Below are 1,153,433 nucleotides of genomic sequence, written 5' to 3'. Positions count from 1 at the left end.
TTACTGGATTTGGTTTGCTAGTATATTCTTGTGGATATTTGCATCTATAGTCATAAGGGATATTGGTCTGTAGCTTTCCTTTCTTGTGATATTATTGCCTGGTTTTGGTACCAGCATAATACTGGTCTCATAGAATGTGTGTTAACTGAATGATAAACAGTTACTATTTTTTTTTCTCTCTCTCTCTCTCTCAAGTCACTGCCAAGTATTTTCACTTTCTTGAAAAGTGTGTGTACCTATAGGTATTCTGATTTTTTTTTTTTTTTTTTGCGGTATGCGGGCCTCTTACTGCCACGGCCCCTTCCAGCGCGGAGCACAGGCCATGCATGCGCAGGCTCAGCAGCCACGGCTCACGGGCCCAGCCGCTCCGTAGCATGTGGGATTCTCCCGGACCGGGGCACGAACACGTGTCCCCTGCATCGGCAGGCGGACTCTCAACCACTGCGCCACCAGGGAAGCCCAGGTATTCTGATTTTGGTCAACAATTGATTGAATATTCATCCACTTAATATTTACACTGAAATAACTTTTAGGCATTTTTTTGTCAACGCATTCTGGTTTCAGTCCCAAATAGTCACGTTTTCATTTTATTTGGCTTTCCTAGTAACCCCAGTCACTGTGTAGGAACTGGGGAGGCTACTATGAGTGAGATAACCACTACGACAGTCCTTGAGGATTTTCCAGTCTACTGGGGGAACCAGACAAGTAAAGTGGCCTTTGTAATGCAGTGTGCTGAGAGCCATGATAGGGGAAGAACAGTGTTAAGAGAGTACATCAGAGAAGTGCCCATGTCAGACTTGGAGAGAAGAGATCAGAAAATGATCGCCAGAAATGTCTGATCTGAGACAGGAGAACATGTGGGAATTAGTTAGTTAGGTGAAGAGGACGAAAGTTCTTAGAGAAGAAAGATTGTTCTAGGCATCAGGAAGAGAAAATAAAAATGCCAAGAGGAAGGAGAGAACAAGGCTGTGTGTAGGGCTGAGCAGCTCTGTATGGACCCAGCTGGAGCGGTGCAAGTAGGATCCATTGGGACAAAACCTTGCAACCATATGAAAAGTTGTTACAACAAAAAAGTAAAATATCTCCACTAGAACCACGGACAGAGCTGGAAGTATCATTGGAAACAACTCTGTTCAAACTCTCCCTCATTTCACGGATCTCTCTGTGACATACTGATTAAGGATCCTATAGCTGCTGCCTAAACCATCAAGGAAGGAGCAGGCAACAAGCTCTAGTGGTTAGAAAGTTCTTTCAAAGTTTGAGTTATTAAAAAAATTTTCTATAACTTTATTTCCTAGTAAAGTTCTTCCATCTGGGGCAATAAAGAATGCCTCACCCTCTTTTACAGAAAACCATCTCAGATATTTGAAGACAACTTTGATATTTCTGTTTAGTCCTATTGTCACCAACCAGTGCTTTCCAAAAGACCTTCTGTTATGACGAAAATGTTCTATAATCTACTCTGTCAAGTGTGTCAGTAGCTACATGTAGCCAGTCACTCCCATACTCGATAGAGCTGCTCTAGACTAGGTCTCTACATTCACTTACACTATTTTTGTGTCATTATTGCTAGGCCTTAAGCCATTCCTAGTTACTGTTTTGAATCAAAATGCACCACAATCAACATGATATGCTTTTCCGTGTGCAGCCAACCAAGCAGTCAAATAAGATGATTGATTACCTTCTCTGCAGTTTGGGCTTGCCAATAATTCAGTTTAAGATTGTCTTAACATTGGGGTAAGTTAGTGCCTGTAGTCTACTAAAATTCTTAAGTTTTTTGGATATGTGTTGCTATTAATCCAAGTCTGTAACTCTCAACCTCCATTTGAACAGCTGATCCTTAAATGAAGGCAAAAATTTATTGGTTCTTGACTCTGTCATGTAGGACAGAGCGTTAGCTTTCTGTTTTTCCTTTGCCTTGATCATAAATTTGATAAGCTCACCTTCAATGGCATTATGCAAGGAAGATACATGTGTTTAACAGGACAAGGCCACAGCAAAGTCCCCTGTCACGATACTAGAAACTCTCATTAATCAAGATAATTTGTATTCAGTTGTTCAACCAGGTAAGAATATTATAACTATATTATATTATATAATATTATAACTATAACTATATTCCTGGTCAAAAGTGATCAAGGAGGTAGTCAAGTTCTTGATCTGGATAGTGACTCATGGATGTGATCATTCATCAAGCTGTGGGCTTTTGTTTGTATGATGTACTTCAATTAAAACTTTCTAACAGAGTATTGAAAAATACTGACATCCAGCATTGCAATCTCTATTCAGAACTCTGTTCACAAAGGCTTTAGGTCACAGGCCTCTTCCCCAGCTCTGCATGGCCACCCCTCCTAGGGAGCAGGTTTATTCTCTGGAGAAGTTGAATAGAAATTGAACAAGAGAGGCTCAGGACTCTCTAGATACTGGGGAGGCCTCGTGTGAGGTGGGCATGAGGCTGAGAACAGAAGGATTTTGTGAAAGGGCACCTGCTGAACTTGGGGACCTAGGTCCCCTTTCCATACCTGATCCCCAGAATGATGGCATCTGGGCATATTCTTCCCCAGACAAATTAGGAAATTCTTCTCTGGAGAAACTGAAACCAACCTACAGAAAAACACAAAGTCTGAAAAGATGGAGTGCTGCCTGATCGTCTAAAATGGTTTCAGAATCACATTTCAAATCCTTTCCCTCCTCAGAAATGTAACTCATTTGAAGCTGGAAACTTCAAAGTTAATTTAAATCTATTAGGTGCTTGATGAAATATCTCCTCCGCTATATTGGGATTCAGTTCCCTCTCAACAGGGCTATTTTGCTTCCTTTTCCACCTTGAACATGGCTTTCGCTTGATAAAGGAGTGCATGAATTGAGTTGTTCTGAAGCCCCCTAGCATGTTAATGGTGTGCCACCTACCCCTGAGGAGTGGCCCCTGCTTTATTCTCACGGCTTCGTTTTTACCTTCTTCTAGCAGATGAATTATTTTCTAGCAAAAGAAATCTCAGAGACTTTTTTTTTTTTAATTTATTTTTGACTGCGTTGGGTCTTTGTTGCTGCATGCGGGCTTTTTCTAGTTGCAGTGAGTGGGGGCTACTCTTTGTTGCGGTGCTCGGGCTTCTCATTGCAGGCTTCTCTTGTTGCAGAGCACGGGGTCTAGGTGTGCAGGCTCAGTAGTTGTGGCTCGCGGGCTCTAGAGCGCAGGCTCAGTAGTTGTGGTGCACGGGCTTAGTTGCTCCGTGGCATGCGGGATCTTCCCGGACCAGGGATCGAACCCGTGTCGCCTGCATTGGCAGGCGGATTCTTAACCACTGTGCCACAAGGGAAGCCCTCAGAGACTCTTCATGGAATACAAGAAGTCTGGCTCAAATCTTCCAAAAGACTAAACAAAGTTTTACATTTTCCTTATCAGGTAGATACAGTCTTTGTTCAAGTTAAATACACACACGCCCTCTAACCTGTAATTTGTTCCCTAAAAGAACACATCAAGCTGCACATCCCATGAGAATCTGCACTTATTAAGTCAAACCTTAGGATCCCGCGGTATCAGCATGCAATCAGACTTCAACTGGCCCCGGCAGCCCCACATCTGGCTCTGGCTTTGGAGTGCACATCAAACACCCCTCTCTCTCTCTTCTGGCACCCCCACTATATGCTGTTATTATTTAAAACTTTCTGAATTGATTGTTTAAATGGCAATGTAATTGCCAAATCCTACATTAAGTTGCTGTTACAATATTCTCCCCTTTTAAAAATCAGTAAGGGGCTTCCCTGGTGGCGCAGTGGTTGAGAGTCCACCTGCTGATGCAGGGGACACGGGTTCGTGCCCCGGTCCGGGAGGATCCCACATGCCGCGGAGCGGCTGGGCCCGTGAGCCATGGCCGCTGGGCCTGCGCGTCCAGAGCCTGTGCTCCGCAACGGGAGGGGCCACAACAGTGAGAGGCCCGCGTACCGCAAAAAAAAAAAAAAAATCAGTAAGACATTTCTTGAACTCCTACCATGTACAAGGCATCGCGCCAGGTGAACAGAGGATACGGAAGGAAAGATGGAGAATAGCAAAGTCCCAGCTCTGCAGTCAGTGCAGCCACTCATGACCTGCATGACTTTGACCTTATTAATAACCCTCACTGAGCCTGTTTTGGGCTAAGAGATTAGCATGAGCAAAGGTACAGGAGAATGAAATTACATAGTGCAAAATAGAAATCTTTGGATTAAAAGAGGTAGCAATACAAGGCAGCACGTGCTGAGGTGTGATAGAGGTGAGTGATGCAGAACGAGGAGTGAGGGAGAGTGGCGAGAGGTTGCTGTCACCTGAAGCAGGGATAGGACCTCGGTAAGGAAGGTGGGGCTGGGGTGGGGAGGCTGGAGCTGGTTCATTAGAGAAGGGGAGGGAATTTATAACACGATAGCTAACGTTTATTGTGCACAGCAACACATACTTCACATGGAGCGTCTTACTAATCCTCACAAACTCCCTATGAAATGTTATCATCCTCATTTCACGGATGAGGAAATCAATGTAGAGTAGCAGGAGGGGGAAGGGCTTTCTAGGAAGTGGACCAGTTCCCTGGAGCCAAGGGGCAAGGCCTGCTGTCCCAGCAGCTGCATCTCAGTTCCCTGTCCTGCCTGGTGATGGGTTCAGTCTCCTGTGAGCAGGTCTCCTGGGAAGGTACCTTGGGCTCCGAGCCCCCGAGTATGCAGTGAGCCTCCACCCATCCTGACTTTTGCTTATTTTCTCAATAGTTTGAAGGTAGTATTTCATAAAGTGGGTTCTACCCTCTCACATCCTTCCTTTCAATGTTCGAAACACAACAGTACTCCTAAGTGTGTCGTAAAGACATTTTACCATGGTCCTCTGGTGATTTTATGGAAGAATGTCAACATTTGACAGCCACCATTTGATGAAGGGCATGTCACTCTTCTGAACATTAGCTGAAAGATTCTGATCTTTTCGAAGAATGGATTAGAAGCTAAATCCTCAGAGACAAACATACAGCCCTCTGTGCACTCATGCATGAAGATCTTGAACAGCGTCTTTCTCCAGCTAGGGGAATTTAATAGCCCTAGGCTTTATGCGAGAGTTTATGAATTGGAAGTTGGGATGAGAATTTAAGTATTGCAGACCCAAGCTTTTCCAAAGGTCTACATGTCTTTAGCTAGATTATATAGAAAAAAATGAAATTCTAGTTAATTATGACTTTGTAGATGCTAGCTCTAAGCATATCCTACCCATTTTAATTACAATATTAACTTTAAGCTTTCAAATTACATTAGCAAAATCCAAAATAGATAATCCAAGAAACAAAGAATCTCGTTTTCTAGAATAGACTCAGATTTATGTATTGTTTTTGTACTCTAGTCTTCGTATTTATTTCTGTCTCACCGTCAAGTGCTAAAACACAGAACGCTTAATTCAGGTAACTTTAAGTCTGGCCAGTGAATCATATCAAAATCCATTTGTACTAAAGTGCTTGTGAATGAGTCTTACTACTTTCTGGATGGCTACTGGCTTAGAACTTTCTTTCTTTTCAACTGTCTTCTTAAAGACTGTGCATAAGAATGAGGGGGTATTTGGGAAGTATCCCCTGAGATTTTCGCAGATGCAAGTCTGCAGTGCATGAATGGTCAATGTAATGGCCACAACCATGGCTTCTGAAGTCAAGTCTGGCCCCATGGGTCTGAGGTAACTTCACCTCTCAGACAATTCCCAAAAATATAAATGGAAAAAAATGGCATCTACGTCAGAGCGATAAGTGAGACCATGCACAATTCAGGGTGTACTGTCAGTGCTCAGTAAAACGTAACTAAGTATGAAAGAAAATTAGAATGTACCAAGTTGTTTAAAAATGTTTAGCACCATTTTCAACAGTAGGTGTCGCTCTCTCCCTAAGTGCTGGAAGGAGTTGCCTTCTGTTAGTTCAGACACCTGTGTGTTCCAGGAGTATTAGGGAATGAAAGCAGATGATAAAAGAATTCCCTTATATACCTTACAACTAAACAGCACAGTTTTAGGTACAGCCCCCAACTTGCTGTTTGAGATTTAAGAGATTGATTAAATAGACACACACACACACACACACACACAGCAGTAAGGGTTGGAAAGGGAGAATGAAAAAGGCCATAGAACCAGGTACTAGTTAGAAAACACGGTCTAGCAAGAGTCTCAGCTGTAACTTTCTCAACTGTTATTTGAACCTCTTTACTGTATAAGTGTTAAAAAAAAAAGAAAAAAGAAACTTACCAGAAGATGGCTCCATGTTTTTTAAAAATTACAATTTGGTACTACCGTATACAAAGTTAGAATTATCACCTCTTGCCTTAAATTAGACTCTAGATACTTGAAATTAAACCAGCCCTAAAAAGTTTAGCTCCATTCTTCTTTACATTTTCTAAGTGGAGAAAAGAGCTGCTTCGATATCCTCCATTTTATTAGGTCAATAGAATTTCCCACAATAGGTAGCCTGATAAATACATGTTGAGACTGCCAAAAGTTTAGCAAATGAAGCACTTAAAAAGATAAAAACTATTCCTTTTATGACAAAATTTAATAATTTAGTGATTTCTGTACTTTTCCTGAAAAGAATAAAAGGTGACAAATGATGCTCAAAATTGGAAACCAAATAATGAAACAAAATCACATTTATTTCAATAGCTCCAAGTGCAAATACAGCAAATCAGTACACAAAGTTTCAAGATACAGCTTTAAGTATAATGAAAACTTGATATACAAAAAAGAAAGGGTAAATAGCAGAAATAAAGCTCAATGTTTAAAAAATTCAAGTAACCTGAAAACCTTTCGACTAAAATAGTCTTTCATCAATTCAGAAATGCCTTAATTTATAGATAAGTAGTACATTACAGTCAAAAAGGACTTCTCAGAAAGAGAATCACCCCAAACTGGTCAGCTCCAGATAAGAGCAGAAATTCCTGGTGCTGGCTATTTCAGAGTTAGCACTCACACTATACAGATTGGTGTGGTTCAACCCATGGCATCTGATCTTTAAGCAAATTCCAAAATAGTGTTTAAAGTTCAGTACTACTAAGAGTTCTTGAAATGGCCACTACATATTTAAAAGGTTTGAAGACCAATTTCAGCTTCAGGCCTATGGTACAACTTGGGAAAAAGACATACATTAATATTCCTTCCATTACTTAAATCCTTTTTGTAAAGTTAGCAACATGGCCTTTAAAGCTTCCTCAGGGAAACTGTACTTAAACATATAAAAGTTCCCACTAGGAAGATAATTAGAAGTTGTTAATGTTCTTTTTATCACTTAGCAACCAAGACACATGTTTATTTCCACTCCCCAGAAGCAATGTTAGCTACTAGCTTCAATTCAGGAAATGTGTATCTGCAGGAAGGTTTATGTGAGATGCTTATTCAGTCTTTTTCTCAACCTTCTTCATTTTCTCAATGTAGGCAGTAAATTGAGAGTCTGTTCCAAAAAGTCTATCCCACCATGTAAATGTCGAAGCATAGTTTCCAATGAAGTTCATGTGGTGGAAATCGTGATGCCGAGAACCAGCATAGAAAGGAATGAGATTTAAAGGGTTGAGAGGAATGTCATAACCACTGAAATAAAAATGATAAAGAGTATTAAGAAAGTAAATACACCTTAATCGACATTTTCATTGATAGTAATATGCTTGTTAACCATTCAAATAACATTCCACTTTACCTAAGTCACTTATTTCTGACATGTTTACAAAAGACAAAAACTCACAGCAAATGGTGCATATTCTAGAAACCACTTTAAGAAATAAAAAAAAAACTTCAACAATTAATAGACATTAATAATACACATCAGGGGATGAAAGAGGGGTTATAGTAATGAATCTTTAGACACAGATTTTCATGACTTTTTTTTTTTTTCTGTTTTAGAAGACTTTCTCTCCATAGTTTGTAACACCCATACTACTACATATTTTTTAGTTAAGGTTATATGAAATTAGTACCAAGCATTACAAAGGTTAAACCTGAGGATTACTGTTTTGCAACTTCTTTTAGAGTACCCGCCTTTATTTCTAACTACAAGTCTAAAATCTGATATCTACAATTATACCAGTCTGAATCACCCCAATCCTTCCTGCCCTTAAGGAGTATGAAGGGGGAAGGAAGGAGAAAAGAGCAATGGAAGGAAAGATTGAAGGAAACACCATCTACCACTTTTCTGCCTAAGACTAGAAGAATTAATTTTGCTAATTTAGTGACTCAGAAACAATTCCTAGAATTTCATATTCTGCTTTCACAGATGAAAATTCCCAAATAAAAATGCAATAAATATATAATCATTTTTAAATGATGAAAAATTAGGATATTAGGAATTTGAAAAGGCATTTAATAGAAATAATTTACCAAAACATGCCTTCCAATCAACAGAAAGGAAGCATGTGAAATATGAACACATCACAAGCAGTTTTCATCAGTGCTGGGCAGTGGAGTACACAAATGTTTTATTCAGTGAATCCATTCGGTGGATGTTTCAATATTTTTTTCAAGTAAGAGTTAGGTTTAGGTTCATTACAGAAGGATAAAGTAATTGCTGCTCCTGAATTACAGTATTTAACCAAATTTTTAAGAAAACAACAAGAATATTTTCATTTGAACAATGTTTCAGGAAGACTCTGCAAGGCATGAAATCCAAAACGCAAGAGGGAAGAGATATGGGAACATACGTATATGTATAACTGATTCACTTTGTTATAAAGCAGAAACTAACACACCATTGTAAAGCAATTATACCCCAATAAAGATGTTAAAAAAAAAAACTGACAGATTTTACTACATAAAAATTTAAAACTTCACAACTGCAAAAGAACCATCAAGAGTTAAAATTCAAATGACAGATGGAGAGAAAATATTTACAACATAGGTAACAAACAAAGCTTACACATGAACCAATAGGTTATAAAACGTATAGCCTTAACAGAAAAACTGGCAAATGATATAAAATGGTAATTCAAAGAAAAAATTACTGTTGGTCAACAAGCACAAAGACAGGTTGAGCAGAAGGACGTGCTCTCACTCCCTCTTGTGAGAGCACTGGAATCACAACTAACTGCTGAACAATCATCGACAGGAAGACACTGGAACTCACCAAACAAGATACCCCACATCCAAAGACAAAGAAGCCGTAATGAGACGGTAGGAGGGGCACAATCACAATAAAATCAAAACCCATAACCGCTGGGTGGGTGACTCACAAACCAGAGAACACTTATACCATAGAAGTACACCCACTGGAGTGAAGGTTCTGAGCCCCACATCAGGCTTCCCAACCTGGGGGTCCAGCAATGGGAGGAGGAAGTCCCAGATTCAGACTTTGAAGGCTAGCAAGATTTGACTGTGGGACTCTGACTGGACTGTGGGAAACAGAGACTCGACTTGTGGAAGACACACACAAAGTAGTGTGTGCATCAGACCCAGGGGAAGGAGCACTGACCCCATAGGAGACTGAACTAGATGTACCTGCTAGTGTTAGAGGGTCTCCTGCAGAGGCGGAGGGTGGCTGTGGCTCACTGTGGGGACAAGGACATTGGCAGCAGAAGTTCTGGGAAGCACTCCTTGGTGTGAGCCCTCCCAGAGTCTGCCATTAGCCCCACCAAAGAGCCTCTAGGCTCCAGTGCTGCCTCAGGCCAAACAACCAACAGGCAGGGAACTCGGCCCCACCCTTCAACAGACAAATGGATTAAAGTTTTAGTGAGCTCTGCCCACAGAGCAACACCCACCTCTACCCACCACCAGTCCCTCCCATCAGGGAGCTTGCACAAGCCTCTTAGAAAGCCTCATCCACCAGAGGGCAGACAGCAGAAGCAAGAAGAACTATAATCCTGCAGCCTGTGGGATGAAAACCACATTCACAGAAAGACGGACAAAATGAAAAGGCAGAGGACTATGTACCAGATGAAGGGAACAAGATAAAACCCCAGAAAAACAACTAAATGAAGTGGAGATAGGCAACCTTCCAGAAAAAGAATTAAGAATAATGATAGTGAAGATGATCCAGGACCTCGGAAAAAGAATGGAGGCAAAGATCAAGAAGAGACAAGAAATGTTTAACAAAGACCTAGAAGAATAAAAGAACAAACAAACAGAGATGAATAATACAATAACTGAAATGAAAAATACACTAGAAGGAATAAACAGCAGAATAACTGAGGCAGAAGAATGGATAAGTGATCTGGAAGGTAGAATGGTGGAATTCACTGCCACGAAACAGAATAAAGACAAAAAGAAATGAAGATCGCCTAAGAGACCTCTGGGACAACCTTAAATGCACCAACATTTGAATTATAGAGGTCCCAGAAGGAGAAGAGAGAAAGGACCCAAGAAGATATCTGAAGAGATTACAGTCGAAAACTTCCCTAACATGGGAAAGGAAAGAGCCACCCAAGTCCAGGAAGTGCAGAGAGCCACAGGCAGGATAAACCCAGGGACAAACATGCCAAGACACATAGTAATCAAATTGACAAAAATTAAAGACAAAGAAAAATTATTAAAAGCAACAAGGGGGCTTCCCTGGTGGCACAGTGGTTGAGAGTCCGCCTGCCGATGCAGGGGACATGGTTCGTGACCCGGTCCGGGAAGATCCCACATGCCGCGGAGCGGCTGGGCCCGTAAGCCATGGCCGCTGAGCCTGCGCGTCCGGAGCCTGTGCTCCACAACAGGAGAGGCCACAGCAGTGAGAGGCCCGTGTACCGGAAAAAAAAAAAAAAAAAAGCAACAAGGAAGGGCTTCCCTGGTGGCGCAGTGGTTGAGAATCTGCCTGATAATGCAGGGGACACGGGTTCGAGCCCTGGTCTGGGAAGATCCCACATGCCGCGGAGCAACTAGGCCCATGAGCCACAATTACTGAGCCTGCGCGTCTGGAGCCTGTGCTCCACAACAAGAGAGGCCACGACAGTGAGAGGCCCGTGCACCGCGATGAAGAGTGGCCCCCGCTTGCCATAACTAGAGAAAGCCCTCGTACCGAAACGTAGACCCAACACAGCCAAAAATAAAAATAAATAAATTAAAAGAAGACTCAACATTAAAAAAAAAAAAAAAAAAAAAACAACAAGGGAAAAACGACAAATAACATACAAGGTCACCCCATAAGGTTAACAGCTGATCTTTCTGCAGAAATTCTACAAGCCAGAAGGGAGTGGCATGATATAGTTAAAATGATGAAGGGGAAGAACCTACATCCAAGGTTACTCTACCTGGCAAGGATCTCGTTCAGATTCAACAGAGAAATCAAAAGCTTTACAGATAAGCAAAAGCTAAGAGAATTCAGCACCACCAAACCAGCTCTACAGCAAACGCTAAAGGAACTTCTCTAAGTGGGAAACACAAGAGAAGAAAAGGACCTACAAAAACAATGCCCAAACAATTAAGAAAATGGTAATAGGAACATAAATATCTAGAATTACCTTAAATGTGAATGGATTAAATGATCCAACCAAAAGACACAGGCTCCCTGAATGGATACAAAAACAAAACCCGTATATATGCTGTCTACAAGACATCCACTTCAGACCTAGGGACACATACAGACTGAAAGTGAGGGGATGGAAAAAGATATTCCATGCAAATGGAAATCATAAGAAAGCTGGAGTAGCAATACTCATCAGATAAAGTAGACTTTAAAATAAAGAATGTTATGAGAGACAAGGAAGGACACTACACAATATCAAGGGATCAATCCAAGAAGAAGATATAACAATTATAAATATATAAGCATCCCACATAGGAGCACCTCAATACATAAGGCAAATACTAACAGCTATAAAAGAGGAAATTGACAGTAACGCAATAATGATGGGGGACTTTAACACCTCACTTACACCAATGGACAGATCATTCAGACAGAAAATTAATAAGGAAACAGAAGCTTTAAATGACACAATAGACCAGATAGATTTAATTGATATTTATAGGACACTCCACCTGAAAAGAGCAGATTATACTTTCTTCAAGGGCACATGGAACATTCTCCAGGATAGATCACATCTTGGATCACAAATCAAGCCTCAGTAAATTTAAGAAAACCAAAATCATATCAAGCATGTTTTCTGACAACAACGCTATGAGATTAGATATCAATTAAAAGGGAAAAAAAATGTAAAAAACACAAACACATGGAGGCTAAACAATACGTTACTAAATAACCAAGAGATCACTGAGGAAATCAAAGAGAAAATCAAAAATACCTAGAAACAAATGACAATAAAAACACGACGGCCCAAAACCTATGGGATGCAGCAAAAGCTGTTCTAAGAGGGAAGTTTATAGCTATACAATCCTACCTCAAGAAACAAGAAAAATCCCAAATAAACAATCTAACCTTACACCTAAAGGAACTAGAGAAAGAAGAACCAACAAAACCCAAAGTTAGTAGACGGAAAGAAATCATAAAGATCAGAGCAGAAATAAATGTAATAGAAACAAAGAAAACAATAGCAAAGATCAATAAAACTAAAAGCTGGTCCTTTGAGAACATAAACAAAATTGATAAACCTTTAGCCAGACTCATCAAGAAAAAGAGGGAGAGGACTCAAATCAAAATTACAAATGAAAAAGGAGAAGTTACAACAGACACTGCAGAAGTACAAAGCATCATATGAGACTACTACAAGCAAATCTCTGCCAATAAAATGGACAACCTGCCAGAAATGGACAAATTCTTAGAAAGGTAAAACCTTCCAAGAATGAACCAGGAAGAAATAGAAAATATGAACAAGCCAGTCACAAGTAATGAAATTGAAACTGTGATTAAAAACTTTCCAACAAACTAAAGTCCAGGACCAGACGGCTTCACAGGTAAATTCTATCAAACATTTAGAGAAGAGCTAACACCCATCCTTCTCAAACTCTTCCAAAACACTGCAGAGGAAGGAACACTCCCAAACTCATGCTATAAGGCCACCATCACTGTGATACCAACACCAGACAAAGATGCTACAAAAAAAGAAAATTACAGAGCAATATCACTGATTGTAATATAGATGCAAAAATCCTCAACAAATTACTAGCAAACAGAATCCAACAACACAGTAAAAGGATCATACATAAGCCAAATGTTAACAGCTATAAAAGAGGAAATTGACAGTAACGCAATAATAGTGGGGGACTTTAACACCTCATTTACACCAATGGACAGATCAAAGGATAAAATCCTTTTATCCTGGGCTAAAAGGATTTAGCCCAGGGATGCAAGGATTCTTCAATATACACAAATCAATCAATGTGATACACCATATTAACAAATTGAAGAATACCATATGATCAGCTCAAGAGATGCAGAAAAAGCTTTTGACAAAATTCAACACCCATTTATGATAAAAACTCTCAAGAAAGTGGGCACAGAGGGAACCTACCTCAACATAATAAAGGCCATATATGACAAACCCACAGCAAACACCATTCTCAATGGTGAAAAACTGAAAGCATTTCCTCTAAGATCAGGAACAATACAAGGATGTCCACTCTCACCACTATTATTCAACATAGCTTTGGAAGTCCTAGCTATGGCAATCCGAGAAGAAAAAGAAATAAAAGGAATACAAATTGCAAAACAGAAGTAAAACTGTCACTGTTTGCAGATGACATGATACTATACACAGATAATCCTAAAGATGCTACCAGAAAACTACTAGAGCTAACCAATGAATTTGGCAAAGTCCCAGGATACAAAATTAATGCACAGAAATCTCTTACATTCCTATACACTAACAATGAAAGATCAGAAAGAGAAATTAAGGAAACAATCTCCCATTCACCATTGCACCAAAAAGAATAAAATACCTAGGAATAAACCTACCTAAGGAGGTAAAAGACCTGTACTCAGACAACTATAAGACACTGATGAAAGAAATCAATGATGACACAAACAGATGGAGAGATATACCATGTTCTTGGATGGGAAGAATCAATATTGAGAAAATGACTATACTACCCAAAGCAATCTACAGATTCAATGAAATCCTTATCAAATTACCAATGGCATTTTTTATAGAACCAGAAAAAAAAATCTTACAATTTGTATGGAGACACAAAAGACCCCGAATTGCCAAAGCATCCTGAAGGGAGAGAACAGAGCTGGGGGAATCAGACTCCCTGACTTCAGTCCATACTACAAAGCTACAGTAGTCAAGAAAATATGGTACTGGCACAAAAACAGAGATATAGATCAATGGAACAGGATAGAAAGCCCAGAGATAAACCCACGCACCTATGGTCAACTAATCTATGACAAAGGAGGCAAGGATATACAATGGAGAAAAGACAGTCTCTTCAATAAGTGGTGCTGGGAAAACTGGACAGCTACATGTAAAAGAATGAAATTAGAACACTCCCCAACAACAATACACAAAAATAAACTCAATATGGATTAAAGACCTAATGTTAAGACAGGACACTATAAAACTTAGAGGAAAACATAGGAAGAACACTCTTTGACATAAATCACAGCACGATCTTCTTTGATCCACCTCCTAGAGTAATGGAAATTTTAAAAAAATAAACAAATGGGGCCTAATGAAACTTAAAAGCTTTTGCACAGCAAAGGAAACTATAAACAAGACGAAAAGACAACCCTCAGAATGGGAGAAAATATTTGCAAACAAATCAACAGACAAAGGATTAATCTCCAAAATATATAAACAGCTCATGCAACTCAATATTAAAAAAAACAAACAACCCAATCCAAAAATGGGCAGAAGACCTAAATAGACATTTCTCCAAAGAAGACATACAGATGGCCAAGAAGCACATGAAAAGCTGCTCAACATCATTAATTATTAGAGAAATGCAAATCAAAACTACAATGAGGTATCACCTCACACCAGTTAGAATGGGCATCATCGGAAAATCTACAAACAACAAATGCTGGAGAGGGTGTGGAAAAAAGGGAACCCTCTTGTACTGTTGGTGTGAATGTAAACTGATATAGCCACTAAGGAGAACAGTATGGAGGTTCCTTAAGAAACTAAAAATAGAATTACCATATGACCCAGCAATCCCACTACTGGGCATATACCCAGAGAAAACCATAATCCATAAAGAGCCATACACCCCAATGTTCAGTGCAGGCACTATTTACAATAGCCAGGTCATGGAAACAACCTAAATGTCCATCGACAGAGGAATGGATAAAGAAGATGTGGTACATATATACAATGAAATATTACTCAGCCATAAGAAGGAATGAAATTGGGTCCTTTGCAGATACGTGGATGGACTTAAAGACTGTCATACAGAGTGAAGTAAGTCAGAAAGAGAAAAACAAACATCGTATATTAACGCATGTATGTGGAATCTAGAAAAATGGTACAGATGAACCAGGTTTGCAAGGCAGAAATAGAGACACAGTTGTAGAGAACAAACGTAGACACCAAGCGGGCGGGGTGGGGTGGTGGTGGTGGGATGAATCGGGAGACTGCGAAAAAAAAAGAAAAAACCCAGCACAAAGACAGCCATGCAGCCTCACCATCCCCTGGGGAATGCAGTGCATAACCCTGAAGGCTCTCTGCCCTCCTAATGACCAAGATTAACAAGACTGTAATGTTCAGTTTGCAAAGGGTGTTGGGTGCAGGGAAAGCATTCTTACAGGTTCCTGCTGGGCGTGTAGAGAGGGGCCCTTTTGGAGGGCAGTTCTGCAGCACTTATCAGAATTTTATTTCGTTTTCTCAAATGATACATGAATATACTCTCACCATAAAAATGACAGCCATAGATAGGAATGTAAAAAAACCCAAAAATTATTATTTGAACTTTTATCCAATGATTATGTTCTCCTGTTTATTAAAAATGGTAACATTAACAAGGTTAACTTCTCCTATTACTCTACTTAGGAAAAAAGATAACCTATGACAATGATTACGGTGCATGAAATGGGTGAAGGTGGTCAAAAGGTATGAACTTCCAGTTGTAAGATGAATAAGTCTTGGACATGTAATGTACAGCATGGAGGCTGAAATCAACAATCCTGTGAATCTGAAAGTTGCTAAGAGAGTAGATCTTAAGAGTTCTCGAATTTGTAACTCTGTGTAGAGATGAACAGTGTGGTGAGCATCTTGCAATATATACATATATCAAACCATTATGTTGCACACCTAAAACACAATGTTACATGTCAGTTACATTTCAATTAAAAAAAAAAAACAGAAATAAAGATAATCTATGACCATGAAAAAAGGATATTTTATGATACTTTTACCTGAATAGAAACCATAGCTTACCTATGGACATCAATAGTTTCTATCAAACGAATGGTTACCCAGGCCCAAAGAAGAATAACATGATCACATAAAAGCATGATTCCAATGAAAAATCCAGTTCCAAGAATTAAGGTTTCCAGAGGATGTGCATATTCAGCTTCCATTCCAAATGGAGCCTAAAATAAGTAAGAATTGCTTAATATATTGTGATGGTTAATTTTATGTGTCAACTTATCTAGGCCATGGTGCCCAGCTGCTTGGTCAAACACCAGTCTAGAGGCTGGTGTGAAGGTCTTTTTTAGATGTGATTAACAGTTAAGTCAGTAGACCATGAGTAAAGAAGAGGACCCTCCATAACCCAGGTGAGCTTCATCCAATCAGATGAAGGCCTTAAAAGCAAAGACTGACGCTTCCCAAGAAAGATGGAATTCTCAAGACTACAATACAGAAACCCTGCCTGGTTTCCAGCCTGCTGCCCTAAGGAATTGAGATCCAGGCCTGCAACATCAACTCTCACCTGCGTTTCCAACCTGTGAGCTGCCCTACAGATTTGATTCACCAGCCCCCACAAGTGCATGAACCAGTTCCTTAAAATAAATCTGTGTGTGTGTGTGTGTGTCTCCTATTGATTTTGTTTCTTTGGAGAACCCTAATATATATATTCTAATTTATTTATGTATATCGTTTTATAAAATTATATCTCTTCTATATGTTATGATAGTACAGTCATCCCTAGGTATCCCAGGGGGATTGGTTCCAGGACCCCCATGGATACCAAACTCCAAGGATGCTCAAGTCCCTTATATAAAATGGAGCAGTATTTGCATATAACCTATGCACATCCTCCGATATACTTTAAATCATCTATAGATTATTTATAATATCTAATACAATGTAAATGCTGTGTAATTGTTGTAAATACAATTTAAACGTTATGTAAATAGTTGTCCACTCGAGGCAAATTCAAGTTTTGCCTTTCGGAACTTTCTGGAATTTTTTTCCCAAATATTTTCAATCCTCAGTTGGTTGAATTCATGAATTCAGAACCCATGGATACTGAGGATCAACTATATATCTAGCCATACATATATAAACATTAACAGTAATTCTCAATAAAAATGTTTTTTTGTTCTTACCAAACATTAAAAGGTCTAGGGATGTCCTTAAAACAATCTATTTTAATAGCTGTCTTTGATGGTTTGAGATAAAGGCATTAAACAGTTGACTTGAATTCTAATTTTGGTTTATGCACCTGAATTTGTTCTGCCAAGAAAGGGATGTTTGGTTTATCATATCATGTAATTAGGATCAATGCAGAACATACCAAAATAACAAATTTGACAAAGCTAACATCAAAGCAGTTCTGATAAAAATCACTGTTTTGTGGGAAGCAGTTAGCAATGATGTGGAAATGTGTTAAAATTAACTTGGAAATTGTTTTAGGAATTTAACGATTCAAGGTTTGTTGTTTTGGGTTCCCACTTAAATGACCTTAACAGCACTAGAGGCCTCTATCAAACTGCCAGGGACCCAACTGTGTGAGGATAGTGCTCTGGACCCAAAGACAAAAATGAACGATTTCACGTAACATTTTTCTTTCAGGTCTCAATTTACCATGAAATTAAGATATTAAAGTAAATCTGTAGAACTCCCTTTGTGTTTAGGTGTGTGTGTATTATATTCTTAACAATCATGCCAAAGGAAAAAGAAATAAAAACATCACTGACAGTTTTTTTTAAAGTCCAGGAGATTTTTTTTTTAAATGACATTTTTGCCTCTAATATAAAAAAATGGATTAAATGTCGTTCTAACATACCTGAAACTCATGATGAATTTTATGAATATGCTTATATATTCTTTTGTGGTGTAAGAGCCTATGCAGGAAATAGTGCCAGGTATCCTCAATCACTGCACAGCCAAAGCATCTTGCCAAAAGCATGTACCTTTAAGATGAAAATACTGTAATGAGGATTAAATAACTTTTACTTAAACAATCTAGACTTTTACCTGGGATCACTGCTGGAGACACTGCATAAAAGCAAATACCAGCTTAACCTAACTGGTTTTATTGATCAACAAATTCTCAAAACAATACATATAGATGCAAGCTAGCTATATGATACCACCTGAAGAAGGGTTAAAGAAGCTGACCACCATACCAATTCTAATTCGCTTAAAAAAAAGTCACAGGTATAAAGTCAGAGTTAAGAAACAAAACTCAAAACTTCTAGGAAAAGAGTAACATTGATAAAGGACTTGAATTAAGATTAATAAGAGTAAAATCATCGTTTTTTTCCTGACAAAGAGAAGCATATAAGTGCAATGGGCAAAATATATTTTATATACATATGAACACATACACAGAAATTCTTTTATATGTTGAATATATAGTAATAGGAAAAGCACATATCTATATACTGTACATCTGTATTCAGGTTAAGTCAGAACAGAGAGTTGAATACAAATAGTATTTGAACACAAATATTTATGCTCAGATAATATATATTTCTGTCTGTATGGACATAATTTTTATAAACTTCACAAACTATTCTCTCATTTTTTCTTTCATTTTAGACTTAAAATGCAATATATTTTTTCTTGGCATAAGCATGTGTATCTGTATACAATCATATAATGGATGCTATGGAAACTTCTGATGCAAGAAACTCACCTTCCAATAAAAATATTACACTAAAATATAGAAACATATAAAAATGGGGACATTTTAAGTTTCTGTTACGGTTTACTTTTCTACGTTTTATTTATTTCCAAAGTTTAGAAGAAACAAACAATGACCAAATGAAGAAAGAAAATAACATTAAGGATATTTTAATTGAATGATAAACCATGACTGAGTATAAAAAGCAAATCTTCATCTACATACCATCTTGGCATTGTTTCCCAATCATAAGGAATATTAAAATACTCTGTAAAATAATAGGTTCCACAAATCAAAGGAAGCTGGATACAAAAGTGATTAAAGAGAAGTACTTTAAAACATTTCCATTGATTTTCCCACGTTTCTGGTTTATCCTATGGAGAAAAAAAATCAAAATATTTAGTATTAGCCTCTGCTATCAGGAGTTTCACCTGAAAACTAGAAGTAAATTCCTAGCTTTTTCTCTAACGTTTATATGGGGACTTAAGTTTATATTATTTAATTAATCCATGTTATGTGAATTCTATATTATAATTGCTGTGTTACAGTAACTAAGGTCCAGGAACCACAACACACACACACACACACACACTTCTAAAACCTTGACAACTATCGATATTATCACTACTTTAAATAGGTGAAGAAATTGTCAATAGACAAACCCAGGCATAATGGTCCCGATGATCTCTACAAACCAAAGGAGCACTACAGAACGAATAACTCTTGTGTTTGCTGCCCACAGATCATTTACTTCTTTTATCAGGAATGCCAGAGAGGAAGAAATGTGTTACGCTAAGACCACGGTTGGGTTCTCCCAATTGCTGAGGCAGCTGCACACATAGCATTGGAAGCCTTATTACACAGGTAAATCAACACTGCCAGCCATTCAGCGGTTTTCATTCCCAGAAATAAGTGCATTTTTGTTCTTATACATTGACAGAATTAGAAACTCTCTGAGCTGGAAGAACTTAGAAAACAAATGTGTCCAGTGGTTCCCAAAGAACGGAGAGCTACTGCCCACAGATGAAGTTCACAGATTAAAGTCAAAATGAGGAAGTGAGATTACTGTAGTGAAACGTTCACAAAACCTCATCAGGATTATCGACTTGCTTAACAAGCCATATATAAAAGTCTAAAATTTATTCAATTTAAAGGGGTGCAATTAGTTAAAAAGTGCTTTTGGTTTTACAAAAAGATGGTGATAATAGTTATTGCTTTGTTTTAAATGTCCTTACCTAAAAATTCAGAAACTTACCAATGCAAGTGTTTTAACTGAACCATAATATCCCAAGGATGAAACCACTGACCTCAGCAGAGGCCCAGAGGTCAAGCTCCCTGCCCAGGATCACACAGGCAGTTATTAGCGGAACTTGGACTAACTAAAGTCTAGGGTTCCAGTGTTGTTCTTGAAATTCTTTGGGAGAGTTACCTTCCCTGACAAAAAAGAAACAGCATTCAACTGGTAATCAGTCTGGAGAGCTGGCTCTAACCTCTGGGGCTCTGTGAAGCTCACATCTCAGTCTGCTCAACAATAAAATGAGGAAATTAGGCGAGATAATTTATAATTGTCTATTTCTACTCTGAGCATGATCTGACCCTGCTCCTCCAAACTTCCAGTCTGTGACTGGGGACAAAATAAATGGAAGATTCTGGCTTGGGCCAGCAAAGGCACTCTTTTTCCCATAGAACTATGTTTAAATGACTTGTGATATCCTGGCTAGACTCTAATACTGATGTAGCTGCAGAAATTAACACAAAAATGAATCAACTGTAACTAAAAAATCACATGTTTTACTGTTTACCAGGCCCACAGACTTCAGACAGAATGTTTTTAGTGTATAAATCCTTGAGGAAAATCCCTAGAGAATTATCAAGACGTAAGACTTTAAAAAATCCTGCAAGGTCTACTTCATTACTCTCTCATTCCTGTGAATATTCTCCCCAGTAGCAAGCATGTGCATTAGCTGTCTATTCTGTTTCAAAGCAGAGTTTTCAGTGTTAGCTCCACCAGCAACTTTTTCCTGTACCCTCACTGTTTCAGGGTATCTGCCTTTAAAATGTGTAAACCTGTGTACACTGATTTTTTGGCTTGTTTTTAAACCCCCTTATATTGTGAAAACTTGTACTGATTATCTTCACAACTAATTTTAGTATCAAAAAATCTCAAAGCAGGGACCTTAATGGTTGTGAAAGTCAAGGAAAGACATGCTAAGTACAGACTTGAAGGCTTTCGATCTCTGTTTATCAGTAACTAGTTGTAAACTAGATTACTTCTTGTCCTTTCTTTTGCCACATTTTATTCTAAAGTCTTCATAAAACCTTGAATGAAACAGGCCTTTCTCTCTCTGAAAAAGTTACCACCTCTGACCAGTGAGTCAACTGTAGAGGGCAGAAGACAGACAGGGATACTTTGGCCTGGACAGCCATACAACAAATCAGCCCCATAAATAAACCAATGGGTGACCCGTGGCAGCCAGAATTCCAAACATGCACAAGAACTTAGACATCCAAACTCAATTCTGCCTTTCAAAGTAGGCCTTTTTATAAGAAGTATTCCGGAAATGTTGTGCCCTTTATTTACGGTAACAGGATACTCTCCTTTAGGCCACAGCCCTTTTAATTCCTTCTCCCTTTACCCTTTGTTCTTCCCTCCTTTGGCTTGGAGTCCACAGGCAGCTGACCCTCTGCACTATCCCCAGAGAGAATCAATGTTAGTACTTGCTTAAAGTGAGACTCACTGGGAGAGGCTACAAAGAGAAGAGACTGGTCGGAGAGGATGTGTGCACTGACTGCCACCCGCCATGGACTCAATGAGTACAAACCAGTCTCCTTAGGTGAACACTCCCAAGATGCCTGCTTTCCACCAAGACTGTGTGCCCTTGAGTTTGAGTTTGGCATGACTTGTTGAAAAAAGTTAACAGTAAGCATTAGAAACTATCGTGGGTTTACCAAGTGTCAACAAATCATTTCTTTTTCTAACAAGCTGGTGCAGATTCCTTCCTGGGAACTGTGTCAAACTCATTAGTCTACACATTACTAGAGTTCACTATTTTCCCTATGTTTAAAACTGAGAAGAGGCACTGCGTATATCTCAACACTTTGCCATGCATAGCAAGCTCTCAAGAAACATTTAGTACACTGAAGTGAATACCTAGAAGCTAGGAACATCATCATTTTGGGGGGGATGACATGAATGCTGCAGAATTACCATGATATATTTAGGGTAAAAACAAAACCTTAACAGTCTTGATCAAAGTCTCAGCATATTAACATACATTTAAGAGTTGAGACATCAAGGGCTGGAGTGAACTGCAAAATAATACTCATGAATCCCCATAACCTTCCCTTCCAGCTAATTTTAAAATTAAAATTTATGTATGATAAAACCTCTCCATAAAGTGGGTACAGAAGGAACATATCTCAACATAATACAGGCCACAGATGATAAGCCCACAGCTAACAACATACTCAATGGTGAAAAGCTGAAAACATTTCCTCTAAGATAGGAACAAGACAAGGATGACCACTTTTGCCACTTTATTCAACATAGTATTGGAAGTCCTAGCCACAGCAATCAGACAAGAAAAAGAAATAAAAGGAATCCAAATTGGAAAGGAAGAAGTAAAACTGCTACTGTTTGCAGATGACATGATACTACACTATACATAGAAAATCCTAAAGATGCCACCAGAAAACTACTGGAGCTCATCAATGAATTTGGTAAAGTTGCTGGATACAAAATTAACACACAGAACAGAAAACTGTGAGACACGGATCAAAGACACTGAAAACGACACAAATAGATGTAAAGATATACTGTGTTCACAGACTGGAAGAATCAATATTGTTAAAATGACCACACTACCCAAGGCAATCTACAGATTCAATGCAATCCCTATCAAAACACCAGTGGCATTTTTCACAGAACTAGGACAAATAATTTTAAAATTTGTATGTAACCACCATAAACCTCCTAGAAGAAAACATAGGCAGAATACTCTGACATAAATCGTAACAATATTTTGTTGGATCTGCCTCCTAAAGCAAAGGAAACAAAAGCAAAAATAAACAAATGGGACCTCATTAAACTTAAAAGCTTTTCTAGACAGCAAAGGAAACCTTTGACAAAACAGACAATCTGCTGAATGGGAGAAAATATTTGCACATGATATAACTGATTAGGGGTTAATATCCGAAATATACAAACAGCTCATACAATTCAACATCAAAAAAAAAAACTGATTAAAAAATGGGCATAAGACCTGAACAGACATTTTTCCAAAGAAGACATACAGATGGCCAAAAGGCACATGAAAAGATGCTCAACACCACTAATCATCAAGGAAATGTAAATCAAAACCACAATGAGGGCTTCCCTGGTAGCGCAGTGGTTGAGAGTCCGCCTGCTGATGCAGGGGACACGGGTTCGTGCCCCAGTCCGGGAAGATCCCACATGCCGCGAAGCGGCTGGGCCCGTGAGCCATGGCCGCTGAGCCTGCGTGTCCGGAGCCTGTGCTCCACAACGGGAGAGGCCACAACAGTGAGAGGTCTGCGTACCGCAAGAAAACAAAACAAACAAACAAAAAAAACCACAATGAGATTTCACTTCACACCTGTCAGAATGGCTATAATCAAAAAGACTACAAATAACAAATGTTGGCGAGGTTGTGAAGAAAAGGGAACCTTAGTACACAGTTGGTGAAATCTAAATTGGTACAGCCACTGTGGAAAACAGTATGGAGGTTCCTCAAAAAACTAAAAATAGAACTACCATATGATCCAGCAATTCCACTCCTGGGTATATATCTGAAAAAAATAAAAACACTAATCTGAAAACACCCACAACGTTCATAGCACCATTCTTTACAATGGCCAAGATATGGAAGCAACCTAAGTGTCCATTAACAGATGAATGGATGAAGAAGATGTGGCATATATACACAATGGAATACTACTCGGCCATAAAAAAGAATGAAATTTTGCCATATGCAACAACATGGATGGACCTGGAAGGTATTATGCAAAGTGAAATAAGTCAGAGGAAGACAAATATGTATGTTATCACTTACATGTGGGAAAAAACCCCCAAAATAAATGAACAAATATAACAAAACAGACTCACAGATATAGAGAACAAATTAGTGGTTACCAGCAGGGAGAGGAAAGGGGGAAGGAGTGAGAGGTAGGGGATTAAGAAGTACAAGCTACTATGTATACAATAGATAAGTAACAAGGATATATTGTATAGCATAGGGAATATAGTCAATATTTTATAATAACTTTAAATGGAGCATAATGTATAAAAATTTTGAATCACAATGTTGTACATCTGAAACTAATGTACTGTATATCAACTATATCTCAGTAAAAAAATTTTTTTAAATTAAAACTTATAAACCCAAATTAGATAAACATCACATCTACTTAAGGCACAATTTAACAAATTATTCTTGAAACCTTAACAATAAATGCTCTAGGGTTGTGGTGTCCAATATGGTAGCAACTAGAAATGTGGCTATTGAACATTTGAAATACAGCTAGTCTTTACTGAAATGGGCTGAAATTAGTGTAAAATATACACTGGATTTCAAAGACTTATTATAAGAATAAGAACATAACATATCCCATTAAAACTTTTAAATTTTGATTACTTACTGAAATGCAACAGTTGAGATTTATTGGATTAAATAAAATATATTGCTAACATTATTTTCCCTATTTCTTTTTACTTTTTAATGTATTCTACTAGAAAATTATACACGTGGCTTCACTGTATGTCTATTGGACAGCACTGATCTAGTCTATTTTGAGTTATAAAGTTATATTTACCTTAAAAATATTCAACAAGACTAATGACAATACTCCATTGCAAGTCCATCATACTCACCTTTTGAATTTTGTACTTTTTCATGTAAGGTATAAATTGAAACAAGAATCCAGGTAAACAGAACAAGAAATAAAGGACCTCATGAACTATGAGTGATCCCCATGTTGCAATCTGGAACTTTGTATAATTATTCAACATATAGTTCCAAGCATTTTTAAATGGTTCCTGCAGAGGATTCTCAGGTAAAAGTGAATCTACATATTCCACAGCCAAGGATGGTGAACTAAAGATGCTGATACTTTCATTTGTTGCCATTTTTCAAATCTCTGCAGACGGCCTTATAATTCTGCAAAAATAAGTAAATATATAAATAAGCAAGCTAAACAATGAAATTCTAAGAAAACAGTTTTTAAAATGCTTCTGATTAATTTTAAAATTACTATAGGAGTGCCAATCGCTCAGGTCCTAAACATGATTAAAAACCCCAGTCTACAGGATGTCATCATCACCTCCATTTATGGTGTATGATTTAAAAGTCACCTGTTAACTTTCAAGAGCAGGATCTAAAGAACAATAGTGGATAAGAAATTTCAAGCCATCTTTAGAGACTTTTCAGTGTGGTCTCCAGGAAAAACTTGTAATTTCAATGAGCAATAGTTGGGTCACTTAAAACTAAAAGAATCTATAAAGAAAAAGTCTGCCAAACATGACTTCATAAAAATTAAATACTTATAATGGTGAATAAAAAGACAATCATAAATAAAGTCAAAGATCAAATGACAAACTGGGAAAAATATTTCCAAAAATTATGACAAAGGGCTACAATGAGTGCTTTAGAAAAAGCCTAAAAACCCAACAGAAAAATGACAAAGACCATTCACGGAAGGTTCACAGAAAACTAAATACAAATGCTTACTAAGCAAATAAGCAGTTCAATTTGACTCAAATAGGAAATGCATCCTAAAACAAAATCTTTAAGTTTCATAATGCCCAGTACCCAGTAACAATTTGGGGAAACAGGCACCATTGTACATTGTTAATGGGAGGATTAGTCTATAAAATTCACAGTATTTATTACAGCTCAAAATGAATACACCTTTTGACCCAGCAATTTTCTCACTCAAGTGTACCAAGATGAGCACACTAAGACTGAAAGAAGCATTGCTCATAATAGCAAAAAGAAAGAGAAAAAAGTAAAACAAAATGTTAAGTCCATCAACAAGAAATGAATTAAATAAATTCTATCAGGTCCTTCCAAAGACACACAGCCACATAAAAGGAGGAAGATCTACATGTTCTACATAGAAAGATGTCTAAGATACAGTGTTGTGAAACAGCAAGTTGCAGAATGTATAGCAAGAACCCCACTTATATTTTTGTGAAAAGGTTATATACTTTATGCAGTTTTGTGCATATGTACATATGACAGACACACACACAAACATAGAAAATATACCGAAAATGCATATGTATACACGGTTGGGGGGATTATGAAGAGGAGAAAGATTTTACTTTCCATTTTATACCTTCTTACAATTTTAATTTTTTTCATGAGCATGTTTTACTTATTTAATAAATAAGCTTAATAGGTCACCAAATCAAAAACAGAAAAACTTATAAAGAATGTCACTTTCCTAAAAATGTTTACTGATGTCCCTAATTTATGAATTATGATGGGCCACTCTAAAAACAAATATATTAAGCCTCGGAAACTCTTAATAGTATTTAATGCCCCCTTCCCCCATAGACCTCTTATCATAGAGGATCCCGGGAAGCTTAGCCAGCTTCCTCAGGACTCTGAATTCACTTTGCATCCCTATTCCTCTGTCCTACTCATTCTCAAGTGACTTACAGCATGGGGACTATTGTGCCACAGCCTCTGCTCACTCACCCTCTCCTCTAAGACTGTCTGGTCTTGTGTTCTTATCCTACCTCATCAAGAACTTGTCCATCACTTACTCTTTCTCATCTTTCCCTCTTCACTGAGTTCATCCCATCAAGTTTAAAAACATACTCAAGGGCTTCCCTGGTGGCGCAGTGGTTGAGAGTCCGCCTGCCGATGCAGGGGACACGGGTTCGCGCCCTGGTCCGGGAGGATCCCACATGCTGCAGAGCGGCTGGGCCCATGAGCCACGGCCGCTGAGCCTGCGCGTCCGGAGCCTGTGCTCCGCAACGGGAGAGGCCACAACAGTGAGAGGCCCGCGTACCACAAAAAAAACCCCAAAATACCCAACATACTCAAGTCCTCCCTTCTCGGGAAAAGTTTTCCTAACCTCCATCACCTCTCCCCCAAGCCACTGTTCCCTTTCTCTTTTTCTTTGGACCAACCAACTTCTGTCTCAAGGGAGAGATCAACATACAGCCTCTGACTGGTTAATTCTCACACACAGAACTCACTCAACTACAGCTGACCCTTCAATAACACAGGTTTGAACTGTGCAGGTCCCCTTAGACTCAGATTTTTTAAAATAAATATATTGGAAAAATTTGGGGAGATTTGCACCAATTTGAAAAAATTCACAGATAAACCACATAGCCTAGAAATATCAAAAAAAATTAAGAAAAAGTTAGGTATGTCATGAATGCATAAAATATATGTAAATACTATTCTTACGCAGGCATAAAGTGAGTGATATTTAATATAAAATTAATGTGTTACTGCAAACCAGCCTATTATCAGTGAAGTGTTTTTTTAAAAAAGTAACAATGTTTCCAATACTGTATTATGGATATGACTAATACTATGCTATAAAACTTTATAATGATTCATTTATTAGTGTATAGGCTGAGCTACTGTAAAGCAATAGTATCGACTACACGAGGTGACCACAAAGCAATCATATTGCTGCTTCTTCATTATCAATGCATGAATCCTTATACATGTAAATAAATATGAATTTCTTTTTCACATTATCTTTTCATTTTTGATGTCTGGTGTTAGTAATATTCATAACATCCACAGTGTTTTGTATCATATAAGACAATGTTGATGTAGGTACTGACAGACCATTCATCTTGTAAAAAGACATAAACTTACGGTATCAATAAATACAGCACAGTACTGTAAATGTATTTTCTCTTCCTAATTTTTTAACGTTTTCTTTTCTCAGCTGTTTATGTTATTGGTAAGGCTTCGGTCAACAGTAGGCTATCAGTAGTTCAGTTCTGGAGGAGCCAAAAGTTATGTGTGGATTTTTAACAGCCCAGGGGTTTGGCATCCCAATCCCCGAGTTGTTCAAGGGCCCACTGTGCTTGCAGTCTAGGTCCCCATCCACACCAAAATGTCTTCAATATTCTAAATTACAAAATAAAAGTTGTTCCAATCCTCATTTTTCATGAGGTCGTTACCAAATCCAATGATGCTAAACCAACACCAGTTACTAGCTGTGTGACCTTGAGCAAGTTAAGTCATTTCTCTAAGCCTCAGTTTTATTATCTGCAGAATGTAAAGAATAACAATAGTAACTAGATGATGGAAATCTTTTCATGATACACATGTATATCAAATCACCACAACATACACTTGAAATATTTTACAGTTTTGTCAACTGTACCTCAAAAAAGCTGAAAAAATAGGGAATAACGATATAGTTCTTCTCATGAGTCCAAGAAATAATGCACGTGAAGTACTTAACATAGGACCTGACACATGGTAGCTACAAGAAGCTAACAATTATTAAGGACTTTCTATAGGCCACTAACTTCTAAGAGTGTTACATGCTTTCTCTATATTAAAGACTTTAATCCTTACCACACCTTCAAGGTAGGCACTTTTATTATCTCCATTTTACAAATGAAAAACTGAGGTTTAGAAAGATTAAGTAACTTTCCCAAATTACAAGAAAGCTACGTGGGGGAGCCTGTGCTCACATTCATTATGCTATACTGTGATCCGAAATAATAAAGCACATAAATATTATAGTAAGAGAGGAATAATTCCCACAGTTTACCCAAGCCCCTTGAAAGAGTATTCCATATAGGCTGCCTTCATTTTCACATTTCCCATCCATTCTCCAGCAATTACAATCTGTTTCCTATTCTAATCAATGCACTGAATTTACTCTTACTAAGTAAAATCACTAAGTCTCCTAGCTTCCAGATCCAACAAACATTTTTTTAAGTTTATTTTATCTGGCCAGTCTGGAAGATTAGATCTTCTCACTTTGAAATGCCCGCCTTTCTTGGTTCTTGGGATTCATATGTATTCACTCTGATTTAATGTGTGGTACTATGTGCAGCCACTGTGCTCCCTGCTGCCCTCACCCCTGACTTCAAAACATAAAACCTAGTGAGGAATACAAAGAAGTAACCAAATTGTCACAAAATCTGAGACAAGAACAATAAAGGGTTGGAAATATAGAACAGAGAGGCCCAGGGAAAGAGGCATCCTAGAGAAAGAGGCATCTAAACTCAAGCCTGGAGCATGGAGGGGAGGTGACTAGATTAAAAGAGAGTAAAGTCGGGTGCGATGGGGTTGGGGGGGGATAGTTTTGAAGAGAGGAAACATCAGTTCCAAAGACTCAACCAGGAGATGAGAAAGGATACAGCACTTTCTGATTTAGTTAAGTCTGTGGTACAGCTTTTGAGAAAGGAAGGCTCAAGAATTGAGGCTGAAGAGTTTCCCAGAGATGCTTTCTTTACTCCTTCCAACTATTCTAGATTACCTGGAGTGAGCTAATCTGCTCCTGTTGCGAGAATATGCTGATATCCACAATCTCTCTCTCTCTCTCTAGGCCTCTCTCCTAAACCCCAGGTTCTGATTATCCAAAAATCTACTGGTCATCTCCAATTCAGACAGTTCAGAGGTATGTCACAGTCAACATGTCCAACGTGTTCCGCCACTGCCTCTTGCAACCCTACCCACACACTCCCTACCTCCTGTACCACGCAGTGAACTGGTGCCACCACCTACTTAGCCATCTGGGACAGAATGTTCCAGACCTCTATCTCTGCTGCCCGGGCTAAGTCTTCACACACTTACCCTATTTAGAGATAACTGCTTTAATTAACATTCAGGAGTTTACTCTCCAGGCTCAAGGGAGGGAAATGGACACACTGTTGACAACTGAAGCAAAAAATAGGAATTAAAGAGGAAAGGGGAAGGGAAATAAAGAGTGGATTTTCTTTTCCTTTTTTCACCCTTGCACAACTGGATTGACCGGAGGCCTACTACAGGCTCAGACAAAAGAAATGTAGTCGTTTGTGGATTCCCTTAGTAACCTTCAAGTATAGCTGTCGGGGTGCTGTCAGCAGTGCCTGCCCTTCGCCGTGCCCGGATCGCGCCTCCAAGCGTGCCTTTCTAAAACCCTCCCTCCAGAACACGATGCCAGCATCCATCTAAACAGCAGACAGGCTTCACCACCCCTTCTCCAGACCCTTAGAGTTCCACCGAGCGCCTCCCCACTGATAAAGACATAGGCCTCTGCTCTCCTCCTCTCTCACCTTCTCGCCCCCACCCTCGGTATTCCTACAAGAAGGCCTCTGACCGTCTTCCGCTTGGGCCTCTCTGCCCACGAAACAGCGTCCCTTGCCGGTACGTCCTCTGCCCAACTCCCATTCATCCTTCAGTACCCTCCTCGGACGCTCTTCCCAACCGCACGGCCCGCTGCACACACAAACTGATCTTGCCCCCTTCCTTTTGCACAACTCTGGTCACACTGGCACACTGGGCTGTGACCACTGTCCCGGACGGCTGAGGGCCGTGCCCCGTTCCGTTCCGACACTGACTGAGGGATTTCACCCTTTTCCACCCGTACCCGCCGCCTCGCCCTCCATCCCGGCCTCCATCCGCGGCCAGCGGCCGTATCCTCTTCCACCCCAGCCCCTCACCTGCGCACCGCTGTACCTGCTGCCGTCTCCTCCCGAGCTTCGCTAGGCTCAGCCGCTCGGGCGGTTCCTCCCGCCGTTATTGGCTTGCGAGGGCCCCCGCCCCGCCTTCCAGGCGCTGTGATTGGTCTGCGCAGCTGCCGGCATCGTGTGACTCGTGCGAATGGAGCACTGGTGCCGCGGCCATTGGCTGAGCGGATGGAGTGAGGATCGTGAGAGCTGGGCGTCAGACCAGTAGCGGCGCCGCGGAGCCTGGGGGCGGGAGCGCACAGCCAGGTAGGTGGGGCGGAGGTGAGACAGTGAGGGGTCGCGTATCAACCTCGGACCCGCTCCCAGGCGCCTGAGCGGTCGGGGGGTACAGCGATTCTGCGGGCTGTGAAGTGTTTTCGCCGCGCTGGGTTCACAGGTCGCAGCTTTCGCTGGTGCACCCCGAGTTTAGACCATCTCTTTCTCTTCCCCAGCGCCCCTTGATAACTCCCACGTTTACGTTTACGTTTACGTTTACGTGGGAGATGGGGAACTTCAAATGCAGCGCCATTCCTGTTTGCGGACGGGAAGCCGAGGGTCCGGGAGGTTTAGGAGAGACTGGACGCGGCAGCTGGCCCTGCCCGCGGGGAGACCGCCGCCGCGGACCCGCACGGGGCTCACACTTGCAGCCAGGCTTGACCGCCTTCCGCCCCTGCAGGGGTGCAGGAGTGTGCACGGATGGGGGTCATCCACGAATTTAAGCTTTCGCTTAAGAGAGCCTTTTAAAACTTGCACAAGGGCAACACGCGGTCTAGTTGAAGGCACTTTCTATGCAGGACTTTGTACAAACGGGATAATGTCGCTTCTCATGGCTGTGATCGGACTGGCTCTCCTGCCTGAAATAAGGGGTCAGGTACCATCTGCTTTAGGAAGCCCCTTCTTGAGGGATGTGTCTCTTGTTAGGTCCAGTGACCTCTACCCATTCATCTAACTGTCCCATGTGTTTGACACCCACGTTCTTTGTAAAGTATCATGACATAAAAATCACATCAAATGAAAAGAAACGGGATCTGTCCCTTGAGTGTTCAGAGCCCTGTCTTTAGGAGGTCTATGGTGTCCTGGGGTGGATGCTGTGCTGCACCATCTAGGTGCCCCCTTCAGGACTAAAGCAGGTCTTCAGCTACTGAATGTTGGCAAAAAGAGCCACTTTCCCATGGCACAAGTCCCTTTCCAGGGGGCAGCCTGAGTCCAGTGACTGGTTGATGCATCCCAGCCCCTCACCCCAATTTAGGATTCCTTTGATTGGCCGGCCTAGCTCTAGGCGCCCCCCTAGAGGTTGTGGGTGTGACTGCACCGCAGCCCAAGTTTCCCTTTGCCCAAACGTGCCGCCTTCTGTCAAGGAGTGTTAAGAGCATGCGCTATGGGGTCAGACCTACCAGGTTGTCACTCATTAGCAGTGTGCTCTTAGATAACTTATTTCTCAAAATTTTATCTAGTACTTCTGTAAAATGGGTATTATAATAATGTTTGTTATGACAATAAATGTGATTATGTATGCAAAGCCCTTTGCACAGTATCTGAAATACAGGAAATGCTCAGTAATACTATGTTGGTTATTATCTGACTTAAAATCCTACCACAGTAGCGATATATATCTTTTATATTGGAGCAGATGTAGGTATGTGAAGGGGTCAAATTATTATTTTAAATCTTGGAGATTCAGAGCTGAAAGGAAATACAGAGATGGCTCCAAATTACAGAAATAAGCTCAACTCACTTATTTCCTTACAATGAAGAAATGGGAGGTTCAGAGAACTGCAACAGTAGTGATAATTTATTGAGGGTCTTCTGTATGTCAAACCCACTAATATACACCATTTCTTTCAAACTCCGCAATAACCTTGTAAGTGACATAGACACTGCTGTTGCCATTTTAGAGAAGACAAAATGTCAGAGGTTAAGAAATGTGTTTAAAGTGGTGACAGCTAGCAACTGACAGAGGGGGATGCAAACTGAGAGCCGTCTGATTCCTATGCCCATGGGCTCTGCAATACATCACACACTGCTTTTTTCCTTAGAGTCGTGAAGCCAGGGTTAAAATGCCAGAAACTTAATTCAAAGTGTGATTCAACTTTCCCATGTAGCCTCCTCTCCAAAATGAGACACGGCGGCCGTAAAAGCCAGTAGGACACAATTTGCTCAAGACCAAACTGAAACAAGAGGCAGGCTAATCCAGGGGTCCCCAACCCCCGGGCCAGTACTGGTCCGTGGCCTGTTAGGAACCGGGCTGCACAGCAGGAGGTGAGCAGCCCGCCAGCAGCCAGCGTACAAATCTTCATCTGTATTTACAGCCACTCCCCATCGCTCACATTACCTCCTGAGCTCCTCCTCCTGTCAGATCAGCATCGGCATCAGATTGTCATAGAAGCGCGAACCCTACTGTGAACTGTGCATGCAAGGGATCTAGGTTGTGTGCTCCCTACGAGAATCCAATGCCTGATGATCTGAGGTGGAGCTGAGGCAGTGATGCCAGCACTGGGGAGCAGCTGCAAATACAGATTATCATTAGCAGAGAGGTTTGACTGCACAGAGACCATAATAAATCAATTGCTTGCAGACTCATATCAAAATCTTATCAGTGAGTGGCAAGTGAAAACAAGCTCAGGGCTCCCACTGATTCTGAATTATTTTAAGTTGTATAATTATTTCATTATATATTTACAATGTAATAATAATAGAAATAAAGTGCACAATAAATGTAATGAGCTTCAATCATCCTGAAACCATCCCCCTACCCCCACCACCATTCTGTGGAAAAATTTTCTTCCACGAAACCGGTCCCTGGTGCCAAAAAGGTTGGGGACCGCTGGGCTAACCCATTACATCACTATGTAATATTATGCTACCCTGTCTCATAACTCATCAACAGCTGACATTATAAATACATGGGTCCTCATGCTGTCTATAAGGGATGATAATAAAAACCAGGAATCATATGCCAGAGTCCATAAGGGATGGGAGGGGAACTGAAAGTATACACACCATTCACCTCAACCCCAGTCATCACTGCTTTCAGTCAACAAGGTGTAGAGCCAAGCAAAGCAAGCAGCAGTTGCTTTACAATGCATTTTCATGGATATAACCTTGAACTCTGCTCACACCTGGTGGTTCCCTTGGCAGGATTTCTAAGACTTCTGACCTCTCTTTTTTGTACAATAATCTGAACAAGCCAGGAACATTTTTATAAGCCTAAACAAAACAAAACAAGATGTTTCAAATTGGAGAGACAAAGGCTGGTGGGGGTGTGGGGGGAGTACATTCAAATTCTCTGAATCATGGAGTTATGAATCTAGCTACTGACAAACCTTGGCAAACAGTTTTATGGTATAGCTATTAAAGCTTCAAAGAAAGAAAAGACAAAGACGTATCTGACATGCTAAGTTTTTTAAGACTGTCACCCTAATAGATTATATTTTAAGAAAAGCTTTAAAGATTTTTAGATAAATCTTTAATTGACAGATTCATGGAGCGTTTCATGGAAAATTAGTGTTTGGAAGTGATCAGGAAACGTAATGACACACTTTTCTTGGTGCCACTGTCAGAAGCAGCTAGCATTGCTCCAAGTTCATTAGATCCTCAACATGTTTGTTGACAATGGATGTGCTTGGAGCCACACTAATGCAGAAATTCATGTTTTCATAAGGTGAACACAGGCTTTTTCTTTTTCTGATTAAAGTCTTCATATTTCCACTTACAACGGAAAATTCAACTAAGTTGGTAATAAATGTGGTTCTATGTTTAAATGTGAACACTCTATATTAACTAAACAAATTTTATCACAGGTATAATTCTTTCCTCTTGATTATTGACTGTTCTGGCAAGAGCTCATGCCTACCTTTTAAATTTCTGAGAAACAGCCACTATACCCCATCGCCCCCTTCCATCTCCTCCTCCTCCTGTCCCAGCACCTCAGCTGTCCACCCCACTCCCCCATGCCCATTTCCTCAATTCCTTTTATTTGGTATCAAAACCACAATTTATTTCTCAGTTGTTTTAAAGTAGGCATTTTTTCTTTGACTTTCTTTTTGGTCCAGTGCTATCTGTTTTATCTTTATCTTGTGCCCTGCCCATATTAGGGACAGAAGAGTATAAAACTTTAAATTTCACCAATCCTTGTGAGACTTTTTCCTTGATTATTAAGGTAGCTTTTTCTTGGAGAACAGTTTTCCATGACTTCAGTTGTTGAACTTAACAGACTTGCCTTGTAGGTTTCTTTGGCAACAAATTTTAAATATTGATTTATGAAGTTAGAAAATGCAAATTTTATAAAAGAATACAAAAAGTGAACAGGCAACTTTCTTAGTAGCAAACTAAATAGATAAAAATCAAGGACAATGTGAATCAAATAATATACAAACTTTTATTCAAAGTTAATTCAAGAAAGACATATTTTGGTCATTTTTAAAGTAAGATTAATTGAAGATCTCAGAAAAATTCTATCTGATCAACACAGATGGCTACTCACAGAAAGCTGTCTTTTCTGTTAATAGCAGCTAAATTTATACGCACAGAAAAAATTCTTAAGACCATGCAAATTCAGTTGAATTCCATACATTCATTATATTCATCAAAAACCTGCAGTAATGTTCATGCCAAACTGTTAAGAAAAAAATTTGAAATATACACCAAAACATGACCAAGATTAAACCAAAGAAAATAATAAATAAGCATAATTTATATTTTATTTTAAAAAGTTTGGCATCACACATGTATTCAAGTGTGTTACACCAGTTCATTCCTCAGAAGTGGCATTTTAAAGTGTTAAGCATTGTTAAATATCAAAAAATACAACTCTGTTTTACAATGTAGTACTGGCATAATTCAAAGTACTGTGCCAATTATAAATAGTATAATCAAGTTTCAAACATCTTTTCAAACATATTTAAAGGAAAGCAAATAGACACACATTATATGCACACAATTTATTATACTCATGTAATCAAACATATTTTATAAAAGCAAACAGTTTTATCCCTCAACTAGTTTGTATACTTACACAGAGTTTAATACCTGTTCAAAGATTTTCAGTTCCTGTGTATACAGATTTTCAGGAGAAGGAATAAAGATGAAACTTAATTTTACAAGAACACATATTTATCCCCCTTCACAAAATAATCCAGTCATTCAAGATTGGTAACTAGTCTTTGTGAAAGCAACTATTGTCCAAAGACTACAGAATAATACTGCAGTCCAAGTTTCTTATTAAAATTCAGTCAGCTGCTGCTCACTGCAGAAAAGCTTACACGGTGCATCTACCAAAAATAATCTTCAATATCTGAGGCCTATAAAGGCAGATGATCTTATCTTCTGCGGAGACTTAAAGTGCAGCTACAAGTGGAGAAGTGCTAGACTCTCAGTCACTTCAGAAGTACTTGTTGAAGTCTGCTTCTTCTCATGTGTAAATGTGCTGAAAATGTCCTTCAGGCTCATAACGGTTTATCAATAACTGTGACCCCTGAACAAAGAAACGAAGAAATAAAACAGAAGTCACAGGAAGCATTCTGTATCTCTGAGAAAATACTGAAGTTTTTATATTATTACTTAAGAGGGACTGAACAGATCATGATGTTTCAAAATCTCTTTCTTAGAAACTTTAGTATTACTATCATTTTAATCTAAATGACAATGAAATCTTTGTTTAAAAATTAGGGACCAAAACTACCTAAGACTATTTAATCCAGAGCTCGTCTTTTGCTCTTCACAGTTACAATTAAGGGAAAATAATTTTACTCAAGAAATACTAAGATCCACTTAATACTCAAAGGGGCACAAACAGACTTTTAAGAGTGATGAATATTTTCATTACCTTGATTGTGGTGGTTTTGTGGTTATATACATATGTCAAAACTAATAAAACTGTACACTTTAAATATATGCTATTTATTCTATGTCAGATATATCTCAATAAAGCCATTTTAAAAAATTTCACGTAATTTTGAGGAATGCTATCCTGGGATCCTACTCTATATATCAATAGTTCTATTAGGTGTTGTTTTAGATGACAAGTAACAGTGATGGTTAATTAGTATAAATTTCTTTTTTCCCCACTGTTAAATCTATATTAGAATGTTACTGAAACATTCTAATATTTAAAGCAATATAAATATCATCAGAATAAACTACATGCAACATATACTTTTAAAGACTCATCATTATATTTATTAAAGAGTATTACCATTTCTCTTACGAAGAGAATGGACCAAACTGATATTTTATAATTCAATCAGTGCTGTGCTTAAGTAAGAAAATTACTCTGTAGCCTCACTGTAATAGTATCACATGGAGCCCTGCCAGGGGAGATGTTATAGGGCTCATATCTTTTGGATATTTGAGTAATTAAAGCCTTGCTACATTGTGAATTCCATGACACTGCATACAGATGTAGCCATATTAAATTTTATGATGCCACACTGGAAAGATTTGTAATTTTGAATACAAGTGACTACAGAATGACAAAAGGATACTAGTGCTTTATTTCAGAATATACATATCTGATATTAATTATTTTGAGAATAAGAAATAAGATATACTTTGAGAAAAGACTTCCTTCTTATATAGGAGGAAAACATTTTTTTTTTTGCGGTACGCGGGCCTCTCACTGTTGTGGCCTCTCCCGTTACGGAGCACAGGCTCCGGACGCGCAGGCTCAGCGGCCATGGCTCACGGGCCCAGCCGCTCCGCGGCATGTGGGATCTTCCCAGACCGGGGCACAAACCTGTGTCCCCTGCATCGGCAGGCGGACTCTCAACCACTGTGCCACCAGGGAAGCCCCGAGAAAAACATTCTTAGTGTAAAAATCATAATGATGTAATCCTTTCGTATTATAATAGAAGACTATAAGAAAACTGAACAATTATTACCTGCGTAACTTCTCCCTGTGCTCATACAAGATGACACAACTGTCCATTTATCAGTTGTTGGGTTATAATATTCTACTGATGCCAAGTTACAGGAACCATCATCCCCTCCAACTACATATAACAGACCGTTAACTGCACAAACTCCTTTAAAAAAAGTACACAGAGAGAAAACAATTATTTTAAAAATTTGGATGAATATAAGTATCCCTGAACGTGTCTGGTGAGGTGATCCAGAGACACGTACTTCCTGGAAAGAGGCAAGGAGAGAAGATGGGGGAACCCGAAAAGAATTCCTTTATATCTGAGAATCTAATACTAACTGTAAGCTCCTACTCATGTTACTTATGCAGTAGATGCTTTATATATGCATTATTTCATTTAACCTTCACAATAACCTTACTTTACAGGTTAGAAGCTATTTTAATTCCCATTTTGTTAAAAACAATAGAAAATTAAAGGTCAAAGAACTCTCCCAAAGTCAGCTTCTAAGGAAATCCTAAGGAAAAAGGAAAAATAAATATATATATTAGTAGAAAGTAAAAATGATTCTGAATTTTAATTATTATACTGACTGGTCAACTATTTTATCTCCTTTAAAAGGGAAAACAGTATTATTTATTTAATTATTATGAGAATAAAATATTTTTTGGATTTTTGCAAAATTCAAAACATCTAGAAAAGTATAAAGAAAAAAAGTCCACCACTAATCCTATACCGCTTAGAATCCTGATCATCGAAATTCTGGCTCTTTTCTACATGTATATACTCAGACACTCCTTTTTTTAACCCCAAAGTAGCTCATACTACACATGCTACTTTTTACTCACTCCCACCAAACAATATATACCTTGGACATTTCCCCAAGTTAATAAATACAGATCTACATAATTTTTAATGGCTGCATAGTATTCCATGTATGATAATACCATAATTTGTCTTTTACTGATGGATTTTAAGTTATTTTCAGCTTTTTTGCTCTTATCAATAATGTTACAATGAACAAGGATCTCTTGCACATTTTGCATACTTGTGCAATAATTTTCTTAATATAAATGTTTACAAAGAAAACTGCTGAGTGAAAAGATAAACACATTTTAAAAGCTCTTTATTTCAATTTATTTTTTAAAAGCATATTTAATAATTTTAAACACGATTCAGAGCTTTTATGAACTGGTACTACAGGGCATCAAAACATCCAGAAGGGTGCTGCCCGCACACTGGTCTCTTTACAGACAGTTTTGCTAACACAATTAATAGGTGCTTGTAGATTTTTAACGTAACAAAATAATGAGCCCAAATCTCTACACAGCATTTAAAAGCAATAGTATCTTCTGTGCAAATGGAGTGGATCCCCTTTACTCAAACTCTGTTGTGCTACTATGATAGTCTCTCGACAGGAAGCAAACTCATATCATTTTAAAGTAGTTCAAATACCTGAAAAGCAAGAGCAGGATGACAATAGCTCTACATACACAAAGTATCTCCTTATTCTTCTGGCTAGAAGAAATGAGCTAATTTTGATTTGAAAACAATAAAACAAGGGTAGAGAAAAAATAAGATTAGAATAATCTTTAGGAAAATAATAACAAAAGTTCAAATTGCAAATGAATTTCCTAATCCAGGAAGCACATGCACGTATGCTTTTCTAACTTCATATGTGCTGGGCCCCAGATTTGTGGGTCTTACTATTAATAGTTCTGGACTATCCATAGCTGAGAGAGTTTTAGTACTTCACCAAGTACCAGTTGTACCAGTTGGATGCGGTAAAAGGTCAAGTAAATTAATTTTATATTTTGCTCTGTTGAGCAAGTTCTTGCAGTCCCATATACTTATCTCCCTTAGTGATCACATTTAAATTAAAGAGAAATTAAGAAGAACATTTCTGGGGGGATGGAGGGTACATCTTGCAACATCATCCAGTGGTATACAGTGAGTTTGAGAATCATCAGGAACTTATTTTGGATTATGGGAACTGGCATGAAGACAATGGCATTTTTAAAAAAATGAGAATTTCCCAAAAAGACTACCCAGGTACCCTGAATCTATTTTCCATTTCTATTTCCCTTCTACAGATCTTCTTTTTAAGTAGGTAGTTCTGTACCTACTTAAAGAGATCTTGAAGACCTCAGCTTTCTTAAAATTATTGTTGTTGTTATTTTAGCTTTTCCATTTTCTAGAAACCCTGAACTGTATTAAATTGAGGTTGCTTCTTCAGGCTTCCCCTCCAGATTCAGATAAACAACTAGCTTTTTTATCTGGTATAAATATTTACTCAACTAGACTAAATTCCCTGAGAACTGGGCTCCAGAATGTGATACAGGTAGACACTCAAAAATGTCTGTGGTAAGAATGAATGAATTCAAGTATCAAATAAAGAGGGTTCTTCCTCTAATTAAGTCTCTACATTCATCACCAAAAAGTAAACTTTGACAGATATTATAAGTTAACAGAAGGATCACATCAACCTGTTATGTCCAGACACTATACTAGGCATTCACTATATAGGATTATTACAAAAGTTTCTGCCTTTAAAGAGCAAGTCTATTAGGGAACTCAGATCAGTAAAAGAACAATGGAAATACACAGTGATACTCTGAATACAATTCAGTATAAATTTTGTAATCATAAACTAGATAGATACCTGCATTTCTTCTACACATGTTCATATCTGCAACCTGTCTCCATGTGTTGGTGGCGGGATCATACACTTCAACACTTTTTCGTACTAAAGGGCCATCATGACCCCCGACAGCATACAATAAGTTGTTTAGCACACCAACACCTGTAAAACACAAAGAACCAAACAATAGTAGAGTAAAAGGGACAAGAAATTTATAATATACTAGGGTTTCTTCAAATGACTTGTAAATAAAACTTCTGAAATGATTATTCATATTAAAAGTCAATATTAAAGCATACGGCCTAAGAAGTAGAAACAAATAGAATTACAAATGAGAATCTCAGAACTATTGTTCTAAAAAAGCATGTCAAATACAATAAAAATAATACGCAGGTGAAACACAGAGAGGGAAGTCCTTTACACGAATCTTTTGAAAACAACTTTCGTGATAAAAGCAAACCAATATTAGAGCATAAAATCTGTAAGCAATGGATATGGAGTTGATTATTAAGCAAGTTCTCCAATAAGCACTAAAAACAAAAACCTAAAAGTAATGCCAAACAATATAAATAATTAAACAAAACAGAAGCCTTTAATATAACACTTTAGAAATTTTACAAAGTGAAATTTAAGTGCAGCTACCTACCAACTCTACCTGCATAATGCAAAAGACATTTTAAGTGTCACTAGAATCAGCATATATTTTCTGATAATATAAAGAGATGCCATCATTTCACTTGTTTAATTCTTTTCCATCATTTCCATGCTTCAATTACTAAATGAGGTTCCTATTCACCTGCTCCACTCCGTCTGGTACTCATTTCTGCTATATAGGTCCACTCATTTGCTGTGGCACTGTAGCATTCTACTGTGCTGAGACACTGACGTGAAGCTCCATCATAACCCCCGACAGCATAAAGCAGACCTAAACATGGAATCACAGAGAAAGCCAAATTCATAAAGAGCTATTTTTTCAAGTCAGGAAATAATATATTTTCCTCCTTGGTAGCAGAGTTTACCTTTAAAGTATTAGGAACTATTTAAAATCTTGCCTAATGGTGATAGGTGGACTTACCAAATCATATTATTAAGATCTGCAGAATATATATGATATTAATTTAACACTTTCATCAATAATCTGACTGATAGAACAAGAAAGTACACTCAGTATACCTTTGGATAAACACTATTTGGTAAGTGAACATCCTGGAAAACCAAATTAAATATCAAAGTTATCTTAGTAAATTGAAAAAAAAGTTGAATCAAGAGTCAGTACCAGTATACAATGGAATATTATTTGGCAATAAAAAGAAATGAAGTACTGGTAAAATGCTACAGCATGAACAAACCTTGAACATTATGCCAAGTCAAAGAAGCCAGTCACAAAGGACCACATACTGCAATGTATGATTTCATTAATATGAAATGTCTGTAAGTGGAAAATCTATAGAGAGACAGAAAAGTAGATAGTGTTTGCTGAGGGCTGGGAGGATGGGGATGATAGCCAAGGAGAGTAGGACTGCTTTGGGGGGTAATAAAAATGTTCTAAAATGAATTGTTATGACAGATGCACATTGGATTGTATACTTTAAATGCATGAATTGTATGGTATGTGAATTCTATCTCAGTAAAGCTGGTAAAAGAAAAGTTGGTGCAGAGGATTATACCCACCATGGGGAGGGGGTGGGAACCCACAAATTCGCCCAACCAAGTAAAAAAAAAAATCATACTAATTAAACTCTTTTGGGGGACAAAGTAGGATATAAATAAATAACTGTGGCAACCCATCCCTTAAATGTTAAACAGCCCTTCTCCAGATGTAAAATTTCATACCATGCCATCTGGTTTGTTCCCCAGATGACTGTATTAAAGTCAGTTAGTAATATTACACAGGTGACACAGAGAGAGGGAGAAGGAGGGGGACAGAGAGAGAGGGAGGGGGACCAGAGGGCGGGCGTGCCTTATTTTAAAAAGGGATAACTAGCGTTTTCCAATAGCCACTATTTCCCTTTTAAATGGCCCTTTGGTTGCCCATTTAGAAAACCAGAGTCCGGGTTACAGGAAGAACCACTCACAACCACCGGGAAGCCGACCCACCTCCAACTACGGCAACACCCACGCTGCTCCTCCTCGTGTTCATGGGGGCCACGTGGAACCACTCGTTAGACTTGATGTTGTAAGCCTCCACCGAGGACAGCCCTGTAATAAAGCACAACGCACTGCACCTCAGGTTCCTTATATGTATTAGTAGGGGAAATACTTCAGCTGCATTAAAGTGGGCCAAAATCCAATTATGTGTCAAAGAGGAAGAGCGAGCTCCTACACAAGCTACTGACATTTACTGGCTTTTTAAACTTGGGAAGATGACTGACACTGAAGCATGAGAAAGAAAATTTACATACTGAGCACTCTTAACATCATTTAAAGGAATTCTGGATGGAAATTTTAAACTTATCTTCACAATACCTGTTAAAACATTCAAATGCCTCCTAATTTTGCTAGGCCTTGTTCCATAAATGTGATCGCTATGTTAATTCTAACAGCAATGAAGGAAAGATAAAAGAAAATTGCCTGTACTCCCGTCAAAGCCTCCTACGGCATATAACAGTCCGTTCAACACAGCAGCCCCCAGGGTGCTTCTCCGGTCTCGCATGTTAGCAACACTGGTCCACTGATCTTTCACGGGGTCATAGGAATCCACAGTGCGGACCCTTAAGGAGCCATTAAAGCCACCGACAGCAAAAACGAGTCCAGCCATGTAGACCATCCCTGAAAAAGAAATACAGCAGTTAATGATGCATGTGCAACCCAACTGCTATCAACATCTAAAGACTGCATTCCAAACAGTCTACAGCTGTTGTCAGAACAGAAGTCCCCCTCAGGAGAAGCCTGGCTGAATAGGTCCTAAGAAACGCTATTCATTAGCGAGAATATAGAATGAATAGACTGTGCTCCTTACTACTACTGAAAAATGCAATGGCATGGGCTGAGGTACTATTTTGACTCTTGGCTTCTTCAAAGACTTACTTACAGACGTAAACAATGAGCCAATATTTTCCAACTACTTGAACCTGTATACATCTCCCATGGCTTTCAATTTTGGACCTTCTACTCAAAAATACCAGACCAAGTGCTCTTCAAAAGAATCAAGGGCATGAAAGATAAGGAAAGACTACGGAACTGTCACAGATCAGAAGAGACTAAGAAAACATGACAACTAAATGCAATATAACAAGGGAGGATCAAGATGGCAGAGTAGGAGGACATGGAGCTCACCTCACCCACAAACGCATCAAACATACATCTACATATGGAACAATTCTCACAGAAAACCAACTGGAAACTGGCAGAAGATCTCTTTTACAACCAAAGCTGCAAGAAAGATCTCCACGTAACCCAGCAGGATTGGGGGAAAAAGGCATTCAGAACAGGACTGGCACCCCTGGGAGGGATCTGTGAAGGAGGGAAGGTCCACACAGGCAGGACCTCGCCCTGGGGAGCCCCTCTGCCTGCTACGAAGTCTGCCAGGACAGATAGAGGGACTGGAGGTGTTACAGACCTTGGTTCTTGGACTCTTTAAGCAACAGAAATTGATAAGAGGCCAGATGAGGAATTCAGGCAAGGCTTTATTGGGACTTGTGCTTAGCATGAGGGAGCAAAAACAAGTAACAGGCTCCCTTTCTTGCTCCCTGAGGAGAGGGGAGCTGTTTCCTTAAATGGGGTGAGAGTGGGGGCACATAGGTGGCTTGGGCTGGAGGCGTGGCTTAAGTGGTCTGCCCACCCCTTGGTGGTGGTGGGTGCAGGGATCATGCCCAGTGCCCTGCTTTTGCTCCTAGCACTTCAGAAGTGGCAGCTGGGTTTTGGCCTTATTATTCATAATTACCCTGACTACACATGTGCACAGTTATTTTTAGTCCCTTAGAGTTCCTTTGTATTCTGTTGCTCAAGGAGATGTTTGTCCAGGTGCAAGCTCTGCAGTAAAGGGTCCCAAGTCCCAGGTCCCAGCCTGTCTCAGAGGGGCCTGGTCTCTGCTCTCAAGGAGTGTGTGGGTGCTGGTTTACTAGCAATCAGAGCAGAGCTGATAGCTGTAACCTCACCACGCTTCCCAGTCTGAAATGCATGATGGGCAGGGATGCTAGTATGCACAGCGGCTAGATGCTGAGTCTTGGGCAGACGGGCCCAGGAAGAGGACTCTGTCTACCTGCATGGAGACAGCTTGGAGGGCCTGGGGTATGGCCTTATCAAACCTCAGAGCCCACTGTCAGCATTCACACCATGGGGGAGGGTCCAGATCCAGTGGACATTGTTGGTGCACACACCACAGAAATGCGTGTTTTGGGTGGGAAGCCCCTTGGGAGGAGTATACAGGGGTTCCTTTTCTGTCTGGAGCACTCTAGTTCTGCCCAGCCCACACTGAAGCTTGGAGCCAGATCTAGTGCAGATAGGTCCTGGGAGAGGCCTGCCACAGAGGCAGCCCAGGTCCCAGGTGGCAGCACAACCGCCTTGACTCCTGCAGCCACAGCACCCCAGCCCCCAGCACCAGCCCACTCCACACCACACACCATAGCCTAGCACTAGATCTGGGACAAACACAGTGGAGAAAGGGACACGACCTTGGGCTGCTTCTGGGCAGAACTGCAGATGACTGCAGAGGCGGTGCATAGGTTCACTGTGACCACATGGGCCTCACTTGCTTCACTTCACCTCCTTTGCAACAGAGGCCTCACTTCACCTCCTTTGCAACAGAGCAAGGGCAATGGAGCCATATCAAATCTGAGACTCAGGGTTTCTACTCAAACAAATGAGGAGCAGACCTTGCCCCTGACAAGGCTGTGACATCCACAGAGAAAAGAGGAGGCTGTGCCCAATATTCAGGGCAGGCTCTAGACACCACAACTCCAATCACGCCCCCTTATCAAGGGGATAATGGCCAGCACACTCTGAGGAAAGATATGGTTGGCACACAGCCCTTGCACCAAAAAATACTGGACTTACACAGTCTATACAGGGATGCTCCCATATAAAAACAGCCCTTTCAGACCACAATAGACAACTGTTTCTCCTAAATTCATAGAGACAGACAAAGTCAAGTAAAATAAGAAAGCAGGGGAACTACTCCCAATTAAAAGAACAAGAGAAATCCCCTGAAAGAACAAATAATGAAACAGACCTCTCCTATCTACCAGACTTCTAGTTCAAAAAGGAGGTAATAAAGATGCTGAAGGGATTAAAGATTACTGATAGAAATGCAGATCACTATAACAAGGAACTAGAAACTATAAAATGAACCAGTCAAAACTAGACAACTCAATTGCAGAGATAAAAACAAATCCAGAGGCAATGAATTGTAGACTAAATAATGCAGAAGAATGAATAAGTGATCTGGAAGATAGAATGATGGAAATCATCCAATCAGAGCAGCAGACAGAAAGACAAATGAAAAAAACAAACAAACAAAAAAACCCCAAAGTAACATACAAGATCTATGGGATAATATAAAGCATACCTATGCAAAATAGGGGGGTTGCAGAAAGAGAAAAAGGGCTCAAAAATGTATTTGAAGAAATTATGGCTGAAAACCTCCCAAACTTAAGAAGGAAACAGATATCCAGGTAGAGGAAGCACAGAGGGTCCCAAACAAGATGAACCCAATCACACCCACACCAACACATTTCATAATTAAAATGGCAAAAGAGATACTAGGTCAAAAAACAAGCCTCAACAAATTTAAGAGGATAGAAATTATTTCAAGCATTTTTCCTTCCACAACAGTATAAAACTAGAAATCAACCACAAAAAGAAAAATGGGAAAAAACTGAACACATGGAGACTAAACAACATGCTACTAAAAAAACAATGGTCACTGATGCAATCAAATAAGAAATCAGAAAATGCTTTGAGACAAATGACAATGAAAAACACAACCTTACAAAAACTACGGGATGCAGCAAAAGCAGTTCTAAGAGAGAAGGTCATAGCCACACAGGCCTTCCTCAAGAAAAAAACTCAAATAAACAACCTAACCTACCACCTAAAAGAATCAGAACAAGAACAAACAAAACCAAGGTCAGCAGAAGGAAAAATAATAAGGATAAAAGAGGAAATAAAGAAAATGAAGATCAAAAAAACAACAGGAAAGATCAATAAAACCAAGAGCTGGTTTTTAGAAAAGATAAACAAAATTGACAAACCTCTAGCTAGGCTCACCAAGAAGAAAAGAGAGCAGATCCAAATAAACAAAATAAGAAATGAAAGAGGAGAAATAACAACCACAGAAATACAAAAAATCAGAAGAGAATACTGTGAACAGTTATATAATGACAAATTGGACCTCCTAGAAGAAATGGAAAAGTTTCAAGAAACATATAACTGGCCAAAACTGAGTCAAGAAGGAACAGATAATTTGAACAGACTGATTATTAGAAGTGAAATATAATCTGTAATGAAAACAACTCCCTGCAAACAAAAGACCAGGACCATACAGCTTACCTATCCTTCTCAAACCATTCCAAAAAATTACAGAGTAAGGAACACTTCTAAAATCATCGTATGAGGGCACCATCATCCTGATACCAAAACCAAACAAAGACACTACAGAAAAAGAAAATTACAGGCCAATATCTCTGAAGAATATACATGTAAAATTCCTCAACAAAATATTAGCAAACCAAATCCAACAATACAGAGAAAGGATCATATCTCATGATCAAGCTGGATTCATTCCAGGGTAAAAAGGGTGGTTCAACATACGCAAATCAATCACTATAATACACCACCTTAACAAAAGAAAAGAAAAAAACCACATGATCATATCAATAGATACAGAATAAGCATTTGATAAAATTCAACATCCACTCATGACGAAAACTCTCACCAAAGTGGGTATAAAGGGAACATATCTCAACATAATAAAAGCCATTTATGACAAAGCCACAGCCAACATAATACTCAACGGCGAAAAGCTGAAAAACTTCCCGCTAAATTCCGGAACAGGACAAGGATGTCCACTATTACCACTTCTATTCAATATTGTATTGGAAGTCCTAGCCACAGAAATCAGACAAGAAAGAGAAATAAAATGTATCCAAATGGAAGTGAAGAGGTAAAACTGTCACTATTTGCAGATGACGTGACACACTATATAGAGAACCCTAAAGACTCCACACGAAAAGTATTAGAACTAATAAATTCAGCATGGTGGCAGGATACAAGATTAATATACAGAAATCTGTTGCATTCCTTTACACAACAACAAAATATCAGAAAGTAAAAAAAAAAAAAAATCCCATTTAAAATCCCAACAACCTAAGAATAAACTTAACCAAGGAGATGAAAGACCTATACACTGAAAACTATAAAACAATGATAAAGGAAGCTGAAGATAATTCAAAGAACTGGAAAGAAATCTCATGCTCTTGGAAAAATTAATGTTAAAATGACCATACAATTTACAGATTAAATGCAATCCTTATCAGAATATCCATGATATTTTTCAAAGAACTAGAACAAATAATACTAAAATATAATACTAAAAAATAATACTAAAACTTATATGGAACCACAAAAGACCCAGAAATGCCAAAGAAATCCTGAGGAAAAAGAACAAAGCTGGAGGCATAACTCTTCCAGACTTAGACACTACTACAAAGCTACAGTAATCAAAGCAGCATGGTATTGGCACAAAAACAGACATATAGATAAATGGAAGTGAACAGAGAGCCCAGAAATAAACCCACACACCTATGGTCAATTAATCCACGACAAAGGAGACAAAACTATATAATGGAGAAAAGACAGTCTCTTCAACAAATAGTGTTGGGAAAGCTGGACAGCTGCATGTAAATCAATGAAATTAGAACACTCCCTCACACCATACATAAAAGTAAACATAAAATGGTTTAAAGACTTAAATGTAAGACATGATACCATAAAACTCCTAGGAGAGAACATAGGTGAAACATTCTTGGAAATAAATCATAGCATTATTTTCTTAGAGAAGTTTCCCAAGGCAAAAGAAATAAAGGCAAAAATAAACAATAGGACCTAATCAAACTTAAAAGCTTTTGCACAGCAAAGAAAACCATCAACAAAATAAAAGAGAACCTACGGAATGGAGAAAATATTTGCAAACGATGTGACTGACAAGGGGTTAATAACCCAGATATACAAATAGCTCATACTATTCAAAAAAGAACCCCAAACAACCCAATCAGGAAATAGGCAAAAACCTAAATAGACATTTCTCCAAAGAAGATATGTAGATGGCCAACAGGCACATGAAAAAGATGCTCAACATCTCTGTTAGAGAAATGCAAATCAAAACCACAATGAGGTCTCACCTCACAGTGGTCAGAATGGCTATCATCAAAAAGTCTACAAATAATAAATGGTGGAGAGGATGTGAAGAAAAGGGAACCCTGCTGTTGGTGGGAATGTAAATTGGTGCAGCCAGTATGGAAAATGGTATGGAGTTTCCTTAAAAAAAACTGAAAATATAACTATGATATGATCCAGCAATCCCACTCCTGGGCATATATCTGGAAAGGATGAAAACTATAATTTGAAAAGATACATGCACCTCAGTGTTCAGAGTAGCACTATTTATTGGGTTGGCCAAAAAGTTCATTTGGGTTTTTCTGTAACCTTATGGAAAAACCTGTACGAACTTTTTGGCCAGCCCAATACAATAGCAAAGACATGGAAACAACCCAACTGCCCGTCAACAGATGATTGGTTTAAGAAGATGTGTTATATATACAATGGAATATTACTCAGCCATAACAAAGAATGAAATACTGCCATTTGCAGCAACATGGGTGGACCCAGAGAATATCATACTAAGTAATAGTAATATGCCAATGCTAATTTCTTAGTTTTGATAACTGCATCACAGTTTTTTAAGATATTAATATTAGGGAATTACACACACACAAATAATTTGTGAGTAACACTTTTCTACACAAGAAACAAATCTTTAAGTCCAAGGACAAAATTCTGATGTACAGGAATTCATAAAAAGTAACATTGTTAAATGGCCAAAATAACACAAAAATAATGCAAGTAAAGTCAGAAGATAAAAGATTAATACAAATAAACATTCACACCACAAATGACAAAAAGGCTACTTCCCTTAATGTATTAAATCAATAAAATAGTATAATAAAAAAATGGCAAGAATCATGAACTGACTATTCAGAAAGATGTTTAACTTTCCTCATAATAAAAGTGCAAAGTAGATAATGAGATAGCATTTTTCACCTACCAGATTGCAAAACTCAATTTAATTATAAGGTGTTATAGGGTATGTAGGGAAATTTGTACCTTCATACTTTACTGTTAGTGGAAGTAATAATTGGTATATCTTCCTTGCATACTCTTTGAATCATTAATTCTAGAGTTTTATCCCACTAAAATATATTAGCATACATACATAATAATATATGTATAAGGAATTCATTGCAGTACTATTTATAACATAAGATTAAAAACAATTTTAATGTTCAATTAAAAACTAGTAAAAATTATACTACATCCAGATCCCTGTCCAACATACTAGACAGCTTGAAAGGAATGGGTTAACTTTATGCTGTTATGTAACAATTTCTAGGATATACTGTTAAAGGACTACCATGGTAGAAATGTTCTGTTACACTTAGAACTCATTTGCTATGGGAGCTATGATTTATGGATCCAGGTTTGAGTCACAGGAAGAATCCTTAGAATTTGCAACTGCCTCTTCTGATTACAGTTTTGGATAAATAAAGTCTATTTCAACAAATGTTTGTAAAATGAATGCTTGGAAGAAGGAAACTGTGGCTTATTAGCTAAGTCAGGAATCTCTTAGAACCAAGGGTCCCAACCTAAAGAATTCTCAACACTTCAGCAAAGGTAAGTAGGAAAATATCCAGCAAATTGCTAGCTACTCCACTTTATACTAGAGAATCTAGTATAAAGAATATGTAAATTGAAGACAGAGCAGCTATCCCCATCGATGTCTTATGAGTTGCACGGGGCTCCTCAATCACTCTGTAATCACATGGTTATTTTAATCAAAGCTTTTCCAATAAAGATTCTTCTAGCTAATAAAATAAGACCTGAGAGAGAAGCTCCCAATGACCCAGCAATAGGGAAATGACCGCAATGCATGATGCTTACCTGCCCTACATCTCCTGGAAGGCAATTCTGCTACTTGGTGCCATCGTTCTTCTTTGAAGTCATAGCATTCCACACTGCGGATAGCCTTTGGTGCTTGGCCCCCAACTACCACCATTAACTGCAAGGGCAGAAGTAGAGGCACTTGAACCAACAACTACTGCATGTTCAGGGATTTAAAATGTCTTACAAAGACAATGACATGGAGAATATTAGGATGAAGATGGTAGGGGGAGCTGGGGGAAAACAACCACCTCATCAACATTTAATAAACATCAACAAAGGGGACACATGTATGTTAGAACTACAATTCTATTTTCTAGCACATTTAGTCAAAAATAAGGATATCAGAAACTAAGTTTCTGATCCTTCAAGCAAAAGCAGTATTTAAGCCAAAAACAGCAGGCAGTCAGCACTGGCAAGGCTGCAGTGTCATAGGGCTTGCTATAAACTAGATCCCAGCTTTGTAATGACCAGGGATTAGATCTCCACAATCTAGGAAAGCAGACAGAAGTGAAATTTATGTTAGTGGGTAGGTGAGATGAAAAGGACAATAAGGTATTAAAGAAAGATGGAAGAAGGAAAAAAAAAACCTATTGAAAAAGGAGGACTAATTGAATTGGAGTTCACAAGAGAGCACAGATTCCCAGATGTCAAGTAAAGAGACCTCCCTGGATGCCCCACAAATAAAACAACCAAGAGGACAGATAATGGAGATACTAGAAATCATAACGAATGAATGAAGAACAGTCCAGCGCTGAGAATAAGTGAGGTCCATAAACTTCTTCAATTCAATTCAATCGAACAACTATTTATTAAGTGCCTATCTTCCATATTTGATCAGAACTGTGCTAAGATGTTCTACATAAGAAATGTAAGACAGGGTCTCTACCCCCAAGAGCTATTAGATATCACTAAGGAGACAAGACTCTAAAGTACTTCAAGAACTATATACAATTATATGTGACCAGAAAGCTATGATTAGTTATAGACATTAATTGCTATTCCTGATCAGAAAATGAAACATAGTCATAATTTAGTGAAAGCTTCCTGGAGGGAGTAGAACCTTGAGAGATAGATGGGATTTAGCAATCAATGTATTTGTCTTTTAATGAGTATAAGTGGGCACACCGGGCACTCTTTGGAAACACTGAAAACACAGCTGTCAATTCAGAAGAACGTATAAGTTAATGATGTCACGTGTGTAACACTGTAAAGAATGGCAAGGACCTGTCAAGGGAAAAGTGAGATGACAGGAAAAATGGATGTTCAAAAGAAACAAAAAATCAAAACAAACAGAAGATGGAATGACTCATGCATACAAAAAGGGAAGGTTTGCAACCTTGACTGAGCAACGACCTACCTGTACTTGGAACTACAGAAAGATGGGTACACAGAAATCAGAATAAATCTTGTTTCCTAAAAGAAGCCTATTTTAGTAATTTATTTACTGGAAAATATAAAGAATTTTAAAGGTTTTAAAAAGAAGACTGAATGTAGCACAGTTATATAATTTCTTTTCTGACCTGCCATTCCTCTAGTGTTGAATACAAATAAATAAAAGAATTAACAAAGAAAATCTGCAATACCCTTCCCTCCTAATCCCAAAGGGAAAAAAGGGAGGGGCAAGGTTATGAAATCACAGAGGTGAAACAGACAGTAAGATCAATCCTGTATCTAGAGGTCTATAGAAGACCTACCTGTGCTTAACTTTTAAACTCTGCCCGGCAGTTAGACAACAGTTCAAAGAGGTTTGGTTAACATCTCTGATAAAGATCAGTTTAAAAAATCTCTAAAGGGAATACTTTTCAAATAATCCTTGAGAAACAATACGGTTTATTAGATTTCATGATTCTCAACTATGAATCTTGTGATTTCCACACAATAGTTCACTTCTTGTAGATCAAAATGAGGATGGAAGGGAATATGTGCTACCGAATATAGAGACACGTAGTAATATCTGTTCTTTACTCACCCAAGAGAAGTAAAATGGGGTGAGGACTTGGAACTCCAGGAATCAGAGATAGTGGGGAAAGGAAGAATGTATCATGGGAAGACAAGAGCAGGAGAGCAGGGATATTTGTATGAGATCAAGAGACGGTGATAAAAACCACTGTGCTACTAGCATCAAAAGAGGTGTCATGACTCTGACACCCCAATTATTTGTGACGCCTGATCTGAGAGACATCATACTAGTTTATGCTAATGCAAAGGAATAGAAAACTGGGAAGACATTTGTATGGAAAAGTTAAATGTGACATATTTAAGGAAGGCAAGGGGTCGGGAGTTACACAAATTCAAGTGACCATCCTGAAATGTAGATCAATTAAACTTTGTTCTTTCATTTTCTTCACCTATTAAATATTAGTTTTGCCTCCTGAAATACCAAGTTTCATAATTTTCCAACTGGAAATCTTAATAGATATCCTGGGTAAAAAAAAGAAAAATAAATATATAGAAATAATAAGATTGCATTTGTAAAAATACAGATTCCAAAGATAAAAAGAAGCTAACAACAAAGCACAGCAGCAAAACATATACAGTTTTTCATTATACTGTCCAAATCCAAGAGTGCCTTACACAATCCCAAGACGGTTTACTGACGATACAAAATATCGTCATATAAATAATATCTGAGATATAAAATAATATCTGAGATATAAAAAGATCTTTGATGCAAATTAGTATGCGTCCACAGAATCAGAGCCTAATTAGTCACTGTCATGGTAGAAACATTATCTATTATTCCAGCATTGCTACCACATTTTGTCTCGTAGGTCTTGCCATGATTATGATATGTCAGCAAAAGAAATTAATCTTTGCCTCATTCTTACCTACCTATTTAGAATTAATCATGAGTACAACCACTCTAAAATGACAAACAGTGCTACTGAAAAACGTGTCCAACACAAGCAATTTTGCAAAAACATGGGCAGATAAATAAACTTTGAGGAGAGACTATGCAAATGCAAAATCAGGAGCTGAGTAGCTCCCTGCTACCTGGGTCTGCAACCCTCCTCCCCAGCCACCCTGAGAGAACAGAAGAGAACCTTCATGGATCAGCATACCCACCACAAAATCAGAGCTAAAGAACTGAGAAACCGAAAGTTTAATACAGTTAGGAGGGTCACTCCAAAGCCACAACCAGAGAAGCCCAGAGAGTGTCAACTGAACAGATAGATGATCACAACTCTACATAAGAGAAAATACTTGATAGGATTTTACCAAAGACTCTTTAGAATGTTTTCAAAAGCGACATGCTTATTACAGAAATTAGAAGAGAATTAGTTTTCTCTCTAAAGGTTAAGGCATAGCTAAAGATAGCAAAGCTAAAGATGCCAGCAGAGGGAATATGCAAGTTAAGAAGAGATCTTTTATAAATATGAAATGTTTAAAAAGTATTAAAGATAAAACAAGCTATTTAGAAGGAAGTTAAAGAGACCAGCATAAAAGAAATAATAATTCGAATGGGCTAAGCCTATGAACAACTTTTATAAATCTATTTTTTTTGTAAGAACAAAAACTGACACCAAATAATATGGACAAATATGAAGTAATGAAGACTTATAGAGACGGCTACTTATAAAAGGAGGTAAAAGGGTATTTGGAAAATGTGAACACTTATAAAATCAGCAGACCCAGATGGCATGCATACTAAGGTGTTAAGGGAACTAGCTAATGTACTTACTGAGCCACTTACAATTATTTTTGAAAAATCTTGGAGAACTGAGGAGAGATCAGAAAATTTAAAAACGGCAAATACCAATTTTCAAAATAGGGTAGGAAGTGAGTGCCTTGTAAATACTTTTTAAGTGATAATAATTCTCAGTAAAAATTTAGAATATTTTGAGAAAAGCATTTGAACTTCCAGGAGCCTATGAAACGATGAGTAACACGCAGAGGGATGTTAAAAAAAAAAGCATGCCAAATTTGAATCTATATGATCCTGAATCTCAATAGATGTTATGTGCCAAATTATTTACTTTTTGGCTTAGATAATAAACATAATCATATAGACTGAAACTTCCTACAAACGGACTATGTTGGTAAGTGGGTATTTCTAATGAGGTATCACCAGGGAGAGTACTGAAGTCCATTTTAAATTAAAATATTTACTAATGATCTAGAAAAAAGGAGGGAGTAGCACACTGGCAAAATACAGTTGGTTCTAAATTGAGAACTCTTGTTAACACTGGGCAAAACAGAAAAACACTACTAATATGGATTTGAAGCAATTAAAATGTAGACTCCAAAAAAATAAAATAAAATTGAAAAAACACTAAATAAAAGCATTAAAGTGAAAGAATTTAAAAGATTTAATTTAATGAAAAGGTAAAGTAATAACTAAAGGTGATATAAGAAAACAGTGGATAACAGATTAATTCTTATTTCTTAATTCATCATTGCCCCAAACACACATGAGAGCTAAAAATCAATACATAAATAAAAGCATTATATTATGGGTCATTCTGATTAGACCATACACAAAATGGTGCTTAAAGTGCTGGTCTCCTAGTACTGTAAAGATGCAAACAGAGCAGAAGGAATTGCAAACAGAGAGACAGAAATGAGGGGTTATTCGTAAGGAAAATTAAATCAGTAAGACATGAATGGCTTCAACTAAAAAGGTAAAGGTAGAATATGAACTTTCACAGAGGAATTACATGAACACTGGAGATCTGGGAAAACATATGGAAAAATCTACACTGAAATGACTATGTATGATGGGTGAGTGAACCATCAAATAGTACACAACAGACAATAGGAAGGAACAAAAGGAACAAGCTAGCATCCTAAGTTCTTAGCAATTCTGTGAAACTAGTCGGTTTTCAGTTACTATCCAAACATGTAGCTTACAAAGAAACCTTTGTAAAGAACTAAAAAAAACTCAGAAGGGACAAATACCAGTTGCCTCTGTTCCAGAAGAGTGACATCATGTAGTTTATAAAGATTAAGTGAGTCAAACAATCCCAACCCTCCACAGACAAAATCAATAGAGAAGTTGAATTATATACACTTCAATGAATTCCTGGGCACATGGAAAATCAGATGAGTAAAATATTAACAGCCTCACTATGGGCCTTTCAGATGAGGTAGTAACAAGTATGAACAGCAGATCCTACTTTGGGAAGGTTCATGGGTGTCCTCAGTCGGGTCCGGACACTCTTCATTAATATACGCTGCTCTGTTGGTAGCAGATGATACTTCATAGCTTCAATGAGGTAATCTTTGCAAGCACTGCTGTTCTTCACCAGTGCTTCTTCCTCAACCCTCTGGAAGAAGAAATCAGACCCACCCCATGAGGGGATAGCTACTTCATGATAAGACTGACAAAGAAACAAAGTAGAGGAAAAAAGCAATAACTATCCTCCCTGGTTCAGTCTAAAAGTTACAGAGGAAAGTTTATAAATATCACTAAAAGAAAAGTAAATGATGCCCCCAAATGCTCAAGTATCTGGTCTGCAGAGCAAAATATTTATAAGTAATAAAGAAGAATTGCAATGAAAATTATATACTTCAATGTCAGCTACAAAATAATCTTTGGATAATATTATGTTCACCTATTTGTTATCTTTAAACATTAAGCCAAATAGTAAGAAAAATAAGAAAATTTAGATAATGAGTCCTTCGGGTGGGGGAGGAAATATTTATAAATTAAAGATGTCTTTTTAAAGCACAAACTAAATACCTGGAAAAGGAATTCAAAATACTTTATAACAATGTGCCTACACCACAAATAAAACTTGTCCTTGCTATCCCTGACATCAAGTGCAAGACAGATTTTTTCTGTTCATTTTCTTAAAGGCAGAGTACCAATGATTATACAAATTACAACAAATAATGAGGCTTCAAGAAATTCTAAAATGATCAGATCTAATCTCCTAATAAAGAAATGTTTCATTACATGGTTTCAATTATAAATTAAAATGTTGAAATGTTCCTAGTAGAATATTAATAAAACAATAAATTTAAAATTGTTCAGAGACTACTAAAGATCCATTTATTGCTATTTATTTCAAATAACCTGGTTTTCCTCAGTTTAGAAGTAAAGACAGAAACCAAATGCAAGCCACTGAAACTGTGAAGGAAAATTAAAAAGTATTTGAGTTGAACATCAAAATTCCATTTCTACAGAGCAGTCAGAGCAGGCTATCAAAAGGAAAGCAAAGGAGATGCAGAGCAGTGACACAGAGCCACAAATGCATTTATTTACATGTACTTAAGTCACCACAAATACTGCCTCCATAAGCTCTAGTACTTGCTTACTCAAATCAGAAATAGGGAAGAAGCAAACCTGTAAGACTGCCCCAAGAGTTAGCAGCTGCCAAGGACAGCAGGTGCGTTTACTGCCCTCTGCCTAGTTACCACTGTGTAACAGGAATCTACATGCTGTCAGCCCAGTGACATGGAGTAGGTGTACTCATGTGTTTTGCAAATGCTTTTACCTGAACTAAATATTCCCGAGGAAGTAAAGGTAACCGTACATGTTCCATCAGCCGAGCCATAAATTCTTGCCTTACATCCTTGTCATGGTTCACCCAAGCTATTACTGCTTCAAATACCTTGCCGAAAATATGGGGGAAAGAAAAATAAGTAATGAGTTATGTACCAAGGCATCTGAATAAAATACAATATTACATTTTGTATACAAGTCTTGCTAAGACATCCAAGTTTAATCCATGGCTCAAGTTTTTCAAATCCTGACTTATGATGCACTTGAAAAGTACATCCACTCCATTTCTTTCTTTGCTTTTTATTTTCTTCATTTGGTACTTAGTATGTACTTAATTTAAGAGGTACTCTCAGGAACTTTTAGATAATACAGTATTGTTAGTCACATTAGGTCTCTAGAACTTTTTCATCTTATAACTAGAAGTTTGTACCCTTTGACCAACATCTCCCAGATTCCCCTACTCCCAGCCCCTGGTAACCACCACTCAACTCTCTATGGGTTTGACTTTTGAGTCTGCATATAAGTGAGATGATACAGTATTTGTCTTTCTCTGACTTATTTCACTTAGCATAATGCCCTCAAGGTCCATCCATGTTATCACAAAAGGCAGCATTTCCTTCTTTTTATGGCTGAGTAATAATCCATTGTGTGTATATAGCACCTCTCTATCCATTCATTCAGGTTGTTTCCACATCTTGGTTATTGTGAAAAATGCTGCAGCCAACACAGCAATACAGATATCTCTTCAAGATTCTGTTTTTATTTCCTTTGGATACATACTCAGAAGTGGGACTGCTGGATCATATGGTAGATCTACTTTTAATTTACTAGATACTTTAATAAGTACTTGAGTACTTTTATGTATTTAGTGAGTACTTTTTGCTGGGTATTTACTACATATTTCATCAAGTACATTATCTAATCTTCTTGAACTTGAGTGGCAGCGGTGATAATTTGATGATATATGATCTAATTCATTGTTGACAACCTCTCCAAATTGAATTTGGTTCTACTTACTTAGATTTAAATCTAAAGTCCCTTTTGAATAAAGCACCCAAAATAATAAAGCAAAGTGATATCTGGAATGAAAATCATGTACTCTTAGCAACAACTCATTTTTTGGCTTTTTCTTTGGGTTTACAAACAAATGCTGGACCATATACTTCTAAATCAAGGATCTGCAGAATAGATTAACTCTCTTTTGTCACAACAGTAGAATGTATTAAAATATAATATTTTATATTAAAAATAATCAAAATAATAAGGGCATTACAACATATATGTATAAGAAAGCTAATAAGCTATTATGAAGACAGTATTTGACTACATAATTTCCTTCCAGACTGATGAATATACAACCCAGTAATCTTTAACGGGTTGTAGAAAATGTTTGATGATATGTAAATGAATAACTAGGAAGCAAAAAATAGGTTATTTTGATGCAGGTATAGAGCAAGAAGCTAAAAATAATCTACATTATAATTAATGAGCCTCTTTAATTCATTCAGTCACCAAGTACCTCTATGTGCCAGATGCTAGAAGATAAACAGGGTCCTGTCAATTTCTCAGCTCTGTCTTCTCTTCTCCACCCCTCTTTCTACCACCCTATGTCAGATCCTATTGCTCACTGGTAACTTCAACATCCTTCTATATGACCCTCACCCCACTTTTGGTCCATTCTGCACACCACCACTTTGGAGCTAGTCTCCAAAAATGGTCCCTAATAAACCACTTCTCTGGTATCCACACCTTATGTAGTAACCTCCCACAGGAATCTAAGCTGGCCCTGTGTAACCAACAGAAGGTTGTGGAGGCAGTGCTGTGGGGCTTCTGAAGCTGGGTCATAAGATGCCTCTGGTCTCTTGAAATGCTCATTTGGGGGAAGCCAGGTGTCATGTAAAAAGTCTGATTACTGGAGATGAGATGCTATGAGACCCAAGCCAGTCATAGAGAGGAAGGGAGGTGGGGAGGGTGAGCTACCAACCAATACCTGGCCCAGGAGCCAGACAAGCGAGTGAAGGAACCATCCTGGGTGTTCCAGAAACATAAGATGCCATGTGCAGAGGGACTGAAGCCTTGGGTATGTGGCTCCAGTAGAATAATGCCACCCATCAAGCCAACCCAGCTGAAGCCCCAGGCACTGCAGAGCAGAGACAAGCTGTCCCTATGTGCCCTGCATGAATTCTGCCCACAGACTGTGAGCATAACGACATGGTTGTTTTATGTCACTGCATTTTGGGGTGGTTGTTATGCAGCAGTAGAAAACCAGAACAGCCTCCGTGACATTTCTACAGTGAAGGCATTATCATAGCACTCTTCTACTGATTAGAACCCTTCAGAGGCTCTTCATCACCAGGATAAAGTCAATTTTTTTTCAAAAAATTTTATTTATTTTTGGCTGTGTTGGGCCCTTGTTGCTGTGCGCAGGCTTTCTCTAGCTGTGGTGAGTGGGGGCTTAGGCTTCATTGCAGTGCATAGGCTTCTTGTTGTGGCTTCTCTTGTTGTGGAGCATGGGCTCTAGGTGCGCGGGCTTCAGTAGTTGCGGCACACGGGCTCAGTAGTTGTGTCATGCGGGGTCTAGAAAGCAGGCTTAGTAGTCGTGGTGCACGGGCTTAGCTGCTCTGCTGCATGTGGGATCTTCCCGAACTAGGGCTTGAATCAGTGTCCCCTGCATTGGCAGGCAGATTCCTATTCACTGTGCCACCAGGGAAGTCCAAGTCAATTTTCTTTAACATGGCTGAGATGGTATTTTATGTCATCTTCCCACCTTATCTCCTACCACTGTGCCAAATATACTGTAAATTCTAATTGTACTGAACTAAAAGAATGCGATCATTCTTTCACACCTCTTTACACTTACATATTCTGTTCCCTCTACCTGGACTGCCCTTCTCCTTCCCACCCATCCCTGTTTCCCTGGCAAACTCATATGCACTTTTAAAAATTTGATTCATACATCTGAGCCACACTTAACTCCAATCTGTATCCAAGGAATGATTAAAGGCTCCTTCTGGACCCTCTACAGCATTCTGTGATCATTTATTACCCCACTGATTGTCCCTCTAGTCATGAGTAAAGGATTTTATTTTGCAGTCTTCTTGTATGCAGGACTCCATGGCAGTGTCTGGTACACAGTACGCACTCAACACACATCTATTAAACATGAATAGTAGTGTCTTCCTCTCCTCTATATTTCTGGCGTGTTAAGATTATACATTTCACAACCACTTTCACATATTTTTTTATTTGGTAAATATTATAAGAAATGTGTCTTTTTGCCCCAAGCAGTATGAATATCCTTGAGGAAAAGAACAACAAAGTTTATACAACAAATCACACAAAGGAAAAACTCAAGTTTCACTTCCTCCAAACACTGCAGGTTCATAAGCTTTTGCCCCCTGATTCCCACAAGCTACAAAACCTACCCAAAGAATAAAACCCACTGAGAAGCTTCTCCCTCCACCGATACAAAAGGTGCAGGTGTCTGAAAAAGGCAACCCCAACTTCGGAGAGACAGGCTACAACCAGACAAAGCAGCTGCACAGGGCTCTGGAAAGGGGGAAGGACACATGGAGAGGGTGGGGTGTAAGCTGCAGGGGCCAGTCTGAAGGAAGAGGTCAGTCTGGAACTAGCTAAACTTTGCCACCTGGGTGACTTCGTCCAACTCACATGATGGTGAAATTACTTTGGTTTGTGAATATTATGTTTATTTATTTATTTATTTTTGAAGTGGCTTCTTTTTATTAATTAATTAATTAATTTATTTTTGGCTGCATTGGGTCTTCGTTGTTGCATGCGGCCTTTCTCTAGTTGTGTTGAGCGTGAGCGGGGGCTACTCTTTGTTGCTGTGCGCAGGCTTCTCATTGCGGTGGCTTTTCTTGTTGAGGAGCACGGGCTCTAGGCATGCAGGCTTCAGTAGTTGTGGCACACAAGCTCAGTAGTTTTGGCTCATAGGCTCTTGAGCACAGGCTCAGTAGTTGTGGCGCACGGGCTAGTTGCTCCACGACATGTGGGATCTTCCCGGACCAGGGCTTGAACCCATGTCCCCTGCATTGGCAGGTGGATTCTTAACCACTGCGCCACCAGGGAGGTCTGAGAATATTATGTTTAGATCACAATTTTCCCTGGTATCTAGCTGTGAGAAGAAACCCAGTTCCCCAAAGGCCCTTTGTTTCAGATAGTTCAATGTATGCAAGCTCTTGCTGTGGGGTCAAGCACAAAACTCTGGTGTCTAACCATTTAGGGAAGCTCCTAAGGGGTGAGAACACAGTTATTTACACAACCAACAAGTCAACTAGCGGAGTTTCTCAACTTCCAGATCAAAGATCACTGGCTGTCACTACACATACAGGATCACAAAGTTACAAAACAAAGTGAAAGAAAGGAAAACTACTATATCACTGTACACTGGGAAAAGAAAAATACACTTACTTTCTCTTCTGAAGAAATGGTAAGTTTGTCACTCGAGATTAAGCTGCACACTTGTTCAATGCCGAGGTTGAGAAATTCTTCACTAAGTACGACATCTGCAAAATGTTGCTCTGTTTGGAGGTTACAAAGAAAACCCATTAACGCCACATTCTATTACCATAGTTTCAAACTGCTTAAAAAAGAAGAGGGTTTTTCCTAATCTAACCTATGAAGGAGAAAACCAAGTGTACTTCCTTAAGGCAAGAACTAACAAGACAAACCCAAACAAACTCTCCTGGGGAAGTGGTCTGTACTTGAGTGACAAAGTGGAAGCACAGGCAGTAAGGTAGCCTTACTGTACACTCGGCTGAATCACTTCTGTTTTTATAAGGGGGTGTTTTAGAGTTAAACATCTATATATTCCTTATCTGGTAATAAGACTATCAGTGTTGAAATTTGTAAAACCTTTTGATTACATAAATCAGATAAAGTACATGGTGTTATTATTCACACACTTAAATGTATTATGTAAAACATTAGAGGGCTTTAGGACATAATGGGGTAAGGAGGGGAAGCTGCTTTAATTGAAAACTAAAGACTAAACAAGGAAATCTTAAATGCTGGTCAGTCTGAATAGATAACTCTGAATTCTATGTAAGCAATTTACTTGCGGATCAAGTTACACTATTTTATACCCTCAATTCCTTTCCAGAAACCAGTGAAATTAGTAATTCTTAAAACTGAAAAAGAAACCCTTTCTTTGATTTCACAAATATACCCACTCCTCCAAAGGGGGGGAGGGGGTACTATTAGTATAATCAATGACTTAAAAACTTAAAAAAAAAAAAGAAAACTAATCATTTACAAAGTATCCTTTCCTCCAAATCTAGCTCTCATTTTAAAGCGTGAGCTCACAAGGAAATATGGTGGTCAAATCCCAGCTCTGCCACGTGCTAGTTTGTAAAACCTTGGGAAAGTTTTGTAATTTCTCTAACCCTTGGCTTCCTCATCTATAAAATGGGGATAATAAAAATACCTTACATAACAAGATTGCTGTGAGGATTAAATAAATTAATGGCTTGTAAGCATCTAGAACTGTGTGTGGTAAAGGGTAAAGACTCAATAATTTAGCTCTTATTGTATTGTGATCCCTATATTCTAAAGTAAAAATCTGCTAGGAATTCTAGGTATTTTCTAGGTCTTTACAATTAACTATATTCTAATAGTAATTTTTTTCAAAGCCTTTTTTTTCTAAGGTGAAATAAAAGATTCATTTCAAATGTATGTTTCAACATACCATAAAAAGGGTTAGTTGGCTTCCCTTGCAGAGAACACAGAGCAAAGCAATGCCCCCAGGATTGGAGAGATCAACAGGAGAACACAGGAAGCTGCAGCTGATTGAAAGAGACTCACAAGTGGAAACCGCATGTGAATCAGTGCGAGGGTAGGAAAATCTCAGCGTGGACAACTCTGAGAGTTAAAAACTCCAGGGGGACCCAGTCATAGGGGGATCCCCTCAATATTGTGAGATTTCCTCCAGGAGCTCAACCAGGTTTCCACAGTAAATATGAGAGAAGAATCCCCTCTGGCTTCTGGTAGGGGGAGGAGAAATGAATTTCAACAATTTGAAATACCCAAAGCAGTCTGTTCTTAATAAGGCCTGCCCTCAGGAGAAACTAGTTAACCAGAGCCTAACTGACCCAAGGAAGGGAAACACCCAACTCCAGCCCACTCCGGCCATCCTGTCCCACCTAGGGAGGGAGAAAGAAACCTGAGAAACATTTGTCAAGTTCACAGTCCAGAGCCATAGGCTCACTAACAAACTGAGACCTAATCATAGGAATACAGAAGGCTTCCCTCCCCACATCTCACTGCCACATCTCTAAAGGCCTGTTTACAGCAGTTCCTTTCACTGGGTACATCATGTCTGGCTACCAAGAAAAAAATTACAAGGCATTCTAAAAGGCAAAAAACACAACTTGAAGAGACAGAGCAAGCATCCAAACCAGACATGGCAGGCATGCTGGATTTATCAAACTGGGAATTTAAAACAACTATGATAAATATGCTCAGAGCTCTAACAGATAAAGCAGACAGCATGCAGGAACAGATGGGCAATGTAAACAGAGATGGAAAATTCTAAGAAAAAAGTAAAAAGAAATGCTAGAGATCAAAAACACGATAAGAAAAATGAAGAATGTCTTTGATGGGCTGATTAGTAGACTGGACATGGCTGAGGAAGCAACCTCTGAGTTTGAGGAAAATGGTGGATACATGTCATTATACATTGTCAAAACCCACAGAATATACAACACAAGCAGTGAACCATATATACTATGGTCTTCAGTTAATAATAATGTATCAATATTGGCTCATAATCTGTAACAAATGTACCACACTAAAGCAATATGTTAATAATAGCAGAAACTGTAGGAAGAACTCTCTGCACCGCCCACTCAATTTGTCTATAAAACTACAACTGCTCTAACAAATATTACTAGTTAAAAAAGAATGCACTGATAAAGAACAACATAAATGATTAATTTGTAACTGAATAATAGTTCCTGACCTTACAAGAAGTTTACACAAAAAAATCATTTCAGAAGTTTTTATACATAAATATTTTCACTTCCAAACACAGGCCTGTAATGATTTTGCACCAAGCTTCTTTTACAGTTTTAAAATCTGAATCAAAGAAAGAGATTACTGGCCTCCCTATACTTTTCATGGGGGAAAAAAATCTCTAGTGGTAACAAACACAACAGAGAGAAAGTAACTTTTCTATATCATGACTGTGTAAGTTACCCTAGACTCTTGCCTCATTAATCAGAAAAATGGACTTACTAAAAAACCTGGTAACATTTTAAAAATAATCAATTACTTAAATTTATAAGTAAGGGCATTAGTAAACTTTATCCAAAGTCAAGTTTGGGCTCTAAATTCATTGTGTACTCTTTACTAGTGATCAAAGGAGGTTAAGAGGGCAGGAAAAGTAGTCAACTACTACAACTGTACTGTCGACCTTCCCATATCCAGGGCTGTGAAACTCAACTGTATTCATCCTACATCATTTTATACAGGGGACCTGAGTATAGACAGATGTTGGTATCGGCGGGTCTCCTGGAACCAGTCCCCCAAGGATACACAGGGATGATGGCATTGCGAAAACCATAACATAGCTGTTATTCAAACAAATGAACCTGAGGACCCTCACCAATTACAAAAAAACTAGTCTAAATGAAAAGTGGAGAAAGATGAAATGTTCAAGGGAACTTTCATTGTAGAAAGTCATATACATATTTTTAAATAGTTCCAGCCCTCACATATGTTCTACTTTCTACCTGAACAACCTCTCCTCCTCAGTAAAATCTTTCGGTATTGGTATCTAATGCTTACCCCTTCACATTAAGCTTTCTTGGAAAGGTTTTGGCAATTATGTAGAGCATCACTAAATATGGAGGGCAGTATCTGGCAACATCAGGAGTAAATTAGTTTACTGTAAGGCCTGCCTTTTCTCTATTTATATGAACAATATGAATCTTCAAATGTTCTGCTGTATTAACTGACAGGCAATTTGGCAGGACTCTTGCTGGTTAATACACCCCAGGCACCCAGACACTCCAGATGACTGGCTCAGTCACTGTAAGGCACTCTGGGGCACGAGTGATATTTTAAATGTCTTTGGTTACACAGGTTTGTCCTGTGAATAATATTCTTAATTTAATGTCACCTAACTTGAGCATTTACTGATCCTTCCCACTAAACTTGAAGATTCCACCTACCTACCTACCTACAACAATTCACATAATTTATATGGCCTGACTTCAACCCACACACCAGCAGAACTCACGGTTATCCTAGGGCCACTATCCCTGGCCCAACCCTCTCTGTTTCCAGAACAGCTTACGCTTGACACTGCCAATTGTCTGTTATTTTATATGTTCTGAAGCCTTGGTCTCCAGATCCTACTGTTTCTTACCAGTCCATGCTTGCTCTGCATGACCCTACCAACCTTAAAACTTTAACCAATTCACTCAGTATCAAACTAAAAACATTAAAAGTAGCATCCATTCTTTTTGATGTGATGGTAAATAGGATTATTTCCTTAATCTCTATTTCTGATACGTTGTTAGTGTACAGAAATGCAACAGATTTCTGTATATTAATTTTGTATCCTGATACTTTACCAAATTCATTACTGAGCTCTAATAGTTCTCCGGTAGCCTTTAGGACTTTCTATGTACAGTATCATGTCATCTGCAGACAGTGACAGTTTTGGGACTTCCCTGGTGGCGCAGTGGTTAAGAATCTGCCTGCCAATGCAGGGGACACGGGTTCGATCCCTGCTCTGAGAAGATCCCACATGCCATGGAGCAACTAATCCTGTGCACCACAACTACTGAGCCTGTGCTCTAGAACCTGCGAGTCACAACTACTGAGCCCATGTGCCACAACTACTGAAGCCCATGTGCCTAGAGCCCATGCTCTGCAACAAGAGAAGCCACCGCAATGAGACGCCCATGCACTGCAACCAAGAGTAGCCCCCACTTGGCTATAACTAGAGAAAGCCTTAGCGCAGCAACGAAGACCCAACGCCACCAAAAAACACCCCACAAACAAACAGTGACAGTTTTACTTCCAGTTTGGATTCCTTTTATTTCTTTTTCTTCTCTGAATGCTGTGGCTAAGACTTCCAAAACTATGTTGAATAAAAGTGGTGAGAAGGACATCCTTGTCTTGTTCCTGATCTCAGAGGGAATGCTTTCAGCTTTTCACCATTGAGTATGATGTTAGCTGTGGGTTTGTCATACTTGGCCTTTATTATGTTGAGGTATGTTCGTTCACTCTATGTCCACTTTCTGGAGAGTTTTTACCATAAATGGATACTGAATTTTATCAAAATCGGTTTTGGCATCTACTGAGATGATCATATGGTTTTTATTCTTCAATTTGTTAATGTGGTGTATCACACTGACTGATTTGTGGATACTGAAAAATCCTTGCATCCCTGAGACAAATCCCTTTTGATCATGGTGTATGATCCTTTAGTGTACTGTTGGATTCGACTGGCTAGTATTTTGTTGAGGATTTTTGTACCTGTGTTCATCAGTGATATTGGTCTGTAATTTTCTTTTTTTGTGATATCTTTGTCTGATTTTGGTTTCAGGGTGACGGTGCCCTCACAGGACAACTTTGGAAGTGTTCTTTCCTCCGCAATTTTTGGAATAGTTTGAGAAGGATAGGTATTAACTCTTCTCTAAATGTTTCATAGAATTCACCTGTAAAGCCATCTGATTCTGGACTTCTGTTTTCTGGGAGTTTTTAAATTACTTATTCAATTTCATTACTTGGTCTGTTCATATCTTCTATTTCTTCCTGGTTCAGTCTTGGGAGCTTCTCTCCATTTCTCATTGAATTTTAACTTTTCCACCTTTGCAAGTAACAGGAAGGGACAATAGGTTTGGCTACTGTGCTGGTCCAGATTGCCAGCAGCAATACCATCTAGCAAATGCTTCCCCTTCAGCCCACTCCCATTTACATAGGGTATCATTCCATAGGTATAGAACTAGTGGTCTATCTCAACCACTAGGTAATACAGCTGTATTCACTGTCAAACCCAAGTTTGCCAGATGGGGTGAACGCACAGTCTATCACATTAGGCCTTTAGGAATCCTGACGTAAAAGTTTAGCAGTACAGTTAAGGTTTCTTGCTTAGGAATCACCCCTGCTTCTGGCCCCTGCAACTGCAGCCCTGGTCCTGGAACCACTGAATCAGGTAGGAATAAAAGGAAGTTGAGGTGTTGTGGGGTAAACTGTATAGTCATACCAGCATCTTCTCCCACCTCCTCTTCCCCAGATTCTTCTGAAAAGTGAAGGAATCTATCTGTTGAAGACCCTCCCTTGGTCACACCCACATGGGTATCCTTACCCCATGTTGAGTGTGAGCACACGCTTGTGAAGACGTGTAAGCCAGCCCTTCATGCCTTTACCTCCCCCAGTTTTAGACAACAAAAGTTTCAGTTGCCTGTTCTAAGTCTCTATCAAAGTACTACTCCTAGGATATCTCTCCTAGGATACCTCTTTGCTCATTGCTGGACATTATGGATTACTACTGTGGACTGAATTGTGTTCCCCCAAAATTTACATTTTGAAGACAACCGTTAATGTGGTTGTATTTGGAGACAGATCCTTCAAGGAGGTAATTAAATTTAAATGAGGTCATAAGAGAGCCCTAATCCAATAGGACTGGTGTCCTTATAAAAAAACACCAGTGGTGTGCATGCACAGAGAAAAGGCCATGTGCGGACACAGTGAGAAGGTGGTCATCTATAAGCTGGGAAGAGAGGTCTCACCAGAAACCAACCTTACTGGCAGCTTGATCTTGGACTCCCAGTCTCCAGAACTATGAGGAGGTAAATTTCTGTTGTTTAAGTCACCCAGTCTGTGGTATTTTGTTACGGCAGAAAAACTTTTGGAAATTGCAAAGCACTACAGAATGCAAAGAATCTTTCATTCAATTAAAAAAAATGTTTTTAATATCTACAAAAAAAAGTAGCATCCAAACCTATTACATTATTTTCAAAAGCATATAACATTTCTCTTTTCTTCTTTGTAACCCTTGTGCTATAAGAAAAAAAAATATTTTAGTGAAAAACACTTTGGTGATTTAAGCTTCTGGCAAGTACTACTGGAAACTGAGAATAGAGGAGGAATTATTACTCAGTTAATGAGATAGTTTTAATGAATGGCCAAGAGAACACATATAGCACATCTAAATAATATACTAATAAACTCTTCTCTAAGTGACATTAGAGTGTAGTTTAATCTGCTACCTTCACAATGGTCATTCTCAAACCTTATGCTGAAGATGACAGTTCCACTGTTGCCATCAAACCATCCTGCTTTTTGATTGTGGGCTAGAAATGGAACAACTGTGAGAAATACAGAGTAGTATTACCACATGGACAGGATCCACTATCAAGAGGAACCACTGCACATCTGTGCAGGTGAAAAGACATGTGCATACTGAAATGGGTCTGTTAGCTACCACCTCCATTCAGTTTTATGCCTCAGAATGCTTTGGGGTAAGGAGAATGGGAAGTGGTTTGTTTTACAGTACCTATAACCAATTCTCTTGAACTAAAATAAAGCAAGTCTTGTCATTTGAATGGGAAAAAGTATAATTCTGTATCTGTTGGAGGAAAAAAACCCTGTTGTCAAAACTGTAAGGGCAAAAGGAGCTTTACAAAGTTGTTATGGGAACATATAAAATTCAAACCACATTTATAAAGGGAATCGCTAGGCCATCTCAGAAGGAAGAGCTTTGGGTGTGATGAGATCACAAATTTTAGTCAACTAATGCAAGACACTTACAATACGGCAAGGCATTTCTCCAATACATATTTTAAAAAAAAGCATGGACTCCTAACAATACCTTTAATGAATTGGTAAAATCTTGCATGTGTTTCTAAAACATTAAAATAACATGAACCTGTAATGACTGACAGTGGCAGTTCTCAATTTTACGATTCCTATATGTATATTCAAATTTCTAGGCACCAAAAGCAACTGAAAACATGTTTAGATAGAAATTTGTTCACAGGAACTCTGTAGGAAGAAAGGCAAGAAGGTTAGTGCTACCTGTCATTTTATGTGTTCTTTATACAAATCATTATTTGCCTCTCTGCTGTTTAGTTCCTGTTGTTAAATGCTCTAATATTACCACTACTGCTAATAAAAATGATATATGAACATTTCTTCCCTGGCCTCAAGCTACAAAACCATGAAGATCAAAATTAAAAACAAACAAAAAACCCCAAAACATATCCCTACTATGAAACTGTGTACTATTTCATACTGCCGGTAGGAGTATAAATTAGTACAAGCTCTATAGACATCAATATTGAAATCTCATCCTACAAATACACTTGACCAGTTATGAAATAACACGTTCCAAGTTATTCACTGTGGCATTGTTTTTAATAACTGCAAAAGAGTTAATTGGTTGGCATTGATTAAAAATGGTACAATTACACAATATTCTGCATCTATAAAAAAGAATAAGAAAGTTCATGCTATGAAGAGAGTTTCAGGAAATGTTGCCAGTTTGAGGGGAGAAAAGGTACTACTGAAGGAGTACACAGAATATTAGCTACCTTTTGTGTAAAGAAAGGGGAAGGATAACACTATAGATTCATGTACACTGGAAAAGTATAAAAGGAACTAATAAAAACACTTCCCTACAGAGGAGGGCATACCTAAGGAGGAGAGAAGTAGGACAGATGTGGAAAAAATGTTTTCAGTGGATAGCTTGGTACATATTATTGTTATATGAACCATGTGAATAGATCACCTAGCCTCCCTCACCCCCACAAAACAAAAAAAACCCCAAAACTAATACTAGTAACTACATTTGTCGGGAGACGGGGGGTAAGGGGGAATGACGGACAAGGGTGAAAGGGAGACTTCTTCAATATACACCTTTCAACACCCTTGTGTATACAGTCAAATGATCTTTGATAAGGATGCCAAGACCACTGAAAGAGGAAAGAACAGTCTCTTCAAAAAACAGGGTTGGGGGCTTCCCTGGTGGCGCAGTGGTTAAGAGTCCGCCTGCCAATGCAGGGGACACGGGTTCATGCCACGGTCCGAGAAGATCCCACGTGCCGCGGAGCGTCTGCGCCCGTGAGCCATGGCCGCTGAGCCTGCGCGTCTGGAGCCTGTGCTCCGCAATGGGAGAGGCCACAGCAGTGAGAGGCCCGCGTGCCGCCAAAAAAAAAAACAACAGGGTTGGTAAAACTGGATACCCACCTGCAAAAGAATGAGGGTGGGCTCTGGTCTTATACCATACACAAAAATTAATTCAAAACGGACTAAAGACCTAAACCTAAAATCCCAAACTATAAAACTCTAAAAGAAAACACAGGGGAAAAACTTCATGATGTTTGATTTGGCAATTTTTTCTTAGATATGACACCAAAAGCACAGGCAACCAAAACAAAAATAGATAAATGGGACTACATCAAACTTAAAAACTTTGTGCATCAAAGGACACAATCAACAGAGTGCAAAAGCAACTTATGGGAACTGGAGAAAAATATTTACAGATCATATATCTAATTAGGTGTAACTATCAAGAATATAAAAATAACTCCTACACCTAATAAATAGCAAGAAAACAAACAATCTGATTAACAAATGGGCAGAGAATCTGCATAGACATTTTTCCAAAGACATACAAATGGCAAAAAAAGCATATGAAAAGATGCTCTGTAACATCACTTATCATCAGAAAATGCAAATCAAAACCACAATGAGACATCACCTGACAACTATTAGAATGGCTCATCAAAAAGACAAGAGACAAGTATTGGTGAGGATGTGGAGAAAGGGAACCCTCCTGCACTGTTGGTGGAAATATAAACTGGTGCAGCCACTATAGAAAACAGTATGCAGGTTCCTCAAAAAAACTAAAAATAAAACTACTGTATGATCCAGAAATCCCACTGCTGATATATATTTGAAGGAAATGAAATCACTATCTTGAAGAGATATCTGTATTATCATGTTCACTGCAGCATTATTCATAATAGCCAACATATGGAAACAACCTAAGTGTCCATTAACAAATGAATGAAAAATGATACACACACACACACACACACACACACACACACACTCAATAGAAAAAGAAGAAAATTGGGCCATTTGTAACAACATGGATGGACCTTGAGGGCCTTATGCTAAGTGAAGTAAGTCAGATAAAGACAAATATTATATGATATCACTTATATGTGAAATCTAAAACAGCCAAAGTCATAGAAACAGAGTAGACTGTGGCAGTTACCAAGGCTTGGCGGGGTTAGGTCAAAGGGGATAATCTGCCAGTAACAAGATGAATAAGTTCTGGGGATCTAACATACAGCATGGTGACTACCATCAACAGTAATGCATTACACAGTTGAAAGTTTCTAGGAGAGTAAATCTGAAATGTTCTCACCACAAAAAAGTAATAGTAATTATGTTTTGTTATTCAATTGTGTGAGTTCATTATATATTTTAGATATCAATCCCTTATCAGATATATGATTTGCAAATATTTTCTCCCACTTTGTAGGCTGCTTTTTCACTTTATTTATTGTTTCTTTTGCTGTGCAGAAGCTTTTTCTTAGCTTGATGAAGTCCTACTTATTAACTTTTGCTTTTGTTGCTTGTGCTTTTGGTATCATATCTGAAAAATCATTACCAATGTCAAGGAGCTGTTTTCATCTAGGAGTTTTATGGTTTCCGGTCTTACGTTTAAGTCTTTAATCTATTTGAGTTAATTTTAGTTAAGTGCTGTAAGATAGGGGTCCAATTTCATTCTTCTGTATGTGGTTATCCAGTTTTCCCAACACCACTTACTGAAGAGATTGTACTCCCCCCACTGAATATTCTCGACTTCCTTGCCAAATACTAGTTGGTTGTCCACAAGGGGGTTCTTACCAGGCTCCCAATTCTGTTCCATTGGTCTATGTGTCTGTTTTAATGCCAGTACCCATCCTGTTTTGATTATTGTACCTTTGTAATATAGTTTTAAATCAGGAAGTGTGATGCCTTTAGCTTTGTTCTTCTCTCTCAGGACTGCTTTGGCTATTTGGGTTCTTTTGTGGTTCCACTAAAATTTCAGGATCTTTTTTCTATTTCTGTGAAAAATACCACTGAAATTTTGATAGGGACTGCATTGGATCCATAGATGGCTTTGGGTAATATGGACATTTTAACAATATTAATTCTTCCAATCCATCAATGCAGGATATCTTTCTATTTATTTGCATCTTTTTCAATTTCTTTCATCTAAGTCTTGTAGTTTTCAATGTACAGATCTTTCTCCTCCTTGGTTAAATTTACTCCTAAGTATTTTATTGTTTTTGGTGCTATTGTGTATGGGGCTGTTTTATTTCTTTTTCATATATTTCATTGTTACTATATATAAATTCAACTGATTTATGTGCTGATTTTGCATCATGCAACTTTAATAAATTTGTTGATTAGTTTCAACAGGTTCTTTTTTTTTGGTGGAGATCATATCATATAAGATCCTATCTGCAAACAAACAATTTTACTCCTTCCTTTCTGACTGGGTACCTTTTCTTTCTCTTGCCTGACTGCTCTGGCTAGGACTTCCACTACTATGTTGAATAGGAGTGGTAATGGTGGGCACCCCTGTCTAATATCTGATCTTAAAGGAAAAGCTTTCAACATTTTGCTTTTTGAGTATGACATTAGCTGTGGGCTTGCCATATATGGCCTTTATTATGTTACGGTATGTTCCTTCTATACGCAATTTGCTGAGAGTTTTTCTCAGGAAAGGATGCTATACTTTGTCAAATGGTTTTTCTGCATCTACTAAGATGATTGTATGATTTTTATCTTTCATTCTATTAAGTGGTGTACCTTACTAACTGATTTGCATATGTTGAATCCTATGCATAAACTCCACTTGATCATGGTGTATGACCCATTTAATGTGCTGTTAATGTCAGTTTGCTAATATTTGGTTGAAAATCTTTGCATCTGTATTCATCAAGGATACTGGCCTATTATCTTTTCTTGTAATGTCTTTATCTAGCTTTGGTATCAGGGTAATGCTGGCCTTGTAAAATGAATTTGAGAGTTTTGCTCCTCTTTGACGTTTTGTAAGAGTTTGAGAAGGATTAGTGTTAATTCTTCTTTAAATGTTTGATGTAATTCACCAGTGAAGCCAACTTGGTCCTCGACTTCGCTTTGCTGAGAAGTTTTTGATTTCTGATTCAATCTCCTTATTTGTTATTGGTCTGTTCAGATTTTCTGTTTCATGAATCAGTCTTCATAGATTGTATGTTTCTAGGAATTTATCCATTTCTTCGAGGTTATATTGGCATATAAACATCCATCATAGTCTCTTACAATCCTTTGCATTTCTGTGGTATAAGGTGTAATGTCTCCGCTTTCATTATTAATTTTAATTCACTTTAACCTTCTTTTTTCCCTAGTCTAACTAAAGGTTTGTCCATTTGGTTTATCTTTTCAAAAAACCAGGCCTTAATTTCACTTACCTTTTTCTATTGTTTTTCTGGTCTCTATTTCATTTATTTCTACTCTGATCTTTGTTGTTTCCTTCCTTCTGCTATCGTTGGGCTTAGTTTGTTCTTCTTTTTCTAGTTCCCTGAGATACAAAATTAGGTTGTTTGAGGTCTTTTTTCTTAATATAGGCATTTATCACTGTTAACTTCCCTCTTAGAACTGGTTTTGCAGCATCTCGTAGATTTTGGTATGGTGTGTTTTCATTTTTGTTTGTTTCAAGATATTTTTAAATTTCCTTTTTGATTTCTTTTCAGTTGTTTTCTTTTCTTTTTTTTTAATTTCTTTTTTTGACCCATTGGTTCTTCAGGACTGTGTTGTTTAATTTCCACACATTTGTGAATTTTTGAATTTCCTCCTGTTACTGATTTATAGTGTTATACCACTGTGGTCAAAAAATATACTTGGTATGATTTTAATTTTCTTAAATTTGTTAAGACTTGTTGTGTGACCTACCATATGGTCTATCCTGGAGAAGTTCTGTGTGTGCTTGAGAATAATGTGTATTCTGCTATTTTCGGATAGAATGTTCTGAATATGTTAGGTCCACTGGGTCTAAAGTATGGCTCAAGTCCAATGTTTTCTTGTTGATATTCTGTCCGGATGATTATCCATTGTTGATTAAAGGTGGGGTATTGATGTTCCTGAAGATTATTTTATTATTGTCTATTTCTCCTTCCAGATCTTTTAGTATTTCTTAATACATTTAGGTGCTCCAATGTTGCGTGCATATATATCTATGATTGTTATATCTTCTTGATGAATTGAACCATTTATCATTATATAATGACCTTCTCTGTCTCTAGTTACCATTTTTGGCTTAACATTTTTGACATCAGTATAGGTACCCCTGTACTCTTTTGGTTTCCACTTGCATGGAATATCTTTTCCATCTCTTCACTTTGAGCCCATGTGTGACCTCAAAACTGAAGTGAGACACTGGTAGGCACCATATATTATTTTTTTGTTTTTTTAAATCCATCCAACCAACCTATGCCTTTTGATTCTCCAATCAAATCCATTTACATTTAGCGTGATTATTGATAGGTAAGATATTACTAATTCCATCTTACAGTTTTCTGGCTATTTTTGCAGTTCCCTTGTTCTCTTCCTCTCTCACTGTCTTCCTTAGTAAACATGATTTTCTATAGTGGTGTGCTTTGAGTCCCTTCTTTTACCTTTTGTGTATCTACTTTAGGTTTTTGCTTTGTGGTTACCATGAGGCTTACATAAAATATCTTATAGATATAACAATGTATTTTATGCTGATAACAACTTAACTTTAATCATATATAAAAACTCTACCCTTTTGCTCCCCCCACCTTTTATGGGTTTTGATGTATAATGTACCTCTTTTTACATTGTAAATTCGTGAACAAATTATTGTAGCTATAGTTTTTTTTAATACTCTTATCCTTCAACCTTATACCACTATTTTAGAGTATTAGAGTATTCTTAATTTGATTATACGCTTACCTTTACCAGTGTGTTGTATATTTTCATACATTTTCATGTTATTAATAGCTGCCCTTTTATTTCAGCTTGAAGAACTCCTTTCAGCATTTCTTTTATGGCAAAACTAGTGGTGATGAACTCCCTCAGCCTTTGCGTCTGGGAAAGGCTTTATCTCTCCTTCATTTCTGAATCACAGACTAAGAAAGGGCACTCCTGGCACTAAGCTGTGTTGCCATGTGGGAGGGGTGACACAGGTGAGGTCAAACTGCTCCTCTCACCCTCTCCAGCGTGTCCAAACTTGTGCTGGTATTGTTGTTTTTGCTCCAATGTAATGCTGTATCATCTCCTCTGGAAACCTGGACTTCCAAGAAGGCTCTCTCATCTGTGGGGGACAGTCTGGCTCAGTGTTCTCCAGGGGCTCCCAGACTGCAGTCAAGAGGGACTGGAACCAGTTCACAGATCACTTCAGGATCTACAGCCAGTACCAAGGTCTGCCTGCCTATTGCCTAATGTACAGTGGGCAAGGCTCCTTCTGGGTCCTTTAGGGTATGATGCTGGATCCCACAGCTCCCACAAAGGTACCTTCATTTGTGGATGGATACAGGATATTTGTTGTGCAGGGAGGGAAGGCGAGAATGAGGGATGTCTTATACCCATGACCAGAAAACGTTTATAACCATGTGAAAACATCAGTGATTGAAATTTTAAAAACACAAACAGTAACAAAATATCCCCAAACTAAGCCTAACTAGTTTTTGTCCCCAGTGAGAAAGAAAAGTGTTACTATAAACAGTCAATGCATTTTATTGTCTTGACTTCTGGGAACAATCATCTGCTATCCTCTCCTACTTGGGCCACTGCTCTACCTTGCTGGCCTTTACTTGCTGGCCTCTAAAGTTCTTTAGAGCAGACCTTAATACTGAAGCCTCTACGTACTGATGCACACACATCTTTATCTGTTGAAACACAGGCTCTGGCTCACTTTCCCCTCAAATTGTTCTTTGGAAGTTCTTTTCTTAAGATTAGTATTTCTTAACCCCTGTGCAGTGTTTCACCCTAAGAACACTCTCTCCTAGCTTGGATTCTGTAACACTTTTTTCTACCTTTCTAACTACTCAGTGTGTCTCTATCAGCTCCCTAAAGCTAGGTATTGCCTACAGTCCTGCCTGCCCCAAGTCCCCTTTTCATTTTCTGCTTGTTCTCCTTTAACCATTTCATCCACATCTGTGTGTCCCTAGTTACTGTCAACAGTTGACAATTCCAGAGTCAACCTCTTTCCCAAACCCCAATAACTGAATTTCCAGCTATCTGTTAGTCTCCATATGCTCTAACCGTCATAGCTATTTTAAACAAATAGATCCACCCCAACACCATTCACCTGCAACACATACAAGCAGTCCTCTAAAACTCACATTATTCATTGCCATAGGTCACTTACTTTGGCTTCTTTTGCGCTCTGCGGTCTGACTTTTTAATCATCATACATCTTTCCATTGATGGCTTTGCTTCACTTCTTGGCTTGATGCTCAGCAAAGATTCTCTGACTGAGTGTGCTGATCATCTCCTCAAAACAAATTAATGTCTTCTGCTGGCCAAGCTGTCTTTGGCTACTGCTAATAATACTGCTGAGTCTGAGAACCTCTAAAGTGATACTGCACTTCACTGCTGGTTGTCCCTTGAGCAATCAAGACTAAGACCTACCTACACCTTCCTCCAGACACCTGCCTCCTGACCTCCCATGTTTCTTTTGGGTATTAATGGCTCTGTTATCCACACTGACTCCAAGGCTAAATAAAGTCTCAGTCACAATTGATTCCCCACTCCCTCTATCTCTTTTTACTGTGGTAAAGACATAAGGTAATTTACCACCTTAACCATTTTTAAGTATACATATAGTTCAGTAGTGTTAAATATGCTCACATTGGAAAATCTAAAACTCTATACCTGTTAAACAACTCTCCTCTTCCTCCTCCTCTATCCCTTCCTCTCTATAAACCCTAAAATAAATTGTTTCACAAATCCTGGGAACCTTTCTCTATAGTGCCACAAGAAATCATAAGATCTAGTGGTATAAGGGATCTGAAAGGTCACCTGACCACAACTTTCGTATGTAAGAGGAACCTCTATAATGTTTACATTCAATGGATATCTAGCTACAGTTTGCACACATCAGCAGAGAGCAAAGCAGTCACCCTTGAGCATTTACTATAAGCTTCTTTTTCTCCTTATTTTGTAACATTGATACTACTTATGCCCACCACAGAACAAGATTAAGTTCTTTCTCTCATGAAATTCCTTCAAACTTTTACAGAGAGCATTATATTCTCCTGAATTTTCCTTCTATGGTTTATAAATTCCTAAGTCTTTTGACAACTACTTCTACAACATGGTTTGGGGTCTTCATCATCATCCTGGCTGTGAATTCAGTACTTCAGTTCATCAGTCTCTCTGAAAACAATAACTGAAAATGAATTCGGGACTTCCCTGGTGGTCCAGTGGTTAAGAATACGCCTTCCAATGCAGGGGATGCGGGTTCAATCCCTGGTCGGGGAACCAAGATCCCACATGCCGTGGGGCAACTAAGCCCATGCGCTGGAACTACTGAGTCAGTGGGCTCTAGAGCCCACGAGCCACAACTAGAGAGAAGGCCGCGTGCCACAACAAAGAACTAATGCAGCCAAATAAATAAATAAATAATTTTAAAAAAGAAATTAAATGAACTCAACTCCATAGATATGGTCTGACCTAGGCAGAACAGAATGAGATAATCACCTTACACCTTTCTAGACACAATTACATTACTGATTGCTATTGAATCCACTATCAACAAAAACCCTAGCAACTTTGGATTGGTTTGGCCAATACAAGCCTAATACTTGTCACAAAGCTGAGATAAGAAATTCTTCCTTTTTGCTAAATGAATTCTTATTCAGATTACTGTGTCTCAGTAAGGTACAGTAAAAATTAGCAGCTACTGCACATTGGCAATAGATATACACACTCTGAAATGTACCTACAAAGCATTACCTAAAATGTAATGCTACAGGACAGAACATCTCAGAGTCTAGTCTGTTTCCTGTACTCTTATTCAGGGTTAGTTCCCAGATTCACAACCTCCTCTCTATCTTCACTACCCTAGTTCTCACTGTTACCAACCTCAACTACTCTTTCCAGTCCTCTCACCCACATGTTGACAGATTATTCTGTTTATAGCACACAGCTTGCATTGTGGTATTAGTGATTTGCCTCTACTAGTTTACTCTGGCACTGAGTAAAGCCAACCAGTAATTATACTGGCATTTGATAATCAGTTCCTTCTCTCTCAGCAAACCCCATAACTGCAACAGAGCATGATTCCCAGTCGTATGGACTATGCCGTGGATATGCAACATACGTTGAACACATATTTGTACGTATATAATGTACATAGGCATTCTTCCTTATATATAAGGAATCTCTTCACTCTGTAGAGCAGTTTAACTTTGCTGTTTGCTTCCCTCCTACAAATAAAATAAGCGTATCAAGAAATGAGAGATACTCTCTAAGATCTGTCACACCAGGTCTAAAGGGCTTAGGTCCCTCATCCCAAATGAAGTGAACAATACAAATCCAAAGTTCTGCGTGTTCTGTTTTGTACCCTGTGATAAGGTACAAAGTAGTCTTTATATTTGATTTCTACACAACAAGCACCTTTTTGATCAAAATTAAATGCTGCAAGGGGCCCCTATAATTCCTCTATACTCCATCCAGTGCAGAATCTATCTGAGAAGTGAGGTTAAGTGCATGGATACAACAACAGTATTTTAGACCCACAAACAGCTTACCCCTGAGAGACAAAGTGTTTGGGGGAAAATAAAGATATCTCTAGTCTTCATTTTCTTAATTAATAAAATGACAGTGTTAGACTAGATAACTGCTAAGGTTCCCAACTAGTGCTAATACTCCATGAGTCTTTCGTTCTGAATACTATTAGTCTCTAAGGGAAAAAAAAATCATATATATATCTCCAGCAGTTCCATTAACACAGACAGTTTGGTGAAACCTGAAAAGAGCTAACTCACCTCAGCTAGAAAAACTGTCAACAAAGCAGAACAGAGAAACTGCATGTAGTTTGTTAGGACATAAATGAAGACCATAATAAGTTTAAGAATATAAAAATGATTAATTCTTTTAAGAAGTGTCATTTAAGTCAGCTTAAATTCAATCAAGAAGTGGTGTACATCAAATGCTTTCACAGTTCTGCAAAGGAAGAAATCTTCTGTATCAGTAAATTAACATTGAGACAGACCCTCGAATAAGCGGCATCTATTCTTTAGTATGCATATCACAAAGTCAAGGCTGGTAATACCATTATTAGAACCACTCTTTCAAGTTTCCTTCAAGAGGGCAGATTTCAAAATCATGAGCTTATTTTGACAGATGTTTACCCCAAGCAGTGATTCCTAGCCTAAATTACAGAAGGGTGGGCAAATGATTGAAGTAAACTGACTGCAGAAGAAAATGTTATGGGACCAGCTCTCAGAGAGGATAAGGCATAATCTAGATATACCAAATTTGGGTGTGACTTGACTACTACTGGCCTATAAACTCCTCTGAAGCAGGGGTTAAATCGTATTGAGTCTGTCATCACCCACAGCAGTTTGGCACATAAAGAGTGTAGCTCTGAAAGGACTGACCACTGGGTCTAAGCTGAGCAGCCAAGAGATGACTGGGAGAACTGGAACCAGAGAACACATATTTATGAAGAAATACAAGAGCACGAGAAGGCAGGAATATTGTCAGCACAAAGGTTGAAACCTTGGGAGTTCCAAATACCAACAAGGTTCAACATGCCCTAGAGTTGTGCTCTAAGGTGGCAAATGGGTTTATGGAAGGAAGACAGTAGTCTCAAGGAGGTAGGAAGAGGGAGGCTCAAGGGAGACAACAGTATAGATTTTGAAGTTGCTGATGACAAGAGAAACAAAGTACAGAGGGAAAAGACAATACAGGTGTCAGACTTAGTATGACTGGAGGCCTGGAGTCCTAGAGAGCGTACTGCAGACTGACAGTCAGAAAGTGCAGAACCGAGGACAGTGACAGAACAACAGTCTGGAAGTCTACCCTCCTACCCACCTGATGAGTCGGAGGGGAGTGCCCCTTAAAGAAGTTTGCCCCCAACATGCAGGTATGGGACAAAGCAAAGTTTCATTTAAGACAAAGGGAGAGGGTACACACAAGAAAACAGCTGGGCATATAAAAATGTTTGATCAGTGTCCAAGCATGGTGGGAAGGCTAAAGTAGGGCATTATGGGGTGCCTGGACAGGCCTAGGATATATAAACAGATAATAGGGTTAAGAGCAAGAAGAGAACAGGAAATACACTGAAAGCATGTCAGTGACCTGAGGACTTCTTCACAGGTAGCCCTGTTACTGAGGAATGTCAGGTCCCTCAGAGTTTCAGCTAGAGCACTGGTTTGAATATGATACTAAAAATTTCCCCAAAGGTCAGTTAGAACCAATATTAAGCAGCTTCTCAAATTTTTAATGCGGGGAGTGGTGAGATGTAGGAATGACTAAGAATCGGGAACTTACTCTTTCCCTTAAATTTGTTAGAAATTCTCACAATTCAACCACTGGTAACTTTTGTTTATCAACAAGGAATGTTGAATAAAATTCTTATTTCGAGTTAAAATCTAACTTCGAAAAGAATATTTTGCTGGGACTATAAAAATGCACCTGAAGTCATAAGTTCAGTTTTTATCTCCTCTATATTTTTAGTTCAGCAAAAATGCTCAAAACAAAGGTCTTAATGATTTGGGAAATGAGTAAAATATGAACACCAATCAAAACACAAGTCCATAAACCAGCATTCTCCAAACAAGTCCATACTCTTGGCATAGGTGTGAAATTTTGCGTTTTTAGGTATAGAGCAAAAATAATTTCACACAGCTTTTCTGCTAAGAAAACAATTACTCAAGAGCATAAGAAAGGCTGATTACAGTCCAGAACACCAGGTCTCAACATGCAGGTCATTTTGCCTGACTGGTCTGGTGGCCCTCGGTGGTCCATGGTCTGAGGCTGCTACGACCCTGGAAAAGCAGAGTGGGCCAGGGGGGAAGGGCTGTGACTGAAGCAATGGGAGGGGGTCACCAGGATGGGCAGTGCAGACGCTCCCCCAGTGCTGAGACCTCCGACCTTCCCCACTAGGTTTCCCATATTTTTACTTTTTCTAAAGATGCTGATATATGAAAAATGAACACGAGTTCATAGAAGAGATTCCCATGGACCATTTTAATTCTTTCATTACACCTGTACAATTTAATTCAATTATAATGAATAAGACACAGCTCATTTCCAATCTGCAAGAGAAAGGAATGAAGCAGATCTTCTGCCCAGAAGCTCTGTTGAGTTTTCAGAGGATAAGGAGTGCTCCAGTCTCTTAAGCGCAGTCACACTTAGGATCAGGATGTACCCTGAGGTTATGCAACTTTCTTCCCTTTCCCCTCTCTCTCCCTCAGCCCCTCTTTCTCCTCCCTGCTTCTTTCCATGTACGTATGTACTTATGTATTTAATAACTCTTCTATTGCTCCTTATTTCTTCCTTTCCTTCTTTCTTGCCTGTATGTCACACAGCCCACTTATAAGCCCACTGCCTAGGATGGGGGAAAAAAGTTAAGATATTAACTTCTTCTATTGTCACTGTTCTGGGAATACCTTCAGTCTCCTAGATTTATTTATATGCTCAAATTTGAACTTGAAAGTAATTTAGGAGTTTGGGTAGGCCTTCTGGACACAAAAAATGTTTGAATTGTAAAAATAAAGGAGGGAGGGACTGAAAAACAATGATTTATTATGGCATAAAAAGAGAACTCTAAGTATATTCCTGTGTTGACTCCCTACCTCCCCATCTCCTGTTTGCTTAAGATATAAACAACATCATATATTTTCACTATGAAGAACAACAATTTTACTTTAGTATTATACTGGATTATTTATTTTAGAAAGTTTGTTGCAACTAGTTAACAATACCCCAAAGTTAGGGAAATAGCTTGATTATACGAAGTTGGTCACTGTAATTTTATTTCTTTAAAATTATAAGGATGAAATATGTATATGAAATAATATTACTGAATTGCTTTAAAATAATATTGGAGAGGGCGCTTTCAAGATGGCAGAGGAGTAAGACGTGGATATCACCTTGCTCCCCACAAGTACAACAAAACTACATCTACATGTGGAACAACTCCTACAGAACATGTACTGAATGCTGGCAGAAGCCCTCAGACTTGCCAAAAGGGTCTTGGTACTGTGGCCCGGTGTCAGGCCTGAGCCTGTGAGGTGGGAGAGTCGAGTTCAGGACATTGGTACGCCAGAGACTCCCCGGCCCCACATAATATCAAATGACAAGAGCTCTCCCAGAGATCTCCATCTCAATGCTAAGACCCAGCTCCACTTAATGACCACCAAGTTACAGTGCTGGACTCCCTATGCCAAACAACTAGCAAGACAGGAACACAAGCACACCCATTAGCACAGAGGCTGCCTAAAATCATAATAAGGTCACAAACACCCCAAAACACACCACCGGACATGGTCCTGCCCACCAGAAAGACAAGATCCACCAGAACACAGGCACCAGGCCCCTGCACCAGGAAGCCTACCCAACCCACTGAAACAAACTTACCCACTGTACGCAGATAACAAAAACGACAGGAACTATGACCCTGCAGCCAGCAAAAAGGAGAGCCCAAACACAGTAAGTTAAGCAAAATGAGAAGACAGAGAAACACACAACAGATGAAGGAGCAAGGTAAAAACCCACCAGACCAAACAATGAAGAGGAAGTATGCAGTCTACCTGAAAAACAATTCAAAGTAATGATAGTAAACATGATCCAAAATCTTGGAAATAGAATGGAGAAAATACAAGAAATGTTTAATAAGGACCAAGAAGAACTAAAGCGCAAACAAACAATGATGAACAACACAATAAATGAAATTAAAAATCCTCTAGAAGGAATCAATAGCAGAATAACTGAGGCAGAGGACGGGATAAGTGACCTGGAAGATAAAATAGTGAAAATAACTACTGCAGAACAGAATAAAGAAAAAAGAATGAAAAGAATTAAGGACAATCTCAGAGACCTCTGGGACAACATTAAACGCACAAACATTAGAATTACAGGGGTCCCAGAAGAAGAAGAGAAAAAAAAAAAGGAACTGAGAAAATATTTGAAGAGATTATACTTGAAAACTTCCCTAATACGGGAAAGGAAATAGTCAATCAAGTCCAGGAAACACAGAGAGTCCCATACAGGATAAATCCAAGGAGAAACACGCCAAGACACATATTAATCAAACTGTCAAATATTAAATGCAAAGAAAAAATATTAAAAGCAGCAAGGGAGAAGCAACAATTAACATACAAGGGAATCCGCATAAGGATTCCCATAAGGTTAACAGCTAATCTTTCAGCAGAAACTCTGCAAACCAGAAGGGAGTCACAGGACATATTTAAAGTGATGACAGGGAAAAACGTACAACCAACATTACTCTACCCAGCAAGGATCTCATTCAGATTCGATGGAGAAATTAAAACCTTTACAGATAAGCAAAAGTTAAGAGAATTCAGCACCACCAAACCAGCTCTACAACAAATGCTAAAGGAACTTCTCTAGGCAGGAAACATAAGAGAAGGAAAAGACCTACAATAACAAATCCAAAACAATAAAGAAAATGGTAAAAGGAAAATACATATTGATGACTACCTTAAATGTAAATGGATTAAATGCTCCCACCAAAAGACACATATTGGCTGAATGGATACAAAAACAAGACCCATATATATGCTGTCTACAAGAGACCCACTTCAGACCTAGGGACACATACAGACTGAAAGTGAGGGGATGGAAAAAGATATTCCATGCAAATGGAAATCAAAAGAAAGTTGGAGTAGCAATTCTCATATTAGATAAAATAGACTTTAAAATAGAGAATGTTACAAGAGACAAGGAAGGACACTACATAATAATCAAGGGATCAATCCAAGAAGATATAACAATTATATATATATTATATAACCCAATATAGGAGCACCTCAATACATAAGGCAACTGCTAACAGCTACAAAAGAGGAAATCGACAGTAACAGAATAATAGTGGGGGACTTTAACACCTCACTTACACCAATGGACAGATCATCCAAACAGAAAATTAATAAGGAAACAGAAGATTTAAACGACACAATAGACCAGATAGATTTAATTGATATTTATAGGACATTCCATCCAAAAACAGCAGATTACACTTTCTTCTCAAGTGCACATGGAACATCCTCCAGGATAGATCACATCTTGGGTCACAAATCAAGCCTCAGTAAATTTAAGAAAATTGAAGAAAATTGAAATCATATCAAGCATCTTTTCTGACCACAACGCTATGAGATTAGAAATGAATTACAGAGGAAAAAACGTAAAAAACACAAACACATGGAGGCTAAACAGTACGTTACTAACTAACCAAGAGATCACTGAAGAAATCAAAGAGGAAATCAAAATATACCTAAGGACAAATGACAATGAAAACACGACGATCCAAAACCTATGGGATCCAGCAAAAGCAGTTCAAAGAGGGAAGTTTATAGCTATACAAGCCTACCTCAAGAAACAAGAAAAATCTCAAACAAACAATCTAACCTTACACCTAAAGGAACTAGAGAAAGAACAACAAACAAAACCCAAAGTTAGCAGAAGGAAAGAAATCATAAATTTAAGAGCACAAATAAATGAAATAGAAACAAAGAAAACAATAGCAAAGATCAATAAAACTAAAAGCTGATCCTTTGAGAACATAAACAAAATTGATAAACCATTAGCCAGACTCATCAAGAAAAAAAGGGAGGGCTTCCCTGGTGGCACAGTGGTTGAGAGTCCACCTGCCGATGCAGGGGACACGGGTTCGTGCCCTGGTCCAGGAAGATCCCACATGCCACAGAGTGGCTGGGTCCGTGAGCCTTGGCCGCTAAGCCTGCGTGTCTGGAGCCTATGCTCCACAACACGAGAGGCCACAACAGTGAGAGGCCCGTGTACCGCCAAAAAAAAAAAAGCAAAAAAGGGAGAAGACTCAAATCAATAGAATTAGAATTGAAAAAGGAGAAGTAACAACTGACACTACAGAAATCCAAAGGATCATGAGAGATTACTACAAGCAACTATATGCCAATAAAATGGACAACCTGGAAGAAATGGACACATTCTTAAAAAGCACAACCTTCTGAGACTGAACTAGGAAGAAATAGAAAATATAACCAGACCAATCACAAGCACTGAAATTGAAACTGTCATTAAAAATCTTCCAACAAACAAAAGCCCAGGACCAGACGGCCTCACAGGCGAATTCTATCAAACATTTACAGAAGAACTAACACCCATCCTTCTCAAACTCTTCCAAAATATAGCAGCAGGAAGAACACTCCCAAACTCATTCTAGGGGCCACCATCACCCTGATACAAAAACCAGAGAAAGATGCCACAAAGAAAGAAAACTACAGGCCAATATCACTGATGAACATAGATGTAAAAATCCTCAACAAAATACTAGCAAGCAGAATCCAACAGCACATTAAAAGGATCATACACCATCATGAAGTGGGGTTTATCCCAGGAACGCAAGGTTTCTTCAATATACACAAATCAATCAATGGGATACACCATATTAACAAACTGAAGGAGAAAAACCATATGATCATGTCAAAAGATGCAGAAAAAGCTTTCGACAAATTTCAACACCCATTTATGATAAAAACCCTCTGGAAAGTAGGCATAGAGGGAACTTACCTCAACATAATAAAGGCCATATATGACAAACCCACAGCCAACATTGTTCTCAATGTTGAAAAATTGAAACCATTTCCACTAAGATCAGGAACAAGACAAGGTTGCCCATTCTCACCACTATTATTCAACATAGTTTTGGAAGTTTCACCCACAGCAATCAGAGAAGAAAAATAAATAAAAGGAATCCAAATTGGAAAAGAAGAAGTAAAACTGTCACTGTTTGCAGATGATATGATACTATACATAGAGAATCCTAAAGAAGCTGCCAGAAAACTGCTAGAGCTAAACAATGAATTTGGTAGAGTAGCCAGATATAAAATTAATGCACAGAAATACCTTGCATTCCTATATACTAATGATGAAAAATTAAAAGAGAAATTAAGGAAACACTCCCATTTACCATTGGAACAAAAAGAATAAAATACCTAGGAATAAACCTACCTAAGGAGACAAAAGACCTGTATGCAGAAAACTGTAAGACACTGATGAAAGAAATTAAAGATGATATAAACAGATGGAGAGATACACCATGTTCTTGGATTGGAAGAATCAACATTGTGGAATTGACTATACTATCCAAAGCAATCTACAGATTCAATGCAATCCCTATCGAACTACCAAAGACATTTTTCACAGAACTAGAATAAAAAATTTTACAAATTGCATGGAAACACAAAAGACCCTGAATAGCCCAAGCCATCTTGAGAAAGAAAAACAGAGCTGGAGGAATCAGGCTCCCGGACTTCAGACTATACTACAAAGCTACAGTAATCAAGACAATATGGTACTGGCACAAAAACAGAAATATATATCAATGGAACAGGACAGAAAGCCCAGAGATAAACCGATGCACATATGGTCACCTTATCTTTGATAAAGGATAAAGGAGGCAAGAATATACAATGGAGAAAAGACAGTCTCTTCAGTAAGTGGTGCTGGGAAAACTGGAGAGCTACATGTAAAAGAATAAAATCAGAACACTCCCTAACACCATACACAAAAATAAATTCAAAATGGATTAAAGACCTAAATATAAGGCCAGACATTACAAAACTCTTAGAGGAAAACACAGGCAGAACACTCCATGACATATATCACAGCAAGGTCCTTTTTGACCCACCTCCTAGGGAAATGGAAATAAATACAAAAATAAACAAATGGGACCTAATGAAATTTAAAAGCTTTTGAACAGCAAAGGAAACCATAAACAAGACGAAAAGAGAACCCTCAGAATGGGAGGAAATATTTTCAAACGAAGCAACTGACAAAGGATTAATCTCCAAAATATACAAGCAGCTCACGAAGCTCAATATCAAAACAACAAACAACCCAATCAAAAAATGGGCAGAAGGGCTTCCCTGGTGGCGCAGTGGTTGAGAGTCTGCCTGCCGATGCAGGGGACACGGGTTTGTGTCCCGGTCTGGGAAGATCCCACATGCTGCGGAGCAGCTAGGCCCATGGGCCATGGCCGCTGAACCTTCACGTCCGGAGCCCGCGCTCTGCAACGGGAGAGGCCACAACAGTGAGAGGCCCATGTACCGCAAAAAAAAAAAAAAAAGGGCAGAAGACCTAAATAGACATTTCCTCAAAGAAGATATACATATTGCCAACAAACACATGAAAGGATGCTCAACATCACTAATCATTAGAGAAATGCAAATCAAAACTACAATGAGGTAGTACTTCACACCGGTCAGAATGGCCATCATCAAAAAACCTACAAACAATAAATGCTGGAGAGGGTGTGGAGAAAAGGGAACCCTCTTGCCCTGTTGGTGGGAATGTAAGTTGATACAGCCACTATGGAGAACGGTATGGAGGTTCCTCAAAAAAATAAAAACAGAACTACCATATGACCCAGCAATCCCACTACTGGGCATATACCCTGAGAAAACCATAATTCAAAAAGAGGCATGTACCATGATGTTCATTGCAGCTCAATTTACAACAGCCAGGACATGGAAACAACCTAAGTATCCATCAACAGATGAATGGATAAAGAAGATGTGGCACATATATACAATGGAATATTACTCAGCTATAAAAAGAAATGAAATTGAGTTATTTGTAGTGAGGTGGATGGACCTAGAGACTGTCATATGGAGGAAGTAAGTCAAAGAGAAAAACAAATACCACATGCTAACCCATATATATGGAATCTAAAGAAAAAAAAAAAGGTTCTGAAGAACCTAGGGGCAGGACAGGAATAAAGACGCAGACATAGAGAATGGACTTGAGGACACAGGAATGGGGAAGGGTAAGCAGGGACGAAGTGAGAGAGTGGCATGGACATATATACACTACCAAATGTAAAACAGATAGCTAGTGGGAAGCAGCCCCCTAGCACAGGGAGATCAGCTCGGTGCTTTGTGTCCACCTAGAGGGGCAGGATAGGGAAGGTGTGAGGGAGATACAAGAGGGAGATGATATGGGGATTTATGTATATGTATAGCTGATTCACTTTGTTATAAGGCAGAAACTAACACACCATTGGAAAGCAATTATACTCCAATAAAGATGTTTAAAAAAATAATAATATTGCACAAGAGGATACAAAAATTCATGAAGCTGTAGATGTATGATTTGCATACTTTTTTATATGTCCATTAGACTTTATTAAAAAGTTTACATATAAAAAATAATAACAGAGGAGGAGAAGTTAAGAAGGGTGTAGTTAAAACAAGATTATCCATGAACTGACAACTCATGGTGAGGTGGGTGGTGAGTACTACTCTATTTTTGTATGTGTTGCAACTTTTCATAATATAAGGTGCTATAAAATGTTACTTTAGAAACTTGAGCAACTGTAAGATTCAGATGCATGGTATAAAAGCAGTATATCTTTTAAATAAGACTTTGATTTAAGGTTTAGTGCATTAAAAATGAAAAATCAAATTTTCTTTGCAATTTTGTTGAAACTGACAATTTTTCCACAAAAAATTCTTGTCATAATTATGAAGGAAGACTCTATAAACTACGATGTATAGGTGTAGTAATTCTTGTGGAAAATTGTTCACATTCTGTCGTATACTACAATAAATTTATGATTGTAAATAAGAGAAAGAAATAATAAAATCTGTCTCCTAAAGACACAGTCAATAAGTTGGTTCTGATATGAGTGAAACTAATAGTTCTAGTATATCATAACTATGTATGGACATGTTTTGCATAAATCTATTTTATTCATTCCCTCTCTATCTCTTAAGATTCAGTAATATTTATCAAGTACCGTGAGATAACCAGCAGCCCTAGAGAGATATATTAAATGCAAATTACATATTATATGCATTCCCCAACTTACAGAAGGGTTATGTTCTAAAAGTTTATCTGTAAATAAGCATTTTGGGACTCATATCACATTTTTCCACTGAAACAATTTTATAAAAGGTAGTTAGGTCAATCAGGCCACCCCACAGAAATCTATAAAGTTAAACTTACTGGACCTATTACATTTTACTGCAGCACTGTGGGCTTTTTTTTTCCCAACTAACCACCTTGTACGACTATTTCTTTGATAAATGCAATAGGGATTCTAGGAATACTTCTCTTGTCAGAGGCTCTGTGTACACATACACACACACCCCTTACCTGGGTCTATGTGCCAAAATGTCCCTTAGTTATCAGAGTATGCAGAGTGGAGCAGAGTTTAGATGAGGGGCTCTTGCATTTGAAGGCTGCAGGAAGTTGGGGTTCTAGAGCTTACTAAGGGGCAGTAGTCTTGGGAGGTTCTATGGTAACTGTTCCTACTGGGTGTCACAGATATAGGGCAGAGATGGGGGATTATAACTTTCACCAGGTTTATCTTCTAGAAAATCATTTTTTAAAAAATTAGACACTTCCTAATAATCACTTTTAATATGAATTTTTAAATGTTTATAAGCTCAGAGCAAAATAAATTATAGGTTACGTTTATGTACTTTAGCTGCATCCTAAGCTATAACAATAATCTCTTCTCCCCGACTGGACAGACACAGGCCTCCCTCCACCCACCACAGGGAGAGGATGCCAGCAGGAGGTCCTGGAAATGAGTGTTTAATCTAAGGAGAGGGATGCCTCTATTTGGGATCAACTTTTCTGCCCCACTCCAAGGCAACTAGGTTTCTTTGCTTTGAATATTTTTATGCCACAGAATGTTTTCTTGGATACAAGAAAAAGGTATAAAAAGCCACAGAGATAAAATGACTTAATTTCATATGTAAACACTTTCTTATATGCCTATTAATTTGATAATTTGAAAGAAAAATACATAGAGATTCAATATTTACATAAAACTACTAGGCCTAATACCACATACAGTTTCTTCTTTTTTCTTTTAAATTCAGAACTCCATGAACATGCTTCAATTATGCAGTGCTACCATACCATTATAAGATTGTAAATGTATTTTTATAAAGTCCAGGTCCATAAATATGACACAACTTTCCAGATTCACTATAGAATCATATCAGAAATCAAGAGTTGCAGATTCTTCCCTGTCTCAAACTCAGCCGACGTTTATTCCACTTGCCTGCATAGGTGTTGGCCTTGTTCAGGAGGTCTGTGCATGCGTGCATATCAGCGAAAGCCCGGATTCCTAAGCAGTTGACAGGGTGAAGCTGAGATTCCAAAAATTCACAGCAAGTCTTCTTCACATCCTGTAACTGTAACAGACCAGCTGCTGGGAGAAGTACCTATAACACACAAGTAAGCGTGGTTAGGCAACTGGCTAGAAAAAGTTTCACTGTTCACTGTGTCTATAGAGGGCTTAGGGGTCCAGCCACAGCTCAAGGTCTGCATCCAGACCCCAGCATCCCATAGAAGAGTAATGTAACAATTATTTGCAAAAAGGGTGATGCCTCCTTCCATTCCCCATAATTTCTATGGAATCTTTCAAAGATCTCTTCTTGGTCACAAGAATATAAGAGATATCAGATCATATTAGATTAATGATTCTTTTCATAAGCAGAAACAAAATGTTCCTTTGAATTTTAAAAACATAAATTATTAGGCTGTTAGGGGGTGCTATGGTTCAGTGAAAATGGTTTTCTTCCCTTAGTTCAAGCAGTCATGAGCTTCAGTGAATTTGTGGGGAAGGGGTGAGCACAGAGTAATATATGCCACAACAAAGCCTCATTCTGTTTTTCCACTGTCTCTGAGTAACACCACAAACTGCTTTCTTTAGGGGGATAGAACAATTTAAAACTCCACAGTCTAACTACAATCAAACAGTTTCTCTGAAATGTAATATATGTGCTAAAAAAACCCATAAAGAGTAATTGCCTAATAATAACTTTTTAATTTGTATTTTTATTTCAATAACTCCAAGAGATTTTGTATTAATTAGGTTATTCTTTGGGATTTAACCAGTATCTTTACTAAAAATACTACATCCAACACTACAACTGCTTTTCAAATAGGTCAATGATGGAAAAATTCTTCCTTGTAAGTGAATTAGTATGATGCTATGTAAAGGACCATATTTGAAAATCAAATTGGAAAACTTCTTAAAAAAAACTTCATAAAAAAGAAGTTTGCAAGTCCTTCTATAAAAGCCAAAGGGAAAAAAAAAACTATCAGAATAGTCAATTTAAGAAAAGGTCACATTGGCATATTAGCATAAAAAATAAATAAGATCTAAGTTCCTTCCAGAACTGACTTCCATATATGCCAAGCTGCAGCCCAAAGAGAAAAAGAGAAAAGAGATAGTAGTTTTGAATATCCTTTACAATTTCCCTAAATGTATGTAGTAAGTCCTAAATGTGGAAGAGAAAGAGTGCATTCGTATCTTTCTGTAACACAAACTACTCTATTTTCTTAAAGGAACCACAGCAGCTTTAACTCTCAGATCTAAAGGCTGTGGGCCCGCATGTACACAATCAAATGGTTATGAAGCAAGGACTAAGAGGACAACTCTTTGTGTTTTAGTCCAACTCCAACAACTAATACTAGTTTTCTCTGAAAACAAGGAAACAGTACCTGGTGATAATGTCTTTTCCTTCTAAATTTAACAAAAATAAAGTGTAAATAATTCTGTTTATAGCCGAATCTTTTGTATAATATATATAGTGTGTTTCATTATGTTATGGGAATGAATCTCCATGGAAGGCTTTAGTTGCTGACAATTTGCAAGTTGGAGTTTTTCTACACTGGTATAATTGTGCTCTGAAGTAACAGAGTACATTCCAAGATGCTTAACTGTGCAGCCATTTAATTCAGCAAACACATACAGTTAAGTGGTCTTCAGCATAAGATTCAATCTCTGTGAAATTTGCACAAATATCAGTAGTAATGATCACCCACCTAATCAGCATCTTCCCACAGACAACAAAGTATAATACAGTAGTACTCAAATTGCTTCGTAATACAGAAAGATAGGGATCCTTGAGGGGGAAAGCAGCCAAGCAGAAGCAGGTTCACTCACGCATTGTTGGTGAGTGTGTACACTGGTTCAACCTCCATGAAGAGCAATTTGTCTACTTAATCAAAATTACAAATGCACATATCCTCCAACCCAGAAATTTAACCTACAGATACACTAACATATGCACAAAAGCTCACACACACAAGACATTCATTAGAGCATTATTGTGGGTAATAGCAGAAGTTAGAAAAAAGCCTAAATGTCCACCGTAAGGAGACTGGTTAAAGACTGGTGATCATCCATTCGATGGAACACTGCAACCATTCAAAAGAATGAGGAAACTATATGAATGGGAAAATTTCTAAGATATATTCTTAAGGGAAAAAAATCAGCAATTGGTTCATACTATGCTGACATACACATACACACCCATATTTATATACATATCCATCTAAAAAAGCAGCTATATCAGACTTTTAAAAATTTATTTTGCTTCCTTGACTTCAATTTCATCACTACCAAGTCTAGACCTACCTTATCAGGAGACTGAAATTCATAAAACTGTAGAATCCCAGATCTGGAAAGGATATGGCAAGTCATGTAGGCCAGAGATATAAAAGTTATTTTAATTGTAGGCCACATGGCTAGAGATTCACATATAATTTTTTATTGATGGCAATGATGGGTCAAGTGGTTCCATGCCTGGCAAACATATATTAAGTACACCTTAAATGTTAGTAACATGTGTAAAATGAATTTATTTATATTTTCCTTTTATCAGTAAATCCTTCAAAAATGCCTCAGCTTTATGATGTAATTTTACTAGGATTAAACTTCAATAGCTCGTAATTATTAAATAATTATATATGCTTCAAAAACAATTAATAACTGGCCCAGGCTTACTAACATGATGAAAACAGGAAAGCAGCTGGGACCACACCAAATGCCCATATTACTCTATGTATCAGACAACCAGCTAAAAAACCAAACAAACAAAACATGCTCAAATTACAGATGAACCACATCCCACAATCAGAATCAAACAGCTGGCAGTCTATGAGCTAGATGCCTTGGGATCAAGTCAAATCAAACCTCCTGATTTGTCTGATGAAGAAACCAAATCCTAGAGAGGCCAAAAGATCTAAACAAGTTGCACAGAGATAGTGATATAAAATTCACCAACTCTTTGGTCTATTACTCTTTCCACTACCTTGAGCCCCACCTGTAGATGCAGAATGGAAGTGCTTGTCTAATTTCTAAATCTGCAATGTTGCTCTTTTCAGAAGAGTAATAAAGACGAAAATCACTTCAACCAAATTCATGCAGTTTGCTTCCGTTTACTGACTAATTACTGTGTCGGGCACTGTCTTAAGCACTTGACAGGCAACAACACCTCATTACCCCCATTAGACACAATGAATACAGAGGCTGGGAGAAGCAAGTAAGTTGCCCTGGATGGGATAGCTTGAATCTGCTAGGAGAGAGGTATTAACCAAAGTGGGTATAATGCTTTTAGATGGCACAGACGAACATTCTCATGTTAATAGTTGGGAATACATCTTTAAAGTTACTGTCTATTTATTTCAATAAAATAAACTCTTAAGGAACTTTAAGCAAAAACTGAGTCATGAAGATAAAAACATTACGTATTTAATAGTATGAGCACTATAGAATATAGCAAATCATGAAGGTGGCACACAAATTACTGATTTGGGAGATCAGATTTAGTATCCTAATCTTTCAATATCGGATATCATTCTGGCTTCTGTGGTTTTTACATATCGCTGAAAAGGAAGATGTGCTTTTTAATCTGGGGGGATCATAATCCCATGGTTTATTTTCTACAAAGTGGATTAACTGTACAGTTAGTAACAAATGTGGGAAACACCTATATTGTGAAGAGGTGGTTTCTTAATGTGCTATTCAGGTCACAAAAATATCTTGGGCATTATAATTAAGAGATCTGAAGAATAAACTTATGTCTCTAAAACTAATTTTCCTGAGCTCTCTAAAGAAGTAATTGAATAGTGCTGCTTCATATATGAAATGGAAGTATATATATATATATATATATATATATATATTTTTTTTTTTTTAAAGAATAGCTTTATTACTTTGCCAGGCAAAGGGGGACACAGCAGCCTCCTGCCTCAAAAACCTATGTGTTCCAACCCAGGAGGATTTGATAAGGCGTTTTATAACAGTACTTCCCAAGGGATGGGTTGCTGACAAGATTACGGTGTGTGCAGGGTCTCAGGTCCTTGGTCTCCTAATCTTTTTTTTTTAATTTTTAAATTTAATTTATTTTTTTATACAGCAGGTTCTTCTTAGTCATCAATTTTATTCACATCAGTGTATACATGTCAATCCCAATCACCCAATTCATGACACCACCACTGACACCCCACTGCGGCTTTCCCCACTTGGTGTCCATATGTTTGTTCTCTACATCTGTGTCTCAATTTCTGCCCTGCAAACTGGTTCATCTATACCATTTTTCTAGGTTCCACATATATGTGTTAATATACGATATTTGTTTTTCCCTTTTTGACTTACTGCACTCTGTATGACAGTCTCCAGATCCATCCACGTCTCAACAAATGACCCAATTTCGTTCCGTTTTACGGCTGAGTAATATTCCGTTGTATATATGTACCACATCTTCTTTAACCATTATCAGTCGATGGGCATTTAGGTTGCTTCCATAACCTGGCTATTGTAAACAGTGCTGCAATGAACATTGGGCTGCATGTGCCTTTTTGAATTATGGTTTTCTCTGGGTATATGCCCAGTAGTGGGATTGCTGGGTCATATGGTAATTCTATTTTTAGTTTTTTGAGGAACCTGCATACTGTTCTCCATAGTGGCTGTATCAATTTACATTCCCACCAACAGTGCAACACGGTTCCCTTTTCTCCACACCTTCTCCAGCATTTGTTGTTTGTACATTTTCTGATGATGCCCATTCTAACTGGTCTGAGGTAATACCTCATTGTAGTTTTGATTTGCATTTCTCTAATAATTAGTGATGTTGAGCAGCTTTTCATGTGCTTCTTGGCCATCTGTATGTCTTCATTGGAGAAATGTCTATTTAGGTCTTCTGCCCATTTTTGGATTGGATTGTTGGTTTTTTTAATATTGAGCTACATGAGCTGTTTATACATTTTGGAGATTAATACTTTGCCCGTTGATTCATTTGAAAATATTTTCTCCCATTCTGAGGGTTATCCTTTTTTCTAGTTTATGGTTTCCTTTACTGTGCAAATGCTCTGAAGTTACATTAGGTCCCATTTGTTTATTTTTGGGTTTTTTTCCATTACTGTAGGAGGTGGATCAAAAAAGATCTTGCTGTGATTTATCTCAAAGAGTGTTCTTCCTATGTTTGCCTCTAAGAGTTTTATACTGTCTGGTCTTACATTTAGATCTCTAATCCATTTTGACTTTATTTTTGTGTATGGTGTTGGGGAGTGCTCTAATTTCATTCTTTTACATGTAGCTCTCCAGTTTTCCCAGCACCACTTATTGAAGAGACTGTCTTTTCTCCATTGTATATCCTTGCCTCCTTTGTCATAGATTAGTTGAACATAGGTGTGTGGGTTTATCTCTGGGCTTTCTATCCTGTTCCATTAACCTATATCTCTGTTTTTGTGCCAGTACCATATTGTCTTGATTACTGTAGCTTTGTAGTATAGTCTGAAGTCAGGGAGTCTGATTCCTCCAGCTCCGTTTATTTCCCTCAAGACTGCTTTGGCTATTCGGGGTCTTTTGTGCCTCCATACAAATTTTAAGATTTTTTGTTCTACTTCCTTAAAAAATGCCATTGGTAATTTGATAGGGATTGCTTTGAATCTGTAGATTGCTTTGAGTAGTATAGTCATTTTAACAATATTGATTCTTCCAATCCAAGAACATGGTATATCTCTCCATCTGTTAGTATCATCTTTAATTTCTTTCATCAGTGTCTTACAGTTTTCTGCATACAGGTCTTTTGTCCCCCTAGGTAGCTTTATTCCTAGGTATTTTATTCTTTTTGTTGCAGTGGTAAATGGGAGTGTTTCCTTAATTTCTCTTTCAGATTTTTCATCATTAGTGTGTAGGAATGCAAGAGATTTCCAGGCATTAATTGTGTATCCTGCTACTTCACCAAATTCATTGATTAGCTCTAGCAGTTTTCTGGTGGCATCTTTAGGATTCTCCATGTATAGTATTATGCTGTCTGCAAACAGTGACAGTTTCACTTATTCTTTTCCATTTTATATTCCTTTTATTTCTTTTCCTTCTCTGACTGCTGTGGCTAGGACTTCCAAAACTATGTTGAATAATAATGGTGAGAGTGGACATCCTTGTCTTGTTCATGATCTTAGAGGAAACTCTTTCAGTTTTTCACCATTGAGAATGATGTTTGCTGTGGGCCTGTCATATATGACCTTTATTATGTTGAGGTAGGTTCCCTCTATGCCCACTTTCTGGAGAGTTTTTATCATAAATGGGTGTTGAATTTTGTCAAAAGCTTTTACTGCATCTATTGAGATGATCATATGGTTTTTATTCTTCAGTTTCTTAATATGGTGTACCACATTGATTGATTTGCATATACTGAAGAATCCTTGCATCCCTGGGATAAATCCCACTTGATCATGGTGTATGATCCTTTAATGCGTTGTTGGATTCTGTTTGCTAGCATTTTGTTGAGGATTTTTGCATCTATATTCATCAGTGATATTGGTCCATAATTTTATTTTCTTCTAGTATCTTTGCCTGGTTTTGGTATCAGTGTGATGGTGGCCTCACAGAATGAGTTTGGGAGTGTTCCTTCCTCCGCAATTTTCTGGAAGAGTTTGAGAAGGATGGGTGTTAGCACTTCTCTAAATGTTTGATAGAATTCACCTGTGAAGCAATCTGGTCCTGGACTTTTGTTTGTTGGAAGATTTTTAATCACAGTTTCAATTTCATTACTTGCGATTGGTCTGTTTATATTTTCTATTTCTTCCTGGTTCAGTCTTGGAAGGTTATACCTTTCTAAGAATTTGTCCATTTCTTCCAGGTTGTCCATTTTATTGGCAGAGATTTGCTTGTAGTAGTCTCTTAGGATGCTTTGTGTTTCTGTGGTGTCTATTGTAACTCTTCCTTTTTAATTTCTAATTTTATTGATTTGAGTCCTCTCCATCTTTTTCTTGATGAGTCTGGCTAATGGTTTATCAATTTTGTTTATCTTCTCAAAGAACAAGCTTTTAGTTTTATTGATCTTTGCTATTGTTTCCTTTGTTTCTATTACATTTATTTCTGCTCTGATCTTTATGATTTCTTTCCCTCTGCTAACTTTGGGTTTTGTTTGTTCTTCTTTCTCTAGTTCCTTTAGGTGTAAGGTTAGATTGTTTGTTTCAGATTTTTCTTGTTTCTTGAGGTAGGCTTGTATAGCTATAAACTTCCCTCTTTGAACTGCTTTACCTGCATCCCATAGGTTTTGGATTGTCATGTTTTCATTGTCATTTGTCCCTAGGTATATTTTGATTTCCTCTTTGATTTCTTCAGTGATCTCTTGGTTATTTAGTAATGTACTGTTTAGCCTCCATGTGTTTGTGTTGTTTACGTTTTTTCCCCTGTAATTCATTTCTAATCTCAGAGCATTGTAGTCAGAAAAGATGCTTGATATGATTTCAATTTTCTTAAATTTACTGAGGCTTGATTTGTGACCCAAGATGTGATCTATCCTGGAGGATGTTCCATGTGCACTTGAGAAGAAAGTGTAATCTGCTGTTTTTGGATGGAATGTCCTATAAATATCAATTAAATCCTGGTCTATTGTGTCATTTTTCTGTTTCCTTATTAATTTTCTGTTTGGATGATCTGTCCATTGGTGTAAGTGAGGTGTTAAAGTCCCCCACTATTATTCTGTTACTGTCGATTTCCTCTTTTATAGCTGTTAGCAGTTGCCTTATGTATTGAGGTGCTCCTATGTTGGGTGCATATATCTTTTTTTTTTTTTTTCAGTATGCGGGCCTCTCACTGTTGTGGCCTCTCCCGTCATGGAGCACATGCTCCAGACGCACAGGCTCAGAGGCCATGGCTCACGGGCCCAGCCACTCTGCGGCATGTGGGACCTTCCCGGACCGGGGCGCGAACCCGTGTCCCCTGCATCGCCAGGCGGACTCTCAACCACTGCGCCACCAGGGAAGCCCTGCATATATCTTTATAATTGTTATATCTTCTTCTTGGATTGAGCCCTTGATCATTATGTAGTGTCCTTCCTTGTCTCTTGTAACATTCTTTATTTTAAAGTCTATTTTATCTGATATGATTATTGCTACTTTTGATTTCCATATGCATGGAATATCTTTTTCCACCCCCTCACTTTCAGTCTGTCTGTGTCCCTAGGTCTGAAGTGGGTCTCTTGTAGACAGCATATATATGGGTCTTGTTTTTGTATCCATTCAGCAAGCCTATGTCTTTTGGTTGGAGCATTTAATCCATTCACGTTTAAGGTAATTTTTGATATGTATGTTCCTATGACTACTTTCTTATTTGTTTTGTGTTTGTAGGTCCTTTTCTTCTCCTGTGTTTCCCACTTAGAGAAGTTCCTTTAGCATCTGTTATAGAGCTGGTTTGGTGGTGCTGAATTCTCTTAGGTTTTGCTTGTCTGTAAAGCTTTTGATTTCTCCATCGAATCTGAATGAGATCCTTGCCGGGTAGAGTAATCTTGGTTGTAGGTTCTTCCCTTTCATCACTTTAAGTATATCTTGCCACTCCCTTATGGCTTGTAGAGTTTCTGCTGAGAAATCAGCTGTTAACCTTATGGGAATTCCTTTGTATGTTACTTGTTGATTTTCCCTTGTTGCTTTCAATAATTTTTCTTTGTCTTTAATTTTTGCTAATTTGATTACTCTGTGTCTCAGCGTGTTTCTCCTTGGGTTTATCCTGTATGGGACTCACTGCGCTTCCTGGACTTAGGTGGCTATTTCCTTTCCCATGTTTGGGAAGTTTTCGACTATAATCTCTTCAAATACTTTCTCAGGTCCTTTCTCTCTCTCTTCTCCTTCTGGGACCCCTATAATGCGAATGTTGGTTCGTTTAATGTTGTCCAAGAGGCCTTTTAGGCTGTCTTCATTTCTTTTCATTCTTTTTTCTTTATTCTGTTCTGCAGCAGTGAATTCCACCATTCTGTTTTCCAGGTCACTTATCCGTTCTTCTGCCTCAGTTATTCTGCTATTGATTCCTTCTAGTGTAGTTTTCATTTCAGTTATTGTATTGTTCATCTCTGTTTGTTTGTTCTTTAATTCTTCTAGGTCTTTGTTAAACATTTCTTGCACCTTCTCGATCTTTGTCTCCATTCTTTTTCTGAGGTCCTGGATCCCCTTCACTATCATTATTCTTAATTCTTTTTCTGGAAGGTTGCCTATCTCCACTTCATTTAGTTGTTATTCTGGGGTTTTATCTTGTTCCTTCATCTGGTATATAGCCCTCTGCCTTTTCATCTTGTCTTTCTGTGAATGTGGTTTTTGTTCCACAGGCTGCAGGATTGTAGTTCTTCTTGCTTCTGCCCTCTGCCCTGTGGTGGATGAGGCTATCTAAGGGGCTTGTGCAAGTTTCCTGATGAGATGGACTGGTGGTGGGTAGAGCTGACTGCTGCTCTGGCGGGCAGAGCTCAACTTTAATCCACTTGACTGCTGATGGGTGCGGCTGGGTTCCCTCCCTGTTGGTTGTTTGGCCTGAGGCAACCCAGCACTGGAGCCTACCTGGGCTCTTTGTTGGGGCTAATGGCAGACTCTGGGAGGGCTCACACCAAGGAGTACTTCCCAGAATTTCTGCTGACAGTGTCGTTGTCCCCACAGTGAGCCACAGTCAACCCCCACCTCTGCAGGAGAGCCTCCAACACTAGCAGTTAGGTCTGGTTCAGTCTCCCCTGGGTTCACTGCTCCTTTCCCTGGGTCCCAATGCGCACACTACTTTGTGTGTGCCCTCCAAGAGTGGAGTCTCTGTTTCCCCCAGTCCTGTTGAAGTCCTGCAATCAAATCCCACTAGGCTTCAAAGTCTGTTTCTCTAGGAATTCCTCCTCCCATTGCCAGACCCCCAGTTTGGGAAGCCTGACGTGGGGCTCAGAACCTTCACTCCAGTGGGTGTACTTCTGTGGTATATGATTTTTCCAGTCTGTGTGTCACCCACCCAACAGTTATGGGATTTGATTTTACTGTGATTGTGCCACTCCTACCATCTTATTGTCGCTTCTCCTTTGTCTTTGGATGTGGGGTATCTTTTTTGGTGAGTTCCAGTGTCTTCCTGTCGATGATTGTCCAGCAGGTAGTTGTGATTCTGGTGTTCTCACCAGAGGGAGTGAGAGCACGTCCTTCTACTCCATCATCTTGATTCAGGTCGAAATGGAAGTATATTGATACAATAAACCTCTATAGCCACAAAGCACTATGATCTAATGGAAAATTTTCATTTGTTTCCTTTTCAATATGCTTCACTAGTATTAACTCTGAGATTGATTTTTAAAATCCTAAGGCACTCTAAGATCCTGAAGTGTATTACAAAATGTCAAAGAAAAAGCAATTATATTGTTAATATAGTCTGAATATTAATGATATATTCTAAGAATCTAAAAGTGATTAATTCCCATTTAGTGTATATATTGAGAGAGGACCACATTCCAAAAGCTAAAACATCTCTCTTGAGTATGCCAAGCCCTACGAAAAAATGTAAAGTAGGCAGTTTGTCTTGGGGCTGGCCCTCACCACTCCTTCCTACAGACTCCTCCTACGTTTCCCCCTTAGTTCTATTCCATCAACTCTGATGCTCTCCACTCAGACCCTGGTGCTCTCACCAGGGTCTCAGCTCCTACAGGTCACTACTACCAGCATCGCTCCATTTCATTTGCTTTGTAAAACTCAGCACTGTCAGAATCAATCTTTACGTATCTGTTCCCACATTGACTCTCTCTATCCCTGCAAAAGAACATATACTCTGAGACAGTAGTCACATCTGTTCTACCCTCTATTGTATCCTCAGGTAGCAGGACAATATATAGGTGCTTAATAAATCAACCTGAAAGTAAATTAATTTGTTACTCTGGTGGGTATTTGTATTTTAAGAGATACAATTTTGGATGTCTTTTGACCCAGAAATACTATTCTAAAATGTATATGGGACACTTGTGTCCTACTGCAAATCCTCTCAGTCCCACCTCTTGTTCAAGCTACCACTGCAACAACCAAGTGCAAGTAGGACTTGATCACCTTTGTGAAGATGTAACTTACCAGTGCCTCACCCCAGCCCCTACCATACCTGTCTGCGGCTGCCTACTGGGGGTGCACTTAGGGACCCACACCTGCACAACCTGGAAGCACAGGGGAAACAATGCTTGTGGGACCACCCTGGACCAGTGGAGAATGGTTCAAAGGAAGATGACAGATAAATGCTTCCCCATTTTCTTCCCTAAGCAGATAGCTCTGAGACACATTTCATAAGGCTCCTGAAAAGGTCCTGGTGAAAATAAACATGCCACATTTATATCTATACCACATTTTGAAATGGTTTTCCCTCCTTTTCAATTCAAATCCCCCATATACTCACTGTCACTCTCTTGGATCACTTTCTAACTAAACTAACTGCCCAAGAGCTTTGCTTTCGGGGGAACCCCAGTCTATTATACTACACATGGAACAAACTGTGGATGTGGATATATTTAGTTATAATATTAATTACAGTGCTGTTTACAATATCGAATATTGAAAAGAACTTACATGTCCAATAACAATGCGTAGATTATGCAAATTCTATATTATCAATAAAATTGAATACTTTGTAAGCAAAGATGTCCCTCGGTTTCCACTGGGGACTGGTTTCAGGATCCTCCAAGGATACCAAAATCCACAGATGCTCAAGTCCCTTACATAAAATGGTGTAGTATTTGCGTATAACCTACACATATCCTCCCATATACTTCAAATCATCTATAGATTAAGTATAATACCTAATAAAATGTAAATGTTATGTAAATAGTTGTAAATACAGTTTAAATGCTATGTGAATAGTTATCAGCACACAGCTTTTTGGAACTTCCTGGAATTTTTTTAAAAAATATTTTTAACCTCTGGTTTGTTGAATTCGCACATGTGGAACCTGAAGATATGGCGGGCCCACTGAATTAAAAGAGATATAGTAGATAAATAGTTAATGACTAGGAAGAATGTTCCTAATATATTTAGTATAAAAAGCTAATTTCTAAACAGTCCCCTTTTTTGTAAGTACGCATACACATAAACACAGAGACAGTACTAGAGGAATATTCCACAATTGTTAATGGGGATGTTATCTCTGGTTAACAGTAGTATGGAGGCTTTCTATTTTCTTCTTTTTATTTGTATTTTCTAAATTTTCAATCATGAATATGCACCATTTAAATGGTCACATATTATTCTAAAGAAAGTCAGGGAGAAGCAAGTAAAGAAATGCCTTTCTGGACCTCTAGAATTCTAGCCAATACAGCCGTGGTAAGTGAGCTGTTTATTTAGTGACTATCACCCACCACTCACCATAAACTGCCTCAGTTTGGCCTGTCCTCTGAGTACCATGAAGCTGAAAGGCCTTTAGTCATAAAGCTAGTGTTGTGTAGAACAGTAAGATGTTCTACACATTCCTCTTCTTGTTCATGTGAATAGCAATCTCTTTAAGTGCTCGGAGAAACATGAAGTAAAAGAACATGCCAGCTGATTAAATAAACTTAACTCCATATGCTATCATTTTGTTAAACAGAAAAAAAAATTCCCATCTAGATATGTTGATTTCCAATATATGGAGACACATAAAGCCTAAACATTTTATACTGTGGAGATGTTTTCTGCAATAAACAAAGAAGTGGGGGGAAAGCTACCGCTGACTCCTGAAGACAAGTAGAACACTTGGCACGGAAGACACCCGGGCCAAACAATGAGCACCCATATGACACTCTTACACCAGCTGCACATTTTAAAGTAAGAAGCTTTCATCCTACTTCACATTGTCTGACAAGCCAAATTACATATAAGATGTTTCACTTAGACAAGTACACTCCTTCTGCTTGGCTATTAGGATCTGTAGTTTATTTTCAGCTTGGGTACTTATTCCATAGGGGGAAATAATTTATGTAGTAAATCTTTTAAATCCTGAGCCATTAGCAGGGTGTTTATTAGAAGATACTACCATGGGGTCTGATTATTCCATAGATGTAAGATTTCCAGATGTCTAGGAAAACATGCAAACACGATGCTCACAGCTCAGTCCCTATTAACGTTACAGTCAGTGTACTGCTAAAAAGCAAATTTTTATTAATTTCCCAGCCATCTTATAGTCATAACAGAAGCACCTGTTTATTTAAAGTGCCAGGGCCTTGTGTGCCAGGAATGACGTGAAAACATGTAAACAGCTGTCCGACAGGCAAGAGCAGAGGGTAGAAATTATCCCCAAAGTTAAAGAAGCTATATGTTGTTAGACTAAAAAAGCCTCATTATGAAATATAACCTATAACTTTCATTAGCATATGTCTTCTAAAATCTGCATTTAGTCCCCAATTTATAAATAAGTCATGTTCCACAAGTTTATTTTTTCAACTGGCTACATGAAACTCATTGCACATTTACCCATAGAAACAGTATTAAAAATAGTTATAAACCACAATAGCAATGAACATAATATTACTACTTGACTGCTATGACCTCAGGGGGCAGTGGGTACAGAGAAGGAAGAAGAAAGTTTCCTTCCTCTTTCTGGGATGTAGGCCTGGCCAGGGACAGAGTTTTGAAATAGGAAGTGTTTGTCGTTGGCATCCTGCCACCTCATTCGCACTTCTACATCTCAAAGCTCTAAAGCTGGGCCACAGGCAGCCAGTTCTCTGTGCTGTGTAACCAGCTATGATTCTCCACCCAGATCTGCCTTTCCTGCTAAGTGTTTCATCCTCTAAATACACCTACCTCACCTCCCCCTCCGAACACCCTCCCCCCCAACCCAAGCTCCATTCCTTGGGATAGCTACTGCCAGCAGGGTCAAAAGGAAAGCCATCGTATTATTAATTCATATTAAGAGTTAATAACACATCACCTTCCAGGACAAATTCCTTCCAGAGGTATTTAAAGTTTTAAAAGAGGCTGACTCTTAAGCAGAACACATCTGTAATTGACGTGATTTCCAATGATATAATAAATGAAGGAGAAAGGCAAAGGTAGCACTGAAAGAAGAAATATGGGGGCAATATGGTTTTCAGGCAGGATGAAAGCCCCCTGTCCTATACTACCCTTTTTACAGCTGTTTCTTCCATTATTTTTAACCCAAGTTTTCTCTAAAGTCTCCAACTTAGTCAACAGTGACTCAAATGTACAATGAAGACAGCACCTACCTTGCAGAGTTGTTGAAAAAATTTAAAAAGTTGGTCAACCATTCAACACAGTGCCTGGCACATGACCAGAGTAGCACATTAGCGCTAATTCAAGGCTTTTGTTCTTAGTTTGAACATTCAATCCCATTACAATGAAATGCCACGATTTCCTTTCTCCCTCACAAGATGACGTTCTATGCCAGATCATTCACAATAAGCATAAGGTTGCTTTCTTTTTGCATCAAATATTCTAAAAGTAAAAGATATAATCAGGGACAATTTGGAAAAGAACAAACACAACATACAAAAATAGAAAATATATTTGATACCTCACTAATTATCAAATAAATATAAATTAAAATAAGAGCATTTTATGACTACTGATTAAAAAAATTAACATCAAACATTCAGGTCAAGGTATAGTAGACCTTGGCCCCTAGCACATTTTTGCTGTCGCTATAAACTAGTCAGCTCTCTTAGAAAGGAAACAGGCAACATTCATAAAGAGCTACCAAAAAATATAAAAGTTTAAAGCCTTTGACCCTGAAAGTATGTTCTGGGAATGTACCTTGAGAAAATAGTTCAAAAAATGAAACAGGCTACATCCATGAATTCTACTTTAGCATTACTTATAAGAGTAGGGAAAAAAACAGAAACAACTAAAGATTGAACAGTATGACAATTAACTAAATTATGTTACACTCACATAATGAAATATTATAATGAATGACAATGAAAACTAATAATGGTTGAAAAACTAATATTTCTTAAATATTTGCAATAAGATACAATCATATTATAAAATTAAGTGAATACACAGCTTTAACCTATAATCATACTAGAAAAAGTTTAATGGACATCAATCACGTTCCTTTGATCTCAAGGAACTTGATTAGTAAGACAATGTTGAACAAACAAAACACCTGAACATTCCCACAGGATTCATTTTTCCTAACACATTGTGGACATAAGTAAAGAAAGTGGTCCATGGGTCCTTCAATGACAGCTCACCTCCCTGCCCTTGCATCCATCAGTTCCATAGCTGGAAGCTTTAGATCTGAATCTAATCTTATCTCTAAGCAGAGAGAACGTTGGGGCTCTAATTAAGCAGCTCAACCCAGTGGGCACTAATTTATCCCCACACTGATGTGGCCCTGGGCACTGTGATGCTCTGCCCCCCAGACCCAGTTCCAGCCCACATGCTCCCCTAACTAGGTCCCTTCTCCCAGTGGACCCTACTGTACTGTGTACTGACCACTTCTCTGAGAAACCAAAATCATGACCCTGAGTCCCTGCCCAGAAAGTACAAATGTCTGTTCCCAGGTCCCCTTCCTCCTGTCCTGCCAGGACCTCTTGCCTGGCTCAGCCTCGATTCATCAAACAGGGCCAACCTATCCTATGGGCATTCCCTCATTATTCATTTGAAAAACGTTTATTGAGCTTCTAATTAATACCAACCACTAGTCTAGGTTCTGGGGATTTGGGAGTGAACAAAATGAACAAATATACCAGTCATCCTAGAGCCTGGATTCTAAAAGGCAGTGCTTACATTTGGTAGGGGCATGTGGAGTTTCCATCATCCGAGTGCTCCTGCCCTTCACAGTGGTCTCTGGATCACAAAGTCTAAAGTTCACAGGCATGAGAGTCAGGAGCTGTTGATATTAATCCCCAATCTGTCACTGAGTTCCTGTAAAGCCTCACGGGCAGAATGGAGTTAGTGTGTAAAGAATGGAGAATGGAAACTCTACCACAAGCTCTAGAGTTAGAGAGCTCTGGCCTTGAAGGCTGGATAAGCTCCATACTCACTGTATCACCATAGTCACTTAGCCCCTCAGAGCTGGAATTCTCTGATTTGTAAAAAAAAATAAACATCCTCTGTCCAGGATGTTACAAAGACTAAGTGAGGTCAGCATTTAGCAAAGTAACTGAAACACAGAAGGCAGGTAGTCCCTTCTTCCAAGAAGAATATTTTATTCTATTTCTCCTATCATTAATCAGAATTAATCCATTTTAATCTCCTCTCCTTTAGTCTCTCCTCTCTATAATCACTACAAATCAAAAAACATGACTGCTGGTCTCTCGACAAACTGAACATACATTTTACTTCTATAGGTCAAAATTCTCTTCTGTATCTCCATCAGATCCTCTAAGATTCTTCCTTTTCACAACCTCAGAATTTCACAAACAACTACCTTCATAACCAGAATTTAAGCCGGTTAGATCAGGGTTGTGAGGTTAAGGCATCGACTTACTGTCTAAAGAAGAAAATAGACACTGACAAGTGCCATCAGTGGGCCTCAAAAATATATTTTTTTTTAATTAAAATAAAAACAGGCAAGTTTAAAGGGCCAAGATTATCAGTTAACTCAAAGAACAGAAGTAAGATATACATCTCTTAATACAGGGGACTAAGGACACCTCTGACTTTTCAAAGGTGTTGCATGGATATATTTACAACTATGGATGATAATCACCAAATTAACTGCCAAATATAATTGTCAAAGTATTCATTATCTCCCTTTTGTGTCAGTCATCTGGTCTAAGCACAAATAGGATTGGATTCAACTTTCATTCAAACATGTCTGAAAACCAGAAATTTTTTAAATGAAGGAAAAAAGAAAATTCCTAATATGATCAATTTAAGAGATCCTTTACCAAGGGTTCATTATTCTTCCATCAACAAATATTTCTTCCTTGTTCCAAAATCTGTAATGTTGATAAAAATGGGAGAGTCTTTATCTAACCATCAGTGTTCAGTAGGTATCATAGAATAGTTAATGGGGAACAACTTTACATGTGTAATAAAATGAGTAAGGCCTTAAGCAAGATCTCTATTTTAAAGAAAAAAATTGGGTCATGTGAGGGCAGAGTATGACTCAGTTACATCCTACATCCTCCTCTTCCTCTCTTTCTTGTTCTGTCCTCTCCTTCCTCTCGCCCTTTTTGTCCATGCCTATGCCTTTTCCAACTTCTTTCTAAGTTGCTTTATATTATTCAGAAGACCCCATAGATTACCAAATTTACTTCAATGGGATTTTTTCAAGGCTGAAGAGACTGCTAATAATTTTTGAAGATTTCTTTTGTTTTTTTGTAAATATAATGCTAAATCAAAACAGACATATATGCATGTGCATATGTGCACACACATTCTCTCTCTCTCTCTCATACATACAAACACACACACACGTCATACACGCTTACTCCTTAGACAAATAGCTCTTTTCAGGTACATGTTATTTTTCATCAGAAATTATTCTGTGTTCTCTCCTCTCAACCTTGTCTGCAATCAATATTCATACATCATCTCTCAACTTTGTTTCTCAAAGCCTAGACTTAACATAAAAAAGAGACTGTAAGATAAAATCAAATTATTTCTGGAGAATGAAAAGTGAGAAAATACATGATAAGAAAACACATGTTAAGCAAAACAAAGAAAAAGAAAAAACTAAAATCATATATAATAGGCAATTAAATAAGTTCATCCATCTTAATAACAGCCTCTACCTGACCCCAACTAGAGCTTAATTATAGTGTGTTATTGTTAATGTCCCTTATCAAAGTGCTTTAAGTTTTCTTCATAACAGCCAAAAACTTTAAACACATGTTCCTCAACATGGTAAATTGCAGTAAATCCACACAAAGGAGTACTCAGCATATTTATAAGGGAGAACAAACTACTGGAACATGTGGTAACATACGTGAATCTCACAAATGTTACGTTGTGCCAAAAAAGTCAGCCTCAGAAGAATACATTCTATGTGGTTCTATTTATATGAAGTTCAAGAGGCAAAATTAATATATTATAATAGAGATCATATCACCCTCGAGTTAGGGTGAGGGATTTACAGGGAAGGGGCCTGAAGTTATAAATGTTCAATATCTTGATTTGGGTGGGGTTAACAGGTGTATGCATTTGTTAACACTTAGCAAATTGAACAGCAAATTGAACAGTTAAAATCTATGGAATGTAATCTACAGCCCACCAGGTGGGGGGAAACGATTGCTTTAAGCCACCAGTGAGATTAACCAGAGGTCAGTGGAAGGACTTAATAAATTATGAAACAAAATTTTTAATGGAAAATAATAATCCTATCTGATAGAATCCTAAATAAGAAACTAACCCCCCCAAAAAAATCAAATGTACTTACATGACCAAATTTCTACACTAGTCATCATAAAGCTTCTGAATACATGTTAGTGGTACAGCTATACTTTCACAAAGTAAAGTTATCATAAATTATATGTCCTCAGGAAAGGCACAAGTACACTTAAACCAGATGATCAGGGCTTCCCTGGTGGCGCAGAGGTTAAGAACCCGCCTGCATTGGCAGGGGAAACGGGTTTGATCCCTGGTCCAGGAAGATCCCACATGCCGTGGAGCAACTAAGCCCGTGCGCCACAACTACTGAGCCTGCGCTCTACAGCCCGCAAGCCACAACTACTGAGCCCGCGCGCCTAGAGCCCATGCTCCGCAACAAGAGAAGCCACTGCAATGAGAAGCCTGCTCACTGCAAGGAAGAGTAGCCCCCGTTTGCTGCAACTAGAGAAAGCCCTCGTGCAGCAACAAAGACCCAACGCAGCCAAAAATAAATAAATAAATATTAAAAAAAAAAAAAACAGATGATCAGAAGTGCATTAATTTTACTAACCTGACAATGGGATTAATACATCAAGGTTCAAAAGGTAGTAATTTTTAAAAATTGTATGTCAATAATGCTAGGGCTTATAAAACCTTTGGCTTATCTCAAACCACATATGCCAGCATCACAGATAAATTAACAGCTCTAGACTCTAACCACCTAAACTGGTTTGGACAGACAGACCCTTAACACTGGCCACATGCCAGATGCAAACGTCCTATCTCCCACACAGGCTCCATACCTAAACATGAGGCAAAGATCAAAGATCAAGAAAAAATAATCCACCTGATAAGGATTTATTTCTAATTTTTCTCATCCTTGCACAAATTATTCAATGTTGCTTATAAGATGCTAAGTCATAATCAGGATAGAGTCATCTTTTGTTCATCAAGATAAATACCTTTTATATACCACATGCAGTGCCTTAAAACATGAACTCCAAAATGACTCAACCATCTGGACATCTTCAAAGATTATGTATTTTAATGATATGAAGTTACAGCAAATAACATAATTACTAATGCTTCTGGAGTAACTAGCTTTTCTCCAAACAAGAACTTAAAAAACCACTTCAAGTGTGATGCCCATCTAGTTCTATAGGATATTCTTATAATAAAGCTACTAGATTATCTCAAACTAGCTGACCTCAATGGCTTCTTCCATATTAAATTTTAAATAAGTTCTTCATCTGTTCTATACTCTTAACTTATATAGAGTAAAACATAATTTAACTGGCATGATTAAAAATGGATGTTCTCATTGGTCAAATATTTTGGCTAAAATTATGAGGCTTACAGAGTTCTAACTTAAAACATGATAAAATACAGTTAAGATCAAAACTCAATTGTAAATAATTTAAAATTTTACAGTAATTATTAATGTAAAAGAAAGTCATCATTTTTGCCTCTGGATAATAACAATAAACTAAAATTATCACTATTCTGGTAAAGTGATAAAATACTAAGTTAACAGATCTCTAGGTATTAGAATGTCAGATAAATTCACTCCCATGATAGGATTTTCATTGCTATACCATAAACAACCACTAATCCTAAAGGTTTGAGTCAAGGCATTTTTTTTTTTAAGTTTTAACAAGTGTTTTCCAAGCACATCCTCTGCCAAAACCCTTTTAGACACAAAGGACTTAATGCTCTACCTCATAAGAGAAACAGAACTCAAGTGGAAAAACAGTAAGCTTTCTGTAGACTCTGCTATGAGAAATATCTGCAGCCACCACAGTCAAACCAATGGAAAAGGCTGTTATAAATCGAAGATACGAAACAGTACTGCCATCACTCCAGAGTGCTGTCTCCGCACTAATCCAAATACACAAGACTTGTTGGGTGGAGAGAAATCAATAGCAAATTAAGAATCTTTTTTTTTTTGGTCACAAATAATACATCCTGGTTATAAAGACTGAGAATATAGAGTAAGGGAAAGATTACATGAGCACTTTTTAGCCAGCGATCCCAAACAACCTCAAATGAGTTCTTCTTCCTCACAGCCTCAAGTCTTTTTATTGCTGTTCCATTTTCTGGCTAACGTTCATAAAGCACTTTAATATTTTTAGAAGCTTTAACTAGTATATTTTACAACATTTCTACGAGGTGTCAAAGCATCATTAGCCTCATTTAATAGCTGTAAAGCAGACAGAAAGGTTAATGTCTTACTCAAGGCCATTAGTGAAGTCAATAGTAAGTTCAAGATTTGAGCTTTGAATTCTAATAGGACAACTAGCCAGAGTCCACCGGCCCATGAAGTTTCTAGCAGACAGCCAATCTAAGGGCTCCTTATTATGTTGAGTTGTTCAACAATAATTTAAATATACAGTATTATATACTCACTTAAATAATTTTATGCTAAGATGCCACTGTAAAAATTTGTAAAACTGTTCAGTAGATGTTTTGTTCACCTTGAAGATGAGCCTTCCTTCTACTGAACTCCTTTGGTACTTGGGCAACTTCTAAGTGCGTGGCTGAGAATGGAGAATGGTCATTCAATCAGGATAACCAAAGGGCAGATCTAGAACATGACTGTAACCAAGCTTAAACCATAATCAAGTGTACAGTTATAGTCTGTGTCATAAAAAATTATTTTTAACATATGGTGCAAAATGGTCCATGTTATTCAATTTCCATATGGAGACAGATGGATAGTTCAAAAATACTACAGCCCTCTACCCTCTGGTTGGAATTCTGGCCTCAACAAGCACTGTGGCTGGTACAGTTTGTCACATGCTCAAGTGACTGAGGGTAGAAAAGACAACTACTGAATATCAAATGTTCAGAAATGGGTTATCTGAAGAGCAGTTATTTGTCAGAGTTTTTCTGGATACCACACAGTGTGGAGAGACACTGGATTTGATGGCACTCAATCAATATTCTAGTCACTAGAAATGTGTGTTTGATAGTCCATTAGAGCCCTCTCTTATCCATTTGAAGCAAACCCCCTTCTCTGTGACTCCACACTAACCACACAATCCTCTGATTACTAATTATATCACTTAGATACCTAGATCCTAAGAATGATGCACACTGGCTAATGTACACATATATACAGTCACTAGAAACACCCAATTACATGTAAAGTAAGAGGCTTTACATTTCTCAGGACAGAAGCCTTGCCTGTCTTGTTTGATATTGCATCACCAACAGCTGGAACATTGTCTGGCACAAAATGGATGCTCCATAAGTTTTTAATGAACTATTATTGAAAATTGGAATTTATCAGGACCAATACTGGCAGTGGAAAAACAGGCAAGCTCAATAGCTTAGAAGTATGAAAGGGAAAGAGCAAGCCATGTATAAAAAGCAGTAAAATCGTTATTAATTTTTATGTGAACTAGCCTGGTCTAGCTGCAGACCTTAAAAGCCTTAAATCTTCAAGTTCAGTCCAATTCAGTCCTAAACTGATCCTGACCAAGACTGCAAAGTTTATTAGGAGCCTACTCAATGATTATGGTCCGTTATTAATCCTGCTGCGCTAAATGTGGTGTGCTCCCCCAAAGCACCCCCATGCTTACCAAGCCACAATGTGAACCCTAAAGCCCCACAGAACTGAGCATGACCCCAGATTCTGGGTTTGCTGTCCGTTTCCTAACAGACACCACAATCCCAAACTTACTTAGCTCTGGTCATTACAACTGCCTAGCCCTTACCAAGTCTCTTTCCAGACAAGCCAGAACACAGGAGCTGTACGTTCGGATCACTGTTCACTCAGGGGAGCTCTTCCTGAATCAAAGACATTGTCATCAGCCTAACAGTAGGCACCACCACAAGACCCTGCTGCCATGCATCCTAAAGCACCTCATTCATACCTGAATTTGTCACTCATCCTTGAACATTTTAATTTGGAATGCATGCCACCCTCAATTTAAAAAATATTTATTGAGTGCTTGCCACCCGCCCTGCCCCAAATTACGCCATTATTCCTAGCCCCATTTATTTCTGGCTCAAGCCTCATTCCCAACCGGGCTCTTAATGAAGTCCCAGCATGTCTCACCTCTATATAAACCAGTTATCTAATCACAGTGTTCCACAAGGTCTTATATAAGAAAGAACAGAATCATCCCCCTTTTTCAGACAAGAAAATCAGGCTCAGAGAGGTTAAGGAATATGGACAAGGTCACATAGCATTTAAATAGCAAAGCCAAGATTCAAATTCAGTTTAAGTCTATACTCTATCCATTACGTTTTGTTCCTTGTTCATTTTTTGTAGCATCAGGACAATCATCAGCATAGGCCTGACTACGGAGCAAATATTCCGTCAATGTCTGTTAACTCATAGGGTGTCTTCAATGTCCATTTTTAAAATAAATATCCATCAACAGGAATCTCATTTCAATGTTTATTTGCACAATGCAGAAATACAGCAAAAGCACCCTTTACCAACCTTCCCGTTTATTAATCTACTGGCCTGGCTAACCAACTCTCCCACGCCCTCTGTACACTCTAACAGGCTTGCACACTTCTACTGCTCCTCTCCACCTGAGATGCAACTTACCAACTCATGCATGTTAGGTTTGCTCCCAATTTGTTTGGAACACTTGCACTTGTTACTGAAATTATATAACTTGAATAAGTATATGTAATCCAATGACATGTGCATGTAAAAAGAGAGCTTTTCTAAGAATGATTTGATCAATGTGTTACCACAAAAAAATTTCTCAATCAAATTAGACGTGTGAGAAATGTCAGAGAAAGTGTATAGTCTGAAGATGACTTTGCACTGAGATTTCTTTTCAAGTGTCTGAGCTCTCGCTGCACTTTAAAAGCGCTGGGTAGTTAGAGCTGATGTATCAGTGTGGTGTGGTATGTGCAAGAACAAGCGTGTGGCTCTCCAAGCAGCGGGCCATACTTAGTTTTACAACGAAAGACTAGCATTTACATTTACAACGAAAGACCATACAGTTACATGTTTGGGGTTAAAATAAAATATTTAGGGTATACAAGTACTCTTTTTTAACCGTTTCTCCCCTTCAGCCTTTTTTTGATTAAGTGGTCAACCATATCAACAGGACTCCTATCATGGAAGCCCCTCCTACGATGCCCTCCTTTCAGGAGCCCTCAGGGGTAGAAGGCTCCACAATGACACACTGCTGTCACTTCTGGTCCCATCTCAAACAACAAACACCCTGCCCTACACCACCAAGGAAATGGACACACGACCTCCGATTTTCTACTGTACTGAGGTTGTGTTAAACACTCTAGTGTGTTTATTACCAATAATTAATTTTAATTATCTCTTGAAAAACTCTTGTTTAAATTCTGTTCCTTTTTCAAACGGAAGTGAGTTATCTGTAATGAGGTGGATGGAGCCAGAATCTGTCATACAGAGTGAAGTAAGTCAGAAAGAGAAAAACAAATGCCATATGCTAATGCACATATATGGAATCTAAAAGACGGTACTGATGAACCTAGTGGCAGGGTAGGAATAAAGAGGCAGACGTAGAGAATGGACTTGAGGACACAGGGCAGGTAGGGGAAGCTGGGATGAAGTGAGAGAGTAGCACTGACATATATACACTACCAAATGTAAAACAGATAGCTAGTGGGAAGCTGCTGCATGGCACAGGGAGATCAGCTCAATGCTTTGTGACCACCTAGAGGGGTGGGACAGAAAAGATAGGAGGGAGGCTCAAGAGGGAGGGGATATGGGGATATATGTATATGTATAGCTGATTCACTTTGTTGTACAGCAGAAACTAACTCTACATTGTAAAGCAATTATACTCCAACAAAGATATTAAAAAATAAATAAATTCTGCTCTTATTTTAAAGAGATGAGACTTTCTATCTCAAATAATTCCAGTTTATGCAACATAAAAGTGTAAACAGTTCATGAACTGTTTAAAACACATCCATTCAAAATTATCAGATGCTTCTTCAATTCTGAGATGATAAAAGTTCTAATGTAGACAGAACCTATAGATGAACACTTATAATATTAATTTGGGAATAAGACCATTTACTTACATTGGTACTATTAATAGCCTTACCTTAGTTTTTCACACTTACATCAGGTGAAAAACTCTTATCTACTTTTAGCAAGCCAAAACAAATGCCCAAAAGCTGAGAAGTAAAAACATATGTAACAAAACCACAAATTTAGCAATAAAGTAAATGTTTTAAAAAACTCAAGATCCTTTAGGATTCTCCAAAATGTTCATCAACACATCAAATGAAGAATAATAAACCTTCAATAATTTTGGTGATACTGAAAAAATGTTTTTCAGTTATAAATGTACTTCTATTTTTGAATATACAAACTCTCTTTTTCAATAACACTAGTAGTTAATGACAACTTAATAGCTGCTGTGTGATGCTGAACTAATTACTTAACCTTTCTGAGCTTCCTCATTTGCAAAATAGAGTAATACGTATCTAATATGCTGGTGAATATCAACTAAGACATATGTAAAATGCCTAGCACACAGCTGAAGATAAACCCATGTGAAAACCCTTCAAATACACACACACACAAACATACACAAAAAGTCAAGTATTCTTAATGGGGAAGGTGGGAGGAGACAAAGTACATGCATTCTCTGAACATGTATGTGAAACTTCATGCATATATACTTTAGTGCCCTTTACTTGGGAAAGAGTTCAGTTTTTCATTAGCTTCTCAAAGGAGTCCATGACCCCAAAAAAGTTTACCTCCTTTTATAGTAGGCTTTGGCTTTATTTTCTCTGGTCCCATATATATAAAGTTTATAAAATTTGATTGGATACTTTAAACACAAGTAATTTAAATTATTCAACAGCAACAACAGCAAAAAAATTCAATTAAAAGTGTGGTCATGGTAAAATATGTATTCTCCTTTTATTTCTCTTTAAAAAAAAGAAACAAATTCATTTGGCTCAAATTATTCCCCAACGTTACCATAATTAAAAGCAACCATCCAAACTCAAAATCAAAGTTTGAAAACCAAAACAAAAAAACAACAGCAATAACAAAAGAAAAAATAATCAGGAAACCCTAAACAGCCAGAATTAAAACCCTATTACTTATATAATAAAATGACAATTGTCCCTTCTTTAGAGTTAATCTTTCAAACTACTTCATTCCTTCATTTTGACTCAAAGTTAACAACATTCACTTCAAACAGTTATTATATATATTTTAAATCTGTGTAATAAGGAGACTGCATAGTATCGCAGAAGGGACCCTTAATTAGGAATCAGGGAAACCAGGGTTATGGTCCTGTTCTGTCACCAACTGACTCTAAGACAGCTGGACCTCAGCATTCTATGGCACTATGCTTCTACATAAAAACATGCAGTCCCAAAGTAGAAGACTAAGATACCTGCTATCCTAAGACTACTTTATTACTAACAGAATAAAGAAAACAGAAAACAGAAATGTACAAAAGGGAGGTTACCTGACAAGAGATTTGATTCTAGGTCTAATGAGAAAATATACCGACAACAATAAACCTTTGAATTACAGAAAGTTCTGTCCCCACTGTCAACACTCTCAGAGCAGATATACTCAGAGCAGAGCTTCTAGTTGGGGCCATTTAAAACTTTAGCTTCACATTAATAACAGATACCTCCCCAGAACTGCTCCTTTCCTTAAGGTGAACAGCACTTAGAAGAAAGATTTAACAAAGTACAGACAGACAAAAATATACAAAATAGAGGAAAGAGCAGTTTAGTGTGTCTTGATAGGTAAGCCCTTACTCTGTATTCCAATAAAAAATACTTGTTATGGGGCTTCCCTGGTTGCACAGTGGTTAAGAATCCACCTACCAATGCAGAGGACACAGGTTCAAGCTCTGGTCTGGGAAGATCCCCCATGCCGCAAAGCAACTAAGCCCATGCGTCACAACTACTGAGCCTGCGCTCTAGAACCCACTGGCCACAACTACTGAGCCCATGTGCCACAACTACTGAAGCTCGTGTGCCTAAAAGCCCATGCTCCACAACAAGACAAGCCACTGCAATGAGAAGCCCGCACACCACAACGAAGAGTAGCCCCGCTTTCCGCAACTAGAGAAAGCCCACGTGCAGCAATGAAGACCCAATGCAGCCAAAAATAAATTAATAAAATAAATTTTAAAAATAATAATAATAGAAAGAATTTTTTAAAATACTTGTTATGGAAAAGGTAGCTTATTTTAATCAATTTTATTTCCAAACTGACTTTTGCAAAACAAGTATTTTTCAATGGAGTATAAAATAAGGCTTTATATACCAAGATACCCCTACAGTGAAGAAACATCCCTCTTCCAAAAAAAACCAAAAACAATGTGAATGTTAAGCATTTAATGAGTCTGCCAAGTAACACTCTTTCAATGTATTCCTGTAAGAGCTAGCAATATACACAAAGGCAAATTGGCAGGGCAAGAGGTTTTCTGAGAGGTGTGATGACTAACACTTCAGGACTGGAATATGACAGTTATTAAAAGAAACATGAGAAGCGTTCTCCCAGTTCCTCACAGGCCAATGTCTCTACCACAAGAGCTACTACAAACAGCATTCAGAGCTGAATTCACACACTCCAGTCTTGTAGGCCTAAACCACCTTTTGCAATTTTCCCCCATGTGACACATTATGTGAATCAAAGAAACCAATCAGTAATTCATTTACTGAAGGTCAGATATAGGGTACAGTGAGACTCAGGCACTCAAATGAATAAAAACAAGGAGCAAACGAAACCCAAGATAAGGGTCTTGTTGAAACCAATGCCCCAGAATCCAGCAAATAGCACACCTGTACAGAAAAGACCAGAATGAGATTACACGTACCAAACATTTTCCTCCATGTTAAAAAAAGGTTCATGTAGCATCTGATTCACACCTTTGTACATGACTTCAGGATCAACCAAGGCTTTTCAAATGCTTTACCTCATGAATGGGACTTCCAAGCAGAGGTTAACTGAGGCCATCTAAGGATCACCAGGAGGCCTTACCACTGCCAGTATTTAAGATTTAATAACAGCATGCTCTAACAAGTTAAAGTGAAAAGATTTCAGTCTCCAAATTCAAATATTTTGCAGTATATTTCAACTAGTTACAAGGGACAAAAGATTTCCTATTTGTACAAGTAGAATTCAGAGATTATTTCTTAAGAAGTTAGTCCTAGTTCTTTTTGCTGTCCTCAAAATACAGTCTACCTATTGGAAGGAGTATAAATAAATACAAACTTTTAGATGGCAATTTGGCATACCTATCAGAAATTAAAACATGAATGTACCTTTTGATCCAGCTATTACATGTTGAGGAATCTATCCCATGAAATTTTTGGATGCAAATATAAAAATGTTCATTCACTGCAACATTTTTGTAAAGGTGAAAAATCATATATGCTGATTAACATACAGGACACCACACAAAAGAATGAGCTGGACTCATATGTATTGACATGTAAAGAACTCCAAGACACTTTGTTCAGTGAAAAAAGCAAAGTTACAGAACAACAGGTATAGTAAAAGTATACTTATATCAAGAAAATTGTGTGTGTGTGTCTGTGTGTGTGTGTGTGTCTGTAACTGCATAGAAAATGTTCTTAAAGATTAACACCAAACAGATAACAGAGGCTACCCTATGGGGAAAGAGAGTAAATCACAGAGTGTGGGATTGGTGAGTGCGAAGAGAAGTACAGTTTTAAAGAGGGACTTTCACTTTCTACTCCACATCTACCTCTATTAGTTAAACATTTACATCATATATATAAAACATTTGTTCTTTATAGAAAGTAAGAGAGGTGCGATGCCAAATTTTAGCTAAAATCTAGAATCACTAATAGAGGATGCTGAAATAGTCAAAGAAGTAAAGGCTGTTGGCCGCCAAAAACACCCTTTACAGACTTAACCTTCTAGGGAATAAAGGAAAATATGGGTAGCACTGTAGTTATAAATGAACATGACCGTGTCTTCATAAAACAACAAGCATCATTCAGAGAACTAAAGGATTTGTATCTTAGAACTTTGAGAATATAAAAGATACTGAAATCAGGAACATTATTAAAAAGCTATAATCATTATAATGTCTCTTAGAAATAGAGTTTTAACAACAAATCCTATTACTTTGGTACAAAGTGTCTATGTATAGGTATGCCCTGTTGCATTAGAACACTGACGTGTGTAAAGGACCAAGTGATATGAGGCATCCCCCTTACCTGTACATTCTCTTCTGTCACCTGAATCTCCGCCGTATAAACATAGTCAATCAGCATCCTCAGGGTCCAGCCGTCCACCTCCTTGATTCGAACTCTCTTTGCTCGGCTCTCACTCATCTCACCTGAAACACAAGAAGCAAGGCTGACGCTGCAGCAGACACCCAGCAGGAAGACCAAAACCCAGTCAGACGGGCACTCACTGTATTCAGGAGGCAACATGGTCAGCCACTTCAGCAGGCCTACAACATTCCCCTACCTCCCCTAAAAGCTTACCTGAGGAAACCATACAAGGTACTTCTGTTACCCACTTGTACCTGGAAATCACATCATGGCAATGAATATGCCACGTGTCCAACTGCATGAACTCTTAATACCTGTAGAATTATAGGTTCAGGACCCACTGCGGTCCATGCCTTTTTTTGGTCCAATGTGTGGACAAAGAATGTCACCTGCCATAGCAGTAAACAAAGGATGTTGCAGCCATCAGCCATTGCAGGCCACACCAGACTGTGCATATGAGGGGATTCAGAATGGGAAAAAAAAATAGGATACTGGCCCTAGCTAGTTAAGGTGTGTATCAAAGGAATGATTTCAATGAGCCTAGAAGCTTGTTATCTTCCCATATGTAGAAAAGTGCTAAATTTATTAACTTGTCTGGTTTTCTTTAATTGACAATAATCTTTTGATGTTCCGACTACCTGGTTCTTTTGCAAAAACTCCTACATATTCTGGCTCCTCCCTGACCTCTTTGGAGCAGTCCCTCAGAGAGATCTGAGAGGCTGCCTCCTGGGGTGAAGTCCTCCGAAAGTCCACTGAATAAAACATAATTCGCAGCTTCTAGGTTGTGCATTTTTTTAGTTGACAATGCTTTAGAGCAGCTTCTTTTCCTTTTGAATTTCTATTCAAGACTAGAACACAGCGTTACCCCGTGAGGCTAACTTCCAAGTTCCCGGTACTCACTCACAAGCACGCCAGTGCCTGCCCCTGCCCTCTGGGAAGTCATACCTCTCAGATAGGAAACAATCAGAACACAAATTACAGAAGATGCCCAGGAAATGAAAGACAAAAGAGGGGTGTTAAAGAGGTGAGTCAATGGCCAAGGCAGATGGCAATGGGCCTTCTAGCCCAAGTTCCGTTCCTATTTTTCACCTGCAGCAACTTCATCTTGAAGTCATTTCCATACCAGTATTTATTACTAAAGCCAGATGCCCTTCTACATCACTGCCTGCTAAATAAGTGGTACAAGACCTCCCTCTTACTATCCACTGAACTAGTTAAGCATTCAGGGATCATAAATAAGATCCTCTCTTGTATAAAGAAACGGGGAAGAAGAAAAGAGAAGGGATGGCCCCTAAACCCAGGGGACTCATGGAGAGTTAGAAGCAGGTTTGGGCACATATGTGCGCACATAAAATGGCCCAAGAATAGGGAAACATAAGCAATTGAATGGGGAAATAAAACTCAATTAAAAACAAGACAGTCTAAAAATAATGTTGAGTGTTAGGGGACACCTTAGCAAAAAGGTTTAGTTCTACATTCATCAGGTTTCAAAGATAAAGGAAGTATGAAAAACAATGCCACCATCCCTCACCTGTTAGAAAAACAGCACAATGGCCTCAAGATTTCTTGAAAGTTCATTTCTTTTTCAGGTACAGTATACTGTCAGTGACCACAAATTATCAGAAAAGGCTATAGGAATCCATAATTACACAAAATTCCTTTGCAAACATAAACACTGGGAAGAGAGAAATAATAATAGTGAAGTATTAGTAACTACCTGCTTCCCTGGAGACTGTCTCTGACAAAAGCTCAAAAAAAGCTGTTCTCCTAAAAGCTAAAATATCTGAAAAACTATTATGCTACTTCCCAGGGGGGAAAACATCCACTGGTATTACAAGGGAAGAGAGAAAATTGATGATATGCTCCTGTTATATGTCTATATAGCAGGAAGACAAGGGATTGGGCTATGTATCTGCTGCCTCAGCACGTTTTGGGGTTCTTTTTTTTTTTTTTTTTTTCCTTTCATGAAAAAGGGGAAAGCATGTTTTTTTCCCCCTTAAAGAAAAGGGTAAAAAGAGCAAGGTCGAGGAATATGGAAACATAATTCTTCATGTACATATAAGGCACCTTCCTCTGTCCTAGTCTCTCTGGATCTTGTAGCTAGATGGGATTTGTGTCATCTGAAAGCTCTTTTGTGGTAAAGTGAGGACACTTTGGTAATTCCCACTTGAACTTTAGCGAGAGGCCACTCTAATTCATCTCTAGGGCCCCGGCGATGTGCAAAGTCCCACAGGGCCCGGGGCCACACAAGCATAAAGCCATGTACTTAGTTCTCAAGGAATTCACTCCTCAGGACTTAGGCATGATTTAGACAAAAACAAGTTTGACTTTAATTTACATGTATGACTGAAAAATTATCAGTTCTCTGCCAAGGAGTTTTTAATATTATAGTTTTTAATGTATTGCTATAAGATGCACTGTGCTGATTCACATTCCTTAAATGTCATTTTTAATATTAATTCTTTCTCTCCCAAGAAAACTGTATCTACTTCCAACAAATTCTATCTCTATCACATACTACCTTAGAAATGCTTTAATCTTGGGGCTTCCCTGGTGGTGCAGTGGTTGAGAGTCCGCCTGCCGATGCAGGGGACACGGGTTCGTGCCCCGGTCCAGGAAGATCCCACATGCTGCGGAAAGGCTGGGCCTGTGAGCCGTGGCCGCTGGGCCTGTGCTCCGCAACGGGAGAGGCCACAACAGTGAGAGGCCCGCGTACCGCAAAAAAAAAAAAAAAAAAAAAAGGAAATGCTTTAATCTTTATTTTTCATATTAATTTACAAAAATAAATAGCTTGCCACAGACTGTGTTAATAGTTTAAAAATTCCAATAACTATGAAAAACCAAAACACGTACCAAAGAGAGCTGTAAAAGCTACTTAGAGCTAATTCTAGTTGTTAAATATTATCTTACTTCTGTCCTTTGCTGTGTTTATAGAGATTTATTTTTGATAATGAGTTTTGTTTTTCTTTCTTTCTTTTTTTGGCCGTGCCATGTGGCTTGTGGGATCTTGGTTCTCCTACTAGGGACTGAACCCAGGCCCACAGCAGTGAAAACGCCAAGTCATAACCACTGGACCGCCAAGGAATTCCTGATAATGAATTTTAAAAAGATACCCAGTGATACTGTAAAGAGTTTAATCTCATAACATTTTTTTAACTTCCTGTCTTAGTGTTCTTCTCCTGTGTTTGATCATGTATTATAGAACTGAAGCTATACTATGATATCCACACAGATATCACCACCCTCACCTCCTCTCCATCCCTACTGCCGCTGTGCCACCTCTTCCTTCCTCACCTCCAGGATGGACTCCACACATCTGACCATGGCACTCAAAAGCCTTCAGCTACTCCCAGTCCAGGCATGCAGGCCTGTCCATGTCCCACCCCTGCCTCACTATCCAGCCTCCACTCTCTCTCTCCTACTTCTAGTCTTATTTATATAAGAAAGGAACTTTGTGTAGTTTCCCATACACACCCAGCAATTTCCTACCTCGATGCCTCTGTCGAGCTTCCTCATCTCTGTCTCCTCATGCCCTCATTCCCCAGGCTAACCCCCACATATTCTTCGAGATTCAGCTGGAACCTCTCCAAGCAGCCTTGCCTGCTGATGACCCAAGGCTGGGTTAGGTTCTCACCCTAGGTTACCTCCTGCAAATCCACTCTGTCATAATAATATCTGGTTCTCCCCACCTGGATTCTTGAGCTTCCTGAGAGCAGGGATGACGTCTTTCTTACCTCTGTATCCCACAGTGCCTGACATATGGTAGATACCCAATAAATAATGGCTGTTTGAATGAATGACTAGAAAAGCGAAAAGTAAAACAAGTGCCAATTTTAAATGTAGCACCTTTACTTAACACAATTACTAACACTTAAGTTAGTCTTGAATATGGGTATTCTAGCTCTGAAGGATTTCAGTCAACAAACATTTATTGAACATCCACTATACAGGCCGAGCTAAGCACTTTCACTAATGAACACTGCACCATCTCTACTGTTTTTGAGAAAAGAAATGAAGTCCTCCAAATCGTAAAAGCTTACGGACACATGTATGGATAGAAACAACTCCATCACAAGGAACTTAATCAGGACTCCTGAAGCCCAGAACAAACTGGTGACTGTATTTACCCATTCTGAAGTTCTAAAAAGTGAATAGGTTTAAGAGGGCAAACCCTAGGATCAATTAAAAACTCATGTGGCTCTAATTTCAGTTATTGCTCAGCACATAAATTGAAAAAATAATAAAAATATAATACAGTACACTTTATACTATGTTGAAACCCTAAGAATTGAATGACAAGTTTACAGCCACATTTAATAAATAAATTTTATTCCATTACTCTTCAAGTTATACTTGTCACCTACTCCAATCATTGTTGCCCTTTTGCTCATTATTAGTCTCAGGTTACAAAGAAGCTACTGACATAATGGTATCTTCATTCTGGCAAGATGAGCCGAATGCCCCTGCCAGGCACTGGCTATGGTGGCATGGTACATAATTCGCCAATTCTACAACTAATCTAAGGCAAACATGGTAACTACATTACCCCGCCAGTTTGGCTCTAGTTTGAGTAACTTCTGGAACAGGTCTCCCAGTTCCTAAAAGAAAAATAGGAATGAGACAACCCCTCTCCTTCCTCGAGATGTTGGGTCCACTCTCGTAGGCATCTTGCATTCATGGGGGAAGCAGCCATAGGATAAAATTTTTAGTGAGGACAGCCGGGTGGCGAGACAGAAGGAAGAGGATCCCTGATGATCCGATCATACCTGGTGCCCAGCCTATTTTCCAGTTATGAGAGAATATATTTCCTTGCTACTTAAACCAGCTTAAGGGGAGTTTTCTGTTATATGCAGACTAAAGTTATATGCACTTTATGTGCAATGCCCTATTTAATGTTCTTCACAGCAGTCAGCGATATAAGAAATTACCTTTTCTTTATGTTTCCTCTCTAACCATTCCTCCTCTCCCCAAAGCCTAGGATAACACCTAGCACACAGAAGATGCTCAATGAGTACTCCTTCATGAAGGAAAGCACAAATCTTAGACAAATACAACATGCACACAACTTTTAAAATATCTCACATCTTAATCATTCAAATGATAATCTATCTTTTCCTATTCTAATTTACCTTACTAAATCATGTTCAATGTGACAAAAGAAATGATCAAAAAGCACCCCCAAAAAAGAAGAGTGAAAATAAAAATACAGTATTTCTCACTAGATTTCAGATATTTTATAGCCTGTGGCACCACAGAAGTCTCAAATATATTTGTTAAGAAAAATGGCATTTTAAATGCCACATTTGTACACAAACAAGTAATTTAAAAACACAAGAACTCAGGACTTCCCGGGAGGTCCATGGTTAAGGGACCATGCTTCCTTCGCAGGGGGCATGGGTTCAATCCCTGGTAGGGTAACTAAGATCCTGCATGCTGTGTGGCATGGCCAAAAAAAACCAAAACAAACCAAACCAAACAAGGATGATAAAATAAATAAATAAAAACACAAGAATGCAATTTGATTTATTCTTTCTCAAGTAACAGTTAAACAACCTGGCCTTGATCTAAATTGGCCTGTATTTCACAAAAGAAAAACCTGTGACTACATCACAGAATTACTTTTCACCTCCCTTCTTCTACCCAAATACTTGGAACTACAATGAGTAACAGAATTCTTTTTTAGGTGATATAATTTGAATGAAAAATTCACCTACAGTTTAGGGGAGATGAAAAACAAGGGCCAAAAAGAATACCTGTAGAGTCCCCATTTCCTAATAGGCGAGTCACAGGGAATAACAGGAGTACAAGGCAGCCCTGTGCCACTGCAGACACTTCTGCTTACTGCTGATCATTGAGCCAAAGTACACAAACATCACGGTGTGTGATGGGGTGGAAGCATGCCAAAGTCTACTTGTGGGCCTCGCCATATTTTTTATGACAGATAATATACACATAATAGGACTTCAGACCAGGAAAACAGATAAACAATGGGCTCACAGTCTAGCAAATCTTAAATGAATATATGTACACTAAACCACCTAGACCAGATTTTCATGTCTTCTTTAGGTAAAAAATCTAATCTAATCTCTGCCAAACTGCTGACTATTCAGTGGATTCAAAAGAAGAAAATGAACAAAGATTGCCAGAAAGGTAAATAGCATCCATTGCTGAAGAATCATAAAAGTCTAGCTTACTAATAAGCAAATGAAAAGATGCTCAACATCATTAGTCATTAGGGAAGTGCAAATTAAAACTATAAGAGATGCCATTTCACACCCATTAGAATGACCACAATTGAAAAAAAAAAGATAGCAGCAAGTGTTGGCAAGGATGTAGAGAAAGGGCAACAGTCATACATAACATAGGAATATAAAATGATGCAGCCAATTGGGGAAATAGCATAGCAATTTTTTAAAAGTTAAATATAAATTTACCATATGACCCAGGAATTCCACACATAGGTATCTACCACCATGAGACATCTGTCCACACAAAGAACTGCACATGAATTCATAGCAGCATTGTTCTTTATTTTAATTTTTATTTCATTTTTGGCTGCATTGGGTCTTCATTGCTGCACGTGAGCTTTCTCTAGTTGTGGCAAGCAGGGGCTACTCTTCGTTGCAGTGCGCGGGCTTCTCACTACAGTGGCTTCTCTTGTAGCGGAGCACGGGCTCCAGGCACGCAGGCTTCAGTAGCTGTGGTGCGCAGGCTCAGTAGTTGTGGCTTGCAGGCACTAGAGCACAGGCTCAGTAGTTGTGGCTCACAGGCCTAGCTGCTCCGCGGCATGTGGGGTCTTCCCGGACCAGGGATCAAACACATGTCCCTTCATTGGCAGGTGGATTCTTAACCACTGCACCACCAAGGAAGTCCCCAGCATTATTCTTAATAGCCAAAAATTGGAAACAACATAAATGTCCATCAGCTGGTAAATGAATAGTCAAAATGTGCCATTTTCATACAATGGAATCTACTTAGCAATAAAAAGGAACAGACTGATGATACATACTATGACATGGATGAACCTCAAAATTATTATGTGGGAACAAAAATGTTCTAAAGCTGATTTATGGTGATGGAAGTACTACTCAGTAAATTTACTAAAACTCACTGAACACTAGAATATAAAATATGCCTCAATAAAGTTGTAAAAAAAAATCACAATTGAGGTACTCAATTCACATTTTATATGTGTCAGAAATTAACACAGAATCCCTATTTTGTATCTACTTTAGCACCTAGCAATCTAAGATTTGACCAAGTATTCTCAGGCAGAAACAGGCTAAACTGCAAGGACCCACCCACCAGTTAACTGAGATACATACTTAGGAATACTTATAGAGTCAAGACATCTTCAGGGCCTCATTCCCATCATTAAGCAAAACTCACTTATTCAGAAATTGCATGTTAGCTGAAACATGAAGAGGTGAGAACCATTAGGCAAAAGAAAAAGAAAAAGGAAAGAAAAGAGGGAAGCTGAAATATAGTTCAGATTCTTAAGTAAACAGAGAAGAAAAATAGAGACATAATGAGATCTCCCATCTCCAGCGTCTCTGGATGTTGAAGGCTCAGGGAGTCTGCAGACTCTAAGTATCATCTTTTGAAGGGAAAGGAAACTAACCCTGATCTTGTAATTTTAAGTTAATCACTACATTTTGTAACTGGAAAATAAAACATTTATCAAAAAAAGTCTGTGTGTAAGACACTTTCAATCTTATATTCTTACAATATAAAGACATTTAGGAATTGAGGGTAAAAAATAATAATGATAATCATGATAATTACTGCCAACATTAATTGAACATTTCCTATGTGCCAAATAAAGGGCTAACATATATGATCTCACTTAATCTTTATAAGAATCCTAGGAAGTAAATATTATCATCCCCATTTTCCAGAAGAGTAAACTGAAGCCCAGATTGATGAAGTGATTAATGATCCCAAAGATCCAGTAACTCTGACAAGGAAGTGGCAGTAACAGTGTCACCTGAAGGAAGGTCACTTACAGGGGCAGCACTTTACTAGTGAATTCCTAAATTAGGCCAATGCAGATCAAATACTCCTTTTGCAAACTAGAGATTCTGTTTAGAAAAGACTCCAGGAGTAATAAATAAGATGTAAACCAAAAGACTGAAGTGAATCCACGACATAAAAATTTGACTAATCCCATTTCAACTTTTCGAATCAGCCTCAGCTGAAGGCACCCTCCCCAAATCACTTGCCCAACTTGGCTCATGGCCCCTCTACTATCTTTCCTAAATCCTTGATTATTTAATTCAGTTCAGAACAGCCAGAATGTAATAGGCTGAAGAGTGAGGTGCCTCCAGACTGCTCTCTACTCCCAAACACTAAGCCCATTCTCTCCACATTGCTTTTTGCACTTTTCTTCATCTGTGTAAACCTTTACATTTATTATGTTTCAAGAAATGTCAGATCTCCTTCTCTCAATGCTGCCCATCACAGTCCTCACCATCTGTATTTACTCCTTTGCACACACAGATCTTCCATAAACTATTATGTATTTAAAGTGTACACATCTCATTTCCCCAGTGATATAATAAACTACTGGGGCAGGAAGTATGCTAATTTTTTTTTTTTTTTTTTTTTTGGCGGTACACGGGCCTCTCACTGCTGTGGCCTCTCCCGCTGCGGAGCACAGGCTCCGGAGGCGCAGGCCCAGCGGCCATGGCCCACAGGCCCAGCTGCTCCATGGCACATGGGACCCTCCCGGACTGGGGCACGCTAATATTGTTTTGTATTCCTTGAAGTATCTAGCAAAATGTTAGGCCCAGGATATATTTAAGTTTCTAAAGTATGAATAGATTTGTATTTGTGCTTTTTTTTCTATAACTGTATATGTATTTACAAGTATTTATTTGTCCTACCAATAATCTAAGATTATAAGCTCATTGTTGGAACAGATAATAACTTCATATCCTTGTACAGTACTGTATGCTTAAATTTTGTTTTTTTAAGAATGAGGTTAAGGGAGGGTGTGGCCAGGTGGCAGAGTAGGAAGACCTGGAGCTCACCAGCTCCTACAGGCACACCAAATTACAACAACTCACAGAGCAACTATAAATGAGAATGACCTGAAGACTAGCCGAGATTTCCCACAACTAAAGACATAGAAAAGGAACCACAATGAGAAGGACAGAAGGGGCAATGACATGACCTAGTCAAGACCCACTCACCCAGGTCAGCAACCCACAAACAAGATGATAATCACAATTACAGAGATTCTCCCCAAAGAGCAAGGGTTCTGAGCCCCACATTGGGCTCCCCAGTCCAGGAATCCTACACCGAGAAGACAAGCTCCCAGAACATCCGGCTTTGAAGGCCAGAAGGGCTTGGCTACATGAGAGCAAGAGGGCTGTAGGAAACAGAGACTCATCTGTTAAGGGTGTGTGCAAAACCTCATATACTCTGAGACCCAGAACAGAGGCAGTAGTTTGAAAGGAGCCTGGGTCAGACCTATCTTCTGATCTCAGAGAGCCCCCCAGAGAGGCAAGAGCTCACCCTGGGGTCACTGATGCTGGTGGCAGCCACTGTGGGGAGCTTGTTCTACCACAAGGACACTGGTGCTAGCAAGTGCCATTTTGGGGTCCACCCTATAGACTATCAGTGCCAGGGGCTTACCTGCCCACCAGTGGGCTGGCAGCAGCTGTGTGCCCCAACCAGACCATGCAGACAGCCACATGGGAAGCCTACCCCACCCTGCCTGACCACAGCCACTGTGCAAGGCACAGCCTGGCAGCCAACCAGGCCAGGGGCCAGCCCTGCCTACCAGACCGCCCACAGTACTCTTCCCACCACAACAGAAGGGGTCACACAGCCCACACAGGGGGTACCCCTAGAGCATACAGCTCTGAACAGGAGGGGAGTGAGCTGCTGGGCCCCACAGGATGTCAACTGCATAAGGCCACCTCTCCAAGATCCAGAAACTTAACCAACCTACCTGATACATAGAAATAAATACAGAAAATTGGGCAAAATGATGAGAGAGCAAAATACGTTCTAAACAAAGGAACAAGAGAAAGCCTCAGAAAAAGAAATAAATGAAATGGAGAAAAGCAATCTACTTGATAAAGAGTTCTAGGTAATGATCATTAAGATGCTCCACAAACTTGGCAGAAGAATTGGATGAACACAGTGAGAATTTTAACTGATAAGTAGTTAGAAAATACAAAGACACCCCAAACAGACCCGAAGATAAAATAACCAGGAAAAAAAAAAAAAAAAAACCCTAGAAGTAATGAACAGTATATTAGATGATACAGAGAAGTGGAATAGCAATCTGGAAGACAGACTAGTGGAAATCACCCAAGATGAACAGAAAAAAAAAGAATTTGAAAAAATGAGGGTAGTTTATAAGAGACCTCTGGGACAACATCAAGCGTACTAACATTCATATTATAGGGGTACCAGAAGAAGAGAGAAAAGGGCAGAGAACTTAACTTGAAGAAATAGCAGGTGAAAACTTCCTTAACCTAGGGAAGGAAACAGACATCCAGGTAGAGGAAGTACAGAGTCCCAAACAAGAAGAATTTAAAGAGGTCCACAACACAACACATTATAATTAAAATGGCAAAAATTAAGGATAAAGAGAAAATCTTAAAAGCAGCAAGAGAATGCCCACAGACTGTCAACTGACTTTTCAGCAGAAACTTAACAGGCCAGGAGGACGGCCATGATATATTTCAAGTGATGAAAGGATAAAATGTACACCACAAATGCTCTATCTGCAAGACTCTCATTCAGATTTGAAGGACAGAGAAAGAGCTTTGCAGACGAGCAAAAGCTTAAAAAGTTCAGCACCACTAAACCAGCTTTACAAGTAACGTTCAAGGAATCTCTCTAAGTGAAAAAGAAAAGACCACAACTAGAAACATGAAAATTAGGAAAGGAAAATTCTCACTGGTAAAGGCAAACATATAGTAAAAGTCGTAGATCAACAACTTATAAAGATAGAAGGAAGGTTAAAAGTCAAAAGTAGTAAAATCATCTATATCCACAATAAATAATTAAGGAATACACAAAACGAAAAGATGTAAAATATGACATCAAAAACATTAAATATGGGGAGGTGGAAGTAAAAATACAGGGTTGTTACAATGCATTAGAACTGAAGAGATCATCAACTTAAAGTAATCACGTATATAGATACACATAGTTGTTATATATGAACCTTATGGTAATAAACCAAAAACCTTTAATAGATGTATACACACACAAAAAAAAAAAAGGAGAAAAAGAAAGGAGTCCAAACATAACACTAAAGAGAGTTATCAAGTCACAAGAGAGTAGAGCAAAAGAAAAAAATGAACAAAAGAGAACCAAAAAAATGACCAGAAAACAATTAACAAAATGGCAATAAGTACATACTTGTCAATAATTACTTTAAATGTAAATGAACAAACTGCTCTGATCAAAAGACAGAGTGGCTGAATGGATTAAAAAACAAGACCCATCTATATGCTACCTATAGGAGACTCACTTCCGATCTAAAGACACACACAGACTAAAAATGAAGGGATGGAAAAAATATTCCACATAAATGCAAATGAAAAGAAAGCTGGGGTAGCAAATGTACATCAGACAAGACAGACTTTATTTTTTTTAAATTTTATTTCAGTTTACTTTTTTATATAGCTGGTTCTTATTAGTTATCTATTTTATACATATTAGTGTATATATGTCAATCCCAATCTCCCAATTCATCCCACCACCACCCCCCCCACCCCTGCTTTCCCCCCTTGGTGTCCATATGTTGTTCTCTACATCTGTGTCTCTATAGACAAGACAGACTTTAAAACAAAGATGTTATTGAGAGACAAAGAAGGACATTACCATTTAATGATCAAGGAATCAATCCAAGAAGCAGATACAACAACTGTAAATGTATATGTACCCAACATAGGAGCACCTAAATACATTAAGCAAATATAGGTAAACATAAAGGGAGAAACTGACAGTAACACAATAATAGTAGGGGACTTTAACACCCCATTTACATCTATGGACAAATCATCCAGAAAAAAAAATCAATATGGAAACATGGCATTAAATGACACATTAGACTAGACAGATTTCATAAATATTGATATATATAAAACATTTCAACCTAAAGCAGCAGAATACACATACTTTTCAAGTGCACATGGAACATTCTTCAGGACAGATCACATGCCACAAACTAAATCTGAATAAATTTAAGATAACGGAAATCATATCAATGGTATGAGCAGAGAAATCAACTACAAGAAAAAAAATGAAAAAACACAAACACATGAAGTCTAAACAATATGCTACTGAACAACCAATGGGTCACTGAAGAAATTAAAAGGAAATAAAAAAAAAATCTGGAGACAAATGAAAAAGAAACACAATCCAAACACAACACAACAATCCAAAATCTATGGAACACAGCAAAAGCTGTTCTAAGAGGAAAGTTTACAGCCATACAAGCATACCTCAGGAAACAAGAAAAATCTCAAAACAATCTAAACTTATACCTGAAGGAACCAGAAAAAGAAGAATAAACAAAACCTAAAGTTAGTAGAAGGAAAGAAATAATAAATATCAGTGCAGAAATAAATGAAATAAAGACTAAAAAAACAGAAAAGATTGATGAAAGAGCTGGTTCTTTGAAAAGGTACACAAAATTAATAAACCTTTAGCCAGACTCATAAGAAAAAGAGAAGGCCCAATAAATAATCCAGAAATGAAAGAGAAATTACAAATTAAGCCACAGAAATACACAGGATCATTAGAGATTACTTCGAACAATTATACGTCAACAAAATGAACAATTTACAATAGATACATTCCTAGGAACATACGATCTCCCAAGGCTGAATCAGGAAGAAACAGAAAATATGAACAGACCGGTTACCAGTAATGAAATTGAATCAGTAATTTAGAAAACTACCAACAAACAAAAGTCCAGGACCAGTAGGTGAATTCTACCAAACATTTAAAGAGTTAACACCTATTCTTCTCAAACTATTCCAAAAAATTGAAGATGAAGGAACACTCTGGAACACATTCTATAAGGCCAGCATCACCCTAACAAAAAACAGGCAAAAACACCACAAAAAAGTAGAATTACAGGCCAATATCATTGATGAGCACAGATGCAAACATTCTCAAAATATTAGCAAACTGAATTCAACAATACATCAAAAGAATCATATACCACATCAAGTGGAATTTATCCTAGGGATGCAAGGATGGTTCAATATCCACAAATCAATAAATGCGATACACCACATTAACAAACTGAAGAATAAAAATGATATGATCATATCAGTAGATGCAGAAAAAGCCATTGATAAAATTCAACATCCATTTATAATAAAAACTCTCTAGAAAGCAGGCATAGAGGGGACCTACCTCAATATAATAAAGGCCATATATGACAAGCCCACAGTTAACATCATATTCAATGATGAAAAGCTGAGAGCATTTCCTCTAAGATCAGGAACAAAACAAGGATGTCCACTCTCACCACTTTTATTCAACATAGTTTTGGAAGTCCTGGCCACAGCAAACAGAGAAGAAACATAAATAAAAGGAATCCAAATTGGAAAGGAAGAAGTAAAACTGTCACTGTCTACAGAGGACGTGATACCATATATAGAAAATCCTAATGACGCTACCAAAAAAATCAGAATTAATGAATGAATTCAGTAAAGATCCAGGATAAAAATGTAATACAGAAATCTGTTGTGTTTCTGTACACTAATAACAAACTATCAGAAAGAGAAATTAAACAATCTCATTAACAATTTCATGAAAGAGAATAAAATACCTAGGAATAAATATAACCAAAGAGGCAAAAAACTTGTACTTTGAAAGCTATAAGACACTGATGAAAGAAATTGAAGACGACACAAACAAATGGAAAGATATACTGTGCTCATGGGTTGGAAGAATTAATATTGTTAAAATGACCATAAACCCTAAGGTAATCTACAGATTCAGTGCAATCCCTATCAAAATACCCATGACATTTTTCACAGAACTAGAACAAATAATTCTAAAATTTGTATGGAAACACAAAAGACCCCAAATAGCCAAAGCAATCTTGGGATAGGAGAACAAAGCTAGAGGTATCATGCTCCCTGATTTCAAATTATACTACAAAGCTACAGTAATCAAAACAGTCTGGTACTGGCACACACAAAAAAGATACATAGATCAATGTAACAGAATAGAGAGTAGAGAAATAAATCCAAACTTATATGGTCAATTAATCTCCAACAAAGGAGGCAATGGGGAACAGATAGTCTCTTAAATAAACAATGCTGGGAAAAGTGGACAGCTACATGCAAAAGAATCAAACTGGACTACTTTCTAGCACCATGCACAAAAATAAACTCTAAATGGATTAAAAACTTAAATGTAAGACCTGAAACCATAAAAGTCCTAGAAGAAAACATAGGCAGCATGGTCTTAGCAATATTTTTTGGATCTTTCTCCTCAGGCAAGGGCAAAAAAGCAAAAATGAACAAATGGTACTACGTGAAACTAAAAAGGTTTGGGGGCTTCCCTGGTAGTGCAGCGGTTGAGAGTCCGCCTGCCGATGCAGGGGACACGGGTTCGTGCCCCGGTCCTGGAAGATCCCACATGCCGCGGAGCAGCTGGGCCCGTGAGCCATGGTCGCTGTGCCTGTGCCTCCGGAGCCTGTGCTCCGCAACGGGAGAGGCCACAACAGTGAGAGGCCCGCGTACCACAAAAAAAAAAAAAAAAAAAAGTTTTTGCACAGCAAAGGAAACTATCAACAAAGGCAGCCTACCAAATGGAAGGAGGTATTTGCAAATGAACTACCCAATAAGGAGTTTCTATCCAAAATATACAAAGAACTCATACAACTCAACAACAAAAAAATTGAAAAATGGGAGGAGTACTTGTATACACATTTTTCCAAAGAAGACATACAGATGGCCAACAGACATGTGAAAAGATAGTCAGCATCACTAATCACCAGGGAAATGCAAATCAAAACCAGAATGAGATACTACCTCATACCTGTCAGAATGGCTATTTTCAAGAAGATAATAAATAACAAACATTGGTGAGGATGTAAAGAAAAGGAAGCCCTTGTGTACTGTTTGTGGGATTTTAAACTGGTACAACCACTATGGAAAACAGTATGGAGGTTCCTGAAAAAATTAAAAATAGAACTACCATATGATCCAGAAATTCCACTTCTGAAGAAAACAAAAACAGTAATTGGAAAGATATGTGCACCCCTATGTTCACCACAGCATTATTTACAATAGCCAACAAATGCAAGCAACCTGTGTCCATTGATAGATAAATGGATAAAGAAGATGTGGTATATATATATATACAATGGAATATTAATAGGCTTAAAAAAGAATGAAATCTTGCCATTTGCAACAACATGGATGGACCTAGAGGGTATCATGCTAAGTGAAATAAGTGAGACAGAGAATACAAATATCAAATGATTTCATATGTGAAATAAAAAAATAAATAAAATGAAAACAGACTCAACAGATACAGAGAACAAACAGTTCACAGAGGGGAGTATGGTGGGGGTGGGGTCGGGTGGGAGAATTAGCTGAATAGTTAAGTGATACAAACCTCCAGTTATAACGTAAATAAGCCATGGGGATGTAATATACAACAGCATAAGGACAATAATATTATAGTAACTTTGTATGTTGACAGATGGTTAAAGGACTTATCGTGGCGATCATTTCATAAAGCACGCAAATGTCAAACCATTATATAGTGCTCCTGAAACATAATATTGTACATCAACTATATTTTTAAAGGCTTCCAGTGTGGCAGGCACAAATTGCTTTTTTGCCAGAAATATTAAAATCATTTTATGTATTTTTACAGTTGCCTAAGTATCCACTCTATTTTCTTATATTTCTGAATCAAAAGGCATTAAATAAACATCTCTTTGTTCACTATAAACACTGGATGAGGCAAATGTGAAAATCATTTGAAGAAATGTGAAACAGTAAAAGCAATTTACTTTTGTCAAAATAAGAAAGTGCCAAAGGCTGTTATAAATGGCAAGAAGGCAAACTTAGCCAATATATGCAAATATAAATGTAAAGGGGGGAAACTGAGCATAAAATTGTATTTGTATGTAACATATACATGTATGTAATGGACACATGTATGTACACAACACCATTACAAGAATGAAAAACAAAGATGAGGAGTAATTTAAAACAAAGCAAGAGCATTTTCTTCTATTACAATGCTTAACTTCATAACAATAAAATGTTAATAAGGAAAGAAAATATGGAAAGAAAAGCCCAGATCTATATACATTTTATAAACATCCATAACTAAAACATTTCATACCTGTAAACATGGCGTGAAAGTAAGGACTACAGGCGGCCAGCACCACTCTGTGAGCAGAGATTTCCATGTCTTCAGCCACAATCGTGACATCACACAGCAAATTCTGACTGTTAACAAAACAGGGAGAGAATAATTTTAATAACAAGAGTAAGTGTATTGAACACCCTATGCAAAAATTTTATAGTAAAAGCCCAATTTTCTGAAGTTAAAACTAACTAAAAATTTCCATCCTTAAAAACAGGATACCCAAACATGAAGAACACAGAAAACAGTCATGACATAGGCCAACATGCCTTGGCCCTCACTCAGAATCTTGCCTTTGTTTAATAGAGAAATCTTTCCAAACTTGATTACTGATTTCTCAACCTAATATAAATTACTGGCAGCAAACCATTAATGGGGTGTAAAAGGGGAGGCTGTTTGCATTAAGAACTGCATCAGCAGAAGTGGCAGATGGTGGTATGACACAAAGATAAAGACAAAATAAAACACATGGAGAAAACTAAATTGGGTCAAAGTATCAAAACTATACAGACACAGAAAATGCCCTGGGTCATCAAGCAAAGGTAAAATTACATTCAACTACACCTGCTGCTTGAAAGGCGTTTGAGCATTTGAAGTCTAACTTAATCAGAACATTTTCCCAATGCAAAATATCTCATTCTTCAAGGTCAGAAAATACTATCACACATAAAATTAAATGTAATTTTAATGCTGTGCCCTGTAAGTTGAAGCACAGGTCACAATGTCATATGTGACATCAGGCAGGTCACGTGTTAGACTCAAGAGGTGGCCATCACTCAGCTGTAGTTCCTCCAGATCAGTGTGGAAAACTGACAAAGTCTACAGTCTGCTCTGCGCAGATAAAATCATTCTGCAATTCTATGAATTCCATGGGTTCACAAGTTAAGCAGGGGGAAGTCAGTGGTGTTTTCAGGAAGGTGTTATACAGGAGCTCCACCCGCATGTATTATTTCACTTAGACCCTACCAAAACCTTATGGGATCCATGTTATTGTGATTTTTACCCTTAAAATGTATAGCTGGGGAAACCAAGGAAAAGATGAATAAGAAGCCTGAAGTCACCACTAGTGGCAATGCCCGGATTCAAATCTATGGAGTCTGGCTCACAAAACCATCTAAAGCTATGTGGTTTTAACACTTGTTAAAGCTTGAATAAAACAGGGAATATAAAGAAAGAAACAACACCCAATTATTATTTGACATACTGTATACTAGAAGCTATTTTTTAAAGTTCTATATATAGTTTATAAAAGAGCCGGTTTTAGTGGGGTTTTAGCACTACCACTACAAGAATAGTTAGAAAAAATCAAATTCAACAAAGTCCTGCAAGATTATCTCTGCCATTAAGGAGACTAGCAGAAAGGACTGACAATGCAAAGATTACAGGACAAAGTGGAAAGCGCCAGAGTGAAGATGCTAGGGGAACAGGGGAGCATCTAAATCAGACTAGGGGTCAGAAAAGGTGTCCTGCAGCTACTGCCCTTAGCCGAGTTCTAAACACAAGTAAGTGTTAGCTGGATGGAGAAGGACAAGAGAACCCCACACAGAGAGAACAGCAGATGCTGCTGGACAGAGACATGAAGCAGCAAAGCACAAACGGGGTGTGTGGCACAAGAAGCATGGGCGAGAAGGAGAAGAGGGATGCTGGGGTCAGCAGGGCCATCCAGGTTTCCTACGGTGACCAGGTCATCTGGACACAGCTCAAACGTGAGTCAAGTGCATCTTTATGTCTATTTTCCTTTTGTCAATAATCCTTCCTAGTGCTCTGGTTTCAAGATGGAACATAAGTGGAATTACACTTGAATGCCTCCAAATCACATAATTGATTACATTCAACTTCAATTATAATTACTCATTGATCCAAACCTTCTAGCATAACGCCCGCTGGCTATCACATAATTATCTTGGCCTTCCCGGCTTATTAGCTGATGTTAGTTAACTAATAGAGTAAAAACACTGCCAAACCAGTATGCAGCCACACCCTGGGTTAGGTCACGTGGAGTCTAATGCCACATTATAGATCAAGGACATGCTTAGTTTTAGTGTTCAATTTTTTATCTTTCTGTCTCTAGCAATAACATGTTTTTAAAACAGCACTCACAGACTAGAGAGATTTGACCAACCTTCTTATCATTCAGCCAGTGTGTGTGTCTGTTGACTCTGGCCCTTACCTCTTCATTCCAAGTGTGCATGCTCACAAGAAGCTGAATGACTTTAGGTGAGGAGGGCTACAAATAAAATCCGGCAATAAAAATAACAGAAACTTGTTTTAGCAGCCCATACCCAAAGTCTACATGGTGAGTTTATATTCCTATTATGTGAAATCTAATGAGGGAATGGACTATAGAAGAAAAAGTCTTTCAGAATAATGGTATAAATAAAGTTGCTACTTAGCAAAATCTGAATTTATTCACTCATTCGTCAAATATCTAAAGTGCGTACTGGGCACCAAGGACTATGTCAGTTTACCACAGTAAACAAGACAATGTCCGTGATAGCAAGGAGTTTACAGTGGAGCTGGGGAAAGAGACAAGGTGACAGGTACTTACAAAATGAATTGATAGCTATTAGGGCAAGTGTGGGGTGTTTGAGTACACAGGAGACAGGTCAAGCCCAAACATACAGGAAAGCTTTGGAAAGAAAACTGCTTCTAAGCTCAAGTCTGGAGAATAACAGGAGTTACACAGGCCTTATGTAAAACTCAAATGACACAGAAAAAAAGATAGGCACTCATCTCCCAAGTGAAACATCATGAAAATCGGTCCTTCTCAAGAAAAAAATTGCTTTGAAAATGAATCATACCCAAATATATCTAGACACCCTTTGGTTTTCTGATATCAAACGAATGAATTCCTAAGACTAGAAAACCCTATCACTGCTGTATATACAGAAGCCTCCCTTAATCATGGTGGATACATTCCAAGACCTCCAGTGGATCCCTAAAACCACAGATAGTACCGAAACCTATATGTACCATGTTATTTCCTACACATACATACCCATGATAAAGTTCAATTTATAAATTAGGCACAGTAAGAGATTAACAGTAACTAGTAATAAAATATAACAATGATAACTATACTGTAATAAAAGTTATGTGAATGTAACCTCTCTCTCGAAATATCTTACTAAACAAATTTAATGCCTTCTCTATCTCAACTAAGCAATTATCATGCCCTGTGGCTGTAACTTTCATAGTTTGAGGTGCAAAAGCAAAACTAGCATAAATTTCTTTTTCCTTTTTCACTATTTCACAGATAGAAGATTCCTTCTTACCATAGATCTTTAGCAGCCTCAGCATATGATTTTTTTTCTTTTCTTACTAAGTCAAGAACATTCACCCCTTTCACTTAAAGGAAGTACTTTACAGCATATCTTTGGCACATCTGAATTGCCAGCATCACTTCTCCTGTGCTTTGGGGCCATTATGAGTTAAAATAATGGTCACTTGAACACAAGCACTGTGATACTGGAACAGTCAACCTGATAACCAAGAGGGCTAACGGCCGGGACACACTGGACAGAGGGATGATTCATGTCCCAAGCAGAATGGAGCAGGACAGTGAGATTTCATCACACTACTCAGAACAGTACTCAATTTAAAGCTTATGAATTGTTTATTTCTGGAATTTTCCATTTAATATTTTCAGAGTGTGGTTGACTACAGTAACTAAAACCTTGGATAGGGGGGACTAATGTGTATCTTCTTAAAGTAAAATGTGCCATTAGGCTCTGAGATATCTAAAATAATTGGTAGTTTCACGAAACAAGAATTTACTTTCTACTGGAAGTGGGGGTGGTGGAGAGATTATATCGATAGCATCTGTCCACCTTTCTTCCTCAGGTGCCAGGCTGTGTGAGATCTGGAGGCACCTCCTGCCACATGGAGCAGAATCAGAATAACCGCCGAGGTGCTAGGCTGCTGAGATGAGCTTTAGCCAGACTCCACAGAGCAAACACAAGCCACAGCCTCGGAATGTGCCCAAAGGCATCTTTGGAGCAGCATCAGTGTTAGGATAAAGAAACAAGAGCAAGACAGAAAAAGAAGTTAGGCAAGAGGTCAGAAGCCAAGAAAGTTAAAAGCTAGTGAGGAAGCACAGGATGAGCCAGATGCGGAGCTGCTGATCAGCTACTTCATCAGGTTCTGGCTGCTCAGAAAGTAGGGAGGTGGGGAATGAAAACAAGCTGTTTTAAAGGTGAAAGGCTTCCTGATCACTGACTTAAATCAGTTATATTTAACCAAACCTCCAAAAACTGATAGTGTCATTTACAGGCAAGGGAGACGCAACCTAGCTAAAATGTCAATAATCTTGAAGAGCAACACAACTCCATAACAAGTGTCACCACCATCACCTTCTTCATCTTAAAACAATGATGGTTTGAATTTGAATTTCTGTGGCAGTGAAGCACAGGGAAAACCTAGCTGTTGGGCTTACTAAGGTTCACCACCACAATTAGAGCCCTGAAAAACAGCACAGCCCCTTCAACAGATTTGCACCTGCTGAGATTTTCTAACAGGAAGCAGGAAAGGATGACAGTCAACTTGGAAACTCGTATGAAAACCTACTACAGTCAGTGATTTAGAAACTGCCTTAAACTAGAAAAGGATCCCAGAATAGAGAATCTCACATAGAATCAAGAGAACAGAATGACAGGGAAAAGTGACAAAACCAAGCCACAGGAAGATGTGGGGGGGAAGCACATTACTGAGTATTTGTCAAGAAGGGAAGGTAACAACTCCAGATTTGAGGACTTTTAAGAATACTTGGTCACAGTTGAGAGGAGGTGAAAAGAATAATTAGAAATAAAGTGAAAGAAGATATGAGTGACAGGGAAAAGATGATGGGGAGGAGGCAAAATGGAGAGATGAGGATTTCAGAGAGGGGAAACAGAAATGGCAGGAGTGAGTTTCTGAACATGTGTGATAAAAGCTCGACTACATGTAGAAAATGGAGAATATGTACAAAGAAAACTTCCTTATTAAAAGTTACCTTTTAAAAAAACTTGGTGAAACAAAACATGAGCTAGATACTCTTAGCTATAATAATTTAAAAGAAAAACAGCCAAGGTAGCATCTTCCGATTTTCTGACTTAGGAGGGGATGCTGAAGGCAAACCCTGAGGCAGCACAGCACCCCACACCAGGAAAGAGAAGACAAAACAGAAGCAAATTCATTCACTACCATCCATTCTTCACATCTTTGAAATGTTTAATGGTTTTATCCATGCTCAACAAACACCACCTAATAAGAAATCTATCACAAGTACTTAAGATACACTGTAGAAGATTACCAGTTAAATTGAGACCATTAGCTTCAAAATGTCTCTTAAACTTTCTTAAATAAACAAGTTTGCTTGATTTAGGGACCCTTCCCAACTGCTCTGTCCTTCAAGGAATGTTTTATATTCTACTTTAGTACAATATAAAAACAAAAGAAACTGACAACGTTTTACTACAGAAATACATATACATAGTGATAAAAAAAAAAAATTCACACCCTGTGTAATTTCCTAAATCTCTTTCAAAAACAGTAATATAAAGCTATGAAAATGTAGTCTCACTTCAGTTTGTTGTTTAATTCACTTGCTACCTAAGCAACAAAGTACAAACAACCAAAGAAGAGCCACAAAGTTTTCATAGATGCACAACAGATATAATCCTAGTAATGATCTGGGTCCACAATGGCTAAAAGTCCTGGGGGAAAAATACAATAAGCATTCCCTTAAGAGAGGGATCCAGGATCTTCTGTTTAAATTATCTTCTGGAATGTAAGAAATGCTATTGTAACTGAACAACTAAATGTTTATGGCTTCTGTGTGATATATAGGCAAACATTCAAACTGCTTCATAAGACTTATCCTTGCTAAAAAGTTTCAACTCCTAAATGCAACTTAAGGATCAATATTAGCTTTCTTCTAAACAAATAATAGGTTGGCCCCCCCAGTAATGCTCATTGGAACTTTTAAAACTCAAGTCCAGTCTTATCCCATATCCTAGAAAACAGACTTTTTTTTTTTAATTTATTTTAAACACAAAACATTAAATCTGACAGCTCCTTTTTGGGTCATCTCAAAAAGCTCACGGTGTAATGTCCTCAAGCAAATGTGTGTCCGGGGTACAGCCAGCTTCTCTGTCTGCTCCACAGGCCCAATACAGTGTGTTGCATAGAGTAAGCACTCTGTAAAGGTCTATTACTTTGATTTTGAAAATGTCAGTGTGTTAGTGCTTTGAAAAACTCCTCCTCCTGCCAAGCCATACCTAGGAAATGTACAGAGCTGAATTCCCCACCAGAGATGTGTTGCTGTACAAGACTCGCCTTTCACTATGCTGCCAGGCTGTTTCTCAACATCATTAGTCTTATGATGCTACACCCTTTCTCAAAAACCTTCACTGATTCCCACTGTCCTTGGAATTAAATTCCAATGAATCACACTGTTTAAGCCTGCCATAATTCTGACCTTTTCCACAGACTCCCCAGCATGAACTCTTCTTGATTCACTTTACCAAACAGGTTACATTTAGCCCATCCCTAACTTGTACAATTATCCAGATCAGGAACTGCCTTTCCTCTCCAGTCCTTTTTATGAATCCTACTGCATCCCTATCAGCCCCAACCAAAACCACCTCTGTGACTTTCTCTTGTGAGAATCCTTTTCAGGACCCACATTTTGCACACGATATTTCACCACCTCATCCTCTTCTCTACATCTCCTGCACAATCAGGTCACTCGAAAGGCAGGGGCCACGTCAGACACTGGCTCTGGCTCCCACACAGCCTCTGGGCATGCTAGCTGACTTCAAAGGAGAACCAGGTACTTAAAATACTTGCTGACTACACTGTTTAGAAGTGACCACAGGGTTTTTAAAACCAATAATTGCAAGTTATTCAAACTCGTATTGCACTGGGTCATAGAGCTATATCTGGGCCTCCTGTCTAAAAGAAATGAAAAACTAGTTTAAAGAAAATGTAACATTCCATTTTTATAAATTTAAATTATAATTCTTAAGTTAAACTTAAGTTATAATTCTATAACTTGGGGCTTCCCTGGCAGCACAGTGGTTAAGAATCTGCCTGCCAATGCAGGGGAAATGGGTTTGAGCCCTGGTCTGGGAAGATCCCACATGCTGAGGAACAACTAAGCCCGTGCGCCACAACTACTGAGCCTGCACTCTAAAGCCCGCAAGCCACAACTACTGAAGCCCACGGGCCACAACATTGAAGCCTGCACGCCTAGAGCCCGTGCTCTGTAACAAGAGAAGCCACTGCAATGAGAAGCCCGCTCACTGCAACGAAGAGTAGCCCCCACTTGCCACAACTAGAGAAAGCCCGTGGGCAGCAATGAAGACCCAACGCAGCCAAAAATAAATAAATAAAATTTATATATAAAAAAATTCTATAACTTAAACTTTACAAAACTCCTGCCCTCCTATTCCCATAACCATACCTTACACCAAGTATAATTGAAAGAAAAGTGACTTTTACTTCTAAAATTTCTCTTTCATTAGCCAAAGGTTAATAACAACACTCTCTAGCGTACAGCTGATATTCTACCTATTAGAGGTGACAGCCCAAGAGCAGAATGGAGAGAACAAGGAAGTTCTCCCTTCCCAGAAGTCAGGAAGCCACTCTCAGCTACCTATTTCTGACAATTGGAAGCTGACACAAGGACAGGAAATAACAAAAGATTTTCAGCTGTACAAGGAGTAGGTTTCTTCAGAGATTTTGTTTGTTTGTTTGTTTTAAGAATTACTGGGACTTGTCTGGTGGTGCAGTGGTTAGGAATCTGCCTGCCAATGCAGGAGACATGGGTTCAATCCCTGGTCCGGGAAGATCCACATGCCACGGAGCAACTGAGCCCATGTGCCAAAACTACCAAGCTTGCGCTCTAGAACCCGCAAGCCACAACTACGGAGCCCACACTCCTAGAGCCCGTGCTCCGCAACAAGAGAAGCCACTGCAATGAGAAGCCCACGCACTGCAACAAAGAGTAGCCCCCACTAACCGCAATGAGAGAAAAGCCTGCGCACAACAACGAAGACCCAACACAGCCAAAAATAAATAAATAAATTTATTTTTTAAAAAAACAGAATTGCAGGGCTTCCCTGGTGGCGCAGTGGTTGAGAGTCCGCCTGCCGATGCAGGGGACATGGGTTCGTGCCCCGGTCCAGGAAGATCCCACATGCCGCAGAGCGGCTGGGCCCGTGAGCCATGGCCGCTGAGCCTGCGCGTCCGGAGCCTGTGCTCCGCAACAGGAGAGGCCACAACAGTGAGAGGCCCACGTACCGCAAAAAAAAAAAAAAAAACAGAATTACATAAAATTGGCAATAAGGGGTAAGAGAAAAGGGAGTGACATTAAAAAAAAAAAAAGTGCTGATGAGCCTCAAAGAGAGTTCATTTTTTAAAACACTAGCAGTCGTTGACTTCATTAAAACAATCCTTGTTGTGGATGTGGCACCCAAGACTCAGCTATTCAAAGGTCATTCTTCATTCTGAAAATCAACATCAACTATTAGCCTGGTTACATGCTAGCTACTGAAATGGTGCAACACAAAGATCAAAAACATATGTTCCACAGCCATACAGTTCACCCCCAAAATGGTACAAACAGCTGAATGACGGCTACAGCTAAGTAATCCCAGGATGAGACAAGGTGCACCACATGCAGGGAAGCAGGAAAAAACCTCACAGGCCAAAAGAACGTCAGAGCAGCAATGAACCTTAGACTGCATTCCATCCACTCCCCTCATTTTATAGTTAAGGCTCAAAAAAGTAAAACAACTGGCCCAAGGCCAAAGAGTTTGTCCAAAAACTAGGGTCATTCACCTCAGGAAGGAGAGCTAGGTGTGGCCCTCCCTGTAGTTTACTGACTGAGACCTTCATCAACAGGGGCCCACTCACACATCAGTGGAAGGTCTGGCTACCAGCCCCATGGGAGTGGGGGGAAAAGTAACATGAATAGACCTATTAAAAGTCAGTCTTTCTAGATTTTTCAAAGAAAAAGAAAATGTCTCAAAATAACCAGACTATTTTTCTTACTTTTCCTTCAGTATCACTTAATAATGACTGCATTTTACATTCTAATAACTACTTTTGCAACGAGATTAACTGAAACAGCATGGGCAGACCTGCTGGATTATCCCAGCTATATTTTCTCCCCAAAACTAAATGAAAACCTACTTACTGAAACTGATGTCAGAGCAGCACTAGGAAACAAATCTAATATCCATTATTTAGTTTAATTTTCTCTTATCTCTCTCTCTCCAATCCACTCTCCACCCAGCAGCCAGTGTGTTCTTTTCAAAATACAAATCTGATCTGATCATGTCACATGCCTGCTTAAAACTCTCCAATGGCTTCTCCCACGGCAACTCCTGATAAAGACCAAAATGCAGAAGGCTCTAAGAATGCTGGCCCTCACCTACTCACTCAGCCTCCTCTCTTGCCATGACTCCCCAGCCATCTGCACTCCAGCTACCCCTCGGCTCCTCCAGGAGGCTAGCTCACTCCCACCACAAGACTTGGACACTGCCATTCCCTATGCCTGACTTCATTTCCTTACTTCTCTTTTCCTTTCGATCTCAGCACAATTATTCTTATCTTCTCAGGGAAGCTTTCCCTGACCACTGTTATCTAACTTCATAGCCCTCCCTGTAGCAGTTACTGCCATTAAAATTTACAGTAAATTATTTGTGTGATTCTTTGATTAATGCCTGCTTCCTGCAGTCAATCATAAGCCCCATGAGGGTAGCAGCCATGTCTGTTTTGCTTACCATTGTATCTCCAGCACCCAGCAGATGAATATTTACTGAATCTTTAATTAAAGAAGAAACAAACAAATGATGGAACAAAAAAAAAGGATGAGCTTTCAGGAAGATATAGCATAGAGAGATTAAAGGAAAGTTTAAGTCACTCCCTTCTTAGCCCAAGCTTTTAAATATATGTACTTTCACAAAGGGAATGATGGGAAAATATATGTCTTTCACAAAATGCTAAGAGAATAAAACCAAGCCTGTTAATACATACATTAGTTTTAATTAAAAAAAAGCTACTCATTTTTTAATCAACTTTTAAAGTCACTCTTTCACTGCGGTGACTCTTAACATATTTGAGAATTACTTAGCAATGGGCAGGTCACTACTCCCCCAAATTACTAACACTAACACCACCACCACCAAAGAGAGATTTACATTTTTCTCTGTCTAAAAGTTTTCTTATATTTCATGCAAATGGAAATGAAAAGAAAGCAGGAGTAGAAATACTCATATCAGACAAAGCAGACTTTAAAACAAAGTCTATAACAAAAGACAAAGAAGGACATTATAAATAAAGAGATCAATACAAGAAGAGGATGTAACACTCATTAACATATATGCACCTAATACAGGAGCACCTAAATATATAAAACAAATATTAACAGACATAAAGGGAGATGTTGACAATAATACAATAATAGGAGGGGACATTAACACCCCACTGACATCAATGGACAGATCATCCAGACAACAATCAATAAGGAAACAGTGTCTTAAATACCACATTGGACCAGTTGGACTTAAAAGATATCTACAAGACAAGACATTCCATCCAAAACAGCAGAATGTACTTTCTTTTCAAGTACACATGGAATGTTCTCCAGGATAGATCACATGCTAAGCCACAGACAAGTCTCAACAAATTTGAGAGGACACAAATTATATCAAGCATTTTTTCCAACCACAACAGTGTGAAACAAGAAATCAAATACAAAAAGAAGAATGCGAAAAGCACAAACACATGGAGACTAAACATGCTACTAAAAAAACCAATGGGTCAATAAAGAAATCAAAGAGAAAATCAGAAAATACCTCAAGACAAATGAAAATGAAAACACAACTTTCCAAAATCTATGGAATGTAGCAAAAGCAGTTTTAAGAGGGAAGTTTATAGTGATACAGGCCTTCCTCAAGAAAAAAGAAAAATCTCAAACAACCTAATCTACATCTAAAGGAATTAAAAAAAAAGAACTAACAAAGCCCGAAGTCATCAGAAGGGAGGACATAATAAAGATCAAAGGGAAAATAAGTAAAACAGAGACTAAACAAACCAAAACAAAAGCAAACAAAAAACAATGAAACCAAGAGCTTTTTTAAAAGATAAACAAAATTGATAAAACTTTCAGCCAGGCTCACCAGCAAGAAGAGAGGACTCAAATAAAATAAAAACTGAAAGAGGAGAAATAACAACCTATACCTCAGAGATACAAAAAAATCCTAAGAGAATACTACGAACAGTTATATGCTAACAAATTAGACAACCTAGTAGAAACGGACAAATTTCCAGAAACATACAAACTGTCAAGACTGAATCAAGAAAAATCAGACAATTTGAACAGACCAATCACTAGTAATGAAATTAAATCTGTAATAAAAAAAACCTCTCAGCAAACAAAAGTCCAGGACAGGATGGCTTCACAGGGTAGTTCTACCAAACATATAAAGAAGAGCTAATACCTATCTTTCTCAAACTATTCCAAAAAATTAAAGAGGATTGAACACTCCCAAATTCATTCTACAAGGCCACCATTAATTACCCTGATACCAAAATCAGAAAAAGATATTACAAAAAAAGAAAATTACAGGCCAATATATCTGATGAATACAGATGCAAAAATCCTCAACAAAATATTACCAAGCCGAATTCAACAATATATAAATAGGATCACATACCACGATCAAGTGCAATTTATTTCAGGGATGCAAGGATGGTCCAACATCCATAAATCAATGTGATATACCACATTAACAAAAGGAAGGATAAAAATCACATTATCACCTCAATAGATGCAAAAAAAGTATTCAACAAAATTCAACATCCATGCATGATAAAAACTCTCACCAAAGCGGGTACAGAGGAAACATATCTCAACATAATTAAGGCCATTTATGATAAACCGTTAGCCAACATAATACTCAACGATTAAAGCTGAAAGCTTTTCTTCTAAAATCAGGAACAAGACAAGGATGCTCACTCTCGCCACTTCTATTTAACATAGTATTGGAAGTCCTAGCCACAGCAATCAGAAAAGAAAGAGAAATAAAAGGAATCTAAATTGGAAGGGAAGAAGTAAAACTGTTACTACTTGCAGATGACATGATACTATATATAGAAAACCCTAACAGTCTCCACCAATAAAATATTAAACTAACAAATGAATTTAGTAAATTTGCAGGAGACAAAATTAATATATGGAAGTCTGTTGCTTTTTTATATACTAATAATGAACTATCAGAGAAAGTAAGAAAACAATCCCATTCAAAATCCACCAAAAAAAATAAAATACCTAAGAATAAACTTAACCAAGGAGGTGAAAGACCTACACTCTGAAAATATAAAATATTGATGAAGGAAAAGAAGATGATACAAAGAAATGAAAAGATAGCCCATGTACATAGATTAGAAGAATTAATATTGTTAAAATGTCCACACTACCCAAAGCAATCTATAAATTTAATGCAATCCCTATCAAAATACTCATGACATTTTTCACAGAACTAGAACAAATAATCCAAAATTTATATGGAACCACAAAAGACCCTGCACAGCCAAAGCAGTCTTGAGAAAAAAAGAACAAAGCTGGAGGTATCACACTCCCTGACTAAAAAGTACCATAATCAAGGCAGCATGGTATTGGCACAAAAACAGAAACATAGATCAGTGGAACAGAATAAAGAATTGCCCATCTATGGTCAATTAATGTACAACAAAGGAGGCAGGAATATACAATGGAGAAAAGACAGTCTCTTCAACAAGTGGTGCTGGGAAAACTGAACAGCTACATGTTAAGAATGAAAGTAGAACATTTTCTCAAACCATATACAACAATAAACTCAAAATGGATTAAAGACCTAAATAGAGACCTGAAACCATAAAGCACCTAGATAAAAAACATAGGCAGAACACTCTTTGACACAAATCATAGCAATATTTTTTTTGTCTGTCTCCTAAGGCAAAACAAACAAAAGCAAAAATAAACAAATGGGATCTAATTATACTTAAAAGCTTTTGCACAGCAAAGGAAATCATTGACAAAATGATAAGACAACCTACTAAATGGGAGAAAATATTTGCAAATGATACGCCTGATAAGCTGTTAATATCCAAAATACACAAACAGTTCATACAATTCAATATCAAAAACATAATCTGATTAAAAAATGGGCAGAAGACCTGAATAGACATTTTCCAAAGAAGACATACAAATGGCCAGACACATGAAAAGATGCTCAACATCTGTAATTTTCATAGAAAAGCAAATCAAAACCACAATAAGATATCACCTCACACCTGTCAGAATGGCTATCATCAAAAAATCTACAAATAACAAATGTTGACAAAGACGTGGAGAAAAGGAAACACTCTTACACTGTTGGTGGGAATATAACTTGGTACAGCCACTACAGAAAACATTATGGAGGTTTCTCAAAAAACTGAAAATAGAACTACCAGCAATTCTAATCCTGGGTATACATCTGAAGAAAATGAAAACACTAATTCGAAAAGATACACGCATCTGAATGTACAGAGCAGCATTATTTACAATAGCCAAGATGTAGAAGCAACCTAAGTGTCCATCAACAGTTGAATGAATAAAGAAGATGTGGTATATACACACAATGGAATACTACTCAGCCATAAAAAAGAATGAGATTCTGCCATTGGCAACAACATGGATGGGTCTAGAGGGTATTATGCTAAATGAAATAAGTCAGAGAAAGAAAAATATTCTATGTTATAACTCATATGTGGAATCTAAAAAAGAAAACAAACTAGTGAATATAGCAAAACAGAAACAGACTCACAGGCGGTTACCAGTGGGGAGAAGAATGGGAGAGGCAGGATGGGGGTAGTGGATTTGACTGAGAGGTACAAACTACCATGTATAAAATGGATAGGCCACAAGGATATATACACATTATTTTGTGGTGACTTTAAGTGGAGTATAATCTATAAAAATGTTGAGTCTCTATGTTGTACACCTGGAACTAATATGATGTTATAAATTAACTATTCAATAAAAAAAATTTTAATAAAAGTTTTCATATGCTTTGCAATGATAAGTTAGAAACCCTAGACCAGCCAGTCCAATAGAAATATAATGTAAGTCAGAATTCTCTAGTAATCCCATTTAAAAATAAAAACAAGTGAAATTAATTTAATAGAATTAAGTAAAATTCTATTTAACCCAAAATATCCAATATTAGAATTGATATCATTTCAAAATGTATTATTTTTAAAACTTATTAATAAATATTTTACTTTTTTTTTGGTAGTTAGTCTTGAAAATCCATTATGTATTTTCCACTTACAGAGCACCTCAATTCAGACTAGCCACATGTGGCTAGTGGCTACCATATTGGACAGTGCAGCCTTATACCATTCACGCTTTTGATAAATTTTTTGCTTTCTTCCTTCCTTTAAAAAACTTGCAGAAAAAGCTTTAAATGTTCTCTGTATCAAACAAAGCAAAAATGAGGGGTGGGGAATATATTCACTTTATAGTGAAAAATAAAGGTATGTTAATGTAATAATACCTTCTTAATTCATTCATGACTTTAAAAGCTTTCTTCATATGCCAAGGATTCACTGTCACCGGGCAGTGTTTTTCGGTATTATCATCTTTTGAATCGAGAGGCTTCTGATGACCCTGCTTTGTGCATCTGTACATAAAAGAAAATAACAAAACACAGAAAAAGATCTTATTAAAGATAGCTTAGTTCAGACTTATCAGGCTACAAGAGATACAATGAATGCCCTTCTCCCCCACTCATTTAGAGGAAGTCTCACAGCATTTTTCAACCCAAGACTAAAACACGATTCAGAACACTTTTTGATGGTCACTGTGGTTTTAACAAAAAAGTAGATAATTACCTCCCTGGTTTCAAAGCTCTCTCAAAGGTGGGCACAGAAAATTCAGTAACCATGGTTCAGCAGATACCTTCAGAAGAAATGCTGAGAAATGATTTTCTCTGTTGGAAATTAACCTGCTTTTACATTCTGCAGTGGGCCTATTTACAAACCAAGACAGGAACTGGGTCGTATTTTACACACACTTCAGAAGCTTAGAATCTGATTTGAATTTTGTTTTCTACCTGCAAGGTTATTCACCCCATATACTTTGGACCTACTTTAACGGTTTACTGAGTATTAACTTTAAGGCAGACACTGTACTAAATTTTCTTTCATTGTTTGTTTAATCCTCACAACAACTCTGTGAGCTAATTACTATTATTATCCCCATATAAAGATAAAGAGATTGAGGCAGAAAACAATCTGGGTAAATGGTAGAGCTGATAAGAGTGCAGCTAGTCTGACCCTCAAGGCCATTCTTTTCACTAATGTTCAATACCATTTCCTACATTAAGCAATGGATAGTTAATATCATATTTAAATGTGTAATTTTTAAGAGTACAAAGCTATGTTAGTATTGCTGTATAAATTATTCTTTCGAAATCTGGGAGCGAAAAAATTAACAAATGAAATCAGGGTGCCATTGTGGGGAGGGTTAACTGCATATGGACAGACAAAAGGAACTTTTTGAGGAGATGGTTGCACAACTCTAGAAATTTACTACGATCACAATTATAATGGGTGAATTTTATGGTATGTAAATTATACCTTAATAAAGCTATTAAAGTTTAATAAATTAGGATACCAAATAAAGCCTAAAAAAATCATACTTGTATATACATCACACAAAGAACAAAAGGCAAACATCATTATTTATTGCACCATTTCTTTTCACACCTCTTCCTTTCCTGACCCATTTCTGAAAGAATAATTCATTCTTTAAATATTATTAATTCAGCAAATAATTTTTGAGTGCCAACTATGTACCAAGCACTATTCTAGGCACAAGGAGTATATCAATAAAAATAAAAATCCCTGTCCTCAGGGAGCTTGGAGTTGGGGGGTGGGCGGGGGTGGGGGGCATCGACAAAACACACAACAGACCAGTAGAGTAAGTGGCACGTTAGAAGTTAAGAACTACGGAACGAAGAAAGAGGGCCGGGTAAAGAGAGTGAGGAGTATGGGGGTGATGGTGATGGACTGATGGAACTTGCAGTATTAAACAGGGTGATCAGGGCAGGCCAAATTGAGAACTGAGATTAGAATGAGGACCAGGAGGGGGAGAAGGCCCAGACAGAAGGAATAACTAGAGCAAAGGCCAGTATGCACCTCGTGTGTTCCAGGACATGAGAGCAGGGCCGGAGGGGGGAGTACAGATCATGTAGGACACTAGCTTTTACCCTGAGTGAGCTAATTACTATTATCCTCATATAACAGATAAAGAGATTGAGGCAGAAAACAATTTGGGTACACTAGCTTTTACCCTGAGTGAAATGGCAAGGTACTGCAGAACAGTGACACAACCCAACTTATGTTTTCAAAGGATCATTTTGGCTGCTGGTTGAGAATAGTCTCTATGGGTCAAAGATGAAAAGAGGGAAGCTACTGAGAAGGGTAATGCAGGAGGAGATGACAGTGGCTCAGAACAGCGTAGCAGCAGTGGAGGCAGGAGCAGTGATGAGAAGTGTCTGAGTTCTGGATATATTTTAAAGGAGTGCTAATAAGATCTGTTGACAGAAGGCACGTGCCATGTCAGTGAAGTCTGAATAACTCCAAGTTTTTTAGCCTGAGTAGCTAGAAGCATTGACTTGCCATTAACTGAATGGAGGAGGCTGCAGATAGAACCAGTCTGGAAGTTGGAAGATCAAGGGCTCAGTTTTTACACGTGTTGGTTTTAAGATATCAGGCTTCCAAGTGAAGATGTTCTCAAATTGGCAGATGATTACAGGAGTCTAGAATTTGAGAGAAAAAAATCTAGCTGGAGACAGAAATGTAGTACATGAAGCCATGAAACTCGGGTACTTGAACATTAAGATAAGCCAGCATTAACCACAGAAGTTATCCTTGCTCGTTCCCCCTCCCCCAGAATCAACACTTATTGAGGGATACCTGATCCTTTGAGGGCTCACCCACTAGAAGCGGACATCAGAGCTGCTACCCCACCAACTGAGTTTCTAAAGGGACCTTACAAACGAATTAGTGCCATTGCTGCCTCCAGTGGGTGAGTCCACGGCTGCAGTGGGAGAATGGGACAGTGCACTCTACTCCTTGTGGCCGCGTGCACACGTGCACATGCATAGAGGGATGTTACACCCAGCCTTAGAAAAAGAGCTAGAAGCCAAGAAAGAAAGAACATCCAGATCTGGCAGAGGGAAGTGTGGACACACTTTTTAGTATAAGACATATTCTCATAATGCCATTTCCACCACCTTTTCATTAAGAAAACAGTAGGAAAAGGGGAAATTATGTAGATATATGCAACCTACACAAACTTTCTCACCACGTAACACCGAATATCCACATATGTAGCAAGTTAATGATATTTATATCTGCTTCAAATTTAATTACTTAAGTTTATAACAGAGGGAAAATATAGTATCGAGGACTGGCAAAACTATCATAGAAGGCCTTTCAATGCTCAGAATGGAAACGAAAGCAACTCTGCCCTACAAAGAATATCATTAAGAGTCAAGAGTGTTCGTATTTGCTTAAGAAATTGGGAATTAAAACTTCCTGCATTAAAGAATTAACTTTAAGACAGATACCATACAACAACCAATGTTTATATTGCTGCTTTCTTTCTTAAAGCTAAATATTTTCAGCTCCCACTTCTCTAATACTCCAGAAACTCTGCAAAGAAAAGATTCCATTCGAAGGCTTAAAGAAATAAATAAGAAATAACACCGCATTCTTTTAAGTGTTCTCTGTACTGAGAGCCCCTTACAAATGCAGCACCCTGCCACAGACTTCATTTTCAACACTGAAGTCCTTTCCACAATTTTCTAATTCCTATATGGTTTTGTGTCAGATGGTCTCTCCTTCAGAAGCAGAACTAAGTAACAGAAAATGATACATCATGTCCAAAATTACAGATGTGGAAGATGAACATCCACTAGAAAGCAACCAAGTGGGAGGGAAAGGTTTACCTTTTAAGTTACACCATAAGTACAGTTACCCCTCCCTGCTTCCCTTGTGAAGCGAAGGGCTAGCCTTTTCCAGAAAAGCTCCTATGAGAACCGTCTTCTTTAAACTATCTGGAGGAGATACTTTTTCAAGGTTCTTTCACTTTTAAGTCTTTCCCCCAACTTACATCCCATAACCAGTGTTAAAACTACCCAACAGCCTGTTGTTACAACACATATTCTACAATAATTGAGGGTTCAAGGGTTTGGATCCCAGAACACTGCTAACAGATAATCCAAAAGCCTTCCTTCCACGACTGACTCTTCTACAAATTCCCAGCTGTAGGTAAGGTTGGCTTCTCAGACCGGGTAACTTTCTAACTCTGCCTAAGAACACACTACTGCCAATAACTGAATTCTCAAGAGAGAAGGCAAAGACTCTAATAAGGGCTGTCTCCTTCCAACAGTCAAGATTCCATAACCAACCAAAGGTTTAAACCTCCTGCAAAAATTTTGGGAACATCTTAGAAATAACATACAGTTTCTTTAGATGCATATTATTTGCTCTGGAATAGTGATTTCCAATGGAGGGGACAGAAGGACCACATGACCCAAGCAATTTTTCTAAACTACCCATAACCATCCCTCTTCATGTGAAGATTCAGGCAAGCCCTTTTTACAGGTCTAGGCATACCAGAATGACAGCATCTCGAGGAGTAGGGGGAAAAGACAGCTATGTATGATTTTTTAAAAAAGAAGGTGATGTAATATGCCCCACCACCCACTTACCTCCCACCACAGGACAATCATCTCAGATAGAGAACGAACACTTTAGGAAATAGAGGTTGTTTATGTTTTCAAGGTTTTCTGGTGGAAATAATGCTGTAAGTCATGTGAATGATGCAGCTGAAAAATTTAACAGGGGACCAGACATTTTCACACTCAGGACAAATACTCAGCCTCTGGGTGGCCAGCATCTCTACTCTCCCCTTTGCCTGTACACCTCAAAAGCTGCAAGACTCCCCTGCTTGCAATGAGTCACCCACCATTACTTATAAATTTCTGCCAAGTTCACGTCAGCAGCTGATGTTTTCAAAGTCACCATCCATGTTATACTGCTATGAAGTTCTCCATTACTTTATATCTCTTCTATTTTCTCTGCTGTCTTCCGAGCTAAACTTGCATTTGGAAGCTGATTATCATAAGAACATTGCTCCCATAACAAGTCCAGGATATAAGAAGTAGAGATTCAACCATAACTCATACTTTAATACTTGTTGTGCCACTCTACAGTTTCCTAACAAAATACACTCACATCCTTCACCTCACCCAAATAACCACCTTATTACTTAGAGGTTGTAAAAGTGGGAGGCTTTCTCCACTGGAAACATTTTGGTTTGTGGTAGAATTGTGCTTTCAGTCTTTGCAATTAGCTACATGCAAAAAGACCTGCTCTGCAAATTTTTTTCAACTGCTTGGAATTTACACTTTTATCAGGTACAGACCCAGCAGACTAACTGTAATCAATGAACATATGGTCATATTACCAAATAATGTTAATGTCTGCCCTACAGACATGTAAGAACTTGAATTAGACCTTCAGTACACAGACCTTTAGAACTGAGTATGAAGCATCTTGTGAGATAAAAAAACTCCTATCCAGTCACAGAACACCATACAGACAACATCATAACAATGCCACTGAATACATTAGTATAGTACATGTATTGCTAAAAGTTATGTTTCCAATTTCCCAGAGCTGGAAAGGAAAAGTCTAGAAAAGCTGGCCATGCTCAATTTTACTAAAACAGCTTAGCACTTAAAGCGGAGTGCTGAACCTTCCGGAGGATGGAGGGGGGCCTTCGCCCTGTCCTCCCCCAGGACCAGGATGTGGCCTTCGAGAGAAACACCGGCAGGAGGAGGTAGCTGGGACTCTGAAGTGCAGAGGTGACGAAGCTCTCTGATGCTAGAACAACAGAGCTGTAAAATGCTCTGCTTCAGTTCAACCCCGCTCCCTCTAACCTACGTGACAAACAGAGGACAACCTGGCACTTTTTGTCCCTGATAGTGATTACTACCAGGAAAGCGACCAGGGTAAAAGCATGTCTTATGCAAGATCAGTCTTATTTTAAAGCATATGTTATAAACAATTAACACAGCATTGTCAGAGTGGGATATCTGTGAGGTGCTAAAATAGGGAGGAGAAGGTTGATGATCCATTTCAAACATTTCCATGTCTTTTATCACTCTCATTTCTGAACTTTCTTTTGTCACTTTTCCTATTACCATCACTTGGCTGGTAAGGGGGCAGCACTATGACTTGGCATATTCAGTTGACTGGGCTACATTTCCCAGCATTTAATGAAAAGGCACTGGAAGAGGAGCAAAATCAGCTGGAAGAAATGAACTGCAGTCCTAGCCTGCAGATACTAACCAAGTGACCTTGGATTAGTCCCTTAGCCTCTCTGGGCTTCAGACTGTGTACGTATAAAATAAGGTTTTTGTTATTCCACAGATCTGTCTAATAGGAAATGTAATATGAAAGTCAAAGATAGTGACACCTCACCTACTTGCCTCAGGAGCTGTATAAGCACTAAATACTATGTGAATGTAAACACAGTTAAGAAGAAAAATGTTGGAGTTAGGAGCTAAACTGAACATGGAGATACATTTTTATGGATTTTCTTGGCCTTCTTCATTTTTAATTGCAACACTAAATTAAAAGTTATTGGCAATACTCCAGACCACCACCACTGTTAATAAATCAAGTAGGTAAGCACTGCCTAGCCCATTGCTGCCCTATACTAAGCAGGGTGAGGGATTAGGATGCTGAACACAGAAACCTTCTCCAGTTACCAGCCAACTGAGGAGGCACTTCAGGAACCACCAGGGAATGGCACGAAGTCCGTACACAAGTGCAAGATTATGTGCTACCAATTATAAATAGTATAGGAATTGCAAAGAGGAGCTAGAATGAGTTGATGTATACAAGGAAGACTTTGTGAAGGGGATGGGGCTCCAACTGGGCCTTGGAGGAATTCTAAGTTGTTTTAGCTGAGGACAGGACAGGAAAAGGCTGGAGACTCCTGGCTTGTGATAAGGTATAGTTTACCTTGGGAGGTTAAGGCACATAATGATTTTGAACATATAAGATAAGGCCAAAATGATGGAGGGCTGAGACTTCCTGGCTGAGATATATGGTTTTGTTAAGTGTTTGACTTGATTCGATGTTGCAGGGGTGAGGGGTGGGGGGTAAAAACAATAGGTGGACTGAAAGGTGATGAGAGAACACCTAAGAGTTCAACAGGAGAAATAATCCAGGTATCAAGGGATGAAACCTTGAGTATCATCAGAGTATCAGCAATCAGAATGGACACTTGAAACCAACACTGTACAGTTCCTGGGAGCTGATAAAATGTGGAGGATGACGAAAGAAAGAGAAATCAAAGAACATTACAAGGCTTTGTATATCCAGGACCAGAAGAATGATTATTCCACTAAGTGGAGATGTTATAAAGGGAAGTCAGTTTGAGAACAAAGATTATGAAAACTCAGTTTTAGACATGTTGAATCTGATGTATGAGCTAAGGGTAGATGTTCCGTAAGAAGCTCAAAATTCAAAACTGAGGCACAGATCTAGAGCCCAGGCTTAAGATACAGATGAAGCCACAACTTAGTGATTAATAGCCGACTGAAAAGAAGAATTGGCCAAGGCCTGCAGCTGGGAGAAACAGCTACTGCCAACGAACAGAAGCCATGTAAGCCAAAAAAGCAATCAACAGAGAGAGATTAGAGTCCCAGTTTCTCCTCTACTTGATAAGCTTGGGAATGTAACTTAACCTCTGAAAGCTAATAATAATAAGAGACCTACACTTCATAAGGTAGGTTGTTGACAAGATTAAATGAGATAAAGTAATCAAATAAATAAAGTAAATCACCTTTAACAACCTAAAAACTAGAGCAGGAAACCAAGAAAAAGTAGTGTCATGGCAAGCAAGGGCCTGTTTTTCAAGGCAGGATCAGTGAAAAGAACTAGTCGAAAAATACTTTAGCAAATGCCCATAGCCTGAAATTCGAGACAGAAAAGTACACAACACAAAGTACACAGACACACCCACTACAGTAACTGTATCATGTATTTGTTTACTGTCAGTTTCAACCATGAGGAAAAGGGACTTCGTTTTGTTTTCTGAGATATTCCCAAAGCCTGGTCACCAAAGGCACCCAATAAATATGAATAAAAAACCTGAACTCTCTCATTGTAAACAGTAAATACATCTGGAATTTGGTAGAATTCTATAGAAAAGCATCTGAAAGGCAATTTCCATTCTCTGTATCACCTTGAAAGAACTTTCCGCCTGATCTTAAGAAAGAATTTCACTTGCTTTCATAAACACTCTTTGTGCAGTTCCGTAACAACCACAGCTGAGTAGATGTACAATCACCTTCACAAAAGCACACTTACTAATATTTACTGATGCCTACTATGTGCATAAGAAAATGTAAATTAGAAACAAGAGGTTTAGGACTATTTGGTGGGAGGGGGAGGAGTGATTTCCCAGAATCAGAGACTACTACATAAATGCTACCTATTTTCAGAATCCACTTCTCAAGTTCCCAAATGCACCTCAAAATTTTCCTTATATATGACACTTCAACACATGTTGATGCACACGTCTTCTTTCAACATCACCATGTGGGCCATTATCGTTCCTGAATATTTTAAACGTCTTTGTCTATCATTAAGGAGATTCACCTATGATCAGAGAGGTGCCCAATTTATACTTAGGACTAGTTAAACAAAAACAAGAATACATTCCAAAGGGTTATAAAAGGCAAACAAATGAATACTGGGGTAACCCATGCCAAGGTTCCAAATTCATAGTAATTAAATCTTAGAATTAGAATGAACATTAAAGGTCATCTGGTCCAGTGGATCGCAAACATCAGGTTTCAATGAACTTTTTATTGATCTGTGACAAAATGGGGACAATGTGTACGTTTTCATAAAACTAAAAGTACTCAATTTAAGAACTATCCTTTGGCCTGAGATTATGTACTTCCCTGTATTGGGGGAGGGGCACTAAAATGTCCTTTCTTTTACAAAAAGATGATGATAGTTGATAATTTTATCTTTTTTTTTTTAACTTGGCTAAACAAAAAACTTAGCAATTCTATGTTGGACTTCAGTTTTTTTTTAATTTTACAGTCAGTGAAATCCAAAAATATGAGAATCTGTGCTCTAATCCAACTAATTTTCTGCTGCCTAAATCCCTCAGAATACAGTCAACAAGATGTTTGTCTGCCTATGCTGAACATCTCTAACGCTCAAGAGCTTCCAGTGATGTGGAATGCACTGAAAAAAGACATGGCTGTATACCTGAGGCATGTTTGGAAAAGCAAGAAAGCAAGGCCTACAGGGAGAAAGCCAACTTGTGAAAGAGGGCCAGTAGGAAAATGAAGGCCAAGAAAACTTTTCAGTGAGGTCAAAGGGATGCACTCTGTCCTATACTCACAGTCTTCCTTCAACTTAGTAATTATGAAAATCCTTTACAAAAATAACTATAAAAGCTAGAATGTATAAAACATTCCTGAGGTCAGGGCTGATCAGTTTACAATTCCTTTCACACATCTCAGTTTATTGTCTGAGACAACTCCTTTGCTAACCTACATATAATTTTAGTTGAACACTTTTCAGGTTCAGTCAGGCAAATGTCCCATGGTCTTAATATCACCCAGATCCAAAAATGCAGGAGAATCTAAAAGCCACATACACTCAAGGATGCAAAAAATAAGAGAGATATAAAGCCCATGACAATCAACATGAGAATCAAAAAGGATGAGAAGAACGTGAAGGCAAGAAGTAGAAAGAGCAGAAGAAATTTTAAAAACCTAATCTCAACAAGCCCATCTGAAGGAACTAGGGAGCCTGGACTAATAGTCACCTGCATCCCTCCAAGACAATGTCTAACAGGCTGAAAGGGAGCAAGGTGGGATTTGAAAAGGATGCAAAACTGCCTGTTAAAAGAGAAGGGCAAGCAAAAGTATCACACTCAGTGCCAGGGAGAAACTAGCATGCAAACATTTGCAGAAGAAATGAATTAATAAACAGACATTTATGCAAAGAGGATCTGAGTCCCTGCTTCCACCACATCATCCAAGGCACTTTAAGCCCACCTCAAACAACTTTCTTTGCCTTTAAGCTCAAGCTAAAAATCTAACCTTATGAAAAGCTGAGCCCGCCCAATAACTTGCACTGGCCTCTGACCTAGCTAAGCTTTAGCACAGCGAGGCCTGACAAAGCTCCTTCCCCAAGAACTGCCATTTCTCAAATCCAGCACCCATGATTCAGTGTGGAAGGAAAAAAAATTATTGGGAGTAGAGGCAAATAGGTCAAGGGGTGGGAAGAAAAACTATTCTGATGCACAGAAAGGTAAAAAAACACTATAGTTCTGGAATTGGGGCTACTCCTAGATAGACCAAATGAAAACAAAACCTATTTGTATTTACCATTAAATGAACAGAAACAAAAGTCTCACCAAGTTCAGCCACCCATGGCTGAACAGAGTTTTTTGGGTTTTGGTTTTAACTATTCTTTCATCCCTGTTGGCATTCAGGCTTTCCATTACATCTCAGCCTCTCATTGTTCCAGCACTACTGATGAAGTCTCAATAGCAAAGAACTGTGCTGAACACCAAAATTCTGATTAGTTGATGTCTTAGATTCAGTTTATCAATATTTGCATGCACACATTTATTTCATTTTAATTATCTCTATTTAAATGATTTTTAATATCTCTCCTCCCTCCCTCCAGAGCCTGCTTTTCCACACCCTTTTCTCACCTGCATTCTAAGGTCCCCCTTTTCTTTCCTTTAGTTCCCTCTGCTCCAGAAGCAAAACAGGGACTGCAGCGAACTGATATAAAGGGGGCAGGTTTACGACAAATATCATCCTATGTGGGATACCCTCTATACTATGTGTTGTCTATAGACAAGTAGCATTTCCTGCCTTGCGTGCCTCTGAGCCTGGGCAGAACTCGTGTGCTGATGCTGTGCTCACACATGATGCTAACAATCCACCATCACGTTTCCTAGAGGTTCAGGAGCCTTCCCGAACCTGCTGAAGAACATGACCAGATGACAAAGTCTTCAAAGCGACAGCCATCACCAAGCAACTGAGCTCTTATTCCTACCAGCCCAGGAGGGTCAATTCAACAGTCGTAGGTACTCCTTAAATTTCCATGACCTGTTCCACTCAAGCTAAAATTTCTGTAAGGCACTTTTTAAAAGTGCCAGAATCCTATGAGCACTCCTAAAAAGACTCAACATCAAAAAAATTTTCAGCCCAAGCCAAATATTTATATTTTGGCTGGTATTCTGCCAAATAGCCACAAGAGGCTGGTGTGATACAACTGCCCTGGAGTGAAGCTGGCCAAATCTAAGTGAAAAACAATAAAGCTCCAAGAATGAGCTGTCATGAAAAGGTACACGGTTCTTAGAATGAGATTTTTTGGCGGTTTGAAAAGTCAGATTCAAAGGGCTCTTGTTACTTCATAAAGGTTAAACTAAAGAAAGCAAATCAAAATTGAAATGTTGAAAATTCCTGGGGATTTATAGTCCACTTTTAACAAAATGCTAAAAAAAAAAAATCTTGTATTGAATAATGCAATATCTTCAATGTCTCCCACATAATTGTTCAGCTTATTTCTGGAAACAATTTTGTCGCAGGTGGTCTTGACTGTACTTGGGTACTAAGGAAAAAGACACCTGTGCCTGATAGGTCGTACACTAACTAATTCGCCCAGGGTGCCAAAGAAACAGAAGATGCTGTGATTTCTGGATATGATTTTCTGCAGTGCCAGGTAAAAGAGGTCACATGCCCTGTTCAGCCGCGGCTCGGCTCGTTCCGAGTGATGTGCAAGCTCCTCGGACAGAATTTTGCTAAGAATTCGGAGAAGCAGGCAAGCTGAGTGGAATTCCTCTCGGCACCGGCGTCTGTACTTTGCAGCTTCCTTTTCCGACGGCCTCGCGCGCATCCTGTGTCTCCATCCCGCGGATGCTCGGCCCTCCCGAGACTCCCGCTCACCGGCGGAGGACCCTCCCCGCACACCGCGCGGTGACGCCCCGCCCGCCAGCCAGGCTGGGTTCCGCCCGCCGCCCGGCCCGCCGCCGGCCCTGCCCGGCCGCAGCGGCCCCGCCCGCCGCCCGTCAGCTCACTCACGCGGGAGGCCGCGGCGGCATCTCCATGGCGGCTCCTCTCAGGCTTCAGCTCGCGGGCACCCGCCGCCGCCAGCACCATTCCAGCTGCGGACGCCTGCCCAGCCCGCCCGCCGCGCCGCGTCCCATCCGCCCGGGCGCCCGCCCGCCGCCCGCACCCGCGCTACACCCGCGCCGCACCCGCACCCAACCCCGAGGTAGCCCAGCTCCGCCAGCCCCGCTCGGCTGGCTCGCTCAGCCTGCCGGCGCTGCTGGGGGCGGGGCTGCAGGCGGGCACTTCCGGGTGTGACGGGCCCTCGAGACCCCGCCCCGCACCGCCCCTTCCTGCAACCGCGAAGTACGGGGTGGGTCCGCCGGCCCAGACGCTGGAGCTGGAGACGTAAGGGTGCGGTCTCGCCGGAAAGCACGGCGTCCCTCAGCTCCGCGTTCCCTGACTGTCCCGCTCCACAGGCGCGCTCGCTCTGTCCTTTCCCAGCCTGCGGCCACGGAGGCGGGAGCGGTGGGCGTAGCCGATCCTTCCTCTACGGATGGTGAAACTGAGGCAAGAAGGAATGACTCGCCTGTCCAGGGTCCCAAGCAGGAACTGGAGCCTCCCCGCTCAGGCTGTGATCCGCTCGTTGCACCTGCTGGGCGAGGTCTCGGCGCTGGGATGGAATGCAGAGCAAAACCAGGTCTCCGTGCCCGCGCACCTGTCCATCAGGACGTGACAAGGGAAACAGAAAAACGACGATGCCTGCCTGCCGTGAAAATACCAAATAATCAAGGCGAGGAGACAGGATGCTAAATGGTAGTCAAGGAAGGCCTCTCAAAACATGTCATTTAAAAGAGATGGAAGAAAGCGAATCTTGAGTAAATCAGAGTTCTCAGGGCAGAGGGAAGAGCAGTGCAGAGACTCCTGGCCATCGAAGAGCGGGAAGAGTACAGTGTGGCTGATGGTTCCCCAAGTATGCCGCTGGGCTGCGGTAGCATCTGGGAACTTGTTAGAAATGCAAATTCTCGAGGCCCACTTCAGATCTCAATCAGAAGTTCTGGGGGTGAGGCCCAGCAGCCTGTGCTGTGACAAGACGTCCAGAGGATGCTGGTGCGCTCTAAGGGTTAAGAACCTCTGCGGTAACTGAAGCAGAGTCAGGACAGGGGACAGTTGGAGGAGTTGGTGTCGGGGAATAGTAACAGATCACACAGGTGTGGTAGGCCATCAAAAAGGTTTTGGCTTTTACTGAGAAGAGGAACAATGAAAAGTTGTGAGCAACGTGATCTGATCATTAAAAGGATGACTTTGCTGGGATTTGTTTTAAAATCCTCCTCAAAAAAAGGGAGGGTAGGGAACAGAAGAAAGAAGATGGGCAAAATGTTAATTTTTGATGCTGAGTGATGAGTGCATGGGGGTAGTCATTTATGTATATTTATGTGTATGTTTTAAAAGGTTCATAATAAAAACTGATTTTTATGTTGCTATATGAGCCATAGATGTAGGGAAGCAAGAAAGCAAACAAGGAGTTACCTGGCTGGGATGATCAGAGTGATGGAGAGAAGATATAGCAGACGAGAGTTGCTGATAGATTAGATATAAGAGAAAGACTAGAGTGAAAGATGATCCCAAGGGTTTTGGTCTGTGCTCTTGGGAGAGTGGAGTTGACATTTACTGAGATTGAGGAAATAGAGAAGAAACAGATTTGGTGGGGCAAGAAGCATATTTGCCAGCTCTGATTTAGACGTGGTTACGTCTGAGGTGTCTGTTAAACATCCATGTGAAGATAGGTGTAGACAATTAGGTATCTGGGGTGGACATAAATGTGTGGGTTGGCAGCATACAGGTGGTATTTAAGGACTGGTTGAGATCAACTAGATAATGTAACTAGAGTAAAGAAGAGACCAAGAAGTGAGCCCTGGGGCACTCCAACACTAAAACAGTAAGATAAGGAGGATTCAGCAAAGGAGACAGAAAAGGGAGCAGTAGTGAAGTAGGAGAAATGTCTTGGTAGCCTACTGACGTGTTCCAGGAAAGGGCTGTATCTAGTAAGGCTTAGCATGAACTCACCCTTCCATAACCTCCTGGCATTATTGACCCACCATGAGGAGGGCATACATGATTGAGTTATTTCTCAAATGTTAGTGGTGATTTTGTTCAGATCCATAATAAAACTTCTTACTTTATAAGGTCATTGTAAGAATTAAATAAAATAATCTATTTAAAACATAGCGGACTTCCCTGGTGATACAGTGGTTAAGAATCTGCCTGCCGATGCAGGGGACATGGGTTCGATCCCTAGGAAGATCCCACATGCCACGGAGCAGCTAAACCCGTGCGCCACAACTACTGAGCCTGCACTCCAGAGCCTGTGAGCCACAACTACTGAGTCCACACGCCACAACTACTGAAGCCCTAGCGCCCTAGAGCTCGTGCTGCACAACAAGAGAAGCCACCACTATGAGAAGCCCGTGTACCACAACGAAGAGTAGTCCCCCCCACCCCTCGCTCGCCTCAACTAGAAAAAGCTCACAGGCAGCAACAAAGACCCAATGCAGCCAAAAATAAATAAAATTTAAAAATTAAAAATTAGGGCTTCCCTGGTGGCGCAGTGGTTGAGGGTCCGCCTGCCGATGTAGGGGTTGCGGGTTCGTGCGCCGGTCCGGGAGGATCCCACATGCCGCGGAGCGGCTGGGCCTGTGAGCCATGGCCGCTGGGGCTGCGCATCTGGAGCCTGTGCTCCGCGGCGGGGAAGGCCACGACAGTGAGAGGCCCGCATACCGCAAAAAAAAAAATTTAAATTAAAAGTTAAAAAAAGTAAAGCATATAGCACTAAGTGTATAAGGGAAACAGTAAATGTTCATTGCTTTCGTTATTTCTGCATATTTCCATGACCATCAGTTATACTTGACTCAGCTAGGAATTGAGGTTAAGTACTAAACCCAAGAGATACACACTAACTTAAGTTTGATCAATCCTTTGGCCTGACCTCCTTCTGCATGCAAGCAGAGTGAGCAGGACTGTTCGATCAGCCATTTCAGGAGATCTTTCAGGACAAAACAAAACAAAAACATAAAATTCTTCTAATGCTTTTGTGTCTTCCCACCCCAAATAGTGTTATAGGTGCAAGTGAATACTGAAAAGTGAGGCTATGTCAATCTGACCAATAGGCACACAACTCCAAACCATAGCCCCTTTCACATCCTCCCCTGGATTAGTTTTGTCTGGTACAATTCTCTGCTTCTTAAGGAATCCAGTTCAGCTAGCATGCTAAATGTCTACTCAAACTTTTTCTTTTTCACACACATCCCTAAATTTGTAGGTCTGGGAAAGGGTACTTTTTTACCCTCAACCTTGCTAGGAGTTAAATATCAGCCCCTAGTGTGGTGGCCACCAGGTAGATTTGAAGACGTTCGTGTTCCTAATTCAATTATCTGCCCTGACCCCACTCCATGCAGAGAAGTGGAAGAACTAGGTCCACAGCTCAACATCTCATCTGTGAATCTTGAAGCAATTTGAAAATGTTAATTTACACTGAACCTTTGTTGTTTTCTGAAAAGACGGTGATGGGACCTTTAGCTTTCAGACATAGGCAGACCTGCTTAAGAGCGGTAGCAATTTATGAGGCGAGACTTTCTATTTTCATCTTTGTGTGGGCCAAGTAACTTCACAAAACTGGTCCTGGGCCAGATATAGCCTCAACAGTTAACCCTGTCTCATCAAACACAAGAAAAATAAACAAAAAACCTTGATAGGATGAACACAAATCCATCTGTGGGGAAAAAACTTTTAATATGCCTTCCTTTGTATGTCAGTTTCACCATATTCTGAAGTAAAAGATTAGGAGTAGCTACCCAAGGCCACCAAGGACTTCCTGTCTCCATTCCCATTGGCCTAAGAACTAACTAGCCATGCTGAGGTGTTTGACCACTCCCTGTTCAGGTTACTAGCTCCGACCACCTACCAATTCTTCTTTAGATGAGCTCTTCACTCCCCCAAAGAGGGATGAGATATTACAGAAGTCCATTCATTTGTTATACTGTTGAAATAGAACAATTCCTTGGCTGTATTAGTAACCATAACCTAAAGCTAAGGTAAGTAGCTAGAATACATCACTGGTAAAGAAGATGCAACCATGCAGAGGAACAAGTCTGTGACAGTAGCTGGTAGAAAAAATTACTTAGATTGAGTCAAAATCAGATGGTGCAGTAGAACTAATGACATGACATGGCAAGCACAAACATATCACATGGCAAGAATCTGGGAACTGAGAATTGCTCCTGTAAAGAAAAGACAATTTCACCAAAGAATATAATTTCACCAAATATAATTCAAATATAATTTCACCAAAGAGTCTGTTTTGTGATTCCATCCAGTGTAAAGGTAGCAAGGATGAAAAGCATCACTCATTCAAAAATGGGATATTAGGGAATTCCCTGGGTGTCCAGTGATTAGTACCGGCTTCAATCCCTGGTCAGGGAACTAAGATCCCTCAAGCTGCGTGGCAAAAAAGAAAAAAACAAAATCATATTAAAGAAGGTGGAGACCTTCTAAAAAGCCTTAGTTTCTATCCTAAAGAGTTAGTCTAAAATGCATTACTTGAGTTGCTTTTCTAACTTTAAATCAGGGTTTTTGCTTTTATTCTTTTGATTTGGAAGCAGCTTAGTGTATGTAATATATTATGAAGCATTTCAGATTATTCTTGTGAGACTGCTATTTAGCAAAAGGACTTGTCAATACACAAAGGTATTTATTACAGGCTTTGTGGTGTTAAATGCGGTGATGTGAGTCTTCTGCTTCAGACCAGTAGAAAATCTTTAATTGAAGGAATCCTTCATTTCTATGAGTCCAGTTTACTCTACAAAAGTTGCTTCCTTGTTTCTGTAAACTTTAAGATACAAACCTTACATCCAGCACAACACATCTGCCCATTATCCTGTATCGGAGGTTCCTGGAAAGATGAAAGCAAATTGTTTAGTGCAAATTTCAATTGGAAATCTGTTGGAAGTATCCCCAAATAGACTTCAGTATATCAGGTAAGCAATTTCTCTGTGCTTTTTTAACAAAAGGAAATTTACTTAATCTATTTTTACTTGTATATAGTTATATGGTATCTATTTATGTAGTCTGGTGATGTAATACCTCATTATAGAATTACCTAGGACTAAACATCTATCTACACAGTCAGCAATGCCAGGAGAAGAAAAAGCAAGTAACAGTTCTTGATAAATTGTGCAAAGCATTATGAGCTTGGTGTCATTCATCCCAGGTTACGCGCACACACACACACACACACACACACACACACACTTCTACCCACAGTTTCTGTTTGTTCATCACTGATGACTGTTAGTAGCGTGGACCCTAAGCTAAATTGTGAAATAAGGGGTTTTTTGCCATTCTCCTTTCCCCCAGTGTTCACTTTTTTCCTTATGGTGTTGATATATCTATCACCTCTGACCCTCACCATCCGCAGGACTCCACTGTCCTCTCTTCATCCCTAATCAAACTTAGAAATTATCTAATATCAGTTAGAATGATTAGCGGATTACACTATAATACAATGGGCAATACTGGTATTATTTCATGCTATTATTTTAGCCAAATAATACCTTCATACCCTATCCCCTATTCTCCTTCCTCCTAAAGTGCATTCCAATGCCTTCTATATTATTTCAATCACAACATTTTTGACAACTAAGTGTGATGTTGAAATGTGTCTTTTTCATTAATAGAGGTATTTCTGTATAACACTGTCAAAGGAATGCTTTAATAAAGGACCAGTCTGAGAAAGATGAAAAATATTCTTCTTAAAGTCTAGACCTTTTGAGACCAAACCTCTAGGAGTTTGTATTATTTGTTCAAATTGATCACATGCTAATGTGAAAAGATAAGTCTTGAGTTTCCACATAAATCCTAAAATTTGAGCTCAGCCCAAGTCTTGGAATTATTTTTGCAAGTAAAGATACTTTGCCAAGAAATCCTTTCTCATTCCTAATCTGGTACTAAAAATCAGCTTCTGGATGCACAGGAGCACGTTTAATGCAGAATATAAGTGGTTAGTCAATTCTTGAGGCATCCATATTTCTTCATTTTTCTTGTTAAGATCTTGGTAATAATCCAATCCAAGAAAAGGATTGAATCTAGGCTGCATATGTATGAGAACTATTCTTCATTGAACTAAAAATGAACCTAAGCTGCCATTTTGAAGTCCTTGTTAAAAGCCAACTAAAAGTAAATCATGAGAAAAATATTCCTAGTCATATTTTCTGAGGCAAACTGATTCAAGCCAATCTTAATTGTACTGTATTATACTTAGGTATTATATCAACCTTTTTCTATGCCAGATAGGGGAAATACTGGCAGCCCTATTTCAAGTTGCAGCTACCTCTGCACCCCCAGCACTCCCTAAACTCCTTTCCTGATTTATGCTTCCCCAAAGCTCTTATCACAACTTGACAAACTATGTGTTCTACTTATTTTTTCATTTATTGTCTGTCTTCTCCCTTGGAATGTAAACTCTATGAAAGCATGGATTTTGTCTGATTAGTTACTGCCATACCCTCAGAGCCTAGAAAGTACTGCAAATAGTATGCCCACAGCAATACTGTTGGATGAACAAACTGGCATGATTTATTGTGTACACCAACCAAAAAGTTAACCTCCAGAAACATACGTTTTAACTCAAGTTCATGCAATGTGCATTTTAACAGATATAAACTACATCTATATGTTAGTTTTCATTTCTTTTTACTTTTGGAAACATAAAATCAATGCTCCCCGGAAATAAGGAAGACACAGAGAAACTTTCTTTGATTTCAGTCAGTCAATTGGCCAACATTTGCTGAATGATTTCTTTGATGAATACACTGTGATAGGTGGGTAGTAGGGGGTGATATAAATAAGAAGAAGCTTAAGGCAAGGATTCTACCTTTAAGAAATTTGTAACTAACTTGAGATACAAGAAGTAAGTTCAATGTTTAAGCCAAATTAATTAAACAAAAATACCAGACAAGAACGTCTTCACAAATAAGATGAATGCTGACTTAAGCACGTAAGAAAGAGAAAGGCACATAGTAGGAAAAGAGAGCATGTTCAGTGGACAGTAAAGGAGATTTTAGGCAAACGATTCCAAGGGTGGGGTATTAAGAAAAAGCCAAGATGTTAATGTTAATGTCAGATCCTGGGGATCCTTGAATGGATGTTAGGCTTTATGTGGAGTAATAGTCAAGTACTGGAGGAGTATGTCTGTGTGTGTGTGTGTGTGTGTGTGTGTGTGTGTGCACGCAGAATAAACAAACTCTACTGTTAAGACTTTTAATCTGGCATGGGTGTGCAAAATTAATGACAGGTAGGAGAGATTAGTTGGGAAACTACTGCAAGATTTCATGCACGAGAAGATAAAACTTGAAGTAGAATAGCGTGCTATAAATGAAAAAGAATGGCCAAGGGCTTCCCTGGTGGCACAGTGGTTGGGAGTCCGCCTGCCGATGCAGGGGACATGGGTTCGTGCCCCGGTCTGGGAAGATCCCGCATGCCACGGAGCGGCTGGGCCTGTGAGCCATGGCCGCTGAGCCTGCGTGTCTGGAGCCTGTGCTCCACAACGGGGGAGGCCACAGCAGTGGGAGGCCCACGTACCGAAAAAAAAAAAAAAAGAATGGCCAAATGGCAAAGACGGAATAAGAATGATAACTAATTTGAAATGGGGGCAAAGAAGGTAAGGTAGTCAAATATCCTAAGGTTTTCAACCTGAGACTATGGAGACAGAATTGATAAAAAGAAGAAAGTCACATGAGGTACATGAGGATGTGTGTGGTTTTAGACCTGCCAAGTTGTCAGTAATGGCAAGATATCCAAGCAGAATGTCCAGCAAGAAATAGTAGATAAACCAGGACAAGTATACTTGGTACAAAGATAGAATCACTCATAAAATGATTGACCCTTAAAGAAACTGATAGGGCAACTTTCTGTGGGGAGCTTCTTTGTTACAAGATGTAACCTCAAAATAAAAAGATGTAAACTCTCCTGTATGGGGACTTCCCTGGTGGCACAGTGGTTAGGAATCCACCTGCCAAGGCAGGGGACACGGGTTCGAGCCCTGGTCCAGGAAGATCCCATGTGCCGTGGAGCAACTAAGCCTGTGCACCACAACTACTGAGCCTGCGCTCTAGAGCCCAAGAGCCACAACTACTGAGCCTGCGTGCCACAACTACTGAAGCCCGCGCACCTAGAGCCCATGCTCCACAACAAGAGAAGCCACCACAATGAGAAGCCTGCACACAGCACGGAAGAGTGGCCCCTGCTCACTGCAACTAGAGGAAGCCCATGGGCAGCAATGCAGACCCAACGCAGCCAAATAAATTAATTAATTTAAAAAAAACCTCTCCTGTACGTTCTTCACATTTCTCTCTATGTAGGTTGGCATGCCAGTGTTGCTTTCTTAATTTTAAGTTCTAAAGTTGTGCAAAAATACATGCTTACTTTCTTATAGTAAAAATTCAAACCATAGAATGAAAGTATCCATCAGCCTCTCCTCCAATCCCCTCTGTGTAAACAGAGATTACACATGTTAATGGTTTTATGTGTGTCTTTCAAATATTGTTCTACAGAATTACAAACATGTGAGGTACATATATAAATACAAGGGTTTGTATTTGTTTGCTTTACCTAAGAGGAATCATGCTGTGTGGTACCGTTAGCCTGTTAGTAACAGCTAAGGAAGCCTTACTGCCAATTTGCTGTAGCTGCGGGACCCAGGCAGGGGGAGCTGAGCTGCCAGCTGCCAATGCATCCAGGATTTTAACTGATGCTAATTTCAGGGAAGATTCTGAACATCAGAAGTTTGGCTGATGCATTACATTAAACAGTACCCTGCCAAATAGATACTCCATCGCATCTTAGTACCACAGACAATTTTTCCCTCTCCTCTCACCAAAACAGACATACTCTTTTGTAAATCTTATTTTTACTCTAATCCTGAGGGAGCAAGATTCAAAGTCACTGCTTCCCCAGTATAAATTAGTTTTTTAAAATTGAACTTACATTTCCAGAAATCCTTAGTATTTCTAGATTCTCTATTTCTGTTTTTTTCATATCTTTTGTTTCAATCTGTACTTTTTCTCTCCATAATTTTTTATTCCAATTACCTCATCTAAGAAGAAGGCTTTCTCTTTGAAACTCAGGGTATGAGGAAGGTCTTGAAGAATATCTGTGCATTTTATGTTGGTCAAAAGCTGCTGAAATTTTATTCTTTAATGTTTTAGTTCCTGATTAAACCTTCCTAAAACTGTAGTAATTACATGCCTATTTATAATGATTTACTTTAAAGCATGTATAAATATTTCAGTAACATGCATTTTATTTAGCACAATCCACTTTTAAAGTTCTAACTGTGAGAAGCTATATATGTTCATAATTACAGTTTATTTGAATGTGTAGTATTTTTGGAACAGTGAAGTACCATACTTTTGGAGGAGTGGAATGAAAATAATTTACGTATTTTTAAATGAACTAAAGTTTTTTTAATGTTCAGTGTCTAGGGTAATTTTAAAATTAATTGTTTCTATTTTATATTATAATCTGTGAATAAAAAGATCTTTACACAATGGAATCACACTAATGTTGTTTTCAAAATCTGTGTCATATGACCACCACTAACTACTTTGTAATTGTGGTGATTAAATCATTTTTGAGAGATTTTTTTTCTCATATACTGAATTTCATGCCAAATAATTTTTGCAAGTAAGCAAAAGTGTCTTTCAGATGACTAGCTAAAAATTATTTATATTGCATCAAAAACTTTTATAGTCATGTTATTAGAAAAGGATGGCTGAAGCCACTCTGAAAACTCATCCAGTTTATTCACCCAATTTCATATGGAGTACGACCAATTCTAAAGGCATTTGGGGAAGATTTCAGAACTTTCTCCAGCAACTCAATCCACACTTTTACAGTCCTTTTTAAGATTCAGCACCTAGCTCTGTGTTTACTTTGGAGACAGATTCAAAAATTAACCTGCCTGGGAAGAGCTTGCCCACCCTGAGGAAATGAGATATACATACCTAAAATTATAGGGGAATAAGATTCATGAGTAAAAAGATAATTTTGGGGTGGGATTATCCCAGAAACCCTTTCTGGAAGAGGTATAATTTGATCTGGGCTTTGGGAGACTTATAGGATCTACATTAGTGGAGAAGAAAGGGAGCAGTTTCCTCATACAGGGAAGGAAAAAACAAATAGTTCACCTGAGAGAAATTATAGATCTGCCTTAACTGGAGTTGAAAAGTAATAAGTGAGGTTGGACAGGTAGGCAAGGTGTTTTGCCAGGAGAACCCCAAAGCCTGAGTGAGTGGTGGTTTGAAACTGATCTAAAAAGCTAGAAGACACTGAGGCTCTTTAACAAGGGAGTAAAATATGCAAGTGTGACTTTGGTGAGATTTATCTGGCTGAAGTGGACAGGCTTGTTGGGAGATTTTAGAAGGAGGGGCATTGATAGAGGAGACATTACATATGCATCAAAAATTTTAAAAGCTAGATGTGTCCTGTGACAGGACACATCTTCTAGGAATTCCATTTCTAGGAATTTATCCTAAAGAAGTAATCATAGATGCATATAATAAGTCAGCTGCCAGAATATTAAATCAGTATATTCATACAATAATAAATTGGAAATTTAAATTGACCAAAAGGCAACTGGAGAAATGTTATTATAATACCACCATATTATATTAAAATTGTTACATGATAAGACTACTTAACGTCACAAAAAGATGATACCGTTGGAAGGAAAAAGGGAGTAACAAAATATTCTGTATGGTATGATCTAGTCATGTACAAGGAGAAAAGTGTGTGTGTGTGTGTGTGTGTGTGTGTGTGTGCGTGCATCTCTGTGTATAACGGTAAGTTAAACAAATATGACACAATTTAAATGTATAGAAAATGCAATTTTTGTCCTTTTAAATATGTATTCATTGGTGTTACCTTTTCCTGCCCTAAGGTTAAGTGTCAGGCCCATAACTCTTAGATAATAAAAAGTCCTTCAGCCAATTATAGTCCTAACAAGCCACAACTCAGTCTTAAGTTAATAGTCAAAATTCCAAACTTAACTTTGCGTTAATTTTTCTTTCCTTCCCCAATCTTTGACTACTTCAGTCTGAAGTCTTGTAGGGAAGAAAGTTGAGGAAGGGGTGAGATCCCTTTTCAATACCCCTCAGACTTAGGATGACTCACCAGGAAATTTGATTTCTAGAATCACCTCTACAATAGAGACTAGTAAATTAACCTCTCCAAAGTTTCATTACCTCTTGTGAAAAATGGAACTAATACTTGGCCTAAGTCTGGCATTTACTATGAATATCAAATTATATCATAGAAGCAGAATTATTTTGCAGAGTTAAATAGTGTTTTAGTAGTGTATTATCAAATGCAACTCACTAGTCTAGAGATCTAAAATAACCCAGATGCCCACAGGCAGCCAGGAAGGTAACCTAAATGACCAGATCAGGCCAGGTGTAGGATGACAGACAGCAACTGGCATCTGCTCATGATGTTGAGAAAGCACTGGTAGGGAAGATGGGGAACTAGAGATGGAGCAGTCGTGCTCCATGAGCAGCTCCTCCTTGGATCTGAGCAGCTAGCACCAATGATGCTAGATCCTCTCATATTTCAAGGGAAGCCCGAAAGTCTGATTTTTATGTGAAATCTTCTAATTTTCCAATGTTAATAACTAATTAAAATATCAAATACCACATAGACCAACAATGTGTGAGTTGAACTGTTGATAATAATGAATAAGGGCTAGATTCAATCCCCAGGACATCACTTCATCATTCTGCACTAGACTATAAACAACTTGAAGGCAGAGACCTTGACTTTTCTCTCTGTGGTCTCAATGTTTTATACAATGTCTGACATATTTGGTGCTTAGGAAATGCTGGTAAAACTATGGATGCATGCTGCTAAATTGAAAGACTATTTCTGCAGGTGAAGATGTCTAACAACTTGCCACTGCCTTTGGCCTTGTGCTTAAGGGTTCTTTATATATGTATATTTAACTGTAACAATCCTTCCTTGTATTTGTCCCAACCCGTCAAAGTAGAGTAGGAGAAGGAATCAGAAGAAAGCTAAAGGAATAGATGCAAAATAAGAGACTAATGTGAGCAAAAAGAAAAGTTAAACAAATAAAATATAAGATATTTAGTTATTTCTGGTGCTCTATCCTGTAAGGTTAAATTGGACTGATTGAAGTGGGTGGATTTAACTAACTTTAGGTAAATGAGAAGAAGAGCAACACCTAATTTAGCAGATGTGGGTGTCTCTTGGGGGAACAGCGGGTAGTCAGAGAAGACTTCTTGAGGGTGTGATGTTATTTCGTCCAATGAGTACCTGTTGAATGTTTACTGTGGAATACGTCGGCAAGCAAAACAAAGGCCTCCAACCTTCATGGGACTTATTTTTAGTAGAGGAGACAGACAATTGATGTAAAAATTAGAAAATTATACAGGATGTTAGAAGGTATGATGGTCAATTTTATGTGCCTATTGGCTAGGGTATAGTCCTTAGTTATCCAATCAAACACTAATTAAAGTGTTCTTGTGAAGGTTATCCTAGATAATCTGGGAAGACCTGATTCAATCAGCTGAAAGACCTGAAGAGTAGAACTAAGGCTTTCCTAAGAACAAGAAATTCCCCCTGTGGATTGCAGCTTTGGCTCTTGTGGACAAGTGCTAGCCTGCCCCTTCCTGACAGCCTGCCCTGTGGGTTTTGGACTTGCCTAGCCAGACCCCACAGCTGCAGAAGCCAGCTTCTTAGATATAGATCTCCTTCTAGTTCTGTTTCTCTAGTGGATCCCTGACTGATACAAAAGATGATAGGGCACAGGGGTGAGTGGGAGTGTAACGTGGCAGGAGAGAGCAGGTTGCAGTATTAAATAAGAGAGTCAGCTTAGGCTTCATTGAGAAAGTGAGATCTGAGCAGACTTGGCAGAGGTGAGGCAGGGACGCAAGTCTTCCTTTGGGACAGTCTTTCCAGGCAGAGAGAACTGCTAGAAAAATGTCCCTAAGGTAGGAAGCTTTGAAGAAGGGGGCCAACGTGGCTGTTGCAGAGTGTAAGCGGGGCGAGCAGATGAGAGGAGGTGGGAGAGGTAAGGGGCAGGAACAGAGGGCTCAGACCATTTTAAGGACCTTAGATTTTACTTGGAGTGAACCCGAGAACCACTGCACAGTTTTGAGAGAGGGTGCATAATCTGACTTATGTTTTTAACTGATCATTTACATTTTAAAAGCTAACTATGGGATGGGGAATGTGAGAGCAGAAGCAAGGAAATCATATGAGGTGCTCTAATAATCCAGGCAGCAGGATGCTTGAACTGAGACTCAAAGACAGACTTGACATTCAGGTTGTTCACATTTGATTGCTTGCTGCCCATGCCATCCCAGTTCTTAAATATTTTTAATAACCCCCTGCTCAAGGGACAAGGAGGAGGTAGGCAGTCAATGAATGCAGACATGAAAGTTTTAGTCATGTGCAAAGGTACAGGAATATAAGAAGGCTTAGCGTATTCACAAGTCTCCAAGATCACCATTATGGCTGGAACCACTGATAAAGAATAATAAACAACTACCGACACAAGCACATACCTTGTGCCAGATACTTTTCTAAATACCTTTCATGTACCATAGAAAAACTCATTTGTCTTGTATCAGCTATCTATTGCCACATAACAAACCACTCCAAAAATTAATGACTCAGTCACCACTTAATTGCTGAAGATTCTGTGGGTTGGCAATTTGGATTTAGTTGGTAAAATTCATCTCTGCTCCATTTAGTGTCAGCTGGAATCATTCATGTTTTTGCAATCACTTGGCAAGTTAGCCAGGCTGATTAGTCCCAAGTGGCCTCATTCACATGTCCAGTAGTTGACCAAGGGGAGGTGGGGTAGGGTGGGGTCAGCTGAACAGGTGTCTCTCATCATCCAGGAGGTCTACCCAGGCTTCTTTGGGTGGTGGCTGGGTTCAAAACAGCAGCAAGCCAGAGAGTGTAAAAACTCAATTGGCAGGCACTGATCAAGCCTCTGCTTCTGCCACTGGCCAAAGAGACCACATGGTCAAACAAAAAAATCAATGTGGGAGGGGATCGCCCAAGGGCATGTGTTCAGGTAGGCATGACTCACTGGGTTTGCCAGTATTTCAGCAATCTACCACAGTCTTCATAAAAACCCCGAGAGGTAGGCCCTATAAATATCCCCAATTTTCAGATGAGGAAACTGAAGCCAACATGTGTTGAGTAGCCCATACCCAGCAGGAGGCAAAGCCAAGGTCTGGACCCAGTCCCTCTCCACAGACTGAGGAGGAACCAGGCAGCGAGTCCAGAGGGTGAGAAGGGACAGAGGGTGACAGGCCCGGAACGCTATGCAGGTCAGTGTAGACTGTGACAGCAGGTCTGGGCAGCAGCAGGTAGAGGACTTGTTGGGTGGGATTCCTGGGAAAAGGAGAAAATAAAGCTTTAGCCAAGAGATGGAGTCAGAGCTACAGGCTGGGAGAAAAATAAACCCTGAACTAAACTGTAGAGGCAGGTGGAGGCATAAATGGAAGCCGGCACTGAGAGAGGTGGAGGCAACAGAGTGAGAGCAGAGTGTGCTCTATGTGGCTGCAGACAAATGAGGTACACTTAAAAGCGATATCTGGTTTCGTAGCAATTTATCTGGAGCCATGGTCATCATAGCAGAAATAAAGTTCTGCTTTTCTCCTTTTTGTGAGGGTGCGGATGTATGTAAAAACCGGGAAGAGTGAATGTGCTGAAATACCAGTGAGAGGCTCTGAGCAGCTCTGAGTGTATTTATAGATGTCAAGCACACGAAGCACGCCCACACCACACACCCGCTCCCAGGGATCCAGGAGTGGGGAGAGGAGTACAAGGTGTACATGGGTGAGATGTACCCCACACGGGCGTGCCGGGCATCATCAGTTAAAGATCCTCTAGAGTACCTGATCAGGGTTTAACAGAGCTGTAACATGAATGATTGGAAGCCTTGTAGACAGAATGATTTTGTTTTTTGTTTTTTGTTTTGCGGTACGCGGGCCTCTCAGTGCTGTGGCCTCTCCCGCTGCGGAGCACAGGCTCCGGACACGCAGGCTCAGCAGCCATGGCTCACGGGCCCAGCCGCTCCGCGGCACGTGGGATCTTCCCGGACCGGGGCACGAACCCGTGTCCCTTGCATCGACAGGCAGACTCTCAACCACTGCACCACCAGGGAAGCCCGACAGAATGATTTTGAATGCAAGGTTTTTCTTCCTTCAAACACGGGCCCTGACATAATCTGTCTGAATCTTTCAAGACATTTCTGTTGTGACCTCAGGTGAATGGATTGATGACAGAATGGCAAAGGGTTGGAACTCTTCCTTTTTACTCCATACGGTTCTCTACCATCACTTTTAACAGTAAAATATATTGATTTTCTGAACATGAATATTTTATTTTTTAAAAAGTAATAGGCTCTCTAGACAGAGCTGTCTGGCTCTGCTGGTGTGAAAGGCAGAGAAGTCCACAGCAGCAACAGGAGGGATGAGTACTTAGTTCAGGGGGTGCTCCCCTGACACCCGGTGCCCCAGGGTTTGGGAATGAAACCCTTAAACTCAAGGACCACATTCCAACCAATAATAGTGTCTAGGCATGAAAAATAGGGGCCCTGCTGGCCTTTTGATTTGTCATTTTTAGTGGCAATGGAGACATACATCGTTTACTAGAAAAGTCATCAATTTTCACTCAGTAGAAAGAAAGGGAAATAAATTACTGTGAGACCCAGGCTTGGAACAGATAGTACAAAAGATGGAGGGCATCTGCTTTCCTGTTACCAATTTAGTGAAGTGCACAGAACAGAAAAGATTGGCTCGCTCCTGGAGAGAACACAGGCATGTGCTGACCTTTCCTAGACCAAGTGTGCCTAAAAGTTTTTAATGCACCAGACATCTACTGAGCTCCTCCTCTGTGCTGCTGAGTGAACAGGGAATTCACCGGTGAACAAAACACGGCTTCTTCCCCAAGGAGGTGACGATTTGACTATCTGCTTTGCTTTCCAGGACTTTGCAGCAACTAAAGTACACTGTCCCTATTTCTTGGAATTGGATCTGCTTATTTGTTTTATTTTGTTTTGGTCTATCACTGTTCTGCCACTAGTTTCTTCAGATATGTGATGGGTGGTGGACTTTAGTTTTTATTTCAAGTCTCTTGTATCTGATTTCTCTGGAGAAGAAGAGACAGATTAACAATGTTACCCATTGGGACTTTTGAGTGACTCACTCATCAGGATTTCTAAATTCACAAAAGCTCACTGACAAGAGATGACATCTCTTTTTTTCGAGCTGTTAATTCCTCCTTTAGGTATAAACCGTCTTCCCTTCAAACATGATACATAATGAGCTCTCTTTTAGCATAATAATAATAGCAAAAGTTATAGATGCTTCTTTCTTACTTTTAAATTCCCTGTCAGTCACTACACATGACCACTGTGGCCCTGTGACCCCAGCAATGTCATGCCATGTCTGTTACTACCTGTCATGCAAAGTGGAAACAGAGAAAAGCTGAAGTCATCTGGCTTCTGGTCTCCCACAGGTGTTGGGATTTCTGTTTTTTTTTTTTTTTTTTGGATCATAGCATAGAGCTAATAGAATGCTCTGAGGGGAAACCTTAAATAAGCTAGCGCCTGGGTTCATAGGAATAGGAAGACATAAAACAGAATTTATGAAGGTCATTTACTGAAAAGAAGGGATGACGGGATGGGGCCAGGCACATTTCCTTATTTTTCTTTTTTTCCCTCCAGCAAGACAACCCTCTATGTAAAACAGCCTTCCCGCCTGCACACAGATGAGTAGTGTCCTGAAGTAGATGTAAGCCTCTCTCCTCCAGCACCAGCAGGCCTCAGCTGAGAAGCAGCCCAGGACAAGAAAAGAAAGGACAGCACACCAGGACAAGCAACACAGAGCAACACAAAACTGTTGCTCTTTTAAATCAGAGAATTCAGGAATCTGTAGAAATTCAGAGGCGAAAGAGACAATTTTAGTTAAGAGAAACGAGGAAGGGGTGGCTTTTGAATTGAGCCTTGAAGGATGGGTAGGGTTTCCACCCAGCAATAATGGATGGGGAAAGATAAAAGACCTGCTTCTGTCATGGTGTGAGCTTGTGACTCCGTTTCCCCGAGATCCAGTATCTTCCTTTCTAAAAGCAAGGATTGGAGGCTGTAGAAGTTTTCCCCCAGCTCAGCTCTTGTTCCCGTGTGTTGTTCAGATTCCAGCTGAACTCTGGATCTTGACCAAGATTTTTCCCACTTGCCTTCCCTTTTATGCCACTTTTTGTCTTCCTCCATTTGCTCCCACTTATCCTCTTTAAGTTAATAATGAAATGATCACAGCTTATGTAAGTGTATTTTTCAACACTGCTGTGAGGATGCTGCATAGAAACTAGCCACAGTTCAGTGCCCCACGACATTAATTCTCAACTCCACAAGTTTCTGGGGGAGCTGCTCCAGCCTGGCTTTGCTGGGTGGTTCTGCTTCCCCCTCCAACGTTACAAGGTTCTACTTTGTTCTCATTATCACTTTCAAAGAATGTTTTGGATGTTTACCTTTGTCTACACCATCTCCCAACACATTGCTCATGTGGAAAAAGATTCAGATAAATATATATTAGCTAAATAAACCCACAGAATTTTCCCAAATCTTGTTTAATGTTGAAATGAATATTCTAGAAATAGCTAATCAAACCATAGGGAACGGCCATCTGGACTGTTTTCCACAAGTTGATACACATGACACAATTACCATTCTTGTGTGATAAAGGTAATAAGGAGGATACCAGAAATTTCTCATTAAAGAAACTTAGTGTTTAAGAAGATGGGATAGTTCTACAATGGTAAGATCACCACCTTTGTATTTTTTCGGAAGAAAGTGTTTGTTAAGTAAATTATTAATAAAAGAAAATCCAGAGGGGACTATTAGCCTTCCTCAAGAAGAACATTCCAGCACCCTTGAAATTCTGTGGCAGCATTTATTTGCATGTAAATGAAAACAAATTAAAAACGATTTTTATCTGTCTATTATAAAGGTCCCAAAGACACTCTCCTTGGAAGTTTTGTGGGAATTAGCCCATATTCCAGGGGACCTTTAAAACACAAACTTGTAGATCTCAAAAAGAACTTTATAAATCAGACTTTGATTCACTTGAATCTTCCAGACAATAATTCTGAATAATTGTGGTAAGCAACTTTACCCACCTACGGATGACTTTTAACGGACCATATTTTAACCCAGATAAGTCAACCCTGACAGGCATCACTGCACAGTGACCCAGTTGTACCACATGGCCTGCAAAGAAAGGTCATGAGAAACCCCAAAGATACAAGCATTGTCCTTCCAGAAGTGACTCTTAAAATGTCTTCTTCCATGGGATATAGGTGGAGTGTCCCTATTTGTTCTCCAGGGACACTCTGTATTTCTCTAGCAGTTTAGAGTAATTACTGTGCAGCAAATGGTTAGAGTATGAAAATGTGTGAGTGCCTGCTACGCTACTTACTTGCCTCCAAATAATACATGCTTTTGAACACTACTTGTAATTCTAGCTTTTGGCAGCAGTAGACTTGTTACCTTAAAAGGCTAAATCCCTGTGCATTGTAGTGAACAGCATTTTTTATTGATTACTATACACTTAATTGTATATGACCTATCGTTAGAGATTCTGTGTTTCTTCATAAACTTAAAATTCAAGAAAACATTTTCTTAGTTTTCTCTCTCCCTCTCTTCTAGAGCTTGCTTGGGCTCTCTCCCACAGGGTTCTCCCCACCCCCACCCAGTCTCTTTCTGATTCTCTTTGTCTCTCTCTCTGTCTCTCTGTCCCCCTCCCTCCCTCTCCTTACTTTGTTATCTTTACTTTCCCAGTCACCTTTAGGCCCAATCAAAACCCTTAACCTTTTGTAATTGCCACTTGGCAAGGGTTATGTTTCTCTGTTTCAGTTCTGAAATGCAGTGCCCATGATTTCAACCGAACTTGGCCTTTAATGAAGCTAATCAAGTTGCAGCTCTGTCTTCCAAATTCACAGCTTGCTGTGAGCAGACAGGCGTGGGAAGGGAGGAAATTGGAACACTGGGTGCTGGAGATCTCCCCGTCCCTCTGTCACCCCTTTTACTAAGAAAATTTTCTTCAGATCCCAACTAAATGACCAGCTCTTTTTAACCCTCTTTCTTTTACAATAATGTTCAGTATTTATTAATGCTTCTCAAGCTTTTTAACCTGTACACCTATTTTTTCCCAGAGTTTTACCCTCTGTCGTCATTACAAAAGTAAGAGTATTTCCCCCAAAATGTAAACTTATAATTGAATTTTTTTTCTCACTTACATACACCTAGAGATTCTCAGCCAGCCCTGAGTGAGGAAGGTGGGGATTGACTGTCTGTCTACCCTCCCACATGGCCTCCCTTGAGAATCACTGGTGCAGCTGTACTGCTCCCTGGAGCTTGGTTAGTAAATCTGCCAAAATTGAAAAAGAAATTCTAAAGGGAAAGTTGTTGTAGGTATCCGAAACCGCATTAAACTGAGAGCTTTGCTTATAAAATAGGAACTTAATTGGTCCCTGGGGAAAATGTTCAGATTTCTTAGAGGTTCCACAGCTGCTTCTAGAACCCTGCAGTAATGACTTTCAATTTTCTAACTAATAAAAACTAGCAGCCCAGGATAATCCTTGTGTTTCCCATCGTGCAAAACAGAATTTAAAGAACTTTTTGATTAGTCTAAACGAGTTTTCTATATTCAATCCCATTTTCCAAAATATGTTGTTCTGCATTTCAGTTTTTATACCAAACTGGATTATGCACATTCCTGAAACAATGAGAGCCAGAAGTCAGTGACTAAGGGATAAGCCTGAGCAACAGTGGAACAATGTGGAAAGTTTGCCTTCTTAGCATTTATATGACCTTGGGAACTTTGGTGTTTCTAAAGCTGAGGGTTTTTTGTTTTTTGTTTTTTAACCTTCTCGGCAAAGCATAGAGACTGAATTTATCTATGAATTTGAAACATTGAGGGTATTAAAGTTTACACATGCTTTTTATTTGTGGGACTATATTTTTCCTTTTAGTTATCAATATGCAATAAACACATGCATAGCATTTTCTCCCTTTTTCTTAAAAATGGTTATCAATAGTATTTCATTAACCTTTACTGACCCCCTGTGAAATAAGGAGATGCTCTTGCTCTCTTTTTTTTCAAATTGTGCTGACCAAATCTTAGCAATAAAAGAGTTTGTCCAAACGCAACAGCAAAATAGTGCTGCAACTGGAAATAGAATTCAAGACAGCAGAACCTAGAACTTCTCAAGGTTGTAGTAGAATATGAAATTTGACTCAATCTACAGTGTCAAGGAAGTTTATTAAAGATTGCATTTTCTTTAGAGGTTGCCTGTTGGCATAATTACATGAAAAAAATAAATCCTAAATAAATATTTGTGAAACATAAAACACACGTTTATTGATTCCAATAGTATGGAGATCTTGCCTAATAGTTGCTGGTGCTCAGAAATGCTTCAGGTCAGGGAAGGGAAGACCAAATCTACTTCTAAATCTATTTCATTTCCCCTGGAACATAATATCCTCTGGAAATATATTTGATAGTTCCATTACCAACCCTTGTTTCTGGCAATGATGTGCTATGTATTTGGCCTTGCCCAATACTATTGCCTGATACTATTTTTTTGTCCTTTGATACGTTTGTCCTCTGACTGCAAATGTAAGCTTCCTTCATGAGAGTCAGTGATGGTTCTGACTGCAAATGTAAGCTTCCTTCGTGAGAGTCAGTGATGGTTTCCCTGACCTTGTTTTCAGATATTTCACCACAGGAATATGTACCAATTCAAGAGATTTAATTTGAACAGTGAATGTCACTTTTGAGTATAAATGTGGTATATCTGAGTATAAATTTTGCTGACAGACTGTTTTAATGGGATACACAGATGCTAGGTGAACTCTTTGAGGCAAAACTGTTGGGTACAGAGTTATCTGACTCCGTACAAATCACCCTGTATTAAATCCTTCCCAATATCTCTTCTACACTCTGAGCTTTTTTATACTTTTCTTTAGACTGAGGGTGTTTTAAAGGAGAAATGACCTTGACATGATCACTGCTCCCATATCTGTGCCACATTGCTAACACATGCATTGCCACGCTGAAAGGAGCTGCCTTTACGGTCAATATATGAAAACTAGCTTATTGTTTTTAAAATATGATACATGCTCATTATGAACAAAATTCTAACATGACAGAAAGGTACAAAGAAGAAAATTAAAATATACCAAAATTCCCAGAGGAAGCATCTGACAGTATGGTGACACCCTCCAATGTTTCTCTATGCATATCTACACATTTGCAGACAAATACTATCTTACCTAAAGGAAATCACACTGTACTGGCTATTCTGAAACACACTTCTTTTCAGTCAGCCATTTGTCCCAGACATTCTTCCATACCCAACAATACAGAGCTACTTTCTCGTCTGACAGGCTGCAGTATATTCCTTTGAATCCATGTACCATAATTTACTTAATTATCTAGGCTGTTTCTGAATTTCTACTACTATAAACAAAGCCACAATGAGTATCCTTTGGTGACACCTGTTCTCACTTATTCATTTATTTCTTTTGAATAGATTCCTATATGCGAGGGGTCTTGGTCATTTTTATGCATATTGACAAACTATCCTCTAGCAACATTGTATCAGCTTACATTCCCACCAATAGGACATAAAAGTATCCATTTCCTGAAACCATCTCCAACTCTGAATATCATTAACCTTTTAATATTTGTCAATTGGGCCAAAAAGTTATATTTCATTGATATTTTATTGGCTAGTTTTGATCCTACCTAGTAAGGTTAAACATCTCATATGCTTTATTGGTCATTTGGATCTCTTCTTTTTGTAAATTTCCTGTTCTTTTCTCATCTTTCTTTTGTCTTTTTTCCTCCTACATATGTGTAATTTATATATTTTTATTTTTAGCCCTCTGTTTTGCATCATGTTGCAAAACATTTTCCCAATTTGTCATCTATCTTTCTCCCTTCTCTATAGCATAAGTAGTGAGTTCGTTTTTTGTTTGGTTGTTTGCAACACAACTTTAAAAAGTCAAAGTTATCAATTTTAGCCTTTTTTTGGTTCCTGATTTTTCAGGACATAGTTTTGCCATATTCCAAAGGGGGAAATAGTTATTCATGTTTTCTTCTAGTGCTTCCGACATTCCATCTGTCACACTTACATCTGTGATCCATCTGGAAGGTATTAGCATGTGAGGAGTTGAAATCTTGGTCTGTTTTGTTTTTTTCCAGAAGATTGACCTGCTGTCCCAACCCTTACTGAATGGTCTACTTATTTGAAATGCTAACTTTATCATGTAAGTTAATATGTATGGGGACTTCCCTGTGTGGTCCAGTGGTTGGGACTCCATGATCCCAATGCAGGGGGCCTGGGTTCCATCCCTGGTCAGGGAACTAGATCCCACCTGTCACAACTAAAGATCCCGCATGCCGCAACGAAGATTCCACATGAGGCAATGAAGATCCCGTGCGCCGCATCTTAGCCCCTGTGCAGCCAAAGAAAAAAAGAAATGTATGAATATATCTAGAATAGTGATTAAAGCATTGTATTTGGAGTCAAACATACCTCAATAAAGTCTGATCATTTTCTTCATATAGCACTTCTTGTTAAAGTTTTTTTTAATGTATTTTACATTCTTGTTGCTATCGAAATTGGTGTTGTCTGTCAATATATTTTCTGACTAGATATTTTTAAAATATAAGCCAACTACTAATTTTATATATATAATTTTAAATCACCTACAATAATGATAGCTTTGCTGCTTCCATTCCAGCTCTTATTTGATTCCTTGATATATAAACAGCACCTCTATTTTATTCCTGATTTTAATGAGTTAAGAAAATATTCATCTAATTCTACTTACTAAGTATTTTCATTGGAAATGGATGTTTATTTCCATAAATCCTTTGATTTATTAATATACATATGGTGAATTATATTAATAGTTTTATAAAAAGCTATAAGCCACATTTGCATTTCTGGAATATATCCCACTTCGTCATGAAGTATCAGTCTTTTAATATATTTTCTGGATTCTGTTCAAGATATGCAAGATTATCTTTGCATTTACAATTTGATTGTAAGCAATGTATCTTAACAGTCCCATCATTTTTTTTTTTTTTGGTCCTACTCTAAGCAGTAAATTCAAAGTCAATTCATTTAAAGTAATGTATGTGTTATAAAATGGAACTACTCTCACATGTGAATTCAGTCCTAGAGAGTGAAACTGTCTATATGAATTTGCTTAAACAACATTTTAATTACATTAAAATTTTGAAGTCACAGGTACATACCCAAGAGAATGTAAGCATATGGCCACACAAAAACATGTACACAAATGTTCATAGCATTATTCATAACAGCCCCAAACAAGAAACAACCCAAGTGTCTACCAGTTGATGACTGGATAAACAAAATGTGGTATATTCATACAATGGAATATTATTCAGCAAGAAAAAGGAATAAAGTACTGATACATGCTACAACATGGATGAAAATCAAAAAATATTATGATAAGTGAAAGAAGCCAGTCACAAAAGGCCACATATTGTATGATTCCATTCATAGGAAATTCCAGAATTGGCAAATCCTTAGAGACAGAAGGTAGATTAGTGGTTGACAGGGACTGGTGGGAATGGGGAATGGGGGGTGACTACTAATGGGTACAAGGTTTCTTTTTAGGGTGATGAAAATGTTCTGACATTAAATAGTGGTGATGGTTGCACAACTCTGAATATACTAAATATCACTGATTGTACACTTTAAAAGACTGAATTTCATTATATGTGAATTCCATCTCAATAAAGTTGTTATTTAAGAAAAGAATTATATGACTGAAAGGTATTGAAGTGAAACCACAGATAGGAAGCAATTATTTTCTCCATTTTTCCACTCTTTCCAAAGGCTAGCCTAGGAATTTTGAAGACCCCTGTTAAAAACTGAAGCTCTGGGGCAAGAGGAACAAAGAACACTCTAAAAGTCTTGATTAACTCAAACTGAGACATGTATGAGCTTCCCAGCTCCCAACCATAGATCTGCACTACTGAACAATAGTTTAATTTTCCTGATCTATGAAATTTTGATAACAAAGGGCTTTATATTTTAGAAGATATAAACTTAAAACACATTTGCACAAATCCAGCTGATCTTCTGTGTCTTACTGCTATTATGACAAAGGTAAGGACAAATCTGTTGGGAGTGGGGTGGCAGGTGGAGGTGTGGGAAGGATCTGCAGCGGGTAAAAGGAAGAGGAGAGGTGGGAGAACCAGATATGTTCGTCAGAGAATGGTGCTCTAATCCATGAACATTTTCTCCAGGCTGTGTCCCTTCTTGGGAAGGCTAAGTTCCCTGTCGTCAGACCTCGGAACCGTTCTGAGGCACCTGGTCCTCCCCACCATCCCTGGAAGATCACATCAACTCATGAGAGTCACCAGTCAAGACCCAAGTTATCCTTCCGCTGTTGTTGTCTAATGGGTCCTGTTGTTTTACATATGCAGTCAGAGTCTGGTCTAGGGAACTTGTGGGTAAATGTATTCAAGTCTGTGTTTAATACTTAACTCTGAATTTAGGAGGGTATGTTAATGAACACTGACTAATTTAGAAATTATAGTTCTATAGGGTGCAGTTGCACTGATTTCAATTCTCACACAGGAAAAATTATACCTCTGTGTTTGCCCTCACCTGCAATCAATGTAGATTCAGCTACATTGCCTTCGAGAAACTTGGATTTAGTTTTTGAAATACCATTTTAAAGGGTTATATTACCTAATAGTTGTTAGGGCGGGGTACCTGCCTTACAGATTTGTTTGGAGAAACAAAAAACACATGGAAAGTGCTTGTTTTTTATAAATAGTAAGTACTATACTACTAACACTTCTACCACTACTAGTAATAGTGGTTTAATAATAATTATGTAGGGCTCGAGATGTCCTAGTCCAATATACCTGGAATCTATTATTTATTTAAACAAAAAAGAGAGATGGAGTTCCTGGTAATCAATCTAATAAGGGGTAGCTGGAACATTTATTATGATAACAAGCCTCCCAGAGGGGAAAATTGTTATAAAATATGTCTTCAAGGATGCAGATGTCTGTACTGACCTATTACCACTTTCTTGCCAAGATTTTCTCATAAAAGCAATATTTGTGTGACAGATGTGACAGCCAAAATATCATTTCTCATTAGGCAGAAGTGGGTCCCATGGACAACCTACCTGGAGGAGGCTGGCTGGGAAGATCAGGGCTGTAGTTCAGGTTGGGTCAGCCAAACAGCGCCAGCTCCATCATCCCTCTCCTCACTCCTTCCTAACCCCACTCAGTGAACTCAGTGAAGCTCAGTGATGGGGAGAAGCACAGAGATGTTTGGAGGCTCATAGAAAGGGAAGAGTGCCTGTTTCACAAATTACCTAATAATCAGTTTTTACTCATGAAAGCTTAAGGGTTTGAAGAACAAAGTTAAGTATTTGCACTAAGTGATTTTAAGACTCATTATAATGCTATAGTAATCAAGAGAATACGGTATTGAAATAAGGTGAGACATAGATATAGATTAGTGGAACAGAATAGAAACTCTAGAAGTCTAGAAATAGACCCACACAAATATGATCAAGTGATTGTCAATAAAGATGTCGAGGCCAATTAATTAAGAAAGAACTGTCTTTTCAACAAACATTACTGGAACAATTGGACTTCCGTATGGCAAAAAAATGAACTTTATACACATAAACAAATATTAACTTGAATTAATGTAAAAGCTAAAACTTCTGGAAGAAAGCAGGAGAGAATCTTTGTGATCTTGAGTTAGGCAAGGTCAAAGCACAAACCATAAAAGAAGAAATTGATAAACTGGACTTCATCATAATTTTTTTTATTTTTTTATTTTTTAATAAATAGGTTTTTTCTATTTTTTTATACAGCAGGTTCTTATTAGTCATCAGTTTTATACACATCAGTGTATACATGTCAATCCCTATCACCCAATTCATCACACCACCATCCCCACTCCCCTGTGGCTTTCCCCCCTTGGTGTCCATACGTTTGTTCTCTACATCCGTGTCTCAATTTCTGCCCTGAAAACCGCTTCACCTGTACCACTTTTCTAGGTTCCACATATATGCGTTAATATACGATATTTGTTTTTCTCTTTCTGACTTACTTCACTCTGTTTGACAGTCTCTAGATCCATCCATGTCTCAACAAATGACTCAATTTCGTTCCTTTTTATGGCTGAGTAATATTCCATTGTATATATGTGCCATATCTTCTTTATCCATTCATCTGTCAATGGGCATTTAGGTTGCTTCCGTGACCTGGCTATTGTAAATAGTGCTGCAATGAACATTGGGGTGCATGTGTATTTTTGAATTGTGGTTTTCTCTGGGTATATGCCCAGTAGTGGGATGGCTGGATCATATGGTAATTCTATTTTTAGTTTTTTGAGGAACCCGCATACTGCTCTCCATAGTGGCTTTATCAGTTTACATTCCCACTAACAGTGCAACAGGGTTCCCTTTTCTCTGCACCCTCTCCAGCATTTGTTGTTTGTAGATTTTCTGATGAAGCCCATTCTAACTGGTGTGAGGTGATACCTCATTGTAGTTTTGATTTGCATTTCTCTAATGATTAGTGATGTTGAGCAGCTTTTCATGTGCTTCTTGGCCATCTGTATGTCTTCTTTGGAGAAATGTCTATTTAGGTCTTCTGCCCGTTTTTGGATTGGGTTGTTTGTTCTTTTAATATTGAGCTGCTTGAGCTGTTTATATATTTTGGAGATTAAACCTTTGTCCATTGACTCGTTTGCAAATATTTTCTCCCATTCTGAGGGTTGTCTTTTCGTCTTGTTTATGGTTTCCTTTGCTGTGCAAAAGCTTTTAAATTTCATTAGGTCCCATTTTTTTTTAATTTCCATTACTCTAGGAGGGGGATCAAAAGAGATCTTGCTGTAATTTATGTCAAAGTGTGTTCTTCCTAAGTTTTCCTCGAAGAGTTTTATAGTGTCCGGTCTTACATTTAGGTCTCTAATCCATTTTAAGTTTATTTTTGTGTATGGTGTAGGGAGTGTTCTAATTTCATTCTTTTACATATAGCTGTCCAGTTTTCCCAGCACCACTTATTGAAGAGACTGTCTTTTCTCCATTGTATATCCTTACCTCCTTTGACATAGATTAGTTGACCATAGCTGCGTGGGTTTAACTCTGGGCTTTCTATCTTGTTCCATTGACCTATGTTTCTGTTTTTGTGCCAGTACCATATTGTCTTGATTACTTAGCTTTGTAGTATAGTCAGAAGTCAGGGAGTCTGATCCCTCCAGCTCCGTTTTTTTCCCTCAAGACTGCTTTGGCTATTCGGGGTCTTTTGTGTCTCCATACAAATTTTAAGATTTTTTGTTCTACTTCCTTAAAAAATGCCATTGGTAATTTTATAGGGATTGCATTGAATCTGTAGATTGCTTTGGGTAGTATAGTCATTTTCACAATATTGATTCTTCCAATCCAAGAACATGGTATATCTCTCCATCTGTTGGTATCATCTTTAACTTCTTTCATCAGTGTCTTATAGTTTTCTGCATACAACTCTTTTGTCTCCCTAGGTAGGTTTATTCCTAGGTGTTTTATTCTTTTCGTTGCAATGGTAAATGGGAGTGTTTCCTTAATTTCTCTTTCAGATTTTTCATCATTAGTGTATGGGAATGCAAGAAATTTCTCTGCATTAATTTTGTATCCTGAAACTTTACCAAATTCATTGATTAGCTTTAGTAATTTTCTGGTGGTCTTTAGGATTCTCTATGTATAGTATCGTGTCATCTGCAAACAGTGACAGTTTTACTTCTTCTTTCGAAATTTGTATTCCTTTTATTTCTTTTCCTTCTCTGATTGCTGAGGCTAGGACTTGCAAAACTATGTCGAGTAATAGTGGTGAGAGTTAACATCCTTGTCTCATTCTTGATCTTAGAGGAAATGCTTTCAGTTTTTCACCATTGAGAATGATGTTTGCTGTGGGTTTGTCATATGTGACATTTACTATGTTGAGGTAGGTTCGCTCTATGCCCAATTTCTGGAGAGTTTTTATCATAAATGGGCGTTGAATTTTGTCAAAAGCTTTTTCTGCATCTCTTGGGATGATCATATGGTATTTATTCTTCAATTTGTTAATATGATGTATCACATTCATTTATTTGCATATATTGAAGAATCCTTGCATTCCTGAGATAAACCCCACTGGATCATGGTGTATGATCCCTTTAAAATGTTGTTGGATTCTGTTTGCTAGTATTTTGTTGAGGATTTTTGCACCTATATTCATCAGTGATATTGGTCTATAATTTTCTTTTTCTGTAGTATCTTTGTCTGATTTTGGTATCAGGGTGATTGTGGCCTCATAAAATGAGTTTGGGAGTGTTCCTTCCAATGCAATTTTTTGGAAGAGTTTGAGAAGGATGGGTGTTAGCTCTTCTCTAAATGTTTGATAGAATTCACCTGTGAAGCCATCTGGTCCTGGACTCTTTTTTGTTGGAAGATTTTTAATCACAGTTTCAATTTCATTAGTTGCGATTGGTCTGTTCATATTTTCTATTTCTTCCTGGTTCAGTGTTGGAAGGTTATACCTTTCTAAGAATTTGTCCATTTCTTCCAGGCTGTCCATTTTATTGGCACAGAGTTGCTTGTAGTAGTCTCTTAGGATGTTTTGTATTTCTGTGTTGTCTGTTCTTACTTCTCCTTTTTCATTTCTAATTTTATTGATTTGAGTCCTCTCCCTCTTTTTCTTGATGAGTCTGGCTAATGGTTTATCAATTTTGTTTATCTTCTCAAAGAACAAGCTTTTAGTTTTATTGATCTTCGCTATTGTTTCCTTTATTTCTATTTCATTTATTTCTGTTCTGATCTTTGTGATTTCTTTCCTTCTGCTAACTTTGGGTTTTGTTTGTTCTTCCTCTAGTTCCTTTAGGTGTAAGGTTAGATTACTTATTTGAGATTTTTCCTGTTTCTTGAGGTAGGTTTCTATAGCTATAAACTTCCTCTTTAGAACTGCTTTTACTGCATCCCATAGGTTTTGGATTGTCGTGTTTTCATTGTCATTTGTCTCTAGGTAGTTTTTGATTTCCTCTTTGATTTCTTCAATGATCTCTTGGTTATTTAGTAATGTAGTGTTTAGCCTCCACATGTTTGTGTTTTTTGTATTTTTTCCCCTGTAATTCATTTCTAATCTCATAGCGTTGTGGTCAGAAAAGATGCTTGATATGATTTCAATTTTCTTCAATTTTCTTAAATTTACTGAGGCTTGATTTGTGACCCAAGATCTGATATATCCTGGAGAATGTTCCATGCACACTTGAGAAGAAAGTGTAATCTGCTGGTTTTGGATGGAATGTCCTATAAATATCAATTAAATCTATCTGGTCTGTTGTGTCATTTAAAGCTTCTGTTTCCTTATTAATTTTCTGTTTGGATGATCTGTCCATTGGTGTAAGTGAGGTGTTAAAGTCCCCCACTATTATTGTGTTACTGTCAATTTCCTCTTTTATAGCTGATAGCAGTTGCCTTATGTATTGAGGTGTTCCTATATTGGATGTATATATATTTATAATTGTTATATCTTCTCCTTGGATTGATCCCTTGATCATTATGTAGTGTCCTTCCTTGCCTCTTGTAACATTCTTTATTTTAAAGTCTATTTTATCTGATATGATTATTGCTACTCCAGCTTTCTTTTGATTTCCATTTGCATGGAATATCTTTTTCCATCCCCTCACTTTCACTCTGTATGTGTCCCTAGGTCTGAAGTGGGTCTCCTGTAGACAGCATATATATGGTCTTGTTTTTGTATCCATTCAGCAAGCCTGTGTCTTTTGGTTGGAGCATTTAATCCATTCACGTTTAAGGTAATTATCAATATATATGTTCCTATGACCACTTTCTGAATCGTTTTGGGTTTGTTTTTGTAGGTCCTTTTCTTCTCTTGTGTTTCCCACTTAGAGAAGTTCCTTTAGCATCTGTTGTAGAGCTGGTTTGGTGGTGCTGAATCCTCCTAGCTTTTGCTTATCTGTAAAGCTTTTGATTTCTCCATCAAATCTGAATGAGATCTTTGCCAGGTAGAGTAATCTTGGTTGTAGGTTCTTCCCTTTCATCACTTTAAGTATGTCATGCCACTCCCTTCTGGCTTGTAGAGTTTCTGCTGAGAAATCAGCTGTTAACCTTATGGGAGTCCCCTTTTATGTTATTTGTCATTTTTCCCTTCCTGCTTTCAATAATTTTTGCTTGTCTTTAATTTTTGCCAATTTGATTACTATGTGTCTCAGCATGTTTCTCCTTGGATTTATCCTATATGGGACTCTCTGCATTTCCTGGACTTGGGTGGCTTTTTCCTTTCCCATGTTAGGGAAGTTTTCGACTATAATCTCTTCAAATATTTTCTTGGGTCCTTTCTCTCTCTCTTCTCCTTCTAGGACCCCTGTAATGCAAATGTTGTTGTATTTAATGTTTTCCCAGAGGTCTCTTAAGCTGTCTTCATTTCTTTTCATTCTTTTTTCTTTATTCTGTTCTGCAACAGTGAATTCCACCATTCTGTCTTCCAGGTCACTTATCCGTTCTTCCGCCTCAGTTATTCTGCTATTGATTCCTTCTAGTGTAGTTTTCATTTCATTTATTGTATTGTTCATCTCTATTTTTTTGTTCTTTAATTCTTCTAGGTCTTTGTTAAACATTTCTTGCATCCTCTGATTATTTGCCTCCATTCTTTATCTGAGGTCCTGGATCATCTTCACAATCATTATTCTTAATTCTTTTTCTGGAAGGTTGCCTATCTCCACTTCAGTTAGTTTTTTTTCTGGGGTTTTATCTTGTTCCTTCATCTGGTACATAGCCCTCTGCCTTTTCATCTTGTCTATCTTTCGGTGAATGTGGTTTTTGTTCCATAGGCTGCAGGATTGTAGTTCTTCTTGCTTCTGCTCTTCATCATTACTTAAAACTTTTGATCATTAAAAAACATGGTTAAGAAAATTTAAAAAGCAAGGCACAGAAATTCTGAGTTTCCTTTCTTCCTAGTGATCTGGGAATGGTGATCTGAAGAAGTTGTAGGATAAAAAAGCACTCACACGTGCACTGTGGATGGGATGTAAATCAATCTTCAGAATTGTGCCTGGGGTACTTAGTTAACTTAAGTACACTAATAATCGGTGACCCAACGGTCTCCCTCCTGGATATATACCCCCCCACAGACATTCTCACACATTCTCTGAGGGGGCGTGTATAACTGTTCTCATTGCAGTAGCGATGGTGGCGGAGGTGGTTGGAAGCCATCTGAGTATCTGTCACTGGAGGAAGAGATCAGCAAACTAAGGTGGATACATAGCTTGAAGTATAACATTTAGAAGGAAAGGACCAGAGAACAAGTAGCAGTGGGGATTATCCCAACAACCAGTGCTGACTACAAACAGCAGGAAACAGAATGAGATATATCACACTTACTATTATGTGAATAAAAAAATACATACATGAAAAACACATAATCTCATACAAATAGAAGGATATACCTTAAACACAGTAGAAAAGTTGCAGGGATATGGGAGGAGGGTAGAGAATAGGTGTAGAAAATGATAAAGGGGAATAAACAGAACAAGGAAGGGTCAAATGAAATGAAATAGCACATATAAAAACAGACAGTGAATACTGTAGGGGAGGAAAAATAACTTTCCCTCTACCCTTCTAGACCCCTCTGTAGTAAAAAGGCAGATTAACAGAAAAAAAAGCAAATTTAATTTCATGTGTATTTACAGGGGACCCACAAAGATATGAGACTCAAAGAAGTGACCAAAGCAGGAAGCTTTTATACCATTTAGACAAAGAAACAATAAATTTGTGAAGAATTGACAAGAAAAAGGGGTTTGGCCTAGGAGCAGCATAATGGTGAAGAAGTAACAGGTTTGTTTACACAGACTTCTTGGCCCTAAATTCCCTCTCTGGTGATAAGGATGCCTTCCACCTTCCTGGTACAGGGAGGGTACATTTCACAGGGGTGATTTATCTTCTGCTTTCAGGACAGAAGGTGAGGGGTGGTTCAGAGTGACCTTCCTGCTCCTACCATTTTCTCAAGCTCCTTGAGCTTAAGATATTTAATATACCAAAGTGCCATATTTTGGGGTAGTGTGTCCTGAACCCCAATAACACTTACTTAGCACACAGAGTAGGCAACTCAATAAATGTTAGTTTTCCTTCTTTCCTACATCCTTTTGTATACACTGAGGCACAAAAGAAGGAATTGGGGATGGGAGAAAATCCCAAACATTGGTATGGGTGCAAATAAGTACAACCAGCACATTGGAGAGTAATTTGCCAAATTCTTAGTAAAGTTGAAAATGTGCATAATCTGGATGACCCTTCAGTTTCATCTCTAGAATGTCCTAAAGAAATTCTTGCACACATACATCAGAAGATGTGTTCAAGGATATTTATTACAACGTTGCTTGTAATGGTAAAAAACTGGAAATCTCCCAAATGTTCACTAGCACTAAATGGATCAGTTTTGAGGTTGTGGTATAAGAAATATTAGGTCTTTTGTCCCTGATTCCTGGCACAGAGCCCCTAAAACCCTTGGGATTTCCTGAGTGATGGGAGTGTCTTTAGGTATTCACGAGGAGTCCTTTCAGAGCACGCATGAGTTCATGTTAATGAAGTGACTTAGAATGGGGATCCTAGGTAGCCTTAAGATGAGGCTGGTCACCAGAAGGACCAAGTGATTATAGGGTTGGAGCTCTTGGGCCCACCCACAGACCTAGGGGAGGGAAGGAGGAGGCATTCGAGATTGAGCTCTACAAAAATTATTGAACAAGGAGTTCAGAGAGCTTCTGGGTTGGTGGTTATATCACAGGGCTAAAAGGGTAATATGCTTTGAGAGGGTATGGAAGCAAATTATTTATATATATATAATTATATACATATCACCAATTACAATCTTCAAATCTTAAGACAACTCACCCTAGTAGATCCTATCTTCTTTATTTTACAAAAAAGAAAACTACTTTGCACCCATTAGGATGGCGATAATTTTTTTAAAAAGGGGAGGGGGGAAATAAGTGTTGGTGAGGATGTGGAGAAAATGGAAACCTTGCACACTGCTGGTGAGATTGTAAAATGTTGCAGCTGCTGTGGCAAACAGTTTGGCAGTTCCTCAAGAAGTTAAACATAGAAGTATGGTATGACCCAGTAATTCCACTCCTAGGTGTGTAGGAAAACAGGTACTCAAACATATATTTGTATGTGAGTGTTCATGGTAGTGTTATTCACAATACACAAAAGGTGGAAACAGCTCAAATGTCCATGTGAATGGGTAAACAAAATGTGGTACATATGTACAATGAAATATTATTTGTCTGTAAGGAAGAATGAGATTCTGATACATACATACATATGTATTCTCATACATACAATGTGGATGAAATCTGAAAATATTATGCTAAGAGAAATAAACCAGACACAAAAGGACAACTGTTTTTATAATTTTACTTGTATAAATTTGCTAGAATAGGCAAATTTATAGAGACAGAAAGTAGAATAGAAGTTACCAGGGGCTGGAGGCAGAAGGAGATGGATGTTATTATTTAATGGATACAGAGCTTCTGTTTAGGGTGTTGAAAGAGGTCTGGAAATGGATGGCAATCATGATCGTAGAACACTGTGAATGTACTTAATACCAGAGAATTGTATGCTTTAAAATGGTTAAAATGTGTTATATCTATTTCATCACAATAAAAAAAATAAATTGAGAGACACACACACGAACACAGAGAGACAGAAACAGAGAGAGAGAACCAAAGGTTCAGACGCCTTAGGTGACTTGCCCAAGGCTGCGTCACTAACAGATGCCAGAGTACGGATCCAAGCCCCCTCCAGCTGGCCCCAGCACGGCAGCCTTGTGCGCAACCCTGCCCTACTGCCTGCACCCTGTGGTCCTCTCACCATAGGAGCTGGAACAAGACGGGGAGCACCTGCTTCCACCTCGGCTGGGAATGTGTGCCATTCAGATTTTTCAAGGTTCTGCACAAGTCTGTAAATGACCTCAAAGGGCCACAAGTATGGATTTGGGAGTTACAAATGAATTTTAGCAAGTAGGGGAATTCATGGATGTGGAATCTGCAAATAATGAGGATCAACTATATTTACAAAATTATATTTTTAAGCTTGCGAGGCTTTGGAAGTGACCTCCCGAGGAGAGGTACCCGTATGGGTGAGGTGCACAGTCCCCTGCTGGCTTTACTTGGATGGACTCTTCTTCAACACGCGTGAAAATAGGTGGAGTTGTTCACACTCTTTCATGCACATAAGAATCACCTGGGGAGCTTGTGAAATGCAGATCCTGGGCTTCAGCTGAGGCTCAGGTGATGTAGGATTGAGCCCAGGAATCTTCATTTTTAAGAAACAGGCTCAAGTGATTCTGACACATTTTGAAAATGAAATATTTAGAAATTTAAAATCTGAGCCTGCTTCTTGTTCATGCACTGCCGCCAAAAACCACCAGTAATACACCTGCAGTCAAACGAATTGGGGTTTATTGGCTGGGCTCATTGCAACCATGGAGACTGCAGGGAACTATGGGGTCTCTCATCAAGAAAGAGTTAGAAGGGATTTTTATGGGAATTTGGCTTCTGTGACAATTTTGGGGGAAGGCTTAAAAAGCAGGCATTTGCCACGGATTGGGTGTTGTCTGGAAGTAAGAGCAATTCTATGATGGGGTATCATAATCATTTTTGTCTAGGAGGCAGGAGAAAGGAGGAGGGGCTTAAGTTGCAACTGGTAAAGAACCAGTAATTAACTCTGCTGGGACAGAGGGCATTTGACCAGTTTTATGATTGCACAGTGACCTTGTTTGTTGTTGAGCTCAGAAGCGATTACTGAGTGGTCCTGCGCCTTTTTCCCTGCATCACGGACGCCGATCCACCTCACCCAGTGTTGGTGCTCCGGCAGCCTGCATGGGCTCAACAGAGCAGCAGGAACAGCGGCGAGCGCTGTCAACCCCAAGGCCAACTGGTAGGATCAGGCCCGCTGTCAGCTGTGAAGGGTCGCTTTTTCCTTTCTCACTCGTGGACGTCAGTTTTTTGCCCTTTTCCGTCCTCTTTCCATGGCCCTTTCACCTTCCCGTTGTCTCGTTTCTGCCAGTGTCTTACCAGAGTCAAGTCCAGCACTGCAGACTGGGAGCAACAGCCCCTGCTCACCAGCGCTTTCACAATTAGCTTGTCGAGTATACTCATAAAATTTTCCATGCTCGAACAGATACCATAATACATAAATCCTTGTTAGAGAAAAATGCTCCCCAAACACCCACAGTAAGATGAAAGTAATGTGGTTCTTTAAGTTGCTATCCCAAGGGAAGATATTTTGTCTTTTATATAGCTCTTGGCATATCATAAATATTAAGCGAGTCCGAAAGGCGGTGTGGTGGTGATCTTGGGCTGAAAAAAGGTGGAAGAAGCAGCGTTAAATGGAGTCAGAGGTGTTTAATCTTATTTTAAACCCTTAGAAAAACTATAACCACCTCTAACAAACAGCTCTAAATGTGTTGCAGTAAAAAGATGTGGACGGAGTGATCATAAGGGCATTAAGAAAACCAAAACATGTAGTTCAGATTTTTTAGAAATACAGAACCCACTACTTTTTAAGAAACTTGGAATGGTCAAATTTGATTTTCCATTGGTTCTGGGTCTGCCTTGGATAGGAGGGCTAGAGCTGATGGGTGTGCAGGGTGATGCAAATGGTTGGTAAAACCTAGATCTTTGTAAGTGGAGTGACAGTTACTATAAATATGCTAATTATCACTAACTATAAATGCTTAAATTCACGCATTCTCAATATGCTTTTACTTGCTCAGAGTCTGGGGAGTAGAAATGTCAAGTTAAATGTTTGCATCATAAAAATATGTGTAATTTGTTCAATGAAAATATTTGCCTTTATCACATATTTGGGCAACATTCCCCACACCCCAACAAAAAATCTTAATGAAAACTTTCGCATTATTATTCCTATAAACCAAGTCTCTGATAGTTCAAAATAACAAAATGAGTGTTCTATGCCTGAAGAAGAAAACCTACTTTTACCAAAAAGAAAAAGTAAAGAATTGGGATGAAAATGGCCCAGGGGAAAAAGAGAAATCGCATCAGCTTGGCAAATATAATAGTTCTGGATAATCTATTCATAGCAGCTCTTCAGATTCCAGGTGATCTTAGTTCTTCCCTGAAACAATACACTGTTTCAAAACTCTACCTTAAAAGAAAAAAGTCATTTTTCCAAATATAGAATACCTCATTATCCCCTTACTATCCTTACTTCTTAATTTCTCTATATGTTGTCTCCAGACAACATCTACTTCCAAACAGAAAATATCTGGAAAGAGAAATATAAACATACAGAGAATCCTCTATTTTTTTTTTTGAGGCTAGATTTATTCCAACCTTGATAATCAATTAAAGCACATAGTTACCCTACGAAGGATTAAAGTAAAATATGTGCTTTAAGATCTTTGCTGATGTGTTGACAAAATATACCAGTTCAGTAAAACAGTTGTATAAACGGAAATCCATATGAAGTAGACCAGTAGTGGGCAGAGGTAAGCCTATTTTGGTTTGTTTGAAAAACTAAAATCTTGGTTGGATAAGAAAAAACAACAACAACTAAAATTATAGACTTACTTGTCTACAACATTTAAAAGTGAAGTGTACGCCATATAATATTTTTGCCAGTCTTCTGCATAAGAGGTGGGAGAGGGGACATATATTCCTTTAGTCCATTTTATTTCTGAAAAATAAATTTCAGAATCTAGATGGATGTAAAGCACTGAGGCTGGGCATGTTGGGAAACTCAGTCCTGTCTAGGCTCTGCCCAGGCTTCCAACTGTACTTGCACTGGATCTCTGTCCTTCTGAGCCTTCAAGGTCCCAAGCCTCTTAACTTTCATACAACTTAGTTGTTAAAATATACATGATCATATGACTGGTCTACAACCCTGATTTTCCTGGCTTTTAAAGCTAGGTAAATTGTTTATGTAATAATTAAAAATGGTAAAATCTTGATAAAGAAGATGTGGTATATATATACAATAGGATATTACTTAGTCATAAAAAGATGAAATCCTTCCATTTGTGACAACATGTATGGACCTTGAGGATATATGCAAAATGAAATAAGTCAGAGAAAGACCAATACTGTATGATCTCACTTATATGTGGAATCTAAAAAGCTAATAAACAAACAAAAACAAAATAACTGAACAAATCAAACAAAACAAAAATAAACATGTAGATACAGAGAACAGAGCAGTAATTACCAGAGGGAAAGGTGTTGGCAGGAGGGCGAAATGGGTGAAGGGGATTAACTGTATAGTGATGCATGGAAACTAAATTTCTGGTGTGAGCATGCTGTAGGGTATACAGAAGTAGATATATAATGTTGTACATGTGACACTCACATAATGTTATAAATCAATGTTATCTCAGTTAAACAAATAGCAAAATCTCTGTTGAGTTTACTCAGTAATCATCAACCAAGAATAAGACAAAAGGAAAAAGTACCCTAATTAGAAGGAGAAGAATGAAAAGATGCCTCAATTTTGTGACTGTATTCTTGAAATTTCTATATACATAGATAGCTTATGTATGTTTATGAAATTAAACCAGTTTTTCTGCAAGACACATATCTGCAATACCTTTTGAGAGCAGACGTGTTATGAAATAGCACAATCATGAGAATGGCATTTAGGTGTATTCTCTTTCAGGGTTAACACACTACAATTTTACTCAGTCTGTTCATGTGTTTAATTGCCTTCTGTTATTATTTTTTATGCAAGAAATCCAGCCAGAGATCAGTGAATTGGAGCAGTGATATTTGGTTTGTACTCGTTCAAATGAGGACAGGGCGTACTAATTGCTATGAAGTTTACCTTCACCTGTGCTTTCAGTAGTCTGCCTCAGACCACCTACACAGGCAGAGTGGAGGCTTAGAGCATTGTTCAGGTAAGCCAAACCCTCCAAAATAACTCGGAGAAAAAAGTACTTTCTAAAATATAATATGGTGACTAATTTACACAAATTTATTTTATTTTATTTATTTTTTTATGTTAAGGCAGATTTTATTCAGTACCATTGTGATAGGAATGAGTACCACTACAATGGGATTTTACAGTGGGGGAGAGAGGTTGAACTCAACTCCAAATACAGCATGGACAAGTGGGACTTTGTTGTCAAGGAGGAGGGTGGGAGTCATACACAGATTGATTTTAAATATGCATTTTATCAACCAATTGTTTATAAAAATTACTTCTCTTAGGTATTTAATATTCATGTGATAATATGTGTGTTATACTAGTTATAAAAATGAAAAGAATGGTTAGAATTACATGGAAAAGACAGAATTAAATTGAACTGAGTCTTAACATTTGGAGAATCATTGTAACGGACCACTGCCTCGGTGTGACGCTAAATGGAGTGGCGGTGTTGACGCTCTGCAGCCAGACTTCAGAACAAACATTTTTATGTTTCTGATTTTTATCACGTTCACATGTTCAAGACTAGATTTTCTCTTTTCTTTCTTTCTTCGGCTTTTAGCTCCAGCAGTTATGAAGAACTGCTGGCTTCCCTCCCGCCTCTCCATACCAGGTCCCCTGTGGTTGGCCCACAGGGCTGCGGGGACCAGCTCACAGAGGCTCCAGGAATGTGGTTCTAGGCAGGCTTAGGAAGCTCACAGTGCCTTCTCTGCAGTAAGCCTTGTATTTCTCTTTTCTCACTGTTTTTCCTCAGTAGTTAAATACACTTATTTCTAAAATACTATATTTGTACTCAAATGTTTTATTTGAGTTTTACAGTTTTTACAGTACAGTTTTATTCCTATCACTTAGCTTGTTCTACCACTAATTCCTAAATTTATTCATTTGACATAATTATTAAATTTTCTCTCTTTGTGCAAAAGGATCTCTTTTGGATTTACATTATATTAAACTTTTTCTCCTTATCTTTTATTTAGATTTACTTTTCCATTCTCTAACATATTTTTCTCAGTTTAATGGTGTCTTAGTTTTCTGATCAAGAGCTACCTTGAGTTTGGTTTTACCAGAGTTAGAGTCAATCTTTGGCTTATCGATAAATATACATAGTGTCTTAGCTAGTTTTCTGTTCAGTTCCATACATTTAGCATTGTCCCACTTTCTATAGTATATTCTCTCTTTTTACACTTATCTTTACACATTTTTATCCCGTTAAGAAAAGAAGCTCACATTTGTAGGTTTAACCTGGAGGTTAAAAAAAATCACATAATTTGGATTGTTCAGTCCTCAGTCTTTTTTGTAGACGATATTGGAAATATGACTACATTGCAATGATCTTGTAGCATTCTGTGTGTTACCTTGGTCTTTTTGACTATCAACAGAGTCAAGGTTCTTCTACTAAACTTAGCTTATGGAATTGGAACTCAGCCCTAAAACTGCCTTAAAATAGATGAATAAACAAAGAGTAGCATGTATATAAAGAAAAATCAGTTCAAAAGCAGAAGGTTACAGAAGGGTTGTTTAAGAGAAATAACTTAGGGAACCAATAATTTGCTTATCTGATGCTATTATCTTTAATTACATGTCTATTGATTCCACTCATCATACTGTCTGCCTATGTTAGATTTGTGGGTTTTTTCCTGAGGAAGGCTCTTCTGGACCTGCATATGTTGGAAGCAATTCCAGAATGCCTGGGCTGAAGATCAAAAAATTAAATAATTGTAAGAATTCAAAATCTTGGGGAACAGCAAGGTAATTAGGATGCATGATAACTGATGGTGCTTGTTGCTTCCCTCTCTTCCAGCTGGCCCCCTTACCCAATGAACTGCAGGTGCCTCTGAAAGTGTCTTTGCTTTCTGGAAAAAGAAATTTGCAGGCTCAACTTGGCTTTTCCTGCTGCAAGACACAGGATCAGATATTTTGAAAACTCATGGTTCATTTTAAAAGAGAACGATAGCAGGAACCGGGGGGAAGATGGCGGAAGAGTAAGACGCGGAGATCACCTTCCTCCCCACAGATACATCGGAAATACATCTACACGTGGAACAGCTCCTACAGAACACCTACTGAATGCTGGCAGAAGACCTCAGACCTCCCAAAAGGCAAGGAACTCCCCACGTACCTGGGTAGGGAAAAAGAAAAAAGAATAAACAGAGACAAAAGAATATGGACGGCACCTGCACCAGTGGGAGGGAGCTGTGAAGGAGGAAAGGTTTCCACACACTAGGAAGCCCCTTCGCAGGCGGAGACTACGGGTGGTGGAGGGGGAAAGCTTCAGAGCCGCAGAGGAGAGCACAGCAACAGGGGTGTGGAGGGCAAAGCGGAGAGATTCCCGCCCAGAGGATCGGTGCCGACCGGCACTCACCAGCCCGACAGGCTTCTCTGCTCACCCGCCGGGGTGGACGGGGCTGGGAGCTGAGGCTCAGGCTTCGGTCGGAGCGCAGGGAGAGGATTGGGGTTGGTGGCGTGAACACAGCCTGAAGGGGGTTAGTGCACCATGGCTAACCGGGAGGGAGTCCAGGGAAAAGTCTGGACTTGCCAAAGAGGCAAGAGAGTTTTTCTTCCCTCTTTGTTTCCTGGTGCATGAGGGAAGGGGATTAAGAGAGCTGCTTAAAGGAGCTCCAGAGATGGGCATGAGCCGCGGCTAACAGTGCGGACCACAGAGACGGGCATGAGATGGTAAGGCTGCTGCTGCCGTCACCAAGAAGCCTGTGTGCGAGCACAGGTCACTGTCTGCACCTCCCTTCCGGGGAGCCTGTGCAGCCTGCCACTGCCAGGGTCCCGGGATCCAGGGACAACTTCCCCGGGAGAATGCACGGCGCGCCTCAGGCTCGTGCAACGTCATGCCAGCCTATGCTGTCGCAGGCTCGCCCCGCACTCCATGCTCCTCCCTCGCCGTGGCCTGAGTGAGCCAGAGCCCCCGAATCAGCGGCTCCTTTAACCCCGTCCTGTCTGAGCGAAAAACAGACGCCCTCCGGCAACGTACATGCAGAGGCAGGGCCAAATCCAAAGCTGAACCCTGGGAGCTGTGCGAACAAAGAAGGGAAAGGAAAATCTCTCCCGGCAGCCACAGGAGCAGCGGATTAAAGCTCCACAATCAAGTTGATGTACCCTGCATCTGTGGAATAACTGAAGAGACAACGAATCATCCCAAATTGAGGAGGTGGACTTTGAGAGCAAGATTTATTATTTTTTCCCCTTTTCCTCTTTTGGCGAGTGTATATGTTTATGCTTCTGTGTGAGATTTTGTCTGTATAGCTTTGCTTTCACCATTTGTCCTAGGGTTCTATCTGTGTTTTTTTTTTTTTCACTTAAAAAAATTGTTTTTTCATATTAATTATTTTTTTACTTTAATTATTTTATTTTACCTTTATTTTATTTTATCCTCTATCTTTCTTTCCTTCTTTCTACTGTTTCTCCCTTTTATTCTGAGCCGTGTGAATAAAAGGCTCTTGGTGCTGCATCCAGCAGTCAGTGCTGTGCCTCTGAGGTGGGAGAGCCAACTTCAGGACACTGGTCCACAAGAGACCTCCCAGCTCCACATAATATCAAATGGCGAAAATCTCCCAGAGATCGCCATCTCAACACCAGCACCCAGCTTCACTCAACGACCAGCAAACTACAGTGCTGGACACCCTATGCCAAACAACTAGCAAGACAGGAAAACAACCCCACCCATTAGCAGACAGGCTGCCTAAAATCATAGTAAGTCCACAGACACCCCAAAACACACCACCAGACGTGGACCTGCCCACCAGAAAGACAAGATCCAGCCTCATCCACCAGAACACAGGTACTAGTCCCCTCCACCAGGAAGCCTACACAACCCACTGAACCAACCTTAGCCACTGGAGACAGACATCAAAAACAACGGGAACTATGAACCTGCAGCCTGCAAAAAGGAGACCCCAAACACAGTAAGATAAGCAAAATGAGAAGACAGAAAAACACACAGCAGATGAAGGAGTGAGATAAAAACCCACCAGACCTAACAAATGAAGAAGGAATAGGCAGCCTACCTGAAAAAGAATTCAGAATAATGAGATTAAAGATGATCCAAAATCTTGGAAATAGAATAGACAAAATGCAAGAACATTTAACAAGGACCTACAAGAGCTAAAGATGAAACAAGCAACGATGAACAACACAATAAATGAAATTAAAAATACTCTAGAAGGGATCAATAGCAGAATAACTGAGGCAGAAGAACGGAGAGGTGACCTGGAAGATAAAATAGTGGAAATAACTACTGCAGAGCAGAATAAAGAAAAAAGAATGAAAAGAACTGAGGACAGTCTCAGAGACCTCTGGGACAACATTAAACGCACCAACATTCGAATTATAGGGGTTCCAGAAGAAGTGAAAAAGAAAGGGACAGAGAAAATATTTGAAGAGATTATAGTTGAAAACTTCCCCAGTATGGGAAAGGAAATAGTTAATCAACTTCAGGAAGCACAGAGAGTCCCATACAGGATAAATCCAAGGAGAAACACCCCAAGACACATATTAATCAAACTTTCAAAAATTAAATATAAAGAAAAGCAGCAAGGAGAAAACAACAAATAACACACAAGGGAATCCCTATATGGTTAACAGCTGATCTTTCGGCAGAAACTCTGCAAGCCAGAAGGGAGTGGCAGGACATATTTAAAGTGATGAAAGGGAAAAACCTACAACCAAGATTGCTCTACCCAGCAAGGATATCATTCAGATTCGACAGGGAAATGAAAACCTTTACAGACAAGCAAAAGCTGAGAGAGTTCAGCACCACCAAACCAGCTTTACAACAAATGCTAAAGGATCTTCTCTATGCAAGAAACACAAGAGAAGGAAAAGACCTATAATAACAAACCCAAAACAATTAAGAAAATGGGAATAGGAACATACATATCGATAATTACCTTAAATGTAAATGGACTAAATGCTCCCACCAAAAGACACAGATTGGCTGAATGGATACAAAAACAAGTCCCATATATATGCTGTCTACAAGAGACCCACTTCAGACCTAGAGACACATACAGACTGAAAGTGAGGGGATGGAAAAAGATATTCCATGCAAATGGAAACCAAAAGAAAGCTGGAGTAGCAATTCTCATATCAGACAAAATAGACTTTAAAATAAAGACTATTAGAAGAGACAAAGAAGGACACTACATAATGATCAAGGGATCGATCCAAGAAGAAGATATAACAATTGTAAATATTTATGTACCCAACATAGGAGCACCTCAATACATAAGGCAAATACTAACAGTCATAAAAGGGGAAATCGACAGTAACACATTCATAGTAGGGGACTTTAACACCCCACTTTCACCCATGGACAGATCATGCAAAATGAAAATAAATAAGGAAACACAAGCTTTATATGATACATTAAACAAGATGGACTTAATTGATATTTATAGGACATTCCATCCAAAACTAACGGAATACACATTTTTCTAAAGTGTTCATGGAACATTCTCCAGGATTGATCATATCTTGGGTCAAAAATCAAGCCTTGGCAAATTTAAGAAAATTGAAATTGTATCAAGTATCTTTTCCGACCACAACGCTATGAGACTAGATATCAATTACAGGAAAAGATCTGTAAAAAATACAAACGCATGGAGTCTAAACAATACACTACTTAATAACGAAGTGATCACTGAAGAAATCAAAGAGGAAATCAAAAAATACCTAGAAACAAATGACAATGGAGACACGACGACCCAAAACCTATGGAATGCAGCAAAAGCAGTTGTAAGAGGGAAGATTATAGCAATACAATCCTACCTTAAGAAACAGGAAACATCTCGAATAAACACTCTAACCTTGCACCTAAAGCAATTAGAGAAAGAAAAACAAAAAAACCCCAATGTTAGCAGAAGGAAAGAAATCATAAAGATCAGATCAGAAATAAATGAAAAAGAAATGAAGGAAACGATAGCAAAGATCAATAAAACTAAAAGCTGGTTCTTTGAGAAGATAAACAAAATAGATAAACCATTAGCCAGACTCATCAAGAAAAAAAGGTGGAAGACTCAAATCAAAATAATCATAAATGGAAAAGAAGTAACAACTGACACTTCAGAAATACAGAAGATCACGAGAGATTACTACAAGCAACTCTATGCCAATAAAATTGACAACCTGGAAGAAATGGACAAATTCTTAGAAATGCACAACCTGCCAAGACTGAATCAGGAAGAAATAGAAAATATGAACAGACCAATCACAAGCACTGAAATTGAAACTGTGATTAAAAATCTTCCAACAAACAAAAGCCCAGGACCAGATGGCCTCACAGGCGAATTCTGTCAAACATTTAGAGAAGAGCTAACACCTATCCGTCTCAACCTCTTCCAAAATATAGAAGAGGGAGGAACACTCCCAGACTCTTTCTATGAAGCCACCATCACCCTGATACCAAAACCAGACAAGGATGTAACAAAGAAAGAAAACAACAGGCCAATATCACTGATGAAAATAGATGCAAAAATCCTCAACAAAATACTAGCAAACGGAATCCAACAGCACATTAAAAGGATCATACACCATGATCAAGTGGGATTTATTCCAGGAATGCAAGGATTCTTCAATATATGCAAATCAATCAGTGTGATACACCATATTAACAAATTGAAGGAGAAAAACCGTATGGTCATCTCAATAGATGCAGAGAAAGCTTTTGACAAAATTCAACACCCATTTATGATAAAAACCCTGCAGAAAGTAGGCATAGAGGGAACTTTCCTCAACATAATAAAGGCCATATATGACAAATCCACAGTCAACATCGCCCTCAGTGGTGAAAAACTGAAAACATTTCCACTAAGATCAGGAACAAGACCAGGTTGCCCACTCCCACCACTCTTATTCAACACAGTTTTGGAAGTTTTAGCCACAGCAATCAGAGAAGAAAAGGAAATAAAAGGAATCCAAATTGGAAAAGAAGAAGTAAAGCTGTCGCTGTTTGCAGATGACATGATAGTATACATAGAGAATCCTAAAGATGCTACCAGAAAACTACTAGAGCTAATCAATGAATTTGGTAAAGTAGCAGGATACAAAATTAATGCACAGAAATGTCTGGCATTCCTATATACTAATGATGAAAAATCTGAAAGTGAAATCAAGAAAATACTCCCGTTTACCATTGCAACAAAAAGAACAAAATATCTAGGAATTAACCTACCTAAGGAGACAAAAGACCTGTATGCAGAAAAGTATAAGACACTGATGAAAGAAAATAAAGATGATACAAATAGATGGAGAGATATATCATGTTCTTGGATTGGAAGAATCAACATTGTGAAAATGACTCTACCGCTCAAAGCAATCTACAGGTTCAATGCAATCCCTATGAAACTACCACTGGCATTTTTCACAGAGCTAGAACAAAAAATTTCACAATTTGTATGGAAACACAAAAGACTCCGAATAGCCAAAGCAATCTTGAGAATGAAAAACGGAGGTGGAGGAATCAGGCTCCCTGACTTCAGACTATACTACGAAGCTACAGTAATCAAGACAGTATGGTACTGGCACAAAAACAAAAATATAGACCAATGGAATAGGATAGAAAGCCCAGAGATAAACCCACACATATATGGTCACCTTATCTTTGATAAAGGAGGCAGGAATGTACAGTGGAGAAAGGACAGCCTCTTCAATAAGTGGTGCTGGGAAAACTGAACAGGTACATGTAAAAGTATGAGATTAGATCACTCCCTAACACCATACACAAAATTAAGCTCAAAATGGATTAAAGGCCTAAATGTAAGGCCAGAAACTATCAAACTCTTAGAGGAAAACATAGGCAGAACACTCTATGACATAAATCACAGCAAGATACTTTTTGATCCACCTCCTAGAGAAACGGAAATAAAAACAAAAATAAACAAATGGGACCTAATGAAACTTTAAAGCTTTTGCACAGCAAAGGAAACCATAAACAAGACCAAAAGACAACCCTCAGAATGGGAGAAAATATTTGCAAACGAAGCAACTGACAAAGGATTAATCTCCATAATTTACAAGCAGCTCATGCAGCTCAATAACAAAAAAACAAACAACTCAATCCAAAAATGGGCAGAAGACCTAAATAAACATTTCTCCAAAGAAGATATACAGACTGCCAACAAACACATGAAAGAATGCTCAACATCATTAATCATTAGAGAATTGCAAATCAAAACTACAATGAGATATCATCTCACACCAGTCAGTATGGCCATCATCAAAAAATCTAGAAACAATAAATGCTGGAGAGGGTGTGGAGAAAAGGGAACACTCTTGCACTGCTGGTGGGAATGTGAATTGGTACAACCACTATGGAGAACAGTATGGAGGTTCCTTAAAAAACTACAAATAGAACTACCATATGACCCAGCAATCCCTCTACTGGGCATATACCCTGAGAAAACCATAATTCAAAAAGAGTCATGTACCAAAATGTTCCTTGCAGCTCTATTTACAATAGCCAGGAGATGGAAACAACCTAAATGTCCATCATCAGATGAATGGATAAAGAAGATGTGGCATATATATACAATGGAATATTACTCAGCCATAAAAAGAAATGAAATTGAGGTATTCGTAATGAGGTGGATGGACCTAGAGCCTGTCATACAGAGTGAAGTAAGTCAGAAAGAGAAAGACAAATACCGTATGCTAATACATATATATGGAATTTAAGAAAAAAAATGTCATGAAGAACCTAGGGGTAAGACAGGAATAAAGACACAGACCTACTAGAGAATGGACTTGAGGATATGGGGAAGGGGAATGGGAAGCTGTGACAAATTGAGATAGTGGCATGGACATATATACACTAGCAAACGTAAAATAGATAGCTAGTGGGAAGCAGCCGCATAGCACAGGGAGATCAGCCCGGTGCTTTGTGACCACCTAGAGGGGTGGGATAGGGAGGGTGGGAGATAGGGAGCAGCAAGAGGGAAGAGATATGGGAACATATGTATATGTATAACTGATTTATTTTGTTATACAGCAGAAACTAACACACCATTGTAATGCAATTGTACTCCAATAAAGATGTAAAAAAAAGTATTCATGGAAGAAAAATAGAATGATAGTGGAGAAGAAAGAAGAAACAAATTAGGGCACTGGAACGTATTTTACATACTGTTTACATGACTGCTGGAAGGAGGTTGAATGACATCAGGGAACACACTTCTCTAATTACTGTGCTAACAGCAATAATCTGCTAAGGAGAACAGATGATGAGTTCATGTTAATGGTTTTAATTTATCTCTGCTTAAATTAAGTCCCTTTTGTCTTGTTCTGTTAAGGGATCTTATTTTTCTACTTTAGATAATAGAGTTCTTCTATTTTATGTTAACTTTAACATGCCATTCTATATACTTGCATATGAAACCATGTGTCTTAATTATTGTGTTGTCCCCTAAAATGTCAAACTCTTAGAATTCTTCTAATTTTGGGAGGGGGAAATCATCCACCCAGGTATACTGGAATTGGCTCCAACGTATGCAAGTTCAGAGAGTTTTCTCTACCATCAGCAGCAGGATCAGAACTCTATGTTAAAGTGAAGAACCGCCCCCCAACCTCAGGAACACGACCACAAATCCAACCCAGCCTGATGAGTAGAATGGACACTTAATTGAAGGTAACAATACCTGATGGGCAAATCATTGGTTCTCTAAGTTTGTTTATTAGCAATGCATCTCTAGCCTTCTCCTTTTGAGCTGATTTTTCCTTTACTTTTTTCCTCATGATTGTGCCATTGTTCATTTGTTTGTATATTTATTTTAAGGCTGTCTTAGGGCTGAGCTCCAGTTTTAGAAGTCCTTGGATACTATTATCTCAGTGTTGCACAACTCCCATGATCAAAACAAGGCAAAAAAAATCTGATAACCTGAAAATAAAACAAAATTATAGCTAGAATCATTGGAAACCCATATTAAATGGAATAGTTAAGAGAAGTGTCTTCTTAGGAAGCTTATTTTGAACAACTTCTGCTGACTCTGCTACATTCCACAAGAACCTTTTCTTAAAAGACAAAAGCTCAACTGAATTATATTGTTTCCATATTTAAAGAACTTCTAGATATTCCCCTAATAACATTGCATGTAATACCCAGACACCTTGGCTCTTCTGCAGAAACTTTCAGTCCAAGAATTTTTTAACTCAGCATATTATAGCTACAGAAAGTTTTAGTGCAAATAATCCAGATTCTTGATGGATTAGAATATTCCATGCCTGTACCCCAATACTGCAGTCTATGATAATTACCCAGCCACCACAGAAATAAATAACCCAAATAATCCAATTCTACTAAAAATTTATTTAAATAGAAAGAAAGAAAAGAAAAAAAAGATGGTTTCCTTTTTCAGAAACATATATAGAGAAATCTCATACAACTAAGAAATATTAACTTCTTCAGTTTTATTGTACCATACATGTCAATCCTTTTTTTTTTTAAATGACATGAGGAGAGAGGTTTACCCTGTTGTAACCAGATGGAAGAAAGAAGAAATTGAGAGTCCAAATAGCCAGATTTGTGGTTTTGGTGTCAGGAGGATGAGGAAGTTGAAGTCTGATGGTTTCTGTCTTCTCAGGCAAAGTATTTTCACAATGAAGTATGAAGTGAGTGCATCACCTTGAGAGTGGGTGTGCAGGAGTGGGTGCAAAAGTTTGAGGAGAGAGTACGAGATAGAAAATAATCATCTCAAGGAGTGGGAAAACCGGTCAGTAGGAAACAGTGGGATTCCAAAACCAAAGATCTATGTGAAGTCTATCACCATGAATTTAAAGTGAAGGTATTGAGCTGGGTTGTGTGGTCCCCAAATGTCCAACTGCTTAGGTGGCAAAAGAAAGCTTTCAACCAGAGTGGTTCCCTGGTTGTGCCTTGCCTCAACCCAGGTGAATACCAAGTGTGGGGAAGGGGGAAAGGAGGTAAGACCATGGAATACAGACCAGCAAGGAGGGAGGTAAGATGAGAGGAACCTGAAATTATGGTATAGTCCAGGAACTGGATAGCTCCATGATGTGGAAGAGGGGGGCTTACTCCGGCAACTGAGCTCAAAGGAAGGAAGTGGTGAAGTGAGTATTTGAAAACAAAATTTCAGAAGTGGAGACATTTTTTGAGATTGGTATCTTGATTGTGACCATGGGAAGTGGTGCCAAGGATCAAGTAGAAGAAAAAGTCATTAGAGATGTCTTGTATCCTTTTCAGCCTTACATTTTTAGTTGCTTATCACTGGTGTATAGAACAATGTTGATTTTTGTATTTGTTCTTGTATCTGATGTCCTTACTAAACAATCTAATTAGTTCTGATTATTTTAAAGTTGATTCTCTTGCATTGTCTAGGGAGGTAATTATATTACTGGCCAATAGTGACAAATTCCCAATAATCTTACTTACCTCATTTTTCCTGTCTTATTGAATTTGCTAGAATATCCAGTAAAATGTTGAATAGTACTAGTGATTATCAGAGTCCACTTTGGTTCCTAACTTTAACACGAATACTTCTACTATTTCATCACTAAATGTGGTGTTGGCTATGACTTTCTTATATATGCTCTTTATCAAACTAAGAAGTTACCTTTTATTCCCAGTGTTTAAGGTTTTTGTTTTACTTCTTGCTATGAAATTGGGAGTGTGCATTACATTTTATCAAATGTTTTTTTCATCATTTATGATGTTAAACATGTTTTTCTCCCTTAATTTCTTATTATAATGGGTCTTATTATATTAAAATGCAGATACTATTTCAATTCAATTTAATAAATATTTTTGAGTTGTTGCTATATTCCACATCCCATATATTTAAATCTCTGCCCTCACCAAGTGTATATTCTAATGGATCCATATAACTTAGTACTCCTTCATCTAGGGATTTATTCTACAGATATATACTTAAATGTACGTAGGTTCAAGAGTATTTTACTGGAACTATTTTCTATGTTGAAAAATATTCAACAACAGGTGAGTGATAAAGGAATTATGTCATATTCATGAATGAACACTGTGCAACTATTAAAAGAATGAGGTAGACACATGTGTACTGACATGAAATCTTCTTTAAGATTATTAAATTTAAAAAGAAGTGCATCATCAAAAAACAGACATCAATGGAACAGGATAGAGAGCCCAGAAATAAATCCACATACTTATGGTCAATTAATCTATGACAAAGGAAGCAAGAATATACAATGGAGAAAAGACGATCTCTTCAATAAGTGGTGCTGGGAAAACTGGACAGCTATATGTAGAACAGTGAATTTAGAACATTTTCCCACACTATATACAAAAATATATACAAAAAAACCCTCAAAATGGATTAAAGACCTAAACATAAAACATGACACCATAAAACTCCTAGGAAAGTACATAGGCAGAACACTCTTTGACATAAATCACAGCAATATTTTTTGGATCTGTCTCCTAAAGCAAAGAAAACAAAAGCAAAAATAAACAAATGGGACCTGATTAAACCTAGAAGCTTTAGCACAACAAAGGAAACCATCGACAAAACAAAACGACAACCTACTGAATGGGAGAAAACATTTGCAAATGATATGACTGATAAGTGGTTAATATACAAAACATATAAAGAGCTCATACAACTCAATATTCAAAAAACAAACGACCCAATTAAAAAATAGGCAAAAGACCTGAATAGACATTTTTCCAAAGAAGACATACAGATGGCCAACGGGAACATGAAAAGATGCTCAACATAATTAATCATCAGAGAAATGCAAATTACAACCACTGTGATATATCACCTCACACCTGTCAGAATGGCTATCATCAAAAAGTCAACAAATAATAAATGCTGGTGAGGATGTGGAGAAAAGGGAACCCTTGTACACTGTTGGTGGGAATGTAAATTGGTGAAACCAATGTGGAAAACAGTATGGAAGTTTCTCAAAAAAACTGAAAATAGAACTGCTGTATGATTCAGCAATTCCACTCCTGGGTATATATCTGAATAAACAAAAACACTAATTTGAAAAGATACATGTACCCCAATGTTCATAAGAACATTATTTACAATTGCCAAGATATGGAAGCAACCTAAGTGTCCATCAACAGATTAAGGGTTAAAGAAGATATGATATGGATATACAATGGAATACTACTTAGCCATAAAAAAGAATGAAATTTTGCCATTTGCAGCAACATGGATGGACTTGGAGAGCATTATGCTAAGTGAAATAAGTCAGACAGAGAAAGAAAAATACTGTATGATATCACTTATATGTTGAATCTAAAAAATACAACAAACTAGTGAATATAACAAAAAAGAAACAGACTCACAAATATAGAGAACAAACCAGGGGTTACCAGTGGGGAGAGAGAAGGAAGGAAGGGCAAGATAGGGGTAGGGGATTAAGAAGTGCAAACTACTATCTATAAAATAAGCTACAAGGATATATTGTACAATACAGGGAATATAGACAATATTTTATAGTAATTATAAAGGGAGTATAACCTTTTAAATTGTGAATCACTATGTTGTATACCTGAAGCTTATATAATATTGTACGTTATCTATACCTCAATTTTTTAAAAAAATTTAAAAAAGAAGTGCATCATAGATCCATTGTGTAAAAGATGTGTATGTCCATGATATACATGTATAGAAAGAGAAGTGAAGGAAATTGTGATGGTTAATTTTATGTGTCAGCTTGACTGGGCTAAGGGATGACCAGATGTCTGGTAAAACATTAACGCCAGGTGTGTCTGTGAGGGTGTCTCTGGAAGAGATTAACATTTGAATCAGTAGACAGAGTAAAGAAGATGCAAGTGGACATCATCCAACTCATTGAGGGTCTGAATAGAACAAAAAGTTGGAGGAAGGGTGAATTCAGTACCTCTCTTTGAGCTGAAACATCCATCTTCTCCTGTCCTCACACATCAGTGCTCCCTGTTCTTGGGCTGTTGGACTCAGACTGGGACTTACACCATCATCCCCTGATCCCCCGTTCTCAGGCCTTCAGACTTGGACCTAATGACACCACCAGCTTCCCTGGTTCTCCAGATTGCAGATGGCAGATTGTGGGACATCTTGGCCTCCGTAACCATGTGAGCCAATTCCTATAATAAATCTCTTCTATGTGTATCTATAGCTATAGCTATAGCAATAGCCATATATATATATCCTAGTGGTTCTGTGGTTCTGTTTCTCTGGAGACCCCTGACTAATAGAGATACCCATCAAAATGTAACAGTGGTGGTTACCTCTATGGAGGGAATTAGAAATGAGAGTAGGGTGAATAGGAAACCAAAATGTTACTCCACAAACTTCTGTATTGTTTGAACCATTTACAATAAGAATTTATTTGTGTATTATTTGCGCACTTTTATAAAGAGAGAGAGGGAAAAAATCGAAAGCATGCAACTGCTGTGAAACTAGCAAAATTTTGACAGATGGTCTGTCAGAACTGCTAGGAAAAAAATGCAAGCACTGGGGAAATAACAGAGAAAAAATATCAGGGAAATATCCTCGGTTAATTAACACTAAGAAAGAAAAGGAAGAGAGATAGAAAAATAATCTAAATAATTGGAATCTAAAACCAAAGCAGGAGATCTGAGAGATCTTGAATAGCTGTTAACTTGACCACAGCCCATTACATCTGTGATTTATGAAGATCATTTTGTCAAAATGAGAGCGTCACGAGTCTTTCTTACAGCTCTATTTCAGAAAGGCTGGGAAGCATCATTTCATTTTAACACCCAAGAGGAAACGATCATGAGCCAAGAAAGATTTAAATATCCTCAGAAACAAGACTTTTGCTTGCCAACTTTTAAGGAGCGAAGATTTACTTGTCATGATGAACCAAGATACTGAGCAGAAAACAGATTCTCAAGTAAAAGGCAGGGACCAAGCAGAGTGACATATGCAAGTCAGACGTTTTTATTAAGGAGTTTGGTTTTTTTTTTAATTTTTAAGACTTTTAAATTTAAAAATTATTTAATACATGCTTCTCCAGTCAAAATCAAATCATATCAAAGGAGAGATAGCAGCAGCTTCCTGGAAATTTAGCTGTCCACATCATTGGGCCCCTTGTTCTTGCACATTGTCTGGTGGTTTATAAAACACTTTCTCATGCATTCTCTCAGGGAGTTCTCACAAGTGTAGGGCTGGTCCTTTTGATCTTATAAGTGGGAAACAGCTCAAGGGAGTTTCTTCAGCAAGGTCACATGAGTGAATAGCATAGCTGGGGGCAAGTCTATGACTGATGACTGCAGTGTTCCCCACAATGATCTCTCAGGCAGAGATAATTAATGTAGTTGACCTTTGCCTGAACAATATTTGTGTATTAGTACAAAAGAAAGAAAGCAGATAGTTCTGGATGGAGCAGAAGAATTGGGACAAAAAATAATAGAAAATAAGCTTGGGGGAGCATGTAAGGATGAGTGACTGAGCAGTGTTGATTTTGCTGGAGCGTTTTTATATGTTATGATTAGGCATTCCAAATGCCACTACATAACTTTGAAAAGGGAAACACCATGATGAAAACTGTGTTTAAGTGAAATTATCTGAAGAATTCAGCTTAAGAGAAAATGGAAAAATGGTGTATTCGAATAAAGGAGAGTGGGGCAATACAGTAAAAAATGATGAGAATCAGAAATATCAAGCACAGGAAGTTTCTCAAGACCCTGGAAAGAAGAGCCATTGAGATCGTGAATGAAAAGTGAAGAATGAGTCAAAACATATAGCCCAAGGTTTGATACTAAGTATGCCAGACTGGTAGTGTTGCTAGGAACCAGTGGGAACGTTGACAAGGTGGGTAAAGATGATCCAGCCAATTACAGGTACGTGAAGTTTCAGGTCTCAACAATCAAGTGAAATGCTCTTATGTAAAGTTGGTAGTGGGACTTCCCTGGTGGCACAGCGGTTAAGAATCTGCCTGCCAATGTAAGGGACACGGGTTCGATCCCTTATCCAGGAAGATCCCACATGCCGCGGAGCAACTAAGCCCGTGCGCCACAAATACTGAGCCTGCCCTCCAGAGCCCGTGTGCCACAGCTACCGAAGCCCATGCGCCTAGAGCCCGTGCTCCGCAACAGGAAACCACCGCAAAGATACGCCCGTGCACCACAACGAAGAGTAGTCCCCGCTCGCCATAACTAGAGAAAGCCCATCTGCAGCAACGAAGACCCAACGCAGCCAAAAAATAAAAATTAAAAAATTAAAAAAAATAAAAGAAGTTGGTAGCATAAATCTGGAGAAAAGTGAGAAATGAGTGCTAGTCCTTTATATCTGAAAGCTGTTTATTTAGTTAGGTGATTGTAACAACTAGGAGAATAGAGAATTGCGCAGGCATAAGAAACACTGGAGAGGTCCACCCAGTAGTAGCCAGAGAGGGAACTCCAGCCAGGCAGAAGGGATGGAGCAGATAGTGAAGGTTTCAGCAAGCAGAGCATTAGCCAAAGTAGAATGAAGTAATAGGAGTCACTTATCTACCCAACAAGATCTGCAAGTCTGTGAATACAGCCTCATGGAACATGCCTGGTAAACTCTGGATTCGTAGTAGACCTCCTTCTTGCCTTTGCTAACTTCTTATTGAATGGAAGCAAATCCTAGGCTTAAAAGCACTCATTATGGCCATGAAGAGGCTACTGAAGGAAGGGCAGGTTGTTGGAATTACTTCATTCTAAAGGTGACTACTGTATAAAAGGGAGAAAAGCCAAAGCCAAAGATCAAGTTTAAGAGATAGCCCACAATTAAAGAACAGGAGGAAGGTTAGTGAAGGAGAGAGAGATGGGGAGAGAACAGGAGAAGGAAAGAAGAGAACAACAGTAGCCCATATCTCAGGCTAAGGTAAAGCAGAGATAGTGCCGTTAATCTAATTTGAAAAGATATGCACCCCAATGTTCATTGCAGCACTTTTTACAATAGCCAAGGCATGGAAGCAACCTAAATGTCCATTGACAGATGAAAGAATAAAGAAGATGTGGTATATATACACAATGGAATATTACTCAACCATAAAAAAGAATGAAATAATGCCATTTGCAGCAACATGGATGGACCTAGAGATTATCATACTAAGTGAAGTAAGCCACAGAAAGACAAACATTATATGATATCACTTATATGTGGAATCTAAAAAAGAAATACAAATTTACAAAACAGAAGTAGACCCACAGACATAGAAAAAAAACTTATGTTTACTGAAGGGGAAAGGGAGTGGGGGAGGGATAAATTAGGAATTTGGGATTAACATATACACACTACTACATATAAAATAAACAATAAGTACCTACTGTATAGCACAGGGAACTATATTCAATATCTTGTAATAACCTATAATGGAAAAGAACCTGAAAAATAATACATATATATGTATAACTTAATCACTTTTCTGTATGCCTGAAACATTGTAAATCAACTGTACTTCAATAAAAAAATTTTTAATGCAAAAAAATGCTGTTAAATGAACTAGAAGATCAAAAAGGATGAGAACACGCCAAAAAAGATTTCAATTATTTTATAATCAGGAAATCACCAGTGATGAGAGAGGGTAATTTTAGTGAGGATGAATGCCAAATTGCTAGGAAGAAAGATGGTTAGAAAAGCCATAGGAAAGGAATAACCTTGCAAGACAGTAAAATAATGTAATGATAGTTGTTAGAAAAGGAAGATTGAATTTAACTGAAGAAACATTTAAGGAACGTTTATTAAATGCATAGCATCATGTTATGTGCAAAAAAATGTTTTAAAAAGAAACAGACAAAGGAAAGTAAGGGAGGGGTAGTAAACATGGCACGAGCAAGGTGGTCCCCAAAAGGCTGACAGGAAGAAAGCAGAAGGAGTGACAATCTGTCAGCTAGCTGCTCAGATACAGAGGCCACATGGAGGGCAGCTGGGGGAGAGAAAAACTCAGGGCAGAAGTATGGTTTTAAAGAGGGGTTGGTCATTACTTATCATCTACAAGATTGGCAACTCCAGTCAAATTGCAGTACAGGTAAATGTAAGGCTGCTGTTGAGGGCAGCAAGGTGAGGGAGAAGGGGTCTTATGAGAGGTCTGCGTAATGAAAGTGAAGAATGTTTGGGGCAGACCAGGTCATTTCCAGTGGCACGTTGCCTTTGTAGTCAAAACAGACCTGGTTTTGAAGGCCGGTCATGTCACCCTCTAGCTGTGTGACCTTAGGGAAATTCCTTAGCTTTCTGGAGCTCTAATTCCCCCCTATAGTAGCTATCTCATAGTGTTATTGTAAGTATTATATGAGATAATGCCTGTAAAAGCAAGTGCCTGACATTTGGTAGCTACTTAAGAAATAGCCACTATTATTAATATGAAGTTCATGGGGACAGAAGCATGAGGGTGGGGGTACGGGGCTGGATTGCATCTGAGCCACTAAGGCGCCATGGTTCTGAGGGAATGGGGTAAGGAAAGCAGGAATGAACTCAACAGTCAGGCAGAGAGGGCTGGGAAGATAGACAGCCTTTGATACTTTCTAGAAGGTACCATCGATAGTGCTATCAGAGAGGACCTCTAGAGAGCAGCTGACTAGCATTTCAATTTTAATATATTTATTACAAAACTAATACATATGATCTATAAAAAAACTAGAAAATCCAGAAAATATGAACTCTAAAAACATTATGTAATTCTGTATGTGGGAGATAGTCACTATTAAAACTGTAATTCCTTAGTTTTGTTTTCTATATTCATGTGCGTATGGGGGTAACAAATTGAATCCTACTTTTTTTGCTTAACATTTATATCATAGCTTTTGTCCAGACTCTAAGTTATGGACATACTGTACTTCATTTATCAAATAGCTACTTTTATCAAAGAGTGATATTAGTACCTGTGCATCATTTAAAGCACTTGCATAGTGTTCTATTGTCTTGCTAAACCTTAATTTACTTAGCCATTTAATCCTCTCATACTAGATATTTTAATTTTTTCTTTCTCTTTGATCTTTGTTATTGAAACAATGCCATAATGAACATACGTGTGTGTGTTGGGGATAAATTCCTTTTTTAAAAAATCTTTAAAAACTCACTTGATACAGACAGCCAAATTTACCTCTAGAAAGTTTGTGCCAATTTTCACCCCATCATCAGAGCCTGATAGTGTCTATTTTAACACATCCCTAATAATAGTGAACAATGATCATTTTCTTAAATTCATTGCCAAATTGCTGACCAAACCAATGGTTTTTGCTTTATTTTTTATTTATTTTATTATTAGTGAGGTTGCACACATAAATTTTTTATTGGCCATTTGTTTTTAATATAATGCTTTTTGAACCCTCTTTAAGGCAAAACATTTGACAGCGATGGAAGCCTCCTTTCAAGTATTATTACCAGAATCCCAGAAATAATGCTTTCTGCAATACCTTAAGAGAACTTTGTTTCCTTTCAAGCTATAGCTGGGTAACAGAAACATTTGGCTTCAACTCCCAACAGCTCTTCATTATTTATATGCTGGAATGGAAAACTCTAGTGGATATCTGAGAGTATGTCAGTAACAGAGTCTTTCTTATCTTCTGAATGCTATTTTCTAGTCAGTCTTCACTGGAGTTCACTGAAAGGTTAGGTTGAATAGACTCTACACTTTTCTACCATGTATGATTAAGTGCCTCTCCTTTTTCAAGTTGGAAAATAGACATTGGATATTGGAAGTGTTGACTGTAATTAATTTGTTTAATATAAATTTATTTTTGGCTGCGTTGGGTCTTTGTTGCTGCGCACGGGCTTTCTCTAGTTGTGGAGAGCAGGGGCTACTCTTCCTTGCGGTGCGCCGGCTTCTTATTGCAGTGACTTCTCTTGTTGAGGAGCACGGGCTCTAGCCCTGTGAGCTTCAGTAGTTGTGGCTCGCAGGCTCACTAGTTGTTTGTGGCTTGCGGGCTCTAGAGCGGAGGCTCAGTAGTTGTGGCACACAGGCTTAGTTGCTCCATGGCATATGGGATCTTCCAGGACCAGTGATGGAACCTGTGTCCCCTGCATTGACAGGTGGATTCTTAACCACTGTGCCACCAGGGAAATCCCTGTAATTAATTTTCAAACAAGGCAGTGGGTATATTTCTTTTCTTGTGGCTAGTGGCAGTAAGGGTAGGGAACTGTAGAAATTTCAAACAGAAACAATCTTATTTAGATGGATGAGACCACAAAGATCACTATAGTGAAAACCTATTTGATTGCCCAAATTTCTCTTCTTTTGTGACCTCTTTCCTGCTCTTCTTACCCCTGAAGTCTATATAAATTATCACTGACAGATTGGTTTTACTGTGGACAACTGTCCAAAACTGGGCCAATCCTAATCTTCGGGAATCAGAAAATTCTTTCACCAGGTGGCTGGACCTGTAGGCTAATAAAAATTGGGGATGTTTTGGCAGCCAGGTTTTCTGCCATGTGGCTTGGGAAACAGAGAAAGTTGGTCAGCGAGTAGAGAAAAATGGGGCAAGTATTTCCTTGGATCATTAGGATGCTGTAGGCATCCTACTTCCAGTCTACAGCCATGGGTCTCTGCCTCTTTATAATAAATTCTCTCAAGTTTTCCCTCTCTCACCCCACAACTCTCTCCCTCTCTCTTTCTCTCTCTCACTCTCCCCATCTCCATCTCCATCTCCATCTCTTCTTAGTGCTGGCTAGGGTTGGTTTCTCCTATTTGCAGGCAAGACAATTCTAAAGGATACAACCACCCACCTCCCTTTTTTGTTTTTTTACCACCCTACCTGAGAATAAAGAGCATGCTAATTACTTTTAACTGGTGAGGAAAGGATATATTTTCTCCTATACTGCCCTTATTCCATCTGCTCTCTCTTTTTTTAGCAAAACAATTGCAAACCATTTATTATCACAGTGTTCTTGTAAATGTAATCAATTTAACTGTGATCAATTCAATTAGCAAATGTAATCAATTTAATTGTAGGGAGATGTTATTGTATGATTGCCTTGGATATTCCTCTTACTCAAAAGAATTCTAAATCTTCTAAAGGGCATTCCAATTAATTATTTTTCTAGGCACAATCTTGTAAAGTAGGCATGTTTTGAGACATACTGTTGAAAGATTTTCTTGTTCAAAAATATTTCCCCATTTGGGGTGATGAAAACATTTTGGAATTAGATAGCAGTACATATATTTTTAAAAATCATTGAATTATCCACTTTAAATGGCAATTTTATGATATGTGAGTTAAATATCAATAAAAATTAATAAAAACAACAACAAACTTAGCCACAGTGGGTAATACATGTTTAAATTAGAACGTGATATAATAAAATTAAATTTGTTGATGATATAATTCAGAAAAAAAATCCCTCCCCAACTACCATGCCAAGATGCCTCTAATTCTATTAGTGGAGAAATTGGTTCTTTAGTTAAGGCATTGCCACTTCTGGAAACCCCTATTTATAAGCAATATATTTTGCAGAGTTACATTTAAAAAAACCAGTATCGGCTGTTCACTCCTTTAGTTAACCTCTCAGGTAAGCAGCTATCGTTTATTGGGACCTTGAGGAGAGAAAATATGATGGAAAAGTGTAAGTTCTTTTCAATGTGGACAGTTGATAGGGGAAGGCATAGTGGTGAGAAGGTGGGCAATGGTCAAAGAACGAACTATGTCCTGCTAGGTCCTGAGCACCAGAAGGTAGCACTAATGTTTGGGGCCTATGAGAGGGGTAGTGGGGGATCAGGTTGTGAAGTAGAGAGAAGAAAGAGGAAAGAGGAGTGTAAAAAAGGGCAGAAGTTGTTGGTGGGTAGGAAAGTACTTAAGCTACACTTTACCCCTCCTATAAGTACCCCAGAGTGGATCCAGCCTGTTATCCTTCCTAGAATCCTGGCTTTCCATGGAACTTGATGTCAAAGACAAATCTTAGAACAAAACTAAATTATTAAGGGTCCCTGAAACAAAATGGACTTTTTATCTCTCTGACCAGATGCTTGTTCTCCTTTGCTTGTTAACTGCTGATCACACAGCTTACATTTCCCTTTGTTCTCCGAGAGGCACGAACACTTTTTGAATTCTTGCCATGTGACAGAATGACAGGATGGGGTTTCTATATGAGTTATGATGGTAAGTCAGTTACACAGGCAGCCATGCACTAAACTTTTCACTAAGTCAGACCCCATTCCAAAGAAAGACTCTTAAGAAAAAAATAAAAAATAAATTCTTTAGAAATAGTATTTACTGGGACTTCCCTGGTGGCGCAGTGGCTAAGAATCTGCCTGCCAATGCAGGGGACACGGGTTCGAGCCCTGGTCTGGGAAGATCCCACATGCCACAGAGCAACTAAGCCCGTGCGCCACAACTACTGAGGCTGCGCTCTAGAGCCTGTGAGCCACAACTACTGAAGCCCGCACAACAAGAGAAGCCACCGCAATGAGAAGCCCGTGCACCGCAGCAAAGAGTAGCCCCCGCTCGCTGCAACTAGAGGAAGCCCACGTGCAGCAACAAAGACCCAATGCAGCCAAAAGTATATAAATAAATAAATAAATTTATTTTTTTAAAGAAATAGTATTTACTAACCTTTAAAAAAAATAATTAAAATGGTACCAATATTCCCATCCAAAATTAAAGTGAATTTACAGGAAGAGGATTAAGTGATGTCTTTGTAATTCAGTATGTGCGTAGAGAGTTTAGATTACATGTTACTTTCTCATCAAAATGTTTTGGGAGAAATTTGCCCTGAACATTGTCTTTACCCATGTGAATAACTGCCTATGAGCCATGATACGTAAGGGAGTTAGCTACTACTCAAGAGAGACCAATTACGTTACATGAATACAACGGTTATGGTTAGGTACTAAGATAGAATTGTTCTAATAATAAGAGCTAAACTTTACTAAGGACTTACTGTGTACCAGGGTTTGTTCTAAGCATTTTACCCATGTAACTCAAAGTTTTACCACAATCCTATGAGATAGGTACTGTTAGTAACTCCACTTACAAAATGAGGAAACTAAGGTACCAGCCTGGTAGTGGCAGCATAAAATCATGAATTACAGAAAGATCCCAAATTTAATGTAAAACTCAAGAAGGCAGGTGGGTTTGGTTAGTTACTCCCCTCTCTCTGGAAATTCTCCTTCCAATGTTAAAACCTGGAGGTTCTGGGTTTTGTCTCATTATGTCAGTTCTGAAGCATGGTACCCTGAATGCCTTGTCCAAATCCCCTGGGACCTTCATGATTCTGTATGAATTCTGTGTGTATAGATCTAGAATCTCCCAGACTAAAATAAAGTGAGTTTTGATGCTTTGCTCTCCTTACCTAAAAGCCATGGTAAGGACTTCTGACTTTATTCAGGGTGAGATGGCAAGCCATCTGAGCACTTTGAGCAGAGAACTGTCATGATTTAATTTTTGCTTTTCATAGATTACTCTGGCTGATATGTAGAAAATAAATTGGGATGAGGGTAAGGATTGAAACAGAAACTATTTGAAAGCCAGTGAAATAGTCCAAGTGAGAAGTAATAATGATGGTTAGATTATAAGGTGGTATAGGAGGTAACAGGAGATAGATTTTTAAAATATATTCTACAACTAAAGCAAATAGGATTTGTTGATGGCTTGATTGTGGGCTATCTCTAAGTTTCTTGGCATTAGAAGCTGGTTGAATGGTAGTATTTCTATTCAATAATATGGAGAAGTTCATGAAGGAGAAGGGAAGAAAATCAAGAGGTTTTTTTGTTGTTGGGGGGAGATATTTCAAGTTTGAGATGCTCTTTAGACATTCAAGTGGCAATATGAAGTTGGCATTTAATATACGAGACTGTAACTTAGAGGATCGGTACCTTCATATTTTCCCTCCTTCCCCTGTGTTCTCAGGCAAAGACTTAATTCATATCAAACTACAAACTTTGATGGAAATTTTACACATTCTCCTTTTAGAGATAGTTTAATTTCAATAAGGGACAAAGCATTATGCCATTTTCTGGTGGCAAAATTTCAGACATTCATATTGCTCCAATTTGGGGTGAATAAAAAGGCACCTAAGTGCTACTTGAGCTGTACCCCATAAGTAGGTATTTACAATACTTTTTAGTCAGTCCTCATGATAATCTCAATGATCAAGAAGCAGTCATCCTTTTAGAAATGTCAATGAGTATCGTGACATTTCACCACTTTGCAAAGGAAATTTCTTGGAGTAAATATGTTCTTAGATTAAACAGATAGCTGGTAAAACTGTGCTTAAAATAAACTATTTTGCTCAATAAATGACACTGGTTTTTTAAAATGTCCTAAGAGAGAGAGACAGAGAGACAGAGAGAGACAGACAGACAGAGAGAGAGAGACAGAGAGGTAAATATCTTTCCAGGCTGAAACTTTATCAGGAAACAGAGACACAAAAATCACAGCACCATATCAGAATGTGTAAGAAAAATACAACATATTAAAAATGTTTTAAAGTCAGTCTTCTTTAGATGCAAAGAAGCACAAGTTTTCTTTGTGAAGTACACTTAAACTTACCTGTATTTCTCAGTAGCTAAATTAAATTTCTCTGTTTGGATTTATAGCTGGAAAAAAGGGAACTTTCCCCAAAATGGTTCAACAGAAAACAATGCCAAAACCACTATTTTATTTTTATGTTATTGTTTCTTATTCCCAAGTGTTCTTCAAAATAAAAACCTTTATCTTATTATGTCTTGCATTAAGAGTGTTGTGTTTAACATGTCTAAGTTATAGTACTTTACAAAATATACTTACACATGTGTTATATTTATCTAGCTGATCTCTACAACAACCATTTGGAGCAAGTGTTATTAATATCCCCATTTTGCAAGTGAGGAAATTTGAGGCTCAAAAGGGTTAAATGATATGCCTAAGATAATATAAATTGATGGCTATCGTCTAGTTCTTCAGATTCCATATTGTGCTACTTCTTTGCAATCCTCCTTCCCACCCACAATACTGACTCAACTTTGACTCATATTTCTGTACCTTGAAACAGTAACTTTTCTATCAATAGAGGCTTTTTCAAGAAAATACACACCGCCTTGCCAAGATACTTACCCTTGCCAAGGGTGAAAGGACAATCAAATGCCTTCTATGAGCCTGACAGAGAAAGGGGAAGAACTTGTCTGTATATGTCATTTGTCCCTCTTTCTCCCCAATTTCCCTCTTCCATCTACAAATTCTATTCCAGATCTCTATTCTGAGCATATTTCCATTTATCTGATTGAACATAATAACAGCTGCTTTAAAGTCCTTTAAATTCTACCATCTGGGTCATCTCATAGTTGACCTCTGTTGATTTTCTTTCCCTTGAGAATATCTCAGATTTTCCTAGTTCTTTTTAAGTCAAGTAATTTTGGATTATATCCTAGACATTGTGGATGTTATGTTGTAGAGACTCTGGATTCTATCTCTCTGAAGAATGTTGACAGTTTTGTTTTAGCACATAGTCAATTTGGTTAGACTCAATGGAAACCTTATCCCACCTGTGGTGAGTGGCAACTCAAATCTCAGTTCTGTTCTTTTACCTTTAGCTTCACTGCTTGCAGTCTGACACCATGAATAATTCAGGAGTCAGCCAGCATTTGGCACAAAGTTTACACACAAAATTTTTGGCTCCCTTCTCTAGCTCTTTCCTTTCTGGGATTCCTCTCTCATGTTCTGGCTACCCTTATTTGCCCCAAACTTATTGTTCAAATCAGAAAGATAGCTAACTTTCCATTGGAGTTTTTGTTGCTCTGTGCCCTCCTCTGACTTTAGTCTGCACTCAGGAAAAAGCTGCAAATAAACGGGAAACTCACCCTGTAATAGTCTCTTCTTCCAAGATTCAACTCTTCTCCAAAACTTACTGCTTTGACCAGACTTCATAGCCCTTGAGTAGTTTCTTCTTATATTTTTTCCAGAGTTTATAATTGTTATCTGCAGGCAGTTTGAGCTGATAGCTTCTCCTACGGTACCAGAAGCATAACTCTCCATATAGACCTCTATTTCAATTATCTGTTGCTATTATAAATAAACACCCCAATCCTGGTGGATTAAAATAACAACTATTTATTTGCTTACAATTCTGCAATTTGGGCTGGACTTAACTGGGTGGTTCTTCCCCATGTAGTGTTGGATGCAGCCATCTGGAAGCTTGAAGGGGGCTGAAAATCTAGAATAGAGTCACTGGTAAGCCTGACACCATTCCTCTCATTGCTCCTCCTGCTTCCTACACCTCTCCTTCTAACCCATCCTTCTTGATCATATTTAACCCACTCCCCACCTTCCACTAGTACCTTATTTTTATACCTTTCCCTTTTTTTCTCTTTGGGTTCAATTCAACTACCATTTGTTGCATGCTCAGTTATGGGCTGTCTGAAGTTGAGCTGAGTGGGTTAGGGCATAACCATGAAGCTCCTGAAACAAAAGAGAACATTTACAATACCTATATTCCAGTCAACTTTGCTTCTGATTGATTTAATCACCGTTATTTAGTTCATGGGAGTACGTACTTGATATAGTCACCAAAATTGCTAAGGATGTCTGTAACAGGCTTCAGATAGACACAACTCCTTCAGGTGCCCAGATGTAGCATGAAAATTGTGAGGGAGAAAAAATATTCTATAATCAGTCACATTCTCTTGCTAGGAAACAACTTTCATTCCCTCCTTAACCTTCTTTTAAAAGGCTGAAGACAACCTGAAATGGAGAACCAAATGTATCTTTATTATGCTGCTATGTTAGCACGTAAAAGTCATGTAATCTCTGCCTAGAGCAAAAAAGGAACCTCCCTAATACACACAGGGTTCATTTGAATATAATACCTGCTGAAGAGTATGCAATGAAATGGTTTTATGTTGCTTTGCATTTAGTTTAAAATCATCAGTCATCTAAGATTTCTATAAAGTCAATCAATATTGAAGAAAATGTCTTAAAAAGAGAATGAATGCTCAACACTGATTTCTAGAAAACACAGCAACCTTATTCAAGTTTCCTAATCTTGAAATTTTAAAATAATTTCAGAAACCTAAAAATACTCTCTCCCATCAAAGACATCTGCCTTGGGACTTCCCTGCTGGCGCAGGGGTTAAAAATCCTCCTGCCAATGCAGGGGACACAGGTTCGAGCCCTGGTCCGGGAAGATCCCCCATGCCGCAGAGCAACCAAGCCCGGGTGCCACAACTACTGAGCCCGTGTGCCACAATTACTGAAGCCCACGTGCCAAGAGCCCAAACTCTGAAACAAGAGAAGCCACTGCAATGAAAAGCCTGTGCACCACAATATAGAGTAGCCCCTGCTCGCCGCAACTAGAGTAGGCCTGCATGCAGCAACAAAGACCCGACAAAGAAAGAAACATCTGCCTTCCATTTGTTGTTGTAGTGTGTATGTTTAGGGTGAAAAACCATCACTTTGCTGTCACATATATTTGAGTTTACACATTGGTGTAACTGTGTGACTTTGGCCAAATCATCTGGCTTACCGAGCTTTGGTTTTCTTTTCTTTAAATTGAGCATACTATCACTTACCTCATAAGGTTATGAAGTTTAATGAGGTAATTTTATAAAATAAGCACATAATACCTACTGTATGGTGGTCATTTAATAAATATTAATCTCCTTTCCCTGCTCTCCTTCTCGAGAAAAAAAATAAAGACACCCAGAATGCCTCTTCCCAAACTCACAGGTAAAGAATTTTGGTTCTGTTATCTGGCTTCATGTTCCTGCCACCTGCACAAAGACAAGAGTATCCAGGTACATGGCAACAGCTTAATACAGAACTAAAGACTCCGGCCTTGGTGATGATGAAAATGATGATGATTCTTATCAGAGTTGAGGCACATTATTAAGGTCTCACGTTTTAAGACTCTTAGATATTCTGGTATGTCAACCTCTTAGCACAATGCCTGATGCACACTAAGTGCTATACAGATAACAGCTCGCTTTAATTATTTAGTGTCCACTAAAAAGCCTCTTCATACACATCATGAAAAGGAAACAAATATCTATCTTTAAACACTTAGCCAGAAATACTATTTATCCATTTGGTGAGAAAGATTACACTTCTAAGGGTCCACTGTCCATTTACTAGTGGAGGAGCAGCACCGCTCAGCGGGCTGGATGAGAACGGCGTCTTTAAGTGCAGGGGTGGGCAGGGAACTTACAACGAAATTGCTCAGCTTTTGCAAAGCAAGTCAGTTCAGAAAAGCTGCCGGATAGCTTGCAGTCCTTAAGGCAGTGAGATGAGTGTGTTCCATTCTGCCCAAACTTCATTGCTTGCTCCTAGGGGGCAGCCACCAGAGCAGTGTAGGGGAGGGGTGGGAGTTAAAGAGTAGGAGGAGGGGCGATGAGGTAGAGAAGACTCCACACCACAGAATTTCTCCTAGGGAGAGCCCTGAAGCTCTGTTTGGAAGCTGCTAGTGGGGGAGGGCAGGGCATCAAGAGCCTGATGGGACAACAAAAGATGTAAGCAACAATATGCAAGGAGGGCTTCCCTGGTGGCGCAGTGGTTGAGAGATCACCTGCTGATGCAGGGGACACAGGTTCATGCCCCGGTCCGGGAAGATCCCACATGCCGCGGAGCGGCTATGCCCGTGAGCCATGGCCACTGAGCCTGCGCATCCGGAGCCTGTGCTCCGCAACGGGAGAGGCCACAACAGTGAGAGGCCCGCGTACCGGGGAAAAAAAAAAAAAAAAAAAGAATATGCACGGAGCAAACAGCGGGGAAAGGGGCTGAGCCAGTAGGATGGCAGAAAGCCCCACGCTTCCTCAAATCCTAATCCTCAGAAAATTCTACAATTCACAAACACCTGGTGTAAATTGGTTTCTTGCAGAAATCAGTGAAGGGAGAAGGGCCAGGAGACCCCAGCTAACATCTGGGTTCCTACTGAAAGCCTTATCGCACCCTCTCTTCCTGACCTTTGAAGGGGTGATGACCATGAACAAGCGACAAAGCACTTCATCAGTCTCTCTGACCAGCCTCCAGCTTAACCTCTTTGCTTCCATCTTAGATAACTATGTGATCTAAGGGCAGGACACTCAAATTCTAGATGCCTGACTGCCCAGTGCCATAGAGGCAAAGCTGTGAGACAGGTGTGAGAAGTATCATTTCATCTTGGGGAGAAATGAATTGAAGTACATTATGTGATTTGCCAAAACAACACTCTGAATTTAGCATTGGTGCCATCTGAAATTCTGCCAAGGAAAAACATCTAATCAGGGTGATTGAGCAAAGTGCTTTTCGCCTGCTATGATGCTGCTGAGCTTAATCAAAAAGCATTTGTGAAGTACTTAATTACGGGTGTTGCTGTGCTGGATACCCACAGAGAGAACTAGGTGCCCCAGGCCCCCCTCCTGCAGTTTACAGTATAGAGAAGAGGAGGGGGGAGGGAGGGCAGAGGGAGAGACAGGAAGGAAGCTAACACATCATGAGTTCCTCATTTGTGCCCAGTCCCATCAACATGTGAGTTAATCCTTATGGAACCTTATAAGGCAAGTATCATTTTGTCCATTTTATATATGAGGAAAGGGAGGCTCAGAGGGGAAATTGTAGAGCTGGAATTTTCTAAGTGCCAGGCTCTCTCCTGGACACCACAGTGCCTCTGACAGGACAGGCTGACGTGGAAAGTGTGCTCAGAGCAAAATGGCCCCTTAAAACAATAAGACAGCTTCCCAGCATTTGTGGATGGAAGGCAGAGATGATGAATGAAATGTAATTTGGGATCAAAGAAAGTATGTCTTGTAGACATCCTGAAAGAGACTTCTTTATTCAGTCCTGAAAGCTTGAGGCAAAAACACTTTGCTTATTCTCTCAGGCTTGGGGTGCTGCAGAGTGCAGGGGACTGAGAAGCGGCTGCCCCTCCCACGCCCCTCCAGGCTGTTATGAGATCCCGAGCTCGCCCTTCGTATTTAACGCCTCTGGACAGTGAATCTGCCGCAGATGCAGGACCATTTGGAGAGTAAGGCTGCAAGGCTATGGCGGGGTCCACAGAAACGCCCAAGCGCAGAGCCCGCTGCTGCTGGTGGCCGGGCCGGGACCCTGTCACCACGCAGACGTTTGCTCACTGCCTGGCATCCATCTGCCACTCACTGTCAGCACGGAGTGTCTGTGTGTTTGGTGCCTCTGCTGCCCTACGCCAGGCACCTACACGATTTATCTCCCTGTGCCCCTACCAGCCCTTGGTGTTTCACGTAGATCTTGTTCTCCAGGTCTTGAACTAATTGAGGAGGGGCGCGGTGAGTCCCCAGGTCAGTGCCCCTCAGGCCTCGCCCCACTGCTTTTCTGTACGTCTGCTCAACTGCCGCAAGCGTTCTTATCTGTTCCTCCACCATCCCTCTCTCTCCTCCTCCTTCCCACATCTCTCCTAACCCATCCTTCTTGATCGTATTTATCCCACTTCCCACCTTCCAGTAGCATCTTATTTTTATCCCTTTTCCCTCATTTCTCTTTGAGTTCAATTCAACCTCCATTTGTTGCTTGTTCAGTTCTGGGTTGTGTGTGTGGATCACACTTTAAAGTGTCTGATTTTGGGGGGGTGGGGGGCATAACCATGAAACTTGGCGATTACAGGAAATCATTATTGGAAGTCAGACAGAAACACGGTGTGGACTGGGATCTAAAGAGACGAGAGGGCTTCCCTGGTAACGCAGTGGTTGAGAGTCTGCCTGCTGATGCAGGGGACATGGGTTCGTGCCCCGGTCCGGGAAGATCCCACATGCCGCGGAGCGGCTGGGCCCGTGAGCCATGGCCGCTGAGCCTGCGCGTCCGGAGCCTGTGCTCCGCGGCGGGAGAGGGCTTTGGTCTTTTTTTAACCTTCTAAACTCTAAATATCTGGTTTAAACTTTGCTAATTTCTCAGTCACTAAAGGATGAAAGTCAACTTAAAATGTATGTTAAAAGGTATGAGAAAAGGATACCTTGAAAGAAAGAAATTCAGTTTTGTTACTTTTAAGCGGCTGGAGAAAATCTGCTGTTAGGGTAGGAAGAGGAGCCACCGGTCCAGACAGGAGCGTCAAGGAGCCAAGGGCATCAGTGCATCTTTCTCTCGAGTCCGGCCTGATCCTGGCTGAGGAAACCTTTACTCTCTGACTCCCCTTGTCCAGGACTCCTCCTCACATTCCTGTTGATGTTTGTTTTCCTTATAGTATTTTTCTTAATTTCTTCGGTTATAGTTTCCCATCTTTGATTCAAACCATGTTTTAGGCATGTTGACTATGAGGTAGGTTTTTAAGTCATTTTCCCCCCATTTTATTTCTCTTGGCTGCTTTCCAATGACACATAGAGAGACACCTTCAGCCTTTAAATATATATTCTATTTATATGGTTGGATACTTATGTCTGAACTTTCCAAATTTATGTCTAGTAGCCTTCCAAAGCATGATTCTTTGTCAAACTTTTTTTTTTTTAATGAAAGCTTCTTTATTTATTTATTTAATTTTTGGCTGTGTTGGGTCTTCATTTCTGTGCAAGGGCTTTCTCTAGTTGCAGCGAGCGGGGGCCACTCTTCATCACGGTGCGCGGGCCTCTCACTGTCGTGGCCTCTCTTGTTGCGGAGCACAAGCTCCAGACGCGCAGGCTCAGTAGTTGTGGCTCACGGGCCTAGTTGCTCCGAGGTATGTGGGATCCTCCCAGACCAGGGCTCAAACCCATGTCCCCTGAATTGGCAGGCAGATTCTCAACCACTGCACCACCAAGGAAGCCCTGTCAAACTATTTTTAATTTTAAAAATAACATACCTGTTCCAGAAAATGCATCAAGAAGCACAAGTGTACTTAAAGAAGGAAGTAGGAAAATGTTCATTTATTGCATTATTTGAAATATCAAATAAAACAAGCTAAATATCCATTATTTGATGATATTATTTGAGAATATATATTATTTGAGTTTATATAATATGTGAGGATATATATTGAGGTTAAATAAACTATGATATTCATAATTAGAATACTATTCAGCAATTTTTAAAAAATGAAGTGGATCTATATACATTATCCAAAAACACTCGGTTCTACAGTGTAGAAAAAAATAGTTATGATATCATTTTATTCATTAAAAAATGTATACATAATAGAAAAACCAAATGCAAATGTATGCTATATAAGTATACAGAAAATATGCAAGAAAACACATGCCAAACTGCTCATGGTGTAGTCATGAATTACCTGTTTAATGAAACATTTAAAAGTTAAGTGTTAAAAGTTACATATAGTAAACACTTTAAAGTGTGGAAAATTTTAACCTGGAAAGAAAGCATTCTTCAATACCCTTAACTCCTACTCAGTAGAGGTAACCACAATGGAAACATATATAATATACATATAATTGCAAATTGGAAATTTTTTACTTGCTATGGCATTGAGATCTACCCCTATGCTTTTTAATGGTAAGTTTCTTTGGTGCAATATTTTATTTAACTAGTCCCCTACTGATGGATATTCAGATTATTACTGTTTTTAATAAAGAAGAGAGTTTAGAAACAATATTCCAACAAATGTCCACAAACAAATATCTTTCTTATCTTTTCTAGTATAACATCAGGAAAAACTCCTAGAGTCAAAGGATAAATATTTAAAACTTGGATTTGATTTGATGGGTTAGACAGATTTGGCCAAATTTTTCTCAGAATGGTGTGGGAATGTTTCCCACACTGTCACCCAGACTTTCCACCTTTGTCAATCTGATAAGTAAAATAGCATCTTCTGTTGTTTTAATTTGCCTTTAAAAAAATTATGGGTGAAATTGAACATACTTTTCGTATACTACTTGTATTTCTGTTTCTGTGAACCACTTATTATCATTTGCCCCCTCCCCTTTTTTTACATTTTTGTTTAACAGTGATTTGAAGCACTCTTTGTATAATAAGGAAATTAGCTCTTTATCATGTGAGTTAAAGTTAGAATCATGCAATGATTCATAATTACACAGTAAGTAGTTTTGTGTGTGTATTCCTATTCCAGACTTTTTATTAACTATATTTTTATTGTGGTAAAATATTTATAACATATCATTTGCCATGTTCCCGATTTTTAAGTTTACAATTCAGTGGTATTAATTACATTCACAATATTATGCAACCATCACCACTATTTATTTCCAAAATTTTTCATTTCCCCAAACAGAAATCTTTACCCATTAAACAATAATTCCCTACTTCCTCCTTTCTCCAGACCCCTGGTAACTTCTGATCTAGTTTCTGTCTCTATGAACTTGTCTATTCTACATATTTTATATAAGTGGAAACATATAGTACTTGTCTTTTGTATCTGGCTTATTTCACTTAGCATAATATTTTCAAGGTTCATCCATATTGTATCATGTATCGAACTTCATTCCTTTCGATGGCTGGATAATATTCCATTGCATGTATAGACCGAACTTATTTATCCAGTCATCTGTTGATGGCTGCTTGAGCTGTGAGTGAGGGGAGGTGCTGGAAGGGAGAGGCCTGGTCTCCACACCCTAACCCCTGCAGAGAGAGGCTCATGTCCCCAAGATGCCCAAAGAGTTCAGGCCAGGTGCTGGGGCCTGACTGGCACAGGAATTGCTAAAAAAGAGTTGTAAACAGAGGACTTGGTGGGTGATTATGTGCACGGTGTGACTGCCTTGTGTGTCTCGCCATGCACCTGTGAGGAACAGCTCAGCTCTGAAGCTCTTCATTCCATCTGTTTACATTTGTGATGTTTCCAGAGCCTCATCTGTCAATCTTCTTAATTTCAGTGGCAGGAAATCATAACTCTAGCTGAAAATTACAGGGATTTAAGTCCCCTGACTCCTTTCATATGTAAATATGTAAAATCTATCCTATGTGTACATATACAGTATATATATATATATATATATATATTCACACACACATTACCATTATTGCCTTTAACAAGACTGCTTTTATTTCTACTCATACTATTTAATGATGTTTATATTTCCTATCTGTAATTCTAAAATAAACATGGAGAACCGCAAAACAACAACAAAACAGAAAGAAAAGAAAAAGGAGTGTTCCACCTTTCGACTATTGTTAATAACGCTGCAGTGGACACTGTCAGACAAGTACCTGTCTGAGTGCCTGCTTTCAATCCTCTTGGGTATACACCTAGGAGTGGAATTGCTGGGTCTTATGGTAATTCTGTTTAGCTTTTTTGAGGAACTGTCAAACTGTTTTCAGCTACATCATTTTACATTACTACCAGCAATGTTTGGGGATTTCAGTTTCCCCACATTGTTGCCAACATTTGCTGTTTTCCATTTTTCTGAGTATAGTAGGTATGATGTGCTATTTCATTGGGGTTTTGATTTGCATTTCTCTGATGACTAATGATGTTGAATACTTTTTCATGTGCCTATTGGTTATTTGTATGTCTTCTCTGGAGAAGTGTCTGTTGAAGTCCTTTGCCCAATTTTTAATTGGGATGTTGTTGAGTTATAGGAGTTCTTTATATATTTTGGATATTAAACCTGTATCAGATATATGAGTGTCAAATATTTCTCATTCTGTGGGTTGTTTTCTCACTTTCTTGATAGCATCTTTGGATGCACAAAAGTTTTTCATTTTAATGAAGTCCAATTTATCTTTTTATTCTTTTATTGCCTGTGATTTTCAGATCATATTTTTTAAAAATTGCCAAATTCAAGGTCATGCAGATTTGACTCTATATTTTCTTCTAATAGTTTTACAGTTTTAGCTCTTAAATTTAGTTTTTAATCCATTTTGAGTAGTTTTTGAATACGGTGTGGATATCCAGTTTTCCCAGCACAACATGTTGAAGAGATCATTCTTTCTTTCATTGAATGATCTTGGAACCTTTGTTGAAAATCAATTGATTATAGATGTGTGGGTTTATTTCTGGGGTATCAGTTCTATTCTACTTGTGTAAATGTCTAACCTTATATTAGTATCACACTGTTTTGATTACTACAGATTTGTAACAAGTTTTGAAATCAGGAAAAGGATGAGTCTTCCAAATTTGTTCTTCCTTTTCAAGATTATTTTGGCTATTCTGGGTCACCTGAAATTCTGTATGATTTTTAGCATAAGTCTTTCCATTTCTGAAAAAATACTGTTAGGATTTTCCCAGTGATTTCATTGAAACTGTTTATCACTTTGGATAGTATTGTCATCTTAACAATGTTAAGTCTTGCAATCAATGAATGTGGATGTCTTTCCATTTATTTAGGTCTTTAATTTTTTTCAGCAATGTTCTTCAGTTTTCAGTGTACAAATCTTGCACCTCCTTGTTTAAATTTATTCCTAAGTATTTTATTCTTTTTGATGCTATTTTAAGTGGAGTTCTTTTATTCTGGAATGTTTGCTGCTAATGTTTAGAAATGCAAATCATTTCATGAGTTGATTGTGCATCCTGAAACTTTGCTGAATTTGCTTCTTAGCTCTAATGGTGTTTTTGCGGATTCCCTAAGGTTTTCCAGATGTAATATCATGTCTTCTGTGAATAGAGATAGTTTTACTTCTTTCTTTTTTATTTGAATGCTTTTTATTTTCTTTCTCTTGCCTAATTTCTTTAGCTCTCTATGCTTTTATAGCATATATTTGAATATCAAAATATTTGAGTTTTGCATTATGCGTGTACTCTCTTTTTCATGAAAAAATTTTGCAACCTGCTTTTATGACACATGAAATTATACAGCTGCTTTTTCTTTGGCAACATATATAGATCTATCTCATTTAAAAAATTGTTGGATAGTATTCTAATTATACCATACCACAGTTTATTTAACCATTCCACAAATAATGGATATTTAGGTTATTTTCAATTATTTGGAATTTCTATTTTAACTTTATGCTGTCTTTTTTTCTTATGCAAAAGTTTCAAATCTTTTACATAGTCAAATCCATTACACTTTTTTCCTTTGGTGCCTCTGGGTTTGGGGTTATGCATGGAAAGTCTTTCTTTACTATAAGACTATGTTAAAAATGTTCTTTTTTCTAGCACACTTGTTGATTTATCTTTTATGTTTAAATCTTTATACTTTTAGGAACTTATTTTGGCTTAAGGAATGTGGGAGAGATCCAGTTTCATTTTCTTCTAAATGGCTGTCTGGTTTTCCCAACATCATTCATCAAATAATCCATCAACTACGAGGTACTTATAAAAGAAATATAAAGTTCACGTTGAAAAAGGACTAGGACATTTTTATTCCTAGGAGGGTTATGCAGACAAAGACTCATGCTCTGGAGCATGAGTCTCCTGAAAGAAGACCTACTTATCATTCAGAACTGAATTGGAGCCAGATTAAGAACAATTGCTCAGCCCAGTGTGTGAGACTATGACTTCTAATTTGGGTTCTTTGCTCATTCCCTTTAATCCAAATATCCCTACCTTTCTACTTTTCTCTGTGAAATCCAACTCAGTTACAACCTCAACCACAATGAAATATTTATTTGCTCTCCAAAAGTTTCTGGTTTTTCTCCTGCTTTACTTCAAACACACATATCAGGACATCCAGGAATCCTTTTTAACTGTCAGCTGAGAATAGAAACCTGAAAATGGGAAAGGTTGACAGGAGATACCAGAGAATTGGGCTAATGCTGGAGACCAGAACATCGTATGGTATGAGGGTATAATTGGGAGAATTACGGGCATTTGTGAGTATAGGGTACTCAGTCCATGTAGAAATTAAGCCTAAAGACAAGAGTCTAAGGGCAAATCTGAGAGCAGCATTTACAAAGACTAGCCAGGAGGCAAAGAATAAAAACAAGGAAACATAGGACTTACTAATTTTTTTAGTTTCCCACAGTGCCTATCAGTTTCCCATGTTGGAGGACTTTAGCAAATATTTATTAATGAATGAATAAATGAATGAGTGAGGCAGTGCTGAACATAAAGTCAAACTCCAGTGTCCCTGTGATTAACAGATGATCTTGGGAAAGTCATTTAAACACTCTTACCAATTTTCTGAACTATAAGATGAAAGTAATAATATTGTGCAACCCCACCTCTGAGGATTGTCATCAGGACCAAAATAGAAATGTTGTTTAAAAATGTGTAAAGGCTTTGTCAATTGTCATTCCTCCATAAATGCTGTACCTAGGATCCTTCTTAGAGAGAGGCAGGATATACACATGTCCGTGTACAAATTTACATATTATTTCTTTTTGTTTTCTGTTTTTTCTCCTTTTAACACTCTAGTAACTTAATTTTCACTTATTTTAAAGAACAAATTCATCGCTAGCTTATATTAACAAAGATGCTGTAAACAGCAAATCATCACACATCCTGCTTTATGTCACCTCTGCCCACACAACTTCAGAGACTGAAGCTACAAGTGTTTCTAAATACTGGAAAATCAAAATAATTGCTTTATAAGTTATTGGAGGACATTTCAAATGTCACAATTCAGCACACAGAATTGTGAATTGTATTTTAAAAGAAAAATTTTTCTTCTTAATCTTACTTGATTAAATGAGACATCACTGCAGAAAGCTGAAAGCCTCATCTTCTGGTTCTTTCTGGTATAAGGAAATCCTCCATGAAAATGTTAAGAACTAACCTGGCTGGATTGCAGAGCCTGGGACTTAGCATTAGAGTAGAATAAGGCAAGAGCAGAGATCAGATGAGACCCGCTCTAGAAGTACTAAGTAGTAGCCTTGATTTCCATGAAAGTTACAAAATTCATTTCTTCCTGAGTTATGATAAAAGTTTTTTTCTAAACTTTCAGGGAAATTTTGGTTCTGGTCTAAAACTTCACATATTTGGTGTCTATCCAAGGACAAATTATTTTTGGAAGTTTTAGCAAATTTGTTCTCCCACTCCCGAATTAGTCAGTGAAACCAAAATAAAATTTTTCTGCCTTCAAAAACAAGTGTGTTTTTAAAAGTCAGGCACAAGAACTCCTGGAGAACATAAACCAATAACGTGGGAGGAAGTACTGGATAATGTCTGAAATTTCATTGGTTCTGAGGACCTCTATTAGGCCATTTTCACCCAAATTTGAAATGTGTGGTTGCAGTTTGTTTCTATTTGTGGTACACAGTGCTCTGAAAGACGCAAACACTTATGGAACAAATAAATGGAAACTGTGGAATATTTCCAATTACTCACAATATCCTTACATTTCTTTCGGTAAAATGTTTTCTAGAAAAAGTACATAAGCCAAAAATAATTTGACACACTAAAATAACTGTTGACTTACTTCTTCTGACTGCTTATTGAAAGGGAAAATTTCAGTGACACATCTCTGGGGAGCTAAGAGAAACTTAACTACAAAGCATTATCCAAAGTCAGAATTTAGAATATGTGCATTCGTGAAGTACAGGGAAACTTAAGAGAATTGTGAAAATGTCACAATTGTGAAAGAGAGTAAAGAGATCTCACTTTAAAATCAATGATAAATATTAATTAGGTACCTATCGTTTGCATAATACATGATACTAGATATATTAAGCTGAAAAATGTGTGAAATAAAATTTGTATTTTATGGCAAGACAAGAAAAATTTAAGCATAAAAAATTTTCTCTGCCTTTTGGCCTCCTATCTCCCCTCACTGTGCATTGTGTGTCTGCATTGTTCATCAAACAAACCTCTCCATTGGCAGAAATATCTGCTCAACCATAAAGAGCAACATTCTCCTAGCACCAACAAGACAACTCCTTAAAAGATAACGTTCCTTCTTAATGTTGTAAGGGGCCACAGTGACCCATGACCCACTACTCGCTTTGTATGTATACACCTGGATTGTGTAAACTGTCGGTAATATGTATGTCATTTGATGGACAACTCTCTGTCTCAAAACATTATGTAACTATGCTTTGACTTTTAATGGGTAGAATAGTTTTTGGAGCTTTCTGAGAGGCTGTTCCTGGCTTATAATCCTCACTTTGTTTCGAGTAAAATCTTCCATTTCTTTGTTAGATCAACATTAATTTTTCGTTGACAAATGGAAGTTACAGTGAATTAAGGACACATTGTGTTTTGACATTGGAAAAAATGAGATATTATTAACACTGTAGTATCTGTGATAGGGGCTAAGCACTGTGCTTGGAACTGTATAAATGGTGACAACACTCATAGGAAAGATGGCACTTCAGACCTGAATCTTTACCAGGTGAACTGTTTAGCCGAAAGACAGGTTCTCTGCTCTCCTCTTACTCCTCATAGGTAAACAAGTACAAGAATCTTCACCAAAAATATTTTAATCATGCAAATACGAAGTGTCAGACACTTTTATAAATATAATTTCTTCATAGGGCTATGTTTATTTAACTTGTTTTGTCTACCACTAGAGCATTATGTAGACATAAGATTTTAATCATCTTTCCTGATGATGACTAAGTTTTAATTCCCCATACCTATCATATATGCGTTTGGTTCTATAAAAACACAATTTGGAGGCTGCCTTTCGGACAGAATTCCACAGAACCATATTCCTGTACCTAACCCATTGTTTCTGCTTATATTCCCTTAGTATGGGTATTGATGACTTTTAGCGGCAATTATATATTTCTCTTTATTTCTAACTTCTGACCCAGACACAGTAACGTGACATAGCACCTACTCCTGCATGTCTAGGCCTACACAAATTGGTGAGGCAAAGATAAGCTTGTTCTACTTCTTCCTTCTAAATATTCACTCTTACCTTTCCATAGAGCACCCTTTTCCCCCACTCACTGTTATTCCTGGAAGTCGAGGTCTCCTACGGAAGCACACCTCTTAACCTGACAACCTCACTCCCCACCAACCCACTCCAATAAAACCTCATGAAGTTCAGAATTCTATTTCTTAAGACCGTTGCTCCCCCTGGTTTATACTGGGTAATCATAGATTATTTCTACCCTAAAGTGTAAGCAAGTCCTTTAACCTATCAAGTACACCATCATCTTTGTCCCCTTGTAATAGGCAAGAACCTTTGTATTCTAAGTTAATCACTAAAGGGATGTTGCCTATAAGCTTAAATTATACATAATGGCCCATCTCTGGGAACCCTGCCTCTCAGGTAATGAGCATTAAGCTAAAATACCTTTGTTTAGCTCACAGGAAACATCCTGACCAGGCCCACCTGTGAATGACTGCAGGGAGGAAGAAATTAACACATTCCCCTCCAGAGGCTGATGGGAACCAGGAAGTGTTTGATTTTCCTCCCTCCTCTTTTAATATAAAATAAGCCTGAATTCTAACTCAGGCAAGATGGTTCTTTGGGACACTAGTCCACCATCTTCCTGTTTGGCTGGCTTTCCGAATAAAGTTGGTGTTCCTTGCCCCAACAACTCGTCTCTCGATTTATTGGCCTGCTGTGCAGCAAGCAGTACAATCTTGGACTTGGTAACACCTCCAACTTTTTTTATTTTGAAAAATGTTGACCTTTGGAAAAAAGACTTGCTGAACGATTTGAATAACAGTATTTTAATGTGTTATTAAAACAGTGACTATGTATGTTAATAATACTTCAAAAACTTGAATTAGACAAAAATGTGACTAATATTTGCTGAGTGCTTTGTAGAGACCACACTGTACAAGAGCATTACATGCATATTTCATTTAGTCAAATAGCTCTCTGAAATTAGAAATAGTAACAGTTCCATTTTTACAAATGAGGAAACTGAGCCCTAGAGAACTTAAAGATCACTCCCTTAGTAAGATGCAGAATTCAAACCTCCATGACTAATTCCAGAACCCTGGCTTACAGTTTACTATACCTGTTAAAATACATGTCAACATAATAACTAAATGTAGTGTGTGAACCTTGATTGGATCCTAGATGATGGAAATAAAAGCAGCAAAAAAGACATTTGGGGGACAATTTGGAAATTTTTTGCAAATATGGAATTACTATTAGTTTTCTTAAGTGTAATAATATAATTGTAGTTAGGTAGGAAAATGTCCTTATTTTTAGCAATGAAGTATTTAGGAATGAAGTTTCATTATGTCCTCAACCTACTTTCAAATGCTTCAGTTAAAAAATGTGTGACACACACACAAGCATGCACCCTCACACAAAGCAACTAACTGTTGGCATAATGTTAACCACTGTTGAATCAATGTGAAGGGTACCTGGATGTTCACTGTACTAGTCTTTCAACATTTCCCTAGGTTTGAAATTTTTTTAAATAAAATGTTGGGGGAAATGCACATTTAGACAAGCCTCTTAAGAAATAATTCATAGAATCTCAGGAAATTTTAAAGATTTAAAATTTTCATGAGATTTTAAAGATCAAGTGGAGTCTTACACCATCTTTTTCTTTGCTGCTACTTAAATGATTTTATTTCACCAACGGTATAAACAAGATTACACCATACACAATGTACAAATAAGCATTAAAAACTATGAAAGTGTATGTATTGTAGTATCAGCATAGGGACTGGTATTAACAGAAAATTTTACTTTCCTTACAGTTTTACAACGATCGTGTATTTTCAGAAAAAATGTCATAAAATTTTCTTTTTCAATTCCACTTAAAAAAAAGAAAGAGAGAGAGAGAAAGCCCTAAAAATTCCTTATTGCCTCCTGTCCCTCTGGTGAAAACTGTATGTCCTGGAAATCAGTCTTTATTCTGTTCGTGTCCCTCTGCAGGTGGAATTTTGAGCTATAAATAGGAACCTGGGATTCCACCGCTGGTTCTGTGCACGGAGCTGTGCTGCAAACAATAATTAAGCACGACGGAGAAAAGTTAATGTTTTACAAAGAAGCAAGTGGCGGCCGAAAACAGTTCGATTCTTGGATTTGGAATGCATCCTTTGGTGCCCAAATCTCCGGCCAACCTAGAACGCGAACGCAAGTTACGGGATCCCCAGGCACAGCAGCGTTCCCAGAGGCAGCGGCGGCCGGAGGCTGGCCTTCAGGGAGTATAACGTCCCCCTCCTCCTCGGCCATTCCGGATCTAGGTGTCGGGGCATCTGCCAATAGTAAGCGAGAGGCGAGGCCAGTCCATCCTGCCATCCTGCCCCCTCTGCCAATCGGGAGCGAGGGGGCGGGTCCGGGAAGGCCGTTGGCCGTGGAGCCCTGGAGCGAGGAAGAGGGGTCCGCCCTCTGCGCCTCGGCTAATTGAAAGCGAGGGGCGGGTCCCGGGGCGGGTCCCGGAAGGCGGTGCCAGGCGCAGGTGCGAAGGCTGGGCGGTAGGGCTGCGGCCTCCGCCGGCGGGCAGTATGGAGGATGTGAGTTCGCGGATGCTGGTGGCGAGCGACAGGCCCGGAGCCCACTCTTCCGGTGCTGGGCGCGCTGGGCGGAGACGGGGGTGGGGGCAGCCCTGGTCGGAGGGGCGCCTCCTGCGCGGGGCTGCCCGGGCGCGGGGTTGTGGGAGGAGGCACCGGGGCGGCGTCGGGGTCCGGGGCGGCGTCGGGGTCCACGCCGGCCCCGGGTTTATTTTCCTGGGGGAAGGCCGGGCGGGCGCCAGCCCCGTGCGGGCGCGTGTCGAGTCCCGGAACTGGGGCGGCCCGAGGTGCGCGCGGGGCCCAGGGCGCGGGGTCGCTCGGACGCCCTGGCGTAGGGGCGAGTCCCCGGCCTCTTGGGTCCCGGCCTTGGCCCTGAGGGCTGTGACTTGGAGCGGCTGCGGCAGACCTGTCGTTATCATCACCCGAAAACCCACATTGGAGAAAAAGAATGTCGTGATGTTTTGAATCGAGGCATGGTAGGAGTGAAGGGATTTTTAAATCTCTTTACTTAGATGGATCCAAACCAGATTATTAAAAAACCAGTGCACTAGTTACAGTGTATATAGTGTACAGAGTGAAGACTAATTGCAAAAATCTTTGCTTAAATGTATTAAAACATTTTTAGGAAAAGCATGTATTTGTGCCCAAAATTAACTGGGTTACCCATTGGCACAAAATTCTTGCTCTTGAAAAATGCAAAGTTGATAGTTATATTAAAGCACTGATTTGAGTTAATAGATTAACAGGAATATTACTGTGATCCTACCACTGAATGAGGTGCATCAGGCAAGACACATGAAACACAGTTCCAGCCCTACACAAGACCTTAGATTCTTGTGCAAATAGTGACTATAGTTCAATTATCTTGACTAAATAAAGACCGAACAATTTCTAATGATAAGACTAAAAAATTCTATTTTTTTTTCAGTTGAGAACATGGAAAGCTAACTGTAACACCTGGAAGTAGATTTGAGACTCATTTATATTTAAAGAAAAACTGATTGTTTCTAAATCTTTTAAGAGTGAGATTCATGAACTGACAATGTATGGAGAAAATGAGTAAGAGGAAAATTAGAGACTCATTAAAATGTGTGCAGTAAATGCTTCTTGGTTGGTGCTAAGCTGCCCCAGGGTTCTTGGGTCTGTAGCTTTTAGCGTTAGGATTAGTACAACCCTAGAAATTTGTTTCACCAAACAGTTGGAGAGTAATGTTTCACCAATAGCTACATAGCTTTAGATCGGAGCAAGTCGCCTGCTTTTGGTATTTTGTGGGTATGGTTTCTACCACTCAGTAGTAAGCTAAAAACTGTGTGCCATGTCTTAGGCCCAGACACCTAAATGAGTTAAAAGAGGCAAAGGCTTTTTAGTTAACGATTCTTTGTTTGCAAGTGGGTGAACCAATTGTGGCTACTTTAAGGAAGAAAGGGATTTATTTGAAAGGATATAGGGTAGATGAACACCTAGGCCTCTGAAAGGATCCAAACAAGGGCAGCTCAAAGGATCCAGAGACAGGGGTCCTTTCAGAATCTGTCCTGGGATGGATCGCCTCAACCATGGACTCCGTTTGCTTTGCTGCTCTGAGAGAGAGTTGGATTGGCCCAGCCCTTTTTGGTTCCATGACCACCCCAGGACAGAGGAGGGTGAAGAGCATCAAAGGATGTTCCCCTTGAGACTTAATGCAGAGGTAGACATTGGGTCCCCAAAGGAAGTAGCTATTGTCACAAAAGAAGAGGGAGGAGATGGTGTGGAAAAAACAACAGCTATCTTCACTTGCAGATGGTGAGTTCCAGAGGGTGCTGTTTGTATGGTTTTCCCACATTTCCTATAGGCTCCAAAGGGCAGTGTATTTGATGTAGTCACCAAATACATTGTATTTCATGAACATTGAATAAGTGACATAGAAACCATATTGTCCCCAGCCCCTTCAGGATAGTCAGGGAAAACAAAAGGCATACACATGAAACAATACAAGGCAGCATAAAAAATATTCCAAATTAATATTATGGGCAGTAATTTTTTAGGAGTTTTAAACTAGGAAGAAAACACTTGGCAGGACAAGTTTTATAGAGAATGTAAGTTTTGGTTGGACTTCGAAAGATGAGTTGGATTCTGAAAAAGATAAGAAAGGGTATTTGTGGGGCATTCCAGAAAGCTCATGCAGGCTAGAGGAGAAGGTGCATGAAAGGGAACGAGTGGGAGATAAAGTAGACTATTGTCTTACAGTCAGGGTTTCAATGCTACCTTTTAAAAAGTTCCCAGATCCCAACTGTTCAAGAAGTTGGGCCGTCTTTCATTCACTCAACACACATATTGAGTACCTGCTGTGTATCAGGTACTAAAGGTACAAAGAACATAGTATAATGTAGAGTCCTGCCCTTGTGAAGCACACCTTATTCGAACCACTTTGATACCTTGTCCTTCCTTCTGCCTGAAATAACCAAAAACCTGTATATAATATATGAAAAAACAGGCACAGCCGCCACTGGAAGTGGACTTCGCCTGCCAAGATCAGTCTCACGGGGAAGGTTATCAGGAAGGCTATGAAGAAGGAAGTAGTTTGGGTATGATTGAAGGAAGACAGTATGGCACGTTGCATGGAGCTAGAATCGGATCTGAGATCGGGTGCTACCAGGGTTTTGCTTTTGCTTGGAGATGTCTCCTGCACGGCTACGCCACTGAGAAAGACAGCAAAAAGATGAAGGTCTTAGAATCGTTGATTGGAATGATTCAGAAATTGTCTTATGATGACCCTACTTATGATAAACTTCATGAAGACTTAGAATTAGAGGGAAATTTAAGCAGCTTTGTTCATGACTAAACGTCCAGCCTGACTTTAAAACTAGTGCAGAAGGTTCCGGACTTTCATTTTGAGGATGACAGACGCACAAAGACCTAACATCAGGGAACAGATGTTCGCTTGTCAAGTGTTTAAAAATGTGATTAAAGGCAAAACAATGATGGGGGATTCATTGTTTTGCAGGGAGGGTTCCAGCTTGGCCGGTGAAAGGGCTTCCTTCCCCCGAGATCTGCCGGGTAGCCTCGGTGCCCCCCACGGGGCCCCTCCACACAGGCCCGCCCTTTGTTGGGCCCTGTCTGCTCTGCAGCGTGAACGCGGCCGTGGCAGAGCCCTCACCAGTCTGCTTTTCTCTGGTCCAGGGTCCAGGCCCCTGGCTCATGGGTTCTTGTCACCTGGCAGGCCTGGCTGGATCTAGACTCAGGTTGGCCCTGGATAGGATAAACCTCCCCTTTACCCCCCGGGCTTTGGTCAGCTCTCAGAGGGACAGTTTTTTTTTAAATGAGAGCCACAGGGTTGACACGAAGCAGGTTAATGGGAAGGAGTGATGCGTACTGTGACATTTATTGACCCTTGAGATGTGCCAGTGCTGTGACCTGCTTCTCATGTTTTATTTAGTCCCTTCAAGAGCCCATGAGGTAGGCGTTATTCCCATTTTATAGACAAGGAAACTGAGACCAGCCCAAGAGACTGCCTGGTCCAAGGGCAGTGGGCGGCAGAGCTGGGACTCCAGCCCTGTCTCCTGCTGCCTGCTCTGGAATGCGTAGTCGCACCCACAGTCTCGGGGTCCCTGCTTGCAAGTCCCCGCTATGCCCCGTGGAGCCCTGGGGCATCTCATGTGGCCATGGACGTGGGCGTCTGGCTGAGAGGAGGAGAGGCCAGCCCTGTCCCCAGGGAGCCGGGACTTGCTCTTCCTCTGTCCCCCGTTGGGTGGGGCTCTGCAGCATCAAAAATGGTCAAGGGGAGGAGTCTTTAAGGTCACTGTTCTATGTGCAGAAACTTTGGAGCCTTACTGCAGCCTTCCTTCTAGTGTGAGTTGTTCTGTCTTCTGCCCGGACTTAAAAGGCATCATCTGTACGTGGTGCGTGGCCTCAGGTGCACCTTTGTCACAGACACCAGCAGTCTCTGGCTGGTGGGATGGAGGGGCTTTTGTTGTCGTTTTCCTGGGTGATTTTTTGTGCTTCCTAAGCTATCTGTTTGGATGATGTATTATTTTTATAATTGGAGAAATAAAGAGTATATTTTAAAGCAAAAAAAAAAAACAAAAATTGAAACAAAACAAAAAATATATATGAAAAAATACTTGTTGAGATCATAGGCATCAGGCGATGAAGGACAGTGATCTTGGAGAGATGGGAAGCAAATGACATGAGCCATATGATTGCCCCAGCTCACTGCCTTGAGAGAGTTTTCGGGGTGGGCAGAGGAAGGGGGACCAAGTGGGGCTTCAGTAGACCCCGAGTTGAGGAGATGGAGCTGAATCTGGGGATACCGAAGCAGCTGGAGTTCACAAGACAGAAAACCCAGAAAGGAGAGCGCTGCGCAGAGGGAGAGCTCGGAAGAGGTGCAGAGTCCCCTCAGGTATTCAGCTGAGTCCTGTTCTTCCTGCCTCTAAGGAAACTCCCTGAGGACTGGGATAAAAAACACTCAGAAAGACCGGAGGGAGCAGTACTGTCATGCAGGGCCAGGAGTAGTGCCTGTTCTTCCAGCCAGAGTGGAAACCTCATAATCACAGGGTATTAGGTTTTCAGAAAGGTCTTGCATCGCTTGTGGGGAATAATTAGCACTAGACCAAACATGGTATGGTCCCACCTAAGAAAGCACCTTAAAAGAAAGACCAAAAAGATCAAACTGTTTCAAGTGACTTAACTGAATCCCAGAACAAAGCTCAGTAATATAGGAATACAAAAATGTCCAGCACCCAAAGAGGTAAATTTTGCGATGTCTGGCATCCAGTCCAGAATTACCAGGCACTGCTAATTATGTGATTTAGCGGAGGTGTTAGGTAATGCTATGGTGGTAATCATTTTGCAATATATAAGTGTATCAAATCAACTCATGGTATGCAAACTTACACAATATGACATGTTAATTATATCTCAATAAAGTGGAAAAAATGATCAAGCATGCAAAGAGGCAGGGAAATATGACATAATGAGTCAATTAAAACATTCAAAAATGACATGCTAGAAATAGCAAACAAGGACATTTAAAAAAATTATTATAACTGTTTTCTGTATGTTCCAAAGGTTAAAAAGACACATGGGAGATATAAAACAAACCCACTCAAACTTGCAGAAATAAAAACTACAATGTCAGATGAAAAAGGAACAGCATTGAGGCATCAGAGAAGGCAGCATTTTTGCTAAGACAGACACTTGACAGGTGGGGAGGGATGAAGAGGCACAGAGACTGGAAGGATGGCATGGAGAGGTTCATGGACATTAGTTAAGGGAAGAGCCGTAGAGGTGGGACAGCCTCTAACTGAGAAAACTAGAAGCAAAGGAGTCTTGAAGAGAATAGAAATCATCAGAATTGCTCCATGAGTTATGGCAAACTAAACAGGAAGCTCTCTAGGCATTGAATAAAAAAAATTGCAGCAGCGTTGAATGTCTGGGAGTGGAAATTGAGAAGCCCATTCCAGATCTGATCATTTCCCAGATTGCTGTGTTATCTTTATAATCCTGGTGCACAGCAGCCTGCCCTTACACCATTGGTCCCCCTCTCTACCCCTTCCAAAGTGAAGAGCCCATATCCTCTGTCTCCAAATCCAATTCTCAGGCTTCCCCTTTTCCCACTAAATTTTCATTTCCCTCTTGTTCTAGTGCAATTATCTAACCTAAATTTTTTGCATCATTTGTGCTATTCATTTGCTAATTTATTATGTACTGCCCCATAATATGCCACACACTATATTTTATTTTGCATTCTTATATTGTTCAGTCCTGCATGCCTTTATCCTAACCTCCCCGATGAAAATGTCATCTCCTTTTGAATAGGGACTGTGTCTTACATTCTTTTATCTCAGGAACAGTGCCTTATATGTAACAGTTTTCAGTAAGGCTCTGAGACTGAGAGATTGTTTTATGCACCAGATACCTAAGATGCTGTTCCTGTCAAGACCCTAACTTTAAACATGACTAACAAGATTTTGAGGTTGCAGCTCAGCCTTTGCTGGCTACTTCAGTGACGTTGCAACTAGTTGTTTTCATTGAGAATCTGGTATCTACAAACTGAAATCTCCTCGAGGGTCTATCACTGTGATCTGTTTCTATTAACACTCTAACATATTTCTCTCATGATTGAAAGTTTGTTTAAGACCTCTTAGTAATGCCTCAACCAGCTTTCCAAAATTTTGTGGAACACTGAGATATAGTTTAAGAATTGCAATCATATGTAATTTTTATCAATAATATAAATAATGTTGGGGACTACCCTGGTGGTCCAGTTGTTAAAACTGCGCTTCCCACTGCAGAGGTCACGGGTTTGATCCCTGGTAAGGGAACTAAGATCCCACATGCTGCATGGCACAGCCAGAAACGTAAATATATGTGTGTGTGTGTGTGTGTGTGTGTGTGTGTATAATGTTAAATAAATCAATATCTAAGTTTTGAGGGCTTGAAGAAAATTATTTGAGATTAATAATTGATAATTAATGAGATTATTTATACATAATCTCATTTTGACTTACCTCATTTGGAGATAAAGAATTAAGATTTCTTCTACTTGTTTTAATAATTGTTTTTACCAGTTTACAGTAGTCATCAAGAAGTTTATGGTATTTTTTCAAAATTAGCTTTAGGTAGGGAGTGTGTTTTCTTGCCTATAATTTGTGTAATAAATTTTAAAGCTTTATAGTTTAGTAGATTTGTCTTGGAAACATAATCCAGAGAGTGGTGATTATAGCTTGCTTTTTTCTGCACCTCAGGGTTCCTTGGATCTCATCCAAAGTATTGAAGATGACCCCCTTCTGGACACCCAGCATCTCCCACATCACTCATTACATGCTCATTTTAGGCCCAGATTCCAGGCTCTTCCTACAGTCATCATTGCACATCTTCTCTTGTTGATACATGTAAGTTGACTGGGAGAAAGTGATCCATCCAAAGGCGATGTTTTTCAAAAATTTATAACCTCTTCAGAGGGCAGTTTGGCTATATCTATTAACATTTAAAGTGTGCATACATTTTTACTCATATCTCTACTTCAAATAATTTATTGTAGACATATTTGCACACATGTAAGGATATCGTTTATGATAGCAGTGTTGTCTGTAATATGAGGAAACTGCAATCTGCCACCATCCAGAAGATGCTTTGTATGTCCTGTCCATATGAAGGAATGCTTATACAATATTAAAAGAGAAACTTAGGAGAGAAACTTGGGGTGGATGTGTACCCTTCACGGTTCATTGTTGAATGGAAAAAAATGAGGTTTACAGTGGTGTGTACAGAATGTTCCTGTTTGTACATTTTAAAAGGGTGTTGAGACAAGTGTGTATATGGGTGATGTTGTGACTTATAAGAAATATATTTGGTCATTCAGATGATCAAAATATAGTTCTCATATGTCTTTGATCTTCATCCATGGTTTCTGGCTCATAGCTCCCAAAACCCTTGGAATTTCCTGAGTGATAAGAGCAATGGGAGCATCTTTTGTTATAATTTTTGGTCTTTTGTCCTCAGTCCCTAAAATCACTTCAAAGTCATAAAGGTGAAATGGGTGTCTTGATGTTCATAACAACCTCTTTCCACCACTGCTGTATTTATGTTGGTGAGGTGACTTTGGAAAGCACCTAAGGATGGGGACTGTTGCCAGGGGAACCAAGCAGGAACAAAGGGTTGGAACTTTCAGTCCCACGCCCTGGCCTCTGGGGATGGGAAAGGGGCTGGAGGTTAAATCATCTACCAATGGCCAATGATTTAATCAACCAGGCCTATGTAATGAAGCCTCCATAAAGACCCAAAAGGAGGAGGTTCAGAGAGCTTCCAGGTTGGTGAGCTAGAACACTTTGTTATGAACCACTGCCAGGGCCCCAGACTCCACCAGGACAGAAGCTCCTTTGTTTGGGAACTGGCAGGAAGTATGTCTTCATCGGACTATTGATTTGTATCTTTTAATATTCTTTGTAATAAATTGGTAATGTGTTGAGTAAACAGGTTTCCTGAGTTCTGTGAGCCAGTCTGGCAAACTAATTGAACCCAAGAAGGAGTTGATGGGAACCTCTGATTTACAGCCTGTCAGTCAGAAGTGCAGGTAACAACCTGGATTTGCAAGCGTTATCTAAAGTCCAAGGAGGGGGTTGTGGGAACCTCTGATTTGTAGCCAGTGGGTAAGAAGCACTGGTGACAACTTGGACTTGCAGTTAGCATCTGAAGTGAGGGCAGTCTTGTGGGACTGAGCCTTCAACCCATGGGATCTGATGCTCTCTCCAGGTAGTGTCAGAATTGAGTTGAGCTGTCTTCATCAAGACACCCATTTCACTAGTTGAGCTCCCAGTTGGTGTCAGAGATTTGCCGCCCCCCTCCGCCGTCCCCTCCCCCCCACAAACACATTGGAATTGGTACTGGAAACTTTTAACGTTTATTCCTGTATTCTGTAATAGAATATTTCCAGAAGCATTCACAAGACCCTTTTTTTAGTTTATTTTTTATTTTTATTTTTATTTATTTATTTATTTATTGCGGTACACGGGCCTCTCACTGCTGCGGCCTCTCCCGCTGCGGAGCACAGGCTCCGGACGCGCAGACTCAGAGGCCATGGCTCACGGGCGCAGCCGCTCCGCGGCATGTAGGATCCCCCCGGACCGGGCCACGGACCCGTGTTCCCTGCATCGGCAGGCGGACTCCCAACCACTGCGCCACCAGGGAAGCCCCACAAGACCCTTTTAATGCTAGTTGCACTGAGCGCGTCAATGGAAGGGACACCTAATATATTTTAATGTTTACTTTTTGTACTATTTGAATTTTTTTTATCATATGCATGTATTACTTTTTAAGTTATAAAAACAAAAAAAGATACAAATAAATCTACGTATGTTGACATGGAAATTTATCTATTTATTTACACCTAGGAAATAGTGTTAAGCAGAGAAATCAGTGTACTGTTGCCCCGTGTTTTATATGATAAAATTACAAATGTCTGGGGATTTTTAAAAATGTGTGTTGCAACCACTAGATAAATAAATCCTGGAGATCTAATGCATAGCATAGTGATTATAGTCAACACTAATATTATAAATTTCAAAGTTGCTAGGAGACTAGATATCTTAATTGCTCTCACCACAAAAAAGAAATGGTAATTATGTGACATGATACAAGTGTTGGCTAAAGCTACGGTGGCCATCATTTTGCAATATACGAATGTTTCAAATCAACACATTGCACACCTTAAACTTATACAGTGTTATGTCAATTATATCCCTCAATAAAAATAAATAAAGTTCAACGTCATAAAAACAAAACAAGACACATGTATGAATGGTCTTGTAGGCTTACTGGGGGCTCTGCTCCAAGTCTGTTAATTATTTCCTCATTTTGGTTACTGCAGTCTCAAACACTAGGGGCTGTAGTTGTTCTTTGCAGCAATGTGAAAGATGAAGGCAGATTCTCGCCACTCCTTGGGTGTTCATGAGGGGGTGGATGTGGTTGAGGACTGGCCCAGCTGCTGCTCCAGTGAGGTGCACTGTGGAAGACTTGCGCTCAGAACTGAGTGCATTGAGGACAGAGGTGCACCTGTTTTCCTCATGTAGATCTAGTAAGTGGCCTGATTCTGCCATGGCTTCCTGATCCCCAAATAGCAGCTGAAGCGCTTCTTTCCTTGTGCCTCTTTGTATTGATATAATTTATAAATTATATAATTATAAATTATATAAAGAGTATAAATACTCTTTATGTATGTACAGTACACACACACACCACTTAAAAAAAACTTTTTGTGTTAAATTGCCTGCCTTCAGTACTGTGGGATTGATTGCCCTAATTTTAGGACTAAGAAAATCTTATGTTAAAGAACAAGAAAAACTAATGTCTTTATATACTACTTTGTATAAAATGGATCAGTTGGGTTCAATGTACAGTATATTACAGTAGAGGGAATATGTTGACTTTTCCACTTTTACTTTATGAGGATGTGCATCTTGAGCTGCTATAGCAAATATTACTGCTCTTGACAAACCACATAAATTTTAAATAGACTTATTACATGCTAAGATTGGCTGCTATTGGATGCTTGGTGATGGATGCTAATGACAGCATTTAAAATTTTCTTTGATTTTTTAAAAATTATAGAATAATACTGCCTTATGGTTAACAAGTAAAACATTACCAGAGTATACAAAGATATAATCTTCCCTTTTCTCTGCTTCACCCCTTCTCCCTGAGTTAATAAATGGGGTCAGTTCACTGTATCTCTTTCAGTGTCTTTTGTTAAGTTCATACAAATGCATACAAAAAGATTACCACGTTATAAAAGGATGTCCCCCATTTCCAGAAAAGAAAAGATTGGATAATACAGTATTTATTACTCAACAGCAGTGTTCCTCAAACTTGAGCATGCACCAGATACCCTGGCAGGCTTATTACACTACAGGCTGCTCGCCACACGCCCAGAGATTTTGATTTGGGGCCTGAAAATTTACATTTCTAACTGGTCTGGAGATCACACTTTGAACTACTACTTTACACCTTACTTTCTTTAATCTTAACATATCATAGGTATCCACCCAAACTAATACATAGAGCTTTAGTTAATTCTTTTTTTTTTTTTTTTTTTGTCTGTGTTGGGTCTTTGTTGCTGCACTTGGGCTTTCTCTAGTTGTGACGAGAGCGGGGGCTACTCTTCATTGTGGTGCACGGGCTTCTCATTGCAGTGGCTTCTTTTGTTGTTGAGCACGGGCTCTAGGCATGTGGGTTTCAGTAGTTGTGGCACCAGGGCTCAGTAGTTGTGGCTCGTGGGCTCTAGAGCACAGGCTCAATAGTTGTGGCACACAGGCTTAGTTGCTCCATAGCATGTGGGATCTTCCCAGACCAGGGATTGAACCCATGTCCCCTGCATTGGCAGGAGGATTCTTAACCACTGTGCCACCAGGGAAGTTGCCTAGTTAATTCTTTTATAGCTGAATAACATTCTATTATGTGAGTGGGTATACCTTAATTTATTCAAATATTCTGCTATGGATGCATACATATACTTGGGCAATTTACAGTTTTTTTCAAATACAGAGAACACTGCAGTAAATATATGTGTCCATATATCCTAGGTACTGTGCTTTTACTTCTGAGTGATAGGGTCCTAAGGTAGGATTTCTGGGTCAAGATATTTCCAAATTATTTTTCAGCAGCACTTCCCAGACCAGTCAGCATTTTATGAGGCTGTCTGTTTGCCCATATGTTGACATCAATCTTTTAAATTTTTGCCAATCTAATTGGATAGTTATTCTTGTTCTCTTAAAACTGAAATAAACTTTTTTAATTCACGATTTTTATTATTTAGTTTTGAGGTGCTAAATTAACTGTTTTTACTCTTTTTAATAAAAGAGAAGTGGGCAGGAAATTGAATTTAACATTAAGTACTCATCTTTGTTAGATGGGATTTGGGGTGATTTTTATTTTATTTGTGATTTTATCTGTTTCCCAAATTTTCTGCAAATTTTTCTCCAGATTATCTGTTTAAAAAGTTTGTAAAAATGGCAAAAAAGAAAGTATTTTTAAACTCATAAAAGTAGGATACTGAAAGTCATAGGTATAAGAATATGTGCTGGGGATGGTCATTATTGTTTCTTAAATCCAAATATTGAATATTAATTCTACTGTTTTCCTTTCCACCAGATTGTGTTTGTTATTTTAGCATTTTTAACAGGTGTGCTTTGTTCTTACCCCAATCCAATTGAGGACAAGTGCCCAGGAAACTATACCAACCCATTGAAAGCTCAGACAGTCATAATCCTCGGAAAAGTTATTTTGTGGATTCTGCATTTCCTCCTTGAACGATACATCCAGTATCACCACAGCAAAGTAAGAAACCGAGGCTATAACAAGATCTACCGGTCAACAAGCCATCTTAAAAGCCTTGCGCTGATGATACACTCCACTGGTAAGCCCAGTTGTCTCACTCAGCTATTCGGTGGCTTGCTTGAGTGTAATAAATGACAGCAGAAAGAAAATGTTAAGTTTGATTTTATAATCAAATACATGCTTTCATTTTTGTGAGAGTGACGTGGCCACTAAAATTAGGATCATCTTAATGTCTTGAAGTTTTTCTTATATTTCCCTTTGAAATCTGTATTTGTTATGTAAGGGAGGAAAAATATTCCCTCTGCCCTTCTAGGTTCTTGCCTGAGATTCCACCAATAAAGGACAGATTAACAGGAGAAAAACGAATAGAAGTTTAATAACATTATACCTCCTGTATACATGGGAGAGACCCAGGAAAGCAGAGTAACTCCACAATGGCCTAAGCCACCCTCTTAAATATTATCTCCAGCTAAAGACCAAAGAAGATGGGGAGGGTTGTGGGAGGGGCGATAGTTCTGGGAGGTGACCAGGAAAAGCACAGTAAACAAGGGTAAGTTTATTATGCTTGCCTTCTGCATTGATTAGAGTTTCTAGAGATTTAGAGTCATCCTGGTACAGAGAGGGATATAACCTTACAAATGGAGATTTCCCTTATAATTGTAAATGTCTCTTATAAAAGGTAATTCCTACTTGGTTTTCAGAGCTTCATCTGTGTCTGCCGTTTCTTAAAAATAATCAGCTTAAAATAATCCTTAAGACAAAGGAGGCATTTTTTGGGGTAGCATTTTCTGTCCCCTTCATTATGATCAAGGTACCCCTGTGTGAAATGTGGACTTTTTCCCCCTTTTGATACTGGAGACTTACTCATCGCAAGGAGATATACAGCTGACGCTAGTTGATACTTGTAGGATAAGAGGGGATTGTTTTATTTTAAATGAAGCTCAGTGCTTTTCCCGCAGTAAGAGAAAGACTGTTGTATAATAAGATGTATTACTAAAGCAGAAAACCTGGAAAACAATTTATGAAGACAAGGTCAGAAAGTCCATCCAGGATGCAGACAATTTAAAGGCTTAATGGAATTAAATTGAACTTCTTTAGGTATTTTTGCCTAATTGTCAAGGTTTCTACCTTTTCTAAAAAGCCCTCTTTTTCAATTTGAGTCCAGAATAAATGTTTGAACATTTTGAAACCAAATTAGAAATTAATTTTTCCCTAGAAAAACAGCTCTACAGAATTTAATGTTTTTCCTGTGTTCTGGTAGTGCATTTTCTTAAAGGGCAGGCTCTGAGTTCATCTGCTCAGCGAGGCTGTAAATGGGGGGAGGGCCCAGCGGTTGCAGAGAAAGAAGCATTGTATTGGAGTGGCTGGTCTTGAAGCACCTCCAAGGGGCGGCCTTTACTGCCCCCTGAGGAAGAGTGCGGTTTCTACTTCTACTGCTGATTGCAGTACTTGTTTTTGGCCAGAAGATGTCCCTATAAGCTTTGCGCCTCTGACAAAGAGAAAAGCAGAAACCTATTTGTATACTGACCAAAATAATGTTCAGTTTCTCCACTGATGGTCTGGAAATAGTATTTTTGAGGCCCACCAAGAGATTGTCTAATCTTTGCCTTTCCTCTGACTTTCAAATTATTGCTACACATGTGACCCTTAATCACAGTCTGTTTCTAAACAATTGGACCCTCAGTTTAATCACAGACAGCATCACTTTTAAGTTACTCATATAAGGACCCAGAAAATCCAGGAGAATTGGGGCAGGTGTTTACTTTGTTTCTATTTTCTTTAAAGATTTTTTTTCTTACTTGAAGAAGAAGAAGGTAAATCTATGAGGGTATAGAACTTCCAGCTAATCCGAAGGGTGTGACCATTCTTTTTTTTTTTGCCTGTGATAGTATTGCTGGGTATTGTCTGGCTTCATCCTGATGCTTGTTGTTCTCTGCAGAAAGAAAAATAAATTGATTTTACTTTAGTTTGTGGAGATGGGAGAAGGGGCTTTGCTTTCCTTCCAAATAAGTTGAAAATATTTATCTGATTTACCTGTTCTCCTTCCTTAGATCGAAATACATCCTGAACTCTATGAAATGTTATTAGCTGCATAGCAAGTTGCATATTTGTTCTTTTCATTGAAGCGAAAACTTGACCCTTGGAGACATGGTGCTGGGCAGGGTGCTCTCATGATGTCCACAGTGCTTATCATTCAGGGGAATGTCTTACTTCTGCAGTCTCTGCTGCCAGCCTGCAAGTTCACCCTGTGACCTGCCACACTGCTGACACAGGCCTTGCTCAGGGCATCAGAAATCCTCTGGAAACTGTGTGTTCACTTTCCCTGCAGAGGTTTTTCCCTAGTTTTTTCCTCTCCCTAAAGCTGTAAAGTTATATTTGTCTTATACACAAAACTAATTCATAAATTGAGCTATTGGTCAACATGCTAAGACACTGTGACATTTGTGAGTGTAAGGGGAGGGCGTAGGGATTTGTGCTGGACCACTGCTTTGTGTAGAGGGACTTCTGATAGGTTATTTAAACAGGGTTCTTTGGCTCACAGTCATCCCTTTGTACCAAGAAGCAGAAGGTAAATCAAATGAACATCTCGCCAGCCTTGATCAGACTTGGATAAATATGTTAGTTTTAGGAAATTCTAAGGTAAAACATTACAGGAATGACTTCTGCCCCTAAACTTTTCTTTGACAGTCTTCAGACTGTAAGTGCAGAATGAGGTTAAAATGGTCTTCAAAAATAAATAATGGATATGCTGAGCAGGGGGGAAACAGCTCATATTTATTGTCACCCCATTTTTCAGACGAGGAGTGGAGGTGTTAGGTCATCTGTCCAAGGTCAGCAGCGTGTGCCCGGTTTTTTTCTGGATACTCGCTGCGTCCTTTACTGTGCTGCATGACCAGAAGGGGCCACCGGGTCCTCGTAGAAACTCACTCCTTGAGTTTTAAAAAAGTCCAGATTCTTACGTATTTGTGTCATGGGGCATCATTTGCTCTTAGCCGTGTTACGTTTGATTTCCATCCTCTACCTTCCTTGGTCGCCGCGTAGCTGGGTGGGTGCCCGCGCCCTCGCGGTACCCCTGCGGGGGCTGCGCCGGGGGCAGCGGCGCGGGCTCCGGGACTCCGCCCCGCCCACGCACACACGCATGCTGCGTCTCCTCCCCGCAGGCAACACGGCGCTACTCTTCCTGCTCTGCCTGCAGCACTCCTTCCCCGAGCCCAGCGCGCTGTACCTGGACCTCATTCTGGCCACCCTGGCCGTGGAGCTGGTCTGTTCCCTGACGTGCCTGCTCGTGTACACAGGTGAGAATGACAAGGAGCCTCTTCTTATAGAAAGGCCTTTCACTGCTGGTCGCATCCCCACCTGAAGCCCAGCCCATTACCTTTCTGGCGGGAAACCTTTTCTACGTGGCCGTTACCCTATTGAGCACCCATACCTCATTGCTGACCACATCCAGACTCCTGTAATTTCAAACCACCAGGAACATACCAGTGAGTCGCATTTCTAAAGTTGTGTCATCAATAAATTCTTATCAACTAGAATGAGGGCTTTCCATTAAAAAAAAAAAAGAAGAAAATGAAAAAATAAAAAAGATCTACAAACTTTTGCATCCTCAAAAGCAACTGAGATGTAAGTCTGGCTTTAACTTAAAATATAGCTAAATATAGGACTTCCCTGGCTGTCCAGTGGTTAACACTCTGCACTTCCACTGAAGGGGGCATGGGTTCAGTCCCTGGTAGGGGTAAGATCCCACATGCTGTGTGGCAAAATAAAAGTAAAATAAAGTAAGTAAATAAGTTAATACATGCAAAACTGCATTTAGCCCAAACTTGATTTTGATAAACCATTTAAGAACCCACTTCTTTCTAAATTTAGAACTGTCTGAGGATTGTTCTGTCTGGCTGTCTCTCAAAACTCTCAGTGGTAAAATTAAATAAGCTTCAAACATGTTAACATGAAAAATAGATGGAAGGATACCTGAAGAGAAAAAACTCCATGCCCGGAAGAAACAAGATTTCATTCCGGCTGCAGTACTGACATGCACTAAAATCTGTAATAGCAGCTAATTTGGTGGCATTGAGCAACAGTTGTTTTGTGACAATAAAGTACCTTATCTGTCCATTTTGAAAGAGATTATTTCTTCAGTTATGAAGGAAAAGTCACATGGGCCAAAGCTTGCGTTTCATTTTACTGTTTTGTACCTCTTCTTAAGGCTTCTAGGGCAAATGTTGACTTTGTTCAGTGTATCGCAAAAAATTTAAGGTTGATTCCCTGATACATGCATTTTTCTCGCTTCTCTATATTAAAAAGATTTAAAAGATTCCTAGTTTTGGTAATGCTGATAGTAACTCTTCATGATATGATTCTTTGATATACTAATTCTAATCTAAATTTGACTAATTTGTCTGCAGTTAAGTAGTTAATCTCTAAAAGTCAAGATGGACTCTTCTCATTGGGCGCCTGACTGCCTCTGTAGGAAAAAACTAGGGAAATAAAACTTAAAAGCTTTGTGGTGATTTGATTAGCTTTCCATTTGTTTAAAAATAAGCAGCGGGGCTTCCCTGGTGACGCAGTGGTTGAGAGTCCACCTGCCGATGCAGGGGACACGGGTTCGTGCCCCAGTCCGGGAAGATCCCACATGCCGTGGAGCGCCTGGGCCCGTGAGCCATGGCCGTTGAGCCTGCGCGTCCGGAGCCTGTGCTCCGCAACGGGAGAGGCCACAACAGTGAGAGGCCCGCGTACCGCAAAAAAATAAAAAAATAAATAAGCAAGGATTCAAAAAATGCCACTCAGTTACCAGACTTCCAGTAGCCCTGATGTTTGGGCTTCAGCTCAGGAGGAAAGGACTGTAAGGGGCAGCCGGCCCATGTCCAGTGTCCTGCAGTTTAGTGAGAGCTCTCCTTGGCTTATTGTGGTGGAAAGGAAGAGTGGAAGATTCTCATTCCATGTAGATTGCACTGGTGTTATTGCCTGGCCTGTGATCTGATATATGCTGACTGCATGGAATTTAATTTATTTTTAAAACCACAAACACCAGAAACTATCACAACATTGTAAATCAACTGTACTTCAATTTAAAAAAAAAAAGGAACACCTTCAGGGAAAAAAAACCCCACAAAGATGAGTCTGAAAGATGGACATTTTTCTGTTGTTGAGCTATTGTCTTTTATTTCTGCCTCTTAACTTTTACTTTAATATCCTGTAACTGTTATTTCTTTTTGCCCAGTTCAAGAAACTTAAACTTGTTCCAAGTTTCTTCATTTATCTTGGAGTTATTATATGGAAGACATCATTATAAGGAGATGCCATATGAACGTAACTCCAATTTAGAGGCAGGCCTCATGAGACAGTCGAGTCTCAGCCTTCATCTCCTGAGTGGCACTGGACACAGTGGCTCGCTCCCTCCTTGAGATGTGTTCTTTACTTGTCCTGGGAAGCTGGTTTCCTGGCATCCCGCCTGGCCCCCTGATGGCCCCATCTTCTCTTTTGTTGAGCTCTCCCGGCCTGCGTGGTGGAGCCCAGCGCTCAGTCCCTGTCTGCCCTTGGGTGGGCGCGCTGTTCTCGTGCCATCGGAAGCCAAGGGGCTATTCATATCTTTTTTTTTCTTGAAGTATAGTTGATTTACAGTGTTGTACTAGTTTCAGGTGTACAGAAAAATGATTCAGATGTATATATTCTTTTTCAGATTCTTGTCCACTGTAAGTTATTACAAGATATTGAATATAGTTCCCTGTGCTATACAGTAGGGCCTTGTTGTTTGTCTATTTTATATACGGTAGTGTGTATCTGTTAATCCCAAACTCCTAATTTATCCCTCCCTGCACACCCCGTTTCCCCTTTGGAAACCATAGTTTGTTTTCTGTGTCTGTGAGTTTATTTCTGTTTTGTAAGTAAGCTCATTTGTATCATATTTTAGATTCCACATATAAGTGATAATCATATGATATTTGTCTTGCTCTGTCTGACTTATTTCATGTGGTATGATAATCTCTGGGTCCATCCATGTTGCTGTAAATGGCATTATTTCATTCTTTTTCATGGCTGAGTAATATTCCATTGTATACATGTGTCACGTCTTCTTTATCCATTCATCTGTCAATGGACATTTAGGTTGCTTCCACGTCTTGGTTATTGTAAAAAGTGCTGCAGTGAACCTTGAGGTGCATGTGTCCTTTTTTTCTTTAAACAGATTTATTTATTTTTATTTATTTACTTTTGGCTGCATTGGGTTTTCGTTGCTGCGTGCAGGCTTTCTCTAGTTGTGGCGAGCGGGGGCTGTTTTTCATTGCATTGCGAGGACTTCTCATTGTGGTGACTTCTTCTGTTGTTGTGGAGCACAGGCTCTAGGTGCACAGGCTTCAGTAGTTGTGGCACGTGGGCTCAGTAGTTGTGGCTCGGGGGCTCTAGAGCACAGGCTCAGTAGTTGTGACACATGGGCTTAGTTGCTCTGCTGCATGTGGGATCTTCCCAGACCAGGGCTGGAACCCGTGTCCCCTGCATTGGCAGGCAGATTCTTTTTTTTTTTTTTTTATCATCTTTATTGGGGTATAATTGCTTTACAATGGTGTGTTAGTTTCTGCTTTATAACAAAGTGAATCAGTTATACATATACATATGTTCCCATATCTCTTCCCTTTGCGTCTCCCTCCCTCCCACCCTCCCTATCCCACCCCTCTAGGTGGTCAAAAAGCACCGAGCTGATCTCCCTGTGCTATGCGGCTGCTTCCCACTAGCTATCTACCTTACGTTTGGTAGTGTATATATGTCCATGCATCTCTCTTGCCCTGTCACAGCTCACCCTTCCCATCCCCATATCCTCAAGTAGGTTCTCTAGTAGGTCTGTGTCTTTATTCCTGTCTTACCCCTAGGTTTTTCATGACATTTTTTTCCCTTAAATTCCATATATATGTGTTAGCATACGGTATTTGTCTTTCTCTTTCTGACTCACTTCACTCTGTATGACAAACTCTAGGTCTATCCACCTCATTACAAACAGCTCAATTTCATTTCTTTTTATGGCTGAGTAATATTCCATTGTATATATGTGCCACATCTTCTTTATCCATTCATCCGATGATGAGCACTTAGGTTGTTTCCATCTCCTGGCTATTGTAAATAGAGCTGCAATTAACATTTTGGTACATGGCTCTTTTTGAATTTTGGTTTTCTCAGGGTATATGCCCAGTAGTGGGATTGCTGGGTCATATGGTAGCTCTATTTGTAGTTTTTTAAGGAACCTTCATACTGTTCTCCAGTGGCTGAACCAATTCACATTCCCACCAGCAGTGCAAGAGTGTTCCCTTTTCTCCACACCCTCTCCAGCATTTATTGTTTCTAGATTTTTTGATGATGGCCATACTGACTGGTGTGAGATGATATCTTATTGTAGTTTTGATTTGCATTTCTCTAATGATTAATGATGTTGAGCATTCTTTCATGTGTTTGTTGGCAGTCTGTATATCTTCTTTAGAGAAATGTCTATTTAGGTCTTCTGCCCATTTTTGGATTGGGTTTTTTTTTTTTGTTATTGAGCTGCATGAGCTGCTTGTAAATTTTGGAAATTAATCCTTTGATCATTGATTCATTTGCAAATATTTTCTCCCATTCTGAGGGTTGTCTTTTGGTTTTGTTTATGGTTTCCTTTGCTGTGCAAAAGTTTGAAGTTACATTAGGTCCCATTTGTTTATTTTTGTTTTTATTTCCATTTCTCTAAGAGGTGGGTCAAAAAGGATCTTGCTGTGATTTATGTCATAGAGTGTTTTGCCTATGTTTTCCTCTAAGAGTTTGATAATTTCTGGCCTTACATTTAGGTCTTTAATCCTTTTTTAGCTTATTTTTGTGTATGGTGTTAGGGAGTGATCTAATCTCATACTTTTACATGTACCTGTCCAGTTTTCCCAGCACCACCTATTGAAGACGCTGTCCTTTCTCCACTGTACATTCCTGCCACCTTTATCAAAGATAAGGTGTCCATATGTGCGTGGGTTTATCTCTGGGCTTTCTATCCTGTTCCATTGATCTATCTTTCTGTTTTTGTGCCAGTACCATACTGTCTTGATTACTGCAGCTTTGTAGTATAGTCTGAAGTCAGGGAGCCTGATTCCTCCAGCTCCGTTTTTCGTTCTCAAGATTGCTTTGGCTATTCGGGGTCTTTTGTGTTTCCATACAGATTGTGAAATTTTTTGTTCTAGTTCTGTGAAAAATGCCAGTGGTAGTTTGATAGGGATTGCATTGAATCTGTACATTGCTTTGGGTAGTAGAGTCATTTTCACAATGTTGATTCTTCCAATCCAAGAACATGGTATATCTCTCTATCTATTTGTATCATCTTTCATTTCTTTCATCAGTGTCCTATAATTTTGTGCATACAGGTCTTTTGTCTCCTTAGGTAGGTTTATTCCTAGAAATTTTATTCTTTTTGTTGCAGTGGTAAATGGGAGTGTTTTCTTGATTTCACTTTCAGATTTTTCATCATTAGTGTATAGGAATGCCAGAGATTTCTGTGCATTAATTTTGTATCCTGCTACTTTACCAAATTCATTGATTAGCTCTAGTAGTTTTCTGGTAGCATCTTTAGGATTCTCTATGTATAGTATCATGTCATCTGCAAACAGTGACGGCTTTACTTCTTCTTTTCCGATTTGGATTCCTTTTATTTCCTTTTCTTCTCTGATTGCTGTGGCTAAAACTTCCAAAACTATGTTGAATAAGAGTGGTGAGAGTGGGCAACCTTGTCTTGTTCCTGATCTTAGTGGAAATGCTTTCAGTTTTTCACCATTGAGGATGATGTTGACTGTGGGCTTGTCATATATGGCCTTTATTATGTTGAGGAAAGTTCCCTCTATGCCTACTTTCTGCAGGGTTTTTATCATAAATGGGTGTTGAATTTTGTCAAAAGCTTTCTCTGCATCTATTGAGATGATCATATGGTTTTTCTCCTTCAATTTGTTAATATGGTTTATCACATTGATAGATTTGCATATGTAGAAGAATCCTTGCATTCCTGGAATAAACCCCACTTGATCATGGTGTATGATCCTTTAATGTGGTGTTGGATTCTGTTTACTAGTATTTTGTTGAGGATTTTTGCGTCTATGTTCATCAGTGATATTGACCTGTAGTTTTCTTTCTTTGTGACATCCTTGTCTGGTTTTGGTATCAAGGTGATGGTGGCCTCGTAGAAGGAATTTGGGAGTGTTCCTCCCTCTGCTATATTTTGGAAGAGTTTGAGAAGGATAGGTGTTAGCTCTTCTCTAAATGTTTGATAGAATTCGCCTGTGAAGCCATCTGGTCCTGGGCTTTTGTTTGTTTGGAAGATTTTTAATGACAGTTTCAATTTCAGTGCTTGTGATTGGTCTGTTCATATTTTCTATTTCTTCCTGATTCAGTCTTCGCAGGTTGTGCATTTCTAAGAATTTGTCCATTTCTTCCAGATTGTCCATTTTTTTGGCATAGAGTTGCTTGTTGTAATCTCTCATGATCTTTTTTATTTCTGCAGTGTCAGTTGTTACTTCTCCTTTTTCATTTCTAATTCTATTGATTTGAGTCTTCTCCTATTTTTTCTTGATGAGTCTGGCTAATGGTTTATCTATTTTGTTTATCTTCTCAAAGAACCAGCTTTTAGTTTTATTGATCTTTGCTATTGTTTCCTTCATTTCTTTTTCATTTATTTCTGATCTGATTTTTATGATTTCTTTCCTTCTGCTAACTTTGGGGTTTTTTTGTTCTTCTTTCTCTAATTGCTTGAGGTGCAAGGTTAGGTTGTTTATTCGAGATGTTTCCTGCTTCTTATGGTGGGCTTGTATTGCTATAAACTTCCCCCTTAAACTGCTTTTGCTGCATCCCATAGGTTTTGGGTCGTTGTGTCTCCATTGTCATTTGTTTCTAGGTATTTTTTTATTTCCTCTTTGATTTCTTCAGTGAGCACTTTGTTATTAAGTAGTGTATTGTTTAGCCTCCATGTGTTTGTATTTCTTACAGATCTTTTCCTGTAATTGATATCTAGTCTCATGGCGTTGTGGTCAGAAAAGATACTTGATACAATTTCCAATTTTCTTAAATTTACCAAGGCTTGATTTGTGACCCAAGATATGATCTATCCTGGAGAATGTTCCATGAGCACTTGAGAAAAATGTGTATTCTGTTGTTTTTGGATGGAGTGTCCTATAAATATCAATTAAGTCCATCTTGTTTAATGTATCATTTAAAGCTTGTGTTTCCTTATTTATTTTCATTTTGGATGATCTGTCCATGGGTGAAAGTGGGGTGTTAAAGTCCCCTACTATGAATGTGTTACTGTCGATTTCCCCTTTTATGGCTGTTAGTATTTGCCTTATGTATTGAGGTGCTCCTATGTTGGGTGCATAAATATTTACAATTGTTATATCTTCTTCTTGGATCGATCCCTTGATCATTATGTAGTGTCCTTCTTTGTCTCTTCTAATAGTCTTTATTTTAAAGTCTATTTTGTCTGATATGAGAATTGCTACTTCAGCTTTCTTTTGGTTTCCATTTGCATGGAATATCTTTTTCCATCCCCTTACTTTCAGTCTGTATGTGTCTCTAGGTCTGAAGTGGGTCACTTATAGACAGCATATATATGGGTCTTGTTTTTGTGTCCATTCAGTTTTTTGGTGGGAGCATTTAGTCCATTTACATTTAAGGTAATTATCGATATGTATGTTCCTATTCCCATTTTCTAAATTGTTTTGGGTTCGTTAATATAGGTCTTTTCCTTCTCTTGTGTTTCTTGCCTAGAGAAGTTCCTTTAGCATTTTTTGTAAAGCTGGTTTGTTGGTGCTGAACTCTCTCAGCTTTTGCTTGTCTGTAAAGGTTTTAATTTCTCCATCAGATCTGAATGAGATCCTTGCTGGGTAGAGTAGTCTTGGTTGCAGGTTTTTCTCCTTCATTACTTTCAGTATGTCCTGCCACTCCCTTCTGGCTTGCAGAGTTTCTGCTGAGAGATCAGCTGTTAACCTTATGGGGATTCCCTTGTGTGTTATTTTTTGTTTTTCCCTTGCTGCTTTTTATATGTTTTCTTTGTATTTAATTTTTGACAGTTTGATTAATATGTGTCTTGGCGTATTTCTCCTTGGATTTATCCTGTATGGGACTCTCTGTGCTTCCTGGACTTGATTAACTATTTCCTTTCCCATATTAGGGAAGTTTTCAACTATAATCTCTTCAAATATTTTGTCAGTCCCTTTCTTTTTCTCTTCTTCTTCTGGAACCCCTATAATTCGAATGTTGGTGCGTTTAATGTTGTCCCAGAGGTCTCTGAGACTGTCCTCAGTTTTTTTCATTCTTTTTTCTTTATTCTGCTCTGCAGTAGTTATTTCCACTATTTTATCTTCCAGGTCACTTCTCCGTTCTTCTGCCTCCGTTATTCTGCTATTGATCCCATCTAGAGCATTTTTAATTTCATTTATTGTGTTGTTCATCGTTGCTTGTTTCATCTTTATTTCTTCTAGGTCCTTGTTAAATGTTTCTTGCATTTTGTCCATTCTATTTCCAATATTTTGGATCATCTTTACTATCATTATTCTGAATTCTTTTTCAGGTAGACTGCCTATTTCCTCTTCATTTGTTAGGTCTGGTGCATTTTTATCTTGCTCCTTTATCTGCTGTGTGTTTTTCTGTCTTCTCATTTTGCTTATCTTACTGTGTTTGGGGTCTCCTTTTTGCAGGCTGCAGGTTCATAGTTCCCGTTGTTTTTGATGTCTGTCTCCAATGGCTAAGGTTGGTTCAGTGGGTTGTGTAGGCTTCCTGGTGGAGGGGACTAGTGCCTGTGTTGTGGTGGATGAGGCTGGATCTTGTCTCTCTAGTGGGTAGGTCCACGTCTGGTGGTGTGTTTTGGGGTGTCTGTGGCCTCATTATGATTTTAGGCAGCCTCTCTGCTAATGGGTGGGGTTGTGTTCCTGTTTTGCTAGTTGTTTGGCATAGGTTGTCCAGCACTGTAGCTTGCTGGTCGTTGAGTGAAGCTGGATGCTGGTGTTAAGATGGCGATCTCTGGGTGATTTTCGCCGTTTGATATTATGTGGAGCTGGGACGTCTCTTGTTGACCAGTGTCCTGAAGTTGGCTCTCCCACCTCAGAGGCAGAGCCCTGACTCCTGGCTGGAGCACCAAGAGCCTTTCATCCACATGGCTCTGAATAAAAGGGAGAAAAAGTAGAGAGAATTAGTAGAAGTAGGAAGAAAGAAAGAAAGAAAGGAGAGAAGGAAGGAAGGAAGAGAAAGAAAGAAAGAAAGAAAGAAAAGAAAAGGCAAGAAGGCAAGAAGGAAAGAAAGGAGGGAGGGAGGGAGGAAGGAAGGAAGGAAGGAGGGAAGGAAGGAAAAAAGAAAGAAAAGATACAGTAAAATAAAATAAAGTTATTGAATTAAAAAATAATTATTTAGAAAAAAAAGGGATGGATAAAACCTTAGGACAAATGGTGGAAGCAAAGCTATACAGACAAAATCTTACACAGAAGCATACACATACACCCTCACAAAAAGAGGTAAAGGGGAAAAAATCATAAATCTTGCTCTCAAAGTCCACCTCCTCAATTTGGGATGATTCGTTGTCTAAGGGAGGGAGGGAGGGAGGGAGGAAGGAAGGAAGGAAGGAAGGAAAAGTATAATAAAGTTATTAAAATTAATTATTAAGAAAAAAATTTAAAAAAAAAACAATGGACGGATAGAACCCTAGGACAAATGGTGGAAGCAAAGCTGTACAGACAAGATCTCACACAGAAGCATACACATACACATTCACAAAAAGAGGAAAAGGGGAAAAAATCATAGATCTTGCTCTCGAAGTCCACCTCCTCAATTTGGGATGACTCATTGTCTATTCATGTATTCCACAGATGCAGGGTACATCAACTTGATTGTGGAGCTTTAATCCGCTGTTTCTGAGGCTGCTGGGAGATTTCCCTTTCTCTTTGTTCTCACAGCTCACAGGGGCTCAGCTTTGGATTTGGCCCTGCCTCTGCGTGTAGGTCGCTGGAGGGCGTCTGTTTTTTGCTCAGACAGGACGGGGTTAAAGGAGCCGCTGATTCGGGGGCTCTGGCACACTCAGGCCGGGGGGAGGGAGGGGCACGGTGTGCGGGGCGGGCCTGCGGCGGCAGAGGCCGGCGTGACGTTGCACCAGCCTGAGGCGCGCCGTGCGTTCTCCCGGGGAAGTTGTCCCTGGTTCCCAGGACCCTGGCAGTGGCGGGCTGCACAGGCTCCCCGGAAGAGGGGTGTGGATAGTGACCTGTGCTCGCACACAGGCCCCTTGGTGGCGGCAGCAGCAGCCTTAGCGTCTCCCGCCCGTCTCTGGGGTCCGTGCTTTTAGCCGCGGCTCGCGCCCGTCTCTGGGATCCGCGCTTTTAGCCGCGGCTCGCGCCCATCCTTGGGGTCCACGCTTTTAGCCGCGGCTCGCGCCCATCCTTGGGGTCCACGCTTTTAGCCGCGGCTCGCGGGCAGGCAGATTCTTAACCACTGTGCCACCAGGGAAGTCCCCTGCATGTATCCTTTTGAACCATGTTTTTCCTCTGGATATATGCCCAGGAGTGGGATTGCTGGATCATATGGTAAATCTGCTTTTAGTTTTTTAACAAACCTCCATACTGTTCTCCATAGTGGCTGTACCAATTTACATTCCCATCAACAGTGCAGGAGGGTTCCCTTTTCTCCACACCCCCTCCAGCATTTATTATTTGTAGACTGTTTATTTTATTTTATTTGTAGACTTCTTTTTTTGTAGACTTTTTTTTTTTTTTTTTTTGCGGTACGCAGACCTCTCACTGTTGTGGCCTCTCCCGTTGCGGAGCACAGGCTCCGGACGTGCAGGCTTAGTGGCCATGGCTCACGGGCCTAGCCGCTCTGCGGCATGTGGGATCTTCCCAGACCGGGGCACAAACCCATGTCCCCTGCATCGGCAGGCGAACTCTCAACCACTGCGCCACCAGGGAAGCCCTTTTTTGTAGACTTTTGATGATGGCCATTCTGACTGGTGTGAGGTGATACCTCATTGTAGTTTTGATTTGCATTTTTCTGATTAGCCGTGTTGCGCATCTTTTCATGTGTCTGTTGATCATCTTGATGTCTTCTTGGAGAAATGTCTGTGTAGGAGTTTTGCCGAATTTTTGATTGTGTTGTTTGTTTGTTTTTTTGATATTGTGCTATATGAGCTGTTTGTATATTTTGGAAATTAATCCCTTGTTGGTCTTGTGGTTTGGAAATATTTTCTCCCATTCTGTAGGTTTTGTTTTTGTGTTGTTTATGGTTTCCTTTGCTGTGCAAAAGCTTTTAAGTTTCATTAGGTCCCATTTGTTTATTTTTGCTTGTATTTCCATTACTGTAGCATATGGATCCAAAAAAACATTGTTGCAATTTGTGTCAGGGTGTTCTGCCTATGTTTTCCTCTAGCAGTTTTATAGTCTCCAGCCTTACATTTAGGTGTTTAATCCATTTTGAGTTTATTTTTGTATATGGTGTTGGAGAATGTTCTAATTTCAGTTTTTACATGTAGCTGTCCAGTTTTCCCAGCAATGCTTATTGAAGAGATTCTTTTCTCCATTGTATATTCTTGCTTCCCTTGTCATGGATTAATTGACCATAAGTGTGTAGGTTTATTTCTGTGTCCTCTGTTCTGTTTCTGTGTGTTGATCTGTGTGTGTCTGTTTTTGTGTGAGGGGCTTCTCATTTCTAACTCTCTTGGCCACCACCTAAAAATCAAGGGCTTCTTGTTACATTCCCTCACTGGTTCTTTCGGCATCTCACTGCCCACTTCCTTCTGGTCCTTTCTGATTGAACCCTCTGCATGTCTCCTAACCTTCTCACATTTCTCTTTAACCTCTTTGTTTAATCTTCTCCAGCCTCATTCTCATCTGAGAGTCACATCAGAATCATCTGTGGGTCCTGGGAGTTCCATGACAGGTTGAACATATGACTCAGCACATGCACTTCTGGGTCCATGTGTACTTTTACACAGATGTTCCAAATGGCATTATTTATAGCAACCAGAAGTGGAAACAATCTAAATGGTGTTAGGATAAAGTGAGGACTAGACCAACAGAAGGTGTTCTACCCATACAGAGGATAGTATTCAGCCACAAAAAGGAAAGAATAGTGGAATGAAGCACTGACACTTACAGTATGGATGAACCTTGAAAGCATTATGCTGAGAGAAAAAAAAGCCAGACGTAAATATTGTATGATTCTGTGTACTTGGAATGCCCAGAGCAGGCACATCTATAGAGAAGGAGAACACATTAGTGGTTGCCTAGTCCTGGAGGTGGGGGTACCTAGAGAGTGACTGCTCATGGATCCCAGGCTTCTTTCTGGGGTGACAAGATGTTCTAAAATTGATTATGGAGACAGTTGCACAACTGTTTGAATGTACCGAACCATTGAATTGTACACTTTGAAGGAATTGCATTGTATGTGAATTATATCTCAAGGGTTGTTACAAGAAAGGAAAGAATCATATGTGGAGTTTTTAAAAATTGTGCTGGGGCCTAACCCACCTCCCCTCCCCCTTCCCACGTGTTGAATACTTGACCCATTTGGAGCTGCACAAACAATTCTCAAGGCCAGTCTCATTGGACAGTCACTGCCATCACTGAGGCCTGGCTCAGCCTTTTCTCTTGTCCCCTTGTCACCATCTGTGGTGGGAGTGCTCATTCCAGCCGTGTCCCAGGGTTATTACGCAGGTGGGTCAGTGTCCCCAGACAGTGGCTCTTACTCAGACATGCAGATTGTTCAGCTCAGTCTGTAGCCAAACCTGCGAGGTTGGGAACAACAGCCTTGTTGTGTCTGATTATTCAACTCTCTGCAGCAGACTTCTACCCACGTGCATTAGGCTGCTGGGGCTGCCAGAGCACATACCCAGCCTGGGTGACTAAGACACACAAACTTATTTTCTCTCAGTTGTGGAGGCTGGACCTCTGAAATCGGGGTGTCGCAGGCCTGGCTTCTCCAGAGGCTTCTTCCTTGGTGTGTAGGTGGCCGCCTCTCGCTGTGTCCTCACGTGGCCTTTGCTCTGTGCAGGTGCATTCCTGGTGTCCCTTCATCTCTCAGATCAGCACAGCCCCCATTACTTTGTTCTTACTTTGATTACCTCACCAAAGGTCATGTCTCCAAGGACACTCATGTTGGGGTTAAGGCTTCAGGTTCGTCAGTGGCCTCCAGGTCACCGAATTCCCTGGCTCTTCCACGTGTCTTCACTTCCGGGCAATGAGCGCTGATGGCTCTTTCCTGACTCTTCTCTTGCCTCTGCATCATCATTTCCATTCCCTTTTAGCACATTTTCCCTATTTGTTTATTTACTTTATGAACCGTTTTTTTTTTTTTGCATATTACTTGAAAAGAATAGCCAATTACTAATGAAATTTGAATAAATGGAATTAGAAAATTTTTCGTGATTGGATAACCTGACAATAATGACTTTATTATTTTAGTGAAAATTCGAAAATTTAATAAAGCCAAGCCACAGCCTGATGTACTTGAAGAAGAAAAAATCTATGCTTACCCCAGCAATATTACCTCGGAGACTGGATTCAGGTAAGTGTGGAGTAAAAGATTAGTGAAAGAGATTTAAAAGTTTATTCCATCTGGAAATCTAGAGACCATTCTGATGCTTGGAGTTTAAGGACTCTGCATATGTTAAAATATGTTTACAACTATGTTTGATTTGTTTACTTCCTCTCAGCTGTGGTGAAACCAAGCCTAAAGAAAGAATCTCATTTGGGGATATTGCCTTGGCTTATAAAATCTAAGAAAAAGTAACAGATATAACGTGCTGTACTGAAAACTAGTAGAGATCCATTTGCAAAGAGACTTTTGGTGAACATGTGTAACTCATGAATACCTTGGTTCTGTGCAGGACTCTCTCAAGCCTGGAAGAGATTGTGGAGAAGCAAGGAGACATCATAGTGTACCTGAAGCGGCACAATGCCCTGCTCAGCCAGCGTCTGCTGGCCTTCACGTCCTCTGACCTCAGCTCTCAGCCAAGTGGGATTTGACAGCAATTCCAGAGGAGCCAGAGTAATTTAGACTGACCAGCTACCTGACAAGCTGTCTTAGGGAAATGTAGCTTTGCCAAGTAACATTCTCCAATTTCTGTTGGAAACCTGAATTTGGTTCTCACCTGTGTGGCTGTTTAATAAGTTGGACTCGCGGGTCATTTGAAAGACACTTTGTAGCGCCTCACGAACTCAAGGGGAATGTCTGTTTTGCACATTTTGAAATTATTTAACTGCCTGGTTTATCCTAGGATCAAAGGTATAGGTTAAACATCTCCTTGACCAGCACTTCTTCCATACTTATTGGGACCTGGTAATAATTTGGCTTTTTATAGAGGAAGTCTAAAATGACAACCTATTTAAAACTGGGCTTGAGTTTTTCCCACTTTTATACTGGTGAGAGAAGTCATCATTTCTCATGGTTAGTGTTTTTTCCCATGGAGCCTTATGTATTTTATATGCTTGTGTGGTATTGGATAGCCTTGGCCCTTATAGCTTTTATAAGAATTTCGTCACTGTAGGACCAAGGTCTCACTGGATGATTTACTTTGCAGCCCCTACAGGTTTCCATTCTCCAGAAATAAGATTTGAAGATTACTTGGACCAGCATTAGACCGACCAGTGCTGCCTGTGAAAGCAGGAGCGCCTGCCATTGGCAGCAGCTGAAATAATTAGAGAAGACTTCGGGCTTTCTCTTTATTTTGACCCTTCTTTGAGAGGTAGCCATGTATTTCAGTATTGACTGTCTTTGGATCAATAAGTTCAGTGATAGGAAAGGGGTCTTCTGTAGCTTTAAGTTTGAAAGAAAAAAAGAATATGTTTTTTAGTCTTGGATTATACTTTAAAATTATGATGAAAAAAATGTCATATCAACTTATATATAGATATTAAACATATCTAATTCTCCAGATAAAATGAAGCATATTTATGAGTAAATGGCATTATTTCTCCAGTTTTCCTAGCATGGCCTTTTCATGTATCAGTTTGCTTTTGGCACCTTTACATGCTGTCTCAGAAAGCCTTCTGTGTGAAAGCTTAACATGAGGGAAGGGGATATGTGTGATTACGTATGCTGCTGAATTTCTTTTTTATTTAGCTGAATAATCAATATTTGATTTAAAAATCCTTGAGCTATACATAACTGTTTGGCAAGGGATGTGTTCATTGAGTCATACCATACATCTGAAGGGCAAACATCTGTTTCCTTTAGATACAGCCATTGCGGAGCATTCTCAAGGTTTTCTGCTGAGGTCAAGGTGATTGTGTGTCACCTGTGGTCAATACCATTGAGTCCCCAAATTGAAAACATTCACAAACTAAAGCCAAAATTGTATTTTTAAAGTTAAGATTGTATCCAAGTTTCCTGACTTTTCCTTCCTCTCTTTTTTTCTTTTTTCCTTCCTTTTTAATATGTCTCAAAGCCATTGCCTTCTGTGGAAACCTGTCTCTATGTTCTGGAAGAGCTTTTACCTTTAGCTGTTTTCCTTAGGGAAAATACATGTGGTAGATGGTTAATTCTCATTTACTTTTAAATTCAGTTTGGATCTACAGTCAGTTTCTAAGGTTTATGTGATGAACATTGGTTTACAGAGAAAGGTCTAGTTAAAAAGTTAGAATACTCAAGTTCCGATGGGCTGTCTGTATAATCACCAACACTGTTTTCTAAACTCAGTACTGAACATTTCAAACAATAAAAGAAAATGAAAGAAAGGAATGAACAAAACAATTTAAATGTTAATCATTCTGCGCACCAAGTAGACACTGTGCTAGCACCGTGGATACAAAAATTAATAAGACAGTCCTAGCTTGTAGCTTACATTCTAAGGAGAGGACTGGGATTTCCGGGCTCTGTGCTAAGTGAAATGATGACACTAAGCCGAGAGTGCCATAGGGGCTCCGGCTCAGAGAGTCTCCTGGGGGGAAAGGCTTTAGGTATTCCAGGGAAATTTATGAGTAAACAAGAAGGTCGAACAGCTACAGATGATCATCTGCACTGTGTATAGCTTGAGCCCAAAGGGTGGTGCTGGACATGGGAGGAGGAACGACCAGTGGCAGATTCTGGGGACCCTAACGCTCCCTAGGCCAAGGGGCCTCCAGTGGAATGGGGCCCACTGAAGGGTTCCAGGCAAGGAAGTGGCAGTCGGTTTTAGTTTCAGAAGGATCAGACTGCCAGTGTGGTGTAGGAAAGTGGGTGGCAGAGTATATGGCGCTGAACTAGGGCAGGTAAAGTAACATTTTATCATGGGTATATATGTATATATCTGTATTGTATTTCTATATTGTTAATTTGGGGATTTTATTTCAAATGACAATAGCATCATGACTTACTGAACTTCTTTGAATACTAATGAATTAGAGCTTTTTTCCCCGTATTCTTTGGCGTTTTACAAATCTTTTGTGATGTACATGTGTAAGTCTTTTGCTTATTATTCTCCTGGGATATTCTTTTTCTAACAAACATCTTCTTTTATACATAAGGATAGTCTTCAGTTTATATTTGTTGGAAATATTTGCTAGTTTGTTTTGGATTCTTTTGCCACGTACTCTTCAAACACTACAACCTGGATTCTTTCCCCGTAGCACCAGTGGAAAGTTCACACAAATGAATTCCTAAAGCCACATCGGGTGAGAGCCAGCAGTGTTTGAGGGAATTTTAATATACCCATGCTTGGGAATTCCCTGGCTGTCCAGTGGTTAGGACTCCGTGCTTTCCCTGCTGAGGGCCCAGGTTCGATTCCTGGTCAGGGAACTAAGATCCCACAAGCTTCACAGTGCAGCCAAACACACACACACACACACACACACACACACACACACACACACACACACACACACACACACACACACATACACCCCGCACCCCCAGGCTTCTGCTGGAGGCCGTTTTTCTTCACATGAATTGAGTTAATTCTTTTTCCTTTTTTCTCTAAGGCAGGGCTCTCTAACCTTGGCACTATGGACATTTTGGGTGGTATAATCTTTGTTATGGTGACTGTCCTGTGTGTTGTAGGATATTTAGCAGTATTTCTGACTGCTAGGATGCCTGTAGCAACCTCCAGTTGTGACAACTAAAAATGTCTCCATACACAGGCATTTCATTTCATTTAATACTTAACATTTAGTTGAGAGCCAGTGTGCACCAGAGAACAGGGGTCAGTCAGACAGAGGTGGTTTCTGTTCTCATGGAACCTACATTCTCGTGGTGGGGTTGGGGCATGACGGGGAGAGGAAGTGAACACAGCAGACAGACAAGCCAGTATCGGGATTGAAGAATACAATTCTCCTTCTGTAAATTAGGCCTCATGGAGATTCTGATGTTAATATGACTTATGGAAAGAATTTAGCTTCCATGTTCTGCAACCATTCAGAAAACAGAATGGCAAACAAAATGAACTTTACGTTCTCTCCCCATCCTTTTTACAGAAGACACTGTTATTTGGTAATCTCGCAAACTGATCAGAGATGCTCTTGTGAGCCTTGAATACAAAACTCCCATTTGTTAGCCTCTTGAATTCTTCAGGAAACAAACCTTGAATATATGCCAATCACAAATCACAAAAATTTCAAAACATTTCCTAGGTTTCCTAAGGAAGGTTGTTTATTTGTAAGCCACGTAAGCCTGTCTCTAATTCTTCCCCTCACAGCCTCTCTTGTCTGGCCCAGCTTTTCATCCTGCTGTTCCACTGGAACTTCTTATCCAGGCCAAGGGTAGGATACCTCTTACCAGGGCTGAGTGCCCTCCTCAGCCTGCCTGCACCCTTCCTCTCAGTTGCCCACTCCCTCCTTGATTGATTTTCTTTACTCTGGCTTCCAGGACACTGCAGCCTCCTGGCTTTCTTCCAGCCACACTGGCCTCCTGTCCTGTCTCCTTTGCAGGCTCCTTTTCTTGGTGTTAGTGTCTCCTGGGCCTCTTCTCTCCATAGGCACTCGCTCTTGCTGACCTCATGGCTATAGCACAGTGTACAAGCTGGCCACTTCCAGATGTGTCCTCCCTGACCTCCAGACGTGTATACGCTGCTTCTCTTCTAGATCTCCACTGCAATGACTGAAAGGCATTTTGCAAAGGTGAGCTCTCCTCCACAGCCTTCTCTATCTCCACGGGGGTCGCTGGCTTTTCCTTTACAATAGAGTCAGACTCCATCACCTTCACATGGATTGTTGCAATAGTCTCTTAAGTGGTCTTTCAGATTCTAACCACCACTCTCCCCCGGCCCCTACCCCCCACCACCACAAGCATCAGTGTTTAGTGTAGCTGCCAAAGACATCTTTCTGAAACACATTTGACATGTGTGTTACTCTGAGGTTTCCCTAATCAGTAAAATCCCAAGCCCCTGGCAGTGACCTCCAGGGCTCTAGAAGATCAGCTCCCACCCACCTTACCTCTTTCTGCTCCTTCACTTTCTCTGTTTCAGTCACATTGTTGTTTCTGGACTCAGACACGTCCCCACCTCAGGACCTTGCACCCCTGTTCCCTCATCATGGAATGATCAATTCCTAGGTAACTTTACCTCCTTCAAGTCTTTATTCATGTCTCTTTCTCAGTGAGGCCTCCTCCCCACTCAGCCCCTTCTTTCTCCCTTACCTTAGGGGTTCAGAATATGTCATCTCAAAATAATGTCACTTTGGCATATTGGTTATTTTGAACTAAAGTTACTTGAGGAACATCCACTACAAGAAGTAAACTCTTGGAACTTCCGTGGCAGTCTAGTGGTTAAGACTGTGCTTCCACTGCAGGGGGCATTGGGTTCGAACCCTGGTTGGGGAACTAAGATCCCACATGCCCTGCAGCATGGCCAAAACAAAACAAAAACAAAAAATCCCATAAAAGTCACTTAAGAAACAAAAAAACAGAAGTAAATTCTTACCCTCCTTTTTCCCTGAGAAAGCAGGAGATAAATCTGCCATGTGAAAGGTACCCTCCCCAGTGAAACTGAGCAGGACCCGGCAGGGCTCTCCTGGGTACAAAAGCCCCTCTATGTCTCTGTTTCTTGTTTGTTTGTAGAAAAGGGCTTTAATCTCCTAGGCCTTCTCTGAGTTCCAAAGAGCAGGCACAAGCAGTTACTAATTAGAGGAGTGAGGGAATGCAGACACAAAGGAAAAGCAGTCAAGAAACAATACTGCAGAGATAAAGAGTCCTGCTTCCTCCTCAAGTGCTATACATAGCAATCTGCTGCATATCTTTGAGTTGTTCAGAGGAACTAAGACCCCACTCAGGTGGAGGATGGTGACTACAAGCTGACCACAAACACAGACTGGTTGGAACCAGAAGGTTGATGATTAAGGTTCCTGGAGCACCACCTGGTTACCTCACCACCAAACAATCAGAAGAAAGTCATGTACCGTGCAACCCTCACCCCAATTGTTGCCTTTAAAAGCCTTTCCCTGAAAACCATCTGGGAGTTTTGGGTCTTTTGAGCATGAGCTGCCCATTCCTCTTACTTGAGCCCTGAAATAAATGCTGTACTTTCTTCACCACAGCCTGGTGTCAGTAGACTGGCTTTGCAGCATGGTGGGTGAGTGGACCCAGGTTTGGTCTGGTAACACCAGGAGGGTAGAAGACATCCTTATCACCAGACAGGGAATTTAGGGCCAAGAAGGCTGTATAAACAAACCTTGTGTAGGGGAGGAAAAATAATATTCCTCTATCCTTTTAGGTTCTTGGTTGACATCCGTCTGTAATAAAAGATAGTAAACAGGAGACAAATAGAAGTTTAATAACATGTATACCTTGTGCATACATGGGAGATACCCAGGAATACTGAGTAACTCCCCCAAGTGACCCAAGCCACCACCTTAAATACCATCCAGCTAAGGACAAAAGATGTTTGGGAGTGGGAGAGCTGGTTATGGGAGGCTACAGGCAAAGCACAGTTGACAAGAGTATGGTTGTTACGCAGATTTAGGTCTTTGCCTTCTGCATTGGTAACACTTTATCAAGATGTAGAGTCATCCACCTCTTTTTGGCACAGAGAGGGAGATACCCTTACAAATAGAGATTTCATTTATAAATGTAAATGTTTCTTACAAAAGGGTAGCTTCCTGCTTGATCACTTCTTCACAAGTCATCTTTTTATGGGGCTCCCATGCATACAAAATTAAATTTGTTTTTCTCCTGTTAATCTGTCTTATATCCATTTTATTATTAAACCAGCCAAAGAAACTAGGAGGGAAGAAGGGAAGATTTTTCTGCCTCTACACCCTGTTTGTTTTTTTCCCATTGCACTTCCCACCATCCATATTATATAATTTACTTATTTACGTTGTTTTTCTCTTCCCTGACTGGAATGTAACATCCCAATTTCAGATGTAGCAAAGATTTAAAAGTAAAAAATTACAACCATTATCCTGCATGATACACAAGTGCACAAAGACATGTAAAATCATGGCAGTAATGTTTATAATAGTGAAAAATAGGAGAGGGAAATATCTCAATATGATAAAGGGATTTCATAATACATACACTGAAATGGTTTCAGGTGATTAAATATATATATACAAATACACATATACTGATATAGAAGTTGGCTGGTACCATATATAAAATTAAGAATAAACCTACCAGTATGGGAAACATATTTACCAAGCAAGAGTCAAATATTCCTATTTAAGATTTTCATTTTGAAAAGAAATAATGCAACAGACAAAGTTAGTAGGAAACGTCAGATATGTTCCCATTTACTTCAGAATTAAGACAAAAATGTCCACACGTTATTCTGGAGGTTCCAACAAAATATTCAGATAAGAAAAAGAATATGGGTCTTTATAGTTTGAAAAGGTAATGAAAATTACCTTTATTTGCAGATAATATGATTGAATACCCAGAAAACTCCAAAGATCCTGCTAGAAAAGCTTTTATTAAAAAACACAGAAATAAAAGCATTCAGTAAGGTGTCTGGGTGAAAACTTAATATGTAAATATCCGTTGCTTCATAAAAGCAACTACCAGTTAGAAGATACAGTTCAAGAAAAAGCCCCATCTATAATAACAACAAAAAAGATTAAATCTTTTTGAAGACAACTTAAGAACACTACTGAAAGTTACAAAAGAAGACTTGAAAGGCGTGGCATGTCCTCAGATAGAGACTTGACACCAGAAACATGGTGATTCCTCCTCAGTCCATCTAGGAGAGGACTAATGCTATAGGATATTGGGCCCATTATTATAATAACAGTAACAAACAGTGAGATACTGTCCATGAATAGTCAGATCAAAGAAACAACATAGGAAATAAAGACATAGACTAAAGCGTATATGGGAATTTAGTACTTAAAGGTGACCCTTAAAATCACAGAGAAGTGAGCTCAATAAGTAGATGGTATTAAGACAACTGGGTAAAGCACCAAGGAAAAAACTTAGGTTATTAGCTCTACCTTACAGTTTGTAACTTCTGAATCAGCTGATTCAAAGATTTCATAGTTTAAAATGAAACTATTAAAGTATTAGAAATAAACAATGGGGCATGTTTTCAAAATCATCTCAGAGAGGGGAGCTCTAAGAGTTTTTAGGATTGGCATAGAAGTCATAAGTGGAAAGCCTGATATATTTAACTACATAAAAATTAAAGTTTCCGGGCTTCCCTGGTGGCGCAGTGGTTGAGAGTCCGCCCGCCGATGCGGGGGACACGGGTTCGTGCCCCGGTCTGGGAAGATCCCATATGCCGCGGAGCGGCTGCGCCCGTGAGCCATGGCCACAGAGCCTGCGGCTCCGCAACGGGAGAGGCCACAATAGTGAGAGGCCCGCGTACCGCAAAAAAAAAAAAAAAAAAAAAAAAAAAAATTAAAGTTTCCCCTTGGGAAAAACTGTTGTAAGATGAACGTGACAAAAGTTATAGGACAAATAAACTGGGTAAAAAATATTTACACTTCAAGTCACAGGCTGAGAGTGTGATTTATAATAAGAAATATGTATTTGACACAGAGCTCCTAAAACCCTTGAAATTTCCTACGTTTAACAGCAATGGGAGCATCTTTTCTTATAATATTTGGTCTGTTGTCATCATTTCTTGAATAGCTCCAAAGCCAACCGCAGCTGAACTGAGTTTCATGAGGTGACTTTTGGAAAGGCCCTAAGGATTGGGGTTTGCTGCCTGGGAAACCAACCGAGTGATCAGAGGGCTGGAACTTACAGTCCCCTCTCTACCAGCCTCCAGAAAGGGGACGGGAGGGAGGCTGGAGGTTGACTCAGTCACCAGTGGCCAATGATTTACTCATTTGTGCCTTTGTAAGGATGCCTCCCTAAAAACCCCAAAAGATGGGGCCCAGGTGTTCTTGACGAGCACTTGGAGATGGGGAGAGGGTGCTGTGCTCAGAGGGGGGCGTTGGGGGCGGTGGGGGGCAGGTCCATGCCCCTTCCTACACACCTCGCCTTATGCATTCTTTCCATCTGGCTGTTCCTGAGTTATTAGAAGAAACCGGCAATGTAGTCAGTGGAATGTTTTCCTGAGTTCTGTGAGCTGCTCTAGGAAATTAAAGGAAACCAAGGAGGGGCTGTGGGAAGCACAGGCAACGACGCGGGCTCGTGATGGCTCCCCAGGCGTGTGGGGTGGGTGGGACTGGCAGTTTTGTGGGACTGAACCCCTAAGCCTGTGGGAGCTGATGCTGTCTACAGGTGCGTGGTTGCAGAATCACAAATTGTGGGACCCCCAGCTGACCTGGCAGGGCTGTTTGATGTGTGAGAGGAGAGCAGACACACAGGCTGGGGGGTGCTCCATACACAGACTAAGGGCAGAATTCTCTAATATAAAAAGAGCAACTGCCACCGAAAGAGCCAAGCACAGGAACAGAGTTCACAGAAAAGAAAACACAAATGCTTCATAAGCCTTTGAAAAGATGATAAGTCTCAGTCATAAAAAAAATGAGAACTCACCTGCAATGAGATAGCAAACCAGACGTGAGAACGTGTTAACTGCTCCGTGAGCAAGGGTGTGGGAAGCAAGCGCACTCGTGTCCCACTGGGACCTGTAAACCGTGGAAGGCAAATTTAGAAATATCTGTCAAAATCACAACTTCATATGTCCTTTGACCCAGCAACACTGCTTCCAGGAACTTATCCTGGGGATATACTCCCACCAATTCGAAAGCATTAATTGCATGATTATTTGTTTTAACCAAAATCAGAATACAAATTAAATGTCCATCAGGAGAGGATTGGTTAAATAGCACCATCAAAAAGAATGAGGCAACCTTCTATTTACTGAGAAAAAATAATCTCCATATATGTTTTCGAGTAAAAACAGGGTACAGACTAGATAGTATGCTACTGTTTGTGTAAAAAGATAAGTGTACATTTTCCTTATACATGCAGTTCCTTATATATCCATTAACTCTCTCTAAAACTGTAAAAACTAGTATCCTTTGTTGCCTCTGAGAAGGGGAATTAGGTGGAAGTGAGACTTCATTGTATATCCCTTTCTACCTTTTGAATTTTGAATCTTGATTTTTATACCTATCCAAATATTAAATTTCAGATTTAAAAAAGCAAAGCAAAGAAAAATAAGCAAAAGATAAATACATGCAGCTTGTAGATGATACATAGTGGTCAAAACTATAGGCACACCTCAGAGATGTTGCAGGTTCCGTTCCAGACACCACAGTCAAGGGAATATCACAATAAAGCGAGTCACATGAATGTTTTGGTTTCCCAGTGCAAATAAAAGTTATGTTTACACTATAGTCTATCAAATGTGCAATAGCACTGTATCTAACAAAACAATGTACATACCTTAATTAAACAATACCTTATTACTAGAAAGTGCTAACCATCATCTGAGCCTTCAACAAGCTGTAACCTTTTTGAAATAGTAACATTGTGAGAACTACCCAAATGTGACACAGAGACAAGAAGTGAGAAAATGCTGTTGGAAAAATGATGATGAGTTACTCAAGGCAGGGTTGCCACAAACCTTCAATTTGTACCAAACATAGTATATTTGAAGAGTAATAAACCAGTAGCTCTCACTAGAAAGAGGTGACTCTGGAGTGGGAGACTGAAAGGTGGGGGCTGAACAAGGGATTTGGGGCTCTTTATTCTGTTTCTGTATTAATATTTTTACAGTGACTAGGTATTATTTTCTAATTAATAAAGAAATGTTCAACATATATTAAATTTTAAAATGTAAGTTACAACCCAGCCCAGTTAATAAACCACCTTTTAAGTAATAACATGTGCCATATATACAAAGAAAATCTGGTGTTTGCAAGAAAGGAGGGTGGGTGGATTGAACATAGAGACTTACTACTCTCCTCCTTAGACCCCTAGAATGATAATAAAGAAAAAGTTAAGGCATAAACTCACAATGACCAAATAAAAGGAGAGGAAATGCGTTTTAGAAACGTGGAGATTGTAAAACAGGTGGAAGAACACTTCCAGAGTGTGGCCAGCCTGTCCGGAGGACAGTCTCTGAGATTAAGGCCCTGAGCAAGCCATGATGTAAATCAACATCTGTCAGCAAGTGTGAAGATGAGCTGACGTTTTCACAGCAAGACTTCTCAGCAGAGGACGTGGAGTGTTGGTTTGCATTCCCCTGCAAGCTCCTTATCTCCTGGGGGGCCAATAACAAATAGTTCAAGGATGGCCACTGGGGTAACTCAGGGCTGTGTTAACTGTCTCTTCTCTGATTCTCTCTTGACCTCACATTTCTAGCTCGCTTGGCTTCCACTGCTCCACAGAGACTGCTGTTGTCAAGGTGACTAGAGGCCTCCGTGTCTCTGAGATGGTTGTTACCTTTTATTTTCCTAGATGTCAGCAGAGTTTATCATGCCCTCCTTGATGTACTTTCTTTACTTGGCTTCCAGGTCAAAAATCTTTTTTTTCTTTTTCAATGTTTCAAATTTGATATATTTGTTTCATTGATTACATCAAAAATTCCACAGAAGTCCATACTGTGGGCCAAGTGTTTCATAAAAATTTCTTGGAGAACCATCTTATTTGGCCAGACTGTTTATTGACATTTGATAAATTATGGGTAATCTATCATTGAAGGGATTTCTTTTAAACATTCATTGATCTGCAGGTCACCACAGTCTTGGGGTTTCTTTCCACCTTACTGGTGGAATTCTCAGTCTCCTTTGCTCTTTCCTCTTTTCCTACCCCCACTTTTAACATTTAAATACAGTAAAATTCACCGTTGGTATGCAGCTTTATGACTTGAAAATGTACATGTAAAGTTGTATAACCAATACCACAATAGTAGTAGGTTGGGACTTTGGGGAGGTTGAGATGAGGTGAATGTCTTTTGGATGGGGGCCAGATGTGACTCTTTGGGAGACAGAGGATGGGTTGTGGTGGACAAGATAATGCCCCCCCTGCCAAGATTTTCATGTCTTTATCCCAAGAACCCATGAACTTATTCCCTCACATGGCAAAAGGGACTTTGCAGGTGTGATTAAATTAAGCGTCATGAAAGATGGAGGTGCCCGTGGGCCCAACATAATCACAAGTGTCTTTATAAGGAAAAGAGGAAAGCAGGAGAGTCAGTGAAGGTATGACAAGGGAAGTTGACAGATTAGAAGATGCTACACTGATGGCCTTGAAGACTGAGGAAGGGGCCTTGAGCCAAGGAATGTGGGCTGCCTCTGGAAGCTGGTGAAGGCAAGAAGGAAGTAATCCATTTCTTTCCTGGAGCCACCAGAAGGAATGCAGCCCTGCCAACACCTTGATTTTAGGACTATTTGCCATCTTTACTGTAAGATGGTAAATTTGTGTTGTCTTAAGCCACAAATTTTGTAATTTGTTATAGCAGCTATAGGAAACTCTTACAACAACGAAGAGAAAGAACAGTGTCAGCAGCCCTTTTCCCCAAAATACCCTAGTTCTACATTCCCTTTATACTCAGACCTTACCCCCACTCTTAACTGTGGGCAAGGATACATCTGTTCCACACCTCCATAGTTTTATCTTTTCCAAAATGTCATATAAATGGAATCCTACAGTATGTGGCCTTTTGAGTCTGTCTTCTTTTGCTTAGCGTAATACATTTGATATCCATCCATGTCCTGAGTGCCAATAGTTCATTCTGTTTCATTACTGAATGGTATTCCAGGAATGTACCACAGTTTGCTTATCCATCTCCCAGTTGAGTGACTTTTGGGTTGCTTCCCAAAAGGAAGTGATTGGGGTGATTATGAATAAACCTGCTGTAAACATTTGTGTAAAGATTTTTGTGTGAACTTCCCTGAAGTGAAACTTGCATTTCATTTGGGTAAATACCTAGGAGTGGGATTGCTGAGTCATATGGTCTAACTTTATTTACTTTAAGACAAAAGGTTTTTATTCAAAAAACACCAAGTATAAAAAAAAAAAGATCTTTTATTCCCCTGTACAGTATTTCACGCAGATAAAACCAGAAGACCACATACTGCTCAAAACACAGCCCCAGAGAGGATGCAGAACGTACACCATCCAGAACTGCTTTTCATATATCCACCCTATATACAGAAGTCAGCTACGCCCCTCCCCCATCACCCACGAACCCCATACCCACTTGGGAAACCAGGCCAGGGGGCCCGCAGCAGTCAGGGAGCTGCAGCAGCTGTCCCACCTGAGTCCTGTCACCCTATGAAGGAGCAGAGCAAGCGCTGAAGCCCTCCCCAAAAGATCCCCAAGTCAGAGGAGGAAAGAAGAAAAGAAAACTATGGTGGCAGCCATGAACGCTTGAAGCAGGAAGGGAACCAATTAAAAAAATACATAAATACATAACATTGACCTCCAGGCTAAAATGCGCATCTTTCAAAAAAAGCCAAAACAAAACAAACCAGGTAAAATAACTTAAAGGCAAAATTAAAAAAGAATTAGATCAACTACAATGCTTTTGTACACTACCATGCCAACTGTACACACATTTACAGTTTTTTTGTTTTTTTTTTTTGGATTTGCGTTGCTTGTGCATTTTGTGTGTGTGTGTGAGGTCTTGGCTTAGAAAGTTAAGTAAAAACCAAAAAGGAAGACCAGTTCACTTGGGAGTTTTACTAAAGGAGGTGGAAAAAGAGCAGGTGGCTCAGCGTTTGGCCCTGTAGCCTCTTCCATGGCACCTTTCATATGAAGGACGGGGGTGAAGGGGTGGGGAAGAAAGAGAGGGAACCAAACCCAGGCAGATTTTTGGAGAAGCAACAGGTAAAAGATGCAAGTTCAAGTATTTTTCCCAGCATAGCCAGAGTCCCCATAGAAGGCACTCAGAAGAGTCGGAAGAGGTGACAGGGACTTAAAATGGTGCTAGTCCTATCCCACCCCACCCCGATTTCCCCCTACCTGACCCATCGCGCATTCAGCAGAACTCTTGATGAAGGGAACAGTTCCATGGCAGGATTCTGACACACGCCCAGCCCCCCACCCCCGGGGATTTTGCAGAGTCCAGCCATGCTGGACTCCATGAGAAGGAGAGCATCTGTGGGAGGAGTCGAGGCCTAGGGCGGCTGGAGTGGAGTCTCTTCCTCCCTCTTCCTCCCTTTGGGAAGCAGCCTCCAGGGCCTGGGGTATGGAATGAGTTGTAAATGTTGTTCCTGTATCAAGCACTGTCCTGCTTGGAGAGAAGTGTCACTGGTACTTGGGACGCTGGGAACAGATACTTCCCCTCCCATGAGCATCTGACAGAGAGGGGAAAACCTTCCGGAAAAGCTATTTGCTGGGCCCTGGTGACAGGCTGTGGAGATGGATCTCAGCAGTTTCCTGGGGCAGGAGGACATCTTGCATCCACGGATGGTTCTGGATTTCTTCGAAGGATGGCTGATCTAATGGTCTCAGGGCCAAGCAGAATCTAATGAGATGCTGTCACCCTGAAGAGAGCCTCTGCCTGTAGAAAACTTGGCCCCAGTGATCTCTTCATTATGCTCAAAGGGAATATCTCCATAGACCATATCCTACAGCAGGATCCCCAGAGACCAGATGGCCGCCGACCTGCCATGGTAGCCATGGCGGCGGATCCACTCTGGAGGACTGTACACTCGGGTCCCATCGAAGTCCGTGTAGACGGCGTCCTTGACCCGAAGTCGATGAGCTTGAGCTCGCAGCGATTGAGGCGGATACTGATGTTCTGGTCCTTGATGTCACGGTGCCTCCAGGACCTGCCAGAAGAAGCTGCGGGCCAGTTCCTCCTGCAGGGCCCCACTTTCCGTGATCAAGTCGAAGAGGTCTTGCGCCAGCTCGGGCCTCTCCAGGATCAGCACGAAACTGTCGGGCCTCTTGAGCCAGTCCAGGAGCCTAATGATGCCGGGGAAGCCCGAGGTCACCTTCTTCAGCAGAACCACTTCCACAGACACTCGGGTGCCATTAGGCAGCTCTCCGCAGTCGGAGATCCGGTCCTTCTCCACGTGCTTGTTGGTCACCGGCAAGTTGTCGGCGACACTGATGCCTGAGTGGTGGGCCCACCTGGTACTGCGACTACAGGGGCTCCTTCTCCTTGCCGGGTGCCAGCTTGGTGCCGTGAAGGTCGTGGCAGGGCGCGACACGCAGGTGGGCAAGCAAGTTGATTTTGGAGAAGAGCAACCCAACCTCCAGGGTGTCGGCGCAGGGACTGTGTCTGGAGGAGCTGCAGCAGGACCTGGGGCTGGGGTTGTGCCGGTGGCTGCGCCTATAGCTGGGGCTGAGGCTGCAGGTGGCACAAACGGCCGAAGGCAAGTCGGAGGACTCCTGGGGGCGCTGCCGGGCTGGGGGCTGACAGACAAGCTGGCGGGTCAGGCAGCTCCAAGGGCAGCGGGGCGGGCGGCTCCTGGGGTGCGTGCAGCAGCGCCCCGGCACAGGGAGCTTGTAGCTGCTTCTACCACCGCCGGTGCCGCTTCCTCCGCCACAGCGGCCCTGGTCTAACTTTGAAAGAAGCTGACAAACTATTTTCCAAAGTAACTGCCATTTTGCACTCCTACCAGCAACTTGAGTTCCAGCCTCGGCCTACTGGCCAGAGCTTGACATTGTCACTCTTTAAAAGTTTTATCTATTGTAATAGGTGTGTAGTAGTATCTTTGTTTTAAATTTGCATTTCACTGATGGCTAGGATTTTGAGCATCTTTCGTGCACTTATTTGCCATCTCTTTACCTTCTTTGATGAAATGTCCGTTCTAGTCATTTGTCCATTTTTAAAACTGGGTTGTTTGCTTTCTTGTTTATTTTTAAGAGGCTTTTAATATATTTGGATGTGCCCCAGGCATGAGCCACTCAGGAGATGTCTGGGACTTCCTGTGGGTTTACATTGCAGCTCATTTCTCAAAGCAGCTAGAGGTGGGCCTGGAGCTATCCACAGAGTTAGGGAATTCCCTTCTCCAGGTCCCACCTGCTTCCCCCACACTCGCTGACTTTCTTTTCCTATTACATGTGGACAAATGATGGTGTTTTCCTGCAAACTTAGCCTCCCATGCTATTGCGCAGTTCTGGGCAATCGGGCCTTCCCTGAGGACAAAGTGGCAAAAGAGAAAAAATAACAGGAGAATCCATCCCCCCAACACACACACACTCTTTGTAAGAAGTGGTCTCTTTCTCCCGTTTCTGTAGCCCGGGAGTGCAGTTTCCCTGCTGGGTCGTGAACTAGTCTCAGGCAGAGCAAGGCGAGAACTCACACTCTCCATGTGCCCTTTCCCTGTCCTCTCACTAGAAGGGTCTTTCTCCAAGGGTTTGCCATCTTTGACTCACCATCCCACTCTTGGGTCAAAGCTGAGAGTAAAGGAGGGAAACCCCAGGAAACTCACTGCCACCTTACAGCTTGCTCTACAAGTTTTACCTTCCCTCCCCAGTCCGCCTGCCCTTAATTACTTTTCAGACTCCTCAGGTAACTGCTTTTTGTATTTTGTCCAGGTTTCAGTTGAAATTGATGCAGGAGATAGATGGGCTCCAGGCTAGGCATTTACAGCTGGCCTCCTGTTTACATTTCTTGGGGTGAGAAAAAGATGGGCTTCAGGCCAGACACTTACAAATAGCCTCCTGTTTGCATTTCCTGAGACAGGAGATAGGTGGGCTCCAGGTTAGATATTTACAACCTGCCTCCTGTTTGCTCTTGGAAAGAGAAATAACTACAGAAACAGGATAAATAGCCAGGCTTTGTCTCCCGAGGACAGAGGGGCTAAACCCTGTTGGAGTAAAGATCAGGAGGCCACATATTTCCCATCCTTGGGGCAAGGGAGACACTGCACGTGGGCAGAAAGGCCCCTTGCGGGTCAAAAAGGAGGGGGCACCACCCTAGAAGAGGTGATGCCAAGGCTCCCCCTAGGCCTCTGGGCTGGACTCCATCTTGGAAAAAAGTTGGGCACTCGTGTTGGGGAGTGCCCTAGGGCAGGTCAGGTGTGGAAAAGGAAACCAGATAATTGGCTAAGGGTAAACAAAGACCCGGAAGAACTGCCCTATATAAATGATTTAACAGCCTCTTTACTGCACTCCTCATTAGCGGGGAGGCCCACACCCTTTCTCTCTGGGTGTGTATCTCTACCTTGCCTCTATCTTAAATGAACAGACCGTTTCTCTGTGTGCTCTCCCACTTGTTGTGCTGTGTCTCTAATAATATACCTTGGTCCTGTTTTTACAGTTTTTACCTCCTGAGAAATGCAGTTTTCACCGGGGGCAAGAGCCAGGGAAATCTGCTTCTAGCCTCTAGACCTTGCTGGTCAAGAATTCCTGGTTTTCATCCAGGTTCCCCAGGTCTGATTCCTGGGCAGAGAACTAAGACCTCGCTTCAAGCCACTGCCCACTGCTGCCTCTCCAAGATCAAAATCGGTGGGAGAGATAGACTATAGCAGGCTTATTCCATTTTGTTTGGCATCCGAAGTTTCTCTCCCTGGATTTTCAAGGTTGGAATGACCAAGGGCTCAGTCCTGGGCTCTCTTGTCATCTCTGTCTACTCACACCCTGTGACTTCATCTACTTTCATTGCCCAGAAATGTTTAACCTAGGCACCCCACAGCCAGTCAAGTTGACAAGTAAAATTAACCCTCACATAAATATATAAGAAAATTTTGGAGACCATGTTTACAATCTTGGTATAGGAAGTGACTTTCTAAACATGACTTGAAACCAGAACCCTTTAAACATTGTTTACAGTAACTTATACCAAGAAAGAAACTAAGTGAATAGATATGTAGATAAAATATATAGGCTATCAGATAGGAAACCCCTCATCTTCCTGTAATAAGTTTGTAAGACCTGAATCAGATGGGAATCCATGCTCTTTACCTTCTTTTTAAGACAAGGAGTCACCTCTCCAGGTTCAAGGGCAAACTTTTCTCTTGTGATCCATCTTCATCCTATTTTTCTTCCTTTTAGAACTTTAAAGCAGTGGTTCTCACTTTTTTATCTCAAGACCCATTTACACTGAAGGGTAGCAGAATAAGCCTCTTTGGCATAAAGAGTATTTTGAGCTGACTATTTTGTAAAACTTTAGACACAGAAGCTCTGAAAACAGAGTAGAAGCTACCCTTTGGTAAGGAGGGTTTCATTAGAAAGGGGGCCTGAATAGCTAGTAGAATAGCTACTAGCAGAAATAACCTCTCTTGCAAGGATAACAACCTTTGTTTACCAGCTCCTCTTCTCACCTTCCCAGGAACTGCTCCCCCTTGGCAATCCCCGGCTCCCGTCCCTTTCCATAGCTCAGGATGGTATATAAATCTTAATCCTCTGGCCACCTTTTTATTTCCATGTCTTTGTGCTGCTGCCAGATGTAGATGGCATACGTAGTTAACTTTATTTTTTCTCCTGTTAATCTGTTTTTTTACTACAGGGGGTTTTTAGCCAAGAACCTAGAAGGGTAGAGGCAAAGTTAGTTTTCCTCCCCTATACCCATAAATATTAATCAGGGCCCTAAAAGAAGTTTTGTTTATGTTGGTAATGTCAATTGATAGCTACTATTATGAATAAAACAGAAAAATTGAAGTCACTTAAAAATAATAGTCATCACATATTAATATGAAAAATATATTTCTAAAACACAAATACAAATAGTGAGACGAGTGACATTGTTTTACATTTTTGCCAACATCTTTAATTTCTGGCTTAATAGAAGACATCTGGCTTACCATATTTGCTTCTGCCTTCAATCTGCTGTGGTATTATATGTTATGTTATCAGAAAAGTGGGCTTGCTTCTCGGTGGGTGTCAAAAGACAGAACCACACCAAAGTTCAGGAGAAGGAAGGATTTATTACTTGCAGCAAGTAAGGAGAACAGCAGGGATCTTCCCAAAGCAGTGTATCCCAGAACAGCAAAATCTGAGAGGTTTTAAGCTAAGGGTACATGCCTATTCATGAAGGGGCTCAAGCAGAGGAGAATTTGGTATAGAATTGGGGTAAAGGTCAACAGACTCCAAACTTTAGTTGACTGAAGTCAAGAGTGTCAACATCCTCATTCCATCCTCCACCTGGGTGGGGGGCCTTAGTTCCTGCAGAATGCAAAAGTGTATTATTACATATATCCTTTGAGGAGGAACTAGGACTCTGCTTTATCACTGCACTATCGTTTGACTACCTTTTCTCTGTTCCTGCATTCATTTGTTCCCTTACGATCATTGACTACTGAGACTTGTTCAAGGGCAAGCATTGAGGCCAGGCTTAGATCACAAAATGTCTTAGGTCAAAACAGTCTCTCTTATGTCAAGAAAGCCATGCCTGATCATCTTTTGCCAAGGACACCCTAACCTATCTGCTTATATTACTTCAAGTTACAAAAAAAAGGTATCTCAGGTGAATGAAGTTAGTGTTTTTCTATGTGTAGGAAGATGCAAGAATCTGGGGTCATTGAAAATTCTTTCTGAGGTATGCATCTAACTATATAGGGGCTCATTTATCCAAAGCACAGAGTGCCTCATCCTGGTTTTCACCCTGAATTACTAACAGGGTCCACTGTTGGGGGAGGTGACTGCTGTGGGTGGCCTCTTAACCCTTGTAGAGCCAGGGGGTGAGCAATGTTCTTTTTTCCTTTTTTTACTCAAGCTCTGGTTCATAGATGTAGACTGACTTCATAAGGAAATTCTTGAGAAATAATCTAAGTCCATTCTATTTATATATATAGAACATAATTCTAAAATGATTCTTAAGTTGTAGAAAGGATAATCACTCTGGGTGATGACTGCATGGAGGTTTATTATCCTATTCTCTCTACTTTGTATAAGCTTTTACTTTTTCATAACAGGATTAAAAAAAGATTTAGCTGAAGAGAAAGTTAGAAAAGATGTTGTAGCTGATGTAGGGGAGAGAAACTTGCCACCTCAAAATATGTTTCTGGCATATCAATTATTTTAAGCTGTTTATTTTCTAAGAAACTGCAGACATTCAGGAAAACTGTGAATGCCAAGCAGGAGTTACCCTTAAGAAACATCTACATTTATAAGGGAAATGTCCCTTTGTAAGGGTGTCTCCCTTTCTGTACCAGAAAGAGGAGGATGACCAAATCTCTAGAAACTCTTATCAATGAAAGAAGCAAGGACTTAAATCTGCATAAACAACCTGACCCTTGTTTACTGTGCTTTTCCTGGTCAACTCCCATTACTGGCCCTCCGACCCTCAACATCCTCTTTTGTCTTTAGCTGAAGATGTATTTGAGGTGAAGCTTTGGCTATTTTGGTGACTTACTCAGTTTTCCTGGGCCTCTCCCATGTACCCATGTTATTGAACTTCATTTGATTATCTTCTGTCAATCTGTTTCATGTCAATTTATTTTTAAATTAATTTTTATTGGCGTATAGTTGCTTTACAATGTTGTGTTAGTTTCTACTGTACAACAAAACGAATCAGCTATACATAGACAAATATCCCCTCTTTTTTGGATTTCCTTCCCATTTAGGTCACCACAGTGCATTAAGTAGAGTTCCCTGTGCTACACAGTATGTTCTCATTAGTTGTCTATTTTATACATGGTATCAATAGTGTATATGTGTCAGTCCCAATCTCCCAATTCCTCCCACCCTCTGCTTTCCGCCTTGGTATCCATACATTTGTTCTCTACATCTGTGTCTCTATTTCTGCTTTGCAAATAAGATCATCTATACTATTTTTTCTAGATTCCACATATATGCGTTAATATACAATATGTCTCATGTCAGTTTGGTTGTTACATTGAGTTGTTTCAATGACTGAAACAACCCTCCCTGGCCAGGCCCAGTAGTAACCACTTACATGAGTTCTCTTACAACAGGAGGTCCTGGTAAGGATTGCAGATCTAACAAGCTATCATCAACCCGAAGAATTCGGGGAAGTTCAATAGGAGAGAAGAGGCTCCAGTTAATATGTCCTACCAAGCTTCCAGAATCCTTCTTGCTGGAATCCATCTTGGCTGAGTGACCTGCGCACCACCAGGAAGGACCCAGAGTCAGAGTGACTGGCCAGAGACAACCCGGAAACTAACCCAATTACCATAAACCCAAGACTGCGAGCCACGTGACAAGCAGTCCTCCTGGGTTCCCTTACCCTCCTGCTCTCCACTCGGGAGCCTTCCCAATAAAGTCTTTTGCTTTGTCAGCACGTGTGTCTTCTCGGACAATTCATTTCCAAGAGTTAGACAAGAGCCCACTCTCAGGCCCTGGAAGGGGTCCACATTCCTGTGACAGTTAGACCAGCCAGAACAACCTAGAAGGGTAGAGGAAAATTTCTTTTTCCCCAACACTAAAAACATACTTTTGTGTTCATGTGAATTCAGTATAACGTGTAATGGAATCCTTTTGGAAACAATACTGGAGAAGTGTGGTATTCTTCCACTAACTTGATAAAATATAAATCATTAAAATGAAATATATTATTACTAGTGAATACTGGTAGACTGCAGGCAAAGAAAACACAATTTCTGAAAAATAAAGTATTACTGTCATTCACATGGTACTGTAAAAGCAAATACCAATACTGCTTTTAAGTAAATACCAGTAACTATAAAGCAAAGCCCAACATAATAAATTAATTCCTATACAGTATATACATAAAAATGAACATATCAGTAAATTAACACTTATACACACAAAGCAGTACTTCATATTTAGAAGAAAAATCCGTTCTTAAAGACAAATGAGATTCAGGTGCCCAATGGGGGAAGTGAATGGGAGTGGAGATGAAGAATAAGGGGGGCATATTTTAAGTAAGGGCTGCATGAAATTATGACATGGCGTCACTGAAGAGCAAGGTTAAATCAGGTCTCTCAGGAGACTTGTAGCAACACTACCTGCACCCAAAATTATATTCCCTCATAAGTCTTATTGATAAAATTGAAGCATGTTGTTTTAAAAAATCAAGTCTATTTTGTCCTACGATGCTGCAATATTTTTAAGTGTAAAAAGAAAATCTGTATCTATTAATATTTCCAATGATAGTATATGATTTCCTTCACAATCCTTGCCAATTGGTAGTGAAGGATCAATTTAACTTTTGTTAATCTGATGGGAAAAATGTTGCAGGAAAAGGAACCCCTTCCAGGGCCTGAGAGTGGGCTCCTGTCTAACACTCAGAAAATAAAGTGTCTGAGGAGACACACATACCGACAAAGCAAAAGACTTTATTGGGAAGGGGCACCCGGGCAGAGAGCAGCAGGGTAAGGGAACTTAGGAGAACTGCTCTGTCACTTGGCTCGCAGTCTCAGGTTTTACGGTAATGGGGTTAGTTTCCAGGTTGTCTCTGGCCAATCATCTTCCTTGGCCCATGTTTGGTCTGACTCAGGATCCTTCCTGGTGGTGCACACATCCTTCAGCCAAGGTGGGTTCCACTGTGAGGGTTTATGGGAAGTTGGCAGGACATATTGTCTTCTCCCCCCTTCTTTTGGCCCTCCAAATTCTCCCAGTTGGGTTTTTTGTTTGTTTTGTTTTGTTTTTTGTGGTACGAGGGCCTCTCACTGTTATGGCCTCTCCTGTTGCAGAGCACAGGCTCTGGACGCGCAGACTCAGCGGCCATGGCTCATGGGCCCAGCCGCGCCGCGGCATGTGGGATCTTCCCGGACCGGGGCACAAACCCACGTCCCCTGCATCGGCAGGCAGACTCTCAACCACTGCGCCACCAGGGAAGCCCTCCCAGTTGGTTTTTGATGGCAGCACTGCATCCTTTATCCAGACTTTCTGTTGTGAGACAACTCAGGCAAGTGGTTATCATTGTGTCTGGCCAAGGAAGGTGGTTTCGGTCAGCAGTTCCCTACCAGCTGCCCACTGAGAGACTTCATACTTAAGATACTTCTTGGGAATTGGGGTGGAGGTCTCTTTCTTCTGTAACTACTTCCTGCTGGGAGTGGGTGCCATCCTGTCCAGTAGAGTAGACGTCTCTCTCTCTCTCTCTGATCTAAATCGAGGTATTCCATGTCTGAAACCAGCTTCTACCCTTGTAGTAACAAAAATTTAATCTGAAACTGTTGGGCCATGTTGGACCATGGAGATAAACCTTGTACACGGTTAAAACATACAGGGGCCATACAGGACGCTTAACAGGATGATCAGCACTGGGCCCAGAAAAGGAAGGCAAAATTTGGGATGAAGCCTATATCCTACAGAAACAGAGGGCACAGAAAGGATTTGTACCTGGGAGACCCACAGAGTCCTGCTTGTTTTCAATCTCCCTTTTTCTTTGATAGTCCTCAACATTTCAAAGGCGATGGTTGAGGGTGATGACAGCTCTGGCCACTTCCTGCAGAAATGGGGCATAGTCCTGCTTCAATTTGGGGAATAGACACCAAATTGGAAATATTTCTGAGTTCCAAGTCCTGGATCTGAGTCTTGTATGATTAAGATCTCAATCCCTTTGTCCAACATTTTGGTGTAACAGACCCAATTAGAAGTATTTGGAGGAGTGACAACTTGAGTTTTAGTGGACAAAATAAATCTCATTCCCTGAGGAATCTAGGAGAATAAGCCTGAAACCCAGTTTGGACCTCACATCTTAGGGAGATTTGTACCCAAGTAACTAATTGTCTACTTTTATCTAAGTAGGTTTTAACTTCTGATATGGTATTAACATATACATAACAGGAACTGTTGGCCACTACTCATGTCTTCTTTTTCTGTTAACATCTAATCTAAAGCAATTTTATTATCTAAAAATTTAATAGTTGCAAGGGGAGACCTCGAGGTCATAAGGTTGCAGCTACCGATGTCTGCCAGCAGACACTGCTTTGATAATGGCTGGTGTCATCCCAAGTCTGACACAGCTCAGAAAACTCAAGTTCTCAGAAATACAAGGACTTGTCTGAAATCACGTCCATAATGCCCCCTAGTATTACATTGGATGTCTGAACCACAGCTACTCCATTTTGACTTGCAATTGCCTTTTTCTCCATAACGGCCAAAACAGATGCCACTGTTAGTGATTTCAGTGCTTTACTAGATATGAGAAGATGCAAGAATTTGGGCTCATAAAATCTTCTCCTGAAAGTATCTAACTATCTGAAGGTCTGTTCTGCCAGTTTTTCCCAGAACATGGAGTTCCTCATTCCTAATCTTCACCCTGAATTCCTTTCAGTGTCTGTTGAAGGTCAGTGGCTGCAGTGGTCATTGATTTAATCCTTGCAGATGTAGAAGGCAAGTGCCAATTTTCTGTTGAATTGGACCATGGTTTGGGGGGCATTTCATGGTCATTTCACCTCACGGTGCTGGGAATACTCATTCCCAGGTCTGGCGAAGATTTCACTGATAGGCCACTCAATGTGCTATTACTGGCCTAGGCACAGTAGCCAAAAGTCTCTGGACCACCTGTCTTAATAGTCTCTTATGGTCCAGGAAAATATTCCCTCTTCTTGCTTCTTCCCATATCTAGAGTTACATTATTACAATCTTTGATCTCATATGGAGCTATATATCAACATTTTATCAGAGGCTCAGTCACACATTTGGTAGTGCAAGAAACAATTTTGTAAAACAGGCAATATTAAAAAAAGTAACATAGATAGTTGTATTAGTAAGGTCATAAGTAAGAATTTAAGCCAAGAACTTCCATCAGGTCCTGCCCAGAACATTTCCAAGTCGTCTGACTTAGTCTGTTCTGTACCAATCCTTATCTTTAAGAGAAATTATATGTTGGCATTGGCCATAAGACATCTAGTGAAATTTCCTAGTGTTACTAGGCCAGTTATCCCTAGTGTGGTTTAATTGTCCCCAGTACAAGGGAGCCTTTAATTTTAAATGACCATAGCCTGGTGCTAATCTCCTGGTTGCAGATCATGGAGCATCTGATCTTCATCCAGAGATAGATTACTGAGTTAAATTTCAGAAACAAATTTAGAGTGTCCTTTTAATAATTCAATTAAACTTTGCAACAGTATAACATAACAGCAAGGAGCTATCTGGGAAGTGAATCTTAGTGAAAACAGACCTCAATAACACAATAAGATTTTGATGTCCATTGAAACATCTCTTTTCCTCTAAAATAACCCTCATTTTTATCAAAGATAGTTAAATCAAAATTAATTGGTTCACAAATTAAGTCTGATGAAATCATAAAATTCCTCCCAGGGCCAGGAAAGCCACGCCAAGGGCTTGCCACAGATTTCACCTTACAAATTTAGGAGAATTCCTCCCTTTCTGATGTTCAAAAAATACCTTCAGATTTCTGCACCTGTTAGGAGGTAGCCTTCCTAATTTATCTGATAAAGCTGCTGGGAACCTAAGAGTGTCCAATCTCTGGAGGGATCAGGTAGAGAGAAAAGAGAAATGTTTCCATCCTGCTTACAAGGGTATAATTTACCAAATTGCTATTAGTCATAATTAGCTTGAAGGGAAGGGTTTCTTTATATCTGGAAAACACAGATTAAAATCTTATAATGTTTTAGACAGAAACCATAAAAATTATAACCACATTCATCAGTTTACTCAATCCTATGTAACTAATCCTTTTTGTTAACAGTTTCCATTAGATTTTTTAAATTTCTTACCTAGTTTAGTAGTGTGATTTAAAAGTTATCAGAAAAGTGTACTTGTCAAAAGTCAAGTGATTCTTCTGGAAGATGAAGCAATTTTGCAAAGCATCATTTTAACTATCTATGAATGACAAAGATACTTAAAAAGGCAAGGCTAAGGATCTGATTACAATACTTTTGGCAAAGAAGATTAACCAAGTTGCTGTAACATAAAACATTTTAAGACAACAACTAAAACTATATATTTTAAATTATTTATTTATTTATTTATCTATCTTTGGCTGTGCTGGTTCTTAGTTGTGGCATGTGGGATCTTTCATTGCGGTGTGTGGGCTCTTCATTGCGGCGTGCAGGCTCTCTATATAATTTTTAGAATATCTATATTAATAACATTTATCCATACAGTACTGTGTATTCTAAGTAGGTTTATCACTCATGTGACAATGTTCTTTGTATAATTTAACATACCAAATAATACTAGTTAAATATTTCTCTGTGAGATGTCTCAGGGATCCTCTAAAGTGTCCTAAATTTAGCTGGAGGTAAAAAGAAAGTTAATTAAAAGTTGATATTTGGGAAGTTTGTCAAAAGGTTTCAAAACATTGGGTCAAATAAGATAATACTTATTCCTTAACCAAAGTGACAAGAGATCTCAAAAGCAAATACAGATCACTTAAAGGAACAGAAACTCACAAAATCTGTTATCAAAAGCAGGATTCCAAGGAAATTTTGTTCTCTGAACAGAGAGAGAAAACCAAATCCAATCTTTTACCAGCTTGCCTGTTTGTTTTTTTTTTCCTGATAGGTTTTTACATATTTTTTAATTTTTTTTAATTTTATTTTACTATTTTTTATACAGCAGGTTCTTATTAGTTATCTATTTTATACATATTGGTGTATATATGTCAATCCCAATCACCCAGTTCATCCCCCTCCCATTGTCCCCCCTTGGCATCCATACATTTATTCTCTACATCTGTGTCTCTATTTCTGCCTTGCAAACTGGTTCATGTGAACCATTTTTCTAGGTTCTACATATATGCATTACTATATGATATTTGTTTTTCTCTTTCTGATTTACTTCACTCTGTATGACAGTCTCTAGATCCATCCACGTCTTAACAAATGACCCAATTTCGTTCCTTTTTATGGTTGAGCAATATTCCATTGTATATATGTACCACATCTTCTTTATCCATTCGTCTGTCGATGGGCATTTATGTTGCTTCCATGACCTGGCTATTGTAAATAGTGCTGCAATGAACATTGGGGTGCATGGGTCTTTTTGAATTATGGTTTTCTCTGGGTATATGCCCAGTAAGTGGGATTGCTGGGTCATATGGTAATTCTATTATTAGTTACTTAAAGAACTTCCATACTGTTCTCCATAGTGGCTGTATCAATTTACATTCCCATCAACAGTGCAAGAGTGTTCCCTTTTCTCCACACCCTCTCCAGCATTTGTTTTTTGTAGATTTTCAGATGATGCCCATTCTAACTGGTGTGAGGTGATACCTCGTTGTAGTTTTGATTTGCATTTCTCTAATGATTAGTGATGTTGAGCAGCTTTTCATGTGCTTCTTGGCCATCTGTATGTCTTCTTTGGAGAAATGTCTATTTAGGTCTTCTGCCCATTTTTGATTGGGTTGTTTGTTTTTTTAATATTGAGCTGCATGAGCTTTTATATATTTTGGAGATTAATCCTTTGATCATTGATTCATTTGCAAATATTTTCTCCCATTCTAAGGGTGCTCTTTTCACCTTGTTTATAGTTTCCTTTGATGTTCAAAAGCTTTTAACTTTCATTAGGTCCCATTTGTTTATTTTTGTTTTTATTTCCATTACTCTAGGAGGTGGGTCAAAAAGATCTTGCTGTGATTTATGTCAAAGAGTGCTCTTCCTATGTTTTGCTCTAAGAGTTTTATAGTGTTCAGTCTTACATTTAAGTCTTCAATCCATTTTGAGTTTATTTTTGTGTATGGCATTAGGGAGTGTTCTAAGTTCATTATTTTACATGTAGCTGTCCAGTTTTACCAGCAGCACTTATTGAAGAGACTGTCTTTTCTCCATTGTATATCCTTGCCTCCTTTGTCATAGGTTAGTTGACCACAGGTACGGAGGTATATCTCTGGGTTTTCTATCCTGTTCCATTGATCTATATTTCTGTTTTTGTGCCAGTACCATATTGTATTGATTACTGTAGCTTTGTAGTATAGTCTGAAGTCAGGGAGTCTGATTCCTGTAGCTTTGTAGTATAGTCTGAAGTCAGGAAGTCTGATTCCTCCAGCTGTGTTTTTTTCCCTCAAGATTGCTTTGGCTATTTGGGGTCTCTTGTGTCTCCATACAAATTTTGAGATTTTTTGTTCTAGTTCTATAAAAAATGCCATTGCTAATTTGATAGGGATTTCATTGAATCTGTAGATTGCTTTGGGTAGTATACTCATTTTCACAATATTGATTCTTCCAATCCAAGAACATGGTATATCTCTCCATCTGTTTATGTCATCTTTGATTTCTTTCATCAGTGTCTTATAGTTTTCTGAGTACAGGTCTTTTACCTCCTTAGGTAGGTTTATTCCTAGGTATTTTGTTCTTTTTGTTGCAATGGTGAATGGGATTGTTTCCTTAATTTCTCTTTCTGATTTTTCATAGTTAGTGTATAGGAATGCAAGATATTTCTGGGTATTAATTTTGTATCCTGCCACTTTATCAAATTCACTGATTAGCTCTAGTAATATTCTGGTGGCATCTTTAGGATCTTCTATGTATAGTATCATATCATCTGTAAACAGTGACAGTTTTATTTCTTCTTTTAAAATTTGGATTCCTTTTATTTCTTTTTATCTCTGATTGCCATGGCTAGAATTCCAAAGCTATGTGGAATAATAGTGGTAAGAGTGGACATCCTTATCTTGTTCCTGATCTTAGAGGAAATGCTTTCAGTTTTTCACCATTAAGAATGATGTTTGCTGTGGGCTTGTCATATATGGCCTTTATCATGTTGAGGTAGCTTCCCTCTATGCCCACTTTCTGGAAAGTTTTTATCATAAATGGGTGTTGAATTTTGTCAAAAGCTTTTTCTGCAACTATTGAGCTGATCCTATGTGTTTTATTCTTCAATTTGTTAATACGGTGTATCACACTGATTGATTTGCATGTATTGAAGAAATCATGCACCCCTGGGATAAATCCCACTTTATCATGGTGTATGATCCTTTTAATGTGTTGTTGGATTCTGTTTGCTTGTATTTTGTTGAGGATTTTTGCATCTATATTCATCAGTGATATTGCTCTGTAATTTTCTTTTTTGTAGTACCTTTGTCTGGTTTTGGTATGAGGGTGATGGTGGCCTCATAAAAGGAGTTTGGGAGTGTTCCTTCCTCTGCAATTTTTTGGAAGAGTTTGAAAAGGATGGGTTTTAGCTCTTCTCTAAATGTTTGATAGAATTCACCTGTGAAGTCATCTGGCCCTGGACTTTCTTTTGTTGGAAGATTTTTAATCAAAGTGTCAATTTCATTACTTGTGACTGTTCATATTTTCTATTTCTTCCTGGCTCAGCCTTGAAAGTTTATACCTCTCTAAGAATTTGTCCATTTCTTGCAGGTTGTCTAATTTATTGGCATAGAGTTCCTTGCGGTAGTCTCTTAGGATGCTTTGTATTTCTGCGGTGTCCGTTGTAACTTCTCCTTTTTCATTTCTAATTTTATTGATTTGAGTCTTCTCCCCCTTTTTCTTGATGAGTCTGGCTAATGGTTTATCAATTTTGTTTATCTTCTCAAAGAACCAGCTTTTAGTTTTATTGATCTTTGCTATTGTTTTCTTTGTTTCTATTTCATTTATTTCTGCTCTGATCTTTATGATTTCTTTCCTTCTGCTAACTTTGGATTTTGTTTGTTCTTCTTTCTCTAGTTCCTTTAGGTGTAAGGTTAGATTGTTTATTTGAGATTTTTTTCTTGTTTCTTGAGGTAGGCTTGTATTGCTATAAACTTCCCTCTTAGAACTGCTCTTGCTGCATCCCATAGGCTTTGGATCACCATGTTTTCACTGTCATTTGTCTCTAGGTATTTTTTGATTTCCTCTTCGATTTCTTCAGTGATCTCTTGGTTATTTAGTAATGAATTGTTTAACCTCCATGTTTTTGTGGTTTTTACGTTTTTATTCCTGTAATTGATTTCTAATCTCATAGCATTGTAGTCAGAAAAGATGCTTGATGTGATTTCAGTTTTCTTAAATATACTGAGGCTTGATTTTTGACCCAAGATGTGATCTATCCTGGAGAATGTTCCATATGCACTTGAGAAGAAGGTGTAATCTGCTGTTTTCGGATGGAATGTGTTATAAATATCAATTAAAACTATCTGTTCTATTGTGTCATGTAAAGCTTGTGTTTCCTTATTAATATTCTGTCTGGATGATCTGTCCATTGTTGTAAATGAGGTATTAAAGTCCCCCACTATTATTGTGTTAATGTCAATTTACTCTTTTATAGCTGTTAGCAGTTGCCTTATGTAGTGCTCCTATGTTGGGTGAGTATATATTTATAATTGTTATATCTTCTTCTTGAATTGACCCCTTGATCCTTATGTAGTGTTCTTCCTTGTCTCTTGTAACATTCTTTACTTTAAAGTGTATTTTATTTGATATGAGTATTGCTACTCCAGCTTTCTTTTGATTTCCATTTGCATGGAATATCTTTTTCCATCCCCTCACTTTCAGTCTGTATGTGTCCCTAGGTCTGAAGTGGGTCTCCTGTAGACAAGCATATATATGGGTCTTGTTTTTGTATCCATTCAGCAAGCCTGTGTCTTTTGGTTGGAGCATTTAATTCATTCACATTTAAGGTAATTATCTATATGTATGTTCCTATTACCATTTTCTTAATTGTTTTGTGTTTGTTTCTGTAAGTCCTTTTTTCTCTTGTGTTTCCCACTTAGAGAAGTCCCTTTAGCATTTGTTGTAGAGCTGGTTTAGTGGTGCTGCATTCTCTTAGCTTTTGCTTGTCTGTAAAGCTTTTGATTTCTCCATCAAATCTGAATGAGATCCTTGCCAGGTAGAGTAATCTTGGTTGTAGTTTCTTCCCTTTCATCATTTTAAATATATTGTGCCACTCCCTTCTGGCTTGTAGAGTTTCTTCTGAGAAATCAGCTGTTAACCTTATGGGAGTTCCCTTCTATGTTCTTTGTTGTTTTTCCCTTGTTGCTTTTAATAAATTTTCTTTGTCTTTAATTCTTGTCAGTTTGATTACTATGTGTCTCAGCATTTTTCTCCTTGGGTTTATCCTGCTCTCTGTGCTTCCTGGACTTGAGTGGCTATTTGTTTTCCCATGTTAGGGAAGTTTTTGACTATAATCTCTTTAAATATTTTCTCGGGTCCTTTCTCTCTCTATTCTCCTTCTGGACCCCTGTAATGTGAATGTTGTTGCGTTTAATGTTGTCCCAGAGGTCTCTTAGGCCTCTCCATTGGTGTTAGTGAGGTATTAAAGTCCCCCACTATTATTGTGTTACTGTCAATTTCCTCTTTCTTTTCATTCTTTTTTCTTTTCATTCTTTTTTCTTTATTCTGTTCTGCGGCAGTGAATTCCACCATTCTGTCTTCCAGGTCACTTATCTATTCTTCTGCCTCAGGTATTCTGCTATTGATTCCTTCTAGTGTAGTTTTCATTTCAGTTATTGTATTGTTCATCTCTGTTTGTTTGTTCTTTAATTCTTCTAGGTCTTGGTTAAACATTTCTTGCATCTTCTCGATCTTTGCCTCCTTTGTTTTTCCGAGGTCCTGGATCATCTTCACTATGATTATTCTGAATTCTTTTTCTGGAAATTTGCCTATCTCCTCCTCATTTAGTTGTTATTCTGCAGTTTTATCTTGTTCCTTCATCTGATACGTAGTTCTCTGCCTTTTCACTTTGTCTTTCTTTCTGTGAATGTGGTTTTTGTTCCACAGGCTGCAGGATTGCAGCTCTTCTTGCTTCTGCTGTCTGCTCTCTGGTTGATGAGGCTATCTAAGAGGCTTGTGCAAGCTTCCAGATGGAAAGGACTGGTGATGGGTAGAACTGGGTGCTGCTCTGGTGGGCAGAGCTCAGTAAAACTTTAATCCGCCTCTCTGCTAATGAGTGGGGCTGAGTTCCCTCTCTTTTGGATATTTGGCCTGAGGTGACTGAGCACTGCAAGCTACAGGCTCTTTGGTGTGGCTAATGATGGACTCCAGGAGGGCTCATGCCAAGGAGTACTTCCCAGAACTTCTGCTGTCAATGTCCTTGTCCCCCTGGTGAGCCACAGCCACCCCCTGCCTCTGCAGAAGACCCTCCAACACTAGCAGATAGGTCTGGTTCTGTCTCCTATGGGGTCACTGCTCCTTCTCCCTGGGTCCTGATGCACACACTAGTTTGTGTGTGTCCTCCAAGAGTGGAGTCTCTGTTTCCCCCAGTCCTGTTGAAGTCTTGCAATCAAATCTCACTAGCCTTCAAAGTTTGATTCTCTGGGAATTCCTCCTCCCATTGCCAGACTCTCAGGTTGGGAAGCCTGACATGAGGCTCAGAACCTTCACTCCAGTGGGTGGACTTCTGTGGTATAATTGTTCTCCAGTTTATGAGTCACCCACCCAGTGTTTATGCAATTTAATTTTACCGTGATTGTGCCCTTCCTACCGTCTCATTGCAGCTTCTCCTTTGTCTTTGTATGCAGGGTATCTTTTTTGGTGAGTTCCAGTGTCTTCCTGTTAATGATTGTTCAACAGTTAGCTGTGATTCTGGTGCTCTTGCAAGAGAGAGTCTGTACCAGCTTGCTTTTAACAACAAAATTCACTTATTTAATTAACTTCAATCTACACCTAGCCAATCCTGACCATCCCCAAACCCTCTATCACTTTCTGTATTCATATTAGTTTTGTCCCTTATTTTTTTCATCCAGAAACAACCAGCTCTAAGACAGACTTACTTTCCCTTCCTGTAATAAAATGCAATTCCATTCCTCATACCCCCTTTACTGAAGACACACATCCTGCTTTTCTACTGTATACTGAAATGTTTCCTTTATTTCTTTTATTAGCTTTAATTACATGTTTAAACTATAGTCCTCAACTCTTAAAAACCTTAATTTCTAGTGACAACCAAGAAGTAGGCCATTATGAGTTGTCTTTTACATTAGCATTCTGTAGATTGGTGAAAATACCAATGATAATTCCTAAAAACATTTACTTTCTTATAGGGAACATCTCAGGGTGGCACCAAACACATTCACTGATAGCTCTAAATACCTTTAGTTTCTTTGTTTAGTAATTGATGTCTCAGTATCTTATTTTATTTGGGAATGATCCAGCTATTCAACAAACTTTCATCATATAAATTAATTTAGCACAACTCTAAATTTCAACTTGCTGGATCTCTGGAGGAATTATTCTTAAGTAGACATTCCTAAAATGTAATTATTCCTATAGAGTTTACATAAAAGCACTTACTTCATTTACATTTACTGTCCTTCAAAAGAAATTTTTTATATTGAGTTATTTTCCTTGTTGATGATTTGTAACAGATATAATAAGTTTTTATTTGACTTCTATTAAACCTAGGTACAGTAAGTGTATTATATCAGTACTTAATGTTGATGACTGTTAAGACATGTCTACATTAATTAAATTAACAAGCTTAAACTAAGTTTAACACTACATATTAATTTAATACTGAATATTTCCCAGTCCATGGGAACCTGAAATTAATTCTGGCCAGTTACCTTCTGTATTTTTGAGAATTTATATAAGCACTCAATTTCGTTTAAGCCAATTAAGTAGAGCTCATTGTCAAATTAATTTTGATAATACCATCCAAAGTTAAGGACATATATACATTGCACACAGACATATAGAGAAACACAACCAGAGATCTCATAGCTTCATTTCCTAAACTTAGTCATGAATCAGGTATTACAATATAAAACTCACTAGTTTTTAAACAGTTGAAATAAGTTAAATTTAGAAAGGCTTCTTCCCCACCCCTTTTTTTTCCTCAGTCACAAAAATTAGAGAAGATCTAGATAAGACAAGTGGTTTTGAGAGCCCTGGTCTCAAGGCACAGTGAGAGATAAGCAAGTTCTCCTAGTAGGACTTCTTCCCTAAGTGTCAGAATTCTGGAAAGATGTTTTATCAAGCTTTATTTCTCTAAGTGCATATGCAAATACGTATATCCTTGAATAAAAGCTCTCAAATATTTATCTTCTTTATTCCCAACTCCAGTCCAGTTGTTTACGGAGGAGCAGGCTGAGGCTTTGGGAGGGGAAGGAGCCTTCCCGATCACCCACCAGGGGAGGAGGAGAGCCAGGAATCTATCCCAGGCTTTGTTCATTAGCAAATACTACGTGAGGGCCTGTGGTGTGCCAAGAAATAACCCACAGCCTGGAAATGCAATAGTTTCTTTCCCAAACTTTTCATTTTGAAAAATTTAAAGCATGATGAAAACTTGAAAGAATGATATGATAAACACCCTTCCATCTAGATTTAACAATTCAACAATTAACTGCCTCATTTACTTTATTTCTCTGTGTGTCTGTACATATACATATCTTTCTTCTTGTTTTTTTTTTTCTTTTTAGTTAGACTTTATTTTTAGAGCAGGTTTAGGTTCACATGAAAATGGAGGAAGGCACAGAGATTCCCATGTACCCCTTCCCCCACACAATATAGCCTCCCTGTTATCAACATCCCCTTCCACAGTAGTACATTTGTTACAATCGATGACTTATAATCGCCCCAAGCCCTTGGTTTACATGAGGGTTTACTCTTGGTTTTGTACATACTGTGGGTTTGGACAAATATATAATGATACATATCCATCATTATAATATCATACACAGTATTTTTACTGCCTTAAAAATCCTCTCTGAGTATTCTTCCCTCTCCCACCCCAGCCCCTGGGACTTTTTATTGTCTCCATAATTTTGCCTTTTTCAGAATGTCACATAGTTGGAATCAGAATATGGAGTCATCTAGTGAGCTTGTGCCTCTGGACTGTGAACTTCACATGTGCTTCTCAGTCCTCCCTTCTTACTTAGGTGGGACAGGATGGCTAGAGTGAGGTAGAGTTGAGTATTTCCCTTTCCCCATATGGAAGGTTAGAGCTGACTAGTGTTGGGTATTTCCTTTTACCGAGTTCAGGTAAGCTCTGATAATTCCCCAGCAGGTTAGGCTCTGCTTAACTAGCTTCTCCTAAGGGCAAGCCTCGTTAAGAGGAATAGAGTGCTCTGACATATTTCAGAATGATTCCTTTTCCTTCCCCCTAATAGAGGCACAAGTGGATTTTCCTCTGATATTTACTGTGAGAATTTGGTCAAGATCCTGGAGGTAAATTTCACAGTATTGCGGAGGTCTCCCTAATACTGGGTCCTCTGAGAATTCTAGCTCCCAGAGTTGTCCAGTGAGCCTCCAGCAATTCATTAATTACAGTTCAGGTTTTCCCACACCAGCACACATTCTCAAAGGGTTTCCAGTTGTAAGTTGTGACTCAGTGTATTCATCAGTCTTGGAAAGTGTTGAGAGAGTGATTTCCAGTCTTGGGACAGTGATTTTCCTGTGAGTTCTCTCCTCTTTTACAAATTCAAGGAAAGGTGTTGATTATTCAAATCTGTTCAGCTTTTACTTGTTGTTAGGATGGAGTTAGGACTTCAAAGATTCTTATCTGTGAAACTGAATCGTACTTTTCTTGTTTGTTTTTCTGAAACATTTGAAGTTAAATCACATATATCATATTTCATTCCTGAATGCTTAAGCAGAAATCTCATAATAATGAGAATATGCTCTTACTTATAATGGCATACCATTATCATAGATAAGAAAATTAAAGCCCATTATTATTATATTATTAATTATTATATCTTCTTTTTCAAGTTTCTCTAATAGTTTCCCAAATAGCTTTTATAGTCCAATAGTCACCCCAAACAGATATTTATTACACCACCACTCCCATCCTTGATCTAATTAAGGTTAAAGCATTACATTGGGTTGTTATATCTCTGTAGTTTTTTGAATCTAGAGCAATTCTCCTGCCCCTTTTTTCTTTGCAAGAGATATTCAATTTTGGAAAATCCCAGCCCAATTGCGGTGTAGAATATTCTACATTCTACATTTGACTGATTCATTCCTTATTCTGTCCTTTAACTTGTTTCTGTATCCCCTGTATTTCCTGTCGTCTTAGTTCAGACTGCTTTCAGGTAATACCATAAACAGGAGACATTTATTTCTCACATTTCTGGAAATAAGCTGGGAAGTCTAATTTCAGGGTGCTAGCCAGATTGGTTCCTGGGGAAAGCCCTGGCTTGCAAATGGCCACCTTCTTGCTTGTCCTCACATGGTGGAGAGAGATCATATCTTTCTTGTCTCTTCTTCTCAGGGCATGAATCCCTTTTCTGAGGGTTCTAATCTCAAGAACTAATGACCTCCCAAAGGCTCCAACTTCAAATATCACCACATTGAGGAGTATGGCCTCAATACAAAACTTCTGGGGGGGATACAAACATTCATTCCATGGCAACTGTAAAATGAAAACCACTTCTAGAGGCTTGATTCGGGGTTAAGCATATTTGCAAAGAATACATAGCAAATGAAACTACGAACTTGTCGAAGGGTTATCTGTATACCTTTTGTACGTATCTATGAATTATGTTGCTGTCTTTGCACACATTTTTATTGGGGTTTGATTTTTTTTAATCAATGTAGTCTGAGGCTAGTCTATATTCTGCTACCAAACAAGGGACTTAAATTGATCTCTGAAGTCATTGCTAATAAGACAAGAGATGGACAAAAACGCAACTCGTAATCCCCGTGGAGAGATGTTTTTTCTGGCCCAAATGTTTATCAGTGGGTGAATGAATAACCCGATAGTGTTATATCTTAGCAATGGAATACTACTCAGCAATAAAAAGAATGAACTATTGATTCATACAATATTATTCTGAACAAAAGAAGCCAGGCAAAAGACAGCATATACAGTATGATTTTATTTATATAAAATTCTAAAAAGTGCAAACTAATCTATAGTGACAGGAAGCAGATCAATGGTTGCCTGGTGATAAAATGAGAGGAGGAGCGAAGCAGAAGGAAGAGATTACAAAAAGCCATGAGGAAGGATTGGGGGATGCTGAAGATGTTTGCTATCTTGATTATGGTGATGGGCAAAGCTTATCAAGCTCTACACTTTAAGTATATGCAAGTAAATGTAACTGAATATAATTATTATTGGGCATTTCTTGGTGTTCAGTTGATGGCTGTCAATGTTTGGATGAATAATAAAATAAATTCATTTATAATTCACTAATTATTTTATGTTTTGTACACATTTTTTCTTGCCTTTATTTCAGGAAAAAATATGTTTTTATCGACATTCACAAAATGTGCCTTCTACTGACAGTAATGCCATTTGAACAAGTTTTCTTGAATGTTTTTTCTCAAAGCTGTTTTATTTTAAATTTTAGAAACTGCACTCTGCTAATGCAGTGATACCTGGAATTTCAAAAAAATGCTTCAGTCAATATTTAGATTTGGAAATAAACCATGATTTTTGTATATCACTGCAATGGAATTGCAGATCATGAATTAATTTTATCAAAGAAATTATAAAATATTTTAATTTAATGACATAAATCACTCTTACATGTCATGATTGTCAGCATCTCTTTAAGCAATCCCTAGATCCATGTACGATTTAAGTTCTATTTCTTTAAAAAAATGTTCTTCTCTCTAAAATAATTGAAATAAACTATTTATATTACAAAAATACAAATTATCTATATTATCAATATTTTAAATAAATTAATTAAACCTGGAAAGTTTAATTTTTTGAAAATTTAGTTAATTTTATTAAATGTTCAAATCGGGGTCCTCTTTTTTTTTAATCGAGGCATAATTGATATGAAACTTTATATTAGTTTCAGATGTATAATCTAATGATTCGGTATTTGTATATATTGTGAAATGATCACTGCAGTAAGTCTAGTTATCATCATAGTTACATCACAATACAGAGTTATAAAAATTTTTTTTCTTATGATGAGGACTTTTATGATTTATTTTTTTCTTATGATGAGGAGTTTTAAGATTTATTTGTATAGCAGGAGATCTATATTCAATATCTTATAATAGCTTATAATAATAATCTAAAAATATGTATATATATGCATTTATATATATGTGAGTCACTGTGCTGTACAACTGAAATTAAGACAATAGTGTAAATCAAGTATACGTCAATAAAAAAATTTAAACTTAGCAACTTTCACATATGTAATACTGTATTATTAAGTATAGTCACCACACTGCGTATTAAATCTCCATGACTTCTTTATTTTATGACTGGAAGTTGGTACTCTTTGACCACTTTCACCCATTTCACCCACCATTCACCCCCACACTTTTGACAGCCACCAATGTTCCAATCTGTTCTCTGAATCTATGAGCTTGTTGTTTTTGTTTTTTCTTTTTAAATTCCACATGTAGGTGAAATCATACACTACTTGTCTTTCTCTGTCTGACTTATTTCAATTAAAATAATACACTCTTAGTCCATCCATGTTGTCACAAATGGCAATATTATATTCTTCTTTATGGCTGAAGAATATCCCATTGTATATATACCACATCTTCTTTATCCATTTATCCATCAGTGAACACTTAGGTTGTTCCCATGTCTTGCTGATTGTAAATACTGCTGCAAAAAACATGGGATTGCATACACATTTACAAGTTAATGTTTTTATTTTCTTAAGATAATACCCTGAAGTGGAATTGCTGGATCATATGGTAGTTCTATTTTTAATTTTTTGGGGAACCTCCATACTCTTTTCCATAGAGGCTGCACCAATTTACATTCCAACCAAAAGTGCACAAGTGTTCCCTTTTGTCCACACCCTCACCAACACTTGTTATATCTTGTCTTTTTGATAATAACCATTTTGATGGGTGTGACATGATATCTAACAGTGGCTTTGATTTGCATTTCCCTGATGTTTACTGATGCTCATCATTTTTTCAGGTGTCTGTTGGCCATCTGTATGTTTTCTTTGAAAAAAAATGTCTATTAAGATCTTCTGCTCATGTTTAATTGGATTCTTTGTTTTGTTGTTGTTTTGTGGGGTTTTTGTTTGTTTTCTGTTTTTGCTACTGAATTGTATGAGCTCTCTCTATATTTTGGATATTAACGCCTTATCAGCGGTATGATTTGCAAATATTTTCTCACATTTAGGGTTGCCTTTTTATTTTATTGATGGCTTCCTTTGCTGTGCAGAAGCTTTTTAGTTTGACGTAGTCCCACTTGTTTATTTTTTCTTTTGTTGCCTTTGCTTTTGGTGTCAGATTGAAAATATCATTGCCAGAACCAATATCAAGGAGATTAACATCTATGTTTTCTTCTAGGATTTTTATGGTTTCACATCTTATATCAAGTCTTTAATCCATTTTGAGTTTTTTTGTGTATAGTATAAGGTAGTGCATAGTATAAGATTCATTCTTTTGCATGTAGCTGTCCAATTGTCCCGATACCATTTATTGAAGAAATTGTCCTTTCTTTATTTCATATTCTTGGCTCCTTTGTCATAAATTAATTATGTATGCCTGAGTTTATTTCTGGCCTCTCTCCTCTGTTCCATTGTTCTATGTGTCTGTTTTTATTCCAATACTTTACTGTTTTGATTACTGAATCCTTGTAATAGAGTTTGAAATTAGGAAGCATGATGCTTCCAGCTTTCCTCTTTCTTAAAATTTCTTTGGTTATTGGGGATCTTGGGTGGTGCCATTCAAATTTTAGGATTGTTTGTTCTATTTCTATGAAAAATGCCATTGGCAATCAGAGAAGAAAAAGAAATAAAAGGAATCCAAATTTGAAAAGAAGTTAAACTGTCACTGTTTGCAGATGACCTGATACTATAGATAGAAAATCCTAAAGAAGATACCAGAAAACTACTAGAGCTCATCAATGAATTTGGTAAAGTTGCAGGATACGAAATTAATACAGAGAAATCTGTTACATTTTTAGACACTAACAACGAAAGATCAGAAAAAGAAATTCAAGAAAAAATCCTTTTTTCTATTGCACAAAAAAGGATAAAATACCTAGGAATAAACCTACCTAACGAGGCAAAAGACCTATGCTCCAAAAACTATAAGATGCTGATGAAAGAAATCAAAGATGACACAAACAGATGGAAAGATATACCATGTTCTTCGACTGGAAGTGTCAGTACTGTCAAAATGACTATACAACACAAGACAATCTACAGATTCAACACAATCCATATCAAATTACTAATGGTTCATCAAAATTACCATTTAATAATAATGATAATAATAATAAAAAATAAAGAGGGAGGGAGGAAACTTTGGGAGGTGATGGATATGTTTATGGCATAAATTGTGGTGATGTTTTCATGGATGTATATGTATATGCAAATTCATCAAGTTGTATACATTAAATATGTACAGCTTTTTGTATATCGATTGTACCTCAAAAGAGCAGTTTTAAAAATTACCATTTAATGTAACCGACAAGGACTTAATCTCCAAATATACAAACAGCTGATACAACTCAACAACAAAATACCAAACAACCCAATCAAAAAATGGGCAAAATATCTAAATAGACATTTCTCCAGAGAAGACATACAGATGGCCAAGAAGCACATGAAAAGCTGCTCAACATCACTAATTATTAGAGAAATGCAAATCAAAACTACAATGAGGTATCACCTCACACCAGTCAGAATGGGTATCATCAAAATGTCTACAAATAATAAATGCTGCAGAGGGTGTGGAGAGAAGGGAACCCTCCTTCACTGTTGGTGGGAATGTAAATTGGTACAGTCACTGTGGAGAACAGTATGGAGGTTCCTAAAAAACTAAAAATAGAACTACCATATGACCCTGCAATCCCACTCTTGGGCATATATCCAGAGAAAAATATGATCTGAAAGGATACATGTACCCCAATATTCACTGAAGCACTGTTTACAATAGCCAAGACCTGGAAGCAACCTAAATGTCCATTGACAGAGGAATGGATAAAGAAGTTGTGGTACACGTACACAATGGAATATTACTCAGCTATTAAAAAGAATGAAATAATGCCATTTGCAACAACATTAATGGACCTAGAGACTGTCATACTGAGTGAAGTAAGTCACACAGAGAAAGAGAAATATTATATGATATCACTTATATGTGGAATTTAAAAAATGATACAAATGAACTTATTTACAAAACAGAAATAAACTCACAGACTCAGAGAACAAACTTTTGGTTACCGGGGGGAGGGGGGGCAGAGGGATAGTTAGGGAGTTTGGGATTGACAGAAAAAAATTGTATATCACTATATTGTACACCTTTAACTTATATAATATGTACATCAACTACACATCAACTAAAAAGTTAAAAAAAAGAAAAATGTCATTGGTATTTTGATAGAGATTGTGTTGAATCTGTAGATTGCTTTGGGTAGTATAGACATTTTAAAAATATTAACTCTTCTAATCCATGAACATAGAATATCTTTCTATTTATTAATATCTTCAATTTCTTTCATCACTGTACATGTCTTTCCCTTCCTTGGTTCAATTTGTTTGTGTCTTTAAATGGGATTTTTTTCTTAATTTATCTTTCGAATAGTTTGTTGTTAGTATATGGAAACATGAAATTTTTGGCTATTGATTCTGTATCTTGCAACTTCACTGAATTTGCTTATTCTCACAGGTTTTGGGTGGAGTGTTTAGAGGTTTCTAAGCCCCCTCTTGACAACATTATAACTCACAATTTCCCAGGACTTCTTTTGTTTAGAGGGTGGAAGTTTAGCTATTTAGAGAAGCATTTGTTTTAAACCTGATTGGTATTAGTCGCATGTGGATATTTCATGTTATAGGTGCTTAGCACTGAGCACCACATTCTGAGAGGAAACCATGAGTGTATTAGTGTGTTTGTGTGTGTGTGTGTTGTAACCTGCTGTTCCATTTGAAGCATGAAGACTCTGGCAAGGCATCTTTCTTGGGTATAAATGTGGAATAATATTTGTAGCCCTTTGTCAGTTGTATAAATTGGAAATATCTTTTCTCAAATTTCCCCACACTCTCTTTATACTGCCCTCTAATTAAAAGGAAGTCTAAAATTTCATATGGTCAAACTTACATTTTCCTTCATGGCAGGTGCATTTTTGTAGATATTAACTAAAAACAAATTTTAATTGAGAGATCATGAAGATATTCCTCTATTTTAGCTCCCAAATGCCCTATAGTATGTCCATTCATATGTGGTTGGAGTTGACTTATATACACAGAATCAGTTCAATATTCTGGATCCCTTTTCATTAAATGACTGAAATTTAACTGGGGGGGGGGAAATGACATCATTATAACATTCAATCTTCTTAATATTTTATGTGGCAATTCCTGTCGTCTATTTTTGTCCTTTTACAGATTTTCTCTGTAATGCTTTACAATCATCTATGCAGAGACATGCATATTTTTGTGAGATTTCTTCCTAGGTATTTGCTGTTTTTTGGTTCTATTACAAATGGCAAGTTTCATTTTCTGATTGATGCTCTTATACAGAAATGCACTTGAATTTTGCATATTGATCTTGTATGTAGCAACCTTGCAAAATTTACATATGTATTAAATTCATTTGTAAATCATTTTGGGTTTTCTATGTAAAAAATCATATCATTTAATAATAGGAAAATTTCTATTTTTTTTTCTTTCCAATTATTATAGTTGTTCCCTCCTTGACTGTTTGTGCTGCTTATGAATGCCAAAGCATTGTTGAATAGGTGTCGCATTTCCATTCTAAGAGAAAACTATCAGAATTTCATCAGTGTTGTAGGGTTTTGGTAGATATCCTTCAACAGATTAAGGAAGTTCGCTTCACTGTCTAATTTTCTAAATTTTTTTTTTCTTCTCATGACTCCATGTATTAACCTGGGAAAGCTGACTTACAAAACACCACAGACTGACTGGTTTAAACAAAACAAATTTATTTTCTTGCAGTTCTGGAGGTCCAAGATCAAGGTGTCTGCAGGTTTGTTTTCTACTGAGGCCTCCTTGGCTTGCAGATAACCTCTCTCCGTGCCCTCCCATGGCCTTTTCTCTATGCATGCACATCCCCGGTGTCTTTCTCCTTTTAAGGACAGTCATTGAAGTAGGGCCCAACACCGTGTTAAACAGGTGATAGCAAGAATCCTTGTTTGGGACTTCCCTGGTGGCGCAGTGGTTGAGAGTCTGCCTGACGATGCAGGGGACGCGGGTTCGTGCCCCTGTCTGGGAGGATCCCACATGCCTAGGAGCGGCTGGGCCTGTGAGCCATGGCCGCTGAGCCTGCGTGTCCGGAGCCTGTGCTGCACAACGGGAAAGGCCACAGCAGTGAGAGGCCCGCGTACCGCAAAAAAAAAAAAGAATCCTTGTTTGAGGTCCATTGTCAGACAGAACACTAACAGAATTTCATCACTGTGGTGGGTTTTGGTAGATATCAACTAACACATTAAGGCAATGACCTTTTCCTAATTTGCTAAATTTTCCTTTTTTTAAATCACTGACTGGTCATATTAGATTTGTCACCATTTTCATTTAACCTTGATTACCTACTTAAGTGCCCCACCTCTGAATACAGTTTGTGGTGGGACACATTCAGTCCATAACTATGGATGACGAATTTTATCAAATGATTTTCCTGCCATCTATTGAGATAATCATGAGACTTGTTTTCATTTAGTCTATTATGTAGTAAAATAAATTGAGTATTCAGTGACGTTTCTTATTGGTCTCTGGCTTTTTAGAATATAACTTTATTGGTTGTAAAGATATGCATGTGTGGTAAACCTTTCAAGAAAAACAAAGGAATTATTAATATCAAGATACTGGATGCTTCAAGCTGAGGAAAATGGGGGTGATATAGTGTGTTAGAATCCACGGGGCCTCTGAGCTACCATGTAATGTTTGATTTCTTCACCTAGGTGTTTTATATATGGGTACTAATTTTACTATTCTCCTTTAAATTGTATCTACATGTTTACTACACAAACTTATATGCCTGCTTTTCATAACAAAACAAAAATAGATGAGTCACACTCAAAGATGAAATAAGCTACTGTGAAAATTAGAAATAGAATAGAAACATGCTTAAATGTTGGAACCAGGAAGAGAAAAGTAGCAGCCAGTTTAACCCTGTTGAGACATGGAAACAAACCTCCCTAAGCACAGGAAGGAGCAGGGACAATCTGCAAGTATTTAGGGGAACTTCCCTGGTGGTCCAGTGGTTAAGACTCAGAGCTTTCACTGCATTGGGCGCAGGTTCTATCCCTGGCTGGGGAACTATGATCACACATGTCACAGTGGGGGAGGGGGTGTTACTAGGCCCCCAAAATAAAAAACCAAGGAAAAGTATAAGACTGATCTTTTTCTATGTCAAATATCTCCCAGGAAGATGTATAAATCATCTCACATAATGTCATAGTTACTGGACAATCTCAAATTTCAAGTAAGAGAGTAATTACCAGTACTACTGGTAATGAGCAAAATCCAACCTCTGTATAAAGGGCAATAAATCTGCCTGACCTTTGCCCTCGAGGGAGACTGGACAGTATACAAACCTGCCTGTGCTCTGATGGAGATGCCACCTCTATCTTTCAAGGCTGTTTCCCATAAAAACGTCCTGGGAAACACAGTCCTGAGTGGTCGGTCCCTTGCTCCCGACATGTGTAAGACGCCCCCTGAGAACTGTCTCCACACAGGTGTGTTTCCTCTCCCACATGGAACGTGTAAGGTGCTTATGGAACAGGTAAATGTATAGGTATAGGAAATATGCAAGTGTTCACACAGTTACTGAAGCTGTGAAATTACAATTTTATACGTTCCAACGTAGAATTCCAGAAACACTTTACAGTTAAACTCCACGTCTCTGTTAGTTCCCACAACATCTCTACTGCTGTGGAAACACCACCACCAACAGCAACAAAATAGAAAACAAAATGAGAAAAACTTTCTTCATGACTTTAAGTCAAATAAACATTAAAAAAAAAATCTCGGTGCCAGATGTAAGGACAGTTGTAAACATTCTACCTACTGTCCATAAATTTCAGGAAGAAAAAGAAGCAAAGTCAAAGATCATCCTTAGTAATCTCTTACTGCGCAGATTGTAAGAGGTTGAGTATAGCATCCGATAGAGAAATAGGGCTTTAAGATCTCAGAAAATTTGTCGGTGAAAGAGTGGATGTGGGACCTGTCCTTCCAACTGTAGAAGGAAATCGCGCCCAACTCATAGTCCAGATACACACCGATCCCGCCAGGCTCCTCCTTCAGCTCCAGGGGAAGGGCGCCCCCCGGCCCGTGGGCCTCACAATCCCCTCCGCGCAACCCCAGGGTCCAGAGGCGTCTCTGTCCCTACAGGCGCCCAGCGCCGGTCCTGGAGGCGGAGCCTGCGCAGACGCCCACGGCCCACGAGGCCCCGCCCACCCACCCCTCCCACTACCGCCCGCCGCTGGCAAAGCCCACAGAGCCCAGCACCGCAGGCTCCGTGCAGAATCTCTACGCGCTTGGGGGAAAAAGCTACCTGCTCCTCGCAAACGTCACCGACTTTCTATCCTCGGACACGAGCAGGTTGGGATGCGCTGTCTCGGGGTCCAGGCTCACGTCCTCCCGGAACTTCTGAATGATTTTCTGCAGAGCCGAGTGCTGCGGGGGGCAGGCTGCAGCCTTCCCGCCTCAGCTGGAAGGAGTAGACGTCGGGGCACCTCAGACGCTCGCACCTGCCCAGGACGGCCCCGATGCCACTCAGCAGCCTGGCTCCAGGCAGCACGCTTCTCTCTGTCACCTCGTGCAGGAGGCCCCGCTGCTCCCGGTGTGGTCTGAGGAGGCGGTGATGTTGGCGCCCAGCTGCTCCCGGATGTCCTGCTCCTCCTGGACCAGCCTCGCCAGGACGGCCTCCCGCTCGCCGTCCACAGCCCGGCTCAGCTGCCGGAACTCCGAGGCCAGCTCCAGCTGCTGGCGCTGCACCAGCTCCCGCAGCTCCAGCAGCTTTCTGTCCTGCGCGGCCACCAGGCTGTGGGCATCTGCCACCCGCCTCTTCAAAGTCTCCACGTAAGCGCCGAGCCTCTGCCGGTGGTCAGCCGCAGCCTCATCCACCGGCTTCACCAAGTGGCCCTGGTGCTCAGGGGTCCGTGCGCACAGGGGACACTGCACGTCCACGTGTTCCTCGCAGAAGAGGCTCAGGACCTGGCGGTGCAGCTCGCACAGGCGCGGCTCCTCGCAGCTCCTCCTGTTGCTCCGGCTGCTCTGGAGCAGCCTGGCCATACGGATCATCCTGCCCAGCTAGGTGTTGCTCCTCACCTGCCGCTCCTGGCACAGGTGGCGGCACACGGAGCAGGGGAACCTGTCCTCCAGGTGAGCCCAGGACCGCTGGATGCAGAAGCGGCAGGAGTTGTGCCCACACTCAGTGGTGATGGGGTCTCTCAGGCCCTCCAGACAGATGGAACAATTGGCTTCTGCCTGGAGTCCAGCCAGGGCCGCTGCCACAGCCATCAGGGCTGCACTGAGGTGGGTTTCTTAGGAGGCCGGGCTACTGGGTCTCTGCGCTGAGTAGCAGGTGAACCCTCAGGTCTCCCTTCTTCCTGTCCTGAATGTTACAGGACTCTGGGGTGCAGGCAGGTGTTCAAAGAGGCTTCCTTCACTCCTGCGGCCTATCGTAGAGCAGCTGGGCGACTCGCTGCCCTCAGTAGCTCCAGGGTGTGAAGCCAAGCTCAGCAACTCTCTGGGTCAGAGAGAAGACACAGCTCCAAAGTGCCTTTTCCTTCCTGGGAATGAGAAAATAATCCTTCCTGTGAAAAGCCTGCCCTGTGTCTTGAGGGACTCTCACTGCCACAGTGAGGCATCCTCTGATCCTCCCCTCCACCACCACCCACCTACACCCACATGGACCACAGGTTGATGGGACCAGGTCCTGGGACTGTGGAAAGTGTGTGGGTTTGAGGACAAGAGCCCAGGGCCTGGATGGGACTCCCCCTCAGTCACCTCCTATCTGGGGACCTGGGGAAAGTTACATAACATTCCATTTCAAAGAGAATCTGGTTAAAGGATAAAAAACCCAGCTTCAATAATTTCAATCTTGTCAAAAATCTAATAAAAAAAACTGGTACTTTTTGGCTTAAAGCACAGATACTTCTAACAGCACTGAATTCATAATACATCAAAATTTACTTTTCAGTTAAGCTTCTCAACTACAGAATATATGAAATTTTTTGCATAAGTGGATGGGATTTGGACTAGATGAAATTTGCTCTGGGCACCCTCCCAAAACTGACTTCACTTCAAGCTCAGAATGAGATTGAGATCAGTACGTCAATTTGAGTTGAAGCTGAGAAACACACACACATACAAACGTACTCCCTGACGACAGTGGTGAGCTACCAACTAGTGAGGATTTGTGGAGTCAAGATCCTAAGAAGAAGGTGTGGAGCTTTCCTTTTGAAGCATCTACTGATTCTCAAAGAGGCTGAGAGGCCACCAACTCTCAGGGCTGAGAACTCTTTGAGTTCAGGGCACCCACACAGGAAGAGTCCTGTTAGACGCTCCAAACTTTCCACTGGGATCAGCAAAGTGATCCCAAAGCTGAAAGTGAGCATCCATGGAGGGTATGGGGGGAGGTGGGAGGGGGTGAGGGTGTATTGATTTAATCATCTCCAGCCCTGATAGGTTAAAGACAATCTCTGAGTCCAGAGACCCCAGAATGAATTTCAAGTGTTAAGATATAACGTCTTAGAGATATGTGGTGTCACTGGATCATTCATACACAGCTGGTGAGAGGTAAGTGGGCACAACCACTTTTGAAAACTATTTTGCATTATTAACTATCTTAGAACATACACTCAGTTATTTTACTCAGGCTGTGTAACCATCCAGACTATGAACCAGGGCTACAAACTCTGTGCACAAAAATACATACACGAAGGTTCAGTACAACGCTCTTCACAAGTCCAAACTGGAAATAACCCCAAAGTTCCACGGCATTAGAATGGCTAGATGAATGTGGTCTGTTCATACAATGGGGCATTAATCAGCAATGTGTGGACACTAAATACTCTTCACCCCAAAACTGGGGTGAATCTCAAAGATGTAACGTGGTGTGACAAAAAGCCAGGCACAAAAGAATACACACTGTGTGTGCAGGAAAAACGACTTCATGGTGTTAGACCTCAGCATCAGTGCTCATACTGGGGGAGGAGGGATGGGCTAGTGATTGGGAGGAAGGTGAGAAGGGCTCTAGGGGTGCTGGTAACAATCTATTTCTTCATCTGGGTGGTGGTGTAGGGTTACAGGCTTATGCAGTTTTCACTGTGCATGTCTAATAAAAACAAAAGTGACCATAAAACCATAGACTATAGAAATAAATTATAGAGAAATATGTTCCATCTGTTTGGCCGAGGAAGCAAATTTTTGAAAATCAGAAAACTACATGATTACTTCAAGCATATAATTAGCTTATATCAAGCAATTCAAGCAAACATAATGAAAAATCTGGACATAAAAATGGGTAAAGAAGATAAAAAGATGCCAATAATGAAATCAAAGCAGATCATTTTTAATAATCCAGAGATATCAGAGTGAAAAACAAGAGAGATTGTTCTTTGAGCCTTGTCTGATTGGCAAAGATTTATAAAATACTGCAAACAGGGTAGTGGAGCCAGAAAGAGAGGAAGCCTGGTAGGGTGGAGCGAGCAGAGATTCTGAGCCAAGCTGCCTGGGCTGCAATCCTGGCTCTTCCATCTATGGCCCTGTGACCTTTGACAGGTCAGAAGGGATTTATGGAGGAGGGGAAAATGTGCCTAGCAGCAGGCCTGGCTGGAAGGTGCTCTATGGTACTCAACTAACAAAACCCCAGACTTTCCATGCTCAGGATGCTGTGATCAAAGAATATGTCTTTCACTGTCACCACTAACACCCTTGCCAAAGTCCCTACATGTTCCTCTGGGTGCCTGCACCAGCCTCTGACCACCCAGCCCACTACCACCCGCTGGGCCCCTCCAGTCTCCTCCCACCCACACCAGGATCTAATCACACCCTCTCCTGCAGGACTGCTGTTCCTGGCACAAGAACCATGTCCTTCCCTCAGCTCCAGCTTCTCCCAGCACCAAGCTCTCTGCAGCACTCAACCTCCTGTCCTCTTCCTGCAGGTTCAGCCTGCTCTGGTCCCAGCACCTTTGTACAAGCAGAGCCCTCACTTGTCTTCTCATTCTCCCAACTCAGAGCTCACTTGTCCCTTCCTCCTGATCCCAGCTTCCCGACTCCATGAGGGGTCACCTCCCCCAACAAAATGTGCCAGAGCTGTAAGGACAGGATCAGGAACTCTTTCCACTCTGGCTGTTGTAAATTTACCCAGGTTTTGGAAATCTGCATCCCACACGTGACTGTCAACTCCGTGTTATCCCGCCATGATGGCATCTCCAAATATCACCTCAGTCCCCGACTAAGCTGTTGAATGACTAAAATCCTGGCCAGGTTTCCAGTCTCCCTTAGGAACTGAGTGACTTTGGGCAACTTAACTTGTACTCTCTGTGTCTGCAAGCAGGCAGTGGTGAAGTTGAGGAAGACCAAGTTCATTCAGGGCCCCATAGCTCTAATCCCTCCCCTCTCCACCTACACCCTGATGACGGATTTAAAAATCAAAGAGGAGCCCGGTGGCCACCTTTGATGTGGTTTCAGACATGACCGTGCATCACTGAGAATTTGATTTTCTGAACTAGTTGCGGCTCAAGGACCCCACCAGCCATTTTCACAACAGCATCTGCTGACAGCTCTGGGGCAACTTTGCAGTTCCAACTTCCCCGCCCCCGCCCCTGCAGCTGTGTAATCATTTGTAGCCCCAGCCAATGCTTCTTTGCTTAGCGCCCTTATTTTATGTAACCTTGCAGGTTCTTTGCCTTGATAAGCCTCCCCCAGCTTGGACTCAGGGAACACAGGTCAAGTGCTTCATGAATCCGGGTCTCTGGGGCTGCCGTCCTAACAACCCCCAAATAAAGGCCTCTATTTCAATCAGGTCTTGGTTTCTGAAATTTTGGTTAACACCACAAAGTGCCCCTGACTGAGCCATCTTGGAGAGGGATCCCACAGGGGCTTCAGACCAGCCTCTGGGGGCTTTCTCACACACAGATACCAGTCTCTCCATCCTTGGGCCCTGGACAGGGTGGGAACTGGGCATCTGTGTTCTCAGCAAACATTTAGGTGAGTTAGGACAAGGCCCGCTGTGGGACTGGGAACCCTAATAAAGGACAGGTTTTTACATACGCCAAACCCCAGTCTGGATTCCCTTGGAGGTGGATCCCTAGGCTGGGCCTGGAGCAGCGGCTCAGGAAGCCCCATGGTCTTGCTTCATCCTTGATCCCCACTTACCTGAGGGGGCAGTTCTCTCTGGGTTCTGGGCCAGGTCCTCAGGCTGCTCTCCCAACACATGGTGGGGTCTGGGATGTGACGGGTATATATACACCCCCAGGAGGGTGGAGCTGTTGGGGTCCAGCCCTAAAGGCTGTGGCTCCTCCATAGATGGGAGGGTGGGCCCTGGGCATGGAGGGGTGTGTGGGGCGTGTTCAGAGGTGCTGCTTAGAGATGAGAGAGGAGGGCCAGGCCCCACCTAGATTAGGTCAGGTGATAAACAGGATCTCCATTGCACCTTTGTGATCCTCCCTTGATCCTCTCAATGCCACTTAATTTCATCTTTGCTGGTGATGAACTGAAATCTGAAAAGCTTTGTAAGGTTGTCCATTTACTCCCCGAGGAGGGGAGATGTGATTCAGGGCCCTCTGGCTCCCCCGCCCTTCCCGGTTAGGTAGCAAATTGTCAGGGAGGCTGCAAAATTACACGTCCCTGAGCAAAATTTGCAGAAGGTAGTGGGGAGGCTGGGGAATATTAGGTAAAAGGAAAGTTACTGATGAGGGAAAAACGAAGTACTGCACACTAGGCTTTTCATTGGTTGGCAGAGAATATTTATTATGATTACATCATATGCAGAGTATAAGACTCCCATCAGGCTCAGCTGCACTACATCCCTGAGAAGAGGGCAGGTTATCCTGCCTCCCTTGAAAGCTGTTTCCCCATTTGTAGGTTGGGGACAGAAACAATACTTTACACTTAGAGTATCTCTAGCCTAATAACCAGAAATTCAGTAAATATTTCAAATGCGAATGCATGGAAAGTACATACTACCCATGAAGTACTTCAGTTTTGATTGGCATTATTTTCACTATTTTGATTAATATTTTCTTGTATTATTTTATTTTATGCCAGAAAATAGATATTTAAAAACACATAAGAGGGCTTCCTTGGTGGCGCAGTGGTTGAGAGTCCACCTGCCGATGCAGGGGACACGGGTTCGTGCCCCGGTCTGGGAAGATCCCACATGCCGCGGAGCGGCTGGGCCTGTGAGCCATGGCCGCTGAGCCTGCGCTCCGCAACGGGAGAGGCCACAACAGTGAGAGGCCCGCGTACTGCAAAAAAAAAAAAACCAAAAAACAGCAACAACACATAAGAACACTAATGGGGGGATAATCAGCCATCATCCTACCACTTAGATAAATCAAGATTCATGCTCTCAACTGTGTGCTTTCAGAAGTTTGTATATATCCACATCTTTATTTTTTTATATGACAGGTGATAAATGGCAGTATATTTTACATACAGTTTCATAATCTGCTTCGCTCTACTTAACGTTATATAAAATGGTGTCCTTCACAATCATAAAATTGTTTCTCTAATAGGAAATACAATTTTTTAAAAAGGGAGTGTATATTGTTTAAAATATGTAGAGGATAAAAAAGGAAGTCCACCAATGCCCCCAAATAATCTCTGTTAATGCATTAATTTAAACCTTTTTTTTTTTTTGCTGCATATACTGTACACTCACAACATAAATACTAGTGTATTTACACATTGTCACATGAGCATCGAGTAGCACCTAAGTGTTCTTAGTGTTGGGGAAACTGAAGTAAACAAAACCAAGTCCTTGCTCACCTAGAGCAGCACAGATGAAAAACAAAAACAAATCTCCTGCATATATGCATGGGACAAAAATGTTTTAACATATTTTTTTAATATCTGACCCAATAAAGTGTCAGGTGATGACAGCTGATAAAAAGAAAAATCAGAATGAAAATTGGTCCAACCACCTTGAAAACCAGTTTGGTTCTTTCTACTTAAGCTGAGTATGCACCTACACAACCCTTCAGCTCAGCAATTCCACTCCTGTTATTTATGTTTAGAAATGTGTCCATTTGTGCAAGGAAGCACGTAGCAACACAATTCCCAATAGGGGAAATCTGGAAACAACCCAAGGGCTTTCAGCAACAGAATGAACTAATGAACAGTAGTACAGGCATGCAATGGACTACTATTCACCAAGAAAAGGGATCTGAAAAACAGAAAAATAAGGATGAATTCCCCACCTATCATATTGAGCTGCAGAGTCCAGAAATACAATAACATACTGTGTATGGCTCCCCTCATATGAAGATCAAAACCAGGCCAAACCAGTGCATGGTTTAGCAGCAGGTGGCGGTTATCTTTGGGGAGGAGAGTGGAGGCAGTGATGGAGAGTGGCCAGGAGGAGAAAGGGAGCAGGTACTGTTCTATCTGTGGGCTTGGTGGCTTATGGGACTATGTTCACTTTGTAATCATTCTCAGGATATGTAAAATGATGTATGTGTGTCTTTATGTATGTATGGTCTACATCCATAAATGTTTACTTAAAAATAGAAACTGTTTCTATTCTGTCTCCATAGGTGAGCCAGGGAATCTGCATTTGCAACAAGCATTTTGGTGACCCCCAGCCAAGGGAAACGGTGATAACAGGGATGTGCAGTAAGAGGAAACTGAGTTCAGACCCTGGTCACTCACTGGCTGTGTGACCACAGACGTGCATCATGGTGGGGTCTCAAGTAGCCTTCCTTCCAGCCCCACCTCCAAATTGCACAATGTCCCCTGTCCTCTGCCCTGTCCCAGTGACCCTAGGTGTGGTCAGTGTGGAGTGGACTCTGGAACAAGACTCTGGGTTTGAGTTCGGGCTCTGCCAGTTATCAGCTGTAAGCTTGGGAGCACGGGTGAGCTCACCCCGCTGTGCCTCGATTTCATGCTCTGTGAAGTGAGTTGGTGGTAGAACCTACCTCCTCGGGTACTTGAGACTCAAACAAGAAGTGAGAAGACAGATAGTGCTGTGTCAGTGACTCTTGTCATGAGGACGATTATAATTGCACCTGAAGCAGGTAAATATGTCAGTCTATGCTATGAATCTCAGATCTGAAGAGCGTGGTTCCTGTGAGAGTGGATCTGACACTGGCTCTGCCACTTACCAGCTGTGCCCCTACTGTGCACCAGGCCCGTGTTCACACAGTTGTGCTCAGGCCAGGAGTGTGAACACCAGTTTGCCTTACTGGTGGCTGTAATGGTTTCCAACTCTGGTGAGAGAAAGAGCTCTCTCATGATTGAGTGGCTCAGGACACTCCTTGTCATCCCCTCTGCAGTCAGGATGGAGGGGTCACTGGATCTGATCCCGGCTTGTGCATTTTTAAATAAATTTGTCTATGGAAGTCTCACATACATCAAAAAAGTTGTAGAATTCATTAGCGTACAGCTTGATATATTGTCACAAAGAGAATGCAGGTCTGAAATAAGAAGCCAGGTATTAAAAAACAGGCATTGCCAACAATCTCCCCTCACAAGCCCCCAGTCTAGGGTCAGGATACTTATCCTAATAACAGTAAAGGAGATGAGTTTTTAAAGCAGAGGTGTAATGAGATCAATTTTTTTTTGAAAAGTGCATTCCAGAGAACAGAATGATGACAGGGACTGAAGAGGACCCAGCGAATGGGCCATTTAGGATAATAGAGAAGTGACCCTAGTGAGAGCTGCTGCCACCCTGATTTGGGAGAGAGAAATGGAGTTGAGGAAAAGTGGTGTGGGCCATTGGGTGTGGAGATATTATTCACTGAAATAGGTAATCCCGTGATTACCTACCTCCTAACAGGCTAGGAGGGGTAATTAATTCAATGTAAGACAAAGTGAAGTGTTGGCAATTGGGGAAGAGGCATCTAGAAATGGCCAAATGGCATTTGGACACAAGACTTTCAGGTAGATCCACCTGAACCACACCTAGAGATTGAGGAACCTTTAGGACACAGCTGGTAACTGTGGCCTCCCCAGTGAGGGGGAGCACATAGAAAGTGTTTGTAAATCAGTTTTAAATTTCAGCATGTGTCAGAATCACTCAGAGATATTACTGACACATGCATAACTCAGAAAATGTGGGTTTGGTCCCAGACTACTCCAAGAACAGGACTATCACAAAATAGTGAGTCATGCAAGTGTTTTGGTTTCCCAATGTGTATCAAAAGTGTGTTTACACTGTACTGTAGTCTATCATGTGTGCAATAGCATTTTGTCTAAAAAACAATGTAATGCCTTAATTAAAAAATTTTTTATTGCCATGCTAACAACATCATATGAACCTTCAGCGGGTGATAGTAGTAACTTCAAAGATCACTCATCACAGATCACCATTCAAATATAATAATGATGAAAAACTGACATATTGTGAGAATTACCAAAATGTGGCACAGAGGCATGAAGTGAGCAAACGCTGCTGGAAGGATGGCACCAATAGCCCTGCTCGATGCAGGGTACCACCATCCCTCCATTTGTAAATAAGTCACAGCGTGATGAAAGGAGGAAGGCCTGTACACAGACTGCTGAGCCACCCCTGCATGCTCTGACACAGTAGATCCCAGGTGGGACCCAGGAAGCTGCATTTTTAACCATCTCCCAGGTGATGCTGATGATGTTGGTCTGGGAACCACACGTTCAGAACAACTAGAGGGCACTGCGAAGGGACCACATACAGCCTTCTGGATTCTCTAGGTACCTCGTTTGTCACTTCTTCCAGTTACTAGATTTTTACCAAAGAATTGAATCAATAGTACATGTTTTTCGAAAATAAACAAAAGAGACCTAATGGAACTTAAAAGCTTTTGCAGAACAAAGGGAACTACAAACAAGATGAAAAGACAACCCTCAGAATGGGAAAAAAATATTTGCAAATGAATCAACAGACAAAAGATTAATCTCCAAAATATATAAACAGCTCATGCAGCTCAATAGTAAAAAACAAACAACTCAATCAAAAAATGGGCAGAAGACCTAAATAGACATTTCTCCAAAGAAGACATACAGATGGCCAAGAAGCACATGAAAAGCTGCTCAACATCACTAATCATTAGAGAAATGCAAATCAAAACTACAGTGAGGTATCACCTCACACCAGTTAGAATGGGCACCATCAGAAAATCTACAAACAACAAATGATCGAGAGGGTGTGGAGAAAAGGGAACCCTCTTGCACTGTTGGTGGGAATGTAAATTGATACAGCCACTATGGGGAACAGTATGAAGGTTCCCTAAAAAACTAAAAATAGAATTACCATATGACCCAGCAATCCCACTACTGGGCATATACCCAGAGAAAACCATAATTCATAAAGAGCCATACACCCAAGTGTTCACTGAAGCACTATTTACAGTAGCCAGGTCATGGAAGCAACCTAAATGCCCATCGACAGATGAATGGATAAAGAAGGTGTGATACATATACACAATGGAATATTACTCAGCTATAAACAGGAATGAAATTGGGTCATTTGTAGAGACGTGGATGAATCTAGTGACTGTCATACAGAGTGAAGTAAGTCAGAAAGAGAAAAACAAATATCATATATTAAGGCATATATGTGGAATCTAGAAAAATGGTACAGGTGAAGCGGTCTGCAGGGCAGAAATTGAGACACAGATGTAGAGAACAAACGTATGGACAACAAGGGGGGAAAGCAGCGGGGGGTGGGGGTGGGGGTGGGGGTGGGGGTGTGATGAATTGGGAGATTGAGATTGACATGTATACACTGATGTGTATAAAATGTATGACTAATAAGAACCTGCTGTATAAAAAAATAAATTAAATAAAATTCAAAAAAAAGAAAAGCAAGATGCGGAAAAGTGTGAATAATACAACCCTGTTTCTATAAAACTGACAACAATAAAAATATTTCATATACATGTAAAAAAAAATCCGTTGGATTTGGCAATTAGTGGATTAACAACATCATTCTGAAAGTGGCCTTGATAGAGCCAGATGAAGGTGACGTGTCCATGAAGGAGGGTGGCTATTAATCAATGTGATATTGACTATAGATATCAACATTATGATTTTTTTTTAAGTATAAAAAATAGTACATGTTTTTGACAAAATTCAATTAACAATCAAGTTAAGAAGAAAAATGGGAATTTCATTTGAGCCAAACTGAGGATTATAACCTGGGTTCTAAACTTTAATATTTTGAAATAATGATAGATTCAAGGAACTTTTAAAGGTAGTACAGAGGGGTCCCATGTTCCCATGTTTCTTAACAATATTATATGAAAACCAAGAATTTGATATTGGTCAAATGAGTACGTATAGTTCTGTGACACTTATCACATGCAGATTCATGTAGCCACCACCAAATATAGAACTATTCCATCTCTATGAAGTCTTATAGTCACAGCCATCACACTCCCACATCATACCAAAACCATGACACCTGCTTTTGGTAAAGTAGTATTTCAGAGTAACATTTAAAGTTCATGACCCCTCATCTATAAGTATTTCATTATGTATTTCCTAAGAATAGAATACTTTCTTATGTAGCTAAAGTGTAATTTTAGAATTCAAGATGGTTAACTATTACTCTTGTCCAATAAATAGTGCGTATTCAAAATTTCCCTTTTGTCCCATACTATCCACTTTACAGCAGTTTTCCTGCCTATCTAGAATCAAAGCTTAAGATCATGAATTTCTCTTAGTTGTTTCTTTAGTCTCTTTTAATGTAGAACACTCCCCCATAATTTCTTTTTCAGTGTCATTCTTGTTTATGCAGTGTTTAAGACCATTGAATGTTCCATGGTTTCAATTTTGGTGATTATTTCCCTGTGATTAGATTTGGGTAATGGTGGGGGGGGCAGAACTGTTCCATATGTGCTGTTTTTCTTCCCATCGCAGGCCATTAATTTATCCATTCATTGGTCAGGAGGTGTTCTCTAGTCTCTACATTGTAAAGCACTTATTTTGTCTTTCTATACATGAACTATAATTCTCAGAGTGATATTTTGAGATTGTGTGAATATATTATTTCCCATGAAATGTTACCTTACAGTATTTGCAGTCATTGATGATTCTTGCCTGAAATAATTATTATATTGTGATTGCCAGTCTAGGAAATTTTGAAATTAAAAGCTTTTCTCCCCAGTGGAGAGATTACTTGCTTGAACCTGTGGTTAGTTACTTGTAGAAGAAAGTCATTAATGTTAAATCTGGGTGGGCTAATTTGTGATAGAGCTACAAGCAGTGAATCTCCCTTGCCCTTCAAGTTGAGGTAGGTACAGGGGACTGAACATGACTTCGGTGGCTGTCATCAGTATGGCGGTCCAGTGAAACATAAAACTGTTCAATCTGCTATCCCTGGGGGAGGATATCCACTTCTCACTGGGTCTTGAGCTTGAGCGGGCCTTGCCAGAGGGAGCATTCTTATCCACCACTTCTGTTCTCAACTCAGTGGAGTTTGTGACAGCCTTGGTACAGCCACAAGAGGTGTCTAGCTACCCCCATCTGTGTGGATAACTGGAAAGATCCAGTAACCATCAACTGTTGGCACAACTTCTGTCACTCATGCATCAACATGGCTTGGAAGGACCTAGCTGATACCTTCCCCAGCTCAGTCATTTGACTGAAATTGCTAATTTACTCCAGATCAGAAGGAGCACGTGGAAGGGGCAGAAAGAGAGTTCTGTGTGTGAGAAGCACAATCAGTTTCTGGCCCTTTTTAGGGAAGGACCTAGAGGTTTTATGTACACAGTGCAGTTTCTTTATTCAACAATGGAAACACTACATTTGCCCCATTAAGAAAGCTGCCTCTCATCACAAGAAAATTCTACAGTGTACCGTTGAGCACTTGAAGAGTGATATGGAACAAGTTGAAAAAGTGATAACTCTGCAAGCCAGCCAATCAGTTGAACAGAGGAAGCAGGTTAAATATAGGAGAGGAGAAATAAATTTTGAATGTGAGCAAATTTAGACTGTTTCTACAGAATCAGCAAGAGGATATTCCCAGGCAGATGGAAGATGAAGAGATGGACATTTTAACAAAACTCTGTGAAAACTTTGTAACATTTACAGATCATGCTTCCACATTGAAACATCTGCTGAGGGAGGTAGCGGGTAAGTGTGTGCAGTCAGAACTGGAATTACTGAGGCAGGTTAAGAGTATCCAGTGCAAGTATCAAATCCTGAAATGCTCTGAGCATTTTCATTCCAATTAAACAAGTATGGATTTAACCTTCCTCTACAATATTCTGGCATTGATAGAATTACCAAGCCATTTCTAGTAGATGTGATTTTAGACCTTGAAACAGCACATCCTCAACTTATTGTCTCCGAGGATGGAAAAATTGTGCAATATGGAAAGAGAAAGCCAAACTTTTTATTACCCAAGTAGATTTTATCTCTGTCCTGCTGTCCCATGTTGTAATAGATTTCATTCTGGCAGACATTACTGTGAGATAGAAGTGGGAAACAAGACTGTGCCGAGATTATTTTCCTAGGAACTGGCGAAATCACCCAGTAGTTGAGAGTCGATTCTAGGCAGATGGGTGATATGTTTAGAGAACTGATGTTGTGTCAAGTCCTAAGAGAAACCATCCTGTCCATGGTAGAACCCAGTAATATTGGTATTTTTCTGAACTATGAGTTGGGTGAGGTTTCCTTCTACAATTAGAATGATAGATTTGTTCCCTATACTTTTTTTTTAATCTTTATTGGAGTGTAATTGCTTTCCAATGTTGTGTTAGTTTCTGCTGTATAACAAAGTGAATCAGCTATATGTATACATATATCCCCATATCTCCTCCCTCTTGCGTCTCCCTCCCACTCTCCCTATCCCACCCCTCTAGGTGGTTACAAAGCACCAAGCTGATCTCCCTGTGCTATGCGGCTGCTTCCCACTAGCTATCTATTTTACATTTGGCAGTGTGTATATGTCCATGCCACTCTCTCACTTCGTCCCAGCTTACCCTTCCCCCTCCCTGTGTCCTCAAGTCCATTCTCTGTGTCTGCGTCTTTATTCCTGTCCTGCCCCTGGGTTCTTCAGAACATTTTTCCCCCTTTTTTTAGATTCTATACATATGTGTTAGCATATGCTATTTCTTTTTCTCTTTCTGACGTACTTCACTCTGTATGACAGACTCTAGGTCCATCCACCTCACTACAAATAACTCAATTTCGTTTCTTTTTATGGCTGAGTAATATTCCACTATATATATGGGCCACATCTTCTTTATCCATTCATCTGTCAATGAACACTTAGGGTGCTTCCATTTCGTGGCTATTGTAAATAGTGCTGCAATGAACATTGTGGTACATGACTCTTTTTGAATTATGGTTGAAAAAGTACTTTAAATATCAATGGACTAAAAAGTCTGATCAAAAGACATACAGTGGCAGATTGGAAAATAAAACAAGACTCTACAACATGCTGTCTACAAGAGACCTACTTTAAGGCAAAAGACACACATATTTTGGAAGTGAGGGGATGGAAAAAATATTTCATCCCAATGGAAATTAAAAGAAAGTAGTGGTATCAATACACATGCCAGACAAAATAGACTTTAAAACAAAAGCCAGAAAGAAAGATGAAGTAGGACTCTATATAATGGTAAAAGAGTCAATACCTTAAGAGGCTATCAAACTCTTTAACATATATGCACCCTGAATAGGAGCACCTAAATACACAAAACAAATACTAACAGACAGAGAAGGAGAAATTGACAGGAATATGGTAAGAGTCAGAGACTTTAACAGTCCAGTGACATCAATGGACACATCTTCCAGGCAGAAAATCAATATGGCAACAGAAATCCTAAAAGACACAATAAGACAGCTAGACTTAATTGATACATACAGGATGCCACATCCAAAAAAAACCCAGAATACACATTATTTCAAATGCATATGGAACATTCTCTAGGATAGACAACAGTCTAGGACACAAAACAAGCCTTAACAAATTTAAGAGGGTAGAAATTATTTCAAGCATCTTTTCTGACCTCAATGGCATGAAATTAGAAATCAACCACAGAATGAGAAAAAAATAATACATGGGGACTAAACAACAGGCAACTAAAAAGCTATTGGGTCAACTATGAAATCAAATAGAAAATTTAAAAATACCTTGAGCCAAACAGCAATGTAAACATAACCATATAAATGCTATGGGAAGCAGCAAAATCAGTTCTAAGCAGGAAGCCTATACCATACAGAACCTCCTCATAAAACAAGAAGCACTCCACATGAACAACCTAACCTACCACCTGTAAGAATTAGAGAAAGGACAAACAAAACTGAAAGTCAGAAAAAGGAAGGAAATAATAAAGATGAGAGATGAAATAAATAAAATAGAGATTAATAAAAACAATATAGAAAATTAATAAAACCAAGAGCTGTTTTTTTGGGAGGATAAACACAATTGACAAACCTCTGGCTAGGTTCACCAAGAAGAAAAGAGACAGGACCCATTAAACAAAATAAGCAACGAAAGAGAAGAAATAACAACGGATATTGCAGAAATAAAAAATACCATAAGAAAATATTATGAACAGTTATATGCCAACAAAATGGACAACCTAGAAGAAATCGACCAGTTTTTAGAAAATACAGCATGGCAAAATGGATCAAGAAGAAACAGATAATTTGAACAGACAGATCACTAGAAATAAAATAAAATTTATAGGAAAAAGAAACTCCCTGCAAACAAAAGTCCAGGACCAGATGGCTTCACTGGGGAAATGTATCAAGTCTACAAAGAATAATTTATACCGATCCTTCACAAACTCTGCAAAAATACTGAAAAGGAGGCAACACTCTCAAAGACATTCTATGAAGCCACCAGCACCCTGATACCAAAAGGAGACAAAGATACCACCAAAAAATACGATTATAGGTGAATATCTTAGATGAATACAGATGCCAGAATTCTCAACAAAATATTAGCAAACCAAATCCAAGATCACATAAAAAAGATTATACCAGCAAGCCCACCCCTGGGCATATATTAGGAGAAAACCATAATTTGAAAAGATACATGCACCCCAATGTTCATTACAGCACTGTTTACAATAACCAGGACATGGAAGCAACCTAAATGTCCATCAACAGAGGAATGGATAAAGAGGATGTGGTACATATATACAATGGAATATTACTCAGCCATAAAAAAGAACAAAATAAAGCCATTTGCAGCAACATGGATTGACCTAAAGATTGACATGATGAGAGAAAGACAAATATCATAAGATTTTTTTTTGCTTTTTGTGCATATTCCACTTATATGTGGAATCTAAAAAAAGTGTACAAATGAACTTATCTACAAAACAGAAGTAGAGATACAGATATAGAAAACAAACATATGGTTTCCAGGGGCTAAGGGGGGAGGGGTTAATTGGGAGAATGGGATTGACGTATACATGCTACCATATATAAAATAGATAACTAATAAAGACCTACTCTATAGCGCAGGGAACTCTACTCAATACTTTGCAATGGCCTATATGGGAAAAGAATCTAGGAAATAGTGGGTGTGTGTGTATGTATAACTGATTCACTTTGCTGTATACCTGAAGCTAATACAGCACTGTAAATCAACTATAATCCAATAAAAATTAAAAAAAAGAAAGATCATTCAAGATGACCAAGTAGAATTCATCCTAAGTTCACAAGGATGGTTTAACATACACAAATCAATCAATGTGATAAACCACATCAACAAAAGATAAAAACCACCTGACCATCTCAATAGATGCCGAAAAAACATTTAATAAATTTAACATCCCTGCATGACAAAAACTCTCACCAAAGTGGGTATAGAGGGGATATATATCAACATAATTTAAACCATTTATGACCAACGACCAACATAATACTCAACAGTGAAAAGCTGAAAGATTGCCTGCTAAATTCTGGAAAAAGACAAGGATGCTCAATCTCATCACCTCTATTCAACGGAGTATTGGACCTCCTAGTCATAGCATTCAGACAAGAAAAATAAATAAAATGTATGCAAATTGGAAGGAAAGAGGTAATATTGTCAGTATATGCCATTATCATGATACTCTATATAGAAAATCCTAAAGACTCCACGCAAAAACTATTAGAACTGTTAAATGAATTGAGCAAGGTAGCAAGATACAAGATTAACATACAGAAATTTGTTGAATTTCTTTACATTAACAGTGAAATATCAAAAAGAGAAAGTTAAAAAAAAAATCACATTTAAAATCACATTGAGGGCTTCCCTGGTGGCACAGTGGTTAAGAGTCCTCCTACCGATGCAGGGGACACGAGTTCTTGCCCCGGTCCGGGAAAATCCCACCTGCCGCGGAGCAGCTAGGCCCGTGAGCCATGGCTGCTGAGCCTGCGCGTCCGGAGCCTGTGCTCCGCAACGGGAGAGGCCACAACAGTGAGAGGCCTGCGTACCAAAAAACAAAAAAAATCACATTGAAAAAAAAAAGAAACCCCTCAGAATAAACCTAAGCAAGGAGGTGAAATACTTACATGCTGAGAAGTATAAAACACTGATAAAGGAAATTGAAGATGATTCAAGGAAATAGAAAGATATCCCATGCTCTTGGAAGAATTAATGTAGTTAAAATGGTCATACTTCCCAAAGCAATCTACAGATTTAATGTGATCCTTATCAAATGACCCATGACATTTTTCACAGAGCAAGAACAAAAAATCCTAAAATTTATATGGGACCTCAAAAGGCCCAGAATTGCCAAAGCAAGTCTTAAAAAAAAGAAGAAAGTACCCTACAAATTTCAGAGGACTACTACAAAGCTTTAGGAATCAAAACAGCATAGTATTGACACAAAAACAGACATATGGATCAATGGAACAGAATACAGGGCCCAGAAATAAACCCACACACCTACAGTCCATTAATTTTAAAAAGTAGGCAAGATTATACAATGGAGAAAAGACTGTCCCTTCAGCAAGTGATGTTGGGAAAGGTAGACCACTGTATGTAAATCAATAAAGTTTGAACACTCCCTCACACCATACACAAAAATAAAATTTCTTAAAGACGTAGATATAAGACATGACAGCAGAAAACTCCTAGAACAGGGCAAAACATTCTCTGACAGAAATCACTGCAATGTTTTCTTAGATCAGTCTCCCAAGGCAAAAAAAAAAAAAAAAAAGCAAAAATAAACAAATGGGACCTAATCAAACTTATATGCTTCTGCACAGAAAAGAAAACCATAAATAAAATGAAAAGACAACCTATGGACTGGGAGAAAATATTTGCAAATGATGCAACCAACAAGGGCTTAACTTCCAAAATATACAAAGAGTTCAAACAACTCAACATGGACAAAATAAACCCAATCAAAAAATGTGCAGAGGACTTAAATAGACATTTTTCCAAAGAAGACATCCAGATGGCCAACGAGCAAATGAAAAGATGCCCAATGTGGCTAATTATTGGAGAAAAGCAATCAAAACATCAATGAGGTATCACCTCCCACTGGTCAGAATGGCCATCATCAAAAAGTCTACAAATAATAGATGCTGGAGAGGGTGTGGAGAAAAGGGAACCCTTCTACACTGTTCATGGGAACGTAAATTCGTTCAGCCACAATGGAAAACAGTATGGAGGTTCCTTAGAAAGTATAGAATTACCATATGATCCAGCAATCCCAATCCTGGGCATATATCCGGAAAAGAGGAAAACTAATTCGAACAGATATGTGCACCACAATGTTCATAGCAGCACTACTTACAATAGCAAAGACGTGGAAGCAACCTAAATGTCCATCAACAGAAGAATGGATAAAGAAGATGTGGTACATATATACAATGGAATATTACTCCATAGAAAAGAATAAAATAGAAAGAATATTATAGAATAAAATAGCCATAGAAAAGAATAAAATAATGCCATCTGCAGCGACATGGATGGGCCTAGAGATTGTCATGCTGAGTGAAGTAAGTAAGATGGAGAAAGGCAAATATCATAGGATATCACTTATATGTGAAATCTAAAATATAGTAAAAATGAACTTATATACAAAAGAGAAACCGACTCACAGAAATAGAAAACTCATGGTTACCAAACAGGAGAGGAGGGAGGGATAAATTAGGAGTGTGGGAGTAACAGGTACATCCCACCCTACATAAAATAAATAAACAACAGGATTTACTCTATAGTACAGTATATATACATACATACACTACTGAATCAGTTCGCTTTACATCTGAAACTAATACAATACTGTGAATCAACTATACTTCAAAAAAGACAAATTAGATATTTTGTGATAGAATTTTCTGGAAGAACCAATAGTGTGAAGTGGTTTCTTTCCTTTGTTTTGTTTTGTTTTTGGTAAATATTACATTTTCAAGGAATTTGTAATAGATTTCCAAACTTTTCACAGGAGAAATGGGGAATTGCAAGTTCAGTATTATAATTTTAGAAAACATAGGCTGAAACATCCTGCATTATGGTAGTTGAAAAATAAAAATGAATATACCCTGCCTCTGGGGATCAGAATATCTGAAAAATAAACTTGGATTATACAGTATTCTAAGGACCATTATGGTCAACCCAGTGAGGCAAAACTCAAGCCACACAAAATTTGATTCTGCTGTCAAAACTGCTAATGCCACAAACACACCAAGAGGGTGTAAAATGGTTTATTTGCACTCACTGAATCTTCATGTGGAGTCAGGGAGGCCACCGGTCCAAAAATGGCTTGAGAGAAGGGGAAAAAGCCGCTAGCTTGGAGGTTTTTGCTGGTTTGGAAGAGCTCCTCTGCAGGCAGGGCCTTCCTGGGTTAGAACCACCCTAAACCTAGTCAAGGTCAGGCTGCCCTGACCATTTGCCCAGATATGGGGCAGAGGTGAAGCCAGAGGGGGAGTATTAAAAAGACATCAGCAGTCAGACATCAAAGATGGACTCAGACTCTTTATTGCAAGGACTTTCCCTGGACACAGGAAGAAAGTAGAACACACAGAATGTCTTCCAAGGGGGCTCAGCACTCACCTTCAACTAGACTTATTGTAAGAGATTTGGAAGAAGGTCCAATAGAGAAATAGGGCATAAGTCTTTCTGTAAATATGTCACTGAATGTATATAAATGAGATCTATCATTCAAATTGTAAAAAGAAACTTCCCCCAACTCGTAGTCCAGAAAAACACCAATCCAACAGGTGTATCCTGAATTCCGTATGCCATGAGTAGTACCCCAGAGCTGAATTCGCCAGCAACCATTGCTTGGTGATGGTGATGATGGAGCATTTCTGGGGCAAGTTTCTTTACACACACCTAAGGACCATTCACCCAGGCCTTTTTCTTTTACCTGCCAAAAATGCCTGCCAGCGTCAAATCCCTCAGAACTCAGGACTTCTAGGTGAGAAGTAAATGCCTCGGGATTAAGAACACAGTTTGGTTCCATCCCTCGAAATGTTGCCATTTTCCTGTCCTGTGAGATGATGAGACTGTGGTGAGCAGTTTCAGGATTAAATGTCAAGTCTACGTGAAATGTGCTGATCATTTTGTGGAGGCCAAAATATTGTTGGGGGAGAGTGAAAACCTCCTCCTTTAAATCATAAGAAAAGCCTGTTGGACTCTCTAAGTTTTCATATGTGCTGTGGATCCTTTCAATGTCTGTCAGTAAATCCAGGTCAGGCTGCAAACACTTCTCAGTTATTTCATCAAGCAGACTTTGCAACGTGGGTCCGTGGTTTGATATTTGGTTTTTTTCTTCAATTATTTTATCTTGAACACGCTTCTCTTCATTTAGTAACCTAACATGAACTAGATCGTGCTCCATTCCCAAGAAATGCTTAATGTGTACAACTTCAGAGTACAATTAATTCCTTTGATTCTCTACCTCCCACATCAAGTCAGATGATTTGGAGATTTGCATCTCTAATGCCTTTTCAGCATCTTCAAGCTGCTTTGTCAGGGGCTCAATGTGGGCTTTGATCCTCCTCCTGGGAGAGGGTGCAGCCTGCTCCATGGGTGCCAGGGGGTGACCACGGTGGTCAGAGAAGACCCTGCACTGGGGACACAGCAGCTCCAGGTCCTTCTCACAGAACAGGCTCAGAACATGCCTGTGCTTCTCACACAGGGGTTTCTCTTTCTGCCATTTCTTCATGTCCTCCGTGTTGGGAAGGTTCCTCACACAATCAATCATGAGACATAACTGGCTGTTCCTCCTGATGCCCTTGTCAGGGCAGGGCTGGAGGCAGACACGACAGGGGAAGATGTCGTGGAGACCCTCCCAGCACTGCTGGATGCAGGGGTAACAAGGAGTTGTGCCCAGTCAGTGGTCACTGCATCTCTCAGGTAATCCAGGCAGATGGGGCAGCTGGCCTCTGCTTGGAGCTGTGCCAGGGAAGATGCCAGGGCCATTGTGCAGGGAGGGTTTACGTCTGAGGAGACTCCCTTCAGAGAAACCTGGCTCTCCAGGGATGGGGACAAATGAGAACCACCTGACCCTTCAGCCTTCTCTCTGCTCCTTCATGGCTGCCAGTAGGTTTGCCAGGATCTGCAGGGAGCTGTGGCCACTCAGGCCTATTTCTACCCCTTCCCTTCAACCCTTCAGCAGCCGCCAGGAGGACTGAGAGCCCCAGTCAGTCTCTGCTTCCTTTGGCACTTCTGTCCCTTTTACTTAATGGGCTGAATGAAAGCGAGCTTTCTAGGTGGTCCTCTTCTTCACAGAGAGCCACTGCTCCCAGTAGTGACGAAAATCAACAGCACAGGGACACAATCGGCAAAATCCAGGTGTGGGCAACTCTATGGCACAACTCACCAGCTCCTTCAAGAAAATAGTAACAAGAGGGAAAAGAATGTATATTACAGAAATAAAGAGCATGTATGTAATCAACAATATTTGACAAGGCTTTTATTCTTAATTGAAATACATACATCCAAACAAAAAGACAATTGTAGTCAGTTGGGACTGTGGACATGTGATAATTTTTTAAAGGTTATTAATGAAAAGACATCCTATACTTGAAAGACACAGAGTACACTACTTACATTGAAAACCCTATGATATGCAGGATTTGCTTCCCAGTGATGAGGAGCAGGGTTGGCTGGGGGCATCACTCACTTGATGTGTACGTGGGATGTTGTGGGCTGAACTGTGTGCCCCCCACGGTCCATAAGTTGAAGCTTAACTCCCAGTACATCAGAATGGGACCCTATATGGTAATAAAGTCTGTAATGTGCTGATTAAGGTAAAATGAGGCTGCTGGGGAGAGGCCCTTATGCAACATTGACAGATGTCCTTAGAAGGGGAAGAGACATCAGGGATGGGCATCCACAGAGGAAAGGCCATGTGAGGTCACAGCCAGGAGGAGGCCACCTGGGAGAGAGGCCTCAGGAGAAAGTGAGCCTGCCAGGACTTTGATATTCAACTTCCAGCCTCCAGAACTGGGAAAATGAGTTTCTGTTGTTGAAGTCACTCTAACAGTGTGTGGTTTTTTGTTTTGTCAACACTTGGAAAGGATACATTGGGTTTGTTCTACTATTTCCCCATTAAATTACAAGCGTAACTTGTTCTATGTAAAAACTCTTTTCACAAGGCTGACCAGTGTTCTCAGTGTGCTCCTGCCCCAGCCAGACCAGCCAGCTTTTCTCTTCTTTCTTTGAGCCACAACTCTCCCTCTTCCTCCATCCTAAAGTGTCCACACCCCTTCAGTCTCTGTATCCAAGGGGAAAGTTAGAGATTACAGCAGACTCAGAAGACGTACCAACCTGGGAATGTAATTTGGTGTAGCCAATATGCAAAACAGTATGGAGGTTCCTCAAAAAAACTAAAAATAGGGCTTCCCTGGTGGCGCAGTGGTTGAGAGTCCGCCTGCCAATGCAGGGGACACAGGTTCGGGCCCTGGTCCGGGAAGATCCCACATGCTGCGGAGCAGCTGGACCCGTGAGCCATGGCCACTGAGCCTGCGCGTCTGGAGCCTGTGCTCCACAACGGGAGAGGCCACAACAGTGAGAGGCCCGCGTACCACAAAAAAAAAAAAAAACTAAAAACTAAAAATAGAATTACCATATGACCTGGCAATCTCACTTCTGGGCATATAGCTGGACAAAACTATAATCCAAAGCGACACATGCACCCTTATGTTCATTGCAGCACTATTCACAATAGACAAGACATGGAAACAACTTAAATGTCCATCAACAGGGGAAAGAATTAAGAAGATATGGTATATATATACAATGGAATTCTACTCAGCCATTAAAAAGAATGAAATAATGCCATTTGCAGTAACATGGATGGAACTAGAGATTATCATACTAAGTCAGAAAGAGAAAGACTAATGCCATATGATACCATTTATATGTATAACAGAAGACATGGTACAAATTAACCTATCTATGAAACAGAAACAGACTCACAGACATAGAGAACAGACTTGTGGTTGGAAAAGGGAAGGGGAGGAAGATGGACAGAATGGGAGTTTGGGGTTAGCAGATGCAAACTATTATACATAGAATGAATAAACAACAAGGTCCTACTGTATAACACAGGGAACTGATATAAACCATAATGGAAAAAAAATGTATATGTATATATAATATGAATCACTTTGCTATACAGCAGAAATTAACAAAACATTGTAAATCAACTGTACTTCAATTAAAAAAAAAATGATGTACCACCATTACAAGTAATTGACCTGAGCTGGCTGCAAGTTCAAATACATGAAAATAATACTATCATTCTAAGACAGGAAGACAAGAGCACAGACATTTTGGAAAAGGACCTGGGAACAGCCTTGGGCACAACAGGCATTGCAGGTTAAAGAACAAAGTCCCTGGGGCCTGAGTCCCAAAAGAAGAAAAAGAAACAGGGCTTAAAAGGTTAACCTTATCTCTGTTACACTAAAACAGATTTCACACAGTTGATTACAATATCAAAGGAAACTGTGTGTATATGTCCTTATGATAGCCAGCAATTATTTATCTTCCATAAAGTAACAACACAGGCACATACATAAAACCTTAACTAGGGAGCCCATATATTGAGAAGAAAACGGAACAGCTGAGAGCAGGGTGCTTGACACACAGCAGGTCCCAAACCCACACCTGCCCCCCACCCCTCAGCCACAGGAGCCCCTGGGACTTGCCCACACCTCCCGCAGGTGAGAGGCAGATGTCAGGTCACATCCACACCCACAGCTAAAGATTCCCTCCTCCCTATTCTCCTCTGAACCCACAGAATTTTCCACTCTGCCAGCCAGAGAGTCTGTTCCAAACGAATGGAATGAGAACCTCCTGCCCTCTAGGACCTCCCAGACCACCCCAACTTGGCCCTTCTCCACCAGGGTGGGGTCACACAGTGTCCCCTGAGTAGCTTGTTTGTCCCTGCTCAGGCCCACCTGAGATTCTGTCCCCAAGTCCATGCTCGCCTGCTCATGCTTCTCAGTCTTGGCTCTGTGTTGGGGGAGCTGCTCTGTATCCTCAAGGCCTTTGTGGGTATCCTGGCTCCACCCACTGGGACTCTTGGCTTCTTCCCCACAGAGCAGAAGGTCTTCCTCAATCCAGGTCTGGATCCAAGTCTGAAAGCATGAAACAGCCCACCTTCTCTGTTCATTGCTGGGGTCAGAATCTGGCCCCTTGGGCCTTTATAAGCCTGTAGTGAGGTGGCTTCCTTCATCCCAATGGACAGACTGCAGATGCAATCAGCCTGGGAGATTACAGGCTGCTGATGGCACCTCCCATCTTCCTCTCTGATTGCGTCTTCTGTCCAGGGCGTGGAAGACACTCTTACCTTAATCCCCTCTCTCTAATCCCATCAATGATCTAGTTTCTGGATCTATGGAAAGTCCTCACTTTTGTTTTTCTCAGGTGAAATTGTTGAACATTCTTGGCCTATCCCTTCACAGGTTGCTTCAATTCTGTCTACCCCTTAAAGGAGGTGTTTCCAGACTTTGTCCTCTTTCTGTTTTCTAGATTTCCAAAGCCTTTCTCAACCTCTCAGGCCCTAAAGGCAGCAGACAAGCTCTCAGGACCCTGCACAGTCTAAATGGGTTTCTTCACCACACATGACCCTCACAATAATGGCTCCCAACTGAGAGATGAGAAAATTGAGGGCCAGAGAGGTCATAGAAGGAGAGTGAGATCACAGCCCAGGTGAGTTCTACTCAGAATCCCAAAGCCTAGACACCTACTATCCTGCCCTACACAAGGGCAGTGAAGAGCCCTGACACTTCTATCCCCTGGGCCTGGGCCTAAAGGTGCAGCCTGCCCCTGCCCCTGCCCCTGCCTCTGGAAACCTGGGACCATTCTGAATCCCACAGGACCTGCCCCCTCACTACCTCCACAAGCATCCTACACTTTATGCTTTCAGTAGTGAGACAGCTCACAGTTGAGGATGACATTTTCTGGAAAAGTTTAGGGCAGCTTCTTATCCTCTCACCTGAATTCTCCATCATGTGTGGGCTGAGACAAATGTTGTGTTGCTTCCAGTCTGTCCTCCTAGGAGACTCTACCTCCACAAAGAAGGGACTGTTGAGTTATATTCTGAGTTGATATCAAAGGAAACATTCAAGTACTTCCTGTAACTAATGTAACCCCTCTTTTGATTCATGACTTTTGATATAGAAGGGTGATTTTGTTTTAAATTTATGCTAATTTTTACTGAAAGTTATTTTCTTCACAATATATATTTGATGATTTTTGAATGATAAATTCATGGATCAGTGTGGTTGTATGTTTTCCTATAGAACATTGAACTATAGTGAATATAATTTAATATTTCAGTGATTTAGAAGTGCCCCGAAGATATTTGAATTGCAAGAGCTCTGCATTTTGAAATTTTATCTGTGAGAAACTTTTCAAAGCATTCCAATAGTTGTGGTAGTAAACCTATTCTGCTATTCTGGTATGAGAACTGCTATCAATAAAAATGTATTAATATGGTTTAAAAAAAAAGAAGGGACTGTGTCTCTCATGTCAGCATTCCATGCATTCAACAGGGCTAGTGTGGGAATTTAATAGAAAGTGATTTTAAATGGTTTGTCAGGAAATATATAGTTTTCCTCACATAAACACTGCACTGTGTATACTGGAAATCAGCTGGAATTCATTATTCATTCAGTACAGTATTTTGCTACTAAACCAGGAAAAATAAAATCAAACACCTAAAATGAAACATAGTGATATTGGTAAATATCTGCCTATCGTAGACAACCAAACGCAAGTGACTTCTGGATACTGAAGTCCAATATATGTGTGGTCCTGTAAAAACAAATATCAGTCCTGTATTTCAGTAATTTAAAACAATACCCTACTCCAATGATTCATGTATGATACACATAGATACACAAGCACAGCAGTAAAAGTAGCCATCTAGCAGTCATAACAACAAAAAGCAACACTTCATATTTTGCCAGGATGCATAAATATATAAAAAATTTTGTCAAGTGCAGTAGTGTGTGTGCCTGGGTGAGGGAGATTAGGAGTAGGAGGTGAAGATAAAGGGAAAAAGTAAAAATGAAGAGATTACTCTTGTGTAAAGTAATAATGACAGTATACAATGAACTGCAGAAACCCCCAAAACACCTACCAAACAAAAATAAAACAAGCAAGTACATTCAATGAGGATGAATAAATTCCCTGAGTAGCAAAAGCCATGGGAATAATACATTATCCATAGTGAGTGGTAAATTACTTTGTTAACCTAATATCTTTAGAAAATTTTTATTAATTAACCAAATATTGAAGTATGCATATTTTTTAAAACTCAAATGGTACAGAAATATATGGGATCAATTTTTCCTCTACCCTCCACATCCTCCACTCCACTAACCCATCTCTTAAAACACAATTTCATCACTCTCTTCAGTGTCAGCTTCTGTTGCCTTTTCATGTATGTTTCTGCCTCATTATTTTTTTGTTTTTATATATTTAGAGACATATGTAACACTTTTCAAGAAATATTCATGTAAAATCTGGAAAAAGGCAAGGATGCCTACTCTCACCACGTGCATTCAACATAGTATCGGAAGTCCTAGCCACAGCAATCAGACAAGGGAAAGAAAAATAAAATGTATCCAAATTGGAAAGGTAAGGTAAAATTGTCATCATATACAGATGACATAATCTCCATATAGAAAACCCGAAAGACTCCAGGTAAAAAATACTAGAACTGACAATCAAATTCAGCAAGGTAGAAGGGCACAAGGTTAATATACAGAAATTAGTTGCATTTCTTTACACTAACAATGGAATATCAGAAGGGGCAAGTTTTAAAATCCCTTTTAAAGGGCAAGTTTTAAAATCCCTTTTAAAATTGCACCAAAAAGAATAAAATACTTAGGAATAAACCTGACCAAGGAGGTGAAAGTCTTATATGCTGAGGACTATAAAGCATTGATAAAGAAAATTGAAGATGATTTGAGGAAATGGAAAAGCGTCTCATGCTCTTGGATTGGAAGAATTTAATATTGTTAAGATGGCCATACTACCCAAAGCAATCTACGGATTTAATGTAATTTCTATCAAAAATGTCGACCCAGGACATTTTTTTTGTGTGTGTGTGGTACGCAGGCCTCTCATTGTTGTGGCCTCTCCCGTTGCGGAGCACAGGCTCTGGATGCGCAGGCTCAGTGGCCATGGCTCACGGGCCCAGTTGCTCTGCAGCATGTGGGATCCTCCCGGACCGGGGCATGAACCCGTGTCCCCTGCATCGGCAGGCAGACTCTCAACCACTGCGCCACCAGGGAAGCCCCAACCCAGGACATTTTTCACAGAACTAGAACAAATAATCCAAAAATGTACATACAACCATAAAAGACCCAGAATTGCCAAAGGAATATTGAGGAAAAAGAACAAAGCTGGAGTCATAACCCTTCCAGACTTCAAAGGGATACTACAAAGCTACAGTAATCAAAACAGGGTAGTATTGGAACAAAAAAACATGCATCGATGGAACAGAATAGAGAGCCCAGAAATAAACCCACACCTGAAGTCAATTAAACAAAGGAGGCAAGAGTATATATACAATGAAGAAAAATATATCTTTTCAGCCAGTGGTGTTGGAAATGCTGGACAGCTGCATGTAAATCAATGAAGTTAGAACACTCCCTCACACCATGCACAAACATAAACTCAAAATGCCTTAAAGGCTTAAATATAAGACATGACCCCATAAAACTCCTAGAAGAGAGCACAGGCAAAACATTCTCTGACATAAATTGTAGCAATGTTTTCTTAGGTCAGTCTCCCAAGGCAGTAGAAATAAAAGCAAAACAAAACAAATGGGACTGAATCAAACTCATATACTTTTGCACAGCAAAGAAACCATTAAAAAAAAAGACAACTTATATAAATATTGAGAGAAAATATTTGCAAACAATGAGACCCACAAGTGCTTAATTCCCAAAATATTCGAACAGCTCATACAACTTAACAACAAAAACCACACCACCCAATCAAAAAATGTGTAGAAGACCTAAATAGACTTTTCTCCAAAGAAGATATTCAGATGGCCAATAGGCACATGGAAAGATGCTCAACATCCATAATTCTCAGAGAAATGCAAATAAAAACTACAGTGAGGTCTCATCTCACACCAGTGAGAATGGCCATCAATAAAAAGTCTACAAATAGTAAATGCTGGAAAGAATGTGGAGAAAAGGGAACCTGCCTACACTGTTGGTGGGAATGTCAGTTGGTGCAACCACTATGGAAAACACTATGGAGGTTCCTTAAAATAAACTAAAAATAGAGTTACCGTATGAACTAGCAATCCCACTCTTGGGGATATATCCAGAGAAAACTCTAATTTGAAAAGATACATGCACCCCAATGTTCATAATAGCACTATTTACAATAGTTAAGACATGGAAGCAACCTGAATGTCCATCAACAGTTGAATGGATAAAGAAGATGTGGTAATATATATGCAATGAAATATTACTCAACTATAAAAAAAGACTGAATTATTGCCATTTTTGCACACATGGATAGACTTAGAAATTACCATATTAAGTGAAGTAAATAAGAAAGAGAAAGACAAATACTGTATGAAATAACTTACATGTGGAATTTTAAAAACTAATACAAATTAACTTATTTACAAAACAGAAAGATTCACAGACATAGAAAACAAACTTATGGAGAGGGGAGCTTCAAGATGACAGAGGAGTAAGACGTGGAGATCACCTTCCTCCCCACAAATACATCAAAAATACATCTACATGTGGAACAACTCCTACAGAACACCTACTGAATGCTGGCAGAAGAACTCAGACTTCCCAAAAGGCAAGGAACTCCCCACATACCTGGTAGAGCAAAAGAAAAAAGGAAAAAAAAAAAAGAGAGAGAGAGAGACAAAGGAATCAGGATGGAACCTTCACCTCTGGGAGGGAGCTGTGAAGGAGGAAAATTTTCCACAGACTAGGAATTCCTCTCACTGGTAGGGATGGAAGGGAGCTTCGGAGCCCCAGAGGAAAGTGCAGCAACAGGGGTGCCAACGGAAAGCAGAGAGAATGCTGCACAGAGGATCAGTGCTGACCAGCACTCCCCAGCCTGAGAGGCTTGTCAGCTCACCTTCCAGGGCAGGTGGGGGCTGGGTGCTGAGGCTTGGGCTTTGGAGGTCAAATCCCAGGGAGAGGACTGGGGTTGGCTGCGTGAACACAGCCTGAGGAGGCTAGTGCACCACAACTAGTCAGGAAGGAGTCCAGGAAAAAGCCTTGGCCTGCTAGAGAGGCAAGAGATGATTGTTGCGGGGTGCTTGAGGAGAGGAGCTTACTGCTCCATGCAGTCACAGATGGCAGGGCACCTCCTACATGAGCTCCAGAGGTGGGCGCAAGCCGCGGCTGTTATCTTGGACCAGAGAGGTGGGTGATGGCCGCCACTGCAGCCACCAAGTGTCCTGTGTGCAAGCGCAGGTCACTGGCCACACCTTCCTGGGAGACTGCAGTCCGCCACTGCCAAGGGTCCTGCAATCTGAGTCCAACTACCCCAGGAGCATACACAGCATGCCTCGGGCCTTGCAACTTTACGCCGGCCTCTGCTGCTTCCCGCACTCCCCACACATCTCAATTGTGACTGCCATATCTCTCCCTCTCCCTGGCCTGAGAGAGCAAATAAGCCTTAATCAGCGCTGCTTTAGCCCCCTTTGCCTGGATGGGGAAGAGACACCTGACAGGCAGAAACAGGGCCAAAACCAAAACCGAACCCCAGGGCAGTGTGACCAAAGGAAAATCTCTCCATGCAGCTGCAAAAGCAGCAGATTAAATCCCCACAATCAGCTTGGTAAACCCTGCATCTGTGAAATATATGAATAGACAATGAGTGTTCCCACAATCAAGGCTGTGGACTTTGGGGACAGCTGTAGACTTTGGAGTCAAGTGCACGAAGGAGTAAGGTCAGATCAGAGGCTGAGCAGGCCCCAGAGTGTCCACAGCAGGTCCATACACCAACCTAGAAGTATTGGAAGATTTCCTGGGGAGGTGGGGATTGGTGGCTCACTGTGCGGGCAAGGGTACTGACAGCTGAGGCCACAGGAAAATACCACTACTATTACTACTACAAATATTTTTTTTCTGTTTAGTCCTATTGTTGTTTCTTTTTTTATTATTCTTTTAATTTTATGTTTTTATTTACTTTTTCTTTTTGTTTTTATGCTTTTATTTTTAATACACTTTTATTTTTTCCTATTTCCACTGTACTTTTTCATTATATTGTGTTTTTTCCTTTTTTTTTTCTACCATTTTTATTGGAGTATAATTGCTTTACAATGGTGTGTTAGTTTCTGCTTTATAACAAAGTGAATCACATATATGTATACATATATCCCCATATCCCCTCTCTCTTGTGTCTCCCTCCCACTCTCCATATCCCACTCCTCTAGATGGTCACAAAGCACTGAGAGGATCTCCCTGTGCTATGCAGCTGCTTCCCACTAGCTATCTATTTTACACCTGGTAGTGTATATATGTCAATGCCACTCTCTCACTTTGTCCCAGCTTACCCTTCCCCCTCCCCAGATCCTCAAGTCCATTCTCTACTAGGTCTGTGTCTTTATTCCCGCCTTGACCCTAGGTGCTTCATGACCTTTTTTTCTTTTTTTAGATTCCATATATATGTGTCAGCATACGGTATTTGTTTTTCTCTTTATGACTTCACTCTGTATGACAGACTCTAGGTCCATCCACCTCACTACAAATAAATGAATTTCATTTCTTTTTTATGGCTGAGTAATATTCCATTGTATATATGTGCCACTTCTTCTTTATCCATTCATCTGTTGATAGACACTTAGGTTGCTTCCATGTCCTGGCTATTGTAAATAAAGCTGCAATGAACATTTTGGTACATGATTTTTTTTGAATTATGCTTTTCTCAGGGTATATGCGCAGTAGTGGGATTGCTGGGTCATATGGTAGTACTATTTTTAGTTTTTTAGGGAACCTCCATACTGTTCTCCATAATGACTGTATCAATTTACATTCCCACCAACACTGCAAGAGGTTTCCCTTATCTCCACACCCTCTCCAGCATTTATTGTTTCTAGATTTTTTGATGATGGCCATTCTGACTGGTGTGAGATGATATCTCATTGTAGTTTTGATTTGCATTTCTCTAATGATTAATGATGCTGAGCATTCTTTCATGTGTTTGCTGGCAATCTGTATGTCTTCTTTGGAGAAATGTCTATTTAGGTCTTCTGCCCATTTATGGATTGGATTGTTTGTGTTTTTGATACTGAGCTGCATGAGCTGCTTGTAAATTTTGGATATGAATCCTTTGTCAGTTGCTTCATTTGCAAATATTTTCTGCCATTCTGAGGGTTGTCTTTTCATCTTGTTTATGGTTTCCTTTGCTGTGCAAAAGCTTTTAAATTTCATTAGGTCCCATTTGTTTACTTTTGGGTTTTTTTCCATTTCTGTAGGAGGTGAGTCAAAAAGGATCTTGCTGGGCTTCCCTGGTGGCACAGTGGTTGAGAGTCCACCTGCCGATGCAGGGGACACGGGTTTATGCCCCGGTCTGGGAAGATCCCACATGCCACGGAGTGGCTAAGCCTGTGAGCCATGGCCGCTGAGCCAGTGCGTCTGGAGCCTGTACTCAGCAACGGCAGAGGCCACAATAGTGAGAGGCCCGCATAGAGCAAAAAAAAAAAAAAAAAGATCTTGCTGTGATTTATGTCATAGAGAGTTCTGCCTATGTTTTCCTCTAAGAGTTTGATAGTGTCTGCCCTTACATTTAGGTCTTTAATCCATTTTGAGTTTACTTTTGTGTATGGTGTTAGGGAGTGTTCTAATTTCATCCTTTTACATGTAGCTGTCCAGTTTTCCCAGCACCACTTATTGAAGAGACTGTCTTATCTCCACTGTATATTCTTGTCTTCTTTATCAAAGATAAGGTGACCATATGTGTGTGGGTTTATCTCTGCGTTTTCTATCATGTTCCATTGATCTATATTTCTGTTTTTGTGCCAGTACCATACTGTCTTGATTACTGTAGCTTTGTAGTATAGTCTGAAGTCAGGGAGCCTGATTCCTCCAGCTCCGTTTCTTCCCTCAAGATTGCTTTGGCAATTCAGGGTCTTTTGTGTTTCCATACAAATTGTGAAATTTTTGGTTCTAATTATGTGAAAAATGCCATTGGTAGTTTGACAGGGATTGCACTGAACTGCAGATTGCTTTGGGTATTATAGTCATTTTCACAATGTTGATTCTTCCAATCCAAGAACATGGTATATCTCTCCATCTATTTGTATCATCTTTACTTTCTTTCATCAGTGTCTTATAGTTTTCTGCATACAGGTTTTTTGTCTCCCTTGGTAGGTTTATTCCTAGATATTTTATTCTCTTTGTTGCAATGGTAAATGGGAGTGTTTCCTTAATTTCTCTTTCAGATGTTTCATCATTGGTGTGTATGAATGCAAGAGATTTATGTGCATTAATTTTGTATCCTGCTACTTTACCAAATTCATTGATTAGCTCTAGTAGTATTCTGGTAGTGTCTTTAGGATTCTCTATGTATAGTATCATGTCATCTGCAAACAGAGAAAGCTTTACTTCTTTTCTGATTTGCATTCCTTTTATTTCTTTTTCTTCTCTGATTGCCTGGCTAAAACTTGCAAAACTATGTTGAATGGTAGTGGTGAGTGTTGGCAAACTTGTCTTGTTCCTGATCTTAGTGGAAATGGTTTCAGTTCTTCACCATTGAGGACGATGTTGGCTGTGGGTTTGTCATATATGGCCTTTATTATGTTGAGGTAAGTTCCCTCTATGCCTACTTTCCAGAGGGTTTTTTATCATAAATGGGTGTTGAGTTTTGTTGAAAGCTTTCTCTGCATCTATTGAGGTGATCATATGGCTTTTCTCCTTCAATTCGTTAATATGGTGTATCACATAGATTAATTTGCGTATATTGAGGCATCCTTGCATTCATGGGATAAATCTCATTTGGCCATTGTGTATGATCCTTTTAATGTGCTGTTGGATTCTGTTTGCTAGTATTTTGTTGAGGATTTTTGCATCTATGTTCATCAGTGATATTGGCCTGTAGTTTTCTTTCTTTGTGACATTTTTGTCTGGTTTTGATATCAGTGTGATACTGGCCTCATAGAATGAGTTTGGGAGTGGTCCTCCGTCTGCTATATTTTGGAAGCGTTTAATAAAGATAGGTGTTAGCTCTTCTCTAAATGTTTGATAGAATACACCTGTGAAGCCATCTGGTCCTGGGCTTTTGTTTGTTGGAAGATTTTTAATCACACTTTCACTTTCAGTGCTTGTGATTGGTCTGTTCATGTATTCTGTTTCTTACTGGTTCACTCTCAGAAGATTGTGCATTTCTAAGAATTTGTCCATTTCTTCCACGTTGTCCATTTATTGGCATATAGTTGCTTATACTAGCCTCCCATGATCCTTTGTATTTCTGCAGTGTCAGTTGTTACTTCTCCTTTTTCATTTCTAATTGTATTGATTTGAGTCTTCTCCCTGTTTTTCATGATGTGTCTGGCTAATGGTTTATCAATTTTGTTTATCTTCTCAAAGAAACAGCTTTTAGTTGTATTTATCTTTGCTATCATTTCCTTCATTTTTTTCATTTATTTCTGATCTGATCTTTAAGATTTCTTTCCTTTATCTAACTTCGGGGTTTTTGTTCTTCTTCCTCTAATTGCTTTAGGTTTAAAGTTAGGTTGTTTATGTGAGATGTTTCTTGTTTCTTAAGGTGAGATTGTATTGCTATAAACTTCCATTTAGAACTGCTTTTGCTGCATCCAATAGGTTTTGGGTCATCATGTTTTCACTCTCATTTGTTTCTAGGTATTTTTTGATTTCCGCATTGATTTCTTCAGTGATCTCTTGGTTATTAAGTAGTGTAATGTTTAGCCTCCATGTGTTTGTATCTTTTATAGATTTTTTCCTATAATTGATATCTAGTCTCATAACGTTGTGGCCAGAAAAGATACTTGATATGATTTCAATTTTCTTAAATTTACCAAGGCTTGATTTGTGCCCCAAGATATGATCTATCCGGGACTATGTTCCATGAGCACTTGAGAAGAAAGTGTATTCTGTTGTTTTTGGATGTAACGTCCTATAAATATCAATTAAGTCCATCTTGTTTAATGTATCATTTAAAGCTTGTGTTTCCTTATTTATTTTCATTTTGGATGATCTGTCCATTGGTGAAAGTGGGCTGCTAAAATGTCCTACTATAATTGTGTTACTGTCGATTTCCCCTTTTATGGCTGTTGGTATTTGCCTTATGTACTGAGGTGCTCCTATGTTGGGTGCATAAATACTTACAATTGTTATATCTTCTTCTTAGATTTATCCCTTGATCATTATATAGTGTCCTTCTTTGTCCCTTGTAATAGTCTATGTTTTAAAGTCTATTTTGTCTGATATGAGTATTGCTACTCCAGCTTTCTTTTGGTTCCCATTTGCATGGAATATCTTCTTCCATCCCCTCACTTTCAGTCTGTATGTGTCCCTAGGTCTGAAGTGGGTCTCTTGTAGACAGCATATATACAGGTATTGTATTTTTATCCATTCAGCCAGTCTATATCTTTTGGTTGGAGCATTTAATCCATAAGAAAATGGTAATAGGAACATACATATCGATACCTACCTTAAATGTAAATGGATTAAATGCTCCAACCAAAAGACATAGACTGGCTGAATGGATACAAAACCAAGACCTGTATATATGTTGTCTACAAGAGACCCACTTCAGACCTAGGGACACATACAGACTGAAAGTGAGGAGATAGAAAAAGATATTCCATGCAAATGGAAATTAAAAGAAAGATGGAGTGGCAATTCTCATATCAGACAAAACAGACTTTAAAATAAAGATTATTACAAGAGACAAAGAAGGACACTACATAATGATCAAGGGATCAACCCAAGAAGGAGATATAACAATTGTAAATATTTATGTACCCAATATACAAGGACCCCAATACATAAGGCAAATGCTAACATCCATAAAAGGGAAAATCGACAGTAACACAATCATAGTAGGAGACTTTAACACCCCACTTTCACCAATGGACAGGGCATCCAAAATGAATGTAAGTAAGGAAACACAAGCTTTAAATGATACATTAAACAAGATGGACTTAATTGATATTTATAGGACATTCCATCCAAAAACAACAGAATACACTTTCTTCTCACGTGCTCATGGAACATTCTTCAGGATAGATCATACCTTGGGTCACAAATCAAGCCTTGGAAAATTTAAGAAAATTGAAATCATATCAAGTATCTTTTCCGAACACAACACTATGAGACTACATATCAATTATAGGAAAAAAAACATACAAACACATGGAGGCTAAACAATACACTACTAAATAACCAAGAGATCACTGAAGAAATCAAAGAGGAAATCAAAAAATACCTGAAAACAAATGACAATGAAATCAAGATGACCCAAAAACTATGGGATGCAGCAAAAACGGTTCTAAGAGGGAAGTTTATACCAATACAATCCTATCTCAAGAAACATCTCAAATAAACAACCTAACCTTACATCTAAAGCAATTAGAGAAAGAAGAGCAGAAAACCCCCAAAGTTAGCAGAAGGAAACAAATCATAAAGATCAGATCAGAAATAAATGAAAAACAAATGAAGGAAACAATAACAAAGATCAATAATACTAAAAGCTGGTTCTTTGAGATGAAAAACAAAACTGATAAACCATTAGCCAGGATCATTTAGACAAAAAGTGTGTAGACTCAAATCAATAGAATTAGAAGTGAAAAAAGAGTAGTAAAAACTGACACTGCAGAAATACAAAGGATCATGAGCAATTACTACAAGCAATTATATGCCAATAAAATGGACAACCTGGAAGAAATGGACAAATTCTTACACAAACACAACCTTCCAAGACTGAACCAGGAAGAAATACAAAGTATAAACAGACCAATCACAAGCACTGAAATTGAGACTATGATTAAAAATCTTCAAACAAACAAAAGCTCAAAACCAGTTGGCTTCACAGGTGAATTCTATCAAACATTTAGAGAAGAGTTAACACCTATCCTTCTCAAACTCTTCCAAAATATACCAGAGGGAGGAACACTCCCAAATTCCTTCTACATGGCCACCATCACCCTGTTACCAAAACCAGACATGCCTGTCACAAAGAAAGAAAACTACAGGCCAATAACACTGATGAACATAGATGCAAAAATCCTCAACAAAATACTAGCAAACAGAACCCAACAGCACATTAAAAGGATCATACACCATGATCAAGTGGAGTTTATCCCAGGAATGCAAGGATTCTTCAATATACACAAATCAATCAATGTGATAAACCATATTAACAAACTGAAGGAGAAAAACTGTATGATCATCTCAATAGATGCAGAGAAAGCTTTCAACAAAATTCAACACCAATTTATGATAAAAACCCTGCAGAAAGTAGGCATAGAGGGAACTTTCCTCAACATAACAAAGGCCATGTATGACAAACCCACAGCCAACATCGTCCTCAATGGTGAAAAACTGAAACCATTTCCACTAAGATCAGGAATAAGACAAGCTTCCCCACTCTCACCACTCTTATTCAACATAGTTTTGGAAGTTTTAGCCACAGCAATCAGAGAAGAAAAGGAAATAAAAGGAATCCAAATTGGAAAAGAAGAAGTAAAGCTGTCGCTGTTTGCAGATGACACGATAGTATACATGGAGAATCCTAAAGATGCTACCAGAAAACAACTAGAGCTAATCAATGAATTTGGTAAAGTATCAGGATACAAAATTAATGCACAGAAATCTCTGACATTCCTATAAACTAATGATGAAAAATCTGAAAGTGAAATCAAGAAAACACTCCCATTTACCATTGCAACAAAAAGAATAAAATATCTAGGAATAAACCTACTTAAGGAGACAAAAGACCTGTATGCAGAAAATTATAAGACACTGATGAAAGAAATTAAAGATGATACAAATAGATGGAGAAATATATCATGTTCTTGGATTGGAAGAATCAACATTGTGAAAATGACTCTACTACCCAATGCAACCTACAGATTCAATGCAATACTTATCAAACTACCACTGACATTTTTCACAGAACTAGAACAAAAAATTTCACAATTTGTATGGAAACAGAAGACCCCAAATAGCCAAAGCAATCTTGAGAATGAAAAACGGAGGTGGAGTAATCAGGCTCCCTGACTTCAGACTACACTACAAAGCTACAGTAATCAAGACAGTATGGTTCTGGCACAAAAACAGAAAGATAGGTCAATGGAACAGGATAGAAAGCCCAGAGATAAATCCACATACATATGGTCACCTTATCTTTGATAAAGGAGGCAGGAATGTACAGTGGAGAAAGGACAGCCTCTTCAATAAGTGGTGCTGGGAGAACTGGACAGGTACATGTAAAAGTATGAGATTAGATCACTCCCTAACACCATACACAAAAATAAGCTCAAAATGGATTAGAGACCTAAATGTAAGCCCAGAAACCATCGAACTCTTAGAGGAAAACATAGGCAGAACACTCTATGACATAAATCACAGCAAGATCCTTTTTGACCCACCTCCTAGAGAAATGGAAATAAAAATAAAAATAAACAAATGGGACCTAATGAAACCTCAAAGCTTTTGCACAGCAAAGGAAACCATAAACAAGACCAAAAGACAGCCCTCAAAATGGGAGAACATATTTGCAAATGAAGCAACTGACAAAGGATTAATCTCCAAAATTTACAAGCAGCTCATGCAGCTCAATAACAAAAAAACAAACAACCCATTCCAAAAATGGGCAGAAGACCTAAATAGACATTTCTCCAAAGAAGATATACAGACTGCCAACAAACACATGAAAGAATGCTCAACATCATTAATCATTAGAGAAATGCAAATCAAAACTACAATGAGATATCATCTCCCGCCAGTCAGAATGGTCATTATCAGAAAATCTAGAAACAATAAATGCTGGAGAGGGTGTGGAGAAAAGGGAACACTCTTGTACTGCTGGTGGGAATGTGAATTGGTATAGCCACTATGGAGAACAGTATGGAGGTTCCTTAGAAAACTACAAATAGAACTACCATATGACCCAGCAATCCCACTATTGGGCATATACCCTGAGAAAACCATAATTCAAAAAGAATCATGTACCAAAATGTTCATTGCAGCTCTATTTGCAATAGCCCAGAGATGGATACAACCTAAGTGTCCATCATCGGATGAATGGATAAAGAAGATGTGGCACATATCTACAATGGAATATTACTCAGCCATAAAAAGAAATGAAATTGAGCTATTTGTAATGAGGTGGATAGACCTAGAGTCTGTCATACAGAGTGAAGTAAGTCAGAAAGAGAAAGACAAATACCATTTGCTAACACATATATATGGAATTTAAGAAAAAAAATGTCATGAAGAACCTAGGGGTAAGACAGGAATAAAGACACAGACCTACTAGAGAACCTACTTGAGGATATGGGGAGGGGGAAGTGTAAGCTGTGACAAAGCAAGAGAGAGGCATGGACATATATACACTACCAAGCATAAAGTAGACAGCTAGTGGGAAGCAGTCGCATAGCACAGGGAGATCAGCTTGGTGCTCTGTGACCACCTGGAGGGGTGGCATAGGGTGGGTGGGAGGGAGGGAGACACAAGAGGGAAGAGATATGAGAACATACGTATATGTATAACTGATTCACTTTGTTATAAAGCAGAAACTAACACACCATTGTAAAGCAATTATACTCCAATAAAGATTTAAAAAAATAAAAAACCTACATAAATAAATCCAAAACAATTTAACAAAATGGCAATAAGAACATAAATATCAATAATTAACTTGAATGTAAACAGATTAAATGCTCCAATCAGAAGACACAGACAAACTGAATGGATACAAAAGTAAGATATATATATATATTTGTTGTCTACAAGAGACCCAATTCAGATCTAGAGACACATACAGACTGAAAGTGAGGGTATGGAAAAAGGTATTCCATGCAAATGGAAATCAAAAGAAAGTTGGAGTAGCAATACTCATATCAGACAAAATATACTTTAAAATAAAGACTGTTACCAGAGACAAAGAAGGATGCTACATAATGATCAAGGGATCAATCAAAGAAGAAGATATAACAATTTTAAATATATATGTAGCCAACATAGAAGCACCTCAATATATAAGACAGATATTAACAGACATAAAAGGAAAACTTGACAGTAACACAATAATAGTGGGATATTTTAGCACCCCACTTTCATCAATGGATATGTCATCCAGACAGAAAATCCATAAGGAAACACAGGCCTTAAATGCCGCATTAGATCAGATGCAATTAATTGATATTTATAGAGCTTTCCATCTGAAAGCAGCAAAATATTCATTCCATTCAAGTGCACATGGAACGTTCTCCAGGATAGATCACATGCTGGGCCACAAAGCAAAGCTCAGTAATATATATATTTTTAAATGAAATCATACCAATTATTTTTTCCAACCACTATGAGATTAGAAATCAACTATAAGAAAAAAACCCTGCAAAACACACAAACACATTGAGGCTAAAAAATATGCTACTAAACAACTGATGACTCCCTGAAGAAGTCAAAGATGGAAATCCAAAAATACCTAGAGAGCCTGAAGCAAGATAGTGGAGTAGGAGGATGTGCTCTCACTCCCTCTTGTGAGAACACCAGAATCACAACTAGCTGCTGGACAATCATCAACAGGAAGACACTGGAACTCACCAAAAAAGATATCCCACATCCAAAGACAAAGGAGAAGCCACAGTGAGACACTAGCAGGGGCGCAATCACAGCAAAATCAAATCCCATAACTACTGGGTGGGTGACTCATAGACTGGAGAACACTTATATCACAGAAGTCCACCCACTGGAGTGAAGGTTGAGCCCCACGTCAGGCTTCCCAACTTCTGGGTCTGGCAACAGGAGGAGGAATTCCTAGATAATCAGATTTTGAAGGCTAGTGGGATTTGATTGCAGGACTTCGACATGACTTGGGAAAACAGAGACTCCACTCTTGGAGGGCACACGCAAAGTAGTGTGTGCATTGGGACCCAGGGGAAGGAGCAGTGAACCCAGGGGAGACTGAACCAGATCTACCTTCTAATGTTGGAGGACCTGCTGCAGAGGCGGGGAGTGGGTGGCTCACCGTGGAGACAAGAACACTGGCAGCAGAAGTTCTGGGAAGTACTCCTTGGCGTGAACCCTCCCAGAGTCTGCCATTAACCCTACCAAAGAGCCCAGGTAGGATCCAGTGTTGGGTTGCCTCAGGCCAAACAACCAACAGGGAGAGAACCCAGCCCCACCCATCAGTAGTCAAGCAGATTAAAGTTTTACTGAGCTCTGCCTACCACAGCAACACCCAGCTCTAGCCACCACCAGTCCCTCCCATCAGGAAACCCTCACAACCTCTTAGATAGCCTCATCCACCACAGGGCAGAGGGCAGAAACAAGAAGAACTACAATCCTGTAGCCTGTGGAACAAAAAACACATTCACAGAAAGATAGACTAGATGAAAAGGCAAAGGGCTATGTACCAGATGAAGGAACAAGATAAAACCCAAGAAAAACAACTAAATGAAGTGGAGATAGGCAACCTTCCAGAAAAAGAATTCAGAATAATGATAGTGAAAATGATCCAGGACCTCGGAAAAAGAATGCAGGCAAAGATCGAGAAGATACAAGAAATGTTTAACAAAGACCTAGAAGAATTAAAGAACAAACAAACAGAGATGAACAATACAATAACTGAAATGAAAACTACACTAGAAGGAATCAATAGCAGAATAACTGAGGCAGAAGAACAGATAAGTGACCTGGAAGACAGAATGGTGGAATTCACTGCTGCAGAACAGAATAAAGAAAAAAGAATGAAAAGAAATGAAGACAGCCTAAGAAACCTCTGGGACAACATTAAACGCAACAACATTCACATTACAAGGGTCCCAGAAGAAGAGAGAGAGAAAGGACCCAAGAAAATATTTGAAGAGATAATACTCGAAAACTTCCCTAACATGGGAAAGGAAGTAGCTACCCAAGTCCAGGAAATGCAGAGAGTCCCATACAGGACAAACTCAAGGAGAAAAACACTGAGACACATAGTAATCAAATTGGCAAAAATTAAGGACAAAGAAAAATTATTGAAAGCAGGAAGGGAAAAATGACAACATACACGGAAACTCCCATAAGGTTAACAGCTGATTTCTCAGCAGAAACTCTACAAGCCAGAAGGGAGTGGCATGATATATTTAAAGTGATGAAAGGGAAGAACCTACAACCAAGATTACTCTACCCGGCAAGGATCTCATTCAGATTCGATGGAGAAATCAAAAGCTTTATAGACAAGCAGAAGCTAAGAGAATTCAGCACCAACAAACCAGCTCTACAACAAATGCTAAAGGAACTTCTCTAAGTGGGAAACACAAGAGAAGACAAGAACCTACAAAAACAAACCCAAAACAGTTAAGAAAATGGTCATAGGAACATACATATTGATAATTACCTTAAATGTGAAAGGATTAAATGCTCCAACCAAAAGACACAGGTTTGCTGAATGGATACAAAAACAAGACCCATATATATGCTGTCTACAAGAGACCCACTTCAGACCTAGGGACACACACAGACTGAAAGTGGGGGAATGGACAAAGATATTCCATGCAAATGGAAATCAAAAGAAAGCTGGAGTAGCAATTCTCATATCAGATAAAATACACTTTAAAATAAAGAATGTTACAAGAGACAAGGAAGGACACTACATAATGATCAAGGGATCAATCCAAGACGAAGATATAACAATTATAAAGATATATGCACCCAACACAGGAGCACCTCTATATATAAGGCAACTGCTAACAGCTATAAAAGAGGAAATCGACAGTAACACAATAATAGTGGGGGACTTTAACACCTCACTTACACCAATGGACAGATCATCCAAAATGAAAATAAATAAGAAAACATAAGCTTTTAATGACACAATAGACCAGACAGATTTAATTGATATTTATAGGACATTCCATCCAAAAACAGCAGATTACACTTTCTTCTCAAGTGCGCACAGAACATTCTCCAGGATAGATCACATCTTGGGTCACAAATCAAGCCTCAGTAAATTTAAGAAAATTGAAATCATATCAAGCATCTTTTATGACCACAACACTATGAGATTAGAAATGAATCACAGGGAAAAAATCTTAAAAACACAAACAAATGGAGGCTAACACTACATTACTAAATAACAAAGAGATCACTGAAGAAATCACAGAGGAAATCAAAAAATACCTAGAGACAAATGACAATGAAAACACGACAATCCAAAATCTATGGGATGCAGCAACAGCAGTTCTAAGAGGGAAGTGTATACCTATACAAGCCTACTTCAAGAAACAAGAAAAATCTCCAATAAATAATCTAACCTTACACCTAAAGGAACTAGAGGAAGAAGCACAAACAAAACCAAAAGTTAGCTGAAGGAAAGAAATCATAAAAATCAGAGCAGAAATAAATGAAATAGAAAGAAAGAAAACAATAGCAAAGATCAATAAAACTAAAAGCTGGTTCTTTGAGAAGATAAACAAAATTGATAAACCATTAGCCAGACTCATCAAGAAAAAGAGGGAGAGGACTTAAATCAATAAAATTACAAATGAAAAAGGAGAAGTTACAACAGACACCACAGAAATACAAAGCATCCTAAGAGACTACTACAAGCAACTCTATGGCAATAAAATGGACAACCTGGAAGAAATGGATGAATTCTTAGAGAGGTATAACCTTCCAAGACTGAACCAGGAAGAAATAGAAAATACGAACGACCAATCACAAGTAATGAAATTGAAACTGCGATTAAAAATCTTCCAACAAACAAAAGTCCAGGACAAGATGGCTTCACAGGTAAATTCTATCAAACATTTAGAGAAGAGCTAAAACCCATCCTTCTCAAACTTTTCCAAAAAATTGTAGAGGAAGGAACACTCCCAAACTCATTCTATAAGGCCACCATCACCCTGATACCAAAACCAGACAAAGATACTACAAAAAAAGAAAATTACAGAGCAATATCACTGATGAATATACATGCAAAAATCCTCAACAAAATACTAGCAAACAGAATCCAAGAACACATTAAAAGGATCATACACCATGATCAAGTGGGATTTATCCCAGGGATGCACGGATTCTTCAATATACACAAATCAATCAATGTGATACACCATATTAACAAATTGAAGAATAAAAACCATATGATCATCTCAATAGATGCAGAGAAAGCTTTCAACAAAATTCAACACCCATTTATGATAAAAACTCTCCAGAAAGTGGACATAGAGGGAACCTACCTCAACATAATAAAGACCATATATGACAAACACACAGCAAACATCATTCTCAATGGTGAAAAACCTGAAAGCATTTCCTCTAAGATCAGGAACAAGACAAGGATGTCCACTCTCACCGCTATTATTCAACATAGTTTTGGAAGCCCTAGCCTTGGCAATCAGAGAAGAAAAAGAAATAAAAGGAATACAAATTTTAAAAGAAGAAGTAAAACTGTCACTGTCTGCAGATGACATGGTACTCTACATAAAGAATCCTAAAGATGCCACCAGAAAACTACTAGAGCTAATCAATGAATTTGGTAAAGTAGCAGGATACAAAATTAATGCACAGAAATCTCTTGCATTCCTATACACTAATGATGAAAAATCTGAAAGAGAAATTAAGGAAACACTCCCATTTACCATTGCAACAAAAAGAATAAAATACCTAGGAATAAACCTACCTAGGGAGAAAAAAGACTTGTATGCAGAAAACTATAAGACACTGATGAAAGAAATTAAAGATGATACAACAGATGGGGAGATATACCATGTTCTTGGATTGGAAGAATCAATATTGTGAAAATGACTATATTACTCAAAGCAATCTACAGATTAAATGCAATCCCTATCAAATTACCAATGGCATTTTTTATGGAACTAGAACAAAAAATCTTAAAATTTGTATGGAGACACAAAATACCCTAAATAGCCAAAGCAGTCTTGAGGGAAAAAAACGGAGCTGGAGGAATCAGGCTCCCTGACTTCAGACTATACAACAAGCTACAGTAATCAAGGCAATATGGTACTGGCACAAAAACAGAAACATAGATCAATGGAACAAGATAGAAAGCCCAGAGATAAACCTACACACATATGGTCAACTAATCTCTGACAAAGGAGGCAAGGATATACAATGGAGAAAAGACAGTCTCTTCAATAAGTGATGCTGGGAAAACTGGACAGCTACATGTAAAAGAATGAAATTAGAACACTACCTAACACCATACACAAAAATAAACTCAAAATGGATTGGAGACCTAAATGTAAGACCAGACACTATAAAACTCTTAGAGGAAAACATAGGAAGAACATAAATCACAGCAAGATCTTTTTTGACCCACCTCCTAAAGAAATGGAAATAAAAATAAAAATAAACAAATTGGGTCTAATGAAACTTAAAAGCTTTTGCACAGCAAAGGAAACCATAAATAAGATGAAAAGACAACCCTCAGAATGGGAGAAAATATTTCCAAATGAATCAACGGACAAAGGATTAATCTCCAAAATATATAAGCAACTCATGCAGCTCAATATTAAAAAAACAAACAACCCAATACAAAAATGGGTAGAAGGCCTAAATAGACATTTCTCCAAAGAAGACATACAGATGGCCAAGAAGCGCATGAAAAGCTGCTCAACATCACTAATTATTAGAGAAATGCAAATCAAAACTACAATGAGGTATCACCTCACACCAGTTAGAATGGGCATCATCAGAAAATCTACAAACAACAAATGATTGAGAGGGTGTGGAGGAAAGGGAACCCTCTTGCACTGTTGGTGGGAATGTAAACTCATACAGCCACTATGGAGAACAGTATGGAGGTTCCTTAAAAAACTAAAAATAGAATTACTATATGATCCAGCAATCCCACTACTATGCATATACCAAGGGAAAACCACAATTCAAAAATACACATGCACCCCAATGTTCATTGCAGCACTATTTACAGTAGTCAGGTCATGGAATCAACCTAAATGCCCATTGACAGATGAATGAATAAAGAAAATGTAGCACATATATACAATGGAATATTACTCAACCATAAAAAGGAACGAAATTGGGTCATTTTTTAAGACATGGATGGATCTAGAGACTGTCATACAGAGTGAAGTAAGTCAGAAAGAGGAAAACAAATATCATATATTAACACATATATGTGGAACCTAGAAAAATGGTACAGATGAACCAGTTTTCAGGGCAGAAATTGAGACACAGATATAGAGAACCAACATATGGACACCAAGGGGGGAAAGCCATGGGGGCGTGGGTGTGGTGGTGTGATAAATTGGACGATTGGGATTGACATGTATACCCTGATGTGTATAAAATTGATGAGTAATAAGAACCTGCTGTATTAAAAAAATAGAAAGAAACTATTTATCAGGTTTACAGACACGTGTGCAATTAAAAAAAAAAACACTACTGTTACCTTGAAAAAAGAAAAAAGAAACCTAGAGACCAAAAAAAACCCCCAAAACATGACAATCCAAAACTTATGGGATTCAGTAAAAGCAGTTTTATGAGGGAAGTTTTAATCAGTACAAGCTTACCTCAAGCAACAAGAAAAATCTCAACTAAACAACCTAACCTTAAAACTAAAGCAACAAGAAAAACAACATCAAACAAAACACAAAGTTAGTAGAAGGAAAGAAATCACAAAGATCAGTGCAGAACTAAATGAAATAGAGATGAAGAAAACAATAGAAAAGAGCAGTGAAACTAAAAGCTGGTTCTTTCAAAAAATGAACAAATTGGAAAAAATTAAGCCAGACTCACCAGGACAAAAAGGGCAAATCAATAAAATGAGAAATAAAACAGGAGAAGTTACAAACAACACCACAGAAATTCAAAGGACCACAAGAGACTACCACAAGCAAATATATGCCAATGAAATAGACAATCTAGAAGAAATGGACAATTACTTAGAAATAAACAGTCACTCAAGACTGAATCAGGAAGAAATAGCTAATATGAACAGGCCAATTACAAGTACTGAAATTGAAACTGTGATTTAAAAACTCCCAACAAACAAAAATGCAAGACCAAATGGCTTCACAGGTGAATTCTATCAAACATCTAAAGAAGAGTTAACACTTATCCTTGTGAAGCCATTCCAAAATATTGCAGAGGAAGGAAAAATTCTGAATTCATTCTATGAGGCTATTGTCACTCTTTTACCAAAACCAAAGATACCACAAAAAAAAGAAAATCACAGGCTAATATCACTGATCATCATAGATGCAGGAATCCTCAAAAAAATATTACCAAACCAAATCCAACAATGCATTTAAAGGATCATACAGCATGATGAATGGGGTATATTGTATGGATGCAATGGCTTTTCAATACCTGCAAATTAATCAGTGAGTTATACCACATTAACAAATTGAAGAATAAAAACCATATGATCACCTCAAAAGATGTAGAAAAAGCTTTTGATAAAATTCAACATCTATTTTTGATTAAAAACTCTCCAGAAAGTGGGAATAGAGAGAACACAACTCAACATAATAAAGGCTATAATATGACAAACCTACATCATACTCAGTGGTGAAAAGCTGAAAGCATTTCCTCTAAGATCAGGAACAAGGCAAGGATGTCCATTCTTGCAACTTTTATTCAACATAGTTTTGAAATTCCTAGCCACAGCAATCAGAGAAGAAATAAAAAGGGGAGGGGGCTATCCAAACTGGAAAAGAAGAAGTAAAACTGTCACTGTTTGCAGATGACATGATACTATACATAGACAATCCTAAAGATGCTACCAGAAAACTACTACAGCTTGTCAATGAATTTGGTAGAGTTGCAGTATACAAAACTAATAAACTGAAATCTGCTGCAATCCTATACACTAACACAAAATAGCAGAAAGAGAAATTAAGGAAACAATCCCATTTAGCATTGCATCAAAAAGAATAAAATACCTAGGAGTAAACCTACCTAAGGAGGCAAAAAAACTGTACTCTGAAAACTATAAGACACTGATGAAAGAAATTGAGGATGGCACAACAGATGGAAAGATATACCATGTCTTGGGTTGGAAGTATCATTATTGTCAAAATGACTATACTACCCAAAGCAGTCTACAGATTCAATACAATCCCTATCAAATTACCAATGGCATTTTTCACAGAACTGAAACAAAAAATCTTAAATTTTATGGAGATACATAAGACATAGAATAGCCAAAGCAACCTTGAGAAAGAAAAATGGAGCTGGAAGAATCAGGCTTCCTAACTTCAGACTATACTACAAAGCTACAGTCATCAAAACAGTATGGTATGGGCACAAAAATAGAAATATAGATCAATAGAACAGGATAGAAAGCCCATAGATAAACCCACTTACCTATGGTCAACTAATCTATGACAAAGGAGGCAAGACTATACAATGGAGAAAAGACAGGATCTTCAATAAATGGTGCTTGGAAAACTGGACAGCTACATGTGAAAAATGAAATTAGAACATTCTTTAACCTCATACACGAAAATAAACTCAAAATGGATTAAAGACCTAAAAGTAAGACCAGATCCCAATGTAAATTGGTACAGCCACTATGGAGAACAGTATGGAGGTTCCTTATAAAAGTAAAAACAGAGCTACCATATGATCCAGCAATCCAACTCCTGAGCATATATCTGGAAAATATCATAGTTCAAAAGGATACAAGCACCCTAATATTCATAGCAGCATTGTTTACAATTGCCAAGACTTGGAATCAACCTAAATGTCCATCGACAGATGAAAGGATAAAGTTGTGGTACATATATAAGTGGAATATTACTTAGCCATTAACAAGAATGAAATAATGCCATTTGCAGCAACATGGATGGACTTGGAGATTATTATACTTAGTGAAGTAAGTCAGACAGAGAAAGACAAATATGATATTGCTTACATGCAAAATCTAATAAAAAATGATACAATTGAACTTATTTACAAAATAGAAAGAGACTCACAGACTTAGAGAATGAAATTATGGTTACTAGGGGGGAAAGGTATGAGGGAGGGATAGATTGGAAGTTTGGGACTGACACGTACCCACAGCTGTATTTAAAATACATAACCAACAAGGACCTACTGTATAGCACACGGAACTCTGCTCAATAACCTGTAATAACCTAAATGAAAAAAGAATTTGTAAAAGAATAGATACTGGTATATGTACAACTGAATCACTTTGCTGTACACCTGAAACTAACACAATATTGTAAAAAATAAAATAACATAAAATAAACAACAAGGTCCTGCTGCATAGCACAGGGAACTATATTCAATATCCTGGATTAAACCATAATGCAAAAGTATATGGAAAAGAATATATATATATACATATATATGTGTATGTGTGTGTATGTGTATATACACACATATACGTGTGTGTCTGTGTGTATATATATATATATATGTTTTTGCTGTACACCAGAAACTAAAAAAACCTTATCAATCAACTATACTTCAATAAACAATACAAAATAAAAAACAAAGCAATGCAGTTTTTGTCCTGTTTCAGTGTGGATGACTGAGAGAGGGTAAGGCCGTTCTTTTCATCTGGAACGCAAATTCCTGTTCTGCAGAATTGTGCACGGAGTGGTGTGTAGCACCATCTGCTGGAAAGCTTTTGTACAACCAAAATAACATGAATAGATGTTAAATAACGCAGGGTGTTCAGTGCTTCAGTGGCCACTGCAGCTTGTGTCCAGGATCACGGAGCTGAATGTTTCTACCTCTAGATCTATCCAGGAGCAGTCTCTGCACATATAGGCTAATGTCAGTTCCATCTTCTAAACCACAGTTGAGAGCACAAGTGCTCTCCAATCTAACACATCACCCTTTTTGTTCACAAAACTTGGGGTCTTAGAAATTGTCCCCTACTCACACAAGCATTTCATTTTGGGGGGTCAACTCTGAGCAACAACCTAAAAGGAAAGTGCTGCATTCATGATGGGAAAAGAAAGTTTTTAGTGGAAGGGTATCCTTTCTGGTACATCAGCACAGTTTAGACCTTGTACACTTATGTGTATCAAACATCCATAAAAACATTACCAGAATTCTCTATTGTAGGAAGAATTGTCTCCCATTAAAAAAGTGGAAAGGGAGGCTTAGAGTGGTGACTTATTCGGGGCCACCGGGAGGGAATATCACTTCTCTGGGCTGTGACAACAGCCTGTCTCTTTCAAAATACTTAGAGATCTGTACTTTTTACTCCTCCTTGACCTGCTCATTCCTGATTTGAGAATACTCTCCCAGAAAACTGTCTAAAAATAAGAAAATCATGACTCATAAGGTTTCCATGCAAGGAGAATTTATCAAATGGAAAGATTAGTGATGTCACATGCAGGGGAAGCCGAATGAGCTTGAGCTTTGGGGTGATCTCTGCTCTCTGCCAAATAAACATAAGACAAAAGGCACAGTGATGTTGTTAATAGTAAGTGTAGATGTATATTCTCCTAGTAACAGGTACAAAACAGTTACTCTATATATGATATTAGCATTAGATCAATGCTTCCCACAAAAAGGAAATGCATAAGGATTAGTAGATTACAAAAACTCACAGTACAAGGAGACCTTAGTAATTCTGGGCCCCAAAATCTTACTTCTAGTTTTTTGTTTTAGGTATGTCATCCTCTATAGACTCATGGAAGTGCCTAGATATTTTACTCGATCTGTGCACATCATATGGTGAAAGTTTTTCCCAACATTCCATTTTGAGGAGGGAGAGTGGGAGCAAAGATGGGAAGGAGACTGTTCTGCATAATTTAATCACATATCTTTATGAGTTTATCATACAAAATAACTTATACATTATGGATGAGTATAATTTTTTTTAATGACTGTATCTGAGTCTGTTCCAACTCTCCATTTCACTGAATTCCATGAGTTGATCTCTCAAGGATCATACACTCCTATTTTCCCACACGCTTTTTAAAAAATAATTTCAACCCTACAGAAAAATGAAAAGAATGGTAAACTTAATACCTATATACCTATCCCTCCCATTGTCCAATGAACATGCTGTCCACATTGTATTATTTCTCTCCACATATCCCTTTTGTTTAATAGCTCTGCTAAAGCGTTTGGAAGTAAGTTTCAGACACCTACTAAATACTGAAGCTTTAACATCCTAAAAATGAGAATGTCTTCTATAGAATCACAATATCATTATTGTAATGAAGGAATATGATTTTAATTCGAACAAAATATTCATTTCTCTATTTGTTCAAAGCCATCTTTAAATTAATTTTCCAATTCATCTCATTAATGTTCATACACTGTCATTTTGCTTCAGGCTTCTTATAATCTAGATAAATTCTGCTGACTCTTTTTACAAATACGGTTATTGAGGTATAATTGACAAACAATAATGTGCACGTTAAGGTGCACAATTTCACGGGGGCTGACATATGTATAATGAATGAAAGTACCAGCATCATCAAGGCAATGAAAACACCCATCCACCCTCGACAATATCTTCAATGTAGAACACTGCTCCTGTCCCTCCCCCTCTTTGTCTTTCATGACATTGACTTTTGTGAAAGCTTCAAGCCAGTTGTCCAGTGCAGTGTCCTCATTCTAGATTTGCCTGTTTCCTCATGGTTTGATTCTGATTGAACATTTTTGTCCAGGACATCACATGGGCAATGTAGAGTTCCTCCCACTGCATCCCATTAAGGGACGTAGAACGTCACTTTGGGCACTTGGTTCAAATGGTGTCCTCGGATGCCTCCATGATAAAGGTCCCTTTCCCCTTCATCATCTCAAGTGGTCTGTGGCCTGATATCATATTCCCTAACAACAAACCCAAAGGCATGGACTGGAAGTGATGATTGTTGCTGGCTCAGTGGTGGCATCCTGAGTAGCAGATGGTGGTTCTCTAATTCTGCACGCCTACACTTCACTGCTGGCATCTTCTCTAAGGAAGACCTTCCCTTCCCTGACTCCCCCTCTGGCCTTTTTAAAGGTACCCCTTGGACTCATGAATTCTTTTTTCTCCGTCCGATGTGTATAACCCATTATCTTTCTTGTTGAGGTCCCGACTGCTCTGCGTTGGGGCTGTCGAGCTCTTTGCCCTGCCTCTGCCTCCTTCTGCTTGGTCCTCGCTAGTCTTCCAGAACATCCCTGCTGTCAGACACAAGAGCCTTCAGGGTCATCTTCTTCTTTCCTGAGACCAGACCTAGAACCAACCATTTCTCCACAACACCTTGCTTGCATTTATTGGTGAATGACATCGGAAAATCAAGATCTAGGGGAGTAAACCCTTTTGAATGTCTGATGTAAAACACTTGAGGGTGTACATGTTAAGAACTATGAAGGACTATTATCTATTACCTGAGACTTACCTTATTTTTGAGCTAAAAGTTAGCCTGCTCCTATCTCCGGGATGCTGGCCGAAGATGAGACACAAAACACTTTCTTATTCAAGGCACGGCAACCAGCATGTTCTCCATGTTAGCATCAGTTCCTCACATCCCTCCATCCATGGAGTGGACCCAGATGGATGCTGTGCACACACCAAATTTGCAGCACAGCCAAAGAACCTCCAGCCCATTTCATCCTGAGCTTCTCTACTGAGCTGCAGGCAAACCTGCACAGTCTGTCCCTTAAAGGGGGGCATCATTTTTATCATGTTGTACAGCATTCACTCTTCCTCTGCCCAGGAGGGCGATTCTATGTTGATTTTCCAAAGCAGTTCCTCATGCAAGCATCCATGAAAAGACAGTCCAGAACCAAAAAGCAGTCCATGCCTCTGCTCACAGGATGTGCAGAAACCCAAAAGACTCATAGAGAAAATCGTCCTAACATTAAACAGCCAAGAAGAAGGGTTACAATAGGAACTAAGACTATTCTTTGACCTTGGAAACCTGGGTCTTTGATGAGGTTATTATGAATAATTTTGGGAAGTGGGAGGTGGAGGTGTGGAGAAGGTACAGGGAGGACCCCTCTTCAAGCAGGGTCTGCACAGGGTCTTCAAGTATGCTCTCCAGACCAGCAACATCAGGACCATGCAGACATTTATTAAAAATCCGGATCCTTGAGCCCCACCTCCAGCCTACTGAATCAGAAATTCATCGGGTTGGGTGGGGAGTCCAGAAATCAATCTATGTTACAAAAGCTGACCAGGTGATCTTGGTGCACCCTAACATCTGAGAACCATTCATCTGGAAGTTGCATTTGAAGGAAACTAGGATATGTCCCCCTAAAAGTTGTGATTTTGACATAAAAATTATTTCGAGCCAAAGGCAACTAAGAAGCAGCAAACTCAGAAAAACTCCCCTTTTCTGCCTAGAGGTGGGATATAAGTTCTTCTTTTAGTGGAGACAGATGCTTATCAGCCCGGAGAGGGCGCCAGAGGAACTTGCGAACAAACCTCACTCCATTAATTCTCTTTCGTGGATTTAACTTCCCGCATTTGGCCACCCTTGAAAGCCTAAATCTGCTTCCCAAGCCCTCTCTCTTGCCTACAAATGCACTACCCTTTGTTGAAGCTGCTTTATAAACTGGGATTCTAAGCCACCATTTGGGGTTCCTTTTCCTTTAGGTTCCTTCAGCTAGAGGGGTGTTGCTGACTTAATTCACTGTTTTCCTCGTGCTAATTTTTCTGTCTGAGACTCTCAGCTAAAAATAAAGTTGGGTAGAGGATGTGTTTTGCCTGGCCAACACATTCAAAGCAAACAATTCTTCCTCACCCTACTGGATAATTCCATCCCCATAAGATGATGAAGGGAATTTGTCACATACAGCACAGGAGAATCCTGGATTAAAAGAGGAAGTTTTCTGGGTTTTGGTGACAGGATCAGCAGTGAAAGTGAAATTCTCTGCCTGAAAATTGAATATTTGAAAACGAAGTTGTTTTTTAGAGTTAAAAGCAGGAAATGACGGCACATCAGAGAACTCATTGACTGTCAGGTGTCAGCCACTCTGAAGACTTCAACTACATGATCTTTTTTAAAGGGTCTCAAATCAGTGTTTATAGCTTAAACCTCTTCCCTAAATATCAAACCAGTAAAATCAAGTGCAAACTAGATATTTCTATTTCTTCATGGACCAAACACACATTGTGTTCAATCTGAACTCGCTTCCCGTTCAATCCTGCCCTGGCCCAGTGCTTGCTATTTCAGAGGCTGAAGCTCTGGCCTTCCTCTCCATATCCCATCGTTTACTAATCTTGTGGGTTCACCTCATTCCACCATGTGGCTTCGGGACACCACAGTTTCTAGCAAGAGCCCCCTAAGGATCCAACCTGGCAGCTGCACCTTTCCCACCTCATCCACCCAAGTCTAAGAAGCAGCCAGGGAGATCCTTTCAAAAGCATCTGCTGCTCCTGGGGTCCCTCTGCTTGAAATCTGCCAGCAGGTTCCACTGTTCTCAGGGTCAAAACCCAAAATTCCTAACAGGGCTCCAGGCCAGCTGTCCCTTGCCTCACTCACTGGCTTCAGGAAGTCATTCTCTGTGCCCTCATTTCAGGAAGAAATGCCACCATAACTTCTCAGTTTGCTAAAGCCCATGGACCTGTGAGAGGAAACATCAGACCTCTGAATTTGCTTCTAACCACACTCTAGGCCCCACAGAAAGAGTCCCCAGGGTCCCCCAAGTAGCCGGATCTCTTAGCAAAGCTCCCTACCTGGTGGTCCTGTTTTGTTCTAATGGTGGGTTCCCTGAGTGATTTACCTTCTGTGTCTTTTTTCTGCCTCCTGTATCTCTGCTGGTAAGTTGCAGTGGATGCTCTTCACTCCTTCTCCCAACAGCCCTGAGTGCTGGCAGCTTCTTCACCCATGGTGAGAGCTCTCCTGGGTGCAGGTGCCTCTCGTGCTGGTTTAAGAGAGACCATAGAGAGTCTGGGCAGTGTACAGCCAAGCTGCACTTGACAAAATTCCCAAGGAGGTTCCAATTTGAAAACAGGTGTGAGGATCCCTGGTTGTAGCCTCAGTAAAGATTGGTTTTATGTGATTGGAATGTGGGTAGCAGGGAAGCAGAAGGATAAGAATAATGATTGTGGGCATCTGAGTGACAACATTTGTAAAGTATTTTAATTCTAAAATAAGTCCAGTGTTTTACATGAATATACTCACAATACTTAGAGAACAATTTCCAAATGACAACCAAAACCTTTTTTTAAAAAGGTGAACTTCTTTGACAAATAGTTATTGAGCATAATTTCTCAGCTAGTTGGTGTACTAGACTTTTAAGACACCATGACCAAGGAAAAAGCAGTCACAGAATGTCCAGTCTCATAGGTGGGAATAGGGTGAAACAACCACCAGATTCATGAGTCAGCGTGAGGTGCTGGCAGGGAGTATACCCTGGCATCCTAAAGACACTACCTTTGCCAGGAAGTCGAGGAAAGACTCCCTGGGGAATTGATGTGTGGTAGGAGGAGGGTAACAGGACAGATTTCTGGTTGAGATCTAACCAGAGTTATCACTCTGACTGCAGAGGGGTATCAATGGAGAGGTCCCAGTGGAGTCTGGGGAGGAGCCATGGTTGGGTAGCCAAGTGTGAGGGAGGCTGCAAAGTTACACCTCCCTGAGCAAAAGTTGCAGAAGGTGGTGGGGATCCTGGGGAATATTAAGTAAAACAAAAGTTACTGATGAGGGAACAGCAGAGAAGTGCTGAGCACTGGGTTGAGGTTTATTGGTTGGCAGAGAACATTTATTATGATCATTCATATGCAGATTACACGACTCCCATCAGGCTTAGCTGCATTACATCTCTGAGAAGAGGGCAGGTTATCCTGTATCCCTTGAAAGCCATTTCCCCATTTGTAAGCTGGGGACAAAAATAGTACTTTACACTTAGAGTAACTCTAGACTAATAACCAGAAATTCAGTAAATATTTTAAATGAGAATACATGTAAGGTACATACTATCCATGAAGTACTTCATTTTTGATTGGCATGATTTTCAATCTTTTGAGTAATATTTTTTCTAGTATCATTTTATGTAATGTCAGGAGAAGAAATATGCTAAAACACATAAAAAACACTAACAGGGGGAATAATCAGGCATCATCCTACCTTTAGATAAATCAGGATTTATATTCTCAACTGTGTGTTTCCAGAAATTTTTATATATCCACATATTTATATTTTTATGTGACAGATGATTTAGCATAAATGATAGTATATTTTACAAATAGTTCCTTAAATCTGTCCATTTAACATTAGATAGAAATGTGTCCTTCACTGTCATAAAATTACTTCTCTAGTAAGAAATACCATTTTTTTAAAAAGAGTAATATATATTGTTTATAAAATGTAAAGGGCAGAAAAGAAAGTCCACCCATGTCCCCAAATAATCTCTGTTAATCGTTTAGAACTTTTTGTACTATATATACTGTACACTCACCACATCATTACTAGTGTATTTAAACATCCTAACATGAGCACCAAATAGCAGCTAAGTGTTCCTAATGTTGGGAAAACTTCAGTGAACAAAACCAAGTCTCTGCTCTCCTAGAGTATCAAAGATGGAAAACAAAAACGTAAATCTCCTACATATATGCACATGAGAAAAACGTTTTAACATATTTCTAACATCTGGTTCAATACAAACATAATGTGTCAGGTGATGACAGCTATATAAAGGAAAATCAGCATAGAAATAGTTCAGACCACTTTGGAAACCTGTTTGGCTCTTGATACTAAAGCTGAGTATGCATATATGCTCCCCTACGGCTCAGAAATTCCACTCTTGTTATTTATCTTTCAGAATGTGGTCATGTAGGCAAGGATGCTCATAGGAGCACAATTCCCAAGGGGAAATCTGGAAACAACCCAAGAGATTTCGACAACAGAATGGACTAATGAACAGTAGTACAGGCATACGATGGAATACTATTCACCAAGAAAAAGGAATGAAAAACAGAAAAATAAGGATGAATTCTCAATCCATCATATTGACATGAAGAACCCAGAATTAAAATAGAATAGTGTATGGCTCCCCTCATATGAAGATCAAAACCAGGCCAAACCAGTGAATCTTTTAGCAGCAGGTGGCGGTTATCTTTGGGGAGGAGAGTGGAGGCAGTGATGGAGAGTGGCCAGGAGGAGAAAGGGAGCAGGTACTGTTCTATCTGTGGGCTTGGTGGCTTATGGGACTATGTTCACTTTGTAATCATTCTCAGGATATGTAAAATGATGTGTGTGTGTCTTTATGTATGTATGGTCTACATCCATAAATGTTTACTTAAAAAAAGAAACTGCTTCTGTTCTGTCTCTATAGGTGAGCCAGGGAATCTGCATTTGCAGCAAGGATTTTGGTGACCCTCAGCCAAGGGAAACGGTGATAACAGGGATGTGCAGTAAGAGGAAACTGAGTTCAGACCCCTGGTCACTCACTAACTAGCTGTGTGACCACAGACGTGCATCATGGTTGGGTCTCAAGTAGCCTTCCTTCCAGCCCCACCTCCAAGCTGCACAATGTCCCCTGCCCTCTGCCGTGTCCCAGTGACCCTAGGTGTGGTCATTGTGGAGTGGACTCTGGAACAAGACTCTGCGTTTGAGTCCGGGCTCTGCCAGTTAGCTGGAAGCTTGGGAGCACGGGTTAGCTCACCCCCATGTGCCTCGATTTCATTCTCTGTGAAGTGAGTTGGTGGTAGAACCTACCTCCTCGGGTACTTGAGACTCAAGCAAGCAGTGAGAAGACAGAAAGTGACTCTTGTAGTGAGGAAGATTATAATTGCATCTGAAGCAGATACCCATTAGCCTCTATTGTGAGTCTCAGATCTGAAGAGTGTGGTTCTTGTGAGCGTGGATCTGACACTGGCTCAGCCACTTACCAGCTGTGCCCCTACTGTGTGCCAGCCCCACGTTCACACAGCTGTGCTCAGGCCAGGAATCTGAACACCTGTTTGCCTTACTGTAGTAAATGCAGTGGTTTCCGGCTCTGGTGAGAGAAACAGCTCTCTCATGATCTAAGGGTTCAGGAAAATACAAACTCCTTGTCATCACCTCTGTAGTCGGGATGGAGAGGTGACTGGGTCTGATGCTGGCATGTGCTTTTTAAATGAATTTGTCAATAGAAGTCTCACACATATCAGGAAAGTTGCAGAATTCTTTAGTGTACAGCTTGATGTATTATCACAAAGGGAACGCAGGTCTGAAATAAGATCTCATCTGTAAAAACAAAAGGCATTGCCAGCAATCTCCCCCCACAAACCCTAATCATATCCTAATAACAGTAAAAGAGATGAGTTTTTTAAGCAGAGGTGTAATGAGATCAAGTTTTTTTTGAAAAGTGAATGCCAGAGAACAGAATGATGACAGGGATGGCAGATGACCCAGTGAATGGGCCACTTAGGAGAATAGAGCGGTGGCCCAGGTGAGAGCTGCTGCCGCCCTGGTTTGGGAGAGAGAAATGGAGTTGAGGAAAAGTGGTGTGGGCCATTGGGTGTGGAGATATTATTTACTGAAATAGGCAATCCTGTGAGTAACAGGCCGAGTGCAGGGGATGGATTCAATGTAAGAGTGTGAAGTGTTGGCAGTCTGGGAAGAGGCATCTAGAAATGGCCAAATGGCATCTGGACACAAGGCTTTCAGGTAGATCCACCTGAACTAAAGCTAGAGATTGAAGAGCCTTCAGGGCACAGCTGGTAACTGTGGCCTCCCCAGTGAGGGGGAGCACATAGAAAGTGTTTCTAGATCAGTTTTAAATTTCAACATGTGTCAGAATCACTGGGAGAGTTTACTGACAAAGGCATAGATCAGAGATATTGTGGGCCTGGTTACAGGCTACCTCAAGAAAAAAAAAAAGAAAGAAAAAAAAGAAAACAACTATGACAAAATAGTGAGTCATGTGAGTGTTTTGGTTTCCAAGTGTGTATCAAAGGTATGTTTACACTATACTGTCATCTATTATGTGTGCAATAGCATTTTGTCTAAAAAACAATGTAATGCCTTAATTAAAAGACTTTATTGCTAAAAAAAATGCTAACCCTCATCTGAGCCTTCAGCAGGTTGTAGTAGTAACTTCAAAGATCACTGATCACAGTTCAAATTTAATAGTGTTGAAAAACTCTGACATATTGGGACAGTTACCAAAATGTGGCACAGATACAGGAAGTGAGCAAATGCTGCTGGAAAAATGGCACCAATAGACTTGCTCCATGCAGGGTTGCCACCACCCCTCCATTTGTAAATAGGTCATAGCGTGATGAAAGGAGAAAGGCCTGTACACAGACTGCTGAGCCACCCCTGCAGGTTCTGACTCAGTAGATCCCAGGTGGGAACCTGGAAGCTGCATTTCTAACCAGCTCCCAGGTGACTCACATGATGTTGGTCTGGGAACCACACATTCAGACCCACTAGAGGGCGCTGCAAAGGGGCCACATATAGCCTTCTGGATTCTCTAGGTACCTCATCTGTCATTTCTTCCAGTTACTAGATTTTTACCAAAGAAACAAATCAATAGTACGTGTTGTCCACAAAAATTCAATTAACAATGACATTAAGAAGGGAATTTCATTCAAGCCAAACTGAGGAATATAACCTAAGTTCCACCTGTTAGAAGTTGAAGGCATAGTCATGTATGTGTTTGAGACACAGGATCGTCCATCAAAATAACATATGGATATGTTACATAAAGTTCACCAAGGTAAGCACGTACAAAGTGAGCAGCAAGGTCCATGACTCCCTACGGAGCTGGGAAAGAAGGCTATTCTTTTAATAAATCACATTGCTAGCATCAAAGAAAGGGAAAAAGATTGATATTTATGTTCAAGCAGGTTCTCCCATCTTTTAGGAGCTGTGGGTTATGTGTGATGCAGAGGCACCCTGCACATTAGGGAGTAAGGTAGAAGGCCCAAAGGGACAGAGAGAGTGAATTTTAGGTGTAAATTTTCTTTTTCTGCCTTAAAATATAAATTTTATTCTATCGATATTGAACATAGTAAGTGAGTCATTGCTTACCAGTGTTCACATAATTATAAATACATTTCTTCTTCATTCTTCAGGATAAGGTCCCTCACTTAGTTTGGCTCTAAAGCCCTCCCAGCAGTTCATTCCCTTGGACATTTTGGGGGCACAATCAATATTTCCACACTAGTGAGGGGCAGACCTTAGTTGGAGCTCCCCAGCCTGAAAGAACTGATGTAAACAGTCAAGTGTTCAACTTTCATGGCCTCATCTGGAATAAATGCCTGAGTTACAGTCATCAAATCCAACTCCCTACATTCAAACTTTCAGTCTCTCCTCAAGGTTTCATTCCTGCCTTTCTACTCAGACAGTTCCTCATGGTGATTCTGTTTCCAACACCATTGACACTTTCATGACCTGAGGGCTCAGGAACTGGACTTTGTCAACCAGTCGCAGGTGCTCTTTCAATAGCTGTTTCTGCTTTGTTTTCCTCTTCCTGGCTGCTCTGTGGCTGTGGTCCCTGGGGTTCTGCCCTTGACTCCCTCTCACTTTCCACCAGTGTCTCTCCACATGTGTTCTGGTCCCACAGACTGCTATGCAACAGAGCACATTCATTTCTCATCCCTGCCCAGTGAACCTCAGAACTGGGGAGCCTGGAGAGAGAAATGCCCACCCCTGCCCCCCATGAATGGGAGCTGGCCTGGCACCCTCACCTAGGTCTTGCTGTTCTCCTGATGAGCGTAAACAACTTCACAGAACAGCAACATCATCCGACAGGGGCACTCTTTGACTTTGATCAACAAGACAAACACAAGACTACTCTTGAAGCAGGTCTGGACACAGACAAAACATGAACATTGTTCAAACCACACAAAAGACCCAACATCCAGGACAGGACCCACCTCTCTTCGCTAATAGGAGTGACGGCTATTTGCCCATCACATCTTCAGCCTCAGTCTAGTCTTCCCTCCTTCTGCATGAGGTTTGTGAAGATACCCCGTCACAGAATGAATCCCCTACTGGCAATATCCTATCAGAGCAATGTCCTTCTTCCTTAGCCTTTTCCTAAACCCCATAACACACCACCACCAAAATAACACCCCCTCCCTGAAATGCTAGAGGGGTCCCCATGGTGTGTCCTCCCTTGCTGAGGGTAGTGAGCCCAGGTGCTAAATAAAAGTGGTTCCCGTCCCTTTGGCTTGAGAGTGTTGACAGGGACAGAGGAGAGATAGACCTTGTGGGAAGAGAAGGTAGAGCCAGGTTTCCTCAGTGTAGGGGGTGCACTGGGGGAGGTGGGCTCATAGTTATGAAAAACAAGATTCTCATGTGTCCAGAATTGCTGCTCTCAAGCCACGACTCCAGCTCAGCTCCATGTGCTGAGTGGCAGGACTGGGTCTACGGGGAGGAAAACATGGGACTCATCTCAGGTGCACAATTTAAGGGGTGCCAAAACACACAGGGATCAAGACCAATACTACTTTAAGTATTTTTAAAAGTTAAAACTAGGGCTTCCCTGGTGGCGCAGTGGTTGAGAGTCCGCCTGCCGATACAAGGGACACAGGTACGTGCCCCGGTCCGGGAGGATCCCATATGCCGCGGAGCGGCTGGTCCCGTGAGCCATGGCCGCTGGGCCTGCGCGTCCGGAGCCTGTGCTCCACAACGGGAGAGGCCACAACAGTGAGAGCCCCGCGTACAGCAAAATAAAAAAAACAAAAAAAAAGTCAAAATTAATGCAAGAAATCCATGATGAACAAAATGTCAAAATCTTAAAGATAGGATATGTATTACTGATTTTTCCTTCATAAACAATTTCTTGCCAAATTCATGCATAACTAATTCATGTATTACTAATGCCTGCTATATTTTGTCATATTTGATTCAATATTTTATATTAAGAAAAAAATTAGTGTTACAGATAATTTTGAGGTACCCCAGAATCATTCTTCATTTTCAGTCTTCATGTGGCTCAAGTTAGTTGGTACCTTTCAGTATACTTCAAAATTAATTATTATGAAAACTTTCTAAGATACAGAGAAGCAGACACAATTGCATTAAAAAATATTACCATCAACCCACATTCAACATTTATCAAAATTTTGTTAATTCATCTTTTTTCTTCCCTTTATGGTTGCTTTCATACTTGTATACATCATACCTCACTAAAAATGTGGACATTTTTTACTAAAACCTTTATAATACCTAGAAAACAAGCCACAACTCCATGATATCATTTAATACTTTATAGTCAAAATTCCCCAACTGCCTCATAAATGTCTTTTGTTATGTTGGTTTATTCAAATGTGGATCCAAAGAAGTTTCATGTTTCACATTTAAGATTTTTTTTTCATTTTCAACACTATTCTTTTTTTTTTTTAATGCCAGCATTGACTCATTGACCTGTACAATTTCCCACATTCAAGTGTTGTTTCTTTTAAGGTCATTAACATATTCCTCCTCTACTCCCTACATTTACCATAAAGTGAAAGGATGCTACAAATGCTCATCCAATTCAGATTCAATGTTTTGTGGTTAGATGATTTATAGGTGATGCAGAGTAGCTCAAAAAACATCAAATAATTGTACACATAATGTGTAGTTGCTCCCGTTTAGTGATGCTATGATTGATCAGTAGGTTAAGGTGCCAAAGCCTTGGTGCTCAAGTGTAAAGTCCCCATCAGAGGGTCTACCAGCTCAGTAAGGAGATGCTGAAAAAGTCTTAAACACTGAAAGAAAGAAAACTGTCATTATTTGCAAAAGATAAAACTGTCTGTTACGAAACTCGAAGAACCTGAAGAGAAATTATATAGCCTTAAGGGGATTTTAGCAAGATTATTGTATAAAGTATTAATACATATTTTAAGCATATCCACATGTGAGAAGCAAAAATATAGTGTTTAAAGTGAATCTTTTACAATTGCATCAACATGTAAAATACGTTTGAATGAATCTAAACATGAAATGCAAAAGTTGTATGAACAAAATCATAAACATTTAATGAAAGAGATTAAGGAAGACCTTTATAAATGTAAGAGTATACCACACCTCCATGGATTGGATGACTCATACTAAAAGTTTCATGTCTCTCCAATTTGGATTGCTGCCGCAATGAAATCCCAAATAAAATCCACAAAAACACTATTTTAATAATCAAATATGATTTTACATTTTATTTTGCTTATCTATGTTCAGGGACCAAACTAGAGAGGCAAATCATCACTGGAAACATTATTTTTGAGGAGTGGATAGCTTGTAGGTGCTTCATAAAAGTGCTTATTTAAACTATTTCCTGAGTTGTCCTTGACAACACATTTTAAAACAATGAAGTACATGTGCTGATATAGGACAAAAATAAGTGGAAAATAAGCAGTTAAAATGAGATAGATTGCCCTCATTGCAAATATACCCAGGGGAATGTTCTATACACATAAAGTATACATCATATAAACATTGGGTTTTATATGTAGGCTACTTGGGAAGGTTCATCAAAAAGCCATTAAGCAGGATTCCTCTAGAAAGGGAAACAGAGGAAAGGAGGCCCCCATGTGACCATTCTACCCGGGAAGGCTTTTCTGTAATGCACATCCCATCATCTTACCCTTCAACATTTTAAGGAAGGTGTTTCTGGAGTGCAGGCGTATGTGCTCCTGTTTAAGAAAATCTTTATGCTCTCCTGGGAGTAGATGGCTGTCCTCAGGGAGAGAAGAGGAGCACCTTCATCTGAGACCCATCTCCCTCTGTGGGCACCATAACTGCCTGCCTGTGGGGAGTGTGCTGGGGTCCTAGTGTCCCAGGCTGCTAATCAGCATCCAGGGACAGGGAATACTTAGGACAGGTTTGATGGATTAACATAGGAATGATTGAGCCATCAATGAATGGGACATCATGCAGGCATTCATTATATATTAATACAAAGATCCTTAGTCTTCTGTGAATATAAAGATGTGAGAAAGATCAAATCTGGAAGTGGAGATTCAGGATTACTTCGGAACTTACAAAACATAAGGAGCTCCAGGGAAATGTATTTAAAGTACATTCAAGGCCTCCTCAAGGCAAACTTCTATTTCATTCCATCCAGGGAAGCCTGTCCCTAAACCTGTCCTGGTGCTGCCCCATGACAGCCCCTCGTCCACCTGCTACAACACTCCCACAAAGCCCCCACCTCCTGAAGGAGAGGTGCAGCTGCACCTCAAGGAGAGAGCTTGTCTGCTGCCTGAGGGCCTGAGAGGTTGAGAACTGCAGAAGGGCTTTGGAAATCCAGAAACGGAGATTAGGATACATTTGGGAAACACCTCCTTTAAGGGGCAGACAGAATTCAAATAACCTCTGAAGGGACAGGCCAAGAATATTCAGCAATTTCACTTTAGGAAAAAAAAATGAGGACTTTCCAATGTATTCCAAGGAACTGCTATATTTAAAATGGGTAACCAACAAGGACCTACTGTATAGCACAGGGAACTCCGTTCAATGTTATGTGGAGGCCCGGATGGGAGGGGAGTTTGGGGGAGTATGGATATATATATATATGTATGGCTGAGTCGCTTTGCTTTGCACATGAAAGTATCACACTGTTAATCGACTATACTCCAATATAAAATAAAAAGTTAAAAAATAAAAAAATTTTAAAAATAATTCAACAAGCAAAATAAATAAAAATAAAATAGACATGAAAATCACCTGTACCTTGAAATATATTTATAATTATTAATCATTATTTTAGAAAATGGTGTGATTTCACATAAGTGAAATGAATACTTAGAAATCTGTGATTTCACATAAGTGAAATGGATAAAACTTAGAATTCATTTGCCATATTACTAGAATTCATTTGCACTGTGTTTATTTTAATGCATTTGGAAAGACCCATGCTGTAACAGTGAAATTTTCCCAAAAGCAACTGTACTAAAAACCTCAAATAATACAGCACAATCCTGACAGGAAGAAAAGGGAAAGCAATATAATTAGTCAATAGGTTTTTAGTACCTGCTTTATGTCCAGCTGAACCCTGTTCAACAAGTGAAAAATGTATAGGACATGGTCCCTGTCTTAAGAAAACTTATAGCTCATTAAAGAGATGCAACAAATTCCTTATTTAAAAAAATTCAGAACAGTTAGGCATGAAATTTTGTGCTTTGATTTTAAGAACAGTAGATATTCAGAGAAAAAGGAAAAGGGGAAGAAAAGGCTGAATGACAGTCATAAAAGGCTTTTTGAAGGACAGAGAATTCAGGAAGGTCCGGGAAGGATGGGTTATGGTCTGGTTAGAAGAAAAGGAGAGATGTTACTTCAGAAGATTAAAATTGATTGAATAAAGACAATAAGCCCATTAATTTACATTTGATGGGGGAAATTAAAGGCATGAGGAGGAGAGGAATGAGAACATTTGATGGGCAGAAGCAACCGAGTGAAGGGCAATAAAGTGAAGACAGGACGGGAACTATAAACCTGTCTCCACTCTGCCAGGCACGTGAACTAAACACCCTGAGTCTATCCAATCTCCAGGCGAGGCTCCCCGGACTCCCTTAGAGGAATTCATCATCAATTCAGAATATCAGATATCAGGCTTGGTATGGAGTGAGCATGAGCTGATGGCTTGGATCTTGTGCTTAACACAAGGCTTCATGTTGAGACACTCCTCCAAAGGGTTATTTTGTTTTAAATTTGGCTCCTCTGGGATTCTATTCTATTCCTCAACTCTCCTAGTGCTTCCTTGGGCCCTAATTCATGGATCTCAGGCTCATTAACTAGAACAACCCTCTGGCTCTATCTTTGTTGTGGAAATTGAAGCTAACTTTTCTCACAGTTATATTCTACAAAAGTCAGATAATTTATAATTTGAAACTCTATGAATAGATAATGTGATATATAAATGCTGTGTCTTTTTCAACTAGTTGTAAGAAGTTTGGTATTCAAGGCTTATGCAAATTTACTGAGTTAAAACTGTAATTTATGAGAGGAAACTTCAATCTTTTCTGCTTGGGAGTTTGAAAAGAATGAAGGGGAAATCATTGGAATGAATATGGATTTGTTTTGAACAAAGGAAATTCATATGTGGAAATGATCTACAGGGCATTCACTTTAGCTTCCAGACAATGCTGAATTTCTTCCTACCATAAAAGCTCAGAGGTTAAGTTCAGACTATTTTAAACTATGATTCAGCTGCTACCAAATGTCAAGGAGAGCTTGTATGAGTCCTGGGCAATATAGTTTAATATAAAGTGGTGGCCTGATTATAGTCAACACTATTGTATTATTTTTTTTTTGAAATTGTCTTTCACTGACTCTAGATTCTTTTTTTTTTTTTTGAGCATAGTTGCTTTACAATGTTTTGTTAGTTTCTGCTGTACAGTGAAGTGAATCAGCTATATGTATACATATATCCCCTCTTTTTTGGATTTTCTTCCCATTTAGGTCACCACAGAGCATTGAGTAGTTCCCTGTGCTATACAGCAGGTTCTCATTAGTTATCTATTTTATACATAGTAGTGTATATGTGTCAGTCCCAATCTCCCAATTCATCCCACCCACCCCCTCCCCACCTTGGTTTCCGTACATTTGTTCTCTCCATCTGTGTCTATATTTCTGCTTTGCAAATAAGTTCATCTGTGCCATTTTTAGATTCCAATTATATGCAATAATATATGATATTTTTCTCATTCTGACTTACTTCACTCTGTATGACAACCTCTATGTCTATCCACATCTCTGCAAATAGCACAATTTTGTTCCTCTTTATGGCTAAGTAGTATTCTATTGTATATATGTGCCACATCTTTATCCGTTCATTCGTCAATGGACATTTAGGTTGCTTCCATGTCCTGGCTATTTTAAACAGTGCTGCAGTGAACACTGGGCATGTGTCTTTAGAATTATGGTTTTCTCAGGGTATATGCCCAGTAGTGAGATTACTGGGTCATATAGTAGTGATATTTTTAGTTATTTAAGGAACCTCCATACTATTCTCCATAGAGACTGTATCAATTTACATTCCCACCAACAGTGTAATAGGGTTCCTTTTTCTCCACATCCATTTATTGTTTATAGATTTATTGATATTTTTCATGATGGCCATTCTGACTGGTGTGAGGTGATACCTCATTGCAGCTTTGATTTACATTTCTCTAATAATTAGTAATGTTGAACATCTTTTCATGTGTTTGTTGGCCATCTGTATATCTTCTTAGGAGAAATATCTATTTAGGTCTTCCACCCATTTTTTGATTGAGTCATTTGTTTTTTTGACACTGAGCTGCATGAGCTGTTTGTATATTTTGGAGATTAATACCTTGTCAGTTGCTTCCTTTGCAAATATTTTCTCCCATTCTGAAGACTGTATTTTTGTCTTGTTTATGGTTTTCTTTGCTGTACAAACCTTTTAATTTTAATGAGGTCCCATTTGTTTACTTTTGTTTTCATTTTCACTACTCTAGGATGTGAGTCAAAAAAGATCTTGCTGGGATTTATGTCAAAGGGTGTTCTGCCTATGTTTTCCTGTAAGAGTTTTATAGTGTCCGGGCTTACATTTAGGCCATTAATCCATTTTGAGTTTATTTTTTGTGTATGGGGTTAGGGGGTGTTCTAATTTCATTCTTTTACATGTAGCTGTCCAGTTTTCCCAGCACTACATATTGAAGAGACTGTCTTTTCTCCATTGTGTCAATATATTCTTGTCTCCTTTGTCATAGATTAGGTGACCATACATGCGTGGGTTTATATCTGGGCTTTCTATCCTGTTCCATTGATCTATATTTCTGTTTTTGCACCAGTACCATGCTGTCTTGATTACTGTAGCTTTGTAGTATAGTCTGAAGTCAGGAAGCCTGATTCCTCCAGCTCTGTTTTTCTTTCTCAAGATTGCTTTGGCTATTCGAGGTCTTTTGTATCTCCATACAAATTTTAAGGTATTTTGTTCTAGTTCTGTGGAAAATGCCACAGTAATTTGATAGGGACTGCACTGAATCTGTATGCAGTTGAATCTGCTTTGGGTAGTATAGTCATTTTCACAATATTCATTCTTCCAATCCAAGAACATGGTATATCTTTCCAACTGTTTGTGTCATCTTTGATTTCTTTCATCTGTAACTTACAGTATTCTGAGTACAGGAATTTTGCCTCTTTATGTAGGTTAATTCCTAGGTATTCTTTTTGTGGTAATAGTAAATGTGATTGTTTCCTTAATTTCTCTTTCTGATATTTTGTTGTTAGTGTATAGGAATGCAAGAGATTTCTGTGCATTAATTTTGTATCCTGCAACTTTACCAAATTCATTGATGAGCTCTAGTAGTTTTCTGGTGGCATCTTTAGGATTTTCTATGTATAGTATCATGTCATTGGCAAGCAGTGACAGTTTTACTTCTTCTTTTAAAATTTGGATTCCTTTTGTTTTTTTTCTTTTCTGACTGCCATAGCGGGGGCTTCCAAAACTATGTTGAATAATAGTGGTGAGAGTTAACATCCTTGTCTTGTTCCTGATCTTAGAGGAAATGCTTTCAGTCTTTCACCATTGAGAATGATGTTTGCTGTGTGTTTGTCATATATGGCCTTTATTATGTTGAGGTAGGTTCCCTCTATGCCCACTTTCTGGAGAGTTTTTATCATAAATTGGTGTTGAATTTTGTCCAAACATTTTTCTGCATCTGTTGAGATGATCATATGGTTTTTATTCTTCAGTTTGTTAATATGGTGTATCACATTGATTGATTTGCATTTATTGAAGAATCATTGCATCCTTGGGATAAATCTCACTTGATCATGTTGTATAATCCTTTTAATGTGTTCTTGGATTCTGTTTGCTAGTATTTTGTTGAGGATTTTTGCATGTATATTCATCAGTGATATTGCTCTGTAATTTTCTTTTTTTGTAGTATCTTTGTCTGGTTTTGGTATCAGGTGGATGGTGGCCTGGTAGAATGAGTTTGGGAGTTTTTCCAAGCTTTCTCTGTAATTTTTTGGAAGAGTTTGAGAAGGAAGGGTGTTAGCTCTTTAAATGTTTAATAGAATTCCCCTGTGAATCCATCTGGTCCTGAACTTTTGTTTGTTGGAAGATTTTTAATCACAATTTCAATTTCATTACTTGTGATTCATCAGTTTATATTTTCTGTTTCATCCTGGCTTAGTCTCGGAAGGTTGTACCTTACTAAGAATTTGTCCATTTCTTCCAGGTTGTCTATTTTTTTGGCATAGTGTTGCTTGTAGTAGTCTCTTATGATCCTTTGTAGTTCTGCAATGTCCATTGTAATTTTTCTTTTTCATTTCTAATTCATGGATTTGAATCCTCTCCCTTTTTTCCTTGATGAGTCTGGCTAAAGGTTTATCAATTTTTTTCTCTTCACAAAGAACCGGGTTTTAGTTTTATTGATCTTTGCTATTGTTTTCTTCATTTCTATATCATTTATTTCTGCTCTGATTTTTACAGTTTCCTTCACTCTAATTTTGGGTTTTGTTTATTCTTTCTCTAGTTGCTTTAGGTGTAATGTTACATTTTTTATTTGGGATTTTTCTTGTTTCTTGAGATAGGATTGTATTGATATAAGCTTCCCTCTTAGAACTGCTTTTGCTGCACCCCACAAGTTTTGGGTCATGGTGATTTTGTTGTCATTTGTTTCTATGTATTTTTTTATTTCCTCTTTGATTTCTTCAGTGATCTCCTGGTTATTTAGTAGCATATTGTTTAACCTCTACGTGTTCTTGGGGTTTTTTTTTTTCTGTAGTTGATTTCTAATCTCATAGCATTGTGGTCAGAAAAGATGGTTGATATGATTTCAATTTTCTTAAATTTACCGAGATTTGATTTGTGACCCAAGATGTGATCTATCCTGGAGAATGTTCCATGTGCACTTGAGAAAAATGTGTATTTTGGTGCTTTCAGATGGAATGTCCTGTAAATATCAATTAAATCTGTTGGGTCTATTGTGTCATTTAAGGCTTGTGTTTCCTTATGGAGTTTCTGTCTGGATGACGTGTCCATTGATGTAAGCAGGGTGCTAAAGTCCCCCACTATTATTGTGTTACAGTCAAGTTTTCCTTTCGTGTCTGTTAATATTTGCCTTATATATTGAGGTGCTTCTATGCTGGCTGCATATGTATTTACAATTGTTATATCTTCTTCTTTGTTGATCCCTTGATCAGTATGTAGTGTCCTTCTTTGTCTCTTGTAACAGTCTTTATTTTAAAGTTTATTTTGTCTGATATTAGTATTGCTGCTCCAGCTTTCTTTTGATTTCCATTTGCATGGAATATCGTTTTCCATCTCCTCACTTTCAGTCTGTATGTGTCCCTAGGCCTGAAGTGGATCTCTTGTAGACAACATATATACAGGTCTTCTTTTTGTATCTATTCAGCCAGAATGTATCCATTCTGTGTCTTTTGGTTGGAGCATTTAATCCATTTATATTTAAGGTAATTATCAATATGTGTATTCCGATTACCTTTTTCTTAATTGTTTTAGGTTTGTTTTTATAGGTCTTTTTCTCCTCTTGTGTTTCCCTTTTAGAGAAGTTCCTCTAGCATTTCCTGTAGATCTGGTTTGGTGGTGCTGAATTCTCTTAGTTTTTGCTCGTCTGTAAAGCTTTTGATTTCTCATCGAATCTGAATGAGATCCTTGCTGGGTAGAGTAATCTTGGTTGTAAGTTTTCCCCTTTTATCATTTTAAATATATCCTGCCACTCCCTCCTGGCCTGCAGAGTTTCTGCTGAAAAATCAGTTGATAACCTTATGAGGATTCCCTTATATGTTCTTTTTTGCTTTTCCCTTGCTGCTTTTAATATTTTTTTCTTTGTATTTAGTTTTTGTTAGTTTGATTAATATGTGTCTTGGCATGTTTCTCCTTGGATTTATCCTGTATGGGATTCTCTGTTCTTCCTGGACTTGATTGACTATTTCCTTTCTCTGTGTTAGGGAAGTTTTTGACTGTAATCTCTTCAAATATTTTCTCAGACCCTTTATCTTTTTCTTCTCCTTCTGGGGCCCCTATAATTTGAAAGTTGGTATGTTTAATGTTGTCCCAGAAGTCTCTGAGACTGTCATTTCTTTTCATTCTTTTTTCTTTATTCTGCTCCTTGTCAGTAATTTCCACCATTCTATCTTCTGGCTCACTTAATCATTATGCTGCCTCAGTTATTCTGCTATTGATTCCTTTTAGTGTATTTTTCATTTCAACTATTGTGTTGTTCATCACTGTTTGTTCTTTAGTTCTTTGTCTTTGTTAAACATTTCTTTTATTTTCTCAATCCATGCCTCCATTCTATTTCTGAGATTTTGGATCATCTTTACTGTCATTACTCTGAATTCATTTTCAGGTAAGTTGCCTATTTCCTCTCCATTTATTTGTACTTGTAGGTGTTTACCTTGCTCTTTCATCTGTACCGTATTTTTCTATAGTCTCTTTTTTTTTTTTTTCTGATGGGTGGGGCTGTGTTCCTGTCTTGCTGGTTGTTTGGACTGAGGCGTCCAGCACTGGAGTTTGCAGGCAGTTAGGTGGAGCCAGGTCTTGGTACTGAGATGAGGACCTCTGGGAAATCTGACACCAATTAATATTCCTTGGGGCCTGAAGTTCTATGTTAGCCCAGCAGCTTGGACTCAGCGCTCCCACCACAGGAGCTCAGGCCTGACCCCTGGCCTTGGAACAAAGACTCTCGTCATGTGGGGATTTGTCCCGTCCTCTTCAGTGCCTTAGGTCCCCTACCGGCACCCATTAGGTGCTCTGCAAGAATTGCTCTGATGCATTTTTGTTGTACTTGTGGGGAGACACAAACTTCACGTCCTCTTACTCCACCATCTTAACTCCGTCTGCCTCCAGATTCTTAACTTCTCATGGGCAGGAACCTCATCCCAAACAGCCAGGGATTCCAGCAACCAGCACACACCTGGTGTGGCAGGTGCTCAGAACTGCTCACTGAATGAAGATGCACTGTCTGTCATATTCACATGGAGACTTTCAGCTTTCACGGGACATCATTTTATTGGTACTTTGATTCAGACACTGAATCTTCCAGCTCCTTGGTGTCAGATTTCCCAGCCTCCAGAACTACCAATCCATGAAATCCTGTATGGAACTTGGCACCCAAGCAGGACAGCCAGTGGGACGGGAACTGCAGATCAGTGCCCTCAAGCCAGCCGGGTCCAGCGCCCCTGCCCAGGGAAGGTAGACTGTGGGCCTGTATTGTATATTTGAAAGTTGCTAAAAGAGTAGATCTTAAAAGTTCTTATCACAAGTAAAAATAAAAATTCTAACTATGTGAGGTGATAAATGTTAACTAAACTTATTGTGGTGATCATTTCACAATATATACGTATATCAAATTCTTATGTTGTATACCTTAAAGTTATATGATATTATATGTCAAATATATCTCAATAAAACTAGAAAAAATAAATAAACTTATGGCCTATTTCTGGGGAAAAAAAAAAAAAGTATTCCAAGGAGCCAGAAACTAGATCACTGATAGAATTAGAGAGAGGGGATTAAGGTGGAGTGTCTGCCACACACTGGACAGAAGATGCAATCAGAGAGGAAGATGATAGGTGTCATCAGCAGCCTGTAATCTCCCAGGCTGATTGCATCTGCAGTCTGTCTAATGGGATAAAGGAAAGGAGTCTCTCTACAGGCTTTTAAGGCCCAAAGGGCCAGATTCTGACCCCAGCAGTGAACAGAGAAGGTGGGCTGTGTCGTGCCTTCAGACCTGGATCAAGACCTGGATCGAGGAAGACCTTCTGCTCTGTGAGGAAGAAGCCCAGAGCCCCAGTGGGTGGAGCCAGGATGCCCCCAAGGCCTTGAGGACACAGACCAGCTCCCGCAGCACAGAGCCAAGACTGAGAAGCATGGGCAGGTGAGCATGGACTTGGGGCCAGAATCTCAGGTGGGCCTGAGCAGGGACAACATAGCTGTCCAGGGGACACTGGGTGACCACACTCTGATGGAGAAGGGCCAAGTCAGGATGGTCTGGGAGGTGCTAGAGGGCAGGAGGTTCTCATTGGATTCATTTGGAACAGACTCTCTGGCCAGCAGAGTGGAAAATTCCATGGGTTCAGAGGAAGATGCAGTAGGGGGAAGGAAGCCCCAGTTGTGGGTGTGGGTGTGACCTGGAATCTGCCTGTCACCTGAACCATACCTGTGGGAGGTGTGGGCAAGTCCTAGGGGCTCCTGTGGGATGGACCTGCTGTGTGTCAGGCACCCTGCTCACTGCTGTTCCGTTTTCTTCTCAATATATGGGCTCCTTAGTTAAGGTTTTATGTATGTACCTGTGTGGTTACTTTATGGAAGATAAATACTTGCTGGCTATCATAAGGACATATATACACACAATTTCTTTTTATACTGTATTCACCTGTGACATTTGTTTTAACATAATAGAGATAAGGTCAATCTTTTAAGCCCTGTTTCTTCTTCTTTTTTTTTTTTTTTTCTTCTTTTGGGAATCAGACCCCAGGGAGTTTGTTCTTTAGGCTGCAGTGCCTGTTTTGCCCAAGGCCATTCCTAGGTCTTTTCCCAGAATGGCTGTGCTCTTGTCTTCCTGTCTCAAAATAATAGTATTATTTTCATGTGTTCGAACTTGCAGCCAACTCACATCAATTACTTGTAATGGTGGTACATCATTTTTTTTAATTGAAGTAGAGTTGATTTACAATATTTTGTTAATGTCAGCTGTATAGCAGAGTAATTCACATTGCATATATATCATTCTTTTTCATATTCTTTTCCATTATGGTTTATAACAGGATATTGAATATAGTTCCTTGTGCTGTACAGTAGGACCTTGTTGTTTATCCATTCCATATATAATAGTTTGCATCTGCTAACCCCAAACTCCCACTCTGTCCCTCTGCCACCCCCTCCCTCCCCCTTTAGAACCACAAGTCTGTTCTGTATGTCTGTGAGTCTGTTTCTGTTTCATAGGTAGGTAGGTTAATTTGTGTCATATTTTAGATTATACATGTAAGTGATATTATATGGCCTTTGTCTTTCTCTTTCTGACTTACTTAGTATGATAATCTCAAGTTCCATCCATGTTGCTGCAAAAGGCATTATTTCGTTCTTTTTAATGGATGAGTAGTATTCCACTGTATACATGTGCTACATCTTCTTTATCCATTCCTCTGTTGATGGACATTTCAGTTTCTTCCATGTTTTGGGGGTTGTGAATAGCGCTGTTATGAAAATAGGGATACATGTATCACTTTGAATTATAGTTTTGTTCAATATGTGCCTAGGAGAGACATTGCTGGATCATATGGCACTTCCATTTTTAGTTTTTCTGAGGAAACTCCATGCTGTTTTGCATATTGGTACTCCAACTTACATTCCCAGGTTGGTATGCCTTTTGAGTCTGCTGTAATCTCTAAACTTCCCCTGGAGATAGAGATTGAAGGGATGTGGACACTTTAGGATGGAGGGAGAGGAAGAGCTGTGGCTCAAAGAAGGAAGAGAGAAGCTGGTGTGGCCTGGCTGGGGCAGGAGCACACTGAGAACATTGGTCAGCCTTGTGAAAAGTGTTTTTACATAGAACATGTTAAGCTTGTAAATTAATAGAAAAATAGTAGAACATAATGTATCAGTTTCCAAGGGCTGCCACAACAAAACACCACACATCAGGGTGACCCTTTCAGCAACAGAAACTCATTGTCCCAGTTCTGGAGACTGGAAGTTGAATATCAAAGGGTCAGCAGGTTCACTTTCTCCTGAGGCCTCTGTCCCAGGTGGCTTCCTCGTGGCTGTGACCTCACATGGCCTTTCCTCTGTGGGTGCCCATCCCTGATGTCTCTTCCCCTTCTAAGGACACCTGTCAATGTTGCATAAGGGCCTCTCCCCAGCAGCCTCATTTTACTTAATCAGCACATTACAGACTTTATCACCATATAGGGTCCCATTCTGATGTACTGGGAGTTAAGCTTCAACTTATGAACTGTGGGGGCACACAGTTCAGCCCACAACATCCCACGTACACATCAAGTGAGTGATGCCCCCAGCCATCCCTGCTCCTCATCACTGGGAAGCAAACCTAGATATCATAGGGTTTATATGTAAATGGATCTCTTTTCATTAATAAAATCACATTAAGTAACCTATAAAAACATCATCAGAGATCCACAATCCCAACTGATTACAATTAGATTTTGTTTGGAAATTTATGTATTAGAATCCAAAAAAAAGCTTGGTCAGATATTGTTGATTATATACATGCTCTTTATTTCTGTAATATACATTCTTTTCCTTCTTGTTATCATTTTCTTGAAGGAGCTGGTGAGTTGTGCCATAGAGTTGCCCACACCTGGATTTTGCCGATTGTGTCCCTGTGCTGTTGATTTTCGTCACTACTGGGAGCAGTGGCTCTCTGTGAAGAAGAGGACCACCTAGAAAGCTCGCTTTCAGCCCATTAAGTAAAAGGGACAGAAGTGCCAAAGGAAGCAGAGACTGACTGGGGCTCTCAGTCCTCCTGGCGGCTGCTGTAGTGTTGAAGGGAAGGGGTAGAAATAGGCCTGAGTGGCCACAGCTCCCTGCAGATCCTGGCAAACCTACTGGCAGCCGTGAAGGAGCAGAGAGAAGGCTGAAGGGTCAGATGGTTCTCACTTGTCCCCACCCCTGGAGAGCCAGGTTTCTCTGAAGGGAGTCTCCTCAGACGGAAACCCTCCCTGCACAATGGCCCTGGCATCTTCCCTGGCACAGCTCCAAGCAGAGGCCAGCTGCCCCATCTGCCTGGATTACCTGAGAGATGCAGTGACCACTGACTGGGCACAACTCCTGTCACCCCTGCATCCAGCAGTGCTGGGAGGGTCTCCACGACATCTTCCCCTGTCGTGTCTGTCTCCAGCCCTGCCCTGACAAGGGCTTTGGAAGGAACACTCAGTTATGTCTCATGATTGATTTTGTAAGGCAGCTTCCCAGCACAGAGGAAAAGAGGAAATGGCAGAAAGAGAAACCCCTGTGCGAGAAGCACAGGCATGTTCTGAGCCTGTTCTGTGAGAAGGACCTGGAGCTGCTGTGTCTTCAGTGCAGGGTCTCCTCTGATCACCGCGATCACCCCCTGGCACCCATGGAGCAGGCTGCAGCCTGTCACAGGAGGAGGCTCAAAGTCCACATTGAGCCCCTGAAAAAACAGCTTGAAGATGCTGAAAAATCATTAGAAATGCAAGCCTCAAAATCGTTTGAGTTGGTGCGGAAGGTGAACAATCAAAGGAGGGAATTGCACTCCGAAGTTGAATGCATTAAGCATTTCTTGGGAACAGAGCATGATGAAACTCATGTTAGATTACTAAGTGAAGAGAAGGATGTTCAAGATAAAATAATTGAAAAAAAACCACCAAATATCGGGCCACGGATCCACGTTGAAAAATCTGCTTGGTGAAATAAATAAGTGTTGCAACCTGACCTGGATTTACTAACAGGCATTGAAAGGATCCACAGCACATATGGAAACCTAAAGAGCCCGGCAGCCTTTTCCTACAAATTAAAGAAGGAGGTTTTCACTCTCCCCCCACAATATTTTGGCCTCCACAAAATGATCTGCACATTTCAGGTACATCTCACACTAGATGCTGAAACTGCTCACCACAGTCTCAAAGTTTCACAAGACAGGAAAACTGCAACATTTCGAAGGATGGAACCAAACTGTGTTCATAATCTTGAGGCATTTACTTCTCACCTAGAAGTCCTGAGTTCTGAGGGATTTGATGCTGGCAGGCATTTTTGGCAGGTAGAAGTAAGAGGCCTAGATGACTGCTCCTTAGGTGTGTGTAAAGAATCTTTCCCCAGAAATCCTCCTACATCACCAGCCCCAAGCAAATGGCTGCTGGCAAATTCAGCTCTGAGGTAGTACACCTAACAAGAGGGGATTCAGGACACCCATGTCGGATTGGCGTTTTTCTGGACTATGAGTTGGGAGAAATTTCTTTTTATAATTTGAAAAAGAGATCTCCTTTATATTTATTCAGTGACATTTTTACAGAAAAACTTATGCCCTATTTCTCTACTGGACCTTTTTCAAAATCACTTACAATAAGTCTAGTTGAAGATGAGTACTGAGCCCCCTTAGAAGACAATGTGTATGTTCTATTTTCTCCCTGTGTTCAGGGATCATCCTTGTAAAAAACAAAAAAAACAAACAAACAAAAAGTTACTTCCTCGGGGAGGCCGGGCATAATCTTCACCCACCCAGAAGCAACTGATCCAAAGAGGTGACTGATTGTTCTTAGATTTCAGAAACAAACCTACCCCTCCCCCACTGCACCCCGTGACCCCAGCCCGCCTGAAGGCTTTGGAGCTGTGCTCTTCACCCCTCTACTGCGCAGGGAACGAGGAAAACGCTGTGGTGAAGCTTTTCAAACCAACCTCAAAGCACTAATAACGTGAAAATGTCGCTCCGGAATTAGAGGATCAGCAGAAGCCAATGACTGCCCGGTCACCTGGGAAACGACCCCTCCCCACCATCTTGCTCAGGCTCTTCCGGGTCCCCACCCTTAGACATTGAGCATGCGCAGGCCCATCCGCGCCCACTTCCGGTGCAACCACCCGTCACCATGGCCCAGAGAGCGTTTCCAGGGACTGGCTTCTCAGGGGCCAGAGGTGTGAGCCTTGCTCTGGAGCCGCCAGATTCCTCAGAGCCTCGGGCCTGAGAGGGCTGAGCCACCTGCTCCAGGTGAGCCGGCAGGGCCCTGAAGAAGGGCGGAGGGAGCTTAGCTGAGCAGGGGGCTTTCTGGGCATCTCCTGGCGCCAGACTTAGTGGTCTCTGAAGAAAAGTCACTGGACGAATCTTGAGAGCTGGGAATCCGCCACAGGTTTAATTTCTTAGCCTTATGTTTATTGAGCCCACGCTAGCCGAGCTTTTCAACAGCTATAAGAATGGAGTAATCAGTTTTGAGGAAAAATAGCAAAGAATTCAGACCATGAACCATACACTCTAGTGTTATTAACCAATGGCTGACAAAAATAAATGTAAAATCTCAAGTGGGATTTGTGGTGTGACAGATGTGTGGTGGCAGGGCGAGCGGAGGGGCCAGAGGGCCACATCCTCAGGATCTCGCTGTTTTAACAGTAATGAACATTGGAGAGTAAGAGGATTACATTTGAGTGTAGAGTGCTGTAGAGTTATGGAATTGACGGTCGGCATGGACGGTAGTCAGAATAGTCAGCCTGTGTATGTAGCCTGGACAGGAAAAGTGTCCCCCAAAACTGTTCTTTTCACTCCAAGGCCTGAGTCTGCAAGGTGGGGTTGGGGAGATAAGTATGAGGGAGGGGAGAACCCATTAGGAATATGTGTGGGAACGCCAGGGCACCTGCTTAATTTAAATGAAATACTCTTTATGAAACAATAGAATGTTTCCCTCTGGTTCCAGAAATTTCAGTCTTTTTTTTTTTGGCTGTGCTACACAGCTTGTGGGATTTTAGTTCCCTGACCAGGGATTGAACCTGGGCCCCAGGCAGTTAGAGTGCAGAGTCCTAAACCCTGGACTACCAGGGAATTCCCTTTTTTCTTGTTTTTAGTCTTTTTAAATTGGAGTATAATTGCTACAACGTTGTGTTAGCTCCTGCTGTACAATGAAGCAAATCAGCTACATGTATCCATATATCCCCTCCTTCTTGGACCTCCCTCCCACCCCACCCCCCATCCCACCCATCTAGGTCATCACAGAGCACTGAGCTGAGCTTCCTGTGCTTTATAGCATGTTCCCACTAGCTATCTATTTTATGCATGGAAGTGTATATATATCAATCCCAATCTCCTAATTGGTCTCACCTTCCCCATCCCCCACTGTGTCCACATGTCCATTCTTTATGTCTGCGTCTCTATTCCTGCCCTGAAAATAGGTTCATCTGTACCCTTTTTCTAGATTCCACATATATGCGTTAATATATGATATTTGGGTTTTTTCTTTCTGGCTTAATTCATTCTGTATGACAGACTCTAGGTCCGTCCGCATCTCTACAAATGACCCAATTTCGTTCCTTTTTATGGCTGAGTAATATTCCATTGTATACATGTGCCACATCCTCTTTATCCGTTCATCTGTTGTTGGACATTTAGGTTGTTTCCATGTCCTGGCTATTGGAAATACTGCTGCAATGCATATTGGGGTACATGTGTCCCTTTGAATTATGGTAGTCAGGGTATATGCCTGGTAGTTGGATTGCTGGGTCATATAGTAGCTCTAATTTTAGTTTTTTAAGGAACACCCATACTGTTCTCCATAGTGGCTTTACTAGTTTACCTTCCCACCAACAGTAGAGGAGGGTTCCCTTTTCTCCACACCCTCTCCAGCATTTATTGTTTGTAGATTTTTTGATGATGGCCATTCTGACTGGTGTGATACCTCATTGTAGTTTTGATTTCTATTTCTCTAATAATTAGTGGTGTTGAGCATCCTTTCATGTGCCCCTTGGCCATCTGTGTGTCCTCCTTGGTAAGACGTCTATTTAGGTCTTCCACCCATTTTTTGATTGGGTTGTTTGTTTTTTTGATATTGAGCTCCATGAGCTGTTTGTATATTTTGGAGATTAATCTGTTGTCTGTTGCTTCATTTGCAAATATTTTCTCCCATTCTGTTGGTTGTCTTTTCATCTTGTTTATGGTTTCCTTTGCTGTGCAAAAGCTTTTAAGTTTAGTTATGTCCCATTTGTTTATTTTTGGTTTTATTTTCATTACTCTAGGAGATGAGTCAAAGAAGATCTTGCTGTGGTTTATGTCAACAAGTGTTTTTCCTATGTTTTCCTCTAAGAGTTTTATAGTGTCCACCCTTAAATTTAAATCTTTAATCCATTTTGAGTTTATTTTTGTGTATCATGTTAGGTAGTGTTCTAATTTCATTCTTTAACATGTAGCTGTCCAGTTTTCGTAGCACCACTTATTGAAGAGTCTGTCTTTTCTCTATTGTATGTTCTTGCCTCCTTTGTCATAAATTAGGTGACCATATGTGCTAGGGTTTATCTCTGGGCTTTCTACCGTGTACCATTGATCTATATGTCTCTTTTTGTGCCAGTACCATACCATCTTGATTACTGTAGCTTTGTAGTATAGTTTGAAGTTGGGGAGCCTGATTCCTCCAGCTCAGTTTTTCTTTCTCAAGGTTGCTTTTGCTATTCAGGGTCTTTTGTATTTCCATACAAATTGTAAGATTTTTTGTTCTAATTCTGTGAAGAGTGCCATTGGTAATTTGATAGGGATAGCATTGAATCTGTAGATTGCTTTGGGTTATATAGTCATTTTCACAACATTTATTATTCCAATCCAAGAACATGGTATATTTCTCCATCTGTTTATGTCATCTATGATTTCTTTCATCAGTGTTTTATAGTTTTCTGAGTACAGGTCTTTTGCCTCCATAGGTACGTTTATTCCTAGGTATTTTATTCTTTTTGTTGCAATGGTAAATGGGATTGTTTCCTTAATTTTTCTTTCGTTGTTAGTGTATGCAAATTTGAGAGATTTCTGTGCATTAATTTTGTATCCTGCAACCTTACCAAATTCATTGATTAGTTCTAATATTTTTCTGGTGGCATCTTTAGGATTTTCTATGTATAGTATCATGTCATCTGCAAACAGTGATAGTTTTACCTCTTCTTTGCCAATTTGGATTCCTTTTATTTCTTTTTCTTCTCTGCTTGTTGTGGCTAGGACTTCCAAAACTGAATAACAGTGGTGAGAGTGGACATCTTGTTCCTGATCTTAGTGGAAATGCTTTCTGTTTTTCACCATTGAGAATAATGTTTGCTGTGGGTTGGACATATGTGGTCTTTATTATGTTGCAGTAGGTTCCCTCTTTGCCCATTTTCTGGAGAGTTTTATCATAAATAGTTGTTGAATTTTGTCAAAAGCTTATTCTGCACCTATTGAGATGATCATATGGATTTATTCTTTAATTTGTTGATATGGTATATCACATTGATTTGATTTGCATATTTTGAAGAATCCTTGTATTCCTGGGACAAATACCACTTGATCATGGTGTATGATCCTTTTTATGTGTTGTTGGAGTCTGTTTGCTAATATTTTGTTGAGAATTTTGTGTCTATGTTCATCAATGATATTGGTCTGTAATTTTCTTTTTTTGTGATATCTTTGTCTCATTTTCATATCAGGGTCATGGTGGCCTCATAGAACAAATTTGGGAGTGTTTCTTCCTCTGCAATTTTTTACAAGAGTTTTAGAAGGATCGGTTTTAGCTCTTCTCTAAATTCTTGATAGAATTCGCCTGTGAAGGCATCTGGTCCTGGAATTTTGTTTTTTGGAAGATGTTTAATTACAGTTTCAATTTCATTACTTGTGATAGGTCTGTTTACATTTTCTAATTCTTCCTGGTTCACTCTTGAAAAATTGTACCTTTCCAAGAATTTGTCCTTTTCTTACAGGTTGTCCATTTTATCAGCATATAGTTGCTTATAGTAGACTCTTACAATTCTTTGCATTTCTGCAGTGTCAGTTGTCATTTCTCTTTTTTCATTTCTAATTTTATTGATTTGCTTCCTCTCTGTTTTTTTCTTGATGTGTCTAGCTAAAGGTTTCTCAATTTTGTTTATCTTCTCAAAGAACCAACTTTTAGGTTTATTGATCATTATTGCTTTTCATTTCTATTTCATTTATTTCTGCTCAGATCTTTATGATTTCTTTCCTTCTACTGACTTTGGGTTTTCTTTGTTCTCTTTCTATAGTTGCTTTAGGTGTAGGGTTAGATTGTTTATTTGAGATTTTTCTTGTCTCTTGAGGTGAGATTGAATTGCTGTAAACTTCACTCTTAGAACTGCTTTTGCTGCATCCCATAGGATTTGGGTTGCCGTGTTTTCATTGTCATATGTTTCTATGTATTTTTTTAATTTCCTCTTAGATTTCTTCAGTAATATCTTGGTTATTTAGTAGCACACTGTTTAGCCTCCATGTATTTGTGTTTTTTATAGTTTTTTTTTCCTGTAATTGATTTCTAATCTCATAGTGTTTTGGTCAGAAAAGATCCTTGATATGACTTCAATTTTCTTACATTTTCTGAGGCTTGATTTGTGACCCAAGGTGTGATCTATCGTGGAGAATGTTCTGTGTGCACTTGAGAAGAAAGTGTATTCTTCCACTTTTGGGTGGAATGTCCTATAAATATCAATTAAATCTATCTAGTCTGTTTTGTCATTTAAAGCTTGTATTTTCTTATTTATTTTCTGTTTGGATGATCTGTCCATTGGTGTAAGTGGGGTGTTAGTGCCCCCTACAATTACTGTGTTACTGTTGATCTCCCCTTATATGGTTGTTAGCATTTGTGTTATGTGTTGAGGTGCTCCTATGTTAGGGGCATAAATATTTATAATTGTTTTATCTTTTTCTTGCACTGATCCCTTGATCATTATGTAGTGTCCTTCCTTGTCTCTTGTAACATTCTTTATTTTAAAGTGTATTTTATCTGATATGAGAATTGCTACTCCAGCTTTCTTTTGATTTCCATTTGCATGGAATATCTTTGTCCATTCCCCCACTTTCAGTCTGTGTGTGTCCCTAGGTCTGAAGTGGGTCTCTTGTAGACAGCATATATATGGGTCTTGTTTTTGAATCCACTCAGCCAGTCTGTGTCTTTCGGTTGGGACATTTAGTCCATTTACACTTAAGGTAATTATGGATATGTATGTTCCTATTACCATTTTCTTAATTATTTTAGGTTTGTTTTTGTAGGTCCTTTACTTCTTTTGTGTTTCCTGCCTAGAGAAATTCCTTTAGCATTCATTGTAAAGCTGGTTTGGTGGTGCTGAATTCTCTTAGCTTTTACTTATCTGTAAAGCTTTTGATTTCTCTGTTGAATCTGAATGAGATCTTTGTTGGGTAAAGTAATCTTTTTTGTTTTGTTTTTGTTTTGTTTTTTGCAGTACGTGGGCCTCTCACTGTTGTGGCCTTTCCCGTTGTGGAGCACAGGCTCCGGACGTGCAGGCTCAGTGACCATGGCTCATGGGCCCAGCCGCTCCACAGCATGTGGGATCTTCCCGGACTGGGGCACGAACCCGTGTCCCCTGCATCAGCAGGCGGACTCTCAACCACTGCGCCACCAGGGAAGCCCAGGGTAAAGTAATCTTGGTTGTAGGTTTTTCTCTTTCATCACTTTAAGTATATCCTGCCACTCCCTTCTGGCCTGCAGAGTTTCTGCTGAAAAATCAGCTGATAACCTTATGGGGATTCCCTCGTATGTTATTTTTTGCTTTTCCCTTGCTGCTTTTAATATTTTTTTCTTTGAATTTAATTTTTGTTAGTTTGAGTAATATGTGTCTTGGTGTTTTTTTCCTAGGGTTTATCCTGTATGGACTCTCTGGGCTTCCTGGACTTGGGGGGCTATTTCATTTCCCATGTTAGGGAAGTTTTCAACTATAATCTCTTTGAATATTTTCTCAGACCCTTTTTTTTTTCTCTTCTTCTTTGGACGCCTATAATTTGAATGTTGGTGCCTTTAGTGTTGTCCCCAAGGTCTCTGGGATTGCCTTCAATTCTTTTGATTCTTTTTTCTTTGTTCTGCTTCTCAGCATGTTTTCCCACCATTCTGTCTTCTAGCTCACTTATTCATTCTTCTGCCTCAGTTATTCTCTTATTGATTCCTTCTAGTGTATTTTTCATTTCAGTTATTGTGTTGTTTATCTCTGTTTGTTTGTTCTTTAGTTCTTCTTTGTTAAACATTTTTGTATTTTCTCGATCTGTGCTTCCATGCTATTTCCGAGATTTTGGATCGTCTTTACTATCATTACTCTGAATTCTTTTTCAGGTAGCTTGCCTATTTCCTCTTCATTTATTTGGTCTTGTAGGTTTTTTACCTTGCTCCTTCATCTGTAACTTATTTTTTTGTTGTCTTATTTTTTTTTTTTTGATGGGTAGACTGTGTTCTTGTCTTACTGGTTGTTTGGCCTGAGACTTCCAGCGTGGAGTTTGTAGGCTGTTGGGTATAGCCGGGTCTTGGTGCCAAGATGAGGATCTCCAGGAGACCTCACTCTAATTAATATTCCTTGGGATCTGAGGTTATCTGTTAGTCCATTGGTTCGGACTCGGAGCTCACCACAGGAGCACGGGCCTTATGCCCTGCCTGTGAACCAAGATCCCACAACCTATGTGGGGCAGCAAAAAAAACAAAAGAAAAAAGAAAAAAAAAGGAGCAGAACAATAACAAACAGTAAAAATTAAAATAAGATTAGAAAACTAACAAATATGTTAGAAAAAATAAAAATATAGATGAAATATGACCAGAAGGTAAAACGGAACCACAAGAGCAAAAATGAGGAAAAAAAAAGCTGCAGAAGGACTTGGCCATGGGCGATGGGGCTTATGTGGGGGGCAGGGCTTTGGCACAGGCAGGGTGTAGGTGGTGGCCTATGCTTAAGACCTAGCCAGAAAAGACCCTGGGGGTGGGGGGCGGGGCTTAGGGTCATCTGGAGGGGCCCTTGAGTGCCTCAGGCCTTGGAATGTGGATGATCAGGCCCAGGAACCCAGCAGGCTCCAGTGGGTGGGGAAAACGCCATTCATGCCTTCCCTCCCCACCATCCTCAGATCCCAGAGGGTCCCTCCCCATCTGCCCCTCCTCCGTTCCCCCCCCTCCTATGCCCCTAGGATCTCTGCAGCCAGAGGGGGCCCCAGAGGGTTGAGGACACCCCCGGTACCCCAGCAGGCTTCCCCAAACCTGATTGGGCAGGGGAAATGCCAGCGGCATTCCCCCCGATCGTCTAAACCCCCAAGGGTCCCTTCAGGTGTAGGAAGCCCTCCCTCTCCCAGCCACCCCTCAACGGCACTGGTTCCATCTGGCCTCCACCCCACCTTCTCGCTTACTACCCGCCATGTCCTACCTGGTCACTCGGGAGTTCCTCCTATCCCCTTGGGTGTCAAGATCCCCCGCCAGCATCTGGTAGGTGCCCTAGTTGTGGGGAGACACAAACTCTGCATCCTTCTACTCCGCCATCTTCTTTAGTCATACTTGTAATGTACTACCTGTATAGCCTTGGGCAATATTCTTAAAACCTTATATATTTAATCAGCCAAAATGCATTTGTAAAATATGGAATTTTAAACAAGGATTAGGAATCCATGACATGACAGTGTTATTTATGAATATTAGATTGGAAGGTCAGAAGAGTTGGAAGACACATTTTCATTACTTTATACATTTCTTTTTATACTGTAGAGGAGGAAAAATATTTTTCCCTCTACTCTGCTAGGTTCTTGGCTGAGACACCCCTCTCCCCTTCCATAATTAAAGATTAACAGGAGAAAAAACAAAACAACTTTAAATACATATGGTCATGTAGGAGCCCCACAAAGGAATGAGACTCAAAAGGCAGCCCGGCAACTGAGGCTTATATACCAGACTGAGAAGAGCAAAGGGATAGGGGCCTGGGTTTCAAATGGGAGGAAGGCAATTCACTGGAAGGTGAGTAGAGGAAATTGTTGGTAAAGTTTGCTCTGCCATGCAAATAAGTCAGGTAGATGAGTGATCTCTGGAATTAGAGCACTTCCAGGTACAGTCTCCCTTTCTAATATAAATTTCCCTAAATTCCACTCTGTTTTCTGAGCTTCTGTGTCTACGGTTTCTCAAAATAGTCTGCTCAAAATCATCCTTATGCCAAATGGGCATATTTTGGGGTGGCATATCTGTTATCCTTTAATTACAATATAACAAAAAAGAATTTTAATGCACTAATACCTTACAGCTCCTTCAAAACTAGATGCATGCAAACTTTCTTTGCCAAACTACTGCCATGAGCAGTTAACACCTTTTCTTCTCGCTAAAGATTTAGCAGTACCAAAATTTATAGTAGCTTTTAGACTGAAACAGTGCTATCGTATATACTTTAATACAATGTTACATGATATAATAAAAATCTAGGCAGTTGAGATAGATTTCTAAGAGCTTTTTTCACTTTGAAAATGTATAAGATCTTGTGTCTAGGAGTCCCCGAGACCTAGGTACAGCTATTACTAGGGGGACTCAGAAATCTCAGGGTAAAGGATATTCAGACCTGTGATTGATTATAGTGAATGGATACAGCAAAATCAACAAAGGGAAGAGATGCATGAGATGAAGTCTCAGGAAACGAAGGCAAACTTCCAAGAATCCTCTCCCAGGGGAGTCACACAGACCCACTTAACACCTCCAGCAACAAGTTGTGACAACATGTGTGAAATGTTGTTACCAGGGAAGCTCTTTAGAGGCTTGTTGCCCCCAAATCTGGGGGGAACAGGTCATGTAGCCAGCCTCTGCCTAGAATGTATATCAGATCTCCAGATTCCCAGAAGGAATACTGGTGGTTAGCATAAACCACATCATTTGTACCTACACTTTAGCACAGTGAGCCATTATCAGGGAATGGTGGTAACCCTTACAAAATCCAAGTTCCCAGACAGGACCCAAGGGCCAGCCTTTTAAGCAGGCCTTTCTAAGGACAGCAGTCTTAAGCCTGCGCTTTTAACTCTTTTTTGTACAGTGCCACTTATTGAGCATCTATTCTGGGTTAAGTACTGCATGTCATCCCCAAAGCACCGTGGTGTATTCATCAGAACCCAGAAGTTCTCTGAACCCTAACATTCAGGGGGATTTTTTTGGTGTTTTTTTTTTTAATGGAGGTTTCATTATGTTGACATGGTTTATTAAGTCATTGGTCATTGGTGATTACCTCAATCTCCAGTGCCTCTCCCCAGGAAGTCACAGGTTAGGACTGAAAGTTCCAACCCTCTAATCGTACCTTGATCTTTCTGGTGACTTGCCTCCATTCTGGTGCTGTCTATGGGTCCTTGGCCATCACTCATCTCATTAGCATACAAAAGACCCTCTTAACACTAGGGAGATTTCAAGGTTGTTAAGAGTCCTGTTTCAGGAACCTGGGATAAAAACTAAATATATATTTATTAGGTACAGAAGTAACAAGAAGTACAGTGTGCTTAATGGTTTAGAGTTTTACGCTACTGGGAAGTTAATAAGTTAGCCTGTTAATGTTTCATAGTTGGTGCCAGATGACACAAACTCCTAGGGTCAGAGACAGAAGACTCTTACTATTGGCACAGCCAGAAGCATGAGCATCATGATGTGTCAGTTCCCCATACCTCCCAAGTCCCACAGAGGTGATGTGGAGGGGCCACGTGGATGCTGTGCACACTGCGGGTTTGCAACACATTCAGAGATCCCTGAGTTTGGGGGGTCCCCTTTCATAGCAAGCCTGTTTCTGGTCCCACAGGGAGAATTTACCTCCCCTTTCAAGGATGCTTTCTGCAAACACAACCCTGAGAAATGGCCCTAATGGGCCATTAGTGTAAACTGGGTACAATAAAGTTTTATAATAAAAAAGGAGACTGTCCATATTCTCAAGAAATATTAGTTTAAGTATTTAAGGGAAAACTGACATGATGTCTGTAATTTAAACTGTTCGAAATAATATATTCTACACACGTATATATTCATACACACTCTTGCCCTCACATGTAGTGAGAAATACTGGTCAGCCCAAATCTTAAAAACTGGACACTCTAAGCAAGGGAATAAGGGGGTTGACTACATTATTGTTTCAATATCGTTGTAGTGTTGAAGACTTTCAAAAGGAAAAGTTAGAGAAACCTCTGGTGGCTGGTTTATTCTGTCCTGTCATTCCTAATTTCCAGGCAGAGTTATTCTCTCAAATAGTGGCTACTCAACCATCAGTACACTATTCCTTTTCCTTCTCCCCCACATTATCAGGCACCATTTTTTAACTTTTTCTGCTGTTCACATTTCACATAAAATGATGCTTGAACATAGTAAAATTGTCATGATTTCACATTTAATGCTGGATTTGTGCTTATAACCAAGGGGAAATTACCCCATTCTGACTCATCACTTCTACGCTATCTTATTTCAGAATTATTAAAATGTGAAAAAAATATGCATCTTAGAATTAATAAAATATGGTTGTATATACTAGTCATGCATTTTATCGTCCCTCCTTGCCCATTATAATCCAGCTCACTTTAGGAGAACATTGGGCGTAGGGTCCTGAAGGAACTTAAGCCAATTGGACTGTGTATGGCCTGCCTTCCTGAATATACATGCAGGTAATCCTCTTCCACAGGTAAATCACACTCCCCACCCCACCCCAGCTAACACTTACCTTGAGTAGGAATTACTTGCCAGATATTCTGGCCACTGTTATCTGCATGTGTGTGTTTGGACAGCAGCGTTTGTATGGTGTGTGTGAATGGTAGGAATGGGCTGGTAGAAGGTGGTTTTCAAACACAGACTGACTCACAGCTCATGTCTCCTTTTCCTCTGATCTAGCAGGGCTCAGTATTTCTGAAACCCTTCTATGTTAGTGTCTCATCTGTATAAATATTATTCCCTTTGACTAGGTGACCCTTTCCTTACTTTTCCCTGGGTTGAATTGAGACTTTGCGGAAGGAGCTTGAGTCCCCTTCTCTGGTAAGGTTTGCTGTGCGTCAGGCACTGTGGTAAGTGTCTTCCACACAGTCACTGATTCTCAATTAAACCCTCACACCAGCTATGAAATTAGTGCTGGGAGAGGAATTTCAACATAGGCCTTTGAAGTCTTTTATGTATGCCAAGAATGGAGGGCCCTGACTGCCCTTCAGCCAGGCCATCTAATACCAGTTCATGTATAAATATTCTCAGTTGCACCTACAATGTCCTTTATAACTTTTTCTCTATATTCCCAGAGAAATTCAGATTAGATTTGGTTGTCTCTTCTCTTTAATTTTTTGTAATTGAACAGTCTCCCCACTTTTGTCTTTTATATAACATTGACATTTTTAATATTAATGTTTTTTAGGGTTTATTCATTTTGTATTCATTATTATTATTTATTTTTTAATAAAAAGCCCTTCTTGAATATCTACTACAGGCCAATGAGCAAGGTAGACTAAGAACCTACTTATCTTACTATTGATGGACAAAAGAGAAAATAACCAACAAACACACACATGAAGTAGACAATTTTAGATTATGATTGCATTCTATGAAAGAAAATAGAGGGGATAGCAAGAGAGCGCAGGGAGAGGAAGACAGTCAAACTATGTGAGTAGAAACTGTTTCCATGAGGAGATAGCATTTGAGAGAGGAGACCTGAAAGAAAACACAGAGGTGTACAAAGATTCCTGTGGAGAATGCTTAACTCCATAGCAATGACCTCAGCACCGATGAAATAAAATTTATATTTTAAGGCAGGACAAGAAAATTTAAACATAAAATCCTCTTTCTGTGTTTGTTTGGGCCACCTCTCTCCCTCCCCAATGTGCAGGGTGCTTCTGCGTTACACATAAACCAGAGCTCCTCAAAGATGGGACTGCCTGCTCAACCTTAAAGATCAATTGTTTTCCTGTTCATCTGACCCTAGCAACTTAACTTCTTAAAAGAATAGCATTCTTTCCCAACTCTGTAGGAGGTCATAGTGACTCGCTGCTCACTTTGGACATGCTTACCTGGACTATGTATCCTTCATGAACTTTATGTAAAGTATCAGTATGTCATTTCGATATATGATCCTTTGTCTTGAAAATGTATATGACTTTGCTTTCCAACTTCTAACAGGTGGAACAATTCTTTCTGAGAGTCTGTCTCCCAGGTTATAATCCTCAGTTTGGCTCGAATAAAATTTCCCCTTTTTTCTTCTTAACTTGATTGTTAATTAAATTTTGTAATCACCATATTCAACCAAAAATAGTTAATTTTTGCTGCAGTGTACCAAGGAAGAAAGAAAGATAGGACTCAACCTCAAAGTGACTAGTCAGGATCAGTACTTAAGATTTTGTATATCATGTTGAGGAGTTGAGGTTTTAAAGTGCATTCAGACACTGGAAAAATTTAATCACTGGGAAGAGAGGATATAAGTTGTCTATTCAATGGAAAATTTTGATTACTGAGTGGGAATGGATGCAAGGGAGCAAGAGTGGAAGCAGGCTGACCAGGTAGAAGGGTGGTACCATAACCAAGTGGAGAGCTGTTGGTGGCTTGGTCTAGGTTAGGCTTCTGTACTGCACTCATGTATCTCACAAGGTAGCAGACTGCCCCCAAAATGTACAGAACAATAAATGAGTAGAAAAAGCAAGGGATATAGTGATTTATATCCCAGTGTACTACAAAATGAATGAAACCACTTCCATTTAAGTTAACCATTTGGATGAGCCTGCAGGTGATTTTTCTAAAACTTTAATACTTTGAAATAATGATAGATCCAAGGAACTTTTAAAGATAGTACAGAGGGGTCCCATGGACCCACTGTCTACGTTCCCATGTTTCTTAACAATATTATATGAAAACCAAGAATTTGATATTGGTCAAATGAGTACGTATAGTTCTGTGACACTTATCACATGCAGATTCATGTAGCCACCACCAAATAGAGAACTATTCCATCTCTATGAAGTCATATAGTCACAGCCATCACACTCCCACATCATACCAAAACCATGACACCCGCTTTTTGTAAAGTAGTATTTCAGAGTAACATTCAAAGTTCATGACCCCTCATCTATAAGTATTTCATCATGTCTTTCCTAAGAATTGAATACTTTCTTATGTAGCTAAAGTGTAATTTTAGAATTCAAGAAGGTTAACTATGATACCCTTATCTAATAAATAGTGCATATTTCGATTTTCCCCGTTGTCCCATACTATCCACTTTATAGCAGTTTTTCTCCCTATCTAGAATCAAAGCTTAAGATCATGAATTTCTCTTAGTTGTTTCTTTAGTCTCTTTTAATGTAGAACACTCCCCCATATTTTTTTCAGTGTCATTCTTATTTATGCAGTGTTTAAGACCATTGAATGTTCCATGGTTTCAATTTTGGTGATTATTTCCCTGTGATTAGATTTGGGTAATGGTGGGGGGGCAGAACTGTTCCATATGTGCTGTTTTTCTTCCCATCGCAGGCCATCAATTTATCCATTCATTGGTCAGGAGGTGTTCTCTAGTCTCTACATTGTAAAGGCACTTATTTTGTCTCTCTACACATGAACTATAATTCTTAGAATAATATTTTGAGATTGTGTGAATGTATTATTTCCCATGAAATTTTACCTTACAGTATTTGCAGTCATTGATGATTCTTGCCTGAATTAATTATTATATTGTGATTGCCAGTCTAGGAAATTTTGAATTTAAAAGCCTTTCTCCCCCATAGGAATGATTGCTTTCTTGAACCTGTGGCTACTTACTTGTAGAAGAAACTCATTAATGTTAAATTTCGGTGGGCTAATTTGCAATAGCACTACAAGCAGTGAATCTCTCTTGCCCTTCAAGTTGAGGTAGGTGCAGGGGACTCAGAAAGACTTCTGTGGCTGTCATCAGCATGCCGGTCCAGTGCAACGTAAAGCTGGTCAATCTATGTTCTCTGGAGGAGGATATCCACTTCTCACTGGGTCTTGAGCTTGAACAGGCCTTGCCAGAGGGAGCATTCTTATCCACCACTTTTGTTCTCAACTCAGTGGAGTTCGTGAGAGCCCTGGTACAGGCACAAGAGGTGTCTAGCTACCCCATCTGTGTGGATAACTCGAAAGATCCAGTAACCATCAACTGTGGGCACAGCTTCTGTTGCTCATGCATCAACATGACTTGGAAGGACCTAGGTGATACCTTCCCCTGTCCTGTCTGCCATTTTTGGTTTGGAGACAAGAACATCAGGAGCAAACCCAGCTCAGTCATTTGACTGAAGTTGCTAATTTACTCCAGATCAGAAGGAGCACGTGGAAGGGGCAGGAAGAGAATTCTGTGTGTGAGAAGCACAATCAGTTTCTGACCCTTTTTTGTGGGAAGGACCTAGAGGTTTTATGTACACAGTGCTGTTTCTCAATTCAACACCAGAAACACTACAATTGCCCCATCATGAAAGCTGCCTCTCATCACAGGAAAATTCTAGAATGTACCATTGAGCCCTTGAAGAGTGATATGGAACAAGTTGAAAAAGTGATAACTCTGCAAGCCAGCCAATCAGTTGAACGTGAGAAACCAGGTTAAATGTAGGAGAGAAGAAATAAATTCTGAATGTGAGCAGTTTAGACTGTTTCTACGGAATCAGCAAGAGGATATTCTTAGGCAGATGGAAGATGAAGAGATGGACATTTTAACAAAACTTTGTGAAAACTTTGTAACATTTACAGATCATGCTTTCGTACTGAAACATCTGCTGAGGGAGGTAGGGGAATCTTGCCATGACATAAGAACAACCACTCTGCAGATGTGGTTAGACTATCCTTGCAAACTTGTTTGTTCTTTTTATTCATCTATAAACTCTGGCTAATGTTTTTTGTCAACTCAGCCAATTTATAAGCATGAAAGTTACCAGTATGGGAAGACATGGCAAAACTGAGTCCTGATCATTAACTTGTAATGAAATGTTATCTAAAAGAATAATTTGGAATGAGAAATATTAATTCAGGTTATTGACAGTAAGAAGACATTTGGTGTAATGTCACAAAGTGAAGAAAAAAATACACTCACTGTTAGCTTTCATATATATGTCTAAAAACAAATTCACTCTGAAGTTCAAAAATATAAAATTCCTTTAACACACTCAAGATCATTAACTATGAGTTTCAATATATCCCTGCACTTCTGGTTCACTTAAGAAAAATCAGAAAATACAGTTTAGTAAAAGAAAAAAAAGAATATTTACTGATAGTCTCACCACACAGAAATAACCATGATAAGCATTTGTTATCATTTTTTAGGACATTTTAAATGTAGATATATAGTCATGCATTGAAAAAAATTGCATACGTAAATTTGCTTTTTTTTAATTTAAAATGAACATATTGCTTGTTAATAAATATATATGTGCAACATCATTTTCAATTCTTGCATGGTATATATGTGCCACTGTTTATTCTGTTTATCCATTATTGTTGGATAATTTATTTTTCAGGACTCTTTCAGTTGCAAGGAACACAAAACTTAAACTGCCCCAGACCAAAAGATGAAAAGTCTTAGGCAGGCTGTCCTCTGTTGGCAAGATAGCTACCAGCAGTTCTGGAATAATATCCTTTCAACTCCAAGTTCAGCAAGTGGGGGGAAAGCCATGCCTTCAAATGTTCTAGTTCTAGAGTTCACTCTAACTAGACCAATATGGATTCAATCACTGTATGGAGAGGAGGAGCTGGGTGTAACCCGACAAAATCAGAGCGATCTTACTAGAATGAGGGAATATGAATGCTGATGGGCAAAAACAGCATCTGTCCACTCCAGACATTTTCAGTGTTTGCAACTATTTGCCTTCATGGACTATATACCCCAGGGACTATCCTTGAACATAAATCTTTAGAAACATGATTGATTATTTCCTTGGGATATATACTTAAAAGAGAAATTACCAGATCTAAGAGCATGGTATATTTTTAATGAATTTTATACCTTTTGCCAAATTGCCTTCCAGAAAATGCTGCCAATTAACCTGTGCTTTAGAAAATAGGAAGTTCTGTGGAAATTTCTCTCTCACTTTTTTTTCTTAAAGCTTAGACATATATTTATGGCTTTAAAATATTGCCAGTTCAATTATATAGAATGAAAGTATTCTGTACATTGAAAAACAACTCAAACAAATAAAAAGTTTCCTCATGGGCTTCCCTGGTGGCGCAGTGGTTGGGAGTCCGCCTGCCGATGCAGGGGGCGCCGGTTCGTGCCCCGGTCTGGGAGGATCCCACGTGCCGCGGAGCGGCTGGGCCCGTGAGCCGTGGCCGCTGAGCCTGCGCGTCCGGCGCCTGTGCTCCGCAACGGGAGAGGCCACAACAGTGAGAGGTCCACGTACAGAAAAAAAAAAAAAAAAAAAAGTTTCCTCATATCCTTACCATTACTGCTAGGCAAAAATTTTATCTTTTTTTACTTTGTATTTATATTAATTACTCCTAAAAAAATTATATACATATATCTATTGGTATTTTTATTCTGTAAATTTTCTGCTAATGTCCTTAGGCATTTATCCATTAGAGTATTGTCTTATTCATTTATAAAAGTTGTCATGTATTCACCCTTAATCTTTGTCCTATATGTTGCATTTACCTCTTAACTTGGTTAGGAGCTAATAAAGTTTAGAGTATATAATACAGAGGCCTGGTTTGTTGCCCACGTTTAAAGCCTGTTTCCACCACTTTGTTTTGTGTCTTTGGGCAAGTTCTATAACCCCGCCTCTGCCTAAGTTTCCTTTTTGGGAAATGGAGATCATAAATAGTATTTATTTCACAGAATTGCTGTGAGGATTAAATGAAATAATGCATCTGAATAACTGAGGACAGTGTCTGGTATATAGTGATCAATTTTAGATATTATTTTTGTTTGTGTTGTTTTTCAGTGTATAGAAGATTTACATTTTATGTAATTGAATCTAGCAATCTTTCTTTTAAGCCTTCAATGTGTCTAAGCTTTAAAAAAAAAAAGATAAAAGAGAACTTTCCACAACTTTCTATTATCCAAAGCACAGATTAATTGGCAAGAATTTACTTTGTATAATTGCTAATCTGGGGACTTCCCTGGTGGCGCAGTGGTTAAGAATCTGCCTGCCAATGCAGGGGACACGGGTTAGATCCCTTGTCTGGGAAGGCCCCACTTGCCGTGGAGCAACTAAGCCCGTGCACCACAGCTACTGAGCCTGCACTCTAGAGCCCGTGAGCTGCAACTACTGAGCCTGTGTGCCACAACTACTGAGGCCCGTGCGCCTAGAGCCCACGCTCCGCAACAAGAGAAGCCACCGCAACGAGAAGCCCATGCACCACAGCGAAGAGTAGCCCCTGCTCGCTGCAACTAGAGAAAGACCACGCACAGCAACAAAGACCCAACGCAGCCAAAAATAAATAATTTTTTAAAAATTCATTAAAAAAAATTGGTAATCTGTACAGGCTTAGAGAAAAACAATCTATCTGGTAATTAATGCCACTGAATTATACACTTAAAAATAGTTAAAATAGTAAATTTTATATTATAAATATTTTTGTATAATTTTTAAAAATTAATAATGTAATATTCCAAAACCCATTGAATTGTACACCTAAGTGAGTGAATTATATGGTTTGTGAATTTATATCTCAATAATGCTGCTTTCTTTAAAAGGCTAGCTGGAAAAGTAATGTCCACTTAGAATATGACAAATTTCCCTTCTCTTTCCAAATGAAGGCACTATGACAATAAGAATTGCTTTGCATTTTGATTCATTCATTTGACAAATATTTACTGAGTACCTATTTTAGGCCAAGCACTGTGCCAGCCCCTGGGGATTCATTGGAGACCAAAACAGCCATGGAGATTATTATAGTAAAGGTATGGGGGCCAGACATTAAAAAATTCACCCAAATGAATATTTAATTACAAGTCCAAGATGTGCTTCTTGGAAAACTGAAGATTACCATATAATGGGAAAATAATTTAGACTAGGGGTCAGGAAAGGCCTCTTTGAGGAAATCAAGCTAAGGCTTAAGGGAAGACTAGGACTTATGCTGGAGAATTTCCCAATGAATTCCATGAACATACCATAGTAAATAACAAACAGCCTATAGCAACATTAAATTTTAGGGGAACAGCTACAACAAAAACAAACACCCTACCAAGTTTCCTAACAAGACATTTAAACCTACTCAGTTCTTACACTGATAAATGATGCTGGGATGCAGTAAATGTTCTATGCCAGCACTTCTTAGACTTTGCTGTGCCTATAAATTTTCCTGAGGATCATCTAGAATGCAGATTCTGATTCAGTAGGTCTGGGCCAGGCCCTGAGGTCCAGATGTGGCCGTGCTGCCTGGCAGAGCACCACATTTAACTAAGGAAAACAGACATTGCAATTAAATAGATGCAGCAGCTTTCCTGAATTATCTTGTGAACTCTCTCTTGAACTGTTTATTTTCAGTTCAAGCAAGTTTGCTGCTGTTGGATTTCATAACGCTTTGACTGAAGAACTGGCTGCCTTAGAAAAAACTGGAGTCAAAACAACATGTCTCTGCCCTAATTTGATAAACACTGGCTTCATCAAAAACCCAAGAACCAGGGAAGTTGAGACAGAAATGGACAAAAAAGATTGGGGATTGCTATGAATATCAACAATTCTGTGGGTTTTCCTAAGTATTTTAATCATTGAAACACCTGATATTCGAGGCCTTTACCTCATCTCAGTTTCAGCTTCTGTAGACTGGGAAAATAGGTGGAGAGACAGAGAGAGGGAGAGAATGTATATAATTATAGATATGAATGACACAGTGAAGTTGCTAATCCTTCATTTAGGTCTGGTGGTTCTCAGACTTAAGTGTACATACATTTCTCCGGGAGCGCTTGGGAACCATGTAGGGGTCCCACCCCACAGAGATGCTGATTTATTCGCTTTGGTTGGGATTCAGTAGTGGTGGGGAAGGGAGCCTGGAACTCTGTATGTTTAACAAGCCTCATAGGTAATTCTGATAGAGGTGACCCAGGACCACAATGTAAAAAAAGGCCTTTCCTTTGGTAATCTAGAGATTATCCTCCAAAATAAGTAGCAGACCATAGTCTGTCCTTGGTTAAAAAATAAAATTACAAAGGATCGGTGCTGAGGTTTATTTTTAATGTTTCCTCTGGGAATAGCTTTAACATTTTTGTAAACATGATGCATACTTTTAAAAAAGAATTCCAACATACACAAAAATACAAATAAAGTTTCTTTTTAAACTTCCTTAAAACCCTCTATCCAGTGGAAACTACTTTCAACATTTTGAAGAACATCGATTTGGTCATCTCTTTATGTACAGATTAAATGTTTAATTTCATATAATTAGCATATATTACATATGGGATTCTGGAAGCAGTAAGTAAACTGCTTCACTAAGCATTATGATTATAGATAACAATACTGTATTAAAAAGTTCAAAGTTGCTAAGAAGATAGATCTTTTTCTTTTTTAACATCTTTTTTGCAGTATAATTGCTTTACAAGGTTGTGATAGTTTCTGCTGTATAACAAAGTGAATCAGCTATACATATACATATATCCCCATATCCCTTCCCTCTTGCATCTCCTTCCCACCCTCCCTCTCTCACCCCTCTAGGTGGTCACAAAGCACCGAGCTGATCTCCCTGTGCTATGCAGCTGCTTCCCACTAGCTATCTATTTTACATTTGGTAGTGTATATATGTCAATGCTACTCTCTCACTTTTGTCCTAGCTTACCCTTCCCCCTCCCCGTGTCCAAAAGTCCATTCTCTACGTCTTTATTCCTGTCCTGCTCCTAGGTTCATCAGAACCATTTTTTTTTTTTTAGAGTCCACATATATGTGTTAGCATATGTTATTTGTTTTTCTCTTTCTGACTTTACTCTGTATGACAGACTCTAGGTCCATCCACCTCACTACCAATAACTCAATTTCGTTTCTTTTTATGGCTGAGAAATATTCCATTGTATGTGTGTGCCATATCTTCTTTATCCATTCATCTGTCGATGGACACTTAGGTTGCTTCCATGTCCTGGTTATTGTAAATAGTGCTGCAATGAACATTGTGGTACCTGACTCGTTTTGAATATGGTTTTCTCAGGTATATGCCCAGTAGTGGGATTGCTGGGTCGTATGGTAGTTCTATGTTTACTTTTGTTTGTTTGTTTGTTTTTTGCAGTACGTGGCCCTCTTGCTGTTGTGGCCTCTCCCGTTGCGGAGCACAGGCTCCGGACGCACAGGCTCAGCAGCCATGGCTCACGGGCCTAGCCGCTCTGCGGCATGTGGGATCTTCCCGGACAGGGGCATGAACTTGTGTCCCGCGCATCGGCAGGCAGACTCTCAACCACTGCGCCACCAGGGAAGCCCCTATGTTTAGTTTTTTAAGGAACCTCCATACTGTTCTCCATAGTGGCTTTGTCAATTTACATTCCCACCAACAGTACAAGAGGGTTCCCTCTTCTCCACACCCTCTCCAGCATTTATTGTTTGTTTATTTTTTAATGATGGCCATTCTGACTGGTGTGAGATGATACCTCATTGTAGTTTTGATTTGCATTTCTCTAATGATTAGTGATGTTGAGAATCCTTTCATGCGTTTGTTGGCCATCTGTATATCTTCTTTGGAGAAATGTCTATTTAGGTCTTCTGCCCATTTTTTGATTGGGTTGTTTGTTTTTTTGAGATTGAGCTGCATGAGCTGCTTGTATATTTTGCAGATTAATCCTTTCTGAGTTGCTTCATTTGCAAATATTTTCTTCCATTCTGAGGGTTGTCCTTTCGTCTTATTTATGGTTTCCTTTGCTGTGCAAAAGCTTTTAAGTTTCATTAGGTCCCATTTGTTTATTTTTGTTTTTATTTCCATTTTTGTAGGAGGTGGGTCAAAAAGGATCTTGCTGTGAGTTATGTCATAGAGTATTCTGCCTATGTTTTCCTCTAAGAGTTTTATAGTGTCTGGCCCTACATTTAGGTCTTTAATCCATTTTGAGTTTATTTTTGTGTATGGTGTTAAGGAGTGTTCTAATTTCATTCCTTTGCATGTAGCTGTCCAGTTTTTCCAGCACCGCTTATTGCAGAAGCTGTCTTTTCTCCATTCTATACTCTTGCCTCCTTTATCAATGGTAAGGTGACCATATGTGCATGGGTTTATCTCTGGGCTTTATATCCTGTTCCATTGATCTATATTTCTGTTTTGGTGCCAGTACCCTGCTGTCTTGATTACTGTAGCTTTGTAGTATAGTCTGAAGTCAGGGAGCCTGATTTCTCCAGCTCCATTTTTCTTTCACAAGATTGCTTTGGCTGTTTGGGGTCTTTTGTGTTTCCATACAAATTGTGAAATTTTTGTCCTAGTTCTGTGAAAAATGCCATTGGTACTTTGAAAGGGATTGCATTGAATCTGTAGATTGCTTTGGGTAGTATAGTCATTTTCACAATTTTGATTCTCCCAATCCAAGAACATGGTATATCTCTCCATCTGTTTGTATTGTCTTTAATTTCTTTCATCAGTGTCTCATAGTTTTCTGTATACAGGTCTTTTGTCTCCTTAGGTAAGTTTATTCCTAGGTATTTTATTCTTTTTGTTGCAGTGGTAAATGGGAATGTTTCCTTAATTTCTCTTTCAGATTTTTCATCATTAGTGAATAGGAATGCAAGAGATTACTGTGCATTAATTTTATATCCTGCTACTTTACCAAATTCGTTGATTAGCTCTAGTAGTTTTCTGGTACCATCTTTAGGATTCTCTATGTATAGTATCATGTCATCTGCAAACAGTGACAGTTTTACTTCTTCTTTTCTGATTTGGATTCCTTTTACTTCTTTTTCTTCTGTGATTGCTGTGGCTAAAACTTCCAAAACTATGTTGAATAATAGTAGTGAGAGTGGGCAACCTTGTCTTTTTCCTGATCTTAGAGGAAATGGTTTCAGTTTTTCACCATTGAGAACAATGTTGGCTGTGCGTTTGTCATATATGGCCTTTATTATATTGAGGTAAGTTCCCTCTATGCCTACTTTCTGGAGAGTTTTTATCATAAATGGGTGTTGAATTTTGTCAAAAGCTTTTTCTGCATCTATTCAGATTATCATATGGTTTTTATCCTTCAATTTGTTAATATAGTGTATCGCATTGATTGATTTGCGTATATTGAAGACTGCTTGCATTCCTGGGATAAACCCCACTTAGTCGTGGTGTATGATCTTTTTAATGTGCTGTTGGATTCTTTTTGCTAGTATTTTGTTGAGGATTTTTGCATCTATGTTCATCAGAGATATTCACCCATAGTGTTGTGTTTTTTTTTGTGACATCTTTGTCTGGTTTTGGTATCAGGGTGATGGTGGCCTTGTAGAATGAGTTTGGGAGTGTTCCTCCCTCTGCTATATTTTGGAAGAGTTTGAGAAGGATAGGTGTTAACTCTTCTCTAAATGTTTGATAGAATTCCCCTGTGAAGCCATCTGGTCCTGGGCTTTTGTTTGTTAGAAGATTTTTAATGACAGTTTCGATTTCAGTGCTTGTGATTGGTCTGTTTATACTTTCTATTTTTTCCTAGTTCAGTCTTGGAAGGTTGTGCTTTGCTAAGAACTTTTCCATTTCTTCCAGGTTGTCCATTTTATTGGCATATAGTTACTTGTAGTAATCTCTTATGATCCTTTGTATGTCTGCAGTGTCAGTTGTTACTTCTCCTTTTTCATTTCTAATTCTGTTGATTTGAGTCTTTTCCCTTTTTTTCTTGATGAGTCTGGCTAATGATTATTCAACTTGTTTATCTTCTCAAAGAACCAGCTTTTAGTTTTATATATCTTTGCTATTGTGCCCTTCATTTTTTTTTCCTTTAACAGACCCATCTCCTTTTTATTTATTTATTTATTTATAAGTTATTTATTTATTTTTGACTGCGTTGGGTCTTCGTTGCTGTGCGCAGGCTTTCTCTAGTTGCGACAAGCAGGGGCTACTCTTTGTTGTGGTACGCGGGATTCTCATTGTGTTGGCTTCTCTTGTTGCAGAGCACGGGCTCTAGGTGCGTGGGTTTTAGTAGTTGTGGCACACGGGCTCAGTAGTTGTGGCCTGCAGGCTGTAGAGCGCAGGCTCAGTAGTTGTGGTGCACAGGCTTAGTTACTCCGCGGCATGTGGTATATTCCCAGACCAGGGCTCGAACCCATGTCCCCAGCCTTGGCAGGTGGATTATTAACCACTAGGCCACCAGGGAAGTCCTGTGTCCTTCATTTCTTTTTCATTTATTTCTGATCTGATTTTTATGATTTCATTCCTCTGCTAACTTTGGGGTTTTTTGTTCTTCTTTCTCTAATTGCTTTAGGTGTAAGTTTAGATTGTTTATTTGAGATTTTTCTTGTTTCTTGAAGTAGGATTGTATTGCTATAAACTTCCTCTTAGAACTGCTTTTGCTGCATCCCATAGGTTTTGGGTCCTCATGTTTTCATTCTCATTTGTTTCTAGGTATTTATTGATTTCCTCTTAGATTTCTTCAGTGATCTCTTGGTTATTTAGTATTGTATTGTTTAGCCTCCATGTGTTTTTATTTTTTACAGATTTGTTCCTGTAATTGATATCTAGTCTCATAGCATTGTGACTGGAAAAGATACTTGATATGATTTCAGTTTTCTTAAATTTACCAAGGCTTGATTTGTGACCCAAGATATGATCTCTCCTGGAGAATGTTCCATGAGCACTTGAAAAGAAAATGTATTCCGTTATTTTTGGATGGAATGTCCTATAAATATCAATTAAGTCCATCTTGTTTAATGTATCACTTAAAGCTTGTGTTTCCTTATTTATTTGCATTTTGGATGATTTGTCCATGGGTGAAAGTGGGGTGTTAAAGTCCCCTACTATGATTGTGTTACTGTCGAGGTCCCCTTTTATGGCTGTTATCATTTGTCTTATGTATTGAGATGCTCCTATGTTGGGTGCAGTTTACAATTGTTGTATCTTCTTCTTGGATTGATTCCTTGATCATTATGTGGTGTCCTTCCTTGTCTCTTGTAACATTCTTTTAAAGTCTATTTTGTTGATATGAGAATTGCTACTCCAGCTTTCTTTTGATTTCCATTTGCATGGAATATCTTTTTTCATCCTCTCACTTTCAGTCTGTATGTGTTCCTAGGTCTGAAGTTGGTCTCTTGTAGGCAGCATATGTAAAGGTCTTGTTTTTTATCCATTCAGCCAGTCTGTGTCTTTTGGTTGGAGCATTTAATCCATTTACATTTAAGGTAATTTTTGATATGTATGTTTCTATTACCATTTTCTTAATTGTTTTGGGTTTCTTATTGTAGGTCTTTTCCTTCTCTTGTGTTTCCTGCCTAGAAAAGTTCCTTTAGCATTTTTTGTAAAGCTTGTTTGTGGTGCTGAATTCTCTTAGCTTTTGCTTGTCTGTAAAGGTTTTAATTTCTCCATCATATCTGAATGACATCCTTGCTGGGTAGAGTAATCTTGATTGTAGGTTTTTCCCTTTCATCACTTTATGCCACTCCCTTCTAGCTTGCAGAGTTTCTGCTGAAACATCAGCTATTAACCTTATGGGGATTCCCTTGTGTGTTATTTGTTGTTTTTCCCTTGCTGCTTTTAGTATTGTTTCTTTGTATTTAATTTTTGACAGTTTGATTAATATGTGTCTTGGCATGTTTCTCCTTGGATTTATCCTGTATGGGACTCTCTGTGCTTCCTGGACTTGATTGACTATTTCCTTTCCCATATTAGGGAAGTTTTCAACTATAATCTCTTCAAATATTTTCTCAGTCCCTTTCTTTTTCTCTTCTTCCTCTGGGACCCCTATAATTCGAATGTTGGTGCATTTAATGTTTCCCAGAGGTCCCTAAGACTGTTCTCAATTCTTTTTCTTCTTTTTTCTTTAAGATGCTCTGTGGTTGTTATTTCCACTATTTTATCTTCCAGGTCACTTATCTGCTCTTCTGCCTCAGTTATTCTGCTATTGATTCCTTCTAGAGAATTTTTCATCGCATTTGTTTTGTTGTTAATCATTTTTTGTTTGCTCTTTAGTCCTTCTAGGTCCTTGTTAAATGTTTCTTGTATTTTTTCCATTCTATTTCCAAGATTTTGGATCATCTTTACTATCATTACTCTGAATTCTTTTTCAGGTAGCCTGACTATTTCCCCTTCATTTGTTTGGTCTGTTGGGTTTTAACCTTGCTCCTTCATCTGCTGTATGCTTCTCTGACTTCTCATTTTGCTTAACTTACTGTATTTGGGGTCTCCTTTTTGCAGGCTGCAGGTTCATAATTCCCGTTTTTTTTGGTGTCTGCCCCCAGTGGCTAAGGTTGGTTGGTTCAGTGGGTTGTGTAGGATTCCTTGTGGAGGGGACTGGTGCCTGAGGCTAGATTTGTCTTTCTGGTGGGTAGGACTGTGTCTGTTGGTGTGTTTTGGGGTGTCTGTGAACTTCTTATGATTTTAGGCAGCCTCTCTGCTAATGGGTGGGGTTGTGTTCCTGTCTTGCTAGTTGTTTGACATGGGGTGTCCAGCACTGGAGCTTGCTGGTCATTGAGTGGAGCTTGGTCTTAGCGTTGAGATGGAGATCTCTGGGAGAGCTCTCACCAATTGATATTACATGGGGCCAGCAGGTCTCTGGTGGTCCAATGTCCTGAACTCAGCCCTCCCACTTCGGAGGCTCAGGCCTGTCAGCCACATGGCTCAGAAGGGAGAAAAAAAAGAAAGAAGAAAAATAAATAAATAAATAAAATAAAGTTATTAAAATAAAAAAATTTAGGCGGGCTTCCCTGGTGGCGCAGTGGTTGAGAGTCCGCCTGCCAATGCAGGGAACGCGGGTTCATGCCCCGGTATGGGAGGATCCCGTACGCCGCAGAGCAGCTGGGCCCGTGAGCCATGGCCGCCGAGCCTGCGCATCCGGAGCCTGTGCTTCGCAATGGGAGAGGCCACAACAGTGAGAAGCCCGCGTACCGCAAAAAAAAAAAAAAAATTTAAAAAGTAAAAAAATAAAAATAAAAGAGAGCAACGAAACCAATAAACAAATCCAACAATGATGACAGGTGCTAAAAACTATACTAAGATACACATAAAAATCAGAAACTAGTCAGTCGCATACAGCAAACCCCAAGTCTACAGTTGCTCCCAAAGTCTACCACCTCAATTTTGGGATGATTCATTGTTCAGGTATTCCACCGATGCAGGGTACATCAAGATGATTGTGGGTATTTAATCTGCTGCTCTGGAGGCTGCACAGAGAAATTTTCCTTTCTATTCTTTGTTTGCGCAGCTCCTGGGTGTCAGCTTTAGATTTGGCCCCGCCTCTGTGTGTAGGTCACCCTCTGGCGTCTGTTCTTCACCCAGACAGGACGTGGTTAAAGGAGCGGCTGATTAGGGGGCTCTGGATCACTCAGGACGGGGCGGGGGAAGGAGGGGTACAGAATGCAGGGCAAGCCTGCGGCGGCAGAGGCCAGCGTGACACTGCAACAGCCTGAGGCGCGCCATGTGTTCTCCGAGGGAAGTTCTCCCTGGATCACGGGACCCTGGCAGTGGCGGGCTGCACAGGCTCCCAGGGGGGTGTGGATAGTGACCTGTGCTCGCACACAGGCTTCTTGGTGACTGCAGCAGCAGCCTTAGTGTTTCATGCCCATCTGTTGTGTTTGTGCTGATAGCCGCGGCTCATGCCCTTCCCTGGAACTTGTTTAGGTGGTGCTCTGAATCCCCTCTCCTCACGCAACCTGAAACAATGGTCTCTTGCCTCTTAGGCAGTTCCACACTTTTTCCCCGGACTCCCTCCCTGCTAGCTGTGATGCACTAGCCCCTTCAGGCTGTGTTCACACAGCCAACCCCAGCCCTCTCCCTGGGATCTGACCTCTGAAGCCCAAGCCTCAGCTCCCAGCCCCGCCTGCCCTGGCGGGTGAACAGACAAGCCTCTCAGGCTGGTGAGTGCTGGTTGGCACTGATCCTCTGTGCGGGAATCTCTCCGCTTTGCCTTCTGCACCCCTGTTGCTGTGCTCTCCTCCGAGGCTCCGAAGCTTCCCACCCGCCCACCCCCCATCTCCACCAGTGAAGGGGCTGCCTAGTGTGTGGAAACTTTTCCTCCTTCACAGCTCCCTCCCAGAGGTGCAGGTCCCATTCTTATTCTTTTCTCTCTGTTTTTTCTTTTTTCTTTTGCCCTACCCTAGGTACATGGGGAGTATCTTGACTTTTGGGAAGTCTGAGGTCTTCTGCAAGCATTCAGTAGGTGTTCTGTAGGAACTGTTCCACACGTAGATGTATTTTTGATGTATTGGTGGGGAGGAAGGTGATCTCCACATCTTACTCCTCCGCCATCTTGAAGGTCCTCCAAGAAGATAGATCTTAATTGTTCCCATCACAAAACAGAAATAACCATGTAATGTGATAGAGGTGTTAGCTAATGCTAAGGTGGCAATCATATTGCAATATATAAATGTATCAAATCAACTGGTTGTACATCTTAAACTTATATGATATGTCAGTTGTATCTCAATAAGTATTATTTAATTAGTTAATTAATTTTAAAAAGAGTTCACTAAAACTGAAAGATGTTATCTAAGGAGGAAGAGAGTACCATCCCCAAGGATAAAATTTGCCAATATTTAGACACTAAAATAATATATTTGAGTCAAATTTTTCACTAAGACTGTCTTGCAGCAGTTAAAAACAGATATTATATTGAATATGTTTTTTAATTATAATTGAATTTTTTACCCTTGCCCCCAGAAGAATCCAGCACAAAGCTAACCTTCATGTGGGCAAGGGTGCCCTCTCCTGGCAAAGCTTTACTAGTGCAATTAAAAAATCATTGGGACGCTTGCTGTGGGGGGTGGGGAGGGGAAGTTGGCCTGATTCTAGCCTAATCACAGGAATATAACCTGGCTAAGAAAGGGTCTGGGGCTTGTCCTGCCACACGAAGCCCTTTGAAGATAAGCTGATGTTAGAGTGGATGCCAAAGGTGAAGTTAGTTTTAATATAGAAACTTAGTTTTAATTAGAGAACAGAAAAATTCTTACTTTAGTTTATATTTTGGACCCTATATAAAATCTGTAATTTTCTTAAACCTCACAACAATACTTTGCTTAGAGAGATAAAGTAACTTGACTTAAATTGGCAGAACTGAGATTCAGACTAAACTTTCCTTTTTACACAGAGGGATAGCCTTTGAGGAAAAAGGAAACAACCTCTAGATGACCAATTCAAAATAATTTGTATTATATTAATGTTGGAACTTAAATTCTCTTTTAAAGCACCTCAAAGATGTAGTTCATTGGTTATATTTACACATCTAACCAACTGCAAAGAAATTGGTTTACTGTGTTATAATGCAGCATAATAATATAATGAGTTTATTGGAATTAAGTATAATCAGGTACTCCAAGTAATTTGTTTGACAGCTAAGAGTTATTTTTGTTAAATAAACTTGGATATCAAGAAATCATCTTATTAAAAGCATTTGTTAAAAGCCTACTAGATACCAGGTACCCTCCTAGGGTACCTAACATAAATTACCTCTAATCTTTAAAACAAGAGGTCCAGATTTGGACCCACACCATAGTTTGCCTACCCCAGCTCTAATCCTTATAACAATCTGCAAGATACGTTTTACTATGCTCATTTTATGGAGAAAGAAACTGAAACTTGGAGAAATTAAGAAAATTGCCCAAGGTCACACAGTCCCAGAGCTGCAGACTAGAATTCTTACCTAGGTCCCTGACCCCAAAAGCCTCATTATTCCTAGCTTTATTTTATTTTAGTTAGTTAGTTAGTTAGTTAGTTAGTTATGGCTGCTTTGGGTCTTCGTTGCTGCACGCAGGCTTTCTCTAGTTGCGGCAAACGGGGGCTACTCTTCATTGCGGTGCGTGGGCTTCTCATTGCGGTGGCTTCTCTTGTTGTGGAGCATGGAGTCTGGGCGCACGGGCTTCAGTAGTTGTGGCACGCAGGTTCAGTAGTTGTGGTGCATGGGCTTAGTTGCACCGCAGCATGTGGGATCTTCCTGGCCCAGGGTTCGAACCCACGTCCCCTGCATTGGCAGGTGTATTCGTAACCACTGCACCACCAAGGAAGTCCCTTCTAGTTTTATTTTTTTAACATAATTTTTTAAAATAAATTTACTTTTTTATTTTTGGCAGGGTTGGGTCTTTGTTGCTGCACATGGGCTTTCTCTAGTTGTGGTGAGCGGGGGCTACTCTTCCTTGCAGTGTGTGGGCTTCTCATTGCAGTGGCTTCTCTTTGTTGTGCAGCACAGGCTCTAGGCATGTGGGCTTCAGTAGTTGTGGCACACGGGCTCAGTAGTTGTGGCTCGCAGGCTCTAGAGTGCAGGCTTAATAGTTGTGGCACACGGGCTTAGTTGCTCCGCAGCACGTGGGATCTTCCCAGACCAGGGCTCAAACCCGTGTCCCCTGCATTGGCAGGCAGATTCTTAACCACTGCACCACCAGGGAAGTCCTTAATTTCTTTTTTTAACTGAAATGTAGCTGATGAACAATATTATGTTAGTTTCAGGTGCACTATATTGTGATTTGACATTTACATACATTATGAAATGATCATCATGATAAGTCTAGTAACCATTTGTCCCTATACAAAGGGTATAGGGATCATATTCCTTATGCTGTATATTACATCGGTATGTCTTATTTATTTTATAACTGGAGGTTTGTCCAGTTCACCTATTTTGTCCCCACTCCTTCCCCCTCCCCTCTGGCAACCACTTATTTGTTCTCTGTATCTATGAGTCTGTTTTCATTTTATTTAGTTTATTTGTTTGTTTGTTTTTTTAGATTCCACATATAAGTGAAATAATACGGGATTTGTCTTTCTTTGTCTGACTTATTTCACTTAGCATAATACTCTCTAGATCCATTCATGCTGTTGCAAATAGCAAGATTTTTTTAAGGGCTGAGTAATATTCTGTTGTGTATATATATATATACATTTTCTTTATCCCCTCATCTATTGATGGACACTTAGATTACTTCCATATCTTGGCTATTGTAAATAATGCTGCAATGAACATTGGTGTGTACTGTTATTGATTTCTAATTTCATCCCACTGTGGTCGAAGAACATACTTTTTATGATTTCAGTATTTTTAAATTTAATGAGATTTGTTTTGTGGCCTAATATATGATCTGTCCTGGAGAATGTTTCTTGTGCCCTTAAGAAGAATACATATTCTACTGTTGTTGGATTAAGTGTTCCATAGATGCTCTTAGGTCCAGTTGATTTATACTGTTGTTCAAGTTTTATATTTCCTTGCTGATCTTCTGTCTAGCTGTTCAGTCCATTGTTGAAAGTGGGATTAATGTCTCCAACTCTTACTTTTAAACTGTCCATATCTCCTTTCAATTTGGTTATTTTTTGCTTCATCTGTTTTGGGGCTCCATTATTAGATATAAGAACAATTTTTAATTAAGTGCTTTTCCCTTAAATAAGTTATTTTTTTCTTTTCTGTTAGTGTATAAATAATGCAGCATAATCTGGATTTATTAGATAACAAAAATTGTATGTTCTGATTCATCCTCTTAAAACGTCTACTCTCCTATATGTAATATACATAACAAAATTTATTTTCTCTAAAAATTTAGCTTTTGTGTGTGTGCTACAGAAAGATATTAGTTTTCCTTGGCTAGTACCGTAAAACAAGATGTTATATAAGAAGGTGACAAGTAACATTTGTATAGTATAACTGTATAAGTACTTATATGTACATTTCCCATTTAACCATCATGTTACCCACAGAGTGCTAAAGCTGGCTTATATTCATTCAGTGACACCATGTTGGTAGCTTGAAATTGGCTATTTTGGTTGGAGTATTTATACCATAGAAACTGGAAAATGCTACAAAACTGGTAATTCTGTCCCCAGGAGAGCCAGTTGTTACACATTTACCAGCATACCACTGCATTATCTCCATTTTTCATATTAAACATAAAAACAAAAACCTGAGCTTTAAAGAGTAGAGATGTCATCCCCAAAATTATTCAGCTACTTAAGTGGTAAAATTAGATAATCAAACACAGTTCTTCTACCTGAAAGTACTCTTTCTCCCTAAGTATTCTTATGATCCTACATGGATTCTTCTTCTCAACCCCAGCAGATTGGCCTGAAGTGATTTTGTATAGTTTCTACAAAATCCGTTACCTACATTTATTTAATAGGATTTACAACTCTTGTTAAAATTAGACTATCAGGGAATAAAATATTTCCATGTACTGATATTTTAATGATTAAGATTTTAGTCTGCCAAGAAATTGAATTTTTTCTGGAAGACTTTTCTTTTGATCTTTTTAATATCATGATATTGGACAGCCTTTAAGTTTAATGAAAATTCTTCTGACAGAGGCTAAGACCTTAGGTAAAGAGATCAAGTAACTAAGGAAAGTTCAGTAAATGCAACACCATTTGATTGGTAGGTTAGCAAGGCCACAGTGTGAATTCGAGAGAGTATGCTATACTGTTTACACAGGTGTTTGTGAGCTTTGATGGAGCTTGGGAATATTGAAGTCTGGTAGTGATATGCTTGAAAGTGAATTTCCCTCTGAACACTTTTCAAGGCACAAGCATCCTTCAGCTTCTAGAGTCACCCTCCTCCACACCCATTACCTTCTTATCCCACAGGCTAAAGGACTGCTTAGTCTTCTTCAAGTTTCCATTGCCTTTCATTTTCGCCTCTATTGAGCCAAAAGCCATCGCTTTCATTATTATATTTCCTCTGCAGTGACATCTCCAAGCTTTTCATATGTAATACTGTTGCGTCGGGGTGCTGGGGTGAACACAGTGTTCTAATAAATGACTGACCTATGCTGAGAATGAAAGATTATATCATGTATGTTTTAAGCTCTGCTCTCCTTCATGTACCCAATTATCATGCTCACTTTTAAGTACAATACTACACTTTCCAATTGTCCCAGTTTTACTTTACTACATGTTCTTCTTTCTGAATGAACTATTCTGTATTTGTTCCTAAAGAATCTCATCCAATTTTTTTTGCCTTACTTCTCTCAACTAGTGGCACACATTTAAAATCTGCCTCCCCAAAATGTTAGTCACCCAGTTTGGTGACATTAGCAAATTTCATGAATAAATTTGATTATGTATCTTTTTTCTAAGTCATTAAAAAAATGTTAGGGACTTCCCTGGTGGCGCAGTGGTTGAGTCCACCTGCCAATGCAGGGGACACGGTGAGCCCTGGTCCGCAAAGATCCCACATGCCGCGGAGCAGCTGAGCCCATGCGCCACGGCTGCTGAGCCTGCGCTCTAGAGTCCGCGAGCCACAACTGCTGAGGCCTGCGTGCCTGGGGCCCGTGCTCCGCAACAAAGAGTGGCCCCCACTCACCGCAACTGGAGAAAGGCCCGCGTGCAGCAACAAAGACCCAACGCAGCCAAAAGTAAATAAATAAAATAAATAAATTTTTTTTAAATGTTAAAAACTCAGGACCAACTCTTGTGCAACTCCTCCTAAGTGCCCTTATTCTAACACCCAGATAACAGAGGCCACTTTTTAGGGAGTACTTGCTACTCAGTAGTACATATACCAGGATGATTACACAGTAAAGATGTAACATGGAACTAAGTAAGAAAGCTGAAAATTAAATCAAGACCTAAGAAATATAAGGGTTACATATGGAGATCAAGGACTTAGAGCTGAGCATATTCCTATATTTTAATTCCTTTGATACTCTAGAAATTGTTCATTAAATAGTCTTAATAGGATAATAAAACTTGTATAATGACATCTGACTTCTTTCCCAAGACTTCTAGAGATTTAAAAGTGAAATTTGTCAGTCCTAATCTAGCTAAATTATTTTTGAGTCCTAGTTACTCCTATAGTTCTCATTTGCAAAATAGGGACTATAGTATCTCCTTCATAGGGTTGTTGGAAAACTTTAGTGAGATAACTTATGTAGATTGTTTAACACAGTGTGCAGTACATGATAAGCACTAAATGGGGTTTTTTTGTTATTTTTTTATATATACTGCAATTTTATTTCAATCGCACAAACGAAGTTAGCATGTAGGAAATTTAAATGAAACAGTACGGTAAAAATAGCAGAGAACCAAAACTTCTTATAAGGAAGTACACCTAAAGCATGAGAATTCAACATTCATTAGATTTTCATCTTCAGTTTTGATTGACACTTGATGCTTGCAAATTTTGAGACAAACTTTGAGATCATGATGAGTATTCTGAAGAGATTTCATCACCAGCACTAAGATTTGTACATTCAGTTGGTTTGCAGTTGACTTGTTAGCCATTTACATAGTGTATAGTACAGATTTGTCACAGGTCAGATCACAGTGTTGAAGGAAAGAAGTACCTTCCTGTAATTAGAAAGGATCCCCTAAACTGCACTCAGCTTAAGACAAAAGCACAAAAACCATCATAATATTGTGGCTCCAAGGAATATAGTTTTGATAAGGAAGATAACCTAAGCTTCTGTTTCCCATTTTAATTACTGAAATCTCTAACAATGACAAAACTGTCACATAGTCACACAATAATGTATACAGTAATTCAATCAAACTTCTTGGAAAGAACACATTTAGCAATCTGGGATAACGCAGAACGACAGGAAATAAAACGTGATTCAACACTGGTTCTTTTTGTCATTTTACACAGACATCATGTTAATATTAGACCAAGGCACAAAACGTTTAGGGCATAAACCAGTTTCTTTTTTAAGATCTAGCATTTTTACCGTAGTCTTTTACCTTACTTTGGAACACTTGTACCCAGTACTCTATCCTACTATAGACTGTTTAACTTAATCAACAAAATCAAAAGTGATTTCTGACCAGATTTATGGGGGACATAAACATTTGTATCATCAAAGCGTTTGCGTAACCAAAAGTACAATAATAAAGATGAAAATGCCTCCTATTTCTTTTAGAAAGTAGTACTTCATGACCTTGCCTGCATCTTTAATGTCTTCACTATTGGATGACAATGAATAGTTGATAGAAAAAAAAGAACTGTATACTTGAATTATGATAGCTCATCCATCACAGATCTAAAATTGAAGTTTCTACGGAAACAGGAACTGTTTTAACAAGGGGAAAAAAAATCCCTCATTCAAACCTCTTTGAGTGGTAATGGCTACAAACTTGCAGCACTTAGAATTCTAACTACGCTATCAACAAGTTCTGTCTTACGAACTTAGATTAAGAAATCTACAAAGCAAATGAAAGTGGATTATTTCTTCAAAATTTTAGTAAAACTACTGATAAAGGTTTCAAAGCAAATATGGCACATAACAACTCAAGCATAAATCAAGATGGAGAGCCTGGAGAATTTTGATTTCCTAAAATTTCAAAAAATTCTATCATTGCAACATACAGGATTTCTCCCCTATTTTAATCTTAGAAGTTTCAAAGAAAAGAGAGTGGATAACATACACACACGTGAGTGCCCACACAAACACGCACGCACACACACACACGGTGGTAAGTAGAGTATCTAGTTCCTTCTTCCCACCACCTAAGTCTCACTTTATTAAAAGAAAATTATGCGGGACACCCCCTTGTTGTTTTCCCTTTATCTAATGATTTCTGTGACCTTAATTGCTGTCATCATTGTTACTTTTCTAGTATTTCAACATAACAAGATTCAAAGGCAGCTTTGTAGTCAGGAACGTGTACCTGAACACCTGTATAACTGCAGGGCGCCAAGGTAATAACAACTGCCAAATTCAGGGATGGAACTTTTGAGTTCCACAGTAAGATGTAATTCATGTGAAGCTCAGAATCATGTTTCAGACCGTTGAACTTAAGTTAAAATACAAATAGGTGAAGACATGATGTAAAAGATTAAGTACTTGGTGCTGTTAACATATTTACCAATAAAAGTCACAAAATATTCCTCATTATTATTCATGCAGGTAACTGAGAACGAAGATAGTGCAGAAATTAACTTTAAATAAAAAATTATTCCTTCCCTTCCTCCCATTCCCCTATACTCTACAAAATGTTTTCCCTGGGACTAGGCCTTGAAAAGGCCACTACATATTAGTTTGACATGCATTACCGTCTGCAATTTAAAAAGCTAATTTTGTGGTGATTGTAATTACATTATAAAAATGTCCACATGCGGGCTTCCCTGGTGGTGCAGTGGTTGAGAATCCGTCTGCCAATGCAGGGGGACACGGGTTCATGCCCCGGTCCGGGAAGATCCCACATGCCTCGGAGCAGCTGGGCCCATGAGCCATGGCCACTGAGCCTGCGCGTCCGGAGCCTGTGCTCTGCAACGGGAGAGGCCACAACAGTGAGAGTCCCGCGTACCGCCAAAAAAAAAAAAAAAAAAGTCCACATGCATAAATCTAAAAAAGGTTGAAAACCTACAGTAAATCTACAATATACTGTTTTACATTTGACCACTGGTTTGTGTTATGTAGGAGTCACAGATTTGGTAAAGCATTGTAACAATTTAGAAAGCCATCTGAATCTTTAAATTCTGGACAAATTTTATGTTTGAATCTACAAAATTGCATGAAGGCTAAACTCGAGAGACTTCTTATCATTCTAAAATTCCTCACTCCGAACAAATCATTTTTAGGACACTTTCTTATAAATATCACCCTTTGAAAGCACATACAATTCCATTTGTTCCACATTTTATGAACTTAACCTACATAGGGCTGAACTCAATTATTCATGGAATATCAAATATGATAGGAAGACAAACCTGAGAGAAACATTTACAATACAATAGCATAACTTGCTAAATTCCTCATCACCATTCTCTGAAAAAAACTTCTCAAGCCTTTCTCCTCTTTATTTTAGCAATGGATTGTGGAAAAATGTGCAATTTTCTCTTGACATGAAAATATTTCAATGCACGGTGATCTTGCCTGACGGATTCAGTATTTTCTGCATAACCGATACAGGAACTCCTATACAACTCTCTTCCATCGTGTTGTAAAGGTCAGAAAAAAGCAGCAAAATGGGAGGGAAATAGCTTACCTTCAGAGTAGTGATGCCTGAAGTCTTTCAAACTATGCTGGTTTTTCCCTCCTTCTGACTGTTTGTCTCCGTTTTCTTCTTACAGCTCACAAAATGTAAGGGTTTTGTTGTTGGTAACACAGTTGTTCTTTGTAGGTTTTTTTTTCCTTTCTCCAGATTAAATAATGTCCTATCTCTCCTTAGTTTGATTCTCTATGCAGTATTTGACTTGCTCAGTTCCTGCCTGATTGCATCAATGAGCTCTTCTTTTAGCTTAGTTAATTCTTTTCTCATTTCATCTAAAATGTCCTGCTTCAGCCTGTCATAGTCCAGTCCCTCCATCTGGACTCCGTTGGCACTGGGCTGTGACCAGGGCACAGATTTTGGTCTGTGTAATGAATCATAGGACCTGTTGTCAAAAACAACCTGATTTTACCTTGGAGAATCCCATCTGGAAATAACAGGTGACTTGCTGCCACTCATTGTATTTGTTCTTTCCCAAGGTTTTCTTGTCGGTTCAGGTGTACTTGTTGAAGAGGTCTTAGAAGTTACAGGCTCTGAATCTTCAGTTTTGTCCTCTTTTTGTTCTGTTTCTATTTTTGATCCCTTTTTTAGCAATTCTTCTCCTCCTGGCCAGCAGGGCACTCATTTCTTCCATTAAACCACTACCCTCTAATGGAAGGGGTCCATTTCCACCACCCTTATCTGTTTTAGAGGAGGCCGAATTCACACCAATGGTATTCCCACCACCTGGGAAGGAGGCATCCTCCATCCATGACACTTTCCTAAGTTTTGCTCCAGCAATTGCAGCTGCAAGTCCAGTTAAAGGGCCATGGTCTTCAGACATGGATCCCGAAAAAACTCCAGTTGCAGGGAGGGGAGGAGCAGGAGTGGGGGGGGAGGGGTACCTGATTAGGAAGAGGCGGTGGAGGAGGCGGAGGGGGGCCCTGAGGACGGAAGTGGAGGGGGTGGAGGGGGCCCTGGGGGCAGAGGGAGCGTGGCTGATGCCTGGGCAGGACCCGGTGGGAGTAGAGAAGGGGGTGGAGGTGCAGGCGGTCCCAAGACAATGCCCTGTTGGGCTGGAGATTCCGCGCAGCTGAGAGGCTGCCTGTGAGCCTGGCTCAGAAGCAGAGGAGTCGTCTCCACAGAGGCAGGGGTAGCGGCATTTCCCATTCTTGGCTCTAGCTCCCATTCCAGCTGCTCCCTTTCTAGCTGCTCTTGCCGCTCTCGTTCTGGCCTTTCCCGGTCCAGCCTCTCCAGCCTTTCCCCTCCAGACGATCCTGACGTTCCCTTTCTTGTCTCTCGCTCCAGCTGCTCCTGTTCTAGTCGCTCCCTCTCCAGCCTTTCCCTTTCTAACCTCTCCCTCTCCAGTCTCTCCCTTTCCATTCTTTCTCTCTCCAGCCTTTCCTGCTCCAGCTCCTTTTGTCATTGCTGTTCTTGTAGCTGCCAATTCTTGTGATGGGCCATTCTGAACTTGGGCAGGTAGTTGTGAATTTTGTCAAGGCAATATTGGCCCCGTTTCCTGTGAATTCAACACTTCTAAGGCATGTGTCATGGCACTTGTTGAAGACATTGGCATCTTCTTTGCTGCCAAAGTTGAGACCAGACACCTGTCTAGCAACCCTTTAGGAATGGCACAATTTATCACGACCTGATGGTCCTGAATCTTCCTGCCCACCACTCTGAATGTGTTGTTGCCTGTATGATGATATATATAAACTCTGCTGAACCTGATTGAACCACCAGCTGGCACCCACACTTTATTGGCATCATCGTAAACCATCACAGCAGCTCTTGCCTGACAGATACTCTGTTCACGTCTCATTGTGCTTTCTTCTTTATGCCTTTAGATGTAGAAGATCTTTGTAGGTTCCAGTCTTTTTTACTGATGGTTGTTCAGATGTTATTTGTGGTTTTGGTGTGTTCATGAGAAGAAGTAAGCGCAAGGTCCTTCCACTCCACCATCTTGAAAGACTCCTCCTGTTTTTGTTATTATTAATGCTAAAACAGCTATCATTTTTGAGCATCTGTGTTGGGCTAGATACTACAAGTCAGTTATGTTATGGTTTGTATGGTAACGTAACTTACTCACTTAGCACCAAATCAAAGCTAAAACGTCATTGAAATGTTTTGTTTCTGAAGACTATTTCTGATTTCAGTTTGGGACCCACCCTGGAACCTGAGGCAGTGGTAAACAAGCCGATAGATGGGATCCTGACTGAGCAGAAAATCATCTTTATTCCATCTTCTATAAGCTTTTTAACAGTGGTGGAAAGGTAAGCCACAGTGATGTTTGTCAGCATTATAAATAAAGGTTATCTATTACATGTTTTTACTCAGATTTAAAACCAGGCATTTGATAAAAGTACAATTAAATGTAATTAAATTAATAAAAATAATAAGCTTAAAGAATCCATCCATTTTTAAAACCACATTTGTTAATCATTCAAGCAAGATTGGTATAGCAATTGGGTAAAGGAACTGAATAATTTCCATATGTTTTTTAAGTTTTTTGTGGGGTTTTTTTGGTTTTTGTTTTTTGCGGTACGCGGGCCTCTCACTGTTGTGGCCTCTCCCGTTGCGGAGCACAGGCTCCGGACGCGCAGGCTCAGCGGCCATGGCTCACGGGCCCAGCCTCTCCACAGCATGTGGGATCTTCGCGGACCGGGGCACGAACCCGTGTCCCCTGCAACGGCAGGCGGACTCTCAACCACTGCGCCACCAGGGAAGCCCTGTGGTTTTTTTTTTTTTGAAGAAAGAAATTTGTATAATTCTGGAAGTCTTGTCTTATAAATGAATGCATATGAAGGAGGATAGTTTCTAAGCATTATTACATAATGGAATTATGGGACAATGACTTTGGAGGAGACCATAGTCAGGTTTTAGATATTCATTTAAATATACAACAGATAATCACTGAGCTCTTACTTTGTGCAAAATTATACTGAAGCATAGGTATTGCTAAATAATCTTTTATAATTTTAGAGACCCTTGAGCCTTGCTACTTCAAATGTGGTCCATGGACCAGCAGCATCAGCATCACCTGGGAGTTTGTTGGAAATGCAGAGTCTCCTGAATCTGAATTTGTATTTTAATATGACCCACAGGTGATTGTATGCATATTCAAATTTGAGAAACATTTCTTGGGAGCAGTAGCTCTCAACTTTGGTGCCCATTAGAATTCACCGGGGATTTTAAAAAATGCTAACGCCTGATACCTGCTCCCAAGATTCTGATCGAAATGGTCTGATCTAAGTGGTCTGTGGCCTGGTCTCTGAGGGATACATCCTTCTAAATGATTCTAATGTACAGCCAAGATTGGAAACTGCTGGTTTAAAGACTGTCTCATCATAGCACATTACCCCATTACTTTTCTGGGAGGAAGGCTGTGTGGCAGTGAGTCTGGTCAGGGGAAAGTGAAGAGGTGCCTTTGGTCAGGAAAAGAAAAAAAGCCTCTCCTGCCTGTCCCTAAAGTCAGGCTTCCCTGACATGGATCACTTGGGAAGTCAATTTAAAAAATAGGGCTACCCTGGTGGCGCAGTGGTTGAGAGTCCGCCTGCTGATGCAGGGGACGCGGGTTCGTGCCCTGGTCTGGGAGGATCCCACATGCCGCGGAGCGGCTGGGCCCATGAGCCGTGGTCGCTGAACCTGTGCATCCAGAGCCTGTGCTCCGCAACGGGAGAGGCCACAGCAGTGAGAGGCCCGCGTACTGCAAAAAAAAAAAAAATTAAAAAATAGAAAAATCTCACCTCTAGAGATTTTAATATAGGATGTTTGAACTGGGATCCAGGAATCTCTATTTTAACAAGCAACTGTCACAGGCATTTGGTTCAAAGATCATACTTTGAGAACTACTGACCTAGAGCCTTAAAAAAAAATTCAGGAGATCAAAAGCATTAAGTGGCTTGTGTCAGGCTTTTTAGCCCCTTCTTCTAGGAACTATGGTTGAAACTACCTTAAAGGTTTAGGTAGTAAAGCTCAAGGATCTTCTTGGTGAATAAATGAATTAAAACCTGTGAAGTGTTTCACATTTGACTTGTCACATTATGTAAGCCCTCAGTGATCACAGTCCTTTAGAAGGTAACTCTCTGAGGGAAGTAATTTTGCCTGGTTTTCATCACTATATCCTCGCACTTTGTTTGGTTTTTTTTTTTGCGGTACGCGGGCCTCTCACTGTTGTGGCCTCTCCCATTGAGAAGCGCAGGCTCCGGACACGCAGGCTCAGCAGCCATGCCTCATGGGCATAGCCGCTCTGCGGCATGTGGGATCTTCCCGGACCGGGGCACGAACTCATGTCCCCTGCATCAGCAGGCAGACTCTCAACCACTGCGCCACCAGGGAAGCCCTATATCCTCGCACTTCGAAGAGTTGATGGACGCATAGGAGGCACCAAAATGTTTGTTAATTAGATAAAGATTACCTAGACCTTTAACATAGAGATTCACAGTTTGTGTTCTGGAGTTAGGTGAAGTTGTGTTTTTCTGACTTGCTCGCTACATGAACATGGATGAGTTATCTAACTTCTTTGAAGCTCAGTTTCTTCATGGAGACAACAAGTCTTTATAGGGCTGTGAGGAATAAACAAAATAATACGTTTGAAATATTCAGTATACTATATTATATAAGTAATATAATATATACTATATATAGTATATATGTTGTATATACTATACGTAATAAATGTTATGCACTACTATCATTGTAATTATCACTATTATTAATATTGCCCTGATATTCCTCCGACTACGAATGTTTGGTGCTCAACTTCCAAACCTTATTTTAATGCCATCTAAGCAGATGTCTGTATATAGTTACACTGACTTACATATTCTGTTTAGTTTCTCTCAGACTTATTGGAATGTGACAAGTTCCTCAAAATTCTTAAGTATAGGGTGGGGAGAAAAAAATTAAACCTACTGTGTGTCCATCACCATTTAAGGCATTTATGTTAACACATTGATTCTTCACAAGAACACTCTGGGGTATGTGTTAGCTCTTTCGTTTACATGTAAGGAATTTAAACGCTTTTGTTAATTTGTTCAGCATTATGCTCAAAACCAAGTATACTGTTTGCATTTTCTTTTAGCAGTTCTGCTTCCACAGTCTCTTAGTGGAACATTTTATTAGTTTCTGGATTATAAAGTATAAAATTATTTCCTATTCTTATTTCCTTTCCAATGTCAGGTTTCTTTTTTTTAAGAGCCTTTAGCAGCTGAATTATTCAGTTCTATACACCTTGTATCTTAGATCTTTTGAAGAATATTCAAGTATATTTATTTTGAAGACTAAATCTTTCAAGTCACTCCTACCCTAAAGAAGGCTAAACTTCCTTCCTTTTCCTTTTCAAAAGGAAATGGATTTCATTGGAAAGAATATATAATAGTGACTCAGAGTAAATGTTCTTAATCTTATTTAAGATGAACATGGACAAGATATATGATAAATATAAGTATTCTTAAAGATATTTTACAAATGTACTTAATATTAATTTCCTAATGATTTTCATGTATCTTTCTTTTAGGATCCTTCCTGAGCGTTTCCTGGCAATTTTAAAATGAAAGATTGATGTTAGGTTTGATGCAGTTATTGGATATAAAATGAAAGAAAAATAAGTGCTTGGTCTTTTGAAAACTGATTTACAAAGTTTAAGTTGATTTCATCTAATATTAATCAGAATTTTAATGTTTGGACTTCTTTTCCTAATTACCTTTTTTTCTTCAATACCATCTTTTGAGGTTCTGGCAGGTCCTAATTTCATATAATACACAGAAATATATGAGGAACTGATTTTGTGAAAAAATGAAGAAAAAGAGAAACAGTTTTACAATAATTCCCAAGATTTTGTGGCTCATTGAAGGCTCTGCAAGGTTTGTACTAAAAATATTTAAGATGTATTTTTATTTTTAATTACACTTAAATTTTATATAATTCACATTTCCTTTTCTATTCTACATCAAAATGGAAACTTCAAACTCGCTAAATACAATGAAGGACTATATCTAGTGGTATTTCATAATGAATCTCATGCGATATAAGAAATATTGCTCAAACATTCCAGCCTATACATTGCTACTGTTTTCTGAGAAATACCTCACATTCCAATGCCAAACATTTCAGCACAAGGAAATTAGAGATGAACACGTGTTGCAAGGATAAAAGCATCTTTGGGATTTGAGGCAGAGAATTGGGAGAATGTACCCATAAGTAGCAACAATAATAAATGGACCAAACTTAAACTTTTGGTGTTTCTATCTTTTTATTTTGAACAGAACATAGGTTAACCTTCAAATGAAAGGAAAATGGATTATGTGATCAAGGTCTTTTTCTTTTTCTCTTTTAGTATCTGGAAATCTGTTTAAGGAAAGTTATACTATAGATTCTGTAACATATAAGTAAATTTCATCTGAAGGTATTTCTACAATAAATTTCTCCCTGTTTCCCATCAACTAACTTTTTCTAATACAGAGAATCAAAATTAAATGTAGAATATACATCAAAATATATATTCTACATTTACTTGATGTAAGTACATATCAGAGTCAAAAATGCCTGCTTTCCAGGGACTTTCCTGGTGGTCCAGCGGTTAAGACTCTTGCGTTTTCATTGCAGGGGGTACGGGTTTGACTAATATCCCGAATGCCACATGGTGCAGCCAAAAAAAAAAAAAAAAAGGTCTGCTTTCCAAAACATCATTATATTGAATATTGTAACTTGGAGTCCTCTCCATACTTTAGTTCTACTAGAGTATCTGTGAATCGCCAGCATTTATGGATTTATCTAGACCCTATTATGTTAGCAGAGAATGACACTAGAAGGTGGAAAGTCCGTTATAGTCACCTTTTAACTCATTTTGAAACAGATTGTTTCTTCTTTTGATTAAGTTATACCAGTTCCAGCTTGTCAAGTGGCAAGTTTCAACAGGCTAGGAGAAAGCCTTTAGTGAAACTTCAGTAAGATAACTGAGGCCCAAAATGTACTGACAACTTTCCTCTTTTCATGATAAACTTGCTTTGGCTCTTAACACACTTGTCTAAAATTAGCACTTGGATGAATTTTGGCATTGACCATTGTGAGAAATAAGTACTACTTCTCTTTTTTGCGAGGTACTTCCTGGATATTATGCTAACTCTGAACCCACTTCTCAATAGTTTAATGGGAAAATCCATCTCAGCCATCAACCGTGCTACTTGTAAGGGTCACACCAAAATCAGAGAGGCTTACATTGTTTTCAGGTAAATACAGAAAGACTCCCAATTGTCAACTGTCATGGTACCCTGTGGTCCTAAACTAGGACCTTGAAGACCGATGGCTCTCTCCTTTGCAGGGTACAGAAATCCTGACTGTGGCGGTGAGCCACCCTCCCTGGACACACCCTAAAGCCTTCTTCTGAGCCCTTGCTATCACGCTGGGGCTCTGCCATGGGACTGCTGAGGCTCACCAGCCTCTCTCCTATTCCCTTTGAGAATATTCCCATGCTTGCTTCAGAAACACTATTCCCCACTCCTGCCCCCATGCCACCATTCTCACTTGCCAGAGATCTACACTTTTTAATGGAAATGAGGGTTAGAAAGAGTGGGGAATCAGACCAAAGAAAAGGGTTAAAACTGACCCTCAGTACCTTCTCAACACCAACCTGGCTAGTGAGTAAACGGCCAGTAAGTATTTTACAGTGGGGAAGGGGAGCAATTAAGAGCCTCCTCTCCCAGGCTGGGTGATAGATTTACCTTCTTGGACAATTCTATGTGTGTGACATCATTATCCCCATTTCAAAGATGAGATAACTATAGACCAGGGAAGTTCACCAAACACGTAAAATCACATGGCTACTTAGAAGTCAAGCTCAGGATTTGAACCCATGTTTGCTGACCTCACTATCATACAGCCTCAGTGGAATTCTTGGAGAGTTGAACTATCACCCTATACAAGCTCTACTTTTACCCAAGCTTTCCTTTATGTTTAAACAATATTCCAAAAGCAGCCAATGAAAATCTCTGATGGCAATTGAAGCTATTCAATCTGGGATTATTTTAAGGTAGAATAAAATGCTACAATGCAGATGCCCAGTTATTCCACCTAAAACAAGCCCACCAGGCCTGGCCCCAAATCACCATAGTCTAAAGTTTCCTGAAATTGGGAATTCCCTGGTGGTCCAGTGTTTACAGCTCTTTGCTTTCACTGCCAAGGGTGCAGGTTCAATCCCTAGTTGGGGAACTAAGGTCCCACAAGCCACATAGATAGATAGAGAGATAGATGATAGATAAATAGGTAAAGTTTCTTGAAATTAAAATACTGAGCCTGAAAATATTGGAATAGTCGTAATCTACACTGGACATCAAATCCTTCCCCCAAATAGATAGGAGTTTCCACTTGACCTGAGAGCCAATCTGACCACTTGAGTTCTTTGGTTTTGGGGGGTTTTTTGGTCTAGGGATGACTAGGTCAACCTCAGAATTGGGGAGATGTGCCTTTTACTTTTATAGTTGTCCCTATAATTACAGGCACCCTAGAACTGCAAAAAGAGCACTGGTCAATGTAATTCAAATTAGCTTTTCTGAAATCTCAGTTTTTTCATCTATAAAAGGATCAAATTAGATTACATAGGCTCCTAGATTATCTCCAGTTCCAGTTAAATAGATGTTTTTAAATCAACACATGGAAAACCTAGCATCTTCTCTACCCCATCTGTGTTCCCTAACAGAATGACACTTTTAACGAGTGTCTAAGCCAGAATCCTGGAGCTATACCTGCCTCCTCTTCCCTCACCTTCATCTCTCACCTCACCAACATCCTAATCCCACACACATTCAATATCAATCATCATTCCCACATTTATACTTCCAAGCCCAAATCTTCCCTCTGAACACCAGACAGATATCCAGTGCCCTCTTGATATCTCTGCCCATATGGCCAATAGGCATTTCAAGGTAGCATTGCCGAAAGTGAGCTTTTAATGTTCTCCCAAACCTGTTCCAAACCCCATTAATTAGTTGCTCAGGCCAAAAAGATTCGTGTCATCCTCAGTTCCTCTCTCTCACTCCCATATCCATCATGAAAACAATTCTGTTTGCTCCACTTTGAAAATATATCCAGAATTCTGTCACCTTTTCATCCCCACTGCTACCCCCAATCCAAGTCTCCCTCACCCCTTGTACCCCTTTCTGCTACTCCAAACACAGCAGCCAGATTGACTCTTTGAAATATGAGATCATGTCATGCTTCAGCTCAAAATCCTTCATTAACTTCTTATGTAAAAGCTAAAGTCCTTACCATGACCTACAAGGCCATATGTTGTCCAGTCTTCTTACCTGCTACTTTACTACCTTATTAGGATTCTCCAGAGAAACATAACCAGTAGGAGGTTTTATATACACACATACTGGCAGACAGATAGAGAGAAAGAGACAGATGTATTTCAAGGAATTGAGGAATCGGCTCATATGATTGTGGAGGCTATAAAATTTGAAATTTGTAGAGGAAGCTGGCAGGCTGGAAACTCTTGGGCAGAAGTTGATACTGCAGTCTTGAGGCAGAATTTCTTCTTAGGGTGTCTTAGTTCAGGCTGCTGTAACAGAATGCCAAAGACCAGGTGGCTTATGAACAACAGAAAATTATTCTTCATGCTTCTGGAGGCTGGAAGTCCAAGATCAAGACACCAGCAGATTCAGTGTCTGGTGAGAGCCTGCTTCCTTGTTCACAATCAGCCAGCCTGTCTTCTCGGTGTGTTGTCACAGGACAGAAGGGACAGGGGAGCTCTCTGAGGTCTCTTTTTTTTTTTTTTTAATTTATTTATTTTTGGCTACGTTGGGTCTTCGTTGCTGCGCGCAGGCTTTCTCTAGTTGCAGCAAGCGGGGGCTGCTCTTCGTTGCGGTGCACAGGCTTCTTATTGCAGTGGCTTCTCTTGTTGCAGAGCATGGGCTCTAGGCGCACGGGCTTCAGTATTTGCAGCACGTGGGCTCAGTAGTTGTGGTTTGTGGGCTTAGTTGCTCCGAGGCACGTGGGATCTTCACGGACCAGGGCTCGAACCCGTGTCCCCTGCACTGGCAGGCGGATTCTTAACCACTGTGCCACCAGGGAAGTCCCGTGAGGTCTCTTTTATAAGATACTAATTTCCTTCGTGAGGGCTTCCAAAGGCCCTTCCAAAGGCCCCAAGTTATAATGGCCAATGTCAACTTCAATATTATTTGTTTTGAAACGACTGGTATAGAACTGCAAGTGTGTTAGAGTGATAAATTGTGTTCCTTTAAATAAGGAATCTTGGAGGCAGCATCCGCAGGAAGAGTTCATTGGAACAGGAGTAACTGATAGAGACAAGACCCCCTGGGGCATAATCGTTACACCCCTCTTGCACACTCCTTGAAATGAACCCACTGAAGGCTCTTCACTAGAGGACCCGATACCCCCTGCTGAGAGCTGTTCTAGACGGACAGGTGCTGGAGGCTCTGTCAGAGTAGAGGGCGACTTCCGCTCACAACCTGCAGCAGGACCAGAGACCACTGCTTGTGCTGAGATGCCTCCTTCCCAGACTTCTCCTTGGAGTGGTTCTTAACCCCTTTCCTATTTTCCCTACTTTGACTAACCTGTGTTTTGTGCAAAAACCAAGTGATTTGTGAATTGAATATTGGCTACATTTTGTATAGCTCTAATGTCATGATTCTTTGCTGGACCCTGAGACAAACACCACACTTCCAAATACCATTACATTGGAGGTTAGATTGCAACTTGTGAACCTCGGAGGGACACAAACATTCAGTCTATAGCACAGAGAAAGCTTGGTTTTGCTTTCAAAGGCTTGCAATGGATTCAGTGAAGCCCATCCACATTATCAAGAATAATTTCACTTTATTTAAAGACTGCTGATTGTAGATGTTAACCACATCTACAAAATACCTTTACACTCAACCACTGTGCCACCAGGGAAGCCCAGTCCCTTTTTTTTTTTTTAAATTTATTTAATTAATTTATTTTTGGCTGCGTTTGGGCTTCGTTGCGGTGCGCGGGCTTTCTCTAGTTGCAGTGAGTGGGGGCTACTCTTTGTTGTGGTGCTCAGGCTTCTTCTTGCGGTGGCTTCTCTTATTGTGGAGCACATGCAGGCTTCAGTAGTTGTGGTACATGGGCTCAGTAGTTGTGGCGCACGGGCTTAGTTGTTCCCCGGCATGTGGGATCTTCCCGGACCAGGGTTCGAACCCGTGCCCCCTGCATTGGCAGGCGGATTCTTAACCACTGTGCCACCAGGGAAGCCCCATACTAGTCCCTTGATGTTTCTCAACCCACCAGACATGCTCCCATTTCAAGACCTTTGTACATTACTCTTTTCTCTCCAGAACCTTTTCCTCCAGATATCCACATAACTAGCTCCCTCTTTCCTTTAAGTCTTTTTCCTTAGGTCTTTTCAGAATTTCTCACTCCATACCTAAAACTGCAACCCTGCTTACACAGCCTACACACATTTGCATTTCTTCCTCTGTTCTCTAATCTTCTCCTTGGCACTTATCATTATGGAGCATGCTACATATGTTGCTTACTTATGCTCTTTATTGTCAACATTGCCCTTAGAGTGTAAGCTTCCCAAGGGAAGAGATTTGTTTTGTTTTTAATATTCATTTATTTATTAATTCATTCATTTGGCTGCTCTGGGTCTTAGTTATGGCATGCAGGATCTTTGTTGCCACGTATGGGAGCTTCGTTGCTGCACGCAGGATCTTTAGTTGCGGCATGGGGGATCTAGTTCCCTGACCAGGGATCAAACCCAGGCCCCCTGCATTGGGAGCTCGGAGTCTTAGCCACTGGACCACCAAGGAAGTCCAGGAGGTGATTTGTTTTTATGTATTTTGTTCACTGCTATACCCCCAATGCCTGGAACAGCCCATAAAACATACCAAGTATTTGATATATTTTTTTAATGAATGCATATTTCTTCCATGATTCTAGCTCCTAAATATCTCCTTTGTACCACCCTCATTCAGATCACCATCATTTCTGACCTGGATTACTGAAAAACCTCCTAACCGGTCTCCCTTCATCTCTTCTTACACTTCTTCCAATGCAATCTCCAGCTTGCAGCGTTTCTAAATCTGATGATAGCAGTCTCCCACTCAAAACCTTTTACTAGCCCTCACTGTTGTTAAGACTCTGAGAGATTAAGCCTTTGCTGTGTCTCTATCTTCTCTCTACCTGACACTCTGTGCTCCAAGACAGAGCTTCCTATTCCTTGCATGTACCATGATCTCTCACCTCCTGGTACCCATACACCTGGTTTCCTATGTCTGGAACATTCGTATCCCCTTCATCATCCAGATAACCCCTTCTCACCTTATCAATTTGGCAGTACACAGAATCCTTGATGGTGAACTAATGAACCCCTCCAGAAAGGGGGAAAAAAAGTATTTATTTGAAAAGATTACATTCTCAAACTTCTACTTGGCAGATTACTATAGTTAGACTAAACAAACTGTGGATTAAAACAATGTGCACAGATTCCATAACTTCCTCATCTTATGGCCTCCAAAGGAATAATGACTTAGCGTTGATCTTGCTTTACACCATGATATACCACCTACCCATTATCAATTACAATATCATATCAACTCTTCTGAGCTCTACAGTGTGCAAGTGACATTCACAGAATGGCTCTGCTCAGAAGGTAAAGTCCAACTCGGATGATACCTCTGCCAATGTTCTCTCCACATTCTCCTTTTCCTTCCCTTTCTTTTGCTATGTAAATGCTATGATTAATATTACCATCATTATTATCTGTGTTCCAAGTTATAAATCGCTAGTTATGCTATTCCATCTTTTTCCCTTTCTGGTTATCATTACTTGTGTAAAAATCATTACATTTCTAAAATTGACAGAGGGGTGGCTCTCAAGAGGGATATTAATTTAAAAGAGAAAAAAAAGCAGACTAAATTCAAAAAATATTTCAGTTCAATAAGAATCTAAATGTTATAGATGGTATTAGTTTAGTCAACAAAATTTTTCCAAAAGCAACTCATCCTAAAATGTAATGCAAAGAGAAATTAATGATAAACATGATGTGCCTTCATTCATATCAGTAGGAAAAAACTGATGTAACATGTGATCAGAGTAAACTAAACGTTTTTACTTGTTACGAAAATTTGTTGAAATGAAGCCAATGATGTCATGAAGACATGCAAACAAAACTCTTCAACTCTTAAAAAAAAAAAAGGGAGGGTACATTCTATGTTTCTAGCATTTGTTGAGAAAGTTAAACCTGTATTTGAGGAATATGAACATTCTCACCCCAAGATAACAAAAAAAATAATAAAAGGTAGTTTTCCAGGTGATCTCAGTCTGAATGAAATTTCTCAGCATCCAAACTATTTGAGCATAATGTGAACTAAGTAACATTAACAAAGTGATTTTCACTTTCTCAAAGTTTCTTAATTCTTGGATAATATAGATATCCCAGAAGGTAAAAGAATCTAGATTCTGCTATAAAATTTTTCATTGCCTTTTAGAAGGATATCAGTAGTATATGAATTTGCATGGTGTGAGTCCTCTGGTCTGGCCCACTCTGAGCAAGTGAAATATTGAACTTAGAGGCATTCAACCTTAAAATGGATTCCTGATGTTGCAGCCGGCATGAAGTCTGATCTAAATCACCTATGTTAACATTTAAATATTTAAATGGATCCATATAAACATCACTGCAAACCTGCATGCAGACTGATATAGTCAAGTACTCTTTTTTTATAAATACACTCAGGGTTAAAACTTAAAGAGCCAACTATACTCTCTCCAATGCGATATAGTATAGCCTAGGTCAGGATGCCTCAACCTTGGTACAACTGACACTTGGGGCTGGATAATTCTTTCCCTCAATGCACAGGGCTGTCTGTGGATTGTAAGATGTTTAGCAGCATCCCTGGCCTTTACCCACTAGATGCCACTAGCATGCCTGAGGTGTGACAACCAACAATGTCTCCAGTCATGACAAACTGTCTCCTTTGGGGCAAAAGTATCCTTGGTTGAGAACTATTTGGCTGGCTGGTTTTAACTTAGTTGGTCTAAGTTAAAAGTTGGGGCTCTGCAATCTGACTTCCTGAATCCTAACTCAATGTCTTACTGGCTATGTGACTTTAGCAAGTTACTTCACTTTTCTTTCCATCAGTTTCTTCATCTGTACAATGTTCATTCTAATAGGACCTACCTCAAATATTTCCTGTGAGGATTAAATAAGTTGTTACATAAAGCCCTTATATCAGTCTATGGAAAATAGTAAGCACTTAATAAATTTAAGCTATTACTATTATTATTATTTGGTTTATATAACCATTTACTACTTGAAAATCTACTTCATATACATGCTCTCTCATCTGAGTCTCATATCCCCCTTGTGTGTGGGTATGTGAGGAAGCTTGAACTTATGATGTGTTGGTAAAGGTCTGTGTTGGGTAAAAGCATTTTACCCAGAAGCATTTATTTTTATCATTATTTTCCAGATAAGAAAAGTGAGACATAGAAAAAATAAAAAGAATTGCTTGAAGCCATGCCACTTTTTCTGTGTGTGTGGTAAAATATACATAATGTAATGTTTACTACTTTAACCATTTTTATTTGTATTTTATTTTATTTTTTATTTTTAAATCTTTTGGCCATGCAGCATGTCGGATCTTAGTTCCCAGACCAGGGATCCAACCTGCCCCATGCTTTGGAAGCATGGAGTCTTAACCATTGGACCGCCAGGGAAGTCCCTTAACCACTTTTAAAAGTAGAGTTTAATGGCATTAAGTATATTCATGTTCTTGTGGAACCATCACCACCATTCATCTCCATAGCTGTTTTTAAACTAAAGTATAGTTGATTTAAGATATTGTATTAGTTTCAAGTATACAACAAAGAGATCCAGTTATACATATTTTTTCAGATTACTTTCTGTTATAGCTTATTATAAGATATTGAATGTAGTTCCCTGTGCTATACAGTAAATCCTTATGTTTATCTATTTTATATATAGTAATGTGTACTATTAAACTCATACTCCTAATTTATCCCTCCCTGTCCTTTCCCCTTTGGTAACCATAAGTTTATTTTCTATATCTGTGAGTCTATTTCTGTTTTGCAACTAAATTCATTTGTATTATTTTTTTAGATTCCACGTATACGTGATATCACATAATATTTGTCTTTCTCAGTTTGACTTAATCCACTTAGTATGATATCCTCCAGGTCCATCCATGTTGCAGCAAATGGCAACATTTCATTAGTTTTTATGGCTGAGTAATATTCCATTGTATATATTTATCATGTCTTCTGGGAATAGGCCCTTTATCTAAATTCTTTAGGCAGCTTATGGAGAAGTAAAAAGAAAGACTTCCCAAGTCTTTTTTTTTAAAAATAATCAGCCCAAATTAATCTTCATGCCAAGGAGGCACATTTCGGGGTGGAAAATTTTGTTCCCTTATTATGTATATATCACATTTTGTTTATCCATTTATCCATTGATGAACACTTAAGTTGTTTCCACTTTTGAGGCATTGGAAGTCACACCCCCTTGTAAGTGAATACTTCTGGCTCTTGGTCTAATGCTCTTTTCCAAATTATCACAAAGGGAACTGATATAACGTATAATCTCCCACAAACACAAGAGGTTTTCAGGGAAATGGGCATCTCATGTAAAATGATTAGCAAATTGAGACTGATAACTGAGCTTTTATGAATAAATCAATCAAACTAAGCTTGGTCAGTCCATGCTTTAAGATTCCTTAAGATAATATCTCTACTTTCTTCTTTTCCTTCATTAAAAAACAAAACAAAACCAAAAACATTTCACAGAGAGATACCAAGCGACCATTAGCTGATGCAGTATCTCTAGGATTATTTCTAGAGGTAAAATTTCATGGTTGTGGACAAAGAATTGTTGCCTGCCATTTTGTAAACAATGAATGTTGCTCTCCATCAAGCCATCAGCCACTGCAGCTGCCCAACCATGCACCTTGAGGGGAATTCAGGATAGAGAAAGACAGGATACTGGCCCAAAATAGTTAAGATGCATATCAAAGGAATAATGTCAAGGAGCCCAGATTCTTGCATCTTCCCATACATAGAAAAGCACTAAAATTATTAACTTGAGATGTCTGTTTTGTGTGATTAGCAATAAACTTTGATGTTTGACTACATTTTTTTCCCAGCAAAAACTACTATATATCCTGGCTCTGAAACCAGAGAAATGCATCTCGGCGGCGGGCCGAGCTCTGGCTCTTTTTGTCTCAGCATAGAAAGAATTCAGCAAAAGGCAAAGTGATAGTTAAGAAGTGATTTATTAGAATAGGACACTTGTGAGGCTTACAAACAAGCAGGCAGGCAAGCAAGCATTAGTGGGTTACATTTTTATAATCAAAGGAAAAGCGGGGTGGTGGGGGGAGACCATCTTCTTCCTCCTTCGAGTCTTCCATCAACTCCTCCTACCTGTTGGGTGGGGGAGTTTTTGGCACTATGTGGCCCATCCGGGACTGTCATGGTGCTATGGAAAAATTATTTCAGGTCTCAGTATAATGACGGTCTTTCACTTTGAAGTGTCACCTTTCCCAAATTACTGCTTTTTATGTGTGAAGAGAGCATGTCCTAGGGGGTCATTAACTTGTTGACATTCACTGGGCGGGATGTAGGACTGGGCGGGATGTAGGCCTTATTTTTCCACTATTGTTTTATTGTCTTCAGGCATGACTCATGCCTCCATTGCATGGTTTTGTTGCTAAGCAAGCCTGTCTGGCTTTGCTGCTAAGCGATTTGCTCTGTTTCATAAGTCAAGCAAGCCCACAAAGTTTCAATATTTTCCCTTTGCTTTCTTGAGCGATCGTTGACTTACTGTGGTTTCCCAAAGCCCCCTAAAGTTCCCTCTCTATCTACAGTCCCCTAGTGGGACTTCTAATTTTTTTTTTGGCTGCACCATGCAGCATGCAGGATCTTAGTTCCCCGACCAGGGATTGAACCTGCGCCCTCGGCAGTGAAAGCACAGAATCCTAACCACTGGACCACCAGGGAATTCCCTAAACTAACTATTTGATTACCCTACTCTATCCCTATCAGCTCCTCCTTTACCTCTTTGGAGCAGTACACTGTCTGAGAGGGTACAACATCAGGCTATAGTCCTCAGGCCACCAAATAAAACATAATTCTCATTTTTTAGGTTGTGCATCTTTTTTTCAGTTGCCATGGTGAAACATAGAACAGAACTGCTTCTCAGAAAGTAAGTCCATATTATGCCAGAGAGCTGCTTAAGAATGATAAAAGAAAGGTGCTAATGTTTCTCCTGAATTTAAAAAAGTGAGTTTTTTTATTAGCAGAATAAAAAGAATTGGTCCTAATTAACTTTGGGCAAATAAATCAGAGTATTGATTTCACTACAGTAATAAATATTGATTTTTTTAAATAAATTTATTGTACTTTATTTTTGGCTGTGTTGGGTCTTTGTTGCTGCGTGTGGGTTTTTCTCTTGTTGCAGAGAGCAGGGGCTACTCTTCGTTGCGGTGTGCAGGCCTCTCATTGCCGTGGTTTCTATTGTCGCGGAGCACTGGCTCTAGGTGCGCGGGCTTCAGTAGTTGTGGCGCACGGGCTTAGTTGCTCCGCAGCATGTGGGATTTTCCCAAACCAGGGCTCGAACCCGTGTCCCCTGCATTGGCAGGCGGATTCTTAACCACTGTGCCACCAGGGAAGCCCCAATATTGATCATTTTTCTTCAGAAACTGAACTGCAAGAAAAGTGTGCCTCCTGAAAGTAGAGGAAGTTTAAAACTATGCCTTTACTGTGGAATGTAATAGCAATTAGCACATGGGAATAGGCATGGACGATGGAGGTACAAATGTAGAGAAATGGAATGATAGATACAATAAGAGGGCACCATTTCATTGAACTGCTAGCTACCATAAATCCCATGACCTGATTTCACTCCAATGATAAACGGTTTACCTTTAAATGACTTATGCCCTATACTATGCTTGCATTCATTTTAAACTTAATTGAGTATGAGCCGAATACAAAATAAAATATCAACTTTTAAATCAAGGTATATAGATGTCAAATCAGTGCTTGAAAACTAATAAAATATAGTATTAAACAACAACAACCAAAAAGAAAATCCAGAGGGGACTTTCTCTTGAGTTCCCTTGTCCCCGTGCCAAGTTTTTACTAGCAATTGATACCACTTCAAAAGCTCAAAGTGCATCTAACGCATTAGAACACATGGACAAAGCCTGCCTGCAAATCTAGCTTACCTCTTCCAGTCCCATCAACACCTGGAACACAGCTCTTCCCTGGAGCTCTCTGAAGAGGGTGGCTCTTTGCTGGGACTAGACAGGGACTGAACCAGAGGAGAAGAGTACAGAGCAGAGCCATGAATATTATCTTGGATCTCCTCCTGCTTCTGATCATCATCATCTACTCCTACTTAGAATCCTTGGTGAAGGTTTTCATTCCCCAGAGGAGAAAATCTGTGGCTGGAGAGATTGTTCTCATTACAGGAGCTGGGCATGGAATAGGAAGGCATACTGCCTATGAATTTGCAAAACGGAAGAGCAGACTGGTTCTGTGGGACATTAATAAGGTACTGGATTCATTTACCCACCTTTTAAAGTTACAAGTGAGACAGGTGTTTAAAAACTTATTTGACTTGGGGCTCCCCTGGTGGCGCAGTGGTTGAGAGTCCGCCTGCCGATGCAGGGGACACGGGTTCGTGCCCCAGTCCGGGAAGATCCCACATTCCGCGGAGCGGCTGGGCCCGTGAGCCATGGCCGCTGAGCCTGCGCGTCCGGAGGCTGTGCTCGGCAACGGGAGAAGCCACAACAGTGAGAGGCCCGAACTTATTTGACTTAACATTTGCTTATATTTGTATTTGTCTTTCTCGAAGTTTGGTAACTAAATTCCCTGGAGCCTTACTCTACATATGCATCAGGATGGGTTTTTTGTAGTTTTTGTTGTTGTTTAAAGTAGAAGTGCCATATTACCCACCATATCTAGTTGCAGAGAGTGAGTTGGAAGAGGACTATGGTCATGGCACCCAATAGCTTTTTTTTTTTTAAGATTTATTATTTATTTATTTATTTATTTTTGGCTGTCCCGGGTCTTAGTTGTGGCATGGGATCTTCATTGAAGCATGTGGGACCTTTCATTCCTGCATGAGGGCTTCTCTCTAGTTGTGGCATGCAGGTTTTCTCTCTCTAGTTGTGGTGCGCAGGCTCCAGCGCTCATGGGCTCTATAGTTGTGGCGCGTGGGTTCCAGGGCACGTGGACTCTGTAGTTTGCACGCAGGTTCTCTAGTAAAGGAGCACGAGCTCACTAGTTGTAGCGCAAGAGCTCAGTTGCCCCTCGGCATGTGGGATCCTAGTTCCCTGACCAGGGATCGAACCCGCGTCCCCTGCATTGGAAGGCAGATTCTTTACCACTGGACCACCAGGGAAGTCCCGACCAGGATGGTTTGTTGAAGGGAACATAACTGAAACCTTAGCAGTGATTTTTATGCCATGATATGCAAGTTTGATAACATAGACTCAGGAGCCAGGGTACTTCCAAACTGTTTAAATTGAGCAGACAATTTCTCTCAGCCTCAGTTTCCTTATCTGAAATGGGGATAATATTGGGTTGGCCAAAAAGTTCGTTTGGGTTTTTCTGTACGATGTTCTGTAACAGAAAGAACATCTTACAGAAAAACTGAACAGAACATCTTACAGAAAAACCCGAACAAACTTTTTGGCCAACCCAGTACCTCACAGGATAGGCAAGAACAGGGGTTAGCAAACTACAGCCAATGAACCAAACCTGGCCCTAGAGCTAGGAATGTAGTTTTTAAAGGTCTGGCAAGACAAAAACCAAATAAAAAACAAAGAAGAATATGTGACAGAAATTTTTCGTGCCTTCTCTCACATGCACGCAATCCTAAAATTTTTACAATCTGCTAGGTGCTTTACTGCCTATTACATAGTTGGTGCTCAACAAACATATGTTAAGTATATTGTTGAGTATTCTTCTCCATACTCAAACATCTCCTTTCATGACACCACAAAGAGCAACATCTTTCAAGCATGTTCTTTAAGCTATGAGAATGTAGCAAAACAAGTGAAAACACGTGAGACTAACATGAGCCTTCCCTGGCAGAAAAGCCAGGTATAATCTCTGCGAGTTAGGCAAGCGGTGCCTCTCAGGAAATTTGCTTACAAACAAGTGGGACATTTTGGACGTGAATTTTAATCTTAAAAAAAATTTCTTCTCCAATGCTTTCTCCCTCACTCTTGTCCCCTCACTGACTTACATCTTTTGGAATTTGTTTTTTACAATTACAGCATGGCGTTGAGGAAACTGCAGCTGAATGCAGAAAACTAGGGGCCATTACACATGTGTTTGTGGTAGACTGCAGTAACAGAGGAGAGATTTATGACTCTGTAAACCAGGTGAGACTTCAGAATACAAATTTCTTCCCATAATTTTGTGTCCCCTTACATGGAATATGAAAAGGTTCTTTGTGACTGCCTAATTTAAATTAGATTTGGTTTTTTTTTTAGCCTCTGCTAACTGAGGTAGTTGTGTGAACAAGGAAGGACATAGACCTTTTCCTACCATATAATCCACTCAACTCTGCCTATTAATTAATTAATTAATCAATTAATTAATCGAGTTCATTCTGGTCAGAAGTTTGAGCAGCTGCACAGAGTGACAGAGAAAAGATTTATCACCAGGGAAAAGGATAACTTTCTACTTTCATTTTAGTCCTATTACTTTTGCAGTAATTCCTTTATTTTTTCCTTTAAATATTTCCTCTTTGAGATTTTATTTATGTTGGTGCCAATCTAATCTTCTATAGAAAATATAATATTAATAATTATTATAACAATTTTTAAGGGTAAATATCAAATACAATGGACCAAGCACTCTGAAAATGGTTGTACCCTTTGATTTAATCCCTACAATAACCCTCTTAACCTCACTTGACAGGTGAGCAAACAGATTCAGAGGGTTTAAGCCAGACCAGGTCATGTAGCTAGTAGGTGGCAGAGCCAGGATTACTCAATTAGTACTTTAAAAATATTTGGTAAGAACTGATATGTCAGACCAAGGTCATGTAGCTATTAGGTAGTGAAAACAGGATTACTCAATTAGCACTTTTAAAATATTTGGTTAGAACAGATATATCAATCAACACAAATATTAATTTCATTTTATTGGTAAGTTTCAAAAAATATCTATGCTGTACTGGGTACTGAAATTTAGCTGTTAAAAAAAACAGTTTACCCCAGCTTTATGACAGTGTCTCCTTGGCAACCACTCTTTGGACTAAAGCTCTTTCCTGCCTGAACTCTGAGACATCTCATCAAACAGAATAAAGAATCTAATCCCTGGATGATATCAGCCCCAAAACTTTAAGTTTCGATACTACACCCAATGAATGTGTTCTTTCTATTTCAACAGGTAAAGAAAGAGGTGGGTGATGTAACTATCGTGGTGAATAATGCTGGGGCAATATATCCAGCTGACCTTCTTAGTACAAAGGATGAAGAGATTACCAAAACTTTTGAGGTCAACATCCTAGGACATTTTTGGGTGAGCGTGAGTCATAAATATTCCTAGTTTGTGTATGTCTGACAATTCCTCTTAAGGTACATGAAGTTCATAATTGAGTTCACCTCCTTCTGGACGGGAAACTCCATATCTTTGGCTTAATACAACAATCATCCAATATTCGTGTCTCTGACAGAAGGGCACAGATTTCAAGGGTACACGACTCACCAGAATGTAGGCTAGTTAGTCTGCCTTATCCACCAGTACCTAACACAAAGCCTGGCATGTACTGGGCGCTCAAAAAATATTCATGGAGCTTTCCTAAGGACTGTCAGTGTACACCTTTTCAGTGCTTTAGAGAAAATACATACAGTGTACATTCACTTGTGACCTCATGTCATGGAATTTTAGAACAGAAAGGACAAATAACTCACTACTTGGGTTATATAGGGGTTGGGGGTTCTTCTGGCTGGAACTCTGAGCAAAGCTCTAGGTCAGGCTGGAGCCTAGAGTTAAGGCTCTACAGACCTCTTATAATTGTTTGGTTTTGTGAGAGACTGAAATATGTCTTTGTAGAGAGCATTTATATGAATTAATCTTCCAGTGCCTCAATATTAGTGTAGAACATAGGACAGATCTGGATTCTGGAAGAGAGAAGAAAAAAAGAGATGTGTTCCCCCATTTTCCCAAGCCCCTCACACATGCTAATGAGAATTAATTATTATGCCCACCAAACTACTTAGAGACCCCATGTATTCGTTGTCTATAGCTGCATAACAATTATATCAAAACTTAGTGGATTAAAGCCAGAATAAATGTTCATATTCCTCTCACAGCTTCTGTGGGTCAGGAGTTTGGGGGTGGCTTGGTTTGGCAATTCTGGCTCTATGAATTTGCACAGGGTCCATAGGGTGCGTTTATAAAAGTCTCATAAAATAGTATTGATATTTCTCACCAAACAGTAAAGCTTTTTGGAGGTAAAGAAAGACTTTTTGTTTCCTGTAACATCAACATATAATGCACAGTATTACAAATAGGGAGATACTAAATCTAATCATGGTACATAATGACCGTGGGTCAGTACAGGACTCAGCTTTTTCTGCTCAACTTGATATAGGTACACAAGATTTTAACTCTTCTCATTAGCAAGATAAAGCCCCAAACAAACAAACAAAAAATTACATGATACCAGATTACCATACGGAATTTTCTCAGCTCTGAAAACTCTGAATTTTTCCCTTAATAATATCGTTTAGATGATGGATCCATAAAAGAGATTTTTGATTCCCTCTGAAGGGAAGAAGAGGGATATTAAGATGAGTTCTTGGCATGTGGTATGCAGTGCACAGCACTCAATGCCAGCTCAAACCAATTGTTTTCATCTTTTTTTCATTTCTGTCATCGGTGGAGAAGTAATCATGGAATCTTGGCACGTATTTCATTTCATCGAAAAAGTTGTCTTAAATGACATTTTGTCTTAAAAGTAAAACTACCGGGTTTCCCTGGTGGCGCAGTGGTTGAGAGTCCGCCTGCCGATGCAGGGGACACGGGTTCGTGCCCCGGTCGGGAAGATCCCACATTCCGCGGAGCGGCTGGGCTCGTGAGCCATGGCCGCTGAGCCTGTGCATCCGGAGCCTGTCCTTCGCAACGGGAGAGGCCACAACAGTGAGAGGCCCGCGTACCGCAAAAATAAAATAAAATAAAACTACCTAATTTGGAAACTTAACACCTGTGTCATTGTTTCTTTTGGTTCTGCAATGATCCTGAAGATCACAAAGGCACTTCTTCCAGCGATGATGCAGAGAAACCATGGCCACATTGTCACAGTGGCTTCAGTATGCGGCCACGGAGTGATTCCTTATATTATTCCATATTGGTAAGTATTACTTTCTAGCAGTGCTATATATTTTTACACTTTTAAGGTTTTATTAGACCTCAGATTCCAGTCCTCATAACAGGTAATTTGTTTTATTTTTCTTTATTTTATTTATTTATTTCTGGAGAGCTAGAATTGTGTTTTCTTCATTTTTGAATCTTCTTAGAACAAAAAGTCAAATGCCTTGCAAAAAATAAAAGCTATAAAAAGTCTCATAGCAGATAATTTGGATTTACAGAATGTATACAGTAGTTTAGAATAAACTCTTAAAAATGACTTCTCCTAAAACAAGGAAACTGGTTTTAAATGAAAAATCATTTAAAATATTTTTAGATTTCTGAAAACTCCTCCACGGAGCAATGAAAGAAAACAGTAATGCCAAGCATGTTTCCATTGTATCCTGGAATGAGTAGATGCTCATAAAGGAAATAAGGAACTAAAAAACAAAAAAAAAAAGAAAAAAAGAAAAGAAAAGAAAAAGAAGGAACTCACAGACTAAGAAGCAAAATATAAGGAAGTCCAAATAAACACAAATCTATGCCATGGCCTGCATGCCCAAGATAAGCTAAACAGAGTGGCTCCTGGATCAAAACATTTTTCAGTGTGCTTGTGCCATGAAAGATTGTGTGTGTGTGTGTGTGTGTGTGTGTGTGTGTGACAGAGAGAGAGAGGGATTGAGAGAAAGCCTTTACCATATTAAAAGATGCAGATAGCATATTCCATGCTCTACCAAGGACATAAAGAGACGAAAGTGGGAACTCCCTAAAGACACACTGTTTGCAAAATATCTTTTCTTCATACACTCCTTCAATGGCATCTCATTTCCTTATTCTGGTCTTATATCAACCTCAGAAAAATTTAATTTGTTAACATTTTGGCCAATTCTTTTTGTAACAGCCAATACATGTGTATCAGTGGGTGGGGATGGGGGGGGTAGTTAGTTGGTTTATTACTTACCTACACATCCATGTTCAAGGTTGAATTTGGTCACGGACCAAATTATTTCTGACACCAAATGTAGTCACAGATGCAGTTAATTTTCACTGTAGGTTAAGGTGTCCTTGCATATACATATGGTTGTTTCAAGCTGCCTCTACCATCTTAAACCACAAATCAGAATTTCACAGATTAAACATTTTATATTGTTTTAATGTTTAGAAATGTGGAAACCCAATGTAATAATTGTTTTCCTTTTTTCTTTTCCTTTAAGAAAGCAGCCAGCCTTTAACTTTATGGTTCTTGTCATCTGGGTCAAAAATACAATTAACATTACATAGCTCCTTATAGGTAATAAAGTTATTATGCATATGCTATTTGATTTAATCCTCAAGATGGCTCTATATTTTATTACCAGCATCTTTTTATAGATGAATTTTATTTTATTTTTTTGTTTTTTGGCTGCACTGTGCAGCGTGTGGGATCTTAGTTCCCCAACTCAGGATCGAACCTGCACCCCCTGCATTGGAAGCACAGAGTCTTAACCACTGGACCACCAGAGAAGTCCCTATTACCAGCATTTTAAAGATCAGAAAATCAAAGGAAGAAGACAAAGTAATATGTTGAAGGTTGCACACACTAACGCACCCACACCACCTGAAGTCTTTTTACTCCAGATCTTCACAATGAAATTAAGAAGCCAAAGTGAACTCCGCATTTCAAAAGAGAAACTATCAAGAGAGAGAGGAGAAATGTGTAGAGTCCCACAGAAGTTTGTTAATACAGATATTAGTTACATATTTTTTCTAAACATGATTTTCCTGATTCATATTTTTCAAAATAAAAACAGCAGTAAAAACTGATTAGAAAACAGTTTAAAGATTGAATGGAAAAACCTTATAGGTAGAATGAGCAGTAAGCAAGTCAATCAAAGTTATTAGAATTTGTTCTATTGTTATCACCGCTAATAAAAAAATCGGTAAATTCAGTGAAATCAGATAAAAAAATGTAAATGAAAATAGATGACCAAGTGGAAGATTTGGGGGTTTGGCTTTTATTTGTTCTCAAACAAAATCAACATTTTCCTCTCACAGAAAGCTGAGGAATGTTTCACTTTCCCTTAGCTAACAGGGGTGGATAATTCTCTTACAGTTCCAGCAAATTTGCTGCTGTTGGCTTCCACCGAGCTCTGACATCAGAATTTGAAGCCTTGGGAAAAACTGGTATCAAAACCTCGTGTCTCTGCCCAGTTTTTGTGAATACTGGGTTCACCAAAAACCCAAGCACAAGGTAAGGTCAAAATCAAGTTAAGATGGAAATATGGCATGAGAAATTGGTATGAAACCTACATGAGAAATTTTTAGGTGGGTCAACTGAGAAAATAGAAAACAAAAAAAGGAAAAACATTTTTTCTTATTAATGTTATTGTATTGCCTTTATGTTTTCACTTTGAAATTAGATGAACAAAGGGGAAAAATGCATTAGGGGCTAGTAGAAATGATCAGCTGCCAATGAATCAGGCATTGCGTATTTATTCTTGTCCAGGTGAAAGACTCAACACACACGCAGGTGTTAAGAGGGAGTGAGAATGGGGGTGGGTCGGATGGAGAGGTGTGCTTCGGGGGTGATGGCAAGAGTGTCCTCTCCTGGAAACCACACCCCCAAAACGAATGTTACCTCACCTCCCCCCTCCCGCTCGCAGTTCATCCTCCTCAATAGAGTATGGAAAGGCACAGGTATATGCCCCGTTTCCATATTCGACAGCACTGGCCACAGAGCTAGCACAAAGTACTCCAACATCTTCCAAACTTGCCTGATCCTAAGCGTCATCACTGTGCTTACATAAAAATACATGTTCTTAGGCTCTTCCTTAGAGATTCTGATTCAGTAGAGTGAAATGAGCTCCAAGAATGTTTTGCTTTGTTTTGCTTTGTTTACAAGGAAACCAGGTAACTCTGGAGGCAGGTTTGGAAAACATTGACATAGTAAATATAACCACATGCATTTGATCATGGCTACCACCCTGTCCTCCTTTAAAATACAAATGTTCCGGGCTTCCCTGGTGGCGCAGCGGTTGAGAGTCCGCCTGCCAATGCAGGGGACACGGGTTCGTGCCCCGGTCCGGGAAGATCCCACATGCCGCGGAGCGGCTGGGCCCGTGAGCCATGGCCGTTGAGCCTGCGCGTCCGGAGCCTGTGCTCCGCAACGGGAGAGGCCACAACAGTGAGAGGCCCGTGTACCGCAAAAGAAAAAAAAAAAACCAATGTTCCTAGAAGCGGCAATAAGCTGAGTCTTTAACCCCTCAGTCAAGGTGAATTTCTTTTTCTAAACTGAGAACTTTTCTTTTTTTTTAAAGTTTATTTATTTATTTTTGGCTGCATTGGGTCTTCCGTTGCTGCGCGCGGGCTTTCTCTAGTTGCGGCGAGCGGGGGCTACTCTTGCTTGTGGTGCGCGGGCTTCTCATTGCAGTGGCTTCTCTTGTTGCGGAGCACGGGTTCTAGGCACACGGGCTTCAGTAGTTGTGGCACGAGGACTCAGTAGTTGTGACGCACGGGCTTAGTTGCTCCACAGCATGTGGGATCTTCGAGGACCAGGGCTCGAACCTGTGTCCCCTGCATTGGCAGGCAGATTCTTAACCACTGCACCACCAGGGAAGTCCAAGGTGGATTTCTTGACCAAGTACTTTGTTTCTGGTAAAGGAGGATTTGAGACGATAAGAGAGGAGAAATTGGCCCTGAAAAGAGGAAAAAAGCGGAAAGGTGAGGATAAGGACCCTAAAATTAATACACCTGCTTCACCATTTGCCTCGATTCTAATAAACATTCTGCCACAGGTTAGCAAAATATACTGAGCTTGCTAATCTGAAGCCAATTTATTATTGGAAAGGAATTAGTCCTAAATATTCAAAGGAGCTAACAAATTCCCTTTTAAGCTCAGCCTCGTTTGAAGCTACTGACTCTGAAACTCTGAATTAGTTGCGTCATCTCCAGAGCTGTAGCCACTCCCTGGCAGTTGAGTCCTTAACTGTGTTAGAACACAAGTACTTAACAAGTACACGGTACTGTACGTAAGTAAATACAATGATATAATTGGGACTCTGGGCTCAGTTTTCTTAAATAGGAAATTGGGCCCAATACAAATCCTCTTGGTAAGTATTCAGGCTTAGTGTGAGCCCAGAGTACCAGGTCTTCCAGAGGGGAAGGCAAAATAGATGACAAGAGTAAGGCTAATATGACCTCGGGTATGTGGGTTCCTGGGGGTGACCCTAGGGACTGACCCAGGCAATGCTGAAAATTTGGAATTGGTCTCACCCAGACTACCTGATTCTGAACTTCCTTGGCAAAGGCTAACATGTCCATATACTAATGTGAGGCTTGGCTCAGAGACAGGGTTGATAGACCCAGGTAGGGGAAATCAGGGAGGGAAGAGGTAGTACCCAATAATTTAGAAAACTATTGATTTGTATTACTCTCTGCTGGCTTGCCACTCAAAGTCATGGAAACCTCAATCACATAATAATCTGAAGTAAATCACATGATATCTCAGGGAAGGAAGTTATAACAGTCACTACTTACTTAACTCCTCCGCACAACCTTTGTATTCACTAAGCCATTCAGCCTATGCCTAGACAACTTAACTTTGGTGCAATACTTTCAATCCATTTACATTTTAATTTCCTGTCATCATCTTGCATTAATGGGCATTCTATACTGGCCTGTGGTTATGAATACTTCTCAAGAACCCATGTATACAGTCTTCAGTATAATCAAGGTCACACCTCTAGTTGTAATGTAATACTCCCTATGCATGTCTTGAACTCTCATTAAACTTCAGCATAGGCAAGTCAGCAGTGAATCTCAAGTACTAAATGCCCTCAAAACAATCCAGCTTTGTGGGATACCTCCACAAGAAAGCAAGTGTACTTAGCTATAGATTTCTCTTCTTATATCTAACAAGCCCTGAAGAAAGATGCCACATGTTTCCTTTCTGTCCTTTGATCAGTCCTACCCACTACTCTTCCTTGCCTGGCTCCTCTTCTCTTCTAATATCTAATTCCTCACCACCATTTTGATGTTTTGACTGAGTGAGCCATGAAACACACCTACTGGATGTGAAAGTAGTAGATTGTGATAACAAAACATCAATGTGGCATGGGAGAGGGAAGGCAGGTGGCATTTGTGCAGTGAATCCTGGAAGCTTTTTTTTTTATTATCTTTTTAAATAAATTTATTTATTTAATTTATTCTTTATTTTTGGCTCCATTGGGTCTTCGTTGCTGCGTGGGGGCTTTCTCTAGTTGCGGCGAGCGGGGGCTACTCTTCATTGTGGTGCACGGCCTTCTCATTGTGGTGGTTTCTCTTGTGGCAGAGTACAGGCTCCAGGCTTGTGGGCCTCAATAGTTGTGGTGCACAGGCTCAGTAGTTGTGGCTCGTGGGCTCTAGAGTGCAGACTCAGTAGTTGTGGTGCACGGGCTTAGTTGCCCCATGGCATGTGGGATCTTCCTGGACCAGAACTCGAACCCGTGTCCCCTGCATTGGCAGGCGGATTCTTAACCACTGCACCACCAGGGAAGCCCCTGGAAGCTTTTAAATCCTAATTAGTGAAAAGATAATTTTCCTGCTTTTGCTAATTATAAAAAACAACAAAAAGGGACCAAACTTTTCTTTTTTAATCACAGACTATTCCCTGTATTGGAGACAAATGAAGTTGCAAGAAGCTTGATAGATGGAATACTTACCAATAAGAAAATGATTTTTGTTCCATCATATCTCAGTATCTTCCTAACACTAGAGAGGTAAGTACAGCACAAAACACCTAAAATACTACAACACTGATAGAGCTATCATTATGGAGAGTTTTTCAGTTGTGAAATTTGCCATGGAAATTCTCCACGCCTGGGGAGAAGAGTTAAGTTTCCTCTACTATTACCTTACTCAATCTATAAAAAGAGAATGATTCATTTTCTCTACTCCATCTATTACCTCTGGCCAGTCTTTGCCAGAGACTATTCTAACTGAAGGAAAGACAGTTTAAAGAGAGAATGCAATATGGTGAACTAGCTAAGAATAAAGGGTCTATAAAGAAGCCTGCTGGGGGTTTGATTAAGACTGCATTGAATCTATAGATCAATTGGGGCAGAGCAGACATATTAACAATATTGAGTCTTCAAATCCAAGAGCACAAAGAACACAAGGTATCTTTTTATTTTTTCATCTTTCTCAATATGTCTACACAGTATTTTGTAGTTTTCAGTGTACAAATCTTACACACCTTTTGTCAGGTTTATCCCAAAGTATTTCATGGTTTTTATGCTATTGCAAATGGCAATTTTTTTAAATTTTCTATTTCCCATTGTTTGTTGCTAGCATATATTTGATTTTTGCACTTTGATCTGTATTTAGCAACCTTGCTAAACTCACTTCTAGTAGCTTTTTTGTAGATTCTAACAGACATTTTTACACAGATGATCATATTTCCTGCAAATAAAGATACTTTTACTTCTTTTTTTCCAGTCTATATGTTTTTTATTTCTTGCCTTATCACACTGGCTAGAACCTCCTATGCAATGTCAGAGAGGATTGGTGAAAACACACATCCAAGTGTTGTTTCTGATCCTCAGAGGAAAGTAGTCAGTCTTTCACAATTAAGAATGATATCAGCTGTAGATTTTTTTCATTTTCTCTTTATCAGGTTGAAGAAGTTCCCTTCTATTACTACTTTGATGAGCATATTCATCAAGAGTAGATACAGATTTTTTCAAATGCTTTTACTGAATATGTTAAGGTATTATGGTCTTTCTATTTTAGTTTGTTCATATGGTGCATTACACTGACTCGTTTTAAAGATTAAACCAACCCTGCATTGTAATGTCATTGTCTGATTTTTGTGTCAGGATAACACTTACCTCATAAACTGAGTTGGAAAGTATTCCCTCCTCTTCTCTTTTCTGGAATAACTTGTGTTGAATGGGTATTATTTCCTTCTTAAACATTTTGTAGAATTCAACAGTGAAACCATCTGAGCCTGTTGTTTAGCCTCTTAGCTAAACAATAAGCTCCTCAAAGGGAGTAGCCATTTTTTTGTTTGTTTGTTTGTTTGTTTTTGCGGTACTTGGGCCTCTCACTATTGTGGCCTCTCCCATTGCGGAGCACAGGCTCTGGACGCGCAGGCTCAGCGGCCATGGCTCACGGGCCCAGCCGCTCCGCGGCATGTGGAATCTTCCCGGACTGGGGCGCTAACCCGTGTCCCCTGCATCGGCAGGTGGACTCTCAACCACTGCGCCACCAGGGAAGCCCGGGAGTAGCTGTTTTTAAAGTACTTTAGTCTACCTTATTATAGAGGGCATAATATCAATAGATATTAAGTAGAAACTCAAGGAGAGGTGGAGAGGCAGATGGAATGGATTCTGGTGGTGTTGCTCTGTGAACTCTTAGCATCAGGATTCATTGACAGTTACAGCAATAAGCCTAGATCTTCAGTTTTAGGTCTTTACTCACATAAGATTTCATATAATAGTTTACTAATATGAGAAGGTGAGAAGAGTTGTATATATCAGTGCTTTCTTTATATTTGCATAATATTTGAACTGTGAGTATTAAAAGATACACACAAAAAAAGAGAGAGGTAGATGTGAAGAAAGAACAGAAGAAAACTAAATGCAAACCAGATAACTCTCAGGGTATTTTTAACTGACAACAAAAAAGAACTCTGGTGTCAAAGATTTTAAATTGAAATTTTTTCATCTTTTTTTCATACAGATTTCTTCCTGAACGTGCCTTGGCAGCCATAAATCATGTACAGGATATTCAATTTGAAGCAGTGGTTGGCCACAAAACCAAAATGAAATGAATAAATGTGCTCCAGGCTGAGACGTATGCACCTTAATGATGTGGAACTAAGTTTAGAGTCAATGCTTCAAAGCTCTATTTCACATTTTTCAATGCCATTAATATTAAAAACATTGGTTTGACATTAGCAGTGGTCAAATGAACAAGACTAATCACCTGTCTTTCTATTTCTCAAGATTATTTCTGTAGTTTTAATAGTCAGATCCATTTTTTATTCCATGCCTCTTAAAAACTTCTATGCTTACATAAACATACTTAAAAGGGTCATTTTTCTTTAAGAGATTTCATTTCTTTTCTTTCCGTTTAAAGGTGGACAAAGCTACCTCCCTGACCATAAATACAAAAAGATCTTATTTACAGAGGGAAGTTTTAAGACTGTTCTTAAAGTAGTCTTCCAAACTGTAGCCAGGCCACAGAATGTCAGCAAGTACACAGTGTGAGTGAGCAGTTAGAGATCAAGTTAAGCAGGCAGCTGTGCTCCAAAAGGCAGAAAGATTACTCCTATGAAACTCAATGTTTGGGAGCTTTCTCTAGCTTCTCAATTTTTCATCAGCCCCAAACAGAGCTTTCTCGCCTGATTCTGTCCCTTATATAGCTCTTATATCCACCAAGAGTGGACCCTCCACGCTTTCTGCCCTTTTCATAATCTCTTAAAATACTATGACATTATAAAAGGTGACTCTCTCTTGAATCTCAGAGTATCTAAAATTTTAACCCCATGGTAACCTCTTCTTTGTAGTTTATGCTTTCACATATCATTGGTACCAGAGATGTTTAGACAGTTTTGAGCTTCAAAAATGAAAGCTAACACAGGGGAAGGAACTAGGCTGGCTACCTAATAGTGCACCACAGATCTGAGAGATGGAGGGGAAAAGAGAGTGGTCTTTTTTTTTTTTCTTAATAGAAAGAAAAATCTGATTCCAACTCCACCAAGAATAATCTTGTTTTCTGTGTTTTTCACACATGTTATAGGCTGCTTTTACATCAACTATCCTCCTATTTTATCCTCATTAAAAACAAATCATTAATAAAAACAATTTCTTAAAAACAAATGATAAATGTGTTGTTGTGCTTTTACAAAATGACCTCTTGTAGTTATAAAATTAGGAGTTTTGATTTCTAATCTCTGAGTCTCTGTGAGCCTCCTTCAGGAAGCAAGGATCTGTGTGGTAGCAGAGAGATCTTGCAGATGTTGAGGGGAACAAGGGGTTCTCCCAACTCCAGCTTCTTTGACAGTTAGGAGTGTTGGTGCATGTGCTGAAACTTACTGAGTCCTTTGTATGTGAGGCACTGAGCAGAGTACTATTGTTTTACGATTTTTTTCCTTGTTACTTTGGCAATAATTTTTGTTCATGATATTCTTTTAATTGTTTGCCTTAAAACTAAGAATTTATGAGAGAAACCTTAAAATGTATTATTTTAAAAGTATGATTACAAAACTTCAAAAGAGGAATATGTATAGTAAAAATATAAACCCACCCCGCACAATCCCAGTCCCTAAATGTACTATTAATGTACAATCTTCCTATCTTTTTCTAATGCATGCACAAGCACATATATGAGAAATACATTACATTCTTTTACTGCATGTGTTACACAAATTGTTTCAAGACATGCATTATATTCTGTAACTTGCTTTTTTAACTGACCAGCACATGCCCAAAGCCTTTTCTTTCAGTATATAGAGTTTAACCTCATCCTTTTCATGGGCACACAGTACTAAATGGTACTATATTTGATCATTCCTTTGTAATATAACATTTAGGATGTTTCCAATTTTTCTCAATTTATTTACTCTTTATTTACTTAACAAATACTTATTGAGTGTCAGCCACAGTTCTAGACCCCGGGAAACATGAGTGAATAAAGCAAACTTCTTGCCTTAATGGAGCTCACATTCTAGCAGGACAAACAACAGACTGCAGATATCATGAGAGAGAGTTTCTAAAATAATAAGAGTTGGGACTTCCTGGTGGTACAGTGGTTAAGACTCCAAGCACCCAATGCAGGGGACCTGGGTTCGATCCTGGGTCGGGGAATTAGATCCCACATGCCGCAGCTAAAGATCTCGCGTGCCTCAACTAAGACCCAGCCCAGCCAAATAAATAAGTAAATAATAAAATAGTAGGGTCAAGGAAGAACTCTCTGAGAACTAACATTTTTGGGTAGAAATATGTGTGAAGTGAAAGCACGGCCTGTGCAAATATCTAGGGAAATGAAAGTGCAAGTTCTGATGAAGGAACAAACTTCTCTGAAGAACTGTATGAGGGCCACTGAGACCATAGTGGACGAGCAAGTGGGCAGTGTTGTAGGTGACGTGCCAAAAGAGATACCAGACTGTTGGAGACCACACAGGCCACAGTAAGAAGTTTTGATTTTTCTGAGTGTGAGAGAAAGGATCTGAGGATTTGAGTTAGGAACTGACCCATATAAATTAGGTCCATTGAGGTATAGGGATATATTGATGAAGATTTAGAATAATAACAAAATTATTTATTGTCCACTCGATGCAAGTAAAGATTCTTCTTGGTATCCAGGTGCTATTTCTTCTTGTTTGGTTCAAGAGTCATTTCTTTTTTTTCCTTATTATCAAATGAGCCATTTCTTGCCAATTTCATATCTTTCAGCACAAGAAACGATAGTAATGCTATTATTTCTCATAACACCATGGTGCTTGTAACATGTTTGCATTAAAATAATATAAATCTTCTAGCCTCTACAACACTCTACTACCATCTGTATCATGTTAGTCACATCATTACTCTTGATTTTGCACCATCCATTGTGCTACTTGTAAATACTATCTTCCAATCACTCGAAGATTGTTATGGCACTTCTTCGATAATAACCACAAATTCAAGCCTGACCCAGAGTGTGCAGGAAACGTGAATAATTTGTTTTCTGGTCATGTTAAATTTATCATTTAGAATGTTATAGCATAACATGGAACAACACATATTCTATGTCTTGCCTTGAACTCTTTAGGCCATAATTATTGCATTCCTAGAATGTGAACTTTTTCAACACTGACTGAACCTTGTCTCTCACACCACCAGCAGGAAGGGGATTTTAGGCATAACAAAATAAATAGTCAAATTCATGCAAGGAATGTCTGTTTCTCATCTGGGAGAGCTTAACACACTAACCAGGGAGAAGAGAGCATCACCACATCCATCAGAAGGGTCCATTGTTGTGGTGAAGAACATCTAGAAAGCCCTCAGAAGTGATAGATGCAGCCACTCCCAAAGGACTCCTTGACCCATGGTGTAGAACCTACAAAGGGGATGGGGCAACTGCCCTAAATGCCAGTGGCAAGGAGTGTAAGGACACCTGATGCCACCCCTGGAGCCCTTGGGTGTTATACAGCAGAAGTGGCAGCATGGATAGCACATAGACAGTGAAAGTGGATGCCTGGGCCCACACATGTGGCCTGAGCAGTGGACCTTAGATAGCCTAGAGCCCTAAATTAGACCTATATCCAAAATAAGTGTGAATCACCCCAAATCAGCATGTCAGCATCACTTCAACAGCCCAATTTCACATGATCCTGCAAAGGAAATACCTTGCCAACCAGCAGCAGCAGCAATCTGCTCACCAGGCACCTCTCCTAGAACTGGGGTCTGAAAACAGCCCCAGGATGACACCATACATACAAGAGCTCCAGGACATCTGGTCAATTCCATGTGCACAGAGAGACAGACAGCTCTCCAAAGGGAGAAACAGGGCCAGCACCAAAAGAGGACTTAGAACATTTCAAAGAAGTCACTTCAAAGAGGAAGCCTCTCTGAGGCGCAGGGCTGAGGCAAGGTGTCTGTGTGCCCAGGTCTAAGAGTAGCAGTGCCCAGCTCCTTCAGATTTGTGCACAGCTTAAAGGGACACCGAAGTAAATGTATGGCTGAAGAGAAATTTTTCAGTTAGTCTCAGATCTAAATCTTATATTATGCATATGGTAATGTTTTTAAGGATGAGATAACATCTAACATTCAAGTTCCCCATTTATTGAGGGCATGATACTCAAAAGACTCATCACAGTATTGCTCTATTCCCTTGCACCATGGCCATCACATGAGAGCGTGTTGGAAATGCAAACTCTTGGGTCCCACCCCAGACTTACATAATCAGAGTCTGTACTCTTTTAAAGGACCCCTAGGTGATTGATATGTACGTTAAAGTTTGAGAAGCATTGCTTTTTATGACATTAACTTTGAATTTAGTGCAGCTCTGTGTCAGAACTTGGCTGTCCTAAATATATGATAATTACAACAAATCCAACAGTTACCTCTGTGCTTATTTCTTCACAAATTATATGAGAAACCATAGGGAGGAAATTCCAACCCCTGTCCTAAGTGTCCTTTCACACTTTCTTTTTGCTTTCTCTTGTATCTAAGATTATTAGATAGCATAACTTTTTCAGTTTACTTCTTCAAATATGCTAGGTGTTTTGTTGAAAACCCCTTCTTTATTTGATTGGTTACACTACATCTGATCAAATTTGCCTGTCAGCTGCTTGCAACAAGAATGGGATTGTAAGAAAGTTAAGTGCCATGTATTTCATGAGAACTGTCTTAATCTGTTCAGACTGCTATAACAAAATACCATAAACTTGGTGGCTTATAAACAACAGAAATTTATATCTCACAGTTCTAGAGACTGGGAAATCCAAGATCAAGATGCTGGCAAATTCAATGTCTGGTGAAGGTTTTTCCCTGTGTATTCACATGGCAGAAGGGGGAGGGGGTGAGAGATTCCTCTGGGGAATATTATTCCTCTTTAATAAGGGCACTAATCCCATTCATGAGGTTTCTGCCCTCATGACCTAATCATTTCCCAAAGGCCCCACCTCTAAATACCATCACACTGGGGATTAGCTTTCCACATACGAATTTTGGAGGAACACAAAGTTTCAGTCTACAGCAGGAATCTTTTATAGTAACAGTAATCACATTCTGACTTGCCTAGGATGCAATCACTTCCCACTCAAACTAGCTTTACAAACTCAGTGTGCAGTTAAAGAACGGTTATAAATTCACATCAAAATACTTATGAAAAGCAAAATCATTTACCTATTGGACTCTAATAATGAACCATTATTTCAATAGAGATTTTGTTACTTTTAAATATGAGGCTAACCTGTGTAAATTAAGATAACAATTTCAGGGCTTCCCTGGTGGCTCAGTGGTTGAGAATCCACCTGCCGATGCAGGGGACACGGGTTCGTGCCACGGTCCAGGAAGATCCCACATGCCGCAGAGCGGCTAGGCCCGTGAGCCATGGCCGCTGAGCCTGCGCATCTGGAGTCTGTGTTCCGCGTCGCGAGAGGCCACAACAGTGAGAGGCCCGCGTACCGCAAAAAAAAAAGATAACAATTTCAGAACAATAACTCAAAACCGAAATTGCCTATTCCAATATCTAATTCAAATAGCTAGAATTTTTTTCTTTTGGTTTCTCAATACCTTTTTCATTCCAATGGCTCTTTATTCATTAGTTCATATTTTGTTGAATTATTTTGGTGCATTTAGTCCTCACTTTCTCCTCCATTATATTCATTCTTTTCAGCCTCCCCTTTCCGAGCTCTTACCCACACTCTGATCTGCTCTGAAAACATACCCTATTTTTCAATCACCAAAATTATACTATCTATGTAGGAGGAAAAGAAGACCACTCAATGTTGAATTCAATTTGGAATGATATAACTTAAATACTTCAAACAATATTGTAGTTCTAGCCTACCTGGTTATCTAATAATATTGCAAATTTGAGTGCTCCTTTTTATCTTAGGGAATTCAACATACAGAATATCCAAAATAAACAGACTGCACCAACTCACAGACTATTTTCAAACCAAACAGGTCTTTTTCTATAGTTCATGCAAGAAAAGATATTATTCAGCATGAATTTCATTTAAAAAGAGTTGATAGGAAACAGATGATACTACGCTATAGAAAAATCAGAGATTACGATGTGATTCTTGCTTTAAAGATTACAACAGAGCAGGGCACCAAGTACATTATAAATAACTGTTCACCCAAAGAAAAGTGAAATTAATGCCAGTGAAAATTACTAACAAAGTGCTTTAATCTGGCCTTAGGTGGTTATTTTCCCTTGGTGAAGATGTGTGTTAATAATTTCAAAGTTGAATTCAATTTTTTTAAAGTCCTTCAAAATTTTCCTTAATGAAGAAATGACTGACTGCAAAGAGTTGTTTGAATTGAATATATAATCTAAAGCAGTGGTTCTCAACCCATTTAAGTCACAGCAGCCTTTGAAAGCTTGGTGAAAGCTTTGGCTTCCCTACAGGGGAAAAAAAGCCTATGTATAAACACATAGTTTTGCATATACAGTGTGTAATAGCTAATTTATGTGCTATTTTGAAAGACTTTCTTGATAAACAAGGAAGAAGTCATTTTCTACATGGTGTCAGTATAGGTTCTTTTTCTCTGAGCAAAGTCAGTAACAAACTGACATTAAAAAATATTATTTGTTTAAAATTCTGGAGTAAAAGGGAATTCCCTGGTGGTCCAGTGGTTAGGATTCCAGGCTTTCACTGCCAAGAGCCCGGGTTTGATCCCTTGTTAGGGAACTAAGATCCTGAAAGCCATTTGGAGCAGCCAAACAAAAAAAAACTTTGGAGTCTATACACTAAAGTATTTCTAGTGGGTGGTGGGATTTGAGATGATTTTAAATTTTTTTCTAGTGTCATCTCTGTTGTCAAGGTCTTTCCAGGGTTGTTGTTTTTTTTTTAATTTTTTTTATTTTGACAGTTAAAAATTCAACTAAAATATTTTCATAAGAGAAATGCTATTTTCATTTTGGATCAAGAATGCTGTGTGATTATAAATAATGTTACGAAAATATTATCCAGGAGTTAGAAACCTTTCTTTCTTTCTAAATATTTATTTATTTATTTATTTATTTGGCTGTGCCAGGTCTTAGTTGTGGCATGCAGTATCTTTTTAGTTGTGGCATTTGGGATATTTAGTTGCGGCATGCAAACTCTTAGTTGAAGCATGCAGGATCTAGTTCCCTGACTAGGGATCAAACCTGGGCCCGCTGCATTGGGAGCATGTAGTCTTAACCACTAGACCACCAGGGAAGTCCTTTCTTTTTTCCGTTCTTTCTTTCTTTCTTTCTTTCTTTCTTTCTTTCTTTCTTTCTTCCTTTTTCTTTCTTTCTTTCTTCTTTCTTCCTTCCTTCCTTTCTTTCTTTCTTTCTTTTTTCCTTCCTTCCTTTCTTTTCTTCTTTCCTTCTTCCTTTCTTTCTTTCAGCTTTTTATTATACAGACTTCTAAAATATATTTTAAAATAGTATAATGACTCATATACCCGTCACGCTGCCTCTACAATTGTCAGCTTTTTGCCAGCTTGTTCGATCCTTATTTCTAACTGCTTCCACCTCTTCTACTATTTTTTTAAATTGTGACTTTAAAAACTACATAACATTAAATTCACCACCCTAACCACTTTGAAGTGTACAGTTCAATGGTGTTCATTGTATTGACATTCTTGTGGAACAGATTTCTAGAACTTTTTCACCTGCAAAATTGAAACTCTCTGTCCATTAAGCACTAATTCCCTCTCCCCTCCTGCCCTCAGCTCTTAGCAACCACCTTTCTACTTTCTGTTTCTAGGATTTTGACTACTTTAGATACTTCATAGGAGTAGGACCATACAGTATTTGTCCTTTTGTCACTGGCTCACTTCATTCAGCATAATGTCCTCAAGGTTCATCTATGTGGTATTATGTGAAAGGATTTTCTTTTTTAAAGCTGCATAGTATTCCACTGTATGTATATACCACATTTTATCTAGTCATCTGTCAATGAACATTTGGATTGCCTCCATCTCTTTCTTCTATTATTTTTTAATATATTCTATATATGTTATTGGGAATATTCCTTATTTCATATCAATCCAATCCAAGTTAGGCCATTTCATATTAAGTAAGTCAAGCCCCTAATACAATACTATATACATCTGGGTTATCATTATGTTACATGATATATCATTGGGCAGAGGGCATAATCAAAGAAGAGAAAGAAATTTTCAGTGGGTAAAATATTCAATTTTTTAAATCTAGAAATTGTTGCATTGTTATTGAAGTTCACAAATTCATCTTTCCAGAGTTTAGAGGAAACAAATTTCCCATTCAAGCACTAAAACTGGATCATTTATAAAGAGAAAGTTTGCCTTAATATGACAATTTCAGATTTTCACCAGCATCAGTGTTTCCTCTAAGATTACAAACAACTCAGATAAACACATTTTAGGGAAAAATTCTTAAATCAGAAAACTACATGTTATCAGCTACATCTTACTACAAAATCAGCTTGAACATTTTAAAATCAGTGAGATAACTGGCAAAATTTGAATAAGATCTGTAGATTATAGAATGATAACAATGTTAATTTCCCAGTTTTAATAATTGTACTATGATGTGTGTAAGATATTAACATTTAGAGAAATTGGTTGAAGGTTACACTTGTATTATTTTTGCCACAGTTGTGCAAATCTGAAATTCTTTCAGAATAAAAAAGTTTTTGAGTGCTAGTTTCTCTGTAGATAATTGGTATCTTCTGAATAAAACTTAGATTTGCCCTTATAAAATCCCAAACTTGGTGGATTAGAGATTGAGAAATGCACATCCTGGAGGAAGGCAAAAATAAAAGGGTGATAATTTTGGTTATCCTACATCTGAGCAAGAGTAGGGCATGCTGGTAGATTCCTGCCCAGAAACCCAGCTACCTTTCTGTGGGTAAAGGACAGCTAGGTGTCAACAACCAAGCAGAGATACCCAGAAAGTTCCTAATCTTTGACTTTTTTGGAAGAACATAATTTTTATTAGCAAAAAGACAAACTAAATATGAAACTTGGAGCTATGTAGAATACAGGAGAAAGGGAGCCTAATATCATTTTAATTTATTATTTTTAGCATAAAAGAAAATATACCAGTTAAATGAACTAATTCAGCCTTCCTAATAATTGGACATCATTACATTTTTATGAATTTCTTCTCCATGCATTTTTCCTGTGTGCCTGCATGAACTTATCACAAGCTCTCCCTCTGTTCAATAAATGTGAGCTAACACTTGACCCTTTATTGTGCAATTAATATCATCTCTGAGCCTGATATTAAAAACTATGAGTAGCTATTAATTTCACAGTTGTCATTTTGCAGTAAGCAAGCACAAGTCTTATCTTAAAGATAAAGCTCTAGAGAGTGGAGCCAGGTATGAAAGAAAACTCTGAGCTAAATTCATATACCACAAGTTAAATAGCTGGCTTGAGAAAAATTCAAACAAGCAACCATTTTACTTAAATGGTGCCAAAGTTCCAGTTTCAGTAAACCAGATGGTTTTATATCATATAGACACTGTTGGAGTTCCTTTTCTAACTTTCTAGTTAAGTTAATATGTTGTAGATAAGACCAGCTTCATGGACATGTGTACATTTGCACAGAGTCTTATGCTCAGAAGAACCCCATGAATGATTTAATGCTCTGCTGTTGCCATCTTGAAATTCTTAATAGTTTAGGAACAAGGGATCCTGCATTTTCATTTTGCTCAGGGCCCTGCAGATTGTGGATCTGGTCCTGGCTGAAGGCACCTCCAGTACCAATCAGCCCTCATCCAGGGTAAGACTTCATTGACATCATGCCTAAACCCCAGCCTCAGCCTCTGTCCCTTCAAGCTGGAAAGTGAGACTCCACCTCAAGGTGGTTTACCATTTATGTAGAGGTACTCAGTGATGGTTAATTTCCATCCCTTTCCCTCTCTCCTCCTTATTTCCCATTTTTCTGTTCCCCTTTCCTTCTTTCCCACTTTATTCTCCCTTTCTCCTTCCATTTCCTCCCCCTCCTAATTCATCTACCACATTGCCAAGTCCTTCCCCCTCATTCTGCTCCCTCTCTCTCATTTCTAATGTTTTCTAATTTCTAACCGTTTGTAATGTTTTAAATTCCCATTCCTCTCTCCCCCTTCCCTTTCTATCTAACCCTCACCCACCTCCATTCCCCATTCAAGTGCGACCTTTGAGAGCTGGTGCCGCAGGACCCAGTGTGGCCAGAGACAACGAGGCTTGGTGTTTCAGCTAAGGCCAGCTCTGAACTCCAAGAGCGACCGTGCTCCGAGGGCCTTCTGATCCCGCAGAGATGGAGTCAACTACAGTCCCTTGACTTTTCCAACACACATTTCAAAATTTTTATTACCTGCTTTTTAATCATTCTAGATTGAATCCAAGGAAAATTCACCTGTCAGTTAAAGGATGTCTTAGAGAGCAACTTATCTTTTTGAAATGGCCTGAAAATAGATTTGAGGGAAGAAAGCTCAGAGATCTCTAGGGCTCCTGGAATCCTGGAAATCTGGGTGGAGAGTCTGACCCTGGGGTCATTCTCATCAGCATGGAAACTGTTAACGTGTTTTATTTACACTTACATGACTTATCACCCGATGGTGGCTGCATCATATCAGAGTCTGTACACTATTCATAGAACGCTCTGCCCTCATTTTTCAGGACCTTGCTGAACAGGAGAAAGTTGAGCATTATAAACTCTGGCTGGCAATGCTTAAACAAAAACAAACCAACATAACACATCTGGAGGTGGTGTTAACACAAATGGCAGCAGTTGCTCTTGATTTGCCAGGGCCCCTGCCAAGTGGAGGCCTGATGATTTTGGTATGAAGAACTCATTTCAGTCTCAGTTAAAGAAAATTCATTATTTGAACTGAAACATGATCCATGTTCACACAGAAGGATATCTTAGTTCAGTCAAGGTGAGAGATGGTCTAATCTAGAAAAGGTGCCAGAAAAGACATCACAATTCCTACTTTTAGTGGTGGGGGAGGGGACGGGGAGTGCAAAGTGCCACTTCATTACTGTTTGCTTTCTTGATTTTTTTTTTTTTTTTGTGGTACGCGGGCCTCTCACTGCTGTGGCCTCTCCCGTTGCAGAGCACAGGCTCCGGACGCGCAGGCTCAGCGGCCATGGTTCACGGGCCCAGCTGCTCCGCGGCACGGGGGATCTTCCCAGACCGGGGCACGAACCCGTGTCCTCTGCATCGGCAGGCAGACTCCCAACCACTGCGCCACCAGGGAAGCCCTGCTTTCTTGATTTTTAAGGGACTGTAGTTTTCTAGAAGCAGAGAAATTGTGGAAGTAAAGAGAGAAAAAAAATATTTTCATGGGTCAGTGACCAAAAAATGTTTTGCCGAGTAAAGGAGTATGAGAAGCCTGATAATCCTTGTTGTGGTTAAAAAAGATACTGTAGCAAATAACCTCCACACTTCCAGTGGTTAGCTAATACAATGAAAGTGTTTTTCTTATTCATATAAATGACCCAGGCAGGTGTGCCTGGTCAGAGGGCAGCTGTCATGGTTATTCCAGGGTACACGGCCCTTCCTTCTTGTAGTTCTGTTTTCTAGGATCTCAGAGTTCTCTGAAGTGGATGGTGTAAGAGAGAATGGAGAAGAATGGAGAAGCCTCAGCCACTTCTAAGAAACCTGCAGCCCCACCTTATCCACAGATCAATGGAGAAACGAAATGTGCTATATCCATACAATGGAATATTATTCAGCCTTTAAAAAGGAAGGAGATTCTGACATATGCTACAACATGGGTGAGCTTTGAAGATGTTATGTTAAGAGAAATAAGCCAGACACAGGAGGACAAATACTGTATACTTCAAGTTACATGAGGTATCTAAAATAGCCATACACATATAGACAGAGAGTAGAACAGTGGTTCCCAGGAGCTGGGGGGAAGGAGGACTGGGGATTGTACCTTTAAATGGTACAGAGTTTTAGTTTGGGATGATAGAGAGCGGTGATGATTGTACAACAACGTGAATGTACTAAACACCACTGAACTGTACACTTAAAAATGGTAAATTTTGGGGCTTCCTTGGTGGCGCAGTGGTTGGGAGTCGGCCTGCCAATGCAGGGGACGCGGGTTCGTGCCCCGGTCCCGGAGGATCCCACCTGCCGCGGAGCGGATGGGCCCGTGAGCCATGGCCGCTGGACCTGCGCGTCCGGAGCCTCTGCTCCGCAGCAGGAGGGGCCGCATCAGTGAGAGGCCCGCGTACCGCAAAAAAAAAAAAAAAAAGGTAAATTTTATGTTAAGCATATTTTACCATAATAAAACAAGGCCTCAGTGTAGAACTAGTCAATCTTTGGCTGAGCAGCTGCTTTCCAGTGATACCTGCATACTGTGAGAGGGAGCATGGAATTTGGGTGGACATTTAACTTTTTCTGCCAAACTGGGAAGGAAGAGGTACAAAGCACTGAAATATTCTTTTTAAAAATGATCCAGGGCTTCCCTGGTGGCGCAGTGGTTGAGAGTCCGCCTGCCGATGCAGGGGACGCGGGTTCGTGCCCCGGTCCAGGAAGATCCCACATGCCGCGGAGCGGCTGGGCCCGTGAGCCATGGCTGCTGAGCCTGCGCGTCCGGAGCCTGTGCTCCACAACGGGAGAGGCCACGGCAGTGAGAGGCCCTCGTACCGCAAAAAAAAAAGATCCATTCCTAGGGACTTCCTTGGCAGTCCAGTGGTTAAGACACTGTGCTTCCTCGCAGGGGGCACAGGTTCGATCCCTGGTTGGGGAACTAAGATCCTGTATGCCACGTGGCATGGTCAAAAAAAAATAATGCTTCTTGTCAAAAGAAGCATTTGAAAATGCAGCTGAGGCATCCTTCAGACTTCAGCTTCCATGATCACCCCATCTAAATTAGCCTCTTTATCCTGTCATTCTTCACTTTATTGTATTTCTTTCATAGCACCTCCCACTGATATTTGTTTACTATTTATTTGCTTAGTGGCTCTCTCCCTTCTGAGGGAATGTAAGCTCCAAGAACTTTATCAGTCTTATTTACCACTGTATCGTAACTACCTGATAAAAGTGCCTGCTATTTATTAAGTGTTAAATATTTCTTGAATAACTCAACATGAAAAATAGTTGTGTAAAGAAGTGTATTCATTAAGGTAACAATAATCACTTTTACAGATAAATCCCCAAATCCCAGCTGTTCATAGAGTAAGATTTTATTTATCATTCACATTGTTACCAAGAAAGGACTCGCTGCCCAACACACATAGAAGCCAATACTGTAATAGGGAAGAAACTTGCATTCTACTACAGGTCAATCACTAAAGGGATGTTGCCTATAAGTTTAACTTATACATAATGGCCTATCTCTAGGAACCCTGCCTCCCAGGTAATGAGCATTAAGCTAAAATACCTTTGTTTAGCTCATAGGAAATAACCTGACCAGGCCCACCTGTGAATGACTGCAGACAGGAGGAAATTAACACATCCCATCCAGAGGCTGATGGGAAGCTGGAAATGTTTGACTTCACTTCTTCTCCTTTCAGTATAAAAGAAGCCTGAGTACCAACTCAGGCAAGATGGTTTGGGGGGACATGAATGCACCGTCTTCTCGGTCTGCTGGCTTTCCAGATAAAGTTGCCGTTCCTTGCCCCAACAGCTTGTCTTCTCGACTTATTAGCCTGTTGTGTGGTGAGCAATACGAGCTTGGACTCGGTAACACTACTATGGCACTGGCTTCTGAGAAAAGAGCTTGATTGTGAGGTTGACAACAAGGAAACAGGAGACAGGCCTCAAATCCGTCTCCCATATCTGGGGTTCGGGATGAAATTTAAGGGGTTGGGGAACAGCTTGGTATGTGGAAATGCTGGTGGGGCAGGTTTCCATCAGAGGTTTGGAAATTGGCCATTTATGGTAAAATACGGCAAAGGGCTTCAGCTCTGGATCTTCCTGGACAACAGACCCTTGGCTTCTGAAAGGGTTCCAGTGTTCAGGTTTCGGTCACATCCTGGTCCTTTGGTTCTGAGTGTTATTTGAGGTCAGCATTTTCTGTGCGCATGCTTCAGCTGCATGACTTGTGGCTTTGTTCCCTTGTCTTTGAAAAATAACTCAGAATCTTGTCGCTGACAGAGTAGAACCAGTTCAAGCTGGTTCTGTGGTTACAACATGAAATCCTTTCAGGAGACCAATTTACTCTCACGTGGCTCTGACCTCCTAGAGGGCTTTGTCCTCGACATTCTGTCACCAGAAGGTGAAAAAGAGAATGGAGGTTTTGGTAGGCTAAGCTTACAAGTGACATATGTTGCTTCCTCTTGCCTTATTTTGGCTGGAACTCAGTCACATGGCTACCTCCATGCAAAATTTGTTTTGAAGCTGCAAGTTTTTGATGGATGGATGAATCGTCAGTATTAGAAGCACTAAAATTACTGTTCTTTTCCCAATGTTCCCAATGACAGCAAGATGTTCAAACATGAAAACCTAAAGGTAAATTGTTTATGTAACATGCATTCAGTTATAACAGAATTGTAGTAAATTTAAAGGAAAATAAAATATAAAATTACTTTTTAATAAATACTTATGGAAACTACAAGTTTAAAACATTTTATTTCCAGTAAACCTCTGGCCATATTTTTGTTGGGAGTGTCCTTAATAGCTGTGTGCTTCTCTTCCCAGCTCTGCATTCAGGGATATCACATTGGTAGCTTGAAATCTGCCGTGGTGGGAGTATTTACACAGGAGAAGGGAAAAAGCCAAATATCAGGGTTTTTAACCTTCCCACCCCAGGAGAGCTAGTTGTTAAACATTTACCAGCCCTGAACCTAGCATTTGCTGCTAAGTTTACTATATGGAAATTGATATTAAGAGGTATTTTACAAACCTATTGGGAATTGTGGGCAAGTTGATCCATAAGTTCAAAAAAAACTAAACAAGTGGGAAAAAATGAAGCAATTATTATCTCTAGGAAAAGCAAAACATATAAATATACTATAATTATAATGCATTATCTGGCTCAGCTAGGGGCAAAATTTTATATAATCATTATCATGAAAGCACCGAATATGGATTTAATCAAAACTGGAGTGTAATTATATTGGAGGGAAGAAAAACAGGAAGGAGGTCTGTGTAAGGGAGCTAAAATCTTTACCTGTTGTATTGGAAGTGGTGACAGGCATGAGAATGTCCCCTCTCAGATCTCTAGATGCGGGAAGCATATCTACCATGGGCCCAGTTACTGCACTTTGAAATCCACCACCATGTTTATGTGGAGGTCCTACCCATGGCGTGCTCCCAGCCAATGACTGAGAGATAGGGGATTCCTATGATGGGTTACTGTGACTCAAGGACTCCCCAGTGGCCTTGCTGACCTTTCCTTATAGCTGCTCTGTGGTCTAAGGTAACTCCACCCTATCTTCTGCCCTTCCCTATCTCTTGACTTAGTAAGACCTGCAGGCAGTCTGACAGCATTTCCTAGCCTTCTCCAAGGTCCCTTTCCATTTTTTCTCACAGGCATTTACCCTAAGGAAGTTCTCGCTTCTGTGTCTGCCTCTTAGAGGGACTGGGCTAACACTGAAGTCAATAATATCTAAAACTGATGAATCTAATGATTATATCTTTTTTTCCTTGAAATACACATGTAAATATCAGAAGAAATAGCTAAAAGCAGTAAAAGTGGTGAAGGGGCACACATTTTTAAGTCTTTAGCACTACTTGACTTTTTAATATGTGTATGTATTAACTGTTTTTAACTACATGGTTTAAAAAGTAAAAGACCACTGCTCTAAATATTGGTTGATTTAGATTGTTGAGGGGAAGCAAAATTTTATCTAAACTTTATCATCTGTCCTTCTAGCAATGACTCCTTTCATTTTCATTTTGGATACCAGCAGCGACAGGCTGATTCAATAAACTCCTTGCAAACAGCTCCTCCCAGAGGGAGCAAAATTATCTGCCATCTAAGCGCCACTCTGTGATGAAAGTAGTATTGGCAATGCCCTTGAGTTGTTCTTTCTACATTTAATATATAGAAAAGGATAATTTTGAGAGATGTTATTTTTTTTCCTTGTCTCCTCCCCACTTCAGGTAGATAAGCCCTCACTATGACTTTTCCTTGGGGATTTTTGCAAAGTCCATAAAAAGTTATATAAATCCTCAAGAAATTCACTAGAACTTTTAAACAAAATCTAGAACAACTTTTCACACATAAAAAATGTTTGATAAGGGCTTCCCTGGTGGCGCAGTGGTTGAGAGTCCGCCTGCCGATGCAGGGGACACGGGTTCGTGCCCCGGTCTGGGAAGATCCCACATGCCGCCGAGCGGCTGGGCCCGTGAGCCATGGCCGCTGAGCCTGCGCATCCGGAGCCTGTGCTCCACAACGGGAGAGGCCAAAACAGTGAGAGGCCCGCGTACCGCCAAAAAAAAAAAAAAAAACCAAAGAGACAAAGTTTTAAAACAAAAAGAGAGAAGAATAGAAAACAGGAGAACCAGAGTTCCAGAGAATACAAGAGGGGAGGAATTAACAAAGAACTATAACCAAAAAGTTCCCATATTTATTTAATCATGCATTCATTTGTTCTCTTTTCAGTTAGTGCCTTCTATATGCCAGACCCTGTGCTGGGTGATGAGAATTCAGCAGTAAACAGGAAAGCAGTAAAATTCCTTATCTCACGGACCTTACTCAGAAATGAAGGTTGTGACTTCTCAAGTAGAAAGAGCCCACTGAATAACATGTGGAATAAATGAAAAAGATTGACAGTGAGACACACCATCATAAATATTCAGAACACTGAGGATGATGAAAAACTCCTAAAATCTCCCAGAAAGAGAAAATCGTTTATACATAAAAGATTGTGAATGAAAAAATAGGCTTATCAACATACACACTGGAAGCTAGAAGACAATGAAACAATGTCTTCACAATCCCAGGGGAAATTTTCTACCTAGAATTATATTCCCAACCTATTAATCAATATGAGGATAGAATATAGTCATTTTCAGACATTCCAAATTTTCAGAAACTTTACCCATCATATGTCCTTTCTTGGGAAGCTACTAGAAGAGGTTCTTCACAGAATGGAAAGTAAACTTAAAAAGGTGTAGGACCTAGGAAATAGAAACTCCAACACAGGGAGGCAAAGAAAATTCTAGGACAGGATCTGTGTGTCAGACCTAGAGGACAACCAATCCCAATCAGAACAGAAGAAAGCTCCAGGGGACAGCTGTTTGCAGAAAGAGGAAGGGGTGAGGGATAGGTGTGGGGGGGGGAGAAAAACAGATTACTTACCTGATATACATGTATAACTTAGAGGAGATTGACCCTGCTCTCAAGAGTTTTGAATGAATAAGGGGTGTGTGGATAAAAAAAGAGTATCATTGTTTTTTTTTAAAAAAGAATAAGCTTTTTAAAAAGGCAATTACTGGGACTTCCCTGGGGGTCCAGTGGTTAAGAATCCTTACTTCCACTTCAGGGGACGTGGGTTCAATCCCTGGTCAGGGACTAAGATCCCGAATGCCTCACAGGCAGTTAAAAAAAAGGGGGGTGGGAATTGTAAAGGAAAGGAAAAGAAAAGTAATCATAGTATGATATATGGCTCCCTTGTGAATAATGCTTACACAGTCATAATAATGTAAACTCTCAATATGTGTTTAATTAAAAAGGATCATATAACTATACTGGGAGGTTAGATGGAGGAAGATTGTGCAAGTTTAGAGAGAAGCTGTTGGAAGTGTAAGATGGTTAATTTGTAGAAAGCAATTGGGAATATGTAAAATGACAGAAAAAAAAACAAGAAATAGTAGTATAAACATGTTATTTAGAAATGGGGAAATAAATTCCATGAATAGCTAGTTGAAACAAATGTTTCTTCTGGTGAGAAGAATGATGGTGGGGATGAGTGTGGCACTGGACACTGTGTTTCAGTACAAGTCTTGTTAAAATCTGAGTACATGTATTTCTCTGACAAAAATTTAAATTATGAAAAGGCAGATGGTTAAAAATTGATGCTACTTAGAGCAGTTGTCAAAAAGTATGTAATGAAATATTGAAAAATTGCTCAATAAATCTACTTTCTTTAACAGCAAAAAAAGTGGACTTCTCTGGCTAGTTCAGACACTCATCTTCTGAATCTGAAGGAAGAGCATAGGAATAAGTCATCCATGAAAGTAAGTCCATGACTGCGGAGCAAAAAGAAATCAGGAAGCGTGCTCACTTTGGCAGCACATATACTGATTCACTTTGCTGTACAGTAGAAACTAACACAACATTGTAAAGCAACTATACCCCAATAAAAAAAAACTATAAAAAAATGAAATAAAATTCGAATCACACAGAGAAGATTAGACACACAAATTTTATGAAGTGTTCCACATTTTTGGGGAGTTTGCAATTAGCAGAGGCAAACTAATATATATGGAATGGATGAACAACAAGGTCCTACTGTATAGCACAGGGAACTATATTCAATACCCTATGACAAACCATAATGGAAAAGAGTATGAAAAAGAATGTATATTGTATATAATATATATTATATATATAGATGTATAACTGAGTCACTATGCTGTACAGCAGAAATTAACACAACATTGTAAATTAACTATACTTCAAAAAAAAAAGAGAAAGAAATGAGGAAGGGCCTAAAGCAATTTAGACAGTGGGTCTACAGTAAATCATTAAATAGACATAAAGTTCTGATCTGCCTTCTGTTCAGCATTTCTAACTGTCATGGAAGTCTTGTTTGTAAGGGAACTCTGAGTCATTTGGCAGCCGGATTAGTACTCATATTCTCTTTCCTTCCTAAAAGGGAAGTGGTATAAAATTTGTGGTGTCCAAAAAGAGTAGAAACAATGTTAAATAATTATAAAGTATTAAAAACAGAAAGAGATGGGGAGCAGGGAAAGAAAGGGATGGAGCGAGCAAGCAGGTGCATTAAACAGAATTTTATGACTTGACAATTTTTGTTACATTATTATATTGATATAAACCTTGGCAAAAAACTCTTTGAAGCTCCATCTGGAATGAATTTACTACTGGACCAGAAAAATAACTCAGTAAATTCTCGAAGTATTTGAAATGAAAGAGTACTATTCTTTAAATTCCTTCATTTAAATTTTGACAAAATAAGTAAAACACAGAGATTCTCCAAGAAAGAAAAATAATGGAATAAACAAAAGGACCAAACCTCCTTTCCTCCCCTCAATGATTAATGATATAAATAAAGAAGAAAATGTATTTCTTTATAATCCATTCTCAGCCATGTATCTCATTAATAGTTTGTCCTCCCTTTCACTTACTGAAATCATGCTTAATAATGTGTATCAAATGGAAGTTTTCTTTCAGAGCATATGTAGTGTCCTCTACTGGAACAGGACAGCCCCAAGGCTTCAGATGGCCTTTGTAGCAAGTTAGGGGGAAAGAGCAACAATGATGAAGGAGCCCTTCTCCTCCTTCCTCTTCTCTTTCTTTCTTCTTCCTCCTGCTCCTTCCCCTTTCCTCCTCTTTCTTTTCGAACAATCTGCTTAAACAAGAGATAAGGAGATCAGCAGAAAGACAGTAGCTCAGCTTTGCTTAGCACCGCAATAAACAAAAACCAATTAATTACACTAGCTGAGAGTCTTCATCACCTTAGAGTCTTAAGGAAAGGAGATGCAAAAAGAAAGCATTACCAAATCAACAATATGTGGGTCAAGGATGAAGTATTTCTCTATCTCAGGAGGCTGTTAAAATTACTCTAGCTTGTGTTATTTTAGGCTATTTGGCAAAATCAACTAAAAAAAGCAATAGACTACAAAAGTAAAGATGAAATATTACCTCCTTCCAAAATATGACACTGTAAATAGTTCCTGCCATAGCAGAACCTTTCAAAATCTATTTTTCTAGTGTAATGAAGTGGAAAAATTGAATTCCACAGAATTCCCTTCAGGGAGAATACTGTATCTGCACATAAGAAATGCCTTGTCTAACCTGTGTAGGTTGGAAGCCAAGAAATTGAGAGGGTCTGAATGTGGGTAGAAAGCCCTACATAAGACAAGTGGATGGATTTTGTGGTAGTTTCAGAAGAGGAAGAGAGAGAGAAAGGAAGAAAAGAAGGGAAGGAAGATGGGGAAGATGGCGGAAGAGTAAGACACGGAGATCACCTTCCTCCCCACAGATACATCAGAAACACCTACTGAACGCTGGCAGAAGACCTCAGACCTCCCAAAAGGCAAGAAACTCCCCCACGTACCTGGGTAGGGCAAAAGAAAAAAGAATAAACAGAGACGAAAGAATAGGGAGGGGACCTGCCCCAGTGGGAGGGAACTGTGAAGGAGGAAAGTTTTCCACACGCTAGAAGCCCCTTCGCGGGCGGAGACTGCAGGTGGCGGAGGGGGGAAGAAGCTTCAGAGCCACGGAGGAGAGCGCAGCCACCAGGGTGCGGAGGGCAAAGTGGACAGATTCCCGCCCAGAGGATCGGTGCCGATTAGCATTCACCAGCCCGATAGGCTTGTCTGCTCACCTGCCACGACTGGCGTGGGCTAGTAGCTGAGGTTTGGGCTTCAGAGCTTACACCCCACGGACAGCACTGGGGTTGGCAGTGTGAACACAGCCTGCAGGGGGTTAGTGCGCCACGGCTAGCCGGGAGGGAGTCCAGGGAAAAGTCTGGACCTGCCGAAGAGGCAAGAGACTTTTTATTGCCTCTTTGTTTCCTGGCGCGTGAGGAGAGGGGATTAAGAGCGCTGCTTAAAGGAGCTCCAGAGACTGGTGCGAGCCGCAGCTATCAGCGCGGACCCCAGAGATGGGCATGAGACACTAAGGCTGCTGCTGCTGCCACCAAGAAGCCTGTGTGCGAGCACAGGTCACTATCCACACCTCCCTTCCGGGGAGCCTGTGCAGCCAGCCACTGCCAGGGTCCCAGGATCCAGGGACAACTTTCCCGGGAGAACGCACGGCAAGCCTCAGGCTGGTGCAACGTCCCAATGGCCTCTGCCACCGCAGGCTCGCCCTGCACTCCATACCCTTCCCTCCCCTCGGCCTGAGTGAGCCAGAGCCCCCGAATCAGCAGCTCCTTTAACCCCGTCCTGTCTGAGCGAAGAACAGATGCCCTCTGGTGACCTACACACAGAGGCCAGGCCAAATCCAAAGCTGAGCCCCAGGAGCTGCGCAAACAAAGAAGAGAAAGGGAAATCTCTCCCAGCAGCCTCAGGAGCAGTGGATTAAATCTCCACAATCAACTTGATGTACCCTGCATCTGTGGAATACCTGAATAGACAACGAATCATCCAAAGGTGGATTTTGAGAGCAAGATTTATTACTTTTTCCCCTTTTCCTCTTTTTGTGAGTGTGTATGTGTATACTTCTGTGTGAGATTTTGTCTGTATAGCTTTGCTTTCACTATTTGTCCTAGGGTTCTATCTGTTCGTTTTTTTGTTTTTGCTTTAGTTTTTTTTTTAACTTTTTAAAACAATTTTTTTCTTAATAATTATTTTTTATTTTAATAACTTTATCTTACTTTATTTTATTTTATCCTCTTTCTTTCTTTCTTACTACATTTTCTCCCTTTTATTCTGAGCCGTGTGGATGAAAGGCTCTTGGTGCTTCAGCCAGGAGTCAGTGCTATGTCTCTGAGGTGGGAGAGGCAACTTCAGGACACTGGTCCACAAGAGACCTCCCAGCTCCATGTAATATCAAACGGCAAAAATCTCCCAGAGATCCCCATCTCAACACCAGCACCCAGCTTCACTCAACGACCAGCAAGCTACAGTGCTGGACACCCTATGCCAAACAACTAGCAAGACACCCATTAGCAGAGAGGCTGCCTATAATCATAATAAGGCCACAGACACCCCAAAACACACCACCAGACGTGGACCTGCCCACTAGAGAGACAAGATCCAGCCTCATCCACCACAACACAGGCACTACTCTCCTCCACCAGGAAGCCTACACAACCCACTGAACCAACCTTAGCCACTGGGTACAGACACCAAAAACAACGGGAACTACGAAACTGCAGCCTGCAAAAAGGAGACCCTAAACACAGTAAGATAAGCAAAATGCGAAGACAGAAAGACACACAGCAGATGAAGGAGCAAGATAAAAACCCACCAGACTTAACAAATGAAGAGGAAATAGGCAGTCTACCTGAAAAAGAATTCAGAATAATGATAGTAAACATGATCCAAAATCTTGGAAATAGAATAGACAAAATGCAAGAAAAATTTAACAAGGACCTAGAAACTAAAGATGAAAAAAACAACAATGAACAACACAATAAATGAAATTAAAAATACCCTACATGGGATCAATAGCAGAATAACTGAGGCAGAAGAATGGATAAGTGACCTGGAAGATAAAATAGTGGAAATAACTACTGCAGAGCAGAATAAAGAAAAAAGAATGAAAAGAACTGAGAACAGTCTCAGAGACCTCTGGAACAACATCAAACGCACCAAAAATCGAATTATAGGGGTTCCAGAAGAAGAAGAGAAAAAGAAAGGGACTGAGAAAATATTTGAAGAGATTATAGTTGAAAACTTCCCTAATATGGGAAAGGAAATAGTTAACCAAGTCCAGGAAGCACAGAGAGTCCCATACAGGATAAATCCAAGGAGAAACACACCAAGACACATATTAGTCAAACTGTCAAAAATTAAATACAAAGAAAACATATTAAAAGCAGCAAGGGAAAAACAACAAATAACACACAAGGGAATCCCCATAAAGTTAACAGCTGATCTTTCAGCAGAAGCTCTGCAAGCGAGAAGGGACTGCCAGGACATATTCAAAGTGATGAAAGAGAAAAACCTACAACCAAGATTACTCTACCCAGCAAGGATCTCATTCAGATTTGATGAAGAAATTAAAACCTTTACAGACAAGCAAAAGCTGACAGAGTTCAGCACCACCAAACCAGCTTTACAACAAATGCTAAAGGAACTTCTCTAGGCAAGAAACACAAGAAAAGGAAAAGACCTACAATAATGAACCCACAACTATTAAGAAAATGGGACTAGGAACATACATATCGATAATTACCTTAAATGTAAATGGATAAAATGCTCCCACCAAAAGACACAGACTGGCTGAATGGATACAAAAACAAGACCCATATATATGCTGTCTACAAGAGACCCACTTCAGACCTAGAGACACATACAGACTGAAAGTGAGGGGATGGAACAAGATATTCCATGCAAATGGAAACCAAAGAAAGCTGGAGTAGCAATTCTCATATCAGACAAAATAGACTTTAAAATAAAGACTACTAGAAGAGACAAAGAAGGACACTACATAATGATCAAGGGATCAATCCAAGAAGAAGATATAGCAATTGTAAATATTTATGCATCCAACATAGGAGCACCTCATTACATAAGACAAATACTAACAGCCATAAAAGGGGAAATCAACAGTAACACATTCATAGTAGGGGAATTTAACACCCTACTTTCACCAATGGACAGATCATCCAAAATGAAAATAAATAAGGAAACACAAGCTTTAAATAATAAATTAAACAAGATGGACTTAATTGATATTTATAGGACATTGCATCCAAAAACAACAGAATACACGTTTTTCTCAAGTGTTCGTGGAACATTCTCCAGGATAGATCATATCTTGGATCACAAATCAAACCTTGGTAAATTTAAGAAAATTGAAATCATATCAAGTATCTTTTCCAACCACAATGCCATGAGACTAGATATCAATTACAGGAAAAGATCTGTAAAAAAATACAAACACATGGGGGCTAAACAATACACTACTTAATAACGAAATGACCACTGAAGAAATCAGAGAGGAAATAAAAAAATACCTAGAAACAAATGACAATGGAGACACGACGACCCAAAACCTATGGGATGCAGCAAAAGCAGTTTTAAGAGGGAAGTTTATAGCAATACAATCCTACCTTAAGAAACAGGAAACATCTCGAATAAACAACCTAACCTTGCACCTAAAGCAATTAGAGAAAGAAGAACAAAAAAACCCTAAAGTTAGCAGAAGGAAAGAAATCATAAAAATCAGATCAGAAATAAATGAAAAAGAAATGAAGGAAACGATAGCAAAGATCAATAAAACTAATAGCTGGTTCTTTGAGAAGATAAACAAAATTGATAAACCATTAGCCAGACTCATCAAGAAAAAAAGGAAGAAGACTCAAATCAATAGAATTAGAAATGAAAAAGGAGACGTAACAACTGACACTGCAGAAATACAAAAGATCATGACAGATTATTACAAGCAACTCTATGCCAATAAAATGGACAACCTGGAAGAAATGGACAAATTCTTAGAAATGCACAGCCTGCCAAGACTGAATCAGGAAGAAATAGAAAATATGAACAGTCCAATCACAAGCACTGAAATTGAAACTGTGATTAAAAATCTTCCAACAAACAAAAGCCCAGGACCAGATGGCTTCACAGGCAAATTCTATCAAGCATTTAGAGAAGAGCTAACACCTATCCTTCTCAAACTCTTCCAAAATATCACAGAGGGAGGAACGCTCCCAAACTCATTCTAGGAGGACACCATCACCCTGATACCAAAACCAGACAAGGATGTCACAAAGAAAGAACACTACAGGCCATTATCACTGATGAACATAGATACTAGCAAACAGAATCCAACAGCACATTAAAAGGATCATACACCTTGATCAAGTGGGGTTTATCCCAGGAATGCAAGGATTCTTCAATATACACAAATCAATCAATTTGATACACCATATTAACAAATTGAAGGAGAAAAACCACATGGTCATCTCAATAGATGCAGAGAAAGCTTTCAACAAAATTCAACACCCATTTATGGTAAAAACTCTCCAGAAAGTAGGCATAGAAGGAACTTTCCTCAACATAATAAAGACCATATATGACAAACCCACAGCCAACATCGTCCTCATTGGTGAAGAACTGAAAGCATTTCCACTAAGATCAGGAAGAAGACAAGGTTGCCCACTCTCACCACTCTTATTCAGCATAGTTTTGGAAGTTTTAGCTACAGCAATCAGAGAAGAAAAGGAAATAAAAGGAATCCAAATAGGAAAAGAAGAAGTAAAGCTGTCACTGTTTGCAGATGACATGATACTATACATAGAGAATCCTAAAGATGCTACCAGAAAACTACTAGAGCTAATCAATGAATTTGGTAAAGTAGCAGGATACTAAATTAATGCACAGAAATCTCTGGCATTCCTATACACTAATGATGAAAAATCTGAAAGTGAAATCAAGAAAACACTCTTATTTACCACTGCAACATAAAGAATAAAATATCTAGGAATAAACCTACCTAAGGAGACAAAAGACCTGTAAACAAAAATTTATAAGACACTGATGAAAGAAATTAAAGATGATACAAATAGATGGAGAGATATCACATGTTCTTGGATTGGAAGAATCAACATTGTGAAAATGACTCTACTACCCAAAGCAATCTACTGATTCAATGCAATTCCTATCAAACTACCATTGGCATTTTTCACAGAGCTAGAACAAAATATTTCACAATTTGTATGGAAACACAAAAGACCCCGAATAGCCAATGCAATCTTGAGAACGAAAAACGGAGCTGGAGGAATCAGGCTCCCTGACTTCAGACTATACTACAAAGCTGCAGTAATCAAGACAGTATGGTACTGGCACAAAAACAGAAAGATCAATGGAACAGGATAGAAAGCCAGGGATAAACCCACACACATATGGTCATCTTATCTTTGATAAAGGTGGCAGGAATGTACAGTGCAGAAAGGACAGGCTCTTCAATAAGTGGTGCTGGAAAAACTGGACAGGTGCATGTAAAAGTATGAGATTAGATCACTCCCTAACACCATACACAAAAATAAACTCAAAATGGATTAAACACCTAAATGTAAGGCCAGAAACTATCAAACTCTTAATAGGCAGAACACTCTATGACATAAATCACAGCAACATCCTTTTTGACCCACCTCCTAGAGACATGGAAATAAAAACAAAAATAAACAAATGGGACCTAATGAAACTTCAAAGCTTTTGCACAGCAAAGGAAACCATAAACAAAAGAGAAACCTCAGAATGGGAGAAAATATTTGCAAATGAAGCAACTGACAAAGGATTAATTTCCAAAATTTACAAGCAGCTCATGCAGCTCAATAACAAAAAAACAAACAACCCAATCCAAAAATGGGCAGAAGACCTAAGTAGACATTTCTCCAAAGAAGATATACAGACTGCCAACAAACACATGAAAGAATGCTCAATATCATTAATCATTAGAGAAATGCAAATCAAAACTACAAAGAGATATCATCTCACACTGGCCAGAATGGCCATCATCAAAAAATCTAGAAACAATAACTGCTGGAGAAGGTGTGGAGAAAAGGGAACACTCTTGCACTGCTGGTGGGAATGTGAATTGGTACAACCACTATGGAGAACATTATGGAGGTTCCTTAAAAAACTGCAAATAGAACTACCATATGACCCAGCAATCCCACTACTGGGCATATACCCTGAGAAAACCATAATTCAAAAAGAGTCATGTACCAAAATGTTCTTTGCAGCTCTATTTACAATAGCCAGGAGATGGAAACAACCTAAGTGTCCATCATCGGATGAATGGATAAAGAAGATGTGGCACATATATACAATGGAATATTAGTCAACCATAAAAAGAAACGAAATTGATTTATTTGTAGTGAGGTGGATGGACCTAGAGTCTGTCATACAGAGTGAAGTAAGTCAGAAAGAGAAAGACAAATACCATATGCTAACACATATATATGTTATCTAAGAAAAAAAATGTCATGAAGAACCTAGGGGTAAGACAGGAATAAAGACACAGACCTAGTAGAAAATGGACTTGAGGATATGGGGAGGGGGAAGGGTAAGCTGTGACAAAGTGAGAGAGAGGCATGGACATATATACACTACCAAACGTAAAATAGATAGCTAGTGGGAAGCAGTCGCATAGCACAGGGAGATCAGCTCGGTGCTTTGTGACCACCTAGAGGGATGGGAGGGAGGGAGACGCAAGAGGGAAGAGATATGGGAACATACGTATATGTATAACTGATTCACTTTGTTATAAAGCAGAAACTAACACACCATTGTAAAGCAATTATACTCCAATAAAGATGTAAAAAAAAAAAGAAAAGAGGGCTTCCGTGGTGGCGCAGTGGTTGAGAGTCCGCCTGCCTATGCAGGGGACGCGGGTTTGTGCCCCGGTCCGGGAAGATCCCACATGCCGCGGAACGGCTGCGCCCGTGAGCCATGGCCGCTAAGCCTGCGCGTCCGGAGCCTGTTGCTCCGCAATGGGAGAGGCCACAGCAGTGAGAGGCCCGCATACTGCAAAAAAGAAAAGAAAAGAAAAGAAAAGAACAGAGTAGGGTGGTGGAAGGAGGATGACAAAAACCTACATGGTGACATCTCTTTAGGACCACCACCATTCTTCATGCAGATCTGCAGGAAAAAGTCATGAAAGGCTGGAAGTTTAGTGAGTAGAAAATGGTGAATACACAGATTTAATCTCCAGGGTCTCACAGGGCTGATCAGAGACAGTCTGAAGGGAAGGAGAATGTTGAAGGCAGAGAGCAGTGTGTGGAACCAGGAGGACGCTGGACCTTCACAGACCACGATATGAGGGTTTTAAGCCGGGTTTAGCCAGCTCTTTCAGGGACCAGGCGTCCAAATGACATAGAGGTAACAAGTTTTTTTGTTTTATTTTGTGATTTTGTTTTTAAAAGTCTCCAGGTTGTTTTGAACTAAGGTGGAAAATTCAGTTCGATCTCAGATGAAATCATCATTTTAGAGCCAGATTTGCCTCTCACGGTTACTACCAAACTATTAGACTCCTGGTGACAGAAGGGGAATAGACCCTAATATAGCATGACCTCTGAGGGCCTTTGGAATTCAACAGTCAGTGTCACAGGGAAATCAGGGAAACTACTGAGACAGTGACTACAGACTGGAGTTGGGGGGAATGAGGGTTAAGGGAGGTGTAATCTAAGAAAGAATGTTTCAAAGACCCAGACATACCCAGTGCCATATGACCTTCTCAGAATGCAAAAGTCCAAGAAACTCCTGATGACCTAGGTGGCTGGATATTGATTTTCACCCCAACCCTTATCCTACTTAAAAAGGATTTTCTGAAGACCAAATGGCTTCTGTGGGGTTGCTGATCAGGCAGATATGAGGAACTCTGGTCTAGACCACATATCACCAGTAACTAGAAACAGTTTAGAAGAGAGCAGGGTTGGGAGAAGAGAATTTGAAGTTGTAAGTAGAACATACCACTGACATAGCGAAAGGATGGCAATTAATATAATGTGCAGGATCCAGCATTGGGAATTGGCTTGGACTCAAAGATACCCATGCATTTATATTGGTGAAAAAATGCTGGCCAGAGTTCAGAAAACATTGCTACAACTCAAAAGAAAATTGCTACAACTCAAATTGGCAAATTTGGGGGCTATGCACAAATGGGAATTTGAAAAGACCTCCATATATGTGTTAATACGCAGAGGACTTTTGCCATGAGAGATGCAATAAGGTGGTAGAAAACACAATTTGGAAAATAGGACCAGTTGGAGGACATTGCTCTAATAGCAATTTAAGCAAAAATTACTGTAAGAAGTCAAGCTGAAGGACCTCCTCTCCTCCCCCCACTCAGGGTGAAAAGATATATCACTTTAGATTTGGGAGCAGATGCAAAAGTAACTCACTTCCCCTTGTTCACCCTGGATCTTAGTGGCTGATTACATATACATGTATTATACCCTCTCTAACCAATAAATGATGTTCAAATACAAGTCATTCACTTAAAAAAACCCACAACTTACCAAATTTGATTCTTGGCTGTCTTTACATATTCAGCAAACTTTGGTCCCTACTTCTGGTCTCTACCCTGGCACTCTGTCCTAACACAGGGCATTGTTTACTGTGCACAGCTCTATGGCAGAAGCAGCTCCTGTTGTCTTAGGTGAGGATTCCACAGCCTTGGGGCTGGACCCAAGATGTAAAGAGAAGGCATCCAGATGAAAATCAATATTTATGGCCTTAGAGGTTCAAATAGCAACATTTAGTAAACTTAAGCAATATGAGAGGTAAAACAGGTCTTTCTCCAAGGATAAAAATCCTCCTAAAACAAGAACACTAGATACAAAAGATTCTAGAATAGTCCCGAGTTGTGCCTAGCAAGTGTAACTACTTGAATCCTAGCTTCTTCTAATTTTTTTCTGTCCTTGAAACAGTTTCAGGATCATTTCTAAAGAGTCCCTGCTATAGCAGGCCAGATGGAAAAAGAGAAAAAGGACGTTGTTTTCATAGTGCAGATTACAACATTGCTCTCCTTGCATCAGCTGAAAAGCAGTGATCTGAAAATTTCCTGACTTGCTCAACGATTTTATCATGTAAAGAAGGTGACCAGGGGAATTGCTCCTCTGTGACAAACTCTGACCAGTAGGGAGGAATTTGTTGGTGAAATGGAAATGACAAGAGTCTTGGGAGAAAGTTACATGTCAGCTAGTATTAGAAATACTTAGGATGAAGAGGCAAGGACTCATGAGGCACAAAATTGCTACCTTTAAATATTCGAAGAGCATCCATGTGAAAGAGAAATTTAGATTGTTTTATGTACCCCTAAGAAGGGAAATTGGATCCAATGAATAGAAACTGCAGGGTAATAGATTTCAGTTATTATAAAGAAATGACCCTCAAAAATACTCAGTGCTCTTCAAAGATTTGATAACTATAATTATCAGTGCCACATTTTTTGGGTTTTGTTTTATTTTTAATCTCATATTACACAAAAGTAGAGAAAGTTACTGTTAAAGGTGGGAAGTTCTCTGTTGCTAGGGGTGTCCAAGCAATGACTGGGAGGCCTTGTGGTTAGAATTTGTCCTAGATGTATTGGAATACTTAGTGACATATTGGTACATAACCAACTACTCCGAAGTTTAATGGCTGAAAACAAAGGTATTTACTTAGCTCATGATTCTGTGGGTGGGCACTTTGTTGTAAATTTAGCTGGACAATTCTTTCCTGGCTAGGTCCACCCATGTGGTTATACAGCAGGGAGGAGGGTCTCAAGAGAGGAAATGTACAAAGCAGTGGCAGAACATCACTGCATCCTGTTGGCCAAAACAAGTCACAAGGCCAACCAGGATTCAGGGAGAGGGGAAATAGACTTACCTCTTGATGGCAGGGGTTAAAAAGTCATGTTGAAAAGGGCCTGGTACTTCCCTGGCAGTCCAGTGGTTAAGACTCCGTGCTTCCAATACAGTGGGTGCGGGTTCGATCCCTGGTCGGGGAACTAAGATCCCACATGCCACGAGGTGCGGCCAAAAATAAAAGGGTGGGGGTGCCTGGCTACAGGGAAGATGAGGGATTGTGTTCATTCTCACAGTCTTGTACAAAAACACTCAATTATCTTTAACAGAGGAATGATGTAATCAAATAAGTGTTCCAGAATGATCACGCAGGCAATATGTTGAGAGCCATTGCTTTAACATTTCTCAACTTTTACTAAAGAAAGCATGCAAATTATATACAGTCAGTCTTCACTTTTCATGGTTCTGATATTCACAATTCAGTTCCACGGGATAGTTAAATAACACCATCCCCCAACAATCTCTATTACCAATCTCTATTACCCTGGTAGAGTAACTGAGTAATTACGTAAGTATCAACTTTACAGCTTGCTTTTTAGTCCACAAATCACTATGTAAATAGCAGATGCACACATGATCAGTGACCAATCATGTCACTCCTTTTGAAGTCTGGCAGTGATTGGTCACTGCACATCTGGAATTCAGTTCACGCACAGACAGCAAAAATGTAGTTGTGGTCCCCTCTTGTTTCCCAGCGATAAACCCATGTGACATTTTACAAAATGGATCATTGAAAGAAGGAATTGGCCAAGAAAGATGAAAGTACAGCAAAGAAACAAAAAGTGGTATCACTAGATATAAAATTCAAATCAAACATAAATGGAGTTATAAAGAGCAGACCATGGGATATTGACATTACATATGCAGCCAGAGAAACTTAGTGAAGGCAAACTTGTTGACATAAATGAGGAAAGCAGTTGTAATGAAAAGGATAGAGATGCCCCAGGGGAAAAGGCAACAGAAAAACACTTTACATTAAAGCAACTCTTGGAGATATTTTACAACATTGAAAACACAAAAGATAAAATATTGGAAGCTGATCCAAACTTAGAAAGGAATATGAGAATTATTTAAAGCTTAGAAAAGTTACCTACTCCATATCATAATTTATGCAATTAGAAGAAGGCGAGCACTACTCAAACTATTTGTGATAATTTTTTACAAATAAACATTTAAATTCTCAATATGTCTAATGTTTTAAATTACAATGTACTAAATAAATATTCATTTTACTATTTTTTTGATTTCCTTATACATTCATAACCAACAGTAAAAGTTTTAATGTTTTGACAGAAGGCCACGGAACAATTGCAGTTCTTCCCATTGATGCTGAAGATTGCTATGTATGGTTTCAGCCAGACTAGTCATTTTTATGGTCCCATAGTACCAGGCAGAGAGGACTCCCTGTTCAAGAAACTTCCTTCTCAGTCCATGAGATTGTTTTTTATAGTTACTAGATTTGGAATTGTTTTGAGTGTAATAACTCCGCAATTAATAAAGAAAAAACTTAGATGTTAGAAAAACAAATTGAAAACAAATTGGGTTTTAATAAATAAAAGTATTTTTTAATTAGAACTTATCCCATAGCTTTTTTTTTTTTTTCCCTTTTTATTTTCCCATAGCTTTAGAAAAAAAAAAAAAAGATTAGGGGCTTCCCTGGTGGCGCAGTGGTTGAGAGTCCGCCTGCCGATGCAGCGGACACGGGTTTGTGCCCCGGTCCAGGAAGATCCTACATGCCGCGGAGCGGCTGGGCCCATGAGCCATGGCCACTGAGCCTGCGAGTCCGGAGCCTGTGCTCCGCAACGAGAGAGGCCACAACAGTGAGAGGCCCACGTACCGCAAAAAAAAAGATTAAACTGCTTTGGGATCTAGTAAAATCCTCCCAGAAGGAAAATTGGAGATATGCTTTTCCCCAACTATACTTCAGAGGCAATGATAATGATGCATAATGAGCAACAAGCAGATCTTTATCAAGAATCAAAGCTTCCTGCTAAAGAATGGAAATCAGTTACAGTCTCATCTAAAATGAAAAGCTTCCAATTTTAAAAGCATGCCAGTGCTTTTGGTGGGGGAGGCTCACTGCCAGTCTTGGACCCAGCATACTCTGTTTGCATTGGTCCCTCTGGTCATATGAGCTAGAGGAATGAATAAAAGCACCTCAAAGGCCACTTCTTCAAGTAACTTTCCTACGCCCTTTTGGTTCAGTTCAAAAATGCTGGTGAAAGCATTAAGGCTGAACACCAAATTATGTGTTCATCAAAACAACTTCACACACCAAAAAAAGCTTTAAAAAGATAAATGACTGAATCATAGCTCTCCTCTCCCACAGTTAAATGGATCCTAATAATATCTTTTTTTCTGGAAAAGAAGAAGAAAATAGGAAAAATAGTGAAAATGCAAAAGTGGCCCTTGTATATGTTACAGGAGTTTCTTCTGAGACGCTCTTCATACTAAGTTACCCTTACAATCTAAATATGGATTTGTTGGGAATTCCCTGGTGGTCTAGTGGTTAGGACTCCGCACTTCCACAGCAGGGGATCTGGAGTTTGATCCCTGGTCGGGGAACTAAGATACTGCAAGCTGCATAGTGTGGCCAAATTACTATGGAGTTGTTTTTAGGTAATAAGAAAACTCATATTTATTTATTGAGCCAATATCTACATAGCTTTTACTATATGCCAAGCACTGTCCTAAACACTTTATGAATATTCACTCTGGGAATCATCTTAACAACTCTTTTGGGTATTTCTATTTACCTCATTTTAGAAGAAACTGAGGCACAGAGAGGTTAAGTAACTTGCCCCTTATCATGTTACTAGTGTAGTAAAGCTGGAATCTGAACCCTGGTAGACTGGTGACAGAGGCTGCACCCCTTTTCAATATGCTGTGACCGGTTGTTAATTTTTTCCATCTAACAGTTTAGTTTGGTGTGTTTTTGTGTCTCTTTTCAGATCCCTCCCACTGATCTCCATTCTGCTGAAACTTGTAAAGCATTATCCTCTTTACCCATTTATAGGAACTTGGATCTGATTCCTAACCTATGATTTTCATTCAGTGTAATGGTCTATGAACGTTCAGTGAGATCCCATTGTATATAAGGAAGAGATATGTCTTTGTTTATTAAAAAGACAGAGGCCTACCTATTTTTATAAAGTGACAGTCTTTGAAGAAATAATTATAGTTATCCACTTTTAGTATCAGCATGTATCAGGCAATGTGCTAAGCACTTTTATGTGCAGTTTCTCCCATGCTCCACACAATAACTCTAAGATGGAGGTATTATTAGAATTCCCATTTTATAGATTAGAAAACTAAAGTTAAGAGAGGTTAAGTAACTTGTTCAAAGTGACACAGCCAGTAGGTTGTGGAGCCTAGATTCAAGGCTTAGGTTTATCTGACTCAGAAGATCATTGTTTTGTCCGTATTTCTATGCTATTCTACGTCACTTTATTTCCTTAAAAGGATAGTCAAAGATAAAATTCTCCCTCTGTAAGATGATAAGCCACACAGATACCCAATGTGGCTAACCTTTTATAGTCAACAAGTCATTGATGTATGCCAAACCAGAATAAATACTACATAATAAAATTTAAAGGGAAGTTAAATCAAACTGTAATGTAAACATCCCTTCTAAGATAAATTGTCATTAATATTTCTTACCTATTCCAGACCATGTCTCAGAAAAAAAAAAAATTCAGACACTTTACAAACAACCTTACACAAGTCTTGCACAAAACACTTAACACTGATGACGTTTCCAAAAACAATTACATTTTTCATAACCTAGATGGCCTTCAAAGTGTTCAACAGTCCCAGTCATAGTTTTCAAAACCACACATTTCTCAATATTAGTGAATGAATATAACACTTCAAAAAATATGCCATGTACCCTTTCAAGCATCACTTCCTTTGAAAAAGAAATAAAAAGATGGGACTTCTCTGGTGGCACAGAGGTTAAGAATCTGCCTGCCAATGGAGGGGACATGGGTTCGAGGCCTTGTCTGGGAAGATCCCACATGGCGCGGAGCAACTAAGCCTGTGAGCCACAACTACTGAGCCTGCTCACCTAGAGCCCGTGCTCTGCAACAAGAGAAGCCACCTCAGTGAGAAGCCCGTGCACCACAATGAAGAGTAGCCCCCGCTCACCGCAACTAAAGAAAGGTCGTGCGTGGCAACAAAGACCAAACACAGCCAAAAATAAATAAATAAATAATTTTTTAAAAAAGAGCGCAAAAAGAAACTGTGTATTAAATTAGTTTTAGACACGGTGCCGAATGTTTTTTCAAAGCAGATTAGCTTATAACTTGGAGGCTCTTCTACATGCTTATTTATAACTTGGCTATTCTACAGTAAATGACTTTTTTTTTTTTTTTTTTTTTTTTTTTTTTGCGGTACGCGGGCCTCTCACTGCTGTGGCCTCTCCCGCTGCGGAGCACAGGCTCCGCGGCCATGGCTCCGCGGCATGTGGGATCTTCCCGGACCGGGGCACAAACCCGCATCCCCTGCATCGGCAGGCGGACTCTCAACCACTGCGCCACCAGGGAAGCCCAAGAGTAGTAACTTTTAAGGTAAAAACTCCATTCATTTCAGAAGAACTTGTTTGGTTATGATCTTTTTACGTGAACTTTACCTATTCCATTGTGAATTTAACAAAATACATTTAAGAAAACATAAAAGAAACCTGGTTTAAAATGGGATGTTTCATTACACGGCCAAATTAACCATAAAGCATCTATTCACTACTTCCTCACATCTTAATTCTCAAATTTTCCTCAGCAAGAACTCTTTGGCATTTCTGCCCCACACCAAAGTCCCATATTTTTTAAAGTTTGAATTTTCAAGAACAAATATTTTTAAGTAATAAACAATTTCCTCCATTTTATAGGTGTTGGACAGAGGGGTGCAGGAGCTGACCTTGCAGTTGTCCCCTCAAAGCCATGGGTCAAGCCTGCCCTGGGAGTGGAGAAGGAAATGAGATTCACATAGAATTTGAGAGTGAAGCAAGAAATTAAGATGGGTTTGATGAGAATTAGATGAAGTAACCCCAGGAGCATCTTTGCCTTCAAACAGTGGTGAGAAGATAAGCAGGGCAGCAGGAAACTCTCCCTCAGCATGCAATTACACAAATCCACAAATACATTCCTTCCTGATGCATTTCCCACAGTCCCTTCACCAGGCCAGGATGTCTAAATCAAGTGATTTTTACCTGCATCACCTAAAGCTTGAATAAAAGTTTGAAGAATTTTTCTACACATCACTGAAAAACACATGCTATGTGGCATAGTCTCTCTCAGAGCTCACACCTGTAGTTAAATTCCTAGGCGCCTAAAATAAGGGTAGCTGTCCACTCTCAAACCAGCGCCAAAGAGAAAGTGTATCTTGCCCCCCTCATCACAGCCACCATCCCTTTTTACATATCACTCCCCCAAGCTCTAGCATTACAGGGAGTTGCAGCTAACGCTAGATTGAAGGGCTTAATGAGTGGAAAGATTAAACAAAACAAAAACAAAAGAGCCATCGCAAACTGCAAATTAAGGGATCAGCAAAACCCCTGCTGGTTTAAAAATCCCATTCGACCTTGCCAATGCACTAATTAATATAATAAAAGGCACAAAGATCTCGCTTAAAATTAAACGAGCAGGCTGCCCACGCAGGGCTTGCTGCCCACTCTCCGAGCAATCATCTGCTTAGAATGTAACCAATTGTCTCCTCCGGAGGTTAAAGGAAGGGAGGGAAAATTGCTTTGGCAGAGAGTCTAGCAGTTAACTATGCCCTTTTGAAAATAGAATTCTTACCCTGCTTTTAATGCCAAGCACATACAATGTCAAGTAAATTGGTCTTAATACCAAACATGATAGAACTGCAGCAAATGGATAAAAGTGCTACCCTTTATATTAACAAAAATAATAGGAAAAACATGGATACAATTTATCTCATAGTGTTAACCAGTATTTGAAATTTTTCTTCTTTCCAACTTTCACTCGTCTCGTATCTAGAAAAGGGCTTGGCACATACTGGGCACTCAATAAATATGTGTTTAATAATTACTCTAGTTAAAAAACTATACCCTTGTTGATGTCCCACAGACACTGTTAAAGTTAGCGTTTCAATATTAGTTCTTTTTTTTAAATTTATTTTATTGAAGTATAGTTGATTTACAATGTTGTGTTAATTTCTGCTATACAGCAAAGTGATTCAGTTATACATATACATACATTCTTTTTTACATTCTTTTCCATTATTGTTTATCACAGGATATTGAATATAGTTCCCTGTGCTATACAGTAGGACCTTGTTTTTTATCAATACTAGTTCTTGATGCCCAAACTCAGAGGCCAAACATCTTGTTTTGCTTTATTCAATCCATAATCATTTATTATGCCTCTCACTGTCCTAGGCACAATAAACAATATTAAAAAATTAAAGCTTCCCCGAGCAGCTTACATTCTGGTCCTCAAGAGAAAAATGCACAGATAGGAAAAGGTAACAGTACAGAGAAATAAGAACTGAGTGACTTATAGCAGGAGTAAACTGCTATACTTCTATTACTGTTTCTTGATAAATACTAAAAGATGTCATTTAAATTTTATTTATTTATTTATTTTGGCTGTGTTGGGTCATCGTTTCTGTACGTGGGCTTTCTCTAGTTGCAGCGAGCGGGGGTCACTGCCATTTATTAAACATCTTCTATGCGCTGGACACTGAAGTAGGTGGTTTATGTACATAATTTCATTTAATTCTCACAGATTGCTTCAGAATAGGTTTTACAATCCCTAGGTTTATAGAAAACAGTTACTAAGAGTTACTCAAGGTGATGCCATTAGTAAAAGACCAAGTTGAGGATTCCAGATGCCTTACTTCAAAGATTACATATTCTTTCCAAGATGTCATGCTGTCTCCTATTTTTAAAAGGTAGAAAGTATGCTGTGCCTCTCCTCAGAGCTACAGAGATATTTAGGAGATGTAGCCTAGATAGTGAAATTCTGGAATTGCTAGGACATTTTGAGAAATTTATGAGAAGAAAAATGGTCCAAGAATTTGAAATCTGGATTATTTAGGAAAATTTGTGCTCTCTGTTCACTGTACATATGTAAAGAATGAAAGATCACTTAACGAAAGGCAGGGAAATTTCATGAAAGGGGTGAGATTTGAGCTATGCCTAGAGGAATCTAAAATTAAGATTCATCCTTAAACTCAAGGAGCAAATGGTCAAACAAAGGAGAAAGATATGAATCAATGGACATTTATACAGGATAAAGACACTTAGAACTGAACTAATTTTTCCTCTACACAATTAAAACATGGGTTTTGTAGTTAGTCATGTTTAGCCTCAGGAACAGTTCTTAGTGATGGCCGTGACTCATATTGAACACATTCTTCATTTTCCTAGGACGTGAAAACCAGGGTTCTTATAACTTGAAGGACCAGTGATACTATACATTTCAAAACTAAATACAGAATTTGTAATTCTGTTATATATCATTTTAAATAACAAATGCAAAATATAATCATAAAAATTCTAGCAATAAAATAATGTATAAAGCATAAAGTAAAAGTCCCCATTGCCCCCCCTTAATCCTACTCCCCCGGAATCCTCCCTTTCATTGATTATTCAACAAATATTTATTGAGTACCTACTTTCTGCCAGGCAATGTCCTATCGAGACTCTTGGACAATCCATGAACAAAATAGACAAATATTTTTGTTCTCATAGATTTTACCTTCTAGAGGGAGAAAAGCAACAAATAATAAATATTTAAATTATATGGTATATTAGAAGGTGCTAAGTACTATGGAAAAATAAAGTAAAGCAGGGCAAGGAGGGTTAGGAATGCAAGATGGGTGGGTGCAATTTTAAACAGGGAGCTCAGGTTAGGCTTCATTGAGAAGCACCATTCTCCATGCAAATCCAAATACACACTCACTATTATTTTTACAACATAAGATCATATTTTAACATCATTTTTTTCAGTTCAAAAATAGATTGTGGGTGTAATTCTGTGTCATTATGTATGGATCTGCTTCATTGTTTTTAGTCATGGCATGGTATTCCATTATATTTGTGTACCATTACTCATTTAACCAATTTTGTCTTGAAAGTTACTTAATCTGTTTCCAATTTTTCTTACTACCACAAACAATGCTGCAGTGAGCATCTTTTTATATGTATCCATGTACCTACAGAAATGCTACTGTAGGACCAAGTTCTAGAAGTGGAATTGTTGGAGCAAAGGATGGGCACATTAATTATTTGATAGAGAATGCTAAAGTGCTTCCTGAAAAGTTGTACCAATTTACACTCCTATCAGCATTATTTAAAAGTACATGTCTTTTCTCCTACACCTTCATGAACACTAGGCACTACTATTTCATTTAAATCTTTGCCAATATGATTGGTTTTTAAACAAAATGCTCTTGCAAAATATTTGCAGTTCTCTGATTATGATTTTATCATGTGTTTATTTTTCATTAATTCATAATAAGTATTGGTTGTCAAAATTAATTTATAAAGTAATCTACTTATGTGGTTATCTAATATTCAATTCTACAATTGTCTCCTACAAAATGCTTTAAATATTTATCAATATTAATTGAAATATTATTATTAAATTACAGAGTAGTAGTATTCTTTAAAATGTTCTGACTTTTCACTAATTCTAGAGCCTTAATTTTCTCTTGTCTTATAAACTGTAAGTATATCTTTTTAACTTAAGACTTTCAATTCATTCTCACAGCCCCTATAACATTTTATCAAAGATCTTGCTAGCTTTTCAACAAACTGGGTTATGACCCAGAAAAGAAAACAAATGCACTTCTTTAAAATACTAAGTACAATTGGGAGCTTGAATTGAACAGTGTAGGGAGTGGGACTTTATTACAACCACCAATGAGCCAAGGAAACTCTTCAGAATTATAATATTTGGGACTGCTCATAAGATTTATAGAAGAAACTAACTTGATTCAAAGGAGATTCAGCCATTCAGTTAAAGACTAATGGGAAGAGATACAACATTTGCTTTTTATTTTACCTCTTCTTGGCACTTCTAGGTTTTCTTTCACCCCCGACTTGTGTGTTAGATATGGTTAAGCATCCTTAACTCCCCTATGTTACAATCTTCTTCTATATGACTCAAGTTCATCTTGAGAACATGAAAATGACCACGTGAAGTCAGAACTGGGGGACACAAGAGTAAGGGCATTGCCTAAGTACTGAAGGCAGAAAGAACTCTGCCTGTTTCCACTCTTGTCCCACTACAATCCAATGTCTGCACAGTAGTGAGAATGAGAGCAAGGCTAGAAAAAAAATCAGATCACAATATTTTGCTTTCCTGATAGCTTTCCATTGCCCTTAAAACACAAAGTCCTTATAAAGTCTGACAGCATTTGGCCCCTGAGTATACACCTGACTCCCCTCTCCTACTTCTCTCCCACTCTGTCACCACATTCCAGCAAAACTTGCCTTTTTTCTGTATCCCAACACACCGAGTTTCTTTATACTACCAGACCTTCATATGTGCATTTCCCTCCAGCTCCAACACTTTCCCTGGGTGATCATGTGATAAGATCTTTCATAGCACATTACAGTAGGCTGTTGATAAATATTTGTTAAAGGAAAAAGGTGGTAAATATTAGAGTTGGTCATATATTAATTCAGTTAGTACATTTTGATCATCTATTATGTGCTAAGCATTGATGATATAAAGATGAACATAAGACAAGTTACAGCCTTACTTTTCTTTTCAGTAGAAAAAGGATTGTTGTTTTAGACGCTTACAGAAATCTTAAAATACTGACTTGAAAATACCAACTTTGAAACATGATTTCTAAATCAAGAGTTAAATTAATATGGAAACAAACTAACAATAAAGCTGAAATTCAAAGATCCTTCCCCATTGTGCAAACTGATTTTTGTTTTCTTATTGAGTTTTTCCAGATGCAATTACCCAAATGTTTTCATCTTTCCGGATAGTCCTGTGACTAACTCCATGTCTGCTATAAAAACAGATTTTGGATTCTTCCCTGAGGCAGTGGTTAAGAATCCACCTGCCAATGCAGGGGACAAGGGTTTGAGCCCTGGTCCGGGAAGATCCCACATGCTGCGGAGCAACTAAGCCCATGCACCGTAACTACTGAGCCTGCGCCCTAGAGCCCACAAGCCACAACTACTGAGCCTGTGCGCCACAACTACTGAAGCCCCCGCACCTAGAGCCCATGCTCCGCATCAAAAGAAGCCACCACAATGAGAAGCCCGCACACCACAACGAAGAGTAGCCCCCACTTGCCGTAATTAGAGAAAGCCGACATGCAGCAACGAAGACCCAACGCGGCCAAACATAAAATAAATAGAATAAATAAATTTATTAAGAAAAAACAGGGGTTTCCCTGGTGGCGCAGTGGTTGAGAGTCCGCCTGCCGATGCAGGGGACACGGGTTCGTGCCCCGGTCCGGGAAGATCCCACATGCCGCAGAGCGGCTAGGCCCGTGAGCCATGGCCGCTGAGCCTGCACGTCCGGAGCCTGTGCTCCGCAACGGGAGAGGCCACAACAGTGAGAGGCCCGCGTACCGCAAAAAAAAAAAAAAAAAAGAAAAGAAAAAACAGGTTTTATGATCTTTGATACATGTTTGCATATGTAAGTATATAAAAAGATTTTTGTAAAATCTTTTTATATACTTATAAAAGATTTTTGTAAAATCTTCTTATCCTTGAATTCTGGATTTTGATCCTATCTGAATTATGTTTGAAATGGACAAGTATTACATATAGTAGAAGATCAATCAAATAAAAAGGATCCAGAGTAAAATTTATCCAAGAAATAAACATGGTAAATTTCAAGAAAATATGGTTAAAGAGAGGTTTTTAGAAGGCAAAGAGGAAGAAAGAGATTTCATGCTGGATGACCTAAGCCTTCAAAGGTGAAGTAGAAGACCACATCTTCTGTTGGAGTGGAAGAGTCACAGGATCTGAGGGCCTGAGAATGTGGGTAAATCTTAGAGAAACACAGTGGAAAAGGTGGGAGTAATTTAAGAGGACATGAAAGTGATCAGATAGAAATTTGCAGTAATCCCAAACAATAGGGTTTTTTTTTACAGTTTCGAAATCAGTAAAGAGAACAATGATAGTGTCCTAGGTTTGGAGATAACTAATAGAAATGGCAAGTGGGCAGAAAAGTCAAGGGCCCTAGGAAAAGTAAAGAGAATAGTATAAAAATCCCATGTGCTCATCATCCATCTTCAGTAATTATCTCCTCATAGTCAATCTTATTTTATTTTTACTTCCACACTCCTCAATTCATTAGATTATTTTGAAGAAAATCCCAGATATGATACCATTTCACCTAGATTTTAGTATGTATCTCTAAGAGCTCTTAAAAAAAAACACAACATAATCACAATACTGTTATTACATCTGAAAAACTAAATTCTTAATACAAATATCCAATCCATGTTCAAGTCACTCTAACTGCTTTATAATTTTTTATAGTTTTGTCCAATTCAGAATCCAACTGGAATGTACGCACTACATGCGCCTTATAGGTTTTTTTTTATCTTGTATATTTGTTTTATTTTTTTTAACATCTTTATTGGAGTATAATTGCTTTACAATGTTGTGTTCGTTTCTGCTGTATAACAAAGTGAATCAGCTATATCCCCATATCCCCTCCCTCTTGCGTTTCCCTCCCACCCTCCCTATCGCACCCCTCACAAAGCTCTGAGCTGATCTCCCTGTGCTATGCAGCTGCTTCCCACTAGCTATTTATTTTGCCCACTAGCTATCTATTTTACATTTGGTAGTGTATCTATGTCAATGCTGCTCTCTCACTTCATCCCAACTTCCCCCTCCCCGTGTCCTCAAGTCCATTCTCTACGTTATAGGTTTTTTAAGTTTCTTCAAACTTATAGTTTTCCCTCCCACTCTTTCTTTCTTTGCAATTTGTTGTTGAAGAAACTAGAAGTAGGAGACACACTCAGATATGCAGCCTGGGCTAGATTTCATAGGGCTTTATAGGCGATCGTAAGAACTTTGGGTTTTAAGTGCAATGGAAAGCCACTAGGAAAGTAAAACGTCATCTCAATTTTTTTAGCCTCGTTCTCATTCTGGCAACTGTGTGGACAATGAATTATGGTAGGCGAGAGTGGAAACAGTCAGAGTCATCACCATCTCTAGCACTTAGGCACTGCCCTTAGTCTTATATCTCTCAGTTACTACTTCACATGAAGATTTTCCTATTTTCAAGAAAATCAATGACTACATTGGATGTATGTAGAGGTTTTCTACCAAATAGCTCTCTTTGGGACAAAGGACAACCTTCTTTTTGGGATTCTTGATCATGAACATGAGTGAACATACAGCAGATTAATCTTGGCATGGCAGGGAATAAGTCATCACTTGCTCTGAAGTGCTCCCCTCTGTGCAGAGACAAAGTGGACCTTGGCCAGACTCTCCAGTATAAACTGAATCCCACTGTTAGCAGCTTGCAGCACAAGCCTCACTGAGTCTGCTTGAGTTGGCAGCATTAAAAGAAACTCAGCCCTTGTTAACTATCAGAGCCAAATGTCCCATCCTGTTTTTTTCCCAGCTGCCACTTCAAAATAAAGTGAATGTTTCAAAGTCTACTGAGTACTGCAAACAGAGCTCAAAGATTTAATAAAAACACACATTTCAAAGAGAATTCATATGGAAGCTTTTGAGATTGCATGCTGCTGATAACATCTGAAATGTAAGAGCCAGGAAAGGGCCTTTCCTAACCCAGGATAATTAATAATAAAAAAAAATTGTTGTATTCCTCTGCTTAAAAAGATTAAAATTTCCAATATCCTCTAGAAGGCACAATAATAGTTGTCACCATGAATTATTTTTTTATAAACATATTTCCTGTTTACCAGTTTCCTTAGAACTTTGTTGCATAGTCACAATGGCAAGCCAAATAATGTGTTGGTTGAATGGATTCCATGTCAGACTGCTTGGGTTTGAATTCTAGCTCTGTCCCTTTCTTAATTGCATAACCTTAGGCAAGTTACTTAATCTCTCTGAGTTCAGGTTTCCTCCTCTAAGAAGTGGAGATAGTAATAGGACTATGTCATAGGCTTGTGATAAGCACTAAATGAGTTAATATCTGCAATGGATTTTGAACACTAACAATGGTGTTAGAAAGTGTTAGGTATTATTAGCTACCTCCAAAGTTTTAAAATGTTGTTGAGGCTATGATTGTTTTGTTTTGATTTTTTAAGTGCACAATTTAGTGGGTTTTGGTATTTTCACATAGTTGTGCAACCATCACCACTATATAATTCCTAGTCATTCTCCACTTCCTGACAACCATTAATACACTTCGGGGCTCTATAGATTTGTCTACTCTGGCCACTACATTTAAATGAAATCATAGGATATGTGGCATTTTGTGTCTGATTTATTTCACTTGGCATAATATTTTCAAGATTTATCCATGTTGTAGCCTATATCAGTACTTCATTTCCTTTAAGGGCTGAATAATATTCCTTGTATGGACATACCACATTGTGTTTATCCACTATGTATCAGTTGATGGACATTTGGGTTGTTTCCAGTTTGGGGCTATTACAAATAATGCTTCTATGAATATTCACATACAAGTCTTTGTACGGACATAAGTTTTCAATTCTTTTTGGTAAATACCTGGAGTGGAATTCCTGTGTCATGCGATAACTTTACTTTTAACTTTTTGAGGAACTGCCAAAATGTTTTCCAAGGTGGTTGCACCATTTCATATTCCCACTAGCAATGTATGAGGGTTACAATTTCCTTACATTCTTGTCAACACTTGTTATTGTTTGTATTTTTTATTATAGCCATCCTAGTGGGTGTGAAGTAGCATCTCACTGTGGTTTTGATTTGCGATTTTGCTAATGACTAATGATGTTAAGCATTTTTTCACATGCTTTTTGGCCATTTGTATACCTTTGTTCGAGAAATGTTTATTCAAGTCCTTTGCCCATTTTAAAATTGGGTCGTCTTGGGCTTCCCTGGTAGCGCAGTGGTTGAGAGTCCGCCTGCCGATGCAGGGGACATGGGTTCATGCCCCGATCCGGGAAGATCCCACATGCCGCAGAGCGGCTAGGCCCGTGAGCCATGGCCGCTGAGCCTGTGCGTCCGGAGCCTGTGCTCCACAACAGGAGAGGCCACAAGAGTGAGAGGAACGCATACCGCAAAAAAAAAAAAAAAAAAAAATCGGGTTGTCTTTTTATTGTAGGATGTAAATATTCTTCATACATTCTGGATACAAATTCCTAATCAAATATATTATTTGCAAACATTTTCTCCCATTCGGTGAGTTGTCTTTTCACTTTCTTGATGATGTCTTTTGAAGCTCAGAAGTTTTAGGGTTGAGGAAGCCCAACTTTAAAAATTTGCTTTTAATACTTGTGCTTTTGGTGTTGTATCTCAAGACCTAATCCTAATCCATTGCCTAATCCAAAGCCACAAAGATTTATGCCTAGGTTTTCTTCTAAGAGTTTTATAGTTTTAGTTTTGTTTTCTTTTTAATTAATTAACTTATTTATTTTTTATATCTTTAGTTTTTACATTTAGATCTTCAATCCATTTTGAGTTAATTTTTGTGTATAGTACAAAATAGATATCCAAATTCATTCTTCTACATGTGAATATCCAATATGTCTATCCTTCCACCAGTACCACACTGTCTTGATAACTGTAGCTTTGCAGTAAGTGTTTTTTATTTTTGGCCACACTGCCTGGCATGTGAGATCTTAGTTCCCCGACCAGGGATTGAACCTGTGCCCCCTGCAGTGGAAGTGCAGAGTCTTAACCACTAGACCTCCGGGGAGGTCCATGTAGTAAGTTTTAAAATTGGGAAATGTGAATTCTCCAACTTTGTTAATTTTTTAAAGACTGTTTTAGTTATTCTGTGTGCCTTGCATTTCCACATGAATTTTAGAATCAGCTTTTCAATTTCTGCAAAAACGGTTGCTGGGATTATGTTGAATCTCTAAATCAATCTGGAAAGTATTAACATCTTAACGTTATTAAATCTTCCAATTTATGAACATGAGATGTTTTTCCATTTATTTAGGTCTTCTTTCACATCTTTCCACAATGTATATGGTTTTCAATGTACAAGTCTTGGATTTCTTTTGATGCTGTTGTAAATGGAATTGTTTTCTTTTTTTTTTGCGGTACGCGGGCCTCTCACTGTCGTGGCCTCTCCCGTTGCGGAGCACAGGCTCCGGACGCGCAGGCTTAGCAGCCATGGCTCATGGGCCCAGCCACGCCGCGGCATGTGGGATCTTCCCGGACCGGGACACGAGCCCGTGTCCCCTGCAACGGCAGGCGGACTCTCAACCACTGCGCCACCAGGGAAGCCCTGGAATTATTTTCTTAATTTCATTTTTGAATTGTTTATTCTAGTATATAGAAATACAACTGATTTTTGTGTATTGACCTTGTAACCCGCAAACTTGCTGAACTTATTTATTAGCCCTAATAGTTTGTGTGTATGCATGTACTCCTTAGGTTTTTCTACATAGAAAGTCACGCCTTCCATGAATAGAGAAATTTTTACTTTTTCCTTTCCAATTTGTATGTCTTTTGTTTCTCTTTCTGGGCTAATTGCCCTGGGTAAACCTCCAGTACAATGTTGGACAGAAGTGACAAGAGAGAACATCTTTGTTCCTGATATTAGGGGGAATCTTTTAGTCTTTCATCATTAAGTATGATGTTAGCTGTGATTTTTCATAGTTATTCTTTGTCAGGATGAGGGAATCCTCTTCTGCGTCTAGTTGTGTGCTTTTATCATGAAATGGTGTTGGCTTTTGTCAAGTAGTTTTTCTGCATCTACTGAGATGATCATGTAGTTTTTTCCCTTTCATTCTTTAATATGGTATATTAAAATGATTGATTTTCATATGTTGAACTATTCTTATATTCCTGAGATAAAATCCCTCTTGATCAAGGTGTACAATCTTTTTAATGTAATACTGGCTTCATTTCACCAGTATTTTATTGAAGACTTTTGCATTTATATCCATAAGAGATATTGGTCTATAGTTTTCTTTTCTTATGTCTTTGTTGGTATCAGAGTAATACTAGCTTCATAAAATGAGTTGGGAAGTTGGAACAAATCTAGGAATCTGTCCATTTCACATAGGTTATCTAGACCTATAATTGGCATATAATTTTCATAGAATTCCCTTATAATCTCTTTTTAATTCCTGTAAGGTTGGTAGTAATGTCCATGCCTACATTTGTGATTTTAGTAATCTGAGTCTTCCTTCTTTTGTTCTTGGCCAGTCTTGCTAAACCTTTGTCATTGTGTTGATCTTTTTCAAAAAGACAGCTTTAGATTTCTTTGATTTTCTCTCTTGTTTTTATATTTTCCATTTTATATAATTCCAGTCAGTTATTATTTCCTTCCCTCTGTTTGCTTTCAGTTTAATTTTCTCTTCATTTTTTAGTTCCTTAAAGTATACAATTAGGTTATTGATCTACAGTTTTTCTTCTTTTCTAATGTAGGCAAATGCAGCTATAAATTTTTTTTCCTGCTCTAAGACTCTGCCTGTTGAGAAATCATTAAAGGCTAAATGCATGAAATATAAGATAATGCTTAGCATCCAAGGATCTTAAAGTATTAACAGGACACAGATTTTTTTTTTTATGAAGGGAGAGCAGAAACAGAACACCTTATCATTACTAATGGTAAATTTGTATTATTATCTTTAATATACCAACTAAAAGCTATCAAGCCTAACATTATTTTCAGAAGTAGGATATAAATGATAAATATATAACTTATAATCTTTCTCTCCATTAATTTCTCCCTGTACATCAGCCAATATTTTCCTTATTCCCATGCCGATATATTTATCTCAGTCTAGTAATTTATTTATTAAACTAATGGTTGCATCAGTATGTTGCTTATTAAGACTTCCAATGAAATAAACTAGAACTAGGCTAACTTTCTGTTCCCCTAATTATCATGTTTTTAAAAAGCGTTTTTGGAAGAGAGTTCCTACTAAGAACAGCTAAATAAACTAAAATTTTAAGAAAGAAATATATACTGGAAAGTACCTCATCATTCAAGTCCCAACTCAAACACAAAGTCTTCTTTGAAGACTTTTCTGACCATCTAGAAAATTATGTGTCTCTATAACCTTCCAATACATTCTTTTATAGGATTTGCCATGTTTTTTGTTACTGTTTGTGTTATTATAGTGTCTTCTCCCATAGGCTGTTAAACTGTGAGTTCTAGGAGGGTGAGGGACAGTCTTTATTCATCACTGTGTTACCAGGACCTGACACAGTGCCTGGGACTCAACACTATTCATCTGGGAACATGGTTACCAACCAGTTCTGGGATTTTAGCCACGAGGATATGTGACACCTTGGAAGTTTGTTTCACATCTTTGGCTTCTCATTTACCCTCCGTTGTCAAAGAGTTTGGGGTTGTTATTGTCATCTTCATTTTAAAATTAGAGCAACACAATACAGAGAAGTTAAATGACTTTCAAAAAGTTACATAATGAATAAAAGTCTAGTCTATAAACACATTTTCAGTCATCAACGTTCTAGAATGATGTTATGCTCTTCCCTGAGGCTGCTCCCATAAGGTGTCAATTAATGAATCAAGATAATGCTTTTTGTACTATAAGGCAAATATCCCTAAAGTAGAAGGAAAATGACAAATTTTACAAAATTTGTCTAGAAGAAAGTCTACTGTTGTTTTAAACTTTCCCTTTAACCTGGTATCAAAGCTAACTTTTGGATTGTTTCCTTTTGTTTCCATTTCTTCTACCTTGGAGGTAGAGTGCTTCCTTCACTACCGCTCTACTGCACTGCCACTACTACTATACCAATATATTCCAGCAGAGGGAGCTCCAAGTGTTTTACAACTATTACTATGGTGCCTTCGCTTCCTCCCACTGTGCCTATCTCAAAGACAAGCTTTGGCTTAATTCTGGTGCCAACTCATTGAGTGGGTCTGGCTTTCCCCTGGGGGTATATTAGGAACTGGTAGGGTTTGAAAAACCTGAAGAGAGAGACTCTGTGTTTTATCATTCATATTCCATTAAGGAGCTCATATTTAAATATACAATATGAAGTATAGAACATAATTTTTAACGCTTGATTTGTTATAGTTAGAGATCATGATAGATCATGATTCACTGATAACAACCATGCTTTTTCCCCAACAAAGGTGTAGCTTATCCAATTCATCTCAAAGGATGACACAAGTATATTTTTACATTTTATTCATTTAGCAGATCAAATACTTAAAAATATCTCTACAATCTACACTATGGACCCAGAACTCATCCCACTCTAAAATCTAGTGGGACATCCAAGAATTTAATGCTGATTGTGGTAAACCGTTGGCTTGCCTGTGTTTTTAGTAGTTTACGCAACATCTAAATGATAACGAAGAGTACGTTGTGGAGTGCTTCTAAAAGATTCATTTAGCTTGAAATAAGCATTTTTAAAAAAACATTTATTTAAAATAATAAATCAAAGAATAAAAAAAGAAGTGGAAAAATACTGAGTATCTTCTATAGGCTGACTATGGTGTAGTTATAAATGGTAACATGATAACAATTTCATTTACAAAAATCAATTCAAATAAACTAAGGATTTAGATATAAAATGTGAAACTCAAAAGTTTTAGAAGAAAATTTTTTAACTCTCAGTTGGAAAGTGTTTCTTAAAGGAGATATAAAAACCTCAACCCATTAGGTAAAGATTGATAGACTTTATTATCAATACATTCTAATTAAAAACTGATTATCAAAAGATATCATTAAAAAGTAAGAAGCGGGCTTCCCTGGTGGCGCAGTGGTTGAGAGTCCGCCTGCCGATGCAGGGGACACGGGTTCGTGCCCCGGTCCGGGAAGATGCCACACGCCACGGAGCGGCTGGGTCCGTGAGCCATGGCCACTGAGCCTGCGCGTCTGGAGCCTGTGCTCCGCAATGGGAGAGGCCACAAAAGTGAGAGGCCGGTGTACCACAAAAAAAAAGTAAGAAGCCACAAACTGGAAGATGTTTAATACTCAATGAACAGAAAATTACTATTTAGGATATTGAAAATTATTCCTAAAAACTAATCAGAAAAAAGAACAAAAATCCAATAGAAAAATAAGGAAAAAATTGAAGAAGAATTTTGCAGAAAAGGAAATCTAAATTGGTAGTAAACATATGAAACATTAAAATCTCATTCATAACTAGATAAATTTAAATTAAAACCAGGAGATACTATTTATATTTACCAGATTGGCAAAACTTACGAAATCTGACAAAACTAAGTGCTGGTAGAGTGTGGGATGACTGAAATCCTCAGAAACTTTCCTAAGTGTAAATCTTGGAAGACAATTTGGCATTATCTAGTGATATCAGAGTTATGAACACTGTGAAATCACAAATTCCACTTCTAGAGAAACTCTTGCATTTGCTATGTAAGCTTGTACATGTCACAAATGTACATAACAGCGTGGTCTGTAATAGAAAAAAGAAAAACTGGAAACAACTCAATACCTATCAACAGGGCGGATGAGTAAATTATGGTATAGGCATCCAATGCAATACTACACAGTAGTAAAAAAAATGAATAAAACATCAACAAGGACAAATCTTACATATAATGTTGAGCAAGAAAAGCAAGTTGCAAAAAAAATACATATAATATGATGTTGCTTATTTAAAGTTCAAAAGCTTGCAAACTAAATTCAAATAGAGTAATATATGCAAACAAAGCAATATATGGGAATGATAAACATACATTCAGGATAGTATTTACCTCTGTGGGAGAGAGAGAGGAATGTGTTTGGAAAGGAACCCTCAGAGTAAGACTTTAATTATTCTTTTTACCTTATGTATACACATATACTGTTAAGTGCAGGATAAATTTAATTATTTTAAAATATTGAAAATTGTACGCATAAAACTCTATTAGCTCTGAAGGGAGAAGTCCTCTAGATAGAATGTGATGGGTCTAAATTAGAGTCATGGTTGTAGAGATAAAGCTTTAGGAGAAAATCTGTGAAATATTATGAACAAAGAAAATGCATAATCATGTTTGATTGGATTTGAGTACAAAAAAAGATTAAAAAGAAGCTCTGCTATTTCAAATTTTGGAGGCCAAGAGAGTTTAGATGGAACTGAGAAAGTTGGGAATGGCAACAGATTGGAAGTCAGGACTCAATATGCTGAAACTGAATATTGATAGGAAAGCTAATGGAGAGATGCAGTAGGTTGCTAGGTTGCTTTCACTGATGTGAAAGGTCATTGGTACAGGGGTTGAGGTTAAACTTAAGTGTGAATTAGATATCTGAAGCAAGGAGAGGTCAGAGTTCTTTCTTAGGACTGTTCTTGGAGGAAGAATAACCAACCAATTAATAAAAAGCAATGAGATCAACACTGTAAAGCAATTATACTCCAATAAAGATGTTTAAAAAAAAAAAGCAATGAGATCATAACCTCCAGCTTGTATTACAGCAGCATTGTCTTCCTACAATTGTCTTTATGTACGGAAACAAGGCAAATCATAAAAAAAGGAAAAGAATGACCAATGGGAATATTAAAAAGTTCATTCTTGTTATTAATCAGAGCAATGAAATTAATTATTGGCAAAGGCTTAAAGAAGAAAATAGAGTTGATAGAACTGTCAGGAAATAAACAACCTCATACATTGCTGGTAGGAGTCACTTAGGTAAGATGTCAAAAATCTTTTGAATATATGTGTTCTCTGATGTAGCAGTTCCACTTTTGCGGAAATACCTTGATGATTTAGTTAGAAGTTACATTTAGCTACAAGTTATACAACCTAGTAATTTTTTTTGAAAACTGAAAAACTCAAAATAACTAAAAGTGAAACTTGATTGAAGGAACAGTAGTAGTAAGTCCATACAGTGAAACACTCTGCAATCATTTTCGAATGTTGTTAAACATAAGTATTTTTTGACTTGTCAAGTTATTCAATATATATTCTTCAGTGGGGAAAAAAAGCAATTAAAAAGCAATTTAAAAAGCCTACTTTAATTCATGTAAAGAAAATGTTCCAAAAGGATACACAGCAAGACATTACCAGTTGCTATTTTAGAATAGTGGTGTTATTTTTATTTTCTAATTTTTTAACAAGAAGCATATATTGCTTTTATAATAAGATTAAAAAAACACTAACTTTATTTTTAATTTTTTTAAATGTCTTTGGAATTTTTCTTAGGTGGAATTTTTTTTTAATATGTTTAGATATGAAAGCAAAGAAAGAGGAAAATGTCAGGACAGAGAAGGTATATAAAGAAAAGTACATCTTGTATATTCCTACCACAAATGGGTTGCATATCATTGGTGATGTCACATCATTCTACCCTAGAAGTAAACTTGAAGGTAAGAATTTAAGTCCGTATTTCATTTGGGAGGTGATTCCAAGAAGCACTGGCAGCAGCAGAGAGGGAGAGAGAAAAACAAAGGGAAGGAAGCTAATTAAGGATGAATTATCATGCAGATCACCCCTGCGGGCAGCTGGGCTCAAACCCCAGGGGAATTCTGGGAACCCGTGTAGAAGGTACCTCAGAGTTGCCTGCCCCCTCCCCCCATCAGGTCGGTGAGGTTGCTTGATTTTTAGTCACCAAGTCCCTTCAGTCACTATTTGAGAGCTGCTTGTGGGGAGATGGGAGACAGTAGAACTTCCCAGCGCTTCTAGCCTCCTCTGCCTTTGGGCTAGTGAGGCAGATAGAAAAAGCCATCAGGTAAAGAGTTGCAGGTGTCTGCTGATGGAAGTCTAGCTTTGACCTGCATACCCCACTATCCAACTTCAGAAACACCCCTACAAACATATCTAGACTTCTTGTGCTTTCTAATGGTGATTTTATTTTTATTAAAAAATTTTTTTTACATCTTTATTGGAGTATAATTGCTTTACAATGTTGTGTTAGTGTCTGCTGTATAACAAAGTGAATCAGCTATACATATACATATATCCCCATATCCCTTCCCTCTTGCCTCTCCCTCCCACCCTCCCTATCCCACCCCTCTAGGTGGTCACAAAGCACCGAGCTGATCTCCCTGTGCTATACTGCTGTTTCCCACTAGCTATCTATTTTACATTTGGTAGTGTATATATGTCAATGCAGCTCTCTCACTTCATCCCAGCTTACCCTTCCCCCTCCCCATGTCCTCAAGTCCATTCTCTACATCTGTGTCTTTATTCCTGTCCTGCCCCTAGGTTCATCAGGACCATCTAATGGTGATTTTAGATAATTTTTTCACCTTGAGTGTCCACAAAATAATATGAAGGTATAAGCATCTGCTGGGGCAGGTAAGGGGTGGGGATAAAATCAGGGAGGGAATTAAGAAGATTACAATTCGTTTCAACTGGTCTGTGCTGAGCACTGTGTTAGGTACTATGGAGATAGAACAGAAGCATAACTCGTAAATTCTGATCTACAGAGCTTACAGTATAACAGGATACTCACATACATTTAAAACATTTAAGTGATAATAAAGGCTGTATATGGTTAAGTGTCAGCGTGAATGATGCAGCTAAAAATGCCAACTGAGGAGAGAAACATTTCTCTATTTAAAAGGGGGTCATACACTTGAATCGTAGACCAGACCAGTGGATTATATGACAGTTGAAAATGAGGGTAGGTGATAAGCCCAGCATGAGCAAAAATGTCAGAGCAGGTGACTGAATATCTTCCAGTTGTCTTTCTAAATCCCTCTTCACCCTTCTCTATACAGCTTTGTGCCAGAAAATCTACGTTGATGGACAAAATTAACAGACTTCCTTATCCACTGGCTTCCAGAAGCTGCCTTTGGCAGGGGTTGTCACCTGAAGTCAAAGAGAAGGAGGGGGAGATTGGGGTACTTCTATCCTAGCACCCTTCCTGCAGGGAGTCATCAAGCCTTTATTACAGTCAGCAGGCCTCTACACACAGCTTTCTCTCCTCTCCAGTTCTGATAACTGCTCTCTTACTAGCTCAGGAGTACTGCATGCTCCTTTTAGCTTTTCCTAGAACCTGTCCACACCTTTATTAAATTTGCCTCAAATGGCTCATTAAATGTACCGTGAGTCATCTGCCAGCAGCCTGCCTGAGAGGGTGAGAGTGGGCTTCTTGGGAGGAGAGAGGAGGGAAACTTTTGTTTTTTATATAAATTTATTTATTTATTTGGCTGCATAGGGTTTTTGTTGCTGTGTGCGGGCTTTCTCTAGTTGCGGCGAGTGGGGGCTACTCTTCGTTGTGTTGCGTGGGCTTCTCATTGCGGTGGCTTCTCTTGTTGCAGAGCACCGCTGTAGGTGAACGGGCTCAGTAGTTGTGGCTCGTGGGCTCTAGAGTGCAGGCTCAGTAGTTGTGGCACACGGGCTTAGTTGCTCCGCGGCATGTGGGATCTTCCCAGACCAGGGCTTGAACCCATGTCCCCTGCATTGGCAGGTGGATTTTTAACCACTGTGCCACCAGGGAAGCCCAAGAGAAGGGAAACTTTTGGCAGACCTTGAGGAAAGGGTTCACATTGAGAAGTAGAGGCAGGTAAGATGGACACTGCTTTTAAATTTTTTCTAAAGGAAAAAGGTAGTCCAGATTTAAGGACAGTAGCCTGAGTGAAGTTTAAAACTCCTTGACTGACATGTAAATGACTGCTTGCCAAGGCAGCACACAGCAAAGGTGATCACATATCTTCTATCCTGAGCCCTCTTTGGCCTCATCTGTTTTCTATTCAACAGTTGTGAGCATAAAGCAAGAGTCTTATTGTGGCACCTCCAACCAGGAAGGCACGGGCTTCTGACTCAAGGCTCAGTTGATGATAAAAGTAGCAACTGAAACTTCACATATAGGCTGAACAACAGGCTACTCTATTCTAATAACCCAGTTTTGCCTCTGAGGAAATTGGCTGAAAGTTTTTCTTTTGGTTCTGCTTCCTTGAAAATGAAATTCAATTATAATAATATCTCTTTTTCAACGTTGGCTTATGAACTTCCAAAGAGAATCACTTACAAAGAGGATCTGAAAATTTGAGCTTCTTTCTGTACCATCTGTGCAGGGATTATGAGTGCATGAGTCTGTGGTTACAGGACAGCCTGTAACCATTTAGGGGAAAATTACACCATCATCACAAGGTTGCAACATGATAACCTCAAAGTATTGTCTTAAGGTTTCTATGCAGAATTGTCAAGGCCTAGTGAAAGAAATTCACACACCCTATCTGATTACTCAACCCTGGTTTATCTCTTTCAATCAATGGTTTTCACCTGCTGATCTCTTCCTGTCTCCTGACTATTGTTCTTCCTTCTCCACTGGCCCAGTGAAAGAACAGTCCTAAATTGTTAATTAATAAGGAAAGAAAGCCCGCAAGCCTGGGCAGTCCACTTTGCCAGTTCTAAAATTTAGAAGCAGCCACATTTTGTTTATCACATACAAATATTATCCTTTTCACAACTGGAAGTTCTAACACTGGAAGGCTTGTAGTAGGACTATTTTCGTGGCTCAGTGGTCATGAGGGACCTAGGCTCTTTCTGTCATTCTTCCATCATCCTGTACATGACTTTCACCCTCAAATAACCTCATAGTCCAAGGTGGCTGCTAAAACTCAAGCCATTATTTCCAGGAAGAAAGAAGGATAAGAGAGGAACCTTCCAGCTGAATCAATTCCCTTTGAGCAGCCATCCCTAAAGTCCCACGCAACACTTGTACTTACACCTTATGAATAGAACTTTGTCAGGGAGCGTGACAAATAATTTGTTAGCTAGTACAAGTGTACCTAGTACAGGTACCTAGTCATCCCTTCAAAAAAACTGGGGTTCTTTCATTAATGAAGAAGGCAGGAAGATACTGTTTAGGAACTAGCAGTATCTGCCATTCTGCACTGTAATTTTAAAAATTCAAAAAAAAAAAAAGAAAACTTTGAGGGATAGAATTTCTTTGAGAATGTGAAGATGATATCAGAAAGCTAATGTAATATAGATCTACAGTAGTTTTCATAGAGATCATACATTTGGAATAGTATTGGAATTGAAACACAATTATATTTGTATCACTGTACGGCTTTCTACCATACATATGGATACAACTTTGCTCAGAAGTGTATTGCACACATTTCAAACGTTGCAAAACAAAGTTTCTCTAAATGGGTTTTTCTAATAATTAAAGTCAGGAGACTTCTGGAGTGTGGTAGGGATAGAGGCAAAATGCTCTCATCCTGTTATGTCACATATTGCTGGAGAGAAGATTCCACAGCTCCCACAAAGGCAACTTGAAAGTTCAACCATGTCTAGGCAGGTTCATGGGAAATGGAAAGTGATTTAACTTGGGCAGGATGGAATAGCCAAAGTGAAATGTTAAAAGTGGAGGGGGAAAAAGCAAACCTGAATTAAATGATACGTTTTAAAAACTCACCAACACAACAGGTAATTTTCCAAAGAAATAATTTAGTGCACAACCTTAACTAGCAGTGGCTATACCAAGGATGCCTTCTGATTTAGCTCCATCTACTGACCTGCCCCCAAACTACCCAAAATAAATAATCACTCTAAACAAGAACAGTGTACCTGCTATGTAAACATATCCTCAAGTACTGTCCTCTGGTCAACGCTGCAGCCCCACTACGTCCATTCAAATCTTTAACTCAAATTCCCTGTTATATAGATACTCTGGAGGCACCAGTGAGAATTAGCCATCATGCTTTAAGAAGCAGAGTTGAATAGTTGCAACGGAGACCTGAAGGTCCGCAAGCCTAAAATATTTTCTTCACAGAAAATATTTGTTGGGTCCTTCTTTACTGCACAAAGTTGATATGCATTCGTTTATTTCCCAAGTATTTGTTAATCAGCCACCTCATATCAAGTACTGTGCTCCTACTTTCTATTTAAGAACTTTTCAGACAAATGAAAGAATAGATATCTAACTAAAATGCTCACTGACATGTGCTACCTGAGGTTGCAAAAACAGGTTGTAATGTGAGCATGTACAGGAAGCATTAATGTGAGCATGTACAGGAAGCATTAGAGAGGAGGGGAACTGTAACCGGGATAGACTTCCTGATGAAAACGGTAACTAGGTTGATGTTGGTTGGCGAGTAGGAGTTAACCAGGCAAAGAGGGAGAAGGCATAGCAATTACAAAGGCCCAGAGAGAAATTAGGGAAATTTAAGTATTTCAGAGATGAGAGTGAAAAATGGTCAACAAAGGCTTAGAGATACCTGTGTCAGATTAATGGCAAGGGTAATGGATGGAAGAACTATCATAAAGTAACTAAAATAGGTTAAGTCAGGCCACTAGGGTGAGGCCAGAAAATGCAGCCATCCAGTATATCATGGGGCAGAAGGCAGGAAGTGATTGTTAAGGGAAGATGAAGCTGGCAGTTGGCTGAGGAGGAGGATGATAAAATGGGAGTTGAGGAGTGGGAAGAAAGGTAATTGCAAACCAGTGACTCTGACCTGGACAGGAGGGGTGGTCTTTCTTGTTCAGACTCTTTAAGGAAATTTTCATAGGCAGGCAGCTGTCCAAGGGACTGCCCACTGACTGAAAGCTTTGCCTCCACTGCAAATGAAAATAAAATGGTCCCCTTCATTAGTCTTTCCAAATCCCTTGGCAGGCCCCATTTGAAATTCTTTTGGAGATTGTATAAAGCCTTTTATTCCAGGATTAGAGATAAAGACTTAAAATGCAAATGTCAATTGAGGTTAAAACATTGCAATTTATTTGGACCAAAGTACAACAAACAGACAGTGAGCCAACAGATATCAGATCTTTACCAATTTTAATTTATGGAACTTTAGGGAAGGTAAGGGGTCTCTAATGAAAGGTCCTTACTTATTAAGGCTAGTCCTGTTTATTCTCAAATGGAGCTAGGGAAGAATGAATAAAAGCTAAGAAGATATCTTTGTCATATTTAGGAAATGTGTGTTCTTTTCTTTCACTGAGGTTGTAGCAGAGGAAGAAGTTATCCTTGACTCTCCTAGGGTCTCTGTCTACCTCTGAAAACTAAACGGACAAAGACAGATGAACAGGATAAAAGCATACACATTTTACTGAATTTTTACGGGTATGTGGGAGACTTCATGTACATTCAAGAGAATGAAGACGCAAAGAAGTGACCTGAGCAAGAAGCTTTTAGACAAACAATAAGTGTGTGAAGAATTGACAAGACAGTGGTGTTTGGGCTAGGGTAAGTGGTGAAGAAGTAACTAGGAAGATAAGGGTTAGTTTATCTTATGTATGTTTATACAGACTTCTCGGCCCTAAATTCCATCTCTGGCAGTATAAATGTCTTCTTTACTCCTGGTATAGAGAGGATATTTTTATATGGGAGTTTGATGACCTGTTTCGGGGAAGAAGAGTGAGGCGGGAATGAAGAGTGACCTTCCTGCTTCTGTTTTCTCAAATTCTTTCAGTTTAAGATATTCAGTATTACAAGGTGCCATATTTTGGGGTAGCATGTTCTGAATCCTATCAAGATGTATCTTGTTTTGTAAGATTTTATTTTTATTTATTTTGTAAGATTTTATTTTTATTTATTTTTATTTGAGAGCATTGTTGTGGATATATCACATTTTAGGGAAGGATTCCCCACCCCCAGTTTATTGTTATTTGGTTTGAGAATTTCATTTAACTTTCAGAATTTTTGCCTGACTCCCCTCTCCCAACAAAAAGCTCTATATTGGTATACCTTATATGTTCCCCACTCCCCTTGCCACCCTCTGCATACCTTTTTATTTCTCATTATCTGTTTAGTCCGTCTCCTCCACTAGATCTTAAGTCTCCACAAGGGCAGGGACTATTTGGTTTTGTTCACTGTGTATCTCCCAGTTCCTAACTCAGTGTCTGGCATATAGTAGGTGCTCACTAAATATTTTTGAAAAAATAAATGGTAACAATATTGAAATATTGTGTATATTTCTTTGATGTTGTTAGTAACTACAAGTAGTTTGGTATTTGTCAATTAGCAGAGGAAAAAGAGCAGTTCTGTTCTGTAAGCATTTTTTAGAAGATACTGCACATGCAATTAAAAAGAAGTTCAGATTATAAAAAAATTCTATTAGAACATGGTCTTATTAAATATATAGTATTACATCATGCTTCCAGACAAATTTTACAATTTGTGTGTGTGTGTGTAAAACTGGTCTTGCTCTATTTTTCAAAATGTATTTACATTAAATTTGAAAAATATAATGTTCTGAAGAGAAATATTCTGAAGTATTAAGATTTATTTCTATTTCTGCTATTTAAAAAAATAAAAGTGATTTTTTTCCCCTAGAAACGAAATTTCAAAGTCATTTTGGGGCTTTTACATAAGATGCTAATGTTAAAAAAAAAAACTCTTTTCTAGCAAAATCAATCCAAACCTATGTGTTAATATTTATAAATGTACCTAGGACTGAATTTATTCTGAAACAGATTCCTAGGGTTGTGAAAGCTAGAGGTTGCTCTAACAAAAGACACATTTCGGGGAATATCCTTCTTCAAAGTTTTTTCTTTGCTCTCTCATTATCCCCCTCCTCCTCCATTTCATTGACTTTATCGAAAAATCAGTTTATTTCAGCATCATTTTTACTTGCAATGGTTGTTAGCAGCGAGTGCTTAGGTCAATCAACGGCTTCCGTGGGCTTATAAACTGTGGTTATGTGCTTATAAACACCAGCTGTTTTATGTATCCTTTGTAGAGCCTGTGGAGAAACTGACAGTAATAAAAGTAGAAGCCATTTTTTCCCTTTTTTTTTTTAGAGACATAAACCCTAAGAACCCTCACCATGATCAGGAGGGGACTTACAGTACTGCCACAGAAGTGAAGAAACGGGTAACTCCACAGGTATTTATGCCATGGCCTATCTAAAAATGTGTTTTGGGGACGTCCGCTAGGCCCTGGCCCGTCAGCATCCGGCAGGAAAACGCTCCCAGTCGGGTGAAAACTCCAGCTACCCAAGCGGAGCTGGGCTCGGAGAGCACGTGGGGCGGGGGCGGACCACCGGAGGAGGTAATTGGAAACCACACTTCCCAGAGTGCTGTGCGCAGGCGCGGGCGAGAGGACGCCAGGCACCGGCTGGGCTCGGCGAGGCCGCGCAACAGAGCGCGCGTCCGTCGGGTTCTCGCTTGGGGCTGGTAAGGCGCTGCTCGGGGCTGCGGGAACCTGATAGCGCGCCTGCATCCTTGGCGAGGCCGGGAGGAACCAAGCGGAGGGACGAGCAGAGGACTGAGGTAACCGGACGCTCGTTCCGCCTCACTCCCCTCTTCCTTTGTGCGGTGCTGTCCCCTCCTGCCAAGTCCTCCCTACCCCAAATCGTAGCGCCGCCCGGGCTCGTGCCTGCGGCGCGGGGAAACTCCAGCCCTGCGCGCAGTAACCCAAACTCCACAGCTGATAGGGTTTGGGCCCATTAAACCGCTGCACGGTTTCTGTGGCTCCCACGGGGTCGCGTTCCCCGAGGGAAACCCCAGTCTCTGGCTCTGTCAGCCTAGCCAGCGGCCCCCTGGCTCGCTCCTCTGGGTCTTTCGAAGAAGAGAGGGGCAAGCAGGTGGTTCTCGGGGGTCCCGGGCATGAGCAGTGCGGTGCGGCGGGCACGGGTTCGGGGTCCGGGGAGGGCGGCCCTACACCCCTGGGACCCGCGGCCTGTGGGGGTGGGGCAGGCAGGCTGACTCCGGGCCCTGCGGCGCCGGACGCGCGGCCCGCCGGGGGTTAACCGCTGTCCGGGATGCTCGCTCCGGGGGCTTGCTGCCCTCCCGGAGGGTTAGCCGCTCCTCTGGGACTGGCCCGCCTGAGGGGTTCGTGGCCCGTCGGAACTGGCCGGTCCGCGGGGCTCGCTGAGGATCGGACTGCCTGGTGCTGGGGGCTTGCAGCCCGCGCCCGGTGGACCATCCGCGGGGGTGGAGACCGGATCGAAGAGTGCCTCCCGGTGAGACACCAGAAACTGCAGCCTCTTTCAAAACACGCAGCTGCTCAATGGAGTTGTTTTACAGTCGCGGATGCCTGCTCTCTCCTCCTTTCTCTCAGTTCTGGGCTTAGCTTGCTGGTTTCCTGCGGGAGGCGATTTATCTACTTGCTCGAGTTTTCTAGCCCGGGGCTGGTCCTTTACTGGATTCGCACTGTCCTAGTGTTTGGGTGCCTGAGTTTGAAAAGCTTTTTATATGTTTTCGCACTTGGCAGTGTTGGATCGGATGACTTTTTGTAGAAAATTGAACTTTTCTCAGTATTCCTTCTAATCTGCATTAATAGCATAACTACGTTTGGCCCTTTACCTTATGCTAATGTTACCACTTTGGGAGAAAGTTCTTGAAAGAAACTGGTTCGACACAGGTATTTTATCTGCTCGTTGCACGTTTTTTTTCTTTGTTTTCTTTGCATTGTTTTTTTTCCTGTGTAGGTTGATACTTGCTGACCCTTGGTGTTCCTCATTTTCGTTCTATGAGGAAATCCTTTTCCTCCACCTCCCTCGAGTCTTGAATCCTGCCAGAGGGTAGACTTGGGTAAGCAGAGGATCTCTCTACTTGGCGGTGGCTTTTTTCATTGGCTGCTGCTTTTCCTCCTCCTTCCTAGGGGCACCCACTTTAGTTTGTCAGTCAACCCATGACCTACTTCAAACTTTCAGTCACTTTGTATATCGCCCTTAAGATACGAAGAGTATAAATATCAAAAGAAATCTTAGGATACCATACTCTATTGCATTTAGCTTCATCATGTTAACAGTTAAAGCTGTTAATTCTTTCAGCATTTGATAAGATTACTATTATTTTCTAAGATGGTAATATATTCTGTAATAATTGCACATTCTGTATCCTGGCAGGAAATTTAATTCACAGCCAGTGAGGGCAATTTTAAAAAATACTATTTCCTCATTTGTTAAGAAGAAAGTGAAGTAGATAAATTAGACCCCCCCACACCATTTATCAAAATAGTTTATATTTAGAGCAGTTTTAGGTTCATAGCAAATTTTTTTTTTTTTTTTTTTTTTTTTGCGGTACGCGGGCCTCTCACTGTTGTGGCCTCTCCCGTTGTGGAGCACAGGCTCCGGACATGCAGGCTCACCGGGCATGGCTCACGGGCCTAGCCGCTCCATGGCATGTGGAATCTTCCCGGACCGGGGCACGAACCCGTGTCCCCTGCATCGGCAAGCGGACTCTCAACCACTGCGCTACCAGGGAAGACCCGTAGCAAATTTAAGTGGGAGGTGCAGATTTCATATGCCCCCTGCCTTGCCCCATGTATGCACAGTCTCCCCTAACAAAATCCCCACACCAGAATGGTACATTTGTTACACTCGATGAACCTGCATTGATACATCACCCAAAGTCCAGAGTTTACATGAAGGTTCACTCTTGGTGTTGTACATTCTGTGGGATTAGACAAATGACCCTTTTTCAAAAACTCAAGAACTCTTTTAAGAGTTGTAGAGAACTGAAAATGGGTTTGTCATTTTGAAAAGATTAAAGGGGCTATTTTGAACGTCCTAAAAATTAATTTCAGATAGCTTTTGTGTTTTAAAACATTGGATATTTAAACTGGTTTCTTATATTTGAATTTTCAACAAAGAGTCATTTATTTTTGTGTATTAAGAACTAAAGAGTTGAGGGAGAAGAAATGCTTTGTAGAATAAGAAAATGCCATATTTTTCAGTCCTGAAACTCATTAGCTTGAGAGTTTCTTCACTTTTCTGAAAAACATGTTTTATGTAAACCAATGAAGCAAGAGGAAATGGAACATTTGAAATATACTTTTTTAAGAAAATTGATGTCAGTATTCAAGATACAACTACACTAAAATGTGACCCATTAGGCTTTTTTAAAAAAAATCTATTTTCTTTGTGTGAGGGGCTCTTGTGGAAGCATCAGGATATAATAACATATTGAGCTCAGTTCTGGAACTAGGCAACTCTGGATTACAATACCAGCTCTTCAGTTGTTGGCTCTGTGACTCTGTCAAGTTATTTTCTGAACCTCTATTTCCTTAGCTGTAAAAGGGGGTAAAAATATTCATTTTTATAATGTGAAGTCATTTTATAAACTGTAATGCACTATCATATTTATCAGTATCATTAGTCACATGCTATATTTCAAAATGTTGCCAGTGTAGTTTATTTTCTGTTGAATACTGCTTATGTAAGTACTGTCAAACTTCTTTTTTTAAGGGTTGGCTGTACAAGGGAGTTCATTGTCTGGTTATGAATAATTTAGTTCGTTCTTGTGAGTCAGAGGTAAAATTATGGAAGAGGGTCAAAGGGACCTTGAGAAAATTTCTACTTTGTCTGTGGTTCTTAACCTGGATCTGTGGATGTGTCCATAAATGGTCTTCCAAGAGTCTGAATTCTGTGTAAATTTGTGTTTTTCTGGGGAGAAGACCCACAGCTTTCAATGTATGTTTAACAGGAGTTCACGGCCCTTTTTAACTGAACTGAAGCATTAGCTTCAGTTATCTAAGGAGGTTTCTTTACTAGATATTTTTAAAATTATTTTTTTGATAAAGGAAAGTGAACAGAATTTTGTGTGTTTGTGTATGTGTATACAGATAATTTTTGAAGCACCGTGAGTGCCTGTTTTTCTTCTAGAAATAGAGGTTGATATTTTTGATATATTATGTTCATACCAATAAGAGTGCTGCTGCTTATACCTGGAGCGCACACCACTGATTGATCCATTATTGTTAGGCAGATAATGTCCACTCCTCCTCCTACCCCTCCAGGCTTGATGGGCATTAAAATGCATGGCAAAGAATGTCACCCTGATACAATCCAGCATGTTAGAATATGATTTTGAAATGCTAAAAGATAATTTGGTTTGTTTATTCTAAAATTTGGACTTTTTTTCTTTTCTCAACAAAACACCAGATGCTAAAGAAAACTAAGTATTTTCTCTTCCAAACTAGATGATGATACTTACATAGTATATTTATGTTGTAATATTTCTTTTTATATAACATGGAATGTGAAGTTATATTGAATTCTCATTGATGATCATTTTAACATTCAGCATTGCTAGTTTGGAAAGAATGTGAAATTTACAGTCAGCTTATGTAGATTAAATTTTAATTTGTGATTTTAATTATGACATTTAAAATTAATCTTATTTGCATTTTGGGAATTTCAGAAGTAGGTTAGTGTTCTAAGTTTGAGTTCATTCCTGTAATAGAGTTTGGAAGTAAGCTATATCAAACTGCCCTATTTTCTTTGTTAGTGATAGATTGCTGGGCTATAAGGCTTTACAGTGTGAAGCCAACTTTTGTTTCTCGGTCAGTTACCAGTAGCAGTCACAAGGTCTGAAGAGTATGAGGTGGATGAAGTGATGGTATACAAACTTATGAATGAGTGTATCCAGTGGAGTAATGTCTTTTTTAAAAGTTATTAATTAATTAGTTTGTTTATTTGGCTGCGTTGGGTCTTAGTTGAGGCACGCAGGATGTTTGTTGAGGCGTGTGGGTTTTCTCTTCTGTAGTTGTGGTGTGCAGGCTCCAGGGCGCGTGGGCTCTGTAGTTTGCGGCAGGTGGGCTCTCTCATTGAGGTGCATGAACTCAGCAGTTGTGGCCTGCAGGCTTAGTTGCCCCGTGGCATGTGGGATCTTAGTTCCCTGACCAGGGATCGAACCCGTGTCCCTTGCATTGGAAGGCAGATTCTTTACCACTGGACCACCAGGGAAGTCCCCCTCTTTTTTGAGTTTTTTTCTTCCCCCCCTCTTTTTTTTTTTGCGGTACATGGGCGTCTCACTGCTGTGGCCTCTCCTGTTGCGGAGCACAGGCTCCGGACGCCCAGGCTCAGCGGCCATGGCTCACGGGCCTAGCCGCTCCACGGCACGTGGGATCTTCCCGGACTGAGGCACGAACCCATGTCCCCTGCATCAGCAGGTGAACTCTCAACCACTGCGCCACCCGGGAAGCCCCTCTTTTCCCCTTTGATATTGGTATTCTCATTTGATAGCTGAATGCTTTTCAAAGTTCAAGGTTCTAAATAAATACTTGAGGATTTATAAAGTAGCAGAACTATGTTCAGCTCTCTAGATTTGCACTTTATAAAAGTAGTCTGAGAGGTCTATATGGATCTTGAAGATCAGTTAGAGATGAATGACAGCATTTGCATAGTGTGTGTATATCTGTATACACACACACACATATATAAAAGTCACTGTGTTGCATCTTTAGTTATTTTAATGCAGAGGATTGCGTATTTCTTTAATAATGAAAGTTTGAGTTAACTTAATTGGATACAGAAAACAGGAATCATTTTAGCAAAAATTTTATCTATGGAAATACTGTCATGTTGAGAAGATCAGTGATTTTATAAGGGAAAAGGATCTGAAAAAAGAAAAAAATACGTATAAGTGAGTCACTTTGCTGTTCACCTGAAACACACAACATTGTAAATCAACTATACTTCAATTTTTAAAAAATCTGTGATTTTATGTGTGTTCTCTTACTCTTGAACTTTTAAAAAAATTCAAAAACATTTTCTGTATGGGGAAAATATTATTAACATCCATATTTAATTCTTAAAATCTATACATACCATACAAAGATGTAGTTACACTCCCTGTACAAAGACAGTTAATGCCATCTTTGGCCTAGTGTTAAGAGTTTTGGCTGTATAGTCATGCAAGCCTGTGTTGAGTCTTGGGCATTGCCACTTATAGCTGTGTGACCTTGGGTAGGTTTCTTAACTTCTGTGAGCCTTATTGTCTACAACTGTAAATATAGGAATAATACCTTTTTGAGTTGTCCTGAGGAGTGGAATGAATAAATGTGAAATATCTAACTCAAATAATAGCAGATACTTGTATAACTTCTGTGCCAGTTTATTAACTCAGTCCTTATAACAGTTTTATGAATTATGAAGTTTGTACTGTAACTTTCCTCATTTTTACAGGTAAAGAAACTGAGGCTGATAAAAGGTTATATAACTTAACCAAAGTCATACATACAAAGTAGATAGTAAGCACTCAACTAATGCTGACTGTTTATTTTTTTTTAAAAGAAAGACTTAGAGTAATATAGCCAGTTCTCATCTTTTGCTATAGTGAAAAATGAATCTGAATGTAGATCACTATATAGCATATTTTGTTTCTTTGCTGGAAAAAATGTTGATTGGAGGATTGTGTTCCTCACCAAGGGCTGAAGATCACATAATTTGTAAAAGTAATAATGTCCATTTATTGAATGCTTGCTGTGAACTAGACACAGGGCTAAGTACTTTACTTATACTACTTCATTTATCCTTCCCAACAATCTTACAGAAAGCTGAGGCTCAGAGTGATTTTAAGTGACTTGCCCAAGGTTACACAACTAGTAGGGAATCTCAAAACTGGCTCTAAAGTCTGCTGTTAACCACTAGTTTATGTGCCTTGTGTTAAATATGACTATAGATTTCTCTAAAAAGAAAGGCAACAGCTTAAATAATTTTAAATAGGAAAAAAGTACTCTCATAGTTTAGAACTAGAAGTACAATAGGCCCTCTGTATCTGCAGATTCCATATATGCAGATTCAAGGAAACTCAGATTGAAAATATTCAAGAAAAAAAATTCCAGAAAGTTCCAAAAAGCAAAACTTGAAGTAGCTGTGCACTGGCAACTATTTACATAGCATTTACATTGTATTAGGTATTATAATTAATCCAGAGAGGATTTAAAGTATATGAGAGGAGGATGTACATAGGTTATATGCAAATACCATGCCATTTTATATAAGGGACTTGAGCATCATTGCATTTTGGTACGAAGTGCCGTGTCCTGGAACTAATCCCCCAGGATATCAAGGGAAGACTGTAAACAGCAGTTTCCCAGATCTATGGTCTTGTAGGCCAAACCCAGCTTGCTTCTGGTTTTCTAAAGTTTTATTGGAACACAACCACACTCATTACTTTATTATCTATGGGTGCTTTCCTACCACAATGGCATAGTTGAGTAGTTGTGACAGTCTCAATGACACATAAAGCCTGAAATATTTACTGTCTGGCCCTTTACAGAAAAAGATTGTTGACCCCTGACCTAGACCAATGCTGTTCTTTTATAAATGAAGAAACTGAGACATGAGAGATTAGGTAACTTCCCAATAATGCAGTAGTTAAAATCCAATTCTCCTGATACCTAACTCACTGTTTTTTCTCCTATACCGTGCTACTTCTTAAGTCCTATAAAATCAACAAGTGTACCATATAATCATTATATAAGGGACTTTAAAGTATTATAAAATGTTTATAATATATAGGAATATTTAACCTAGTTAAAACAGAATGCTAGCTATAATAAGAGTAAACATTTAGTCATTTCTCTTTCTTTCTTAGAATTTGAAGAGCTTTGGGATTGTACTTTGTATAGCCCATGCCTTAAAGTTCTGCAGCCAGCTTTAAACTTATATTTCCTTATTTTCCTTCACAAATTTCTCTGTAAAAAATAGAGGCTTTGGAATTGTTTCATTAGTTGATTGTAAACAGCAGTTCAAGTTAGAAACCTATCACATATACATCTATAAAATACAGATCATACAGTTTATACCTAGTTTCTTCTACTTACTGTTACATTATCCATGGAAGTTTTTAAGCATTGAGGTGATGTGATGAGATTTGAATTTGGGAATGATAACTGGCAGCAGTAAGAAGGATGTACTGGGGAGAGAAGAGGCTGTGGGGAGGCTATAATAATAACTGTGAGATGATGGGGCCTGTGACTAAAGTGGTGTGGCTGGAGAAGCAAGGCCAACAGTATGAGAAAAATTTAGGGAGCAGAGTATATGAAACTTGGTTATAGTTGGATAAAGTGGAATGGGAACTTTGAGTACGTGTGAGCTATTGCATTCAATGGGGAGCCCTCTTGATCACCAAGGCTAGTTTAGGCTCTCCCATATTATCCGGCATATTTCTCTACTGTTGCCTTTACCACATTATTATTATCACCTGTTTGTGTCCCGTCTAGATGATTCAAGCTCCTTAATGTTGGGAATTATGTCTTGTCTTATTCATCTTTTGGGAGGACAGATTACTTTAAAAAATTAGATTATGCTTCTGCATACATTTTTTTTTAAAAAGAAAAATACAAGAGATAGATTGGTTAAGGTATTCCTAAATTTCTTCACATTTAGGATCTGACTCTTGAAGCATTTTAATGAGTCCCTTGTTTTTCCATTCATTATAATCTCATCCATCTAGAGGATTGATGATGCAGCCTTTCTTAAGTGTGCTGTATCATCTTCTGAGGGATTTTCATCTAGGCCACTAACAACACCATTCTTCAAATTTTAATGTGGGTACTTTCTTGGTGTGTAATACATGTTATTTTTGCATGTATCTTAGTAGCAAAACATAATACAGACTCACCAATTGTGGCTACCTGCCTTTCTTGAGTCCCATAAAGTAGTGCTTTTCAGATGCTGTAGTGAAAAACTAGTTTGTGAACTAATACTTTGGTAAAGACAACAAAAATAAATTAATTACTGGAAAAATGAAATAAAAAAAGGACACACAAAATTCAAACTTCAATTTTTTATGAAATTCAACAGACATAAAATTACTTTCAAATATAGCTTTGCTATCAGAGTTTCTAGACACTCCATTTGTGTACTGCCTCACTGCAGACCTGTTTAAAAAAAAAAAGTTTGTGGACCAGATCCATTTTGAATAGTACTGCTAGTACTGCTGTAAAGCACTTTGTTGTTGCTTTTCATTTTCATCTTTGAATTTCCAGAACCTGCAATATAACACGTGATGACTGATTGAATGATTAATATAAGACAGATGGTGCTTATCCTTAACACTGACAGTGTTTGTTTTTTAATTGAAATTTCTTGAAATGTTATAAAACCACATGAGTAGTATATATCCTTAGTATATATATGCATATGTTGGTTTATGTGCTTATTTTGTAAAAATAAAAGGAAGTTCCCAAACTCCAAAGAGAAGACTGATTCTTGTATAGCCATGGTAACAATTAGTCATCAGAACCAATTTCAAATCTGCTTACTCAATAAATGACAGTTCTTTAGCATTCATTTTAAGTCAGTGTAATAAATCAACAACAACTTCCCTTAGTGAACAAGATTTTGCAAGCCTCTGCAAGTCCACCAGCCACTGAATGCCACACTTCCTCTCAAGCTCTGTAAGATTAGAAATGTGCTCTACTCAGAGGGACTATGCCTGACCAGCATGGCTCTCCCTGAAGTAAGAATTATTATTTAGCTTTTTGTTTTTTGCTTTATTTCATATATTGAGTGGGAAATATCTCATCTTTTGACACTTGGAAACAAATTATTGATAAATTAATTTTTTAGTAGGCTTCATGTTTTTATTCAAGTAATTATCATCTGTTATCTGAGTACAACGCTGTGACTTCTGTGACATTCTCAAGTAAAAATAATAATAGGGGCTCCTCTTAAGAGTTTGCAAATGCAATTCACATATTTAGGTAAACTTCAAGTCCTTTTTTTTTTTTTAAACTGTTTATACTAGACCTTTAAACTATTGTGACTGTAATAAATTAAGTGGTCCAGTTCAAACAAGGAAATGATTATTGGTAGTGAAGCCTCAGTAGAATGCCTTCTCAATAAAACAGACTCTAAAATAGAAACATCTTTCAAAATATACAGTGCAGTGAAAATGTTGTTTTTAGATCAGGGAAATGACAGTAGTATTTAACGAGCAGATTCTGATAACAAATAACAATTGTATCTAAACATGCTAATGCTAAGAAACACATTTTTTTGTAAGTCACAGTAGTAAATTCTTGGAAGTTGCATGTACCTTTACTGAGTAGGAACTACTGAAGCTGTAATTCAGTTTGTCAAAGCAGCAAATTTTCCTTTAATTATTGGCATAATATATTTTTTTCTGGACCATTTGATTCAAAATTTAAAATCTCTATACTCTTTGCTTTTGTGAATAAAAAGGAAATAATGAGTATAGCTTAATTTTTTTCTGACTTAAAAGTAAAAAAATAAATTTTAAGAAACATTTACCTGTGAAATGAAGTAATTCAAAAATGTCTGCTAAGTGACATCCTTTATGATTGTGATTAAAATAATATATGCAGAATGCAGTGTTATTTTAGTTAAGATAATTTATATGTTGATTTGGATAATAGAAAAATAGTCTCCAGAGTTCATAATTAATCTGTTCATTCCAAAAGTATTTTTAGTACCTCTGTTTACCATGTGTTGTGCTCAACATGGGAGCAGTAGGAGTGCATAGAAAGTGCCTATATTTTGGGGACTTACGTAGTGTTACGGTAAAGACTAATAGGGAATAGGCAATTATTACGAGTATTATAAATTTGACTAAAAAGTTGAGTATGGTATAATCCACTATATAAGTACAATGAAAAAGATGTGATTAAATTGTTATAGGAGCACAGAGGAAGTACACCCAATCCAGGCTAGGAATAAGGGAGATTTTCAGGGCTGGGCTTTTTGAGCAAATGAACCTCGGCTGAGTCTTAACAAATGAGTAAGAGTCAGTTGATAAGACTGGGAGTTGGTAAAGGGCATTTCAAAATGAGAAGATAGCCTGAACAGAGGCAGAGAGGTATGAAATAGCATGAAGTGTGTGGAGAATTACGTGCGGTCATGTTTTCCTCTATACAACATAAGGTGGGGTTTACCATCTTACTTCACAAATCCACACGAGTTAAGTTTGGTAAATACACACACGTTCTCTGTCAACTTTCAGATATAGCTCTAAAATTAATCAGAAACTGCTATAAAATATATTTTGTATCATTTAAAATCTTCTAACTGAATTGTAAAGAGTACAAACTAAGGTTATTTTAAAGAAGAATGAGTCTAATAGCACTATTGCTGCCTGTAGTAAGTACTGCATCAGTAACTATATAGCATTGAGTTTACTTTAGAGGTGCTTTCAATCAAAGTGCCATTTGGAATTCTTTCTACTTAGTACTCTTCTGATTAATATTTAGTATAAAAGTCACTCTTTGTAAAGACCTTTCTGAGGATAATACAGTATGAGTTAATACAGTATTCTGCATAATAGTATTTCATCTTGATAGTACATGCTAAAATGTCAGATTATAAATGCAAAGAAGTTTGAAAAAAGAAAATAAAGTGGGCTGACTTCACATAGTAGTACCTTTATGCTTTTGCTGTAAGGCCTCTTTTCTGTGATTGTGAATTGTTGTGTTTACGTGTAAAAGTACATTATTTTTTGTTGTGTATTTCCTGCAGTGAACCAGTAAAACCTATCTTCTTCTGTTTGAAGTATTTTTTTTCTTCAGAACTTCCTGTTTTGTTGGTTGATGTGACTTTACTGGCTCTTAGAGGAACAATAAAAATGGCCTCAACTTCCTGTCTGCCTCAGTGTCATAATGTGCCAGGGTATGATAGAAACAAACTTCCGTGGACCATCTCTTTTTTTCTGGTGTTTTTAATCCCTTTAATATATTGGGGGAAGGAGGAGTATCATCTTTTTTTCTTCCTAGGAGTCAGAATCTTAGATACATTAAAAAAAATTCTGGGTTAGAGTTTAGGTGGAGTTACACTTGCACTCATTATTAATATGCAGTCTTTATAAGTCTCACAGTCAGTTCTTATTAGGATGTTATCTCTTTTTTTTTTAACGTCTTTATTGAATTTGTTACAGTAATGCTTCTGTTTTTTATGTTTTGGTTTTTTGGTCGCAAGGCATGTGGGATCTTAACTGCCCAACCAAGGATTGAACCTGCACCCCCTGCATTGGAAGGCAAAGTCTTAACCACTGGATCGCCAGGGAAGTCCCTCGGCTAAGTTCTATAGAGTGAGTGTCTTAGGGTAAATATTTTTTTCCTGCTCCAGTCTTCCTGTTCTACTTTATATAATAGACTTTTTAAAAAGTTGAAAACATTGCGTTCTTTAAATAGACCATTTTAAAAGAATTTAGTATAGAAAGTTTTTGAGCTGTTGTGTCTTGCCCAAATCTGATGTCAAATGTAAAAGTAATTTTATCAAAATGAATATTTGTTAATACCCTTTTTATAGAGCAGTCCTCTGACAAAGGAAATAATTTTATGACCATAATAAAGCCTTTTACTAGATAGAAGCTAGAGTAGTTTGATATAAGGTAAGATGCGTAGATGTTTTTGAGACATAATCTTTTCAAAGAGTTCACACTGTATTAAGCAGATATGTCTAAAACACAAGGGGAAGAAAACTAAATGAATTAGAGAAGTCAAACTACTGTTTGTGTTCATAGAAGGGAGATCACATCCCATTGGAAGAATTAGAGAAGATTCATGAAAGAAGCATTACTTAATACGCTAGGCTTTCACATCATTGCCCCATGAGGAACAGCTTGAGAACTTGTACATAAACTTGAGGAAAATTGAATAGTGAAGTCTGTGATATAGTAGAAGAAGAATGGGCTTAATCAGAACTGAATTGAAACCCTAACTCCCACCATTTTTTTAAAAATAAATTTATTTTATTTATTTATTTTTGGCTTCATTGGGGTTTTGTTGCTGCACATGGGCTTTCTCTAGTTGCGGAGAGCGGGGGCTACTCTTCGTTGCGGTGCGCATGCTTCTCATTGCAGTGGCTTCTCGTTGTGGAGCACGGGCTCTAGGTGTGCGGGTTTCAGTAATTATGGCACACGGGCTTAGTTGCTCCGCAACGTGTGGGATCTTCCTGTACCAGGGCTCAAACTCATGTTCCCTGCATTGGCAGGTGGATTCTTAACTACTGCGCCACCAGGAAAGTCCCTTCCACCATTTTCTACCTGTGTGACAGCAAGTCAGGGATGTTTAGGCTGTCTATAATGTAGTTGTGATGCTTAAATGACAGAGTACAGTCTGCCCTCTGTATCTGCACGTTCTGCATCTGTGGAAAGGGAGGGCCAGCTGTATTATGCCATTTTGTATAAGAGACTTGAGCATCGTTGGGTTTTGGTATTTGAGGGGGGTCCTGGAACCAATCCCTCATGGATACTGAGGGATGACTGTATACGTAAGATTTCTGTAAAAATATGTGACACCCAGTGGTTTAGTAAATAGTCTTTCCCCTCCTTTTCCCTACTTTATGTCAAAAATTAATGGAGGAAAAGATTGGGAGGTAGGCTGAAGTCAGAGCAAGGAGAGTCTTGAATGCCTGGATAAGCTGTTGAAATACATAACATTAAGCAGTTTGGAAGGGACACTTATAGCTAGATAAATCTGGCAGCCTTGCCCTTGATGGATGTTTAGGGATGGGACAAAGGAGCATGGTGATTGGTTAATGGAAGATATGAATTAGAGTACAGTGAAAGAGAGTAGAGTTCAATGAGAGTAGGAAGAAAGAGATGAATAGGAGAGAGATTTTTCCCAAGTAGAAATCAGGGGAATTAAAACTGATGGGTTATGTAAGTCGAAAAAGGAGTCAGATTGGCTCAGGATTTGAATTAGGGCAACTGAAAAAATGGCGTTGCCACTTGCAAAAGCAGAGGAATTAGAAAAAATAGCTGGTTTTACAAGGTGGAATTAGACTTTGATTTTTCATGTATTTTTGTTCTGTAATTCTGTTTCACTTGCAGTATGCTCTGAACAGTAGTGCAGGGGTTAATAGCACAGACACTTGGAGTCCTGCTGGCTAGGTTTGAGTCCTGACTCCACCACTTAAAATTATTATATCTTCTTGGTGAATTGACCCTTTTATGTATGTAGTGTCTTTTTTTTTTTTGGAGGTAAACTACTCACAACATAAAATTTCCCATCTAAATCATTTTTAAGTGTACAGTACATTAGTGTTAAGTGTGTTTACATTGTGCAAAAATGAAATGCTTATACCCATTGAACGGCAACTCTTCTTTTTCCCCACCCCTCAGCCTCTGGTAACCACCATTTTATTTTTTTCTAAGAATATGACTACTTCAGATACCTCATATAAGTGGATTCATGCAGTATTTGTCTTTTTTGTGATGGCCTTATTTCACTTAGCATAAATGTCCTCAAGGTCCATCTGTGTTGTGGCATATAACAATTTTCTTCTTTTTTTTTTAAGACTGAATAATACTCATTCTATGAATAATACTCATTCTATGTGTATACCACTTTTTCTTAATCCATTCATCCATTGATGGGCATTTAGGTTGCTTCTACCTCTTGGCTATTGTGAATAATGCTGCAGTGAACATGGTTACGCAAATATATCTTCTTGGTCCTGTTTTCAGTTCTTTTGTATATATACACAGAAGTGGGATTGCTGCATGATGTGGTAATTCTATTTTAGATTTTTGCGGAACTGTCATACTGTTTATGTTCTATCTGTACTGTATTAATATTCCCAGCAACAGTGTGTAAGGATTCCAGTTTCTCCACATCTTGGCCAGCATTTGTTATCTTCTGTTTGTTTTGAAAGTGTGAGGTGGTATCTCATTGTGATTTTGATTTGCATTTCCCTAATGATTAGTGATGTTAAGCACCTTTTCGTATGTTTATTGGCCATTTGTATTTCTTTGGAGAAATGTTTATTCAAGTTCTTTGTCCACTTTTAATTAGATTGTCAGTTTTTTATTGTGTAACCCCTCATCAGGTATATGGTTTGCAAATATTTTCTGCCATTCTATGGGTTGCCTTTTTACCCTGTTGATTGTTTCCTTTGCTGCACAGAAGTTTTAAAGTTTGATATAGTCCCCGTTTGTCTATTTTTTTTCTTTTGTTGCTGGTGCTTTTGGTCATATATCCAAGAAATCATTGCCAAATCCAGTGTCAAAGTGTTTTCCTCATGTTTTCTTCTAGGAGTTTTATAGTTTCAGGTCTTACATTTAGATCTTTAATATACTTTGGGTTAATTTTTGTGCATGGTGTAAGGTAAGAGTCAAACTTTATTCTTTTGCATGTAGATATCCATGTTTTATATAGTGTCTTTTTATTATCACTAGTAATTTTCTTTACTCTGAAGTTTGTGTTTGATAATGCAGCCACTTCCATTTTCTTTACTATTACTATTAGCATTACTATTAGCATGGTATATCTGTTTCTATCCTTTTAACTTATTTGTATCTTTATACTTGAAGTGGCTCTTTTCTTGTAGGCAACTTATAGTTGGGTCTTACTTTTTTTTTTTCCCCCCACTTTTTCTTATCCAGTCTGTCTTTTTTTTTTTTTTAGCCTTTATTTGAGGTAATTGTAGATTCACATGCAGTCGTAAGAAATAATAGATCTTGTATATCCTTCACCCAGTTTCCCTCAATGCTAATATCTTGCATAACTTTAGAACAATATCACAACCAAGGAATTGACATTAATATAGTCTGCTTACCTTATTCAGATTTCTCCTGTTTTACATGCACTAATTTATGAATGTATATGTTATCACATGTGTAAATTCATGTGACCACTACCACAGTCAAGATATAGTATAGTTCTATCACAAATATCTTTTGTGGTACCCATTTACAACCCCAGCCACTCCTCTTCCTTCATCTTTCCCTATCTCCTGGCAACCACTAATCTTCTCTCCATCGCTATAATTCTGTCATTTCAAGGTTGTTACATAAATGGAATCATATAGTATGTAACTTTTTGAGACTGTTATTTTTTTCATGCAGCATAATGTTATATGTTTCAATGGCTTATTCTTTTTTTATTGCTGAGTAGTATTCCTGAGTCTCTGTCTTTTAGTTGGGGGTGTTTAGACCACTTATATTTAACATGATTATTGACATAGTTGGGTTTAAATCAGCCATCCTTCTCAGGTTTTGGCAAACTATGACCCAAGCGCCAAATGACACCAACTGTTTTTATAAATTAAGTTTTACTGAAATACATCTATGCTCATTTACTTACTATTGTCTGTGGTTGCTTTTGTGCTACATTGGCAAAGTTGAGTAGTTGTGGTAGAGATTTACCATCTGCGAAGCCTGAAATGCTTACTGACTGTTTACCGAAGAGGTTTTCAACTACAAATTGGGGTATTTGTTTTCTATTTGTTCCATCTGTTCATTGTTTATTCTGCATCAGAAATGTGAGCTTAAAAGATACTAGAGTGGTTGCTGCCTATTAGAATATCTACACATGCTTTCCTCAGATAAAAGTTTAGACCTGACAGAAGGTGTCTGTATTAGTTCTCTACTCTGTTTAACAGACTACCATTAACTTAGTGGCTTAAAACAACACACATTTATTATCTTTCGGTTTCTGTGAGTAAGGAGTCTGGCTTATCTGGGTCCTTTGCTCAGGATCTCACAAAAGCTGCAGTCAGGGTGTGGGCCAGTCTTTGTTATCCTATGGATGCTTAACTATGGAAAAAATCTACTTCCAAACTCATTTAGGTTGTTGGGAGAATTTCTTTGCAGTTGTGTGACTGAGGACCCTAACTTTTTACTGACAGTCAGGTGGAGGCCTCCCTCAGGTTCTGGGGATTGCCTGTAGTTTCCTGCTACGTGGCTCTCTCCATGGCACTTAGCTGCTTCAAGGCTTGCAGGAGAGGCTCTCACACAAGCTTATATAATGTAACATAATCAAGAGAGTGACAGTTCATCACCTTTCCATATTCTGTTGGTTAGAAGCAAATCACAGGTTCTTCTCATACTCAAGGGGATTATATGAAGGCATGACTCATTGGGGGTCACCATCATGTGTCCACCACAGTAACTTTAAGAAGATATTAATAACTATTGGGATTTCCCTGGAGGTCCAGTGGTTAAGACTTCGCGCTCCTAATGCAGGGGGCATGGGTTCGATCCCTGGTTGGGGAACCTAAGATCTTGTATGCTGCGTGGCGCAGCCAAAAAAAAAAAAAAGTATATTAATAACTATAATCTGTAGTCTTACATTGACCATTTTGGTTCCTGTCAAAAGCTGGAAATAGTTGATGCAATTAACAGTAAAGAGGTAATACAGGAAAAGACTAGTTAAGGTATTTATCTTTTTCAAAAACTGCATAATAAGTGAAGCTTCCATGCTAATAATACCAGTATTTGCAACATGGGTCATACTTTCATAAGCACTTGTAAATCCATTATTGCATTTGATATAATTCTCAGAATAGTCTTATGAAGTAGATAGGTATACCTATTTACAGATAAAGAAACTGAGGTTAGCAAAGACTTCAAAAAAAGCCAGTAAGTGGTATAATCGCGGATTTTAACTTAAAGTCTGTTTGTTTCTGTCACTAAAATAGGATTGTAGCATAGAACTATTGGTGGTGTGAATAGTCATCAAATATGCTTTGATAATGAGTAAGTTTGACTTTATATAAATACTAGTAAATTCGATGTGAAAATGCAAATAAAATGAGATTTTTATAATGCAAGTGTCCGTGTTTAGCAACACCGTATCTCTAATCCCCAGAATATTTCTGTAAGGTAAGTAAGTGGTTTCTCTGTTTCACAGAGGAGGTAACTAAAGTTTAAGCAGATTGTCATTTACCCAAGGTTACTCAGTTGGTAAATGGTGGAACCATGATCTGACCTCAAAATCTAGGATGAACCTATTTCAGTCAAAATACCCTCTTTTTTTTTTTTCTTTTTGCGGTACGCGGGCCTCTCACTGCTGTGGCCTCTCCCATTGCGGAGCAGAGGCTCCGGATCGCAGGCTCAGCGGCCGTGGCTCACGGGCCTAGCCGCTCCGCGGCATGTGGGATCTTCCCGAACCGGGGCACGAACCCGTGTCCCCTGCATCGGCAGGCGGACTCTCAACCACTGTGCCACCAGGGAAGCCCTACCCTTTATTTTTGCTTTGCATCATCGGATAGTCTTTAAACTTAAAATTTTTAGCTCATAGCCTCTCTTTTTGGAGATAGTGCATTCCACATCCTGAAAGTCATGTGCTATTGAATTATTCTCAAATTAGATTTTTGTTTAATGTGATAAAATACACATAGCATAAAATTTACCATCTTAATTTTTTTTTTTTTGCGGTATGCGGGCCTCTCACTGTTGTGGCCTCTCCCGTTGGGGAGCACAGGCTCCGGACACTCAGGCTCAGCGGCCATGGCTCACGGGCCTAGCCGCTTCGTGGCATGTGGGATCCTCCCGGACCAGGGCACGAACCCATGCCCCCTGCATTGACAGGCGGACTCTCAACCACTGCGCCACCAGAGAAGCCCAACCATCTTAATTATTTTTAAGTGCATGTTTCAATGGTGTTAAATACATTCACATTGTTATGCCATCATCACCACCATCCATTCCTATAACTCTTTTCATCTTGTAAAACTGAAACTCTGTACCCATTAAACAAGCCCCCCATTCTCCTCTCCCCACAGCCCTTGGCAACCATCATTATACTTTCTGTCTTTATGATTTTGACTACTTGTACCTCATATATTAAATCATACAGTTTATCTTTTTTTGACTGGCTTATTTCACTTAGCATAATATCTTTAATGTTCTCAAGGTGTTCCACATTATAGCATATTGCAGAATTTCCTTTTTAAGGCAGAATAATATTTCATTGTATGTATATACCACATTTTGCTTATCCATTTGTCTATGGACACTTGGGTTGCTTCCACGTTTTAGCTATCGTGATTAGAGCTGTTATGAACATGGGTGTATAAATATCTCTTCAAGACCTTGCTTTCAGAGTCACAGACATAGAAAACAAACTTATGGTTACCAAAGGGGAAATGAGGGGGGGAGGGATAAATTAGGAGGTTGGGATTAACATATAGGTAACCAACAAGGACCTACTGTATAGCACAGGGAACTATATTCAGTATTTTATAATAACCTGTAAGGGAAAGTAATCTGAAAAAGAATATATATTATATACATATGTATATATGTGACTGAATCACTGTGCTGTACACCTGAAACTAACATGACATTGTAAATCAGCTGTACTTCTTGCTGATCTTGCTTTCAATTCTTTTGGATATATATCCAGAAGTGGAATTGCTACATGATATGGTAATTCTATTTTAAATTTTTTGAGGAACTACCACACTGTTTTCCACAGTGGCTGTACCATTTTATATTCCCACCAATAGTACACAGGGGTTCCAGTTTCTCCCCATCCTTGCCAACACTTGTTGGCTTTGGTATCAGGATAATGCTGGCCTCATAGAATCAGTGAGGAAGTGTTGCTTCCTCTTCAATTTTTTGGAAAAGTTTGAGAAGGAGTGATATTAGTTCTTTAAGTGTTTGGTAAAATTTACCAGTGAAGTCATAAGGTCCAGGGCTTTTATTTGTTGGGAGATTTTTTTTTTTAACATCTTTATTGGGGTATAATTGCTTTACAATGGTGTGTTAGTTTCTGCTTTATAACAAAGTGAATCAGTTATACATATACATATGTTCCCATATCTCTTCCCTCTTGCATCTCCTTCCCTCCCACCCTCCCAATCTCACCCCTCCAAGCGGTCACAAAGCACCGAGCCGATATCCCTGTGCCATGCGGCTGCTTCCCACTAGCTATCTACCTTACGTTTGTTAGTGTATATATGTCCATGCCTCTCTCTTGCCCTGTCACAGCTCACCCTTCCCCCTCCCCATATCCTCAAGTCTGTTTTCCAGTAGGTCTGTGTCTTTATTCCGGTCTTACTCCTAGGTTCTTCATGACATTTTTTTTCTTCTTAAATTCCATATATATGTCTTAGCATACGGTATTTGTCTTTTTCTTTCTGACTTGCTTCACTCTGTATGACAGACTCTGGGTCTATCCACCTCATTACAAATAGCTCAATTTTGTTTCTTTTTATGGCTGAGTAATATTCCATTGTATATATGTGCCACATCTTCTTTATCCATTCATCCGATGATGGGCACTTAGGTTGTTTCCATCTCCAGACTATTGTAAATAGAGCTGCAATGGACATTTTGGTGCATGACTCTTTTTGAATTTTGGTTTTCTCAGGGTATATGCCCAGTAGTGGGATTGCTGGGTCATATGGTAGTTCTATTTGTAGTTTTTTAAGGAACCTCCATACTGTTCTCCATAGTGGCTGAACCAATTCACATTCCCAGCAGCAGTGCAAGAGTGTTCCCTTTTCTCCACACCCTCTCCAGCATTTATTGTTTCTAGATTTTTTGATGATGGCCATTCTGACTGGTGTGAGATGATATCTCATTGTAGTTTTGATTTGCATTTCTCTGATGATTAATGATGTTGAGCATTCTTTCATGTGCTTGTTGGCAGTCTGTATATCTTCTTTGTAGGAAGGTCTGTTTAGGTCTTCTCCCCCTTTTTGGATTGGGTTGTTTGTTTTTTTGTTATTGAGCTGCATGAGCTGCTTGTAAATTTTGGAGATTAATCCTTTGTCAGTTGCTTCATTTGCAAATATTTTCCCCCATTCTGAGGGTTGTCTTTTGGTCTTGTTTATGGTTTCCTTTGCTGTGCAAAAGTTTGAAGTTTCATTAGGTCCCATTTGTTTATTTTTGTTTTTATTTCCATTACTCTAGGAGGTGGGTCAAAAAGGATTTTGCTGTGATTTATGTCATAGAGTGTTCTGCCTATGTTTTCCTCTAAGAGTTTGATAGTTTCTGGCCTTACATTTAGGTCTTTAATCCATTTTGAGCTTATTTTTGTGTATGGTGTTAGGGAGTGATCTAATCTCATACTTTTACATGTATCTGTCCAGTTTTCCCAGCACCACTTATTGAAGGGGCTGTCCTTTCTCCACTGTACATTCCTGCCACCTTTGTCAAAGATAAGGTGTCCATATGTGCGTGGGTTTATCTCTGGGCTTTCTATCCTGTTCCATTGATCTATGTTTCTGTTTTTGTGCCAGTACCATACTATCTTGATTACTGTAGCTTTGTAGTATAGTCTGAAGTCAGGGAGCCTGATTCCTCCAGCTCCGTTTTTCGTTCTCAAGATTGCTTTGGCTATTCGGGGTCTTTTGTGTTTCCATACAAATTGTGAAATTTTTTGTTCTAGTTCTGTGAAAAATGCCAGTGGTAGTTTGATAGGGATTGCATTGAATCTATAGATTGCTTTGGGTAGTAGAGTCATTTTCACAATGTTGATTCTTCCAGTCCAAGAACATGATATATCTCTCCATCTATTTGTATCACCTTTAATTTCTTTCATCAGTGTCTTATAATTTTCTGCATACAGGTCTTTTGTCTCCTTAGGTAGGTTTATTCCTAGATATTTTATTCTTTTTGTTGCAATGGTAAATGGGAGTGTTTTCTTGATTTCAATTTCAGATTTTTCATCATTAGTATATAGGAATGCCAGAGATTTCTGTGCATTAATTTTGTATCCTGCTACTTTACCAAATTCACTGATTAGCTCTCAGTAGTTTTCTGGTAGCATCTTTAGGATTCTCTGTGTATAGTATCATGTCATCTGCAAACAGTGACAGCTTTACTTCTTCTTTTCCGATTTGGATTCCTTTTATTTCCTTTTCTTCTCTGATTGCTGTAGCTAAAACTTCCAAAGCTATGTTGAATAACAGTGGTGAGAGTGGGCAACCTTGTCTTATTCCTGATCTTCGTGGAAATGCTTTCAGTTTTTCACCATTGAGGATGATGTTGGCTGTGGGCTTGTCATATATGGCCTTTATTATGTTGAGGAAAGTTCCCTCTCTGCCTACTTTCTGCAGGGTTTTTATCATAAATGGCTGTTGAATTTTGTCAAAAGCTTTCTCTGCATCTATTGAGATGATCATATGGTTTTTCTCCTTCAATTTGTTAATATGGTTTATCCCATTGATAGATTTGCCTATATTGAAGAATCTTTGCATTCCTGGAATAAACCCCACTTGATCATGGCTTATGATCCTTTTAATGTGGTGTTGGATTCTGTTAGCTAGTATTTTGTTGAGGATTTTTGCATCTATGTTCATCAGTGATATTCGCCTGTAGTTTTCTTTCTTTGTGACATCCTTGTCTGGTTTTGGTATCAAGGTGATGGTGGCCTCGTAGAAGGAATTTGGGAGTGTTCCTCCCTCTGCTATATTTTGGAAGAGTTTGAGAAGGATAGGTGTTAGCTCTTCTCTAAATGTTTGATAGAATTCGCCTGTGAAGCCATCTGGTCCTGGGCTTTTGTTTGTTGGAAGATTTTTAATCACAGTTTCAATTTCAGTGCTTGTGATTGGTCTGTTCATATTTTCTGTTTCTTCCTGATTCAGTCTTGGCAGGTTGTGCATTTCTAAGAATTTGTCCATTTCTTCTAGGTTGTCCATTTTATTGGCATAGAGTTGCTTGTAATAATCTCTCATGATCTTTTTTATTTCTGCAGTGTCAGTTGTTACTTCTCCTTTTTCATTTCTAATTCTATTGATTTGAGTCTTCTCCCTTTTTTTTCTTGATGAGTCTGGCTAGTGGTTTATCTATTTTGTTTATCTTCTCAAAGAACCAGCTTTTAGTTTTATTGATCTTTGCTATTGTTTCCTTCATTTCTTTTTCATTTATTTCTGATCTGATTTTTATGATTTCTTTCCTTCTGCTAGCTTTGGGGTTTTCTTGTTCTTCTTTCTCTAATTGCTTGAGGTGCAAGGTTAGGTTGTTTATTCGAGATGTTTCCTGCTTCTTAAGGTGGGCTTGTATTGCTGTGAACTTCCCCCTTAGAACTGCTTTTGCTGCATCCCATAGGTTTTGGGTCGTTGTGTCTCCATTGTCATTTGTTTCTAGGTATTTTTTTATTTCCTCTTTGATTTCTTCAGTGATCACTTCATTATTAAGTAGTGTATTGTTTAGCCTCCATGTGTTTGTATTTTTTACAGATCTTTTCCTGTAATTGATATCTAGTCTCGTGGCATTGTGGTCGGAAAAGATACTTGATACAATTTCAATTTTCTTAAATTTACCAAGGCTTGATTTGTGACCCAGGATATCTATGCTGGAGAATGTTCCATGAGCACTTGAGAAAAATGTGTATTCTGTTGTTTTTGGATGGAGTGTCCTATAAATATCAATTAAGTCCATCTTGTTTAATGTATCATTTAAAGCTTGTGTTTCCTTATTTATTTTCATTTTGGATGATCTGTCCATGGGTGAAAGTGGGGTGTTAAAGTCCCCTACTATGAATGTGTTACTGTCGATTTCCCCTTTTATCGCTGTTAGTATTTGCCTTATGTATTGAGGTGCTCCTATGTTGGGTGCATAAATATTTACAATTGTTATATCTTCTTCTTGGATTGATCCCTTGATCATTATGTAGTGTCCTTCTTTGTCTCGTCTAATAGTCCTTATTTTAAAATCTATTTTGTCTGATATGAGACTTGCTACTCCAGCTTTCTTTTGGTTTCCATTTGCATGGAATATCTTTTTCCATCCCCTTACTTTCAGTCTGTATGTGTCTCTGGGTCTGAAGTGGGTCTCTTGTAGACAGCATATATAAGGGTCTGGTTTTTGTATCCATTCAGCCAATCTGTGTCTTTTGGTGGGAGCATTTAGTCCATTTACATTTAAGGTAATTATTGATATGTATGTTCCTATTCCCATTTTCTAAATTGTTTTGGGTTCGTTATTATACGTCTTTTCCTTCTCTTGTGTTTCTTGTCTAGAGAAGTTCCTTTAGCATTTGTTGTAAAGCTGGTTTGGTAGTGCTGAACTCTGTCAGCTTTTGCTTGTCTGTAAAGGTATTAATTTCTCCATCAAATCTGAATGAGATCCTTGCTGGGTAGAGTAGTCTTGGTTGCAGGTTTTTCTCCTTCATCACTTTCAGTATGTCCTGCGACTCCCTTCTGGCTTGTAGGGTTTCTGCTGAGAGATCAGTTGTTAACCTTATGGGGATTCCCTTGTGTGTAATTTGTTGTTTTTCCCTTGCTGCTTTTAATATGTTTTCTTTGTATTTAATTTTTGACAGTTTGATTAATATGTGTCTTGGCGTATTTCTCCTTGGATTTATCCTGTATGGGATTCTGTGTGCTTCCTGGACTTGGTTAATTATTTCCTTTCCCGTATTAGGGAAGTTTTCAACTATAATCTCTTCAAATATTTTCTCAGTCCCTTTCTTTTTCTCTTCTTCTTCTGGAACCCCTATAATTCGAATGTTGATGCGTTTAATGTTGTCCCAGAGGTCTCTGGGACTGTCCTCAGTTCTTTTCATTCTTTTTTCTTTATTCTGCTCTGCAGTAGTTATTTGCACTATTTTATCTTCCAGGTCACTTATCCGTTCTTCTGCCTCAGTTATTCTGCTATTGATCCCATCTAGAGTACTTTTAATTTCATTTATTGTGTTGTTCATCATTGCTTGTTTCATCTTTATTTCTTCTAGGTCCTTGTTAACTGTTTCTTGCATTTTGTCCATTTTATTTCCAAGATTTCGGATCATCCTTACTATCATTATTCTGAATTCTTTTTCAGGTAGACTGCCTATTTCCTCTTCATTTGTCAAGTGTGGTGCATTTTTATCTTGCTCCTTTATCTGCTGTGTGTTTTTCTGTCTTCTCATTTTGCTTATCTTACTGTGTTTGGGGTCTCCTTTTTGCAGGCTGCAGGTTCATAGTTCCCGTTGTTTTTGATGTCTGTCTCCAGTGGCTAAGGTTGTTTCAGTGGGTTGTGTAGGCTTCCTGGTGGAGGGGACTAGTGCCTGTGTTGTGGTGGATGAGGCTGGATCTTGTCTCTCTAGTGGGCAGGTTCACGTCTGGTGGTGTGTTTTGGGGTGTCTGTGGCCTTATTATGATTTTAGGCAGCCTCTCTGCTAATGGTTGGGGTTGTGTTCCTGTTTTGCTAGTTGTTTGGCATAGGTTGTCCAGCACTGTAGCTTGCTGGTCGTTGAGTGAAGCTGGGTGCTGGTGTTAAGATGGAGGTCTCTGGGAGATTTTCGCCATTTGATATTATGTGGAGCTGGGAGGTCTCTTGTTGACCAGTGTCCTGAAGTTGGCTGTCCTACCTCAGAGGCAGAGCCCTGACTCCTGGCTGGAGCACCAAGAGCCTTTCATCCACACGGCTCAGAATAAAAGGGAGAAAAAGTAGAGAGAATTAGTAGAAGTATGAAGAAAGAAGGAAAGGAGGGATGGAAGGAAGGAAGAAAGAAAGAAGCAAGGAAGGAAAGAAGGCAAGAAGGAAAGAAAGGAGGGATGGAGGGAGGAAGGAAGGAAGGAGGGAAAGAAGGAAAAAGGCAGAAAGAAAGAAGATAGAGTAAAATAAAATAAAGTATAATAAAGTTATTGAATTAAAAAATACTTATTTAGAAGAAAAAAGGGACAGATAGAACCTTAGGACAAATGTTGGAAGCAAAGCTATACAGACAAAATCTTACACAGAAGCATACACATACACCCTCAAAAAAAGAGGCAAAGGGGGAAAAATCATAAATCTTGCTCTCAGAGCCCACCTCCTCAATTTGGGATGATTTGTTGTCTAAAGGAGGGAAGGAAGGAAGGAAAGAAAGAAAGAAAGAAAGAACGAAGGTAAAGTATAATAAAGTTATTAAAATTAAAATTATTAAGAAAAAAATTTTAAAAAAAACATGGACGGATAGAACCCTAGGACAAATGGTGGAAGCAAAACTATACAGACAAGATCTCACACAGAAGCATACACATACACATTCACAAAAAGAGGAAAAGGGGAAAAAATCATAGATCTTGCTCTCGAAGCCCACCTCCTCAATTTGGGATGACTCATTGTCTATTCATGTATTCCACAGATGCAGGTACATGAAGTTGATTGTGGAGCTTTAATCCGCTGTTTCTGAGGCTGCTGGGAGAGATTTCCCTTTCTCTTCTTTGTTCTCACAGCTCACAGGGGCTCAGCTCTGGATTTGGCCCTGCCTCTGCGTGTAGGTCGCTGGAGGGCGTCTGTTTTTTGCTCAGACAGGACGGGGTTAAAGGAGCAGCTGATTCGGGGGCTCTGGCGCACTCAGGCCGGGGGGGGGGGGCGGAGGGAGGGGCAGTGCGTGCCCAGCGTGACGTTGCACCAGCCTGAGGCCCGCCGTGCGTTCTCCCGGGGAAATTGTCCCTGGATCCCGGGAACCTGGCAGTGGTGGGCTGCACAGGCTCTGCGGAAGAGGGGTGTGGATAGTGACCTGTGCTCGCACACAGGCCCCTTGGTGGCGGCAGCAGCAGCCTTAGCGTCTCCCGCCCGTCCCTGGGGTCCGTGCTTTTAGCCGCGGCTCGCGCCCGTCTCTGGGGTCCGCGCTTTTAGCCGCGGCTCGCGCCAGTCTCTAAGGTCCGCGCTTTTAGCCGCGGCTCGCGCCCGTCTCTGGAGCTCCTTTAAGCAGCGCTCTTAAACCCCTCTCCTCGCGCACCAGGAAACAAAGAGGGAAGAAAAAGTCTCTTGCCTCTTCGGCAGGTGCAGACTTTTCCCCGGATTCCCTCCCGGCTAGCCGTGGTGCACTAACCCCTTCAGGCTATGTTCAAGCCGCCAACCCCAGTCCTCTCCCTGCGCTCTGACCGAAACTGTTGGGAGATTTTTGATTACTGATACAATCTCTTTACAAGTTATAGGTCTATTCAGATTTTCTGTTTCTTTGTGATTTAGTCTTAATAGGTTTTGTGTTTCTAGGAACTTGTCCTTTTCATCTAGGTTATCCAATTTGTTGATGTACAGTTCATAATTTTTTCTTATAGTTCTTTTTATTTCTTCAGAATCAGTAGTAATGTCCCCATTTTCATTTCTGAATATAGTGATTTGAGGCTTATCTCTTTTTTCTTTTTTTTTTTTTTTGCTGTACGCGGGCCTCTCACTGTTGTGGCCTCTCCCGTTGCAGAGCACAGGCTCCAGATGCGCAGGCCCAGCAGCCATGGCTCACAGGCCCAGCCGCTCCGCGGCATGTGGGATCCTCCTGGACTGGGGCACAAACCCGTGTCCCCTGCATCGGCAGGCGGACTCTCAACCGCTGCACCACCAGGGAAGCCCTTCTTTTTTCTTCAATTTTATTTATCTTTGGCAGTGTTGGGTCTTCGTTGCTGCGTGGGGCTTTCTCTAGTTGCGGTGAGCAGGGGCTACTCTTTGTTGCGGTGCATGGGCTTCTCATTACGGTGGCTTCTCTTTTTGCGGAGCACGGGCTCTAGACGCACAGGCTTCAGTAGTTGCGGCACAAGGGCTCAGGAGCTGTGTCCCGCGGGCTCTAGAACGCAGGCTCAGTAGTTGTGGCACATGGGCTTAGTTGCTCCATGGCATGTGGGATCTTCCCAGACCAGGGATTGAACTCATGTCCCCTTCTTTGGCACGTGTGTTCTTAGCCACTGCACCACCTGGGAAGTCCCTCTCTTTTTTTCGTAGTCTGTCTAGCTGAAGTTTTTTCAATTTTATTGATCTTTTCGGAGAACCAACTTTTGGCTTGATTGACTTTCCTCTGTTGTTTTTCTCTTCTCTGTTTAATTTCTCTTTGCTCAAACCTTTATTATTTACTTCCTTCTGGTAGGTTTGGGTTTAGTTTATTCATCTTTTTTCTAGTTCCTGAGGTTTTAAAGTTAGGTTGTTGATTTGATTTTTTTTTTGATGTGTTTAAAACTGTAAATTTCCCCCTTGGTGGGAAATCAGCTTAGCTTTCACTGCATCTCATGTTTTAGTATGTTGTGTTTTTGTTTTCATTTGTCTCTAAGTATTTTCTAATTTCTCTGTGATTTCTTCTTTGATCCATCAGTTGTCTAAAATTGTGTTAATTTCCACAATTTTGTAAATTCTTCGGTTTTCTTTTTTGTTATTGATTTCTAACTTCATTGTGTTGTGGTTAGAGAAGATACTTGGTATATCTATCTTTTAAAATCTATTGAGTCTTAATTTGTGGCCTAATGTGTCATCTCTCCTGGAAAACGTCCCATGTGCATGCACTTGAGAAGAATGTGTATTCTGCTGTTGTTGGGTAGTGTTCTGTATATGTCTGTTAGATCTAGTTGGTTTATTATGTTAAGTCCTCTGTTTCCATACTTATGTCTGGTTGTTTTGTTCATTATTGTGAGTAGGCTATTGAAGTCTCCAACTATTATTGTAGAACTGTCTGTTTCTCCCTTCATTTCTTAGTTTTTGCTCCATATGTTTTCATGACTTGTCATTACATATGTAAATGTTTATAATTGTATATTCTTGCTGTATTGAACCTTTTATTAATATATACTGTCCTTTTTTGTTTCTTGTAACATTTTTTATTTAAAATCTTATTTTTGTCTGATACTGGTGTAGCCACTTTGGCTCTTTTTTTGGTTACTGTTTGCATGGAATATTTTTTTCAATCCTTTTCATTTCAACCTGTTTGTGTTTTTGGATCTCAAATGAGTCTTGTGTAGACAGCATATAATTGGATCGTGTGTTTTTATTCATTCTGCCAATCTCTGTCTTTTGATTGGAGTGTTTAATTCATTGATGTTTGTAGTAATTACTGATTAGGAAGGACTTATTTCTGGTATTGTGCTATTTGTTTCCTATGTGCCTTAGAGCTTTTTGAGCCTCATTTCCTGTATTACTGTCTTCTTTTGTGTTTAGTTGATCTTTTTTTGTAGTGAAATGTTTAAGTTCCTTTCTGACTTATTTTCTTATGTGTATACTCTATAGGCATTTTCTTTGTGGTTATCATGAGGATTACATTTAACATCCTAAAATTATAATACTCTAATTTGAATTTATACTAGCTTAGCTTCAATAACAGACAAAAAGTCTGCTTCTTTACAGTTTCATCTCTACCCTTTTCAGTTGTTGATGTCACAAAATTGCATCTTTATACATTGTGTGCCTAAAAACATGAACTAAAAATTCAAATTATTAAAATTGTTTAATTTAAATTTTATTTAAGTTCTATTTTTTACTTATTATTTTAAGTATTCTCCTAAATTATGTAGGAAACGTGATTTGGTGTAACAAAGCAAAATTACAGTAAAACTAGTTTTTTACATTAATAATTCTTTAAAAATGTATTTGTCTCTCAAATATAAAAAGTACAGTTACAAACCACTGTTACAATAATACTAGCTTTTCTACTTACCCATGTATTTACTTTTATATTCATATAGCTTTGAGTTACTGTCTAGTGTTCTTTCATCTCTTTCATTTTGTAGGTCTCCCTTGAGTTGCACACCAGGTCTAGTGATCATGAACTCCCTCAGCTTTTGTTTATCTGGGTGTGTCTTATTTTCTCCCTCACTTTTGTGAGGACAGTTTTTCTGGATATAGATCCTTCATTGACACATTTTGTCTTTTAGTACTTTTAACATATCCGCCCATTGTCTTTTGGCCTCCAAAGTTACTGATGAGAAATCTGCTGATAATCTTATTGAGATCACTGGTATGTGATGATTCACTTCTCTTCTTGTTTTCAAGATTCTCTCTTTAGCTTTTTGGAAGTTTGATTATAATATGTCTTGGTGTGGGTCTCTTTGAGGTCATATTTTTTGGAGTCTCTTGGATGTTTATGTTCATGTCTTTCATTAAATTTGGGAAGTTTTCAGCCAGTATTTCTTCAGATATTCTCTCTGCCCCCTTCTCTGTCTTTTATCCTTCTAGGACTCTCATGATATGTATGTTGATCTGTTTGATGGTGTCCCACAGGTCCCTTAGGTGCTGTTTATGTTTCTTCAATCTTTGTCAGACTTGATAATTTTCATTGTCTTAGCTTCAACTTTGCTAAATCTTTTTTCTACCTGCCCAGATCTGCCTTCAGATCCCTCTAATGATTTTTTTTACATTTATTTATTTATTTTTGGCTGCATTGGGTCTTCATTGCTGCACGTGGGCTTTCTCTAGTTGTGGTGAGTGGGGTCTACTCTTTGTTGTGGTGCATGGGCATCTCATTGCGGTGTCTTCTCTTGTTGCGGAGCACAGGCTCTAGGCGTGTGGGCTTCAGTAGTTGTGGCTAGTGGGCTCTAGAGCGTAGGCTCAGTAGTTGTGGTGCACAGGCTTAGTTGCTTCATGACATGTGAGATCTTCCCAGACCAGGGCTTGAACCTGTGTCCCCTGCATTGGCAGGCGGATTCTTAACCACTGTGCCACCAGGGAAGCCCCCCTCTAATGAATTTTTAATTTCAGTTATTAATATTACAGTTCCAGAATCTCTCTGTGGTTCCTTTTTAGGTTTTCTGTTTTTCTATTGATAGTTCCATTTTGTTAACACAAATGACTTTGTTCACATCTTCCTTTAGTTCTTTGAGCATCTTCAAGACAGTCTTTTTAAAGTCTTTGAAAAAGAACTAATAGCATTTTTACTAGACAGAGACAGTTTCTGTTGATTTATTTTTCCCGTTTAATAGGCCATACTTTTCTGTTTCTTTGTATGCCTTGTGATTTTTTTGGTTGTTAAATACTAGATGTTTGAGTCTAATAATGTGGTAACTCTGAAAATCAGATTTTTCCCTATTCCTTAAGGCTTCTTGTTTTTTTTTTGTTGTTTGGCTTTTTTTTTTTTTTTTTTTAATTGTTGTGGGCTGTCTTTATGATGAAGATCAGCTTGAGGTTTAAACTTAAAGTCTTCTCAGGTCTTTTCTGAGCCTTTTCCTGGGCATGCATGGTCACTTTCTGATTTTCCTTGTATATGCAGTTGTTTTTTAATGTCTTAGTCTTTAGTGTCTTACTTCCAAAAGGGGAAATAGTGAAAAATGCAGCGGTAAAGGGCACCAGCCTTTAAAATATCCTGGAAGTCACTTCAGATGAGAGGGAGGGGCCTGCAACAGTGGGAGGAGGTGCAATAACAGTGGCTGGCCACCTCTTTGTCTGCACCTCTGTGATCAGAAACAGTAGTGAGCAATCAGAGGAGAGATCCCTGATATTCAGAGGGTAGAGTCCTTCTTGCCTACTGTGGCTTCTGCAAACTCTGTGCAAGCTGCTCCAGAAACACGTGCACAGCTGCTTGCCACATGGCTGAGGGTGGGCAGCTGCTACTGTACACAGAGCTGAAATTGACCAAAGTCAACTGTAATTTACTAAGTCTTCTGGAAGTTGTAATCCTTCAGCCGACTCCAGAGTTTCAAAACAGTTACATCAGACAGATTCTGTCAGTGCAGTTGTTGTCTATGTGGGGAGACAGATTCCTTGTGCTTCTACTCCACCATCTTCCCACAATTTTCCAATTAGATTTTAAAGGAGTCCCTTCACTGATACAGTTAGCTGAGGTGGCTTATGTGACATTTAGTGTAAAAGTACAAAGTCACCTGTTCTTCTTTCAACAGTGATTTATATGGTCATTTTACATATATGGTATTGGTAAACTATAATTTCTAGTAATCATTTTTTGAGTGGTTGTTTTATGTGTGTTTTGTTATTTTTTTTCAGTCTCAGCTAACTGGACAATGGCAGTTGAGTACGTTTTGAAAAATGTCTGAAGTTTAGTGGACTGCATCTACCTTCTCCCCATCTACCTTTTCCCCGTCCTTTACAAAAGAATAAATGGGATGTTTGAGAAGAGAGCTGTATTAAAAGAAGAGTGTTACAAATGGCTTCAGAATCTGTGAATGCAAAACAAGCTAGGAATCGCTTCACAAAGGGGAAGAGGCAACAGCACCAGCAAATAAAGAACAGATCTTCACTTGGTGATGGTGATGGAGAAGACTCCTTTATCTTTGAAGCAAATGAAGCTTGGAAAGATTTTCATGGTTCTCTTCTTCAGTTTTATGAAAATGGAGAACTCTGTGATATCACATTGAAGGTGAGACTGTCTTTTTTTCTTTCCTCAACCTCTTCAGTGTATTATATAAAATAAAGGTTTCCATAACCACGCAAGGCAAATTTTTGGTGCTTTACTTATTATAGTCAGAACAGTTTTAGTTTCAACCCTTTATTGCATTGAAGGGGAAGGGACATAAGGGAGGGTAAGTAAAGGGAACCTAGCATAAGATAAAATTATTATACTAATTAAATGTTGATATTCACTATTTCTTAGTTTCACTTCTGAAAGTTCTGGAGCCCTAAAACAACAAATAGTTATTATTTGTGAAATGGATAAATTGCTGTTGACCAGATAAGCTTTTTTTTTTTTTTTTTTGGCTGCACTGTACGGCTTGCGGGATCTAAGTCCCCTGACCAGGGATTGAACCTGCACCCTCCTCAGTGAAAGCGTGGAGTCCTAACCACTGGACCGCCAGGGAATTAGCTTTTAACTTGTGAATTAAAAAATCTTGATGTTGGGAATTCCCTAGTGGTCTGGTGGTTAGGACTCCATGCTTCCATTGCAGGGGACATGGGTTTGATCCCTGGTCAGGGAACTAAGATCCTGCATGCTGCCTGGCGCAGCCAAAAAAAAAAAAAAAAACAAACTTGATGTATTCACTTACTCTTGATGTTAGTTAGAAGTCAGAATTCTTGGTTGTATATGTAACTGCACTAGTGTTTAACTGTGTGTTCCTATTCTGGTGTAAGCATATCTTGTTTTTCTGCACTTTTTTGCTTTATTGTGTTTCTCAGATAATGTGTTTTTTGTTTGTTTGTTTGTTTTAAACAAATTGAAGGTTTGTGGCAGCCCTGAGTTGTCAGGTGATGGTTAGCGTTTTTTAGTCTAAACATAACTTTTATATGCACCGGGAAACCAAAAAATTCATGTGACTTGCTTTATTGAGATATTTGCTTTATTGCAGTGGTCTGGAACTGAACCTGCAGTATCTCCAAGATATGCCTGTAATTTAATCTCTATTTCAATATTACCGTCTTTAAGTGAGATTGTTTATTTTTACCTGACAGTGAAGTAGAGTGTTTTTTAGACTTGGATGAAAAAGTCTTTAGTAAACTTTGTCTAAGGCCTATATGATCATGTTGCTCTGCTACAAAGGACAGTTTTAATAAAGTTGGAAAATTGATAAAGCAGTGTTGAAGAGCCTGTGTTCTAATTGTTTTTCATAGCTCATTTAAAGTACTTCTTACTATTCTTATCTCTCAGTGTAATATTAAATATTTTTGAGGATTTATGTGTATACATGCAGCATTTTCCACATGAGATTTGCCACTTTGGGATGTTTTAGATTTTGCTTTCTGCTCCTGATCAGCCAGGTTCTTAGAGCTCAGAGTTGTGGGGATTGAGGACACCCTTAGAGAATCAGATCAGGGACACTCAGCAAAAGTCTATAAACTGAATGCATAAATTCTGAGTTTTAGGCCCAGAATGTCCAGGAGTATAGTGTTATACTGTAAATAAATGACCTACATTCTCTTTACTTAAACTTTTAATTAGGACCTACAAATATGTAAGGACACTAAGATATTGAGAAGAAAACTATTAAATAATTTTACTAGCTTTATGTGAAATTTAGCCATGTATAAATTTTAATGAAGGAAGACCTAAACTGTAGGTGTAGAACACCTGATCTGTATAGTATATTATGTTTAATGCCATTGTTCTAATTTTCAACGCAAGTGTGAAATTCAGTGACCCACACTGGATTTGACAAAAATAAAAATGTAAAATAGATTATTTGAATTTAATAAATTATCAGTTCATCATATCAGTATACGTTGGAAAATAATTAAATAGAATATTATTGATTGTATACATTTTATAATTGGATCTTAGAATAATTTTTACTAGCTACTGCATGTAAACTTTCTTAAGTGAAAAGTAAGGATACAGCCATTTTAGGGCAAGTGATAACTAATCTCATAACTTTTCTTTGTTTATTGGGTAACTTCAGCAATAGGTTGAAGTGAAAACCTCAGAAGAATCTATGGTGGAAAAAAAAAGAATATGGTGGAAACCCAAAATTACTGTGTTTGAAGCAGTGATAGAAGTCATTTAGCAATGAGAAACTTTACTAATTTAAAGGAGCTATCATTTTTATTTTTTCAACTGTAAAATTATGACGATTAGGTTTTTGTGAGGAATAAGTGAATTGATAACATGTGAAGTCCTTATAACAGTGCTCAGTACATAATAATAAATAATCAGCTGTTAGGATCATTATGTGTACTATTCTTGTTGTTCCAAAAGTATTAGATAATGCTTCTACAGTATATTCTTACCATTAGAAAGAACTGTAGCTTAATCTTTTAGCAGGTCTGTTATTGGATTTGTTTCTTAATTCTAATTCAACATTTCTTAAACTTTCAGAATTTAACTGTCACAGAACAACTAAACCAAGCAGGATTATGGGTAGTTTACAATGCTCTGTTCAATACAAACTTCACTTTTTACATTCATATAACCTTGAGGATTATACTTTGATATATGCATCTCCTTTTTTTATTAGTATGCTTCATTAGATCATTATTGCTTTTAGGACAAGCATTTTAGAAAGACAGTTATCAAAACTGGTTTTATTGTTCATATGTAAGGCCATTAGTGTGTTTTTAAATTCCAAAGTGAGCACTGATATTGGAAAAACAAACTCATTTAACAGATATTTACTAAGGTCTTACCCTAGTATATGGAGAGTATAAATAAATCTGAATAATGTGCTGTACTTGCATTGAGGGAGTTTGAAATTTAGCTGGAGATAGGCACATACACAGCTAACTAAAATACAATTTAGTGATTGTCATTTTATGATATTTTTATGGAAGCATAGGAGAGGATCTGTTAACTATGTCTGAGAGGTGATTGGAAAGGCTTCACATAGGAGATTATATATAATCTTGAGGTCATTCCAGGGAAAGGTAAAACTTGTTTATATATTATTATGTATTTATTAGTGAAAATATTTTAGAACAGTATATCTAGTGGCAGCTCTAAAGTTATGTATGAGGGAAGATTCTTAAGGGCAACAGTTTGGTGTGGAAAAGGCAGAGGGAAATTGTCTTGAAAGGGGTATTGCATAGCTCTCATAATGCTTAAATTATACATCATAGATCAACAAGACTAGCATCTACAAAGATGCTTTTATTTATGTTTTATGTAGTTTGAGGAAATGTCATTATCCTTGTTAAAGATCATAGTTAATTTTACCTCAAGAAGTTGATAGAGATTATTAGAGGAGGACAATCCCTTACATCATCTCTTGATGCCATCACTGATTATGTTTCAGTCATGTTGTTTGGCTTTTTTTTTTGAAAGTGCACATTTCTGTGATTTTTTTTTTTAAAACAAGTATTTATAGGATTCTAATGAACACGTTCAAGACTCTAAGTGTTATAATTATTGGCTGTCAAAACTTTCAACTGATCAGGTAAGAATAAGTGCTCTGAAAGATTGCAGAGAAACAAAGTATTTGAACTGCATTATAGTAGTATACTTCCAAGAGGTAGAAATGATAAAATTGTTATTCTTATAAATGTAGCAGTTAACTCATGACCGGAGAGCAGGCATAATCTAATAAAAGAGAAACTAAAGGAGAAAGTGATTTTTTAAAAACATAAATTTATTTATTTTTGGCTGTGTTGTGTCTTCGTTGCTGCATGCCAGCTTTCTCTAGCTGCAGTGAGCGGGGGCTACTCTTTGTTGTGGTATGCGGGCTTCTCATGGCGGTGGCTTCTCTTCTTGTGGAGCACAGGCTCTAGGTGCACAGGCTTCAGTAGTTGTGGCTCGCGGGTTCTAGAGCACAGGCTCAGTAGTTGTGGTGCATGAGCTTAGTTGCTCTGCGTCATGTGGGATCCTCCCAGACCAGGGCTCGAACCCGTGTCCCCTGCATTGGCAGGCAGATTCTCAACCACTGCGCCACCAGATAAGCCCCTTGGAAGGAGTTCTTTAGACCCAACCAAGTTATCAGTTACTTGCTGCGCAGTCTTAATTTGGATGTTTGGTGGTCGTCTGGGTGGATCTTTTCAAGTCCAAAGACATAGAGCAATAGGAGAATGAGAAAGACTGAGTGGGAAAAGCCTTGGCCTCAGTGCGCTTCTTCATGGCCAGAGAACTGGTCTCTGCCAGATCCTGCAGGCAACGTCAGCTGCCACTTAACGGGCTACTTGAATCTACATGGCTCAGGATAAGTCCCAGCCACCCTTCAGAGGGGAGCCATAGCCCAATAGGCGGATCGAGATTATGGCCTTTGAGGCCCCGCATTGGGTGCCAGGAAAGATGTTGCAGGAAAGAGAGTGGGGTGCGAGAGGATGGTCACATCCCAAGTCATGTCTGAGTCCCTGGGATGGCTGCCAAGTGTGGGTTCTTGGCTTTGTGCAGGCAAGGATTCAAGAGCAAGACATAGTAAAGTGAAAGGTTTATTCAGGGAGATACACACTCCATAGAGCCCCAATTTTTTGATGTTCCTATTTCATATATAAGGCTCAAAGATCTTTTTAAAGTTAAGATGTGTATTTATTTATTTATTTATTTTTACAAAAATGTTAGTTTGCATTAGCCCCACATTCACAAAACTTAGAAAACAAAAGAAAATGTCCAGCCATTGTAGAACTCTAACATCCAAGTATCAATTCCTTTATTCCAATCAAAAACAATGTTCCCAGAATTCAGCACAAAACTGAAAACACTGCTGCTACCAGCCATAGTCCATAACGGTAACTTTAAATTGTCCAAGGGGATTAAGGAAGCATTTTAAATCACTGTCACTCCTACCAAAGGATTTTAGGCAACGAGAATTTATTTTCATACAAGAATAAATTTGCATTTTATCATTAAACAGTATGAGGGCCTTAACTGGGAATTACCAGTTTATAAACTTTCTCCCCCAAATTTGTGAATATATCTGAATGTTAAAATTTTCTTATTTAGAAGATGGGTATTTATTCTAAAAGGGTGCATAAGGGTATGATTTAGTGTGTATGTGTGTATATTAAATATACATGTTTTAGTTTATTTGAATCAAATTAAAGTTACAGAGGGACAGAGCCTTATAAACAACATGAAAATAGCTTGAGGGCCATTGATTTGTACAGCTTGGATGAGGAGGCATTGTAAAAATGATGTTTATCTGAAAATTATAGTACTTTCTTTTCCTAAAAAAAAAAAATACTAAAAAAAAACAACAACTTTGTGTCGAGGGCTGACTTTCAGTAGATTGCAGCGAGGGAGCTCCTCTGCTACCTATAAAACCCCGACCCAGAAGCAGTCGTCTACGAATGGTTTAGCACCAGTTTCCCAATGAACGTGCAGTGCGTGACAGGCAAGGGGGCGGCTGCCTTTCTGGCCACACCTGTAGTACCTTATTTTATAGTACTATTATGTAATAGAGTCTTTGTAAGTTGTTTAGTTGAGCAGGTTTACGTCATGTGAGATTTACGGATATTTACATAGAAACTAAATCTCAGTGGTGGCCAGTGCAGATGATCAAAAAAAAAAAAGATATTTTTAGACTATTTTTTAAATGTTTAATATCAGCTTTCAGATCCCATTTTAGGGCTAACGTGAATTTGAGAACATGCCAAGCTTTCTGCTGTAGTATAGTTTACAACTTGAATCTCAGTAGACTCTAAATCCTGCCTTCTAAATTATTTTAACAAAGTAAATATAGTATAACCAACAGAAACAATCATCTTGTACTTGTTGAAATAAGTGATATTCATTCTTACTCTACATTAGTGAAAAAAGCTGGGTAAGGGGCATTTATAAGCAAAACCTTTTATACATTGTAACATTCCTCAGGCCTTTTTCTTTAGGAGTTCTTATTTTAAAATTAGTTCCCAAATAATGAAACACAACTATAAGTGTATTACATAATCAAAATGTTACATGGAAACAGGATAATTGCTAAAACACTACTATCCTATTACTTGTACTCATTGATTATTTAACATAAAGTGCTGGGAAAACTGGATAACTACTGTGTTCAAAATAAGATGAGTAAGAGGTACAAACTATATGTATAAAATAAGGTACAAGGATATATTGTACAACACAGGGAATATAGCCAATGTTTTATAATAACTGTAAATGGAGTATAACCTTTAAAAATTGTGAATCAGTATATTGTACAACTGTAACATATAATATTGTACAGCAACTATACATCAATAAAAAAAGATATCTGTCTTCTCAGTACCAAAAACTTCCGGATGGAAATAGATTTGTGAAAAACATAAAACTAGAAAAAATACCTGTAAATATTTATGGACTGTTAGAATGATTCCCATTTCAAACATAGCACCTAAGGCAGAAGTCATAAGGAAAAAGATTGATTGGATTATATAAAAGCCCATAGGGAGTGAATAAAATTTTGAAGCATACTTATAAAACAGAAGTTTTGAAATGTATATATGACAAATGACTAATATTCTAAATGTCTGAGGAGTTCTTACAAATGAGAAAAAAAAGTCATGGAGTTCTTAGAAGAAATAAGCGTAGTCCAAAATTTATGAATGATTCAATCATATTAGTAACAAGTAAACTAAAACAATGAGATATTTCATACATTGAATTGGCAGATTTTTCTTAAGATAACATTCAGAATATGGCACAAATATTGTAAGTGGATCAGAAATGGACAGTTTAGTAGTATGTATCCAAATTGTACTTATCCTTTGAAACAGCATTTCTGTTTTTAGGAATTTATCTCTAGGAAATAATAGAGAATGTAAACAAAGATTCTCCTACAACAAAGTTCACTTCTGTGTTTGTAATGGCAGACTATTGGAAGCAATCTAATTTTTCAACACGGTGAGATTTCAGTGTTATTACATTTCTATAAAATATCATTTCAAAATGATTTAAATAGGAAATGAAAAAACTTCAGTTAAGCTCATAGTAAATACTAACATTGATTTGTTTACTCTGCTTCAATTTTCTCACTGGTAAATTGTGGATAATAATAGTATTGACTCATAGGGGCATTGGGACAATCGAGTGAGTTAATATATGAAAAGCACTTAGAATAGTGCCTGACACGATAACTGTAGTTAACAATATTGTGTTGTATATTTGAAAGTTGCTAAGAGAGTAGATCTTAAAAGTTCTCATCAGAAAGAAAAAAATTTGTAATTATATGAGGTGATGAATAGCTTACTAAAACTGTGCTAATCGTTTCACAATATATACATATATCAAATCATAATGTTGCATACCTTAAACTTATACAACATTGTACGTCAATAAAATTGGAAAAAAAGAAGGGACTCTTAGACCAAAAAAAAGTATAGTGCCTGATACATAGTAAGTGCTAGGTGATGTTTGCTATTAGCCTCATTAATTCACAAAATGCTTCTGAAATGTGAGATAATACAGAAAAATCATAGTTTATGGTATAATACATTATAGATACATGTATAAAAGATTTGACTCTAACTTGGAAGAAGAAAATTGCCTGACCTTAAGAAATTGGCCTAGATTGAAAGTAAGTGACAGGATTACATTGTTAAAACAAATACACTAAACTTGTCTGGAGTTTTTATCCCTGCTATACAGCATGTACTCAATGCTGATCTCAGGCTAATTTTGATATTAAACTGAGTCTCTCTTTGTTTTGTTTTGAACAGGTTGGCTCAAAGCTAATCTCTTGTCACAAACTGGTATTGGCTTGTGTTATTCCCTACTTCAGAGCTATGTTTCTCTCTGAAATGGCTGAAGCCAAGCAAACACTGATTGAGATCAGAGATTTTGATGGTGATGCAATAGAAGACTTGGTAAAGTTTGTCTATTCTTCACGACTCACTTTGACTGTTGACAATGTCCAGCCTCTCTTATATGCAGCCTGTATTCTACAGGTTGAACTGGTGGCTAGAGCTTGTTGTGAATACATGAAGTTACATTTTCATCCCTCCAATTGTCTGGCAGTAAGAGCCTTTGCAGAAAGTCACAATCGAATAGACTTAATGGACATGGCGGATCAGTATGCCTGTGAGCATTTTCCTGAAGTGGTGGAGTGTGAAGACTTTGTACGTGTGTCACCCCAGCATCTCCATAAGCTTTTGTCCTCCAGTGATCTAAATATTGAGAATGAAAAGCAGGTCTATAGTGCAGCCATCAAGTGGCTTCTTGCCAATCCTCAGCATCATTCCAAATGGTTGGATGAAACACTTGCACAGGTAGGGATGAATAAGATTGTGTATAGAAATGAAATGATATGGAAGCAAATCAGCATGTCCCATTTATCATAAAAAGTATAGATTATCCATTGATGTAATATGATGTGGAAATGGCTTTGACTCTTTCCTACTTACTAAACCATTTAAGGATAAGTCTGAATGTGTTTTATTTGAATTAGAAAGATCATTACTTGCTTTTTAACCTGAATATTTTAAAAATCCCTTTGAGATATCATTAGTACAGACCAGTACTGGAAATTGCTTTAGGACTTGGCACATTGAGCTTCATTCAGATTTTAGAAGGTAAATGAGTTTTTAAAAGAGAACATGCTGCAGTGAAAGTAGAGAATGAACTGTCCGATTGCAACTTAAATTTTATATCTACAACTATTCACAATCTTAGGTTCGTTTGCCGCTGTTGCCGGTTGATTTTCTTATGGGTGTTGTGGCAAAAGAACAGATTGTCAAACAAAATCTAAAATGTAGAGATTTATTGGATGAAGCAAGAAATTACCACCTTCACTTGAGTAGCAGAGCAGTACCTGACTTTGAATACTCCATTCGGACTACCCCAAGGAAACATACTGCTGGTAATTAAATTACTCATTTTATCAACTCTGCTCTAAGGAATTTTGTTGTATTTGAGGGGTGGTTATGTTTGCCAAAACCTAGTTGTAAGATGATTAGTATCTGATTGTCTTAAAGTAATAATTGGCAAGTATGGTTATATATGAATTCTTACTGTGCATGATTTCAGATAGTTTTACCAATAAGCCTATTTTTTAAAAAGCTGTAACAAGACTTATACACTCTGAAGAGCCTGCTGAAATATCTTTTCTTTGGGGGTCTTTTTGATTCTTCTAGGCAGAATTAGATCCTCTGTCATTTTTGCTTAAATGACACTTGCTTTTCACATTTTACTATGTTGCATTGAAATTTATTTGACATGTTTTGAGCCCTTCAGAGACAGGTAGGTATCTTAATAACTTTGTATCCCTGGTACCAAACATGGAGCTTAACACATACTGCATATTTAAATGTTTGTTTTTGCATTTTATCACATCAAAAGAAAGGTACTTAATACATCTAATGTTAATAGTATAACAGACCACATTAAACTCTTAGAATATAAAGCTCTTATGCAGTTTCGCCTTTATTTGCCATAATTTACAGACTTTCATGTTTTCCCAAGAAAATAGTTTTATGTTCACTTATGTTACTCTTTAAAAAGAATATATTTGTGGGATAAGGGAGAATAAATGTGGTCAGTGAATTCTGGAATCAGTACGCTGAACACAGACTTCCTGTACATCTGCTGTGACCTAATGTGGTTATTAAAAAAAGAGTTCCGTGGAATAGCCTAAAAACAACAAAAGGCAGTACATGGTAATGAATAGTGGGACTTTATCTAGATAGTATAAAGAAAATTTGAATGTTGTAGATCTGCCTGTGAAGAAGTAGTTCTTCTAAATAGTTTAACATGAAAAGGATGGCTTATTTTTCTTTTATAGGTTGGTTTCAAGTATTAAATTTTTGAAGTGTAGATTTTTTAGTTGTGAATCCTGTTTCAAGAAGTCAAGGTATTTAATTCTTCAGATTCAGACTTGAATTCAAAGATTTTGGCAGTCTAGGTTATATGCCAAATGTATTAGACCCTCATATACATGATCTCTTACATGATTGCAAGAACTTTATGAAGTAGGTTTTAGTGAAGGATCTGATCCTTATTGTGAGAAAGGTGGTGTTACTCCATTTTATGGATGAGGAAGCTGAGAATCAGAGAGAGTGAAAGGATGCCCAAGGCTACACAGAACAGTGGAGAAAGGATTTGTGTTGTGATCTTTTTACTTCATTTTAATTTTTTTCCTTCCATGTCATGTCCCTAGGTGACCTATGTAGCTGAAATATTAGGGTCCACTTAAATAAAATCTAATCAATAATTGGGATTACATTCTGGTAATGTAATGTACACACATTGTAATTGTACATATGTACATGTAAATGTACATACATATGTAATTACATACATTCTGTATGTAATGATTACATACAGCTGTGCCATAAAGCATCTGTAATTTGGGGCAGATTTCTTAATCTCTGAAGGCTTCAGTTTATAAATAACTTTGACTGCAGGATCTTTAAAATCTCTTTCAACTTTCAATTTCTCTGACTTAAAACATTGAATTGGTTGGAAAAGATAGCACAGGCAGTTCTGGTCATTCATGTATGTAGTCATTCAGCAAACATATATTAAGTGCCTACTATGTGCCGGGTTCTGGGTTAGGCATTAGAAATGTAAACACACAAATAGACTACAGCCGTTCCTATTTTGAGAGAACTTTCAGTCTGATCTAGGGAAATAGACATATGAATAAGTAAATGCCATAAAGTATTAAAGGTACTTTGATATAATCAAAAGGTATAGTGGGAAGCAAAAAGAGTGGTTATTTTTACTTTGGAAGGGACAGAAAAGGTTTTATAGGGAAAATAACCCCCAGTCTTAGTTTTGAATAATAAATAGATGTTTTTCTGGGTGCCAGTTAGAGAAAAGGGTATCAGTTTATTTTACATTTATTGAATGTTTAGTACACGCCAAGCACTGTACTCGTCTTTAGTAGTGCATAAACGCTTAACACACTATCTTAATCTCGCTTAGACTCTGGTGACAGATATCAGCATAATAGATCATTTCAATACTGTATGTTACATGAATGAGAGTTACCAAAAGTTGTTACCAGAACATTGAGGATGATCACTATATGGGTGATGCAGGAGCTTAAACATTAAGGGAAAGACAGGGAGAAAATCACGTTGGACAATGCAAGGCCTTTATGCTCTGCTAAGGCTTTATCCTGTAGAGCAGTGGTTCTCATAGTGTGAAGCAAGTGGTGGCCTCTTGACCAGCAGCATGAGCATTCACTTGGGAAGTTTTTAAAAATTCAAAATTTTGGACCTACCCCAAACCAACTGAATCAAACTCTTGGTGGGAGAGGGGTCAGGCCCAGCAATCTGTGTTTTATAAAATAGCTCCTCTGGTGATTCTGAATCAGAATAAAGGTGTTTTTTTTTTCCTTTTTTTTAATTTGGCTGAGTCGGGTCTTAGTTGTAGCACACGGGATCTTTGTTGAGGCATGCAGGATCTTTTAGTTGCAGCATGTGGGATCTAGTTCCCTGACCAGGGTTCAAACCCGGGCCCCCTGCATTGGGAGCATGGAGTCTTAACCACTGCGCCACCAGGGAAGTCCCCAGAATAAAGTTTTGATTTGTTAAGAAAAATTGTGGTAAAACACGTATACCATAAAAATCGCCATTTTAACCATTTTTAAATGTACAATTTAGTGGCATTCAGTAAAATTTTTAAGAACTACTGATACAGGTAATGAAAAGCTGTTGAAAGAGCCTTTTAATTAGATTATTCAGTTGACAGTCTGAAAGCAAAAGAGTACTAAGTGATAAGAGAGAACAAGATTTTGCAGTAATAGCTGATGAGGGCCTGAACTAACAGTGGCTGTGGGAATAGCGAGGGAGAGAAAGGATACCTCAGGGAAGGACGAAGGTCTTTAGGTGGGTGAGGAAGGGAGATCTTTTATGATGGGTTTGAGGTGCCTCTGGGACATCAAGTGGAAATGTGGCTTAGAAGTGTAGATTGGAAGGCATTATGATACAGATGGAATTTTAAGTAAAGGGATTGAACTTTTCCTGTGTAAGCATGAAGTATGTGAGAAGTAGGCTGAGAATGAAACAGAAAACATAGAAAAGAGAGAAATGATTGGAGACAAAAGGAGACTTTGATATTATGGAAATCAAGAGTTAAGGAGTTTCCAAAAAAACTAGGGTGATCGGTATATCAAATGTTGTAATTGTATTCAGTCAGAAATTAACTTTATGAGTTTGTTGGATTTTGTCATGACCTTACTAGCAAGAGCAATTTTTCAGGGTGGGTGAGGAACTCAACCGTATTATAGTGGAATGTTAACAAGCTGAGATAACTGATGTATTCTAGTCTTTGAAAAGTTCAAATGAGGGGGAAAAAAAGAAAATTAGATTTTTAGTGGTATAATGATGTTAAATGCTATCCAAATAACTTTTTTTTTTCCTGTTAATCAAAATTTTGAGTTCGTAAGTTTTTTTCCACACTTATCTTTTTTTTTTTTTTTTTTTTAGTTAGGGGGAATTTCCTGGCAGTCTAGTGGTTAGAACTCCATGCTCTCACTGCCATGGGCCTGGGTTCAATCCCTGGTCAGGGAACTAACATCCCACAAGCCATGTGGTATGGCCAAAAAATAAAATTAGCTGTAAAAAAAAAAAAAGGGAGCTGTGATTTTAACCTCTATTTTGTGGCTTTACCTTTAGGTGTGCTATTTTGTGTAGGTGGTCGAGGTGGATCGGGTGACCCCTTTCGCAGTATCGAATGCTATTCTATCAACAAAAACAGTTGGTTCTTTGGACCAGAAATGAACAGTCGAAGGCGACATGTGGGTGTAATCTCAGTGGAAGGTGGGTCTGCTTTTGTGTTAAATCACATCGTGTCACCACAATGGTCTTTTAAATATTTGAACTTTGAGAATTTCTTTCTGTAAGAAAATTCCTACATTATAAAATATGTTTCAATATATCAGATTATTTGGTGAATGTTTACTTGCTTTATGCCCATAGATGCTCAGTATACAATCTCTTGCATATAGATGCTTAACAGGAGATGAGTATTAAGGAAAAGGGAGTTAAACTATTCTGAGTTATATTTACAAAATAAACAAACTAAAGAAAAATATTTATTGAACACAAATAATAAATATATATTAACTTTTTTCTATACCTAATTATTATTATTGAAATGAGGTTTTTTACCTGGTTACTAAAAATGAATTAATTGCAGAACCATGGATAAATTGTTAGGAGAATTAAAAAGTCACTTTTCTTCCAGTTATAGAAGTATAAATGCTTTGGGGAGAAATAAGAAAACATATTTTAATAAAAAACAAAAATCATCCGTAACCCAGACACCTAAATAGTCACAGTTACCATTTTGGTATGTTAATAGTTCCAATTTTTATTTGTTTCATTTAGAAAAGATTTGATATATTAAGAGTTTTATATTTTCTTTATACAAGAGCATTTTTTCATTTTATTAAACATTCTTTGCAAGGATGATTAGTGATTTCATCTACTAAGTAATAAAAAGTTGGGAAACCGAAGGGCAGGATAATGTTTGAACATTTAAATAACTTGTAAAACAGCATGTTTCAGGCATTTTATTAAGCAGAAGCTTACCTTTATTTTCATTTGACTACTGAAGTGACTTGATCATAATGTTGAACAGAAGAATATTTGTTGAAAGTTAATTTATTGTGCTATTTTAATTATATATTGATTATATATAAATTTATTTACTTGGAAACAAATGAAAATACTTCTTTACTTTACAGGTAAAGTGTATGCAGTGGGTGGACATGATGGAAATGAACATTTAGGTAGTATGGAGATGTTTGATCCTCTCAATAATAAATGGATGATGAAGGCATCAATGAACACAAAGAGGTAGATGAGCATGGACATTTATTTTGATTTGTTGGTGGAAAATAAAGAAAGCTTCCTGTAACTGAAAGGGCTAATTTTTTACTCTACATTTTTAGAAACTTTAAATACCTTCCTAAACACATTTTGTTAAAGCATCCAATGTGATGCTTCGTTATAACTTTAAAAATTTTCCTGAGAATTTAAGAATAGAATCATGTCTTTTGAGTATGATAATGATTGTCATAGTTTTGACTCATACCTGAGCATTTATTTAACTTTTTATTTTGAAATAATTTAAAATTTTCAGAAAAGTTTCAAAAATAGTTGCATTCCTATGTACTAGTGGTGCTCAACTGAAGATAATTTTGCACATGGGGATACGTTGACATCTAGTTTTCTATTCTTGATTAATTTAACATAGTATTTTTAACTGAGTTTTCTTGTGTGTTAGAAGTATGAAAACTTAGATGGAAATGTGAAGAGAGTTCGGCTGAAAAGAGATTTTTGGCCTTTTTTTCACTCATGAGGAGAAAGAATCTTAGTGGGGAAAACCTAGCCTTAAAATACGCTACTTATCTATAAATGACATTTTAATACTTTAGTAGGGCTTGATTTATGCTACATGGTAACTACAAACAGTTTAAATTCTAACACATGAATTAAAATAGGGGAGAAAATCCTTAAGTACATTTTCAATCTTCATACTCTTGCCTCCTTATCATGCTAAGCTGGTTTTTAGCTGAGAATTGAGTGAAACTTGTCTAATAAAATAGCAGTTGAATTTCTTTAATCTTCTAAAATATACCCTGAGCATTACAGTAGCTTTCCAACTGTATAAAAAATAATAGAACTGCATTTATTTTCTCATGTTATTTGTTTTTATAATTTGTATCCCCCCAAATCATTGTTTCAGTGTGTATTCCAAAATAATATTCATATGTTAAATACCTGGTTTTCTGTTTTTCCCCCTTTTTCATCTTTTCACTAAAATGGATACTGATGTTTGTTCAAGGTATGGTTTTATTAAAACCCATCATCCTAACAGAGCATCTCTAGGGGTTGATTTATTTATTCAGCAAATACTGGTTAAGTGCCCATTACAGGATATATACCAGGTGCTGAAGGTACAGCAATAAATAAGACAGTCAGGGTCCCTACCTCCATAGAGCTTACATTCTAAAAGGCAAGATAGAAATAAGACATAATTACAAGGGTAATAATGCTAGCACTAGCGTAAGTAAAGAATGCTTGAGAGTGGAGTCCCATTTAACCTAAGGTCTGAAGGAACAAAAGAATTGAGACTCATTAAGTGGTGGGTGGTGAGTGGTGTAAGGTTGGTGGATGGAAAGAGATGAAGAGCCTTTGAAAATCTGGAGATGAATGAGAGCAGAGAGCATGAAAGAAGTCCCATGTGGCTGACAGATCAAAGGGGATAGTGTCAACAGACAGCTGAAATAGCAGGCAAAAAATAAGGGCCTTTCAAGTTTGCCAAGATTTTTTAATCTGGTGCGCTTTGAAATACACACACACATTTTTTTTTTGATAGTAGGGGAGTGACAGAATCAGATTTCTTTTTTCAAAGATCCTTTGCTATGAAATGGAGAATGTATTTGAAGAAGACCAGAGTGAAAACAGTCTGGGAAACCAAAAGGGTTACTGTAATATTTTTAGTCGAAGAAATAACGGTGGCTTGGACTAAAGTGGTAAAAGTTGAGATAGAGGAAAGAGGACATATTTGAGAGAGAGTTCAGAAGTGTACAATCAACAAGATTTTATAATAATTAGATGTGGGGGGTAAAAAGAACAATAAGGAAGAGGCTAAGATGCTCCTTAAGTTTCTGGCTTAAACAACTGGATATGGATAGTGGTGTGACTTTCTGCATTAGGAAGAGCAAGACGGTGTACAGGATAAAGTTTTTGTTTGTCTTCTAATGGATATATTAGTTTTCTCTTGCTGTGTAACCAATTATGACAAACTTAGAAGCTTAGAACAACATCCATTAATTAGTTCACAGTTCCACAGGTCAGAAGTCCAGCAACTGTAACTGAGTTTTCCACTTAGGCTCCACAAGACCAAAATCAAGGTGTAGGCTGTAGGCTCTAATGGAGGCTCTGGGGAAGAAACTACTTCCAAGGTCATTTAGGTTATTGATAGAATGCAGTTCTCTGTGATTGAAGGACTGAGTTTCTTGTTTTTACTGGCTGTAGGCCAGGGATCACTCTCAGCTCCTAGAAGCCATTTCCAAGTGCTCCCCTCAATCTTCAAACTAGCAGCGACTTGCAGAATCCACCACGTTCTTTGAGTTTCTGACCTGTCTTCTGCTACCAGCTGGAGAAACCTCTCTGCTTTTATAGGGCTTACGTGGTTAGATTAAGCTCATTCAGGTAATCTCCACTTTGCCATGTAACATAGTATAATCATAGGAGTAAAACCAGAGGGTGAATATTGTGGAGGAAGACATCTTAAAATCTGCCTAGCACAGGGAGGTAGACAATAAGTTTCACTTAGATTAAAGTTAAGGTTGAAGATCCAGACACACAGATTTGAAGTAGAAGCTGTATATATGTCTGGAAATACATATTAGAGTTATAAATCTATGGAAAGAATGAAATTGCCTACAGAGAGAGTATAGGGTGATAAGAGGCCTTAGGGAACTTCATAATTCAGTGACAGAATAGAGGAGAAGGCACTGGTAAAGGAAGCTGAAAAGTACCAGCCAGAGATGTAATGGAGGAGGAAACTCAAACATGTGATGTCACAAAAATCAAGAGAGTTTTGAGGAGTAAGAAATAATCAATAGTGTCTCATGGTCTTGTGATTTAGCGGGTGGAGGGAGGGGGGAATTATATGGTATACTCACTTCTGCCACGATATAACACTCGTATATTCTAGAGTGTACACGCATGTGTTCACCCACACCCGAAAGTTTTTATAACCACAGTATTTTGTAAGTCATTGCTTTATACTCAAGGGAAAAGAAGTTAAGGACACAAAATGAATGACAACATTATCCTTAAGAATTCTTTCCTAGGATACTCTTTTGGTAAACTGAGAGTTATAATCTCAGTAGAGCAGCGGTTCTCTCCAGAAATAATAATAGCTAATACACAGCACTGAATATGGGCTAATCACTGTTCTTGGTGCATTACCTATATTGACAAATTAATATCAGTTGTGTCTACTGCTTTCTCAAATGGGTGACAGATGAAGAAGCAAGGTAGTAAAGGTTTAAGCAATACACATTATCCAAAGTATATACCAGGTCAGTGACAGATAAATTTTAGAATAGTTCAACTTTTGATTGCTGCAGTGTGTTTTTTAAGAAATTGATATAATTTTTTTTTCAGTCACCATTATGATGAATTAGCTTTTAACATGGGCTAAGTCTCTTCTGTTCCAAGATAAATAGATGCCCTTCAGAAGTTAAGCAATGTGATCTAAAGCTTGTAATATAAAATTGATGTTCTTTTGTGTGATGTAATGAAACACTGCAACAAAATGTGCTCTGCAATTACGTGAATTTAGTAATGAGATTGACTTCTGACCTCTGTAGCAGACCATCTCTGTCAATTCATCAGTCTCTTAATTATGCAACTGAGTGTTTTACTAACTGAATGTTTTGGACTCCATTTATAGTATTTTGTTGGGTTTTCCTTTATTATTTCATTTAAGTTTAAAGTAACCTGTGTAGGCTATGCATTATAAAACTCCAGAGGGCACTGTTCACATAGACTTGCACAATTTGGCAACCCTGTAGCCATCTATTCAGAAGCTTTGATAAATCTAAAAATAACGGGAAAAAGCCACATTGACATTTAATGTGATAAATGGGTACATTAGCACAATTATTTTGCTACCTTTTTTCTGGAAACAAATGGAATGCTGAAGTGTCTTTTATTGTTTTTGCAGGCGAGGAATTGCCTTGGCCTCCTTGGGAGGCCCAATTTATGCAATTGGAGGGTTAGATGACAACACTTGCTTCAACGATGTTGAGAGATATGACATAGAATCCGATCAGTGGAGTACAGTGGCGCCAATGAATACTCCCCGTGGAGGAGTTGGCTCTGTGGCTCTTGTGGTAAGTTATGTGGCAGCTTGCTCACTGGATTGCATTGCGTCACATACCTAACCAAATAAGGAAAGGTCTGATGTATTCATAGTTCCAGTATGCAGATATTGATTACACACCAGATTATTATATGAAATACTGCTCTCTTGCACATTCTGGTCTACCATTAGGACAGCATGTAAATCAATTCAAAATCTAATGTCTTGTGTTTTTTTTTCTTTATTTATTTAGAACCATGTTTATGCAGTAGGTGGCAATGATGGAGTAGCTTCTCTATCTAGTGTGGAGAGGTATGATCCACATCTCGATAAATGGATAGAAGTTAAAGAAATGGGTCAGCGAAGAGCAGGCAATGGAGTTAGTGAGCTCCATGGTTGCTTATATGTTGTTGGTGAGTGGATATTTCTCTAGTTTAATTTTTTACAGGACATACAATGATAGTGTCAGTAACACAAATTTACATTGCATTTAGGCCCAAGTGGAATCAGTCCTAAGATTGGCTTTTGAATTCTTAAGATTCATATTCAAGCTTCTTTGTTTACATCTTCATCTTTCATGTTTAAAACTCTACCTCCGTATTTTTACTTTACTTTTCTTGTCTTCATTTCAAGGGAATTGTGTTGACTAAGCAAACCACTAGGTATTTCATATGCATGATGGCAGTTAGTGTCTCTGTATTGCTTTTTGACTTACTGTATAATAGAGTTGGAGGGGAATAGCCAAAGCAATCTTGAGAAAGAAAAACGGAGGAAAAACGGAGCTGGAGGAATCAGGCTCCTGGACTTCAAACTATATTACAAAGCTACAGTAATCAAGACAGTATGGTACTGGCACAAAAATAGAAATACAGATCAATGGAACAGAATAGAAAGCCCAGAGATAAACCTACACACATATGGTCACCTTATCTTTGATAAAGGAGGCAAGAATATACAGTGGAGAAAAGACAGCCTCTTCAATAAGTGGTGCTGGGAAAACTGGACAGCTACATGTAAAAGAATGAAATTAGAACACTCCCTAACACCATACACAAAAATAAATTCAAAATGGATTAAAGACCTAAATGTAAGGCCAGACACTATTAAACTCTTAGAGGGAAACATAGGCAGAACACTCCATGACATAAATCACAGCAAGATCCTTTTTGACCCACCTCCTAGAGAAATGGAAATAAAAGCAAAAATAAACAAATGAGACCTAATGAAACTTAAAAGCATTTGCACAGCAAAGGAAACCATAAACAAGACCAAAAGACAACCCTCAGAATGGGAGAAAATATTTGCAAATGAAGCAACTGACAAAGGATTAATCTCCAAAATTTACAAGCAGCTCATGCAGCTCAATCTCAAAAAAACGAACAACCCAATCAAAAAATGGGCAGAAGACCTGAATAGACATTTCTCCAAAGAAGATATACAGATTGCCAACAAACACATGAAAGAATGCTCAACGTCATTAATCATTAGAGAAATGCAAATCAAAACTACAATGAGATATCGTCTCACGCTGGTCAGAATGGCCATCATCAAAACATCTACAAACAATAAATGCTGGAGAGGGTGTGGAGAAAAGGGAACCCTCATACACTGTTGGTGGGAATGTAAATTGATACAGCCACTATGGAGAACAGTATGGAGGTTCCTTAAAGAACTAAGAATAGAACTACCATATGACCCAGCAATCCCACTACTGGGCGTATACCCTGAGAAAACCATAATTCAAAAAGAATCATGTACCACAGTGTTCATTGCAGCTCTATTTAAAATAGCCAGGACATGGAAGCAACCTAAGTGTCCATCAACAGATGAATGGATAAAGAAGATGTAGCACATATATACAATGGAATATTAGTCAACCATAAAAACAAACGAAATTGAGTTATTTGTAGTGAGGTGGATGGACCTAGAGTCTGTCATACAGAGTGAAGTAAGTCAGAGAAAAAGAAATACCGTATGCTAACACACATATATGGAATCTAAGGAAAAAAATAAAAAAGGTCATGAAGAACCTAGGGTCAAGACGGGAATAAAGACACAGACCTACTAGAGAATGGACTTGATTCAGGGAGGGGGAAGGGTAAGCTGTGACAAAGTGAGAGTGTGGCATGGGCATATATACACTACCAAACGTAAAATAGCTAGCTAGTGGAAAGTAGCCACATAGCACAGGGAGATCAGCTCGGTGCTTTGTGACCACCTGGAGGGGTGGGATAGGGAGGGTGGGAGGGAGGGAGATGCAAGAGGGAAGAGATATGGGAACATATGCATATGTATAACTGATTCACTTTGTTATAAAGCAGAAACTAACACACCATTGTAAAGCAATTATACTCCAATAAAGATGTTAAAAAAAAAACTTAAAAGAGTTCTTGATAAGAGAGTGGGATATTGTTAGCACTTAAACATCTACAAGTAATAGAAGTAATACTGAGTATTTCCGTGCTTAAGTGTATTAAAGAAGAGAAATAACATAATTTTTTACCTTTTCAGTCTAGCCCGATCATCACAGCAGCTCTTTGAGGTAGTGAGAGACTGAGAGAGTGAATAATAGTCACAGGCCTAAATAAGTTGACAAGGCTGGAATTTGAAGCAGGGTCTGTGAGAACCCAGAGTTCTTACACTACACCATTGCTACCTCTCTCAGCTCCCTATCTAGCACAGGCATTGACATATGTTATATCTCAACAGGAGTATCATTGTTGCTGTTACTTGTTAAATCTTCTGGGCACTTATAGTAGAACAGACATGGTAAAAATAAGACTGACTCAGGTAGAACCTTAAAATAACCCTCTTGGTCATTCAAGTTCTACTTAAAACAGGTACAACTGATTTGAACAAGAAAACTTTGAAGGTAACTGTATGTACAGGAAGCTAATTGCATCCTCCCTTTTCTGTTCCTCTGCTTTGAGTTCTTTGTTCGAAATTTATATGCATTAACTAGGGAAATGATAGGGAGCCCATGAAAAAGAGGGCCGTGAAAAATATAACTACCCTGTATTAAAAAATCTCTTCTACATTAGCATTAGCAATAATTAAAAGTAGAGCCTTTGTTATAGTGAAAAAATGTTTTTTATCATGGTTGTGGTGGTGATAACACTATTACATTTGTTAAAAGTCACTGAATTATGAACTAAGATCAGTGAATTTTATTTTATTTTTTAATTAATTCTTTGCTGCGTTGATTCTTTGTTGCTGTGCGTGGGCTTTCGCTAGTTGTGTCTAGCGGGGGCTACTCTTTGTTGTAGTGCGCGGGCTTCTCAGTGCTGTGGCTTCTTTTCTTGTGGAGCACAGGCTCTAGGCACATGGGCTTCAGTAGTTGTGGTGCATGGGCTCAGTAGTTGCGGCTCGCGGGCTCTAGAGTGCAGGCTCAGTAGTTGTGACTCATGGGCTTAGTTGTTCCACAGCATGTGGGTTCTTCCCAGACCAGGGCTCGAACCTGTGTCCCCTGCATTGGCAGGCGGATTCTTAACCACTGCACCACCAGGGAACTCCCGATCAGTGAATTTTACCTCACTTGATTTAATAAAATTAAACCCATTAGAGAAGTTTGTTGATTTTTTTTTTTAACCTGACCTTGTTTCTAAATAGACTGTCATAATATCAACACTTCTGTCCTCAGGAAAATAGGCTTAGTTATCAGGGAGACCTATTACTCATGTAGACTGAGGTGGAGCCTAAAAAGAGACATATATTTTTAAAGGAAAGAGCACTGTTAAAATAGCAGTCTCTGTGTTTAACAATCAGGAACATAATAAGTAACATTTGTAAGATGATATATAGAGAGGACTGTCGGCATCTAGAATAGGGAGCATGAAGATGTAGTTTTGGCAAAAATTGGTAAGAATTCAGTCATAGTCCACCATCTCTGTAATTATGATTACGATTATAGTACTAAGGGAAACAGTTGGAAAACTTTGACATATCTAAATGAGTCAAGTGACTTAGTGTAGTTTATTCTCTTCTCAAGCCTTCTTACTGTTTAAAAATCTAATATATACATGTACACACAAAGAGAAGGAATCTCAGTACTTTCTTGCTTGCCTCTAGGAAGCTAAGGGAAAATTATATGAATGTCCATGGGTTTTTTTTCTCCTAAATTATCTGCTTAAATATAAGGACTTTAGTTTTTCTCACTTTAAGATTTTTAATCCTAATATTGAGGAAAATACTATTTAAATTATCTTGAATTGTAGTAAATGTATAATAGGAGTTGGTAGTAGTGATAGATGTTGGGGTTTTCTAAAATGTTTTGAAAAGATTGGTTTGTAGAAGCTATTGAATTGAAATTTAATGGTTACTTTCTATGAAACAATGCTATTTTAAAAATCTTTCTTTATATAGGTGGTTTTGATGATAATTCTCCTCTGAGTTCAGTTGAGCGGTATGATCCTCGAAGCAACAAGTGGGATTATGTAGCAGCCCTTACCACTCCCAGGGGTGGAGTGGGGATCGCAACAGTGATGGGCAAAATCTTTGCAGTTGGTGGTCATAATGGCAATGCATACTTAAATACAGTAGAAGCATTTGATCCAGTGCTGAATAGGTAATTTTTATTTCCTTTACACTTTAATGGGATCTTCCAGTAACAGATTATTCCGGAGTGCTAAAATGCTGCTACATGTAGTTAATAGAAAACTTTGGGGATAGCTTACTATCTTTCAAAACCAGTCCCATAATAGGGATTTTTTTGTTTTGTCTTTTGAGTAAAGTAAATCATGATTTGTTTTAAGATAACATCCTTTCTCCTCTATCTTTTCAGGTGGGAGCTTGTTGGATCTGTGTCTCACTGCAGAGCTGGAGCAGGTGTAGCTGTGTGTGCCTGTTTAACTAGCCAAATTCGAGATGTAGGTCATGGATCCAGTAATGTGGTTGACTGTATGTGACTTGAACTCCAGCCACCAACAATTTAATAACATCTGATAGGCAAGAAAGACTACCAGTATTTTGTAATGGCCACCTTTGAACAGTTTTAACTACTACTAGAGTCTCATTTAAATGTAAACTGTTGTATTGTGACTAAGTGCAACTTTTGAAATGGTAGCTGAAACTACTAGTAATAAAGTTCATACTTCCCACTTTAACAAATGGTGAAGTAGGGAAGGAAGACACTCTAACCTGAAACCATATCTCCTCCAAAAAAAATGTGTTTAAAGGAGTGCCAAAACCTTGAAATTCCTTTTTTTAAAAAGTGTGTATGAATCAAAATGTAAAATGAAGTCATTTTGCTGAGCTTTTACCTTTTGCCTAAAGGTGTTAACCTTAGGCAGTGGATTTTTCCTAGAGGGGAGATTGGAACCTATTCATCAACACAAGGATATCAGGACACATAACAGACCTGCTCCATTTGAAGATCTTTTCTACTTGGTGCTGATGAATTTATGCCTTGCTTTTTCTAGGTGTTGAGTTTTCAATTCCTTGGATATTTACAGAAATAGGAAAAATGTTTCATCTTTCTGAGTGCCCTTTAGTTGTGTTTTCAGAAGCTTATAGGAATGCTGTGCGAAGCCCTTAACTTCAGTTTGAATTGTTAGGACACCAAAAGATCTAACTGAACTAATTCCCTCTGAACGAATCTGCAGTTTTATTTTTTCATTGCATGCCGAAAGGATTTGTTTCATAATCAAAAATTGAACCAGAGGGGATATTAGAGGAGAAGGCTTTAAAGTCGACATTATTCTAGTGCCCATTTGAGAGCCTTGAGAGGGAATGGTGTCCATTACATGACTCCCTAATGAGGAGACTCCCAAAATATGTTTAACACTCTTCTTTGATTTAGTCATTTCATTTTGAACCCAAGATTTATTATCTTTCTATTTTGCTATTTGCCACCATTATAGTTTTTCTAAACTGTACAGAGTCTGGATTTATTTATTTTCAGTAAATGAATGCATTTTTACAAAAACCCTTTATAGATTGTAGTTGAACTGTTGAATACTTCAAGTCCATCATTACCAATAAAAGATATTGTAAAAACAGAAAGATTGAAACTGTTTTTCCTGTTATATTTAATTCTCTCCAGTATATTTATTGAACTTTAATTGAAAATATTTCTTTACATTACTTTAAAGCCCAGGATATTGATATATCTACTGATCTAACAGCTCTTCATGGTTTTAGCAGCATTATAAAGTGGCTTGTTATATGTGTATATTTTTATAAATATTTATGAAGAATATTAAAATATTATATTTTGTATTTGCAGTGCAAGTTTGGTACCTCTCTTTTAGGCCTTCCTAAATTTTCCTTTAGTCATGCCTTAGGATTTAGTATAGTTTACTGCTGTCAGTCATCTTGTTCACAAGGAAGCTGGGGCAGTGAAGAACACTACTCCATCTGTCCAGCCCTGAAGCTCATTGCCTAGTAGCTGTGATGGTCCTTATTAAATGGCAACCTAGGCTTGTCAGTACAGTAAGGCAGAAGGCCACATTCCAAAAGCCAGTGCCTTGGATATATTAGATCAAAAAAATAAGAAGAAAAAATTGTAAGTGGGCTCAGCTAGCAGATGAAGGTCTATCGTGAAGCAGATTTAAATGTCCCAATTTTTTGCTGTCAGCCTGTGGGCAAGTCCATAAGTCATTGCTGGATCTGAACCAGTGTTCTCTTGTACAATTGTAACCGTATTTCAGTCAATCCCAAAAGCATTTAACTCCGTAGCACTCAGTGGACTGGGTACAACTGGCTGGATGTGGAGAATAAGGCTCAAAACCTGGCTTCAGCTATTTCTTATGTCTAATGGAGTTCTTGTATTATAATGCTTGTCTAGGTTTGGTTACTAGTGTGTTACATGTATTTTTGTGGGGGAGGGGATCTTTTATTCTTTCTAAGATTATTTAAAATTTTTTTTCTTTAACATATTTCTGCCTTTGTCATGTGTATAGCATTTAGGAACATGAAGGTGTTACATTTCCATTACTGGTTTTATCTATACAGTAGTCATCTAACATTACTAGGTTGGTACCCTAGCTACCCATAAAATATGAACTACTCATAAGGGAAGTAAAGTGAAGTAAATGGAACATGTGGCTGGCTGTTACTTCATGTGTGGGTAGTGAGAAGCACAGCCTTGAAGGACCTGACAATGGTATGAAAAGATTAATAGTAGAGTCAATATGCACAGTCTCTTTATTAGAAACATATTCTTTGAGATATGAAATGTGAATCAGGCTGAAGGAATCATGCAACTGAAAGGTGATTATATTCACAGGAACAGAAGGATGAAATATTCAGAGAAGATGGCTACTTAATTGTGAGGCCTGTTCCTTTAACCTCAGATGTTAAGATCACCTACCAAAAAGACATAAAGTAGAGCTAAAATTCTAAATTATAAATGGAAAAAAGAAAAAGTAAAAATTTGCATATTTCTTTGAAAAGTATTTCTAGTTGCTTCTGTGTGATTCTCCCAAATAGTTATTAAAGCCACTGCTTTTACTGTGTTGTACTGCCACTTTAAAAACAAATTACTTGATACTGTTTTTGACTAATTTCACTATATTCTGTGTAACTAATTTATTTTTAAATGTTTGAATAAACTGTGTACTCTAAGGAGTATTATTCATTCTCTTAATTCCTAAATGCATTTTAAACTTACAGTGCTGTTAAATGCCTAGATAAGAGATTGTTGAAACTGCAGAAACTACTCTTGCAAATGGTACACTTGAGAGTTTTGTTCCTTTTTTCTCCATGTTTTATATCAGAAAATGCATTTAGAATCTAATTCACGTCTTATTGGTTAAGAATGTTTTCTGTGGTTTCTCGTGTCAGACTTCTAAAGAAATTATATTGGGGTGTCATTGACTCTGTCTCTTTTTCTCCTTTATGTGGAGTAAACAAGTGGCAATAAAACTTCTCTATAATATTTTCTTAAAACCATGTATTAGTGTAGTAGTATTCCAGCAAATCAAAATAATAAATTATCATATATACTACCAAGTACTGAGATCAGAAAGTTGCTATTTATTGATTCAAAATATGTTGCATGTACCTATTATAAATAGGAACTTCTTCCTATGTAGTGTTCATAACTTTGCTTTTCATTGTTTGATTGCTTTTATAGAATCTTTTCAAAACTATGTAATTGTTTATTCTTGATCCTTCAAATACAAAATTGATTTAGTAGTTGCTGGAATATTTTTCTCCTCAAAGAAAAGATCTTTATGTTTAACTGAAAATAGGAAGATTTTTGTTAACCTGTACAAAAATTAAAGGTTAAAGGCAACTGATTTGAGCAATTGTCTCTTCAGCAATTGTAGACTTGTACTATATAGAAATAAGATTCTTTATGCATTAAGATGTTGTCCTTCCAATTAGTAACCTCATGAAGCTATAATTATGTTTTTCTGCTTGCCATTGCTAAAAACTTTTCTGAAACTTCTCTTTGAAAACAACCTGAACATCCATTTGTAAGTCATCCAAGAGAATTAGTCTCATCGTAGTTATATGTTAATTTGGACCAGAATCTTAATAATGGCCCTATGTACTTTATTCATCAGACTTGATTCAAAATATTTTATGACTATCACAGGTTAAATCTACCCTCAAAGAATTAGGTTTTCCTCTACTGGAAAAAAATTTTTCAAAAGTAAACAGTTCCAATGCAAGATTTCTAAAATTACCCTGAGCAATAGTAACTTCAGTGAAAGAAGTCTATACCATCTTTAGAAAGTCAAATACTGTATGATTTCAGTTATATGTGGAATCTAAAAAAAACAAAACGCATGAACATAACAGAAACAGAGTTATAGATACAGAGAATAAACAGGTGGTTGCCAGAGAGGAGGATGGGGAGAGGGGAGAGAAATAGGTGAGGGAGATTATGAGGTACAGACTTCTAGTTGCAAAATACATGAGTCATAGGTATGAAAAAAAAGGGGGGGGGTCTTTGAAAGGAAACTATTTAAATGCAAAAATTCTGGTGGTTTTTGTTTTAACAAGTCATTTTTCCATTATCTTATCGGTTGTGGCTGAATTTAGTCCATCTGAACCATAAGGAGTTTCTTAAATTTGGGTAGTAGTCATGGGGAGTATTAATAACTACAATTTGTTTAATGTATAGTCTTCACCAGTTTGATTGATTGATTGATTAATGGCTGTGTTGGGTCTTTATTGCTGTGTGCAGGCTTTCTCTAGTTCTGGTGAGCGGCGGCTTCTCATTGCAGTGGCTTCTCTTGTTGAGGAGCACGGGCTCTAGGCGAGCGGGCTTCAGTAGTTGTGGCGCACGGGCTTAGTTGCTCCACGGCATGTAGGATCTTCCCGGACCAGGGCTCAAACCCGTGTCCCCTGCATTGGCAGGCGGATTCTTAACCACTGTGCCACCAGGAAAGTCCCATCAGTCACTTTATAATAATCTTTTAATCTTTACAGTCCCAAGCCCCACAGCATGCGGGATCTTAGTTCCCTGATTAGGGTTTGAACCCATGCCCCCTGTAGTGGAAGCATGGAGTCCTGACCGCTGGACCACCAGAGAGTTAAAGATTAGATTCAAATACAATAACTTGTCCAAGATCCACAACTAATCACTGGTTGACCAATATTCTTTGTGACTGAAAAATTCCACTGTTCTACCTAACCACCTATGCCTCTGCTTTCTCAAATATCTGTAGATATATATTTAAGGAAAGATGATTTTCTTTTTCATAGTTTCTTCGTAGCAGTATGAAAGTATTTAGGGCCACCATTTCTCTTTTTTGGTCACTTTCCATTTATTGAGATATAATTGACATAAGTTTTAGGTGCGCAACGATTCAATACATGTATGTATTGTGAAATGGTCACCACAAGAATCCATCATTACACATATTTACAGTTTTTTTTTCTTGTGATGAGTTTTAAGATCTACTCTCTTAGCACTTTCAGATATGCAATACAGTTCTATTAACTATAGGCACAATGGTGTATGTTACATCCCCAGGACTTATTTATTTTATAACTGGAAATTTGTACCTTTTGACCCCCTTAACCTATTTCTCCCACCCGCTACATTGCCTCTGGTAACCACTGATCACTATATTTCTGTATGTAATATTTGATACATATACAAAAATATATGTAACATTGAAGTTATTAAGCACAGTAATAAAACACCTATGTATTCACTCCCTAATTAAGAACTAGAACATTTCTGGTAGTATTGACTCTGCCTTTGCGTTCCTTCTCTATTCCAGTCCCCAGCCTCCCCTTCTCCCCAGAGGTGAGTACTGTCCTGAACCAATCATTCATTCCTTTGCTTTTTTTCTTTTGTTTTTATACAAATATACCAAAGCTACATATTGTTTACTTTTGTTGGTGAGCTTTATAAGATATAGTATTCTGTATGTAGTCTTAGTAATTTGATCTTTTCATTCAACAGGTTCATTTTTATAATTTACGTTGGGTATAGTTTTCCATATTTTTGCTTTTACAGTGCTAAAATGAACACTTGTATACAGTTTCTTGGTACACATGTGCAAGTTTCTTTAGAGTATAAACCTAAAAGCAGAGTTGGTTGTAAGACATATGCTTGATCAGCTTCATAACAGTTTTATAAGGTAACGTGAAATTATTTTCCAAAATGGTTGTGTGAGTTTACATTATGGTTTATTATTTACTTTCTATTGTAAGACCTGATTCTTACCAATCTGTTAGGTGTAAGATGATATTTTATTGTGACTTTAATTTGCATTTTCTTGATTGTTGAGCTGAACATGTTTCCATGGTTATTAGTCTTTCCAGTTTCTCCTGTGAAATGCTTCTTGATGTCCTTTTTCCATTTTATCTATTTTTTTCTCATTTACATGAGTTCTTCATAATAGGATACTAATATTTCCATTTATTTTTATTGCACATATCTTCTAGTTTATGGCTTTTCACTTTGTTTATGTTTTTGTTTTTTTGCGGTACGTGGGCCTCACTGCTGTGGCCTCTCCCGTTGCGGAGCACAGGCGCCGGACACGCAGGCTCAGCGGCCATGGCCCATGGGCCCAGCCGCTCCGCGGCATGTGGGATCTTCCCAGACCAGGGCACAAAGCTGTGTCCCTTGCATCAGCAGGTGGACCCTCAACCACTGCGCCACCAGGGAAGCCCTTCACTTTGTTTTTTGATAAAGAAAACTTCTTAACTTTAATGTATTCACATGTTCTTTTTTGTGTCTTAAGAAATTTATTGTCTCTTCTGAAAGAAAATCTCTCATATATAGTCTTTAGTCCACCTGGAATTGATTTGTGTATGTGTGAGAGAGAAAAAATTTATTTTTTTACTGTGTGGATAGCCAGTTTTCTTCACACTGTTTAGTGACTAATCCATGCTTACCTCTGAACTTTATCTACATGGCCAATTTCCATGTAAGTAAACATCTGGGACTTTCTATTCTATTCCATTGGTCAGTCTGTCTAACCAAGAGCTGAGTGACACATAGGATGAATTACAAAGTATTCTCTCTTTTCTGTTCTCTGAATTATTTAACATTGAAATAATCCATTTCTCAAATATTTAATAGAACTTACTTGTAAAACCACCTGAACCTACCACCTTTTGAGGAAAAATTAACTACCAATTCAATATCTTATTGGTTATATGACCTTTTAGGATTTTTAAGTCCATTTTGTTAAGATTTACTTTTTAAAATATCATTTGCTGGATCCCACAAGTTTTATTTGTACTGTTTTTATTAATGTTCACTTCTAAACATTTTGTAAATGTTCATTCCATGTTTTCTTTTGATCTGTGAGTTTAGAAGTATATTTTAAAATTACCAAGTATGTTTTTTTCTTTACTTTGGTCTGACCATGATCTATTGGACTCCACTTCATGGAAATGTATTGAGACTTGTTTTATTGCCTGTTATGTTAAAATGTTATTTGTGTATTCTTGAAAAGCCTGACTAATGTTGTAATGCAGTTTCTGTATTTGTACATCATATCAAACTAGCTAATTGTGTTCTCAGTCTTCTACATATTGCTGTTTTTTTTTTCTTTTTGCGTGTTTGACCTATCAATAGAAGTGTGTTGCCATTCCACATTGTGATTAGTTTTCTGTGTGTGTGTATGTTGAGGTTTTCTGATGTACATTTATGCTAATTTTTAAAAATTGAACGTTTTGTTTTTAAGTAGTGTACTTTCAGGTATGTATTTGATTCTGTCTGTTCGTAGGGGCTTTATCCTGGACTGGAACTTGTATTAGTTAGTTTTGAAGAGTTCACAAGGCCCAGCCATTTCAGACCTGCCTCAGACCCTTTGTTCTCTCTTGCTATTGGAGAAGGCAAAAACACCTTCCAGTTTCAGTGCTGTTCTGGAGTTGGTCCTCCAAATATCTCAGTGAGCGCCTTTGGCTCTCTTGTGATTCACATGCTGCTTGCTTCCCCCCTGCTCAGTTATTAATATTGTGCAGGTCTTGTATCTGCTCAAATTGTGGGGTTCCTGAAACACCTAGTTTGATTAGGATATTGTTTTAAAATTTTTGTTATCCTACTTACCCTGGCTGGTTTATGTTTTTGGAGGGGTGAGGATTAACTGGTCAGAAATTTTACCACAGTTGTCCAGGAACTTTTTTTAAATGAAGGTTTTTTGTGTTTCCCCTCCACCTCCTTCTTTTAGTGGTTAACCTTGGAATTTTTATGGCGTAGTTAACAATCTAAAGTTAATCAGTGTGTTTAATGTCTTTCTGAACAATAAGGACCTTAGAACACTAAAATTCATCACCTTTCTTTCCAACCTTTGTTCAGTATTTCAGTTATTTCCCAACCCACATTTAAACATTATTAAATATTTATTTGGGTTTACTTTGATCGTATTTCTTTTGTGTATCTCAGACATTCCTTCTGAACTAATTTTTTGCTAAAGGATGTATTTCTAGAAGTTATACAAGGGAAATTCTGTTTAAATAATCTCAGTTTTGGTTCATCTGAAAAATGTCCTTATTTTACTGTCATTTTTAATTTTTTCAGCTTTATTGAAGTGTAATTGACAAAATTGTATATATTTTGATGATTTGACATATGCATATTGTTATGCAGGTTAATTAACACATCCATTACCTCACAGTTACCTCCCTTTGTGTGTGTGGTGAGAACACTTAAGGTTTACACTCAGTAAATACATGTACTGTTATTCCTGATAGTTGTACTAGATACAATTCTAGTTGGTTTTCTCTTGGTGTTTTGAAGTTGTTATTCCACTGTCATCTGGTTTCCTTTGTACTTCAGTACAGCTGCAGTCTTTCCTTCCTACAGATCTCCTTTTTCTCTTCTGCTTTTAAGATCTCATCTGTTCTGTAGTTTCACTATAATGTATCTAGATGTGTCTTTGTATTTGTCCTGCTAGTATACATTGTGCTTCTTATATTTGTGATGTGTATCTTTCTGATCTGAAAATTTATTTCATGGACTCTTTGAATATTACTTCTCTTTTTCTGGGATTTGAAACTCTCTTCCTATTTACTAATTTTCACTTCGGCTCTGTGTAATCTTTTGTAAAAACCATTAAGTTTTTAATTTGAATTACTATGTTTTTCATTTCCAAAAGTCCTACTTTTTCTTTTTCTTTTTTTTTTTTTTGGCGGTATGCGGGCCTCACTGTTGTGGCCTCTCCCGTTGCAGAGCACAGGCTCTGGACGTGCAGGCTCAGCGGCCATGGCTCACGGGCCCAGCCGCTCCGCGGCATGTGGGATCTTCCCGGACCGGGGCACGAACCCGTGTCCCCTGCCTCGGCAGGCGGACTCTCAACCACTGCGCCACCAGGGAAGCCCTGTTCTTTTTTAGATATGCTTGGTAATTTTGATGGATTCTTATTCTTTTTGTTTGTATCTTTTTCTTTTGGCAATTCATACATATTTAATTCTATATCCTATGGCTGATAAATCCAGTATCTGAAGTCTTTTGGGGGTCTAAATCTGTTTATCGTCTCTGAAATTTTCCTTATGGTGCCATTCTTTCCTGTTTGGTGATTTTATTTTGTAAACGTACCCTTAACTGAACCTGTGGAAATCCAGAGGTTCCAAATTGGGCATGTTCTGAGAGGTTTTACATTTGCTCCTCTAGGCCAGGAACTGCCCCTGGGACTTTTTTTTTTTTTTTTTTAAACATCTTTATTGGAGTATAATTGCTTTACAATGTTGTGTTAGTTTCTGCTTTATAACAAAGTGAATCAGCTATACATATACATATATCCCCATATCTCCTCCCTCTTGCGTCTCCCTCCCACCCTCCCTATCCCACCCCTCTAGGTGGTCACAAAGCACCGAGCTGATCTCCCTGTGCTATGCGGCTGCTTCCCACTAGCTAGCTATTTTACATTTGGTTGTGTATATAAGTCCATGCTACTCTCTCACTTCGTCCCAGCTTACCCTTCCCCCTCCCCGGGTCCGCAAGTCCACCCTGGGTCATTTTTGCTCTCTTCTTGGCTCTTGGCCTAATGTGAGGTGCTCAGGTTCGGCTCCTCCCCTTACTGTGGGTTCAGTGGTCTCCCAGCGCTGATACTGGCATTTGTCCTTGGGGCAACTGTGGCTTTTCTGTTTACTTACACTCCTGCTCAGGTTCCCACTTATATATTGGCCTCGGCGGTTTCCCTGCTTTCCTGAGAATCCAGTAAAGCATTTAAAATTATGTTTATAATTTAAGAACTAACAGTAATAGGAGAGCCCTTCAGACTATGTAGTCTTTCATAACCCCCACAAGCAAAAAGTTGCCACTACCATCTGTAGAGCCCCCAAAAGGGCATAGTTTTGTCTTAATTGATATTTACTTAACCTTATATACTACTAGATCTCTCTAGTAAAACTTATTTGTTGAGTATCTTTGTAGACCTTAACAGAAGAAGCTTTTTGGTCCCATGTATTTGTCATGCCTGAAGTTTTTTCTTAAATTTAAACTGGGAGTTCATAATTCATAAAATGTAAGATTCCTTGGCATAGCTGTGTCTGTCACTTGGTGCCTCTTTGCTCTGAATGTCTCAAGTATCAGTTATTTTATATATACCACTCCCTTAGCACATTGATGTTATAAATTCCTTCATAAAGATGACTAAAGTACTGATGTAGATTCAGAAAGTAACTGCATTCTGCCTGAAACTTTGCAACCTTTCTTTTGTTTAAAAAAAAAGTTTCTGTTTTGGCCTTTGGCCAAAAGTTATAAAGTTCTTACCTGACCATAAATTCCCTGATTTCCCCCTATTCGTCTGCAAACAAGTATCTTTATTCTTGTCTGGAGACCGGAGTTCAGGACTGAGTGACACAGTGGCTATTTGTACTACATTCTAACACAGTTGTCTGGTTTTCCTCCTTCTACTTGTTTCATTTCTCAATCCCTGTTTTAATGCAGTACCGAATCAGTGTGTTTTCTTGGGAGTCAGCTTTATTGAATTATAATTCATATGATACAAAATTGACCCACTGGGTTTATAATCCATGATTTAGTAAACTTAGAGTTGTGCCAACATCACCATAATCCAGATTTAGTTCATTTTCATCATGCTCCCAAAATTTTCATGAGCCCTTCTTGGAGTTAATCTCCACTCCTCCCCTCCTTTCCTCCTTGCCTCTTGCTCAAGGTAATCATTGATATGGTTTCTGCCCATAACTTTGCTTTTTCTGGGTATATCATGTAAGTGAAATCAAACTCTATATAGTGTTTTGCACCTGCTTGTTTCACTTAGCATAATGTTTTTGAGGTTCATTTCATCCATACTGTAACATTTTTAATACTGAATAGTAGTTCATCTTATGCATATACCACATTTTGTTTATCCATTTACCAGTTGATCATTTGAATTGCTTCCAGTTTGGGGCTGTTATGCAAAATGCTGCCATGAATATCCATAAACATGTCTTCATGTGAATATGTTTTCATTTATCTTCGGTGAGTTCATACAAGTGGAATTGCTGTTTCTTTTAAGAAACTACCAAAATGTTATCCACAGGGGCTGTACTGTTATTATATTCCTGTCAGTACCATATGAGGTTTCTGCTTTCTCATCATCTTCTCCAGCACTTTGTGTTGTCTTTCTCTTTGATTATAGCAATTCTCTGGGATGTGAAGTGGTATCTCATAGTGGTTAAACCAATGTGGGTTTTTTGGTGGTGTTTTTTTTTTTTAAATAGCATTTTCTCCCTAAAGGAAATGGCTGCTCTCTAGTGGTGTGTTCCTCACATTACACTTGGGAAAAGGGCATTTATAACAAGCCTAAATAAAGCATGTTAAAATTTACATTCATTCATGTTGTGCCTATACTGTTTAGCACGCTGAGTGCAATTTGAGGACCAGGTTCAAAATGTTTTCCTGGGCTTCCCTGGTGGCGCAGTGGTTGAGAGTCTGACTGCCTATGCAGGGGACACGGGTTTGTGTCCCAGTCCGGGAAGATCCTACATGCCGTGGAGCGGCTGGGCCCGTGAGCCATGGCCGCTGAGCCTGCGCGTCCGGAGCCTGTGCTCCGCAACGGGAGAGGCCACAACAGTGAGAGGCCTGCGTACTGCAAAAAAAAAAAAAAAAAGTCTTCCTAATTACCCCTATTAATAACCCTTAGGACCTGGTTGGTCGGCTGTGGCTTTTACTTAATCCTGGAGGTGCATTATAGTCACACCAAGTTTTTGTGCTTCAGATCTCATCCACTTTATATACTCACATCTTTTGGCATAAAGGTTGACACCTGTGGAGTGGCTAATGCCTATGAAGATAGGGAGAAAAAAGCCAGAAACAGTTTTGTTGACTCAAACTTTCCACATCCTTTCAAACCAGAGCCAGAGGAGTAAATAATTCTTACTGGTGGAATGAATGTAAATTCCTTTTAATGAATTGCACACAAATGGACTGTCTGGTGGCTCCTTGGTATTTTCAGGTAACACTTTGTAAATATGCCTGTAGAGAGTTGTAAAATTTTAGAAGAATGGGTCTCAGGTGCCCCTAGGCTCCTGGGGCTCTGCTGAAATGAGAGCACCATGCACATTAAAAGCAGTGAAGAAATTGAACTTAAGGAAGGAAACTAGCCAGGGACTAACTTAAGGGATGGTAAGTAAACAAAGATGTGGCTTCAGGAAATTAGGGTAGTAGAACTAAACATTTAATGGTTTAAAGTAAGAACTTACAAGTTTTGCTTTAATGCAACAGGATATCATTCTTTTAAAAGTGGAGAGAATGTACGTATGTGAAATTTCCCTAACCTCTTATGCCTTAGCACAATGCGTTTACCTAACAATGCATTTTGCTCTCCTGACATGGCTGTAAAATGATCATACATATGTGTATACATACATAGCGCACACACAGATGCCTGAATACAAAATAGTAGCATGATGGATGGGCCTGCTCATGGTTGGTTTACTGCTTCAGTCAAATGGAGGCAAGAGGAGAGCCCAGACTGTGCATCTGTGAGTGACATTTTGGTACACAGTAATTGTACTCTATAGTAAATGGAATTATGTTATCAATTGGGGTGGCTAAAGGGGTATAAGATATAGGATAGGAGATACATAGTTTATTCAATTTCATGATAAACATGATATATTGGGGGATTAAAATTTAAACATGCATCAAAACTTTAAAAATGTTGCTATAACAAATATTGTTTTTCAAATGATTAATATGTGGAGATTTTGATTAATCTGATGTTATCATTGTCAAAACAAAATGACTTACAGAGATACTGTTATTTAACAAATTTTTATCCTCAGCCTTTGTGTTTTGGAACCAAGTCTGGTGATGTATATGAACAGAATTGTTTAACTCTTCCCAGAAAAACTATCATAAAGTAAGTAGGGTGTGTGTATGCTTGCCCATCCAGTTCTGCAAAGCATGATAATGACTAATTTGAAAGGTGATTTTAAAAATACAAACTATGGAAAGTACACAGCACACGTAGCTTAACACACATTCCTCTCCACTTCATATTTTCACTTTCTAGGTCTGTTGTGCTAAAGGGATGGGAATGTATCATGAAACATAAGAGGAGTGTTGTACTTTAATGGATAAGCTGGCTTATGCCATGCTGTCAAGCTTGAAATAACTCAGTCTGAACAGTATAGCCACAATGATGGCTTTAGAATAGCATCTAGGTTAGAGAGGGCCACTGAAGGCAGGGACAGTGGCTGTTTGAATGGGAAAATACCAGAACTGAAGTCACCTGTCACTTGCATGGAGAAGAGACATGCAGTTCAGAAGCTGGGCACCCTGACTTATGCCTTATGCCAACATACATTCTGAAGCATGTCACTTTGCACAGGGCAGTTAAACTGTTGAATGGATGGAGTGACTCTCACAGGGATGAAAAGTCAGTCTTCCCTTGCTTTTTTATTTTTAATTATCTATGGCTGCGTTGGGTCTTCGTTGCTGCGCGCAGGCTTTCTCTAGTTGCGGCGAGTGGGGTCTAAATTGCAATGTTCGGGCTTCTCATTGCGGTGCCTTCTCTTGTTGCGGAGCACAGGCTCTAGGCGCACAGGCTTCAGTAGTTGTGGCTCATGGGCTCTAGAGCGCAGGCTAAGTAGTTGTGGCGCACGGGCTTAGTTGCTCCGTGGGATGTGGGATCTTCCCGGACCAGGGCTCGAACCCGTGTCCCTTGCATTGACAGGCGGATTCTTAACCACTTCTTAACCACCCGTGTCCCTGGACCACCAGGGAAGCCTTGTCTTCCCTTGCTTTTTACCGTCATTTAAAATAAGCAGGAGAGGAGGGGAAGATGGCGGAAGAGTAAGACGTGGAGATAACCTTCCTCTCCACAGATACATCAGAAATACATCTACACGTGGAACAACTCCTACAGAACACCTAATGAACACGGGCAGAAGACCTCAGACCTCCAAAAGGCAAGAAAGTCCCCACGTACCTGGGTAGGGCAAAAGAAAAAGGAATAAACAGAGACAAAAGGATAGGGACGGGACCTGCACCAGGGGGAGGGAGCTGTGGAGGAAAGGTTTCCACACACCAGGAAGCCCCTTTGTGGGCGGAGACTGCAGGTGGCGGAGGGGGAAGCTTCGGAGCCGCGGAGGAGAGCACAGCAACAGGTGCAGAGGGCAAAGTGGGGAGATTCCCGCACAGAGGATCGGTGCCGACCGACACCCACCAGCCCGAGAGGCTTGTCTGCTCAAACGCCGGGGCGGGCGGGGCTGGGAGCTGAGGCTTGGACTTCGGTCGGAGCACAGGGAGAGGACTGGGGCTGGTGGCGCGAACACAGCCTGCAGGGGGTTAGTGCGCCACGGCTAGCCTGGAGGGAGTCCGGGGAAAAGTCTGGAGCTGCTGAAGAGGCAAGAGACTTTTTCTTCCCTCTTTTTTCCTGGTGTGTGAGGAGAGGGGATTAAGAGAGCTGCTTAAAGGAGCTCCAGAGACTGGTGCGAGCCGTGGCTATCAGCGTGGACCACAGAGACGGGCAAGAGACGCTAAGGCTGCTGCCGCCGCCACCAAGAAGCCTGTGTACGAGCACAGGTCACTATCCACACACCCCCTTCCTGAGAGCCTGTGCAGCCCGCCACTGCCAGCGTTCCAGGATCCGGGGACAACTTCCCCGGGAGAGCACACGGCGCACCTCAGGCTGGAGCAATGGCACGCTGGCCACAGGCTCGCCCCGCACACCATGCCCCTCCCTTCCCCGTGGCCTGAGTGAGCCAGAGCCCCCGAATCAGCGGCTCCTTTAACCCCGTCCTCTCTGAGGAAGAACAGACGCCCTCCAGTGACCTACACACAGAGGCAGGGCAAAATCCAAAGCTGAGCCCCAGGAGCTGTGAGAACAAAGAAGAGAAAAGGAAACTCTCTCTGCAGCCTCAGAAGCAAGCGGATTAAAGCTCCACAATCATCTTGATGTACCCCACATCTGTGGAATACATGAATAGACAACGAATCATCCCAAATTGAGGAGGTGGACTTTGAGAGCAAGATTTATGATTTTTTCCCCTTTTCTTCTTTTTGTGAGTGTGTAGGTATATGCTTCTGTGTGAGATTTTGTCTGTATAGCTTTGCTTCCACCATTTGTCCTAGGGTTCTAGCCGTCCAATTTTGTTTTCATTTTTTTTTCTTAAAAAAATTTTTTTCCTTAATATTTTTAATAACTTTATTTTATCTTCTTTTTCTTTCTTTCCTCCCTCCCTCTCTTTTTCTTTCTTTCTTTCTTTTTCTTTCTTTATTTTCTTTCCTTCCTTCCTTCCTCTCTCTCTCTCTCTCTCTCTCTCACTCTCTCACTCTCTCACTCTCTCACTCTCTCACTCTCTCTTTCTACTTTTTCTCCCTTTTATCCTGAGCCATGTGGATGAAAGGCTCTTGGTGCTTCAGCCAAGAGTCAGTGCTGTGCCTCTGAGGTGGGAGAGCCAACTTCAGGACACTGGTCCACAAGACACCTCCCAGCTCCACATAATATCAAACAGCGAAAATCTCCCAGAGACCTCCATCTTAACACCAGCACCCAGCTTCACTCAACGACCAGCAAGCTACAGTGCTGGATAACCTATGCCAAACAACTAGCGAAACAGGAACACAACCCCACCCATTAGCACAGAGGCTGCCTAAAATCGTAAGTCCACAGACACCCCAAAACACACCACCAGATGTGCACCTGCCCACCAGAAAGACAAGATCCAGCCTCATCCACCAGAACACAGGCACTAGTCCCCTCCACCAGGAAGCCTACACACAACCCACTGAACCAACTTTAGCCACTGGGGACAGACACCAAAAACAATGGGAACTACGAAACTGCAGCCTGCAAAAAGGAGACCCCAAACACAGTAAGATAAGCAAAATGAGAAGACAGAAAAACACACAGCAGATGAAGGAGAAGATAAAAACCCACCAGACCTAACAAATGAAGGGGAAATAGGCAGTCTACCAGAAAAAGAATTCAGAATGATGATCCAAAATCTTGGAAATAGAATAGACAAAATGCAAGGAACATTTAACAAGGACCTAGAAGAAATAAAGATGAAACAAGCAACGATGAACAACACAATAAATGAAATTAAAACTACTCTAGAAGGGATCAATAGCAGAATAACTGAGGCAGAAGAACAGATAAGTGACCTGGAAGATAAAATAGTGAAAATCACTACTGAAGAGCAGAATAAAGAAAAAAGAATGAAAAGAACTGAGGACAGTCTCAAATACCTCTGGGACAACATTAAACGCACCAACATTCGAATTATAGGGGTTCCAGAAGAAGAAGAGAAAAAGAAAGGGACTGAGAAAATATTTGAAGAGATTATAGTTGAAAACTTCCCTAATATGGGAAAGGAAATAGTTAATCAAGTCCAGGAAGCACAGAGAGTCCCATACAGGATAGATCCAAGGAGAAATACGCCAAGACACATATTAATCAAACTGTCAAAAATTAAATACAAAGAAAACATATTAAAAGCAGCAAGGGAAAAACAATAACACACAAGAGAATCCCCATAAGGTTAACAGCTGATCTTTCAGCAGAAACTCTGCAAGCCAGAAGGGACTGGCAGGACATATTCAAAGTGATTAAGGAGAAAAACCTGCAACCAAGATTACCCTACCCAGCAAGGATCTCATTCAGATTTGATGAAGAAATTAAAACCTTTACAGACAAGCAAAAGCTGACAGAGTTCAGCACCACCAAACCAGCTTTACAACAAATGCTAAAGGAACTTCTCTAGGCAAGAAACACAAGAGAAGGAAAAGACCTACAATAATGAACCCACAACTATTAAGAAAATGGGAACAGGAACATACATATCGATAATTACCTTAAATGTAAATGGACTAAATGCTCCCGCCAAAAGACACAGATTGGCTGAATGGATACAAAAACAAGACCCATATATATGCTATCTACAAGAGACCCACTTCAGACCTAGAGACACATACAGACTGAAAGTAAGGGGATGGAAAAAGATATTCCATGCAAATGGAAACCAAAGAAAGCTGGAGTAGCAATTCTCATATCAGACAAAATAGACTTTAAAATAAAGACTATTAGAAGAGACAAAGAAGGACACTACATAATGATCAAGGGATTGATCCAAGAAGAAGATATAACAATTGTAAATATTTATGCACCCAACATAGGAGCACCTCAATACATGAGGCAAATACTAACAGCCATAAAAGGGGAAATTGACAGTAACACATTCATAGTAGGGGACTAACACCCCACTTTCACCAATGGACAGATCATCCAAAATGAAAATAAATAAGGAAACACAAACTTTAAATGATACATTAAACAAGATGGTCTTAATTGATATTTATAGGACATTCCATCCAAAAACAACAAAATACACATTTTTCTCAAGTGTTCATGGAACATTCTCCAGGACAGATCATATCCTGGGTCACAAATCAAGCCTTGGTAAATTTAAGAAAATTGAAATTGTATCAAGTATCTTTTCCGACCACAACGCTATGAGACTAGATATCAATTACAGGAAAAGATCTGTAAAAAATACAAACACATGGAGGCTAAACAATACACTACTTAATAACGAAGTGATCACTGAAGAAATCAAAGAGGAAATCAAAAACTACCTAGAAACAAATGAAAATGGAGACACGACGACCTAAAACCTATGGGATGCAGCAAAAGCAGTTTTAAGAGGGAAGTTTATAGCAATACAATCCTACCTTAAGAAACAGGAAACATCTCGAATAAACAACCTAACCTTGCACCTAAAGCAATTAGAGAAAGAACAAAATAACCCCAAAGTTAGCAGAAGGAAAGAAATCATAAAAATCAGATCAGAAATAAATGAAAAAGAAATGAGGAAACAATAGCAAAGATCAACAAAACTAAAAGCTGGTTCTTTGAGAAGCTAAACAAAATTGATAAACCATTAGCCAGACTCATCAAGAAAAAAAGGGAGAAGACTCAAATCAATAGAATTAGAAATGAAAAAGGAGACGTAACAACTGACACTGCAGAAATACAAAAGATCATGACAGATTATTACAAGCAACTCTATGCCAACAAAACGGACAATCTAGAAGAAATGGACAAATTCTTAGAAATGCACAACCTGCCAAGACTGAATCAGGAAGAAATAGAAAATATGAACAGACCAATCACAAGCACTGAAATTGAAACTGTGATTAAAAATCTTCCAACAAACAAAAGCCCAGGACCAGATGGCTTCACAGGTGAATTCTGTCAAACATTTAGAGAAGAGCTAACACCTATCCTTCTCAAAGTCTTCCAAAATATCGCAAAGGGAGGAACACTCCCAAACTCATTCTAGGAGGCCACCATCACCCTGATACCAAAACCAGACAAGGATGTCACAAAGAAAGAAAACTACAGGACATTATCACTGATGAACATAGATGCAAAAATCCTCAACAAAATACTAGCAAACAGAATCCAACAGCACATTAAAAGGATCATACACCTTGATCAAGTGGGGTTTATTCCAGCAAGGAAGGATTCTTCAATATAGGCAAATCAATCAATGTGATACACCATATTAACAAATTGAAGGAGAAAAACCATATGGTCATCTCAATAGATGCAGAGAAAGCTTTCAACAAAATTCAACAGCCATTTATGATAAAAACCCTCGAGAAAGTAGGCATAGAGGGAACTTTCCTCAACATAATAAAGGCCATATATGACAAATCCACAGCCAACATCATCCTCAATGGTGAAAAACTGAAAGCATTTCCACTAAGATCAGGAAGAAGACAAGGTTGTCCACTCTCACCACTGTTATTCAACATAGTTTTGGAAGTTTTAGCCACAGCAATCAGAGAAGAAAAGGAAATAAAAGGAATCCAAATCGGAAAAGAAGACGTAAAGCTGTCACTGTTTGCAGATGACATGATACTATACATAGAGAATCCTAAAGATGCTGCCAGAAAACTACTAGAGCTAATCAACGAATTTGGTAAAGTAGCAGGATACAAAATTAATGCACAGAAATCTCTGGCATTGCTATACACTAATGATGAAAAGTCTGAAAGTGAAATCAAGAAAACACTCCCATTTACCATTGCAACAAAAAGAATAAAATATCTAGGAATAAACCTACCTAAGGAGACAAAAGACCTGTATGCAGAAAATTATAAGACACTGATGAAAGAAATTAAAGATGATACAAACAGATGGAGAGATATACCATGTTCTTGGATTGGAAGAATCAACATTGTGAAAATGACTCTACTACTCAAAGTAATGTACAGATTCAATGCAATCCCTATCAAACTACCACTGGCATTTTTCACAGAGCTAGAACAAAATATTTCACAATTTGTATGGAAACACAAAAGACCCCGAATAGCCAAAGCAATCTTGAGAACGAAAAATGGAGCTGGAGGAATCAGGCTCCCTGACTTCAGACTATACTACAAAGCTACAGTAATCAAGACAGTATGGTACTGGCACAAAAACAGAAATATAGATCAATGGAACAGGATAGAAAGCCCAGAGATAAACCCACGCACATATGGTCACCTTATCTTTGATAAAGGAGGCAGGAATGTACAGTGGAGAAAGGACAGCCTCTTCAATAAGTGGTGCTGGGAAAACTGGACAGCTACATGTAAAAGTATGAGATTAGATCACTCCCTAACACCATACACAAAAATAAGCTAAAAACGGATTAAAGGCCTAAATGTAAGGCCAGAAACTATCAAACTCTTAGAGGAAAACATAGGCAGAACACTCTATGACATAAATCACAGCACGATCCTTTTTGACCCACCTCCTAGAGAAATGGAAATCAAAAATAAACAAATGAGACCTAATGAAACTTCAAAGCTTTTGCACAGCAAAGGAAACCATAAACAAGACCAAAAGACAACCCTCAGAATGGGAGAAAATATTTGCAAATGAAGCAACTGACAAAGGATTAATCTCCAAAATTTATAAGCAGCTCATGCAGCTCAATCTCAAAAAAACAAACAACCCAATCCAAAAATGGGCAGAAGACCTGAATAGACATTTCTCCAAAGATATACAGACTGCCAACAAACACATGAAAGAATGCTCAACATCATTAATCATTAGAGAAATGCAAATCAAAACTACAATGAGATATCATCTCACACCAGTCAGAATGGCCATCATCAAAAAGTCTAGAAACAATAAATGATGGAGAGGGTGTGGAGAAAAGGAACACTCTTGCACTGCTGGTGGGAATGTGAATTGGTACAGCCGCTATGGAGAACAGTATGGAGGTTCCTTAAAGAACTACAAATACAAATACCATATGACCCAGCAATCCCACTACTGGGCATATACCCTGAGAAAACCATAATTCAAAAAGAGTCATGTACCAAAGTGTTCATTGCAGCTCTATTTACAATAGCCCGGAGATGGAAACAACCTAAGTTGATTTATCCATCATCGAATGAATGGATAAAGAAGATGTGGCTCATATGTACAGTGGAATATTACTCAGCCATAAAAAGAAACGAAAGTGAGGTATTTGTAATGAGGTGGATGGACCTAGAGTCTGCCATACAGAGTGAAGTAAGTCAGAAAGAGAAAGACAAATACCGTATGCTAACACATATATATGGAATCTAAGAAAAAAAAATGTCATGAAGAACCTAGGGGTTAGACAGCAATAAAGACACAGACCTAGTAGAAAATGGACTTGAGGATATGGGGAGGGGGAAGGGTAAGCTGTGACAAAGTGAGAGCGTGGCATGGACATATATACACTACCAAACGTAAAATAGATAGCTAATGGGAAGCAGCCGCATAGCACAGGGAGAGCAGTTCGGTGCTTTGTGACTGCCTGGAGGGGTGGGATAGGCAGGGTGGGAGGGAGGGAGACGCAAGAGGGAAGAGATATGGGAACATATGTTTATGTATAACTGATTCACTTTGTTATAAAGCAGAAACACACCATTGTAAAGCAATGATACTCCAATAAAGATGTAAAAACAATAATAATAAGCAAATAGAAAATTAATAGGAGTAGTCAAGTAAGGCTCAGGACTGTACAATCAAATTTTAGATTAGATCCATGGGCCAGAGAGAAACCTATGGTGAAATTCATTTTGGACATCCAGTGGGTTTCAAAACTTTCCAATATTTTATAGATTCTAATTTATCCAGGACCAATATCATTTTCTTGGACCAAGCAATACGTTTTAAGGATTAATGGAGCTTCAAATCCTGAGGCCCCACGTCAGTGATGTGAATGGAGTTTAACTCAGGGATTGATCATGGCCTGCAACGTTGGACAAAATGGGAAATGCTGTAAGCAGCTCATGATGCTTGTTCTCAGTGGAACAAACTTGGGAAGTGTTGTGTGATCATCAACCTAGTCCAAGTTTCTTAACTTACAAATTAGAAGCAAAATATAATCTCACAGAAATGAGCTAAGTATAGGAAAAGGCCTTCTACAGAACCAAATGCCAAGTGGCCAAATAAATCTGGCAAAATGGTTAACTTCAGTTGGCAGAGAAATGCAAATTGAGGTAGTATAAGACTTTTTCCAGGAATTCCCTGGCGGTCCAGTGGTTAGGACTCCACACTTTCACTGCCGAGGGCAAGGGTTCAATCCCTGGTCAGGGAACTAAGATCCCGCAAGCTGCAAGGTGTGGGCAAAAAAAAAAAAAGGACTTTTTCATTTTGCAAGCAAAGCTGGCAAGAGTGTTAAGCTCATCCACAGTTGGTATCAGAGCTTTTTTGGGAGAAGTGGTTTGGTGACAAAAAATTTTTTTTAATTGGCTTATTGTTTGACCCAGAAATCCCCCTCCCACTTGTAGGAATGCAAGACAATGTGTGTACCAAGAATCCTCAGTACAGCATTGTTTGCAACAGCAGAATAATTGGGCCAGGGGCAGCTTGCCTGCATAATGGGAGAATGTTTAAATAAATGGTGATACGTCTTTAGTTACACAATATTTTACAGCCAAAATGATTAACATAGAAGACATATAGGGACTTCCCTGGTGACGCAGTGGTTAAGAATCCGCCAACGCAGGGGACACCGGTTCGATCCCTGGTCCGGGAAGATCCCGCATGCCGCGGAGCAACTAAGCCCGTGCGCCACAGCTACTGAGCCTGCACTCTAGAGCCTGCGAGCCCCAACTACTGAGCCCAAGTGCTGTAAACCCACGCACCTAGAGCCCATGCTCTGCAACAAGAGAAGCCACCACAATGAGAAGCCCACACAACCCAACGAAGAGCAGCCCCAGCTCGCTGCAACTAGAGAAAGCCTGCACGCAGCAACGAAGACCCAACACAGCCAAAAATAAATTAATTTTTTAAAAAAAGAAATATGAAGTGGGGAGAAAGTCAGAATATAATACATCCAAATTTATGTTTAAAAATAATGTGTAAGTGAACAAAAGTTATGGAAAGATGCACCAAACTTAATGGTTGTTTACTCTGGGGAGGAAGGGATGAAGCAGACTTGCTCTTACACTTTTTGCTCTATACGCTTTTGTGTCATTTGATTTTTTAAAAACTAGACTATTTGTAAATCAGTTTGAAAAAAATATTTTAATTCCAAAATGATACTTACATAGATGTAGATGTAGGCTTGGGGACCTCTGTAAAACCACTTTACCAGATCACTTACTCCCTTGAGATGCTTGTAAAGTCCTTGGTTGCGATCTTGTATACCAAGTCCTACCTGCAGGAGGAGGAGTTTCTTCAAAGGCTGCAGAATAAAGATGGGAAAGCAAGGAGTTGAATAGTTAACTGAAGACATTTTCCTAAAGCCCATGCACTTGAGTTCAATTGGTTTTCCAATAATAGTGTGTATATATGTAGAAATGTATGTGTGTGTTGTTTAGATGATAATTTAGTAGGGAAGAGATGCAAACCCATAATTATTTCTGCCCTCCTACATGTGAAATAAGGTAAATGAGATGTTAGGACTGGGCCCCAGTAATAGAGAAGGGTGATGTAAAGCACTTATCCAGAGCAGGCACATGGTCTTTCTTTTCAAGCTAAAATAGAATTGTCTGTTTAGAAAGTATTTCAAGGCCCGCCCTCCAGTCTGCTGGAAGGGCACAGGTCTTTATTACCAGAGCCTTGCTGTCTCACTACAGTCTTGGCTTTCAGCTGAATGTGGTCTGTGGAGAAACCACAAACCCTGAAAGAATCCTGCTCTAAGACAAAACAGGCTAGACGGGTACAGTTATCTAATCACAACCAAGTAACAGCAGATAAACCTCCGATTATATTCTGGTAAAGACCCATTGGACTTCAAAGCTGTTTGGAATGGATTGAAGGGGTTTGAACACCTCCTAGGTGTCCTAATTTAAAGCGGCCTGGATTGTGACAATTTATATTCCCAAGAACCCTGGCAAATAGTAAACAAATATCCCTTTAAATAATTCAGGCGTCAAAAGTGCCTAAATACTTAGAAGACAGACGCACAGAGAAAGGTTTGTATCTTACCTTAGAGGTGCTGCGGTAATCCAGCAGTAGTAAAATTGTCTCCCAGTGTCTGGGAGACAGTTCTTACATACCTTAAGATACCAGAAGCAGAAACTGCAAAGACATTGGTAGAAGTCAGCCTACTTAAAAAACTAAACAAACTTCCTTAAAATGTGTCATAATAAAACCTGAAAAGCAAAAGATAATTTGGAAAATTTACAACATAATCAGAGGTTAATATCCTGAATATATAAATCAAAAGGGAAAGATGAATAGCCTGGAGGGATAATTTGTTATTTTTTCTTTTACTGCTCAGCATCCTTTTCCTTCATTAACAGAACTCTTCCTAGTGGAGAACTCATTCCATATGATTTAAGTGAAAACTTTCCCCACATCTACCCAGTTAGGCTCTTGAATTGGGTCTAGAGTATTGGTCCTGTAACCTATGCACTACAAATGGCAACTTCATATGTAACAAAAAACAGTACCATAAGAATGAAAATGTAAATGAAAACATCAGAAGACAGTCTCCCACCTGTCAAATCGGGTGATTTTTTTTCCTTTTTGTGTTTTCCAAACATAATACCCATGATTGGTAAAGGACCGGATTATTAATGCATGCTAAAATCACTAAGTGAAACGTGGTTGCCACAGGGCAAAGCCCATATTTGTAAGAGTTTTGGTGATCATATCCTCACCAAAGACTCAAAGTTAGCATCCCTAACAGGATGATTTTAGGTGTCTCCTGATGTGATGCAACATGAAATAATACACAGCACCACCTGTGAAAGTTTCTTGCCAAATACAATCAAGCTTCTACACCTAACCCAGGGACTTCCCTGGCGGTCCAGTGGTTAAGACTTAGCCTTCCAATGCAGGGGGTGCAGGTTCGATCCCTGGTTGGGGAGCTAAGATCCCACATGCCTCGCAGCCAAAAACACAAAACATACAACAGAAGCAATATTGTAACAAATTCAATAAAGACTTTAAAAATGGTCCACATCAAAAAAAATCTTTAAAATAAACCTAACCCAGTTTATAGGAAATCTATATAGGAGACACAGATATGAATTCACGGACTCTTAGGGAAAAACAGGGCCAACATGTAGGACGTTGTATTACAAAGGTGTGGGGGTTTTTTTGTTCTGGATTAACAGAGAGACATGACAACCAAATGTAATGCCTGAAACTTGACTGAGTCCTGGCTCAAAAAAAAAAAAAAAAAAAGCTGTAAGACCTCTGGGGGACAATCACAGAAATTCGAATATGAACCGAATATCAGATGTTGAGAAATTTTCTTAGCTGATATAATGGTATTGTGATCCTGCCGGATAATGTCCTAGGATATGCTTGCTTAAGTCTTTAGGGGTGAAGCATAAATATACACATGCACACATTTACATAAAGAAAATACGGTGAAATACTGTTGAATCTGCCCAACTAGTTTGCTTCAGGGATGGCCATGGGAGCATTCTTTATACTATCCCCAAATTAGAGATAGTCTCAATGTTTAACAAGGGGGTTGGTTAAATAAACTGGTACAACCATGCAGTGGACAACTACTACTGAAAATGTATGAGACAAGGTATGACGAAAGTTTTTGTGAAAAAAATGAAAACCCAGGTTTTATGACCCATGTTTTAAGGCCTAGTTCAAGTGAGAGCTCTTCCCTCAGTCTTCCCTTTAGTCTTAAGCGGGACTAAAACTTTCCCTTTCCCGCACCTGCCATTGCATGCTCACCACTTATTGCTGGCTTGTCAACTCTGTGAGCTTGCCAAGGGTGGGTCCCTGTTTGTTCATTAGGACCGATATAAGTAGAGGTCAGCGTAATGTAAGGAAGAACAAAAAGAATCAAAGAGGAAGAGGTGGGTAGCAAGATCTTTATCAGTATTCAAAGACTGGAGGGTCACCTGTTGGGATATTGTGGTGCAGTGAGGGGAGGGAGGAAGTCTAAAAAGGCCACCAGTCTTGAGTGTTTATGGCAGAGGCACCATGCTAAGCACACTCTGTACACCATCTAATGTGATCCTCAGCACCTTACCAGGTAGACACCAAAGCTGTAACTGTTTATAAGAAACCCAGAGAGGTTAAGTAACTTGCCCATGGTCACATAGCAAACCAGAGAGCCAGGATTCAAATTTAGGAAGTCATCTTTCAGCACCTAGAGTATCATTTCTTTTGGAATGGCAAAGGGAAGAGAAACCAGATGGACTTTAGATTTCTTCCCATACCAACATTCTACAAATATGTCTCCCCATACCCAGCAAACAAATTGAAAAGAGGCAAAGTTGGTCACTGTTGCACCTGGCAGTTGATGTTAAGATAAGCAACACTGGTGGTATTAGGCTAATTTGTGATTGAGATCTTTTCTTTTTTTAATTATTTATTTATGGCTGCATTGGGTCTTCGTTGCTACGTGCCAGCTTTCTCTGGTTGCAGAGAGCGGGGGCTACTCTCCGTTGCAGTGCATGGGCTTCTCATTGCGGTGGCTTCTCTCATTGCGGAGCACAGGCTCTAGGCACATGGGCTTCAATAGTTGTGGCTCGCGGGCTAGAGCACAGGCTCAGCAGTTGTGCCGCACCGGCTTAGTTGCTCGGTGGCATGTGAGATCTCCCCGGACCAGGGCTCGAACCCATGTCCCCTGCATTGGCAGGCGGATTCTTAACCACTGCACCACCAGTGCAGTGATTGAGCTCTTGAAAATAAACTGAACAGAAAGATGAGCTACCCTCTGCCTGCCCCTTTCCCATTTCAACAATAAATACATACTGTGAATAAGGGCAAATTATTCCATGTGAGACTCTCCTTGGCTCTAAGTGGTAATTACATATAGCAATTTTAGGAATTACTTTATTCAAGCAAAGTGAAAGCATGGATTCCACGCCAATGATTTCTCTAAATTTTTATTAATTTTTTTTTTTTTTTACAGCTCCATCCTCTTGTGAAAAGTAAAGAATTTGAAGACGAACAAGTCAATTACATGGTTTTTTAAACAGCAATTAATCCTTATTACAGAGAACAATAAACAAAAGATCTGTGGCACGGTATCTTTGGAAAGATCTTTTGCAAATTTTTCTTCTAAAAAAAGAAAACTATAATTCTCACAGATCACGTATGTCTCTTTCAAAGGACTGTACAAGGCAGCTAAATTTTATTCACAAAAGCCCCTAGTTTCAGTTCCATTGCTGAAGTAGATAAAACACACGGAGTCCCCCTTGTCTGTGTTGCACATCTTTCCACTGAGCACATCACTGCTTCCCTATCCTACATACAAAACCATTGTGTGGACTAGATAGCTGGCACATTATTACACAATAATTAAAGAAAAATTCATATTATTTTAGAGACAGACCAGTGATCTTCATTTATCAACTGGACGATTTATTCTTTTTTAAACAATTTTAATAATACCAAGATTTGACTTTCCTCTAAAGTTATAAGAAAGCAAAAAATATATAATATAATATAATATATAATGGTAATAAATAAAAAAAAGGCAACCCTGCTCAGGTATCATCCAAAATATGATCACATTCAGGAGAAGAAAAAAAAAAACCAACACAAGATTTGGGACACACGTGTATAAACACACACACCAACATGAACAGTGTATACTTGGTATCTGAGGAGGGGATGTGCAGTAATTTTAACAATACATGTTGATGGCCTGAACAAAAGGTGAGTACTGCCTTTTGTTCTTAAACAAAAGTTAATTAACAAAAGTTAATACTACCTGTATTCAGCATCACTTAAACATCTACTTGTAAGCAAAGCAAGTTATCTTCCTTAGGTCAGCCACTGCCTGGTCTGACCAGTGCAGCTCGGCCAGCCTCGCTGTCAGTGGTCTTATTTCTTTGTCCTTCCAGGTCGATATAGTAATATCTAGGCTCCCAGGGAGCTGTAAGTTTCCTTCCTGCCGTCTTGGGTAGAGAAATACAGGCACTTCTCTACCCAGCACAGTACCTGTTGATATCCAACACACCGCGAACAGAAAGAATAGAGTGGCTTTCCCCGGGACAACAGGAAATTTACAGCTACCTTAAGAGAGGTGGCAGATGGGTGCTTGTCAACACCTCATAAATACGAACTAAAGAGCATGGCCAGTGGTCACAATTCGTTCTCGGATTTTCGGTGACTGACACAACTGGATTGGATATTTGAGGCGTGTATGGTGGAAATACCACTTGCAATGTTTGAAGGAAAATCCCCAACACCATGTTTGTTATTCTGCCACTCCACCTCCCACAAACAAAATGACAAAAGTATAGGAAAAAAACCTGCATCCACAAATTCGAAGTAGGACCAAAAACAAAAGAGGCAACCACTAGAGCAAGAGAGAAAGGGACCAAGTACCGCTATAATCCTGACACCCCTCCACAACCACAATGAGGAAATCTCTACATCTGTGTTTCTAAAAGAAGGCCAAATATTCTAGCAAGATTTAAATACTGCTAATCAGTGGTAAAGAGTGTAAGAGATGAGGTGGCGAAGTTTTTCACAGATTTTGTGTAGTGTCTGGGCAAACAAATCCTTAAGAGAAAGTAGAATCTGTGTGGGAGGTAGGGAATCAAGCCTTATTTGATTCATTTACCTAAAGATGCACAAATACACCTCAAACTTCATGAAGCAGAAGAGAAAAAGGTGCAAGACCCACCTAACATCTCTTATAGCCATGGCAAAATGAATACAGCATTATTCCAAAATTAGGTGTGGTCAACAAAGGCACAATAAATATATCCAATTTAGCCAGCCTCGTAGTCTGTGTGTGTGTGTGTATATGTACACACACATTTCCTTTCATATATCAGAGATAAGAGTTTTATTCATTTTGGAGGGCACAATGGTTTCTTTTTGCTTCTAAAAATTACTGAACAGGAATCATAAAAAAAAAAAAATAGTTAAGCTCCTGATCCTACTAACGTTAATATTTAAGGTACCAATTAAGGCAAGTTTTCAGCCAGAAAGGGGTAGTTTGTTAGCTTCTAAACATCCTGAGATCGGGAATTAAAGGATATAGGACAAGGGAGATAAGTGTGGTCCAATTTGTCTAGGGGAAATAGCTAAACATTTTGGTCAAAACAGATTATAAAATAAAGGTCCTTTTGTTCAAAAAAAAAAAAAATCAACAGGCTTTTCCCATTCAGTATTGTGATTAAATCATAGCACCAGCTAAGTCATTCTCCTGTTGTAGTTCTGGTCCTGATAATATGCCAGCTGGACCCTCCCACAGCTGGCATATGAAGGACGTTTTCACATTCTTAACCCAGTGTAATTTGGTAAATTTCAGTGAAGTGTTTTATCATTGTTTATCAGGGCCCTTAGTCTAGCTAAAATCTTAAATTCGGTGATTCACATTTTAATTACCTCCAGGAAGGACAGAAACATTCAACGTTTTTTAAAGTAAAACAGTGTTCTTCCATTTCCTAGTAAAGATAGACACACACACACACACACACACACACACGAAACTGTAGTGCCAAAGGCAAGGTTTTTACACTCCATTTTTACTCAAGATGTTTTGTATTTGTCTCACTGTGAAGTGTGTACTATTACGGTTGTTATAAGAACTTCACATATTCAAAGACTTGATTTTATAATCTAGTCCTTTCAATTATCTACCTCAGTACAAATTTTGCCTCTGGGAATTTAAGCATGCAGTGGAAAAGTGCAAATGATTTAAAAATGCTTTAGATTTCTATATACAACTGCAACGGCGAAAAGACCTTATGAACCTTAAGGATTCATCAGCCACTACCCTTTTACATACTCTACTTTAAAAGTAGCCATTAGGAATTCTTTTAGGTAAAATGCATTTTGCAGTAAGAATCAGAAATATTCCATGATCAAAACAGTACAAACTGATCTCTGCAAACTCGTTAGTTTTTTAAGGGAAAAATAAAATCTTAATATAAAGGTCAGGGAAACAAACACACACACAAAGAATAAGGCCACTGAAAAAGCAATTACCTCTTTTAGAAATGGCTGAGAAATTGCCTTGGAAATGTCTTCAGTCAAGGGGACACTGTGGCTCCTGACAAGACACACACGCTCAGCACGGTCTGCATAGATCAGAACCTGTCCTCAAGAACACACTCTTCCAAACTGACAGGTGGCTTGTACTGGGGAGTGATGGGGTGAAGGGAGCAGGAATGGCCAAGGGAGTAAGGGGGAAAAAAGATGTTAAGTAACCACATAAGCCTGCTTCTGGTGTCCTGTCTCCTACGTATAAGAGATGGACACACAATGCCACAAGCAGACAACCTACCAGGCAATTCCTGTTCATTTAACAACAGGCTGCTTTTTAAATGAGTAGTCTAAAAAGGACCATGGCTCTCCTTTAGAACATCAGTAAATGAAATCAGTCCATCAAGATCGCACATCAAGTTCTTATGCTCAGATATTACTACTGTTGTAATTCTCTCGCTTTAACCTAAACATGAAGTAACAGACCTCTGTCCTAGCTAGTGATAACCAAAGAACAGGCTGGATACTGTAAGACACTGAAGGAACAGCTTCACACAAACAATTTATATTGTGAAAAATAAGCATCACTCCCATCCGCTACACATCCCTTTTATATAGTTACCAAGAAAGTTCTTACATTCATCATATGGACCTTAGACCTCTTCATTATAAATAAAGATGGTACTCCCTTCTTCACTAATGAACAGGACAATGTCAAACATGCTTGGTAGGAAACAGCTCGTAGGGGGCGGAAATGGGATGAAGGCAGAAAAATAAACCAGTTGTAGCGTTAACACTCACTCCTCAACTGTAACAGATGTACAAATTCTACTTCTAAAAGGGATAAAAAGAATTGGCTTCTAAAAACTCTGCACTCAAAATAATGCTTCCAATAATAACCCTCAAAGTTTCAATGAAAAAAATCTGTGCTTATGGATATGTGGGAATTCTGTTTGGGTTTTTTTCCCCCACTTTAGGTCATTCAAAATAAACTTGGTTTAATGTATAGAATCTGGCAATAACAACTTATGGGAAGGCCACAGTTCCTCTTCAATCTAATCACATCTAGTTGATTGAGAACACTCTGGACTGAAGGCATGTGGTGACTTTTTTTTTTTTTTGAAAGTCTAATAAACCACCCCAAATCTCCACAGCCTCTCAGGGAGTTAATTTCCCCTAGACAATCAAGGGCTCTCCAAGTCTAGTTTTGCTATAAATATAAAGTAATTCGTAGCAGAAAAATATAGCCTCTCTAAGAAGTAGATTTCACTTTTCTTTGTTCGCTGACAAAACTCTGAGTTGGTAGACAACGTGAGTTACCACATAACTGGAGACCACAGATCAGCACCTCAAATTCCAGCTCTACTTAAACAAAAATTAAAAGCACTTCAACCATCTGGTCACGGATAAATGTTGGTTTCCTTCTTCCCCAAAGTAGAAAATGCAGAGTGCAGTCAATGTGACTGCCTTTCTCTGGAGCAGGGGGTGGGAACGGCAGCGCCCGGTCCTCCGTGGTACATGGAGATGGGGATGCAGATGGGGGTGGAGGCGGCTTCCCTGTGCACTGTAGCTCCTCTCTCCCCCAGCCCGACGGGGCCGCCTTCCAGCACAGTAACGGAGAAATCAGAGCTGGGTTGAACGTGCAGTATCCAGGCAATGGGGGGTCGGGGGGTGGGTTGCCTTCAATTTTATAAATTAGGACAATACCTGGTATTATCAAAGCCACTGTTCAATGGCAGAAAGTGGGGTACAGTGGAGTCCTTCACAACTTATGTTTTATAGATGACCATTAGAATTTATTAAACAAATATTTCCCCCAAAACTTAAAAGAAAAAAAAAAAATCACCCACAAAACCCTACACCACAATTCACTGTTTTTTTAAAAAAAAATTCCTTCTAGGAATGAACTAATGTGGCTACTGAGATGATGTGAATTTGCTTCCAGAGTTGAAATTGCTCCTCCTCATTTCATTTGCATCCTGCTGGTTAAAAAAAGACGGAAATGTTTCTAGACCATTCATACGCCCCCTCAGGCTACATTGCACTTCTGTCCTTTAGGAAGGAAAGGCAAGATCATCTCTGAGGCCAGCCTCCTCATTTCTGCTTCTACAAAACCATCCTGTCCAACCAATGATTCCATAGTTCTTGAGTTTCAGTGAACAAATATCCTGGCCATCTCATGGTGCTTCTCTTCTCGAGTTTGGTATCCTGATGAGACAAATGTCTGGACTGTTTTGAGGCTTCCAACGTGCAAAAAAGTTCCCAAGGCATCAGATCAACCTGGGCCTCCATTAAGGTGTTTTGGTTACTTGTTTCAGCCGCTGAAAGCCTTGTCTTGTGTAGCGCACCAGGTCCATCAGACTGCTGTCAAGGGCCAGGGTGCACACACCTGTGCTGAGCTGAGCAAAGAATTCTGCAAACAAAGCAAGCCCAACATGTAAACACACGTGCACACACAAAATAAACGTGAAAACATAAAAAGGCAAGGCTCCAGAAACTACATTCCCACAGTATTCTGTACGTCATCTAGCAGAGCAAAAAAAGAAAAAAAACCTCACCATCTACTGTAATGGTTTGCTAGCTCTCCACATCCCTCCACTAGTCTAAAAAGGGAGGAACTAAATTTGTTTCAGAGTTGACTCCCTAATGCCTGGCACAGTGGCTGACAGTGGAAAATACTCAATTTATACTTTTGGATCAATGGACACATGAATGAAAATAAACAAATAAAAATATTCAACATGTTTTAAAAAAAAAAAGAGCATCATTAGTTTGCTAAGAAAGAAAACAAGGTTTGAAGAGGCTGTGAGGAAAGTAAGTGGCCACAGCCAGCTGGCCGACTTCTTCCCTATAGCCAGGAAAGAGCACGTCAAGGCTTTAATCTGGTATTTACATATAAGCATTTGCTCAGTGGTCACTAGCACTGACACCAAGCAGTTTCTCTAACAGGTGCTTGACCATCTCCTAAACCTTGGATTTCTCCAAGGGCATTCTTCACAAACAAGACCCAAGAATATTTACTAAGCCATATTTCCTATACTGTTGCTAACCATCTTTCTTAACATATACTGAAAACAAGCAATAAACGCAGTATTTTTTTAAGGATTATAAAAGTTATATTTATTCACGATGCTACATTTATTGCATTCCCTTAGAAAAATAGAGGCTATTTATGTACCCAATTTGCCCATATAAAACTTTATACAAATTATGTGTAGCACATAAAGGCCTCTGGTACAGCTAAAATCCTGACACTACAATTTGGGTAATCCTGCTTCAGGGTCTCCAGTTTATCAAGTCTGTCAACAGAAAATAAAAACTGAAACTACAGTCAGTCTTGCTGCTCACACTTAGAAATTATTTTAAATATAATAAAATAAAATTTTCAATTACTCTAAAACCCAAAAAAGTAAACTGGAAGGGGATACATTTTGTTACCAATTTCAATTTAACAGTATGACAAATTCACACCTTATTTTGGCTGGGTCTTTTTTTAAAAAAAAAAAAAAATCACCTTAGTTTTGACATTATCTTTCTAAGCTGTGGCTGCTTCAGAAGGTAATTTGTCAAAAATATTTACCAAACAATTTTAATAATATTCCTTTTACAAAATGGTACAATAACACCTTAAGAAACCAGAAAATACTAAATGTCTTTGGCTATGTAACTAAAAGGCCATTCTTCCAAACAGAATAGGGCATATTCACCTCAGAACCAACTACAGAAACAGAAAGCATAACAAAAATATGCACAGAATTTAATGAGAATTTGTCTTCCTTTTTTTCTCATTCTACCCATATAATAAGCAAGGAGAATGCAATTTACATAATCTTCCCAGATGAGACTCAACAGCACTTCAAAGATACCCAAACTTCTGCAAAGGCAAAGTGAATTAAAACAATTACACAACTAAGGGAAGACTAAAGGGACAAACGTTATTTGCAATTTTCTTTTAACTTGTTGGCTTCCTTTTAAGCCTTACAAGTGTAGAAATTATAGCTGATAAAAGTCACAAGCCTCACAAATGGAACTATAATATAAAAATAAATCAAATGAAACATTTATTAATAAATGAAGCCTATTTTATTACTTCAAGTGTTAATGATAAAAAAATTTCCGCACAGCTGTTGCATTTAAAAAAGTGAAACTACATACTATATTTCTAGCTTGGTAAACAGATGAACCTGATGTCTTTGAATGACATAACAATTGAGCATTGTACAGTACATCTTTCTGAAGACCCGTAAATTAGAGAACTACTGGCTTAAAGTTAGTGATTATGAAACAAATAAGTATTCGTAGTTTCAGCTGCTTTTTTCTTCCTCAGCCATCAGGTGCTCCATCCATTTTACATGTCTGGGTTGAAGAATAAATGCAGTATTTTAGGTTATGCTACTTCCCATCTCAAATGTGTTGTGCCTGGGGACAGCCAATGACTCTCCATCTGCATTTGCTTAGCCCTTTTGCTAGCACTTCAGTTCAGGGTGAAATAACGATACCAAAACTTCCAAAGGGGCAACGTGCTAAAGCCACTTCTGATTTAATTTTGCTAAGATCTAGTCACAGAAATCTATCTCCATGCCACAGAGCTCGAGAAAGAATTGTGACAGCATGGAGAAAACGTGAGAAGAGTACACAGCTGCACACTTCCTTTTCTTCAAAACACTGAACAGATGGTGGGAATGTGAGTTGGGGCAGCCACTATGGAAAACAGTATGGAGGTTCCTCAGAAAGCTAAAAATAGAACTACCATATGATCCAGCAATCCCACTCCTGGGCACATATCCGGACAAAACTTTAACTCAAAAAGATACATGCACCCCTATGTTCACAGCAGCACTATTCACAACAGCCACGACATGGAAACAAGCTAAATGTCCATTGACAGGTGAATGGATAAAGATGTGGAACATATATACAATGGAATACTATTCAGCCACGAAAAAGAATGAAATAATGCCATTTGCAGCAACATGGATGGACTTAGAAATTATCATACTAAGTGAAGTAAGGTCAGACAGAGAAAGACAAACACTATATGATATCACTTATATGTGGAAACTAAAATGTGGTACAAATGGACCTATCTACAAACCAAAACAGACTTGTGGCTGCCAAGGGGTAGGGGAGGCGGGAGAGGGATGGACTGGGAGTTTGGGGTTAGTTGATGCAAACTATTACATATAGAATGGATACACAACAGGGTCCTACTGTACAGCACAGGGAACTATATTCAATATCCTGTGATAAACCATAACGGAAAAGAATATGAGAAAGAATGTATTTATGTGTGTAACTGAATCACTTTGCTGTACAGCAGAAATTAACACAACATTGTAAATCAACTATAATTTTAAAAAAGAAAAAAAAAAGGCCAAAACACTGAACAGAAAATACAATGTTATTCCCCTCCCAATCCCCATGGCCCAGTAATAACCACGACAGAGCCATTTACCTTTATTCTTCCTGGTAAGGACCTCAGCCTGTTCCCAAAGATCAAAGGCGGTAAGGACATGGGAAGTAATGGTGACATAGGAAGATGTCATGCTTTGGATGGTGACTGGAGTGCTGATGGTGGCGGGCATCCCCCCGCTCCCCACACTGCCAGCACTTGACTGGGATCCTATGGAGCTGGCTGGAGAAGGCATTGGAGAGAGGGGGGATGGTGTGCCTGTGCTTCTGGAAGGTGGAAGAAAAGAGAACTGGTTAGTCACCTGAACTCCCAGATCACAGATCTCCTGTTTCTGGAACTGCAGTCCAAGTCACAAGGCTTTAGCGTGTACTTGCCAAAATGACAATCACTTCTAAAATCACTTCTACAAGGTCAGAGAGGCACCGCACCCTTCACCTTCAGTATTCCGGAAATTTATTTCATAAAACACAGTGGGATGGGGCCCTCCAAATGGAAAAAGTAACTGGAGAGACGTAAGGTGTACTTCAATGGACATAGAATCAGGTGGGCAAATCTGTATTCCAAGTGTATTTCCCAGGCCCTTTACATATTTTACTCCCTTGCCTGGAATCCCTTCTCTCCCCAACCCCTATTCCAACTTCTCCTAGGAAGACAATACTTCCCCTGAGAAATAGTCCTCATCTCCGATATATTCATTCTCTCATCCACTCAATACACATCACTGAGCTCCTACTCTGCACGTAGCTCTCCTCCAGACACTGGGGATACAGCACAGCTTCCTTTCTGTCACCACTTGAACTCGTCTCTTTGCATTTATCACACCTCATTATACTTTTCTGTCTATTCCTTTTCCTGCCTCACAAGCACCTCGCAGGCAGGGACCATCTCTTCCTAACCTCTGCATTTCTAGCCCTTAGCACAGGAGGTGCTCTGGATAAACACCTGCTGAGCCCATAACTGACTGAACAGAGGGCAGCCCATGAGGAGACTGGGCATCAGGGGACTCACACTGTGCTCTGTGTTCTCCTACTGACTGTCTACCTACACCTGCAAGTTCACAAGTGCCTTGATACGGATCAAACGAGAAACACAAGTGAAGTCACTCAGTCGTTAAAGAAGTGATGGATATGACATGGAAAGATGGGTCAGCAGCAGTGGCCTCATCACATAGTTACATCTGCCCTTGGGCTTCATGAACTCTAATGGATCCTAAGCATCCCCAGCAGAAAGTTCATTTTGAAGAACTAGAGCAGAAGCTCCCCGAGGGCAGCAATTCCTGTCTGCCTTGTTTACTGCTACTTCCCTGCGCCTAAAGCAAGGTTTGGTACAAGGAAGGTGCTAGACAAATGGTGAAGGAGTGATCTAAAATCATGTGACTGACAACCTATTAACTTAGAATAATATCTCAGAGGTAGGAGTCATGAAAATTTTCAGAGGTAAAGAAGTTGCTTCTCAATCAGGACTTTCTTTTTTTAAGAGAGGCCATATGGGAATCTCTTCTTTTGAATGTGCTGGAAATGGGGCAATCTTCTAGGTGATGTTCTTAAAATAGCAAAACCCGTCAGAACTGGGAGCTTTTCAAGGAATACGACTAAATTAAAAAAAAAAAAAAATACTAGGCAAGTACCAAAGGGAAGAAAATTCTATCTTCATCTTAAAAACACCCGCACAAGGACTCTGTTTTTCGACAGCTTATGGAACAAATGAGCAAAAAGTGGGGGAGAAAATTTAGCTAGAGACAGCTGTTTTGATTCTTAATATCCCTGTTACAGACCCTGGAGAAGGGAACTGGTTCCAGAAAGTTCTTGTTTACTGAAATGCTAAGACAGCGTGCTGCATAGAAGGAGAAAGGACCTTGGCTCTGGTTCCGCTGGCTCCGCCTGTTTTACATTGTTGGGCATATCCAAATATCCTCAAAGCTCTAAACTCTGGACCCTAGATTCTCTGTAGTTATCTTTTTAATTTATGTTGCCCAACCAGCAAACACCCTGATTTTTAACTATTCCTCAAAAAGGTAGAAATGTGCTAATGATTTCAGTTGAATGAGCAAATCAGCACATAGATGTAAACAATTTTTGAAACAAAGTCACAGCAAGAGGTAAAGAAAGAAAGAACTTAATTTTGGAAGCTATTTAAATTAGACTGATCATTACCTTGCAATGCATGGAGAAGGTGCCTGGGCAACTTTGGAAGAAGTCTTGAAGAAGTGTTCATTAAGAGTACGGGAATACTTTATTGCTATATCTTTTTTACAACGAAACATAGCCATGTTCAAAATGGACTGGCAACGCATGCTGTGAACATAAACATAAGTTGAAGTGAAGCATTAGCTCCGACTCATGAGTATCACACTACTACAGAGAGCAAGCCACCTAACCTTTTCCCTAATGTTCACCCTAATGAACATGCTGGGTTTTCCTCAGCGGCGCGAGAAAGTGTATCGAGAATCTCACTGCACTGTTCACACTAACGTCAGAAGTAAATACTGGTGAAACAACACAAATATACAAGGATATAATTTAAGTCACAAGACCAAAGTCATCAGTAAAATGATGGGGTTGTAAAATGGCAGTAGATGCCATTTCATAATAATTAACCATCAGTGGGATTAACCCCTTGACCACACATCCTACCACTTTCTGGTAGTGATTCGCTTTTCATGATCATTTTCACTTTAAGCAAACAGATATGCAAAAGCAGGTGTACTTTGCTATTTAGACAAAGAAAAAAATACACACCATAAAACAGCAAATATTTTCTCCTGTGTTGGTGTTGTGGCATCCGAGAAGGATTTTAATGACATTATGAATCTATAGGAAAATACAAATGTACATCAGGTTAAAAAAAGGCAGTCAGAAAATCCCAGGCACAAAGATATCTTATTATGTTTGTCTTGGTTTTATATTGATTTTTCCTGAAGATGTGAAGACATGACAGCAACGCAGAAGAAAAATGAGGATTTGGAGCAACAATTCAGGCCATTCAGAAAATTAGGCGAGGACATGCCTTTTCTCTGACCTGTCCACCTGCTTGAACCCAAGTAGACTTGTATCCTTACTGAGTCCCCTCCTGAAATGCAGGTAATAAACAAAGACAAGAGCTTCAGCTGAGATGAGAGGGCATCTGATAAGAAAGTAAAACTGGAAAAACCAACCCTCTCCCTGAAGGGTTTGGCATTTCACTGTGCACTTGGCAAAATGATGCAGACCAACCCAGTTGTTCTGCTCTAGCACTTCATCTGGAATACATTTTTAGTTCATGACAAAAAATAAAAAAAGTTTCTGGATCAGTAACTTTTTTAAAGACTCCCCTTTGTTAAGCTGTCTTCAGACCAAAGTTCAAGTGGATTAAAGCAATAAAGGTAAGGACAGAGAAGTACTTAAAAGGAAGGCAAAATGAGTCTGCACTTACTTGATGAGGTCTAGGGTTTCTGCATAGATGGAGCAAGCTGACTTGGACGCTGGGCTTTCCAATTCCATGGCAATGCCACACTCAATAAAGGACAAGGCAGCTTCCAGGTACTTAAAAGCCTTCCCAACCTTGTCCGTCTGTGGGCGAAGAACAGGGTCACTGTTAAGCCTAACACGGACTTTTACTTAGTTTCTCACATACATTCTTTACAGAAACTTCCCTCCACTGTCCTAATTTAACTATGGCTAGAGAGAAGTGTGAGAACAAACAAACTCAATATAATAACCAAAGCCCGTCAGCTCTGACCTACTGAGAATTTTCTTTTACTAAAAATTCAGTAGGAAAGAAACAACAATCTTGTAATAAGACTATACTCTCAAAACCTTATTAAAGTACATATTCAAACTAAGGCACTCAGTACATGGTCCCCTTGTTACTAGTGTGCAATTACCCATCATATGATTTTCCTGGCAAAAAGGTTATTCTACACAACTAGAATAATGCAGGCACAGTTTCTTTGTACGATTTGAAGTTTATCTTATAATAAGTAAAAAATGTTATGGTTTACAAGCATCTTAGACTTCATGTCAAACAATAATCTTTTTATGTATTTTAGAGCCCAACAGGTCATCTCCTCTGGGAGCCTGGGTTAAGGGCACAAGGCTATCCCCTGGGCCAACAGGGATAAAATTTCAGAGTCCCTTAACAGGAATGTAGAAATATGAATGCAATCCGATATTGGTGGTCATCTAACCCCGAATACATATTTTGTCACTTACGCTCTTCTCACTTGGTGGAATTCAGCCAACTTGACTGAGACTGTGCCGAGTCTCACTACATATGAGACGTCATATGCAGCACACATTGTAAGAGCAACTGATCAACACGACATTTGCAAGGTTGTAGTTTCTGCTAATGTCTCTACTTTGATATGTTCAAAAAGAATGAATGAAAACCATAAAGGTGCAAGTGGAGTGTAAGGAGATGGTGACACATCAGCAAAGAAAGAAGGTTTGGCAAAGAAAGATGGCTACTAATTTTAATTTTTAAAAATAACTTGAGGGACTTCCCTGGCAGTCCAGTGGTTAAGACTCCGTGCTCCCAATGCAGGGGGCATGGGTTTGATCCCTGGTCGGGGAACTAAGATCCCATACACCATGCGACATGGCCAAAACAAACTTGCTTTAAAAATATTTTTTCTAGGGGCTTCCCTGGTGGCGCAGTGGTTGAGAGTCCGCCTGCCGATGCGGGGGACACGGGTTCGTGCCTCGGTCTGGGAAGATCCCACATGCCACGAAGCGGCTGGGCCCATGGGCCATGGCCGCTGAGCCTGTGTGTCTGGAGTCTGTGCTCCGCAACGGGAGAGGACCACGTACCGCAAAACAAAAAAAAAAAAAATTTTCTAGAGAACCCAGGGTCAGAAAATTAGTGACAGAAAGAATAAAAATCAATCAGCATGTCCCAAATAATCAACAGTATAGGGCCTTATTGGTTTGCTTCACTGGTGCGAATTTAACTCTTCAAGTTTACTTATTCAATACCATCTTCTTCATGGGATTTCCAAAATTTATATTGGCCTTAGGGTAGAAACAAAAGAAACTATACTAAAGCAATTTGCCAGTATCCACTTCCTTAAGTATTTTGTAAAGTTAATAATGAAAATATTCCTGTGATAACTCCATGTATCTCCTGAGACAGGGTTAAACTAGTAGAGTTCTAATTTCCTTAACAGTAAGTAAAATAAGAATAGAGGTGAAATACACTACTCTATATTCAGTTGTGCACTTCACTATCTGGAATGCAAGATGGTCATCTTTGAGACACTGTGCAAGTAAAGGAGAATATTGTGAAGAGGCTGGCCATTCAGGCTTCTGTCCAAACTGGCATATTTTGAGAGTGGAATGAGCTAACATTACTTATTAAAATGGGATGCAATAGCCATAGGGAGAAAGAAGATGTGCATATGCATAGATTAAAAGCAACACAAAAAGTTCCCTGGAGTATTAATCTTGTTTGAATAATGAAGGAATCTAGTGCCCAGTGTCAAGATAAGTTTTTGATAACTGGCTGACAAAGTACTGAATATTTACTCTTTCTCAAAAATCAAAAGATGTATACAGTTCTAGTAACAGCCTTGGAGAACTGAAAGGAAGAGGTTAGAAAGATACCACTGTTTGGTGCTATCTGAGGCATCTTAATCTGACTCAGGTCATGCTGGTACACGGTCACTTGAGAGATAGTGTCTAATTTGTGTTTGACTCTCCTACAGCATCCAGCATGGTAAGGACTCAATCAACATTTTACTCCAATGAATGGGGACCTGATAAAAGGGTCTCAGCCCATCCCTTCCCAGCCTGACAAGAGATGCCAGGCTACAGACTGGGGTTGAAGAACACTGGGCTAGGATTTTGAGGCCACCATGGACTGATCTGATCCAATCCCCGTGGACCTCCAGAGTTTGTGGTTAGGTTTGCCTGTGGCAGAATCAAGGCAACCTATGCTGTTCTCTTGTGGTACAAAGTTCAACATACGGTATCTGCAGGGGTTCAGGTGTGGGGAATACACCAAGCAAATAAAGGCCCCAGAGACTTAGATGCTTAAATATGACAAAGGGCAAGTATTAATAACTATACTGCAGCAGAGAAATAAAAGCATTATTTATGTATGCAATTAACAAAACTACCACCTTCCGGAAAGTCCAACAGCCACCAGGTAAAGAGAGTTCGTTTCTTTAAGGCATGTTTGCCAACAGTGCAATCATCACCTTCACCTTAAAATTTCATCTGATGGTACTGGTCCACTGTTCGCTGTTAGCCTCTAACAGTAAACAGGGCGTTAAGATAATTTTGGAATGCAAACAGGCTACCTCACTTTTTGAAATGTTTTGGGGTGACCACAAATTGACCAGCTTTCAATAAGCCAGAGTTGTTTTTCACATCCAAAGAATTGATTCAGTGGGACAAGGAAGCCCTCATGTATATTAAATAAAACACTACCAGGTAGATCAACTTTCATTCATTTAGATATAAAACGTGAAACTAGTACTGTCTCTCTGCCCATGATCAGACGGAATCAGTGAAGTCAAAACAGTGTCACTTCCCTAGGAACCGAACCACTCAGCCCTCGCTCATTCCGACCCTGCTTACACTGCGGCCAATGTCAGGCCCCCGCAGCCCTACCCCACCCCCACCCCGCCCCCAAGCCACAGTTAGTGATTTGGAACGAGACGGCAAGTGTTTGAACGGAAAACATTCCACCAAAGGGAGAAAGAGCCCAGACTGACCACTAATTCTGCTTTGTCCTTCAACCTTCTGGCCTCCTTCATGTGAAAATCTGCTTGTTGTCTGAAAGACAAGAAAAGACCAGGGGTGGGTCACAGGAACCTAAAAGTATTGGACTGGGGCAAGATGACTTAAGGCGACTGGAGGGGGACGAGGATGGGAGGAGAGGCAGGGCAAAGAGGAGGCAGGGGGAGGGGGAGGGAGGGGGAGGGGGAAGCAGCAGCATCCAGAGCCTTACTTGTCCAACTTCATGTGAGGCTTCCCTGGCTTGGAGTTACCATTTGGCAAAGAAGGCACTGGAAAACGATTTGCAGTATCTCCAGAAGATCCCTTAAAAAAGATCATCATACCGATCACCCTGTAACATTTCAGACCATTGGCCTAACTGTACCGTCTCTCTAAATTAGCCCAAAATAGTTCAAAAGCAAGGAACTCAAATGCTGCACACTCTAGCTTGGTCAAGCACTTTCTCAGCTAGATTCAACTGAAACTGTAGATTTGGATTGTACTGGGGACACAGAAAAGCCATAAGACAAGAATGCCCAAGAGAACAGATTATCAACAAAGCCAAATTTAACATTTTCTCTTAAGCAATACATACACACACACACTCACCTACCCCAGGTTAACAGGAAGGAAGGAATCTGTATTCAAGAAAGTGGATATTTGTTCCCCCATTATCACTAATAATGAAAGTATTTGAGATCAAACATCCAAACCAAGAACTAACCAGGGTTATCATGTTTTACTGCCAAAAACCTGATAGAAAATTAACACAAAAATCTATTCTGGTTTTTCACCTCTGAACCACTTTAAGAAGAATAAACTGCCACCTAAATTATCAGGTAATATGAACTATCTTTTACTCTCCCTCTGGAAAGTAGAGCGTTAAGCACAAATAACTCATTACTGCTTTATTAGAAGTGACGAATAGCTCTGAAATACCATCGTAGAAAACGTATCTTATTTGGGCATTTAAAGTAAAGACACACCAACATATTCCCTTTTATACATTACTGCCTCCCCTCCTTACTTTGTGTTCTGTAGAGCTTCCAGGGCCCTTCCCCTCTACTTTTCTGTGCTTGGAAACAGAAGAGTCTCTGTGGTTGCCCTTGGTACTACTGGCACTTTTGGGAGGGTCCTGGCCACTGGGGTCGGCTTCCTGTCTTGACCTCTTTTGTGCAGGCTTGGCTGGCTTCTGGGAGGATGAGGATGACACAAGTGAAGGGGGAAGCATTTCCTTCTTTGAGGGCTCAGAGGAGGGCCTGGGCGCTCTGGAATGAAACATCATGCAAAACTAACTTAAGGCAAAACATGAACCGTATAACTTAGTTGTTGAGTTATAAGGACAAAATGGCTGTTGACACAAAAGATAAAGATATCACAGAGCCATGAAATCCATTTTTGTAGAAAGGCCAAATTTCAGAGCCCTTTTTTTCTGATGCCTTTGAAAACTACAGTCCTACCTGTGAGTAATGAATGAAGTTGTATAATTTGTCACTAAGCTTGCGGAGTCTGCCAATGGTCTTACCTTTACCCAAGCAAGTCACTCTGCAGTAGCTGCTGCCCAACCTGCACCTTGTCTCTGACAAGCAGGCAGGCCCAGCTGCCACCTCCTCTCTGCCCCCTTCACGTCTGACCCCTTCTCTCTCTCTCTTTCAAATCTCTGTTGGTTCCTACATGGTGACACGACTCACTTGTTTTTGCCAAGTCTTTTTGTGCTTTTGATACATCTAAGTTTGCTGCCAAATGAACCGTTAATTCTTCTAAGGTCCTCGTGAAGGAAAACAAACAGAACTTAGCATATCGTCAAAATGAGCCCGACGAGTTCACTATTCTCTCGTTCTACTGCAGAAGAAAAGTGTTTTGCCGTGTTGCCATCCAGGAAGATTCGATCACCTTCGCAGCCTGTTCCTAATCTCTATACTCACTTTGATTTAGAAGATTCTTTGTGGGAGGATGAGGGTGATGACTGCGATTTGACTTCTTTCTCCAGCCTGATTTTCTTGCTATCGTGGTCTCTTTCTGCTTCACCCTATTATTGTAGTATAACAGCAAATTATTACAAACATAATTGTACAGACAAAATAGAAAAAAATATGCAGCAAGGTCAATGAGAGCAATCAGACTTTTGGAAACTTCTAAACACACACAGAAACCTTATAAGTATCTACACTGTGTATGGGAGGGGGGTGGTGGTGAGGGCAGCAGACGGTCTAGATTTGATGTGATTTGTACTGAGACGGATTTGTACATGAGGAAGGACTAAGGAAAGAACCAGGTTTTTCTCTACTCAGGAAGAAAACAGATTCGTTTTCCCATGACAACATGTATATCAAATTTACAGAAAGTCCAAAATGCAGGCTCCTTCCCCCTGGTCTGTGCTCACGTAATGGCCCTGTGGGAAGGAAGCTTTCTAGCAAGGACAGTGAAGCGATGGGTGGGAGTCCTTCAATCGACTCAGGTGCTTTAGAATTAAACTCCTCAACTGTCAGCTCACGGGGAGAGAAATCTGGGACACCACCAGCCAATCTAGGACAATCCCTAAAAAACCCGAAATCCTCTCTTAGAGCCTTAAAGGGAAAAACAACATTCTTCAAATGATCTCATTGTGGGAGGCCCCGGTTTTCACCACAGTCTCTCCCTCGTTCTCTGAATTTCTCCAGGAAAAATGAACAAATTAAGATGTGTAGGCTCAAGCTCTGCCCAGGCGCAAATCAGCGGCCTGGCCCTGCTCAAAAGGAGGGAAATAGCAAAGACATGCCCTTCCCTCCCCCGGCATTCTGCAAGCAAGCGTGCCTGGGTGTGCGCCTCCATCCAGCCTTTCATAACTTCGCAGAAAACATCTCCCTCTTGTTTCAAAATGGACCACTGAAGATGGCTTATAAGGATACTTCGCTTTCATCTCTCGGTGTTTGCACAGGTGAGAACATTAAGAAGAAGGGAAAATATGGGGGAGAAAAGAAATCCAAGGGAAGGCTGGTACTATGGTACCACTGGAAGCCGATTCCGCTCTGTCCCGCACACTCCATCCCAGAGCTGCCCAGCACTTGGACACGGCTAGTCCACAGCGACAAGTGAAGTCAGGGACTTTGTCCAAAAAAGGAGAATGTAATCGTTTTTCTACTGATGAAATACTGAAGTGGTAATTTTAGACACACTGGATTAAATTATTTATCACTGTTTTTTTTTCCTTTTTATATTCTTAACGTGGCTACTAGAAAATTTTAAGTTATGTATGTGGGTCACATTATATTTCTACTGGACAGAACTGTTTTACACACTTTTCTAGAGGTGATCTGCAAAATGGACCTTGAACTTCCAATGAGCTGATGCAAAGAAAGAATTATTAAATGTACAGGTTAGGTAAGATAAAAACAAATCAGTTGCTCAGAAACATAACCATTCATTACAGAAGACCGGGGAAAAAGGGTCTTGAGGGACTTAATAAGAAGAGAACACATGATGTGAATAAGTATATCCCACAGGCATGGCTGAAACAGTAAATTTCACACGGCTGTTTCTCACGTGGCAGGCAGTGCAGGCCGGCAGCACAAGCCTGGAGCACAGTTCAGGACAGATGAAAGGTCCTGGCACAGGCCAGGAGAGGCCTGTTGCAGCTCTGCCCAGCATGTAACTCACCCTCCATTCAACAATTCATAATGAACTCAATGTTGGCAGAGAAGAAAGAATAAACCAGAAGTGACTGGTTAAAATAGAACCCTACTACTAAGGGGTATCCCCTCATCACTACACCCACTGTGGCCAAGAGGCTCTGCTACCAATGGCCCCAGTGAATTCTCTCGAGTTTTAGATTAAAGGCCACACAGCTGGCCCAGCAAGCATTACAAGAGGGTGGGAAATTTATCTTTCGAAAAAGTCACAGAATTTGCTAAAATACCCAGGCAGGTAATTAACTTGCACATGAAGTAGTTAGTAATACATACTTTTTTAAATGGAAGGCATTTCCAGGCAGTTAACGACATGTGGGATAAGTCCCCAAGACAAAGCTAAGCATAAACGGTCCACAAGGTTACTTTCTAAAGAAAACACCAAACCCCAGAGGTGGAATGAGAGTTAATTTTTGTTTGTATATCTTCATGCTGCTTAGGACATGCTAGTTATAACTAGAAACCAAAGTGGCAGGCCTTATAAACCACACATGAAAATAAGATTCATAGTGAGTCAATCCTCATAAACTGGTTTTAACTCAGGCTTGTGCCAATCAGTGACTCAAGAGAACAGCCCAAAACCAACAATCACCAAAGACTAACTTCAATGCTAGCTTTAACAACCATGTTGGCACTTTCTGGAATAATACACTTTATGTTGACATGTAGCAACTTAGAAGCTGGTAATATTCTGTCAGCTGGTAGAATGTAAGCCATTAAACCAATTAAGCAAAATCCCCTTCTGTTGACTGTGCTTGCTTTGACCCAAATTCACGCCTGTGGGCCGGGGTCAGTATTTTTGTAGTTGGAACCCTCTTGTCTTCTGTAGGAAGAGTCCCGGGGGCATCCCCAGAGCAGACACTCCGTGAGCATTCGTCAGCTGGCCCAGGAGCAGACCTGCACTACAACCCTAAGTGGATGGATTTAGCAAAGCGCCATTAGAGAGGGAGTCATCTGATCCTGGGTGGCAGGAAGCACACACTTGAATTCCAAGACTGGAAAACAGAAGGCAAGGAGTTCTTGAGATGTTTCTGGGTCAAGAAGCCATTTGAAAGTGAGGTGAGAGTGACGTACTCTCTTCAGAAGGAAAAAGGAGTCTCCTTTGCTCAGTGGCTTATCCACAGATCAACTCCCATTTCAGGGACCCCTGTCTAAGGTCTGGGTCTTGGACACTCCCTTTTTCCAGAAGGACAATGTCTCGACGGTGCCCGCATCTCCAACAGGAGGAGCCTGCTGGCCGATGACTGTTCCTGACTGACTTGTTTACTTTTCTTAACCTGTTGGGTCAGGCAGCCTCAGATTATCTGCCAAATGCGGCTCCACCTACAGAGTGGAGCAAAAGGGCAAGAATGAACACCATAAAAGGAAGATCTGGGACTGTGCTAGGCCAAGCCGGTTTCTGAAGAGAAGGCCTCCAGGGCAGCCTGCTGCCTGCCTCAGCACCTGACTCACCAACTAGGTGCCGCAGATAACAGGGGGCAGTGAAAGTGGCTTTTTTAGAACTAACACTTGTTTGGGGCCATAGTTTCTAACAGGCAGAAAGGTAGTCGACTCAGAGCTTAGCCATGATGGGGAGAGATGACGAGCATCTGGAAGGGAAACTAAAGTGTGGCGGGCACTAGGGTGGCAGGAGTGGGGACAATGGAGGGGTTGAGCCAGGGATGATATTGTAACAGCCCGTCAGTACACTGATCTGGAAGTACGACCTCAGGCCTTGCTCCAAGAATGCCACCAACGCCCCCCAACCTGCACCCACCCCCTAACAGGCACTTGCACACACACCCTGCTCCTCCGGCCCCACCCCACTAAAAGCAAGAAAGGTGTGAAAGAGGGACTTCCCTGGTGGTCGAGTGGTAAAGAATCTGCCTTCCAATGCAGGGGATGTGGGTTCAATCCCTGGTCAGGGAACAAAGATTCCACATGCTGCAGGGCAACTAAGCCCTCACGCCACAACTACTGAGCTCGTGGACCTCAAGGAGAGAAACTTCGTGCCGCAAACAACAGAGCCCACGTGCCCTGGAGCTTGCGCACCACAACTAGAGAAGAGAAAACCTGCACGCCACAACTAGAGAGAAGCCCGCAACACCACAATGACAGATCCTGCATTCCTCAACGAAGATCCCGCGTGCCACAACTAAGACCCAATGCAGCCAAAAATAAATACATAAATAATAAATATTAAAAAAAAAAAAAAAAAAAGATGTGAAAGAGAGCCAAGGAGCCAAGATCCACTAGACTGGGAGGGGTCAGCATACTGAGCTCCAGGCCTGCTTTTGCTAAGCAGCCAAGTGATGTGAAGGCCTTTCTGGATCCCATCTAAAGAAGGTAGCAGCTGAACAAGAGACACATGTGGTCTCAGCACTCCAATTCTAAATTCTATCCTCCTCTCCCACAGGGAAGCAAATACGCTTGGTAGCACATGGAGCATAGCAAAAGTGGAGAAGCAGCCTTTGGGGAAGTTCAGGTACTTTTCTGGGATTTGCCTCTGCAGGAGGTTCAATAAGACGACGCCACAGCAGGTAAGTCCAAACTGACCCCATGAATGAGGCAGGTTATATTCACTGGGGAAAGTACCACAGAAAAGCAAAGGGAATCCACTCTTTTCCTTCTTTTTGGTGAGGGAATACACAGGCATTAGACTGGCCCTAAAACAGCTCTTCATATGATGCTTTTAGGGTAACTAACAGGCATGAAGAAATTAGATGTAAGTGGCTTTAGGAAATTATAGGGATGACTTTTCAAACCCTTGATTTTGAAGGATAATAACTGGGAATGTTGATCTGGAGAAACAACCCAAGAGAAAACAGTCAGATCTTGGGAAGGTCTGAACTAACCATCAAGCAATAAAAATGCACATTTTCCCACCAGATCCCATAACTTCCCTCCCCACTCCTCAAAACACACATAAACGATGGCACTGAAATGTTTGTCCAAAAGTGTCCAAGCTTCTTGGTCCGTAAAGTAGTTATTTATAAAAAGGGAAAGACCTGAATGAATGTAACCTCCCAGTTCTGTTATTTGTCTAAACGACTGTTGAGACAGTCTAGCATTTTATTTGAAAGACATCTATAAGGTGACTGAATGAAATGAGGTTATCTAAGAAAGCACCGAGAGCAATGCTTAGCTCTATGCATGTTTGGTGTGCTTTTAGAATCTTCTCATTTGCACTACCCTGATAGTATATTATCTTGTGCTTCTCAGCTTCAACTTTTCTTCTAAGTCTGGAATAATAAAGCTTAAAAATTATATAAAAGAAAATATAAGTTCTATTTTAAATTCTAAACTGTAATCAGGTTGAAGAAATTCTGTAGTTTATGTAAGGAGTACCATGTGAGTTAATGTCTATTTACCCTCACAATTTTCTCTTTTTTCTCATGAATTGTCCCCAACCCACTCCTTTAAAGTAGAAGGAAAAAAAGAAAAAGGGGAAAAAAAATATATAGGTACATTTCTATAGATGCCACATTTGATGGCTTCATCACAGCTATTAACAACTATTAACTCTTTTTTTTTTCAGGCTTAAAAAATATGTTTTTTAATATATAAGGAGAGATTTGGGGGGAATATTTAATCTTCATAATGGAATCCTTTTTTTTAACATCTTTATTGGAGTATAATTGCTTTACAATGTTGTGTTAGTTTCTGCTTTATAACAAAGTGAATCAGCTATACATATACACATATCCCCGTATCTCTTCCCTCTTGCCTCTCCCTCCCACCCTCCCTATCCCACCCCTCTAGGTGGTCACAAAGCACTAAGCTGATCTCCCTGTGCTATGCAGCTGCTTCCCACTAGCTATCTATTTTACGTTTGGTAGTGTATATATGTCCATGCCACTCTGTCACTTCGTCCCAGCTTACCCTTCCCCCTCCCCACGTTCCCGTGTTCTCTAACTCTTTATGATCATTTTCTCACACTTTTGAGTCTAAAATGGCTTTAAGGGTTTGTTAACCCTCTGAAAATATTTGTTAAATTTTGTGCCAAGAGAGGGATGAACCTTTAAATAAATCCCACTAATGCCAAGGAGCAGGAACATTATTCAACGGCTCTCATTATATTCTCGTGGAGTTTTTTCTAGCGTTCACACTCAATATGAAGGAAATGAACAAGTCTTCACTATCCAAATTTGGGGGAAAGCACCTAAGCTTAAAGAGAGACCTGGGCTGCCCACAGAGCTGCCCCGCTTGTCCAAGGGTGGTGGCCAAAGGTACCCTGAGCAAGTAGAGTCAGGGTCCTGACAGGAAAGGGGGAGCCTGCCCCTCACAGAGAGAACCTGAGGTTATGATGTTCAGTATTAATACCACCACCTGGAATCCAGCAGGAAGCAAAACCAATGACACACAGTTCTCTGATCATGAAAGAGCTATACTGTTGGCTGATGTTTATATTTATCTGAAAGCTCCTAAGTAATGTTTCTAACCAGTGACATACTTCAGGCCAGGAATTCCTGGTTGTCTAGATCCATGATGTCTAAATGCACCACAATGAAGAGATTTCTTGGTCCAAAACACCAGCTTTATACAATCCTGGCCTGGTAATAAGGTTTTGCTCCAGAGCCTTAGGCATTAGGATCACCCGAGCAGTTAGAAAATAACAATGGGAGTGTGGGGCTGGGGGGTGGCACACATCCTGCCACCAGTACTGAGGGTTCCCCAGGGGACCGGAATGTGCAGCCAGGGTTTGGAACCACTGGTTCAGCCCCTGATCCTGTCAGTCCCACAGCAGGGAGGCAGGCTGTTCCCAGAGCCAGATCTCTCAGCTGCCTGCCAGAGCTTTAAGGCAAGCATGGACTTGCCTAAGATGAGGCAGTCATTATTTCTCCATCCTTTGAACAGAAAGATAAATAAGCTGCCCTAGGAGAGCTCAGCCAAGGGCTGGAAAAATGGCTTTCAGAGGGCACAGTTCATATACTCAACAGGGACAGCTGAATTTCCCTTTCTGGAGTTGCAAGCAGAGCTTCTAGATTTGCATTGGAGGATGGACTGGTCTGACAACTGTCTGGGGAGCCTCCAATTTCCAACATTTACCCCCAGTTAAGTAAGCGTTTTAGAAGCTAATACTTCTCCCCTCTCCCCACTCCAGCTGATGCAGAAGGTCAGCAGTGGAGACTAGATAGTATTAGGGTAGCTGGGGGACAGGTGACAAAAGATTTCCCAGGAGGAGGTAAAAGAGTGTATTTTTGCTATTGATTCTACGTATAAAATAGGTAACTAATGAGAACCTACTGTATAGCTCAGGGAACTCTACTCAGTGCTCTGTGGTGACCTAAATGGGAAGTAAATCCAAAAAAGAGAGGATATTTGTATACATAGAGCTGATTCACTTTGCTATACAGTAGAAATTAACACAACATTGTAAAGCAACTAAACTCCAATAAAAATTAACTTTAAAAAGATGATGTGATATATACATATGTACAAAATAAAATAAAATAAAACACACATCATGAAAAAAAAGTATATTTTTCAAGATTTCTCGGGTATATTAGATGCAGGCACCTTTTCCTAGCCTGGCCCATCACAATTTTCTCCATAAAGTTTTACAACTCTTACAGGCACACATTGTTTTAAAAGTTATCAAGGACTTCCCTGGTGGTGCAGTGATTAAGAATCCGCCTGCCAATGCAGGAGACACTGGTTCAATCCCTGGTTCGGGAAGATCCCACTTGCCGCAGAGCAACTAAGCCCATGCGCCACAACTACTGAAGCCTGCGCACTTACAGCCCATGCTCCACAACAAGAGAAACCACCGCAATGAGAAGCCCGTGCACCGCAACGAAGAGTAGACCCCGCTCGGTGCAACTAGAGAAAACCCACGCACAGCAATGAAGATCCAATGCAGCTATAAATAAATAAATAAATAAATAAAACTGGGCTTCCCTGGTGGCGCAGTGGTTGAGAGTCCACCTGCCGATGCAGGGAACACGGGTTCATGCCCCGGTCCAGGAAGATCCCACATGCCGCGGAGCGGCTGCGCCCATGAGCCACGGTCGCTGAGCCTGCGCGTCCAGAGCCTGTGCTCCGCAAGGGGAGAGGCCACACGGTGAGAAGCCCGCGTACCGCAAAAAAAAAAAAAAAAAAACTAAACTAAAAGTTATCAGGAACCAGAATACACCCTCTTCTAGCTGAAACAGCACTGCCAATTGGCACTTGATCCCACCCCACTGGACTTGCCCGCTGCAATTATGGTGGCAATACACACCCTCACGTCTCATTCGACAAGGCACTCCAGAAACTGTCGCCCTTTACTATTTGGTAGAGTCACATTGTATTTTTAACCTAGTGGAGTAATCAGTCACATCAGACACGACAGCAGTCTTCATGATCTTTTTGTCCTTGTTATTCTTAGCTCAACTTCCACAACTGAGTAAGAGTTTTTTATGTATTTATAAGACTGTTTATATTCCTTCTCAGCAGGCAAGAGTTGGCCCTTCTTGTGCCTTTCACTCTGAATCTTGGGTAGGTTGGCTTGGGAATGCCACTGCGGGGAAAACTCACTAATCTTTCACCATCAAGAAGCAGCAAAAAAATATATATCAAGAGCTCAATAATTCAGAATAAAGATCGAAAGGAGACTGTTCAAAATAGTGTATATGTCCAAGTAACAAGGGTCTTAAATAATGCAGGGATTATTATTATTATTTTACTATGTTCATTCCTTAAGTGAAGCTTCCAAATACCATGATAAATGACAGATTTCAATACTTCACAATGTACCATAACAGCCTATATCACCCAAAAAGATGCCCTAACCATCTCTATAATAGCTCTAAACCTTTTTTTCATAATGCTCTGCTCATTAGTAAAAGTCATTAACAGGAGTCACAAATTCTAAATCTGGTGGTTTCAAATTAATGAGGTGTTAGGCGGCCATGAGTTAAAACATGGATATAATATCAGTATCAAAATGATCAAACTACAGGAGTAAAATTTAGTATATAGCACTCCTGTCAGTAATTCAGAATTCACATTTCAGTTCATGTAAGGTTTTAATTTCTAGGGCAAAACCTAATGAGCCAGGTGGTAAATACCAATATTATCACAATAGATAAAAACATACCCTTAATGCTATATTATTCTAAAGCAAGATACCCTTTTCAATGACTGCCTCATCTTTTTTTCAAACTAGCAAGACTTAAAGCAATCTGGCATTTATCAACACTTACCTGCAGTGAAAGACTAACTCTGGTATAGTCGCAAAGGCAACATGGAATCCAAAGATTTCCAGCCTCTTCTAAGACGACTCAGGGTTAAAATCAAGGGGCAAAGACAGCCCCAAGCCCGCAGCAGGTATGTTCCACACTGTACGGGAAGGTCAGCCCCCCACTCACCTTTCTCTTTTTGGCCAACTTGCTTGAGTTTTCTGAGCTTCTCTTCTCAGAATCTGCCTTCTTCGCTGCCGAGGGCTGTTTGTCTTCTGGTTTCTTGGGGCGGCTGCCCTTCCCAGCAGGCTGGGGTATCCGAGAGAGGAGGTCCAGGGTAATCTTCACCATCAAGCTTTGTGGGAGCGGAGTGTCCCTGAGCGGGGAGAGCAGCTTGGTGTCTCTCAAAGGCACCAGGGGTTTGTCCTTGCGGCGGTCCTCCTGGACAACAACTGCCAGTCGGCAGCCACTAGTCCTGGCGCCGCCACTGCGGGCAGGGCCCTGGCTCTGGGTCAGGGGGACGAGGGCAAAGTGCTCGGGGCTCCTGTCCTCCGCCGCGTCCTTTGGAGGTGCCTTCGGGGGGGCCGGGGGGCCGCTCCTGTGCTTCTTCCGTTCGCTGGGGGTGGGCGCCACTGGTTTGGGCTCACGGCTCTCTGCGGCACGGGGCCGCCCTTTCGTCTTCACCTTGGGCTTGTCTTTGGAAGGCTGGTCTTTGGAGGCTTGGGGAGGAAGTCCAGGCTCGCTCTCCACCAGCAGACTGGTGCGCGCATCTGCATGCGCATCCGCATGCCCCGGGGCGGAGGCCTTGACGGGCTTCTTGGGTTGTTTGGATCCCACGGTTTGCCTCTGTGGGGGCTCCTGTTGGGCAGGGGACTTCTGACAGCTCCTCTTGCCCGCATGGGGGCCTTCGGAAGGCACCCGGGGGGCTTTGCTGGAGCTTTTGAGGGGAGGCTCTTTGGACTCCGAGCGCTCGTGACCTCCGGTGGCGCCGTCGCCACCCTTGCCTTTACTGTCCGGGTGCCGGGCCGGGGGCACAGCGCTGCCCGGGGCCTCGGCGGGCGGCGCGGGCTGGCTGACTTTGGTCAGCCAGTTGTCCAGCTGCCATTTGTTTGTTGTCGGAGGTTCGGGCTACAAACAAGGAAAAAGAAGATAGGGTTAACTGACCAATAATGATACTCTTCTGGGTTAGTCACCCAATCCTACAGGACTGGCCAGGAGATGCAATCACTCCAAACCTAAGAATTCAGGTCCTTTTGACCCCCCTCTAATTATAGGTCAAATTCTGTAACAATTAACTCTTAAAACAATCTTCCAATTTTTTCATGCTACAGGAATTTTGCTGTGGCTGACACTAATAATAGACCATTACATACTGACCAATGTAGACCATTGGCAACTGCGGAGAAATCTGTGTAATAAATATTTTGTTCCACTGGTAATTACCATATAATTTAAACAGAATTTTCACATTTTGGCTTGTGAACTATTCTGTCAGAAAATGATAGGGAAAAATGAAGACTAAAAAGAATCTTTTCATCAAGGATTTTCAGAAGAAGGTCAATGAATAAGTCTTAGTGATTATGGATGGGTTTCACGCTTTATCCCTTTTTTTGATGTACTTGTCAATTGAAAATGACTTTCTTCAAGACGATTTCATTTCTCTTATTCACTTAAAAATATTAATACATGACACAGCTTTCAGTTTATCACAGATACACTGTCTTCTGATTTTCAAATTTTACAACTGGGTAAAAAGAACCAAGTGAGGTCACATTTGCCAGCCATTAGTCCCACTTGAATTCTTTAAAAATCAAACATGAAGTCTCCTGTTACAAGCAGTCTCTGAAATAGCACCTATTTTTCTAAGAAACACAGGGAGGCTCCAGAGCACACAATTAAGAGCGGTGAGATTATACTGATTATCTGTGAAACTCACTTGGCAAATAAACAGAAGTCCCTGACTTCTCCTGTTATCTTAACAGGAGATATCTTGTTAAAATCTTTGTTGCTAACTGACTATTGATGCATTGCACTCTCTCTCTCCAAATGGGATATTAGATCTTATTAAAACAATGATGAGGACATCTTTATCTCCAAATTCTACTATTATGTCTTGCACACAGTGGTGTACATGAGATATTTATTTGGGCTTTTTCATGGGTGTATTACTGTACCTATAAATTTTATGCTATTTGGGAAAATATTCATGCCTTAATAAAGTAAGTAATGATTACTTTTTTTTAAAAAAAGGACAGTATGTCACTGGCATGCTTCATGCTTTTAAGATCCTTTCTGACAGGTGGTTTGTATAAATGACTAAATCATTTCCACAACACAACAGCAAGTTAATCAAAGATATCTCACATGGGATTAACTGATTAGATTATTGAGTAAGGAGCTCGCTCCAGTAAGTGGATGATATAGGGAAGACTGCTAACAATTTTCCCAAGTGGAATATCCCAAACAATTCAATTCTATAAAAACACGCAAACGTAATACGTTTAAGATATGTGGATATAACGTAAAGGCTTTGGGGCCAGGAAAAGGTTAGGTAATAAAACGATCAGGTAGCTAGACTAGGCTTTGTGTAATTGTAACAAAAGAGAACTAAGAGGAACTCTAAGGAACTAGGTAGGATCATACTTTGGCCAGAAAGAGGGCTACAGAATTGTGGGGTTTTTGTTTTTTTTTGTTTTTTCCCTGCTTAAGACAACATACCTTCTTTGTAGCTCCCTCCACTTATATCAACTCTATCCCCATGCTCTCATTTGAATTTCAGAGCAGGGAGACAGGGAAGAAGGAAACTACTCTGACAAAGTCCCACATAATCTAAAACTGCATTCAATATTCTAACAAAACAGGATGGTTGTTTAGGGTAGAGAAAAGATTAGCACACCATACCTACCTACTTGTCAGACATTATTTCTTGAAAGACTTGAGGGCGTGGTAGTTCTAATGGTTAAATGATTGGGAACAAGGCATTAAGATATATCATTTATATACTGGGAGACTGGGAGATTGGGATTGACATATAAACACTATTGATACTATGTATAAAATAGATAACTAATGAGAACCTACTGTATAGCACAGGAAACTCTACTCAATGCTCTGTGGTGACCTAAATGGGAAGGAAATCCAAAAAAAAAGGGGATATATGTATACATATGGCTGATTCACTTTGCTGTACAGTAGAAACTAACACAAGACTGTAAAGCAATTATACCTCAATAAAAATTAAAAAAAAAAAAAGGATGTATCACTTATCAATCACCTCAGGAACCAAATCCTTCAAACCCTTTCTCGGGAAAGGTATAGAGATCTTTCACCAGGGCTACGCTGACAACTGCACTGCAATCAGTGACACTCTTGCTCTATAGAAGAGTACCTACACATTAACCAAAAGGGAAGGTCATTCCTGGTATAAATAACATCCGCTTCTCCCCCCCACACCCCAAAACAGGGCAGTTTAAGATACATTTAGTAGTCCCTAAAGGAATGTCCTGGTTACAGAAATAAAACATATTTTCTTCTACTGCGGTACTGAAAATGTCCAGAAGGGAGGCCTATGGCCCAATTGCAGGGTAAAACTGAGTTGGTGTGCCCAGACAAGAGGAAAGGGTAGGGGTGATCCTTTTTGTATACCTACTACAAAGATGTAAACTAGATAGAATTCCTTTAAGGTCAGGTATTATTTGGGTGCTGGGATGGGGGAAAGTTTTACATGAGGGATTGATAAAAAACAGATTTTAAGATGAATTTTAAGAGTGTAAGTGCTGGAGAGGATCAAGGTTTGGACTTTCATTTCTTCCTCAGCCTTTCCCCACGCCCCACCCTCAGCCTCCCAGTGCTGGATCAACCCAGACACTGCACAGAGGAGTGCAAAAATATATGAGCATCTTAATAAATGTTTGACTGTATGTCTCTTTACTTCTCCTAGCTTCTCGAATTGGCAAAAGTTCGCGTATTCTAGAATGATTATGAAAAAAAAGTTTTGAGCTATGCACAACATATACCTTTTTTTTTTTTTTTGTAAAACATCATAGTTGTTGTGAGGGAGTACAACTCCAAAACTTAAGAGAAAAGAAAAAAAAGAAAGAGAGAAGTAGCATGATGTAGTAGGAAAAAAAATGGCTTCTGAGTTAAACGGCTATGGGTTTCAATCTTAGTGCTGCTACTTCCTTACAGGTGAAAAGAAATCTCCCGACCTTCTAGGGTTGATGGTTACATTATGTAATTTATGAAGAAAGTGCCAAGATCTTAGTAGATAATCGACCACAGTTGTTTACTACCAAAGAATTAGACAATGAATAGATCAGAAAACTAAGCAGATCCCTGAATAACAGAATAGAATCATTTTTCCCTGAACTTTACTTAAGCTGCAAAAGGGCGATACGTCCCATATAGTCTGAAAAGCTGAGATTTACATGCTGACTCACTATAAAGAAGAGACTGAAAGTGGTTTTTCCCCAAGTTCACCACCAGCCCATTGGCACACATATAACATTTCAGGTCTCATAAGGTCACTGGACAACTTCGTCAAATGAATTTTAAATGGAGACTTAAGGAGCAAATTCCTCAGCATTAAAAATAGAATAAAGAAAAGGGTGAGAAAGTTAAAACTAGTAACTATGACCTATTATGGAATTCACGTAACGCTCAACTAACAAAGATTTACAATAATGCAGGTATTTATTTTAAAAGGAAAGAAAGGTTGTTAAATAACTTTGGGAAAAATGAAAGGTTTAAAATCTAGACAAAGACAAAAATATGCCTGAGGAAGTCAAGCCTTGGTACATAACCAACAAAACCATACTCAAGTCTAGATTTGTACATTAACACAAATATACAAATATGAGCCTATTTAGGAAAGTGATTTTAAAAAGCAAAGTATGATGGGAACATCATTTTTCATCTAAGAGTCTCTACATCTATTCTATTCAATAACCTCGTGAGCAACAAGATATAATTGCTTCATTAAAACAAACACTAGGCTAAATTTTTCTTTCAAGTTTTAATTATTCAGCCAAGTCTGTGCCATTTCCATTTTATTTGAATTGAATTTTGATTTAATTGGATTCTCTTGCTTATATCAGTAACCAAACAAGCATGCAGATTTTTCTTAGTGAATAAGGGTGAGACATAAAGCAAAGATCTTATGAACAGTAACATGAACAAGCACACAATTTCTCTGTAGAGCATATTCAGTACCCTTTTCCCCGGGGCATAGAAAAATTACTTCAACAGCAATTAGTATCTCAGGAGAAAACAGAGAGCCCCCAGAAATACACAGAGTAGCTTCTAAAATCTGAAAGGCACTTCAAGTGCAGCTAATGCTGATCTATGTTTATTCACTCCAAAAATAATTACTGAGCACTTACTGTGTGCCAGACATAAACTCATATCTAACAACAACAACAACAAAATGATACTCAGGTATTTTCCTCATCCTCCCTTGCCCTCGGACATGGCTCCTCAGTCTCACTACATCATCTCCAGATGGATTTGGTTAATTTAATACTCTAGTGCAGTGGCCTTGCTTTCTAAACAGCAGAGACAAATACTGAAAACTTTAACGCTTTCTTAATCAGAAAATCTCATTTCCTGGGATTCCTACCTAAATACAGAGAATAGTTTTCTCTATATAAGCTTGTCTAGTTCACTAAAAATGTCTTCCCCAGCAAACATTTTACCCTGCTACTCTAAGTTTTGAAGGCATTTGGCAACCTTGTTAGTTGTTACTACATTAGTTTTATTCAACAATCCAGTAAATAGCATAAGTTCTCCAGATACATTTAGCACTTGAGATTTTCAGTCTCATCTGTTTATCTTTACAATATCTCCCAAGGGTGGGTGACAGGTAAGCACTATTCCTATTTTACGTGGGACAGTGGAATCAAGAAACACGGCCCTGGCAAAATTACATCGCCATCAATTTAATGCATGGCTTTTAGTGATTCAAAAATAGAACCTCTTACGGCTTATTTCTAGTTCACGTTCCTGCCCTTTGCTAAATCAGGCTGTCTCCTTTTGATTTAATTCATGCATTCCTAAAATTTCAAAAAGCTTTCTCATTAATATTAAAATGGCAGCCTACTGAAAACGATTTTTGTTTTTTTGTTTTTTTTTTCTCGAAAGAAGGGAAAAGAAAATGGGGTGTACATATTCTCAGTGAGTTGCTCTTCAAAACAGCTCTGGCAGCAACAAGAAAGAACCTATCATTTTCAACAGGAGAGACGACATCTCTCCCAAAGTTCCACAGCCCAACGCCAAGAAACAAGTAAACACGAATAGCCAGCAGCGTGCATGGCGGCCGGAAAGCGCCGCCCCCAGGACGGAGCCCCTCAGGCAGCCCGAGCCACCGGGGGTCGACTGCGCTCCCAAGACGGCCCGGAGCAGACCAGTACCTCGGGAGCCGGGGCTTCTCGAGGCTCGTTCTCCTCGCTGTCACTGGAGCTGCTCTCGCTCTCCGAGTCCGAGGAGCTGTCAGAGTCGCTGGTGCTCTCCGACTCTGCGCTGCTGGAATGTGCTGAGGCCGCGGCTGCCGGCAGCGCCTGCGGAGCGCTGCGGAGCAAGCGAGAGAGTCAAAGACCCACGCGAGGTGGATTCCTTCCCTCCCGACTCCCTTCCTTCTTTGCCCATTTTTCTGCTACTCGAAAGAAGGGGCCTCAAAGATTACCTAGCAGTACTAAATGACCATGGCGGCCAGTTGAGCGCAAGCAAGGCCCATGGTGGCTCAAAACTCAGTGAAAAAGCCTTGCAACAGCTCACCAGGTAACTGCATAAAAGAAGCCTGGGGAATTTTTCTGAAGAACACTGCGAACTATGTAAAATGTAAGTGAGATGCAGGGTGCTTCAAATCAGGCGTGGACAAACCATGGCCTGAGCTGGCTGCCTGCTTTTCCAAATAAAGTTTTGTTGGAACACATTCACACCCAGTATTTTATGCATTGTCTGTGTCTGCTTCTATACTACAAAAGCAGAGTTGAATAGCTGCAACACAGACTTTATGGCCCACAAAGCCTAAAACCTTGACTTTCTGACCCTTTAACTTTGCTGACACCTGCAATATAAAACCCAAAGGAGTTAATTTATAAAAGAACAGCCAATCCATTAAAGTCTTTCTCTATTCTCCATATGAGAACCAACTGTAGAGAAGTCAGAGACTGCTGAACACAAATGGGGTTCCTTTGGAAAGTGACCCCACAGGCAATCCACTCACACTTCTTGGGCAGAATGATAAAATGGGCCGTTCTTTATGAGTGGCTTAGGATCACGCCCAAATATCAGCTGAAGTAGAGAATAACTACTTCAAGTTTTCAGGATAGGCAATAACTCTAGGCTTGTGAGAAAACACACAAGTGATCACACTGCTGGACACACAGAGAATTTCAAAGCGTATCTTAAAACCTTGCCCTAGATGGAATTAGCCACAGCAGTAAATCAATAACTATAATCGTGAAAGCCTCCAAATCTACCCAAAACATTTTCAAGATAATAAATTTATTAACTATATTAGAATAACAAAAATTTATTAGATAATAAAGTGACTAGTTGAGACAATTTTAAAACAAACACTATACAAAAACAGAATTTTCTCATGTCAAATTTGTGGTAGCTGAAGAGCTTAAACCAAGTGATGGTCAAAAAGAGATATACTTTCAGTATTATTCCTGCCTCTAATTATCACCCCCCCCCCTTTTTTTTTCCTTTTATTCCCTCCTCCACTTTTCAGTTAGGTTACTTTGTCATATTTTCTAAGTCGTTACAAGCCACCAGGAATTACTGAACAAAATGGGATATAAATAAGCAGAGCTTATGAATCCTTAAGACCTCACATAATTATGCGTGATCTTCCTCCACATTAACTATAACCTCAGCTATATGAGAGCAAGGTTTTTAGTGCTGAGCTTGTCTCAAAATGGATGACCACATCTCAAGGGAGTAAAACAACTACAGGGTAATTTAACTCTTTGTCCACGGAGGACAGGTATTAGCATATTAAATCATTAAATTCAGTACCAGAAGAAATGGTAAATAAAGGTAGTTCACATAGTTTCCATTTCTAAAAACGAAAGCATTACATTTTCTAAAATATGGCTAAGCTGTTTACAAAGTGAAAACAGTGCCATTTTCCATCATACCAAAATGTACTGCAGGTCGTCTTTTTTTTTTTTTTTTTTAGTATTTATTTATTTGGCTGCTCGGGTCTTAGTTGCGGCATACAGGATCTTTAGTTGCAGCGTGTGGGATATTTTAGTTGCAGCATGTGGCATCTAGTTCCCTGACCAGGGATCGAACCCAGGTCCCCTGCATTGGGAGCGTGGAGTCTCAACCACTGGACAACCAGGGAAGTCCCCTGCAGGTCATCTTTTAAAGCAACCGAAACAATTAGAAAATTCATATAACTATGAAGACAGGCACTATGGAAAACAATTACTAGAAATAATTCAGCTTTAATTTTTGAAAACAGAGCAAATCTGTCACTTTCATAAAAACACTGAGCTCTTCAGTATAACTTTTCAAATACTGGTTACATAATACTGATGAAAGTGATTTAAGCTTATTTTAAATGCTCAAATTTTACACATACAAAACTGACTAAAGATTTAGGTGGACGCAGGGACTCTCTTTCATAGAGTTAACAACCTCTCTAGGCCTGATTTAAGCTTCCAAAATATTAAACAGGTACTTTCTTTAACTATGATCATCCATCTCCTTCTCCCATGAAGAAGCTATGAAAATACTAAATAAGGCTGTAACTTCCCCATTTGGTAGAAAAAAGCAAACATTTTGTACAGATGGGGAGAAACCCAAACACGGTACCTTGGAGGTGCAGATGCAGACGGAGGCTTCTCTGGGGTCTAGGCATTCACAATAAGGGGAAGAAGGACCAGGAAAAAAACAAAAAACAGGTTAGGATAAGCGGCTCAGAAATGTTACATGGATTTAAATGAATTCCTGGTACTGTGGGGTGTACAGAACTTACTTGATCGCTGTCACTGTCCTCACTGTCACTGAGCTGAAGGTCATCTTTGAGCATGCTAAAACAGGCAGGGATAGAGACACTGTAGAGTTTAAAATAACGTCTAACAACTTCTTTTAGCATGTAAACATAAAAAATATGCTTAATGAAACAAAAGAGGGGTGGGACAGGTATAACTTTTATTTATTCATCAAATGCTTTATTTTCTTGGAAATGTTAAGTTTTACAATTTTAACACAGAAACTAATTCAGTCCAAACTCCTTATCATTTCAAAACTGAGTCTTTCACACGTTCTGAGCATTAAAAGCAGAACTACAAGTTCTGCAAGTGATTTGTTGCCAGCCCTGAGACTAAGGGTCCCAGGTCCACACAAACAGAAGAAAACAACAACAAAAATAAATAAAATAGAAAAATATACAATACCCTCAAATCATTTTCTTCTATGGTCTCTAACAACTCGAATAAATGATTAACCATTAAATGAGTTAATATTGGATGAATATCTGTAAAGTACTTAGAACAGTGCCAGGCACTTAAAAAGTGCTATATATGAATTAAATAAATACATAAAAATACAACTGTCACCAAACAGTGCAGTTATGTTACGTTTTTGTCCAAAGACATTATTAATATTGAACTTTTTCACACACACAAATATCTTCTTCTGGGTGCTTGAACACTAATCCGTGAAAAGAGTAGTAATACAAATAACACTGTTGTCTAAAAAATATGTTTAACCTTCCTGCTATCACTCAGGTAAAAATAAAAACTCAGTTCATGTCCACAAAGTTATATTAATACTTCTCTCTAGGCATTCAAGTTTACGATGAACCTAAATATTAAAAGCAAACATTTTCCAATCTGTACTTTGTTTACTCAAATCTTAGCCCCTTCCCTACCCCCTCCCCTTTACTTTTTCATGGAGATATCCAACATCAAAGGAATGAATCTGTAATTGCTCCCCCCGACATCCCCCAAAATTTACAGGCATGACTCTTTGAGGAAATATTATAAGTGAAATTGGAAAAAAAAAAATCTGCTTGAGTATTACTGATGTTCCAAAAAGCAAATTATATTAAGAAGTTACAATCCTTCAGTATTTCTAAAAATACCTCTTCAATATTCTGACCAACGATTTTTATTGCAAACCCACTACCTGCCACTAAAGTAAGCAGACATTATTATTTTGGGAATCCATGGTAAAAATCACTATATTTTCTAATGAAAATAAATGGTAAAACTTGGCTCTTTCAAAAAGACCGCCTACATGCAATGTTGTAATTCTGCCAAGGACTTATTTTCACCAACAAATGCACTAAAAACATCTTGTGATAAGTTTCTTTTAAAAAATAAAAACTGTTAGCTACTTGTAAATGTAGATCTTGCTCAACATGTATCTAGTAGAAGCTAAACTATTTTATCAAGGCTAGAAGACACAGCCTTTGGATGTACAACTTGGCGGCAGCAATCTTAATGGTGTACAAGAAGAAGTCACTCAACAGGTTTACTGCTAAAAATGCCTTGGCTGGGATACATACAAGCAAAAGATATATCTTTGGAATAAATGTTAGGTATAATACAACCAGAAAAAACAAATCTGGCAAAGTATATTCCATGTTAACCACCAACAACAAAACCACAGTAAATGGACCTCTTTATTTCTTAGTAACTGGGTTTGTTTTGTATAAAGCTGATTTGCCTTAATTTCCTGAAACAGCAGTGATCATGTAATTCAAACACACTTCCTGTTGCATGCAGCGGACTACTAAATACCTTGTAAGTTGTTTGCTTAGCTACTGAATGCCCAGTTTCCGTACATATACTCTCCTCAAGTGAGAAAGTATATGAGATATGTTCAGTAAGTCAGAAAGTATATGTTCTGACTTTTAGCTCCACTTGCTCTTAGGGAATAGAAGGGACCATAAAAATGCTGTCCCAGGGCTTCCCTGGTGGCACAGTGGTTAAGAATCTGCCTGCCAATGCAGGGGACATGGGTTCAAGCCCTGGTCCGGGGAGATCCCACATGCTGCGGAGCACATAAGCCCAAGTGCCACAACTACTGAGCCTGCACTCTAGAGCCTGTGAGCCACAACTACTGAACCCATGCACCGCAACTACTGAAGCCCGCACACTCTAGGGCCCACGTGCCACAACTACTGAGCCCACGTGCTGCAACTACTGAAGCCCACACGCCTAGAGCCCGTGCTCCACAAGAAGCCACTGCAATGAGAAGCCCGTGCACTGCAACGAAGAGTAGCCCCCACTTGCTGCAACTAGAGAAAGGCTGCATGCAGCCATGAAGACCCAATGCAGCCAAAAAAATAAAGAAACCCCTTATTCTGAACATCAAAAAATGGGGCAATTTATTTTAAAAAAACAACAAAAAAACCTTAAGCAAGTTTTGTTAATACAGAAAATTAATCATAATTGCCATCACAATTTTTTTTTTTTAAAAAAAGGATCTGTATAGTTGGGAAATTTGTAACCTGATGACAGGTAAAGGTTTTATGTTTAAATGGATCAGTTGCTAAAAACCCCCCTACTGTGCCACAAATAATTATATTTGAAGCCAAGCACATCACTAAATTACTACACTATACTTCATATATTATATTCTATATAATAGAATAGACCGGTCTTTCAATGTCAAGATGACAAATTGCAGCACATCTAGGTGACCCCCTTTGCACCCACTAAAAGAGAAGCAAATCTCTTAGATCTAGTCTCATTTATACCAATAAAACTTAGGTCAAGAAACATAAGACCCAAGGGACATATTCAACTGTAAGCTTTTCTGAAGCAGGATCAAGTCATTTTTGTCTTCATATTTTCTTTATCTAGAACTTGGCAGGTACCCTAAGAAGCTGGCTGAATGCACAGCATCCCTTTTGCTGAATAAGTGACAGTACCACATAGCTGTGCCCTTTATGCAATCTGAACTTAACAGGCATTGCTTTTACTCATAACCCCATGGGCTGACTCTGATCAACCCCTCACATTCTAAGGATGAGGAAACAGCTCAGAACAGCCACCTAACTGGCCTAAGATCATGAAGCTGGTATATGCTAGAGCCTGCAGGCAAAAGCCATTCCATCAGATACCATCTCCTTGCTCTGGCCAATATAGGACCAGTGGTTAGAAAACCTAACTGAGGGAATGAAATCTAAGTTCCAGAGCCCACTGAGAGAAAGACTCTGGTTTAAAAGAAAACAGGAACTATACTGCTGGAATAAAATGAATACACTATTTTTCTCCTATGAAAGTAAATGAACTTTAAACTTTATATACTGTTTAAACTGGTTAAATAACTAATTTCATTTCCAAACTCCAAGCAAACCAGTTATTTCGAAGCATATGGCACCATATGGCTTAGCTTGGCACTGTTCAAAAGGAGACAAATGCTCAGGTAAAGCAACTCTTTGAACTATCGTGTAGGTTTCACATTTTACATTGTCAGGTAAACTTCTTACTTAAAGGTTACAAACAATCCTCAAACCCCTTTGTACAAATGCATTCTTCAGACAGCTGTTCTGCAAAGCTGAAAGAGCTGCACACAGGTTCCGGCAGGCACGCTTCAGAGACTCAGAGCCCAGTTGTTACTGTGTGAAGACACACCAGACAAGCCTTTATTGCTCTTCCATTCCTCCTTCGTACTGGGCTTACCCAAAGCTTCAACTGCCAATATTCTGTAACATCTCAATTCAGAACTCCAAAACTATTTCAATACACTGATTTCTTAGCTTAACGTTTCCTATGATCGGGCCATACCTTTTATTTGGAAAAGAGCAAGTGAAGGCAAGCTCACGGTACTTAACTTGCAGTTAATAGTCACAACCCTGGTATTAGATGTGCTCAAAATGGCAAATAAACTGATACCTACTTTTCAGAAACCACTAATGAGCATGTGAGAACGTACTTTCCTTTTTTTTTTTTTTTTTTGGCGGTACGCAGGCCCCTCACTGCTGTGGCCTCTCCCGTTGTGGAGCACAGGCTCCGGACGCGCAAGCTCCGCGGCATGTGGGATCTTCCCGGACCGGGGCATGAACCCGTGTCCCCTGCATCGACAGGCGGACTCTCAACCACTGCGCCACCAGGAAAGCCTATACTTTCCTTTTTTGATACAGGGCAGAAATATGGACTGCAAATGCTTTTTGTAGGAGATGATGGGAAGTGACGAGTTAGAAAGAGGGCTCCGCATACAATAAATTTTTTAAAATGAAAAAGCAGACCTTAATCCCTTATAACACAACATACAAGGGGGACTCTCCAAATGGTGACAGCAGTTGGCAGAATTCAAATTCATGGGGAGACTGTCTACGGGAGATGGTGGACTAACAGTGCAGAGGGAAAAGTGACTTGGTACATGATTCACTATAGTAAATGACCTAGCAGTTGATAAGGCAAAAATTGCAGCCAAAGATATAAAAGATTATTTAAACTCCATGGATGAAGTGAAGATTAGAAAAATCACAAGAGTATAAATGAGGGAAAAGTTAAAGTTAATAAATAAGATTAAATCATTAAGTACAATAAATAAGGTACTAGTATAAGATGACATACTGGACAACTAGAAAGAAAATCTAGAAAAATTATTGCTGAAAATTATATTTCTATTAAACATTGTTTATAGGTATTTAACCAAGTTTATGTGCAATGTTTTTCCTTCTACATTTATCCTAAGTACTTACTATATGCCAGGCCCTGCTCTAGACTTTACAGATACAACTCTAAGCAGACAGAAACCCCTGCTCTTGTGCACTCAGAGTCTAGGGGAGGGAGATAAATAACCAAACTATATTCTTTCTCAATGGGTAAGAAGCCTAGGGAGGGGGAAGTAAGCATAAAAGAGAAAGGATGGGTGTGGGCTGTTCTTCTGGTTAGGGTAGTTAGGGAAGACTGTACTGATAAGGGGATGACATACAAGGAGGGACCTGAAAGGAGGAGGGAGCACAATGCAGGAAATGGGGAGGGTGATTAAGGCATAGAAAAGAGCAAAGAGGCCAATATATGTGTGTGTGTGTGTGTGTGTGTGTGTGTGTGTGTGTGTGTGTGTGTGTGTGTGTGTGTGTGTGTGTGTGTGTGTGTTGGGGGGTATAGGAGAGGAGGTGGAGAGGTAGGTTATAGAGGGCCTTGGAGGCCTCTGCAGGGTGGATGAAAGGGGTGGGAATGGACGGGGAGAATATGAATTCTTGTGCAAGTAAACAACACCTTGCTGCTTTAGAAACCCAGCAACCCAGAGTGGGGGGAATGTACCAACTGCTTTTAGGGCTAATAAAAACATCTTGCTCAATTTTTCAATCTATGCTTAAATTAATCTGGGGTCACTTACTGTAGTAAATTAGCAGCATGATTAAAAATGAGACTTAAATAGACTCTTAAGGACACCCTTAAAACCATGTTTTCCAAATGCAAATGAATACTTCAAAGCAGTCACTTCCAATAAGAATTACTCCCTAGCAGTTTTCAAATGTCTTCAGAGCCTGTAGCCCATCAAGGCCCTTTAAAGGTGGCAAGTATTATCTGCCTCCCTCTTGTCATTCAGGCTCCAGATCAAATGTCACCTTCTCCGAGGGACCTTTCCTGAGCCTCCCAGAAGTATCAACACCACTCAAAAAAAAAAACAACCCTGCTTCCTCAAGCCTGTCTCTGTCACATCACCTAGTTTGTATTACATGCCACCCGCATTGAGTTACAAGGCATGGAAGACAAGGACTTTGTCTCACTGGCTACTATTTCCCCAAGTACCTAAACCAGCACTGGGCACACAGCGTGTATTTAATAATTATGTACTGAATGGATGAGTGGAAGCAATTTTTGGAAGTATCTCCAAATAGCCTGGCATCCAGCCCAGAGGCCAATATTTATATAACTGGGGTCAAAGCATGTTAAAGAACGATGAGAATGACTTTTCTTATGTAGAACATAAGCAAACCCATTTACGTAACACTTACCTATTATAAACCAGGCACTTGATAAATTTATTCTTCTTGTCCATTTTATTTGACCTTTGGTCTAAGACCAAGTATGGAAGTATTATGTTATCCTAAAGGGGTGCTCCCAGAGTAGTTCAAGCCATCATTTAAGAAATATATATAGCTCCAAGAGGAATACTTTGAATAAGATGATCTTCCAGCACCTTAGCAGTATTTTTATAATTATTTAAAACATGCTTCATTTCATAGCCTCACCAAAATATCCCTTCAATATTATGCAAGTTTACGGCATAAACTTGTATACAGTGTTAAGTTAAATATTGTCCTGCAAGGGATCCTAGAATATTGTCTCCTAAAGCCAGAACCCCAAGAATTAAACTGACTATTCCAAAAGACTATAATTCTACCATGAAAGGAGGTGATTCTGCATTTGGGAGTTTCAGCATATTCTAAATATTGATTTAATGTGTCCTAGTAACTGTAATTCTGAAATAAGCAGATTAAACATTGCACATAATGACCATTTGTTTGCTTTTACCTAAGCATGAAAATTTCTTCAATATCCAATATTACAAATTCTCATTTCTCCATAGCATGGCTAATAGTAACTCACTAAAAAAAAAAAAAAAACCAGCTATATTCCTTATTCTCTTTCATTTTACACCCTCTACTTTTTCTCTTGAAAACAAACAGAACATTTCCTTCTATATCTAGATTAATAAAATAGTTATGAATACCAATAACTTTGGATTCACAATCACTTGTTAAGTTTGGAGTGACAATAAAGTGTATCTTTTTCCAGCAATGCCAGATATTTGAGAACTGAGAATTATTATTAACAACAAGATCTCCATTTACATTCTGAGAAGCTGAAGGTTTAATGTAGACCAGCACAAATGTCTGTTACTTGTTTTCAGAAGAGCTGAAGAACTGTTAATAAGGGATAGGGGTATAATCTCAAGGACAAATAATTTATAAGTTTTGCCCATTAGGGTGAGCTCTGCTACTTCAACCATACATTTATCAGCAAACAGCACTTTAAGTCAGAGCTGTCAATTGAAATAAAGATCCCAGGTAAGACACCTTCATATAGCACTTTTTTAAAAAAATTATAGTTGATTTATAATTGTTGTGTTAACTTCTGCTGTAGAGCAAAATGATTCAGTTATACACACACACACACACACACACAATACACATTCTTTTTTATACTCTTTTCCATTATGGTTTATCACAGGGTATTGAATATAGTGCTCTGTGCTATACAGTAAGACCTTGTTATTTATCCATTCTATATATACTAGTTTGCATCTAGCACAACTTTTAAAAATAAGACAAAAAGAACTACCTAGAAAAGTAAAAAACTTTTTTCCTTAGGTCAAATATGATTAAAACGAACAAGCAAGGCATTTCTTCAGACTTAATTCTCGGACATTTCAGCTGACACTTGTCCTGATGCGATGATTTTATACTGCAGTAAACTGATAGACTGGGTCTTCCTTAGTTTTTTAGCAAGATATTTAAAATAATGCTTTGAGCAAAAGTTGAAAACTCAGGCTCATTTAAAAAGGTATCAGACTCTTCCCAGCCTTTATTAACTTTGCACCATTCCGTCTCGTCACACTTCCAGGACAATCCCAATCTTCACATCCAAATACTTGCCTCATTTCAAAAGAAACTTCCCAAGTAAGTAATAAAAATTCCAAATTGCTATAACTGCTAATTTCTGTCTCTTAGTCTAAATAGGTAGTGACGATTTCTGAAGCAAAAGTAAGAAACATAAAGGAGGGCACCATCTAGTAAGGACTTGGCAGTTTGGGGCTAGGGTAGGGGATGGGAGGGAGAAGGAAGTTAGCCACAATAATGCCCATCAACTGCTCTATAGTTTCTAAAACATTAACACGTTATCCCTTTTGAGAGGTTGGCAAAAGCACTGACATTAGGACACTGTGTTTGACTGTACAGAAAGGGAACTATCCACAATCACGTGAAGGACGTAATAGCTGTACAGAAAAAGGAAATACTTTGGTACTTTGCCCTGAGAACTCAACAGACCCAAGTCGTGGAAAGGAAGAGGATTCCAAAGCTGGGAGCCCTTAAACCAACATTCCCCCCGCCCCCCTCCCCCCACCCCGCTCAAACTTAGAGGCAAATAGCACTGGATCCCTAGCTTATCACTTCCCTGAGGTACCTGGTAGAAAGAATTCATCATTTGATAATTAACTAGAGCTTCAACTACAGAGATTAAAAGTAACAGATTTAGCACATTTCTTTCACACCTACATCCTCTACGAGCTGGCTAACCGTCCCCTGCCCCCAAGTCTGGACAGATGTGAGGGTTAATACAGACTCTCCACGGTTTATTCTCTAGTGCCAGGCCCCTCTTTTTCCCTTTTATATGTACTGCTCTGCTTCTGTAAGGAGGCCCAAGTACTAGTAACTCTGAAAGAAAAAGCAGTAAGACCTATATGGATTTTTAAAACCGAAGTACAAATGACCCTGTAATTAACATTTTCTTTCCTGACATTCAAAGTGCATTAGACCATCTCCCTGCCACTCTATGTGACATTCAAACAGTTTAACTGCTTGTCAAAGAACCCTAATGCTGACACTAGATCAAATTAACCTTCGAACACTAAGAGATGTGCCATACTAACTCTGAAACGACTGTACTCTACAGATTAATTGGGACACTGCTTTCATCCAAGCTCCATAAAAGTGATTTCTTTTTCCCATAGGTACATTTCATTTTGGCACTTATCAATACCACCAGCCCCACCACACACAACCGTTTGTATCCACCCAGTTTCAGTATTACCTTCTTTTCTCTATCCCTCTTGTCCTCTTCACCTGTACTAGGCCCTACTTTCATTCCTTCTCCAAGTTTATTAGGATCAAAACAAATATTCTTTCCTAGGTAACTTTTTTTTTAATTTGGTCACACTGCGCAGCCATGCAGGATATTATTTCCCCAACCAGGGATCGAATCCAGGCCCCAGCAGTGACAGCGCAGAATCCTAACCACTGGACCGCCAGGGAATTCCCTCTAGATAATTTTTTTAAGAGAATTTTTTTTAATTAATTAATTTTATTTTTGGTTGTGTTGATTCTTCGTTGCTACGCACGGGCTTTCTCTAGTTGAGACGAGCGGTGACCACTCTTCGTTGCGGGCTTCTCATTGCGGTGGCTTCTCTTGTTGCGGAGCATGGGCTCTAGGCGCGAGGGCTTCAGTAATTGCGGCTCACTGGCTCTAGAACGCAGGCTCAGTAGTTGTGGTGCACGGGGCTTAGTTGCTCCGTGGCACGTGGGATCTTTCCGGATCAAGGCTCGAACCTGTGTCTCCTGCATTGGCAGGCGGATTCTTAACCACTGCGCCACCAGGATAGTTCCCCCCTCTAGGTAATTTTATATAGGGTAAACCAATAGTTTTTATCTAGAAAACACTACATATGTCACAATATATGAGTATATAAACTTGCAGGCACCTCTGACTTCAATGGTTTAACTCACTTAAATCAGGAGAACCACCCATTTCTCTGAGTAGCAAAATTGTCACAGAAAATGGTCCGAATCCCTATCAACTACCTCGTCGGAAAGCTGATGAAAGTTGGTGTGGGAGGCTGCAGCTTTGGCCTGCCCGGGCCCAGATCAGACCCAGCTGCCTTCCTCTACACACACTTCCCAGGGACACAGCCACTTCCTCCCTTTGGTGCCACTGCTTCCACCCGCTCATTCCTCAGGGAGCTCCTCCTTTCTGTTCTTATTGCCAAGTGGGATGCTCTCAGCTCCCCTTTCCTTGCTGCCCCCGCCAAAGACCATCAGCCGGGGCCTCTTATGGTCTAAACAGCTTTACTATCAACCATCACAAACAGCACAAGGTGTAAACCCTTGGGGAAGTCACAGAGAGTCCACACAATTATTGTAAGTGTGGTCCTTGGCACCGTCCTGTCTATTCTCCACCAGGCATCAGATAGATTATATTTAGAGGAGGAGGTAGTTGGTTAAGCTAAGTCGGTGATTCTAGACTTTCAGAACTCAAGGGTAAAAAAATTTTTTTAAACAAAAAGAAAGGGGAAAAAAGAAAAGGCCAAAAAAGAAACAGGCAAAGAATAACACAGGGTTAATTTTTTTTTTCTAGTAAAGGACAATAAAAATAAGCAAAACCTCACCATCAGCCAGAACCACAAATGAAACAGGTTTTTATTACACATACAAAAATCCATCCTTCAAACTATAATAAACTTATATTTTTAAAAATTTTTTATTTTTTTGTTTTTGGCTGTGCCGCACAGCTTGCGGGATCTTAGTTCCCTGACCAGCGATCAAACCCGCACCCTCCACAGTGAAAGCGCACTGTCCTAACTAACTACTGGACCTCCAGGGAACTCCCAATAAATTTATCTTGTTAACAACAACAACAACAAATCGTTATTCTTTTTTTCTTACTTTGCTGTGGAGATGTGAAAACAATTACATCAAGGACTTGGCACTTAGGAATAGTGATTTAACCCCGTTCCATATTCAGTCACGGTGAGGAGATAAAAGAACCTCTTTGCCTCAACTGTACAGTTTTTAAAATATTCAGTCCACAGCAACACCCCCTCCCAAAATACACGGAACAAATACTATGCCTTGAAAATAGAAGAAAGCTGGAGCTTGAACCTGAAATCCTCAGAGACTAGCAACTCTGTGTTAGTAATTGATCAAATACTGAGGAGAGAAAGGCCTCCTCACTTAGTCCCTGAACCACTGCTAGTCATGAAAAGAAAGAAATACTAGTTCAATACCACCAAGAAATGACAAATTGGGTCAAAATGCTGGTTTAAAAATCTTTACTATGTAGTTTCAACTGTTCCAAAAACCCAAAATATATCTGGACTTACTTGGCCTTAATAAAGCACAGCTGGGCAGTAAGACTCATTCTTTATTAGTTAAAACTAGGCCAAAAAAGTGGCAGAAAGTCTGAAATTGTGCACATCCCCCGAAATTTGTTTCCACAAGCTAAAACTATTTAAGACTGAAATTTATAAAGCTAAAACCTTCTATTTTCCACAGTTAATATGTAAATAATGGCTCAAATGCCTTTCTTTTTGAGAAAACTCCTTAGCAAAATCTTAAGGTTCCTAAACCTTCAACAGGAGAATTTAATCCAAATAGAAATGTTGGTCATTTCTTCCCTTTACACTGCAGCAGTATTTTATGAGTCATTACTTGAAAGCAAGGAGGAAAAAAAACTAAGCAACAGATTTACATGGGAAATTACAATGTTATATTATAAACTTTTAATAAACAAAAGAATTTTACTTACGATGTTCCCTGCTGAGAATTACTGTGGGTTTTTGAAGATGCATCATATTGTTCTGTGAGCGAGGGAAAAATGATCAGAGGAGAACAATGACAAATTCATGAGACCGTTAGCTATAAATTCCTTCTTTTTTTGCTGTCCCCCCACTTTAACCTAAACACTCAGTATACTTAAATTATGTCAAACCAGAGTGCTATACACTGCTTATAAAATAACATTTATGTTACGTCTAGAGAGAGGGCTTGCACAGAACTGGAAAGCCCTAAAAAGAGCAAACACACTTTGAAAGCGCCACCTGGCATGCCGACCACACTGCCATGGGCAGGAGACTCTCCTTGCTGTCAGCTGGCGGGGCTCCCTTGTGGAAGCACTAGGATGGGGCTGCAGTCACCCTCACCTGGTTTCACGTCACATATCTATCCGTGATTTGCTAGCACTCTCTTTTATAGACTCTGTCTTTGGCCCACTGTGCTCCCACCCATCCCCCCACTATTCAACAGCCCCCATTCGTTTATTCAACTGCTATTTACCAACTGCCTATTAGACACCAAGATGTTCAAGGCATCTGACCCCGTCCTCGATGAGCGTACAGCTGACTGAGGGACATCAAACAGGCACGTGTTATCTACAACCCTAGGCAATGCAAAATCAGCACGAAAATCAATCATCTAAATGAACTGTCCCAGGAATCTACAGATTGGTCACTCTGTTGGTCATGACGAAAGAAGGCAAATTAGAAAAGAAACAAAATTAATTGTGTCACAAAGGATAGGTGAGATTTTGACAGAATGACTGCTGGCAAGAGGCAGATGAGGGTGGGGAAGGCCTTCAGGCAGAAGAGACAGTGAGCGAAGGTCGAACATGGGAGGAGTTGAAATGGTACAGATTATGAGAAGGGAAGGCTGGGGTGCAGAGTGTGTGGTGGGCAGCATGGGGGAAGCAGGGAAGTCAGATTTTAGAGGGCTCTGAGTGCCACAACAGGATGTTAAAACTTCAGTTGTCAGGGAATGAGACATCTCCAAAGCACGATGCAGCTATTCCTCAGAAAGATTAACCTGCGGGTGCTACCTGATGTAACCTAGAAAGGAATGGGAAATGTTAAGTGTGGAGGCTGCAGACCAGCTGGGAGGCTGTGTTTGTCTAGGCCTGAGGTAATACGGACCTGAAGCAGAAGGGGAATGGAAATACAGGTGCCTTTCAGACAGGGGTGAGGAGAGTGACCACTAATGTCATGTGGAGGCCCTTGAATATTTGCAATTAAACGCTTTATCCTCATGGTGGCAGCAGCTCTTATATGATATTTTTAAATTGCTTGCCCTTCTGGCTAGCAAGCTAGGGCTGGCACTACAAATTAGAGGGGCTAAAGTACACTCACATGTACTCCTACACAGTCATCTTGACCCGGTCCTGAGCTCAACGAGGCTCTGGTAATCCTTAGGCAGCCGTGTTTTTTGCACATGCGAACATAAATACTGGGACATACAAGTAAAATCCCTATACTTCATTCTCTACAGACTGTCAGCTGGCGGGGCTCCCTTGTGGAAGCACTAGGATGGGGCTGCAGTCACCCTCACCTGGTTTCACGTCACATATCTATTCGTGATTTGCTAGCACTCTCTTTTATAGACTCTGTCCTTGGCCCACTGTGCTCCCACCCATCCCCCCACTATTCAACAGCCCCCATTCATTTATTCAAAAAACCACAATTTTTCAAGAAATTTGAATTATCTTGCTGGGCATACTTTGAGAAATATATGTCACACTCCACTTTTCTGAAAGCTTTATCTGCACACACTCCATTCCTTCTTCATCCAACATACAACCAGACCCCTCCAGGATCCAACTAGGCCCCCCAAAGGCCACATTCTCACAGAGGTAAAAAGGGTTTCCAGCAGCAGCATAAAAGACCCCAAGGTAAGCATCTGCTGAGCCAAGACCTACAGGGGACCTGCCAGTGTCTGAAAACTTCTCATCAGGGCAAGGAGGAATCAGCCTACACTATTCCACAGGCCTGGAGGGCCACCACCCCTGGCGAAGAAAGTGCTTACCAGCTCATGTTCAACTATATTTTGCTAAAAGGAGAAATCAGACAGTTTAAAGGATTACAGGGTCTTTCTAAACCAGGAGGTAGCAATCATGCAAGCTGTAAGTAATTCAGTGGAAGGCATATAATCTGCATGACTGGCAGCCCTAGCAAATTTGGGGGTGGGGTGAGGGGCAAGAGGTAAAGGAACGCACAGCAATCCTGCCCACAGCTGAGCTGGTGACCCACCTGCAGACTTATGCCACTTCACCCGTTATCTATCTTTGGATAGGCTGCCAAGATGTTGAGAAAAAAAGATTTCCCGGTCTCCCCAATACTGTGCAAGATGATCAGGTTTATCTCTCTGCATTTGGGGGAAATTTATTTACTTTTATTATTATTATTTATTTTTGGCCACATCACACGGCATACGGGATCTTCATTCCCTGACCAGGGATCGAACATGTGCCTCCTGCAGTGGAAGCACGGAGTCTTAACCATTGGACTGCCAGGGAAGTCTCTGGGGGAAATTAGTTAGGAGTTATTTGCAAAGTCTTATTCAGTACTTCTAGAGCAGGGGGCAGCAAACATTTTCTGTAAAGGTCTGATAGTAAATATTTTAGACTTTGCATGCCACACCTTGTGGCATAATAATAAATGAATGAGCACGGCTGTGTCCTAATAAAACCTTCTTTACAAAAACTAGCTGTACAACAGATTTGTCTCTCAGGCTATAGTGTGCCTATCCCTGTTCTAGAGGAAGATTATTTCATTTCTTGTTTTTCTCATCCTTTTTACTCTCCTCATATCCTTGCAATTTAAACAACAGGATAATCAAGGGAAAAACACAAGTGAGGAAAAAGACTAAGGTGGAGATATTTCAAGAAGAGTCACCTCTATGGAATATCTATGAGCAATCTTCTCCCAACACATATATGCACACCACGCACCCTACTTTGGTCTCCCTATCCTTTGAAGACTAACACTTCGTAACTTGGGCACTCACCATATGTTGATGAACTAAATGACTGCAAATACACCAGTCATTTTTGTAAGGCCTGAAATGCCTTGCATGTAGTTGGGACACAAAGAATTTAATGAACCGAGAGGTTACTGATAAAGAGAAAGAAAGGCTGGATCCAGTTAACTTTCTTCTGTTTCCCACTGAATTCTCAAGTATTTACAATCCATTAAAAGGAACCAAAAAAAGAATTACATGACAAATACATATAGAAGGTCTAGAGAAACTATGTGCTCTCTTCCTTATAAAAATTTCTTGGTTTTGTTTAAAATAAATACAAGAAACACACAAAATACCCCAATCTATTCTTATATACAATTCCTGGGTAACAGTGCATTTAGAGTCACTCTCAAGATATTTATCATATGTGAGGTAATACCAAATTATATTTTATTTGTTAGGTACTTTACTAAGACATCTTCGTTAACTCTTTGCAATAATCTGAAACTCCACCTAAAGAACAGCTTTATGGTTGCCCTTCCTTCCTATTCTTTAACCGTAGGAAGGCTTCATCTCTGCTGGAGCATTTTTCATTAATGTTTTCTACATTAAAACAGTAAAAACATGCTTTGTTCTCCAATGCAATAATCAGTTCCACATATTTACTTACTTTGGTTTAGGGTTGCAGAACTGATATGCTGAGAATCCTAGAAAGAAAAATAAAAATCTCTAGTTAATAAAATATTAAGGTTTATAAATCCAAGGTTGCATCACTGTTAAATCTGATAAATATTGATACATCTAATTTTTAATAAAATAGGTTGTATTGCTTCTGTTGTTTCCTAAAGTTTATTCTTCCTTTGGTGTCAAGGATTTTCAACACAAAGTATAATGTTTTACCTTAAAATCAATAATAATAAATTACATTTTTTGAGAAAAAAACTATCATTAGAAAATATGTAAAGTATCTAACATGGTAAATTCTGGTTTGGGTAGATAAAATCTCAATGACATCATGGAAAAGAAGAGTGATAATATATTAACAATGTGCATGTGTAACAGGCTGGACTGAACACAGATCTGAAGGTGATATTTCTATATTCTGAATGTTATCCAAAAGTAGAAAAGGCGAGGGGACAGTGTTGTTAATATACTGTTCACAAATACTTAAACAGAAATGTGCAAGTAGGCAGTTCACCTTGCTATTAAAACCATCACGAATGCAGCTGATTGCATTAAACTTTAAGAAAATGTAGGAGGTATGACAAGTGTAAATGTGTATCTGTAACGTATCTAAGTCCTGAACTAGGAAGCAGACACCCTACCTCACTTAATTCTCCTGTACCTCCATGTCCCTCTTCTAAGGTAAAGAACCTCAAAAATGAATTTATTGTAAAGTCCTGAATACTTTCATAAGCTACAAAACCCTATACAAATGTAAGATGTTCTTACTGACATAATTGGAGAGTGAAGTATTTGAAAGCATTAGGAAGTACTTTAGTAGCTAAATTAATTGCAATATTAACCTAATCTCTAAAGAGTTCAACAAATACTACTTGATTAATCTGGCACACAGTGATACTTCACACTTGTCACTGGTGTGGATGCAGTGCCTGCTAGACTTCTAAGGAATTACCTTTGCAGGAAAAGGAAATTTGGAGGGCTCAGCTGTACTAGGCGTGTGTATTGCTGTCAAAGGTGGAGGCCATGAATGGGTCATTTCCTGGAAAGAGATTTGGAACGGGAAGAAAAGGTAAATTATAAATAGAACATTTATTGCTATTTAAGTTAACTTTTTAAACTGAATGCAGAGTGGAGTGATGGTAAATGAAAAGTGAAATCTTAAAAGTTATTTCATTTACTTTTTAAAAAAGCTCCTACTTGGTGGGCTATGTTCAAAAGCTGAAGCTCTCCAACAAACAGAACTGAAAAGAAATCAGTTCGAAGAAGAAAAACAAGAGCATGGAACAGGAATGGTCTTAACACTCTGAGCAGCATGAAGCATAAAAACGGTAGTAGGTATTACCAGAGCTTGTGCAACTATGAAAACTCAGTCCTGTCTCAATGCTTTCTTTCTCTCTCAGCTTCTTTATTGCATTTCCTGGAATTATTTAAGTTCAAAGGAAGAAGAACTTTCCTGTTTGACTTAAGCAAACAAGTAATTCAGGTCACTTGTTCCACTTGGGAGAGTTTTAATGGATTTGACCCTTCCCTGATACACATTATTAGTACATAAGAACTTTTGCAGAGAAGGCCTTAGAAAGTGACCATCCCTTTTCATTAACAGAAGTTTCATGGAAGCAAGATTTCTATATCTTCCCAATTAATATATTTATCTTGACATGAGTTCTTTTTTCTAAGCACATTCACTTGCTGAAAAACAAAATGTCATATTAAAGGTGTCTAATCGCAAATATGCACACGCACACACACTTTGTTGAAGAGCTAAAATGGAACTGGAGATTAACGTCAGCCCCTTCCTTTTACAGCTGAGAAAAACAAGGTCTAAAATGACAGGATCAGGTCCCCCAGGAAGCCAATGGCTGAAAGCACAGGGAATGGCCCCTTTGCGTTGGAGTCTGAGAGAAAGAAGTCCATCCCCACGTGTGTCAGACCTGCCAGGCAAACTGGCTTAAGATTGACAAGCAACCCTCCACCAGCACACTGGGGACCCCAGATAACCCTATGTTACCTCACCTGTACAACAGTGCTTTTTTTTTTTAACATCTTTATTGGAGTACAATTGCTTTACAATGGTGTGTTAGTTTCTGCTTTATAACAAAGTGAATCACTTATACATATACATATATCCCCATATCTCTTCCGTCTTGCGTCTCCCTCCCTCCCACCCTCCCTATCCCACCTCTGGAGGTAGTCACAAAGCACCGAGCTGATATCCCTGTGCTATGCAGCTGCTTCCCACTAGCTATCTATTTTACATTACACACTGTGCTTTTCCAAGTGCTGACCAACCTCTCCATCACCACAGAAATGCCATCTGATCCTTGCAACAACTGGAGATGGAGCTGGGCAAGCATCCCCATTCCCCACCTCTGCGCACATCTTCCCTGCCCTTCCCCACAGCCACCCTCTGGGTTGCTAGAACCTCAGAACAGACAGAAATGACCTGGCACAGTGACAAGCAAAGTAACCGATGCTGGCTCGAGTAATTTTTGTTAAAGGTGATATCATGCCCTTGCTCACTTGACTAACCATCTTTTGTTCAGTACAAAAGAGGAATTCTATACTAAAGTATAATGGAAAGAGTAGCAGCTCTGGAGCCAGGGACCCAGATTGGATCTTAACTCTGACCCGCTGGTCAGGTACGCCTGAGGAGTTTGAGCTCTCTGAGCCTTAGTTCTCAGGAAGAGGTGGATGAAGACCACTTATTTTTCAGAGCATAAGGTGCTGGAATACACGGTCAGAGAAAGCACTTAAAAAATTAAAAGCCTAGTTTTTAAAGAATTTTAATACTGCACCAAAGAGTTTCCTGTTGTTTTATTTATTTGACTATACTCTAAGGTATGGGACCATGAGAACATTATGATGTAAAAACTTGTAGTAATTGCAAAGGTGTCTGAAAGTATCATCCTTCTATCTTCCAAGAATTTCTTTATAGAATCCCAATGGTGTCTATGACTTTTAGTCACCAATGATTCCCAGGAAATATCTATTGTACTCTCAATGCCTAAGGCTGCCCCGGCTATTAAATTAGGCAGTTGGAAAGTGCATAAACTCTTTCAGGCCTTAAGTGGTTTGCTGATAGTGTGAAAGAATTTATATACTTCCCTAAATGCTCAGCTTACTAGGGGAAGTTAGGCCTTATGAGAATTGGGGCCATAAGGAGAGGAGGGTGCCCAGAATTGCAGGGCCCTGAATTCACTCCCTACTTTAACAATGACTTATCACGTGAATGGGGGTAAATCACTTAGCACCTGCTTCACTCCTGGCCTTCCAGGTGCCACAGCTGCTATCTCCTCCCCACTCTCCACCCTGCTCATTTTGCTCTAGACACTCTGTCTAGTTATCGCTGTTTTTCTAATACACCAACCCGTTTCCACCTCGAGGCTTCTGCACTCTTTCCTCTGCCTTTTCCTCCAATCACTTGCCTGCTATATGACTCACAGTGCTTATCAACAACTGACATTTTATTATATATTCATCTTCCCCACTATGGTCTCCACAAGAGGAAGGACTCTTATTCACACGGCACCCCAGTGCCTAGAAAAGTATATGCACCTTCACAGGTATTTGCTGAATAAATGAACATTCCAGTGACACTGGTACAACGAGTGGTACAATGCTACCACTCGTTGTACCAGTGTCACTGGAATGTTGCACTGAGATAATGTCTACAAGCACTGCATTAACTGCCCCAAAAGGCTGTCCAGGCTGTAGAAAACCTGAGCCGTTTCCATACACCCACTGAGGGCACCATCCCCATCTGGACCCTTGTGCATGACCAATTTCCTGGTTGCTGGTAGTGTTGCCTGCTACCTTCTTACCCTGCCAGTCTGCACAAGTCACAGGCCACCAATGCCCCTTCAGTAAAACACTGCGACTCTTAACATTTCCACCAGAGAACCAAACACTATCGTCTATAATTGATTTTCTCCTTTAGGGAACTATTTACTGCTTCTATTGCCCATCAGAAAAATCTGTGTTAGGATTCCTGGCAATCTTCATAAATTACTGGTAGGAGATAAGAACAGAAACCACGAGGCAGAGGGAAGTATCTGGATCTACATCAGAGAGTGAGAGCTGGATTTGACCCTAGAGTCATCTACTATCTACCAGCCCAGGGCCTTCATTTTACCAGTGAGGAAACTGAAGTCCAGGGAGTACAAGTGACTTAACTGAGGCCCCAAAAGAGAAGAGAAGGGGACAGATTCTAAGTCTCCACAAAGCAGAGACCCATGCCCCTCTTCAGTCCAGGACATCCTGCGATTTACTCTCTCTAAGACTTCCAAATGAAAACACTCACCTGTGGCTCGTATTAACCATTGACTTTCAAGCATTTCCAGGTAAGCAAGAACTCATTAAAGTGATGTTGGCTGAGAGGGGAGGGAGGATGGACGAGTTTATTAAATTAAAAATGCTTGCCTGATGTTCTAATACTATCACCTTACATAAAGGACTCAACAAGTCATATATTAACACACATCAAAACGTTAACAGAAGCATTTGACACATGCAGGAGACAACTAATCTACATTGTTGCATTTACTTTTGAAATAACCATGGAACAAATCACACACAATTTCAGAGAAAATGCTAAGGCTATTATTTCATAACTAAGTCGTTTGTTACTTTTATGACTCATCTTACCAAAGAATTTCAGAAATACCAGAGGGAGAGGATAAAACAAAAGCTTGATCAAGATATCTTATTATTAATCTTACTTACTGGTTAGCAAAAATTTCTCATTTTCAGCAATACAAAGTATGTTTCCTTAGAGGTATTTCTTAGAAAACTCTAACTACAAAAGTAGGATACCAAAGATAGTAAGACAAAAATAATGGAACTGTTTTCCAAACATCTGGCTAGATACCACCTTTGTCAAAAATTGCACAAATGAGAAGGTAACCAATATACTTAATTACTGGTTTCAGCACCACCTCACTTAATACTTTGCAATGAAAACTTAAAGGAAAAAAATTGGGTAAGCATATTTTGAGGAAAAAGTGTGTAGTGGGGATAAAAATTAATAGGTACATGTGTCATGTCTCTCCTACTTCCAAAAAAAAACCAGAAAACAAAAATCAGAAACCTTATAGCAAAAGATAAAGTAAGAGTATCATTAAAAGTGACATGGAAGAAAATTAAGAGCCACAGAGGAGGAATGAGAAATAAACAAAACTCTCAGTCATTACAATTACTGTATTTGAGCATTAAATTTAGCTCTAGATTTCCTGGAAGTTAAAGCCAAAATGGGACACATAACAGTTTACATAATTCTTCTCTGATAAAAAGAAAGCAAGCCGGTTCATCAGGAGAATTTATTTATTTTCCTGGAACTGAATTCTAAAAGGAATCTGTCATCCTTGTGCAAGGAAAACTGAACAAATGGATAATGGATTCAATGATGTATTTGTAGAAGCAGCACAAATGTTCCTGGCATGGTCTCAATCAACAAGAGCAAAAAATAACCCTTTCAAGGTAGGTGTAAATATGTCCATTTACTTTCTACTATTTTTCTTTTTATCCCTTTAAAAATTCATGGTCTCACTGACGATAAGGCCAAACATATAAAGTGTCACCTATAAAACACCAAGAGGTGAAAACCAAGCACTACTTAACCCCTGGTGCCCCCTGCTGCAGCAACACAGGGCATCTACTCTCTGGGAGGTGAGCAATTCTCCAGGGTCTCTACAGACAGCCAGAAAAGCTTAAGGGAGATGTCGTAAGACTCTGGTCCAAATGCCTCGCAGTTTGTAGACTTCATTTCAATTAAAATCTGTCAGATAGTTCAATAATGTCCTAAGACTCCCTTTGTTATTATTCTGGTTTATTTTGCTTTGGGAGGTATGAGGGGAGAAACTGTTTAAAGGAGTTCAGAATGGCAACTGTTCATTGAAGTCAAAGAAAATGAATATATGTCTGCCTACTTAAGTATTTCTTCAAGCGAGAAATAATAACAATAAGCTCACCTTCAGAATCTCTTCAACACAATGGACTTCACTGGAGTAGGTCTGCTGAACAGGAAAAGCAAGAAAAAGATTAGCACACAAACAAAAAACAACTAGAATGCTGGTATTAATTAATACAGCAACACTCTTGTAAGTAGAATCACCTCAGGGCCCACCTCTTACGAGCTAAATAGGAGAAACTTCACCTTCTGGATGAAATAAAACCAGAGAGATTAACCTGACCTAATCGTGCAGGAAAGGTTTCTGCTGGAGACAATGACAGACGAATTATGACCCTTAGGTCAAAAGCTTCTGGTGGAAAATATGTATATTAAAGAAAATTAGTACATTAGTAAATCTAGGGGAATAACAGATATAACAAAAGTGAAGGTGGTGTTAGTTTGCTGCTTTATAGCAACATCTGTCCAGTGAGCCAAGTTACGTGAACATGAAGATGGCAATCACTCTGAACATCTTACTGAGCCCACAGGAAGGAGGCCAGCATCCTATCAAGGATAGATTTTATGGTAATATTATGGTAATATTCTAAAATATTAAAAATTTTACCTGCCAAAAATTCATTTTAAATTCTAGCCCTACTTGAAGTCAGCATTTCCATCTTATGCGCGCGCACGCGCGCGCACAGACACACACACACACACACACAAAATAGTTCTCCAGAGACAGACCCTAGGGAGAGAGGAGATTACCTAGGGTCTTAAAGGAAAGATCACCTTGCTTATCCCCAGCTAAACAAATGACAGCTGCTGTTGTTAGTATCACAACCATAGTTTCTAGGAAATGTCATTTTACAGTCTTTACATTTTTAAGTACAAAGAAAATGGAAAAGTAAAATCTTTTTTTAAAAAAATCACTTTTCCTTAACTAGAGATATGGAACAAATCCCCTGACTTCACAATTTTTAATGGAATATCAGCTTTCGCTGTGTGTCAATTCATGAGCCAAGTGCCCTGGGCAACTCCTGTACAACACACACCCCTCCCATTACTGCCCCTGCTGTGAAGAAAGCACTGTTCTTCCCAGTCAGTTGGTCCAATACTTGCCTCACAGCCAGAGTGTAGATGGAAAAGGGTTCTTTTCAGGGCTCTCATCTCTAACTTGAGTGTAATTTAATACAGCATTGGTTGTTAATTCCTGATCTAGGGTTTATTAATCCACCATTTCCCTCATTCCAGTTTCTTTAAGGAAAAAGGAAAAGAGCATACAGCATTCACACTCTCCTGGAATTGAATCTAATGGACACGACAAAATTCAGATGCAATTTGACCTGCCTAGGTCTGGTTTTAAAACATGTAAATTTCATGGAGATGATTTTATTGAAATGTTTGCAGTTTGCTATTTTTGAGTTATGGTCTGGAAGTTAGGAGGTATAACCAAAGAATCAAGGGTATCCCCTTTCTCTGCTGGCCCTACTGGACCTGCCTTTATGCATTATGCATGTCAACAACAGGACCTGCTTACCCAATTTTTGTTTTTCAAGACTATTAAAGAATGCCTAAAAACTGGACCAAATATTATAGCACAAATGTCAGAAACAATGAATGCTGTTTTGACCTGCGGGTAAAATGTAATTATATCCTACGGTTTTAATCTTTCACACGCATCATTAGGAACAACGACAATTAGGAGTTGAAAGTTAATCAACAGAACAGAGCATATGACTCCTGACTCTGGTTAAATAGTCCCCTCATCCTATCTGCTGCTGGAATGAGAATGAGAATCCAGTTAAAATATCTGGCAGTCATGGGGGGGCGGGGTTAGGGGAGGGATGGAGTGGGATGCTGGGATTGGAAGATGTAATAAGCTTTGATATACAGAATGGATAAACAACAAGGTCCTACTGTATAGCACAGAGACCTATATTCAATATCCATAAGGGAAAAGAATATTTTAAAAAAGAATGTATATGTATGTACAACTGAATCACTTTGCTGTACAGCAGAATTAACACAACAGTGTAAATCAGCTATGCTTCAATTAAAAAAATTTTTGAGGGACTTCCCTGGTGGCGCAGTGGTTAAGAATCCGCCTGCCACTGCAGGGGACATAGGTTCGACCCCTGGTCCAGGAGGATCCCACATGCTGCGGAGCAACTGAGCCTACAAGCCACAACTACTGAGGCTGCGTGCCACAACTACTGAGGCCTGCGCGCCTAGAGCCTGCGCTCCGCAACAGGAGAGGCACCGCAATGAGAAGCCCGAGCACCGCAACGAAGAGTAGCCCCCGCTCGCTGCAACTAGAGAAAGCCCGTGCGCAGCAACTAGAGAAAGCCCGCGCGCAGCAACGAAGGCCCAATGCAGCCAAAAAAAAAAAAAATACGGCAATCAACGAAACAGTGAGGCACAGTTGAAATGAGGGCAAAAAAAGATTTGCCCACTGCTTCCAAAAGAATGGAGTCAGGAACCTACAACTTCAGGACATTCAAAGACTTTCTGATCTTCATTACTACTCAAGCCATCAACCCTTAGCCAAGACGTTTTATGTCACTAAAAGATTCATTTTTTTCCCTAAAATTTTATTACATGAGATGAACCAGGACTGAAGAAATTTTTTCCAAAGATTATTGTTTATTGGTATCAGGGTAAGATAAATATTGCTCAACAGTCACCATTTAACCCGTTTAAATTTCTAACTAAAGTCTAAGGCTCAAGCATTAATTGGTTAATGTACTGTGAATTTTCTTATCAGGTCCATTATGAAAGTGGGGGTATTTCAAAGGGGTGCCAGAATTCCATTCCAAATACATGAGGATATATCATATGTAAAGATCTCCATGCAGCACTGTTTATAATGGCAAATAACTGGAAATGATCATAAAATAACATAAACACGTGTACTTGCATGGAAAGATGCTCAAGGTATTTTCAACTTTTTCTTTGGAAAGAACTTCACACTTACAGAAAAATAATTAAAACAGTAAAAGAAATTCCTACAAACCCTTCACTCAGATTCCCCAAATGCTGGCATTCTACCACAGTTTGCTTTCTATTTTTCTCTCCCTGCCCTCCACCCACACATCTACACTGAGCCATTCAAGAGTAAGTTAGAGAGTTAGAGTTAATGCCCTTTTACCTCTAAATACTTCTGTGTGTACCAAGGTATGCCTTACAGCTTTATTTAACGGCGGGGGGGGGGGGGGTGCCCTTCCCTGGTGGCGCAGTGGTTGAGAGTCCACCTGCCGATGCAGGGGACGAGGGTTTGTGCCCCGGTCCGGGAAGATCCCACGTGCCACGGAGCGGCTGGGCCCGTGAGCCATGGCCACTGAGCCTGCGCATCCAGAGCCTGTGCTCCGCAACGGGAGAGGCCACAACCGTGAGAGGCTCGCGTACCAAAAAAAAAAAAAAGGGTCGGGGTGCAGGGGGAGGTTTACCAGATCGTCTGTATAGTATGAGCCTATTTTATGTTCCATCTACCCAAGATTCATATCCCCACTCTTCCCTGACCCAAATTAGAGACTCAAACTAGAGTACAGTAGGTATCTCAGCTGTTTGCAGAGGAAGATCCATAAGGACCGGCTGCCTCGTTTTAAAAAGTACAACTTGGCACCTCCAAGTCTGCCACTGGAAGGAGACTTTCCAAAAAGGGAGGGGCAGTTCAACAAACCATTATGGCTTAATCCCCTTCCTTAAAATCCACTTTCCTCACAGGGTCCCCAGCTAAGTAATGCCACCCCTACTCAGAGAAGCCAGGCTCTCCCTTCAACACTGTGGCCAAGGAGTAAATAATCAGCCTCTCTGAAGCTCAGCCAAGTTAAGGCTGAAGATCTTTAGGTAAGACTTCTTCAAAGAACAAGGGATGATTAAAAAGCAGCAGCAAAAACAATCTGTGCTAACTGCATGAATGCAGAAGCTCTAGTTTGCAGGTCCTTCCCTGTCTAGCGCACCTTCAGGGTCAGAGGCACTGACTTTAGACACTCACAACCACAAATCACACTGTTGTCTCCCATCTTCAACATCTAGGTTCCTAGAGGAGAGCAGCTCGGCTACCTCACACATACGGTATCCTGTATATACACGGACCTCCCAGCGGAGCCCTCACTTCCCCATGGGGTATGGCCTTAACACAGGAACCATAATCCTATTCAATAATAATAAAAAAAAATAGTAGCTACTTATTGAATACATATTGTACTTGATACTGCATTAAATTCTCACACATTTCCTCCGTTTGATACCATCTATTGTAAAATGCACCATCATTAACTTGGAAGGGGAAAAGCTACGGCACTAAATGTACGCATCAACTGTAGATACATCCCTTATTACAGACACTGAAAAATGAAATAAAAATTTGAGGGAATCCTGCGTAATGCTCCATTTCATTCTCACATCAATCTTTGTGGTATAACCCCCAGTTTTTAAAATGAAGACTGAATTCTAAAGAAATTAAGTTACATGTCCAAGGTCACACAACGCTCTCAAGTGACTGAGCCTGACTTCCGAATGTTGCTACACTACTTTTCCAGAAACCTCAACTTCAGGCAAGAGACAGATAGATTAGTATTTAAGGAGGAGATATGATCCCAGTTGTCGTATGCATGACCAAAACCATTGTCAAAGAGTACTGTTTTCCCTGTGTTTGTGCAAAGAAGTTGGTATTCAGACTTAACTGCCTCTTACTACTGCGGGTACTTCAGACCAGAAAAGGCAGCGATGCTGGCCTCGGTCTGATTTCTCACTCCTCTTGGAATGATATTGTGTGATCCTAAGGAAATGCACTGATACCAAAATATGTCAGTAAATGTCTTCTAAGCACGACACAGTTTGTTTTAATAAGCTAAAAAGAGCCGGACGGAAGAAATATACCTCACCGTTAAGACCAGGAGGCTCTGGCAATACTGTGTTTTAAGCCTCTCAAGTTTCAACAGAGCAGCACTTTTTTTAACAATGCTGTTCTCAGAAAGGCTTAGTTATCACTAACCAGAACTGCAGGGAGCACAAAGGCAGACTGCTGACGAGGGAAGTCAAAAGATCTTGGATTCTAGTTCTGGCTCTGCCGAGGACTGGTTCTTGCAATGCTGGCTAAGATTCAACTTCCCTGGGACTATCTCCTCATGGCAATAAAGGGATAATATTACCAATCCTAACCGCTTCACAGGGTTGGTATGTGTGGTCAAGTATGAAGGTCAAGTGCGAACCTTTAAAAACTAACAGGAGGGACTTCCCTTGTGGCGCAGTTGTTAAGAATCTGCCTGTCAATTCAGGGGACATGGGTTTGAGCCCTGGTCCGGGAACATTCCCACTGCCAAGGAGCAACTAAGCCCATGCGCCACAACTACTGAGCCCACATGTCACAACTACTGAAGCCCGCGCGCCTAAAGCCCGTGCTCAACGAGAAGCCACTGCAGTGAGAGGCCCACGCACCACAATGAAAAGTAGCCCCCGCTCGCCACAACTAGAGAAAGCCCGCGCGCAGCAGTGAAGACCCAACGCAGCCATAAATCAATCAATCAATAAATAAACTTAGTTTGAGGGGCTTCCCTGGTGGCGCAGTGGTTGAGAGTCCGCCTGCCGATGGAGGGGACACGGGTTCGTGCCCCGGTCCGGGAAGATCCCACATGCCGCAGAGCGGCTGGGCCCGTGAGCCATGGCCGCTGAGCCTGCGCATCCAGAGCCTGTGCTCCGCAACGGGAGAGGCCACAACAGTGAGAGGACCGCGTACCGCAAAAAAAAAAAACTATCAGGAGGCACTGATATGTGAAATAAATACATGGGGCCAACATTATCAAGGCAGTCTTCACTGGTGTGACAGCTTTTAAAGAAACCCCAATAGGTTCTCTCTCATTTTATGTTTTAAAAGATTAAACAAATTCTCATGCTATTTTTCTTCAAACATATGTCAACTTTTGGACTATGGTTCAGTCTATAGTATCTACTTGCTGCTCACCTATCCCAAACTAACTAGATAAGGCACACTCTTCTTGCCCCTGCCTGGAGCCCATTTCCCTCTCCCACCTGTGCTGGGAAAACAACTACTCAGACTCTGAGTGGCAGATTAAAGACCATCTTCTGGAAAATATTCCTTGACTCTCTCACTCCCAAAACTGTGCATGTGCTCCCACGGCTGTCAAACCGCCTCATGTCCCACCATCTCTGCTTCTCCTAGATTACCAGTTCCATGACCGCAGGGGCCAGCTCTGCCTTGCTAAATCACCAATCACACGCTGCCTGCCACACAGAGGCAACCAATCAACATTTGCTGGCACAGTTTTCAGCCTCCGAACTCAGAATATGAAAACAAATTCCCAATTTTTAAAGCATTAGAGGCTTTCTAAATACAGTAGCTTCTTTGAATTATAAGCCAACATCTTAATTAACAAACTACACAGAAATAAACACACGAGGACAAAAAGGAAATTGTTTTGCATTGTTTTCTCCTTCAAAACATTAAGACTACTCTTAGAAACTATTTTTCACATATCAGATTGGCAAAACAAAAAAAGAAAGACGGACAATTCTGTGTCTATGAGATAGATGTGGGGAAATAGGCGCTCAAATACCGTGGTTGGTGGGAGGGTAAAACAGCACAATCGCTGAAGATAGCAATTTGGCAGGAGCCACCAAATTCTATTTTCTCATGCTCTGACCCAGCAATTTTACCTCTAGCACCAGCTCCTACATGTACAAAAAGATATACGCACAAAGTTATTCACTTCAGCCTAGTCTCCAAATAGTAAGGTACTGGAAAAACTCTAAACTCCCATCTAGAGGTAATTGGCTAAGAAAACTGTGTTACATGCCCCTTAGGCAGAAATACTACGCAGGCATGACAAAGAATGAGGGCGCTCTTCGTGCAATGATTTGGGTAATCTCCAAGCTATACTGTTAAGGGGGAGGGAGAAAACCAGGTGCAATACATGCCAGGATTTGAAATGAAAAGGTGACGTCAGAAGAGAATATATATGTTGAGTTACTTATTATGCATAAAATACCATTGGGAATAACACAAGAAATCTATAACATTAATTACTCCTAGAAACGAAAACTAAGTGGCTGGAGGGCCAGAGTAATGGAAGATTTTCACTGTATATCTTTTAAAATTCTGCATTATTAAGTATATTATGTAATTATAAAGGAAAATACAAAAATTAGATTGAGATTTTAAAAATTAAGGATAAAAATTTTTACTCAAAGGTCTCTGCCACATTTGTGTTTACTCTCTATTAGCATTCTTCTATGTAACTTTCCTTCTCCCAAACACACGTCTATATGAATCTGTCCACAGCTTCCTCCTCGGAGCTCTGGGCTTGCCTCATGTAACACTCAGCACACTGAACTGTTCCTAGATTTACAGTCAGCCTTCTGTGAGGTGCTCCTGGGAAAACCTAGGACTTGGTGTCTGGCCCTATTTGCTGGCTTCCCAAACTAGAATGCTACAAAGCCCTATTTGCTTGCTTCCCAAACTAGAATGCTACAAAGCCCTTGAAAGAGATGTATTTGGGGTGGGGGTAGGGGTGGGCTCTCTCTCTTTTTTAATCAGTCATGCTTAAATACTGGCCAAATATATTTGAAATAGACAAAGCCTCATAGGATTGCTGTGAGGAAGAAATAAGACAATGCACGTTAAAGCTAATGCCTCACAAATAAACTTAAGCACTTATCATGAAGATGCAATAATCAGCACTTCCCAGAGACAGATTAGAGGAGGAAACCAAAAGGCCTGCCTGAGCAAGGTTCTGGCATAAAATCAATTTTATTCTGTGAATACAAAGTAAATTACCTAAATAGCTAGGCCTATTCCAAGAACTCGCTCATACTGCTTGGGTATGCCTACCCGGGCTGAAAAAGGCACAAGGTTCTAACAGTATTACTTCTTCAGAAGTGTCATGCCCTTTGGGCAACTATCTAAACATCTACTTCCACACCCAGTATTTTAGGTAAGAATTTTTTAAATCCCTGGGCAGATTTATGGACACACTTATAGTACAAAAAGAAAAAAAAAAAAGGAAAGCTATAGATTGTTAATATGGAAGGAAGGATAATGGGTCAGAAAACAGAGGCTAAGATACTCTTAGCAGTTTTCCTAAAGATGAATAGTATTATAATGCAAACCAATTTTAACCGTCAAACTCTCCCTTCAAAAAATTAAACACCTAAACACCCTGAATCTCTACTCAAATATCTTCAAATAACGGCAGGGTTTGGGGTAGTATTATTTTTTTAAAAAGGTGATAAGCTTCAATATGTAGCAAGGAATTACGTGTTCCCTGGAAGCCTCTTTTTTAATGCCAAACTGGTCTGCCAGGCATGGAGGCTACCACAATTACTGTTATGCTAACTGCAGAAATCTCTATAGTTCTCCAAGTAAATGTTTCAAGGAGAAGAGGAAAGAGACTGATGAAGGACAAGATTATTTTAAATGATGAGAAATCTACAGGTCACCTACAGCTATCATCCAACAAAAATTTACTGTGGAAAGACCAAGCAATTCTACTCACGTTGGAGGAACTAGAAAAGGGGCAGCAGTCTGGAAACATGGGTGTCACAAACACTGGCTGTCCTTTCCTGCAAGTCTTCCTTCACCTTGACTCTGCACCCACCTTCAACTCCAAATGGTAACCCATGGTGCTCTAATCTGTCTCCCCCGGAACGGTTTCCTGTAGGCAGGGATTGGCTTTATTCATCCCAGTATCTCCCAGGGCCTTAACATAATTCTGGACAAACACAGACATGCAAGTAATATTTGTCAAATGAATGAACCTGATCTTGCCATCTCACGGCATCTCCGACAGAATTCACAAACATGAGCTAGCCAAAAAGTAATTATGGAATATTTTATAGTGAATTCTCCATTTTTTCCTGTATATTGGAAGCAATGTGTGTTTGCTCAAATATGCAAAACTCTAGGCAACTTCACAGAACAAGGCTATTTTGTTTTTGAAGATACAGAAATCCTCAACTGAAAAAAAAAAAAAATGAAATTCTATCACCACCATCAACTCAATGAGATGTTTTTCACCCAAGGAGTAGTTGCCTAAGTACAATTTGAGGATGTGAGTTTCTCAGAGAACGGTTTCTGATGTGACAGTAACATCAGATCATGATTGTTGGGGGAAGGGTACATTGAGCATGCTTGGGTGGGGTAAAGGAAGGGTGTATCTCCTTGAGACTGAAGATCAAGAAATATTCCAGGATAAATGCAGAAAGAGAATGCTGGAAGCTTGGAAGATGTGCTAGCACCCCAATTCACTTATTAAATGAGAGTTAACACACACAAATGCTTATAAAGTTCACCTTTAGGTAAACTCCTCTATAAGCGAACTATGTTATCTCCCTGCCTTTCACCAGCTAGAGCGAAAACAGGCTAAAAAATGAAAAGAAAAAAAAGACCCTAAGTATCATTACTGAAACTTAAACCCTTACAGGAAGAAGTATTTTGAACTATATGTACTTTAAAGATTAATGTGGGTAACTAGAGAGTTTATTGTTGCTTTCCAGTTACTCTGATTTTACCAGTGAAGCAATTTGCTTTAGTGTCATAAAGAATTTATTTTTCTAAAGTATATAAAATGTACAAAAGCTCATAATTTGTATTAACTGAACTACTTAAAATATTCTGGAAATTCTGTTTTGATCTCTATTAAAAGAGGGCATCTTTTAGTCACGAAACCTAGGATCTAGTTCTTAAGATCTGGTTTAAATAAATAAAAATAGAACCATGAGTAGCTGTTCCCCACATATATAACACTTACTTTATATAAATATACAAATGAATATTAGGGGAGTAATAAAAGTGCTGGTTTCATTTATTGTATTACTATACTTCCTGAGACCACATGAGTATATATAAATTTTAATATATTTGTAAGGCTTCTATAGAGTCACATGAAATAGTTTTTATTTTAAAAAATACTATTTAGGGACTTCCCTGGTGGCACAATGGTTAAGAATCCACCTGCCAATGAAGGGGACACGGGTTCGAGTCCTGGTCCAGGAAGATCCCACATGCTGTGGAGCAACTAAGCCCATGCGCCATAACTACTGAGCCTGTGCTCTAGAGCCGCAAGCCACAACTACTGAAGTCCACGCGCCTGGAGCCCATGCTCCGCAACAAGCCACCCCAGTGAGAAGACCGTGCACTTTAATGAAGAGTAGCCCCCGCTCGCTGCAACTTAGAGAAAGCCCGTGCGCAGCAACAAAGACCCAACACAAACAATAAATAAATAAATAAATTTGTGGGGTTGGGGGGGGAGAAAACTGAAACAGTAAAAAAAAAAAAAAATACTATTTATGTTGCTGCATTATATGCAGAAATGTTTTCAGTAAATATTCTTTATGACAATATGTCAAATAGCTTCTTGGTGTAAAAGTGACAAGGGTGGGGTGTACCTGAGATAGGTTTAAACAGACTTAAAAGTACCTGGATGAAAAACAAATGCAGATAACTTACCACTGTTTGAGAGTAAATATATCTAATCTCAGTTATTCACCAACTTTCTAACGTTTGACTGTGAACTATTACCATTCACAGTGTAATAAAGAATCAGAAATCCCCAGTGTTTTAAGACTTGAAAACACTGTGCCTTTGACAGAAGATCACATGAGACCCCACGAAGCCCACTGTGGGCATAGCAACCATGAATGATTTAGTAAGACTGGCTAAAAAGCACTGCTTTAAAAAAAGAAAAAGACATCACAAAGAACAAGTCTAGACAGTGGTTCCATTCCAGTGATAATAAACTGACAAGTTCTTTCAAATGGTCCAAACTACATGACCTAACTCCCCTTCCGTAACCAATTCTACTCACTAAAACAACTTTTACGGTTTTTTTTTAAGAGGAATTAAATTTTGATTTTTGAGTCGGTACATTGATTTGCAAAGCACAAGCAGTCTTTCAATTAAAATATACCACTGCAGGGAGGGTGTTAAACTGAAGTGTTTTGTGACCATGCTTACTCCATTCCCATCCTACTCTGTTCTCTCCCCACCTCACACACACAGATGCACACAAACACACACAACACGCACACACAAGTACTCTCTCACAGATCATATAAGGGATGATTCTGAGTCTAAAACAACACTACTAAATTATTTTGTCAACCATGACAGAATTTATAGATGCATAAACCTGTATTACTGCTCCTTTTTGAGTGTGTCTATCAAATTTAAGTGGCAAACAATGTTCGGGAACCATGTCTAATTCTGTGTTTCACAGGGTGCCTGGACACTTTTTTTTTTAATAGCTAGGCATAAGTGAAGACTACAGAGGCACCAGGGGGGGGAAAAAAAAAACTTTCCATCGGTTTCTGGATGAGGTTGAAAGAAACTGAAGTCATATGAATAAGATAAGCCATTTAATCCACGCTTTGTCTGAAAGGACATAAAGATTTTTATCCTGGACTTATTCCAGTGGTAATCTCAACAGTTCCTCTGGGCTAGGTGTTGGTTGTCTGTCTCCTGGCATCATGATTTTTAAAAACAAAAAACAGAACCCAGAGGAAAAAAAAGGAAAGAAAATTACTGAAGCAGTAGGCAAGAGGCAATATATACTCTAAGGAAACAATCTGAGCTTCAAACTGCCCTGGGGATTACTGATACTATAATAAACACAGAGGAGAGAAGGCAAATAAAGATGGCCTTGCCCTTTATATCTTAATTCTGAATAAGTAAATTCCTTTATTTTTTTTTTTTGGTCTTTAATATTGGGTAACAAACAGATTACTTGCCAGGATCTAGAAAAAGGGCCAAAGATCATTCGAGAAAGTATAATTATTTAATATAACATCATGGTGGTTATAAATCACTTATTTAATCATATCAATGAGCACCTAAATTTAAGAGACTATTTTACTTTTCTATAATTTATTAAAAACCAGATTCTTTACAAAGAAAAAGAAACCTTACTAATGCCACCGAACCTCAAGTAGATTTAATAATCTTTTCTTTTTCCTGCATTATCTTTGTATGTAAGTTTGGTCTAAAAGTATAAACAAACTGCATGAGACTTCTAGGAAAGCTCATCTCATAAAGTGATTTACTGAACTGGCAAAATGAAAGAAAATATGTTTAATAACAAAGTTTTAAATAAACAGTCACTCAACAAGTGCCAGTATTTTTTAAAAATAAATACAAGGGACAGGCCAGATAAATATACATAAAAGAATTATTCTTGAATTTATTTTAAATAAGTATTTAATCTGTGCCAAGGAGAAAATTCCCTTTGCTTGCAAAATAAATGTGCTCTAATACCTGCTGAATTTAAAAGCATTAAGCATTTCGTAGTACATCTACCACAATTCTATCACATCTTACACAGACCACAATTCTAAAAGTTACAGTAGGAAACAATACGTTTATACTCATTTTGAAAACATGTAGCAGTCAGTGACTCTCCGCCCATCTTTCTCCATCTCAATATACTTCTCTCGAAGTCCTTCTGACTCTCTCTCATCGCCTCACACACACACACACACACACACACACACACACGCAATGAAGTTTTAAAAGTACTCTTTTGACTTTAATCCGGAGCCCTTAAACCAAGACTCCAACGTTTTGAGTGTTTTAAGGCACGGTATAACTCAACCACATTTGTCCTAACTCCCAACATTCTTGCATTTACTGTTGTTCCTATGTTCTCCTTTTCCTTCTACACTTTCTAGAATGCAGAATCTAGGTGCCAGAGAAGAGAGAATACAAAAAATAGGCCATCATTCTGATAGGAACAACAAAAGCAACTCCTCTTGAAAATTGCCTTTAAGGGACAGGAGGGTCAATCCAGCAGAGGTAAATTATATCTCAGTTGTACATCAATCCAGCTGTGGCCCTCCTGACTATTCCACACACCTGGCCCATGCCCCGCCAGGGAAAAGGCTCCTGGAACCTACTTTACTTTTTCTCTGACATTATCATAATCACATTGCCAGTTTGGGGAAAGGGGAGGGGCACGGGCCAATTACAAAAATCCTTTGAACAAGTTCTTTAATTGGTATACAGCCAGCCAAATCCTCTTAATAAGTAGTATTATTAATATCGTCACGATAATGCTGTCTACCAAGTAGCATTAAATGAACCTGAAAAGTTTTAGATTGGCCTCTGAGCAGGTAAGTCTTAATCTGAATCTGTTTTTCTCTCTTAGGTAAAACTTTTAAGAAGCATCTGAATGTCAGAAAATCATCTCCTTAGTAAGATTCTCTCAAAAGCGTTTTGTAGGACAAATAAAACAGTTTCTTTTAACTAGAGCACGGTCTTTAAAACTAAAAACGAAAACCTGTGAGGAACATAAATCACTGGAAAACTCTCTTGCTTCCTAAGTCTGAGCGTAACAGATCTCCAACTCATTTTATGACATAGTTCCTACTTTGAAAAGCCAAAAGGCATAACCTAAATTTAAATCAATCAATGAAGAGTTTACGCTATAACAACCTGCGGGTTCTCCCTGCTTTTTCATTACTTCTGCCCAATTTCTGAGCTCTCTTGCCAATGGAAGATACACTACTGCTTAACCTTAAACAAATTCTATTTTTTGAGGGGGAAAAAAAAATGGAAACACTGTCATGTTCTCTAATTAGCCTTTCATCACATAAATTTACACCCCAGATAGATACGGACTATGTGACCACAAACTATGCTGAATAAATTAATGAGACCCATAAAGCTACAAGAACATTAAACATTAAAATTTATCTACTACACCTGCTTGCACTTAAGTAAGAACACTTCTAAATATTCCTAGACTAGTAGAAATCAATACGACATGTGCTAAAACTTGGGTAGGCGCTCCACAATCTTTTATATTTGACCTAAATTCTATTTGTCTGCCAAAAAACAAAGCAATAAAAGCCAAAAGCGATGGCGGGGGGCGGGGGGGGGTGGAGAGAGGGAGAGAGAGAGAGAAGGGGAGGGGGGAATGCACACCTGTATACAAACATATTTAAGTTTTTATGCTGCCAATATCTTCGATCTGTACCTTTACTTTGGGAAGACAAAATAAACCATCAATGTTTGCCAGTGATCCAGAAGTTCAAGAAGAGAGTTTGAAAGAGGGACAAAATATCTGACTGGTAAGGAATTGCTTATTTTAAAATGTTTTTAATTTCTTTAAAATGCACTGCCAAAAATGTGCTGTGATTTGCGATAGATAGAAAACTATATTATACTTTCTCTGCTCTTACTCCATTATTTCATTAGAAAGAGACAGAGAGGGAGAGAAAGGAAAATCCATAATCCAAACCAACAACCAGTGCAAATCTCAAGAGATATTCCAAGTCTCTAGGGGCAGCCAAAAGGAAAAAAAAAAGCCACACCACACCACCTGTCTGTTACCTATCAAGTGTACACGAAGGGAGGGGACATGGGAGGGCTGAATGCCTGTGGCTAGAAAGCTTATTTACCTTGTTTGTAAGGGCACGCACACAGCAGCACTCAAGTAGAGTATATTCAGATCCTTCCCTTCTTTGACGTTAGCCCCTAACAGAGGAGGCAAAAGAGAAAACAAGGAGGGAAGGAGGGAGAGAGGAAAGAAGGGAAGTGGGGAAGGGAGGAAGCAGAAGGGGAGGAGAGAAAGAGGGCGAGAAAGAGAGGTTTCCCTTTGAGGCCTCGGTCTTCCCCACCTGAACCTCAGGCTTGCACTCACTGGTACTTACTGTGGGGCAGCTGTGCACTGGGGCACTTACCTCCGTGAACATGTCTTACTGCCTTCCTACATGGCAAAAAGGCTTTCCTGTTTCCATATATCCCCTTGCCAGCCCTAATCGGTGCCACTAGGTCACTGTATTTTGTGCTGGCAGCTGCAATGGCGGCCCTGACAGGAAAGAACTTTTAATCTCTTCCCTTGTACTGAACCATAAGCAGCAGCGAGTGCTCCCAGACACAACTCCCCTGGCTCTGCTCCTAAAAACGCTCTCTCAAGTACACCGTTGCTTAGCAATATTTGCCTTCCCCCTGTACATTTGAAATTGGCAACATCTGTCCCTTTGGCAGTTTTGACTTGTGCAAAGCACCATACTCACAGTTTAAAAACACACACGGCTTTATGAAATGGGCAATCCTCCACTCTTCCCATCTCCCCGAAAAACCAGGGATGTGGAAACCCCCCCAAATGGCTTAATCTTCACTTAGCTTTAAAGGTCGATATAACCATCTACAGGATTCAAAATACTGAAGCCAGCAGGAGATCCTATTAAACCCCACCTAATAAGTAATGTTGTCTGTACAATTACACGTGAGGATGTGTCTGAACTAAAAATCCCATTTAAAATTTTCTATGTAACATTTTCTATCACAAAGTATTATGTGTAAATATTTGTTAGTAAAATAAGATATAAAGGCAATTTATTCACAGAGTAGGTAGGGTAACTTTCATGCTCACATTATAGCCCAACCTCATAAACAAAAATACAAAGACACACACACACACACACACACACACACACACACACAGACATGGATCGATGGCAAAGAAACCTAAGAAGTCTAGAGAACAAAAATTCATTTATGTAATTCCAACATCATGAATTTCAAAACAAATGATCTTAAGTTTCCTAAGTTTTTTATGCATCCCTCAACATAGCCATCTTGGTAATTTACTGAGGTTACTCATTAACACTAAAAGTAGTTCATAATACTGTAATTTTATACATAGGAAAAAAACCTAATAAAAATGAAACTTTTATAGGTAGTATATATGTTCTGCGTGTAATTTTACTTTATACATAGCACACTGACAGGAAATAAAAGTCAAAATATTAAAAGGCATAAAAGTCAACTAAGAATTGAACCATGTTCTGTGCATTCAAACTTGGGCATGTAGATATTTTTGTTCCTTTAAACAAATCAGGCTACAATTTTCTTTTTGGCCAAACCAATCTTGACATATTAGAAACACATGTTTTCAAAAACCTTTTATAGGAACCGAGTTCCAGCTACAAAGGGCAAGCTGACCTACTGCTCTCTTCAAGTCTCTACCCGGAGCTGACAGAAGCAGAAAAGCCTGGGTGATACCAATGGCCACTAAAAATACATCCAAAAGGTCCTTGACTAGATTTAACAATAGCCCTAAAATTCCATAACATGCTTGGATTCATGATCCTGCTTTAGCCACAAACATGAACTCAACACCCTGAAACACACTTCTCACCATAGCTCATCACTAGCTACTTGCCCAGTTACATACAATAATTCCTGTGACGTCAAGCTTTTTATTGCAGCTTATTGGAGAACTCTGTGCAGTCTTTGCAAACTGGGGAATTCTCAAAAACCTCAGATATTCCTCCAAGTCATCCTCAGTGGTTCTGGCCTTGCAGGGTAGTACTTATGAGCAAAGTTCTGAGTTGGACACACCAGCTTCCAGACTTGGCTCTGCCAGGGACCAACTATGAAGCTCACTGCATGAAAACAGCTTAAGCACAGTGCCTGATATACAGTACATTCTCAATAAAATACAAACATCATTTTTATTCAAATATTAATCTTACCATGACACAAACACCTCAGTCTTTTTTTCCTTTCTATCATTCTACTAAACTTCCCCACTTCTCCAACCCATCACACAAACACAACTTTTATTTAATGAACATCTAGGAAAACTTCCACTGGAAAGGGGAGAAGAATGCTAAAGGAATGAATGACAACAAATTTTATATCTTTTGGTAACTATACAGTACAATCCTTGCTTGCACCTCTCTCTGATTTATCTTTTTTGTTGTTTTTTTGATTTACCTTTAAACAGCGAAAGAAGCCATCACCTATTGGACACCTGTGTCTGCAATATGTATTTAATAAATTCTGAATTAATGTGGGGAAAACATGATGATCTGTAGAGACTGGACCCTGGGCCCGGGGACTAGGGGATGGTGGGAGCCAGGGCAGGGGCTGTGGTGCTGTCCAACAGGCAAGTGCTGATAAGCCTTGAGGGCTTGCTTGAGACTGCGCTCACGTCAAGCCACCTATAGAACATGGAGAAAGTGCAAAAAAGCTTCCCATGAGACGAGTTCCAGGCCCAAGAGGAGAAAGCAAGAACTGGCCATTTAGCACTGCCCTTCTACATGACTGTCCCTTTATGGGGCAATGATGGGCCATTAGAAAGCCAAACCCTGGGGTTTATTTAACCAACTACTAGAGCATTATTGAGAATGTCTCCATTCTGAGGCTTCTGGCATGAGACCTGCTCTTAAGGATGAATGCCACGATCTATCCCACAGTGCCAATCAATAAATAATTATTAGGTCTGAAAGCAAGGGAAGTAAAACACAGGCTGTAACGCTCTTATAAAAATCAGCTATATCTTCATTACCATGCAGTGATGGTTCTACCCTATTCTGTCTGAAGAAAATCTACGGCCCCTTGTACTGTTTTTACTCCTGAAAATGTTCAGAGTTGAGCCCATTCTCCTTCAAATCCTACATACCTAAGAACTTGCAGGACAACCTGCTGGCATAGTCAGCAATACATGTCACACAGTATTATCATAAAAGCCTTCTAAAATAGATACTCCTCACTCAAAAATGTCTACAGTATGGCATTAACAGCAGGAGTAGCAGTAACAGCTGTCGGTAGTAGAAACATTTATTAAGCACCAGTTGGATGGAGGGGGTGGAGGAAGGGGGCAAGAAAATAATGAACAAAACTCAGTTCTGAACTGAGGAAAGTTTTTCAAGCATGAAGAGCCCCTTCATTGGCAAAGGCAAAGAAAAGTTTTAAGTCACGTCGAGGCATCAGCTTATTTTTCTTCTGTGACATTGCCCCATCTCTAACTGAACTTCCTAATTCTCTCCTCCATGACTCAAAGTCTAGTCTAAAACAGTTTTACCCAAACTTCAGTCAATTCCACACTACCCTGACAGTGATACCATATTGCAATACTACCTGTACTGTTTTCTTTAAATCAAGTTACTATCAACTCACTTTTTTACTTGGTCTGATCCTAAGTAACAATATTTATGAAATCCTGGGTCTGATATGCTGGCGTATGTATGTTTTCTAACTCGCATTAAGATACATAAAGGGGCTTCCCTGGTGGCGCAGTGGTTGAGAGCCCACCTGCCGATGCAGGGGACACGGGTTCGTGCCCCGGTCCGGGAAGATCCCACATGCCGCAGAGCAGCTGGGCCAGTGAGCCATGGCCACTGAGCCTGCGCATCCGGAGCCTGTGCTCCGCAACGGGAGAGGCCACAACAGTGAGAGGCCGGCGTACCACAAAAAAAAAAAAAAAAAGATACATAAAGATTGGTGCCCATATACTCTCTTGGAAGTTCATGTACTAATCAATGCCATTTAAGCCAAATGCTGAATGGAATGTCTTGGGACATCTTGTTGATGTTTTTTAGTAAAGCTGTAGTGATTCCCCTACCTTGTAAAATCATCCTACTTTATTCGCTTACACAAGTGTTGTCCATCCTTCACAAATTACATGAGAATACGCCTACTCATACCTTTCCTTACTGGATCTGTCACCCAGAACACAAAATTAAGATGTGCAATTCAGTACAATAATCTTTTTTCCATATGTTTCATGATGCCCAAATACAACTGAAAGCCCCCTATAGTTCTCACAACAACTAGTACAATTCTGGAATCCTGAAAATGCAGCAGGTACTCAATACATTATTAGTGGCACAAAATATTTATTCAAGTCTCTTATTTTAAAAAGCATCATATTTTTAAACATGAATAAAATTAAACCCATGATACAGAATTTCATTACTTCACCAAAACAGCTTACAGAAACACCATCAAACCAACCCAAACCATTAGGATACTTCTTAAGACCCTGGTGACTCCTAAACATAGTTGTAAAGTCAATAAAGATAACCTGAAGATGGGTAATATACACTTTTCCCACAGTGTGAAATTTGCTTTTACTGTCAAGGGAAGGTGGAATATCCCAGTCTACTATATGCTAGGCAAATATATCCCACTTCATTTTCACAACAGCCCTGTGGTTCAGGTAGAAATGTCCCACTTAACGGTGGAAGAAAATGAGCCCAAGTGTTCTGATTCCAGTTATTCATTAGAAACATTACCTCCCACTTAATATTTCCTTAAAGCCTTAATATTCAAAACTTTTCAGCTACCTAATCTTCAGATTCTAAGCCAAGGCAAAGAAATAAATCCACTACATTTACTCAGACATTTAGTGTTAAAATAACTATAATGATGTGATACAGAATCTGTTTATTAAATATTTACTATATGCCAATCACTGATCTAAGGGTTTCATAAACATTTTCTTATTTAAGCCTGACAACTACTTTAAGATTTTATTATTGTTTCTATTTTAAAGATAAGAAACTGAGGCTCAAGCAGTAATTTTTTTTTTTTTTTTTTGCGGTACGCGGGCCTCTCACTGTTGTGGCCTCTCCCGTTGCGGAGCACAGGCTCCTGACGCGCAGGCTCAGCGGCCATGGCTCACGGGCGCAGCCGCTCCGCGGCATGTGGGATCTTCCCGGACCGGGCCACGAACCCGTGTGCCCTCCATCGGCAGGCGGACTCTCAACCACTGCGCCACCAGGGAAACCCTCAAGCAGTAATTTTTAGTAGTTAAATAATTTGCCTGTGGTCTAACAGCTAATTCAAGGTAAAGACAAGATTCAAACCCAAATCTTCCTTAATCCAAAATCCATGCTCTTGGGACTTCCCTGGTGGTCCAGTGGCTAACACTCTGTGCTCCCAATGCAGGGGGCCTGGGTTCGATCTCTGGTCAAGGAACTAGATCCCACAAGCCACAGCTAAAAGACCCCACAAGCCTCAACTGAAAGATCCCGCGTAGGGCTTCCCTGGTGGCGCAGTGGTTGAGAGTCCGCCTGCCGATGCAGGGGACACGGGTTCGTGGCCCGGTCCGGGAAGATCCCACATGCCGCGGAGCAGCTAGGCCCGTGAGCCATGGCCGCTGAGCCTGCGCGTCAGGAGCCTGTGCTCCGCAACGGGAGAGGCCACACAGTGAGAGGCCCGCGTACCGCCAAAAAAAAAAAAAAAAAAAAACACATCCCGCGTGCTGCAACGAACATCCAACACAGCCAAATAAATAAATAAATATCAAAACAACAACAACAAAATCCATGCTCTTAACTACTACCTATAATGCCTAAAAGTCCCATCTAATCAGCGCTCCACCCTACCTCCCCAAAATCTTCAAGTATATCTTCCTACCCTCCAACAACATCCAGAGTTTTTAGCATTCTGTGGATTACATGTTCTATTATATACTTATTATTCATCCCTAGTTATACCTAGTTATAAAATTATTAAGACATCAAAATTCTCAGCAATGGTATTGCCAGGAGTAAAAATGACATCTAACAAAAAAAGAACAGTTTGGAAATTCTCCAAAAACAATCACACTCCAGTTCTTAACAGTACCTTATACTAATTAAGTATACTTGTACAAGTATAAAAAATTACACCCTATAGAACCTGTACACTATGGAAACTTAAACATGAGTTGTCTGTATAACTACAGGATCCCTATTGCTAAGACCAGTTCCTTGGCAGTGAGGGGGGCGGGGGGTGGGGGGTGAGGGAGTCTCTGGAGTCCCCACAGGAGCCAGAGCTATTGTGTCCACCCTCCCTGTTGCAACCAATAAAAGCCCCTTCACGAATATAAAAACAAAAGGATATATATGTTGCTAAGATCAAAGGAAGGAAAGCAGCTCTTGTTTGCTGAATGGGTGTTGAAAACCAACTTCCTATTAGTCACTATAAAAACAAGAAAAGTAATTTAGAATAAAAGGTACTAAAGGATATGCTAATGGACTTGGTATAGGAAACAGCATCACAGTTCAATTGCTAGAATTCAAACTCTTTTTTAAAAAAGAACCATAATATTTTAGAGTAGAAAAGAGCATAGTGACTATCCACTCCCTTGTCACAGAAAAAAAAAACTAACCGAGCACAATTCTACTTGGTGACAAGGAGGATAAGAATCCATGTTCCACTGTTTCTGGCAGCAGCAAAAACCTTTAAAAAAAAAAAAACGTTAAAAAGGTGGGGGCAGTTGTCAAGTAGGCTAATAACCTTGTGGGTTTTTTTCTTTAACTAAAATATGAACAAGTGTCTAAATCACACATTTAAAGGTTTATAGGAAAACATCTTCACATTTGGAAACAAGGGCAAAAAGATAAAGAAACCAAGTAGGACCTACTTTATATAATTTCATTTAAAGTTTGAAAATCAACGCTTTTTAGTTTAATTAGATGCCATTAAACATGCTGCAGTATAAACCTTTCTGAAAAGATATGTCTTTTGCACATCGGCGTTCTCATCTCTTGGATTTGCCCAGAGCGAGGCATGATCACAAGGACAGAGAATCGATTCTGTACTTCTCACTCACAGGGCCCAGGCAAGTGACAGGAGGGGCGCAGGAGGGCTGGGGCAAGCCAACTGCTGTTCTTCAGGAATACAAGTCCTACGTTGCCAATGCTTCCAGCATTTTAAGAAAAAAAAGAATCAAAATCCAGATTTCAGTGTGAAATCTACTAATTTTCAGATGTTGCAACTAAATCAACACACCGTACAAGACACCTCCACGTGAGTGCCCTCCAGCACTGACTTTAAAGCTTCCTTCTCTCCCAAAGGAGGGAACAAGAGATTGGAAAACACACCCATTTTGAAGAGAAAGGTCTCTTTTTATGTGGAACATAGCCCCACATACAGAATGAACATCTTCAGTTCCCTCCAAGAGATGGTGAAAAGCACGCCTGCCTGAGGGAACAAAGCATGAGGCAGACTCACTGCCGACCTGGGATGGTCTCCTCTTTGCTGCACGGGCTCCTGCCAAAGCCTGGGATTGGCAACAGCGGCCTGACAGATCGCGAGAAACATGAACCAAGGAAGCAAAACAAACCACAGTGTAGTTATTTTATATGACTTGCACGGAATAAATCTGTGAACTATAGGTGAGTCATAACATAATAAAGGACTCAATTAGGTTCAGAACAACACCACCAGTGTTTTCCCTCGTCTTAGCAACTAACTCACTGGAATCTTGAGAGGACATAAGGGACAAAAAGGACCCTGGTGTCTCTGTTTTACCCTTTACTGCAAGATAATTAATCTTACCAGAAAATTAAACCCAGGCTGCCAGTTGGGCATTTTCAGGGTCAAAAATTCTTAAGTTACTAGGATACCAATTAATGATACCCAAGTGGTCTAGAGGAGCTACTGCCTCTACCCAAAATGGCTGGCTCATTCCCAAAAATGTGAATCACTCAATGGCAAAATATTCAAAATTGAGAATCCTTTGAGACTAACAGCAATTTTAATGTAAGTACCACTTATATATTTCTTTTTTTTTTCACATCTTTATTGGAGTATAAATGCTTTACAATGTTGTGTTAGTTTCTGCTGTGCAACAAAGTGAATCAGCTGTATGTATACATATATCCCCATACCCCCTCTCTCTTGAGACTCCCTCCCACCCTCCCTATCCCACCCGTCTAGGTCATCACAAAGCACCGACCTGATCTCCCTGTGCTATGCAGCAGCTTCCCACTAGCTATCTATTTTACATTTGGTAGGGTATATATGTCAATGCTACTCTCTTACTTCGTCCCATATACTAAAGGAAATCTGGTGTCTTATTTAGTACAGAGGAAAACACCTATATACATGACAGATACATAAAAAATCATTACTTTCCAACTCTTATAGTACATAAAACCACCTGATTAATCTCTAAACTCAGTACTGAAAAGCACAGCAATTTAAGGCTGGAACTCTACTGAGAACACCTAGTAATAAGATTATGTTGCTTATTTTCAAATCCACACATAACAATACCTAAAATTACCTGGGAAATAAATAGGCTGAAAATGGTAAGTCAAACAATTCCTCTAAAAAATTATTGAATTTAGTGGCTTCTTCCCATCCAAGTGTCCTAAAATAGAAGATTCAGTCTCACATCAAATAGTTTTCCCCCTCTGCTCCAACATTTATTAGAGGTTATCTTTCAGACTCCAGATCAAAGTGAACAGGGTAAGAACTCTCAAGCTGAGCACAGTGCAGGAAATAGCCCCGTTTTCCCCAGTCCTCACCTGTGCTATACACAAAGGACAAACAAGTGTGAGACAAATGACCCCACCCTCAAAGTGTTTCCCACCTGGAGAAACACACAGAGGACAATGCCAAGGAGAAGTGCTGAGACTGGAGGTGTGGGCACCAGGAGCACAGGGGAAAATCCTCACTAAAGGGCCTGGGTGACAGCAGGGGGGCTGGGAGACATGGGCAGGAGGGTCACAACCCAAGCCTGGAGAGACAAGTAAGAAAGCAACTGGAGGGCTTCCCTGGTGGCGCAGTGGTTGAGAGTCCGCCTGCCGATGCAGGGGACACGGGTTCGTGCCCTGGTCCGGAAGGATCCCACGTGCCGCGGAGCGGCTGGGCCCGTGAGCCATGGCCGCTGAGCCTGCGCGTCCAGAGCCTGTGCTCCACAACAGGAGAGGCCACAACAGTGAGAGGCCCGCGTACCGCAAAAAAAAAAAAAAAGTGTTACTCAAAGGGTTATGACTCCACAGAAAACACGCTGTGTGGCAGAAAGACTACTGGAACTGGAAGTTAAGGGTCCTGGTTTCGTGCCCCCAGCTCTGCCACTTATGAACTTAAATCATTAAACTTCTTAGAGACTCAGTTCCATGGCATGTAAAATGGTGATTCGTGCCAACTGCCCTGCCTAACTCACGAGGTTGCTGTGACAATCAAGAGGGAATAAGCAAGTGCTTTGGGAATTAAAAGGGGGGGGGGGATGTGTTGGGGGGAGGCAGTAAAGTATTTCCGAGAGCATAAGCTTTCATAAAATGAAATATTTACACCAGGGGTTGCCAAACTATGGGAAAGCTGCTCTTCAGGGGTGAGCAGGATGCCCCTGTGCCATCAGGCAGGGATGGGAAGGGCGGTCGGTGGCTCCTCACCTTGGCAAACCAGTTTTTAAAAGTTCAACAACCCCCAAGCAAATGCTTTCTTTCCCTAGGCTCTTCATTTGTCTAACACTTGAAAATCAAATGTTTAGGGCTTTATTCACCTAGAGCATCGTAACTGGGCATTCGCGATCCCTTTGATCTGATCCCACCCACATGCTCAAGGGTACTCCAATACACGGGAGCCTGTTTCGGGTCTTCCTGTCTCCTCAGCAACTCTACCTGCTCATTTTGATAGTCCTACCTTGTTCCTTAAAGCCCAGCTCAAATTTTAACTCTAATCACTCCTACCACCACCTACTGAGCTCTTCCTATGTACCCAGTACTGTTTTAAGCACTTCATATGGATGACCCTGCATCCAGTAGCCCCACTGTACAGAAGGATAAACTGACAACACAGTGAGGTCAAGTTCCTTTGCCTCTACCAGATCTCCTTGAACCAAAGGCCCAGCTACCCCTACTAAATCTTGCACTGTTTCTTGCCTCTATGTCTTTTCTCTCAATCCTTTAGCCTGGAATGCATTTTCGTCAATACCCAACCAAAGTGCTTCAAAAGTCAACTCTAAAAAAAAATGAAAGGCAATATAATGTAGGTGTCATAGTTAAGGGCATGGATTGGAGCCAAACTACTTGGATATGGATTCTAGATCCAGCACTTAAGGCCTGGGTAAACTTGAACAAATGAATCTTTCTGCACCTCTGTAAATCTCTCGGTAAAACAGCCACAGTAACAGTGCTTACCACATGGGATGGCTGTGAGGATTAAGTTGATTCACATAAAGCATTTGGAACAGTTCCTATCACAAAGTGCACTAGAGAACAGTGTGAGCATTATATGACTATAATTAGTAGTTCCATATTACCTTTTCATACTGATTATACTTTGTATTTTTTACGCTATGTAATAAATGTACTGTCAAGTGTCTTTCTCTCCTATCAGCTCCCCTCTGTATCTAGTGGGTGTTCAAATATTGTTGACCAAAATGGCAGAAACCTAGAATGCAAAAAGTGAATCCTTCTATGACTACATTTTTCCTGACAGGAAAGATTTTTTTTAACATTTTGTAAGAATGTCCAGATTATTTGGTAATAGGAAAAAAAAATTTTTTTCCCCAAATTAACATGTTCTCAGGCATGAGGAGAAAAAAATGTTGGAAGTAACATAAACTCTAATTATAGCATGAAATTCTATTAAAAATTTCTTCTCTAAAATGCAATAGCAAACGTTTGCTTTGGGGTAGAATATTTAAAAAATTGAGCTGCAAGGAAAAGAATCCATAAAGCCTGAGCTGGTAAGAATGAGTACGGGGACTCTGAATAGCACAGAATATTTACTTTCCTTTCTTAATTCATACAGTGCAGTTCAAAGCTTCGATCTTGCCCAATATGAATTTTTGGAGTTCTATTTTTTGTAAATTGGAACAAAAAAACCCTAAGGTGATTTATCTGAGGGACAGAGCTAGAAATAGGACCTCTAATTACTTAAATACTAAGGCCCCTAGATTAAAACATTAAACCTCAAAACCTTTCAGCCAAAGGGATTAAGGAGATTAGAATGGGCTTGACAAATTACCACAGGGTTAGGGGGATGGAAAAAAGCAGAGAAAAAGTAGGCCAAGCTTAAATAGGGAATAAAATGAAGTTCAAGAGAAATCTAATGGTGTGTGTGGACCCTGAACATCTGGCAGGGGGGAAAAATGGTCGACCTAGGGATTTCAACAATTAAAAAAGGAACAATATCAATGTAAAACTAACTGCTTAGAAAGTTCTTAGAAAATGTGAACACGCCGCAGAGTTAACCTTGGAAAATGATTTTCAAATAGATCTTGGCAAAGGGAGAGGAGAAATGCATGGCCAAAAACAAACAAACAAAAGAACAAACTTGTTATGATAACATGAACCAGAATCCTCTCTTAAAAAGAATTCGGCTGAAATATCTCATGCATATTGGCCACCCCCACCAAAACAGCCCAAATCAAAACCACTAACTCAGTCGCCAGCAGGACTCCCCTCGGAATATCTGGTTTTCTGTCCCTGAAGATTATCAGTTGGCTGAGAATAAAACACAATTAATCTAGAGAGGAGCTAAAATGACTCGGGTGGCACATGAGAGCCTGGGAGAGCGCACAGCCTGGAAAGATTCTGAAGCGGTGAATGTCTCCATTCTGGCAGAGGCACAGCATGAGGGACCCAGGGGGGATCCAATAACCCTCCACAAACATCTCAAGTGTGAAAACAACAAGGAGGAACAGGAATTTCTTATCCTGGTACCAAATGTACTTCTGGCGTTTTGAGAAGGAATGGAAAGTAAAACGTACAAGGAAAACAACTCCAATTAATACCACCCAAAAAGATGTTCCAGGTTCGATCGCAGGCTTTCTTCTTGCTTCTATAAACAATTCTGTTCTCTGCACTAACCCATTTCCAGCAATTTCTGGAGCTCTTCCAAAAATATTCTGCCTATATTACTTAAAATGTTTCCTTCAGAGTTTAAAGTGTTTCTTCAAACTCAAAAAAAATCGCCAGGATCAGGAAATTAAAGGTGGCAGCATCTACTCAGCTCTAGCTGGTGAAACTGAAAATCTGATTTTTCACCAGAATTCTCCAGTTTGTAAATATTGGCTCAGAGGGAGGACAAAAAAAAAAAAAGAAAAAAGAAAAACACATTATATAGGCAAAACAAAATAGTCTCCAGGTCCAGTCTAGCCCTCAGGCTGCCTGCAACTTCTGCTCTAAAACTTCTGTCAGTCATTTGCCACTATTTTTAAACTTCTATATTTAGATATTTTGGGGTCGAAAATTTAGCCATCCTCCAAGCAGATGCAGGTTATTGCTATTCATTATTTCTTGTAGATAGGACGTATTCTGCCCAGACACTCAACATCGTTAGGGAACTGTGCACACAGAAAACCTTGCTATCATTTTCCCAACAAACATTTAAGTCACATAGGTCTGCCCAAGTTACCTGAGCTCATGGAATCTAACTTAAATGTCCAATAAAGAACTACTGCAATAAAAACATTTTTAGAAAACTGAGTGAAGAAGCTAGATAAGGCTGTATCAGAATCTTACTTTCCCCATGAGCTTGAAAATGTTGGGGACCCAAAGAAAAAAAAAAAAACATGAGCTGTAGAGGAAGAGTGTATGTAGTTCCGGGGGCCCTATTCTCTTATTTCTTCCCTGAGGCTTCTCTCATGTCCTGCTCAGGACAAGTAGTCCCATCAATTCAGGTGATCATTTTGTCTGGGGGCCCACAAGGGAGACTCCAGAACCAGTGGGAAGGGAGCCCTTCTCTAACTCCTTGTGGCCTGTTATCGGCTCTTCTGGAACAGTTTCATTTCCAGGCTCTAGAAGAAACCTCATGAGAATCAGCTACAGGTACTTGAGCCCACCTGTATACTTGCTGAATCAATCTCCTACAATGGGACCTGGGAATTTTTATTTTTAACCATTTGTATTTTTAACAGGCTTCCCCCAGGTGATTCAGACTTGCCACCAAGTTTCAGAATGAATGCACAGAATGAATGCACAAATTCCATTTGACCTACAGTACTGGGTTTAGAACCCAAGAAAACTTACAATGGTCTCTGTATATCATGTGGCATAAACCACTGGCATATACTTTCCCTCTGCTTGGAATACTGATGCTGTTTAACTTCTAACACACCTACTGTAGTCTGAATATTTATGTGTCCCCCAAATTCAGACCGAAAACCTAACCCAAAGGTGATGATAGTAAGAGGTGGGGGCCTTTGGGAGATGCTTAAGTCATGAGGGTAGAGCACTCACTAATGGGATTAATGCCTTATAAAAGAAGTTCCAGAGAGAAAGTCCTAGCCCCTCCCACCATGTAAGGACACAGCAGGAAGGCACCGGCTGGGAACTCTGAAGAGAGTCCTCACGAGAACATGACCATACTGGTGCCTTGATCTTGGACATCCAGCCTCCAGAACTGTGAGAAATAAATTTCTGTTGCTTACAAGCTACGCAGTCTGTGGTACTTTGTTATAGGAGTCCGAATGGACTCAGACAACCCCTCACATTTTTCACTTCTACTCACCATTCAGGTCTCACTCAATACTTCCCCAGAGAATTCTTCCCTAAGCTCCTACATTCTAAGCCACAACACCCCTTTATCAATCTTATAATAGTTTATAGATTCCTTTATAGAACTTGCCAAAGTTCTTACACATTGATCTGAGTGGTTACTTAAATAGAGTCAGTTTCTAACTAGATAATTAAGGTCCAAGAGGAATGGAATCATCCGGGGTTTCCCCGCCATTGTAACCCCCCCCACCCCCATCCCCAGCATTAGGCCTGCCATACAGTAGGTACTCTAAAAATTTTAGTTAAAAGTTGCTGAACTGATGATATATATGGGAGAGAGGGAGCTTAACTATATTTTGAGTGACTCATCAGCAGGATATACACCACCGACACACCGAAAGTGCACCTCTTGAAGGGTTAGATCATTTCATAATGGGGAAGTTCCTCGTTTCAGGATTTAAGATAAGAAAGCTAAATAAGAAAGTAGGAAAGATTGTTTGCATACATGAATGCAAAGTGAATCACTGTCACAGTTTTCCACTGTGGATTACTTCACTCTATTAGGCTGGCACTTTATTGAAAACGGAAGGCATAATTTAAGAGTTGCCGTGAGTCAAAGTAGTCCAACAATGAATTCACAGCTGCAGGTGACACCTGAGTCTTGGAAATTAGGTGGAAGGATTTGGTATCAGAAAATGTTCCCAAATGATGTCATGAGAGGCCACAAGGAAAAGAGCAATTGCTCTGCAGAAATCAGAAACCATCAGGACTGAAAGCCAGATTTCTCTGGAGGGCAATGGAGTAGGGCCATATAAGGAAGTAGAAGCAGTAGCAAATTTAAATTGACGGTAAATTCTGCTAGGATCCAGTGACTTATTTGCTTAAATTAAGGTAATTGTATTATTTACACGTACACTTCAAACCCTAAGTGAAAAAACAGAAACCTATAACTTCCCCTAATTTATAAGCAGATTCTCAAGTTTTCAAGATGATCTTCAATTTCTGCTTCTGAAGACCCAGCAGGACCCCATTTCTTCCCGCTCCTGCCCTTGCCACAGGTAAAGCTAAGCCAGGGATGGCCTGGTTTAGGGCCTTCTCAGCTACACCTGCCTGGTCCCAAAGCTTTAAATACCCACCACAGGCAAACACAGCCCAAATTTATTAGTCCCAGTATTAAGATGAGATTTCTTTTGTGTTATGATTTCTACTCATCTTGTGTGAAACTTACAGGATTTAAGCTATGTTAAGTAGTTCAAAATGGAGTCCCAGTGGCCAATGTGAACTTCTGTATTAGTTGTTTTGAAAAGTCCACCATAGGACTGTGAATGTCTTAGAGTAAGACCATTACACCCACTGATAAACTCCTTAAAATGAGCCCACTGAGCTGAGCAACTGAAGGTTCTTCCCTGGAGGACCCAATTTCCCCCTGCTGAGAGCTGTTCCACGTGGGCACTGCTGGAGGCTCTGTCCAAGCAGAGGGCTACTTCGCACTCAAGCTTGTCCCGAGACCACTGCTAGACCGAGACGGTTGCTAGACAGACCGCTGCTTGTGCTGAGACACCCCCTTCCCGGACTTCTCCTTGGAGTGGTTTGTTACTCTCTTGCCTATTTTCCTGACTTGACTAACTTGTGCTGTGTGCTAACTGAATGCTGGCTCCATTTCGTTTATCTCCACTCCTGTGATTCTTACCCCGCCACAAACATCCAAACTTATCATTTTCCCTGGGCTGATCTACTACCGATGACTGCCAACTTGTCATGTCTACCTGGATATATAACAGCATCTCAAACTTAATATGTGATCCATCCAGAGCATCCTGGTTTTCCCTCTAAACCTGTTCCACCCAGGTCAGCTCCATCTCAGGAGCAGGTATCATCCCACCATCCACACCTTTCCAGTAGGACCTTCCTTAATGCCTCACTTTCCCTCGCACCTCAGGCCCACTCCCACCTCCAGTCAATCACAAAGCCCTATTACTCCCCTGCCCAATATATTTGGAATCTATCCACTTCTCACCATGTCCACTGCTATTATCCTACGCCAAGCCATCGTCATTTCCCACCCCCTAGCTGGCCTCCCTACTTCTGCCACCCTTGCCCCTCCAAGCCATTCTCCACCCAGGAGCCAGAATGATCTTTTTCAGAAAGAGAAAGTAGATAGATATATCACTCCCATGCTCAAGATCCTCCTATGGTCTCCATGCATACTTAACAAGCAGAGGTAGAAAGATCACAGAACTGAGAATTCTAACTCTGGCTCTGCTACTAACTAAACTGTAGCAAAATTAAGTAACCTCACCTTTCTAGGCTTTATTTACAACATGAAAGGGCTGTAGGTTTACCCTTAAAATTCTAATATTCTAAATCCAGTATACAATTTAATATGCCCACCTCAACTTAATCCATTTCTCCCTTTCAGTAAAATGCCTATCTGCCTCTAAGCACATCCACTCCAGTCCAGGGTCCACACTCAGGAACGCTCACACAGAGATGCCTTGGTTTTCCTCTCACTCCCATTTGTTAACTTCCGGTAGAAAGAGCTACAAGGAATCTCAGCCTTCCGTTTGAGCAATTCGGTCTCTGATGTGGCAACTCTACAGCTGGAAGGCATCCATGTGAGATCGTGGAGTCCTGGCTATATCCTCAGATGGGTCATTTCAAGATGCTATACATCTTCCAGTTGACACAAAACTAAAACCAACGTGCCCAGAGAAAAATCCAGTGCACGCTGTGTGCTCTAGCCTCTATTTAGTCAGAATGTTGACCTTTTGATAATTTTTTTCCTGTAGGATTTTAGGAAAGACTAAGTGTTAACAGTGAGCATCACTTATCCCAGAAAGGAATACCATTATTTAGGAGAACCAACTAAAATATACAAACCAAGTGTTTCCCATGAAGTGAAAGGACAGAAAATAGCAAGGCACTCATACGTATGTGGCTTGAGAATAAAGGAGTGCCAGACAGACAAGATGACTTTCCCATCTTGGTCCATTTTTTTAAAATACTGTTTGATGGAAGCAGTGGGGGAGGGGAGCAATGAAACAAACCACAAAACCCACACACTCAGAATGCCAGGAAAGAAAACCTCCTCCGACTTGCCTTAGGACAAATTCAGCAAATAAAGGAAAACCACTTAGCTATCCCCATGCCCCTTCCCATGGCTCTACCAACAGCCAACTTCCCCTTCCACCCTGGCATTCTCTATCCTTCTGCCCCAATGCCACAAGCAGCCCAAGATATTGCTACTATTCCGGTTCTATATTCAGAATTTACCTGCTCTGGGGTTAATTCCCCACTTTTGCTGTCCCCCACCTCTATGCTTTCTTTTGACTCACCAGAATATTAAAATCTGACAACTAATAAAGAGCCCGCATGCCACAACTAAAGATCCCACGTGCTACAACTAAGACCCGACACAGCCAAAAAAATATATATACTTTTTTTGAGATTTTTAAAATCCAATCTACATGGTTTTTTTAAAATGCTTTTTAAAAAATATATTTATTTTATTTATTTATTTTTGGCTGCATTGGGTCTTCGTTGCTGTGCACAGGCTTCTCATTGCGGTGGCTTCTCCTGTTGCGGAGCACAGGCTCTAGGGCGCAGGCTCAGTAGTTGTGGCGCATGGGCTTAGTTGCTCCGTGGCATGTGGGATCTTCCCAGACGAGGGCTCGAACCCATGTTCCCTGCATTGGCAGGCGGATTCTTAACCACTGAGCCACCAGGTAAGCCCCTACATGTTTTTAAAACCTTAAAAAAACAGCCATTTTATTGGGTCTACAAACAGAAAATTAATGGTAAGTCTGTGAAACATAAGATCTTACTAAACCAAATCTAAACGCTCGCCAGAAAGCACCAATATCCCTGTTTCCCAGACTTACTCCCCCTTCATTGCAAGTTCTTTGCCCAGAGCCCTCCATCTGCCTGACCCCTCAGCTCCATCCTCCCATGCCACAAACACCACCCAGGGGCTCCAAGGCAGTTAGCACCAGAGCTGCCACTGGCCTCAGAACACTGATTAGAGGCCAGAGGGAGCCATCATGTTAAAATGAAGGTTGACTGCAAACACAGGCCGAAGATGAAACGTTTACATCTACTCAATTGTTGACAGCAGGTCAAGAAAAGCCAAGAAAACCCCATTCTCTTACCACATCTATGAATGATTTTGTTCAACTGTCCACTCAGAAAATATGCAACGACTATCTAATGTGGTCCTATGCTTGAAATATGTATTAAATCTGAGGAGCTGTAAAACCCTGGAGAAATCTCAACTCACCGTATCTTTTTTTCACCAGGAAAGCAAAAGGTTAACCGGGATCCTCTAACCTAAAAGGTCTACCAGAAAACCTGTTGGCTGAATTTACATGGGTTCACTGTCTTAAGGCTGATGTTTGAAACTTTCTCTATGCACCTAGTAGCAGACAGTTCTCTGATTGTTTCACATGTGTAGGCTGATCTCCACGCTAGACTGTCATCTCTCTGGGGCAGGGACCAGTACTTCCTTGGCATCCCACTCTGTGCTTATACATATGGTTGGGTATTTGGTAGACAATGCAAATATTTGCTAATTGGTCTTAGAATTGTTTTAAAGCAATTTTTAGTTTTCTTTTTAAAGAAAACATGTTAAATTGTCCCCTTACCTTTTTTTTCTTTTTAAACTAGGAAAATATAACAGACCTTATTTGATAAATAAAGAAAATTCCATTAAGTTCTTTCTGAATTATAAGGTAGGCTGACTGACCATAGGAGGTGGGAAGATCTCACTTTATTCTTCTCCACCTTCATTCTGTTCCCTACCCCTACCGCCCAACAGAGCACAAAATGTTCAATAAATGGCTCATTGCAGTGAATCTGCATAGCTTATGGGGTTATAGGGATTGTTCTGCCATCTTGGTCATTTCTACCACGTGCTTTACTCCTTTCTAATTTTTCCTCAGCCTCCAAACCAGTCACATTCTGAAGACATCCAGAGACACTCCAGCTCAACAGCTGACTATGGACAGAACCCTAAGCTCTTCTAAACCAAAAGCTGACACCACAAAGGAACAGATTTTCCTCCTTCAAGATAAGGGTTATCTTTCCAGCTATGGATCCTGGAATTTTTTTTTTCTTTCTTTTTTTAAACCTTAAGGAATTTTGCCTTCTAGCACTATGCAAAACTGATGTAAAGCTGGTATCTGGGTGCACATACAAGTCTTTGAGGACTGGATATGCAAATTAGAATGTTTATACAATTGATGTAACTCAACCACAGACTTTACCTTAACAGATAAGCGCTAAAATAAATTCACTTCAAACATTTCACTTTGCACTACAAATCTGAATTTGAGTAACGTGTTAATTTAGAATTTCAGTGATAGAATGTGTGCTCTGATTCTTCTCATTGAAACACCACGTTGCCATTTGTCAAAGGAGCAGAAAAAGGAATTTTTCCTTTGTTTAAAAAGATAAAGTATGTTGTTTACTTGAAAAAGCCATAGTTGAATAACATTCTATATTTGTGACTCTCTCAAATGAGATGTCATCACACCTCCACTCTTCTTTTGTAGGTGGTAAATAAAATATATTAGAACAGAAATTCAGTTTCACAGTTTCTTATAATTTATAGGGGACAAATCTTTAAAAATTAATACTCCTCCAACATTTTGATCTCCTGTTTTCACTTTTTTATGGTTTGGATCTCAGGAAAAACTAACTGGGGCAGAGGAAGTATTAACCAAAAAAAATTTTTTTCTTTACAGTGTCTTTAAAGAAGTCAGTGTTCCCCAAAGCCCCCAAAAATCAAAGACAGCTCAAAACCTTCCTGAAACTCTCATGCTAGAAATGTCCTCTGCCTCAGTTGGGTTGTGGGTTGTATAGGTGTATCCATTTTTCAAAACAGAGCAAACTATCCTCTTCCCATCTCTATATTTTACTGTATGTAAATCATGGCTCAATAAAAAGATTTTTTAACTTTCTACAAATCACATTTCAATATCTGTCATCAGTAATTCACTTCAGACCTGAGTTTCTTGTGGGTCAACAAGATCCTAAAGCCAGAAAGGAATCTCCCTGAACAAAGGCTACTGACACCCCTGCCCCTAAACCTCCAGAAACTTCCACCTCAAATCTTTCTTCACACTGGAATTGCCTCAGATATGAACTTCCACTCACCTCGACTGACTGAGAAGGCATTTTCAGCTTAGTGAGCTTGGCTTTGGCAGGCACTTTTAAGTCTGTTTTTTCAAAACTCTGTTGTCGGTAGTCCTCCGGCAGTGGTTTCAGTTCAGGAGACTCACTAGGAGCCTGATCTTGACCATCCATGGGCCGGACATAAGCTGTGGGCTTCTGCTGCATTGCAAGGCTTTTTGAGGGGAGGGGGGGTGGGGGGAAAGTCTGAGAAGGTGGCTGGGGAGGGGCTACCCCAAGGCTGGCAACTGCTACTGAACTGTCTTGAAGGGTCTCTTTATCATGGACCTTTACCAGTAGGTCCTTGGGAGACTTGGCCGGACAGTAGCCTTTATTGTTACTGTTACTGCTGTGAACCTTGTTGCTTCCTTGCATCCTGGGAAGAGTCTGCTGGTTGGAATGTACAGGTGACAAAGGGGGGACTGGGGAAGGCAAAGAGAACAAAGGAGAAAGCTCCCTCTCTGGAGCTGAGTCTGTCATTGAAGCACAGTGGTCTCCATCAGCCCTGCGGTCACCCTTTTTGTGATGACTAGAGCTGTACCCCTCCTGACCAAGGCGATCTTGGGTCATGTGCTGGGTGTCCGGTGGGCCATAGCTTTTGACATGGAGACTTGGCATTGGTTCCATTCTTGGCTGCGCCATCTTTGGGTTGTGGCTAATGGTACCAATAGGAAGTGGTCCAGAGGCAGGAGTATTAATAGGCTGGTGGTGGACACTAGTGTGGAAGGAGTGAGATGGAATGCTGCTCCCCTTCTCAGGAAATGAGGGGTATCTTGGCTTTCCCAACCTATTTTCAGAAGCATCCAAGCGTTGAGGGTGGGACTTGGTACTAAGGAACTCCTTCACCTCTTCATAGTTTCCCAGCATGTTCTGTATTCGACTGGATAGCTCATCACCTTTTTCTGTCTAAAAAAAGAAAAGACAGCAGAGTTAGATATTGAGGGGGAAAAAGAGGGGGAGGAAAACCATTGTTTAGTAAACCATGTTACATAATGCCATTAGAAAAGAAACACCTCAATTTAATGTGTAACACCGAATTTAACATGCAATTTCGACTCAATTCCCCTGCTGAGAAGCCTGCCACGGACAAATATTACTAAATACAGGAGACAAACATTACAAAAGAAAACCACAAACTTTGGTAATTTTGACTTACCGAGGTTCAGAAGATTTTCATATTTTGTTTTCAAAAACGATCTCTAGGATAAGTTGTCTTATTTTCACAAGTGTGACCCTTGTTCAAACTCACTTTCATCATGAAGTCAAATATGGTGATAAATCAGACTTTCTCATATTCAAGAAATTACCTTGTAGGACTTCCCTGGCGGTGCTGTGGTTAAGAATCCACCTGCCAATGCAGGGGACACGGGTTCCAGCCATGGTCAGGGAAGATCCCACATGCTGCGGAAGCAACTAAGCCCGTACGCTACAACTACTGAGCCTGTGCTCTAGAGCCCACACGCCACAACTACTGAGCCCGCATGCTGCAACTACTGAAGCCCGCGCGCCTAGAGCCCATGCTCCGCAACGACAAGCCACCGCGATGAGAAGCCCGCACACCGCAATGAAGAGTAGCCCCTGCTCGCCCCAACTAGAGAAAGCCCGCGCAGCAACGAAGACCCAATGTAGCGAAAAATAAATTAAATAAATAAATTTTTAAAAAAAAGAAAGAAAGAAAGAAATTACCTTGTAGGGCTCTCCAAAAAGGGGAATCTTTTCAGAAAATGCCTCTTTCTCTTGGTGAGCTTCCTGGTTGCGTCTTTCCTTCTCTCTAATTCGAAGCAGGTTTCTGTCTTCATTGTACAAGCTGCTTCAGATGCCACAAAAGAACAAAAACAAAGTTTATCAGTATCCAAGCTTTGCTGTGCATACGTACACGTGTGAGGGAGGCAAGGACAGCTCAGGAAGCCTCTATGACAAGGGAGCTGGTTTAAAGAAAGCCCAAGTCCCTCGTCCCACTCCTAGATTAAGGCCTCAGTCAGCTGGCTGCGACCCTCCAGCTTCGGGTCCTGGTTCTGGAAAACTAAGCGTTCACTCTGGGCTACTGGCTTCATGGCTCAGGACTGACTCCAAATGGAAGAGTCTTTTATAGTCAGTGGTGGGACTGAGACAAGATTAATGATATTTTTACTTTCGCCTTGCGAAATACAGGGTAGACGTGGACGCTTTTCATCTGACGGAGTCAGCAGGATGTGAACTTTAAAAAGGCTGTTTTCCTGGATCAGTATTTTATATTTTGGAAGATTAAAATCCAAAGGCTTATTTCATAATTAAAAGATTACCAGGCACCCAAAACAACATTTACTTTATTCTCAGCCTACTCTACTGGAAGAGTCTTGGCACGTAAACCTGAAAAGATAACTTTTATTTCTCATTTCAAATGTCAAGGATGGGAAAATCCAATTTTAGATGTCAGCTCTACCTACTAAGAAACTATAATCTGATTGCACTACTTAAACCACATAAAAATGCATCCTAAATCATCAGCCCCGGCACCAAAGGGGTTAAAAATGCATCTACTGGCAAACAAATCACGAAGCTGGAAACCCAAAAGAGTGCAGTTTTAGCATGCAAACCAAAAGTGGGCTTGCCTTAGGTCAGCAACTCGGGCCACGCCCTCCCAACCCTGACATGTGATATGTAAGAATAATGAAAATAAGAACTATTAAGACTTTTGTCCTCATAGACTTGCTTTAGAGTATCTACTGAATCTTTCCCCCCAACGTTATGTGAATAAATCGGAAAATATTCAACTGTTTCTCCAAGGCTCTATGTACCTTAGAAATTCTAGCCCTGATGTCAGACACGCTCCCCCACCCCTTTCCCGGCACCTAGGCCCTCTCAGAATTTCTCTGACTTCCTCTGACAAGAGCCTACTTACTGGTCTCCCTGCCTCCACATTTGTCCCTCTAATTTAGCCTTCTCAAGGAGAGAAATCCGATCTAAGGCTCTGGTTCTCATGTCACCATCCGTATTTTAAAATAACCAGCATTCAATGGCCCTTTGCTACTGCAGAATAAACTCTCAACCCCTGCTTTGGCATTAAAATTCCCCCATAACCTAGCACAGACCTACCCTAGAAATTACCTTCCTGTCTCCCTGCAGGCCTACCATATGCATTCTACCTAACAGTCATGTCCATTCCCCAAACACACCCGGTAAAGGGCAGCCTCTTGCTCTAACCCACCCCCACCCCAGACCCCCCTTTTACTGAAAGATAACCATTCTTCCAGGACCAGTTTACCTACAAAACTCCCTCAAACCACCTCTGTATTTCAGTCACGCCAGACCACTCCCTGCTCCTCGGTGATATCCTGGACTTCGATGCTTTCACTCTAATCATACGGAATTTCCTCTCCGTCTCTCTCAACCACATACTCCTATCCCCAATTTTCAGCTACCAGCGAAGATCGGGAGTGATTCCAATTTCACCCACTCTAAAGGCTTTCTCAGATCCACCTGACTTAATATACTGATTGGTTCTCTCCCCTTCTCCCCTTTCACCTTGAATGTCAAGCCCATCATAATAGAACCTCTCATATTTTTCTGCCTCCTGGTGCTAAAGCATGGTACTTTGCATAAAAGCTAAACAGTAAATGTTTTTTAATTTAAAAACAGCCACTATGCTTACAGTATATCACCTGTAATTTTTTAATTTAACTCTGAAAGACACGGTGTGCAAAAACAGTTTTTTAAAAATTATAATCATCCAAAAAATGAGTGTCTGCTATTTCCATAGCCCTTCAATCTACAGGTTGTGGGAAGCGGGGAGGTGTGTGTGTGTGTGTGCAGGAGGCTAAGCGCTACCCTGTTGAATTCACTGGGATGTAGTAAAGAATTATCTGTTTAGATCACCATAGCAAAAACTTTTCCTAGATGGGTATCTTGATATCAGATTTTAAAAGAACAGCAAAGTGAACATTTATGTTAGTCAACATACCAAAAACAGGAAAAACTAAAACAGAAACTGGCTTATGAAGTCTTCTTTAAGAAGTCTGAATCTCACACATTTCACACAGACTTATTTCTAGTTGACAGTAGCACAATGGACCTGTTGATCACTCAAGAATTCCTTTCAATTGTTTTATGATTTTGGTAATTCTTTTTGTTTTTTAATTTATTTATTTTTGGCTGCGTTGGGTCTTCGTTCTGCGCGTGGGCTTTCTCTAGTTGTGGCTAGTGGGGGCTACTCTTCATTGCGGTACAAGGGCTCCTCATTGCACTGGCTTCTCTTGTTGCGGAGCACAGGCTCTAGGCACGTGGGCTTCAGTAGTTGTGGCTCGCAGGCTCAGTAGTTGTCGCTCGCAGGCTCCAGAGCGCAGGCTCAGTAGTTGTGGCGCACAGGCTTAGTTGCTCCGCGGCACGTCTGATCTTCATGGACCAGGGCTCGAACACGCATGCCCTGCATTGGCAGGTGGATTCTTAACTACTGCGCCACCAGGGAAGCCCCAATTTTGGTAATTCTTGTTGGCTCAAAACACACACACTATGTGTAATATTAACATCCAACCATGGGAGCCAAAAAAGAGGGTTGATCAGGAAATAATTTTTTCCCTTCAAACTTGCTTCACAGCCACTTTGTTTGCAGGGAGGGGTAGGGCATGCAACTGTCCTCTAAGCAACTTGAGCTCCCAAGCTTCTCTTTTGCAAAGCTACCTGGTACAGACAGCCCACACAGGATGCACATAGAAGGGGAAGCTGCTTTGCAAGTGCGTCTGCTCTGCTAGTCTCACCACAAAGGGAGTTCTCCCTTGTCTGTTCCTGCTGGTTATGTCAATGGAGTTTCTATAGCTTGACTGCTTGTTGAATGTTCCTGGCCTATGGCTCTGCTTTAAGAGGCAGAGTTCTGCCCACTTCCGAGTAATCGCTACCTTTCCCTCAGAAAGGGCACCCCAAATGGCAAAATTCTCAGTCCCAGACTGAAAAGCGAGAGTGTGTAACAGTAGCATCTCAACTATCAGGTTGCTCAGGGTCCTTGCTTAACTTTCCTGTCAACTGCACACACATTTAAGAAAAGCTACAGTGGTTTTAAAATTACTAAAGTATTTCTAAATCGATCAGCTCGGCCTTATCTCAGCATCAGTTAGGCTTTAGCACACTTCTAGATTTTTATTCCAAAATAATCAAAGCTGCTACAAAAATAATGAGAAGAACCCAATTTTACGAAATTCCAAACACTGGCTTACTGCTTTGGGATTCAAAAATTGAGGCACAGGCCTCCTACCGGGCAGGAATTCTACTAAATTAAGGATTCTGCTTAATTAAAGATCTGACTTCATTAGTTAAAAAAAAAAAAAAGTTTAAAAGCCACACCCAGATTTCACTGGCAGACATATGTAATATTATACCAATTCTGAGATGAGCTTTGAGTATATTTTTTTTTTCTTATTCACCATCACCCTTCAATTGAGAAACCCAAAAATAGTGAGGTGAGGAAAAGATATCACAAGTGTCACTGGTAGGATGAGTTTTATGAGGCCTAAACTTGGTGAGAGAAACTCACTTTCACCCACACTGTCTGCTGGGCAACTCCCTCTTGGGTCTCACTCACCAAGGGCCCTGGGCAGGGCAGAAGGCGGCAGAAGAAACAGGAAGTGACCAGTCCAAGCCCCAGGATGATGACATAGGATAAGCTGTGAGCCCTCATTCTAGGCTGTCTACCTTCTCCTCGCAACTAACAGGGTTTTGCCAGTCATACTGGGCAGCTTTCTGGTTTATTTGGCTTTTACTTATTATTAAGTTTACAATGGCTTAAGGAATGGTTTGTTAAAGTATCAGGCAAATTTTTTCATGATCTTTTTCTTGGTTCCATTTTGAAATCAGGGGAAGTTTACATTTTAAAAACATTAACACAATTAATAGCATGAGTAAACCATTGTTCAGCCTCTTACACACCACTGTTGTTTTTAAACCAAGGTGCAAGCAAGGAGGGGGTGGATGGAAGAATTTTAACTGAGGGGACTTTAGGAAGCAGTAAATGTCCTACGTGATTCGTAAACTCTGTAATTACCTTTGAATAATTACAAGTTGACAACCACTTCTCTTAATTAAAGGTGGCAGTTTTTCCTCTGGTATGAAGGAAAAAAAGCATTCCTGCTCTCACAGGATAACCTCACCCCAACATCAGGCTTGTCAGACTTTGTCACTGTTCACAGAGAGTGAGTTACAGTTGACCCTCCATGTCTGGAGATGTGGAACTCACAGACTTGGAAGGACCATACTAGGCCATTTCATATGAGGGACTTGAACATCCACGGATTTTGATGTCAGCAGCAGTCCTGGAACCAGTCCCCTGCAGGTACCAAGGGACGACTGTATAAGTTCTCCTTCACTGATTTCTACATGGCTCTTTGCATTAGATAAGAGGTTCTCAAACTTCAGTGAGCATCGAAGCACCTGGAGGACTTGTTCAAGCACAGATCATAGAGACCTGCCCCCAGGGTTTCTGATTCAATCTGATGTGGCACCTGATATTTGAATGTTAAACAAGTTTCTAGGTGGTTCTGAAGAGTACAAGAGAGCACAGTCTTTGGGGGCTATATGGATCGCTTTAGGCTTACCAAGAAACAATAGCAATTATGAGAGCAGCAGAGCCAAGGACAGCCCCCACTTAGCACCTGCAAATCAGTGGGGACAGCTTTAGGCAAATCACATCAGCCTCCTATTTAATATTCACTACTACTCTGTGAGAGGGAGATGATTAATCCCGTTTCCCAGGTGAAAAAAATTAAGGCTCAGTGATCAACCTGCTATTAAATGGTAGACCTGAAAATTCAAGTGCAAGCCGCCTGACACCAAAGCTTCCGTTCTGAGTCACAGTTCGGTGGCTAGTAAAGCTTTCAGGCTATATTAAATAGAACAAACAAAGAAGGCATGCTAAAATGTGCTAATTTACAATCACTCATAATTGCTTATAATCCCTTAGTCTCAAAGAGGTACACATCGACAATTCAGGTATTATCCCTGCCAGCAGAGCATCTCAGAGTCATAAAACACATGTTCCCTTAAATGTATCCATACAGGTCTGTCCCTGCCCATGGACCCAACAGAAGGCCCTCTTAACTGGGGGTGGGGGTGGGAGTGGGGGGTGGGAGGGGAGGGGCATGACAGCATGAAGTTGCTCTTCAAATTATAAAAGCTGTGCTACAATTTATGTTAGAGCCTTTTTTAAGTTTACAGATTTAAGGTCACTGACCCCAAAATAACCTCTGGATTCACAAGTCATCTCTAATGTGCTATGGGGCTCTTCACGTTAATTTCTTTCAAGAACAGACTATAAATAAACTTGCACTAAAGTAGCCATTATATGCCCGATACTGGGCTCCACTCCCATTAACTTTTGGCTGGCTGACCTAGGCTATGTTCCTAGGGCCTCAGTGCCAGTTTTCTGGTCAGCCCAGGAGTCCCCACCTGCGGGAGGGGGGGTGGACAAGTCACATGGTGATGTGAAGCAGCTGGCTGCATTCAAAAACAAGTCCACGTGCTGACGTGCCCCCCCCCCGGGAGGGGGGGCGGGTGCAAAGGCGGACCACCCAGCAGACATCCATGAGTTCCACCAAAAGTGTGCAAAAATATTTTTAGATAGGGAATAACTTTACTTTGCAGTAGGCAGGTTCTTGCTTTTGGATCATATACTACTGTCCACCATCTGCAAGTTTCAACACCGATGCCTCGGAAAGATTTCTGCAAAATACATCAAACCACCTCCTCTACCACATTTTTTTTTTTTAATTATTATTAAGTGAACTAGAAAGACCGACAGGGGAAACCACAGGCTTCAATTTCCAGTGCCTGGTGAGAGAGAGCAGTGACATATGAGACTCACAAGCCATTACTAAGGTGGGCTGCGCCACAGATGTTTTCACTGACGGAATTCCACCACTCTCCATCAGCATCACGGGAGCCTGAACAAAGCTTGGAAAGCTAAAACCTGCCAGGGTGCGCTCGCTTTCAGAGAGGTGGTGAAACTCCTGAGGAATTCAGAACTGCCCAGTCAGCCCCTGAATGCAGTCGTCTGGTCAACCCCATGCTGGGGCCTGTCAGGGCACATTTACTCCCACTTTTCAAATGCTTCTCCTTGGGGGTATGGGCCCATGCATTAGAGCATTGAGATAAAATGAAGAAATCACAGCTCTGTAAGGATTAGTGAGAGTGATCCCCCTTTTTCTCTTTCCCCTGCACCAGAAAAGGAAAGAGCCTATGTGGAATGAGGGGAAGGAAGGCCCAAGTTGGGCTTGGGATGCGGGGGGGCGTGCTGGCTCTGCTATCATCTGGCTGTAAGCACCTTCCCCAGGCTGAGCCCAAGGGCCCTGCTGCTAATCTAGGTTAGTCATGCAGGATCCCCGAATGCCACCAGGCGCTTCCATGGCAACTCAGCCCACAGGGCAGGCTGTGCACAGCTGACTACCCATTTATCACCCTTGACTGGTCACTGCACAGACCTTCCTCTGATGGATGTGACCGACTCAAGTTTAAAAGTTAAATTCTCTCTTGGAGGACAGAGTGCAATTTCTCCTGTGTAGTTATTTTCATGGGCATGGAAGAGACATTTGGCGGGAAGGACAGGGTAAATCCTGAAATCGACAGGGTGCATTAATTCTCGAAAAGAACGAGTCTTTCCACTGTTTTAGCAGCACTATGCCATTCTGGTTTGAATGTACAAAGGACAGAGCAAAACATAAAACTCATAAGTCTGTTCACAAAAGATAGGCAACTCTGGATTAGAGAGTGGAGACATACGTCACAAAGTGACAGAGGCAAAAGGACAGCAGGCTTGGGTGATTATTCGTCACGCAAGTGACTTTTTTAGTTTGGAAGCCACCCCTGTTGACTTTTTAAGTCCATCTTCTCGCCTTTGTTTCTATGTCCTCTACTCCTACAATCCGGGGATCAGAGAACATTTTGCACATTGGCTTTACGAAAAAATGTCCAACTTTTTTTGTCATTAAACTGTATCACTCATAAATGCATTTTAAAATGAGAAATCAAAGTGGCTCCATGTTTGAAGGCAGAAGAAATGTTGCTTCAAAGAATAGAAAATGTTTTTGGCTCCCGCTCTGTGCACGTGAAAGAATTCACAACCGGCTTTCTCATGATAAAAATCACTCAGCTAAATCTTTCAAGGATATCACCTTCATTACCTGCCCCACCACTTAACACACACAATAAATATAAAGAAAACATCACTTAATCCTAAAACAAAATCTAATATGATATAAAAAATAAATACCAGCCAAAGCGAAATGACAAAATAGCAGTATGTCACAGGTGTTTTCCTGGAGGAGCTCCTAAAGGATCATCTCTAACAGCTCTCTCTGCTACTCACTTCTGCTTGCCACAAAATGCTCAGCCTCATTAAAATACCAGAAGAGTTGTGACTCCATTTTGCAAAATTCAATCAACCTTTAAGATATCTCATATACCTTAAAGGCATACTATGAGTTTTAAATTGAAACAGCCTCTACCTGGGCAAGCTTGGGGGGAAAAAAGTGAGTCACTTCACTCTTAACGAGAGACATGCTAATTTACTTTTCAAAATGAATCTGCCAGGTCCTCTGCAGGCATATTAATGTGGAGCAAAGGTCTGAAAGGATATACTTTACAAAAATCTATCAAGAAGGAGCACCAGATCAGGGTGGAGGGAGTAGGTGGTAGTTTGGTGGTTTAGGGAGTTTCTTGCTTTAAAATTCTGTTTTAATGTGCTTTTCACAAGGAAGTATTCATTCATTATTTGTGTAGTTAAATGTTCTAATTAAAACCAAAAGAAATAGCCTCATATCCATATAACAGTATCAAGATCAGGGGTAAAGAAATATTGGGGTGTTGCTCATTTTGGCAATAACTCTCATTAGAACCTCTGAAAATTGATTTTGGACCCTGAACTCAGTCTTAGATCGTTGCTAAATAATAATTATAGACCCACCTTCATAAAACTGCATTGAAGACTATGTTCCAAAGTTCAAACACCAGCAGCTGCTGTTTTTTAATTGGAGTAGTCTCACTATAACCCATTTTGTTCTTCTTAATAAATCACATAGGGAATTCCCTGGCAGTCCAGTGGTTAGGACTCCCCGCTTTCACTGCTGATAGCCTGGGTTCAATCCCTGGTCAGGGAACTAAGATCCATCCCTCAAGCCTCGTGGCAAGGCCAAAAAATAAAAAAACAAAAATAATTTTTCTAATCATATAAATATACTTTGAGGGGTATTTTTTTGCCCTATAGATGGAAAAGCACAAGAACTTGTCCTCTTACTACTTGGTCTTAGAGGGGACATGGGGGAAACGGTGTGGGTGGGGATACACAGCCCCAACAAAAGTGGGATGAGGGGGAAGGAGACGAATGAGCTAATGCATTCCCATGTGCAGTACCCCAAGTCCTGTGCCTTCCAAACACATTTTAAAAAACAGAAAACTAGTACTGACGGAAGAAGGCCATCACGCCAATGACAATTACACAAACCACACCAGGGAGAAGAAATCACTCCCACTCTCAAAGATTTTGATGATGCACATAGCTGGCAGTTAATAAAGTATTTGTTTTTAATGTTACTTGAAATGAGAACGTCTTATTGTTACTGCCAAATTCCAGAAAACTCAGTCTGTGAGAAGGGTTCCCTAAAATGCTGACAGTACTCACCTGCAGTTAACTGAAAGGACAAAGAAGTTACTCACCGCAGTGGAAACAGGATCACTAGAGATAAATCTGCCCCCTGACTAGTTATTTACATCTCCCCCTTTAGTTATACAGACCCCTGATGATCACAGCCACCTTGCCTCTGACGGCCTGCTGGTTGGCAGTGCCCATTTGGCACCCATCAGAAACACGGGTAGGAGCTGTTGGCTCTTCCTGCAAGTCTGGTCTGTACTAGGATCAACCAGAGCTCTGGCCTCATTCCCAGGCCATTCTTCTTGCACACTCAACTGACCATGAAGGACCACATCACATACCTATAAAATAATGAGGCTGGTGAAAGTCTGTATCATTACAGGAACAAATTAAAAGAATGCTGCGGTCACAAACTAGGAAAGAATGTAGACAAGCAAGCTTGAAGTTTTGTTTGCTTGTTTTAATGCTTGCCTCATTTAATTCATACTCAACTTTAAAAAAATGTTTGGGGCATTAAATCAATTAAGCATCCAAAATTCAAATGTTGTGTGGACTTCCTCACTTCTCATCCTGGGCTATGCGCTCCACAAAGCTGCCTCTTTCTAAAAATCATGAATCTGATCTTGTTATTCACCCATTTGATAAGGCTTCCAAGTCCCCTGCTGCCTACAGGATTAAAGCTGAGGGGTAGGTGTGCCAAGCAACCCTTCACCACCTGGCTTCCACTTACCCTCATGGACACAAACCCTTTTCCGCCCACTCCCTCACCTCTCAACCCTCTGAACACAAGGAACTGGGAGAAAGCACAACCCTCCTCTCTCTGCTAGTTCCCTGATGAATTCCTAAATTGACTTTCAAAGCCATCCAAAACATCACTGCCTCTAGCCTCACCTCCACTCTCACCTTCCATCTCCTGCTGTGAATGATTTCTTTCTCTGGGATACCTCTGTTCTTGCCAATCTGCCCATGTTTACATTTACAAAAACAAGATGAACTGTATACGTGCCTACAGATTTCCCTGGTTAGACTGTGAGCTCCTTGAGGACAAGGACTATTCCTGAGAGCTTAGCAAATAGTGATGCTTACTTAATACACGTCTTTGACTATAACGATTATATTCTGGCATTACTCAATTGCAAACAATCCAGAATTCTGCAGAATTCTGCCAGTCTTATTTATTATTTGATGACAAAATATGATTCACTGTCTGATACCTAAAACCGATTTTACCAGACTGTTGTACCCATCAAATGACTCAAACCTAGAAGGAAGCTGACATCATTTTTCCTAGGTCAGCCATGAAAGCTGCCTCAGCTAACGCCACATGTTTATCAGTTAATGTTACAGGTTTTATTCTTCAACTAATCATAAAAGTATACTACACCAAAGGAAAAAAAAAAGTTTGGGTAACATTTATAGCAAATACACATTTAATGTTAAATCAACAAGATTCAGAACCATATTAATGAGCTGTCTCTAGGAGTAAAACTTCAGCAACAAAACTCCCACAATGAAAAATCTCTCTGTGCTGCTGTAAATGCATCGTGGGAAAAACAAAGAAAATACAAGATCTAGAGAAATAATTTTAAAATGCAAATCAGATTATGTGGCTCCTTCCACTGCTGAAAGCCCCCTCTATAGGTTGCCCTTAGCATTCAAGACTAAAATCCAGAAGCCTGGCCTGGAAGGCTCCATCCCCACTTCCTTTCAACTGCTACCTCCCAGATCTATTCCCCTCCCCATGCCCTTCCTCAACTACTAGCCACACTGGCCTTTCCATGCCTGGAATAGGTCGAGCTGTGCGTTGCTGATCCCTGTCTGGATGCTCGGTCCTAGAGCTGAGGACAATGTTGTCACTAATATCTCCGGTAATTATCAGCTCCTCATACAGGTCCCACACCTAAATGGCCACTCTCCCCGCCCAGCAGGAGCTCTCTAGCACTTCACCCTGCTTTGTCTTTTTATCAGTAAAATTGTCTTGTCTGTTCATTTATCTGTTTAACTATGTCTGGCGCCACCGCCCACCTCCATGAAGAATGTGAAGAAGGTCAGTCACCTTTTCTCGCCTGTGCCTCACTATGCACCCAGCTCTATCCCATTAAGCTAAATGAATATTGGCTGAATGGATGGAATTCTGCATACAGATGCAAAGACAGTAGTGGTTTCTTTCTTTCTTTTTTTTTTTTAAAGAAAATCATACAACTTGAAGTTAACAGAAGCATTTTCAAAAGACAGTCATTATTTAAAAACTAGGCAGTTATGGAGAGAATCCTCTAAATGACTAATACATCAAAATTTCAAGTACCATATAGAAAGCAAGAGAAAAACAAATCATTTCCAAATTCATCTTGTGTCTCATGAGGCTGCTAAAATGTCCCTAAAGGGATTTAAAAAAGCAACTCTTCTCTCAAATTATTCGGGAGCAAGTTTTTTGTTGTTTTTGTTTGTTTTTTGTTCTTTTAAAGAAGAGACTAATTCTACAGTCATAAGAGATCAAACATACTAAGTGGATATTTTTTGTCACTTAGCAGCTTAAGCACCAGATAATTCCCAACACACACCAAATTAAACAAATTACATTCTATAGAACAGCTTGGAAAACTGTACAGGATTTACCATTCCAAAGGAAGAGTCCCTCCCAATGACTGAACTTCTAACACACATTCCAGAAAACCAATTGCACCACATACGATAAGAAGAACTGTTTGAAACTGGGCCAAAGTACCAAATACAGCTTCAGCCAGAACAAATGCTCAGCCTTTAGACTTGCTAACCAACAGCAAAAAGCAACAGGAAAAGGCTTACACTTGGAAAATGAAAGGAAAAGCAATGTCTGTGTATTGATAAGAACAGTGGGGAACAATGGGATAATAAGGAAACTGGCAAGATGCAATTTATTGCTCTAAAGAAGAAAATATTAAGAAACACTTATTCTTTAAATGGGTACACAGAGATCCAATACAGTTTTCGGTTACTGAACAAACCCACCAAAATTGTAGGGCTCTTCCTCCATCCCTTTAAGGAAGCTCATTCCATAAAAGGAGAGGATATCTAAAAACTAAATTTAACGATTCTCCATTCCCCAATCAACACATGACTGTTAGTAGTAGAAATCACTGCCAATTATATTTTAAACCTAGTTAAACAGACTGCTGTGGACACACATATGAAGAGAGAAGCCTTCTAAGACTGAAAAAGTTTCCAGGCTCTAACAATCACATGGAATAAAGCCACATGGATATTTAATCTTACTTGCATATTACACAAAACAGACGATGAAAATGTCCTGTAAGTGTTTTTACAGAACCATCGGCACTTTTTTTTCCCTTTACCTCTTGACTTACAGTTCTCTCTTCTTTTGGTTAACTGCACGTGCCATGCTTGTTTTCACAGAAAGAAAGCTTAATGTCATAAAAACTAAAGGCAGTCTCATTATTCCATTTCATTCCACAGACATTTCAAGTAGGAAGAACAGGGAGATCATTATAGGAGAAGAAAGCTGGAAACATGTATTGGTATTTTATATGGCAACAAGCAACAATGACATGTTTCTAAATATTCTCATTTTCATCCTAACCCCAGCTCACCTCCTACCACCCACTATAATTGGCATCGGCTTAAAGCTAAACAGTAAGTCATTGTTTTTCTGGAGAAGTCTCCCTTCATTTCGACCTCTGCTAAGCAGTGTTATGAGCCTTCCAAAGCTTGTCAGGATTCTCTCGGCTGGATTTTGGCCCAGCCAGGAACATTTATATGCAGACTAGATCATCTTTTCCCCATCACTGCCAACAGGCAGCTCACTTGCATAAAACAAGGGGTACTTATCAAACTTAATAAAGCATCCCTCCACCTTCTTCAATGCTAGTAAATGAGAATCTGAGAGCTCAATTATTTAAAAAAGAAAAGAAGTACACTTCAGGATTTTGAGAGATTATGTCCTTTATAATGCTTTAACATTTTCATTTTTAACTCTCTCTTTGAAAAGCTGAGGCTAATATATCCATTGTAAGGAAATGATAAGCAAACATTCAAAATTACCAATATACTGATAACATATTAAACAAGGCCTCTGATTATAAAATATTTCCTCCAAACAAAATTGCATTTAAAATATTATTTATGCCACTTAAAGTTATTTAAGAGCACTAATGCATTTATCTATCTATGGTTTTCGGTAGCCCGACTCAAGATCTTAATCCTCACAGAACGGTAACAGAAGACCTATTTGTTTCCAGTAAATATTGATTTTTATGTGCTAGACCTAGGGACAAAAGAATTAAGGAGGCCACAATCTAGCGGGAGAAATACAAAAGCGGGGAACCACTAAGAGTGATTGTAGAGGTTGGTTACAAGCGCTAAAGAATAGGGGAGAAAAACACCAAGTCTAAATGGAGGGGCCTTAGATGATTTAATTAAGAGCAGAGCGACATCTGAGCTTGAAGGATGAGCAGAAGTCTGGAAGAGAAGATGGGACCCCCATATCCCCGCTGAGAAAGGGATCACTGGCCATGGGGTGTTTGCACACATCTCACCTCGTTCCCCAACGCTAAATTTCTCATAGGAAGGGTCCAAAGAACTCTGGGTTATTTGTGGGGATGACAGCTTTTTGCAGTCATCCTCTCCGCTGGGCTGGCCTAGGCCTCAATGACCTTTCTTCTGGCAACAATGCCCTCATACGGCCTGTGGACTTTCCTCGGCCTGAAACAATGATCTCAAATAGGGTGCACCCCAAAAACTGTCAATTTTAGGCAATGAACAGAGCGGGGATGTCAAAGTTTAGAATGCAAATGGACTTAACTGTGGCCACAGATGATCACAAAAGCAAAACTCATCACTCCTCCCACACCCTCTTTCCTCCTCGCTGCCCCAAAAAGCGCAGTCCCAACACCCACAAGGTACCAGCCCCCATTACAAAGCCTTGCTGCGCAGAGTCTGGCCTGACTTCTTAATTCAAATGATTATACACTCTTTTCAAGACCTCCAATGTATCATTCTGTTTACTGAGCCAGCAGTCACAATCCCAGGACTGAAAAAGTTCAGTAGTAAATTTAAAAGAAACCTTTAATTGAACATCTCCACCCCAAACTCTTCCTTAGTTTCCTGACATGATTAGCCCAGAAATTTCAGAGTGGCGAGTAAAATTAAAGGAGAACAAGGCTACCAGTGGCAAACGCGGGGCGAGGCGGGGGGGGGGGGTGGGGGGGGTGGGGGGTGGGGTGGTTAACATTCCTATTTGACATAACATTAACCAATGCTTTAATCCCAACTTATAAACGTACACTGAACAAAGTTAGCAGAAACCAAAAAAATGGACTAGACTAGGGGTCGGCAAAGTATGGCCTGTGGGCCAAATCTGGCCCAGCTGCCTGTTTTCGTAAACATTTACTGGAACGCTGCCCACTGGTGTACATATTGTCTATAGCTGCTGCAGTCCTCGAACAGCAGAGGTGAGGGAGGAGCTGCAAAGTTGAGTAGTGGCAGCAAAGAATGCATGAGCAGTAAAGCCTAAAATGTTTGCCATCTGCCCCTTCACAGACAAGGTTTGTCAATCCCTGAATTATTAAACAAGAAAAACAAAGGATGAATTTTAAAGTTCATTTTGGAGTGTTTCATTTAAAGGATTACTTCTGAAATAATTTCTTCTGGAATATACAAGTCTTTCAGTAACACCAAATTTCTCTCTCACCAGCTTACTTGCCTTGAGGGGAAAGATGGAAAATCTCCACTTTTATCTCTTAATTATCTAATTTTAATGCCTGTCTCCCTTATTCAAAAAGATTAGCATAATGTAGTGTGTGGTGAGAAGCATCCCAAGGGGGCAGCCTGCAGATTCCAGTGCTGTGCATTCTACGATGTTACCCGCTGTCTCCAGGGCTCAGCTTCCCCATCTCCAATACCTTGCCTGGACTAACAGTTAACAGCCTCAAAAGGGTGGCAAAACAGAACGTGTTGGTGGAAGTTCGGGAGCTGTACGAGGCATAAAAACCATGCCAGTCACTGGTTCCAGCTGCATCTTCAATGGAATAAATGGCCTTCACACTACAATTCTTTAATTTTAGTTTGAAATAAATGGAAAAGGACAGGATGTGAGAGAGATGGCAGAGCGGAAGAAAACATTAGGAGAAGCTCTGGGATTAAAAACTCCCAAGGCACAGTGAGTCCAGCCAACTTCCCTGAGCTATCTACTCCAGCAGGCGGGTGTGGTTTTTGGAAAATATGAAGAATTAAGCCAGTGGCTGCTATTAAAGGTCAGAACTTACTGTTCCTCAAATGTCCTGGTTCTTTAGAAATCTGGTGGGAGACTGCACGACTAGATTTGAGTACCTTTATTTAAATAAAAGGACATCTGTTAGGTTGACAGCCTTGATGAAATTAAACTGAGATCTTCAAATGAAGGTAGAGTGAACATCTTGTCTGATGTCTTATTCCTTTGAATTTAAAACCTCTTAGGGGATCTCCCACTAATTAAGGCTGCTGCACCCACTCTGCCTTCAGGCGGATGTTGCTTCCCGCACAACTCTGGGCCAATCATAGATTCAACTATTCTCTTACAATGAAATCGCTGAAAAATGACAGGAACATTCACATTAGACTTTACCAAAATCTGGAGGATAACAGAACAGAAATAAGCAGGTAATACGCAACCAGATCATTTGATTGACAAATTACAACTTGTCTCACTTCAGCTTGGGGTCCCTGGTTATCTGCAGATCCGCTGCCAGGGAAGATATGCCATCACCCCAAGACTTCTCTCATCCTGCCCAAGAGGGAGGCTCTGAGAGCCCGGGGCCCACCCATGAAGCATGAGGGACATCAACTAAGTCCACCTCTTTCAGGAGAGCCCCTGCCTCGCTACTGGTGACTTCCACAGCATAACCCTGGAAGAACACAACCCAATCATCCTAGCATTCCTCTAACATATGCATGTTTTGTTTGTTTGTTTGTTTTTTTGGCCGCACTGCACAGCTCACAGGATCTCAGTTCCCCGACCAAGGATTGAAGCCAGGCCCTTGACAAGGAAAGCACGGACTACTGGACCACCAGGAAATTCCCAAACACACTCTTAAAGTAGCAGGGGGTAGTTTAGTTATACTCTTTCACAGGCATTTTACTGTTACCCAAAAATAGGGATGTCTAAAAGAATGGACAGGGTCTTTACTCCTCACAAAGTGTCTTCACTTGGGGGGAGGGCTAATACCACAAAAAAAAGTTTTTTTTAATAATTTTGGAGTCAGACTAAGTGTTCAAAGCACTCTGTAAAGAAGGATTTGCTTATTTTTAGGAAAGCAGTCACCATATCCCTAGTCACAGACACAGAAGAAATTTTAGTTTGTAACAATCATGGGAAAAGTCATTTTTAAAACAATACTCAATATATCTTGGAAGGGTCGAAAATCCCAGAAACTCAATAAAGCAATCCAAGAGAATTCTTAGTAAGAGAAACCTAGGTAAAGAAAAACGTACCTTACCCAAAGGTTTTGGTCTGAGACCTCAAGAAACTACCTAAATAATCTACAAAATGAGATATTATCAAGGACATACAACTCATGTTATAATTAAAAAAAAAAAACACAGCAATGACACCCTGAAAGAAGGAAAAATAAAACAAAAATGTGTCTATTTACTCATCTTCTAATCATCTTCCCACATTCACACCAAAAAATAACCCTAAGACTAGTTCTGTAACTTAACAGGGGTTTGGGTTACACAGATGTATGCATTGTCAAAACACAGCAGTCCACTTAAGATTTGTACATTTTGTGGCAAGTAAATTTTATGGCAGAAGGGAAAAAAGAAAACCCTGTATATAAATACTTAACTTTAGTTAATGACATACAAGCTGAAGTATTTAGGAGAAAGTACACTGATATCTGCAACTGACATAAAAAGCACAAAAGACAAATTACTGGATGGATACAGCAAGGAAGAGATGAACAGACATATGGTAACACAAGTACAGTAAAGTGTTAATAATATAATCTGGCGATGAGGCTGTTTCCTGTGGAATTCTTTCAACTTTTCTGTTTGAAAATGTTCCTATTACAATATTAAGGAAAACTACCACAAGAATAAATTAGTAAATATGGTAGGATCTGAAAGGCTGCCACATGCAGGGAGCTCCCACATCTTTCATCAGACACATTCAGAGAATTCTGGTGCAATCTGAAGTTTTATCAGAAAGGAATACCTGGGAAGCATATGGTCCTCTATCAAATAGCACGGTGGACTTTGCAAGGAAAGGAACTAAAGAGAGGTCCTGAACTTGTGAGACACAGATTGCATTTGCTGTGAGCAGAATTGAAACAGCTTGAGTGTCTGTGTGCATGCTGCATGAGTGCTATCTGTGCAAGCACGCTGAGCAAAACCTTACCTCACTGCTTCAAAATCGTTCTCTGGCTTCTGCTTTTTGCTCTACTGAGAAACTACAAGTGATCCAGCAGAGATACATAGACACATTTGTAGGAGTGAGTTTCAGGCTCCCATCTGCAAAGCTTTCAGGTCAATCTCCCTAGCAACCACCGAGAAGACAATTCACCTTTCCGCCTCCCTCCTCCAATCTTCAACTTTTAAAAAAATTGTTGCTGTTCCCTATTTGCGAACTAGGTTGTTTGTGAGGTTTTGGAAAATTAATCTTCTTTGGTTCCTGTCCTATTTCTTCATGTACTGATTTAGTGCCTATAAAGGAATGACCAGAATCACATTTCCTTCTTTATATTTCAGAGTGTTTTTCTTGCAAGTCCTTCCCTACAAAATTACCAGGCCAGAAAGCTTTGGGCTTTAAGGAGGGCCTGATTCTATGGTTTTATTTTCCCTAGTTTGAGTTACATCTGATATCTAAACTACAAAAGGCCCAGATTTTAGAAACGCATTTGACACAAGTAAATCTGTAATACAATAGGTGGTTACCTTATACCTACCAATCTCTCTTTCTGTATATTTTTTCCCTCGAACTAGTTCAAAATGCTACTGAAGGCTCAAGTCACTCAGAATTCTTTCCTTGCTCCTTTAAAAGGCTCACCTTAGTTCTCCGTTAACTCACCCTCGGCACCTCTGACCCCTCTACCACCTTCCGCTACAGCAACCAGACTCAAGGTCTCCAAATGGAGACTGCTGTTTGTCAGTCTCCTACCATGGTTTCGTTGAATTTGGGGGAAGGCAGAGAGGATGCTGAGCAATACAGGACAGGACAGAACACTCTGGTTACTGGCATAGTAAGCTGGTTAAAAGCATGGTCTCTAGAGTCAGTTAGGGTTCAAACTGGGCTCTGCCACTTCCTAACTGTGATCATTTGGGCAAGTCATTTAATCTCTCTGCGTCTCAGATACATCAGCCGTTAAAAGGGGTGGTGCTAATGATAGTACCAATTCCCTAAGATTAACATGAGGATTAAGTGAGCTAATGACTGCTGAAGTGCACAGTAAACAGAGAGCACTCAACTGGGTAAGAAAGAAGCCTGAAAATGTCCCCCAGATGATCCAGCCCTAAAAAGAATACTGTGCTCTTTATCTACCCACTCGGGATCGATACTTCCCTAATTCTCAACTTGTATCCATCCAAGCCCTTGCCTGTGCCATGGCCCCTCTGCTTCAACAAATCCTTTCCTCACCACACTCAGAAGTGTTTCTTCCATTTTCTGAATTTCTATGAGAAGTCTGACCACTTCTCCCTTTTCTACAGGGCAGTGTAATCCACACGGTACCTAGCAGTGTCTTGCGCACTATGCCCCAAACATGGCCGAATAACTCACATTTGGGGCCAGCACCGACTGAGCTGGAGTCTGATGACAATGCACAGGTGCTCGCTGAAGCACAAATATCCCCAGGCCTATGAACTAGGGGGGCCCTGCAGAGAAGGGGTCCTCAACCATGGCACTACTGACACTCTAAGCCAAATCATTCTTCATTGTGGGGACTGTCCTGTGCCCTGTAGGAAGTGTAACAGGACCACCTGCCTCTATCTTAGAGGACAGTAGCACATCTTCCTCCCTGCTGTGACAATCAAATATACCAGAAATGTCAAATATCCCTGGGGGCGGGGGTGGGAAAATACCCTAGATACCCTCCTCCTCCTTCCTTTCCCTTCCTCCCCCGAGTTGAGAGCCACTACAGTAGAGAATGAGAAATATTCTCAAGTCACTGTTATTTTCTACTGAGAAAGCAGACTGAAAACAAACATGGAGATCTTTCTTAATAGCTACATTTGTGAAAGGGACCTTTGGGACTCTGTTGTGACTAGCTATGGTCAACCGCATAAGTCACAAGCTCTAAGCTCTAGTTTCCTCTTCTTTAAGATGGAGATAATTGTACCAAAGGTTTAGGGCTGTTGTAAGAATTCAATTACCTAATGCATACAATTACCTTAGCCCACTGCCTGGCACATAGTTAAGTATTTAATAACTGCGAGCTATTATTAATAAATACATACAGCTGGAGTCCAAGAACTGGGCAAAGCAACACAGGCATTGGTCTCCCTACCCCTGTGCTTTCTATGCTCCTCCCACTCTTCTCCTACCCAAGGAAGCAAAATAATTCAATATTAAACACAATACGATGGTTTCTAGAGCTGGCAGCATATAGAGCAGGTAAGAGAACAGCAGAAAACAAGGAGAATCCAAGGATGGTATGAGAAGTGTGGTGTCCTGCAGCAGAGGCAAAGGGGTGCATGCATTTCATACTAAAAAGAGGTAGAAGGATGTCTGCTTTGTCCCACAATGAGTTTCTTATATGGAAGCAGCATCCTGGAGGAGGATACGGGGTAAAAAGGATTTCACATCTTTATCCACAAAGGTTCATACATATCTCCCCTTCCAAATACTACAGGATTTGCCTGAATTACAAATACCCCACAACTTCAAATAGTTGCATTCTCTCCCTCATTCTCCATGTGGCGACCAAGTTGTGGGGAAAAGGTACTTCCCAGTGCTGGGCATTAGTAAAGACTGACCTCACATTTCTTCTGCACATTTCTTCACCCTGAGAGGAATTTTACACATACCGTGTTTCCCTATTCCCCCTCCCTTTTTCTGTTTCACAGTCACAGTTGAGTTAAAAGACAGACGGACATACACATACAATCATATTCCACTTTCTCCATCCTTCCTTTGTTTATTAGTAAACCAAGGAACATTGGCCATATGGATAAGTGTATGAGGATAAGACAATTAAATGAAAAGTCTGGAGTAGATTAGTAGAGGCTGTGTGTCAAGCTGTCACTTGCTGTGTAACATGGGTCAGTCAGTTAATCTCCACAAGCCTCAGTTTCTTCATCCATGCAATAGGAGTGATAATCTCTTGTCATACAGATTCAGGGATATCAAATACGCAAAGTTCCTGGCTCCGAATATAATGGAATGCTCAATAAATGACTGTTATTATCACATACTGAAACTATACATAAAGTCTCTGTCCTTCAAAGTGTCCAAGTTTACCAACAGAAATACTCCCAAAATAATTCATATTTTTCCACATTCTCCTCCTATTAAACCTAAACCTCCTGCCAAAACAAAAAACTAACTTGAGTATAGGATAAACCATCTTATTCAAGCATGGTCTGTATGCTTTGTTTCATCAATTGCACTGTTTTCCATTATTGTTCCAAATTTTTGACATTTTGGTACTGTAAGTGAAGAAACATTCTGGGTGCAGCCTGGGGGTTTAACCTTCATCACATGATTTTCATTACTGCTTCTGCTGCTTTCTGTGTTCCAAACCCATTTTGGGGAGAAAATCAGTAATTAGGAAACTATCTATGCTTTTTAAACTTCCCAACACCTACTGAAATAACCACCCACTCTTACCAGCTCAACTATGAAAATACAATGGGGATAAAAAATCATTTTTGAATTAAATCAGAAATGTTTTCCTCAAGTAAATAAGTAATTTCAGTGACTCTTGCTGTCCTACAGTTTGGGCACAATTTTTAAAGGAATTCTATAAAAATATAAGTATCTGAATTTTCTATTCCTGATAATTTAAACAAATTTGATTGAGATTTACAAAGTTAAGGCAATTGTCAAAAATCTATTTTCTTGTTGATTTTATTTTTTTTGGGGGGGGAGAGGGGCCACGCCACATGACATGCAGGATCTTAGTTCCCCCGATCTCAATCGAACCCATGCCCCCTGCAGTGGAAGTGCAGAGTCCTAACCACTGAACCGCCAGGGAACTCCTAATTTTCTTGCTGATTTTAAAATGATACTAATAGGAAAAAAACAAAAAAGCAATTTTTCAAACTAATATTTAAAAGCATGACTAGAAATAATGATTTCAGTCTGCATATATGATTTCAACTTCTCCTACTGAGGCAATGTTTGGGTTCTGTGTGAACATGCATGAACACTATCTGCAAGTGTGAATAGAAAAGAAAAAATCCTACAAGGGGTCTTCAATTATGATGAATTTGTGAGCTACACTAGCTCTTCAACTATGACAGTCTTATAAGTAAATATGAACGAGTGAAGTTCATAACTATGGTATTCAGTGTGGTTTCCATAACCAGAACCATGAACAGGCTGCAATATCTATTAAACCCAAGTGGCAGTGTGTTAATATCTCCATTACTACCCTGGCTTCTATAGCACAATGTATAAAATAACACCTTGCTTTAGTCAATATGAACTGGGCTATTTTCAGCTTTTAAAAAATGTATTCTTAGCATGGCGTTTCTAAGCATAAAAGATCTGAAAGTCTTATCTGTTCCTTTTTAAATTTAAGAGATAATGACAATCTCAAAAACTCACAACAGCCTAAAGTAATCCCAACCTCATCTTCTTTTCCCCGTTCATTGACTAAATCACTTATCAAATGTATACAAAGAATAGTTCAACTATGTGAAAACATTTAATGTATAAAGAAAAAAGCTGAAAAGGAACAAAAAGAATATCTTTAGTTAAGTTGTTGAGATTTAAGGAAGATATTTCTCTTTCGTCTTAATTACAATTAACTTTAATAAACTGCTGCTTTTATTTTACTGAACTACAAAAAGATTTTTAAAGAGCCTAAATTATATCTTTTATGGTCAAGGAAAAGCAAATGACCAAAAAGTCTGCTAGAAAGTGAGATACTATGCACAGCAATACAGAGACTGCAAAATGCTGTTTCTGCCCAAAGCCAGATGTGAATCACCTACAAAAATACGATTCCAGTTAGAGTTATATTAATAATACATTCATCCATGACAAGAGCAAATGTACATTTTCACTTCTTTCTGGAGAAACTGAGGCAAACAGGATTTCCCAAATGTCTCCAACATAAATGAGTGGTGTCTGGTGATTCAGGAGGCCCTGGCACTGGGACTTACCCTTTTCCATTCCACGAAAATCTAAAAAAAAACAGAGATCCTGTTTAAAACTTTAATACTTCTGAAAAACAGGATGAGGTTTTATAAGTTTGTTAGGAAGTCACCCTATTAAAAGCCACCAGTTTTTGACAAAATACTCAGGCTGATCTTGAAAAATATCCATGAAAAAAATATCCATGAAAATTCTGAAAGCATGAAGGGTAAAGAAGGGAGATTAGCTCTTTCACATATTAAGACATATTAGAAAGTTACAATCATTGAGTTTGATGGTGGTTCTTGAACAGAGATCAAAATGTTTTGTTTGGGGGCAGGCTGGGAGGGGGTCTGGACCACCCCTCCCACTCCTTAAACCAAAATAGTATCCATGTGGATGAAAGATGTAAAGATATATCTTTTATTTTTTTTTAAAATGTCACCAATACTCAAAGAAAACTGGAAGTATACATAAGAAACTAATACCTTCAAGGGGAGCGATCTAAAATGAAGATGTAACAATTTTGAATATCTACATACCAAAAGCATTGCAACCACATTTGTAAAGCAAAAGCTTCAGAAGATACTAGGAGAAACAGAAATTCTCTAATTGTATTAGATCTTTATTCATCTCCCAGTCTACGGCAGAATAAATGGACAAAGAATATAGAAATAATGTAAAATAGGTCTAATGTACAAACCCATGTTTAACTCTGGACCCTGAAAATAAAGAATACACCTTCTTTGCACATGTTCACAATACAGTCACAAAATTACCATATATCATGCCACAAAAGGTATAGAACTAAATACATCTATTTGAAAATAACTATAAAACAGACGTACAAAAGAGATAAGGTGATAATGAGCACAGGATCCTTGAAGCAACTCTATATAATCAAATAAAGCCGTGATGCATGAAGAGGATAAGAACTTTCAGTTCCTCTAGTAGTTTGCTGTGATCACATTTTTTTTTAAGAAGCCACAGAATCCCTTGAGAAAAAGGTACTTAAAACCATCTGCTACTTCCTAAAATATCCAAAGTAGAATATTATTTTCTATTTCTATATATACTAAAAGAACACCACCTTCTACTATATTTTCATGTTTACTTATCTTCAATGAGAAGCTCATTCCCGGGCTTTGCTTAAACCTCTTAACATATATAAATTATTTCTTCAAGGTCAGAGATGGAGGCCATCTTTCACCCCACTCCCCATAACAGCCTTTCACATGTATAAAAAGATGCTTTGTAGATTAACCTTTTAAAATAGCCAGGCTTAAAAACCCTCCACAACAGTCTAAATCTTCATTCCTTTATGACTGTCCTCACTGAGCTAGGACTTCTCTAATTCTATCACATCCTTTATTTGATGGCTTCCAAACTAAGGAAAATGTCCTCTCAAATTTCTTTCCCACATGTTTAACTTGTTTATATTTATGCACCAATTAAAGCAAACTTTTAGAAAACATAGTCTCTATTTTTAAAGTTCAAGTTACGTTATGGAACTCATTTTGCCTTCATGAAAATTTAAAAAAAAAATTTTTTTAAATAGGGCTGAGTTTTGGTAGAATTCACAAAGACAATTAAAATTTTATTTTGAGAAACTGCCACATGACGGCTATTTCCTAAAACCATATTTACCCTGTTTAAAAATGCCATCCTTCCCACCAATATCACTTATTACATTCTGAAAGGACAATTAAATCTAACTTGTCATGATTTGCGTTTTCTCCATTTCAGGTTAACTTCCTCGAACGTCCTCATGGCGCACGTGAAAACAAGTTCCCCACACTCCCTTATTCTCCGCCCTGGCCCGGCTGGATTTTTGTCATAGTACCTAACACAGTCTGCCGTTGTGTTGCTGCCAGCTTGTTTGCTGGTTTTCTGTCTCCCTGTGGGGAGGGAGACCCCGGATCTGTCTGAAGAAGCTCAGAGCCCTGCACACGCTGCAGCTGGCTCTGAGCGAGCAGTGAGGCTCCATCGATACAGGATACAGAGAACCAATATTAAAAGCACTGTCCACGCATGTGAATTGGCCACAGGCATAAAGCTATTAATACTGATACGTAATCTTTAAGTAGGTAAAAATTAATACTCAGAAGCAGTTAATTCTGATAACATGTCCTCCAAAGCAGAAGACACACTGGGCAGACTCATTCAAGGCAGCTGTGCAGTGGACAATGAACCAGGGCCTCACAGCCTTTTTTTAAAAAACAGAATGGCAGTGGAGTGCTGAAAAGATGATCCGCTATCACTACCATCACACATGCACATACAGGTAACTTCACAGCATTTCATGAAATATTCCTGTTTGTAAAATAGATGTATCTTTTCCTGAAGGTTGGAGCACACCACCGACTGAGGGCACGTGGTCACCACCTTCCCCTGGCAGGACCCAAGTTTCAATGATAATTTCCAGAAGCTTCATTTAGATAACATATCTTTGCATGTGAGGCTGTAGTGAATGAAAACAGCTAATTTCTGCCTGAATGTTTTTATTATAAAGTGTATTGAAGTTAACAATTTCTAGGGCCATTTTGCAGTTATGAAATAAAGGAGTTATATTTAATAATATATTTGTGATATTTGAGTTGTGGGTTGGAAGTTTCTTTTGCGATTTTGACAACAGCATGCACTGATACTTTAAATTTGGTATTCTTTAAACATTCCTTGATAAGTTTCTTCATCAAAAAGCCCAATCAATTTTAAAAATACCAAAAGGGATTTTCTTTATAGGAAAAAAGAGTTGTGTTTTTAAGACATATATAAATTTAAAACATTTTCTAATAATCAAATGCAAAATTGATCACATCTCAGAACCACTACTTTCACAGCCCAGCTGACTGTGAGAATAGTACATAAGTCACAAGAAATTGAATGAATTATATCGGTTTAAACATGGGCTATGGGTGAGCATATATTTTAGAAAACAGTTTGGTGGTTTCTCAAAAGGTTAATAAGTACATAACTGTCATAAGACCCAGCAATTCCACTCATAGTGTACCTAACCAAGAAAAAGAAAAACATAGTCTACACAAAGACCTGCACGCAAATGTTCATAGCAGCATTATTCAAATACCCCCCCAAAAGGCAAAACACTGGAAAAAACCAGTCTATCTATCCAGACAACAGAATTAATTACTCAGCAATTAAAAGGACAGAGCTGGGCTTCCCTGGTGGTGCAGTGGTTGAGAGTCCGCCTGCCGATGCAGGGGACGCGGGTTCGTGCCCCGGTCCGGGAAGATCCCACATGCCGCGGAGCGGCTGGGCCTGTGAGCCATGGCTGCTGAGCCTGCGCGTCCAGAGGCTGTGCTCCGCAACGGGAGAGGCCACAACAGTGAGAGGCCCACGTACCGCAAAAAAAAAAAAGAGCTACTGACACATGCTATGCCACAGATGAACTTCAAAAAATTATGTGAGTGAAAAAAGCCAGATGCAAGAAACTACAAGATTCCGTGTACATGAGACACCCACAAAAGGCAAATTTACACCCAAAATGTAGATTAACGGTTGGATGGGGCAATGAGGGATCTTACTGGGAGGATAAAATGTTCTAAAATTGATAAATGGTGATGTCTGCATCAGTAAAGTAACTAAAAATCACTGAACTGTATACCTGAAATGGTCAACTTTTAAGATATGTAAAATATACCTCAAAGTTGTAAAGAAAACGAAAAAAGAAAACAAAACAAACAAAAAAAGCTGGGCTGGGAAGAAGCGTAAAGTGACAAGTAACATGGGAGAGAAAAGATCTGGTGAATGTGCCCCACCCCCTTTGCAAAAAGAAAAAAAAAAAAAGTAATTTACCAAGCTACCAAAAGACCAAAAGTGGTGAAGCTTCTACTTTGCTCTTTAAAATAATGGATAATACTAATACCTTAGGGGTTTCACCACAGAATTACGGGGGAAGTCAGATAGAAACCAAGTTTTATTCTAGGCTTATCATGAGAACTGTCAAGATTTTTAAAGCCTACAAATTAAACTCACATGAAGTAAATCTAATGATTTTCACTTTATCCTTAGAAAAATATGACTGTTAAAATGAGAAAAATACAAAGATGTTTGTAAGAAAAGGCCCCTGTCATGAGGGTTAAAACAAAACCCCTACACAATCAGCAGTATGATAGAAATGATCATATTCAATCTTTTATAACTTCCCATCTAGGGCTTTTTGCCTTCTGGGCATAGTTCCGATTTAAAAACAAAAACTACGTTTAATTGGTTTACTCTGAACTTTACTAAAACCAAGTGACACAGACCACTGTTTATTCTTCCCAACATCTTCAGGTAGCAGAACTCCATTTTGAAACAAATGTAACATACTGGGTTTCATTCTACCCTTTTACTATCCTAATGTTAGTAAATGTTGCTGCCTGATTTTTTCCATCTGGTACAAAGTTTATACTTACACAGATTTTCTTTTTTTCTTAATGGAGAGCTAGCATAAGTATGGTTGAACTCTAAGAGGGAACTGAGTGGGAAAGGGAGATACACAGCTTATAAAAGATTAACAGAAAAACATAATTCCTAGAAGTGTAAATGCTAGGTCAAAGTTACTTGAAAAAAAACATAAAACAAGAGCTTTAGCTATTGTTTTACTGTCTAGAACTTTGAACCAATAAATATGTTTTTAACCAAAAAAAAAACTTACTTAAAACGTCCTATTAACTCAGTAAGAGGTTATTTTCCTTTAAAGAAAAAAATTAAAATCATGGACTCAAATTTTTATTAGCATTTTGGCAGCTTAAGTTACCAACTTACTAGGTAGACCACCTTACTTAGAAATGTAAATGTCTAAGGTAAAATATTAGTTTGTCAATCATGAGACAAAAATATGTAATTTCTGTAAAGCTGGAAAAGAAACAAGTTTCATACTTTTATACAAAATAATGGGAACTGGTTAATTTTAAAACTACCACTTTCCATAAATTTTTAAAATACCACTTTCCATAAATTCACATCCAGAGCAAATCAGGTACACCTGTATTTTTAAAGCAAAGAGAATGGGGAGAGGGAGAGAAGCCATTTAACAAGTTATCCAGATGCACGTTATCCACGATGAAAGTCACATGACAGTCTCAGCTCTATCACCACCACAAAAACATATGCCCCAAATCAAAATTTAATTACACTGCACAACAGAGTTTGTGAATTGTGCTTCATATTTTATCAACTGCTCTGCTTTTGACAGGACAGTTTCCTGAAGGAAAGTTCCAAGAATTGAAAAGTTACAACACCCACATACCAGAAAGTGTTTCCTGAATTTTGTTACAGGAACTGACTTCTGCTATAATTTTAACATTTACTTCCCATAGGAGCCCCATTTTAAAATTTTTGTTGCATATTATTTGTTCAATGACAGTACACCTAGACAATGCTCTTCTTTAAAAGAAAGGAAAAAAACCCCAAACTTTTATTTCAGTTTCAAAAGTTTGGATATAATTGACCAATTCGCAGTTATAACTTTTCTCTAGGAACAAAAACAACTGCCGCCTGGGACTTCCCTGGTGGCGCAGTGGTTGGCAGTCCTCCTGCCAGTGCAGGGGACACGGGTTCAAGCCCTAGTCTGGGAAGATCCCACACGCCACAGAGCAACTGAGCCCGCGTGCTGCAACTGCTGGGCCTGCGTGCCACAGCTCCTGAGGCCCAGGAGCCTAAGAGCCCGTGCTCCGAAACAAGAGAAGCCACCGCAACAAGAAGCCCAACGGCCCCCGCTTGCAGCAACTTAGAGAAGGCCTGTGCGCAGCAACGAAGACCCAATGCAGCCAAAAATAAATAAATAAAAATTAAAAACAAAACAAAACAACTGCCACCTGATGAACGGGGGATGGGGGTGGGGGGATGTTGAAGAGTGAGTTAGTAGTTTTGGGAGGGAGACCAGAGCAGATAGAAAAGGGTAAATTAAGTATCCAGGTCCTTAAGAAACAATTTTTAGGAAAGTGCTGCTGGATCAAACATTGCACATTACTTCTTGGTACTTTCCTTTTCCTTTTATTTTTTAAATATAGGTGCATTTGGACATTTCAACTAATAGAGTTTATAATAAGTACATAAATTTATAGAGGTAGATATCTACCTTCTGTACCAACCTCTTGTCTATTTCAATGGGGAGGGTGTGTATATATGAATATATATTAAATCAAAATGTAACTGCATTACACGACATAGTTTATATGATACTGTATCTCCCTCACACACACCCCATTTCACAAAGTGTTGTAGGTGGGCCTCTGGCCTCAGACCCAGCAGGGCTCCACCCAAGCTCCACCCTGGACCTGCCTAAAAGGAATCTCTGGGGGGAGGGGAGAGCAGAATCTGCATGTTAAGAAGCACTCATGTTGTTTCTTGTGTCTAATCCAGTTTGAGAACTTTGAGCTTAATATAACCACACTGCCCCTAAAATATTCCTTCACTTTTATTTGTTTAATTGCCAATCGAGCTGTAAGCAATACTGAAAAGAAAGGCAAGATCCTTTTGGGTAAAATAAAGGCGAACCAGTGACTCAGGAGTCACATCCTTAACTCTCCCCAGCCCACCCAAACAAAGGATCATGTGGCCTGCAGGTCTCCAAGCATTCATCATCACATGAGCCACTGTGGAGGAAGAACAATCCTTGGTACTTTTAGAATGTGGTCGAACTATGGGTGCCCTCTGGAAATACAATACCTAATACCAAAATAAAGACAATTTAGCTGTCAATAGAAATACAATATATTTCTCCCTCCTGTTTGCTTCAGTTCCTTTTGACAAGACGTCACTATTGGGATTTCCTCTTAATATATTAAATCTGACATCAAATTACTGCTTTAAGAACCTGATAGGAGTCCAATCTGGTTAAATTAAAAACGAAGCCAATAAACCAATGCAAGAAAACAACAGACGTTCACCATTGAAAAAGGCTTTCAGGATATTAAGTCTGCTGGCTTTGTGGCCATCAGGTTAAGCTTTAACTCACTGCGGATAGATAGGAAAAGGGAAAAGTTTGCACAGGAGCAGGATTCTCAACACTGATCACTGCCAAGACACAAAAAGTCAGCACTGGGATGTTTATTAAAGTTAATTTTTACTTTTGGGTCTCCAAGGGCATTAACACTAAAAGTTATAAATCTTATTCTCCACCCCCTCCACCAGAGGCCTAAAGCTAAACTTCATCTGGTACATATATATTTGAGCAAGACATTACTTTGCATTCTAGTTGCTGTATTATTTTGAGCAAATGAATACAGGTTATGTTCATATTAAAATGCATGAAGAACAATCAGAAGCAGAGCTAAAATACAACTTTAGCTTTCAATTTTTTTTTAACTTAAGTAAAAAGGACAGGTAATCATTTAAGCTGTAAAAGTTATGCACCCACCCCATATCAATAAAATGTAACTGAACCACAACAAAGAGATTATGATACCGAAGCTTGCTATGTTTGTACTTCTGAGCCAAGAAACATTGTCCTAAAGGTGCAGGCTGTATTTCCAAGTAGTACGGAAGTAAAGTCAGAATACGCTGTCGCCTGTAGTCCTTCTCACCACATCTCACATACAGGACTTGCCCTTTCAGAAGACAGATTTTGGAAATAAGTTTATTTTCCTATCTTGGAAAGCAAACAAAATAGAGAAATTTGCTAACAGAAAACTAAGTTTATATATTAGAAGCAATCAAGTTGTATGTTATACCTCAAAGCTGTAATGAAGCAAACCAGCTTTATAACTCCTCCATTTTACAGCTATTAAGTAATACATAGATTTGAATGCTCAAAACAAATAAGTGACAGTGCCCAGATGAGAGAGATTTCTCTTATCCATGATTAAGATAATTAGCATATTTGACATTTAAGTTGCTTAGGTGCAGCATTCACTAAATTCCATTTTCAAAACAGTATAGAACCAGCTATTGAATACTTTTTCATGGTATAGTATAGAATCCCCTAACTCTCCTGAGAGACCACTTGTGTTAATTTTTTTATATTTTTTTTGCCAAAGAAGATCCCCATAAACCAGCTGAATGAAAAAAATGACTCAATCCTCCTTCCATCTTCATCATGGAAGAACCTCTAGTCTGAGTCAGGAAGCTCAGCGGGGCTCTCAGGATGAACTAGAAGGAAATCATTTAAGAAACCTCTTCTGTCAAGGACACAGTTTACAATGGTGTCTTAAGGGAAAAAATGAAGACATTCACTGGGTCAAAATACTGCATAAATTATTTCCCTCTTGAAATCACTTCCTTGAACTGCACTTTCCAAAACATCAAGCATTCTTCTTTGATATTTGCTCATATTAAATCAGAGCTTTTTTGCTTTCATGAATTTTCTTCCAAGGTAATCTTTACAAAGCTCATAAACTGGGGGTGGGGACAGAGGACGGAGCAAAACTGGTTCCATACCAGTTTAAGAGCATTGCTTTTTGTCGTGGAAAATTTCCCCCACCAGAGTAAGAGATCCACCAAAAACCGGCTTCATAATAATCTTGGGAACAATCTAACTTTCCTCTATTATTTTTTTTTTAAACATCATTAACTTTAGTCAAATTCAAACAAACAAACAAAAACCTGTGGGAGAGTTACCTAAACTTAATTTCCTTCTGCAGTTTGTGTGAAAGAGCTTTTGAGACATGCTCAGCCACCAGAAGCTACTCTTCTAAAGAAGCAAGTTCAACTCCCCCAACTCTCATTCATGCACCCTCCCCCTGCTACACACACACACACCCTGGGGGGAGGTGGGCCAGGGCTTCTCCAGTAGCACAAGGTGCATTTAAAACCAGTTAATCCCTGACGGTAGTTGAAGAGATGTACGTATTCCTTTCTAAAATTCAGGGATTGCTTCAATGAAGGGGTTAGCAGAGATGGAGAACCAAAGCCCTCTTTTCTCTTTTATCCATCAACACACTCCTCAATATAAGGCAAGCTAATCCTCATAGAAAAGGATAATCTACAAACTGATGGGATTCCATGCCCACCCCTACCCATCATAGGTTTACCAGTCCCCAAAAGAGGGTGTGCCAGGATGTATACTCCTATAAAAGCACCGTCTTCAAGTGCTTTAGATCAGAATTTGGAAACTAAAGCCATGATCTGTAACTCTTTCACCTTAAAGCAAGGAAGCCTAGTCAATGTATCTGTTGTGCTTATAGATTCCAAAGGAAGCACACACTGATCTGAGAGGGGAGGCATAGACTATGCCCTGCTTTAACTGATGTTGCACTTCTACATGACGGCCTTTCTCCACAATTCTGAAAAGGCAAAGCAGATATTTAATGCTCTCAAAATACTGACCCAAAATCTAATTTTTAAAACTTAGGGAACTGACCTTTCATTCAATAAATGTCTTCCATATCTAGCAGAAGAAATCAACCACAAAGCAAAACAAAATAATCAATTTCCTACTTTTAGGTTTTAAAATGGAGAAGAATATGCAACCTCAATTTATGGAAATTCACAAGCCTAGAGATTTAAGCAGTCCCTCCCTCATTCAAAGTACTTCTAGCCTATGCAAGGAATACTAAAAATGTGAGACAATGTCTTAAGGAGCTGACTACAGAGAAGAAATACACATGAAAAATTAGTCATGCACCATCCATCAACATCAAGTGAAGACTATTACCTTATAACAATAACAAATAATAAGAGAATAGTGCCATGGTCAGCTCATTTATTCACTACCAGTGCTACAAAATTCAGTTTCGTCTAAGTTTCCATCTATCTCTTCTACTCAAAAACAAACAAAAAAATCCCACCACCTAATTATTTAAACAGTGCACAATGGTTAGAACTGAGCTATGAATGCTATGAATATTCAGATCCAATGAGTCCAAGAATCTAAATTAATTGTTTCAAAAGCAAACAGATGCTGACACACGAGCAAGATTTTACTACCCCAGATTATACATCACAGATGATGGCTGCGTTTCTCTTAGCACTACTCAGGCAGAGTGGCCCAGCTTTGGGGTTTCCTGAAATCCAAAAATACCTGCAATTTTCTCCATATATTCTCTCTGGGGATCTCAAAGATTACCTATTCTCCCACAAACACAATGTCTAAGTGAGTTTGGACCACATGCCAGCTATAAGTGAAAAAATGCACATTTACCACTTGAGAGATACACTCCCAGGATGCAGACTAAGAAAATAGCAAGACAGCATGGCCTTGGGGACTTCCCTGGCAGTTCACTCATTAAGACTCTGCACTTCCAATGCAGGGGGCGCAGGTTCAATCCCTGGTCGGGGAGCTAAGTTCCCAGGTGCCATGCAGTGAGGCCAAAAATTTTTTAAAAAAAGACATCGTGGCTTTGTTCCTAGTTCAAGGGCACATCTGAAGGCCAGGCAGAAAATCAGAATATGTACAGTCCTCCTATTTCAATTACCAGCAAATTGAACTACCATACTGATAACTCGGATTTTTACATCTTGTAGCAAAGTACTTTTAGCAGAAATTGCTTTTTGCGCATTTAGACTGAGGCGTTGCAGCTCCCTTTCAACACCTCATCTCAGCATTAAAGAGGCAGCCTGGAAGTAAGGAAATGCTGCAGGGCAGCTCAGAAGTCAGGTAGGCACTGCTCTACCTGTGTGACCTCAAGCAAGAAACAGGCTGGCTGAGCCTCAGTTTCCTGAACAAATGTGAAAAAATACAAGTACTTACCTATTTAAGCAACTGAGAAGAGTCAAAGAGGTAATCCAATTACAGTTGCTGTGCCTGGCACACAGCAGTGTCCAATTTAGCTATTACCTCATTTTATTCTTAATTAATTTAAGGGTTCAGACACTGAAATCACTCACATCTGAGTTCAAATCCCAGCTTTCTATTATTGAGCTCTGTTAGATACCATTTAATTTCTTAGATCACAGTGTCTTAATCTAAGGTTTTGATGCCATGGACCCTTTTGTCAGTTAAATTTCAGTCAAGGTTAGCATAAATAAAGATGCAACTTCTGTTTCTCATCCAAGTTTTCCTACTAAATGGCCTCAAGTTAAGAACCTCTCTCTTAGAACAGCCAATAAAATGGGAGCAGGGGATAAACCACTGAGTCTAGAGGATTAAATATACAAAGCACATAGAGGCGCTCTATATAGTGAAGTTCTTTTTCTTCCTAGAAAGTTCTATCTCTTAGGAAAAAATTTCAAAGTCTCATCAAGCCCAAACTTTAAGCTTATAGCATCTATTTCTTTGAGTGACCTATCTGGGTCTTCAGACCTGAAATGTGTTTAGCCTTGTAAGATTTCCCCCAAATCACTATATTACATCAAAAAGCAACTTGAGGAGCTCTCATTAATTTAAATGCGACACCAAAGTACTTTCCAGTAAAACTGAAAGTTTAAAAAGAACGTATATCTAAATTGTAGGCTTCCTTTAGCACCAACTGCTGTCACAACTAAAATGAAATCATACACAACAGTTTGAATTTCATAAAAATCACTAATGCCTTGTCATCACTCTTAAAGCCTCATTACAAAAAAAGTAACAAACCATGGAAAGTCAGGGCTGGAGGTTCTTACAATAGCGTTCCTCTGACAGCAACTGCAGTTCATTATCCTCTCCCCTTCACCAACCCCGATACATTCCTGGTCTTTGCCTACTCAGCAGATTCACGCAAGCTGTGCCGTTTTATGTGCAATCGTACATTCTGGCAGTAAAATTTCCAGTCACTTACCAGGCAAATTCTCAACCACCTCCCCCAAGGCGAACTGTTTCACATTAATCGATTTCTAAAATTCTGCTCAAGGCATTAGCGGAGAGGGGGAAAAAAAATCAGGAGAACCAGAAGGAGGTGCACAAAGAAACTAAAGGACAATTTGGGCAAAGGCAGACAAGTTAAATCAACTTTATTTTTCTGAAAATAATTATTTTTGGAAGAGAAATTTAACTTTAATCTTAACTTTAACTCAACCCCCTCCTCTCTGCAGAAATTGTCTAGTATGTTCTCCAAACTGTTTTTTATCTGACATAAATAAAGAACCACAGCATCAGGAATGATGAGAAAGCAATGACAAAGCTGCTTCCTGCTCGTCCTCTTCGCAGCACCCCGACCTTTCCCTTGCAACCTTCAATTCTCCTAGCCACTAACATATTTTAAAAGTTTCTCTCGGTGCCTGCCTTACCTTGACTGGGCTGCCATAATTCAGTTTATAGAGCTCAAGGTCTCCTGTCCATCAGAGCCTTCAACCCGCGGCCCTTCTGCCAGCGCCGCGCTCACCATTTGCCGGGGCCGGGCGGGGACGATTCCCCAGCGCGACTACCCGATTTTACCGGACTACCTGCTCCGGAGCCCGAGCGTCCTCAGCACAGCCTCGGGCTCCGAGCGTATTGGCTCGCGCTAATCCTGATGGACATCCGGGCACTGGGGCCTCTGCAGGCAAACTACACTCTGGACCGGCCCGGGGAGCTTCGCGTCTGAATTCAGACCGAGTGAGATCCCTCCGGGCGATTCCGGAGAAGGGAAACCGAAGGGCTCCCTTCGCGCAAAGCCCACCAACGCACAGCTTCCGCCAAGCAGCACTAGAACTCCGGCCCGCGTCACAAGGTAAAGGAAATCGTCCTTCGGCTCTGTTAAAGTTGTCCGAGTTCGCCTGGACACCCCCTTCAACAAAGTTCTGGTGGTACGGTCCGCCTCCTTAAAAGGGCACGGCGCTCCACCGGCCCAGCCCGAGGCTGCGCCGGGCGGGGGCGCAGAGCCCGAGCGCCGACGCAGCCCAGCTGGCCCGACCGCCGCGGAGCCCCGCCTGCAGGCTCCTGGCTACCGCTCTCTTGTCAGGTTTTAACAACGTACAAACACACACTGCCGGAACACGCAGTACCCGGGCAGTCAGAACTCCAGCCCCAATTTGAATATTTGTTGAATATTGGGTCCCAAGAGGCTGAAGTGAACAAGGAATAAAACCACAGCAGTAAAACACGTTCGCTACGTTTGATCGTGCCAATGCTTGCAGTCAGGAAATGTGCAACTAACGCACACTTGTTTGACTTTGTTAGCTTTCAGTTTTGATTTCGTTACATTGAAACAAATATGTACAAAGCGCCGTCTCTTTTTAAAAAAAAAAAAAAAGCCCTCTCTTTTATTGGACAACATTCAGATTAAAAGGAAACAGCAACTCAGATGGTACTTGAAAAAGTAATTAAGGAACTGACAAATTTTTAGAAAATGACTGAGGATGCAAGCCAACAATATATTAAACAGTGTAAGTACAAACGAAACCGTGTCCTACTAAGGGGGCCAGGGAAGGCATTTAAATTTAAACTGTGCCTAAAGCTAAGCAGGGAAAAACGTCGTTGAGCAGGAGAGAGGTTGGGCTTCAGCGTCTCATGTTGTAGGAGCTGCAAACTCTAAATGGAGTGAATGCCGGCCCCGTGGACTCCCCATTCTACCTAGAATCATGACAGTGACACCATCTCACAAAGAGATACTCCACACTGTACTGCTAAGGAGCCATGGATAGACATGTTGACATCTGCACAAAAACTGCAAAGCTGGGAGGTGGGGGCTGGCGGGTGGAAGGCCCAAAGCATCTCTATGGTGGGTCTCAAAGTGTGATTCGTGGTCTCCTGGGAGTCCCCAGGACCTTCTCAGAGGTCAAGCTATTTTTAGAATAACACAAAGACATTATTTGTCTTTTTCACTGTGCTGACATTTGCACTGATGGTGCAAAAGCAATTGTGGGGAAACTGCTGGCACCTTAGCACTAATCAAGGCAGTGGCTCTTCACTCATTAGCAGTTTAAAAAAGAAAAAAAGGTCAGTTTTCTTTACACCTGTCCTTAATGAAGTGAGCAGTAAGAATTACTACTTTTCTTAAATCTTGACCCTTGAGTACAGGTCATTTTAATGTTCTTTGTGACAAAATGGGAAGTTCACATGAAGCACTCTGCTACTGCAGAGTGAAGTACAGTGGTTGTCTAGAAGAAAAGCACTTGTATTGTTGCAAGCTGAAATAGCTGTTTTTTTCATGGACTACCATTTCTAGAGAAATGGTAGTCCATGAAAAAAAACTGAAAGAACAAGTGAGGAACAATTGAAAGAACAATTGACGAACTGTGGTTATTCTGACTTGGGTATTTGGTAATCATTTTCTCAAAAATGAACAAAGTGAGTCTGTTTCTTCAAGGAAAACAACTGACAGTATTTATTGCCAATGATAAAATTTGAGTTTTCAAGCATTTTGGAAAATGACATCTGCCACTGCGAGCCTGTCAGCTTCCCAATACTTAAAGACTTTCCCGATGAGGTAAGGACAGTAATGAATGTGGTTTTAGAAGACCTGTGTATGGACTTCCCTGGTGGCACAGTGGTTAAGAATCTGCCTGCCAAGGCAGGGGACACGGGTTCGAGCCCTGGTCCACAAAGATCAGACATGCCACGGAGCAACTAAGCCCGTGCGCCGCAACTACTGAGCCTGCACTCTAAAGCCCGCAAGCAACAACTACTGAGCCCACGCTCTAGAGCCCGTGAGCCACAACTACTAAGCCTGTGACCCACAACTACTGAAGCCCACACGCCTAGACCCTGTGCTCCGCAACAAGAGACGCCACCACAGTGAGAAGCCAGCACACCACAACAGAGTAGCCCCTGCTCGCCACAACTAGAAAAAGCCCATGCACAGCAACGAAGACCCAATGCAACCAAAACTAAATTAATTAATTAATTAAATTTTAAAAAAAGAAGACCTGCGTAACTCAGTGACCAAAATTTTCTAAACAGTACAAAATTGTGGGGCTTCCCTGGTGGCGCAGTGGTTAAGAATCCACCTGCCAGTGCAGGGGACACATGATTGAGCTGTGGTCTGAGAAGATCCCACATGCCGCGGAGCAACTAAGCCCGTGCGCCACAACTACCGAGCCTGCGCTCTAGAGCCCATGAGCCACAACTACTGAGCCCACATGCCACAACTACTGAAGCCCGCACACCTAGAGCCCGTGCTCCGCAACAAGAGAAGCCACCACAACGAGAAGCCTGTGCGCCACAATGAAAGAGTAGCCCCGGCGCACCACAACTACAGAAAGCCCACGCACAGCAACAAAGACCCAACACAGCCATAAATAAATTAATTAAATAATTTTTTTTTAAATCGTGCACAGGTAAAAGATCCATTGAAAGTGCAGGACAGACCAATGGATTTTAATATATCAAAAAAAAAGTTCAATGATATGATTTCAAATTCCACATTGCAACTAACCTTTAAGAAACTATGACTTGTAGAGTTTTGATATAATATCAAAAAAGGTATTAAAATACTCCTCCATTTTCTGTGAGGCTGCATCTTCTTCATATATTTCAACCAAAATAACGTTGCAACAGATTGAACACAGAAGCAGATGAGAATCTGGCTGTCTTCTATTAGTTTGGACAGTAAAGAGATTTGCATAAATGTAAAATAATGCCACTCCTCTTACTAAATTTTTTATTTTGGAAATAGTTTTTTTTCCAAATAAAAATATTATTTAAGTTAACAGGTAATGGGTTTATTATTTTAAAGAATTTAATATTTTAAATATCTCAATTTTAATTTTTAATATAGCAAGTGTCAATAGATAAAACACACACATACAAAAACTCTTTGGGGTTCTTAATAATTTGAGGGTGCAAACTTATTCCATGTCATTTGTTGATACTTGTTGATACTTCCATGTTTCCTCCAGCTCTCCACCATCATCATGGCTTCTCTTATATTAAAAGTAATATTATTATATTATAGCTATTCCTGTGTAGAATCTTAGCACCCAGATCAGCTTTGGTAAAATATCAAATCACCTGTGTCATGTGTTAAAACCACAGACTCCAGAACTCGTGAATCAAAATCTTTGTAGGGAGAGGTCTCAGGGATATGCACTTCAACAAATTCTCCAGCTAATACTTGTCTGCTTACATGTGAGAACGACTTGCTTAGATCACGCATACTTACAATATAAAAGTGAGCTCTTGGATTCAGTATTGGTTTATAATCCCTCAGTCATTTTAAGTATCATGGTTGGACAGCATTTATTTTCATTCATAAGAAATCTCTATCAGACAATAAAATACCACTGCACACGTGTATTCTTTTGCAATAGAAGAATGATAAACCTTGAAGGAAACAAAGCATAAATTTAGGCAAAAGTCTACTCTCCAAAATTTTTTTTTTTTTGCGGTACGCGGGCCTCTCACTGTTGTGGCCTCTCCCGTTGAGGAGCACAGGCTCCGGATGCGCAGGCTCAGCGGCCATGGCTCACGGGCCAGCCGCTCTGCGGCATGTGGGATCTTCCCGGACCAGGGCACAAACCCGTGTCCCCTGCATCAGCAGGCGGACTCTCAACCACTGCGCCAGCAAGGAAGCCCCCCAAAATTTTTTGCTTGCCATTTTCCCCCATCTTTCTCTTGTTCTAAATACCAACTATGATATTTATCCTTTAAATTGATATCAGACATATAAGTAAGCAGAAACAATATTGCATAATAGCATTTACTCACAAAATTTCCATTTATCACTGGCTAGAAATATAACATCACTTATATTAAAATTACATTTTTCCTCTGTGAACTGTGTTAATTGTGCTGTTCCACTAAAGATGAGGAAATGAAAGAATACAGCAAATACTTACACACACGGAAATATGAAATCAACAGCAGATTGGGATTACACCTGAGATTCCCAGGGCTCTCAAGATCATTTGTAACATAAATTAGTGAGAGTAATTTAAAACAGATGTGGGATTACACTCGCTTTGTAATAGATCTAACAATACTAGAGGAAAGTGCAGGAGAAATTATTCTGGAATTGGATACTCCATGTGGCTGAAGAAGTTCAGCAATAGGCACGTGGGTGTTATTATCTCCAAGTGTTTTGAAAACACCATTGTATCCAACCCACAGTCTTGTTCAGCAGTGAAACTGAACAAAAGACATTCTTAACCTTTTGGGGGCACAGAATTCTTTGCCTTACTGATGAGATTCGAGGATACAGACCTATGCACATGACATTTGCTATACTTTGATGTTCATGATCCCTCTGCAGCTCACCTAAGGAAGACCTGAGGCTCTGTAGACTTTAGGTGATAAATCCCTAGGCCCTAAGGTGCACTCAAACTGGACCAGCTAATGGACCCAATTTACCTTACAAATAATGGGTACCATCACCTGTCAATCTTCACTGCCCCTTTAAAATGTTAGGACTGTCTTAGTAATTGCCCAGTACAGTGAAGTTTTGTGGGTTTTTTTTTTTTGGCCCTGCCACACAGCTTGTGGGATCTTAAGACCAAGGACTGAACCTAGCGAAAGCACAGAGTCCTAACCCCTGGACTGCCAGGGAATTCCCTACAGTGAAGAATTTCTAATGAAAATAATGGAAAGAGGGAATTCCCTTCTAGTTGCTAGATGGGATTCTGCCCTATTCATGAATTGCCTAATAAAGCCAATTCAAAATAAGTCTTAAAAAATAAAAATAAATGAATGGAAAGATGTTACATGACAGCAAAATATCATCTATATATCAAAATAACAAGTTTCTCAGTATGGTAAGAATATGCTAATCAGTTCTACATTTCCAGAATTCACCAAGCCTACAGTGACCAAGTATGCTAACAACAAAAAAGTAAGGTACACAATTTAATAAACAGGGCAGAATTTATAAGGTGAGTGGGACAGACTGTTTTACTACCTGAAATGGGTTCCTGAATCACAAGAGTGCCTTTTTATTAGCTCTTTAAATTAATGAGCTTTATAAATGACACTTGCACACATGTAGTGGCAACAACAGATGGCATATATAACAATATCTTAAGTACAATCACAAATGTGCCCTACATATTGTTATCCAAGAGTGAAAACAGAATCATCTTTCAAGTGTTCCATCATTTATTTGGCAAAATATAAACAGGCATATGTTTTAAAATGTATGTTTATATATATTTTTTTTAATTTAGGAGATAGAAGGCAAAATCTAACATACTTTAAATTTAATAAAAAAATTTTTTTAAAACAAGTTGCCTTAATCAGAACTGTTAAATATTCATTCAATGCATGCATTTGGTCCACAATAGTCATTCAATGATACTACTCTTTAATGGCATTTTTGATCTAAAAGTTACCTCGGTCAAATCTAAGAATTTTTACTTCATTTCAGTGGGATGCTGTTTAATGAGGACACTGCAGAAATCACTTCACCAAAAGAAGGGTGCTCAAGGTGCCACTGGACAGTCACAAATAAATCAGACACAGGAAAAGGGAGGGGAGACAAAGGAGGAGATAAAAGATGAGCCATCTCTGGTGGGCAGACATAGCAGGGGAAACTGGATTAAGCATCACTGGAAATTAACTAGCTCCCCCTTCAGCTATGACCTCAACACAAAACAGTCCTCCCCTTGCTGGTCCTGAGAAAGTCCTCTTCTTCCCCAGCTTTACGCCACACTTTTCAGGTCCTCTACCATGATCTTCAAATCAGGGGTATGTGGAAGTCCTCAAGAGGGATGAGGGCAGAGGTTTGAAGCAAATCTATTTCCTGGTTCTTCATTCCCAAATGCCCTCTTTCCTGAAATGAGGGTTCAGGCTTTCCTCCCACTTCCGCTTGCCTTTCCCTACTTGATCAAGAAAAGTAGGCCTCTCACCCATTCCAAATCACTCTTCTAAGTGTACATTGCTCCAGGGTGCAAATATGTCTGAAGCCCCAGACGAACAGTTCTATGTAGGAGGACAGTCCCTGAGCTCAAATCAGGAAAAACTCATGGGTGGCTCCTCATCTGACATATCCAGGTAACCAACCTGGAGCAAGGCCCTGCCTCACCAATCCAGCTATATATGAGAATTATGAAATGAGATGGAAATTTTCTCTGATACGATTCAGCTGATAGGTTTGAGACTAAAGACTTCCAGTTTTTCAACATTCTTTTGGAGGGGACACAAGCAAAAATGTTTAAAGACTACTGCCCAATATCACTTCTTCCTTCACTGAAATGTCTTTTTCTCTACTCCTGGTCTACACTTTTCCTATCTTTTTCTGTTTGTACATAGATAAAACATTCTTCCTTCCCCGCCCCAATACCTCTGCCCATCCATACCAGCTGACTTATTTATTCTCAGCCTACAAACAAGCTCAAGTTTCCCCAACCCCCAACCCCACCCCAACATGTAACTGAGCAGGACCCTATGGGGTCTTCCTGGGACAGACCCCTCCCCCATATCTTCTGCTTTAGCTCCTCTCTGAATTACCTAAATAACAGTATCTGATGCACATTTCCTGAGTTGTTTTTCAAATGCTAAAACCACCACCAAACAAAGAAATTAACTACTTGATGATCCCGAGCACATACCCCCCAGACCTACTGGTGCCTAAGGATTGATAATGTTAACTCCTATGACACCACCTTGTCACCCCACCATAAACAAATCAGAGAACAGTGCACGAGCTGATCACTTACCCTGGGACGCCCCGCCCTCACCTAGCATTTAAAAATGCTTTGCCGAAACCCTTTGCGGAGTGTGGGTTTTGTTTCTTTGTTTGTTTGTTTGAGCATGAGCCACCTATTCTCCTTGCTTGGCCCTGCAATAAACCTTTCTCTGCCCCAAACTCCTACATTTTGGTTTGTTTGGCCTCACTGTGAATTGGGCATATGAACTTTCGTTTGGTAACACACACTTTAAAAAAAAAAAGTCTTTTTACTTTGGAATAATTTTAGATTTACAGAAAAGTTGCAAAGAATTCTCATATACCTCCCCGGCCAGTTTCCCCATTTTCACATCTTATAGTATCATCTGTCATTTGTCAAAACTGAGAAATCCACATTGGTATACTACTATGAACTAAACTCTAGACTTATTTTGATTTCCATTAATATCCTCTTTCTGCTCCAAGAGCCAATCCAGGATATCACGCATTGCACTGTGTGACAGTTTCTCAGTCTTTCCTGGTTTTTTATGACTTTGACAGTTTTGAGGAGTTCAGGCCAGGTGTCCCCACCTGGCTTTGTCTAATGGTTTTTCCCTTCAAGGGAGGGAGGGACTTATGCTCCACTCCTGTGGGGTGGTAGTACCCACGCATTACTTGGAATTCTTTTGTAAGAAAGATTTACTTCTCCATTTATTAATTTATTCAATCATTTATTTATAGCAGTATGGCATATACTCACAGATACTTACTTTATCCTTTGGGCTAAAATCCAATGCTCTACGATTTACTTTATTGCTCAAATTGTTCTGGCTCTGGCCACTGGGAGCTCTTCCAGTTAGCCCCTCATCCCTTTGACTTGCTCCCCTCCTTTTGTCTTTTAAGCACTTCCTTACTTTCTGGTACTACAAGGGGCTCCAGGCTCATTTTCTATTTTCTCTACCACAGCTTTCTCTATAATCAGCCATTTCTCCCACATATCAGTCTTCTCCCCCTAAAAGCTAGTGCCCAATCTCCTTCTGCCATCACAGCCAAACTTCCTAAACAAAGAGTGGTCTGCTTCCTTTGTGACCCCAGTGGCCACCTTCCTCAAAACTTTCCTCTGTGGACTTTCATGATACCTCTCTATTTGGAGGGACCTCATTGTGTTTCATAATTCTTTCTGCTCACACATCTGGGATCCAATAAGAGATGCTAGAAAACGTCCCTTATCTCTCAGTCTACATGCTGTCTTGGACAAAATTATCAGTGACCCTCCAGAAGTGTGACTCTAGCCCAAGCCTCTCCCCACAACTCCAAGTCCCTTCTTTCCAGCTGCCCAAAACCACTTTCCTGGGTATAAAAAGGCACTTGGGAGGCTGTCCCAAATGGATCATTCACTTAGTGAAAAGTGTCACCTTAGAGATGCCAAGAGCCACCTATCATTCAACCTGAGCTGCTTCTTGGGTCTGCAAGGGTGGCTTCTCTACAGAAGGAGGGGACAATGTCTCCTTCACCAAAGAAGGGACTGGTGCGGGGCTGTGGCGGGGGGGTGGGGGGGGGGGGTGGGGGGAGTGTTGCTGGTTCCATTCTTAGGAATAAAAGCAGAGGGCAGAATTCAAAGAGGACTTCCAATTAGCAGATCAGGAGGGATGTGGGTCACATAAAACTAAAAAATTCCATTATCTTTATAATGTATTTAACTGTAATGATCAGCAATTAACTTCTTAAAATAAGATCTGCCTCCTTAAGTTTTTTACTAGTAAAAACCAGCGAGTATGCAGGGAGTGTGCAGGGTAGAGCGGTGATGCCTTTAAAAAGGAAAGGCAAACAGGTTAAAGGAAAGAGACAAAATTAGCCTGAGAAATGGTCCCAGGCCAGGCAGTGACCCCCGGGCAACTCAAACTCAACAGGGCCAGAATTAACATGACTCTAACCCATTCCTCTCCCCTGGTCCTAGTCACCAATCACCCAAACTAAAGATCAGTCACTCTCTCCTTTTCCTGGCTCTTCCTGCACATGTAATCACCACCCAAATCCCAAAGGTCTCTTGAGATAGTAAAAGTGCAGTGGTGTCATTGCAGGGAGATCTTACTTGAAATACTTCTCTGTTTTCTTGAATTTATACAACTAGTCTTGAAATGCTTTTTCTCCCCCTGGGTTGAATATGCTTTCACTCTCCTGTTTTACAAAAATATTTTATGACATAGAAAGATATAGTATAAACTTAAAAAAAAAAAAACAGCAGTTGCTATACAGTGCAGCTGTTATGAACCCACTTCACCAAAATTGAAATAAATCTGTGTATTAAAAAGATTGACTGAGCCTCTGTACCAAATGTTAGCCATAGATGTTCCTGGCTGGAAGGATCAAATGACTTGTCTTATTCTGGGCATTTAAAAATATTCTAAGTATTATAAAATGAACACTTACCCGCAATTTACGTTTTTTACAATTGTAATAATTTACAATTATTGTAGAAAATAAACTATGATGAAATCTTAGCTCCAGAAAGGAGACCAAAGGAGATCATCTAATCCAATTCTCCATGCAAGAATGCTCTTTCTCTTCCTAGACTGGCCTGTTTGCATATTTCCAGGGACATGTGTTGTAATTACAAGGCAGCCCCTTCCACTGCTGGCCAGTGATAGCGGTGGAAACCTCTGTGCTCCATAGAGCTAAAACTGGCTTCCCTGCAGCCATCATCCATTGGTTCTACTTCTGCCCTCTTGATTCTCATATAGCCATCCAGCTTTCCTATGCTTACTGTTAGATGATGTATCTTGCTCTATCCTTTGCCTTTATACCTATGCATGTTCTTATTTTTAAATACATCTATTGGAAGTAGATGACCGTGTTCGGTAAAACCCAGTCTGCTGGATCTCTGCCTTGTAACTGATACGTTTAGTCATTATTTTAATTATTGATATGGTTGGGTTTAAGTTCTATCAACTTGCTACTTGTCTTCCATTTGTTTCTTTGGGTTCCTCTGTTGCTCCATTCTTGCATTCTTTTGCAAACTTTCAGGCCCCACCCAAACCTACAGAAGCAGAAACTCTGTTGGTGTGGTCCAACAATTAGAGTTTCAACAAGCCCTCCAGGTGATTCGGTTTCACACTAAAGATCAGTAATCACTAGAGTCAATATGTACCAATTCCCTAACTCTTCCATCATCTAATTCCTACTGGAAATTAAAAATAATCATAAGATTTTCCATTTTTTCTAGAACACCTAACATTCTCTTAGTTCAGGTTCTTCTTCATACATCATCATACTTTTTCAATAGCTTAATGAGGATTATTTCCCTACCAAATCTCTCCCCCACCCCCCGCACTTAGACTTCAACCTCACTGCCAGAGTATGGAATATATTGTTCCTAAAACATACATCAGATGTTACTCTTAAAGAAGAAAGAGAGAAAGACAGAGAGAAAGACAGAGAGAAAGAGAGAGAGAGAGAGAGAAAGAGAAAGAAAGAAAGAAAGAAAGAAAGAAAGAAAGAAAGAAAGAAAGAAAGAAAGAAAGAAAGAAAGGAGAAAAAGAAAGGGAGAGAGAGCAAAGAAAGAAAGAGAGATAGGAAGGAAGGAAGGAAGGAAGGACGGACGGACTTCCCTGACTCCAGGCTGAAGATTACAGGGGCATCCAATACCCTTCCCAATTTTGCACATCAGTAGCTTTCTTTCTCTCTCTCTCTTTTTTCTTTCTAGATCTGAAAATGAAGAATGTATTTATTTAAAGCAGAATTTTATATTATACGTAGCATTCGGCAAACATATAAAAGAAATTCTCATCTTCTTAGAAAAATGGAAGGTAACATTGATAAAGATAAGATCCTATATTTCATGGTATTTCTCCAAAGCAGCATTTTTTTTTTTTTTTTTTTTTGGTGGTACACAGGCCTCTCACTATTGTGGCCTCTCCCGTTGCGGAGCAGAGGCTCTGGACGTGCAAACTCAGCGGCCATGGCTCACGGGCCTAGCTGCTCCGCGGCATGTGGGATCTTCCTGGACCAGGTCAAGAACCCATGTCCCCTGCATCGGCAGGCGGACTCTCAACCACTGTGCCACCAGGGAAGCCCCAAAGCAGCATTTTTGACCGAAAGTTATCTCAAGTGAAATCAGAGACATAGATGCCACAGACAAGAGATTCTTTCTCCAGGTTCATAAAAAGCTCAAAGCAGTGGGGTTTACTACACAATACTATGATGTTAGTTGTCACTTTGAGTTGCAAACAATATTTAAACTGAAGCAAATGAAAATATTACATCCTCTGTTATTTCTTTTTTTTAATTGAATTTAATTTTTTATACAGCAGGTTCTTATTAGTTATCCGTTTTATACATATTGGTGTATATATGTCAATCCCCGTCTCCCAATTCATCCACCACCACCACCTCCCACCAACCTCCCTCCATCACCATCCCACTCCATCACCACAAAAGCCCTCCAGCCAGCCAGTTCTCTTGTACCAGCAGTCTTTGCACAGAGTATTTTCTCTTTGTTGGAATGCTGCTTCCCCTCTTCTCCAGCTGGAGACTTGCTACCATTATTCAAATCCCAACCAAGGCAGCTCTTCTCAGAAGCTTTCTCTGAGATCTTAACCTTCACACTCTTTACCTATCAAACTCTTACCTCTCATGTCTATCAAGTCATGAGGCTGGATGGGATTAAGGGGAATGTTTGCTTGTTCATGGGAAAGGCAGCCAACAGATACTGCAGTTAATGGATAATTACTGAAACAGAGAACTGTGAAGAACTCTGCTGGAGGGGCAGTTGGCAAGATTTCCTCCTACACATGAATGCCTCCAAACCAGCACAATCTGAGGAGTTCTCTGATCATGTAATCACTGGACTCTGACCTGGGCCCACAAATGAAGCAACTGGAGACCAGTGAACTATTTTCAACATTTCAAAAAGTCCACAGGAAATCACATATCTGCCCATGGAAAGCATGTGAGGGATGCTGCTTTGGGCCTTTCTGGAGCTTATGCCAACTGAGTGTGGCAACACCAGTTAGCTCATGCTGATCAGGAAGTCGAATTGACAGCTGTATGTGGTTTGACTTGATTTAAAAATAGAAAAACAAACAAAATTGTTTAAACATATTTTGTTTGGTAGAGGGACTCTTTCAAAACGTGAGATACAAAGAAAAAGAGAAAACAGTAATAATTAAAAACACACACAGAGGACGTCACTTTGAAGATAGGTACTTCCCTCTTGGATGTGAACTAATGAAAACAATTCAGATCCTTCAGACTGAGCAGTGGTTCACAACCTTGGCTACACCTGAGAATCACGTGGGGAGATGTATAAATTCCTGACACCCAGGACACACCCCAGACCAATTAATCTCTGCAGGTGGGACCCATGCCTCCGTATTTTTTAAATGTCCTCAGGTGATTTAACATGCAGCCAAGTTTGACAATCTCTGCTTTTGAGCCTTGCTCCTCCAAGCGTAAGCCACAGAGCCAGAGCAGCAGCATCCTGCACGGGATACTTGTTAGAAATGCAAAATCTTGGGTTGCATGCCAGGTCAACAAAATCAGAATCTGCAGTTTAACAAAATACCTAGGTGATTCATATGTCCATTAAAGTCTGAGAAACACGGAGAGGAACCAAGATGGCGGAGTAGAAGGACGTGCTCTCACTCCCTCTTGCAAGAGCACCAGAACCACAACTACCTGCTGGACAATCATCGACAGGAAGACATTGGAACTCACCAAGCAAGATACCCCACATCCAAAGACAAAGGAGAAGCCGCAGTGAGACAGTAGCAGGGGCGCAATCACAGTAAAATCAAATCCCATAACTGCTGGATGGGTGACTCACAGACAGGAGAACACTTATACCACAGAAGTCCACCCACTGGAGTGAGGGTTCTGAGCCCCACGTCAGACTTCCCAACCTGGGGGTCCGGCAGTGGGAGGAGGAATTCCTAGAGAATCAGACCTTGAAGCCTAGTGGGATTTGATTGCAGGACATAGACAGGACTGGGGGAAACAGAGACTCCACTCTTGGAGGGCACACACAAAGTAGTGCGTGCATCAGGACCCACGGGAAGTAGCGGAGCAGTGACCACAGGGGAGACTGAAACAGACCTACCTGCTAGTGTTGGAGGGTCTCCTGCAGAGGTGGGGGGCGGGGGGGGAAGGCTGTGGCTCACTGTGGGGACAAGGACTCCTTAGCGTGAGCCCTCCCAGAGATGTCATTAGCCCCACCAAAGAGCCCAGGTAGGCTCCAGTGTTAGGCTGCCTCAGGCCAAACAAACAACAGGGAGAGAACCCAGCCCCACCATCAACAGTCAAGTGGATTAAAGTTTTACCGAGCTCTGCCCACCAGAGCAACTGGCAGCTCTACCCACCACCAGTCCCACCCATCAAGCCCCTTAGATAGCCTCATCCACCAGAAGGCAGAGGGCAGAAGCAAGAATACTACAACCCTACAGACTGTGGAACAAAAACCACATTCACAGCAAGACAAACAAGATGAAAAGGTAGAGGGTTATGTACCAGATGAAAGAACAAGATAAAACCCCAGAAAAACAACTAAATGAAGTGGAGATAGGCAACCTTCCAGAAAAAGAATTGAGAATAATGATAGTCAACATGATCCAGGATCTTGGAAAAACAATGGAGGCAAAGATCAAAAAGATAAAAGAAATGTTGAACAAAGACCTAGAAGAATTAAAGAACAAACAAACAGAGATGAACAATACAATAATTGAAATGAAAATTACACCAGAAGGAATCAATAGCAGAATAACTAAGGCAGAAGAACAGATAAGTGACCTGGAAGACAGAATGGTGGAATACACTGATGCGGAACAGAAAAAAGAATGAAAAGAAATGAAGACAGCCTAAAAGACCTCTGGGACATTAAATGCAACAACATTCCCATTATACAGGTCCCAGAAGGAGAAGAGAGAGAGAAAGGGTCTGAGAAAATATTTGAAGAGATTATAGTTGAAAACTTCCCTAACATGGGAAAGGAAATAGCCACCCAAGTCCAGGAAGCACAGTGAGTCCCACACAGGATAAACCAAAGGAGAAACACACCGAGACACATAGTAATCAAATTGGCAAAAATTAAAGACAAAGATAAATTACTGAAAGCAGCAAGGGAAAAACGAAATATAACATACAAGGGAATTCCCATAAGGTTAATAGCTGATTTCTCAGCAGAAGCTCTTCAAGCCACAAGGGAGTGGCATGCTATACTTAAAGTGATGAAAGGGAAGAACTACAACCAAGATTACTCTACCCAGCAAGGATCTCATTCAGATTCGATGGAGAAGTCAAAAGCTTTACAGACAAGTAAAAGCTAAGGGAATTCAGCACTCCCAAACCAGCTCTACAACAAATGTTAAAGGAACTTCTCTAAGTGGGAAACGCAATACAGGAAAAGGATCTACAAAAACCAACCCAAAACAATTAAGAAAATGGTCACAGGAACATACATATCGATAATTACCTTAAACATGAATGGATTAAATGCTCCAACCAAAAGACACAGGCTTGCTGAATGGATACAAAAACAAGACCTGTATATATGCCATCTAAAATAGACCCACTTCAGACCTAGGGACATATATAGACTGAAAGTGACGAGATGGAAAAAGATATTCCATGCAAATAGAAATCAAAAGAAAGCTGGAGTAGCAATACTTATATCAGATAAAATAGACTTTAAAATAAAGAATGTTACAAGAGACAAGGAAGGACACTACATAATGATCAAGAGATCAATCCAAGAAGAAGATATAACAATTATAAATATATATGCACCCAACATAGGAGCACCTCAATACATAAGGCAACTGCTAACAGCTATAAAAGAGGAAATCGACAGTAACACAATAATAGTGGGGGACTTTATCACCTCACTTACACCAATGGACAGATCATCCAAAATGAAAATTAATAAGGAAACACAAGCTTTAAATGACACAATAGACCAGAGAGATTTAATTGATATTTATAGGACAATCCATCCAAAAACAGCAGATTACACTTTCTTCTCAAGTGTACATGGAACATTCTCCAGGACAGATCACATCTTGGACCACAAATCAAGTAAATTTAAGAAAATTGAAATCTTATCAAGCATCTTTTCTGACCACAACGCTATGATATTAGAAATGAATTACAGGGAAAAAAACATAAAAAACACAAACACGTGGAGGCTAAACAATACGTTACTAAATAACCAACAGATCACTGAAAAAATCAAAGAGGAAATCAAAAAACACCTAGAGACAAATGACGATGAAAACACGACGATCCAAAACCTATGGGAGGGGCTTCCCTGGTGGCACAGTGGTTGAGAATCCGCCTGCCGATGCAGGGGACACTGGTTCGTGCCCCAGTCTGGGAAGATCCCACATGCCGCGGACCGGCTGGGCCTGTGAGCCATGGCCGCTGAGCCTGCGCGTTCGGAGCCTGCGCTCCGCAACAGGAGAGGCCACAACAGTGAGAGGCCCGTGTACCGCAAAATGAATAAATAAATTAATTAATCAAAACCTATGGGATGCAGCAAAAGCAGTTCTAAGAGAGAAGTTTATAGCTATACAAACCTACCTCAAGAAACAAGAAAACTATCAAGTAAACAATCTAAACTTACACCTGAAGGAACTAGAGAAAGAACAACAAACAAAACCCAACGTTAGCAAAAGGAAAGAAATCATAAAGATCAGAGCAGAAATAAATGAAATAGAAACAAAGAAAACAATAGCAAAGATCAATAAAACTAAAAGCTGGTTCTTTGAGAACATAAACAAAATTGATAAACCATTAGCCAGACTCATCAAGAAAAAGAGGGAGAGGACTCAAATCAATAAAATTACAAATAAAAAGAAGTTACAACAGACACCGCAGAAATACAAAGCATCCTAAGAGACTACTACAAGCAACTCTATGCCAATAAAATGGATAACTTGAAAGAAATGGACAAATTCTTAGAAAGGTATAACCTTCCAAGACTGAACCAGGAAGAAATAGAAAATATGAACAGACCAATCACAAGTAATGAAATTGAAACTGTGATTTAAAAGCTTCCAACAAGAGCTTGCCTGGTGGCCCAGTGGTTGAGAGTCTGCCTGCTGATGCAGGGGACGCGGGTTCGTGCCCTGGTCTGGGAAGATCCCACAAGCTGCAGAGCGGCTGGGCCCGTGAGCCATGGCCGCTGAGCCTGCATGTCCAGAGCCTGTGCTCTACAGCGGGAGAGGCCACAACAGTGAGAGGCACGCGTACCACAAAAAAAAAAAAAAAAAAAAAAATCTTCCAACAAAAGTCCAGGACCAGATGGCTTCACAGGCAAATTCTATCAAACATTTAGAGAAGAGCTAACACCCACCCTTCTCAAACTCTTCCAAAATATTGCAGAGGAAGGAACACTCCCAAACTCATTCTATGAGGCCACTAACACCCTGATACCAAAACCAGACAAAGATACTACAAAAAAAAAAATTACAGACCAATATCACTGATGAATATACATGCAAAAATCCTCAGCAGAATACTAGCAAACAGAATCCAACAACACATTAAAAGGATCATACACCATGATCAAGTGGGATTTATCCCAGGGATGCAAGGATTCTTCAATATACGCAAATCAATCAATGTGAAACACCATTATTAACAAACTGAAGAATAAAAACTATATGATCATCTCAATAGATGCAGAAAAAGCTTTTGACAAAATTCAAGACCCATTTATGATAAAAAAAAAACTCTCCAGAAGGTGGGCATAGAGGGAAGCTACCTCAACATAATAAAGGCCATATACGACAAACCCACAGCAAAAATCATTCCCAATGGTGAAAAACTGAAAGCATTTCCTCTAAGATCAGGAACAAGACAAGGATGGCCACTCTCACCACTATTATTCAACATAGTTTTGGAAGTCCTAGCCACGGCAATCAGAGAAGAAAAAGAAATAAAAGGAATACAAATTGGAAAAGAAGAAGTAAAATTGTCACTGTTTGCAGATGACATGATACTATACATACAGAATCCTAAACATGCCACCAGAAAACTACTAGAGCTAATCAATGAATTTGGTAAATTGCAGGATACGAAATTAATGCAGAGAAATCTCTTGCATTCCTATACAGTAATGATGAAACATCTGAAAGAGAAATTATGGAAACACTCCCATTTACCATTGCAACAAAAAGAATAAAATACCTAGGAATAAACCTACCTAGGGAAACAAAAGACCTGTATGCAGAAAACTATAAGACACTGATGTAAGAAATTAAAGATGATACCAACAGATGGAGAGATATACCATGTTCTTGGATTGGAAGAATCAATACTGTGAAAATGACTCTACTACCGAAAGCAATCTACAGAGTCAATGCAATCCCTATCAAATTACCAATGGCATTTTTTATGGAACTAGAACAAATCATCTTAAAATCTGTATGGAGACACAAAAGACTCCGAATAGCCAAAGCAGTCTTGAGGGAAAGAAACCGAGCTGGAGGAATCAGACTCCATGACTTCAGACTATACTACAAAGCTACAGTAATCAAGACAATACAGTACTGGCACAAAAACAGAAACATAGATCAATGGAACAAGATAGAAAGCCCAGAGATAAACCCACACACCTATGGTCAACTAATCTATGACAAAGGAGTCAAGGATATACAATGGAGAAAAGACAGTCTCTTCAATAAGTGGTGCTGGGAAAACTGGACAGCTACATGTAAAAGAATGAAATTAGAACACTCCCTAACACCATATACAAAAATAAACTCAAAATGGATTTGAAACCTAAATGTAAGACCGGCCACTATAAAACTCTTAGAGGAAAACACAGTAAGAACCCTCTTTGACATAAATCACAGCAAGATCTTTTTTGATCCACCTCCTAGAGTAATGGAAATAAAAACAAAAATAAACAAATGAGACCTAATGAAACTTAAAAGCTTTTCCACAGCAAAGGGAACCATAAACAAGACGAAAAGACAACCCTCAGAATGGGAGAAAATATTCGCAAATGAATCAATGGACAAAGGACTAATCTCCAAAATATATAAACAGCTGATGCAGCTCAATATTAAAGAAACAAACAACCCAATCCAAAAATGGGCAGAAGACCTAAATAGACATTTCTCCAAAGAAGACATACAGATGGCCAAGAAGCACATGAAAAGCTGCTCAACATCACTAATTATTAGAGAAATGCAAACCAAAACTACAATGAGGTACCACCTCACACCAGTTAGAATGGGCATCATCAGAAAATCTGCAAACAACAAATGCTGGAGAGGGTGTGGAGAAAAGGGAACCCTCTTGCACTCTTGGTGGGAATGTAAATTGATACAGCCACTGTGGAGAACAGTATGGAGGCTCCTTAAAAGACTAAAAATAGAATTACCATATGATCCAGCAATCTCACTACTGGGCATATATCCACAGAAAACCATAATTCAAAAAGACACATGCACCCCAATGTTCATTGCAGCACTATTTACAATAGCCAGGTCATGGAAGCAATCTAAATGCCCATCGACAGATGAATGGATAAAGAAGTTTCGGTACATATATACAATGGAATATTACTCAGACATAAAAAGGAACAGAAAAAAAAAAGGAATGAAATTGGGTCATTTGTTGAGACGTGGATGGATCTAGAGACTGTCATACAGAATGAAGTACGTCAGAAAGAGAAAAACAAATATCGTATATTAATGCATGTATGTGGAACCTAGAAAAATGGTACAGATGAACCAGTTTGCAGGGCAGAAGTTGAGACAGAGATGTAGAGAATAAATGTATGGACACCGAGGGGGGAAAACCGTGGTGGGGTGGGGATGGTGGTGTGCTGAATTGGGCTATTGGGATTGACATGCATACGCTGATGAGTATAAAACTGAAAAAAAGCAACTAATACTAAACTTTCTTTGGGTTATTTGTGTGGAAATATGTTAATATAAATGTTTCAGACATTACATGAAATTTCTAAAAATCTTATATGTTCTGGTATAATGTTATAAGTCATAATTCTAGTTATTACTTTAAAAGGTATATCTCAGAAATAACTAAATTTCCTTTTCAATTGCATTATTATGAACTTTCATCAAATCTTTACCCGTGGTCATTTTTAAGTCTTTTGTCATTTACAGGCAGCTCTGGGTGTACTCTGATGCTTTTGCAAAACTGTTCCTATAAAAGGGTTTCATCTTCAAGGAATTCATGGAAAAGACTCTGACAAGTACAGGTTTCTGGTAACTGACTATACTGCTGAAATGAATGAATAAGCATTTTCAGAACTCTAATGGAAAACTGATGAATTCATAAAAGTGCTAACAAAAGATCAAGATAAAAAAAATTAATTACATGGGACTGAGTGAACTGATGAGGACGATTATAATTTTTGTGACTTTCTGTTTGAATAAAAAAAAAAAAATCCCACAAGGACTCAGAGGCCAAAAATATACAAATCAATTTTCACTGCTGTTGTAAAGGAGCTGTTCCAGTGGAGCTGTTGCAGTGGAGGATTACTGGACTGAATGTCAATATTATGACATAGTATGAGTGTGTTTTATGTATGGCAATTGCAATCATTGTTGCTTTTGTTGTGGTCATCCATTTACAATGCTTGGTGTCAGTTTATTTATCTCTTGTAAAAATAAAATAGTGTGTGTGTGTGAAAAAAAAAAGTCTGAGAAACATTGCCTTATAAAATACAGAACATTTAAGAATTGCTTAACCAGCATTATTTACAATTGCCAAGATATGGCAGCAACCTAAGTGTCCATCAACAGATGAATGGATAAAGAAGATGTAGTATATATATACACAATGGAATACTACTCAGCCATTTTAAAAAAATGAAATTTTGCCATCTGTAGCAACACGGGTGGATTTGGAGGGCATTAAGCTAAGGGAAGTTAAGTCAGACAGAGAAAGACAAACACTGTATGATATCACTTATATACAGAATCTAAAAAATACAACAAACTAGTGAATAGAACAAAAAAGAAACAGACTCATAGATGTAGAGAACAAACTAGTGGTTACCAATGGGGAGAAGGAAGAGCGGAGGGGCAATTTAAGAGTAGGGGAGGGCTTCCCTGGTGGCGCAGTGGTTGGGAGTCCGCCTGCCAATGCAGGGGACATGGGTTCGTGCCCTGGTCCGGGAGGATCTCACATGCTGCAGAGCGGCTGGGCCCACGAGCCATGGCCGCTGAGCCTGTGCGTCCGGAGCCTGTGCTCTGCAACGGGAGAGGCCACAACAGTGAGAGGCCTGCGTATCACAAAAAAGAGTAGGGGATTAAGAAGTACAGACTATTATGTATAAAATAAGGATATACTGTAAAATACAGTGAGCATAGCCAATGTTTTATAACTATAAACTCAAAGTTTGGGTATAACCCTTAAAAATTGTAAATCATTTTATTGTATACCCATAGCATATAATATTGTACATGAACTACACTTAAAAATTATTAAATTAGTATTCATTTAAACTATTATTTTATTAAGGCATTTATTAAGATATTATCAAATTATAAAATCTTCCTTAAAGTAATTGTTACAATTAATTAGATTTACAAATAAGATCATAAATGGAAAACTCAGCAACAACCAAAAGAATTGCTTAACCTCTCAGAGACAAGTGACCGATATTCCCTCAATATTGAGTCTAAAACATTAATCTCTAAACAATGTTTTTGGGACAGCTTTCTCTGTTGTAGGAGCCTTTTCCATCCTTTCAAACTACTCTCAAATTTTCCTGATTACACATAAGAAAAGGGAAAGATTTAAGAACTGGAAGAAAGGATATTTCCCAGTCTTTCTTTGCAGGGTTGTTTTTTTCTTTTTATGAGGGGGGAAAAGAAATTACATACACAGACAAGCCACAATGATCAGTAAATTGCAGCTTATAAATTACACTAAGATCTGATCTCCCCATACATAAAAGAGGTTATGTCAACTACTGACATTTTTTTGTGATACCCAGGCCTGTCCTAAATGTGCTGTTTTTATTCCCAGCAAATGTTTAAATCCCACCAATTTAAAATCTAATTAGGGGTACCAATTTTACTTTCCATTTGAGGACTGAGGATTTCCTCCCAAAAGTCAGGGAAGCTTTATTTGAGGTTTATTTGTCATGAGCTCTGTCTCCTACTAGGTTGCATGCAAAACAGGAAAATTAAGATGAAATCAAATCATTTATTAAGCACGTATAATTTCCATAGCCCTGTGTAACTCTATAGAAGAGGTTTTTGGGGTTTTTGTTTGTTTGTTTGTTTAATCCTTATCTTCTAAGCACTTACTGTAACAAAGAGAAAGGACTGTTCTATTTTCTAAGTCCTAAATATCTTGAAAAATACAGTTGACTCTTGAACAGCTCGGGGGTTAGAGGCAGCCACCCTCTTTGCAGAAATACCATGTACCACTTATGGTCCCCCCTCCATACCTGAGGTTCCTCCGTATTTGGGGTTCTGCATCTGCATATTCAACCAACTTGGGATTTTGCAGTGCTATAGTACATATTTACCATAAAAGTGGACCGGTAAAAGTGGACCTGAGCAATCCAAACCCATGTTGTTCAAGGGTCAACTGTAAAGCAAGTCTAAAGAACAAAAAGTTGATTAATAATCAATTAAACCTTTTGCTAATCAAGGATCTATAAGTTATTGAGCAAATTAAATAGTTTTAAGCATTACATTTAAGGATTCATTTAGGAATATTACAGCAGTTTTAGTTTACAGTATTGCCTATGTCTCAGAAAGGAGGGGTCGAGGTGAGAGTTCTCAGCTGGGAAGTTGTGAGCGCCCTGAACACCTCAAAGCCACTGGCTTCATGCCTTAAAATGCTTAACAACTTAACAGGCCCTACATTTCCATTTGGAAATTCACAGAAAGATAACTCTCCCCCAAATATAATAGTATTTCCTCGGTGTGTGTTATTTGAGACACTTAGTAACAGGGTCTTAGATACTAAAGCCTGGGCACAATGCAAAGCAAGGTAATAGAAATAATTCTGTTCGTGATATGAATTGCCAGTGTTTGCTGATTGCCCACAGTATGTCTGGCCCTGTTCTAAGTGCTTTGATGGTATTAAATTAATTAATTAATTAGATTAATTTATTAAATTAATTCCCACCACAAGCTGTTAAAACAAGTACAGTATTACCATTCTGCCTTAGGATAAGGAAAATGAGACCCAAGAAGTTGGGTAATTTTCTTGAAGTCATGCAGCTGTAAGTGGTGGGACTGAGCTGTGACCCTAACACCCTGGCTCCAGGGTCCCTACTCTTAATCACTATGCCATGCAGCCTCTCTGGAGAACCTACTGTTACACTCTCGAGGAAACAGTCGTGGGATTATTTTAACAATCTTTTAGAAAAACCATTCTTCCTGCTATTAGCTATGTTTCATTACAACACTCCCAAATTTGACATGCCTTTTGAGCCCAGCTAGATGGCTTCTGCAAAAGGCAAATGGTGATTTATTATCATGGTTGTTCGTTTTCTTTAGGTATATCTGGGTTTGAAATTCAATATCTGGGACCAGAGCATCTACCATTTTTCAATGACTAAAAACAAAGATATTAAAAAAAAAAAAAGCAATTTGAAGTAAACATGGAACTCCAGTCCTGTTTTTTTACCTGATATTTCAGATACCATGAACACTAAAGTCTCCCAACCATGACTCACAAGTCACAGTGAATATGTCATTTTCACCTTTCAGAAAAGACGGTGGTAAAAAGTCTGCAGAACTGCAAGTTAATAATGTTACTGAGTCTGAGGGGTAAGAGTAACAGTTACTGATGTCATCTAGGACAATCATTTTATGAATAGAAAGGATTTTAGAATAAGAACTAAATTGGCTGAAACAATTTCAACTAACAGCATTTCTCTCCCTCCCTTTAACAAATGTATAGTTGCAAGGGGCCATATATGTAAGGCTGTAGATTTCCAACAGCCTCAAATAAGTGGATCACAGCTGAGAGACCAAGATAAAATAATAAACAAAAAATATTTTCTACCCAAACAATTTTCCTAACACTCATACATTTATTCTCAGAGTTGAATCAAGTTCCTGGGATACAACATTTTTGGACAGCCTCCTAATGCCTACACGCAATACTTAAGCCCGCGAGTATTTCAACAAACTTTGATGACGTCTATAGCATGTTACCCAAGACATCTTTGGCAAGCACCTCCCTGTACACTCCCTACTCACCACTGACGGCTAGTTGTTCCTGGAGGGCACCCTCTCTGTGGGCAGTCTGAAACTGCTCTTGGGGAGCCTGGGGTTTCGAGAACTTGTGTTGTACAAAAGCTCTGGTGTAGAGCTCTCTGGAGGTGGATCCCATGGCCTACTGTTTTCATCATACCTCTTTAATGTCAACAGCTAATCAAGGCTCTTTGGATATTGCCAAAGCAGGGGTACCAGTGTCTCCTCACCCTGAAGGGGTCCTGCTGTCTTCCACAACTTATGCAGTCTTGAAGAAGTGCTAAATCATTACTACTCTACCATGGTATTTGCCTCTGGTTCCCACATGAGCATTAGTTAGTTATCACCTCTTAAGGAATGAGGACTTTCACGTGCAGGGCTGGATCTCAGCCAAATCTGACTTAGCCCAGTCTATAAATTGTTGTCAAGCCCCTAGCAGACCCCTGACTCAAGATGCAGAACCGTTGTGTTCAGACCCTACTAGGGAGGAGGGAAATGACCAGGAGGAAAGCATAGAGCAGCTTCCTAGGGTCCATTAGATAATTTGGCCCAAGCCCTGGAGTTCCTCCTGCCTCCCAGAGGTGCATTGATTAAGTAAAGGCTTGTCCACAAGCGACACCAATGCTTGCACATAACAGTATAAGATTCCGAGAAGGAAAGCAAGTGGGAGTGGCTATTACATAAGGAGCAGAGAGAAAATAGAAAAGACATCTAATCCTCTTGCTTAATTTCACAGGTAAGAAATTCAAGCAGCAGGGTTTTCCAGGTTTAAATAGACTTTATGATGAAGATTTTAAAAAAACATAACCACAATTACCCCACCTAAATGTTTCCTTTAATATTAATTAATATTTATAAAATTGTCCTTTAATAACCTCAAATATCCAGTTAGTCTTCAAATTTAATTGGTGTGCCCAGACCCAAACGGGATCCTTTCATTACAGGGTTGATATGTCTCTTAGGTCTTTTAATAATTTTTTTTTCCTTGAGCTTTATTTGTTGGAAGAAAAAAAGATTATTCTCCGTAGTGTTCTCACATTATGGATTTTGATGATAGCATGCAGGTAGTGTCCTGTAACATGTTCCTCTGTCCAGCATATTTCCTATAACCTGGCTTGTTCGGATTCCTGTCCAAACTTCTAGAAAGACTCTTTCGTGGGTGCTTTGTCTACATCCCATTGAATCTCACCAGGATGCACAATAATTAACTCTTAAAAAAAAAAAAATCTTAACATTAAATAGTAATGGATTCAGGTATTAACAGCCACCCCAAACCATCCCATTAAAAAGTTTCTCGGGACTTCCCTGGTGGCACAGTGGTTAAGAATCTGCCTGCCAATGCAGGGGACACGGGTTCAATCCCTAGTCCGGGAAGATCCCACATGGTGCGGAGCAACTAAGCCTGTGCGCCACAACTACTGAGCCTGAGCTCTAGAGCCCACGAGCCACAACTACTGAGCCCGCACACCTAAAGCATGTGCTCCGCAACAAGAGAAGCCACTGCAATGAGAAGCCCAAGCACTGCAACGAAAAGTAGCCCCTGCTCGCTGCAACTAGAGAAAGCCTGCACACAGCAGCAAAGACCCAACGCAGCCAAAAATAAAAATAAATAAATAAATTTATTTTTAAAAAAGTTTCTCACCACCTCTTAACCTAATGATATTATCAGCTATTGGTAACTAGTGCCTATCCAGTTTGAAAATGCAAATATTGTAATGATAATATCCCAATGCCATCAGTCTTTATTTGCCTTTTTTTTCCTGTAAATAACTTTTCCTCATTAATTATTTGGTTACCCAATCTGTTCAGGGAACTAGGATTAACACTTGATTCTTTCTTTCACATTCATTTTTTAAAGTATAAGTTGGTTCCCTGCCCTTTTCCAAAGGTGACTAATGAATTTTGTTGTTTTAGTATTATTTTAAATCCATGGGTTTAAACATGTTTGATGTATTTTAATCCACTGTAGTTTTTATTCTTTTATATTCCCATTGACTGACCTTTGGCCGCTGGGAAACCCTTCAAGTTGTTTCTGGAGTCTTTCTGCTATCACCCCAATACTCTTTTGTAGTGCTTTGTTTTCTGGTAATGATGAGAAATTCTAGGCTCATCTTTACATTTCCAGACCCAGACCTAGAATCAGTCTTTACTCCAAAGAGCCCTGGTTCCTTTTAGTGGGAAATGGTGTATAAAATCCACACTGTGGGGTCTGGGAGAGTGCCCTGCTTCTGGCTTGGCCATTTTTATGCTTTGTTCCAAGGGCCAGAAGAAGAAAATGCAATTTTTTAAAACATAATAGGCATCATTAGTTTCATCATTATATTTAGGATTACAGTGTTTTTACTTAACCTCTTTGGTTTTGTTTGTATCATCTCTTTTCTCTTACAATGAAAATTTTGTTCCCTAACAAATACAATAATGATAGCTATGTCACTACTAAACATGTTTGCTGAGAACAGCTTAAGGTTTCTTTGCCATTAAAGTCACTTGAAATACAGATAATCCTCATTTGCAGAGTAGTGCAGGTCCATAAAAAGGATTATGCAGGCTGAAACTTTGCAAAAACAATCTTAATAATGAATGGGGGCAATTACAATTGTTCCATGTCCTTTACAGATTTTTGTCAAAACACTAAAAAGTCTATACATTTATAGTGAAAAAACTTACATAACATATATATCTTATATATATATAATATATATGTAACATAAGTTACATGTAAATAACATATACAAATAACATATATAAGTAACTTACATGGTTATCAGTTTATAGGGAAATGAACAAAATAGTAAAACTAATATTTACTTAGTATGCTGTGATCTAAAACAGACATATTTGAGAACTGAATGATTTTATTTGTTTAAAAAAAACTTTCTAAGAGTTCTTTGAAGGGTGATTGCCTTCCTCTTGCCACATAACTTATGACACAAAGCGAACATCTTTTCTATGCTTTGGCAAACCGTCATACTCCTTTCTAAATATGGATCAACTTCCAACATTGCATCCTTTGCTCTTTCAGTGTAGTGAAATATCTCCAGGACTTCTTTTAATGTGAGTGCTTTTGAGGCACCACTTCCCCGGGACATCTTCATCCTTTCCATATCAACCACTTTCCTTATTTATGTCAATAAGTTACTTTCACTGCACTCTTCTGGCTGCACATGCCCACAGTCAGATATTTCTTCTATAACCTCATTATACTCTATTAGAATTTCACTTCCAGCATTGTCACTTTTTGTTTCTTTCCTGCACTTTCATCTTTGTTGGCCAATTCTCTCTTTCGATTATCCATTTATGTGAAATGTCACATGGGTTTGTCACTGGGAGACAAGAAGGCTTTGTGACATGCTTTGCTATCTCTGCAGGAACTAAATGAGCAACTCAGTGACCAATCACCAAAACGCTTTAAAAGAAGTAATATGATTGGTCACTGATCATGAGGCCATCTGTTATTTATATAGTGATTTGTGGAGTAATGAGCTAGCAGCAAAGTTTGCACTTTATGAAATTGCTGTGCTAACTGAAATTTGAACCATTGTGTTGGAGGACTGGTGTTATTTAAACCATGTAACTGAAGTTTGTACGTATTAGAACTGTGCAAAGTAAGGACTGACTGATTCCTCTTGGAAAATATAACCCACCAATTTGAGAAACTATTAAATTCATTTGTTCATTGTTGCTTTTCTTTTTTTTTCTTTTTTTTTTTTGCAGAGCAAATGTCTTTAATCAACATAAATGCCAAAACAAAACATCAACAAATTAAGTCCAGCAATGTATAAAAAAAGATAATACATGGTGTCCAACTGGGGTCTACTGCAGGAATGAAAAGTTGTTTTAACATTTGGAATCAGTCAGTGAAACTCACTACACTAACAGAATAAAGAAGAAAAACTATATAATCATCTCAATGGGAAAAAAAGCATTCAGCAAAATTTAATATCCACTGATTATTTTTTTAAAAGTCTCAGCAGGGCTTCCCTGGTGGCACAGTGGTTGGGGGTCCGCCTGCCAATGCAGGGGACATGGGTTCGTGCCCCGGTATGGGAAGATCCCACATGCCGCGGAGCGGCTGGGCCCGTGAGCCATGGCCACTGAGCCTGCGCGTCTGGAGCCTGTGCTCCACAACGGGAGAGGCCACAACAGTGAGAGGCCCGTGTACCGCAAAAAAAAAAAAAAAGTCTCAGAGAATTAGGATTACGTCTGCAATATAATAAAGGGTATCTGTGAAAAGCATATTGCTAACATAATATGTAATGGAAAAATATTGATTATTTTCCTTCTACAATAGAGAATGGAGCGTTGATAGCTGATCTCACTTCTTTCATTCAATATTAGGTTGATGGCCCGATCTATGCAACTAAGTAACAAAAAATAAAATGAAAAGTATAAAGATTGGAAAGAAAGAAATAAAACTACCTGTGATGAATAATTTTATGTATCAATTTGGCTGGGCCATGGTGCCCAGATATTTAGTCAAATATTATTTGGGATATTTCTGTGAAGGTGTTTGTTCGTTTGTTTTTGTTTTGTTTTGTTTTTGGTTGAGAATAACATTAAATTGGGGGACTCTGATAAAGCATATTGTCCTTAATAATGTGAGTGGGCCTCATTCAATCAGTTGAAGGCCTTAATAGAACAAAGACTGACCTCTCCTGAGCAGGAAGGAATTCTACCAGCAAACTGATTTTGAATTTGAACTGCAACTCCTCCTTGAGTCTCTGGCCTCCTGGCCTACCTCATCAGATTTTGAGTGTGCCATGTTGCTTTCAACTTTTAAGAGATCATTTTCCCCCTCTCCAATTTTGATTTAATTTTGTTTTATAATTATGTGTAACATTTAATAGTTCTAAAGTGAGCCACAAAACAAGGTACCTTTAGGAGAGTCTAGCTTCTATTTTTGTCCCCCCATGAGTTTTTGGTTTATCCTTCCATTATTCTTTAATATAAGCAAATACATATACATTTTCATATTCTTCCTCCCTTACTTTTACCTTACTAGGTAAAAGATAGCATAATTATACATGGTATTCTGCATCTTACTTTTTAAAATAATATATCTTAGAGACCACACAACAGTAAAAAAAATCAGTCCTCATTTCTTTTTATAGTTGTATAATGCTCCATTGTGTTGAAGGACGAGATTTTTTTTAAAACCAACTCCCTTTTGACATTTGGATTATTTCCAGTCTTTTGCTGTCATATATAGTCTGCAATGAATAAACTGGTAGATACCTTTTTCTTATTTTTGCCAGTGTATCTTGGGGATAAATTCCTAGAAGTGAGCTGGCTGGATCAGGGGGTAAATGTAAACATAATTTTGCTACCTACTGCCAAATTCTCCTTGTAGGGTTATTCTGTTTTGCATTCCCACCAGCTATGAGTGAGAGCACAGTACGTTTCCCCCTACAGTCCTTTCCAGAGCATGGCATGTGGGAACTTAGTTCCCCGACCAGGGATCGAACCTGAGCCCCCTGCAGTGGAAGTGCGGAGTCTTAACCACTGGACCTCCAGGGAAGTCCCCCACACACACCCACAGTCTTATCAACAAAACATGCTGTCAAAAATTTTGCTTTTTACCACCCTGACAGACAAGATATGATGAAGCAGTGTAGTTTTCATTTGCATCTCCCTTATCATGCATAAGTGAGCATCTTTTCATATTAAAGGGACATTTTAAAAATGTAAGTGCTTTGACAGGTTTAATATTTTGCTTTATTTTTAAATTTATTTATTTATTTTTGGCTGCGTTGGGTCTTCGTTGCTGCACGCAGGCTTTCTCTAGTTGCAGCGAGCAGGGGCTGCTCTTCGTTGCAGTGTGTGGGCTTCTCATTGCGGTGGCTTCTCTTGTTGCGGAGCACGGGCTCTAGGTGCGCGGGCTCTAGAGCACAGGCTCAGTAGTTGCAGCACATGGCCTTATTTGCTCTGTGGCATGTGGCATCTGCCCGGACCAGGGATAGAACTTGTGTCCCCTGCATTGGCAGGCGGATTCTCAACCACTGCGTCACCAGGGAAGTCCCAGGTTTGATATTGTAGAATAAAGTTTTCAGATAAACTTTTCACAAAGATAAAGGAAAACTGTTAAACACCCTCCTTAATTCTGAGTAATTTAAATACTCAGAATACCCCACATACTCATAGGCTTCATTCATAATACCAGTTCATCTAATCAACACACATTTGAGGGGTTTGGTGCACCAGGACCTGCTCCTGGTGTGCTAACAAAGGCAGGGCAGAGGGTATGGGAAGGCCAATGATGAAGTGTTCAGCGGGCATCCCAGCGGTGTGCACATCACTAGAGTTGAGAGTATCTGAAGCAAATTTCAATAAGGAGTAGTTCATTGGGTCAAAAGAGAAAGGGTTTTCTAGGCTTTAGAGGTGGTCTAAGCAAAGAATAATAAATGGTCACAGCTGAAGAAGCCTGCCTTTTTTTTTTTTTTTTTGCGGTACGCGGGCCTCTCACCACCGCAGCCTCTACCGTCGCGGAGCACAGGCTCCGGACACGCAGGCTCAGCGGCCATGGCTCATGGGTCCAGGCGCTCGGCGGCACGCGGGATCCTCCCGGACCGGGGCACGAACCGGTGTCCCCTGCATTGGCAGGCGGACTCTCAACCACTGCGCCACCAGGGAAGCCCTGCCTTTTCTATTAAAAAAAAAAAAAAAAAGGTGGTGTAATAGGCTACAGGTACCAGAGAATAATGGCGAGAAAAGCAGAGACAGAAGCAAAAGCCTAATACTACTGTAATAAAAACCTGTAGCTAGGTACCTCTAATCTAACGTAACACCCAACTCTGATTAAGGAGTATAAGAAAAAATCGTTCAAGAACAAAGAGTCCAGTAAGGTATTTTGTCCAAGGACAAGTATATATCCCCTGTCCCACATAGGTGGGAATCCTTTCTATTTAGAATTAAAATCTGAGAAACTGAGCAGGCTTACTATGAAACTTTACACTGTGCAATTCACTAGACAGAGTCTGCCATGACATAAACATGAAATGCAACAACGAGAATGTACCACCACCAAAGAGACAGCATTAAAAAATAATTCGAAGATTCTTTGATCAAAGTAATTACACATCTAAACAAAAACCCCAATACAACTAAACCACTTCATAGCTTTTCTTATTAAACCTATCAGCAACCATTTACCTTTTCCCTCAACCCCACAATTAAGACTGTAAGAGTCAACAGAACCCAGGGCAGAGCACACAGCTGATTCATCGATGTATCACCCACAGCACCATGTGCAGCAGGCACTCAATAAATATTTGGTGTATGAAAGAATGAAAACACCCTCCCATAACAACATGCTCAGACTTTTCCACGGGAGGACCTTCGTCCTGAACTATAAGTTGAGGCAACTCCCTAATAAACCTTTCAAATAAATGCAACAAACACTTATGGAGCACCCAGTAGTGTTAGGCACTATTCTTGGCACTGGCACGTAAAGATGAGTAACCCATAGCCCTTAACACCCTGAGGGAACTCAGTCTTCTGTGAGAAACTCGAACTATAAATAAAACACAAAGGAAAATGCCACCGCGGAGAGAAAATGATGTGGGAATACACGTGAAGGAACAAGTAATTATGCTGGGAATGAGCATAAAGAATGAGCATAAAGAAAGGTGAGCTCAAAGAATCTACAAAAATTCAATTCCAGCCCCCTCCTCCCCAACACACATGCTCACACACGCTCACACTCGCTCTCAAATCGTACTTGAAAAACAGACGCAAGACCAAGTCATTGAACTGCAAATAACCTTTCAAGGGTCTACAATAGGTCAAAATTTATCTCCACGCAATACAAAGTCCACCACCACCCTGTATGCTAGACACAGTTCTGAGCATTTTATAAGTATTTAATCCTTACAATGACCTGACGAGGTTGCTTCTACCATCATCTCAGTTTTACAGACAAGGAAACTGAGCCACAGAATGATTTTAAAAAACAAAACAAAACAACCTTGTCCTACATACTGGGCATGGGAACGTCAGATGCTGAGCTATGAGCCCAGTTCTGGCACCAGGGCCCTTTTCATAACCACCCACTTCTCTGCCTCATGTCCTGCCTCTGGGCTCCTTGCACTATAAAACTTCGGTGATATCAAACTACTTTAAATTCTGTGAACACCTCAAATTGTTTCAAACCTCTGCACTTCTGCATGGAAAGCCCTCACCAAACCCTTCCACTGCATGGCGATAAAAACTCTGTGTGCCCCTTCCATGATCAAAGTATCTTTTGTTATATCCCTCCATCACTGAGTTTATCACAATGTATCATAACTATTCATCTGCATTTACATTCCTACACATAGGTCTCCTATACTTACCCTATGATAATTAACCTTTACTACGCTTTACTGTAATTACTTGTTTAAATGTCTTTTTAAAAATGTCACCTCCTTAGAGAGGCCAATCCTGACTCTTTATTTTGTCTAAAATTGATTTTCCTCCACACCCAAGTTACTTGCTTTTTCAGATCAAAGATTTCCCCCTGCTTACAGTACTTCTCACAGATCAATTTTTTAAATTTGATTTGTCTCCCCCACTAGAACATATGCTTCATGGGGGCAGGAAGTATAACTGTTTCTGTCAGTATATTTTCAACACATAACCCTAGGACATAGGAATAAATATTTGTATATCTGCCTCCTTACACTATTAATCCTTAAAAAAAAAAGACTGTCTTAATGCGTTTTGTATCCCCAGCACACAGAACATAGGAAGTCCTCAATAAATGTTTGTTGAACTGAAACCAAATAAAGGTTAAGGCAGGATAAATAGAATTTCCCCAGGAAAAAAAAGGAGCGCTGGAAGGCCATTTCAGGCCTGGGAACAATATGGTTAGAAACACAGCGGGGGGGGGGGGGCGGGGGGGCGTTGGAAGGGGGAGGAGATTCCCCGGCGGTCCAGTGGTTAGGACTTGGCGCGTTCACTGCGGAAGGCCTGGGTTCAATCCCTGGTTGGGGAACTAAGATCCCACAAGTTGCACAGTGCAGCCAAATAAATTAAAAATAAAGTCATATTGGCTAGAAAGATGATGCTACAGTTAACGTAGTTTAAAAAAAGAAAGAAAGAAACACAGGGGGCACAGGAAGATGTGGCTTTTGGAGGAAAACAGTGAAAACTAGAAGGAGCCCAAGAGAAGTAGGGAAAGAACTAAAGAGGTGGGTGCCCAGCAGGCTGCAGATGCCTGCAATATTTTTCCTTAGGCAGCAGTGATCTAGCAGAGTTTTTAAAGCAGTCGTGGTTTTAGAAAGCTTCTTCCAGTAGACAGGGAATGGCAAAGGCAGCAGTTAGCTGGAGGCGCAGGAACTGCAGCCGATTGGGAAAATCCAGGCAGCATAGTCAAAAGCATTCACAAGACGACAGGCAAAGAAAGAGGGCCTGGAATCTGAGACCAGAAAGGATGGCAGAATCTCCCACACCACAACCTGATAGCTTATTCTTTGTGTCATGACCCCCATCTTTAGCTAGTGAACAAAGTTATTTTCTGAATTTAACCCATGTGACCAAAACATTACATCCAGCTTTTTCTTTTAAGTGTATACGAAATGCCTTCCTGTGGTTTCACATTGTTAGCGTTCAGGATGCTCGATATGAATACTGTTAATTAGAAGAAATACCACCCTTTCAGGAAATCACAAGTTAGCAATTCTTGATGGCATTTCCTGTCTAATCCCTTCATCTGTACTTCAAATCTTAGAAGGAAAGCAACTTCATAGTAACCAAAATGACAATGGTGGAACAGCCAGAAGAAGGAGACTGTATTTAATAATCCCTGCGTTTATAAAAACTCTAAAGTTTAAGTAGGACTAAGTTGAATTTTGCCACTGCAGTGCTTCAAGCAAAACGGTATGACTCCAAAGCCCCCAAAAGAAAGTAAATATGAGTCAGGATAATCGTGGTTCTCAGCAGAAAGACCTTACACAGGACACGTCACCTCCTTCTATGATCCTGTAACACTTTATTGCCACTTCCATCAGAGCATTTATCACACAGTTTCATAATTTATCTGTATGCCTATCTCCCTGGCTAAAGAGACAGGGACCCCTTATATCTTGATCATCTTTGAGATACCAGATTTTAACATACCATCTGACATAAGAAATGTTCAATAAATACTTGCTCAATGAATGAATGAATGAATGAATGAGTAAAAAAAACTAAAAAGGGACTTCCCTGGCAGTGCAGTGGTTAAGACTCCGCACTTCCACTGCAAGGGGTGCAGATTCGATCCCTGGTCTGGGAACTAAGATCCCACATGCCTCATGGTGTGGCCAAAATATTAAAAAAAAAAGGGGGGGGGCAAAGCTTTCATATGAAAAACTTTCTTAGTCATCATTCTGATTCTAGGAAATAAAGCTAAGCAAATCTGTTATTTGGATACTTCCTATTTCTTTACCAAATCCAACTCTTTCCAGAAATAATAAAGGAAAAGGTAAACTGCTACACTAGTCTAAATATCTACATTAAAATTTGGGGGCCACACAATAATTTGCACACTTCTTTCTTTTCCCTGCTATGAAGGATGTGGCAATTTAAGAAAAAAAAATAGAGATGTTTGGAGGCAGAATTGGGAAGCCCTATGTAAAATGCAGTGTAATCTACTAAGGAACTGTGCAGATTATTTCTACAGTGCATCACGCTCTCACCCTGCCCCCCTCCAAGCAGCTGCAGCAGCCAGGTGTGATGGGCATGGGACCCAACCTAACTGGTCTCCTGGCCTCCGGCCTATGCCAGCTCCACATTTTACTGCCAAACGAACCTCCCTACAGGGCAGCCCGGGATTAACAGAACCAGACTGAGATGTGTCCCCCGCCCTCCAACAGTTCCATGCAGCAGCACACTCCGTCAAGTCGATTGCAACATCAAGGCCAGAAGCCTCAGGGGTGTTTCTGACCTCCCAAACCAACTGGTATAAATCCTAGAGCTTCACCGTTTCCAGTTTTCGTCTATCCCTTCCCTTCTTTCCATTCACCCTGCTTTCACTCCCTCTTCTAGGGCTGCCAGGCCCAGCCTAGATCAGCTACGACCAAGAGAAATATAACAGGGGCTACAAATAGTAATTTTAAATTTGCCGGTAGCAACATTAAAACGGTAAAAGAAACCAGTGCAGTAAATTTTAATGTCTTATTTAAAACCAATATATCCAAAAAGCGTTTTCATTGTTTAACTTGTAATCAATATAAAGTTATTGGTGAGATCTTTTACATTTTTCTCCAGAGCAAGTCTTTGAAATCCGGATGTACTGTATGTTTCCCAGGACATGAGGACTGGTCTCAACTCAGACCAGTCACATTTCAGGGCCTCAACAGCCACATGTGGCCAGTGGCTGTGGTATTGAACTGTAACAGTGCAGGCTTAGATGGAATGACCCCACTGCACCACCGCCTCCGGCTTTTCACCTCTCGAAAATACTTTAACCTAGCTGTAACAGACCATTCCCCCTAAACCTCTTTTCTTCCATGTCACTCCTCTGGCTGTCCCTTAAGCATGTCTTTTCTGCTTCTCTCCAAACTTTAATACCGCGTTCAAGTGCTACCTCATTCATACCCTCCCCTCGTAATCCATCTCTATCTCCTTTGCACTTCCATGTCATCCTTGCAAGTCTATAACAACATCGGTGTTTTTGCCTGTGGTACCCAACAGATCGTAAACTCCTTAAAGACACAGTATTGCTATTTATATTACAGCTCTTGAAGAACACAGCACAGTGCTTTGCACACCGAAGACCCCTGATAAACTTCTAATGAAGTGACTTCTTTAGGTTACCAGCCTTATACAAGAGAAGTGTACCCTTATCATGAATGTATGCCCGAGGTACAGGTAGTTTCAAGGTAAACTAAACTACTGCTCAGTACCCGTTGGCAACACAAAAGTTGAATGTTGGGTGCATCCCAACTTAATCTCAGAAAAAGTGACACTAACTCACACTCTGATCCAGAATTTTAGCAAATGTCAGAGATCAGAAGAATCATCTTCATGGAGAAGAGGACTGAGGCCAGAACCCCTGGACATTCTACACAGCACCATAGGCCACATTCACAATAATTAATTACAGATCTAACTATTAAAAATAACATGCTCTAGGGCTTCCCTGGTGGCGCAGTGGTTGAGAGTCCGCCTGCCGATGCAGGGGACACGGGTTCGTGCCCCCGTCCGGGAAGATCCCACATGCCGCAGAGCGGCTGGGCCCGTGAGCCATGGCCGCTGAGCCTGCACATCCGGAGCCTGTGCTCCGCAACGGGAGAGGCCACAACAGTGAGAGGCCCACGTACCGCAAAAAATAAAAAAATAACATGCTCTAAAAACATACTAGAAAATGGAAACTCCCAGATTGGATACCTTATCTGTGTAACAGAGTGCTGAAGTAACAACTAGGAAAAGTCAGGACCTGGTACCTACTCTGTAGTGTTTTATGTTCCTGTACCAAACCTTTGACTTTCTCTATGTGTGAAATGAGAGGGAAGAATACTCCCCATCCAAGGCAGGGATAGTTTCCCCTAAACTGCTTTTGCTCACGCCTACCACGTCGTAGACGTTTAGTGCTACTCCTCTGGTCAAAACCCTCAAGCAAGGGTTTCCCTGGTGACGCAGTGGTTAAGAATCCGCCTGCCAATGCAGGGGACACGGGTTCGAGCCCTGGTCTGGGAAGATCCCACATGCTGCAGAGCAACTAAGCCTATGCACCATAACTACTGAGCCTGCACTCTAGAGCCCGCAAGCCACAACTACTGAGCCCACGTGTTACAACTACCGAAGCCCGTGCACCTAGAGCCCGTGCTCCACAAGAGAAGCCACCACAATGAGAAGCCCGCGCACCGCAAGGAAGAGTAGCCCCCACTTGCCGCAACTAGAGAAAGCCCACACACAGCAACGAAAACCCAATGCAGCCAAACATAAAAATTAATTAATTAAAAAAAAAAAACCTCAAGCGGCTTTTCATCTCACTCTAACAGCTTACCAACAGCTACAAGGCTCTCTACAGTCTGGCCTCCTGCTAGCTTTTTCAGACCTCATCCAACTACTCTCCCCCCTCACTGGCTGCCTTGCTGAGTACACACTGACTGAGGGCCTTTGCACATGCTCCCTCTGCCTGAAAAGTTTCCCCCACTCCCAGATTCAGTCATCTGTCTGGCTTATACTCCTTCAGGATTTTGCTCAAATATTACCTTATCAGAGAGGACTTTCCTGATGACTTGACAGAAAATAGCACAACTTTTCCTCATACACCTGACACTACTTATACCCACCAATCCTGCTTTATAACCCTAACCTGTTACATGTTTACTCTTTGTCTACATTGGACATAAGCTCCAGAAAAGTAGAATCACATTGGTTTTATTTGCTGCTATAGCCTCACTGCATAGACCAATGCCTGGAATGCAATAGGGACACAAATATTTATTGACTGAACAAGTGAATGTGCAATGGTCTAATTTTCTTAAGGAAGTGGCAGAACGAGGAACCATTTCCTTCACCTTTTCAAATAATATTTCAGAAACCATTCATTTTAATATCTTAAACCTAACTACAAAATTAAGACATGCACATCATGAAAAAAATTACCCTTAAGTGTATAAGTTTTTTTTTTTTTTAAGTTATGCCCCTCAGCAACCTGAATAATTCTATTCCCAAGAAAATTAACATTGCAAGGGTTGGGGCATGTCCTTTCAGAACCATTTTAATGCATGTATGTCTAGATAGATAGGACTCTATATTCCTATCCATAAAAATAGACCATATCTTTGATTCTATTCCATAATTTTTATATATTACATCATGCTATGTCCATTCACACAGAATTATCCTTTTTAATAGCTACTTAATTTTCTATTTTGTAGGTGTATCTAATGTAGAATCTAATCTCCTATTAATGAACAGATTCGAGCGTCTTTCATTTGAAAAGGACCCTCCTCCCTCTCAAAAAAAAAAAAAAATCTCAAACCAAATAATTCATGCTCTGGCCAAGACATTAGGATCTCACCTACACATCTGGAGCCAGAGCAGAAACTGATGCACATTAATGAAGGAACAGGGAGGCACTCCATGCAGAGGGTATCGCATGAGACCTGAGACCAATGAACACAGTCTTCTGCTCTCTACCAAATGGCCCCTTCACTCTGTTTTTCTTCACAATTCAGCAAGCACTTATAAAACATAGATGATTCTGAGCCCACTGTGCCATCTCTCTGTCTTCTGCTCCTTTTTTCTCCTTCTGAAAGATGGATTATGTCAACCCAGACTAACCCCCACATAGATTTACACCTATCGATTCTCAGTCACCCATGTGTTATGCAAAAGGGATCTGTAGAGGGTCCCTCGAGACGCTCCAGGGCAGACTTTATTTCCTAAGCTGCCTTCGTGATTTATACAGCAGTTTCTCCCCCTCTTCTGTCCCCAGCAGTGATCCCAGAACAGGATGTTGCTCATAAATCTTTTCCCTCAGCTAACCTACCACCCACTGACTAGCTTATTTTTACAAGAGTTGCCATTTCCCATACTCCCCTAGTGTAAGCCCCCTGTGTAAGGTCTCAAAAGTGTGGTTCCTAAGACAAATACTCTATGTTATCACTTATATGTGGAATCTAAAAAATAAAACAAACAAATGTATATAACAAAACAGTAACAGACTCACAGATATAGAAAACTAGTGGTCACCACTGGGGAGAGAGAAGGTGGGGGGCAAGATAGGGGTAAGGAATTAAGAGATACAAACTACTATATATAAAATAGATGAGGGACTTCCCTGGTGGCACAATGGTTGGGAATCTGTGTGCCAATGCAGGGGACACGGGTTCAAGCCCTGGTTCAGCAAGATCATACATGCTGCGGAGCAACTAAGCCCATGTGCCACAACTACTGAGCCTGTGCCGTAGAGCCCGTGAGCCACAACTACTGAAGCCCGCGCACCTAGAGCCTGTGCTCCGCAACAAGAGAAGCCACCATGATGAGAAGCTCCCACTCACTGCAACTAGAGAAAGCCTGTGTGCAGCAACGAAGACCCAATTCAGCCAAAATAAATAAATAAATAAAAATTTTTAAAAAAGAATGTTGGCATGGCAACATTAATTATAAAAAAAATACATGAGCAAAAAGGATACAGTGTACATCATAGGGAAATATAGCTATTGTTTTTTAATAACTTTAAATGGACTATAATCTATAAAAATATTGAATCACTATGTTGTACACCTGAAACTAATATTGTAAATCAACTAAACTTCAATTTTTAAAAAAAAAAAAAGTATGGTTCTTGGGATGGGCAAAGACCTCAGGAAAATGTCATACTTCTGCCACTGTGAGTGCAGAAACTTCTACAAGGGGCTATGAAGGAATGTTGATATATTTAAAAGCACTTCCTAAATCCAGGGAGACAAAAATAAGGCAAATCACTAAGAGGGCATTACAGGCTTCCCTGGTGGCACAGTGGTTAAGAATCTGCCTGCAAATGCAGGGGACACGGGTTCAAGCCCTGGTCCAGGAAGACCCCACATGCTGTGGAGCATCTAAGCCCATGTACCACAACTACTGAGCCCACATGCCACAACTACTGAAGCCCGCGTGCCTAGAGCCCATGCTCTGCAACAATAGAAGCCACCACAATGAGAAGCCCGTGCACCGCAACGAAGAGTAGCTCCCAATCGCCACAACTAGAGAAAGCCCACACACAACAACGAAGACCCAAAGCAGCAAAAAATACATAAATAAATAAATTTATATTTTAAAAAAAGAGGGCATTACCATTTCTTGATGGGTAGAGGCCAATTCTTACTCATCTTTAAATTATTTAATTACTTTATTGACTATCTTCTGAGTCTAGATACAATGCCAGCCCTTGGAGACACAAAGATGACAGCTCTTAATCAGCTGTCCAATGACAGAAATTTGTAAGGAAGATAAACATAAAAGCAATTTAAGAAATAAATGCCATAATAAAAGATTTTATCTTTCAGAGGCAGTGGTCCTTTACTGCTGGAAAGTGAGAGGAAGAGGTAACTGAACCAGCAGTTGAACAGCATCAGATGCTCTGAACCACTACAGTCTCTTCTCTTGGCCCCCAAGATAACACTCTCCTGGTTTTCCTCCCACTTCTCTGGCAGTGTCTTCTCAGTCTCCTTGAGCCTTCTTGCTACTTAGTTTCCTGTTCCTAGGCATTTTCATCCTGTTCTCTCCTTGGGAATCTCATGTACAACTCTGATTCAATTTCTACAGAATAATTGTGTATCTTGAGCCCAGACCTTCCCCAATGAGCTCCATTCATGGATGACCAATTGCCCACTTGACACCTCTACATGCAAGGATTTTCACAGGCATCTCAAACTATAAACTCTCCCCCAAAGAACATGTACCACCTTCAGTGTTCCTCATCTTAATCACAGCATCTCCCAGTAACAAAGCCAAGTGGTTGGGAATTGTTCTTGATCCTTCTCTTTTACTCATCCTTTACATCCAACCTACCTACATATCCTTTTGTTGTTCTTGCTGTTGTTGTCATTGTTGTTATTTCTCCTCAATTATCCAGAATCTATTCTGTTCTCTCCAGCTCTCCTGTGGGCTACTTAATAGGCCCCCAATTGGTTTCTGTGCTTCCACTTCTGCCCCACTTGACAAGTGACCTTTTAAAAGCAAACCTACCGATTGGTTCAAGATGGTAGAGTAGAAGGACATGTGCTCACTCCCTCTTGCGAGAGCACCACAATCACAACTAACTGCTGAACAATCATCGACAGGAAGAAACTGGAACTCACCAAACAAGATAGCCCACATCCAAAGACAAAGGAGAAGTCACAATGAGATGGGAGGAGGGGCGTAATCACAATAAAATCAAATTCCGTAACTGCTGGGTAGGTGACTCACAAACTGGACAACACTTATACCACAGAAGTCCGCCCACAGGAGTGAAGGTGCTGAGCCCCACATCAGGCTTCCCAACCTCGGGATCCAGCATGGGAGGAGGATTTCCTAGAGAATCAAACTTTGAAGGCTAGCAGGATTTGATGGCAGGACTTCGACAGGACTGGAGGAAACAGAGACTCTACTCTTGGAGGGGACAAACAAAGTACTCTTTGCATCAGGACCCAGGGGAAGGAGCAGTGACCCCATAGGAGACTGAACCAGACCTACCTGCTAGTGTTAGAGGGTCTCCTGCAGAGGCGGGGGGTGGCTGTGTCTCACCGTGAGGACAAGGACACTGGCAACAGAAGTTCTGAGAAATACTCCTTGGCGTGAGCCCTCCCAGAGTCCATCATTAGCCCCACCAAAGAGCCTGGATAGGCTGCAGTGTTCGGTTGCCTCAGGCCAAACAACCAACAGGCAGGGGACCCAGGCCCCCCATCAGCAGACAAGCAGATTAAAGTTTTATTAAGCTCTGCCCACCAGAGAAACAGGCAGCTCTACCCACCACCAGTCCCTCCCATCACAAAACTTGGACAAGCCTCTTAGATAGCCTCATCCACCAGAGGGAAGACAGCAGAAGCAAAAAGAACCACAATCCTGCAGCCTGTGGAACAAAAACCACATTTACAGAAAGACAGACAAGATGAAAAGGGAGAGGGCAATGCACCAGATGAAGGAACAAGATAAAACCCCAGAAAAACAACTAAATGAAGTGGAGATAGGCAACCTTCCAGAAAAAGAATAATGATAGTCAAGATGATTCAGGACCTCGGAAAAAGAATGGAGAGAAAGATTGAGAAGGTGCAAGAAATGTTTAACAAAGACCTAGAAGGATTAAAGAACAAACAAACAGAGATGAACAATACAATAACTGAAATGAAAACTACACTAGAAGGAATCAATAGCAGAATAACTGAGGCAGAAGAACGGATAAGTGACCTGGAAGACAGAATGGTAGAATTCACTGCTGCGGAACAGAATAAATAAAACAGAATGAAAAGAAATGAAGACACCCTAAGAGACCTCTGAGACAACATTAAATGCAACAACATTCACATTATAGGGATCCCTGAAGGAGAAGAGAGAGAGAAAGGGTCTGAGAAAATATTTGAAGAGATTATAGTTGAAAACTTCCCTAACATGGGAATGGAAATAGCCACCCAAATCCAGGAAGCGCAGAGAGTCCCATACAGGATAAACCCAAGGAGAAACACACCGAGACAAATAGTAATCAAATTGGAAAAAATTAAAAACAAAGAAACAGTACTGAAAGCAGCAAGGGAAAAACAAAAAATAACATACAAGGGAACTCCCATTAGGTTAGCAGCTGATTTCTCAGCAGAAACTCTTCAAGCCAGAAGGCAGTGGCATGATATACTTAAAGTGATGAAAGGGAAGAACCTACAACCAAGATTACTCTACCCAGCAAGGATCTCATTCACATTCAACGGAGAAATCAAAAGTTTTACAGACAAGCAAAAGCTAAGAGAATTCAGCACCAACAAACCAGCTCTACAACAAATGCTAAAGGAACTTCTCTAAGTGGGAAACACGAGAGAAGAAAAGGACCTACAAAAACAAACTCATAACAATTAAGAAAATGGTAATAGGAATATACATATCGATAATTACCTTAAACGTGAATGGATTAAATGCTCCAACAAAAAGACACAGGCTCGCAAAATGGATACCAAAACAAGACCCATATATATGCTGTCTACAAGAGACCCACTTCAGACCTAGGGACACATACAGACTGAAAGTGAGGGGATGGAAAAAGATATTACATGCAAATGGAAATCAAAAGAAAGCTGGAGTAGCAATACTCATATCAGATAAAATAGACTTTAAAAAAAGGACTGTTACAAGAGACAAGGGCACTACATAATGATCAAGGGATAAATCCAAGAAGATATAACAATAATAAATATATATGCACCCAACAGAGGAGCACCTCAATACATAAGGCAACTGCTAACAGCTCTAAAAGAGGAAATTGACACTAACACAATAATAGTGGGGAACTTTAACACCTCACTTATACCAATGGACAGATCATTCAAACAGAAAATTAATAACGAAACACAAGCTTTAAATGACACAATAGACCAGATAGATTTATTCAACATTTATAGGACATTCCATCCAAAAAGAGCAGATTACACTTTCCTCTCAAGTGCACATTGAACATTCTCCAGGATACATCACATATTGGGCCACAAAGCAGGCCTCAGTGATTTTAAGAAACCTGAAACCATATCAAGCATCTTTTCTGACCATAATGCTATGAGATTAGAAATCAATTACAAGGGGCTTCCCTGGTGGTGCAGTGGTTGAGAGTCTGCCTGCCGAAGCAGGGGACACAGGTTTGAGCCCTGGTCTGGGAGGATCCCACATGCCGCAGAGCAACTGGGCCTGTGAGCCACAACGACTAAGCCTGCGCAACTGGAGCCGTGCTCCGCAACGAGAGGCCGCCAACAGTGAGGTCCACGCACCGTGATGCAGAGTGGCCCCAGCTCGCCGCAACTGGAGAACGCCCTCGCGCAGAAACGAAGACCCAACATAGTCAAAAATAAATTTATTTAAAAAAAAAAAGAAATCAATTACAGGGAATAAAAGTAAAAAACACAAACATATGGAGGCTAAACAATACGTTACTAAATGACCAAGAGATCACAGAAGAAATCAAAGAGGAAATCAAAAAATACGTAGAGACAAGTGCCCATGAAAACATGACGATCCAAAACCTATGGGACACAGCAAAAACAGTTCTAAGAGGGAAGTTTATAGCAATACAACCCTACTTCAAGAAATAACAAACATCTCAAATAAACAATCTAAACTTACACCTAAAGAAATGAGAGAAAGAACAACAAACAAAACCCAACGTTAGTAGAAGGAAAGAAATCATACAGATCAGAGCAGAAATAAATGAAATAGAAACAAAGAAAACAACAGCAAAGATCAATAAAACTAAAAGCTGGTTCTCTGACAAGATAAACAAAATTGATAAACCATTAGCCAGACTCATCAAGAAAAAGAGGGAGAGGACTCAAATCAATAAAATTAGAAAGGAAAAAGGAGAAGTTGCAACAGACACTGCAGAAATACAAAGCATCCTAGGAGACTACTACAAGCAACTCTATGCCAATAAAATGGACAACCTGGAAGAAATGGACCAATTCTTAGAAAGGTATAACCTTCCAACACTGAACCAGGAAGAAATAGAAAATATGAACAGACAAATCACAAGCAATGAAATTGAAACTGTGATTTAAAATCTTCCAAAAAACAGAGGTCCAGGACCAGATGGCTTCACAGGTGAATTCTATCAAACATTTAGAGAAGAGCTAACACTCATCCTTCTCAAACTCTTCCAAAAAAACTGCAGAGGAAGGAACACTCTCAAATTCATTCTATGAGGCCACCAATACCCTGATACCAAAAGCAGAAAAAGATACTACCAAAAAAGTAAATTACAGACCAATATCACAGATGAATAGAGATGCAAGAATCCTCAACAAAATGCTAGCAAACAGAATCCAACAACACATTAAAAGGATTATACACCATGATCAAGTGGGATTTATCCCAGGGATGCAAGGATTCTTCAATATACGCTAATCAATCAATTTGATACACCATATTAACAAACTGAAGAATGAAAACTATATGATCATCTCAATGGACGCAGAAAAAGCTTTTGGCAAAATTCAAGACCCATTTATGATAAAAACTCTCCAGAAAGTGGGCATAGAGGGAACCTACCTCAACATAATAAAGGCCATATAAAACAAACCCACAGCAAACATCATTCTCAATGGTGAAAAACTGAAAGCATTTCCTCTAAGATCAGGAACAAGACAAGGACGGCCACTCTCACCACTATTATTCAACATAGTTTTGGAAGTCCTAGCCATGGCAATCAGAGAAGAAAAAGAAATAAAAGGAATACAAATTGGAAAAGAAGAAGTAAAACTGTCACTGTTTGCAGATGACATGATACTATACATACAGAATCCTAAACATGCCACCAGAAAACTACTAGAGCTAATGAACGAATTTGGTAAAGGTGCAGGACACAAAATTAATGCACAGAAATCTCTTGCATTCCTATACACTAGTGATGAAACATCTTAAAGAGAAATTAACAAAACACTCCCATTTACCATTGCAACAAAAAGAATAAAATACCTAGGAATAAACCTACCTAGGGAGACAAAAGATCTGTATGCAGAAAACTGTAAGACACTGTTGAAAGAAATTAAAGATGATACCAACAGATGGAGAGATATACCATGTTCTTAGATTGGAAGAATCAATATTGTGAAAATGACTAGTCTACCCAAAGCAATCTACAGATTCAATGCAATCCCTATCAAATTACCAATGGCATTTTTTACAGAACTAGAACAAAAAATCTTAAAATTTGTATGGAGACACAAAAGATGCCAAATAGCAAAAGCAGTCTTGAGGGAAAAAAGCGGAACTGGAGGAATCAGACTCCCTGACTTCAGACTATACTGCAAAGCTACAGTAATCAAGACAATATGGTACTGGCACAAAAACATAGATCAGTGGAACAGGATAGAAAACCCAGAGATTAAACCCACACACCTATGGTCAATTAATCTATGACAAAGGAGTCAAGGATATACATTGGAGAAAAGACAGTCTCTTCAATAAGTGGTGCTGGGAAAACTGGACAGCTACATGTAAAAGAATAAAATTAGAACACTCCCTAACACCAAACACAAAAATAAACTCAAAATGGATTAGAGACCTAAATGTAAGACCGGACACTATAAAACTCTTCGAGGAAAACATAGGAAGAATAGTTTTTGACATGAATCACAGCAGGATCTTTTTTGATCCACCTCCTAGAGTAATGGAAATAAAAATAAACAGATGGGACCTAATAAAACTTCAAAGCTTTTGCACAGCAAAGGAAACTACAAACAAGACAAAAAGACAATCCTCAGAATAGGAGAAAATATTCGCAAACGAATCAACGGACAAAGGATTAATCTCCAAAATATATAAACAGCTCATGTAGCTCATATTAAAAAAACAAACAACCCAATCCAAAAATGGGCAGAAGACCTAAATAGCCTCTTCCCCAAATAAGACATACAGATGGCCAAGAAGCCCATGAAAAGCTGCTCAACATCACTAATTATTACAGAAATGCAAATCAAAACTACAATGAGGTATCACCTCACACCAGTTAGAATGGGCATCATCTGAAAATCTACAAACAACAAATGCTGGAGAGGGTGTGGAGAAAAGGGAACCCTCTTACACTGCTGGTGGGAATGTAAATTGATACAGCCACTGTGGAGAACAGTATGGAGGTTCCTTAAAAAACTAAAAATAGAATTACCATATGACCCAGCAATCCCACTACTGGGCATATACCCTGAGAAAACCATAATTCAAAATGACACATGCACCCCAGTGTTCATTGCAGCACTAGTTACAATAGCCAGGACATGGAAGCAACCTAAATGCCCATTGACAGATGAACGGATAAAGAAGTTGTGGTACATATATACAATGGAATATTACTCAGCCATAAAAAGGAAGGAAATTGGGTCATTTGTAGAGATGCAGATGGATCTAGAGACTGTCATACAGAGTGAAATAAGTCAGAAGGAGAAAAACAAATATCGTATATTAACACATATATGTGGAACCTAGAAAAATGGTACAGATGAACCAGTCTGTAGGACAGAAATTGAGACACAGATGTAGAGAACAAATGTATAGAGACCAAGAGGGGAAAGCAGTGGGGTGGTTGGGGTGGTGGTGTGATGAATTGGGAGATTGGGATTGACATGTATACACTGATGTGTATAAAATGGATGACTAATAAGAACCTACTGTAGAAAAAAATAAATAAAATAAAATTCAAAAAATAAGAGGAATAAAAATAAAAGCAAACCTACCATTAATCTACTTAAAATTCTTTTATGGCTTTCGATTCCGCTAAATATAAAGTCTAATTTTTTAGCATGGTCTACAGATCACTTCCTGGCCTGGTGTGGTGTTCTATGCTCCAGCTATACTGAAATTCACTAAGTTCCTGAAAAGGACCCTATTTTTTTTACCCAAATCTTCTGAAGTATATTTTCTTTTACCCAGAATACATTTCTCTTCTCATTCCACCACCCAACTTTTTCAATTGGTTAACTCTTCAACATACATTAATTTTCTGCCTAACCACCACTTCCTCCAAGAAGTCTTCCCTGATTATTCCCTAAATCTACATTTAGGTGCCCTTCCTGTATGTTGCTGTAAAGGTCGTACTTTCCTGATGGCACTTACGGATGAATGCATGAATGAATGAATGAATGGAGCAGGGACGGGAGGAAGGCATAGCATATGCCAAGGCACGGTATTTCAAACACAAAGGCCTATATATGGAATTGTGAGAACTTCTGTACAGCCAGGCAGCAAGGCTGGGGGAAGGACAGGAGTGATGGGAGATGAGACTTGTAGACAAGGTTGAGGCCCACGGGACGCAGGGTTTGAATGCCACATTAAAGGAATCAATCTCTAAATTGTAGGTGATAGGGAGCCGTGGAGGTTTCTCAAGTAGAGGAGCAATGAACTTAGGGGAAACCTCCTAACATAATAAAGTTTCTCCCACTGAGGAGCAATCAAGTTAGGCTAGGAGATAATGACTACCACTTAGAGGCAAAAAGGAATATGCTCAGGGAAGTGACAGCACTCTGGAAGCAGTTCTGGCTCAGAAAATCAGTTGGGGGAGTCACCTGGGCTGGGGGTGAGGTGGTGGTGAAGCTATGATGAGTACTGTGCAGGAGAAAATTTGTGGTATAAGAAGGAAGCAACGCAGAGATAGAGGTCTAAGAAGTGACTTGCTTTTATCAGGTGGGAAAAAAGGAAGTTTCATGTGAAAGTGAAAGGGGCTAATCAGAATGGTAAGGAGCTTATGAGCCAGGATGAATGTCCAAGAGGGGATCAGGGAGGGAGGAAGGAATGTCCACATCGTGTGTCCAATTTACTGTGCTGTGCTCTGCACACAGTAGGTGCTGAGCATTTGCTGAAGTGTAAAATAATACACTGCGGCACCTCTGTTCAAGATACATATACTCTAAAGAAGCTGCATATATTTCCCAGATTATCAAGTCCCTCTCTTATTACAGAAATTGTTACCTCAGGGAGTTGGGGAAGATAAAAAGCACACCCACCCAAAATACAGTTTTTTTTACTACATTTCAAAAAACACCACACCCACTCCCCAATTCTAAGGATGCCAGGTGTGAAACCTTTTGAAAAGAAACAAGATCTTCTTTATACAAATTATTACTCTCTACTTTTTCAAATTGGGGATTTTAATGTATCCTCTGTCTTCATAAAGGAGAGAAATGTTGCTTTAGTGTGAAAAGGTCATCTGCATGGGTGTGAGTGGGGGGGGGGGCGGTGCAAAGAGTCGGGCAATGACAGACAAATGCTGATGGAGAAGATTGGGCCTGGGCAAGGGAAGGCAGATGCAAATACCCAGGAGCTGAAGTCCGCACATCTCAGAGGTTCAACTAGCAGACTGAGCCAAGTAACTCTTTAGGGATCCACAAATGCCCATTAGCCTCATACTGATTCCACATATCAATATTTCCTTTCTATGAGCCATCACGGAGCACCTATCTTCAAAATGCAGGCAATATTTCTGGTCTTCTGGCTACGCTGCTTTCCTGGATGTAGGCTTACGATGCCAAAGGAAGGGAGAAAACATTCCCCCTATGGGCTGCCGGCTTCACTCCTCCTCCCTCGCTTGTGGGTTGGAGAGAACAGGCTCAGCAAGTGCCTGTGTAGAGCCTGAACATTAACTCGAGCTTCATACCCCCCGCACCGAAACAGACGAAAACGCCAATGCAAGATGACTTTGACAGATTAGCCTGAAAAGTGAAATACAGGTGACTTTTAAGCACCATTGGTTATAAGGCTTGCTGTGCTTTGAAGCAATTTGTTTTTAAAAGGTCAATGAAGACAAATAGGTAGCAGTAAATTATTGTTTACACACTTCTGAAGACTTTATACATGGGGCCTTAACATGTAGTTTTCAACAGTTGGGTCAACAAGCAATTGCCTCAACAGCTACAGGATTTCACAGAAACACCAAGTTAACCCATTAGTAATAGAGCAAGAACTTTGGGCTGTTTTTCCAAGAAAGGGCAAATAAATACCCATCATAACCATCATCCATCCTCCATCTCTATGACAGCAACAACTACAACAGCCGCAAACTCAATCATTCATTAATGGCTGGTTATTTGCAAAGCACAGAGATAACGCTCAAAGATTAAACAGACCTCCAGCGTGAAAGAAATATACAATTTACACAGATGTGTGATGTAACACTGAGACTGAGGGAAATGAGCACTAGAGGTCATATTAGCCTAGGTCTAATCAGGAGAGAGAAACCACACAATAATGTGAACAGAAGTGTAAGATAAAAAATGTTAAACTATGATGGGAGAAAACTATCAAGACATAAAGAGAGACTCTAAGAGGTACCCTGGGCTGAGAGACGGTACCCAAGGACAGACAAACTTTGAGTGGGGAGGGTCACTCCCCAAAACTGAAGTTGAGATCTCGTCGTTGGCGAAGTTATGGTTGCAGCCCACTGGATGGCAGGGTTGTTCACTGGAACTGGTTCATACTAGCTGAGCAGCAGGAAACAATTCTCTGGGGTAGAGGCAAGCTGAGGCTGATGGGTATACAGAGAGAGCGGGGTGTCTCTGTAGGCATGAGGTCTGGAGTGTGCCAGTGTCTGCACTGAGAGGACCTAGGCAAGTAGCCAAGAGACTGCAAGCTCTGAGGCGCTGGGCTGGAACAGAGCATCACTGGGTGTCTGCACACGCGGCACAGTGTGCATTCTCTCAATGACAGTGTACAGCAAGAGTAAGAAAGAGCAGCAACCACAACCCTGAAGTGAATCTCTCTAACTGCAGCAATGTCCTTCCAGCACCCTCCACTGACCAAGTGTAACACCGTGCTGGCTATAAAGGATAATGGCCTAGAGTCCATTATAGCAGAGCAGGTACTAAAGGGTGAATTTGGAGAAGAGAGGCATTAATTGAAATGTGGCACGGAGGTAAAGGAAAGGATAGGAGTACACAAAAAGAGTAATGAATTTCTTGGGTGATTAGAGTTTAAAAGAGGTGATATTTCAGCTGAACATTAAAGGATGGGTAAGATTTGGGTGGGGGAGGAATGAGTAAGAGAAAACTCATTCTCTTGAAAGGAGTTTTACTACTGAAAGGAGTTTTACTATTAACTCTGGGATCTTCAGCAAACCACTTAACCTCTTCAAGCCCACCTACCTTATAAGATCTGTATGAGATTAAAATGCAACAGTGAATTGTGAATAAACTTTGAAAAAAGTTTAAAGCATTAGATGAAAACCACTTGATGGTAATACTTTCACAAAGTAACTAGAATGCAAGTGCTAGTGTGAGTTCCTATCAGGTTAATCTATCCCCTCCCCAGTTCTCTCCCTCCCCATCCTTTCCCCCTGGTTCCTAGCAGACACTTGTGACACCAAGGCTCCACAAGTCTTTGCTGAACAGATGAGTGAGTCTTGAATTATCTTAACAGAGAAGACCTTCCATTTAAAGTCAAACAAACTGGACTTCCCTGGTGGTGCACTGGTTAATAATCCACCTGCCAATGCAGGGGACATGGGTTCAAGCCCTGGTCCAGGAAGATCCCACATGCCGTGGAGCAACTAAGCCCATGTGCCACAACTACTGAGCCTGCGCTCTAGAGCCTGTGAGCCACAACTACTGAGCCCGAGTGCCACAACTACTGAAGCCCGCACGCCTAGAGCCCGTGCTCCGCAACAAGAAGCCACCGCAATGAGAAGCCCGCGCACCGCAACAAAGAGTAGCCACCACTCCCCGAATCTAGAGAAAGCCAGTGCGCAGCCACAGAGACCCAACGCAGCCAAAAATAAGTAAATAAGTAAGTTTAAATAAATAAAACTGCAAAAAACTTTTTTAAAAAGTCAAACTAAGGGAAATGTATGGTTTCTTATTTACTTAACACAAAAGGGTAGAAGTACTATTAATTAAATATCTACTTTCTCTACACACTTAGGCACACTTATCTTGATGTATACCCTAAACTATATCTTAATGTAATATTATAATAGGAAACATGAAATGAGGGTTTTACTGAGAAATGAATTCAGAGTGTCATCAACTATTTTAAATTGCCCAAACTCTTAATTATATAAATTCCAAAATAATAACAACAACAAAAAAAAAACAGTCTCATAATCACCTGAGCCCACAGGAACATTTTATTAAGCAGTTCACACACTGCCAGACCTTGGTCACAGACCAGGATCTCTGAGCTGGGTCTCAGAACAGGGGTAGGGAATTGGGGAGGCAGGCTGCTTCCCAATACTGCCCAATGGAGCCCAAACTTTTAAACCTCCTAGGAACTTTAAGAACATCATTGAGGTCAAATTCTCTGTACCCTGAACACTAAAATTATCAAAGGCAGGTCAATAGAAAGGGGAGAAAATTAGTATTTATTAAATACTGACTCAGTGCAGGCACTGGGTTTTAAAAAATGCATTATCTCATGCAGTTCTCATTATTATTCTTATTTTACAGGTGAAGGAAGTAGAGTTTGGAGAGGTTAGGAAAATTGCCCAGCATTACACATTTAGTTGGGACTAGAATTCAAGCCCAAGTCTCACCGATTTCAAAGCAAAATCACTTTCCCTTGAACTCAGACTGCCTCTCCACGTGGAAATTTAACAGCAGAGTCTCCGTGAGCCTGTAAAAATTGTTCTCCTTACCTCAGTCACTTCCGTAGGTTGGAAACATGAGGACAGAAAGGAAAAGTAACAATGATATTATGAACTATTCCAGGGACTTCCCTGGTGGTGCAGTGCTTAATAATCCGCCTGCCAATGCAGGGGACACGGGTTGGAGCCCTGGTCTGGGAGGATCCCACATCCCACGGAGCAACTCAGCCCGTGCGCCACAACTACTGAGCCTGTGCTCTAGAGCCCACGAGCCACAACTACTGAAGCCCGCACACCTAGAACCCATGCTCCGCAACAAGAGAAGCCACCGCAATGAGAAGCCCGCACACCGCAACCAAGAGTAGCCCCCACTAGCCGCAACTAGAGAAAGCCCGTGCACAGCAACGAAGGCCCAACATAGCCAAAAATAAATAAATAAATAAAAAGAACTGTTCCAAATATCTTCCCATCTCACTCCAATCATTGACTGTGCTCTCAACTCTTTGTCCTTTACAAGGAACACATACTTTAAGATATATTTTCTAGACAAGTAAGGTATATTCCCTGCTCTCATTTATTAAACACACTGTCTCTTTGAAAATCAACACCTCCACCCTTAACTTAAGGATGATTTCATATCTCAGTTATCAAGTGCTCACTGAGGGAAAGTAAATTTCTGCCGGATGGTGAAAGATAATCTAAAATGAAACCTGCTACAGCTTCTAACCGTTGAAAGCTTGAGTTACTCACAGGGTCACCACCTGACATCTGTGCAATGCTCTACAGACTGCAAATTGCTCTCAGGGAGAGAGCACACATCACCTCACCGCAAGCATGAAAACAGCTCTAACTTATCTGAGTATGGGCACCACCTCCATCCCTCAATTTTAAACTTTTATTTATTTGGCTGCGCCAGGTCTTAGCTGTGGCATGTGGGATCTTTGTTGCAGTGTACGGTATTTTTAGTTATGGCATGCAAACTCATAATTGCAGCACACAGCATATAGTTCAGGGATCAAACCCAGGCCCCCTGCATTGGGGGCACAGAGTCTTACCCACTGGACCACCAAGGAAGTCCCCATCCCTCAATTTTAAAATTAATTCACCCTTTTCCAGCCAGCAGCTCATTAGTCACCCCTATCCCCTCCCAACCTTTTTTGTCCACACCCCAACTTCCACACCCCAATGTACAGATATCGGCTTTGTTCCTGCATTACAAAAAGATGAATCAGACTTTGAAGGCTAGCGGGATTTGACTGCATGACTCCGACAGGACTGGGGGAAACAGAGACTCCACTCTTGGAGGGCACACACAAAGTAGTGCGTGCATCGGGACCCAGGGGAAAGAGCAGTGACCCCACTGGAGACTGAACCAGACCTACCAGCTAGTGTTGGAGGGTCTCCGACAGAGGGGAGGGGTGGCTGTGTCTCACCGTGAGGACAAGGACACTGGCAGCAGAAGTTCTCGGAAGTACTCCTTGGTGTGAGCCCTCCCGGAGTCTGCCATTAGCCCCACCAAAGAGCCCGGGTAGGTTCCAGTGTTGGGTCGCCTCAGGCCAAACAACCAAGAGGGAGGGAACCAGGCCTCATCCATCAGCAGACAAGCGGATTAAAGTTTTACTGAGCTCTGCCCACCAGAGAAACAGGCAGCTCTACCCACCACCAGTCCCTCCCATCAGGAAACTTGTGCAAGCCTCTTAGATAGCCTTATCCACCAGAGGGCAGACAGCAGATGCAAGAATAACTACAATCCTGCAGCCTGTGGAACAAAAACCACATTCACAGAAAGATAGACAAGATGAAAAGGCAGAGGGCTATGCACCAGATGAAGGACCAAGATAAAACCCCAGAAAAACAACTAAATAAAGTGGATGTAGGCAACCTTCCAGAAAAAGAATTCAGAATAATGATAGTCAACATGATCCAGGACCTCGGAAAAACAACGGAGGCAAAGATCGAGAAGATGCAAGAAATGTTTAACAAAGACCTAGAAGAATTAAAGAACAAACAAACAGAGACGAACAATACAATAACTGAAATGAAAAATACACTGGAAGGAATCAATAGCACAATAACTGAGGCAGAAGAACGGATAAGTGACCTGAAAGAGAGAATGGTAGAATTTACTGCTGCAGGACAGAATGAAGAAAAAAGAATGAAAAGAAATTAAGACACCCTAAGAGACCTCTGGAACAACATTAAATGCAACAACATTCACGTTATAGGGGTCTCAGAAGGAGAAGAGAGAGAGAAAGGACCCAAGAAAATACTTGAAGAGATTATAGTTGAAAACTTCCCTAATATGGTAAATGAGACAGCCCCCCAAGTCCAGGAAGCTCAGAGAGTCCCATACAGGATAAACCCAAGAAGAAACACGCCAAGACACACAGTAATCAAATTGACAAAAATTAAAGACAAAGAAAAAATTTGAAAGCAGCAAGGGAAACACGACAAATAACATATAAGGAAACTTCCATAGGTTAACAGCTGATTTCTCAGCAGAAAGGCTACAAGCCAGAAGGGAGTGGCATGACATATTTAAAGTGATGAAGGGAAGAACCTACAACCAAGATTAGTCTACATGGCAAAGATCTCATTCAGATTTGATGGAGAAATCAAAAGTTTTACAGACAAGCAAAAGCTAAGAGAATTCAGCACCACCAAAACAGCTCTAAAACAAAAGCTAAAAGAACTTCTCTAAGCAGGAAACACGAGAGAAGAAAAGGACCTACAAAAACAAACTCATAACAATTAAGAAAATGGTAATAGGAATATACATATCGATAATTACCTTAAACGTGAATGGATTAAATGCTACAACAAAAAGACACAGGCTCGCTAAATGGATACCAAAACAAGACCCATACATATGCTGTCTACAAGAGACCCACTTCAGACCTAGGGACACATACAGACTGAAAGTGAGGGGACGGAAAAAGATATTCCATGCAAATGGAAATCAGAAGAAAGCTGGAGTAGCAATACTCATATCAGATAAAAAAGATTTTAAAATAATGTTACAAGAGACAAGGAAGGACACTACATAATGATCAAGGGATCAATCCAAGAAGATATAACAATTATATATGCACCCAACATAGGAGCACCTCAATACATAAGGCAACTGCTAACAGCTATGAAAGAGGAAATCAACAGTAACACAATAATAGTGGGGGACTTTAACACCTCACTTACACCAATGGACAGATCATTCAAACAGAAAATTAATAACGAAACACAAGCTTTAAATGACACAATAGACCAGATAGATTTATTCAACATTTATAGGACATTCCATCCAAAAACAGCAGATTGCACTTTCCTCTCAAGGGCCCATGGAACATTCTCCAGGATACATCACATCTTGGGCCACAAATCAGACCTCAGTAAATTTAAGAAAATTGAGATCATATAAAGCATCTTTTCTGACCATAACGCTATCAGATTAGAAATCAATTCCAGGGGGAAAAAAAGTAAAAAACACAAACACATGGAGGCTAAACAATACGTTACTAAATGACCAAGAGATCACTGAAAAAATCAAAGAGGACATCAAAAAATACCTAGAGGCAAATGACAATGAAAACACGACAATCCGAAACCTATGGGATGCAGCAAAAGAGGTTCTAAGACAGAAGTTTACAGCAATACAACCCTACTTCAAGAAACAACAAACATCTCAAATAAACAATCTAAACTTACACCTAAAGAAACGAGAGAAAGAACAACAAACAAAACCCACAGCAAACATCATGCTCAATGGTGAGAAATTGAAAGCATTTCCTCTAAGATCAGGAACAAGACAAGGATGGCCACCCTCACCACTATTATTCAACATAGTTTTGGAAGTCCTAGCCATGGCAGTCAGAGAAGAAAAAGAAATAAAAGGAATACAAATTGGAAAAGAAGAAGTAAAACTGTCACTGTTTGCAGATGACATGATACTATACATACAGAATCCTAAAGATGCCACCAGAAAACTACTAGAGCTAATCAATGAATTTGGTAAAGGTGCAGGAAACAAAATTAATGCACAGAAATCTCTTGCATTCCTATACACTAATGATGAAACATCTGAAAGAGAAATTAATGAAACACTCCCATTTACCACTGCAACAAAAAGAATAAAATACCTAGGAATAAACCTACCTAGGGAAACAAAAGACCTGTATGCAGAAAACTGTAAGACACTGTTGAAAGAAATTAAAGATGATACCAACAGATGGAGAGATATACCATGTTCTTGGATTGGAAGAATCAATACTGTGAAAATGACTATTATACCCAAATCAATCTACAGATTCAATGCAATCCCTATCAAATTACCAATGGCATTTTTTACAGAACTAGAACAAAACATCTTAAAATTTGTATGGAGACACAAAAGACGCCAATACCGAAAGCAGTCTTGAAGGAAAAAAGCGGAGCTGGAGGAATCAGACGCCCTGACTTCAGATGATACTACAAAGCTACAGTAATCAAGACAATATGGTACTGGCACAAAAACAGAAATATAGATCAATGGAACAAGATAGAAAGCCCAGAGATAAACCCATGCACCTATGGTCAACTAATCTATGACAAAGGAGTCAAGGATATACAATGGAGAAAAGACAGTCTCTTCAATAAGTGTGCTGGGAAAACTGGACAGCTACATGTAAAAGAATGAAATTAGAACACTCCCTAACACCAAACACAAAAATAAACTCAAAATGGATTCGAGACCTAAATGTAAGACTGGCCACTGTAAAACTCTTAGAGGAAAACATTAGGAAGAACTATCTTTGACATAAATCACAGCAAGATCTTTTTGATCCACCTCCTAGAGTAATGGAAATAAAAACAAAAATAAACAAATGGGACCTAATGAAACTTCAAAGCTTTTGCACAGCAAAGGAAACTACAAACAAGATGAAAAGACAACCCTCAGAATAGGAGAAAATATTTGCAAACGAATCAACGGACAAAGAACTAATATCCCAAATATACAAAAAGCTCATGCAGCTCAATATTCAAAAAACAAACAACCCAATCCAAAAACTGGCAGAAGACCTAAATAGACATTTCTCCAAAGAAGACATACAGATGGCCAAGAAGCACATGAAAAGCTGCTCAACATCACTAATTATTACAGAAATGCAAATCAAAACTACAATGAGGTATCACCTCACACCAGTTAGAATGGGCATCATCTGAAAATCTACAAACAACAAATGCTGGAGAGGGTGTGGAGAAAAGGGAACCCTCTTGCACTGTTGGTGGGAATGTAAATTGATACAGCCACTATGGAGAACAGTATAGAGGTTCCTTAAAAAACTAAAAATAGAATTACCATATGACCCAGCAATCCCACTACTGGGCATATACCCAGAGAAAACCATAATTCAAAAGGACACATGTACCCTAATGTTCATTGCAGCACTATTTACAACAGCCAGGTCATGGAAGCAACCTAAATGCCCATCTACAGACGAATGGATAAAGAAGATGTGGTACATATATACAATGGAATATTACTCAGCCATAAAAAGGAACGAAATTGGGTCATTTGTAGAGACGTGGATGAATCTAGAGACTGTCAGAGAGAGTGAAGTCAGAAAGAGAAAAACAAATATCGTATATTAACGCATATATGTGGAATCTAGAAAAATGGTACAGATGAACCAGTTTGCAGGGCAGAAATAGAGACACAGATGTAGAGAACAAACGTATGTACACCAAGGGGGGAAAGCAGCGGGGGGTGGGGGTGTGATGAATTGGCAGATTGGGATTGACATGTATACACTGAAGTGTATAAAATGGATGACTAATAAGAACCTACTGTAGAAAAAATAAATAAAATAAAATTCAAAGATAAAATACTAATTCATGTGAAAATTTTTTTAAAAAGATGCACATTTCTCTAACTACTGGTGCCTCAATGAAGCCATCTCCCAGGATCAGTGTTTTATCTACTACTCCTTTACAACGTCAGAAGGAAAGTCAACCAAGAGGATTTCCGGTCCAAGCTTCAGTTTCAAACCAGAGCTCAGAAAGTATTTCCCTGCCATCGGCTTCTCCCAAGACGATGTGGAACAGACTTGGGGCCCAGTGACAGAAGGAAGGTAGCTTGAGTATCTGCCACTGATGAATCAGTTAAACTTTTCTTCCCCTTTTTCATCTGTAAGATATAGCCTCATAGACAGCTGTGAGACTGAAATGAAATCACACCTATCAAATACTTATTAGTATTTGATAGCACAAAATCTGGTCACCGTGTTCATTAAATATTAGCTGCTGCTGGCATCTGAAGTCTTAAAAGCCATGTCAGCCAGAAGTGTCCCCACATTCGCACCATTCCAGTATGCTGGGGAATGGAGGCCTTGAACACTCTCTTATCTCTAGCTGAAAACGCATTGGCTGGAGGACAGCTCCTCTCTACCCTCCATCCAGGGACGTGCTCCTCTCCAGCTGTGACCTCTGCTCCTTTCTCAAATCTTATAACTTGTTTGGAAGATACGCTCAGAAGGTGATTACCAAACACTTGGGAAGTCAGTAAACACATTAGAATTTTTGGATGCCCAGCGCCTTACTGGTTTCACTAGGGTTACAAGGGGCATTCTCTGACCCCCCAGCTGTTTAAAATCTGGCTAAGCCTTGGACTGACTGCAACAAAGGAGCCAAGTGAAAAAACAGCAAAAGAGAGATATGCTTGATGGGGAGTTGGGGACACAAGGAAGGGAGTTTACTTGAAGGTGGACCTTCAGCTGCAGGGTTGCATTTAAAGAGCAGTTTCCAAGTCTTGGTTCCATAAATTGCCAGGTTATTAGTGCTAATAATAGTATTTTAATAGTGTTGCTTTCAACATAAACATTGATCATAAAATGTTCAAATACTATAATTTTGGTTAAGGGTTTTGATCCAATGCAAAGCCTTCTACTACATAAATAAAAGGAATACTAACTTTAAATGTAAGCCTGAAAGCAATAACCTTTGGACTTCTGTGCAAAGTTCTAAGAATTTCCTTAAAAACTGACCTCTTTCTGCATTGCATGGGAGTAAGGGAGTTTTTCTCTTGATGCTGGGTGGGAAAAGGAACAGAGGAGGGGTCTAAGCCCTCAGTCTCCCCAGAGAAACAGGGCTCAAAAATTCTGCCCTGTTCCCCCCTCTTGCAACAAAAATGTAGCTGAAGCCAGGGTACTTCAATTCTCAACCTAGCAGCAGTATCTGCGGGGCCACCCCAGGCGGAGCCATTTCTCCAGGATTTGCGAGTCAGGGCAAACCCAAGGTAACAGAGGCTGCCTCCCTGTAACCTTAACAAAGATCTTCTCCAGTGGGAGCAGTCAAAATTCAAATGAAGAGCAGCCCCACGCTCTCCACTAGGAAACCCTGTTTTCTTTTAATTAAAAAAAATGTAGAGGTCATCCCTCAGCTCTGCTTACAAGTAATGAGTCCAACAGCCCCCATTTATCACCCCTGGAGATTCTTTTACACTTTGATGTGAAAAGAGTCAGGGCCCATTGTGATGTCAACTACTCCAACAGCAGTCCTTTCACTTGCAAACGAAGCTTGGGCCCCCAGTAAGAACTGACTGTCAGAAAAAATTCATTGCCTTTCCTTCCAGTGATTTATCAGAGATGGGGGAAGAAGCTGGCTTTAAGACAACTTTGCAGAAAGGGTTCCCAGCACACCCCAACTGCATTCCCAGCCTCCACTGGTTCTTTCTGCCCCAAATGCCCCTTTCTCAGTGCTCGAGAAAGGCAACCTTCTCTCTTGAAGCCATCCCATCTGGGAGGACTTTCCTTCTCTCTCCTTCAAGCTTTCTTGGGGGCCTAACATTACTTACTGTTCCCCTGTTTCCTCCCTTAGGGCAACTCTCCAGAGCAAGGACGACACCAGCACCCTGGCTTGGCCATTAACAGACCCATAACCATCCCAATAATTAGGTCACAAGACACCCATTTCCCCATCTTTACCCGTCTCTTACATTAAAAGGAATTGAGAATTAAGGAAGTTTAAAAGGAAAGAGGATTTAAAGATTTCTTGACTCATCCAAGAATCTGAGGTGGTAGTCAAAAAGAGGAAGGTTCACAGCAGAACTAGGAAGATCTTTTTCAAGTAAACTTTAAAAATTAGAATATAACATGCACTCACACATGCATTTTCAAACAGTGACATACCCCTGTAAGCAGCACCCAGATCAAATCACAGAACAATACCGGCACTCTTGGACTATTAACTATTCTTAGCAAAAAGACTTATCTCAAATGTAACTGAGCTTTAGAGCTAACGTCCATTCTACAGGAAATACCTGGGATAGAACCACATGATTCTCAAGCTCAGCACTAGTGACATTTGGAGCCAGAAAAGTGTTTGTGGTGGGGGCCATCCTGAGCACTGCAGGATGTTTAGCAGCATCCCTGGCCTCTACCCATGAGATTATGACAACTAAAAGTCTCTCAAGACATTGTCAAATGTACCCACCCCCCACCTCCAGGAGGTAAAAGTATTCCAGGTTGAGAACCACTGGTATATAAGAACAAAAACACATTAAGAGGAGCAGTCAGACAAATCCACAAAGTAGGACATACATTCAAACTTAGCTTCCTCAACCAGTCACTCCCCGCCCGCCCCCATCCCTGCCAAATAAGCAAGGTAAATGCTCTAGGTTAAGACTTAATTGACGAAACCTAACACAGTATACGCACTTTGATTTGGCTGAATTAGGATGTAAACAACTTGAATAGACATTTTAAAACACTCTGGATAGTTTGGAGATGGGTTAATTAATAGATGACTCTAAAATGTTAATATTATTAGGTATGAGATTGGTATGCAATTATATAGGAAAATGTCTCTTTTTTTAAGGAGATGCACATAAAGTATGCCAGAGTGAAAAAACAGATGTCTGGGATTTGCTTTAAAGCACTTCAGCAAAGAACAAAAGAAAAAGGATAGATTTTTTTTTTTCAAGTGTGGCAAAATATTGAGAAATGTTAAATCTGGGGAATTCCCTCTACTTCTACTAATGTCTGAATATTTCTGTGATAAAATTTTTTCTTCTAAAGCGAAGAAAAAAGAGAGTGGGCAAGAAGTATGATAAAGTCTATACTAAATCAGTTTACATGCCCAGTCAGGGCCAATGTTAATTCTTTATTGCTGCTACAATGCACAAGATTTCTTTCTTTCTGTCTGTCTTTCCCTTGTGTCCCACCCTCCACTCCTGCCTTTCCTGCTTCCCAACCTCCCTCTCTCTCTCCCTTTAGACTGTCTTCCCCTTCACAAGAAGTCTTGGACCACCTCATGCTTTCAGTAGCTTTAATAAGATCTGTTCACTTAACAATATCTATTAACATCTTACCTATGTAAACACATACAATCTAACGTCTACCATTTAAAAACCATTTTAAAGCAACAAAAATGGGGGCATTCTGCATAACAGGTTAAGAAGGCGGCATCATCTGATGAAACAATCAGAACTTGCTGGTCAAAGGCAGAAATGAAATTGCACAGTGCCTTACATGTTAAATGTTATTTAGTAATTTAACAATTTCTCTCCAAAACAAACTAGTTGCCCCAGCATTCCCTTTAGTCTGATTCACACATTCAACTATTAATTTCTCCAGGCTTTTTCTTTCTCCAGTACAATGAGGCAGATTACTATCTAATCTGACCACATTACAGGGTTATCATGAGGTACAGAAAACAAGATTCAGATTCTGAAATAATGTCCTCCAGGCTTCTGAAAAAGAGGAAACTGGAACTGAAATGCTCTTCTTTCTAAACCTGTTCCACAGATTCCAGAGGAGGCTGACTGCTACAGCTTCAGAAGAAAAGGATTGTTATAACCGAAGCCCTCCAAAAAGAAAAGATTCTTCCCCAAATCAGGATAGTATAAAATCAGTATTCCTATAAAGACGGTATAATCCTAAACAATGTCAACACGATGTCCATCTTATCCAACACCATGGACCAAAGTGTCACCTAAAATGATATAATGCCAACTGCTTGGACTAGTAGCCATTCTATTGAAGGCACTGAAAAAATATTAATTCATTCTCCTCCAACTCACAGCATTAGTAGAATTCAGGGCTAAAGACAAAGAGAGAAAACGTACACAAATGAACTTGAAACCGACCTTGGGCACACTGACTTATGAATTTAGAATAATCTTTTTTTTTTTTTAATTTATTTTATTTATTTATTTTTGGCTGCATTGGGTCTTTGTTACTGTGAGCGGGCTTTCTCTAGCTGTGGTGAGTGGGGGCTATTCTTCATTGTGGTGTGCAGGCTTCTCATTGCGGTGGCCTCCCTTGTTGCAGAGCATGGGCTCCAGGCGCCCGGGCTTCAGGAGTTGTGGCTCACGGGCTCCGGAGCACAGGCTCAGTAGTTGTGGCGCACAGGCTTAGTTGCTCTGCGGCATGTGGGATCTTCCCAGACCAGGACTCAAACCCATGTCCCCTGCATTGGCAGGCGGATTCTTAACCACTGCGCCACCAGGGAAGCCCATGCACTTAGCACAATCTTAAGATGACTCTAAACGTTAATCTACCTTACAAGAAAGCAATTCCACCCCTTAGTAGCTACCCAAAAGAATGAAAACATAGGTGCTTGATGACCTCTACAATCCCTGTGTGTGATTTAAGACAATCCCATAGCCAATATTAAATGTAAAATAGGCCAGAGAAAAACTTGTAAGTGTATCCACATGCCCCACAAATAAACACACTCTTGTGTTTTGTTTTTCTTAAAGGTCTATTTCCTCTATCACTCTCCTTCCTATGTATACTATTCCTGGAATAGCTCACAAAGGAATCCCTTCCATCCAGAGAGTTGCCTCCAAACAAAGCCTTTCTCCTTTGAGGTAGAATTGAGGAAGGTACCGACTCTCCTGAAACCCAACACTATACCATCCTCACCAGAGCGATAGAATTAATAATGTATCAAGGACTTATGATTTACCAGGAACTGGGATAAGCACTTTACATACATTATTCTCTGTATCCCCATTTTAATGAGGCTTTAAAAGTTGAGCAATTTGTCCAAGTAACCAACGTATCAGAGATCTAAACACAAGCTGTGGCCCTGGAGTTCCACACTCAAGCCCAATATATCACCCATGCAGTAACAGGTCAATTGGATTTTACTGGTAAATTTACTCAATACTTCTACAGTTGAGTCTTTCCCCCCTACCCCCCCCACCCCAAAATTTAACTATCCATTTGGGAAATAACTAATTCTGAAAAAGATTTCCTCAGGTCTGGGATGAGTCTGAAATCAAACTCATCTAAAGCCACCAAACTGAATGACTCATCTTAAAACTACATATGACAATGACACATACTTCACACTTAGGAACCATTTTCTAAAATAAAGGGAAACAATGCATTCTATATAAGAAACATCATTGCACTTGTAAATCAGGCCTAAAACACTTGCTTGGGAAATACAGGAAATTTCACAATTCCAGGTGTAGATTATTTACAATGCCCAGGCCAATCACTGTTCCAGGAAAACACGGCCTACAGCCATTAATCTCTCTCCTGAGCGTCTGGAAGTCAGGCCCCTGATTTACTTACACAAAGAAAATCTGTCTATATAATAGGTGTTAATCAGCTTAACACCTTGTAGCCTCCTCACTAATTGAGGACTCTCCTCAATTAGGAGAGTTAAACATTATTTCAGACTCTCCTGGGGAAGTAGAGCATCCACGACTACAGCATTATGATTCAGGGTTCACAGAATGCAATCCTTCAAATCTTCACCCAAACTGAAAAGCATATCAGCAAATCTCCTAATGCATACAGAAGGGTAAGAAGGGGAACATGGTAGTGACACCATAAAAAGGCATGTTCTCTCTTTCAAGAAGGAAAAAGAAAAGTAATTACAAACTCCAGGAAAAATAAAAATACCATCCAAAGATGAAGGAATTTAAAACATGGCATGAATCTGAACAATTTACTCAGCTAAAGAGTTAATCTGTCCTGATCAATATGAAATTTCTCAAGTGGTACTTGGGTTGACTTTGAACCCATAGAGGAGAAATGAAACCCTAAACACTATTTTGCTTCCCAATCAAAATAATGTAAATAATGCTTATTGGTTTTTCAGCTTTTATTATCAATTCAAAGACAAAGCTTGCAAGGGCACAGAAGCTTATAAAATAAAATGTACTATCAATCTGGACAATTTAAAACAAAAAGCAGAGCTAACAAGTTGGAGGGTAGAGGAGAGAGAAGTGGAAAAATAGTAAGGATAATTATACTGTCGTATTAGACTATGAAAAGTTGATGGAAATTTTTTTAAATTTAATATTGATTATATAATATAATTAATATGGTACATTAATTTAAAATACCTTATTATAAGGACATATAAATGTTAAAGATATTCAAGTTTATAAAATAAAAGAAAATAACATAAACATCAGAACTAAATAGACAACGTAAAAGAATATACTATATGATTATTTTTAAATAAAAATCAAAAGCAGGCAAAACAAATCCATGGTGTTAGAAGTCAGAATAGTGGCAGGCTTTGAGGGAGACAGCAGCTGAAAGGGGACAGGAGGGACTTCTGGAGAGCTGGTATTGCTGTTGCTTGATCGGTTACACAAGTGTGTTCACTTTGTGAAAATGCACCGAACTGTACTAATAATGTCTGCCCTTCTCAGTTTGTTATACTCCAATGACAATTTTTAGAAAGAACAAAACGGGGAGGGGAAGGAAGGTGAGGGGAAATTTAAGTAAATCAGATTCAATAATGTCTAATGCTGATAAATTTGGAAGCCAGGGAATAAGCCTATTATTTACAAGAACTAAAACAAATATTGTCTTTACACATGACATTAATATTCTGTCCATGCTTATGACTTCTGATAGCCCTAAGCAAACTAAGGATTCACACGCAGACTTCTATTTAGTTTGAGCAATTAGAGCTGCCTGCTCAATACACATCTGTTTCCTTTAAAATATATTCTAGTCCTGGACCAGTTCCACATGAATTTGATTTTTTTTTTTTGACTACTAAAAGATTAAACTGCCATGACTAAACATTTAAATAAGTGAGCTATTTGGTATATATTAAAAATAGAGCTCCAGGGGCTTCCCTGGTGGCGCAGTGGTTGAGAATCTGCCTGCCAATGCAGGGGACACGGGTTCGAGCCCTGGTCTGGGAAGATCCCACATGCCGCGGAGCAACTAGGCCCGTGAGCCACAATTACTGAGCCTGCGCATCTGGAGCCTGTGCTCTGCAACAAGAGAGGCCGCGACAGTGAGAGGCCCACGCACCGCGATGAAGAGTGGCCCCCACTAGCCACAGCTAGAGAAAGCTCTCACACAGAAACGAAGACCCAACACAGCCAAAAATAAATAAATAAGTAAACTTATTAAAAAAAAAAAATAGAGCTCCATTTAGGATTTCCCCTAGCTTATCACTTGTACTGGGTGTTAAAATTAAAAAGGACCACATCAGGGAGGTAAGGAGCTGAAAAGGTAAATGTAACAAATAATAAAAACAGCTCTGTAATTGCTATAATGTTACTACAAAGGGCAGTTACCTATCCTAACTTAATAATTAGCAACAATAGAAAACATATATAAATAATAAGACTACAAAATATCTTTTTTAAATTGTCACTGATGATGTTGTTAACTATAATTGATTCTCCTACCAGAAATTACCCTGGATGCAGCGTCAATAACCAGAAATAGTTGAAAAATCATACCTCCAAAAAATCTTAGAATTGAATTTTAAAATTGCTTCACTCCGTAAATTTTCATTAATCTAATATTTAGATACCTTTGTAAAAAGACCCAGTTTTAATGTTTTATCAAATTCAAATCTAATTGATTAATGCAAAGGGACCCCAATCAAATGCCAACAACTTTTCTAGAAAATGACTAATGACTCCAGAGTACACATGGAAATGTAATCAGATGTGAATAGCTATAAAAATTCTAAAAATGAAAAGTAATGACAAAGAATCTGCCTGAATATTAAGACCTACAAAAATACACTGAAATAGTATAGCACCATTGCCAGAAGAGGCAATCAATGGAACAAAAGAGTCTAATAATAGACTCAACAATCGGATGGAATTTGGACACAGCACTCAAATCAGTAAAGATAGATGATTTAATAAATTATGTTGTAACAACTGGCTAGTCTTTTGCTTAAAAAAAAAAAAAAGGCTCCCTAACATCCCCAGACTTTTTTCATTTCTTATTAAAATGGAAATTTACAACACACACTTTACACTAACTTTAATTACAGATGGATCAAAATGCTAAAAAGTCAAAGATCTAAGATGGGTTGCAAGTTAAGAAGGTGAAGCAGCTAACTCAGTGTGTGAATCCAGCTGTGTGGGAATTGTAGTGAACTAGAAAGCATCGTGCTTCCCCAACTTTTTTTTTTTTTTTTTTTTAACATCAAGTCTCTCTGGGGCAAGCTGACAAAGCAGATATCTGCAGGAGGAAATCAGGTGGGAGTTCTGGAGTTCTGGTTGGGGAGAGCAACATCTTGGCACACCTGAAAAGTACTAATGGCACACCACTTAGGAAGTTTTGAATTAGAAAACTCATGACTTCTCAAAAAGAGGGAGTAGCTATTCAATTCCATCTGAATGTTGCTATATTGCAATGCAAACCCAATGTTGTTAAGTTTTTTAAGAGAGGATGGAAGTCTAGATCATTATGTAAAAATCATTGGTAGATATATTTTTTTAGAACACTGTGAGAGGCCAAAGAAAACCCATCTGTTGACCAGATCTGCCCCATAGGCCACCAGCTTACAAGTTCTGATTAAATGCAAAAAATGAAACCTTTCAAGTGCCAGCAGAGAACACATGACATTATTTTCTCAGTCTTGGAGTAGGAAAGACCTTTCTAAGCACAATCAAAACCAGAATCCATAAAGAAGACATTTAACTACATAAAAATTTAAAACTTATGTGTAACCAAACATTATGAATAAGCCTAAAAAAACGGATGATAACAGCTTCCCCTCTGGCTCTAGCAGAATGTGGACTGTTGCAGTCTGGGTCACATGGTTTCCTCTGTGGGGGAGGAGAGTGTACCAAGTTTAACAACAGGACCAACAGGACCACCTGGAGTACAGGAAGAATTTCCTAAATGAACCAGAAAGGAGGAGGAAGTAGGAAAGCATCAGAATGTTCCAGAATTACAGTCACCATCATCTATTACTCAAGAAATATTAATTAATTTGAGTCTACATGTCTCATACCTCCATATATATGTATCTGAGCATCTAATAGTATAAATAAAAACTGATCAGTGATATTAAGAATTCCTTCTGAATAGCAAATGGGTTATTCTTTATAACTGCTTCAGAATATAAATATGCTCCCCTCAACCAACCCTGGACATGTACTATATGCAAGAACTATATATACAGAGTTGGAGGGAGAGATGTGAAAGTCATAAAATGTAACTGACAGAATTCCCTCTTTCAAGGCTCTCATAAGGTGGATTTCATCATGATATCTGTTTCAGTACAAGCTGAATAAGTGTACATTTTCCCAGATCAGTGTAATCTGGACCAGTACCTTGAACAGAGAATTAAGATGCTGATCTAACATCACAACCACATGTTAAAGAAATGAGTTGAGAGTACTAGATTTAAAGAAAACATGTAGCCAGTCTAATAGGTTTGACTTCATGTAGAGAAAACAGAAATTTTCACACATTTTCCTGCACCAGAGAGTCATAAGTCACAAAAATAAAAAGGACCAAACTTATTCTTTGAACAATAGATTATAAAATTAAATATCACATCCTTGCATCATGGATTTCACGGTTACCTGTTGCCACTGCTGTTGACTCTTTCGGTAAATGCCATTGCTGCCAGTCAGTGGAAAGCGACGAGTCTATTCATCTGAAAGAGACACAGCAGCCTGTGAACATTAGCCTGTAAGTAACCTCATAGGTACACCTGACCTGTGAGAAATCTTATTGGACACAGAATTCAACGTTCCCATTCGAATAAGAGAATGGCTCTTCACCAACTCTCAAGTTGCGTGAACAAACCAGCCAGCATATATCAAAGGCCAAATGCACTTTTGGCCAAATGTACTTTTAATTTTAAGGCTGCTACTCAAAGCAATTTCAGCCAGGAAAAAATGTGCACAAGTTTATCATGAGAAGGAAGAAAGGAAATAACATTTCCCCAGTGTCTACTTTGTGCCAAGCATTGTGTTAAGCCCTTTAAAAATGACATTTCATGTAAACATTACAATACATTTGCAAGGTGTAAGTGTACTGTAATGTTTACATGAAATGTAACATTAGTATTGCATACTAATTAGTATTGCATACTAATACACCATATACCAAATACCCCATTTTATATATAAGAAAACTGAAACTCAGTTTTAAGTAAGTTGCCTAAGGTAATAGGTTGTGTCAACAACCTCACTAGAGTCAAAAGGGAAAATGGTGAAAGAGTATGGACAAGAAAGAAAATTAATAGTTGATCTTCACATAAGAATTCAACACTAAATAAAAAAGTGGGCCCAGTTTAAGAGCCAATCTTGAGATTTTACTTCCACTCATAAAAGGTACTTAACCCCCAAAGCAATTCTGGAGCATTCTCTCAAAACAGTACTAGTTTTAAAAAGTTGTTATCCAACCTGGGCAGATGGCCTTGGTACTATCTTGTGTATCTCTAGAAACAACCTCTCTCTCTATGGTTAACACTATCAACAGCTGTTTCCTTTTCCCTTTCTTGTATGTATTTGTAAATTTACTGCTCTTATCCTAACTTGCTTTAAATAGTTTCTATTTTTTCAAACATCCTTAAGGCAGAGGGTATGTTACCAAATTATCTTAGTACCAATTTAACAAACTATTTGATGCAAATGGAAACATGATGTTAAATTTGTAACAATTTTAGCTTGTCTGCTACTTTAAGAGGCTTTTTGCCTAAGGCTGAAGAAACGCTGAATAGAGTCCTTCAGCTCTACTCTGCCTCTTGATAAGGTCTTTTATCTCCCCCTCCATGAAATTAAAATTGCTGACTTGCTGACTACAATGTTTCATATTAGTAGATACCACTTGTCACTCTATCTCCTCCCCCAAAAGAATGTAACACAGATGCTACAAATATTCTAATTAAACTCACACTAGTAGAGCTCAAATTTTCAGGGTCAAACATGCTTTGGAGTAGGCCACTCCTTCAACTGGCTATAGTGGCCCTAGGCAAGTTTCCTAAATTCTCCAACTCAAATCCCAATCACCTCCCTCACTCTCTCACTTTCCCTCTCTCAAACACATGATTTTTAAAATTATTATTAATTTATTTTATTTTTGGCTGCATTGGGTCTTTGTTGATGCTGGCGGGCTTTTCTCTAGTTGTGGCAAGCGGGGACTGCTCTTCATTATGATCCGCAGGCTTCTCATTGCTTGTCAGGGAGCACGGGCTCTAGGGGCTCGGGCTTCAGCAGTTGTGGCGCACAGGCTCTAGAGCGCAGGCTCAGTAGTTGTGGCTCACGGGCTAGTTGCTCCACAGCATGTGGGATCTTCCCGGACCAGGGCTCAAACCCGTGTCCCCTGCATTCGCAGGCGGATTAACCACTGTGCCATGAGGGAAGCCCATCAAACACACGCTTTTTTTTTGTTGGGGGGTGTGCACACTGCGCAGCTTGCAGGATGCTAGTTCCCTGACCAGGGACTGAACCTGTACCCTCAGCAGTGAAAGTGCAGAGTCCTAACCACTGGACCACCGGGGAAGTCCCTCAAACACATACTTCTGTTTCTCCTTCTTCCTCTGTCTTTCTCTACCCTCCTTTCCCTCCCCCTTCCCCCACCTCCCCTCTCTCTCTCTTTCTCTCTCAACATGCAGGGCTGGCCCACAGCAAATTATCAATAAAATAGTAGGCATTTGCTTTGGCATTAATCTTCTTAACACTGTAAAGCCTTCTCAAGAGTCCATGATGGCAGTCCCCAACACAGCCCTCCCAGTGAGGAGGGCCCACCTGCTTGCGGCCCAACAGCACCCATCCCAGGGCGGATTGGTGGAGAAAGGAGGGCAGCAAGGGAGGGGGCAGGGGGGCTGTTGAGGGATGTCGACCTGACAGCGTGGTCCTGAGTTCCCTTGTTTGTTCATTTACTCACTGAGCCAACAAATATTTCCTGGGTATCTACTGTAAGAATAAGAGAGTGAAGGAAATAGGCACTTGCCATGCTGAGTTGACAAACTACAGGAGGTAAGCAAAGATGAAACATAATATATAGATGTTAGACTTTAAAAGGAGAAAAACAAAGTGAACAGTGTAGCGCACCAGAGAGGAAAGGAGGTAAGGTGTTACAATTTTATATAGAGTGGTCAGAGAAGGAAACATTTGAGCAAAGGCTTAAAGGAAGTGAGGAGCAAACCAGGCAGAGCTGTAGTAAAAGATGGTCTAGCACTCTGGGTGATAATGATGTGTCAATGCTCATGTTCCTCAATTGTAACAAATGTACCACCCTAGTAGGAGACAGTTGATTATGGGGGAAGCTAGGGGTGGGGATGGGGACAGGGAAGTCTATGGGAAATCTCTATACCTTCCACTCAATTTTGCTGTGAACTTAACTGCTATAAATAAAGCAAGCAAGCAAGCAAGCCAGCCAGCCTGTTTTTTAAAAAATGGTCCTAGGGGAGCTTCCCTGGTGGCGCAGTGGTTGAGAGTCCACCTGCCGATGCAGGGGACACGGGTTCGTGCCCCGGTCAGGGAAGATCCCACATGCCGCGGAGCGGCTGGGCCCGTGAGCCATGGCCGCTGCGCCTGCGCATCCGGAGCCTGTGCTCCGCAACGGGAGAGGCCACAACAGTGAGAGGCCAGTGTACCACAAAAAAAAAAAAATTAAAAATGGTCCTAGGAACTGACAAGTCCAAGACTGAAGGAGTCAGCTGAATCCCAGGCTCTCACTACTGGTTTCTTGGGTGGGTGAGTGAAGTACAAAGTGCAAGAGACATATTCTCTGAGGCATCTGGCCCCTGGGCACAGCCAGGGACTTGTGTGTACAATTCAAATTCATAACCTTGTATGGTGGCTCAATCCGTTCCACAGAGGCAAGGGTAAGGAGGCTATATCACCAGATTATTGACTCTTACGTCTCACAGGAAAGACCAAATTCAGCCTATGAAAGTCTGCTTAGATGCTGATATATGTATGATTTGCACAGCTGTACAGAGTAGCCACACAACTCAGATATAAGGTTAGTTAGGTTAGAATGGAGGCCTACTGTAGTCAGGAAGTTATAACCCTAAACTACTGCTAAGAAAGGCAATTAGTATATGCTTCAGTTAATGTCTCCTTTGAAAATCTTTCTTAAAAAGTCACATTTGTACAAGAAGGTTTGTGCAATAAAATGTTGTTTATAATAGCAAAAAAAAAAAGTGGTAACAACCTAATACATATAAACACAGAAATGGTAAATAAATTATGGCACATGAGACACAATGAAACATCAAAAAGAATAGGTTTATCCAAACAAGATGCTGAACAAAATGTACAATGTGAGCCAATTTGTTTGAAAAGAAAATGCTTTCCTTTTATATTTATGCATAATACACACCCATAACACACACACACACAAACACACACACAGAACCAAACTGTTAATAGTGGCTTCTCTGGAAAGGGGCACTTTCATCTTTTATTCTATATGCTATGAATCCTTTATTACCTGTGTAAACATTTTTTTTTCCTAAATATAAGGGTTGGGGGGGATGTACTGGCCCATAAATATTGAAATCAGAAGGTCTTCTTGAAGTTTTCATACATTTTTATATTATTCTCACCAGATTATAAAGACAAAGCAGAATAAAAAATGGGGGAGGGGGGCAGTTTAAAATCCTCCCGTTAAAAAAAAGCAGTTAAGATTCCAACTTGGCTCTATATTAAAAACAGAGTAGGGACTTCCCTGGTGGTCCAGTGGTTAAGACTCCACACTCCCAATGCAGGGGACCTGGGTTCAATCCCTGGTCAGGGAACTAGATCCCGCATGTCACAGTGAAGATCCCATGTGCTGCCACTAAAACCCGGCGCAGTCAAATAAATAAATAACATATCATAACATAGTGCTATACAGCAAAAAGAGAATAAGTTCAAGTGAGACAGGTGATCGCTTTGGGCAAATTAAGCCCTACCAGCCTCAGTGCTCCCATCTGTAAAATGGAAAACAGCCTATTTTACAGAGTTACTGAGAAGAGTGGTTTATAGATCTAGCTAAAATGCCCAGCACACTGACACATCATGGGCATTCAATACATAGCAGTTCTTATTTAAGTCAGCAATGTCTATCTTACTTTTTATGTAAGTGAAACAGACTATGCTGCATGTAGGACTGTACCTTGCCAGATCTATTTAAGTGACCCTTCATAGGCCTTCCAGCCTCTTGGCAATGCAAATTTATTCAGAAATAAAAATGTCATGTACATCAAACTACTTTTCTCCCCAAAATAGGTAAAACATTTCAAGTAAAAAAAAAATTTTTTTTAAGTTTTATAGACATTTACGCCATATACATATATAATTACAAGGAAACAAAGAGAGAGGAGGAATACAGAAAAATTATTCAGGATATTTTCAAATATTCTGTTCTAGGTCATTAAGTGCTCCCAAACTTAGCACATTCTGGGGAACCTACTCTCAGCAGTCTTTGTGACATGCTTGTTTAAAGGCCTGCTTTGCAACCTACTAGGTATATAACCTCAAGAAAATCACTGTTCTCCCCCAAGGTCTCAGCCTTCTCATCAGTAATATGGGGCTTCCTGGGGTTGTTGTAGGGTTAAATAAAATGGGTGTAATGTTTTTAGCACAATGCCAAGCTCATGGTGAGCACTCAATAAATGGTTGTAGTAGTTGTTCCGGTTATCTTTCTGCCAACCAAAGCACATGCTAGGGACAATCCATACATTAGAGAAGCTTTTCAACTGGACAAACAGCGCTAAGCAGGTCTCAAAGCCCCATGACCATGACCCAGTTTCCAAAGGAGAATATTAGGAAAATAACTGTCCAGAGACCAGAGGATGTCTGGACTGGTCAGTAGTCCCTGGTCAGATCTCCTTCCCCTTTTCCACACATACCCTCCAGGAATAACAGTCTCTTGGTAATTGGCAACATGTCATGGGTGAGTCATGGGTCATATACTGTTTTCATCTGAATTCTCCAGAACTCTACCCCAAGTACCCCACAATCTCCCAGGGCCCCAAACTGACCTGAGCACCTACAATTCCTTTAGCTCTCCAGTGCCACATGAAGCCCACATGCCTAGAAATTCATAATGGAACATGATTTCCCCAACTATCTCTTCTCCACTTCAAATCCTTGTTCTAGGGGGCTCTGGTGCTGCCCCCAGACTCAAGTACACATCCCACACCTTGTCAGCTCCCTCCCATCATTCAGGTCTCAGCTCAAATGATAAATTCTCAAAGAGGTCTCCCCTGAATACAGTAGCTAATGTAGCGCTGCTGTGCCCTCCTGCCAACCCATGCTCTATTCCATTATACTCTATACGGATTCAGAATGTGCCTAGCTGCAAGTAACAAGTGCTTAATTAATAGAGGTTTCTACTTCTCCTATAGCAAGTCTAAAGGAGGGTGGCTACTGGTATAATTTTAGCTGTTCAGTGAGGCCATCAGGAATTCTGGCTCGCCATATTTAGCACGCTGTCTTTATGTTTGTTATTTCATGGTACAAAAAGGTTGCTGCCATAACCAGACGGCTTTTCAACATGCAAGGCAGGTAAAAGATGAGAGGAGGAAGGTGTGGCTATGTCAGCCACATCTCTCCCCTTTTGTCAGGAGAGGAATCCTTCCCCAAACCTATCTAAAAACCAGAACTAGGTCACGTGGCCTCCTCCAGCTGCAGGTAAATCAGGATACAAATTGTTGTCACTGGCTGAGAACAAACATGATCTACTGCCTAAGGCTGGGCACAATGTAATCCCACACACAATCAAGGTTCTCTTAGCAACAAAAAAATGGGAATGAGCACTGGGGAAGAAAAGAACAGTGTTGGCCACACTTATCTTTTCATAGTACTTACCACTATCTGAAATTAACTTATGCTAAGTAAATAAATATGTTAATGTTTATATCTCCTCCACAGAATGCAAGCTCTATGCCCAGCTTTACATATATATACTCAGAGCCTATATTTTAAAATAACTGACTGTCAACTTTCTCACAGTAGGCAGGTATTATAGATACTGGAATATAGTAAGGGTAGTCTAGGTTATGCTATAGTGGCAAATTAACCCCCAAATTTCAGTGGCTTGATAGCACAAAAACTTATTTCCTGATTATTCTTTATGTCCATTGCATATTGTGGGGGGGAAGGGGAGGGGTGTAAGAAGGAGGCAGGGAGTTTTCTCCACACTGAGAAACCTAAACTGGAAAAAAGCCAAGTTGGAAGCTCCACTATCTCAAAATGTGGCTGCAGGGTTTACTATAGTAAAAAAATAGAGGTGGAGGGTCTCATAAGAGCCACTTAAATGCTTCAGTCCAGGAATATATGTTACTCCCATAGACAGCCCACTGGACAGAATTAGTCACATGATTCTGTATAACTTAAGGAGGCGGAGACACATGGGAGAGCACATGAATGTTGGTAGTAAATATTTAAGCCTAATTCTCCATGGAATGGTAAGATTATCATACAATGCATCATCGCCATTTTAGAACTTAGACCCATTAAAGAAGTTTCTTGGAATGAACTCAAAGTTAGGGATACTCAGTAAAGCAATTATTTCATCTTATAAGGCAATACTTACCATTAAAAAAAAATGTTTTTCCTTCAGGAGTAATAATAGGAAATATTTATGTAGCACTTATTATGTTCTGCTTCAAGCACTTGCCAAGTCTTATTACCTTTAATCTACCCAACTACCCAGTAAGGTAGATACTACAGTATTGTTAACTCCATTGTATAAGGGAATGGAAAAGTATTGGGAGCCAACTCTCCATGGGTCATTTCTGCATATTGTACAAGCAGAGGCACCAACTGCTTTTGTTCCATACAATCTTTAAAGATGCTTGTATAGAGAACAGCTTTGAAAAATATAATGTCTCCTTCTAGAGCAAAGGGTGGCAGGTTTACTATCCAGTATAATCAAGATAATGTCTCCCTCTGGAACAAAGGGCAGTCATGCTTACTGTCCATTATAAAAGATTAGGATTCCCTAAGATCAGGATTTCTCTCCTTAATATAATCCACTGTGTTTGCAGGTAATGTCTGACTCTCTCCACATCTCCCTTCTTTGGAAACTGGGGCTTAGGGAACCAGTATAAGAAAATGGTGATACTCTGGCCACAGCTATTATTATGAATAATAAACCCATTCCCAAGAGTCCATGAAACTGTGGCAGGTTAGCTTGCTACCTTGAAAGCAGGGTAAAATCTCAGAGCCTTAACAGTTCTTGACAAGAAGTTAAGTAATTTGCCTAAGGTCTGACAGCTAGTAGGTGGCATATCCAAGATTCAAGCCCAAGCTGTCTGGCTTAGAAACCATGCTTTTAAATTCTCTGCTATACTGCAGTAGTCCTCAAAGTGTAATTCCAGAGCTAGAAGCATCAATATCACCTGTAAATATGTTACAAGTGTAAATTCTTGGGCATTACCCCAGACCTACTGAATCAGAAACTTGGGGATTGGGGGAGGAAAAGACACATCTGTGTCTTAAAAGCCTTCCAGGAGATTCTGATGCTTACTATAAGTTTGAAAAACACTGCCATATGCATATATTCTGCATATATTCACTGTATCTATAAGATAGAACAAAATGGTATGAGTATATCCTGATTTACATAGGGATGTGAACTGACCTTTCATAACTTGAATAATAGATTTGAAGCACTAAGGGAGATGGCTCCTAAGCCCTTGCATTTAATTTTTAGGAAGGTAGGGATCTTTATTTGGTGCAAATAAATACCACATGTCTGTTTAATACGTCTGCATATTCTCCTTTGGAGTCACAAATATATGTCCATAATGCTAAATGAAAATACCTGTTTTATTCCCATAATGATTAGAAAGAATTACTTAGCCAAGGAGAAACACTATTTATATTTGAGAGTCAAGCTGTAATTCCTGAAAAACAGGAAACCACATATCAACACAGCTAACACAGTGTACCACAGTAGAAAGGGCAGCAGGCTTTGAGTCACAGAGTCAAGTCACTTAACTTCTTCAACTCAAATTTCCTGATTTTAAAATGGAGAATGAACTCCAACTTCAGAGTTGCAATTAGGCCTAAATGATATGTCATGTGAAAGCCGTTGGTAAACAGCTTTTGTGCTACGTGGATGTAAACTCCACCTGCATGGGCTCTTTCTCTGTCTTGATCTCGTGTTATCAGTTTCTCCAAAGCTTAGAGTACTGTCTGGCACTAGAAGATGCTCGATACTTATGAGGTATTGGGAATGAACATGAGGTATTACATTAATGATGTAATTGATTCCTCTGGGCTCCACTTGTCACAATAATCTCAGTCTTTTAATAGGAAAAAGTCACTTGAACAAGAAATCCTTAGTCATGTTTTAAATGGGGCAGATAATTTAAGAAAATCAGCTGATTTTCGTCCCCTGGAGAACACTACTGAAGGAGTTCTGTCCTAAGGCATAAGACAGAAACTCCTATTAGCAACCCTCACGGCCTTAGGAGCCTCATGGTTTCACATCTACGACAATCTCTTGTGCTCTTGTAAACAGTCAGGAATAAAGGATGTGCACCTACAAAGAACTAAATATTCCACGTTTACTTCTTCACTGTGGTAGAATTTTAATAAATAGATTACAGGGTTTATGTAATCTCTTTTAATGAAATCTAATATTAAATCAGCAAATATTAAATAAGCTACTATTGTGTATAAAAAGAGACTGCTACAAAACCATTGTCAAATATCATTTGAGAACAGAAATCATTGTTGAATTTATAATTTAATGAAAAAATATAATTTATTTACAAAACTTTATGTATGGTAAATGCAGTTCCTTAATTTGTACTCTCTCCAACATACCTTCTCAATCTCCTGAAAAATTAGTTAACGGTCTAGTCCTAAAATAGGGGAACTTTGGGCTTTTAGCTTCAACAGACAAATCTAAGATAGCAAATGAATTCAAGTTGAAGGACAGCTTTCAGTGTAGAGCTGCAATAGTAAGGAGAATATCCCAGCTATGTTGCTATACCTTAAGGGACATCTGTAGAGTGTATTGTCCCCTGTGTATGTCTTATAATAATTCAGATATTTATATATAAATTAGCTCTACCTTTTAACAAGTAGCACAGTCTATCTCAAGATTTGGAATTTTAACAGTCAACTAACTTCATAAAGGATTATGCAAATTTGTTTGATGAAAGAGCACAAATTACAGAGTTGAACGTGAAACTCCTTTCGTTTGCTTCTTTAAAAATATGGGGCTTCCCTGGTGGTGCAGTGGTTAAGAATCCACCTGCCAATGCAGGGGACAAAGGTTCGATCCCTGGTCCAGGAAGATCCCACATGCTGCAGAGCAACTAAGCCCGTGCACCACTACTACTGAGCCTGCACTCTAGAGCCCACAAGCCACAACTACTGAGACTACTGAAGTCTGTGCGCCTAGAGCCCGTGCTCTGCAACAAGAGAAACCACCGCAATGAGAAGCCCGTGCACCCCAATAAAGAGTAGCCCCTGTTCGCCACAACTAGAGAAAGCCCGCATGCAGCAATGAAGACCCAATGCAGCCAAATATAAATAAATAAATATTTTTTTAAATATGGAAAACAAGTTTGCCTTCCCTAAGCTTTTTTTTTTACCCATCTTTTCAACTCCCAAGGCAATATAACTTCAACTAAACAATCACATGGCTACAGTGATTTATAGAGGTACCTAATAAAGATGCAACTCATATATTTACATATATATACCTTAATCGAACAATACTCTTCCAATGTAATCCAAAACCAAATTAAGCAAGTATCTCAGTCAATAAAAAAGTTACTTTTAGCTCCACCAAGTCCTTTCAAAATTCAGTGAAACCAAAAGGAAACAGAAGAGAAAGCCAGTTTTGACATAGTCTAACTACTTACTGTCTCATAACCCCACAATGAAACAGTGACTTCTGGTAGCAAAAAATGCATGCATATTCTGCATCTTGTAGGAGCAAGCAATGTTGAAAATCACCTGGGCTTTACACTTGCCATAAATTCTCAGCCTCTTGATGATTTTTGTATTCTAAATTAATACACTTGAGTCTTAACACATTTTGAGTCTTCAAAATCGTATCTTTATTAAATTGAAGAGTTAAGCAAATGCCAAAGACACTACAGAAATTCAATTGCTACAGTGAATGAATAAGACGTATTAACTCTGATATAACAGTTCATTTTCTTCCTGCAAGTGGGAAGCAAAGAGTCCACAGTAACACACCTTTAAGTTCCACATCCCTAGCCTCATCATCACTGTCAGTTCTATTTAGAAAAAGAAAAGAAGGGGGGGTGGGGGGAGGAAGTCCCCAATATCTAAATTCATTTTTTTTCAAAGCCTTGTATCCCACTCTTCAATACCTCTTTGTCTTAAAGTGACCAAATTTGTCCCAAATCATTTCCCTGGTTCCCTTTCCTAAATTAGCTGAATTCAAATTAGTTTTTTATCTATTCTACTTTCTCTCCTAGTCTCCTTTCATTCTCGTGGGTCGTTATCCTTTAGTTCTCTCCATTCCTCTTCTACATATTTATCTTCAAATAAAATACTTTCAGACACTGGCAAGAGACACCACCTTTAAATGAAAACAGGCAAACCATCCAGAATTTTCAACTCTCCTGTGAATTTATTTCCAGAATATCCACTCAAGGAACCCTCGCCACTAAAGATGAAAGGCAAGCTAAGGAAATACATTAGACAGAGGAAGTAAACATCGAAACAGGGCATGCCTAGGTATTCTTAAGCCTCTAAGCAGAACTAGACTCCCGAGTCCAAAGGTCTTTCTTTTTCGTGACTTCTATGCCCTCGCGGAGTCTGACAACACGTTGGTCCGGGAGGGGTGTCCCACCACCGCCCGTTCCTTCTACCACCTCTGCATGACCTTGCTCTGAAATAATCTTGCACAAGCAAAATCCCCCAAATTCTCAGGCTGGTCCCTTGCCTGAGGTTTCTGTGCCTCAATTACTGAGCTCTTCTCACCTTCCAACCGTCTCAGGGAACACTGGGTCTTCGCCTTAATGTACAGTTTCGCCTTTAAAGTTTTATATCTGTCTGGTTTCTTGATGGTATGTCATCCCTCATCCCCCATCCCCATCCCCGCCTCCAACAGGCACCAAGAGGGTTAAGATTACCCCATCCCACCCTTAAAAAAACAAAACTTCCTCTGTAAGGCCTTCCCCACCCCCACTTCAGCTCCCAACAGAGATGAGCTCCCGAAAGATTCGGACACACCTCCACCTCCAAAGCCAAGGGTCTTCCTGGGACAATTTGCACAACAATACGGGGTCTGTGTGTGTAAACTCCTATAAGACTAACCTAGGAGGAAAATATCAAGACCCTTGAAGGTCCCTCGCAGCTTCATTAACGATACTCCCAACACATTATAGGAAAGTATGATTCCTATAACCCTCCAATTCCTCTCCTTCCTAATTCTCCGACCCCGGCGCTCGCACAGTCGGAGGGCTAGCGTGCGCCAGTCGGAGGATCAAAAACCAAGAAAAAATTACCGTCAAGGGAAATTAACCAGTTCCATGTTCTGCAGACGCCGTCTCCCTGTGTGCCAGGAGCAAGCCTCAGAAGGTGCCTCCAACTTTTCTCCTCCCTCTCTAGAGTGCGGACCACCGACGCACGCTTCCACCTCAATCACAATTTGATGAGATTGGAACCACCAATCTGTCTCTACTAGACGTAGGGGGGAGGGGTGACTATGACGGGAGGGATGGGAACTCGTAATAGAGGAGAGAAAAGCCCCGCTTTTACCCCCCCTGAGAAACTTCTGGGACTCTTCTATTACGCAACCTCAGGACCAGGTTCCAAAATCCGAACATCTATCGGCAAGACGCGGGGCTCACGGGCCAACGTTTGATTTTGGGGAGGAGGATGGGTCCCTTCCTGTGTTCCCCTCCCCAGTTTTTCTAGACGCTACCTGCCGGGATTTGTAAGGACGGTGCGAGCTCTGCGTCTCCTTCGCCCGTTCTACCCTAAGGTTCCCACTGGAAAAGCGGGAACACCAGCGACTTGAGCCAGCGTGCTGGGAAGCCGGCAGCGAGGCGGCAGAGCCTGGGCTTCCCAGAAGTCAGCGACCGCGGCGTTCTGGCCAGGATGACCCCCAGCCCGAGGGGCGCAGGGTTCCGCTTACCTTCCAGACCTTTAGTCCTCCAGTCTCGGGTCGTGCGCCCTCGCCGCCTCCGCCCGCCCCTGACCTGTTGCCGTGGGGAAGGCGCGCAGGTGTGGGGAGCACAGGGCGCTCAGCGTCGGCTAGCGCTGGACCCGGCTCCCAGCCGCGGAGGCGAGAACGCAGCTGTGCCAGCGACGCGCGCAGGCGGCGGCCGAGTGCGCAGAAGCTGCGCGCTCGCCCGCTCGCTCGCTCGCTGGCTGGCAACCTCTGTGCGCCGGCGGCCCAGGAACGCCCAGGAAGCGAAGCCACGCCCCCCAGGAGGTCACGCCCCACCCCGCGCTCCCCGGCCCCGCCCGCCCCACGCCCTCTAGCTGGCGCCACCCAGATGGAGAGGAACTGCTCGGCCCTCCCCCCGGGACCAGTGGGAGGATCTAGGGCCAGCAGCCTCTCAGGATGGAATAATGCAGTGACCGCACCGGCAGCATGGGTGACCCTCCCCCCGGCTGGTGTGGGACACAAGTACCCTTTCGCTTTACAGCTGGATTAAGCTTAGGGTCAAGTTCTGACTAAAGTGTCAAGGAGTCTTTTTGCAGTCTCTTACACAATTGAAACATTCTGTATCCTTTAAAGGAGATAATAACTAACATCTGGAGAGCGTTTTACGGTTTATAAAGGGCTTTTCACACACAGGCCCGTCTCATCTTCGTAACAGCCTTATAAAACAGACACATTATTGCTGCCGTTTCCCAAATAATGAAACCGAAGAGCTGAAAATAAGTATTGTGCCCAATGTCACAAGCTCAAAAGTGGCACGAGAAACCAGGTCTCCAGAATCCAGCCTCCCGGTTCTTGCCCTTCAGCAGCCCAACCCCAGAAAATTCTTCTGGGTATTGGGGCTTTGTCAAATAGATCCAAAAGCTTATGTCTAGTTGCTACCCGATCCCTTCTTTGAACATACCAAGGAAAGCATCACGCTGAGTTCTTTGCATCATCTCACCTTCCTCCCTGAAAGAGATGCAGGAAGATTGTATCAAATGGACCAGACAGGCTTCTTTCCAATATCTTAATGGTTTAAATGACTGAAATTATTTGGATGAAGAAAATCATCTTATTCATATGCAATATAATGTAAATGTAAATTAATATAATGTATGAAAATATCTCCCTTCCGTGCCCTCTCTGTTCTCCCCTCCTTTGTTGTTGTTGTTGCTTTGTCCCTCGTGTCCCTCACTGTCAACATGAACAGTATTTGAAAACCTAAGTGATAGATACTTGCATTTCCAAATTAAACTCTGGGCTGCTTGACTTAATTTCCCATGGACTGCCTTCCAAAATATAACTCTTCTCCCTACTCCCTATGCTCCCATGATGATATTGATTTGATTTACCTTAACAGCGAAAATAATTAAGTTACCCCTGATGAGATCTAGTGTGCCTCTAGATGAAAGCTTTGGAGGTCTTCCCTGGGCAGGGTGGGACAGCAGTCACTCCTGACAGATGCGAGTTTGTACACTTCTTAAATGTTTCTAACAGAGATTGATATCTATTTTAATCATAACAAATATTTTAACCTTTTTGTTATGGAATTAATATATTTCACTGTAAAATATATTTAAGCCTGGTCATAATTTATAATCTGAAGGTTTTTACCAATCTAAAACTTTTTCCTTTGTTGTGTTCCTAATCCCATAACACCTCCTAATACCTTCAAACTGTAGTCAATTTAGTAAATGATGTTGACAGTGCAAGTTTGATAATATTATTTTACTGCTTTTGGAGCTGAAGGATGTAATTTTGCAAAAATTTTTTGTTGAAGATGATGTAGCTTTGGTTCAGGGAATAGTTCATTTCATTTATAGGAATATTTTTAAGGCAATGTGCTAGGTGATGGGCCATATCAGTGACAAAGACAGTGCACCTGTTTTCATGAGATTCCAGTGCCTTGCAGATACAAGCAAGTAAATAAACAATTCCAATGCATGCTTCTATTGATTAATTTCTGGAAATGGAAATAGGTTATTTTAAAACACTTAAATAAAAACTAATTTTCTCATAATAAATAAAGAAAAAGCAGTTAGTCATTCTAGTGAGTTTTTTTTTAAAGTTGCTTTTCTGCCTTTTCTCCAGGTCACATTGTATAACCAGTTAATAAGCAGGCTATTTTAAATAGTGATTATACCATATCCAAATTTTAAAAAAATTTATGACATAAAAGAAAGTAATTATGCAAGAGAGATGCAGATACTTCACTTTATTAGCTACACTTTCCTCTATCTTCTTCATTATAGGAATTCTTTAGTTACATTTTTTAGCTCACTCAATGAAATTCTAGCACTTTCTTCATCTTGACAACCTAGTCACTTTTATTTCTGATTATGTTTCTGCTAAGGTGAAGCATTTCTCTGACATCAGTGATCTTTTTTACAACAGAACTGAAAAAAATTTTTTCCCTTTTTAATACAATTATGGTACTTTATCAGCTACCTCTTCATGTAAGGACTCCTGAGATGTTACCTGACAGTTTTTAGTCATGATTCTACTTAAATTTTGAAGACAAACAAGTGAACCCCCAGGAACTCACAGAAGCTCATAGGTGGTATTCTCAGAGCTCCTGAACTGTTCAAGGGGGCAGGAACACATGTTAAGGTTGAGACTGGGGGGAAGTGTGTCTACATCCCAACCCCAAGGCTGCTTGCTTGGGCAGACTGGAGTATTCTTAAACTCTGCAGTCAGCAAGACGTGAGTATTTTAAACCAGCAGTTTAAATTATGTCACTCCAAAATTACTGCATGTATATATCAAAGGGAATGAATTTCTTCAAAGTGTAAAAAAATCCTAACCGAACTGGCAAATAAATCCTAACCAAGTCCTAACCTGAGCATACACCTGTTGTTGATAACAACAACAACAACAACCAACCAACCAGCCCAGAGCTGGGGAGAAGGTGGTATAGATGAGGAGTGGTGACAGTGAGGAGGAAGGAGGAAGGGTTGGCCTAAGCCAGGTAAAGGGCAGTAGAGATACAGCCAGTTTCCCAAAAAGAACACAAAGAGGAGGGGGAGTAGGACCTCCGGGCAAAGATTTTGAGGGGCAGTGATGAGAAATATAGGAAAGGTCAATGGCAAACTGATGGTGAAAGCCCCTACATGCCAACCTAGGGAGTCTTCTTTTCATCCTAAGCACAGTGGGTAGGAGATTGATTTGATCAGGTTGCATTCTAGAAGGACTACTGTGGTTGCCATACGAAAATGAAAATGAATAGGAGACTAAGGCTGTAGTCATAATCCCCGAGGCCATGGAAGAAAGTGTACTGAGAGCTGGGCATAGATTGTAGGCAGATATAGAAACTCCCAGCTTTACATCTCTACCTGGGAGGCAGGTATGCAGATGTAAACCTGCTGTCTTTTGCTTCAAGAAGAACTAAGTGTACAATTATTGTAATTAAAATAACTGTATTTTATCTTGAACACGTTGTATAAAACATGGTTCCTAGTGACCAGACCTCACTTTTTTTTTCTTACCTCATTTTTTCTAACAAGTACATATGAGTTTTATATTTGTGTGTGTGTGTTTTTAATAAATTTATTTATTTATTTTTGGCTGCCTTGGGTCTACACTTCTGCTCGCAGGCTTTCTTTAGTTGTAGTGAGTGGTGGCTACTCTTCGTTGTGGTGCGCCGGCTTCTCATCGCGGTGGCTTCTCGTTGCAGAGCACAGGCTCTAGGTGCGCAGGCTTCAGTAGTTGTGGCTCGCGGGCTCTAGAGCGCAGGCTCAGTAGTTGTGGTGGACGGGCTTAGTTGCTCCACTGCACATGGGATCTTCCCGGACCAGGGTTCAAACCCGTGTCCCCTGCATTGGCAGGCGGATTCTTAACCACTGCGCTGGGCCACCAGGGAAGCCCCAGTGTGTGAGTTTTTACCTATTGCTACTACACAATACTTCCCAATCCCGGGGGGTTATGAATATTTTTGAGTCACGTGATAGTATTGTTAAATTAATTTAGTATTTAAAATTGTAATTTGGAAAATGCCAATGAATCTGGAGAAAAATAATATGAGCACAGATCCATATTTTTCTCTGAAGAAATAAATGTAGGGATTTAACTAAATTTCTACAATTTACCAGACATTTCACACACATAGCTTTTTTAATCCCCTTGAAAACATGTGTATAGTTCTAGTTCATGTCTAAAGAAGAAATAAACTCAGAGAGGTTATTCATCTCTATCATGATTATACAGCAAATAAATAGCAGACACAGTATTTGAACTCAGCTTTTCTATGGCTCAAGGTCATGTTCTTACCACTATCAGAATTAGATTAGAATTAGATTAGTATAAATATCCCAACTAATGTCTGTTACAGTTAAATTTACATCAGCAAGCCTGAGGGAGTTCGCAATGGGTTTTCAATCTGGCGGTTAAATAGGAAGCGGATAAGTAAGCTGAGAGATTATGGGAAAACCAAATATTTGGAAAATGAAAAAGGGAAAGAAATAACAGACAGAGCCAGAATACAAGAGCCAAGTTATGGTGCCCCAGTGGGGCACCACTGGGTGGTGAGCTCCCAGTGGGAGCGAGATGGGGGGGGTGGGTAAAAGCACCCTAAAGACTATGGCACAACTTTAAGAACGCAATACTCAATACTATGGTTCACCTCAATCTATATCTCTCTTCTAAGTTCCAAACTATCACCCTCATTTGTTTGCAGGAAATTTCCACAGGGTTGTCCCATCGGCAAAACATACTCAGCACATCTAGTATGAAGCTCATGGTTTTTCACTCTGTCCACCCATTCTTTTACAACCCACCCAACCCAATTCCTCCTGTTTGGTCTCCAACTTTTGTTGCTGGTACCGTTATAGACCCAGGATTCAGGTTCAAATGTCCATTACCAAGGGAACACTCCTGCACTATTGGTGGGAATGTAAATTGGTGCGGCCACTATGGAGAACAGTATAGAGGTTCCTTAAATAGCTAAAGATAGAGTTGCCATATGATCCAGCAATTCCACTCCTGGGCACATATCTGGAAAAGATGAAAGCTCAAACTCAAAAAGATACATGCACCCCAGTGTTCATAGCAGCACTCACAATAGCCAGGACATGGAAACAACCTAAATGTCCATTGACAGAGGAATGGATAAAGAGGATGTGGTACACACACACACACACACACACATGCACACACAAACACACACACTGGAATATTACTCAGCCATTAAAAAGAATGAAATAATGCCACTTGCAGCAACATGGATGGACCTAGAGATTATCATACTAAGTGAAGTCAGACAGAGAAAGACAAATATCATATGATGTCGCTTATATGTAGAATCTGAAAAACTGATACAAATGAACTTATTTACAAAACAGAAAGACTCACAGACATAGAAAATAAACTTATGGTTACCAAAGGGGAAAGGGGAGGAGGGAGGAATAAATTAGGAGTTTGGGATTAACAGATACACACGACTATATATAAAATAGATAAACAACAAGGGATAGCACAGGGAACCATATTCAATATCTTGTAATAACCTATACTGGAAAAGAAACTGAAAAAGAACATATACTTATATAACTGAATCACTTTGCTGTATACCTGAAACGAATACAACATTGTAATACAACTATACTTGAATTAAAAAAATAAAAATAAATGGGCTTCCCTGGTGGCGCAGTGGTTGAGAGTCTGCCTGCTAATTCAGGGAACACGGGTTCGAGCCCTGGTCTGGGAAGATCCCACATGCCACGGAGTGACTAGGCCCATGAGCCACAACTACTGAGCCTGCGCGTCTGGAGCCTGTGCTCCGCAACGAGAGAGGCCACGACAGTGAGAGGCCCGTGCACTGTGAGGAAGAGTGGACCCCGCTTGCCACAACTAGAGAAAGCCCTTGCACAGAAACGAAGACCGAGCACAGCCAAAAATAAAAATAAATAAATTAAAAGAAGAAAAAAGAATAAAAATAAATAAACACACACAAATACAAACTATAGAAAACTGACATTATTACATTGATGAAATTAAAGTTTATTAATTACAAAAAAAAGTCCATTACCTACCAAGTCATACTTAACTTTCCTTTTATATATCTCCCTACCCTACAAGTTCCCTTCTTAGTTTTGTTTTTTTTCTCCATTTCACTGAATAGCTACTAAGTGTCAGGTACTAATTCTGATCAATTACAGGGATATAAAGACAGATATGAGACTCTCCTTGTCCTTGGAAGGTTCACATCTCGAAGGAGAGTGTCGAAGGCAGAATTCTAAGATGGCCCTGAAGATTCCCACTCCTGGTGTGTATTTGCTGTTTAATTTCTTCTCTTTGAGTGTGGGTGAGTCTGATCTAACCAGGTGAGCTCTTCTTTAAAAAGAAGATGTAGGGGTCAAAGAAGGAGGAAGTCAGAGAGATTCAAAGCTACAGCAGATGCTCACCTTTGGCCTTGAAGGAACAAATTACTATCTTGCGTAGAGGGCCATATAACAAGGACCTGAGAGAGGCCTCTGGGAACTGGGAGTGGTTTTTGGCCTCCAGTTGGCAAAAAAATAGGAACCTCAGTCAGACAACTGCAAGGAAATGAATTCTGCCAAGGAACTTGGAAACAGATCTTTCCCTAGTTAAGACTCCAAATGAAGATACACCTGGACAGCACCTTGACTTCAGCCTGGTAAGATCCCGAGCAGTGACCCCGGTAAAACATGCCGGCCTTCTGACTTACAGAAGCTGTGAGGTAATAAATGGGTGTTGTTTTAGACTGCTCAGTTTGTGGTAATTCGTTATGCAGCAATAGAAAACTAATACAGAGAGATCAAAGAATAAATAGATCATTGTCACACAGCCTGCTTAGTGCTGTGGTACAGGCATGCACAAGGATGCTCTCAGAGCCTAGACAGAGGCATCTAACAAACACTAATGAACTCAGGGAAGGCATCCTGCCAGAGTTAGAACCTAGGATGAATCACAAAGGGAAAGATGGAGTTGGGGGATGTATGACTGGGGAGGGCAGAGTGCTGTGTGTGCAGAGGGAGTTAATATGCACAAGTCCCAGAGTATAGAGCAAGGATAGAGATGTAAGATAGGGTAATAAAAGAATAACACTTACTATTTACTAATTGTATACTATGTAGTAGTTCAGTGTGTAACCTCATCTGAGGTGTTCACAGTAACCCTGTGTGTGCTGGTGAGTCGCCCATTTGCTTCAAATCCAGTCCCTGCTCTTCCTCTACTGTGCTGTGAATCACAAGGGGTCGATTCTTGAAACTACCTTTTCGAGACTTCTTGCTGGGCAACACGATTTTGCCTGGGTTGAGCCAATGGATGGCACGGGGAGGAGACTGGAGGCAGGAAGAGAGGAGACTCCAGGGTGCTTCTCTTCTCTCTCTGCTATGGACAATGGCTCTGGCCCAGCGGCTGCACCTCCTCCCTAGGCTAGCTCCCACAGACCCTGAGTGGCTCTGCCTCCTGGGCTCCAGGAATACTATGTCTTCCCCTTAGTCCCAGCCTTGGGTGTGGCTGTTAGTTGCTTCCTGCAGTTGCTTAATCCCTGGGTAGTCTCACCTTCCCCTGTTTGCTCTAACAGCTCTTCAGCCTGTACCTTTTAACTAGTTCCCTTATTAAATTCTCTCTATTGAAATTACCACCTGGCAGGAGGGTTATTTTCCTAAATGCATCTTACTGAATCACCATAGGACAAGTCTGTGACTCTGAAGTATATCACTTTCTAACAAGCTGCCTTGTGTCTCCAAATTTACCATCATCACCATATTGAGTCAGCTCCTTTTCATTTCACTGTTACAGTAGCCTCTGAACTGTTCTCCATCTCTCCTCCCTCCTCTCTCTCTAATGTGTTCTCCACAGTGCTGCCACATGAGTCCTCTTTAAGCATATCTCTGGTCATGTGACATATCTGGCAATTGCAAAGAGAAGTAAGCACCAACTCCCCATTCTAGACTCAAGACTCCCTAGAATAGTTCTTAAATCAGTCTTTTCGGCCTCACTTTTGTTAAATATTTTGCTCTACTGAAAATCTACCCCAGATTTTCACTTCTTTATCTTTCCTTATACTGTTTCTGTTCCCTTTAGCTAGAATGCTCTATTTCTACCTTTTGAAATAATCTCTCTCTGTTCTATCTTTTGACATATCTGCCCTTCAAGGGTTATTCATCTATTCATTCATTCAACAAACCTGGGCAAGTTACATTCTAGGTCTTCAGGATAGAAAGAAGAACAAAATTATTCCTACCCTCTAGAATAGGTGCTGGCAAATGTTTTCTGCAAGGGGCCAGATGGTAATATATTTTTTAAAATTAATTAATTAATTAACTTATATTTGGCTGCGTTGGGTCTTTGTTGCTGCACGTGGGCTTTCTCTAGTTGTGGAGAGCAGGGACTACTCTTCGTGGCGGTGCACAGGCTTCTCATTGCGGTGGCTTCTCTTGTTGTGCAGCCCGGGCTCTAGGCACGTGGGCTTCAGTAGTTGTGGCATGCAGGCTCAGTAGTTGTGGCTCACGGGCTCTAGAGCACAGGCTCAGTAGTTGCGGTGCACAGGCTTAGTTGCTCTGTGGCGTGTGGGATCTTCCCGGACCACAGCTCAAACCTGTGTCCCCTGCACTGGCAGGTGGATTCTTAACCACTTAGCCACCAGGGAAGCCCCCAGATGGTAAATATTTTAATCTTTGTGGGTCACATGATCTCCTTTGCAACTACTGAACTCTGCCTCTGCCATTGTAGCATAAAGGATAGTACATAAATGAGTATGGCTATACCAGTAAAACTTTATTTACAAAAACAGGTGGCAAGCTGGATTTGGTCTATGAGTTGTAGTTTGCTGACCTCTCCTCTAGAAACTCACATCAAAGCAAATGGGAAAGCTAGCAGGAAATGATAATGAATAAAAAATAGAGAAGGGATGTGGAGAAAAGAAGTACAAGTGCCAGCATCTATGTAAGAGGAGTTTCAAATGACAAAATTAAAAAGAATACGGAAGAGGGTGATATATTTGAAGAAAAAATAAAATTTCTCATAACTAATGAAAGATGAATGCTTTCAGATCATAAAGTGCCAAAGAGAAGAGATAAGGAAAAACCAGACCAAGACATAAAGAGAAAGCTTTGAAACTTTCTAGAAAGAGAGGGCATATGATCTACAAAGGAACAAGAATCATATTGATATAAGACCTCTCAACAGCACCCTGGCTGCAGGAAGACAAAGGAGTAATATATACTAAATACTGAAAAAAACTTGAGCCTAGAATGTTGTATTCAGCTAAAGTGTGATTCAGAAATAAAAGCATAGGAAAAGTGATACTCAGCCCCAGGCATACAAGTTCTCAGAAAATATACCACACAAAGACCCACATTGAAAATATATTTGAGGAAGTACAGAAATAATAAGAAGAAAAAAATCCTTTCTGAACTCCCTGGGCGGGGGTGGGGGGGTGGGGTGGATCTTGATGTGTTTTACAAGGTATCAGAAGTAAGAATACTATATACTTAAGTAAACTTTTTATAAACTTAAAAAAGAAAAAGCAACTAGGGCCAAAGGAAAGAGAAAGAGAAAATATATCCACTACAACACAAAACTAAAATTCTGGATATTATTGATATGATGGACACTTTGGGAGAAAGTGAAAGGGACAGGAGACCATGCTAATATATATTTCTTTTGTTACGGTAATAATTTGGTTGTGACACATTTAAGAAATAAATAAGGAGAAAATAACTAAGGTTATGGTTGTATCGGTCAGGACACAGAAACCACATCAGTAATTTATCAGGGAACATTTAATGTAATAGTTATGATGTAACAGAGAAGGTGGTTCAACTTTTAACAAAGTTAATAAAACTATTGAGAGAGGTAGCAGACAACTATAGAATAGCAAATGTAAGCAGCACTACTACCACTAAAGTTAAGGAAGAATACCCAAGGGAGGAAAAAACTTGGAAGAGGCCCCATCCCCAAGGCTGAGATTCAGACCTCCTTGGAGAGGGCAAGGAGCTAACTAGATGACAGAATTTCACTGGAGAGCTGCAGCTCCCAGCTGGGGTGCAGCCTGCAGGCCAGAGGTGGCCAGCTGGAAGGCGTCCACTAGGGTGGCGATGAAATTTGCTGGAGAGTGAGTGCCACGGGGTCTCCACAGGAGACGTCACAGAAACCGGAAGATCCAGGAAGGGAAGCCACCTTCTCTGCTCTGCCTTGCAGTGTCCCTCCAGTGCCCTCTGCTGAGAAGGCCTAACATTGTACCAGCTGGCAAATGAGAATGTTCACAGGGTCCAGTTCTAGGTGGCACTGGAGCCGACAAACAAGACATTGATACCTGGCACAGTCCTCCCCCATTTTTTCCCCCGCTCAGTGCTATATTGTCAATATTCATCTATGTTCTATGTGTATAGTATGCCTTGAGCACGCTTCCTGGTTATCTTTTTCTTCCATTGTTTTTGGACTGTTTTACAGTTCTGTAAGCTGTAGAAAATGAATAATAACGCAAACAATTTTAGCCTGTAGAAATGGAAATGAATTGTGTCCAGTGAAATACAATTGATTATTTTCCTATGGTTAGACCATTTTGTATCTTTTTGTAAATTCATTCTAGCATTCCTAGTTGCCTATATATGTGTGATTGAGTTCTCCTTTGATCTAGTTGTAACATTTTACTCGTTTCCTCATTAATTAATGAGGGAAGTAAAACCTCTGACACATATTCATTTTATATTTGTATGCGAGTTATGATCTTAACTTTCAAAAAAATTATATCTTAAATAAGCCAGTCCTAGAGTAGTCAAGTTCATCAAGATAGAAAGTAGAATAGTGTTTGCCACACCTGGGGGAAGGAGGGCATGGGGAGTTATTATTTAACTAGTACCAAGTATCAGTTGGAGAAGATGAAAAAGTTCTGCAGATGGATAGTGGTGATGGTTGCACAAAAAATGTGCATGCTTAATGTCACTGAACTGTATGTTTTTAAATGGTTAAAATGGTAAATTTTGTGTTATGTATATTTTACCACAATTTTTAAAATTAAAAATTATACTTTAACATCGGCTGTATTAACTGCTTCTCAAATTCACTCACAGTTCTGCTAAATATTCTATTACCTAAAGACTAAATTGTAAAGCTAGCCACCAACAACTTGTATGTGAAATAATGGGAAAAAGAAGAAAATATTTAATATTTACAAATAAACACATACATACAAGCAAAGAGAAAGCTACTATAGTCCTTGTTTTTGTAATGGGTCATGAGCTATAGTTGATATTTATGACCCCTTTCTTTCATTACCTATTTCATATTTCCTTTGCTCTCAGCTAGAAGCTTAGCTGGTCAGTTTCCTAGTAGAGTGACCTAACCTTCATTCTTGAAGCATATCAGTCTTTGAAATTCCTGCCTCTTTTTGGTTACATTTCCTTAATTAATGCTTCCTATTGGGCATGGAAGTATTAAGAGATACCGCAGGAAATGCCCTGGGTTCCAGATATAGTCCTTTTTGTACTCAGTGATTAGCAGCAATCTAAGTTTCCCCTTGGTAGTTGGGATCAATAACTGCAGCAGTACAGAGACCCCTTTTACTGCCTGTTACTTTGTGACATAATAAGTTCAAGATGGCCAGCTGGCAGCCTCATCTTCCAATTCAGTGCATGCACTGTTGTGTTCCCCGGTGGAAGCATTTCTCCTTTGGGAACAAAGACCTTTAAAGCAGCAAATCTCAGAGTTGCCAGGATGGGAAGCAAAAATTTGTGAGTGGGTTATTTGATACAATAGTGAGAGAAGCCACTCCTACTTACACCCCTTGATTCCTGAACCCATGTGTTCTGGGATGTGGAGGTGATACTACTACATATTGATCTCTGATTCAAAGCATATACAGCATCTTGCAGGACAGAACCCTGTCTTTAAAGTTGTCTCATAACTGGCACCATAACTTAGTTTTCAGTAAGCAATTCTACCTTTAAGCTAGAGCAGCCACTTCTAGATGATGGAGTATATGGTAAGACCAGTTAATTCCATAGGTATAATAAGTTCACTGCTGCATTTCTATTGCTGTGAGATGAGTTTCTTGATCAGAAGCAATGCTGTGGGGAATACCACACTGGTGGATAGGCATTCTGTGAGTCTGTTGATAAGAGGTCCTGGCAGAATTATTACGAGTAGAGAAGGCATCTATACTCAGAATATGTGTCTATTCTAATGAGGAAGATTTTTCCACTCTCTCAACAATGGAAAAGTTCCAATGTAATCAGCCTGCTACTAGGTGGCTGCTCATCACCCTGAGAAATGGTACCTTATCAGGGAGGGCCAGTGCTGGTCTCTGCTGTTGGCAGATAAGGCACTCAGCAACAGCATTAGCCAGGTCAGCCTTGGTAAGGAGAAGTCTGTGTTGTAGAGTCCATGGCTAGCCTCCATCTCTGACATGACCATTTTGTTCACGGGCCCATCACTGGGTATCTGGAGAAACAGGTTGTTTGACATCCACAGAGCCTATCGTTTCCACTTGATTATTAAGAGCCTCCTCTGCAGTGAATCCCCTTTGGGGAGCATTCAAATATCTTTACAGTCTGTCCTTTCCAAGATCATCGACATTCCTATTCTCTGTATGTCTTTGTTGCCCACCTTTCAATCTGCTCCCTTCCCTAACCATCCAACCAAACTGTTAACAACCACGCACGAATTAGTGTACGTACATCTGTCTTCTCACATCAGACAAAGCAGATATATTAGTTTCCTAGGGCTTCCAAAACAAATTACCACAAATCAGGTGCCTTAGAACAACAGAAGTTTATTGTCTCATAGTTCTGGAGGCTAGGAGTCTGAAATCAGAGTGTCAGCAGGGCCGTGCTCTGTCTCTGAAGGCCCTAGGGGAGGATTATTTCTCACCTCTTCCTAGCTTCTGGTGGTTGCTGGCAATCCTTAGCGTTCCTTGACTTGTAGATGCATCACTCCAATCTCTGCCTCTGCTGTCCCATGGCGTTTTCCCTGTGTATTGTGTCCAAATTTCCTTCTTATAAGGACACCAGTCACTGGCTTAGGGCCCACCTTAATCCAATATGACCTTATCTTAACTTGACGACATCTGCAAAGATGCCACTTCCAAATAAAGTCACATTCACAGATTCTGGGTGGACATGCATTTTGGGGGAGAACACTACTGAAGCCAGTACAGAGGATAATCCTGCTGGGAAGATTTCCCTTTGCCACTGTCCATTAGGGTCATTTCTGGCCCTAAGCACGTTGCAATGAAGTTAAAATTTAATTACAGGGCTTCCCTGGTGGCACAGTGGTTGAGAGTCTGTCTGCCGATGCAGGGGACACGGGTTCGTGCCCTGGTCTGGGAAGATCCCACATGCAGCGGAGCGGCTGGGCCTGTGAGCCGTGGCCGCTGAGCCTGCGCATCCGGAGCCTGTGCTCCGCAATGGGAGAGGCCACAACAGTGAGAAGCCTGCATACTGCAAAAAAAAAAAAAAATTAATTAATTACAAAAGGATAGATAAAATTTCACATATTTGAAAATTAAGTTATGTAATACTGAATAACCTTTATGTTAAAAAAGAAAGTGCAAGAAAAAAGAAAAGAAAAAAAAGTGCAAAGTAAGTTGATACTTAGAAATAAATAGCAATGAAAACAATACATGTGAATACATATATTTATTAAGAACAAGATAGTTTTAAAACAAAGCAGCTAAGCATTTAACTATGGTATTTGAATAAAAGTAATATCCAAAGAAACAAGAAGGAAGCAAAAAATAAAAATAAGCACTAAAAATAAAGGGAAGAAATAAAAGCAACAACATTTTTTAAAAGACAGAAAATAATAATGAAATAATAGATAAGAAAGGCTGATCTACGGCAAGATTGATGAAAAGAGAAAGAGACAGAGAGAAAATGCAAATAAATAACAATGTGAAAGAAGGGGAATTAACCACAGTCTCAACAGAAATTAAAACTTAGCAAACAGTATTATGAATAACTGTGTGTAAATAAATATGAAAACCTAAATTAAATGGACAAAACTCAAGAAGAAATACAAAACTGCAAAAATATTTCAAGGAAAAAGAACTTGAATAGATCAATAAAGATTAAACAAAAAAAAATAAAACCTCAAGGCCTAGATGGTTATACAGACAATTTCTACCCAAGTTTTAACGTATAATTAATGTGTAGTATATTCTCAGCAGCAAACATGAAAACAAACGGAGAAATCTTAAATGTATATCTTTGAGATCAGGAAAAGGAAAAATGTGTCCAATACTACCGGTGATATTTAGTATAGAATAACTGGTCTTGGCCAATGGTATTAGGAAATTTTTTTAAAGGTGAAGGGCTAGGGACTTCCCTGGTAGCGCAGTGGTTAAGAATCTGCATGCCAATGCAGGGGACACGGGTTTGAGCCCTAGTCCGGGAAGATCCCACATGTTGTGGAGCACCTAAGCCCATGTGCCACAACTACTTAGCCTGTGCTCTAGAGCTGGTGAGCCACAACTACTGAGCCCGTGTGCCACAACTACTGAAGCCCATGTGCCTAGAGCCCCTCCTCCGCAACAAGAGAAGCCACTGCAATGAGAAGCCCAAGCCCTGCAATGCAGAGTAGCCCCCGCTCACTGCAACTAGACAAAGCCCGCGCGCAGCAACAAAGACCCAATGCAGCCATAAATAGATAAATAAGTAAATAAATAAATTTATATAAAATAAAGAAAAGACACCATTTAAAATAGCAACAATACATCTGTGAAGAAAAATGTAAAACTGCAATAGAGAGCATAGAGGATGATTTGAACAAATGAGAGGACTTTCCTTGTTTGGGGGTGAGATAACTTAATATTACTAAGATATTAATTTTCCCAAATTAGTCTATAAATTCAATATAAGTCCAATCAAGGTTTTAGTTGAAAAATTTAAGGAACTTGAGTAACTCACAGAGAGGAGTAAAAGTCTATAAATAGCTAAGTCAACCTTGGAAAAGTAGAATAAAAAGTAGGTCTTGCCCCATCAGATATTAGGGCATATTACAAAAATATAGTAATAAATACTGGATGTTGTTGGCACAGGAATAGACAAATAGATAAATGGGGGAATTCCCTGGCAGTCCAGTGGTTAGGACTCTGCACTTTCACTGACAAGGGCCGGGGTTTGATCCTTGGTCGGGGAACTAAGATCCCACAAGCCACACAGCCACATAAATAAATAAATAAATGGAAAACTGGATCGCCATATGGAGACAATAAAACTGGATCCCTTCCTAATATTATGTACAAAGGTAAACTACAGATGATCTAAGAGCATAAATGTGAATGACAAAACTCTATATTAATAGAAGAAAATGTAGGAGAATTTTTTTTTTTGAGCACGGAACTTGGAAGGTGAAAGCTAAACACACACAGTGACAGTAAGGATGAAGGAAGATATTTCCTAAATATCTTCAGATGGAAGATATTCAGGAGGTTAACACTGACAGACTCCTTAACTTTCCCTTGTACTGCTGTCTCAAAGTTTAGAGGAGATAGGTGAAATGGGTATAAAATGCACATATATTGCTTTATATTATGTAGTTACTTATGATAATTTTGTGGCACAGTGTTATAAAGGGGATAAAATTTGGAGTCAGAAGACCTGAGTTTAAGTCATGGCTCTTTCACTTACTAAGTGTGACCATGAGCCTTAGTGTTCTTATCTCCATAGATCGCATGGTTAAAAAAGATAAAACTTGCAATGTACAGTACTAAATATAGAGCTCAACCCTACCAATACCTGTTTTTCCCACTTGCACAGCCTTCTTCCTGTTATAGTTGGTCTTTGGTCTATGTCTGTACCTGGGAGTATTCTTTCATTCACACATTATAGATAGGCCAATTCAAACAGGATTAAACCAAACAGCAAAACAAAAAGAGGAGGGGGAATTATTAGCTCTTGTAGATGTAAAGTCCATGGGTAGATAGATCTAACTTCTAGCATAGCTGAATTCAGGTGCTCAAAAAGTGTTTCAGAAAGCTGTCTCTCAGGGCTTCCCTGGTGGTGCAGTGGTTAAGAATCTGCCTGCAAATGCAGGGGACACGGGTTCCAGCCCTGGTCTGGGAAGATTCCCACATGCTGCTGAGCAGCTAAGCCCACGTGCCACAACTACTGAGCCTGCGCTCTAGAGCCCGCAAACCACAACTATTGAAGCCCACGCGCCTAGAGCCCGTGCTCCGCAACAAGAGAAGCCACTGAAATGAAAAGCCCATGCACTGCAACGAGAAGTCCATGCACTGCAACGAGGAGTAGCCCCCGCTCGCTGCAACTAGAGAAAGCTCACTCACAGCAATGAAGAACCAATGCAGCCCCCCCCCCAAAAAAAGACTATAAAAAAGAAAGCTCTCTCCACCTCCTGGCTCGATTCATCATGGATCAGGTGTGCCCTGGTCTGTGTTCCCAGTGGTTTCATACTTATACCTTCACAGTTTCAAGAAGAGCTTCTTTTGCTGTAAACTCTCACAGAAGTTCTGGATATACATATGCTGGTTGGGTTAAATTTATTCCTTTTTTCATCCTTGAGCCAATCACTGTAGCCAGACAAGTGGCACTTGTTTTGATTAGCTTAAGCCAGTGTCACATGATCATTCTTGGAGTCAGGTGCACCCAAACTATGAGTACTAAAGGTGGGTTGGGGTAGTTTGCCAAGGAAAATGGGATTCTGTAATAAAAAGGGAGAGAAGGAGGTGCTTGGCAGAGAAAAACAATAGATATTTATTATATCTCTTCCATTTCCTTTGTCTTTATTGTTCATTCTGACAAGAGAACACATATATGAAACCACTGCAGGAACCAGAGACCTGGTGATTAGCCCTTAGGGAGGACCTTGACTTGAATTCAAGGATGGCTGGGTATATAAGACACTGGGCTGTGTAGGAAGAGTAACTTGGAAATTGGAAGAGTCACTTCCTCGCCTCCTTATCACACTATCAGAGGGCTTTTTTACTTTTATTTTTTTAATTTTAAATTAATTAATTTATTTTTGGCTGTGTTGGGTCTTCGTTTCTGTGTGAAGGCTTTCTCTAGTTGCAGTGAGCAGGGGCCACTCTTCATCACGGTGTGCGGGCCTCTCACTATCGCGGCCTCTCTTGTTGCGGAGCACAGGCTCCAGACGCACAGGCTCAGTAGTTGTGGCTCACAGGCCTAGTTGCTCCGTGGCATGTGGAATCCTCCCAGACCAGGGCTCGAACCTGTGTCCCCTACATTGGCAGACAGATTCTCAACCACTGCGCCACCAGGGAAGCCCTACTTTTATTTTTATTAAAAAATTTTTTTAAAAATGTGGACCAGTTTTAAAGTCTTTATTGAATTTGTTACAATATTACTTCTGTTGTATGTTTTGGTTTTTTGGCTGCAAGGCATGTGGGATCTTAGTTCCCCGACCAGGGATCGAATCCACACCCCCTGCATTGGAAGGCGAAGTCTTAACCACTAGACCACCAGGGAAGTCCTCAGAGGGCTTTTAAATTTTATTTATAAAATTTATTTATTTATTTTTGGCTGTGTTGGGTCTTTGTTGCTGAGCGCGGGCTTTCTCTAGTTGAGGTGAGTGGGGGCTCCTCTTCGTTGTGGAGCATGGGCTCTAGGCATGTGGGCTTCAGTAGCTGTGGTTTCCAGGCTCTAGAGCGCAGGCTCAGTAGTTGTGGTGCTCGGGCTCAGTTGCTCAGCGGCATGTAGGATCTTCCCAGGCCAGGGCTCGAACCCGTGTCTCTTATATTCACAGGCGGATTCTTAACCACTGTGCCACCAGGGAAGTCCCCAGAGGGCTTTTTTTAAAAAAGAACTTTATTGAGATATAGTTCACGCCATACAATTCGTTCATTTACAATGCACAGTTCAATAGCTTTTTGTAATTCATAGAGTTGTGCAAATATCAACACAATCAATTTTAGAACATTTCATCATCTATGTACCCTTTAGCTATCATTTCTCCTCCCTTAATTTCCTCATCCCCACCAGCCTTAGCAACCATTAATCTACTTTTTGTCTCTATAGATTCTTCTATTCTGGATATTTAATATAAATGGAATAATATAATATGTGATCTTTTATAACTAGATCTTTCACTCAGTATAATATTTTCAAGGTTCATCTGTATTGTAGCATATATCAGTACTTCATTCTTTTTTATGGCTGACTATTCCATTATGTAGATATAAGATGCTTTTAAAAATCGCATTCTTGGGCTTCCCCGGTGGCGCAGTGGTTGAGAGTCTGCCTGCTGATGAAGGGGACGTGGGTTCGTGCCCCGGTCCGGGAAAATCCCACATGCCGCGGAGCGGCTGGGCCCGTGAGCCATGTGAGCCATAGCCGCTGAGCCTGCGCGTCCGGAGCCTGTGCTCCGCAACGGAAGAGGCCACAGCAGTGAGAGGCCCGCGTACCGCAAAAAAAAAAAAAAAAAAAAAAAAAATCCCATTCTTTAGTTTATGAACATATGGGTTGTTTCCACATTTTGGTATGTTTTTGGGTGGCAATGTGTTTTCATTTCTCTTTGGTATATACCTAAGGGTGGAATTTCTGGGTCAAATGGTAACACTATGTTTAACTTTTTGAGGAACTGCTAGACTGTTTTCCAAAGTGGCTGTACCAGACTTCCTTGGTGGTCCAGAGGCTAAGGCTCCACACTCCCAATGCAGGGGGCCTGGGTTCGATCCCTGGTCAGGGAACTAGGTCTCACGTGCCACAACTGAGTTCGCATGCCACAACTAAAGATCCTGCATGCTGCAACTGAAGATCCCGCATGCTGCAACTAAGGCCCGGAACAGCCAAATTAAAAAAAAATTGGCTTGAAAGCAGATTTCAATAATACAAATTATGTTTAAAAAAAAAAAGAAAAAGAAGACCAGGACATCCCTGGTGACACAGTGATTAAGAATCTGCCTGCCACTTCAGGGGACATGGGTTTGAGCCCTGGTCCGGGAAGATCCCACATGCCGTGGAGCAACTAAGCCGGTGCACCACAACTACTGAGCCTATGCTCTAGAGCCCACGGGCCACAACTTCTGAGCCTGAGAGCCACAACTACTGAAGCCTGAATGCCTAGAGCCTGTGCTCCACAAAAGAAGCCATCACAATGAGAAGCCTGTGCACCAAAACGAAGTGTAGCCCCCACTCGCAGCAACTAGAAAAAGCCCACGCGCAGCAACGAAGACCCAAAGCAGCCAAAAATAAATAAATAAATAAATACATTTATTAGGAAAAAAAACCCCACCAAAAACAAAAAACAAGTGGCTGTACCACTTTACACTCACAATAAGCGTATATGAAGGTTCCAATTTCTCCACATCCTAGCTGGATCTTTTTATTATCTGTCTTTTTAAAAATTACAGCCATCCTAGTAAATGTTAGGTAGTGTATCTCATGGTTCTGATTTGTATTTCCCTAATGGCTAATGATGTTGAGCATCTTTTTATGTACTTATTGGCCATTCATAAATCTCCATTGGAAGAAGGTGTTTTCAGATGACATATTATTTGCAAATTTTTTTCCCCATTCTGTGGGTTGTCTTTTTACTTTCTTGATAGTGTCCTTTGAAGCACAAATTTAAAAATTTCGATGAAGTCCAATTTATCCATTTTTTCTTTCACTGTTTGATTTTTTTAAATGTCACCCTTGCTGCTTCTAAACCTGGTACTTTATACAAAAGCTTATCTCTGTTTTATTTTATACATAAAAACCTCACAAGCACTTTAGGCAAATCCTAGGAACGTTTTTTAAAAAATATGACTCACCAGCATGGGACATCAGAGCCTGAATAAGGTGAGGAGGGCATCCACATGGGGGTGATGTGATGTGAAGGATCAGAGCCCACATGGGGCTAGGAGGACATCCATGCATGAGGATGGCCCAGCTCTGGGTGTTGGAGCCCAAAAAAGGGAGGAAGGGCATCCACCTATGGGAGCAGCCTTGGCTAGGGAGTCAGACTCTGAATGAGCTGTGAGTTCACGCAGGGGACACCTCTGGGTAAGTGAGAGACCAAATGGAGTGAGAGGGCTTTCATACAGGGGGTGGGGTGGTCAGGCCTAGAGTACTGGGATATAGGTGAGATGAGGAGGGTTTCTGCATGCGGAAGAGGACAGCAGAGGTGATGGGAGATTGATTATATTAGGAGGAATGATCAAATATTAAGGATAATGAGGGCCAGTTTTCTCACTATTGGAGAAAGGATTAAAAGTATAGAAAGGAAGAAAACTAGACTGAACCTTATGGTTGTGAATTAGAATTGGAGGTATTGGTGTGAACTCATGGTTTTTAATATAGACAGATATAGAAATACAGATGTAACGTATACAGGTATACACACATTTACATATATGTATGCATACACGTGTCCATATAGACATAAATACACATATACACACATGTATTGAATAGATCTGTCCTCTTAAAGAACCTGGGAGTAGTGACATCTCAGAAGCAATGAGCAAAACTGGTACCCAGATATTGATTTCTAAATACCGTTTTGAGGGCTTCCCTGGTGGCGCAGTGGTTGAGAGTCCACCTGCCGGTGCAGGGGACACGGGTTCGTGCCCCGGTCCGGGAAGATCCCACATGCCGCGGAGCGGCTGGGCCCGTGAGCCTATGGCCGCTGAGCTTGTGCGTCCGGAGCCTGTGCTCCGCGGCGGGAGAGGCCGCGGCAGTGAGAGGCCCGCGTACCGCAAAAAAAAAAAAAAATTAAAAAAAAAATAAAAAAAAAAATAAATAAATACCGTTTTGAGAGCAGGCAAAGAATTTGGCTCATAAATGAAGGTAGGCATGGACTATTGGGAGACCTGTCAATTCCAGGAAGGCAGAGAGTGGAGCCACATACAGTGAGAGTACAGGGGCCTGCAGTAGTTTCAGGACCAAGCTTTGGGTCTACACCAAGAATGAGTAGGATCCCGGCCCTGGATTTGCTAGCTAAGCGATGTATCAGCATCAGGTTCCTTAACATTTCTGAGCCTCAGCTCTTCATTTGTAAACAGGATAGTACAATGGTAGAAAGGGACAATTAAGTCAAATGCCTGGCATGTTCTGAGCACTCAGAATTCTTGGGAACACCAGGAAGGCATGCTGCAGCAGCAAAAATCAAAGAAATAAAAAGTCTGTGAAAACTTTCCAAAATCTTCATCTTAGCTCAGAAGGCCAGGAACTTGGTGGCATTCCAGGGGCTTTCCAGTCCCATATACCAGCCTTGAAATTAATATGTAACATTTTTATGTTAATTAAGCCTATTAATAAAATTTGTGGTAAGAGATCTGACCTGTGTGTTGGATATTCCCAAGAGTGGGGTGTTGGATGGGGGTGGGATGAGAGGAATTATGCCACTTTGATTTTGTTCCACAGAACTAATGAGCTGGGGAAATTCCTATGAAAATAGACAGCCACTGGGATCTCACTACTGCTCAAACCAGAGTATTCTAAGTTTCCTCCCTCTCCCAGCAGTGCTTACATCCGATGAGTCACCAAGACATCCTTCCCAATTTCCCACAGTTGTTCTGTTTCTCTTCACCTCCCCTGTTTGGTTCCAGCCCTCAGTTCTGACTTGATTAATTTGTGCAAAAGTTTCTAACTGGCCTTCCTGCCCCTAGTTTTGATGTTCTCCAAACCATTCTCCATCCTGCCATGTAGTTATTTCCCTTTTTCCAAGCATTAATCTGATTATGTCACGCCCACAAAACTCCCTGAATCCTTTCTTCCAGGATAAAATTGTGCACTTCTTAGATGTCATTCAAGGACCTCCTGCCATACAGTCAGCTAAAACCAATAGAGACCATTTATTCCCTGTCCTTTGGGATGGTGTTCTCACATTTCTACCTAAACTTTTTACCTAAGCCTTCCTTTTCCTTTTTGCAATGATAGTTTCTTTTTATATCCTGCTGTTAAAATATTTTTAATCACATTTTAAAATGCCCATAGAAAAACAAAGCGTCTACACAGACTTAGAGAATGAACTTATGGTTACCAGGAGGGAAGGAAGGGGGAAGGATAGTTAGGGAGTTTGGGATTGACATGTACACACTGCTATATTTAAAATGGATAACCAGCAAGGACCTACTATATAGTCCCGGGAACTCTGCTCAATATTTTGTAACAACCTAAATGGGAAAAAATTTTGCAAAAGAACTAGATACATGTAAATGTATAACTGAATCACTTTGTTGCACACCTGAGACTAACACAATATTGCTAATCAACTATACTCTAATATAAAAGTAAAACAAAAAAAAAAACAAAGAGTCTAAAAGATTGCTGTGTAAACGTCAGTCCCCTGCCCCTGTGCATCACAACTTCCCTCTCCTCAGAGGTTACAACTTTCACTCGTGTTGATTATTTTCGTATCTTCCTCCATATGGTTGCTACTCAATTTTAAAATTTAAACTTTCTACTACTGAAGATTTTGCTTTTTTATACACACACACACACCCTTGCTGTGCACACATCTTGCCAGTAAAATTATATAATAATTTTGCACAAATACATGTTCATGCAAATGCTAATCCAATTTGAGATGTAGTATATTATGACAACTTTTCCTTTTCTGCTTAATTCCCCCATTTCCTTAATTTCCTCTCAGTTTTATAAAATTCCTCCCACCATATTCAGAAGCATCAATTAAAAAAAAATCATTTCACTTCCTTCTGCTTTATCTCTTGTAGAAGTGCCCTTGAAGTTTGTCTACAGTTGTTGTTATGGGACCTCTCTTCACTTCTCATGACGGAGGTCTTGTCTACTGAATCTTGTCATCTTCTTTTTTGGTTTACTTCCTCATTTTGGAGAAGCACATTCTTTCTAGTTTCCTAGAGAGAATTCAGTGTACGTATATTTTTTTTGAGACCTTGTGTGTACTAAAATATTCTTATTCTATTTCATACTTGAATGATAATTTGGCTGAGCAGAAAATTTTATACTGAAAAAATATTTTCCTTTACAATCTCATCATCTAGCTTTCAGGGTTGTTGCTGAGAAGTTTGATTCCATTCTGACTCTTGATTCTGTACGTAGGATCAATTTACTTGCCTTTAAGGGCTTAATTCCCACCATATCCTCTGCTTTAGTTAGGATGCCTTCAGCAGCAAGTGAATGGAAATCAACTCCAGGTGGCTTAAAAAATAAGAAAATTTATCTCATATAAGAAGTCCAAAGTAGGATGGCTCCCAGGATACTTAACTCAGTGATAAATGGCTTTATCATTAACCTTAATCTTTCCATTTTCCAGCTTTTCCCCTCTTGTCTTTTTTCCTTACATTAGCTCTCGTTATGGTCACGAGATGGCTGCAGCAATTCTAAGTGTATCAAATATCCAGACACAAGACGGTGTAAGGGAGAAAAAGATAATTGCTTCATAATGTGTCTTCTCTAGGAGTGAAGAAACCTTTTCTAGAAACTCCTAGTCAATTTTACTTCATGTTTCTTTGGTGAGAATGTATCACCTGCCCAAGCCTAAAAATATCTATAATAAAGGGAATGGTATTACCTTGACTGTTTTAGATTAATCAGGAGCAAGCACATGACCAAGTGGAGGAAGTAGATGCCTGAACAAAACCGGAGCTGTAACAGCAAGGAAGAAGGGGAAATTGTTTTGGAAGGCAATCAACAACGTCTACTGCACTCCTGGACATACTTTAATTGATCCTGACTTTATTACAGTTCCTTCAATGCTCATATTTTTAGGCTCTGACTTTGGATTGACTCCTGCTGTTTCTGCCACTGTCTATAGAAAGCTGAAGAGTAGGCTTAATTTTTGGAGTCTTCCTAGGAAATCATTTACCTATGTGCACTTGACTGTCATTAGATTAACCTTGTATCCTCTATAACTAAAGTTACAGTGTTGATATTGGGTGCTCCCTTATTCCCTGAGATGGGGCCCTGGCTGCAGGTTTGTACCGAAGCTCCCCCCTACTCCCATCACCACCAAGGCTAATTGGTCCAAGGAGAGGACACTGAACCCAAGTTTAACCAATCAGATTCCCTCTGTATTTGGTATCAGAATGGAAAGAAAGTCAGTCTCCATTTGCTTCAAACTCAAGAGAGGCAGCTGTATTTCAACTTGTGCTTTGAGGATGAGAAAAATCAGCTTGCAAAAAATCAGCAAATGCACAGAGAGAAGCAGAAATGAGATGAAGTGGAGTGCTCCTGGCTTCCCACTTCTTGATTTCAGTCCCTGCCTGAGGGCTGGCTGCATTCCTACCATTGGGTCTCATGAGATAAGCCAGTAGCCCCATCCCCCTTTCCATTTAAACTAGTTCCCTGGAAGTTCTGCTATTTTTAACCAAATTACAACTAAGGGGATTATGACCAGTCCTTCTGGACTAAGGCAATAAAACTTCAGAGCTTGTGACTTTATCATGTGGCTCAGGGCCTCTTTCTCTCTGCCTTATCACCAGGTTTTATTTATTGGTGTACCTTGTGGGGAATCTGGTATGGTTGGGAAAGGGATCTGAGGTGTTGTAAACAAGAACTGGTAGAGAGGGTGTGTGTCTGGTTCATGCAGAGACTAGTAGGATATTTCACTTTTCTTTTTAAAAATATTTATTTATTTATTATTTGGCTGAGTCGGGTCTTAGTTGCAGCATGTGCGCTCTTCGTTGTGGTGCAAGGTCTTCTCTCTAGTTGTGGCACACAGGCTCCAGAGCACATGGGCTCAGTAACTGTGGCACATGGGCTCTCTAGTTGTGGCACGCAGGCTTAGTTGCCCTGCAGCATGTGGGATCTTAGTTCCCCAACAAGGGATCAAACCGAGGTTCCCTGCAATGGAAGACGGATTCTTTTTTTAAAAAATTAATTAACTAATTAATCAATCACTCTTTGGCTGCGTTGGGTCTTCGTTGCTGCGTGTGGGCTTTCTCTAGTTGCGGTGAGCGGGGGTTACTCTTCATTGTGGTGCACAGGCTTCTCATTGAGGTGGCTTCTCTTTGTTGCAGAGCACGGGCCCTAGGCATGCGGACTCAGTAGTTGTGGCTTGTAGGCTCTAGAGTACAGGCTCAGCAGTTGTGGCGCACGGGCTTGGTTGCTCCACAGCATGTGGGATCTTCCTGGACCAGGGCTGGAACTTGTCTCCTCTGCACTGGCAGGCAGATTCTTAACCACTGCGGGAAGATGGATTCTTAACCACTGGACCACCAGGGAAGTCCCTCACTTTTCTTTCATGTGGCAGGTATGCAGTAAACATTAATAAATATTTGAACAGATGAGCATTCGATACCTCCTAAATCTGAATTTGATAAAAGATTAAATTTTAAACTGATGGTTAATAGCTGTTGCTATTAGACACCATATAAAAACTCAGCAACCATCCTTAATTGTTGCACCTGTGGTCGCTGTGTTGGGGTGTCAGCCTTGCATTTACCAGCTGACTTCTATCTACATGTTATGCAGCCACTTTGCTGTGGGTAGGACAATTTTAGGGCTGACATAGGAGACCACTGAGAGAAGTCCTGTGGAGTTACCAACAGCTTAGGACCCACTTGAACAAGCACTTTTGCTCAGAACCTTGGCATTGATTGTGTCACCTTGGATATGTGTTTGCCTTCTGGCCAACTTTCATCACTTCTTGACCCAAATCTTCCTATACATGGTGTTTTGGACAAGTTGGAACTACGGTTCCTAGAGTCCCTTTCCTTGTGTGACTTGTGTTAGAGTTGGAGAAAAAGAAGCTGGTATGAGATTTGGTAGGTAGAAGTGAAACAGCAGCCATGCACTGGGAGAAGCATGCAGAGAGGTTGGCATGTCCCAGCTGGTCCCCACTCTCCACCGTACTGGTGCAGGTTCCATAGGTCCTTGCTCTCCCCTGCTCCACACCCAGCTCTTCTCTCAAGTGCAGGCCCTGCTGACCACCAGTAACTCCAGGTTAGGTGGTTCCACTCTGATGACTGAAGTGCCTGGCTTTCCAGACGAGTTGACCAACTCCATCTTGCCCACCTGTGCCAGCACTAAAGGAGGGCTGTTTAGTGACTTTTCTCTGATCCTTCAGCTTCTGCTTTCATACCCTTAATTTCCCAGCTTCTCCAACAATAGTGGGTAGTAACTATGTCTTGTTTGCTCTCCCAGAAGTCATCATACCTTCTGGCATATAATGAATCCTCAGTAGACATTTACTAAATGAATGATCTTTAGTTTACAGAAAGAAGGAAAGAAAGAAAAAAAGAAATTATTTCTTTTCTTTAAAATTAATTAATTATTTATTTATTTTTGGCTGCACTGGGTCTTCATTGCTGTGCACAGGCTTTCTCTAGTTGCGATGAGCAGGGGCTACTCTTCATTGTGGTGTGTGGGCTTCTCATTGCAGTGGCTTCTCTTGTTGTGGAGCATGGGCTTTAGGTGCAAAGACTCAGTAGTTGTGGCTCATGGGCTCTAGAGTTCAGGCTCAGTAGTTGTGGCGCATGGGCTTAGTTGCTCCATGGCATGTGGGATCTTAGTTCCCTGACCAGGGCTCAAACCCGCATCCTCTGCATTGGCAGGCAGATTCTTAACCACTGCGCCACCAGGGAAGCCCAGAAAGAAACTATTTCTGACATTGAACTGGTCCAATTCTCGTCTGCATAATTTTGGCTATGAGGAAAAGGTGCTTTCCAATCTCTTCTTACTTCTTAAAATAATTCCACAGTCATATTCCTTTAAAAAAAATTAAAAAGGCACGGTTGAAATAGAGAAATGAGGGACTCCCCTGGTGGTCCAGTGGTAGAGAACCTGCCTTCCAATGCAAGGAACTTCCAATGCAAGGAACGTGGGTTCGATCCCTGGTCAGGGAACTAAGATCCCACATGCAGTGGGGCCACTAGGACTGTGCCCCACAACTACTGAGATCGCACGCCTCAACAAGAGAGCCCACATGCCACAAACGACAGAGCCCATGTGCCCTGGAGCCCGCACACCACAACTATAGAGAGAAAACCCACATGCCTCAACAAGAGAGAAACCCAACCAGACCGCATGCTGTAATGAAAAAGATCCTGCATGCCTCAACAAAGATCCCGTGTGCTGCAACTAAGACCCGATGCAGCCAAAAAATAAATAAATAAATAAGGAAAATAAATAAAATATTTTTAAAAATCTTAAAAAAAAAGAAATAGAGAAATGAAAGTAGCTTGCTTAAGAGCCCAGGGCAAGAGAGGAAATAAACCAAAATTAGAACTTGTATTGATACTTATGTTCTCCCTAACTACAACTTAAGCCTACTTAGCAACCCACTGAATTTTATCTTCCTTCCTTTGTCCAGTCCACTTTTGTGCACCACCACCTCTTCTGCCCCTTGCCCATATACACATGTATACTTGTCCAAACGCCAGCACTAAAAAATAAACAAAAGTACTTGTTGAAAGTATGGCTCTCCAAAGGGGAATACATTCAAGTCAATTTAATGGGTATTTATGGAGCATCCTGATGTAAGAAAACTTGCTCTACAGGCAAAGTAATGATGAATAAGAGGGCAAATGTGGTGTGCTGTTGCTGCTGGGAAACTTGACAAAAAAATCTTTGATGTGGAACCATTGTTGGTTATTACTTAATTCCTATTCTCAGTACTGTGTCTTTTTCTCATTCATCATTTGAGTTTTGGGGTTATGGTTTCCTCATGAACATACACCCAAAGTAGCTTAATAACATTCAGCAGAAATAGGTCTTCCAGCCCATGGCCCATCTAAGAGAACATTTTGTTATTCCCTAGGCCAGTGGTTCTTAAAACTTACCAGTAAACCTTCACCTGGGTAGCCTCTTTAAAATGCAGACGGCTGGGCTTCCTTGGTGGCGCAGGGGTTGAGTGTCTGCCTGCCGCTGCAGGGGACATGGGTTCGTGCCCCGGTCTGGGAAGATCCCACATACCGCGGAGCGGCTAGGCCCGTGAGCCATGGCCGCTGAGCCTGCACGTCCGGAGCCTGTGCTCCGCAACGGGAGAGGCCACAACAGTGAGAGGCCCGCGTACCGCAAAAAAAAAAAAAAAAAAAAAAATGCAGATGGCTGGGCTTCCTTCCTCACTTTCCCCCTCTAACCCTGCCCCTGCAGATTGAAAGTTCAGGATATCCATGAAATTTGTATTTTTCACAAGACACCAGGTGCTCATCTGACACAGTGGTCTTCAGGCCACTTTTGAAGAAATGTGCAAAAACACCTGAAAGAGAAATCACCTGGGAACTTATTTTTGAAAAGCTAATTCTTGATCCCTACCCCCCACACCATCTGAATTAGAATTTTGGCAGCAAGGACTGGGTTATGCATATTAAATTAATTCTCCACTTGATTCTTATAGCTCCACAGATTCCCCCTTTGAGAAGTATTGTTAGATCTCCCAGTCTACATTTAAAGGCCAATTTAGACACAGAATCCTCTGGAGGGAGAAACAGAAAAAAAAGGCAAGGCCTTCCTCTCTAATAAACATTGATTTTAGATTCATCCTTTCTTAACTCTTAGAATCTGTTCCCAGCTTATTGCTGATCTGAGCATTTCCTGGGAAATGGCTGGGTTCCCGAGGTCGGGCAGCACTCACACCCTCCGGGGTGGTCAGGACTGCTGAGGGGACCATCCTAGCTAGCCCTGATTTGCAGACAAAATATTATCTGCAGGCCCATCAAACAGTAATGGGAACCTCAGAAGCCTAGGGGGTGTTGGGAACTGCCTTCCTGGATAATGGGGGCCGTGATCTTTCTGGGGCCAACCTCCGGTCACCAGTCTGTTTCCCACCCCACCCCCTGGCATCCCCCATTCCCAAAGCCGTGTCTAACCCGTCATACCACATGCCAGTTTTGTAAAAAATAACTCTTATTCAGATCATTTGCAAAGGGCACGATGTGGCTGTGTGGAACAGAACAAGGATCCCGAGGTGGCTGTGGGTTTGAATCTTGACCTCATGCAGTACTAGCCTAAGTTTGGACAAGCTACGGACCCCCAAGGCTAAGTGCAGAGTGCTAACTGCTGGTAGGGGCTGTGTGAATCACGAGAGAGCACGGAGAGCCGCAGGGTGATTGCCTCTCTTCCTGACTCCACACTTCCTTTCGACCTTGTGCTTATCTCTTCAGTCCACTCTTCACTCTCCCGGCTCCCGGGCTCATTTGCAAATTTGAGAGCGCTTCCTTGCGCCCCCTCCGCCCTCCTCCCGGCTTTGTGGAGGACTCTGCCCCATAAGGCACTACTTTTTCTCACCAACCTCTCATAACCGGGGCCACCACTTCGTCATCTTTACCGCTGGAATACCTCCTAGGACTGGAAGGGAACATTTACTGAGCGCTGCGCATGGGCCAAAAGCCAAGGATTAAAGACACTGCAGGAAAAGTGCTTAGGGAAGGGCTTGGCGGCTTTAGTAATTATAGCTATTATTCACCACTGTTTTGCCATTTATTTCTTACAGTGACCCTGGAGAATGGGTCCTGACTGCTGATCTGCTCCTCTTTGCCCGTGAAAAAACTGGGGCTCAGAGAAAGTTAAGTAATTTGCTCCTGATCACATAGCTAGGAAGTGGTGGAACTGGGATTAAAAAAACCCAGTCTAGAGATGGCTCCAAATCCATACTCTTCAACTGCGATTATTAAGACCTCAGTCTGAGTTACATTCAGAATAAATATAGGAAAACTTTTAAAAAATGCTAGTTTTGGAGATATATACACATATTTAATTATTCTGGTGAAATTACAGTGACTTATCAATGACTTCAAAAAAATTACCCAGTATTTACTGGGAAAGTGATAGGTTAAACAAGCTTTGCAGATGTGTTGATAGCTGCTGACACTGGGTAATGGAGATTCAGTATTTGAGTCTCTTTGCTTTCGTATCTGTTTGAAATTTTTTTCACTTAAGGGTTAAGAACTAAATTCATTCTACATCTGCCCAAGATCTACTAATTACAGCAGCAGATTACCTGTAGGCCCTAAATTGGTAGTTGATAGGCTTCACATTTCGTGAGGATTCTCTTGTTTTTCAAGATTTTGAATACGAAGTTTTTACTTTTTAAACTCTCAAAATAATGAGAATTTGTATTATTATATAATATGGGCATGGCAGTCTTTTAAGTAATGTGTGTTCTCAGTTAATGACCCTGACAGTCCTGTGATGGAAGCATAATTGTCTCCACATTATGGATGGAAAACGGAGGCACTGACAAGGTACCTTCCTAACTTCAGGGCTCCTTGCTGCTGTGGAAGGAGATTTTGAACACAGTTTGTCTCATGCCCACACATATTATGTTGACCCGCTGGAGGGCACCACCTTTAAGCAAATATTCATCTTAGTATCAGTTAGGAATGGTTTTACCACAAGTAACAGAAAAGCATACTAGTCGTAGCTTGTGTGGTCAGTCATGGCTCCAGGGTTCCAGCCACTTTTTGTCCTGATGCTCAGCCACCCTCTGCGTGATACCTTTCCACCTTTAGGCTTGTCTTCTTGGCACAAGATGGAGGCCTCTTACAACCTTTCAAGACACCTAAGACAGGAAGAAAAGTCAGGAGCAGTGCTAGCAAATTCTTAAGTATGTTTCTTTCCTCAGCAGAAAACAAAATATTTCCCAGAAACTCCCAGCAGACTTCCTCCCATGTCTCATTGGCCAGAGCTTTGACTGTGGCCACCCGAGTTATAAGGAAAACTGGGATGTTGAGGATATAGGATAAAATTATGAGGGTTGACTTAAATAAGTGGTTCATGAGCCTGGGGACACTAAATCACTGGCCAGTGTTAGATTAGTATTATTTATTATTATTATTTAAAATATATAGATCTTTACTTAAAGTTTTTCAGGAACACAGGGGAGAGATTTATACCACATAGCCAAGCAAAATTTCCTAAATATACTTTTTTTTTTTTTTTTTGCAGTACGCCGGCCTCTCACTGTTGTGGCCTCTCCCGTTGCGGAGCATAGGCTCCGGATGCGCAGGCTCAGCGGCCATGGCTCACGGGCCTAGCCGCTCCGTGGCATGTGGGATCTTCCCGGACCGGGGCACAAACCCGTGTCCCCTGCATCGGCAGGCAGACTCCCAACCATGGCGCCACCAGGGAAGCCCCCCTCTTTTTTTTTTTTTTAAATAAATAAATAAATTTATTTATTTTTGGCTGCATTTGGCCTTTATTGCTGTGCACGGGCTTTCTCTAGTTGCGGTGAGCGGGGGCTACTCTTCGTTGTACTGCATAGGCTTCTCATTACAGTGGTTTCTCTTGTTGTGGAGCATGGACTCTAGATGCACAGACTTCAGTAGTTGTGGCTCGTGGGCTCTAGAGTGTAGGCTCAGTAGTTGTGGCGCATGGGCTTAGTTGCTCCATGGCACATGGGATCTTCCCAGACCAGGTCTTGAACTCATGTCCCCTGCATTGCCAGGCGGATTCTTAACCACTGCTCCACCAGAGAAGTCCCTTCTTTCTCCTCTTAACTCCTCCTCATTTCCAGCTCTTTCCTTCTGTGTTTATTTCTTTTTCATGTAAGAGTAATCTAGTCTATTGTGTTAGTTATCTACTGGAGTAACAAATTACTCCAAATTTTTAAAAAATAAATAAATAAATTTATTTACTTATTTATATTTTTGGCTGCATTGGGTCTTTGTTGCTGCACATGTGCATTCTCTAGTTGCTGCAAGTGGGGGCTACTCTTCATTGTGGTGCATGGGCTTCTCATTGCAGTGGCTTCTCTTGTTGCGGAGCATGGGCTCTAGGCACATGGGCTTCAGTAGTTGTGGCACACAGGCTCAGTAGTTGTGGCTCGCGGGCTCTAGAGCACAGGCTCAGTAGTTGTGGCACATGGGCTTAGTTGCTCCATGGCACATGGGATCTTCCCAGACCAGGTCTTGAACTCATGTCCCCTGCATTGCCAGGCGGATTCTTAACCACTGCTCCACCAGAGAAGTCCCTTCTTTCTCCTCTTAACTCCTCCTCATTTCCAGCTCTTTCCTTCTGTGTTTATTTCTTTTTCATGTAAGAGTAATCTAGTCTATTGTGTTAGTTATCTACTGGAGTAACAAATTACTCCAAATTTTTAAAAAATAAATAAATAAATTTATTTACTTATTTATATTTTTGGCTGCATTGGGTCTTTGTTGCTGCACATGTGCATTCTCTAGTTGCTGCAAGTGGGGGCTACTCTTCATTGTGGTGCATGGGCTTCTCATTGCAGTGGCTTCTCTTGTTGCGGAGCATGGGCTCTAGGCACATGGGCTTCAGTAGTTGTGGCACACAGGCTCAGTAGTTGTGGCTCGCGGGCTCTAGAGCACAGGCTCAGTAGTTGTGGCACATGGGCTTAGTTGCTCTGCGGCATGTGGGATCTTCCCAGACCAGGACTCAGACCCACGTCCCCTGTATTGCCAGGTGGATTCTTAACCACTGTGCCACCACGGAAGTCCCTACTCCAAATTTAGTGGCTTAAAATTGACATGTTATCTCACAGTTGCTGTGGGTTAGGAATTTGAGAGCAGCTTAGTTGGATGTTTCTGGCCCAGGGTCTCTGATGAGATGGCAGTCAAGATGTTGGCAAGGGCTGTAGTCATCTGAAAGCTTAACTGGGGCAGGAGGATCCACTTCTTAAGATGGCTCACTCATATGGCTGTTGACCTGAGGCCTCAGTTTTTCATTCCATGGTATCTCCATAGGACTGCTCAACAGGGTGGCTGGCTTCCCCCAAAGCAAGTGATCTGAGAAGGACATGCAGGCAGCCACATGTGCCTTTTATGATGGAGTCTCTGAGTCATACACAGTCACTTCTACTGTCTTCTATTTGTTAGAAGAGAGTCACTCAGTCCAGCCCACAGTCAAGGGGATGGAAATTAAGCTCCACATCTATACACATTACCTGCTTTAGATTCCAAAATCCAGGAGGGAGCCAAGAACAGGGTAGAGGTTGTGTCCTGACCAATGGGGCCAGAGAGGGAGGAGTTTGGTCTTTTTGTAGTGCAAGGTAAGCCCTATTTCCCCTCAAAACTCATACAGGCACATTCTTCAATAAAGGAAGTAGAGCAGATCTTGGGCAGCCAAAAAATGAAAACTATCCACTATTAATTCTGAACGAACATTGTAGTACTTGAAACGGGAAGGGGAAATTTCAACTTAGAATTCTAATAAAAAAATATCAGGGACTTATTAAGACACCATGGGAAAAAGAGAGATCCTCCTGGGCGCCTTGTCTTCTCTGAGGTGTTATAAATTAAGTGACCTTGAATCACACACAGTGATGACCCAACTCTTGGGTTTGCAGTTGCATTCATACCATGTTGGTTTTCTGTGCTGCAAATCAGTACTACAAAACTTTAGCAGTCTAAGAGACCACCCAATTATTAACTCACAGATCAGAAGCTTGGGCTTGGCACAGCTGGTTCTCAGCTCAGAACTTCACAAGGCTGAAAAGGGGTCAGCTAGGCCACATTCTCATCTGATAGACCCTTTCTATCACAGGCTCTTCAGAGCCTCTTCCAAGCTCACAGAGGCTGTTGGCAGAATTGAGTTCCTTGTAGTTTAAGATTGGGGTCCCCGTTATCTTGCTGGCTGTCAGCAGTGGTTACTCTTGACTCTTAGAGGCCAGCCTTCTGTTCTAGCCACAACATGGCAGCTCACTTCCATGGCAGCTTATACAGAGTGTGTACATAGGTAGGTGGGAATTTTGGGAGCTGTATTAGTTTGCTAGATCTGCCATAATGAAGTACCGCAGCCTATGTGGCTTAAACAACATAAATTTACTTCCTTGTCATTTCTAGAGGCTAGAATTCTGAGATCAAGCTGTCAGCAGGGCTGGTTTTCATTCTGAGACTATTCTCCTTTGCTTTTATATGGTCATCTTCTCCTCCCTGTGTCCACACATTGTTTTCCCTCTGTGCATGTCTGAGTTCTAATATTCTTTTCTTATAAGGACACTGGTCACATTGGATTAAGGCTGACTCATATAACCTCAATTTACCTTAATTACCTTTATTAAAGGCCCTATCTCTAAATACAGTCATTCTAAGGTACTAGGTGTTAGAACTTCAACATATATAGTATTGTGTATATGTCAATCCCTAACTCCCAATCTAGCCCTCCCCCACCTTTCCCCCCCTGGTAACCATGTTTGTTTTTTATACCTGTGATTCTATTTCTGTTTTGTAAATAAGTTCATTTGTACCATTTTTTTAGATTCCACATAGAAGTGATGTCATATGATATTTGTCTTTCTCTGACTTGCTTTACTTAGTATGATAATCTCTAGGCCCATCCATGCTGCTGCAAATGGTATTATTTTGTTTTTTTTATGGCCAAGTAATATTCCATTGTATATATGTGCCACATCTTCTTTATCCATTCATCTGTCGATGGACACTTAGGTTGCTTTCATGTCCTGGCTATTGTAAATAGTGCTGCTATGAACACTGGGGTGCATGTATCTTTTTGAACTATGGTTTTGCCTGGATATATGCCCAGGAGAGGGATTGCTGGGTCATATGGTAGTTCTATTTTTAGTTTTTAGGGAACCTCCATACTGCTTCCCATAGTGGCTGCACCATTTCCATTCCCAGCAGCAGTGCAGGAGGGCTCCCTTCTCTCTACACCCAGGGATCATTTTAGAATTCTGCCTCCCATACATACATTTTGGCTAAAGGTGTAAGGCCAATGTTGGCTCTTACAAACATTACTAGAAAATCATTAATTGTCACTCTGCTGTGGGGTTTCAAGTCTTCTTTGAAAGATTCACAACTTGCAAAATATAAAGCACCCCCTGGAATATGAAGTATTATTCTGAACATTTCCAATTCCTGAGATTTAGAATAGAATACTTGTTTTAGATATTCAAGGAAACTATAAAGCTACTTAGATACATTTGAGAGAATTTGCTTAAGTTTGGCATAGAAATGAGTTTGTCCTAACATTGTTTCGTCTCTGTTATTTCCTTTCTCAAATATACAGTATATATGAAATAAACCTGAAAAAATTAAAAGCATTTTTAACGTTTTTATTGGAGTATAATTGCTTTACAATGGTGTGTTAGTTTCTGCTTTATAACAAAGTAATCAGTTTCAATTTCATTTCTTTTTTATGGCTGAGTAATATTCCATTGCATATATGTGCCACATCTTCTTTATCCATTCAACTGTCGATGGACACTTAGGTTGCTTCCATGTCCTGGCTATTGTAAATAGAGCTGCAATGAACATTGTGGTACATGACGGTTTTGGATTATGGTTTTCTCAGGGTATATGCCCAGTAGTGGGATGGCTGGGTTGTATGGTAGTTCTATTTTTAGTTTTTAAATGAAATTGAGTTATTTGTAGTGAGGTGGATGGACCTAGAGTCTGTCATACAGAGTGAAGTAAGTCAGAAAGAGAAAAACAAATACCGTATGCTAACACATATATATGGAATCTAAAGAAAAAAAATGGTTATGAAGAACCTAGGGGCAGGACAGGAATAAAGACACAGACGTAGAGAAGGGACTTGAGGACATGGGGAGGGGGAAGGGTAAGCTGAGACAAAGTGTGAGAGTGGCATGGACTTATATATACTACCAAATGTAAAAGAGATAGCCAGTGGGAAGCAGTCGCATAGCACAGGGAGATCAGCTCTGTGCTTTGTGACCACCTAGAGGGGTGGGATAGGGAGGGTGGGAGGGAGACGCAAGAGGGAGGAGATATGGGGATATATGTATATGTATAGCTGATTCCCTTTGTTATAAAGCAGAAACTAACACACCATTGTAAAGCAATTATACTCCAATAAAGATTTTTTTAAAGAAAAAGCATCACGGGTCTTCCCTGGTGGCGCAGTGGTTGAGAGTCCGCCTGCCAATGCAGGGGACACGGGTTCGTGCCCCGGTCCGGGAAGATCCCACATGCCACGGAGCGTCTAGGCCCGTGAGCCATGGCCGCTGAGCCTGCGCGTCCGGAGCCTGTGCTCCGCAACGGGAGAGGCCACAACAGTGAGAGGCCCGCGTACCGCAAAAAAAAAAAAAAAAAAAAAGCATCACGTTAGGGTGCAGTGCCTACTAATAAGCTGCAGGGGGTGTCCTTTGACTTATTGTTAGTACATTGAAAGTAGAAATGGAAGCTGAGAAACAATTAAGGATCGGTGACTACAGACATAGAGATCAGACTGGTGGTTGCCAAGTGGGAGGGGGTTGGGGGAAGGATAGAAAGGGAGGTTGGGGTTAGCAGATGTAAGCTTTTGTACACAGAATGGATAAACAGCAAGGTCCTACTGTTATAGCACAGAGAGCTATATTCAATATTCTATGATAAACCATAATGGAAAAGAATATTTTTAAAAAGTGTATATATATGTATAACTGAATTGCTTTCCTGTACAGCAGTAATTAATACATCATTGTAAATCAACTATACTTCAATAAAAAAATAAATATAAGAATTTGTGACTATAGGGGCTTCCCTGGTGGAGCAGTGGCTGACAGTCCACCTGCCAATGCAGGGGACATGGGTTCGAGCCCTGGTCCAGGAAGATCCCGCATGTCGTGGAGCAACTAAGCCCATGTGCCACAACTACTGAGCCTGTGCTCTAGAGCCTGTGAGCCACAACTACTGAGCCCATGTGCCATAACTACTGAAGCATGTGCGCCTAGAGCCCATGCTCTGCAACAAGAGAAGCCACCGCAATGAGAAGCCCGTGCACCATGGCGAGGAGTAGCCCCCGCTCACTGCAACTAGAGAAAAGCCTGCACACAGCAACGAAGACCCAACGCAGCCAAAAATTAAAAAAATAAATAAAGTAAAAAAAAAAAAAGATAGGATAATCTGAGCACGTAAAAGCTATTGCAGTGGACTGAAACAGTGATTGTAGGTAAAGCTTCCAAAGTGAAAAAATGAAAAAAAAAGAATTGGTGATTATAGTTAGTAATACAGTATTGTATACTTGAAAGTTGCTGAAAGTAGATCTTAAGCATTCTAAACAAACACACACACACACAGAGTTAATGTGTTCACTATGTGGGGTGACGGATGTGTTAATTTTCTTGACCTTGGCAATCATTTTATAATGTATATGCGTATCAAAATCATCACTTTGTATACCTTAAATACATACAATTATATTTGTCAATTATCCCATGATAAAGTTTAAAAAAAGAGAATTTGTCTTAGAGGTTCAAGCAGATGACAAAAAATTAAGGAGTAAAATTCACAGATAGGTTTAACATTAGGAAGTCAGTGTTTGAGCAAGTATAAGAAATTCTATGCTTTGAAATAATTCCTTTTTTTAAAATCCAGAATTTTAGTAGATTGATATTTATTGCCTATGGGATCTTATATGCATTCTAATTTTAGATTTTGTCTTAAAAAAGGAATCTTAATTATTTCAAGACAACTTTCACAACTGACAGAAAGAGAGGCAATGATTTCTTTTTTCCATATTTCTCCAAGCTGAGAATGTATCTTTTTCATAACTGACTTAAATCTTCAAGGGAAAAGAGCTTTTCTTCCATGTGGGGGGAGGGAGGAAAGGGAGGACAAAGTTCAAACTGTAGGGGCCAATCACAGAACCCTGCATACAGAAAGTGCTCAATAGATATGTGTTAAATTGCCTTAAGTTTAACTTAATTAAAGCTTAAGATGAAATATGAATCACTGAAATGAATAAAGTTAAAGAGTTTATGGATACGGTAAACCTGGGATATTAGTCTTCAAAAGAAAAAGTTTTAGGACAAACAAAATTTATAACCTTTTATATACTAACTTTAATGAATTCTTTACACAAATATGCCAAAATATAAAATAGGTAAAATTATTGTCCTTTACTAACTTATTAATGACTTAGCACTGAAATATTTATGTGAAGGATTTAGACAAATTCATGGACTCAATCATAAAACTATTTCTGAGAGCTACATATTAGGTTTCATAAATTATACAAAGGCTTAGAAACCATTCATATTTATGAACAGAGTCTACAGTCCAGGTGTTTTGGATTCCTAGTTAGACCCTTTCTATCAGAGCATACCACCTCTTCAGATGGTCTCTACCTCCTCAGGAAAGGAGTTCAATTGATGTGATTTATAATATATTTGAAAAATCAACAAACTGTGAACCATTTTAACAAATATTTAATGAATAACGAGAGATCTTATCTATTGTTTTCTGATTGCTTCTAATTTCCTACTTACTCTTAAAGTAACATTATGAATTAGCATGAAATTGAAATGTCAATTGGACTGAAGCAGATAAATTCTTTGTTTTAATTTGAACCTTATAGGGTGATGCTGTATGTAACATCCCAAAGGCCTCATATATTAAGCTGTGCAAAGAAAGACCTTTCTTCCCATTCTTACAACAAATGTTTTATGCTTGTGCAATGGAGGAATTCAAGTGTTGCTGTCAGGGGCTGAGCTCTTCTGGTGTAAACAGCTCCATGGTAGATGCAGTTTCTGGTGCCCTCCTGAGAGCCAGCCAGGGATCCCCACTGCTCCAGATTTTGTCCTGGGGAGAATCCTGGGCTGTAAGTCACATGTCATAGCCTTGGATCAGGATAACGGATTCTGATCTGCTTTGACTCCCAAAGAACAGGAGAATTCGGTACCTAGAAAATTGTAACTTCTGCCTCTAAGCAGAGCAAAGAAGACACTAGCTGAGGCTATTATTCTTTGTTCTGGTCAGAAAATCATGTGTTTAAGGTACAGAAACATACTCCATTGACCTCAAATAAAATGGGTGGGTAGTGAATGTTGTAAGGATACAATGACGGACAAAAAGACATAGAGTCCAGTCATAAGATCCGGAGAACTCAAGGAGGTAGGTCAGGAGTGAAACAGACCTGGGTTAAATTTGACTCTGCAACTTACTAGTTATGTTATTGTAAGCAAGTCATCTTGTAACCCTATAAACTCTTTCCCCCTTTACTGTATAGGGAAACTATTTTCTCCTTCCCTCCTAAGCTGTGAGGATCAGATGTCATGTAAGACGGCCAAGAACGATGGCTGGCATGGACTAGCTACCCAACAATATGCTTTAAAATGGCTTGATGCCCTAAGTGTGGCTCATGGGAGACTCCTGGGGCATCCCCAGAAATAGAAACAGAAGAGATGGTTTAGGGAGTAGGTGATGAATTACATTTTGGATATGCTGAAATTTTCAGCTGAACAGGATATTCAGGTAGGAAGTTCCCACAAACCAGTGGAAATGCAGGATATGAATTCAGAAAGAAGGCAAGGCTGGCTAGAGATCAGATTTGGGGTTCATCCAAAGAGAAGTGATAATTACATTACTGAGAGTAGAGCCACTGAGAGTACTGCGGTAGAACAAATAGAGGAAGAAGGGCATCACAGCTACAGGCATAAGCCAATTTAAGTAGAGGAACAAAGACGGAAACACGGGAGGGAGTAGCTAGAGAAGTGAGAGAATTAGGAAGGTGATAGTACAGAAGGGTTGAGAACATTTAGGGTTTTCAGTGCTGTTAAGTTCTTTGGTGATTGTAAAGTTTTTGCAGATGAATTACTTTATCACTGTCTTCGAGTTGGTATCATTCCTAGAGAAGTTTTGGGTGTAGCCATGAAAAAAGTGTAGGTTGCATCTGTGATTTACATAGTAAGTTAAAAGAAATAAAACATTGCTCTTTGAAAGTAGAACGGATACATATATACTGTATATATGATGAGAAATTAACAGAATGTTCGAAAAGGGCAGTTTCAAAAATATTTACAAGTATATGCTCTAACACTTTGCCCTAATTACAATCCTGGGAGGATGTATAGTGCGGTAGAGAGAGCAGAAAATCAGAATCATAGTCTTGGGTCAAATCCTGTGACCTGCTTGAAGGGTCTGTTTTTTCCTTCTCTAATAACCGGAAGATTATATCACTAAATAATAGCATCTATTATTGTGATAATTAAATGAGACAATGTATATGAAGTACCTAGAACAGTGCCCAAAGTACAGTAAATGTTATCACACTAGTATTGTTTTTGTGTTACGATTATTGTCTCCTTTACAGTCCTCCTTGTACTTTAATGTTATCACTAGGTGGCAGCAATGTTCTCTTAACCAGTTTAAATGAAAAGTGGTAACTTTCTGGAATAGATGAGATCAGTGAAGGCTTATCCAACAGGAGGATGTGTGTAGGGCACCAGAAAAACAGGGGGAGAGAGGTCATAGATAGAGATAGAGACAGAGTGAGAAAAGGAGGGAGGGGAGGAGGGAGGGAGAGGGAAAGACAGAGAGGGAGAGAGAGACAGTGAGAGAGATGTTTAGAAATAATTTGATATTTCAAAAGAAAATACTGAAATAGTGATAATGGGGTGCAGGTAGAACTAGATCTATATTGGATATCCTTCCACATTCTATAGGATTTAGTGTTATTTTTGTTTATAAATCCATGTGGGGGAGTGGTGGTTACCATACACTGTTGACCCTTGAACAATGCAGGGCTCAGGGACACTGACCCCTGCACAGTCAAAAACCTGAGTATAACTTATAGTCGGCCCTCCATATCTGTGGTTCCTCTGTATCCAAAGATTTATCCATCCTTGGATCATGCAGTACTGTAGTATTTACTACTGAAAAAATCCACATATAAGTGGACCTGCACAGTTCAAACCCCTGTTGTTCAAGGGTCAAGTGTATTTTCTCTGCTGATGGTTTTTAAGGATCTATACTGGTCCTAGATGAGATTTAGTAAAATCAGCTGCCCAGTAAATGTCAGTAAAGCATAATGTGTTTTACTGTTCATTTGAATCAAACCATTAATCTCAATTATAAAAATATGGCTATTTTCTTCTATGTAAAATATTCCTTTTACAATAAGATACTTAATGGTACATTAGTTAGCTATTGCTCTGTAACAAATATCCCTAAGGTTGGTGGCTTAAAATGATGAACATTTGTTATCTTGTTTTTTCTCAGGGCCAGGAATCCTGAATTGGCTTAGTTAAGTGGCTCTGGCTTAGGATCTCCCATGAAGTTTCAGTGAGGACATCAGCTGGGACTAGTCATCTGAAGGCTTGCCTGAGCCTTGGAGGACCTGCTTCCAAGATGTTTCACTCACATGGTTGGTCGCAAGAGGCCTCAGCTCCTCACCAGTTGTTGGTTAGAGGCCTTGATTCCTTTGCATGTCAATAAGCTGACTTGAGTGTTCTCCCAACATGGCAGTCGACCTCTTCCAGGGTTAGTGATCTAAGAGAGAGGGCAAGAAGGAAGCCACAATACCTTTTATGAGCTAGTTTGAGAAGTCATGCTCTAACTTCCACCACATTTATTCAAAGTGAGTCATATAGGAAATAACTAAACACAATTTTCAGGAATAATATATGTATACAGGAAATGGAGTTCCCAAATGGAGAAATCACAGACTGATCTTTCTCAGCGTGACCCTGGACCCACCACATTCTCTCCCTGCGTCTTCGTTTCTTCATCTATAAAAAGAAAACAGGCCACGAAACCATGGCCACTTCAGCTGTAAGGTGGCCTATCTCTGCCCCATCTGGGTGTGACCTCAGTTAACACCTTGGTCTCTGTTTTGTCTCTAAAATGAAGTGATCCTAGATGGTGGATTTGAAACTTTTTAGATCCACTGAGAGAACTGTATTTTACACTGAAACTTCACATACACACAGGTATGTGTATGAGTACATATGTATAACAGAAATGAAACTTCCACAAAATGATACTTAAAAACACTTATTTGCATGTTATATTCCCATTACCCCTTCCCGTCATTCTACGTTAATCCATTAAAAATATTCGGGTGAAAATCTACTGCTTTGATTTCACAATCCATTAATGGCTTCACCATTCCTTGCGTTAAAATACCAATACCTCCTTTCACTCCTGGCTGCTCCTTTTTCATTGCTACTAGAACAGAAATGTTAAAGAGCAAGGGAGTCCTCATCTTGTTTCTGGGAGGCACAAAAGTATCCTCTACAGGTGGGTCAACACTACCAACCAGCTCTAATTAGGCAGGAGCTAGTATCAGAAGTAGCTTGTCAGGGTGGAAAGGGTACTGCGTTTAGCTTCAAAAGTTGGCCCTGTAACTCACTAGCTATCTGACCTTGGGCAGTCCTTTAACCTCTCTAGTTCATTCCTCCTCTCTACAATTGGAATTAGTAATCCCTCGCCTATTGCATAAAGTTGGTACTAGGCTCAAAATTATATAATTGGGCACTTACCCTGTAGCAGAGAATTTACAGACCCGATCTTTGAACCTCACAACAACCCCGTAAGATATAGAATATTACACTTGTTTTATAGGTGAAGAAATTAAGGCTTAGAGAACTTACGTAGGCAAGATCTAAAGTCAGCAAGTGGCAGAACTAGAATTCCAAACCAGTTCTGACTCCAAAACCGTCACACAAAAGAGGTAAACTATTAATATTTTCATTTGATGTTAAGTGGTGACCACCTGACGTACTAAAATATAGGTTCATCCCGAACCACCACAGTGTAGTGACTTCAGAAACTAGTCCATCAGGCCACGTTTTCAGATCCTATTTTGCCCTTAACACACATGAGGTGTTTCGAGCTTTAAGGGTTTAAAGCGGCCCTGACGCACCGGGGCCCGCGGGCACTAACAGCTCTTCCGCTCTTGCAGGGCACCCGTGAGACTCACGCACTGTCAGCACGTCAGAACCGGGCGCGTTTCTGCAAGTGCTGCCCCCAAACCAACACCTCAGGTCGCTTCACACAACCCCCTCACACTCATAAGCGTCGTTTTTAGGGAAAGGCCTCGCTTACAGACCTTTCTGTCGCTGTGGGCTTTGTCCCGTCAAGCGTGAGCCAGCCCTCGGCTGTGGGACGTGGAGCCTCCGCCCCGAGGGGACCCCGCGGGGCGCGTGTCCCGGGCCCGGCGCCCAGGCCTCCTCGCGGTCGGGGCCGGCGCCACAAAGCCCTTTATTGAGGCTGGGGCTTGACGCAGGGCCACCCGCAGTTCCCGGCGCGAGCAGTAAGGAGGAGCGGGACCGCGGCGTGTGCGCGGCCATGCGCGACTAGATGGGCGCGCGCTCTGCCCTCGATCCCCAGGGGACCGCGACCTTCCCGGACCCCAGAGCGTCGGTAACCGGGCGTCGGCGGACTCTCCCAGGACCCGTCTCGCGAGGCCCGGGCGGAGTGGACGCGCCCGCCGCGTGTGTGGTGCGGCTGGGAGGGGGGGTGGTTTGAGGCGCGGGCGGCGAGGGCCTGCCCTCACCTTCTTTTCTCTCTCCTCCCCTTCCCCCTCCTTTCCCCATCCCCTTAATTCCCCCGCTCCCGGCTCCGGGCCCCGCAGGCCGCGGGTTCCTCCAGGGGTCTCCGCGTCCGGTGAGGGGGAGACTCATCCCGAAGAAGTGTGCGCTGGAAGGGAAGTGGGAGTGGTGCTTGAAGTGGGCCACATTTTAAGTTCAGAGGTTTTTTTTTGTTTTAAGTTCAGATTTATTTATTTATTTATTTATTTATTTATTTTGCGGTACGCGGGCCTCCCACTGCTGCCTCTGCCGTTACGGAACACAGGCTTCGGACGCGCAGGCTCAGCGGCCATGGCTCACAGGCCCAGCCGCTCCGCGGCATGTGGGATCTTCCTGGACCGGGGCACGAACCCGTGTCCCCTGCATCGGCAGGCAAATTCTCAACCACTGCGCCACCAGGGAAGCCCCTAAGTTCAGATTTTTGAAAAAGGAAAAACCTGGGAAGGTTTGTATCCTTTAAAGAGCTCGGGCGGAGGACGGGAAGTTCCTGTGTCCGCAGAGCTATTTGTGTCGCTTAACATTGCCACAGTCAGACACCTTTTGGTGATGAGGTATTTGAGCCAGTTTGGTAGACTTAGGCAATGACAGTATACTGGGCCGGAATGCCGATGCTGTTCACCTGGCATCTTCTCCTTACATGGGAAGACATGATAAAGTGAGTTCGTGGAAAATAAAAGAGAACACAGTTCTACATTAGGAATTCAGTTCAGTGAACGTTGATTGGGGACGTTCTTACATTCAGAAGATATTTTTCTGAATCTTTTTTATTATTTGGATATTAAAAATATTCAAGTGAATATTTTATTTTAATATTAGTTGCATTGCAATCATTTCAGACAAAGTGAACAGAATATCTGAGTCATTACATCAGACAATTAGGAAATTGGACTGTAATAATTCACCATGGCTTATGGCTTGCCAAGAAAGAACGCAGTGGAAACCATTTTGAGGTGCAATTGTTATAAAGTGTAAGTATATTTATCCTGGTAAGCGTTGACTTGGGCTGGGGAGTATCCTTGTTAAAGGATACTTGGGCTGGGGAGTATCCTTGTTAAAATAAAAGTATTGGACACCCTTACGTTCCCCATACCGGACTATATGAGGCATATAGTCCCCATACCGGACTATATGAGGCATTCTCAGGTGTCTGGGTACTGATATTTTTAAAAGGAAAATGCTTTTGTAAGGATTTATAAATTTTCTTACTTGGTTTTTACAACAAAACAACACTGTGAAATGAGGAAACTGAGGTTTGAAGAAGTGGTATGATCCAGGTCCCACAGTCATGTAGTAAGAAAGTGACAGGGTTAGAAGTCTGAGTCTTCTTTACTCCAAAGCAACATTTTCCAATGCAGACAACCACTTTAAAGTCCCTCTTTAGATAGTGTAAATCTACCTAAAAACGCCTTGGTGTCAGATATATCTTAACAGAACACTTAATTAGCTGGTACAGAGAGTCAGTTTTGCATCCTGTACATTTTGTCAGGTGATGTGTGGACATCAAGAAGACCTGGGCTCAAAGCCTGGCCCTGCCACTGGCTCCCCATGCTGCCTTGAACAAATTACTTAACTTCTCTGTACCTTGGCTTCCACATCTGTGAAATGGACATATCAATACCTACATATATGGTGTGGAATACAAATGAAGTAATGTATGTAAGGTACTTGCATGTTGCCTGACATAATAGTAAACCCATAATAAACATGTGTTGCTACTACATGGTAATTTCACTCTGTTACCTTTTTTTAAATTTTTGGACTTGTTTTTTTAAACCTCTCTGCCACAATGTATGACATATTAGCGTGGTGAGTCAATTGAATTTTACTTTTTGACAGTGTTCTAAGAAGTAAGTGGAGACACCCCACGGGGTTGTAAGACCAGAGATATGGGAAAACCAGAGAGAACTCATCATTGCATTCTATTTAGATTTGTTAGTTCAGTATGCATTTAGACATTGAACTATAGACAAATACCACTGTAGTCATTATTGTAAACATAATTTTTATAACGAAGATATTCCTGTATCTGGAGAATGATTTAAAGCACTGATTCTGTGGTTTTGGCTATATAGCATTTTATGTCACGAATAATATCTGAAAAACCAGTGTCTTCTCTATCACTCTCACAAGAAAGTATTTGATATTCTATTTATAAGAGCAGCTAAATTAAGAGGAATAGAATGGTAGTAGCAGTCTTTGGAGTTCACTAGCTCAGGTAGCTCCTCACCTTGGGCTTTTTATGGTTAAGTATTTTTAGAAGATTATAAAAAAATACACTAAAAAACATTCAAACAGTATAGAAGCATTTGAAAGGAAGATAAAAATGTTACCTCTCAAAAATAAAAAAAAATTTTACCTCTCACATCTGCATTGCCATCCCTGCCCTACCCACCCAATCCTGCTCAGGTAAAATGTTTTATATATTTTTTAGAATTTCTGTCTGTTACATAAGATACACATATGTATATACACACACATGTTTTTACACATGGGATTATATTGCTATATAATATATTATTGTGTGTAGCCTAGTGGTTAAGAGCACAGATTCTACAGTCTGACTTTCTGGGTTGAAATTTCAAACCCAAGCCTTGTGACCTTGAGCAAGTTGGCCTCTGTTCTTGTTCCCTAATCTGTAAAATGAGCATAACAGTAGCATCTGCCTACTTCATAGGGTTACTCTGGTAATTAAATGTGTTTATATATGTATACTGATTAAAACAGTGTCTTGCATGTAGTAGGTGCTAGGTAAGCACTAGCTGTTTTTTTTTTCTTTCTTTTTTTTTTTGGCCGCGCCATGTGGGTTGTGGGATCTTAGTTCCATGACCAGGGATTGAATCCCGGCCCTTGGCAGTGAGAGAGTGGAGTCCTAACCAATCGACTGCCCGGGAATTCCCAGCATTAGCTGTTTAATTGCTCATCTTTCCAAATCAATATATAAGGATAAATCTCATTCTTTCATTACATGTATGTACTACAGTTTGTTTAACCAGGCTGCTCTTTTTTTTTTTTTTTTTTTGGGAGGGGGGCGTATAATTGCTTTACAGTGCTGTGTTAGTTTCATCCACACAGGGAAGTGAATCAGCCATATGCATACACACATCCCCTCCCTCTTCTATCCCCTCTCATCCCACCCAGCTAGGCCATCACAGAGCACCAAGCTGTGCTATACAGCAGGTTCCCACTAGCTATCTATTTTACACATGGTAGTGTATTTATGTCAAACCTAATCTCCCAATTCATCCCACCCTCCCCTTCCCCCGCTGTGTCCACAAGTCCGTTCTCTACGTCTGCCTTTCTATACCTGCCCTGCAAATAGGTTCATCTTTACCATTTTTCTAGATTCCACATATATGCATTAATATACGATATTTGTTTTTCTCTTTCTGACTTAATTCACTCTGTATGCAGACTCTAGGTCCGTCCACATCTCTACAAATGACTCAATTTCATTTCTTTTTATGGCTGAGTAATATTCCATTATATATACCTACCACCTCTTCTTTATCCATTCATCTGTCAATGGACATTTAGGTTGTTTCCATGTCCTGGCTATTGTAAATAGTGCTACAATGAACATTGGAGTACATGTGTCTTTTTGAATTATGGTTTTCTCAGGATATATGCCCAGTAGTGGGATTGCTGAGCCATATGTTAGTTCTATTTTTAGTTTTTTAAGGAACCTCCGTACTGTTCTCACAGTGGCTTTTATCAATTTACATTCCCACCAACAGTGCAAAGGGTTCCCTTTTCTCCACACCCTCTCCAGCATTTGTTGTTTGTAGATTTTTTGATGTTGCCCATTCTGACTGGTGTGAGGTGATACCTCATTGTAGTTTTGATTTTCATTTCTCTAATAATTAGTGCTGTTGAGCATCTTTTCATGTGACTCTTGGCCAGCTGTATGTCGTCTTTGGAGAAATGTCTATTTAGGTCTTCCACCCATTTTTTGATTGAGTTGTTTTTTTGATATTGAGCTGCATGAGCTGTTTGTATATTTTGGAGATTAATATTTTGTCTGTTGCTTCATTTGCAAATATTTTCTCCCATTCTGTGGGTTGTCTTTTCATCTTGTTTATGGTTTCCTTTGCTGTGCAAAAGCTTTTAAGTTTAATTAGGTCCCATTCGCTTATTTTTCTTTTTCTTTTCATTACTAGGAGGTGGGTCATAAAAGATCTTGCTGTGATTTATGTCAGAGTGTTTTTCCTGTATTTTCCTCTAAGAGTTTTATAGTGTTTGGTGTTACATTGAGGTCTTTAATCCATTTTGAGTTTATTTTTGTGGATGGGGTTAGGTAGTGTTCTAATTTCATTCTTTTACATGTAGTTGTCCAGTTTTCCCAGCACCACTTATTGAAGAGGCTGTCTTGTCTCCGTTGTATATTCTTGAACCAGGCTCTTCTTGATAGATATTAAGGTTATTTTGTGGAGTTTTTTTGGGACAAACAATGCTTCAATGAGCATTCTTGTAAATACATCTTTGTGTATTTGTTCAAGTGCATTTATAATAATTATAGACTTCAAGTCACTCCTTAAAGTTAGATGATAAAGTAAGAATTAAGCTGGAGGAGGAAAACAGATGGCATGTGTGTAATACACTCACTTCCCCTACTTGTACCAAAGCAGGTCTTTCATCTTTCCTCATGCATATGAACTCACATTGACTGTAGATGAGAAACATAGCTGATATTTTAAAGTTCCAAATTAGGATACATAAAACAATCCATTAAAATTTCATTGTGATTATTTTTAAATATTGTAGTTTGGGGTTTCATTCCCTTTTCCAATTTTCTAAGGATTCTCTTGGTACTAGTGCTTCTATATACACCTAGGTTACATCCCAGCTCTGGTTCTCTGTTAACTTCTGAGTCTTTGTTTTCCTTTTCTACCTCCATGGTAGTTGTAAAGATTAAAGTCAGATCACACACTCAAAGCCTTAGTGTGTGCCAAGCTCTCTGCTCAATATGTGAGTATTCCTTTTGTTCCTTCCCTAATGTAATCATATTTTTGATCAGCCAAAAAAGACTTGGAGCTTAGTTTTTTTTCTCTTTTTTTAAAAAATTAATTAATTTTTGGCTGTGTTGGGTCTTCGTTGCTGCGCACAGGCTTTCTCTAGTTGCAGCAAGCAGGGGCTACTCTTTGCTGCGGTGCACGGGCTTCTTATTGCAGTGGCTTCTCTTTGTTGTGGAGCGTGGGCTCTAGGAACATGGGCTTCAGTAGTTGTGGCTTGCAGGCTCTAGAGCGCAGACTCAGTAGTTGTGGCACTCGGGCTTAGTTGCTCTGCAGCATGTGGGATCTTCCCGGACCAGGGTTCGAACCCATGTCCCCTACACTGGCAGGCGGATTCTTAACCACTGTGCCACCAGGGAAGTCCCAAGCTTACAGTTTTTAACTACATCCTCTTTAAGGACATGTAAAGATTGGATTGACTCCAAAGAGGCTCTTTTTTGAGCAAAAATGTCTGTCATCATAATTTATGGTCATTTTCAGTATATCTCTACATTGGTTAATATAAGCCTCCTTCTCCTGGCTAGGTTTGCAACTCTGAAAAATCCTGAAAACTCTCCTTTAAACCAAAATGTCTAGTGGAAAATAGAACTGAGAATTCAAATGTCTTCTCTATATCCTGCAGTAGATGTCTATAAATATTTATTGAATGAATTTTTCCCCTAGACAGGAACCGTGGGAACTTGTATTATTCACAAAGACCTGGTACACAAACCTAGCCAACATCAAGTTGCCTTTCTTGGAAGAAATTGCATTTGGTAGTTCTATACACCTCAAAAAATGTAAAACCATTAAGGATGGTGTGCTCCCTTCAGCAGAATGTAAGTTCTGAAGGAACTACTTTATTATACTTTTTAATTTGAATTTTATTTACTTATTTATTTTTATACAGCAGGTTCTTATTATCTATTTTATACATATTAGTGTATATATATCAATCCCAATCTCCCAGTTCATCCCATCACCACCTGCCCCCTCCCTCCGGGCTTTCCCCCCTTGGTGTCCCTATGTTTCTGTAGGAAGTATTTCAATAAATTGCAAACTCTGTGTGTTATTTTAATTATTAGACAAATGTTTAAATCTGATCATTCACACCCATACTCCCTATCTATGTAGCCCTGTCTTGTTTAGTATTCAAGAATGTGAATTTTTCTGTGTGCTAAATATTCAGTTTTGACTAAATTATGCCTGGTGGAAAATGTCAGTTGGATTGCATCATGTATTTTATTTTTCAGCCATCCAACTTGAAAGGGAGTATGAAATGAAGCGCTTGAGTAACCTGAAATGTGAGGAAAATGTAGCCAAGGAAATTCAGTTTTCCCTAAGGGAAAGGCCAGTTGGTTTGAGAAGACCTCTCCCACCTAAGTGACAGTCATCTCACAGTTGAATCTGTACTCTGTGCTTTCTGCATCCAAAGAGGATGAAGGACTCTGACCTTCCACTGTGTGAAGTTTGGTGCAGTCATCTGAATGCCCCCTGGTGGATGAGCCAGCTCCCGTGGGTTAGTTGACAGCTCTGAACAGATCTTCTGGGTCCCAGTCACGTATTTGTACCTTTGTATCACAAGCAACAGTACTGTAAGTAAATGAAAATGTAGCTGGCATCGAGTCATTTGTGCTATTCATTTTGATTTTTGTAAAGTTGCACTAAGGAAAGAAGAAACTCCTTGTCAGAGGCGTCCCCCCACCAAGAGACATTATTTTGAAGAATATTTTGAATTTTCATCTTTGAGACCCCAAGGAGGTACCAAGGAAGGAGAGAGGGAAATTATTTATAAAATGATTAACTTTGAAAAATTTTGTTTGATTAAGAAAAATTGTAGGTTTCATTTTAGTAACTCTCTAGTTTCTAGTTTTCAATGAAACATCATTTACTATTCTCATGTGGTACTTTATTTTTTTAAAACATCTTTATTGGAGTATAATTGCTTTACAATGTTGTGTTAGTTTCTGCTGTACAACAAAGTGAATCAGCTATATGTATACATATATCCCCATATCCCCTCCCTCTTGAGCCTGCCTGCCACCCTCCCTATCCCACCCCTCTAGGTGGTCGCAAAGCACTGAGCTGATCTCCCTGTGCTATGCAGCAGCTTCCCACTAGCTGTGTATATATGTCAATGCTACTCTCTCATTATGTCCTAGCCTCCCCTCCGCCCTCTGTGTCCTCAGGTCTGTTTTCAACTCATGTGGTACTTTAAAGTGGCAAGTAGAACTTCATTTTTGTTCTTCTAAAAAACTGTCTTTTTTCCTTTTGCCTAATTTCATATTGTCTTTCTGGGATACCCTCTGGAGCATGTGGAACACACATGCATATGTGAAAATGATATGAAAATACAAAGACAGCATCTGTGAGGAAAACTCTTATTTGTACAGAGTGGTTGGAGAATGGGGAATTAACTGGAAAGAACTGGATTTGCATGAACAAATTTTCCTAGAATTCGAATCCAGTAAAGCACACTTGGATGTGAAAGTTATATTTAAGCACAATTTAGTGTTAGATGACCCAGTAGGCATTTTATGATCTTCCGGTATTTTAACCTCATTATGAAAGGCATTATGGCATAGTATTTAAGAGTACATACTTTAGACCTGGCTGCCTTCTTCAGATCCCAGCTTGGCTACTGCTAGTGGTGTGACCTGGGGTGAGTTACCTTATATCCTGAGCTTCAGTTATCTTACATCATGTAAGATAAGGGTAATACTGGTACTACTTCATAGAATTGTCATGATTAAATGAAAACTGCCTGGTACACAGTGAGAATTACTCTAGCGTTAGCTATTAGTGTGATCAACATTTCCTTTGTACTGCTGTAATCTTAGCATCGAAGATGCATGACATTGGGCTGACTCTGTTGACCTTTGTGGAGACCAGAAATCTTGAATTTTCAAAAATTTGGTTTTATGCTTGTCAATGTATATGTACTTGCCAGATCATATGACCTGATTTTTTAAAATTTAATTTTTATTTTATATTGGAGTATAGTTGATTTACAATGTTGTGTTAGTTTCAGGTGTACAGCAAAGTGATTCAGTTATACATCTACATAGATCCATTTTTTTTGGATTCTTTTCCCATGTAGGTTATTACAGAGTACTGAATAGAGTTCCCTGTGCTATACAGTAGGTTCTTATTAGTTATATATTTTATATATAGTAGTATATATATGTCAATCCCAAACTCCCAATTTATCTCTCCCTCCCTTCCCCCTTGGTAACCATAAGTTTGTTTCTATATCTGTGACTCCATTTCTGTTTTGTAAATAGGTTCATTTGTACCATTTTTTTAGATTCCACATATAAGCGACATCATATGATAATTGTCTTTCTCTGTCTGACTTCACTTAGTGTGATAATCTCTAGGTCCATCCATGTTGTTGCAAGTGGCATTATTTCATTCCAGCCTGACATTTTAGTTCAAAATCTGGCCACTGTACCTATGGCATATCCTGATCTTTCTGTTTATAAACGACAATCTGTGATAATCAGCTTGTCACTTATGTCTTTCTCTTAAAAGAAGCATGGAAAATTTGTGTGAAAAAAGCCACTGTGTAACTCAGAAACATATGTATTGGTTTATATCTGCTCTTAGGAGCCACCAGGGGACCTTAAGCATCTTACCCTCACCTCAGAGCCTTACACCCCTAGTTAGAAACATTAATTGGGGGTATGAGTTACATGCTTCCATCCTTCTTCAGAGCCGTTGTGAAAATGGATAAAATATGTATCTGTTTGCAAAAAGCTTTCCGGAATTAAACATTTTAATATTCCTTAGGAAAAGGTGGGATTTGAGAAAACTTTAGTTTCCCATCATTCTCTTGGGAGAAAAATCTCTGCTTGCAGCTTTAAGATTCTTCTAATTGTGTTTTTAGGTATATATTTCTGAGCCTGCTTTAAACTGTACGTATTTAAGTAAAATTACATCACAAAATATATGTAATATGTGTATGTACATCTCTCTCCTGAAATGACATAAGAAGAGGAACAGTTTCTTACTTATGTTTGTACTCTGGTGCCTTATCTTGATGCCTAACTCATGTAGCCCCTTAATAAACATTTATTGATCATTGATTGAAAATTTCCATATGGTCAAAGTTTCATAATAGAAAGTACTTCATAGTTGTATTTACTTTTTGCAGTAGGATAATTTTTATGGAGAGGTAGCCATGGTGTCATTGAATATGGGCTCAAACAGTTCAAGACAAAGATAAGAATGAACAAATACACAATTTTACATAAAACGTGTTAAAGTTATAAAAATTTGTTTTAAACTGTAACAATTTTATTTGCATACTAAAATTTTGCTCCTTTACATCTCTGACCCCTTCCACTTTGTTATTGATGTCACAAGTTACATATTTTTATATTGTATACCCATTAGTATAGATTTATAGTTACTTTTTATCCTTTGTCTTTTAAATTCTTTACCAGCATTCAAAGAGCACCACCATTACAGTATCACAGTATTTTGTGTTTGTCTATATATTTACTTTCACCAGTGACATTTATACTTTCAGATGCTTTCATGTTACTATCTAGTGTCATTTTGTTTCAACTTGAAGGACTCCCTCTAGCATTTCTTGTAGGGCAGGTCTAGTGGTGATGGACTCCCTTAATTCTGTTTATCTGGGAAAGTCTTAATTTCTCCTTAATTTTTTTTTTTTTTTTTGTGGTACGCAGGCCTCTCACTGTTGTGGCCTCTCCCGTTGCGGAGCATAGCCTCAGGACGCGCAGGCTCAGTGGCCGTGGCTCATGGGCCTAGCTGCTCCACGGCATGTGGTATCTTCCCGGACCAGAGCATGAACCGATGTTCCCTGCATCGGCAGGCGGACTCTCAACCACTGCGCCACCAGGGAAGCCCTGTCCTTAATTTTTTTTTTTTTTTTTTTTTTTTGCGGTACACGGGCCTCTCACTGTTGTGGTCTCTCCCATTTTGGAGCACAGGCTCAGGACGCGCAGGCTCAGTGGCTATGGCTCACGGGCCCAGCCACTCTGCGGCATGTGGGATCTTCCCGGACTGGGGCACGAACCTGTGTCCCCTGCATTGGCAGGCAGACTTTCAACCACTGCACCACCAGGGAAGCCCCCTCTCCTTAATTTTTGAAGGTCAGTTTTGCCAGATATAGAATTCCCAGCTGGTAGTTTTTTTCTTTTCAGCACTTTGAATATATTATCCCATTCCCTTCTGGCCTGCAAGGTTTCTGCTGAGAAATCTGCTAATAATTTAACAGGAGGTCCTTTATACATGATGAGTTGCTTTTCTCTCACTACTTTCAAGATTCTCTCTTTGTGACTTTTAACAGTTTTTTTTATAATGCATCTCAATGAAAATCTCTTTGGTTGAGCCTAGATGGAGTTTTTTGAGCTTTTTGAAGTTGAATATCCATTTTCTTTCTCAAAGTTGGGAAGTTTTTGGTCATTATTTCTTCAAGTAGGCTTTCTTCTTCTGGGACTCCCACAATGTATATCAAGTTGGTCTTCCTGGTACCCCACAAAGTCTCTTAGACTCTCTTCACTTTTCTTCATTCTTTTTTCTTTTTACTCCTCTGACTCAGTAATTTCAAATGATCTTTCTTCAAATTCAGTTATTCTTTCTTATGCTTGATCAACTCTGTTGTTGAACCTCTCTAGTGAATTTTTCAGCTCAGTTATTGTATTCTTCAGCTCCAGCATTTGTTTTCTTTCTTTTTGTGTAGTTTTTCTTTGTTGATATTCTCATTTTGTTCATGCATCACATTCCTAATTTGGTTTAGTTGTCTATCTGTGTTCTCTTTTTAGCTCACTGAACATCTTTTTTTTTTTTTTTTTTGTGGTACACGGGCCTCTCACTGCTGTGGCCCCTCCCGCCACAGAGCACAGGCTCCAGACGCGCAGGCTCAGCAGCCATGGCTCATGGGCCCAGCCACTCCGTGGCATGTGGGATCTTCCCGGACCGGGGAACGAACCCGTGTCCCCTGCATCGGCAGGCGGACTCTCAACCACTGCACCACCAGGGAAGCCCGAGATCTGCAATTTTTTTAGGATCAGTTTAAGGAGATTTATTTTGTTTATTTGAATGGGCCATGTTTACTTGTGTCTTTGTAGGCTTTGCGATCTTTGGTGAGATTTTGGCATTTGAAAAGCCAGTCTTTACAGACTGACTTTGTATGGGGGAAGAACTTCAGCATATGGGGGAAGAGCTTTAACAATCAGCCTGGCTAGAGATTTTGTGGACCTCTCAAACCTTTCTGGAGATACATCTTCTCTGGGTTTGTGTGTATAATTTCCAGGTAAAAGAGGTTTGTCCACTTCCTCACTGGAGCCTGTAATCTTTTGCTCCCACTGTTGTCTGTCTGTGATAGTACACTGTCTCTGGTGCTGTAGCAAACTGCAGTGCTTGTGTTCATTCTCTATGGCCCCCAACATGGTATCCAAACTGCTGTCCTCATCAGTGTTCTGAGTCAGGTGAGACAGAATCCCTTGAGGAGCCCCTGAAAAGAACACTGGATACACAGTTTACTCTTCTCTTTCCTTCCTGAGGGAGAAGCTGGGGGTTGGGATTTTTCTTTTGATCATCCTATACTGTGCCAGGGAGAGGGAGTGGCTAGGGTGGGTAAATGTCATGAGTTCTCCTACTTGCTTTGATGCATCTCTTCTTGGCTTTGTGTTCACCTGAGGTGGTACAACATCTTAACTGGTTTCTGGAGTTCCCACGAGGGCAGTTTGGTCTGTCTATTGTTAAGTCAGTGTCTTCTGAGGGATCAAGAGCCTAGGGCTTCCTATTCTATGATTTTGCTGACATCACTCTACAAATATGCGATTTCTGTTATGTTGATAGTACACCGGGATTTTAGGGTTACGTATAAGGATGAGGTTGCAAACCCATGCATCCCAATATCAAGTAGGTAACATAAATGAACAAAATGGGCCAGTGAAGCCATAAAGGGAATCCAGAGACAGGAGAAGTGGAGAGCATGCATCTCCTTCAAAGGGGCAGCAGCTTCTTAGCTCTTGCCTATTGATGCCATTCTAGAATGGCACCAGGGGGAAAATCTTCCAATTCAATTTTCCCCAGAGGGTAAATCTTCCAATTTTTCAAGAGAAAATGGAAATAAAGATGAAGAAGAGCACAACTTGTTATTGTGGAAAATTTCAAACATACCTAAGTAGTAAGAGTAAGAAAATGAACTTCCATGTTTCCATCATCCAGCAGCACTTATCAGCTCATGGCCAATTTTATTTCACTTATGCTCTCTCACTTTCCACACCATCCCAAACCCCCATAACTGGGTTATTTTGAAGTTATTTCTAGATATCATATCAGTTCATCTGTAATTACAGAAATGCAGATTTTATAAATGTGAACATTTCCAATTTTATAAAGGATAGACCAATCAAAGCATACATAGGGGGCCATAATCCACCTGTAGGTCCAGTTTGGTTTCTCATTAGGGAGTTGTATCTGGTGGTTGGTGCTTTAAAATATTTAGAAGCTATTGTCTGAATTAAAATATTTAGAAGCTATTGTCTGAATTATCTTGAGATACTTTCTTCTATCTGTGACATGATGGCTCAAATGGAGATTGTTGCTCTTAGGAGTTTTTATGTGGGTGACCCATTTGACTTGGTGATCCTCAGACCTGGGAAAAGTTGTCAGAAACTTAGGGTCTGTATGCAGCCTTGGTTGCATAACTTTGAGGAGGTGGAACTTCCACATTCCTAGTTCAAGTTTGCCTTTATAAAATTCAGATGTGCTTTGTGTAAGATGTTTATCTGCTGAGACTTCCCTGGCAGTCCAGCCGTTAAGACTCTGTGCTTCCACTGCAGGGGGTGTGGGTTTGATCCCTGGTTGGGGAACTAAAATCCCACAAGCTGTGAGGTACACGGCCAAAAAAGTAAAAAAAAAAAAAAAAAAAAAAGATGCTTATCTGCCAACCAGAACCACTCCCAAAGTTTCTTGGCTGAAAGTCTGGGAGTTGGGACTTTCACTCTATTACACAATTCTACCTCTTCTTTCCACATCTGTCCCCTCCAATTGTTCTTTCTCCCATTTGACTAGTTTTTTTTTTCCTCCACCCAGGTTATAATCATTAATATGGCAGCCAGGTTGTTAACTGCTTAAAATGTGGAAAATACCATTTTATGATTGTACAACCAAAGATCAGTCTTTAGCAAAAATTCAGTGTGTTTCTATTTCTTTAGAAATCAAAACCAATTTGCTGTTTTCTTTTAAAAAAATTTAATCACGTCCAGCTGCATCAACATATATTTTGGACAGTAGTGGAATTAATTTTGTGTTTATTTTTGTAGTTCACATCCCACCAAGTAGCTTATACTCTTCCCTTTTAGGGTCATTGTCACTAATCCTCCAACAGTTTCCTTGAGAACTGTAAATATCTTCTTATTTAAAGTCCAGAAATATATTGTACAATGTGTCTAATGCTGTTGTATTAGTAAGTTTTAATTTCTTAAAAATCAGATATGTAAGACAGTGGTAGAAACAAAACTCTAGGTTTTAGTTAACAGGTCTGAGTTCTAGTCCCCTCCCTCCTTTCCCTGATTCATTATGTATCCTTGAGAAAATTTCTTAATTTCAATGGAACTCAGTTCATTTCTCTTTAAAAAAATTATCAGTTTTAAATGTATTTTAAAGGGTAAAATAAAGATTTGTTTTCAAAAGCAGTAGTTCTGTGTATCCCCAACACTCATTTCCACTTCTCAGAGGCAACTAATTTTACCTGTTTCACCTATTTTGTTTTTTGCCTCCATGTCTCTAAATAACACTTTTATTTTGCTACTTCTTGGTTTTTTTCCTTTTTAGGCATAATTATGACTCTTTGGGCATAATCTATTGACTTCCCAATGTTGAAGATAGCGTTTTGTTTCTTTTCTTTCCTCCATCCTCACCACACATACATAACATTTCCATCTCCCTCTAAATAGAGATTATAATTTTGCTTAGATCTATCTATCTATATAGATATATATACAAAGATATATATATAGATCAAAGCAAAATTATTATATATATATATATATATATATATGGCCGTGGCATGCAGCATGCGGGATCTTAGTACCCCAACCAGGGATAAAACCTGTGCCCCTGCATTGGGGGCACGGAGTCTTAAACACTGGACCGCCAGGGAAGTCCCCTAGCTCAATATTAAGTGTTGACATTATTATGTGTAAACTCTTCACAGCTGAACCATGTAGTAAACTATGATTATTTTTCCATTCCTGCCACTTATATATGTGTATGTGTGCAGTATTTAGTAATCGAATTAGTAATTGCTTAGTTTTCAATGTATTTATTGCTAAATCAACCCCAAGCTCTTTGCCAGTTGTCAGTGTTCTCAAAACATTTCTATATATTCTATCATTTCATCTTCCTAGGAAGTCCTCTGAGAAGGACTTGCTCTAACCTGAACTGTTTATTTCTTCACTCAGAACTAGCTGTCCTGTGATTTCTACATTACCATCTTGGGAATCCACTTCATACTCTGTAGTGTAGGTACTTCTGTTTCTCGTTATGTCTAATCACCCTCTTTCTTGCTTTATTCCTTTATCATAGTAGAGCATATCCTCCAATAGTTACCTGAGAAAGGGTATATGTGAGGAAAATTTTTTGAGGTCTTATTGTCCAAAGTCTTTATTTTACTCTCAGACTTCATTGATAGATTGGCTGGGTATGGAATTCTAGGTTGAACATATGTTCCTCTAACATTTTGAAGGCCTTGTTTATTCTTTTTAGTTTTTTGTATTGTTAGTGAACATTCCTAAAGCCATTTTTACTCTGGATCCTTTCCTTGAGACCTGCTTTTTTTTTTTTCCCCCTCTCTGGAAACTATGGCATACTCTGAGAGTAAAATAAATGTGGTAGCTGAAATGAGAACCTTATAAATGTTAGAAGATAAAACAGAGTTTCTCTCAGAAATTCATGTACCTCAGTTCTGGGAAATTACTTTAAATTATTTCATGGATCTTTCCATCTTTTCATTTTCTATATACTTTTTAGATTACTGTTATTCATATACTATACCTTCTGTACTGGCCTTCTAATTTTTAAATCTTTTTTCTCCTGTTTTTTATCCCTTTGTGTTTTGCTCCAATTTCTGAGAGAAACTCTGGTTTATCTTCTAACCATTATAAGGTTCTCATTTCTGCTATCATATTTTTTTCCCTCTGAAGGCTTGCCTCTCTCCTTTTAAAAAAGTAACCTGGGGCCTTCCCTGGTGGCGCAGTGGTTGAGAGTCCACCTGCCGATGCAGGGGACATGGGTTCGTGCCCCGGTCCAGGAAGATCCCACATGCCACGGAGCGGCTGGGCCCGTGAGCCATGGCCACTGAGCCTGCACGTCTGGAGCCTGTGCTCCGCAGCGGGAGAGGCCACAACAGTGAGAGGCCCACGTACCGCAAAAAAAAAAAATAAAAAAGTAACCTGTTTTATTCATAATGGCTTATCTTCTCTTATCTCTCTGAGAACACAAAATAGATTTTTTCTCCCAGCATTCTACACATTTCCTCAACACTGTTTTTGTTTGTTTACTTTTATTTCTATCTTTTTATGTTAAAGGCTCTCACAGTAATCCAGGCGTGATGAACAGCATAACTTAAGGAAATAATGGTGGGATAGATAATACAGGTCTGGCTCAGGAGTCATGGAAGAAGTAGAAACCATAGGATAATGTCATTGATTGGATGTGTCTGAGTGAAAGAATATGAGAATTTAGGATGACTTCCAGATTGTGAGCTTGGGAAAGGAAGAATTGTCTTGGGTGTGTAGGAGATACATTTAGCCTTAGATATGTTGGTGTCTGAAGTTCTTGGGAGACATTTGAGTGGAGATTGCCAGTAGTAGTGGGCTTTACAGGTGTGCTGCTCAGGAAGGAGATTGTGTAGAGATGAAAGGCGAAACCATAGATATCTTTAAGCTCATCCACGGGGCGTACGTAGAACAAAAGAGGAGAGGTAGTGAACATTCTGAAACTTTGGTTGGCAGTGCAGAAGAGGCAGAACTTTAGGGGAAAAAATGGACTAGATACCTAAATCCTAAGTGAATTGCATACTACATTTTATTTTTAATGAAAAATATTCTGGCATAGAAATTTAATAGTAAATAATTGAAATTTTTGGAGAGAATCTTTATTTTTTTTCAGTTGATGAAGGTTCCTCAATGAAATTTCTTCAGTGAAAACATTTAATCAGGGTCAGAGGAGGAAGACAGAAGGCAGGAGAGGAAAGAGAAAAAAAATTTAATAAGAACTTAGATGCAAAAATTATTTTAGGTGCTCTATTCATACCCTGTAGTCCTCACAACAGCCCTGCAAGGAAGAAAGGGCAAGAACAGAGCAGAGCAGAGTTCTACCATCAGGGGAAGAAAGTCTAGGGACAGAACTGGGTCAGGGTTTTGATGAAGCAGAACTTATGCCGACAGTTGACAGGGCAGCAAATATGGAGGAGGAAACAAAGGCTTCTCCTTTTTCTCACAGTCTCTAAGTATCTTAGTCTCTAAGTACGTCTTGTTTTCACTCAGTTTCTCTAACGTCTTTTCATCAGAGTCTTAAGAACAATTATCTTCTTTTCTGTTCCAGTAAATGGCACCATTTCCATTCCTTTGTGTAGTTCAGAAGCCTAGGAATCATCTGTGACTCCTCTGTGTTCCTCATCTCCTCTTCCCTCCCAGTCCAATGCATATGCAACTCTTGTTGGCTCTACCTTCAGAATATGTTCCAAATGTACTACTTCTTTCTCCACCTCTATCACCCTTGTCTGAAACTCCATTGTCTCTTGTTTGGAATATGGAGAAAGCTGCTTAACTGACCTCGTTGCTTCCATTCTTGCCTTCCTACTGTAGTCTATACTCAGCTGCCACAGCAATCTTTAAAAAATGGCAACCGTATCGGGCTTCCCTGGTGGTGCAGTGGTTGAGAGTCCGCCTGCCAATGCAGGGGACACGGGTTCGTGCCCTGGTCCGGGAAGGTCCCACATGCCGTGGAGCGGCTGGGCCCGTGAGCCCTGACTGCTGAGCCTGCGCGTCCGGAGCCTGTACTCCGCAACGGGAGAGGCCACAACAGTGAGAGGCCCAAGTACCGAAAAAAAAAGGCAACCGTGTCATTGCCAAAAAGATCATGTCCCTCCCCGAGTAACATCCTTTCCCATGGCCCATGAGGCTCTATATTATCTGACACTTGCCTTCCTCTTTGACCTCATTTCTCCCACTCATCATCCAGCCCTACTGGGTGCAAGCACATTAACCTACTTCTTGTTCTCTGACATATCAGACTTGTTTCTGCCTTGGAACCTTTGACCTTACTGTTTACTTTTCCCCAAATTCTCTTCCCTCAGATTTTCATAGTGATGTCTCCTAGTTATTTAGGACTTAGCTCAAATGACATCACCTGAGGGAGGCCTCCTGTGACCACCCTAGATAAATTGGCCTTTCCTTTTACTCATTTACAGTGATAGCGTTCTGCTTTAATTCCTTTATAGCACTCAGTATCTGCAATTATTTATTTGCTTACTTATTTATTTGCCTATATTATTTCTCTGTGGTGGCTCTAGTGTCTATAATCGTATCTACCCATAGTAGCCACTCTATCAATATTTGTTGAGTGAATGAATGTATTACCTTAAAAATTGTTGAGAAGATACCATTTCTTTTCTTTTTTTGCCACGCCCCGAATGTGGGATCCTAGTTCCCTGACCAGGGATAGAACCCATGCCCCCTGCATTTGAAGCGTGTACTCTTAACCACTGGACTCAGGGAAGTCCCAAGGTACCACTTTTTAAAATCAGTGTTTCTAATGCTTTAAACAAAATTTTTTTAATTAAAAATTTAAATCGAAGTATAACATACATGAAGTGCACAAATCTTAAGTGATAGATTTTTTTAAAATAAATTTATTTATTTATTATTTATTTATTATTTTTGGCTGTGTTGGGTCTTCATTGCTGTGTGTGGGCTTTCTCTAGTTGCAGTGAGCTGATGGTACTCTGTTGCAGTACGCGGGTTTCTCATTGCGGTGGCTTCTCTTGTTGTGGAGCACAGACTCTAGGTGCGTGGGCTTCAGTAGTTGTGGCACACGGGCTCAGTAGTTGTGGTGCATGGGCTTAGTTGCTCCACGGCATGTGGGATCTTCCCGGACCAGGGCTGGAACCCGTGTTCCCTGCGTTGGCAGGCATATTCTTAAACACTGTGCCACCAGGGAAGCCCTACATTTTTACATATGTGTACCACCATACCACCATGTAACCACCATCCAGATCAAGATATTTGAATCTTGAACATTTGAATCAAGAACATTCCCAGCACCTAGCAGTCTCCCTCACGCCCCCTCCCAGTTAATACTTTTTTCCTTCTGAAACTTTAATTCTTTTGTTTTGTGAAAGACTTCAGTGCTGTTGTGTTTTCTAATGTGGTTTTGATATTTTGTGGCGGCTTGAAGTAGGATCTGTTTCGTGACTGGGAATCAAATCCAGGCCTCGGTGGTGAGAGTGCTGAATCCTAGCCACTAGACGAACAGGGACTCGTATAGTTTAACCTGTTTTTGAACTTTATATAAGTGGAGTCATACAGCATGTACTCTTTAGTGTCTCTTTAATTTTGCTCAACAATCGTGTCTGTGAGATGGTTCCACATTGTTGCATGAAGCTGCAATTTGTTCATTTTCACTACTGTGTAGTATTCCATTGTACATCTAGTACAATTTCTTTTTTTTTTTTTTTTTCAATTTCTTTTTTTTAATTGAAGTATAGTTGACTTACAATGTTGTGTTAGTTTCAGGTGTACAGCAAAGTGACTCAGTTATATATACATATATATTTTTTTCAGATTATTTTCCATTATAGGTTATTACAAGATATTGAATATGTTCCCTCTGCTATACCATAGGTCTTCGTTGTTTATCTGCTTTATATACAGTAGTGTGTATCTGTTAATCCCAAACCCTAATTTATCCCTCCCCTCCTTTCCCCTTTGGTAACCATAAATTTGTTTTCTATGTCTGTGAGTCTGTTTCTGCTTTGTAAATAAGGTCATTTGTAATATTATTTAGATTCCACATATATGTGATATCATATAATATTTGTCTTTGACTTACTTCACTTAATATCATAATCCCTAGGTCCATCCATGTTGCTGCAAATGGCAGTATTTCATTCTTTTTTATGGCTGAGTAATATTCAATGTATATATATACCACATGTTCTTTGTCCATTCATCTGTTGATGGACACTTAGGTTGCTTTCATTTCTTGGCTATTGTAAATAGTGCTGCTATGAACATTGAGGTGCATGTATCTTTTCAAATTAGTGTTTTCATCTTTTCTGGATATATGGCCAGGAGTGGGATTGCTGGATCATATGGTAACTCTATTTCTAGTTTTTAAAGGGACCTCCATACTGTTTTCCATAGTGGCTGTACCAATTTACGTTCCTACCAACAGTGTAGGAGTGTTCCCTCTTCTCCACACCCTCTCCAGCATTTGTTATTTGTTGACTTTTTAATGATGGCCTTTGTGACTACAATGATGGTGATACCTCACTGTAGTTTTGATTTGCATTTCTTTAATAATTAATGATGTTGAGCATCTTTTCATGTGCCTGTTGGCCATCTGTATGTCTTCTTTGGAGAAATGTCTGTTTCGGTCTTCTGCCCATTTTTTTGATTGGGTTGTTTGGGTTTTTTTTGTTTTGTTTTTGACATTCAGCTGTATGAGCTGTTTGTATATTTTGGAAGTTAATCCATTGTTGGTCACACTGTTGCAAATTTTTTCTCCCAATCCATAGGTTGTCTTTTTGTTTTGTTTATGGTTTCCTTTGCTGTGCAAAAGCTTATAAGTTTGATTAGGTCCCATTTGTTTATTTTTCTTTTATTTCTTTTGCTTTGGGAGACTGATCTAAGAAAATATTGGTACGATTTATGTCAGAGAATGTTTTGCCTATGTTCTCTTCTAGGAGTTTTATAGAGTCATGTCTTATATTTAAGTCTTTAAGCCATTTCAATTTTATTTTTGGGTATGGTGTGAGGGAGTGTTCTTTCATTGATTTCATGTGGCTATCCAGCTTTCCAAACACCACTTGCTGAAGAGACTGTCTTTTTTCCATTTTATATTCTTGCCTCCTTTGTCAAAGATTAGTGAACCATAGGTGTGTGGGTTTATTTCTGGGCTCTCTATTCTGTTCCATTGATCTATATGTTTGTCATTGTGCCAATACCATGCTTTTTTGATTACTTTAGCTTTGTAGTATTGTCTGAAGTCTGGGAGGGTTATGCCTTCAGTGTTTTTTCTTTTTCCTCAGGATTGCTTTGGCAATTCCAGGTCTTTTGTTGTTCCATATAAATTTTACGATTATTTGTTCTAGTTGTGAAAAATGTCATGGGTAATTTGATAGGGATCGCATTAAATCTGTATCTTGCTCTGGATAGTATGGCCATTTTAACAATGTTAATTCTTCCAATCCAAGAGCATGGGATATCTTTCTATTTCTTTGAATCATCTTTAGTTTCACTTATCAGTGTTTTATAATTCTCAGCATATAATTCTTTCAACTCCTTGGTTACATTTATTCTTAGGGTTTTTTTTTTTGATGTGATTTTTAAATAGGATTTTTAAAACTTCCTCTTTCTGATATTTCATTGTTAGTGTAAAGAAATGCAACAGATTTTTTGTATATTAATTTTGTATCCTGCTACCTTTCTGAATTCATTTATCAGTTCTAATAATTTTTGTGTGGAGTCATTAGGGTTTTCTAAATAGAGTATCATGTCATCTGCATATAATGACAGTTCTACCTCTTCTCTTCCAACTCAGATACCTTTTATTTCTTTTTCTTATCTGATAACTGTGACTAGGACTTCCAATGTTATGTTGAATAGAAGTGGTGAGAGTGGGCATCCTTGTCTTGTTCCAGAATTTAGTGGGAAGGCTTTCAGCTTTTCACCATTGAGTATTATGTTGGCTGTGGGTTTGTCATAAATGATTTTTATTTTGTTGAGATATGTTCCTGCTGTACCCACTTTTGTGAGAGTTTTTATTATGAATGGATTTTGAATTTTTTCAAAAGTTTTTTCTACATCTATTGAGATGATCATGTAGTTTTTGTCTTTTCTTTTGTTGATGTGGTGTATCACATTGATTGATTTGCATATTTTGAACCATCCTTGTGACCCTGGAATGAATCCAACTTGATCATGGCATATGATTCTTTTTATGTGTGGTTGGATTCTGTTTGCGAATTTTTTTTATTTTTTATTTTTTAACATCTTTATTGGAGTATAATTCTTTACAATGGTGTGTTAGTTTCTGCTTTATAACAAAGTGAATCAGCTATACATATACATATATCCCCATTCTCTTCCCTTTTGCGTCTCCCTCCCTCCCACCCTCCCTATGCTGCCCCTCTAGGTGGTCACAAGGCACTGAGCTGATCTCCCTGTGCTATGCGGCTGCTTCCCACTAGCTATCGGTTTTACGTTTGGTAGTGTATATATGTACATACCACTCTCTCACTTTGTCCCAGCTTACCTTTCCCCCTCCCCATGTCCTCATGTTTACTAATATTTTGTTGAGGATTTTTGCATTGATATTCGTCAAAGATATTGGCGTGTACTTTTCTTTTTTGGTAGTGTCTCTGTCTGATTTTAGTATTAGGGTGATGATAGCTTCATAAAATGACTTTGGGAGTGCTCCCTCCTCTTCAATCTTTTGGAAGAGTTTGAGAAGGATAGGTGTAAGTTCTTCTCTGTATGTTTGGTAGAATTTGCCTGTGAAGCCATCTGGTCCTGGGCTTTTGTTTGTAGGGAGTTTTTAAATTACAGATTCTATATCACTTCTAGTGATTGGTGTGTTCAGTTTATCTATTTCTTCTTGATTCAATTTTGGTGGGCTGTATGTTTCTAGAAACCTGTCCATTTCTTCTTGGTTGTCCATTTTGTTGGCATATAACTGTTCATAGTATTTTCTTATATTTTTTATATTTCTGTGGTATTGATTGTTATTTCTCACCTTTTATTTCTTATTTTATTTGTTTGGGTCCTCTCTCTTTTCTTCTTGGTGAGCCTGGCCAGAAGTTTTTTGATTTAAAAAAAACACATTTTTTTTTTTACTGAAGTATAGCTGATTGAAAATGTGCCACTTTTGAAGAGTGATTAGGGGATTTGATTCCTGCTGTTTCTTCCCTATATATGCTTTGACACACATTTTTCCCCCAGTTTTATTGGGGTGTCTTTGGCTATACCATAAACTGCACATATTTAAAGTACAATTTGATGAGCTTTGACACCTGTAGGATCATCATAACAATTAAGATAATGAACATATCCATCCCCTCAAGAGTTTTCTTGTACCCTTCTTAATTCATCCTTTCTCATTGTTCTTCTCCCATCCCCCGCCTCCCCCAGGGAACCACTGATCTAGCTGCTTCCTGGTACTATAGATTGATTTGTAATTTTGAAAATTTTATATAAATGCAAAAATACAATATATACTTTTTTTTTAGTCTGGCTTCTTTTGCTCAGCATAATTATTTTAAGAGTTATCCGTGTTGTTGCGTATATGTTCCTTTTTATTGCTGAGTGGTATTCTATTGTATGAATGTACCACTTTGTTTATCCATGAACTCATTGATAAACATGTGCGTTGTTTCCAGTTGAGTGCTTACAAATGAAGCTGCTCTGAGCATTGTATGGACATATGTTTTAATTTCTCTTGGGTGGATACTTCAAGGAGAGGAATGGCTAGGTTGTATAGTAGGTGTATGTTTAACTGGCCTATTTTCAAATCCTTATTTTAGTTTTGAAGGAATCGGGGGCTAGATGAAGGATATGTAACTTCCCCAAGGTGACACAGCTTTTCAAGGAGTGGAACTGAGATGCGATTTTAGATCTGTGTGAATTCAAAGTACAACCTTTTCCAGAAACCTGTGCTGTTAAGCCATCTGCTTGGTCCAGTTTGGCCTGGCTGCCTGTATGACCTATTGAGAAAGCTCATATCAGAGAATATGGCTGGTATGGGGCAAGTAGGAATTTGGAATGAGACAGATTTCCTCATTTCATTACTGGCAGCCCTGGGCCACAGCAGGCCTTCTGGGCAGCAGGGTGATTTCCAATAAGTGTACTGTGTGCCGAGTTAAGAACATATGGTTTCTCTAGGATGTTAGCTTCCAAGGGGAAGAAAGAGTGAAGAAATTGGGCCACATGTGCCCACTTTCTCCCTCCAAACTTATCAGTTAGCTCCTCTTCCCTTGGGGTGGAGTGAATAAGGGGGCAGAAGGAAACACCCAGAATAGAAAAGTGTTCCTTGTCAGCAACTTTATGTGTGATAACATACAAGACAGATAAGATCTTCTTGAGACAGAGTAGGAAAAAAGATGGTCTGAGTCAAGGTGAAATTTAGGAGGTAAGATTGAAGCACATTTCTTTGCCTTCCCTCATTTGGCTCACTCTAGACCCCGTGACTTTTGTTCTGTGTATTTGGACAGTTCCCAGGTGGTCTTCTGTATGAAGAACATATTGATACCATTCTTAAATCCTTTGTGACTTTTAGGAGCGCCACTTCCAGGCGATCTGGCAAGACCCGCATCATTTTAGATCTCATATGACTCTGGTAGATAATAAATCCTGAGAGAGCCTCACATTCCATCAGAAAGTGGTGGGAACCAACATTCACTGAATGTATTCTATGAGCCAGGGACTGCAAGGTGCTAGTGCTTCTGAACAGTTTTCATGTCATGGCACATGTAGAAAATTATAATATTTTATCCTGGAGTAAAAGATGAATGAGGTTGCTCAAGGCCAGAGGTGACTGGCCCAGGGGCTCTAGGCAACCCAAAGGCTGAGGGATCACCTCCTTGCCATGTGCATCATTTAGTCACAGTGCAGCATTGCACCCAATGGTTGGGAAGCCCTACACTACACATCCAGGATCCCTTATCCCATTAATCCTCTTATTTATAGACAAGGAAATTGAGGCCCAGGGGTTAAACACCTTGTCCTAGGTTGCACAAGCAGAAGCTTTTTCATAACCTAAAACATAAATTTTTTTGCACCACATGATGCTTTCTTCTAAAGGATCTGTGAATATTTCGGTCCAGTCCTGCATATCACTCACTGGATAATTTCTGATTGGCAGTTCATTCAACTGTTGTTCATTTCAATAAATATTTATTTGATTCTGATAATCTGTCAGCAGTGCTTGGTGCTAGAATTTAAAGATGAGCAAGACCCAGTCTTGTCCATTTTTAAAGTGATAAATCTTTAGCTTGTTTCCCGTTTTCATTATTATAGATAATGCTTCAGTGAACATACTTAAACATGTCTCTTTATGCACATTGTGTGGGAATTTCAATCCAGACTCTATGCCTAGAAATGGAATTTCTGCATCATAGGATACATATATTAGTTCTACAACATAATGCCAAATTGCTCTCCAAGTGACTGTACCAATATATGCTTCTTCTAGTGGTTTATGAATATATTGGACATTTGCCTTTTTGTTTGTTCATTTTTGGACTGCCCAGAATCTAACCTCATTTCTGTGGTTTTGTGAGCTGAAAAGCCAGGTTCTTGCTCTACCTGATCCCAAGAGCCTGGGCATAAGCATGTGGCCAAAATATGCCAACTGGATGCTTCCTCCTGGGATATTGAATCTGGAGTGAGAGAGACACAGAAGCCAGGCTGGTTTGGCATTGATTTCAGTGACAGTGTCATGCATCCAGTGTCCAGAGGCAGAGGTGGAAGTAACATCAACAGTGGTGTCAGGTGCATCTTAACAGACCCTTCCCATGACAAGATTTTAGCTGTGATTCTGGGTTTCCTGAAGTCCTTGGACCTACCTGTTTTCTGAATCTTATTTTCTAGCCTTCTTATTCATACAGTTCATACCGTGAGCTCTCCAATGGCCTTCCAACAAATTCTAATTCTCCTACTAGAATTGAGTGTAGTGTACTGTTTTCATACTGTTAATCACAGTACTTGGAGGGTTATGAAATCAATTTAGTGGGTATGACCAACATTTAAAAAATGAAATAGTATAGAATCGAATAGAAACATTAGTGTTCATTGACTGTGGTAAGGGTAGGGATTGTTTCATGAAACATACACACATGTAACGTGTACAGATATACACATATGTGTACTAAGTTGCTAAGTAAAGTGCTTTTCTTATTTTAGGTTATCATTCAGAGATTTGAAAAGTAGTGATATAGTGTTTAAGATCATGGGCTCTGGAATTATCTGCTTGTGTTCCAGTCCCACTTGCCAGCCATATGGCATTGGGCAAGTTACCTTAGCTCTGTACCTTGCTTTCCTCATTTGTAACATGGTAATATGTAGAGACTGCTAGTTTTCTACCAAAATTATTTCCCCTTCTTTCAAAGCTAGGGTATTTTTTAAGTCAGTTCAAGCTGCTATAACAGAATACCAAAGACTGGGTGGCTTAGACAATGAACGTTTATTTCTCACATTTCTGGAGGCTGGAAGTCCAAGGTCAGGGTGCCAGCATTGTCAGATTCTTAGTGAGTGCCCATTTCCTGGTTTACAGATGGTCACCTTTTGCTCTGTCCTCACATGACAGAGAAAGAGATCATCTCTCCTGTTTCTCATAAGGGCACTAATCTCATTCATGAGGGCTCCACCATCATGACCTAAATACCTCCCAAAGGCCCTACCTCCAAATAATATCACAGTAAGGATTAGGGATTCAACATGAATTTTGGGGAACACAAACATTCAATCCACAGTTGTGTTGTAGCTGAGAACATGACAGTGCAGCAAGGCCATATTTGCTGGTTGACTTATAATTAAGTGTGGGGATGCAGCTAAGTTCTTGCCAATGGAACGTATGACAGTAATGTGTACCAGTTTCACATCTGAACCTTGAAAGGCATTGTGTATACTTCCTCCATTACCTTTTCCTTTTCTTGGTGGGTGGAACCCTGATGTGATGGTCATCCAGCTTTGGCCATGTAGACAATGATAATGTGGACCAAATAGACAACAAAATGGAAGGGGCTTGGGTCCTTAAATGACTGTAGAATTCCACTAACATGTGCTACTTACATCAAGACCATTGAATATGAGAGAAATGTCCTTGTTCTCTAAGCCATTGCATTTTGGGATCTCTTTGTTATATAAACCTTATCTTTACCCTAACTAGTACACGATATCATGGAGCTGCTGAGGATTATTTGAGCAATTCCTCATGTATAATAAATACTAAATCAGGTATACCTGTTATTAATTTTTTTTTTTTCTGGTACGCGGGCCTCTCACTGTTGTGGCCCCTCCCGTTGTGGAGCACAGGCTCCAGACGCGCAGGCTCAGCGGCCATGGCTCACGGGCCCAGCCGCTCCGCGGCATGTGGGATCTTCCTGGACCAGGGCACGAACCTGTGTTCCCTGGATCAGCAGGCGGACTCTCAATGACTGCGCCACCAGGGAAGCCCAATGTTATTAATTTTTTGAAATCAAGGACCCTGATTAGTAAAATGAGGGGTGAGTTTAGCTCAGTGGTTCTCTATGAGGGGTGATTTTTTTCCCTCCTCCCTCTCCCCCTCAGGGGACATTTGGCAATGCCTAGAAATATTTTTGGTTATCTTAACTGTAGGGTATCATAAAGGCATCTAGTGGGTAGAGCCCAGCGATACTGCTAAATATTCTACAATACACAGGACAGCCCCCCATAACATAGAGCCCCAAACGTCAGTAGTTCCAAGGCTGAAACCCTGATTTAGCTGATTGGTTTAAGCTACTCGGGGTACATTGCTGAAACAGAAGTTTGGGTCAAACTGCATGGCTGTGAATCATGAGGTGGGGTATTTCCCCAAAAGAAATGCCATGCTATTTTACTATGGCAGGAGGAGAATGAATGCTGGGCAGAATGAATAGATGTCTCCAGTACCTTTTTGACTACTCACATTCATTCACACCTTCTTTCCGTATATAAACCCACTCACTTATTCCTCAAAATCATATCCAGCTACTGCATCAGCTGCAAGTCCAGGATTTCAGGGTGATACACAGTCCTTGTCTTTAGTCTGGATCTTGCAACCAATAGCTAAATAATATGCCATTAACTCTAACACAATTATTATACCATGATGGAGAGAGAACAAGATAACTACATACAAGACCATCTTGTAGATAGATGGTCTTAGGTCACAAAGCTACCATTCCTTCCTTGGTATTTGGGGACAGACAGCAGAGGAGTTGCTGAATCTATTCAGACTTCATTGAGCCACCAATCCAATATTATGGAGCCCAAGGTGAAATCCAATTACAATTTTCTTTTGCTTCATTTGGGAGTTAAAGGGGTAGGAAACAAGACGATAAAGGCATTGACAGGGAGACTTAGAGATGTTTTCGTTGTCCCTCAGAACAGATACAACCTATGAAAAGAACCTAGTGACCTTGGCTTACTTTATTTATAATTATGGGCATAATCTATTACTCTTAATTGATCCCTAGAGAAGGAAAAAGTTGCCAATGTACCAGGCATCTCAGTCTATTTTGGAATTTTCTACTAATAGGCTCCTACCCTCCATTCATGTGCTCCTTTTAGTTTCAATCCCTCTCCTTCTCTTTAAAGCATCTACCTCCACTCTAAAGACTTGTTTTTCACTTTGAGACTTTCACAGTATTGGAATGTAGGTGTAACCTCCTTCATGCACTGCAAGTGTAGGTGCCATTTTTCCTACATTGAATCAACTCTGTCAAAATAACTTCTTCCAAATGCCAAAAACAAACTCCCTCTCTCATTGTTTTAGAGATTGCTCACCATATGGATATTTCCTGTTGAAACTTAGTTTCTTGCTCTCACCACGTATGTAGAGCAGCTAAGAAAAGAATAACCTGAACCTAACAAACGACCAAACATTTCCTGGGCTTCATTACCTGTACCACCTCCTTTCCCAGGAGCTCTGTTGCATCAGACCTTGGGTGTTCCCACAAGAGTAATTGTCAGAACTTGATCACTGCAGTTTAACAGTATCAAAATTACTTTACATACATAGTGGAAGTAGCTGACTTCATTTCCTTCAAGAGAAGAGGAGAACTGTTTCATATGGTGGTCTCCTTTCATTATGGAATTGCATGGCTTTAGCATTTGAAAGAAATCACTAAATTTTACTAACAAAAGTCTTTGAAAAGCAAATCAGAAAATTGGAAGCAGGAGCAAAGAAGAATTTATTTATTTTTGATACTGACAGTTATTTTTTTGGGTTATATGTAACAGATGTTATTAATAATAATAACTAATAATAACACAATAGCTGATATTTGTTGAGCACTTAAATGTCCCAGGCATAGCAGCTAGAAATGGTCAGATCAAAAACCTAGAAATTTGTACCAGATGCTTGAGATTGATCCCTGATTTTCCTATGAAATACCTGAGCTCAGCAGCACTCTTTATTTTGATTAATTTTGGCTATTGTACTAGGTACGTGACCTCCTGGCCTAGGAATTGAGAGTAGAGAAAAAATAGCCATAGCTTTGGGGTTTAACCTCTGTTGAAAGTATATAAAGAAGGGATAAATGGCCTCTTTCATCATGACTGTAAAATGTCTGATTTGCCTGGTTCCACCCATGTTTGGGGGTTGATTGTTGAGGTCAAGGATCTATTTTGCTTATGTATTTTTTTAGAGAGGACACTATAAAGTAGCTTATAACCCACAGTGAGTGCTGGGAAATATTCTTTGTATTTAAGATCATGAATGTTTGAATCAGGTAATTATTTCAAAATAAAAGAGTTATTCAGACATGTAAATCAGGATATTACCTTTTTAGCATGGATATTATTCTTTCATAATGTCAGTTAACACATGTTTACTGTGCACCTGTATTCAGCACCTGATAAAGCACATGAGTTAAGGGTTTAGGAAGGTGAATAATAGCGACCAGGATGTGATATTTAGTTTGAGTAGCAAGAATAATATTTTATACAAGGGAAACTTATGAACTTTTATTAATTTTTCATATACAGTATGAGCCCTGGAGTTGATTTCCATCATCTTGCCTTGTCATTTACTAGCTTAGCCCATGACAGGTTGTTTAACCTCTATAAGCCTCTCAACATTCGCAGGTAAATGAGGGTAATAATGGTGCCTGCATGACAGGGTTGTTGGATGGATTAAATATGTGTAGGGGAGAAAAAAATCTTTTTCTCTCTCCGTCTTGGGTTCTCCAGCTGGGACCTTGTAAGTTAGACTACAGACAGATTAATAAGAGAAAAACAAGTTTATTAACATATGCGTCACACATATACATGGGAGCACTCAGAAATGAGTGACTCAAAGAGATGGTTAGAACTTCACCTTAAAAGAACAATACATTTTTAAAAATAATTAATTAATTAATTTTTGGCTGCATTGGGTCTTCATTGCTGCGTGTGGGCTTTCTCTAGTTGCAGTGGGGGGGGCTACTCTTTGTTGTGGTGCGTGGGCTTCTCATCGCGGTGGCTTCTCTTGTTGCAGAGCACAGGCTCTAGGCGCATGGGCTTCAGTAGTTGTGGCTCGCAAGGTCTAGAGCGCAGTCTCAGTAGTTGTGGCACACGGGCTTAGTTGCTCCGTGGCATGTGGGATCTTCCCGGACCAGGGCTCGAACCCGTGTCCCCTGCATTTGGCAGGCGGATTCTTAACCACTGTGCCACCAGGGAAGTCCAGAACAACACATTTTTAAAGACATGACAAGACAAAGGAAAAGGACTTTGAGTTTCTAGGGGTGAGAAGGCAAATATATGGGGAAACCAGTGGTAGCAAAGTTTTGTTAGGTAGGTTCCTCTGGGCTGATAAGGGTCTAGAGTTGTCTCCAGTGATTAACTGCTGTCCTTCCTGGTAGAGAGGGGAGAGGAGACACTTTTACATATTTATGTCCTGCTTTTAGGCAAATAGGGGGAGGGTAAGGAACTCTTCTTGTATCTGCTTCTTTTAATTGCCTTCGTTCAAAATAATCCTTATGCCAAAGTGGCATATTTTGGGGTGGCAGATTCTGTTACCCTTCATATATAAGGGAACTATCACAAGGCCTGGCATTTTTAGGAAGAACTCAGTAAATGGTAGTTGTTGTTACTGTTATTATCACAGAAAATCAGAATCAGACGTTTGCTTTCATGGCTGACAAACCCCATGATCACACTTGTTACAATTTGTGGATGTTCTTCTTATAATTCTAGGATTTAGACAGGCTATGAGAGTTTATGGCTATAATCTTAACTACGTCTGATCTGATGAGCTGAGGCCAGAAAAGGTCATGGGAAAAGGACTGTAAGTACTATTATAAATAGCAAGGTACCAGTGCAGGGTAAACAGGTCTTTCCAATTGGTTGTGTTGATGAGCTTGCTTCATTTTCCCTTCTGGCTATTTTATCCTGAAGGTGGAGCAGATGCTGTTTCAGTATAGCCCCTTTGGGAGTCCATTACCACCCTTCTCTAGATCCTACTCAGCCCATCTCTAGTCCTTCCCATGCCCATGCATTCCATTTTTGCAGGTATCTCTTACCTGGAAACTTTGGTATTTGTTAGCCTTTCTTATAGAAACCTACGAACAAAGACAATGGTTGAATCATCTCAACAGTCTGGCTCCTCCTGGAGTCATCAGGTTGTTAACAACTTTTAGGGAGCTGCTTGAAATAACCACAACTTACTCTATCTTTACTCCTTTTTTTTTCAGTTCCCCTTTTCTTGATTACAAAAATAGTAATTGATAGCCATTTCAAAGATAGTACGAAACATATAAAGAAGAAAAAAAAATCATCCATAGTCGTACATACAGAAGTAGTCACTATGAGGACTTTGGAGCCTTTCGATTTGGTCTCTTTCTGGGCTATTTTAACATGGCTGGGAGCAGTCTGTCTATGCCATTTGATCTTGATTTCTCTTGCTTACACACTTCTAACATAAGCATTTCTCACTGTTAAAATGTTTACATTTTAAAGAACTCCCATATCTCATGGTACCATAATTTACTTAGAATTAGACTCACTTTGGGCATTTAAGTTGTTCCCAGTTTTCTGCTTTTATAAATAATAATGCTGTTATAAATAATAATGTGTTTATAAATAACAGTGCTATTATAAACAGGAACATTTATAGTAATAATAAAATTTTTGCAAGTATTGCAGCTTATTTATTATGACAGCTTCTTAGACATATAGTGACAAGGTTATCAGTACATATTGCCAGATTTTTTCCAGAAAGGTTGTGTGAATTTTCACTCCTACCTGCAGCATATGAGAATGTCTCTTTCACTCGACTCTTATTTACTAACAAGTAATATTCACCTTAAAATTGTTTCGTTCTTATTTATAGGAAACACGTTATCTTAATGTATCTAAAAAATTATTAGTGATGTTGATTACGAGCCTTGTTAACTGTTTTGTGAATTTTCTGTTCAAGTATTGGGTTTTTTCTGTGAGGTGATAGTATTTTTTTTTATCAGTTTGTGCAACTTTAATGAAGAAAAATAAATCAATTACCAGCAGAGCTATTAGTTGATCACTTATCCATTGACAACTTGCATCATTTATTCAGGGCTATATTAAACAGTATATTATTGGAAAATAGATTAACTAATAGCTTCAAGCCACCTAACAATTTAAATGAAAATTACAAGATGTTTGAGTCCCCATTTTGGAATATGAAGGGTGTTTGACTTCCAATTTCCATTCTCTGTAGAACAAGAACAGGCCATTCCTTTATTGACATGCATAAAATACATCACATTTTCTGTTTTGCTGATCCTATCAATTCAATACCAATCCTCTAGCCACATCAGTTATGAGCATAAAGTACATCATGTAACCTCAAATCTCTAACAGTGGAAGACTTAAACAAGAATGGATGCTGCTAGAATAATGCTGCTTCCTTTGATGTGACAACTGAGCATCCATCTCCCTCCTCCTCAAATGCTTCTTCAGTATGTTAGAGCTGTGAGTAATGGTTTTAGTCTTATAACCAAATTAGAGTGAAGACTTTGGCCATGTGATATACATGCTCCATTTTTAAAAAATTTTTGAATCTTGGGCACTGTTCTCTTGTAACTACTTTACAGTTTCTAAAAGCAGTTATTGTCCAAAGCTGGAAGAGCTTAAGTCTTCTCAGATGAACATGTGAATGAATGGAGGGAGGTAAACAAAAAATAAAATTTAAAAAGACAAGGTCTGATAGGGGAGCAGCTGGATAAGAAAATCAAAAAAGGAACAGTAATTTAAAGTTTGTTCCAGCTGTAATGTGGGCTATTCTGACCTTAAGGCAGCATCACATGGCATACTTCTGAGTCCATTCCTGAGATATTCTGTTGTACTTATCTCTGTCTGTCTTATAGATCCATGCAATCTCTGGTATTAGGGGGTCATCTGGGTTTGGATCACACAGCAGTGAACAAATGGATAAAAGAACTTGAAAAATAGTTAAAGCAGGTGACAACTGTGATCTTAGAATGTCAAAACAAATGTAGCCATTCCTGTTGATATTTTGATGATAAATTCTTATGGTAAATGCAACCTGGTTTGAAGGGATAGTCTGTAGGAAGATGAATTGTCAAAAAGAATACACCACCTTGATATGGGTTGTCATTAAGTCCCATAATTGTGACTTGTCAATGAAACATCATCCCCAACTGGACCTGCAGAACATTGTGCTGGGGCGTCATGGGCCAAATCACTAAGTTCCTTATTAATTCGTTTCAGCGCCATAGTCTGTGCTTTTCTTCTGGCTCCTCACTATCTTGGTGTCTGCTCAAAGGTCCGGCCTAAACTCTTGATTTTCTGGGCTGCTCGGAAGGGTTGTCTCTTTATCTCACACTGGTTCTGCCAGACATAGACGTAGAGGGGCTGGGGCGTCCCTCACGCTGTGGCCTCAGTCTCTTCCCCGCCCACCTGACAACTGCTGTATCCCTGACACTATGGTGCTCATCATGCACATGACAAGAGGTGATAGTATTTTTCAATACTATCAAAAGGTTTGTTTTTGTATTTTGGTTGCACCCGGCCCCTTGTGGGATCTTAGTTCCCCAACCAGGGATTGAACCCGGGCCTTGGGCAGAGTCTTAACCACTGGACCACGAGGGACTTCCCAAGGTTTGATTTTTTTCAAAATATAGAATTAGGGGCTTCCGTGGTGGCGCAGTGGTTGAGAGTCCGCCAGCCGATGCAGGGGACACAGGTTCGTGCCCTGGTCCGGGAAGATCCCACATGCCGCGGAGCGGCTGGGCCTGTGAGCCATGGCCGCTGAGCCTGCGCGTCCGGAGCCTGCACTCCACAACGGCAGAGGCCACAGCAGCGAGAGGCACGCGTACCGCAAAAAAAAAAAAAAAAAAAAATAGCTTTTTATCTTGTGTCATGTAACCGTCTATTTCCTTACCACCAATTTATTTTAATTTTGGATTAAGTAAATAATTTTCTTTTAATTTTCTTTTGTTTTGGATCTATCTCTCATGAGTTTCCCTAAACTCTTTTGGAACCTATAGGATTTTTTTTTTTTGGCCACACTGCACCATGGCTTGTGGGATTGCAGTTCCCTGACCAGGGATTGAACCCCGGCCTGGAATCCTAACCACTAGGCCACCAGGGAACTCCCTATAGGGTTTTTATTTTATTTTATTTATTTTCATTTCATTTCATTTTTTTGGCTGCACTGCACGCAGCATGTGAGATCTTAATTCCCCAACCAGGGATGGAACCCATGCCCCCTGCAGTGGAAGCATGGAGTCTTAACTGGACCACCAGGGAAGTCCCCCAAATTGATTTTATTAAAATATAGTCAATTTACAATGTTGTGTTGGTCTCTGATGTACAGAAAATGACTCAGTTTTATATATATATATAATACATATATTCTTTTTCATATTCTTTTCCATTATGGTTTAATTACAGGATATTGAATATAGTTGCCTGTACTATATAGTAAGACTAATCCCAACTCCCAATCCATCCCTCCCCCATTCCCCCTCCCCCTTGGCAACAACAAGTCTGTTCTCCATGTCTGTGTGTCTGTTTCATAGATAAGTTCATTTGTGTCATATTTTAGATTTCACATATAAGTGATATCATATGGTATTTGTCTTACTCTTTCTGACTGACTTTAATTAGTAGGATAATCTCTAGGGCCATCCATGTTGCTGCATTATTTTATTGTTTTTTTATGGCTGAGTAATATTCCATTGTATATATGTACCACATCTTCTTTATCCATTCATTTGTCAATGGACATTTAGGTTGTTTCCATGTCTTGGCTATTGTAAATAGTACTATTATGAACACAGCGGTGCCTGTATCTTTTCAAATTATGGTTTTGTCCAGATATATGCCCAGGAGTGGGATTGCTGGATCATATGGTAACTCTGTTTTTAGTTTTTTTTAAAAATTAATCTTTATTGGAGTATAGTTGCTTTACAATGTTGTGTTAGTTTCTTGCTGTGCAGCAAAGTGAATCAGTCATACATATACATATATCCACTCTTTTTAAATTTATTTTTAATTTATTTTATAATTATTGTTTTTTAATGTGGCTGCCATTTCCTCAATTCTGGGAAAGGATCTTTTTTTTTAAAAAAATTATTTATTTTTGGCTGCGCTGGGTCTTTGTTGCTGCACGTGGGCTTTCTCTAGTTGTGGTGAGCGGGGGCTACTCTTCATTGTGGTGCGCAGGCTTCTCCTTGTGGTGGCTTCTCTTGTTGCGGAGCATGGGCTCTAGGCGCACAGGCTTCAGTAGTGGTGCTGCATGGGCTTCGGTAGTTGTGGCTCGTGGGCTCTAGAGCACAGGCTCGGTAGTTGTGGCACACGGGCTTAGTTGCTCCGCAGCATGTGGGATCTTCCCAGACCAGGGCTCGAACCTGTGTCCCCTGCATTGGCAGGAGGATTCTTAACCACTGCACCACCAGGGAAAGCCCCCACTCTTTTTATATTTCCTTCCCATTTAGGTCACCACAGAGCACTGAGTAGAGTTCCCTGTGCTGTACTACAGGTTCTCATTAGTTATCTAGTTTATACATAGCAGTGTATATATGTCAGTCCCAGTCTCCCAATTCATCCCACCCCCTTACCCCCTTGGTAACCATTCATTTGTTCTCTACATCTGTGACTCTACTTCTGCTTTGCAAATAATTTCATCTTTACCATTTTTCTAGATTCCACATGTAAGCAATATTATATGATATTTGTTTTTCTCTTTCTGACTTATCTCACTCTGTATGACAATCTCTCGGTCCATCCACGTCTCTGCAAATGGCACTATTTCATTCCTTTTTAAGGCTGAGTAATATTCCATTGTGTATATGTACCACATCTTCTTTATCCATTCCTCTGTTGATGGACATTTAGGTTGCTTCCATGTCCTGGCTATTGTAAATAGTGCTGCAATAAACATCGGGGTGCATGCATCTTCTTTTTTTAAAAAAAATTTATTTATTTATCTATTTATTTATTTTTGGCTGAGTTTGGTCTTTTGTTGCTGTGCGCAGGCTTTTTCTAGTTGTGGCAAGTGGGGGCTACCCTTAGTTGCGGTGCACAGGCTTCTCATTGCGGTGGCTTCTCTTGTTGTGGAGCACGGGCTCTAGGCGCGTGGGCTTCAGTAGTTGTGGCATGTGGGCTCAGTAGTTGTGGCTCGCAGGCTCTAGAGCGCAGACTCAGTAGTTGTGGCGCATGGACTCAGTTGCTCCGTAGCATGTGGGATCCTCCCAGAGCAGGGTTGAACCCTTGTCCCCTGCACTGGTAGGCAGACTCCCAGCCACTGTGCTACCAGGGAAGCCCACATGCATCCTTTTGAATTATGGTTTTCTCTGGATATATGCCCAGGAATGGGATTGCTGCGTCATATGGTAGCTCTATTTTTAATTTTTTAAGGAACCTCTGTACTGTTCTCCATAGTGGCTGTACCAATTTACTTTCCCATCACTGTATAGGAGGTGGATTTTTTATGTTCTTCAAGCTTCTAGAAGTTTCCTGTTGTGCTAATTCTCAGAGTTTGGCAAACAATTCCTTAGCCATATTTAATCACCTTTCTTTTTGGCACTTTCCCTTCTGCCTTTACATTCTCAACCTGAAGAAACCAGGCTTTTCCTGAAGAATATCTTTAACCTCTAATTCTATCTGCGGAGAATAGAAATACATGAAGCATTTCCTGTGGTTTGTAGAATTGGATCTCAAAATTAAGGTGCATATATGTTGAACATATTCAGGTGCATTTTAAGCTTGTGAACATATGAGAAAAATTTAGAGATTAGGGATTAACTGGTTTCTTTCTCCATCTTAATGCAAATAGTGGTGTTTTATCCCTGAGCTATGTCTAAGTGTTGCCAGTCTTTTCAGCATGATCATGCTGCCAACTACTTTCATTGTTTCCACTTTGCTGTGCTCCAGGGAAATGAGGACAAGCTGAGAATTAGACTGGGATTTAATATCCCAGGGTTACAACTTACTTGCTTAATAACCTTAATCACAAAGGCCTCACTAGTCCTTTGTTTCCTTATCTGTGAAGTGGGGAATGATAGTACATACCTCTTAGTTTGGATGTGAAGATTCAGTGGGATCTCATGATCCACCTCGCTAGCACGGGGTATAAGTTTGGCTTTTGAAATTTTCTAATTAATCACTAGAATCTCTACATGTCAATATGTTTGGGATCCCCTATTTAAAATCTCCTTTACAAATTTACTAAGAACTCTAGGTGCTTACTCTTCCGAAGGAGGCTCCTTCTCAACCCCAAATGGAGAGAAATTCAGAAAAGCCCAACCAGTCCACTGGTAGGCCCTGGTCTCAGCTGTTGTTGTTTTGTTGGGACCTGTTGAATAAATTGGTACTACTGAGGCCAGTGGGTCCTCACCCACTGCTGCCATGCCCCTTCTGGTCCAGATCCTTGCACACAACTTGGTGGCGCCCAGGCTTGGCCTCTCAAGGTTACTTCTCTTCTGGTTACATCCACATACTCAGTTGTATGTCCTGTATCACCCTGTGACATCTGTGCCCAGACAACTGGATCCAGAGGAACTTGTCACCCGTCCAGACATCCTTCCTTTCTGGATGTGTAATTAGATTTTATTTTCTACCAGTGGACCTCAGTTGTAATCATCCTAATTCATTTGAGAAATTCTGCTAACACTGAATTTCAAAAGGCAAGTGGCCAAGGACACCTTCCCCTTTGGAGACTCCTTAAGTCCACTTTGCAAATTTAGTCCCCTCCTCCAATCTATTAGAGCTGAGTACCAAGCAAATCACCAAAGTTCCTATCACTGTCATCTATCAGGAATGGCTTACTAAACCTAAATTTGTATAATTAAGAAGGGTCATTCAAGTGATTATTTCAGGAACAAAGAAGGACTGCCAAGGGACTTTTTTTTTTTTTTTAGCCAAGGGACTTTTTGACATTACCCAGACAGAAATAATCTGATACCTTCTTACTAAATAAGGTTAAAAAAAAAAATTCTGCTTCACCAGACACAGCCACATATGTGTAAAGTACCTAGCATGCCTCTGTCACTTAGTAGGTGCTCAAAAAATGTTAGTTCTCTCCTTCCTCCATTTCTCCTCAGCTCGACCACCCCTCAGCATCATTTAGCTGGGAACACGTAGCTTTCCAGAGACCTAACCCACTCCTAAATGTTCATTTCTCTGCTTGGCTCTGTATGAACACAATATAGATGGTTCTGGGTTGCCTCCTGACAGGCTCACCAAGCTTGGTGTAGACATTGGCTTGTTCTCGGGCATAAAACAAGAATTGGTGGCAGCAGGTCCTCATGCTGACCTCTGATGACCTCCAGCAAGGTTCTACCTTCAGAGCTGCTTTTAGGGGGGTTTGCCTCAGGCAGTTTATACTTTCTGCAAATAGTTAGATTTCATTTTACATTTGTATTCAACTTGTTTTTAATACAGCAAACATGCCTGGAGCATTTTGTCATGGAAAATAATTTGCTAAATCCAAAAATAAACAATGCATAGCTAGTGTCCCTCCTTGTCCCAACAAATATACTTCCTGCTTTCTGTGAGAAGGGGTGTGGCATCTGCTGTTTTGGAGCTTCAGTTTCATGGAACTATATTTCCCTTGTCTGGTTTTGCCAACAAAACATGTGTCCATGTGGTTAAGGCACACAGAGGGGCCCTGGGCCACTGCAGTCAGAGGCTGACCTCAGACTCTGTCTTCAGCCTTCCAGACAAGCTCTTTACTACATTTTTTTTGCTGAATTCCCAGACCTCACTACAAGACCTGGGGTGCGGCATCTCAAAAAGAAAGTGACAGCTCCCTTGAATTATTTTGTGTTCAGAAGTGAGTTTCCACATGTTTCATGAGGCAAATATCATTATTTTTACAGGAGTTTAATTATTGGCTTTAGACACAAATTCTAATAGAAATAGAAAGAAGAAAAAGTGAGACTAATTCCAAAGCTCTTTTGAAATTATCCTTAGTCCCTCCTGACATTTCCTTAACTGGCCTTTTGTTTTAATGTCTTCAACAGAAGAGTTCTCCTAATGCTGTGAGGTGTGGCTTTGGCTTAGCTGCCTTTCTTTTTTCCAGAGTTAGCCTTTGTCTCTGCAGAACATTGCCTCCTAGCTTTTGGAAATCCCTACTGAACTTGGAGAAATTATGCCTTGCCATCCAACCTCTCTCCTGGAACACAATGTGATTTCTGACGGCATACCAGTTGCTCCACTTGACAGTGTTTGCTTGTCTCATTTCACTTGAATATTCACTGGTGAGTAAGAACAGAAGTGGAAAGTAATTACCACAGTTTATTATATGTTATTATATTATTATAAATAATATTATTTATTATATTTATAATATATATATTTATAATAATATTGTAAATATTATTTATTATATGTTTCATGCCCATGATAATTACTTTCATAATGCCACTTGTGAATAAATTGATCCGATTAGGATGAATCACCTGACTGGCCAACAGCTATTGGAATGGTCCTCCATGTGTGACTTGGAATTATTACAAAACGTGGCAGGATAGACCTGCCCAGCCATCGCGGCAGATGTTCATTTGTAATGCTGCCTTAAGGAATAAGGAGATGAGAGCAAACTGTTCCAGCAGCTCAGCCTGCCCTGCCAACAGTTCAGAGGAGGAGTTGCCAGTGGGGCTGGAGGTCTATGGGAACCTGGAACTTGTTTTCACAGTGGTGTCAGCCGTGATGATCGGCCTGCTCATGTTCTCCTTGGGATGCTCTGTGGAGATCCGGAGGCTCTGGTCGCACATCAGGAGACCCTGGGGCATTGCTGTGGGACTGCTCTGCCAGTTTGGGCTCATGCCTCTTACTGCCTATCTCCTGGTCATCAGCTTCTCTCTGAAGCCAGTCCAAGCTATGGCTATCCTCATCATGGGGTGCTGCCCAGGGGGAACCATCTCGAACATTTTCACCTACTGGGTTGATGGAGACATGGATCTCAGGTAAGTTACACTAGGGAAGCTCAGCTGTCTTCCCCTGATAGCACTCTGCCAGGGATGGGGGTGGGGATGGGGGGGACTGACACCTTCGCTTTAAAAACTCTGCCAATCTAGGTAGACAATCCATTGGGAAACATTTTACACAGACTTGTTCGGTCCCAGAAGGACTTTCCTTTCTGAACTTAAAATTTACTTTGCTGTGATTGTCCTCTGTTTTACTGTCAACTACTTTTCTGAGTAGAGGGGTTGGGTTCATATGCAACAGTGAAAGCAGGTCTCCTTCCTCACCCAATGGCCCTTCCTAGGCGTGAACCCATTCTCACCCACACTGATGGCTTTAACAACAGTCCTGGTTTCGCAGTCTCCCAGGACATAGGTTCAGAATCCCAGGAAGCTAAGGATACTGGTTGGTAGCTATTGTAGTGGTGGTGGTGGCAGCGGCATAACCAGAAGGAGGGCCTCATGGCTCTAATCAGCAAGTGATGCCCGAGCACCTACTTTATGAGATAAGTATTTTGGGGGACGGGATAAGGGAGCTTTAGGGGTATGTGATAGATGTATCCTGTTTTAAGTGGCTATTGAGTTGACTTGGGGAGCAGCACAAAGACTTATGACTAAATCTGTTCTTTCTTGTTGTTTTGCAGATGTTTAACATTCATTACTAGAATCTCATTCCTTTCATTTAAGCCAGTGACCTTATTTCCAATTATGGTGTAGATAAATACCCCAGGAAGCATTAAGCTTTATCATTCACTTACATTTTAATGAGATTGAATTAGTCACAGGTATTTTGGAGTACTTGTTTTGATGGGGAAAAGAGCATTTGAGGAAAAAACAGAGGAGTCACAACTGGAGAAAATGACAGGGCTAAAAACAGTGGTCTTTCTAGAATCTTTGCTTACTTCTGAACAAACTGTTTCACCTTTTGCCCAGAGAAAGAACTACTTATAAATTTAAATCTCTGTTCAATGTGTATGTCATTTAGTTGAGATTTATTATACAATGAATGAATCAGAGGTGCTGACCGTGCTGGGAGTTGATGTTAGTGAGTCAGCGGCAGGTATGGGTTTCTAGTTTCCTGCATGTGCTGAATGTTTAGCATATGGAACTTATTTCACCTATAAATTTTAATGGGTTCATGCCAAACAGACCAATAATTAATTTTCATATGGCTATGTTTCTAGTTACCCACTTATCAAAGATTTGAAATGAATCACTTACTTCGCTAATTTAACCCCCCCCCTCCAGGGAAAGTGGCGGGGGGTGGGGTGGTGGTGGTGTGAAGAATTGGGAGATTGGGATTGACATGTATACACTAATATGTCTAAAATGGATAACTAATAAGAACCTGCTGTATGAAAAATAAATAAAATTAAATTAAAAAAAAACCCTAATGTGCACTGCTAATTCAAATTCAATTAAGTTGACCATTGACATAATAATTGGGAAATGATAAATATTCTTTACACAAAGTCCATATAACAGTGATAAATTCCAGGGCCTGAAAGTTTTTGGAAAGAAAAAGGAAACATAGTTATTAAGTACCCTGACAGGCATGGGGTCTATGCTTTCATGTATTTTCTTTCCCTTCTTTCTTGGCTCTCAAAATAACCTTGTAAATGGCCTTTTATTATTCTGAATTTTACAGCTGAGAAAATTGTGTCTCAGATTGGTTAAGTATGTTGCCAAATGCTACAAATGAGTATGGCAGAACTCAGATTTAAAAGCACATCTGTTTCTCATCAGCCTGAAATTTAGGCACTTTCTTCAATGCCATTTATTAACACAACTAGATCTTCTGAGCAGGAACATAAGTCGTTAAGCAGTGTTCTCAAGCACTTCTGTTCTGGGAAAGAGAACATTTATTACCTTCATCTCTTATTAGCCAAAATTATAATAAAAACACCAATTAACAGGAAGTCTATAAAAGATAAAGCTCATTTTACTTCCCTTAATTAGCTTTTAACTTTGGTCAAATTATTTAACCTATAAGCTTCATTTGTAAAACATGTTAAAATCGCCTATTCCCCACAAGGATGTATTTTAAGGAGGAAATATGTATGTTGGATGCCAGGCACATAGTAGGTATGTAGTAAATATTAGCTACTTTCCCATTTTTCTTATAAAATTTTGATTTTGAGACTCACAAACAAAACAAAAAACAAGCATAAAATTTAAATTCTAAGAAATGAAATTTTAAAATGGGGACTAAATATTAGATTTTCAAAAGCTTATAGATACAAGAGTAATAAATCTTAATTCTCAGTAAAAATTGCAAATAGGAAATTCAGTATTATCAAGTGAAACAATCTACAAGTTCACTATGTTTTTCTTACTTGGTTACCAACAAAAATAACTTAAGCAAAACTCACTAGGCAGTCATTGATAGAAATTTTGTTTTTCATACTGGATAAAATCCAAGAGCATTTAGTACAACATCTTCATTTTACAAATGAGGAAATTTAGATTTAGTGCTCTTGAGGTGAGCGCTAAACCTAAATGTGTTTCTCATGCCTTAACTCCGTGCTTCATTCAATTTACTTGCAGTTCTCCATGCGTTCCCACCAAACAAGGAGTTTCACAATCAACATGTTTGAACCAGTTTCTGCATTCTGAGTATCTGATGCTGACACCGGTCATCCTCCCAGTCACCTGGACTCCTCATCTTTGCAGTCCCTCCCCACCCCATGACTCCCCTTCATGCTCCACTTTCTTTAGTCAGTCCTCTGGCTAGTACTGTGGCCCACCCTCTTGATGTCACCCATAGCTATTGCTTCCTATCTGTCCACTGCCATCACCTCAGGTCAGGCACCACAGTTTCTTTCTTGGCCAGTTGCAGTATCTTCTCAATGTTCTCTCTACCTTCAGTCTTTCCTTCATGGTTTTGTAGTAAGTGGATAAGGCAGGCTCTGGGGTCAGACTGCCTGTCTCTATATCCTGACTTGGGACCTCTTTCTGTAACTGGAAATCATAGTACTTCCTTCATGGTATTGTGAGGAGAAAAGGAACATATTATACATGTAAAGGCTTCTCAACACCTGTTAAATTGGATAGAACCTAAGCCAGGTCTAACTGACTCCTGCAGGTTTATTTACCATTAAACCCTTAAGCATAACAGGTCTTTGGTCAAAATGGACTATTAACTGTTTTTTTTTTTTTAAGATTTTATTTTTATTTATTTATTTATTTAGGCCGCGCTGGGTCTTAGTTGTGGCACGCGGGATCTTTGTCGCAGCATGTGGGATCTAGTTCGCTGGACAGGGATTGAACCCCGGCCCCCTGCATTGGGAGCAGAGAGTCTTACCCACTGGGCCACCAGGGAAGTCCCTAGTAACTGTTCTTTAAACATACCCAGCACTTTTCTAACTTTCTTTTGCCCATTGTCTTCACAGGCTGCAACAACAGCTGGCCTGATCTGTCTCCTCCAATCATCCATTATAACTGTTCTGGAAAACAGTTGGCCTACATGTATGAAGAGCCTTAAAATTATCTTGCCCCTGGACTGAGCTCTGCTGATCTTGGCAGGGCTCTCTCACATGTCCGGGGACTGGCTAAATGTGGACTGATCTTGGATGGCCTCAGCTGGGACAATTGGGCTCTCCTCCCTGTGGCCTCTCATTCTCCAGCAGGCTAGCCTAGACCTAACCACATGACAGTGTCTGGGAAGCTTACAAGGTCTCTTGAGGCCTGAGCTTGAAAGCAGTTCACCATCACTTCCACCACATTCCAGTGGCTAATGCAAATTGCAAGGCTAGCCCAGATACAAGGACTGGAGAAGTAGATTCTGCCTCTCAATGGGGTGAGCTGCAAGGTCACAGTGCAGAGGGCATGGAAAAGAGCGGGAGAAAGAACTGGGGACATTTTTGCAATCTACTATACTAAGGATGGACAGAATTCTTGCCTTGGACAGTAGGACATGAAAACTGAGATCTGGCAGTACAGTGTCATAGTTAAGTGCACCAGTCTGGAGCCAGAAAGTAGATCTATCCCTTACTAGCTGGGTCCTCTTGGCAGGTTATGTAAATTCTCTATGCTTTAGTTTCCTCACTTCTAAAATAGGGAGAAACATAAGTTACCTCATGGATTGTTGTAAGGATTGAATGAGTTAATATATATAAAGTGCTTAGAGTCTTACTGGCACAAAATGCTGTATGAGTTATTATTATTATTATATGGGTCAGGCAAAAGAGCACTGTGTCAGGGGCCTGTGTTTTAGTCTCTGCTCAAGGAGCTGTGTGTCTTTGAGCATACCTTTCTGGACCTGTTTCCTCATTTGTAAAATCATTGGGTTAGACTTTCTGAGGTCCCTTTTTCTTTTACTTTTCCATTATGGTTTATTACAGGATATTGAATATATTTCCCTGTGCTATACAGCAGGACCTTATTGTTTATCCATTCTACATGTAATAGTTTGCATCTGCTAATCCCAAACTCCCAATCCATCCCTCCCCTGCCTGCTTCCCCCTTGCAATCACAAGTGTGTTCTCTATGTTTGTGAGTCTGTTCTGTTTCTTAGATAAGTTCATTTGTGTCATGTGTCTTTTTTCTACTGTGGTAAAATATACATAACATAGCATTTACCATTTTAACATTTTTAAGTGTACAGTTCAATGGCATTAAGTACATTCACATTGTTGTACAATCATCACCACCATCCACCTCTAGAACTTTTTCATCTTCCCAAATTGAAACTCTGTATCCCTTAAACAATAATTCCTCCTTCCCTTTAGGCCCTGGCAACCGCCATGCTACTTTCTGTTTCTATGAATTTGACTACTTTAGGTATCTCATATTAGTGAAGTCATAAAACACTTGTCCTTTTGTTTCTGGCCTATTTCACTTAGCATACTGTCTTCAAAGTGCAGCTATGTCGTAGCTTGTGTCAGAATTTCCTTTCTTTTTAAGGCTGAATAATAATCTATTGTATGCATATAAGACATTTTATTTATCCATTTATCCATTGATGGACACTTGGGTTGCTTCTTCCTTTTGGCTATTGTAAGTAATGCTTCCATGAACGCGGGTGTGCAAATATCTGTTGGAGTCCTTACTTTCAGTTCTTTTGGGTATAATCCAGAAATGGATATGAGGCTTTTTTAAGTTTTAAGTATTTTGTGACAATAGGAAAAGAAAAGCAAATTATAAAGTCTAAGCATCCCCCTCTCCCACCCCAGTTTTTAGTGTTTCTCTGGAAACTATTTGGCAGAGATGCCTCTCCTCTGTCCCATAGCACTAAATATGCAATGCTTTCTTGTCATCTATCAGAGGACACTGCAGTAGCTGGGCTACTTTCAGCCTCACTAGGTCTCTGAGCTCCTCCAGGGCTTGTTCCTCTGCATGCTTAGAGCCAGCCTGGTGGTGGCAGGGGCTTGATAGATGAGGGTGAATGACTGAAGGAAAGTTTCTGATTGCTCGTGTGTGTTACAAAAACTTCTCTTGAAATGCAATCAGTTTATTGGTACAACTCAGGACAGCTCCCACTGTCTTTAGTTTGATAACTTTTTTTTTTGGCCATACCATGTGGCTTGTGGGATCTCAGTTCCCCGACCATGGATTGAACCCTGGCCCCAGCATTGAAATCCTGGAATCCTAACCACTAGGCCACCAGGGAATTCTTAGTTTGATAACTTTTGTTATACGAGGTCTGTTCTTCTGTGAGGACGTGTTTGTGTCCTCAGCGGCAGAGAAAGGATTCTGACCACTGGTGGTGGTAGAGCCTGAGGGATTCAGTGGCCCAATTTGACTTTTGAACTTTAAAGGAGCTCCTGATCCTTTAGCAGAAACCCTGAAACTGGGACTTCAGATTCTTCAGATCTGTCTGACAGGGCCTGGTGGAGAACTGAAGATCATCTTGAGAGACAGAACTTAGATTGAATCCATGTGACTTAGTGTGTTTCTATAATGCTATATACCTTAATTTCCTTGTCTATAAAATGAAAATAATACCTACCCATAGGGTTGTTTTATAGACGAAAAGAGAAAATGTATGTAATGAGGTCTGATACTTAGCAGGTGGTGTTCAATAAATGCTGGTTACCGTTCTTGAGAAGCAGCAGACAGGAGTAACATTTATATTTAGGGATGGAAAACCTGGCCTTGAACTCTTCTCTAGGCCCAAGTCTGTTGATCTGATCTTATAGCATATTCCATGTCCATCTGACTGCTTAGATAATTTAAAATTATTTTTTCAGTGGGGAAGCAAGTGTGTACTTTCATAGTTTTGAGTGTCAGAGTTCTGAGTGTATTGGTTTCAAACTAAAACAACAGGCGTATAACTTAAACCCCAATTGCAAAATGGTATACTTATCGACACTACATTTTAATATAATGCATATATATGTAATTTCCATGTTTTAAAGGAGGTTCAGGATTTACCTGTTTGTCCAGACTTGCTTAATCTGCCCCATTATTCTCTGTAATAGTTTGCAGATGGTGACACCATTCTTCTTAGTGCAAGTGGAATCTTGTTATACTGAAATCAGATTTTGCCAACAATTTTCCTATATGTGAACAGCCAAGAGACCCAGTTGACCACATCCTCTGTTTATGCTACATTGGAATTTCATGGCAGTAAAACAAAAGGTGTGACTATCCAATGCATTCAGACACGTTCACTTGTGCTTTTCCAGCTTGGCAGAGCACCAAGGTCATCTGTTGCCTTCCTTGACCATTACTGTGAACATTATGGGCATGGAGTTGTATAAAGGGTGGAAGTAGTAACCTATGTAATCAAGGATATAGAATCAGTCTGATATAATCTCACACTTTGCTTCCCACAGTCATGAATCTTACCTTTCTGGTGTTTGAGCCATAGCCATAGAGGAGGAAAATTCTCTGCTAGTTCTCCAGAAGTTCAAGATCAAAGTGATGTAATATGGAATTCCTTTCAGGATGTGGTGATATGAAGAGCCAGGAATGTAGCACTATCATAGACTAGGAATTTGGAAAAGCGTTCCAGACACACACTATTCTTGAATACAAAGGTTTGAGAGCTGTGGCAAGCTCCTTTTCTTCGTTAATCTGCTCTCTAGTTAGGAAGAAGACTTTGCTCAAAGTAAGCATTCTTTGTTGTTTTGTTTTTTGTTTTTTTTTTGGTACGCGGGCCCCTCACTGCCGTGGCCCTTTCTGTTGCGAAGCACAGGCTCCAGACGCGCAGGCCCAGCGGCCATGGCTCACGGGCCCAGCCGCTCCACGGCATATGGGATCCTCCCGGACCGGGGCACGAACCCATGTCCCCTGCATCGGCAGGCGGACTCCCAACCACTGTGCCACCAGGGAAGCCCAAAGTAAGCATTCTTAATAGAATAATTTTAAATCTCATATGGAGTGAAATATATGCAAGAACTGCTCAGAAAAGTTTGAAAAGAAAGACTTATGTGGAAGTGTCTGCTCTGTCGTATACAAAAATACACTATGAAAACACCATAATTAAAACAGTCTGATATTTGCTTAGGAAAAAAGGACATTTTGAACACACTTGAACGTATATATAATATATAATGAAGTTGGCACTTCAGTTTAGTGAAAAATTGTTTATTTGGAAAATTTAACACACTTGCCTCTCAATATAGAAGACAATAGATTAGTTTCATACCTTATACAATATAAATTTTAGATAAGTTAAAGATATAAATGTAAAATATAAACCTATGAAAAAGTAAAAAGTGGGGGCAATATTTGAATAACCTCAGGAGAGGGGGAAATCTTTAACAAGGCAAGGAACTTAGAAACCAGGAAAAAAAAAGGACAGATGGACAGATTTGACTATCTCACTGTTATTTATTATGGCAAAAGTCATAAGCATAGTAAAAATATAAAATAACCTTGGCAAAAATATTTGTATTACATTTGATGATATGTACCCTAATTTTAAAGTAGCTCCTACAGGTTGAGAAAAGAAAAATCAGACAAGAAAGGCTGTTGAGAGGGGATATCCAAGAGGTTAATAAACATGAAAGAAAGCACAACCTTGTATAGAGTCAGGTGTATAACAAAAGAAGAATGAGACGCAGTTTTCAATGTTCTCATGAGAACTGAAAGGGATTGATTGCCTCCAGTGCAGGCAAGATTGTGAAATGCAACAAGCTCTTTTGAAAATAATCTAGAAGTATCTATTAAAATAAAAAACAAACTTTTGACACAGCGATTCCACTTTGGAGAATCTATTTTACAGAAAGAGAAGAATTATTTCAAGTGAAATATATATAAGAATGTTTAATACATTGCTTATAATGAAAGAAAACTCAAACAATATTTTCAGCATTAATGGAGTGATTGAAGAAATTATGGCATATTTATGTTGTACTCTGCAGTTCTTTTAAAAAGAAATGAGTTTGTTGTATCTGTTGCCCTGAAACATGCCTATGATATTACTGTGGAGAAAAAAACAAAAGCAACCAAGCTGCAGAGTAAGTTGCTTTGAAAAGAAAACGACAAAGCCTCTGTTCTCTAAACAGCAGCTATGAAACAGGATTGTTTAAATGAAAACAAAGAGGAGAAGGGATATATACAAGTATTTGTGAATTACCTAAGTCTGGTTTTCTGAAAGGGTCACCAATTAGTTAAATATCTGACAGTGCATCTTTGGGCTGGATTCCCAGATGGGAGATTGTTGGGTCAAAGAGTAAACACATGTGTAATTTTGCTAGATATTACCAAACTCCCTCCAGGGGTTGTGCCATTTTGCATTTAAAAAAATAATAAATTTATTTATTTATTTATTTTTGGCTGCGTTGGGTCTTCATTGCTGCACACGGTCTTTCTCTAGTTGTGGCAAGTGGGGGTTACTCTTCGTTGCGGTGTGCGAGCTTCTCATTGCGGTGGCTTCTCTTGTTGTGGCACACGGGCTTACTTGCTCCGCAGCATGTGGGATCTTCCCAGACCAGGGCTCGAACCCGTGTCTCCTGCACTGGCAGGCAGATTCTTAACCACTGCACCACCAGGGAAGTCCTCATTTCACCAGCAGTGACTGAGAGTACAGAAGGAGTATTTTTAATATCATTGAAATATAATGGTTGCTGCTTTGCTGGGAATATAAACATTCTTCTGATAGAAAATGTCAAAGTTATCACAGACAGATTATTTTATAGACAGGGTAATTAGATGGAAACATTGGTGATTCATATTATGAGGAAGAATGATGTGTAACTTGCAGGCCTGATCAAGTGCTGGAGGACCCTTGCTATCTCTGCAGCAGACCTTAGTCCTACAAAGGGTCTCCTTCCCCTCCTCGCTGGGCTGGGAGGTAGTGAGCCTCAGTTTCTAGGCCATTTGTACCGTTAACACAGGTTGGGCATATACTATGTGCAAGGCAGTCTGCTGTGAGAATTTAAACTATGAATATTAAAACCTTCCAAGACTCTTGAAGCCTAGTGTTGAAGGGAATAAACACTTGCTTTACCCCTGGGTTGTGTTGTATAATGTTCCGTGTGCCTCACCTCATCTGTAGAGCAGCATTAATCATGTCTATAAACAGTTTGTATGTGCTTAAACAGATTGTGTAATGTTTCCCAGTGATTTAAACATAAGTATTTTGTTGGCCTGAAGAATATCTCATTTCCATTTACCTTATTTCCCCTAATTTTATGATTGATTTTGTTGCTGGTTTTTTCACCCAGATAGGGACAAAATCCTATAGAGACAGAAAATAGATTCCTGGTTATCAGGGGCTGGGGGGAGAAGGGAATGGGGAGGGACTGCTAATGGGGTGGAGCTTCTTTTTGGGGTGATGAAAATATCCTGGAAATAGAATAGTACAGTCACATATACTAAAGATACTTCAAAACGAATGAATTTTATGGTCCATGAATTATATATCAATAAAGAAGAACTGTACAAGGAAAAAAATGAATCCTTATAGTGACTAGCAGAATATTTAGGATGAGTAAATGCTCATAAAATATGAGTTAATTGATAGATGGCAAGAACTGCAGGAAATCTTTTTCTAGACCACAAATACAGTCATCATTTGTTGAATAATAAAACAGGAGACAGTTTCAAGTAACTTACCCTACATAATCTCTAAGAAGTTGTACCCCAGGAGTTGTTTTTGGTAAGGACTAAATTCTTCATTTCAAACTTTCCCTCTTAAGCATCTACTTTAATTTTACTTTCAGCATCAGTATGACAACTTGTTCCACAGTGGTTGCCCTGGGAGTGATGCCACTCTGCCTTTATCTCTACACCTTGTCCTGGAATCTTGAGCAGAATCTCACCATTCCATATCAGAACATAGGTCTGTATTGGGCTTGTGACATGAAATAGTAATAGTAATGGTGATGGTAATAATAATAGCTGTTGTTTACTATGTGTCTCCTTTATACAGGGGTTTAAATATGTTATCTAATTTAATTCTCCAAATAACCCTACAGTATAGATTCTATTACCAGTCCCATATCCTGTATTTTCAGAATTAGGGAGGTGAAGTAACTCGACCAAGGTCATGCAGCTGTTAAGTGCAGACTGGAATTCTGACTCACGAATCTGACTGCAAAGTCCAAGCTCTTAACCCCTACAACGGTTCACTTCTGAAAACAAAGCCAGAAAACTTACTTACTAAAAAAACCAAACAACCGTTATATAATTCACTAGAAAGCAGTTAGACTCATTATGACCCACAGGTGAACTGAATCACAGTGGCTCTAATGAGACCTTAGTTCCCTCAGCCCCACCTTTTATATCACCTGTGGCCTTGACTTCTTTACTGATCAACATAAATGATTCCTATTGAGTATTAAAGCATATCCACATGTCACAACCACACCCATAGCTCTTTCATTATCTCCTTAAACTCTGAGAGCTCTGTGGACTCACTAGGATTGGAAGAAAAACTTGGTGAGATGATATGTCTATTCTGGTTTTATCAGAGTCTTCGGAGAATTGGTAGAAACCATGATTCGTAAACTCCAAAGTGTCAATCTGGAGTCTCAAGTAATCACTTGGAGAGCTTACAACCCATGGCCTTTAGTTCAGAACCATGAATAGAGCCATGTCCTGATAACAGGTGAAGCCCACTGAATTTGTAAAACTTGAGTGAAATCTTAATTTAGAAATCATGATTTTATGTGCAACTTTTTCTTATCACTAAATTATTTAATATATTCTGTTTTAATAATATACTCTAAAAGGCACTTGTAAACAATTAAAGCCCCAAATATGAGCAACTCATATGACTTTGGAGCTAGTATTGCAAGTGAGCAGATTTGGAAAGTAGCACTGGAAAATGTCAGTGTATGGATCCTGTTGGCAAGTAGACCTCTGCTCTGTTGAGCCTGTCTTTAGTCACTTGTGTTAATTAAAAGATGTATTTCTCTACCTGCCTTTGGGTTACCTGGCTACACTTGGAAATATAAGAACTTCCTTTGGTTTCTGTAACAAATGCTGTTTTTGTCTTGTAATAGATATTCTTTACCTTGCGAAGCAAATCACCCATTGGCTTCAAATGGAGAAATAATAGCTATAGTTGTAGAGTGGTGACCCCATACGCAGCAACCAAAGAATTTTGCAGACATAAAAGGGTCCTCCTGTTTTCTAATCTTTACATTTTCAGTTGTCTCTAAAATTCCATGTGGTTGTTGAGGGATTCTGAGAGAAATGAGAGACTGTTTGTGACGGCATTCAGTGGTATCATATACCCTTCAAAGATTGTCTTCTAAACATTAACAAACATTTTTTTGGAGGTGGATGCAGAAATAAAATGCATCTTGAATTAAAGCTTTTATCTAATTGAAATAGACATAAATTGTTGAGAAATGGGTGGTCAGGGTGAGAGGGGATACCATCTGACAGATTTTTCTTCTCTTTAGGAATTACCCTTGTGTGCCTGACCATTCCTGTGGCCTTTGGTGTCTATGTGAATTATAGGTGGCCAAAACAATCCAAAATTATTCTTAAGGTAAGCAACTCCATGGGACAGTTAGCACACTTCAGAATCAGAGACTTCACAAATAGACATAGGCAATGACCAGAACAAAGGGGCCAGTCAGACACGGCCCCACACCTAGCAATTTTCTTTATGTGTTCTGCATTTTTGGATCCAGCCACCATATTTCCTCCACTCTAAGCCTTGCTTTGTCACTCCCATGGGCCCCTACACTGAGGCGTATGACACCCTGCAAAGCATGGAACTCGTGCTTTAGTGACAGAAAAGCTTAGGCCTGCGTGTGGCCAGAGAGCACCCATTTGTTCACAAGGCTTCACACAGGTGCTCTCAAGCAAAGGCTGTTCAAATCTGCATGAAATGGGGCCCATTGTTTATGAGTGTGGCTGGCTTCCTGGAACAGCAGGATGAAGGGCTGTCTTTCAGAAGCATTCCTGGGTGAGCCTCTAAAGATGGAGTTTGTACACACAAACAAGGGCTGCTGACCACACGAATAACTGTCAGAATGAAATCATCCAGAATGCACTGAGGAGTCTGGCCCTGGAATGGTGGGAGCTGGAACCCTCTACCTCCTCTTGACTTTCCAGGGTTGTCTTTTGTCTGCTGGGGAAACAAGCCAATGTCCTTGTTAAATGGCTTTTAAAATTATGTGGCTTACACAGCACAGGGAGATCAGCTTGGTGCTTTGTGACCACCTAGAGGGGTGGGATAGGGAGGGTGGGAGGGAGACGCAAGAGGGAGGAGATAGGGGGATATATGTATAGCTGATTCACTTTGTTATACAGCAGCAACTAACACACCATTGTAAAGCAATTATCCTCCAATAAAGATGTTTAAAAAAATAAATAAATAAAAGAGGTTTTTAAAGACGGAAAAAAAAAGTTATGTGGCTTGAGAGGATGTGTTCTCAACAATGGTGTCCATCTCCTAGGGTGTTGTCCATTTTTCTGATTATGTATTGTTTTAGAAGATATATACTTTTATTATATACTGCTCTCGTGAAGATTTAAAAATGTTTTAGTTATTTTTTGCATTTGTAAAAAAAGATGTTTGGAGCTGATTGGAGGTTTGGCAAATAAATGTCAGTTCATTTTAGTTTGGGGTTTATGGTTTGGTTCAGTTTAAGCTCTTGATGTTTGGCTCTACCTGACAGAACATGCCACTCCATTTGCCTGCACGAATGGATGCTGCTTCCCCAGTTTGGCACAAGACTGAACAACTCCCTCTAGTCCTCCGATGAGATGGAGAACGAGAAGAGGGGTTGACAAGCAGACAAATTAGCTGGACACAGGGAGCTTAGATGCTGTGCGTCCGGATTGCACATGATGACTTTACTGTTATTTCAGTAGGAGAAAATTTCCAGTGTGGCAGCGTGTGGTTATAATTTTGTTTACAAAACAGGAGGAGAGAGTATGATCATGGGAACCTCTTACTTTTCTTACTTTTCAAGTACTCTATCTTGGAGTACTTTCTTAAAAGGGCATCTAACAAAAAAAATAATGATTTTGGTGTTTCCAGATCCTCTACTAGGCCATCAGTGTCAGTGGAGAAATCAGATACATTTTCTGTATGTCTGTAAAGAGCAAATTAAAAACCATTTGGCTGGACTTCCCTGGTGGCGCAGTGCTTAAGAATCCTCCTGCCAGTGCAGGGGACACAGGTTCGAGCCCTGGTCTAGGAAGATCCCACATGCTGCGGAGCAACTAAGCCCGTGCGCCACAACTACTGAGCCCACATGTGATAACTACTGAAGCCCGTGCACCTAGAGCCCGTGCTCCGTGACAAGAGAAGTCACCGCAATGAGGAGACCGTGCACTGCAACGAAGAGTAGCTCCTGCTCACTGCAACTAGAGAAAAGCCAACGCGCAACAACAAAGACCCAACACAGCCAAAAATAAATAAATAAACACCCCCCCCCAAAGAACTACCCAGCTGAGCCCAGCCCAAATAAAAAAAACAAAAAAAAACCAACAAAAAAAACCATTTGGCTATTCCAGAGGTGCGGTGGCAGAAAATATTTAATAATATGGTAGAAAGTTGACTGAGGATTTTTACAATCAGAGGCCTTTGTGTGTTCCAGCATCTTCCCATTAGGCAGAGGCCCAGTCTTTCCCTGTATTTGAGCAGTAAAAATGATCCCAGAACACATCTTTGGTACATTGGGTTGTTTTTATTTTGTTTCGGTTCCCCATGACCGTCTTTCTCCACACCCTGAATCACTTCAAATCAAGGTTGATGCTGAACTGGGCACATAGTTTGCTGTTTACATGATGTGAATGGGAGCTTGCCAAGATCCTGACTTTCCCCCACATATTCTGGGTCTTGCTTCCTCTTTATCTGGTTTAAAACTCTGACCACTGGGAAAAATTTTTGTTGAATTTTTTTTGTTTCTATTAAACAACAAAAGCAAGAGACAGTATTCATTTGGGAGAAGATATCAGTATCTTCAATAGTATCTCATTTTACATTAATATTAGCTCAGGTTGTCTAATGAAGAATGGGTAAATTTCATTTGGAGGAGAGAAGAACAGGGAGCAGAGCAGTCAAGAAGTCATTGGTGGTTGAAGGGGTGGTAGGGAGAGAGTGGTGGATGGTCAGGCAGGGCAGATCTCAGGCAAGAGGTTACCAGCGCAGGGCCTGCAAGGTTGTGTATAGAGGTGTTGGATGCTTATTATCAGAATTTTCACTTATTTCACAAATTTGTCCTATCCACGAAAAACTCCACTACCCAATCCTTTTGGCAGAATCCTCCATTTGAGAGGAAAAGATACTGATCATAAAATAAGAAGACTTAGATTTGTGTTGAGCTTCATCAAATCTAGCTCAGTCAAGTCACTTGACCACTTTGGACCTCAGGTTTCTTCTCTGTAAAATGAGATTGGATTCGGTGGTCTCTAAGTCCTCTCTTTGTTCTAAAACCTTCTAGGTTCCAAGGCTTTTGGAGCAGTGATGGACTTTGCAAAAAGACTGTGATGTTTACCTGTGCCTCTTTTATTGGTTTGCCTTAGGTTGGAGCCATTGTTGGTGGGGTCCTCCTTTTGGTGGTTGCAGTTGCTGGTGTGGTGCTGGCGAAAGGATCTTGGAATTCAGATATCATTCCTCTGACCATCAGCTTCATCTTTCCTTTGATTGGCCATGTCACAGGCTTTCTCCTGGCACTTCTTACCCACCAGTCTTGGCAGAGGTACAGTTAAATTTTCCATAAACTTTTATAAGGAGGACAAATTAAACACACGCCATTGACAGGCTTTGCTGCCTGGCTATGTCTGGAAGCACAAAGAGTTTTGACTTACAAGGTGGGTGGTGTTGTCCACTTGGGGAACATTTAGGGTAGTAACCAAGTACTTGGTGAGGCTCTGCCAAGGGTATCTCATTTCCTTCTTACTACAAGTCTGAGGGGCAGATACGCTGGGTATCTCATTCTACATTCTACAGATGAGCAAACGCTTCAGGGAGCTTAAGTAACCTGACCAAGGTCATAGAGCCAGAATGTGGTGGACTTAAGATTTGGGCCTTAGGTCCGTACAGTCATATCCGCAGGGCATTGGTTCCAGAGCCCCCTGCAGATACCAGAATCCAAGGATGCTCAACTCGCTATTATAAAATGGCATAGTATTTGCATATAACCTACGTACATCCTCCATATACTTTAAATCATCTCTAGATTACTTATAATACCTAATGTAATGCTATATAAATAGTTGCCTGCATGGCAAATTTAAGTTTTGCTTTTTGGAACCTTGTAGAATTTTTCTTTTCCCAAATATTTTTGATCCAAGGTTGGTTGAATCTGTGGATATAGAACCTGCAGATACAGAGGGACGACTGTAATTAGGAACACGGACTGTTGAGGAGTTGAAATATAATTGGATCTGGAGAGAAGGTATTCCTATGGCAAAGTGTAGTCAGCAATCCTGTTTTTCCACACCTGATGGCTTGAGAAAGATCAGGACTGAGATGCTGCATTTGCCTTGTGAATGGTCCAGGTGTGAGGTTCAGCTGTGTCACTTAATCTTGTCAGGTTATGGACAGGGCTCTGAAAGAAGTGAGGGTGGTTTGGAGAAAGTGTAGTGTGCAACAGGGTGACTAGAAATAAAATAAGAGCCACTGAATTTGCCCTGTACTAGTGACGATATTTTCACTCCCACATTCCACACCCTTGTTACCTCCACATCCCAGTCCAGTCTGCAAAGAGAAGCCGGTTTATCAAACGTCTCTTTCCTCTCTTCTGCCATCTGTAAAAGCCTCAAGATGCCCTTTGTATTCAATAAATTGGAGAAGATGAAACTGCCTAACCCAGCCTCCAAGGTCCTGCCTAGGTTTTCCTTCTTCTCCCTCCTGCTTTTTCTTTTTCAAGTGAGGTTTATTTTTCTTTTCTCTTCTGTTCTTTTCTTTTTTTTTGTAATTAGAAAATGAATAAAATATAGAAAAGGAGAAAGTAGAAAAAACTTATTACTAAACCATTTCACCAAAGAAACCATTTTAGACATTTTGTTTTCATGTAGGGTTTTTATGTTTATTTTCAAGTGTTTATACTGTTTTGTGTCTGACTCAACTTTCCATTCTCATCTCCTTCAATCCTCCACTCCCCGCAGGTTGGCTTAGAGCATAAGCAATGCTTACTGAATAGGCCAAGCTCATACGTGTCCCCAGAACTTTAATTTCAATCACTTCCCCACATTAAATGCCTCTTTCACTCTTTCCATTCTTTAGTTTCACCCTTCCTCTGTGAAGACTTCTCTAACCATTTATGCCACTTTTCTGAATTTCTACAGCATTTCCCTGACCTTCGATCATACTTTGTCTTGTGCTGTTTCTATGTGTATATCTTGTCTTTTCACCCAGATTCTCAGGGCAGAGTTCATAGGGCCCTATTCAGAGGTGCCTCTCAAGAGGCCACCTACAGAGTAGGCACTCAGCAAATAATTATTGAATGGATAAACATTTTTAGTGGTCTCAGCTCATAGCTTGCACTTATCGCTATACGTAAAATTTAAAAATAGTCCTTATTGCTAGTATGTAAAATTTTTCCATTGGTAGTTGCAGGACGATTTCCTTAGAAACTGGAGCTCAGAATATTCAGATGTGCATCACCATGCTGCACCTATCTTTCACTGCTGAGCAATTAGTCCAGATGCTTAGCTTCCCATTGGCCTATGGACTCTTCCAGCTGTTGGATGGGTTTCTCATTGTTGCAGGTAGGTAAAGCCCCCATTGAGTGGACTTGACTGAAAATTGTTCACCCAGCTTACTAACTCCTTTTTCAATCTGAATATACATGTGCTGCCCTTGTGATACATTTTTAGCCTGACATTTCTGGGGAAAATAAAATGTATAAACAAGATCTTTTGCCACAAGTGGAAGTTTCACAGAAAAATATTTTTAAAAACCTGTGAAAGTGAGCTTATAATTATAAACAATCTTCACAAAAACAATGCACTATCAGAACTCTCCATGAACAATTATTTATCTCAAAAATGACATTTCTTATGTTTTATTAAGAGCCTTGAAAGTCTTCCAAATGTTATTTCACAGTACTTATGTGACTAAGAATTGTGCTGAATGTCTGTGAAATGTTTTTTAACTATGAAATATAATACATACAGATATTAAAAAATATATATGCTTATCTATCCCTACAGCCAAAAATACATCATTTTGCAGGCAGTCATTATGTAGGTTCACAGAAGGTAAATTTAAAATATATAGATTGATAGATATGTACACAAACATACGTATATTTTAATCTTGGCCATTGTAAATTTTTTATTGTCACAGAACGTAAGGCTCAATGATTACTGATATAACTAATTATATACTGATTACAGACAATTAATATAAGGAACACTTGGGGTTTAATTTTCCCACAAGATAAAGTCTAGCAGAATAAAACTCCTGGTCTTAAATTCAGGTTTTAATTCCTTCTCATGGTGAGACTGTGATGGAAGGAGTATGCTTGGCCCATTCCTAGCTACCTCCCAGCACCCGGGGGGGCACCTGACCCATATTAAGCCCTCCACAGGAGTTGCTGACTGACTGGATGGATGGATGGACAGACGGACAGACGGACAGACAAGCTGTCAGCCACCTGATGAATGTCTCAATCACAATAGGTCCATTCCAGACAGAAATAGCCATCTTGATACACTGAATTATTTTGCTCTGTAGTTTTTTCTTTTCCCCTTCTTTTTCCTGTGTGTTTATACATATATGATCCAAAGCAAACAAACCCCCAAAGTATTGACAAGTGCACAATGTCACCAAATTATAGTCTTTGCTAAAGTGATTTTTAATACTGGTATGTTTTAACACCTAGCATATAAGATGTACAAGAGGACACTGAAGATCAAACACAGAATAAAGAACCCCGCTTTAAGGGTAGAAGCCCGCTTTAAGAAGAAATCCACTTCTCCCAAAGAGACCAGTGCTTTCTTGGAGGTGAATGAAGAAGCTGCTCTAACTCCTGGGCCATCAGGGCCCATGGATCTCCACAGGGCTGTCATGCCAACTGGCCAGATCTCATGTGCCAAGTAGGGGTTTGTTGGCTTGACTGGTCCCTGTCTTCCTCAGTGGCCAGTAAAGACAGTGCAGAGCTGATGAGTGAATCTCGTTGGCAGGGCTTATGGGAATGTTTGCGTGTCAGATGTCAACATATTTATATTTCTGTGTGGACTTTGATTTGTCATAGGATCCCCTTTTGAGAATATGCTCTGCCTATTTCAGGTTCTTTCTTTGGGGGTTTACACAACAGATTTATTAGCTACTTTGTGTGTTCTTGTCTTCCCATACAGTGAAGAGTGATCCCCATTGTTATGTGAAGTCGTCAAGCTGTGAATTTTAACCTCACAAGAGTTAGAACTCTGTGTAGAGGAGATGTCACCTCATACTGCAGGGCAAGGACAGAGTCTGGACCCACTTGACTTCTCGACTTTGGGCAAGTCCTTTGGGGCATTTGGGAGGAAGCATACAGCTCTTATAAAAATGGGGTCTTTTCTCAAATGATTGTTTTTTTTAAGGGCTTGAAAATCTTTTTAGATTTATAGATGTAATCACGAGCCTCGAGGGAATTTAATGAACACTTGAAGTTAATATTTTTACTCCCTAGAGATAGACACAATGTATATTCTTCTAATATACATTTATGCGTTATGTCATTTTAAAAACATTGAGGGCTTCCCTGGTGGCGCAGTGGTTGGGAGTCCGCCTGCCGATGCAGGGGACGCGGGTTCGTGCCCCGGTCCGGGAGGATCCCCCATGCCGCGGAGCGGCTGGGCCTGTGGGCCTTGGCCGCTGGGCCTGCGCGTCTGGAGCTTGTGCTCCGCGGCGGGAGAGGCCGCGGCAGTGAGAGGCCCGTGTACCGCAAAAAAAAAAAAACAAACAAAAAACAAAAAACATTGAGATCATTCCACATATACTGTTTCATAAGTCACTTCATGAAATATTGTGGAGCATCTTTACATGGCAGTCTATGTTGACCTACCTCATTCCTTAGAACAGTGGCTTTACAGAAGTATTCCAGTGCATGAAAGGTCTATAATTTATTTAACCATCCCTTAGTCATGGACATTTAGATAGCTTTCAACTTGGTGTTACAGTGCCGCTACAGACACTTGTGCCTTCATGCAAGTGTTTCTGTAGGATCATTTTCTAGACTTGAAAATGTGCAACCAGGCTGATGGCACATTAAAATGTTGGGCAGTGAGCTCTCTGGCAACACTGTTCAGCAGTGCCTGAGAGTGTCTGGTTTTTCCACAGTCACACCAGTCTTAAGAATGATCATTCTGCTTTGTGAAAATACCTCATTTAAAGTTGCATTGTTAAAATTATACAATGAAGTGAAGCAGAGTATTTTTCATGGATGCTTGCTTGTTCATGTACTTTGCCTGCTTTTTTTTTTTTTTTAAAGAAATGGCCTTTGATTGATTAATTAGTAATTAATTTTTTGGCTGCCTTGGGTCTTCGTTGCTGCGTGCGGGCTTTCTCTAGTTGCGGCGAGCAGGGGCTGCTCTTCCTTATGGTGTGCGAGCTTCTCATGGCGGTGGCTTCTCTTGTTGCAGAGCATGGGCTCTAGGGCGCATGGGCTTCAGTAGTTGTGGCTCGTGGGCTCAGTAGTTGTGGCTCGTGGCTCTAGAGCGCAGGCTCAGTAGTTGTGGCACATGGGCTTAGTTGCTCCATGGCATGTGGGATCTTCCTGGACCAGGGCTCAAACTCATGTGCCCTGCATTGGCAGGCAGATTCTTAACCACTGTGCTACCAGGGAAGTCCCTTTGCCTGCTTTTCTATTGCAGTTTTTCCTTTTTAACTGATAAACCAGACAGTGACCCTTTGTTCTATGTTTTGTCAATATTTTACCTACTCGTTTGTCTTTTTATTTTTGTATAATTTCTTTTGCTGTACAGAAGTTTTATATTTTTTATATATTCCACTTTATTAGTCTTTTAAAAAATGTTTTTTGACCTTAATATCTGTCAAATGTTAGACTATTTATACTTTTGTGTGGATTGTGAATTGGAAAAGGACCCACCCCTCTTTGAGAATGTATTTGGCCCCTTTTCAGGGAGTTCTTTTTTGGGGTTAATACACATATTTACTAGCTGCTGTGTATACTGTCAGTAGATAAAACCCATCCTCCTTCTCTATTCTGACATTATTAAAAATATGTCCCATATATTTCTCTATAACTTTGGACTAAATATGTACATGTTTATTCCATTTTGAATTTATTTTTCTCTATGGCGTGTTAAGAATCTAATTGTCCTAACATCATACATTGAATGATTCATCTTTTCTCTACTGATATGAAATGCCACCTTCATCACATAACTTCCTATATAATGTGTTTTTGTTGGACTCCATTTGGTTCCATTTTTTCTATTTGTAAATTTTGGAGTGTGAGAAAGTGTATTGTCTGAGATTTAGTGCTTTACAATTTTATTTTGTAAGTATACTCAAGAACTTGTGGGTTATATATATAATGACAATGATTATTATGGTATTTTCACAAGTAAGGACATCTTTGTGGTAGTACAGAAAGAGCCCCATTGGGTGTCACAAGTATATTTATATGGAAAAGAAGTACACACATGTGTGACATGATTGTTAATTCTCAACTGCTGCAGTGAACATAGTAGAATTATATGTTCAGAGAGCCCCAGTTCTAAAATAAGCATTACCACGAGTGAGTTTTAAAGGATCCACAAAAAAGGAATTTCTAAATTGTTCCTCTACATAGGCACCTAACATAAAATGGTAAATTCCAGTGTTCCATTCTGAAGTATTAACTGCATGGTCAGTATTTACCACAATCAGGACAGGTCTGGAGAGAAGTCTACCAAAAGCCACCCATTAAGACAGAAACAACACAAATCAATGTAAGGGTTTGAAAGTAGTCACATTGGAAGACTGCCATTTCCAGAGATGGTATGTAAACATGTTACTGAGAAGAACTAGAAATAGTCAAGTTGTCCAGGAGGCCACACATCATCTTTAAAAAGAAGAACGTAACTAAACAAAAGCTCTAACTGAATAAATTGTATTCTAACTGATCTCAATAATCATGCATTCATAAAAGCAGGGCCTATATGAAGCTCAGAAGGGGGGCCAGAGAAATAATGTTAAGCAGAATGAGTCCAGCTCTGTGTCTGGAAAAGAGCCAGGTGGATATTTGAGGTAGCGGAGTGTAAAGAACACGGTCTTTGCCAGGGCTACTTGTTGTGATCCACTTAAAGAGCTAGGACGCTTCAGGACTTGTGGGTTGAAGTCACGTAGTCCTAGAATTGAATCCCAGCTCTGTTATTTGGACAACGTTGAGCAAGTGATAATCCCCCTGAACTTCAGTTTCCTTTCTTAAAAAGGATGATATGCTGCCCACTAGCGGGTTGGAGCCAGTCCCGCGATGCCCTGGGCTCTGCAGCCAGCTGCCCTGAGACCCTGCCCAGTCTACCAACGGGCTGGCACTGGTTTTGGCAGTCTCTAGGCTCTGCAGCCAACCACACTGGGACCTAACACTGCCCACCAGTGGGCCAGCAGCCACCGCACTAGGCAGGGCCTGGCAGGCAACCAGGCCAGCACCAGCCTCGCCTAACAGCGTGCCCACTGTAGTCAGCCCTGGCATAGAAAAAGGGCCCATGCAGTCAACATAGGGGGAACCCGTAGAGCATATAGCTCTGGTGAACAGAGAGGAGTGTGCTGCTCAGACCCATAGAATGTCTCCGACATAAGGGCACTTCTCTAAGATTGGGAAACATAACCAACCTACCTAATACATACAAATACATACAAACACAGAGAATTAGGCAAAATGAAGAGACAAAGAAATATGTTCCAAATGAGGAACAAGACAAAATCCCAGAAAAACTAAGTGGAGATAAGCAATGTACCCAATAAAGTTTAAGGTAACGATCATAAAGATGCTCAACAAACTCAAGAGAAAAATGGATGAACACAGTGAGAAGTTTAAGAGCTAGAAAATATAAAGAACCAAACAGAGCTGAAGAGTACGAGAACAGAAATAAAAAAAATACTAGAAGGAATCAACAGTAGATTAGATGATATGAAAGAATGGATCAGTGAACTGGAAGACAGCAGAGGAAATCACTTAAGCTGAAAAGAAAAAGAAAAACAAACAAAAAAACAGTTTAAGAGACCTCCAGGACAACATCGAGCATGCTAACATTCACATTATGGGGTCACAGAGGAAGAGAGAGAGAGAGAAAGGCACAGAGAACATATTTGAAGACATAATAGCTGAAAATTTCCCTAAACTGGGAAGAAAAAAACAGGCATTCAGGTTCAGGAATCACAGAGAGTCCCAAACAAGATCAACCTAAAGAGGTCCACATTAAGACACTCTGTAAGTAAAATGACAGAAATTAAAGTGAGAATCTTAAAAACAGCAAGGGAAAAGCAATTAGTTATGTACAAGGAAATTCCCATAAGACTGTCAGCTGACATTTTAGTAGACACTCTGCAGGCCAGAAGGGAGTGGCATGATATATTCAAAGTGATGGAGAAAACCTACAACCAAGAATACCCTACCCAGCAAGGCTATCATTCCGATTTGAAGGAGAGAGAAAGAGTTTTACAGAGAAGTTTTAAAAGCTAAGAGAGTTCAGCACAACGAAATCAGCTGTACAAGAAATGTTAAAGAGATGTCTCTAAGTGGAAAAGAAAAGGCCACAGTAGAAATATGAAAATTACAAAAGGAAAAATCTCATTGGTAAAGGCAAATATACAGTAAAGGTAGTAGATCAACTACTTATAAAGCTAGTAGGAAAGTTAAGACAAAAGTATTAAAATCATCCATATCCGAAATAATTAGTTAAGGGATACACAAAACCAAAAGATGTGAAATATGATGTCAAACACATTAAATGTGGGGAGAGGGAGCAAATATGTAGGGCTGTTACAATGCATTTGAACTTGAGATCAACTTAAATTTATATATGCGTTTATATATATATGTGTGTTCAGAGCTTGTTATATTTAAACCTCATGGTAATGACAAAACAAAAAATCCAAAATAGATACACACACAAAAAAGATAAAGGAGTCCAAACATTAAAGATAATCATCAAATTCTAAGGGAAGAGAACAAAAGAAGAAGAAAGGAACAAAAAAGAGCTTCAAAACAACCAGAAAACAATGAACAAAATGCCAGTAAGTATATACCTATTAATAATTACTTTAAATATAAATGGACTAAATGCTTCTATCAAAAGACATAAAGTGGCTGAATGGATTTAAAAAGAAAAAAGACACATATATATGCTGCTTACAAGAGACCCACTTCAGATCAAAAGACACACATAGACTGAAAGCGAGGGGACTGAAAAAGGTATTGCATGCAAATAGAAAACAAAAGAAAGTTGGGGTATCAATACTTAGTCAAGATAGACTTTATTTTTATTTTTTTATTTTTAAAATTTTCTTAATATCTTTATTGGAGTATAATTGCTTTACAATGGTGTGTTAGTTTCTGCTTTATAACAAAGTGAATCAGTTATACATATACATATGTGCCCGTATCTCTTCCCTCTTGCGTCTCCCTCCCTCCCACCCTCCCTATCCCACCCCTCTAGGTGGTCACAAAGCACAGAGCTGATCTCCCTGTGCTATGTGGCTGCATCCCACTAGCTATCTATTTTACATTTGGTAGCGTATATATGTCCATGCCACTCTCTCACCTTGTCACAGCTTACCCTTTCCCCTCCCCATATCCTCAAGTCCATTCTCTAGTAGGTGTGTGTCTTTATTCCCGTCTTGCCCCTAGGTTCTTCATGACCTTTTTTTCCCCCCCTTAGATTCCATATATATGTGTTAGCATACGGTATTTCTTTTTCTCTTTCTGACTTACTTCACTCTGTATGACAGACTCTAGGTCCATCCACCTCACTACAAATAACTCAATTTTGTTTCTTTTTATGGCTGAGTAATATTCCATTGTATATATGTGCCACATCTTCTTTATCCATTCATCTGTGGATGGACACTTAGGTGGCTTCCATGTCCTGGCTATTGTAAATAGAGCTGCAATGAACATTTTGGTACATGACTCTTTTTGAATTATGGTATTCTCAGGGTATATGCCCAGTAGTGGGATTGCTGGGTCATATGGTACTTCTATTTTTAGTTTTTTAAGGAAAATCCATACTGTTTTCCACAGTGGCTGTATCAATTTACATTCCTACCAACAGTGCAAGTGTTCCCTTTTCTCCACACCCTCTCCAGCATTTATTGTTTCTAGATTTTTTGATGATGGCCATTCTGACTAGTGTGAGATGATATCTCATTGTTGTTTTGATTTGCATTTCTCTAATGATTAATGATGTTGAGCATTCTTTCATGTGTTTGTTGGCAGTCTGTATATCGTCTTTGGAGAAATGTCTATTCAGGTCTTCTGCCCATTTTTGGATTGGGTTGTTTGTTTTTTTGTTATTGAGCTGCATGAGCTGCTTGTAAATTTTGGAGATTAATCCTTTGTCAGTTGCTTCATTTGCAAATATTTTCTCCCATTCTGAGGGTTGTCTTTTGGTTTTGTTTATGGTTTCCTTTGCTGTGCAAATGCTTTGAAGTTTCATTTGTTTATTTTTGTTTTTCTTTCCATTTCTCTAGGAGGTGGGTCAGAAAGGATCTTGCTGTGATTTATGTCATAGAGTGTTCTGCCTATGTTTTCCTCTAAGAGTTTGATAGTGTCTGGCCTTACATTTAGGTCTTTAATCCATTTTGAGCTTATTTTTGTGTATGGTCTTAGGGAGTGATCTAATTTCATACTTTTACATGTATCTGTCCAGTTTTCCCAGCACCACTTATTGAAGAGGCTGTCCTTTCTCCACTGTACATTCCTGCCACCTTTATCAAAGATAAGGTGTCCATATGTGCGTGGGTTTATCTCTGAGCTTTCTATCCTGTTCCATTGATCTATCTTTCTGTTTTTGTGCCAGTACCATACTATCTTGATTACTGTAGCTTTGTAGTATAGTCTGAAGTCAGGGAGCCTGATTCCTCCAGCTCCTTTTTTTGTTCTCAAGATTGCTTTGGCTATTCGGGGTCTTTTGTGTTTCCATATAAATTGTGAAATTTTTTGTTTTAGTTCTGTGAAAAATGCCAGTGGTAGTTTGATAGGGATTGCATTGAATCTGTAGATTGCTTTGGGTAGTAGAGTCATTTTCACAATGTTGATTCTTCCAATCCAAGGACATGGTATATCTCTCCACCTATCTGTATCATCTTTAATTTCTTTCATCAGTGTCTTATAATTTTCTGCATACAGGTCTTTTGTCTCCTTAGGTAGGTTTATTCCTAGATATTTTATTCTTTTTGTTGCAATGGTAAATGGGAGTGTTTTCTTAATTTCACTTTCACATTTTTCATCATTAGTTTATAAGAATGCCAGAAATTTCTGTGCATTAATTTTGTATCCTGCTACTTTACCAAATTCATTGATTAGCTCTAGTAGTTTTCTGGTAGCATCTTTAGGATTCTCTATGTATAGTATCATGTCATCTGCAAACAGTGACAGCTTTACTTCTTTTTTCCGATTTGGATTCCTTTTCTTTTTCTTCTCTGATTACTGTGGCTAAAACTTCCAAAACTATGTTGAATAAGAGTGGTGAGAAACAAAAGAAAGTTGGGGTACCAATACTTATATCAGACAAGATAGACTTTAAAACAAAGATTGTAACAAGAGACAAAGAAGGACATTACATAATGATAAAGGGATCCATCCCACAGGAAGATATAAAAATTGTAATTATGTATGCACCCAACATAGGAGCACCTAAATACTTACAGCAAATATTAACAAACATTAAGGGAGAAATTGACAGTTACACAATAATAGTAGGGGACTTTAACACCTTACTTACCTCAATGGATAGATCATCCAGATGGAACATCAGTAAGGAAACACTGGCTTTAAATGATGCATTAGACAAGATGGACTTAATAGATATTTATATAGAACATTCCATCCAAAGGCAGAATACAGTCTTTTCAAGGGCACATACACAGAATATTCTCCAGCATAGATCAAATGCTAGGCCACAAAACAAGTCTCAGTAAATTTAAGAGAACTGAAATCATATCATATATCTTTTTTGACCACACTGCTATGAGACTAGAAATTAACTACAAGAAAAAAAAACAAAACCTGCAAAACCTACAAATGTGGACATTAAACAATGTGCTACTAAACAGCCAGTGGGTCACTGAAGAAATCAAAGAGGAAATGAAATAATACCTGGAGACAAGTGAAAATAACACAATGATCCAAAATCTTTTAGCAAAAGCAGTTCTAAGAGGGAAGTTTATGGTGATACAAGCCTACCTCAGTAACCAAGTAAAATCTCAAACAACCTAGCCTCATTCCTAAAGGAAAAAAAAAAAAAGACCAACATAACCCAAAGTTAGTAGGAGGAAGGAAATAATAAAAATCAGAGCAGATATAAATGAAATAGAGACTTAAAAAAATAGAAAAGTTCAATGAAACTAAAAGCTATTTCTTTGAAAGAATAAACAAAATTGATAAAACTTTAGATTCATCAAGAAAAAAAGAGGGCCCAAATCAGAAATGAAAAAGAAGTTACAACCAACACCACAGAAATACAAAGGATCATAAGTGGGAATTCCCTGGCAGTCGAGTGGTTAGGACTCTGCGCTTCCACTGCACGGGGCACGAGTTCAATCCCTGGGTGGGGAACTAAGATCCCACATGCCGTGCAGTGTGGCAAAAAAAAAAAAAAGAAAAGGGGCTTCCCTGGTGGCGCAGTGGTTGAGAGTCCGCCTTCTGATGCGGGGGACACAGGTTTGTGCCCCAGTCTGGAAAGATCCCACATGCTGTGGAGCGGCTGGGCCCATGAGCCTGCGCATCCGGAGCCTGTGCTCTGCAACGGGAGAGGCCACAGCAGTGAGGGGCCCGCATACCACAAAAAAAAAAAAAAAAAAAAAAGAAAGGATCATAAGAGATTCCTAAGAATAATTACACACCAATAAAATGGACAACCTAGAAGAAACTGACAAAGCCCTAGAAATGCACAATACCTCAAGACTGAATCAGGAAAAAATAGAAAATATGAACAGCCCAATTATCTCAATTATCAATGAAATTGAATCAGTATTTTAAAAATCCCAACAAACAAAAGTCCAGAGCCAGACAGCTTCACAGGTGAGTTCTACTAAACATTTAAAGAAGAGTTAAGGGACTTCCCTGGTGGCACAGTGGTTAAGACTCCACGCTCCCAATGCAGGGGGCCTAGGTTCGATCCCTGGTCAGAGAACTAGATCCCACATGCATGCTGGAACTAAGAGTTTGTATGCCACAACTAAGGAGCCCACATGCCACAACTAAGCCCTGGTGCAACCAAATAAATAAATAAATATTTAAAAAAAAAAAGAAGAAGAGTTAACACCTATCCTTCTCAAACTCGTCCAAAAAATTACAGAGGAAGGAACACTTCTGAACTCATTCTATAAGGCCAGTGTCCCCTTGTACTAAAACCAGACAAAGATACGCCCCCTCCACACACACACAAACACAAACATTACAGGCCACTATTACGGATGACGATAAATGCAAAAATCCTCAACCAAATTCAACAGTACGTTAAAGGTTCATACACCATGATCAAGTGGGATTTATTCCAGAGATGCAAGGATGGCTCAATATCCACAAATCAATCAATGTGATACACCACATTAACAAACTGAAGAATAAAAATCATATTATCATTTCAATAGATGCAGAAAAAGCTTTTGACAAAATTTAACATCCATTTATGATAAAAACTCTCCAGAAAGTGGGTATAGAGGGAACATACCTCAACATCATAAAGGCCATATATGACAAGCACATGGCTATCATCATACTCAATGGTAAAAAGCTGAAAGTATTTCCTCTAAGATCAGGAACAAGACAAGGATGTCCACTCTTGCCACTTTCATTCAACATAGTACTGGAAGTCCTAGTCATAAAAATCAGACAAGAAAAAGAAATAAAAGAAATCCAACTTGGAAAGGAAGAAGTAAAACTGTCACTGTTTGCCGATAACATGATACTATACATAGAAAATCCTAAAGACAACACCAGAAAACAACTGGTGTTTCTAGAACTAGAGCTCATCAATGAATCCAGTAAAGTTACAGGATACAAAATTAATATATAGAAATCTGTTGTGTTTCTATACGCCAACAACAAACTATCAGAAGCAGAAATTAAGAAAATATTTCCATTTACAATCACATCAAAAAAGAATAAAATACTTAGGTATAGGGCTTCCCTGGTGGCGCAGTGGTTGAGAGTCTGCCTGCCGATGCAGGGGACACGGGTTCGTGCCCCGGTTTGGGAAGATCCCACATGCTGTGGAGCGGCTGGGCCCGTGAGCCATGGCCGCTGAGCCTGCGTGTCCAGAGCCTGTGCTCCGCAACGGGAGAGGCCACAACAGTGAGAGGCCCGCGTACTGGTAAACAAAAAAACAAAAAAGCAAAAAACTTAGGTATAAATCTAAGGAGGTAAAAGACCATTAACTCAGAAAACTGTAAGATACTGATGAAAGAAAGTGAAGATGACACAAACAAATGGAAAGATATACTGTACTCATGGATTGGAAAAATTAATATTGTTAGTGACTGTACTACCCAAAGGCAATCCTTATCAAAATACCAATGGACTTTTCATTGAGCTAGAACAAATAATTGTAAAATTTGTATTAAACTCAAAAGAACCTGAATAGCCAAAACAATATTGAGAAAGAACAGAGGTGAAAGCATCACACACTTTGATTTCAAACTATTCTAGAAAGCTACAGTAATAAAACAGTATGGTACTAGCACAAAAACAGACATAGATAATGGAACAGAATAGAGAGCTCAGAAATGATCCCACACTCATATGTGGCATTAATCTACAACAAATGAGGCAAGAATATACAATGGGAAAAAGACAGCCTCTTCAATAAATGGTGTTGGGAAAACTGGACACCTAAATGCAAAAGAATCAAGCTAGACTATTTCTCATGCCATATACAAAAATAAACTCAAAATGGATTAAAGACTTAAATATAAGACCTAAAACCATAAAAATTCTAGAAGAAGACATAGGTGGTATGCTCTTTGACATGGGTCTTAGCAATAATGTTTTGGCTATGTGTCCTCAGGAAAGGAAAAAAAAAGCAGAAATAAACAAATGGGACTATATCTGACATTATCTAACTGTAGAATCAATCCCAGCAATTGTCTACTTGTGAACTTGTTTTCTTAAAGAAAGAAACCTCTAATTTGTGTAAGTCTGTAGGGCTAGTTTTTGCTTACTTGCAGTCAACTGTAATTCAAAATTGATATATTAAAATTTAGATTGGCTTTAAAATATTATGCAGGTCAATGCAATATTTGTTACATTTATCTCCTCCATGACAAGGTACCCTGAATTATGTAAAATGGGAACACATTGTCCACCATCAAGACATCTGACTAAAAGACTGCTTTGGTGAGTTGTTCATTTCTTGGATGTATCACATTGCATTTAGATAACTAGACATTTTTTTTTGTGGCTGTCTTGTATCCTTGTTGCTGTGCACGGGTTTTCTCTAGTTGTGGCAAGCAGGGGCTACTCTTTGTTGTGGTGTGCGAGTTTCTCATTGTGGTGGCTTCTCTTGTTGTGGAGCACAGGCTCTGGGCACACGGGCTTCAGTAGTTGTAGCCTGTGGGCTCAGAAGTTGCGGCACACAGGCCCTAGCGTGCGCGGGCTTTGGTAGTTGTGCCGTGTGGGCTCAGTAGTTGAGGTACATGGGCTCTAGGGCACATGGGCTTCAGTAGTAGTTGTGGCGTGCAGGCTCAGTAGTTGTGGCTCACAGGCTCTAGAGTTCAGGCTCAGTAGTTGTGGCACATGGGCTTAGTTGCTCCACAGCATGTGGGATCTTCCCGCTCCAGGGACCAAACCTGTGTCCCCTGCATTGGCAGGCAGATTCTTAACCACTGCGCCACCAGGGAAGTCCCAAACAGACTTAAAACCAAGAGATCTAGCAGGCTGTTTGGAACCACAGATGTGAACACCTGACCTTTTCTCAATAGCCATTTCTCTTCTTTTTATCATAATACAGAAATATTTCTACTAATGACATATACCAAACTTAGGGACAAAATGATGTATCCAATCTTGCAGTGACTATATTAAGATATTCTTTTAAATTAAGATATTCTTTTAAAATATGCAACTTTAGTTCAGTTTTATAAATAGATTCCATCACGACTTGTGGTTCTCCTTCTATAGCAGAGAGTTGTCTGTCACTGGGAATCAGCTGCTCAGCCAACTCATTTCCCAGCTTCCTTGTGCGTAGGGCCACCATTTGGCCAGTCCTTGCTGATAGAATGAATGGCAGTGATGTGCTTTGTTTCCAGGCCTGCCCAGCTCAAAGAATCCCCCACAGGTGTCCCTACTCTTTCCCCTGTTTCTGGCTGGGGAAATGGAAACGATTCCCAGGATGACCTTGGAAGCTATGTGTTGATTACAGAAACTCCATCAGCCTGGGTTCCTAACAGTCAGAGGGAGGAGAGCTGCCCTGCTGAGCTGTTCTCTTGCCCAGATCTCTTAGATAAACTTCTATTATGTATGAGCCATTATACGTTTGGGTGTATATTTTATAGTACTTAGCTATCTAATGTGCGTTAGAGCCAAGTAGTATTTATTCATTCATTGGCTATTGGAGTGTCTCCATGTGCCACCCTGGCTCTGTGGCTTCGCCATGCTTTCTAACCAGCGTGGCCCTAGCAAATGGCTCACCTCATTCCATGGTAGTGGAGCCACATCCCGGATGAGGGCAGTAACATTTTTACTGTAATTATGTTTCCAGGGCTTCCCTGTTGGTGCAGTGGTTAAGAATCTGCCTGCCAATGCAGAGGACATGGGTTCAAGCCCTGGTCCGGGAAGATCCCACATGCCATGGAGCGACTAAGCCCGTGTGCCACAACTACTGAGCCTACGCTCTAGAGCCCGCAAGCCACAACTACTGAGCCTGAGTGCCACAACTACTGGAGCCCACGTGCCTAGAGCCCGTGCTCCACAACAAGAGGAGCCACCGCAATGAGAAGCCCGCACATGCAACAAAGACCTAACATGGCCAAAAATAAATAAAATAAATAAATTTATTTAAAAAAAAAGTTTCCATTCAGGGTTTGTAAATCGAAACCCACATTTTCTTCCCACAGTTTCCATTTCCTAGCTACATTCTTTCCAGACAAAGGATCCTTCTCCAGCTTTCCCCCTCTATTTCTGTTGACTTCACATGGTAGCTAATCACCTCCAGCTGTACTGGCTCCTGGACCCTGCTGGCCTTGTTTCCTGTGCTTATGACAGGAAAACAAGGTCTCATGATTCCAACTCACTCAGTAGTTTCTAAAAATCTTTTAAAGCAATAGAAACCTTTTTTCCAAATCTTTAGCTACAACTCAATCTGTAGAAACTGTTCTGATTGAAGTGGAAGTGATGGTGGTGATACTTCTCTTGCCAGATTCAGAGCCACTTCTGAGGTAGGATTCAAACTTGCTACCCGGCGAGGAGTCATACATATCCCTGTGGGGTTTTGTGCATTTCCTGACACTGTCTTCTGCCCTTAAATAGCCTCAGCTCTTCAGGAGTAGGTCCCAGAAAATCGTTGCACTTGGGTAAGATCAGAAATTCCAATTAACTAGCTCAGAATTAACTCATCAATTAAATGATGAGAAGGAACCAAGCAGTTTCTGGGGTCTTGGGATGGCGTCACTCACGACTGAGTGGAGGAATGCTGTCACAATTAGGAGTTAGCGAAATACGTTCAGTACTGAGAATCAGAAGCAGGTTCTTTGAAGCTGATCTCTTCCTTTTAGGCAGAATCAAATATAAACCTCCCAGGTAGTGTGATATTGTTTTGTTTCATGAGATAGTCTGAGTTTTACAACAACTAAGACTTGAAAATTCTGACTTATGTACCAGTCAGGCTCACAGGAAGGCAGCAGGAAGGTAGAATGAATTTCTTAGCCACTGTTAGTCAGTACTTGATCCTCACCATCAGAGCCTGGAGAAGATCTACCAGGGGTTCTGACAACACTCCCAGGGCCTGTGGCTGGCACAACCGGCACCCAGTAGGGATATGGAAGTTGGGGTCCAGAAGTTCCTGCCTTCCCAGAGGCCTGGAATGTTGTTAAAAAATAGCGCACTGGGCTTCCCTGCTGGCGCAGTGGTTGAGAGTCCGCCTGCTGATGCAGGGGACACAGGTTCGTGCCCCGGTCCGGGAAGATCCCACATGCCGCGGAGTGGCTAGGCCCGTGAGCCATGGCCGCTGAGCCTGTGCGTCCGGAGCCTGTGCTCCGCAACGGGAGAGGCCACAGCAGTGAGAGGCCCGCGTACCGCAAAAAAAAAAAAAAAAAAAAAAAAAAATAGCACACTGAAAATGTTTAACTTGTCTGCCCACACTTTTGGCTTGTTCATGTTTTAATGTGTATTTTTATTTACAAAGTGAGATGATGTATAACATGATGCAGTTACAAACATTTGATATGTCCATTTTCATGAAAAAGTATATAAATATATTACAGGAAGTTCTAGATAGTAAACATTAGAAATTGATATAGTAAACATTTGCTACCTTTTTCTCTATGCCAATATTACTGTCATTTAAAGCTTAAATACTGGTTTCAAGTATCCCCTATAAAATAGCTCTAGTTTTTAAAAAATACTGGAAAATAATTTCGCTATAAACAAGATTGGTGCATTAAAAATAGTCTCAGTGTGTCCTTGTAACAATGTCAACTATAGTCAAATGCTGCCTTAATCATCCCTAAGATATGCATTATTCAGTTAGTGTTAAAAAAATCTTTGATAATTATCACAGGTTAAAGTAGCTGTAAAAATACAGCATTTACCATTATTTATTGTTATTAAGAATGCCCCTCTAAGGTAGAGGAGAATAAGCATAATGATGTTTTATGGACTTACTGCCCTGTGATCTTTATTTTAAATAGACAGCAGGAGCATCTGCTGGAAGTTAGGAGAGAAGTGGACAGACATCCAGAAGGCTGTTCTTGTCATGTCATTTCAGAGGCTGGGCCTGCTCTTTCTCCTCTTCTTCAGCTTGAAGACGTGTCAGGACATAAAGGATGACTTGATAGCAGAAAATATACTGATCCTATAGCACCCCCCCCCCAAAAAAAAAAGAAAAGAGGAAAAAAAAAAGAGAGGGAGAGAAGACTTTAGATGTATAATTTGAATATATATATATATATATAGCTTCACCACTACTGGAAGTGATGCTTGAGTACTTTTGAAAACATGAAAAATTATGTCATAGGGTTGAATGTAAGAAGCAGGACATAGAATTGTGCACTGTCACAAAAATTATAAGAAACAGAAACCAGATTGACAAAATGTGGAGGGAAGAAGCCTTGGGGGTGGGTGGTGAGTGCTAACTGAAGTTGTCTCTGATGGGTGGACCACTTCTATTTTTTTGTGCTTTGGTGATTTTTATGATTTGCTTTTATAATGGAAAAATAAACTTCCTACAAAATTTCCTCTAGACTTATTGAACTCGTCTTGATGTTCTGAAATGTCAAGAAATTAATACCCAAGAAACTACACAAAATAACTGTCTTTAAATATTTTGGAACAAAAGAATATTTTTGATTTCAAAAATCAATGTGTTTTTGAAAATTAACTTTTTCAGTGAAATTAACTCTCTACTAAGTTGATAGTGCAGGGATCTGAGTTTTCCTGTTATTTGGCAAGGAATTAATGAGCCTGAAAATAAATGGGAGAAATTTACAGTATACTAAGTGGAAAGTAACAGTAATAACTACAGTTGAATCTCATTTAAAACAGTTGTGTGCATGTGAGCACACACACTGTGCACTAAAGAATGTTCGGAATGTTGCCTAAAATGTTAACAACTCTGAAGAAGAAGAATACAAGTCACCCTTTTATTTCCTTTTGCCCACCTGAATTTTAATTTGCCCACATTTTCCACACATTTATCCTTGACTTTCTCTCATGCCACAAACAATCCATTAGCAAACACTTCACATAATGCCCTTTTCTCCCTACATCCACACTCACCACTCCAATCTGGGCCACCACTGCTTGCTACCTAACCAACCTCCTGCTTCTAACCCTGCACCCTCCTTCCTAATTCAGTTTGGTCTTGTTTTAACACAGCAGCCAGAGTGGTCCTTTAAAATGGGAGTCAGATCATGTCATTTTATACAGACAATCCTGCGATGGCCCCATCTCACTCAGACGAAAGCCCAGGCCCTGGCCCCGTCACCTCCTCTTGCACTTCCCCTCCTGCTGCCTCCACCTCAGACACCCTGGCCATGATTATTCTCGAACACACAAGACCCACTCTCACCTTGGACCTCCTCGCAGGTGGCTCTGTCTGCCTGAAAGGCTCTCACCCCCAGACATCTGTGTGACCACCTGCTTCACGTCCTTCAAATCTTTGCTCAAGGGTTACATCCTCAGTGGTGCCACTCTATTTAAAATAGCACCCCAACCTTCCATGACTCATCCTCTTTACCCTACTTTTTCCCTCTAAAGCACTTATCAATTTCAAAGATCCTATATCGTCTACTCAGTTAATGGGTTTATTGTCTGCCTTCCTCATCACCATCCACTAGAAGATCTTTGTTATTGCATCAGCGATCTTCATCTTATTCATTGATACGTTCCAAGCATCTAGAAAAGTGCCTGGCATATAGTAGGCACTTAATAAACATCTGTTAAACAAGTGAACTTCCTGGGTCTAAAGAACTGCTTTTACAGATCAGTATGTTTCTGTTACCTAGAAAAATATGACTGTGAATCAGCTTAATATTTAGGAGACTTAATTTGAATTAAAAAGGTATATGAAGGGAAAGTAGGCAAATTTAAATTTTAAAAATAGTAATAAACTTCTATATTCTTCAAGAGGTAGAGATAAATGAATTTATAGATATATGAAACTAGCTTCCACATCCCTCCCCCAATACAAACAAAAAGGATAATGGAACTATGCAGAGCAGACAGACACTCTAAGTAATGCAGTCCCTGGGAAGGACCCAAGTCTGTAGGTCAGTGGGTGATTTAACCCATGTTTTGACTTTAGGTAAGAGAAATGAAAATGATCAAAACAGAGGATAAATGAACACTTTCCCAAGAGTGCCTTCTCCAAGCTAAACAACTCCATCCTCCCTTCTTGCCTTCTGGTCAATGCTGTTGAATCCATTCCCTCTCAGGAAATCTCTGTAGCAAGAAGATTACCTTTTATCTCTTTTTTACGTTGGAAATGAGGAAGGAATGCCACTAATTACATGCTATTTTGTACCACCCCAAATTTTTGCCCCCAATATACCATCCTATTCTCTGTAATCTATTCATTGTAGATATTGCATTTCCTCATTTTTTAAACTAAAAGGCAGCATTTAAAAAAGATAGTCTAGAAATATTTTCACAAAAATCTTCATTAGAAGGCACCAGCCAACACTAACCTCTGTCTGAACCATTCCATGTCTTTGTAGTCTCATGCATCGCACTAAATCAGAGATGTCAAACTGCCAAAGGAAACAGAATCTGTATGTTAAATAAAAAGGATAACTGAATTTGAACCCCAAAGATTCACTAAGGAGTGGCTTACATAGATTTCTGCACCCCAATCTCCTTCCCCTTCTAGCAGTCTTGAGAAACTGTTCTGGACAAAATTAAGTTGGTGAACTGACTTTGCCATCATTTGATAATTTTATTTATGATTTTTTTTAAGAATTAGGAAGGTTATTCTATTTGAAAATCCCCAACAGAAATGCTCTTCCCTCTGAAATTTGACTTTCTAATATCTCCATTAAAAAAAAAAAAAGGCAAAGTATTTTTCCTACATTTTGCTGCTCAGAATAAAATTCCTGATCTTTTTATTTTCCCAAGGGAGAAACAGACTATTTCATTTGTCCTACTTAAATTATCATGAGAGTGTGAAGAGCAAGACAGAACTGTTTTTAGCAAATTCTTCAAGAGGTAATGATTTTTAATTACATATTATGTGTAGTAAGATATTCTAACATTCTAAGCGTGATTTATACTAATTTAGGTTTTAAGTAAGATTATACTCTTATTAGCTTTGTTTACTTAGTAATAATTTTAAAAATTGGGAGTAATTGTTTAGAGATAGACTATTTAGCATCAATCTGCATAACAAAAGTATTTCCCACCTATAGGTAACAATAACAAAAAACCCAGTAAAATAAATATAAGTTTGAAGTATTATTTCTTCTTGATTATGGCCTATGCAGTTTTGAACGTTTACTAAAATACAATTCTATGTAGTAAGAAAACTGTCATTCATACAAACTGATAAATAAAAAAAATTCCGAGTACTCACTTCAAGATCTTGACTGATTAATCCTAGAACCACATCTATGCATATCAGGGTCCCTGAACGTCCAATGCCGGCGCTGCAGTGTGTGGTGATTGGGCCTGATCTATGAATGTGTCTCATGTAAGAGATAAAAGTGAGCAAGTTGTCTGGCTGAGAAGGTGTAGCATGGTCTGGCCAGGCAGTGAAATTCAGATGAGAAATATGTCGCACCTCTCCCGTCTGAAATTGTACAACAGAATAAGTAGATAAAGGCATACTACGTTGTTCACATATAATTAGTTCTTATTATTATTTTGTCCTTTTAAATTTTGACTTGGCCGTTGGATTAGACACAAGGAAAAGTGAAAGACAGACTCCATCAAACAACACACTGAGGGCCTTTATCAAGGAGGTTACTAGATCCACACTTTAAATATCGGTAAAAACGACTTTTTGGAAACCCTAAAAGCAAATTTGCGTTTTGATATGAATAGCAACCTTTTTTTAATGATCCCATTTCAAATTCACCTTAGATAAAAGCCACAGTCATTGCAGTGGCTTAAAAGTGCTACATGATGTGGCCCAGCTACCTCTCAGACCTAACCTCTTGCTCCTGGCCACTTTGCTCCAGCCATAGGGACCTCTCTGGTTCTTTAAAAACACTAGGCATAGTTCAGTCTCAGGGCCTTTGCACTTGCTCTTTCTAACTGAAATGCTTCCCTCCCCTCAGATATCCCTGTGATGATGTTTTTCTCACAGCATCATCAACAGCAGTATCTTTTCATTAGAAAGTAAGGTCCATGAGGTCAGGGATTTCCTTTTGTTTGTGTTGTTAACTTCTGAATCCCTATATTCCATAACAGGGCCTAACTAAGCTCTATAAACATGTGTTGATTAAACAAACAAGTCATTTACGGAATATTGAACAATTGTGCTAGCATAAGTAATGGGAAGGCTGGTGTAAATGAATAAGGAAGTATAATCTTTAATTCTTTGTAAAACCACAAATCAAAAATCATGAAGGAATTTCTCAGGCTATGTTTACATGCCACCAATAACACTGAGTCAGTAAGTTTTGTTTCTATGAAAGTAAAATTATTCTGTTTCTTTAACAAAGTTAAAATGCCAATAGGAAACACATTACTTAAACTGAGTATTACTGGGTGGAGGAAAGAAATAAAGTGAAGGGGTGTGGAGGTGAGGAAACAATAGCAGCTTTACTTAAGGTATACCCACTTATCTAATTCAAGCTAAATTTATTCAGTGCTTAGGTGGGTGCAATAGGAATTACGTGAATAACAAACATTTATGCTACAATTGTTCCTGTATTACCAAATACATTGTCTTTATGGGGGAATATTTGCTACTTAGAGGGTTTTAAAAAACAGTTTTATTGAGTCTACTTAGAGTTTTGACCTGAAAAATATGTTTCCAGCACATAGCTTCTGAGCCATTCTGTGCTATCTATCACAAAGCAAAGGATGATGGTTGATCCTGTAAAAGTCCTGTATTATCATTTTCATTTAATACAGTACATACTGGAGGAGACTATTTGGCAGAATTCATGAAGAGGGTCACATTTAAGCTTATATTAGATTAAGGATAGTAGATGGAATTAGTTCCACTGAATTGGGACCCAAGAAGTCACTGGCTTTTATTCAGAAACACATTGATGTAATCATGGAAAGAGTTAATCCACGTACCTGAATGTCTTCTAGGGTCATTGCCCTTACTACAAAGCCCTTTAGCTGCTGCACTCTCACAAGAGCCAGTCGAAGCCTGTTGCTGACCATTGTTGTTTTGCCTAGGACATTAGGCCAATAGCGCTGGCATTTGACTTTTTCCCCTTCTACTTCTTGGGTCATCATGGCTATCACTGTGGATTTTTGTTCCCAAATCATCTGCCAGAAATCTCCAACGGTTGTAGGGAGAGGTCCTTGGCAGGCAATGTAGACGAATTCTTCTCTCCCCACTGGTATCTTAATGAAGCTGGCGTTGATATATCCACCTTCATTTCCAAGAGGCACTCTGGTAGCATCGTCTGTGAATTTCCAACCACAAAACAGAGCCATCTATATCATGCATCTTTAAACAAGAGCCCTATAGACAAGGTGAGTCAAAGATTATTAGAATTTCCTAATAACCATAGATGAAATCATAAAAACATTTTAATAAAGGCATATTTTCAAACTGCAGTACAGTCAAATCATTTTGCACATTTCCCTCATGTTATAAGTATATTTAAGATGTCAACTCAGTTTTGGAAAAACTTAGATATTGTTCACATAGATTTGCTTGGAAAAAATCAAAATTAATAAATTAATGAATGCATTTAGAACTTCTTAATAACTAGGGAAACACAACTTTGCTACTTCTCCATTGTTATTTTAATAATGATGACAATGGTAAATTTAATATGAATGAAAATTTCAAAAATTATTTCATACAACAAAAATTAGTATTACAGTGAAACTATTAAAGTACTTATTACAAATATAATTGACACAATTAATTCTTGCTTATCTAATTATAGTCTTTTGAGTAAGCAGCCAAAATAATAAACTAACTCAATAAATAAAAAGGTAGCTCACTTTATTCTCCAGGCATTGTAACTTCATATAGTCAAAATACATTTTCAAACCAAGCTCCCCCAGTAAAAAGTGTATATAAACCATCTCATCCAAGAGAATTAATCTGTATGTACTTATACATTAGAAGTCATTTCAATCTCAAATATAACTGGTTATTTCTGTGATTACCAAATTATGACGTTTAGTAATAGATTTCAAAATCCTCCATCAATTGCCCTTCTATTATTTGACTTCTATCTCTTGATCCACGGAAACAAATCTACTCAGTAGTTTTGGATTTATGGCTTATCCCATTCTGCTTTGAGATACTAGTCTGCCATTTTTTTGCCTGAAACAATTAGCACCTACTTTATGCCAAACCATGATCTATTCCATTTTAAAAATCCTGTCTAAGATTCAATTCTTAAAGGAAGTTTTCTAAAATGAATTTTGTCTTCCACCTTGATTGAAAAAATTCAATTGTATTATTATTTATTGCATGATTTGTCACTATTGGTTATGTTATTTATCTTTGAATTTATGACTTCCTGGCAAAGATAAGGTCAGTATGTCATATCATGTAATCCAACATGACTATATATGTAAATGTGGCTTGTGATTATTATAAGAAGTTGCTAGATGTTAAAATTTTAGCTATATACATATATTCATATATATATATTTAAAAAAAACACGGTGAAATGGGTGAAATATAGGTAAAAAGAATTGCTATTTTTTCTTCCTGTTATCTTAAACAATTCAAAGAACAATGCAACTTGGTAGTCCCATGGTGGCCACACACACGTATACAGCTGTTATGTACCACAGACATTCCTCTAAACTTAAAATAGTAGAATAAATAGATTTGATTGTGACACATGAACTAAGAAATTGCTTATCTAGAAGCCAATTCCAATTTTTACAAAGACTTTAAAAATTCATCAATGTCTGAAGAAATGTTTAAGATGCCTCTAATCAATTTTCAGAATACACAGATAATTTTATAAATTTTATTTATTTATTTATTTATTTTTGGCTGCATTGGGTCTTTGTTGCTGTGCACGGGCTTTCTCTAGTTGCAGTGAGCAGGGGCTACTCTTCATTGCGGTGCACGGGCTTCTCACTGCGGTGGCTTCTCTTGTTGCAGAGCACTGGCTCTAGGTGCATGGGCTCAGTAGTTGTGGTTCGTGGGCTGTAGAGCGCAGGCTCAGTAGTTGTGGCACGCGGGCTTAGCTGCTCTGCAGCATGTGGGATCCTCCCGGACCAGGGCTTGAATCTTTGTCCCCTGCACTGGCAGGCGGATTCTTAACCACTGCACCACCAGGGAAGCCCCACAGATAATTTTAAAAGAATTCAGGTTGTATATATAAATTTATTTGTTACTGATATAAATCTCTGAATGTGTGTGTCTGCATGTGTGCACACTTATGTGAGAGATAAGGTAAACTAGCACATAAGTTTTAAATCAGTTTAAATTATATTAAAAATACATTTGATTTGAAGCCAAATTGGAACTTACAGGGAAGTATATTTTTATATCGGTTCTTCCTTCTGTTTTCCTTAGTCTGTCCAATTAGACACTGATCCAGAGGTTTTAATTCTTGAAGATTCTGTAAAGCAAAAGTGGAAATAAAATTAAATTTGTTGAGATAAACAGTAATTCAGTAATGATTGCAAATGCTTTTTTAAAAAATAAATTATTTTATTTATTTTTATTTTTGGCTGCCTTGGTTTTTCATTGCTGTGCGTGGGCTTTCTCTAGTTGCAGCGAGCGGGGGCTACTCTTCGTTGTGGTGTACGGGCTTCTCATTGCGGTGGCTTCTCTTGTTGTGGAGCATGGGCTCTAGGCACGTGGGCTTCAGTAGTTGTGGCTGACGGGCTCTAGAGCGCAGGCTCAGTAGTTGTGGCGCACAGGTTTAGTTGTCCCGTGGCATGTGGGATCTCCCGGACCAGGGCTCGAACCTGTGTCCCCTGCATTGGCAGGTGGATTCTTAACCACTGAACCACCAGGGAAGCCCCTGCAAATGCTTTAAATGTGCAGGGTGAAAAACTGACTATCGATCAGGGCAAATTTGACCGTTAAGAAACAGATATGTCCTGTCAAGACAAATAAGTCCGCAATCCCAATACTAATTCAATATATCAGTTGTTGAAATATATTGTTGCAAATATCTTTAACATGTTGTAGTCAACTAAGTTTGTGAGGCAGCAGTTTGTATCTTAATTTTAAATTTCAGCTTAAAGATGTGTATAATTTCATTTTAGAAGAAAAAAACACAATTCATGAAAACAATTTTGGCTTAAAGTAATGAGCTGGAGCAGAATTTCTTGCATTATTGTCTCTGGGGTCACAGAATATTCCACGTGGTAGAATTGTGGTAAGATAGTCCTAAATTCTAAAGCCAACTCTTTCTCACTTTTCATTCACTCATTAATTAATCCATCCATCCATCTAGCCATCCAAGTCAACCAATATACATTGAAAATGCCTACTATATGCAAGGCACTGTAATAAGTGCTGGGAATACATTAGAGAGAAAGAAGATATGATTTGGGCTGTCCTGGAGACCACAGGCTACTGGGAGAAAGAGGCAGTAAAAGAGTAAACAAACAAATATTGCGATATATGCTTTGAAGAAATTAACAAGCTGCTGTGATACAGAAAAATAAACATCTGCTTTATAAAGGGTTGTGATGGAAAGTCTCTGAGATGGTAACATTTAAACTTAAGACCTTAAAGAAGAAATCACTTCTGCAAAATGGAGAGAAAGAGTATAACTTAACATTGTGAACCTGTTTCCAAATCCATACAATGGGATTTAAAATATTTTGAGCATTATACACAAAGCATCTAGCACACTGTTGAAGCTCTCAGTAGAAGTTAGCTCCTTTCACTTCAGGGTCTACGAAAAGCTCAGGATGTGGGCAAGTAAGCAGATGGTTTGAGGGAGATGGGCAAGGTAGACCCCCAAACCACAGTGGTGCTACATTATTCTTTGGCCTAGTGGTAAGTAATGGATGGGGCCAGCAAGACCACAGGAGCAAGGCCTCCGAAGCACTGCTGTTTTGAACTGGGGGGCACATTCTTGGAGCTGTATTAAAATAAAAACTGTTGCTAACGATGAATCACATCTTTAGTGTATTAACTATGAAGTTTAGTGGATGGTTGGAATTGATACTTGACTTTTTAAAAAAACTCTTTAGCCTTACATATGAGGATAATCTTCAGGGAGATTTATCAAGCTCCGAAGCTGCTAAAGAGACCCCTTTAAATCAATACTATTAGGATCCTAATTAGAAAAATTAATTTACTGCTAGAAATGACAAGATGGTACTTTTATAGTTGGAAGTTGTAAAGTAATAGACATTTTCAAGATTCTTAAAATTTCTCCTAACCTTGCAGAAAACTTTGTTGGAGAAAGAACAATTGTCAAAAGCCCCTTACCTCTAGCTCCTTAGACGGAATTCCTTGATCTAGTAAACCCCGCAACATTCGAATGACTGATTTCAACTCCGTACCGGTGTATTTACTGGAGGGAAGCACTTTGACAATGGGGAGTGTGGTGAGCTCCTCATTTGTCAGAAAGGGATGACCTAACAAGAAGATGGCAGTTGATTAAAAAAAAAAACAATTCCCCCCAGAATTGATTTAGCCAATAAGAGAGCTAATTTTAGCCAGTAAGAGAACAAATTTTATCCTATTCTCACCTCATCTATTTTTTACAAAAGTGAGAGTCTTTGACTTAATAAGTCAATAGAACTAACAAGTAGGCAGATAACTACAATCATCAAAGGAAAATCCTGGCCATAGCAAGATCCTTGTACCCAAACCTTAAGGGAACACCTCACTGACTGTTCAGAGTTCTTAAGGCTCTTGGCTGTCAATTACTTATAGCTTCTAAAGGAGTTTAAATTGTTTCTCTTTGCTTCTCTGGACCCAAATGGCACTGTTTACTTGATAAGAATGTATTTAGTCCTGTTTTTATTTTGCATTTAAATTAGCCTCCAAGCACATGGAGAAAAGATGAAGGGAGATGCTTCAGAAATTCCTTACAAGGGGACATGGCACTAGAAACACTGATTTCTCCCCTCTCTACTCACCCTTGGTACTCAGTGCCACTATCTCTGTCGTTTGATAGTTTTCTCCATGCAAATGAAATCCTAAGGGTCTTTAGGAGTTTATCAAACAAGTGCTATCAATGTCTAAGAAGAGGTATGTGTCTAATTTAGTACCTGCTCTACCTATGGAAAATGCTGATAACAGAAGGCAACTGTTATCCTGGAAAAAAGTAGGAGAGACTTCTTGCTATAGTCTGCACAAGTGTAGCTTTAATTACATCAATCAGTTGATAAAAGCATTTTGATGATGCAGCTACTATGCATGCAACAGTAATTCCAGACACTGGGGGATCTCAAGAAGCTTAAGTTCTGTCTGGGGCAAAAACTAGTTGTGAACACAAAATCCAATCATATGAAATAACTGTAAACGTTTACAGAACTGAGTGTGAATGCAACAGGAGCTCAGAGGCTGGACAGATGAACCTGGGTTACAGGATTTGAGCATTTCCATTGACACCAACAATCCAACTAAGTCAAAAAAGTGTTAATTCAACTCCTTTAATTTCTTTCAACAATGACTTCAAATCACAAAACCGTGTTCTTTCACTGCATTAATATAACATTTCTTTATACGAAAGAAAAGAAATAAAACGCTGGATAGAACTTCATTTATCTACTGGCTCAGTATAAAACAAGAGAGGCAGTAATAGTGAGGACAGACCAACTGACTCTTGCTCTTAAATATTTTCCTATCTTTGAGCTATTCTTCCTACTTTAAATAAAATGTGCTCCTAGATTTCTTATTCTTGTTTCCATTTAAAGTATTTACACATCTATTTACATATTTTACTCCAAGCCACTGAGAATTTTAGCCTAATAACTGTGCAAATATCTGGTCAATAAATGAATGTTGATGTTTGTCTATGTGATTTAACTTTATGTATAGAACTTAATAATGTAGACATATGGTGAAATAACATATCCATATATTCTGAAAACTGTAATTTTCAAACACTTATTTTTTCTACCTATAGTTTTTGATTTAAAAAGTTGCTAATAAATTTCTTGCCTTTATTGGAATCTTCGTGGTTTGTCACTTCTATTGGCAATTCATCACTTCCCCATGTTATTTCATCATTGTCATCAGTCTTCTTCTCTGCTGACTTGTGAATTAAGCTATGACAACAAAACACATTTATATTTTCTTCAGTTCCGTGTCCAAAATAAATTGAAATATTATGTCCTTGAATATTTGGAAATATGTCCTACATATTTCCACTACAATTATTATGGTATTTAAAATAGATTATCTGATTAAAAAAACCTTAAATCCACAATTCCTAAAATTTATTGGTAGATATAAATTAAACTGAGGTACAGAATTGTTTAATATAGTTTAAATTTTATCCTCAAACAAATCCCAAGTCTTTGAACCTTAGGTTGAAGGAGTCATCTTGGGGATGGAGAAAGTGGTGGTTTGTTTCCACCCTTCCACTTGGATGCATGATTACAACTGTGTAAGTAGAGCTCTCTTTCGTTTTTTTTAACAGCTGTCTACTATTGTACTGTATGAATGATTCTTCATTTAATTACAGAAGTCCCTACTGATGGACATCAGTCTTTCACTACAATTGGGGGTGAAAAGGACACTCCGGTATCTGGGCACTCACTTAATGTAATAAAACTCAGTACAAGTTCTCATTATTCTAGGGGTGCACAGCAGATGCCATCTCTCGGGTAAGGTGGGTGGCTAGAAAAGAGAAACTAGGTAGAAGAATAACATTTAGCGATCAGATGAGATGAAAAAGGAGAATGCAAAGGCCTGAATACATTTTAAACTTTCTGATGCTCAGGGGAACAAAGCAGAGTACATTTTGTCTGATGACATTATTATACACCATTAAGGCAGGACATGCACTAATGCTCCCAAAACATTGTAACAGGACAGCAATTATGCTGCTTTTATAGTGGATGCTTTCCTCTGCTCCAACTAATTGTACATCACAGTTAACATGTAATTTGCAAGTTCTGCATCCATGAGGTCTTCTTGGTCTTCTAGCAAGTATGCTTTGTTTGGAAGGATATGTTTTGGAGATCCTCCCATAAGGATCCTCCCCTCTTTCTCATTCTTTTGAACAGCTACTTAGTATTTCATTGTATGAGTACACCCTAATTTATTTTGTGTCTATTAGGGTTTTTTACTACTATAAACAACGTTGCAATAAATATTCTTATAGAAACATCTGCATACATATGGTAGTAGGATCAATTCTTAGAAATAAAATTGCTAGGTTGAAGGGAATGTACTACTATTCTGAATTAGGTCACAATGAGAGATACTTGGACTACCTATGTGCCAAACACCTGGAACAGCTGGCTGGGTTGTGGGTTCATAGACCCTGTCTTCACCCCCCAGTGACCCTGACCAGCCACAGGTCGTGAGGTCTCAGGGGGCCATTCCTGCAGTGGGGCCTGTGGTTGATACATGGACTTCCTTGTCCCCAAGCAAATCTCTAGGAGGTTAGAACCCAGAGTTGACTAAGTCTCTGCTTGAAACCGGGTCACAACCATGGCTTAGGAGGGGCAGAGAGGGGAGACAGAGTGAATAATAAAGCAGGCAGGTAGTGAGGGCCACCATAAACTTCGCAGGAGTTCCTTCAAAGGCATTTCTGTTACCCGTACCCTTCTGAGATCTACATGTCCTTCGAGTTCCTTTGAGGCTGTTTTTGTCTGTTTTGTGGCCTTTTTCCCCTTCATCGTTATTTAAAAAATAAAATAGTTTATATATACGTCAGCAAGCAGAAGAGTGTTTAGACTTCTTTTCTTTTTGGCAGATGAAGTATGGGAAGCAAAAGCCTTCTGAGGTTCTTGTCTAGTTATATTATAAAGTTGAGCGTGGCCCTGCGTGCCGGAACTCTTAAACAGGTCAGCTGCCGTCACCCCATTTTTTCACACAATGCCCAGGAGACAGGCTCCCAACAGGCCACTCTGAGGCCAACCTTCTTTGGCAGAGAGGGAGTCTGTGAAGTCCCAGGCATTTAGGGCTGCGTGGGTGGGACTAGGGCAAGGTGGTGGTTAGGGGTGGACAAGTGGACAAGTCTCGGGGCCCGGCCCGCCCACCCCCAGCTTTAATCAGAGCAGTCCAGTATTTGTCTGTTTCTAGGTAGTAGCTGTGTAGCCTTGGGCCACAGCACATTCCTGTGTGCCAGATACCACTCTAAATTCTTTTTTTTTTTTTTTGCGGTATGCAGGCCTCTCACTGTTGTGGCCTCTCCCGTTGTGGAGCACAGGCTCCAGACACACAGGCTCAGCGGCCATGGCTCACGGGCCCAGCCGCTCCGCGGCATGTGGGATCTTCCTGAACCAGGGCACGAACCCGTGTCCCCTGCGTCGGCAGGCGGACTCTCAACCACTGCGCCACCAGGGAAGCCCCACTCTAAATTCTTGAGGTGTATTGGTCATTTAATCCTCATACAATCTAGGAGGTAGACAGATACTATCCCTGTTTTAGAGATGAGCTCAGGTAATTTGCTCAAGATCACAGAGTAAGTGACAAAGCCAGGACACAAACTGGGCAGCCTGATTCCAAGCCCATGTTCTTAATCTCTACCAGTTTGCCTCCCAACTGACATGGGGTTGCTCTCACCCTCTCATTTTCTCTCTTTTCCTTCTACTTATCTCCCATGTTGGCCTCTGCACTTCCCCTCTGGCCCTCTCCAGTTCCTTCTCCACAGTACACACCTTATCATGTCAGTCCCCTGCTTAAAAAACTCCATGGCCCCCATTTCTCTTGGGATAAAGGCCAAGGTCCTTACCCTGCTCCCTTCTCATCTCGGGCCCCTCTCCTGTTTGCTCTGCTGTCAGCCACTCTGGTCTAGTTCAGGCCCTCAGGTGCTCTGTGCCCTCTCCCGCCCTGGGGTCTTTGCACACGCTGTTCCTCTGCTTGGACAGCTCCACGCCGTCTTTCCCATACCCCTACCCCTGTCCTAGGCGACTCCTGTTCATGCTTCAGAACGTAAATGTCTCTTCAAGGAGAAACCTCACCTACTACTTACTGTCTGAGAACATCAAGCCCCCAGGTGATATCCTCTCACAGTTTGTCATGACTTTTTACAATAAACAGCATTTTTCATGGTCTATGATGATTTATTTGTGGGATTATTTGATTAATATTTGCCTTTATGCTAGACTGTGAGTTCCTTGGGTTAAGGAGCTTCTTTGTCTTGTTAACAGTGTATTTCAAGCACACTGTCTGGTTTATATTAGATGCTCAATAAATATCTGGATAATAATAATAATAAAAAAAGATACACTATTACTTTGCTTACATTAAGAAATAATATCAGACTATAATTTTATGACCCTTCATGAGACGTTAAAATTTTTAAAAAGTGTTTCCAAGAATCAGTAACATGTTAATAAAATCTGTATGTTAATAGTGTTTTCAATTTGCCACCCAAAGAATTTACACTAATTTATTCTTCCTCCCTTCCCCTGTTGACAGGGAAGAGCCTGTATCTTATTACTACTGGTGGCTGGCCCAGATATTTGCTGATCTTTTAAATATAAGACTATGCATTTCTATGTTAACAATATGTACCCCCTGTCTAACTTAGTGAAAAATTCACTGTCAATTTGCTTTTCTAGGAAAATGGAAATAGCTCCCTTTGACTGTTTGGTTATCATTTAATATGAAGCAAAATTTATGTACAACCACTTTGTTGGCCAACAATATATATAAACTCTTCCTGAGACATCATTTAGTGTTACAAAAATATCTTATTTTATATTAGAAACCGTTTTCAAAAAGAAAAACATTTGTGGGGGGTTTAAAATGTTTCTTACCTTCTTTGGTTTTATTTTCTTATTAAAGAATGAAATTTGTGAAGTATAGAAAAATTTAGAGAAACAGAAAAATAGGTTACCTATAATCACACCAGGAGAAGGTACTATCATCATTGTTGGCACATTTCCTTTTAGACTTTTCTTGGATTTTTTCTGATGGTCAAGAGAATACATTGCTTTTTTTGAGCAATGTCATAACAAACACATTGTCACATGTCACTAGAACCTCCTTGTAACAACATTCAGGAACATTTTTAATATTCAACCATAGTTCCATAATCTACTCAATAAGTCTCATTTGACTGGAAAAGACACATTAATTTAAAAATCAACATTTAAATGGAAATCTTGAGAGCACTTCTAAAAAGAGAATGAAAGTGTTATAAATATTTGAAAAATAGTTTTTTTACCTTTCAGTTTTTACTTTTTCTTCACAATATTCTTCACAGCCATTCATTTTGGTAGACTACAACAAAGAGAAACCAAAATCAAATTAGCCCATTGTACCAAACAAACAAACAAACCAAAAACAATCCTATACAATGTTCAATTTTATTTCCTATATTTACTGTTATTATTCATCATCATGTTACACAGACACACGACATTCAATCAATGCATGCCAAACTGTGGCTAAGGCATCTGCAGTGGCACAAGAGTTTTGGCTGGCTCCACTTATTCACCTCACACTCATCTTGGCTTTTCATTAATTTCTTTTTATATATATATAAATTTATTTTTTTATTTTTGGCTGCATTGGGTCTTCATTGCTGCGCGCGGGCTTTCTCTAGTTGTGGCGAGTGGGGGCTACTCTTCCTTGCGGTGCACAGGCTTCTCATTGCGGTGGCTTCTCCTGTTGCAGAGCACGGGCTCTAGGCGCGTGGACTTCAGTAGTTGTGGTGCACGGGCTTAGTTGCTCTGCGGCATGTGGGATCTTCCCAGACCAGGGCTCGAACCCGCATCCCCTGCATCGGCAGGCGGATTCTTAACCACTGCGCCACCAGGGAAGTCCCTTTCATTTCTTATATAAGGGATATGAATGTATAGAGGTAAGGAAAAAGAAAAATCTAAAGTAACAATTATTTAGATGTGCATACATGGCATATGTTTTTACACTACTTCAATTTTAAAATCTAAAATTTCCAATGTGTTATCTTGCCCATTTATTTAATTTTTAAAATTTTTAATTAAAGTATAGTTGATTTACAATGTTTTGTTAGTTCCTGGTGTACAGCAAAGTGATTCACATACACACACACATATATATATACACACACATGTATATTCTTTTTCATGTTCTTTTCCATTATGGTTTATTACAGAATATTGAATATAGTTCCCTGTGCTATACAGTAGGATGTTGTTGTTTATCTGTTTTATATATAGTAGTTTGTATATGCTGATACCAAACTCCTAATTTATCCCTCTCCCACCCCTTTTGCCCTTTGGTAACCATCAAGTTTTCTATATCTGTGAGTCTGTTTCTGTTTTGTAAATAAGTTCATTTGTATCATATATTTTTCTTTTTAATTTTTCATACTTTATTCCTTATACTGATAGGTTAAGAAAGTAAAATTTTCCTAAGTACTAATTCATAGATAATGTTTATAAGCGGGACACAAAACATTCAGTTTCACAAACAGTAATATCCAATGATCCCTTAAATGCAATTTGAATCCTTACTTTAAGCTAAGTGCAAGAATAATACAATAAGCTAAATACGAACAAAACCTGTATATGCTGAACTACAAAAGTGGTTTCCATGGCCACACATGGTCTTAGTTAAGTACACATTTCCACAATGAACAAGTACTAACAAATAAGTTAATAAACACTACCCCAAATGCTTATCCTGCTACTGAAAGCACTTATTTTTAGAAGCTTTGACCTGGGAAAATGAGTTCTCTTAAAAACTGACAAATAGTATAAGCCCTGAAGATTTTAAATCAAATAAGTCTTCCAACACAGAAGCATTCATAGGGAAGTTTTAGTTTCTCAAAAAATAAAAAATTAAAATGAAAAAAATCACTCTTGTTATCTAAAGAGTATTAAAACAAATTATCTTAAGACAAATAAACACTCCTAAAAAAGGTTGTATTTTCTATCATTTTCTCCTTAAAGGTTGTATTTTTTATCATTTTCTCCTTAAAAGTCTTTTAATAACTTAAGACTACTGTAATCTAAAAACTTTAGAATACATGAAGCACATGTCTTCGCTATCAAAGGTACCATTTAGATTTCACATATTAAACAGCTACAGTACAGCCTACAATGGCACAAGTACACCTAATACATAAATATTAATTCATCATTTAGATGGTCAAAAGTCAGAAGGAACTGAATGGTTTGCAAGGTACTTTGACTTACATGTGGTCATTAAAATCCAGTAATTAATTCAAAGTATGGTAATATAATGGCAGGCAATTAAAGGCTCAAATATCACTCCAAAATTGGAGACACGAAAATAAAGACTGAAAACGTTGTGGTTCTCCATTTTTCATTCACATGGCTAGATATCAGAACCTTACTGTGGAAAATAGTTATTAAATATGGTTTCCCCAGAAAATCATGAAGCTTCAGAAAGTACAAAAAGTGTCAAGATCCATAGTTTGCTTCATCAAATGCTCTTCTAGCTCGTTTCAATTCTTCATTCATAGTAAGCAAGTCTTTAACCCTAGCAAACTTTCTTGGGTCCTTTCGAATCAAGAAGACGATATCTTCAACTTGTACCCGACCTTGTCTTCCAATTGACATTGCCTTGTGAGTCATTTCGGTGATGAACTCTATGATAAGGTCTTCAAGAATATCTACTGACTCAGTATAAGGATTATGGTCATCCCCAAACCCATACATCATACACTGTAATGCTTTAGAAAAAAAGTCTCTTTCTTTTACCCTGTCCACCTTCTGCACCTCCTCCAATTTCTTCATTTTCTTCCTCAAAGGTGGGGTTTTCTTCTTCATCTGCCACCCCAGCAGCCAGCCACCTCCAGGGCCTGTATCATATTTTAGATTCCACATATAAGGGCTATCATATTTGCCCTTTTATTTTTTAAAGCGAGGGGTGTCTCCCTAGGAAACTGAGATCAATCAGGTCGTACTTTAACTGAGTATGGTGTCACAGAGACCCAAGTCCTGCAGAAGCAGTTTGCTAAAATCAGGAGATGCCAAGTTGCATTCTTACATGGTTAATCTTACATTTAAATCTTCATTAGGACAAATTATCTTAAATGAGAAATTCCTTCCATTTCAAGATCCTGCATTATCTGGCCTCTGTCTACCTCTACAATCCATCTGGTTTTACTCTCCTCTTCACTAACTAGGATTCAAACTGATGGGCCTTTCTTTTAGCTCTTCAAAATCGCTCTTTTTTCACTTTTTCCTTGTTTAATCTAAGTGTCTTTACCTTCTGAGGATGTTTCCTAACCACCCAGTCTAAAAGTGGGTCTCCTTGGTATTCTCTTTCGTAGCACTTTTTTAAACTTCATAGACCTCATCACAACTTGTAATTGCGTGTTTATTTGATCTTTTAGGTACAGACTCTGTAGAGTTAAAAAGTATCTATAATAAAGTGACTCTGATATCATTTTCAGTTTATCTGAGGGAAACACAGAACTTCTATGGTGGAAGAAATAAAGTAGATTGTTTTTATCCACTGACAACTGAAAAAAAACCTTCTTAGACCTTATCCGTTTTTTTAAAAAAATAAATTTGTTCTTCGCTGTGTTCGGTCTTCGTTGCTGCGTGCGGGCTTTCTTTAGTTGCAGCGAGTGGGGGCTGCTCTTCGTTGCAGTGCGCGGGCTTCTCATTGTGGTGGCTTCTCTTGTTGTGGAGCATGGGCTCTAGGTGCACGGGCTTCAGCAGTTGCGGCATGCGGGCTTACTTGCTCTGTGGCATGTGGGATCTTCCCAGACCAGGGCTTGAACGCAACAGGCTCCGGACGCGCAGGCTCAGTGGCCATGGCCCACGGGCGCAGCCGCTCCGCGGCATGTGGGATCTTCCCGGACCGGGGCACGAACCCACGTCCCCTGCATCGGCAGGCGGACTCTTAACCACTGCGCCATCAGGGAAGCCCATGGCAGGCGGATTCTTAACCACTGCGCCACCAGGGAAGCCCTCCTTATCCGTTTTTAGAAGCTGATAATTTTAGTCTGGGTTAAAACTTTTTTCCAAGTAGTCATTTGGATTTCTTATTCCCCATCATAATCCTGATCTAGGAATCACCATGTGTGCAATCATTTTGCAAAGTATACAGCCTTTTATAAAGGTGTTACTGGGCTTCCCTGGTGGCGCAGTGGTTAAGAATCTGCCTGCCAATGCGGGGGGCACAGGTTCGAGCCCTGGGCCTGGAAAATCCCACATGCCATGGAGCAACTAAGCCCGTGCGCCACAACTACTGAGCCTGCGCTCTAGAGCCTGTGAGCCACAACTACTGAAGCCCACGCACCTAGATCCCGTGCTCTGCAACAAGAGAAACCACCACAATGAGAAGCCCGCAGACCACAACAAAGAGAAAGCCCGCGCACAGCAACGAAGACTCAATGCAGCCAAAAATAAATAAATAAATTTATTAAAAGAGTAAAGTGTTATTATTAACATTAAAATAATGAGATAAAGCCCAATTGGAAAAACACTATAGCAATACTTGTATTAACCAATTTTTCACTATTTTTGCAAAGTTTACCTATGTATGGTTTGGGGGTGGGTCGGTCAGTCTTCTTATTCTGGATTGTAGGCTCTTTGGAAGAGGAGGAGGCTGTAGTACTGCCTCAAGGAAAAAATTTAAGGTTTTTATCATGGCCAGCCTGTTTGAAGGTTAGTTTGTAATCCTACTGCTCAAAGAATCCAGATCCAGCAACTTGAAGAGTAGAGGAGGTATCTGCTGGATCTAGGACCAGCTACATAATTTGTAGTGCCCAGTGCCAGATGAAAACAAGGGCTCTTTCTTTGGCATGGCATGTAAGTCATTTCATGAACCCATCCCTATCTCTTAAGCCTTAGCTTTCAAGACACCATGTGATACCCTAATAGCAATGATTTAGTGCCCTGAATTTTCCATGTTGATCCAGACCTTTGTACCTTTGCTGAGAAGCTCCTCGGTATGGAATGCTCTTTCCCATTTTATCTCACCTATCAAAATCTTTAAAATGCTAATTCTCTAGGAGGCTTTAATAACCATACCCACATACTCCTGTATAGCCCCTATATTCCCTAATTCTTTATAATCCTCTCTGAACTCCACATAGACACTGTTTTTTTACTATAGCTTTTTGTAGAGTTGAAAGTAAAATTAAGTTATTCTGATATTAATTTCAATTTATTTGTGGGAAATCAGAGCTTCCATGGAGGAAGAAAATTTACTTATTTGCATGTGTACATCTCCCAAATTGACTGCTAGATTGCACAAACAAATTTAGGACGGACACCCTGACGTCCCTTCTTACCCTGTTATCCCCAAAATAAACAAGCTCAGCAACAGCTGAAGTGAAGAGTTTTGAAACTTTCGGTAGTAATTTACAATAATGTGTATGACTGGCATTCATTCACAAATAACACACAGACATTGGCCTGAAGTACTTCGCTAAGAGGTATAGTAGTACCCCTTTATCTGAGGGGTGATACGTTCCAAGACACCCAGTGAATGCCTGATACCACAGACAGTGCTGAACTCTGTTTTCTGTTCATGTCTTCCACTCACAAATTGAATGCCTCTTCCATCTTAACTAAGCATTTTTCATGCACTGTGGCCTTAACTTTTGCAGTTTGAGGTGCAACAGCAAAACCAGCACAAATTTCTTTTTCCTTCTTCACAATTTCGCAGATAGATTTGTTCTTACCATAGATTTTAGCAACTAACCTCAGCATATGATTTTTCTCTTTCCTTATGAAGTAGAGAACTTTCACCTTTTCACTTAAAGGAAGCACTTATGGCTTCTCTTTAGCAACATCCAGATTGCCAGCATCACTACTCTTGTACTGCAGGGCCATCATTGAATAAGAGTTACATGAACACAAACACTTGGATACTGCCATGACCGCTCCGATAACCAAGATGCCTACTAAGTGAATAATGGGCAAGATACATTGGACAAAGGGATGATTTATGTCCTGGGTGGGACGGAGTGAGACGGAGCAAGACTTCATCTCACTGCTTAGAATGGCACATCATTTAAAACTTATGAATTGTTTATTTCTGGAATTTCCACTTAACATTTTCCAACTGTGGTTGACCGTAAGTAACTGAAACCCCCGAAAGTGAAACTGTAGATGGGGGGCCGGGGGCTACTATAGTTAAGTATAGAGACAATTAATTGCAGCAGAGGGACAAATGCAACGACTTACACAAGTAGCTATCAGAGGGATAATCTTTCTTTTTAAAAAGGACATTCCTCTACTTTTTATAATACCAGTGGATAGCACCTTAACTTCTGGCACATAACTTTCAGGGTTGCAAAATACACTGTTAAGAACCAATTCAGTAAATAATCATTTGTTTAGGGTGATTCCCAACGTGGCACACTTACAAATTTCTGAATATTTAAAAAAACTCTATGGAACTCTTTAAAACTACTCAAATGTAGGTAATATTCGAGAAACGTTAAGATGAAACAAAACTTTTCTAGAATACTGGTTCAGTCTTTCAGCGATGAAGATTAGTCATATTTGTCTCTTGAATTTGCCTTCTTATGAATATAATTAACATTGTGACTTTAACACATTTAGATTTTGAAACATATGAAACTTTTTCATGTTTTTATTTCAGTACCTTGTGTCCTCTTTTCCTAAATTTGTTTTCTGCTTTCTTTGTTTTGCTTACCATTAGCCAAAATCTCTTCTAAAGCAGAAGTCTCACCTATTCAAGTGCTAATTTGTTTTTCAGGATCGACTGGCCCGAAATACTTGGTCTTAAACATCTTGAATTCTCAAGACACAAATTTGTGGGCTCTATCTATACTTCGGTGGCAGGACAACTTATGTATTATTTACATAATATTTCCTAATAACTGGTAGGAATATTCTCCCTCCAAGAACCTTAATTTTTATATTTGTTCTGGATAGATTTACATCCTAATTCTACTATGTAAACTTTAGAATCATTTCACAAAGCCACCCTGCCTCTTATTAAAACAAACAACGAAACAAAACAGAAACCTCAAAATATTTTATGGGACCATATTTAATTTAGGGGTGAATCTAGGGAGAACTTAAATTTTAGATTTTTTTCTATCAAAGAACAATGAATGTTTTTAATACTTCTTTTGTGCTTCTCTGTAGAGTTTTAAAGTATTTATAATATAAATATGTACATTCTTGGTTGAATTTATGCCTAGAGCTCTTGTTTTGTAACTATTGTGAATAAAATTTGATTATACATATATAATTAAATTTTCCATATCCACACAAAGACGTGCACATGAGTGTTCTTTTTTCTTCTTTTAAAAAATTTATTTATTTTATTTATTTATTTTTGGCTGCATTGGGTCTTTGTTGCTGCGCACGGACTTTCTCCAGTTGTGGCAAGCAGGGACTACTCTTTGTTGTGGTGCGCGGGCTTCTCGTTGCGGTGGCTTCTCTTTTTGCAGAGCACAGGCTCTAGGCATGTGGGCTTCAGTAGCTGTGGCATGCAGGCTCAGTAGTTGTGGTGCACAGGCTCAGTTGCTCCACGGCATGTGGGATCCTTCCAGACCAGGGATCGAACCTGTGTCCCCTGCATTGGCAGGCGGGTTTTCAACCACTGTGCCACCCAGGAAGCCCTTGATTATATTTTATAAGTGGCTAAGACAAAGACTGTGTTATGAACTGACCTGTGTCCCGCCAAAGTTCACAGGTTGAAGCCCTAACCCCCAATGGGACTGTATTTGGAAATAGGGTCTTTAAGGAGATAACTGAGGCTAAATGAGGTCATGAGGATGGGGCTCTAATCCAATAGGATTGGTGTCCTTATAAGAAGAGGAAGAGACACCAGGAGTGTGTGCACACAAAGGAAAGACCATGTGAGGACACAGCTAGAAGAGAGCTGCCTACAAGCCAAGGAGAGAGGTCTTGCCAGAAACCAAACCTTCTAACACCTTGATTGTAGAAGTCCAGCCTCCAGAACTGTGAAAAGATAAATTTTCTCTCTCTTTTTTTAAGCCACTCAGGTTGTGGTGTTTTGTTATGGCAGCCCAAGCAAACAAGAACAGACTACAAACCCAAATGCCTGCAGGAATCAGAAAAATAATATAAACCTTTGAAGTGCTCGGGTTGAGGGCATAATTCTGTCTTGTGAGACCTAGAATTTACATTATAAAGAAATAGGAATCTTTGCTGCATTACTGTTTATAATAAATTTAATACTCATAATATATAGTCAACTTAATAAATTATGGTATATCTATGCAAGAGAAGAATAGGGAAGCATTAGAATGTATGAGACAGAGAGGGCAGACAACAGAAGCAAGAACTACAGTCCTGCAGCCTGTGGAACAAAAACCACATTTGCAGAAAGACAGACAAGATGAAAAGGCAGAAGGCTATGTACCAGATGAAGGAACAAGATAAAACCCCAGAAAAACAACTAAATGAAGTGGAGATAGGCAACCTTCACAAAAGAATTCAGAATAATGATAGTGAAGATGATCCAGGACCTCGGAAAAAGAATGGAGGCAAAGATCAATACGGTGCAAGAAATGTTTAACAAAGACCTAGAAGAATTAAAGAACAAACAAACAGACATGAACAATACGATAACTGAAATGAAAACTACACTAGAAGGAATCAATAGCAGAATAACTGAGGCAGAAAAATGGATAAGTGACCTGGAAGACAGAACGGTGGAATGCACTGCTGCAGAACAGAATAAAGAAAAAAGAATGAAAAGAAATTAAGACAGCCTAACGGACCTCTGGGACAACATTAAATGCAACAACATTCGTATTATAGGTGTCCCAGAAGGAGAAGAGAGAGAGAAAGGAGCTGAGAAAATAGATTATAGTCGAAACTTCCCTAACATGGGAAAGGAAATAGCCACTCAAGTCCAGGAAGCCCAGCGAGTCCCATACAGGATAAACCCAAGGAGAAACATGCCGAGACACATAGTAATCAGACTGGCAAAAATTAAAGACAATTCATTGAAAGCTGCAAGGGAAAAATGACAAATAACATACAAGGGAACTCCCATAAGGTTAATAGCTGATTTCTCAACAGAAACTCTACAAGCCAGAAGGGAGTGGCATGATATACTTAAAGTGATGAAAGGGAAGAACCTACAACCAAGATTACCCTACCTGGCAAGGATCTCATTCAGATTCGATGGAGAAATCAAAAGCTTTACAGATAAGCAAAAGCTAAGAGAATTCAGCACCACCAAACCAGCTCTACAACAAATGCTAAAGGAACTTCTTGAAGTGGGAAACACAAGAGAAGAAAAGGACCTACAAAAACAAACCCAAAACAATTAAGAAAATGGTTATAGGAACATACATATCAATAATTACCTTAAATGTGAATGGATTAAATGCTCCAACCAAAAGACACAGGCTTGCTGAATGGATAAAAAAATAAGACCCATGGGCTTCCCTCGTGGCGCGGTGGTTGAGAGTCTGCCTGCCGATGCAGGGGACACAGGTTCATGCCCCGGTGCAGGAGGATCCCACATGCCACGGAGCGGCTAGGCCCATGAGTCACGGCCGCTGAGCCTGCGCGTCCGGAGCTCCGCAATGGGAGAGGCCACAACAGTGAAAGCCCTGCGTACCGCCAAAAAAAAAAAAAAGACCCATAATATGCTGTCTACAAGAGACCCACTTCAGACCTAGGGACACATACAGACTGAAAGTGAGGGGATGGAAAAAGATATTCCATGCAAATGGAAATCAAAAGAAAGCTGGAGTAGCAATACTCCTATCAGATAAAATAGACTTGAAAATAAAGAATGTTACAAGAGACAAGGAAGGACACTACATAATGATCAAGGGATCAATCCAAGAAGCAGACATAACAATTATAAATATATATGCACCCAACATAGGAGCGCCTCAATACATAAGGCAACTGCTAACAGCTATAAAAGAGGAAATTGACAGTAACACAATAATAGTAGGGGACTTTAACACCTCACTTACACCAATGGACAGATCATCCCAAATGAAAATAAATAAGGAAACAGAAGCTTTAAATGACATAATAGACCAGATAGATTTAATTGATATTATAGGACATTACATCCAAAAACAGCAGATTACACTTTCTTCTCAAGTGCGCATGGAACATTCTCCAGGATAGATCACATCTCGGGTCACAAATCAATCCTCAGTAAATTTAAGAAAATTGAAATCATATCAAGCATCTTTTCTGACCACAACGCTATGAGATTAGAAATGAATGTTAAAAAACACAAACACATGGAGGCTAAACAATACATTACTAAATAACCAACAGATCACTGAAGAAATCAAAGAGGAAATCAAAAAATACCTAGAGACAATGGATGATGAAAACACGACGATCCAACACCTATGGGATGCAGCAAAAGCAGTTCTAAGAGGGAAGTTTACAGCTATACAAGCCTACCTCAAGAAACAAGAAAACTCTCAAATAAACAATCTAACCCTACACCTAAAGGAACTGTAGAAAGAAGAACAAACAAAACCCAAAGGTAGCAGAAGGAAAGAAACCATAAAGGTCAGAGCAGAAGTAAATGAAATAGAAACAAAGAAAACAACAGCAAAGATCAATAAAACTAAAAGCTGGTTCTCTGACAAGATAAACAAAATTGATAAACCATTAGCCAGACTCATCAAGAAAAAGAGGGACAGGACTCAAGTCAATAAAATTAGAAATGAAAAAGGAGAAGTTACAACAGACACTGCAGAAATACAAAGCATCCTAAGAAACTACTACAAGCAACTCTATGCCAACAAAATGGACAACCTGGAAGAAATGGACAAGTTCTTAGAAAGGTATAATCTTCCAAGACTGAAACCAGAAAGAAATAGGAAATATGAACAGACAAATCACAAGTAATGAAATTGAAACTGTGATTAAAAATCTTCCAACAAATGGAAGTCCAGGACCAGATGGCTTCACAGGTGAATTCTATCAAACATTTAGAGAAGAGCTAACACCCATACTTCTCAAACTCTTCCAAGAAACTGCAGAGGAAGGAACACTCCCAAACGCATTCTATGAGGCCACCATCACCCTGATACCAAAACCAGACAAAGATACTAAAAAAAAAGAAAATTACAGACCAATATCACTGATGAATATAGATCCAAAAATCTTCAACAAAATACTAGCAAACAGAATCCAACAACACATTAAAAGGATCATACCCCATGATCAAGTGGGATTTATCCCAGGGATGCAAGGATTCTTCAATATATGCTAATCAATCAATGTGATACACCATATTAACAAATTTAAGATAAAAACCATATGATCATCTCAATAGATGCAGAAAAAGCTTTTGACAAAATTGAAGACCCATTTATGATAAAAACTCTCCAGAAAGTGGGCACAGAAGGAACCTACCTCAACATAATAAAGGCCATAGATGACAAACCCACAGCAAACATCATTCTCAATGGTGAAAAACTGAAAGCATTTCCTCTAAGATCAGGAACAAGACAAGGATGGCCATTCTCACCACTATTATTCAACATAGTTTTGGAAGTCCTAGCCACGGCAATCAGAGAAGAAAAAGAAATAAAAGGAATACAAATTGGAAAAGAAGAAGTAAAACTGTCACTGTTTGCAGAGGACATGATAGTATACCTAAGAGAATCCTAAAGATGCCACCATAAAACTACTAGAGCTAATCAATGAATTTGGTAAAGTTGCAGGATACAAAATTAATGTACAGAAATCTCTTGCATTCCTATACACTAATGAGGAAAAATCTGAAAGAGAAATTAAGGAAACACTCCCATGTACCATTGCAACAAAAAGAATAAATACCTAGGAATAAACCTACCTAGGGAGAAAAAAGACCTGTATGCAGAAAACTATAAGACACTGATGAAAGAAATTAAAGACGATACCAACAGACGGAGAGATATGCCATGTTCTTGGATTGGAAGACTCAATATTGTGAAAATGACTATACTACCCAAAGCAATCTACAGATTCAATGCAATCCCTATCAAATTACCAATGGCATTTTTTACGGAACTAGAACAAAAAATCTTAAAATTTGTATGGAAACACAAAAGACCCTGAATAGCCAAAGCAGTCTTGAGGGAAAAAAACGGAGCTGGAGGAATCAGACTCCCTGACTTCAGATGATACTACAAAGCTACAGTAATCAAGACAATATGGTACTGGCACAAAAACAGAAACATAGATCAATGGAACAAGATAGAAAGCCCAGAGATAAACCCACGCACCTACGATCAACTAATCTATAACAAAGGAGGCAAGGATATACAATGGAGAAAAGACAGTCTCTTCAATAAGTGATGCTGGGAAAACTGGACAGCTACATGTAAAAGAATAAAATTAGAACACTCCCTAACACCATACACAAAAATAAACTCAAAATGGATTCGAGACCTAAATGTAAGACCGGACACTATAAAACTCTTAGAGGAAAACATAGGAAGAACCCTCTTTGACATATATCACTGCAAGATCTTGTTTGATCCACCTCCTAGGATAATGGAAATAAAAACAAAAATAAACAAATGGGACCTAATGAAACTTCAAAGCTTTTGTACAGCAAAGGAAACCATAAACAAGACGAAAAGACAACCCTCAGAATGGGAGAAAATATTTGCAAATGAATCAATGGACAAAGGATTAATCTCCAAAATACATAAACAGCTCATGCAGCTCAATATTGAAGAAACAAACAACCCAATCCACAAATGGGCAGAAGACCTAAATAGACATTTCTCCAAAGAAGACATACTGATGGCCAAGAAGCACGTGAAAAGCTGCTCAACATCACTAATTATTAGAGCAATGCAAATCAAAACTACAGTGAGGTATTACCTCACACCAGTTAGAATAGGCATCATCAGAAAATCTACAAACAACAAATACTGGAGAGGGTGTGGAGAAAAGGGAACCCTCTTGCACTCTTGGTGGGAATGTAAATTGATACAGCCACTATGGAGAACAGTATGGAGGTTCCTTAAAAAACTAAAAATAGAATTACCATATGATCCAGCAATCCCACTACTGGGCATATACCCAGAGAAAACCATACTTCAAAAAGACACATGCACCCCAATGTTCATTGCAGCACTATTTACAATAGCCAGGTCATGGAAGCAACCTACATGCCTATTGACAAACAAATGGATAAAGAAGTTGTGGTACATATATACAATGGAATATTACTCAGCCATAAAAAGGAATGAAATTGAGTCATTTGTTGAGACGTGGATGGATCTAGAGACTGTCATACAGAGTGAAGTAAGTCAGAAAGAGAAAAACAAGTATCGTATATTAATGCATGTATGTGGAACCTAGAAAAATGGTACAGATGAACAGGTTTGCAGGGCAAAAGTTCAAACACAGATGTAGAGAACAAATGTATGGACACCAAGTGGGGAAAGCCACGGGGGTGTGGGGATGGCGGTGTGCTGAATTGGGCAACTGGGATTGACATGTATACACTGATGTGTATAAAATTGATGACTAATAAGAAGCTGCTGTATAAAAAAATAAAATTCAAAAATTAGAAAAAACAAACGAATAGTGAACTCTGTTATTTGTATGGAAATATGTTAATATAAATGTTTCAGACACTACATGAAATTTCTAAAAATCTTATAGGTTCTGGTATAATGTTATACGTCATAATTCTAGTTTACTTTAAAATATATATCTCAGAAGTAACTAAATTTGCTTGTCAATTGCATTATTATGAACTTTCATCAAATCTTAAACTGTGGTCATTTTTAAGTCTTTTGTCATTTACAGACAGTTCTGGGTGTACTCTGATGCTTTTGCAAAAATGTTCCTATAAAAGGGTTTCATCTTCAAGGAATTCATTGAAAAGACTGTGACAAGTACAGGTTTCTGGTAACTGACTATACTGCTGAACTGAATGAATAAGCATTTTCAGAACTCTAATGGAAAACTGATGAATTCATAAAAGTGCTAACAAAAGATCAAGATGAAAAAAAAATTAATTACATGGGACTGAGTGAACTGATGAGGTTGATTATAAGTTTTGTGACTTTGTTTGAATAAAAAAAGTGTGATGTAAATTTATGTAAAAAGAACTTAATGTAAAACAATGCCACTCTTCTCACATATTTTCTCGTTTTGGAAAATATATTTTCTGTTAAAAACGTGATTTATGCTGACATGTAATAGGTTGATTATTGTTATTATAAATGAATTAATAAATATTTTTAAGTTTCAAAAAGAAAAAGAAAATATGAGACAGATTTTTACATATTAGTGGAAAGAGTGTAATGATCAATTTTAACTGAGAACCAAATTTGGAATCACGTGACAAAAAGTATATTTACATGTTTTCATATGTAGAATAGAAGGGTAAAACCCAATATTTTAACAATAGCTATCTCAGATGAAGATGAGGAATGGGTAAAAAAAGGAGCTTGCATTTTTTTTTTTTTTTTTTTTTTTGCGGTATGTGGGCCTCTCATTGTTGTGGCCTCTCCCGTTGCGGAGCACAGGCTCCGGACGCACAGGCTCAGTGGCCATGGCTCACGGGCTCAGCCGCTCTGTGGCATGTGGGATCTTCCCGGACCGGGGCACGAACCCGTGTCCCCTGCATCGGCAGGCGGACTCTCAACCACTGTGCCAGCAGGGAAGCCCCAGGAGCTTGCATTTTTAAATGATTCTGTTTAAAATATTTTTTTTACAATGAGGATGTAGTGTCTTCATTATCAAAATAAAAAAAGCAACTTGAATGTAGTTGTCTGCTATAAACTTTTGTTATAATAGCTCAGTGTAAAAGAGAATCTATATTATGTTTTTTTTTTTAAAGTAAAGGCATTGGATTTTGAAATAGATATTAAAGATTTTTATTTACTGTCTTAGTTAAGAGACTTCAGAACATACATTTTAAGGGGTATTTTAAATAGTATTAATAAAAATGATTAGTATGATTTCAAATGTTCAGAAAATCTTTTTCAAAGAGCTTATTGTTATAATTATTAATATTTAGATAGTACAAAAGAACAATAACTTAAGTAAAAACACTACAGCATGATACATTGTGAGCTATTTAATATTTGTGTAATCATTTTTTTAGATTAGGAAATACATACTAAAACAGATATAAGCTTCCTTGTATTTACATACATTAATTATATGTAAGTATTTAATGAAAATAATCACGTGTATATGAGATTGTGTGTGGGTACATGCGTGGTAAGAATCCAGACCAGCTTAGTTTTGACAATTTTGAAGATGTTCAATAGGAAGAATCAGAAGCCTTGTGAGGGAAATTATCCTAGAACAATGGGCAAGATCAGATTCATATAAATAGGGTGATGCCTAGTTTGAGCAGGCTTACATATTATTTATCTACTATTTCATGCTTTTTTCTTAGTCAGCTCAATGTCCCAGAAGATCTGAAGTCTTAGTCTTAAATAAGTCTATGATTACATTTTTGAAAATTAATTGTTTCTTTCTCTTCCTTCTTCTTCTTTTTTTTTTTGGCTTGGGGAAACTTGAATAGTAATTCTTTCCCTGGCATAGGATGACTCTTAAATGCAAAAAATAAAATTAATCTCAGATGATTCCAACTTCGGGGTTTTATTTTTTTTAAGATTTTAACAAACATATATACTATATATTAAGCACTAATTCCTGTACAGCTTATTTTTACTAGTTTGCATCCAACTAGTTTAATGTATTATGAATGTCAGCTGTCTAAATCTTTTAAAACATGTCTCAACTGAAACTGCAGAGCAATCAGAGCAAAAGCCATGGAATAAATGAAAGAATGAGATGTTTCCATGATAATTAAGACCAAGGATCCATGAGGGGCAGAAGAAAACAAGCACTCAAGGATAAAAATCAAGTTTTCTACCTAGGTTAGGTATTAACTGGAATGGGATCTTGGAATTACCAACTTTGATTTGGTGTAATAATAATGAAGATGCAAAAAAAGAAAAAAAAAAAAGATTTTTGGGCACTATTTTCCTGAATGGAAACCTTCACCAAAAGAGGTTAAATGATTTAAAAGCAAGTTTTCTCCAAAATGAGTAAATGACATCAGTTCTAATTCTTACTGAGGTTACTAACCAGCCATCAGTATATTATCTTTAATAGTTAGAAGGGAAACTGGTAGGTAGGGAGAGGTAAGGCCTCATCAGAGAATTCTAACAAGATATAGCATCACAGAGTGTTTACCTAGGTATTATCCTTACCTCCGTAAACTCTTCAGGTAAAGGTGAACCATCATAGTCTGTATCTTCTGCTCTCTCTTCACATAACTTCCCACTGGTTTTCAATGCACCTGGGAAAGAAAGAAATAGGCCAAGAGGAATTAAAATGCTCTGTAGAGGCCTTGCTGTACTCCTTCCGTGTACCAACTTACTCATTCTGGTTCATCTACCTGGAGCACAGGCATCTCGTGCTGCATTATTTTGGTTTAAAAGATTCTGAGCTTCCTCATCCACAACATCCAGCAGAGACTGGATAACTTCAGCTTCTTGAGGATCATCATAAATATCATCTTCTTGTACATCAGATTCTTGAAAAACAGTAATTTACATGGGATTTTACTTTAAAAAATATTGGTATGAGAAAGAGACAATGTGTCAAATATAATATGCCAGGTCTTTCAAATTTTAAGCATCCACTTTGACAAAGCAGCCATGACAGGAAAAGTGGTTTACACTAATGGGACCCAGGCATTTTTAGTTCTAGAACTACTTTGGCTGTTATGACAAAAGACCACACAAATGCAACTGAATAAACAAAAATCAATCTCTGTGATACACCTTTTCAAAGGACATTAATAATTTAATGTTTATTTCCCTAACTTAATCCCAAATTGTTAATTTATAAAAGAAACTAAAGAAATTTCAACCAAAGAAGTTATGTTACAAAGATTAAGGATATAATAGGGCAGCCCAAACATCCCCAAGAAAAAATGTCTCAGTTATTAGGTACCCAGTGAATTGCTGCTTCAAAAAAATACAAGAAACAATTATCAAACAAAACTGCTATCTCTTCAATCATTTAAAAATCATTTTAATCTTAAAGATGAGAAGGAATACTGGACATTTGTACAGTAGTGCAGCTAATGTTAATTTTACGCTGTTCTTTTATTTCTCTGAACAATAATCTTTCCTTTTAAAGCTACAGGAACATGTAAGGCAAATAAGAAAGGCTGCCAACATTTCTTTATTACTTGAATTATTAGGGCATTTAGAGTAACTGGATGACTCGATTTGGGAAACTACCTTTGGATAGAATCAGGTCTGCTGATTCCTTCATCTGATAAGTAGAACATTTTCTTTCAGGGTACAAAATTTCAATTATTTCTTCCCCATTAACCTAAAGTATAAAACCAAAGCAAATCATTAGTTTTCTATTTTACTAACATCCAGGATTAGGGAGGGACTGCACACTGTCCCTCCATGTCCTTCTCCCCTTCTTTCTCGGTACAAAATCCTTTTTATATCTCCCCACCTTGGATCAGTGCTTCTAGGAGATACCAGTGCAGTGAAATATGCAAAGGGTATGGGACTTTCCATCATCAGATATGCCTGGAAACACTAGATTAAGCAACATTAAATCAATATTTTTATTCCAAGAATTCTCACAATGCTTACTAATATAAATTTTGAGTTGTCAAAAGAGAAATGTATTATGTAGTATTTCCTAAATTTATTTGACTGCAGAAATCTCTTTTTAAGGCATATTCTATGGGATCTGTCTTCCATAGAACTTTTTCGAAAAGTTAAATAGACCTACTAAGAAGTTCAGGGAAATGAAAAAAAAGTCAATCTTTTAAGTATTTGTGAAGTTGTTACATGGACATAGTCTTCAGTTTAGCAATGTGATCAACTGTTGGCTATAAAGATTTTCAAATCTAGTCTAAAGCTCATCTCAATTTAAGGAAAATAGCAATGGATTCATAACTATAAAGTACTAATTAAATGGAATGTAACTTTTAAATTCAATGGTTAATTGTGAAGCACTTCATGGCATGTAGCCTATTAAAAGATGATTAGGGCAAAATGCAATATTAAATGATTAGAATAAATTAAAATAATTTTATACAAATAAAGCGTGGTTTGCTTTAAAGATTTTACTTTTTTTATTAAGATAAAAGGTAGACCTAGAGTCTGTCATACAGAGTGAAGTCAGAAAGAGAAAAACAAATACCGTATGCCAACACATATATATGGAATCTAAAAAACAACAAAAAAAAAGGTCATGAAGAACCTAGGCGCAAGACAGGAATAAAGATGCAGACCTAATAGATAATGGACTTGAGAATACAGGGAGGGGGAAGGGTAAGATGGGACAAAGTGAGAGAGTGGCATGGACATATATACACTACCAAACGTAAAATAGATAGCTAGTGGGAAGCAGCCGCATAGGACAGGGAGATCAGCTTGGTGCTTTGTGACCACCTAGAGGGGTGGGATAGGGAGGGTGGGAGGGAGGGAGATGCAAGAGGGAAGAGATATAGGGATATATGTATATGTATAACTGATTCACTTTGTTATAAAGCAGAAACTAACACACCACTGTAAAGCAGTTATACTCCAATAAAGATGTTAAGAAAAAAAAAGATAAAAGGTAGAGATAGTAGATGCAATGAAATTATCTCTTCATAAATAATGGTTACATAATGTCAAAAAATTTCACTGGATTGTAAAATTCCACTCTTCATGAGAAATTCATAGTACAGACATTAGTATTCAAGGACAGAATATCATTTAGGAGACTTCCTGGAAGATTTTAACTCCAACAAAAAATGTTTACAATCACGAATAACAAAAGTTCTAATTCCAGAAATCTTGTTGAGCTGATAAGATTTTCAGATTACTAGGAGGGAAATGCCTCAGCTCTGGATTTTACATGGAAAGATATTTGAGTAGTGAGGTTCAGAATAGATTGCATGAGATACGTGTGAGATAAAACAGTTCCATGAAATGAAGATCCAGCTGGAAGCTGTGTATATTACATGCCAGAAAGTAAAAAGAAATGTTAGCCAAACAAATGGGTATAAATGTAGCCTTAAATAAAGAGCTTGAAAGTGGAATTTAGTTATGTATTAAAATATTTTTGTTAAAACACCTCCAGATTTCCCTGTGATAATCTTAAATTATTTAGGTTCTTTCATTTTATTATGTAGTAAAGCATTTTCTATGTCTTTAAAAAAGTAAGTAAGCCTATTTCTTTTGCCACTACAGTTTTGCCTCACTAGTAGCAGAGATCTGTCATCTGAGAGTCACTGCTGGTCAATGTTAACCCACTCTTAATTACATTTTTCTCTTCTGGGTATTTAAGAGACAACCAAAAGAACTGTGCATATTAATAAAAAATCCCAGCACTAAAGCTATCTATATAAGTAATCAGCCTATTTAAGAGCTGAATGTGTGCCCGATGATGTAGGGTTACTTGTGTGGGGGCTTTTCATTGTGTGTTACTTAGTAAGTCCTATTAGTTCACTAAGTACATGTATCTAAAAATCAATACATGTGTCTAAAAAAGGCAAATATTTAAATATGAAATCAGTTTGGTTCAAAATACAAACAAGCTACTTATTTAGATAAGGAAGTAGGACACAAAGAAGGTGGCTTTTCACTTACCTTGGAGAATGAGTTATTAGGTGTGAGTGCCGGTTTGCCACAAGGCTCCACAATGTGATGACCTGAAGGAAGAACAGAAAGAAAAGGATGAGCCACTCAGAACCACATTAGGGACAACAGAATAGTGAAAGAAAACCCATATTTCTGTGCATGTTCTTATTTTTATTAATACACTAAGAGAGGTCATATCACAAAGTGACTTAAAATCAACTAAATGGAATCAAATATTAGAGAAGGGTTTATTCCAAGGACAAAGCCAATTTCTTAAAAGAAAATAGTTTGCATAAAAGCTCAGTTTGGGCTAAATGTTTCTAGAGTGAGACACTAAATATAGATTTTCCCAACTAAATGGAAGAGACATTACAGGTGCTGAACTATATAGTCACTGGAAAGATAGCAGGTCCTTTATCTCATTTCACAAAGACTATCAATTTAACACAGAAAAATAAGTATGGATACAACTGGAAAGGACTTTTAGTATATTTATAAACCAAATGTGGATTTTAACTCTTAGACATCAGCACAAAAATTCAATACGTATATTAAAAATGATATTGTTTCCCCTACAGTTAAAAATTAGATTCATTATTTCCAGGAGATACCTTATTAAACTACCAGGAAAAATAATTAAAAAGTATACCAAAAATGAACCACTGGTTCAAAAGAATAATACTGGAATAGTATAAAGCACAATAGTTTATTATTTGTAATCTCTCCCACCTTTTTCCCCTGTTACTCTCTCCCCCTCTGTCCCCCTCTCCCCCTCTGTCCCCAAGCAACCACTGATCTCCTTTGTCACTATAGATTAATTTGCACTTTTGTACAATCTTGTATAAATTGAATAATACAATATGGATTCCTTTTTTTGGTCTGGTTTCTTTCATTCAGCATACCTATTTTATTTTAATTATCTTGTCGCATGTATCAACAATCTGTTCATTTTTATTGCTGAGTAGTATTCTGTTGCTTGGATATATTACAAATGGTTATTCATTCAACAGATTTTAGACATTTGAGTGGTTTCAGATTTTGGTTATTACAAAGAAAGCTGCTAAAAAATTCCTGTACAAGTTTTTGTGTATGAATATATGCTTTGTTTTCTCTTTAGTAAACAAACAGGAGTGGAATGGCTGGATCATATGGTGGGCATATGTTTAAATTTTTAAGAAACTGTCAAACTGTTTTCCAAAATGGTTGTACCATTTTACATTTTCATCACTACAAGAGAGTTCCTATTACTGACACTATGTGATTTTCAGAATTCATAAAGAAATTAGGCCTGAGAATCCCATAAAGACAGATTACTAGGCAGTTTCTACAAGGTGGCAGGGCACAGCTACCCTCCTCTGCCTTGAAAGTTACAAACAGGAGTGTTCTCAGAGGTCACTAGAAAAATGCTCTCCTGACTGTTCTGTGAGGTAGTTTGACTCTAATGTGAACCAGAACTATTAGAAAGCAGCAAGAAGGACCCCTAAGGCATTCAGATAACAACAGAGAACAAAGATAATCAAACTACAACCGCAATTGGCAGATTTCTTTTAGCTATTTTGGTATTTAGATACTACTGCCTGATAACCTAAAAGTTTAGTTATATAAGAAGTACTAAGAAGTACTGGATTTACATTTCAAATACTCTTTAAGTTCAACCACATTCCCCTGTACCTAACATTCTTATATGAATACTATCAATAAAAGTTACATTTACTGAGCCTGATTGTGTAAATGAGAGCATGGAGTCAGACATCCTAGGTTTAAATTCTGGCTTGACTATTAACCCTGTAGCTTGGGCAAGTTATCAAACTTTTCTGTGCCTTGGTTTCCCCTTCTATAAAAGGAGGATAATAGTAATACTAGTCTCACAGGGTTGCTGTGAGGATTTAAGCACCTAGAAGAATGCTTAGTCCAGAAAAAGCATTAAATTAATGTTTGCTGCCACAACTATTAAGATTACAATTTCTATTACTATGCTAGAATATAAGACAGATACTTTGTTTACTCATTGCTATATTCACAATGCCCAGAACACTGCCTGGCATAGAGAAGAAATTTAGTAACTGTCTGAATAAATTATTATGTGACAATCATTGTGGTAAGTATATTATTGTATTTATGTCTCATTATAACCTTAACAGATAGATACTATTAATGTTCTTATTTTACTGGTAGAAAATAGAGGCTTAGATACAGATCAAGTAACTTGCTAAGGTTACACAGGACTTGTAAACTCAGTTCTATCTGGCTTTAAATGCCATGCTGCTCTACTCTTTCCTATTATGCACAGAATATTAGAGATGCTTTTATTTAAGTGTAATTTTTTCACTCAGATCCTGCAAAACAGCCTGGAAGGGCAATAAAAACATTTTGGTGATAGGATCCAAACTTGCTTTTGGGGAAAAAAATAGTTACCTCTCTATAACTACTTGCTGTCATAAAATGACTATATCCTTACCATTGGCTTTGGCTGACTTTGGAGCTGAAACAGCAGACGTCTTAGAACTGGGAACCACTGGATGACCATTTCTGTGTTGTTTACAAAAAACAAAACAAAACAAAACGCAATTGCAAATTATTTAAGATGTTTGTTTAAATATCCTTCAAGCCATCTGTTAACTATTTAGCCTCAGGAGCTTTATTTTAGATGGGCTTCAGGGGGTCTAGGTACTTCCTGAAGCTGCAGACAAAATTTTATCAGGGTTCATCTATACATGGTTGAGGGAGACATTCTTGACTGAAAAAAGATTAAGAATCACTTCTTTACATAATCTTTCTTGGGTTTCAGTTCAATACATCACCATATTTCCCCTCTCATTTAAAACACTGGTAATATTCATGATCTAATAACTTAGTTCACTGTCACTCAGGTGATAGTTCAAAGATAACTACACTCAGAAGTCACGGATCACAAAGTTTTGCCTATCTAAAGCCCCTGATACGTGTTTTTCTTTGGAATTACTTTAAGTGATAATCTAGACAAAATACATATATTCAAAGCACTATAAGAATAGTACAACCCAACATGAAAAACAGTCAAGAGACAGCACCTTGGAAGAGTATCAGAATGTGATTTTATTGTTGCTAATACTTGAAAGAAAAGGGAGGTTGCCTAAGGTATACAGTGTTGGGAGAGGCAATCAGCCATGGGTCCTAAGCATCCCTGTATGTTCTTGCTGGGTACCTCAGAAATGCAAAGGCTCTAACCACTTTTTATCTGGGCCAATTCTCAAGGCTATGTTCACAGTGAGCAAGCTTGAGGAATTATGTAATCTCTCTACCCAAACAAATTGCAAGCTTTCTTACAGGCTGCCATAAAGTGGTGGGTTCCCTGGCTCTTCTTACAGTACTCTTCTCCTGTACTATAACCCACTGCATGTACAGAAACCCACTAGGCCCACATATGTCATCTCCATGGGACTTGGAGGACATGGGAACCGACACCAATACCATGCTCATGCTGCTTGCTGTGCCTTTAGTAATAAGGTTTTTTGTTTCCGATACAGGAGTTTCATATCTTCTACCAGCATTCATAAAACAATAACTGGCTAGTTTATTAGTTTGCAAATAGGGTAAAATTACAGACACTTTACAGCTCTTGACAAATAATTACCACAAGTATACAACCCTCCATTACTGTTACCCTGTAGACGTTATTATTTCTTTAATTTTTAAATAAATTTATTTATTTTATTTTTGGCTGCATTAGGTCTTTGTTGCTGCGCGCGGGCTTTCTCTAATTGCGGCGAGTGGGGGCTACTCTTCCTTGCGGTGCGCGGGCTTCTCATTGCGGTGATTTCTCTCGTTGCGGAGCACAGGCTCTAGGCACGCAGCCTTCGGTAGTTGCGGCACATGGGCTCAGCAGTTGTGGCCTGCGGGCTCTAGAGCACAGGCTCAGTAATTGTGGCTAGTGGGCTCAGTTGCTCCACGGCATGTGGGACCTTCCCAGACCAGGGCTCAAACCCGTGTCCCCTGTGTTGGTAGGCAGATTCTTAACCGCTGTGCCACGAGGAAAGCCCCCCTGTGGACTTAAAAGAGGGCAGAAATAAAACAACAGAGGAGAGAGAGCTGGAAGAAGAATGAAGGGTAAGGTAACTATGACTGCTACTACTGCATCTTTAGTGACTTCAGCAAAGATAAAAGTAGAAAGAGAAAAGAAATTGATTTTAGACCTAGGGTAAGGGCTGCTCTAGTGATCTGGAGGCAAAAAATTCATCTAGATCTATGGTTAGCAGAAATGTTTTCATAAAAACATTTTCCAGGTTGTTTGAACACTCTCCTCCTCCACTAATTAACATTCAGGTACACCTATGAAAATAACTGTATGCCAATCTAATTTTTAGAAATATTGAAGAAAACCGGTCAGGGGTTATGTTCAAGGGAAAAAGTATACAATCTAACTTAAAGGTTCAGAAGGAAAAATGGGTTTATGATCAAATTATTTAATTAACAGTTTCTATATTTTGGAAGACATACTATATAAAACTCACCATGTATCGCAGATACAAATGTGAAGTTTTCTCTTATGTAACATAGGACTGTAATCTAGAAAGCCCGGGTTCATGTACATGTGGCAGGCGGAGTAATGGCCCCCCCAAAGATGTCTGCATTATAATCCCCAGAACCTTTGAATATGTTACCTTGCATGGCAAAAGGAATTTTGCAGATGTGAGTAAATTAAGGATCTAGAGATGAGGAGATTATTCTGGATTATCTGGCTGGGCCCAATGTAATCACAGGGGTCCTTATAAGTTAAACAGAGAGGTAGGAATGTCAGAGTCAGAAAGATGTGATGACCAAAGCAGAGAGTGCTGTGATTGCTGGCTTTAAAGATGGCAAAGGGCTATGAACCAAGGAATATGGGCAATGTCTAGAAGTTGGAAAAGCAAGGAAATGGATTTCCTCCTGGAGCCTATGGAAGGGAGCTTGCCAACACCTTGATTTTAGGACAAAGAATTTGTAGTAATTTAATAGTAGTAAGAAACTAATACATAGGGACTTCCCTGGTGGTCCAGTGGTAAAGAATCCACCTTCCAGTGCAGGTGACACGGGTTCAATCACTGGTTGGGGAACTAAGATCCCACATGCCGCGGAGCAACTAAGCCCCTGTGCCACAACTACCGAGCTCGCACACCTCAGCTAGAGAGCCCCCCTGCTGCAAACTACAGAGCTCACACACCCTGGAGCCTGCACCACAACTAGAGAAGAGAAAACCCGCATGCCACAACTAGAGAAGCCTGGGCGCTGCAACAAAGAGCCCATGCACCGCAATGAGCACCTCAACGAGTGCTTCAACAAAAAGATCCCACATGCCACAATGAAGACCCGATGCAGCCAAATAAATAAAAACATTAAAAAAAGAGAAAATAATACATATTTTTTTTCAATTTATTTCCATTATTAAGTGAAAGAAAAGTTGCTATTAGCATTTTTTATAACGTGAAATTGTCATGAGGTATAGTGAATGTGATGGTCTATGCCCCATTGGTTGTAGACATGACGTTCAGGTAGGACTGACCGTGTCCCAGCTCTGGGAATCGGCCAGGACTGGCCTGGGCCAGTCAATATATTCTTATCCCTTTTCCTCATCAGGGCTGGTCTTAATTTAGGTCTAAGGCAATCAGCACACAGCCCTTGCTTTACTACAGTGATTGCTGAGACCTGTTTGAGGATTGCTCTGGATAGTGTGGGATGCAGGTGCGAGGCATGAAAACTGGCACAGACATTTGACTACTATGAAGGAAACACATAAATTACTAACCCCCATTCACTTAGTCTGTGAATTACTAATTCAGGAATATCTTTAAGAAAACCTAGTATCTTTTAATGGCCTGAAATGCATGTGCACACACAAACAAAATCCATGAATAACTGCAGAGTACCTTGTTGCTTTCAGCACCACTGAAGGCAGTGACATGTCTAATGCTCTCTTAGCTTCTTCCAAAGTCATTCCTTGTGTGCTGACTCCGTTCACATAGTGGATGATGTCTAAGAGCTGGAGATTACCCTCAGTGGCTGCAACTGACCTTGGATTGATATCACTAACATATACCACTTGATGAAGGCTGTCGTGACCTCCAGATAAGGAAAAACCTTTAGGGAACAGAAAAATATTTGTTTCCTTAGTCTTAACAGTACTTACTCTTAATCTAGCCAAGAAAAATCACACTGCACAAAGCTTGAATTTGCATTACCCAGCTCCTCTTTGTTGCATGTAAATGTAATGTCAGGTAGCAAATCAGGCAGCATTAGCATCCTGGGTAATTCTAGAACTCGGCCAAGAACTAATCTGACTGTCTTGGGTGCAGCTCGGAGTAGATTCACTGCATCTGTGTGAGTCATTTTTGTAACATCTGTATCATTAACCTATAAAAATGAGAATGGGGCAAAGTAGGATTACAATTACTGGAACACAGAAGTTGCCAACAAAATACAGTAATTTCCCTAACTTTTTATATAATTTATTTTAGCCAGTAGGAGATTCACAATAAAGAACGGTCTCTAGTTTATTGGTAATCCCCTCTACTGTGGAAATCATGAACACAATGACCAAGTAATTATAAATGAAATAATAATGTAAAATACCTAACAAATGTCATTACTTTGCTAATATAGAAAATTTATTCTTATAGCAATTTAAGAAACTTTCTCTTCCTGAGACCCAAGATAGCTTGTTTAATGCCTTAACTGAGATTAAGCATTTTCCAAATTATTACTATATAAAGGCCTTTACTTTTAACAGGTGGAGAAGGAAAACATAAACCAAGCAGTGAAATAGAGTATTATATTAACTCAACCTTCTTGCTTTTCCTTCTTCGGTCCTGGATTGATCTTTGGTCACATTTGCACAAATAGAATCTGTTTAAATGTCTCACCTTTATAAGCCGGTCCCCAGGTCTTAGCCTTCCATCACTTTTGGCTGGATCCTGAATGACATCATGAACATAACAACCAATACTCTGATTGCCTTTGGTTACTGTAAAACCCAGGCTTCCTTTTTCTGACTTAATTAGGGTAATGTGGAGTTCTATCATCTCCTAAGGGAAGAAAACAGTGATTCTTTTAGGTTGTCTATTTTGCTGTAAAGGCAAAGAGAAAGACAAATATTTCCATTGATTAACACAGGAGGACACTACACCTTAAAAGGTTACTTAACTTGCCCAAGTGAAGAAGCCAGGTATGTCCAATTCTAGAAAATGCCTCCCTGCCCATGTAAGAGTTGAGTTTAAATTCAACATTATGTGCTTGTCTAGAGATAGCTGAGACAGAACTTACTCTTGCTTCAATTCTTGTACTTTCAGAACAAACAAAGACAAACACCCATGCCAAGAGCAACAAAAGAAAGTTTTTTTTTGGAGTAAATACATGAAGTCTGGGTGACTAAATATCACAACTTGAGGTATTTAGTCGTATAATTTTTTTTTTTAAGATTTCAATTGAGATAAGGTTGCTTACAGCTTACAGGCATGATGACAGACTTCTAAGGAAATCGTTCAAAGATTATTTTCACTCTGTTGCTGAGAATGAAGATGTAGATGCTACACACACACACACACACACACACACACAATTATAGGAAAATGAAGTATCTGGAAAGATTAACTCCAAAATGTTTATGGTTTTTGAGTGGTGAGATTATAGGTGGTTTTAATCTTTGTTTTCTAATTTTCCTATAATAAATATTTATTACTTAAGTAACAAAAAAAAAACAGTATTGAAAAAGGGTGATTTCGAATCAGTGTTAAAGCATATTATTCTTGGAAATTTGGCTGGCTTCCAAACTGAATTTGTAGCTTTAGAAGTTCTAGGGCTATTAGTAAAGAAAAGGATTCCATTTAGGCACCCATAAAACAGTGTGGAGGAGAATAAAATTACATTCAAACTTGATTAAAAATTAAACAGGTAACTCATCAGAATTTGGGAAATAACAGGTACTGTGCTAGGTGCTCTACATATGTTATTTCATTTAATCCTCACCACAATACTACGAGGTTACTAGTCTCATTTTAGAGCTAAAACTACTAAGACTCAGAGGATTAAGTAATTTGTCCATAGGCACCTGCCAAACTACAGCAAGTCAGTGGTAGAGTCAGGATTTATACCCAGGTCTTTTTGCCTTTTTCCCTAATTCTCAGCAGAGAAACATACCAGCCAGATATGTTATCTATTTACTGAACATAGATATGAGGCTAATCTAAAACACAGCCTTTTCCCTAAAGGGAAACTGTGGAGGACTACATTTTACTTGAGAGAATACGGAATTTTCTTCATACAAGAGAAATAACTCACCAGTTCAAAGTCTTCAAGGTGGTTTTCCAAGTCATTTTTCAAAGACGTCAAGCTTTCCTGTCTAGTTGGCTCAGAAGTGTGACATTTATGATATTTATCCATTGCATTAGTGGAAGCAGATTCTGACTGAGATTGACAACTCTGCCCAGGAGTTACATCAGGTGGTCGAGGGGAAGGATTACTACAGAGACAAAGTAAGACTATTTTCAAACACATTGCAATGTCAATATAGTAAGTTTGTGCCACAAACAGAAAATGCTCAACAAATATTTATGTTTGCTTTTTATTCAGATCCTAAGCTACTTTTTGTCTGATTCTGGACTATGAATTTATTTCACATCTGTTCTATGCCAACATTACTGATTCTTATTCTCTGTCTACCTCTTTAAGCTGCAAAAATCAGTATGAAAAGTTAAATAGGTATACTTTTTTTTTGTTGTTGTTGTTTTTTGTGGTATGCGGGCCTCTCACTGTTGTGGCCTCTCCCCTTGCGGAGCACAGGCTCTGGACACGCAAGCTCAGCAGCCATGGCTCACGGGCCCAGCCGCTCCGCGGCATGTGGGATCTTCCCAGACCGGGGCATGAACCCACGTCCCCTGCATTGGCAGGCGGACTCTCAACCACTGCGCCACCAGGGAAGCCCTAAATAGGTATACTTTTGACTCCTAGTTGTTAATTCAAGGCTGAAGCTAATGTTATCAGAAGCCTAATGTGTGTTTCAACATAAGAAAAAGGAAGAAATAAGAAAAGAGTAAGTCTTATTCTTGTAGTTATTTTGGATGACACGATAGGAAAAAAACAAAAAAAAAAACTTGAACATATAGATAGTTGGACCTGAATATACCCAAAGTTGTAGCTAAACCATAAAATGTCTGAATAACTCTCATAGGTATAGATGTAGTCTTTCCCTTTGTATTCCTCTATGATTTCGATCATTTCTTCTGTCCCCCTCCTCAGTACTCTTTTATGTCCTACCTTTTGCAAACTCTTTACCCACTTCCTCCCTACCACTTCCCTTTATATGTCTACTCCTTACTCTTCCATCCCATCACTATCAAAATAGGTCTGTTCTCCTTCTGGTAAGTAATATGAATGATGGTGAAATATAAAAAACTTTCTTAATTACTAGTTAATATGCTCAAAAGAGCAGCAAGGCTCAGGTCAAATGGGTAGAGAGTGTGCTAACTAAAACTGTCAGACACAATAGCTAGATATCCAATAGAGTCACCTTCTGCCTAACAATTGTGAGGTTCACAGATAGACACATTTCATTCTTAGAGAAATGGAGGTGGCTGCTCTTGTTACTAACACTAACCAGCTGCTTTGAGGGCTACACATAATATTGACAATACCTGTCCTCAAGTTCTGGTTTATTAGGTGTTTTCTGAGGATAGTAAAACATGGTACAAATGGTAGTTTCTTGACTCATGAGTGCGTCGTGTTGACTTTGTGCCTGTGACACCATGTTGCTTAGAGTCTGATGCAAAGCTGAACTCCAGCTCATGTTTGGTATCTTTGCTGGAGCTTTCACTAAGTCGTCTTCTCCACTCCCACTACTGGCACTGTAACTGTCTCTCCTGGATGGGGACGTGCACGGTTTCTTGCTTTTGTCAGACATTTCATTTTCATCTGAGCTGGTGCCTTGCTCCACACATGCTGTCTGAAGAGGGTCTTTACTGTTGCTGTTTGGAGGTACTTGTGCTGGAGAGTGCAGTGGGGTCTGTAATGGACACATTTAAAGAGATCAGAGTGTGACAACTTATATTAACTTATATTTTCATTTGGTTGAAAATGAACGTGTTAAACATAAGCACCTCCTATTAAAATATTCATTTTTTTGCTAACAAAAAAATGTTATTTTTTCTCTCATTAGAGAAAAAATCATATATAAAAGTAACAGCTGTTAATATTGTACAACTTGTACTTTCATTCATAATTAGAGTTACAGTATATATTAATATCATACTTTGTACCCTGCTTTCAAAATTTAGGTTTCTACCGTGAGTATCTTCTGAGATCCTTAAATATGCTTTGAAAACAACTGCATAAACCATATAATAATCTTACAGATGGCTATAGCTTTAATTTATTTCAGCATTCTTTTATTGGATACAGAGTTGTTTCTAGCTTTTCACTATAAATAGAAATCTAGAACTTCTTTGTATGTAGATTTTCACCTGAGTTTCTCATTATTTCCTTGTAATTTCCTGTAACAGAAATAGAATTTTCTATATTCAGCATGTAAGATGTTTTTAAAGGCCTTGTTAAATATTTCCAGATTGCTTTCCAGAAAGATCATATCAATTTACATACTCAAGAAATTTCCACTCAGTTCTTCCTATCTGGTTCCCAAAATCAATGTAGTCTCTTAAAATGCTATTTATAATGCACCTTACAGAAATGTTACTTTCCTGTTAATGTCCTTATAATACTCCCTCCTTCTCCCGGATATAAGGGTTAAAGTTTCTGGGGCCAGACACTCCTGCCTTTCATACACAGGTATCATGTTCATTGGTAACGGAGCACTATTTTAAGTAGACAGGCCAGAGGTTGTCTTTCAATTAGATTATTATTCATCTATGTATGGATTCCCACCTATCAGTATGCAATGTATAAATAACCATCAAAATAGATTTTGGATCCTTTAGCTATTCCTTAACATAAGAAAGGAAATGGACAAACATACTGCCTATGTGATTTCTAGTATTAAAAGTTAAGGCAAAAAATCTTAAATAATTCTCATTTTCATCTAAACTAGCTCAGAATGAGGACTACATTTCCAAATTTGATTCAATGAAGAAATGGACAAAAGGTTTTTGTAGCCATTGTTTTATGTCTTTTTGTATTTATGTTTGGAAAATAAATTCCTAAAATCCTAGAATCTTAGAATTGGAAGGGAGAGAAGAGAAAGTGAACTAAATTACTTTATATTACAAACATAGATTACACTCAGAGATTATGAGACCCACACAAGATAATACTCCTATCTAAAGAAGTAACTAGGATGAAACACAGGAGATCAAACTATGATGAAACCACTACAACTGAATTAATCATTCAATTGATACTCTGTAAATATAGAAATTACTTTTCCTAAGTCTCACCAAAGGAGCAGGGTCGATTTCTGGTAGCACACCAGGTGGTGGTCTACAGAGAAGCAAGGATACTTCTGGAGATGTTCCCCTGAGAGCGGATATGACTTCCTGTGGGTACCATGAGTGAGAAATGAAGATACAGTTAAACCAGCATTATGAAATCATTCTGAAAAGCCAATCCAACTCATTAAAAGTGCTGCACTCCACATGCTGGGGGCTCACCTGCTGAGACAGTCCTTTCAAAGAGGCTCCATTCACTTTCAAGATAACATCTCCCACATCAATTTGTCCACTTTCTGCTGCTGGCTGTCCCGGAAAAAGCTTTTTAACCCTTACTATGCTGATGTTCATTTGCTCGGGTATAAGATTATCTTCTCGAGAAAAACTGAACCCTAGGCCTGAGCTATTTTTAAACAATTTCACCTCAAATGTATTCTCTGGAGAAAAAAAAAAAAAAGAAAGAAAGTAAATATTCTTAACAGGCTGTGTATACATATGAACATATATACTTTTAGATACATTTTAAAAAGCCCATTTCCACCATATTTACAGCTTTATATGCAATTATTGTATGCTTATTCTATATTTAAATCCTATTTCACACTCTCTATTATTAAGAAAACTTAAGCTGCATGAACTAATATGCTGTTTGAACAGAAAAGTGGGTTCTGAAATAAGGGTTTTGAAAATGAAACTATGTTTTAATTCCATATGTTTTATAAAACTGTACAATGACAGAGAAAAAGAGGGAAAAAAACAAGAAAGGAGAAGAATAAGAGAAATTCAGGTATACAATGGGGAAGAGATGGTAAGAAGAGCAATACAGATGATAGAGAAGGGTTAAGGGCAAGTGAGGTGACCGTCTAATATTTAGGTGAGGTACAATTTAATCCAGAAAACTGCAAAGCATTGTGATAAAATTCTCATCAACAGAAGAAATTAAAAGAACAATAACCGGAAAGCATGAAAAACATATTTAGAGAAAGAGTAATGGAAGAAATAAAGAACGTAAGGCAGTGAGATTAAGTGGATACACTAATTTTATTTTCATAATCAGGAAAAATATATAGGTTGGGCTAATATTTTCTTTTTATTTTGGAGAATAATTCAGAATTGCTAACATTTGTATAATCAAAGAAAAATTTAAAATAAAGACAAAACAATGACCAAATACCACCACCACCATTTATAAAGTAAAGGACATTTATATCCTCAAAAGGAAGATAGATGGACTCAGAGGGCACTTCCGTATTATGAACACATTCAGCCTTATGAAAAACTCACTACTACATCAGTCTTAATTTCCTTATTTTACTTCCAATTAGTGGTATGTCCAAAGGCTAGCAAAGTTTGTAAGAAAAACCAGTATCTGGGAACTGTTAGTGAATTTCTGCCCAGGCTTAGCTTCATAAGTCCATACAATTAAACAGAAATATAAAAAATGCAAGAGTCAAGGTTTCATATGGGTTTGAAGCCATTCTCGGCAATTATTTATATTTATCTTTTTCCTGTACAAATTTTATTTTGAATTTGACAACTATTTAAGGCACTATTAAATGACCATAATTTACTTTGTGCATGATTTCATTATCCAAAGCCTTTCAGACTTCAACAGCTACAAACGTGTCTTTTTTTTTTTTTTAATTTAGTATAGTGCTGCATCAGATTATTATTTACACTTGACAAGAATAAATAAAGAGACCCAGGTATGAATTGTGATCCAACATGTAAAAATCACATTTTAAATAATCCAGGAATAAGTTTAATGTGAGGTGACAGTCTCCCAAGGTCTGACCTTCAGTAACAAAGCTGTAGTCTTTTACGTGAGTCATTTTCTTCATCATTTTTTCTGGGGCTTGACTTTGGGCATCTGGATCTGAGAGGGTACACTGTGGGGTTACAGGGACATGTTCTTTGGCTGCTGGAGACTGTCCCTTTTCTAACAACAGATGAACCACCTGAACAAATAGAACAGTACTTCATTAACTTAGAAGAAAGTTTTATAAGAAAGTAGGTAAGTTTTCAGGACTTTGTATAGTTGATGGTATAAAATCATTTAAAGTAACTACCTGGTCTACCAAAATACAAGTAGAGGGAGAAAAAAATAGAGGGAAAAAGCAAGGGATTGAAAATTTCAAAATCAAGGTTTTGAAAACTGTATAAAAAGATAAGCTATTAGAAAGAAAAAAATTCTATTATAAAAATAATATAAACATGTTATAGAAAATTCAGGTATTAAAATAAAATCACCACTAACCTAATAACATAAAGATCTTTATAAATAATTTGGTAAACTCCCTGACTCAAAATGTATTAGACCAATGTGAATTTAGCCTCTGGGCTGAAATAACTAGAAGTGAAAATCACTAGATATTTGTACATGTTTATGAAAAAATTTTTAATGCAATTTGCCTCCTTCCTCCTGTCAGATCTCTGGTAATATAAGGGCTAAATGTGACAGAGAAAGCCAGCTTCCTAAATAAAAATCCTCAACATAATGCTTGCTTCCCAGTTTGGAGGGAAAAATACAAGCATGTTTACACGAATCAGGCTTTGTTTCGTGACTAATAAATTTGGAGATCTCAGTGAAATTGGTATTATTCACACAGTATTATGTTTTATGGTATCTAGAAAAGGTTGGTATAATGATCTATTACCTGTCCTGTATTTCTCAGTGTCTCCACAGCTTGCTTATGAGTAGCTCCTTCCAGACTAACTCCATTGACAGCTAGGACACGATCACCTACAAATCAGGCAGTAATGTTGAAAGAAGCAAATCATAAAATAAAGATTCTACATGTTCTTTAATACCTTATGGTCTCGTTTTGTACTAATTTGCTTGAGGAGAGACTCAGACAAATTCTGGACAAAACTGTGTCACAGAGTTTCTTTAACATGTACTTAATTCCTTTCTCAATTCTATGGCTAATCATTTTTTTTTTTTTTTGTGGTACGTGGGCCTCTCACTGTTGTGGTCTCTCCCGTTGTAGAGCACAGGCTCCGGATGCGCAGGCTCAGCGGCCATGGCTCACGGGCCTAGCCGCTCCGCGGCATGTGGGATCTTCCCGGACCGGGGCACGAACCTGTGTCCCCTGCATCGGCAGGCGGACTCTCAACCACTGCGCCACCAGGGAAGCCCTACGGCTAATCATTTTAGAACAGGATATTGTATATATTATAAAATCATTTTAAATTAGGGAAAAAAGATAAACTGAACTACAAATGTAGAGAGACTGGAGAGAACAAACCTAGTTAGTTCTTATTAGAAATGCAGATGTCAGTGTTTTTGCAAGGGCACCATCCCTTTTGCAATCTCTGGCAATTTGCTTCTTAGAAAGTATCAATACAAAACATGAACTAAAACACTGTCAAGATATTTTCTGATACGAGAGAATAAGCTTAAAATAAGAGTTTTTGGCCCACCTCCTACAGTAACGAAAATAAAAACAAAAATAAACAAATGGGACCTAATTAAACTTAAAAGCTTTTGCATAGCAAAGGAAACCATAAAAAAGACCAAAAGACAACCCTCAGAATGGGAGAAAATATTTGCAAACAAAGCAACTGACAAAGGATTAAGCTCCAAAATATACAAGTAGCTCATGCAGCTCAACATCAAAAAAACAAACAACCCAATCCAAAAATGGGCGGAAGACCTAAACAGACATTTCTCCAAAGAAGACACACAGATTGCCAACAAACACATGAAAAGATGGTCAACATCACTAATTATTAGAGAAATGAAAATCAAAACCACAATGAGGTATCACCTTACAATGGTCAGAATAGCCATCAACAAAAAATCTACAAGCAATAAATGCTGGAGAGGGTGTGGAGAAAAGGGAACCCTCTTGTACTGCTGGTGAGAATGTCATTGGTACAGCTGCTTTGGAGAACAGTATGGAGGTTCCTTAAAAAACAAAAATAGAACTACCATACGACCCAGCAATCCCACTAATGGGCATATACCCTGAGAAAACCATAATGCAAAAAGTCATGTACCACAATGTTCACTGCAGCTCTATTTACAATAGCTAGGACATGGAAGCAACCTAAGTGTCCATCAACAGATGAAGGGGCAAAGAAGATGTGGCACATATATACAGTGGAATATTACTCAGCTATAAAAAGAAACAAAATTGAGTTATTAGTAGTGAGGTGGATGGACCTATATATGGAATCTAAAAAAAAAAAAGTTTCTGAAGAACCTAGGGGCAGGACAGGAATAAAGATGCAGGCGTAGAGAATGGACTTGAGGACATGGGGAGGGGGAAGGGTAAGCTGGGACGAAGTGAGAGAGCGGCATGGACACATATACACTACCAAGTGTAAAAGAGATAGCTAGTGGGAAGCAGCTGCATAGCACAGGGAGACCAGCTCGGTGCTTCGTGACCATCTAGAGGGGTGGGATAGGGAGAGTGGGAGGGAGATGCAAGAGGGAGGAGATATGGGGATATATGTATACATATAGCTGATTCACTTTGTTTATACAGCAAAAACTAACACACCACTGTAAAGCAATTATACTCCTATAAAGGTGTTAAAAAAAAACCAACAAAAAACAGAAACTAAAAATAGAACTACTATATGACCCAGCAATCCCACTACTGGGCATATACCCTGAGAAAAACATAATTTAAAAAGATACATGTACCCCAATGTTCACTGACTGCAGCACTATTTACAATAGCCAGGACATGGAAGCAAGCTAAATGTCCGTCGACAGATGAATGGATAAAGAAGATGTGGTACATATATCCAATGGAGTATTACTCAGCCATAAAAAGGAACAAAACTGGGTCATTTGAAGTGATGTGGATGGACCTAGAGTCAGTCTGTCATACAGAGTGAAGTAAGTCAGAAAGAGAAAAACAAATATCATATATTAACACATATATATGGAATCTAGAAAAATGGTACTGATGAACCTATTTGCAGGGCAGGAAAAGAGACGCAGATGTAGAGAACAGACTTGTGGACACAGCGTGGGGAGGGGAGGGTGGGACGAATTGAGAGAGTAGCACTGACATATATACACTACCATGTGTAAAACAGATAGCTAGTGGGAAGCTGCTGCTACAGCTCCGTATAGCAAGGGAGCTCAGCTCAGTGCTCTGTGATGACCTAGAGGGGTGGGATACGGGTGGGGGTGGGGGTTGGTGGTGGGAGGGAGGCTCAAGAGGGAGGGGATATATGCATACATGTAGCTGATTCACTTTGTTCTACAGCAGAAACTAACACAACATTGTAAAGCAATTATACTCCAAAAAAAATTTTTTTTTTGGAATTATATCAAGGAGTTTTTTAATGCTGTAGTCTTAAAATAATTGATATGTTCTTATTTCATATTATGAATAATTTGAACATCTGTATCAACTTTCCAATTACTTCTTTATTTGTTGAAGTGATAATCCTATATGTAATCCCCATACACACAGTCTACCTTTGTGAATTCTGCCATCGGACTCTGCTGCTCCCTTGGGAATAACAGCTTTCACATAAATGCCACCATGTCTGACACTGGTATTCACACCTCCCTAAGCAGAAAAAGACAAATAAAATAGCATTTTGTAATATGAAAAATTTCCCACTCTATCTTTCAAATCTGAGACATAGAAAGCATTCAATTCATCAGCCAAAGCAGCAGCATCACATCAGCACATGCAATTATTTCAGTACCCAAGAATATTTCTAGTAAGTTTTCCAAATGTTAAAGCAGTTACTTTTTTAGAAAAATTCTTTATTCAGAAAATAACAACACGCCAGATCTTGACTGTATGAGGAGTTGCTCTTCCTTTTATAAGTCTATACCATGCATTACACACAAGCAGCAAGCAAAAATCCATCCATGCAATATTAGTGTAAGAATATAACTGTCAGAAAAAACAGCATATGGAATAATATACTTCAGATCATATTTGCTAATCTGAAAGCAAATCTCATGAGTCAAGGGAAAATTTTCTTTTCATTTTAAAAGATGTTGGTATAGAAGTTTTGTTACAGTGTAGATGAGATCTAATGAGTAGATTCTCCATCTCTTGTGGATATTCAGCTTTTATTTCCCTTCACAATAGGAAGATAATAAAATTCCAAAGAATTTACGAACAAGGGGGAAAGGGTTACAGATTAAAACTGAAAGAAAAGTAGGTTTGCTTTTTGATCTCTATATGTTAAGAGTGCTATTTCTACCTTACTTCTAAATGGCTTTTCATAACTAACAATATCCTTCAAATGTCATAAATGATAATGTTACACTTAGGGTACAGTGTATTCATTAACAGAATTCTAAAGTGATTTCATCAAATAGCCTATGCTCATATTTTACCTACTTTAAAAGTACTACATATATTCTTGGGAACTTCTAATATTAAGATACTAATCATATTTACATGTTAAGATGTATTATGAAGTGAGAGGCCATATAAACATTTATTAGACTTTAATTATTTTAATGTAGGTTAAAATGTATTATTCCATGCTAATGAAAAAGACGTCAAATGTATACAAAACATACTTATTTGTTAATAAGTATGTTACTTATTAACAAACAAAATATAATTTTATATTTTTCAAGTCTTATATTCAGATTAAGCAAGTATGAGATCTATGGGGGAAAACAGCATTTGTCTAATTTCTTTTAAACCACAGGAAAAAGTGAGTAGCACACTCAAGTTTTTTAAAAGAAGTCTTAAGACATAATTCAATTTTTAAGTTTGGAAATATTTGACAAGTTTCCCTTTAGAAGCAAAATAATTCAATTAATAAATTGACATACAATAGGCTGCTGGAAATGGAGAAGAGAAAACATTTGAAAACCTTGTCAAACAGTACCGTGACACTTATCCCCAAGCTGTTTTCATTTTTAGCCAGTTCAACCTCAAAGATATCTCCAGGTTTAGGAGGTGATGAAGGAAAAGTTTTAAAATTCATTTTGTTGGATGTATTCATTGAGGAGGAAGATTCCTTAACAAAGAAAAACAAACAGGATTTCTTGTTAGAGTCAAACTGAATTTTTAATGGAAGATCAATATGTGTTTTTTTAAAAAATTAAGAAAAAGTAAGACATTAAGGGACAGAGTAGATCTGAAGATCATGAAGTTTGGAAGAGATCTTAGGGATCATCTAATCCAATGCCTTCATAGTTTATGGTTGAGGAAATTGAGGTCTAGAGATTAAAGGGCTTTCCTCAGGTCAAACAGATATGGCAGAGGGAAGCCCAGAACCCAGTTCAAACCTGGCTTTTTACATAATCCTAATCCAATGCTTTTTATACACTCAAATTTAGAAAGTATTTCCATTTCATTTAAAAAACAATACATATCAAGCAGTAGCTTTTAACTTGGACCTTTAAGATGAGTAGGCCTCATGTTTACTTTGCTAATGTTTACAAATCCACTATAAACACAGACACAACAGCTAAGCCCAGTTTATAAGGACATAACTCTCTTACGAAGAATGTTTTTCAGTGAACAAAGGGCTTAAGGTTCTTTTCTGAACCCGCTTGTGAATATGCGTATAAATTTATATCATTTCTAAAATTTCTAGGAAATGAACAATTTTCTATTTTGTTGCTCTTATTATCATACATTCAGAACTTCAGAATAATTTAGGCTATCAATAGTAAAGTCAACTGTCCATTATATGAACTATTTAGGAACTATTTTTTCAGATATTAAATTTTCTTATTAATATAAACAAGAGATAAACAATTTATAGAAAACAATCATAATCTGATTATTCATTCCTTTATGTAATCATGTAGCAAGTTCCCAGAATGACAGCCATTTTGGAGTTAGTATTCAAAGCTGCTAATTTCTCTGAAAGTTAGTATCAAATGCAGTAGCAGTTAGTAGCATAATATATAAACTATTTCTCCTTTCCAGAACAATGTACTCAGTTTATAGTAGATTATTCTGCTCTGTAATATATTTGCTGTTGTTTGCTTTGTTAAGTGAAAAAAACAAAGATTCAAATTAAACAATGCCTTTTTTTGTGTTTGATGATCCTGACTGCTGGAATAGGTGGCTTCATCCATGTCTGAATCTCCACGGTCAGAGTAATCTGTTGCATCATAAATGCCTGCTTTTTTAGTTTTGCTTTGGTTATTGTCAGTAGAAGTCCCCTTTTTCTCAGTGGCTTTGGATATCACAGATGGGGAAGGGCTGCCGTGCTGTGATTCCTGCCAGCTTCGGTCACCTACATGGCTGACAAAGAAACCATTGACCTGGCTCTGGGACAAGCTGGCACTCTCAGTCCTGGAATCTTGAGAACTCAGGCTTCCCTCCCGCAGGCCCCCAGACAGCCCAAATGAGCTATCTGAGATGTGCCCTGGGGTGCCACGTGGCCAGCAGTGATCCTCAGAAGAATTTACAGCACTGTCTTGCGCATAGGAAGCTTTCTTCACGTAGTTTTTCATGCCAATGCCAATGTGCACAGGAGCAGAAGGCACTGAAAAGTCAAAATCCGTCAATGAGGATAACAGGTTAGTGACACATGTTTGTGCTTACGTACATGCACAATGTTCCCTGGTGATTGTTGGGAGGATTTTAGACAGGATAACACACATACGACACATGAACCAGGGCTTGGAACCATGACAAGGACTCAACAGATGTAGCAGATGCTTTCTGTTTCCTTTGCTTCCTCTTTGGGTCTTTCTTTCCACAGCTTCTATGGAAATGTGGACCCCCTTTGCCTTAACTCCTCATTTCCATTCTCCAAGACCTATTTCTAGTGAGTCTCCCCTGTGAAGACTTTCTCAATTCCCTAACTAGAGATAACTTGAATCTCCAAAAATCCTTGATCCTTATTTAATGGTTATATATTTACTTGTTTTATATTGTCCTATCAGACTGCATTTTTTGGACTCCAAATAATTATCAAGGAAGGCAACTCCGAACTCCTTACATACATAGTTCTTTCAAAAAGCCACTTACGAAAGCTTTCCTAAGACACAATCCACAGGTGACATGTGTAAAAGAATTACAGATGCAAGTTTATTAGAAATGAAGTCTTACATGGCAAGCGAAATAAGGAAAACTTAAATAATATACAAAGAATTCCTAAAAGTCAGTAAGAAGTATACAGTGTTAAGCAGTGAGACAGAATCTGCCCCTGGACTCTGAGCCTTTCTCACTGCTCACTGCACATGCTGTGTGTGCTGCTTTCTAACACTGCCCCACCACTTGATCCTCGTGACAACTCTGTGCAAGACAGACAAGGCAGGGCCAGGTCACTGTATCCGCTTTAAAGAAAGAAAAACAACCATAGCTCAAGAGGACTTAAGTCACACAGCTAATAAGTGGCTCAGGTATGGCTTGAACTCAAGTCATCTGATCTTTGTCAAGTGCCTTTTTTCTCACAACATGCTAATGGCAGGGATTATGAGACAAAATGATACGGTCTTGCTTCTACATTTCTGGTGTGTTGGTATCCTTTTCCTTTTATAATCAGGTTCACGACATGACTTCATAGGTAACTGTTATATAACTATATTAATTAGGCAATTATTAAGAATTTTATTTCTGATTTGGCCTAAGAAGTGATGGAACACACCGAGTACTCAGAATTTAATTAAGTGATATTGATTTTGCACAACAAATCCATTTTTATGCATGTATTACTAAAGAGAAACAAGACAGAAAATCTTAGAAGTGATGAATGAAAAAGTTATACTGATGCATAAGATTAAAGCAATCAGAACTACACATATTACATTTCCAGAAAGGAAATAAGTTTAAATCTAATTTATTGCTCCACGTATTGAAATTTTTGTGGAAAGTGAAACAGAACACACAGCTAAGAGACATTCACAACATTACCTTTGGATATCTTTTCTTTTGGCTGAGAGATAACAAGTGTCACGTCTTCAGGTGCATTTTGCAAAATTTCAATTGCAGCATGGTGGCTGACCCCCTCCAGACTCACACTATTCACAGATATCAAACGGTCTCCTGTAAAAATAGACGATCCAATATTTTCTATATCAAAGAGAAATTCATGCTAAATCTTAGAAATGCTACCTGCCCCTCATTAGTGTTGTTTTGCCCAAGTTCTACTTTTGCCATCTGTGCAAATTCATGCCTGTCAGTTAAGTACTTAGGAAATTACCTAAATTACCTAAAAATAAATACCTGGCTTTAAGCATCCATCCAAGTCAGCTGGTCCTCCAGGGGTAATTGAACTAATAAATATACCTAGATCCAGTCTTCCCATCTTTTCTCCACCAATAATTTGAAATCCTGTGAAATAGCACATTTTAAAAAGATCTTCATGGGGAGGGGCAAGATAGGGGTAGGGGATTAAGAGGTACAAACTACTATGTATAAAATAAATAAGCTACAAGAATATATTATATAGCACAGGAATATAGCCAATATTTTATAATAACTAAATGGAGTGTAACCTTTAAAAATTGTGAATCACTATGTTGTACACCTGAAACTTATATGATATTATAAATCAACTATATCTCAATAAAAAGTAAGTAGAAATAAAAATAAAAGGATCTTCATGATACTGGTGCTTTCAAGGACTAATGATTAGCCTGCATGACACATAGAAGTGTAGTCTCATATCAAATATGATTTAATAGGTAACACATGTGAGACGGGACTTAAATTTGGTGGAAATATTGCTTGTAAGCATTTCACCTTTGACATTCCCTGACTGGGCAGGTTGGGTAAAGGGGATGCAGGTAGGCAGAAGTGGGCTGGGGCCTCAATGCCAATGCTATGCAACTGACTTTTTCTCTTTGAATTTCACAGACCTTTAAGAATCTCAGTGACTTACCTAAGCCATACTTTGTATCTTTTTTCAGGTTAACCAGGATGATCTCCCTTTCTGGTGAAGATACTATGCTCCATCTTTTGTGCAGCACATCTATTGGAAATGCACAATTTTAAGATAAAATAAACATAACATGCTTGGGCATTAGACTGCTTGTTCTAATTTAAATAAAGCTCACTAACAGATTGCTCGGTCACTTTAAAATCATATTTTAAATAATATGCCATTATCTTATATGTTGATAGTGAGTTATAGTTTACCAAATGATGTTATCACATTTATTCCTTATAAATGGTTCCCTGTGAAGTATGTATTGATATATTTCAGTTACAAATGCATAAATAGATCTCAAGAGGTTAAATGATTTGAGCAGGTTTACTCAGCTAGTACAGGCAAGAGGTGAACCTTAAACTTAGGCTGTCAGACTTCATGTCTTTCTGTTATATGACAGTTGACTTCCTGAATTTGATAATGCTCAATATGTTAAGAATTTCCCACTAATAAGTGGTTGGCATTTCTACTTATAATGTGTAAAACATTCATGTAAGTTCTAGGGTAAAAGAGCAACACGAAGAAACAGGATTTATTCTTTTAAATCCCATTAATAATGACTTGGCTGGCACATTCTCAAAGGACTTCTGTTTCTTATTTTATTTGTGGAACAATCTCATGAGGTGAGCAAAGAGATTTCTAATCATTGTTTTGCAGATGAGGAATAACAGTTCATGACTTGCTCAACATTATCAGCTAGTATCACTGGCCAGCAAAATGCCTTAAGTACTTGATAAATGCTAGCTAAATACATTGAGTGAATGTTGGCGTCAGAACTAAAATTTACTTTTTCTTATTTCTACTTGGGGTTTTTTTTTAAAGTAAGCTGATCATATACAAATATCTCCTAAATTAAACCAATAAATATACCACTTAATTATCTTAATAAAATTACTTCATTTACTTAATAATCAGAGCATGTGAAAACACACACACATACACACCCTTCTTGCTATGGGCTGAAATGTGTTGCTCCTCCCTTTCCTCCAAATAAATATGTTGAAACCCTAACTCCTAGTACCTCAGAAGTTAACCATATTTGGAGATAGGTTTTTAAAAACATAAGTTAAAATGAGGTCTTTAGGGTGGCCTAATCCAATATGACTGATATCCTTATAAGAAGAGGGAATTTGGATACAGACGTGTGTGTGCACAGAAGGAAGACCATGTGAAGAAAGAGGAATAGCTCTACCGACAAAGCCAAGGAGAGAGGTCTCAGAAGAAATCAATGCTGCTGACACCTTGATCTCAGACTTCTAGCCTCCAGAACTGTGAGAACATACATTTATGTTGTTTAAGGCACCCAATCTGTGGGATCTTGTTATGGCAGCTCTAGCAAATTAATACACTTCTTAACATCAACTGTAATTTAATAGTTTACACTGGTCTGTGTGTGAGGTGGTGGTAAATGAGTTCAACACACTCAGAAAGATATTTGTTTAAACTAAATCTGAAAATTCACCTCTACATAGTTCTTAAGCATATTGAAGCTTTTTGAAAACTAGAGATTATCTGCCAACATATGACTACCCATGGATTTAAAATTGTATTAATATGTTATAAATAGTAACTTTGTTACGCAACATATATTAATGTTTAAATGATGAAAATGTGATATTTCATATTCTAGAAATAAACTCCATTAATTTCAGAAAACAATAACAACCATTTGCTCTCTGGGGTCAATTAACCTTGTCCCTTAAACACCAAGTACTAGTGCAAGTTTGCTAGCTCCCGGTAGTATACACGTCCCTATTCTGTTGTTTCTTTTTGACCAAAACTTAGTTATAAACTTAGTTATAATCAATAGGAGTGGTAGTAGTTCAGTATTTCTAATTAATTAATGAGACTCCAAAAAAAGAGATCACTGGACAATGGTGTGAAGAGCCTTATATATTTGGTTTATACAAACAAGCATAAAGTTCATGAATCAGTTATTGCCTAACTTAATATTATCTAGGTATCCAAGATACTTTTAGCCTAAAATAGACAATTAGGCCTAATTTTCAGCTAGCACCAAATAAAAAATACAACAGAATGAACCCATAAAATAAAACAAATAAGGGATGAGGTCGTGTTAGGTATTAAATGTAAACTTGTATCACCATTCTGAAGACAGAGTCCATTTGCTTTAGACAGAGTGTTTCTGCCTTCAATTACAAAAGTGATCAATATTCTGAATGTTCCTAAGGAGTATCTGTTACAAGTCAAAGGTATTGATTCAAAGAATAAAAATGCCATTTCTTTATTTTCATTTCCAACATATGTACGAACAAGATTGGTTATTTATGTTACTTATTTGGCTAATAAATGTACATGTGTGGGTGTGTGTATGGATATTAAAACATTTCCCAGGTAAACAATATTGGAATATGTGTATAGACCCACACATACACAAAATGTGCAATGTTTTTATGTTATTTATTTCCCTAACTAGAATAGATTAAGCTCTCTGTTTTCAAGGACTCATCAGTGAGATATGAATATTAATTCATTCAATTATACTTTCACCTTTCAGATGTTTGCTGAATAATTTTCCTGTGAAAGTCCCACATTAGGCAATTGGGGAAAATAAAAAGAGATAATATGAAAGCTGCTAGCATAATAAATGTAAGCGCAATCAGATCAGGCTAGAAGAACAAAGATTTAGTCTGACTGATAAATAGAATGTTAAGACTTCAGAGAAATAGTTGTATTATGAAGGCATGAGTCAGAGCTGTAAGAGAGGAGAGGTTTCTTCTTGCCAGAAATAAAGACTTCAAGGACATGAGGTAGAGTTTTAATAAGTGGATTACGGAGATGGTTATACACAACAAGTAAGGCATTAACAAAAGCTGAGATGGAAAAAAGGCAGAAAAGTTTCTGCAAAAACGTCACAGATCAGCTTGGCTGGAGTACAAGGTTTGAGTCGGGTGGAGCTGAATATTATTTTGGAAAGGGAAGCTTTGCTAACCTACTCTTTTTAATAGGGAACCCTCCCTTTTGCCGCCATGATATAAAGTGACATTAATGTGGGGATAGAGGAAGAAAGGATGTTGGTGTAGACCTACATGTTACTAGACACTACTGTGCACATGTTGAGTTTCTATCTATCTGGTATTATATTCACATAGATATTCAAAATACTTTCCCATTGGCTAAAAATAAAAAAAAGAGAAGGAAGTATCTGAGGATATATAGTACATAAGAACCCAACTAAATTTAAAGTTATAGAATTCAATGAGGATTAAGTAGAATTTATGAATCATTGTAAGTGATGAGCTAGATATTTCAAGTACCAAGACATTTCTGAGTTATTTTAATTATTGTATGGAAACAAGCATTAATATTCAAGGAATACATATTTTTACATCTTTAAAAGAATTTTCTTTTCCCATTAACATACTTTATGACCACAGCAAATTCTGTAGATATTTTAACGTGTAAAAGAGGCTCAAATAGAAATTTCCATTTCTTTAATTAATACATGCTGGTGTCATTCCCAATAATGTTTACCTGGGAAATATCTTAAGAATAATCGATAAATGTGTAATTTAGAAATTAAATGTACACCCTCTCTGCATTTGAGATTGTTGTTCCAATGTTGCCTTTCTCATCTCTCACAAGGTTCATGTGGATATATTCAGTCCCCAACTAGAATAACTGTGGATACTAATGATAGATACATCTACGAGTAAACTATTTGAATTTCCCAGTAAAAGCATGCTTCGGATAAGGGCAAAGTCATATAATCAATTTAAGTGTGTCAACAATCTTTTTGCAAGAAAAATTCATTTTCTTGGCTATAGATCTAGACCCTTGTCAACTATCAGGCAGCTCCTCCTGGAGGAACTGGACTGTATAAGTAGAGGAGGCTCTGGATAAATTCATTGCTCACTCTAGGGAAAAAGACCCAATTCAAACTCGGGGATGATGGGTCAGTAACACCACATTGGTATAAAAACAAAGAGAGGTATTTTCCATTGTTATATTACTTAATACACTAACTGTTCCGGTGGTAGGAAGGATCATAATGGAAATTTTGGTGTTTTATTTCTGTGCTAGCATGAATTAGCTGAGTGAACGTGAGCCATATAACATTTCTGGGACTCATTTAACTCATTCATAGAATGGAAAGGTTTCGTTTAGATAAATTTTTTAGTTCCTTTCAGTTCTCAATTTATTTGACTCTATCTTTTGTTTCTGGTTAATTCTCATATCTGTTGAATCCTTTGTGAGCACTTTGGACTTTTATTTTTTATTATAATTTTCAACTTTGTATGTATTCTAATTAAACTTTAGGTGAAAAAAAAACCCCCTAGCATTTAAAGTTACATTGGTCCTTGACATCTGACTAAAAACTAATCTGTACAACATTTTATTACTAGGAATTAAGAATGTTCATAAAGACAATAATCAGTTCTAATACTGGGGAAAAAGTTTACTTAACTGTCCTTACAAGTTACTTTGCACCAGAATAAGCTTTTTCACATGAGTTTTTTTGCTTTTTGCATTTTGTTTTTGTTAAGAGTTTGGTGTTTGACCCCATTTTGTGGTTTGAACAGGAAGGAAGGTGACAAATTCAGCTAAAAGTTACTTTTCAATTGTACAGTAATCCTGAATTATAATAAAACAAGAAAAACTGCAAACCAATTTTACACAAGCCTTGCATAAGTTCTACACATTTTAAAAATGTTTTTACTTTTTGACTCTCTTAATAAGGAATATTAGAGGGGTTGATCACGATGGTGGAATAAGAAGACATGGAACTCACCCCCACCCCAACGAATACATCAAAATAAGTCTCCGTGTGGAACAATTCTCACTAGAAACTGGCAGAAAGACTCCTGTACAACCAAGGCTGTAAGAAAGACTCACATGTAGTCAGGTAGGAAGGAAACAAAAATGATCAGGTCAGGACCTGTGCCCCTGGAAGAGGACTCAGAGGAAAAGGGAAAATACATGGGCAGAGACCAGCTTTGGGGAGTAAGTGGTGAGAGCCGCAGACTGGGCGCTCTAGTCCTGGGGTCCTGCAAAGTGGACATGAGCCCCCTTGGATGGTTGGAGGACTTTAATACCCCACTGACATCAATGGACAGATCATCCAGACAGGAAATCAATAAGCCAACAGTAGTCTTACATGATACAACAGGCCAGTTGGATTTAACAGATATCTACAGGAAATTCCATCCCAAAACAGCAAAATGCATATACTTTTCAAGTACACATGGAACATTCTCCAGGATAAAGTCTCAACAAAACAAGTGCCAACAAATTTAAGATGGCAGAAATTATGTCAAGCATTTAGACCTACCAAAACGGTATGAAACTAGAAATCAATTACAGAAAGAAAAATGGGAAAAGAACAAACATGTGGAGACTAAACAACATGCTACTGAAAAAACCAATGGGTCAATGAAGAAATCAAAGAGGAAATCAGAAAATACTTTAAGACAAATGAAAACGGAAACACAATTCTCCAAAATTATGAGATGTAGCAAAAGCAGTTCTAAGAAGGAAGTTTATAGTCATACAGGCCTTCCTCAAGAACAAGAAAAATATCAAATAAGCAACCTAACCTACCAACTAAAGGAAAGAGAAAAAGAACAAAGCCCAAAGTCAGCTGAAGGAAGGAAATAACAAAGATCAGAGAGGAAATTAAAAAAAAATAGAGACCAGAAAAACAATAGATAAGATCAATGAAACCAAGAGCTAGTTTTTTGAAAGATAAAATTGATAAACCTTTAGCCAACATCAGGACCTTCAAGATGGTGGTGGAGTAAGACGTGGAGATCACCTTCCTCCCCACAAATACATCAAAAATACATCAACATGGGGAACAACTCCTACAGAACGCCCACTGAATGCTGGCAGAAGACCTGAGACTGCCCCAAAGGCAAGAAACTCCCCACATACCTGGGTAGGGCAAAAGAAAAAAGAAAAAACAGAGACAAAAGAATAGGGACGGGACCTGCACCCTGGGAGGGAGCTGTGAAGGAGGAAAAGTTTCCACACACTAGGAAGCCCCTTCACTGGTGGAGATGGGGGTGGGAAGCTTTGGAGCCACAGAGGAGAGTGCAGCAACAGGGGTGCAGAGTGCAAAGCGGAGAGATTCCCACACAGAAGATCGGTGCCGACCAGCACTCACCAGCCTGAGAGGCTTGTCTGCTCACCAGCCAGAGCAGGTGGCAGCTGGGAGCTGAGACTCAGGCGTCAGAGGTCAGATCCCAGGGAGAGGACTGGGGTTGGCTGTGTGAACACAGCCTGAAGGGGGCTAGTGAGCCACAGCTAGCCGGAAAGGAGTCTGGGAAAAAGGCTGGAGCTGCCAAAGAGGCAAGAGACGATTGTTTCAGGGTGCGCGACTGGAGGGGATTCCTTCCCTGTCTGCCCACAGAAGGCAGAACACCGCCTAAACGAGCTCCAGAGATGGGCATGGGCCATGGCTATCAGCTCAGATCCCAGAGACAGGCATGAAACACTAACGCTGCTGCTGCAGCCACCAAGAATCCTGTGTGCAAGCACAGGTCGCTATCCACACAGCCCTGGGAGCGTGTGCAACATGCCACGGCCAGGGTCCTGTGATCCAGGGACAAGCTGGCTGGGAGAACACACAGTGCACCTCAGGCTGCTGCAATGTCATGTTGGCTTCTGCTGCCGCAGGCTCGGCCAGCATTCCAATTATAACTACCATACCCTTCCCTCCCCTGGGCATGAGTAAGCCAGAGCTCCCTAATCTGCTGCTTTAACCCTGTCCTGTCTGGGTGGGAACAGATGCCTGAGGGCGACCTACATGCAGAGGTAGGCCCAAAACCAAAGGTGAACCCCAGGAGCTGTGCAAACAAAGAAGAGAAAGGGAAATTTCTCCGTGCAGCCTCAGCAGCAGCGGATTAAATCCTCACAATCAACTTGATGTACCCTGCATCTGTGGAATACCTGCATAAACAATGAATTATCCCAAAATTGAGACAGTGGACTTTGGGAACAACTGTAGACTTGGGGTTTGCTGTCTGCAACTGATTTGTTTCTGATTTTTAGGTTTCTTACAATAGTTTTTAGCACTTGTTATCATTGGTGGATTTGTTTATTGGTTTGGTTGCTCTCTTCTTTTTTTAACATTATTATTTTCTATTTTAAAAATTAAAAAAAATTTATTACTTTTTCTTTCTTTTATTCTCCCTTTTCTTCTGAGCCGTGTGGCTGACTAGGCCTTGGTGCTTCGGCCTGAGCCTCTGAGGTGGGAGATCTGACTTCAGGACACCGGACAACCAGAGACCTCCCAGCCCCACATGATATCAATTGGCGAGAGCTCTCCCAGAGATCTCCGTTGCAACAGTAAGACACAGCTCCACTCAATGGCTAGCAAGCTCCAGTGCTGGACGCCCCATGCCAATCAACTAGCAAGACGGGAACACAACCCCACCCATTAGCAGAGAGGCTGCCTAAAATCATACTAGGTTCACAGACACCCCAAACACACCACCGGACGTAGCCCTGCCCACCAGAAAGACAAGATCCAGCCCCACCCACCAGAACACAGACACCACTACCCTTCACAAGGAAGCCTACACACCCACTGGGGGCAGACACCAAAAAAAATGGGAACTATGAACGTGCAGCCTGTGAAAAGGAGACCTCAAACACAGTAAGTTAAACAAAATGAGAAGACAGAGAAATATGCAGCAGATGAAAGAGCAAGGTAAAAACCCACCAGACCAAACAAATGAAGAGGAAATGGGCAGTCTACCTGAAAAACAATTCAGAATAATGACAGTAAAAACGATCCAAAATCTTGGAAATAGAATAGAGAAACTACAAAAAATGTTTAACAAGGACCTAGAAGAACTAAAGAGCAAACAAACAATGATGAACAACACAATAAATGAAATGAAAAATTCTCTAGAAGGGATCAATAGCAGAATAACTGAGGCAGAAGAACAGATAAGTGACCTAGAAGATAAAATAGTGGAAATAACTACTGCAGAGCAGAATAAAGAAAAAAGAATGAAAACAATTAAGGACAGTCTCAGAGACCTCTGGGACAAGATTAAACACATCAACATTTGAATTATACGGGTCCTAGAGAAGAAGAGAAAAAGAAAGCGTGTGAGAAAATATTTGAAGGGATTATAGTTGAAAACTTCCCTAACATATGGGAAAGGACATAGTCAATCAAGTCCAGGAAGCACAGAGAGTCCCATTCAGGATAAATCCAAGGAGAAACACGCCAAGATACATATTAATCAAAGTATCAAAAATTAAATGCAAAGAAAAAATATTAAAAGCAGCAAGGGAAAAGCAACAAATAACATACAAAGGAATCCTCATAAGGTTAACAGTTGATCTTTCACCAGAAACTGCAAGCCAGAAGGGAGTGGCAGGACATACTTAAAGTGATGAACGGGAAAAACCTACAACCAAGATTACTCTACCCAGCAAGGACCTCATTCAGATTCAACAGAGAAATTAAAACCTTTACAGACAAGCAAAAACTAAGAGAATTCAGCACCACTAAACCAGCTTTACAACAAATGCTAAAGGAACTTCTCTAGGCAGGAAACAAAAAAGAAAAGGAGCTACAAAAACAAACCCAAAACAATTAAGAAAATGGCAATAGGAACATACATATTGATAATTACCTTAAACGTAAATGGATTAAATGCTCCAACCAAAAGACACAGGCTCACTGAATGGATACAAAAAAAAGACCTGTATATATGCTGTCTACAAGAGACACACTTCAGACCGAGGGACACATACAGACTGAAAGTGAGGGGACAGAAAAAGATTTTCCATGCAAATGGAAATCAGAAGAAAGCTGGAGTAGCAATCCTCGTATCAGACAAAACATACTTTAAAATAAAAACTATTACAAGAGACAAAGAAGGACACTACATAATGATTAAGGAATCAATCCAAGAAGAAGATACAACAATTGTAAATATTTATGCACCCAACATAGGAGCACCTCAAAACATAAGGCAAATATTAACAGCCATAAGAGGGGAAATTGACAGTAATACAATAAGAGTAGGGGACTTTTATACCCCACTTTCACCAATGGACAGATCATCCAAAATGAAAATAAAAAAGGAAACACAAGCTTTAAATGACACATTAAACAAGATGGAATTAATTGATATTTATAGGACATTCCATCCAAAAACAACACAATACACTTTCTTCTCAAGTGCTCATGGAACATTCTCCAGGATAGACCGTATCTTGGGTCACAAATTGAGCCTTGGTAAATTTAAGAAAATTGAAATTGCATCATGTATCTTTTCCAACCACAATGCTATGAGACTAGATATCAATTACAGGAAAAAAAGTGTAAAAAATACAAACACAGGGAGGTTAAACAATACACTACTCAATAACAAAGAGATCACTGAGGAAATCAAAGAGGAAATCAAAAAATACCTAGAAGCAAATGACAATGAAAATACGATGACCCAAACCCTACAGGATGCAGCAAAAGCAGTTCTAAGAGGGAAGTCTACAGCAAATACAAGACTATCTCAAGAAACAAGAAACATCTCAAATAAACAACCTAACCTTACACCTAAAGCACTTAGAGAAAAAAGAACAGAAAAACCCAAAGTTAGCAGAAGGAATCATAAAAATCATATCAGAAATAAATGAAAAAGAAATGAAGGAAATGATAGCAAAGATCAATAAAACTAAAAGCTGGTTCTTTGAGAAGATAAAATTGATAAACCGTTAGCCAGACTCATCACGAAAAAAAGGGAGAAGACTCAAATCAAAAGAACTAGAAATGAAAAAGGAGAAGTAACAACTGACACTGCAGAAATACAAAGGATCATGAGACATTCCTACAAGCAACTATAGGCCAATAAAATGGACAACATGGAAGAAATGGACAAATTCTTAGAAAAGCACAACCTTCCGAGACTGAACCATGAAGAAATAGAAAATATAAACAGACCAATCACAAGCAATGAAATTGAAACTGTGATTAAAAATCTTCCAACAAACAAAAGCCCAGGACCAGATGGCTTCACAGGCGAATTCTATCAAACATTTAGAGAAGAGCTAACACCTATCCTTGTCAAACTCTTCCAAAATATAGCAGAGGGAGGAACACGCCCAAACTCATTCTACAAGGCCACCATCACCCTGATACCAAAACCAGACAAAGATGTCACAAAAAAAGAAAACTACAGGCCAGTATCACTGATAAACATAGATGCAAAAATCCTCAACAAAATCCTAGCAAACAGAATCCAACAGCTCATTAAAAGGATCACACACCATGATCAAGTGGGGTTTATCCCAGGAATGCAAGGATTCTTCAATATACACAAATCAATCAATGTGATAAACCATATTAACAAACTGAAGAATAAAAATCATATGATCATCTCAATAGATGCAGAAAAAGCTTCTGACAAAATTCAACACCCATTTCTGATAAAAAGTCTCCAGAAAGTAGGCATAGAGGGAAATTTCCTCAACATAATAAAGGCCATATATGAAAAACCCACCACCAACATCGTTCCCAATGGTGAAAAACTGAAACCATTTCCTCTAAGATCAGGAACAAGACAAGGTTGCTCACTCTCACTGCTATTATTCAACATAGTTTTGGAACTTTTAGCCACAGCAATCAGAGAAGAAAAGGAAATAAAAGGAATACAAATTAGAAAAGAAGAAGTAAAACTGTCACTGTTTGCAAATGACATGATACTATACATAGAGAACCCTAAAGATGCTATCAGAAAACCACTAGAGCTAATCAATGAATTTGATAAAGTAGCGGGATACGAAATTAATGCACAGAAATCTCTTGCATTCCTATACACTAATGATGAAAAATCTGAAAGCAAAATTAAGGAAACACTCCCATTTACCACTGCAACAAAAAGGATAAAATACCTAGGAATAAACTAACCTAAGGAGACAAAGACCTGTATGCAGAAAACCATAAGACACTGATGAAAGAAATTAAAGATGATACAAACAGATGGAGAGATATACCATGTTCTTGGATTGGAAGACTCAATATTGTGAAAATGACTATACTATCCAAAGCAATCTACAGTCAATGTGATCCCTATCAAACTACCAATGACATTTTTCAGAGAACCAGAAGAAAAAAATTCACAATTTGTATGGAAACACAAAAGACCCCAAACAGCCAAAGCAATCTTCAGAAAGAAAAACGGAGCTGGAGGAATCAGGCTCCCTGACTTCAGACTATAGTACAAAGCTACAGTAGTCAAGACAGTACGGTTCTGGCACAAAAAGAGAAATATAGATCAATGGAACAGGATAGAAAGCCCAGAGATAAACGCACGCACATATGGTCACCTTATGTTTGATAAAGGAGGCAAGAATATACAGTGGAAAAAAGACAACCTCTTCAACAAGTGGTGATGGGAACACTGGACAGCTACATGTAAAGGAATGAAATTAGAACACTCCCTAACACCATACACAAAAATAAACTCAAATTGGATTAAGGACCTAAATGTAAGGCCTGACACTATAAAACTCTCAGAGGAAAACATAGGCAGAACACTCTATGACATAAATCACAGCAAGATCCTTTTTGACCCACCTCCTAGAGTAAGGGAAATAAAAACAAAAATAAACAAGTGGGACCTAATGAAACTTCAAAGCTTTTGCACAGCAAAGGAGACCATAAATAAGACAAAAAGACAACCGTCAGAATGGGAGAAAATATTTGCAAACAAAGCATCTGACAAAGGATTAATCTCCAAAATATACAAGCAGCTCATGCAGCTCAGTATCAAAAAACAAACATCCCAATCCAAAACTGGGCAGAAGACCTAAACAGACATTTCTCCAAAGCAGATATACAGACTGCCAACAAACACATGAAAGAATGCTCAACATTACTAATCATTAGAGCAAGGCAAATCAAAACTACAATGACGTATCACCTCACAGCAGTCAGAATGGCCATTATCAAAAAATCTACAAACAATGAATGCTGGAGAGGGTGTGGAGAAAACGGAACACTCTTGCACTGTTGGTAGGAATATAAATTGATAGAGTGACTATGGAGAACAGTACGGAGGTTCCTTAAAAAACCAAAAATAGAACTACTATATGACCCAGCTATCCCACTAATGGGCATATACCCTGAGAAAACCATAATTTAAAAATAGTCATGTTGGGACTTCTCTGGTGGCACAGTGGTTAAGAATCTGCCTGCCAATGCAGGGGATACAGGTTTGAGGCCTGGTCCAGGAAGATCCCACATGCCATGAAGCAACTAAGCCCGTGTGCCACAACTACTGAGCGTGCGCTCTAGAGCCCGTGACCCACAACTACTGAGTCCATGCACTGCAACTACTGAAGCCTGTGTGCCTAGAGCCCGTGCTCTACAACAAAGACAAGCCATTGCAATGAGAAGCCCGCGCACCGCAACAAAGAGTAGCCCCTGCTCTCCGCAACTAGAGAAAACCTGTGTGCAGCAACGACGACCCAATGCAGCCAATAAAAAGAAGAAAAAGAAAAGAAAGAAAGAAAAAAAAAAGAGTCATGTACCACAATGTTCATTGCAGCACTATTTACAATAGCCGGGACATTGAAGCAACCAAAGTGTCCATCGACAGATGAATGGATAAAGAAGATGTGGCATATATATACAATGGAATATTTCTCAGCCATAAATGAAACGAATTTGAACTAATTCCAGTGAGGTGGATGTACCTAGAGTCTGTCATACAGAGTGAAATAAATCAGAAAGAGAAAAACAACACATACATATGGAATTTAAAAAAAAAAAAGGTTCTGATGAACCTAGGGGCAGGACAGGAATAAAGACACAGACGTAGAGAATGCACTTGAGAACACAGGGAGGGGGAAGGGTAAGCTGGGATGAAGTGTGAGAGTAGCATGCACATACACACACTACCAAATGTAAAATAGATAGCTAGTGGGAAGCAGCTGCATAGCACAGGGAGATCAGCTTGGTGTTTTGTGACCACCTAGAGGGGTGAGATAGGGAGGGTGGGAGGGAGATGCAAGAGGGAGGTGATGTGGGGATATATGTATACATACAGCTAGTTCAATTTGTTATATAGCAGAAAGTAACACAACATTGTAAAGCAATTATACTCCAATAAAGATGTTACAAAAAAAAAAAACAGAAAAACTTTAGCCAGGCTAACCAAGAAGAAAAGAGAGAAGAACCAATAAATAAAATAAGAAATGAAAGAGGAGAAATTACAACCAATACCACAGAGATAGAAAAAATCATAAGAGAATATTATAGTTACATGCCAACAAACTGGACCACCTAGAAGAAATGGACAAACTTCTAGAAACATACAGCCTGCCAAGACTGAGTCAAGAAGAAGCGGATAAATTGAACACATTGATCACTAGTAGTAAAACTGAATTTATAATTAAAACAACAACAACAACAACAACAAAATACCTCCCAGCAAACAAAAGTTCAGGACTGGACAGTTCACAGGGAAATTCTACCAAACATATAAAGAAGAACTTATACCTATACTATTCCCCAAAGTTAAAGAGGACAGAACACTCCCAAATTCATTCTATGAGGCCACCATCCATTATACCATTTGTATCTAATACAGATGTAAAAATTCTCAACAAAATATTAGCAAACCAAATGCAAGAATATATAAAAAGGACTGTGCATCATGATCAAGTTGGATTTATTCCAGGGACACAGGGATTGTTCACCTTTCACGAATCAATCAACGTGGCATATCACATTAGCAGAAGGAAGGATAAAATTCACTTGATCATCTCAATAGACACAGAAAAAGCATTTGACAAAATTCGACATCCTTTCATGATAAAAACTCTCATCAAATTTGGTATAGAGGGAACATATCTCAACATAATAAAAGTCAGTTATGACAAACTCACAGCTAACATCATACTCAACAGTGAAAAGCTGAAAGCCTTTCCTGTAAATTCAGGAACAAGACAAGGCTGACCACTCTTGCCGCTTCTATTGAACATAGCAATGAAGTCCTAGCCACAACAATCAGAGAAAAAAGAAATAAAAGGCATCTATATATTGGAAGGGAAGAAGTAAAACTGTCACTACTTACAGATGACATGATACTTTAAATAGAAAATCCTAACGTTTCCACCAAAAAAACTAATAAATGAATTCAGTAAAGTTGCAGGACAGAAGATTAATATACAGAAATCGGTTGCTTTTCTATACTCTAATAATGAACTATCAGAAAGAGAAAGTTAAAATTAAAAAAACCCCAAAACCAAACAAACAAACAAAAAATTCTGTTTAAAATCACATCAAAAAGAATAAACTAGGAACAAACTTAACCAAGGAGGTGAATGACCTACACTCTGAAAACTATGAAACACTGATAAAGGAAACTGAAGATGATACAAAGAAATGGAAAGATATCCCGTGCTCTTGGACTGGAAGAATTAATATTGTTAAAATGGCCATACTACCCAAAGCACTTTACAGATTTAATGAAATCCACAGCAAAATACCCATGACATTTTTCACAGAACTAGAAGAAATAATCCTAGAATTTATATGGAACCACAAAAGACCCTGAATTGCCAAAGCAATTTTGAGAAAAAATAACAAAGCTGGAGACATCATCTTCTCAGACTTCAGATTATACTACAAAGCTATAGTAATCAAAATACCATGATACTGGCACAAAAGCAGACACATAGATCAATGGAACAGAATAGAGAACCCAGAAATAAACCCATGCACCTATGATTAATTACTCTATGGCAAAAGAGGCAAGCATATACAATTAAGAAATGACAAGTCTCTTCAATAAGTGTTGCTGAAAAAACTGGAATGCTACATGTAAAAGAATGAGATTAGAACATTTCCTCATACCATATACAAAAATAAACCCCAAATGGATCAAATATCTAAATTTAAGACCTGGAAACCATAAAACTCCTAGGTGAGAACATAGGCAGAACATACTTTGACATAAATTGTAGCAATATTTTTTTGGGTCTGTCTCCTAAGGCAAAAGAAATAAAAGCCAAAATAAACAAATAGGACCTAATTAAACTTAAAAACTTTTGCAAAGCAAAGGAAACCATTGACAAAATGAAAAGACAACCTACTGAATGGGAGAAAATATTTGCAAATGATATGACCAACAAGGGGTAATAGCCAAAATAAATAAATAACACATACAATTCAATATTAAAAAAAACCAACCAAATAAAAAACACAGGCAGAAGATCTAAATAGACATTTAGGCACATGCACATGAAAATATGCTTGAAATCAGTAATCATCAGAAATGCAAATTAAAACCACAATGAGCTATCACCTCACATCTCTCAGAATGGCTACCTACAATCAGAAAGTCTACAAATAATAAATGTTGTTGAGAGTGTGGCAAAAAGGGAATCCTTGTACACTGTTGGTGGGAATGTAAAATGGTGCAGCCACTATGGAAAACAGTATGGATGTTTCTCAAAAAACTAAAAACAGAACTGCCATATGACCCAGCAATTCCACTACTGGGTATATATCCAGAAAAAACAAAACCACTAATTCAAAAATATACATGCACCCCAAGGTTCATAGCAACACTATTTACAAGTATCTAAGTTACAGAAGCAACCCAACTGTCCATCAACAGATGAATGGATAAAGAAGATGTGGTATATATATCTATATACAGTGCAGTACTGGTCAGCCATAAAAAAAGAATGAAATTCTGCCATTAGCAGCAACTTGGATGGGCCTAGAGAATATTGTGCTTAGCGAAATAAGTCTGACAGAAAATACAAATACCGTATGATGTCAGTTATACGTGGAATCTAAAAAATAAAACAAATAGGGCTTCCCTGGTGGCACAGTGGTTGAGAGTCCGCCTGCCGATGCAGGGGACACGGGTTCGTGTCCCAGTCCGGGAAGGTCCCACATGCTGCGGAGCGGCTGGGCCCGTGAGCCATGGCCGCTGAGCCTGCGCGTCCAGAGCCTGTGCTCCGCAACGGGAGGGGCCACAACAGTGAGAGGCCGCGTATCGCAAAAAAAAAACCCAAAAAAACAAAACAAATAAATGTCTATAGCAAAACAAAAACAGACTCATAGATATAGAAAACAAACTACTAGTCACCAGTGGGGAGACGGAAGTGGGGAGGGTCAAGATAGGGGTATGGGAATAAGAGATATAAACTACCATGTATAAAATAGATAAGCAACAAGGATATACTGTACAGCACAGGGAATTATAGCCACTGTAACTTTTAATGGAGTACAAAATACTGAATCACTACGTTGAACACTGGAAGCTAATATAATATTGTAAATCAACTATAATTTAAAAAAAAGAACTGTTATAACGTGCCATTTTTTGAAAGGTTAAGCAACCTTTATTTCTTTTTGGAAATCACAATTAATCAAAGGATTGGAATCCTTTCCGTATTTGTTTCATGAGATTGGAAGACTCCTGCCTTTCTTCTTTTATCTTCTAAGTTTCACACTCTTTATGGGTCTCTGAAAGTTGTAAAAGGTTAAGACTGAATTTTATTCATTGGTCTTTGTATTAAGTGATAAATAATTCAGTATTAACTAATGCTCATTTCTAATTTTCTCTTAATAATCTTGTTCAGCAACGAAAAACACTGAAATTAGAATAAAAAGTCCTATATTTGACCAACAGGCAAGTAATTTAACTTTTTAATCTTCAGTTACCTTATTTGGAAAAACATGTTTGCCATGCTCTATTATGTCAAAACTCAATTCTCAACAGAGCACTAATTCAGGGCTACTTGGACAGACTGAAGGAGAATTTTGAAGAAAATATAAACTTGTCTATAAGCCAACTGGGGAACACCTCCATGGGAAGGTGGGTTGGCCCCTCTGTAGTGGGCAGGTGGGAAGATGAGTGCCTGGAGGTTTAAACACAGATCCTACCCTGCACATGATGTTCATTTGGTACCCAATGTAAATTCATATTCTTTTCCGTTAGAACCTAGGTAAAAACACATTTCAGGCTCTCATCCTTGAATAGATTATTATCCAGCTTATTTCAAAAGTTTATCTGGGAGAAATAATACCTAAAAATAATTAGGCATTATTATACTAGGAGACAGTCTAAAGAGTGGATTAGAGCATAGGCTCTGGAAACAGACATCCTGCATTCAAATCATGGCCCCAGCTTTTGCCAGCTCCATGACCTACTATGCAACTCTACCTTTCTGTGTTTTGGCTTCTCATCTGTGAAAAGGAAGTAGCATTAGTTCTGGCTCATAGGATTGTTGTGGGGATTGAGAGGGAAACATAACGTGCTTAGAACAGTGTTTGGCACATAGTAAGCACTAAATAACTGTCAGTCAATAAGTACAACCGTTATGGACATGTTAATAACTGACCTATTTTAGGTACAGAGGTATTCTAACTTCAGTCCATGTAAGACATTTGGTCATCAAAAAGCTATATGACAAGGTCTTAGTAACTTAGGTCTAAGTATAAACTGACTTTTTCTTTAATGGTATGCCCTCAGATTTTTTAAGGATTAATACATTAAAAAATAGGAGATGAAAAAATCTTTCATTTGCTATGAGTATTTAAGATATTATAAAAGTAAAAAGATTTACTTTTGGACACAATTTTGCTTCCAAGAAAAATGTTCCTCTCTTGAAGAACGGGTATGTGTATTTCTATCAGAGAATGAGAATTATACAAAATAGCTTACTGATGTCTGACAGCTTTGACCTACAAAAACAACAGTTTCATATGGTTCAACTAATTCGCATGCCTTCATTTTTGCCTTGGCTCTCAGGAAAATGAGAGCTAAACTTAAAGCTTCATCAAAGTTTAACTATATTAATACTTGTGATCAGCATATTTGCTTCCTTCTCATCAGGCTTCTGATTATTTCAACTTTAAGAATTTGAGGGTAAAACTTAAACATTTTTGGAGGAAAGATGTATATACATAGTGATAATAATATTCTTTATACCCATGAAGGTTGTTAGAAAAACCAAATAATGTACATGAAAGTATTTTGTAACCTAAATTATAAAAATTGTGAACCCACTGACCTTCAAGTCATTGCACAAAGTTTTTTTCCTACAATTTTGTTTCTTCTTAGATTCTTTCTAAACTATTAATCTCAACATTTAAAGTCTTCAAATTCTTCCCAAAAAATTTATGATAAGACTCAAAGCTGGTCGCCATTTAGTTTTTGACCTTCACTCTGGCCCCAGCATAACTCCATACTGAGATTCTTACATCTCTCTGAATCTGTTATCTTCTCACATGTCTGCATGTCTTTGATCACACTACGCCCTTGGTCTGGAATACTTACCCACACCATTCTACCTGAATAAATACTCTTTTTATTTCAAGATTCAGTTGAAACATCCCTCAGTTAAAACGCTTTTCAATCAAAATTATCTCCCACCTAAGCTACCTTAGCTCCCCAATTAGTGTCCTTATCTCGAATTTGTCATTTCTCTAGTTCATCAACATTAGTCTAAATTACAGGTCCCATCACATCACTGAGATGCTGAAAACCACAACTCTCTTCTGACTCCAATGTAAGGCCTAAAAGCCTTGACATGGAATTGAAAGCTCTTTATTAGTAGGCCCATGACTATCTTACAAGGTACAAGAGAAAAATTATGATGGAAATGAGGGGAAAAACATTTTGTAAACCTACCATTTTCTTTTAAGGGTACTTGGGATGAAGAATTTCCAGAACTATGCAAAGTCATTCCTGTGGTATAAATTAAATTATTAGTTTAAAAATGGTCAGATACTATATACAGAAGTAATTTCTTCTGATAAATTCATAAAAATCAACAAAACATTAAGACAGCAACAATTTCTTTTATTTACACTCAGAAAAATAACTTGTCTCCCCACAATGGGCTTTTTTTTTTCTTTTTTACTACTTTTAATGTCCAAATTAAGCATATCAACTTGTTTTGCAGAATAAATTTAAACACAAATGTACTGTTTCTGACAATGACATTTTGATGTCATATATGAAATGATGAAACTAAAATGAGTTTTAAAAGTATCTGTTCAAATGTTAAAAGAAAGTTCAATATTCAATAAGAATGAATAATCAATCAAAAACAAATGCAGAAAATAATTTTTTTATGGTTGAATTTTATTTTACTTGTGTTTTTCTATGGAATATTCACTACTCTATATCTGATATGTGATGAATTTTTATGTAGAACAAAGCCTTCCTAATGAAAATAGCTTAGAATCTATAAGAGATCCCACTATATATGAATACACTTCAAAAATTATTTTCTGAAAGATTAAATCAGTGTCTTTTTAGGCTATTTTCAACGCATAGGGTGACCTATAAGATGGAGTCTTGTCTTTCATCTGTTTAAAGTTTTTTTAACCAATTCAATTTAAATTGATGATAGTATAATCTCTGAAAGCTGTGGAAACCTATATTAATAAAGTAATGTGACCTTCCATAAATATTTATCAATTATAGTGTAGTTCTCTTTGACTTCATTTACTCCACATATCCCCAATCCAATTACAGGGTGAGAAAATACTTTTTAACTTTGTATAGTTATGATAACAGTTCCAAGGGAGAGTTAATTAGTATTATTTAGTAAAACAACCATAGAAAAGGGTATCCTTGTTGACTGCTTGTCTGCCCAGCTGTTTCCTATTCTGAGTAGTCATTCAGACCTCTGTGCTTAAATATCTACTTTTCTAAAAGATTGATTCCCATGCAGTTCGCTTTTAAGATGCACAAAACAACAGGAATCCTTCTGTTTATCTTATAAGGTAGTGTGTATTTATAAAGACAAACAACTTCTGTCTATACTTAAATAGTTCATAGGCCCCAGCTAGCTGGGAGAAATTGAGAAAACTTAAATCAACTAAGAATTTCTACCTAACAACCATAGCACATTGCATAAAACTATCTCTTTCTAGACACAATTCCATTCTGAAAGTAACCTAAATAAACTTTTCTTAAAAAAAAATATAGGGCTTCCCTGGTGGCGCAGTGGTTGAGAGTCCGCCTGCCGATGCAGGGGACGCGGGTTCGTGCCCCGGTCCGTGAAGATCCCACATGCCGCGGAGCGGCTGGGCCCGTGAGCCATGGCCGCTGAGCCTGCGCGTCCGGAGCCTGTGCTCCGCAACGGGAGAGGCCACAGCGGTGAGAGGCCCGCGTACCGCAAAAAAAAAAAAAAAAAAAAAATATAGCATCAGTGGAGTCTACTCTCACAGACCGTAAGGAAAATCCAAAGGAAGGCTATCCAAAGCCATGGCACCAGACTACCTGGGTTCTCTTGGTAAGAATGTCATGGCCTTTAACTGTGACCAAGAGAAAGCTAACAGTCTGTGCCATGAGGTAATCACTTGTTAAATCAATTTTTGATTTGACTTGGTACTTTTTAAGTAGCTAAAATTTTATATTCACAAAAGTTTTGGTAATTAGGACATACAACCAAAAATAATTTCCTGGTAATTAACACTGTCTCATTCACTTCATTATGAGCAAGAGGTAAGGGAGAAAGAAGGTAAGCTTGTTTATGCTGACCTACAACATATGCTTGACCAGGGTCTTCAAAGGATGAGGAGTCTGATTCCTGTTTCCTCCTTTCAGGACTTCTATTTAAACTTGCAACAGACTTTGAACTAAAGAGGGAAAAGGAAGGTGGGGGGAAGTGTCAGTGTAAAAAAGTATGATGAAAATAATAAATTGTCAAAACAAAAACAAAAGTAGGAAATGCAGAATTTACAAATATGTAGTTTGGGTTAGTTAAGTATGTTCTTACTTATTAAGTTTTGTGAATCCTGCCAAAGATTCCGTATCAGATCTCGCCATCTGGTGAAACGGTTTTCCTACCAACTCCGCAATGGTTTGTGGTGGGGATTCCATGTTAACAATGACATTTTTCCGATGAGGATAGAGAGAGGCCTGACTCAGATCGTGGTATGATTTACTCATCCCTCTAGGCTTTTCCTCCCAAGAAGCTTTGTCACTCTTCTCTTTTGCACTGTTTTGCAATGGCTGGTAAAGCGACAGCTCTGAGCAGGATAGCCTCTTCAGAATCTCAGCTTGAACTGACAGAGGTCGAACGGCAAGTTTGTTCAGGGTGCTGCTGGCCAGACTACCAGTGCTGATTGCTCGTCCCATATTAAATCCTCTAACGGACTCTGCTTGGAGATTCAGGCTCCTAAATGAAGCTTTCTCTACAAGGAAACAGGATTGCTTTACACGATGAAAACACCATAGAACCTTTTATGAGAAGAGCTATTTTAATAAATAAAAAACAGCATGCAATTTTTAATCATTTTGATTGCCATCAGAAGTAGGTAGCTTTCAAAGAGTGGCAATCGAGGATTTTAAAAAGGAGGTTGGAAGATTCTGGTTTTCATACCATCTCTCCATCCTTGTAGCTTTCTCACAGCCAGGGCCTGGTCAGAATTGCCTTATTTCATCTAGTGATCTTCCTGGATCTAATAATGTTTGGGTTTCATTCAGGCTTGCTGACCCCAATACAGTTTTCAGTTAGGAAGGAGAATGACATTTGACAGAGAAAATTTTATCGCTAGTAGTGTCTCTGCTAAAATACCAGCAAACCAAGGATGGGGAGAGGGAGAGATAAAACCTGGATAGGCCAATATAGTGAGATCATGCCTGAAAAGAGCTGTGCAGAGGAGAGTTTTGCCCAGAGAAAAAGTTCTTATTATATTTTTAAAAGCTTATGGCAGATTGTGGTGATGTTCGCACAACTCTGTTAACAATGTGGATATACTAAAACTCATTGAATTGTGCACTTTAAGTGGTTAAATTGTATGGTATGTGAATTAGGTCTCAATAAAACTACTAAAAAACAAACAAACAGGGCTTCCCTGGTGACGCAGTGGTTGAGAGTCCGCCTGCTGATGCAGGGGACACGGGTTCGTGCCCCGGTCTGGGAAGATCCCACATGCCGCGGAACGGCTAGGCCCGTGAGCCATGGCCGCTGGGCCTGCGCGTCCAGAGCCTATGCTCTGCAACGTACCGCAAAACAAACAAACAAAAACAAAACCCCCAAACCCCCAAACCCCCAAACGGAAACAAAAGCCTTTTATGGCCTATTTTCTGTCATTTCATTACTGTGCCAATATCACCTCCCCACCTTCTAGACTTTTCCTGATTTAACTGAGGCCCAGGGGCCACAAGAGAACCTCACATTAGTTGTCTTTTTTGTTTCTGTTAATTAACATGATTAAGGAGCTGGGGTTCTCTTTATGCTTAAATTCCTTTCACTCCTAAATACATATCCAAAGTATTCTTTTAGGGGTCAAATTTAGAGATACCTTATAACAAATGATTGGCTATTCTGTTTTGTGAGAACAAATGTCATGTCAGTATTGGAACATTTGAGGCTATAAACGAAAGCACTGCATCACAGAATTTTGCCATCAAAATCCTTTCATGTATATAAAGGACCAGAAGCATAGAATTTCAAATGGTTTGGCTGTTCATGCATTAGTAATCCACATCACAAGGCACCCCAATTGGTCTCCCCATGGAAAGTACCAATACAGCTTGACCACTATGTAAAACAGCTGCGAAAACTTGTTTTTTAAAAAGAGAATGTCAAATGTTGCTGATTTAGATCTTAAGATTCTGTTTCATTTATCTTCTAATTCCTAGGGAGATTAATAATCAATATTTCATCTCAGGTGTAAACAGATAGGAAAACAATGCAGCTCTTTCATATTCATGCATCAGAATGAAGTTTAAATAAACATGTCTCTTGAGGACACAGGGAGGGAAGGGGAAGCTGGGAGAAGTGAGAGAGTAGCATTGACATACATACAGTACCAAATGTAAAATGGATGGCTGGTGGGAAGCTGCTGCATAGCACAGGGAGATCAGTTCAACACTCTGTGACGACCTAGAGGGGTGGGATAGGGAGGGTGGGAGGGAGGCTCAAGTGGGAGGGGATATGGGGATATATGTATACATGTAGCTGATTCACTTTGTTGTACAGCAGAAACTAACACAACCCTGTAAAGCAATTATACTCCAATAAAGATATTAAAAAAAAAACATGTCTCGGGCTTCCCTGGTGGCGCAGTGGTTGGGAGTCCTCCTGCCGATGCAGGGGACACGGGTTCATGCCCCGGTCCAGGAAGATCCCACATGCCGCGGAGCGGCTGGGCCCGTGAGCCATGGCCGCTGGGCCTGCTCATCCGGAGCCTGTGCTCCGCAACGGGAAGGGCCACAACAGTGAGAGGTCCGCGTACAGGAAAAAAAAAAAAAAAAGAAATAAGGAAATTTCCTATATAAATGTAAATGTCCTTACAAAAGGGGAAATTAAAAAAAAAAACATGTCTCATCACCAGGAAAATTCAACATTCTTTCTCTGAAGTACAAGTGGACACCAAGTTAAAACATAACAATTAAAAAAAACCCTATTGTTTTAAAATTCCCAGTATAATCTTTAGCTTCAAATAAAGAGTTTTTATGAGAGCAGATAACATTAATTCTATTTTCTTTTACTTTGAGAGCAGACTTTATTCAAAGACGCAAAAACTGAGTCTTAAACAGATTCAACTACTGGGAAATGCCTCTATACCCAAAAGTTTTCTTCACCCTAAAGGAAAATGTAGACCAAACTGTGGCAGGCATAGGGACCACCAGTTCAGCTTAGGTTATATCTGTTTTGTAAACATACCAAGGATTATGCTATTCAAATCCATTCATAGCTCATTCCTGGGTAGAATTTAAAGCATTGCACATATCCATGGGATGGAATAATAAACCACCCACTTATCTACTGTCCTACTGCCCTTCACCTGGAAAGGATTCCAACATGGACCACCAGGATGGGAAAGGACATTAGAATGAACCTACATCCTATTACTAATGTTTCAAATTTGAACTCAAAGTCTTTGTTAGTTCCACACTCAGTCTGCAATCCACACTGTGCTACTATTCAGTCTCTTGTACTTGTTTTGTATTTCCTTATATCATCAACTAAATTGTATGCTCTTTTGAGGAGAGAGGCTTCATTTATTTTTGTAACCCACAGCACCTAGCATGTAGCAAGTGCTCAGTAAATGATTATTAATCTTAATTCCATGCAAATTAGTTCTTTGGAAACTTATCAAATAGAAAGACTACTGGATTAGGAATTAAGAGATCACGTTCTAGTCTCCTTTGACTTCTAACTATGAGGTTAAGTGAGACACTCTTTTCTCTGAACCTGTTTCCTCATCAGTAAAATTTTGGACTTAATGGCCTCTAAGGTTCTTTCTATCACCCATATCCTATGACTCTAAAGAAGCAACATACACTTGTGACCCCATCAAACTCCAATAGATAACACCGGTTATTTTCACTTGTCTAGTACAGACAGTTAAATAGGCAGGTAGTTACTTCTAAGCTGCTTCCAAGCAGAAAATAATTCCTTTCGAGGCTTAACAAAATCAGGGAATAGATGTAGATAATACCATCTTAAAGTCCTTTTACATATGAATTTAAGGATACATAGTTGTGTTCTTAGGGGGAAAACTGAGATATGTAGAACATTCCCACTTCATGGGTGAAGAAAATGAGACCTCAAAACGTCAGTTCCTTTCCTAAGGTCATCCTACTACTACTAAAACTAGTGGTAGTCGTGGTAAAACAATGTTGATGATAAGAAGGATAATGAATATTTATTCAATACTTATTTTGTGCCGGCACTTTTACATGTATGAATTCATTTTGTCTTCACAATAACCTTATGATGTTGGTATTATCATTATGATAATCATTTTACCAGATGCGGAACTAAGGCAGAGAGTTTGAGTCGCCTGCCCACGGTTTCAGAGCTTGCAAGTGAGAGAGCGTGGTTTGAACACTGGCAGTCTTGCCCCACAGTTCATGTTCTTAACTACCACAATATATCATTGAAATGTTGAGGGCGGAAAGCTGGTTCATAGTTTTGTCTTCTGACTCTTCACTATAGCACCCTATACCACATCTACAATAATGTAACCTTCAATTTTTCAATTCTGACTTGAATAGAATATTAATCTAAGTAGGCATATCAATGACTCTCATAAGTTTATTTCACTATACTTTTTAAAAAAAATTTATTTATTTTATTTACTTATTTTTGGCTGCGCTGGGTCTTTGTTGCTGCGCGCAGGCTTTCTCTAGTTGCAGCGAGCGGGGGCTACTCTTCCTTGTGGTGCGCAGGCTTCTCATTGCAGTGGTTTCTCTCTCTCTCTTTTTTTTTTTTTTAACATCTTCATTGGAGTATAATTGCTTTACAATGTTGTGTTAGTTTCTGCTTTATAACAAAGTGAATCAGTTATACCTATACATATATCCCCATCTCTCTTCCCTCTTGCGTCTCCCTCCCTCCCACCCTCCCTATCCCACACCTCTAGGTGGTCACAAAGCACCGAGCTGATCTCCCTGTGCTATGCGGCTGCTTCCCACTAGCTATCTATTTTACATTTGGTAGTGTATATATGTCCATGCCACTCTCTTTGTCCCAGCTTACCCTTTCCCCTCCCCGTATCCTCAAGTCCATTCTCTAGTAGGTCTGTGTCTTTATTCCCATCTTGCCCCTAGGTTCTTCATGACCATTTTTTTGTTTTGTTTTTTAGATTCCATATATATGTGTTAGCATACGGTATTTGTTTTTCTCTTTCTGACTTACTTCATTCTGTATATTTCACTATACTTTGAAAATATATAAGAGCATACAAATTTTTTAGCAGAGCAAAGCAGGGAAAGAAAAGGAATAATGAGATTACAGCAACAGTTATCATATTGTAGCATGCATAAAATCACTACTGAGGAAAGCCTGTTAAAATGCAGATTCCAGGGACCCAATGCCGAAAGACTGTGATTCACTAAGTGTCACATAGGTTTCTGGAATCTTCATTTTTAATCAGTATACAGCCCCTACCATCTTGATTCTGAAAGGCTGAGAAACATTTATTCATAGGTTGCCATCACCCCAGTCTGATCCTACATGGGAAGTTTCGGATAAAGAATTCATAGGGCTCTGCTGCACAAAGTCATCAGTGCCATTACATTTAATTTTTTAATCAAATTCTTGATTAAAAAAGTGTTTCACTGAAGTCTATAAGAATTTAATATGCAGAACTAGACTTTCTACAACTTTAATCTCTACATGTGGTCTTGCAGAGTAAGCTTTAAATATTTCAGTTCTGATTGAGATATTCTTCAGAGCTAAATTGGTTTCTTCTGTTGGTTCCTTTTCAAAAGGAACTGAAACCGCTCTCCTGAGCACTTATATTGGTACTATGGTTACTCACGTCAGTCTCAGAACAGGGACGTGACCAAGTAAAACTGAAATCTGTCACCCCCAAAACTGTTATGGTACCTGACTTCCCCATTCTGGGTGCAGAGTCCACCACCCTGTTTCCCATGTTCTTTCCCTTATCTGGAAAGCCCTTCCATTTGTCGTCAACCTACTTAAGTATTTTTGTCCTGAAAGTTCCAATTCAAGTGCCACCACTCACATACTCTATCCTCTGATCTCCTTTTCCTCCTGTAGTGTATATCAGAGACTGTACAATATAACCTGTTATTGAAACCTTGACCCTCTATTGTGTATTACTGTTTCATGTTTGTTGGTCTTATCTCCCAGTGTGTAAGTTTACTACGGGTAGAGAATGTGTCTGAAACTTTTACAATATTTACATCAGCTAGCCTAACAATCAGCACAAAATAGTTCAATAGGTACTCCCTGACTGATGAGGGGTGCTGTTTTCAAAATAAACATGAAGTTGACATCTCAGCTTCATTTATGACACCTTTATGAACTTGACTTACATACCTTGTCATTTTCATCCTAAAAGTGGAAGTTCTTTTAAAGTTTGTGGCAAAAATCATGCATCTACCCTGGAGTCATCTGACACAGTTTGCTTCTCCTTACCGATATCCTGGGCATCTTGGTTGCTCTGTCTTGCTCTCATTTGCAGCTGGAACTTATGCTGGGAAGAGCAGAGGTGCAGCAGGTACTGGCATGTCTTACTGTTGTCTGTCTGGAAGGCGTGTTTTATTCCATCTGATGTATTCTGCAATGTGATTTTCTTTTTCTACAATATTAATCAAGGGTATTTAAAATTAGGATATTTTCCTATCACTTCATTGCATGACCAAATTTTAGAAACAATGAGTAAGTACAGATATTATTTTTACTTCACATTATTAGGCATGAATACTCATTGACCTATATCTAATATAAATATAGAAAAATATAACTCTGTATTATTAGAAATTTAGGAAATAAATGAAATTAATATTATTTGCCACTTTTAGAAACTGTAGCCTAAATCAGATTGTATAGACTGTATACCAGCCACCAGCAAGGGAAACAGTTTCCTTTAAAGATTACTGATATTTTGAGTTTACTGCAATGTTTACAAACACCAAAACTATTTGAAAAAGAAATTACAAGAAATATATGTTCTACAGTCTTAGATTAAAAAAAATGAAGTTCAACAAAAACTGATATTGATATGCAGTAATAAGCACTGTGATTCAGTCAAGAAAAATCTTGGTGGCATGAAGGCTGGGATGGAAAATGTGGGAAGTTAAGGAAAATGCTGGAATGCAGAAACACCGGATAACATAAGTGCTGGGCTGAGAGATGAAACACATCAATATTTAGAGACAGTGATTCTTGCCAAATTCTGGGAAAGGAAAAGAATCATTAATCAGTTTTATCTCCCTGCTTCTTAAAAATGAATGTTTCATATGTAAGAGGACACCCTGAAATATTGCGACCTATGTGGTAAGGCTTGCAGTGATCCATATGCCTTAAAAGACTAGAATTCAACATGTCAGGGATCTAAGACTAATGTCTCTGGAGAATTGCTCAAGCCCAGCTAGATTCTACTGTAGCTCTTGGCCTCTCTACTGTACAAATTATTTCCTCTATATCATGTCCCTTGTCTTGTTGTCAAATGCAGAAATAGGCTCAGACAAGTCAAATTTCATAGACTCACAAAAGATATGATAACAGAGTATTACTCAAACTTCAATCATGCAGGTGCCATCTTCATAATTCCTGGTCTTAAAAACAAAATAAGACTATTAAATTCTTGCTAGATGTTGTTACCAATGAAATCTCGGGGACCCTGTTCTCTCTTTCTTTAGTAAAGGAAATCAGCAAGTATTAGAGAGGAGTTAAAGCTATAGTAGCACCAAGCTAGTATCCTGACTACCAGTAGCATTCCTAGTAACTCTGCAAATAGTTGGGGAATTTTTCTCCTAACAAACAGTGCATTTAACCACTATCAAGTAATTCCCAAGGATGTTGAACTCCACAGTCGTAAAGCTGTACAGGTTTGAAACAAATCATAAGGATAATTGATCCTAAGTGTTAACTGATGGACTGGACAAGAAATGTGCCTAAGGAAATTCAGTTGTAAGAGATGAGAAGGGCGAAGGGTAACTTATCCATCTCCCCAGAGGCCAGTGGAAGAAAAAAGGAGAGTTTAAAAAAGAGAACTCTGTGTTAGAGAAAGAACTACAGGATAAACAAGTTCTGTTAGAGACAGGAATAGTTTGCAGGGAAATGTGGGCTATTCTTATTACTGGAGATCTTTAAAAATGAGCTAATCACAGCTAGTTCTATTTTTATTGCAGGGCTGATGTGATAGCTGGTAAATGACGGCTGAATGCTGGATGATTATTTGATTTGCTGCCCTTTTAAAACTGGTCCAAATTAGATTTGTATTTAATTCATCAAGGTTTCCTCTAGGCACTTGCTCTGCCAGCATTTTCATTGGGGAAGGTAAGTTAAACCTAGGTAATTTCCTGATCTTGACAATCTTGGGAAGATGAGGATGGTCTGGGATTTCCTGAGAGAATACATTATTATGTGGTAATCTTAGTGGTATCTCTGGGCTTCACGGGAAACCAACCAACTAACCCTCAGGTCTAGAAATGATTCCAAAGGTCTCTAGGTTGAAGATTATCCACAGTCAGTTGGGACTTTGATATTATAACCTTATAAATTTTGTTTGTTCTGGTGAAACCATATTTCAGCCCAAATATAAACTAAAGATGTCAGTAGTCCCTGAATACCATTAGGAAAACAAATACCTGAACAGATTTTTGATTTACCTCTGGGGTTTGATAATCACACTTCAATGTTCAGATTTTCCACCTACTTCCAAAATCAAAATATGCCTTTATAGTTATCTTTCATAAACATGATTTTCTAAAAATTGCTTTCCTAACTTTATCTCCAGAGACTACACACTAAAACTTAAAACTGTAGAAAGTCCTGAGGCTAGTTCATAAAAGTCAGTAAATCTCTGGACCACTGAGATTCAAATACAGTTCTGTGAGGGACCTATTACTAAACTAGACAAAGTTCACTGGGGTTAAGATAATTATCAGTCTTAAATACATTAGCGGGTTTTCTCCATGTGAGAAGTATTAGTACCCTAGAATAAGTTCTGAATTAACAGAGAAGTCAACTTGGTTGTAATTTAACTAAAGTTAATTGAGCATATAACCAGCTAAGAATTCTTTTAAAAATCACCTTCTGAGAAAACCAAAACCAAAATCTCAATAATACTTCCCACAACTAAGAAAGAAGAGTTAAATAGTATTAAGACATATAAGCCCTACTAAATGCCAGGGTTTAAAGTTCGCTTAAGAAAAGTCAATTAATATGTTACATTTGAAATCGACAACACCAATTTAAATGTAGAATCAAGAGAGGTTAAAATGGACATACGGAAAAAGAAATTTTCTTGGTTTCCCTCCATGGAAAGCGAAGGACCAATGTGCGAACTCCATTGTGAACCTCAAACACAAGGACACCTTTAGAACAGACTCCAAGCAGTATTCCCGTTTGTGACTTTTTCTCAGGGTGCACCCGGTGAAAATGAACTCCATATTCTGTCAGTCTTTGGCAGACCTGTTGGAACAATACCATAACATAAAAATGCACCTTGGAAAAGGTGACTTAAAGATACAGAAGTTGTACCAATGTCGTTTAATATGGAAAGGATAGTCTCTTAAACAAATGTTGCTGGAACAACTGGATATTCGTATGCCAAGAAAATAAATCTTGACCCTTACTTTAGCCAATATATGAAAATTATCCCCCAAACGATAACAGACTTAAATACAGGAGCTAAAACTAGAAAGTTTAGAAAATATTTGACTGTGGGTTAGACAAAGATATCTTAGACGGGGCATAAAAAGCAGGAACCACAGAAGGAAAAATTGGTAAACTGAAGCTTCATTAACATCAGAAACTTCTGCTCTTCAAAAGTCAATGACAGGAAAAACAAAGGCAAGTCACAGACTGGGAGATAAGGAATCGTATCTAGAATACATAAAGAATATGTACTTCTCAGATACAAAATAACCAGATACAAAAATGGGCAAAAGATTTTATTAGACACATCAACAAAGAAGACATATGAACAACAAATAAACACGAAAAGATGCTCAAAATAACAGTAATTAGGGAAATACAAATTAAAACTACAATCATAAACCACTGCTTACCTTATTTCAATAGCTAAAATGTAAAAAAAAGAAAACAAAACTAAACATACCAAGTGTTGTTAAGGGTGTAGAGCAACTGGAAATCCCATACATTACTGGTAGTACTATAAAACTGTACAACCACTTGAGAACAATTTGGCAGTTCTGCAGAAGTAACACATACACTTACCACAGATCCCAGCAAACCTAATGGTAGGTATTTACTCAAGAAAAAGAAAAATCATATGTTCATGCAAAAATGTGTATTTGAGTGTTTAAAGCAGCTTTATATCCATCAACTAAAGAAAAAAAAACAAATCGTTGCATATCTGTACAACAGAAAACTACTCAGCCATAATAAACAAACTACTATACACACCACACATGGGTGAATCTCAAAAGTATTATTCTAAGTGAAAAGAACCAGACACAGAAGACTATGCAATATATGATTCTTTAAATGAAATTCTGGAAAAGAATAAAATTATAGTGATAGAAAGCAGATCAATATTTGCCAGAGGTTAGGAATAGGGGGGAAGGGACTGAATGTAAAGGGACATGAGGGAAATTTTTGGTGTTGGAAGTGTGTTATATTTTTGGCAAACTTTTTATTTAAAGGGCTAGATAGGAAACATTTTCGGCTTTGTGGGTCATATGATCTCTGTTGTAACTACTTAACCCTGCTGTTGTAGTGTGAAAGCAGATACAGACAATAGGGAAACAAATGAGCATGGCCGAGTTCCAATAAAAGTTTACTTATAAAATAGGCAGACCACAGTTTGCTAACCCTTGTTCTTTATCATGGTTGTGGAAATGGTTGCTCAACTGTATATATATTTTCAAAACTCACTGAACTGAACATTTAACAGTGGTCAATTTTATTGTATGTAAATTATACCTCAATAAAGCAGATTTACAAAAAGATATAAAAGGTTTTCAGAGGCAATATAATATATAGCAGAAGGGTAACCTTGGAAGGGTATATTAATGAGATTTAAAAAAAAATTCTTAGGTTAGAAGAAAGATGCTCAAGCTGAAGAGAAAAGGAGTAACAGGATACATTATTAGAAGGAGAAGGGCAGCCTACTATGCATTAAGCACACTACTTATATGGGGAAAACTGAAGCTCAGAGAGGTTAAAGTACATTGTCCAAGTTTACCCAGCTGGTTGAAACAAGAATTCAAATGCAAGACTGTCTGAAAATCCCCATGCAAATTCTTTCTGCTGTGTTAATCTGTCTTCTACCTTTATTAATAAAAATATAACATGATATTTACTTCCTACAAGTATAAACATGTAATAACCGAGGAAAAAAATAAGTACATAAGGTAATGTCTTTAAAAGTAGAGTCAACTTAAAACAAACCACCCTGCCTTTCTTACCATAAATCCTAGATTAAAGGTGGTATAAGTCTGTGAATGAAACCCCTTTATAGATATTTGTAGGGTTGGGAAACTTGGCTCCCTTCCCTTATTATGGAGCAGCAAATCTAAGGCATGCTGTTACATCCTGGGGAGCTACAAGAGGAAAATATTCTTTTCTTTTCTTTTCTTTTTTTGTCGGCCATGCCACAGGGCATATGGGATCTTAGTTCCCTGACCGGAATCGAACCTGCACGTCCTGCAGTGGAAGCAGGGAGTCTTAACCACTGGACCACTGGGGAAGTCCCCCCAAGAGGAGAATACTCTGGATTTTCTCTTCTCAATAGAATATTATCATATATTTGCTGTTCACACTGGAAGTTTGCATAGTACTGTCTTTTCTAATCATAAATGCACTGTTATTCATCTGAGGTCTTATAGGAACATGGTGGCAGAACTGAAACTATAAATCAATTTTTCTAACTCCCTTCCCCCGTGTGAATTAGTTGGCATTAATGGAAAGACTATTTTTAGAAGATATAATTGAATCTTAAGCTTTTTAAGAAAAAACAAAGCAAAACAACTCTAGAATTAGTTTCAACTTGCTTTTCTTATCCAGAGAGTCACAAAATCCAATTGTTTCTTCTTTATAATATATCTTGATTTTGAGAGTATGAAATAGGATAAAAGCATATAATCCATAGCCAGATAGATACGGGTTCAAATCATAGTTTTGCTCCACATATCAGCCACTGACTTTGGGAACATTACATTTCCTCTCTGAGCCTCAGTTCCCTCTTTTACAAAATGAGAATTAAAATACCATGGTTTTAGTCAGGAATAAATGAGCTGAGATAAAGCATATAGCAACAGTTATTGGCACCTGAGCTTTTAGATGTATGTCTTCCAACACTTCTTCCTTACTTTGAAAAAGATGCAAAGTTTATCATTTGTAATCTTGCACGCTTACCTTTAAAAATTCTAACTCTGTCTCTTTTTCAGAAGCTCCCACATAGGTATTATGCAATTTCGGTAACTCTTCTTTAATATAGGATAAATCAAGTTTCTCCATCACTCTGGGAGGTAAATAATGCTCCAGTCTAAAATAAGACACACCGTGAACCTAAAAGGAGAGTGTTTGTGTAAGAAATTCTGTTTGCCCTCTTCCTCTTATCTTAAAGTTCTTGCCTCAACAAGAGATAAGGTACTCCTATTTATACTTCTCTCTGAGGAATGAGTTTTAGAGAAAGTGCATCTGTCTTTCTCTTTTTATTCAGTGAAGTAGAATGACTGAACTTATCAGCAAGCTTGAGGAGAGACTGACAATCAAAGGCCAAATGTCACTACAGTTAAGGATTAATGTTGTGAAGGATGCCGCTTGAGTGGCACAATCTCTTCTTGCTCCCTGCTTCCTCTTAGGTCCACTTGTATTCAGGTGCATTTGGCCTTGAACATGTGCTCTCCATACAGTGAGCTCTGCTGGGTTCTCAGCCTATCACTGCATGGATCCATGTGGAAGATGGAAGACCCCTTTGATCCAGATTTGGCTGGTAACCCTTATGTCTAGTATCTGTTAGTTAGAAATAGGGAGAAGGAAAGGTAAGTGCTAGATATCCCCAAACTCTGAAACAGGGTAATTTTTAAACAGAAAAAAAAAGAAAGGAAGGAAGGGAGGGAGGGAGGAAGAGGGAGGGGGAGAGAGAGAAAGAGAGAGAGAAGAAAGAAAGAAAGAAAGAAAGAAAGAAAGAAAGAAAGAAAGAAAGAAAGAAAGAGAAATCCCACACTGCATGGTTTGAAATAACCAATATACACGGGGAACTCGGTCATTCTGAGGCACCAAACTAGCCTCAAAAATCTCCAGATATAAACAGCAAATGCCTCAACCAGGTTTAGTCTTTAACCATGCCGAGGATAAGAACACCAATGCAAAATTTGTCCTGGAGAAAAAAATAAATCCTACCTCTGGTTGATAATCTCCATACTCAGCTTGTAGAGCCAAGGATGCTAGTAATAAAGAAGTCTCATCATCACAGTGCATCCTCTCCTCCAAGATATCTTTTCGCAGCTGAAGATAATACTGATGACAGGTCAGAGTATGTCTGGGAAAACAAACACATACACAAAACATCTAGGTTTTTGATCTTGAATCTTGGGGTGATTTTTTTTATTGGCATATAAGTTTAGTTGCCCAGATGGCTTATGATTAAGCATAAGAAATTAATAAACTATATTGAAGGAAATACTTCTTTTATGATAAAGAAGACTTTATTATTGATCAGAATAAAATAATTCAGAATAAACTAATAAGCAATGATAAATAAGACTTTATCATTGATCAGAATAAAATAATATCATTGATCAGAATTCAATAATTCAATAATAAAATAATTATTGAAAATAATTATTTCAATAATTATTTGAAATAATTCAGAATAAAGTAAATCAGTAAACTAAAGGGTCAAAACACCAGGGGCCAAAAAGAGAAACATAGAAACTCTTGTGTACTCACTGTATTAGACTAACATCATCCATGAAAAATTTAATTCGAAAAAACAAAGTAAAATTAACAGAGGCTTTGCTCTTTTTCTTTGGTTCTTCTTTCCATCCCTCTGGGGCCACTTTGGTTAATTTTAGATCAGGATCAACAAAGAAATATTCATTATCTAGAACAGAATGAGAAATATTCAGATAAAATAAAAATACTTTCATGTTTTCTTTTAATTTCTTCATTTTTCGGTCAGACTTACACAAAACAGTTTTATACCAGAATAAAACAGGATTGTTAAGAAGTATGACAGGGAATTCTGAGGCACTGCATATGGATGGGAGGCAGTATGGCTCAGTCTTTTATAAATGAGAGCTCTGAAGACAGACAGATGTGGATTCAACTCCTAGCCACATCATTTACTACCTGTGTGATACTGAATAAATTATGTAACCTATCTAGACATCAATTTTCTTGTCTGTAAAATCAGGATAGTGCTAATTGCTACTTTTCAGGGTTGTTGTAGAGATCAAATGACATAATGGTTATAGAATATTTGGTAGTTTAAAGCATGTGGCACATGGTAAGCATTCAATAAATATTAGCTCTATTTATTATAGTTGAGCTACCATTGAAACCTAGAAGGAACAATAATCATTTTATTTTTAGTTTTAATACATCGTTTAATTCTTGATTCTCTCCAAATAAAAGATTAGTCAGTAAGATCTGACTTATCCAGAATGTTTAAGAAATTAGATACAAAATTAGATACAAACTTCTGACTAATTGAATATTTTTATACAGATAGTATTACATGATTAGTCTAAAACTGTAATTAGTAAAGTGATCGAACATCAATAGGCACTAATCGAATATTTATTGGATGACTCTACAAAATGAATTATGAGTGTTTAAGGAACAAGAATTCAATAAACTAAGTTGAAAGACATATTTCTTGTATGACAAAGATGGTGTTATCCTGATCTTGCAGGGTTTCAGGGTGATTTGATCCTTCAATTATAATTTATTGTACTTTGTTGTCAAAGCTTTTTAAGTTAAATTTTGAGGTAAACAGGAATCTGAAATATTGAAGAGTAATTTATAAATATAGTAATATTAAAGAAATATTTATTTAAACCCAGATCCAAAGGGTTTCTTTTTGTGTAAAAAAAAAAAAAAACTAATTCTTTTTTTAAAAATGTATTTATATTTTATTTATTTTTATTTTTGGCTGCATTGGGTCTTTGTTGCTGCGTGTGGGCTTTCTCTAGTTGCTGCAAGCAGGGGTTACTCTTCGATGCGGTGCATGGGCCTCTCATTGCGGTGGCTTTTTTTGTTGCAGAGCATGGGCTCTAGGCACATGGGCTTCAGTAGTTGTGGTGCACGGGCTGTAGAGCACAGCCTCGGTAGTTGTGGTGCACAGACTTAGCTGCTCTGCTGCATGTGGGATCTCCCAGACCAGGGCTCAAGCCCATGTCCCCTGCACTGGCAGGCAGATTCTTAACCTCTGTGCCACCAGGGAAGTCCCCAAGGGGTTTCTTATTGCTATGACAATTCTAATTGATAAACAGCAGCAGTTTCTACTGAATCTGTGTTCTGAGACCCCCATGGTTGTGAACGTCACAGGTCAGTGGATGTAATGCTTAAAAAATGTGAAATGACTTATTTTCCGTCATCAACTGACAACATTTAGGAAGACACTGTTTCTAGGATAGTAAGCTGAAGAAGTTGATATGGAGATTCAGAAATAGGGTCCTGTTATATATTCAAACTCATATTAGCAGAATACTAATTTCTAGAGTACATATGTAGGCAAAATTATGGTCCCCAAAATAACAATTAAAATCTATGTTTATATAGTCAATGCCAGAGAAAAATCTTCATGATCATGTACAGAAGATGCTAAAAAGACACGGCTATTAAAACAATGTACCTAGTTAGGAAAAGGAAGGGAGTTCCTAACTCCTACTTCTCAATGCTGACATATCCATGTAGTTAATATTTCCCAAAAGAAGGTTAGGCAGAACAGATATAGGAAGTCGTTGTTGCCAAGTTTCCATACTATACCCTGAATTTAAAATGCCTTGGTACCTTTGAGGGTAGCTAAAGCAAACAAATGATGTTCCACTAAGCCAATATGGGCCACAAGCATATCAAACACATCTTTACATATAGTTTTGGTATCACAAGTCAGTTCCAGTTTCTGTCCACTCAGAAGCATTATGTTTACTTTTCTTCGGTTATCCTCATTCTTCCCTTTCTTGGTCTACAATTGAAAAAAATGAATGGAAGTTATCGATATAAACATTATAAGAATTTTACTGTTTTAAAAAAATCATTACTAAAATTATTTTCTAAAAGTGACACCAAGTGGTTTTATTACTTACAAGGATAGACCGCGGCAAATCCAAAGATATAAATGGTTCAATCGTCATTTTCACAAACTCAGGGCCAAAGAAATTCTGTGAATCACAGAAGTAGAATCAATAGTTTTTATCATTTATTCTAGCTCTTTCCTTGAAAGGAAAATAATGTAATAATAATAATAATAATAAACAACTACATGTAAGGCCACCATATTAGAACTAGTAATCTGAAACAAATGTAAAAACTTTCGATAAAGAAGTATGGTGGAATTTGCCAAGAGCGGGAATGGAATATGCCTTACACTAAGTGTGAATAGAAGTTCTATCAGCTTCATTTTCTACCAGCAACATAAAATATAAAGCCTGGCTTTATATTGTTTTACGTAAATAAAGGTTTTCATTTTTTGGACTCCAGGTAGACTCAAACTCCCCCCCAAAAAAATAGCAGTCTCAATTACTGAAGTAATATAGAGTTGTCAAGTTCACATAAGGATTTGGTTTAATAATGCTAATGTGTAAAGTTATTGAACAGAATTTCATTATTTCAGAGAATGATATTCAATTTGCCCTAAAACAAGTCTTAGTTATTGGACAACATCTATTTTGATATTACAAAAGACACCTCCATCTGTAATCAAGTTCTGGGAATCCGGTACTTTTTTGTTCTAATTAGTGACAACTAGGGATATTATAAGTATCATAGTCTCTGCTCCCTATTGCTGCTTCTAGTAAGAAAATAATATCTCAGGAGCTGGGGAGAGTAGAGTCCACATTCTGCATTTACTTCTTTTCAATCTACTCTTTCCCTTTACGTCTTGTATATCCAGGGTTTTCTGCCTAGAGGGGAGAATTGGTTGAAGAGATAACTTAAAACAAGTTATATTCCAGGAGGGAGCAGCATTCAGAATAGATGGAAAAATTATGTCCAAATGGGCAAAAGGTAGAATGAACACAGGGCTAATTTTTAGGCCAAAGGCAGGTGGTGTGTGCGGGGGGGGCGTGCTTTCGTGCATGCATGTGTTTGAACTAATGGGGGGTTACTGGAGTTTTATTTTTGTTGGTTTCTTCTTTGCATTTCACTGTACAGTTCATTTGGTTGCTTGATGTGGGAATTCTATCCAACAGCCAGGTGTGGAACATGTGACAGGTACCATTTAAGTAAAAGTTTAACAGTAAGCATTTGTTAATACTCAACGAACCAGTAGGACACATTTTAAATGAGAATAGAAACAGAGTAGAAGAAATGAAAATAGTCTGCCATGGAAAACACAGAATTTGATACAGATCAAATGAGGCAATAGAGTATGAACATTAAAAATTTGTCTGCATCAAAAATAATACAGAAAAAAAAAAGAACTAAAAACTTATGTTTGGGGAAATAACATTAGTTCAACTGTGAAATTGTTCCTCCTAATACTAGTACTATTTTCAGCCTCAAAAATATAGCCTTCCTACTCTTTTTATTTTATTTACTTATTTATTTATTTGGCTGCACTGCACGGCTCTCAGGATCTTAGTTCCTCCACTAGGGATCAAACCTGGGCCCCCTGCAGTAGAAGCGCGGAGTCCCAACCACTGGACCTCTAGGGAATTCCCCCTTCCTGCTCTTTTTTTTTTTTTTTAGAGGAAACACTGTGTGGTCCTTCAACGACCAACAGTTCAAATTCTCTAGTCATTGATATAGCACGTCTCTGATGAGGAAAGCACACACTGACTGACTGAAAGGAAACACAGGTTTTTAGTGAGATGACACATAACAGTGGCATACTATAAAGGTAAAAACTCTCTAATGAGCCAAAGTTCTGCATTAGCTCTCTGAAACTATGATTTTAGAAAACAATGTGTATATATGGTGCCTTTTATGCTTTATGTGGGCCTTTAATCACTGGAAGCCTATGCTATCCTGCCTATTGCTTAATTTTGACAAATGTATTGGTTATAATGATAAATTGATGAAGCCTTATTGAATTTCTTCCCTTCGGCTTGAAATAAATTCAGTTGTATTTCACTGGAATCTAATAACTTTAAAATTAGACACTGTCTGGGCTTCCCTGGTGGCGCAGTGGTTGAGAGTCCGCCTGCCGATGCAGGGGACACGGGTTCGTGCCCTGGTCCGGGAAGATCCCACATGCCATGGAGCGGCTAGGCCCGTGAGCCATGGCCGCTGAGCCTGCGTGTCCAGAGCCTGTGCTCCACAACGGGAGAGGCCACAATAGTGAGAGGCCCGCATACCGCAAAAAAAAAAACAACCAAAAAATTAGACACTGTCTTATAAATTACAACCCAATTCCACATTTTAAAAATTAGCATAATGAGACACAAAGTGGTTTAAAAATGTACATAAAGACATATTATTAGAAATTGAATTATTCGAAACTGAATCCAAGTCTTCTAATTTGTAGTTCAGTGTAATTTTCACCATACAATACTGTTTCTTCTCCTTAGAAGACTATGAGGAAAATTTGAATTCTATCAATTTCAGGGTATACAAATATGCTTTTAGGAAGATTCTTTGAAATAAGCAAGAAAACCCAAAACAGAATAAGATAATATACTTTCTTAGTGTAGGACTAAAAAGAAAAAAATCATTCTAGATTTTATCACTTTCCTAACATTTATTTTGCTTTTGAAGAATTATTTGTAAAGGAACAATACAAATGAGATACTGCCTCATCTATCAAATTGGTTATAATAATAAAAAAAAGAATGATAATATCAGAGTCGGTAAGAATATGGTGAAAACAGACATGATCAGAGGAAACATAAATTGGAAGAAACTTTTAAAGGGCAATTTGACCATATGTATAAAATATCTTAAAAGGTATTTGCCTTTGACTTGGCTATTCTACTTGGAGGAAGTTATCTGCAAAGATTTCGCTATAAGGATGTTCTATAGCAATTACAAATTAGAAACATTTTAAATGTCCAATAGCTGGAAACTGATTAAATAAATTATGGTACACAGTACGTTCACATAATGGAGTACTTTACAGCCCTTAACGATAGTATTAGAAAAGTTGTAAAATGTTCATGATATTTTATGAGAAAAGACTACGTTCATTTTGAGCTTATGCTTATAAAAATATAGAGGATATATATTGAAAGAAAAATAAAGCAACTAAACACATAAAAGAAAAATTCCCCACAGACACAAGATTTGTTCTTTCTTATCTTTGGATATTGTAATATGAAGATATAATGCTTGGAGATAATGCAGTCATCCTTTAACTATAAAGAGAATTACTGTCAAAATTCTGAGAATGGCAGAGCAGAAAGATGGAATGCACTTGATAGCATTCTTGAGCTTCTGAACCACCTCTGAACTCTCTATCTCTGATATTCTTGGTTTGTGGGATAAAAAATAATCCCCCACAATACTGAATAAAGCCAGTTGACTTTAGGTTCATGAATATATTTTTAAAATATACAGTTAAGATACTCTAACTCCATCTAATGTTTTTTTAAAAATGAAATCATGAAAACAGCTAAATATTTATTTTAGTATCAACCAACAAGATATTTAACACCAATGGAAACTAATATGAGATTTCAATTTTAACTACAGGCAACCTATAGGATACCTATAGAATTTTTTAAAGTACTTTGTATAACATTTCCCTGTGAGGCCAAGTTTAGGTGCAGTAACCTGAGAATCAACTTACTCTTAGTTTTCTTTGGGTCATGGCTGTTTCTAGGGCCATTTCTCTTAAGGGATCCCTGGTGATGTCAAGCATGGAAGCTTTGAGTGTGTCTCCTGGATACAGGTTCAGTCGAGACTGTCTAAGGGCCATTCTGGCTTGCAGCTGCATCATTTCTTCTTCTTGCCGTTTTAGCATAATCTCTTGATTAATTAAGTTGCCTTCAAGGGGTGTTTCATATTGTCTGCTATATAGAAGAGAAAAGTAAGGGTTGGGAAGAAAACAATTACTTTAAGTCTAAACAATAAAAAGTCATGTTAAGTAAGGTATCAAGAATGTAAACGAACTTTATTTTTTCATTTCAGAAGAACCATTGCAGTAATATTTCAGTCCTATTTTTAATATATTAATATAGTATGGTGTCCCACTTGTAGGTAGATCTACATCCTTCACCTCTTCTCTTAACATCCCAGCATCTTCTGAAAACTGCTTCCCCTGCAGTTCTCTCAGATCGGGGCTGTTTTATTCTCATAATCTTGCACCAGTGGGCCGGGACATGCGATAGAGATTCCCCGTGATTTTTGTTTCAGCTTCCAGATCATTACTGACCCGTCCTCCAAGAGCCCCCAGCTTCTCTGAAGTACATGCTATGAACTCACACCATCCACTGCTCTGCTTTGCTCTAGACATTGTCCTGTGGTCAACTCCCCCTTATTCATGAAAGATTTAAGTGGCTGACTCAGCGGTCTTCACCACTACTGCTGTCATCATTCGTGGTGGTGTGACAGAGATCGAAGAGTGCTCCAACACCCTGGCCTCCTCCACCTCAGCCAGCAATCTACACCCATGGTTATGCTGGCTATTACCAATAACTGCACCACTTCTAAAATTTCCTGTTTCTATCTTTCAATACCCTCTCTATCTAATCTCCTTATTTTTTCTAGCTTACTTCCTCTTACACTCCCCTTCAAATAATTCACCAACTCTATCAGGAATTGTAGTCCATTGACTCTACCACTTTCTATTAACCCTCTCTTGCCCTTACACTGCTTGAATTCTAAGGCCCATCATTAAAATCATTCTTTTGCATTCAACCTCAACTCTCATGAAACTGCAGAACCATGCTGACTGATCTCAGTGGGTTCTTAGCACTGCCTGGTGATTAATTTTCTTAGAGAACTATTTCATATTTTCTTCCTTGTCTTTTCTTTTCAAAACTCCAGTACTTTCTCCCTCGTCTCCTCTCAACTGATGAATTTTCCTCAGTTTTCTTGGTGAAATAAGGAGCAATCAGGAAGTAACTTCCTTATCCTTCTACCACTGGACTTTCTAAATCCACATCCGTATGTTCTGCTGTCTTTTTCTGTTACAACGGATGGATCTCCTGCACACTTATACAGGCGTCAAACCTCTACCGTGCATGGGATTCCAGACCTCTCCCCCACCCAAAGACTTCGCTCCTGCAATTACCCTCTCACATGCATCACTAGTCTCATGCACTAGGTTATTCTCATTAGCATACAAACATGCTGTACTATTTTCTACTTAGAACAAAAAAATCCTCCTTTGGTTCCACATCCCCTTTCAGATTCTGTCTCATTTTTCTGCTGTCTTTTAGAGTAAATTTCTTCAAAACTGTCCTTTAAATTTTATCTCCATTTCATCTCCCACTCTCTCTTGGACTCAGACCAATAGTTTGAGTCCTTACCATTTCACCAAAACTAGTCACAAAAATGACTACCTTCTGTGTTACCAAAGCCAAAGGATAATTCTTAGTTTGCATCTTACTTGACCTCTAAGCATCATATAACATGCAGCTGCTTAATCATTCCTCTTCTTAAACATCTGACTTCTGGGAAACCATGCTCTTTTTATTTTCCTTCTACTTCACTGGCTCCTCCCTCTCAGTCTCTTTTGCTGGATCCTCCTTCATTTCTAATCTCTTAATGTTAGACTGCAACAGTGCTCAGACCTCCAGAGTTTTCTAGTCTCCACAGTCTTCATACCTACCTGATCTCATGTAGTCACCTAGTCTTAATTATCTTATATTCCCATAACTCCAGGCTCTCCCCTGAATTCTAATTCTACTCACCTGCCTAAGTGAGTGTTCTACTTGGATGTTAACATGCATCTTTAACCTAACATGTCTAAAACCAAATTCTTGATACTTTTTCCTTACGTGCAACCTTCTCTCAATCACTCACTGGTTGCTTAGGACACAACTTGGAGTCATTCTTGATTCCTCTTACAAATCCCACATCTGAATGACCAGCAAATCCTGCAGGGCACAACCTTGAAGAAATCTGTATTTGAATCTTCTTTACCACTAGCAACCTAATCTGTGCTGTATGCAGCTCAAATGGAGTACTGTAATTGCCTCCTAACTGGTCTTTTACTCCTGCAAACTGTTCTTCACAGAACAGATCAATTCCATTAAAATGTAAATTAGATCATGGCTCTCTATGCTCTCAACCATCCAATGGCTTCCCATTACACTTAGAATAACATCTGAAGTGCTCACCTTAGCTTTTGAGGTCTGATATGATTTGGGTCCTGGTTACCATCCACTCTGCCCTTCACTCATTCTGCTGCCTTCTGTGTTATGCTGCCCTTCCTGCTATTCCCCTAACATGGACATATCTCCCCTACCTCAGGGCCTCTGCTCTTGCTGTTCCTTTTGTCTGGAACTCTCTTCCCCCTGATATCTGCATGTTTTACTTCCTTGTTGCAAATAGTTTTCTTTTCATATGTCGCTCCTTGGGAGAGGCCTCCTCTGATCACCCTACCCTATGAAAACTAGAATTTGGACATCACACACCTGTAGTTTCTAACCCTTTAGCCTGATTTATTTTTCTTCCAAGCACCATCACATTCTGATGGTGCATTACTTACTTGTTTTTTCAGTGGTTTACTGGCTATCCCTCAGCACTAGAAAATCTCTTTAGGGACTTCTTGATCTTGTTCATGACTCCATCTCCAGTACCTATAAGTACCCAGTACATGGCAGGTACTCAATAATCATTTGTTGTGCAAATGATTGAACATGATTTTATGGCTCACTCTCACTTAATGGGGTCAAGGAAAATGGTAAGAATTTGAATCTTTACATTTTAACTCACACCTGTCATTTTCATCAAATATATTAGCCTTCTTGTTCAAATTATTTTATACCAGGGCTACAAACAGGTAGCAAAAAATGACTGATCATCACTTTATCTGGCCCAACACAATATCTGGTAGAAATTCCTATAAAGACTGAAATGTTTGAGAGGCAAAAAACAAACAAACTAAACAGACAAAACAAACGAACAGGGACTTCCTTGGTGGCGCAGTGGTTAGGAATTCCCCTGCCAGTGCAGGGGACACAGGTTCGAGCTCTGGTCCGGGAAGATCCCACACGCTGCAGAACTAGGCCCATGCACCAAAACTACTGAGCCTGCGCTCTAGAGCCTGTGCTCCACAACAAGAGAAGCCACTGCAATGAGAACCCCACGCACCACAAGGAAGAGTAGCCACCGCTCACCGCAACTAGAGAAAGCCTGCGTGCAGCAATGAAGACCCAATGAAGGAAGGAAGGAAGGAAGGGAGGGAAGGAGGGAGCGAGGAAGGAAGGAAGGAAGGAAGGAAGGAAGGAAAGAAAAAGAAAAACGAACAAAAAACTCAGAAAACCTAGATGATTTAGGAATGAATAAATAGGTTCTTTTGAGACAGAAAAAATGGTTACATCATTAAGCAGATAGGCACAGAAGCAGTGGGAATTGCACTATGTATAAATTGTACTTCAATAGTTAACACAGAAAAAAAACTTAGAGTTGCTCTTTGGAAAACAGCTTTGAATATCTTTTTTGGTCACTGAAAGACACTTTTGATAGCTCAAAATCCAAAAATTACTCATTCTTCTGGATCTGACTCATAATTTCCTGTTAATCTCCCCCCACCCACTATGATACAAATCAATAGCACTGTCTCGATCTGTTTTTCCATTTCATTCTAGCTAAAGAAATGGAAATTTTATAAAGAAGCAGGCAACATGTCTAAATACAGAACTATTAATAGATCTCACAAATATGTGACCTAAAGAACAAACAGAACCTCCCGATTAAGTACCAGCATGTTAAGGATATTATCAGAAGCCTTTGTACACATACAGAAAACTCTGCACTTGAATAAGGAATCTAGACAATATTTTAGTTAATGTGTTTTTCCTTGTGCAGAAAGAAGAGATGGGGTACTCTAAAAGAAGTAGAGTTTAGCACCTTACATTAAATGTAATAAATACACAGACCTGACAATCTACTTCTCCTTGAAATATTTTTTTTTCACCTATAACTTTATCTAATACAGATGCTATGAACACTATGTTGTGTTTTTTACCCTCTTAAAATGTGAAATAAAAGGTAGCTTATCACTAAATTACGATTTGATGAGCTAAGGCCTCGATGTTAATGTTTCCTAAAATTAAACTGGAAACAGTCAAAACTAAGATTCTTTTATAATGCCGACGCTTTTAGGTACCTTATCAAGAAAATTGAAATAAGACTCACAAAATGGTTCAATTTTGTTTGGAGGAATATGTATTTTAAATAACTAGCAAACTGACTATAAAATCAATCAATCAGATTGGGAGTTTGGGATTGACATGCACTCACTGCTATATTTAAAATGGATAACCAACAAGGACCTACTGTAAAGAAAAAAACAGAAAAAAAATAAATCAATCAACACATAATCCCAACAATTCTTCCAGTTGTTATCTTTACTCCTATTTCTGATTAAGTTAAAAGGGCATCATATTAATTATTTATAAGTTTTCTCCAAATTACATATATAGAGAAGAGTGACTTCCTCAATTCAACACAGAGCTTAGTGCAATTCAACATTTGCTTCATATGGCTGGTCATCCCAAAACAGTTTTGCTTCTTTAACAAAATTATGTAATATCAAGCATAGATCTGTCTTTGTCTCTTACCTCTTTGGTCAAAATTACCAAAATAGTAATCACAAATACTATTACCACAATGGGGTCATAAAAATAGAAAATGCTATTATGCAAAGATCATACCACTTTAGGTAAATGAATACTTATTAGAGCTTTCTTCAAAGAAAGTATCATAGACTATTTTTTTTTTAAGATTTTTTTTTTGATGTGGACCATTTTTAAAGTCTTTATTGAATTTGTTACAATGTTGCTTCGATTTTATGTTTATGTTTATGTTATGGAGGTTTTCTGGCCTCCAGGCATGTGGGATCTTAGCTCCCCAACCAGGGATTGAACCTGTACCCACTGTGTTGGAAGGCGAAGTCTTAACCATTGGACTGCCAGGGAAGTCCCTCATAGACTATTTTAAAAGGAACAAGAGGGAAGAGAAAAACACACAAGTTTCATAAAAACTGGAATATTAAGGAATAATTTTAGTGCAATGTAATTACTTGGAGTCTAAACCCTGGATAAATTGTCTGCTTTAATCACATGGCTAGGGTTACCTGGTCTATTAATAGTTTACAGGTATGAAACAGTGTCTGCCAGAATTAATCAACTAAGGGCAAGTTTTTGTTAATTTTCAAATGATTCTTTTGTGTATAATGGCACTTGAACTAAATGAACTGATATCAAATTTAAGAGGATTCCTGTCGTTTGGGAGTAAATTTGGAAGCAACCTCTTGTTCTCTAATATCACATTATGAATTTCAAATTAATGCTTAACATTAATAACATGCTTCTGTTCACGTAAGGAACTGTACACACCTGCAAAAGATACACATTAATATATTCACTACTGATTTGACACTTTTCAGTTCAAACAAAGTAAATCAATCCATGCCTATAATACCACCATTCTAACCCTAGCACAAGAATAATACACACCTTATAAGAAACCTGAGTATTTCAGTATGAAAATGAACTCTAAACAGCCCGAAGTGGGCTTTAAAAAATACAAGATGACCTCTTTTAAGCCAGGAAAGATGTAGTGAAAAATTAACTTTTTACATAATAGGTTATTCAGTAGTAACCTATTAATTATTCATTCAACAAATAATACTCACTGAAAGCCTGCTTGTTGAGCCCATTCAACCTCGAAAGAAGTATTATTCTCTTAGAAATCAAAGTTTACTATCTTCTCACAGATGTTTAATGCCGTGCCTTCAGAACTTCCTTACTGTTAATAAGTTATTTTATATTCACGTTAATTTAAAAATCAAGCACAAACTATAAATAATCAGGGCCAATTCTAATTTTAAAAGATTCCAATAACTCAAACTACTGTAACATCTTTTACATAATTGAATGAATTTGCAAGAACTTAAAGAGGAGGAAAAGGAAAAGGAAAATGGAGAAAACAGAGGAAAAAGAATAATTTTTAAAAATTCTCCTTGATTCTAACAAAGAAAAAAAAAACACACCAGCAACAGGAAATATATTATCATTTTTTCATATTACATACCTTGGTCTCTGTGACTGGCCTTGACTTGGGGTTTCATCTACCCCTGGGAGACCACTGTTGGACTCAAATCTCTTTGACACTTCACTTTTTCTCACTAATTGTGAATGAAACAAAAATAGTACAAGTGATAAAAATATCAAGTAATCTTATTTAAAACTTAAGCATTCAGCAGACACATAAGATAATTTTTACAAATCATATTCATGTAATCAAATTAGTGACATAATGTCAATAAACTCTTTAAAGGTAAGTCATGTTATTTTCAAAACAATTATTTTCTCTACTATGAAAATGACTACACTGCTATTAAGTTCCTATAATACTGTTAAAATGAGTAACTGGAAGTTTTCTATAATTAAAAAATTTTATATAGAATTATTCTTTTGACACCTTATATCTCAACACTACTGAAAGAGAAGAACAATCATGGTTTCTTAAGAACATTTTGCTTGTTCAGATCCCTCTCACCTTTTCTGAAATCTGATTCAGAGGAAACAATAGATGGACTTTCACTGGAGGTACTAAAGATATCACTGTGGTAAGTTTTGTATCTTCGAATTGGTTCTGAAAGGATTAAAACATAAACATTAGAAAGCAAACTCATTTGCTGTTCCACACAAATCAAATAAGGCACTAAATTTATTCTTGTGAGACTAGAACATTTTTATACATTGCTTTAAATTTAATAATGGATAGGTGGTATTCAAAAATGTGACTACAGTTTTGAGGCAGTTTGGCATACGGGTTAAGAGCCTGGACTCTGAAGCTAGATTTGCTAGGGTTTGAATCTCAGCTCCAGTACTTACCAGGTGCATGACTTTAGGAAGGTATTTAACCTTCCTGTGACTCTTCTTCAACTGAAAAGAGGGTATAATAGTAGTGTGCATCTCATAGGGTTGTTGTGAGCATTAAATGAATTAATATATGCAGAGCTCTTAGAATACAGTGTATGCTACAGAAACATCATTCTTTGCACTACGTGCTATGAGGATGGAAAATCCAAAGACACAGTCCCAAGTTCAAATAATTTAAAAGGCAGAAGTACAAAATACTTAAGACGGGACATGTGGGGACAGGGTGGGGGGCGGGGGGAGCTGTGTAGGGATGTACGGTGTGTACTCTGTATCAGGGGGGCAGAACTCCACTAAAATCTAAATTCTACCTTCTAAATGTTTCTGACTCACCCCTCTTCTTTGTACTCATGATCACTATCATAGATGACTATTCAGCTCAAGCCTGGACTACTTCACGTGTCCTAGATTCCCCTCTCTGCAGTCTTGCTTTCTTGCTTGTCTCGTATTATAATGCACATTACAAAGAGTGAACTTTCCAGAAATGAAAATCTGAGCATAATACTGTATTTCTTAAACTTCTTCAAACTAGAGTTTTCAAGATACAGTTTAGTATCTCCTTAGCTTAGTATTCAAAGCCTTTCCATAAGGTGGTCCCTGACTACATTTATAGCAGTAGCTCTTCATATTCTGAAGTCATAGGTTCTTACTTGCTAGAATCAGATGAAAAGCACAGACCTCTCTTCTCTGCCTGCCCGCCCAAAGCACACTGAAATACACAAACATTGAAACAGAACTTTAAAAACTCAATCCAGGTAGAACCCTTGTTCCAGGGCATCATCACCATCCACTTCTCCAAATTTTGCACTTGTGTTACTGAATTTACAGATAACCAAAAGCATATAAACTTTTAGATTCTCTCCTGAAAGATACTTTCCCTGCTAGAAATGCCTTTCCTCCCCTTTTCTTTTGAATACTTTTTCTTTTTCCTTTAAGAGAAGCCTTAAAGGAAAAAAATCTTTCATGTCCACAAAAGCTTTCATGACCACCTCAAGGCTGAGTTAGATATTGCTTCTTGTACTTTCATATTGCCTTATGCTTAAAAAATTGTGACTCTTCCACTGCCTAATATTGATAGTTCTTTCTCTACTTGTTTCCTCTACCAAAATTATAAACTCTGACAAAAAGGACTGTGTCTTTTTCAGATATACCTCTAGTATCTAGCAAGTGTCTGATGCATAGCAAGCACAAAATAAATATTTTCTGAGTAAATATGAATGAATGAATGAAAAGATGAATATATGTGATACACAAAGGTCACTGATGACCTTTAAGAGGACTATTTCCATTGCACAGACAGGTGAGAGACCAAATCAGACTAAATGATAGTAAATTGAGAAAATGAGTAACACTATTCTTTCAAGAAGTTTGAGGGTTTGAGAAAGAAAAAAGATTAAAAAAAATAAACTAAATGAGACTAGATGAGTTATTAGGGTCTTTTTGGAAGAGTGAAATGTCTGAGGATGTTTTTAGGCAGTGGATAATAAATGTGTAGATTGGAGGAGATTGCAAATGATAGTGGGGAAAACTGATGGAAAATGTGAAGGAACCAGGAGGAGGAGATGGGAAAAAACCAACATACATGGGATGGTTAATTTAGCAGGGAGGAAGAACCTTTCCTTCTTAAGAGAAGGAAATAATGAACAAAGGAAAGAGCGAAAATACAGAGGGAATCCCAAGATACTCATCAGAAATTTGCCATACTCCTGGTAATAAAAGTAAATCACGGGCCTCCCCGGTGGCGCAGTGGTTGAGAGTCCGCCTGCCGATGCAGGGGACACGGGTTCATGCCCCGGTTCGGGAGGATCCCACATGCTGTGGAGCGGCTGGGCCCGTGAGCCATGGCCGCTGAGCTTGCGCGTCCAGAGCCTGTGCTCCGCAACGGGAGAGGCCGCAACAGTGAGAGGCCCGCGTACCGCAAAAAAAAAAAAAAAAAAAAAAAAAAAGTAAATCACTTCCTGAGAAGAGTAAAGAAATTCTGCTGTGAAGAAAGTGTTGAGTCAGCAAAAACAAACAAACAAACAAAACCATGAAAGCTTTTACATTACAGTGAGAGTTTAGATTAGGCTAGAATGCATGAATTTTATTGGAACCAATCAGAATGGTTTTGTGGCTTTTTCTAGGCACTAGAGAAAGCAGACCGTGGGAAATACCTAGAACTGAGGAGTGATATGGGATTCGTGGTAGCAGATAATCAAGGTACGTGAGGGTTTCTTTTTTACTAGTTTGCAAACTTGAGGATGGGTACTTCACAAAATGAATTATTCCCTTATGCTAGGAGGTGTTTAACAGAGATTGTTAAAAGAAAAAGAGATGAATAAATGAATGAAATAGTTAAATGGCACCACAGAAACCAGGCTGGAAACCAGGATGGAAATGATGGGCTGGAAAAATTGGGAGCTCATGCTGAGGCAAAGGATAGGAGTAATGCTGGGAAGAGTTGAAGGATAAATGACTGGCCATGGACTTGATGGAGAGGAAGTTGTGTATTGTTCTTATAACAATGTTTACCAGGAGAAGCATGCACAATATAGAAGACTCCTACTTTGTCCAGTTTTGTATACAGTGAACGTAAGTATCAAATAATACTATAATTAATAAAAAGAGTTTTGGAATTGAAAATCCAAGTATGTACCAGAACTTTAAAAAAAATGATTCCATTCTACCACAGGGAAGTCTCATGGTAAAATAAATGATTAAAAAAAAATTCCTCTCTGGGACTTCCCTGGTGCCGCAGCCTGCCAATGCAGGGGACACGGGTTTGAGCCCTGGTCCGGGAAGATTCCACATGCCACGGAGCAACTAAGCCTGTGCACCACAACTACTGAGCCTGCTCTCTACAGCCCGTGAGCCACAACTACTGACCCCGCACGCCACAACTACTGAGGCCTGCGTGCCACAACTACTGAGCCCATGTGCCTAGAGCCTTGCTTTGCAAAAACAGAAGCCACCACAATGAGAAGCCTGTGCACTGCAGCGAAGAGTAGCCCCCGCTCACTGCAACTAGAGAAAAGCTCAAGTGCAGCAACAAAGACCCGACGTAGCCAAAAAAAAAAATGTGGGCTTCCCTGGTGGCACAGTAGTTAAGAACCCGCCTGCCAATGCAGGGCACACAGGTTCGAGCCCTGGTCTGGGAAGATCCCACATGCCACAGAGCAACTAAGCCCGTGAGCCACAACTACTGAGCCTGCACTCTAGAGCCCGCGAGCCACAACTACTGAAGCCCACACGCATAGAGCCCATGCTCCACAACAGGAGAAGCCACCGCAATGAGAAGTCTGTGCACTGAAACGAAGAGTGGCCCCCGCTCGCCATGACTAAAGAAAAGCCTATGAACAGCAACAAAGACCCAACGCAGCCAAAAGTAAAAAAAAAAAAAAAAAGCATAAAAAAAACCCCTCTGGTTTAAGATGAACGTGATTTGAAAGGATTGTAGAAAGTGTCAAACAATAGTTTTATCTAATTTATTTATTAGTTTTATGTAATTTAAATGTAATGAACATAGTTAAATTGTTATGTAAGAAGAACTGCTATCTTCAAGGGGCACCAAAGAACTTTTTGTTTTATTGTACAGAACCTCCACGCTAAAGTTTTGAGGAATCTTCCCAAGGTAACTTGACCAAATGACAAACCTGGCATTGTAACAAACAGGACAGTAAAACCAACAAGGCCAAGGGAAAGACCCAAATGTATGGAGGCAATATGGTTTTACCTCACAATGAAAAGTAGGAAGCTGCAACAAACCTATTCAGTGGACAGAGGAGAGAACTTCAGTCACTTGGATGTTAAGCCTGCAATAACAATTTCACACCCCATATTAATTGAATTTACTGTTTCATAACTATTTCTGCAAAGTGGCTGTATGAGAGTAAATAAATTTTAATTTCCATTCTCTGGTGGTGCTTTATAACTATTCTTACGTTATTTCACAGCGTCCACATTCCCTGTCTTTTGCTCACCTATGTTTTGTTTCCTATACTCTGACAACACTAGTAAACTTTTTTCAATCCTTGATTACCTCTGTAAGACAAATTAATGTAACTTTGACAAACTCTTCTTAAAAATATAACACCAGGACTTCCCTCGTGGCACAGTGGTTGAGAATCCGCCTGCCAATGCAGGGGTCATGGGTTCAAGCCCTGGTCTGGGAAGATCCCACATGCCGTGGAGCAACTAAGCCTGTGCGCCACAACTACTGAGCCTGCACTCTAGAACCTGCAAGCTACAACTACTGAGCCCACGTGCCACAACTACTGAAGCCCGCACGCCTAGAGCCCATGCTCCACAAGAAGAGAAGCCACCCGCAATGAGAAGCCCGTGCACCACAATGAAGAGTAGCCCCCGCTCACCGCAACTAGAGAAAGCCTGTGTGCAGCAATGAAGACCCAACACAGCCTAAATAAACAAACAAATAAATAAATTTACACACACAAAAATATATATAACAATAAATCATCTTCCTGTGATGAACTACTGGTCTGTAAATGTTCTCAGTACCACACCCGGGGGGAGGACATTGCCTTATGATGCTTTACTGCTTCAGAGTAATAGGGCACAAACACTCTGGAAACACAAACTAGATGACTAGCTTAGCAGGACAATTAAGGGGCAGGAAGAACTTTTCCCTTCTAAGGCTGGGGTAGGGGTGGGGTGTTTATGTTAATTAAAGTGGTAGGAATCTTTTGTGAGCTTCTTGTATTCTGGAATGCATCTTTTAAAAAAAAACGTTGTTAACCATGTTCCTTTCACTTAATGGCATGGCAGATATAACCAGAGTCGAGTTCCCAGGCAATATTTACTACACAGTCATGGTTATAAAAAGGTTAGAATCAGATTAAAGTTCTCAGCCAAAATTTACTACTCAGTTCTGCTTACAAGAAAGTTTAGCCCTTATAAGCTTTCCATTTCTGAATTAAATAATAAATGTAACAGTTTCAGGAATTACTATAAAATTACATGTCCTTTACCAAGAGAATCTGCATTGGTGTATAATAGAGGCATATTTTCCATGCTGACAGATAGAAACACTTCTTGGCTTTCTGATGACCCACATAAAAGGCACCCAGTAGACACTAACTAGATAGGTAGTAGCTTTCTTCCTCTGTTCTGGTCTGCAAAAGAAGGGTAATCTCTAATTTTCCACAAGGTGTCCTACCGTTATTGACGAGTTTTTTTGGAGGATCCAGACAACAGATATGTTTTCTATCTATATTTAAATGTATACTATTAGCACTTTAGATTTGGTCCGGATCCCAGGAGTGTGGTATTAACTGAGTGATTAAAAAAACACACACAACTTTTTATTATGAAAACTTCTAAACAGACACAAAGATGGAGAGTACAAGTCCTCATATGTACCCATCTCCCCGCATCAACAAAACCTAGTGATTTTTATTTTAATTAGAAAGTGTCAGACTTTTTTTTTAAACAAAGAGATGCTTTTAAGTATTTATAGAATATTACAAAGTTTCCTGAATGCCAAAATTTTTGAATCATGTGTAATGGACCTATTAAGAATGTTCAAATACACATTTTATAAAATACACATGTGGCTACTTTCATTGCAATGTTAAAACTGCAACAGCAAAATTTTAAGCTGTCACCATTACAATTGGAGAACTGAATTTATTTGCCTTTTGTGGGATAAAATTAGACTCAGTATCTAATTAGTTGGTTTGCAAATTTCTTTTCTCAGCTAGTAAATATTTAAATGAAACCTACATTGTGTAAATCAGTGTACTAGAGTTCATTTAGGATCATGAATATTCCTCATTTCACTAGATGATTTTCTTCTCTTTGACTTCCTATATGTATTTAGTTTTCAGACATGGAAAATAAAGTTGTAGTTAACAATCTTAGCATAGAAATAATAATGAGTGCAAAAGTAAAAATGGGAGAATAAAATTAGCCTGAACACATGTTACCAAAAAAGCAGTACATCAAATTGAGTGTGTGAATATATGTATGTAAAACACATAGGAATACAGTCTCTCCAAAAAACATTTTGTAGAATACTGGTGAGAGAATGAGAAGAATAGGGACTAGAGAATAATGGCTTAAAGAATTAACATCTGGATAGAAGTCTAGTTATAGAGATTCTGTAATCATACATACTCTGACAATTAAAGATATATTTTAATTTCTAGTATTACTTTACTATAATTAAGAGTGTACTATTTTTTTGGTCAGATTACAAGGTATAAAAATCTGACAGGACTTCCCTGGTGGCGCAGTGGTTAAGAATCTGCCTGCCAATGCAGGGGACACGGGTTTGAGCTCTGGTCCGGGAAGATCCCACATGTCGCGAAGCAACTAAGCCCGTGCACCCGTGCACCACAACTACTGAGCCTGTGCTCTAGAGCCTGCGAGCCACAACTACTGAGCCCCCGCATCACAACTACTGAGGCTCGCGCACATAGAGCCCGTGCTCTGCAACAAGAGAAGCCACCTCAATGAGAAGCCCGTGCACTGCAATGAAGAGTAGCCACTGCTCACCACAGCTAGAGAAAGCCCAGGCGCAGCAATGAAGACCCAATGCAGCCAAAAAAAAAAGAAAAAAAAAAAACAACTGACAAATATTTTATTATTCTTTAACTGTAAGCTGATCCTCCAAACTGCAGCTCTAACATGGTATTGACTCCACATTTATATAGCAACATTAAAAGGCAGCTTTTCAATAGGCTAGTGTTTTGTCATAAATTCTTGACAACTGAGAGTCATAATTTCCACCAACACTTAACACACTTAACAGTTTAAACATATGAAGCTGTGGCATGTGGTCATGAACACTATACTTTTAATGGTTAGGGAATTATGAAGACTTGCATGATGTTCTGAGCTTATGCAGAGCTATTTTAGATGAAAAGTTCACATCTACAATCTTTACATTAAAATGTATCTAAGCCAGTGCAAACTGTAATCTAAAAACACGTTTTACAAGTGACACATATTCAAGCTCAGACACGTAACACGAAGGAACTGAGACTCAGGCAATTGCAACATCAGGGATTAAATAACCACTTTTAGCTTGGCATTTCTTTACCTTTAATACATGACCCAAATTACAGATAAACGTTTCAAAGAGAAATGCACTAAAATGACGGGTTTTGTAGTTCAGAACTATAAAAAAATATTTAAAACCCTGCATTTTATAGTTATAGGTCCTAACAAATAAAATATTTCAACCTTCAAATAAAGCAGAGAAACAAAAGTAATAACATTATGTATTCACGCATGAAGTGTTTTCCTCTATGCTTTCTTTTGAGGGGGTTAATTTCTGGAGATTAGAGATTGTACCTTGTTTATGCTCACTAGAGTCCACTGTATTCTATATTACACCATGCTGCATGATACATGAATAGAATATATTCTAAAATCCTTTGAGAGCTAGATGTGATCAATAGAATTTTTAACCAAGAGAAACGGAACACATGCAAGTATGAATATATATAAATGAGGAAAGGTATATGGAGAAATACTCTGTGAAATATAAATTACTTTATAGATGTAAAATTTGTGCAGAGTAGGAATGCAACAAGAGTGAACAGTTCCTCTATGATGGTCTTGTGTAATGCAGTAGCCATAAATCTGGGCCAGCTGTACCACTCTTCTAGCATCCTCCAGGATCCTTTGTTGTTATGACTTCAACTGCCCCTTCTAAAGCTTTCAAACAGTACAGAGTTCTAAAGGAAAGTGATTGCATTTGCTGTTGGTTGGTCAGGCTGTGACTGACAAGCATGTGATTTTCTCTTAGAGTTGGACAAAACAGAGGAGAAGGAGGTGGGATTTCTCCTCACTATATAGCATAATTCATCAGAGAATATTGTTGTATTCCATATCTGAAATAGCACCACTGAATATACTAAACATTTAATATTAATAGCCATGTTGCAATATTCAGTTTAGATTAACAAACACTTACTATCTATTATATGCCAGGCATAGTCGTAGATACTAAGGATGTAGCCATGAATTAGACCAGGGCAAATTTCTGGTGTCTACGAGAGGAGAAAAAAGCTCTTCAAAACAAATAATTTCAATGAAAAATATAGGCCAGCATCTGGAAGTGGGAAGATGAGAGAAAGCTTCCTGAGTTACGCAATGCCTGAAAGCTTAGACAGTCTTTTAAGGCAGAAAGCTGCATGAATAAAAGCATGAAAATATAAAATAGCCTGTATGGAGGGAGGGAAGTTGGTGAGGGAGGGCAAGAGGAGTGGGAGGGGAGGAGAGAGAGAGAGCGCGCGAATACACGTGGTGTTGGAATGACTTGTGAGACAGGAAATGCTAAAGGGTGAGACTCGAGAGACACAATAATGGAAAGCCTTAAATACCATAATCTAAGAAGCCTGGATTTTATCCTGCTCAGCTGATAAAAAGTTATTAAATGGCTGAAGGCAGAGAAGAAATGTATTCAAATTTGCATGGCAGGTAAACAGAGGACAAACTATAGCTGAGAGAGATCAATTTAGAAAGCTAGTTCTATAGTCCATGGGCAACAGAAGGAATTGAGGCTGGAATGAAATGAAGAAATATTTTGGAGGCTAAAACTGTTGGGTATTAAACCTTGTGATGATACTCATTACTTGTAAGATCCATTTAAAATCTTTCTTAAAACATATCGATCCATGCTTTTCAGAAGGTTTCTATATCAAAGCCAAACTGGGTCTATGTTAACCATGTATGAGTTAGATTTAAATTAGGTCCCTAATTTCTGATAAAGTACCCTCTGATTTCTGTGGACTCCAAAACCAGTATTATATTACTATGATTATAGACACTGGAAAGCTCATTTTGGTTTCACTTGTAACTTTCCTTAGCATTTAAAAATGCAACTTCATTTTTTTTCACTTGGATAAATCAAAGAAGAGAAGTAAATGTCTATGCTCAGTTGTTTTTAAGCTAAAGAATGACTTACTGCATACTTCTTCTCAAATGCTTTTCAAACCAATCTTTGGTTATTTTTTTACTGGACTAACTGTGTGAGAATGGTTTGAAGCTGCATTCAATGGCTAGGTAATTTTAAGTAAAATATTGTTCCTTAGTTGCACTAGCTACAATGCAAGTGCTCAACAGTCACATGTGGCTTGTAACTACAGAGCTGGACTTTGTAGATATAGGACATTTCCTCCATTGAAGTTCCATTGGACAATGCTGGTCTAAAACATAAATCTCTTTAAATTTCAGCCCTGGAAACATAGTAGGCACTTGATTCTTTCTGGTTAAGATGTTGAATCCATCTATAATAGTGTGCTCTTCAGAGCTACAAAATATTTTGTATCTTAGTAGTATAATAATAAAGTCATTAATACTTAAGTACATGTGATACTTGACAAATATCACATAAAATCCCTGCTTATTCATATTTACTTCTGTGGAAACTGATTATTTAAATTATTTCAGTTCATGGAGTAATCCAAATAATGACTCAATCTTTTTTTTTTCTTTTTTGTGGGGGGGTTGCTATTCTAAGGGAAATAAGGTAAAAATAAAAACTGAGTAGTTCATCTTTACCAGTTTTGGCTCTTAGAAAAGAAAGATAAGTTTTGAAAATATTTCTCTCTCTCCATAAAATGTCACTAGTAGCATCCCCTATGATAAACTGTAACATTTATGATTCCATCCTCCTACTCTTCAGAAATGTTACTATAAAAGTATATGCGGGCTTCCCTGGTGGTGCAGTGGTTGAGAATCCGCCTGCCAATGCAGGGGACACAGGTTCGAGCCCTGGTCTGGGAAGATCCCACATACCGCGGAGCAACTAAGCCCGTGCGCCACAACTACTGAGCCTGCGTGTGTGGAGCCTGTGGTCCGCAACAAGAGAGGCCGCGACAGTGAGTGGCCCCCGCTTGCCGCAACTAGAGAAAGCCCTCGCACAGAAACGAAGACCCAACACAGCCAAAAAAAAAAGTATATGCACTTTCAAGTTCAATGGAATGAATGTGAATGGAAATGAAACATTAAGGTGCCTTAATAATGAGAACAAGCTCACATTTTTGAGTGCTTACATACTCTAGCTGCACAACAGAGTTTAAGCTGTATTCACACAACAGTCACAGAACAGCAAAAACTAGGCTAGACCAGAGGCCACAGCACTGAAAGAAAGGAAACGATACTTAATTTAGACATAAAGTAGATTGACTGTTGGAAGCAAAATTCTATTCATAGTCCCCACCCAGGGTGTGGAGTGCTGTTCATACTATACTCACAGTACTGGTTCCAACTCAATCTCTCATAATCAGGAATGTGCTGCCAACCCACAGAGCAATGGATAGGGAGTGTGTGGTGATTACACCACAGATGACACGACAACAGATACTCCCATTAGAAAACAGACAATTTCTCAGATCTTGAGATGGAGTAGAGACAGGTGGAAAAGAAAATACTGGGAACAGGGAAGAAAGGAAAAGAGTATAACAGTACAGTCCTATGCTGAGGTGAAAAGAGTGAAATGAAAAGAATAAAGCAAAAAAAGGGAATGACATCAAATTTTAAAACTAATTTCCATGAGAGAAAGCTGTTATGTTTCTTCCTGCCCCTCCCTCACTGCTTTATGAATGTAGAAAACTATTAATAATCATCATAATAATCTTATAATGTTTAAACTTCAACTACAATTTCTTTCTTGGGATCTCTTTTGTTCCTAACTTTATTTTGTTCCCAAAGAAATTAGAGCACTCAATACCAGCCACTGCTTTTTGATAGTTTACTCTCTTATGCCATCAGGTACAGGATAACCGTCTTACAGATCCTACTGCAGTAAAGCCCCATCAAAACACTACCCAAAACAAAGCAAAACAAATCCCACTATCTGCCACAATAGAGGATATGACACGAGCTCCATCTTAACCCATATCCAGTGTGGTTTATTGAAGGAAAAACCAAATGAGCCTCTATATCTTGTTTTACTGTATTAAAAATTATATAATTTTACTAGGAAGAGACCTAAGGGGTTTGTTTAGGTGGTTAGTTGAATGTCCAACTTCCCAGGCAGTAAAATATTTTCCCAACAATATATCTGAAATGTTTCTGGTTTCTGCTTGAAATCAGAATGGCAGAATAGAAAAAATCTTATTCTGGGGCTTCAGAGACCTGGATTCTAAATTCAGCTCTGTTATGATTTATGAATTATGTCTTTCCTTTGGCAAACTAGTCTACTCTGGGTCTCTGAAAATGAGATGTTTGATTTAAATGATATCCAAATTCCTTCCAACACCAAACTCCGTGATTTTAAAGTCTGACTTCCCCTGTGCTAGTTGGCTGGTTGATGCTGTCAGCTGAGGAGATGCTATGGAGGTGATTTAGGTACAGGCTCCTTTCAAGAGGATGGGGCCTGGGCTAAGGTAAGGGCTATACATTTGAGGTTGAAGGAGACAACTGTCTTTCCCATTAGTTCAATGAATCTCCTCATGTGCCCCAAAGAACAAACTGCAATTTAGCAATTTCTTTTTTCTGACTGTTGTATTATCCCAGTGAACACTGTAACACATCCTTTTTTAAAAATTAAGAGGTAACATGTAGTGGGAAATTCTTAGACGGAATGCTGAAATCTCTCATGGAAATCTACAATCTCCCATAACAATGGAAACTTTATCATTAACCAGTTATGTGATCTTGGGTACATTATTAAATCTTCACAAGCCCAAGCACATGTGCTTTAAGACCTCTTCTAATTCTAAAATTACTGATACCCAGTAGCAACTTCCAATTGTAAAGATCACAAAAACTGTACAGTGTTGTTTTTTTTTTTTGCAGTATGTTGGCCTCTCACTGTTGTGGGCTCTCCCTCTGCGGAGCACAGGCTCTGGACGCGCAGGCTCAGCGGCCATGGCTCACGGGCCCAGCTGCTCCGCGGCATGTGGGATCCTCCTGGACCAGGGCACGAACCCGTGTCCCCTGCATCGGCAGGCGGACTCTCAACCACTGCGCCACCAGGGAAGCCCCCAAAGTATTAATATTTTTAAATGCTTTAGTCCACAGAAAAGGGATCTATGAAGCCTACTATTCATAAGAATTAAATGAGATAAATGGGTTTATATTATTTTCCATTCTTTTTTCTTCTTTGTATACTAGCTGAAATCTTCATATTGGCAATCTGTACTTTGCTCGGCTAACATAAATTATCTTACCTTTAGAAAAAGACAGCACAGCATAAAACCAGTAAATTATTCAACTAAATAACTAATAAAATTATTGCTTTTGAATTCCAAACCTCAAACATTCCTTTCAAACAATGCTTTTAGTCTAAAGCAAATATAATTTGTTACTACTTGCAAGTTACTATATAATAATGGAGTTTATTTAAGGTGCTATATTTCCATAATAAACCAACATTTTCAAGGTGTTCTGTTTTCCTTAACTTGGTTATAAAATATACTCTGGGGGAAAAATGGGTAGGTTCTTTGTGGGAGCAAATGCTTTTGAAAACTCTTCAATACCAAAGAAAGATTTCAGGATAGAAATTGTCCTATATCAAATAATTGAAAGCATATTTATTTTAAAAAAGAAATCTTTTCTTTTATCTCTTATAATAAACCTAAAATTTCTAAATCTGGAAATTTTTTTTTTGTAACAAGTTACCATTTTGAAAAAATAAGAGTTTACAGAGATTATATATCATCTTTGCAGATATATATATGCATATCTGAAAACAAGTTGGTCTATTTGAGTTTCCATAGTACACTTACACACACATGCATGCACATGTTTCCCAAGAAGATAAAAGACTTCTATGCAAACTAGGACATAATTTGACTTAATACTCACTTTATAGGAAATCCCCATAAATCACCTATTCAAACAAAACATGTTAAACAGACTATTTATTGTAGCATAATTTAACAAATTAAAAATATTTTCACTAAAGTTTTGATGTTTTACTATTTGACTCTCAACCAAGGTTCAAGGGTAAAAAACACTTTCCTCACTTCACTAATCCAAACTACTATTAATTTACCAAATAGTAAGTCAGATAATCTTTTGAAACGTACACCTGAAAACATTATAAATTAATATTTTAATATTTACATGTTAAGAAAATATACCAGTCAACCTTTTAAATGTTAGAAACAGTCATCTAAACTGGTGTGTATCTTCACTATTTATATTCTGAGACAATCATGGTTTTATCTATTTGAATCATTGAGGGATTTTTTTTTTCCCACAATGGGCAGAATTTCTTTACATAAATGTCTCCATGAGGGAATGCTCATAAGAATGTCAGGCTAAATTATATTCATATGTTAGCAGTTGTGCAACACTAAATAGTCATGAAATACAACTTCTGAAAGGAGAGACTTTATTTTAAGCTACAAAGTCACTGCTTTTTGCTGTCACAACTCTAAAAGTTTACTTATCAGAGTTAAACAGTGAAATCATGCATAAAACAAATTTCTAAGTTTTTATTTTCGTTGAAAAATAAAAGTCTTTTTAAGTCTTCGAAAGTTTTTAGATCTAGGTTATATTTGACCATCTCATAATGCTGGCTAATGTTTTTAAAAATGCAATTATATACAAACCCATAATATTAATTAAGTGTTCAATAATTTCCTCCATAATTTCAATTTCCCCACTTATTTGCAACTCCTGAATTGAAAAAAAAAGTGCAAAACTTCATTTATGAGAAGTAAAGCACAATGTGGGGTCTATTTTCAGTCCTAGAACTATGCTTAAAACTTAAGTAACAGACCAAACCTTTAGCAGAGTACTGTAAAGGCAACCTATGAATCAAAAATATTCACTAGGACATGATCTTAAAAATGAATATGACCCTTGATTATGTTACTACTCTCACTGAACTAGAAGCACCTTAAACCTCCCTTTAATCACCTATGTTCCAGGGGTCTAGAAGCGGCAGTTACAAAACTTTAATCTTCAAAAACGTAGAGGATTAGGGACTTCCCTGGTAGTCTAGTGGTAAAGAATCCACCTTCTAATGCAGGGGACACAGGTTCAACCCCTGGTCAGGGAACTAGGATGCCACATGCCACAAGGCAACTAAGCCCTCGTGCCACAACTACTGAGCTTGCGCGCCTTTACTAGAGAGCCCACGTGTGCAGAGCCCACATACTCTGGAACCTGCGTGCCACAACTACAGAGCCCACGTGCCCCGGAGCCTGCACACCACAACTAGAGGGAAGCCCGCGCACCGCAAGGAAAAGCCCGCACACCTCAACAAAGATTCCGCGTGCCGCAACTAAGACCCAATGCAGCCAAAAATAAATAAAATAAATAAATAAATCTTTTAAAAAATGGAGAGGATTAGATTGAAAATTCTTATTTTGCCCTCTCTTCTACTTATCTATACTAAAAACAGCCTCTGTCCATGTCTAGAACATAATTTTATTCTGTTCAATATATTGTACTTTGTGTGTGAATAGGTACTTTTGAAACAGAGCTTTCCCTTGTAAATAATAACTGATAATTTATGAAGTTATTTTATGCCCCCATACTAGGATTGTAATAATTTGACTTATTAATCACTTTACATTCACTACCCAATTAATTTATTTGTGTTAAGCCCATTTTACACATAGGGTAACTTAAGACGAAGTGATTAAGCCCAGCTGCTGAACTAAGGATCACATAGCTGAGTTGGGTAAATAATTCAAGCCTAGGCTGTCTGACTCTAAATCTATAAACCTAAACACTATGATTTTAAAAATGTAGATTTAAAACTTCATTCCAGACCAAAGAAATTATAATCTCCAGGAGTCGTGTCCCAAAATGTGTTTTTTGAAGCTGGTGGTTTGGGAACCACTGTACTGTCACCAGTCTACGCTGCCTCCCTGGGATTGCTGATTTTGATTAACTGCATCTAATTTCCACGAACCAGTCCTTTACAGAAACCTCCCACAAGATAGTGCATGATAGCCAGTGCTGTGGAGGATTAAAAAGAAGTAGAAAACATGGCTCCTGCCTACCTAAAATACTGAGAGACTTACACAGTGGCTGGACTGGGTGTGTTTAGTAGGGATGACTTTGTGGTAGCACTGTACTTTGATTAGGGTTTTTGTGGAAGGAAGAACAGAAATTGATAGAGAAGAAAGAGCCTAATTTGGCTACAAAGGTTTGGCAGTGGAAATAAGACTTATGGAATGGTTTACTAACCCTTCTTTATTTCAAAACACAATTTTAAATACTTCAATTCAATTCTCTCTCAAACACACACGAAATTACTAACCTTCTTCATTCATGGCTTCTCTCAGAACCTGAAGTTTCTTTTGTCTTTCTCGGATTCGGTCCAAAGCACTTGATATTGCTGAGGAGGTGGGCAATTCTCGTGTGTGAAACACTGGATCCATTTTCTGAGGGCCAAAGATATCTAAGGCCATGCTTCCATCTGAGTATCTTGCCTCCTTTTTCCTAGGAGTAGTTGAAGTCCGTACTGTTACCGCCTCAGGCAGACAGTGTTGGTGTCTGTCAGTCTCCCCAGGAGAGATGTCTCTGTCACCTGTGCAAAGCAAGTCCATGGATGAAGCCCAAATCTTCTTCTTGGGAAGTGCATCAATGCCAGGGATAGCTTTTTTTTCTGGGCCACTAGTTTTGAACTGGTAAGGGGAGCAAGAATTTTCAGAATCTTCACATCCAGAGTTATTATCTGATGAAATGTCCTTGAAATAAACTTCTTCATATTGTGTGTCTCTGATGGACAGAAATCCCATAGATTTACTAAGCCCTTTGTTAAGAAAGGTCTGATGAGAGAACAGAGACTTGTATGTGTCTAGTACATCAGAAGTAGAGCTTCTTCCTGGAATGATAAGAATCTATCATGTATGCACAGAATTTTTAGAAAATAACTGGAATGTAACCTTACTATTGACAATGAAAGTGGTGGCAATTTCCTAATTCTCCGAATGGAGGAAGAGAGATGAAATGGGATGGTGGTGATGATAAGGGAAGTGGAAAGAGATGTTATGTTTGTATAACTTTTCATAGTTCAATGTTTCTAACCTAATGATATCAATAATATATTGAACTTACTTCTTAAAGTAGCATTATTTTATATTCAAAGGTGAATGATTTGGTTTTAAAAAATAGGTAAGAGTTTCTGATACTAACCAGTTTGGTAGAATATTAATTATTCATGAAACGATTTGGGGTAATAATAGAATATGTAGTATATTCCTTTAACTTCTAAAGATATAATTCAAATAGGTATTATGTCAATATAAAGCCCTGCCATTTTCTGGTCATTTAAATAAACATGTTCAAAGAAGAAACAAAGAATTCTTGCTATATTCTGGATGGAAAAAAGATTGTAGTATTTGGAATTCTTAAGTATCAAAGTTTTATTATGATTAGATATGTTTTCAGAAATTTTGATTATGTTTGAAATCCACACAACTTGACTGTGTTTAAATTATGTAAGAAACAATTTTTCCACGGCAGACCATCATGTACTGAAATAGTTTTTCCTCTCGAACACAACGTATCAATGTTTGTCAACTAGAAGAAATTACCCATTCTTATTTATGCTTTAGTCTTTGATGTAGTTAAAACCAGTATGCCACTCTAATTTTTTTTAAGGCAGCAGTCTAAATGCATTGAGGCGCAGCAAAAATGTCCAACCAGAAAGTTTTTGAATTCATAGATTCAACAACAACAAAAATCACACATATATATGGCTCCACTATTAAAAAGAAAAATGTAGAAAAATATAGTTACTAACCCAATAGCCCATAAACACTGAAGATTTCCTGCGTGACCTTCTGTGATCCCTCTTTGATAACCTATTTGCTATGGATACAATGTAAAATGATGACTAAAACCTTCCTGATAATAATAAATTGCTTATTGACTCATTTGAAGAAGTCAATTGCTTCTTCAGGGTAACAACTATAAGATCTAATTCCCTGACCACAAATTTTACCTTAATAATCATAGAAAAGTAAATTAATTTCAGAATGGCAACACATAATTGCTTGAAAATTAGATTCAAATGTTTTCTTGGAACTCATTTTCCCCCTGAACATGGATCCACTCAAGTGCAAATAAGGATAACGTCGCCTATTTGAGGGCACATCATCTATAGCAGCGGTCCCCAACCTTTTTGGCACCAGGGACTGGTTTCACGGAAGACAATTTTTCCACATACTGGGAGAGGGGGATGATGGTTCAGGGGGTAATGTGAGCGCTGGGGAGCAAAGGCGAGCGGCACATGAAACTTTGCTTGCTCGCCCACCACTCACCTCCTGCTGTGCAGCCCAGTTCCTAACAGGCCATGGACCGGTACCTGTCCGTGGCCCCGGGGGTTGGGGACCCCTGATCTACAGAATACTGGGAAATATACCACACCACATCTAGACACATAGATTGCCACAGACTTTAGATTCTAATATAAAATAATTTTAAACTGATAAATATGTCTATCTTACAGTATTTCAGTGGTGAATTACATTCTTAAACCACATATTGGCTCATTAATTTAAAATTGTATTAAATATAAAGAACAAAGATACTCTTAAAATTGATAGAATACAATAGATAAAAAATAAGAATTGAAAGGATTTACAGATCATAGAATCACAGATGAACTCAACAATCTGCCTTCTTTTACTATCTTGACTACCAACAAATAGTCAAAACGTGGAGAAAATCAAACAAGTGGGTATTTTGGCAGCACCATAAATTCACGGTCAACCACTTTGGACACTCAACATCATGTGCTAAGAGTAAGTTCACTCACTTTCCACAACTGATTCATTTTTCCTCATTCTTCAGATTTCCCACCTTAACTCTCATCTCTCTTTGCCTGATGAGCTGGTCTCATATTCCACCAAGAAAATAGTTGTCAGAAGACAACTCATTTTTCCATGACTAATTCTACATATCCACCCATGTCTGCAATCTTTTCCCTACTGTCTCAAAGGATGAAATTTCTTACCAAAGGCCAATTCCCGATATGTGTTCAATTCCTCCCTCCTCTTAGTTTATCAAAGATTTTATTTCTTTGGTTAATTAACTTCTACCCTCTCTGCTTCCATCTTCATTATCCCCCATTTCTACTGAGTCATTCCCATTAGGACACAAAACGTGCTCTAATATCTCTATAACAAAACCAAACTAAACAAAACCTCTCCCCTATTACCACATTTCCCCTCTAGCTACTGCTGTCTCCAATTTCTCACTTCCCATTCATTATTCTACCCACTTTAGTCAACTTCCCACTCCTCTACACCTTGGCAACTCTCATCATGTATCACTGATGATACCCATATTACCAAATCCAATGGACACTTCTGCATCCATTTCTTACCTACTTCTCAGCAGCAACTAATAGTGATGACAATCCCCTAACGAATCATTTTCCTCTCCGTACAAGCTTGGTTTCTTCCTACTTCTCAGACTGCTCATTCTAAGTCTGCTTTTCCTCCTCTACTGGATATCCAAATGTTGGCTTTCCTCAGATGTCAGTTTTAGAACCTTATCTTTTCACTCTTTCCTTATACAATTTCACCTATTAACAAGGCTTTAAATATTATCTACATACTGACAACTCCCCAATTTATTTTCTTGGCACTGATCTCTTCTGGGAGCTCCAGTCTGAAACAACTGGACCTTCTACTAGTATATCTCAGAAGCACCACAAACTGAACATGCTTAAAACTAATCTTTTGCTTCCCATACCCAGAGATGTCCATTTACCCTGGTCTTTCCAACCTGAATGAGTGGCACCATTATCCAACTGACGGCTCAAAACAGAAATACGGGCACCCTCCTGAAACCCTTCATCTTCCTAATTCCCCATATCAAACCCATCAGAAAGTGCTGGCTATCTAAATTCTCAAAAGATATGTTACTCCATTATTTCCAATTCCACTGGCATCACCCTATTCCCAATTAACACTATCACTTGACTATATAACTGCAATGGCCTCCCTGCTTCTTTTTTCATCCGACTACTCTCCACCCAGCAGCCAGAACTAACTTTTAAAAACACATTCCATGACGTCACCATCCTGCTTAATAAGTCTCAAAGGCATACTATTGCACTCCAAATAAAATCTAGACTCCTTTTGGGCATGCCACTTGAATCCTTTTTAGTCTCATCTCCACTTTCCTTATTCCATCCAGGCCACAGGTTCTTCTCTGTTAAGGTCTCTTAAATGTTAGGACCTTTCTTATGGTTAGTTGTTTCTTATTCTATAGTTTTATTTTAAATATGACTTCTTCAGTGAAGCTGACCACTATTGAAATAAATCACTTTCCAAATGTATCATGAGTCTATTACATTCGTAACGGTATATTATCCTCTTTTAGGTCATTGGTATTTACCAGCTATCTATTACTGGGCCATGGTATCCTAAAAGAGCCATGTCTTCTCACTTGTCATATGAAGCTTAAAACTAATTGCTAATAAGGTGGCTCTTGGACAACTACGGCTTTATAAATGCTAGGTTTTTATTGTCTTTATAAAAATTAATAGATATAAAATATTTCAGTTCATGGTTATTAAAAACTTCAGAAAGTTATTTTAAATTCTGCAGGGTAGAACAAAATTATAATGAAAATAATTCATTTAAAGGTTTATATTAACTTCCTACTCTGTTTCTACAAAATATGGCTCATTTTGCTTTATATGTTTGGAAATCACATTGTGATAGCTAACTTAAAATATCATGACTATTACTTATAAAGTAATGATTTTGAACCACAATTCTCTTCTAGTAGCCAACAGGACAAAGAAAGGCATGGTGACATAGGAAGAGAAGTGAGAAAGTAAGATGGCGGGGGAGGGAAGGGAGAGGGCAGTGATACTCTTCAGGAAAACAGCAAAAAAACTGTGGAAGTGTGAAACAAGGTTCAAAGTGGTACGTATATACTTGTTACAAATGCTCTAAAGTAAAATTGTAAGAGCTATGGGCTACAAAAGCATTAAAGGGAGAAACTGAGTGTGGATGACCTTTTGAAGGAAAAGAAAGGAAGTGGTAGGAAAGAGATGTTTTGAGCTAAGTGGTTTCTCCAGTGGATCTTCTAGCCTAGGACTGCTTTTCTTTGATTTTGGGGGAAAAAAGGAGACATATCTTTAGGTAGAGACACAGAGAGGTGGATTTCAGCTGGTTATAAACATACTATTCTTAAATCACATATTCCTAACTGGCTGGAGTCTCAATGCGTTTTGTCATGTCAATGATGCTCACTATCTTCAACTACACAACAAGATATGTAATTGCCTGATTAACACTTCACAGGTGGATAAAATACATATGGCATCATACACAGCAATATAGTATCATGGTTGCTTTGTGCTGCTAAAGCACTAGGGAAAAAATTTCACTAATCTGGGAACTCAAAATTAGAGTTCAAATATAGCATCTGGACATATAAATGAGGAAAAATATGGAATTCTAGGCCCTCTTATTAGATGCTTCAGTCTAGTAAACAAGTGAAAACCATCTACTGTTAATACCAGTGTCACCTCAAATAACTATATTTGAGACTAGACAAAATGCAATTTCTTCAGATGCTTTCCAGATCTTTCCAAACATGTGCCCAGGCTATTATAATTACTTTATTAAACAAGCAAAAAGCAGCACTGAAATCATTAATTAAGTTCACCTAATAGCTATGCTCACTACTCATTTTGATCACAGGAAATTAAACTAATGGTATTTCTGAAAGCAATGCCATTGTAGCTACTTTTTAAAAGATTTCAGGTGGAGCTTTCTGTGGTATTTTCCTATCCTGGCAGAGTTAGAAGCTCCTTCATCAGAGCATGCTGGACCTCTATGAAGACATTCTCTCACTGTATTAAAATTAACCATTTTATTATATATCTGTCATCACTCCTACTCATTTCCTCACCCCCACCCCCAACTGGAACAATAACGTAAGGGATCATGTCTTACTTGTTTTTGTATTTACTGTTCCTGATAAAAGAAATTCCAAAAAAAATGCTTGCAGAATGGACTGGTTATATAACTTTTGAAACCTTTTAAAGTCAATTTAGGTAGCATAATCTACCAGAAAGATTACTGTCAAAAGATGGGGTTTTAACTAGCTTTGTCATTCAATCCCTGAGCTGGGGCAGGCCACTTAATTTGTTTCTCACTTCCTTCATCTACAAAAATGTGGATATAATTTGTTATGTCTTCTTCTTAGAGGTGACAGGATAAACGAACTAACCCATTTGAACTATTATGAGCTCTTCTGAACAAGTAGCAACATAAAGTTCTAAATTTTGTTTCTATTTTATTTTTCTCAGCATATAATTATCTGAGGGAGAATTTAAGTTATTTTGAGAGAAAGTCACAAAACCAGAAATCAAAAGATCTCCTGGAAAAGTTTTAGATTCTATAATTTAAAAAATCAAGTTATTCAGAACAGAACAATTAGTGACTATAGGTAGATTTTTCCACCTTTAAAGATGCTCTGAGTTCAGAAACAGTTTACAGACAACATTAGATTACATACAATTATAAGTATTCAAATTTAAAATGAAACCACAAACATCTTCTTTCAGAGGGTGCGTAGTTTGCTAAAAAGTAAATGGCAAACAATAAATAAATGTTGAAGAGCTATGAATAAAAGATTTTAAGATCATAAAGAGTATTCATAATATAACATATTCCAGTTATTAAATTAAATTGAAAAAATCTTCTTTGTAAAGTACATTGTGTTTTAACTATTTTTGTTATTTATGATGAACATTATCCTTAATGGGATATCATCATTCATCTTTCTCCTCACACTGAGTCTCAAAAAATTCACAGCATCTCTTAGAAGCTAACTTCAAAATGACATTTCAGTATTAAAAGAGGCTCCCCGATTCCCCATCTGTCTTCACAAATGTGTTCAGGTACATAAAAAAAGAAACATGATATTATCAATACACCCAAGTTCTGAAGCACTATCATGCTGATCTGATCAAGGTGTAGGTTTCCACCTTAAGCTTTCTTGGCAGGAAATGTTTGATTTCTTTCTGCTTAGTGAAGCCTTTTATCAGCATTGACAGTATTATATAACAGAGTGGAGGCACACAGCCCACTAGTTTAGGCCTTAGCTTCTGTAACAGATCTCAGAGGTAAGATGTAAGGAGAGACCTTTTATGGTCATTTACTCATAAATGAAAAATTTTATTGTTAAGTTTTAGTTGAACAATCAGATCACTTAGATATGAGGCATTATGTCTAAAATTGCTTACTTCTTTTAATCTAATTCTGTATCTCACTGCCCATCTTGACATTTTATTTATTGAGAACAGTAGTCAGGAATGTAATAAACTAAGTTATCACTACATAAAGGCTTTAGGCTGGTCTGCATCAAAGAGAATGCCTTACTACTAATGTAATATGACAACGTTGCGTTGCTGCAAGTGACCACTGACAGTTAAGAACTGGCACTGCCCAAAGGTAACACCAGTGTCCTAGAAGAATATTTCTTCTTCATGAGTTAATTTTTTTAATCTTAAGAGTTATATTAATAAGTGTGTGCCACTGACTATTAGGTCCTAATTGCTTCTGTCTGGTAATGTCTGTAATTAGTATACTGTGTGGATTCTGTCCTTGAGATGTGGTTTTACAAATTTATTAAAGATAAATTAAAAGAGACTTTGAGCAGTAATATTTTCCTTACTGCTTAGCAGTAAGCAACGGCTAAGACAGGCTGAGGATCCAAAAGGCTATTGTTTCTTTAAGTATAAGGACCTCTAGTTCTACCCCAACTACAGGAACTAATTTAGGTTTATCCTGAGTGACACATTGTAATTCCTTACAAATTCTCTTGAGTTTAGATATTGGGGAGATTGTACTCTCCAATAAGAAGATAGGATTATTAGAGAATTAAAATCTATGGACAGTCTATTTACAGATTTCTCTGTTAATTTTCTTAAGTTACTACAGTCACTTCTAGATTATCTGCATTTGGACAGTCTATTAGTCATAAGAATTCTAGAGCACTATTAGACAGTAATACTAAGTCTTAATATTACAAAAACAAAGTCATAAATAAAAGGCATTAATACTTTGGTTTAAAACTTCTGATACATTTGTTGTTATAATAAAATAGTCTAATAACATGAGCCAAGATGGTGAACTAAACTACCAGTTTATTTTTTACTCTGCACACAACTTAATGCTTAAAATAGGCTATCTAAAAAATTAAATCATAGTCTCATATATTTCTTTTCAGAACCATTAACATTTTATTACAAATGTATTACTATATCTAATATTTTTATAAAACTTTTTCTCATATTCAATCAACAAACATTCATTTAACATGTACAAAAACTAACATGCTTAATAGTGGATTTTCCCCATCTCTAGCATCTATGTGTCCAGGAAGCTTAATTTTGTATACAGTTTTCACAAATATATGTATATATGTAAATGACAAGTAAATAACCTGCTATTTAAAATATGCTATAGATAAAATGTATAACCAACAAGGAATTACTGTATATCACAGGGAACTCTGCTCAATACTCTGTAATAACCTAAATGGGAAAAGAATTTGAAAAAGAATAGATACATGTGTATGTATTGATATAACTGAATCACTTTGCTGTACACCTGAAACTAACACAACACTGTTAATCAACTATACTCCAATACAAAATGAAAATTAAAAAAATAAAACAAAATAACTTACCAGTAAAAAAAAAAAAAGTATGTTATAGAGTTGGCATAGATTCATTTCAATCTCTATTGCTACCTCTAAAATGTTACATAACAATTGATGTCTGAAACAATAAGACTCTGAATCATTGAAAGTAATATAATCTAAACTATGTTAACACTTGTGAGTCTTTAAAATTTGATAAACTAAATATGGCAGGGTGATCTTTTTCTGCAGATTCTGTAGATTCATGATGAAGAGGGATAGAATGGGGGGGTCTCATATATTTGGGAACATTTTTTATTCTTAGAAAAAACAAACTATCTTTAAAAATTAATAATAATATAACATATTTACTAAATCAACAAGTAACAACCAAGCATACAAACTTCAATTTCATATCCTGGCCACTTAATGACAGCAGGAGATGACAGAAGGGAACTACGAAAAGAGAGAAAGAACAGGAAAGAGAAATAAGGAAGCAAGGAGGAGGGAAGAAAGGGAGATAAGAGGAGAATAAGAAGGGAGGAAGAAATAGAAAGATGATAAATAAGAGAAACAAATCATTTCTTTTAAATCTAATGTTTACTTATTAAAGTATTCACTGTGGACCTCCCTGGTGGCGCAGTGGTTAAGAATCTGCCTGCCAATGCAGAGGACATGGGTTCGATCCCTGGTCTGGGAAGATCCTACATGCCGTGGAGCAACTAAGTCCATGTGCCACAACTACTGAGGCTGTGCTCTAGAGCCTGAGTGCCGCAACTACTGAGCCCATGCGCCGCAACTACTGAAGCCCTCATGCTCTAGGGCTCACGTGCTGCAACTACTGAGCCTGCGTGCTGCAACTACTGAAGCCCACGCGCCTAGAGCCCGTGCTCCACAACAAGAGAAGCCATGGCAATGAGAAGCCCGAGCACCGCAACAAAGAGTAGCCCCCACTCTCCGCAACTAGAGAAAGCCTGCACACAGCAACGAAGACCCAACGCAGCCAAAAAAAAAAAAATTCATTGTGTCTCCTTGAAAAAGACTCATTCTATTCTAAAACAGGGAATTGATTCAAAATTTGATAGATTAACAAAGTGCTGCTATTCTTAGCACCAAGGTTTACATGATATCTTACCTCAAATCCTAGTATTGTTTTAAGATAAAAGAAAACAGATTTTTACCTATGAGAGGAAGGTGTCTATATATATAAGAACGTAAGTATAGTAAGAAAACACAAGGAAGGGTTAAAAATACTTTTTTTTAAATTGCCATCAAAGCATTGTAAAAACTAAGTTAAGCAAAGTCTGCCTTCTTTTCTGACCCATGCATAAACTAATAATATATGTATTAGAAACAACATTATGTAACCTGAAGTAAATTGACTATATTGATGATATGAAAGCTAAGTACCTTTTCAGAAAAACAATCCTTATTCTCAATAAGTAAAATGAAAGTACCAAAACAGACACAGAACTAACTGCATTATTACAGAATCACTCCATTAGAAATGATTTCATTGCTTTTCTTTGACTTCTTAAGATAAGCAGTACACTTGCTTAGGGCATATCCTTCCCTCTCAGACATGAGTTCTGAATTCTGCAAAACTTTTAGTCCAGATAATCAAATGTCTATATTTAGTTTTCACAATGAGAGTTTCTCATAGGTTTTAAATAAGATAGCTGTGCTCTGATTATCTAATTAAGCAGTTAAACATCTTAACATTTTAATCTGACTATATCAATTAGAATGTTTTATTAGAATATATTTAAGCAATATTTACATTTACTTTAACCCCAGCTTCAAGACTTAAGACAATAAAATATTTCACCCACAAAATATTTTTGTTAATGTTTAAATTATAATTATCAATATTGCTTGATGAAAAGGGAACAAAGATAATCAACAAAAACAAAAGTTCATTTTATAAATAAGCCAAGCTTGAAACTTACCACTGAAAAATAAGCTTTCAGATAAAAATTTAGTTTTTCTACTTCCATTTCTTGTGTTTTGAATTTCTATTCATTTCCTTAAAAAATCAATTTAATAACTATGTAGAACCTATAATTATCTAATGCTACTGGCAAATAGCAAAACCACTCTTCATCAGTCTTTACTTAGTCAGCATCATATAACCTCAGTTAGTATTTGGTAACTCTAAGTCATGAAATTCGTTGGTCATAAAATCAATTTAGTGGGGTGCGATTAGCATTAAAAAAAGAAACAGAATAGAAAATAACAGTATGCAACAAGAATAATGTTGCTTTCTGAAACCTTTGTTTTAGTAGCATTTATGTTCATAAATATGTGTTTTGTCGTACTTTAAAATGTATTTTTAATACAAAATACCATGATAAAGTAAAAAATGATATTATTGCTACAATAACAATACTGGGAAAGAAATTATTTACCATGGTGTCCTGATTGTATTAACATTTTCTGCATAACTATCGTGGATTTATATATTAATACACATAGCATTCCTTATCTGTACGGTGCCTCCACTTTGCACACTTATGTTATGATTATGGTCACAATTACCAGATTTCCAAGCTAGGTTAAGTATGATTTTGTAAAGGAAACAATAACTAAGGTTAAAGCCTAAAAGTTTCCTATTAATATACTCTTACCTGTTGGTAATCCTTTTCCTCTCAATCGGTCTCGGATAGTCTGGCTTCGATCAGGCTTTTGCTCACTGTTACGGGAAAGCTGATCCGTCTGTACATAGGTAATCAAAAGTCAAGTTTGACAATAGAATCTCCCTTTTATTTTCATGGTAATTGTCTACAGAATGACACCAGTTAGATAATTTTTGGAGAGGATAACATTTAAGTAAAAACACTCCACGTCTGCTATTGTCAATATATATTCCTTGGATAAGATTTACGTAGCTTAGTTTTGGCCAATTCATCTTCAGGAAATAAAAGCCAAGAAACATCTGTCAAAGACTAATCTGCTAACTAGGGAACAAAATTAGCCAAATTAAAGTAGTTAAAATGAGTTCCATTTCAAAACAACACACTTGAAGTATTCTTTTTTTTTCCAAACTGATAACCACTTTCACCTCTCAAGTGTGACTATAATTTTAAAACCATATTAATTCTGGTATGATAAAGCTCTCTCCTAATTGCAACTATGCACTGAGGGTGCTGATTTAAATTATTTTCGAAAATAATTTTCTAGATTTTGCCTGCCAGAAATTACATTTGAGAAATATTTTAAACTAAATAGACATATTGAGGGATGACAAATTTAAATCAATGCTCTTTTGAGACACTTTAGAACAAAACGTTTAAGTAGTCTTAAACTTTAATAACTTCAACCGAGGGCACTTGTTCAAAATAAAGCACATCAAATTCCACATTACAAGGGGTGAAATGTTAGAATACTGAGTTTATTCAGCTGAACAATTAGAGTAGAAACTTCAAGAAATAAATGTAAGGAGAGAGAATGGTGAAGAGAAATTACTTAACTCTGGCACCAAGAACATGCACACTTATCTGTTTACACACACACACACACACACATTCTAATATTCCTCCATGAGTGAAACTTATTTAAGTATGCATTAAAAATCCATTTAAGGTAGTATTCGAGGTATTATGCTTCCTACCTATAAGAAGACTTAAATGGAACTATTTCTGAAATGATGTTATTTAAATTATATAAATAATACTGGTCCACATTGCACTATATTGGCAGTAACTGAAGAGATAAAATCCTGTATCATCTTTGTGAATTCCTGCATTGACACTACTATTAATAATAGTTGTCATTTACTGAGCAATTACTATAAAGCAGGCACTACCTTAAGGGCTTTACAATACTTTATGTTAATTATCCAAAAACCTCATGAGGTATATATTATTATTATCTTCATATTACAATAAAGGGAGAAATAGCAAGGAAAAATTCTAAGGACCTTGAAGCAGCTCATCAACATTGAAATAATTATTTTCAAAGCTGTTCAGTAATATGGGTGGATGGTATGTACCATTATTCCTATTTTACAGTTAAGTAAAATTGAGGTCAAACATGCTATATAAATCAGTGGAAAAACCAGGACAACTAAGCTGGACTACTGACTTTTACTCTATGCTAATTAATTTTAAGTAAGTAAGAATTATAGTCACTTGTAGTGAATTTCACACTGAGTGAAAGACTAACTTGCTCTATCAGCGACTGGAGGCAATGACAGCTTCCAAGGAGCATAATGGCTGACAGCTAATGGCTTTGGGGTCAGAGAGATCCAGATTCCAATTGTGTCTCTGTCATTTACCATGTGTGTGGCCATGGGCAAGTTATTTAATCTATTTGAGCCCCAGTTTCATTATCTCTAAAATGAGGATGAAATTATCTCTTGCAACCTGGGGTTGTGATGAATAAATGTGAAAAAGCATATAAGTCATTCAGCACAGTGCCTGGCACAAAGTAAACACTTAAAAAATGGTAGCTGTGGGCTTCCCTGGTGGCGCAGTGGTTGAGAGTCCGCCTGCTGATGCAGGGGACGCAGGTTTGTGCCCCAGTCCGGGAAGATCCCACATGCCACAGAGCGGCTGGGCCCGTGAGCCATGGTTGCTGAGCCTGCGTGTCGGGAGCCTGTGCTCTGCAACAGGAGAGGCCACAACAGTGACAGGCCCGCGTACCGCAAAAAAAAAAAAAGGTAGCTGTGAGAGTTACTTCTGCCCAGTGATGTCCAGGAGACTGGCAAGAGCAATGGATGAGGGGAGTGTTATTATTTCTACTTAGAAAGGCAGGCTCTCTACATGCTGATTCCAACTGACCTTTCTATTCTTCTCTCCCACTAAACAACCCCACAGCACACCCCATATCAGACTTATTACTGTTCCTCAAACATCCTGCTCTTTCCCATCTCACAGCATTTGTACAAGTTTACTTCCCTCTGCCTGGATTACCCTTTCTATCTAGTCTACAGGATCTAGCTCAAAGTGCTATCTTTCAACCCAGTCATTACTTGTATCCTATCCCCTCAAAATCTCATAGCTTTTAAATCCCTGGCTGATTAATAGGAAACATAAGTCCCATAAAGCGAAGGAGTTAGTACAGATCAACGTTCCTCAGAGCGAGTTTTTACAGAATATCAGTATTATGAGAAGATCTGTGAAAAAAGGCCAATATAAGTTTGGGAAATGTTTCACCTGTGTGCCTATCCCTCTTGAGGGTTAGTAATACAACTTAGTGTATTAAAGGCTCTGGGAAGTTCTACGGTGAAAATATACTTAATTTTCCTAAAATAGTTTTTCCTCAACTTTATTTGACCATAGAGAAAATTTTTTAAACAAAAATATATTTCAAAATACCTGGGAAACTTTGGTCTGAATAGAAGATCAAAGTTTTAGTAGCTTTATCTTTGTTCCAAAAAAAAAATCACATACAGGAATATAAACAAATAAATCAGCTCTAGTTAAGGAGGGGAAATAAACAGCCGAGAACTCTCTTCACTTAGCCTCTACTACCTCCCTTCCTCTGACTACAGAATCGCAAAGGCTCCTTGGGGTACAGTTTACAAACCATCTGCCTAGAAGACTTTATGAGCCTGTTTCTTATCAACTGGCAAAGCATGTGGAATTTGGATATACCCCTGCCAGCCATACGACATCCTGGTTAAGATGGCAGAACTAAACCCTTAGGGATGAGGAATTAAGAGGAAGCCAGCAAGAACCCTGTGTGACAGCAGTAAATCTATCCAAAGCCTACATAAAGGAGGGGGACTTAGGCACCATAACCTAAAGGGTCAGAGCAGATAAAGTTTAGACCTACATCAAATATCAAACACCAAGGGGGGGGGGTCCCAAACTGGAGCAAATGGGATAGAATATAGCTTAAGAAATGCAGCAATGGGACTATTAGATATAGAGATTGTTAGTCCTGGGATTCTTCATATCTAAGACAAGAGAGAAAATAAAGGAGTCCCAGTTTTGGGACAATCTAGTAGGGATACAAGCATGCATCCCTCTTACATACAAGGTGCCAATGTCCAAAGAAGGTAGGGAGGGTTTGAGAATACCTAAGGGGTCCAGACTAATAAGTGAGCAAGAAAGAGGTATAAAGCAACAGAAAGTGCACTTAAATAATTCTAAGACCCATTTTGCATGTCCATACGACTTTCACAGTAGGTAGAATCACTTACTGAAAGCTCCATAGGAAAAGATGTAAGAAAAGAGTCAAGAAGACTTCTCAGCTCTAACATGCTGTGATTCTATAATACCTGCTAGAATAAAGTTCTAAAAACAGACTAACTCCCATAAAATCTAGGAGACTAAATTATTGCAATGGGTTTCTAGATTTTTAAGTACTGTTTCAAATAAACAATTAACATTAGAACCTGAAATTCAATCTCCTGTTCCTAGTCTTCACTGAGAAAATGCTATCCATATTTAAAGAAAATTTTGTGAAATGCTACTAAATTTTAAAGTATGACTATAGGAACCAATTGGAACTGTGGCTTACCCCAGAAAGATTTCCCAGAACCAGTTTTACCAACTGCTTCACGTAGGAAAATGAGGGTGCACAATTGCTATTCCTAATGTGGGCACTGCAAGCGTCCAGGACAGTCCGAACAGAAACCCGAGCATAAATAACATCCTCACACATTCCAAGCAGTATACTGTTGAGATGATCTCCAAGCTTGATAGGCTGCATACAAAGAAAGAAAAGGTAATGTTGGCAAGTGTGAGTAAATCTAACTAACATGAGAGAAACCATTCCAAGAGTCACAGGAACCACACCAAACACACCTGGAGGAAATAAATTTCTTACCTAGTAGCATGTATATTTGACTGCATTTTACATTTTTATAATCAAAAAATTTTATTAGCAGAAGTTGGTTAACAGACATCTCCTAAGGTAGGAGGTATTATAGAAAAACTCTGAGGTGTTTTGGTATGATTAAGAAATGGAATGTTTTGGTTATCCAAGTATTTTGGTAAGCAGTTTATATATATACACTACTTGGGGGGAATAAACAATTTCCTAACATTTCAAAAAAGGAATATATTTGATATATATTTAATGTAATTTGACACTCATGATAACTTAGAAGGGATTTCAAATACTGCAATGACTCAAGGTCATTTAAATATAAGTTGTCATTATGCTGGTGAAACAGAAGCCAAAATGTGAGTTTTTTTTTTAATTAGTTGACATAATTTATAGAATATTATATCTAAATGTCCAATAATCATACCAAGAAATGCAAATTAAAACCACAGAAAGAAGTCACTATATATATATACTCAGTAGAATGGTTAAAATAAAAGACTGATAATACGAAGTAGTGGTGAGGAGAAAAGCATTGCTTATGGGAGTTTGAACTGGTACATCCACTTTGGCTTAAACATATGCTTTACCTGTGACCCTTCCCTTCCACTTCTCATCCATTTGGTATTATATTTCATCTTTTAGAGCTCAGCTTAGCAGCAATGTCCTTTAATAAACCTATTCTAACCCTCCAAGTCTAGTTAGAGGCTCCAATCTTGGTCTTCCATAGCACCCTCCATTTTCCCTAACATAGCATTTGTCACATTGCATTGTAATTGGTTATTTTGGTTGTCTGTACCTGTGATAGGACTCCACAGACATGGGACATTATATTCCTAGTGTCTGGTACAGTGTCTGACATAAGGTAGGTGCTTAATAAATACTTCTGAATTAATATTAAATATTTCCAAAACAGTTATGATATCTGACAGTAAAATAGAAGTAAATGTTTATACTTCCCATCCAATTTACACATTATAGATATATTGACTTTATTTTCAGTTACCAGAAAAGAGAAAGTGTTATTTATAGGCTGTGATCACATTTTACATGTAAGTTAGGTTCTATAAAATGACCCTATTATTTCCAGTAATAATTTAAGTTTCTCATTTATATTTATAGAATTGAAACTGAGGAAAGTAAATATACAGTATTTTTCATGATGTAAAATGAAACCAAACCAAGTTGAAGACTATCATTCGTTTTTCATGGATCTTAAGATGTCTGAATTTTAGAATAAAAGCCTAAAATACTTACTCCTTCTTAATTTGATAAAAAAAAAAAACCACACTTAGTTACTTTTGTTTGGAGTCCTAAATGCCTAAAATGACACAATTCTGTATGCTACATCTTTGATGAAATACAGTTATTTTAAAATTTTTGATTATATTTATTACTATGTTTACTATTGTGTCTTCAGGAAAACAGTTATTTTAGAAAATAAAGACTAGAAGCAGCCCAATGATCATCAGAGCCTAAGACTCCACAAGTTACTTTAATATCTGTGTCTGCTGCTGCAGGAGTAGTGAAGTATGATTTTGAAGTGACAAGAGAAAAAGTAATGAAGTATAAACTCTGAGACATAGTTAGAGCTACTATTATTCCTACAGTTTTTGCATCAAAAAAGGTTATCACTTCCTGTTCAAGAATGAATCATCAAAGAAATTTACAATCCCCCTTTATCAGTCATTAAATTAAAAGAAATAAAGTGGACTCCCATTTCTCTCGCTATAATTTTGAAGAGGCTACTATATTTCGCAGAGTGAACTGTTGAAACAGGTAGTGACTGCTATAATTCTAAGAACAGTCTAAGAAAAATAATTTCTTTAGTACTTTATTATTTCATTCTGAGAGTGTGACATTATTAATGTGAACAACCAGTATAGAAACACTGGTGTGCCTGACAACACACTGTAGAACACATAAATACACAGAACTTCTTAAAAAGTGTAAAGTTGTACAAATGTGACAACTTGACTTACTTGGCTCTGAGGTACTTCATGATCAGCCCCCCAATACAATGTCATTCCAAGAGAATAAATATGGATCTAGGAACAGAATTTTTAAAAAAAATCATTTTATGTAAAAACTTAATTTAGCAAGTACTATATATTCATGACTTTGCTCCAAAGAGAGTGCAACACATGATTTGAGAAAATCATCATTTCATATTTTGCATTAAAGTATGTGAGAGCTTAAAACAGAAAATAAGACTGGAAATGATCAGAACAGACTTTTTTTTTCCCCCGCAACTTTCTAGACTGTCTGCTATGAGTAATCAATTTTATTAGTTCTTACTTAAAGTTTCTTTATGAAAGCTCAAGCAAATATGAATAGTCTTACTTTCCCCTTCTTTTACAAAAGGTCAGAAATTTAAAAAATTACTCAACACCTTGCAGTTTTAATTTAACAAGACAGCCATTTCCATATCAATGTTTAGAGATCTCATTCTTTTTACTGCTGCGTAGAACTCCATTTTGTGGCTATAGCATTGTTTACTTAACTGATCTGTTATTAATGGGCAATTAGAATTTTCCTAAACTTTTGCTATTATAAATAATGTTTTAGCAAACAGCCTTGTGATGTCATTTTGCACGTGCAGGTATTCCTCTTGAATTGACTCTCTTAGATTATGAATAAAAGAGTAAAATCATCTATAGTTTTGATACATTTTGTCAGATTTTCCCCACAGACGTTTTATCATTTTGCATTTCTACCAGCAACATATGATTTTTTCACAAGCCTTATTCATAGAATGTGTTATGAAGATTTGGATTTTTACCAAACTGAAAAGAGAAAAAAAATCTCATTGCAGTTTTGATTAGCATTTTTCTTACTAAGAATGGATGGGGTAGCAGTAGATAGAGAAAAAAGTTGGGTCAGAAAAGATTCCTTTTTCATTGTTTGTTTGCTTCTTAAAGACTGAAGAAAGGACAACATAATTTTATGCTGGTAGGAATGATCCAACAGGGAAAACTGGAACCGCAGGAGAGAGAGGAGACTGTTGGGAGAACACTGCTGAGTAAGCGGGAGGAAGTGGAAGCTAATGCACAAATGAAGGAGTTGGCTTGACACCTCTGTCACAGTTCTTCTGAAGTAGGGAAGCAAAGAATATGAAAATTTATGTAGGTAGTCCAGTTGTGGTATCTTGGGAGAAGTCTCCTGATCGCTTCTACTTTTTTTCCCCTGTGAAACAGGGAGCAAGATTATCAGCCTGAAGTGAGGACAGTTAATCCTTATAAGTAATCATTCTCCAGTTCTCCTGTTAAGCGATTTCAGAGCTAGACTTTTAGGCCATCTCCACCAGTACTGAATAATCTTACCACGAGCATTTTTTTGCACCAATCTTACTCCAGGGCCATCTTATTTTCTTGTCTTTATTTTTTCATTTTGCCCTTATTTTCTCACCTGTATTTTTTAATTATACAAACTGTCTCAAATCCTCTTTAGATATAGGTGAGGTAAATACAAATAAAACTGGGTATCCTTACAATCTCACAGCATTTTAATCTATTCCTAGTATTGCCTCCTAAATGATTCCTAAATTACAGATTAGTTTTTCCTCTTTTCAAATATTTTCATGGCTCCCAATTTTCAAAAATCCAAATTCTTTGTGTGTGTGTGTGTGTGTGTGGTATGCGGGCCTCTCACTGTTGTGGCCTCTCCCGTTGCGGAGCACAGGCTCCAGACGCGCAGGCCCAGCGGCCATGGCTCACGGGCCTAGACGCTCCGCGGCATGTGGGATCTTCCCGGACTGGGGCACGAAGCCATGCCCCCTGCATCGGCAGGCGGACTCTCAACCACTGTGCCACCAGGGAAGCCCCCAAAATCCAAATTCTTTATGATGATATGCAAGGCTCACTCTGACCTGCCTCTAGCTCCATTTCCAGGTTTTTAAGTTTTCCTTCAATTATCACTCCTTCCTCTATACACTTAACACTTCAGAACTACTATATAATTCTCTGTTGACAAAATAAATCTTTCTCTTTCCCAGCGTTTCTTGAGCAGTTCTTCCTACCAAGAATTTCTTTTTTCATCTGTCAATAAAAGTTCCACCCATTATTGAGAGTCTAGAGATGATGTTATCTATTATGTATGTTATATAAATCTTCTCAAACAGGATAAAGCATTCTCTCTTATATGATGGTTATTATTTCATTTGTGTCTCTAATGAAACAGTTAACTAATACTACCTGTAACATAGTTAAGATGTGTCCTTGTTTGTCTTCCTTGAGAAAGCCTTTTTAACACATCTTAATATCCCTCTTAGCAGTTAACACAGAACTTGTACATAATAGATATTCAATACATGCCTATTGAATTCAATTAAATGTGCATAAAGTTCAAGGCAGCATGATGTAGGCTATTTGTATCATATTTCTGTTTAGAATTCAAAAGAACCTCACATGGGAACACCTTTTCAAAGAGTCTCATATATGAAAAACATTTTTCATACCTTTAGCAAAAATGACTAATTGCATACTCAAATATATTTCTCTTAATATATTAATTTTGATTTGTGATCCTTTGAGATACTGGTAGTATTTTAAGATTCTTTACTACATTTACTTGTCAGGAGGCTAATTAAGTTATTTTATTTTAATAATTTTTATACAAGACTATATAAAATTATTAACATCATTTTAAAAACTAGGTTATAAAATTATACATCTGTTGATCATTTATGTATATAGTATAATGATTAATTTTATGTGTCAACTTGACTGGACCATGGGATGCGTAGATATTTGGTCAAACATTATTCTGGGTGTTTCTGTGAGACTGTTTTTGGATGCAGACTGCTCTCCCCAATATACGTGGTCCTCATCCAATTATTTGAAGGCCTGAAGAGAACAAAATAGTTTACCCACCCCCAGATAAGAAAGAACTTTCTGTCTGACTGCCTTCAAACTAGGACATCAACTTTTTGTTGCCCTTGGGTTTGATCCGAAATACCAGCTCTTCCTGGGTCCTGAGCCTGTTGGCCTTCATTGTGGAACTACACCCTCAGTTCACCTGGTTCTCAGACCAGAACTACACCATTGGCTCTCCTGGGTCTCCAGCTTGCTGGCTCACCTTGGAGATCTTGGGACTTGTCTGCCTCCATAATTACATGAGCTAATAAGAGTCTCTTTATATACACACACACACACACATATCCTATTGATCCGGTTTCTCTGGAGACCCCTGCTTGATACATATAGATATGAAATATCTATATATAGAAAAAACATGCAGAAATTATAGTTGCTATTTTATTAGGATAGTGCTTTATGGGTTCAAAATTTTTAATATTTTAAAAATCATTTAAAATTTTGTTAAATAAATAACTCCAGGTACATCAGATCTTTGTTAATGTATAACAATATCTGGTATCTAATATTAGAGAAATATTATTAATATTTGAGAAAAAGTTTGTACAGTATACAAAGAAAAATGCTTTATTTTTACATTTATTCCAAAATAATCTGTAAAGTAAATATGGATAATACTTCCATATACATTATTCATAAGCTAAGAGTTTTTACTGTTGATGCAACCTGAAAAGATACAGGCAGAAAGAAGATCAGTGATACTACAGTGTAACTAAATTAACACAGTAACGCTGCAATACCACTGAGAGCACTTAGTTCACCTGGTTGATAAATAGCAATGAATGGGTTATAGTTTAGTTACAGTCATATGGAAAGGAGAAGGTCATACAAGGAGTGATTATTCAAAAACAGGCAAGTATTTGGGCTTCATATGTTTCTTTGGTTTTTACATAAACAGAAAAAAAGGAGAATACGATGGCCCATATTAAAAGAAGTCAGGCATTAGAAGTTTTTTTTTTTAAAAAGGTTTTGATCTGCCTCTCACTTCTACTGCATATTTATTTAGCTTCCAAGGGAATTTTTTGCTTTGTGATCTTTGCCAAGGTCCTATTTGTATCAAAGATCTCAGTACCTATCTGTTCCTGATGGATAGTACAGAGAAAATCTATTCCTTTCCCTTAGTGTAATAGCAAGCCAGGATGGTTTCTTGTAGAAGTGGCTGCTTTTGATAATGATGATTCATACACAGGGTTAAACGATAAAGGAACTGGTTCTAGAAGATACCATTTATAGAAGAGCTAATTAACTATCCATTTAGTCATTCAACATTTTTTCTGAAAGTCACTAAGCTTGGGATTGTGGTAAAATATAAATATCTCATTCTGGATCAATAATACTACCATATACTAATACATAAGAATATCAACAGCAAGCATGTACATAACGTTTACTGTGTGTCAACCTTACAGTTTGTACTCCAGCTTATTCAATAACTACAGAGAGAGAAAGTAACTTTTGTCCAAGGTCACACAGGTAGTTAAGTGCTAGGGGCGGGATTCAAATTCTGGCTCCAGAGCCATATTCTTGACCTCTAAACCAGGGCTTATACTCCTCTGTACTACTGACATTTGGGATCTTTGCTGCGGACAGCAGTCTGTGGATATTTATCCTGTGTAGGATAACAGTAGTACCCCTGGCCTCTACTCACTAGATGCCAGTAGAACTACCTTCCTCCTCTTCCCCCTGCCCTCCCACCAGTTATGACAACTAAAAATGTCTCAAGACATTGCCAAATGTCCACTGGAAGATAAAGCAGCCTCTGATTCAAAACCACGGCTTTAATCTGTTGTACCCTTCCTAGAATCAGAACTCTAAGAAGAAACCTATATGAATATATATGTATGCATCTATTAAACAAAGTAGAAGTAGTACATTTGTGCTAAGGAAATTCAAAAGGACAAGATTACTTCTGATTATAGAAGAAATTTAAAGCAGGGGGAGTTTAAGCTGAGGTTTGAATGTAGGTCATGTGTCCCTTCTCCGTGTTCTCTTAATATTTTGTACAGATCCACTATTACTGTATATATTTCCATTACTATTACTACTATCATTAATTTCTTTTTTTCTATCTGTCCATTACACTGCTGGCCCTTTGAGGTTAAGAACTATTTCTTTTTTTTTTTAATGTATTTATTTATTTTTGGCTGCATTGGGTCTTCAATGCTGCATGCGGGCGGCGAGGAGGAGCTACAGTTTGTTGCGGTGTGCAGGCTTCTCATTGCGGTGGCTTCTCTTGCTGCGGAACGTGGGCTCTAGAGCTCAGGCTCAGTAGTTGTGGCACACGGGCTTAGTTGCTCCGCAGCATGTAGGATCTTCCCGGACCAGGGTTCGAACCTGTGTCCCCTGCACTGGCAGGCAGATTCTTAACCACTGTGCCACCAAGGAACTCCCAGGACTATTTCTTATTCATCTTTGTAACCCTATGGCCTAATATACTGTAGAATATATAAGTTCTCAATAGATGCTGATTGAAATGGTTGGTACAGAGGATGTGGACATGTAGAAATGCAGAAGAGCATTGTTATACAAAACAGTGAAGCCAGCTTCCCTCTTTGTTTCCTGGTGCACGAGGAGAGGGGATTAAGAGCTGTGCTTAAAGAAGCTCCAGAGACGGGCGCGAGCGGCGGCTAGAGACAGGCATGAGACGCTAAGGCTGCTGCTGCCACCACCAAGAAGCCTGTGTGCGAGCACAGGTCACTATCAACACCTCCCTTCTGGGGAGCCTGTGCAGCCCGCCACTGCCAGGGTCCCGGGATCCAGGGACAACTTCCTCGGGAGAACGCACGCGCCTCAGGCTGGTGCAACGTCACGCAGGCCTCTGCCGCACAGGCTCACCCCGCACTCCGTACCGCTCCCTCCCCCCCAGCCTGAGTGAGCCAGAGCCCCCGAATCAGCGGCTCCTTTAACCCCGTGCTATCTGAGCAAAGAGCAGACGCCCTCCGGCGACGTACATGCAGAGGCAGGGACAAATCCAAAGCTGAACCCCGGGAGCTGTGTGAACAAAGAAGAGAAAGGGAAATCTCTCCCAGCAGCCTCAGGAGCAGCAGATTAAATCTCCACAATCAACTTGATGTACCCTGCAGCTGTGGAATACCTGAATAGACAACGAATCATCCCAAATTAAGGAGATGGACTTTGAGAACAAGATTTATTATTTTTTCCCCTTTTCCTCTTTTTGTGAGTGTGTATGTGTATGCTTCTGTGTGAGATTTTGTCAGTATAGCTTCGCTTTCACCATTTGTTCTAGGGTACTATCCGTCCGTTGTTTTTTTTTTTTTTACTTAAGAAAACTTTTTTTCTTAATAATAATTTTTTTATTTTGAAAACTTTATTTTATTTTACCTTACTTTATTTGATTTTCTTTTATTCTCTTTCTTTCATTCATTCTACTTTATCTCCCTTTTATTCTGAGCCGTGTGGATGAAATGCTCTTGATGCTGCAGCCAGGAGTCAGTGCTGTGCCTCTGAGGTGGGAGAGCCAACTTCGGGACACTGGTCCACAAGAGACCTCCCAGCTCCACGTAATATGAAACGGCAAAAATCTTCCAGAGATCTTCATCTCAACACCAACACCAAGCTTCACTCAACGACCAGCAAGCTACAGTGCTGGACACCCTATGCCAAACAACAAGCAAGACAGGAACACAACCCCACCCATTAGCAGAGAGGCTGCCTAAAATCATAATAAGTCCACAGACAACACAAAACACACCACCAGAAGTGGACCTGCTCACCAGAAAGACAAGATCCAGCCTCTTCCACCAGAACACAGGCACCAGTCCCCTCCACCAGGATGCTTACACAACCCACTGAACCAACTTTAGCCATGGGGGGCAGACACCAAAAACAACGGGAACTATGAACCTGCGGCCTGCAAAAAGGAGACCCCAAACACAGTAAGATAAGCAAAATGAGAAGACAGAAAAACACACAGCACGTGAAGGAGCAAGATAAAAACCCACCAGACCTAACAAATGAAGAGGAAATAGGCAGTCTACCTGAAAAAGAATTCAGAATAATGATAGTAAAGATGATCCAAAATCTTGGAAATAGAATAGAGAAAATTCAAGAAATATTTAACAAGGACCTAGAAGAACTAAAGATGAAACAAGCAATGATGAACAACACAATAAATGAAATTAAAAATACTCTAGAAGGGATCAATAGCAGAATAATTGAGGCAGAAGAACGGATAAGTGACCTGGAAGATAAAATACTGGAAATAACCACTGCAGAGCAGAATAAAGAAAAAAGAATGAAAAGAACTGAGGACACTCTGAGACCTGTGGGACAACATTAAACACACCAACATTTGAATTATAGGGGTTCCAGAAGAAGAAGAGAAAAAGAAAGGGACTGAGAAAATATTTGAAGAGATTATAGTTGAAACTTCCCTAATATGGGAAAGGAAATAGTTAATCAAGTCCAGGAAGCACAGAGAGTCCCATACAGGATAAATCCAAGGAGAAACATGCCAAGACACGTATTAATCAGTCAAAAATTAAATACAAAGAAAACGTATTAAAAGCACTAAGGAAAAAACAACAAATAACACACAAGGGAATCCCCATAAGGTTAACAGCTGATCTCTCAGCAGAAACTCTGCAAGCCAGAAGGGACTGGCAGGACATATTTAAAGTGATGAAGGAGAAAAACCTACAACCAAGATTACTCTACCCAGCAAGGATCTCATTCAGATTTGATGTAGAAATCAAAACCTTTACAGATGAGCAAAAGCTGAGAGAGTTCAGCACCACCAAACCAGCTTTACAACAAATGCTAAAGGAACTTCTCTAGGCAAGAAACACAAGAGAAGGAAAAGACCTACAATAACAAACCCAAAACAATTAAGAAAATGGCAATAGGGACATACATATCGATAATTACCTTAAATGTAAATGGATTAAATGCTCACATCAAAAGACACAGACTGGCTGAATAGATACAAAAACAAGACCCATATATATGCTGTCTACAAGAGACCCACTTCAGACCGAGGGACACATACAGACTGAACGTGAGGGGATGGAAAAAGATATTCCATGCAAATGGAAACCAAAAGAAAGCTGGAGTAGCAATTCTCTTATCAGACAAAATAGACTTTAAAATAAAGACTATTAGAAGAGACAAAGAAGGACACTACATAATGATCAAGGGATCGATCCAAGAAGAAGATATAACAATTGTAAATATTTATGCACCCAACATAGGAGCACCTCAATACATAAGGCAAATACTAACAGCCATAAAAGGGGAAAACGACAGTAACACATTCATAGTAGGGGACTTTAACACCCCACTTTCACCAATGGACAGATCATCCAAAATGAAAATAAATAAGAAAACACAAGCTTTAAATGATACATTAAACAAGATGGACTTAATTGATATTTATAGGACATTCCATTCAAAAACAACAGAATACACATTTTTCTCAACTGCTCATGGAACATTCTCCAGGATAGATCATTTCTTGGGTCACAAGTCAAGCCTTGGTAAATTTAAGAAAATTGAAATTGTTTCAAGTATCTTTCCCGACCACAACGTTATGAGAGTAGATACCAATTACAGGAAAAGATCTGTAAAAAATACAAACACATGGAGACTAAACAATACACTACTTAATAACGAAGTGATCACTGAAGAAATCAAAGAGGAAATTAAAAAATAAGTAGAAACAAATGACAATGGAGACACGACAACCCAAAACCTATGGGATGCAGCAAAAGCAGTTCTAAGATGGAAGTTTATAGCAATACAATCCTACCTTAAGAAACAAGAAACATCTCGAATAAACAACCTAACCTTGCACCTAAAGCAATTAGAGAAAGAAGAACAAAAAAACGCCAAAGTTAGCAGAAGGAAAGAAATCATAAAGATCAGATCAGAAATAAATGAAAAAGAAATGAAGGAAACAATAGCAAAGATCAATAAAACTAAAAGCTGGTTCTTTGAGAAGATAAACGGAATTGATAAACCATTAAACAGACTCATCAAGAAAATAAGGGAGAAGACTCAAATCAATAGATTTAGAAATGAAAAAGGAGAAATAACAATTGACACTGCAGAAATACAAAAGATCATGAGAGATTACTACAAGCAACTCTATGCCAATAAAATGGACAATCTGGAAGAAATGGACAAATTGTTAGAAATGCAACCTGCCAAGACTGAATCAGGAAGAAATAGAAAATATGAACAGACCAATAGCAATGAAATTGAAACTGCGATTAAAAATCTTCCAACAAACAAAAGCCCAGGACCAGATGGCTTCACAGGCGAATTCTATCAAACATTTAGAGAAGAGCTAACACCTATCCTTCTCAAACTCTTCCAAAATATAGCAGAGGGAGGAACACTCCCAAATTCCTTCTCCGAGGCCACCATCACCTTGATACCAAAACCAGACAAGGATGTCACAAAGAAAGAAAACTACAGGCCAATATCACTGATGAACACAGATGCAAAAATCCTCAACAAAATGCTAGCAAACAGAATCCAACAGCACATTAAAAGGATCACACACCATGATCAAGTGGGTTTTATTCCAGGAATGCAAGGATTCTTCAATATACGCAAATCAATCAATGTGATACACCATATTAACAAATTGAAGGAAAAAAACCATATGGTCATCTCAATACATGCAGTGAAAGCTTTCAACAAAATTCAACACCCATTTATGATAAAAAGCCTGCAGAAAGTAGGCACAGAGGGAACTTTCCTCAACATAATAAAGGCCATATATGACAAACCCACAGCCAACATCGTCCTCATTGGTGAAAAACTGAAAGCATTTCCACTACGATCAGGAACAAGACAAGGTTGCCCACTCTCACCACTCTTATTCATCATAGTTTTGGAAGTTTTAGCCACAGCAATCAGAGAAGAAAAGGAAATAAAAGGAATCCAAATTGGAAAAGAAGAAGTAAAGCTGTCACTGTTTGCAGATGACATGATACTATACACAGAGAATCCTAAAGATGCTACCAGAAAACTACTAGAGCTAATCAATGAATTTGGTAAAGTAGCAGGATACAAAATTAATGCATAGAAATCTCTGGCATTCCTATACACTAATGATGAAACCTCTGAAAGTGAAATCAAGAAAACACTCCCATTTACCATTGCAACAAAAAGAATAAAATATCTAGGAATAAACCTACCTAAGGAGACAAAAGACCTCTATGCAGAAAATTACAAGACACTGATGAAAGAAATTAAACATGACACAAATAGATGGAGAGATATACCATGTTCTTGGATTGGAAGAATCAACATTGTGAAAATAACTCTACTACCCAAAGCAATCTACAGATTCAATGTAATCCCTATCAAATTACCACTGGCATTTTTCACAGAACTAGAACAAAAAATTTCACAATTTGTATGGAAACACAAAAGACCCCGAATAGCCAAAGCAATCTTGAGAAAGAAAAACGGAGCTGGAGGAATCAGGCTCTCTGACTTCAGACTATACTACAAAGCTACAGTCATCAAGACAGTATGGTACTGGCACAAAAACAGAAAGATAGCTCAATGGAACAAGATAGAAAGCCCAGAGATAAACCCACGCACATATGGACAACTTATCTTTGATAAAGGTGGTAGGAATGTACAGTGGAGAAAGGACAGCCTCTTCAATAAGTGGTGCTGGGAAAACTGGACAGATACATGTAAAAGTATGAGATTAGATCACTCCCTAACACCATACACAAAAATAAGCTCAAAATGGATTAAAGACCTAAATGTAAGGCCAGAAACTATCAAATTCTTAGAGGAAAACATAGGCAGAACACTGTATGACATAAATCACAGCAACATCCTTTTGGACCCACCTCCTAGAGAAATGGAAATAAAAACAAAAATAAACAAACGGGACCTAATGAAACTTCATGGCTTTTGCACAGCAAAGGAAACCATAAACAAGACCAAAAGACAACCCTCAGAGTGGGAGAAAATATTTGCTAATGAAGCAACTGACAAAGGATTAACCTCCAAAATTTACAAGCAGCTCATGCAGCTCAATAGCAAAAAACAAACAACCCAATCCAAAAAATGGGCAGAAGACCTAAATAGACATTTCTCCAAAGAAGATATACAGACTGCCAACAAACACATGAAAGAATGCTCAACATCATTAATCATTAGAGAAATGCAAATCAAAACTACAATGAGATATCATCTCACACCAGTCAGAATGGCCATCATCAAAAAATCTAGAAACAATAAATGCTGGAGAGGGTGTGGAGAAAAGGGCACCCTCTTGCACTGCTGGTGGGAATGTGAATTGGTACAGCCACTATGGAGAACAGTATGGAGGTTCCTTAAAAAACCAGAAATATAAGTACCATATGACCAAGCAATCCCACTACTGGGCATATACCCTGATAAAACCATAATTCAAAAAGAGTCATGTACCAAAATGTTCATTGCAGCTCTATTTACAAAAGCCAGGAGATGGAAACAGCCTAAGTGTCCATCATCAGATGAATGGATAAAGATGTGGCACATATATACAATGGAATATTACTCAGCCATAAAAAGAAACGAAATTGAGCTATTTGTAATGAGGTAGAGTCTGTCATACAGAGTGAAGTAAGTCAGAAAGAGAAAGACAAATACAGTATGCTAACACATATATATGGAATTTAAGAAAAAAAAATGTCATGAAGAACCTAGGGGTAAGACAGGAATAAAGACACAGACCTACTAGAGAATGGACTTGAGGATATGGGGAGGGGGAAGGGTAAGCTGTGCCAAAGTGAGAGAGTGGCATGGACATATATACACTACCAAACGTAAAATAGATAGCTAGTGGGAAGCAGCCACATAGCACAGGGAGATCAACTTCGTGATTTGTGACCACCTAGAGAGATGGGATAGGGAGGGTGGGAGGAAGGGAGACACAAGAGGGAAGAGATATGGGAACATATGTATATGTATAACTGATTCACTTTGTTATAAAGCAGAAACTAACACACCACTGTAAAGCAAATATACTCCAATAAAGATGTAAAAAAAAGAGAGTGAAGCCACAAAGCATAAGACCTGTTTAATAATAACTGACTACAACTTGTGACTCTGAAAGAGAGGAGTTGAAATATGGTTGGAATCAGACTCTGGAGAGGTTGTCTATGTTTTGTTAAGGAATCTGTACTTAACTGAGTAAGTGGGCCCATGCAGTTCAAAGTGGCGTTGCTCAAGGGTCAACCATATGTCAAAAATTTAAATGCACATACTTTTTGATTTCACAATTTTACTATTAGTAAAGTATTAGGTTAATTTTTGAACCTATATGCACTGATTATGGGAAATGATATTCATAGCAAATTCTGAATTCTCCAAAGTTCCCTATCTAAATTATCACAGCTTGCTACACACAATATATATATGTTCCAAAATTTCTTTTCATAGCCTTGACAATGAAATTACATCTTCTGATGTTAATGGCATCACCATCCTCAGACTGGATATTTCTATCATAAACATTTCCATCTCATTGTTTCATCAAATCAACTGTCAAAACTCTGTCAGGTTTGCTTCCACTATAACCCCATTATCCTCACCTCTATAGTTCCAAGGCATTGCACGATTTTTAGATCTTTCCCCCAGATTATTAAAGTGTCCCAGTTAGATTCTTACATAATCTTTTATCTCACCTAGTTATCCACTTTCATCAAACTTACCCTCTGAAATAACAAATTATATCATATCACTCTCCTAAAAATATGCCCCAGAAGAAAGTCTCAAGTTCTGGCATTCAAAGTGTTCTTCATTCTGACCTATAGTCTCCCTTTAACCACAGCCTTCCAGGTAGCTAATGCTACAGCCCAGCCAGTCTGACCAAACATTCCTCTATCACAGTGGACAATTTCCTACCCCTTAGCATTACACATCACAGCAACACTGAGGGGAATCCCCATTTCTACCTATCTTCAATTTTCTAAATCGTACTCACTCTTCGTAGCTCAACACAAATGCTACCTTCTCTGCGGTATCATTCTAAATTAGAAATTGCTTCTCTTCGAAATTTCCAAACTACTTTATCCCTCTATATAGCATTCATTTCAATTTGCCTTATATTATAGATATACATATATGTATACATATGTATAATCATTAACAAATTTTAAAAATATTTTCCACACAAGAAAGTGTTGACATAAAATACAAAGACTGAAAAATAAATCTTAAAATTCTTTAAGTATCTTAGAAAAACTCACAAAAAAGGTTATAAATATATTAGAACATCTATTTAATAAAAAACATTAACCAGATCATTGCTACTGTAAAAACATCAAGTTGACAAATAATGAGAGAGAAAGAAAAAAAGAGAAGGAAAGAAAGAAGGAAGGAGGGAAGTATGAAAGAAGTGAGGGAGGGAGGGAAGGGAGGGAGGGACAGAGGGAGGGAGGGAAGGAAGGAAGGAAGGAAGGAAGGAAGGAAGGAAGGAAGGAAGGAGGGAGGGGGGGGAGGAAGGAAGGAAGGAAGGTCCAGTTATTTTTGTATCTTCCTCCCAAGCACAGTGTTTTAAACAGAGCAGGCATTTAATAAGTATTTTAAAACATGAATTAATAATGGCTCACATTTTTTTCATATTTTTTCTTAGATCCATACATTTTTATAAAACTAGTTTGAATTTTTAAATATGAACCTCTTGGAATACATGATCATTTTATTTTTTAATTGAAGTATAATTACTGTACAATATTACATAAGTTACAGGTGTACAATACAGTGATTCACAATTTTCAAAGGTTAGGCTCCATTTATAGTTATTATAAAATATTTGGCTATATTCCTCATGTTGTAGCCTATTTTATACCTAATAGTTTGCACCTCTTACTCCCCTCTCCCTTTCCCTCTCCCCACTGGTAACTACCAATTTGTTCTCTATATCTGTGAGTTTGATTCTTTTTTGTTATATCCACTAATTTGTTGTATTTTTTAGATTCCACACATAAGTGATTACGTGATCATTTTAAATTCAATGGATGTTTTTCAGAGGGTTGAAGGTAGCCCAGTGTCTACTTTTCCTACCCCCACCAAAACAAAATAAAGCAAAAAAGACTTAATGTTACCTTTTCAACATCGGAGAGAGAAGTTAGTGATTGATTTTGAAGAACCTCTGGTGCAGTGAATGCTCGAAGATCCTGACTGGAAATATTTTCATCTGTAAATGACACGCTACCAGATGGCAGCAACAGCAGAGACCATGGAGAAATGATGAAGCCAAGGGCAGCAGGATCAGCTATGCTTACTGGTTTGTAGCCATACAGAATGAAAAGAAAAAAGAAAGATAAATGCTTAAAATTAAGTGATTACAGATCACATAAATGAATACCCCAGCATATTCATATATATGTGCAGTTACATACACCAAATCAACATGCTACAAAATGAGAGTGGGTTTCATACACCTAATACTGCTAGCATTATTAACAACAATGCCTTGATTTGGCTTAGTCTTTCAAACTTAGACTAGATGGCAGATCTTAGAAACCAGAAATAGAGAACTTTCATCGTCAGTCATGAGACTATACTTGGTTCAAATACTTATCACAGTGATAAAGAGATATGAATAAGAATCAACAGTTCTTACATTTTGTTGGGTGGAGGGTGGTTCATGGATTCCTTTGAGGATTTGGTAAAAACTATGGTTGAGAGACCATTTCAAGAAAACTGCCCATAAATATAAAACCCTGTAAACAAAAGGTGTTTGGGGACTTCCCTAGTGGTGCAGTGGTTAAGAATCTGCCTGCCAATGCAGGGGACATGGGTTCGAGCCCTGGTCCGGGAAGATCCCACATGCCATGGAGCAACTAAGCCACAACTACTGAGCCTGCACTCTAGGGCCTGCAAGCCACAACTACTGAGCCCGTGTGCCCAGAGTCCATGCTCCACCATAGTAGAAGCCACTGCAATAAGAAGCCCGTGCACCGCAACGAAGAGTAGCCCCCACTCGCTGCAACTAGAGAAAGCCCGTGTGCAGCAACGAAGACTCAAGGCAGCCATAAATAAATAAATAAATAAACAAATATATATATATATATATATATATATATAGGTGCTCATGGATCTCCTTAGAGCCTGTTTATGGACCCCAGGTTAACATTCTCTGATTTAGACTACAGTGTTCTGAAACTGATAGAAAATAATTCCTTTGAAAATTCATCAGATTTAGAATTAGTTTCCAACTACAATGAAAGTCTCCTTTTTTTTTTTTTTTTTTAAAAGATGTTGGGGGTAGGAGTTTGTTAATTAATTAATTTATTTTTGCTGTGTTGGGTCTTCGTTTCTGTGCGAGGGCTTTCTCTAGTTGTGGCAAGCGGGGGCCACTCTTCATCGTGGTGCGCGGGCCTCTCACTATCGCGGCCTCTCTTCTGCGGAGCACAGGCTCCAGACGCGCAGGCTCAGTAGTTGTGGCTCATGGGCCTAGTTGCTCCGCGGCATGTGGGATCCTCCCAGGCCAGGGCTCAAACCCGTGTCCCCTGCATTGGCAGGCAGACTCTCAACCACTGCGCCACCACGGAAGCCCGAAAGTCTCCTTTTTGCATCAAGATATATATAGTCTTGTATGCATTTATTCATTATTTCAGTAGAATTTCAGGCAGCTCTGTGCTACCAAATGTGATCAATGTGGGCTCTAATTTTGCTATGTTTTGATGTTTGTCTTTATGGGTGCCTAAGAGCTCAGTTTAAGAATATTAAAAAAAAAGTTCTTAGATTTCAGCGGGCCTCCTCTAAAACTAGAGCTATACATTGGGCTCAACAATACAGACTTATTAGAAGGAATATTATTTGACCTCCCATTTCAAAAGGAAATTAAAATAGGTTTTAAGGGAAATGTTAAATAAAACTGAGTTACAGACACAAGAAATCTCTATAGGAAGGTCACAGAAGGCCGTTGCCCACCAATGCCATGCTTATTCAATCTGAATGTATTACACTGCTCTCTAAGTCAAATCATAAGAAACTGACAGAAGTCTATAGAATAGTTTATCAAACATACAGTATCTATGCTTTCCTAAAAACAACTTTCATTAGAAGTGAATCATCCATCCTTTCTGAATTTTTAACCTCTACCTATGGTCAAGATTCTGATCATCAGAATTTGACTTACACTGATAAAAAAGTAAGCTATTAAAATTCATTTCTCCTTTGAAGAGTAAAAAGCCAACTGTACGTCCTCCTGTATTCTTATGAATTTGAAACATGTCTTTAACAACTGTATCAAGGAAGAAAAATGTGTTTGAATGCATCTTTAATCAGTCAGCATATCTTATGTGGCCCTGAGGCCAAGTTACAGACTAGTGGTCCTCACATTCCTACTCAACCACACATCAGGTTGCTAAGAACATGACTCAGAATTCTCATGGCAAAATATGTTTCAATGAATCATCATAGCTGTTAAGCTTAGGTATACTGTTGCCTTTCACAGCCACTTTACACACTGTCTTTTACTTGAGATTTTTCTTGTTTCTTGAGGTAGGATTGTATTGCTATAAACTTCCCTCTAGGTTTGGGTCATTGTGTTTTCATTGTCATTTGTTTCTAGGTATTTTTTAATTTCCTCTTTGATTTCTTCAGTGATCTCTTGGTTACTGAGTAGTGTATTGTTTAGCCTCCATGTGTTTGTAGTTTTTAGTTTTTTTCCTGTAATTGATATCTAGTCTCATAGTGCTGTGGTCAGAAAAGATACATGGTACGATTTTAATTTTTTAAAATTTACCAAGGCTTGATTTGTGACCCAAGATGTGATCTATCCTGGAGAATGTTTCATAAGCACTTGAGAAAAAAGTATATTCTGTTGTTTTTGGATGGAATGTCCTATAAATATCCATTAAGTCCATCTTGTTTAATGTGTCATTTAAAGCTTGTATTTCTTTATTTATTTTCATTTTGGATGATCTGTCCACTGGTGAAAGTGGGGTGTTAAAGTCCCCTACTATGATTGTGTTACTGTCGATTTCCCCTTTTATGGCTGTTAGCATTTGCCTTATGTTTTGAGGTGCTCCTGTGTTGAGTGCATAAATATTTACAATTGTTGTATCTTCTTCTTGGATTGATCCCTTGATCACTATGTAGTGTCCTTCTTTGTCTCTTGTAATAGTCTTTATTTTAAAATCTATTTTGTCTGATATGAGAATTGCTACTCCAGCTTTCTTTTGATTTCCATTTGCATGGAATATCTTTTTCAATCCCCTCACTTTCATACGGTATGTGTCCCTAGGTCTCAAGTGGGTCTCTTATAGACACCATATACATGGGTCTTGTGTTTGTATCCATTCAGCCAGTCTATATCATTTGGTTGGAGCATTTAATCCATTTACATTTAAGGTAATTATCAATATGTATGCTCCTATTACCATTTTCTTAATTGTTTCAGGATTGTTTTCGTAGGTCTTTTCCTTCTCTCGTGTTTCCTGCCTAGAGAAGTTCCTTTAGCATTTGTTGTAAAGCTGGCTTGGTGGTGCTGAATTCTCTTAGATTTTGCTTGTCTGTAAAGGTTTTAATTTCTCTGTCAAATCTGAATGAGATCCTTGCTGGGTAGAGTAATCTTGGTTGTAGGTTTTTCCCTTTCATCACTTTAAATATGTCCTGCCACTCCCTTCTGGCTTGCAGAGTTTCTGCAGAAAGATCAGCTGTTAAACTTATGGGGATTCCCTTGTATGTTATTGTTGCTTTTCCCTTGCTGCTTTTAATATTTTTTCTTTGTATTTAATTTTTGATAGTTTGATTAATATGTGTCTTGGCGTGTTTCTCCTTGGATTTATCCTGTATGGGACTCTCTGTGCTTCCTGGACTTGATTTACTATTTCCTTTCCCATATTAGGGAAGTTTTCAACTATAATCTCTTCAAATATTTTCTCAGTCCCTTTCTTTTTCTCTTCTTCTTCTGAGACCCCAATAATTCGAACGTTGGTGCGTTTATTGCTGCTCCAGAGGTCTCTGAGACTGCCCTCAATTTTTTTCATTCTTCTTTCTTTATTCTGCTCTGCAGTAGTTATTTCCAGTATTTTATCTTCAAGCTCACTTATCCATTCTTCTGCCTCAGTTATTCTGTTACTGATTCCTTCTAGAGAATTTTAAATTTCATTTATTGTGTTGTTCATCATTGTTTGCTCTTTAGCTCTTCTAGGTCCTTGTTAAACCTTTCTTGTATTTTCTGCATTCCATTTCTAAGATTTTGGATCATCTTTACTATCATTGCTCTGAATTCTTTTTCAGGTAGACTGCCTATTTCTTCTTCATTAGTTTGGTCTGGTGGGTTTTTACCTTGCTCCTTCATCTGCTGCATATTTCTCTGTCTTCTCATTTTGCTTAACTTACTGTGTTTGGGGTCTCCTTTTCGCAGGCTGCAGGTTTGTAGTTCCTGTTGTTTTTGGTGCCTTCCTCCAGTGGGTGAGGTTGGTTCAGTGGGTTGTGTAAGCATCCTGGTGGAGGGGACTGGTGCCTGTGTTCTGGTGGATGAGGCTGGATCCTGTCTTTCTGGTGGGCAGAACCACATCCGGTGGTGTGTTTTGGGGTGTCTGTGACCTTATTATGATTTTAGGCAGCCTCTCTGCTAATGGGTGGGGTTGTGTTCCTGTCTTGCTAGTTGTTTGGCATGGGGTGTCCAGCACTGGAGCTTGCTGGTCGTTGACTGGAGCTGGGTCTTAGTGTTGAGATGGAGATCTCTGGGAGAGCTCTCACCAACTGATATTACATGGGGCCTGGAGGCCTCTGGTAGTCCAACGTCCTGAACTCGGCTCTCCTACCTCAGAAGCTCAGTCTTGACACCCAGCCGGAGCACCAAGACCCTGTCAGCCTCACAGCCAGGTACGTGGGGATTTTCTTGCCTTTTGGGAAGTCTGAGGTCTTCTGCCATCATTCAGTAATGTTCTGTAGGAGTTGTTCTACATGCAGATATATTTTTGATGTATTTGTGGGGAGGAAGGTGATCTCCACATCTTACTCCTCTGCCATCTTGAAGATCCTCCCCCGCACTGTCTTTTAAAAGCTTCTTCTTGGGTATCTCATGCACAAATACCACAGAATCGGGGCTTCCCTGGTGGCGCAGTGGTTAAGAATTCACCTGCCAATGCAGGGGACACGGGTTCGAGCCCTGGTCCGGGAATATCCCACATGCTGCGGAGCAACTAAGCCCATGCGCCACAACTACTGAGCCTGTGCTCTAGAGCCTGCGAGCCACAACTACTGAAGCCCATACACCTAGAGCCTGTGCTCTGCAACAAGAGAAGCCACTGCAATGAGAAACCCACACACCGCAACGAAGAGTAGCCCCCGCTCGCCGCAACTAGAGAAAGCCCGCGTGCAGCAACGAAGACCCAACACAGCCAAAAATAAAAATAAAATAAAATTAAAAAATTTACAAATACCACAGAATCCAGCCAGAGAAGAACTCAAACAAGGCAGAAGAATATTTTCTTTGCCAAAAGATGCTATTCAAAATATTGAGATTTCACATGTCATGGACATAATAAAATAGTCTATAATCAATTCTTTTCAAATTAGTAACTAAACGGAACAAACACCAGGAGACCAATTCAGAAGGCAATGCACTAATATCTGTTATGAGATGATGATGACCTGGAACCACAGTGGTAGTGAGAACCTGTTGGAATGCAAGTGTATCTAGAGGTAGTGACAACAAAATTTCCTGACAGACTGGATGTGCAGTGAGAGAAAGAGGGGAATCAGGATGACTCCAAGAGTTTGGTCTCAGGAACAGGAAGGATGGAGTGTCATCAACTGAGAGTAAGAAGACTGTAGGAATAGCATAGGTTGCTGAGGTAGGGGCTGGAAGATAGTGGTAGTAATTAGAACTGTACTTTGGGACCTATTAAGTTTAAGATATCTGTTAGATATTCAAATGGAGGTGTCAAATATGTAGTTGGATCTCAAGTTAGGGAGAAAGGCCTGAACTGGGGAGTTACTGGTCTAATAGATGGTACTGAAAGCCTTGTAACTGCATGAGATGACCAAAAAGTGAGTTAACATAGAAAAGAAATCAAGGACATTGGACAGTGCTGTGGGGTACTCCAACTTTAAGACCAATTGCTCCTTCTCAGTCTTTTCTTCCAGCTCGCTGAACCTAAGAGAGGAGGATGGGATTCTAACTCTCATGCCTAATTCCTGTCATCCTTATTTGGGGACAGAATTATGATTTCTGGTATATCTGTTACCATTTGAATTTATAAATTATTAGGGATCACAGCTAACACAGAAGCATGAATGCCATCCAGAAGTCTAAATGCTATGTCTTGTCCTGCCATTCTTGGTATTGCTATCCACTCAGACCTGAAAAGAGGTTGCTGCACTCCTCCTCCTTATCCCAGGCGACAGACTGACCCTACCCTCTCCTTGACAGGGTAGCACAGAACAGAAACTGTTGAAGGTGAAAGTAATCTGTAATTGCTTATCACTTTGAAATTAAGAGGTTTACTCACTTATCAGCACAATGAAGATCAGCAAAACTAATACTCTGACAAGAACTGTATCTTTCAACTTTTGCTTTATACAATAGGTTTTTGTTTCTTTGTTTTTACTGAACATCTAAAGTATACGCGTATTTTAAGTACTATATATTTAAACATAATATTCTCAAAATTACAAGTCATTTGCCCATAGAGTCCATAGTTTTATTGGGGAGATAAAATGTATTCATAAAAATAAATACAAGATAAAAAGTATAAGGTATTTAAAAGACAATACAAAAGGAAATTCAGAGGAAATTACTTCAGTTACAATGAAGAGAGAATTAATTTTTTAAATATATGTGGTCCTTTAAGACGAGTAAGATTTGACCATGGTTAAGAGGGAGATTCCAAAGAGAAGAAACAGCCAAAGCAAAGGCATATGGTCAGGAAATTATTAAGTTTGTACAAGGAATAAACTCCAAGAATTTGGAGCACAAGAATGGTAGAGAGCAGTGAGAAACAGAATTACCAACGTGGGTCATATTTTTACTTGTTAAAAAACACACATACAAATAAATGACATAAATATTTTCGTTGTTTTCAAATGTGATTTTTAAATGTCTTGTAATAAAGCTAAAGCAGCTGTGACAACAAACTACATTGTTGTCAAATTCCCAAAGCACACACACAACATTTAAGTGCTCCATTCTTCAGAAAACAAACCACAAAATATATTTTTCAATAACTGTAAAGGGTCGTGCAAACCTTCAAGTGAGGAAATTCAGAGTCATGGCTACAATCAGTCTAATTCACCCTCCTTCTCTAACTAAAAGAAAGGAATTTAAAGCAAATGGATTCAAAATCCTTCAAAGAATGCTAACAAAAGAATATTTAAAAATGGAATTCCAGAAGCTTGTAATTTGGTGTCCCATAATGTTTTAGTTGTGTGATGACTGTCCTCAAGAATGCTATTATTGTTTAAAAGTAAATCTGATGTGAACTGATTCCAGGACTCAAATGATTCTATTTAAAGACTTTTTCCAAACATTCCACAGAGAAAGTTGCTTAATCAAAATTTCAAGCAGTTAGAGGCAAAGTTATAAATAAGCAGAAATTTGATATGCAAAGAAACATCTTAGAGCTTCTTTCCAATGTTCCCCCCCACTGAGGGGTCTTACCATTTCCTTTAGATTGTCCCCTTCATTTAATTTTCTTGGCCTTCCAGTTACAGTATAAAAATTAGAGAAATGATCATAACTGGGTAACAAACATGATGAGGCAAAACAATCGAAAGTATCAGCAAATCATCTAAAACACTTAGAACAACAACGAAACCATTTTGACCTGAAAAGTCCCTTTGCCTATCTAAGCACATATATGTTCTATTATAGTACTTGGCAAAAATCTATGCAGAGGCCACTGTTTCAAACTCTGAAGGATCTGATGAAGTCATTCTATGATACAGAATTCTCTCAAAAATTCAGTTCATGTGTGCATAAAAACACACACACAAACACACACACACACAAACACACACAGTGTTAAATCAATCATCTGGTTTAACAATGCACAAACAGAAAAAAATATGGTTTAGAATATTTCCCCTATATTTTAACATTTTCTTGATAGTAAAGCTTTGTGATAAACTGTTTAAGGTTCACTGCAACTCACCAAGAAAAAAAAGGAGAGAACTCAAATCAACAAAATTAGAAATGAAAAAGGAGAAGTTACAACGGACACCACAGAAATACAAAGGATCATAAGAGACTGCTACAAACAACTATATGCCAATAAAATGGACAACCAAGAAGAAATGGACAAATTCTTAGAAAGATACAACCTTCTAAGACCAGACTAGGAAGAAATAGAAAATATGAACAGACCAATCACAAGTACTGAAATTGAAACTGTAATTTAAAAACTCCCAACAAACAAAAGTCCAGGACCAGATGGTTTCACAGGTGAATTCTAACATTTACAGAAGAGCTAACAGCTATCCTTCTCAAACTCTTTCAAAAAATTGCAGAGGAAGGAACACTCCCAGGCCCACTCTATGAGGCCACCATCACCATGATACCAAAACCAGACAAAGATACCACAAAAAAAGAAAATTACAGGCCAATATCACTGATGAACATAGATGCAAAAATACTCAACAAAATACTAGCAAACCAAATCCAACAATACATTAAAAGGATCATACACCATTATCAAGTAGGATTTATCCTAGAGATGCAAGGATTCTTCAAAGCCTGCAAATCAGTGTGATACACTACATTAACAAACTGAAGAATAAAAACCAAATGATCATCTCAATACATATAGAAAAAGCTTCTGACAAAATTCAACACCGATTTATGATAAAAGGTCTCCAGAAAGTGGGAATAGAGGGAACTTACTTCAACATAATAAAAGGCATATATGACAAACCCACAGCTAACATCATTCTCAACAGTGAAAAGCTGAAAGCATTCCCTCTAAGATCAGGAACAAGGCAAGGACGTCCATTGTCACCACTTTTATTCAACACAGTTTTGGAAGTCCTTGCCACGGCAATCAGAGAAGGAAAAGAAATAAAAGGAGGACTTGCCTAGTGTTGCAGTGGTTAAGAATCCGCCTGCCAATGCAGGGGGCACAGGTTCGAGCCCTGGTCCAGGAAGCTCCCACATGCTCTGGAGCAACTAAGCCCATGTGCCATAACTACTGAGCCTGCACTCTAGAGCCTGTGAGCCACAACTACTGAAGCCCGCATGCTTAGAGCCCGTGCTCCGCAACAAGAGAAGCCATTGCAATGAGAAGTCTGTGCACTGCAACGAAGAGTAGCCCCCGCTCGCCGCAACTAGAGAAAGCTTGCATGCAGAAAGAAATAAAAGAAAGAAAGCAAGAAATAAAAGGAATACAAATTGGAAGTAAAACTGTCAAATATTTGGAGATGACATGGTACTATACAAAGAAAATCCTAAAGATGCTACCAGAAAACTACTAGAGCTCATCAATAAATTCAGTAAAGCTGCAGGATACAAAATTAATACACAAAAATCTCTTGTATTCCTACATACTAATAACAAAAGGTCAGAAAGAGAAATTAAGGAAATAATCCCATTTACCATGGCATCAAAAAGAATAAAATACTGAGGAATAAACCTACCTATGGAGACAAAAGACTTCTACTCTGAAAACTATAAAATGCTGATGAAAGAAATTGGAGATGACACCAACAGATGCAAGGATATACCATGTTCTTGTATTGGAAGACCCAATATTGTCAAAATGACTATACTATCTAAGGCAATCTACAGATTCAATGCAATCCCTATCAAATTACCAATGGCATTTTTCACACAACTAGAAAAAAAATTCTAAAATTTATATGGAAACACAAAGACCTCAAATAGCCAAAGCAATCCTCAGAAAGAAAAACAGAGTTGGAGAAATCAGACTCCCTGACTTCAGACTATACTACAAAGCTACAGGAATCAAAACATCATGATACAGATGATGCAAAAGCAGAAATACAGATCAATGAAACAGGATAGAAAGCCCAGAAATAAACTCACATACCCATTGTCAATTAATCTATGACAAAGGGGGCAAGAACACATAATGGAGAAAAAACAGTCTCTTCAATAAGTGGTGCTGGGAAAACTGGAAAGCTACATGTAAAAGAATGGAATTAGAATACTCTCTAACACCACACACAAAAATAAACTCCAAATGGATCAAAGAGCTAAATGTAAGGCCAGTTACTGTAAAACTCTTAGAGGAAAACACAGGCAGAAAACTTTTTGACATAGACCACAGCAATATCTTTTGTGATCCACCTCCTACAGTAATGAATATAAAAATAAACAAATGGGACCTAATTAAACTTAAATGTTTCTGCACAGCAAAGGAAACCATAAATAAAATGAAAAGATGGCCCACAGAATGGGAGTAAATAGTTGCAAATTAAGCAAGTGACAAGGGATTAGTCTCCAAAATATACAAACAGCTCATGCAGATCTGTGTCAAAAAAGAAACCCAATCAAAAAAAGAAAAAAATGGGCAGAAGATCTAAATAGACATTTCTCCAAAGAAAACATACAGATGGCCAAAAAGCACATGAAAAGATGCTTAACATCACTAATTATCAGAGTAATGCAAATCAAAACTACAGCGAGGCATCACCTCACACTGGTCAGAATGGCCATCATCAAAAATTCTATAGACAGAGGCTTCCCTGGTGGCGCAGTGGTTGAGAATCCGCCTGCCAGTGCAGGGAACACGGGTTCAATCCCTGGTCCGGGAAGATCCCACATGCCACGGAGCAACTAAGCCCGTGCCCCACAACTACTGAGCCTGTGCTCTAGAGCCCGTGAGACACAACTACTGAGCCCGCGTGCTGCAACTACTGAAGCGCACGTGCCTAGAGCCCGTGCTCTGTAGCAAGAGAAGCCACCGCAATGAGAAACCCGCGCACTGCAATGAAGAGTAGCCCCCACTTGATGCAACTAGAGAAAGCCTGCGTGCAGCAACAAGGACCCAACACAGCCAAAATAAATAAATAAAATAAATAAAATTTTTTAAAAAGTCTATAGACAATAAATGCTGGAGAGGGTGTGGAGAAAAGGAAATCCTCCTACACTGTTGGTGGGACTGTCAATTGGTACAACCACTATGGAGAACAGTATGGAGGTTCCTTAAAAAACTAAAAATAGAACTACCATATGATCCAGCAATCCCACTCCTGGGCATATATCTGGAGAAAACCATAATCTGAAAGGATGCATGCACCCCAGTGTTCACTGCAGCACTATTTACAATAGCGAAGACATGGAAGCAACCTAAATGTCCTTGGCCAGAGGAATGGATAAAGAAGATGTAGTACATATATACAAAGTAATATTAGTCAACCATAAAAAAGAATGAAATAATGCCATTCACAGCAACATGGATGGGCCTAGAGATTCTCATACTAAGTGAAGTAACTCAGACAGAGAAAGACAAATACCAAATGATATCACTTGTGTGGAATCTAATTTAAAAAAAAGAAACAAACAGACAAATGAACTTATTTACAAAACAGAAACAGACTTAGAGATATCGAAAAGAAACATATGGTTACTGAAGGGGAAACATGGTGGGGAGGGATAAATCAGAAGCCTGGGTTGAACACACACACACACACACACACACACACACACACACACACTACTATATATGACAGATAACCAACAAGGGCCTACTGTATAGCACAGGGGACTCTACTCAATATTTTGTGGTAACCTATATGACAAAGGAATCTAAAAAAGAATGAATATATGTGCATGTATAACTGAATCACTTTGCTGTACACCTGAAACTAACACAAGATTAGTAAATCAACTATACTCCAAAAAAAAAAAAAGATTCATGGGAAATTACAGTCTATGCTCCAAATTGATTCCCAATTAAAAATTTATTATTTCCTCATAAATTTTGTTACTAACTTTTAAAACTTCAGTTTCTCTAATACGAAACAACAGAATAGCAACCCCTTTTTGAAAATAAAATTATGCATTACAATTGGAATTAAGACATCTGTATCGGGACTTCCCTGGCGGTGCAGTGGTTAAGAATCCACCTGCCAATGCAGGGGACACGGGTTCGATCCCTGGTCCCGGAAGATCCCACATGCCGCGGGGCAACTTAAGCCCATGCACCACAACTACTGAGCCTGCACTCTACAGCCCGTGAGCCACAATTACTGAGCCTGTGTGCCACAACTACTGAAGCCTGTGTGCCCTAAAGCCCGCACGCTGCAACTACTGAGCCCATGCACCGCAACTACTGAAGCCCGCATGCTCTAGGGCCCGTGTGCTGCAACTACTGAAGCCCGCATGCCTAGAGCCTGTGCTCTGCAACAAGAAAAGCCACAATGAGAAGCCCGCACACCACAACGAAAAGTAGCCCCTGCTGGTAGCAACCAGAGAAAGCCCACACGTAGCAATGAATACCCAACACAGCTAAAAATAAAATAATAAATTTAAAAACATTAATAAAAAATGACATCTGTATAATATAAATTGATAATGATCATCTCTTCAAAGACATTTTACATCATGTAAATTTTCTTGATGTAGCCAATCATTCAACAGCATTTAATAAACTCCTATAAGCCTTTGGTCCTCAAGAACTTATGTTCTGATATAGTATGTCTCAGACTTTGCTAAGCATCCAAATCTCTGAAGTCCCCTAGGAGATTTAAAAATATATAAGACAAACTGTCAGCTTCATATCATTCCTTTTATTATCTGACATCATTAATTTAGTATATAGTCTCATTTAATAAGAGAGGCAGTAGGGTGTAATGGTTAGGACTAAAAACAGAGTCCCTGGGTTCAGATCCTAGGTTTGACATTTGTAGCTTACATTGCGATCTTAAATAAGTTACTTGGCCTCTCTGTGTCTCAATTTCCTTATCTGAATAGACAAGGCTGCTGTGGGGATTAATGCAAAAAGCACTTAGAAATGTTTCTCGCACACAGAAAATGCAATACAAAAGTAGTAGCTATTATTATTTAATAAAACTCTGAAGATACCAGATGCAGACAGTATATCTAAGAAAAGTCTCTACTTAAGTTCATCTTCAATCACCTATTTAGCCTTTTCCCCCATAATGGAAGACAAGGAACATACCATACATAACAAGTACTGTTTCAGAATAACAAACTTCTCAAATTGCTCTATTTTAGATCTTTGGGGATTTGGGGGGCATTTCTTACCTAAAATTCATACTAGAAATAGATGATTTAAGATACAAAGTATCCTAAAATACTGTTTTTTTCTTTAATTCCTTGGGGAATATATCTTCTATAAGTGTTCTATTTATTGCATTGCATGGCATTTCTAGTTAGCATAGATCCCAAATTGAGAAAAATCAGTTTAAAATTTTACAAGCAAGGAACTTTGTACTTGCTGAGTAACTAACCACACAGGTGAAATTGGTTTTACTGTACCTAGTCATTATCTTCAGTCATCATATTCATTATCTGAATGTACACATATCAACTATAGTAAGAACATACAGTTTTAGAAATTTTTATTTGTAATAGAATTTACAGCATTCTGATAACACAAAATTATGCAAACTCATCAGTGTAAATTGATATATATGAGCTTTTCTTCACTAGAATAGGAAAAGACATTTTATCTCTTACTGATGACATTTAATCACACAAACACACACATTCTTTTCTTTTTCTTTTTTTTTTTTTTTTTTTGCGGTAGGCGGACCTCTCACTGTTGTGGCCTCTCCCGTAGCGCAGCACAGGCTCTGGACGCCCAGGCTCAGCAGCCATGGCTCACAGGCCCAGCCGCTCCACAGCATGTGGGATCCTCCTGGACCGGGGCACAAACCCGTGTCCCCTGCATCGGCAGGCGGACTCAACCACTGTGCAACCAGGGAAGCCCCTTTTCCTTTTTTTTAAACACTAAACACAAGCAAGCCACCTATCCAAACCACAACCACTGGAATCTTGGTATGACTTAATGTATCAATTAGGCTTTTAGTAGTTTTGTTTTGTTATGTACTTGCAAGACTCTTGAGGTAATTCCAAACCATGCATCTTCATAACAAAACACTAATGAGATCTGAGTTTAACAAAAGTGATATATGTATGTAATCTATATTAGTAAAACTAAATTGGTTATGACTATTAAAAGCAATAGGGTTTAAATACCTGGACAATATGGATAGAAGGCAGCAGGTCTCTTAGCCTTTGCCCTCCTTTTCAGCAAACCTCCTTGGCCACCTGATCAGCATTAAAGAAACAGTTGTAGAAATATTTCTTCCTTCCGTTCTTATCATATTCTGAAGAAACTGCCCACTTTGTTGCTTTAGCATATTAAGTTCCTCCTCTCTGATTTTTCTTTAGTGTTCACCTTTCCCACCAATGTTCTTTACCCACATCAATAAAAACTGCACACCTCAAAATTATATGACAAAATACTGAACAAAATGCTTCTGTAACTCTGTTTTCACACATTTCTTCTAGAATATAAGTGGCTTAAGAATAGGAAATATGAATTTCCTAAAGATCAAGTACAACACCATTATGATAAGGTAATTGCAATACTTGAAAAAAATGAATTTGTTTACAATGCTAACTCTAGACCACCAGTCCACACCTTTTAAAGGTGTCCTCTGCCCTGATCTACGACAATAACTTATCAATTCATATTCTGCTGGTCACAAAAAAATTTTATTTTGAATCTCTATTATGAAGAAAAAGTTTTCTTTCAACTTTCGAACACCAGGAACTCTAAGTTATTCACTGAGGGAATATTCTGGATCTTCATTTTATTCACCAATCTTTATTACTTGTAGTTACATTTTCAAGTATGATTCAAAGGAAGTGTCAGCTTTTTTAACTGGAATACGAAAACAAACTTATTTACAAAGTATCTGATTTTCAGGACTTAGGGGTAATTGAGAAAGCAGAGTCCTCCTGTCTCCTAACTCACAGGATTTTTGTGTGAATTCTGGAGACAGGGCACAGGATTCTATACAGTATTTTCTAAAAGCTTCCTGGGGGACTTCCCTGGTGGTTCAGTGGTTAAGAATCCGCCTGCCAATGCAGGGGACACGGGCTTGATCTCTGGTCCGGGAAGATCCCACATACCACGGGGCAACTAAGCCCATGTGCCGCAACTACTGAGCCCACGTGCTGCAACTACTGAAGCCCGCACACTCTGGGGCCTGCATGCTGCAACTACTGAAGCCCACACCTAGAGCCCATGCTCCGCAACAAGAGAAGCCACCACGATGAGAAGCCCTCACACCACAACAAAGTGCAGCAATGAAGACTCAGCACAGCCAAATTAATTAATTAAAGAAAGACTTATCAAATTGCATATTAAAAAAAAAAGCTTCCTGGGGATTCAGATGGGCACACCAATCTACCCAACACACAAACAGGAACCAATGCCCTTATCAGGGGCAATAAAATAGTATCATAGCTCAATTAAGTTGCGTCTTGACCTTGTACTTGCTCCATCTCTATGTCAATTAACTAATACCAAGGATATCATGAGATGGAATATGTATGGCTTTAAATCCTTCCTTAAAGCTCAAAAATTTTTTTTCACTTTATAAAGCCATGAATGAGGCTTTTAATAAGAGATATGGTAAGCCAGAAAGTGTTACAAGAAACTATTTTATCAAATTATAATAAAGTCATTTTGTATTAGAAAGGCAGAATGACTACCAGAAATAATTTTAGACTAGAAGGGAGACCTAAACAGCTCTTCTCTATAAGAGGGAAGCTGAATAAATGGCACCAAACTGAGGATATCACTGACTGTGCATTTAGAAATGAATTCCCTTATGCAGCTGATAAAATTATCTGTATTTGGTTTTTTTTTCTATCTTGTTCCCAAAGGAAAGCAAACTGCAAATGAACTTCCAATGCACTTCGCTTCTTTTCTGACACTTTCTTAAATCCAATGAATATCTACATTGTATCTCTTCAAACTTTGAGGTGAGCACCTTTGATCTCTTCTACCCTGATATGTCAATGTGGTATTAAGCATACAACCAGTATGTGGAAAACATCCTGGGATTAATACCAATTTTTTATTTCCCCAAGGAGGGCCTAAACTTTGAGAGCAAAACTGTTTCTTACGTCTATCATATTTTAGGCTGTAGACTTCCAATAGACAAATTTGCTTGAAGGTGGTTTCTTTCTTAAAATGCACAAATCATATCTTATCTGAGCATTCCATTCAAGCAGTTGCAAAAATGTTAATCTTGAATGGTAAAGTCTATTTAAAAACTTGATTTTATTGCTAGTTTAACAATTTTGTCTAAGCAATCTTGGAACCAAGTGCTAAGCTTCTTAAAGCACTGGCATTTCTGTTGCCACCTAACAACTTCATGACAGCCCCTGTAGATCACACAACTGCCACATTATAGTTTGCCAGACAAAATAAATTATAACTGAGGTAATTAGCAATAGAAATAACTTTCATAGTAAAGGCCCTTTATAAAGCAGCGGGTTTGGGGTTTCCCCCCGCCCCAGTACAGAAAAGTTTCAGGTTAAAGGAGATCTTCTTCCACCCTTGCTACCTGCATAAAGCTGGGGAAAAAAAGAACACAAAATTTTAAAAGTGAACTCACCAACTTCTCTTCACTTTGAAGGACCTGGAATTTATACAAAGACTGAAAAACCAATAATATCAAGGGTAACTGTCATTTATTTCATTTTTGAGGAACTAGATGCAAAGGTCAATGAAGATTAGTGTATATTTTCAGTTTGCAGAGGAAGGAAATAGTATTCCAGAAAGAAAATGGCTTGATTTATGATGACATGCTTCCACATAACCATGATCTGTAGCTGCTTATGAAAAACATTTTTGTGCTCACTAATGCTATTCTCTGCTGCTCTTCAGATTACCATCCTCCTATTTTACATTTTAAAGAAATTTTCCTTCTCAAAGGGAAAAGGAGGGAGGGGGCTTATTTGAATGGTAAACTATTCTATTTTTCAAAAAGAAATATAACGATATATTTCTTGTAAAAATGTTAACCATGACTGACACACATCACCCCAAGAAAAATCTTAACTTGTTACTAAATGATACAAAGCATAAAGCCCCCTTCTAATTTCTACATTTGAGAAAAGAAACATGAGAATTGCAAAACGTTTTCTTTAAAAAGCTGAGTTACATAATATGGAAAAATCTCGGTCAGAATGTTGAATAAAAGAAGTCAGACAGGGCTTCCCTGGTGGCGCAGTGGTTGCGAGTCCACCTGCTGACGCAGGGTACACAGGTTCGTGCCCCGGTCCGGGAGGATCCCACATGCCGCGGAGCGGCTGGGCCCGTGAGCCATGGCCGCTGGGCCTGCGTGTCCGGAGCCTGTGCTCCGCAGCGGGAGAGGCCACAACAGTGAGAGGCCCGCGTACCGCAGGAAAAAAAAAGAAGAAGTCAGACACAAAAGAGTTCACATTGTATGATTCTATTTATACGATGTATAAAGATTGTTTAAAAACTTATTTATGTGATATCTCATAATAATGATTATTCTTGGTAACCAAGAATTGATTAGGAGGAAGCAGGAGAGAAGCCTTCCCGGGTGTTAGAAATGATCTAGGCAGTGGTTATATGAGTGTGTACATTTATAAAATTTATCAGGCAGTACAATTAATAATGCTCTTTACTATATATATTATATCTCATTTTTAAAAATTCCTGTTTTAATTAAAACAATAAATACAGTAAAATTACATTTGTCAGCAAAGATGGGGCTAGAGAGCATGACCTGTAGCTACTTTCCCCTCTAAACGTATGAATCTTTAAATTTATAAAATGGCCTATTTGTCACATCTAGAGCCAAAAGAATTTCACATCAAAACACGGTAGACAGGGCTTCCCTGGTGGCGCGGTGGTTGAGAGTCTGCCTGCCGATGCAGGGGACACGGGTTCATGCCCCGGTCCGGGAAGATCCCACATGCCGCGGAGCAGCTGGGCCCATGAGCCATGGCCGCTGAGCCTGCGCGTCCGGAGCCTGTGCTCCGCAACGGGAGAGGCCACAGCAGTGAGAGGCCCGGGTACCGCAAAAACAAAAACAAAAACAAAAACAAAAACAAAAAACACGGTAGACAATAGTTGTAGGGGAGGGGTGGTTTACTACAAGTGCTTCATACACTTGTTAAACAACCCACATTATTCATTTTAAGAATGTTAGACATTAAATTAATTTCATGTTTTATAGTTTGTTTCCAGGGAACATATGGGGTAACTTTACCTGGCTCAAACACATTTAACTTGAAGGACCTGTTAATTCCGGCCTTATGTAGGCAGGGCAAGATGTAGCATGTCAAAGACAACTAATACACCCTGTTAATCAGAAAAATTACTATTGTAAATAATTAGGAATTAATATAAAGAGACTAGTTAGGATTTGGTCTTTAAAAGCTGCATAGACTATACAAAGATTTACTCAAAAGCTTTTAATCCACAAAAACTTTCCATATTTCTTATAAAGGCTTAAAACAAAACAAAACAACCAGTAAGTCAATTTGAAGTTCAGTGCTTTGTCTCCTTTTTCATGCATTGAGTTACTTACTCTCCTTTGGTTCCACCAGATTGGAAGTTTTACATTTTCTCTCTTTTTGTTTTGTGATTACTATTACAAACTTTAAGGATATTTGACTACGCAAATTCTAAAGTCAAGAAACCTACCATTCTCATGAATAGAATCAAACCCTTAAATTGTTTTACTCCTGTCATCTATCCCAGTCTAAGTCTTATTATTTTATTTATAATTTTAAATTTGACATCATTATTATCAATATTTTATACAGCCAATGCTTATTTAGATTTACCATCAAGATGACTAATTCTTTTGCTTTCATTCCTTTTTGAAGGTTTCTTCTTCCTTCTGAGTTAAATTTCCTTCTTCCAGAAATACATCTTTCAGTAATTTCCTGAATAAGGGTTTGTTGATGGTAAATACACTGAATATGTATTTTTCATCCAAAACTGATGTTTTTCTTGAACCACAGTTTAGGACAGTAAATTCTAACTGAACATTTTAGTAGCCACTAGCCACATATGGCTTTTAAGAAAGAACTTGAAATGTGGCTAAGATAAGTGAGGAACTGAATTTTAAATTTATTGTATTTTATTTTATTTATTTTTTAACGAAGTATAGTTGATTTACAATGTTATGTTAGTTTCTGGGGTACCACATACCATATATATATGGTTTATTACAAGACAGTTCCCTGTGCTATACAGTAGGACCTTGTTTATCCATCCTATATATAATAGTTGGCATCTGCTAGTCCCAAACTCCCCATCCAACCCTCCCCTTTGGCAACTACAAGTCTGTTCTCTATGTCTGTGAGTCTGTTCTGTTTTGTAGATAGGTTTGTGTCATATTTTAGATTCCACATATAAGTGATATCATATGGTATTTGTCTTTCTTTTTCTGACTTACTTCACTTAGTATGATAATCTCTAGGTCCATCCATGTAGCTGCAAATGGCATTATTTCATTCTTTTTTATAGCTGAGTAATATTCCATTGTTTATATGTACCACATCTTCTTTATCCATTACTCTGTCCAAGGACATTTAGGTTGCTTCCATGTCTTGGCTATTGTAAATAATGCTGCAACGAACATTGGAGTGCATGTATCTTTTTGAATTAGAGTTTTCTCCAGACACATGCTTAGGAGTAGGATTGCTGGATCATATAACAACTCTCTTTTTAGTTTTTTAAGGAACCTCCATACTGTTTTCCATAGTGACTGTACCAATTTACATTCCCACCAACAGTGTAGAGGTTTCCCTGCTCTCCACACCCTTTCCAGCATTTGTTATTTACAGAGTTTTTGATGATGGTCATTCTGACCAGTGTGAGGTGGTACCTCATTGTAGTTTTGATTTGCATTTCTCTAATAATTAGCAATGTTGAGCATCTTTTCATGTGTCTATTGGCTATCTGTATGTCTTCTTTGGAGAAATGTCTATTTAGGTCTTCTGCCCATTTTTTGATTGGGTTGTCTTTTTTTTGATATTGAGCTGTATAAGCTGTTTGTATATTTTGGAAATTAAGCCCTTGTTGGTCACATCTTTTGCAAATATTTTCTCTCAGTCTGCAGGTTGTCTTTTCATTTTGTTTATGGTTTCCTTTGCTGTGCAAAAGCTTATAATTATTTGATTAGGCCCCATTTGTTTATTTTTGCTTTTACTTCTTTATTTCTTTATTTTTCTATTACATACTAAATAAGCAAAACTATATGTTCATTTCAGTAGATGCAGAAAAAAAAATTGATTCCTTAAATGTGTAAAAGTTCTAGAAGAAAGCATAGGAGACAATCATTGTAACCCTGAGCTACAAAGATTTCTTAGATATGATATTGAATGCATGATTTATAAAAGAAAAAATGATAAAGTAGTCTTCATCAGAGTTTAAAACATCTACTGCTCTTAACACATTATTAGGAGAAGTCACAGGTGGGAGAAAAATATTTGCAAATCATGTAAATACGGTGAATTATAATGATTGATTTCTGAATGTTAAACCAATCTTGTATTCCTGAGGTCTACTTGATCATGATGTATTATAATTTTTATATACTGTTAGACTCGATTTGTTAAAATTTTGTTAAGAATTTTTGCATCTATGTGCATAAAGTATATTGATTTATTGTTTTATCTTCTCTAGTGTCTTTGTCTGGTTTTAATATTACAGTAATTTTAGCTTCACTGAAAGAGTTGGGAAATATTTCCTCCTCTTCAATTTTCTTCAAATGTTTGGTATAGTATTGTTATTATTTCTTCCTTAAAATTTCAAAATTCCCTAGTGAAGCAATATGGGCCTGAAGTTTTCTTTGTGGCACATTAAAAAATATATATTCAATCATCTTAGTAGATATAGGGCCATTTAGGTAATCTACTTTTTCTTGAATGAGCTTTGGTAGTTTGTGTCTTTTAAAGTGTCCATGTAAATGGTTGAATTTTTTCAAGAACTTTGTTCACAATTTTCCCTTATTACTCTTAATACGTGTAGAATCTGAAGCAATGTCACTTTCGTCACCTGATACTGGTTTTTTAAACATCTTGTTGCTATGCTCATAGGAGAGCAATCAATTTTAAAACTTTATTGTCCTGTATATATAAAGTGATTCTATAGCTCTAAAAAGGTACTGCTCATGACTTTAAAAAGTTATATTATTTCTGCTCTGCTAACATTAATTCTTATAAGTCACTTAAGTTGGGCCTTGTTTCCTTATCTCTAAAAATGATTAGTTCGGTGAAATGGATTAAGATCTTTCCAGCTCGAGGACTTTGATTCCATAAATGAAAACATATATGTGTGTGGGGTTCTGAGGTTATATATTTCTTATATATATTTTCCTTTCAGTAGCAAGGGAATTTCCCTGAAAGTATTTATTCAATGAAAGCAATTCTACAAAACAAAAAAAGAACTTACTCTTTCACTCAATTTTGCTGATTAAAATAATAGATCATTCATTCTCTAGTAAGATTGTTTTCTTAAACAGGTACCTACAAATTCTAATTTTTAAACACTTTTCAAGGAGGGGAGAGCAGAGAAGTTTATTTGATATTTACCCAGCTATCTGTAGTAATTTGTTTTTTTCACTCATGCATATAATAAGCAAGTGTTTATAATAAAATACAGATTCTATATGCCCTGCTCTCTGCAACCTTATACGAATCTGTTTTCCAAAAACATTAAGAAATGCAACGTCTTCTCAATTTTCCAAGGCCACTTGCTAGTAACTCTTTGAATGTTTTTATTTTGACAATGAATCTTGATTGTTTTTTAGCACTTCTATTTATCAAAATGCTTTATTCTATTATTTTTTTAACTGTTTAATTTACTAATTTCATTAACTATTGCTTTATTTATTAAACAGGGAATCAGAAATGAGTATACATAAAGGGATTTTTATGGAATTTATATCCTTACCTAAGTAAGGAAGATTGGGTCTTTTCCTCTGATTAGTTATGAAGGGGCAATTTTAGCAACAACCAATCAACCATTCTAATACCTTAAAATCCCACAGAGTCAAAAGATCTGTTTTCTGCCAAGAGCAACAGTTTCATAACTTAAAAAAAGAAATCACTGTTTTGGGCAACTAATATAATTGTAAGCTAAATTTTCCAAGGCAGCAATAATTTCATTTCTGAAGATTATCCAGAATGCACGTGAGAATAGCATTGTTTTTTTATTATCCAGGACCACTGAGCCCCTGCATGAGTTCATCCACGATGTAAAAGCTAAAATCTTAAGTGTGTATACATTTTTGGACATCAGCTACGCTTTCCCAATCAGTTAATAAGAGGAACTGAGAAACATATAGTTAGAAGTCATGATACGAGAGGACCCTTAATGAAATTCCTCCAGAACTTTTATTTCAGTGGCCACGTTTAATTCCCTAATTAAAGAATATCCATCTCCTTAGTGAGGCAAAAAAGTAAAATCCAGCTATCTATTATTTAAAAGAGATATCTAAATTACAATACAGATGATTTGAAAATTAAGGAAGGATAAAAAATATACTAGGTAAATGGCAAGGGAGCAGAGGTGGCAATATTAAGAGCAGGGGGACAGAATTTAAGGCAATGAGTAGTAAAAAGTGGGGGGAAGGGCTTACTTTATAGTAATAGAAGATCCAGTCCATTTAAATTAGTCATTAGCCATATCATAAAATAGCACAAACACATGACAGTAGTAAGAAGACAGACAAAGACATCATTATAGTAAAAAATTTAAACTATTCCTAAGAATCTGACATAGCAAGTATACAAAATAATAAGGATATAGAAAAAAAATTAAAAGCACAAACATTAACAAGCTTAAGTTATACCTTAGAAATAGAAAAAAAAACACATTCTTTTCAAATTCCCACAGAATATTACAAAACTAAACCATGTGCAAGACCACAACAGAAATCTCAAAAATTCTAAAAAGTAATCACACCAATCGTGTTTTAATATTCACAAGACAGTAACACTAAGGAACTTATAACAAAAGGAGAACGACGTATCATCATCACCATCATCTAAATGTTTGGAAACATATTTTTTTAAACTTTTACTTTTCTTCTTCTCTGAAGAGAAATTCATTTGAAAATGATGTCTTTCAACAAGGTCATGCTTAGGTATCATTATTCTATGAATACTAACCACAACAATTTTGTCTTTAAAAAGGACTTAAATTACTAGGAGGCTCAAAAAGATGAAAAAATAGATAATTTTCTTGATCTGTGCTCAATAATCCCCTAGTAGAAATGCTTACTTCCAGCCTTCTATTTATAGGAAAGTCAATTTGCACTGAAAAAGACACAGGAACAACATACAAGTTCAAGAAGATAAGGGAAAAAAAAAATCCATAAGAACTAAAAGATTTTTGTAACAGACACAGAAAGACAAAGAAAATCACTGTATTTTACCTGCTGTTTTCCCCATAACACTCCTAGTGTTATTCATAAGGGTATGTACTAGAGAACAAAGACCAACACCTTTCATCCACAAAATAAGCAAACAAAATAGTTATTTTATTTCAGTTTGTTAAAATAGGAGAAGAACTTGTGGCAAAAAGACATTGTGCTATCAAATAAAAGGAATGAAAAACCATAGATTTTAGGTAAACTAAATAAAATAAGCCTGAGTTTCCTCCAAATAAATAGAAATTTCCAATTGGCAATCACGATAGTTGGTAATCTCAACTGCCAAAGAAGCCAAATTCAATCTCTCTATATTACTGATGTTAGGCTGTGAACTGGACTGAAGGTCTATAGTAACCAGCTCCCACTGGACAGTGTTTAAGATATACCTGCCTCACAATTAATTTTATGAACACATCCAGGAAATCTCTTTATTGTAATGTGCCAATATGTTATGCAATAATTCCATCTCAATGATAGGGACTTAACATTCAGACATTCGATCTCTGTTAACATTACAAAATTTGAAAGAAGGAAAACACTTAGGTACTCACAGTGTGCGAAACACTTTATATTCTATGAGTCATGGCCAGGGCAGTGATTTCACTACTAGCATAATGAAAAAAGGTATTATCTCTCCCTCCTCTGAACATCCCTAGCACTTACTGTTTCTCTCACACACCTGGCACACTGTTTTGAAGTAGTAAACTTTTCATATGTATCTGACTGATCTGAGTGTATCCCTTAAGGGCAAGCAACTGTGACACCTTCTACTTACTGGCATCTTCCACACAACACCTCACAAGAAGGAGATGCTTTTTAAATATTGACTGTTGTTAATTAACTGAGTAATAATGCCACCAACATATCCTTCCTTCAACAACACCTCTGCAGCATGGTTACCTGCTCTGTACTCCAGAGTGCCTATACTTTCTGAAAATTCTCTTAAAAATTAAAATGAAGCAAACAAAACAACAAGGTCTACTTAAAATAACTAGATTTTAGTTAAGTGGCATTAGATAAAATGAGTAAGTTTTCTTTAAATTAATCCTAACTCTAATCAAAGATCTTCAAATATCTAGGTTTCTCCCTCTGGATTAGAAAACAGCAGCAGCACCAAAACACTACCATCTATTCCCACTTTTCCCCTGTGCTCTAGACTTTGCTTAATCAGTGGTCACCTCTACACCTTCCAAAAGGTTCCCATGGCTCCTGGTCTTCAGCAATTCAATTGTATAATGGTTCTCAAACTTTAAAATGCATCAGAATATCCTTAAAGACTTGCTAAAACACAAATTGCTGCTCTACTCCTAGGGTTTCTTATTCAGTGGGTCTAGGGTGGGCCTAAGTGTCTGCATTTCTAACAAGGTTTTAGGTGATACTGGTGCTTCTCATCCAGGGACCCACTTTTTTTTTTTTCTTTTTTTTGCGGTACACGGGCCTCTCACTGTAGTGGTCTCTTCCATTGTGGAGCACAGGCTCCGGACGTGCAGGCTCAGCGGCCATGGCTCACAGGCCCAGCCGCTCCGCGGCAGCATGTGGGATCTTCCCGGACCGGGGCATGAACCCGCGTCCCCTGCATCAGCAGGCGGACTCTCAACCACTGCGCCACCAGGGAAGCCTGAGGGACCCACTTTGAGAACTCTTACTACCCTCAAATCCTCCCCTATTTCTGTCATGCTTATTGTGCTTGATTAATTAATTCAAATCAATTTTAAAGTTTAATTATTCCTTTAGATGAAGCATGGTTTCTTTACTACGCTAAATAGGTGTTGGACATGTGGTGTGAATAGCAAACACCATCTTCATGTGGAGCTTTTCAGCATGATAGCAAATGTTTTTAGACAACCAAAGGGTGACTGATTCTCTAACTTTTCTAGCTCCAAAATGCTACACAACCATTTGGACCACGTAACCACCTTTGCAGGGAAGCATCAAACTAGTTATTCAGTTTGCATTATCCCAGGGATGTGCATATAATTCTCTCCGCCAGGAATGTTTTTCCCTCGCTCTTACCTGGTTAACTTCTCTTCTTTTTCAGGTCTTAGCTCAGGGGAGATTTAGACAGGGAAGACTTTGTTTCCATCCTCTTCACCAGATCAAATCCTCCTACTATGGGTTCTCACAGAGTCAACTGATTCCCCTCCCTGGTAGCCCTTGTCATGATTGCATTTTTTACATTTGTTTACATAAATCTTTTATTAGTAGCTATCTTCCACGCTGGACTGTAAGCTCCAGAAAGACAGGGAACGTTTTTGCTTTTGATCACCATTATATTTTCAGTGCCTAGCACAATATTAGACACACAGAAGATGTTCCAATGACGGCAGACAAGATCAGAGCTTTTTCAGCCCTAAGAGAGATAAGAGAAAGCATTCCTTTCTATAGTCTGCCACCCTAGCTGCTTTTCAGCTACCCCCACCTCCCCACACACACGCAAAAGGCCTTACCTTTTCTGAATAATTCTTGAAGACTTTCGGCACTTTGATTTAATACAGCCCATATCTCTTCCTCCTGCAGTGGTCCACCCCGAACCTCCAGGGCCTCAGCTAGTGTCACATGCATATTACCTAGGAAACAAGGGTAACAGATGGTCTACACATCAGCCACTTTACTGCACTTGCAGTAGTGAAAGTTCTGCATCAGTAATGAGACTATGAGGTCCCTGTCCACCTGAGTTCTCAATATGGCCTTCAATGTAAATATAATATAGTCCTACAGCTTAAAGTCACAGAAGGTAAAGGAGTTAAAGAACTCTCAAAACAACCACTTGCCCTAGCCCAATAGGGTCAACTTCAGAGATAGAACTGGAGAATAGCCATAGTGGTGGTGACTACTTCATGGGAGAAGACAGAGACCTCAGGGTACCAGAGACACCAAAGTGCAGGTAATTAAATCAAAGCAGCCAGACTGAAGTTCCAGGTTTCATGCTATTCATCCTAGGTAAAAAGAATAGAGAGGAGACCCTACAGCCATGGTGGAAGAAGTTGGGAATAAGATGGAACACATTTTTTCCATTCACTAATTCATTTCTACATTTCTAATATATACACTATAACTATAAATTTTGCACTGAATGAAATTAACTATTTCTAGACCCAGCTTTGCTGCCAACTTACCATTTGCCCCTGGGAAAGTCATTTTACCTCTAAACTTCAATTTCCCACCTGTGACACAGGAATAATAATAATAGTAACAATAATGCCATTTTGAGGTGGCTATGACAAAGAAAGATGTTATGCATGTAAATATGCTTTGTAATCTAAGACGTTATTGAAGTTGAATTAATAAAAAGTCAGGGTACTTCCCTGGTGGCGCAGTGGTTAAGAATCCACCTGCCAATGCGGGGGACACGGGTTCAAGCCCTGGTCCGGGAAGATCGCACATGCCGCGGAGCAACTAAGCCTGCAAGCCACAACTACGGAGCCCGTGTGCCAAAACTACTGAAGCCTGCACGCCCTAGAGCTCGTGCTCCACAACAAGAGAAGCCACCGCAATGAGAAGCCTGCACGCCGCAACGAAGAGTAGCCTCCGCCCCACCCCCGCAACTAGAGAAAGCCCGCGTGCAGCAACAAAGACCCAACGCAGCCAAAAATAAATAAATTTATTTTTAAAAAATAATAATAATAAAAAATAAAAAGTCAGAAAGGTGTCTCTGTGGTGACATTTCTGTAGGGTCAGTTTTTTTTTTTTTAAAGCATTCAATTAAGTAGGTGATATATTGATAAATTAAGATTTTCTATGGGGCTCAATAATCCTATTTACATTTTGGAAGAGGGAAATGCAGCTAGTCAAAATCCTCTTATATAAATTTTACTAAGTTGACCCTCCTTGAAAAGAAAGTTGCTCTTTGTAGTGATTACTAAGATTTTTACACTAACCAAACTAATTTAAGAATAATGTATATCTATTGATAGGCAGAAGCAGTGGGTTTGGAAAAGAAACTAGAAGGGGAAGAAAATATTAAATACTTATTTTCTGTAATTATATCCTTCATTAAATTTTAAAATTAACCTATAAAAACATCTCCTTCAGATAAAAGTCGACTTTGTTTAGTCAGCTAACAATATTTAATTAAAAGAAAAGCTAATATTTTCTTTTAATTTACATTTGTGGTACTTTAACACAGATGGAAAAAAAAAGCAACTACAGCTCTACAAATGAGGCCAGGCTTGTCCTGTTACTTTCCTTTTCAAATGTTTACTATAGCATTTTATTCTTAGAGTCTGCCTTGAGGGGTGTCTACTTAAATGCAGAATGTGGTAGTTAAAAGGGAAGATATAAGATATTGCTTTGAAAAAGCCAAAGGGGTTTTTATTTAGCTTGTATAAGAAGAGATTATTATTCAGACCGCTCCCCCCCAACTCTCTAAGTTTCTCATGTACTTTATTATATGATAACACTGTAATAGCCCAGTTATTAAATTAAAAAAAATAGAAGCTTCACTCCTTTCTGAAAGATATCTGAGTAATCTACACAAAACACTATGTTAAACTGGAAGTTTTAACAGAAGATACTATTAGCAATCAGATACCAAAGTGATTTGTGAGAAAGACTACTCTGTAGCAAATTTCCGAAGTAATATGAATGAGATGAGAACCAGTTAGACAGCTCTAAAGCCTACACACAGGGTATAAAGAGTAGGGAGAAAATTCCATCAGGAGAATTTCTTTGAAGAGAGTTGTACTGATTTTCATGCTTCCTCCAAAGCAGGAGGGGTGTGGGAAGGTGACTTAGAGTGCTTGGTATATGTTCCCTGGAATTTAGGGAGGACACCACAGACTCATGTCTGATACTTTAGGGATCTAAAGTCTTTGACCATCACTGAGGCAGTAGCCAAAGGGAGGAGAGGGCAAACAGAGAGTTGCAGTGAGGAAGCATGCTGTATTGGGAGCTAGCTACTCTTCCACTGGTTGGGCAGGGGCAGAGGGTAAGGTGGACAAGGAGCTGGGCCACACAGCCTCGAGTTAATGAAATCCCACCCCGAAGGTGAAAATGTCCCCAAATTTAGATTGTGGTGATGGTAGCAAAACCCTAAAGCAGTGGTCCCCAACCTTTTTGGCACCAGGGACCACTTTTGTGGAAGACAGGTTTTCCACGGACCGGGGGTGGGGGTGGGGGGTGGTTCGGGACGATTCAAGTGCATTACATTTATTGTGCACTTTATCTCTATTATTATACTGTAATATATAATGAAATCATTATACAACTCACCATAATGCAGAATCAGTGGGAGCCCTGAGCTTGTTTTCCTGCAACTAGATGGTCCCATCTGGGGTCTGATGGGAGACAGTGACACCCGAAGTCTGTTGCTTATGTCCAGTCTACTCTGTAAGATGCAGCTTAATTGTCACTTGCCACTCACTGATAGGCCTTTTGTTTGTTTGTTTGTTCCTTTGCGGTACACGGGGCCTCTCACTGTTGTGGCCTCTCCCATTGCGGAGCACAGGCTCCGGACGCGCAGGCTCAGCGGCCATGGCTCACGGGCCCAGCCACTCCGCGGCATGTGGGATCTTCCCGGACCAGGGCACAAACCCGTGTTCCCTGCATCGGCAGGCAGACTCTCAACCACTGCGCCACCAGGGAAGCCCACTGATAGGGTTTTGATACGAGTCTTCAAGTGACTGATTTATTATGGTCTCTGTGCAGTCAAACCTCTCTGCTAATGATAATCTGTATTTGCAGCCGCTCCCCAGTACTAGCATCACCCCCTCAGCTCCCTCAGCTCATCAGGCATTAGATTCTCATAAGGAGCGCGCAACCTAGATCCCTCACACGTGCAGTTCACAGTAGGGTTTGTGCTCCTATGAGAATTTAATGCTGCCGCTGATCGGACAGGAGGCGGATCTCAGGCGGTAATGAGAGCGATGGGGAGCGGCTGTAAATACAGATGGAGCTTCACTCGCTCGCCCAGCTGCTCACTTCCTGCTGTGTGGCCCGCTTCCTAACAGGCCACGGACCGCTACCGTGGCCAGGGGTTGGGAACCCCTGCTCTAAAGGTTTTTTTTTTGTGGTATGCGGGCCTCTCACTGTTATGGCCTCTCCCGTTGCAGAGCACAGGCTCAAGACGCGCAGGCTCAGCGGCCGTGGCCCACGGGCCCAGCCGCTCCGCGGCATGTAGGATCCTCCCAGACTGGGGCACGAACCCGTATCCCCTGCATCGGCAGGCGGACTCTCTACCACTGCGCCATCGGGGAAGCCCCTAAAGGTATATTTTAAAAGGGTAAATTTTATGGTATGTCAAGTATATCTCAATAAAGCTGTTAAAAAAATTCTCCCCAGAGTACCACCTGAGGTTCCCACAGTACTAACCAGAAGGAGGAGGAAGTGAGGGGAGGTGGAGAGGGAAGAAGAGGAAGTACGAGGGGAGGGAGAAGAGGAGGAGGAGGAAGAATAATTAGGTGTTGGCTAGTGGGAGGAAAATTTTTTTGAAGCATCACAGGAAGTATATAGTTCCAGTGAAGGACTCTGAAGAACCCAAAAACATACACACAAAAGGGTCAGCCTTAAGCATATAACAAGCTCAAAGACAGTGAAGCCATGTTATAACAAGAGTCAGGTAAACAATTGTTTGCTTCTCTACCTTTCTTCCTGCCACCAGTTTAAATCCTGAAGCAGTCAAATATAGCAACTTGCAAATGGAAGAGGTAAGCAATAAAAAGAGTAGCCAACCACACTGCCTCCTACTTACTGTTAATCCTAGCTGGGGAAGGGAAGCGTTTTAGTTTTGAATGAAGACTGAAATGGTGCTTAATATATTGACTAGGCACTTTTATTTATGGAATTGACATTGTATTTGAAACGTGATTGTAGTTATTACTATCAAAGAATAAGGAGAGAATTATAGACTTGAGTTTCCTTACAGAGGCAAGAGAGTAACTTCCCCACATGAAGGAGAAAGAAGGAAAAGAGAAAGAGAGGAAGGAGGGAGGGAAGGGGGGAGGGAAAGGAGGGCAGAAAGAAAGAAAAGTGATGGGCACAGTAAGATGCTTATGATTATCTATTATAAAGCAAATGCTACATTCACACACACAAAGTGTTAATCTTAAGATACTGGTTTTCACTTACTTTTAAAGAGACTGGTTTTTAAAATAAATTTTTCCTATAAGAAAATGAAAAAGTAAAAGTAACTTCAACACAACAGAATTTTTTCCACACTTGATTGTTCTGTCTAAAAAGATTACTAATTACACCTCTATTTCTTGATTCAGTCAGGTCTGATTTATGTTATTAATCCTCTTTTGATTTTTATTTAAAACATTTTTTGCCTACTTAGTGTAGGATCTCTATGCATCTCTGGTTGGAACTTGTTAGACCACCAAAACACAGATGGAACATCTGTTTTTAAAAGCAATATTATCTAGCTAACAGAAGAGATTAGACATTTTATATGTATAACTTTGTTAGAAAAGAGGTTTAAGATTTTTAAAAACTGCCTCAACCCCCTAACCACCCAATCTCAAGACAATGTAATGTTAAAGCAGCTTTCTAAAATTCAAACAAGTAACAACATACCTATACCTTATAAATTGTCTACCATCACCAAGTTTGGTAATTGCCTATCATCATCATCTCTCTCTCTGTTATTTTTATTCACCTTTACTATAGCTCTCCAGATCAGTAGATCTGAAAGGAAAGAGAAGGGAACAAAAGAAATGCAGAAGTGGAAGAGAGATGCAACAAAAAGGAAGAAAAAGGAGAAAAAAATTTAAAAGCTTGAATTCAACCATTAGATGAGGGAACAGTTATGAAAATTCTAAAGAGTTTATTACTTCAGTTGTTTCCTTTAGACACAGTACTAGATAACTTGGAGTGTAGATATATGACTGGCATTATTTTACTGTCAGTAAGGTCCTGCTTTACAATAAACATAACCATATTATTCACTTTTATTTCCTTGAAAGTGGTAGGGTACATGATAACTATGCTTTTGGAAAGACTTTCAAATAAGAATAATTATATTACATAATCCGAATCATTATTATGTTTTTGGTTAACATAGGTATTGTTGTCATGACCTTAAAACTGTGCCCACAGAATCAGATAAAAACACAAAAGGATTCTAACAGATGTCATTTTAATCCTGAAGGATTTGTGGCACTCGCAAATAGGAAGCACATAAAAATGATTCCAAAAAGAATGAAACAGTAAACAGTTTAACTGAACCCAATCAAGTGATACCATGACTCATCTGGGGGTAGACTAACGAATTAGGAATGTTAAAATAGATTCTAAAGAAATAGGACCATAAGAGTACTCTGTTTCAAGAACAAAGCAACTATAAAATAGAGCTCTATGTGTGCCACGAGTCTGGGGCAAAGACACACTCATCATCCTGGCTAAAGACATCTCTGGTCATTAAGAAATCATAATGAGTTGAGAAAGCAATCCCCAAAATTACAAGCATCTTTAACCCGGGATGATTTACAATGAATTTTATAAAAGTTTAAGAGAAGCAAGCCCATATATTAGTCTTTTTTTAAGTTAAAGAATCTGTACATATTTGGTATTTTAGCTGTTCATAAAGTTTAAGAGAAATAGGTCAGTTAGAATAACAGATTTGCCTTGTGATTCCAATTTAAATAATGTAATTGAGAAAATGAGTTCAGGCTTGTATGAAATACCACTGGAACATATAAGAGAACTTAAGTTTTAGCATACTTACAAGTTTTCATTAATTAGAGACTTATTTAAGTACTCAGGAAGATTTTGTTTGGCCGTACCGCATAGCATGTGGGATCCTAGTTCCCCTGACCAGGGATTGAACCTGTGCCCCCTGCAGTGGAAGCACAGAGAAGTTAACTTTTAATTGTATGAATGCAGTTTAAAACAGTTAAAGGATTTTAATTAATAAAGTTTGAACAATGGGATTATACACTGAATCAAAAGGTCCCTTAAAAGTGACTATCAATCTTTTCTACAAGTAAAATAAAATAATTGACCTTAGAAACTTAAGAGCTAGGTTTTAGAATTTGTAATTTAATAAGAATACTCATTTAAAAATAATTTTCAATAAGCTTTTCTATATACAGGAATACCTTGGATACCATTTATTTTTAAGTTAGGAGAAAATCATTGTGATCCTGGATGAGACAAATTTTTCTTAGATACAACATCAATGTGTGAACCATGAAATAAAAACATGGTTAAGACTTCATCAAAATTAAAACCTCTGCTCTTTGAAAATAACTGCTCAAAGAATAAAAAGAAAAGCCACAAAATTAAAGGAAAATATTTACAGATCACATAACTGATAAAGGATTTATATCCAGAATATATAAAGTACTGTCAAAACTCAGTAATAGGAAAACAAAGCAAATTTTTTTTATCAAATGGGCAAAAGATTTGAATAGGTATTTCATTAAAGAAAACACATGGATAGCAAATGAGCACGTGAAAAGATGTTCAACTTCAACAGCCATTAGGAAAATGAAAATTAAAATGAGATACTGCCACATAGCTATCAGAATTACTAAAATGTAAAAGACTGACCATAAGTATAGTCAAGGATGTGGAGGAACTAAAACGCTCATACATAACTAATGGGAATGTAAAATGGTACTCTTTGGGAAACTGACAGTTTCATAAAAAGTTAAATATAAGCCTACCAGATGATCTGGCCATTCCACTTCTAAGTATTTACCCAAAAGAAATTAAATCTTATATCTACACAAAGACTCATACAGGGAACACTTCTCAGAGCTTTCTGAGATGCTCCTCCCAGGTTATAATCCTCAAATTTGGCTCAAATAAAATTTTCCATTTCTTAAAAAAAAAAAAGACATATACAGATGTTCGTATCAGCTTTATCTGTAACGCCCGAAAACTGGAAACAAGCAAATGTCTATCAACAAGTGAATGGATAAACTGATTTTAGTACATTCTCACAATGGAATATTAGTCAGCAATAAAAGGAATGAACTATTATTGATACATGCAACAACATGAATCTCAAAATAATTATACTGAGTAAAGGAAGCTAGATCAAAAAAAAAAGAGAGAGAGAGAGGAATTATATACTTTATGATTACATTTGTACAAAATTATAAAAAATGCCAACTACAGTTACAAAAAATAGCTCAGTTGCCTGAGGATGGCATTGACCTATGGAGAGGCAGATGGAAGTTGATTACAAGGGGGCATGAGAAATCATTTGGGGATAATGGATATGTTCGTTATCTTGATTGTGATGATGGTTCGCAGGTGCATACATATGTCAAAACTCATCCAGTTGTACACAATATGTACAGCTTATTATATGTCAATTATTCCTCAATGAAGCTGTTAAAAAGAGAAAACAAACAAACTAACTAAACCTGATGAAAGCCAGGACAGCATTCCTTTTCTTTGTCCTGTGAAGCCCCAACATGAGGTAACATATGCTTTAAAAAGAAAAAGTTTTCTAAAAGTTAATTTCTCCCATTAAAATAAAAATCTATAAGACTAAAGAAATCAAAATCCACGGCAAAGGTCTGAGATCTTCCCTCCTTAAACAGCCAAAGCATATCTAAGATGCCATGTAACTTACGTTACTAAAGTTAGAATGTGTAGCTTGATAACGCAATCATTTTTTAAAAACCATTATTCAAGATAGCCATGTCTTGTTTTTCTCTTAACTTCTAATTTCCTAAAGCACTTCAAACTGAAATGATAATTACAATAATTACAGGACATTTTAATTAATGTGAAATTATTTCTACCTTTTATCTGTTGATCCAAAAATGGTCAACATCAAGACAGATGTATACAAAGTAGAAATAAAAGCACTATTAGAGCTCCTGAAGACTAAAAGCTAATCTCTCTAATTAAAAAACAAAACACTAATATTTCTTTTCCATTAGGAAGGTAGGTACAGATAAGTAGTAGAGAAAAAATATTATTGCCTAGTATAGTTAGAAAAGCCTAAGAAAGAATTGGGATTTTAAAGGAAAAAAAGAGATAAAAGTCTGTGAAATTTTAATTGAACGTTGTCTCAAGGTAGAAAATAGCATGTGACCAAATATCTTTATTGAAGTTGGAGCAATGCTTAATATTTGTCAACTTTTCCGTTATACCTTTCCCAGTGAGAGAAGAGAAACTAAAACAAACACAAGTCTAAATTGCCTTTCTGGGCCGCTGACTCAGGTCAACTACTTATCTAAATAGAAGTCATATATGCCTATTCCCTGCTTTTCAAAGGACAGCTTCAAAAAACCAGAAGAAAAATTCTGGAATTCTTTAATCTTTCTCTGTAACATTTAAACTTAGGAGAAAAGTAAATGGAGGGGAAAATCCCTAATTTCACGTGTGTTATATTTTTCCTCACCAACTATGAGGTACTAACAGAAAACAATGTAATGGTATTGACAGAACTTTGGTTTCGAGTATTGTCTTTCTACATCACTCCTCCTCCCCACCCACTGACTTTTGTTAAGATCATTGCTTTAGAATACTTATGATTGGTCTTCAAGAAATCTAGATTAAAATGTCTCAGAGTGGGCTTCCCTGGTGGCGCAGTGGTTGAGAATCTGCCTGCCAATGCAGGGAACACAGGTTTGAGCCCTGGTCTGGGAAGATCCCACATGCCGCGGAGCAACTGGGCCCGTGAGCCACAACTACTGAGCCTGCGCGTCTGGAGGCTGCGCTCCGCAACAAGAGAGGCCACAGCAGTGAGAGGCCCAAGCACCGCAATGAAGAGTGGCCCCCGCTTGCCGCAACTAGAGAAAGCCCACACACAGAAACGAAGGCCCAACACAGCCAAAAATAAATAAATAAATAAGCTTTCATTAAAAAAAAAAAGTCTCAGAGTAGGCAGCCACTAAAGGAAACAAATATGTACAAAGCACAAAAGTCCAAGAAAATAATCTTATTTGTCCTTTATATTGTAATAAGCAAATTAATGTGGTAGGCAGAATTCTGAGATTACCCTTAACATCCCTTTCATGTTGTGAACTGACTATACAGAGGGATACATGACAAGGACCTGAGAGTGGCCTCTAGGTGCTGATGGTGTACCCCAGCCAACTACCAGCAAGAAAATGGTCCTACAACCACGAGGCACGTTCTACCAACAACCAGTGAACTTTGGCACAGGATGGTGAGCCTCAGATGATATCATATTCCCAGTTGACACCCTGATTTAAGTCTGGTGATATCCTGAAAAGGGGAACCAGATAATCTGTACCCAGAATCCTGACAAACAAGAAGTACAAGATAATAAATGTGTGTTGCTTTAAGGCGCTAAATTTGTGGTAGGTGAAAGTGGGATTCGGCTATAACAAGAACTAAAAATGTGGGAGCAGCTTTGGAATTGGATAGTGCGCAGAAGCTGAAAGAATTCTGAGAACGCCTAACTTGCCTTGAACAGATTCTTAATAGATATCTGGACTTTGAATACTGTTGGTGAGGGCTCAGAAGGAAACAAGGAACATGTTATTGGAAACTGGAGGAAGGGGAATCCTTGTTAAATAGTGGAAGAAAACTTGGTGACATTGTATCCTGCAGTTATATGGAAAGCAGAACTTACGAGTGGCAAAACTGGGCATATGGGAAGGAGATTTCCAGGTGAGGTGTTAAATGTGTTGTCTGGTTTACTCTTACTCCTCATAGTAAAATGCAAGGAGAGATAAATTGAGGAAAGTCCTATTAAAGAGGAAGGAACCAGGACTAGATGATTCTGAAGATGCCCAGCCTCTCCAGATAGCAAAAGATGCTAAAAGTCAGAAATGGTTGCCAAAAATATAATAGACAAAAAGAAAGAAAAAAGACCCTCTGCTAAAATTTCAGAAAGATCAAAAGGTCAGAGGATTCAGTCACATAAAGGGCCCTTTCAAGATTTTAAGGGTCTCTGGTAAGCTCTAGAGTTGTTCCTTAGCCATCTCAGCAGGAGGCAAAGACAGAAAAAGCATTATTTTGAAAAAAAAAATTTGCAGGTATAGCTTTCGTCTAACATAGTGAATCCCTGTGAAACCCACATAAAACCCAGAGTTCCTGAGAAAATTGTTTCAGCATAAACACTGCCAGGTTGGACTAAAAGAGGAAGAATGTAAAATCGAAAGAGGCTGCTGGAGGTGCCCTCGATTCTATAGTCAGGAATAAGCCTGGTTAATACCACTCAGCTGGGGCTTCCCTGGTGGCGCAGTGGTTGAGAGTCAGCCTGCCGATGCAGGGGACACGGGTTCGTGCCCCGGTCTGGGAAGATCCCACGTGCTGCGGAGCGGCTAGGCCCATGAGCCATGGCTGCTGAGCCTGCGCGTCCGGAGCCTGTGCTCCACAGCGGGAGGGGCCACAGCAGTAAGAGGCCCGCAAAAAAAAAAAAAACCACTCAGCTGCAAACATATGCTACCATCCTAGAAAAAGGAAGAATGACTCAGAAGGCAGAATGGAGACTCAGAGGGCAGAGTTGAGAGCCATGAAGGATTATTCCCAGGCTTTGAAACCTAACCAAAAAACCTCCACCTGACATCTGCCAATCTGAATCTCAAACTGTGATGGACCAAGTGACTCCTTTTTGACTTTCCATTCTGCCCTTCTCCTTTTTGAACGAGAATGTCTACAATAGTTATTCCATGCTTGTCCCACCATTTTATGTTGGGAATGTTGGGATAGTCTCCTTAGTTTTACAGGTTCACAGATAAATAACACATAGGAGCCTCATCTAAACCTAATGTAGATGATTTAGATGCGCCCTTGGACTTTGAGCTGATGCTTTAATAGGATGAGAACTCTGGGAACCGTGGGAGGAGATGTATTTTGCTTGTGTGTGTATGGGGTCAGAGGGCATGAATATCTGAGGGCCAGAGGGAAGACTATGGTAGGCAGAATCCTGATATAGCTCCCGAAATTCGTGCCTCCCCCCCACCCCACCGGTATACCAGACCTGTATAATCTTTCCTTGCGTATGGGTGGGACCACAAATACCAAGCGATAGCAGCCGACTTGATTAGGTTATGATATAGAAGACTCTGTTGGGGCAGACTGGAAAGAGATTCAAAGACAGGGAGATTTCCCCTGCTGGCCTTGATGATGCAAACAACCATGCTGTCAACTGCCTATGGAGGGGACCACATGGCAATGACCTCATGGTAACACTGTTGAGCAGAAAGCAGACCCCAGCTGACAGCCAGCAAGAAAATGATAAATTTAGACCTACAGCTACAAGGAACTGAATCCTGCCAAACAACCAGTGAGCATAGAAGAGCTCCAAGCTTCAGATGAGATTTCAGCCTGGTGTGACCCTGAGCAGGGGATCCACAGGAACTGTAAGAAAATAAATGCGTTGTCTGAAGCTACTAACCTTGTGGTAATTTATTATACAACAATAGAAAACTAATACAACCTGGGTATAGATTCTGAAGAAAATGTAACAAAGTAAGTCCCCTTATTATACTTCTGAAGATTTGAGGATAATGCTTTCAGACCATTAAAGTGTATCTTGTAAGAGACGGAACATTCTGAGTAAATTAATCTTGTCTTTCTAGACATCAAGTTTTTTACAAACTTCTTACTTCATGTTTTAATTGACAAAGCTATCTGCACTGAGCTGCCTGTATCATATACTGTTTGGGATGTAATGTTAGATGGTCCAGAAAAGCTGACCAAAGCTCACTCAACTCAGAAGCGAAGTAACTAGCATAAGCAAGACAAACAGTGACAGTCTATTAAAGAGGCTCTTGCTACTTTCCTGATTTTCTACCATTTAGCATTCTCAAGATCAGGCAATACTTCTACAGTTATGATCTAACTGAGAAGCGAGAAGCAAGAAGCCAGCTATCAGAGGTGTTAGAAGGCAGAGGCAACAAACACTACCCACCTGGCAAATACTGGCCAAAAAGTTCGTTCAGGTTTTTCGGTAAGATGTTATGGGAAAACATGAACGAACTTTGTGGCCAACCCAATACTAAAAGTTGAATATTGAAGGAGAAAGTGATGTTTGTCCTCTTCTCTTGTCCTTTCTTACAAATCTATACAAATCTTCTAAACCTAAAAATTTGCGGGTAAATTTATAGTGTAGTAAAATAAGGTAGTAGGTGTCATTCTGTATTAATGTGGACAAATCAACTCTGACTCTAGACAAAAATCAATGAAAAGAGTAAGCCCCAATAACTTCACAAGTCACAGCTGAAGCATAACAAACCTAGGCATGCTCCAGTAATTACAAGAGTAATTTCAACTTGATATTTGGAGACAGCCAAAATTCTACTCAAACTGCTCTGTTCTAAAAGTGATTTTGATATTACCAATTTCCATTCTGAAATATTTTAAAAACGGAAATGTTGTGTAAAACATCTACTTTTTATACCTAAACAATAAATTCAATAAATCTAAAACCAAAATCTAAAAATACTAAGCAGTGACAAGAGATATTCATACTGAATACTGCTGTTCATTTTGCCATTTTTATTTTATCTAATATAATTGTGACAACTAAATTAGATTATTGCTTGTAATTTAAATAATGACATGACTTGCAAGAACTCTTGAACCCAATTTCAAACCATGTGGTTTGGGCCACTCCCTTATTTTGTGGCAATCCAACTAAATCTATAAAGATGTGTTTTTCAAAGTATAGTATTCATATCTAATTTTTATTTTAATTAACTATAAGGTACTCTTGTGCAACTGTTATAAATAAGAATGATTAATATGCAAAATCAAAGGAGCCCTTTTTACATGAGAAGATAAAAGAATTCTGGCTTATAGACAAATAATGGTAAAATCACTTTGGATAAATCATTCAAATGGAATATTAATATATTACAGATTAGAACAACTGGAATAATGCACTCACTCCCCTCTACAATTCCCTTGACAAAATTCTGAGTTTAATTTCAGATTACATCACATTATCTCTTTTAACTCTAATCAATGCCACTCAACATCAAAGTTAATTTTAACTCATACAATCTCCATCTACTTTCATAAAGCTAGAAGTGTTCTCTATATCCAGTTTTTATTGGAGAATGCATCCACTGCCAAGACTTCACCTAATCACCTTAGGGCAGATTATTCCTAAATCTATCTCCAGCCTTGAGAAAGCTTTGTTCCAAATTCTAGATTTTTAAATTTAACTACCTACTGTACTTTTTTGCCTGTGTAGATACTGTCCTCTTGTATCAAATTCAGTACATCTAGGGAGCTTCCTGGTGGCATAGTGGTTAGGATTCCGGGCTTTCACTGCCATAACCCGGGTTCAATCCCTGGTCAGGAAACTGAGATCCCGCAAGTTACGTGGCCAAAAAAAAAATTTTCCTCCAAATCAGCCACTCTCACCATTCCAAACAGATTAATGCAACTACCATTCCTATAGCTATCAGGCTCAAAGTCCCTCTTCTTTGACTTCTTTTTTCCTTTCTTTTGCCTTAGTCTTGTCAATAAGAACTGTTGCTTATTCATTCTTAATCTCTCAAATTAATATTTGTTTCAAGTCTCAAAAAGAGGAGGAAGGCAGATGAAGAGGATACAGAAGAGTTACAGTTAAGGTCTTCCAGGCAAAGGAATACCTGTAAACCTGAAAATTGAGATATGAAACAGTAGGAGGTGTTCAAATTCTGTAGATTATCAAGAGAAAGGGGAGGGGAGACAAGAGATGAGGCTATAGCAGTGAGTAGGTGCCAGATCATGTAAGGTGTTTTTGTGATTTGCTAAGTAGTTTGAATTTTATACTGAAACCCATGAAGAGGCACTGACAAATTTCAGGGTGAGGCATAAAGTGTCAAGAGTTTGGATAAAGTCACTCAGGAAGAGCATATAAAGAAAAAAAGTCAAGTACAGAGATCTAGAGGCACTAAAAAAGCATTTAAAAGTTAGAGGAGGGAAAAGAGCCTGCAAAGCCACCTGCAAAGGAATAGCCAGAGAAATAAGAAGAAAACCATAAGATTATTATGTTAGAGAGGATGAAAGAGACGTTTCAAACAGGAGATTGGTAGAATGCAAGATTAAGAATATGGAGTTTTGTGCCACGTTGCCCAGGTTCAGATCACTAACTGTGACTTTTGGCAAATTAATATTTCTAGGCTCAGTTTTCTTCTTAAAGCAAGTTATTAACAGTTCCTATCTTATGGGAAATTGGCAAGAATTAAAAGAGATACATACGGTTCAGGACCTGATAGAGAATATAATTGTTATTCATCTTTATCATTCTTAAACAACATAGAGAAGTCATGCAGTATGACAGCATACATATTTGGCTCTCTGGATGTCATAGGTAACTTTATGCAAAGAAACTTTAGTCAAGTAGGAGAGGAAGCAAATTGATGCTGAATTGTAAGTGCTGATTAATTTTTGAAACTTGGTTGGTAACAGAAGGAGTAAAGTTAGGAGGATAAATTTGAAGGTGAGGGTGGATAATGTTTACTTTGATTTTAAATATATAAGGGACTCTGTGTATATGCTGAGGGAAAGAGCCAGTAAAGAGGTTGAAGGTACAGGAGGAGGTGGGCGATCAGTAGGCAAGGTCACAAAGGAATTGATTACCCTTCAGATGTTTCATCAGGTCCACTGAAGTCAAAGGGAAAGAAGCATGTGAGCAGATGGAGAAAAGTCAGGAAGAGGAGTTCGTGCCTAAAGCCCTCATTGGCTGAATGATGTAGTCCCCGTGACGTGTTTCAAAACGGTTGGTACACATGTCCATTTGCTTACATAGTGCAAAAACTGACTTTCTTTCAGTGTGTATTCAGGAATCCACGGCTCCCCTGGTAATTCTCATACACAATAATGTTAAAGAATTATTACTCTAAACATCTTCGGATAAAACTTTACCTCTCAATTCCAATAACTCCTATGATCATCTTGATATTAATCAATTCTAAAAGAGGAGCAATCAATGTCAGACTTTCCCTATGAATCAGAGATCAGCCAGTTGAGTACTTCCTTATGCTCATCCTTGATTTCTAGCAATTAGAGGTTCTTAAACTAACTGATGATAAAGGGCTATTTTAAGTGGTACCCTTACAGTATAGAAAACTAGAAAACCAAAGCAAAGAGACTACTGGAGTTGCAGCATATAACTATAGAATTATACATCATATCATAATGAGAATACAGGTCCCCAGTTGGTCTATTTCATGGTTGCCCCTGATGTCGGATGGAAGTCAGTTCCTCAACAAACTAGTGAATATAAGAAAAAAGAAACACACTCACGGATACAGAGAACAAACTAGTGGTTACCAGTGGGGCGAGGGAGGGGGGAAGGGGCACGATCGGGGTAGGAGATTAAGAGGTACAAACTACTATGTATAAAATAATTAGCTACAAAGAGGTATTATATAACACAGGGACTATAGCCAATAATTTATAATAACTACAAATGGAGTATAAGTTTTAAAAATTGTGAATCACTATGCTGTGTACCTGAAACTTATATAATATGTCGACAAACTTCAATTTAAAACAAAAAAAAGAAAGCTAAAAAAAAAGAAAGCTAGAAGAGAGTCAAAGAGATTGGGAGAGAATAAGATGATCCATCAACTATATTATTTAACCACTCATTCATTCATTCATTTAAATATTTATTAAAATTCTATTGTGTGCTTGGTATTGATAGGTACTAGATTTTTATTCATTAAATCAACAAATATTTAGTACCCACTATAAGCCAGACACTCTTTTAGACACTGAAGATACAGCAGTGAACTAACCAGACAAAAACACCAAGTCCCACAGAGTTTACATTCTATTAGAAGAGAAAGACAAAAAATAAATAAATAAATAGAAGATCACATGGTTATAAAAGCTATAGAGGAAAATAACTCCACAAGGATGGCTAATGAATACCCAGCAGGTTAGAGAGTACACATTTAAAATAAAATAGTCAAGAAAAGTCCTTAGTGAGAATTTGTCATTTGAGCAAAGATCTAAAGGAGGTAAGAGGGTAAGTAGAGCAGAGATATCTGGGAAAGAACATTCTGTGCAGAAACTGAAAAATCCCTGAGGCAAGAGGATGTCCCAGGAACACCAAGGAGAAACAAACTGAGTGAGAGGAAGAAAAAATTGAAGATGAACTATATAGGGTCTTCCAGGCCACTGAAGAAACTCTAACGTGTACACTGCAATGGAAAGCTTATGGGAAGGTTTTGAGAGATGTGATCTGAGCTGTTTTAAAAGGATCACTCTGGCTGCTATTTTGAGAACTGACTATAGAAGGGCAAGGGTAGAAGCAAGGAGACAATTAGGAGGCTGTGGCAATAATCCAGGCAAGAAATATTGGTAGCTTAACCCAAGATGGTAGCTGCGAGACATCTAGGAAGTGATCAAATTTTGGAAATATTTTGAAGGAAGGGCCAAAAGGATGTCCTGATATGGATGCTCTGTGCCCTGAGAAAGTGGCAAGATGAAGTTGTTATTAAGATAGAGAAGATTGTGAGGAGTTGGTCTGGAAGCAGTTTCAGAGTTCAATTTGTACATGTTAATTCTGCAGTGCTGATTAGACATTCCAGTGAAGATGCCAAGTAGAAAGCTGCATACATGAGTCTGGAGCTTATGGGAGAAGTCTGGGATGAAGATACACATGTAGAGATTATCAGCATACAGATGGTATTCTAAAGCCGTGAAATTTCATGTGATCTCTAAGGCAGTACATGCAGACAGAAGAGATACCCAAGGACAGAAGAATGAGAATTAATAAGAAAAGGAGACTGAGTAGGAGTGTGTCTCTTTAATCTAAAACAGTAATCCCTTACACCATTAATTTGTTTAACAAATTGGTTATACTTTTAAAGTCCAATTTTCTCCTCTCATCTTAAACCCTAGAAGCAAGTGAATTAAATGGACAGCAAGTAGGTAAGTTTTTTCTAGCCTTCATTTGCTTACTTTATTTTTTTTTAATTAATTTATTTATTTTTGGCTGTGTTGGGTCTTCGTTCCCGCCTGCAGGCTTTCTCCAGTTGTGGCAAGTGGGGGCTACTCTTCGTTGTGGTGCACAGGCTTCTCATTGCGGTTGCTTCTCTTTTTGTGGAGCACAGGCTCTAGGCACGTGGGCTTCAGTAGTTGCAGCACATAGACTCAGTAGTTGTGGCTCATGGGCTCTAGAGCACAGACTCAGTAGTCGTGGTGCACGGGCTCAGTTGCTCTGCAGCATATGGGATCTTCCCAGACCAGGGATTGAACCCATGTCCCCAGCATTGGCAGGCGGATTCTCAACCACTGCGCGCCACCAGGGAAGCCCCATTTCCTTACTTTAAAAAGGATTTTATGTATTTATTTTGATATTACCAAAGAATCTCCATAAGCCTACATTACGTATTTGGCAATTATCGCTTTCAAAACTACAGTATCTGTTTTTGAAGAATTAGTCTTTATTAACATTAGCAAAAAATCTAAGCTAAAATACATGATAAAAAGTAAAACTCATAATTAATGTTCAGATGGGTACATAGGGCATGGAATAGAGCAATGGTCCTATTTTCTATACTATACTAGTCTGAAGATAAATGCAATAGAATTTTACAAAACCTGTGCAATTACTTAATGTGCAATCTGAAGACAGAAAATAAAATGACCAAATGACAGGGTTGCAATATTAACTCAAATGACCTTTTGGAAGCACAAAACAGAGAGGATTTTAAGAAAGAATAGTGTTGAGGGCAGAGTCAAGATGGCAGCGTGGGAAGATGCGGAGTCCGCCGAGGGCACCACACATGGCTTTTAGGATCCTGGTTCACAAGCCAGGGGTTTGGCCAAAGCTCCTGCAGTGGGAGCTCTGAGTCTGAACCACTGGATTAACAGAGAACCTCAGACCCCAGTGAATATTCATCAGAGTGAGGTCTCCCAGAGGTCCTCATCTCAGCACCAAGACCCAGCTCTACCCAACAACCTACAAACTCTACTGTTGGAAGCCTCAGGCCAAACAACCAGTAAGACAGGAACACAATCCTACCCATAAAAAAAAAAAAAGAGATGGCAAAAAAATGTCACAGATGAAGGAGCAAGGTAAAAACCTACAAGACCAAATAAATGAAGAGGAAAAGGGCAACCTACCTGAAAAAGAATTGAGTAATGATAGTAAACATGATCCAGAATCTTGGAAATAGAATGGAGACACAGATTGAGAAAATACAAGAAATGTTTAACAAAGGTCTAGAAGAACTAAAGAACAAACAAACAGAGATGAACAACACAATAACTAAAATGAAAAATACACTAGAAGAAATCAATAACAGAATAACTGAGGCAGAAGAACGAATAAGTGAGCTGGAAGACAGAATGGTGGAAATAACTGCTGAGGAGCAGAATAAAGAAAATATTATGAAAAGAACTGAAGACAATCACAGACTTCTGGGACAACACTAAACACACCAACATTCAAACTATAGGGGTCCCAGAAGAAGAAGAGAAAAAGAAAGTGTCTGAGAAAATATTTGAAGAGATTATAGTGGAAAACTTCCCTAGCAAGGGAAAGGAAATAGTCACCCAAGCCAGGAAGTGAAGAGAGTGCCATGCAGGATAAACCCTAGGAGAAACACACCAAGACACATATTGATCAAACTAACAAAAATTAAATCCAAAGGAAAAATATTAAAAGCAGCAAGGGAAAAGCAAAAAATAACATACAAAGGAATCCCCATAAAGTTCTCAGCTGATTTTTCAGCAGAAATTCTGCAGTCCAGAAGGGAGTGGCAGTGATGAAAGAGAAAAACCTACAACCAAGATTACTCTACCCAGCAAGAATCTCATTCAGATACTGCAGAGAAATCAAAAGCTTTTCAGACAAGCAAAAGCTAAGAGAATTCAGCACCACCAAAACAGCTCTACAACAAATGCTAAGGAAATTCTTTAAGTGGGAAACACAAGAGAATAAAAGGACCTATGAAAACAAACCCAAAACAATTAAGAATATGGTCATAGGAACATACATATTGATAATTACCTTAAATGTGAATGGATTAAATGCTCCAAACAAAGGACACAGGCTTGCTGAATGGATACAAAAACAAGACCCATATATATGCTGTGTACAAGAGACCCACTTCAGACTTAGGGACACATACAGACTGAAAGTGACGGGATGGAAAAAGATATTCCATGCAAATGGAAATCAAAAGAAAGCTGGAGTAGCAATACTCATATCAGATAAAATAGACTTTAAAATAAAGACTGTTACAAGAAATAAGGAAGGACACTACATAATGCTCAAGGGATCAATCCAAGAAGAAGATATAACAATTAGAAATGTTTATGCACCCAACATGGGAGCACCTTAATATGTAAGGCAAATGCTAACGACCATGAAAGGGAAAATCGACAGTAACACAATAATAGTAGGGGACTTTAACATCCCACTTACACCAATGGACAGATCATCGAAACAGAAAATAAATAAGGAAACACAGCTTTAAATGACACAACACCAGATAGATTTAATTGATATTTATAGAACATTCCACCCGACAGTGGCAGAATACACTTTCTTCTCAAGTGCACATGAAACATTCTCCAGGACAGATCATATCTTGGGTCATAAATCAAGCGTTGGAAAATTTCAGAAAACTGAAATCATATCAATCATCTTTTCTGACCACACGCTGTGAGACTGGAAATCAATTACAGGAAAAAAACTGAAAAAAACAAATACATGGAGGCTAAACAGTGTGCTACTAAATAACCAAGAGATCACTGAAGAAATCAAAGAAGAAATAAAAAAAAAAAAACAAACCTAGGGGCTTCCCTGGTGGCACAGTGGTTGAGAGTCCGTCTGCCGATGCAGGGGACGCAGGTTCGTGCCCCGGTCCGGGAGGATCCCACATGCCACAGAGCGGCTGGGCCCGTGAGCCATGGCCGCTGAGCCTGCACGTCCGGAGCCTGTGTTCCTCAACGGGAGACCCCACAGCAGTGAGAGGCCCGTGTACCGCAAAAACAAACAAACAAACAAAAAATACCTAAAAACAAATGACAGTGAAAACACGACGACCCAAAACCTATGGGATGCAGCAAAAGCAGTTCTAAGAGGGAATTTTACAGCAATACAATCCTACCACAAGAAACAAGAAAAATCTCAAATAAACAACCTAACCCTACGCTTAAAACAACAAGAGAAAGAAGAACCAAAAAACCCCAAAGTTAGCAGAAGGAAAGAGATCAAACAGATGAGATCAGAAATAAATGAAAAAGAAATGATGGAAACAATAGCAAAGATCAACAAAAAAGATCAATAAAAGCAAAGAAGATAAACAAAATTGATAAACCACTAGCCAGACTCATCAAAAAAAAAAAATGGAAAAGACTCATCATCAGAACTAGAAATGAAAAAGAAGTAACAATTGACACTGCAGAAATACAAAGAATCATGAGAGATTACTACAAGCAACTTTTGCCAATAAAAGGGACAACCACGAAGAAATGAACAAATGCTTGGAAAGGTACAATTTTCCATGACTGAACCAGAAAGAATTAGAAAATATAAACAGACCTATCACAAGTAATGAAATTGAAACTGTAATTAAAAACCTTACAACAAACAGAAGTCCAGGGCCAGATGGTTTCACAGGCAAATACTATCAAACATTTAGAGAAGAGCTAACACCCATCCTGCTCAAACTCTTCCCAAAAATTGCAGAGGAAGGAACACTGCCAAATTCATTCTATGAAGCCACCATCACCCTGATACCAAAACCAGAAAAAGATATCACAAAAAAAGAAAATTATGAACCAATATCACTGATGAACATAGATGTAAAAATCCTGACCAAAATACTAGCAAGCAGAATCCAACAACACATTAAAAGGATCATACACCATGATCCAGTGGGATTTATCCCAGGGATACAAGGATTCTTCAATATATACAAATCAATCAATGTGATACACCATATTAACAAATTAAGGAATAAAAACCATATGATCATCTCAAGATGCAGAAAAAGCATTTGACAAAATGCAATACCCATTTATGTTAAAAACTCTCAGGAAAATGGGCATAGAGGGAACCTACCTCAACATAATAAAGACCATATATGACAAACCCACAGCAAACATCGTACTCAATGGTGAAACACTGAAAGCATTTCCACTAAGATCAGGAACAAGACAAGGATGTCCACTCTCACCACTCTTATTCAGCATAGTTTTGGAAGTTCTAGCCATGGCAATCAGAGAAGAAAAAGAAATAAAGGAATACAAATTGAAAAAGAAGAAGTAAAGCTGTCACTGCTTGCAGATGACATGATACTATAAATAAAAAATCCTAAAGATGCCACCAGAAAACTACTAGAACTAATCAATGAATTTGGTAAGGTTGCAGGATACAAAATTAATGCTCAGAAATCTCTGGCATTCCTATACACTAACAATGAAAAATCTGAAACAGAAATTAAGAAACAATCCCATTTACCATTGCAACAAAAAGAATAAAATACCTAGGAATAAACCTACCTTAAGGAGGTGAAAGATTTGTACTCAGAAAACTATAAAGCACTGATGAAAGAAATCAAAGATAACATAAACAGATGGAGAAATATACCATTTTCTTGGATTGAAAGAACCAATATTATGAAAATGAATACTACCCAAAGCAGTCTACAGATTCAATGCAATCCCTATCAAACTACCAATGGTATTCTTCACAGAATCAGGACAAAAAAATTTACAATTTGTATGGAAACACAAAAGATCGCAAATAGCCAAATCAATCTTGAGAATGAAAAACGGAGCTGGAGAAATCAGGCTCCCTGAATTCAAACTATACTGCAAAGCTACAGTAATCAAGACAGTATGGTACTGGCACAAAAACAGAAATATACATCAATGGTACAGGATAGAATGCCCAGAGATAAACCCACGCACATATGGGCACCTAATTTATGACAAAGGAGGCAAGAACATACAATGGAGAAAAGACAGCCTCTTCAGTAAGTGGTGCTGGGAAAACTGGACAACTACATGTAAAAGAATGAAATTAGAACACTACCTAACACCATACACAAAAATAAACTCCAAACCAATTAAAGACTTAAATGTAAGACCAGACACTATAAAACTTTTAGAGAAAAACACAGGAAAAACACTCTTTGATATAAACCACAGCAAGATCTTTTTTGACTCACCTCCTAGAGTCACAGAAATAAAAACAAAAATAAACAAATGGGGACTTCCCTGGTGGCTCAGTGGTTAAGAATCCGCCTGTCAATGCAGGGAACACGGGTTCGAGCCCTGCTCCAGGAAGATCCCACGTGCCGCAGAGCAACTAAGCCTGTGTGCCACAAATACTGAGCCTCTGCTCTGGAGCCCACAAACCACAACTGCTGAGCCCATGTGCCACAACTACTGAAGCCCTGTGCCTAGAGCCTGTGCTCCGCAACAAGAGAAGCCACCACAGTGCGAAGCCTGAGCACCGCAATGAAGAGTAGCCCCTGCTCATCTCAACTAGAGAAAGCCCATGAACAGCAACAAATACCCAACGCAGCCAAATAAATAAATAAATAAAAATTTTTAAAAAAAGCACAACCAAGTAGATATTTTTTAAAACTAAAATAAAAAATAAATAAACAAATGGGACTTAAATTTAAAAGCTTTTGCACAGCAAAGGAAACCATAAACAAGACAAAAAGACAACCTTCAGAATGGGAGAAAATATTTGCAAATGAAACAACAGACAGAGGATTAATCTCCAAAATACACAAACAGCTTATGGAACTCAATATCAAAAAAACAAACAATCCAGTTAAAAAATGTGTGGAAGACCTAAATAGACAATTCACCAAGGTAGACATACAGATGGCCAAGAGGCACATGAAAAGATGCTCAACATCACTAAGTATTAGAGAAATGCAAATCAAAACTACAGTGAGGTATCACCTCACGATGGTCAGAATGGCCATTATCTGGCCATTATCAAAAAAGCTAGAAATAGTAAATGCTGGGGAGGGTGTGGTGAAAAGGGAACCCTCCTACACCATTGGTGGCAATGTAAATTGGTACAACCACTATGGAGAACAGCATGGAGGTTCCTTAAAAAACAAAAAATAGAATTACCATATGACCCAGCAATCCCACTGCTGGGCATATAACTTGAGAAAACCATAATTCAAAAAGAGATATGCACCACAGTGTTCATTGCAGCACTATTTACAATAGCCAGGACATGGAACCAACCTATGTCCATCGACAGGTGAATGGATGAAGAAGATGTGGCACATATAACCAGTGGAATATAACTCAGCCATAAAAAGAAGTGAAATTGAACTATTTGTAGTGAGGTGGATGGACCTAGAGTCTGTCATACAGAGTGAAGTTAGTCAGAAAGAGAAAAACAAATACCGTATGCTAACACATATATATGGAATCTAAAAAAAAAATGGTACTGATGAACCTAGTGGCAGGGCTGGAATAAAAACGTAGACATAGAGAATGGACTTGAGGATATGGGGTGTGGGGGAAGCTGGGGCGAAGTAAGAGTGGCATGGACATATATATAGTACTAAATGTAAAATAGATAGCTAGTGGGAAGCAGCTGCATAGCACAGGGAGATCAGCTCGGTGCTTTGTGACCACCTAGAGGGGTGGGGTAGGGAGGGTGGGAGGGAGGCTCAAGAGGGAGGGGATACGGGGATATATGTACGCATATGGCTGATTCAGTTTGTTGTAAAACAAAAACTAACACAGTATTGTGAAGCAATTATACTCCAATAAAGATTTATAAGATAAAAAATTAAAAAAAGAAAGAACAGTGTTTGTTTAAGGTTCTGTCCGTTATGGATTCTATTACAAATGATGAATAACAGAACTTATTAAGGTCAATTGGAATGTTTTAAGGAAAAAGTCTTAGTACATCTGATATTGCTAGTTGGGTCATAGCTACTGATGTTAGGAAGGAGGAAGAGGAGAGGCAGAAGGACAGCAAGAGAGGGAAAGGGAAAGATGAATGACAACAGAGCAGCAGCACAAGTGCACTCCTGCCCAGGCTTTGTCTGCCTTCTGAGTGTAAGGAATTCAATGTGCCAGTGAGAAACTGGAAACACAAGACCCAGTTAGAGGTAGTGGGTAGCCTCCGAGACAGAGGGTTACATTGTAAATCTGTGTTTTAGGGAGAAACAGGAAAGGATTCAAGAGAAACATAGGAGAGGCTTCCAAAGACGATAGATACCTAAACGAAAACAGGGGAATCTTCAGCAGTAATCAGTTAGTTGTAAACACTCAGGTAACGAGAGGGAAAGAGCTGGAACTGCAAAGTAAAGTTATTTGACATTTATTTCTAAAATTACCTCCAGAGTAGAGACTATCTATTGGACAATATCTAAGAGTAACTGCAGATGGTTAGCACCCCAGTAATCTGGATTGCACAAACAAGACTGAAAAATTGGCATTTGATTAATGAGCACAGTAGTGAGTTAATTATGTTCTGTGTTCGTTACTCAAGGAGAATGTGACCCAGTATATATGAACATTATGATTCAGAGAATATGATGCATAACATCTTGTTTTCTGTTATTTATATTATATCGTATGTAATGTTAGTGACATAGCCTATATGGATTGAACACTCTCAAAAACACCTCTGTTGTACTCATGTAAACAAAAGATTTCATGTATCTACATGGATGAAATCTCTGATCATGTTCTCAACTTTCAGTATCCTCCCAGAACAGTTCCATTTTCACTTTTTTTTTTTTTTTTTTAAAAAGCTAACTTTTAAATTAGGGGTACTACACAAATACCATAAGAGATCATTCCACTACAGGGCTCAAGAGGTATCATTTTCTTTTTTCTCTTTAGAGTTCTTAATTTCCAAACACCTCATTTGAAACTGGGCTTTGGTTAAAGAGACTTAATTTTATGAAATGGTTTATCTAAGAACACACACTAAATTACTGACACTGTTAAAAAAATATGTATCAACTCAAATTTCAAATATTATATACTCATAAGAAAACCATCACTAAATTTTGGTTCTTTCTACTCATAACTTTACAGAATAAGGAACTTGTCAAAATGGCCAATAAGGAAACCTTTTTCAGTATCTCCAAGAACAGAAAAGGGAAGTATCTTTATTCCTGTCAGTCCTGTTGTAAGAACTTTACAAGTTTTAGAATATCTTTTTTTCTCTAATGCCAAACTGCAAACAAACAAACAAAACAAAAAACAAAAAAAACCCACAAAACAAACAAAAAACAAACCAAGAAAGATTTGGCTTCTGAAATGAGTTAATGGACAGACTGAGTATATTAAGCAAGAGACTCTTAGCCCTTTAACAAATCTGTTGGGTAGCACAGGAAATTACTGTGTTATTGCAACAATTCCATGAGGTAGATACTATGATTATTCCATGTTACAAATGAGGAGCTAAGGCACAGAGATTAAATAAATTGCCCAAGATCATACAGCGAGTAAATTGTAGAGCTGGGATGTGAATTCAAGCACTGTCAATTTCTTCATCTAAAAAATGGGGACTTCTGAGTTAATACATGCAACAGTCTTTGAACATGTGCCTGGCACATAATTGCTTAATAAATGTTAACTATTATTATTAAAAATTAGATTAGTGAGAGATTTCAATGAAGAAATACAAAATGAAGAAATACAAAAAACAAACTATTTTTCAGTCTTTCTGGCAGCTCACAGATGGAAACTTGATAAAGAAAAGGAGAATGTAGATTACATTTGCACACTAGCCTGAGATGGGCTTAACCTACAGATGAAGAAAGAAAATTCAAGTTCTTTGATCTTTTAAAATATCTAGTACAAAGGAAAAATTTAACTTAAAAGAGGAAAAGGCATTGCTTGCTCTTTTAGTAAGCAAATGCTGAAACTGCATTAAAATCCAGATAGGGAAGAGAGACAATTCTGGAAGCCTTCCATAGCCTGAGGTCTTTCATTTCTTAGGAGAAGTGGAAAGGGGCTGTAGGAAGAGACCCAAAATTTAACTCCTATCACCACAACACATTTCTATATCTCTAAATGTCTTTTCTAACATCCCTGATTATTACATTTGGCTTAAGGTGAAGCTTTTCTAAGAGTAATGCTAGTGGTGAGAGAGAATTTCTGCAGCTAAATTTTAGAAAACTGAATTTCATAATAAGCAAGTTACTCTGTTTTAAATTCTCTTTCAATACTCCTGATTAGGTCATGGAGAAAGTTCCAGTTTAGTGCTAGTTAGTTTTATTTGCTAATGCTCCCCTTTCAACAAATAGAGACATGTCCTAAGCTTGGAGCACTGCTGCACAGGTAGGCCACTCTATCATAGCTCGCATTTAATAACATTATTATGTTTTTATGTTTCAAAATGATACTGACTTTTGCATTTACCTTCTACTTACAGAACACTTTACTGGTTTTCCATATAAGAAAATAATCCTGAGGTAAGATTTCCTTTTTAAATAAATAAACATAAAAATGAGATATTTAAAAATATTAAGTAAATAGCATTAGGATATGGCAAAGATTATGATGGTAGTACTGATGAATAAAGTATAGGAAACACAAGCTTAAGGAAATTCTATTCTTAAGGAAAAATGGATGACTTAGCAAGATGGTTCAATTAATGGGCTAATTAACACTTACGGGTTATTTGTGCAGGAGAACAGAGCAAAAACATTCTAGAACCTCTTCCTCCAAATTTCATGACTCATCACTAAACCTCAGAACCTCCCGTCTAAATAGCCAACATTGCTAATACAATGAAACATACAGTATACCTCAATTAAATTTAATATTCCAGTTATATCACAAAATGTATTTATTTATATACATTTATAAGTAAATCCCTATTTAACAAAAGAAACAGTATTTTTACAAGATGGTTTTCCCTAAATCAGTGCATAACTCTCTCCTCTTTCTAACAGGTCTAAATTCAGGTACAGCAGTTTCACTTCTGGGAATTACAGAGAGAACTGGGGCGGGGCGCACAAGAGTGAGGCGGTGGATTTAATTGTATTGAATTTGCCCTATCATGTAGCTAAGAGGTAATTCTTCCTAATTCCCCCTTGTTTCTGAGGCAAAGGGAAAGAAATGGGAGAGGAAGAACCTGAAAATGGGTCTTTCATATTTAATATTCCACTGTAATTCCCTCCACTCGATTCTAATTATGTGAGACATGTATCTGGGTTTTCCCTCTCAAAATTAAAGATAAATAGGGGTTCAGCATACAAGGAGTACACGGTCAAGGCATGGAGTGTCTTGAATTTTGTTTAATGCTTTGAAAAATATAAACAGAAAAAATGATATACTGTGTACACTTTGAATCCTCATTGATTGATGTTAAATATTCCTTAAAATACTAATAATTTAATAGAATTTTAGAAACTGAAACACTAATAATACATATTAAATATTTCAGTTCAAATCTTTGTCTCCATAGCACATCGCACTCCTGTTCCCCTTCATATCTAATGTTTCTGAGTCTTAGGTCTCTCCAGGGTTCAGTGGGACAAAAATGGGTCCACCCTTTTCTATCCCGTTCTTCATTTTCTGTGCTTGATTTCTTCCACTTTGCTTCCTCAGGTACCTTTGCTCCTATGATCATTTAAAAATTTTTGAATTTTTTTCTAGAAACAGATGGCCACTCATCTATTCTCTTCTTTATTGTGAGTTTTTAGCATTTTTATTCCTTTACTATCATTTAAGCAGAGACTTAAGAAATTAAGTTGAAAAATCTGTTAACCTTCTGAAATTGGAAGTTTGAATACTTTTCTGATGTTAACACCCTAACATCCTCATTTATAGGAAAAGTACATAGTACTCAGACCTAAGAATCACAGGGCAAATAATGAAAATAGAAAAATGAGTATTTTGAAAAAAATTTTAAAGAGCAGTAATGTCCATGTTGTCAAATTCAGTGATTCAGTCTCTTATATTCAGTCTCTCTAATAGGCATGTCATTTATCAAATCAAAAACTGTATTTCAACTACTAAATCTCTCCTCCAGCATTCCCCATTTTGAAATGGAACTGAGCTATTTATTCATGCAACAAGCTTTGGAGTCACCTGATTTCTTTCCTTCCCTAATATCCCACATCCAATCAGTTAGAAAATCCTGTTAGCTCTTCTTTCAAAATATATCTTGAATATATCTGATAAGTTTCAAGACCTCTATTGTCTACTCTATATCGTCTAGAACAGTGCTCTCCAACAGAACTTTCTGTGATGATGGATACATCTTACATTTGTGCTGCCCAGTATGGTTAAAGTCAATAGCCACACATGACTACTGAGCCCTTGAAATGTGGCCAGTGCAAGAGAGGAACTGAATTTTAAAATTTTATTTAATTTTAACTAACTTAAATTTAAATGGTCACCTGTAACTTGTGGCTACCATAATGGACAGGGAAAGTCTAGAAACCTATAACAATATGGTTGTAACTGGTCTTTTTGCTTCCTCTCTTGCCCCCTTGTAGTCTATTCCCAATACAGTTGCTGTAATGATCCTTTTCAAATGTAGACCTAATCATGTCACTTTTCTGCTTCATGGTTTCCCACCACTAGGAATGAAATCTCAGATCCCTACTCAGGCTTACAGTTCCTTATATGATTTTTCTCCAGGCTACCTCTACACCTTAACTACTCACTTTTCCCTTCAGTCCTGACACACTCAACTCCAGCCACAGTGACTCAAGCCCTTGCAGTTGTCTACACCATTCCTGCCTCAAATAACCACATGGATAAACCTCTTTATTAAGCTCTTGACCTCACAGAAAGGTTTTACTTGATCACCCAGTCCCTAACTTTCTCTCACATCCTTATCCAATTTTATAATACCTCATAGCATTTACAATACCTGACAATATATTATAATTTAATTTTTATTGAATGTCTCTCACACACAAATACAAAACTGATGAGGACAGAAATTTGTCTCTTTTGTTAACTGGTGTATCCCCAAATGTCTAGGATAGTGCCTGGCACAAAGTAGATTCTCAATAAGTATTTATTGAATGATTGAATAAACTTAAATTCCAGTTATCCTCTAGTCTCACATTTAAAAAATAAACATTTATTTAGTGTTCGTTATTTATAAGGCACTGTATCAGACAATGTGGCGAATTCAAATTGACAACACCCAGACCTTGTAAATCGGATAATCAGTGGAATTATCCTCTAAGTTCCTTAAATCTTAAAATTTTGAGTCGATGACCTCAGCTGGAAATAGTTGAGATTGTTTCTCTTGGGGATGAGAGTAGGAGTATAGAGCATGCCTATCCTCTAATGTTAAAACATTTGCCATCTGGAAGGAGTAGTCTTTTTAGAGTATTCCTTACAGAATGCAGAATTGAAACCAATGAGTTAAAATTAGGTAGTTTACAGTTCAAAATATAGACTTTCTAACAATACAGAAAAACTTTTGAGGTAATGTCTTAAAGTGGTCAAGCAGAGGGAAATAACTACATATAGGGCTGTCAAATCTTACTATATTAGGTGAGTGGGGTGGCCTTAGGTGACCTCTAACATGTTTTCCAAGTCTAACATTATATTGTCTATAAAATGCTATAATGAATGCAAGTTAATACATCCGTCATTTTCTGACAAGTTGCTTCCTGCTTGTTACAAGCAGTAAGTCTCAAGTTTGATAGACAGCAAGGAATGAAAATGAGAATCAAAGCAGAGTTACACAAATATTCCACTGAATAATTAAAAACACTTTGTACCTGTATTATAGAAATATACCCAATTATCTGGATGAATCATAAGAAATTGACAGTATTTGACGTCAACACTTTTGTGGTTCAACTTAAAAAATGGCTTGCCAGACTTTACTAGCATAGTTACTATGTAATTTCTGCATCTGCGCTATTAGGAAGTCAGTCAAGTCATAACTTTTAAAAGTATTCAGTTAAGGAAAACAAAATCAACTCAATAGCATATGCCTTCCAAAATTTCACTTAGACTAACAAAACATAAGTTCTTAGTTCCAATCAGTAGACCATTTAATCCTTAAGATTTTAGGGGGAAAAGCTAAAAACAAACTGTGTACTAAAACATATGTTAGCACTAGCATGTAGTTCAGTAGCATATTCAAACTTGTTAGTGAAAAATCAGAACCTGGATGACAATCTCTTACTTCCAATAATAATTAAATCTTAAGTAAGCAGAGCAATTATATTCCTAACAGGTTTTTTTCTTCATTCAAAAATGAAGCATAATTTTTAAGTCTGTTTTATGAAGGGCATTTCAGCTTTCTTACACCCTCCTCTACATATTAGCAGTCTAATGTCAGAGGTATTTCCAAAATCAACAATACCTTATTGGGGACTTCCCTGGTGGCGCAGTGGTTAAGAATCTGCCTGCCAATGCAGCGGACACGGGTTCGATCCCGGGTCCGGGAAGATCCCACATGCCACAGAGCAACTAAGCCCGCGTGCCGCAACTACTGAGCCCGCATGCTACAACTACTGAAGTCATGCACCTAGAGCCCAAGCTCCACGACAAGAGAAGCCCCACTGCAGTGAGAAGCTCCCGCTTGCTGAGACTACAAAAAGCCCGCACACAGCAACGAAGACCCAACAGAGCCAAAAATTAAAAAACAAAAACAAAAACCAAAAAATACCTTATTGGAATTGGTACCATTCTTTTAAGTATGGAGATTTTTAGATAAACAAGTTTTACATTCTTCATTACAGGACTGTTCTGTTTTAATCCATGGCCAACTTAGCACAACTTTCATATCAGGAAATGAATTCTGATGGCTTTTGTTCCACTGTAAAAGCCCAAAGTGATAACATTTATCTGATAATTCCAACCGGTTTTTTTACTTGAATTGACAATTTAATTGACTATGATAAAAGCATTCTGTCAAACGTAAAGGAAATTCTTAAAAGTCAAACCAAAAAATAATAACTTCATTGAGAAATGATGAAAGTTCTTATGGTAAATAAGGTGATCCTTTTTGAAAAAATATCTCTTCAATTTGGAAAATCAACCATATAATAGTGTAGACAAAGACTCCTGTGTGAAAATAAATTTGCAATATTACAATAAAGAGCAATTCCTAATGAATCCTGTGTGATTCCCTTGGGAGAGGGCTCTTAGAAATTTACTCCTGGTTTCCTCCAGGCTTTGCCACACTGTCTTTTTCCCCTCTGTGGATTTTGCTTTGCACCCTTTTGTTGTAATAACTCTATTGTGAAGAGTCCTGTGAGTCCTCCTAGCAAAGCATGGAACCTGGGTTGATCTTGGGAACACCCAACACATTAGCCAGTGAAATGTCTATAGGCGCTATCTGGAACTGTGGCAGCTATATGTATTGCAACGACTAGAGTAAAAGCCTAAGGATTCAAGATAATATTCAGAAGAACAGTAGGCCAAAAAAAAAGAAAAAAAAAAAAAGAAAAGAAAACCTTATAAAATGCATGACTGAGCTGCTGAACAAACATTCGAACCTTCTACCTCTAGGCTATGTTCAGTATTTTAAAATAAAAAAATTTTATCATTCGTAATGGAAAGAATCTTTGTAAGTGCTTTTCCAAGCCTTCTAAAGAATTGATTATGTAGAAGTAAAATAGAGTTATCTGAAGACTCTTTGGGGTTTTATAATTTTAATTTCTCCAGAAAAGCAAAAAATAAACAAAACATGGTACGAAGATTTTTCATTTCCTAACAGAAGATACAGTAATATCTAAGTTGGAGAGTGCCTATATTTTGGTAGATCTCATTGTCTATTTCATTTTAAGTTGTTGAATTTTTTGGCATAAAATCACTGATAATGTTCCCTTACTATTCTTTTAATAAGTGCAGAATCTGTTGCAGAATCTGTCTCTCATTCCTTATATTGGTACTTAATGTCTTCTATTTTTCCTGATCAGTCTGGCTAGGGGTTTATACATTTACTTGCTCTTCTCAAAAAATCAACTTTAGGTTTCATTGCTTTTTTTTTTTTTTCCTTTCTGTTTTCTGTTTGATTTCTCCTCTGATCTTCATTCTTTCCTTTCTTCCACTTACTTTTCTACTACTTATTACTTTGCTTCTTTTTCTAAAAGAGAGCTGGTTGGAGACATATTTTCTTTTCTGCTATTGGTATTTAGTGCTATAAATTTTCCCCCAAGTCTTACATCCCACACATTTTTATATATTGTGTTTTCATTTGTATCCCAAACAATATACTTTCTCATTTCCTTTTTGAGCCATGGGTTATTTAGAAGTGTGTTAGTTTTCAACTTTTTGAGAATTTCCCAGAGACACTTTACATGACTTGAATACATTTAAATGCATTAAAACTTGTTTTGTGGCCCAGAACATGAACTATCTTGGTAATTATCCTGTGTCCACTAGAAAAGAATGTGCATTCTGTTGTTGTTGGGTGGTGTGTTCTATAAATGTTAAGTGAGTTGATTATGTTGTTAAACTCTTCTATACCTTACTGATTTTCTACAGGCATACCTTGTTTTATTGAGCTTCGCTTTATTACACTTCACAGATTTTGAGTTTTTACAAATTGAAGGTTTGTGGCAACCCTGCATCAAGCAAGCTGATTATTTTTTAATTAAGATAAGTACATTGTTTTTCTAGATATAATGCTACTGCATACTTAATAGGCTACAGTATAGTGTAAACATAACTTTTATACGCACTGGGAAATCAAAATATTTGTAAGGATCGCTTTATCGTGGTGGTCTGAAACTGAACCCACAATATCTCCAAGGTATGACTGTATGTTTTGTCAGCTCCTGAGAGGCATATTGAAATCTGTAGCTACAATTGTGGATTTGTCCATTTTTACTTGCAGTTCTATTTTTGTTTTGAGCATTTTGAGGCTCTGTTATTAGGTGCATAAATGTTTAGAACTCTTACATCTTCTTAATGAATGGACTCTGTTGTCATTATGAAATGATATTTTTTCACCCTGGTCACATTCTTCATTCTGAAATCTACTTTGTCTCATACTAATTTAGTCAATTTTCTTTTAATTAGTATTAACATGGTATATCTTTTCCATGCTTTTACTTTCTTTTCTTTTTCTTCTTTTTTTGGCCATGCTGTGCAGCTTGCAGGATCTTAGTTCCCCAATCAGGGATTGAACCTGGGCCACAGCAGTGAAAGTGCCAAGTCTTAACCACTGGACTGCCAGGGAATTCCCATTCTTTTACTTTCAATTAAGATTGGATTTAAAAATCAAGATCAAACTGTAAGCAATCTGACAAACTCTGCCTTTTAATTGAGGTGTTTAAGCCATTTACATTAAATGTGATTACTAATATAGTTGGATTTACTGTTTTGCTTTTCTTTTTTTCTTTTTTATTTGTCCCATCTGTTTTTCCTTTCACCTCTTTTTTTCTTTTCCTGACTTTGGATTAACAATATTTTTCATGATTCCATTTTATATCTTTCGTTAGCTTTTAGCTGTAACTCTTTTTGTTATTTTAGTCATTGCTATACAGTTTATAGTACACATCTTTAAATTATCCCAGTCTACCTTGATATGATATTATACCATTTCATATAAGAACCCACAATTGTATATAGTTAACCCTTGAACAACACAGGGATTAGGGGAACTGACCTTCTGTGCAGTTGAAAATCTGTGTATAACTTAGAGTCATCCCTCCATATACATGGTTCCCCCATATCTACAGATTCAACCAACCACAGATCACAAAGTGCTATAGTATTTACTGTTGAAAAAACTGGCATATAAGTAGACCCATGCAGTTCAAACCAGTGTTATTCAAGGGTCAACTGTACTTTCATTGCTCTACTCCCAACTTTTGTGCCAATGCCATGCATTTTATTTTTACATGTGCTGTAACCTCCATACTACATTGTATTTTTGTTTAAAATAAATTATCGCTTAAAACAAGAAAACGTTTATTAAACATAAGAAAATACAAGCACATTAAAAAGTACCAATTTTTATCCATAGGTATTTTTAAACCATTCCCATGTGACTTCAACACTGTTATTATTAGTACAAGTCAAATTACTTTTTCTTCTGGCTAGCTGATCTTGTAAGTAAAGCTGTAAAATGTTACAACTGTTATTTAAAAATGAAAGAGAGGGCTTCCCTGGTGGCGCAGTGGTTGAGAGTCCGCCTACCGATGCAGGGGACACAGGTTCGTGCCCTGGTCCGGGAAGATCCCACATGCTGCGCAACGGTTAGGCCCGTGGGCCATGACCGCTGAGCCTGTGCGTCCGGAGCCTGTGCTCCGCAACGGGAGAGGCCACAACAGTGAGAGGCCCACAAACCGGAAAAAAAAAAAAATATATGAAAGAGAAAAATATTTAATAACTTAGGCCTGCAGTCCACCCAGTTGATGAACAGAGAGGTTCATCACCTCCCTGGACAGACAAGGGTATGTTTCTCTCCCTTCCATAAGTCCACAGAGCACATTCTGAACTATGTGAAGCTAAAAACAAGATATCTGAACTCACTGGCTCCCACATCTGTGTAAATTTTATATTTTAAAAACTATTAGAGGGGACTTCCCTGGTGGTGCAGTGGTTAAGAATTCACCTGCCAATCTCCAAAATTTACAAGCAGCTCATGAAGCTCAATATCAAAAAAGCAAACAACTCAATCCCAAAATGGGCAGAAGACATAAATAGACACTTCTCCAAAGAAGATATACAGATTACCAACAAACACATGAAAGAATGCTCAACATCACTAATCATTAGAGAAATGTAAATCAAAACTACAATGAGGTATCACCTCACACCAGTAAGAATGGCCATCATCAAAAAATCTACAAACAATAAATGCTGGAGAGGGTGTGGAGAAAAGGGAACCCTCTTGCCCTGTTGGTGGAAATGTAAATTGATAAAGCCACTATGGAGAACAGTATGGAGGTTCCTTAAAAAACTAAAAATAGAACTACCATAGGAACCAGCAATCCCCCTACTGGGCATATACCCTGAGAAAACCATAATTCAAGAAGAGTCATGTACCACAATGTTCACTACAGCTCTATTTACAATAGCCAGGACATGGAAGCAACCTAAGTGTCCACTGACAGATGAATGGATAAAGAATATGTGGCACATGTATACAATGGAATATTACTCAGCCATAAAAAGAAACAAAATTGACTTATTTGTAGTGAGGTGGATGGAACTAGAGTCTGTCATACAGAGTGAAGTAAGACAGAAAGAGAAAAACAAATACTGTATGCTAACACATACATATGGAATCTTAAAAAAAAAAAAAAGGTTCTGATGAACCTAGGGGCAAGACAGGAATAAAGATGCAGATGTAGAGAATGGACCTGAGGACATGGGAAGGGAAACAGTAAGCTGGGACGAAGTGTGAGAGTAGCATTCACATACATACACTACCAAATGTAAAATAGATAGCTAGTGGGAAGCAGCTGCGTCGCATGGGGAGATCAGCTCAGTGCTCTGTGACCACCTAGAGGGGTGGAATAGGGAGGATGGGAGGGAGACACAAGAGGGAGGAGATATGGGGATATATGTATATGTATTGCTGATTTACTTTGTTATAAAGCAGAAATTAACACACATTGTAAAGCAATTATACTCCAATAAAGATGTTAAAAAAAAAAAAGAATACCTTAAAAAAAAAATCCGCCTGCCAATGCCTGGGATACGGGTTCGAGCCCTGGTCTGGGAAGATCCCACATGCTGGGGAGCAACTAAGCCTGTGCGCCACAACTACTGAGCCTGTGCGTCACAACTACTGAGACCGTCTGCTCCAACTAATGAAGCCCGCACGCCTACAGCCCGTGCTCCGCAATAAGAGATGCCATTGCAGTGAGAAGCCCGTGCACCGCAATGAAGAGTAGCAAATAGAGAAAGCCTGCGCGCAGCAAAGACCCAACACAGCCAAAAATAAATTAATTAATTAATTTTTAAAAATTAGAGTTAAAAGTGTCATCTTGAGTGGCCTTGACCATCCAAGTAGAAATAATCGGTGATGATAGGAACTGATGATATCTGCCAAGCTGTCTGCCAGCTCCTCTTTATTCCTTCCCCCTTGACTCTTTCCTTGATCCTCTTTGACCTTTGATCACATGTTCTATACTATTTGCTCCTTCCCTGGGAAGGCAGTGTAGAAAAATGGTAAAGTATCTAAGCTTTAGAGTCAGAATGAGTTTAAGTCCTTGCTCATCCATTTAATAGTTGTGCAATCTTGGACAAGTTATTGCACCCTCGTATAGCTTACTTTCCTCAAAGTAACAACAATGGTACTTAAAGGACTGTTAGATGGATTAAATCAAATGATACAGGTAAAACTCCTTGCCCATAGTAAGTGGTCAAAATGTTAGCCATTATTATTTCATTACTGCATTTTGGGATTTTTATAGAGTGAATCTATGAATTCTACTTTTCTCAGCTTTTTATAGATTACCTTTTAAAGACATTTAAATAACAAGAAAAATATCATATATATTTTACCAGTGTAGTTAGCATTTTATCTGCTATCCATTTGGTATCACTTGCCTTCTGCCTGAAGGACTTCAACATTTCTTGGTCTGCTGGTGATGGATTCTTTTAGCTATTGTATCTCTGAAAAAGTCTTTATTTCACCTCATTTTTTAAAAAGATTTTCATTGGGTAGAGAACTCTAGGTTGACAGTTTCTTTTAGTACTTTAAAGATGTTGCTGCACTGTCTTCTTGTTTGCACTGTTTCTGACAAGAAACATAATGTTATCCTTATTTATATTCCTCTTTTTTTCTTTGGCTGCCTTTAAGGTTGTCTCTTTATTATACATTTTGAACAGCTTGAATATGATGTGCCTTGGAGTAATTTTCTTCATGTTCCTTATGCTTGGGGTTCATTAAGATTCTGAACTGGGTGTTTATAGTTTCCATCAAATTTGGAAAAGTTTCAGCCATTATTTATTCAAGTATTTTTTCATCATGGCCTCCTTTCTCCTCTACTTTAGGGACTCTAATTCCATGTATATTTGGCCGCCTGAAGTTATCTCACAACTCACTGATGCTCTGTTCATTTTTAAAAATTATTTTCCTTTCTGTGTTTCACTTTGAATAATTTATATTGGCATGTCTTCAAGTTTACTAATCTTTTCTTCTATAATGTTTAACCTGCCATTAATCCCATCCCATGTATCTTTCATCTCAGACATTATAGTTTTCATATTTAGAAGTTCAATGTGTTCCTACTAACTTCTGCACATATGGAGTACAGTTATAAAAACTACTTTAGGGGCCTCCCTGGTGGCGCAGTGGTTGAGAGTCCGCCTGCCGATGCAGGGGACACGGGTTCGTGCCCTGGTCCGGGAAGATACCACATCCTGCGGAGTGGCTGGGCCCGTGAGCCATGGCTGCTGAGCCTGTGCGTCCGGAGCCTGTGCTCTGCAACAGGAGAGGCCACAACAGTGAGAGGCCCGCGTACCGCAAAAAACAACGACAACAACAACAACAACAAAAACTACTTTAATGCACTTATCTGCTAATTCTAACCTCTGTGTCAGTTCTGAGTTAGTTTGATTAATTTATCTTCTCATTATAGGTCATATTTTCCTGTTTCTTTGCATGTCTGGACATTTTTGATTAGATGCCATATACTGTGAATTTTATCTTGTTGGATGCTGAATATGTTTATACATATTTTTGAGTTTTGCCTGGGGATGAAGTTAAATTTCTTGAAAACTTGTAAATTTGACCCTTTTGGGTCTAGCTCTGAAGATCTGTTAGTTTGGCCCAGAGCAATGCTTAATCTAGGGCTCATTGGTGGGGCAAGATTCTTCTGTGTACTGTACCTAATGCCCTGTGAATCTTGAGGTTCTCCAATCTGGTCTGTGGGAACAGGCACTATTCCCGGCCCTGCCAGCATATACAAATACTGTCCCTTCTAACCCTTTTGTATGGTTCCCCTCCAGCTCAGCAAGTTTCCTTACATGCATGTACGTATTGAGTACTCAGGTGAATACTCGAAGGGGACCCTCTGTAGACCTCTGGCGTTCTTTCTGTGTGCTATTCTCACCTCTCTACTACTCTGTCCTGTTAACTCTAGCTGTCTTAATCTTCCCAGGCTTTCAGCAGTATGTCCTGAATTCAGGGTTCTGTACCATTTTCCACCTGGTTTCCCACACATTGCACCACAGTCTAGAAACTCTCTCAAGTTAGCAAGCTGAGCAGTCATAAGGCTCATCTTATTTCCGTCACTCAGAGATATCACTGTCTTTCACTGCCTGATGTCCAGTGGCTTGAGAACTGCTGTTTTCAATATTTTGTCCATTTTTTAGCTGTTGTGGACAGAAGGATAAATCTTGTCCCTGTTATTCCATCTTGGCTAGAAGAGGAAGTTTTGCCAGTTTATTATGTTTATTTCTCTGTACTGAGCCACTGTAAATGGCATCTCAGTTCAATCGTCCCTCCTGACGGATTGGGGTCGAATCTTACATGGTTATGAGGCTGCCTCCTTAGATTGTTTCTGTGTGAGTCTTTTCACTAACTGCTTTAAAGGCAGTCATTCTTCTGTTTAGAAAGCACATTTGAAAGAAATAGTACTAGGGCTAAGGAATTTTAATGCTATGGTGAAGAATGTCTCAACGTTTGTGCAGCTAAGTCAGTCACAAAGTGATTTTCATTCTATACAGTTTCTGTACAAAAGATTTTTCTTTCATAACTCTTGCAAATGAAAAGAACATTCATGGGAAGAGCATGGAGATACTGAATGTGCAGGCAGGAAAAAGGAAGAATGACAGACTTTGAGAAAGAAAGGGATTGAGAACAAAATTTCTCTAAGAAAAATCATGGAACCAAGTCTCTGATACATTTACACATCAGACATTATCCTCTATATATTTTAGAAAATAGTCCTATTCTTTTCTTTCCGCCTACACAAAAATCCAATGTTTATACAACTAATATGCTAAAGTGAAATATTAATCAAGGCAGACGGCTGGAAGCATTATCATCATTATTATCCCTTAATAAATGTCAAAACAAAATATTTCAAGTTCATACAAGTGTAAGGTAGTTCATACAAGTGTAAGGTAGTTCATACAAGTGTAAGGTAGTTCAGGGCATGGGTTGTGTACTGGTGGCCCATGGGCTTTATCTGGCCTGCAGACATGTGTTTGGCTTATAGAGCAATGGCCCACACCATATTTTACAAAAGTGTGAATTTGTGCCAATATTTATAAATTGAAAGATTTCACATATAAAAGAGATTTCACATAAAAATCTTGGGAAAAAAGGAGATGTGGCAGCACTCAAGGTGGGTAGCAGATGTCCACTTTAGCTACAGTCTGAGCCCTTTAGTTCTTTACAATATCCATCATTCATTATTGTTTTCCTCTACCCTCAACTATCTTTGGCCCTTCTTGTCCCTAAAGGTACTGAGGCTAGTGACACCTACTCAAGGGTATGTATAATATTATCCCAACAAATTAACTTATATTTTTTAAATTTATAGAACAAATTTATAAAAGCATGACCGAAATATCTATATTTTTAAAAGGAGAGATAGGATTCCTAGAAAGATACAATAAAAAGTGTACTTATTTTCTACCAATTTTAGGAAAGCTGCATGTGGGGCATATTTTAAAACTATAAATTCCTGGGCTTCCCTGGTGGCACAGTGGTTGAGAGTCCGCCTGCCGATGCAGGGGACGCGGGTTCGTGCCCTGGTCCGGGAAGATCCCACGTGCCGCGGAGCGGCTGGGCCCGTGAGCCATGGCCGCTGAGCCTGCGCGTCCGGAGACTGTGCTCCGCAACGGGAAACGCCACAACAGTGAGAGGCCCGCGTATCGCAAACAAAACAAAACAAAACTATAAATTCCTGAGGGTCTAGGAATTATCCCAAAATGTTTATTTTTAATCAATTCATAGATAATTCAGCTACTGCTCATGTTTGGAACCTCCAACCTACCCTACCTTTTGCTTACATTTCAAAAGGTACACATAAAAGGAAGCACAATTACAAAGAGTTAAAACAATGTAATTAGAAAAGTATGCTCTGGCATAGTTTTCCTCCCAATGCACTCTATTTAAGCAGGAAATAAATCTGAACTTTGGGTATACAGTAAGAGTAACTCCATACATAGTCTTCAGTTTTCATGCTTCAACAAGAAAAGCAGAAGAGCAAGCACATTAAAAAAAACTGTTATATACCAAATTTCTATATACCAAAATTTCTATATATTGGAGTTTCTTTGTAACTCAATGCTCTTTAAGAGAAATGAAATAGATCTAAGTTCCCCTTTCAACTGTAAAATGATCCAAGTTCAGCTGTACCAAATATTTATCAACCTCAGTTAAAAGAAAATGTTCAACTTAACAAACAAAACAGTATATTAATGGTGAGACATTCAAGTTTGCTTTTACTAACAGATTTCTAACTGGTAACAAAAGAATGGGGGTTAACAGGTCAAAAGTGTGAGAAATGTCTGACTAATGAGGTAATTTGAGGAGGGGAGAAAAAGAAAACCAGAAAAATAAAGATGTATTGTTTAATATATAAAAAAGGAAGATTTTGTATAAATTATTTTGAATAGCAAAGAGCTTTTTAGCATACTAAGAGGGTACATGTAAAGTTTCCTGTTAAGGAAGACTAAAACATCAGTTTGGTACATTGTTCATTAATGTTTTCTCCTGGCTCTGGTGACATTACTGAAAATGAAGGCTACAGAATAGCACCCCTGGAGGGGACCTGGAGATACGAATAAAAAGACAACTTCAATTTTTGTACTTTTCAATCTTGTACAGTACACATGTTTTATCTATTCTAAAATATAAGATACTTCAAAATAATAAAACAAATTTTACCTGCTATAAGAATTAAAGTCTGTGGGCAAGAAAACTGTTCACTTAATAAAAGATCATCTAACTACTTGCATAAGAATAGTATACAATTCTTAAGTAGAAAAGAAAAAAGGACGTGAAGACAGTTAAGGGAAAGGGTTAATAGAGATTTTTATGTTTCAAAGAACTCCAGGATATAATTCCACTTCTCCAAATAAGAGCAAATGTCAGTCAATTTATATTGTGAATGAGTTTTAAAACCGCATGATAAACTAAAATTTAGAAACTTTTGGAGTTCTCCTATCAGACACTTTCTACACCACCACATACAAAGCACGCAAGCCTACTGAAAGAGTTGATTCAAAGGAGAAGAAAAGAAACTTTGTTAGCAGTCACCAACAGTTTGGGGCTCTGTAAATACAGCTGTCAACCAAACCAAAGGACAATTTTTAAATGCACTAAGAATGGAATGGAGAGTTGGTCATAAACTGTTCTTAATGACCGCACCTTAATAAGATCATTACTTCTAACCCTGAACTAAAAGTTACAAATGATTTTCACTATTAAAATTATCTAGTGTGTAGCAATTAAGTGCACAGGCATTGGGACCAGACTACCTAGATTCAAAATGCTGGCTCTTCTGCTTAATTACTCTGAGCAAATGAATCTAACTCTACCTTGGTTTCCTTACCTGAAAAAATGGAGATTTTAGTAGTATCTACCTTAAGATTGTTTAGAGGAATTAATTTTTTACTAAACAGTACATTTTATAAGTGTGTATTATCATTATTATCTAAACATCCTTATAAAAAGTAACCCAGGCTCAACTACATCTTCTAGTTTGTCTAAAGCATTAGCTAAGATAATTCGATGTATTAAAATCAGTAAGCCCCTTCCATATTAGAAAAAAATCACCAGGCAAAATATCTATTTCTCAACTCAGCAGAACAAATTTTATATATTTTTAATTCTTCACATTCTAATCTTTCTACTTCTAAAACAGGTTGGTTTTCCTTTACATATCACTATTTAGGGCATTTTGGGTTTTTTTCCTGGCCTTTTTAACATTGAAAGTTTTCATAAAAAGTAAAGAAAATGAAAACTATGTCTATAATCATGCTTTGTTTACTAAATTTTTATCTTTTTTCTATTTAACATTATATTTTCATGTTAAAAACCTCTTATCAACCTAATTTTTGATGATCATAAAATTCCATTATAAGGATTTAGAACAGTACTTTAAACCATGCCTCCTCTGTAAGCTATTTATGTTGTTTCCAATTTTATACCATTACAAATAATACTGTGATGAGCATGTAAACATTTTAAAAAGATTTTCAAAAGGACACATTTTTGTCTTTATTTAACAGTTTATAGGAACTTGATGCTAGGAAAACCACAGGATAGTAGGGAGAAGACCTTGGGGGTAAAACAAGCTGAAAGTAAAATACACTACCAATGCAAGAACAACTGTTTGAAAGCTCCTGAACGACTGCATAAACTCAGATTCCAGACTATGGAGTTCTCTTTCACACTTTCTATGTAAATTGAGGTAATTTTTTGCCTCTCCTTGATTCTGCTTGTTTTAAAATATACAATCAATCAATCAATAACTAAATAACTAAATAAAAGATACTATTCACATGAGAAGTTATGGTTAAGACAATTGACTGGAGTCAGACAGACATGGATTCAAAATCCCTACTCCACTACCAACCGTGTGACCTATGGCAACTCATCGAGCCTCTCTAAGATTCAGTTTTCTCATCTGTAAAATAAGAATAATAACATCTATCTCACAGATTTGTTGTAAAAATAAATAATATCCTATTTTAAATTCTTATAGTAAATACACAAATAGTATCTCATCATTGTAATCATTTTCACTGTTCCTTTAGGTGATCTGAAAGATATCATAAACATACATGTGTGGTTTGTGTATAAATTTTTGGCTTAATCTACAGATTATAATGGCACAGGTGCATATTTACAAACTGCTGCATCATATAATTAGCTTTTAAAGTATTATTCAGTCTAAAAAGCTAATTGTCACAATATAGAGAAATGAAAACCTTTACAATGGCCCTCATTAGGGTAGTAAAAGAGGATTTAAATAACTTCTTAAAAGATTAATAGTTTTAAAGGTATCATAAACATGAATTTTGCTGTTTATAGCATATACCATTGAAACTGTTTCTCTTGAGACAATAAATTCCTGATTAGGTCTTTTTCACATGATTAGGAGGTCAAATATACTTTTAAAGATGCTGTCTAAGTGAACCAAGAGTAATTTATAAACTAGAGTAACATTATTTCCTCTAGATTTTTTTTTCTTACAACTATTTGGTAATACAAAAAGCAGAAAAGGAAAATGCACCAGCCACCATTATATACACTTTATTAATCAAAGCAATGACAATTAATCCTTTAGATGATTTGGCCAGCTAAGACACTATTTGTAGAGGCCTACACTGAATTTTGCTGTTACTTAACAATCAACTAGGTGACTTCAGGCAATAACCAAGTATTTGTAGATAGCCAAGAAGTTTTGTAATATGTTGTTTCAGGAATTTAAAAATAGATCAAGTCCTGAGTTGATAAAATACTGAATATATTTTTGAATTTTACTTTTTACATCACATTTGGTATAGCAGATAAAACATTTATCTGAATTAAAAATGGAAAAATGAGTTTCAAAACTTTTTTAGGAGTTGGTCTATCTGCCAAGTATAATGCTAACATCTAAGAAAAGGATAGAAATTTTTTTTGTAGCCAAAGCAATTTGCAGAAGAGATTCCCAATTAATTTACAATTTTGAATCCTAGTGATAACTATAATAAATAAGTACAAAGACTGACAGTAAAGTCATACTAGTGGCACATAAAAAACCCAAGTACTATAGCACAACATTAAACAACAGGATGAGGTTTTTATTTAAACACTTTTTCTGAATTTATGGTTTATATGGCCCCTTTTAAATACAATCCCCAACTGCAGGTTAAGTGACCCAAGCAGTAACTAATCCACATAAACTGAACAAACATCATACACACTTTACTCGGAGTCAAGATCCTTTGTCAGCTTGTTCTAACAAGTGGCAGATAGCAGCAAATGATAAATATCTTTGATTCAGTCAGTAGTTGGCTTATTGAGCAAATTCAGAAAGTGCTGAGTAAAATCACTTTCTATTTCAACCAATCTTCCCAGCCTCACTGAGTTTCCTCATTACTCTAGGCCCCATATTTCACTTGACCACTGCAGATTGCAATAACCCCTATACCTTACCCTTCATTTTCTGTAGATGTGGATTTAGGCCATCAATGTTCAAATTTTCAACTTCAAAGTGATAAAGCCTATAAATCATTTATCGATCTCCCATTACTCTCCCAACAGTGATTATTTCTAACCTTTACATCTCTCTTCAAACTTCCAATTTTTCATCACTACCGAATCATAGTTAAAAGCAGAAAAGCTTGCCTCTTCTGACGGCACTTTCTGAAGATAACTGCATTAAGTGTAAATTTTCTTACAGAATTCTCTTATTTTCATTTCTATTCTTCAACAGGCCCACATATATCTTTGTAACATTCCCTTCAATCTTACAGAAAAAGCTGCTCTCCTCCTGACCAAAGCTAACAACTCTACCTACAGTTCACTCCTTCCCATCCAGACAAAGCCTCATAAAAAGAGAGTATTCTTTTTCACTCTTTCTGGAACTTTAAATCTCTTAATCTCATAGAATCTGTTCTTTCACCATCTTCAATTTTACAAAGAAATTTTTTCTGACTCATGAAATCATTCAGATCATCTGAATCTCATCTATTTTGCCACCAAATACCATCCTCCATTTCAACTTCCTTCCTATTCCTCTCCTTATCAGTATAGTAAAATGGTGTTGAAGGTAATAACACTCAACTGATCACACTGTTCTTTTTCTTCTACTTTTCTTCCATCATCTTTTGTTGGCTCCCTATGGCATCTGTTGCTACTGGTCACATACTCCTTGACAGACTCTCCTAATGCATCATCTTTAACATTACACTTTCCTAGTTCTCTTACTCTTTAGGTACTTCCTTCTCTGTCCCCCTACTCTTCTCATTTTCACATGCCACCTTCAGCACTTCTTAACACTTCCTCTCTCCTGAATTGACTCACTCATATCTTTTACTCTGCCCTGTGATACACCATGCTCTTTCCCAGACATTAATAACATCTTCAAGACAGCTCAAGCTCTACCCAAGTGAATCCTGTGACTAAGCCACACTTTCTTCCTCAAAATTTTAGAGCATTTATTCATTGTTTTCTAATATATAATGGCTTCCTATCTTTCCTATCTGTGTTTTTTTTAAACCTAGATTTTAAGTTTTTTGGTAGGAACCTTTTCCTTTTATTTTAAAATATTTCTCAATATACTGAAAACAATTCTGAACACAGAGCAGTCAGTCACATACTTTACAGCTGTATAATTAGTTTATCTAAGAAACAAAAGACATTACAACAAAAATTAATTTATATTACTTGTAAAATATTTATAATTGTTGCTATTTTAACTGTAGTCAAATAATCCTGTAGGTATTTTTTCCTACCAATTTCCATATTTTTCACATATTCACGGCTGATTTGCCCATTTTATTTCTTTTAAGATGTCAATTTTAGTTTTAAAGTAAATATGTAGCTACTATGTCTAAAAAGATCTTACATGTAAAACATCTGATAACCAAAGCATAGTCAGTGACCTAATCAAAACATACTAGAGAGGCTAAAATCTGGGAGGATGAAGAGATAAGCCAAGCTTTTTTCTCAGTATAATTAATCATATTTCTTAGGTTGCTGTTTTGCCCAGTATATATAGATGAAAAGGGAAGTAAAAGGTAAAGAATTCTTGTAAACTGAATCCGTGGGCTGTGCCCAATCATTTTATATATGTAATGACTCAGGAATAAAGCTCATGCAACTTTCTGAGGTAGACATTATTATTTCCATTTTACAGATCAGACACAGAGAGATTAAATTACTTATCCAAAATGACTCTAATTACTAAAAGAGCTAAAACGCAAACCGAGGACTACCTAAATTCAAAATCTGTGCTCTTTCTACTATACTATACTTCCAAATTTATGTTTGAATGTTAATAAATTATAACACCACCTAGATTTAGTTTTCACAAAAGCTAAACATTTAAGAACAGACATAAATATATTAATTTTGTCTTGTTGAAGGTTAATAATAATTTAATATTTCAACGGTAGGTTAAATACTGATTTTTAAAAATTATATGAATGATACGTACTTACTACAAGGAATTAACTATGAAACAATGCAAAGTATAAAGTACTAAACAATCTTAATGGCTGTGAACCAGCCTCCACAGAAAGTAAATCTAGTTTCTTAATTATCTTCTAGGTCAAGGCACTTTAATTAGCATAATGTATGTGTTAGCTATCAAGTGATAAGTCAGTAAAACCAAGCCTCCTATCCCCCCAAAAACCTAGCATAGGATCTATAATTTATTCAGAGGTACTACAACCAAATCCCATTAACCTGGAAACAAACAGCGATCCGATGTTAGGCAGTCTGGAGAAAATAATAATTGGATCCCCAATATCTACTCTCTTCAGTTTGTTTTGGGACAGCCAAGTGCCCAGCAAAAAAACTACAATTCCCAGCGTCCCTTTATGTACAGATGGCCAATATAAAGTCATTGGGTAAGACTTTCAAGAAAATTCTTTAAAAGGATCTGACTCAGCTGGAAGGCATACACTTTTTTGCCATTTCCCCCATTTCTTCCATATATTCTGACTAGAAGGACATTTTTATAGAATGCTAGCAGCCATTTTGTAACCAAGAGGGCATCTTGAGGATGAAAGCCTTGCAGTAAGGAGGTAGAGAAGAAAAAAAAGATGTCTGGGTTCATTGCCATGCCTTAAAACAGCCAGAGCAGCTCTGGAGTCGTATGCCTGGACTTTATATTAGAGAAAAGGAAATCCCTATCTTCTTAGGTCATTGTTATGCCAGGGTCTCTTGTACTAGCAACCCAAAGCAACTTCTCATTGGAAGAAGCAAAACAAATAATTCATTGCAGTGGTCTTGGATAGGGCAAACACAAAGAATATTTCCCAAATCAGTGCTCCTATTAAGAAAGATGCTAAGGGCTACCCTGGTGGCGCAGTGCTTGAGAGTCCGCCTGCCGATGCAGGGGACACTGGTTCGTGCCCCGGTCTGGGAAGTTCCCACATGCCACGGAGCGTCTGGGCCCGTGAGCCATGGCCGCTGAGGCTGTGCGTCTGGAGCCTGTGCTCCGCAACAGGAGAGGCCACAGCAGTGAGAGGCCCGCATACCGCAAAAAAAAAAAAAAAAAGAAAGATGCTAAGAGATGTATTGTGGGTTCTGTAGTTAAATTGCCAAATAAATTAAAATGATAAACAGTTGGCCATCTGTAACCACAGGTTCCACAACCACAGATTCAACCAACCTCAGATGGAAATTATTTGGGAAAAAAAAAATTACATAAAGTTCCAAAATGCAAAACTTGAATTTGCTGCATGCTGGCAACTATTTGCATTGTATTTACAATGATTTACACAGTATCTACACTGTATTAGATAGTATAAATAATTTGAAGATGATTTAAAGTATATGGGAGGATTTGTGTAGGTAATATGCAAATACTATGCCATTTTATATAAGGGACTTGAGTATCCACAGCTTTTATATCCATGGGGGTCCTGGAATCAATCCCATGGAGAATATGGAGGGACGACTGTATACATAATCATCTTGGAGATTCATAAGGTATATTAGTATATTAAAGGTTCTAAAAGGGTGCACAAAATCAGTCAGGATAAACGTCTACAAAAACTTACTAAAGAATTTTAGGTTATAGGCTTCCCTGGTGGCGCAGAGGTTGAGAATCCTCCTGCCAATGCAGGGGACACGGGTTCGAGCCCTGGTCCGGGAAGATCCCATATGCCGCAGAGCAACTAAGCCCGTGCGCCGCAACTACTAAGCCTGCGCTCTAGAGCCCGCGAGCCACAACTACTGAGCCCACGCTCCTAGAGCCTGTGTTCTGCAACAAGAGAAGCCACGGCAATGAGAAGCCTGCGCACCGCAATGAAGAGTAGCCCCTGCTCACTTCAACTAAAAGCCCGCACGCAGCAACAAAGATCCAATGCAGCCAAAAATTAATTAATTAATTAAATTAAAAAACAAAAACAAAAACACATACCCTTTAAAAGAAAAAGAAAACAATTTTAGGTTATGTTACACAACACTCCTAGGGGCATAGCAACATAAGATTCACAAATATTAAGTAATGTATCTGTGTGACTGTGAACAATGTACATTTAAACATACTAGAATTTATGTACCTGATAGTGTTAACTTTCAAAATAGACACTTTGGGAGGATAGATACCTTTGTCCTCAAACACAATATTATCAGAGATATTTCTGGGACTGTCTTTCTAATCATGTTTACAGTCCTACTTTAAAAATCACTCCTTTTACTTTATAATCATTTTTCATTTTAATTGAAATTATTAAATCCTCCTAAATCATTCACCTTTCTAGATCATGAATATATTATTTAATTGAATCAAACCTATTCTCAAAGAAGAGATGTGCCACTACAAAGGATCTTCAAAAACAACATGCCATATGCTCTAAAAAGTAACTCCAAAACAGGAGATGTGTAGGGTTCTAAAAATGAGTAGTTTTGGGAATTCCCTGGGGGTCCAGTGGTTAGGACTTGGCACTTTCACTGCCATGGCCCACATTCAATCCCTGGTCAGGGAACTAAGATACCACAAGCCACGCAGCATGGCCAAAACAAAAAAAAGGGTAGTCTGAAGAGGATGACATTTATTTTCACAAGTTCCACGAAGTGTGTGAAAATTAGGCACAGGTTACATATATCAACAAGCCCAAGTAATGAGTGGAAGAAACAGAAACATGCAGCCCAAGAAACAAAGTAGGGCCATAAACTTTGAAACAAAAAAACATATTTAAGTTCATATATTACCTTTACCCAGGGTATTAAATAAATAAATAAAAACTGTTATAAGAGTATACCAAAAATAATAACAGCTAATATTTATTAAATACTTAGTATGCATTAGGCACTGCTCCAATTGCTTACATGTTTTAATGAATTAATCATTTAGTCCTTACAACAATCCCATAAAAGAGGCCTGGTAATTATCCTTATTTTGTAGATGAAATATCCACAAGGGTTTTCCACAGGGAAAATTTCCACAAGGTCACAGAGCTTATATATCAGAGTCAGAAATTAAAACTCAGGCAGCCTGGCTCCAAAGTCTAGGGTCTAAATCCCATGCTATACTGTTGTCTCTAAATCAAAGAGGAATGGTCAACACAATGCACAGCTGCATCTAAAAACAATTCATATATATTCAGATCAGTACTCACGTTTGTAAAGTTTTACATATGATTTAATTTTTACCTTTACAGCTGTTCTGTGCCAATATATCCTGTCAATAGATTGGCTTACTTGGCTTGAACTCAGATGATTAAATATATGTGGCCACAGACTAAACCATTTATCTGCTATCTTGGAAATGTGCCCTCTCTGTGTATCACCAGTGTCTAGTACAGCGCCCGGCAGAAAACAGGAATTCAATGTACGTTTACTGAATACAGAACAATTAAAAAGGGGGCTAGCCAGGGCTGCCCTGGTGGCAGCAGTTGTTAAGAATCCGCCTGCCAATGCAGGGGACAAGGGTTCAAGCCCTGGTCCGGGGAGTTCCCACACGCCGCGGAGCAACAAAGCCTGTGCGCCACAACTACTGAGCCTGCACTCTAGAGCCCGCGAGCCACAACTACGGATGCCCGTGTGCCCAGAGCCCGTGCTCCGCAACAAGAGAAGCCAATGCAATGAGAAGCCAACGCGATGAGAAGCCCATGCACCAATGAGAAGCCCATGCACCGCAACGAAGAGTAGCCTCCCGCTCGCCGCAACTAGAGAAAGCACGCACGCAGCAAGGAAGACCCAACGCAGCCAAAAATAAATAAATAAATAAAATAAAATAAAATAAATATATTTTTTTAAAAAGGGGGGCTGGCCATCAGAATATGGTTAGATCAGTCCAGATCCATCATTACGGCTACTAGAAAAACACTCAACTGGCTTGGTTTACCAACAGTGATTCTTTAATATCCCTTTAGGTGGAAGGACAATATCATCTATTTTTTAATTAAATCTCAGTATCTCAGTACAATCTTAAAACACCCTTGAAGTTAGATGAAGTCTTGATGTACACACATAAACATTGAGAAAGATTAAGATGAAATCTTATTTTTAAAATGTAGCTCTGGGGCTTCCCTGGTGGCGCAGTGGTTGAGAGTCCGCCTGCCGATGCAGGGGACACGGGTTCGTGCCCCGGTCCGGGAAGATCCCACATGCCGCGGAGCGGCTGGGCCAGTGAGCCATGGCCGCTGAGCCTGCGCGTCCAGAGCCTGTGCTCCACAACAGGAGAGGCCACAACAGTGAGAGGCCCGCATAACGCAAAAAAAAAAAAAAAAAAAAAAAATGTAGCTGTTTGGTCTTCAGCTATATAATGAGTATGATATATTATGTGATAACATTAAAATAGTTTCTTTTATTTAAAAATTGAAGGAAATTCCCATTAAATTTTAATAATGGAAAATAATATAGTCTAGATTTTTTCTTTGTAAGTGTAAGAATTATATAACTATGAACACTGAAGGATATGTTGGCTTGAATTACAAATAAAACAGCAATACTGCCAGGTACTGTGTAATAACACATATACTATCTGTTATTTATTTCTGTATACCTCAAAGCAGTGCCAGAATTTCAAAGTTCTGATTGAATTCAACTGACTGGTACATATCCACAATATAGTTTTAGCTGGTTTCGATCTGATAATTGAATATTCCTAAACTAAATTATATTTATTGTATATTTAAAAAAATTATAAGTTATTTTGCTTTTTCTAATCTAAGAGTTGTTTTTTATTTAATTTAATTTAATTTATTTATTTAATTTGGTTGCACCGGGTGTTATTTGTGGCATGCAAACTCTTAGTTGAGGCATGCATGTGGGATCTAGTTTTCTGACCAGGGATCGAACCCAGGGCCCCTGCACTGGGAGCTCGCAGTTTAAACACTGTACCACCAGGGAAGTCCCTAAGAGTTGTTTTTTAATTGAAGTATAGTTGATCATTTTTTTAAAAAAATGGAACACCTATTTCAGCTTTCATGATGTACAGCCATAAGGATACATTTTAGCTTTTGTAAATTTTCACACAGTACTTAGAAAACTGGTGTATGTTGCATCTGAATCATCATGTGAAGCTCATTCCTTCACTTCTATAAACTAGCATCAGAGTCAAATCAAAATAGACTGTGAAGAATGAATTTAATCAATATTACGTTCAAATAATTCTATGAAATTACATCTCAGCAAAGTCAAGAGTATGAAAGACATTGAGAGAATGAATTTGTCATTCAAAACATTACAAATAAGGGAAACTCCTGTGTCAAAACACTGATTATTTCTTTTTACTTCAACATTATATTTTCCAGAAGAGATATCTGACTACGCTAAGACCTAAAATAAATAATCCCTTAATAGTTTAAATATTTATTTTAAAAATTACACTTTTCTAGAGAAAGTGCTTAAGTAATACTTAAGCAGTTCTAAGAGTAACTAAGTTTCTTAAAAGGGTTCTCTTCTTTTAAAAAATTCTCAGGCTCTATCTTTCTTCCTAAAAAAAAAAAAAATACACCAACTTAGAATATTTTTAACACATTCTCAGATTATATAATCATTCTAACCTTAATTTAAGTTATTCAATAAGAATGTTTCATTTTTGTTCCACAACTACATGGGAAATAAGAGGAAAAGCATTAAAATATGAAAATGATACAGAATACAAAACATTCCATCAGACATCCTTTCAACAAAATAACTCTCAACATCTTGGATGCAAATTTTTCTGAACTGAGTAGTTAAAAAAGCATGTGTTTATGTTAAAAGAAATAAACAATCTACCAATAAGGAAAAAAAGAAGGAACGCTTTTAATTAAAAATAATGTTTCCATTTCTACCCACTTTAGTTTCTACTCACAACACAATAAACCAATAAAGAAAACTTTGATTTTTTTTTTTAAGGTGCTAAGGGGGGTGGTGCAGCTGAGATGAACTACATGTACAGTTTCTTCGAAGCTGTGCATCAGTAGTTAACAAGTGACAAACACCATCAAAATTCACGACATAGTGTTAGCTTTCAACCATCTCAAACTGCTTAGGAACCTCATTTTTGTTGAAGGGAATGCTTTCTTGTGGGAAGAAATAGTCTCAGGACTTCCTTGGTGGTGCAGTGGTTAAGAATCTGCCTGCCAACGCAGGGGACACGGGTTGGAGCCCAGGTCCGGGAAGATCCTACATGCCGCGGAGCAACTAAGTCTGTGCACCACAACTACTGAGCCTGCGCTCTAGAGCCCGATAGCCACAACTACTGAGCCCGTGTCCCACAACTACTGAAGCCCGCGCGCCTGGAGCCCATGCTCCGCAACAAGAGAAGCCACCTCGATGAGAAGCCAGTGCACCGCAACGAAGAGTAGCCCCCGCTCGCCGCAACTAGAGAAAGCCCACACGCAGCAACAAAGACCCAACGCAGCCAAAAATAAATAAATAAATAAAAATATTTTTTAAAAAAAGAAAAGAAATAAAGTCCCTCATGCAACTCTATGTTCAAGTTAAAACCAATAAGACGGTTTTCTGTTGGAAAATTCAATTGTACCATATGGCAACTAAGAGTCTCCATTTGTAAAAGAAAAAAAAAAGCTTCCCCAGATAGAAAAACCTTGAATCAAATTCCAACACTTAAGTTGAAATGATGACTTTCTCTATTTCCTGAAACTGTTGTAGTACACAAGAGCAATTAAGCCGTTGGTTGGATTCAGAGCATACTGATATAAATGATAAACATAAGGACACTCAAGTTCCTCCTCTCAGTTAACTTTGAAAAGGAAAACCTCACAACTAGGTACAAGGAATTGAGGAAAGCATTAAAAATGTGATATTTCTCTTCACTTAAAAAAAACTATCAAAAATAACATATTTTAAATTATAAATCTAAAGGAAATGCCTATATATATCATATTTACCTCATTTCAGATGATGGGAAATTGTAATACAAATTTCCAAACCTTTAGGTAATACAGAAGTTTCTGTGATGATAGAAATATTCCATATCTGAGCTGTTCAAAACAGGGGCTACTAGCCACAAGTGGCTACTGAGCACTTAAAATTTGGCTAGTGGGGGGAGGGAAGGACTGGGAATTTGGGATTAGCAGATGCAAACTATTATATATAGGATTGATAAACAACAAGGTCATACTGTTTAGCACAGGAAACTATATTCAATATCCTGTGATAAACAATAATGGAAAAGAATATGAAAAAGAATATATGTATAACTGAGTCATTTTGCTATAGAGCAGAAATTAAACACAACATTGTAAATCAACTATACTTCAAAAAAAAATTTTTTTTAATTTGGCTAGTGGGAATAAGGAACTGAATTTTAAGTGATAGCTAATTAAATTAATTTAAATTTAACCACATGTGCAGCTCTAAGGAACTGGAGGGAAATATTTATACCTTAAATTCTGATTCAAATAGTAAAAATCCTGTAGATGGGCATATACATAGTTGCTTCTGAAACATATATTTTTTTTTTAATTCTTGTGATTTATGTAGAGGAAAATACCAAAACACAACATAAAAATGTTGCTGCATTTGTGGGAATCAAATTTTCTATACTCACCTTCTAGAGAGGACTAGAATACTGGTTTGTAAGTTGGCTCCATGTTGTAATTTCTTAGGGCGCTTCCAAAAATAAGGATGTGTGGGTCTTACCCCCAAAGATTCTGGTTTAATTGGTCTGAATTGAGTCCTGGGCATAAAGATTTTTAAAACCTACCCAGATGACTCTAACATGCAGCCAGAGTATCACTAAACTAGAAAGAAAATAAGAAACTGTTAAGTATAGATGCAGTGTGCAACCAAAGACATTTCTTTGCTGGTAGGCAAAGAGGGCCTTCCAACAACACAGATTCAAGTCAAAACCCCTGAGGGCTATGGTGTGTTACATGTTCAGGAATGATTTGGGTGTACAATCATAAGTTTTTGCTATTATTGAATGTTATTCAATTATGTAAACGAGACTAGAAAGGAAGGAAATAAACTAAATACTGAGTGTCAATTTGCACTTGCCACTTTTGCATAAATTATTTAATTTCATCCCCAACATACCTTGGGAAGTAGATATTATTAAATTATTTAAAGATGTGGAAAGTAAATTTAAAGATGTTCTCTAGGATTTGGACACATGTTTCTCTGACAGTACAGTCCACATTCTATATACTACAGCAGAATTCTCTCTGAGGAAGTTTGTTTCAATAAATTTTCATACTGGAATCAAAGAAAAATAAAGAAAAAGCAGGATTCAGTGGTGGAGCACAGGATAAGGCAAACACACTTAAACAGGTGCTTAAACCAGTTCCTGTATTTCCTAAGCACCTGAAAGCAAACCCGGGGAAAAACATGTTCATCTGTGGTTCAAATCTACAGCAGCCTCAACACTAGACCATTTAGAAGTTGCTGCCTTTCTATCCTAAGAAGTTAAGTAATTGGTCTCCTACTGTCTCACAAGCTATTAGCTATAGTCATACATTCTTCATACAGGATAGAACAGGATGCTTATTCACAGTGACTGACACTAAACAAGAATAAGACAGGGGTCTTAAAGATATTTTCATTTTGCCCCCTAGACTCACAGGATTACTGGGATTACTCCTCGTGGAGCAGTTTACAGACCACAGTTTTGATGTGACATGCTTACAGTGACTATGTAACTTTTAACTTAGATCATTGATGTTCTATATTAATTACTCATTAAAAGCTTTTTAAATCCAGTTCCTGGGTTGTTCAACCTATCTTAATTTTCAAATTAAGAAAAGTTGTCAGTGGAAAAAATTGGAAATCCAGAGCAACAGGCCCTCACCCTTCCCCTCAGCACTAATCCTTCTATTCTGAGACCCAATATCCTTTCTCCTTTTTCAGGCTCCAGCAGTGTAAAGGGACATTAACTCAAATGAGTCACACTTGGTTACATCAGATGCCTGAGAGGAGAAAACCTTCAATTCTCTATTCTAATTAATGGCACAGACTTCTCCCAAAGCATATTCCAAAATAAGAAAATGTTGACAGGAGTAACTCCTAAAATGCACAGGCTTGGAGTATGGCAGTGTTTCCTTTCGATTTCAATTGGTATTAATTACAATTTAACTATACCACAAAAAATGTTTTGTAGTTTATTTAATAATGTCAAACTCTTGTCAAAAAAAGAGAGAGACCACTGTAAAGCAATTATACTCCAATAAAGATGTTAAAAAAAAAAAAGAGGAAGAAGCTGCAGCAGCTTATTCTCAGTAGTTCCTTTCTCTAGCTCATTTGGAATGGGCAATAAGATGAGCTGGAAAAATACATACTCAATTGATATAGGGGAAGTTACAATGCCCCTCATCCAATCCCTGACCTATTAAAAGCAGAATAAAGCAAGGATTTGACCTGTTTTTCTTAATAAAAAAATACATAAATTCCATTCATTTCAAGATTGATACCTATCATCTACCAAAAACAATTAGCCAATTCTCACATTCACTTCCTGCATTTGAGGCATGCCTCCAGAAAAACATAATGTAAGTTTTACAACTTTTGACCCCACCATAGTATCAAAATCCATCTTTGCAATTGACACTGGTTTTAATGGTTTGTGTATGTGTGTTTATTGTGACATGAAAAGCTATTTATAAATATTTTCAGATGCTGGTAATCACCCTCCAAAAAAGAGCAGGCTTTACATGCAAGTAAAAGTTTTGGTGGGACAAATGTAAATTCAAACCTACATAATAGATTTTTTTTAAAAGTTCTTGTATCAACTATACTCCAATAAAAATTAAATAAATAAAAAAATTTTTAAAGTTCATGTAAAAGTGAAACACACTTCAAATTAGTTCCTTTTCTTAATAACCCTAGATATTTTTTCTATTTTTAATTCCACCTTCCATCCTACCATCTCCCCAACACATACTTCCACAAGGCCTCTAGAACATCAAAGTTAGAATACAAAGTTATTATGAAAAAACTATAATAAACTTAAGATTGGACAATAAAGCAGTCAATTCGCCTCTGTACGAATTTACTGAATCAATACATGCATGAACTTAATAAATAATGCTAATGATATTAACATAAGAAATAATTTGTATCATAGCACCAACACAAACAGCCAATAAACAGGAAGCAAGTTTTCACGTTGACCCTCCCAACCCAGTCAACAAGAATTTGGGAAAATACCAACGCTTGTTTCATAATACAACGACTTCCATTTTTTCCCCATCCTTCAGTAAACTCTGTAGATCTAAATTTTAAAATCTTTCTAATTAGTTACCTGCACTCTTCAACCCACAGATCAGGTGTCCTACATTTCGTTTAGGTCCCCGCCTTGAAAACAAACCCGATTGCCCCATTTTCTGAGAGGTAAACTCAGCTCCAGGCAGCTCCCCATGAAGTCACCGCGTTTGTTATTTCAAAGATGCAATTAAACGAAAATGACACAAGACTGTCCAAGAGATTAGTTGGAAGTGTATGGAAGTGTCTATCATATATGTGTAAGGCCATTGAAAACTGTATTGCTGTTAACCTATTTTAGTGGTAATATTTCTCCCCATTCCCCCTTCTCCAGTGTATTCATAACAGAGGGAAATTAAACTTTGTAAAAACTTTCTTGCTTCTACCAAACTTTAGCTTTCCAGCTTTCGGTACTACAGTATCTTGTAATGAGTAAAGGAGAGAGGGAGAAGGGTGGTTAGCTCCACTCAGAGAAAAGCAATAAAAGAGCTTGCATCAGGCAGTGTCTCTCCCTCTGCCCCCTCTTCCCTACCACCCAACCCCCTCTTCTCCGAGCCCTTACATATACACATTCTTCTCGGCGGCCTCTAACCACACCATGTCCACAATCATTTACAGAAATTGGAAACAGACTCTGGGAGCCCTTCCCTTAGCACGCACAGAGCAGAGATGTAGTAGCAAGATGGGGCAATGTCACTCTCTATTACCCCACAATCTCTTACCCCCTCTGGGGTTTAATTCCCGAGAATCCGACTTTCCTCCGCGGAGAAGGTGAATCTACCTAATTCACAATAAAACATCATCTCATCCCTCCCCACCCCAGTAACCCCACCCCCACCTAACACACCAAAACACTCCAACCAAAAAAAGTTCCTTCCACCAGGGCAACAGGGTTGATTTTAGGGGCTGGGGCAAAAGCAGAGAGAGGAGGAAAAGAGCGAGCGCGGTGCACTTTGTTGGGCACTTTCCGCACACGCAGTCCAGAGCCCAAGGCAGCTCTCGTCCTTACCCGCTCTTCCGGAGACCCGGTCCTACTACTGGAGCGCGGGACGAGGGCTGCGGGGACGCGGCGTCGGGGTGGGCAGCCGGCAGCCCCCGCGGGCGCCCAGAGCCTCCACCTCTTCTTCCCCAAGCGGCTGCGAGCGTGGGCCGAAGGAGCTGGAGAAGGAGCCTGGAGAGGGGGAAAAGAGGAGCAGCATCTCCTCCTCCTCCACGCCTCCGAAACGCCCCTCCAGCCGCGACCCCGGCCGACCGCCTGACCTTCGAGCGCTCGCGCACCCTTCCCGGCCCTCTGCTGCCCGGTACGCCTCCAAGGGCTTCGCCAAACCCTCTGGTGCGGAACGGCTCAACTTCTGCAGCCGGCTCCGAGCGCTGCCGAGGCGGCAGAGGCGGACCGGGAAGCCAGGGAGTGGTGCTCGCCAGCAAGACGGTCTCTAGGGGATGTAATCATGGTGTGTCACCCTCGCCACGCCGCGGCTGCCGGAGCTACTCGCTTCACTGGGGCTACACCTCACGCGCCCGCACCGGCTCCGCCCAGTTCATGTCAATCAACCCTCCCCGGATTCCCGGAGCACAGCGGATCTCCGACCCCGCCGTCCCCTCGGCCTCATTGGCCCGACAGCCCTCCAGCCCCGCCCCCTCCCTAGGGACAAGGTCGCCGGGGAGACAGGCGCCCAGGTTCCCATGACAACCGGAGTCTTGGGCCTGGCTTTTCGCGTTCTTCTGGCTTGCCAGACGCTCAGGTTGATGGCCTGGCAGCGAAGTTCTTAGCCCCTGCGGGGTGGGCTCCTAATTTCTGGCCAAGTTGAAAATGCAGCCGACCGCCCCCACACTTCCAACTTCAGAAACAGAACTTTGTGGCCCAGCAGAGTGCGAGGGAGAGTGAAAAATGCCCTGCTTTTCCCCTGTCAATCGAAATAACCCCTCCCCCCTTGCCCTCCCTTGCCTCCAGCCTTGTTTCCATATTCCCACCGGGCGGATTTGGGCTTTGAAAGGGTGAGGAGAAGAAGAATGAGAGAAAGAGCAGGGCTGTGCCAGCTCCCTGCAGCAATATAGCGACTTGGAAATGGCGGGGTCAATGAAAACATCTCGGTGAGTATTCCCACAGTTGTAAAATGATCTTCAAAGGTATGGTGGCAACACTTGGTAAACCCCAAATGCCCTCAGGAAAACTCACATTCTCATATTTGTAAAAAAAAAAAAAAAGTGTATAAATTCTTGTAATTTTCCTTCTGAAGCTCAGATAATCCTAAATTTAAAAAAATAAGTAAAATGTTTGACAAAATGGAATAAAATAAAGGCATCCATTTTTCTATAGGACTACACATTACAACTTAGCAGAAGTATGTCCTAGCAGCTATGACCCTCCTGCAAGCTAAAAGATTTGGGTTACAACAATTTACAAGGAAGTCTTACTGAATTCATGAGCGAATGGTATCTTGTCATTTGAGTTTCAAAAGTTTGGGTTTATTCTCAGAAGTATGAGGTAAACCTGGTACAAGGGGACCTGGGAGTTAATTTAGTCTTGGACCCCTAATGTTGAACCCTAGGTGAAACTTAACTTCATGGCTGGTTCCAAAATGG

General features: G+C 39.1%; 10 protein-coding genes, 1 long non-coding RNA gene and 8 pseudogenes across 75 annotated transcripts; 8 read left to right on the top strand and 11 right to left on the bottom strand.

The window, feature by feature from the left end:
- Positions 1-6,612: 6,612 nt before the first annotated feature.
- Positions 6,613-30,611, bottom strand: MSMO1 (methylsterol monooxygenase 1). Its single transcript, XM_022561656.3, has 6 exons — positions 30,507-30,611; positions 24,738-25,023; positions 19,076-19,224; positions 18,008-18,134; positions 16,213-16,367; positions 6,613-7,564 (listed from the first exon to the last, which is right to left on the bottom strand). The coding sequence occupies exons 2-6, from the start codon at positions 24,990-24,992 to the stop codon at positions 7,369-7,371; spliced, it is 882 nt and encodes a 293-aa protein (XP_022417364.1). The 5' UTR covers positions 24,993-25,023; positions 30,507-30,611; the 3' UTR covers positions 6,613-7,368.
- A 4,260-nt stretch (positions 30,612-34,871) lies between these two features.
- On the bottom strand, positions 34,872-161,240 carry KLHL2 (kelch like family member 2). Of its 10 annotated transcripts, none has more exons than XM_089912288.1 (16): positions 161,013-161,238; positions 159,635-159,707; positions 149,355-149,480; positions 134,761-134,867; positions 118,345-118,466; positions 89,903-90,065; positions 61,048-61,157; positions 56,609-56,725; positions 55,286-55,435; positions 50,166-50,283; positions 42,582-42,779; positions 42,108-42,209; positions 40,807-40,935; positions 40,032-40,172; positions 37,391-37,534; positions 34,872-35,985 (listed from the first exon to the last, which is right to left on the bottom strand). In XM_089912288.1, the coding sequence occupies exons 3-16, from the start codon at positions 149,390-149,392 to the stop codon at positions 35,957-35,959; spliced, it is 1,668 nt and encodes a 555-aa protein (XP_089768414.1). In that variant the 5' UTR covers positions 149,393-149,480; positions 159,635-159,707; positions 161,013-161,238; the 3' UTR covers positions 34,872-35,956. The 10 variants fall into 10 exon arrangements, 9 of the variants coding, with proteins under 9 accessions (XP_089768414.1, XP_022417325.1, XP_022417324.1 ...); XM_022561617.3 differs by lacking the exon at positions 159,635-159,707 and adding an exon at positions 151,483-151,622; XM_022561616.3 differs by lacking the exon at positions 159,635-159,707.
- Positions 161,241-240,992: 79,752 nt separating this feature from the next.
- TMEM192 (transmembrane protein 192) lies at positions 240,993-278,169 on the top strand. Of its 5 annotated transcripts, XM_089912284.1 has the most exons (7): positions 241,254-241,558; positions 242,011-245,457; positions 247,805-247,951; positions 252,705-252,969; positions 256,052-256,186; positions 269,312-269,414; positions 269,737-278,160. In XM_089912284.1, exons 2-7 carry the CDS (start codon positions 245,245-245,247, stop codon positions 269,873-269,875), a joined length of 1,002 nt encoding a protein of 333 aa, XP_089768410.1. In that variant the 5' UTR covers positions 241,254-241,558; positions 242,011-245,244; the 3' UTR covers positions 269,876-278,160. The 5 variants fall into 5 exon arrangements, with proteins under 5 accessions (XP_022417360.1, XP_089768410.1, XP_022417361.1 ...); XM_022561652.2 differs by lacking the exons at positions 241,254-241,558; positions 242,011-245,457 and adding an exon at positions 240,993-241,085; XM_022561653.3 differs by lacking the exon at positions 242,011-245,457 and having other exon boundaries at positions 241,258-241,558.
- Positions 278,170-283,487: 5,318 nt separating this feature from the next.
- LOC111168104 (serine/threonine-protein kinase pim-1 pseudogene) lies at positions 283,488-290,102 on the bottom strand (annotated as a pseudogene).
- Positions 290,103-313,719: 23,617 nt separating this feature from the next.
- On the bottom strand, positions 313,720-315,177 carry LOC149749198 (tripartite motif-containing protein 75-like; annotated as a pseudogene).
- Positions 315,178-326,157: 10,980 nt separating this feature from the next.
- LOC111168103 (tripartite motif-containing protein 60-like) lies at positions 326,158-327,584 on the top strand (annotated as a pseudogene).
- Positions 327,585-333,657: 6,073 nt separating this feature from the next.
- LOC149749197 (tripartite motif-containing protein 75-like) lies at positions 333,658-335,319 on the bottom strand. Its single transcript, XM_089912282.1, is given in 2 exon segments — positions 333,658-335,101; positions 335,104-335,319. Coding segments are annotated over 2 exon segments (1,383 nt in total). The 5' UTR covers positions 335,192-335,319; the 3' UTR covers positions 333,658-333,806.
- Positions 335,320-388,704: 53,385 nt separating this feature from the next.
- Positions 388,705-390,488, top strand: LOC149749196 (tripartite motif-containing protein 60-like; annotated as a pseudogene).
- Positions 390,489-404,042: 13,554 nt separating this feature from the next.
- Positions 404,043-405,726, top strand: LOC111168102 (tripartite motif-containing protein 60-like; annotated as a pseudogene).
- A 19,973-nt stretch (positions 405,727-425,699) lies between these two features.
- Positions 425,700-428,481, bottom strand: LOC111168099 (protein enabled homolog pseudogene; annotated as a pseudogene).
- A 16,374-nt stretch (positions 428,482-444,855) lies between these two features.
- On the top strand, positions 444,856-458,511 carry LOC111168105 (17-beta-hydroxysteroid dehydrogenase 13). Its single transcript, XM_022561667.2, has 7 exons — positions 444,856-445,065; positions 446,798-446,905; positions 447,921-448,052; positions 449,780-449,886; positions 451,975-452,112; positions 455,501-455,617; positions 457,581-458,511. Exons 1-7 carry the CDS (start codon positions 444,856-444,858, stop codon positions 457,669-457,671), a joined length of 903 nt encoding a protein of 300 aa, XP_022417375.1. The 3' UTR covers positions 457,672-458,511.
- A 58,108-nt stretch (positions 458,512-516,619) lies between these two features.
- Positions 516,620-577,682, top strand: KLHL8 (kelch like family member 8). 8 transcript variants are annotated; one of them, XM_089912276.1, is made up of 12 exons: positions 516,620-516,786; positions 517,947-518,049; positions 528,183-528,294; positions 547,549-547,921; positions 555,559-556,107; positions 556,511-556,697; positions 560,461-560,604; positions 561,534-561,645; positions 565,535-565,703; positions 565,926-566,085; positions 570,035-570,236; positions 570,453-577,682. In XM_089912276.1, the coding sequence occupies exons 4-12, from the start codon at positions 547,709-547,711 to the stop codon at positions 570,574-570,576; spliced, it is 1,860 nt and encodes a 619-aa protein (XP_089768402.1). In that variant the 5' UTR covers positions 516,620-516,786; positions 517,947-518,049; positions 528,183-528,294; positions 547,549-547,708; the 3' UTR covers positions 570,577-577,682. The 8 variants fall into 8 exon arrangements, with proteins under 8 accessions (XP_089768402.1, XP_089768404.1, XP_022417330.2 ...); XM_089912278.1 differs by lacking the exon at positions 517,947-518,049; XM_089912275.1 differs by lacking the exon at positions 516,620-516,786 and having other exon boundaries at positions 516,810-518,049.
- Positions 571,557-802,368, bottom strand: AFF1 (ALF transcription elongation factor 1). Of its 13 annotated transcripts, none has more exons than XM_089912261.1 (21): positions 802,114-802,366; positions 789,615-789,688; positions 688,426-688,549; positions 686,725-687,645; positions 652,676-652,720; positions 647,662-647,748; positions 646,696-646,732; positions 643,045-643,096; positions 631,806-631,884; positions 631,643-631,680; positions 629,224-629,380; positions 623,006-623,944; positions 613,935-614,038; positions 613,037-613,277; positions 612,242-612,333; positions 612,006-612,066; positions 608,723-608,859; positions 608,050-608,121; positions 607,465-607,605; positions 605,354-605,577; positions 571,557-602,311 (listed from the first exon to the last, which is right to left on the bottom strand). In XM_089912261.1, exons 2-21 carry the CDS (start codon positions 789,650-789,652, stop codon positions 602,190-602,192), a joined length of 3,711 nt encoding a protein of 1,236 aa, XP_089768387.1. In that variant the 5' UTR covers positions 789,653-789,688; positions 802,114-802,366; the 3' UTR covers positions 571,557-602,189. The 13 variants fall into 13 exon arrangements, with proteins under 13 accessions (XP_089768387.1, XP_022417368.1, XP_089768388.1 ...); XM_022561660.2 differs by having other exon boundaries at positions 631,806-631,860; XM_089912262.1 differs by having other exon boundaries at positions 688,426-688,546.
- An 11,777-nt stretch (positions 802,369-814,145) lies between these two features.
- LOC149749195 (uncharacterized) lies at positions 814,146-845,354 on the bottom strand. Of its 5 annotated transcripts, none has more exons than XR_016393358.1 (4): positions 844,668-845,354; positions 842,979-843,106; positions 832,330-832,476; positions 814,146-815,531 (listed from the first exon to the last, which is right to left on the bottom strand). It is a non-coding gene; the product is annotated as an uncharacterized LOC149749195 (long non-coding RNA). The 5 variants fall into 5 exon arrangements; XR_016393359.1 differs by lacking the exon at positions 814,146-815,531 and adding an exon at positions 823,957-825,620; XR_016393356.1 differs by lacking the exon at positions 814,146-815,531 and adding an exon at positions 825,629-830,175.
- C5H4orf36 (chromosome 5 C4orf36 homolog) lies at positions 844,632-871,269 on the top strand. Of its 3 annotated transcripts, none has more exons than XM_022561654.3 (4): positions 844,632-845,059; positions 845,985-846,116; positions 850,821-850,975; positions 851,390-871,269. In XM_022561654.3, exons 2-4 carry the CDS (start codon positions 846,052-846,054, stop codon positions 851,521-851,523), a joined length of 354 nt encoding a protein of 117 aa, XP_022417362.1. In that variant the 5' UTR covers positions 844,632-845,059; positions 845,985-846,051; the 3' UTR covers positions 851,524-871,269. The 3 variants fall into 3 exon arrangements, with proteins under 3 accessions (XP_022417362.1, XP_022417363.1, XP_089768386.1); XM_022561655.2 differs by lacking the exon at positions 844,632-845,059 and adding an exon at positions 845,104-845,593; XM_089912260.1 differs by lacking the exon at positions 844,632-845,059 and having other exon boundaries at positions 845,104-846,116.
- Positions 867,543-884,266, bottom strand: LOC149749194 (ubiquitin-conjugating enzyme E2 D3 pseudogene; annotated as a pseudogene).
- SLC10A6 (solute carrier family 10 member 6) lies at positions 883,108-916,026 on the top strand. Of its 3 annotated transcripts, XM_089912257.1 has the most exons (9): positions 883,110-883,809; positions 884,001-884,517; positions 894,630-894,748; positions 896,319-896,407; positions 899,401-899,576; positions 901,433-901,590; positions 902,709-902,830; positions 903,184-914,372; positions 915,736-916,026. In XM_089912257.1, the coding sequence occupies exons 2-8, from the start codon at positions 884,105-884,107 to the stop codon at positions 903,184-903,186; spliced, it is 1,080 nt and encodes a 359-aa protein (XP_089768383.1). In that variant the 5' UTR covers positions 883,110-883,809; positions 884,001-884,104; the 3' UTR covers positions 903,187-914,372; positions 915,736-916,026. The 3 variants fall into 3 exon arrangements, with proteins under 3 accessions (XP_022417376.1, XP_089768383.1, XP_089768384.1); XM_022561668.2 differs by having other exon boundaries at positions 883,108-883,809; positions 902,709-914,372; XM_089912258.1 differs by lacking the exon at positions 902,709-902,830 and having other exon boundaries at positions 883,115-883,809.
- PTPN13 (protein tyrosine phosphatase non-receptor type 13) lies at positions 887,693-1,151,968 on the bottom strand. Of its 25 annotated transcripts, none has more exons than XR_016393354.1 (51): positions 1,151,860-1,151,965; positions 1,100,487-1,100,597; positions 1,094,272-1,094,391; positions 1,082,577-1,082,648; positions 1,068,535-1,068,713; positions 1,054,559-1,054,624; positions 1,052,268-1,052,453; positions 1,048,427-1,048,514; positions 1,037,437-1,038,003; positions 1,021,876-1,021,971; positions 1,021,408-1,021,501; positions 1,014,989-1,015,211; positions 1,011,348-1,011,422; positions 1,011,052-1,011,226; positions 1,008,985-1,009,138; positions 1,008,436-1,008,574; positions 1,007,446-1,007,598; positions 1,004,353-1,004,535; positions 1,001,533-1,001,695; positions 995,407-995,824; positions 995,169-995,266; positions 993,306-993,362; positions 974,617-974,706; positions 973,959-974,066; positions 973,647-973,778; positions 971,810-972,273; positions 970,642-970,788; positions 969,269-969,362; positions 966,483-966,568; positions 965,621-965,783; positions 964,048-964,262; positions 963,835-963,933; positions 962,083-962,450; positions 960,731-960,911; positions 959,317-959,478; positions 958,636-958,807; positions 958,324-958,534; positions 954,900-954,970; positions 952,451-952,512; positions 950,087-950,180; positions 949,234-949,371; positions 949,046-949,134; positions 933,119-933,174; positions 928,933-929,039; positions 927,250-927,398; positions 925,324-925,414; positions 922,938-923,275; positions 921,259-921,474; positions 920,378-920,440; positions 917,856-918,045; positions 887,693-913,347 (listed from the first exon to the last, which is right to left on the bottom strand). XR_016393354.1 is itself a non-coding variant. In XM_089912233.1 (51 exons), exons 4-51 carry the CDS (start codon positions 1,094,384-1,094,386, stop codon positions 917,950-917,952), a joined length of 7,563 nt encoding a protein of 2,520 aa, XP_089768359.1. In that variant the 5' UTR covers positions 1,094,387-1,098,923; positions 1,099,337-1,099,447; positions 1,100,487-1,100,597; positions 1,151,860-1,151,965; the 3' UTR covers positions 887,693-917,949. The 25 variants fall into 25 exon arrangements, 24 of the variants coding, with proteins under 24 accessions (XP_089768359.1, XP_089768360.1, XP_089768356.1 ...); XM_089912233.1 differs by adding an exon at positions 1,099,337-1,099,447 and having other exon boundaries at positions 887,693-918,045; positions 1,094,272-1,098,923; XM_089912234.1 differs by having other exon boundaries at positions 887,693-918,045; positions 1,094,272-1,098,923.
- LOC111168087 (transcription initiation factor TFIID subunit 13 pseudogene) lies at positions 933,181-935,709 on the bottom strand (annotated as a pseudogene).
- Positions 1,151,969-1,153,433: the final 1,465 nt, after the last annotated feature.

This window comes from Delphinapterus leucas, chromosome 5 (genome assembly GCF_059928025.1).
Source record: "Delphinapterus leucas isolate spDelLeu-1000000601 "Yukka" chromosome 5, BTC_Dleu_Yukka2, whole genome shotgun sequence".
In the NCBI taxonomy this organism is placed as follows: Eukaryota; Metazoa; Chordata; class Mammalia; order Artiodactyla; family Monodontidae; genus Delphinapterus; species Delphinapterus leucas.
This window is presented reverse-complemented; position numbering and strand designations above follow the sequence as displayed.

Coding starts and splice junctions, on each gene's coding strand:
- LOC111168105 (XM_022561667.2), top strand. CDS start 444,856: ATGAATATTATCTTGGATCTCCTCCTGCTTCTGATCATCATCATCTAC. Junction 448,053..449,779: donor ACATCCTAGGACATTTTTGG/GTGAGCGTGAGT, acceptor ATGATCCTGAAG/ATCACAAAGGCACTTCTTCC. Junction 455,618..457,580: donor ATCTTCCTAACACTAGAGAG/GTAAGTACAGCA, acceptor TTTTTCATACAG/ATTTCTTCCTGAACGTGCCT.
- MSMO1 (XM_022561656.3), bottom strand. CDS start 24,992: ATGGCAACAAATGAAAGTATCAGCATCTTTAGTTCACCATCCTTGGCT. Junction 18,135..19,075: donor TGGGAAACAATGCCAAGATG/GTATGTAGATGA, acceptor TTCATCTTAAAG/GTACATGCTTTTGGCAAGAT. Junction 7,565..16,212: donor GAAACTATTGATGTCCATAG/GTAAGCTATGGT, acceptor TTTTTATTTCAG/TGGTTATGACATTCCTCTCA.
- C5H4orf36 (XM_022561654.3), top strand. CDS start 846,052: ATGGCTTATGGCTTGCCAAGAAAGAACGCAGTGGAAACCATTTTGAGG. Junction 846,117..850,820: donor AGGTGCAATTGTTATAAAGT/GTAAGTATATTT, acceptor TTTTTCCCCTAG/ACAGGAACCGTGGGAACTTG. Junction 850,976..851,389: donor TGTGCTCCCTTCAGCAGAAT/GTAAGTTCTGAA, acceptor TTTATTTTTCAG/CCATCCAACTTGAAAGGGAG.
- AFF1 (XM_089912261.1), bottom strand. CDS start 789,652: ATGGCATTTACCGAAAGAGTCAACAGCAGTGGCAACAG. Junction 631,885..643,044: donor AATTCTCAGCAGGGAACATC/GTAAGTAAAATT, acceptor TAAACTCTACAG/TGTCTCTATCCCTGCCTGTT. Junction 602,312..605,353: donor CCTTACCAGGAAGAATAAAG/GTAAATGGCTCT, acceptor CTTTGTTTGCAG/AATTCTTTGCTCAGCTCAGC.
- PTPN13 (XM_089912230.1), bottom strand. Junction 1,021,502..1,021,875: donor TGAATCAGATTTCAGAAAAG/GTGAGAGGGATC, acceptor ATTCACAATTAG/TGAGAAAAAGTGAAGTGTCA. Junction 1,004,536..1,007,445: donor CAGAGTTAGAATTTTTAAAG/GTAAGCGTGCAA, acceptor TTGTTCCAACAG/GTCTGCCAAAGACTGACAGA.
- KLHL8 (XM_022561622.3), top strand. CDS start 547,709: ATGGCTTCAGAATCTGTGAATGCAAAACAAGCTAGGAATCGCTTCACA. Junction 560,605..561,533: donor GGGTGTAATCTCAGTGGAAG/GTGGGTCTGCTT, acceptor TTTACTTTACAG/GTAAAGTGTATGCAGTGGGT. Junction 570,237..570,452: donor TTTGATCCAGTGCTGAATAG/GTAATTTTTATT, acceptor CTATCTTTTCAG/GTGGGAGCTTGTTGGATCTG.
- KLHL2 (XM_022561616.3), bottom strand. CDS start 161,038: ATGGAGATGCCGCCGCGGCCTCCCGC. Junction 90,066..118,344: donor TGACAGAAGAGAATGTACAG/GTAAGGGGGATG, acceptor TGTGTGTTATAG/GTACTTCTCCCAGCAGCTGG. Junction 35,986..37,390: donor CACAGGGAGAAGTTACGCAG/GTAATAATTGTT, acceptor TTCTTTGTTCAG/GGGTCACAGTTATTGATAAA.
- TMEM192 (XM_089912284.1), top strand. CDS start 245,245: ATGAGCCATATGATTGCCCCAGCTCACTGCCTTGAGAGAGTTTTCGGG. Junction 247,952..252,704: donor ATCTTCTCTTGTTGATACAT/GTAAGTTGACTG, acceptor CCTTTCCACCAG/ATTGTGTTTGTTATTTTAGC. Junction 252,970..256,051: donor GCTGATGATACACTCCACTG/GTAAGCCCAGTT, acceptor TCCTCCCCGCAG/GCAACACGGCGCTACTCTTC.
- SLC10A6 (XM_022561668.2), top strand. CDS start 884,105: ATGTTCATTTGTAATGCTGCCTTAAGGAATAAGGAGATGAGAGCAAAC. Junction 894,749..896,318: donor CATTCCATATCAGAACATAG/GTCTGTATTGGG, acceptor TCTTCTCTTTAG/GAATTACCCTTGTGTGCCTG. Junction 901,591..902,708: donor TGGGTTTCTCATTGTTGCAG/GTAGGTAAAGCC, acceptor TTTAACACCTAG/CATATAAGATGTACAAGAGG.